At 29.3% G+C, this 1,153,433-nt stretch overlaps 17 protein-coding genes and 4 long non-coding RNA genes across 39 annotated transcripts in view; 10 read left to right on the top strand and 11 right to left on the bottom strand.

Annotated features, from left to right (window-relative positions):
• The window catches only part of mgl (low-density lipoprotein receptor-related protein megalin), a 752,690-nt gene extending 695,237 nt beyond the window's left edge, over positions 1-57,453 (top strand). For both annotated transcript variants that reach the window (XM_075299561.1, XM_075299560.1), the window contains exons 5-15: positions 27,940-28,215; positions 38,900-39,154; positions 39,294-41,570; positions 41,635-47,286; positions 47,355-47,566; positions 47,627-48,033; positions 48,138-49,636; positions 49,703-50,015; positions 50,319-52,505; positions 52,578-52,831; positions 54,228-57,453. In XM_075299561.1, the coding sequence (XP_075155676.1) occupies positions 27,940-28,215; positions 38,900-39,154; positions 39,294-41,570; positions 41,635-47,286; positions 47,355-47,566; positions 47,627-48,033; positions 48,138-49,636; positions 49,703-50,015; positions 50,319-52,505; positions 52,578-52,831; positions 54,228-54,430 (13,535 nt within the window). In that variant the 3' untranslated portion in view covers positions 54,431-57,453. The remainder of the gene's footprint in view (positions 1-27,939; positions 28,216-38,899; positions 39,155-39,293; positions 41,571-41,634; positions 47,287-47,354; positions 47,567-47,626; positions 48,034-48,137; positions 49,637-49,702; positions 50,016-50,318; positions 52,506-52,577; positions 52,832-54,227) is intronic.
• A 15,275-nt stretch (positions 57,454-72,728) lies between these two features.
• On the top strand, positions 72,729-136,681 carry LOC142231560 (alanine aminotransferase 1). Of its 2 annotated transcripts, none has more exons than XM_075302196.1 (7): positions 72,729-72,889; positions 101,042-101,615; positions 130,756-130,845; positions 132,227-132,486; positions 132,562-133,126; positions 133,191-133,449; positions 135,841-136,681. In XM_075302196.1, the coding sequence occupies exons 2-7, from the start codon at positions 101,199-101,201 to the stop codon at positions 135,987-135,989; spliced, it is 1,740 nt and encodes a 579-aa protein (XP_075158311.1). In that variant the 5' UTR covers positions 72,729-72,889; positions 101,042-101,198; the 3' UTR covers positions 135,990-136,681. The 2 variants fall into 2 exon arrangements, with proteins under 2 accessions (XP_075158311.1, XP_075158312.1); XM_075302197.1 differs by having other exon boundaries at positions 72,759-72,893.
• Positions 136,682-140,942: 4,261 nt separating this feature from the next.
• BCL7-like (chromatin remodeling complex subunit BCL7B-like protein) lies at positions 140,943-141,899 on the bottom strand. The gene is made up of 2 exons (XM_075302198.1): positions 141,492-141,899; positions 140,943-141,330 (listed from the first exon to the last, which is right to left on the bottom strand). The coding sequence occupies exons 1-2, from the start codon at positions 141,766-141,768 to the stop codon at positions 141,212-141,214; spliced, it is 396 nt and encodes a 131-aa protein (XP_075158313.1). The 5' UTR covers positions 141,769-141,899; the 3' UTR covers positions 140,943-141,211.
• A 7,722-nt stretch (positions 141,900-149,621) lies between these two features.
• Positions 149,622-150,192, bottom strand: Mocs2B (Molybdenum cofactor synthesis 2B). Its single transcript, XM_075300264.1, has one exon. The coding sequence runs from the start codon at positions 150,190-150,192 to the stop codon at positions 149,737-149,739; it is 456 nt and encodes a 151-aa protein (XP_075156379.1). The 3' UTR covers positions 149,622-149,736.
• A 1-nt stretch (position 150,193) lies between these two features.
• Positions 150,194-150,649, bottom strand: Mocs2A (Molybdenum cofactor synthesis 2A). The gene has a single exon (XM_075300265.1). It carries the CDS (start codon positions 150,549-150,551, stop codon positions 150,267-150,269), a length of 285 nt encoding a protein of 94 aa, XP_075156380.1. The 5' UTR covers positions 150,552-150,649; the 3' UTR covers positions 150,194-150,266.
• A 2,566-nt stretch (positions 150,650-153,215) lies between these two features.
• Positions 153,216-403,022, top strand: Zdhhc8 (zinc finger DHHC-type containing 8). 2 transcript variants are annotated; one of them, XM_075303063.1, is made up of 10 exons: positions 153,217-154,802; positions 339,809-339,927; positions 340,013-340,170; positions 340,272-340,444; positions 352,138-352,332; positions 352,513-352,831; positions 384,201-384,445; positions 388,991-389,176; positions 401,651-401,901; positions 401,965-403,022. In XM_075303063.1, the coding sequence occupies exons 1-10, from the start codon at positions 154,711-154,713 to the stop codon at positions 403,020-403,022; spliced, it is 2,796 nt and encodes a 931-aa protein (XP_075159178.1). In that variant the 5' UTR covers positions 153,217-154,710. The 2 variants fall into 2 exon arrangements, with proteins under 2 accessions (XP_075159179.1, XP_075159178.1); XM_075303064.1 differs by lacking the exons at positions 401,651-401,901; positions 401,965-403,022 and adding an exon at positions 396,533-396,754 and having other exon boundaries at positions 153,216-154,802.
• Positions 403,023-425,897: 22,875 nt separating this feature from the next.
• Positions 425,898-438,359, bottom strand: LOC142229494 (putative isoaspartyl peptidase/L-asparaginase GA20639). Its single transcript, XM_075300054.1, has 3 exons — positions 438,251-438,359; positions 431,273-431,320; positions 425,898-427,020 (listed from the first exon to the last, which is right to left on the bottom strand). The coding sequence occupies exons 1-3, from the start codon at positions 438,263-438,265 to the stop codon at positions 426,028-426,030; spliced, it is 1,056 nt and encodes a 351-aa protein (XP_075156169.1). The 5' UTR covers positions 438,266-438,359; the 3' UTR covers positions 425,898-426,027.
• A 7,398-nt stretch (positions 438,360-445,757) lies between these two features.
• On the top strand, positions 445,758-450,335 carry Ype (yippee zinc finger protein). The gene is made up of 3 exons (XM_075299003.1): positions 445,758-446,378; positions 446,580-446,739; positions 449,238-450,335. The coding sequence occupies exons 1-3, from the start codon at positions 446,261-446,263 to the stop codon at positions 449,320-449,322; spliced, it is 363 nt and encodes a 120-aa protein (XP_075155118.1). The 5' UTR covers positions 445,758-446,260; the 3' UTR covers positions 449,323-450,335.
• Positions 449,807-450,584, bottom strand: Tim9a (translocase of inner membrane 9). The gene is made up of 3 exons (XM_075299004.1): positions 450,385-450,584; positions 450,207-450,302; positions 449,807-450,142 (listed from the first exon to the last, which is right to left on the bottom strand). Exons 1-3 carry the CDS (start codon positions 450,445-450,447, stop codon positions 450,011-450,013), a joined length of 291 nt encoding a protein of 96 aa, XP_075155119.1. The 5' UTR covers positions 450,448-450,584; the 3' UTR covers positions 449,807-450,010.
• A 4,964-nt stretch (positions 450,585-455,548) lies between these two features.
• On the bottom strand, positions 455,549-464,243 carry LOC142230319 (uncharacterized). Its single transcript, XR_012720652.1, has 3 exons — positions 463,808-464,243; positions 456,170-456,485; positions 455,549-456,103 (listed from the first exon to the last, which is right to left on the bottom strand). It is a non-coding gene; the product is annotated as an uncharacterized LOC142230319 (long non-coding RNA).
• A 15,699-nt stretch (positions 464,244-479,942) lies between these two features.
• Positions 479,943-951,167, top strand: Drak (Death-associated protein kinase related). 3 transcript variants are annotated; one of them, XM_075298611.1, is made up of 6 exons: positions 479,943-480,207; positions 483,601-483,987; positions 944,938-945,150; positions 945,220-945,395; positions 945,457-945,775; positions 945,888-951,167. In XM_075298611.1, the coding sequence occupies exons 2-6, from the start codon at positions 483,860-483,862 to the stop codon at positions 947,974-947,976; spliced, it is 2,925 nt and encodes a 974-aa protein (XP_075154726.1). In that variant the 5' UTR covers positions 479,943-480,207; positions 483,601-483,859; the 3' UTR covers positions 947,977-951,167. The 3 variants fall into 3 exon arrangements, with proteins under 3 accessions (XP_075154726.1, XP_075154725.1, XP_075154727.1); XM_075298610.1 differs by having other exon boundaries at positions 479,943-480,413; XM_075298612.1 differs by lacking the exon at positions 479,943-480,207 and adding an exon at positions 480,562-480,580.
• A 22,345-nt stretch (positions 951,168-973,512) lies between these two features.
• Hecw (Hecw ubiquitin protein ligase) lies at positions 973,513-1,059,124 on the bottom strand. Of its 3 annotated transcripts, none has more exons than XM_075299141.1 (7): positions 1,058,298-1,059,124; positions 1,058,022-1,058,240; positions 1,051,582-1,054,301; positions 1,051,346-1,051,512; positions 980,240-980,428; positions 975,159-975,296; positions 973,513-975,101 (listed from the first exon to the last, which is right to left on the bottom strand). In XM_075299141.1, the coding sequence occupies exons 1-7, from the start codon at positions 1,058,752-1,058,754 to the stop codon at positions 974,165-974,167; spliced, it is 4,827 nt and encodes a 1,608-aa protein (XP_075155256.1). In that variant the 5' UTR covers positions 1,058,755-1,059,124; the 3' UTR covers positions 973,513-974,164. The 3 variants fall into 3 exon arrangements, with proteins under 3 accessions (XP_075155256.1, XP_075155255.1, XP_075155257.1); XM_075299140.1 differs by having other exon boundaries at positions 1,058,022-1,058,788; positions 1,058,865-1,059,124; XM_075299142.1 differs by lacking the exons at positions 1,051,346-1,051,512; positions 1,051,582-1,054,301; positions 1,058,022-1,058,240; positions 1,058,298-1,059,124 and adding exons at positions 998,365-998,767; positions 1,002,370-1,002,534.
• A 2,315-nt stretch (positions 1,059,125-1,061,439) lies between these two features.
• LOC142232033 (uncharacterized) lies at positions 1,061,440-1,061,924 on the top strand. Its single transcript, XR_012720996.1, has 2 exons — positions 1,061,440-1,061,653; positions 1,061,711-1,061,924. It is a non-coding gene; the product is annotated as an uncharacterized LOC142232033 (long non-coding RNA).
• A 3,214-nt stretch (positions 1,061,925-1,065,138) lies between these two features.
• LOC142230710 (uncharacterized) lies at positions 1,065,139-1,079,191 on the top strand. Its single transcript, XM_075301343.1, has 10 exons — positions 1,065,139-1,065,269; positions 1,065,356-1,067,062; positions 1,067,306-1,067,419; positions 1,067,544-1,067,696; positions 1,067,759-1,067,923; positions 1,067,990-1,068,471; positions 1,069,966-1,071,385; positions 1,071,453-1,071,971; positions 1,075,996-1,076,988; positions 1,077,396-1,079,191. Exons 2-10 carry the CDS (start codon positions 1,065,386-1,065,388, stop codon positions 1,079,079-1,079,081), a joined length of 7,209 nt encoding a protein of 2,402 aa, XP_075157458.1. The 5' UTR covers positions 1,065,139-1,065,269; positions 1,065,356-1,065,385; the 3' UTR covers positions 1,079,082-1,079,191.
• A 464-nt stretch (positions 1,079,192-1,079,655) lies between these two features.
• On the bottom strand, positions 1,079,656-1,081,807 carry LOC142230711 (uncharacterized). Its single transcript, XM_075301344.1, has 3 exons — positions 1,080,551-1,081,807; positions 1,080,038-1,080,488; positions 1,079,656-1,079,972 (listed from the first exon to the last, which is right to left on the bottom strand). Exons 1-3 carry the CDS (start codon positions 1,081,509-1,081,511, stop codon positions 1,079,876-1,079,878), a joined length of 1,509 nt encoding a protein of 502 aa, XP_075157459.1. The 5' UTR covers positions 1,081,512-1,081,807; the 3' UTR covers positions 1,079,656-1,079,875.
• Positions 1,081,808-1,086,440: 4,633 nt separating this feature from the next.
• Positions 1,086,441-1,089,697, bottom strand: fs(1)Ya (female sterile (1) Young arrest). The gene is made up of 4 exons (XM_075300166.1): positions 1,089,546-1,089,697; positions 1,088,585-1,089,462; positions 1,086,851-1,088,112; positions 1,086,441-1,086,675 (listed from the first exon to the last, which is right to left on the bottom strand). The coding sequence occupies exons 1-4, from the start codon at positions 1,089,561-1,089,563 to the stop codon at positions 1,086,455-1,086,457; spliced, it is 2,379 nt and encodes a 792-aa protein (XP_075156281.1). The 5' UTR covers positions 1,089,564-1,089,697; the 3' UTR covers positions 1,086,441-1,086,454.
• A 1,482-nt stretch (positions 1,089,698-1,091,179) lies between these two features.
• LOC142231715 (putative phosphorylase b kinase regulatory subunit alpha) lies at positions 1,091,180-1,119,308 on the top strand. 10 transcript variants are annotated; one of them, XM_075302340.1, is made up of 13 exons: positions 1,091,180-1,091,457; positions 1,091,526-1,092,627; positions 1,093,343-1,093,519; positions 1,093,582-1,093,905; positions 1,097,384-1,097,531; positions 1,101,226-1,101,555; positions 1,101,656-1,101,877; positions 1,107,836-1,107,940; positions 1,108,319-1,108,366; positions 1,113,389-1,113,798; positions 1,113,889-1,114,156; positions 1,118,023-1,118,620; positions 1,118,686-1,119,308. In XM_075302340.1, exons 2-13 carry the CDS (start codon positions 1,091,560-1,091,562, stop codon positions 1,118,789-1,118,791), a joined length of 3,804 nt encoding a protein of 1,267 aa, XP_075158455.1. In that variant the 5' UTR covers positions 1,091,180-1,091,457; positions 1,091,526-1,091,559; the 3' UTR covers positions 1,118,792-1,119,308. The 10 variants fall into 10 exon arrangements, with proteins under 10 accessions (XP_075158455.1, XP_075158453.1, XP_075158458.1 ...); XM_075302338.1 differs by having other exon boundaries at positions 1,107,773-1,107,940; XM_075302343.1 differs by having other exon boundaries at positions 1,101,656-1,101,901; positions 1,107,773-1,107,940; positions 1,113,542-1,113,798.
• Positions 1,119,309-1,122,064: 2,756 nt separating this feature from the next.
• On the bottom strand, positions 1,122,065-1,125,751 carry CCT2 (chaperonin containing TCP1 subunit 2). 3 transcript variants are annotated; one of them, XM_075298661.1, is made up of 4 exons: positions 1,125,601-1,125,751; positions 1,124,066-1,124,755; positions 1,122,880-1,123,507; positions 1,122,065-1,122,817 (listed from the first exon to the last, which is right to left on the bottom strand). In XM_075298661.1, the coding sequence occupies exons 1-4, from the start codon at positions 1,125,601-1,125,603 to the stop codon at positions 1,122,531-1,122,533; spliced, it is 1,608 nt and encodes a 535-aa protein (XP_075154776.1). In that variant the 5' UTR covers positions 1,125,604-1,125,751; the 3' UTR covers positions 1,122,065-1,122,530. The 3 variants fall into 3 exon arrangements, with proteins under 3 accessions (XP_075154776.1, XP_075154775.1, XP_075154774.1); XM_075298660.1 differs by lacking the exon at positions 1,125,601-1,125,751 and adding an exon at positions 1,125,317-1,125,337; XM_075298659.1 differs by lacking the exon at positions 1,125,601-1,125,751 and adding an exon at positions 1,125,150-1,125,176.
• Positions 1,125,752-1,134,435: 8,684 nt separating this feature from the next.
• Positions 1,134,436-1,135,296, top strand: LOC142228270 (uncharacterized). Its single transcript, XR_012720115.1, has 2 exons — positions 1,134,436-1,134,668; positions 1,134,726-1,135,296. It is a non-coding gene; the product is annotated as an uncharacterized LOC142228270 (long non-coding RNA).
• Positions 1,135,297-1,136,824: 1,528 nt separating this feature from the next.
• Positions 1,136,825-1,141,206, top strand: LOC142229363 (uncharacterized). Its single transcript, XR_012720391.1, has 2 exons — positions 1,136,825-1,136,934; positions 1,141,029-1,141,206. It is a non-coding gene; the product is annotated as an uncharacterized LOC142229363 (long non-coding RNA).
• LOC142229362 (transcription factor 15) lies at positions 1,138,423-1,150,675 on the bottom strand. Its single transcript, XM_075299915.1, has 3 exons — positions 1,150,020-1,150,675; positions 1,144,256-1,144,386; positions 1,138,423-1,138,715 (listed from the first exon to the last, which is right to left on the bottom strand). Exons 1-3 carry the CDS (start codon positions 1,150,157-1,150,159, stop codon positions 1,138,600-1,138,602), a joined length of 387 nt encoding a protein of 128 aa, XP_075156030.1. The 5' UTR covers positions 1,150,160-1,150,675; the 3' UTR covers positions 1,138,423-1,138,599.
• Between the last annotated feature and the right edge of the window lie 2,758 nt (positions 1,150,676-1,153,433).

Genomic DNA, 1,153,433 nt, shown 5'->3' with positions numbered 1-1,153,433 from the left:
ATTTTTCACTTCAAATTCTTTTTTACTGTTTTAAAAATTTCTTAAAAAAATTCTTAAATGTTTAAAAAGTTAAAAAAATGTATGCAATATTTTTCAAATTCTTTAAAAATTTCCGATAGATAATTTTAATTTGGAAATTTATAATTTTAATTTGGAAATTTGATTATAGATTTTTGTACAAAAATTAAAAAAAAATTAAAAATTTCTAAACATTATTCAGTTCAAAAATTTTTTTTACTATTTCATAAAATTCTTAAAAAATTTAATGCGAAGTTATTTTAAAACCCTATTTGAAAAGATTTAACGTAAACATTTTTTACTGCATAAATTTATTTACTTTTTTTTTAATAATATTCTCTAAAAACTGTAATGCGAAGTTATCTTAAAAAACTTTTCTAATATGTTTTTAAATATGTTATACTATATTCTTTTCAGAAATCCTATACAATATTCTTTAACATTTTTCGGTGAAATTCTTACGTTATTTAAGTTTGTACAAAAAAAATGTCTAAAAAATTTACGCTGCATGAATTTATTTCAAATTTATATATTTTTTAATTAATGCTAAATTATATTAAAAACAAAGTTTACAAAGATTTTATATAAAAAAATTTTAAATGTCTACATATTTTTCACTTTTACTATTTTATACATTTTTTTTACTATTTATTTAATATTATATATATAAAATTCGAAATTATGCTAATTTTTGTTTAAAAAGATTTTAAACAATATTCTTTTTAAAAAGCCTTAAAAACCTATTAAATTGTCCTTAAATTTACATGATAGAATTGTTACGATAGTTTCGAGTGATTTTTTTATGTATTTATAATTTTAATTTAAAATTGTTAGACAAGCATTGTTTTTATCAACTTTTTTATAAAGTTTTATAATTCTGAAAAAAATTTCCCTTTTAAATTTCATGGTAAATTCTGTTTATAAATTTTATCTTGACACAGCCTGATGTAGCATAGCCGAATTCACAATTGTTGTCTAATAGCTATGAACAATAATGTTCAATAACTAAATATCGTACCATTCAAGTATTCTATAAAATTAGAACAAACGGATATGGACAACAATGGTCAGAATCAAGAGAACCAACTCGAGAATGAGAGGAGACTGGAGAATGAGGAGAATAAAAAGGAAAATCTCTGACTATTAAAATGTGTTTCGACAAAAATCGTAATTATCCTCATATACAATGATGACAAAACACAATGAATAAAACGGATGAAACTTCGAACAATTCAAGTGACTAAAGTGAAAAGCTACATATAAACTGTAAAGACAAGGAATAGTAGTTAACTATAATTTCTTTTCTCTTGTCATGTTTCCTTTTCACATGGAATTAGTCAGGATATCCTTATACACCTACTCACCCCGGGGACTCTAGTACTCTCTTGTGTCTATCACATAACTTCTACTCCCATAGTAAATTCTATTTCGTATAGTTAGGAAACATTTCGACAAAAAAAAACGAATTCTAAACGATTTGCTACTTTTGTTTCTATACAATTTAGATGTTTCCTTTATGGAAACGTCCATAATGATGTAAGAACAATGCAAAATATTTCTCACTGACTTCATTGTCATGTGAAAGAAACTTTTTATTCACATGTGTTGAGTCGATAGGGGAAAGTGAATGAGAATATTTCCTTTAGGGCAACGAAAGATTCTGGCAATGTGTTAGCATAGTTGGAGAGATGAGTGAGAAGAAGTGTTACTTTATTTTTTTTGGCATACACTTGTAGTTTTGTTCTCACTCAAGACCTCCTCATAGTTTGCTAAGTGTAGAGGAGAATGTATATGAATAAATACATATAAGTGATTGTGTGTGTGTGTGGGTGGGTGAGTATGTGTCTCTAGAGAAAATTTGATGACAGACAACTTAAGTCGTTAAATAAACTAAGAAATTACACATTCACCTACACACACGCGCATACACATGTGATTTTTAACATCTCCGAGTAATTACATACGCATAACAAATCTCCCTCTTAAATTCACTTCTACGAATATAGCTCTTATATGAGAGTAAATAAGGGGAAAAAACCAACACACATTTCTAGCTTTTTGACTAGTGATTTTAAACAAGTGTAGATTGCAAAAAAACCGTATAAAATAAAAAAAATCGGATATTAACCTTTAAAGCTTTAATAGGAGAATGTAAAATGTTCGTCAAGAATATCGGGAAGTTCTACTACATTTGAATACATTGGAATAGAAGCTTCTCACCGTAATATTATTGACCATAACGAAATTCTAAGGCTACTCGATATATACCCACATACTTATCTCCCGATCTTAATCTTGAAGCGCAATAAAAGTGTAACAAAAAATACTGATAAAAATAAAAAATTTAATTGGAAAAATAGTTTTTAAATATTTGGATGTAGATATTTAAAAAAAAAACTCTTAAGGCAATTCAAAGGATCCAAAAACGGAGTACTTCCGTCCTATTACAAGCCCATGTAAAATTCATTGGAGATGATCCAAGTTTGCACTAGTTCCAGATCCCAAATTGGGGATCCAAACTACTCTTTTGGAAGCTCTTTTTTTACTGGGCCTTTAAATTATCAAGCCAATATATGGAACATGGCTATAATCGGTCTATTTCCCGAAACAACCCAAAACAAAAAAAATTCCACAGATTAGTACTTGAGCCTGTGGAGGCTACAATTTTTAATCGATTTGCTAAAAAGTCAATTACTGAAATCATGTCCACCAATTTTAAATTAAAAAAAAATTAATTTATACAATTAAAAAATTTAATTGGTTCAATTAATTTGTGTACTTGATTTTGTATTGATTAAAAAAGAGGAGAAAGGGGAGAAATTGCATCAATCCACCAGTGTCAATTAATAAATTTTTTATACAATTAAAATTAAAATTGTATCAATTTAAGTTTTAACGAATATTTTTAAATTAAATTCCGTTTTTAATTTACAACTTGTTGGTGATGCGTTTTGTATAGTGTGTAACAGATATAAGAAAGTGAGGAAATTTTTTGTTATATGCTTTTTTCCTACAGTCAATTATTGCATATAAGAAAAAAGTTTATTTTAAGCATATATAGTTACATAAGAAATTCCTTTTTTATAGGAATATATTTAAGAAAAATCTCTTTTAGAAAGATGTAAAAAAATTTTAGTTCATAGTTTTAAAATGTTTTTATTAAAAAAAAATAGGAAAATTTAAGAACTCCTATCTGAACAATTGGAATAAAGTAAGCAAAACTTAAAAAATTCAGTCAATATGTACTTTTTAAAGGTGCTTAGTTTTATAGTGTTTTGTGATGCCACTAGTTCCCTAATTGCTTAAATAAATAAAATAAAAAAGTAACAAAAGGATAAATTCAATATAATAAAATAAATAGGAATAAAAAAAATCGATCCAAAAAAAAAGTTTCTTATAGGAAATTTTAATCATGGGATTTTGGTCCTGTGTTATTGTGTGATATTGTTCTTTTATCAGTTGTTTTTCTTATAAACGCATTTCTTATATGAAATATTTTTCACACTAAAACACTGCAAAAAGACATGGTATTTTTGCTACTTTTTCTCATGTTATTTTTATCACATGAGATGTGATTATATCCATTACCTACATATTGGCACGCCGCTTGGTTGTAACTGCAAAATACTATTTGTATAGGCAGAGTACAAATGTACTGACTACATGAGAACAATAACAAGAAACAATAAAACTTCCGAGAAAATTCTTGTTGTTACTTGTCGACCGACGCCACAATCAAATATATACTTCTCTTTCTCTTTTATTCAAATGTACTTAGAGATGATCATTTGGAGTATGCCTTGAGAGCTAAAATGAAGAGAGTATAGAACAGGTGCCGAGTAATTACTCGTTGGTATTTAATAAATAATTGTTCTCTTCGTTTCATAGTTTAAGCCCCGAGAGAAAGAGAAAGCTAAATCCGCACTTTCATATATTCAGTAAAATATTATTTTATGCAGCCCTCTAATCGCAATATTCTGCTCTCATGGATATGAGAAAAATCCCCTCCTTGTCCCTCATTAGATGTTTGTCCAAATTATCTGCGAAATTAATCGGTTTTTCTATTCTATACACACCACAATATAATTACACTTCTTGGCATGAGTGTTTGCTCTAAAATAATAAAATCCTTACAATTTCTCACATTATGTCAACGCGTTTTAAATATTTTAGTAATGTATGTCTTATTCCTCGTACCCCTTTGACAATGTAATTACAATTGTCATGTGTTCCCATTTTGCAGGGTTTTTTTGCTTACTTGCAATAAAACTTTTTCGTATACTTTATCAACTTGTAGCCCAATCTTAAAATTTCCTATAGCAAATGTTAGTGAAATTTAAAACAAACTAATTAAAATCTTTATATTGGATATTAAAACTGAAAAGTGATTTTTGCGGTATAAATAAACAGAATAAGGTATACCATCATCTTAGACAAATTATTTATTTATTACTAATATTGTATTTCATTTCTTTATATGAATCTCAGTTAAGTTATTTAAATTAAAGTAATTTAATTAAACTGATACGATTTAAAATACTTTAAATTTATATACATATAATTTTTAAATTTATTTGACTTTAAAGTTATCTTATATAAACTTGTTGTGTTTTTGAATGCATTTAGATGTAATGCATTCAAAAACAACTACGAAAATAAATATAAACTAAAAATTTAAGGGAAAGAAATAGTATAACTCTCAACGATACCCCTCTAGACATTTTATACACGCAGAGAAGGAATATGATCACCTCAAACATGTTTCAAGAGCAAAATGTTATTTTTATATGGTGACCATGTAACATTTTTGTCACTAAAATGTTATTTTCTCGTCAAACATAACCTGCTTGCCGAAATCAGATACACGAATTCCGAGAAAATAACATGGTTGCGAAAACCATGTTACATGGTCGCCACCCAAAAATAACATTTTGCTCTTAAAACATGTTTGAGGTGATCATATTCCTTCTCTGGGTGTACCAACACATAATAGTAATAATAAGAACAAGAAGCAAATATTACAGTATTAAGAGGAAAATCTCCGTAACTGCTTAATCATTAGTGCGGAATTTTTAAGATGGACGGACAAATATCATGAAATTTTCCGAGCGAATCCAAATGTTGTTTTAAAACTTTGCACAAGTTGTTGTTATTGATGTAAACGGGCCATCTCGGAACATAGTTTGCTATAGCACCTTGACAAAATTTTTTATAGAAACACAATTTTGACAAAATTTTCTATAGAAGTAAACTTTTGACAAAATTTTCTATAGAAATAAAATTTTGAAAAAATTTTCTGTAGAAATAAAATTTTTCCGAAATTTTCTATGGAAATAAAATTTTGACAAATTGTTCTGTAGAAATAAAATTTTAACAAAATTTTCTATAGAAATAAAATTTTGACAAAATTTTCTATAAAAATAAAATTTTGACAAAATTTGCTATAGAAATAAAATTTTCTATAAAAATAAAATTTTGACAACTTTTTCTGTAGAAATAAAATTTTGACAACTTTTTCTGTAGAAATAAAATTTTAACAAAATTTTCTATAGAAGTAAAATTTTAACAAAATTTTCTATAGAAGTAAAATTTTGACAAAATTTTCTATAGAAATCAAATTTTGACAAATTTTTCTGTAGAAATAAAATTTACGCTTACATTTGGTACTTTTTCATCACAATTACTCTATATAAAGTTATTCTGCCCTAAATGTGAGCATTTCACAGATATCAAATCAAATATAAAAATTGTAAATAGCGGACATTGAAGAAATAAACATATACCAACATGAGGATATTTTAGTTTTTATTACAGGATCTCAACATTTTTGAGAGGAATATTATATATACCCCCACATTGAGGAACAGAGTATTAGAAGATAGTGTCCAGAAGGTGTCTTTAGCAATAATGATTAGAGCCGGCCCCTGAGCCGGTTGCCACAGTTGGTAGAATTCTACAAAAAAAATGGTACATTTTTTACTGTTTCTATAGAAATTCTAAGTTATAAGAGAGAAGTTCAACAATATGGTATCACAATGGACTGAATTGTCTAAGTGAGCCTGATATATCGGGCTGCCACCTAACCTAAATAGAAATTCTAAAGAATATCTATGGAAATAAAATTTTGACAAAACTTCTATGGAAATAAAATTTTGACAAAACTTCTATGGAAATAAAATTTTGACAAAATTTTGTATAGAAGTAAAGGGTGGTTAAAATTTCAAGGGCCGATGTTGATTTTGAATAAAACACAAACTATTTAGGAAATTATTGTAATTTTATTTTATTATGATATATTGGTATTACTCAATTATGTATGGAACAAAATATCGACCAAATGGGCGCCGCGATCTCGGTGGCACACCTTCATGCGATGGTCCAAATTTTCGATGACGCTGAGGCATAATGGAGGTTCTATGTCGTTAATGTGCCGAATTATCTCATCATTTAGCTCTTGAATTGTTGCTGGCTTATTCTTTCAAATAACCCCAAAGAAAAAAGTCAAACGGTTTCAAATCACATGATCTTGGCGGCCAATTGACATCGCCATTACGTGAGATAACACGGCCATTGAATTTGTTGCGCAAAAGAGCCATTGTTTCGTTAGCTGTGTGGCAAGTGGCACCGTCCTGCTGAAACCACATATCGTCCATATCCATATCTTCCAATTTGGGCCATAAAAAGTTCGTTATCATCTCACGATAGCGAACACCATTCACAGTAACTGCCTGACCGGCCTCATTTTGGAAAAAATACGGCCCGATGATGCCGCCAGCCCAAAAACCGCACCAAACAGTCACTCTTTGTGGGTCCACTGAGGTGAAAATGTGCCTCATCACTGAAGATGATTTTCTTCGAAAATTGATCATCCACTGTTGCCATTTCTTGGAACCATTTAACACGTTGTTGGATTGTGTATCTCTCCATGGTTCAAATTGAGTAAGTCTGAAATAGAGAAATGTCAAATAAAATTCGCAAAAAAAACTTGGCGTTTAGGTGTGGTTCACATTCAACACCGACCCATACAATTTAACCACCCTTTATAAAAAAGAAATACACTTTTGCAAGAATTTACTATAGAAAAATTTGCCAAAAACGTTCTATAGAAATAAAATTTTGCAAGAATATTCTATAGAAATAAAAATGTCCAAAAATTTTCTACAGATATAAAGGCTTGAGAAAGTTTTCTATAGAAATAAAATTTTGACAAAATTCTCTATAGAAATAAAATGTTGGCAAAATTTTTTATAGAAACACAGTTTTGACAAAATTTTCTATAGAAGTAAACCTTTGACAAAATTTACTATAAAAATAAAATTTTGACAAAATTTTCTATAGAAATAAAATTTTGCCGAAATTTTCTATAGAAATAAAATTTTGACAAATTGTTTTGTAGAAATAAAATTTTAACAAAATTTTCTATAGAAATAAAATTTTGACAAAATTTTCTTTACAAAATAAAAGTTTGACAAAATTTGCTATAGATATAAAGTTTTCTATAAAAATAAAATTTTGACAAAATTTGCTATAGAAATAAAATTTTGACAAAACTTCTATAGAAATAAAATTTTGACAACATTTTCTAGAAGAATAATTTTTTTTTCTATGGAAATAAAATTTTGACAATATTTTGTATAGAAATAAAATTTTGCCAAAATTTCCTAGAGAATAAAAATTGGACAATTTTTTTGGAAAATAAAATTTTGACAAAATTTTTTATGGAAATAAAATTTTGACAAAATTTTCTATGGAAATAAAATTTTAACAAAATTTTCGATAGAAATAAAATTTTGCAAAATAAGATTTTTTTAGAAAATCTAAAAAAATAAATATAAATTATACAAATATTTCTACAATATTCTTTAAATTTGATATTATGTAATTTTAGAACCTTTTGGCTTCGAAAAGTACATTTTTAATAAATTTTTAGTATTTTGTCATCAACATCATTTATCATCCCTGGTTTATAACCCAATCCTTTCTAAACTTTCTAATACTTTCCAACACTGCTATATCCCATTCCCACATGTATATTATTTTTATATGGCTCATCGTTGGTGATTCGAAAAAAATGTTCCTTAACAATTAACATCCCATCAAAATGACTAGTACTTTGATTTGAAGGTAGCAATTAATTAATTGCATTAAAACTTTACCTTTTTTCCATTTTCTTATGTGTTGTGTGTGCGCGTTTTTTTTTTCTTTGCTGTAAATAGGAAGAAGAAAATACAAAACCATTCATCATGTCAATTTCATTATATTCTCCAGTATGAAGGTTTCCATTTGCTTTTCTTATTTTACGTTTGAAAAGCACATAAAGTTACCAGTATAGACCTATCCACTTTAGTTTCTCCAACGGCCATATTCATTGACTTTGCCCCCACAGACGAAAAAAAAACATTGAAGATGATGATATCGTTCTCTTCTTCACCGGTTTTGTTGTTCAGGAGGAAGTAAATCCTTTTCAATTATTTCCTTGTTACGAATATTTCTTTTGATTTCTCCATTATGAACAATGGCAAAAGTTATTGTCGATGTCATGGCAAGTTATGTACGTGAGTTCTACAGATGGATTGTGTGCATTTAGGAATAGTTTTTTTTTCGTTTTGTTTTTGTTTGTTAGCAATCCTTCGACTAGTAGAGAATCGAATAGTCTGATGATGATGAAAAGTGCAGAAAAATAAAAAAAGAATATATCAAACTTGTGATTGTCAAGTCATTTTAACTCTTTTTTGTTTCTGTTTTCCTATTCCCCTTCAGACTCATTGCAAGAACTAAGAGTTGTTTTTAACGTTCATTCAGTTGTTATTCTTATGCCACTTTATCGTTTTGATAAAGTTTTTCTTGAGTTTAGTTTAGGTCTCTATGCCGTCTGCTGGCTCCGTAACACTGCATTCAATCATTCGGTTGGTTTCTTTACCTCTTCTGCTAGTTGATATGCTTCGCTTTGTCATTTCCTTACAAATGAGTTTTCTATTTTGTATTTTTCTTTATTATTCCCTCTTGCAGTGAAAAAAAATGGCACAAATCAAAAACACACTCTTCGTTCCACCTCTTACCCTTTGCTGACTTATAGCTTAGGTATATATTTGTTTGTTAGTTCAAAGTTTGTTTTTTTTTTCTTCGTGCTCTTCCATTTCTAAAAGAAATCTTTTGTATTCCTGGATAACTAAAGATACTTGGTAAACTTTCTCAAATGAAACTTGTGCGAGATATATACAAAAAACTTTGATTTTATTTCAAACACACTTAAATTTCTGCATCCATAAGAGGAATTGATAGCAATCTAGAGAAAAATTGCAACTTTAATAGCCTTAAGATATGATGTATAGAGATAACATTGAATAGAGCAAAGTAAGTAGGCAATGCATTTTGTGGAAGTAATCGTTACACCCTTAAGATATGCTATAAAAATGAAAAGAAATTTAAGATGTTTACTAAATTACAAAATCGTATGAAAAAAATTATTAATAAATCAAATTAAAGTTTTAAAATGTCTAAAGTCATTATAATTTATGGCTCTGTTTTTATTTTAAGTTCATTGTGTATTTGTAAATTAGCTATAATTTCCTATTACAAAACAAGTATATACGACCGTAAGTTCGGCCAGGCCGAATCTTATATACTCTCCACCATGGATTGCGTAGAAACTTCTACGAAAGACTGTCATCCACAATCGAATTACTTGGGTTGTGGTATTTTAAAACTTCTTAACATCGTTTTCTAAATTGTTAGTTAGTCCATTCGTGGTATATATAGTAGACAAAAAAGGTATGTATAGGTAAGTCTACAAATAATTACGAATCGATATGGACTTTTGCACGGTACACACACAAAAATAAAATATGAAATTGTACATAAATTTGTACATTTTTATAAATTTATGGAATTTTTCATAAAAAATGTGTACACTTACATAATATATTGTTTTCATAAATACTTGTTATGAAATTATGAATTTTTTAATAATATATACAGACGGTTTCATAAAATTCATGAAATTTTACTTAATGTATCGAAAATACTGGTTTTCTCTTAGCGTGAGAGAGCCACAACATAGAGTTACTCTCATATGTATACAATACAATCATATAATACGAGACAAAAACCGAAACGTAACGTTTTGAAGGCAACACGTGATTTTGTTGTGTTTGAGTTTTTCAGTACAGTTTGAGTCGCCGTCGCGATTCGAAGATTTTTTATTGCTTTAGAAAAAATTGGCGAAAAACAATATTAACTGGAAGCGTTGGTGCTCATGTTTATTACTAATAGAAAATATTATAAAACTATGTTCTTTGCTGGCTGAATTTTAACAAATTGGTTCATACACTTTGACCAATTATGCAGGCATTAACAATCAGGGGAAAAATTTAAAAGAAAAGTTACATATAATGCATGACGTTTTTAGTATATATTATGTAAAAGTACATATTTTTCAATGACAAAAATATGTATACTTCATTTATAATATTAAAAATTACATTCATATTATGTACACATTCATGGTCAATGAAAACCTGTATTTTTTATTTTATGAATTGTTTTCATATAAATTATGAATCCCGTGTTTGGAAAATTTTTGTGAACACTATTCATAAAATAAATGTATTATTTTTTTGTGTGTACGTAGACAGCCAGAATTGAAATTATGAACTTGATATGGACCAATTTTTGTGTGATTGGGGATCGATTTATCTGTGGGCTATATATAACTATAGACCCATATGGACCTAGTTAGGCATGGTTGTTAACGGCCATATACAGGCACAATGTACCAAATTTCAATTGACTCGGTTGAAATTTGCTCCTCCAAGAGGCTCCAAAACCAAATCTCGGGATCGGTTTATTTGGGGGCTATATATGATTATGGACTGATATGGACCACTTTTGGCATGGTTGTTAAATACCATATACTACCACCACGTACCAAATTTCAACCAGATCGGATGAATTTTGCTTCTCCAAAAGGTAATGGAGGTCAAATCTGGGAATCGATTGGTCTTCCAAGAGGCTTTATATAATTATGGACCGATTTGGACCAATTTTTGCAAAGTTGTTAGAGATCATATGCTGACACCATGTACCAAATTTCAGCCTGATCGGATAAAATTTGCTTCTCTTAGAGGCTCCGCAAGCCAAATCTGGGGATCGGTTTATATGGGGGCTATATATAATTATGGAGCGATGTGGACCAATTTTTGCATGGTTGTTAGAAATCATATGCTGACACCATATATCAAATTTCAGCCGGATCGGATAAAATTTGCTTCTCTTAGAGGCTCCGCAAGCCAAATCTGGGGATCGGTTTATATGGGGGCTATATATAATTATGGAGCGATGTGGACCAATTTTTGCATGGTTGTTAGGGCCCATATACTAACACCATGTACCAAATTTCAGCCGGGTCGAATGAAATTTACTTCTCTTAGAGGCTCCGCAAGTCAAATCTGGGGATCGGTTTATATGGGGGCTATATATAATTATGGAGCGATGTGGACCAATTTTTGCATGGTTGTTAAAGACCATATACTAACACCATGTACCAAATTTCAGCGGGATCGGATGAAATTTGCTTCTCTTAGAGGCTCCGCAAGCCAAATCGGGGGATCGGTTTATATGGGGGCTACATATAATTATGGACCGATGTGGACCAATTTTTGCATGGTTGTTAGAAATCATATGCTGACACCATATACCAAATTTCAGCCGGATCGGATAAAATTTGCTTCTCTTAGAGGCTCCGCAAGCCAAATCTGGGGATCGGTTTATATGGGGGCTATATATAATTATGGAGCGATGTGGACCAATTTTTGCATGGTTGTTAGGGCCCATATACTAACACCCTGTACCAAATTTCAGCCGGATCGGATGAAATTTGCTTCTCTTAGAGGATCCGCAAGCCATATTTTGGAATCCGTTTATATGGGGGCTATACGTAAAAGTGGACCGATATGGTCCATTTGCAATACCATCCGACCTACATCAATAACAACCAAGTTTCAAGTCGATAGCTTGTTTCGTTCGGAAGTTAACGTGATTTCAACAGACCAACGGACGGACGGACATGCTCAGATCGACTCAGAATTTCACCACGACCCAGAATATATATACTGGGGTCTTAGAGCAATATTTTCGATGTGTTACAAACGGAATGACAAAGTTAATATACCATCATCGTATGTTATGGTGGAGGGTATAAAAAAAAGTAAATTTAAATTATTCTAAAAAAATTGTCTGCATCCATAACATGAATTGATAGCAATTTAGTGAAAAATTTCAACTTTAATAGTTTGAAGATATAATTGAATAGAGCAAAGTAAGTAGGCGATGCATTTTGTGAAATTAATCGCTACACCCTTAAGATATGCTATAGAAATGGAAAGAAATTTAAGATGTTTACTAAAATCCTATGAAAAATTTACTACAATTTTAAAATAATATAATTAATTCAATTTACAGTCTTAAAATGTCTAAAGACATAATTAGTGGCCCTATTTTTATTTAAAGAAAATTAGCAATAATTTCCTATTATTAAAACAAGTATATACGGCCGTAAGTTCGGCCAGGCCGAAGCTTATGTACCCTCCATCACGGATTGCTTAGAAACTTCTTCTAAACACTGCCATCCACAATCGAATGACCTAAGTTGCGGTAACGCTTGCCGATGGCAAGGTATCTTAAAACCTCCTAACACCATCTTCTAAATTGTATGTAAGTCCATACGTGGTATATATTAAATAAAAAAAGATCGATCCAATACGTATATAATTCAGTTTGAAAAAGTAGAAATAAAATTATAACAAAATTTTCTATAGAAATAAAATTTTCACAAAATTTTCTATAGAAATAAAAATTTTGACAAAATTTTCTATAGAAAGAAAATTTTGACAAAAATTTCTACAGAAATAAAATTTTAAAAAAATTTTCTATAGAAATAAAATTTTGGTAGATTATTTTTGGCTCGAGTGGCAACCATGATTATGAACCGAATAAAATTTTAACAAAATTTTCTATAGAAATAAAATTTTGACAAAATTTTCTATAGAAATAAAATTCTGACAATGATGAAAATTTTATTATGAACCGAATAATATTTTAACAAAATTTTTCTTGAAATAAAATTTTGACTAAATTTTCTATACAAATAAAAAATTGGTAGATTATTTTTGGCTCTAGTGGCAACCATGATTATGAACCGATATGGACCAATTTTTGTGTGATTGGACCAATTTTGGTATGGTTGTTAGCGACCATATACTAATACCACGTTCCTAATTTGAACCGGATCGGATGAATTTTGCTCCTCCAAGAGGCTCCGGAGGTCAAATCTGGAGAACGTTTTATATGGGGACTATATATAATTATGGACCGATATGGACCAATTCTGCCACGGTTGTTAAAGATCATATACTAACACCATGTTCCAAATTACAACCGGATCGGATGAAATTTGCTTCTCTTTGAGGCTCCGCAACCCAAATCTGGGGATCGGTTTATATGGGCGCTATATATAATTATGGACCGATGTGGACCAATTTTTGCATGGTTGTTAGAGACCATATACCAACATCATGTATCAAATTTCAGCCGGATCAGATGAAATTTGCTTCTCTTTGAGGCTCCGCAAGCCAAATCTGGGGATCAGTTTATATGGGGGCTATATATAATTATGGACCGATGTGGACCAATTTTTGCATGATTGTTAGAGACCATATACCAACACCATGTACCAAATTTCAGCCGGATCGGATGAAATATGCTTCTCTTAGAGGCTCCACAAGCCAAATCTGGGGATCGGTTTATATGAGGGCTATATATAATTAAGAACCGATATGGACCAATTTTTGCACGGTTGTTAGCGACCATATACCAACACTATGTACCAAATTTCAGCCGGATCGGATGAAATTTGCTTCTCTTTTAGGCTCCGCAAGCCAAATCTGGGGATCGGTTTATATGGGGGCTATATATAATTATGGACCGATGTGGACCAATTTTTGCATGGTTGTTAGAGACCATATACCAACACCGTATACCAAATTTCAGCCGGATCGGATGAAATATGCTTCTTTTAGAGGCTCCACAAGCCAAATCTGAGGGTCCCTTTATATGGGGGCTATACGTAAAAGTGGACCGATATGGCCCATTTTCAATACCATCCGACCTACATCAATAACAACCAAGTTTCAAGTCGATAGCTTGTTTCGTTCGAAAGTTAACGTGATTTCAACAGACCAACGGACGGACGGACATGCTCAGATCGACTCAGAATTTCACCACGACCCAGAATATATATACTGGGGTCTTAGAGCAATATTTTCGATGTGTTACAAACGGAATGACAAAGTTATTTTACCCCCATCCTATGGTGAAGGGTATAAAAAAAGTAAATTTAAATTATTCTAAAAAAATTGTCTGCATCTATAACATGAATTGATAGCAATTTAGTGAAAAATTGCAAATTTAATAGTTTCAAGATATAATTGAATAGAGCAAAGTAAGTAGGCGATGTGTTTTGTGAAATTAATCGCTACACCCTTAAGATATGCTATGAAAATGGAAAGAAATTTAAGATGTTTACTTAAATCGTATGATAAAACTACAAATTTAAAATAATATAAATAAATCAAGTTACAGTCTTAAAATATCTAAAGACATAATTAGTGGCCCTATTTTTATTAAAAGCTTTTATTTAAAGAAAATTAGCAATAATTTCCTATTATTAAAAAAAATAATAATTTTAAATTACCCTAAAAGAAATTGATATGCATCAAAAAAAATTTATATGCACAAGAATTTATAGTAATTTAGTGAATAATTGCAACTTTAATAGCCCTAGGGTATTATGCAAAAGTGCATTAAAAAAATTATTAAAAACTTAAAATACTAAGGGCCAGTTTATCAATGTCTTGTTATTATTTATGGTGTCGATAAAACAGCTGATCCCATACAAAAATTTTACTAACCGGAGGTATATCCACCGGTTAAAATTAATCGGAGGATGAGAAACTGGCCATAACATAATATAAATAAATCAAATAAATCAAATTTTAAGGTTGAATCACACCATGCATCAATCCGTGCATTGAAGGAAGGGTTGATTTTTTATTTGCGGCAGACTATTCGAGCTTTTGATTTCAAAGAGAAATTTCAACTCTTCAATCATCGGACGCATTGAACGCATGGTATTTAATTCTACCTTTAAACTGAAATACCAATAATTTTCTATATGACATATTGAATAAAAAATTTAATTTTAAATTACTTTAAGTTATCTTTGTTGACTTTTGGACTTTTTACAATTTCGAGTTTTTGTTTGGCTGAGGTCATGAACTAATGAAAAAAACTGGTGTTGTGGTGTTTCATTATTTTATTCTTGCAAGATTGTATTTTTCTCGGATATTTCGCTCTTTCTTAAAGGTCTAGCTAAAAACGCATTTTTTGCATATTTCAATAGAAACATGTCGAAAATATAAATTCCTCCATAACTTGGAAGACGATCATAGGTCTTCTGATTTTATGTTTCGAAATCTTGATCTTATTGCAGTTCGCAAGCTGGTATGACAAAAATTGTATATTTTTTTTAATTTTTAAATAATTATTGATTTTCTATACCAGATCTCATTTTTTCTTATTTTTTTTTTTTCATAGAATCAAAAAATTATTAAAAATGATTGTGAGGATTTGTAATTAAAATTGGTGATTTTGGGGCAACACACTGAAGTCCTTTGCCTTACTCTTATATATCTTCACTAATATTTTTTATTTTGATTCCATTAAAAAACTACAATATATCTCAAGATCTATTTTAAATATTTTAGCAAATAAACTCTATGCATAGTTATCATTATAAAAGTTTCCCAAACTTTTTTTTTTGGTCTAATGAAATGAAACTTTAGTTTAGTTTCATTTCATCCTCCATTGCAATATAAAAGTTTCTGTTTTGTGAAAAAAATTGTCTACCAGTATTTAAAGAATAATTTTCTGTTTTACTTTAAAAAGTAAAACAAAACAACAACAACAACTGAACTAACAAAACATTTTATGGCACATTTCTCAAGAGTTTTTTGTGTTAATTACATTTCAGCTAAGATTTTAACATTGTTACCAGAGTCATTGAAGTTGTCCTGTCTGTCGTAATTTCTGTCTAGGTTGTTATTTTATTTAGCGCCAAGAGAGTAAAGTATTCCCTAATGAAAGGGCTAGATAGGGGGGGGGGGGGAAGGACTAAATCATAGAGAAGAGCAAATTTATAGATGAGCTTTTAATAGGATATAATAGTAGATAGCCGTAAATTATTTTTCTTATTTCTAACCAAATTTCATGTCATATTTGTATAGCTACCCAATATAGGATAGGATTTTCTAACATCAAAACAAGAGTCGCCAAAAAAAATAATGAAAATGTTCTTTTTGTGCAGAAGTGGTGCAAAATTGACGCAGAAGCGATGAATTTAACCTGGGCTTTGTCAAAGGACGGATGTCCACCATTTCAACATCAATTGCACTGAATTTTCATCACTTCTTAAGGTGTGATGCGAATTCAGTGTTTGGGATGTGAATTAAAAAATGTTGTGATATTTTTCCAAATAAATAATTTTTATAATTTTCTATGCATTTTGAGCTTGTCTGAAAAATTTGACCTTGAATATTTTCAAAAATTTGTAAATTTTCTAGAATGGCATTAGCATTTTTTTTCGACAAAATTTTCATAATTTTTACCAAAAGCAATGTTATTTCACTACACTATAAAATATATACATATAATGCATTTAAATGTAGAATTATCTGTATGAAAATTCAGTGTGGCACCAGTGTTGCCAAATTAGGAAGCTTTCGTCCCCAAATATCCCCATTTTAAATCAAAATTCATCAAAACAATAATCCCCAAAACAGAAATAGGCTCTGCGGTAGAATATCGTTAATAATTTAAAATTTGACAAAATATTTATTTATTGTCATGCCAGTTTGCGAGCTGTAATAAGATCAATATTTCGAAACACAACACCAGTAGATCGGTAATTGTCTTCCAAATGTTCGAGAAATAAAAATTCGGAGTTCGGTCACCATCTATTTATGGACGAAAATTTATTTCTAAATATTCCAGTGATAAAAAAATATATTTACCTACCTGAGTAAAATTATAAATTAGCGCTTGTGCACCTTAAATAAAATCCTGTGTTCGTTTATAGTCCAAATGCTTCATTTGCACGTTTTTGTATATTTTTTGATAAAGTAGAATTGAACAGAATTTCATGAAAATCATTATTACAAACCTGATTTATTATACTGAACGGATTTCGAAAAAAATCCCCACAAAAATCCCCAAATTTACGGAAAATCTCCAAATTTTATTTCTATAGAAAATTTTGTGAACAATTTTATTTCTATAGAAAATTTTGTGAAAAATTTTATTTCTATAAAAAATGTTGTCAAAATTTTATTTCTATAGAAAATTTTGTCAAAATTTATTTTCTCTAGAAAATTTTGGCAAAATTTTATTTCTATAGAAAATTTTGTCAAAATTTTATTTCTATAGAAAATTTTGTCAAAATTTTATTCGTATAGAAAATTTTGCCACAATTTTACTTCTATAGAAAATTTTGTCACAATTTTATTTCTATAGAAAATTTTGTCACAATTTTATTTCTATAGAAAATTTTGTCACAATTCTATAGAAAATTTTCTTAGTATTTTATTTCTATAGAAAATTTTGTCAAAATTATATTTCTATTGAAATTTTATTTCTATAGAAAATGTTCTTAAAATTTTATTTTTATAGAAAATTTTTTCACAATTTTATTTCTATAGAAAATTTTGTCAAAATTTTATTTCTATAGAAAATGTTGTCAAAATTTTATTTGTATAGAAAATTTTGCCTCAATTATATGTCTATATAGGTCGAAAACCTTAGTTGTTAGTACCTTCATTTTTTTGTATTTATTTTCATAATTTATTATGATTTTAAATAAACTAATAATAATAATAATTATATGTCTATAGAAAATTTTGTCACAATTTTATTTCTATAGAAAATTTTGTCAAAATTTTAATTCTATAGAAATGTTTGTCAATATTTTATTCCTATAGAAAATGTTCTTAAAATTTTATTTCTATAGAAAATTTTGTCAAAATTATATTTCTATAGAAAATTTTGTTCAAATTTTTATTTCTATAGAAATTTTTTTCAAAGCTCTATTTCTATACACAATTTTGTCAACATTTTATTTCTATAGAAAATTTTGTCAAAATTTTAGTTCTATAAAAAATTTTATCAAAATGGTATTTCTATAGAAAAATTTTATCAAAATGGTATTTCTATAGAAAAATTTAGTAAAATGTTATTTCTATAGAAAATTTTGTTAAAGTTTTATTTCTATAGCACAAGTTTTATTTCTATAAAAAAATTGTCAATGTTTTATTTATTTCTATAAAAAAAATTGTCAAAGTTTTATTTATTTATATTGAAAATTTTGTTCAAAATTTTATTTCTGTAGAAAATTTTGTCAATATTTTATTTCTATAGAAAATGTTCTTAAAATTTTATTTCTATAGAAAATTTTGTGAAAATTATATCTCTATAGAAAATTTTGTTCAACATTTTATTTCTATAGACAATTTTGTCAAAATTTTAATTCTGTAGAAAATTTTGTCAACATTTTATTTCTATAGAAAATTTTTTCAAAATTGTATTTCTATAGAAAATTTTCTCAAAATTTTATTTCTATAGAAAATTTTCTCAAAACATTATTTCTATAGAAAAATTTGTCAAAATTCTATTTCTATAGAGAATTTTGTCAAAATTTTATTTCTATAGAAAATTTTGTCAAAATTTTATTTCTATAGAAAATTTTATTTCTATAGAAAATTTTGTCAAAATTTTATTTCTATAGAAAATTTTGTCAAAATTTTAGTTCTATAGAAAATTTTGTCAAAATTTTATTTCTATAGAAAATTTTGTCAAAATTTTATTTCTATAGAAAATTTTATTTCTATAGAAAATTTTGTCAAAATTTTATTTCTATAGAAAATTTTGTCAAAATTTTAGTTCTATAGAAAATTTTGTCAAAATTTTATTTCTATAGAAAATTTTGTCAAAATTATATTTTTGTCAAAATTTTAATTCTGTAGAAAATTTTGTCAACATTTTATTTCTATAGAAAATTTTTTCAAAATTGTATTTCTATAGAAAATTTTCTCAAAATTTTATTTCTATAGAAAATTTTCTCAAAACATTATTTCTATAGAAAAATTTGTCAAAATTCTATTTCTATAGAGAATTTTGTCAAAATTTTATTTCTATAGAATTTTTTTTCAAAATTTTATTTCTATAGAAAATGTTCTTAAAATTTTATTTCTATAGAAAATTTTGTCAAAATTATATTTCTATAGAAAATGTTGTTCACAATTTTATTTCTATAGAAAATTTTGTCAACATTTTATTTCTATAGAAAATTTTGTTAAAATTTTACTTCTAAAAAAATTTTGCCAAAATTGTATTTCTATAGAAAAATTTGTTAAAATTTTATTTCTATAGCAAAAGTTTTATTTCTATAAAAAAAAAATTCAAAGTTTTATTTATTTCTATAAAAAAAATTGTCAAAGTTTTATTTATTTCTATAGAAAATTTTGTAAAAATTTTATTTCTATTGAAAAGTTTGTCAAAATTTTATTTCTATAGAAAATTTTCTTAAAACTTTATTTCTATAGAAAATTTTCTTAAAATTTTATTTCAATAGAAAATTTTGTCAAAACTTTATTTTTATAGAAAATTTTGTCAAGACTTTATTTCTATAGACAATTTTGTCAACATTTTATTCCTGTAGAAATTTTTGTCAACATTTTATTTCTATAGAAAATTTTCTTACAATTTTATTTCTATAGAAAATTTTATTAAAATTTGATTTCTATATAAAATTTTCTTTAAAGTTTATTTCTATAGAAAATTGTGTCAAATTTTTATTTCTATAGAACTATAGAAAACTAAAAATATATATATACACAGTCTTACACAAGTTTACATACGGTTTAAGAAATTGTATTTTCTTTAATTATTAAAATATAATAAAATATGCATATATATGCTTTAGATTTTGTAAATTAATTTGAAAAACAAAGTATTTGTCCATTTTCAAGAAGATGTTTTTAGTCTGGATTATAAACAACAACAAGAAACATGTTTAGTTATAAGGCAAAAACCTCAAGGGTATGTAAACTTATGTGAGACTGTGTATATATACCAAATTTGGGGAAAAATTCCCAACGCTGGCAAAACTGTGTGCCACTTTTTTAAAATGAGTCTGCTACTTTTTATGATTTGCGACACTTTTGGTGTCATTTTCTAGAAATGGTACCACTGCCAGTTTCGCAGTGCTGCTTTGAAAGAGTCATAAATATGCAGCTTAGAAAAATATCAAATTTTCTGAATTTTTTCGAATCCTCAAATTTATATCCATTTGTTTGGGAGATGATTTCTTAAAGCACTCAGCTTTTTAGAATTTTTCCAAAATGGTTCTATACTTCCAAAATTTAAGTTTTTACCCTTTTCTTATAATAACGAATAAATTCAAATGCTATAATTTTAAGCCAAACTTTTATGCCAAAAGAGTAAAGGTATTTGCCAGCATTTTGTGTTTACAAAAAGGCAAAGCTCTCGCCAATGTTTTCGGTTTTTTTTTTCATAGCTCTTACTAAAGTTCTTTATGCCACCACTGTCAACATTGCCCCGCCAATGTGAACTGCTGCTCATAGTGTCCGTATTTTGTGCAACACATTATTGTCATAGTTGCAATGTTAGTTTTTGGCGCAAGTTAACTTTTCCCATGTTCGCTAGGATTTTTCAGTGCTTGGCATGGTGGATGGTGGTTGGTTGGTATGTAAGTTGTTGCAGGTTACTTCTTTTAAACTTTCGCATATTTTTTTATAGTAAATTTTTGGCATTAAGTGTTCGTGGAACACATTACAAAAGTTTGCATAGTCTTTACACAGAATTTAAACTTGAATCGTGTTTTTTTTTTTTGGATAAGCACCTTAATGTTGTAGCCCCCCACCCCCCCGATTTTCTGCAGATCTCCCTCCTTTCATATCCTTTGTTGTGATGTTTGTTTATTATTCTCTATCCCCAAAACGCCACAAGCTTTGGCACTTGTTTAAATGTTGTTAAATTATTCAAATAAGAAACAAAGAAGGACATATAAAAGACGACCGACGAAAAGTGCCAGCGACAATACAACCACCAAAGCCAACTGATCCCTTACCACACACACACACATACACTCACACAAAGTAAAAACCACATTGCATCACACAAAACTTGAACCCTAAAATCCTCATGTGACATAGAGAAGAAAGAACACACAAATATAAAGAATGAAAGACAGAAAAACTAAAGAAAATGAAAAATGAGGTAACAAAAAACAAAACCGGCAACAACAAAAAACAAACGGAAACACTAGACAAAACTATGTGTGAGTGTGTGTATGTGTGTGTGTGCATATATGAGATAGAGTCCGTTCGTTTACAATTGAGACAGCTACATCTTCACTGTGGCACTAGTTTGCGTTTTTTCTTTTTCTCGTATTGCATTCGAAACCCTTCCAAATTAGACATAAGGGAGTTTGAGGGTTTTTCATTTGTCCGTGTTGAAGAGTATCCTGGGATTTAAATAAAAAAGGTGTCTGTCTTAATGGTTTGCAGCCATCGTATATCACACATAGTCAAGAGTTGTTTACATCAACTCTAGGAAATTGTTTTCAAGACTACTTGGTATAAAAATTACAAAAGTTAATTTTATAATCAACCAGTGCTAAGTATACATCTCAAAATAAGATAAAGGATTATATTTACAATGAATGTGATAGGGTGAAATTTTTATAATTTTTTTGTGAGAGTAATAACACCGTAGAAAAAAAAACTATCTAAAATATTAATTCGCATTAACCCTCTAATGCCCAATCCCGCCTTTAGGCGGGCTTCGTTTAAAAAGGAAGCTTTTAGTAAAACACACCTTAAGACAACAAAAATGGGTAAAATAAAAAGAAAACTTAGTTTAAACTGTTCAAGAGGCTTTACAGCCTATACTGAATTTTACCGTATACATTTTTCTAGTTTAGTTTTCTTGATTTTGTGTCGTTAACATTGAAAATTTAATCAGAAAAGTGGCACAAAAAGTAGCAACATTTTTTTAATACAAACAAGTAAGGAAAGTCTAACGTCGGACGAGGCCGACTATATTATACCCTGCACCACTATGTAGATCAGGGATGGAAAATGCAGTACTATAGTACTTTTTTCAATACTTTTGCACCCTGGTTAGTACCGTAGTACCCCCGCGAATGATTTAGTACCTTTTGTGTAGAAATTTTTGATCCAACATCGGATTTATGGTAGTACTGGTTAGTACCGTACACGCTCACAAAAAATCGCTTCTGTAACATATACTCCCAAACATATTTTGCTTCAAGCATATATATTTTTGGGTATTGCCCAAACATTTATATGTTTGATCTCTTCCAATATATAATATGTTTGAAAGCATATTGGTCTAAACAATATATGTTTGGGTAGTCTAAGTTCCAAACATTTTGTATTTTTGCATCCAAATTCAATAATGTTGTCTTCCAAAAAACAATATGTTATTATGTGAACATATAATATGTTTGGAAGCATTTTTCACCCAAAAATATTATATGCTTAAAAAAAATTCTCCCAAACAATATTGTGCTCAAAATTTTATTTATTTATTTATATATTTACAATCATAATGAATTATGAAAATAAACAGGTAATATAGGTGCTAATAACATAGGTTTTCGACCTGAATGCTCAAAATTTTGTTTCTGCCCAATTGTATATTCCCCCACATATTTCTCACTTACACGAGATTTTTTAGTTCTTAGCACCTTTTTCTGTAATACAAACATTGTAGAAGAAATTATTCAATTGTATGATTTTTTTATTTTAATTTTACCTTTTGCCGGACGGGGATTCGAACAGCGGACCACACAGTTTGTAAGGATCAAAGAAGTAGCTGATCAATTGCCCAAGGAAAAATAAAATGTTAATAACAAGCAACAACCACCAACTTAATTCAATATCGCTCCCTGTTAAATAGCGCTCCAAGCTACTAAACACATATATGTTTATAGGCTATTTCTAAATTAATATATGTTTGCATCCAAGCATATTATATTTACAAACATTTTATGTCCCAAACATAATATGTTCTAACATATTAACATATATGTCCCAAACATGTTATGCTAGTTTATAAACATTATATGCTTGCACTCAAAAATATTGTGTTTAAAAATTTGTGTTCCAAACATATAATGTTTATAGCCAAACATATGAAAAACAGTCTTTTTCATCCGTGTAGTACCCCCGCGAATGATTTAGTACCTTTTGTGTAGATATTTTTGAGCCAACATCGGATTTATGGTACTATAGTTTTGACAAAATATTTTAACATTTTGAAGAAGTCTTTAACAAACTTATTTGCTAGTAGTCTTTTACAAATTTGGTAAAACAGACAAGATCATGCGAAAAATCTCGATTTTGTAAAAGCCATAGACAAAAATACAATTTTATTGATTTTCAAGAATGTTTGATTCGAAAAAAGCATGAGAAGTTATCGATCGCGTACTAAAATAATGCGAACCTTTACAGTCACGGTCGAAACTTGAGACAAATAACATTTGGAGAAAATCTTACCAAAAAATATTATTTTGAAAAGAATTGTTTTCTTTTCGAAAATTTTGCCAAAATTTTATTTCTATAGAAAATTTTGTCAAAATTTTATTTCTATAGAAAATGTTGTCAAAATTATATTTCTATAGAAAATTTTGATGGAAAAGGTTATATAGAGGTTTTCTCAAAATTTTATTTCTGTTGAAAATTTTGTCCAATTTAATTTTTTTTTTTATTTTATTTCGTTAGAAAATTTTGTCAACATTTTATTTCTATAGGCTATTTTGTCAAACTTTTATTTTTATAGGCTATTTTATCAAAATTTTATTTCTAGAGAAAATTTTGTAAAATTTTATTTTTATTTATCTACAGCAAATTTATGAAGTACCATCAAGTACAACTGTGGCAACCGTGATTACAATACTACTCGTACGGTAGCCTTTGAAAGCAGATATAAAACTAAACAAAAATATTTAAAATTGAGGAGTTGACAAACAAAATTTTAAGTTCTGTAAAATTCATTCTAAAGAAGCTCTTTCAATGGAATTTTCGTTGAAATTTAGTGAAAAGTACTTTTTCTCTAAAAAAAATACCTCTTTTGTACTTTCTTAAAAAGTAGTTTTTTCATCTCTAATGTAGATCCACATTTTCAATACCATATCAAATCCTTCAAATATGTTGGGTGCTATATATAAAGGGTTTTGTTCCCATATACATATATATAAATCTGATCTGGACAAAATTTGTTAGACTTTTGTCGACTTAAAATTTAATTCGGCTAATGCCTTGGGGTGGAACATAATGTTTGTGAAAAAATATGAGAAACATTAAATCTGAAGCAATTTATAGGCAACTTTGCAAAAGTGCATTAATGATTTATCGGTCGATAGATATGTTTTTGAAATATAGGGAAATTGGAGTTATTTTGACAAGTTTTCGACTTAGCAGTGGCGTTTTTACAAGAAAAATGTGGATATTTTGGCCAATTTTGCCGAAATCAGAAAAACATATATATGGAAGCTATATCTAAATCTGAACCGATTTCAACCAAATTCGGCATGCATACACCTAGAGAAGGAATATGATCACGTCAAACATCTTTTAAGAGCAAAATGTTATTTTTGGGTGGTGACCATGTAACATGGTTTTCGCAACCATGTTATTTTCTCGGAAATCATGTATCTGATTTCGACAAGCAGGTTATATTTGACGATAAAATAATATTTTAGTGACAAACATGTTATATGATCACCATACAAAAATATCATTTTGCTCTTGAAACATGTTTGAGGCGATCATATTCCTTCTCTGCGTGTAGTAACTATGTTAATTTCACTACCATTGCAAAATTTCACGTAAATCGGATTACAACTTTGGCCTCTGTGGTCATATTACGGGAAATTGGGCGAAAGATATATGTATATAGGAGCTATACCTAAATCTGAACCGATTTCAAACAAAATCAGAATGCATAACAAGAACCTTAATTCTACTCCCTGTACAAAGTTTCACGTAAATCGGAGCAAAACGTTGGTCTCTGTGGTTATATGTGTCTAAATTGGGCGAATGATATATATCTAAATCTGAACCGATTTCAATCAAATTAAGCACACTTGACGATATTACTAATTGTATTTCTTGAGGAAAATTTCAAGCCAATCAGGATAAAAATTTGGCTTCTGGGGTCATATAAGCCCATATCGGGCTAAAGATATACTATATGGGAGCTATATCTATATCTGAACCGATCTCAATCAAACGTCAAACACTTGACGATACTACCAATTGTACTCATTGCGCAAAATTTAAAACAAATCAGTGTAAAACTCTGGATTCTGGGGTCATATAAGCCCATATCGGGCAAAAGATATATATGGGAGCTATCTGAACCGATTTCAACCAAATTCGGCACACTTTACGACACTATCAATTGCACTCCTTGTGCAAAATTTTAAGCAAATCTGGCTTCTGAGACCATATTAGTAGATATCGGGCGAAAGATATATATATGGGAGCATTATCTTAAACTGAATCGATTTCTTCCAAAATCAATAGGGTTCTATTCTGACCCAAAACACATACTTATGCCGAATTTGAAGTCGATTCGACTTAAATTGCCACCTAGACTTTGATTACAAAAATGTGTTCACAGACAGACGGACATGCCTAGATCGACTCAGGGGCCAGCCCTGAGCAATATTGCCAAAGACACCATATGTCTATCTCGTCTCCTTGTGGGTGTTGCAAACATACACTCAAAAAAGTTTAATTGAATCCAAACATTTTGACCTTCCTTTAAGGATTTGGGTATTGATTCCGAGCTAAAGATGCGGGTTCTTTAAAATAAGGAAATTTTTTTGCGACCTATCTGGCTTTAAATATTGGATCTATAAAATTAAAATTTATCGAATTTTCATTCTATTTTTCCGGTATATTAATAAAGCTATTCACGTACAAACAAATTCCAGTTTCAAAATCCAAATTATGACGAATACTTCGAAGTAAAAAATATTTTCTTAATTCCAAAAAAAAACTTTAAACCAAAGATGCTTAAACTTCAAAATAAGTCTTAGCCTATATGTGAAGCGTTTTTATCTTAAATCTAAAGTTTCAATATTTCAGTTAATTTAAGAACGGTTTCTTTAAATCAAAAATTTGTTTCTTTATTTTAGCGAAAATTTGCCTTAGTTTAAAGACAGTTGCATGTCTTAACGAATCAATGTAATTTTTCAAAATATGTGTCCTAAATTTAATGAAACAAAATTTTTGAAGCAAAGATTATAAACTTTCTTTTGATTAAAATTTCATTATTTTAAAGAAATTTGTCCTTAATAGTGTGTAAATTGCGCATCCTAAAATTGAGCTTGCTTAATCTTTAATATCATGTAAATATTTTTGTTTTTTCAGTGTATGCACTAACTTATAATACCCTGATCCACAGTGTGGCGTAGGGTATAATGATGGGCATTTTTTTTTTTTAATTATTTATTAAACATTTATTTCAAACAATCAATTTGTTGATCAAACTAAAAACCCATAGCAAAAAGCAATTGAAAAGAGTTACTATTTTTAATTAAAAATTTAATTGAAATTTTCTAATGAGAACAATTAATATTTTCATCAAGTATGTTTTCGAAGGCCACTTAAAACTGTGATTGATACTATAATTTCAATTAAAAAATATAATTGAATCAATTAATTTCGTGAATGAATCAGAAAATTGTTTTTGTTTTTTTTTTGTGTAATCGCAATATTATCGAAATCTCATTATTAAATGTCTTTCTTTTAATTTCCTTTTAACAAGAAATAAAGAAAAAATCAAAAATACACTTGCTCAGTATTTCAATAACTTGTTGGCTATAAACAAATAAAGAAAATAATTGATTAAATACAAAAAAAAAAACAAATGAAAAGAAAGTCCTTGTATCAGTAAGACAAGTAGTCCTTATATGCCATATACGATTTATACTGCTGCTTAAAATATTCTTATTTTAAAATGTTATTAAAATTTACTCATTAATTGTTCTTCTTTATTCTCTCTTTCTACTTTTTTTCGCTTTCATGTTTCCTGGCAACGTTCATGACAACAATGATGATAATCACTACTACTACTACTACAACTACTGTCGATTCTGTTATGCCGTCTTCGTTGCCAATGGCGATTGTGTCAATATCTTGAATTGACAATGACTTCCGTTTCCTTTTGTCCATACTGCTGTGTTCAATGGTCTATCATGATCGCTTCTTTGGCATATCATTTTTCTTATGTCAACAAAAATTATCTCTACGACATTCTGGTACATGCATGTATGGCCTTTGGTCATCTCGATGACACTGATGATGACACTGCTTCTTTATTTTTGGGATGAAAATATAATTCCATCGTTCTTTTGTGTGATGATGCGGCCGCTGCAAACATTGCCTCCGTATGGATCCAATGCAATCTGATGCAATAAATTGTCTATAATATATACCAACGGACACTTGGACAAACATCTTTTGCTCACATATATATATATATAATCCTGGCAATGTTATCGCCAATTCTTCATTCGATGTCTGGCCTTTTTCCGCTGGTATGCGTGCAAATCATTCGATATTGTGTGACTGTTTAACCCTATCGGACATCTTGCATTTATGCATCCATGTCCAATGGCAATGCTACTTGGCTTTGCAATTTGGATTTTCTTCTGATGACTCTTCCTACCATCGTTTCATATAAACTGAACTGCAGCTTATAGAAAATGTCAAACGACCGATGTATTTTGCAATCAACCCGGCGGTTTACCACCCTCCGATGGTAGTCGTCTCTCCGGACCATGTGTGCCCACGGAAAAACGTTGTGATGGCTATTTGGATTGTCGCAATGGCCGTGATGAGGAAGGCTGTAAAGGAACTGCCTGTCGTTTGGATCAATTTCGTTGTGCCAATGGCTTAAAGTGTATTAGTGCTTCATTGAAGTGCAATCACAAGGATGACTGTGGTGATAATTCTGATGAACAAGGATGCAGTAAGTATACACGCTTGAAAATTTGTTCTTTTACTCTAGCTCTAAGTATGTCATCTTGGCTTATCTCTATCTCTTAGAAATACTCTTGTCCTCTGCGTTATCTTTTGGCCCTGTGTAATGCACTTCTGTTTTTTTTTTTTTTTTGTTTTTGCGAACCTTCCACTTCAAAGCTATGCTTGCCTGCTAGTGCTTTGCTTTTACAACAGTAATAGATTGCTATGGCTTGACTGATGTTTGGCTTTCTTTTGTTGTTATTTTTTTTTTTCTTTTGCTTCTGGCTTTGAAGCATTGTTACGTTTTCCTCTAGAGAGTGAGAGTGCTAGAGAAGAGAAGAGTAGCTGTATTTAATGTTGTGGAAAATTTAGTAAATGCCAAATGGCAAGCTACTTACTTACACACAATCTCCTTTCCCATCTCTATGATATTAGAGCATGATTAGGACAGACCAATGGGGTCGATTTATTTGATTTAACTGTAGTATTCAATTGATTGATATCGAATCAGATGAAGAGACAAAGTATTTGCCATGTCAAGCCAATAAAGCCAATATCCCTTCAATATCATGGCAAAATTAGTTTTTCAATAATAAGGCCAAGATAAATATTCAATAGTTCAAAATTGATATTTAATTTCGAAAATGTTGTATGGTATTTTATTGAATGCATATATTTCATTTTATATTGTAGCTTTCTCATATTTAGATTACTTATAGGCAACCCAGGTAATGTATATGTTATATTATGGATTTGATTGATTAAAAAGGGCTTCCTTGTCCAATATAGGACATACATATGTTCACTGTCCTTGAAATATGGCATTTTCAATAATACGGCAAATATAAATATTCATTAGTTCAAAATTGATATTTAATTTCGAAAATGTTGTATGTTATTTTATTAAAATAATATTTTGTTTAGCTTTTTATACCCTCCGCCATAGGAGGAGGAGGAGGGGGGGGGGGGAAATTAACTTTGGCATTCCGTTTGTAACATATCGAAATATTGCTCTAAGACCCCATAAAGTATATATATTCTGGGTCGTGGTGAAATTCTGAGTATTGCAAATGGGCCATATCGGTCCACTTTTACGTATAGCCCCCATATAAACGGACCCTCAGATTTGGTTTGCTGAGCCTCTAAGAAAAGCATATTTCATCCGATCCGGCTGAAATTTGGTACATGGTGTTGGTATATGGTCTCTAACACCCACGCAAAAATTGGTCCACATCTGTCCATAATTATATATATTTAGCCCCCATATAAACCGATCCCTAGATTTGGCTTGCGGAGTCTCAAAGAGAAGCAAATTTCATCCAATGCGGCTGAAATTTGGTACATGGTGTTGGTATCTGGTCTCCAACAATCGTGCAGAAATTGGTCCACATCGGTCCATAATTTTATATAGCCCCCATATAAACCGATCCCCAGATTTGGCTTGTGAAGCCTCAAAGAGAAGCAAATTTCATCCGATCCGGCTGAAACTTAGTACATGGTGTTAGTATATGTCTCTAACAACCATGCAAAAATTGGTTCACATCGGTCCATAATTATATATAGCCCCCATATAAACCGATCCCCCGATTTGGCTTGCAAGGCCTCTAAGAGAAGCAAATTTCATCCGATCCGGTTGAAATTTGGTACATGGTGTTAGTATATGGTCTCTAACAACCATGCAAAAATTGGTCGACATCGGTCCATAATTATATATAGCCCCCATATAAACCGATCCCCCGATTTGGCTTGCGAGGCCTCTAAGAGAAGCAAATTTCATCCGATCCGGCTGAAATTTGGTACATGGTGTTAGTATATTGTCTCTAACAACCATGCAAAAATTGGTCCACATCAGTCCATAATTATATATAGCCCCCATATAAACCGATCCCCCGATTTGGATTGCGAGGCCTCTAAGATAAGCAAATTTCATCCGATCCGGTTGAAATTTGGTATATGGTGTTAGTATATGGTCTCTAACAACCATGCAAAAATTGGTCGACATCGGTCCATAATTATATATAGCCTCATATGAACCGATCACCAGATTTGACCTCCGGAGCCTCTTGGAAGACCAAAATTCATCTGATTCAGTTGAAATTTGGTACGTGATGTTAATATATGGCCTCAAACTCCCATGCAAAAATTGGTCGAAGTCGGTTCATAATTATATATAGGCCCCATATAAACCGATCCCCAGATTTGACCTCCAGAGCCCCTTGGAAGAGCAAAATTCGTCCCATTCGGTTGAAATTTGGTACGTGATGTTAGTATATGGTATCCAACAACCATGCAGGAGTTGGCTCCTATCAGCCCATAATTATATATAGCTCCCATATAAACCGATCCCCAGATTTGACCTCCGGTGCCTTTAGGAGAAGTAAATTTGGTACGTGGTGATCGTATATGATATTTAACAACCATGCCAAAAGTGGTCCATATCAGTCCATAATCTTATATAGCCCCATATAAACCGATCCCGAGATTTGGTTTTGGAGCCTCTTGGAGGAGCAAATTTCATCCGAGTCAGTTGAAATGTGGTACATTGTGCTAGTATATGGTCGTTAACAACCATGCCTAACTAGGTCCTTATCGGTCTATAGTTATATATATATATATATATATATATATATATATATATATATATATATATATATATATATATATATATATATATATATATATATATATATATATATATATATATATATATATATAGATATATATATATATATATATATATATATATATATATATATATATATATATATATATATATATATATATATATATCCCTCAGATAAATCGATTTCTAATCACACAAAAATTGGTCCATATCAAGTTCATAATTGTATATAGCCCCAGTATAAGTGACCCCCATATTTCAATTCTGGCTCTCTACGTACTGTGCAAAAAGTCCATATCGATTTGTAATTATTTGTAGACTTAACTATACATAACTTGTTTGTCTAATATATACCACGTATGGACTAACTCACAATTTAGAAAACGATGTTAAACATTTTAAGATACCACAACCCAAGTATTTCAATTGTGGATGACAGTCTTTCGTAGAAGTTTCTACGCAATCCATGGTGGAGGGTACATAAGATTCGGCCTGGCCGAACTTACGGCCGTATATACTTGTTATGGTAATAAATAAATAATAAATATGTATATTACTTATACGCAACCTAGATAGTGTATACGTTATATTATGGATTTGATTGATTATCAATGGCTTCCTTGTCCAATATAAGACATACATATGTTCACTGTCCTTGAAATATGGCATTTTCAATAATAAGGCCAAGATAAATATTCATTAGTTCAAAATTGATATTTAATTTCGAAAATGTTGTATGTTATTTTATTAAAATAATTTTTTGTTTAGCTTGTTCATATTTATATTACTTATACGCAACCTAGGTAAGGTATACGTTATATTATGGATTTGATTAATTGACAAGGACTTCCTTGTCCAATATATGTATATTTAATGTCCTTGAAATATGGCATTTTCAATAATAAGGCCAAGATAAATAGTCAATAGTTCAAAATTGATATTAAATTTCGAAAATGTACAACATTTACTAAAATAATATTTTCGAGTGTTTTCATATTTATATTACTTGGGCCTTTGCAGTTAATACCCTACCTTCTGTTATTATGTCATGTCATAAGTAAATAAATAATAAATATTTATTTAACGTAACATATACACAACCTAGGTAGCGTATACGTTATATTATTGATTTGATTGATTAACAAGGGCTTCCTTGTCCAATATAGGACATACATATGTTCACTGTCCTTGAAATATGGGATTTTTCAATAATAAGGCAAATATAAATATTCAATATACTAACACCATGTACCAAATCGGACGAAATTTGCTCCTCCAAGAGGCTCCGGAGGTAAAATGTGGGGATCGGTTTATATGGGGGCTATATATAATTCTGGACCTATATGGATTAATTTTAGCATGAATGTTATTAATACCTTATATTAATACCACGTACCAAATTTCAACCTGATCGGATGAAATTTCCTCCTCCAAGAGGATCCGCAAGCAAAATCTGGGGATCGGTTTATATGGGAGCTATACATAATTCTGCACCGATATGGATGGGTGTTAGAGGTCATATACTAACACCACATACCAAATTTCAACCGGATAGGATGAAATTTGCTCTTGTTAGAGCGTCCGCAAGCCAAATCTGAGGGTCGGTTTATATGGGGGCTACACGTAAATGTGGTCCGATATGACCCATTTGCAATACCATTTGGCCTACATCAATAATAACTACTTGTGCCAAGTTTCAAGTCGATAGCTTGTTTCGTTCGGAAGTCAGCGTGATTTCCACAGACGGACGGACGCGCATAGCTAGATCGACTCAGAATTTCACCCAGAATATATATACTATATGCGGTCTTAGACCAATATTTTGATGTGTTATAAACGGAATGACAATGTTAATATACCAATTTTTATAACTTGATTTTTTTCATACTTTTAATGGATAATTTTAACTTTTTTTTTCAAATAGGTTAACAACAGAGTAAGAATTCATATTCATTCATTCGACAAAAATGCTAAATCCAATCGGGAAAAATTGTGAGTTTTTGAAAATATTTGAGGTCAAACGTTTCCGACAATCGTTTTAATCCATTAAAAATTATAAAAAATTAAAAAAATTATTTATTTGACAAAATTTAATTTACATCCAAAACATTGAATTTGGTTCACACCTTCCTATGACAAGCCCATGTTAAATTCATCGCTTCTGCGTCAATTTTGCACCACTTCCGGATCCAAAAAGAACATTTTCATTACTTTTTTGGAGACGCTTTTTTTTTATTCTAACTATATTTGACATGTATAGTTAGAATAATAATTCTGCTATCTATGCGAAATTTCACGTAAATGGGAGTATAACTTTGGCCCCCCTGGTCATATGAGTGCAAATCGGACGGGAGATATATATATATATATATATATATATATATATATATATATGGGAGCCATATCTAAATCTGAACCGATTTCAATCACGGCAAAACCCTGGATTTTGAGGCCATATAAATTCAAATGGGACGAAAGATATATATGGGGGCTATATCTTATTTGACCTTATTAGGCACATACAATAGTATCGTTAAAAGTACCGCTTGTGCAAAATTTGAAGTAAGTCAGGGCAAAACTCCGGCTTTTGAGACCATATAAGTCCAAAAGATATATATGAGAGCTATATCTAAATCTGAACCGATTTTTAACAAGCAAATCATGGCAAAACTCTGGCTTTTGTGGCCATATAAGTTCAAATCGGACGAAAGATATATATATGGGAGCTATATCTAAATTTCATCCGATTTCAATCAAATTTACCAAGCATTGGTAGAATGTCAATTCTACCCTCTGTGCAAAATTTCACGAAGATCGGTAGTAAACTTTAGCCTCTGTGGTCATATGAGTCTAAATCGAACGAAATATATATATGGGAGCTATATCTAAATCTGAACCGATTTGGTTGATATCTTGCAAGATTTTCGAGATTCATAAAATATTTGGATGTACGGTATTTCAAGAAAATCGGTTGATAAACACGCTAACTATGACCAAATCGGGGATAAATATATATAGCAGCTATATCTAAATCTGAACCGATTTTTTCCAAAACCAATAGCGATTGTCTCTGTCCCAAGAAACGATCGGACTTAAATTGCGAGCTGTACTTTGTTCACAAAATTACATATACAGACAGACAGACGGACATCGCTAAATCGACTCAGAATTTAATTCTAAGCCGATCGGTATACTAAAAGATGGATCTATGACCACTATTTCTTGGCGTTACATACAGATGCACAAACTTATTATACCCTGTACCACAGTAGTGGTGAAGGGTATAAAAACTAAATTTACCCATTAAGAATTAGAAACACGCGAGTTATAAATAATTGAATTAAAAGAACTTCCTATATAGTTAAAATAAAGAACATCTTTGGGAGTACATCTTTTGGAAGGGCTTTTAAAGTTGTGCCTTTGGAAGAACTTCCAAATTTTTTGCTGGGTGTTATTAAATATTTGATATTTTATTCAATTAACATATCTTCAATAATATTATAATTTTAATTCTATTTATATCACTTATACGCAACAGGGATAACGTGTACATAATATTATCCATTTATTTACTAGATTTGATTAAATAAATTAATCAAATTGAAATCAACTACATGAAAACTGTCAATCCTCCTAGGCACAATATTTATACACATCGAATCAGAATAATGATGGATATCAATTGACTCTGGTTGTTCGTCCATTTATCAGCTTGGCGTTCTTATTTATTAAAATTTTATCTTATTTATTGACATTTTTGCAGACTCCTTATAAATCTGCAAAGTCCTTTGAACTACAAAAGTTTCCTTATGTCCCATTGTTTTACAGAAGTATTTCCGTATAAACTCTCTTTACTAATTTACCGTTTATTATTTGCGTATACGTAATATTATTTCACTTCACGCCATAATTAATATCACTCATACGTACGGTACATTTATACACACACACACAAAGTGTACAGAAAACCAATTTTTTATTGAATTTTATATTCTTAATGGAATCACAACAAAAAAACTTTTGTCATATAATTAAATCAAAGAACAGTGCATATTTTTCTTTTGAAACTGTAATTGAAGGCAAATGAAAAAGCTCTCAAACTTAAAAGTCTTATAAAAGGCCCGCATTTAATTAAATAAATTGAAAATTTAATTCAATTTTTCTCAACTGCATTAAATTAAGTGAAAAAGTCAAATTTACATTGGTGTTTTTGGCCTGGTATTGTTTCGCATTCACACCGAGTTAATAAGTCGATTCAATCATCCTGTAAATGTCAATCAATGTCATAACCACAAGGGTTTCTTCAATGGCATAGTAATTAAAGATGATATTCCAGCTACTGATACAGAAGATACGACGATACGGAAATGTTGAAATTTAAATTAAATATTTAATTTTTACTTCATTCGTTTGTTTCCGTTTTGTTTTTTTGTTTGTGTTTTTGGTGTCAGTCGCTGTATTGCATTGTACTCTTGCCTCCTTTGTAACATCGTTGTTAAGCATAAGCGATGCAATTAACATATTTTTCCTCATTCATCTCAGTCTACCTTTCACCACCCTTTTTGATGATTTCGTTTAACGTTAGTTGACTTAAAAGTCATAGTTGGCCTGCAACATAAAATGGAGGACAACGATGACGACGATGAAAACAACTGAATAGCCTTTCATAATACATGCAACAACAACAACAAAAATATACCAACAAAAGGAAGCAAAGTCATCATCGCAACACGTTCACACATTTATACCTTAATGTCAAAGCAGCGGCAGTAGCAGCTGTATCCAAAGGTGGAATGAGGGGGGATAGGAAGGGAGAAGTTGTGTTACACAGGGCCTTTCAAAATTTTATACAATTCAAATTAACTCATTTAAATTTAATTTAATCCAATCAGCTTATAAATAATGATACCAAACGGTCATCATGGATACGTATTAGTGTCCACTTAAACCATAGGTTAGGTTAGGTTAGGTGACAGTCCGATGTATCAGGCTTACTTAGACTATTCAGTCCATTGTGATACCACATTGGTGAACTTCTCTCTTATCACTGAGTGCTGCCCGATTCCATGTTAAGCTCAATGACAAGGGACCTCCTTTTTAAAGCCGAGTCCGAACGGCGTTCCACATTGCAGTGAAACCACTTAGAGAAGTTTTGAGACCATCAGAAATGTCACCAGCATTACTGAGATGGGATGATCCACCGCTGAAAAACTTTTTGGTGTTCGGTAGAAGCAGGAATCGAACCCACAACCTTGTGTATGCAAGGCGGGCATGCTAACCATTGCACCATGGTGGCTCCCACTTAAACATTATTTCTTTGCGTTTTCTAAAATATATTTCCTTTTCATCCAAATTAAATAAAATAATATAAAATTAAATTAAATAAAATAAAATAAAATAAAAGAAAAATAATTAAAATATAATGAATTAAAATAAAATTAAATAAAGTAAAATAAAATAAAACCTAATAAAAATTATTTAAAATAAAATGAATCCAAATAAAATAAAACGAAATGAAATAAAATTAAATTAAATGGATTAAAATATATTGTAATATAATAGTAATAATGTAATATAATATAAATAATATAATATAACAATATAAAATAATATAAAATAAAATAAAACAAATAAAACAATAATATAAAATAAAATAAATAAATAATAATGAATCCAAATAAAATAAATTAAAATTAGAGTAAATCAAATAAATTACAATAACATGAAATTAAATAAAATATAATAAAATAAAATGCAAAAAAGTAAAATACATAAAAAATGAATTAAAAAAATTAAACGAATCGAATTAAAATAAAATATTAAAACAAAATAGAATAACATGAATCCAAATAGAATATATTAAAATCAACTAAAATAAAATAATATTAAAAAAACTAAAAAAAAAACAAAATAGAAATTAATTGAAATAAAATAAAAAGAAATTCATCAAAAGAAAATGAAAGGAAATATAAAATAAAATAAAATAAAATAAAATAAAATAAAATAAAATAAAATAAAATAAAACATAGTACAAATGATTTAAAATAAAATAAAATGATTCGATATGAAATAAATTAAAATCAACGAAAATAAAATATAAAACATAAATAAACATAAAAATATAAAAAAAGTAAAAATGAATTTAAACAAAATTAAAAAAAAATATTTTAAAATAAAATACAATTAATCTAAATAAAATGAAAAGAAACAAAATAAAATATAATTGGAAAATAATATAAAGTAAAATAAAATAAAACATAATTATAATGATTTAAAATGCAATGAAATGAATCCCTACAACGGGTTGGCCCGGTATTGCAAATAAATTAAATTAAAATCAACTTAACTAAATTAAGAAAAAAAACAAATCAAAAACAAAACAATCAAAATTAAAGAAAATAAAGCAATTTAAAATAAAATGATATAAAAAGAATTAAAATAAACTAAAATAAGATTAAATTAAATAATATGAAGGGAAATAAAATAAAATAAAATGAATTAAAATAAAATAAAATAAAATAAAAAAGAAATGAATCAAAATAAACTAATATGTTATAAAATAAATTAATATGAACTAAAATAAAATGAATTAAAATAAAATAAATAGAAATAAAATGGAATAAAAAGTAAAAAATAAAATGAATCTAAATAAAATAAATTAAAAACCATGAAATAAAATAAAATAAAGTAAAATGCAGTACAATAAAATAAAACGAAATTCATCAAAATAAAATAAAACGTAATAAAAGAATATAATATAAAGTAAAATAAAATAAAACATAATATAAATGATTTAAAATGAAATAAATGTAAATCAAATAGAATAAAATTTAAAACAAAATAAAAATTAAAATTAATTTAAATAAAATAAAATGAAATGAAATGAAAGCAAACAAATAAAAAATTAAGTAACATGAAATGGATTACAATAAATTTAAATTATTAAATAATTAATTTTAATTAAAATAAAATAGAATGAATCTAAATAAAAAAATAAAAATAAAAAATTAATTTAAATAAAATAAAATGAAAGAAAATAAAAAAAAAATTAAGTAACATGAAATGGATTAAAATAAAATTAAATTATTAAATAATTAATTTTAATTAAAATAAAATAGAATGAATCTAAATAAAAAAATAAAATTAAATAACATAACCCTGCCACAGGGGGACCCGGTATTGCAAAAAAATAAATTAAAATCAACTAAAAAACAAAACAAAAATTAATTTAAGTAAAAGAAAATAAAATAATTTAAAATAATTTAAAATAAAATGAAATGAATTAAAATGAAATGAATTAAAATGAAATGAAATAAAAAGAATTAAACTAAAATAAAATGATTCCAAATATCAAAATAAAATGAGAGGAAATAAAATAAAATTTGATAATAAAATAAAACAACATGAATTAAAATAATATAAAAATGAATCGAAATAAACTAAAATAAAATAAAATAAAATAAAATAAAATAAAATAAAATAAAATAAATTAAAATAAAATAAATTAAAATAAAATAAAATAAAATAAAATAAAATAAAATAAAATAAAATAAATTAAAATAAAATAAATTAAAATAAATTAAAATAAAATAAAATAAAATAAAATAAAATAAAATAAAATAAAATAAAACAAAATAAAATGAATTAAAATACAATAAAATGAAATGGATTAAACAGGAAAATAAAACGATAGGGAGTAAAATGGTATAGAGTATAAAAAAACCAAATAGAGTGACATGAAAACAAATGAAATAATAAAACAATTAAATGGAATGAAGCAAAATGAAATGAATGTAAATGAAAACACAAATAAAATAATTAAATGGAATTAAATGAATTTAAATTAAATTAATGATAACTGATTTAGTTTAATGTTTCTTCGTAGATATTTAAGGTTATTTCTAGACATAAAGGCCCTATAAAGACCATTTGATGGTATCTGCCCTTTTATCACAATTCCATGGAAACAATGGCAACGTCATTCCAATCATCATCACCATTATTATTCTCACACATTTACATACACTTATTCTGTGTCGTTTTGTTTTGCTTTTTTTTACCTCTCTAGATTTTCCACCATGTCATCATGGACAATTCCGCTGTACCAATGCCCTGTGCATACCATCGAACTTCTATTGTGACGGCTATCACGATTGTGCCGATGAGAGTGATGAGGCCAATTGTACAGCGATTGCATGCCCCGATAACAAATTCCTTTGTCCCCGTGGCGGTGTTAATGGAACACCCAAATGTATACTGAAAACCCAATTGTGCGATAGCAAACGCGATTGTGAGGATGGCAGTGATGAGGAGGCCGCCTGTTGTAAGTATTTCATCAATAAAGGAAATGGGGGAGGGCAACATACCTGCGAGTAGTTGGGGGGAGGGGGGTATTCAGTCGTCTTATAGTAGAATTGTGGTAATTGAATTTGTCCAAATGTTTGTCTATGTTTCATTTGCAGCTACCTCCTCGTGTCCCGCCCTAAGCTGTGAATACAAATGTGGTCCTTCGTTGACAGGTGGTATTTGCTATTGTCGTCCTGGTCAATCTTTGGCTCCAGACAATCGCACTTGCGTTGATTTGGATGAATGCTCTGAGTGGGGCCATTGTGATCAATTGTGCACAAATACCGAGGGCTCATATTCATGTTCCTGCACCCATGGCTATACCTTGATTAACAATGCCAAATGCATTGCCCCCGATGCCAATAATTTGCAATTGATATTTGCCCATGACCGTGCTGTGGTAAGGATGTCTTCGCATGGCGGTGATCCTCGCATCATTGCAAATGCCAGCTCTGCCTCTGGCGTGGCCTATCATTATCAACGTAACACCTTATATTGGTCGGACATTAAGACGCGTAAAGTTCAAAGTTTACCATTGGATGTGTTCAGCAGCGCCATACAGCCTTTGGATTTGACATTGCCTGGAACTTGGGCTCCTGTGGCCTTGGCTGTGGATTGGGTGGGTGATAAAATCTATGTGGCTGATTTGGTGGGTCAGAAAATTGATGTTTTCGAATTGAGTGGAAATTGGCATGCCGTTGTTTTGGGTTCTAATTTAACAGGCCCAGCAGATTTGGCTTTAGATCCCACTGCCGGTCTAATGTTTGTGGCAGATGGTGGTCAGGTGTTGAAAGCCCATATGGACGGTACCCATGCCCGTTCGATTGTCTCGGAGGCTGCCTATAAGGCTAGTGGTGTAACAGTGGATATTATATCGAAACGAGTATTCTGGTGTGATTCTCTTTTGGACTATATCGAAACAGTGGACTATGAGGGTAATCATCGTGTAATGGTTTTGAGAGGACAACAAGTGCCCAGTCCCTCACGTTTGGCTTTGTTTGAGAATCGTATCTTTTGGACTGATGCCACAAAACAGGGAATTATGTCTGTAGATAAATATGCTGGACCCACCTCCATACAGGTTACCTATAAGGCAAAGGATATACGTGAACCCAAGGGTATTGTTGCTGTGCATGCTCTAAGCCAGCCCAAAGCCACCAATCCCTGTGGAGCCAATAATGGAGGATGTAATCACATGTGTATAGTTACGGCAGTCAAGGGAGCCAATCATTTGGGCTATCGTTGTGCCTGTCACACTGGTTACCAACTTCAATCGGATTTGAAAAATTGCAAAATAGTCAAGGAATTCCTTATGTACTCCCAGCAACGTTTCATCAAGGGCAAAGTTCTGGAACCTGTCATCGAGGGATTCAGTGATGCCATATTACCGGTGGTCTCTAGACGTGCTCGTTTTGTGGGCTTGGATTTTGATGCTCGTGATGAATTTATCTATTATTCGGATGTCTTACAAGATGTCATTTATCGTGTGCATCGTAATGGCACAGGACGTGAAATTGTTTTGGCTTCGCAGAATGAAGGTGTTGAAGGTTTGGCTGTGGACTGGGTATCGAAGAATCTCTACTATATAGATTCCCGTAAGGGAACCTTAAATGTTCTCTCCACCCGTAATGTTACCCATCGTAGGACTCTCCTGAAAAATCTCAAACGTCCCAGAGCTATAGTTGTTCATCCCAATAAGGGCTATATATTCTTTTCGGAATGGGATCGTCCTGCCAATATCACTCGAGCCAATACCGATGGCTCCAATTTGGTGGTCTTCAAAAATGTCACCTTGGGATGGCCCAATGGTCTCTCGATAGATTTTAAAGAGGATCGTGTTTATTGGTGTGATGCCTTACTTGATCATGTCCAGCATTCGAAATTGGATGGCAGTGATATTAAGACAGTGAATTCGCGTCTGGTGCGACATCCTTTCTCGATAGTCATCCATAATGATTGGATGTATATAACTGATTGGCGTTTGGATGCTATCATACGTTTGCACAAACTAACCGGAGAGCAAGAGGAAATGATGGTTCGAGAACCACAAACAAATCGTTTGTATGGTGTTAAGGTCTATAGCCACGATGTCCAGACAGTATCGGATACCCAGCCTTGTCATTACGATAATGGAAAATGCCAAAAGATCTGTTTTGCAGTGCCACAAAATGATACAGGGAAATTATTGGCCAAGTGTTCGTGTCCCTATGGCGAACGTTTGGCCGATGACCAAGTATCTTGTGTAGTTGATGAAAGTGCTGAGCCGCCGGTCCAACCTTGTCCCAATTCCTGGGATTTCACCTGCAACAATCAGAGATGTATACCCAAATCATGGGTATGTGATGGTGATGACGATTGTTTGGATAACAGTGATGAAGAGCAAAATTGCACAAGTAAGTTTTCGAGTGGAGTAAGAAGAGATAGCCCAACATTTCTAATTGCCCCTTTTATTTTCAGAACCTACCTGTGGGTCCAATGAATTCCAATGTAAATCCGGCCGTTGCATCCCCTTGAATTTCCGTTGTGATCAGGAGAATGATTGTGGTGATAACTCTGATGAATTTGAATGTGGCAATGTTACTTGCGGCACTGCCCAATTTGCCTGTGCCAATGGCCGTTGTATACCAAACATGTGGAAATGTGATAGTGAAAACGATTGTGGAGATGGTTCGGATGAAGGCGATTTCTGTGCCGAAAAAACTTGTGCCTATTTCCAATTCACTTGTCCCCGCACCGGTCATTGTATTCCCCAGAGTTGGGTATGTGATGGTGATGACGATTGTTTCGATAAACAGGATGAGAAAGATTGTCCTCCCATTACTTGTTTGGCCAATCAATTCAAATGTGCCGATTTGCGACAATGTGTAGAGGAGTCTTACAAATGTGATGGCATACCCGATTGTAATGATGGCAGTGATGAACTTGGTTGTCCTTCCATGGGTCCCAATCAGTGTAATTTGGAAAAACATTTCCGCTGCAAGACTTCCGGATTTTGTATACCCATTGCTTGGCATTGTGATGGTTCGAATGATTGCTCTGACCATTCCGATGAGGAGGATTGTGGTCAAATAACTTGTGCTCCGAATTTCTTCAAGTGTAATAATACCAATTGTGTTTTTAAGGCCTACATATGCGATGGCAAAGATGATTGTGGTGATGGTTCAGATGAAAGTGCCCAGCATGCTTGTGTCCCACCACCCTTCAAATGTCCTCATGGCCAATGGCAATGTCCTGGCGTGACTAACCGTTGTGTCAATACCACTTCTGTGTGTGATGGTACACCCGATTGTCCCAATGGTGCTGATGAGGGAGAGGGATGTGATCTAGCGGAATGTGAACATCAATCCGGTCTCTGCTCGAATGGTTGCCAGAAAACTCCTCAAGGTGCTACCTGTGTTTGTCCTCCTGGCTCGGAAATCGGAGAAGATAGTTATACATGTGTGGACACAAATGAATGCGATCCTCCTGGTCTGTGTTCTCAAATGTGTACCAATACCAAGGGTTCCTATTTCTGTTCCTGTGTGGATGGCTATATTTTGGGTCCAGATAAACATCATTGCAAAGCTGTCAATCACACTGCAGCCTTTTTGATTATATCCAATCGTCATTCCATATTGGTAGCTGACCTCAAAGATCAGGGTCTGGAAAGGGTTCCCATTTATGTGGAAAATGTTGTGGCCACTGCCTCGAATATGCATACGGGTACAATTTTCTGGAGTGATATGAAATTAAAGAAAATCTCTCGATTAGATAGAGGTTCCGAACCTCAGGAAATCATAACCACAGGTTTGGATTTGGTCGAAGGATTGGCCTATGATTGGATTGCAAAGAATTTGTATTGGTTGGATAGTAAATTGAATACCATAGAGGTATCGGCGGAGAATGGCTCAAATCGTTTGGTTTTGGTTCGTGAAAACATAACCCAGCCCCGAGGTATGTGCATTGATCCAAGTCCTGGAGCTCGTTTCATCTTCTGGACCGATTGGGGTGAGAATCCACGCATAGAACGTATTGGTATGGATGGAACGATGAGGGAGACTATTATCAACACCAAGATCTACTGGCCCAATGGTTTGACTTTGGATACAGCTACTAAACGGGTGTACTTTGCCGATTCGAAATTGGATTTCATTGACTTTTGCTATTACAATGGTACCGGAAGACAGCAGGTTCTGGCCGGAAGTCATTATCTTTTACATCCCCATTCTCTGTCGTTGTTTGAGGACACTCTCTACTGGACCGATAGACAACTGAATCGTGTATTATCTGCCAATAAATTTAGAGGCCATAATCAAACCGTCGTCTCTCATTTGATAAGTCAACCATTGTCCATACATGTCCATCATCCTTCGTTGCAGCCCATGCATCCTAATCCCTGTGAGAATTCCAAATGTCAACATCTATGCTTACTCAGTCCCTCGGCTAGCGAAGGTTATTCGTGTAAATGTAAGCCGGGCTATCGTCTGCTCAGTGAAGGTCGTTGCGTTGAAGAGGAGAATCCCTTCTTGATGGTTGTTAAAGGTACACAGATTGTTGATATACCCTTGAATGGTGGTGATGCCAGGGCTGGTTCCTTGGCTCCAGTGATTGGAATTGAAAGCAGTACTGGTTTGGACTTTGATCGCAAGGGTGAAACCTTGTATTGGATCCAAGGCCGTGAAGATGATGATGAGAATTGTACCATTTTCACAACACCCTATGGCGGAGGCAATAAGACACAATTCCTTGGTCTCGACAGTGGTATTGTGGGAGCCCCCTATACAATTGCCTTCGATTGGTTGGGCCGCAATTTGTATATGGGCAATCGTGTTGCCAGTAATATTGAAGTTGTCCGCGTAGATGGAAAGATTAAATATCGCACCATTATTTTGGCCAATGATGGAAATCGTACCTCTGTGTCGAAACCCAAGCAGATTGTTCTCGATCCCAATGAGGGTAAACTGTTCTGGATTGACGAAGGCGGCTTTGGAGTTCCAGTGAAAATTGCCCGTGTTAATATGAATGGTAATAACCCGGTGGTGCTGAAAGAAGATGTTGAAAAGCCAGAAAGTATAACACTTGATATTGATAAGAAACAGGTATACTACTCGACGATCCACCCTTCCACGATTTGCGTTATGGACTACAATGGTGATGACTTTAGAGTTTTACTTACCGAAGAGAATGCCATATCGAAACCACGTAGTCTGGGTGTCCTGGACTCACGTTTGTATTTCCTTGATCCTGCTTACGAGAATATAGTTCGTGTAGATTTGCCTCGTGGTGATAATCCCAAGACCATAGTTGACAATGAACCCGAACTCAAGAGTATGATGATCTATAAGAAACGACCCATGATGCAACACCCCTGCCAAACGAGTAATGGAGGATGTGAACACATTTGTATACCCGATGATGGTGCTTCGCGATCCTGTGCCTGTGGTATTGGCTATCGCAAAGAGAACGATATCAACTGTGTCTCGTATAAGACGTTTGCTGTGGTCTCCCAACTCGATGTTACTCGAGGTTATAGTCTTACCGATAGCTCCGAGGCTATGGTTCCCATTAGTGGAACAGGTCATCATATTTTACATGTAGATGTTCTCTTCCGTGAACAATGGATCTATTGGGCTGAATACAATCGTGGCTATTGGAGTGGTATTTTCCGCACACGACCAAATGGCACGGAATTGGAACACATTATCAAAGATGGCATTGGCAGTAATGGTATTCGGGGTCTTACTATTGATTGGGTTGCGGGAAATATGTATTTCACCAATGTCTATCCCCATGAAAACTATGTGGAAGTATGCTGGCTGGATGGTAGTCATCGTAAGGTTTTGGTCAAGACCACCAATGATGCTCCTCGAGAATTGGCTGTAAACCCCATTAAACGTCTTCTCTATTGGATCGATTATGGACAATATCCTCGTATTGGCAAAGCCTATTTGGATGGCAGTAAATGGACTCCTGTCGTGACATCAGGCATCTCTAATCCTCGTGATTTGACTGTGGATATGTTGACGCACGATGTATACTGGGTGGATTCCAAATTGGATACCATACAAAAGATTTCCTATTCCGGAGGTAATAGACAAATCATTAGACGCAATCTTCCCAATCCCATGGGTATAGCTATACATCTGGGTGATGTCTATTGGGTGGATCGTAATCTCATGACTGTTTTCAAATCTTCAAAACTACCTGGCAATACCTCACAACCCATTAAAGTTCGAACAAATCTGGCCAAGCTAAGAGACATTGCCATCTATAGCATTAATAATCAACCTCAGGATGAGAGTAATCCCTGCACTCGGCTGGGTAATGGTGGATGTGATCAACTGTGCTTTAGTTTCCCTGTAGACAATGCTAATCCCTCGGCCCTCAACTATAGGTGTGAGTGTGCCACTGGTAAATTGGCAGCTGATAATCGTAAATGTGAAACAGTTAATGAATATCTGGTCTTTGCTACGCGTACAGAAATACGGGCCGTTAATTTGGATCCTCGCTCCACACAAATACCTTTTACGCCCATGACAAATCTCACCAATGTGGTGGGCTTGGACTTTGACTTCCATGACAATCACATGTTCTACACTCAAATCCGTCCATGGGCTAAAATAGCCTATACCAATGCTGATAAACCCTCTGTGGACAGTGTGAAAGTTGTGTTGAGTAAGGGTATAAATCCTGAAGGTATCTCCTATGATTGGACCCAGAATAAGGTGTACTGGACTGATAGTTCCAATAACTCTATTTATGCCATGAATTTGGATGGCAGTGATTTGGTAATGATAGCCCGAGTGGAAAGACCAAGAGCCATTGTCTTGGATCCTTGCAATGGTACTCTCTACTTTACCGACTGGGGACGTTTTGGTACTTCGGGTAAAATTTTCAAAACCACCATGGCCGGTTCTTTAAAGAGAGCCATTGTCGATAAGGACTTATCTCAACCCAGTGGTTTGGCCATAGATTATGATGAGCGCAAATTGTATTGGACCGATGCTGTAAGGGAGAAGATTGAACGTTCTGACTTGGATGGTAAAAATCGTGAGTTGCTTGTAGCTGCCACCATTTATCCATTCTCCATAACGGTATTCCGTAACTATATCTATTGGACCGATTTGCAATTGAGAGGTGTATACCGTGCCGAGAAACATACAGGGGCCAATATGATTGAAATGGTTAAGCGCTTGGAGGATTCCCCACGTGATATAAGAGTCTATAGTGCTGAACGTCAGAAGTGCAATGTCAATCCTTGTCTCATCAATAATGGTGGTTGCGCTCAATCATGTCATCCTGCTCCCAATGGTAAGGCCGAATGTAAATGTGACGACAATTCGAAGATTGTAAATGAAGGACGTATGTGTGCTCCACGCAATAACACCTGTGAAGCTAGCAAATTCTATTGCCAGAATGGTAAATGTATATCGCGTATGTGGTCCTGTGATGGTGATGACGATTGTGGAGATAATTCCGATGAAGATCCCAACTACTGTGCCTATCATTCCTGCTCGCCCAATGAGTTCCGTTGCAACAATGGTCGTTGTATATTCAAAAGTTGGAAATGTGATCATGAGAACGACTGCAAAGATGGCTCTGATGAGGTGGACTGTACCTATCCTCCTTGTGTGGATGGTGAATTCACTTGTGGAAATGGTCGCTGCATACCCATGTCTCAGGTTTGTAATGGTGTCAATGATTGTAAGGACAATGCCACATCGGATGAAACCCATGAAAGATGTCCCACCAATACCACCTGTCCTGCCAATCATCTGAAATGTGAAAAGACCAACATTTGTGTGGAACCCTATTGGCTATGTGATGGTGATAATGATTGTGGTGATAACTCTGACGAAGATCCTTTACATTGTGGCCAAAGAACTTGCCCTGCCAATAGTTTCCGTTGTCCCAATCATCGTTGTATCCCAGCCACCTGGTATTGCGATGGTGATGATGATTGCGGTGATGGTGCCGATGAGCCTCCAGAGTATTGTAAATCCGAAGGAAGAACCTGCTTTGGGGATCTCTTCACTTGTGACAACGGCAATTGTATACCAAGAATTTATATATGTGACGGTGATAATGATTGTTTGGATAATTCCGATGAGGATAGCCGACATCAGTGCAGTAAGTCTAAAGGGAAAGAATTCTTGAGAACGTATAATTTTTTACGTCGATCTCTTTTTCTTTTGTAGATGAACGTAAATGTGATGAGGAGACCGAATTCACCTGTGTGGAAAATAAATCCTGGGGACGGGCCCAATGTATACCCAAGAAATGGATATGTGATGGCGATCCAGATTGTGTGGATGGGGCCGATGAAAATGTTACGCTTCATAATTGTGCCACACAACAACCATGTGGAGAGGATATGTACACATGTGGAAATGGAAGATGTATCAATAAGGTACGGATGAATATTCGAGAAAAGAAGTAAAAAATCGAATCAATCTCTTCTATATTTTAGGGCTGGGTTTGTGATCATGACAATGATTGTGGTGATGGTTCAGATGAAGGCAAATTCTGTAATTCCAAATACAAGACATGCAGCGAACTCGAATTCACATGCCAAAATTTCAAATGTATTCGCAATCAATATCGTTGTGATGGTGAAGATGATTGTGGTGATCATTCCGATGAAGTTGGCTGTAAAAAGGATAATTCCACTTGTGCCACTGGACAATTTTCATGCGCTAATGGTCAATGTATTGATATGTCATTGGTGTGTAATAAGGTTTCCGATTGTTCTGATGATTCCGATGAGCCGGCCCATTGTAATGTCGATGAGTGTGCTAAGGTGGAAATAAATCAGTGCGGTCATAAATGTGTGGACACGCCAACAAGCTATTATTGCGATTGTAATCAAGGTTATAAGTAAGTATCACTTCTTCTCCAAAATTTTACTCAAGTCAATGAAATTTCCTTTACTACTCTGTTCAACCTAACCCCCATCGTTTGCGTTTTGCTTTCCTTTACAGACTTTTAGCTGATGGTAAAGCCTGTGCTGACATTGATGAATGTATTGAGTTACCCGGTGCTTGTTCACAACATTGTTCCAATACACCTGGTAGTTTCTATTGTAAATGTGATGAACGTTACTATGAACGACAATTGGATGAGCATACATGTAAACGCAAGGACAATACCTCAGCATGGTTAATATTTACCAATAAATACTACGTGCGAAATATGTCCATTGATGGTCGTCAATATAATCTGATGCATCAGGATCTTATGAATGTTGTTGCTTTGGACTTTGATATCAAGGATGAATATATGTACTTCTGTGATGTTACTGCCAAGACAATATTCCGCTCGAAATATACCGATCCAAGTGAAAAACCTACTAGAGAAGCTGTTATACGACACGATTCACATGGCCTGGAAGGTATAGCCATTGATTGGGTTGGTCGTAAACTCTATTGGTTGGATAGGCATTCAAAGAACTTAGATGTTGCCGAATTGGATGGCACAAAGAGAAAAACATTACGCAGTGGTGTGGTGGATCCCAGAGCTATTGTGGTTCATCCAGGTATTGGATTCCTATACTTTACTTCGTGGCATTTGCAAGCCTACATTGCCAAAATGGGTATGGATGGTTCGAATTTCACTCGTATCCTTACCTGGGAGAATGATATAGCTTGGCCCAATGCTCTGGCCATTGATTATTTCACCGATCGTATTTACTGGGCTGATGCTCATTTGGATTATATTGCCTATGCCGATTTAGAGGGTCGCCATCGTCATATTGTATTGTCTGGAGCTAAGGTTCCGCATGTTTTTGCCATTTCCCTGTTCGATGATCATTTGTATTGGAGTGATTGGAATTTGAAGGCCATTGCTAGGGCGAATAAATTCACTGGTGCTAACTTTACAGTGCTACGAAATACCACACATCGTCCCTATGATATACACATCAATCATCCCTTACGTCAGGTGCCTTATCATAATCCTTGTGGATCGAATAATGGAGGTTGTTCACATCTCTGTTTGATATCTCCTCCACCGGAGTCTACATATTTGAATATTGAGGGTTACATTGAGGAGGGTGCTCCCAGTTACAAGTGTGCTTGTCCCAATCAATTCTATTTGGCTCGTGATAGCAAGACATGTATTGCCAATTGTACCACTGGTCAACATCGTTGCGGTGGTGATGATGAGAAATGTATACCCTGGTTCTGGAAATGTGATGGTGAAAAAGATTGTAAGGATGGTTCAGATGAACCCACCACATGTCCACAAAGACATTGTAGGGCCGGTACCTTCCAGTGTAAGAATACAAATTGTACACCTTCGGCTACCATTTGTGATGGAATCGATGATTGTGGTGATGGATCGGATGAACAAAACTGTGATCTTCCATGTCCCGATTCTGATTTCAAGTGTAAATCCAGTGGTCGTTGTATTTTGGATAGTTGGCGTTGTGATGGTGATGCTGATTGTAAGGATGGATCCGATGAAGATCCTGCTGTGTGCCGTAAGTTGGAAAGAAGTCAATTTGTGGGTAAACTAATAATGGAGATGTATTTTCATTGATTTTCAGATAAACGAACTTGTGATCCCGATACCGAATTTAGCTGCAAAAATGGTCGTTGCATTCCCAAATTATGGATGTGTGATTTCGACAATGACTGTGGTGATGATTCCGATGAACCAGCCTATATGTGTCGCCAACGCAATTGTACTACTGGTTGGCAACGTTGCCCCGGACAATCGAACTATCGTTGCATACCCAAATGGTTGTTCTGTGATGGTAAAGATGATTGCCGTGACAATAGCGATGAATTGCCAGAGAATTGTCCCACTTGCAATACCGAAACGGACTTCAAATGTGGCAACAATAGATGTATACCAAAGTAAGTGCGGGGTTTTGAAATTAATAAGGGATAGATGGGGCCCAAATGTGGCCGTCTAAAAGGAAGGTGATGTCAGTTATAGAGGAGAACGATGAAGACATAGTCATTGACATATAGCGATAGCAAATTCGTGCCGTCGCTCCTCTTTTAACTATGCCACCCAATAAATCCATCCTTTCTGTGCAATAATTCTACGCCAATTAATTAAGAAGTCTTCATTAATCGTCTTTAAACTATTGGAACACCTGTATTTTTTTTTTCATACTCTTTTACTAAACGCTTCCTTTTCCTTCCACCTTTCAGACAATGGATGTGCGATTTCGCCGATGATTGTGGTGATGGTTCAGATGAGAATGATGCCATTTGCAAGGGCAAATATCGCGAATGTTCCGAATCGGAATTCCGTTGCGGTAATGGCAAATGTATTTCGTCACGCTGGCAGTGTGATCATGAAGACGATTGCGGTGACAATTCCGATGAACTTAACTGTGAAGGCTTCCAGTGTAAGAATGGAACATTCCAATGTGCCTCGGGCCATTGTATTGCTTCATATTTCCGTTGTGATGGTGATCGCGATTGCCGTGATATGTCCGATGAAATGGGATGTCCACCACGTTTCCCCGGTGGCCGTTATTGTCCCGAATCGCGCTTCCAGTGTAATAACAATCTGTGTGTCTCCCCTTCGGATCTATGTGATGGCACTGATGACTGCGGTGATGGTTCCGATGAAGATCCCAAAGTCTGCTCCGACTTCAATTGTGATACCCTGCGTCGCTTCCAATGTGATAACCATCGTTGTGTGGCCCGTTATCAAATCTGTGATGGTGTAGACAACTGTGGTGATGGCTCCGATGAGAATAACATGACCATTTGTGCCTCTAAGGTGAAACCTTGCGATCTTTATACCCAATATCAATGTGCCAATAAGAACTGCATTGAACGCTCTCAAGTGTGTGATTATTCCGATGATTGTGGTGATGCCTCCGACGAATTGGGTTGTCATCACAATCTAAGCTGCTTGGATGATACACGTGGAGGTTGCCAACATCACTGTCATAACCTCACAGATGGTGGCTATATATGTGCCTGTTACCCGGGCTATATCATCTCACCAGATAATAAAAAGAAATGTATAGACGTCGATGAATGTGCCACACGTCAACACACTTGCTCTCATCAATGTCAAAATCTTAATGGCACCTATTCATGTTCTTGTCGTGAAGGTTTCCGTTTGGTCGATAGTTCCTCGGGTGTTTGCAAGGCTGACAAGGATGATGTAGTTGTGATATTCTCCAATGGTCCTGAGATAAGGGCTTTGGATCTGCAAAAGAAGGAAGAGTTTGATGTGATCTTATCGGAGAAACGTATTGAGGCTTTGGATTATCATGCCGAGCAACAAATCGTCTTCTGGGCCGACAGTTATGATAAGACCATAAAACGTTCATACATGGTTAATGCTTTGGATGGTCAGGCCCGCATTGGTTTTGCCCAGGATTTGAATATGAAGGGAGGATCGAAACCCACAGCTGTAGCGGTTGATTGGTTGGCCAACAATCTTTACTGGGCCGAAGTTGATCGAACAGGATCGAAACCCAGAGGTCGCGTTATGGTGGCAACTACAGATGGCCGTTACAGAAGATCTATTGTCAATGCTGGTCTTGAGGTACCCACTTCTATTGCTGTTAATCCTCAATTGGGTCGCATCTATTGGTCTGATGCCGGTTCGGCTCCTAAGATCGAGGTATCCTGGATGGATGGATCCAAACGACGACCCATCATTACAGAAGCTATTCGCCATCCCGCCGGTCTGACAATTGATTATGCTCAAGATCATGTAATTTACTGGGTTGATACCAAACTTAATGCCATTGAATCTATGAAACCCGATGGATCTGGACGTAAAACCATTGTTAAGAGTGATCAGTTGAGACATCCTGTATCTTTGGACATTTTCGAATCGAACATGTATTGGGTAACACGTGACACTGGGGAACTATTGAGACAAGACAAATTCGGACGTGGTGTTCAAGTTGCTGTACATCGTAATCTTGTCAATCCTTCCGGTCTTAAGATCTACCATGAGAAACGTTACAACACTTCATTGAAGGATCCTTGTTATGGATCCAGCTGTTCGCATCTTTGTCTCCTGGTGCCGGGTGGTCATCGTTGTGCTTGCCCCGATAGCTCTGGAGCTTTACCCTCTCATCGTAGTACAATGGAAGTGATTTGTGATGCAGCTGCTGAAAGACCCAGACCAGCGCCACGTATTTGCCCCTGCCAGAATGGTGGCTTCTGTGTGGAGGATAACAATGGAGAGCTGATGTGCGAATGTTTGGGAGATTTCAAGGGAGACCATTGCGAACAGAATGCCGCTGGCATGTTTGGCCATGGTGGTGCTAATGTAACAGCAGTAGTGGTGCCCATTATGGTGATTCTATTGGTGCTATTGGCCGCTGGTGGTGTTTGGTTTGTGATACGGAAAAAACCATTGTGAGTATTGGTGAAGAGTTTGAAAGGGTGTAAAGAAAGCGTTTACTAACACGCTTGTTTTTCTATTTACAGCGGTAAATTAGCTCGTTTGCCTACATTAACATCATCCCAAAGTGTTACCTTCCGTCAGGGCACAAATGTTGAATTCAATGCTCCTGGTTTTCCAGGTCCCAATGCCCCAGTTGGCACAACAACGGGCGATGTTGCCCCATTGGAAGGCTATAATTTGCAGACGGTGAATACGGGCAAGACCCGTGATTTCTCCAATCCCATGTACGATGCAGTACAATCGGGTGCAACAGATCCAAGCATAAGCAATGGATCAGGTAAGTAAACATCTAACATAGGCTAAGGGTCATTTTGATGTAGCTCCGTCAGGCTTTGACTGCCATTTAACAGAACTTTAATATATCTTTTGGGGGTTAATTTAAACAGAAAAATTGAGTTCATAGGATGGTTTGCATCTATATCCGTTACAGAAAAATATTTTTTGTCTTCAATCAATTAATCAATTTGAATTGGAATGATAGTACCAATCACCAAAGTCAATTAAAAAATTAACTGTTCCAATTAAGAAATTAATTGATATAATAAATTTTTGTTATTGATTTTTGTTACTATTAAAAAATTTGTTGAACCAATTAAAAGTTTAATTGAATATTTTTGGAAATTTAATTAAAATTTTAATTGGAAAAATGTTGGTGATATTTTTTTTTTGTGTAAAAGTTAGCTATGTTAGGTTAAGTGACAGCCCGATGCATCAGGCTCACTTAGGCTATTCAGTCCATTGTGATACCACAGTGGTGAACTTCTCTCAAAGTTAGCTAACTTTGCTCTAGCAGAACTTCATGAAAATAGGGATAATTAAGAAAAATTACACAACAATTGAAAATGGATCCTTTATACTTGGACAATTTAAGAAGCAGCACTGCCAGTATTGGGAATTTTCTCCGAATCGGGGATATTTTTCGTTTGGGGACTTGGGAATTTCGTGGGAAATTTCTAAAAATTTAGGGTGTTTTCGAATCACGTCAGTATAATAAATCAGGTTCTGTTTTTTTAAGGGCTTAAGGGCTCAAAACAAAACATTTCTCGTCGCGACATTTATTTGGCCCCCAAGAGCTAGTTTATAATTTACTCTGCTTGGCTAAAAAATTTTTCATGAGGGCTCGGGTCGAAATTTTGCCTCCTCATTTGCGTACAAAACTGATTTGGAATATATACCCCATAGATATCGGTCCAACAACGCCTTCATATTGATCGGTCACCTAATTTTATTATTGCGGATTTTCTACAGAAGAGCCTATTCCTTTAATTGAAAAAAAAACTTGCCAACCATTTATTGGAGACTTTTTTCGAAAAATAAAAATGGAAATAGGTTGACAATTTTATATCTCGAGAATTCAAATGCACGATTTTGATAAGATCAAAACTCGATGACTTTATGCCCATAATTCATTCTGATGTGGGCTTTTATCGCCTCCTGGTTTTGCGTTTTGAAATTTTGATCTGATCATAACAAAAATGCATATTTTTTCAATTTTGAAATTATTAAGGATTTTCTACAATAGAGTCTTGAAAAAAATATTTATAGGAGATATTTTTGGAAAATATTAAGGAAAATACTAGCAACACTTACAGGATATTGTTGTGGGAGGAAATTGTTATAAGCTTTTTTTTTGGCAAAAACTGTAATTTTTATTTCTTATTTCTGATTTTCAGGAATTTACGAAGTGCCACACGATCCCTCCAAAATTAAACCCATCGGTCCATTTACGGAACCTGTATCAGCCATTTTAGCACCTAGCAGTATAACGCACAAATCCTCACCACAATTACAATTAAGAACCCGCGAATTAGATCCATCCGCCGACAATGGCAAGGATACCCAGTATTTGGTGGAAGAAGATAAGTCTGAATGCTGATATAGACCCTAACATCAGATTTTGGCTACGGCAACAACAATAACACTAACACCCTGTGGAACAACTACGATAAAGAGAACAAATTTAAATCTAATTTAACATACCACAATAAAACCAACAGCAACAACAACAACTAAAACAAATCGTGTAAATCACATGAACAACAACAACAACAATAAATACAATATATCGTGATGTTAATAAGGATGGAATTTAGAGATAATGTCAAAATCAAGAAACAAAATCACATTCACACACACACACTCTCTCACACAGAAATCAGAAACTATATAAATTATTTATATATACATACTTTTTATATAAATATATAGCTATGTAAGGATACATAAGGAAAGGAAATACGAAATGGAGGAAACTACAAAAAAAGTGGATCAAAATGAAAAACACATAAAAAGACAAAGACAAAAAAACATAAATGAAAATAAAAAAAAAATCCAAAAACATATCTTTGATGTATAACAAAACAAAAAAACAACAAAAACCTAAATTGAACTTAACGGTAAAGTTTGAAAACATATACAACACACACACACAAAACAAAACACTACACTCTCTGTCTATCACTGTCGCTCTCAAACACTCATTCGCTCACTACTAGCCAAACAAAGGTAATATACCGTTTGCATGGTGAAACCCTTATATGAAATCTTTGAATTCAACACGTTTTCAAACATTATATTTTGCTAGCGTGTCCTATTCAAGTATTTTTAAGACTATGCGGTTATTGGCTATTGTCCATTCATAAATAAAGGGTGTTTGTATACTAGATAGGAGTGTAGTCATAATATATTTATTTATATATAAAACAAAAGAAAAGACAATATTTAAACTGAACAAATAGCTAAATTTGTGTATTTTGTAAAAAGAAAAGAAAAACAAACGCAAAGCAGTAAAAACCAACTAGAGAGCAGCATGCTATAAAACCCCCCTTCAACAAATTGTATGTAAAGAAAAAGAAGCAAAACAAAAAGTCATGAAAATGAAATAGTTTTCTAAATACTTTTATATATTTTTTTATAAAAACAAAAAAACAACAAACAAAAAGCCCAAAAAAACTACTACAATGTAAATTAAAAACGACAAATACAATTAAAGAAAAATGCATATACACCTTTTTTTAAATGCCTTTTTAAAAGAAAATTGGTTTTCATTGCTAGCTAAACGAACACATATTTTTACCACATGTTTGATACATAGCAAATAAAGCTTTTTTTTGGAAAATCCAATTTTATTTTTGTTGCTACACACAAAAAAAAAATTTCTGATTCAATCACGAAATTAATTGACCCAATTAATTTTTTAATTGAAATGTCTTCAATCACAGAAATTATAGTATCAATTAAAAATTAATTGACAGTCAATTAAAAAATTAATTGATCCAATTAAAAAATTAATTGATACTATTAATTTGTGTGATTGATTTTTGTTTCAATTAAAAAATTTGTTGAATCAATTAAATTTTTAATTGAATATTTTTTAAAACTCAATTAAGATTTCAATTGGAAAAAATTTTGTGAAATTTTTTTCTGTGTAGTTAAATACTTACATGTAATTATCGGTGTAGTAGTAAACAAATGTAGTAAAGGTCCATATGATATTTGATTTAAATTTCAATAAAAAAAATCCAAAGAGCTAAGCTCTAGTACATTTTTAAATATTTCAATTACTTTTATATTACAGTTCTTAGAAATTTATGAAAGAGTGTAAAATATAAGAAAAATTTAATATTTATTTCACTTTACATTGTATCCCTTCCAAATATCCGCTAGGAATTGATTTCCTCAACGGTATATATTACCCAATGCATTTTTTTCTGATTCAATCGGGAAATTAATTGATCCAATTAATTTTTTAATTGAAATGTCTTTAACCACAGAAATGATAGTATCAATTAAAAAATCAATTGATCCAATTAAATAATTAATTGTTGCTATTAATTTTTGTGATTGATTTTTGTTTCAATTGAAAATTTTGTTGAATCAATTAAATTTTTAATTGAATATTTTTTAAAACTCAATTAAAATTTTAATTGAAAAAATTTTCGTGGAATTTTTTCTTACATTTTTTTTTTTACAAATTAGCTAATGGGGTAAAGTAATTTCGATTTATAGCCCCTTCTAAGGGCCACTACATTTCCGAAAAACAAAGCATTCCCTCGATAATTACATGTTTAGTAATTTTTGTTTAAAAATCCCTATAAATTGTTTCAAATTATGAATTATTCATAAAACAAAATATTTTCGTTTGTTTTTTAATATAATCCAACAACAGGAAAAAATCATTTATATTACCCAATATTTTTATACATATGTGTCTTATTAAGTTTTTGAAAACTTTTTATTAAGTTTGTATTTGTAATATCTCTCTCTTTAAAAAAAAATGAAAAAGAATGCATTCCTTTAATATTTTATTTAAATAGTATTTTTTTTTGTTTTTATTATTATTATGCTATTATGGTAAATATAATTATTATTATATAAATTTATTTAAAGAAGCAAAAGAAAAACTGAAGCTTGAAACATCACCTTGAGAAGAGAAACATGAAAGAATAACAAGAGCATTTAATTATTTATATTGTGGAAAATATTCCTCTCTCTCTCTGTCGCTCCTTCCCTCCCTCTCAGTGTATTATTATAATTGTATGTTATGAGAGAAAAGCCTAGCTTTCTCTCTCTCTCTCAATCAGTTATTATTATTGTTTCTCTATCTCTATGTCTATTTGTAACTATTTTTAATTGAATTTTGCAATATTTATGTCATCACAAAGAAAAGTTTTAAATATTTAAAATAAACAAAAAAAACCACAAAAAAGTTTAAAGAAGAAACATATTTTTAAAGCGAATCTGTGCTTCCTTTCGTTTTTTAGAATTATATATATATATATTAAAAAATGAGTATATAAAATAGCATTAAATTTTAAAAATTTAGTAAAGTATATGAGAAAAATGAGAAAATAAATTAAATGAAAATTTTGTTAATAAATATAAAAATGTAAAAAAATATGTTTAAGGTTTTTTATTTAAGATGGATGAGTGAAAGGAAAGTAATAAAGTATCTATAGTGATTGTATTGAATACACTCAAAAGAAAAAGTTAGTAAAAACATTAAACAAATATTTTGTTTATGCAGATTTTTGTCTGCTGAAAAAGCGGAAACAATCAGGGCCGCAGATAAAGGCTTACAAGCACGGTTGCCACAGTTGGTAGAATTCTACCAAAAATCGAAGATTTTTTACTGTTTCGTAGATTGGTAGAATTCTTGAAGTTTTGGTAGATTTTACAAAATATTCCACTCCAATTAAGAGGTAATTCAATTTTTTATAGACATAAAAACCAAATTTCCAATAGAAAAAATTTTGGAAATTACTGTTAAAAAATAATATTGTGGCAAAATTTTCTATAGTATAAATTTATTTTTTCAAAATTTTCTATAGAATTAAAATTTTGTCAAAATTTTCTATAGAATTAAAACTTTGACAAACTTTTCTATAGAAATTAATTTTTGACAAAATTTTCTATAGGAATATAATTTTGTCAAAATTTTCTATAGAATTAAAATTTTGTCAAAATTTTCTATAGAATTACATTTTTGTCAAAATTTTCTATAGAATTAAAATTTTGTAAAAATTTTCTATAAAATAAAAATGTTTTCTATAGCAATAAAATTTAGTCAAAATTTTCTATAGATATATAATTTGGTCAACATTTTCTGTAGGAATATAATTTTGACAAAGTTTTCTGTAGAATTAAAATTTTGTCAAAAATTTCTATAGAAAAATATTGGCAAAGTCAAAAAATTTTGACGAAATTTTCTATAGAAATAAAACTTTGAAAAAATTTTCTGTAGAATTAAAATTTTTTTCAATAGAATTAAAATTTTTTAAAAATTTTCTATAAAATTAAAATTTTGTCAAAATTTTCTATAGAAATAAAATTTAATCAAAATTTTCTATAGAATTAAAATTTTGTCAAAATTTTCTATAGAAATAAAATTTTGCCAACAGTTTCTGTAGGAATATAATTTTGACAAAATTTTCTGTAGGAATATAATTTTACAAAATTTTCTGTAGGAATATAATTTTGTAAAAAAAAATCTATAGAAAAAATTGACAAAATTTTCTATAAAATTAAAATTTTGTCAAAATTTTCTATAGAAATAAAATTTAGTCAAACTTTTCTATGGAAATAAAATTTTGGAAAAATTTTCTACAGAATTAAAATTTTGACAAACTTTTCTATAGAAATTAATTTTTGATAAAATTTTCTATAGGAATATAATTTTGTCAAAATTTTCTATACAATTAAAATTTTGTCAAATTTTTCTATAGAATTAAAAATTTGTCAAAATTTTCTATAGAAATTATTTTTTGACAAAATTTTCTATAGAAATAAAATTTTGCAAAAATTTTCTATAGAAATAAAATTTTGCAAAAATATAAAAAAAAAATTTTGCAAAAATTTTCTATAGAAATAAAATTTTGCCAAACTTTTCTGTAGGAATATAATTTTGATAAAATTTTCTATAGAAACGAAATTTTGACAAAATTTCCTACAGAAATATAATTTTGTCAAAATTTTCTATAGAATTAAATTTTGTCAAAGTTTTCTATAAAAACAAAAATTATGTCAAAATTTCTATAGAATTAAAATGTTGACAAGATTTTCTATAGAAATAAAATTTACAGAAATAACTTTTTTACAAAAATGTCTATAGAAATAAAATTTTGTCAAAATTTTCTATAGAATTAAAATTTTGTAAAAATTTTCTATAGAATTAAAATTTTTCAAAATTTTCTATAGAAATAAAATTTGGCCAACATTTTCTAAAGGAATATAATTTTGACAAAAATTTCTGTAGAATTCAAATTTTGTCAAAATTTGTAGCAATATAATTTTGACAAAATTTTCCATAGAATTAAAATTTTGTCAAAATTGTCTATAGAATTAAAATTTTTGACAAATTTTTCTACAGAAATAAAATTTTGACAAAATGTCTATAGAAAGAACATTTTGACAAAATTTTCTGTAGGAATATAATTTTGACAAAATTTTCTATAGAAATAAAATTTTGGAAAAATTTTCTATAGAATTAAAATTTTGTAAAAATTTTCTATTAAAATTTTGTAAAAATTTTCTATACAAATAATATTTTGACAAAATTTTCTGTAGGAATATAATTTTGAAAAAATTTTCTATAGAATTAAAATTTTGTCAAAAATTTCTATAGAATTAAAATTTTGTCAAAATTTTCTATAGAAATAAAATTTTGACAAAATTTTCTATGGAAATACATTTTCTACAAAAATTTGATGCAACGCTTCAAATTAAGATTTTTTAAATTTGGTAGTTTTTGGTAATATTTTCTTAAAATGTTTGCAGTTTATTTTTGGCCCGAGTGGCAACCGTGCTTACAAGTTCCAAAATGCAGATAATCTCACATCAATGCAAAAAGTCAGTTCGAAAGAGCAAAGTTGATACGGTTACACGAACATTCAGAGATAAGCAATGCGTAAACTTTCAAAATGGTCGTGTTTCACACAAGACAATTTAAGCATTTGAATTGGTAACACTTCGAATCACTTGTATTGGAACTAATTTCATATACAATGTCATTTTGAAATTAACTTCAAATAGAATGTTAGAAATTTTCCCTTCAAACTGGCATTTCAACTGAATACAACAGTTAAAAGATATTTCTGATTATCCAAGCATATTGTAAATCCAATAAGATATATATTGAGCCCATCAATGGATTATCGGAGTCGTAGTTCAAAAACTGACCGAATGGAATATAGAGAAAACTCTATGACCCAGAGGTCACCCAAACGTCTACATAAATGGCATATGAATGAATGGAAATTTAAGAACGATGATAAATCTTCTTCAGTCTTCAAGAAAGTGTTTAAAGAAGAGAACCAAACACGTGAGAACAAACCATGGGAAGGCTTACGCAAATCCAAAACCAATGATCTTTCGTTTGTAGAAAATAAGAAAATGAAACATTTCATTTATACATCTTCGCCAAAATATCAACAGCTACAGAAAAGTCAAGAAGTTAGCAGTGATTCAGAAGATAATGATGAGTTTGTATATGAAACTGAAGTTGAAAAATCGCTTACGCAGAAAACATTTCCAAAAGCTGAGCAATCTTTCCTGAATGAAACCTTTCCGAAAGAATCAGGTATTCGAAATGCGAATCTAAGTAAAACAATGGGCATACCATCGACAATGATCACACAAGAAAAAGACCGCTATAGCATAGAGAAATCTGTTAAAGGTTACCACCAGGCCACAGTCATAACTAAAAATTCCATTGGAAGTGACTTGGTATTTAATAATCAGACCTCTGCCAAAAATGAGATGAATTATATAATTGTGGTTTGCCTTCTTCTGGCAATTCTTTTTTCAAAAATATTGCAATTTTTACAATTGATATTTTCCTGGCTCCTTAATCAAGTCTCACAACAATGTTGTATTCTATCCAGACTATTGTCGAAAAATAACTCCGGAATATTCACTAATATTTTAGTTTATCTACTGTATTCTTTATGTACTTTATTTTATTATTTAATAGCTGGTCTTAATTTTACTGTCCGTATTTTGGTAGTCTCAGCACCATTACCTTTAGCATCATTTGTATTAAACTTATCTAAATATTCTAAATAAAAAAGATTTCAATTTACATATATTGTATTTTATTACTAATAACATTACCAAAATCTACGGTTTAAATAAGCTCAAGGAGTTAAATCGGGAGATTAGTCTTTATTGGTGCTATGCGAAAAACATGCATCGATACACACCAAATTCAGCACACCTAATAGTGGTTCTGAAAAACCTACAGAATCTAGACCCCCAACTCGGTGGGTGGGTTTATAAGGGGGTATGTCAAAATTTCTACCGATACACAATATTGTTACGAATTTGATAATTATAGATATAAGTTTATTTAAATTAGTTTCCGTTAATTTAAAATTCAAAATTGTAACGATAAAATTTCGTTATCACTTGTTGGAATCATCTATTCATTTTCTAGTATTTTTCTGAATTTCTTTTATGTTCTTTTGTTTGCTTACCGAAATGTTAGTTCTTACTCTCTCATAGAATAACAACCCCTTTGCTTTGTTATTTTGCTTTCTCATTTCATCTCATTGTCTATTGTCATTGTTGTTGTAGTAATGCGAGCATATATCTATGTGAGTGTGTATGTGTTTGGCAGCCACCAGACGAATAACTTAATGGTCGTAGATCCTTCTAGCATTGTCTAAGAATGTTCTGGCGTTGCCAGAATATTGTAGTGCTACCAGAATGTTCTCGTATTGCCACACCGTCATATATAAAAGCGCTCGCATGCTGCTAACGAGTCAGTCTTAATTAAAGCGTCAAACGAATAACTTCAGTGTGAACGAATTGTAAAGTGTGAAGTCATAGTAAATAAATTGTAGATTGTCGTTATTTAAAAGAACTGTGTTTTAATTGTCGGGTAATTAAAAACGCCTAAATATAAAAACGTAACAATTGGTGTCAGAAGTGGGATAACGGAAAAAAAATCTACAATGAAGTTTAATGAGCTTCGTGTGGAAGACTTAAAAAAGGAATTGAGCAAACTGGAGCTGCCGACAACAGGCAATAAGGCCCAGCTTCAAAGGCGTCTACTGGAAGAGTTTGAACGGCGTAATATGGACATTGCGACGCATGAGTTTGATTATAAGGAAGACATTGATGAATCAATACTCGTCAATACAAGCAGTGTAGAAACTCCATCTGTGGCTTCGAGTGTTGTGGATTACACATCAATGCTCAATGTTTTGAGCAAAATGATGGAAGCAAATTCTAGAAAAATGGAAGAAAAATTCGACGAAAATTCTAGAAAAATGGAAGAAAATTCTAGAAAATTGCAGAAAGAAAATGCCCTACAAATGGAAGCAAGTTCAAGAAAATTGGAAGAAAAATTCGACGAAAATTCTAGAATTCTCAATGAAAAACTACAACAAATTTCTGAAGGCATGGAAAAACGTGTGGACCATATAGAAAATCAAATTGTGGAATTGGATAAGAAAGTTCTTTCTGTGGATGAGAAAATTATGGTTCATGATGAGAAGTTTCTGCACATCGAGAAAAAAATGTCAGAGCTGGAAATTAAAGGTGGTCCAGTGCGCGTCATTGAGGGCTCAAAAATCAAAACTCCTGTTTTCGATGGCTCAACGTCATTTGATGTCTTCAAATTCCAATTCGAAATGGTTGCTTCTAGAAATTTGTGGAATGACGATGATAAAGCAATTGAACTTCTATTGGCATTAAAGGGCAATGCTGCTGATGTGAAACAAAGCATTCCCGCTGCTTCTAGAAATAACTATAATGAAGTAATAGCGGCGCTTCAACGCAAGTATGGTGGAGAGCACAAGCAAGACATCTTTAGAATGGAATTAAGAGGTAGAGTCCAGAAATCAAACGAGACTCTACAAGACTTTGCAACAGAAGTTGAGCGGTTGGTGCTACTGACATACCCAGGAGAGAGTCACCCACTTGTGGACCGCATCAAAATTGAGACCTTTGTGAATGGCATTCGAGACCCAGACATAAAATGTGCAACATATGCGTCACAAAAGGCTACATTCGCAGAAACAGTAACATTTGCACTTGCGCAAGAAACTGCGAGATTGCTGGCACGGCCTCAAATTCACAAAATACGCAGAGTAGAGACCGAGTGTGAAGAATCGAAATCTATCATTGACTCGATGAAAGAGGCAATGAAGCAGGTAATGCAAGAATTGAAACAGGATGCAACTAAATCCCGAATCAAATGCTATAACTGTGATAAGACGGGACATCTAGCTCGAGAATGCAAAGCACGACGCAAACGGTCAAGATCCACATCACCATCTCCATTAAACAATAACCATAAGAAGGTGACCCCACAGTCAAGTGAGTCACCTTTAAACTAAATCGAGCTAGTTCAGCGGGGCAAGAGCTGGCTCCCACAGACGATGGCCCCACCATCTCCATATCAATAGTTCAACAGAAAAATAACAATTTAACTATTGCGGGTGTTGTTAATGGCGACAAGCGTACTTTGACGTTGGATACTGGTGCATCAAAGTCTATCATTAGATCTGATTTAGTAAAAGGAAAAGTTACACCACTGATTGGAGTCAAGCTACGCACGGCTACAGGGGAACCCGCAACCGTATATGGAAAGGTCGCCGTAAAATTAACTATTGCTAACAAATCCGTTACTTATGATTTCATTGTGGCCGATATAATAGACGAAGTTATAATTGGAGCGGATTTCATGATTGCTTTTGGTATCAATCTGGATATGAAGCGTCGTGTAATGACATGGTGCGATGCCGAAATAACTGTAAACGTGGGCTATAGTGAGAATACACCCGTCAGACGTTTGACAACGAGCCAGTCAGAGTCTATACCACCGAATGCCGAAGCAATTATATGGGTTCCTATGAATGGAGATTGTGAAGTCGGCCAATTGTGGGTTGTTGAACCAGCAGAAAACAAAAGCAACAACATCTTGATAGCAAATGCCCTGGTAACAACGAACGAAGAGAGACTAATACCAGTTCGTGTCTTGAACTTGTCTGACAATCACGAGCAAATTGTAAAATTTTCTGACATTGGCAAATGTACACCAGTCGAGGCAATAGTCAATTTGGAAGGCAACTCATCAAAGACACATGGAGCAGTGAGAAAACATCTAGAAGCGTATGTCGAGGCTTGGACACGTCATCTATCGCCGTCAGAGAGAAATAAAGCCAAGCAATTGTTGTGGAAAAACGCCTGTGCTTTTGCTTCTGAAAAGGGAAATCAAGGAAGAACATCTGTAGTGAAACATGGAATTAAAACCGCAGAAGAAAGGCCCATAAAACAGGCACCACGAAGTGTTCCCCTGGCAAAAAGAGACGAAGTTCAAAAGCTCATAAAGGAAATGGCGGAGAGTGGAGTGATCGAGCCATCATCAAGTCCTTGGTGTTCCCCAGTTGTGCTGGTCAAAAAGAAAGATGGAAGTACCCGATTCTGCGTGGACTACAGAAAACTGAATGATGTCACCAAAAAGGACAGTTATCCGCTTCCACGCATTGATGACACGTTGGACACACTAGCCGGAACAACGTGGTTTTCTACGCTTGATTTGCAGAGTGGGTATTGGCAAGTAGAGATCGCCGAGAAAGACAAGGAAAAGACGGCTTTTGGCGTTAATGGCGGTCTCTGGCAATTCAATGTAATGCCGTTCGGGCTCTGCAACGCTCCGGCTACCTTCGAAAGATTGATGGAGCGGGTACTGAAGGGGTTGCACTGGAAGTCGTGCTTGATATACTTGGACGACATCATAGTGATGGGCAAAACATTTGACGAGCAACTTAAGAACTTGAAAGACGTTATCCAGCAATTGTCAGCCGCTGGTCTACGCCTTAACGCAAAGAAATGCTCCCTTTTCCAGCGGGAAGTTAAATACCTGGGTCATCATGTGACTGCAGAGGGCATATCCACCGATGAAGACAAAATCCAAGCTGTCAGAGATTGGCCACGACCCCGAAATCTCCACGAATTAAGAAGTTTCCTTGGGTTATGTACATATTACCGACGATTCGTCCCAAACTTCGCCAGCATCGCCGCTAGTCTCCATAAATTGACGCAAAAAGGTCAGAAGTTCCAGTGGAGCGACGAACAGGAGGATTCATTCCAACACTTAAAAGAACTTTTATGTTCAGCTCCTGTTCTAGCGTATCCTATTCCGGGCGAAAAATTTGTTTTGGATACAGATGCTAGCGCGCATGGTATTGGAGGTGTGCTATCCCAACAGATAGACGGCAAGGAGAAGGTCATCGGATATTTCAGCCGAACGTTGTCCAAGCCCGAAAAGAACTACTGTGTAACGCGACGAGAGCTGCTAGCCGTCATAGAGAGTGTAAAACATTATCATAAATATTTGTATGGACAACACTTCTTGCTCAGGACTGATCACTCAGCTCTACGATGGTTGCTCCAATTCAAGAATCCGGAAGCTCAACTGGCACGTTGGATCGAGAGGCTCCAAAGCTACGATTTCAGTATCGAGCATAGAAAAGGTGGAAAACACGGTAACGCTGACGCCTTGTCACGTCGACCTTGCAGTATAGAATGCAAGCACTGCTCGAAAGCTGAACACAAGGAGGAGATTGTTGATATTCGGCTGTTACACGTCGAATCTGGAGTGGACTGGCCAACAGAACAGCGTAAAGATCCCATTTTGAACAAAATTATTTCGGCAAAGGAAGAGAACAAGAAGCCCAGTAAGAAAGACATCGCAGCCGAAAGTCCACTTATGAAATCATACTGGGCTCAATGGGATAGTTTAGTTCTAGTCAATGGATCCCTGCAACGTAAATGGGAAAGCGAAGATGGCAAGAGCAGCCGAAATTTGATCATCGTTCCAGATTCCAAAATAAGAGATGTTTTGGCGGAGTTCCATAATGGTCCCAGTGGAGGTCATCTGGGAATAACCAAAACCGCCGAGAAAGTGAAGCAACGATTCTACTGGGTTGGATGCCAGAAATCAATTGCTGAATGGGTAGCCAATTGCGAGAAGTGCATGAAGGCGAAAGGTCCAACAAGGAAAAGTCGAGGTCCTATGCAAGAATATAGACCAGGAGCCCCGTTTGAAAGAATAGCAATGGACGTGGCAGGCCCTTTCCCAGTAAGTGATTCTGGAAACCGTTATGTCCTTGTGGTCATGGATTACTTCAGCAAATGGCCGGAGGTGTATGCAATTCCAAACCAAGAAGCAAAAACGATTGTGGATGTTGTCAACAAAAACTGGATATGTCGCTACGGTGTGCCGTCCGAGATTCACTCAGACCAGGGAAGAAATTTTGAATCGGCCATATTCAAAGAGATGTGTGAATCCCTTGGTATCAAGAAAACGAGGACTACACCATTACATCCACAATCCGATGGCATGGTAGAAAGGTTTAATCGCACTCTGGAGGAACATCTTCGAAAAGTAGTGGACAACGGCCAGAGGGACTGGGACGAGCATATACCAAAGTTTTTGCTGTCGTATAGATCTGCCATTCATGATTCCACCTCTCGAACACCGGCCAATGTTCTATTCGGAACTGAGTTGAAGTTGCCTGGTGATCTGATATTCGGTGCTAAACCTAATGAGCTCGCCATGGAAGAAAACAGAAACGACATCCCAAACACTTTCGGTGAAGTTCACGAATCAGTGCGCAACAAAATAAAAATGGTCAGCAACAGAATGAAGGCGAGATACGATCGTGCTGTAAATACTGAAGGCTTCCAAGAAGCAGAATTGGTTCTGCTATTTAACCCGCAACGAAAGAAAGGATTGTGTCCTAAACTGCAAACACAGTGGGAAGGCCCATACAAAGTCATCAAGAAGATCAATGATGTTGTATACCGGATTCAGAAGGACGACAGCCCTAGATCAAAGATGAAAGTTGTACATCTGGAACGATTGGCTCCTTACGGAACAGGTTCTGTGCCTGTTCGGGACGAACAGGCTTAAGCGGGAGGCAGTGTTGCGAATTTGATAATTATAGATATAAGTTTATTTAAATTAGTTTCCGTTAATTTAAAATTCAAAATTGTAACGATAAAATTTCGTTATCACTTGTTGGAATCATCTATTCATTTTCTAGTATTTTTCTGAATTTCTTTTATGTTCTTTTGTTTGCTTACCGAAATGTTAGTTCTTACTCTCTCATAGAATAACAACCCCTTTGCTTTGTTATTTTGCTTTCTCATTTCATCTCATTGTCTATTGTCATTGTTGTTGTAGTAATGCGAGCATATATCTATGTGAGTGTGTATGTGTTTGGCAGCCACCAGACGAATAACTTAATGGTCGTAGATCCTTCTAGCATTGTCTAAGAATGTTCTGGCGTTGCCAGAATATTGTAGTGCTACCAGAATGTTCTCGTATTGCCACACCGTCATATATAAAAGCGCTCGCATGCTGCTAACGAGTCAGTCTTAATTAAAGCGTCAAACGAATAACTTCAGTGTGAACGAATTGTAAAGTGTGAAGTCATAGTAAATAAATTGTAGATTGTCGTTATTTAAAAGAACTGTGTTTTAATTGTCGGGTAATTAAAAACGCCTAAATATAAAAACGTAACAATATATTCGGAACACCTATTTATGGTCCTAAAAACCTATAGATTTCAAATTTCAGGCAAATCGGATAGAAAATACGATTTCTAAAAGCCCAAGAAGTAAAATCGGGAGATCGGTCTATATGGGGTGGCTATACCAAACCATGGAACGATACACCCCCCATTTTCGTCACACCTATTTCCCTGCCAACATTTTTTGAATTTGGGGGCGCTTCTGAGAATCTCCACTACGTCGAAAACAGTCGTATACGATATCCAAAACTCCTCGGAAAAGCGCCGTCACTATTGAGAAGTTGTACCACGCCAAGTTACTACAAAAAAGTATCGCGTGAGTGCAATTATTAGGTGCCCTTCTGGATACATTTAGAAGGACGCCAATAAGAGCCCCTTCAAACAAAGTGCATTTTAAGATAGTTGTAAAAGAATCATTGTGGTCAAGTAAAACACGATTGTTTAGATGTTTATTAATTTTATTAAACATTTATAAATTCTCATAAATAAAGGGTGATTTGTTAAGAGCTTGATAACTTTTTTTTTTTTTAAAACGCATAAAATTTGCAAAATCTCATCGGTTCTTTATTTGAAACGTTAGATTGGTCCATGACATTTACTTTTTGAAGATAATTTCATTTAAATGTTGACCGCGGCTGCGTCTTAGGTGGTCCATTCGGAAAGTCCAATTTTGGGCAACTTTTTCGAGCATTTCGGCCGGAATAGCCCGAATTTCTTCGGAAATGTTGTCTTCCAAAGCTGGAATAGTTGCTGGCTTATTTCTGTAGACTTTAGACTTGACGTAGCCCCACAAAAAATAGTCTAAAGGCGTCAAATCGCATGATCTTGGTGGCCAACTTACCGGCCCATTTCTTGAGATGAATTGTTCTCCGAAGTTTTCCCTCAAAATGGCCATAGAATCGCGAGCTGTGTGGCATGTAGCGCCATCTTGTTGAAACCACATGTCAACCAAGTTCAGTTCTTCCATTTTTGGCAACAAAAAGTTTGTTAGCATCGAACGATAGCGATCGCCATTCACCGTAACGTTGCGTCCAACAGCATCTTTGAAAAAATACGGTCCAATGATTCCACCAGCGTACAAACCACACCAAACAGTGCATTTTTCGGGATGCATGGGCAGTTCTTGAACGGCTTCTGGTTGCTCTTCACTCCAAATGCGGCAATTTTGCTTATTTACGTAGCCATTCAACCAGAAATGAGCCTCATCGCTGAACAAAATTTGTCGATAAACACATTTCGAACCGAACACTGATTTTGGTAATAAAATTCAATGATTTGCAAGCGTTGCTCGTTAGTAAGTCTATTCATGATGAAATGTCAAAGCATACTGAGCATCTTTCTCTTTGACACCATGTCTGAAATCCCACGTGATCTGTCAAATACTAATGCATGAAAATCCTAACCTCAAAAGAATCACCCTTTATAACATTTATACGACTATCACATCACATTTATCATATTTTTATGCATTAATAAAAGATTGATGTTGAGTTACAAGTTGCAAGTTACATGTTGTAGCGTTTATCAGCCAGTGCTTTTATTCCCAATGGAGGCAACGTGTCTGGAAAAATATTTGAAAAACTATCACTTTATTCAATTTGGAAAGTCAAAAATTGTTCATCAATATACCTTTCACAATTTTAAGCGAAATAACTATGTTTTCAGCACTTCATTATCATTTTTATTTAAATAAATTATAAGAAGCAAGTTGTGCTTGGTGTTTCACAAAATATAAAATGGCTCTTGTAACAATAGTGATGGCAAAATACTTTCATGCGAATGGTGATGGCAAAATACTATCACAGTTGGCGATTGTTACGAGTCTGTGGTAGCGATTAGGATGAAATGGAACTTTGAAATGCTGGCAGGGTTACGGTCATAAAATAGAGAATGAAGCCGCCGAGTCGCGCCGCTGATTTTAGCCACCGCCGATCATTTTTTGCCTCGACGCCGCCGCCGAATATGTCGATTAATATCGACCTAAATTTGGACGCCAATTCGTCAAAAATATTGATTTAAATCAGGAAAATTTATTAATAACTGTTGTATTTTTGGCTAAAATTTTGAACCCTCCACCCACAATCAATCAGGATCGAGTTGCTATAATAATTTTGCTAAAATTTAGCTCAGAAAATGTGAATGAAATGGAAATTTGAATGTAAAATTGGTTGTACAACTAATCTGATTGCCATTCGCGTAATGCGCTTTACAGACTATCAGTTATTCCGGACGACAGTGCTCGTGTCGAACATATCCCATATATTGTGCACATTATAAGTTAAGTCCGAAGGCATAATCGATACTGCTACATGTTTATGGGATCGATAACACATTTACCGATTATTTAGTCATCGCCGACAAGTCGTATCGATCCGACACACTGAGATTCTTTACAAACACCGACATTCCGTCCGGAATAACTGATAGTCTGTAAAGCGCATAACTTCAAATTTATTTTATAATGGATAATTGCCCGCCGCCGCATAGACTAATTTATATCAGCTTAGTCGTCAAGCCGTCGCCGCCGGAGTCAACAATTTAGTGCCAGCCGCCGCCGACAAAAATGGGTTGGCTCATTCTCTGATTCAATTTTATTTCAAAATGGATAATTGGATAGACAAATTTATATCGGCTTATGCATCGTTCGTACTATAAGTTTATCCAGACCATAGATAATAGACTCAGATAGATGAGCATGTTCTCATCGCAAAAAATGTGTCAGTTCCAGATATTAATTTTCTGACATTTCGTTTTGATTTTTTTGCTACTCATAGTATAAGATTTTCCGTCCAGAGTATAAGTTTTTCCGGACGAAATATATGTGTCTGTATGTAATGAATCTTGCAATGTGGCCGAACCCTAAGAATTATCGGAAGTAAATAAAATATCGATAAATGTGTTGTCGATCCCATAAACAAGCAGCAATATCGATTATGTCTTTGAGCATAACTTCCCTGCCAGCATTCCAAAGTTCCATTTCATCCTCATCGCTGCCACAGACTCGTAAATGTCCCCACAACCATCGCGAACTGTGATGGGGGAAGCATATCAAAAAGTACAAGATGTACATGAAAGTATTTTGCCATCACTACTGTTAGAAGAGCCATTTTATTTTTTGTGAAACGCCAAGCGCAACCAGCTTGTTATATTTTATTTAAATAAAAACGAAAATAAAGTTCTGAAAACATAGATATTACGTTTAAAATTATGAAAAGTATATGGTGAACATTTTTCGACTTTCCAAATAAAATAAAGTGATCGTTTTTCAAATATTTTTCCAGGCACGCTGTCTCCATCAAAAATAAACAAACTGGCTGATAGACGCTGCAATATGTAACTTGCTACTTAAAACTCAACATCATAAATGTGATGAGATAAACCGAAAAATGTTATATTTATAAAAATTATAAATGTTTAATCAAATCAATAAACATCTACACAATCGTGTTTTACTTGACCACAATGATTCTTCTACAATTACCTTAAAATGCACTTTTTCTGCAGGGGTTCTTATTGGCGTCCTTCGAAATCGATCTAAATAGGCACCTAATAATTGCACTGATGAGAAACTTTTTCGTAGTAACTTGGCGTGGTACAACTTCTCAATAGTGACGGCGCTTTTCCGACGAGTTTTTGATATGATTATTTTCGACGTAGTGGGGATTCTCAGAAGCGCCCATAAATTCAAAAAATGTTGGCAGGGCAATCGTGTTTTACTTGACCACAATGAATCTTTTACAACTACATAAAAGCGCACTTTTTCTGATAGTTTGTAGGGGCTCTTATTGGCGTCGTTCTAAATTGATCTAAAAAGGCACCTAATAATTGCACTGATGAGAAACTTTTCTGTAGTAACTTGGCGTGGTACAACTTCTCAATAGTGACGGCGCTTTTCCGACGAGTTTTTGATGTCGTATACGATTGTTTTGGACGTGGTGACGATTCTCAGTAGTGCAAAAAATGTAATCTCATGGTGTTTTCTTTTCTGAAAAAAAGTGTTTTGTCGTCATTTTGTCTGTACAGAATGCGCATTTTTAAAATGTTACCAGCAACCTAAAAAAATGCTATCATTTCAGCGGGCAGAAAAGAATTCAAAGAGGGAAACAGGGCGATCGCAGCACTCTCGTTTGTTGGCAGTGCTGAAAATGCCCGTAATTTGCCTCTATAGGTGAGTATTAAGTTCGAGTTTAGCCGCTAAAATCGCTAAAGTGAAAACTAAATAAGTAAGAAAAATGCATGAAATTATACATATTTGTTGCAAATTTTATTATAACTTGATGGGGAAAAGCCCAAAGCAAATTTTAACAAAGTTTGTATTCCTTAAAATGGATTATTAAAGAAAAGTAATCGTGAAAAAATGACGTTTTTAGCGGCTAAACTCGAACTTAATACCCACCTTAAGTGTGGCGCTATTTCCACAACAGAATTCGAAGCCTTTTCGTACTTTTGCCTGTTTTTTTAGAAAAGAACCTAAAAAGTAAATTTTCCGGGCAAAATGCAAAAAAGTGCGCATTTTTTACAAGAAAAGAAAACGCCATCAGTAATTCAAAAATGTTGGCAGGGTTATAGTGCAGCCAATATTTGTAATATGTGCGACACGAGCACTGTCGTCCGGATAAACATATACTTTGGACGGCACATAAGACTCTTTATAATAACAGACATTCCATCCCGATAAACGTATAATTTGAACGACTCATTAGCCGTTAAGCCGTCGTCGCCAATCGAAAAAGTCTTTAATATTCCATAGCACTTCAATAAAGTCATATGATTATTTACTATTTGGTTGTATTATTTGAAGTTTAAATTAGTAGTAGATGATTTCTATCTCTCAATTTCCATATGAGCTCCACAATAAACTAGTGTTCTGCTGACGACAGTCGCTATGGTTATGATTACACATTATATGAGCTCCAGCGACAAAAATAAATTGAACAATAAATCGTAGCCAAAGATACAGTGCTGGCAACGTTTCTTTATTAGGTGCCATAGGTTTGAACGAATTTGGCAGCACTTAAAAACCTCCCCTATTTTTTCATACAAGCTTTGCTCTCTCACCTCCACCACTATAATTCTCTCGGAGTACACATCTTATCCCCCCAAACAACAAAAACAATCAAGTGTACATGTTTTGTTGATTTTTGTGGGGGACTTTCAATTTGCCAATTTTTGCGCTCGCAGTGCGAAAACATCAGTCAGTCGTTTGTGTCCCCCATCTGATTAGGACATACTGCTCCAACCGCGTGAAATCTAAAAAAAAAATAATTGCAAAAGAATTGCTGGTGTCTTGTGTACGTAAGCTGAACAACATTATTATCTATTTTATTTATTTTTCTCGATTACTTTTATTTTGAAGATAATTTGAAGTGTTGTTTTTACCCGAGAAAAAAGGAGAATCAAATCACGTGTAGTTAAGATTTGACGAATTCTTATGTTATTTTTGATTAAATCCCGCGCGTGTATTTGTGCATTTATGTGTGTATGCGTTTGAATCTTGCAAAAAAAATGTTTTTTTTTTTTGATTTTGTAAAAATATCAAAAACAAGGCAAGGTCATACATATAACGGTTAGATAATCACTTTAAAATTAAAAACGTTGGTGAAGTGCAAAAACAAAAATTGGTCATTTTCACATCATTCATTTGTATATCAATAGTAAATAGCAAAGTGCATTATGGTCCCTTCTATTAACTTCAAAATTTTCGTCCCCATCGTATGGAAAGAATGAGAACAAACATTTGGTCTTATGGTACGCCCTACACCACCCCCATCATGGGAAAAATCAATAGAGCTTATTTCGGGTTTCTTCTCCATATGATTTAAGGGCATCCTTGGTTAACCTAGTTTCCCTTGCCAAAGGGATATGTCTGTCGCTTTTGATGTGACCCTGTTCCGGTTGCTAGATGCTTTTAACCGGTATTCTGATTGTTCGTATTTATGTCATTGTTGTTTTTTTATCACGTTTTTTTTCGCGACATAAAAATATTGTTTACTTTTTCTCGTTATTTTTTTTTCTTCTTTTGTTTACATACGCAACAACTTACTTGAGGTCTCTATTTTCGCCAATTTATCTTTGGTCAATTTGTTGCTCTTAATAAGATATCGAATGGATTAGTTTATGGAGGTGAATTGTTGCTTCTGTTATGATTTTTATTTATAGCCTAGCCATGTTGCTGTTGTTATATACTGCGCTAGTTTTGCGTGATTTAAGGTGTTAATTTCAAAGCAATTAGTGTCACTTTGTTAATGACAAGTCCCACGAAATTGATGTAAACAGAACCTTAATATGGCTTGTAAATCTCGAACTATTCTAGAGCACTTCTAGCTGTATATCAATTGTTATTCAGCCGAATAATAATCCTTTCGAAAAGTTCCCTAAAGTTACCTAAACCACAGAGGTTGGTCGATAAGTACTTAGGTTACAACAAAAGCAGTGGAAATATTTTGCAAAAGTGTTCATTTATTTTTCAACATAATTACATTCATGTAAACTTGGCCAAGTGATGATCTAAATTTTTGGAAGAAAAATACATTTCCTCGTAGCCTGCAAAATGAACCCACTTAGAGGTGATGCCCTTTTGATTCGCCTGATAAATGTGCAAATCGAACAACTTGTTTTAGAAATAGGAAGAAATCACACTAGGATATATTAGTAGAATACAGCACATGGGTCAGTAGTTCGTTGTTGTTGATACTTCTTGATGTAGCCAGATCAAGGAACTCTGCGACAAGGATGGGATGTGTCCAGCGTGATCTGATGATGGTGAGAAGTGTGGGTTTAGCTGGGCACGCGAAAAGGTGACGAGTGTCATATGGCTTGGTTACAAATGGAGCACACGCCAGCTAAGCTGCTATCAATCACTGATAGGTAGGAATTGAGGCGGATGCACTTGCCTAATCTTAGTTAGGCTAGAAATACCCTGGTATGACGTGGGAGGTCTCTCTCCTCCGTTGCTATGGGCGGTGGTCGAGCTTCGAGAACAGGATTAACCTTGTAGCTTCTCACCGCTTCCTCATGAATCCTTTTCAGACCTGTCTGATATGCTGCCTGATCTAGAGGCTCTCTTTTGTAACGCTGGATCTCGCGCTCTAGAAGGTGAAGATCAACCCTTACATTCCTGGGTAGTGGTTACTTATCCACAAGATGAGGATTTAGATGACAACTTTGATTGCAACAAAATAGGTACTGCTTTGACATGTAATTGTGTTGACGCACTGGGAGGATCTTAATTTCCACATAAAGGTGATCCAGGATTTACAACGGAAACATCCGTTTGCTTTGACATGTAATTGTGTTGACGCCCTGGGAGGATCTTGATTTCCACATAAAGGTGATCCAGGGTTTACAACGGAAACATCCTATCGCAGTTCTAAGGGTAGCGTTCTGACAGGTTTGTATGTTATTCCACTGCGTGTCGCTCGTTTGAAGTGTCCACACTGGCGCTGCATAGTTTACCACTGACCGACCAACCTTATATGTAGTCAACAAGGTTTCTTTGTCCGCATACCAAATGCTGCCGGTAAGCATATGAGGACTTTGTTCCTACCGCGGAGCTTATCACAAATTGCAGTGGCATGGGCAGACGACTTAAAAAGGCTGTTGAATGTGACCCCTTGAATCTTGGGGTAATTTATGGTCGAAATTATTTCGCCATCGACTATGACATTCAACTGCCTGCATACTTCCGCCGTCCATGTAGTAAATATAGCGGCTGAAGATTTTGAGATATCCTCAGGTTTCTAGCAGTGGAGTTCATAGTTTAATTCGGTTTATTATTATGGTGAACGTGCGTGGAAGCCACCCTGATGCAATGGTTAGCATACATGCCCTGCATACAAAGGTTCGTTGATTCAATTCCATTTTCAACCGAACACCAAAAAGTTTTTCAGCGGTGGTTTATCCCCTCCCAGTTATGTTGATGACATATCTGAGTGTATTAAACTACTCTGAGTGTATTAAACTAGGCTGTTATGATGGCAAATGTTGGATGGGAGAATTGCAAGGGTTGTAACGACACCAAGCAAATATGGCCCCATTTCAACTTAAACCGCACACTAGATATGCTAATGTTCTCGAGACGTCAGATATCACTCCTGATATCTGCTATAACGGGTCGCTGCCTGATAGGCGATTTTGCAAAAACTATTGGCGCGAAGTATAATGACTATTGTATGAGCTGTCATGATGCGGAGGAAAAACAATCAATTAAACACCTCTTGTGGGAGTATCCTTGCATTTTGTGTAAAGCGCAAGCAACTTTAAGGAGCATATACCTTCAGACTACTGGCGGATCTGGAAAACGTTAACTTAAGCAGTCTACTAATGTTTTTGGAACAATCTGGTTGGTTCAGCGAAGAAAAATAATCGAGAAGGTTCAACGTTTAAAACTAGAAGTGCCCATATGTAATAGGTACTTTTAGTTAATGTGGTATCACAATGGACTGAATAGTCTAAGTGAGCCTGAATCTTAATCTTTAACCTAACCTAACCTAACTACCTACTCTAAAGTGCTTTCATCGTAACGTTGAACCCGCTTCTGATTCGGCAATAAGAAGGAGGTCTATTTCAGCAAGCTTAACATAGAATCGGAAATCACTCATTGCACAATATGTAAGCCCGAAGTATCGAGCTGGCCCTATACCTAAACAAGCCTATGGTGAAAGTGAACATTTCTCTTCTTTGGAGACTGTTTCTTTTTCTTCAAATCAGTGTGCAATCAGCCCAATAAACCAGCATATTGTAGACGTGTGGCGTTTTTCCGTTTTCCAGGTGTTGTGAATGTCACAAAACTCCGCAGAATCTCTATCACGGTGGTCTTAAACAGCATAAAATTATTTTCTGAAATGGTCTCGCAGTTTCAAAAGGAACATCTCTACTAGATCTGTGGGATCGTTGATGTTTGTTGCTGTATTCTCTGAGATGTGACATATGAAAATCATCCTAGGTCTGTCCACTTTTACTGAGAAATATTTTTATTCGAAGCTTCAAAATAAGCCTCCGTAGATGTGATGGCCTTCTGAGTTTAATTTTTTTAAACAGGAAGGATGAAATCATACGAGAACAAATTCAGTGTTAAATTAACCAGCATATTGTACACCTATGGTCTTTTTCCACTATTCCATATGCCATTACACCGCTGGATCTTCATCGCAATGCTCTTAATTAAACAGCATAAAATTCTGTTCTGAAATGGTCTCGCAGTTGCATTTGTTGTTCGGAGTAAGCAATGTCTACTAGGTCTGCGATCTCAGTAAATGCAATCATAACATTTTTCTATGTTTGCTATAAAAAGCATCGAAGGAGAAGAATCAACGTACAATCATCCAAACGATCTTTAAGAGTAAGCAAAATGAACCTTTTAAATGCCCATTATCTCAAGTTGATCTACGATATCGTTGGTTTTATCACTGTAACCTCTACGACATGACATATACAAAACCTATGTCCGTCTACATTGAAACTCTTTAAACAAATATTTGATGTTAGTCATCTAATGAGAAGAATCACCTTACAACACAGCCAAACTTTTTTTAATTTCGCTGAGCGATTTATCTTCCGAAAGCAAAAATAGACCGATATTGCTCCCTTTTCTTTTTTGTTCTGAATGAAGTTTTACTACACAATAATAAAACAGTCTTGCACTAAACAACACTAAACACTTTGCTAACGTGGTTTATCCCTTCTCAGTAATGCTGATCACATTTCTGAATGTTTCAAAGCTTTTCTAGGTAATGTGAGTCCATTCGGGCTCGGCTGTAAAAAGAAGGCGAATCGAGCAGCACTCATTGATAAAAAAAGAAGCTCACACTACGAGCTTATGTATGTGGTATCACTATGGGCTGAATGGCGATTTCGATTCTAATAAATACAAAAACACTCGAAATTAATTGCAAAGCATAAACGGCTTTGTTATAGCTTTTGGTTTTAGAATTCTCACAATATTATTAAATACCCAGCTAAAAATTTGGAAGTTGTTCTAAAGGCACAACTTTAAAGCAGTTCCAAAAATGTCCTATCAAAGATGTTCTTTATTGTAACTACACAGGAAGTTATTTTAATTAAATTTTGTATAACTCGCTTTTTTCATAATTTTGTATGAGCAATAATTTTTTTTGTTTAAAATACATTAAAAACAGTAAGAATTAATAATATTATAAATTTATTTAAATTTTGTGAAAAATATCCTAAATCCCATAAAGACAAATTGCGAATTTTTGAAAATATTTGATTTCAAAGGTTTCACACAAGCGAATGCATCAAAAAATAATCATAAACAAGTGTATACGGCCGTAAGTTCGGCCAGGCCGAATCTTATGTATCCTCCACCATGGATTGCGTAGAAACTTCTACGAAAGACTGTCATCCACAAATTTCAACTCACTCGGATTAAATTTGATCCTCCAAGAGGCTTCAAAACCAAATCTCGGGATCGGTTTATATGGGGGATATAAATGATGATGGACTGATATGGACCACTTTTGGCATGATTGTTAAATATTATATACTACCACCACGTACCAAATTTCAACCAGATCGGATGAATTTTGCTTCTCCAAAAGGCACCGGAGGTCAAATCTGGCGATCGGTTTATATGGGAGCTATATATAATTATGGACTGATAGGAACCAATTCCTGCATGGTTGTTGGATACCATATATTAAAATCACGTACCAAATTTCAACCGAATGGGAAGAATTTTGCTCTTCTAATGTGCTCCGGAGGTCAAATCTGGGGATCGGTTTATATGGAGCCTATATATAATTATGGACCGATATCGACCAATTTTTGCATGGGTGTTTGAGGCCATATATTAACATCACGTACCAAATTTCAGATCAATTTTGGAATCAGATGAATTTTGGTCTTTCAAGAGGCTCCGGAGGTCAAATCTGGTGATCGGTTTATATGGGGGCTATATATAATTATGGACCGATATGGACCAATTTTTGCATGGTCATTAGAGACCATATACTAACATCATGTACCAAATTTCAGCCGGATCGGATGAAATTTGTTTCTCTTAGAGGCTCTGCAAGCAAAATCTGGGGATCGGTTTATATGGGGGCTATATATAATTATGGACTGATGTGGACCAATTTTTACATGGTTGTTATACTAACACCATGTACCAAATTTCAGCCGGATCGGATGAAATTTGCTTCTCTTAGAGGCTCGGCAAGCCAAATCGGGGGATCGGTTTATATGGGGGCTATATATAATTATGGACCGATGTGAACCAATTTTTGCATGGTTGTTAAAGATCATATACTAAGACCATGTACCAAATTTCAGCCGGATCGGATGAAATTTGCTTCTCTTAGAGGCCTCGCAAGCCAAATTTTGGGGTCGGTTTATATGGGGGCTATTCGTAAAAGTGGACCGATATGGCCCATTTGCAATACCATCCGACCTACATCAATAACAACTACTTGTGCCAAGATTCAAGTCGATAGATTGTTTCGTTCGGAAGTTAGCGTGATTTCAACAGACGGACGGACGGACATGCTCAGATCGACTCTGAATTTCACCACGACCCAGAATATATATACTTTATGGCGTCTTAAATCAATATTTCGATGTGTTACAAACGGAATGACAAAGTTAATATACCCCCCATCCTATGGTGGAGGGTATAAAAATTATTTATTTGGCAAAAAATCACAATTTGTTTTTAATTCACATCCAAAACAGTGAATTTAGATCACACCTTAAGAAGTAATGAAAATTCAGTGCAACGACTGTTGAAATGGAGGACATCCGTCCTATGAGAAGCCCATGTTAAATTCATTGCAAATTTCTCTACTTTTTATCTACGCCGATTTTGCTGGGTATCAATAGGATTAGAACAGCACTATCATTTACATGATAGGCAATGAGGTGAAAACTAGTGTAACTCTAGGAAAATACTTTTTCACTAATTTCCCTTAGGTTCTTTTATCCGAGACCGACAAAATTATTGGTGATTTATAGGTAAGTCGAAATTGCCGAGGGAGCCACCGTGATACAATGGTTAGAATGAGTTCAATCCTAAACACTTTAAAGTTTTTTAACGGTGGATTTTCCCTTGTCAGTAATGCTGGTAACATTTCTGAGTGTTTCAAAGCTTCTGTAAGTGATTTAACCGCAAGGTGAAACATCGTTCGGACCCGGCTGTAAAAACAAGGTCCCTTTTCATTGAGCTGAAGATGGCAGTACTCAGTGATAAGAGAGAAGTTCACCACTGTGGTATCACAATTGACTAAATAGTCTAAGTGAACTTGAAATAATGGGTTGCCACTTCATCTAACCTAAGTCGAAATTAATCAAAAATATAATTTTTGCCGATTTGTCAAAGAATGGTTAAGTCAGCTTTATTTGACGGTTTGATCTTTTATCCAAAAAAGTAAATACTAAAACATTATAGTTTTTCGTATATTTCGTAATAATTTTCTGCTTGGATGCACTTCTCTCACTTTTTAAAAACAACAGAAGTCTACATAGAGGTTTGAAGGCCACAAATCAACACAATTTGAAATGGAACTTAGAGCACAATCTGTGAGAAGAGTAGCTCACACATAAATATCGTTTCGATGCTAATATGTGAATTCTTACAACAGACCATCAAACAGGTTTACAGTGCCTATGTAAAACTCACATATGGATTTATTCTTTAGCAAAAGGTCATTGAACCAAATTATTTTTTAAAATTAAAATTACATTGACTTATAGAGAAAAATATTGATTTGAATTCTTGTCCCCTTTCTATGTCAAGCAAAAAATAAAAATCGGAACTTCATCATTATTTGACGTGAAAAGAAATTTAAACTAGCTTGAAGACACTTCCCACCCCATAGTTGCTAACTACTTATTGTTGATCTCGTGCCCAAGCTTTAAACAATTCTACAATTTATTTCGGACAGTTCATGCTGTGAATCACCGTCTGTAAAACTTTCTCAGCAAATACAATCATAACATGTTTTCTATGTTGTTGCTTTTGCTTTAAAAACTTTTAAGCAATTGTGAGGCATTTTACATTTTTTGGTGATAATATATACAAACACCACTACCACTATTATTTTCATGCAGTCAGTATTAATAAGTAAATACGGCCGAAGGTTAGACCAGGCCGAATCTTATGTACCCTCCACCATGGATTGCGTACATAGTTCTACTAAAGACTGGCGTCCACAATCCAATTACTTGGCTTGTCGTAATAGTTACCGATGGTAAGGTATATTAAACCTTCTTAACATTGTCTTCTAGATTGTATATTAGTCCATATGGAGTCTATGTTAGATAAAATAAGACAGAATAAATACCTATATAAGCCTCCTTAGTTCTTGATGGATTTATAAAGAGGAGTCTATAAATCTTCAAAGTACATATTTTTCAATGTTCTAAGAAAAAATTGCAAATTTGCTTCAACGTAATTAACAAACAAAACAAGTTCAGTAATTATTCCCACAAATTAAACAATTAAAAAATGCTTCCATGACTGGTCATTTGAAATTTGAGTAGTATGTATACATACACGTAAACATTATATCGAGAATGTGTAGAAAATATCTATGGGGGGGAATAGACCTAAATTAATTTCATTAAAATTTAATAAAAAACATAACTTTTTAAAATACTTAACAAAAATGGTCCATATAGGGGAAATTTGAACTATTCTCTTTGGCACAACAATGTAGGTATTGTGTTATTGTGTTACCTCCACGGTCACAGATTGTAGAATTCTACCAACAATGGTAGATTGTTTACTGTTTCGTATATTGGTATAATTCTTTATGTTTTGATAAATTTTGCAAAATAATTATCTACAACTAAGAGGTTCTTCATAAAATTTCTATAGATATGAAATTTTGACAAAATTTTCTATAGAAATAGAATTTTGACAAAATTTTCTATAGAAATAGAATTTTGACAAATTTTTCTATAGAAATAGAATTTTGACAAATTTTTCTATAGAAATAAAATTTTGAGAAAATTTTCTATAGAAATAAAATTTTGACAAAATTTTCTACAGAAATAGAATTTTGACAAAATTTTCTATACAAATAAAATTTTGACAAAATTTTCTATAGAAATAAAATTTTGAAAAAATTTTCTATAGAAATAAAATTTTGACAAATATATAAAATTTTGAAAAAATTTTCTATAGAAATAAAATTTTGACAAAATTTTCTAAAGAAATAAAATTTTCATAAAATTTTCTATAGAAATAAAATTTTGACAAAATTTTCTATAGAAATAAAATGTTGATAAAATTTTCTTTACCCGTGTAAAAATTGGCGAATCTAATTAGATATGATTAGATCGCAAAATTGGCTCTTTACATCTAAGCAGATTTACCCAGATATGATGACACAAAATATATAATAATATATAATTCCAATATGACGAAATATTACATCAGATCCAACTATATGTAGAGATAGATATAATTATATCTAAGACATTAGATCTAGGCCAATATTGAGATCTGATCAGATCTAATTCCATAGTAATTAGATATGATTAGATCTTACAGTTTTTCGGATCTAGTCAAATCTAATCGTATCAAATTAGATCACTCGATTTTTACTCGGGTACAAATAAAATTTTGATAAAATTTTCTATATATATGAAATTTGACAAAATTTCCTATAGAAATAAAATTTTGACAAAATTTTCTATAGAAATAAAATTTGACAAAATTTTCTATAGAAATAAAATTTGACAAAATTTTCTATAGAAATAAAATTTTGACAAAATTTTGACAAAATTTCCTATAGAAATAAAATTTGGACAAAATTTTCTATAGAAATAAAATTTGACAAAATTTTCTATAGAAATAAAAAAAAAATTTTCACAACATTTTCTATAGAAATAAAATTTTCACAAAATTTACTATAGAAATAAAATTTTGATAAAATTTTCTATAGAAATAAAATTTTGAGAATATTTTCTATAGAAGAAAATCAAGGAAAACAATAAAAAAATTTTCTATAGAAATACAATTTTGACAAAATTTTTTATAGAAATAACATTTTGACAAAATTTTCTATAGAAATAAAATTTTTAGAAAATTTTCTATAGAAAAAAATTTTGAGAAAATTTTCTATAGAAAAAAATTTTGAGAAAATTTTCTATAGAAATAAAATTTTGACAAAATTTTTTATAAAAATAAAATTTTGACAAAATATTTTAAAGAAATAAAATTTAGACAAAGTTTTCTATAGAAATAACATTTTGACAAAATTTTCTATGGAAATAAAATTTTGACAAAATTTTCTATGGAAATAATTTGAGAAAATTTGCTATAGAAAAAACAAATTTGACAAAATTTCCTATAGAAATAAAATATTGACGAAAATTTTTTTCTTTGGTAGTTTTTTTGGTAAAATTTGCTCCAAATGTTGTTAAATTTTTTTTTTACTCGAGTGGCAACCGTGATTACCTCGTCTTTTCTATCAAAATAGTTTTAAATAATTCGTATACAAAGACTTTAATATTTCACTGTGCGAAAGCACATGTGATTGTGTGTATAAATTTGACTTAACGAAGAATTTAGAAATTCTGAAAAGAATAAAATTCAAATTGTGACGTAATAACATTTTTGATTAATTTAATCGTAGACTTTTGTTCACAAGTTCAGTTTTCACCAAAAAAAAAAAATATGAGCACATTTTTATAACACTCACAGATGGTTGGTATGTTGTTCGTCTGTGTGTGCGCTCCCACCTATGAGAATTGTTTGTCATCATAACAAGAAATTAGCTTAAAAATGGCAGAACTTAATTTGTCTTATTTTTAAAAAGTAAATTGATCATTTGCCAAAAAGAAAAAAATGCAAAGAACTTTTATGTAGCAGCATATATATTGTATAGTAGATTGTAGCGAAATTGCTATTCGCACAGTTGTGTACACAACAAATAAAATCTTCTTCTGAACTATAGATGGGTGAAACATTTAGAAAGTACAAAATCAAATATTCTAATATATTTGTATATTAAAATAAAAGTGTTTTTCCATATAAAAGTAATCTCAATCGTTTATTAAGAACGGGGGACTTTTGAAATAGAAATGAATTTATCTATATTATAACATAATATATGAGTTTTTTTCGTATTAGCGAAAATAACAAAATGTTTGGAAATTTCACTCAATCTTTTATAATGAAGGCAATTTTAACATGGGTTTAATCTAATAACTAGACAACTTAATTGTACAAAATATATGTGTGCATTTTTTATCTAGTTTTTTCTTGATGACTTGCATGCATATACCTCCTTAAATATAAATCTATATTGAAGTTGCTGAAAAATTACACTAAAGCTCTTACAGCCTAATGTACATTTTGATGAGAAGGCACGTTCCAGTGTCAATCTTTTTTAGTCAATTCTACTTCCAATCCTCTCATCAAACTACCTCCTAATTTATCAGGCAATTTTTTTGACATACGGCTAGAGCTAGTTTATAAATGAAAAAATATGTATGGATTTCATCCATAAATATTTATTGTTTGGCAACGTCATATAGTTCCCAAAAACTTATTTATTTATTTTTTGATATATTGATTTTTTGAATTAGACAGAAAGAAATGCGTGACTAAAACAAAAACACAGATTGGAAATTTCACTTACACACAAAAAAAATATTTTGTGTCTTCAATCACAAAATTAATTGATCCATTTAATTTTTAATTGAAATGTTTTCAATCACAGAAATGATAGTATCAATTAAAAAATTAATTGATACTACTAATTTTTGTGATTGATTTTTGTATTAATCAACAAATTTGTGGAATCAATTAAATTTTTAATTGCATATATTTTCAAGCTCAAGATTGGAAAAATTTTCGTGAAATTTTTTTCTGTTCGGAACAAATTATCACCAAAATATTTCCAATTAAAAAGTTGATTAAATTTTGAAAATTTTTTCAATTAATAAATTACTTGATACAATTAAATTTTTAATTAAGATGGAAACGTTAAGTCAATGATTGAAAATTTTCAAATTTTTAATTAAACAAGTAAGTATAGTAGAAAGTCGGGCGGGGCCGACTATATCACACCCTAAACCACCATTACAGAATTAGTAATCATAAGCATTTGTGGGGTAACATATAGGTCTGCAGTTGCATATTTAAGAAAATTAAGGGGTACATGTCTATGGGTGCTTTGTGTCAATCTGACTATAGCTCATAGTCAATGTTGCCAGGGAAAATATTCGGTTTACCCTACAAGGACAAAAAAAGTTCCCTACTTTTCCCTACTATATTTTTTGTTAAATTTAAAAAAATTTACAAAACAAAAATGGTTCTAAGTACTTTATTATCTTAAAACATGAATATGTAACGTATATAACTTAGAATATAAATTTGTATTACGACCACGGTTGCCACAGTTGGTAGAATTCTACCCAAATTAGTAATCTTTTTTGTCAAATCTTTATAAAAATAAAATTTTGGAAAAAGTTTCTATAAACAAATTTTTGTGAAAAATTTTTCTATAGAAATAAAATCTTGACAATAAATTCTATAGAAATAAAATTTTGAGACAAAATTCCACAGAAATAAAATTTTGAGAAAATTTTTTATAGAAATAATATTTTGAAAAAAAAAATCTATAGAAATACAATTTTGACAAAATGTACTATAGAAATAAAATGTTGACAAAATTTTCTACAGGAATAAAGTTTACCACACATTGTTAAAGATCAAGCCTTGCCGGCTTCTAATTTCCTCCTCTAGAGCCACCAAAATGTAAAAATTATTACAAATTGTGTTGAGTGAAAATGTCCTACATTGTGGCCCTACGTCCCTACAAGACGCTAAATATTAGAAAAATCCTACATATAGGGAATTTCCCCTACTTCTACCAACACTGGTTGTGTTGATATTGCACCTACGGAGTTAGTATGCCACTAATATTGAGCCCATTAATAAAAAGAGAAAGTCGTTAAATTAGTGTGTAATAAATACAAATTTGTAACAAGTATATACGGCCGTAAGTTCGGCCAGGCCGAATCTTATGTACCCTCCACCATGGATGGCGGAGAAACTTCTACGAAAGACTGTCATCCACAAATTTCAACTCACTCGGATGAAATTTGCTCCTCCAAGAGGCTCCAAAACCAAATCTCGGGATCGGTTTACATGGGGGCTATAAATGATTATGGACTGATATGGACCAATTTTTGGCATGGTTGTTAAATATCATATACTACCACCACGTACCAAATTTAAACCAGATCGGATGAATTTTGCTTCTCCAAAAGGCACCGGAGGTCAAATCTGGCGATCGGTTTATATGGCAGCTATATGTTATTATGGACTGATAGGAACCAATTCCTGCATGGTTGTTGGATACCATATACTAACATCACGTACCAAATTTCAACCGAATGGGAAGAATTTTGCTCTTCCTAGATACTCCAGAGGTCAAATCTGGGGATCTGTTTATATGGGGCCTACATATAATTATGGACCGATTTCGACCAATTTTTGCATGGGTGTTTGAGGACATATATTAACATCACGTACCAAATTTCAAATGAATCAGATGAATTTTGCTCTTCCAAGAGGCTCCGGAGGTCAAATCTGGTGATCGGTTTATATGGGGGCTATATATAATTATGGACCGATATGGACCAATTTTTGCATGGTTGTTAGAGACCATATACTAACACTATGTACCAAATTTCAGCCGGATCGGATAAAATTTGCTTCTCTTAGAGGCTCCGGAGTTCAAATCTGGTGATCGGTTTATAAGGGGGCTATATATAATTATGGACCGATATGGACCAATTTTTGCATGGTCATTAGATGGGGGCTATACGTAAAAGTGAACCGATATGGCCCATTTGCAATACCATCCGACCTACATCAATAACAACTACTTGTGCCAAGTTTCAAGTCGATAGCTTGTTTCGTTCGGAAGTTAGCGTGATTTCAACAGACGGACGGACGGACGGACATGCTCAGATCGACTCAGAATTTCACCACGACCCAGAATATATATACTTTATGGGGTCTTAGATCAATATTTCGATGTGTTACAAACGGAATGACAATGTTAATATACCCCCCATCCTATGGTGGAGGTTATAAAAATCGAGTAATATTCTTATGTAAGAGCTACAAGTACGTATAAGTACGATCGGCTAGTACATCAAAATTTGAGTAACATTGGTTAATAAATAAGAGTACTATGGCCAAATTTGGGAAAATCGAGCGATGCATATATATGGAAGCTATATCTAAATCTGAACCAATTTGCATAATATTTTGCTGGTTTGATTAATACCACAAAAGGTAACCTTGTGCAAGATTTGAGTAAGATCAGTTAAGAAATGACGCCTGTATGGTCAAACATAAAGTTATTAGGGGCGAATTTTTCAAAATCGGGTGATACATACATGGGAGCTATATCTACATCAGAACCGATTTCGATAAAATTTTGCACATATAGTTAGCACTATAGAGGACTGGATCTAGCCAACTTTTAGTAATATCGGTTAATAAATAAGGGTTCTATGGCCAAATTTGGGAAAATCGGGCTATACATATATATGGGAGCTATATCCAAATCTGAACCGATTTCGATGATTTTTTGCACATATAGTTAGTGCTATAGAAGACTACATTTAGCCAAATTTGAGAAAGATCGGTTGATAAATAAGGGTTTTATGGCCAAATTTAGAAAAATCGGGCGATACATATATATGAGAGCTATATCTAAATCTGAACCGATTTGGATGAAATTTTGCACATATAGTTAGTGCTATAGAAGACTACATTTAGCCAAATTTTAGTAAGATCGGTTGATAAATAAGGGTTTTATGGCCAAATTTAGAAAAATCGGGCGATACATATATATGAGAGCTATATCTAAATCTGAACCGATTTGGATGAAATTTTGCAGACTTGAAGGGCGATGGAAAAGATTACCTTTTGCCAAATTTGGTGACGATCCGTTTGAAAAAAAGCGCAACGTGACCCCATTTGTCGAAATCGGGCGATACATATATATGGGAGCTATATCTATATCTATATATCTATATCGTCCTTGTGCCCAAAAAACTCCCTGTACCAAAATTCATCAAAATCGGTTAATAATTGCGACCAGAATCCTGTGAACAACAAATACATGGACAGACAGACAGACGGACGGACGGACACCAAGCGCTAGATCGACTCAGGAGGTGATTCTGAGTCGATTGGTATATATTTTATGGGGTCTAAAATCAATATTTCTGGTAGGCACATTTTTTGGCCGATCAAACTTATTATACCCTGACCACTATGTGGTTAGGGTATAAAAATTAATTGATACAATTAACTTTTTAGTCAAATTCAAAAGACTAACGGCCATTTTCATATAGCTCCGTTAGTCTTTAACTGGCAGTTAACAGAAAGAAAAATGGAAATATCTTTTCTCCGGTTAACTTTAACTGAAAAATTTTCAGCAGTTAAGTTTCTAACTGGCATATGGAATATATACGCAAGATGACAGATATGTAGATATCACGGTTTAAAAGTTCGTTAGATAACGTAGCACTAACGGAGCTTCATGAAAATGGGGGTAACGGCCGTTTTCATGTAGCTCCGTTAGGCTTTAACTGCCAGTTAACAGAAATTAAATTGCAAATATCTTCTTTCCCGTTAACTTTAACTGAACAATTTTCAACTGTTAAGTTCCTAAGTGCAATATGGAATATATAGGAAAGATGGCAGATATGCTCATAGAGCGGTTTAAAAGTTCGTTAGCTAACGTAACACTAACGGAGCTTCTTGAAAATGGGGGTAAGTCAATTAAAAAAGTGATGGTTTTTTTTAATTCTTAACTAAAAATTTATTCCAAACAATCAATTTTTTAAGCAAATTAAAAAAGTAATTGAAATAGTTAGTTTTATTTGCGAAAAACAACCTTAGGTCTGATATCTTAATCCCATGGAAAACATTTAGAAAATATTTACGTTTTTAATTAAAAATTAACTGAGTTTTACAATCAACATCAAATAAATTTTTAATTGAATCAATTAAAAATTTAATTGGAATTTCCTAAGTATTTTTCTAATGTCCAACTAAAACTATGATCGATTAAAAAATTAATTGGATCAATTAATTTCGTGATTGAATCAGAAAAAATTGTTTGTGTGTAGATAGTTAAAGATGGTGTTTGCATAAAAGAGGAGATACAAAAAGGGATATTCCCCATTATAACTGAATGAAACATTTAAATGAGCCATTGAAAACATGGTTGCACTGGTCTTCTATCCATAATATTTCACCAAGGCAAAATTCGCTTTTTACAGTTCCCAAGATTAAGAATGATTAAATGAAGCCGCCGATTTTAGACACGGCCGACTCATCGATTCATTCTGGCAACATTTTGAGCTTCCCACACTCAAATAAAGAAGTTTATTTGGATCAAAAGATTTTTACCTTTCCTTAAGGATTTTGTTATTGAGTCGGAGCCTAAGATTCGGCTTCTTTAAAATAAAGATAGTTTTTGGGAGTTATCTGCCTTTAAATCTAGGCTCTATAAAGGGAGCCACCGTGGTGCAATGGTTAGCATGCCCGCCTTGCATACACAAGGTCGTGGGTTCGATTCCTGCTACGACCGAACACCAAAAAGTTTTTCGGCGGTGGATTATCCCACCTCAGTAATGCTGGTGACATTTCTGAGGGTTTCAAAGCTTCTCTAAGTGGTTTCACTGGAATGTGGAACGCCGTTCGGACTCGGCTATAAAAAGGAGGTCCCTTGTCATTGAGCTTAACATGGAATCGGGCAGCACTCAGTGATAAGAGAGAAGTTCACCACTGTGGTATCACAATGGACTGAATAGTCTAAGTGAGCCTGATACATCGGGCTGCCACATAACCTAACCTAACCTAGGCTCTATAAAATCAAAATTAGGATACAGACTTGATCTATAAAATTTCTTTCTTTTTGTGATATATTAACAAAATTATACGTGTAAACATAAAAAATATTTTGTTAATTTCAAAAACACTTTAAACCTAAAATGCAAAATCCTTCATATAAGTCTTAGTCTATATTTGAAGCTTTTTTATTTTTAATCCAAAGATCCAGCATATCAATCAATTTAAATATTATTTCTTTAAATGAAAAATGTTTTTCTTTACTTTAAGGAAAATTTGCCTTACTTCAAAGAAATGCAACATTGGCTGAGAGTCGCGAATGTGTCCAAAACGTAAAGAAGGAAATTTTTAAATCAAAGATTATAAACTTTCTTTTAATTAAAATTTTCTTTTTTTAAGAAATTTGTCCTTAATATTGTGTAAATTTCGTGGCATAAAATTTACGTTGCATAATTTTGCATATTAGGTCAATGTTTTTTCCAGTGCACCCACAATCAACAAAATTTTAATAGATTGGTTGTACAAATAATCTCATTACCATTCGAATAACTTCAAATTGTTTTTATAATGGATAATTATCCGCCGCCGAATAGACAAATTTATATCGGGTTAGCCGACAAGCCGCCGCGGCCTACACAGAAAAAAATTTCACGAAAAAAATTTCAAATTAAAGTATTAATTGAGTTTAAAAAAATATTCAATTAAAAATTTAATTGTTTCAACAAATTTTTTAATTGAAACAAAAATCAATCACAAAAATTAATAGTATCAATTAATTTTTTAATTGATACTATCATTTCTGTGATTGAAGACATTTCAATTAAAAAATTAATTGGATCAATTAATTTCGTGATTGAACCAGCAAAAATTTTTTTTGTGTGTAAGATAAATATTTATTGTCTGTCGCCGCCTACAAAATTGGGCCGGCTTCATTCTTTGGATCAGTAAGTTCTCATGCGTTTTCGCTTTTACAATTTTGCATTTTGCACATTTATGATATACCAGACGATTTACAAATGAATTCATATTTGAACAAAAGTATTTTTTTGCGAAGAGAAACTGCCCTTCAACATTTTTTAATTTGACGGCACTTCTGAGAATCCCCCCACGTCGAAAACAGTCGTATACGATATCCATAACTCATCGGTTACTATAACATATTAAAACATTTCTTGAGTGCGATTAGAAAATTTAGAAAGAAGCCCTTCAAAGTGTAAAACAAAGCGATTTTTAATAGAATTGTAAAACAATCATTATGATCAAGTAAAAGATGTTTATTAATTTCAATAAAAAAATTTAATTTTTTTCATGTATAACATTTATACGAATAAAACCACATTGAATACATAAGTTTTACATTAATAAAGGAATGATGTTGAGTTATAAGTTGCAATTCTGCTATATTGTACTAGTGTACCCGCGTCTGCCAATGTGTTTATCCTTTATCGAGGCAGCATGTCTGGAAAAATATCTGAAAAAAATATCACATGGCTCTTCCAACAATAGTGATGGCAAAATACTTTCATGTATATTACGTACTTTTTGGTACATTTACCCATCACAGTTGGCGTTTGTTGTAGTGCCACTTATGAGTCTGTGGCATCGATGGGGATAAAATCAAACATTGATATGCTACTTACTCTTGTCGTTTCAAAAATATCAAAATGGATCTTCTAACAATAGTGATGACAAAATACTTTAATGTTTTCTTTTTTTTGTACATTTCCCCATCACAGTTGGCGATTGTTATAGTGTCACTTAAATATCTATGGTAGAGATTTTATCCCCACCGAACTATGAAATGCTGCCAGGGATTATGTTACAAGCTTTGAACAAAAACTAATATTTGTCATATTCGTTGAAAAATACCTTAGAACGTATTTACAGCCATTCTTATTTTAAAGGGTACGGTCGGATATGAAAATGTGTGTCACATGTTTAAATGAATTTGCAAATATTTAGTATGATACACTTTATGTACCACTTTTTGGGAATATTATTATTCGTTCCATATAACATAAGAAAACATACATTGTAATTGTAAACTTTAATTATTAATATTAATTATTTAATCAGGTTGTATTTTAATAATAAATAAAGTATTTTTTTTTTATATCCAAACAGTACTACACTTATTCAATGTATATCAGCTACCAATTACATGCGATAAAGAAAATAAGAAAATTGTATAAAAAGAAATCTCATCAAATACATACGTCATAAAAAAAAACTATTCAAAGAAATATAAAAAACCATTAATAAAAAACCATTAAGAAACCATCACTAACTGAATGTGATTGTAGTGTGATTATACATATGTTTCTGATATCTAATCTATTCATACTTTATTTATTGCAAATGGTTCGACGTTGAAATTTATCACCAGTTGTATTCGGTAGCAGAACTCATTCTCATGAATCGAAACACAACTAATGAAGGTTTTCTATCTTGCGTTGTTTTACGGGTGTGGAAAACATTCTTATTTGTCTCTATGTTCTACATAGGCTCTAACAATTGAAAAGTCATTTGCTAGGGAATACTCTGCAAATTTATAACCATTGAAGGATTTCAATAAACACACAATTTATTTATTAATCATAAACAGTTCTACATAAAGTACATTTGTATAAATTTTGTATGAGTGAAAAAATACAAATATTTATTAGTTTTAAGGAGGTAGTCAGGGGAACGATGTGAGAGATTCATAGGTTTGATTAAGTATAGTGGCAGTACATTATTTTAGGCGCACCATAAGATAGATGTCCTCTCCTATCGATGAGTTGTACCCGATTATATATATTACAAGGAACCTCCTTGTTATAGCCAAGTCAACCTCTGTATAACTTTTTGGTGCTCGGTTGAAACTGACATTGAATCCACGACTGTCTGTATGCAAAGCGGGCAGGCACGATGGATCCTTAAAGAAATATCGAGTTGCAATCAGGATTGCTACAGTTGTTAGAACTGTACCAAAAATGGTACATTTTTTACTCTTTGGTAGAATATTTGAAGTTTTGGTAGATTTATTAAATATTTCTCTCCAACTCAATTTTCTATAGAAAAAAAATTGAGAAAATTTTCCATAGAAATAAAAATTTGAGCAAAGTTTTTAAAGATCTTTACAAAAAAAATTGGAAGTACTTCTAAAGGCACCACTTTAAAAGCACTTCCAAAAATGACCTCCCAAAGATGTTCTTTATTTTAACAGTAGAGGAACTTTAATTGAGTCAATTTTTTTATAACTCGTTGTTTCATATTTTTAATAGGATATTTAAACATTTTTTATTTCAAATGCGTTAAAAACAGATTAAGAATTAATAAAATGGTACAAATTATTAAAATTTTGTCGAAAAGAAATTCTAAATCCTTTCTAGGAAAATTGAAAATTGTTGAAAATATTTGAGAACAAACGTTCCAGACAAGCGTTATAACGCATTAAAAATCATATAAAAAATTTTTTATTATTTATTTGTCAAAATATCACAAAATTTCTTAATTCACATCCAAAACACTGAATTCGACTCACACCGTAAGAAGTGATGCAAATTCAGTGCAACGGCTATTGAAATGGTGGACATCCGTCCTATGACAAGCCCATGTTAAATTCATCGCTTCTGCGCCAATTTTGCACCACTTCCGGATCCAAAAATTAAATTTTCACTACTTTTTTGGCGACGCTTTTTTTGCTGGGGAAATAAAATTGTCTATAGAAGTAAAAAATTTGACAGAAGTTTCAAAAAAAGTTAATTTTCAACAAAATATTCTATAGAAATAAAAATTTTCTACAGAAGTAAAAGTTTTGACTATTTGAAGTTTAGTTTTGAAACATTTTCTATACACACAAAAAATTTTTTCTCTGATTCAATCACCAAATTAATTGATCCAATTAATTTTTTAATTGAAATGTCTTCAATCACGAAAATGATAGTATCAATCACAGTTTTAATTGGGCATAGAAAAAATTCTTGATTAAAAAATTAATTGATTTTTTCAGCAAAATTCAATTAATTTTTTAATTGATTCAATTAAAAATTTAATTGATGTTGATTGCAAAACGCAATTAATTTATTAATTAAAAAAGGTAACTAATTTTAATTACTTAGTTAGATTGGCTTAGAGTTTTTATTTGGATTTACAAATGATTGTTTGAAATACATTTTTAATTAAAAAAGTAAAAAAAAATCAGCACTTTTTTTAACTGAATTAGTCTTCCGAATTTGATTAAAAAGTTAATTGTATCAATTAATTTTTTAATTAAACATTTTAAAAATTTCAATCATTGACTTAATTAACTTAATGTTGCTATCATGATTAAAAAGTTAATTGTATCAATTAATTTATTAATTGAAAAAATTTTCAACTTCAATTAACTTTTTAATTGGAAATATTTTGGTGATATTTTTTTTCTGTGTAGACATAAAATTTTGACAAAATTTTCTTTAGAAGTTCAATTTTGACAAAATTTCAAAAAAATTTTCTATAGAAATGACAATTTCGACAAAATTTTCTACAGAAGTGAAAATTTTGACAAATTTTTCTGAAGAAGTTTACATTTGTCAACATTTTCTATAGAAATAAAATTTCGACAAAATTTTCTATTAAAATAACATTTTGACAAAAAGTTTCTTAAAATGTTACATTTTGACAAAAGCTTAAAACCATGCATTGACTAAACTACCTATAGACTGCAAGATGGTTGTAGTTTAGTCAATGCATGGTTTTAAGCTGAAGATTGAAGAGAAACCAACAATAACAAACAAAACGAATGAAGATAGAGGAAGCACGCTCAAAAACAAACCCAGCCAACTACATTCAAATCGATGATTTGAGTTTGGGAAAGGAAAAGAGATATGCTTGCAAATTTGTTTAGGCAGTAGCCGACTATCAAACCTTTTTTCGGAAGGTTCAAGTGTAGTTCACTTTGGGTTGAGTGAATTACCCGAATTTATTATGATAATTGGTTGATAGTTTTGCTGCAAGTAGAGGATGCTGATGAGGAATGTGGTAATTCTGAAACAGCTGTACATCCAACCATCTTGCAGTCTATAGGGCTTTGCCCAAATAAATTTGACAAGCATACTTTTCCTCTGTTGGTTAAGCTACACTTGTAGTTTAGTCAATGCATGGTTTTAAGCTGAGATCAAAAACAACTATAATGATTGAAGAGAAACCAACAATAACAAACAAAACGAATTTTGACAACATTTTAAAATTGAAGTACTAAAAATTTTGACAAAATTTTCTGTAGAAGTTAAATTTGTCAACATTTTCTATGGAAATAAAATTTTGACAAAATTTTCGTTAAAAGTTCAATTTTGACAAAATTTTCTTTAGAAGTTAAATTTTGACAAAATTTTCTATAGAAGTAAAAACTTTGGCAAAATTTTCTACAGAAGTTAATTAAGTGTTGACAACATTTTCTATAGAAGTTCAATTTCGACAGAATTTGCTATAAAAATAAAATTCTGGCAAAATTTTCTTTAGAAGTTAAATTTTGACAACATTTTCTATAGAAATAAAATTTTGACAAAATTTTCTATAAAGATAAAATTTTGACAAAAGTTTCTATAGAAATAAAATTTTGACAAAATTGTCTATAAAGATAAAATTTTGACAAAAGTTTCTAACGAAATAATGTTTTGACAAAACTTTCTGTAGAAGTAAAAATTTTGACAAAATTTCCTGCACAAGTAAAATTGTTGACAAAATTTTCTATGAAAATAAAATGTTGGCAAAACTTTCTGTAAAAGTATAAATTTGGACAAAAGTATCTAAAAATGTTAAATTTTGACTAAATTGTATACAGAAGTAAAAATTTTGGCAAAATTTTCTACAGAAGTTAATTAAATGTTGACCACATTTTCTATAGAAGTAAAATTTTTGACAACATTTTCTTTAGAAGTACAAATTTTGACAACATTTTCTATAAAAATACTATTTTGACATAATTTTCTTTTGAAGTTAAATTTTTATAAAATTTTCTATATAAGTAAACATTTTTACAAAATTTTCGATAGAAGTAAAAATTTTGACAACATTTTCTATAGATGTACAAATTTTGACAACATTTTCTATAGAAGTACAAATTATGCGGTTGAGTATCATCCTGTTAACTACTAACCGCTGGAGGATGAGATAGCAATGATAAGTGTGCTAGAGTGCTTGTGTCAACAGACAACAAAAATCTTACCTAAGTCACACCTTACCTAACTTAGGTTTTCATTAAAATATGTTAATTGATTATAAATTAGCAGTAGTCACAAAATTGACTTTTAAGCCCATCGAAATCATTTAAATATGATTCCCTAGTATATGTGTTATATATGTAACGTGTGTTCCCAAAGTGATTAAGAAAATTAGCTAGCTTATTTAAAAAAAATCTTCCTTATTAAACTTTGATTCATGTCATACGTATATAAATTTCTTATCAATTTAGCTCAAGTTAGGTGCGCTTCGTCGCCTTGCCCCAGACAATGGACCCATATTTCAATAACAAACAATGACACTATAGTTCATCCGTAACATTTAGATTCCCTATTCTGGTTTTCACTTAAGTATTGATTTGGATTTTTCAAAACCTCTGGAAAAATTATAACACAAACATATAGTAGGTGGTGGACTCTAAGCTGGGATTAAGCACACTGAAGAAAATAATACTATTTCAGTGTTATTTAATTTATATTTTTAAATAATATCGGTTAAACAATTAAAAAGGCCACGGAGACAGAATTTTAAAAGCCCAATGACGTGACGAAATTTTCCTCAGGAGACATGAAGCTGGACATGAATGTAGCCAGACAAGTCATATCCCACTTCCACTACATGTGTCAGGCAGAAAGTCTGCACCGGTCCCACATAGGTGCCGTTATGTTTTCAATTCAGTTTTTGATATAGTACAACCTTATGTTATACTCGTTTTACCCTACTACAGTCAGATCACGTTTACGATAAATTTCATACTCATGGACCAACTCTCGACTTTAATAGCGATTATAATCAGGTCCAGTATTTGATTACTTTTTGAGCTCTCGACATTTTCAAAACTTAGAAGAGGCGACTTTGAAATGTCAATCGGCTGAAATTCGGAACGTGATGTTACTATATGACCTCTAACATTCATGCAAAAATTGGTCCAGGTCGGTCCATAATTATATATAGCCCCTCCGGAAACTCTTTGATAAAAAAAAATTTGGTACGTGATGTTCGTATATTATCCCTAACATTCAGACCAAAATTGGTTCATATCGGTCCATAATTATATATAGCCCCAATATAAACCGATCCCCAGATTTGACCTCCAAAGCCTCTTGGAGAAGCAAATTTCATCCGATAGAGTTGAAATTTGATACGTGATGTTAGTATATGGTCCATAACATTCAGGCCACACAGGTCGAAAACCTTTGTTGTTAGCTCCTTTCATAATTTATTATGATTGTAAATATATAAATAAATAATTCAGGCCAAAATTGTTTCATATCGGTCCATAACTATATATAGCCCCCATATAAACCGATCCCCAGATTTGACCTCCGGAGCCTCCTGGAGAAGCAAATTTCATCCGATCCGGTTGAAATTCGGAACGTGGTGTCACTATATGGCTTCTAACATTCATGCAAAAATTGAGCCATATCGGTCCATAATTATATATAGGCCCCATATAAACCCATTCCCAGATTTGAACTCCGGAACCTCTTTGAGGGGCAAATTCCATCCGATTCGGTTGAAATTCGGTACACGGAGTTACTATATGGCCTCTAACATTCATGCAAAAATTGGTTCCTATCGGTCCATAATTATATATAGCCCCCATATAAACCGATTCCCAGGCTTGACCTCCGGAGCTTCTTGGAGGAGCAAATTTCATCCGATCCGATTGAAATTTGGTACGTGGTGTTAGTATATAGACAACCATGCACAAAATTGGTCAACATCGGTTCATAATTATATATAGCCCCCATATAAAACGATCCGCAGATTTGACCTCCAGATCATTTTGAAAAAGCCAATTCATCCTATTCTGTTGAAATTTTGTACGTATAGTTTGTATATGGCCTCTAACAACCGTGCAAACATTGGTCCACATCGGACCATAATTATATATAGCTCTCATATAAACCGATCCCTATATTTGGCTTGCGAAGGAGCAAGTTTCATCAGATCAGGTCGAAATTCAGTACTATTTGTTTGTATATAGCCTCCAACAACCATGCAAAAGATTGGTCCATATCGGTTCATAATTATATCTAACCCCCATATAAATCGACCCCATATTTCACTTCTGGCCCTCGAATTAACGCGCAAACAGTGGTTCATATCGGCTCGTAATTATTTATAGACACCCCTATATATACCGATCTAGAACTGAATTGTATATACCCCATATGGACTAACTTTAGAAGACAATCCCAGCAAAAAAGCGTCGCCAAAAAAGTAGTGAAAATGTTCTTTTTGAATCCCGAAGTGGTGCAAAATTGGCGCAGAAGCGATGATTTTAACATGGGCTTGTCATAGGACGGATGTCCACCATTTCAACAGACGTTGCACTGGATTTGCATCACTTCTTAAGGTGTGATGCGAACTCAGAGTTTTGGATGTGAATTAAGAAATTTGGTGATATTTTGACGAATAAATAATTTTTAATTTTTTTTATTTTTTTATAACGCTTGTCTGGAACGCTTGACATCGAATATTTTCAAAAATTCGCAATTTTCTTAGAAAGGATTTCGCATTTTTTTTTTGGCAAAATTTAAATAATTTGCACTATTTTATTAATTTTTAATCTGTTTTTAACCTTTTTGAAACAATAAACATTTAAATTTCTCATTAAAAATGTGAAAAAAGCGAGTTATAAAAAAAAATGACTCAAATGAACTGAAAACATTTTTGGAAGTGCTTTTAAAGTTGTGCCTTTAGAAGAACATCTATATTTTTTTGCTGGGATGTTAAAAAAACTTGAAGACGTGTGCGCGTGACACGCGTGAATCACGTGAATCGTGATCAAAATCTGATGCAATTCTCGTGAATGTGCGTGAATGGGACTGAAACAAATGTGTTGTGCGTGAGAAATAAAATTGGTTCGTGAATTTGCGTGAATAAAATTTCTGCAAAATCACGCTCACGAAAAAAAATCAAGATTTAATTCTTAGTCTTATGTTAAGTGAAATTAATTTAGCTGTCGAACTATATTCTATTTATGAATTTTATTACCTTTGTTCATTCCCGGTTGGAAAATATCGTAAGTCTCGTGAATTTGTCGTGAGTCACGTGAATTGTCGTGAATCGTGCGTGAGACATTGAAAGTAGTTCGTGCGTGAGTACTGGTTTTCATATCGTGAATGTACCTGAGTGTGCGAGGTTAGGTATGTGGCAGCCCGATGTATCAGGCTCACTTAGACTCTTCAGTCCATTGTGATAACTGAATGTGCGAGAGTGTGAGTGAAATTTCACTCACGCGCACACCTCTACTTGAAGATACCTTGCCATCGGCAAGTGTTACCACAGCCCAAGTAATTCGATTGTAAAAGTTTAGTAAAAGTTTCTACGCAATCCATGGTGGAGGGTACATAAGTTTCGGCCTGGCCGAACTTACGGCCTTATATACTTGTTTTTTTTTTGTTTAATTTTTAGAAGTAGACTTTGCGAGTTTTCGAAAACTTGAAAAACTTGTCTTTTCGACTTGCAGCCTTTTAAAATTTTTAAAAACTCGACCTACTGCCTTCAATAATTAAGCCATCTTGTACATATGGCCTAAATCGGTCAAAATTTTATTTATCTATTTATTTATTTATTCTATGGAATACATATCCTTACAGACTACGCAATAACTTAAATTAACATAAATTCAGTACTAATGGACAATACCAAATTGCTTTAATTTATCTTTAAAGAGAGTAAGATCTGAAAATTCATATATGTTTTCAAGTTCAATCAACTTTTTGATTGAAAATATTTTGGTGATATTTTTTTCGTTGTACGTACAGAAAAAAATTTTTTCTGATTCAATCAAAATTAATTTTTTAATAAAAATTGTTTCAATCACGATAATGATAGAATCAATCACTAAATAATTCGAAATAAAAAATAGATTTGATAGAAGTAAAAAGTAGACCTGATTAAAAATTTAATTTTTTTGTTCGGCATTTTTTTTTAATTAAATTCAATTAAAAATGTAATTGCTTTTAGTCGCAAAACTCAATTAATATTTTAATTTGGGGCTTTCAAATATTTACCGTATTTTATTTATAATTATTTTTTCTTTAGATTAAACATTTTTTTGTAATTTTAAACCAGTTTATACGTTCTTACACACAAAAAATTTTTTTCTGATTCAATCACTAAATTAATTGATCCAATTAATTTTTTAACTGAAATGTCTTCAATCACGAAAATGATAGTATCAATCACAGTTTTAATTGGGCATAGAAAAAATTCTTGATTAAAAAATTAATTGATTTTTTCAGCAAATTTCAATTAATTTTTTAATTGATTCAATTAAAAATTTAATTGATGTTGATTGCAAAACTCAATTAATTTATTAATTAAAAAGGTAACTATTTTTAATTACTTTCTGAATTGGCTTAGAGTTTTTATTTGGATTAACAAATGATTGTTTAAAATACATTTTTAATTAAAAATTAAAAAAAAAATCAGCGCTTTTTTTAACTGAATTAGTCTTCCGAATTTGATTAAAAAGTTAATTGTATAAATTAATTATTTAATTAAAAATTTTAAAATTTTCAATCATTGACTTAATTAACTTAATGTTTCTATAATGATTAAAAAGTTAATTGTATCAATTAATTTATTAATTGAAAAAATTTTCAACTTCAATTAACTTTTTAATTGGAAATATTTTGGTGATATTTTTTTCTGTGTATGAGTTTATACCATTCTTATGTCTATTTATAATTTTATTTTTTTTTTGGACTTGAATCAAAATGCAATAAATCAATATAAACTCAATATAATTAATATTTTAATCAATAACCTAAACATTTTCAATCATTTTCTTAATTGATTTATTTTTTAATTTGATTAATTCATTGTATCAGTTTAATTGATTACGTTTTCAATCAACTTTTTAATTGAAAAAAATATATTGGTAATATTTTTTCTGTGTCTAGAGGATAGGAAAATAAAAAATAGACATATATTTTTCTCTAAAAAAACCTTTGCTCTGGCCCATTGTGCAACTTACGAAAGGTTTATGCCTACGCTAAAGTATTAAAGCACATAAAAGTTTTTCAGAGCTTTCAAATATTCGAAATGCCCACATTCAATTCGCAAATATTTGGCGCATTTGGCGAAATAAAAACTACTGATAGGGGAAAAACTAAAAAATGTACAGAAAGATTTTGGAATTATGACAGCTTTGATAAGCCATCAATCAATAAAGGAAAAAACCATCATACATTTTTATCGAAGATTAAATGAATGTATGTTGTATGTATCTTCATTATATATGTATGTATTTATGTGCATATATCGGGTCCATGCTTTGTACATAAATAAATATATGTATGTACATATTTACGCTTGTTAAAATTAACTACAAAATTATTCTCACTTATACTCTTTGTTCTCTTTCCAGTTTCAGTAACAACGACAGCAAGTAGAGCAATTGTAAGAGCTTTCCAAGCAACAACAAAAAACAACCACCACCAAAACAAAAACACCACAATCAACTACCGACTTACCCATCACCACCACCACCACCACCAGTACCATCTGCTTTAGTTATTTCAACAATGAGTCGTCTATTACTGAATAATTCCAATACGGCTGCCGCTGTCCAGCGCGCCACTGTTGGTGCACTGAGAGAGCCGGCCGTTTCCAAACAGCAAATAGTATCTCGTCGTTGGAAATCGTTGTTGATTCATGTCAATAAGCAACAACAACAGCAGCAGCAGCAACTTCAACGTCGCCAGATTTCTTCGGCAATCAGTCCAGCTCAGACCCTAAACGCGCGCTGTAGTAAATTGTCCTCGGTATCAACAAAGTATTGTCGCGCTCTTAGCACCACCGCCATAGATCAATCAAAAATGTCGGGAAGCGCAAAATGTTTACAATTGGATAACATTAATCCAAATTTCATTACCATGGAATATGCCGTACGTGGTCCATTGGTCATTAGAGCGGGTGAAATCGAAAAGGAGTTGAAACAGGTATGAAGTGATGAGTATTGTGACCTTATGAATGTCAATTCAAAAATGTCTCATCATCATCAGACATCACCAGACATCCAAAATTTGCCAGTTACACACGCACCAGCCTCGCCAGCCTTATCAGTGCGTTACCATAGTGAAATACAGCGCTATGTGTGTGTTTAGTGCATTTTCCATTGGAGCATTACCCCCACAAAGCCATTTGTTTTTGTTTAAATTGTTAATATTTGCTCCATGTCTTTTGAGCAAAAACAAAACACCATATGTGGAGTAAATACCTTAGGGTGGGAAGACTAACTATGAAGAAGATTAATGAAGATTTAATTGAATTCGGCGTTATCATGCTGGTGTTGTCATACAATATAACACCATTCAAAACTGAAATTTACACTGAAAAAAAAACAGGGAACCCACCAGGAAGAAAAGTTTTGGTTAATTTTAGAAAATGTTAACTAAACAGTATTACAAACGCTGACTTCGCTCCGATATCACAAAAATAAATAAATATTTTTCGACAAATTCAAGAAAATTTGTTAGACATAATTAATTTTTTGTCACTTGTTTAAGAAAATTTTTAGTTTGAAGGAAAAAATTGGAGTTCAAAATTGCAATAATGTTTTTAGTGCCATATTAAGTTCAAGGTGGGCGCTTTTGTGATAAAATTTTCACATTTAAAGAAATAATGAACTATTTTGTGAGAATTACGAATTTAGTAAATCTTTATGCTTCATATGTGTATAATTTTTTCCCGTTTTTTATACCCACCACCATAGAATGGTGACGGGGGTATAATAAGTTTGTCATTCCGTTTGTAACACATCGAAATATCGATTTCCGACTATATAAAGTATATATATTCTTGATCAGGGAGACATTCTAAGACGATATAACGATGTCCGTCTGTCTGTCTGTTGTAATCACGCTACAGTCTTCAATAATGAAGCAATCGTGCTGAAATTTTGCACAAACTCGTCTTTTGTCTGCAGGCAAGTCAAGTTCGAAGATGGGCTATATCGGTCCAGGTTTTGATATAGTCCCCATATAAACCGACCTCCCGATTTGGGGTCTTGGGCTTATAGAAATCGTAGTTTTTATCCAATTTGCCTGAAATTTGAAATCTAGAGGTATTTTATGACCATAAAGAGGTGTGCCAAACATGGTGAGTATCGGTCCATGTTTTAGTATACCCCTTATATAGACCGATCTCCCGATTTTACTTCTTGGGCTTATAGAAACCGTAGTTTTTATTCAATTTACCTGAAATTGGAAATCTAGAGGTATTGTAGGACCACAAATACGTGTGCCAAAAATTGTGAGTATCGGTCCATATTTTGGTATAGTCCCCATATAGACCGATCTCCCGATTTTACTTCTTGGGCTTATAGAAACCGAAGTTTTTATTCAATTTACCTGAAATTGGAAATCTAGAGGTATTGTAGGACCACAAATACGTGTGCCAAAAATTGTGAGCATCGGTCCATGTTTTTATATGGTCCCCATATAAAACGACCTCCCGATTTGGGGTCTTGGGCTTATAGAAATCGTAGTTTTTATTCAATTTGTCTGAAATTGGAAATCTAGAGGTATTTTAGGACCATAAAGAGGTGTGCCGAAAATGGTGAGTATCGGTCCATATTTTGGTATAGCCCCCATATAGACCGATTTCCCGATTTGGGCCTTGGGCTTATAGAAATCGTAGTTTTTATTCAATTTGTCTGAAATTGGAAATCTAGAGGAATTTTAGGACCATAAAGAGGTGTGCCCTAAATGGTGAGTATCGGTCCATATTTTGGTATAGCCCCCATATAGACCGATTTCCCGATTTTACTTCTTGGGCTTCTAGAATCCGAAGTTTTTATCCTATTTGCCTGAAATTGGAAATCTATAGGTATTTTCGGGTCATAAAGAGGTGTGCCGAAAACGGTGAGTATCGGTCCATATTTTAGTATAGCCCCCATAAGAACGATCTCCCGATTTAACTCCTTGGGTTTCTAGAAACGGTAGCTTTTATCTGATTTGCCTGAAATTGTAAATATTCGGTATTTTAGGCTCACAAAAACGTGTATCGGATCAAGTTTTTATCGGTCCATTTGGTAATGCCTCCATATAGACCGACTTCACTTCTTGAGGGTGTAGAAGGCGCACTGATCATGAAAATTGCTTGAAACTCAAAGTACATTTTCCAGATTTTACTTCTACAGATGTAATATTTCAAATCAAGACGTTATTTTATAATTTTCTTGCACACTTACAAGAGATGTTAATGATTCCTCAAAAACTGAAACAAAAATGGTTCTTATAAATCCAGAATCTGATATAGTCCTCATAGGTGAAATCTTTAAATTTATCTTCGGGAAGTGTCCTCAAGTCCTCAAGCCCTCCCAATTTCAAAGGAAACCCTAATATTTGGTTCATGGTGGTGGGTATTTAAGATTCGGCCCGGCCGAACTTAGTGCTGTATATACTTGTTTTAGTTCTTTTAACTAACGTACGCAAAAAATTATTAGAGTAAAGGATACTTTCTCCAAAGAAAATAATAGCATGAACTTAAATAAAGTTAGATTGGCTTTAGTGAAATAGAGGGTTCACTTTTTTGGAGTGTACGCAGGAATTTTTTGTTTAACTAGACCATAGTGAAAATTTAATTTTAAGTCAGGTACTCAAAGCATGCCTCTAAGACTACGAAAGCAATGCGTGTTTCCGAGATTTGTCAATTTTTATATCCAAACCCTGTGATGAAGAGTAATACGATTATGCGATTTTGTCATCTCATATCAAAAAGCGAAGCACAAAGCTAAAGCAAAAATTAGTAGTCATTGAATTATCGAGGGTCATAATTTTCGTACCCAAGTAAAATTCCTTTAAGTGCAGAAAAGCATGAGGCATTTTTGTGACACTCCTTGGGCATGTTCTTCAATGCCCTAATTGTTGTAATTTTGGTAAAATTATTAAATGTTCACCCATACGTATAGATTTAAAGTACGACGTTTTCTAAAGGTCTCTTTTTTATGCGTCCCACTTCAAATTCGATATATGCCATAAATTGGCAACGTTTATATTCCATATAGGTTCTAGTGGCAAACCTCTATATCAATCTCACTTTCGGTGCAGTGCAAATATTTGACAGATATAAAAAAAGAATTCGTCGCCACGGCCAAATAAGCAAACATTTATAGCTCATATTGGATATATTATGTTACCTCACGATAAGATTGTTTTTCAATAACGATTCCCAGATGTTTCGAAAGCGATTGTGGAAAAAATTTTGACAGTCATTTTGGGAAAATATTGGACTAGTGTGACTATACCCTTAATCATTGTAATACCTAAAAGTACAAATAACATTTGGGTATTTCCAGTTTCTAACGTTGAATCCACCCAACTATACTCTTCACATGAACTAATTCAATTTTTCCTAAAATACATCTAAACCCATCATAAAAAAAGCGTCGCCAAAAAAGTAGTGGAAATGTTGTTTTTATATACGGAAAGGGTGCAAATTGGCGCAGAGGCGACGAATTTAACATGTGGTTGCCATAGTCAATAACCGCTGTACCGAATTTGCACCACTTTGAGGTGTTTTAGATGTGATGCGAATTCAGTGTTTTAGATGTGAACTAAAAAAATTTTGTGATATTTTGCAAAATAAATAATTTTTGTGACAAAAGTCAAATAATAAGAATTTTTTATGATTTTTTAATGCACTTTAACGCTTGTCTGAAACGTTTGACCTCAATTATTTTGGAAAAATTCGCATTTTTTCTAGAATGGATATACCATTTTTTTCGACAAAATTTAAATAATTTATACAATTTTATTAATTCTTAATCTATTTTTAACCTATTCGAAACAAAAAAGTTAAAATTACCTATTAAAAATATATAAAAACGAGTTCTAAAAAATTGAATTAAAAGAACTGCTTGGATGCTTGGATGCAAACATATATTAATTTAGAAATAGCCTATAAACATATATGTGTTTAGAAAGAGAGACCTAGAGAGTATGCTGCAAGTAAAATAATGGAAGTAACCAATTGGCGCCTTAAAAATATACCCACACAAAGAAAATTTCCTTAAAATTTTTACTACCAGTGTATGCCCTAAGGTGAAACATAATATGTTTGAACAATACAAACAATATTTTGTTTGGACCAATCCTGAAAATATATATGCTTGAAGCAAAATGTGTTTGGGGTATATTTACAGAAGCGATTTTTTGAGGGTGTAGTTAATATAAAGATCTTTGGGAAGTGCTTTTAAAGTTGTTCCTTTGGACCAATATCCAATTTTTTTGCCGGGAAGTTATATGCCCCGAAAATACGTACTCACTTTAAGGTGGGTACTATGTTCGGTTTTCGAGTTGAAAACTACTTTATTTTTGCGATTACTTTTCCGTAAATAATCAAAATTATAAATGGAAACAAACATATTCTCGTAAAGTCTTACCGAAATCTAGAGGAACAAGAAACTGCGCATCAATTGAATTAATTTATTTGCTTTATATTGAACTGTTTTAAAGGGTGATTCTTTTGAGGTTAGGATTTTCATGCATTAGTATTTGACGGATCACGTGGGATTTCAGACATGGTGTCAAAGAGAAAGATGCTCAGTATGCTTTGACATTTCATCATGAATAGACTTACTAACGAGCCACAACGTCGAATTTTCAGTGAATGGGCCCTAGAAAAGTTGGCAGAAAATCCGCTTTTTTATCGACAAATTTTGTTCAGCGATGAGGCTCATTTCTGGTTGAATGGCTACGTAAATAAGCAAAATTGCCGCATTTGGAGTGAAGAGCAACCAGAAGCCGTTCAAGAACTGCCCATGCATCCCGAAAAATGCACTGTTTGGTGTGGTTTGTACGCTGGTGGAATCATTGGACCGTATTTTTTCAAAGATGCTGTTGGACGCAACGTTACGGTGAATGGCGATCGCTATCGTTCGATGCTAACAAACTTTTTGTTGCCAAAAATGGAAGAACTGAACTTGGTTGACATGTGGTTTCAACAAGATGGCGCTACATGCCACACAGCTCGCGATTCTATGGCCATTTTGAGGGAAAACTTCGGAGAACAATTCATCTCAAGAAATGGACCGGTAAGTTGGCCACCAAGATCATGCGATTTGACGCCTTTAGACTATTTTTTGTGGGGCTACGTCAAGTCTAAAGTCTACAGAAATAAGCCAGCAACTATTCCAGCTTTGGAAGACAACATTTCCGAAGAAATTCGGGCTATTCCGGCCGAAATGCTCGAAAAAGTTGCCCAAAATTGGACTTTCCGAATGGACCACCTAAGACGCAGCCGCGGTCAACATTTAAATGAAATTATCTTCAAAAAGTAAATGTCATGGACCAATCTAACGTTTCAAATAAAGAACCGATGAGATTTTGCAAATTTTATGCGTTTTTTTTTTTAAAAAGTTATCAAGCTCTTAACAAATCACCCTTTACTATAGTAACTGCGAAAATTTCAATGCGAAAAGCAAACATAGTACTGACCTTTACACATAAAGCAGTATAGTCATACAAAAGGTGCCCGATCTCGCTATTTATATTCTTGAACAATTTTAATCCGATTTGCCTGAAATTGGAAATCGATAGATATTTTAGTTCTACCATAAGTGTAGTGTGAATCGGTCCATGTTTTGGTATAGCCCACATATAGCCTGATCTACTGATTTGGCTTCTTTAGTTTTTAGGCAGCCACCGTGGTGCAATGGTTAGCATGCTGGCCTTGCATACACAAAGTCATGGGTTCGATTCCTGCTTCTAACGAACATCGAAAAGTTTTTCAGCGGTGGTTTTTCCCACCTCAGTAATGCTGGTAACATTTTTGAGTGTTTCAAAGTTTCCCTAAGTGGATTCACTGCAATGTGGAATGCCTCTATAAAAAGGAGGTCCATTGTCATTGAGCTTAACATGGAATCGTGCAGCACTCAGTGATAAGATACAAGTTCACCACTGTGGTATCACACCTAACCTAACCTAAACATCCCAATTTTATCCGATTTGCTTAAAATTCAAAATCTAGAGGTATTTAAGCCCGTAAATAGGTGTACCGAATATGGCGTGAATTGGTTCATGCTTTTGGTATAGCCTCCATATAGACTGATCTCCCGATTTCACTTCTTCAGCGTCTAGACACCCCAATTCTTATCCGATTTTCTTTTCTTTTAGATCCATAAACAGGTGTGCCGGATATGGTGCATGGGCCCATGGTTTGGTATATATGCTTGCTTAGGAGGATGTCCGTCACAAAATCCACTTGAAATTCTATATATACAGTGAAACCTCCCAAAAGTTTTGTCCACATTTGGGAGGTATTCACTTATGAGAGATTAATTTTAATGTGATTATATGGCAAACGTCTCACGGAAATTTTCCACTTTTGAGATGTGTCCGTTTTTCAGAGTACCCAAGTTTGAGAGATTTCACGGTATTTTCATGTAAACCGCTACGAGGAAGATTTTCCAAAGGAAACTATTATATTTGACTCATGGTTGTGGATATTAAAGATTCGGACCGGCTGAACTTTATATATGTAAATAAGTCCCAGGAATTTCAAAATTCTTCGATAGACCCATGTTTCGAAGGTTTCAAGTCTTTCCTCGTCAAATTCCAGATATTTATGTGACATTCATTGGAACCTCTATTACTTTTGCAATCTTGAAAATTGCTTGCACAAAAAAAAAATCTGACTCAATCACGAAATTAATTGATCCAATTAATTTTTTAATTGAAATGTCTTCAATCACAGAAATGATAGTATCAGTTAAAAAATTAATTGAAAGTCAATTAAAAAATTAATTGATCCCATTAAAAAATTATTTGATGCTATTAATTTTTGTGATTGAATTTTGTTTCAATTAAAAAAAAACTGTTGAATCAATTAAAGTTTTAACTGAATATTTTTTAAAACTCAATTAAGACTTTAATTGGAAAAATTTTCGTGATATTTTTTTCTATGTCTCTTTCTCTCTAGTTCTCTATATCAAATATCGCAACATATATATGTTTACTCGAAATTTCTGTATTAAACCTTAAATGCACAAGATCACCCATTCCTCCGAAAATATATATGCAAAATGGTAAAATAACTCACACAAAAATGAATTTTCTGATTCAATCACGAAATTAATTGATCCAATTAATATTTTAATTGTAATGTCTTCAATCACGAAAATAACAGTATCAATTAGAGGTCTGCATCGAATAAATTTTCAATACATGTATGCAATTCGCTGTCGAATATAGTACATACACTGTCTTTCTCTCAGAGCGCAAGTAGTGAAGTGAAGAGAACACTTGCTTGTCAAATACCACCAAGTACTTATCCGAAACAATATGTGCTCCGAAAAAAAGGAACAATAAAAATGTAGGTACTTGAGAAAAAGTACAACATGGATTCTCTTCACTTCACGTGGTACCACAAGTATTTCTCAGTTATGTGCGAAGCAAAACTTTCCATTATTATTAATCATAGATATGTATGTATTTCACATATTTCATATATTTATGTATTGCACACACCTTAACGCTTGCCGTTCTTTATATTAATCCGAAAACATATATTATGGAGAGTAACTGTTTTCTTGTACTTCTGAAACTGCACGTGGTACATGGAGTACTCTATGAAGTTTTGTTATCGCAACATACTCGACGTGATCACTCTGAGTACACTTCAATAAGAGAGAAAGAGGAATATGTGTTTGTTGGTAGTGAAGACATCAGAGTAGCAACAAGAAGTTACTCGTGGCTTTTGGTGTTCATTAAAATGTGTACGAATTGTTTTGCGACTCTCTCAAATATATGTACTCATTTAGCAAGTACACGTGTACTCTGCATTAACAAATGGAATTGTGCAGACCTCTAGTATCAATCACAGTTTTAATTGGACATTAAAAAAAATTAAATAAAAAATTAATTGATTTCATTCGCATTTTTCAATTAATTTTTTAATTGATTCAATTAAAAATTTAATTGATGGTGATTGCAAAACTCAATTAATGTTTTTCATTAAAAACATATTTATTTTCTATTACTTTTTTAACTAACTTAGTGTTTTTAGTTTGATTAAAAAATTGAAGAAAAAAATTAGTTAAAAATTACTTGTACACAAAAAAACTTCCCGACACAATCTCAAAATTAATTGATGCAATTAATTTTTTAATTGAAATGTCTTCAATCACGAAAATGATGGTATCAATCACAGTTTTAATTGGACATTAAATAAATACTTGATTTAAAATTAATTGATTTCATTAGCATATTTCAAATAATTTTTTAACTGATTCAATTAAAAATTTAATTTATGTTGATTACAACACTCACTTAATATTTTTCATTAAAAGCATAACTTTTTTCAATTACTTTCTTAACTAACTTAGTGTTTTAGTTTGATTAAAACGTTAATTGTATCAATTTTAAGTTTTTAATTAATAATTTTAAAATTTTCAATCATTGATTTAATTAACTTAATGTATCTCTCTTGATTAAAAAGTTAATTATATCAATTAATTTATTAATTGAAACAATTTCCAATTTCAATCAACTATTTAATTGGAAATATTTGGTTGATATTTGTTCTGTGTGAAGAATATGTTTTATGTGTTTTTTTTTTCAAAAAAAAAAGAAAAAAAGTGGTTGTATCTTAAAAAAATACAGTGCGCATTAAACTAAGTTTTTATTTACAAATAAAAAAAATTTGATTTTAGTAGAGAAGAGAGATATTTTTAGACTATACAGGTTTTTCCCCAACATTACTTTCATCTCTAGTAAATATTATTTAACTTCCAATTTGTAGTTTTTTGAAATTTTTGTCAAAATTTGATTTTTAATTTTAACTGCAGATTACTCAGAAGTACAACAAATTTTCCGAAAGCAAACATATTTTTATAAATAGCGTTATAATGTATTAAATACCAAAAACTTGATTTCATAGAATTCGGTCAACATTTGAAGACGTAAGAATTTTTATTTTATTTCTAGTTGTATCTTAAAAGATATAGTAGGCATTTGAGGGTTAAAATTGTTGATCAAAAAAGCATGTCTTCCCAAAAAGAATGAACCAAAATAAATAATTAAGAATAACTGATTTTAGGTTCTATAATATCAACATTTGTAACTGGTTTTTATAAATGTTGTTTAAAAAACATGTTAATTTTGGCAAGCATCCATTTGGGATTTTAAAGGTATAAACAATTTGATATTGCATCGATCTATTTTACGCAATATATAATGGATTGGTGTAGCAAATTGGATCAAAGTAGAAACTTTCGCCTTTCTTTTGTTAAATATTTTTTTTCAGCAACTACTCATTCATTGCTTTATTTCACTTGGCTTTTTCTTGTTCATGGTTACGCTAATTAAATGTGCTATATAGTATAAATTTGGTGCTAAATTGTTTTAACGTATTTGCTCTGTTGATTCTTTTATTAGCAGCCTTTTTAGCATTTGAATAGAAATATTCGTTGTTTATGACAGCAGAAAAAGGAGAGAGGGGGTATTCTTATATCTTTATGATTGTATATGAGATGTTATATGTTTTTTTTTTTTTTGATAATAAACATCAATTCTGTTTTGATAAACACTACTGATGTTGAATAAACCCTATTGATAAGTATATTTATCTAAAATCTTAAGCACCCACTTCATATAATGACAGAAAGTGTAAAATAACATGTTAGACATATCGATTTTGTTTTCAAGTGCATACTTTCTTTTTTGCATAAAGATTTTGCAGTATTTCTTAAATTTATAGATTTGCTATTGATAAACAATATTAGGTTATTGTGCGAATATTATGGAAATTGTCAGGTGGCAAGATTATCAGATCACCAGATCATTCTTAAATTTTTTTAAATATTTTTATTGATATGCCTGTTGATTGGCATTTTGACAAGTATTCTTATATTCAGGCTAGCAAAAAATATGTGGAAATTATTCTCATATCTTCGAACGGTAAAAATGTGTGGAAAAAATATAAATTTCAGAATCCATTTACTTTTAGATGATTCTCATATCCACCATTTACCTTGGCTATTTCTCTGGCCATTAATTAATTAATTGCATATTTTTTAGTCCTTACATAGAAAAAGTATTTCCAATTAAACTAACTGATACAATAAACTTTTTAATCACCCGTTATAGCAGATATCAGGAGTGATATCTGACGTCTTGAGAACACTAGCATATCTAGTGTGCGGTTTAAGTTTAAATGGGGCCATATTTGCTTGGTGTCGTTACAACCCTTGCAATTCTCCCATCGAACATTTGCCATCATAACAGCCTTCTCACTCAGTAAGAGCTTGCAGGTAACCAGAGGCATACAAACAGATACTAGTCCCCTGGATTATGTATGGTAGTTCCTAGCCTTGCTAACTCATCCGCTTCGCAGTTCGTCGGTATGTTCCCCAGGCACCCATATTAGGTGAATATTGTGTTGCTCAGCCATCTCGTTGAGAGATTTTAATTGATTTCAATTGCAAAACTAACTAAGTTTTTATTGGAGGCAAATTATAATTTATATTTCTATACTTATTTTCATTTAGATGAAACAATTTTTTTTATTTATTTGTATTATTGGGAAAATAATTACAAAACTTAACACTACTTCGTCTCCGCGCCATTAGGCATTATAGAGACTGACTTGGTAATATATACATATGTATGTGTGTTCACTAACTAATAAATATATTATATATTGATAATATATTATCAAAGAATACAATTCATTTATCAAAAATGCATTATAAATATAAAACTGAGATATTTTATAATACAAACATTATACCATGAGCTAATTCCTGATCGCCCGGGAACTCTTCAATACTTGATTTGACTCTCTGAACCGACTCCACAAAATAAGTATTAAAAACATCACTTTTGGTTTGATCACATTCAACTGGATTCCCAACACTGTCACTAATACATATGTCATCAACTCGACCTCTCCCTAGTGTTTTGTTCAAAAAAACTCCATGTCTTCTTGGAATCATTCCCCAAATCAAAAAGAGTATCAGCATAATAATTATTCATTGAGTCCCTATAAGCCTTTTTGATAATCTTGCTAGTCATTTTCAAACGTAACTCAATGTCAGGTTGTGGATTCTTCTTCCGAAGCTTTTTAAGAGTTTATATTATGCATTTTCCAATTATACGAGTTGGATTTTTCTTTGGATTTGAGTCAAAATTTAATGAGGAAATTTTCTTTTATTTAATTAAAATGATATTTTGCATAAAAAATCAAAATTTTAATTGGATTTTTATACCCTCCACCATAGGATGGGGGGTATATTAACTTTGTCATTCCGTTTGTAACACATGGAAATATTGCTCTAAGACCCCATAAAGTATATATATTCTGGGTCGTGGTGAAATTCTGAGTCGATCTAAGCATGTCCGTCCGTCTGTTGAAATCACGCTAACTTCCGACCGAAACAAGCTATCGACTGGAAACTTGGCACAATTAGTTGTTATTGGTGTAGGTCGTATGGTATTGCAAATGGGCAATATCGGTCCACTTTTACGTATAGCCCCCATATAAACAGACACCCAAATTTGGCTGGCGAAGCCTCTAAGACAAGCAAATTTCATCCGATCCGGCTGAAATTTGGTACATGGTGTTGGTATATGGTCTCTAACAACCTTGCAAAAATTGGTCCACATCGGTCCATAATTTTATATATCCCCCATATAAACCGACCCCCATATTTGGCTTGCGGAGCCTCTAAGAGAAGCAAATTTCATCCGATCCGGTTCAAATTTGGAATGTGCGTTAGTATATGGCCGCTAACAACCATACCAAAATTGGTCCATATCGGTCTATAGTTATATATAGCCGATCCCAAATCACACAAAAATTGGTCCATAGTCATGGTTGCCACTCCAGCCAAAAAAAATCAACCAAAATTTTATTTCTATAGAAAATTTTGTCAATATTTTATTTCTATGAAAATTTTGTTAAAATTTTATTTCTATAGAAAATTTTGTTAAAATTTCATTTCTATAGAACATTTTGTCAAATCTTTATTTCTATAAAAAATTTTGTCAAAATTTTATTTCTATAGAAAATTTTGTCAAAATTTTATTTCTATGGAAAATTTTGTTAATTTAATATATACCACGTATGGACTTACTTACAATTTAGAAGACGGTTTTAGCCCCCCCCAGAATTTGAAACTCTATTTATGATTTTCCATTTTTCAATAAATGTCAATAGTTTTTTTTTTTAATTTTTAGAAAAATAAAACAAGTATATACAATTGCACAAAGTTCCGCTAATGACTTTCATGAACAATCGAATTACTTGGGTTGTGGTAGCAGTTACCGATGGAAATGTTTGAAGTAAGATATTTATGAAATAAAGCTGTGGTTGAACTTATGATTGATTTAGTTTAGTCAATTTAATTAAAAAAATAGTGATTGATATTAAAACATTCTTTCATAAATTAATATCTTAATAATACTGCGAAAAAGCGTTGCCTAAAAAGTAGCGAAAATGTTCTTTTTGGGTCTAGAAGTGGTGCAAAATTGGCGGAGAAGCAATGAATGTAATATGAGCTTGTCATAGGACAAATGTTCACCGTTTCAACAGCCGTTGCAATGAATTTGCATCACTTCTTAAGGTGAGATCCGAATTCAGTGTTTTGAATTAAAAAATGTTGTGATATTTTCCCAAATAAATAATTTTTATATTGTTTTTATGATTTTTAATGCATTCTGACGCTTGTTTGAAACGTTTTTCCTCGAATAATTTCCAAACTTATCGATTTTTCTATAATGGATTTAGCAGTTTTGTGGCAAAATTTGAATAATTTGTACCAATTTATTTATTCTTACTCTTTTTTTTAAACTATTTGAAAAAAAAGAAAACAAAAAATTACACATTAAAATATGACAAAAAAAGTAAAAAATGAAGTAGTTAAAATAATAGAGGACATTTTTGGAAGTACTTTTAAAGTTGTGCCTTTAGAACAACTCACAATTTTCTTGCTGGGAAAAGTGTGGAACTACTTTTAGTTGCTTTATTATAAATTAATTGTCGAGTTATTTTGATGCCCAATTTTTTATTCAATTTTATGAAATAAAACATTAAATGAACCTATAAGTTCAGTCTATAAATTTTTAGCTGGGGGGCTATAGCCCCCCCTAGGAAAATTGTCTGGCTACGCTAATGGGTGGAGGGTACATAAGATTCGGCCTGGCCGAACTTACGGTATACGGTATATATAGTATATACTTGTTTAATTTGATTACGTTTTCAACTTCAATCAACTTAGAAATATTTTGATGATTTTTTCTGTGTTCTGAAATAAACCTAGACACATATGGTTTTCAAACAATGTAATGAGCTGTAAATAAAACAAGCATAAAGTGCTTTTAATGAAAAAAAGGTCCTCTAAAAACAGCAGTAAGTTTCAGCTTTTATATTTTTGTACATCAGGGTCAGAACCGGCATAGGGCCTAATTTCTAATTCTGCATTCGTTGAAGAAATGTTGGTCTTCAGCTAACTCCCCATTCTATACAATAAACAAAAACTACAACATTTAATAGCCTAGAAAATTAAAGACCTTGACTGAATTTTTTAGGAGAATAGTAACAAATTACAAATTTGGCGCATTTACCATGACTCACCGTGCAAAACCATTTAATGTGATTTTGTTTCGTAATAACAACACAATGGGTATAGAAATATTAGTACACTCTTGGATTTTAAAATCTTTGAGTATGTTTTTTTTTTTATTTAATGAATTTTGTTTTATTTCATATATGTATTTATTTCTCAACGAATAGGCTATATTCTCCGTCACCTGTTGCAATATAATTCCTTTTGACTTTGGTCATTTGAAAGACACCAGGGACAACAGTTAAAGTATTATATATACTATAATACTTTAACTGCATATACATATCTACTAAACAAATAAAATCATACCATGACAAGAAAAAATTGAAATTGCTATTTCATTCAATAGAATATCCATTTTTCAGCAAATGTATGTCATTAAGAAATATTAACAATGAGCATGCTGCACGCTCTTCAAATATAATAATAATGGCGGAAACATCTTCACCACTGGATTATCTTTTGCAATGAGGATATTGTCTATACGTGTTGAAACAAACAAAAGAAGTTCATTACGTCTAGCTTGAATGCCGAGAAAGAAACCACGTGGGTAGTAATGTCTATAACATGGAATACGTTGTCTGAATGAATTTTACTGGAAAATGATTTGTTTTGGTTCATGCGCATTAAAAAAATTTGTCGTAAGGAGAGGGAATCAGGAAGTTAATATTACTAACCATAAAATATGTACATATATAAGGTATATGCATATATCGAGTCATTTGACTACGACAACAATAAAACTAAGATACATATATCCTTTTTTTGTTGAATTTATTTTGCATTCGAGTCTGACACACCTCCTAAAGAGAAAAACTGAGAGAGAGAGTAATTATAGCATTCTTAAAATATCTGAGTTTTACTATTTGGTAATGAATTGCTAACGTTTAAATGCACATGCACTTGCATGTATTATTATACTGCTCGACAAGAATATAATATATAACAATTCTTGTGAGTAAGAGGTTCAAATAGAAAACAGCATACACCGAAAAAAAAGTAAACTGTTCAATGGTAAACTGTAAACCATACAGTAGTTCATTCTTACTATTTTTGGGAATTGTACGAAAATTTTCTTCTGCGTTATTTCACATTGAACTTATGTGTACGGACATTGAACTTTATACCCAAAATTCATGCGGTATGAACGGAAAAATGGTTTGAATTGTAATTATTTATTTAATTTTCATTTGACACTTCTTTAGAAATCCCCAAAATTTTGAAAGATTTGACACATCGGGATTACAAATTGGTGAGAACTATAGTGGCGTATAGATATACAAAATTTCGATTTCAAGTCCATATTATACATAATACTGATTAATTCTTCAATTCGCAAAACTTTTTATATTAAAAAATTAATTGATACAATTAGCTTTTTAATCAAACTCAATGATTGAAAATATTTAAATTTTTAATAAAAAAAAATTAATTGATACAATCAATTCTTTAATTAAAATAAAAACTCCAAGTCAATTAAGAAAGTGATTGAAAATAGTTACATCTTTAATTAAAAGAAATAATTATTGTATCAATTAATTATTAATTTTTTGTTTTTAACAAACTAAGAACACACATAAAAATATTTAATCGATGTCGATTGCAAACCTCAATTAATTATTTAAATTATTTAATTAAAAAGTGTAACTAAATAATTAATTGAATCTATTAAAAACTAAGTTTTCCAGTCGACTATATTAAATTTTTCATTGAATCAATTAAAAAATTAATTGATTTCTGCAATCAACATCAATTAAATTTTCAATTGAATCAATTAAAAACTTAATTGAAATTTTCAAATCAAATCAATTAATTTTTAATCAATTTTTTATGCCCAATTAAAACTGTGATTGAGACGATAATTTTCGTGATTGAATCAGAAATTTTATTTGTGTGTATAACCAAAGTATCATCCTCCAAAGTCATTTAAAAAATTAATTGATCCAATTAAAAAATGAATTGATACTATTAACAACGAACTATCTTCTAAACACAAAAACAAATCTGATTCAATCACAAAATTAATTGATCCAATTAATTTTTTAATTGAAATTTCTTCAATCACAGAAATGATAGTATCAATTAAAAAATTAATTGAAAGTCAATTAAAAAAAAAATAATAACCAACTAAACTAAACTAAACTTTTGTGATTGATTTTTGTTTCAAGTAAAAAATTTTTTGAATCAATTAAATTAGTACAATTTTAATGCGAGTTAATTGGATATGAAGATTAAGGAATTGGTATTATTAAGCTATTGAAAAGAAAATGCCATATACCCATCTTACAAGCCTGATTAGTTTTCTCTAGTTTTTAATTAAATAGATTTTAATTAAATATTTTTTAATTAATTAATTTAATTAAGACTTTAATTGCAAACATTTTCGTGAATTTTTTTTTGTGTTTGCATGGCCACAGTTTCCTACATAAATCTAGTTTTATTTATGTAAATTGTTTTTGCAAATACTCACCAGAACTCAACCGAAGAATCGGCTTCGGTTACAGCATTCGACCCAAAATCATTAATTGTCTTTCAACGTCAGGAGCAGAAAATGAAGCCGTCGCCGACTATTTTTTGCAGTCGACGCCGCAGCCGAATATTTCGACTCATCTCGACTCAAATTTCGGCGCCACTTTATCAAAAATATTGATTTATATCAGAAAAATGTATTTGTTGTATTTTTTGCCAAAATTTTGAACCTTCCACCCACAAACAATCAGTATCCAGTAGCTATAATAATTTTGCAAACATTTAGCTCAGAAAATTTGAATGAAATGTCTATTTGATTTTACAATTGGTTATACAACCAATCTCATTACCATTCTGATAACTTAAATTTGATTTTATAATGTTCTGGCACCAAGCCGCCGCCGTCGGAGGCAAAAACTTAGTATCAGTCGTCCATATGGGAAAAACATGACCATGCCCAATAACTTGAGTAAAAAAAATTAAAATGACGGTTACATATCTGAATATAGAAAGAGTTCTCCTTTTCAACATTCAAGGGCATCGATTATATAGAAGATTAACCCTCTAGTTCCCAAATTAAAAAAAAAATATTTTTGTATTGGTTTCGCCTCAAAATGGAATGTTTGTTCTGGAAAAATTTTATATTCTTAGAGAATTTGGACTTATAGCGTTAAATACTTACCCCGCCTAAAGGCGGTTTTGGGAAACAAAGCCAAAAAAATGTACGATACATAAAATTTTATTTTATTTTTATTTTTTTTTTTTATTAACATAAAAAAGTGGGTAAAATTCATACATTTTTAATTATCTTAAAAAATAATTCTAAAACTGAACAAAAAAGAACATATTCGGTAAACAAAAAGGGATTATTCCAATAGTTTCAACATAAAATAATATAAGAAATTGATGAAGAAAGTTCTTTTGTGATGAAAACACAAAGAAAACAATCTTTTTGCTGGGAAAAACAAAGATGTATTTTGCATTTTCGGCACATAACTTGCGTTTCAGAAGCGCATCCATGATTTTTACAAGTCTTTTTTCCCCCATTTCGTGGCTAAAATTTTGGAAAATGTTCCACTCCATCAAAGCGAATCTCTACAGGCGGTAAAAAAGACTTTTTACCATGACCTTTGTTTTGAGGATCTGCGCGTGGACGTCCACGACCTTTGGTAACGTTTTTTAACGTACAAAGCACTTGTGCAAACTGTGCTCGGAAATTCAGCAGTTGATATTGCTTATCATTGGGGTCCGGATTATTTATTCTATGAAACAAAATGTAAGAATTCACCATTGCAACATCAATTAAATGTGTAAATATGCGATTCGTGTACTTTTCAGTTTTCGAAGTAATTTTGTATCGAGCAATAAGTCCATCTATATGGTCGACGCCGCCCATACTGCCATCTGAGCAAATCGCTGACTGAAGTACTGATTCCGACATACCTACAACCTCGTTTATCCCCATATCGATTTAATTATACTCACAAGGATCTTCATTTAAATTGTCTTCATTTTCTTCTTCATTATCAAAATCTATCATATTTAAAACTTTTCTGATGTCATCATCAGATAACGATGATAGTTTAAGAGTTTGTTTACGATCCATGGCTAAGGAAAGGTCTTTTAAAATAAAACGATTCATATATAATAACTCACTTTTCATACTTACTTTGAAATATTTTTTTTTTGACAAGCTATCCCAATACCGCCTGTAGGCGGGTTACCTATGTACACAGTTAAAAAGCTCACAAATCACTTTTTGATAAACAAAGATATGCAGCAACACACAAATAATTTTTTTACCAACGTTTATAAATAATATTTATTTTAATTATTTGATTTTCGCACTCCGCGCAAAATAATTATTTTTGGTGATTTTCACAAACTTCTGCATTCAAATGACATTGACAACTGACTTTCGTACTAGCGCAAGCTGCAAAAGCACCAATATGAAAATTTAGGATTCCCCAAAACAGATGACACGAAAAAAAAGGAAAACCTAATTAGAACCATGATTGACCGTGTAATGAACTTAGACCGCCTAGAGTCGCTCTTGGGAACTAGAAGGTTAAGTTTGCATGGAGAAAATGTACAAAAAAAAAATGTCTTTAGTCATTGTAATATCAAAACACTGAATTTTGAATAGTAGAAAGTCAGTAAGTTCTAATAGAATATAAGACATGGACTGAATATCTTTTACTGATGTTTTCATGCATTTGTTCAATAAAGTATGTTAATATTGATCTAAAACACTCCAAACTTCTTTAATTAGAAATTTTAGAAAAATAACGGGCTTCGACCGATTATTGCATTTTTGTTTTTTTTTTTTTTTTTTGCCGAAAACCCCCGCTTCGGTCAAGCTCTAATACACACTTTGAAGATGTTATATGTAGTAAATATAACATCTTCACAGTACATATTATGTATATCGGTAAATATTGTAAATTTCATTATTCTAAAATTTAGCTGTTACAAATATAGTTTAAAAAATATTCACGTTATTCCATATCTTACTGCATTTTTTTTACATTTTTTTTAAATTTATTAGTTTCCCCATAACATTTTATCTACCGAACATTTGTTGCGGTGTTGACGATGCATAACAAAATAAGTAGCCATGCATTCATCATTTCCTTTACACATTCGTGAATGTACTGTGTAACTAATGTGAATTTAGAACAAGAGAGAATAAAATTCGTTTTCTTCAAGGCCGTCCAATGAACTTGAATGAAATAATAAACTATAAACCTGAGTATATTAAATTTATTATATGAAATTTTAAAATTTTCTAAATTCATATGAAAATTTCTATGAATATTTTATGAATATTATTTTCGAAAAAAAAAATTTAAAATGAGCAATTCAATTATAATTTTGAAAAATTAAAATTTTGGTTTTATTACATATTGAAATTAATAGCTTTCTGGAAGCCATGCAATTATTTTTAAGTGCAAGCATATAATGTTCATAAATTAGCATAACATGTTTGCGACATAAATGCTAATATATTAGGACATATTATTATTAGGGAGCCACCGTGGGGCAATGGTTAGCATGCCCGCCTTGCATACACAAGGTCGTGGGTTCGATTCCTGCTTCGACCGAACACCAAAAAGTTTTTCAACAGTGGATTATCCCACCTCAGTAATGCTGGTGACATTTCTGAGGGTTTCAAAGCTTCTCTAAGTGGTTTCACTGCAATGTGGAACGCCGTTCGGACTCGGCTATAAAAAGGAGGTCCCTTGTCATTGAGCTTAACATGGAATCGGGCAGCACTCAGTGATAAGAGAGAAGTTCACCAATGTGGTATCACAATGGACTGAATAGTCTAAGTGAGCCTGATACATCGGGCTGCCACCTAAACTAACCTAACCTAGAACATATTATGTTTGGAACATACAGACTTTAGACTTTCCTTACTTGTTTTTATTGTAAAACAAGTAAGCAAAATCTAAAGTCGGGCGGGGCCGACTATATTATACCCTTCACCCCTATGTAGGCCAAAATTTGTGTTACCATCTCAACTACTTCACATTTGCTGGAAGCTATATAAAGGAGACAATTTTTTTACTTCTACAAAATCTCTAGAATTAAAATTTAAATCGGCTAACGCTATCCAGATATATATGGGAGCCATATCAAAATCTGAACCGATTTCAACCAAATTTGGCACAATTACCGATACTACTAAACGTACTCCTTGTGCGAAATATGAAGCAAATCACGGCAAAACCCTAGATTTTGAGGCCATATAAGTTCAAATCGGACGAAAGATATATATGGGAGCTATATCTAAATCTGAATCGATTTTGACCATATTTGGCACATACAATAGTATCGTTAAAAGTACCGCTAGTGCAAAATTTGAAGCAAATCACGGCAAAACGATGGCTTTTGTGGCCATATAAGTTCAAATCGGGCGAAAGATATATAAGGGAGCTATATCTAAATTTAAACCGATTTCAATCAAATTTACCAAGCATTGGTAGAATGTCAATTCTACCCTCTGTGCAAAATTTCATGAAGATCGGTAGTAAACTTGGGCCTCTGTGGTCATATGAGTCTAAATCGGACGAACGATATATATGGGAGCTATATCTAAATCTGAACCGATTTGGCTGATATTTTGCAAGATTTTCGAGATTGATAAAATATTTGGATGTACGGTATTTCAAGAAAATCGGTTGATAAACACGCTAACTATGACCAAATCGGGGATAAATATATATGGCAGCTATATCTAAATCTGAACCGATTTTTTCCAAAACCAATAGCGATTGTCTCTGTCCCAACGGAAACGGCCCTGTGCCAAATTTGAGGACGATCGGGCTTAAATTGCGAGCTGTACTTTGTGCACAAAATTACATATACAGACAGACGGACGGACAGACAGACAGACGGACATCGCTAAATCGACTCAGAATTTAATTCTAAGTCGATCGGTATACTAAAAGATGGGTCTATAACCACTATTTCTTGGCGTTACATACAAATGTACAAACTTATTATACCCTGTACCACAGTAGTGGTGAAGGGTATAAAAATACTTGTATACAGTTAAATTTTATTTTTTTTTTTTTTCAAAAATTTCCACAGCTTAATGAAATTTTACTTTTTATATCTCATACGTGTACGGGCATTGAATATAAAGTTCAATGACCGTACACATAAGTTCAATATGAACTAAAGAAGAAAAAAATGTTCGTACGATTCCACAAAAAAGTAAGAATGATCTACTAAAGGGTGATTTGTTAAGAGCTTGATAACTTTTTTTAAAAAAAAAACGCATAAAATTTGCAAAATCTCATCGGTTCTTTATTTGAAACGTTAGATTGGTCCATGACATTTACTTTTTGAAGATAATTTCATTTAAATGTTGACCGCGGCTGCGTCTTAGGTGGTCCATTCGGAAAGTCCAATTTTGGGCAACTTTTTCGAGCATTTCGGCCGGAATAGCCCGAATTTCTTCGGAAATGTTGTCTTCCAAAGCTGGAATAGTTGCTGGCTTATTTCTGTAGACTTTAGACTTGACGTAGCCCCACAAAAAATAGTCTAAAGGCGTCAAATCGCATGATCTTGGTGGCCAACTTACCGGTCCATTTCTTGAGATGAATTGTTCTCCGAAGTTTTCCCTCAAAATGGCCGTAGAATCGCGAGCTGTGTGGCATGTAGCGCCATCTTGTTGAAACCACATGTCAACCAAGTTCAGTTCTTCCATTTTTGGCAACAAAAAGTTTGTTAGCATCGAACGATAGCGATCGCCATTCACCGTAACGTTGCGTCCAACAGCATCTTTGAAAAAATACGGTCCAATGATTCCACCAGCGTACAAACCACACCAAACAGTGCATTTTTCGGGATGCATGGGCAGTTCTTGAACGGCTTCTGGTTGCTCTTCACTCCAAATGCGGCAATTTTGCTTATTTACGTAGCCATTCAACCAGAAATGAGCCTCATCGCTGAACAAAATTTGTCGATAAAAAAGCGGATTTTCTGCCACTGATTTTGGTAATAAAATTCAATGATTTGCAAGCGTTGCTCGTTAGTAAGTCTATTCATGATGAAATGTCAAAGCATACTGAGCATCTTTCTCTTTGACACCATGTCTGAAATCCCACGTGATCTGTCAAATACTAATGCATGAAAATCCTAACCTCAAAAGAATCACCCTTTATATGGTAAAAATGGTCATTTGGCGCAAAAGATTTTCTTCTTTATTTTTAGTTCATTTTTTCTTTTATGTGAAAGTGTAAATTCGTGAACTGCAGTTAAAAAGTACAATAGGGCAAAAAATATTCCTGGTTTAAACAAAGCTTTGTGGAAATCTGAAAATATGGAGTATAATTTCGTTCAATTTTTGTACGAATTAGTTTATTCTTCCTATAAAACAGTTTCCTTTTTTTTGCGGTGTGTCTATATTCCGTTCTCCTCTACGATGATCTTTGCTTTCTTCGTCTTAATTCATACTGCACTAAGAGTCTCGTGTCTCCATGTGACGTGAAATAATAGAAACATGTAGGATATCAACACCTTCCAAATCAGTATCAAATAATATAACCCTGCAAACTTAGCGGACACATATCTTGAAACTTGATTTGATTCATCGTGTGCAAGTCTTATAAAATCCATATAAAACCATCCCTCCTTCCGTTCCTGCTTTGAATTGCGTTGCACGTGATACATGTATTTTATAACTATTGTGTGAAGACTAATTGTTGAAGTAGTATTGACTAGGTCAGTAACATACGCTGGCCACTCACTTGCATATCATATAGTTTGTCTGTTTTGTAATAAGTGCTTCTAATTTATTATTCAAATATATGCACTATTCACATAAGAAAATTTGCTTGATTTTCTATTTATTGCTATTAAAGAGGGATAGGTCATGAGTCCTCATGGAATGAACTGATAGAAAATCTGCGAAACACTGGAAGCACTTATGTTGAATCTCAAAGCCGACATTACTTGTATTTATTATACTGAGAAATTCCCATTTATCAAATTGTCTGATTTTGATAATAATTTGTGTTTGGGAAAAAAGTGTGGTAGAAAAAATTCAGCAAATATCGGCAGCCGAGGAATGTTTTTAAAACGGTGTTATGTTAAATATTACCTATGAATTATCATAATAAAAATGATGTTTGCTTTATGCATCAGTTAATAACAATAAGTTTATGAAGCGTAGCGCCATTTATCGTAATCTAAAATATATTACAACAAAGCAAACTAAATATGACGTCTCTTGAAAAACATAGAACTTTCATTTGAAAATAAAGATCGAAAAAGCACAAAAAACATACAAGTTTTTAAAAATGTATTGGACGGACTGTCCATTGAGGATTATTAAACAATTGCTGCAAATAAGTTCCATGTGAATGAATAAAGTGACATTCGATAGTTTCTTCTGTTATTAATAATTGACATATATTGCCTGTATTAATTACAATACTAACTGAACACATTCTAACAAATGTATAAATTATCAGTTCGCTTTAGGTTATGAAGAATGTTAGTACGGCAATAAAAATGTGATCATGTGGCCTATACCATAGTTATAAAAACTGTGATGTAATATTCCATACTAACAAAAAAATCTTATCAACTTTGGTCATATTTGACACAAAATAGAGATATTGAAGAAATTGCAAAACAGAAACTGTTGACGAATGATTGCTGTTTTTCCTTTTCAGTGAGCCATTCAGACACACATGATTTGTGACACAATTTAGTGGTTACTAAAATACATTCATTTTTCACACGCCAACTGTATAAATATGAACACCAAGTATGTGAACACGTAAAAAATAAAACGTTTGAAAAAGTCGAAATCGGAAAAGTTATTATTTTGCTACATTTTTTTTTTGTTTCTTCGACACCTTCAACATTTAATCTCTACAAAAGGTTTTTTGTCCTTTTATACCTTGCATTCCGTTTGTAAGCACGGTTGCCACAGTTGGTAGAATTCTACCAAAAATGGTAGATTTTTTACATTTTCTAAAAAAATAAAATGTTTACAAAATTTCCTATAAAATTAACAATTTGGCAAAATAGAAACAAAAAATAAAATTTTGACAAAATTTTTTATAGAAATAAAATTTTGACAATAGAAATAAAAATTTGACAAATTTTTCTACAGCAATAAAATTTTGACAAAATTTTCTATCGAAATAACCTTTTGACAAAATTTTTTTTATAGAAATAAAATTCTGACAAAATTTTCTATAAAGATAAAATTTTAGCAAATTTTTCTATAGAAATAAAATTTTGACAAAATTTTCTATAGAAGTAAAATGTTGACAAATTTTTCTATAGAAATAAAATTTTGACAAAATTTTCTATAGCAATAAAATTTTCTATAGAAATAAAATTTTGACAAAATTTTCCACAGAAATAAAATTGTGACAAAATTTTCTATAGAAATAAAATTTTGACAACATTTTCTAGAGAAATAAAATTTTGACAAAATTCTCTATAGAAATAAAATTTAGACAAAATTTTCTATAGAAATAAAATTTAGAAAAAATTTTCTATAGAAATAAAATTTTGACAAAATTTTCTATAAAAATAAAATTTTGACAAAAATTTCTATAGAAATAAAAATTTGACAAATTTTTCTATAAAGATAAAAATTTGACAAATTTTTCTATAAAGATAAAAATTTGACAAATTTTTCTATAAAGATAAAATTTTGGCAAATTTTTCTATAGAAATAAAATTTTGACAAAATTTTCTATAGCAATAAAATTTTGACAAAATTTTCTATAGAAATAAAATTTTGACAAAATTTTCTATAGAAATAAAATTTTGACAAAATTTTCTATAGAAATAAAATTTTCACACCATTTTCTATAAAAAAAATTTGACCAAATTGATTATAAAAAAATAAAATTTTGACAAAATTTTCTATAGAAATAAAATTTTGATAAACTTTTCTATAAAAATAAAACTTTTTCCTATAGAAATAAAAATTTTACAAAATTTTCTACAGAAATAAAAATTTGACAAAATTTTCTATAGAAATAAACTTTTCACAAAATTTTCTATAGAAATAAAACTTTAACAAAATTTTCTATTGAAATAAAGTTTTGAGAAAATTTTCTATAGAAATAAAATTTTGACAAAATTTTCTATAGAAGAAAAATGTTGACAATATTTTTTTAGAAATACAATTGTGACAAAATTTTCTATAAAGATAAAATTTTGGCAAATTTTTCTATAGAAATAAAATTTTGACAAAATTTTCGATAGCAATAAAATTTTGACAAAATTTGCTATAGCAATAAAATTTTGACAAAATTTTCTATAGAAATAAAATTTTAAAAATATTTTCTATGGAAATAAAATTTTGACAAACTTTTCTATAGAAATAAAATTTTGACAAAATTTTCTATAGAAATAAAATTTTGACAAAATTTTCTATAGAAATAAAATTTTCACAAAATTTTATAAAGAAAAAAAATTTGACAAAATTTATTATATATATATAAAATTTTGACAAAATTTTCTATAGAAATAAAATTTTGATAAAATTTTCTTTACCCGTGTAAAAATTGGGGGATCTAATTAGATATGATTAGATCTCAAAATTGGCCCCTTTAGATCTAAGCAGATTTACCCAGATATGATTACACAAAATAAGATATAATTATATATAATTTCAATATGACGAGATATTACATCAGAACCAACTATATGTAGGGATAGATATAATTATATCAAAGACATTAGATCTAGGCCAATATTGAGATCTGATCAGATCTAATTCCATAGTAATTAGATATGATTAGATCTTACCATTTTTCGGATCTAGTCAAATCTAATCGTATGAAATTGGATCACTCGATTTTTACTCGGGTAGAAATAACATTTTGATAAAATTTTCTATGGAAATAAAATTTTGACCATATTTTCGATAGAAATAAACTTTTGACAACATTTTCTATAGAAATAAAATGTTGACAAATTTTCTATAGAAATAAAATTTTGACAACATTTTCTATAGAAATAAAATTTTGACAAAATTTTCTATAGAAATAGAATTTTGACAAAATTTTCTATAGAAAAAAAATTTTTGACAAAATTTATTATATATATAAAAATTTGACAAAATTTTCTATAGATATAAAAATTTTCTATAGATTGACAAAATTTTCTATTGAAATAAAATTTTGACAAAATTTTCTATTGAAATAAAATTTTGACAAAATTTTCTATAGAAATAGAATTTTGACAAAATTTTCTATAGATATAAAATTTTGACAAAATTTTCTATAGATATAAAATTTTGACAAAATTTTCTATAGATATAAAATTTTGACAAAATTTTCTATTGAAATAAAATTTTGACAAAATTTTCTATAGAAATAAAATTTTGACAAAATTTTCTATAGAAATAAAATTTTGACAAAATTTTCTATAGAAAAAACATTTGACAAAATTTTCTATAGAAACAAAATTTTGACAAAATTTATTATAGATATAAAAATTTGACAAAATTTTCTATAGATATAAAAATTTGACAAAATTTTCTATAGATATAAAATTTTGACAAAATTTTCTATAGAAATAAAATTTTGACAAAATTTTCTATAGAAATAAAATTTTGACAAAATTTTCTATAGAAATAAAATTTTGACAAAATTTTCAATAGACATAAAATTTTGACAACATTTTCTATAGACATAAAATTTTGACAAAATTTTCTATAGAAATAAAATTTTGACAAAATTTTCTATAGAAATAAAATGTTGACAAAGTTTTCTATATAAATACAACTTTGACTAAATTTTCTATAGAAATACAATTTTGACAAAATTTTTTATAGACGATTTTTTTTTGGTAGTTTTTTGGTAGAATTTTCTCCAAATGTTGGTTGGTTCTATAAAAAATAGATTTTTGACAAAATTTTCTATAGAAAAAAAATTTTGACAAAATTTATTATAGATATAAAAATTTGACAAAATTTTCTATAGATATAAAATTTTGACAAAATTTTCTATTGAAATAAAATTGTGACAACATTTTCTATAGACATAAAATTTTGACCAAATTTTCTATAGAAATAAAATTTTGACAAAATTTTCTATAGAAATAAAATGTTGACAAAGTTTTCTATAGAAATACAACTTTGACTAAATTTTCTGTAGAAATACAATTTTGACAATATTTTTTATAGACGATTTTTTTGTTTGGTAGTTTTTTGGTAGAAATTTCTCCAAATGTTGGTAGCTCGATTTCGGAATTACATAACAAAAACAAATTGTATTCACAGAAAATAGTTTTTTTTTTTTTTAAGATCTATACACTTTTGCATTACGTTTGAACCAATTTACCCACTCTGATTGAAGTAACTCCAAAATATGCATTCTGAACACATCAACCGTTCTTTCAGGTGCCAAAAACGATGTTTTTAACATTGCATCCAATTAGCTAACCAAAACGTGAAAGGAACAGAAAGTTTTGACCAAGTAAACAAGGGCTTTTAAACATATAAAAAATTGATACAATTAACTTTTTAATTATACTCGGAAAACTAAGACAGTGAATGAAACTAGTTACGTTTTTAATTACGTTTTTAGTTACGTTTAATTAAATTGAGTTCTGCAATCAACACCAATTAAATTATTAATTGAATCAATTAAAAAATAAAAAATTAATTAAAATTTGCTAATGAAATCAATTAATTTTTTAATCAAGTATTTTTTATGCCCAATTGAAACTGATAAATCACAGTTATAGCATTTCAATTAAAAATTTATTGGACCAATTAGTCTCATGATTGAATCAGAAAAAAATTTCTGTGCAGTGGATTTAAACCAAAAATTCGATATAAATATCAAACGGTAATTAATTTTTTAAGTCAATCCAGATTTAAATTGAAAAAAAAAAATATTTTTTTCTCTGTTCTTCCGCTCTTTCATCAAATAACACACTGAAGATTTTCGCACATTCTATCAATTATCGTTGTTATTCAAAAGAGTGAAATGAGTATTTTCGCTAAGAAGTCGGTTTCTTTGGTTTCTAAGGTTATTTGAAAGTTATTTAAGCATATTTTGTTAATAATTTTTTTCTGTTGCATTCGATTATCAATTTTAAATTCCTACTGCCATCATTTATAAACAATATTCAACCAACTATGGTCAACATCAAATAGTCTATACCTTATAATGAGATGTAATTGATAAACATGATGTTAGGAAGTAATCTAAAAGTTATGGCAATCTTTTGCCCAAAATATTGCTCTGAGTCGGTTCAACAATGATGCAAATAGAGCCACTATGTGGATCAAATTATTTTTCTAAAAATTATTTGTTTACATGTGCTTTATGTAGTCGGTGTTTGCATAGTCGACTTCCGATATGTTAGCTTGTTTCGACATGCACCCACTTTATCTTATATTCTATTGAAATTTGATTGACCGTATCGGATTTGTTTATTCACCATGGTATTAAAGGTAGATGTCCAAAAGTGCCCCAATATGTAATGGAATTAACATCAAATTTTGAATCAATTTAAATTTTTCGAATTGACTACCTTGGGAACGAATTAAGGCCATAAACGTAGTAAGGCCTCTGGGGGGAGGGCTTAGCCCCCCCTAGAATGTGAAAACTATATATGATTTTCCATTATATATTGTTACTGTGGTATAGATAGGGGGGCTATAGCCCCCTTGGTTAAAAATGTCTAGATAGGGCAATGATTATGGCCTTCAAATGGGCGACAAAGTCATCACACGCTGATCGAAAGTGGCTCTGCGATATTTTACTCATTGCGGCATAGCGCCGTCTTAAAATGATCGACACTTTTGTATTTTTTCATATGCCCCATGCTTAAAAGCCCAACGGAAAGAGATCCGGATATTTTGGAGACCATTGTGTGGTAAAAATGACGGAAGGAACCTCCTTTTTAAGCCATTCTCAACTCCTTAGCTCTTGCCACTCTAACTTCGGAGAGCTTTTGCACTTTTTGGAACTTCAATGGTTTTAGTCCAAGCCTCATTCTCAATCAACACATCATCTCACCAGCAAGTTCTCTATAACTGCTGCGTAGTTTTCGATCAAATCTGGACTTCATTTTTTGGATCAGTTCTGGTGTTGTTACCATTTTGTCGTCCACTTTTTAGACACGATGCAACACTGTCATTATCGCGGTAAAGAACAATGGTGCGAGATTTATTCTCATTTAAATCCTGAAGGCAATTAACGATAGCCACTTGTGGTTTTCCAGCCAAATATAACGTAATCACACTACATAAAACGCTTGTAAGCTAGTAAGCAATAAGATTAACTGTTACTGAAATAGCGAGCGATTTCGAAATGATAGCAACCTAGAGTTGGTTGCAATACATATCAGCCAAACTGTCACAATTTTGAAAGAGAATTGGGTTTAATCGGAATTTCAAATTAAATCGTCCATAAAACTTATACATACATACATACATACATATTTCCATCACAATCAACACATAATAAATTGACGACTGTCATAACAAATTTTCCATTATTCTATATTATATTGAAGATAAATATGTTCTCTTTTTCCAGGGTGTTAAAAAGCCTTTTGATTATGTCATCCGTGCAAACATTGGCGATTGTCATGCTATGGGACAAAAACCTATTACTTTCCTTAGACAAGTAAGTACAAAAAAAATACTAGACCATATATCAAACAATCAGATATTCGAACAATACGAAATGAGATTTAATTTTAATTGAACCCAAACGAGATGTGTGAAAACATTTATTAATTTAAACAATCATTCAATTTGCAATAAATTTTTCAGTAGACACAAACTAAATTGATAATATTAAAATGTAGGACACAAAGTGTTTAGCTCTACAATAGCAATGGTGGCACGGTTGTCACTCGAGAAAATTTTGTCAAAATTTTATTTCTATAGAAAATTTTCTCAAAATTTTATTTCTATAGAAAATTTTCTCAAAATTTTATTTCTATAGAAAATTTTGTCAACATTTTATTTCTATAGAAAATTTTGTTAAAGTTTTATTTCTATAGAAAATTTTGTCAAAATTTTATTTCTATAGAAAATTTTGTCAAAATTTTATTTCTATAGAAAATTTTGTCAAAATTTTATTTCTATAGAAAATTTTGTCAACATTTTATTTCTATACAATATTTTGTCAAAATTTTATTTCTATACAATATTTTGTCAAAATTTTATTTCTATACAATATTTTGTCAAAATTTTATTTCTATAGAAAATTTTGCCAAAGAAAATTTTTTTCAAAATTTTATTTCTATAGGAAATTTTTTCAGAATTTTATTTCTATAGAAAATTTTGTCAGAATTTTATTTCTATAGAAAATTTTGTCAACATTTTATTTCTATAGAAAATGTTCTCAAAATTTTATTTCTATAGAAAATTTTGTCAAAGAAAATTTTTTTCAAAATTTTATTTCTATAGGAAATTTTTTCAGAATTTTATTTCTATAGAAAATTTTGTCAAAATTTTATTTCTATAGAAAATTTTGTCAAAATTTTATTTCTATAGAAAATTTTGTCAAAATTTTATTTCTATAGAAAATTTTGTCAAAATTTTATTTCTATAGAAAATTTTGTCAAAATTTTATTTCTATAGAAAATTTTGTCAACATTTTATTTCTATAGAAAATTTTGTCAAAATTTTATTTCCATAGAAAATTTTGTCAAAATTTTATTTCTATAGAAAATGTTGTCAAAATTTTATTTCTAAAGAAAATTTTGTCAAAATTTTATTTCTACAGAAAATGTTGTCAAAATTTTATTTCTATAGAAAATTTTGTCAAAATTTTATTTCTATAGAACGTTTTGTCAAAATTTTATTTCTATAGAACGTTTTGTCAAAATTTTATTTCTATACAAAATTTTGCCAGAATTTTATTTTTATAGAAAATTTTGTCAGAATTTTATTTCTATAGAAAATTTTGACAGAATTTTATTTCTATAGAAAATTTTTTGTACTTCACAATAAGTGCCAATTTTTGCTAACCTTTCTTAATTTCTGTTCCGAAACAGCTTTTAAATTTGACTTTTGATCCCGAATTGATCAAATCCCCCAATTATCCCGAAGATGTTAAGGCCCGTGCTAAGGCCGTATTGGAAGGCTGCCAAGGTGGATCAGTAGGCTCTTACACAGACTCGGCTGGCATAGAGGTTATTCGTCGTCAAGTAGCTGACTTCATTTCTGCTCGTGATGGAGTACCTTGCGATTGGCATAATGTTTTCCTTACTGCAGGTGCTTCTCCTGGTATCAAGAGTGTTTTATCCTTGTTGAGGTAAGTTTTCCATTTTAATTTGGATATTTCTATATTTTTGACCGAAAATATTACATTTACATATTATTGCAACAGATGTAAAGTTGGTGGCAAAGCTCCCGGTATTATGGTCCCAATTCCTCAATATCCTTTGTATTCGGCCACAATTGCTGAATATGGTATGACCAAAGTCGATTACTACCTAGAAGAAGAGACTGGCTGGAGTTTATCAACCAAAGAATTGCAACGTTCCTATGATGAAGCCAAAAAGACTTGTAATCCCCGCGCTATTGTTGTCATTAATCCTGGCAATCCCACCGGTCAAGTATTGACCAGAGATAATATTGAAGAAATTATTAAGTTTGCCCATAAAAATAAACTCTTCATTTTGGCCGATGAAGTGTATCAGGACAACATCTACGCAAAAGAATCGAAATTCTTCTCATTCAAGAAGGTATTGACCGAAATGGGTTCACCCTACAGCGAAATGGAATTGGCTAGCTTTATGTCCACCTCAAAGGGATATTTGGGTGAATGTGGTATTCGTGGTGGCTATATGGAAATTATAAATATGTGTCCCCAAGTTATGGCTATGTTAACCAAATCGATCACAGCTAGTCTGTGTGGCACCACTGCTGGTCAAGTGGCTGTCAGTGCCTTGGTATGTAATGTTATGGCGAAAATTGATACAAAATTAAATAAACGACTTCATTTTTGTGTTGTAGGTAAATCCACCAAAGCCAGGAGAGCCCTCATACGATAAATATATGAAAGAAAGAAATGGTATTTTGGGAGCCTTAAAGGAACGCGCTGAATTGGTCCACAAAACTCTTTCCAGCTTTGAGGGTTATAAGGTTAACAAAGTTCAAGGAGCTATGTATGTTTTCCCTCAAGTCGAAATTCCACCTAAAGCTGTTGAAGCTGCCAAGGCTAAAAATATGGCTGCCGATGTTTTCTACGCAACAGAACTTTTGGAAGCTACTGGTAATTTTTAGTGACCATTTATTTCACTGTGTGTTCAAAATGAAGTTTCAAAGCGCTCTATTTTTCCTATTCTTGTTACGCTGAATCTGAGAGAGTTAACAGCTTTTCTCAATTAGAGATATTGTAAATATTCGTCACTAAGATTGCAGGGCAATTGAAAGAAAAATTGTAGGAACGCAAATGTAATATTTATTTTTTTATTTAAAGCTTCAATCAAAATTATTGAAATTGTACTAAACCCCACTTTTCGAGTCATAATTTAGTCAAATTTGACCAACATCTATAAACGATTTTAAATATCCTGCAAAGTCCATCAGTCGAATTTGGTGTAAAGATAAAAAGAAGAAACTAATACACTAAATTTTCTATAGAAGAAAATTTTGACAAAATTTTTTATAGAAAACAATTTTTGACAAAATTTTCTGTAGAAAAAAAATTTGACAAAATTTTCTATAGAAGAAAATTTTGACAAAATTTTTTATAGAAAACATTTTTTGACAAAATTTTCTGTAGACAATTCTGGTAAATTTTGACAAAATTTTCTATAGAAATAAAATGTTGGCAAAATTTTTATCAAATAATAAAATTTTTTAAATTTGGCAAATTTTTGGTAAAATTTTCTTCAAATTTTGGTAGATTATTTTTGGCACGAGTGACAACTGTGATCGCTATCCTATTTCTTAAACTTTTCTTTCGACCAATTGACACGAGCCTTTTTTGAGCGATTGACAAATTGTGAACAATTTTTTTTTTGACGGCGAAATATTCATGCAATATTGATTGAATGTTGGTCCCACTAATACTTATGGTTGTCTCAATCGTACGATAGGTCACATGGCGTTCTGGCAATATCAGTTTGTGCACAGTATCAATGCTTTCCACATCAACAACTGATTTTGGACGACCTTCACGAAATTTGTCGTGAAGTTAACTGCGACCATCGATAAGTTAGGTTAGGTATTGTGGCAGCCCGACATTTCAGACTCACTTAGACTATTCAGATCATTGTGATACCGCAGTTGTTGGTGAATTTCTTTCTTATCGCTGAGTGCTACCCGATTCCATGTTTAGCTCAATGACAAGGGACCTCTTTTATAGCCGAGTCCGAACGGTGTTTCACATTGCAGTGAAACCACTTAGAGAAGCCTAGAAACACTCAGTAATGTCACCACCATTTGGGAATAATCCAAAGCAGGGATTGAACCCGCTACCCTTTGTATGCAAGGCGGAGGGAGTCACCGTGGTGCAATGGTTAGCATGCCCGCCTTGCATACACAAGGTCGTGGGTTCGATTCCTGCTTCGACCGAACACCAAAAAGTTTTTCAGCGGTGGATTATCCCACCTCAGTAATGCTGGTGACATCTGAGGATTTCAAAGCTTCTCTAAGTGCAATGTGAAACGCCGTTCGGACTCGGCTATAAAAGGAAGTCCCTTGTCATTGAGCTTAACATGGAATCGGGCAGCACTCAGTGATAAGAGAGAAGTTCACCAATGTGTCACAATGGACTGAATAGTCTAGGTGAGCCTGATACATCGGGCTGCCACCTAACCTAATCTTGTATGCAAGGCGGACATGCTAATCATTGCACCATGGTGGCTTTGTATCGATAAACACTGGTATTTGACAGAGCTTCATCGCCCAAAAATTGAATTAAGTTCATCGATGCACTGTTGTTAAGTAAATCTTTTTAAAAAATAATCGGACGAAAATATCGTGAACATTTTGTCCGATTATTTTTTAATTCCTTTAATTCCAATTTTTGGGCGAGAAGAATCTTTTAAGTTGCTGTAAACCGCACAAATAGCGCTCGTATGTGAAAAGGTTCTGAATATGTATAACCTCAAAAATATCAAGCTTTACGATAGAGGTGTCTGTTGGCAGGTTGCGAAACTAACTATGGCTGCATAATCACGGTTGCCACTCGAGCCAAAAATAATTTACCAAAATCTAGAGAAAAATTATACCAAAACAACTACCAAACAAAAAAATGTTCTATAGAAAATTTTGTCAAAATTTTATTTCTATAGAAATTTTTGTCAACATTTTATTTTTATAGAAATTCTTGTCAAAATTTTATTTCTATAGAAATTTTTGTCAAAATTGTATTTCTATAGAAATTTTTGTCAAAATTTTATTTCTATAGAAACTTTTGTCAAAATGTTATTTCTATAGAAAATTTTGTCAACATTTTATTTCTATAGAAACTTTTGTCAAAAGTTTATTTCTATAGAAATTTTTGTTTGTAAAATCCAGCAAAACATCAAAAATTCTAACAGTCTAACATACAAACACTAAAAAATGTACCATTTTTGGTAGAATTAATATTTAATTAATATTTTTTTTCTTCTAAAACTGTACATTATTAACTCAATGTTTCATATTTTTTCAGGTATCTGTATTGTTGCCGGTACCGGTTTTGGCCAAAGACCTGGAACTTATCACTACCGTAGTACCATTTTGCCTCAAACCGATGTATTGAAAGACATGATGAACAAATTCCAAAAATTCCATGTTGAGTTTATGAAGAAATACAAGTAAATTTTGTATTTTGTTCATATGTTTTTTTTGTATGCTACTGGGAATGAGTTAAGCATCACGATATTTTTCCTTAAACGAAATATTCCCTTCCCGCTCATTGATATTTTTTATACCTCTGTGAGTTTAGTTTTTCTTTTCTGTTTCCTTTAAATGTGTGATCCTATTGATATCAATTTAATCATTAAAAGAAATCCTATTTTGTTATTTATGTATAATCTGCCTATCCCGTATATACATATATATATATATATATATATTTAATTATATATAAATTATTGATTGTTGTTAATTAAGATTAGAATGCAAAGTTCAAAAAAAACAAGAAATTATAAATCAACAACAGTTTTACATTTTACAAAACATTGTTTTCTTTGATGTTATGATATTTTCGCAATGCTCTATATGCCGCAGTCAAACGAGAAGTAATAAATTTTATCTTGTGTGTGTGCATTACTAATGAAAATGTCATTATATACAACACAATAGTCACAAAAAAAGTATATGGCGCTTGTGTTGCATAACTATGAATGTATAGTTTAAGAAATTTTATATTCGTTTTGTTGATATGGACAATAATTGTATTTTGTTATGTCATCTAAATGAATCCCTTTAAGGTCATTCTTTGATAAAAAAAAATAATTTAATAGTAATAGTAAATTTAATAAAAAACAAAATCCAATTATTCAATTAAATGTTTTTGATCTTGAATGGAAATTGACCCCTTCATTGTCTTCGTTAAAGAATTTTCTAGCTGCCAATCATCATTTGACAACAGGCAATAAATATTCTGAGATATCCAGAATAGGAAAATTCTTTAGGTGAACAAAAGCCTTAAAAATACGATCTTAGTCCTGAAGGAGGAACCAGTTCTTATTGCGAAACGGAACAAGGTTAAGTTAGGTTAGCTATAGTGGCAGCCCGAAATTTCAGGCTCACTTAGACTATTCAGCCCATTGTGACATCACAATGGTGAACTTCTCTCTTATCAGTGAGTGCTGCACGATTCTATATTTACCTCAATGACAAGGGACCACCTTTTTATAGCACAGACCGAACGGCTCCCCACATTGCTGTGAAACTACTAAGAGGAGCTTTGAAACACTCAGAAATGTCTTCACCATTACTGAGAGAGTATAATCAACAGCTGAAAGAACTTTTTGGTGTATGGTAGAAAGTGGGACGTGCAAGACGGCCATGCTAACCATTGCACAACGGTGGCTTCCACTGCGGAACGGAACACTTAAAGGAACTATTAATTCGAACTCTACTGCCAAACATACCCTTGCCTGTCGAAGCAAGCATGGCAGAGACTCGTGCAGAAATTTTAAGACTTGCAGCATATCATTTATTCAATACGAAAGAAATACAATGTATCGATAAGTTCAATAAAGTAAATATTATAATATTTATAATTAAATATTTATTTTCAGATACATAATTAAAAATTATTATTTTTAATATTAAAATTTTAAATTAATATTTTAATTTATTTTTTATCCGATTTGCCTGAAATTCAAAATCTAGAAGTATTTTGGGTCCATATATAATATGGTGTGTATGGATATAGCCCGATCTCCCGATTTGACTTCTTGAGCGAATTCTTATCCGATTTGCTTGAATTTCAAAATATAGAGTTTTTTTGGGCCCAAAAGTGTGCCGTATATGGTGTGATTTGGTACACATTTTGATGGAGTGGATAAGCTTAACAAAGACTTGGAAGCTATTAATTCTTGGGCAGCTGCAAATCAAATATATATAAACCCTAAAAACCCAATTTTGTTACTGTACTAAACGGGCGAACAAGCGATATTGATTTGAGAGAACATCTAGTAAAATCGGAAATTATTGTACTGGTATCAAACGCTAAAAACTTGGAAATCATTTTCAATAAAACCCTGACATGGAATGACCATGACCACTACATATTCGAAGCCTACTAGTTAAATCTTATCTGATGGCAGTACTATTGTACGGAAGTGAATTATTTTCTAAATGCGACGCTAGAAGCAAACATCGCCTGAACGTCGCATATAAAGCAATACTTAGATACGTATACGGCCTAAGAAGATTTGAAAGTTGTTCAGATTATCATAAAAAATTTGTATGGTATCGGGTTTGAGGATTATCTGAATAAAAAGTCGCTTCTGTTAATGCACAAACTAATATATATATCAAAACACCTGAATACCTCTACAGCAAACTGAAATTTGGAAGTAGTAATAGTGGTTTACTGGTTATTCCTATGCGACATCAACTTCTGGTCTCTGCGTGGCAATTTTTCCTCAACACATCCCGTCTATGGAACTCTCTTCCTGCACAAATACAAAACCTAAACAACCCAATTCAGTTCAAAACAGCCCTTATTAAGCATTGTTTAAACGCCGAATAACGCAATTTATTTTCTTATTTTATTTGTTCTTTATATTACATTACATTTTATTATGTTTAATTTTTTTCTGTTTATCGCAATTTTTATTGTTAAATTATTTTCGCTTTCATTTATTATAACGCAATTTATTTTATTTGTTCTCTATATATTTCATTACATTTTATTTTGTTTCATTTTTTTTCTGTTTATCGCAATTTTTATTGTTAAATTATTTTCGCTTTCATTTTTTATTATGTTTTTCTTTTTATATCTAATTAATATTATTAAGCCTTATTTCGTTTTATGATATCCTAAATATTATGTTTAATCATCTTGAATCATATACTGTATTTATGAGATTGTAATCTTTTGTATGTGAAACTATAGATAAACAAACTTGAAACTTGAATATTGCCCCATACAGACCGATCTCCTGATTTGATTTTTTGGGCTTCTAAAGGGTGATACGGTCAAAATTTGGTCAAGGGAAAACGCGTGTAAATCTGTGAAATCGTTTATTTAAAAAATCAAATTAAATTTCTTTTTCAAGTTCAATTAGTATAAAGTTCAGGAAAAATATTCAGTTAGGCTTTCGCTTTTCCAAATCCGAATTGCCGGGCCTCTCGCTTGACACCTGCCATCAGACTTTATACAGCCACCTTGTCCACCTTCTTCGCCGCAGAAATCCAGTTTGCCTTGAACTGCTGCTCGTCCTTAGCAGTTTTTTGATCTTCTTTAGGTTCCGCTTGACAATAGCCCAGTATTTCTCAATTGGGCGGAGCTCTGGCGTGTTGGGAGGGTTCTTGTTTATCATCGCGATTTGGAGTCACTACCTTCTTGTAAGTCGATAGTCCGGCTTGTTTTTTGGCTCGATGCACGGTTGTAGACGATACACCCAGCTTATTTGCGGCATCTCGGAGAGAGAGGTTAGGGTTTCGTTTGGAACTACCGGCAACTCTCTTTGTCGCCTCAGCGGCTTCCGGTTTTCTATTTCCCCCCGATCCAGACTTCCTGGCTGTCGACAAACGTTCCCCAAACACTTTAATTACATTGTAACGGTTGATTTGGCAACTTTTAACGATTTTACCAGCTTTGCGTGCGAGTAGCTCGGATTTTCGCGATGCGCGAGCAAAATTTTGATACGCTGCTCTTCTTGCTTGGACGGCATTTTGACAAATGAAGAGTGAATTCCAAAATCAAAATAGGAGCAACATTCTACACACACACACCTTCAAAATGAGGGGTGTTCAGGTTTTTTAAATGCAAAATTGAAAGAAATACGTCAAGTTTATATTGACCAAATTTTGACCGTATCACCCTTTAGACACCGCAATTTTTATTCGATTTGCCAGAAATTCAAAATCTATAGATATTTTGGGTTCATAAATAAGTGTGCCGAATATGTTGTGTATGGGTCAAAGGTTTGATATAGCACCCATATAGCCCGATCTCCCGATTTTTTTTTTCTTGAGCGTCTAGACACCGCAATTTTTATCCGATTTGCCTGACATTGGAAATCTAGAGGTATTTTAGGTCCACACATAAGTGTGCTGAAGATGGTGTGTATCGGTTTATGTTTTGGTATTTCCGATCTCTTGGTATAGACCGATCTCCTGATTCAAAGTCAAAGGTTTGATATAGCACCCATATAGCCCGATCTCCCGATTTTTTTTCTTGAGCGTCTAGACACCGCAATTTTTATCCGATTTACCTGACATTGGAAATCTAGAGATATTTTAGGTCCACACATAAGTGTGCTGAAGATGGTGTGTATCGGTTTATGTTTTGGTATTTCCGATTTCTTGGTATAGGCCGATCTCCTGATTTTACGTCTTCCCGGGAATGGAAAAAGTCCAGGAAAAAGAAGATCCTAATGCTAAGAATATCTTCCTTACTTCTCCAGATATCTTACATTTTGAGGATTCTGAGCCATACAGAGATAATAGAAGACATCTGTAACCATATTTTCCAATCCAGAACCTGCGATTCAATTGCCCTTGTGTTCTTGGCGGCTTTTATCATCTGGACTGCATCCTCCTAGTTGAAGCCCGTAGAGCGTGCTATCAGATCTGAGTCTACGAAAGTCCCGCTTTAGCCTTTTTTCTTCCAGAATCAAGGCAAACAAGGTAAATGAAAATACTCTGCAAAAATTACAACCCATGACTTTGGTTCATAAAAACTCAAATGAGCCAGAACTTGGAATGTTCGAACGAATTGTTAAAAAAAGATAGTAGATCAAATTGATTTGAATAAAATATAGGTTACAAGAAACACGAGTTAAATCAGCATTAAATCGATATTTATTCTATACATCAGGCCGGCTGGGGCTTGAATGGAAAGATGTTCCTGTAAAAAATCATTTGATTACCAACCATTTGTCGGAGGAAGGCCCAAGCTGGGATGGTAACATGAAGTTGCTGAAGACATCTCAAAGTTTTGTGGGGAATTGTGCAGGAGTTTGGATATACATTCTAGGTTTGCCTCCTATAGCAGATGGTATTTATATAAACCGGTATTGGCATGACCAAAATGTTACTGGACAATGAGGAAATTCTCCAATCCTAACCAAACATAAACCGTCAATATCAAGACGATACCACTTACATTTTTTTATTATATAGTCATTAAAGCTTCGTAGACTAATTTCACGATCCTTTCAGACCAGATGGAGTGAAAAAGTCCATTACAAAAGTCTTTAGTAAACCATAATAAATTACTCAAAAACACAGATCAAATGTGTACCATAATTATTACTATTTCTAAACATACAGAATACACTTAAAACCATAAAATAACTAAAGTAGTGTTAAAATATCCAAAGTTTGTACAAAATACAATTTATGTGTGTGTATATTTAGTCGGATGTTTTTATTCTCTTGACGGGACCCTCGCTACCTTGTGAATTGGAGTCCTCCGAAAATGGCATACTGCTTACAAAATCTGCACCCTGAGAATCACTGACCACGGAAAAACCTTCAAAATAGGAAATAAGATATTTGTAATTATATCAATAAAAAAATTAAGTCAATTTGTTTTTTTTTTTCTATAATAAAAATGTATAAAAACATCAAACATTTTGGGTAGAATAAGAGAATATTGGCGTGGAGCTTATTCGTCATGTCTTATTCACTCACAGGTATTGGAATCATCTGCTGTTAAGCCGTAACTCGAGGTCATTTGTGGTGGGGTGGGTGTTCCTTTTTGTATATTTTCCTTATCACTTTTGCTGAGACTGTTGTGTTTCTTTTTATCATTATTGGATATAGGAACCCATTTGAAAATCTTCATTGTAGTGTCATTGATTGTCACCCACTTCTTTTCCCAATGTCGTGGCTTGTCGACAGCTTGCATTACTCGTTTGATATCATCTTTTGCACGGCTGCGGGTTTCGGCTCTGACACTACGTGACATTATTCAAATCTCCAGTGGTTATTGAAAATTTTAAATTATTCTTTTTATAAATGTTTTCGTGAGTATTGATTCCAAGCCGGGAAGAAATGTTGGTGGTAGTTTTTCTGTCAATTTTCTGTGTTTACGTTAGTGTTGTAGTACATCAGAATATTTATCGAATATTCAATACATAAAGTAACCAATTGCTTAGTGCACAATGGGATGATATTTTCGATTAAAAAAAACTATTTCCCTCAATTTTAGAATGTGAACCCCCCTAAAGGCCGGTTCGGTTTTGGAGTTGAAAATCACATCATTTTCGCGATAGCTTTTTCTGAAATAATCCAAAGTATACATGAAAGCAAACATATTCCTGTTAAAGGACAGTAAAGAGTTGGCATTATCGCGCAAAATTCACGATTACTTTTATATTTATTGTAAAAATAAACAAGCCTACAGGCCAATAGAAAATGGTTCCAAAAAATAACTACATATACCCTGCCAGCATTTCAAAGTTCCATTTCATCCGCATCACTACCACAGACTCGTAAGTGACACTACAACTATCGCCATGTGTGATGGGGAAATGTATCAAAAAGTACAAAATGTACATGAAAGTATTTTGCCATCACTGTTGTCACAAGAGCCATTTTATATATTTTGTGAAACACCAAGCGCAACTAGCAGCCTCGCATTAAGAATAAACACACTGGCTGATAGACGCTGGTACATCAGCAGAATTGCAACGTGAAACTCAACATCATTATGTATTTTATTAATGTTTTACATTAAGGCCGGTACTATGTTCATTATTGCCCTGCCAGCATTTCAACGTTCCATTTCATCCTCATCGCTATCACAGACTCGTAAGTGACACTGCAACTATCGCCAACTGTGATGGGGTAAATATATCAAAAAGTACAAAATGAACATGGAAGTATTTTGCCATCACTATTGTTACAAGAGCCATTTTATATTTTGTGAAACACCAAGCACAACTAGCTTCTTATATTTTATTTAAATAAAAATGATAATGAAGTGCTAAAAACATAGTTATTTCGCTTAAAATTGTGGAAGGTATATTGGTGAACAATTTTTGACTTTCCAAATGGAATAAAGTGATAGTTTTTCAAATATTTTTCCAGGCACGCTGCCTCCATTGGGAATAAAAGCACTGGCTGATAGACGCTACAACATGTAACTTGCAACTTGTAACTCAACATCAATCTTTTATTAATGCATAAAAATATGTTAAATGTGATGTGATAGTCGTATAAATGTTATATTTATGAGAATTTATAAATGTTTAATAAAATTAAAAATCATCTAAACAATCGGGTTTTACTTGACCACAATGATTCTTTTACAACTATAGGTGAGTATTAAGTTCGAGTTTAGCCGCTAAAATTGCTAAAGTGAAAACTAAATCAGTAAGAAAAATGCATGAAATTATACATATTTGTTGCAAATTTTATTACAACTTGATGGGGAAAAGCCCAAAGCAAATTTTCACAAAGTTTGTATTCCTTAAAATGGATTATTAAAGAAAAGTAATCGTGAAAAAATCATGTTTTTAGCGGCTAAAGGTGAGTATTAAGTTCGAGTTTAGCCGCTAAAATCGTCATTTTTTCACGATTACTTTTCTTTAATAACACTTTTTGAGGAATACACACTTTGTGAAAACTTGCTTTGGGCTATTCCCCATCAAGTTATAATGAAATCTGCAACAAATATGTATAATTTTATGCATTTTTTTACTGATATAGTTTTCACTTTAGTGAAAAAACTCGAACTTAATACCCACCTTAAACTCGAACTTAATACCCACCTTATCTTAAAATTCACTTTTTCTGATTGTTTGAAGGGGCTCTTATTGGCGTCGTTCTAAATTTATTAAAAAAGGCACCTAATAATTGCACTCATGCGATACTTTTTTGTAGTAACTTGGCGTGGTACAACTTCTCAATAGTGGCGGCGCTTTTCCGAGGAGTTTTGGATATCGTATACGACTGTTTTCGACGTAGTGGGGATTCTCAGAAGCGCCCCCAAATTCAAAAAATGTTGGCAGGGTGCGAAAAAATTTTATAGAAACCATTATTTCGCACATAGAAAGCGGTGTTTATTTAGGTAACTTGGAGCGCTATTGTACAGGGAGCTATATTGAATTAAGTTGGTGGTTGCTGCTTGCTATTACAAAATTAACATTTTATTTTCCTTGGGCAATTGATCTGCTACTCCTTTGATCCTTTGTATAGTTTCGGAACAAAAATATAAACCGTATTTGTGTTATAAACCCACACAAATAGTTTTAATAAATAAACTCGAAAAAAAAACAAAGTACCACAATTGGAAAAATTTCGCTAGTTTTTCGCATTTTTTAATTTTGTATGGAGTTTCAACGCGAAAACCGAACAGAGTACCGCCCTTTATGTTAAATGTGTTTTAGTCGTATAAATATTATACATGGAAGAATTTATAAATTTTTATTCAAATGAATAAACATTCAAATAATCGTGTTTTACTTGACTACAATGATTCCTTTAAAAACTATCGGAAAATTCACTTTTTCTAACAGTTTGAAGGGGATCTTATTGGAGTCGTTCTAAATTTATCGGGTATGTTCTGGATTTCCCGTCATATAAATTTCACCTCTCACATTCATTTCCCCTCAAAATTTTTTTGGTTGTTCTGTGTTTCCCGTGAAATAAGATTTTTCGAATTCGCCTACCAAAAAATGAAAATCTGCAAATCATATGGTTTGCAGAAGAAAAAGTAAACAAGTTGTTTAAATTGCTGTCATAAACTAAGTATTTTTCAAAAATTTTGGAAAAAAAATACAAAATGTATGCTTCTTTTTTGTTAATGGTTAATTGTACACGAAGAAACTCATTTTCTGAAACACGGGTTCAAAGGCAATTATCTTTTGTTTACTTTTGTAAGAGTTAAGAGCCGAGCTACTAATTTGAAGATTTAAGACGATGCGCAAAAACTTTTAACGCCGTTAAGGTAGGTACTATGTTCGGTTTCCGAAGCGAAATCCCATACAAAACCAAAAATGCGAAAAACTACCGAAATATTTTTTCATTTGTGGTACTTTGTTTTTTTCGAGTTGAAAAACTGACATAAAGAGCATAGTCCCTAATTAGGTCGGCTTTAAATCCTTCCATATGTTGAGATTAGTTAGTTCCAAAACATGGCGCCATTTGTAATGTGAATTAAGAAATAATTGATTTATTCAAATGATTTGTGTTAAATTAGAATACAAAAGTGGTTCGCGTTGTTATTTAAAAATGCAATTAGATTGACGAAATAAAAATAACGGAGTGCTATATGTATATAACATATATAACAGCATCTGGTTCTGTAGCCGTTTCTGCCACAGTAGCATCTGCCCTCACATCCCTGACACCCACAATTGCAGCCACTACATCAGCTACAGTGAACAACTCCAACATAGCACCCTCAACACTGCCACGACCACAGTGGCTGTGACCGCAAATATTGTATTGCAACAACCAAATACAACGGCCGCCCAAGTAGTGAGTGGTCCCATTGGGGTGGCAGCAAATACTACTCCAACATTAGCCACTATTACTAATTCTTCAAATGCAATATCGACTGTTGCTGCCGTTAGTAATACAAATGCAATACTAATGCAATGGTGGTTTCACAATCATCATCGAATGTTGTTGTTCCCACCACTACAATGGCTTTAGCAGGAGCTACCGTGGGACTTAAGTCTGGTCCAGATATTACAATGACATTGAACCGTATAAATACGGCAGAGAATGAAGTTGATGTGGAGGAATGTTTACCAGGTGATGTTGTTAAATTGGATTTTGCTGGCGAAGAAGTGGCCGGGTGAAATTTTACCCCTAAGGAATGTCTTCTAGGAGTTTCCAATCGGCGACCGGTGCCCGTTGGAAACTCCGCCTATTACAACAGTACCATCATCGCTTCAGCCATCAGCAACAATAGCATTCCATCAGCGTCATATTGTAGAGATACAACCAGGCCACCATTTATCATCATCCCCTGCTAATTTAGAATTGACTAATGTTATGCTACATAATGTTTGCACAGAACACGAAGAAGTAGAAGAAGCTAGTTGTCATAATACTGCAGATGTAATCGATGAAGATTTCTTTTTTAAAATATGCTTAAAAACGATTTCGTCTTATCTCTGTAAACCCAGTGCTTCTACATTCAACACCCATTTTTTACAAAGAAATGAATTGTATTTTTTTTTTTTTTATTATTTTACCGCTCCTCGTAATTGCTCCCTTTTCTATTTGTTAAGCGAGCTCGTTTTTTGTGTGTAAGAGGCGTAAATGAATGAGAACTGAACAAAAGAAATGTTAATGCAATTTTAATTTTTAATGGAAACAACATGAAAGCTAAATATGAGAAATGATAATTAAAAATTTTTAAATATAACAATATTAATGAAAGAAAGCTGATAATCCAGAAAAGAAAACATTGTGTTCTAGGGTCTTTAATTAGTGTATAAATGTACAAATTAATAAAAAATCATAATAAAATTATAATCGAACTTGTTTTATTTTTATATACCGGGGTATAAGTAATTGGGTGGTCTTATACGTTTTATACTTTTTAATATAAAATTAGTAAATTTTTCTGAACAAAGTTATATCCAAAATAAATGTTTATAGCAAATAATTAAATAATTTTTATTTAAATAGCAAAATAATTTTCTTGTATTCATCATTTGTCCAAAATGATTGCGATAGGCTGGAATGAAACGATTTAATTTCGTTGTGGCTTTTAAATTTCAGTTAGCGGCATTCTTGCATTTTATCAATTCAAAACACTGGTTGAATTTCATAACGTGACTGAAATAGTTATTGGAACTTATACATTGGGAGAGTATAACATCCTTCAGTAAACCAGCCAATTGCTTCTCAATGTATTAATTTCAGTCAACGAAGAGTCTGGTATAGAATACTAACATCCCTTTGTGACGAAATATAAGTCGGGAACAGTGACTTTGGCTTAGGGACTACCCTTGAACTTGAGTTATGGGCTTAAGTTGGTTGTTCCCCCGATGTAACAACATTGGCAAATGAAATGGCGTTATTATCCTTTGTGGGAGCCGTGGTGGTGACCACTGGATTTGAAATTGCTAGTGAGGCGGCAACAGCATGGTATTGCAATGCGATTGTGTAGATATTGTGGACACCAACGAATTAAGTTTGTTGATGAATGAGTCCATTGCTGCGCATGATGTAAAAGTTAGCATAACACCGGAATTATATGTTTTTTTGATGTGCGTTACAAATTGACGGTATCCATTTGGAAAAGCTGAAGAAGACAATGTACCACATGTTGTAAAAGCTGTTGCAGAATGTGGTAAGACACCAGGAGTAGAGCGGCTGGAGCTTTATTCTTAACAATTATTAGTGTCCAGTGCTGTATGAGATTTTTTTGCAAAACAATCCAAAAACTGGTAGAAAAACACTTTTCAAAACAATTATCATGAATGCGTGTATGTAAACAATCAGCTGCTGCGTATGTATAAGTAAAAATAGTATGACATTTGGCGATGTTGTCAATTAAATTGAGGAGAAATAAACGCGGAATAGCTCCAAAATAGCCGTTTTCTTCGTTCGAAATGTATTGTCAACACTCTCATTTTTCAACGCGAAAGAATGGTTAAGTGAAGTTTTTTTCGTGCCAACAAACATAGTACCCACCTTTAGAAATAATCTTTATGTTCGCACTAAAATCGATTACAAATTAAATTAATTCGTTTTCATCGAATTACAAATTCAATATTGTCCAGTATTTTGTATTTTGTATTTTAAGTTTTTTAGTAAATAAAATAAATAATTTTGTGAAGAAAATATTTTTGTATCGACGGCGAGAACTCTTACCGCAGTTTATTATGCTTGACTGACTCCTGCGTGCGACGCTTTGCAGAAGTAATGTTGCCCAATCGTTTATAGAAATTTTGGGATCAAAATTATTGTTTTAATTTATTTTATTTGCTTCAAAAAAGTAGTTTATTTTTATTTAATATGTAAGACTAATCGTATTCATACAAAATTCGTTAATAAATAACAATCAATATCATTATTTTTCCCAATTATAAAAGTTTCAATGCGCTTTCTCAAAATCTTGCAACACCGTCATTTCGAACTTACATAAAATCAGCTGCTTTTAAACAACCACCAGTTTTTAGCAACAAGTGGAATGAAAATCTTGGTCAATTTGTGATACATTTTTAAATTTTGTTTTTAAGAGGTATTTCGTGCTATTTTATCATCAAATACTTATGAAGCACATAGAAAACATATGACAGATTCAAAATAAATGATTTACTTTGGTTTTAACAACATCACAATTTAACAACATCACCTGGTAAACATTCCTCCACATCAACTTCATTCTCTGCCGTATTTATACGGTTCAATGTCATTGTAATATCTGGACCAGACTTAAGTCCCACGGTAGCTCCTGCTAAAGCCATTGTAGTGGTGGGAACAACAACATTCGATCCAGCTGCTGGTGATACTATTGTGGATGATTGTGAAACCACCATTGCATTAGTATTGCATTTGTATTACTAACGGCAGCAACAGTCGATATTGCATTTGAAGAATTAGTAATAGTGGCTAATGTTGGAGTAGTATTTGCTGCCACCCCAATGGGACCACTCACTACTTGGGCGGCCGTTGTATTTGGTTGTTGCAATACAATATTTGCGGTCACAGCCACTGTGGTCGTGGCAGGTGTTGAGGGTGCTATGTTGGAGTTGTTCACTGTAGCTGATGTAGTGGCTGCAATTGTGGGTGTCAGGGATGTGAGGGCAGATGCTACTGTGGCAGAAACGGCTACAGAACCAGATGCTGTTATATATGTTATATACATATAGCACTCCGTTATTTTTATTTCGTCAATCGAATTGCATTTTTAAATAACAACGCGAACCACTTTTGTATTCTAATTTAACACAAATCATTTGAATAAATCAATTATTTCTTAACTCACATTACAAATGGCGCCATGTTTTGAAACTAACTAATCTCAACATATGGAAGGATTTAAAGCCGACCTAATTAGGGACTATGCACTTTATGTCAGTTTTTCAACTCGAAAAAAAAACAAAGTACCATAAATGAAAAAATATTTCGGTAGTTTTTCCCATTTTTGGTTTTGTATGGGATTTCGCTTCGGAAACCGAACATAGTACCTACCTTAAGAGGTATTTCGTGCTATTTTATCATCAAATACTTCTGAAGCACATAGAAAACATATGACAGATTCAAAAAAAAAAACGATTTACTTTGGTTTTAAATCCTTCATTTTGCAAATATGGAAGATTCCATTAAAAAATTGTCCGTGCAAAGTTCTCCCATCTGTGAGGTGAAAAGTTGCATGCAGAACAACCCCTACGGGAACAATTCACTGCAAGTCTTTCATGTGAAACCCAGAATATACACGTATATAAAAAGGCACACAATAATTGCACTCATGCGACGCTTTAATGTAGTAACTTTGCTTGGTACAACTTCTCAATAGTGACGGCGCTTTTCCGAAGAGTTTTGGATATCGTATGCGACTGGTTTGGACGTGGTGAGGATTCTCAGAAGTGCCGTCAAATTCAAAAGTGTTGGCAGGGTTTTAACCATTGCCCACGGTGACTCCCCTTTGTAGATGTATTACTACCTATTTAACTTTGTCATGATCTAGAACATAGATTTTTCGAATAAACTTGGCAACCCTAATTTTAACTTGTCAAAAAAATAGTTTGACTTTGACAGTCCCCAAATTTTATTTTCTATACTTTGTACGGTTGACTTCCCTACCGTCCCGTCCAGATTAGTGTGTTTCTGGTACTAATGAAATGCTGCTGGTATAACAAAATATATTTTATTGCACAAACCAACCCCTATAAACAATTCGAACACAGTTCTACATAACAGGTTTGCAATGCATAATACATTGCACTCGTATGTTTTTTTTCTGCTACGTCTTGTTCTCTTTGCTCTGCCACTGGCATTCTTTATTTTCCTTCCACATGCCTTCCTCGCTATCGTATTTTTCTTTTTTCCAAATAGGTACTCGTTTCTTAAGTTCTTCGATGGCCTCTGACACCGCATCTAAAGATGTTTTGCGGTGCGGAGATGATATAGCGATAACAACACTAGCCTCACTGACGGGAACCAAACCCAGTCGGTGATAAATAGCAATTTTAACAATGTCTGGCCAACGTTGTCTTAATTGAAGACATATATTTTCCATTTCTTTTAACGCCATGGGTTCGTATGCCTCATATTCTAAAGATACAACTTTCTTATCTTCGAAATTATCACGTGTTGTTCCCACAAATAATGATATTGCTCCACAGGAGCCATCAGAGACTAAAGTGCTGATTGAACCAACATCTAGGGAATCATGTGTAAGTAGCAAGTGGTTTTTCATATTCGTCTGGTGCTTTTGGTGATGTCGATGATTCTGATTGCCAAGGAGGGCTTCAAGTGATTTGATGTTAACTGTTAGCCACCACTTAAGGGAGGAATAATAGCAATTTCATCACCCTCTTTCAAGGTCAACTGCTCCACTGGATCAATATCACAATATGATTGATTGACAGCCAATACAATATGGGATTTTATTGCTTCCAAGTTATATAGGCTGCTAATTCGGTTCAATAATTCCAGTGAAGTTATACTACCAGAATCTAACGTATATGAAACTTCATCCACACCAGATAGTTCACGCGACTTTGCAAAAAACAATATCCGAATATTTATTTTTTGCGAAGAGAAATCACAGCTCATACTTGCGACTAATGAAATTCTAACATTCTAATCAACAGAATTAACAACACCTGCAGCACGATCTGATAAGACTGTAAAATCTCCAATTATACTAGCACGCAACGTAATTACGCAAATTATGGAAATTAACTTTAATAGAAAACTGTAGTGTTGCCAAAAGCAAAAAATGTTCATTGAAAATTTTTATTTCAGGTGGTTTTCCAGCGATGCCACCATCCCTGCCAGCCATTTTCATATTTTGTGAAGCGCAAATGGTTTCTTATAAATTATTTTAAAAAACAAAAATTAAATGCTGAAAATATAGATATTACACTTAAAGGTCGGTACTATGTTCGGCTTTCGCGTTGAAATTTCCTCGGTTACTTGATTAAAATAGCGCGATTAAAAGCAGATAATTTAACTCAATTGATACGCATTGTTCTTTTCATCTAGATTTGGTCAAGATTTAACAGGAATATATTTGTTTTCATTTATAATTTTGGTTGTTTTAGAAAAGGTAATTGCGAAAATAAGGGGATTTTAAACTCGAATAGCGAACATAGTACCGGCCGTAAAATTGTGAAAGGTATATTGTTTTTGACATTCCAAATGGAATAAAGTGATATTTTTCAGATATTTTGAAGACATTGATCAAGGTTAAACACACTGTCTGATATGCGCTTTACAGACTATCAGTTATTCCGGACGACAGTGCTCGTGTCGAACATATCCCATATATTGTGCACATTATAAGTTAAGTCCGAAGGCATAATCGATACTGCTACATGTTTATGGGATCGATAACACATTTACCGATTATTTAGTCATCGCCGACAAGTCGTATCGATCCGACACACTGTAAGATTCTTTACAAACACCGACATTCCGTCCGGAATAACTGATAGTCTGTAAAGCGCAATAGACGCTGGTACATCAGCAGAATATAGCAGAATTCCAACATATAACTCAACATCATTATATTCAATGTGATTTTGGTTGTAAAAAATTACGGGAAGTATTTATATTTTTTGTATTCACATTAGTAAACATGTAAGCAATCGCGTTTTACTTGGCCACAATAAAAGAATCAACTATTCTGAAAGTCACTTTGTCTAATGCGCTTTACAGATTATCAGTTATTCCTGACGGAATGTCGGTGTTTGTAAAGAATCTTACAGTGTGTCGGATCGATACGACTCGTCGGCGATGACTAAATAATCGGTAAATGTGTTATCGATCCCATAAATATGCAGCAGTATCGATTATGCCTTCGGACTTATAATGTGCACAATATATGGAATATGTTCGACACGAGCACTGTCGTCCGGAACAACTGATAGTCTGTAAAGCGCGTAAGGGGATGTTCGCCAAACATTAGCAAAAACAAATTTATTTTCATAAATAAAACAAGCACTTCTGCAATGAAATTAATGAGGGATCGCTAATTCAGCTTTGAATTTGTATTGTTTCTTAAATTTTTTATTATAAAATGGCTTTACACCTAACTTTTCGTTCATCTTCATTGGTTGTGTTTATGCTTCTTTTTATTTCTTCATGTTGTTATCATAATTGTTCGTGCGTTGTGAGGGTAAAACTTGAACGAACACACAACAAATAGGCGAACCTCTGTCGTAGTGTTTATCCGACCGTAAGGTCCGCTTTACAGTGTGTCGGATCGATACGACTCGTCGGCGATGACTAAATAATCGGTAAATGTGTTATCGATCCCATAAATATGCAGCAGTATCGATTATGCCTTCGGACTTAACTTATAATGTGCACAATATATGGGATATGTTCGACACGAGCACTGTCGTCCGGAACAACTGATAGTCTGTAAAGCGCATAACAGATTGAAGGGATTCTTACCCTCTCAGCATTTCAAAGTTCCATTTCATCCTCATCACTACCATAGACTCGTAAATGTCACTACAACAATTGCCAACTGTGATGGGGAAGCATATGAAAAAGTACAAAATGTACATGAAAGTATTTTGCCATCACTACTGCTAGAAGGGCCATTTTATATTTTGTGAAACGCCAAGAGCAACTAGCTTATTCAAGGCATATTAATATAATATAATAATGTGTCTTGAATCCTGTGTTTATTGGATAAAGATTTTTTACGTTTAAGGCCGGTATGCACCTCTAGCGAAAAATTTCATTCCCATAAGAAATGCATTGCTATTTATGCTAACGAAATTTTCGGTAGCGTTCAATTTCGTAAGCTGGTACGCACCTCTAATGAAAATAACAAGGTTGTCAAAAGCATATTTTGGCAGCAAACATTTAATTTATTACAATCATTGTGTGCGTAAAAGTTTTAAAAGGTCTGTAAATAATAAACAATTTATTTGAGGAATATTTGAAACATATATTAACAATTTTTAAAAGCGATTAGCTGGTTTGTGATTTGTGTACACAGCCCTCTTTTTTTGTTGTAGACTTAAATAAATTTTTGCTACCGAAAATTTCGGTAGAGGTGCATACCGGCCTTTATGTGTGACTACCTGCAAAGAGCAATTCGAACAATTTACATCATGCTCTTAACCTGACAATATGGCAACTACATTAATATTAATCGATTATCGTCCCTTAAAAATCGTCAATTGCAAAATAATTCAACGATTGGGAAAGTAAATAATCTTTTATCGAGTAACCTAGTCATCGATTTCCCATTCAGTACTTTAGAACAAATTAAATAAGGAGGAATTAAAAAGTTTTGTTGTGTAGTGGTTGAGTATGTGGAGCCCCTCTTCTCGGTGAAGTGTGAAATTAGAGATGCAAATATGATATATTTAATTAGAGGATCTAAAAAATAATCCAATTTTCATTATGCATTTGTTTGTGTGTTTGTCTCCCACTCTCTATCCCGTTTTTTTCTCTCGGCAGCATAAGTGCGAAAATAAGTGAAAAAAAAAAATATATATAAAAATAATGGAAAAGTGAAAATTGTGGAGTAGCACCAAATAAACGTCACGGTTAATCGGAAAAAATTGAAAGGGGTGTGTTAAAATCGAAGGAATATGTGCGAAATTTAAGTGAAAAGAGTGAAAATTGTTCGGGAAGACCGTGGAAAACCTCTGACGTCGAAATTGTGTTTTGCAAAATAGCCCATGAGCTGCTTGGCATTGCTTTTTTTTGCTTTCTCGGATCCATACACAGTCAAAGAAATAGACAACGACAACAACAGCAGCAGTAGTATATTTGTGTAACAAAAGAACTGCTCCTGCTTCTAGTCATCATCGTACCGTCATTGTAAAGGCATCCTTTTTGGAGGGGGACGAGGACGGACGACGACTACGGGAACGGTTGGTTAAAGGGCTGGTGGCAAAACAAAAAAAAAAAAAAGAAATAGAACGTCTCGTAATACCTCGTCATTATTATCTCGTCCGCCGCCTTCTTTGTGGAATAGCAGCAGTAGTCGTCGCCATTGTCATTGTGGTTGTCGTGGTAGTTTTTCTCTTTTGCATGCTTTTGTCCTTTAATGTCTGGATATTTGCTTCATCGGTGGCTATGTGTGTTGTTTATTTCCACAGCCCATGAAAGTAATACATATGTCAAGGGGGTTTACTGTAACCATATCCAGTTTGACCGATAATTAATAAATCTAGTCTCCCAGAGAATAAGACGCCGTGGATGATTTCGTGAATGCATTGTAAAAGAAAACCAGAGTAAAAAATCTGCAAAACAGTCGAGACAACTAATAAAAATCTATAGAATTATTAAAGCAATTTCTTCAAACCAAAGTAAATTTCCTTGACTCTTTGTTGAATCATCATTCACTGTTCCTTCTGCCACAAAACAACTTTACAACTTTTCTATATAAATGCGTGCATAACGCTGCTTAGACATGGACTTACTTACACCTGTTCCTGTTCTCTGAAATATAGAAAATAAAAGCGGCAACATTAACAAAATTGGCAAAACTAACTATTTGGAATCGCCATTTCATCATTCTCATCGTCGTTTACCATCACAGTGGCCGCCGTCATCATCAATATCATCATCTTCGACCTCATCACCATTGTCATCCTCCTTAACGATCAACGACGACGAAAAGAACACTAATTCCGTCACCACCATTAGCAGCATTAACGAGAGCAGCATCAGCACCAGCAGTGATTGTGGCAATAGAGTAAGAAATTACAACGACAATCCCCACACCGAAGACGGCAAAATGCCCAGATGCGATGTTAAAACACGTTACATTCCTGCGACTTTCGCCTGGATTTTATTATTAACCACAACATTTCTCTTCTTCTTTTATCCGTAAGTATCAATAGCTACAATGTATGTCTTTATCAATATTGTTACAATCAAGGCAATTATGTATAGATATATATATGTACACCAGACACCGACTTTTAAGGAGCTATTGTTTGTTGTGTGCGTTGGGGTATTTGTTTTTTACAATACCCCTTTTTGGATAATCTTGCGAAAAAAATCCTTTTATCAATTTGCAAGTAAAAATACCAGTTTCAATAAAAATGTACAGTAAAACCTCTCAATCTTGGACACTTTGAAAAACCGGACATTTCTCAAAAATGGGCAATTGGGCAGAACATTTTGTCAAAATTTTATTTCTATAGGAAATTTTGTCAAAATTTTATTTCTATAGAAAATTTTGTCAAAATTTTATTTCTATAGAAAATTTTTTCAAAATTTTATTTCTATAAAAAAATTTTGTCAATATTTTAGTTCTATAGAAAATTTTGTCAAAATTTTTTTTCTATAGAAATTTTGTCAAAATTTTATTTCTACAGAAAATTTTGTCAAAATTTTATTTCTATAGAAAATTTTGTCAAAATTTTATTTCTACAGAAAATTTTGTTAAAATTTTATTTCTTTAGAAATTTTGTCAAAATTTTATTTCCAAATAAAATTTTGTTAAAATTTTATTTCTATAGAAAATTTTGTCAAAATTTTATTCCTATAGAAAATTTTGTCAACATTTTATTTCTATAGAAAATTTTGTAAAAATTTTATTTTTTTTGTCAAAATTTTGTCAAAATTTTATTTCTATAGAAAATTTTGTCAAAATTTTATTTCTATAGAATTTTATCAAAATTTTATTTCCAAATAAAAATTTTGTCAAAATTTTTATGTCTATAGAAAATGTTGTCAAAATTTTATTTCTATAGTAAATTTTATCAAAATTTTATTTCTATAGAAAATTTTGTCAAAACTTTATTTCTATAGAAAATTTTGCCAAAATTTTATTTCTATAGAAAATTTTGTCAAAATTTTGTTTCTATAGAAAATTTTGTCAAAATTTTGTTTCTATAGAAAATTTTGTCAAAATTTTATTTCTATAGAAAATTCTGTCAAAATTTTATTTCTATAGAAAATTTTGTCAAAATTTTATTTCTATAGAAAATTCTGTCAAAATTTTATTTCTATAGAAAAATTTGTCAAAATTTTATTTCTATAGAAAATTTTGTCAAAATTTTATTTCTATAGAAAATTTGTGAAGTACCTCTTACCCCCATTTTCATAAAGCTCCGTTAGTGTTCCGTTAACTAACCAACTTTTAAACCATATTATGGACGAAGCTGTCATCTTGCCTTTATATTCCATAGGCCAGTTAGGAACTTAACTGACGAAAAATTTTCAGTTAAAGTTAACCGGAGAGAAGATATTTGCAATTTACTTTCTGTTAACTGGCAGTTAAAGCCTAACGGAGCTACATGAAAATGGCCGTTAGTTGGGAATACTTTGCAAAATCTATCAAAACATCAATAATTCTACCAATCTAGCAAACAGTAAAAAGTTGACCATTTGTGGTAAAACTCTACCAACTGTGGCAACCGTGGTCTACTGTTGCTAAATAGAAAAATATGGGGTAAAGTCGATGGTAAAAACGGATACAGCTAAATGTGTTTGGGAGTCTCAAAATATGGCCTGGAAAAAAGTGGAGGTACTGCTCCTCGAGAGAAAAGTGACCACTGTGGCCATATGGAAAAAGATGGGGTACCAGATTTTAATGTGAAAGATGGATCTTTTAGAGGTTTATCCGATGTTAAAAAGAGATATTGCAAAATGTGTTTGGGAGTCTCAATACATGGCCTGGAAAAAAAGTGGAGCTACTGCTCCTCGAGAAAAAAAGTGACCACTGTGGCTAAATGGAAAAAATTCAGATTTATATGCGAAAGATATGGAGAAACGTGGTAGATCTTTTAGTCCCCTATTCGATGGTAAAAACGGATATAGCGAAATGTTTTTAATTTACAAAATACGAGTTGCAATAAAAAAGTATGTGCGATTTTTAAATATTTTAGTTAGATGAGATGGTCGGATTTGTAGAGAACTCAAATTCCACATACATATAAGGATTGTAACCAAAATAAAAAATTCAACTTTTTAAAAATTTGAAAAAGTATTCTATTTTTTTGAGGTTTTAACTTTTTCAGAATTTAGAAACCCTGACATCTCAAAGTATTGACTTTTTCGACAAAATTGCAAAAAAAATTAGAAAGCCCTATTTTCACCTTTTTAAAATTTTGATAAGTGTAATTTTAAGATTTTTCATTTATCAAAATTTGAAAATACGAAGGTTGCCTTTTATATTTCGGGATTAGAGAACAAAAACAAATATTAGTTATCGAATATCTCCTTATTGTTTTTCAAACCATTTCCTATTAAGATTTATACACTTTTACATGCGTTTGAACCAATTAACGAAGCACTTTTGCCACTCTGATTGAGGTATCTTCAAATAATGCGTTCTGAATGTATAATTGATACAATTAACTTTTTAATCAAATTTGGAAGACTAATTCAGTTAAAAAAAGTGCAGATTTTTTTTTTAAATTTTTAATTAGAAATGTATTTCAAACAATCACTTGTTAATTCAAATAAAAACTCTAAGCCAATTCAGAAAGTAATTAAAAATAGTTACCTTTTTTAATTGATAAATTAATTGAGTTTTGCAATCAACATCAATTAAATTTTTAATTGAATCAATTAAAAAATTATTTGAAATTTGCTGAAAAAATCAATTAATTTTTTAATCAAGAATTTTTTCTATGCCCAATTAAAACTGTGATTGATACTATCATTTTCGTGATTGAAGACATTTCAATTAAAAAATTAATTGGATCAATTAATTTGGTGATTGAATCAGAAAAAAAATTTTTTGTGTGTAGTGGTACGATTGCGACATGTCCAGATTTTCCGAAAAACAGACGATATTTTGTTCGGAAGTGCTTCATGCGCGAGCAACTTTTGTTGGTTTTTGCTCATCTTGAAATACTCATACAGTCGACTGGTGTTTACTTTGGGGCTTACACAGGCAAATCCACGATTCACCACCTGTCACGATGTCATAGACGCGTTTCGAAACACCGCAATCTTTATTTTTGGAGCATTTCTTTCGACCAAACGACACGAGCGTTTCTTGGCAAATTGTGTGGGATCCAACGCGACATCAAATGTCCATCAATACTGAATGTATGCTGGTCCCACTAATGCCTAAGGTTGTCCCATTCTCACGATTGCTTACATGATGAGCTTGCAATATCAGTTTGTCGCACAGCATCAATGTTTTCCGGAACAACAAAATCAGTTGTACGACCTTCACGAAATTCGTCTTGGAGTGAACTACGATTGAATTCACCATACCATCGATAAACAACGGTCCTTGAAGGAGCTTCATCGCCAAAAATTGAATTCAACTATTCAATTTTGTTGAGTCGAAAGATGAGTTAATCCACGTCGAAAATGTTCACGATTTAATGCTGCTGATGCTGTAAAAAAGCGCTCGTATGTCAAACCGAAAAAAGCGCTCGTATGTCAAACCGATCTGAGTACGTATAATCTCAAAAATGTCAAGCTTTACGATAGAGCTGTCATTTGTGTAAGATGACTAATTAAGTACTTGCAACTGAACAAAACTGAGGAAAATCCTGCCTCAGAGATATATGACATTTTTTACTTTACGTGGCTTGTCGGCATGGCTGTCGTTGATTTGTGAAAAACGTTCAATAGGCAGTAGTAACAGGCGTGTCGATAAGTTACGTTCTTTTATTTGACAGATTTCAACATAAGGGTTGCCCAATTCCGAAATATAAAAAAGGCAACCCTCGTATAGAGATTGTAACAGAGAGAATAAAAAGACAAGAGAACGAAACTGTGAAGTGAAACTGCGTTAGTAGTTTCAGAATCTTTTCATTCTATTAAATTTTTTGGCAGACATTTTGAAATTATAACTGCCGATACCTTTATAAACAATTTATCAAAACAGCGCTTCGACTGCAACGTCGTTAATACCAACGCTGCAGGCATTGTGCGACATCTATACGGTTGACATTTGTTGTTTTTGTAGAAGAGAAATTTTTGTCCTCTTCTATAGAAATAAATTTTTGACAAAATTTTCTATAGAAATAAAATTTTGAAAAATTTGCTATAGAAATAAAATTTTGACAAAATTTTCTATAAAAATAAAAATTTCACAAAGCTAATTACCACAACAATTTAAAGAAATGCTGCAAAATAAATTTTTTCGATTTGGTAGTTTTTTGGTAAAATTTTTTTTAAAAAATTAGTAGATTATTTCTGGCTCGAGTGTAGAGGTGTGCACGTGAGTAATATTACTCACGCACACTTACGACGGAAATTTCTTACTAACGCACACTCACGCACACTCACGCACGATATTGTTTGGAAGGACTCACGAAAAGAAACTTTGTACTCACGCACACTCACGCACGAAAATGTCGTGACTCACGAAAAATACCGTGACTCACGAAAAATATCGTGACTCACGAACAATTTTTTGAGTAATTACCTTAGCGACGTGTCTGAAAACTTGAGCACTATTAAAATCGAGAGCGTTATTACACACTTAACATCCCAGGTGTCACTAAAATGTAAATGAATTTAACTATTAAGCGTTTTATGTTGGTGAGCGGGATTTGCTATAGAAATAAAAATTTGACAAAATTATCTATAGAAAAAAGTTTTGACAAAATTGTCGATAGAAATAAAAAATTTACAAAACGAATTACCACAAAAATTTGAACAAATGCTGCGAAATAATTTTTTTCTATTTGGTAGTTTTTTGGTAAAGTTTTCTTAAAAATATGGTAGATTGTTTTTGGCTCGAGTGAATACGACTAACAATTTAGTGCGAAAAACAAAATTTACTTAAAGTTTTTTTCCAGGCACTTTTAAATTGCTGATACAATATGGGAGCGGGAAACTTCTTGTAAGAAAAGGTTACAACATTGGTATTACGCCTATGAATTAATGACCTACCGAACGTACAATTTCTGAAGGTTCAAAATTTCGATTCCAAACAAGGATTATTTTTGATATTTTCGTTTAAAATTATAGATAAATTTACGAATCGATCGACAAAAATATCACTTCTTTCGGGTAACATTTTTCAGAAGACTTAAAAAAATATTCCTATCTTGATTTATGTTTTATTTTTCTTCAAAATTTCGATTCCAAACAAGGATTATTTTTGATATTTTCGTTTAAAATTATAGATAAATTTACGAATCGATCGACAAAAATATCACTTCTTTCGGGTAACATTTTTCAGAAGACTTAAAAAAATATTCCTATCTTGATTTATGTTTTATTTTTCTTTAAAAGGTTTCTTTTTTCATTATCGGTCTATGAATGTCCTCTCAACACATCAGTTGTTATTCATTAATAACTTGTCATCGTTTACTGTTGGTGTCAGCATTTTGTATTTTTATGACAAACATTTTACATTGTTTCCAACTTATAATATCTCTTGTTAACTCTTTGTCGTATTTGTGGGTATGTAATGTGCCCGACTGCTTCTCCTTAGAAACTTGTTACAAATTAAAAAAAACAGCAACATTAACACAACAACATCAACACATGATGAGCAAACAAACCGAAAAAAAAACTTGTTTCAAGTTCAAAATCGTTTATCTATTCGTACGTGTTTGTAGATAGAGTATAGAGGGGACAACATTAAGAGTGGTGAGAAAGGAAACTCTCGTCCCACTAAATAAACGGGAGTGTGGGAAGTGTCAATTTCGAGCAGATATTATGCGAGCCATAAATGTTTGTGTGTCCTTGATGGCACATGAAAAAAAGCCAATTATTACACATTCAGCAGAAAAGAGAAATGAGGTATATATCCTAAATCCATTCAATTCACACACGTTCCGTCTTTTTGGTTTTCGCTCTTCTTTATCCATATTTTGTCTTCTTTCACAAATAGCGATTTAATCTTGGGGAATGTCGTTTGTTTTATCTTAATATTAGCGTAGGGTAGATGTTGATGTTTTCTTAAAAAAATTTAAGGTGAAATTGTAAAAAAGAAATATTTTTTGATGTTACAAAAGAATATTTATATATATTTCAGTATTTTTACTGCTTATCGTTCGCGGTAGGACACTCCCCACAAAATTATTTCACCAATTAAAGTGAAATATAAAATTTGGCTTGATTGAACTAGTTAGCCTTTTACATTTCGGGAACAGAGAACAAAAACAAATATTAATAATCAATAATCGCTTTATTGTTTCTCCAAATATACCCATCTATACACTTTTGCATGCGTTTGAACCAATTGTCGAAGCTCTTTTGCCACTCTGATTGAAGTATATTCAAAAAATGCGTTTTGAACGCATCACCCGCTTCTTCAAGTGTCGAAAAACGTTGACATCTCATTTTTTATTTGAGTACGGGAATAAAAAGAAGTCATGCGGTGCCAAGTCAGGACTACACGGTGGATGACCCATCAATGGAGTGCTCAAAAATTCAGCTGTTGTTGTAGCCCCTGGGAACTTATGTATGAAAAGAACACAAATAGGAGAAATAAAAGACAAATACAGACAAATTATTGGGATTAGACATGTAGGCTTCAATAACCAGTTCGAGGAAACGAGCTGCCTCTACTGGATGAGTTCAGAGTGAAATATGTGTAAGGTCTGTCGGCTTTGCAGGACACGCGAAGAGATGCCTTGTGATTTGAGGCGCCTATCCCCATTTCTGGCAGTCGTCTTGAATTGCCGGGTTCAGAAGGCAGTTGTCACTATTTAAGTACCTGGATATCCCCGATCTTAGCTGAGATAGCACCGACCTGGTTTCTCTAGTAAGCCGTCTCTCATCGCCGCTAATAGGTGGTAGTCTTCCCCCCAGTACATCGCTGCACTGGTAGGAATCTAATGCCTTCTGAGCCGCTGCGTGTGTGCCGGCCTCAATGCCGCCCTTGTTCCCTCATCACTGTCATCGCCGATCAAGTGGTCTATTGACTGGATATCCTTCCCCAAATCAAACCGAATGGGCTTGCCTCTTTCGGTTGGTACCCTCCTGGATGTGGCGTGGTTTACCCGCCCTGCACTGTATCAGATGCTTTTGAGCGAGGAGGGTGCAGTGTTGCCTCACCGATATCATTTTTGCTGTTCTGGTGTCTTAGAGTGACATCCTGCGGCAATCTGCAAAGCAGTATTTTGCACACTTTGAAGATTTCTCCATTGGGTATCGCGAATACTGGGAGTCAAAACGGGGGCTGCGTAATCGATAAGGGGACGACCATTAGACTCATAGGTCTTTTGTATCGTCTCTTTATCTTTCCCCCAGAAGCTAACAGCCAGGTTCACTTCCTTGGTCAACGATGTGAAACTTTCAGATTACTGCTGACAAAGAAGTCCCTAAGTGCAGGAAGTCATTAATCCTCTCCTCAAGCTCCCTGATGTCACTATGGAACAGTCGTCCGCATAGGTAATCAGGTGAACATCTAGGAGGGGAGCTCCAGTGACGTACAAATTAAAAAGGAGGGGCGAAGGTACACCGCCTTGAGGTACGCCTTGTTTATTCTCCTAACATAGTGGATCCTCCTAGCCAATGCCGCCCTTGTTCCCTCATCATTGTCATCGCCGATCAAGTGGTCTATTGACTGGATATCCTTCCCAAATCAAACCGAATGAGCTTGCCTCTTTCGTTTGGTACCCTCCTGGATGTAGCGTGGTTTATCCCCCTGCACCTTATCAGATGCTTCTGGGTGAGGAGGGTGCAGTGTTGCCTCACCGATAGCATTTTTGCTGTTCTGGTGTCTCAGAGTGACATTCCTAGCCAATGCCGCCCTTGTTCCCTCATCACTGTCATCGCCGATCAAGTGGTCTATTGACTGGATATCCTTCCCAAAATCAAACCGAATGTGCTTGCCTCTTTCGATTGGTACCCTTCTGGATGTGGCTTGGTTTATCCTCCTGCACTTTATCAGATGCTTTTGGGTGAGGAGGGTGCAGTGTTGCCTCACCGATTGCATTTTTGCTGTTCTGGTGTCTTAGAGTGACATCCTGTGACAATCTGCAACGCATTATTTTGCACAGTTTGAAGATTTCTCCATTGGGTATCGCGAATTCTGGGAGTCAAAAAGGGGGCTGCGTATTCGATAAGGGGACGACCAATAGACTCATAGGTCTTTTGTATCGTCTCTTTATCTTTCCCCCAGAAGCTACCAGCCAATGCCTTCAGGATCTTGTTTCTACTCCCAACGTTCTTAGCTACCATTTACGCATGTCTAAAAAAGAGGATCAGACTATCAAATGTTACACCAAAAACCTTGGGGTTCTTACATGTGGGGATACTCTGGCCACGTATGCGGATATCGAGTTCCAGGTTCACTTCCTTGGTCCGCGATGTGGAACTTTCAGATTGCTGCTGGCAAAGAAGTCTCTAAGTGCAGGAAGTCATTAATCCTCACCTCAAGCTCCTTGATGTTTCTACATGATGTCACTATGGAACAGTCGTCCGCATAGGTAATCAGGTGAACATCTGGGAGGGGAGCTCCAGCCACGTCAAAATTAAAGAGGAGGGGCGACAGTACTCCGCCTTGACGTACGCCTTGTTTATACCTCCTATTCGAAGATCTTTATCCTCTAAATTCCAGCCATGTAGTTCGCCAATCATCTCTTAAGATTATTAAGAAGGCAGTTTCTAAGAGTGTGGTGTAGTTCCCTGTATCGAACGCCTTAGACAAGTCCAATGCTACGATAATCGAACGTTTATGCGGCCTCTTACTATTTAATCCCTCTGCAATGTTGGCTGTTAATTCACATAACGCAGTGGACGTGCTACTGAACCCATGCTGATGTTCTGCCAACATTAGATGTTCTGTGAAGTAGGGCAGTAAAATAGCTTCCAGAATCTACGTAACGGGGGAAAGAAGAGTAATTGGTCGATACGAGTCTCCTATTTCTATTTTCCAGATGTCTGGTATTTCGAGAAGGTATGGGTCAGGAATCTAACACCATTCTCTCCAATGTGCTTCACCATCCTCGTAGCCTAGCTATCTGGGCCAATTGCTGTGGATCTCTTGGCGGCCTTTATCGCCCGGAGAATATTCTCCTGACTGATGACCATAGGGGGCTGTCCTGTCTGCGTGCATGGAAGACTCAAAAATGCAGTTATTTGAGCAGATGTGTGGGAGATCGCATTGTCGTGGTGAAGAGTGTTTCGTCATCAGTGTCGCGTTCGAAAAACAGCTTGCAAGCGAATGTATGTCTACCACACAACTGGAAAGCAAATGGATGTGTACAACGCCGTTTGATATTGCTACGGGCTTTATTCATTTACTATGTTACTTAATTTACTATAAATTCAAATTATGACTTATTTATACGTGCACTAGCAACTACGGGCTATAGGCCTAGATACTGCGATTTTTACATTCCAAAAAGATCCGAATCAGCAAATTCATTTGTACCTTAAGCATTTATTTTAACCGGTCAAAATAAAATCACTAATCCAACTCGGTTTCGGATTTCGACAGTAGGCTTTTAGTATTGTACATTAGGCAATGGGGCTAAATACTTGTCAGATCACCAACGTATAGTAGATTGCAACCTTTGTCGCTGGTTTAGAGTCTAAATAAACTGTATTAAATCACTCTAATTCTTTATACTCAAAACCATAATTCAAGAGTTCTCTATTGCGTTTGTGTTTGCGCATAAATATTTGAAGCTTGAGCTGGGAAAGCATATTATAATATATCACATAAAGCGTTCGTTGTTGATTGTATTTTATAATTTATAGCCGGCGAGCCATTTACATTTAATTTATTTTTGTGCAGTTAGTGGGTAAACAAGCTTGTGCGGAGCATGGGGACGAGGTAGACCACAAAGACTACTCCAACCACGAGTGCTTTTCATAAAATCTAATATGACTTGGTTTAATTACTCATCTTTGTCATCATCGCCGGCGTAATATTCATCACTAAAAGCCAATAGAATCATACCCATCCATCGCTCCTACTTTATTTACAGTCACACAATTTTCATATTTTCCAGCACATCCCCTTCCACCTCCCCGTTCAATGTTGTAGTGTTAGAGGAAGGCCTCTTTTTAAGGCAAAAAAAAAAACACACACACACACACAAGAGACATAATTCCCATGTCCATGGTCTGTCTGCATGGATTCTACTATGTTTGTATTCGACGTCTCTCAGGTCTTCGGTTTCTTTGTTCGTTTCGCTTGTCATGACCAAGTTGTCACACGCACATTGTTGTCATCATCTTGGAAATTGGCAAATCTTAATTTTAAAATTAGAACGACCAAAAACGAAAGTTGCTGTTCATGATTGAGCTTTTTTAGTATGTTTTTTTATTTTTGGAATATTATAATTAAAAATACTTTGAAATTTCTTACACAATAATTATACACGCAGATCTTAAGAATAAAAAAAGAAACGAAACCAATTTGTCTGCTTTTAGTGAAGTATAAATCGGAGTTTTGTAATCCATCCTCTTGTTCTTCATGAATGTATAACATCTGGCGATTCACTTTTAAGTTGGATTATAAAGGCAAAGTTAATAAAATCTGTAAGAACAAAAAAAAAAAAACATAATCATGTATTAATTAATTATGGTGGCCTAAGCTGGAAGAGGAGAAAGAAAGAAACATTTATATCAATCATTCAAATCAAATGTTGACCAACTTAACTATTTGTTATATTTTTATACCCACCGCCATAGAATGGTGAAGGGGGTATAATAAGTTTGTCATTCCGTTTGTAACACATCGAAATATCGATTTCCGACTATATAAAGTATATGTATATTCTTGATCCTGGAGAAATTCTAAGACGATATAACGATGTCCGTCTGTCTGTCTGTTGTAATCACGCTACAGTCTTCAATAATGAAGCAATCGTGCTGAAATTTTGCACAAACTCGTCTTTTGTCTGCAGGCAGGTCAAGTTCGAAGATGGGCTATATCGGTCCAGGTTTTGATATAGTCCCCATATATACCGACCTCCCGATTTGGGGTCTTGGGCTTATAGAAATCGTAGTTTTTATCCAATTTGCCTAAAATTTGAAATCTAGAGGTATTTTATGAGGTGTGCCAAAAATGCTGAGTATCGGTCCATGTTTTGGTATAGCCCCCATATAGACCGATCTCCCGATTTTACTTCTTGGACTTATAGAAACCGCAGTTTTTATTCAATTTACCTAAATTGGAAATCTAGGGGTATTGTAGGACCACAAATACGTGTGCCAAAAATTGTGAGTACCGGTCCATATTTTGGTATAGCCCCCATATAGACCGATCTCGCGATTTTAATTCTTGGGCTTATAGAAACCGCAGTTTTTATTCAATTTGCCTGAAATTGGATATCTTGAGGGATTGTAGGACCACAAATACGTGTGCCAAAAATTGTGAGTATCGGTCCATGTTTTGTGTATGGTTACCATATAAAACGACCTCCCGATTTGGAGTCTTGGGCTTATAGAAACCGTAGTTTTTATCCAATTTGTCTGAAATTGGAAATCTAGAGGTATTTTAGGACCATAAAGAGGTGTGCCGAAAATGGTGAGTATCGGTCCATATTTTGGTATAGCCCCCATATAGACCGATTTCCCGACTTTACCTTGGGCTTCTAGAATCCGAAGGTTTTATCCTATTTGCCTGAAATTGGAAATCTAGAGGTATTTTCGGGTCATAAAGAGGTGTGCCGAAAACGGTGAGTATCGGTCCATATTTTAGTATAGCCCCCATAAGAACGATCTCCCGATTTAACTCCTTGGGTTTCTAGAAACCGTAGTTTTTATCTGATTTGCCTGAAATTGTAAATATTCTGGTACTTTAGGCTCAAAAACGTGTATCGGATTAAGTTTTTATCGGCCCATTTGGTAATGCCTCCATATAGACCGACTACACTTCTAGAGGGTGTAGAAGGCGCACTGATCATGAAAATTGTTTGAAACTCAATGTAAAATTTCCAGATTTTACTTCTACAGATTTAAGATTTCAAATAGTTTTCTTGCACACTTACAAGAGATGTTAATGATTCCCCTAAAACTCAAACAAAAATGGTTCTTATAAATCCAGAATCTGATATAGTCCTCATAGGTGAAATCTTTAAATTTATCTTCGGGAAGTGTCCTCAAGCCCTCCTGAAATTTCAAAGGAAATTTCAAACTAATATTTGGTTCATGGTGGTGGGTATTTAAGATGCGACCCGGCCGAACTTAGTGCTGTATATATTTTTATTTTATTTATTTAAATTTTGTAATTCGAAGCCTCAGGTGGCCAATTTAACATAAATTACAATAAGACTACAAAAACATTTAAAATTAAAATTAATTAAATTAAGATAAAAATAAAAGCTTAAACTAATTATAATATTAAATTAAACAGAATAATCTTCTAAATTAATAGGGACTTATCATGACAATCTATTCGTTTAATTTTTTTTTATTTTTTATTTTTATTTTATTTTTTTTGTTTTTTTTTTGCTTTGAGTTATATATTATATTATTTTATAAAAAGAGAAATAAATTCGACTTAAAGCTATATAACCTATTTCTGCGAAATAAAACTACTCCTAACACTGGCCGGTATAAAACCGCAATGTTAATCTATTTGTTTTTTCTTTATTCGTGCTAAACTTTATTAAATTTATATGTAAAATTTTATATGTATGTATAATTTTATAATTAAAAAATGGTGATTTTTATTTGTAGCTTTTATTATTAAGTTATCTAATGATCAATTAATTATTAAATATCTCAATATGATACTTATGGTTGTTGTTGTTGTTGTAACAGTTTTTAATGTAGTTTCATCCATTTTGTTCTTTGCTAGTGTAGTTCAACTAGTAGCAAGATCAAGGAACTCTGCGACAAGGATGGGGAGTGTCCAGAGTGATCTGGATGTAGGGTAGGCTTAGCTGGGCAAGTGAAAAGGTGACGAGTGTCATGTGGCCCTTGATTACAAATGGGACACAAGTCAGCTACCCTGCTATCAATCACTGATAAGTAGGAATTGATGCGGCTGCATTTGCCTAATCTTAGTTGGGCCAAAACTGCCCTGGTTTGCCGTGGGAGGTCTCTCTCCTCCGGTGCTATGGGCGGCGGTCGGTCTCCGAGAACAGGATTAACCTTGTAGCTTCTCACCATTGTAGCTTCTCAGCTACAGTATCCTCATGAATCCTGTTCAGACCTGTCTGGTATGCTGCCTGATCTAGAGGCTCTCTTTTATAACGCTAGATCTCGCACTCTAGAAGGTGAAGATCAACCCTTACATTTCTGAGTGGAGGTTGTCTATCCACAAGATAGTGATTTGGATGGCAACTACGATAGCAACCCAAGAGGTACAGCTTTGACAACATGTAATTGTGCGAACGCACTGGGATGATCTTGGTCTCCGCATAAAGGTGATCCAGGAGTGTACTGCGGAGACATTCTGTAGCAGTTCTAAGGGCAGCGTTCTGACAGGTCTGTATGTTATTCCACTGCGTATCGCTCGTTTGAGGTGTCCTCACTGGCGCTGTATAGTTTACCTCTGACCGGCCAATTGCCTTATATGTAGTCAACAATCCCACGGCGGCGGGTTCTTTGTACCGGATTGACCCGATGGATCCCACCCATTGGCCAGCGACTCCCACATCAGTGTACGTGTGTTGATACTTATGGTATCTTATGTTAATGCTTATAATCGATTTGGCCACAACAGCCTTACAGATTATGCGAAAATAAATGAATAAAAATCTAATATATAAAAGTAAGCTGGGTTTTCCTTCCTGACGCTTTAACTCCAGAACACACGAAATTCAGAGGATTTGAATTCAGAACAATTAAAAAACAAAAAAATTGGTTGAAAGGAAACACCCCCTACCCGACGTTTGTTAAGCCGGTCCGTTTTACATCTGCATAACCGCCCTATTTCTGTATATAAACGAAAAAGCAAGTAGTCCGATTTTTTTGAAATGCACGGGACTAGAGGTGTGCGCGTGAGTGAAATTTCACTTCCACTCACGTACATTCACGAAACAAAATGTTTATTCACGCACGCTCAAGCGTGCTTGCGGATCCTCTCTGTCAAGATTAAAAGGGATTCCGAATTGAATTGTAATTGCAATATTTTCACTATTTTTGAAGTGAATTTTAATCCTTTTACTTGTCGAAAAATAAAATTTTCAAAATTGACAGGTATCGAAATATCAGGTGATTCAATATAAAAACTCTTGTTGGAAAACCTTTATTTGGTTAGAATTTTTTTAACTACATGGATAAAAACCTCAACTCAACTTCGGTTACCAAAGTTTTTTCCTATGAATATTTCTTATATTTTTTTATCGATAATATTTCTACAATTTATTCATGTATTAGCAATGTTTACTTGAGCTTCCCGCATTATTGAGATCCATTGCGAACCGAAAGAGTTAGTAATTGCAAAATAAGTTTTTTTTCGTTACTATGTTGGCAACATTCCGTTCATTGTTTATGGAAAAGATTTTTAAGTTTTGTTCATTGAATGAGTATAGACATACAACTAGACAGCCATTTACCATATATATTAGGGTAGATATAATATTTTGTTAAATAACAAAAAAAATCATTCCGAGTATATGAAATATACTTACATCTAAAAAACAATGAAATTTTATTGAATATTTGTATATAAATATATATTATATTTACTGAGAACACCGCTAAAAAGAATTTTTCGAAACAAAAACACATTAACACACAATGAATGGTGTGTCTGATTTGGCTTTAGACTAATAAATATTGGCTTCCATTTTGTTTATCCCGTTTTTCTCACCACACAGAAAAAAAATTCCGTAGTTAAACTAACGCTAAATTTAACTTATTTTTATTGGAAAAAATTTATTTGCTTGTAGTTAAATTTTATTATTTTTATCGAAATTGTACACAACTTAATGAAATCTTACTTTTTTTAAGTATATTTTATGAACTAAACGTGAGTATAAAGTTCAATGACAGTACACATAAGTTCAATATGAACTAAAACAAATGACAATTTTCGTACGATTCCCAAAAATAGTAAAAATGAACTACTGTATGGTTAAAAAGGTCACGATTTGGCGCCAATAATTTTCTTCTTTACGTTTAGTTAATTTTTTCTTCTATGAGATGATGTAATTTCATGAACTGCAGTTAAAAAGTAAAACTGGACATTAAAATTTCCTGGTTTTAACAATGCTTTGTGGAAATCTCAAAATGTGGAGTAAAATTTAGTTCAATTTTCGTGCGTAGTACATTCTTCCTATAAAACAGTTCACTTTTTTTTGGTGCACATTCATTTTTCCAGTTTTATGCCCATCAATTTACTCTCTTTTTAGCATTTCCAAATGTATTAAATATTTAAACAGAATTTCTGAATAAATTTTCATTTACATTTAAATATATTATGTTAAAGGATATTGTTATTTTAACATAGTAATATTTTCGCTGTAAATGTTTTATAACTGTTTTAAAATTTTACCAAAAATATTTTTTTACGCCTCAATAAATTAACAACACATTTTTGGGGGTATATAAGAAAATTATAAAAATAAAATTTTAAAATATATGTATTTGCAAAAGTTGTCTTTGCAACAACCAACAATTTTATATATTCCCGACAAAAATGTAATTGATTATTTTAAGAACGATTCGCATCCGTTATTACCATTGTGTTAAAGCCATTTCTACCACACCCTAAAAAAATCGCTTCTGTAACATATGTCCCAAACACATTTTGCTTGAAGCATATATATTTTCAGGATCGATTCAAACAAAATATTATTTGTATTGTTCAAACATATTATGTTTCACCTTAGGGCATACATTGGTAGAAATTTTAATGACAATTTCTTTGTCTGGATATATTTTTAAGGCGCCAATTGGTTACTACCATTAGTTTACTTGCAGCATACTCTCTAGGTCTTTTTTCTAAACACATATATGTTTATACGCTATTCCTAAATTAATGTATGTTTGTATCTAAGCATATTATATTTACAAACATTTTATGTGCCAAACATAATATGTTCTAACACTTTAACATATATGTCCCAAACATATTATGCTAGTTTATGAACACAATATGCTTGTACTTAAAAATATTGTGTTAAAAAGTTTTAGTTCTAAACATATAATTTTTACATCCAAACATCCCGTTTTTCTCACCACATTCGTTTTCCAAGTTTTATGCCCATTAATTTACTCTCTTTTTAGCATTTCCAAATGTATTAAATATTTAAACAAAAATTCTGAATAAATTTTCATTTACATTTAAATATATTATGTTAAAGAATATTGTTATTTTAACATAATCATAAGTTGGCCGTAAATGTTTTATAACTGTTTTAAAATTTTAGCAAAAATATTTTTTTACTCCCCAATGAATTAACAACACATTTTTGGAGGTGTATAAGAAATTTTTAAATATAAAATTTTAAAATACATGTATTTGCAAAAGTTCCCGACAAATATCTAATTGATTATTTTAAGAACGATTCGCATCCGTTATTACCTTTGTGTTAAAGCCATTCCTACACTGAAAAAAATATTTACGTGTTATTAAAGAATACGCAACCTAAATTTTAGGATGCGAAATTTACAAAATATTAAGGACAAATTTCTTTAAAATAATGAAATTTTACTTAAAATAAAATTTATAATCTTTGCTTCAAAAAATGTTTTCATTAAATTTAGAAACAAATTTTGTAAATTTTCGTCTCTCCGTTAAAGTTGATATAAGGCTAATTTTCCTTAAAGTAAAGAAACACATTTTTGATTTAAAGAAATTGTCCTTAAATTAACTGAAATATTGAAACTTTAGATTTAAGATAACAATGCTTCAAATATAGCCTAAGACATTTTTTTGAGGATTTAGCTTCCTTGGTTCAAAGTTTTTTTTTGGAATAAAGAAAAAATTTTTTACTTTGAAGTATCCGTTATAATTTGGATTTTTAAAGTACCATAAACGTCGTATCTCTTCAATCTAAATTACAAAGTCTAAAATAAACAAATACGAAATTTGCTCTATGTCCATCTTCAGTAATTTTATTGGTGACAACAAATATTTTGTTTTACTCTAATAAACCATACAAGTTTGGAAGTACTGCGTATTTGGTCATATTCCCCAATGTGTATGGTGCAATATTTTCATTATAAATTTTCCACCCATTGCGTACTATGGCTAAAAGTTGAGTGATTGTTTACATAAAAAATATTGCAAAGTACTTCACGTCGTATATTTAGTTGCATTAAGAAACAAGTAAGGAAAGTCTAAAGTCGGGAGGGGCCGACTATATTATACCCTGCACCACTTTGTAGATATAAATTTTCGATACCATATCACATCCGTCAAATGTGTTGGGCGCTATATATAAAGGTTGGGACCAGAGAATGAAGCCGACCCATTTTTGCCGGCGGCGGCTGACACTAATTTTTTGCCTCCGGCGGCGGCGGCTTGATGGCTAAGCCGATATAAATTCGTCTATTCGGCGGCGGACAATTATCCATTATAAAATCGATTTGAGGTAATCCGAATGGTAATGAGATTAGTTGTACAAACAAACTTACAATCAAATATTCATTTCATTTACATTTTCTGAGCTAAATGGTTGCAAAGCTATTATAGAAACATGATACTGATGGATTTTGGGTTGAAAGTTAAACATTAAAAAAAAAAATACAACAATTATTAATAAATTTTTCTGATTTAAATCAATATTTTTGATTACTTGGCGGCTAATTATGAGTCGAGATGAGTCGATATATTCGGCGGCGGAAGAAACTGGTCGGCGGCGGCTAAAATCGGCGGCGCGACTCGGCGGCTTCATTCTCTGGTTGGGACAAACCTACATACATTTAAATATCACTCGATTTGGACAGAATTTGATAGACTTTTACAAAATCTATAGACTCAAAATTTAAGTCGGCTAATGCACTAGAGTGGAACACAATGTTAGTAAAAAATAGGGGAAACATTTAAATCTGAAGCAATTTTAAAGAAACTTTGCAAAAGTTTATTTATGATTTATCGCTCGATATATATGTATTAGAAGTTTAGGAAAATTAGAGTCATTTTTACACCTTTTCGACTAAGCAGTGACGATTTAACAAGGAAAATGTTGGTATTTTGACCATTTTTGTCGAAATCAGAAAAACATATATATGGGAGCTATATCTAAATCTGAACCGATTTCAATCAAATTTGGCACACATGACTATATTACTAATTGTACTCCTAGTGCAAAATTTCAACCAAATTGGGCCAAAACTCTGGCTTCTGGGGCCATATAAGTCCATATCGGGCGAAACATATATATGGAAGCTATATCTAAATCTGAACCGATTTCAATCAAATTTGGCACACATGACTATACTACCAATTGTACTCCTTGTGCAAAATTTCAAGCTAATCGGGATAAAACTCTGGCTTCTGGGTCCATATAAGTGCATATCAGGCGAAATATATATATGGGAGCTATATCTAAATCTGAATCGATTTCAACCAAATTTGGCACGCATAGCTACAATGCTAAATCTACTCCCTGAGCTAAATTTCAACCAAATTGGGCCAAAACTCTGGCTTTTAGGACCATATTAGTCCATATCGGGCGAAAGATATATATAGGAGCTGTATCTAAATCTGAACCGATTTCAATCAAATTTTGCACACTTGACTATACTACTAATTGTCCTCCTAGTGCAAAATTTCAACCAAATTCGGCTAAAAATCTGGCTTCTGGGGCCATATAAGTCCATATCGGGTGAAAGATATATATGGGAGCTATATCTAAATCTGAACCGATTTCAATCAAATTGTGCACACTTGACTATACGACTAAGAGTAATGTTTGTACAAAATTTCAAGCAAATCGGTATAAAACTCTGGCTGCTGGGTCCATATTAGTGCATATCGGGCGAACGATATATATGGGATCTATATCTAAATCTGAACCGATTTCTTCTAAAATCAATAGGGTTCTATTTTGACCCAAATTAGGAACATGTGCCAAATTTGAAGGCGATTGGACTTAAATTGCGACCTAGACTTTGACCACATAAATGTGTTTACAGACGGACGGACGGACAGACGGACATGGTTATACCGACTCAGGGACCCACCCTGAGCATTATTGCCAAAGACACCATGTGTCTATCTCGTCTCCTTCTGGGAGTTACAAACATATGCACTAACTTATAATACCCTGTTCCACAGTGTGGCGCAGGGTATAAAAAGAAGAGTTTTTGAGCTACCAAATAGTCTGCTTGTGCTCATCAGTAATTTTGTTCTTGAAATATAGTCAGCAAAAAAAAGTTGCAGACCAATTTGTTTTAGATGATCATGATGATTCCTTCTCTGGCTGTAGGTTCAAAAGCGCCTATAAATAACAAAGTGCTCGATGTAAATGTACTGAGTAACCGGTTCAAAATTGAAGGCTGCCTATTCGTGATATTAAAATTTAGGCAGTTACCTCTGCTAGAACTGGAAATATTTACTGATGAATTTAATTGTAGCTGTAGAAAGTGGAATTTTGCACAGTAAATTATTACATCATACTTTATTTGAAAGTTGTTTTCGGGTAAAATCGGTTTTACACCGGTTACGGGAACGGGAACAAAAGTATATGCTAGTGATTAGATAATTCAATTAAAATTTTAATTGGATAAATTAATTTTGTAGTTGATGTCGGCAATTGATATTGTGTCATGTTGTTGTTGTTGTAACAGTTTATTGTGATCTCATCCATTTCATGTTATACGCTTGGTACATCAGCTTGTTGGCAGATCAAGGAACTCTGCGACTAAGATGGGGTGTGTCCAGAGTGATCTGGTGGTAAGTCGGGTTGGTTTGGCTGGGCAAGAGAAAAGATGACGCGTGTCGTGTGGCCCTTGGTTGCAAATTGGACAAACGTCAGCTACGCTGCTATCAATCACCGATAAGTAGGAATTGAGGCGGCTGCACTTGCCTGATCTTAATTGGGCCAAAACTACCCTAGTCTGCCGTGGGAGGTCTCTTTCTTCCGGTGCTATGGGCGGTGGTCGGACTCCAAGAACAGGATTAACCTTGTAGCTTCTCACCGCTTCAGCTACAGTATCCTCATGAATCCTGTTCAAACCTGCCTGGTACGCTGCTTGATCTAGAGGCTCTCTTTTATAGCGCTGGATCTCGCGCTCTAGATTATGTATATCTACCCTTACGTTCCTGGGTGGTGGTTGTGTATCCATAAGATGGTGGTTTGGATGATTACTGCGATAACAACCCAGGAGATACTGCTTTGACAACATGTAGTTGTGTCTTCGCACAGGGATGATCTTTGTCTCCACATAAAGGTGATCCAGGGGTGTGCTGCGGAGACACCCAGTCGCAGTTCTAAGAGCAGCGTTCTGGCAGGTTTGTATGTTATTCCACTGCGTATCACTGGTCTGCGGTGTCCACACTGGCGCTGCATAGTTTACCACTGACCGGCCAATTGCCTTATAAGTAGTTAGCAAGGTTTCTTTGTCCGCACCCCAAGTACTGCCGGCTAGTGACTTGAGGACCTTGTTTCTACCACGGAGCTTATTACAAATTGCAGTGGCATGGGCAGATGACCTAAAAAGGCTGTCGAATGTGACCCCAAGAATCTTGGGGTAATTTGTGGTCGGAATTATTACTCCATCGACTCTGATATTCAACTGCCTGCGCACTTCTGCCGTCCATGTAGTAAATAGTGTGGCTGAGGATTTGGTGGGGGATATCCTCAAGTTTCTCGCAGTGAAATAACTGGTAAGATTAGCTATGTAGACGTTCAACCGATCGCAAATGTCATCAACATTGGGCCCAGATGCCAAGATTGTACAGTCATCCGCATATGATACAATCTCGACGCCGTCAGGAGGGGGTGGAATCGAGGACATGTAGAGGTTAAACAGTGCCGGAGATATCACCCCACCTTGGGGAACTCCCTGTTTAACTCTACGCGGTCTTGACTTTCTGTCCCTGAATTCCACGTACGACTGGCGTCCACACATATAATTCAGCACCCAACGCTTCGCTCCTGCCGGTAGGGACGTATTCTCGATGTCCTCAAATAATGTGGCATGGTTGACCGTATCGAATGCTTTCGATAGGTCAAGCGCCACGAGGACCGTCCTGTGACACGGCCTGGGCTGGTTAAGTCCCTTATTAATATGTGTCGAAATGGCATGTAAGGCTGTTGTCGTACTATGTACCTTACGGAATCCATGTTGATGGTGGGCAGCTGGAAAATTCTCCACAAGGCTGGGGAGGAGTAATGCCTCAAGTGTCTTGGCTACTGGCGAAAGAAGGGATATCGGTCTGTACGATTCACCTTTGCTCGAATCTTTGCCCGGTTTCAGTAGTGGAATCACCCTTCCCATTTTCCAGACATCGGGTATAATGTGTGATTCCAAAGACAAATTGAGGAGTCTGGTCAGGTACTCAACTCCCAGTATTCCCAGATGCTTCAGCATTAGCATTGAAATTCCGTCAGGGCCCAGCGCCTTAGATGGTTTCGCGCTGTTGATGACATTGGTAACTTCGGCTGCAGTAAATTGTGGTGTGTCATCGGCTCGGAGACCACGTACACGACGGGTGGCTCTCCTTTTCGCTCTATCACTCTCGGGATGCTCGACAAACTGTCGGTTGAAGTATTTGGCGCACCTCTTCGGATCAGTCACAGTTACGTCGCCAAATGTGACTGAAATCCCATCATCCCTTGTGGAGGGGTTCGAGAGGGCTCTAACTGTTGACCACAATTTACCAGTTCCTGTTCCTAAGTTACATTGCTTCAGGTGCTCTAACCAAGTGTTCCGCTTGTGCTCGTCGACTATCTTACTAATCTCTAGATTTAGTTCTCTGATTCTAGGATCAGCAGGGTTAGCACGACGGCGTTCATCACGCTCGTCTGCGAGTCCCGCCGCTTCGGCTGGGAAGTTGGGCCTCACCTGGGCAATTCGACCAGCGGGTATGAAGCGAGCGGCTGCTGCGTTGATGATGTCCCGGAACTCCCTCTGGGCAACATGAACATGTGAGGGGGACGGGAGCTCACTGAAGCGGCGATCGGTGTATTCTCTGAAGCCTTCCCAGTTGGCTTTCTTTTGATTAATAAACGTCCGGCGTTCAGAGGTTATGAAATCGGAGGGTCGGTTGATGGTGAGAATTATGGGGAGGTGGTCCGAACCCAATGAAATGACGGGTTGCCAGGAGACGTCATTTATCAGACCAGGCGATGCTAACGATAAATCTGGCGAACTGCTGCAGTCACCCATAATTCTCGTGGGGGCCTCTTCGTTCACCGTGCAAAATGTGGAGTCGTCTATCTGCTCTGCCAAAGCTATGCCCCTCTGGTCATTACCCAGGAGAGAATGCCAAAGTTCATGGTGGGCATTAAAATCTCCTAGAACCAACCGGTTATGCCCGCTCAACAACCACTCAATGTTTGGGCTATAACCAGGAGCACAGCTACCAACCGGCGGTATGTACACATTGTATAGCTCTATCTCGGCAGCCCCACACTTAACTGCTACCCCCATACACACTACCATACATACTACCCACACTTAACTGCTACCCCCATACATATTGTGTCATATTTTTCGTCATTGAAGCAATTTTAATAATAAAAATTAATGGAACTAATTAATTTCGTGGTTGAAGCCAAAACAAAAAAGTTTTTTTTTTTTTATTTTATAAAATAAAGAATAATTTAAGGAGACGATTTTAAATCTGGTCGTTATAATAAATTCAAAAAAAAAACACAAAATTGAGCAAATAAAAAAAAAAAAACTAACACAAACGAAACAATAAAGAACATAAAATGAAAACAAAAGCAAACATTTATTTATTTCGAAGATTTTAAAAGAACAACCAAGAAATTCATTCATTCATTCATTTATACTCCCGTGCGTTTTTTCGTTGGTCCGTTCTTTCGATTTAAATTAATTCATTATGGTTTGTTGTTTATTTACGTATGATTTCCCTTTCATTTGGCTCGCTATCATTTCGTAAGCCAAACAGTATTGAGGGATGAATTGAGAGACATCATTCCCTAACAATTGCTATAACAATTCTACATGTGAATGTCTCACATACGTCATGTTATGACAAAGCTCTTGTTTTGGTTTCTCATAGATATTACTAAATTTTTGGGGGTTTTCCTTTTTCATTATTTATGAATTACTTCGTCTCGCAAATGGTTTTTGGGGGCCTCATAAGTATTTCATTGGAATGACAATACATGGTTTTTTAATATTATAAAATTCATCTTGGATGGGTCTAAAGCACAGAGAGAAAAGAACCATCGCGTTGTAGTGATGATAGAATAAATTTATTTTATTTGAGCGGAAATAAATCTCTATGTATGAATATTTTTTCGGCGCCACCTACATACAAAAAAATTTCACGAAAATTTTTCCAATTAAAATTTTAATTGAGTGTTAAAAAATATTCAATTAAAAATTTAATTGATTCAACAAATTTTTTAATTGAAACAAAAATCAATCACAAAAATAATAGTATCAATTAATTTTTTAATTGGATCAATTAACTTTTTAATTGACCTTCAATTAATTTTTTAATTAATACTATCATTTCTGTGATTGAAGACATTTCAATTAAAAATTAATTGGATCAATTAATTTCGTGATAGAATCAGAAAAAAAATTTTTTGTGTGTATATGTGAAAATTGAGTTATATACGATTAAAAACAATTGGGACATATTCCTCCACAGAAGTTAGCATAAATTAGGACTATAAACCTTCATAGAAATTGATCAAACGGAAATAGATTAAAAAGCCAAATTTTAACCGAAGATACACTGATGGATTAACTTTCGATAGGCTAAAACCCATTTGCGGAAAACCCTCCGGAACGTAGTAATGCAACATATACGAAACAAAGAAAAATGTATCCATTATGTACAGAAAAACTATCACTAAAATATTTCCAATTGATTGAAGTTTAAAAAATTTTCAATTAATATATTAATTGATACAATTTACTTTTTAATCAGGATAGAAACATTAAGTTACTTAAGTCAATGATAGAACATTTTTAAATTTTTTATCCAAAAATTTATTGATACAATTAACTTTTTAATCAAACTCGGTAGACTAAATCAGTGATGGAAATTTTCTAAATTAAAAACTTAATTTAAACAATCAAATCAAACACAAAGTCAGTTAAGAAAGTAACTTAAAATAAATATAAAAAAAAAAAAATAGATTTCGATTTGTTGTTGCAGTAATGCTCCAATTAATTTTTCAATTGAAATGTCTTCAATTACGAAAATGATAGTATCAATCACAATTGGGCATTAAAAAATAATTGATTAAAAATTTAATTGATTTGAAAAGTTCAATTAATTTTTTAATTGAATCAAATAAAAATTTAATTGATCTTGATTCCAAAAATCCATTAATTTTGTTATTGATTCATTTAAAAATTTAATTCATGTTGACTGCAAAAATCAATTAATTTTTTAATTGATTCAATCAAAAAATTAATTGATGTCGATTAGAAAACTCAATCAGTTTTTTGATAGATTCCATTAATTATTTCGTTAATTTTTTTAATTAAAACAATTAAACAATTAATTAAGGTTTGCAATCGACATTAAATTTTTTAATTAAATTGTTAATTGAAAAAATTAATTGTTTAATATAAAACGTGAAAAAGTTCACTCATTTTCTTAACTACACACAAAAAATTTTTTTGCGGATTCAATCACGAAATTAATTGATCCAATTAATTTTTTAATTGAAATGTATTCAATCAAGAAAATGTTAGTATTAATCAACGTTTTAATGGGACATTAAAAAATTCATTGATCTCATTAGCAAATTTCAATTAATTTTTTTTATTGATTTAATTAACAATTTAATTAATGTTGATTGCAAAACTCAATTAATTTTTTCATTAAAAACATAACTAATTTCAATTACTTTCTTAACTGACTTACGGTGATTTACATGTAGCTCCGTTAAGCTTTAACTGCCAGTTAACAGAAAGTAAATTGCAGATATATTCTCTCCGGTTAAATGTAACTGAAAAAATTTCAGCAGTTAAGTTCCTAACTGACATATGGAATATATAGCCAAGATGGCAGAGAAGTCCATAGTATGGTTTAAAAGTTCGTTAGCTGACGTAGCACTAACGAAGCTTCATGAAAGTGGGGGTTAGTGTTTTTAGTTTGATTTATAAATTGATTGTTTGAAATAAAATTTTAGTTAAAAATTAAAAAAAATCCATCCCTTTTTAATTAATTTGTCTTTTGTATTTGATTAAAAAATTAATTTTTAATTAAAAATTTTAAAATTTTCAATCATTTACTTAATTACATAAATAAATGTTTCCATCTTGATTAAAAGGTAAATTGTATCAATTAATTTATTAATTGAAAAATGTTCAATGTCAACTTTTTAATTGGAAATATTTTGGTAATATTTTTTTCAGTGTAACTGTGTGTTCTTAGTTTGATTAAAAAATGATTGTATCAAATAATTTTTTAAGTTACGTCTTAACTATTTTCAATCACTTAATTGATTTTGTGTTTTTTATTTTGATTAAAAAACTTGATTGCATTATTAATTTTTTGTATCACAAATTAAAAAATAAAAATAAAATCAATAATTTTTTTAAGTGCCTAAAAAGAGGCAGAAGTAAAATATTGGGGTTGGTTTATACAGGGGCTATATACAATTTGACCTATATGGTCCAAATTTTTTGTGATTAGATCATAGCAAGATCATAGGAAATTTGCTTATTCAGGAAGAAGTAAAATCTGGAGATCGGATTAACTATGGCCCGCCCCATATGGACCATGCTTGTTGGCATGACCATATACTTACAAAACGTACCAAACTTCAGCCGAATTGGATGAAATTTGCACCTCCAAGAAATTTGATCTTCCAAGAGCCTTCCGAGGCCAAATCTGGGGAACGGTTTATATGGGGCCTATATATAATTATAGTCCGATATGAATAAATTTTTGCATGGTTGTCAGAGACCATATACCAAATTTAAACCGGATCGCATGAAATGTTCTCATCCAAGAGGATTCGCAAGCAAAATCTAAGGATCGGTTTATATGGGGGCTATATATAAATATGGACTGATATGGACCAATTTTTTGCGTTAGTGTTAGAGTTCATATACTAACACCACGTATCCACTTTCAACCATCTGATGACATTTGCTCCTCGTAAAGCGTCCGCAAGCCACATCTGGGGGTCGGTTTATATGGGGGCTATACGTAAATGTGATCCAATGTGGCCCATTTGCAATACCATCCGATCTACATAAATAACAACTACCCAGCAAAAAAAGCGTCGCCAAAAATGTAATGAAAATGTTCTTTTTGGATGCGGAAGTGGTGCAAAATGCAGATGCAGAAGCGATGAATTTAACCTGGGCTTGTCATAGGACGGAAGTCCTTCATTTCAACAGCCGTTGCACTGAATTTGCATCACTTCTTTAGGTGTGATCCGAATTCAATGTTTTGGATGTAAATTAAAAAATTCTGTGATATTTTGTCAAATAAATAATTTTTATAATCTTTTATAGTTTTTAATGGATTCTAACGTTTGACCTCAAATATTTTCAAAAATTCACAATTTTTTCAGATTGGATTTAGAATTGTTTTCGACAAAATTTAAATGATTCGTACCATTTTATGAATTCTTATTCGGTTTTTAAACTATTTGAAACAAAAAAAGTTAAAATTACCCATTAAAAGTATGAAAAAAGCATAAAATTGAATGAAAAGAACTTCCTGGGTAGTTAAAATAAAGAACATCATTGGGAGTGCATCCTCTGGTAGTGCTTTTAAAGTTGTGCCTTTGGAAGAACTTCCAATTTTTTTTTGCTGGGTACTTTGACCAAGTTTCAAGTCGATAGCTTGTTTCGTTCAGAAGCTAGCGTGATTTCCACAGACGGACGGACAGCCGGACGGACGGACATCGTTAGATCGACTCAGAATTTCATCACGACCCACAATATAGGGAACCACTGTGGTGCAATGATTAGCATGCCCGCCTTGCATACACAACGTCGTGGGTTCGCTTCCTGCTTTGACCACCTCCGTAATGCTGGTGACATTTCTGAGTGTTTCATAGCTTCTCTAAGTGGTTTCACTGCAATGTGGAACGCCGTTCGGACCCGGCTAGAAAAAAGGAGGTCCCTTGTCATTGAGCTTAACATGGAATCGGGCAGCACTCAGTGATAAGAGAGAAGTTCACCACAGTGGTATCACAATGGACTGAATAGTCTAAGTGAGCCTGATACATCGGGCTGCCACCTAACCTAACCTAACGACCCACAATATATATACTTTATGGGGTCTTAGAGCAATATTTCGATGTGTTACAAACGGAATGTCAAAGTTAATATACCCCCATCCTATGGCGGAGGGTATAACAATTAGTTCGATGTAGATTTTTCTCTATTGTCTTTCTCTGCCCTTTCTAAACATATATATGTTTACACGGAATTTATAAATTAATATAAAGGGTGATACGGTCAAAATTTGGTCAATATAAACTTGACGTATTTCTTTCAATTTTGCATTTAAAAAACCTGAACACCCCTCATTTTGAAGGTGTGTGTGTAGAATGTTGCTCCTATTTTGATTTTGGAATTCACTCTTCAGTTGTCAAAATGCCGTCCAAGCAAGAAGAGCAGCGTATCAAAATTTTGCTCGCGCATCGCGAAAATCCGAGCTACTCGCACGCAAAGCTGGCAAAATCGCTAAAAGTTGCCAAATCAACCGTTACAAATGTAATTAAAGTGTTTGGGGAACGTTTGGAAGTCTGGATCGGGGGGAAATCGAAAACCGGAAGCCGCTGAGACGACAAAGAGAGTTGCCGGTAGTTTCAAGCGAAACCCTAACCTCTCTCTCCGAGATGCCGCAAATAAGCTGGGTGTATCGTCTACAACCGTGCATCGAGCCAAAAAACGAGCCGGACTATCGACTTACAAGAAGGTAGCGACTCCAAATCGCGATGATAAACAAAATACGACGGCCAAAGTGCGATCCCGGAGGCTGTACACGACGATGCTGACGAAGTTTGACTGCGTGGTAATGGACGACGAAACCTACGTCAAAGCCGACTACAAGCAGCTTCCGGGACAGGAGTTTTATACGGCAAAAGGAAGGGGAAAGGTAGCAGATATTTTCAAGCAAATAAAACTGTCAAAGTTCGCAAAGAAATATCTGGTTTGGCAAGCCATCTGTACCTGTGGCTTGAAAAGCAGCATTTTCATAGCTTCCGGGACTGTCAACCAAGAAATTTACGTGAAAGAGTGTTTGAATAAACGTCTGCTGACTTTCCTGAAGACACACGGTTGTTCCGTACTGTTTTGGCCGGATTTGGCATCTTGCCATTACGGTAAAAAGGCCATGGAGTGGTACGCCGCCAACAACGTGCAGGTGGTTCCCAAGGACAAGAACCCTCCCAACACCCCAGAGCTCCGCCCAATTGAGAAATACTGGGCTATTGTCAAGCGGAACCTAAAGAAGACCAAAAAAACTGCTAAGGACGAGCAGCTGTTCAAGGCAAACTGGCTTTCTGCGGCGAAGAAGGTGGACAAGGTGGTTGTACAAAGTCTGATGGCAGGTGTCAAGCGTGAGACCCGGCAATTCGGATTTGGAAAAGCGAAAGCCTAACTGAATATTTTTCCTGAATTTTATACTAATTGAACTTGAAAAAGACATTTAATTTGATTTTTTAAATAAACGATTTCAGCGATTTACACGCGTTTTCCCTTGACCAAATTTTGACCGTATCACCCTTTATGTGCTAAAAATTTGATTTCCAAACATATAATTTTTACACCGAAACATATAGAAAACAATTTTTTCGTCGGTGTACAAATCGAGATGCAGATAAATAATGCCATCTATTGGGAAACACCTAGTAAAATATCCAGTACACCTAGTAAAAGTATCATGAAACTTTGTTTAGCTTGTCAAATGTGTCTCTGAATGTCGTCCCATTTTTAAATAAGCAAATGTGATATGATCATGACCTTTTTACGCCATTAATATTCAATCATCAAAATGGCAAATATTTATTGCTACTGTGTCCTTTATCATATTCCTTCCACCGGATTCATTCATCTAATTCCCAGTTAAAGCCAGCTAAAATGAAGTGAAATACATGAAGTGAATAAAATCGATAGAATATCAAATATTTTGTATTCTTGGAAACGATATATTTTTTTTTGTTTGCAAAATATGCATAGAAAATGGAATCACAAATGATACCGATGATTTCTCAATGGGAAACGGTTCGTTGGTTTGATGAAACATGCCACTGAAAATGATTGTGGTGGACTTTTGACGTCAATGATGATGGCTTAAGAAGAGCGAAATACTAACATTTCAAACAGAAGCTCGAACCATATACAAATCAATGTGATGAGGGGATTGTATGATTGATTTGTAATTTGATTCATTGGAATATAAGATTTACATAGAATTTAAAATGTTTTTCTGTTCAATTATTGAAATACATACGTTTCAGTATTTTGGAAAAAAAAATCAGAATGTTTTATCCACTCTATATTTTTTAATGAAAATTTGCATAAAAACATGTATTTATTTATATACATACACAGAAAAAGAATTAACGAAAAATTTTTCCAATTAAAGTCTTAATTGAGTTTTAAAAAATATTGAATTAAAAATTTAATTAATTCAACAAATTTTCCAATTGAAACAAAAATCAATCATAAAATTAATAATATCAATTGATTTTTTATATCAATTGATTCATTTCTGTGATTTAAGACATTTCAATTAAAAATTGATTAATTAGAAATTTAAAAAAATATATTTTTTTTGTATTTCATGATTTTATCACGTCAATAGCTATACACAAGGCCGTATTCAGGGGGGGGGGGGGGTGAGGGGGACCAACCCCCCCCCCCACGGAATGAATGAATTTTTTTATATAAATAAATATATATTTTTAGCTGCATACAAAAATCTTATCGAAGATGTTGAAGAAAAGCTGGAGGTTTTATTTTGAAAAACGCTTACCTATAAAACTTGCACAAATCATTGAATACTAGTTGAAAAGTCCGTCAAACGACGGCCGAAAAAACAAATTGTTTTTGTTCTCGCACCACAAATTTCATTTTTGGAAAATGTCTTTCTGCTTCTTATTTGTGTTTGTTGTTCTTTTTGTGAACATGACTCGCTTTGTTTAGCCATAGCAACAACAACGAAATAGCCAAACACACATGTGTAAATGAAATGGCGCAAAACCTGCGAAAAGAACCTGCCTAATTCAGCGATGGAAGCACTTGGAGAGTGCAATAAAGAGATATTTCCAAACGTGCATATTCTTTTAAAAATTTTGGTCAATTTGCCAGTTACTCAGGGATGGAAAATACAATTTTTAAGAAAGTACAAAAAAGGTATTTTTTGAGCGGAAAGGTACTTTTTACAAAAATTTCACTGGAATATTAATGTCAAGAGACTAAATTTTCTATATAAATAAAATTTTGACAAAATTTTCTATATAAATAAAATTTTGCAAAAATTTTCTATAGAAATAAAATTTTGCAAAAAAAATTCTGTAGAAAAAAAATGTTGCAAAATTTTTTCTATAGAAATAAAATTTTGCAAAAATTTCCTATACACTGAAAAAAATATTGTCGTGAGGTCAAAGATTTCATGTCTTTAAAATACGAATACAAATTTTGCTTAGCATAGAAGACGCATTTCTCTAAAATAAAGTTATTTTCCTTGTCCAAAAGTCGATAAACTTTTCAATGAAGTCATATTGTCCTTATAATTAAGTGATTTGACTTAAAAATGGGTATCTTAACATGAAAGAAAAAATTTATAGGCTAAGGTCAACTCGACTTTAATAATTCAGAAAAATTCTTTAAATTTAATGAAATTGTCTTTAAATTTGTTGTCTTTTTGCATCTTGACTACAAAGCAAAAAATCGTTCAAATATAGGACATGTTTTTATAAACTTTATTTTAAAGAAGTTTTTTACTTCACACATAGCATAATTTCTACTGGAAGTCGAGTCCTAATTTGGAAAATAAAGTTACCGTTAACTCGTTTTTAAAGGACTTTGATAGCATATGAAGAAAAAAGCTGAGAAAGCGAAAAATTAAAATTTGCTTCCTAGAAGCAAGTACACAAAACCTAAATTTAAAAGAGAATTGTGTCTTAAAAGTATCCTTACTTGTATTCTCCGCTTCTTTGGCTCGGAATCAATACCAAATTGTTTAAAGTAAAGACAAAATCTTTGGAACCGAGTATGCTTTTTTTCAGTGTAGAAATACAATTTTTACTAAATTTTCAATTGAAATAAAATTTTGACAACATTTTCTACCGAAATAAAAAATCGATAATATAGAATCGCATTCTTTTTTCGACTAAAACATTCTTGAAGATCAATAAAATCCTGTTTTTGACTATGTCTTTTACAAAATCGAGATTTTCTTCCCACATGAACATGTCTGTTTTGCCATATTTGTAAAAGACTATTAGCAAATAAGGTTGATAAAGACTTTCTCAAAATATTAAAATATTTTGTCAAAGATACTGTACCATAAATATGATATCGACTCAAAAATGTCTACACAAAAGGTACTAAATCATTCGCGGGGGTACTACGGTACTGACCGGGGTGAAAAAGTATTGAAAAAGTACTATCGTACTGCATTTTCCATCTCTGCAGTTACTACGTACTCATCCGAACTTTCATTTTCAACAATGAAGAGATTAAAGACGTATCTTAGAAATTCGACTAGCGAGAGTAGACTCAATGGATTGGCATTAATGTCGGTTCATCGCCGAATAAATGTGCCGACTGAAGAAGTCATTGATTTATTTGCTGCCCAAAAAGCCCGTCGGCTCAATTTAATATTGTAAAAATATTGTATACATACTTATGCATAAATAAAATTTTCTACACATGAGATTATATGAATATTTTTTTTTAAGTTGACCCCCCCCCCCGAATTAAAATCCTGGCTACGGCCTTGCCTATACAAGTGTATCTTAGTTTTATAATAATATTATTGACATTTTATAGAGCGTTGGTTTTTTGCTTTAAATAAATGGCAAATAATTTATTTCAATTTATTATTAGCTATATTAAAAAAAATTTAATTATAAACACAGAATGATGGGTAAAATTGAAAATATTTTTTTGTGCATGAATTTTTCGCTATTTTAGCGATGATTCAGTTTGATTAACAGAAGCAAAAAAACCAGCGGTTATATCAAACCATATGAAATTGAGATAAAACCAACTGAAACTAATCTATTAAATTATTTATATTGAAATGAATCGACAGCTTTGGCCAATAAATATTTCCAAAAAAAAGTATAACAGAGAATAATCGTGCAAGTGAAAATTAAAATTAATTGTTTTAAAGGGGGTTTGGAAGCTACATTGTTGGATGAGTATAATGCGATTATATGACGTCGAAATAAAAAACGATAAGGTTTATTTCAATGGATCACATTCATTTAATACGTTTTGTTTTTTGTTTTTTGTTGTTTTATAAATAATGACAATGAAAGAAAATATTAAATCAAACCGCAAAACGTCAAGTGATTTGTAACCATTAAAACATTTTGATATGATTAAATTGTATACAATATGAATCAAGTTAATTTAAATTTTATTATAGTCATAGTTTTTTTTTTCTTTTTATGAAAGAGGCTACGAATGAGTGGGTTTTGTTTAGGAACCTCCCACAGTTAATTATTTGGTTTCATAAACATATGAAAATATAGTCCAAAGTAAATAGTACCTTATATGAAAATTACACAAATATAATTGAGCGTATTCAAAAACGACATAGTAATTTATGTTGCGGTCCGTACTTTGATAGAGGTAGACTGATATCTCCGAAAATTCTTGAGTATTGAAGATCGAACACGCAAAAAAAATTAATTCTTTTCTCCCAAACGAAATTTTAGACAAATAAATATCGTTTCCCATTGCTTTTCGGAGTAAGGGAGTTTTTTTGAAAGAAAACTATATAATTTCTGTGATAAACGTTGTTTCCTTTTCAGAATGTAAAAAAAATCATAAAGACTAACTTAAAAAAAGGGAGCCATCGTGGTGCAATGGTTAGCATGCCCGCCTTGCATACACAAGTTCGTGGGTTCGATTCCTGCTTCGACCGAACACCAAAAAGTTTTTCAACGGTGGATTATCCCACCTCAGTAATGCTGGTGACATTTCTGAGGGTTTCAAAGCTTCTCTAAGTGGTTTCACTGCAATGTGGAACGCCGTTCGTACTCGGCTATAAAAAGGAGGTCCCTTGTCATAGAGCTTAACATGAAATCGTGATAAGAGAGAAGTTCACCAATGTGGTATCACAATGGACTGAATAGTCTAAGTGAGCCTGATACATCGGGCTGCCACCTAACCTAACCTAACCTATCTTAAAAAAATCTTTTGTGACTAATTGCATCTTGCCCCACTTCCACGAGGTATTTTTTTGTTCTTAGCATCTTTTTCTGTAATATTTTACAAGCAATGTAGAAGAAATTATTCGATATAATAATTTTTTTTTTAATTTATCTTTCGCCTGGACGGAGAATCGAACCACGGACCATACAGTTTGCAAGCCATCACACTATCCATTGGTCTACATAGCTGTTATTGTCATCAACAGGCAATTATCGCTATAGCCATTAACGCACAAGCAACGCAAACAAAGCATAGTTTTCGGCGTCCACGAGACGCTGCACACAAAACTTTATTTAACAGAAACATACCATTAGTTGGCCACCGTGGAACAATGGTTAGCATGCCCGCCTTGCATACAAAGGGTCGCGGGTTCAGTCCCTGCTCTCACCGAACACCAAACAGTTTTTTTACATATATTCCAAAAACGTTAGGAAGATTCCGTAAAGATGTTCGACATTACATATTAAATTTTTACTATGAAACTTCAAAATGTGTCTTATTAAAAAAAAAAAAACAATGATTGATATAAACGAAATGGACTGTGTTTTTGGATCAAAAATTATTTTTTATTGCAAAAATAAAAATGTGTTAACAAAAAAAATTTCTTGGTGATAAAAGTTTGAAATTTTTGAAGAAATTCAAAAAAGCTCTAACTAAAGAAAAACATTTTTTACATACATTTTTTCGTGATTCAATCACGAAATTAATTGATGCAATTAATTTTTTAATTGAAATGTCTTCAATCACGAAAATGATAGTATCAATCACAGTTTCAATTGGACATTAAAAAATACTTGATTAAACAATTAATTGATTTCATTTTTTAAATGATTTAATTAATAATTTAATTGATGTTGATTGCCACTGGAGGCATCTTGTCCAGAATTTTATAAAGAATTTTATTTTTCTCCAAAACTGACCGGCGGATCTAAACAATAATTTCCAATATCGATAGAGCTCTTCAAGCTCTTTCATATGGTGTATGGGTCATAGTGGGACAATGGTCCATGTGGCCACAATGGTCACGTAAGTCCCATCCTCTCAATAAATTGTGCCGACAAACTCAATTTTCTGCAAAAGTTTGAGACATATGTGTGAATGTAGCTGTAAGTGATAATGCCACAAGTGTGTGGTTTGATTTTAGATAAAATAAATTTATCAGGAAGGACTATTTAAAATTTTTCCTGGTTATTAAAAAAATTAAATCTATGATTGGTTAGCCCAGAAAATACCTCTGTTAACTCTTTACAGTGCTATGTTAGCACCTTTATGAAGCTCTGTTAACTAATTAACAGAGCTCTGCAAAAAAATGGTTTGTTTCTGTACTAACTAAATTCGGAATTTATCTTCACGCACATGGATTCCTCACTTTACTGGATCCCAACATTATTTTCTTGGAGGCGGTTGGCCGTAACTTGAAGCAACTTGAAGCTGCGTGATTTTTTTGCCTTCAATATTTTATTATTAATATTATTATTATTATTATTATTATATTTATTATTTACGTTTTAGGGCATATAGGATTCAGTCTTTATTTGATTTATCAAAGATGAATTGTATTATAAAATCACATCCCTCTTACTTTATGTTTTTCAAACTTTTTATTTTTCTTTTTTTTTTTTTGGAAATTGAATTTTATCTTAATTGGACTTGTGCACTATAGGTTTCAAATTTCTTTATTCAATCAATATTGATTGCTACTATCCTAATGTTGATGATGGATGTATACACGCCCACGGCCATAACCATGAGCAAATGTGCTAATATTATTAGTTTTTAGTTTCTCAATTTCTCAATGTAGTTGCCGGCGGCGGGTAACCGGCAATATTATTATTGACCCTGTCCTCCACATAGTAGTAGTGACCATTAGATAATATGTTTTTCATGTAGCTTTTGGTTTGCCATTGTCTTTTGTTGGTGTCATTTCTCTATTCTAGGCCAGTCGATACCTGTTGTTCTATTGATAGTTGTGGCGACATTGGTGGTGGTTGATTATGTCTATTTCAATGGTAATATGTACAGCCAAAAAAACAAATGCTTTCCTCCCAAACATATTTGAAGAGCATAATGTTACTTTTTCAATAAAATTTTTGCCACAACAATGATATTTTCACGAAAAATGAGTATTTGATTTGGGCAAGCATGTTATGTTTGACGAGAAAATTATATTTTTGTGACAAAAATGTTACACAAGAAACACGTGAAAAAAACCTTGATGACCTTGCAACATGTTAAGGGTGATCATATTTCTTCACTTGATGCAGTCGGAGAATCGTAGCGCGGGCTATACTGTTTGTAAGCCAACACACTATCCATTGGGCTACGTAGCTCTTAATGTCGCCAACAGACAAGTATCGCTAATGCACAAGCAATGCATACAGTCAAACAGTTATATTTAAGAGCATAGTTTTAGGCGCCCACAAGGCGATGTAAAGAAACTTCATTCTACAGAAACATACCGTTAGGTGGCCAATTTCATAAAAATACACTTATTGGAAAACGAAATATTGTTATTTTATATATATTCGAAAAATGTTCGCAATGTTTCGAAAAGATGTTCGGCATTATATTCTACTACCGGCATACCGGTAGTTTTTTCATGTGCCACCTATTTTAAACACTACTTCCATCTTTCCCATAGCTTTTAAACGGTCAGAAAATAATTGTTGTGCCACATTTAACATTGCTGCCATTTGCTTTTGACTCTCCATCCAATAGCGTTTGCAATTCGGTGTATTCAAATTTTTTTGGTGGTCTTCTACGTTCTTCATTTCTCACATCAAAATCATAATTTCTGAACCGTTGAGACCATCTTTTGCATGTTGCTTCTGATAGAGCATGATCACCATATACCTCGACATGCATTCGATGCGACTCTGCAGCAATTTTCTTCAAATGAAAACAAAAAATTAATGCTTTCCGCAAATCATAAAATTCTGGTACAAAATTCGACATTTTTAACACGATGAAAAAATATTATGTCTGTTCAATATTACTACTAAATATTTTCACAAAAAAAGGCTCGTTCACAACAAATGTTCCCTATCGAGACATTTGTATCTTGACGCTCACTTCATAACGGTATACCTAAATTTAAATTTTTATTATTAAACATGAAAATGTGTCTTTCAATGACTTAAAGTCAGAAAAGAACAGTGCTTGATAGAAACGAAAAGGACAATTTTTTTTTATTGCAAAAATAAAAAATTTGTAAAAAAAAAATTATTGCAAAATTAAAAATTTTATAAAACAAAAATTATTGCAAAAATAAAAATTTTGTAAAAAATAAACGTTTGAAACTTTCGAAGAAATTTCAAAAAAACTCTAACAAAAGAACATCGTTTTCGATACACGTTTTCCAAACTACTTTTTTTTCTTTGCATGTGTAATGTGAAGGCCATTAATCACAATCGTTTTTGACGTTGTATTTTTATTTTTTACAGGGAAATGACTCAAGCGGTTGATTGCTTCTCTGGCCATGGGTAAAGGCATCTGATGCGTTGACACATGACAGTGAACAAACATTGCAATAAAATAACCAAATTATTTTATTTGAAAAGTGAAAAAATAATTCTCTATTGCCTTTATCTGCCTACCCTCACTCTCACCTTCATTTTGTGTTTTCATGTATGGGGACATTTATTTCAAAGTGGGTCAAGGTTTTTTCTTATGAATTCATGAACAGTTTTAAGGACATTAGCAGGATATCCTTCAGAGTGTCCTTCCTATTTAACTCTAAATGGTCATGAGTGTGTTCATATCACCTTGTACACATCACAATTGAAATTGGGTCAATTCAGCTATAGACCATTTTATGGTATTTGGAAGTTGTCTGATGGACTAACCATGAGGAGCTTAGTAATGTAAGAGCTTTTGGACAACTTCCAGAGAAGAAACTTTTTTAAGGTGTTATTGGACTTGCCTATAAGTTCTTCCAAAAGCACAACTTGAAAAGCACTTCCAGAAGATGTACTCCCCATGATGTTCTTTATTTTAACTACCCAGAAAGTTCTTTTAATTCAATTTTTTATAACTTGATATTTTCATACTTTTAATGGATAATTTTAACTTTTTTTGTTTCAAATAGGTTAAAGACAGAGTAAGAAAAAATTGTGAATTTTTGAAAATATTTGAGGTCAAACGTTTCCGACAAGCGTTAGAATCCATTAAAAATTATAAAAATTATTTATATGACATATTATCACAGAATTTTTTAGTTTACATCCAAAACATTGAATTCGGATCACACCTAAAGAAGTGATGCAAATTCAGTGTAACGGCTGTTAGGTTAAAGTGGCAGCCCGATTAAGATTCAGGCTCACTTAGACTATTCAGTCCATTGTGATAGTAACGGCTGTTGAAATGGAGGACTTCCGTCCTATGACAAGTCCATGTTAAACTCATCGCTTCTGCGTCAATTGTGCACCACTTCCGGATACAAAAATAAAATTTTCATTACTTTTTTGGCGACGCTTTTTTTGCTAGGTATAGAAATGTTTAAGCTTTGTCTGTAAACAATTGTCTTTTAACGGTCATTTTCATGTGACTCCGTTAAGCTTTATCTGCCAGTTAAGAGAAAGTAATTTGCAAATGCCTTCTGTCCACTTAATTTTAACTGATAATTTTTTTTGCAGTTTTCCTAACTGCTGATAATGGCTTCGAGATATATCCCAGATATTGGCCACACTATAAATTATGTTCGAAGACAATTGATATGGCAACTCGTTCATTTGATCTATAACACTTTTATCGAATTGTTTTCAATTATTTTTTTTTAATTAATACTATCATTTTCTGTGATTAAAGACATTTCAATTAAAAAATTAATTGGATCAATTAATTTCGTGATTGAATCAGAAAAAGTTTTTTTGTGTGTACATATACAAATTTGACAAACATTTTCTATAGAAATAAAATTTTGACAATTTTTTTTTATAGAAATAAAATTTCGTTTTTGTTTTTTATTGTTGGTTTGTACTTCAATCACTCAAATTGATGATTTGATGGTAGCAAAGGAAAATAGAGATGTTTGTATGAATTTATTTCGGCATAAGCCGGCTATCTTAAACCTTTTTTCGGAGGGTTCAAGTGTGGTTCACTATGGGTTTAGTGAACTGCCTGAATTTATTCTGATAATTGGTTGCTAGTTTTGCAGCAAGTAGAGGATGCTGATGAGGAAAGTGGTAATTCCGAAACGTGCGTCCATCCAATCATCTTGCCACCGTGGTGCAATGGTTAGCTTGCCCGCCTTGCATACACAAGGTCGTGGGTTCGATTCCTGCTTCGACCGAACACCAAAAAGTTTTTCACCGGTGGATTATCCCACCTAGTAATGCTGGTGACATTTCTGAGGGTTTCAAAGCTTCTCTAAGAGGTTTCACTGCAATGTGGAACGCCGTTCGGCTATAAAAAGTAGGTCCCTTGTCATTGAGCTTAACATGGAATCGGGCAGCACTCAGTGATAAGAGAGAAGTTCACCAATGTTGTATCTCAATGGACTGAATAGTCTAAGTGAGCCTGATACATCGGGCTGCCACCTAACCTAACCTAATCATCTTGCAGTCTATAGGGCTTTGCCCAAATAAATTTGACAAACATTCTTTTCCTCTGTTGGTTAAGCTTCTCTTGTAGGTTAGTCATGCAATGGTTTTAAAGCTGAGATCAAACAACAAATATGAAATAAAATTTCGACAAAATTTTCTATAGAAATAAAATTTTGAAATCTTATTTCTATTTATTTATATATTCTATAGAAATAAAATTTTGACAAAATTTTCTATAGAAATAAGTTTTTGACAAAATTTTCTATAGAAATAAAATTTTGACAAAATTTTCTATAGAAATAACATTTTGACAAAATTTTCTATAGAAATAACATTTTGACAAAATTTTCTATAGAAATAAAATTTTGACAAAATTTTCTATAGAAATAAAATTTTGACAACATTTTCTATAGAAATAAAATTTTGACAAAATTTTTATAGAAATAAAATTTTGACAAAATTTTTATAGAAATAAAAATTTGACAAAATTTTCTATAGAAATAAAATTTTGACAAAATTTTTATAGAAATAAAATTTTGACAAAATTGTCTATATAAATAAGATTTTGACAAAATTTTCTATAGAAATAAAATTTTGACAAAATTGTCTATAGAAATAAAATTTTTACAAAATTTTCTATAGAAATAAAAATTTGACAAAATTTTCTATAGAAATAAAATTTTGACAAAATCTTCTATAGAAGTGAAATTTTGACAAAATTTTCTATAGAAATAAAATTTTGAAAAAATTTTCTATAGAAATACAATTTTGACAAAAACAAAATTTTCTATAAAAATAAATTTTGATAAAGTTTTCTATAGAAATATTTTTTTTGATGAGGATGTGGTAATTCCGAAACAGCTGTACATCCAACCATCGTGCAGTCTATAGGGCTTTGCCCAAATAAATTTGACAAGCATACTTTTCCTCTGTTGGTTGTAGTTTAGTCAACGCATGGTTTTAAGCTGAAATCAAAAACAACAAGAAATAGAATTTTGACAAAATTTTGTATAGAAGTAAAATTTTGACAAAAATTTTCTATAGAAATAAAATGTTGAAAAAAATTCTATAGAAATAAAATTTTGACAAATATTTTCTATGGAAATAAAATATTGACGAAATTTTCCATAAAAATAAAATTTTGAGTACATTTTTTCAAAATTTACTTCTGCCTACAGGATAGTAATCGGCAAAGGATCTCGGTGTCTGCACGGATGAAAAAGACTGTTTTTCATATGTTTGGCTATAAACATTATATGTTTGGAACACAAATTTTTAAACACAATATTTTTGAGTGCAAGCATATAATGTTCATAAACTAGCATAACATGTTTGGGACATATATGTTAATATGTTAGAACATATTATGTTTGGGACATAAAATGTTTGTAAATATAATATGCTTGGATGCAAACATATATTAATTTAGAAATAGCCTATAAACATATATGTGTTTAGTAACTTGGAGCGCTATTTAACAGGGAGCGATATTGAACTAAGTTGGTGGTTGTTGCTTGTTATTACAAAATTAACATTTTATTTTTCCTTGGGCAATTGATCAGCTACTTCTTTGATCCTTACAAACTGTGTGGTCCGCTGTTCGAATCCCCGTCCGGCAAAAGGTAAATTTAAAATAAAAAAAATCATAAAATTGAATAATTTCTTCTACAATGTTTGTATTACAGAAAAAGGTGCTAAGAACTAAAAAATCTCGTGGAAGTGAGAAAGATGTGGGGGAATATACAATTGGGCAGAAACAAAATTTTGAGCATTCAGGTCGAAAACCTATGTTGTTAGCACCTATATTACCTGTTTATTTTCATAATTCATTATGATTGTAAATATATAAATAAATAAATAAAATTTTGAGCACAATATTGTTTGGGAGAATTTTTTTAAGCATATAATATTTTTGGGTGCAAAATGCTTCCAAACATATCATATGTTCACATAATAACATATTGTTTTTTGGAAGACAACATTATTGAATTTGGATGCAAAAATACAAAATGTTTGGAACTTAGACTACCCAAACATATATTGTTTAGACCAATATGCTTTCAAACATATTATATATTGGAAGAGATCAAACATATAAATGTTTGGGCAATACCCAAAAATGTATATGCTTGAAGCAAAATATGTTTGGGAGTATATGTTACAGAAGCGATTTTTTGTGAGCGTGTGTATCCTCGACATATGCGTCGACTCCCGTCCTCTCACTCAACTTCGATACTTCGGAGTAGCAGTTATTTATCTCTGGTATCTGTTCTGGGGTCACATTCTCCCACGACCATCTTACTGGCGTCAGATAGGGTAGGTATAGTGGCGGCCCGATATTTCAGGCTCACTAAGACTATTTAGTCCATTGTGATACCACAGTGGTGAACTTCTCTCTTATCCCTGAGTGCTGCCCGATTCTATGTTAATCACACAAAAAATATCAATTAATTTGATTGTCAATACAATTAAAATTATGTTTAAAATTGAGCTAACAACGTAATTTGTAAATACAATTACGATTTTAGTCACTTTAGCAACCAATTTTGTTATATCAACAAACATTTTGTTATATCAACAAAAATTTTGTTGAACTTAAAAATTTTGTGTAACAAAATTATTGTTATTGTTAGCTCAAAAATTATAATATTATTTTCTGTGATCTCAATGACTAGGGACCTCCTTTTTATAGCCGAGTCCTTTGATGGTTTGTCATGTTTCATGTTTCCGTCCATTCTCCCCATATTTGCAATATCTTCGCGGCTTCTACAGATCTAAACTCCTGTATCGGTTCTAAAGCTCTAATTGACCTGGGCTTCATTCTTTTGTCATAAAATTTGTTCTTCAAGAAAATGTTTAAATGAAAGAGGAATTTGTCTAAAATATCATCAGATCCAACATCACAGATTATAATATTTTTGGTCTTCAATCATGAAATTAATTGATTTAATTCATTTTGCATTGAAATTGTTTGAATCACAAAAATGGTAATATGAATCACTATCTTCAGATTTTTGGTTTGATTAAAATATTTCCAACTCCCCTTTGGAAAAATCTAAAATTAAAGTTCTCTCTTTAACCCGAAGTTGAAGGCATTAAACCAATGCGTAGTGCCTATAATAAACTACATAATTAAAGACACATAATATAATATTTTCTTATGTGAGTTTATGATCATCTCTGTTTATCGGAATATGCCACAAAACCATATAATAGGCTGTATTTAGGAAAGTTTATTTGGGAAGTAAAAATTACAACATCGTAAAACAAAACTTTAATGAAAATTATCCATTGATTCTCTGCCGCTTATTTCCTTCCTTTCTTTCTTTTTTTTCTTCCCTATTATTTCATATAGTCAGCTCATTCGTCCGTTTGTTCATCCTTCCTTGCCCAAAAATTGTGTGTGTGCCAATGTACTAGGGATTAAGGCTAATGTTCCTTTATTGTTATTACCACCAACACCACCACCAATGGAAAACAAAACTAATCTTTGTGTCTCATGGTCTAGCACAAACACATTCCCGATTTCTTTTGTGACTATGTCCGTTTCCTATTCATTCATTCTTTGGCCAGGGAACTATACAAAAAAAAAACCACAATGATCCCTCTGTACGCCTTCTCAATAAATTGTCCTTTGTGTGTGTTTTAGAAAATCCATTCTATCACTTTCAGTAAACACCAGAAACTCCAATATAGACAAACTCATACAAAAAATTTAGCTAAGTCCATTGAATACAGACCTTTTTTGGTGTTGAAAATTTCCTCTAAAAAAATTTGTTGATGCACTTTCGGTGTTTTTGTGTGGCATGACTTGTTTCCTCATTAATACTTAAGGACAATGGTGGGCGCGCGCAAACATCATAGAGAAACTTTTTTCATATGAATCGGTAGTTGGTAACAGCAGAATATGGCACTTTTATGCTTAAAAAAGAACCTTGGCCAACAAGATCCTTTTTCGGCAAACATATCCTAATCACCCCCCCAAGTAGGAAACTACAAAAGCCAAATAAACGTTGGGCCAAGGCAAGGTCAAATATACGATTGAATTTTTTAAGCGAAATTTAGTCCTTAGTTTGTTTTTGTGGTGGATTACAGGGCATATACTCTAAACGGTTTTGTTTTTATTGTTTTTTTTTTATTTATCTAATGTTAATGGTGGGGTGGAAGAATGACTGAAAGAATTGAATAGATATATTTAAGAAAAATGAATATTTTTTAAAAAAGATAAATTTTGTCGAAAAAAACATTTTTTGCCTTCAATCAAGAAAAACAAACATTTTTTGCCTTCAATCACGAATTTAATTGATCCAATTAATTTTTAATTGAAATGTCTTCAATCACTGAAATGATAGTATCCATCACAATACTCAATTAAAAATTTAATTGATCCAATTGCAAAATTAATTGATACAATTAATTTTGTGATTGATTTTTGTTTCAATTACAAATTTGATGAATCAATTAAATTTTTAATTAACTATTTTTTTAAAATTCAATTAAAAATTTAATTGGGAAAATGTTGGTGTTATTTTTTCTGTGGATAGAAAGAAATATTTTGATATAAATTATCTATAGAAAGAAAAATCTTTACAAGAATGTTTTTATAGAAACACAATTTTTTTTTAATTTTCAATAGAAATAAAGTTGTTCACAAATTTTCTATAAAAATAAAATTTTGACAAACTTTTCTATGAAAACAAAATTTTGATAAAAATTTCTATAAAACCAAAATTTTGTTAAATTTTCTATAAAACCAAAATTTTGATAAAATTTTCTATACAAATAAAATTTGTAGAAAAGTTTCTATAGAAATAAAATTTCTATATAAATAAAATTTTTCAAAAAGTTTCCATAGAAATAAAATATTTTAAAAATTTTCTATAAAAATATAATATTTTAAAAATTTTTCTATAGAAATAAAATTTATCAAAGATTTTCTATAGATAACATTTTTAGAAAATTTTCTATAGTAATAAAATATTTAGAAAATTTTCTATAGAAATAAAATATTTAGAAAATTTTCTATAGAAATTAACTTTTTCAAACATTTTACATAGAAATACAATTTTCCAAAAAATTCCATAGAAATAGAAATTTGTACAAATTTTCTATATATAAATTTTACAAAATATTTCTATAGAAATGAAATTTTGTAAATATTTTCTATAGAAATAAAAATTTGTAAAACTTTTCTATAGAAATAAAATTTTCTATTGAAATAAAATTTTGCAAAATATTTCTGTAGAAATAAAATTTTGAAATAATTTTCTATAGAAATAAATTTTTTAAAAAATTTTCTATAAAAATAAAATTTTGCAAAGAAGTTTTATAGAAATAATATTTTCCAAAAATTTTCTATAGGAATAAAATTTTGCAAAAATTTTCTATAGAAATAAAATTTTTAAAAAAAATTTCAAAAATTTTCTATAGAAATAAAATTTTGCAAAAAGTTTCCATAGAAATAAAATATTTTAAAAATTTTCTATAAAAATATAATATCTTAAAAAATTTTCTATAGAAATAAAATTTATCAAAGATTTTCTATAGATAACATTTTTAGAAAATTTTCTATAGAAATTAACCTTTTCAAACATTTTACATCGAAATAAAATTTTCCAAAAATTTCCATAGAAATAGAAATTTGTACAAATTTTCTATATATAAATTTTACAAAATATTTCTATAGAAATGAAATTTTGTAAATATTTTCTATAGAAGTAAAAATTAGTAAAACTTCTATAGAAATAAAATTTTCTATTGAAATAAAATTTTTCAATTTTTTTCTGTAGAAATAAAATTTTGAAATAATTTTCTATAGAAATAAATAATATAATAAAATTTTTAAAAAATTTTCAAAAATTTTCTGTAAAAATAAAATTTTGCAAAGAAGTTTTATAGAAATAATATTTTGCAAACATTTTCTATAGAAATACAATTTTGCAAAAATTTTCTATAGAAATAAAGTTTTAAAAAATTTTCAAAAATAAAATTAATTTTTTAGAAAATTTTCTATAGAAATAAAATGTTTAGAAATTTTTCTATAAAAATAAAACTTTTAAAAATTTTTCTATAGAAATACAAGTTTGTCGAAATTTTCTATAGATAAATTTTACAAAAAAACTTCTATAGAAATGACATTTTGTAAACATTTTCTATAGAAATAAAAATTTATAAAATTCTTCTATAGAAATAAAACTTTCTATTGAAATAAAATGTTGCAAAATATTTCTATAGAAATAAAATTTTGCAAAAATTTTCTATAGAAATAAATTTTGCAAAAAAATTCTATCGAAGTAAAATGTTGCAAAAATTTTCTAGAGAACTAAAATTTTTCAAAAATTGTCTATGAAAATAAAATTTTTAGAAAATTGTCTATAGAAAAAAAAATCAATGCTTCTTTTCTCTCTTTTAATCATACATGATTAAAAAACAATAAATAAATAGATAACAAAAATAAAATAATAAAATAGATAACAAAAAGAAAATAAAATTTTTCAAAAATTTTCTATGGAAAATTAAATGTTTTAAAAATATTCTATATTTTTTAAAAAATATTTTTTTTTTCAATTTCGATAGAAATAAAATTTTGCAAAAATTTTCTATAGAAATAAAATTATGCAAAGATTTTCTATAGAAAATTTTGTAAATATAATAATAAATAATAATAAAATGTTTAGAAAATTTTCTGTAGAAATAAAATGTCAAAATTTGCTATACTCGTAGAAATAATATTTTTCTATAGAAATAAGATTTTTCAAAAAATTTCTGTAAAAATAAAATTTGTAGAAAATTTTCTATAGAAATAAAATTTTTCAAAAATTTTCTACCGAACTAAAATTGTTCAAAAATTGTCTATAAAAATAAAATTTTTAGAAAATTTTCTATAGAAATAAAAGTTTGTAGAAATTTTCTATAGATAAATTTTACAAAAAACTTCTATAGAAATGAAATTTTGTAAACATTTTCTATAGAAATAAAAATTTGTAAAACTCTTCTATAGAAATAAAATGATGCAAAATATTTCTATAGAAATAAAGTTTTGCAAAAATTTTCTATAGAAATAACATTTTGCAAAAAATTCTATAAAAATAAAATTTTTCAAAAATTTTTTAGAGAACTAAAGTTCAACAATTGTCTATAAAATAAAATTTTTAGAAAATTTTCTATAGAAAAAAAATCAATGCTTCTTTTTTCTCTTTTTATCATACATTTACTGTATGATTAAAAAAACAATAAATAAATAAACAAAAATTTTCTATAGAAAGAAAATTTTTCAAAAATTTTCTATGAAAAATTAAATGTTTTAAAAATTTTCTATAGAAATAAATTTTTTTAAAAAATATTTATTTTTTTTCAATTTCAATAGAAATAAAATTTTTCAAAAAATTTCTGTAGACATAAAATGTTTTTTTTTTTTATTATTGGTTTGTACTTCAATCATATTTGTTGTTTTGATCTCAGCTTTAAAATCATTGCGTTGACTAAACTACAAGAGTAGCTTAACCAGCAGAGGAAAATAATGTTTGTCAAATTTATTTGGGCAAAGCCCTATCGATTGCAAGATGGTTGGATGGACGCACGTTCCGGAATTACCACATTCCTCATCAGCATCTAAAACTATCAACCAATTATCAGAATAAATTCGGGTAGTTCACTAAAGCCAAAGAGAACCACACTCGAACCTTCCGCAAAAAGTTTTATGATAGTTGGCCCCTGCCTAAATAACATAAATCTTTGTACACACAGAAAACAGATTGGTTGGAAAACGTCTGCAGTAATAAATATTCGACACTCAGAACATAATATAAGTTGTCTCAATAGTTTTCCAGTATTGTTGAATATTGTTTGTCCCATACACTCATTTGGTGAAAATTCCAATAAGTTGTCTTGTGTTTTGCAAGATAAATAGTTGTGGCAACCAAATGTCTCTTCTATGAAAAATATTTCCTGACATCGGTACATACGACCTACCGTAAAGAAATTTCTCAACTGTTATTTAGTAATCATCACTCACATTTGGTAACCACAGCCGAATTCGATTTGGATAATTTTTCAAATGTCAATGTCATCATTGTTAAATTCATTATATTTTGTATTATTAAAAAAAAAAAGCATACTACGGTGGTTTATGGGCGCTAACATTATCAGTTGATGAAGGCGTTTTAAAGGCTATATCATTCGTTGAACTGTTCATCTAATTTTTCATTGAGGAGGTGTTTGTGTCATGGGTAATGATGAAAAGTCAAAGATTTTCGTTCGCAAATTTCAATCTCTTGTGGCATATGTACTTCCCTTGGGCCGGGTATGCCGTCTAACATATAATCATTTTTTGTGCTTCTGTATTATGCTCTAAATAATATTTAAATAATAATAAACCTATAATTTGTAATTTAATAAACTTTTTTCAATTCGATTGGGGGTATTAATATGGTTGGGTGGTACAATCGAATAACGAAGTCACCCATAACCTATTTCATCGGCTGACACAGCCGAATTAGTTAGGTGACACAACTGCCAACAGATAGTTGCTGCAACTTCCAAAATGAGGTTGGCAATAAATTCGATTATCACAACCAATCTGTATTCTCTGTGTACAAACATCTCTCTTTTTCCTTTTGGCAGAGGCCATCTTTCATAAACCTTTTTTTTCGGAAGGTTCGAGTGTGGTTCACTTTGCGTTTAGTCAACTAACCGAATTTATTCTAATTGGTTGATAGTTTTGCTGCAAGTAGAGGATGCTGATGAGAAATGTGGTAATTACGAACGTGCGTCCATCCAACCATCTTGCAGTCCCAAATAAATTTGACAAACATTATTTTCCTCTGTTGGCTAAGCTATTCTTGTAGTTTAGTCAACGCAATGGTTTTAAAGCTGAGATTAAAACAACAAATATGAAATAAAATGTCGACAAAATTTTCTACAGAAATACAATTTTCTATAAATATTCATGTATATGCAGTTAAAATTTTGACACTTATGTTCTTTCAACAAATGGATAGTTGGCTATTACCCCTGGCTCCAGTGTTAGCTCATACCCTACAAATAAAATGACCTAAGGGCTAACTGAATTTTCTATGGATTCTTTTATTATGAAGGAAAACACAAAACACAACAGACCCAAAACCGCCTTAAGCCTAAATGTATGACTACCGTCTATTCTTGTGTCTGTCGTTCATTCACTTTTGCTGTATTTTTTTTTTTGTATTTTTAAGTTCGCTGTTCATTACCATTTTTCCATTTATTTGTCGGCTTTTTTTGCTGCAGTGGGTTATGGGGTTTGTTGGAGTCTCATAATTTTTCCTCCCTTTGATTTAGTTTTTGTTCATTTATGCCTGCCTTCATTTCAACATCAGTCAGTCAATTACCGCGAGCTTGTTGGCCTTTAGTTCGCGTTTTAGTCAGTCACTGAGTCAATGTTATGGGCACTTTTGTTAGCATGGCTAAAAAACGGGAGAAATAAAATAAAGAAAAAATAAAAATAAACGTTGAAAGAAATGTGTCTGTGAGTGTGTGAGAGAGAGAGACAAAAGTAAAAGTAATGATGAAATATTTATAAAGTCATAAAGACGATAGTCTTACTCTATTCAATTTGTAGTGGGCTTTGATGAAGAAGTTTTGTTTTCATCTGAAGATTTTACTTTTGTTTCTTTTATTTAATCTTGTATTCAGATGGAATTTTGAATTATTTGAGAAGATTTTGCTTGACGTTGAACGTGGATTCTTTGATGAATGAATTTTTGGAAGAGCCCTTGAGTAATTTTGCATAGAATAAAATAGCAGTTCAATTGAAACATTTGGCCTGATACACGGACGAAAAAGACTGTTTTTCATATCTTTGGGTGTAAAAAATATATGTTTCAAATTTTTTAACACAATACTTTCAAGTGCAAGCATATAATGTTCATAAACTAGCATAACATGTTTGGGACATATATGTTAATATGTTAGAACATATTATGTTTGGGACATAAAATGTTTGTAAATGTAATATGCTTAGATGCAAACATATATTAATTTAGAAATAGTCTATAAACATATATGTGGAGTAAGGGAGTCCTAGAGAGTATGCTGCAAGTAAAATAATGGAAGTAACCAATTGGCGCCTTAAAAATATATCCACACAAAGAAAATTTTATTAAAATTTTTTACTACCATTGTATGCCCTAAGGTGGAACATAATATGTTTGAACAATACAAACAATATTTTTTTTGCATCAATCCTGAAAATATATATGCTTGAAGCAAAATACGTTTGGGGTATATGTTACAGAAGCGATTTTTTTGAGGGTGTACATAGACCCAACGAAATTAAATAATATAGGACAAAAAAAAATGGGTTAATCTTAGCTTAGCTTACTTCTTTCTATTCTACTTCTTTTCCGAGCTGGAAGATGAGGATTTGATAATTTAAGTTACTTCCCAGCAAAAAAGAGCTTCCAAAAAAGTAGTTTGGATCCCCAATCTGTGATCCGGAAGTAGTGCAAACTTGGATCATCTCCAATGAATTTTACATGGGCTTGTCATAGGACGGAAGTACTCCCTTTTTGGATCCTTTTTAAAATTTGAAAAACTTTTTCGCTCCGACCAGGGGTTGAACCTGGGTTTGCGGGCACCATAACAGAACGCCTTAGCACACTCAGCCACAAACGCCATTGAACATAAAGCGTCGAAAGGTCAATTCAAATGTTTGTGATATGATCGTAATACGACACCAGGGAATAACATTCTAATTGCTTCGCGAGATGTTCTTTATTAGTATGAACGAAAAAATAAGAAACGCAGGTTCAAATCTCACCAGCGGCAATTTTTTTATCAAATCTTTTTCTAAAAAATTATTTTTTTATGTCATGCATCGTTTTTATTTCTTATTTTCGGCATATATTTTCGTATAAATATATTTTTTCTATTAAAAATCAACAAAAAAATTAAAAGTTCTCGTAATTTGCAAAACCTTCTCAAAAGAACTTCCATGGAAGCGAAAAAGTCAAACGGCACAAGTTCAAATCCCAGCGGGGATAAAATTTATTTTTTATTACTTTATTTTTATTAATTTCTATTTTTTTTTAGTTTTTTATTATTTTTCTATTTTTTTTTTTGTAAACTTTAATTGTACAAAATTGGCACTTAAAATAGCCTGATTGCGTTCTTTCTAATACTTCTCCACAAGGACTGCATCGGAAGAAGAAAAAATCATTGGGGGATCCCAAGATGCGCTTTAGAAGAAGTTGAAAAAAACTCGATGGGGGATTCTGGGATGGGCTTTAAAAGAAATGTTTGTGGTACAACTTCCAATTTTTTTGCTGGGTTCTTACTTTTTAATTCCCCAAAATTATATTTAAATTTATTTAATTTTTTTTTTTTTTTATATTTTCAGGTAAGTGTTCCATGATCACATTCAAAAAATGTGAATTGAAGTTGCGTATGTATCAATATTTAATAATTTAATAATAATCATATATAAATGATAATTGGGTATGGGTTAAGTATCGTAATTAAAAACTCTAAAAATCAACTCCTGTTTCTAAGCAATAAAAATAAATACGTTGCTTGGAAATTTTTTTCTAATTTTACTCATCGTTTTTAGTTTTGTTATTTTCGGCACATATTTTTATTTTATATTTATATTATATTTTTTAAAATTTTATATTATATTTTTTAAACTTAACAAAAATTTAAAATTGTCGTAATTTGCAACACCTTCTCAAAAGCACTTCCTTGGATGTGAAAAAGTCAACTGACATGTTCAAATCCCCAAAGGTGTAAAATTTTTAATTTTATTTTCATTGTTGTTTTTTACCTTCTATTTTCTTTATCGAGGTCAAAGTTTTATTTTCTGGTTTATTTTTTTTATAATTCAATATTTCGATCTCCTTCGGAAATCATCGACGAGAATAAAATAAATAAATACAATTAAAACCTATGTCACTGGTGTTGTCCTCTCATTTCTGTTGCTATTATTTTTTTTTACTGATTTTCTAATCTTTTTTCCAACGTTTTATTTTGACTTTAAACGGCCACATAGCGAATTTTCTAAGACTCATTCAAAAAAACTTCAGACATATCGCATGTGGAAAACCTGGAACAACCTGCAATTTTTTTGCTGGGATGTTAAGTGAAAATTCTCATCCTCAATCCAAGGATAGCAACTCGTCAAAAAGAAAACAAGAAAACATCTTCAACATACCACATTCCACTATATCTTCTCTTCAGTAACAATTTCAAAAATTTATTGATGATTACCTAAAAGTTTTAACTTTTCAATTAACTCAAACCTACGTAAAACAATTAATTTTTAATCATTCCCTAGTATAACACCATCACTTATGTCTTTTCCTTTTGGTTTCACTCCGGGAATTTCATTAAAACTTTTTACTCTATTTTAATCATATTTCGTCAAGTGATTAAAACATTTTGTAATACATCACGATTACATAAAATACAAAAAATCAAAAAATCTCATCAAATATTTAAAACAAATATTATTAATCAAAATATTTACAGTTGATAATTTGTTATAGAAAAGTTTGGAATACGTGTTAGTGCTTATAGAATAATTTTGATTACCTATTTGTTCACTAACTCTGATAGCAGCCAGACAACCTTTTTGCGCTACGAATACTTTTAATTAATTACAATTTTTGTGGGAAAAGAAAACTTGTGTATGAAGTTGTATAAACGTTAAAAATGGGAAAATTGAGTTAGAAAATTTTTGTAGGTATGTTACGCTCTATCAAACAATTGTTTGAAATAGTGTATATATATGTATATACTATAATAAAATTCATAAGGATTTAAATTTGTTATAGTAAATTAAAAGATAAGTACTATTAAGTATTTTAAATATTAAAAAAAATAAACCTCTAATATTTATTAACTGCCTTTTGTTGCACATTGGGTCGAGAAATTAAAAAAAAAAATAAATCTTATTAAAATTTTCCATAGACATTGAATACAATTTTTAATATAATTTATTTTTTTAATTGATGTCAGTGATTGAGAAATAATTTCAATTAAAAAAAATCTGTCTACAGTTTATGGTTGCCACAGTTGGTAGAATTGTACCAAAAAGGGTAGATTTTTTACTGTTTGGTAGAATTCTTGATATTTTTTGGTAGATTATGCTAAGATGTACTTTAATTTTGATAGAAATACAATTTTGACAAAATTTTCTATAGAAAAAAATAGTGGCCAAATTTTCTATAGAAAAGATTTGGACAAAAATTTCTATAGAAAAAAAATTTGGACAAAAGTTTCTATAGACAAAAATTTGGCAAAATTTTCTATAGAAATAAAATTTAAAAAAATATATAGCAATAACATTTTGACAACATTTTCAACAGAAATAAAACTTTGACAAAATTTTCTATAGAAAAAATAATTTGAACATTTGTTTACTGTTTGGTAGATTGCTAGAGAATTCTTGATATTTTTTTGTAGATTATGCACAATGTTCCTCTCTAACTAAAATTGACTCCAAATTTTATAGGAATACAATTTTGACAACATTTTCTATAGAGAAAAATGTTGGCAAAATTTTCTATAGAAAAAAAATTGGGAAAATTTTCTATAGAAAAAAATTCGACAAAATTTTCTATAGAAAAAAATTTTGACAAAAGTTTCTATAGAAAACAAAAATTGAAAAAATTTTCTATTAAAAAAAATTGAAAAAATTTTCTATAGAAAAAAAATTGAAAACATTTTCTATAAAAAAAAATTTGATAAAATTTTCTATAGAAAAAATTTGACAAAATTTTCGATAGAAATGAAATTTTGCCAAATTTTCTATAGATATAACATTTTGACAAAATTTTCTATAGAAATAAAATTTTAACAAAATTTTCTATAGAAATAAAAGTTTGACAAAATTTTCTATAGAAATACAATTTTGACAAAATTTTATATAGAAAAAAAATTTTACAAAATTTTCTATAGATATAGCATTTTGACAACATTTTCTATAGATATGAAATTTTGACAAAATTTTCTATAGATATAAAATTTTGACAAAATTTTCTATAGAAATAAAATTTTGACAACATTTTCTATAGAAATAAAATTTTGACAAAATTTTCTATAGAAATAAAATTTTGACAAAAATTTTCTAAAGATATAACATTTTGACAAAATTTTCTATAGAAATAAAATTTTTACAACATTTTCTATAGATATGAAATTTTGACAACATTTTCTATAGAAAAAAAATTTTTTGACAGAATTTTCTATAGAAATAAAATGTTGACAACTTTTTCTTAGAAATAAAATTTTGACAAAATTTTCTATAGAAATAAAATGTTGACAAAATTTTCTATAGAAATGAAATTTTGACAAAATTTTCTATAGATATAACATTTTGACAAAATTTTCTATAGAAATAAAATTTTGACAAAATTTTCTATAGAAATAAAATGTTGACAACATATTCTATAGGTATGAAATTTTGACAACTTTTTCTTTATAAATAAAATTTTGACAAAATTTTCTATAGAAATAAAATTTTGACAAAATTTTCTATAGAAATAAAATGTTGACAAAATTTTCTATAGAAATAAAATCTTGACAAAATTTTCTATAGAAATAAAATTTTGACAACTTTTTCTTTAGAAATAAATTTTTGACAAAGTTTTCTATAGAAATAATATTTTGACAAAATTTTCTATAGAAATAATATTTTGACAAAATTTTCTATAGATTAAAAATTGTGACAAAATTTTCTATAGAAATAAAATTTGGACAAAATTTTCTATAGATATAACATTGTGACAAAATTTTTCTATAGAAATAAAATTGTGACAACATTTTCTATAGATATGAAATTTTGACAACAATTTCTATAGGTATGAAATTTTGACAACATTTTCTATAGAAATAAAATTTGGACAAAATTTTCTATAGAAATAAAATGTTGACAAAATTTTCTATAGAAATGAAATTTTGACAAAATTTTCTATAGATATAACATTTTGACAAAATTTTCTATAGAAATAAAATTTTGACAACATATTCTATAGGTATGAAATTTTGACAACTTTTTCTTTAGAAATAAAATTTTGACAAAATTTTCTATAGAAATAAAATTTTGACAAAATTTTCTATAGAAATAAAATTTTGACAAAATTTTCTATAGAAATAAAATGTTGACAAAATTTTCTATAGAAATAAAATTTTGACAAAATTTTCTATAGAAATACAGTTTTGACAAAATTTTCTATAGAAATAAAATTTTGACAACTTTTTCTTAGAAATAAAATTTTTACAAAATTTTCTATAGAAATAAAATGTTGACAACTTATTCTTTAGAAATAAAATTTTGACAAAATTTTCTATAGAAAAACAATTTTGACAATTTTTTTCTTTAGAAATAAAATTTGGACAACTTTTTCTTCAGAAATAAAATTTTGACGACATTTTCTATAGATATGAAATTTTGACAAAATTTTCTATAGATATAAAATTTTGACAACATTTTCTATAGAAATAAATTTTTGACATCATTTTCTATAGAAATAAAATTTGGACAAAATTTTCTATAGAAATAAAATTTTCTAAGAAATAAAATCCAAGAAATAAAATTTTGACAAAATTTTTTATAGATAAAAAATTTTCTAAGAAATAAAATCCAAGAAATAAAATTTTGACAAAATTTTCTATAGAAATATAATTCTAATAAAATTTTCTATGGAAATAACTTTTTGGCAAAATTTTCTTTAGAAATAAAGTTTTGACAAAAAATTTGACAACATTTTCTATAGAAATGAAATTCTGACAAAATTTTCTATAGACAACATTTTCTATAGAAATAAAATTTTGACAAAATTATCTATAGAAATAAAATTTTTACAAAATTTTCTATAGAAATAAAATTTTCTAAGATATAAAATGTTGACAAAATTTTCTATAGAAATAAAATTTTGACAAAATTTTCTTTAGAAATAAAATTTTGACAAAATTTTCTATAGAAATAAAATTTTGACAACTTTTTCTTTAGATATAAAATTTGGACAAAATTTTCTATAGAAATAAAATTTTCTAAGAAATAAAATCCAAGAAATAAAATTTTCTATAGAAATATAATTCTAATAAAATTTTGTATGGAAATAACATTTTGGCAAAATTTTCTTTAGAAATAAAGTTTTGACAAAAAAATTTGACAAAATTTTCGATAGAAATGAAATTTTGGCATAATTTTCTATAGAAATAAAATTTTGACAACATTTTCTATAGAAATAAAATTTTGACAAAATTTTCTATAGAAATAAAATTTTCTAAGATATAAAATGTTGACAAAATTTTCTATAGAAATAAAATTTTGACAAAATTTTCTGTAGAAATAAAATTTTGACAAAATTTTCTATAGATATAAAATTTTGACAACATTTTCTATAGAACTAAATTTTTGACAACATTTTCTATAGAAATAAAATTTGGACAAAATTTTCTAAGAAATAAAATCCAAGAAATAAAATTTTGACAACATTTTTTATAGATAAAAAAATTTTCTAAGAAATAAAATCCAAGAAATAAAATTTTGACAAAATTTTCTATAGATATATAATTCTAATAAAATTTTCTATGGAAATAACTTTTTGGCAAAATTTTCTTTAGAAATAAAGTTTTGACAAAAAATTTGACAACATTTTCTATAGAAATGAAATTTTGACAAAATTTTCTATAGAAATGAAATTTTGACAAAATTTTCTATAGAAATAAAATTTTGACAACATTTTCTATAGAAATAAAATTTTGACAAAATTTTCTATAGAAATAAAATTTTTACAAAATTTTCTATAGAAATAAAATTTTCTAAGATATAAAATGTTGACAAAATTTTCTATAGAAATAAAATTTTGACAAAATTTTCTTTAGAAATAAAATTTTGACAAAATTTTCTATAGAAATAAAATTTTGACAACTTTTTCTTTAGATATAAAATTTGGACAAAATTTTCTATAGAAATAAAATTTTCTAAGAAATAAAATCCAAGAAATAAAATTTTGACAAAATTTTCTATAGAAATTTGTTAAATTAGTTTCATATCATATAGTTCGTATTAGAGCAATGAACAATAACTAAATGAAAGGATAATACATGATGACGACGAGGAGGAGGGCGTTTAGTCTTATAAATGTTATTTGTAATTAAATATCGCCTTTTGGCTATTAAGTTATATAGGGTAAGAAAATAGGTTATATCGTAGATTTTATCTAGCCATGGATTTTTGGATTTCATATGTTGACTGGTGCAACCTACACGTCAACTAAAATAAATATATAAAAAATTTACAAATTAATTGATACCATTTGAGTAATGAAAGTGCACGACTTTATTAAATAACATTTCTTTTTATTTTTTTATTAGTTTTAATCAAGTTTGCCTAGTCATAGGTTATACATTTATAGTAACGCCATCTGGAAGTCAAACAAAATATCAAACTATAGATAAATTATCTAATACAGAGATGGTCCGAGTATCAATTTTTTGTATTTTCTACTGTCAAAAGTTGTAAACGTCGAACCTGTCTAAAACGTAAAAAACGTTGTAAATTTCAAAAATACTTACAGGATCCTTAGATTTCATTTCAAAAACTATTTTTAATATCCTAAGTTATGGAAATGTTTTATTGAAGTATTTTAGAATTGTTTATACCCTCCACCATAGGATGGGGGTATATTAACTTCCCAGCAAAAAAGAGCTTCCAAAAAAGTAGTTTGGATCCCCAACCTGTGAGACGGAAATAGTGCAAACTTGGAACATCTCCAATGAATTTTACATGGGCTTGTCATAGGACGGAAGTACTCCCTTTTTGGATCCCTTGCATTGCTTTAAAAGTTGTGCCCTGGAAGTTAATTTGAATAAAGAAATTTAAAAAGCGAAAAAAATTCGTTTTCAACCAATTTCACTTTTTTTTCATCCATATGTTTTATTACACAATTATTTTTGTATTATCTAATTTTTACAATTTGAAAAACTTTTTCGCTCCGACCAGGGGTTGAACCTGGGTTTGCTGGCACCATAACAGAACGTCTTGGCACACTCAACCACAAACGCCATTGAACATAAAGCGTCGAAAGGTGAATTCAATGTTTGTGATATGATCGTAATACGACACCAAGGAATAACATTCTGATTGCTTCCCGAGACGTTCTTTATTAATATGAACGAAAAAAATAAGAGACGCAGGGTCAAATCTCACCAGCGGCAATTTTTTTTTATCAAATATTTTTCTAAAAAATATTTTTTATGTTATGCATCGTTTTTAGTTTTTATTTTCGGCATATATTTTCGTATAAATATATTTTCTCCATTAAAAATCAACAAAAAAATTAAAATTTCTCGTAATTTGCAAATACTTCTCAAAAGAACTTTCATGGAAGCGAAAAAGTCAAACGGCACAGGTTAGGTTAGGTTATGGAGGCTGACACGAATCCGAACTTGCGGGTTTGTGTCCACTTAGACCATAGTTGGTCCATTGCGATGCCTCTAACTTCTTTCCATCTTCCTCCTCGTGTCCGTCTACTTCCGGCCGGAATGAGTCTAACGGTACAGGTTCAAATCTCAGCGGGGATGAAATTGTTTTTTTTTTTATTATTTTTTTTTACTTTTTTTTATTAATTTCTATTTTGTTTTTTAGTTTTCTATTTTTTTTTTGTAAAATTTAATTGTACAAAATTTGCACTTAAATTAGCCTGACTGCGTTCTTTCTAATACTTATCCAAAAGGACTTCATCGGGAGTGGAAAAAAATTATTGGGGGATCCCACGATGCGCTTTAGAAGAAATGTTTGTAGACTTTTCCAAAAGGACTGCATCGGTAGTTGAAAAAATTCGATGGGGGATTCTGGAATGGGCTTTTAAAGAAATGTTTGTGGAACAACTTCCAATTTTTTTTGCTGGGTTTGCCATTCCGTTTGTAACACATCGAAATATTGTTCTAAGACCCCATAAAATATATATATATATATTCTGGGTCGTGGTGAAACTCTGAGTCGATCTAAGCATGTCCGTCCGTCTGTTGAAATCACGCTAACTTCCCAACGAAACAAGCTATCGACTTGAAACTTGACATAAGTACCCAGCAAAAAAAGAGTCGCCAAAATGAAAATGTTCTTTTTGGATCCGGAAGTGGTGCAAAATTGACGCAGAAGCGATGAATTTAACATGGGCTTGTCATAGGACGGAAGATCTCCATTTCAACAGCCGTTGCACTGAATTTGCATCACTTTTTTAGGTGTGATCCGAATTTAATGTTTTGGATGTAAATTAAAAAATTCTGTGATAATTTGGAAAATAAATAATTTTTATAACTTGTTATAATTTTGAATGGATTCTAACGCTTGTCAGAGTCGTTTGACCTCAAACATTTTCAAAAATGCACAATTTTTTCAGATTGTATTTAGCATTTTTTTCGACAGAATTTAAATGATTTGTACCAATTTATGAATTCTTACTCTGTTTTTAACCTATTTCAAACAAAAAAGTTAAAATTACCCATTTAAAGTATGAAAAACCAAGTTATAAAAAATTAAAATAAAAGAACGTCCTGGGTAGTTAAACTAAAGAACATCATTGGGAGTGCATCCTCTGGAAGTGCCTTTAAAGTTGTTCCTTTGGAAGAACTTCCAAAATTTTTTGCTGGGATATCAAACTACTGGACTAAATTACCTTTTATTGTTGTATTTATGCATTTGTTGAAAAAAAAAAAAAATATTCTAATATTGAACTAAAACACACCAAATTTCTTTAATTACAAATTTGAGGAAAATAATCAGCTTCGGACGATTATTGCTTTTTTTGCCGAACATAGGCTTCGGCTTCAGCCAAAAAAAACTGCTTCGGTCGAGCTCTAATACACGCCTGTACATGTTTCAATTCCACAGCCTTTAGTACACACAAAAAAAAAGTTTTCTGATTCAATCACGAAATTAATTGATCCAATTAATTTTTTAATTGAAATGTCTTCAATCACGAAAATAATAGTATCAATCACAGTTTTAATTGGGCATAGAAAAAATTCTTGTTTAAAAATAACAAATGATTGTTTGAAATACATTTTTAATTATAAAATAGAAAAATGTTCATCACTTTTTTTAACTGACTTAGTCTTTCGAATTTGATTAAAAAGTTAATTGTATCAATTAATTTTTGAATTGATAATTTTCAAATTTTCAATCATTTACTTAATTAACTTAATGTTTCTACCTTGATTAAAAAGTTAATTGTATCAATTAATTTATTAATTGAAAATATTTTCAACTTCAATTAACTTTTTAATTGGAAATATTTTGGTGATATTTTTTTCTGTGTATAGATCTGGCTGGGATAACTCAATTTTGGGTACTTTATGCCAACTGCTTAATTAATCATCTTTACACCCACTGTGTATCACTTAATTGAATCATCTTTACACCCACTGTGTATCATCTCTTCATATAGCTCCAAAATTGAGTTATCTGTCGCATTTTCGGAGTTTTGTTTTTTTTTGCTGGGTAACCCTCGCAGATACTTCAAAAAAGAAGAAAAAAGAAGTAAGAAACTTTGAACCAAACGCGCACTCTTCTCAAAAGGAACTCTGTGTTCTTAACGAATTCCCTAATTTCCAGTCCCTGTTTCCAACCTGGACCCGTATCACCTCTTTATAGTTAACTGTTTGTCTAGCAAAGGCAGGGCTGTGATGAAGTTAGTGTTCCAAGATCTTATCATCCTCAAAACACGCCCTATATATATACCAACCCCTACTGCTCCTATTAATTCTAGGTGCGCTGTCATTATTCCCACGGCTATCGTCCTACTCTGTTTGAGTAGTTCTGCACACTTTATATTGTCAGAGTTAACCCCTTGGTACTTGCATCGTCCTTCCGACTGTTGCATTGATCCATATCACTTAAGGTGTCTCCCGTGTTCATTCAACCAAATAGGCCCGCGTTGCCTCTCTGGGCTTTGCGTTCTCTAAGGCCATTTCCTTATATAACGTAACTTTTATCGCCAGTTCATTTGCCTTTACGTTTCCTGTTATTCCGGCATGTCCCGGCACCCATATGATGCGGATCCTGCAGTATTTCGAGAATTCGTTGAACATTCGTTTGCATTCTGATACGTTTCACAGATTATTCTCCGGCAATCTGTGAAAATGTTCACGTTTTATGATCTCGTGTTATTTTCGAGCCGAGGATTTCGGTATCTGGGTCCTCCACATATACGCCCTGCTCCGTCCTCTTACACGCTCACAAAAAATCGCTTCTCTAACATATACTCCCAAACATATTTTGCTTCAAGCATATACATTTTTGGCTATTGCCCAAACATTTATATGTTTGATCTCTTCCAATATATAATATGTTTGAAAGCATATTGGTCTAAACAATATATGTTTGGGTAGTCAATTTCCAAACATTTTGTATTTTTGCATCCGAATTCAATAATGTTGTCTTCAAAAAAACAATATGTTATTATGTGAACATATAATATGTTTGGAAGCATTTTGCACCCAAAAATATTATATGCTTAAAAAAATTCTCCCAAACAATATTGTGCTCAAAATTTTATTTATTTATTTATATATTTACAATCATAATGAATTATGAAAATAAACAGGTAATATAGGTGCTAACAACATAGGTTTTCGACCTGAATGCTCAAAATTTTGTTTCTGCCCAATTGTATATTCCCCCACATCTTTCTCACTTCCACGAGATTTTTTAGTTCTTAGCACCTTTTTCTGTAATACAAACATTGTAGAAGAAATTATTCAATTGTATGATTTTTTTATTTTAATTTTACCTTTTGCCGGACGGGGATTCGAACAGCGGACCACACAGTTTGTAAGGATCACAGAAGTAGCTGATCAATTGCCCAAGGAAAAAATGTTAATTTTGTAATAACAAGCAACAACCACCAACTTAATTCAATATCGCTCCCTGTTAAATAGCGCTCCAAGCTACTAAACACATATATGTTTATAGGCTATTTCTAAATTAATATATGTTTGCATCCAAGCATATTATATTTAAAAACATTTTATGTCCCAAACATAATATGTTCTAACATATTAACATATATGTCCCAAACATGTTATGCTAGTTTATGAACATTATATGCTTGCACTCAAAAATTTTGTGTTTAAAATTTTGTTTTCCAAACATATAATGTTTATAGGCAAACATATGAAAAACAGTCTTTTTCATCCGTGTACCCATCTGCTATCCTTTGGCGTAACAGTTTTTTCACTCAGGTATCTGTCCTGAGGTCTCATTCTCCCATGATCTTACTGGCGTCAAAATGTCACCCGGCAGCTAGGACCACCTCAGTTATACGATCAGGGATTGCTACGGAATCCGCCATTACAACCACCGTCTTCCTTATTATCCTTTGATGGTTCGTGTGTTTGTTCATTCTCCCAACATCTTCAATCTAATCGCAACCATTGCGGCTTATCTCTTGATCTGAACCTCTATAAGTTGTAAGTCCAGTATCGTCTCCAAGGTTCTGATTAATGTGATCTTCATTACCCCAGTTATGCCAAGACAACATGCCCATTGGGACCGTTGTAAAATTTCGATGTTGAACTTTCTCTCCATTGATGTCCACGAGACTATCGACGCGTGTGATAGGATTAGCCTTATTACGCTCTCATATATCCGGTGCGTTACTTTTGGATCCAGACCCCATTTATAGCCAATCCCGTATGGGTGTGGGGGATTTGTTTATTTAAAGAATATTTCTTTAAATCAAAAATGTTTTTCTTTACTTGAAGGAAAATTTGCATTGCTTAGTATATTTCTCCTCAACAATTTCTCCACTAAACCGTTTCGGACATTTGAACATGCAGTTATTCATTGCTTTAACTGTGTTATCGGAGTTGTTTTGATTTCAGAAAACATTTTATTTTAGCTTAGATTCGGGAATGTCAAATATGTATTAGCCAAATGAAAACCAAATAACAGACGAGATTTGCATAAATTTTCATAAAAATAATAAAAAGCAAAGTGAAAAGTACAGTGAAACAAAAGACAAAGTATTGATTTTTATAAAGTAGTAATTTTTCCAAAAAAAAATTTTTTTTTGATCCAAAAACAATGTCCATGTTGCTTATATCAAGCGCTGTTCTTTTCTGACTTTAAGTCTTTAATAAGACACATTTTGAAGTTTCATAGTAAAAATTTAATATGGTAATAAGTGATATCTACCATCTATTCGGAACCTTCCGAACATATTTGGAGATATGTATGTAAAATTTTTTTTTGGTGTTCGGTCGAAGTAGGGATTGAACCCACGACCCTTGGTATGCAAGGCGAGCATGCTAACCATTGCTTCACGGTGGCCAACTAAATGTATGTTTCTGTAAATAAAGTTTCTTTAATCGGCTCGTGGGCGCCGAAAACTATGCTATATAAATGCGTTGCTTGTATAAAATTTTAATAATTTCTCGGTTTATATAGGGGCTATATATAATTATGGACCGTTAAGGACCAATATATGCATTAAAATGCGTATACTTACACTACGTACCAAATTTCGGAGGGAAGTTGCTTCTCCAGGGAGCTCATTAAGTAAAATCTGAAGATCGGTTTATATGGGGGCTATATATAATTATGGGCCGATATGGTCAATTTTTTGTGTGTTATTTAGAGGTCATATATTGATCTTACGCTCAACCGAGCGATTGAAATTTTGCACCTCAAGGAAACTCCGGAAACCAAATCTGGGGATCGGTTTATATAGGGGGCTAACAGGTTGGCTGATAAGTCCCCGGTCTGACACATAGATGGCGTCGCTAGTATTAAATGCATATTATTTTCAAATGATTCGTGTCAAGATTTGACGTCTGTAAGTCAATTAGTTTGTGAGATAGAGCGTCTTTTGTGAAGCAACTTTTGTTATTGTGAAAAAAAAAATGGAAAGAAAGGAATTTCGTGTTTTGATAAAATACTGTTTTCTGAAGGGAAAAAATACGGTGGAAGCAAAAATTTGGCTTGATAATGAGTTTCCGGACTCTGATTATGGAACGACTGATTATGGAACGATATTGACCAATTTTTTCGTGGTTGTTAAAGGCCATATACACACAACACAAACAAATATTTTTTGGTCTTCAATCACGAAATTAATTTAATCCAATTTAATTGAAATGTCTTCAATCACAGAAATGATAGTACCAATCACCAAAAGTCAATTAAACTATTAACTGATCCAATTAAAAAATTAATTGATACAAAAATTAAAAATGGGATTGATTCTTGTTTCAATTAAAAAATGTTTAAAATCAATTAAATTTTTAATTATATATCTTCTAAAACTGAATTAAAATTTTAATTTTTTGTTTACTAACATCGCGTACTCACCCACGGTTCTACCAAAAATTTTAGATTTTTTACTGATTGGTAGATTTAGCAAAATATTCCTCCCCAATTAAAATGTACTTCAATTTCCTATAAAGGCTTGCAAAATTTTCTATAGAATCAAAATTATGCAAAAATTTTATATAGAAATAAAATTTTGCAAAAATTTTCTAAAGAAATAAAATTTTGCAAAAATTTTCTCTAGAAATAACATTTTGCAAAAATTATGGAAAATTTTTTTTATAGAAATAAAATTTTGCAAAAATTTTCTATAGAAATAAAATTTTTCTACAATTTCTATAGAAATAAAATTTTGCAAAAATTTTCTCTAGAAATAAAATTTTGCAAAAATTTTCTAAAGAAATAAAATTTTGCAAAAATTTTCTAAAGAAATAAAATTTTGAAAATTTTTCTCTAGAAATAAAATTTTGCACAAATTTTCTAAATAAATAAATTTTTGCAAAAATTTTCTAAATAAATAAATTTTTTACAAAAAAATTTCTCTAGAAATAAAATTTTGCAAAAATTTTCTAAAGAAATAAAATTTTGCAAAAAATTTCTCTAGAAATAACATTTTGCAAAAATTTTCTAAATAAATAAAATCAAATCAAAATTATGGAAATTTTTTTTTTTATAGAAATAAAATTTTGCAAAAATTTTCTATAGAAATAAAATTTTTCTACAATTTTCTATAGAAATAAAATTTTGCAAAAATTTTCTCTAGAAATAAAATTTAGCAAAAATTTTCTAAAGAAATAAAATTTTGCAAAAATTTTCTAAAGAAATAAAATTTTGAAAAATTTTCTCTAGAAATAAAATTTTGCACAAATTTTCTAAATAAATAAATTTTTGCAAAAAATTTTCTATAGAATCAAAATTATGCAAAAATTTTCTATAGAAATAAAAGTTTCTAAAGAAATAAAATTTTGCAAAAATTTTCTCTAGAAATAACATTTTGCAAAAATTTTCTCTAGAAATAACATTTTGCAAAAATTTTCTCTAGAAATAACATTTTGCAAAAATTTTCTAAATAAATAAAATCAAATCAAAATTATGGAAATTTTTTTTATAGAAATTTTGCAAAAATTTTCTATAGAAATAAAATTTTTCTACAATTTTCTATAGAAATAAAATTTTGCAAAAATTTTCTCTAGAAATAAAATTTTGCAAAAATTTTCTAAATTTTTAAAAATTTTCTCTAGAACTAAAATTTTGCAAAAATTTTCTAAATAAATACATTTTTGCAAAAAATTTTTATAGAATCAAAATTTTGCAAAAATTTTCTATAGAAATAAAATTTTGCAAAACTTGTCTATAGAAATAACATTTTACAGAAATTTTCTATATAAATTTTCTCAACATTTTCTATAGACTCAAAATTTTGCAAAAATTTTCTATAGAAATAAAATTTTGCAAAATTGTCTATAGAAATAAAATTTTGCAGAAATTTTCTATAGAAATAAAATTTTTCAAAAATTTTCTATATAAATAAAATTTTTCAAAAATTTCCTATGGAAATAAAATTTTTCAAAAATTTTCTATGGAAATAAAAGTTTGCAAAATTTTTTTAAAGAAATAAAATTTTTCAAATGTTTCTATAGAAATAAAAAATATTTCAAAAATTTTCTATAAAAATAAAATATTGCAAAAATATTCTTAGAAATAAAAATTTTCCTTTCAAATAAATTTTCTATAGAAATAAAATTTCGCAAAAATTTTCTATAGGCTCAAAATTTTGCAAAAATTTTATGTAAATAAAATTTTTCAAAAATATCCTATGGAAATAAAATTTTGCAATAATATTCTATAGACTCAAAATTTTGCAAAAATTTTCTATAGAAATAAAATTTTGCAAAAATTTTCTATACAAATAAAATATTGCAAAAATTTTCTTTAGAAATAAAATTTTGCAAAAATTTTCTATATAATTAAAATTTTTCAAAAATTTCCTATGGAAATAAAATTTTGCAAAAATTTTCTATAGAAATAAAATATTGCAAACATATTTTAAAGAAACATAATTTTTCAAAAATTTTCTATAGAAATAAAAAATATTTCAAAAAATTTCTATACAAATAAAATTTTGCAATAATATTCTTAGAAATAAAAATTTTCCTTTCAAATAAAATTTTGGAAAAATTTTCCATAGAAAAAAATTGCATAAATTTTTTATAGAAATAAAAGTTTAACAAAACTTTCCATATAAAACATTTCGTTCGAATAAAAAACATTTTTTATACTAACCACTAAAATTTGATCAACAACTGCAGAATATTTTTTTTTATTTGGTACATTTGTGGTAAAATTTTAGTAGATTATTTTTGGCACGAGTGGCAACCGTAGCTACACCACGATATTTGCTCCTCCAAGAGGATCCGCAAGCGCAATCTGGGTATCGGTTTATATGGCAGCTATATATAATTATGGACCGATATGGACCAATTTTTGCAAGAGTCTTACAGGCCGTAAACATACACCACTTACCAAATCTTGCAAGATAATCTGGGAGTCGCTATACCTGAAAATGGTCCGATATAGCCCATTTGCAATACCATTCGACCCAAATCAATAACAACTACTTGTGCTTATCTTCAGGTCGATAGATTGTTTCGTTTGGAATCAAACCCATTCATTAAAATACCAGCACTAACAACTATCGGTCTAAATTGAGTTCTAATTAAAGTGAGTGCGTACTTATTTTGGTACTTTTGGCAACCACAGAATAGAGGTGTTCACGTGAGTAATATTTTACTCATGCACACTCACAACGGAAAATTCTTATGCCAGACTATCAGTTATTCCGGACGACAGTGCTCGTGTCGAACATATCCCATATATTTGCCACATTATAAGTTAAGTCCGAAGACATAATCGATACTGCATGTTTATGGGATCGATAACACATTTACCGATTATTTAGACAAGTCGTATCTATTCGACACACTGTAAGATTCTTTACAAACTCCGACATTCCGACCGGAATAACTGATAGTCTGTAAAGCGCATTACTCACGCACGATCTGTTTTGGTATGACTCTCTCAAACACACTTAAAAAGTTGTAATCACACTCACGCAAACTCACGATTAGAAATGTCGTGACTCACGAATAATTTTATGAGTAATTTACAGGAGGCACCTGATTGATAACATGATCATAATTAAAATCGAGAACTTTATTCAACTTTTAACATCCCAGGTGTCACTAAAATTGCAAATGAATTCAACTCGCAAGCGTTTTATGTTGATAAACATATTTTCCCGAAATGCGTTACTCACGCACACTCACTAATATATTATGCTCATGACTCACGCTCACACACGATATTTAGTTGCTTAATCATGCACATTCACGCCCTTGCCATAAGCGTGACTTACGGCTCACGCACGGGTCAAGACAATTTAGTGTCACGTACACACCTCTGCCACAGAACTATTTGGCGAGTATTAATTCTCCTTGAACTAAAGGAAAATTTCTCCCAAATTTATTCGTATAATTGCAAAAACTTTTAATAAAAACCATAAAATGTGAGATATATATGTGAACAATGTTAACTTCCATGTATAATGTGGTGTTCAAAAAAAAAAATCCCCCTTATATGATTGGGTGAGAAAGTAGCATTATGTCATAGCACATCATAAAAATCTAGTATGTCAAATGTCTGGAACTCTTTACGATAGAAATGCTGATAAGCAGTGATTTTTATGACAAGACCTAGAAAGTCATAAAAATGAAAAGCGAATGCACCTGTAATAGTACACCTGCCTTCCATTGGCGGTGAGTACATATTTTTCCTCTTTGATGTTGGTGAATTTTTTCGACAAAATAAAACTGAAAGAAGACATTCCCTCACTCTCCCTCACTTCTATTACTATTTGCTAACATTTTGGCTCTGATCCAAAAAACCACGGGGACTGATGATACAATCCAACTGTTGTCCCTGCTGTTGCTGCTGCTAACAACAAACCAATGCAGGAAGAAGAAACTACCGCCAAATTATTTATGATTTTTGTTCGCTTCATTCAGTTTTATATTTTTAATTTTTAATGAAGTTATTCTAACGCAACATAATTCGCATTAGTTGAATGGATTTGCTGACTGTATACTTCCTGGCTTTTGCTTTCCCTGGAAAATAGTATAAAGGCCAGGCAAAAAAACAGGTGAATACCATGAGAGTTGAATTGTATGAAGTGGCCAGAGTGTAATATACTCTCCAAAGGTTTTGTTGGTTGATTGGTGTGTAATGCTGCAAGCACATACCGCAAATGAAAATAAATCAGCAAAAATTGAAGTGAAAAGCCCTGGTACATATTGAGGTAAACAAGCTCGTAATTGGAAAATTGCAGGCTGTTGAAACATTCATAATGAGTGCCAGGAATGGCACATCAAAGCAACATAATATTTCGAAAGAAATTGGTCATTACATACAAAGATGTTTACTAAGTCAAATATTTGTTTTTTTTTTTAATTTTTGTTTAAAACACAAAGAAAAGTTTCCAGATTTAGGCGAAATTTGCATTTTGTTTTACACGAATAATTTCGTTATTGATTCCGAGCCCAAGAAGCTACGAATTGCACTGAGAATCACGGGTGCCACAAGAGCCTAAAATAATCTACCAACTTTGGAGAAAATTTTACCAATTAACTACAAAAACAAAATCTTCTATAGAAAATTTTGTTGCAATTTTATTTCTATAGAAAATTTTGTCAAAATTTTATTTCTATAAAAAATTTCTGCAAAATTTTGTTTCTATTAAAATTTTTTGTCAAAATTGTATTTCTATAGAAAATTTTGTCAAAATTTTATTTCTGTAGAAAATTTTGTCAAAATTTTATTTCTGTAGAAAATTTTGTCAAAATTTTATTTCTGTAGAAAATTTTGTCAAAAATTTATTTCTATGGAAAATTTTATCAAAATTTTATTTCTACAGTAAATGTTGTCAAAATTTTATTTCTATAGAAAATTTTGTCAAAATTTTATTTCCATAGAAAATTTTGTCAAAATTCTATTTCTAAAGAAAATTTTGTCAAATTCTATTTCTATAGAAAATTTTGTCAACATTTTATTTCTATAGAAAATTTTGTCAACATTTTGTTTCTATAAAAAATTTTTGTCAAAATTTTATTTCTATAAAAAATTTTATCAAAATTTTATTTCTATAAAAAATTTTGTCAAAATTTTATTTCTATAAAAAATTTTGTCAAAATTTTATTTCTATAGAAAATTTTGTCAAAATTTTATTTCCATAGACAATTTTGTCAAAATTTTATTTCTATAGAAAAATTTGTCAAAATTTTGGTTCTATAAAAAAATTTTGTTTCTATAAAAATTTTTTTTAAAATTTTATTTCTATAAAAAATTTTGTTAAAATTTTATTTCTATAAAAAATTTTGTCAAAATTTTATTTCTATAGAAAATTTTGTCAAAATTTTATTTCTATAAAAAATTTCTGCAAAATTTTGTTTCTATTAAAAATTTTTGTCAATATTGTATTTCTATAGAAAATTTTGTCAAAATTTTATTTCTGTAGAAAATGTTGTCAAAATTTTATTTCTGTAGAAAATTTTATCAAAATTTTATTTCTGTAGAAAATTTTGTCAAAATTTTATTTCTATGGAAAATTTTATCAAAATTTTATTTCTACAGTAAATGTTGTCAAAATTTTATTTCTATAGAAAATTTTGTCAAAATTTTATTTCCATAGAAAATGTTGTCAAAATTCTATTTCTAAAGAAAATTTTGTCAAATTTGTATTTCTATAGAAAATTTTATATCTATAGAAAATTTTGTAAAAATTCTATTTCTATAGAACATTTTGTCAACATTTTATTTCTATAGAAAATTTTGTCAAAATTTTGTTTATATAAAAAAATGTTGTCAAAATTTTATTTCTATAAAAAATTTTATCAAAATTTTATTTCTATAAAAAATTTTGTCAAAATTTTATTTCTATAGAAATTTTTGTCAAAATTTTATTTCCATAGACAATTTTGTCAAAATTTTATTTCTATAGAAAAATTTGTCAAAATTTTGGTTCTATAAAAAAATGTTGTTTCTATAAAAAAAAATTTTAAAAATTTTATTTCTATAAAAAATTTTGTCAAAATTTTATTTCTATAAAAAATTTTGTCAAAATTTTATTTCTATAGAAAATTTTGTCAAAATTTTATTTCTATAGAAAATTTTGGCAAAATTTTATTTCCATGGACAATTTTGTCAAAATTTTATTTCTATAAAAAATTTTGTCAAAATTTTATTTCTATAGAAAATTTTGTCAAAATTTTATTTCCATAGATAATTTTGTCAAAATTCTATTTCTAAAGAAAATTTTGTCAAAATTGTATTTCTATAGAAAATTTTGTCAAAATTTTATTTCTATGTAAAATTTTGTGAAAATTAAAAATTTGTGTAATGCCCCTTGGTTGGAGAGGAATATTTTGCAAAACATCGAGAATCTACCAAACAGTAAAATATCTACCATCTTTTTGTAGAATTCTACCAACTGTGGCAAACGTGCTAAGGATGCATATGCTTTTAAATTTTATAATGGGGAACAAATTTGAATATATTTATTTTTAACCATAATTGTTAACCATAATTTACATATTCAAATTCAGACTCGACTTAATGTAAGAAAAGTGTATTTAGACATTATCATAAAAAATGAAATGGCCAAAGTCGCCTGAGCCTGATGGAATATTTCCGGAACTACTTCAATAGGAGGTGGACTACATAGCGCCCCAAAAAAGCTGACACTTATACGACATTTTTTTGACAAAATTATCTATAGAAATACAATTTTTCAAAATTTTTTTATAGAAATAAAATTTTTCAAAAATTTTCTATAGAAATAAAATTTGGACAATTTTCTATAGAAATACAATTTTGACAAAATTTTCTATAGAAATAAAATTGTGACAACATTTTATTAGAAATAAAATGTCGACAAAATTTTCTGTAGAAATACAATTTTGACAACATTTTTTTATAGAAATACAATTTTGACAAAATTTTCTATAGAAACAAAATTTTTCAAAAATTTTCTAAAGAAATTAAATTTTTCAAAAATTTTCTATAGAAATTAAATTTTGACAAAATTTTCTATAGAATTAAAATTTTGTGAAAATTTTCAATAGAAATAAAATATTGCAAAATTTTCTATAGAAATAAAATTTTGACAAAATATTCTATAGAAATAGAATTTTTCAAAAATTTTCTATAGAAATAAAATGTTGATAACATTTTATTAGAAATAAAATGTCGACAAAATTTTCTGTAGAAATAAAATTTTTACAAAATTTTCTATAGAAATACAATTGTGACAAAATTTTCTATAGGAATAAAATATTGCAAAATTTTCTATAGAAATAAAATTTTGACAAAATTTTTATAGAAATAAAATGTTCACAAAAATTTTTATAGAAATAAAATTTTGACAAAATTTTGTATAGAAATAAAATTTTGACAAAATTTTCTATAGAAATAAAATTTTGACAAAATTTTCTATAGAAATAAAATTTTGACAAAATTTTCTATAGAAATAAAATTTTGACAAAATGTTCTGTGGAAATAAAATTGTCATTCTTACTGTCTTGCAATAAACATATTTTAGTTTTTAGGTACCTTATATTTTTGATATGTGGGGAATAGAATGGAAATAATAGAGTATAGCATAAGACTCTTGATGGTTACTCATTTTCCTCTGTGTGTATCAGTCCGGGAAGAGACATTGTTAAACGAAAGGCGAGGCCATTCAGGACATTATCATAACAAATGAAATGGCCAAAGTCGCCTGAGCCCGATAGAATATTTCCGGAACTACTTCAATAGAATTTGGACTACATAGCGCCAAAAAGAGCTGACACTTATACGACATTTTTTTTACAAAATTATCTATAGAAATAAAATTTTTCAAAAATTTTTTATAGAAATAAAATTTTTCAAAAATTTTTTATAGAAATAAAATTTTTCAAAAATTTTCTCTAGAAATTAAATTTTTCAAAAATTTTCTATAGAAATAAAATTTTGACACAATTTTCTATAGAAATAAATTTTTGACAAAATTTTCTATAGAAATAAATTTTTGACAAAATTTTCTATACAAATAAGTTTTTGACAAAATTCCGTATAGAAATAAAATTTCGACAAATTGACAACATTTTCTATAGAAATACAATTTTGACAACATTTTCTATAGATATAATATTGTGCAAAATTTTCTGTGGAAATAAAATTGTCATTCTTACTGTTCTTGCAATAAATATATTTTAATTTTTGTGATCAGTTTAACAAAAGAATTGTTTTTATGTGTAGGAAATTAAGTAGGGCTAAGGAAGACTATATTATTTTAATTTAAATTGAGATATATATTCACAAAATAACCTCCCTAATATATTACGATTCGCATTCCTAGCTTTGGTGCAAAGTCATTGCTTGAGTTAAATTAGCTTGGAGCTAAAATTTGCATTTCCATAAAGTGTGTTGAAATTAATAAAGATGCAAAAGGAGAATGCTTGACGAGAAATGTGTATTATAGCTTGTGGGCTATGTACTTTGTTCATTGTCTGTGGTTTTAGGCATGTATGACAAATATGCATATTATCTTGGTATCTACCATTAAAGAACGTGGAAGGAAATCTAATTGGCCACAGACATTTTTTGAGTATCATAAACAATTAGTAAATTTTGGACTTGCAGGCAGATATAGAGAAAAAATGTTACCAAAATATTTCCAATAAAAAAGTTTATTGAAGTTGCAAATGTAATCAAAATTTTATTTTTTAATAAAAATTGTGTAAACATTGTATTTCTATATAAAAATTTTGAAAAAAAAAAATTATTTCTCTATAAAAATTTTGTCAAAATTTTATTTCTATATAAAAATGTTGCCAAAATTTTATTTCTATAGAAAATTTTGTCAAAATTTTTGTTTCTATACAAAATTTTGTCAAAATTTTTATTACTATAGAAAATTTTTTCCTGTTGGCCTGATACTGAAACAGGCGATTAACGTCCAAATGCATGATATTTTAATTTACAATTAATTATTATTCGAGCTTTATGGACAAAGTATTGATCAAGTTCCTTAATCTACTTTGTCCCTAAAGCCCGAATAATAATTAATTGTAAAATTGTTTTTCTACAGAAAATTTTGTCAAAATTTTATTTCTATAGAAAATTTTGTCAAAATTTTATTTCTATAGAAAATTTTGTCAAAATTTTATTTCTATAGAAAATTTTGTCACAATTTTATTTCTATAGAAAATTTTATCAAAATTTTATTTCTACTGAAAATTTTGTCAAAATTTTATTTCTATAGAAAATTTTGTCAAAATGTTATTTCTATAGAAAATTTTGTCAAAATCTTACTTCTAATGCAAGGAGAGAGTCGCTAATAGAGTTTATTTTGCGTACTAACCTGGTACTTTGCAATAAGGGAGATGCACCAACCTTCGTCACCAGAGGTTTTGGACGTAACGTTGACCTCTCCGGAACTGAGTGATAAGATATCTGAGTGGCAAGTTTTGAGGGAACATAGCTTCTCAGATCATCGCTACATCAGTTTCAGATTGGCTGTTCGTACTTCAAAGACCATATTTCCGACAAATGTTAGGAAAGCTGATTGGAATAGGTATAGGGAATCGTTCAATTTGATGATACCGGAAATGCCGGAGACAAATATGAGCACTGTGCAAGATATCGAACACGCAGTGGAGCGGATTACGAAGGCCTTCAACATTTCACTGAAAGCTGCTTGCCCTAGAGGAAAGCCAAGGGGAAAAAATCGGCCGCCATGGTGGGCTACGGAGTTAAGTAATATGAGGAAATCCTGCAGGAAGCTCTTTAACAAAGCAAAGTCCACAAGAGCTCCGGAGGATTGGAACACTTACAAGATGAATCTGAGAGAATATAAACGAGAACTGAGAAGGTCTCAACAAAACTCTTGGGATGATTATTGTAGCATTATTGAGAATACGTCAGAGACTTCCAGACTACGGAAGGTACTAGCACCCACTAACACCGCTCCAGGTTTCATTAAAACATCGGAGGGAATTTGGACAACGTCCAGTGAGGAGACGTTGGAGGTACTTTTGGACACACACTTCCCTGGAAATCAGACGGTTGAACCATGTTCCGGCGGTGTAACAGAGGCTCGGCAATCACTTCCTATCGAGGAAATTGTGTCGGAATCTAGAATAAAATGGGCTTTAAATAGCTTTGGACCATTCAAATCCCCCGGACCTGATGGAATTACTCCGGCGGAGTTACAGGCAGTGGCTGAAAGAATTATCCCCTGGTTGACGGTGATATATAAACAATGTGTAAACTTAGCATATATTCCAGAAAAGTGGAGGGAAACAAAAGTCGTCTTCATACCTAAAGCAGGAAAAGCCTCTCACTCGAGTGCGAAGGATTTCCGACCAATCAGCTTATCCTCATTCCTACTTAAGACCCTGGAGAGGATGATAGACATGTATCTTAGAACTAGCGTGGATTCAAGTTTGCTCTCGAAACGAAAGCATGCATACTCGAAGGGCAGGTCTACTGAGACCGCATTGCATGAACTGGTCAGCTTTATTGAAAGCTCACTATCTGTCAAAGAATACACAATCGTGGCGTTTCTAGACATCGAAGGGGCGTTCAATAATGTCCATCCGAGCTCGATATTAAATGGACTGACAACTCTGAATGTTGATCCAGGTATACTTAGGCTGTTAGACGAACTTCTAATAAAGAGACGTATTTCAGCCACACTAGGGCAAGCAAACATACAAAGGTATGTGAACAGAGGCACTCCCCAAGGAGGAGTTCTATCACCTCTTCTTTGGAATGTTGCTATAAACAACCTTCTGGTTTCTCTAGAAAAAGAAAGGATAAAAGTGGTGGCATACGCAGATGATGTGGCGCTAGCAGTCAGGGGAAAATTCCCATCCACAATCAGAGATATTATACAGAGAGCTCTCCGGATGACTGAGAAATGGGCGAAAGATAATGGTCTTGGTGTAAATCCAGCAAAGACAGAAATAGTCATGTACTGCAAAGATCGCAAAACTCCCACGGTTAGGCCCATTTCCTTAGGGGGTACTGAAATTCCCTTTGGTGAGTGTGCAAAATACCTTGGCGTTATTTTGGACAGGAAGCTGAATTTTAGGCTTAATATTGAAGAGAGGGCGAGAAAAGCCACGGTAGCTTTGTACTCGTGCAAAAAGGCAATAGGGAAAAAGTGGGGACTAAGACCAAAAATTGTGCATTGGCTATACACGGCAGTGGTTAGACCTATAATGCTATATGGTGTTGTAGTCTGGTGGCCGGCACTTCTGAAACCGACTTGTTTAGATAAAGTTCAGCGTATGGCGAGCTTATGTATCTCAGGCGCATTTAGTAAGACAGGAACAGACTCCCTTAATGTCATGCTACATCTATTGCCTTTAGACATTTTGGCCAAACAGTCAGCTGCAACAACGGCTGTGCGGTTGCGCGAGCTATCGCTGTGGTCGGAAAAAATGTACGGTCATAGTTCGGTCCTCAAAGTAATGCCAGATGTGCCTAACGTAGTGGATTACACCCTGGCAAAACCACTTTTCGACAAAAAGTTTGAAACTCTAATTCCCAACAGTGAGGCGTGGTGTACACAGACCCCGGGGAATAAAAGATATATAGATTTCTATACTGATGGCTCCAAATTGAATGGACAAGTGGGGTTCGGAGTATATTATAAAGATCTGGAAATTCGAATAGCGAAAAGATTACCTAATCACTGTAGTGTTTTTCAGGCTGAAATATTGGCAATAAGAGAGGTGGTGAATTGGCTGAGAAGTAATGTTCCAACAAATATTGGCATTAATATATACTCAGACAGTCAACCTGCAATAAAATCCTTGGACTCTGTGTTCCTTAACTCAAAAACGGCCATAGACTGCCGAAAATCTCTCTACGAGATGGCTGAGCAGTACAATATTCACCTAATATGGGTGCCTGGTCATAGGAACATACCGGGGAACTGTGAAGCAGATGTGTTAGCAAGGCTTGGAACTACCTTACATATTCCAGGGGAACTAGAATCTGTTGGTATGCCTCTGGCCACCTGCAAGCTCTTACTGCGTGAGAAGGCTGTTATGATGGCCAATATTCGATGGGAAAATTGCAAGGGTTGTAACGACACCAAGCAAATATGGCCCCATTTAAACTTAAACCGCACACTAGATATGCTAGTGTTCTCAAGGCGTCAGATAGCACTCCTAATATCTGCTATAACGGGTCGCTGTCTGATAGGCGAATTTGCAAAAACTATAGGTGCGAAGTATAATGACTATTGTATAAGCTGTCATGACGTGGAGGAAAAGGAATCAATTAAACACCTCTTGTGTGAGTGTCCTGCTTTTTGTGTAAGGCGTAAGCGAATTTTAGGAGCATATAGCTTTAGATTACTGGCTGACCTGGAAAACGTTAACTTAAGCAGTTTGTTAATGTTTTTGGAGCAATCTGGTTGGTTCCACAAAAGTAAATAATAGAGAAGGTTCAGTGGTTAAGACTAGAAGTGCCCATATGTAATAGGTACTTTTAGTTAAATGTGGTATCACAATGGACTGAATAGTCTAAGTGAGCCTGAAATTTAATCGGGCTGCCACTTTAACCTAACCTAACCTACTTCTAAAAAAAAATGTTGTCAAAATTTTATTTCCATAGAAAATTTTGTCAATATTTTATTTCTATAGAAAATTTTGTCAATATTGTATTTCTATAGAAAATATTGTCAAAATTTTATTTCTACTGAAAATTTTGTCAAAAATTTAATTTTATAGAAAATTTTCTCAAAATTTTATTTCTGTAGATAATTTTGTCAAAGCTTTATTTCTATAGAAAATTTTCTAAAATTTTTATTTAGATAGAATTATACACAGATGAAGTATACAGATTTACTAAATTCGTATTTCCCACAATATACATTGACGCCTCTCAAACATGGACCTTTCATTACTGGACATCTCCCAATTGTGGACAATGTAGACGACCGTGGGTGTCCACTTCTGAGAGGTTTCAATGTAGTTGAGAATTTTTCATACTTCATATTTTAACTTCCTTACTGGATGAACATTGAATTCCAGTTTCTGTCTTATACAATATTTTGGCTCCGTGATAAGTTTTTAAGCTAATTTGTAATATTGTCATAAATATTGTTTTTCTAAATATACATACACACAGTTGGATTTTCATTGCTTTTACTTAATCTTTCATAGTTTTGTATAGAAGATTTGAGAAGAAGTTGTTCTTCCTAAAATTTGGAAATCTTTTTCCCTACACTCTATAGGTTATATGTTAACCCATAGTGCGAATAAAGTTTTTAACTTGTGTTTTTTTTTGCTTATTTGCAAAATATTTAATTAGATAAGTTTCACTTTTGTTATGAAATCTGCTGCTAGTACGCTGAAGCGTAAAACAAAATTTTTCATCTACGTTTTTATTGTTTTGAGAAAAAAATTTTGATAAAGTTTTAGCGCTTTATTAAACTTTTATGGTTCAAGTAAAACAAGTTTTCTATTTCACTGTTAAATATCATGTCACCATGTTAATTAGTTAGTTTTGTTGTTTTTTTGCTCTAATAAATTTTGTTGTAAATAAACTATTTTATTGACGTTTAACAATATGGGTATATATTTCAATTGCCTAAGGAAAATGGGTATTAGGGTGGGGTGACATGTATAAAAATGCTGGAAATTCTATAAAACTGATTTGTAAGTACACACAAAAAAATTTTTTTCTGATTCAATCACGACATTAATTGATCCAATTAATTTTTTAATTGAAATGTCTTCAATCACAGAAATGATAGTATCAATTAAAAAATTAATTGACAGTCAATTAAAAAATTAATTGGTGCAATTAAATATTTAATTGACTCTATTAATTTGTGTGATTGATTTTTATTTCAATTAAAAAATTTGTTGAATCAATTAAATTTTTAATCGAATATTTTTTAAAACTCAATTAAGATTTTAATTGGAAAAATTTTCGTGACATTTTTTTCTGTGTATAACATTGTTTGAAAACTATTTAAATCGTAAAAGAATATAAAGCAAATAAGTTCAGCCTAAAGTCGAATACATTGTAACAATCAAAGGTTTATTTATATCGGTTAAAAAATATGTATCATTTAATTCCCAACAAAAAAAAAACGCACTATTATAAGAAAAATAAAATAAATAAATTTTAAAAAAATACAACACAACTGCCGAGCCAACAAATTTGGAATTTGGTTTGTGGAACAACACATTTCTTTTTAAGAGCATCCCGGATCCTCCCATAAATTTTTTTCCACTTCCGATGAAGTTATTTAGGACCAGCTTTAGAAAATACACTATTTAGCGGTTTAAAGCCAAAATTTAAATTTTGGACAAATAAATTAAAAAAAAAAAAAAAAAACAATAAAAAAAAATAAAATCTTTACCCCCGCGGGGGATTTGAACCTGTACCGGTTAACTTTTTCACTTCCATGGAAGTGCTTTTGAGAAGGATTTGTAATATCCTAGAATTTTTTTTATTGCGTTTAAATGAAAAAAACAAAAAAAAAACAACTGAAGGAAAAAATACATTTCTACAAAAAAAAAAAAAATAAATAAAAAAACGACGTACAGTAAAAAAAAACAATGTTTTGAAAAAATATTTGCCGTTTGTGGCTGAGTGTGCTAAGGCGTTCAGTTAAGGTGCCAAAAAAAACAAAGATTCCACCCCCCGGTCGGAGCCAAAAAGTTTTTTAAATTCAATAAAAAGTGGCATTGGCGATATTTTTTCCTTTTTTTTAATTTCTTCATTCAAATGAACTTCCAAGGTATAATTTCTAAAGCAAGGTAAAAGATCCGAAAACGAAGTACTTCCGTCCTATGGCAAGCCATATAAAATTCATTGGAGATGATCCATGTTTGCTTTACTTCAGGATCACAAGTTGGGGATCCAAACTATTTTCTTGGAAGCTTTTTTTCTGGGGACATAACTACTCAGTAGGTTCGATTCCTGCTTCGACCGAACACCAAAAAGTTTTTCAGCGGTAATGCTGGTGACATTTCTGAGGGTTTCAAAGCTTCTCTAAGTGGTTTCACTGCAATGTGGAACGCCGTTCGGACTCGGCTATAAAAAGGCGGTCCCTTGTCATTGAGCTTAATATGGAATCGGGCAGCACTCAGTGATAAGAGAGAAGTTCACCAATGTGGTATCACAATGGACTGAATAGTCTAAGTGAGCCTGATACATCGGGCTGCCACCTAACCTAACCTAATAATTTTTGTGATTGATTTTTGTTTCAATTAAGAAAATTTGTTGAATCAATTAAATTTTTAATTGAATATTTTTTTTAAGATTTTAATTGAAAAAATTTTCGTGAAATATTTTTCTGTGGTGTTTGATTATTTTCCACCACTGAATGCATCTACATAAGAAAAGTTTTTGAGCCGAGACACAAACCATGAATTTAGCTCGCGAACTTATCTTCACTCACTTTTAGTTATATACTTATTTATTAAAATTAATTATTATTAAAATAAATATAATTATTTCTTGGTATCCAAATAAAAAGTAATACAATTAATTTTCTCTACATTTCTCTAATACTAACTAGATATAAAAAAAGAAGAAAGTGAATAGAAATGAAAAATGACAACCATTACTTCATCCACATTCAATGCGACGGTAGTAGAAGAAATTTATGGGGGTTTGAGAGCGAATAATGACCTTTAATTGAATGGTTTATTTAATAAGTCTTTTGCTGTTGTTGTTTGGTTCCATCTCGTTATTCCACCCACCCACCTTCATTTTCAATCATTTTTTTTTCTTTATGTTATTTGATGTCAACCACCGGCACCAATACCAAATACAGATGTGTATGTTTCCGACAGAGAGAATATTAAAGTGTGGTGTCCCAAATAGTAAACGTGGCTTTTAATATTTTCCAAAGTGCTCTATTGTTTGTGTTATCGAGAGGAGTTCCATTTGTATTCCCTATAACAAAAGTTTTTCCATGTAAGAGGTTGGCCAGAAGCTCTAAAGATGATGGTAGTGGTGTAAGAAAAAAAAAGCATTTGTGTGAATGTGTGTATGATTGTTCTTTATGATATCGTTTTCCTTTAAATTACCCCCATTTATTGAAGGAATATTTTATTTTTATTCGATTCCCAACTATCCCTCTCAATCATTTAGGGTTCATACAGAAATATTGAAAAGAATGTAATCGACTTAAGTTCTTATTGAATTATTTAAAATAATATTTTATATTTTATGGTGATGTTGATGGTAATTGGTTACATTTTTGTATTGTGTCAATTTTTTGGTGATCCAATTGTGTTTGTTGTCCTTTTTTTCCTCTGGTATTGTTAACATTTAAAGGATTAATTGTTGATTCTAAAGGGTAATACGGTCAAAATTTGGTCAAGGGAAAACGCGTGTAAATCGGTGAAATCGTTTATTTAAAAAATCAAATTAAATTTCTTTTTCAAGTTCAATTAGTATAAAATTCAGGAAAAATATTCAGTTAGGCTTTCGCTTTTACAAATCCGAATTGCCGGGCCTCACGCTTGACACCTGCCATCAGATTTTGTACAGCCACCTTGTCCACCTTCTTCGCCGCAGAAAGCCAGTTTGCCTTGAACTGCTGCTCGTCCTTAGCAGTTTTTTTTTGTCTTCTTTAGGTTCCGCTTGACAATAGCCCAGTATTTCTCAATTGGGCGGAGCTCTGGCGTATTGGGAGGGTCCTTGGGAACCACCTGCACGTTGTTGGCGGCATACCACTCCATGGCCTTTTTTACCGTAATGTCAAGATGCCAAATCCGGCCAAAACAGTACGGAACAAACCGTGTTTCTTCAGGAAGGGCAGCAGACGTTTATTCAAACACTCTTTCACGTAAATTTCTTGGTTGACAGTCCCGGAAGCTATGAAAATGCTGCTTTTCAAGCCACAGGTAGGGATGGCTTGCCAAACCAGATATTTCTTAGCGAACTTTGACAGTTTTATGTGCTTGAAAATATCTGCTACCTTTCCCCTTCCTTTTGCCGTATAAACCTCCTGTCCCGGGAGCTGCTTGTAGTCGGCTTTGACGTAGGTTTCGTCGTCCATTACCATGCAGTCAAACTTCGTCAGCATCGTCGTGTACAGCCTCCGGGATCGCGCTTTGGCCGTCGTATTTTGTTTATCATCGCGATTTGGAGTCACCACCTTCTTGTAAGTCGATAGTCCGGCTCGTTTTTTGGCTCGATGCACGGTTGAAGACGATACACCCAGCTTATTTGCGGCATCTCGGAGAGAGAGGTTAGGGTTTCGCTTGAAACTACCGGCAACTCTCTTTGTCGTCTCAGCGGCTTCCGGTTTTCGATTTCCCCCCGATCCAGACTTCCTGGCTGTCGACAAACGTTCCCCAAATACTTTAATTACATTTGTAACGGTTGGTTTGGCAACTTTTAGCGATTTTGCCAGCTTTGCGTGCGAGTAACTCGGATTTTCGCGATGCGCGAGCAAAATTTTGATACGCTGCTCTTCTTGCTTGGACGGCATTTAGACAACTGAAGAGTGAATTCCAAAATCAAAATAGGAGCAACATTCTACACACACACACCTTCAAAATGAGGGGTTTTTTAAATGCAAAATTGAAAGAAATACGTCAAGTTTATATTGACCAAATTTTGACCGTATCACCCTTTAATATCAGACATTTCTGTTCAGATTGTGATAAAACTCCCATAACTATGTATCCCTTAATGTTCTTAAATATGGAAATGCGGTTTATACTCGAAACCTATACCAATAATACCCCACAAATGGTTATGTTTACTAAATCAGTAGGGGTGGTTTTGGGTATGATATAGTCGGCCCCGCCCGACTTTCTACTTTACGAAGAAAATAATTTTTTCTTTGTATGTCCCATATATTTGATTCGGCATCTTCTACATAGCCTTTTGTTTGAGATTCGCTTTAAATATGTTAAATATGTTCTCTAGACATATTTAATAATTATTTCTATTTGTTTTCTATTTTCAGGTAAGTTTCCAAATTCTCTTGTATTGTAAGTATAATCAAATTTAATAAGCTGCAATTAAGATAGTTACGAAAGTGTAGAAAGCTATCCTTTTCTGCATTTGTATTTAAATAATCTTTTATTTTGTATTAATAATATGGTAAAAATATTTCAACTCATGGTGGAAAAGTTGAACAATTTTACGTAAAATGTCTTAAAATTGTCATAATTTAAATCAGTTCCATTATTGGTATTTTGCACATTGCCTCATGGTTTGTAAGATGTGATGCTGGTGTTAGCATTTAATGAAAATCTATGCTGATTTCATTAAGAGGTTTTCCATTTATCTTAAAATCCATAAAAGCTTTGAAATGCGTTTCATTTTTTCCACTGTTGTCAAAAATTCCATTAAAATTCAATTTAGCCAACACTTGAATTTCGGAAAGCAATTAACAGACGTTATTAGATTTTCTTGAGATAATCGCCTTTTGAGTTAGTTTCCTCGGTGGTGGTCAAATCACCCACCACGAATTTGTAGAATTTTGTGTGTTAGGTTTGATGCCTTGATTTATGTTAATTTTTTATGGCGCCCCCCTACCGATGTGTAATGATTAGCATAATTCTAACGAGGGATTACGTTTGGCGTTGTCATAATCGAAGAGTGAGCAGTGCGTATCCCAATTTGACCTTCACGGAGGGAGATGTCAATCGGCGGTTTATCACCACGGTTGCCACTCGAACCAAAAGTAATCTACCAAAATTTGGAAAAATTTTACCAAAAAACTATCAAACAGAAAACTTTTGTAAAATTTTAATTCTATAGAAAATTTTGCCAAAATTGTATTTCTACAGAAATTTTTGTCAATTTTTTGCAAAAAAATTTTCTATAGAAATTTTTAAAAATTTATATATATATATATATATATATATATATATATATATATATATATATATATATATATATATATATATATATATATATATATATATATATATATATATATATATATATATATATATATATATATATATATATATATATATATATATATATATAGAAATATTTAGCAATATTTTATTTCTAAATTTATTTTTGTAAAATTTTATTTCTATAGAAAATTTTTGCAAAGTTTTATTTCTTTAGAAAATGTTTTCGAAATTTGATTTCAATAGAAAATTGTTTTGAAATTTTATTCCTATAAAAAAATTTAAAAAATTTTATTTCTATAAAAAAATTTAAAAAATTTTATTTTTATAGAACATTTTCTAAAAATTTAATTTCTATAAAAAATTTTTGCAAAATTTTATTTCTATAGAAAAATTTTGCAAAATTTTATTTCTATCGAAAATTTTTGCAAACTTTTATTTCTATAGAAAATTTTCTAAAAATTGTATTTCTATAGAAAATTTTATAAAAATTGTATTTCTATAGAAAATTGTCTACAAATTTAATTTCTATAGAAAAATTTTGCAAAATTTTATTTCTATAGAAAAATTTTGCAAAATTTTATTTCTATAGAAAAGTTTTGAAAAATTTTATTTCTTTAGAAAATCTTGTCAAAATTTGATTTTAATAGAAACCTGTTTTTAAATTTTATTCCTGTAAAAAAATTCTAAAAATGTTATTTCTATAGAAAATTTTCTAAAAATTGTATTTTTATAGAACATTAAAAAAAATTTTATTTCTATAGAAAATTTTCTAAAAATTGTATTTCTATAGAACATTAAACAAAAATATATTTCTATAGAATATTTTTGAATAATTTTATTTCTATAGAACATTTTTAAAAAAACTTTATTTCTATAGAATATTTTTGAAAAATTTTATTTCATTAGAAAATTTTGACAAAATTTGATCTCAACATATTTTGAAATTTTATTCCTGTAAAAAATTCTAAAAATGTTATTTCCGTAGAAAATTTTTTCAAAATTTGATTTTAATAGAAACCTGTTTTTAAATTTTATTCCTGTAAAAAAATTCTAAAAATGTTATTTCTATAGAAAATTTTCTAAAAATTGTATTTCTATAGAACATTAAAAAAAATGTTATTTCTATAGAAAATTTTCTAAAAATTGTATTTCTATAGAACATTAAAAAAAATGTATTTCTATAGAATATTTTTGAATAATTTTATTTCTATAGAACATTTTTAAAAAAACTTTATTTCTATAGAATATTTTTGAAAAATTTTATTTCATTAGAAAATTTTGACAAAAATTGATTTCAACATATTTTGAAATTTTATTCCTGTAAAAAATTCGAAAAATGTTATTTCCGTAGAAAATTTTGTCAAAATTTGATTTTAATAGAAACCTGTTTTTAAATTTTATTCCTGTAAAAAAATTCTAAAAATGTTATTTCTATAGAAAATTTTCTAAAAATTGTATTTCTATAGAACATTTAAAAAAATGTATTTCTATAGAAAATTGTCTAAAAATTTAATTTCTATAAAAAGTTTTTGCAAAATTTTATTTCTAGAGAAAATTTTTGCAATATTTTATTTCTATCGAAAAATTTTATTAGCAAAGAAAATTTTTGCAATATTTTATTTCTATCGAAAAATTTTATTTCTATAGAAAATTTGTGAAAAATTTTATTTCTATAGAAAATTTTTGAAAAACTTTATTTCTATAGAATATTTTTGAATAATTTTATTTCTATAGAAAACTTTTGAAAAATTGTATTTCTTTAGAAAATTTTGTCAAAATTTGATTTCAATAGAAACATGTTTTGAAATTTTATTCCTGTAAAAAATTCTAAAAATTGTATTTCTATAGAAAATTTTATAAAAATTGTCTAAATATTTAATTTCTATAAAAAATTTTTGCAAAATTTTATTTCTATAGAAAATTTTTGCAAAATTTTATGTCCATAGAAAATTTTTGAAAAAATTGTATAACTATAGAAAATTTTCTAAAAATTTTATGTCTATAGAAAATTTTTGAAAAAATTGTATAACTATAGAAAATTTTCTAAAAATTTTATGTCTATGGAAAATTTTTGAAAAAATTGTATATCTATAGAAAATTTTCTAAAAATTTTATTTCTATAGAAAATTTTTGAAAAATTTAGTTCTATAGAAAATTTTTGAAAAATGTTATTTCTATAGAATATTTTTGAATAGTTTTATTTCTATAGAAAATTTTTAAAAAAATTTTTTTCTATAGAAAAGTTTTGAAAAATTTTATTTCTTTAGAAAATTTTGTCAAAATTTGATTTTAATAGAAACATCTTTTTAAATGTTATTCCTGTAAAAAAATTCTAAAAATGTTATTTCTATACAAAATTTTCTAAAAATTGTATTTCTATAGAAAATTAAAAAAAATTGTATTTCTATAGAAAATTGTCTAAAAAATTAATTTCTATAAAAAATTTTTCCAAAATGTTATTTCTAGAGAAAATTTTTGCAATATTTTATTTCTATCGAAAAATTTTAAAAAATTTTATTTCTATAGATTTTTTTTTTTAATTTTATTTCCATAGAAAATTTTTGAAAAATTTTATTTCTATAGAATATTTCTGAATAATTTTATTTCTATAGAAAATTTTCTAAAAATTTTATTTCTATAGAAAATTTTTGAAAAATTTAGTTCTTTAGAAAGTTTTTGAAAAACTTTATTTCTATAGAAAAGTTTTGAAAAATTTTATTTCTTTAGAAAATTTTGTCAAAATTTGATTTTAATAGAAACATCTTTTTAAATGTTATTCCTGTAAAAAAATTCTAAAAATGTTATTTCTATAGAAAATTTTCTAAAAATTGTATTTCTATAGAAAATTTTCTAAAAATTGTATTTCTATAGAAAATTAAAAAAAAAATTGTATTTCTATAGAAAATTGTCTAAAAAATTAATTTCTATAAAAAAATTTTCCAAAATTTTATTTCTAGAGAAAATTTTTGCAATATTTTATTTCTATCGAAAAATTTTAAAAGATTTTATTTCTATAGATTTTTTTTTTAAATTTTATTTCCATAGAAAATTTTTGAAAAATTTTATTTCTATAGAATATTTCTGAATAATTTTATTTCTATAGAAAATTTTTGAAAAACTTTATTTCTATAGAAAGTTTTTGAAAAATTTTATTTCTGTAGAAAATTTTGTCAAAATTTGATTTCAATAGAAACATGTTTTGAAATTTTATTCCTGTAAAAAAATTCTAAAAATGTTATTTCTATAGAAAATTTTTTCAAAATGTTATTTCTATAGAAAATTTGGACAAAACTTTATTTCTAGAGAAAATTTTGACAAAATTTTATTTCTATAGACCTTTATTTCTATAGAAAATTTTGTCAACATTTTATTTTTATAGAAAAATTTTTTCAAAAGAAAATTTTATGTCTATAGAAAATTTTATTTCTATAGAAAATTTTGCCAAAATTTTATTTCTATAGAAAATTTTGCCAAAATGTTATTTCTATAGAAAATTGTGTCAAAATTTTATTTCTATAGAATTTAATGATTTTTGGTTCTTTTAGAGATATGTGACTTTGACTGAGGAAGCCAAATTCCAAAGATTTATGTTCTTAATTTAATGGAAAAAAATTATTTAAGCGTTATGAACCTCACGTAGCTAAAATTTCTTTATTTAAAACAAAATTCGTTCTTAATTTTGTGTAAATTGTGTGTTCTAAAATTTGGGTTGCAATATTCTTCATATTAGGTCAAAAGTTTTTTTTTTTCTGTGTCCGATTTCATTTATATATTCTTCAATTACGTTGAATAGCTTCATCGGGAAATTAATGAGGCAAATATATTCTCTCTATTCTATGTTTCGCCATGCAATTGTCCTATATTATTTTGTTTGATCAAAATTATTTGAGAATGTTTTATATCAATGTCAAATATGTTCTATTTTTAGTCAAATGTGTTCTAATTCACTCCAAAAATGATACAAATAAATAAATAAAATAGCAAGTGAAAACTAAACAGAATACACAAAGAAACAATGACATGCAGCCATCATTTTGTAAATTTCCAACAATCATGTTAAACAAATGACAGAATTGGAACATGAAACCGTGAAGCTTCCACATAGGCATTATTCATTGCCTCCGGTGTATCACTGTATATTTTGGGGCTAGTGCTGCTGGCGATTATGATGGTGTTCGTCATAGCAGAATATAACCAGAAGCAACTAATTCTCATCGATTAAAATACAAAAGCAATGAGATTCGACGAATGAAATAAGTGGACCAATAAAGCAAATATTTATCGATGCTGAAAAAGAGAAAAATAAATAATAATGATATTAGATTTTTATACCCTCTCTCTCATAGAATGGTGCCTTTTTTTGCAGTATTTACTTACTAAACAGCAATTCACTTATGCAAGACTTAAGTAGTTTTCCTTCCTTTCAGTTTCTAAAGAAATTTTGTAAAGAAAAGATGAGCGAATATCGACCGTCACGTTTACTGCACCATCAAGTAGTTTGTTTGGAATCTTCAATTGAAGTAACTCTATTCTCAAGTTTTTTAAACTCGTTAATAACTATGAATATTCCTGAGAATTCAAATTTCTTCGCACATATCACCATCTTGGATATTATTCGCTATCTAGCTGAAGGGACTGAAGTATTTTGAGTTTGCGACGTTTGCTACTTTTTCCACATTTACGACGCGTATGTGACGTTTACAACTTTAAGACAGTTGCAAACCTTAAAAAGTTTGATACATACAGACCATTTCCGAACACCACATACATTTTTCATTAACTAATTTAAAGATTTTTATGATTAAAAAAAAATACCCATTTCGAAAGATGGTACATCTTAATACGCAATTTACACAATATTAAAGACAAATTTCATTAATTAAATTTAGGACACGAATCATTGAAGTTGTGTCCCTTCGTTAGAAATTTAAGAAAATATTATTCACTTAAAAAATTAATTGATTTCATTAGCAAATTTCAATTAATTTTTTTAATTTATTCAATTAATTTTTTTTATGTTACTATTTTCAATTACTTAGTTTGATTAAAAAATTGATTGTTTGAAATAAATTTTTAGTCAAAACTTAAAAAAATGTCCATCACTTTTTTTATTGACTTATGCCTGTATTCATAATAATTTATTGAAAGTTTATGGAAGGAATTTGTATGGTAATAGTAGGTTTAAAGTTTACGTTAACTTTTATGAATATGGGGGTTAGTCTTCCGAGCTTGATTAAAAAGTTTATTGTATTAATTAATTGTTTTAAATAAAAAAATTAAATTTACTTAATAAACTTAATACTTCTATCTTGATTAAAAAGTTAATTGCATCAATTAATTTGTTAATTATTAATTCAATCAACGTTTTAATTGGAAATATTTTGGTGATATTTTTTTCTGTGCATCGAAGCACTTCTTTTTACGTAAAAGATAAAATGAGAGGTCTAAATTTTTCGACATGCGGTTAATGGCTTCAGATTTGGAAAAACCTTAACTCTTAAAAGAGCACTGTATCCTTTAAGATAGAATCAGAAAAAAAATCGTACGTCTTAAAATTTTGACTGAATTTTACGAAAGGAAGTTTGATGCATATAAAACGTCATGAAAATATGTTTTTCTGGAATATTTCACGAAAATTGTTCCAATTAAAGCATTGAGTTTTAAAAAATATTCAATTAAATATTTAATTGATTCAACAAATTTTTTAATTGAAACAAAAATCAATCACAAAAATTAATAGTATCAATTAATTTTTGAATTGACTTTCAATTAATATTTTAATTGATACTATCATTTTTGCGATTGAAGACATTTCAATAAAAAAAAAGTAAGTAAAGTCTAAAGTCGGGCGGGGCCGACTATATTATACCCTCCACCACTATGTAGACCAACATTTGTGTTACCTCAACTATTTCAAATTTGCTGGGAGCTATATAAAGATTTGCATTTCCAGATACAAATACTTATAATGGAGACAATTTTTTTGTACTTCTACAAAATCTCTAGAATTAAAATTGAAATCGGTTAATACCCTGGGATGAAACACAATGTTAGTAAAAAATATGGGACATATGAAGCGAGAGAATTTTTATTGCAATTGTACAAAAGAGATTTATGATTTTTCAGGCGATACATATGTATTCGAGATATATGACAATTAGAGTAATATTTACAATTATTGCACTGGCGATTTTACAAGGATATTGGTTAGTTATCGCCAAGATATGTGGTCAAGTGTGGGTTGTGATATATTATTTGGTTAAGTCGGGCGACTTGGAGCCTTATTTAAACTCAACCGTTCTGTGGAAATTCTGGCATTACAGTGTATAGGATATGACTAAGATATGGGGAAATCATCACAGAATTTTGTATAAAGTCAGGGAATTTTGGCCATATTTGTATAAGCCGGAAAAATCAATATATGGAGGCTTTATCTAAATCTGAACCAAATTAGATCAAACTTCACACACTTAAATATCATATTAAATATATTCTCTGTGGAAAATATCCAGTCGATTGGAGGAAAATCCCATTGCAAATGGGATTAAAATATGAAAAAGTCTACTATATTTTCCCAACTCTGGTGTACGTATATATGGGAGCTATATATAATCTGAACCGATTTTGACTAAATTTGAACTGCATAGTTAGAATAATAATTCTGCAATCTCTGCAAAATTTCACGTAAATGGGAGTATAACTTCGGCCCCCGTGGTCATATGAGTGTAAATCGGGCGAAAGATATATATGAGAGCTATATCTAAATATGAACCGATTTCAATCAAATTTACCAAGCATTGGAAGAATGCCAACTTTACTCTCTGTGCAAAATTTCACGAAAATCGGTAGTAAACCTTGGCCTTTGTTGCCATATGAGTCTAAATCGGACGAAAGATATATATGGGAGCTATATCTAAATCTGAACCGATTTGGATAATATTTTGCAAGTTTTTCGAGACTTATAAAATATTTGGATGTACGGTATTTCAAGAAAATCGGTTGATAAACACGCTTACTATGACCAAATCGGTGATAAATATATATGGCAGCTATATCTAAATCTGAACCGATTTGTTCCAAAACAAATAGCGACTGTCTCTGTCCCAAAAAACGTCCCTATGCCAAATTTGAGGACGATCGGACTTAAATTGTGAGCTGTACTTTGTGCACAAAATTACACATACAGACAGAAGGACGGACAGACAGACAGACGGACATCGCTAAATCGACTCAGAATTTAATTCTAAGACGATCGGTATACTAAACGATGGGTCTCAGACATTTCCTTCTTGGCGTTACATACAAATGCACAAATTTATTATACCCTCTACCACAGTAGTGGTGAAGGGTATAAAAATATGGGAAACATTTAAATCTGAAGCAATTTTAAGGAAACTTCGAAAAAGTTTATTTATGATTTATCGCTCGATATATACACGCAAAGAAAAAAAACGTTTGGAAAACGTGTACCGAAAACGTTTTTCTTTTGTTAGAGTTTTTTGAATTGCTTCGAAAATTTTAAACTTTTATCACCAAAAAAAAAATCGTTTGTTACAAAATTTTTATTTCTTCAATAAAAAAAGTTATTTTTGAAAGAACAACACAGTCCATTTCGTTTATATCAAACACTGTTCTTTTCTGACTTTAGGTCTTTAATAAGACACATTTTACAGTTCAAAATTTAATTTACTACAATGTAATGTTGAAAATTTTTTTCGGAATCTTCCGAACATATCTGGAATAAATGCAAAAAAAAAAATGCTTTGGTCGAAGCAGGGATCGAACCCACGACCCTTGGCATGAGAGTCGGACGTAGCAACCACTGCTCCACGGTGCCAAACTAAATGTTTGTTTGTTAAATAAACTATGTTTATTCGGTTCGTGGGCGCCGTAAGCTATGCTATATAAATATAACTTATATGGATATTTATCTATTGATGGCCATAACAGGTACATAGCTCAGTGGTTAGTGTGTTGGCTTACAAAGTGTATGGTCCGCGGTTCGATTCTCCGTCCAGGCGAAAGGTAAAAAAATTTTAAAAAATTATAAAATCGTATAATTTCTTCTACATTGTTGGTATTACAGGAAAAAGTGTTAAGAACTAAAAAACCTCGTGGATGTGAGAAAGATGTGAGGGAAAATGCAATTAGCAAGAAAACAATGTTTTTTTTTTTTAGTTTGTCTTTATGAAATTGTTTTTACATCCTGGAAAAGAATAAACGTTTATCGCAAAAAGTATATACTTTTCTTCCAAATACACTTCCTTACAGCGAAAAGCAAATGAGAAACGAACTTTGTTTGTCTAAAATTTCGTTTGGGAGGAAAGAATTATTTTTTTGCGTGTACGTATTAGAAGTTTAGGAAAATTAGAGTCATTTTTACAACTTTTCGACTAAGCAATGGCGATTTAACAAGGAAAATGTTGGTATTTTGACCATTTTTGTCGAAATCAGAAAAATATATATATGGGAGCTATATCTAAATCTGAACCGATTTCAACCAAATTTGGCACGCATATCTACAATGCTAATTCTACTGCCTGTGCAAAATTTCAACTAAATCGGAGTTAAAAATTGGCCTCTGTGGTCATATGAGTGTAAATCGGGCGAAAGCTATATATGGGAGATATATCCAAATCTGAACCGATTTCAACCAAATTTGGCACGCATAGTTATAATGCTAATTCTACTCCCTATGCAAAATTTCAACTAAATCGGAGCAAAAAATTGGCCTCGGTGGGCAAATGAGTGTAAATCGGGCGAAAGATATATATATGGGAGCTATATCTAAATCTGAACCGATTTTGCTGATATTTTGCAAGTTTTTCGAGACTCATAAAATATTTGGATGTACGGAATTTGAGGAAGATCGGTTGATATACACGCCAATTATGACCAGATCGGTGAAAAATATATATGGCAGCTATATCTAAATCTGAACCGATTTTTTCCAAAATCAATAGGGATCGTCTTTGAGCCGAAACAGGACCCTATACCAAATTTTAGGACAATCGAACTAAAACTGCGAGCTGTACTTTGCACACAAAAATACATCAACAGACAGACAGACAGACAGACAGACAGACGGACAGACAGACGGACAGACAGACGGACAGACAGACAGATGGACATCGCTAAATCGACTCAGAATTTAATTCTAAGCCGATCCGTATACTAAAAGGTTGGTCTATGATTACTCCTTCTTGGCGTTACATACAAATGCACAAACTTATTATACCCTGTACCACAGTAGTGGTGAAGGGTATAAAGAGCTATGCAGATGTTATTTTTTTTTCAATTTTGAATATTATATATTTTTTGTTTTGAAGAATCTGGTTAATCAAACACATGCAAAAGTCTATAGATCTTAATGGTAATATTAAGCAATTAAGCGATTTTTGATGATTAATTTTTGGTTTTATTCTATAATCCCGAAATATAAAAGGCAACCTTCATAGTTATGTGAATAACTTCATTCATACATCGTTAAAAGGGAATGAGATTTAAACCTAGATAGATTTCCGTAAAATATCTTTATTCTAAAGATGGCGTATCCATAAGGGCAGGTCAAAATCTTTGAATTCAAGTAAATTTTTGTTTGAGTGTACAAAAATGTATGAAATATAATAAAATGCTTCTCATGTTTGGGGTTTTGGGCACACTACTACTACTTGAAAAGCTTCATCATCATCATCCTTATCCTCAAATTCAATTTCATCGCCATGGTCATAATCCCTGTAGGCTTTAATATTGTCGTCCTAATTCTACGGAACTCGTACTTATGCCTTTGTAACTGTATCAGGTACTACCTTTTTCAGTTTCTTATTTGAGTTTTCCTTCTATCGTCAGCGATTTGAATGTTTGCCTAGGGATGTTTGAAGTGCTTGGCTGGTAGCTGAAAGTATTTTTTTTGCCAGATATGCGGGTATTATGTATTCCAATCGACTGATAGGTTGTTGTCTATCCGCAAACATACAGTTACGAGGAACACGCATTTAGGTTTCAAATAATTTACAGTACCACCATAGTACTCTGATAGTCCCCTATCGGGAACAGTGGTTTCCTCTTTGAAAGTACTCAGCGTTTTTGTTATACACTGAAAAAAAGCATACTCGGTTCCAAAAATTTTGTCTTTACTTTAAAAAATTTGGTATTGATTCCGAGCCAAAGAAGCGGAGAATACAAGTAAGGATACTTTTAAGACACAATTCTCTTTTAAATTTAGGTTTTGTGTACTTGCTTCTAGGAAGCAAATTTTAATTTTTCGATTTCTCAGCTTTTTTTCTTCATATGCTATAAAAGTCCTTTAAAAACGAGTTAACGGCAACTTTATTTTTCAAATTAGGACTCGACTTCCAGTAGAAATTATGCTTTGTTTGAAGTAAAAAACTTCTTTAAAATACAGTTTTGAACGATTTTTTGCTTTGTAGTCAAAATGCAAAAAGACAACAAATTTAAAGACAATTTCATTAAATTTAAAGAATTTTTCTGAATTATTAAAGTCAAGTTGACCTTAGCCTATAAATTTTTTCTTTCATGTTAAGATACCCATTTTTAAGTCAAATCGCTTAATTATAAGGACAATACGACTTCATTGAAAAGTTTATCGACTTTTGGACAAGGAAAATAACTTTATTTTAAAGAAATGCATCTTCTATGCTAAGCAAAATTTGTATTCGTATTTTAAAGACATGAAATCTTTGACCTCACGACAATATTTTTTTCAGTGTACCCTCCACCATAGGATGGGGGTATATTAACTTTGTCATTCTGTTTGTAACACATCGAAACATTGCTCTAAGACCCCATAAAGTATATATATTCTGGGTCGTGGTGAAATTCTGAGTCGATCTGAGCATGTCCGTCCGTCCGTCTGTTGAAATCCCGCTAACTTCCGAACGAAACAAGCTATCGACTTGAAACTTGGCACAAGTAGTTGTTATTGATGTAGGTCGGATGGTATTGCAAATGGGCCATATCGGTCCACTTTTACGTATAGCCCCCATATAAACGGACCCCCAAATTTAGCTTGCGATTGCTCTAAGAGAAGCAAATTTCATCCGATCCGGCTGAAATTTGGTACATGGTGTTAGTATATGGTCTCTAACAACTGTGCAAAAACTGGTCCATATCGGTCCACTTTTACGTATAGCCCCCATATAAACGGACCCCCAAATTTGGCTTGCCATTGCTCTAAGAAAAGCAAATTTCATCCGATCCGGCTGAAATTTGGTACGTGGTGTTAGTATATGGTCTCTAACAACCATGCAAAACTTGGTCCATATCGGTCCACTTTTACGTATAGCCCCCATAAAAACGGACCCCCAAATTTGGCTTGCGATTGCTCTAAGAGAAGCAAATTTCATCCGATCCGGCTGAAATTTGGTACATGGTTTTAGTATATGGTATCTAATAACCATGTAAAAATTGGTCCATATCGGTCCACTTTTACGTATAGCCCCCATATAAACGGACCCCCAAATTTGGCTTGCGATTGCTCTAAGAGATGCAAGTTTCATCCGATCCGGCTGAAATTTGGTACATGGTGTTAGTATATGGTCTTTAACAACCATGCAAAAGTTTCTCCACATCGGTCCATAATTATATATAGCTCCTATATAAACCGATGCCCCGATTTGGCTTGCGGAGCCTCTAAGAGAAGCAAATTTCATCCTATGCGGCTGAAATTTGGTACATAATGTTGGTATATATTCTCTAATGATCATGCAAAAATTGGTCCACATCGGCCCATAATTATATATAGCCCCCATATAAACCGTTCCCCAGATTTGATCTCCGGACCCTCTTGGAGGAGCAAAATTCATCCTATCCGGTTGAAATTTGCAACGTGGTGTTAGTATAAGGCCGCTAATAACCATGCCAAAATTGGTCCATATCGGTCTATAGTTATATATAGCCGATCCCCAATCACACAAAAATTGGTCCATATCGGTTCATAATCATGGTTGCCACTCGACCCAAAAATAATCTACCAAAATTTTATTTTTATAGAAAACATTGTCAAAATGTTATGTCTATAGAAAACATTGTCAAAATTTTATTTCTATAGAAAATTTTGTCAAAATTTTACTTCTATAGAAAATTTTGTCAAAATTGTATTTCTATAGAAACTTTAAACTTAATTATATACATATTTAATCAACCTTTTTTAGTTTAATATATACCACGTATGGACTATGTGGTATATATTACGGTGTTAGGAAGTTTTAAGATACCTTTCCATCTGCTTCAGTAGAAGTTTCTACGCAATCCATGGTGGAGGGTACATAAGCTTCGGCCGGACCGAACTTACGGCCGTATATACTTGTTTTTAATTTAAATATACAGAATTTACTGTGATACACAGAAAACAAAAATACACGAAAATTTTTCCAATTAAAATCTTAAATGAGTTTTAAAAAATAATCAATTAAAAATTTAATTGATACAACAAATTTTTTAATTGAAACAAAAATCAATCACACAAATTAATACTATCAATTAATTATATCCTGCGCCACACTGTGGAACAGGGTATTATAAGTTAGTGCATATGTTTGCAACACCCAAAAGGAGACGAGATAGACACATGGTGTCTTTGGCAATAATGCTCAGGGTGGGTTCCTGAGTCGTGTGTTCACAGACAGACGTCCGTCCGTCTGTCTGTGAACACATTTTTGTGATCAAAGTCTAGGTCGCAGTTTAAGTCCAATCGCCTTCAAATTTGGCACAAGTTCTAGTTTTGGGTCAGAATAGAAACCTATTGATTTTGGAAGAAATTGGTTCAGATTTAGATATAGTTCCCATATATATCTTTCGCCCGATATGCACTTATATCGACCCAGAACCCAGAGTTTTAGCCTGATTTGCTTGAAATTTTGCACAAACATAACACTTGGTCGTATAGTCAGTGTGCAAAATTTGATTGCAATCAGTTCAGATTTAGATATAGCTCCCATATATATCTTTCGCCCGATATGCACTCATATCGACCCAGAAGCCAGAGTTCAAAGTTGTAGTCCGATTTACGTGAAATTGTACAGGGAGTAGAATTAAAATACTAAGTATGCATGTCAAATTTGGTTGAAATCGGTTCAGATTCCTATATAGCTTCCATATATATGTATTTCCGATTTGGGCAAAAATGACCAAAATACCCACATTTCCCTAATAAAATCGCCACTGCTAAGTCGAAAACTTGTAAAAGTGACTAAAATTTTCCTTTATTTCTAATACATATCTATCGACCGATAAATCAACAATAATTGATTGGTATGCAAAATTCAAGCGTATTGAAATGAGCACTGTTGACGGTGAACGCAGTGGACGCCCGAAAGAGGTGGTTACCGACGAAAACATCAAAAAATCCACAAAATGATTTTGAATGACCGTAAAATGAAGTTGATCGAGATAGCAGAGGCCTTAAAGATATCAAAGGAACGTGTTGGTCATATCATTCATCAATATTTGGATATGCGGAAGCTCTGTGCAAAATGGGTGCCGCGCGAGCTCACATTTGATCCAAAACAACGTGTTGATGATTCTGAGCGGTGCTTGCAGCTGTTAACTCGTAATGCACCCGAGTTTTTCCGTCGATATGTGACAATGGATGAAACATGGCTCCATCACTACACTCCTGAGTCCAATCGACAGTCGGCTGAGTGGACAGCGACCGATGAACCGTCTCCGAAGCGTGGAAAGACTCAAAAGTCCGCTGGCAAAGTAGTAATGGCCTCTGTTTTTTGGGATGCACATGGAATAATGTTTATTGATTATCTTGAGAAGGGAAAAGCCATCAACAGTGAATATTATATGGTGTTAGTGGAGCGTTTGAAGGTTGAAATCGCGACAAAACAGCCCCATAGGAAGAAGAAAAAAGTGTTGTTCCACCAAGACAACTCACCGTGCCACAAGTCGTTGAGAACGATGGCAAAAATTCATAAATTGGGCTTCGAATTGCTTCCCCACCCACCGTATTCTCCAGATTTGACCCCCAGCGACTTTTTCTTGTTCTCAGACCTCAAAAGGATGCTCGCAGGGAAAAAATTTGGCTGCAATGAAGAGGTGATCGCCGAAACTGAGGCCTATTTTGAGGCAAAACCGAAGGAGTACTACCAAAATGGTATCAAAAAATTGGAAGGTCATTATAATCGTTGTATCGCTCTTGAAGGAAACTATGTTGAATAATAAAAACGATTTTTTACAAAAAAAATTGTTTTTCTTTGTTAGACCGGGGACTTATCAGCCAATCTGTTAAAACTTCTTAACACCGTCTTCTCAATTGCAAGTTAGTCCATATGGGGCATATATTAAACAAAAAAAAAACCGATTAAATACGTATATAATTCAGTTTGACAAAATTTTCTATAGAAATAAAATTTTGACAAAATTTTCTATAGAAATAAAATTTTGACAAAATTTTCTATAGAAATAAAATTTTGACAAAATTTTCTATAGCAATAAAATTTCGACAAAATTTGCTATAGAAATAAAATTTTATTTGTTGTTTTGATGTCAGCTTTATTTGGACAAAGCCCTATAAAGGGTGATACGGTCAAAATTTGGTCAAGGGAAAACGCGTGTAAATCGGTGAAATCGTTTATTTAAAAAATCAAATTAAATTTCTTTTTCAAGTTCAATTAGTATAAAATTCAGGAAAAATATTCAGTTAGGCTTTCGCTTTTCCAAATCCGAATTGCCGGGCCTCACCCTTGACACCTGCCATCAGATTTTGTACAGCTACCTTGTCCACCTTCTTCGCCGCAGAAAGCCAGTTTGCCTTGAACTGCTGCTCGTCCTTAGCAGTTTTTTTGGTCTTCTTTAGGTTCCGCTTGACAATAGCCCAGGATTTCTCAATTGGGCGGAGCTCTGGCGTGTTGGGAGGGTTCTTGTCCTTGGGAACCACCTGCACGTTGTTGGCAGCGTACCACTCCATGGCCTTTTTACCGTAATGGCAAGACGCCAAATCCGGCCAAAACAGTACGGAAAACCGTGTTTCTTCAGGAAAGGCAGCAGACGTTTATTCAAACACTCTTTCACGTAAATTTCTTGGTTGACAGTCCCGGAAGCTATGAAAATGCTGCTTTTCAAGCCACAGGTACAGATGGCTTGCCAAACCAGATATTTCTTTGCGAACATTGACAGTTTTATGTGCTTGAAAATATCTGCTACGTTTCCCCTTCCTTTTGCTGTATAAAACTTCTGTCCCGGAAGCTGCTTGTAGTCGGCTTTGACGTAGCTTTCGTCGTCCATTACCACGCAGTCAAACTTCGTCAGCATCGTCGTGTACAGCCTCCGGGATCGCGCTTTGGCCGTCGTATTTTGTTTATCATCGCGATTTGGAGTCGCTACCTTCTTGTAAGTCGATAGTCCGGCTCGTTTTTTTGGCTCGATGCACGGTTGTAGACGATACACCCAGCTTATTTGCGGCATCTCGGAGAGAGAGAGGTTAGGGTTTCGCTTGAAACTACCGGCAACTTTCTTTGTCGTCTCAGCGGCTTCCGGTTATCGATTTCGCCCCCGATCCAGACTTCCTGGCTGTCGACAAACGTTCCCCAAATACTTTAATTACATTTGTAACGGTTGATTTGGCAACTTTTAGCGATTTTGCCAGCTTTTCGTGCGAGTAGCTCTGATTTTCGCGATGCGCGAGCAAAATTTTGATACGCTGCTCTTCTTGCTTGGACGGCATTTTGACAACTGAAGAGTGAATTCCAAAATCAAACTAGGAGCAACATTCTACACACACACACCTTCAAAATGAGGGGTGTTCAGGTTTTTTAAATGCAAAATTGAAAGAAATACGTCAAGTTTATATTGACCAAATTTTGACCGTATCACCCTTTAGACTGCAAATAAATTTCTCTGTTGGTTAAGCTACTCTTGTAGTTTAGTCAACACAATGGTTTTAAAGCTGAGATCAAAACAACAAATATGATTGAAGGACAAACAAACTATAAAAACAAAAACGAATGAAGTAAAATTTTCTATAGTAATACAATTTTGACAAAATTTTCTATAGAAATAAAATTTTGGTAGATTATTTTTGGGGATCGGTATTTTAACTATACACTAATAGAAAAAATTACGTTCCATAGTCGTGAACGGACGGTGACAAAATGAAACGGAAACGTTCACAAAAAATCAAAACGGAATGTTCACAATTTCGTCCACGGGCGTTCACAATTTCATGAACGGCATTCGTTTTTCTTTGGCCATGAAAAGTCTTAAAATAATCGTTAGACGTTATTATGGCAACTCCCTCGTTGGTGCAATGTGCTAAGGCGACTGTTAACGCGTATGGTGCAGGAAACACAGGTTCGAGTAACGCTAGCGGAAGTTTTTTTTTTTAATTTTGTTTATAAAGTCGTAACCATAACGTTGTCAGATCATGAACGCTGGTTGTTGTTTTGACAACGCATGGTGTCATTTTATCGTTGTCAGATTGACACCGCCTGTTCACAGTTTGACACCACATGTGTGTTGGTTCACTTTCATGAACGAATCGTTTTGAAATGAGCACGCCGTGCATGATTTTTTCTATGAGTGTAGATCTATATGGACCAATTTTGGCATGGTTGTTAGCGTCCATATCCTAGCACAATGTATCAAATTTCAACCGGATGAATTTTACTCTTCCAAGGGGCTCCGGAGTTCAAATCTGGGGATCGGTTTATATGGGAGCAACATATAATTATGGACCGATATGTACCAATTTTCGCATGATTGTTAGAGACCATATGCTAACACCATGTACCAAATTTCAGCCGGATCGGATGAAATTTGCTTCTCTTAGAGGCTCCGCAAGCCAAATCGGGGGCGATCGGTTTATATGGGGCCTATATATAATTATGGACCAATGTGGACCAATTTTTGCATGGTCATTAGAGACCATATACTAACACCATGTACCAAATTTCAGCCGGATCGGATGAAATTTGCTTCTCGTAGAGGCTCCTCAAGCCAAATCGGGGGATCGGTTTATATGGGGGCTATATATAATTATGGACCGATGTGGTCCAATTTTTGCATACTTGTTAGAGACCATATACTTACACCATGTACCAAATTTCAGCCTGATCGGATGAAATTTGCTTCTCTTGGAGGCTTCGCAAGCCAAATCGGGGGGATCGGTTTATATGGGGCCTATATATAATTATGGACTGATGTAGAACAATTATTGCATGGTTGTTAGATACCATATATTAACACTAAATTTCAACCGGATTTTGCTCCTCCAAGAGGTCCCGCAAGCAAAATCTGAGCGTCGGTTTATATGGGGGCTATACGTAAAAGTGGTCCGATATGGCCCATTTGCAATACCATCCGACCTATATCAATAACAACTACTTATGCCAAGTTTCAAGTAGAGGTGTGCACGTGAGTAATAGTTTACTCACGCTCACGCACACTCACGCACGATATTTCTTGGTAGGACTCACGCTCACGCACACTTACGAAAAGAAAATTTGTACTCATGCACGAAAACGTCGTGACTCACGAAAAATACCGTGACTCACGAAAAATATCGTGACTCACGAAAAATATCGTGACTCACGAAAAATATTGTGACTCACGATTAATTTTATGATTAATTTACCTTACCGAAGTGTCTGAAAACATGAGCACTATTAAAATCGAGAGTGTTATTAAACTCTTAACATCCCAGGTGTCACTAAAATTGTAATTGAATTTAACTCTTAAGCGTTTTATGTTGGAGAACAGGAATATTTTCGTGAGTGTAATTCTTTACTCACGCACACTCACGAAGATATTATTTTCGTGACTCACGCTCACCCAAGACATTTTGGTTTGTTAATCACGCTCACGCACACTCACGCTGTTGTCATGAGCGTGACTCACGACTCACGCACGAATCACGAACATGTTCGTGAGTCACGACAATTTCGTGTCACGTGCACACCTCTAGTTTCAAGTCGATAGCTTGCTTCGTTCGGAAGTTAGCCTGATTTCAACAGACGGAAAGACGCACATACTTAGATCGACTCAGAATTTCACCACGACCCAGAATATACATATATACCTTATGGGGTCTTAGAGCAATATTTCGATATGTTACAAAACGTTACAAACAAATTTAATATACCCCCCATCCTATGGTGGAGGGTATAAAAATAGGACATGTGTTTTAATATTTTATTTTAAAGATGATTTTTACATGAAACTTAATTTTCTACTTAAAATCGAGTATGAATTCGGAAATTTAAGTTATCGTTAATATGATTTTGTTACAAACAAATTTAATATACCCCCCATCCTATGGTGGAGGGTATAAAAATAGGACATGTGTTTTAATATTTTATTTTAAAGATGATTTTTACATGAAACTTAATTTTCTACTTAAAATCGAGTATGAATTCGGAAATTTAAGTTATCGTTAATATGATTTTGAAGGACTCTGATAAAAACATGAAAAAAAAAACCTAAAAAATAAACGAATAAATTAAACGTTGTTTCGGAGAATCAAGTACGCAAAAGTTAAATTTAAAGGAGAATTGTGCCATAAAATTGGCTTGGAATCAATACCAAAATCATTATTGTAATGAAAAAACCTTTGGAACCGGGCATGCTGTTTTTTTTTCAGTGTAATATGTTTTTTTGTAAATATTTCATAAAAACACTGTAGCACCTATGGAAAAATAGAGTTTGTTTCCCATTTTACGTAGTTTGTGTGGATTTTATACAACTATAGAATGACACTTCAATTTCCATATTAGACATGTATGTATGTACATAAATGTCTACATATGTAATAGTACCACTGGCTTATAACACATTTGGATTCTCACATTTGCATACATACATATAACGAATAAAAAAAGAAAAACAAAACAAAAACATACATATGCACATACATTTGTATTTAGATCCACTTGCGTTTTTATTTGCAAAAGGAAGGATTTGTCTTTGAACTAAGCTTTGTCGTTACACTTACAATTATTTCTGTTTTTGAAGTTTGTATTGGCTGAAAATTTATTCATTTCCGGTATTATTGGGATACATGGCGATTGAAATGAATGTAACACAAAACCAAGGAAATTATATGCGAAAACAATATTCTTTCGTCTAAAAATGTATTTGACATTAGCGTTTTATCTCTGAATGTAGAATAAACTTCTATTAGAAAACAAATATTGTATTCTGACAATTGATTTGGGTATATTTCTTCCCAAGCAACAACTCTCATTACCAAATAATCTTGTGGTAACTTATTTCGAAATTCGTTTATTCTATACTATTCAGTGGAGTCTTGCCATAAACAAATTACTGCTTTCCCCCAACCAACTAACTTATACCTTTCTTATATGTTGGTTAATGTACAAATGAAACATTGTGTGATTTTATTTATTATATTCTAGGTTCTAGGTGGTAATTAGTAATTTTAAACCACAAATCTAGTCGAGTGACCAATATTATCTGATTAAGAAATTTGTCTAATGGTATTAAGGTTTCATTTGTTGTTGTTCATAACTTTTACCGATGTCCTGGGATTTTAATTTTTTTTTTTTTGCCAACAGTAACAAAATCTATAATTGGCAAAAAAATATATTTTGTAATTTCAATTTGTGGTTTTTATTTGCACAACTTGCAGTGATATGGAAATATAAGAAAATATATCTTGCATATGAGAAATTCCGTTCTACTTAGAAACAGCAAAAAAAGCGTCGCCATAAAAGTAATGAAAGTTTTCTTTTTGGTGCAAAATTGACATAGAAGCGATGAATTTAACATGGGCTGGTCATAGGACAGAAGTCCTCCATTTAAACAGCCGTTACACTGAATTTGCATCACTTCTTTAGGTGTGATCCGAATACAATGTTTTGGATGTAAATCATATTTTAAAAAGGAAATATCAGAAGCTCTTTCTTAAGTTCAAGCTCAATATATGTCAATTATATAATATTAAACATACAATTCTTAAAACTCCATCAAACCACCTAATTAATGTAACCCCATATTTAACTTCTAATCTATGCTTGCACTGTCATTAATAAGGATAAGTCCTTGTAGTGCTCGCAATGTCAACATAAAATAAATAAAATAAAAAATAAAAAAATTTCAAAAAAAAAATCTGTGATATTTTGTCAAATAAATAATTTTTATAATTTTTTATAATTTTTAATGGATTCTAACACTTGTCTGAAACATTTGACCTCAAATATTTTCACAGATTGGATTTAGCATTTTTTTTGACAAAATTTTAATAATTTGTACCATTTTATGAATTCTTAAACTGTTTTTAACCTATTTGAACCAAAAAAAGTTAAAATTACCCATTAAAATTTTATGAAAAAAGCATGTTATACAAAATTGAATGAAAAGAACTTCCTGTGTAGTTAAAATAAAGAACATCATTGGGAGTAAATCTTCTGGAAGTACTTTTAAAGTTGTGCCTTTGGAAGAACTTCCAAATCGTTTTTGCTGGGTTATAGCTCTATATACTATACGTACCGAATTGAATCAACACCAGAATCGATACGGATCTAACCCCTAGAAAATATGGACCTGTCGCAGTTTTTATACTCTAAACCACATAGTGGTCAGGGTATAATAAGTTTGATCGGCCAAAAAATGTGCCTACCAGAAATATTGATTTTAGACCCCATAAAATATATACCGATCGACTCAGAATCACCTCCTGAGTCGATCTAACGCTTGGTGTCCGTCCGTCCGTCTGTCCATGTATTTGTTGTTCACAGGATTCCGGTCGCAATTATTAACCGATTTGGATGAAATTTTGTGCAGGGTGTTTTTTGGGCACAAGGACGAACGCTATTGAATTTGGAAGAAATCGGATCAATTTTAGATATAGCTCCCATATATATGTATCGCCCGATTTCGACAAATGGAGTCACGTTGCGCTTTTTTACAAACCGATCGTCATCCAATGTTGCCCATAGTAAACTTTTTCATCACCCTTTAAGTCTGCAAATCATCGAAATCAGTTCAGATTTAGATATAGCTCCCATATATGTATCGCCCGATTTTCCCAAATTTGGCCATAAAAACCTTATTTAGTAAGCGATCTTACTCAAACTTGGCTTACTCTAATATTTTATGGTACTGATAATATGTGCCAAAAAAAATCGAAATCGGTTCAGATTTAGATATAGCTCCCATATATATGTATCGCCCGATTTTGCCAAATTTGGCCGTAAAACCCTTATTTATCAACCGATAGTACTCAAAGTTGGCCAAATATAATCTTCTATACCTCTAACTGTATGTGCGCAATTTCATCGAAATCGGTTCAGATTTAGATATAGCTCCCATATATATGTATCACCCGATTTGGTCAAATTTGGCCGTACAACCCTTATTTATCAAACGATCGTATTCAAAGTTGGCTAAATGTAATCTATAGCTATAACTGTATGTGCGAAATTTCATCCAAATCGGTTCAGATTTAGATATAGCTCTCATATATATGTATCGCCCGATTTTCACAAATTTGGCCACAAAACCTTTATTTATAAACCGATCTTACTCAAAGTTGGCTAAATATAATCTTCTATAGCACTACCTATATGTGCAAAAAATCATCGAAATCGGTTCAGATTTAGCTATAGCTTCCATATATATGTACCGCCCGATTTTTCTCAATTTGCCCATAAAACCCTTATTTATCAACCGATCTTACTCAAATTTGGCTAAATGTAGTCTTCTATAGCACTAACTATATGTGCAAAAAATCATTGAAATCGGTTCAGATTTAGCTATAGCTATCATATATATGTACTGCCCGATTTTTCTAAATTTTTCCATAAAACCCTTATTTATCAACCGATCTTACTCAAATTTGGCTAAATGTAGTCTTCTATAGCACTAACTATATGTGCAAAAAAATCATCGAAATCGGTTCAGATTTAGCTATAGCTCCCCTATATATGTATCGCCCGATTTTCCCAAATTCGGCCAGAAAACCCTTATTTATCAACCGATCTTACTCAAAGTTGGCTAAATGTAATCTTCTATAGCACGAACTATATTTGCAAAAAATCATGGAAATCGGTTCAGATTTAGCTATAGCTCCCATATATATTTACCGCCCGATTTTTCTAAATTTGGCTATAAAACCCTTATTTATCAACCAATAGTACTCAAAATTGGCCAAATGTAATCTTCTATAGCACTAACTGTATGTGCAAAATTTCATCGAAATCGGTTCAGATTGAGATATAGCTCCCATATATATGTTTTTCTGATTTCGACAAAAATGGTCAAAATACCAACAGTTTCCTCGTAAAAAAAAGCCGAAAAGTTGTAAAAATTACTCTAATTTTCCTAAACTTCTAATACATATATATCGAGCGATAAATCATAAATAAACTTTTGCGAAGTTTCCTTAAAATTGCTTCAGATTTAAATGTTTCCCATATTTTTTTACTAACAGATCGAGTGATATTTAAATGTATGTATTTGGGACAAACCTTTATATATAGCACCCAACACATTTGACGGATGTGATATGGTATCGATAATTTAGATCTACAAAGTGGTGCAGGGTATAATATAGTCGGCCCGCCCGACTTTAGACATTCCTTACTTGTTTTTTGCTGGGTTATAGCTCTATATACTGTACGTACCGAATAGAATCAACTCCAGAACCGATACGGATCTAATCCTAGTAAATATGGACCTGTCGCAGTTTTCGTTAAAATTTATGGAAGAGATTGTTCACTTTAACATGGTTTTGTTAACATATTAACGGGGTATTGATTCTGAGACAAAGAAACAGAGAATTGCAATAGAGAATTGAATTTAGTTCGAATTCTACCAATCTACCAAACAGTAAAAAATCTGTAATTTTTGATAGAATTCTACCAACTGTGCCAACCGTGAAAGATACTCATTGTACAATTGTAAAAACAAAACGTCTTTAACGACTTTCGGTCAAGGAAAAAATCCTTGTACCAGAGATATGATTCTATTGGGCTCACGATAATATTTTTCTGTGTAACAAAAATGTAAGATTTTGGAAAAAAGAGATGTTTTCCCGATATTTTTGGGTTTGCAGCCTTTTACATTAAGGTGAAATCACTTATAAAAACTTCGATACACTTAGAAATGTCACCATCATTACTTTGGGGGATGAACCAAAGCAGACAAAAAAGTTGCTGTCCAGACAAAACAGGGTTTGAACCCACAGAACTTTTACCGTAAATGGATCGATATAAATGATCGTATTTTTTTATGTGTGCAAAAAAGATCTTAATTTCACATTTGATGCCAATTGAATTCTATATTTTAAAAAGAAAATAATGGTATAAATATCCATCACAATATGAGCAGATACCAACAGTCTTCAGTATATGTATTTACAGACAAGTAAAGAAAGTTCAAAGTCGGACTGGGCTCATTTTATTATACCCTTCAACATATTGTGGACCAACATTATTGATACCATCTCAAACCCTTTAAATTTGTTTCGAGCTATATAACGGTTTATATTCCCATATGCATGAATAATATACTCTGCACAACTTTATATTTAAATCTACATTTCGATACAATTTCAAATACTTCAAATTTTGAAAAATACTGCTATAGAAATAAAATTTTGACAAAATTTTCTATATAAATAAAATGTTGACAAAATTTTCTATAGAAATAAAATTTTGACAAATTTTTGTATAGAAATAAAATTTTGACAAAATTTTCTATAGAAATAAAATTTTGACAAAATTTTCAATAGATTTAAAATTTTGATAAAATTATCTATAAAAATAAAATTTTGACAAAATTTCTATATTTCTATAAAAATAAAATTTTGAAAAAAAATCTATAGAAATAAAATTTTGTCAAAATTTTATATTAAAATAAAATTTTGAAAAAAAAGGAATCTACTGAAATGAGTTTTGACAAAATTTTCTATAGAAATAATTTTTTTAATATGCCAATATTCGACATATGTATATAGGTATGTATATGGTCTTAAAATAATATTAAAAAAATAAAATCGATTGTTTGAAATGTTTCAAATAAAATGTTATGGTGGTGGGCATTAAAATGGATCGATTCAGCCCATTTGCAAGTCTTTCATGGAATTGCTATACAAAGTAGATATTCGTAAGACGTTTAGAAAATACAATTAAAACAATTATTTACAATAGTTTAATATTTATATGTGCAAGATGACGTAAAGATAATAATTTTTACAGTAACGGTGACATACATACGAATTATGGTTCAAATGTTGTTTTCTTGTTTACACACATGTCCTACTAAATGGATAGAATATTGTATTTGTCTTTATTTACATGTAGACTATAGTTTGCCATGTATGAGGATGCATTAAATTGTTTCGTAGGTACCCAGTAGGTCACATTATCGAGTTGAAACAATGGCAACATCATGGCCCAGCAAAAATGTGTCGCCGAAGAAGAAGGAAAAAATGTTCTTTTTCCATATGGATGTAGTGCAAAATCAGATCAGAAGCAATGATTTTTAAATAGAGTGGAAGTAATTGTTATAGACACCCAATGCCCTGATTTCTTATTCAGATTTCATAGGAGAAAAAAACAGAAACTCCCTAAAAAAACATGTCTATTTTTGTAATAAAATACTTACATTTTGGTTGCAACTCCCTTGAATTTTTGAGGGAAATTATTCTCGAAAAGCGTCATCGTTTTTCCCCTTTTATTGGCATTTGTAATACTAATTTTTTCCCCAGGGATGAGTTTCCTATTTCGAAGTTGGTTTAGAATAAGGGAAAAGAGAAAAATTCTCTGGGGAGATTTTGTTTAGAAATGGAGAACTGGAAATAGGAAAAATTCCCAAAGAGTTGTTATTCAGATTTGGGCTACTATTTGTCTTTTATATTTCAGAAAATAGAGAACAAAAACCAATATTGATAATTGAAAATCACTTTATTGCTTTTCAAGCTATTGCCCATTCAGATCTACATATATACTTTTTTACAATTCCTGAAGCAATTTTACCACTCTGATTGAGATATCTAAAAAAAAAAACGAAAACCGCTTCGTCAACAAACGTTGACATCTGGGAGCCACCGTGGTGCAATGGTTAGCATGCCGCCTTGCATACACAGGGTCGTGGGTTCATACCCAGTTTCGACCAAACACCAAAAAGTTTTTCAGCTGTGGATTATACCACCTCAGTAATGCTGGTGATATTTCTGAGGGTTTCAAAGCTTCTCTAAGTGGTTTCACTGCAATGTGGAACGCCGTTCGGACTCGGCTATAAAAAAGGGGGTCCCTTGTCATTGAGCTTAGTATAGAATCGGGCTGCACTCAGTGATAAGAGAGAAGTCCACCACTGTGGTATCACAATGGACAGAATAGTCTAAGTGAGCCTGAAATATCAGGCTGCCACTATACCTAACCTTTAGTTTTTACGCACGGGAATAAATTCTATGTCAAGTCATGACTATACGGCGGATGAACCATCAAATCTACCAGAAATAATCTACCAAAATTTGAAGAAAATTTTCCACAATCTAACTAATTAAAACATCTTATTTTGAAGCTGTTCAAATCTTCGCAGTTGAAACAAAAAAAATGTTTGTTTCTTCGAATGAATGAATGACAACATTTTGAATTGTGCATGTATTGAATTTTGAATTGTGCATGTATTGAATTTTATATGTTTTAACGACTTTAGCTTGTAACAAAAAGTGAAGATTGCTACTTCTACAAAAAGGGAGAACTGCCAATGGACTTTGATAGTTTGAAATAACACAAAAATTAAATTTCTTATTGATATTGAACTATAAAAAATTTCTCAAAATTGTATTTCTATAGAAAATTTTCTCAAAATGTTATTTCTATAGAAAGTTTTCTCACAATTGTATGTCTATAGAAAATTATCTCAAAATTTTATTCCTATAGAATTTTTTTTTTCAAAACTTTATTTCCATTGAACATTTTCTCAAAATTTTATTTCTATAGAAAATTTTCTCAACATTTTATTTCTATAAAAAAGTTTCTCAACATTTGATTTCTATAGAAAATTTTGTCAAAATTTTATTTCTATAGAAAATTTTGTCAACATTATATTTTTATAGAAAATGTTGTCAACATTTTATTTCTATAGAAAATTCTCTGAAAACTTTATTCCTATAGAAAATGTTCTCTAAATTTTATTTTTATTGAACATTTTTTCAAAACTTTACTCCTATAGAAAGTTTTTTCAAAATTTTATTTCTATAGAAAATTTTGTCAAAATTTTATTTTTATGCAATTTTTTTTTAATTTAATTTCTATAGAAAATTTTCTCAAAATTTTATTCATATAGAAAATTTTCTCTAAATTTTACTTCTATTGAAAATTTTCCCAAAATATTATTTCTATAGAAAATTTTCTCAAAAGTTTATTTCTATAGAAAATTTTCTCAAAATTTTATTTCTTTAGCAAATCTTCTCAAAATTTTATTTCTATGGAAATTTTTCTCAAAAATTTATTTCTACAGAAAATTCTCTCAAAACTTTATTCCTATAGAAAATTTTATTTCTATTGAATTTTTCATAAAATTTAATTTCGATAGAAGATTTGGTCAAAACTTTGTTTTTATAGAAAATTTTCTCAAAATTTTGTTTCTTTAGAAAATTCTATCAAAACTTTTATTTTTATGGAAAATTTTCTCAAAATGTTATTCCTATAGAATTTTTTCTCAAAATTTGATTTTTATAGAACATTTTCTATAGAAATAACATTTTTAGAAAATTTTCTATAAAAATCAAATTTTGAGAAAAAATTCTATAGGAATAACATTTAGAGAAAATTTTACTTCTATTGAATTTTACTTCTATACAAAATTTTCTCAAAATTTTACTTCTATAGAAAGTTTTTTCAAAATTTTATTTCTACAGAAAATTTTGTCCAAATTTTATTTCTATAGAAAATGTTGTCAAAAATTTTTTTTCAAATTTTATTTCTATAGAAAATTTTGTCAAAATTTTATTTCTATAGAAAATTTTCTCAAAATTTTATTTCTGTAGAAAATTTTCTCAAAATGTTATTTCTATAGAAAATTTTCTCAAAATTTTATTTCTATAGAGTATTCTCTCAAAATTTTATTCCTATAGATTTTTTTGAAAATTTTGTGTCTATAGAAAATTTTCTCATAATTTTATTTTCATAAAAAATTTTCTCAAAATTTTATTTTTATACAAAATTTTGTCAAAATTTTATTTCTAGAGAAAATTTTCTCAAAATTGTATTTCTATAGAAAATTTTCTCAAAATTTTATTTCAATTGAATTGTGTCAAAAAATTTTATTTCTATAGAAAAATTGGTCAAAATTTTAATTCTATTGATTTTTTTTAAATTGTATTTCTACAGAAAAGTTAGCCAACATATTATTTCTATAGAAAATGGTGTTAAAATTTTTATAGATAATTTTCTCATAATTTTATTTTTATAAAAAATTTTCTCAAAATTTTATTTGTATACAAAATTTTGTCAAAATGTTATTCCTAGAGAAAATTTTCTCAAAATTGTATTTCTATAGAAAATTTTCTCAAAATTTTACTTCTGTAGAAAATTTTCTCAAAATTTTACTTCTGTAGAAAATTTTCTCAAAATTTTATTTCTATTGAATTTTTTCATAAAATATTATTTCTATAGAAAAATTGGTCAACATTTTATTTCTATTGATTTTTGTTTAAATTTTATTTCTACAGAAAAGTTGGTCAAAATTTTATTTCTATAGAAAATGTTGTTAAAATTTTTATAGAAATTTTTCTCATAATTTTATTTTTATAAAATATTTTCTCAAAATTTTATTTTTATACAAAATTTTGTCAAAATGTTATTCCTAGAGAAAATTTTCTCAAAATTTTACTTCTATAGAAAATTTTCTCAAAATTTTATTTCTATTGAATTTTTTCATAAAATTTTATTTCTATAGAAAAATTGGTCAAATTTTTATTTCTATTGATTTTTTTTTAATTTTATTTCTACAGAAAAGTTGGTCAAAATTTTATTTCTATAGCAAATGTTGTTAAAATTTTGTTTCTACAGAAAATTTTTTCAAATTTTTCTCAAAATTTTATTTCTATAGAAAATTTTATTTCTATTGAAAGTCATAGACGTCTTTCGTAGAAATGCGATTGTATTTTTGGAGCATTTCTATCCATCCATTCTCATTCTCAAGATAGGTAGGTGGTTCTGACGACCTTCACAAAATTCGTATTGGAGTCCCCTACAACCTCGATTGAATTTTCCATATCATCATTGAAGCTCTGTTTTTGAGTTAATCCACACTGAAAAATATTGACTTATTCTATTATGAAAGATTATGAAACGCAAATTTTAGGACGGGCAATTTACACAGTATTAGGGAGCCACCGTGGTGCAATGGTTAGCATGCCCGCCTTGCATACACAAGGTCGTGGGTTCGATTCCTGCTACGACCGAACACCAAAAAGTTTTTCAGCGGTGGATTATCCCACCTCAGTAATGCTGGTGACATTTCTGAGGGTTTCAAAGCTTCTCGAAGAGGTTTCACTGCAATGTGGAACGCCGTTCGGACTCGGCTATAAAATGGAAGTCCCTTGTCATTGAGCTTAACATGGAATCGGGCAGCACTCAGTGATAAGAGAGAAGTTCACCACTGTGGTATCACAATGGACTGAATAGTCTAAGTGAGCTTGATACATCGGGCTGCCACATAACCTAACCTAACCTACACAGTATTAATGAGAAATTTGTTTAAAAAAATGAAAATTTATAATCTTTATCATTAAAATTGGACACGAATCTTGAATTCTTAAAGTTTTAAGTCCTGGAACTAAGGAAAATTTCCTTAACCCTTTCACTACCGATGTCTACTTAGAAGGACATTCGAAAAAGACACCAAATTCTATTTTCCCACTTCGCTTCGATTTATTTCTCGATGTTATTTTAAAGTAGAGGCTTTAATATAAAAAAGCTATAAATATTTTCCAAATTGATGAGGTCTAAAATACATTTTTATAAACTTCTTTAGCAATAAACGAAAAATACGAAAATTTGAGACAATTTTTCTACTGTATGTTTCTAGTAAATGGACATTCATACAAAAACTGTAGCTGATACTTTTTCGGGTTCTTTTTAGTATTTTTTCTCACACTTTGAAGGATATTATAGGACAAATAGCGCTTATTTTCGTAGGGCCATTCAAGAATCAAGTTTCAGAACAAGCTCATATAGCTCTTGAAGTAATTGAGGTAGGTTTTCAAAATTACAATTTTTGTTCTACATGCTGTTAGTACAAGTAAAAACAGAAGAAAACTTAAAGTTTTTAACATTAGGTTTATTTCGGTAGTGAAAGGGTTAAACAAAAGGAAATATATTAAAGAAATCGTTTTTAAATTCACAGATATATAGAATCTTTACACTTATTTTGGGGTTTTGTTTTATTTTATGTTTTTGGAATTTATTGGATTTTTTTCAACCCAGATTTTTTTTCTTAATAACTTTGTTAAAATATAATCTTATTTTAACTTTTTAAAGCTAGATGGGTTAGTAAAAAATATATTTATTTTAAAGGATCCGTATCTATGGCTCAGAATCAATACCGAAGTTCTTAAGGGAAGGTCGAAATCTTTGTAGGTTTATTTTAGAAAATGTTACCTAAAATATTTTACTAATTGCGACATAACACAAATAAGTTTATAATTTTTTCAAATTGAAGAAAAATTATTACAAGTAATAATTTTTTCTCTGTTGTTAAAGAAAAAAGAAAATTTCATATTTAATAGGAAAAAATTGTTAAATAGGCTTTAACGCTATATGAAGATCATGACAGACACCATTTAAGGAAAATTTACTCATTTCAGAATCTTATTAAAGCAATTTAAATAAACTTCACCCATATTAGGAAAAATTACTAAAATTGTGTACTTCATTTGTATACAACTTTTTTCCTCATTTTTAGTTCACGTCATTAAAATAATTTAAATCAACAAATTTTCATAAACTAAAATCAAGTTAAATCCGCTATAAAGAAAATCGTTTCATGTTCATGGTCGAAAGTTGTAAAAAAATAATCGTACGAAAATGTTCATGATTTAATTGACTTTTTTGGGTGAGATTAATCTTTTAAGTGACTAAAAATCCCAAATAGCGCTAGTATGCCAAAACGCTCTCAAAACATATAAACTCAAAAATGCCAAGCTTTATGAGAGAGCTGCCAGTTGGCAGGTTGCAACTCTAGGTTAGGATAGGTGGCAGCCCGATATTTCAGGCTCACTTAGACTATTCAGTCCATTGTGATACCACATTGTTGAACTTCTCTCTTATCACTGAGTGCTGCCCTATTCCATGTTAAGCTCAATGACAAGGGACCTCCTTTTTATAGCCGAGTACGAACGGCATTCCACATTGCAGTGAAACCACTTAGAGAAGCTTTGAAACCCTCAGAAATGTCACCAGCATTACTGAAGTGGGATAATCCACTGCTGAAAAACTTTGTGGTGTTCGGTCGAAGAAGGACTCGAACCTACGACCTTGTGTATGCAAGGCGGGCATGCTAACCATTGCACCTCGCAACCCTAGGGTTTCACAATCCCGCCAAATATATGGTAATCATCGTACTGCCATCAGAAAACGTTTGCGGCAATTTGCTTAGATTCGGACCTAAAAGGGTTAATGACACTTTTTTACGTGTAGCAATGACGATGATTGGGACAACTGAGTGCATTTACATTTATGAATGTCTACGTTAGTAGATAACAGACAATATGATATGATGATACTTGCAATTTTCTGGTTAGCCATAGTTAAATAAAATTAAATTAACATTTTTCCTTTGCATTTTATTATACACGAATTTATGTATGAATTTATTACTTCAATGCAGTCAAATGGAAAATTAATATTAAGACAGTTCTGTTCTATTTGAGGTTTTAAGATTAAAATTGAGTTTAGTAGCATATATCATTGCAAATATCTTTGGGTGTGAGTTAAAACAAAAACTATTTACATCAGAGATCTATGGAAATTTGAAATATATGTGATAAGCCTTAAATTGCATGGAATTTTGGAAATTTTAAATCCCAATAAAACAAATACTCAGAACGTATATTGATATCATCACATTTTTGTATATGTTTTCCTCTTCAAATAAAAATCATTTTCTTAATCTTTTGACCGGAATACTCAAGAGTATTAAAATATATATCTTTATTTCCCTACGGCAAAAAATCTTAATTCTATTTTGCCATCGACGTAAAACCTTTTAAAAGCCAATTTCATTGAAAAGTTTATGTGTTTTTCACCTTTGGGATTTCCCACTGTGCCGACGCACCATATAATGTTCTTGATGATGTCGTATCATGGGCGCTTATTTGTTTTTGTTATTTTTGTTTCTTATTCTTAATTTATATATATATAACATAGTATATTTTTGTATCGAAGCGTATAGTGCGAGGATATTGTACCGATGACTAATACATGTTTTGCGGTCGAATTTGTTTTTATACCTCATTCGCTTAAATGTTGAGTGTACTTATATACAGATTTGTATTAGTTTTTATGTCTAAAGCATAATACGAAAATCAAATGAGGGAGAAAGTGGTTAAAAAAAAAACTCATAAATATATAACATTTGCCCGAACTTTTTTAATAAAGTATGATTTTTTAATTAATTTTATAGTGATTTCGATTGGGAAATTAATTGCAAAATATTTCTATAGAAAATTTTGTCAAAATTTTAATTCTATAGAAATTTTGTAAAAAATTTTACTTCTATAGAAAATTTTTGCAATATTTTATTTCTATAGAAAATTTTTGCAAAATTTTATTTCTACAGAAAATTTTTGCAAAATTTTATTTCTATTGAAAATGTTGTCACAATTTTATTTCTATAGAAAGTTTTGTCAAAATTTTATTTCTATCGAAAATTTTTCCAAAATTTTACTTCTATAGACAATTTTGTCAAAATTTTTTTCTATAGAAAATTTTGTCAAAAATGTTATTTCTATAGAAAAATTTTGCAATATTTTATTTCTATAGAATATTTTTGCTAAATTTTATTTCTATAGAAAATGTTGTCAAAAATTTATTTCTCTAGAAAACTTTTGCAACATTTTATTTCTATAGACAATTTTGTCAAAATTTTATTTCTATAGAAAATTTTGTTAAAAATTTTATTTCTATAGAAAATTTTGTCAAAGTTTAATTTCTATAGAAAATTTTGTAAAAATTTTTATTCTATAGAAAATTTGGGAAAATTTTAATTCCATAGAAAATTTGGGCAAACTTTTATTTCTACAAAACATTTTGTCAATATTTTATTTCTATAGAAAATTTTGTCAAAATTTTTATTCCATAGAAAATTTGGACAAAATTTTAATTTCATAGAAAATTTGGGCAAACTTTTATTTCTACAAAAATTTTTGTCAAAATTTAATTTCTGTAAAAAATTTTGTCAAAATTTTATTTCTACAGAAAATTTTGTCAAAATTTTATTTCTATTGAAAATTTTGTCAAAATTTCATTTCTATAGAAAATTATGTCAACATTTTATTTCTATAGAAAATTTTGTCAAAAATTTTATTTCTATAGAAAATTTGCAATATTTTATTTCTATTGAAAATTTGGACAAACTTTTATTCCTACAAAAAATTTTGTCAATATTTTATTTCTATAGAAAATTTTGTCAAAATTTTTATTCTATAGAAAATTTTGGCAACATTTTAATTCCATAGAAAATTTGGACAAACTTTTATTTCTACAAAACATTTGGTCAATATTTTATTTTCACAGAAAATTTGGGCAAACTTTTATTTCTACAAAAAATTTTGTCAAAATTTTATTTGTTATTGTTGTTGTTGATCTCAGCTTAAAGCCATGCATTGACTAAACTACAAGTGTAGCTTAACCAACAGAGGAAAAGTATGCTTGTCAAATTTATTTGGGCAAAGCCCTATAGACTGCAAGATGGTTGGATGTACAGCTGTTTCGGAATTACCACATTCCTCATCAGCATCGTCTACTTGCAGCGAAACTATCAACCAATTATCAGAATAAATTCGGGTAATTCACTCAACCCAAAGTGAACTGCACCTGAACCTTGCGAAAAAAGGTTTGATAGTCGGCTACTGCAACATTTTATTTCTATAGAAAATTTTGTCAAAATTTTATTCCTATAGAAAATTTTGTCAAAATTTTATTCCTATAGAAAATTTTGTCAAAATTTTATTTCTATAGAACATTTTGCAAAATGTTATTTCTATAGTAAATTTTTGCAAAATTGTATTTCTATAGAAAATTTTGTCATATTATTTCTATTGAAAAGTTTTTCAAAATTTTATTTCTATCGAAAATTTTGTCAAAATTTTATTTCTATAGAAAATTTTCTTAAAATTTTATTTTTATTGAAAATTTTACCAAAATTTTATTTCTATAGAATTTTTTTTATTACTATAGAAAATTTTATTTTTTCAAAATTTTGTCAAAAATTTATTTCTATAGGAAATTTTGTCAAAATTTTATTTCTATAGATTTTTTATTTCTATAGAAACTTTTGTCAAAATTTTATTTTTTCAAAATTTTATTTCTATAGAAAATTTTATTTTTTAAAAATTTCTTTATAGAAAATATTATTTTTTAAAAATTTTATTTCTATAGAAAATTTTTTCAACATTTTATTTATATAGAAAATTTTGTCAAAATTTTATTTCTTTAGAAAATGTTGTCAACATTTTATTTCTATAGAAAATGTTGTCAACATTTTATTTCTATAGAAAATGTTGTGAAAATTTTATTTCTATAGAAAATTTTGTCAAAATTTTATTTCTATGGAAAATTTTGTCAAAACTTTATTTCTATAGAAAATTTTGTCAAAATTTTATTTCTATAGAAAATTTTGTCAAAATTTTATTTCTATAGGAAATTTTGCAAAAATTTTATTTCTATAGAAAATTTTCTCAAAATTTTATTTTTATTGAAAATTTTACCAAAATTTTATTTTATTTTTTTTTATTTCTATAGAAAATTTATTTTTTTCAAAATTTTGTCAAAAATTTATTTCTATAGAAAATTTTGTCAAAATTTTATTTCTATAGATTTTTTTATTTCTATAGAAACTTTTGTCAAAATTTAATTTTTTCAAAATTTTATTTCTATAGAAAACTTTATTTTTTAAAAATTTTATTTTTATAGAAAATATTATTTTTTAAAAATTTTATTTCTACAGAAAATTTTGACAACATTTTATTTCTATAGAAAATTTTTTCATAATTTTATTTCTATAGAAAATTTTGTCAAAATTTTATTTCTACAGGGAATTTTGTCAATATTTTATTGCTACAGAACATTTTGTCAAAATTTTATTTCTATAGAAAATTTTTTCAAAAAATTTATTTCTTTAGATTTTTTTATTTCCATAGACAATTTTATTTTTTCAAAATTTTGTCAAAAATTTCTTTCTATAGAAAATTTTGTCAAAAATTTATTTCTATAGAAAATTTTGTCAAAAATTTATTTCTAAAGATTTTTTTTATTTAGAAAATTTTGTCAAAATTTTATTTCTTTAGAAACTTTTGTCAAAATTTTATTTTTTCAAAATTTTATTTCTATAGAAAATTTTATTGTTTCAAAATTTTATTTTTATAGAAAATATTATTTTTTAAAAATTTTATTTCTATAGAAAAGTTTTTCAAAATTTTATTTCTATCGAAAATTTTGTCAAAATTTTATTTTTATAGAAAATTTTCTCAAAATTTTATTTCTATAGAACATTTAGGCAAAATTTTATTTCCATAGAAAATTTAGGCAAAATTTTATTTCCATAGAAAATTTAGGCAAAATTTTATTTCTATCGAAAATTTTGTCAAAATTTTATTTTTATAGAAAATTTTACCAACATTTTATTTTATAGAAAATTTTACCAAAATTTTATTTCATAGAAAATTTTGCAAAAATTTTTTTTCTTTCTATAGATTTTTTTTTATTTCTATAGAAAATTTTATTTTTTCAAAATTTTGTCAAAAATTTATTTCTATAGAAAATTTTGTCAAAATTTTATTTCAATATAGAAACTTTTGTCAAAATTTTATTTCTATAGAAAAGTTTATTTTTTCAAAATTTTATTTTTATAGAATATATTATTTTTTAAAAATTTTATTTCTATAGAAAATTTTTTCAAAATTTTATTTCTATAGAAAATTTTGTCAAAATTTTATTTCTATAGAAAATTTTGTCAAAATTTTATTTCTACAGAGGATTTTGTCAATATTTTATTTTTACAGAAAATTTTGTCAAAATTGTATTTTTATTTATCTATAGAAAATGTATGAAGTACCATGAATTCTACCAAACAGTAAAAACAACTAACATTTTTGTAGAATTCTATCAATTGTGACAACCGTTATTAGAACTAAAAAAAAATAATTAATCTTGAGGAGTTAACAAAATATGAAATTTTTGTTGAAATTTAATGAAAAGTACTTTTTCTCTCTCAAAAAAAAAAACCCTTTTTGTACTTTCTTAAAAATTGTATTTTCCATCCTTGACGTTTGTGCGATACGAAAACGCTCCTGGTTGGTAAAAAAATCATCTTTTAGTTAAGCTAAAAAAAGGAAAATTGTCTCGACAAACATTCTCTATGAATATGAGTATAATATTCGGATATTGTTTTTTTTTTGCATTTCAAACATAGAATCAAAAAACATATGTTTATTGAATGTATATTCATTCGCAAGCACGTGTATGTTCCTATCAAGATTTTCTTACTAATTGGGTTGAAATACACACACAATTACAAAGTGTATACGTAAATTACACACATATCCATACGAAAAGTTAACAAATTATATCACATACTCATGGCATCGAAAGCAACTCGTAGCCGTTTTTTGTCGTGTAGTCATCGTCAGCATCACGGTTATCATTGAATTGAAACGACAAAGAATCGTCATCGTTTGATATTCATTATAGAATTACCTCTTGCTCACTCCTTCGATGGAACATTGACAAGTTGCATGTGTCATCGATACAAATTGTGAAAAATATACACATATGGGACCTTCCATGACAAAATGATCTACTGAAGGTACTCAAAAAAAAAATATATATATATAACCACATATTTCCAATTAATGTTTACCAAATCCATGGAAAACCTATAATTATGTGGATTTTTTAATTGAATCAATTAAAAACGTGGGGATGTCAATTTGAGTGTTGTTCGTCGGATCTTATAAAAAGCAAATCAAGATACTTTTACAGAAAAACTTGGGATGTGGTAAATTTTATAGCAATTTCGATTGAGGCAATAGGTGCAACATTCTCATGTTCCAGTAACGGTTTTCTGCAACAATTTTAATTTTGAGGTGATACTTCTTAGTGAAGATCAAATATGTAACGAATATGAATCTGCTCTGTTTTGGAGACTGCTCCTAAAAAAAATATGGGTTCACCCAGCAGAAACTTCACATATATTCACGTTTCCTAGGCAATGTAAAAATTGGATGTGACCATTAATTTTCAAAGACGTACCAAACCGTTTTTATTAAACGGTGAAAGCGTTTTTGACCACTGCCGAAATTGCGATTTTAGCGTCAATAAGTCCGTTTTTCAACTTAGATTTTTTTATAAAGCACATAGTGGTCAGGGTATAATAGCTTTGATCTGCCAAAAAATGTGCCTACCAGAAATATTGATTTTAGATCCCATAAAATATATACCGATCGACTCAGAATCACCGTCCGTCTGTCTGTCCGTCCGTCTATCCATGTATTTGTTATTCGCATGATTCCGGTCGCATGCGATTTTGATGAAATATGGTATATGGTGATTTTTTTTTGCACAAGGACAAACCTATTGAATTTGAAAAAAAAAATCGGATCAAATTTAGATATAGCTCCCATATATATGTATCGCCCGATTTCGATAAATGGGGTCAGATTGGGTTCATTTACTAAAAACTATTTACGTGATATTAAAGATTAGGCAACATCAATTTTAGGATGCGCAATTTACACACTATTAAGGACACATTTAATTATACCCTGCGCCACACTGTGGAACAGGGTATTATAGGTTAGTGCATATGTTTGTAACACCCAGAAAGAGACGAGATGGACACATGGTGTCTTTGGCAATAATGCTCAGGGTGGGTCCCTGAGTCGATATAACCATGTCCGTCTGTCCGTCCGTCCGTCCGTCTGTCTGTGAACACATTTTTGTGATCAAAGTCTAGGTCGCAATTTAAGTCCAATCGCCTTCATATTTGGCACATGTTTCCAATTTGCGTCAGAATAGAACCCTATTGGTTTTGGAAGAAATCGGTTCAGATTTAGATATAGCTCCCATATATATCTTTCGCCCGATATGCACTAATATGGACCCAGCAGCCAGAGTTTTATACCGATTTGCTTGAAATTTTGTACAAACATAACACTTAGTCGTATAGTCAAGTGTGCAAAATTTGATTGAAATCGGTTCAGATTTAGATATAGCTCCCATATATATCTTTCGCCCGATATGGACTTATATGGCTCCAGAAGCCAGATTTTTGGCCGAATTTGGTTGAAAATTTGCACTAGGAGTACAGTTAGTAGTATAGTCAAGTGTGCAAAATTTGAAATCGGTTCAGATTTAGATATAGCTCCCATATATATCTTTCGCCCGATATGGACTTATATGGCCCCAGAAGCCAGATTTTTGGCCGAATTTGGTTGAAAATTTGCACTAGGAGTACAGTTAGTAGTATAGTCAATTGTGCAAAATTTGATTGAAATCGGTTCAGATTTAGATATAGCTCCCATATATATCTTTCGCCCGATATGGACTAATATGGTCCTAAAAGCCAGAGTTTTGGCCCAATTTGGTTGAAATTTTGCACAGGGAGTAGATTTAGCATTGTAGCTATGCGTGCCAAAGTTTCCTTAAAACTGCTTCAGATTTAAATGTTTCTCATATTTTTTTTTACTAAAATTGTGTTCCACCCTAGTGCATTAGCCAACTTAAATTTTGAGTCTATAGATTTTGTAGAAGTCTATCAATGTATGTACTTGTTTTTCATTAAATTTAGGACACACATTTTGAAAATTTGCGTCCCTTCATTAAAGTTGCATGTCTTTGAACTAAAGCAAAATTTCCTTAAAGTAAAGAAACACATTTTTGATTTAAAGAAATCGTCCTTAAATTAACTGAAATATTGAAAGATTTTATATAAAAACGCTTCAAATATAGGCCAAGGCTTATTTTGAGGATTAAACATCTTTGGTTTAAAGTTTTTTTTTTTAGAATTAAGAAAACATTTCTTACTTTGAAGTATCCGTTATAATTTGGAGGTTTTTTACTGGCATTTGTTTGTACGTGATTAGCTTTATTAATATGAATAATAAGAGAATGGGAATTTGATAAATGAGATCTGTATAAAGCTAGATAGGTCACTAAAAAAATGTCTTCTTTTTTTTTTAAGCCGCATCTTTGGCTCGAACTCAATCCAAAATCCTTAAAAGAAGGTCAAAATCTTTGGATAAACTTTTGTCTGAGTGCAGTGTCCATTTCCACTATAGAGTACCCCATATGTAAGCTCTTGTGAACATATTATTTTCGTATTTTGATTTTCTTTTCTTTGTTATTGTAAGTCTATAATTTGTATATGGGCCAGACACGTCATTCGTAAACAAATTCTATGGGCCTCTTAGTGTTGTGTGAGAGAGTGTTAGTATGTTGTTTTAGTTCTTTAGGACCTGTGACACATTTCTTTGTATTGCCTATAGTTGATGTTGTATTAAATTTTTTGCTGTTATTTTTGTATTGATAACATATTGCATACACTGAAAAAATAAGCATGCCCGGTTCCAAAGATTTTGTCTTTGCTTTAAAAATTTCGGTATTGATTTCGAGCTAAAGAAGCGAAGAATACAAGTAAGGATACTTTTACGACACAATTCTCTTTTAAATTTGGGTTTTGTGTACTTGCTTCTAGGAAGCAAATTTTAATTTTTCATTTTTTTCAAATTTTTTTCTTCATATGCAAAGTCCTTTAAAAACGAGTTAACGACAACTTTATTCCCCAAATTAAGACTCGACTTCCAATAGAAATTATGCTATGTTTCAAGTAAGAAACGTCTTTAAAATAAAGTGTTTAAAAACATGTCCTATTTTTGAACAATTTTTTGCTTTGTTGTCAAGATGCAAAAAGACAACAAATTTAAAGACAATTTAATTAAATTTAAAGAATTTTTCTGAATTATTAAAGTCCAGTTGACCTTAGCCCAAACATTTTTTCTTTCATATTATGATACCCATTTTTAAGTCAAATCACTTAATTATAAGGACAACACGACTTCATTGAAAAGTTTATCGACTTTTGGACAAGGAAAAAAACTTTATATTACAGAAATACGTCTTCTATGCTAAGCAAAATGTGCATTCGTATTTTAAAGACATGAAATCTTTGACCTCACGACAATATTTTGTTCAGTGTAGATAACTAAATATTAGATGAGCCAGCGGTGCCAAACGCGGAAAATATTGCGACCAAAACTGCGAAAATACAAAATTTAATTTTGAGAAATTTTTTCTTTACGAAAAACACAAAACGAAATGTCGGAGATTTCATTTTGGGAACTGAAATATTTATGCTGCGGAGAGGGATAGGTCATCTATTTGTTGGTTATCTATGGCATATTGCTCTATAGTCATTGAGAGTGAGTACAAGAAATCGGATAAGGTCAGTGTGAGGAATACGCACACACACACAGTGAAATAGGCATAAACATTCACGCAAAGTGCAAACCGAGAAATTTTTAAAAAAGTTCAACGAAATTTTTAAAAATAAAATGAGAAATTTTTAAAAAAGTTCAACGAATAAGGCATGTATATATTTTCTCAATGGCATTTTGCATCTATTGCTTTTAGACTTGTTTGTCAAATGGTCAGTTGCAATAACGCCAGTAAGGATATGCAACTAATCGCTGTGACTGGAAAAAAGTGCTGGATCTCAGTGCTGTTTTCAATAATCAGTGGACTTTCTTTAGTTGAAACTTCGTTTCTTCAAGAAATTTTAATACATGTTATTAAGTTTTCTATTGTGATTAGAAACAGGATGGGTACCATCAGAAAAAAGACAACGAAATTTTTAATAGACGAATTTACTTTATTTTTTTTTTCATGAAAATTAGTTGATTTTATTACAATTTTGCTAAATGTGAGAAAAATTATCTTATTTTAATATTTTTTTGTCTACTTTAATAACGTGAACTAAAAATGAGAAAAAAAATTATCCAATTTTTTTTTACACAATTTTACTAAATATGAAAAATGTTCATATTTTCCTGAAATGGGCGAAGTTTGCTGTAACTTCATATAGCGCTAAAGGCATTTTAAAATTTTTAAATTCCAATTTTTCTTCCAAAATATGAAATTTTATTAAACAACAGAAAAAAAATATTTTTTGTTGTTCTTTTGATTTCAGCTTAAAACCATGCGTTAGCTTAACCAACAGAGGAAAAGTATATTTTTCAAATTTATTTGGGCAAAGCCCCACTGACTGCAAGACGGTTAGATGGACGGCCGTTTCGGAATGACCACATTTATCATCAGCATACTCTACTTGCAACGAAACTATCATCCAATTATCAGAATAAATTCGTGTAGTTCACTAAACCCAAAGTAAATTACACTTGAACCTCCCGAAAAAAGGTTATCGATAGTCGGCTTTGCCTAAATAAATTTTGTACAAGAGAGATAACAAATTTTCTGAGCGGCATTTTACAAACAAATACTTGCATAATATATAAAAGCTTCAACAGTCAATTTGCAATCAAAACTCATGGACTCTGTGTTCCACAACCACGGTTGCCACTCGTGCCAAAAAAAATCTACTAAAATTTGAAGAAAATTTTACCTCAAATCTACCAAAATTAAGAAACCAATTTTAAAGTTTTTGTACAATTTTTTGTTGCTAAATGTGAGAAAAATTATCTTATTTTAATAATTTTTTGTCTACTTTAATAACGTGAACTAAAAATGAGAAAAACAATTATCCAATTTTTTACACAATTTTACTAAATATGAAAAATGTTCATATTTTCCTGAAATGGGCGAAGTTTGCTGTAACTTCATATAGCGCTAAAGACATTTTAAAATTTATAAAATAAAAAAACCTTTTTCGCATGAATCCCTCCTATTGGCGACAATTTTATGGGTGTATAAATATCCCTTAAATTGTAAATGAGCTGAATTTTAAATGTTTTGATGATTTAGTTAGGACTACAACAATGGAGATCCTACAATTGATAGAAATAACACGAAAATTACAATTTTTTAAATTTTGTTTTAACCCTTTCCGACCTATAGCCGATCCACGTGATAGATTTTCCTAAATTTTTCAATTCTGTTATTTATGTGTACATAGAACATTTTAAATTATTAAGTTTGTTCAGTTTGATCCTGTATCCTGTTTTTTCAGGATACGTACAATTGTTGCAGTCCGGTAAATTCCGGTAAAAGTCCGGACGTAAAAATATCAAAAAACACAAAATAATCACGAAGTTACTGTTTGCATACAATATTTAAAATGTTTTCTTATTGAAAACACTTGTTTGATGAAATATTCCACAATTTAAATAATTTTAATATATTTGCAAACTTACATCTTCCACTCATTTTTACAAATGCGCAAAGTACACTGCTGAAACTACAAAATTAATATGAAAAGCAAATATTTATAACGGTTCTTCACATTCTTAGACAAAGAGAGAGCATACACCATTATTTTTTTGCCGCTCTTATCGCAGTACGTCATATATTAAAGAAATTATAGAGACTTAAACTTACCCGCACAATTGTGCGTACACGGTCGGAAAGGGTTAAATTTTATTTTGTCAAAATTTTATTTTTATTATATAAACAATTTGGCAAAATTTTATTTGTATAGACAATTTTGTCAAAATTTTATTTCTATAGAAAATTTTGTCAAATTTATTTCTATACCACACACAAAAAATTTTTTTTCCGATTCAATTACGAAATTAATTGATCCATTTAATTTTTAATTGAAATGTCTTCAATCACAGAAATGATAGTATCAATTAAAAAATTAATTGAAAGTCAATTAAAAAGTTAATTGATCCAATTAAAAATTAATTGATACTATTATTTTTATGATTGATTTTTGTTTCAATTAAAAAATTTGTTGAATCAATTAAATTTTTAATTGAATATTTTTTAAAACTCTATTAAAATTTTAATTGGAAAAATATTCGTGAAATTTTTTTGTGTGTACATTTGGGGAGCCACCGTGGTGTAATGGTTAGCATGTCCGCCTTGCATACACAAGGTCGTGGGTTCGATTCCTGCTTCGACCTAACACCAAAAAGTTTTTCAACGGTGGATTATCCCACCTCAGTAATGCTGGTGACATTTCTGAGGGTTTCAAAGCTTCTCTAAGTGGTTTCACTGCAATGTGGAACGCCGTTCGGACTCGGCTATAAAAAAGTAGGTTCTTAACATGGAATCGGGCAGCACTCAGTGATAAGAGAGAAGTTCACCAATGTGGTATCACAATGGACTAAATAGTCTAAGTGAGACTGATACATCGGTATATAGAAAATTTTGTCAAAATTTTATTTCTATAAAAAATTTTGTCAAAATTTTATTTCTATAGAAAATTTTGTCAAAATTTTATTTCTATAGAAAATTTTGTCAAAATTTTATTTCTACAGAAAATGTTGTCAAAATTTTATTTCTGTAGAAAATTTTGTCAAAATGTTATTTCTATAGAAATTTTTTGTCAAAATTTTATTTCTATAGAAAATTTTTGTCAAAATTTTATTTCTATAGAAAATTTTTGTCAAAATTTTATTTCTATAGAAAATTTTGTCAAAATTTTATTTCTATTGAAAATTTTGTCAAAATTTTATTTTTATAGAAAATTTTGTAAAAATTTTATTTCTATAGAACATTTTTGTCAAAATTTTATTTCTATAGAATATTTTGTCAAAATTTTATTTCTATAGAAAATGTTGTCAAAATTTAATTTCTATAGAAAATTTTGTCAAAATTTTATTTCTATAGAAAATTTTTGCAAAATTTTGTTTTTATAAAAAATTTTGTCAAAATTTTATTTCTATAGAAAATTTTGTTAAAATTTTATTTCTATAGAAAATTTTGTCAAAATTTTATTTCTATAGAAAATTTCGTCAAAATTTTATTTCTATAGAAAATTTTGTCAAAATTTTATTTCTATAGAAAATTTTGTCAAAATTTTATTGCTATAGAAAATTTTGTCAAAATTTTATTTCTATAGAAAATTTTGTCAAAATTTTATTTCGGCTATAAAAAAGTAGGTTCTTAACATGGAATCGGGCAGCACTCAGTGATAAGAGAGAAGTTCACCAATGTGGTATCACAATGGACTAAATAGTCTAAGTGAGACTGATACATCGGTATATAGAAAATTTTGTCAAAATTTTATTTCTATAAAAAATTTTGTCAAAATTTTATTTCTATAGAAAATTTTGTCAAAATTTTATTTCTATAGAAAATTTTGTCAAAATTTTATTTCTACAGAAAATTTTGTCAAAATTTTATTTCTGTAGAAAATTTTGTCAAAATGTTATTTCTATAGAAATTTTTTGTCAAAATTTTATTTCTATAGAAAATTTTTGTCAAAATTTTATTTCTATAGAAAATTTTTGTCAAAATTTTATTTCTATAGAAAATTTTGTCAAAATTTTATTTCTATTGAAAATTTTGTCAAAATTTTATTTTTATAGAAAATTTTGTAAAAATTTTATTTCTATAGAACATTTTTGTCAAAATTTTATTTCTATAGAATATTTTGTCAAAATTTTATTTCTATAGAAAATGTTGTCAAAATTTAATTTCTATAGAAAATTTTGTCAAAATTTTATTTCTATAGAAAATTTTTGCAAAATTTTGTTTTTATAAAAAATTTTGTCAAAATTTTATTTCTATAGAAAATTTTGTTAAAATTTTATTTCTATAGAAAATTTTGTCAAAATTTTATTTCTATAGAAAATTTCGTCAAAATTTTATTTCTATAGAAAATTTTGTCAAAATTTTATTTCTATAGAAAATTTTGTCAAAATTTTATTGCTATAGAAAATTTTGTCAAAATTTTATTTCTATAGAAAATTTTGTCAAAATTTTATTTCTATAGAAAATTTTGTTAAAATTTTATTTCTATAGAAAATTTTGTCAAAATTTTATTTCTATAGAAAATTTTGTCAAAATTTTATTTCTATAGAAAATTTTGTCAAAATTTTATTTCTATAGAAAATTTTGTTAAAATTTTGTTGCTATAGAAAATTTTGTCAAAATTTTATTTCTATAGAAAATTTCGCCAAAATTTTATTTCTATAGAAAATTTTGTCAAATTTTTATTTCTGTAGAAAATTTTTTCAAAATTTTATTTCTATAGAAAATTTTGTCAACATTTTAATATAGAAAATTTTGTCAAAATTTTATTTCTATAGAAAATTTTGTCAAAATTTTCTTTCTATAGAAAATTTTGTCAAAATTTTATTTCTAGAGAATATTTTGAGAAAATTTTATTTCTATACAAAATTTTGACAAAATTTTATTTCTATAGAAAATTTTGTCAAAATTTTATTTCTATAGAAAATTTTGTTAAAATTTTATTTCTATAGAAAATTTTGTCAAAATTTTATTTCTTTAGTAAATTATGTCAAAATTTTATTCCTCAAGAAAGTTTTGTCAAAATTTTATTTCTATAGAAAATTTTGTCAAAATTTTATTTCTATAAAAATTCTTCTAATCTACCAAACAGTAAAAAAATTTACCATTTTTGGTAGAATTCTACCAACTGTGGCAACCGTGTCGCCAACTCTCTTTATGAGATATTTAGTAACTATAATCTAAGTTAGATCCTAACCTTTTATTCCAAAATCGACCACTACAGTTTAAGACAATAACAAACTATAACAAAAAGATTTCTAACATTTTTACTTTTTGTTTTTATTCTATTTTTCGGTACCATGGATAAATTTCTTTTAATACAGGTAAGTTTTAAGAAAATTAAACTTAAATATGTCAATAAATTTGGAAGAACTTTTTCTCATCCTAGCAATGATAATACACGCAGAGAAGGAATGTGATCACTCCAATCATGTTTCGAGAGCAAAATGTTATTTTTGAACGGTAAACTTGAAACAATTTTGTAGCAAAACAGTTGTTTTGTCAACCAACATATCATATTGCCGAAATCAGATACACAATTTTCGAGGAAATAACATGGTTGCGACAAACATTGTACATGTTCCCCATTTAAAAATAACATTTTGCTCTTGAAACATGTTTGAAATGATCATATGTTATTTCTTCCCTGGGTTTGCCACAATACCTTAACATACCCTCTTCACCTAACCCATTTATCAAGCTTTAAATGACTGTATAAATATTTTTTTTCTTTTTTGTTGTTTACTCTAATATACCAAACAAAAACTGGAAAAAGTAATGATTCTGTCAAGTTATTTTGCTTGGTCATAATTCTATGATTCCTCATCCACAAAATTTTTATTTACGTATTCATTCGAGATTTTTCTTCGTATACCTTTGTATTCTATTAATAAAATGCAACAAATTATTTTTCTGTGATAATACAAAAATAATAACACTTGAGAATGAAAGCGAAAGTGGCACAAAAGAGTACTTTAAATACAACTTAATTTAGTTTTACGCTCAATTCACAGGAAGTGCACTTCATGCACTCATTAGAAGAAAACACAATTTTATTTATAAGAAATAAATTGAAAGGATTTTCTCTATGAGCGCGAGACTACATAAACAACGAGAAAAGAACTTAACATTGTTTCTTTATACAAAGAAATTAATGGAATTGTACTGCGTTAGACTTTATAGTAATATAAACAAGTATGGTATATACAGCAGTAAGTTCGGACGGGTCGAATCTTAAATACCGACCGCCATGAGTCAAATATAGTACATTCCTTTGAAAACTCTTCATCGTAGCGTGTTACTTAATAATATATAGAATTTCAGTGGGTTTGATAAGAGATATTCTCCCCAGCAAATTAGTTCAACCAGTACGCTTACCAAATGGACCGCCAAATCGGAGGGGTGGTACATAAGGGGGCTACATAAGGTTGCCACAGTTGGTGGAACTCTAGCAAAAATGGTAGATTTTGTACTGTTTGGTAGATTTCACCTTTAGATATAACTAAGAGGTCAATTTTCTATAGAAATAAAATTTTGGAAAAATTTTCCATAGAAATAAAATTTTGACAAAATTTTCTATAGAAATAAAATTTTGACAAAATTTTCTACAAAAATAAAATTTTGACAAAATTTTCTATAGAAATAAAATTTTGACAAAATTTTCTGTAGAAATAACATTTTGACAAAATTTTCTGTAGAAATAACATTTTGACAAAATTTTTCTAAAGAAATAAAATTTTGCAAAAATTTTCTCGATAGAAATAAAATTCTGGTAAAATTTTCCATAGAAATAAAATTTTGACAAAATTTTCTACAAAAATACAATTTTTAGAGTTTTGAGAAAATTTTGTATAGAAATACAATTTTGAAAATATTGTGTAGAAATTAAATTTTGAAAATATTGTCTAGAAATAAATTTTTCACAAAATTTTCTATAGAAATAAAATTTTGACAAAATTTTCATAGGAAAAGAGATTGTTTCGAATTTATGTCGGCATAAGGCGGCTATCATGCAAAACCTTTTTTCGGAAGGTTGTGGTTCATTGTTGGGTTTAATGAACTGCCTGAATTTATTCTGATAATTGGTTGATAGTTTTGCTGCAAGTAGAGGATGCTGATGAGGAATGTGGTAATTCCGAAACGTGCGTCCATCCAACCATCTTGCAGTCTATAGGGCTTTGCCCAAATAAATTTGACAAACATTCGTTTCCTCTGTTGGTTAAGCTACATTTGTAGTTTAGTCAATGTATGGTTTTAAGCTGAAATAAAAAAACAACAATGCTTAAAGAACAAAACCAACAATAACAAAACAAAACGAATGGAAAATTTTCTATAGAAATAAAATTTTGACAAAATTTTCTATAGAAATAAAATTTTGATAAAATTTTCTATAGAAATAAAATTTTGACAAAATTTTCTATAGAAATAAAATTTTGACAAAATTTTCTATAGAAATAAAATTTAGACAAATTATTCTATAGAAATAAAATTTTGACAAATTATTCTATAGAAATAAAATTTTGACAAAATTTTCTACAGAAATAAATTTTTGACAAAATTTTCTACAGAAATAAAATTTTGACAAAATTTTCTATAGAAATAAAATTTTGACAAAATTTTCTATAGAAATTAAATGTTGACAAAATTTTCTATATAAATAAAATGTTCACAAAATTTTCTATAGAAATAAAATGTTCACAAAATTTTCTATAGAAATAAAATTTTGACAAAATTTTCTATAGAAATACATTTTGACAACATTTTCTATAGAAATAAAATTTTGACAACATTTTCTATAGAAATAAAATTTTGACAAAATTTTCTATAGAAATAAAATTTTGACAAAATTTTCCATAGAAATAAAATTTTTACAAAATTTTCTATAGAAATAAAATGTTGACAAAATTTTTCTAAAGAAACAAAAATTTTGACAACATTTTCTATAAAAATGAATTTTGACAAAATTTTCTATATAAATAAAATTTGGACAAAATTTTCTATAGAAATAAAATTTTGACAAATTATTCTATCGAAATAAAATTTTGACAAAATTTTCTATAGAAATAAAATTTTGGCAAACTTTTCCATAGACATAAAATTTTGACAAAATTTTCTATAGAAATAAAATTTTGACAAAATTTTGCAAAAATGTTCTATAGAAATAAAATTTTGAAAAAATTTTTCTATAGAAATAAAATTTTGACAAAATTTTCTATCGAAATAAAATTTTGACAAAATTTTCTATAGAAATAAAATTTTGACAAAATTTTCTATAGAAATAAAATGTTGACAAAATTTTCTATTGAAATAAAATTTTGACAAAATTTCCTATAGAAATAAAATTTTGACAAAATTTTTCTATAGAAATAAAATTTTGACAAAATTTTCTATAGAAATAAAATTTTGACAAAATTTTCTATAGAAATAAAATTTTGACAAAATTTTCTATAGAAATAAAATGTTGACAAAATTTTCTATTGAAATAAAATTTTGACAAAATCTTTCTATAGAAATAAAACTTTGAGAAAATTTTTCTATAGAAATAAAACTTTGACAAAATTTATATAGAAATAAAATTTTGATAAAATTTTCTATAAAAAAAAATTGATAAAATTTTCTATAGATATAAAATTTTGACAAAATTTTCTATAAAAATAAAATTTTGACAAAATTTTGCAAAAATTTTCTATAGAAATAAAATTTTGACAAAATTTTCTATAGAAATAACATTTTTACAAAATATTCTATGAAAATAAAATTTTGAAAAAAAAAAATCTATAGAAATGAGTTTTGGGAAAATTTTGTATAGAAATATAATTTTGAAAAAATTGTGCAGAAATAAATTTTTCTCAAAATTTTCTATAGAAATAAAATTTTGACAAAATTTTCTATAGAAATTAAACTTTGACAAAATTTTCTATAGAAATAAAATTTTGAAAAAATTTTCTATAGAAATAAAATTTTAATAAAATTTTGAGAAAAATTTCTATAGAAATAAAATGTTGACAAAATTTTCTATAGAAAAAACAAAATTGATAAAATTTTCTATAGATATACAATTTTGACAAAATTATATATAGAAATAAAATTTTGACAAAATTTTGCAAAAATTTTCTATAGAAATAAAATTTTGACAAAATTTTGGATAGAAATAAAATTTTTACAAACTATTCTATGAAAATAAAATTTTGAAAAAAAAATTCTATAGAAATGAGTTTTCGGAAAATTTTGTATAGAAATAAAATTTTGAAAAAATTGTGTAGAAATAAAATTTTCACAAACTTTTGTATAGAAATAAAATTTTGACAAAATTTTCTATTGAAATAAAATTTTGACAAAATTTTATATAGAAATAAAATTTTAACAAAATTTTATATAGAAAAAACATTTTGGCAAAAGTTTTCCATAGTTTTAAAAAAATTATTTTTTTAAATTTGATCATACTATCAAAGTCCATTGTAAGTTCTCCCTTTTTGAAGAAGTGGTAACTTTCCCTTGTTGGTGCAAGCTAAAATCGTTAAAACGTTTCAAATTCGACACAATTCAAGGGATATTTATACATCAAAAAAATTGTCATTAATAGGATCATACTATATATTATTGCCAATATTGGAATAAGGTTCTGTTAGGTTAGGTTAGTTGGCAGCCCGATGTATCAGGCTCACTTAGACTATTCAGTCCATTGTGATATCACATTGGTGAACTTCTCTCTTATCACTGAGTGCTGCCCGACTCCATGTTAAGCTCAATGACAACGGCATTACAGTGAAACCACTTAGAGAAGCTATGAAACACTCAGGAATGTCATCAGCATTACTGAGGTTGGATAATCCACCGCTGAAAAACTTTTTGGTGTTCGGTAGAAGTAGGAATCGAACCCGCGACCTTGTGTATGCCAGGCGGGAATGCTAACCCTTGCACCACGGTGGAATAAAGTGCTGATATAAACAAATAATACATTTCTGTTCAAGAAACACATTTTTTTCATACTAATCACAAAAATTTCAAAATAAGATTTTCTAAATTTGGTAGATTTTTGGAAGAGTTTTCTTCAAATTTTGGTAGATTTTTTTTTGGCACGAGTGGTAACCGTGGAACTATATCAAAACCTGTACACAATATATTCGGCAAACCTATTTGTGGTCCTTAAATACATCTAGATTTCCAATTCCAGGCAAATCGGATAAAAAACTACGGTTTCTAGAAACCCAAGAAGTAAAATCGCGAGATCCGTCTATAGGGGGCTATACAAAACATGGACCGATGCACACTATTTTTTGCATGCCTATTTGTTAGTCCTTAAATATTTCTAGATTTCAAATTTCAAGAAAATTGGAAAAAAAAACTACGGTTTTCAGAAGCCCAAGAAGTAAAATCAGGAGACCGGTTTATATGGAGGCTATACAAAAACATAGACCAATACACACCATTCGCGACACATCTATTTATGGTTTTAAAATACCTCTAGATTTCCAATTTCAGGCAAATTGGATTAAAACTACGGGGGACAATACCAAAACCTGGATTGATATAGCCCATCTTCGAACAAACAATGTAGAAGAATTTATTCGATTGTATACATTTTTAAAATGTTACCTTTCGTCCAGACGTAGAATCGAATCGCGAATCATACAGTGGCGCATATAGCTCTTATTGTCATTAACAGATAATTATCGCTATAGGCATTAACGCACAAGCAACGCAGTTCTATTTATGGACCACATTTTTGGACACACATAAGCCGATGTAAACCAACTCTATCTATAGAACACAAACCATTTTAGTCCGACGCTTTCTTGTAAACGATATACCAATGGAAATTAAGTAATTTTATATTTCTAACATTTTCGCAAGATTTCGAAAGGATGTTCGATATTACATACTAGATACTATATAACATTTTTAATGAGAAACCTTTAAATGTGTCTTATTTAAGACATGGAGCGAAAAAAAAGCAGTGCTCGATATAAAAAGAATTTTTTATTATTGCCAAAATAAAAAATTTTTACACAATTTTTTTGTTTGGTTTGAACTTTTCGAATTAAAAACATTAACAAAAGAACGTTTGCAATATCCGTTTTCTAAACGTTATTTTTTTTTGTATACCTAGTGAAAAATCTGCGAATGTTCATTAAATTTGTTTAATAAAAAACTGCAATAGAATATTTCCACACACATAAATCCATTTTTTTTTTTCGAAAATAAACAAAGCCATAAATATCTAAGTTTTTGTAGAAAAGTACAAAACTATAGATCGTGATAAATTTTACAAAAAATTCCTCATTTGGAAGGAACTAAAACGTTTATACACAAAAAATGTTGTGTTTTAAACTATTTTCAAATATTTATAGTTTTGGTTTTTTTTTTCTTCGTTTATTTATTGAATATAGTATAAAATGTTTTAGATTTCATTTCGTATATGTGTGTCTATTAAATAGAACAAATATTTTTAGTGTATCAATCCCTTATCTTGAAATTGTCTGGATAAATTGTGAACATTTTGTGGCGCCCTTTTCAAAGTTGCACATAGCTATCAGCACGAGACATATAAGTAGCAACAAGTAATTAATAAACGCTTTGACACCCACTTTATAACATACAACGATACTCAATGGCATCATCATAAATCACTGAAGCACCCAAACAGTGTGGGCCCCAAACGGAGGCATCCAATGCCAACATTTATGCCAAAGCATAAAGTTAGTGACAAAAAACAACAGCAGTCATACACAGAAAAAAATATATTTCGTATATATCGTCAATATAATTTCAATCATTCGACGACTTTTTATTGTACACAACATACAAAAAATATTTTTGGATTCAATCACGAAATTAATTGATCCAATTATTTTTAATTAAAAAAAATTGGAAGTTGTTCCACAAACTATTCTTTTAAAGCCCATCCCAGAATCCCCCATCGATTTTTTTCAACTTCCGATGCAGTCCTTTTGGACAAGTACACAAACATTTCTTTTAAAGCGCATCGTAGGATCCCCCAATAATTTTTTTCCACCCCCGATGCAGTACTTTTGGGCAAGTCCCCAAACATTTCCTCTAAAGCGCATCTTGGGATCTCCCAATGATTTTTTTTCTACTTCCGATGCAGTTCTTGTGGACAAGTATTAGAAAGTACGCAATCAGGCTATTTGAAGTGCAAATTTTGGACAAATAAATTTTACAAAACAAAAAAATTGAAAATTAATAAAATAAAAATAGAAAATATACAAGTAAAAAATAATAATAAAATAAAAAAAAATTTCATCCTCGCTTGGATTTGAACCTGTGCCGTTTGACTTTTTCGCTTCCATTGAAGTTCTTTTGAGAAGGTTTTGCAAATTACGAGTATTTTTAATTTTTTGTTGTTTTTTAATAGAAAAAAAAATATATATACCAAAATATATGCCGAAAATAAAAAATAAAAACGATGCATTACATAAAAAATATATATATTTTTTTGAAAAATATGTGATAAAAATTGCAGCTGATGAGATTTGAAACTCCGTTTCTTATTTGTTTCGTTCATACTAATAAATGTCGTATTACGATCATATCATACACATTTGAATTGACCTTTCGACGCTTTATGTTCAATGGCGTTTGTGGCTGAGTGTGCTAAGGCGTTCTGTTATGGTGCCATCAAACCCAGGTTCAAGCCCTGGTCGGAGCGAAAAAGTTTTTCAAATTTTAAAAAATTAGATAATAGAAAAATAATAGTGTAATAAAAAATATGGTTGACAAAAAATGAAATTGGTTGAAAAAAATTTTTTTTCGCTTTTTAAATTTCTTCATTCAAATTAACTTCCAGGCCACAACTTCTAAAGCAATGCAAAGGATCCAAAAAGGGAGTACTTCCGTTCTATGACAAGCCCATGTAAAATTCATTGGAGATGATCCAAGTTTGCACTATTTCCAGGTCACAGATTGGGGATCCAAACTACTTTTTTGGAAGCTCTTTTTTTGATCAGGAAAAATTCTAAGACGATATAACCATATCGGTATGTCGGTCTGTCCGCCTATCTGTATGTTGTAATCAAGCTACGACTTTCAATAATGGCGCTATCGCTAGCAATTTGGCACAGATTCGTTTTTTGTTTGCAGGCAGTTAAGTTCGAAGATGGGCTATATATCAGTCCGACCCCTCGATTTAAGGTCTTGGGATTCTAGAAACCGTATTTTCTGAAATTGGAAATCAAGAGGCATTTTAGGACAACAAATAGGTGTGACGAAAATGGTGGCCATCGGTTCATATGGACAGATCTCCCGATTTTACTTCTTGGGCGTCTAGAAACTGTATTTTCTATCCGATTTGCCTGAAATTGGAAATATAGAAGTATTTTAGGACCACAAATGGGAGCCACCGTGGTGCAATGGTTAGCATGCCCGCCTTGCATACACAAGGTCGTGGGTTCGATTCCTGCTTCGGCCGAATACAAAAAAATTTTTCAGCGGTGGATTATCCCACCTCAGTAATGCTGGTGACATATCTGAGGGTTTCAAAGCTTCACTGCAATGTGGAACGCCGCTCGGACTCGGATATAAAAAGGAGGTCCCTTGTCATTGAGCTTAACATGGAATCGGGCAGCACTCAAGTGATAAACCTATCAGTCCATGTTTTGGTACAGCCCCCATATAGACCGATCTCCTTATTTTAGTTCTGGGGCGTCTAGAAACTGTATTTTCTATCCGATTTGCCTGAAATTGGAAGTCTAGACGTTTTTTAGTATAGCCCCCATATAGACCGATTTCCCCATGTTACATATTGGTCTTCTAGAAACCGTATTATCACTCCGATTTACCTGAAATTTGAAATCGAGAGGTATTTTAGTACCACAAATAGGTGTAGCGAAAATGGGGCGTATCGGTCCATGTTTTGCTATAGCCCCCATATAGACCGATCTCCCGATTTTACTTCTTGAGTTTCTAAAAACCGTAGGTTTGTCCAATTTGCCTGAAATTTTAAATCGAAAGGTTTTCTATGACCACAAATAGGTTTGCCGAAAATTGGGTATATTGATCCATGTTATGTTATAGCCCCCATATAGATCGATCTCCCGATTTTACTTCTTTGGCTTCTAGAAACCATACTTTTTATCCAATATGCCTGAAATTTGAATTTTTAATTGAATATTTTTGAAAATTCAATTCAACTTTTAATTGGAAATATTTTGGGAATTTTTTTTCTGCACACAAAAAAAAATTTCCGATTCAATCACGAAATTAATTGATCGAAGTAATTTTTTATTTAAAATGTCTTCAATCACAGAAATGATAGTATCAATTAAAAATTAATTGAAAGTCAATTAAACAATTTATTGATCCAATTAAAAAATTAATTGATATTTTTAATTTTTGTGATTGATTTTTGTTTCAATTAAAAAAAAAACGTTGAATCAATTAAATATTTAATTGAATATTTTATAAAACTCAATTAGGACTTCAATTGGAAAAATGTTCCTGAAATTTTTTTCTGTGTGTGTATGCGTAGTTTTTATGAAGTAACTTTGTACTTTTAAGAACTTACATCAAAACAACTTGTTGTGCTATGTATTGTTCAACGAAAATCAATAATTCAATAGTTAATGTACACAGGAAAAATATTTTGTTGGTTTCAATCACGAATTAATTGACCCAATTAATTTTTAATTGAAATTACTTTAATCACTGAATTTATAATCGGTTAATCACCGATTTTAATTACTCTAATTAAAAATTTAATTGAATCAATTAATCTGTCCATTGATTTTTTTAATTCAATAAAAATGTTTACTGAAAAAATGTGAATAATAGGTGTTTCTGTGCACAATGATATTTTGTAAAAACGAGGTGTGTAATTCTTTCGGTGTAATGACAACATCTGCAATATCATTTTGATAATGACACTATTGTCACCATAACATTGCCACTGTAGGCAGCAACTATCAACGGGCGAATCGTGAATTTAGAAGGATGCTGTTTAACTCCCAATGCATAAAATTAAATCTTTAATTAACTTCCCAGTTCAAAAATAGAAAAAGTAGTTTGGATCCGCAAGTAGTGCAAACTAGGATCATTTCCAATGAACCTATCATCCCAAAAAAAAGCGTCGCCAAAAAAGTAGTGAAAATGTTCTTTTTGAATCCAGAAGTGGTGTAAAATTGGCACAGAAGCAATGAATTTAACATGGGCTCATCATATGGCGGATGTCCACCATTTCAACAGCCGTTGCACTGAATTTGCATGACTTCTTAAAGCGTGATTTGAATTCATCCAAAGTGAACTAAAAAAATTTGTGATATTTGGACATATAAATAATTATATATATAGTTTTTAAATGATTTTTAATGCTTGTCTAAAACGTTTGACCTCAAATATTTTCGAAAATTCACAATTTGTTTTAGAATGGAGTTAACATTTTTTTTGACAAAATTTAAAAAAATTTTACAATTTTATTAATTCCTATTCTGTTTTTAATCTATTTGAAACAAACAAAAAACAATAAAAATACACCGAAAAAAGTGAACTGTTTTATAGGACGAATGAACTACCTCGCACGAAAATTGAACTAAACTTTCCTCCACATTTTGAGATTTCCACAAAGCGTTGTTAAAACCAGGAAAATTTAATGGCCTGTTGTACTTTTTAACTGTAGTTCACGAAATTATATCCTCTCATAGAGGAAAAAATGAACTAAAAGTAAAGAAGAAAATCATTGGCGCCAAATCATCAATATTTTAGCCATACAGTAGTTCGTTCTTACTATTTTTGGGAATCGTACGAAAATCTTCGTTTGCTTTAGTTCATATTGAACTTATGTGTATGGTCGTTGGACTTTATACCCACGTTTAATTCATAAAATTTTTGAGACATCCTTAAAAAAGTAAGATTTCATTAAGCTGTGGAAAATTTCGAAAAAAAATAATAAAATCTAACTACTAGCAAATAATTTTTTCCAATAAAAATAAGTTAAATTTAGCGTTAGTTTAACTACGGAAATTTTTTTGTGTGTATGAAAACAAACCTAGTTGTAAAAAATTGAATTAAAATAACTTCCAGTGTAGTTAAAATAACGAACATCTTTGGGAGAACATTTTTGGAAGTGCCATAAAGTGACATAAAGTTGTGTCATTAGAACAACTTCCATTTTTTGCCTATCGCAGGCTTCCCAGCAAAAAAAAATTAAAGTTGTTCTACAAACATTTCTTTTGGAGCGCATCCCGGAATCTCCCATCAATTTTTTCCACTTCCGATGCAGTCATTTTGAACAAAACCACAAATATTTCTTTTAAAGCGCATCTCGGAATCCCCTATCGAATTTTTCCACTTCCAATGCAGTCATTTTGGACAAGTAGACGTAGAAAGTAAGCAATTTTATGTGAAAAATTTAGTTTTGAACAATTAAATTAAAAAAAAATCAATAAAAAATTAACAATATAAAAATACTAAAAATAAAATAAGTATTTGTCATCCCCACTGGGATTTGAACCTGTGCCGTTCGGTTTTTTAAATTCCATGGAATTCCTTTTGAGAAGGTTTTGCAAATTACGAAAATTTTACGAAATTTTTAAATTTTATACAAACAAGCCCATGTAAAATTCATTGGAGATGATCCAAGTTTGCATTACTTCCGGATCACAATTTGAGGATCCAAACTACTTTTTTGAAACTGTTGTTTTGCTGGATTGTCATAAGACGGAAGTATTTCGTTTTCGGATCCTTTGAATTGCTTTAGAAGTTGTGCCTTAAAAAAAAAAAACTAAAAAATAAATTGTTTTCACCAAACTTTACCAATTTAACTTTTTATTTTTTATCGACATTTTTATTAGACTTTTATATTCTAATTACCTAATTGAGGTTGAATCTGAATTGCTTGACACCTTCGGGTTGAATCTGAATTGCTTGACACCTTCGCACAGTCAGCCACAAACACCATTGAGCATGAAGCGTCGAAACGTCGATTCAATTGTTTGTGATATGATTATAATATGACACCAAGGCATAACATTCTAACTACTTCTCGAGATGTTTTTAAAACAATATTTACATTTTGAACTGCTTCAAAATGTTGGAGATTGAAATTTTGTACATATTGTAATTTTATGTTTAACCTTTTCCGCTATGCATAATTAAATACTTTTCGAATATAAGTAATTGTAGTTTTAGAATTTTCAATTTCAAATAAGAAACCACAATATTTAATACTTGAATGAAGAAATGAACCAATTTGAGCTCATTTACTTTCAACTGTTTACAGTTTATAATGGTTAATGTATCTTTGTATCTCACAAAGTCACAAAGATTCCCGTTTGTCATATCTTCTATACACAATTCATGTGGGACCCCCCTTGGAGACACCAAATCATCAAATGGTAAAACTCAATTACAGGTGAAACATATGTGAAAAGATGATCCAATAAAAATCGAAATGTATGACACGTGAAAAAGGAAATTGAAAGAATTTACTTTACTTTCTGTATATGTTCTACAGGATATGAGTGAAACCACAAAAGCAATGGAGCATCTTTGCTTCAAGGGATGCTACGAAAGTAAATCAACCACAACGAATGAAGAGTAAATACTGATGTGGAACGAAATTTTTTCTTACACATCAATGGTTGCGATGATGTATCCAGCAACATGATTGGCTTCTTGATGTCTGTTGGAGAAAACTGAACATGACTTAATAATTTTGTTTTCGTTTTTCTTCTTTTTTTTCGTTGCTAAAGAAAAAGTAGATAAAATGTTGAAAATTATATATGGTAAAAATGGAAATTGACATATTTTTAGAGATAGACAAAAAATGTTTCTGGGAAGATTTTTGAATTGAATCCGTACGACCTCAACTCAATCGCTGGGCACAAATATCAATCTAAGAATGAGGCCCAGCTTCTTGTAAACCCAAAGAAGGAGTGCGATCGCCACAAATATGTTTCAAAAACACAATGTCACGTAATAGTATACCGCCAGTATTTTTGTCCCCAAAACCCCCTAGGTTAGGTTAGGTTAGGTTATGTGGCAGCCCGATGTATCAGGCTCACTTAGACTATTCAGTCCATTGTGATACCACATTGGTGAACTTCTCCCTTATCAAAATTCCTCATAAAAATTCCCAATAAATGTTTAACAAATATTTATGAAAAAATCAAAGATGTAGGGTTCTACCACAGTTGGTAGAATTCTACCAAAAATGGTAGATTTTTTTACTGTTTGCTAGATTAGTAGAATTCTTGATGTTTTGGTAGATTTTGTATCAATTCCTTTCCATTAGGTACATAACAAATTTTTTATACAAATAAAATTTTGACAAAGTTTTTTATAAAAATAAAATTTTGACAAAATTTTCTATAGAAATAAATTTTTGACAACATTTTCTATAGAAATAAAATTTTGACAAAATTTTTTATAAAAAAAAAATTATGACAAAATTTTCTATAGAAATAAAATTTTGACAAAATTTTTTATAGAAATAAAATTTTGACAAAATTATCTATAGATATAAAATTTTGACAAAATTTTCTATAGAAATACAATTTTCACAAAATTTTCTGTAGAAATAAAATTTTGATAAAATTTTCGATAGAAATAAAATTTTGACAAAGTTTTTTATAGAAATAAAATTTTCGTTTTGTTTGTTATTGTTGGCTTCTCTTCAATCGTTATTGTTGTTTATGATCTCAGCTTAAAGCCATGCATTGACTAAACTACAAGTGTAGCTTAACCAACAGAGGAAAAGTATGCTTGTCAAATTTATTTGGGCAAAGCCCTATAGACTGCAAGATGGTTGGATGTACAGCTGTTTCGGAATTACCACATTCCTCATCAGCATCCTCTACTTGCAGCAAAACTATCAACCAATTATCAGAATAAATTCGGGTAATTCACTCAACCCTACACTTGTAGTTTAGTCAATGCATGGCTTTAAGCTGAGATCAAAAAACAAAAAAAAACAACAATAACGATTGAAGAGAAGCCAACAATAACAAACAAAACGAATGAAGATAGAGGAAGCACGCTCAAAAAAAAAAAAAAAAAAAAAAACAGCCAACTACATTCAAATCGATGATTTGAATTTGGCAAAGGAAAAGAGATATGCTTGCAAATTTGTTTAGGCAGTAGCCGACTATCAAACCTTTTTTCGGAAGGTTCAGGTTCAGTTCACTTTGGGTTGAGTGAATTACCCGAATTTATTCTGATAATTGGTTGATAGTATTTATTTTTATTCAATATAAATATTTTTATTTTTTTTTCTACATTTTCAAAAAATTTCAAAACAACATTGTCTCTATGGAATTAAGCAAAATTTTACATTTTATGACTCTTATTTATCACATATTTTATATGTTGTTCGATTATTGATTATCTAATAAGTATTGTTTAAGTGCATTTCTTAATAAGAATTTATTTTGTATATTCATTATTTCAATAGGATATTTATTAAATATTGTTGGAATTTGAACAGCTATTGATTTTTTCCCATAATTATTGTTGTGTGCTGGTACCTTATAGCGCTCTTCTACTTTTCTACGTGTGTTTTGATTGTGGTCTATTCGCTGTAAGTATTTTCTTTAGAAATAAAATTTTGACAAAATTTTCTACAGACATAAAATTTTGATAAAATTATCTATAGATATAAAATTTTGACAACATTTTCTATAGAAATAAAAAATTGACAACCTTTTCTATAGAAATATAATTCTGACAAAATTTTCTATAGAAATAAAATTTTGACAAATTTTCTAAAGAAATAAATTTTGACAAAATTTTCTATAGAAATAAAATTTTGACAAAAATTTCCATAGCATAGAAATAAAATTTTGGCAAAATTATCTATAGAAATAAAATGTTGACAAAATTTTTTATAGAAATAAAAGAAAAAAAAAAGAAAATTTATTTGACTAAATTTTTTTATAGAAATAAAATTTTGACAAAATTTTATATAGAAATAAAATTTTGACAAAATTTTCTATAAAAATAAATTTTGACAAAATTTTCTATAGTGATAAAATTTTGACAAAATTTTCTCTAGAAATAAAATTTTGACAAAATTTTCTATAGAAATAAAATTTTGACAAAATTTTTATACAAATAAATTTTTGACAAAATTTTCTATAGAAATAAAATTTTGACAAAATTTTCTATAGAAATAAAATTTTGACAAAATTATCTATAGATATAAAATTTTGATAAAATTTTCTGTAGAAATAAAATTTTGACAACATTTTCTATAGAAATAAAATTTTAACTAAATTTTCTATAGAAATAAATTTTTAACTAAATTTTCTATAGAAATAAAATTTTGACAAAATTATCTATAGATATAAAATTTTGACAAAATTTTATATAGAAATAAAATTTTGACAAAATTTTCTATAGAAATAAAATTTTGACAAAATTTTTATACAAATAAATTTTTGACAAAATTTTCTATAGAAATAAAATTTTGACAAAATTTTCTATAGAAATAAAATTTTGACAAAATTATCTATAGCTATAAAATTTTGACAAAATTTTCTATAAAGATAAATTTTGACAAAATTTTCTATAAAAATAAAATTTTGACAACATTTTCTATAGAAATAAATTTTTGACAAAATTTTCTATAGAAATAAAATTTTTATAAAATTTTCTATTGAAATAAAATTTTAAAAAATTTCCTATATAAATAAAATTTTGACAAAGTTTTCTATAAAAATAAAATTTTGACAAAGTTTTCTATAAAAATAAAATTTTGACAAAATTTTCTATAGAAATAAAATTTTGACAAAGTTTTCTATAGAAATGAAAATTTGACAAAATTTTCTATAGAAATAAATTTTTTTACAAAAATTTTCTATAGAAATAAAATTTAGACAAATTTTTCGATAGAAATAAAATTTTGACAAAATTTTTTATGGAAATAAAATTTTGACAAAATTTTCTATAGAAATATAATTTTAACAAAATGTTCTATAGAAATAAAACTTTGACAACATTTTCTATAGAAATAAAGTTTTGGCAAAGTTTTCTATAGAAATAAAATCTAAAAAAAAAAAAATTCTATAGAATTAAAATATTGACATAATTTTCTATAGAAATAAAAGTTTTATTCCTACAGAATTAAAATTTCCTAAAAAAATTTTGCAAAGTACGACTATTTTTAGTTGGTAATTTTGTGGAAAAATTTCCTCCAAATTTTGATAGATTATTTGTGGATCGACTGGCAACTGTGAACACAACCCCAGACATTCTTACACAATTGTAGAAAAGTGTCTTAGACAAACTGAGTAAAATTATAAATTAGCGCTCAAGCCACCCTTTTGTAAGCCGTGGAGGAGCCAAGTTTTCTTATTTTAAATTTTGAGGATTCACTGTGCTTCTTATCCATTTTCATGAAGCTCCGTTAGTGCTACGTTAGCTAACGAACTTTTGAACCGCATTATGAACATATCTGTCATCTTGCGTATATATTCCATATATTCCACCAGTTAGGAGCTTAACTGCTGAAAAATTTTCAGTTAAAATTGACCGGAGAGAAGATATTTGCTATTTAATTTCTGTTAACTGGCAGTTAAAGCCTAACGGAGCTACATGAAAATGGCCGTTATTTAATAATGTAGAAATAACAAGTATATACGGCCGTAAGTTCGGCCAGGCCGAATCTTATGTACCCTCCACCATGGATTGCGTAGAAACTTCTACGAAAGACTGTCATTCACAATCGAATTACTTGGGTTGCGATAACACTTGCCGATGGCAAGGTATCGTAAAACTTTTTAACACTGTCTTCTAAATTGTAAGTTAGTCCATAAGGGGTATATATTAAACAAAAAAAAGGCCGATTAAATACGTATATAATTCAGTTTGACAAAATTTTCTATAGAAATAAAATTTTGACAAAATTTTCTATAGAAATACAATGTTGACAAAATTTTCTATGGAAGTAAAATGTTGACAAAATTTTCTATAGCAATAAAATTTTGACAAAATTTTCTATAGAAATAAAATGTTGACAAAATTGTCTATAGAACTAAAATGTTGACAAAATTTTCTACAGAAATAAATTTTTTACAAAATTTTCTATAGAAATAAAATTTTGACAAAATTTTCTATGGAAATAAAATGTTGACAAACATTGCTATAGAAATAAACTTTCTACAAAACTTTCCATAGAAATGAAATTTTGACAAAACTTTCTATAGTAATAAAATTTGACAATTTTTACATGGCTGTTAGAGGCCATATACTAACGAAATGTACCAAATTTCGACCGCATCGGATTACTTTTGCTCCTCCAAGAGGCTCCGGAGGTCAAATCTGGGGATCGGTTTATATGGGAGCTATATATAATTATGGACCGATATGGACCAATTTTTGCATGGTTGTTAGAGACCATATACTAACACCACGTACTAAATTTCAATTGGATCGGATGAATTTTGCTCATCCAAGAGGCTCCAGAGTTCAAATCTGGGGATCGGTTTATATGGGAGCTATATATAATTATGAACCGATATGGACCAATTTTTGCATGCTTGTTAGAGACCGTATACTAACATCAGGTACCCAATTTCAAACGGATCGGATGAATTTTGCCCCTCCAAGAGGCTCCGGAGGTCAAATCTAGGGATCGGTTTATATGGGAGCTATATATAATTATGGACCGATATGGACCAGTTTTTGCATGGTTGTTAGAGACCATATACTAATACCACTTATCAAATTTCAAGCGGGTAGGATGAAGTTTGCTCCTCCAAGAGGCTCCGGAGGTCTAATCTGGGGATCGGTTTATATGGGAGCTATATATATTTATGGACCGATATGGACCAATTTTTGCATGGTTGTTAGAGACCGTATACTAACATCAGATACCAAATTTCAACCGGATCGGATGAATTTTGCCCCTCCAAGAGGCTCCGGAGGTCAAATCTGGGGATCGGTTTATATGGGGGCTATATATAATTATGGACCGATATGGACCAATTTTTGCATGGTTGTTAGATACCGTATACTTAGACCACGTACCAAATTTCAACCGGATCGGATGAATTTTGCTGCTCCGGAAGGCTCCGCAAGCCAAATTTGGGGATCGGTTTATATGGGGGCTATACGTAAACGTGGGCCGATATGGCCCATTTTCAATACCATCCGACCTACATCAATAACAACTACTTGTGCCAAGTTTCAAGTCGATAGCTAGTTTCGTTCGGAAGTTAGCGTGATTTCCACAGACGGACGGACAGCCGGACAGACGGACGGACGGACGGACATGCTTAGATCGACTCAGAATTTCACCACGACCCAGAATATATATACTTTATGGGGTCTTAGAGCAATATTTCGATGTGTTACAAACGGAATGACAAAGTTAATATACCCCCATCCTATGGTGGAGGGTATAAAAATAATTTAATGTAAACCATTATTGTAAACTTATCACAATGAATTGATTTTGAAAAAAATTCCCAAATTCCCCCACCGAATCCCCAAGTCTCCAACTCAAAAAATCACCAGTACTGGCAGCACTGGCACGAAAATAATGTTCTGAAGTGAATTCAAAAGTCTCGTGTATAGTGTTTTGGTATTGATTCCGAGCCAAAGATGCGGCTTCTTTAAATTAAAGACACTTTTTTTTCGCGATCTATCCGTCTTTAAATCTAGAATCAATAAAATTAAAAATGGAATACAGATCTCGTTTATCGAATTTTCATTCTATTTTCGCGGTGTATGAATAAGGCTACTCACGTACAAACAAACGCCAGTTCAAAAATCCAAATTATAACGGACAAAGTAGACAAGTATATATGGCCGTAAGTTCGGCCAGGCCGAATCTTATGTACCCTCCACCATGCACCCAGAGAAGGAATATGATCACCTCAAACATGTTTTAAGAGCAAAATGTTATTTTTGCTCTTGAAACATGTTTAAGATAATCATATTCCTTCTCTGTGTGTGGATAGCGTAGAAACTTCTACGAAAGACTGTCATCCACAATCGAACTTGATATGGACCAATTTTTGTGTGATTGGGGATCGATTTATCTGAGCGCTATATATAACAATAGACCTTGTTAGACATGGTTGTTAACGGCCATATACTAGCACAATGTACCAAATTTCAACCAGATCGGATGAATTTTTCTTCTCCAAAAGGCACCTGAGGTCAAATCTGGGGATCGGTTTATATGGGGGTTATATATAATTATGGACTGATATCAACAAATTCCTGCATGGTTGTTGGATACCATATACTAACATCACGAATCGGATGAATTTTGGTCTTCCAAGAGGCTCCGGAGGTCAAATCTGGTGATCGGTTTATATGGGGGCTATATATAATTATAGACCGATGTGGACCAATTTTTGCATAGTTGTTAGAGGCCATATACTAACGCCATGTACCAAATATCAGACGGATCGGATGAAATTTGCTTCTCTTAGAGGGTCTGCAAGCCAAATCGGGGGATCGGTTTATATGGGGGCTATATATAATTATTGACCGATGTGGTCCAATTTTTTTCATAGTTGTTAGAGGCCATATACTAACACCATGTACCAAATTTCAGCCGGATCGTATGAAATTTGCTTCTCTTAGTGGCTCCGAAAGCCAAATCGGGGGATCGGTTTATATGGGGGCTATATATAATTATGGACCGATGTGGACCAATTTTTGCATAGTTGTTAGAGGCCATATATTAACACCATGTACCAAATTTCAGCCGGATCGGATGAAATTTGCTTCTCAAATCGGGGGATCGGTTTATATGGGGCTATATATAATTATGGACCGATGTGGACCAATTTTTGCATGGTTGTTAGAAACCATATACTAACACCACAAATTTTAAAACTATCAGATATTTTGCATTAACTACGAAACCCCCTTTACTTATAGAATAGAGGTTTTGTGAAATAACAATTTTGGTTCATTTATAAACTTCAATGATGGTACAAATTTTCTATTTCCCAGAATGTGTAAAAAGTTTCTCAAATGAAAACTCCATGCTATTTCAAACGTTTTTCAACATTCTGAGAGAAACTTTTTAATTGCCTTCTAAACTGTGTTACCAAATAAAGAAAACTGTGAAAAATAGTTTCGGATTTACCAACAGTACTAATCATTGAATGAATATGAACATGATGATGATGATGAAGTTTAAAAAATGTTTTCAAAGAGTTTTGAAAACAAAAAAAAAAAAAAAAAAAAAAGAATGGAAAATAGCAACACTAAACAACACACTAACAACAAACAAAACATGGCTACAAGGAAAACTTAATACTGTTTAAATTAAACAAATACTTGTGCGTAGGTGTGAATGTGCAGTGTGCGTATATTGTGAAACTGAAAATTTAAACAAATATTTACTCTGAAAATGGATGGAGAAATATTCAAAGATTGTGTTATTAAAATGTTCAAACTAAATTCTAATTGGATTTTTTTTTACAAAGGTCACTATGTTAAGTACAATAAATTTAATAAAAACGGCCAAAAGTTAGACCGGGCCGAATTTAAAAAAAATCTCCTCGTAATGGACTGTCATACATACACCCAGAGAAGGAATATGATCACCTCAAACATGTTTTAAGAGCAAAATGTTATTTTTGGGTGGTGACCATGTAACATGGTTTTCGCAACCATGTTATTTTCTCGGAAATCGTGTATCTGATTTCGGCAAGCAGGTTATGTTTGACGAGAAAATAACATTTTAGTGACAAACATGCTACATGGTCACCATACAAAAATAACATGTTGCTCTTGAAACATGTTTGAGGTGATCATATTCCTTCTCTGCGTGTAGATTTATACATTTCCAGGAATCCGTATTCCTCTATTTAATATTTAACAAAGAAAACGTAAATTATGTCAAACATTTTTTGGTTTTTTAGAGTATTTGCATTTGTTTAATTTTAAGTCATCCATTTAATTCTTCTCCCTTACACTAGTTTTGTGGCGATATTGTAACATATGAGGTGTGATAAAATAAGCGGAAATACTCGTTTAGCACATAAGAGTTACAGTCAACGGTTTGTTAGTTTTTTATTTTTTTTTTTGTTGTGGCTGGATTGTCTGGCCTTCAAAGCCAATGACGAACTAGGCACGATGAAACATTTTTTCTGCCCTTGCTGTTATTTCATTAAAAGTTCTGCACAAAATGAAAATGAAGAGGAAATGTACGTACGTCCATTGTAACTACATTACACTTTTTTTTTGCTTCGTAGAATTATTGTATTAGAGAGACAAACTTTTAGTTGCCTTGAAAGAAAAAAAATGTATGCACATAAATGAACATTGACAATTTAAGTCATTTTACTTTTGAAGGTTGTACATGGTGCAGATATATTCCTAAAAACCCTTTTTGAGTGAAAAGAGGAAATAAAGATCGATAAATGGGACCAAATTTGAAGTGGCGTTGTGAAGTAGAACCCAAAAAAAAAAAAATTATATGGAAAATAAACAACACCAACACTAAAATTTATGTTTTTTAGGAACGGGTACCTTTTTGAAAAAAAAAAAAAATTCAATTTTTCAAATGAAAATAAACCCCAATTTCCCCTTTGGAATTGTGATTCGTTTTCAAGTGGGGTCTATTTTGGCACTCTGGGATTTGACAATTGTGGTAACCAGGGCTGTGGAGCCGGAGTCGGAGTCTTGGAGTCGGAGTCTGAAGATTTTGCTGGAGTCGGAGTCGTAGTCGTGAAAATTTTGCTCGACTCCGACTCCAGCTAAACCAAATTTTTTAATACACTTCACATTTTTGTAACTAAGCAAGTTTTTACGAAAATTAGTTTCCATTGCGTTATTCATTCGATCAATGTACAGCATGATTGTAAATGAAAATCAACTTCCAATTACGGCTATCTTTTGATGTTTTGATCGATCCATTTTAATGCCCAAAATTATTTTTTTTTTAATTTTATTTTAAGGCCATATACATATGTGGAATATTGACAGAAAATTTTTTCAAAGTTGTTTTTTATAGAAAATTTTGTCAAAATGTTATTTCTATAAAAAGTTTTGTCAAAATTTTATTTCTATAGCAAATTTTGTCAAAATGTTATTTCTATAAAAAGTTTTGTCAAAATTTTATTTCTATAGCAAATTTTGTCAAAATTTTATTTCTATAAAAAATTTATTCAAAATTTTATTACAATAGAAATATTTTTTCTATAGAAAATTTAGTCAAAATTTTATTTCTATAGAATATTTTGTTTCTATAGAATATTTTGCCAAATTTTATTTCTATAGAAAATTTTGCAAAAGTTTGTTTGTTACACATTTTTTTTTTTAATTTTATTTCTATTGATAACTTTACTTCTATAAAAATTTAAGTCAAAATTTTATTTCTATAGAAAATTTTGCCAAAATTATTAGAAAATTTGGTCAACATTTTATTTCTATAGAAAATTTTGTCAAAATTTTATTTCAATAGAAAATTTAGTCAAAATGTTGTTTCTGTAGAATATTTTGCAGAATTTTATTTGCCACACAAAAATTTTTCTAAAATTGTATTTTTATTGATAAGTTTTTCAAAATTTTATTTCTATAAGAAAAAATTGTCAAATTTTATTTTCATAGTAAATTTTTTCAAAATTTTTTTCTTACTGATGCTCACTGCTATAAAAAATGTATTCGAAATTTTATTACTATAGAAATTTTTTTTTCTATATAAAAATTAGTCAAAATTTTATTTCTATAGAAAATTTAGTCAAAATTTTGTTTCTATAGAATATGCTATTTTGCAAAATTTTATTTCTATAGAAAATTTTGCAAAATTTTGTTTGCTACACATTTTTTTAAATTGTATTTCTATTGATAATTTTTTCAAACTTTTATTTCTATAAAAAATTTTGCAAAATTTTATTTCTATAAAACTTTTATTCAAAATCTGTCGAAATTTATAAGTCGAAAACTTGTAGAACTGACTCAAATTTTCAAATTTTTCAATGAATGAATCATACATGCATTTTTGCGAAATTGTCTAAACAGTTATAAATATTTCCCAAATATTGCCCGAGATTTCGTAGAAGTCTGATGTGATTATCAAAATGTAGATCTAAATACAAAGTTGTGCAGAGTATATTATAATCGGCCCGCCCGACTTTAGACTTTCTTTGCATTTTTATTTTTTGTTAAAATTGTGTTACGTCCCATAACGTTAGATTTAAATTTTAAGTACATAGATTTTGTAGATGTATATACAATTTTGTCTAAATCGATTCAAATTCATGCATATGGGAATATAAACCTTTATATAGCTCGCAACAAATTTAAAGGATTTGAGATAACATCAATAATTTTGGTCCACAAATACATATACTGTTGGTATCTTCTCATATTATGATGGATATTTATAGCATTATTTTATTTATTAAACATTGCTCTAAATTTGAAATATAGAGTTTAATTGGCATCTAATGTGAAATTAAGACCTTTTTTGCACACATAAATAAATACGATACTTTATTTCGATCCACTTACGGTACCCCCACAATAGAACTACAAATTAGTGAGATTTAGTTATGTTACCCGGAGTCGACTCCGGAGTCGGAGTCGGAGTCGAGCTGATGAAAAATGCTGGAGTCGGAGTCGAGCAAAATTGGCTCGACTCCACAGCCCTGTTTAAATCTAGGACCAATTTTTGTTTTTAATCAAAATTTCATTCTCTTTTCGCGGTGTATTTAGAAAGGTACTCAAGTACAAGGAAATTCCAGTTTTAAAATCCAAATTATAACGGATACTTCAAAGTCAACAAGGCCGTAAGTTCGGCCAGGCCGAATCTTATGGAGCGTACATACCATGGATTGCATAGAGGGTACATATCATGGAGGGTACATACCGTGGATTACATAGAAACTTCTACTAAAGACGGTCATCCACAATTAAATTACTTGGGTTGCGGCCGATGGCAAGGCATCTTAAAACTTCTTAACATCATCTTCTAAATTGTTAGTCCATGCGGGATATATAGTAGACAAAAGAAAGGTCGATTAAATACATATATATTCAGTTCTTGACCGGTGTATATATAGGCAAGAAATATTTACGAACCGATATGAACTTTTGTGCGGTAATTATAGACATATGAGGGTCGCTTTATACGGGGGCTATTTACAATTATGAACACGAGTCTACCAAAAATGGCAGATTTTTTATTGTTTGGTAGATTGGTAGAATTCTTGATGTTTTGGAAGATTTTGCAAAATATTTCTCTCCAACTATGATATGCTTCATAAATATTCTATAGAAATAACATTTTGACAAAATTTTCTACAGAAATAAAATTCTGACAAAATTTTCTATAGAAATATAAAATTTTGTATGGCAATACAATGATGGTAGATTATTTTTGGCACGAGTGGCAATCGTGATTTTTCTGTGATTGGGGATCGGTTTATTTGGGGGCTATATACAATTATACACCCATGTGGACCAATTTTTGCATGGTTGTTATCGGCCATACACTTACGAAATGTACCAAATTTCAACCGGATCGGATGAAATTTGCTTCTCTTTGAGGCTCCGTAAGCCAAATCTGGGGATCGGTTTATATGGAGGCTATATATAATTATGGACCGATGTGGATCAATTTGTACACGGTTGTTAACATAGATACCACATACCAACACCATGTACCAAATTTCAGCCGGATCGGATGAAAATTGCTTCTCTTCGAGGCTCCGCATGCAAAATCTGGGGATCGGTTTATAAGGAGCTATATATATTTATAGACCGATATGGACCAATTTTTGCATGGTTGTTAAAGACCATATACAAACGTCATGTACCAAATTTCAGTCGGATCGGATGAAATTTGTTTCTCTTTGAGGCTCCGTAAGCCAAATCTGGGGATCGGTTTATATGGGGCTATATATAATTATAGACCGATGTGGACCAATTTTTGCATGGTTGTTAAAGACCACATAGCAACACCATGTACCAAATTTCAGCCAGATCGGATGAAATATACTTCTCTTAGAGGATCCGCAAGCCAAATCTGGGGATCGGTTTTTATGGGGGCTATATATAATTATGGACCGATGTGGACTAATTTTTACATGGTTGTTAGAGACCATAAACCAACACCATGTACCAAATTTCAGCCGGATCGGATGAAATTTGTTTCTCTTTGAGGCTCCGTAAGCCAAATCTGGGAGTCCGTTTATATGGGGGCTATACGTAAAAGTGAACCGATATGGCCCATTTGCAATACCTTCCTACCTATGTCAATAACAACTACTTGTGCCAAGTTTCAAGTCGATAGCTTGTTTCGTTCGGAAGTTAGCGTGATTTCAACAGACGGGCGGACGGACGGACATGCTCAGATCGACTCAGAATTTTACCACTACCCAGAATATATATACTTTATGGGGTCTTAGAGCAATATTTCGATGTGTTACAAACAGAATGACAAAGTTAATATACCCCCCATCCTATGGTGGAGGGTATAAAATGTTATCTTAATTCCAAAAAAAAAAAAAACAAAAACTAAACCAAAGACGCTAAATCATCAAAATAAGCGTCTATTTAAACGTTTTTATCTTAAATCTAAAGTTTCAACATTTCAGTTAGTTTAAGGACAATTTCTTTAAATCAAAAATGTGTGTCTTCACTTTAAGAAAAATTAGCCTTAGTTCATAGACATGCGACTTTAACGGAGGGACGCAAAATTTACAAAATTTGTGTCCTAAATTTAATGAAAAAAATTCTTGAAGCCAATATTATAAACTTTATTTTAATCAAAATTTTATTATTTTAAAGAAATTTGTCGTTAATATTTTGTAATTTTCGCATCCTAAAATTTAGGTTGCATAATCTTTGATATCACGTAAATATTTTTTTCAGTGCACATTGCAGTGAAATCACTTTTTGAAACACTCAGAAATGTCACCAGCATTACTGAGGTGGGATAAACCACCACTGAAAAACTTTTTGGTGTTTGCTCGAAACTGGGTTTGAATCCACGACCCTGTGTATGCAAGGCGGCCATGCTAACCATTGCACCACATTGGCTCCCAAATATAAATAGAGCAACAGCAAGACATTCGTTTAGAAAAATGTTTCAACTAACCCTCGTACAAACTTATTGCGTATAACGTTACCACAATCTCTAGTGAGTATTTTTTTTTGTTTGTGCAACTTTTATTGTAATTAGCAGAAGGTGTAATTGTGCGCTATTTTGGTTTCTACTCTTCACAGTTAATATCGTAAAAAAATGTAATTATCACCTTCTCTGGGTGCTTTCGCCGCAATTGGTGGTAGTATTAGCAAGTAAAATTAATTCAGTTTTTTTTTTTTTGCTTTCCAAGAGCTAAACGTTTTTTTCGTCTGTGTTTTTAGTGATAATGATAGTGTTTTAGTTTAAGTAAATTAAATTTTATTGTAAAGAAAAAAAAAAATGGAACAGGTCTCATTCCCCAACTTTACTTCGAGGGCTATTTTTTTTTCTCACAATGCAGTTCTGATTTGTATGAACTTTCTGTAGTATAGTATCCTTTTATTTGTATTCTTTTCCATGGTATTTTGTTTTCAGCATTCTAGATATCAACTGGAATTTTCATGTACTATGATATGAGTCGAACTTAAACAAATGAGTCGTGTGGAACGAAGAAATGGGAATAAAACTGAATTGGCAAAATTCAAAAATACTATAATTAGCTTGGAGTGTTGTAGTAGAGATTTGGGTTGTACCTGCAAAACTTTTTACTATCAAAGAATATCTTTGTATAATATATAATAATATATAAAAATTAATTTTATTTGCGACAACCGTTTTTAGTAATTAGTCCTTTCTAATCACTGCAATACCAACTGCGTACACGCAAAAAAATAATTCTTTCTTCCCCGTTTTGACGAAATTTTCTATAAAAATAAAATTTTGACAAAATTTTCTATAGATTTTTGACAAACTTTCTATAGAAATAAAATTTTGACAAAATTTTCTATAGAACTAAAAATTTTGACAAACTTTTCTATAGAAATTAAATTTTGACATAATTTTCTATAGAAATAAAATTTTGACAAAATTTTCTATAGAAATAAAATTTTGAAGAAATTTTCTATAGAAATTAAATTTTGACAAAATTTTCTATAGAAATAAAATTTTGAAAAAATTTCCTATTGAAATAAAATTTGGACAAAATTTTCTACAGGAATAAAATTTTGAAAACATATTCTATAGAAATAAAATTTTGACAAAATTTTCTATAGAAATAAAATTTTGACAAAAAGTTCTATAGAAATAAAATGTGCAAAAAGAAATCTATAGAAATAAACTTTTGGCAAAATTCTCTATAGAAAAAAAAAATTGACGAAATTTTCTATACAAATAAAATTTTGCTAAAATTTTCTATAGAAATAAAATTTTGCTAAAATTTTATATAGAAATAAAATGTTGACAAAATTTCCTATAGAAATAAAATTTTGACAAAAATTACTATAGATATAAAATTTTGACAAAATTTCCTATAGAAATAAAATTTTGACAAAATTTTCTATAGAAATAAAATTTTGATAAAATTTTCTATAAAAATAAAATTGTGACAGAATTTTCTATAGAAATAAAATGTTCACAAAATTTTCTATGGAAATACAATTTTGACAAAATTTTCTATAGTTATAAAATGTTGACGAAATTTTCTATAGAAATAAAATTTTGTCAAAATTCTCTACGAGAAAAAAAATTTCGACAGAATTTTATAGAAAAAAATTGACAAAATTTTTTATAGAAAAAACAAAAAAAATTGATAAAATTTTTTATAGAAAAAAATTGCCAAAATTTTCTATAGAAATAAAATTTTAACAAAATTTTCTATAGAAATAAAATTTTAAGAAAATTGTCTATAGAAATAAAATTTTCACAAAATTTTCTATTGAAATAAAATTTTGACAAAATTTTCTATAGAAATACAATTTTGACAAAATTTTCTATAGAAATAAAATTTCGACAAAATTTTCTACAGAAATAAAAATTTTAACAAAATTTTCTATAAAAATAAAATTTTGACAAAATTTTCTATAGAAATAAAATTTTGACAAAATTTTCTATAGAAATAAAATTTTGACAAAATGTTCTATAGAAATAAAATTTTGATAAAATTTTCTATAGTTATAAAATGTTGACGAAATTTTCCATAGGAATAAAATTTTGTCAAAATTTTTGATAAGAATACAATTTTGAAAAAAATTATATAAAAAAATGACAACATTTTCTATAGAAATACAATTTTGTCAAAATGTTCTATATAAATAAAATTTTGACAAAATTTTCTATTGTTGTCAAATGTCGACGAAATTTTCTATAGAAATAAAATTTTTAAAAATTTTTTTATAGAAATAAAATTTTGAAAAAATTTTCTATAGAAATCAAATTTTGCCAAAATTTCCTATAGGAAAAAAATCCCAAAATTTCCTATAGAAATACAATTTTAACAAAATTTTCTATAGAAATAAAATTTTAAAAAAATTTTTCTATGGAAATAAAATTTTAACAAAATTTTCTCTAGAAATAAAATTTTGACAAATTTTTCTATAGAAATAAAATTTTGACAAAATTCTCAGTAGAAATAAAATTTTTACGAAATTTTGTATAGAAAAAAAAATTGACAAAATTTTTTATAGAAAAAAATTTACAAAATTTTCTATAGAAATAAAATTGTGACAACATTTTTTATAGAAATAAAATTTTGACAAAATAAAATCGTGACAAATTTTCTATAGAAATAAAAAGTTTTTGACAAAATTTTCTATAGTTATAAAATGTTGACAAAATTTTCTATAGAAATAAAATTTCGACAAAATTTTATATAGGAACAAAATGACAACATTTTCTATAGAAATAAAAAATTCAACATTTTCTATAGAAATAAAATTTTGACAAAATTTTCTATAGAAATAAAATTTTGACAACATTTTCTATAGTTATAAAATGTTGACGAAATTTTCTATAGAAATAAAATTTCGACAAAATTTTATATAGAAAAAAAAAATGACAGAAATAAAAAATTACAACATTTTCTATAGAAATGAAATTTTGACAAAATTTTCTATAGAAATAAAATTTTGAGAAAATTTTTTGACAAAATTTTCTATAGAAATAAAATAATGTTTTTTTTTTTGTTCAGTGTACATATAATCTTAAAGCCATATTGCGTCTGTGGTTTGTACGATAAACCAAAAAAAAAAAAAAAAAAAAAAAAAAAAAAAAAAAACATTGCTTAGGAACTATGTCAAACTCGGAAAATGCGGAAACAGTTGAGAGTCCTAAGTTTAAAAACATGGTATATTCGATAGAGTTCTAACAAATAGCCTTAGTGCCTTATTACATCCATTGCCTAGTGATGTGACGGGATATATATCTCGAGAAAGCGAGACAGTGACAGAGGAAGAACTTCAAAGTCTACGAAAACCTCAAAACCTGGCAAATTGAAGAAGAAGAGGAATGTATATTTAAAGTGACCGTTTTTTAAACAAAACCCCAAAAAAAAAAATCCCTTCCAATCAAATGAGAACAAATAAAACAAAGCAAAGCAATGATGACTATATTTTCCTCTTTTGTTAAAATATTGCAATATTTTTCTCCTTTTTATTCTTTTGCATAATGTTAACAATAAAATCCTATCTGAAATGCACTCTAATGACCCAAAAAGTACGACAATGTAAACTGCAAAGTTAGTCTGGAGGACCAGAGGTAGATGATGATGGCTCTTCTAAAGAGATGCCAGGAAAAAAATCCAAAACGAAACAAAAAAATCAAAATGGAAAGTATCCCTGTGTTATTCCTGGGAGTAATGAACCGACAATAATGATTCAACAAACACAGCTAGGACATAACAACGACTGACGAGGACAATAAAAAATGGGTCTACGTTGTACCATAACTCTCGGCATGAATTCGATTCGACTGTGTAAAACATATACTGAAATGTCTGAATGTTACAATGAGAAATATGGGAAGATCCTATGCATAAAAGTTTGTTCAAATCATGTGGATAAATATTTTTCACAATCTACTATGGTAAAGAACATATGAAAGCTATTAAATCGTCAATATTTATTGATGATTTTAAAGCTTTAGTTTTGCAGGTAATTTCATTTCGTAAAAATTTTATTTTTATAGAAATGTAATTATTTTGAATTCTCTCAATGTTGTCAAACAATTTCAGGAAATTATGTGTATACATGTTTTCATGAAAACGAAAAAATGGGGTTTCTTTTTATATGAAATATTTGGGTTTATTTCCATAATACAAACGGGCCTCAAAAATATGATGAATTTACTCCCCAAAACTATAACAATTTTGTGTTGTGGTTTTCCACATAATTGGGGTTCTTTTTCATTTAGGTTTTGGGGCTAATTTTCATTGGGGTCATATTTATCGCGCTTAGATTTTACTGAAATTTTATTTCAGTAGCATATTTTTTGGAATTGTTTGGAAAATTTGATCTCTGTAGAAAATATTCGTCGAAATGTTATGGAATTTCCCGTATTGGTCATACAAATTGTGCGGGAATAAAAACTAACAGTGAAAATTGCAAAGAAACTCAAAGACTAAAAATCCTTATCTCCTGTCTTTCACGCGTTACAATCAGGGTTGACACAGTTAGTAGAATTCTACCAAAAATGGTACATTTTTTAGTGTATGGTAGATTGGTAGAATTCTTGATGTTTTGATAGATTTTGCAGCAGGGGTACTTCAAGTAAGGGGTACTTCATAAATTTTCTATAGAAATACAATTTTTACCAAATTTTTTCAACAAAATTTTCTATAGAAATATTTTTTTTGCAAAATTATCTATAGAAATAAAATGTGGACAACAATAAAATTTTTTCTAGAAATAAAATTTTTCAAAAAAATTTTGTGGAGATAAAATTTTGACAAAATTTTCTATAGAATAGTAGATAAAATTTTCTACGGGAATACAATTTTCACAAAATTTTCTATAGAACTAAAATTTTGTCAAAATTTTCTATAGAAATAAAATTTAAAAAAAGAAATCAATAGAAATGAAATGTTGGCCAAATTTCCTTTAGAAATAAAATTTTGACAAAATTTTCTAAAGAAATAAAATTTTCTATAGAAATAAAATGTTGACAAAATTTTCTATAGAAATAACATTTTGACAACATTTTCTATAGAAATGAAATTTCGACAAAATTTTCTACAGAAATAAAATTTTGACAAAATTTTCTATAGAAATAAAATTTTGCTAAAATTTTCTATAGAAATAAAATTTTGCTAAAATTTTCTATTGAAATAAATTTTTCCATAGAAATAAAATTTTGACAAAATTTTCTATAGAAATAAAATTTTGACAAAAGTTTCTATAGAAATAAAATTTTGACAAAATTTTCTAAAGAAATAAAATTTTGACAAAATTTTCTATAGAAATAAAATTTTGACAAAATTTTCTATAGAAATAACATTTTGACAAAATTTTCTATAGAAATAAAATTTTTATAAAATTTTCTATGGAAATAAAATGTTTACAAAATTTTCTATAGAAATAAAATTTTCCATAGAAATACAATTTTGACAAAATTTTCTATAGAAATAAAATTTTGACAAAATTTTCTATAGAAATAAAATTTCCTATAGAAATAAATTTTTGACAAAATTTTCTATAGGAATAAAATTTTGACAAAATTTTTTATAGAAATAAAATTTTGACAGAATTTTCTACAGAAATAAAATTTTGACAAAATTTTGTATAGAAATCAAATTTTGACAAAATTTTCTATAGAAATAAAATTTTGATAAAATTTTCGATGGAAATAAAATTTTGGCAAAATTGTCTATTGAAATAAAATTTTCCATAGAAATAAAATTTTGACAAAATTTTCTTTTTCTATAGAAATAAAATTTTGACAAAATTTTCTATAGAAATAAAATTTTTACAAAATTTTCTATAGAAATGAAATTTCCCATAGAAATAAATTTTTGACAAAAGTTTCTATAGAAATAATATTTTGACAAAAGTTTCTATAGAAATAAAATTTTAACAAAATTTTCTATAGAAATAAAATTTCCCATAGAAATACATTTTTGACAAAATTTTCTATAGAAATAAAATTTTGACAAAAGTTTCTATAGAAATAACATTTTAACAAAATTTTCTATAGAAATAAAATTTCCCATAGAAATAAATTTTTGACAAAATTTTCTATAGAATTTTAACAAAATTTTCTATAGAAATAAAATTTTGAAAAAATTTTCTATAGAAATAAAATTTTGACAAAAGTTTCTATAGAAATAACATTTTAACAAAATTTTCTATAGAAATAAAATTTCCCATAGAAATAAATTGTTGACAAAATTTTCTATAGAAATAAAATTTTGACAAAAGTTTCCATAGAAATAAAATTTTAACAAAATTTTCTATAGAAATAAAATTTTGACAGAATTTTCTATAGAAATAAAATTTTAACAAAATTTTCTATAGAAATAAAATTTTGACAAACTTTTCTATAGAAATAAAATTTTGATAAAATTTTCTATGGAAATAAATTTTGTACAAAATTTTCTACAGAAATAAAATTTTAACATAATTTTCTACAGAAATAAAATTTTAACAACATTTTCTATAGAAATAAAATTTTGACAGAATTTTCTATAGAAAGAAAATTTTGGCAAAATTTTGTATAGAAATAAAATTTTGACAACATTTTCTACAGAAATAAAATTTTAACAAATTTTTCTATAGAAATAAAATTTTGACAAAATTTTCTACAGAAATAAAATTAAAAAAAAGAAATCAATAGAAATAAAATGTTGACAAAATTTTCTATAGAAATAAAATTTTGGTGAAATTTCTTATAGAAATACAATTTTAACAACATTTTCTATAGAAATAAAATTTTAAAAAAATTTTCTATAGAAATAAAATTTTGGCCAGATTTTCTATAGAAATAAAATTTTGACAAAATTTTCCAAAGAAATAAAATTTTTACAAAATTTTCTATAGAAATAAAAGTTTGACAACATTTGCTATAGAAATAAAATTTTGACAAAATTTTCTATAGGATTAAAATGTTGACAAAATTTTCTATAGAAAAAAAATTACCAAATTTTCTACAGAAATAAAATTTTGACAGAGTTTTCAATAGAAATAAAATTTTGACAACATTTTCTATAGAAATAAAATTTTGGTAAAGTTTCCTATAAAAATAAAATTTGCAAAAAAAAATCCGATAGAAATAAAATTTTGATAAAATTTTCTATAGAAATAAAATTTTGCAAAATAAGGTTTTTTTGTGTGATATATATATTTTTTTTTTTGTAACATTTGTTCCACATTTTAGTAGATTATTTATGGATCGAGTGGCAACCGTGGTTACAATCTCAACAATCGTCACTAGCACTCGACATGAGCATTGTTTGACTAAAAGTTTGTCATGGCGCGTTGAAGTTGACACAACTCCACCAGTGACAACAAAAGTTAATGGCGGCACAATGCTCCAGTGGCAAAATTGCACAAAAAAACAAAGGACTTAACAAGCATGGAACCCTTTCGCCATTAATTATTACATTCCTCCTTTTAGCCTTGTTCCTCTCTACTCTCTGACTATCAATACCACCACTCGTGCTCATCCTCCACCCTGTCCATATGGGTGGTATCCTATTCTGTAATAGTATCCTATTACAAAGTCAACGGACAATTTTATTATATCCCTTCAATGGGGAACTATTCTCTTCTATTTTTTTTTTTGTTATTTTCTGCTTTAATGAACTTTAAGCTATGACGTTAAACTGCAGCCAAACCTCCCAAAGAGAGTGATTAAATATTTGCCATTTTAGGATGTGGTTCACTTTGGGGTTTAAATATTCGCTTAGTTTAGAATATCGCTGTGAGGATGTCATAATATATCCTTGCTGGTTTTTACAGGTTAAACATATTTGCCAAAACTTTGTTGGGGGAAAAGTGTATTTAGTTTTGGTGTGGTATTGACAGTTTCAAATTCCTACGAAATAGATCAAACTTTTTGGAAATTTTATAGAAGTAGAAATAGCTTTCAATAATGAAGGATAAATGAAACCGGCAACTAGAACATGTTTATCATTTCAAATATGTGCTTTTATTGAATTTTAGTGATGCTACACTTATGAAAAAAATTTTTTTGAGCTCAGAAAAAAAAGCTAAACTATGTTATGGGAAAAATGAATTATTTCGTGCGAAAATCTAACTAAATTGTTTTCTAAATTTTGAGATTAATAAAATTAATGAAATTTTTTTAATGCATTTGAAGTTTTAACTACCATGCATGCTTCCTTCTCGAAAATCAAAAATGAACTAAAAAAAAACGACGTTGTAGTTCATACGAAAAAATTCCTTTGCATTACTTACCATTTAACCCCCATATAAACCGACCCCCAGATGTTACTTCTGGAGCTTATTGGAAGGGCAAACTTCTTCTGATCCGGTTGAAATTTGGTACGTGCGGTTAATATAAGCCCTCAAATAACCCTGCAAAAATTGGACCATACGAAATTTTAGACAAGAAATGTTCTTTAAAAGTAAATAACAAATATAAGAGGTAATCGTTTAATTGCCTATCATTTTTATAAGAAAGGAGAATTTCTTTTGTCTGAATTAAAAAAAAAAATTGGATTCCAAGATTTTGACCTTTCCGTAAAGAGTTTGGTATTGACTCTGAGCCAAAGATGCGGCTTATTTAAAATAAAGACATTTTTAATGGACCTATATAGCTTTAAGTCTAGCACCAATAAAATTTAATTTTCAATTTGTGATATACAGTAATCCCTCGATTTAAGTCGTGATTGGTTCCGGAATTTGACGACGTTAGTAAAATTAAGTTCATAAACAAATGAAAACCCGTTACGTTGTATACCTACATATAAAACAAGTAAATACAGTAGTAAATAAGTTCGGCCGGGTCGAATCTTAAATACTCACCACCATGAATCAAACATAATAGTTTCCTTTGAAAATTTCAGGTATTCATAGTATTCAGCACATTTAATTGTAGTTCTAGAATCTAGACCCCAAATCGGAGGGGCGGTCTATATGGGGGCTATATTAAAACATGGACCGATACACCCCATTTTTGGCACACCTCTTCATGGTCCTAGAATACATCTGGTTTTCCAATTTCAGGCAAATCGGATAGAAAATACACTTACTAGACGCCCAAGAAGCAAAATCGGGAAATCGGTCCATATGGGGGCTATAACAAAACATGAACCGATAGACACCATTTTTGGTACACTTTTGGATGATCCTAAAATACCTCTAGATTTCCAATTTCAGGCAAATTGGATAAAAACTACAGTTTTTATAAGCCCAAGACCCCAAATCGGAAGGTCGGTTTGTATGGGGACTATATCAAAACTTGGACCTTGCTTCATTATTGAAGACTGTAGCGTGATTACAACAGACGGACATGCTTATATCGTCTTAGAATTTCTCCCTGATCAAGAATATATATACATTATATAGTCGGAATCGATATTTTGATGTGTTACAAACGGAATGACAAACTTATTATACCCCCGTCACCATTCTATGGTGGTTGGTATAAAAACATCGCCACTTCGACAATTGTGTTATATATGCAATAACAGGTTGCTGATAAGTCCCCGGTCTAACAAAGAAAAACACATTTTTTTGTCAAAACTCGTTTTTATTATTCAACAAAGTTCCCTTCAAGAGCGATACAACGATTATAACGACCTTCCAATTTTTTGATACCATTTTGGTAGTACTCGTTCGGTCGTGCCTCAAAATAGGCCTCAGTTTCGGCGATCACCTCTTCATTGCAGCCAAATTTTTTCCCTGCGAGCATCCTTTTGAGGTCTGAGAACAAGAAAAAGTCGCTGTGGGCCAGATCTGGAGAATACGGTGGGTGGGGAAGCAATTCGAAGCCCATTTCATGAATTTTTGCCATCGTTCTCAATGACTTGTGACAAGTGCGTTGTCTTGGTGGAACAAGACTTTTTTCTTCTTCATATGGGGCCGTTTTGCCGCGATTTCGATCTTCAAACGCTCCAATAACGCCATATAATAGTCACTGTTGATGGTTTTTCCCTTCTCAAGATAATCGATAAAAATTATTCCATGCGCATCCCAAAAAACAGAGGCCATTACAGCGGACTTTTAAGTAGAGGTGTGCACGTGAGTAATAGTTTACTCACGCTCACGCACACTCACGACTAAAAACTTATACTCACGCACGATATTTTTTGGTAGGACTCACGCTCACGCACACTCACGAAAAGAAAATTTGTACTCACGCACACTCACGCACGAAAACGTCGTGACTCACGAAAAACACCGTGACGCACGACATATTGGTTTGTTAATCACGCTCACGCACACTCACGCTGTTGTCATGAGCGTGATTCATGACTCACGCACGAATCACGAACATTTTCGTGAGTCACGACAATTTCGTGTCACGTGCACACCTCTACTTTTAATTCTTTCCACGCTTCGGAGACGGTTCACCGGTCGCTGTCCACTCAGCCGACTGTCGATTGGACTCAGGAGTGTAGTGATGGAGCCATGTTTCATCCATTGTCACATATCGACGGAAAAACTCGGGTGTATTACGAGTTAACAGCTGCAAACACCGCTCAGAATCATCAACACGTTGTTGTTTTTGGTCAAATGTGAGCTCGCGCGGCACCCATTTTGCACAGAGCTTCCGCATATCCAAATATTGATGAATGATATGACCAACACGTTCCTTTGATATCTTTAAGGCATCTGCTATCTCGATCAACTTCATTTTACGGTCATTCAAAATCATTTTGTGGATTTTTTTGATGTTTTCTTCGGTAACCACCTCTTTCGGGCGTCCACTGGGTTCACCGTCCTCCGTGCTCATTTCACCACGCGTAAATTTTGCATACCAATCAATTATTGTTGATTTCCCTGGGGCAGAATGCGGAAACTCATTATCAAGCCAAGTTTTTGCTTCCACCGTATTTTTCCCTTTCAGAAAACAGTATTTTATCAAAACACGAAATTCCTTTTTTTCCATTTTTTCACAATAACAAAAGTTTGTTCACAAAAGACGCTCTATCTCACAAACTAATTGACTTACAGATGTCAAATTTTGACACGAATCATTTGAAGTACCAACCTTGTTAAATGCATATAAAAATAATATGCATTTAACAAAGGCGACGCCATCTATGTGTCAGACCGGGGACTTATCAGCCAACCTGTTAGTCTCTATACCACACGCGGCTTAGTTTTTGAATAATAAGCAAAATACTAAAAATCCAAATTCGAATGAAAAATATTTTTGGTGGCGGTTTGTGTCTCGGCTAAGATTTGCTGCAAATTTCAAATTCGAATTTATCTTCACACACATCACTATACCTAACCTAACCTAACCTAGGGATTTTGGTATTGATTCCGAACCAAAGATGCGGCAGTCAATATAGCAATTAATTTAAATATGATTTCTTTACAAAAAACATATTCTTCTTTTCTTTAAGGAATATTTGCCTTACTTCAAAGACCTACGACTTTAATAGAGAGACCCAAATTTCCAAATTCTGTGGCCTTAATTTAATGGAAAAATTATTTGAAACAAAGATTATTCTTATAATTAACATTTCATTATTTCTTTTTTTTTTTGCGTATACGTAACATGAAAACGATGACCCTAAAGCAACTAAACAATTTCCATTTATTTCATATGTCTTCAGGTGCAAGCTAGGTGCAAAGTAGGAGCATGTACACTCATCTACTCCCAGATGTTGATGAAATTTTGCAACAGCATTTCACTTAAACGCACAATTTGGCACAATAATGAATATAATAAGGATTCTACCGCTCTCTGCGTTCATCTGAATCTCATTTGAAAGTTAATGCTTTTGGTTCTCATAAGTTGTTCTTTGGGTTCAGTGCTCAAGTAGTGCTTATGTGGTTTGAGAGTGTGGTCTCTGATATTTATTATTCTCAGTCTGATTCGCTTTCGTTGCTCCCAATCCCATTTTTATCCTATTTTCTGTTTTCCGTTTTTTTTTTGCATATCCAAGCATTGTACTTTTTTAATCTTTCCAAAAAGAACTTGCCTAAGGAGCAAAGACACATCCCTACACATAGAATAAATTTGTTTCCCCTCAAACGACATTTTAGAGAAACAATGGTCCCTGTTGTTATTAAGGTAGAATCTTGAAGACAAAGCATAACTTGCTACACATAAATGATGCTATATCTTTTGGCACAAATAGTTGCAGGAAAATATTATTTTTCTATGTGTATATTTTGTTGGGCTGTTGTCATGTTTAAGCGCAAATATGTTTTCGGTTTTGGTGTTGATGCAGTATTCCCATTTTTTCTTTTTGGTTTGTAACCTCACTATGTTTTGGGTGCTGACAATTTTCTGCAATGACAAAAACATAAAGCCTTACCAGTTAAGGAGTTATCCTTGATACGTTATCATCATCGTATATTATCTTCTGGCTTCCTGGTAGAAAAAGCTTCTGAATATTAACGAAATTTGGTTTTAAAATTGAGTCAACGAAATAATTTCATAAATATGATTAAACCTTTCGTCATTGCAATAAAGCGTTTAATTTAATTACCGTCAGTGTGGTGCCATTATTTCAAACGGTGATCATTCTATTGCACAATTTTATTTCTATAGAAAATTTTGTCAAAATTTTATTTCTATAGAAAAATTTTATCAAAATGTTATTCCTATAGAAAATTTTGTCAAATATTTATTTCTATAGAAAAATTTTATCAATATGTTTGTTATTCCTATAGAAAATTTTTATCAAAATGTTATTCCTATAGAAAATTTTGTCACAATTTTATTTTTATAGAAAATTTTGTCAAAATTTTATTTCTTAAATTTTTGTCAAAATTTTATTTCTATAGAAAATTTTGTCAAAATTTTATTTCTAAAAGTTTTGTCAAAATTTTATTTCTATAGAAAATTTTGTCAAAATTTTATTTCTATAGAAAATTTAGTCAAAATTTTATTTCTATAGAAAATTTTGTCAAAATTTTATTTCTATAGAAAGTTTTGTCAAAATTTTATTTCTATAGAAAGTTTTGTCAAAATTTTATTTCTATAGAAAGTTTTGTCAAAATTTTATTTCTATAGAAAATTTTGTGAAAATGTTATTCCTAAATAAACATTTTATCAAAATTTTATTTCTATAGAAAATTTGGTCAAAATTTTATTTCTATAGAAAGTTTTTTCAAAATTTTATTTTTATAGAAAAATTTTGCACAATTTTATTTCTATAGAAAATTTCGTCAAAATTTTATTTCTATAGAAAAATTTTATCAATATGTTATTCCTATAGAAAATTTTTATCAAAATGTTATTCCTATAGAAAATTTTGTCAAAAGTTTATTTCTATAGAAAATGTTGTCAAAATTTTATTCCTATAGAAAAATTTTACCAAAATGTTATTCCTATAGAAAATTTTGTCAAAATTTTATTTCTATAGAAAAATTTTATCAATATGTTATTCCTATAGAAAATTTTTATCAAAATGTTATTCCTATAGAAAATTTTGTCAAAATTTTATTTCTATAGAAAATTTTGTCAAAATTTTATTCCTATAGAAAAATTTTATCAAAATGTTATTCCTATAGAAAATTTTGTCAAAATTTTATTTCTATAGAAAAATTTTATCAAAATGTTATTCCTATAGAAAATTTTGTCAAAATTTTATTTCTATAGAAAAATTTTATCAATATGTTATTGCTATAGAACATTTTTAGCAAAATGTTATTCCTATAGCAAATTTTGTCAAAATTTTATTTCAATAGAAAATTTTGTCAAAATTTTATCTCTATAGAAAGTTTTGTAAAAATTTTATTTCTATAGAAAATTTTGTAAAAATGTTATTTCTATAGAAAATTTTGTCAAAATTTTATTTCTATAGAAAATTTTGTCAAAATTTTATTTCTATAGAAAAATTTGTCAACATTTTATTTCAATAGAAAACTTTGTCAAAATCTTATTTTTGTCAAAATATTATTTATATAGAAAATTTTGTCAAAATTTTATTTCAATAGAAAATTTTGTCAAAATTTTATTTCCATGGAAAATTTTGTCAATATTTCATTTCTATAGAAAATTTTTGTCAAAATTTTATTTCAATAGAAAATTTGGCAAAATTTTATTTCTATAAAAAATTTTGTCAAAATTTTATTTCTATAGAAAAATTTGTCAAAATTTTATTTCAATAGAAAACTTTGTCAAAATCTTATTTCTATAGAAAATTTTATCAAAATTTTATTTCAATAGAATATTTTGTCAAAATTTTATTTCTATAGGAAATTTTGTGAAATTTTTATTTATATAGAAAATATTATTTCTATAGAAAATTTTTTCAAAATTTTATTTTGGCCAAATTTTATTTCTATAAAAAAATTTTGTCAAAATTTTATTTTTATAGAAAATGTTTGCATAATTTTATATCTATAGAAAATTTTGTCAAATTTTTATTTCTATACAAAAATTTTATCAAAATGTTATTCCTATAGAAAATTTTTTCAAAATTTTATTTCAATAGAAAATTTTGTCAAAATTTTATTTCTATGGAAAATTTTGACAAAATTTTATTTCTATGGAAAATTTTGACAATATTTCATTTCTGTAGAAAATTTTTGTCAAAATGTTATTTCAATAGAAAATTTTGTCAAAATTTTATTTTTATAGAAAATTTTTGCATAATTTTATTTCTTTTGAAAATTTTGTCAAAATTTTATTTCTATAGAAAGTTTTTTCAAAATTTTATTTTTATAGAAAAATTTTGCACAATTTTATTTCTATAGAAAATTTCGTCAAAATTTTATTTCTTTTGAAAATTTTGTCAAAATTTTATTTCTATAGAAAATTTTGTAAAAATTTTATTTCTATAGACATTTTTGTCAATATTTGATTTCTATAAAAATTTTTGTCAAAATTTTATTTTTATAGAAAATTTTTGCACAATTTTATTTTTATAGAAAATTTTGTCAAAATCTTATTTCTATAGAAAATTTTATCAAAATTTTATTTCTATAGAATATTTTGTCAAAATTTTATTTCTATAGAAAATTTTTGCATAATTTTATTTCTTTTGAAAATTTTGTCAAAATTTTATTTCTATAGAAAATTTTATCAAAGTTTTATTTCTGTAGAAGATTTTGTCAATATTTTATTTCTATAGGAAATTTTGTCAAAATTTTATTTCTATAGAAAAATTTGTCAAAATTTTATTTCTATAGAAAATTTTGTACAAATTTTATTTCTATAGAAAATTTTGTCAAAATTTTATTTCTATAGAAAATTTTGTCAAAATTTTATTTCTACAGAAAATTTTGCCAAAATTTTATTTCTATAGAAAATTTTGTCAAAAGTTTATTTTGTCAAAATTGTATTTCTATAGAAAATGTTATCAAAATTTTATTTCCATAGAATATTTTGTCAAAATTTTATTTCTATAGGAAATTTTGTCAAAATTTTATTTCTATAGAAAATTTTGCCAGTAATGCTGGTGACATTTCTGAGGGTTTCAAAGCTTCTCTAAGTGGTTTCACTGCAATGTGGAACGCCGTTCCAACTCGGCTATAAAAAGGAGGTTCCTTGTCGTTGAGCTTAACATGGAATCGGGCAGCACTCAGTCATAAGAGAGAAATTCACCAATGTGGTATCACAATGGACTGAATAGTCTAAGTGAGTCTGATACATCGGGCTGCCACCTAACCTAACCTAACCAAGTACCTCTTAATTGGATCAATAATTTGGAATTGAATCAGTGGTAAGAAATTGGTTCAACCCCTTTGTCTGATGATTCGGTTTTTTCCTTTAATTGATCCCAACGCTCTTTGCCATAGACCGAATGGATTTACCTTTTTTTCTTAAATAATATTTTCTTAATCGGATAAAAGTCACTATATTTTATTGCATTCCAATTGCCATAGCAGATAATAAGCTTTGCAGAAGTCGTTTAATAATAGACAACAATGAAAGTTCCATGCTTTTCTTATACAAGAAAAAGCCTACTAAACCATTAAAAAAAAACGATTTTAAGGTTTAATTTTTTTTCTTTTCATAAAAAGGATTTCAACTTTCATTGGTCTATCCATACACTCACTTATCCAAAATTCCATGCCAAACGTACATGATTCTCCTTTACTCATATGTAGCCTCCTGTCTATGGAGGGGTAAATCTTTACACAATCATGTTGAGAATGAATGGAAAAGACATTTCTTCTTCAACAACGAATGTGTCGCACATCAACTTTTGAAAATTGGGTCGTCTTAGGAATTTAACGCTACATTTTGCTTTGAGGGGGTTTTTCTTCGTGCAGTAGGAGCAACTCAATGACATAAAGACCTGAAATCCTCAGCTAGTGTTTGTAAAGGATTTTGTTGTAGCTCAGCTTATGCCATTCCTCTGATGTATGATTATCAAAGAGAGAAGGCGAACTCTTTGAAACCGAAAGTGGAAATGATGCATTGTTATTTTATTCCGTTTTAAACGTGTTGGTATTTATATTAAAGGATTATCTTTAATGTATTTCATAAATTTTCCGACATTTTAAGTTTTGTAACGAAATAAATGGATTTTTATTTACACTCAATTTCATCGAATATGAATTATTGAAATTTCAAGCATGAAATCATGGGAGAACTACAGAAAAATGCTTTTGCATATTTCCAGGCGTCACTCTTGTCCGTTTGATAACGCTATGATTTTAGAAGGATAAAGTTCTCAAAATTATAGTAATGGAAGCGTTAGTTCGATTGTACCTTAAGGCACCGATAACATAGGCATTTTTAAAGAGATACGGGACAACATGGCAAAAAAAAGAGTAGAACAATTTAAATTCTTAAAAAAAGTTAACAACGGTAATACTGTTTGGAGTCAGTTCTGATCAAAAACCTAAACGAAATGCCAGACTCTTACACCCTCACAAAAAATCGCTTCTGTAACATATACTCCCAAACATATTTCGCTTCAAGCATATACATTTTTGGGTATTGCCCAAACATTTATATGTTTGATCTCTTCCAATATATAATATGTTTGAAAGCATATTGGTCTAAACAATATATGTTTGGGTAGTCTAAGTTCCAAACATTTTGTATTTTTGCATCCAAATTCAATAATGTTGTCTTCCAAAAAACAATATGTTATTATGTGAACATATAATATGTTTGGAAGCATTTTGCACCCAAAAATATTATATGCTTAAAAAAAATTCTCCCAAACAATATTGTGCTCAAAATTTTATTTATTTATTTATATATTTACAATCATAATGAATTATGAAAATAAACAGGTAATATAGGTGCTAACAACATAGGTTTTCGACCTGAATGCTCAAAATTTTGTTTCTGCCCAATTTTATATTCCCCGACATCTTTCTCACTTCCACGAGATTTTTTAGTTCTTAGCACCTTTTTCTGTAATACAAACATTGTAGAAGAAATTATTCAATTTTATGATTTTTTTTATTTTAATTTTACCTTTTGCCGGACGGGGATTCGAACAGCGGACCACACAGTTTGTAAGGATCAAAGAAGTAGCTGATCAATTGCCCAAGGAAAAATAAAATGTTAATTTTTTTAAAAACAAGCAACAACCACCAACTTAATTCAATATCGCTCCCTGTTAAATAGCGCTCCAAGCTACTAAACACATATATGTTTATAGGCTATTTCTAAATTAATATATGTTTGCATCCAAGCATATTATATTTACAAACATTTTATGTCCCAAACATAATATGTTCTAACATATTAACATATATGTCCCAAACATGTTATGCTAGTTTATGAACATTATATGCTTGCACTCAAAAATATTGTGTTTAAAAATTTGTGTTCCAAACATATAATGTTTATAGCCAAACATATGAAAAACAGTCTTTTTCAACCGTGTAGGCAGCTATCACATACGAAATCCGGGATTAAAATTTGCGAAACCTATTGTACTAAAAAGGGATTTATTTATTTGAATAAGTCTCCTTGACTTCATAAGTCTCCTCGTCTTCAAATGTTTCCTTTCAATCATGGTTAGGTTAGGTGGCAGCCAGATGTATCAGGCTCACTTAGACTACTCAGTCCATTGTGATACCACATTGGGGAACTTCTCTCTTATCACTGAGTGCTACCCGATTCCATGTTAAGCTCAATGACAAGGGACATCCTTTTTATAGCCGAGTCCAAATGGCGTTCCACATTTCAGTGAAACCACTTAGAGAAGCCTTGAAACCCTCAGAAATGTCACCAGCATTACTGAGGTCGGATAATCCACCGCTGAAAAACTTTTTGGTGTTCGATTGAAGAAGGAATCGAACCCACGACCTTGTGTATGCAAGGCGGGCATGCTAACAATTGCACTACGGTGGCTGATTTCATAAGTCTCTTCGTATTCGTATGTTTCCTCTCATCCATAAATCTTCTTGATTTCATAAGACTCCTCGTCTTCAAAAGGGTACACGACTTCCAAAGAATTTTCGACTTCAATAGTCTGTTAAAATTCTCACAGTCTCTCCCACTCAAAAGTATTCTCGACTTCAGACGTCTCCCCATTTTAAAAAGACTTCACGACTTCCAAAGTCTTCAAACATCTCCTGGACTTCTTAAGTCTATCATCTTCAAAAGTCCCTCAAGTTCAAATTCTGCATTAATTCAATAGTCTCCCTGACTGAAAAAGTCTCCTCGACTTCCAAAGTCTCTTCGACTTCAAAATTCCCTCTGACACACATGCCTATCCCATCTTCACAAGCTTCCACGACTTCAAAAGGCACTCTCTCAGTGAATAAGTCTCCTTGAATTCATAAGGCTCCTCGTCTTTAAATATATCTTCGCCTTTACAGATCTTCTTAACTTCATAAGGCTCCTCGTCTTCAAAAGGCTTTACGACTTCCAAAGACTCTTCGACTTCAAATGTCTCTTAAAATTCAACAGTCTCTCTGACTCAAAAGTATCCTCGACTTCCAGAGTCCTTCAACTTCAAAAGTCCCTCGGCTTCAAAATTCTCCTCGACTTCAAAAGCTATCTCGAATTCAAAAGTCTCTTCGTCTTTAAAAGACTCCACGGTTTCCAAAGTCTCTTAACTCCATGATCTCGAAAGTCTCCCCGACTGCAAAAGTTACGTTGACGTCAATAGTCTCATCGACTTAAAATGTGTACAAATTCTCCGCGGCTTCAAAATTCGACCCGACATCAAAAGTCTCATTGACTTCATAAATACCTTCATCTTAAAAAGACTCCACGACTTCAAAAGTCTCCTCGACTTCAATAATCTCCTTAACTTCAAAAGTCCTTCGACTTCAAAAGTCTCCTTGACATCGAACGCTACGTCGAATTCAAATGTCTATTCGTCTCAAAAGACTCCACGACTTCCCCAACTTCAAAATTCTCCTTGAATTCAATCATCTCCTCGACTTCCAAAGTCCTTCAACGTCAAAAGTCCCTCGGCTTCAAAATTCTCCTCGACTTCAAAAGTGTCCTCGACTTCAAAATAAAAAGCCACCTCGAATTCAAAAGTCTCTTCGCCTCCACTCCACGACCTCCAAAGTCTCCTCATCTTTACTCCACGATCTTGAAAGTCTCCCGACTGCCAAATTCTCGTCAACGTCAATAGTCTCCTCGATTTCAAATTTGTTCAAATTCTCCGCGGCTTCAAAATTCGACCCGACATCAAAAGTCTCCTTGACTTCATAAATTCCTTCATCTTAAAAAGACTCCACGACTTCAAATGTCTCTTAAAATTCAACAGTCTCTCTGATTCAAAAGTATCCTCGACTTCCAGAGTCCTTCAACTTCAAAAGTCCCTCGGCTTCAAAATTCTCCTCGACTTCAAAAGCTATCTCGAATTCAAAAGTCTCTTCGTCTTTAAAAGACTCCACGGTTTCCAAAGTCTCTTAACTCCATGATCTCGAAAGTCTCCCCGACTGCAAAAGTTTCGTTGACGTCAATAGTCTCATCGACTTCAAATGTATTCTCCGCCGCATCAAAATTCGACCCCACATCAAAAGTCTCCTTTACTTCATAAATACCTTCATCTTAAAAAGACTCCACGACTTCAGAAGTCTTCTCGACTTCAATAATCTCCTTAACTTCAAAAGTCCTTCGACTTCAAAAGTCTCCTTGACATCGAACGCTACGTCGAATTCAAAAGTCTCTTCGTCTCAAAAGACTCCACGACTTCCCCAACTTCAAAATTCTCTTTGAATTGAAACATCTCCTCGACTTCCATAGCCCTTCAACTTCAAAAGTCCGTCGGCTTCAAAAGTCTCCTTGACTTCAAAACCTATCTCGAATTCAAAAGTCTCTTCGTCTTTAAAAGACTGCACGGTTTCCAAAGTCTCTTAACTCCACGGCCTCGTCAACGTCAATAGTCTCCTCTTGCATTTAAAAATATTTTGTTAAAAAATTTAGCCACAACACACATATTTTTACAACTGAAATTTAAACTTTTTATTTTAGCTTGTACAAGTCTTGAAGCTAATTCATGGAATTTCTAAATCTTATATGAAACTGTGTCTAATGTCTTAATTAAATTAAATGGAAAACTTTCAACAGATATTAAATACTTTTATATATTTTGTTTTTGTCGAAGATTTTAAGTTTTCTCTTAATATTCAATGCCAAACACATATGAAATGAATTGTCTGTTGCTAAACTGACTCAAATAGTCATAACTGGTAGTTGACTGACACAATTAGTGCAACATTTGTAACAATTACAAGAACATTTTGCTCATTTCAATTCCAACAAGATTTGCAACATTTTCTCTGTATTTTTTTTTTATTGGTGTTTGTTTGTTCGGTGTTGCACTGACGTGTTTGGTGAATTCAGAACTGATTAGGCCAATAGACAGCTTGGCTGTAATTGCCCATAGACGTAGAACAAAAACACGAGTAGCAGTAGCTGCTACAAAAAAACACATCGCGTGATCCACTTCAAGACATGATTCGATTATGGTCGTTTGTATACTCACCCGTTTGATGATTTCATGTCCAACTTTATTGCTTCTACAAAATGCATAAAGTTAGAACTTTATTTTTTTTTTTGTTAAAATTACTATAATGTATAAATATTTATGGATGTATTTTAGCGTAAAATTATTATTTTGTATTTATGAACCATAGTTAACAATTTCGAATGATTTTTTTGTTTTGAATTATTTAGAGCATTAACCATGTAATTTTTAATCATAAAAATAAATTTGTAATATGAGATAAATATCTATCAAGCAAATAAAAGCAACATTACAATAAAGTCGTTGATTTTTAATAACCAACTGCAGCCGAATGGTATACGAAGGTGGCCTTTTATTTTTTTGACAAAATATTCTATAGAAATAAATTTTGGTAAAATTTTTTCTAGAAATAAAATTTTGACAACATTTTTTATAGAAATAAAATTTTGACAAAATTTTCGATAGAAATAATATTTTTACAAAATTTTCTACAGAAATAAACTTTAGACAAAATTGTCCATAGAAATAAAATTTAGACAAAATTTTCTATAGAAATAAAATGTTGAAAAAATTTTCTATAGAAATAGAATTTTGACAAAATTTTCTATAGAAACAAAATTTTGACAAAATTTTCTCTAGAAATAAAATTTTTACAAAATCTTCTATAGAAATAAAATTTTGACAAAATTGTCTATAGAAATAAAATTTTGACAAAATTTTCTATAGAAATAAAATTTTGACAAAATTTTCTATAGAAATAAAATTTTGACAAAATTTTCTATAGAAATAAAATTTTGACAAAATTTTCTATAGAAATAAAATTTTGACAAAATTTTCTATAGAAATAAAATTTTGACAAAATTTTCTGTAGAAATAAAATTTTGACAAAATTTTCTATAGAAGTAAAATTTTGATAACATTTTCTCTAGAAAGAAAATTTTGACAACATTTTTTATAGAAATAAAATTTTTACTAAATTTTTATAGAAATAAAATTTTGACAAAATTTTCTAAACAAATAAAATTTGTGACAAAATTTTCTATGGAAATAAAATTTTGGCAATACTTTCTATAGAAATAAAATGTTGAGAAAAAAATAACAAAATATTCCATAGAAATAAAATTTTGACAAAATTTTCTATAGAAATAAAATGTTGACAAAATTTTCTATAGAAATAAAATTTTGACAAAATTTTCTATAGAAATAAACCTTTGACAAAATTTTCTATAGAAATAAAATTTTGACAAAATTTTCTATAGAAATAAAATTTTGACAAAATTTTCTATAGACACCAAATTTTGACAAAATTTTCTAAGAAATAAGATTTTGAGAAAATTTTCTATAGAAATAAAATGTTGATAAAATTTTCTATATAAATAAAATTTTGACAAAATGATATATAGAAATAACATTTTGGCAATACTTTTTATAGAAATAAAATGTTGAGAAAATTTTCTATAAACAAAAATATTCTATAGAATTAGAATTTTGTCAAATTTTCTATAGAATTAAAATTTTGACAAAATTTTCTATAGAAATAAAATTTTGACAAAATTTTCTATAGAAATAGAATGTTGAAAAAATTTTCTATAGAAATAAAATGTTGAAAAAATTTTCTATAGAAATAGAATTTTGACAAAATTTTCTATAGAAACAAAATTTTGACAAAATTTTCTATAGAAATAAAATTTTGACAAAATGTTCTATAGAAATAAAATTTTGACAAAATTTTCTATAGAAATAAAATTTTGACAAAATTTTCTATAGAAGTAAAATTTTGATAAAATTTTCTCTAGAAAGAAAATTTTGACAAAATTTTCTATAGAAATAAAATTTTGACAAAATTTTCTATAGCAATAAAATTTTGACAAAATTTTCTATAGAAAGAAAATTTAGACAGAATTGTCTACAGAAATAAAATTTTGACAAAATTTTCTAAAGAAATAAAATTTGTGACAAAATTTTCTATGGAAATAAAATTTTGGCAATACTTTCTATAGAAATAAAATGTTGAGAAAAAAATAACAAAATATTCTATAGAAATAAAATTTTGACGAAATAAAATGTTGACAAAATTTTCTATAGAAATAAAATTTTGACAAAATTTTCTATAGAAATAAACTTTTGACAAAATTTTCTATAGAAATAAAATTTTGACAAAAATTTCTATAGAAATAAAATTTTGACAAAAATTTCTATAGACACCAAATTTTGACAAAATTTTCTAAGAAATAAAATTTTGACAAAATGATATATAGAAATAACATTTTGGCAATACTTTTTATAGAAATAAAATGTTGAGAAAATTTTCTATAAACAAAAATATTCTATAGAATTAGAATTTTGTCAAATTTTCTATAGAATTAAAATTTTGACAAAATTTTCTATAGAAATAAAATTTTGACAAAATTTTCTATATCAATACTTTCTATAGAAATAAAATATTGAGAAAATTTTCTATAGAAATAATATTTTAACAAATTTTTCTATAGAATTAAAATATTGAGAAAATTTTCTATAGAAATAAAATGCTAACCACAACCTTGACTATAAACCACATGTGTGTTGATTCCCGTTCATAAACGGATCGTTTTGAAACGTTCATGATTTTTTCTATGGGTGTACTTAAAATGAGAAGTTGATGTTTTTCGACACTGGAAGAAGCGGTTGATGCGTTCAGAATGCATGTTTTGGATATACCTCAATCAAAGTGGCAATGGTGCCTCGGCAATTGGTTCAAATGCATTCAAAAGTGTATAGATCTTAATGGGGAATATTTTGAAAGACAATTTAAGCGATTTTCGATGATTAATAATTGTTTTTGATATTGAATCCCGAAATATAAAAGGCGATCCTCGTACTTTATTTTTATAAGTTTTTTTTATCAAGCTTTCTCACCTACTTTATTTCAATATATATTGTTGTAATCTATGATTAGTTAGCAACATTTTAATTTGTCGCATACCAAGTCGAACATAGTTATGGACAAATTTGAAAATTATTGTAAGTAAACGGAAACCAATTGAGATTTAATTATATGATAATAACAAAACAATTAAAAGGCTACAAAAAATAAGAATCGACCTATCAACCATCAATCACACTGTAATAAATTTTCAATTTAAGTAGAAACAATTAATTTCTTCATATATATTCGATGGAATATGTAGATTAACTCTATTTTGCATAGAACTCATTTATAGCGAGCAAACGATTTATTCAGCTGTTGTTCATTTACACTATTTTTGTTTTTGCTGTTTATTTTTAATATTACCATAAAATAATATCAATAGATTTGAAAGAGAAGTTTATGTTGTTGGGGAATATGGGGGCAGGTATCTATTGTATGGGCGGGAGGATTATTGATTTTATGCCTGAGGTAGATGTGAAATATTGCCAATTAGGAAACAATAAATATCAAATAATGAATTGAAAAATTCCAGTGCACACTTTGCAAAATGGAGACCATGTAAGGATGGATTCACTGAGTTACAAAAAATCCCTACAGAATAGAGGTGAAAACCGGATGAGCCCAGCCCTTGTCTTGATTCGATTGTTGCTTACTAGATACTTTTCGTGTAAAATCGTTAATAATCTGATTGTCATAAATATAATCGAAAATAGCCCAAATTCGTAATTTTTAATTAATTCTTAAATCATGAACCTTTTTTGTTTTTATGAATTTAGATCTATAGAAAAAAAAATTTGACAACATTTTCAATAGAAATAAAACTTTAACAAAATTCTCTATAGAAATAAAATTTTGACAAAATTTTCTATAGAAATTAAATTTTGACAACATTTTTTATAGAAATTAAATTTTGACAAAATTTTCTATAGAAATAACATTTTTCAAAAAATTTTTATAGAAATAAAATTTTTTCAAAAATTTTCTATAGAAATAAAATTTTTCAAAATTATTGTATAGAAATAAAAGTTAGACAATTTTTTTGTAGAAATAATATTTTGACAAAATTTTCTATGGAAATAAAATTTTGGAAAAAATCTATAGAAATAAAATATTGGAAAAACTTTATATAGAAATAACATTTTTAAAAAATTTTATATAGAAATCAAATATTGCCAAAACTTTCTAGAGAAATCAAATTTTGATAAAAAAATAAAATCTTTCAAAAATTTTTTATAGAAATAAAATTTTTCAAATATTTTCTATAGAAATAAAATTTTTCAAAAATATTCTATAGAAATAAAAGATATACATTTTTTTTTTAGAAATAACATTTTGACAAAATCTTCTATAGTAATAAAATTTTTGGCAAAATTTCTATAGTAATAAAATTTTGGCAAAATTTCTATAGAAATAAAATTTTGACAAAATATTCTATAGAAATAAAATTTTGAAAAAATTTTCTATAGAAATAAAATTTTGACAAAATGTTATATAGAAATAACATTTTGCCAAAACTTTATATAGAAATAAAATTTTGACAAAATATTTTTAATAGAAATAAAATTTTGACAAATTTTGAAATACAATTTTGACAAAATCTTATATAGAAATAAAAAAACAAAATTTTCTATAGAAAATTTTTTTCGCTATGTTGGTTAAGCTACCCTTGTAGAAATAAATTTTGAACAAAATTTTCTGTAGAAATAAAACTGATTATTATTGAGCCGATGTGGGAGAGCTCGCATTGTCGTGGAGAAGAGAGATCCATCATCCGCGGTTGGTTTTCCTTGGTTTCTTGGAAGACAACTGACGAACAACTGGTTGTGTACCACTCAGAATTGACTATACTGCGTTGAACATGTTACCTATCTAAAAATAACATTTTGCTCTTGAAACATGTTTGTAGTGATCATATACGTTCTCTGGGCATAGACAAAGGGAACTTTGACAATACATTTTTCTTATTTCAATTGAAATTGTTTAAAATTTAATTCAAATAAAAAAAAAAAAACAAATTTAAAATATGAAAATAATTCTAAAAATGTCCATTTGTTGCATGGTGTTGCTTCGTGTTTTTTTTTTTTGTTCATTGGAATTCCAATAACGATATGGATGAATAATAATAAATATTTCCAAACACGTGTGACGGACGATGCGACGACTACGAGCGGCGCGCGTCGCGGTATGGAAGTCAACAAAATCGTTCGTATTGTGTATATGTAGTTTGCATGCAAATATGTTTATATTTTCAATGGCAATTGTATTGTTGACACGAACACTTGGAATATACAATCGACAAATGTAGATGGACAGGCGGATTCGCATACTCTCAAAGGGCTAATGAGAACATCATTATCATATTACGATATAGCGGAAGAGGTGGAAACATCCTGGCGCTCAGTGCCAATCAAAATTCTATTACAATAAAATATATGTAACAATGAAAGCCTATTACATACAACTAATTAGTAAATGAGCAAATGTAGCGAATATATGGCACATTGTTCTAATCTATAATTTGAAGAGGGTTCAATTAATATTGCCAACCCTCAGAAAAAAAGTCAACGACCATTTTTTGCTTTTCATGTTAGACTGATATCGAAATAAGCGATTAACTTCCAAATATATGATTTTATTTATAACGAATTTTTATTCGAGCTTAATTAAGGGACTTAGAGAATTGAGTCATTGAAAAGAAAACGCCAGATACAATTCTATACACGCCTGATTAGCACGGTTACCACTCGTGCCAAAATTTAAAGAGAATGTTCACGAAAGTTTTTTGTCAAATTTTTGCAGTTAGTATGAAAAAATTATTTAATTCTATAGAAAATTTAGTCAAACTATTATTTCTATTATATTTTATTTCTATAGAAATTTTTGTCAAAATTTTATTTCTATAGAAATTTTTGTTAAAATTTTATCTCTGTAGAAAATTTTGTGAAAATTTTTATTTCTATTAAATTTTCTAAAAATTTTATTTCTATAGACATTTTTATCAAAATTTTATTTGTATAGAAATCTTTGTCAAAATTTTATTTCTATAGAAAATGTTGTCAAAATTTTATTTCTATAGAAAATTTTATTTCTTTAAAAAATTTTGTCAAAATTTTATTTCTATAAAAAATTATGTTTAAATTTTATTTTTATAGAAAATTTTGTCAAAATTTTAATTTCTATAAAAAATTTCGCCAAAATTTTATTTCTATAGAAAATTTTATCAAAATTTTATTTCTATAGAATATTTTGTCAAAATTTTATTTCTATAGAAAATTTGTTCATAATTCTACTTACTTATATGGAAAATTGTGTCAAAATTTTATTTCTATAGAAAATTTTATTTCAATAAAAAAATTGTCAAAATTTTTTCTATAGAAAATTTTATCAAAATTTTATTTCTATAGAATATTTTGTCAAAATGTTATTTCTATAGAAAATTTTATCAAAATTTTATTTCTATAGAAAATAATTTTATTTCAATTCATAATTTTCAATAAAAATTTTATTTCAATAAAAATTTTGTCAAAAATTTATTTCTTTAGAAAATTTTGTCAAAATTTTATTTGTATAGAAAATTTTGTCAAAATTTTATTTCTATAGAATATTTTGTCAAATTTGTATTTCTATAGAATATTTTGTCAAAATTTTATTTCTATAGAAAATCTTATCAAAATTTTATTTCTTTTTTATTTCTAATGAAAATTGTGTTTAAATTTTATTTTTTTTTTGTTATTTTGTCAAAATAGTTATTTCTTAAAAAATTTTACCACAATTTTATTTCTATAGAAAATTTTGTCAAAATTTTGTTTCTATAGAAAATTTTGTCAAAATTTTATTTCAATAAAAAAATTGTCAAAATTTTATTTCTATAGAAAATTTTATCAAAATTTTATTTCTATAGAATATTTTGTCAAAATGTTATTTCGATAGAAAATTTTATCAAAATTTCATTTCTATAGAAAATAATTTTATTTCAATTCATAATTTTCAATAAAAATTTTATTTCAATAAAAATTTTGTCAAAAATTTATTTCTTTAGAAAATTTTGTCAAAATTTTATTTCTATAGAATATTTTGTCAAATTTGTATTTCTATAGAATATTTTGTCAAAATTTTATTTCTATAGAAAATCTTATCAAAATTTTATTTCTTTTTTATTTCTAATGAAAATTGTGTTTAAATTTTATTTTTTTTTGTTATTTTGTCAAAATAGTTATTTCTTAAAAATTTTTACCACAATTTTATTTCTATAGAAAATTTTGTCAAAATTTTGTTTCTATAGAAAATTTTGTCAAAATTTTATTTCTATAGAAAATTTTGTCAAAATTTTAATTCTATAGAAAATTTTGTCAAAATTTTATTTCTATAGAAATTTTTGCCAATTTTTTTTTTTCTATAGAAAATTTTGTCAACATTTTTTTCTACAGAAAATTTTGTCAAAATTTTATTTCTATAGAAAATTTTGTCAAAATTTTATTTCTATAGATAATTTTGTCAAAATTTTATTTCTATAGAAAATTTTGTAAAAATTTTATTTCCATAGAAAATTTTGCCAAATTTTATTTCTATAGAAAATTTTGTCAAAGTTTTAGTTCTGTAGAAAATTTTGTCAAAATTTTATTTCTATTGGAAATTTTGTCAAAATTTTATTTCTATAGAAAATTTTTTCAAAATTTTATTTCTATAAAAAATTTTATGTCTCTAAAAATTTTGTCAAAATTTTATTTCTATAGAATATTTTGTCAAAATTCTATATCTAAAAAATTTTGTCAACATTTTATTTCTATAGAAAATTTTGTGAAAATTTTATTTCTATAGAAAATTTTTTCAAAATTTTATTTCTATAGAGATTTTTTTCAACATTTTATTTCTATAGAAAATTTTGTCAAAATTTTATTTCTATAGAAAATTATGTTTAAATTTTATTCTTATAGACAATTTTCAAAATTTTTATTTCTATAAAAAATTTTGTCACAATTTTTATTTTTATATAAAATTTTTTTATATAGAATTTTTTCAACATTTTATTTCTATAGAAAATGTTGTCAAAATTTTTTTCTATAAAAATTTTTTTCAAAGTTTTATTTCTATACAAAATTTTGTCAAAATTTTATTTCTATAGAAAATTATGTTTAAATTTTATTTTTATAGACAATTTATCAAAATTTTTATTTCTATAAAAATTTTTGTCACATTTTTTATTTTTTTATATAAAATTTTGTCACAATTTTTATTTCTACAGAAAATTTTGAATAAATATTACTTCTATCGAAAATTTTGTCAAATTTTTTTTTCTATAGAAAATTTTGTCAAAATTTTATTTGAATAGAAAATTTTGTCAAAATTTTATTTCTATAGAAAATTTTGTCAAAATTTTATTTCTACAGAAAATTTTGAATAAATATTACTTCTATCGAAAATTTTGTCAAAATTTTTTTTCTATAGAAAATTTTGTCAAAATTTTATTTGAATAGAAAATTTTGTCAAAATTTTATTTCTATAGAAAAATTTGTCACAATTTTATTTCTATAGAAAATTTTGTCAAAATTTTATTTCTATAGAAAATTTTGTCAAAATTTTATTTCTATAGAAAAATTTGTCACAATTTTATTTCTATAGAAAATATTGTCAAAATTTTATTTCTATAGAAAATTATGTTTAAATTTTATTCTTATAGACAATTTGTCAAAATTTTTATTTCTATAAAAAATTTTGTCACAATTTTTATTTTTATATAAAATTTTTTCACAATTTTTATTTCTATAGAAAATTTGAATAAATATTACTTCTATAGAAAATTTTGTCAAAATTTTATTTCTATAGAAAATTTTGTCAAATTTTTATTTCTATAGAATATTTAGTCAAAATTTTATTTCTATAAAAAATTTTGTCAAAATTTTATTTCTATCAAAAATTTTGTCAAAATTTTATTTCAAAAAAAAAAATTTGTCAAAATTTTATTCGTATAGAAAATTGAGTAACCTCTTACATTGAGAGGAATATTTTCCAAAATCTACCAAAATATCATTCACTATAGATCTTTTAAAAATTTTTAACACCATGTTTGTATCCTTCAGTTTTAAAATTTTCTTAAAGAAAAGCGACAAAAAAAATATTATTTTAAATAAATTTTCTCCAATTTGACAAAAAGTAATAACTTATTTGTATCATATTGCAATTAATAAAATATTTAAGTTAACCATGTACATTTTCTTTCACATTTGATTTGGGTTTATTACGCGTGATGTTTATTTGCTTTGGAATTAAATGTAAATATTTGTATTTGCTATTTTCATGGAACCATTTGTCATCCGTAGTTGATAAGCAATAGTAGAAGTACTTGCTACCATTTCCAATTAACTTTAATAAATTCTTAGAAATTTATGAAAATTAATCAGTCAATTGACTAATACCCCCAAGTCATATCTAGCTATCGCTTATCTTCATAATATATCAGTAATCAGTTTTCTATAAGAAATTCCACTTCACTTGTTTGGATATGATCACCACAGCCATTTCATGGTTCTCATTACAAAATACTCTTGGTGCCAAATTCTACCACTGACAGACCTATCATTTACATAATGTCCCGGTTTATCTCAATATTTAAATTTTCATATAAATATTATTGAATTGTTTAAATACAAATAATTTCAGTTGAACACTTGTAACAGAGTTCATGTACAAATCTCATCTGAAACAGTTTCTTCATTGGTAGTCCAATATTAGCTTATGGGTACTACTCGTACTCGTTCTATCACGCAAAGGGGGAATGAATATGATCACCTTCTAGATCAAAATGTTGTTATGGATGGAGAAGATGGAACATTTTTGCCGACATGTTATTTCCGACATAAAGTAATAAAATTAAAAAAAATTTCAAAATTTTATTTGTATAGAAAATTTTGTCAAAATTGTATTTTTATAGAAAATTTTGTCAAATTTTTTTCTATAGAAAATTTTGTCAAAATTTTATTTCTATAGAAAATTTTGTAAAAAATTTATCTCTATAGAAAATTTTGTCAAAATTTTATTTCTATAGAAAATTTGTCAAAATTGTATTACATGTCTATAATGTTTTCAAAATTGTATTTCTTTAGAAATTTTTGCAAAATTTTATTTCTATAGAAATTTTTGTCAAAATTTTATTTCTATAGAAAATTTTGTCAAAATTTTTTAATTCTATAGAAAATGTTGTCAAAATTTTATTTCTATAGAAAATTTTGTCAAAATTTTATCTCTATAGAAAATTTTGACAAAGTTTTATCTCTATAGAAAATTTTGTCAAAATTTTATGCGTATAGAAAATTTTGACAAAATTTTCTATAGAAATAAAACTGACAAAATTTTCTATAGAAATAAAATTTTGACAAAATTTTCTATAGAAAAAAAATTTTGACAAAATTTTCTATACGCATAAAATTTTGACAAAATTTTCTATACGCATAAAATTTTGACAAAATTTTCTATACGCATAAAATTTTGTCAAAATTTTTTTTCTATAGAAAATTTTGTCAAAATTTTATTTCTATAGAAAATTTTGTCAGTTTTATTTCTATAGAAAATTTTGTCAAAATTTTATATGTATGTAAAATTTTGTCAAAATTTTATTTCTATAGAAAATTGAAGTACCTAATGGTGACCTGTCTATGAACTCGTTCTATCACGCAGAGGAGGAATATGATCACCTCCCAGAGTAAAATTTTATTTTGGACGAAGAAGATCGAAAATTTTTGGCGGGATGTTATTTCCGAAATTCTTGAACAATAAAGTAAAAAAAATATATAGGTTTTTACTTTACAGCCACACAAAAAATATATTTTTTTGGTCTTCATTCAATCACGAAGTTAATTTATCCAATTAATTTTTAATTGGCACAAACCGCAACTAAAAAATTAATTGATCCAAATAAAAATTTATTTGATACTATTTCTGAGATTGATTTTTGTTTCAGTTGAAAATTTTGTTGAACAAATTAAATTTTTAATTTAACATTTTTTAGAATTCAATTAAAATTTTAATTAAAAAAATTTTGAGATATTTCTTGTGTTCAACCTATAATGGGGGTTATAATACGGATTGTATTGATGAAAACGAAAATTTTTAGATATTTTTTTTGTATTTTCCACTTTTGTACTTACGTATAAGTCGAATTTTCGTCTTTTTAAAATTTGTGAATAATTGAAAAGTCGAATTTTGACGTCGCAATTTTTTATGAGTTGCAGCCTATTGAAATCTGTACTTTTTAATTCCATTTTCCAAATTCGGAAATTCTAATAATTTCTTTATATTAAAAAACATGTAACTAATTTTTTATTCTTTAATTTCATTTCAGCTGCCAATATTATTTAAAAAGTCATCCATGGGTACCGGCATATCAGGGTGTCATCACGTTTTTTGTGTTAGCCAATTTTACATTGGCCACATTTATGGACCCAGGTGTAATACCAAAAGGTAGGATTTTGGAGGGGAAAATCCCCTTGTGTAACTTAATAAAATTCTAATGAAACTCGTCTTTTTGGTTTTGTTTTTTTTTTAGCTTCCCCAGATGAAGATCGCGAAGAGGAATTTCGCGCACCCCTATATAAAAATGCTGAAATCAATGGGATTACAGTGAAAATGAAATGGTGTGTCACTTGTAAATTTTATCGACCGCCTCGATGTTCACATTGTTCTGTATGCAATCATTGCATAGAGGTATGTTTGTTATTTGCAAAATTAAGTAGAACATTCTTTGTAAAATAGCTGATGAATTGGTTTTAATATGTCTGTTTTTTTTTTTTTTGTTTCTCTTGCAGACATTCGATCATCATTGTCCGTGGGTGAATAATTGCATAGGACGACGAAATTATAGATTTTTCTTTTTCTTTTTGGTTTCCTTATCCATACACATGTTAAGCATATTCTCATTATGCTTATTTTATGTATTAAAAAATATGCCAAATATAAGGCAAACAGCACCAATTGTATCGTAAGTATCATTTTATATTATTATACGTATAGTGTAAGAATATGATTACAATGAGAAAATGTTTGTTCAAAGTAAGGGATCTATAACGTCGCCGGTGTACCAGTATATTCTGCCTCTTGTCCCCAAACTGGTACGCCTTCCCTAAAAATCCCTACTTAACCCATTTCCTGCCATTTTACTCGCTTGAGTATAGAAAACTGGCAACATTTAATATCGCAGAACTTTGTTTATAAATGAAATTAGGCAACGTTTCTTTTTGTTTTTTATGTTTTTTTTTTAATATTTTTTAACTTAAGTTCAGTTTTTAAATTGTCTTGGCGTGTAATGGGTTGAAGTAAAATTCCTCATAAAAAAATTAATAGACATTTTTTTGATTTACCTTTCATGGAACAATCGAATATTTCCATTTATCTTCACTGCACTTTCCCTGGACCGAAACTCATATACTGCACAGAAAAAATATGACCAAAATATTTTCATTTAAAAAGTTAATTGAAGCTGAAAATATTTTCAATTAAAAAAATGAATTCACATAATTAACTTTTTAATCAAACTGGAAACATTAAGACAATTAAATCAATAACTGAAAACTTTCAAATTTTTAATTAAAAAATGAATTCATATAATTAACTTGTTAAGCAAACTTGGAATACTAAGCCATTTAAAAAAATGATTTTTTTTTTTTAATTTTTAATTATAAAGTTTAGTGATGGTTAGGTTAGGTTAGGTGGCAGCCCTCACTTAGCTCACTTAGACTATTCAGTCCACTGTGATACCACATTGGTGAACTTCTCTCTTATCACTGAGTGCTGCCCGATTCCATGTTAAGCTCAATGACAAGGGACCTCCTTTTTATAGCCGAGTTCGAACGGCGTTCCACATTGCAGTGAAACCACTTAGAGAAGCTTTGAAACCCTCAGAAATGTCACCAGCATTACTGAGGTGGGATAATCCACCGCTGAAAAACTTTTTTGGTGATCGGTCGAAGCAGGAATCGAACCCACGACCTTGTGTATGCAAGGCGGGCATGCTAACCATTGCACCACGGTGGCTCCCAAGTTTAGTGATACAATTAATTTTTAATCAAAATGAAAACATAAAGTCAGTTAAAAAATGAGTTTTGCAAATAAATTTTGAATTGAATCAATTAAAAATTTAATTGAAATTTTCTAATAAAATCAATTAATTATTTAATCAAATTTTCAAATAAAATTGTTTAGTTTAGCGATACAATTAATTTTTAATCAAAATGAAAACATAAAGTCAGTTAAAAAAAGGAGTTTTGCAATCGATATCAATTAAATTTTGAATTGAATCAATTAAAAAATTAATTAAAATTTTCTAATGAAATTAAATTAAAACTGTGATTGGTACTATCATTTTCGTGATTTCAATTAAAAAATTAATTGGATCAGATTAGGCTAGGTTAGGTGGCAGCCCGATGTATCGGGCTCACTTGGACTATTCAGTCCATTGTGATACCACATTGGTGAACTTCTCTCTTATCACTGAGTGCTGCCCGATTCTATGTTAAGCTCAATGACAAGGGACCTCCTTTTTATAGCCGAGTCCAAACGGCGTTCCACATTGCAGTGAAACCACTTAGAGAAGCTTCGAAACCCTCAGAAATGTCACTGAGGTGGGATAATCCACCGCTGAAAAACTTTTTGGTTCGGTCGAAGCAAGAATCGAACTCACGACCTTGTGTATGTAAGGCGGGCATGCACCACGGTGGCTCCCTTAATTGGATCAACTAATGAAATTAAAATTAAAACTATGATTCGTACTATCATTTTCCTGATTTCAATTAAAAAATTAATTGATCCAATTTTTAATGGAAATGTCTTCAATCACAGAAATGCTAGTATCAATCACCAAAGTCAAATAAAAAAAATTAACTGTTCCAATTAAAAAATTAATTGATACAAATATTATACCCTCCACATTAGGATGGGGGTAAATTAACTTTGTCATTCCGTTTGTAACACATCGAAATATTGCTCTAAGGCCCCATAACCTATAAATATTCTGGGTCGTGGTGAAATTCTGAGTCGATCTGAGCATGTCCGTCCGTCCGTCCGTCCGTCTGTTGAAATCACGCTAACTTCCGAACGAAACATCGACTTGAAATTTGGCACAAGTAGTTGTTATTGATGTAGGTCGTATGGTATTGCAAATGGGCCATATCGGTCCACCTTTACGTATAGCCCCCATATAAACGGACCCCCAAATTTGGCTTGCGAATCCTCTAAGAGAAGCAAATTTCATCCGATCGGGCTGAAATTTGGTCTCTAACAACCATGCAAAAATTGGTCCACATCGCTCCTTAATATAAACCGATCCCCCGATTGTGCTAGCGGAGCCTCTAAGGGAAGCAAATTTCATGCGATCCGGCTGAAATTTGGTACATGGTGTCAGCATATGATCTCTAACAACCATGCAAAAATTAGTCCACATCGATCCATAATTATATATAGCTCCCATATAAACCGATCCCCCGATTTGGCTTGCGGAGCCTCTAAGAGAAGCAAATTTCAACCGATCCGGCTGAAATTTGGTACATGGTGCAAGTATATGGTATCAAACAACTATACAAAAATTGGTTCACTTCGGTGAATAATTATATATAGCCCCATATAAAACGATCCCCCGATTTGGCTTGCGGAGCCTCTAAGAGAAGCAAATTTCGTCCGATCCGGCTGAAATTTGGTACATGGTGTTAGTATATGGTCTCTAATGGCCATGCAAAAATTAGTCCACATCGCTCCATAATTATATATAGCCCCCATATAAACCAATCCCCAGATTTGACCTCCGGAGCCCCTTGGAAGAGCAAAATCCATCCGATTCGGTTGAAATTTGGTACGTAGTGGTAGTATGTGATATTTAACGACCATGCCAAAAGTGGTCCATATCAGTTTATAATCATATATAGCTCCCATATAAACCGATCCCGAGATTTAGTTTTGGAGCCTCTTGGAGGAGCAAATTTCATCCGAGTCAGTTGAAATTTGGTACATTGTGCTAGTATATGGCCGTTAACAACCATGCCTAACTAGGTCCATATCGGTCTATAGTTATATATAGCCCTCAGATATATCGATCCCCAATCACACAAAAATTGGTCCATATCAAGTTCATAATTGTATATAGCCCCCATATAAGCGACCCCCATTTCCATATCGATTCGTAATTATTTGTAGACTTACATATACATACCTTTTTTGTCTAATATATACCACGTATGGACTAACTCACAATATAGAAAACGATGTTAAGAAGTTTTAAGATATCACAACCCAAGTAATTCGATTGTGGATGACAGTCTTTCGTAGAAGTTTCTACGCAATCCATGGTGGAGGGTACATAAGATTCGGCCTATATACTTGTTTTTGTGATTAATTTTTGTTTCAATTAAAAATTTTGTTGAATCAATTAAATTTTTAATTGAATATTTTTTAAAAATCAATTAAAATTTTAAATGGAGACATTTTTGAGATGTATTTTTCTGTGTATACTTAAAGTGATAGACTATGTCATGCCAGTTTGAGAATTTCAATATGAAATACATTTCAGAACAGAAAATCCAGGAGGCCGACAATCATAATATCATTCTATACAATCTGTCGTCAGAAAATTAATGTATGGATGTAAAGAAACTTATACTTATCAAATAAAGCCAAATCGAGAAATGAAAAAAGAGATCGATCACATCACATTTACATTTAATCCGGGAAGTCGTATTTTTTTGAAAAAGTAAACAAAATCATAATTATTTTTACCCTATTGTATTATACTGAACATATTTAAAAATCTCATATTAAAATTCTCTATAAATATCCCCTAATTTCTATAGAAGTTTCCCCCCATCAAAACCTCAAGTCCACAAGCTCAATGTATCTATTACAGAGAATTTTATTAGCATAATTTTAGGCGTTTCAATTTTCCGTTTGGTAAAATAATGTAAAATGTGGTTAAACTCGTTTATTTGTTGAAGCTTCAATTAGAGGTGTGCGCGTAACTGAAATTTCACTCACACTCACGCACATTCACGAACCAAAATATTTATTCACGCACGCTCACGCACGATACGTGTGGTAGCCAATCCCACTCACGCACATTCACGAAATGAAAACCAGTACTCACGCACGCTCACGCACGAACTACTTTTTAAGGCTCACACTCACGCACGAATCACGACAAATTCACGTGATTCACGGGACTCACGATATTTTCCAAATGGAAATCAGCAAAGGTAACAAAATTCAACAATAGAATATAGTTCGAGAGCCAAATTATTTTCAGTTTACATATGAGTATGAATTAAACATTGATTTTTTTCGTGAGCGTGATTTTGCAGAAATTTTATTCACGCACACTCACGAACCGATTTTATTTATCACGCAAATTTTGTGTTTTACCGAGTTCCGGGGTTTTTTAAAAAAATTAAATAAAGGTATACGTTGTGTTTCGATCAAATGCCCAGATCAGACTCATTCTTTATTTGTTTTCATTAAATCAACTTACTTCTTAATTTTACAATTTTGCTTACTATGCTAACGTTTGACTTAAATATAAATTCTGCTTATTATTTGAATTAAATGGAAATATTATGGTTTGCCCAATACCGGATACGGTATTGGGTTACTGTCTGGCTTTTGAATTTCTTTAAGCAATTCATCAATTTTATCAGGTAACTCATTTTTTATGTAGGTCTGGGGGTTTGCATATGTAACTACCCTCCCCTTTAGACCAGAATTCTCCTGAATTCTATTATTCAAGTTAATTTTAATTTTATTAAATTTTGTTTTCCACAAAATGATTATTAAGACAATTATAACTATGAGAAAAATATTACATGTGTATATGATTTTGTTATGAATTTTTAGGTTTGAAATATTTTGAAAATTAATTTTATTTTCTTCATTTATTTGTTCAAATGTTAATTTTTCTGTAAAATTTTGTATATCATCGTATCGCAAACTCATAATATTTCCTTGTACATTTTCAATTAAGTTTGAATAATAATAATCATTTATTTTTATCGAACAATTATTAAATTGAATGATATAATTTCCACTTAGAATAGTATTATTTTTATTACATGTATTGTTTACAAATAAATTTACTGAATTTTTAACCATTATTGTTTTTTCATCTAAAGGTATAATTTCCAAGTCTTTATTTGTAACAAGTTTACAATTTTGTGTTATTATACAATGAGTGCTCGGTTTTAATTGTCTAAAATGTTTATTTTCTTCAAATCTCATAGTTTTATTTTTATATGTAAAAACTTCTTCTATTTGAGCATCTATTTCTTTTTGTTCTTTATTTGGTAATGGTATAATTTTTCTTATTTTTGCTTGTATAAATATTTTTGGAATTTTTATACCCAAAATTAAATAAGTATTATTAAAAGTTGCTATACCAAGTTGTAAATATTTTAATTTATTAAAATCAATATTGTATTTGGTTATTTCATTATTTGTTAAAATATTTGGGTGTATTAATCCGTACTTAGCAGAAACTACATTATCTTGTATTTGTTCTATTTTACTTTTTATCAATTGAATTTTTGTAATTTGTTGTAAATACATATGCTCTTGATATTCTTGATTTTCAAATTTATTTATTGCATTAAAACTTTTTTCAATTTCCATTCGATCATTTTTTACAATATTTTTAATTTGTTCTATAGCTATATTAAAATGATTATTTATAGATATTTGTTTATTTACTGTGTCGTCCGTCTGTAGAAAATGTTTTTGTATAGTCTGTCTGTCGTAATCGTCCATTGTACCAAATGTCCATTTTGATAATGTTCCTATAGCATTTATTAGTCCTCGTTTTTGTCTAATTTGTCTAGGTATAAGCGTCATTAGTTTATTACGAGCTTCTAATAATTCTGATTGTAATATGTCTTTGTTACTAGCCTTCATTAATATAATATCGTCTGTCATTTCATTAATGATATTTTCTATTTCTTTAACGTCAATTATGTGTAGTACTATGTCACTGTCCAAAACTATATCCTGATTTTTCAATTCCAAATCAATAAATCCTGTTTGGTCCACTAATTCTGTCAATGTCATTGCTGTTTCAGTCTGTCGAGTCATTATCATCATTAGTATCATTATTAATATCTGAAAATTTTAAAGGTTTTTTAATATAAATAGGGTGAATATTTTGTAATTTCCCTTTTCTAAATTTTGGCTGTTCTTTATGCCTAACTGCTTTGTAATTTTTAATAAAACCTTCAGATCTGGTTTCTTCATAATCCTCTCTGTTTTTATTTAATTTGCTTATGATTTTATATTTTGTTGCCTCTATATTATTTTTTACTATTGCCGGGTCCACTTTATTGTTATGCACTTCATTTGGAGTATATTTGATTGTGGAGTGAAATCTTTCATTGTAATTTCTAATAGCTTTCTGGATTAATTGTCTGATTGGTAAACCTTTTTCAGTTTTATATAAAATCCTAAATTTTTCCGCAATTGTATTATGGAATCTTTCAATGTCTCCGTTACCTGTATGGCTATTTGGTTTAGTCAAATGTAATTCAATGTTTTGAGCATCCAAAAATTCTTTTATCCTTGCAGCTTTAAATTCGTTATCTGCTACTATTTTATTTGGTATTCCTAATTTAGTAAAATGATCTTCTAACTGTTCTATAATTGTGACATGATTTCTGTCATTTAACGGATAAGCTGCACCAAATTTCGAAAATTTGTCAATAATTGTTAAGAAATGGTGTCCTTTCATGACATATGTGTCTATATGTATAATTTCATTTTTCCTAGAGGGAGTTTCTGTAAAATTAAATTTTGGTTTAATAGGCCTTCTATCATATTTAGATTCTTGACAAATTTCACATTGATTAATTACGATTTGAATCAATTCCAGTAATTTTGGATAATATATTTTATTTTTTATCTGATTATACGTTTCTAATATACCTGAATGCATGCTTTCTCTTACGTGATACAACGAAATTTGTTTAACGGCTTCGACTTCTGTTTCAATGTCCTGTGCCCTCATTGTACACTTTATAAATTCAATTTGCGTATCATTTGAAAACATTGCAATAAGTTTTTCTTGGACTATGTTATAACTGTGTTCCGAAATTTCCGAATAAATGCCAATTTTTCCTTTTATAATATACCTTCTGAATATGTCTCCCATTTCTTGGAAATCACATTCGGCTATAAATATTATTCTTTTTCCATGTACTGTTTTAAATTCTTCGACTTTATTATTTGTTAAAATTATTTGTGTTTTATATTTATTAACTATTTCTTCTTTAATTGGAAAATGATCATTTAAATTTTCTTCCGCTGAGTGTACTGTTTGTAAGGATTCATTGTCTTCTATATTATTAACTGCAAGATTTAATATATCGCTATTGTCACTGTCTATTTCTTCCACATTGTTATCGTCGTTGTTTTGTATCCTGCTTAGAAAATCTGCTACCCTATTTTCTTTGCCTTTCAAATATTCTATGTCAAATTGATATTCCCCTAATTTTAGTAACCATCTTTGATGTCTAGGTGACATATCTTTTCCTTTATATTTCGAATGCAAAAATTTAATTGGCTGGTAGTCTGTTAGAATTTTGAATTTTCTTCCATAAACATAAGGTCTGAAATAATTTACACTCCATAAAATTGCCAAAAATTCTTTATCTGTTGCCGAATAATTTCTTTCGTGATTATTTAACGTTCTCGAAGCAAAACATACAGGATGTCCTTCCTGAGATAATACGGCACCTATAGCGTAATTTGATGCGTCCGTTGTGACTGTAAATTGTTTATCATAATTCGGATAACGTAAAATTGGATGCGAGCTTATTAATATTTTTAATTTTTCAAACGCTTCTATATAAGTGGGGTCTTTTAGATTAATTTTAACACCTTTTTTCAAATATTTAGTGATTGGTTGTGCTACTTTAGCATAATTTTTTACAAATTTACGATAATAACCTGTTAGTCCTAAGAAGCTTTTTATCTGTTTCTCTGTTTTTGGTAACTCTAAATTTTGAATAACTTTAATTTTGTTGGGATTTGGTTTCATTCCGTCTTTCGTTAAAATGTGCCCTAGAAATTCCGTTTCTTTCCGCATAAAATTACATTTGTCAATTTGGATTTTTAAATTTTTACTTTCTAAAACCTTGAATATATTTCTAATAGCTTTTACATGTTCTTGCAACGTGGTGCTAAAAATAAGAATATCGTCTAAATAAACTACGCATGTTTTATTTATAAAATCCCTCAAAATTTCGTTCATGATCCGTTGAAATGTTGCGGGCGCATTCTTTAATCCAAACGGCATTCTTACGAATTCATATAAACCGTGAGGTGTTACAAACGCAGTTTTTTCTCTATCTTCCTGTTTTACTAAAATTTGGTGATAACCTTTTGCTAAATCTAATGTTTTAAAATACTGAGCTCGTCCTAATTTATCCAGGATTGAATCAATATTCGGGAGAGGATATTTGTCATCGATTGTAACTTCGTTTAATTTTCTATAGTCTACTACCAATCGGAATTTCTTTTGTCCAGAATTATCTATTTTCTTCGGCACTACAATTAATGGGCTTGAGTATCTAGAATAGCTTTTTTGAATAATCCCTTGTTCTTCCATTTCTTGTATTTGTTTTCTTACTTCCATTTCATGTTGAGGCGGATATCTGTATAATTTTGAATTAATTTGTTGTTGTGTTGTTGTTTTAATTTCATGTTGAATTTCAGTAGTATTTGTTAATTGGTCACCTTCTTTATAGAGTAGATTTTTGAATTGTTTTATCAAAAGTGAGATTTCCTTGTATTCTTCCTCGTTTAGATGATCTAGCTGTAATCTCTAGCGTATAAATTTGCTCAAAATTAAAAGGTTTATTTATAAATTGAATTTCATTGTCATTTAAAATAATTTTTCTTTCTTCAATATTCATTTTCGCGTTCAAAAATTTTAATACATCCATTCCGATGATGAAATCATAATTTCGTCCAATGAGTGGAGCTGATTTCCATCTCACTCTGGCATTGTTTGGCAAATTAAATTCTTGTGGTGCTTTTGTAATGACTTCGTATTTTATTGAATCTTCATTTGTAATTGTACTAAATTTTATTGGATTTCTTAGTTTTGTTTTAGGAAAATTATTAACTTCATTATTTATTAAACTAAAGCTTGCTCCGGTATCTATAAGAGCATTATATTTTTTCCGTCAATTATCATAATTATTTTAGGCAACCACTCCGATGTGGTTTCGTAAAAAAAACGCAATTATTTATTTCCCTTCCTTCATTATTTTGAAAAGTTCTTTCCTGGCTTTGCCTGACTGAGACTAAGCGATTTTGGCCAGTCTGCGGGTCAGGGTGTCCTGCCTGTTGGAAATTACTTCTACTACTCTGAATATTATCAACTTCCATTGGTTCAACCTGACTTTGCCTGAACGCATTCTGGCGATATTGGCCAGAATTCTGCCCAGGGTTTCCTGTCATTGGTCTATGGAAATTTCCAGAATTATTGGGCCTATGATTGTATAAATTTCCTTTATAATTATAATTATCCCTATAGTTGTTATACCAATTATTATTTTTATTTCCTTTGTAGTAATTTTGGCCATGGTTATTATTATTATATTCGCGATAATTATTTTGCCTATATTGTCCTGATTCATTGTTATACCGTTGATACTGGTTTCTGTTTCTATAATCTTCATGAAATTGATTTTTTCTATTCCCTGCAAATTCTAATCTATTTTCTTTTGTTTTAAATTTCCTATATTCTGTCCTAATACAACTGTCTTCAAATCGCCTACTTGTCATGATTTTCAATATATTATTCAAATTAACTTCATTGTAAATTTTATCCAACAATATTCCCTGCGTCATTTCCTTTATTGTGTTTACTAATATACTGTCCATATTTGATAGGTCAAGATAGTGGTCGTCCGCATAGTATACAGTCAGTTCGTCCGCCTTATATTTAATGTCTTGAATTTCAATCATGAGTTCACTCACCGTATTTACTTTAAGATTTGCTACTTTTTTGTAAAGTTGATGGGGCTCTACATCTGGTCGATACCTCAGCTTCAGGGTTTCCTTGATCAGCAACCAGTTATCCGGTTCGGGGATGTTGATTATTACATTTTTTGCTGGTCCTTGAATAACTCTGTAGAATATAGTCCTGACTGCCTCTTTTCTAGTTTCATGGTTGGTGATTGTTGACAGCAAGTACTCTATGTTGCTAAAGAATGAATTTATGGTGATTTCTCCAACTCCGGTAAATGTGGGAAGGCTATTTATCATTTTTAGGATGCTTTCCCTTTGGCCTCCATCTACGTTGTTACGAAGTTCTAGATATGCCTGTCGCATTTGCTCCAGTTGTTGATCCTTCCTGGCTAGCTCCTCCACTAGCTCTACTGGTGGTAATTGAGTCTGTCCTTCGGTAATCCTGTTTTGAAAGCTCGTTGCCTTTTATTTTTTGTGAAAATTTTGTTTGTTTTCTAACAATTTAGTGTTCACTGCACAGAAAATTTGTTTTCTGTGACTTTAGTTTCTTTGGTGGTACTGCACAGAGATCTTTTTCTTCTGTGGCTTCAGTTGATATTCTTAAGTTTTCACTTCACCAATTTTATTTTCTTTTTAGCGTTCTCTTTAATTATAAATGTTCACTGCACTTCTTTTTCGAGTGGTGTTCACTTTAATTATTTAGTAGAGTTCACTGTAAAAAGCTTTCTTTCTTTATTTTCTTTTTAGTGTTCTCTTAATTATAAATGTTCACTGCACTTCTTTTTGAGTGGTGTCCACTTTAATTATTTTTTAGAGTTCACTGTAAAAAGTTTTATATATTTTTTTTTTCACAACTTATTTATTTTTTTATTAACCCGATTCGTATCACTGGATCCTTAAATGCGTTTTATTAAGGATCCTACCGACTGCGCCAATTTTGTGTTTTACCGAGTTCCGGGGTTTTTTAAAAAAATTAAATAAAGGTATACGTTGTGTTTCGATCAAATGCCCAGATCAGACTCATTCTTTATTTGTTTTCATTAAATCAACTTACTTCTTAATTTTACAATTTTGCTTACTATGCTAACGTTTGACTTAAATATAAATTCTGCTTATTATTTGAATTAAATGGAAATATTATGGTTTGCCCAATACCGGATACGGTATTGGGTTACTGTCTGGCTTTTGAATTTCTTTAAGCAATTCATCAATTTTATCAGGTAACTCATTTTTTATGTAGGTCTGGGGGTTTGCATATGTAACTCGCACGCTCACGCACGACATATTCATTTTAGTCCCATTCACGCACATTCACGAGAGTTCCTTCAAATTTTGTTCACGACTCACGCGATTCACGCGTGAATCACGCGTGTCACGAAAATTTCGTGTCACGCGCACACCTCTAGCTTCAATCACATACGTAATCTTGACGGAATCTAGGAAAAAATACAAAAAAAAAAAAAAAATAATTCTCTATAAAAGGAATTAATAAAAAGTGGTACAACATCACATCAAAGTGAACACTTCTAATTCGAATGAAAAGAAAATGAAATATGATGTTTCCCCTTGTTCCTTTCAATGTCGTGAACCCTTCTTCTTAAAACATATCTATACTTTCAAATATGTATACAAATATAGAAATACAATTCATATAAAAATCTATCTTTCCATTTTTTCCAGCATGGTTTTAATGGGTATAGTAACGATATTAGCCATACCCATCTTCGGTTTGACTGGTTTCCATATGGTTCTGGTCTCAAGGGGTCGTACCACAAATGAACAGGTGACAGGTAAATTCAAAGGTGGCTACAATCCATTCTCCAGAGGTTGTTGGCACAATTGCTGTTACACTCAATTTGGTCCACAATATCCAAGGTAAGTCTCGGGGGAAAGGAAGGGTAAATAAAATAAAATAAAAACATAAAATTGATGCAAAATCTCTTCTTTTTTTATAATTCATTTTATTTGCAATTGCACATTGACTGATTTGATGGCCGCATTGATGATTGGATTCGTTTACAACCACATATCACAAAAACCTCACAATCATCACAGTCTTCTCAAACCCGATAAATATGCTGCACGTCGTTCACATAAAGAAAATCAAGCCATTAGTACGATAACCACTGAACGTGATTCAAACCAACAACAACAAAATTCGGGAAGTATTCGTGGCAAACCACCTGGTGGCGGTGGTGGTAATGGTACTGGCGGTGGCAATAGTGGCATGGCCACAACAAATTCCCAACATTCTCCCCATGGAATGCCTCGCAATTATTATGATAGGGACCAGCGTCATACACAGGTAAAGACTTATACGGACCAGGGCAATGGTTTTAATCAGCGGTCGGGCAGCACAACGCTTTATAGTAAGGTGGGTAAATTGTGTAAAATTTTAACAACAACAAACAAAAGCAACAAAACTTTGCAATGAAACAAAAAAATAATAAATACAAACTGTAACAAATACAATGAAATGCATTTTCTGTTTTGTTTTTTGTTCTTGTCGTTGTTGTTGTTGATGTCTAACTTACTTATACTACTAAAACTAATACTACTACTACTACTACCACTACTTCTACTGTATCTGTAACTATTAGTATGTTATGTATATTAGTTAATAATTTTGTTTATTGAACTATTAATTATGCATTCTTTTTTTTTTGCCCAATGTAAGTACATTAGAGAGGGTCGCAAAACTAAATAATTAAATCTTTTCCGATATATATTTTTTTAATTTTTTGCAATATGAGAGAGGATCGCAAAATTAAATAATTAAATTTTTTCCGATATTTTTTTTTGCAATATTAACGTAACAAGCACATAATGAACTCAAACATATTTAATTTGATCCAAACATCTTGACCTACCTTTAGGGATTTTGGTATGGATTCCGAGCTAAAGATGCGGCTTCTTTTAATATAAATTATTTTTTTTAGGAAGCTACAAGTTTTAAATCTAGGCTCTATAAAATTAAAATTAATTTTTTGATCGACTTTCGAATGATTGTTTATTCTACTGACGTACCAATAAATGTCAAATTAGAAATCGAAATTGTAACAGATTCTTCAAAGTTAAAAAAATAAAAAATAATTATAATTTAAAAAAAAAAAAATGTGAATCAAACCTATCAAACAAATCAGTTAACTTAGAGGCTATTTGTTTATATCAATTTAATTTTCCTAATTTCAAAAGCATACGACTTTTACGAAGGGACAAAAATTTCAAATTAAATAAAAATTTTACCATTTTTATACCCTCCACCATAGGATGGGGGGTATATTAACTTTGTCATTCCGTTTGTAACACATCGAAATGTTGCTCTAAGACCCCATAAAGTATATATATTCTGGGTCGTGGTGAAATTCTGAGTCGTTCTGGCTATGTCCGTCCGTATGTAGAAATCACGCTAACTTTCGAACGAAACAAGCTATCGATTTGAAACATGGCACAAGTAGTTGTTATTGATGTAGTTCGGATGGTATTGCAAATGGAGGGGCAATGTTTAGCATGCCCGCCTTGCATACACAAGGTCATGGCTTCGATTCCTGTTTCGACCGAAAACCAAAAAGTTTTTCAGCGTTTCAGTTTCCCACCTCAGTAATATGCTGGTGACATTTCTGAGGGTTTCAAAGCTTCTCTAAGTGGGTTCAATGCAATGTGGAACGCCGTTTGGACTGGGCTATTAAAAGGAGGTCCCTTGTCATTGAGCTTAACATGGAATCGGACAACACTCATTGATATGAGAGGAGTTCACCAATGTGGTATTACAATCAGCGTTGCCTCAATGAATTTTAATTCTGGGCGAACATTTTTCCAAAATTGGACCAAAATTCGTACCAGCGGACCACTTTTCAAATTAAATTAATATTATTAAAAAGTTTACTTCGACAGAAAATTTTTATTTCTATTTATTTCTATAGAAAATTTTGTCAAAATTTTATTTTTGTAGAAAATTTTGTCAACATTTTATTTCTATAGAAGATTTTGTAAAATTTGTATTTCTATAGAAAATTTTGTTAAAATTTTATTTCTATAGTAATTTTTGTCAAACTTTTATTTCTGTAGTAAATTTTGTCAAACTTTTATTCCTATAGAAAATGTTTGTCACAATTTTATTTCTATAGAAAATTTTGTTAAAACTGTATTTTTATATAAAATTTTGTCAAAACTTATTTCTGTAGACAATTTTGACAAAATTTTACTTCTATAGAAAATCTTGTTAAAATTTTATTTCTATAGAAAATTTTGTCAAAATTTTATTTCTATAGAAAACTTTGTCAAAATTTTATTTCTGTAGAAATTTTTGTCAAAATTTTATGTCTATAGAATATTTTGTCACAATTTTACTTCTATAGAAAATTTTGTCAAAATTTTATTTCTATAGAAAATTTTGTTAAAATTTTATTTCTGTAGAAAATTTTGTCAAAATTTTATTTCTATAAAATTTTTTTGTCTAAATTTTATTTCTATATAAAATTTTGTCAAAATTTTTGTTTCTATATAAAATTTTGTCAAAATTTTATTTCTATATAAAATTTTGTCAAAATTTTATTTCTGTTCCTATACAAAATTTTTGCATAATTTTGTATCTATACAAATTTAGTTTAAACTTTATTTCTGTAATTTTGGCCAATTTTTATTTCTATAGAAAATTTTGTTAAAATTTTATTTCTATAAAAAGGTTTTTCAAAATTTTATATCTATAGAAAATTTGGTCAACATTTTATTTCTATAGAAAATTTTAAAAAAATTACCGATTTGACGAAAATGGAGCAAAATCAACCAAATTCCATTTGGTCCGACCAACGGACCAAATTTAAAAATTAATATTTTTTTGGACAAAAATGGCAACCCTGATCCCAGTGGACTGTGAATAGTCTAAGTGAGCCTGATACATCGAGATGCCACCTAACCTAACCTAACATTGCAAATGGACCATATCGGAGCCTCTTGGAGGAGCAACTTTCATCCGATCCAGTTAAAATTTGGAACGTGGTGTTAGTATATGACCACTAATATCCTTGCAAAAATTGGACTATATCGGTCTATATATAGCCCCCATATAAACCGATCCCCAGATTTTGCTTGGGGATCCTCTTGGAGGAGCAAATTTCATCCGACCTGGTACGTGGTGTTAATTCATATAGGTCCATAAATTAGTTCATATAGGTCCATAACTATATATAGCCCTCATATAAACCGATCCCCAGATTTGACCACCGGAGTCTCTTGGAGGAGCAAATTTCGTCCGATTCGGTTGAAATTTTCTATGTTTTTTTTTTCCATGCCACTAATAACCGTGCAGAAATTTATCCATATCGTTCCATAATTATATATAGCCCCCATATAAGCCGACCCTAAGATTTGACCTTCGGAGCCTCTTGGAGGAGCAAATTTCGTCCGATTCATTTAAAATTTTCTACGTTATATTAGTATATGGTCTCTAACAATCATGTAAAGATTGGTCAATATCGGTCTTTAGTTACATATAGGACCCATATAAATCGATTCCCAGATTTGACCTCGGGGGCCTCTTGGAAGAGCAAATTTCTTAGAGGCGCAAACGACATCCGATTCGGCTGAAATTTAATATATTCTCTTAGTATATGGTCGCTAACAACCATGCCAAAAGTGGCCCATTTCGGTCCATAGTTATATATAGCCCCTAGATGAACCGATCCCCAGATTTTACTTCTTCTTGAAAAAGTAAATTTCTAGATAAAATTTGGTAATAATCACACAAATATTGGACTATATAGGTTCATAATTGTATATAGCCACCATATAAACCGATCCCCATATTTCAGTTCTGCCTCTTTTTTTACTGCGAAAATTCATACCGGTAAAGAACTAAATTATTAAGGTTTTTAATCTGCCTTTTTTGCCTAATATATACTGCGTATGGTCTAACTTTCAATTTAGAAGACGATATTAAAGAGTTTTAAGATGCCTTGCCATCGGCAAGTACTACCACAACCCTACTTGGATCTTTAGTAGAAGTTTCTACGAAATCCATGAGATTCGGCCTGGCCGAAGTTACGGCCGTATATACCTGTTATTTTTAAGTTATACTTGGATGGAATGTCCATGGTCCCCAATTGGATTGTGTATGACAGTCTTTAGTAGAAGTTTCTACGCAATCCATGGTGGATGGTACATAGGATTCGGCCTGGCCGAACTTACGGCCGTATATACTTGTTATTTTTAACTTATACTTGGATGGAATGTCCATGGTCTGCGGCCAAAATGTTTGTGTGCACAGGCCTTCTTTTCAGGACATTTTCTCGATAATATTCCGCCAATCGAAGGTTTACATTTTCATCTAACCTCTTTAGCAAGTAAACCCAATTTCATAAGCTGCTCAATAGCTTTTCATCGGAGAAAGACAACCACGGCTATGGGTGTCTTTCATTCCAGCGAAGCAACTCTTTGGCTCTTTCCAAACTAACTTTTTTGTACATCGGTGTGCTCTTTCACTTTTTGGAACTGAAATGGTACTAATCCAAGCTCATTTTTCAATATGTGTTGTATATAGAAACGAAACCCATACAAAACGATCCACGCTAATGTACTTACATACATATGTTATATATAGAAAAACAAAGCCTTTTTAGACATTGGTTGTAAATTTTTTGGAATTCCTATCCTTGTTTGTCTCCACATTTAATTAAGCCTTGTTATTACTTCTCTTATATTTCTCTTAATATTTACAAAATAGTTGATATATGGGTTATTTACAAAACCAATATATATAATATATTTGCTTATTTTAGTGTATATAGTTTGTAAAATAGAGTTAGTTATGTAGCATCTATTCCGCATTCATAGTCTTCTATGGTTTTCAGTGCTATGCCAATATATATTTTCTTCAACTTCGTATAATTTAGTTAAGTTTCCATTTTAAAATCAAAAGAAATTATTTGCAACAAAGTATTTTATGATATTTAGTTGCCTAAAGATTATGTTTATTTTGTGCAATCGAAAAATAAAAATGGGTTATTTTCGAATTTTCACAACGTCATCAGTTAAATTTGTTGGACAAACTCAACATACACATTTTTTAAATCGGTTTTTTTCGAAATGTAGGAAGAGTAGACTGTTCCAATTTTTGATTTTCCAAATCTATATCTATATACAAATATCCGTTGTTTCATCTCTTCCAGAGGGCAACTTGGTACTCGCAAATTTATTTCATTTCTTATATTGAAAACCATTTGGTTCTTAGAAAAATGTATTGTATGATGCAAAAATCGGTATGTGAGACACCTATGAACTAAATCATCAACTTTTGTTTATAAAAAGTGCTGATTCCCCACTAAAATTAGTTAGTGGGGATGTCTTTGCTCAAGATGTAAAATTGGAAGACTGATCTTCATGCAGTTATATCCAAAAGTGAAGGTGCTCTTCAATTTTAATTAAATAATAGATTTCAATCAAAGCGATACTATTACTCTCTGGGAGCGGTATAGTGGTTAGCATGTCCGCGTTGCATACAAAGGGTCCTGGGTTAAATCCCAGTTTCGACCAAACATCAAAAAGTTTTTTTTCAGCAAATCTTCCCCTATCTCTGGGTATCTAAACTTAATGGTATATTTTCTCATCCACTAAGAATTTATCTCGCATACTGGTCCGCAATTATTCTAATACCTACTCGACAATCACTACTCCAGGAATTGGTGTCCACTAAACCCCCTATAACCGCAACTTAAATACAATTCAATTAAGGACTGAAATAGTCGGAAATGTCGCCAGTATTTTTAAGGAAGAAAACAGCCTTCTACCAAAATTTCAAGATATTTTTTCTAAAAATCTTATTTTGAAGTTGTTGATCAATTTTTTGTGGTTAGTATAAAAAATATTTTTTTTTTGTATTCTAAAAAAAAGGTTTTATAGAAAATTTTGTTAAAACGATATTTCTATAGAATTCTTGGTCTAATTTTATTTCTATAGAAAAATTTTGCCAAATTTTATTTCTGTAGAAAATTTTGTCAAAATATTATTTCTAAAGAAAATTTTTGCAAAATTTTATTTCTATAGAAAAATTTTGCCAAAATTTATTTCTGTAGAAAATTTTGTCAAAATATAATTTCTATAGAAAATTTTGTCAAAATTTTATTCCTATAGAAAATTTTGTCAAAATTTTATTTCTATAGAACATTTTGTCAAAATTTTATTTCTATAGATCATTTTGTCAAAATGTTATTTCTGTAGAAAATTTTGTCAAAATTTTATTTCTATAGAAAATTTTGTCAAAATTTTATTTCTATAGAAAATTTTGCCAAATTTTTATTTCTATAGAAAATGTTGTCAAAATTTTATTTCTATAGAAAATTTTGTCAAAATTTTATTTCTTTAGAAAATTTTGTAAAAATTTTATTTCTATAGAAAATGTTGTCAAAATTTTAGTTGTATAGAAAATTTTGTCAAAATTTTATTTCTACAGAAAATTTTGTCAAAATTTTATTTCTACAGAAAGTTCTGTCAAATTTTTTTTTTGGAAAAAAAAAATTTATCAAAATTTTATTTCTGTAGAAAATTTTTGCTAAACTTTATTTCTATAGAAAAATTTTGCCAAATTTTATTTCTGTACAAAATTTTTCAAAATTTTATTTCTATAGAAAATTTTGTCAAAATTTTATTTCTATAGAAAATTTTGTAAGAATTTTATTTCTATAGAAAATTTTGTCAAAATTTTATTTCTATAGAAAAATTTGTCAAAATTTTATTTCTATAGAATATGTTGTCAACATTTTATTTTCTATAGAAAAATTTGTCAAAATTTTATTTCTATAGAACATTTTGTCAAAATTTTATTTCTGTTGAAAATTTTGTCAAAATTTTATTTCTATAGAAAATGTTGTCAAAATTTTATTTCTATAGAAAATTTTTATTGTTGTTTTTGATCTCAGCTTAAAGCCATGCATTGACTAAACTACAAGTGTAGCTTAACCAACAGAAAAGTATTCTTGTCAAATTTATATAGACTGGATGTACAGCTGTTTCGGAATTACCACATTCCTCATCAGCATCCTCTACTCGCAGCAAAAATATCAACCAATTATCAGAATAAATTCGGGTAATTCACTCAACCCAAAGTGAACTGCACTTGAACCTTCCGAAAAATTTTGTCAATTTTTTCAAAATTTTGTCAAAATTTTATTTCTATAGAAAATTTTGTCAACATTTTAATATAGAAAATTTTGTCAAAATTTTATTAATATAGAACATTTTTTCAAAATGTTATTTCTATAGAATACTTGGTTTAATGTTATTTCTGTACAAAGTGTTTGCAAAATTTTTTTGTATATAAAATTTTTGAAACATTTTATTTCTATAGAAAATATTTGCAAAATTTTATTTCTTTAGGAACTTTTTACAAAATGTTATTTCTATAAAAAATGTTTGCCAAATTTTATTTCTATAGAAATTTTTTTCCAAATTTTATTTCTATAGAACATTTTTTGTCAAAATTTTATTTCTATAGAAAATTTTGTCAAAATTTTATTTCTATAGAAAATTTTGTCAAAATGTTATTTCTATAGAAAAATTTTTTTCAATATATTATTTCTATAGAAAATTTGGTTCAGTTTATTAAGCTAATAAGACCAATGTTGTTTTGTAAATAAAACAAGTTTTATTACATTTTTCCCAACGTTTCGACAATTCCTTGTTGTCTTCTTCAGGGGCTTTTTCTATTTGAATGAAATTTATTAAGATCTTTTATTGCAAACAAAAACATGAAGAACTTACATAGATATTGTTTTAAGTTTGTCTTTACATTGAGTTTACACGTTATATAAAAATATGAACATATAAATACAACAAAACGCAACTTAAAACTATATCACTGTTGGTATTACGATATTGCAACACTGTAGCAAGTACTTATATTGTCTGTATCTTCTTTGACATTCATTGTCCTATTTATTTTTTGTTAGACGTTTTCTCTCTCACTATGCACTAACTTATAATATATTTTGTCAAAATTTTATTTCTATAGAAAATTTTGTCAAAATTTTATTTCTATAGAAAATTTTGTCAAAATTTTATTTCTATAGAAAATTTTGTCAAAATTTTATTTCTATAGAAAATTTTGTCAAAATTTTATTTCTATAGAAAATGTTGTCAAAATTTTATTTCTATAGAAAATTTTGTCACAATTTTATTTCTATAGAAAATTTTGTCAAAATTTTATTTCTATAGAAAATTTTGTCAAAATTTTATTTCTATAGAAAATTTTGTCACAATGTATTTCTATATTTTGTCAAAATTTTATTTCTATAGAAAATTTTGTCAAATTTTTAGTTTTATAGAAAAAAACACAGTGCAACACAAAAAATCACTTATCCCAGCCGCAGGTACTCGATGAGAGTATAAAACTAATTTCTGGATATTGCTAAATTGGTTGCTGTTCGACTTTTATGAGCGTCTAAAGTTTTGTCGCCAAATTCGATATTGAGCACTTTTTGAAATTTTCGTTTGTCATAGCTCTAAAAATGCTGGGAATTTATTTTTGGGGTATTCAACAACATTGTAGCTCGTGACTCGGCCAACAAAAATGCTGAATGTATTAAGTCGGAAAATTTTCATCTTCATGCTCAAAACCGCAAACTCTATTTTGACTGTTTTTCGACATTTTTGCGATTTTTAGCATAAAGATGAAAATTTTCCGAACTAATATATTCAGCATTTTTGTTGGCCGAGTCAAGAGCTACAACTTTGCTAAATACATAAAAAACGAATTCACATCGAAACAAATTCGAGCTATGGCCATACGAAAATTGCAAATATGTGCTCAAAATCGAATTTGGCGCCTAAACTTTAGAGGCTCATAAAAGACGAACGGCAACGAATCTAGCAAAATCCAGAAATTACTTTTCTCCTCTCATCGAGTACTTTCGGCTGGGATAAGTTATTTTTTGTTTGGTGTCAGAAAGTTGAATTTTGCGTCACAATGAAATTTTTTCAAAATTTTATTTCTTTAGAAAAATTTGTTAAAATTTTAATTTAATACAAATTTTTTATAAAAATTTATCTCTTTAGGAAATTTTGTCAAAATTTTATTCTTCCTCTTGAAGTAGTGAAGTGGAGAAGTTGTAAAATAGAACAAAAAATCAAGAATTATACCAATCTACCAAAGAGTAAAAAATTCACCATCTTTGGTAGAATTCTACCAACTGTGGCAACCGTGAATGTCACTGCCATTATTCTACATGCTGATTTATATAAACTGTGCATTTAAATTTTTCATGACTGTATAAAGGTTTAAGCCAAGGTCGACTGTTTTCGTTAAAATTCGATTAGTTGACTTTGGGCAAAATCAAAATTCTATGAGTGGATTTTTCAATTTGTATTTTCAGAAAATTTGTTTTTGTTTCTTTTTGAATGAATTGTCCTAAAATCCAGTTTCTATTTTAAAAGTCATGAGAAACATCACCGAGCTATGAAATACAAAAACCAAACAACAATAGCATACTTTCAGGCATAAAATTTGCAACTTCTAATTACTTACTATTACAATTTTTCTCATTCAACGACAAATAACCAATTACATTTATTTTGATAAATCTTGTATTTGATTAGTTCTCAATAACCGAAGCATTTCGAAAACTAAAAACATTGCGAATGAGTTCAAAATTTCATTTAAATTATTACAGATTTTAACTTAGTATCTAGATTTGTTAAATTCTTTGATATTGGTCACCTAGTTTTATATACAGTTTTTTATACTCCAATTTTCCATTTATTCGTTATTTCAATTTTTTTGGTTCATTTCCATGGACTTTTGGCTTTAGAAGTATTTTTTTGTTTTAGTCAATTTTCCTAAGTGCATGTTGATGAAATGTTTACTATACCTCTCCTCTAACTTTCATCCTTTCTATTTATTCATCATGCTCTATTTAATTGGTTTCTCTATGAATCGTCCTTTGGTATTGGTTATTGTTTTCCCTTGTTCTACTTTTCCTAGACCATATCTATCTGTCATAGTTTCTCCTTTCATATTCAAAAGAAGAACAAAGTATTTATTTGCTTGTTCAATGGCCCATAAACCGCTGAAGCTTAAGTGTCCTATAGCTGCCAAAAAAAAGTTTAAGAAAAGAAATAAACAAAAACAAGTAACTACAGCTTTATTATAAATGTTTATTTTGTATATGAATATTTAAATTTATATGTGTATATATGGTACATTATGTATTTATTTCAACATATTAATTGAAAGTTTAAGTTAGTGTTTAGCTAAAATTTCAGTTCTGATTATTAAGTTATATTTTTTTAATTTAAGATTTTATTTTCTAAAATTGCGTTTAGCGAATTAAAAAAATTTGATTTCTACAGAAACTTTCGTAGGTTTCGGTTTTTAATTTGTTATACCCTGCACCACACTGTGGAACATGGTATTATAAGTTAGTGCAAGTGTTTGCAACACCCAGAGGGAGACGAGATAAATTGGGTCTTTAGCGATAATGCACAGGGCTAAGCCCTAAGTCGATCTGGTCATGTCCGTCTGCTGCGCTTTTGTAAAATAACATAAATCTGACGTTAGATTGAAATATTTCCGATATATTTTTAATAACTTGTCCAAATCGGTTCGGAGCACCCAATAAATTTGAAGGATGTGAGGTAGTATCGAAAATTTAGATTTACAAAGTGGAGTAGGTTATAATATAGTCAACCCCGGCCGATTTTTTACATTCCTTACTTGTTTTTTGTTGTCCAAATGCACTAAAAACATACTTGAATTCAAAGATTTTGATCTTCCCTTAAGGATTTTTATATTGATTCCGAGCCAAAGATGCGGCTTCTTTAAAATAAAGACATTTTTTTAGGGATTTATATAGCTTTAAATCTAGAATCAATAAAATTCAAATTATGATACAGATCTCATTTAAGCAATTTTCAGTCATACTTCAAAATAGAAAAATGTTTACTTAATTCCAAAACCTTAAACCAAAGTGCAAAATCCTCAGAATAAATCTTAGCCTTTATCTAAAGCGTTTTAATCTTAATTCTAAAGATTTCTTTAAACCAAATTTATTTTTCTTTATTTTAAGAAAAAATTGTTTAGTTCAAAGAATTGCGACTTTAACGGGGGGACGCAGATTTCCAATATTCGTGTCCTAAATTTAATGAGAAATATTTTTGAATGTAAGATTATAATTTATTTCAATTGAAATGTAATTATTATAAATGAATTTTAAAATAATGACAAAATTTATCAATTATTTAAAGAAATATTTTTTTCAGTTTTTCTTTACTTTAAGGAAAATTTGCCCTACTTCAAAGACCTACACACATTTCCAAAATTTGTATCCTAAATTTAATGAAAAATTATTATAAACTTTCTTTTAATTAAAATGTCATTATTTTAAAGAATTTTGTCCTTAACATTGTGTAAATTTCGATTCATAAAATGTAGGTTGCATAATATTCCATATTAGGTCAATATTTTTTTCAGTGTATATGGGCTCACAAACACGGTTGTCCCTCGTGCCAAAACTACTAAAATTTACCTCTAAAGAAAATTTTGTCAAAATATTATTTTTTTTAGAAATTTTGTCAAAATTTTGTTACTCTAGGAAATTTTGTCAAAATTTTATTTCTATAGAAAATTTTGTCAAAATTTTATTTCTATAGAAAATTTTGTCAAAATTTTGTTTCTATAGAAAATTTTGTCAAAATTTTATTTCTATAGAAAATGTTGTCAAAATTTTATTTCGATACAAAATTTTGTTTCTATAGAAAATTTTGTCAAAATTTTATTTCTATAGAAAATTTTGTCAAAATTTTATTTCTATAGAAAATTTTATCAACATTTTGTTTCTATAGAAAATTTTGTCAAAATTTTATTTCTATAGAAAATTTTGTCAAAATTTTATTTCTATAGAAAATTTTGTCACCATTTTATTTCTATAGAAAATTTTGTCAAAATTGTGTTTCTATAGAAAATTTTGTCCAAATTTTATTTCTATAGAAAATTATGTCAAAATTGTTTCTATAGAAAATTTTGTCAAACTTTTGTTTCTATAGAAAATTTTGTCAAAATATTGTTTCTATAGAAAATTTTGTCAAAATTTTATTTCTATAGAAAATTTTGTCAAAATTTTATTTCTATAGAAAATTTTGTCAAAATTTTATTTCGATACAAAATTTTGTTTCTATAGAAAATTTTGTCAAAATTTAATTTCTATAGAAAATTTTGTCAAAATTTTGTTTCTATAGTAAATTTTGTCAAAATTTTATTTCTATAGAAAATTTTGTCACAATTTTATTTCTATAGAAAATTTTTTCAAAATTTTATTTTATAGAAAATTTTGTCAAAATTTTATTTCTATAGAAACTTTTTAAAAAATTTTATTTCTATAAAAAATTTTATCCAAATTTTATTTCTATAGAAAATTTTGTCAAAATTTTATTTCTATACAAAATTTTGTTTCTATAGATAATTTTGTCAAAATTTTATTTCTTTATAAAATTTTGTCAAAATTTTGTTTCTATAGAAAATTTTGTCAAAATTTTATTTCTATAGAAAATTTTGTCAAACTTTTATTTCCATACAAAATTTTGTTTCTAATTTTGTCAAAATTTTGTTTCTATAGAAAATTTTGTCAAAATTTTATTTCTATAGAAAATTTTGTCAAAATTTTATTTCGATACAAAATTTTGTTTCTATAGAAAATTTGTCAAAATTTTGTTTCTATAGAAAATTTTGTTTCTATAGAAAATTTTGTTTCTATAGAAAATTTAGTCAAAATTTTATTTCTATAGAAATAAAATTTTGTCAAAATTTTATTTCTATAGAAAATTTTGTCACAATTTTATTTCTATAGAAAATTTTGTCAACATTTTAATATAGAAAATTTTTTCAAAAATTTTATTTATATAGAAAATTTTGTGAAAATTTTATTTCTATAAAAATTTTTATCCAAATTTTATTTCTATAAAAAATTGTATCCAAATTTTATTTCTATAGAAAATTTGTCAACATTTTATTTCTATTGAAAATTTTGTCAAAATTTTATTTATATAGAAAATTTTGTCAAAATTTTATTTATATAGAAACTTTTTTAAAAATTTGATTTTTATACAAAATTTTGTTTCTATCGAAAATGTTGTCAAAATTTTATTTCTTATTTATTTTTTTTTTCTATAGAAAATTTTGTCAAAATTTTGTTTCTATAGAAAAATTTGTCACAATTTTATTTCTATAGAAAATTTTGTCAAAATTTTACTTCTATGAAAATTTTGTCAAAATTTTATTTCTATAGAAAATTTTCTCAAAAGTTTATTTCGATAGAAAATTTTATCAAAATTTTATTTATATAGAAAATTTCGTCAAAATTTTATTTCTATAGAAAATTTCGTCAAAATTTTATTTCTATAGAAAATTTAATCAAAATTTTATTTCTATAGAAAATTTTGTCAAAATTTTATTTCTATAGAAAATTTTGTCAAAATTTTATTTCTATAGAAAATTTAATCAAAAGTTTATTTCGATAGAAAATTTTGTCAAAATTTTATTGCTGTAGAAAAATTTGTCAAATTTTTATTTCTATAGAAAAATTTTATCAAAATGTTATTCCTACAGAAAATTTTGTCAAAATTTTGTTTCTATAGAAAATTTTGTCAAATTTTGTTTCTATAGAAAATTTTGTCACCATTTTATTTCTATAGAAAATTTCAAAATTTTATTTCTATAGAAAATTTTGTCAACATTTTATTTCTATAGAAAATTTTGTCACCATTTTATTTCTATAGAAAATTTTGTCAAAATTGTGTTTCTATAGAAAATTTTGTCCAAACTTTATTTCTATAGAAAATTATGTCAAAATTGTATTTCGATACAAAATTTTGTTTCTATAGAAAATTTTGTCAAACTTTTGTTTCTATAGAAAATTTTGTCAAAATATTGTTTCGATACAAAATTTTGTTTCTTTAGAAAATTTTGTCAAAATTTAATTTCTATAGAAAATTTTGTCAAAATTTTGTTTCTATAGTAAATTTTGTCAAAATTTTATTTCTATAGAAAATTTTGTCACAATTTTATTTCTATAGAAAATTTTGTCAAAATTTTATTTATATAGAAAATTTTGTCAAAATTTTATTTCTATAGAAACTTTTTAAAAAATTTTATTTCTATAAAAAATTTTATCCAAATTTTATTTCTATAGAAAGTTTTGTCAAAATTTTATTTCTATACAAAATTTTGTTTCTATAGATAATTTTGTCAAAATTTTATTTCTTTATAAAATTTTGTCAAAATTTAATTTCTATAGAAAATTTTTTCAAAATTTTATTTCGATACAAAATTTTGTTTCTATAGAAAATTTTGTCAAAATTTTGTTTCTATAGAAAATTTTGTTAAAATTTTGTTTCTATAGAAAATTTTGTCAAAATTTTTTTTCTATAGAAAATTTTGTCAAAATTTTATTTCTATAGAAAATTTTGTCAAAATTTTATTTCCATACAAAATTTTGTTTCTATAGAAAATTTTGTCAAAATTTTGTTTCTATAGAAAATTTTGTCAAAATTTTATTTCTATAGAAAATTTTGTCAAAATTTTATTTCGATACAAAATTTTGTTTCTATAGAAAATTTGTCAAAATTTTGTTTCTATAGAAAATTTTGTCAAAATTTTATTTCTATAGAAAATTTTGTCAAAATTTTATTTCGATACAAAATTTTGTTTCTATAGAAAATTTAGTCAAAATTTTATTTCTATAGAAAATTTTGTCAAAATTTTATTTCTATAGAAAATTTTGTCACAATTTTATTTCTATATAAAATTTTTTCAAAAATTTTATTTATATAGAAAATTTTGTCAAAATTTTATTTCTATAAAAATTTTTATCCAAATTTTATTTCTATAAAAAATTGTATCCAAATTTTATTTCTATAGAAAATTTGTCAACATTTTATTTCTATTGAAAATTTTGTCAAAATTTTATTTATATAGAAAATTTTGTCAAAATTTTATTTATATAGAAAATTTTGTCAAAATTTTATTTATATAGAAACTTTTTTAAAAATTTGATTTTTATACAAAATTTTGTTTCTATCGAAAATGTTGTCAAAATTTTATTTCTTATTTAAATTTTTTTTCTATAGAAAATTTTGTCAAAATTTTGTTTCTATAGAAAAATTTGTCACAATTTTATTTCTATAGAAAATTTTGTCAAAATTTTACTTCTATGAAAATTTTGTCAAAATTTTATTTCTATAGAAAATTTTCTCAAAAGTTTATTTCTATAGAAAATTTAATCAAAATTTTATTTATATAAAAAATTTTGTCAAAATTTTATTTCTATAGAAAATTTTGTCAAAATTTTATTTCTATAGAAAATTTAATCAAAAGTTTATTTCGATAGAAAATTTTGTCAAAATTTTATTGCTGTAGAAAAATTTGTCAAATTTTTATTTCTATAGAAAAATTTTATCAAAATGTTATTCCTACAGAAACTTTTGTCAAAATTTTGTTTCTATAGAAAATTTTGTCAAATTTTGTTTATATAGAAAATTTTGTCACCATTTTATTTCTATAGAAAATTTCAAAATTTTATTTCTATAGAAAATTTTGTCAACATTTTATTTCTATAGAAAATATTGTCAACATTTTGTTTCTATAGAAAATTTTGTCAAAATTTTATTTCTATAGAAAATTTTGTCAAAATTTCATTTCTATAGAAAATTTTGTCAAAATATTATTTCTATAGAAAATTTTGTCAAAATTTAGTTCTATAGAAAATTTTGCCAAAATTTTATTTCTCTAGAACATTTTGTCAAAACTTTATTTTTTTTAGAAATTTTGTCAACATTTTGTTACTCCAGAAAATTTTGTCATTTGTTTTCTATACAAAATTTTGTCTACATTTTTTTTCTATGAAATATTTTGTCAACTTGTTTTGTATAGAAGATTTTGTCAAAATTTTTTTCTATACAAAATTTTGTCAATTTGTTTTTCTATAGAAAATTTGTCAAAATTATATTTTTCTATAATTGAAGTACATCTTTCTTTGAGAGGAATATTTTGCAAGAATCAACAAGAATTCTACCAATCTACCAAACAGTAAAAAATCTACCCTTTTTGGTAGAATTCTATCAACTGTGGCAACTGTGCTTGTAAACCATACAAGTGCATACGAGAAACATGCATTGATGAAAGAGTTGTACCTATCTTTTTATACAAACTTGTAGTTTCTTGAATAATTATAGAAATCTATGTTTCATTTGTGATTTGTTAAAATTTGATTTTCGTGAACATTTTTGTTTAAATAGAATCTTCTTGGAAATTTCGTCATTGAAAATTTAGTCGAGGTATTTTTAGGTGCACTGAAAAAAATATTGTCGTGAGGTCAAAGATTTCATGTCTTTAAAATACGAATACAAATTTTGCTTAGCATAGAAGACGCATTTCTCTAAAAAAAAGTTATTTTTCTTGTCCAAAAGTCGATAAACTTTTCAATGAAGTCGTATTGTCCTTATAATTAAGTGATTTGACTTAAAAATGGGTATCTTAACATGAAAGAAAAAATGTATAGGCTAAGGTCAACTTGACTTTAATAATTCAGAAAAATTCTTTAAATTTAAGGAAATTGTTTTTAAATTTGTTGTCTTTTTGCATCTTGACTACAAAGCAAAAAATCGTTCAAATATAGGACATATTTTTCAAAACTTTATTTTAAAGAAGTTTTTTACTTCAAACATAGCATGATTTCTATTGGAAGTCGAGTCCTAATTTGGAAAACAAAGTTGCCGTTAACTCCTTTTTAAAGGACTTTGATAGCATATGAAGAAAAAAAGCTTAGAAAGCGAAAAATTAAAATTTGCTTCCTAGAAGCAAGTACACAAAACCTAAATTTAAAAGAGAATTGTGTCTTTAAAGTATCCTTACTTGTATTCTCCGCTTCTTTGGCTCGGAATCAATACCAAATTTTTTAAAGTAAAGACAAAATCTTTGGAACCGAGTATGCTTTTTTTTCAGTGTGTATAGAAATATGAAGAACGCTGAAATATAATTTTCAGAAAAACTAGCCGATATATCGTTAATAAGCACTTCCTCTAAATTTGATTTTCGTAGACAATAGATATATTGTAAAATTTTATTTTTATACAAAAGTTGTTGGAGATCGATTTTTAATTTTTTTTTAATATAAACTTTCCGCAAAACCTAATTTTTATGTTTTTTTTTTTCTTCACAATCCCTAGTTCATATATTATCATAATGGACTAAATATCGAATCCATCCAGACCAACTAATACCAGACTGAAATTATAACCCAACATAACAGAACCCAAAACTGTTATGTATCTGGTATTAGGTGGTCTGGATGGATTCAATATTTAGTCCATTGTCATAATATATGAACTAGGGATTGTACTCAAAAAGTCGAATTTCGACTTGTCCCAAATTTGACTTTTTAAAAATTTGAAATGTTCGATTTTCGACTTTATTGATTATTGAAGAGTATTTTGGTTGAAATTCAACTTGTTCATTATAGTTAGATTAGTTGAGCTTGATCACTATAAAAATTTGATTAGTAGTTTTTGACTAACATCAAAAGTCGTTCAATCGATTTGACTCGATTTAAAAAAAATCGAAATACATTAAAGTTATATATGCGTTTATATATGTACTAATAAAAAACAATTTAATTCTTTACTCACTTTATTTTTCGAAATAGTTTCTAACTAAATGATACATTGCAGAAAATTTTGTAGTTATGATTTAAATGATATAATTTTGTAAATTTGTACAAAAAAAAAATTATATGGTATATATACCTGTTAACTCGAAGTTACAACCATCAAAAATCTAAAAACAATCCACTTTATTAGTATTTGTGTGGAATCGTTTGAACACCCACAAAAACTCCATTCGAAGCCAAATGGATTTAAATGGAATTTTCGAAGCAATTGGTTTTTTTACACTTGAATTGTTCCTTTGATATTGGCGCACAAACCGCACAGATTTATTTTATTCAACTCCTATTTTTTTTATTTTTTGTTTGGCACTCAAATATTTTTCCACACTTTTTGCATGTTTGCATTGATTCTTGTTTTTTTTCGAATTTGATTATTTTAATTTAGTTTCGTTTATTATTTAATTGATTTTTGGCTATCAAGAGATTTAGTTTAGTATTTTTTTCTGGTTGATTTGCTGCTAGCATTTGGTTTATTGTATTTTTGTAATAATTAAAGTTTTTTTGGATAAAATTGGTCATATTGAAAGAAATCTCAAAACGTACACCTTTTGTGAAAGCACCGTACAATCGAAGAAAGGTAAACTAAATAAGAATATTTTCTTTAATGAATTGATATTAAGCTCATTTTAAATCTATTTTTCCTTCATACATATTATATACTTTATATGAAATTTTCCTATAATATTTGTCAATTGTTATACATTTTATTTTTTGTTTTTCTTTACAATCGAATTTATCAAAAATATTTCTACATATAATTAAAAATAACAGAGTAAATTGATATTTCTTAATAAGTTATCACATAAAGTCCTTCTTCAAATTTTATTCATATGCATTATTAGAGTTGATATTAAACATTGTTTTTGTTTTTTATATTTATATTTATCAATCACCTTTTTTTTTGGCATTCAACAATATTAACGTATATGATAGTAATTTCAGTTTATTTTTACATTTTTCAACATAATTTGGAAATATTTTTTTTATGAAATCATGATCGAAATCAGGGTATATTTTTTGTTAATAATACTAAAGACGATGAATAATATTTATGGCGAATTAACACAAAAAAAAATATGTCTATACGGCCGTAAGTTCGGCCAGGCCGAATCTTCTGTACCCTCCACCATGGATTGCGTAGAAACTTCTACGAAAGAATGTCATCCACAATCGAATTACTTGGGTTGTGGTATCTTAAAACTTCTTAACATCGTTTTCTAAATTGTGAGTTAGTCCATACGTGGTATATATTTGACAAAAAAGTTATGTATAGGTAAGTCTACAGATAATTACGAATCGATATGAACTTTTTGCACGATACATAGAGAGCCAGAATTGAAATATGGGGGTCGCTTAAGTGGGGGCTATATACAATTATTAACTTGATATGGACCAATTATTGTGTGATTGGGGATCGATTTATCTGAGGGCTATATATAACTATAGACCGATATGGACCTAGTTAGGCATGGTTGTTAACGGACATATACTAGCACGATGTGCCAAATTTCAAGTGACTCGGATGAAATTTGCTCCTCCAAGAGGCTACAAAACCAAATCTCGGGATCGGTTTATATGGGGGCTATATATGATTATGGACTGATATGGACCACTTTTGGCATGGTTGTTAAATATCATATACTACCACCACGTACCAAATTTCAACCAGATCGGATGAATTTTGCTTCTCCATAAGGCATTGGAGTTCAAATCTGGGGATCAGTTTATATGGGAGCTATATATAATTATGGACTGATATGAACCAATTCCTGCATGGTTGTTAGATACCATATACTAACATCACGTATTAAATTTCAACCGAATCGGATAAATTTTGCTCTTCCAAGGGGCTCCGGAAGTCAAATCTGGTGATCGCTTTGCATGGGGCTATAAATAATTATGGACCGATGTGGACCAATTTTTGCATGGTCATTAGAGACCATATACTTACATCATGTACCAAATTTCAGCCGGATCGGATGAAATTTGCTTCTCTTAGAGGCTCCGCAAACCAAATCGGGGGATCGGTTTATATGGGGCCTATATATAATTATGGACCGATTTCGACCAATTTTTGCGTGGTCATTAGAAACCATATACTTACACCATGTACCAAATTTCAACCGAATCGGATGAAATTTGCTTCTCTTAGAGGCTGCGCAAGCCAAATCGGGGGATCGGTTTATATGGGGCCTATATATAATTATGGACCGATTTCGACCAATTTTTGCGTGGTCATTAGAAACCATATACTTACACCATGTACCAAATTTCAGCCGGATCGGATGAAATTTGCTTCTCTTAGAGGCTCCGCAAGCCAAATCGGGGGATCGGTTTATATGGGGGTATATATAATTATGAACCGATGTGGACCAATTTTTGCATGGTTGTTAGAGACCATATACTAACACCATGTACCAAATTTCAGCCGGATCGGATGAAATTTGCTTCTCTTAGAGGCTTCTAAATCCAAATTTAGGGGGTCCGTTTATATGGGGGCTATACGTAAAAGTGGACCGATATGGCCCATTTGCAATACCATCCGACCTACATCAATAACAACTACTTGTGCCAAGTTTCAAGTCGATAGCTTGTTCCGTTCGGAAGTTAGCGTGATTTCAACAGACGGCCGGACGGACATGCTCAGATCGACTCAGAATTTCACCACGACCCAGAATATATATACTTTATGGGGTCTTAGAGCAATATTTCGATGTGTTACAAACGGAATGACAAATTTTATATACCCCCCATCCTATGGTGGAGGGTATAAAAATGTTATGTTGGTAAAAATATGTATGGTTCATATTTTTACCATCAATTTCCCCGAAAAATTCAAGTAAATAGGTGTGCTGACTTAAGCAAATGTCATCGAGCTCAGATGGTCAGAAAGACAATTTTTTAGATTTATACCAGTATAAAACGTAGTAAATGTCATAAATCCATACTTAAACCTTAAATTTGATAAGGCGCTTTCATATTTCATATCACATATTTAAACATTTTTGAAAATTTGAAACATTTTCTCAAAAGGAAATCGTAATTTTATAAAATACTAGCGTAACCCGGCCCGCTTCGCTGCGCCTTCCGAAGCGTATTTGTAGGAACATTTTGCGTTAACTTAGTCAACCATATCCTTCGTGCTGAAAACAAATTCGAAGGGATTTGAATTCTTTAAAACAAATCGGACTACGTGCTTTTTCGTTTAAATATAGGTACAAATACGGCGGTTCGTCTTAAAAAATGTCGGGGAGAGGGTGTACCCTTTCCTCCAAATTTTTTAAATAATGTTCCGTATTCAAGTAGTTGGACAATCTTCTATATTTCTTGTGATTTTTAAGTGTGGTTTGTCAAGGAAAGGTATCCTTCTCCTCAACATATCTGAAAATTAAGCACTATATTATAATAACATACAAAGAATTACTGTTTCCCATCCAATAAATCGGAAAAAGCAAAAGTTGTAAAAAATTTTACCACATTAACATTTGCTAAAATGTTGGAAAATGATGCACCATCTACGTTGGCTGCCAATTTCATGTAAATTTAAGTTCTTTACTAAAAAGAAGTCTGGCAGAAGCCTGTGCAAAAATCATAAAATTATGTACCGAGTTCCCATTTACAGACAACCCTCTACTTTCAATTTAAGAAAAAAAAAAAAAACAGACAAAAGGAACCCTCTCCACACCTTCGCTCCACTCCGACCTGATATCGGACTATCACATACCCTATATTAATTTCACAACTACTCAATGGTCCCTATAAAATCTATCGAAGTAAATCGACAAAGTTTATTTCAATTTTCCCCTTCCCCAACCTGATATAGAAATACTAATTTAAAAATCATGGATAAATTTAATCACCTTCTCCCACGTTCCCTGTAAATGTCAAGTAGATTGGAGATGTGTAAATTTTGCTCAATTCTTTTAAAGGGACATCACTTTCCCCGATACAATATCGAAAAACACCGTAGTGAATAGCACCCCTAACCTTCCCTGAAAATTTTTGAAATTTTCCTTTAAGTGTTGTTAAGTGTCAAAAATTTCAAAAAAGGTTGCCTCTTGATTCATAACCTTCCCCCACTGCCTTTGTACATTTCAAAAAAACTTAAGAATTTTTGTTTTTTTTTTGCAGTTTTAGAGGAGGATCTCCTCCCCGACCAAATATCGAAAAGTGATGTAGCGTATCTTTTGTAAACGTCCCAGAAAATGTCAAGCAAATTATAAGCCTAAAGGGGCCTCTCTTCCGTCCAAATATCACAAAATCAGTTATCAAATATTAATATCGTAACCTCTCCCCAGTCCTCTGTAAATTTCAACTAACTCGGTAAAGTTTAATTGTTTCTCTGTATGTACTTAAGAGAAGCGAATGCCCTTTTATTTTTATTAAAAAATCAGGAACCTGATATAAATATCATAACCTCACTCATTTTTCCGTAAAATTTCAGTCGGGGGAGTTTTGTTTTCACTGTACTTTAAAAAAAAGTCGGGCAAAGGGGTGGTCCCCCTCCCCGACCAAATATCGAAAAATAATGTAGTTGAAAATAATGAAATTTTCAACATTCAATGAAAATTTCAAGCAAATCGCACAATTTTGTTGCAAGTTTAAAAAAGTAGGGCAAGGGGGCGGTCCCCCTCCTCGACCACATATGAAACCATCAGGTACCCCATATTAATTCCATAACCTCACCGCATGTTCTCTGTAAATCTCAGATAATTTAGAGAATTTTAGTTTTTTCACTGTACTTTAAAAAAAGTCGAACAAAGGGGAGGTCCCCCTCCGCCACCACATATCGAAATATAAAGTAGCGGATCTTTGTCTAGACACCAAACCCAACCTTCAATGAAAATTTCAAGCAAATCGGTCAACTTTGGTCCAATTTTCAAAAAGTCCGACAAAGGGGAGGTCCCCCTCCGCGACCAGGTGTCAAAAAATGAGGTACCCTATTTTCACCACATGAACGCCCCCTACGATCTCTGAAAGTTTCTAGTAAATCGGTTCAGCCGTTTCGGAGCCAACTCGGAACATACAAACAAATAAACAAACATAGATTGAATTTTATATAAAGGGTGATTTGTTAAGAGCTTGATAACTTTTTTTTTTAAAAAAACGCATAAAATTTGCAAAATCTCATCGGTTCTTTATTTGAAACGTTAGATTGGTCCATGACATTTACTTTTTGAAGATAATTTCATTTAAATGTTGACCGCGGCTGCGTCTTAGGTGGTCCATTCGGAAAGTCCAATTTTGGGCAACTTTTTCGAGCATTTCGGCCGGAATAGCCCGAATTTCTTCGGAAATGTTGTCTTCCAAAGCTGGAATAGTTGCTGGCTTATTTCTGTAGACTTTAGACTTGACGTAGCCCCACAAAAAATAGTCTAAAGGCGTCAAATCGCATGATCTTGGTGGCCAACTTACCGGTCCATTTCTTGAGATGAATTGTTCTCCGAAGTTTTCCCTCAAAATGGCCATAGAATCGCGAGCTGTGTGGCATGTAGCGCCATCTTGTTGAAACCACATGTCAACCAAGTTCAGTTCTTCCATTTTTGGCAACAAAAAGTTTGTTAGCATCGAACGATAGCGATCGCCATTCACCGTAACGTTGCGTCCAACAGCATCTTTGAAAAAATACGGTCCAATGATTCCACCAGCGTACAAACCACACCAAACAGTGCATTTTTCGGGATGCATGGGCAGTTCTTGAACGGCTTCTGGTTGCTCTTCACTCCAAATGCGGCAATTTTGCTTATTTACGTAGCCATTCAACCAGAAATGAGCCTCATCGCTGAACAAAATTTGTCGATAAAAAAGCGGATTTTCTGCCACTGATTTTGGTAATAAAATTCAATGATTTGCAAGCGTTGCTCGTTAGTAAGTCTATTCATGATGAAATGTCAAAGCATACTGAGCATCTTTCTCTTTGACACCATGTCTGAAATCCCACGTGATCTGTCAAATACTAATGCATGAAAATCCTAACCTCAAAAGAATCACCCTTTATATAGATAGGTATACACTTGAAAAACCTCTGAATGCAACTAATTTTCAAACTGTTGAAACCGTATTGAATATAAGTATTTTTCATGACTGTGTGCTCCCTACAGGCTTCAATATATTCGGCTCTGGCTGACATTAGATTTTTTCTATACAAATTCTGACAAATATATAGTAAAAACTTAGTACTTTACCTATAGAAAAAATAGTAAAATACGTCGTAAATGTACAGTATCTCAAACTGTTCTGTTGTATTTCAGAAAATACATGCGGCCATGTTTCAAGTAAATTTTATTTTAAAGACCAAGCTTGAATAGTTATGTTCTATTTGATACCAAAAAAACTGAATAAAATCAAATTATCTAGTTTCTGAGATACGATGAAATATATTTTCATCAGTTTGGTGTACGGACAATTCTTTGAGACAGTGTATGTCAATTACGTCCCAGTTTTCGATAGATCTTCTCCGGAAGGGAGGTAACCTCTTCGCCCACTTTGTTACCAACAGATTTAACGTTAATCGATTCAGGTATGTTGATTACAAGCGTGAGACGTACGCATACATTAAATATCCTTCTTTCATCTCTAGAAAAGGGGGCTAAGTACCGATTTTTTTATCTCTAACTTCTCCGAACATAGTTATTAGCGGCGTCATAATTTGGAAAAGTGGCACAAAAAGTGACATTACAATTAAATTCAGTTATATCAGTTTTTCTATGAAATTGTTTGTGGAGATAACTCCATTTCATCGAAAGTCAATCCTTAAAATTAACTGTTCAGAGATTTGCCTAATAGAGAATGTAATGTTGCCTACTTTCGGGCGGCACAAGCGTCCACAGTGGTATAAGAAGGAAAAGTGCTCACAAATATAGTATTGGACGTGTAAATTCGATTATATGTTATGACACCGATATGGATATTAAGTAACAATTTTGCCACTAAAGTGTCACAACAGTCACACTGGTTTTATAACATAAAGAAACAATTTTCCTGCGGAACGAAATTGTTGATCAATTGAAACCGAATTTACGACAAAAGGTGCAACAATTGTTGCTAATCTTTTTTATTTGTTTTTATAGAAAATTTTCTAGAGTCAAAACTATACTTCATTTGTCTAAAATTAAAAAAATTCTTTTTCTTCTCATATTCAAAGTGAGGAGGGGTTCAAGACAAGAGGTGCTTGCTAGTCTTGGGCAAAACCGTTCACCGTAGTGATTCGGCCTTATCATTTCTTTTTTTTTTAGAAAGGAACTAGTTCCTTTAAATCGGTCCTTCGATCCATCTCTTTCTAATTATTCGTACCGGTTTTAATATTTTCCATCACTGTCGTCTAACATATTACCATCAGAGGAACTAGAGTCTTTATATCGTTCCTTTGTTCCATTTAGTTCCTTTGAATAAATTCAATCATTCAACTGTTGACTCTCTTTCACAAGTGGAAGAAGAAGAAGAAGCATGTTTATATGAAGTAATATACTAGTTTTGATTAAAATTCCGTATTCGATATATTTTTAAAGCGAATTAGTTTTTCTTTTATGAATGAGTCATAAATAAGAAAAGGAGCTATGGAACTATAGGAACGAAAGTGACGGAACTAGTACCGGTCGTTCCATTTGCTGAACCGTTCATTGAAACAAGCCTAGTGCTTGCTTCAAGCAGGTACACCCACACACAAAAAAAATCTGATTCAATCAAGAAATTAATTGATTCAATTAATTTTTAATTGAAATGTCTTCAATTACAGAAATGATAGTATCAATTAAAAAAATAATTAAAGGCCAATTAAAAAATTAATTGATCCAAATAAAAAATTAATTGATACTATTAATGTTTGTGATTGATTTTTGTTTCAATTAAAAAATTTGTTGAATCAATTAAATTTTTAATTAAATATTTTTTAAAACTCAATTAAAATTTTAATTGAAAAAATTTTCGTGAATTTTTTTTCTGTGCAGCGAATGAATGTGATCACCACAAACATGCTTCAAGAGCAAAATTTTATTTTTGGACGGTGAACATGGAACATGTCATTGAAGTTCCGAAAGAGCTCACCGATGCACAAAGTTAGACTGTGAAGACCCAAGGTGGCTTCGCTTACACGATAATGACCATTTACCGAATTTTGTGGTCTCCAATGAGAAGCCCTTCCAAATTGAGCAGATTGTGAACAAACAATATCATCGGTTTATTTGCCAAAGAAGTCAACTGAAAATGTATATCTTTGATTGGCCACCAGAACTCAAGCGCCGCCGATAGTATTGGTGGGGCCTTTATATGATCACCTCAAACATTTTTTTTATACCCTCCACCATAGGATGGGGGTATATTGACTTTGTCATTCCGTTTGTAACACATCGAAATATTGCTCTAAGACCCCATAAAGTATATATATTCTGGGTCGTGGTGAAATTCTGAGTCGATCTGAGCATGTCCGTCCGTCTGTTGAAATCACGCTAACTTCCGAACGAAACAAGCTATCGACTTGAAACTTGGCACAAGTAGTTGTTATTGATGTAGGTCGGATGGTATTGCAAATGGGCCATATCGGTCCACTTTTACGTATAGCCCCCATATAAACGGACCCCCAAATTTGGCTTGCGATTGCTCTAAGAGAAGCAAATTTCATCCGATCCGGCAGAAATTTGGTACATGGTGTTAGTATTTGGTCTCTAACAACCATGCAAAAACTGGTCCATATCGGTTCACTTTTACGTATAGCCCCCATATTAACGGACCCCCAAATTTGGCTTGCGATTGCTCTAAGAGAAGCAAATTTCATCCGATCCGGCTGAAATTTGGTACATGGCGTTAGTATATGGTCTCTAACAACCATGCAGAAATTGGTCCATATAGGTCCATAATTACATATAGCCCCCATATAAACCGATCCCCCGATTTGGCTTGCGGAGCATCTAAGAGAACCAAATTTCATCCGATCCGGCTGAAATTTGGTACATGGTGTTGATATATGGTCTCTAACAACCGTGCAAAAATTGGTCCACATCGGTCCATAATTATATATAGCCCCTATATAAACCGATCCCCCGATTTGGCTTGCGGAGCCTCTAAGAGAAGCAAATTTCATCCGATCCGGCTGAAATTTGGTACATGGTGTTGGTATATGTTCTCTAATGACCATGCAAAAATTGGTCCACATCGGTCCATAATTATATATAGCCCCCATATAAACCGATCCCCAGATTTGACCTCCGGAGCCTCTTAGAGGAGCAAAATTCATCCGATCCGGTTGAAATGTGGTACGTGGTGTTAGTATATGGTCCCTAACAACCATGCAAGAATTGGTCCATATCGGTCCATAATTATATATAGTCCCCATATAAATCGATCCCCAGATTTGTCCTCCGGAGCCTCTTGGAGGAGCAAAATTCATCCGATCCGGTTGAAATTTGGAACATGGTGTTAGAATGTGGTCTCTAACAAACACGCAAGAATTGGTCCATATCGATTCATAATTATATAGCCCCCATATAAACCGATCCCCAGATTTGTTCTCCGGAGCCTCTTGGAGGAGCAAAATTCATCCGTTCCGGTTGAAATTTGCAACGTGGTGTTAGTATAAGGCCGCTAATAACCATGCCAAAATTGTTATATATAGCCGATCCCCAATCACACAAAAATTGGTCCATATCGGTTCATAATCACAATTGCCACTCGAGCCAAAAATAATCTACAAAAATTGTATTTTTATAGAAAACATTGTCAAAATGTTTTTTCTATAAAAAATTTTGTCCAAATTTTATTTCTATAGAAAATTTTGTCAAAATTTTATTTCTATAGAGAATTTTGTCAAAATTTTATTTCTATAGAAAATTTTTTCCAAATTTTATTTCTATAGAAAATTTTTTCCAAATTTTATTTCTATAGAAAATTTTTTCCAAATTTTATTTCTATAGAACATTTTTTCCAAATTTTGTTTCTATAGAAAATTTTTTCCAAATTTTATTTCTATAGAAAATTTTGTCAAAATTTTATTTCTATAGAAAATTTTGTCAAAATTTTATTTCTATAGAAAATTTTGTCAAAATTTTATTTCTATAGAAAATTTTGTCAAAATTTTATTTCTATAGAAAATGTTGTCAAAATTTTATTTCTATAGAAAAATTTTTCCAAATTTTATTTCTATAGAAAATTTTTTCCTAATTTTATTTCTGTAGAAAATTTTATCCAAATTTCATTTCTATAGAAAATTTTGTCAAAATTTTATTTCTATAGAAAATTTTGTCAAAATTTTATTTCTATAGAAAATTTTGTCAAAATTTTATTTCTATAGAAAATGTTGTCAAAATTTTATTTCTATAGAAAAATTTTTCCAAATTTTATTTCTATAGAAAATTTTTTCCAAATTTTATTTCTGTAGAAAATTTTATCCAAATTTTACTTCTATAGAAAATGTTGTCAAAATTTTATTTTGTCAAAATTTTATTTCTTATATTACATGTTAGCCTGATACCGAAACAGGCAATTGACGTCCAAATGCATTATATCTAATTATACAATTATTTTTCGAGCTTTATGGACAGATATAGATTAAGGAACATGGTTAATAGAGCCATTGAAAAGAAAACGCCAGATACAAATCTATACACGCCTGGACTGTACATGTTTCGGTTCGGGCGAATGAACCACAGCCTTTAGTATAGATCTGGCTGGGAGAGATAACTCAAATTAGCTTTCTAAAAATAAATTTCGTGTTGTTGCATTACTATGTAACAAAACGAAATAAAAATAAGATTAAGGGACTTGAAAGTTATATGAAAAGATGATGTACAGTGGGAGAAAAGATGATTCAATTTGTAAGAGGAAATTTCCCAAATGTTATCTCCATAAGGAGTTAGCATAAAGGGCCCAAAATTGAGTTATCTCTCCCAGCCAGATCTATACTAAAGGCTGTGGAAAGGTTCATTCGCCCGAACCGAAACATGTACAGTCCAGGCGTGTATAGATTTGTATCTGGCGTTTTCTTTTCAATGGCTCTATTAACCATGTTCCTTAATCTATATCTGTCCATAAAGCTCGAAAAATAATTGTATAATTAGATAAAATTTTATTTCTATAGAAACTTTAAACTTAATTATATACGTATTTAATCGGCCTTTTTAGTTTAATATATACCACGTATGGACTATGTGGTGTATATTACTGTGTTAGGAAGTTTTAAGATACCTTGCCATCGGCAAGTGTTACCGTGACCCAAGTAATTCGATTGTGGATGGCAGTCTTCAGTAGAAGTTTCTACGCAATCCATGGTGGAGGGTACATAAGCTTCGGCCTGGCCGAACTTACGGCCGTATATACTTGTTTTTTTTTTTTTTTATGAGGAACTTATTTTGCTCTTGAAACACGTTTGGGGCGATCATATTCCTTCTCTAAGAAGTTTCCGAACCGCCCTCGTAGTTGGCAACTAGTTATATTAATTGTGTTTGCTTATACGCAAACAGTAACCTATTAATATTACTAGTACGTAAATGAACCAGTTCAGTTTACACGAAACAAGTTTAGTTTGCAATCGCAAGAAGATGGGGACAGTAATATATCACACAATTGCATTCAAATGTTGTTTTGTCTAAATTGCATTTAACTTAATGAAATCTCGTGTGGAAATAATGTTCGCTCAGGGTTTCCAAATACATTCAAATTAAAATTTGTATGAAATTGTCCTACGAGTTAGGTATTCAAAATGCATCGGTTGTAAAATATTTGCAAACCCCTAATTCACAGGGTGGCCGATAAGTCCCCGGTCTAACAAGGAAAAACACTTTTTTTTGTCAAAATTCATTTTTATTATTCAACATAGTTCCCTTCAAGAGCGATACAACGATTATAACGACCTTCCAATTTTTTGATACCATTTTGGTAGTACTCCTCAGTTTCGGCGATCACCTCTTCATTGCAGCCAATTTTTTTCCCTGCGAGCATCCTTTTGAGGTCTGAGAACAAGAAACAGTCGCTGGGGGCCAGATCTGGAGAATACGGTGGGTGGGGAAGCAATTCGAAGCCCAATTCATGCATTTTTGCCATCGTTCTCAATGACTTGTTGCACGATGCGTTGTCTTGGTGGGACAACACTTTTTTCTTCTTCATATGGGGCCGTTTTGCCGCGATTTCGACCTTCAAACGCTCCAATAACGCCATATAATAGTCACTGTTGATGGTTTTTCCCTTCTCAAGATAATCGATAAAAATTATTCCATGCGCATCCCAAAAAACATAGGCCATTACTTTGCCAGCAGACTTTTGAGTCTTTCCACGCTTCGGAAACGGTTCACCGTTCGCTGTCCACTCATCCGACTGTCGATTGGACTCAGGAGTGTAGTGATGGAGCCATGTTTCATCCATTGTCACATATCGACGGAAAAACTCGGGGGTATTACGAGTTAACAACTGCAAACACAGCTCAGAATCATCAACACGTTGTTGTTTTTGGTCAAATGTGAGCTCGCGCGGCACCCATTTTGCACAGAGCTTCCGCATATCCAAATATTGATGAATGATATGACCAACACGTTCCTTTGATATATTTAAGGCCTCTGCTATCTCGATCAACTTCATTTGACGGTCATTCAAAATCATTTTGTGGATTTTTTTGATGTTTTTATCGGTAACCACCTCTTTCGGGCGTCCACTGCGTTCACCGTCCTCCGTGCTCATTTCACCACGCTTGAATTTGGCATACCAATCAATTATTGTTGATTTCCCTGGGGCAGAGTCCGGAAACTCATTATCATGCCAAGTTTTTGCTTCCACCGTATTTTTTCTCTTCAGAAAACAGTATTTTATCAAAACACGAAATTCCTTTTTTCCATTTTTTTCACAATAACAAAAGTTGCTTCACAAAAGACGCTCTATCTCACAAACTAATTGACTTACAGACGTCAAATTTTGACACGAATCATTTGAAGGTTGGTACTATATAAAAATAATATGCATTTAATACCAGCGACGCCATCTATGTGTCAAACCGGGGACTTATCAGCCAACCTGTTATCGTTTGTTACACAGAAAAAATATCACCAAAATATTTCCAATTAAAATGTTGATTGAAGTTGAAAATATTTTCAATTAATAAATTAATTGATACAATTAATTTTGTAATCAAATTCGGAAGACTAAGTCAGTTAAAAAAAGAGATGAACATTTTTTTTTTAATTTTTAATTAAAAATGTATTTCAAACAATCAATTGTTAATCCAAATAAAAACTCTAAGCCAATTCAGAAAGTAATTGAAAATAGTTACCTTTTTTAATTAAAATATTGAGTTTAAATTTAGTTTTGCAATCAACGTCTATTTAATTTTTAATTGAATCAATTAAAAAATTAATTAATTTGAAATTAATTTTTTAATCAAGAATTTTTTTATGTCCAATTAAAACTGTGATTGATACTATCATTTTCGTGATTGAAGACATTTCAATTAAAAAATTAATTGGATCAAATAATTTCGTGATTAGATCAGAAAAACATTTGTGATGTTTTCGATTATATAATACTAAAAATGTATGAATTAGGATAGATAGAGATTATAAAAAGTCCAAAGTAAATTCGAATAACTGATTCTCCCATATTGAAAACTAAAAAAATCCCATAAATTTAATAAGCGATGATTAATTGTTTTTTCCCTATGACTACATTAATTATAATAAAATTCTTAATGATAGTAAACGAAGACCAATGGTTTTATTATAAAAATAAAAAGGATTTCCTCTAGGCCCTTGCAAAGCTATATTCAACCAATATTACCACAATTATTCATCAAGCTCTCTCGATCATATTCATATCATTTTATTCACATTCATATATAATTTTGTTTATCATTATTTTATTTTTTATTTTATTCACATTTAATTAATGTCTAACGTCATTTATCTTAATTATATTATTATTATTATTATTATTATCCGACATATTTTACATTAATACATATATCCTATGTCCTAAGTTAATAATAATCTGTCTAAGGTCGTTATGCCATATCTTACAACTTGAATATTTTTGTGTTTTGTGTATTCTTTTATGTATTCATCCGAATAGTTATCGCCCGGTCGTGAGTGTTCCGATACTGATATGGAACCACAAGCATCACAGAGTCAAGATTGTGAACCTACACCACCATTACAACGACACAATTCAACAAATTTCTTCTTGCCACAAATGGAGAATGTAAATGGGACGATATCAACGGGTCAGGGAAATGCTGGCCAAAGTAATGGTGGCGGTGATTCGCCACGACATTTACGCATGTATCATCCAAGACATAGTCCTTTAGCAAGACAAAGGTAAGTTAATGCAATACTATGGCACATGACTTTTTTCTAGTGGGTACTTTAAATTTAGACAATTTCAATGAGATGTAAATTTGATTGTAAGATTGGTTGTACAACTAATCTCATTACCATTCGGATAACTTTAAATTAATTTTATAATGGATAATTGTCCGCCGAATAGACAAATTTATAGCGGCCAAACCGCTGCCGGAGGCAAAAATTTAGTTCTATAGAAAATTTTGTCAAAATTTTATTTCTATAGAAAATTTTGTCAAAATTTTATTTCTATAGAAAATGTTGTCAAAATTTTATTTCTATAGAAAATTTTGTCAAAATTTTATTTCTATAGAAAATTTTGTCAAAATTTTATGTCTATAGAAAACTTTGTCAAAATTTTTGTCTATAGAAAATTTTGTCAAAATTTTATGTCTATAGAAAATTTCGTCAAAATTTTATTTTTATAGAAAATTTTGTTAAAATTTTATGTCTATAGAAAATTTTGTCAAAATTTTATTTCTATAGAAAATTTTGTCAAAATTTTATTTCTATAGAAAATTTTGTCAAAATTATATTTCTATAGAAAATTTTGTCAAAATTATATTTCTATAGTAAATTTTATCAAAATTTTATTTCTATAGAAAATCTTACCAAAATTTTATTTCTATAGAAAATTTTGTCAAAATTTTATTTCTATAGAAAATTTTGTCAAAATTTTATTTCTATAGAAATTTTTGTCAAAATTTTATTTGTATAGAATTTTTTTTCCAAAATTTTATTTCTATAGAAAATTTTATCAAAATTTTATTTCTATAGAAAATTTTGTCAAAATTTCATGTCTATAGAAAATTTAGTCAAAATTTCATGTCTATAGAAAATTTTGTCAAAATTTTATTTCTATAGAAAATTTTGTAAAAATTTTATTTCTATAGAAAATTTTGTCACAACTTTATTTCTATAGAAAATTTTGTCAAAATTTTATGTCTATAGACAATTTTGTCAAAATTTTATGTCTATAGAAAATTTGGTCAACATTTTATTTCTATAGAAAATTTTGTCAAAATTATATTTCTATAGCAAATTTTATCAAAATTTTATTTCTATAGAAAATTGTGTCAAAATTTTATTTCTATAGAAAATTCTGTCAAAACTTTATTTCTATAGGAAATTTTGTCAAAATTCTATTTCTTAAAAATTTAGCTAAAAGAAACATAAAGAACTTAGGTTAGGATATGTTAGGTTTAGTGGCAGCCCATAATAGGCTCTCTTAGATTTAGATTTTTCCGCGGTGGATTATCCCCTCTCAGTAATGCTGGTGACATTTCTGAGTGTTTCAAAGCTTTGCTAAGTGGTTTCACAGTAGTGCGAAACGCCTTTCGGACTCGGCTATAAATAGGAGGTCCCATGTCATTGATCTAAATATGGAACAGCACTCAGTGACAAGGAAGATGTTCATCACTGTAGTATCACAATGGCCTGATTAGTCTAAGTGGACCTGATATAATGAGCTGCCACCATCCCGCAAGTGGTGAACTTAAATTATTAATGTAAATTCTATATAACATTACTTTTGAAATTATGAGTAATATAAAATCATGTTAATAACAACTAATTGTTATTATAACCCTAATGCTGTTAATAATTAGATATAAATAAAAAAACATATTATTATCAATTACGAGTTAACATAAAATCTGCGGCTAAATTTTCATAAACGTTAATGTAATGAAAATATTAACCATGTCTTCTTATTTTATATTCTTATTAATAATTGATAAATAAAAAATTATAATCTTCACATTATTGATAGTAAATGTAAAAATTTTACATATAATGGGTCACACTAAAATTGGAGCCACGGTTGCCACGGTTTGTAGAATTCTAGATTGATAGAATTCCTGATGTTTATGTAGATTTTACAAAATATTCCTCCCACCCCACTTAAAATGTTGACAAAATTATCTAATGAAATAAAATTTTGACAAATTTTTCTAAAGAAAAAAATTTTGACAAAATTTTTTATAGAAATAACATCTTTAAAAAATTTTTCTATAAAAATAAAATTTTGACAAAATTTTCTACAGGAATAAATTTTGAAAAAATTTTCTACAGAAATAAAATTTTGTACCAAGTTTTCTATAGAAATGACATTTTGACAAAATTTTCTATAGAAATAAAATGTTGACAAAATTTTCTAAAGAAAACCCAAAAAATGAAAAAATTGTCTATAGAAATAAAATTTTTACAAATGTTTACTATAAAAATAAAATTTTGGCAAAACTTTCTAAAGAAATAAAACTTTTACAAAATTTTCTATAGAATTTTGACAAAATAAGATTTTTTGTTTGGTAGTTTTTTGGTAAAATTTTCTATAGAAATTATATTTTGAGAAAGTTTTCTATAGAAATAAATTTTTATTTTCTATAGAAATAAAATTTTGACAAAATTTTCTATAGAAATAGAATTTTAAAAAAATTTTCTATAAAAATAAAATTTTGACAAAATTTTCTACAGAAATAAATTTTGACAAAATTTTCTACAGGAATAAATTTTGACAAAATTTTCTACAGGAATAAAATTTTTACCAAATTTTCTATAGAAATGAAATTTTGACAAAATTTTCTATAGAAAGAAAATTTTGGCAAATTCTTCTATAGAAATAAAATTTTGACAAAATTTTCTTACAGAAATAAAATTTTTACCAAGTTTTCTTTAGAAATAAAATTTTGACAAAATTTTCTAAAGAAATAAAATTTTGACAAAATTTTCTATAGAAATAAAATGTTGACACAATTTTCTAAAGAAAAAAAAAATTGGACAAAATTTTCTAAAGAAATAAAATTTTGCACAATTTTCTAGAAATAAAATTTTTACAAGAGTTTACTATAAAAATAAAATTTTGACAAAATTTTCAATAGAAATTAAATTTTTAAAAAATTTTCTAGTAAAATTAAATTTTTAAAAAATTTTCTAGTAAAATTAAATTTTTACAAAATTTTCTATTAAAATTAAATTTTCACAAAATTTTCTAACGAAATTAAATTTTGACATAATTTTTTATAGAAATAAAATTTTTACAAAAGTTTACTATAAAACTAAAATTTTGACAAAATTTTCTTTAGAAATAAAATTTTGACACAATTTTTTATATAAATAAAATTTTGAGAAAATTTTCTTTAGAAATAAAATTTTGACACAATTTTGTATAGCAGTAAAATTGTAAAAAAATTTTCTATAAAAATAAAATTTTTACAAAATTTTCTACAGAAATAAAATGTTTACCAAGTTTTCTATAGAAATGAAATTTTGACAAAATTTTCTTTAGAAATAAAATTTTGACACAATTTTTTATAGAAATAAAATTTTGACAAAATTTTCTTTAGAAATAAAATTTTGACAAAATTTTGTATAGTAGTAAAATTGTAAAAAAATTTTCTATAAAAATAAAATTTTTACTAAATTTTCTACAGAAATAAAATTTTTACCAAGTTTTCTATAGAAATGAAATTTTGACAAAATTTTCTTTAGAAATAAAATTTTGACACAATTTTTTATAGAAATAAAATTTTGACAAATTTTTCTTTAGAAATAAAATATTGACACAATTTTGTGTAGCAGTAAAATTGTAAAACAATTTTCTATAAAAATAAAATTTTTACAAAATTTTCTACAGAAATAAAATTTTTACCAAATATTCTATAGAAATGAAATTTTGACAAAATTTTCTATAGAAATAAAATGTTGACAAAATTTTCTAAAGAAACCCAAAAAATGACAAAATTTTCTACAGAAATAAAATTTTATTTTCTATAGAAATAAAATTTAAAAAAAAAATTTCTATAAAAATAAAATTGTGACAAAATTTTCTACAGAAATAAATTTTGACAAAATTTTCTACAGAAATAAAATTTTGACAAAATTGTCTACAATAAAAATTTGACAAAATTTTTCTATAGAAATAAAATTTTGACAACAGAAATAAAATTATTACCAACTTTTCTATAGAAATGAAATTTTGACAAAATCTTCTATAGAAATAAAATTTTGACAAAAATTTCTATAGAAATAAAATGTTGACACAATTTTCTAAAAAAAATGGACAACATTTTCTTAAGAAATAAATATAGAAATAAAATTTTTACAAAAGTTTACTATAGAAATAAAATTTTTACAAATGTTTGCTATAGAAATAAAATTTTGACCAAAGTTTACTATAGAAATAAAATTTTTACAAAAGTTTACTATGGAAATAAAATTTTGACAAAATTTTCTATAGCATTAAAATTGTATATAGAAAAAAAATTGTTTAGAATTTTGACAGAGTAAAATTTTTGTTTGGTAGTTTTTTGGTAAAATTATCTCCAAATTTTGGTAGATTATGTTTGGATCGAGTGGCAACCGTGATGGGAACCCCTTTTATGATGCGAAATTGCCATTAATCAGAATCCTTTGTCATTTTTTTTGTAAATTTGTATTAGAATACATTTTTGCTAAATAGATACCAAAATGTGAAATTTTGTTTTAATATATGCATATTTTTTTTCTATTTCATTTACTTAGGGGTTTGGATCCACAACGTGGCTTCAATGATGCCATGTCACCAGATCATCCAAATCATATTAGCCAACAACAACAGCAGCAACAAGCACAAAATCGCACGGGGACAACGGCAACACCTACCATGCAGCAACGCATGAAACCTTTGGGTGTGGCCACACCATTGGTAATGGCTAGTCCAGTTAGAAGGTAAGTCCTTCCATTGTTCACATTTTAAAAACTTTACAAAATTCCATTACCACCACTAAGAATTTATTCTATCAAAATACACCGAATTCGTTTTTCAACAACACCATCACATCATATCCACCTATACACTTGTTTACCTTTGAAAAATTTCAAATTAAAAACTATTTTCTTTTACTTTATAAATAGTTTGCTTTATTGATTTTTTTTTCTACATTTTATCTTCTATGTTTATTTTTTCTCTGCAAAACTATTTTCAACTACAATAATTTTCTTAATCTATGAAAACAAAAACAACTTCCCTTGCACAAAAAACAAAATAATGCTTTCCCCTTGTCTTGCCTTACCTTTTATTCCTGCATTGAAAAACAACTACACGCATTTTCCAAATACCAAAACAAAAAAATTATAAAAATTTAATTTTGAACAAAAAAAAAAGATGGACATAGCTGGAATTTACTACGTTTTCTTTGTGCCAACATAATCGGTAATTAAATAAATTTTAGACGGCGTTTCTTTATTTCAGTGTTTGTGTATGTTGTTTTTAGATAAAAGAAAATAAAAAAACAAATACAAGGTCCACAAATAGTTGGCACACATTTCGCCAAAAAAAGACGTTACTTTATTGTATTAACAAAAAAACAACAAAAAAAATTGTGTTTAAGAAAACTGAGTTGAAAATAAATGCACCGCCTTTAAATATGCTTTAGTAGTTTGTTATTAAAAATATATATATATGTGTGTGTATGTTAGTGTGAATGTATAAGTTTTTTTTATAGATAGAATTCATTGCAACTATATTAACAATGAGTTTTTCTAACCAATGAAGTTTATCAAACAAATTCGTTGATCAAAATTTATTTGCCTTTTTTTCTCATTCTCATATCTTACATCATGGACGTCTAATCAGTCATCATTTATGGCTCATTGGTTTATGAGTAGAAAAAAAAGGAAAAATAAGAATGTTGCATATTTTTAGGCACGTGAGGATATTGAATTATGTGTTTATTAATATGGATTTCGCATGAGTATTATTCTTAAAGAAATACAAATTCACTAACTGAGGCTTAGCTAGAGGGTACTAGGGGACAACCTCAGAGATACTATAGCCTCCAGGTTTTTTAGCCTTGCAAAGGCCTTATACAGTTACTTTAATCAATATTTTGAAAACTACTCAGACTTAGATTCTTATTTAAGATTTTTTGAATGAACAAGAAATACATTTTCTAGCTACACTGAAAACAACATTGTCAAAGATTTTGCGTTTTTAACTTATGGATGCAATTTGAGTGCAGCACAGGTATCATATGTCTCCGATATGGAGATTTTTTAATTGGAAATTTTATCTTTGGAGTTTACGTGAGAGTTACGATTTAATTTGACAATGGGAACTCTTCATGAAAGAAAATCATATTAAGCTGAAACAGTTCATATTTTTTTAAATCGTCCACATATTGGAATTTTTGTTTTTAACTTGACTTTAAAGTTGAGAATATTCAACAATAGTAAAGTCTTTAAATTTAACAATGAGTTTTTTCACCAATGAAGTTTATCAAACAAATTTGTTAATCAAAATGTATTTGTCATTTTTCCCATTCTCATATCTTCTATCATAGAAGTCAAATCAGTCTTGTATGGTTCATTGGTTTTAGATAATAAAAGGTTGTATATTTTTAGGCTAATTATTATGAATAAACCTAATGACATTTAATTACGTTTTCAAATGTGTTTATAAATATGGACTTAGCATGGTTACACCGAAAAAATTTCCGTAGTTAAACTAACGCTAAATTTAGCTTATTTGTATTGAAAAAAAAAAAATATACACAGTCAGTCCAAGCCAAACTCGGACACTTGTAAAATTTTTATTTTTGCTGGAATATTAACAAAAGTTTAAATAGAAGAAAAACTTATTATTAACGTTTTAAGTGTCATTTTATTAATCTTGTAAAAACAGAAAACAAAATTCAAATTCATCAATTCAAAAGTGAAATATATGGAAAAAACTTTATGTAGTTCAAAATGGTCGCACAAGTCAAACTCGGACATCTCAAAAAAATTCAAATTGGATCCATATTTTCGGTTCTTTAATACTTGGTATGTAGACCTTTGCTACTTTTGACCATTTTTAATCTTTTCAGAATAGATTGCACCAACTTCTTGCAATATTCTGGAGGTATTTTGTTCCACTCTTCCCCCAAAATTCTTTTTAAGTCAGCTTTATTGGACACCAAATTTTCCTGGACCCTTTTGTTGAGATAATCCCATAAATTTTCAATTGGGTTTATATCTGGGCTTTGTGGTGGTGTTTTCATTACGTGGGTGACATTATACAAAAGCCATGATCGAACTTTATAGGCATTATGTTTCGGATCATTATCTTGGTAGAAGTACCAGCCCTCACTAAGTCCCAGTTTCCGAACACTATGGGGAATATTTTCCTTGAGGATATCTAAATATACATTGTGGTCCATAACTCCATCAATAAAATGCAATGATCCAGGTCCCGCTGCGGAAAAAGAGCCCCAAACCATCACTGATCCACCTCCATGTTTTACGGTCGGTTTAAGGTTTGTTAAACGTAACTCCTGAGTTGGCCCCCTCCACACAATCGGTTTACCATCTGAGCCAAAAACATTGAATTTGCTCTCATCTGTAAATAAGACATTGCTCCAAAACAAAAAATCTTTGTTCTCGTGCTCCTTCGCGAAATCCAGACGTATTTTTTGATTACGCTTGCTTATAAATGGTTTCTGTCTTGCCTTTCTTCCATTTAGACCGGCCTTGTCAAGCACGTTTCTTATGGTAGATGGGCTAGCTTTTTTACCTAGCTCATTTTCAGCTAAAGAAGCACGTTTTGGAGCACTTATAAAGGGGGAACATTTTGTTTTTCTTACTAGAAAGCGTTCTTCAGCATCTGAAAAAATTTTATTGTGAGCTTTCTTTGCCTTATTTTCCACAGATTTCCTCATCTTGAAGCGCTTTATAACATCGTGTACGGTCGAATGGCTTCTATTAACCCTTTTCGAGATTTCTCGTACACTTTTGCCTTCCTGAGAATGCTTAATTATAAGTTTTCTGAGTTCAATACTAGTTTGTCCTCTTTGTCTAGAATTCATGCTTCTAATTACATGAAAGTTGCGGAAATGAAATAAATTCACAAAGTGGTTATTCCCCAATTTACTACAAAGCAATTCCATGTACTGAATTGCATAAAAACACAGAGTTGCAATTTATGGGTCAATAATGTCATTTGTCCGAGTTTGGCTTGCGCACTATTTTTTAGGTGCCAGTTGTTTTTCTGATCCAGTTTTCGTTGCCCTTCATGCATGATGGATTTCCTTTTTGTTTTCAAATCCTTAAGGTATAGGCATACAAATAACGATTTTCCAGATTCCTTGATTCAAATTTTGTCCGAATTCTAACAAATCATTAATAATTTGCTACAGTGTCCGAGTTTGGCTTGGACTGACTGTATTTGTTTGAAGTAAAATTTTATTTTTTTTTTTTTTTTGAAATTTTCCACAGCTCAATGAAATTTTCCTTTTGTTAAGTATGTCTCAAACATTTTATGATCTAAACGTGGGTATAAATTTCAATGACCGTTCACATAAGTTCAATATGAAATAATGCAAAAGAAAATTTTCGTACGATTTCCAAAAATAAGTAAAATGTCCATGATTTGGCGCCAATGATTTTCTTTTTTATTTTTAGTTAATTTTTTCTTCTGTGAGAGGATGTAATTTCGTGAACTGCATTTTAAAAGTGCAAAAGAGCATTCAATTTTCCTGGTTTTAACAACGCTTTGTGAAAATCTTTACATGTGGGGTATAATTTAGTTCAATCACACGAGGTAGTTCATTCTTGCTAAAAAATAGTTTAATTTTTTTTTTCTTGGTATTATTCTTAAACAAAGTGGAAGCTCGGGCCCACCCTCAGAGAAACTATAGCCCCCGGTTTTTTTTAGTGAACATTTTAAAATTATTTAAATTCTTTTTTTTTTAATGGGCACGAAACACAATTTCTAACTACACTGTAAATCAAAACATTGTCGTAGATACAAAGATTTAGCGTAAATAATATATACATGCAATTTGTTCGCATCATAGGCGACATGCTTGGTGGCTGGTAATTGTTGCAACCAACTTCAGCATGCTATCGTTTTCAAACCGCTCGTCTGACAGCTGACAAATTAATTCCAGTGACAGACTTAATTTTATTGTTTAAGCTTGTAAAAAAATTCTCGATAATTTTTCCAATTAAAGTCTTAATTTAGTTTTGAAAAATATTCAATCAAACATTTAATTTATTCAACTTTTTTTTTAATTGAAACAAAAATCAATCACAAAAATTAGTAGTATCAATTAATTTTTTAATTGATACTAGCATTGAAGACATTCAACTAAAAAATTAATTGGATCAATTAATTTCGTGATTGAATCAGAATTTTTTTTTTGTGTATAAAAGCATTGATATATTGCATTCAGAAATTATGTTATTTTTTAATAGAATTGAACCGTGACAGATTGATTGCTTTACATTTGGCTGGATCTTTGGAGCCCTCCAGCATTTAAATGTGCATAAATCTGTTATACCATAAAAATCGTACCATTGCTCGTTACCGCAATAACTGGCAATGTTGCATGACGTCCAAAATATGGCTGAAAATAAACGGTAACAACTATAGAAGTGATTCGAAAAATGATGGCCAGATTTGATTTAAATCCAACACACAATGAAAAATTTCCATACAGTACAAGAACTCACAGATGGGTAAAAAAAGTTAGCCTTGAAATAGCCAAGGAATTGCTTCGCTTACACAAATGTCGCCAGTTACCGATTTTGTTTTCTCCGATGAGATGCCATTCGAATTTAAGCAGTTTGTGGACAAACAAAATGATCAGATTTACTTGCCAAAGAGGTCAAATGAAAATTTACTCCTTCGATTGGCCATCAGATTTCAAGTGCCGCCGATAGTAATGGCGGTAAAATATGGAAGACCTTTGCAGACAAATATTTCGGCCGCAAATGGAAATCAAATTCTCCAGATCTTAATCCTGAGCACAGGCGTAAAACTCCAACGGATGCCATGTAATTTTGGGGAGTAAGGTTGGCACTAAAAAAATGCAAAGTTTCGATCATCTGAAGACGGCTCTTGGACGTGAATGGGCCATAATACCACAAAGTAACTTTTGTGCAGGATCTAATGGCTTCGTCTGCCGTTTGAAGGCCATACTTCGTGCCAAAGGTAGCCAATTCAAAAAAAAATTAACTGATTCTAAAATTTGATTTTATTTCCGACAATATTTGATTTTGAAAAATAAAATTTAAAAAGTAACAGGTTGACTGATAAGTCCCCGGTCTGACACATAACAGGTTGGCTGATAAGTCCCCGGTCTGACACATAGATGGCGTCGCTAGTATTAAATGCATATTATTTTTATATAGTACCAACCTTCAAATGATTCGTGTCAAAATTTGACGTCTGTAAGTCAATTAGTTTGTGAGATAGAGCGTCTTTTGTGAAGCAACTTTTGTTATTGTGAAAAAATGGAAAAAAGGAATTTCTTGTTTTGATAAAATACTGTTTTCTGAAGGGAAAAAGTACGGTGGAAGCAAAAACTTGGCTTGATAATGAGTTTCCGGACTCTGTCCCAGGGAAATCAACAATAATTGATTGGTATGCAAAATTCAAGCGTGGTGAAATGAGCACGGAGGACGGTGAACGCAGGGACGCCCGAAAGAGGTGGTTACCAACGAAAACATCAAAAAAATCCACAAAATGAGTTTGAATGACCGTAAAATGAAGTTGATCGAGATAGCAGAGGCCTTAAAGATATCAAAGGAACGTGTTTGTCATATCATTCATCAATATTTGGATATGCGGAAGCTATGTGCAAACTGGGTGCCGCGAGAGCTCACATTTGACCAAAAACAACAACGTGTTGATGATTCTGAGCTGTGTTTGCAGCTGTTAACTCCTGAGTTTTTCCATCGATATGTGACAATGAATGAAACATGGTTCCATCACTACACTCCTGAGTCCAATTGACAGTCGGCCGAGTGGACAGCGACCTGTGAACCGTCTCCGAAGCGTGGAAAAATTCAAAAGTCCGCTGGCAAAGTAATGGCCTCTGTTTTTGGGATGCGCATGGAATAATTTTCATCGATTATCTTGAGAAGGGAAAAACCATCAACAGTGACTGGAGCGTTATGGCGTTATTGGAGCGTTTGAAGGTCGAAATCGCGGCAAAACGGCCCCATATGAAGAAGAAAACAGTGTTGTTCCACCAAGACAACGCACCGTGCTACAAGTCATTGAGAACGATGGCAAAAATTCATGAATTGGGCTTCGAATTGCTTCCCCACCCACCGTATTCTCCAGATCTGGCCCCCAGCGACTTTTTCTTGTTCTCAGACCTCAAAAGGGAAAAATTTGGCTGCAATGAAGATATGATCGCCGAAACTGAGGCCTATTTTAGGCAAAACCGAAGTAGTACTACCAAAATGGTATCGAAAAATTGGAAGGACGTTATAATCGCTGTATCGCTGTATCGCTCTTAAAGGGAACTATGTTGAATAATAAAAACGAATTTTGACAAAAAAAATTTGATTTTCTTTGTTAGACCGGAGACTTATCAGCCAACCTGTTAAAAAAATAAAAAAAATTAAATGCATTACATATCAGCCACCCTGTATATCTCCGATGCGAATATTTTTACTTGCTATATGAACTTGGACTTATACGATTCCCTTGGTCCTAAACCTGAGACTATTCAAATTTTTTAAAACGTTTTTATTTGATATGGGTTAAATTATACTTGAATTCGAGTTCGAGAAATTAGAATTCCAAATTGCGGATGATTTGTTTCCTAATATCAAGTGCTCAAAATACAGATTTGAAAAGGTATTGGGTCATAAAATTACCATTATGTTATTTTGGAAGCTTTTGAATCTTTAATTTCACTCGGTGGATCCCAGTTACATTTCCTATGCAATAACCCTCAGGTTGTCGAAGAGGTGGTCATTTTCTTTAAAATACTTCGTTTTACCTTGAATTTAGTTAAGTTTTTCAAAGTGTGCATTCCTACTTATTGCAGTGGTTTCAAGTAAAAAAACTTATAGCATACTTTTAGGTTAAACAGTGTATAAGTGAATTTTTTATAGCATACTTTTAGTCATTGTATTTTGTTTTTTTCATTGTTCGTCATTATCAAAACATAAACAAATTTGAGGTTTCATAACCGAAATTCATAAATAAAATTTTCATTTAATAATTTTGCTTATAATTATATATACAAAAAAAAAACAACTATCAATGTTTCCACTCTATTTTATTTATTTTTTTTATTTTTTAAGCCAAAAATGATCAACAAGATACTATGTAAAAAATATTTCTATTGAGAAAGACAGTACGAAATAAAGCGAAAGAGTGCGCGCACACAAAAACAACACACCTCAACTCTCACTTCTCCCCCGTATTAAATGTAAAATATCTATTACCTTTAACTATTCATATTCCTTAAGAATATCTACAAAAAAAATACTAAATAAAAGTACCAAAATATTTCAAATTCTTAAGTTTAGATAAAAGAAAATTCTTTTTGTTGTTTAATAACAAAAAACTAAAAAAAACATCTACTTCTCCGTCCATTGTTACAAACAACAACAACAACAAAAATTACTACAATTAAATGTTCTACGTCTATTGTTACATCACTACTTCTCAACCAACCTCTACATACCTCTATTGCAACTTGCCCTCTTAAATGCATATATTTATAAAATTTTCTTTTTGTCACCCAAATCGAAAAATCGAGGTGAGTTCGCTTTTTCTTTTGATTTTGAAAAATGTAATTTTCATTAAAATAAAAGAAAATCAATACTCGGCTTCTTTATAAATCATTTATATTTCAATTGTCATTTATGTTTCGCTTTCAATTGTGCACGCAGAGAAGGAATATGATCACCCCAAACATGTTTCAAGAGCAAAATGTTATTTTTGACGAGGAACGTGTAACATTTTTGTCGCAAAAATGCTCTGTTTCTCGGCAAACATATACATGGTTGCCGAAATCAGATACATATTTTTCGAGAAAATAAAATTTTTGCGACAAACATGTTACATGTTCTCCGTCCAAAAATAAAATTTTCCTCTTCAAACATGTTTGAGTTGATCATATTCCTTCTCTGCGTGTGGTCATACGTTTTCTTATTCCAAAATTATTCAATGATATATCTAAACGTCCTTGTCCCTTCATTCGAAGTTTTGTCCTTTTGTCTATTATTTCATTTTTTTTAAAGAAATTTTCAGTTAGTTGGTTGTGTTAATAATTTTTCTCACACATCACATTGTGTCTAATTTACCATACAAAATATCATTCCTTTATTGCATTATTTAATAACCATAACCTTGTTAATTGTCAAAATACTTACATTTTATAGTTTATTTGTTTGTTTTTGTTAATAATTTTCTTAATTTTCTTTTCTTAAAATCTTATCATAAAGATATTATATTTTAGCACCTAAAAGTATGCAATCAATTGGTTCATATAGTTGTAAAAGAATATATGCTAAAGTTTTTTTTGTTTGTTTTTGTAATAATTTCAAATATTCGTTAATAGTGTAATCTATTAATAATAGTTTATAAGTAGATTTCATTGTTTCACCAAAAAGCTAAAAATTCTACAAATGATGGAAAGTTTCTCAAACCGGCAATACAAATAGGCCCTATGAATATGGGCTCCACGAAAATTAGCAAAAAAAAAATTATATGTGATATTAGCCACAAACAACAAAACCAAATTATTTTATGCTTTTCGGGTGCAACTTCATTTTATTTTTTGGGCCCGTTTGTTTTATGAAAATAAACCCCAATATTTAAAATGAAAATAAACCTAAAATTTCCTTTTTGGAATTGTGCTTCGTTTTGAAGTGGGACCTATTTTCCCATTGTGGGATTTGATAGTTGTGGCAACGGTACATAATTTTGTTGTTCTTAATAGTATTGTAGCGCTCCAAATTTGATTTTTGGGTGGTTTATAACTTTCTTCTCTAGACAAAGTGCAACGTTTGATAATGCGATTTCAAAGCGATTCGTGCTCAGTAACACATATTTATTTCTTTTTATACCCTGCGCCACAATGTGGCGCAACACCCAGAAGGAGACGAGATAGACACATGGTGTCTTTGGTAATAATGCTCAGGTTGGGTCCCTGAGTCGATCTATCCATGTCCGTCCGTCTGTCTGTGAACACATTTTTGTGATCAAAGTCTAGGTCGCAGTTTAAGTCCAATCGCCTTCAAATTTGGCACAAGTTCCTGTTTTGGGCCAGAATAGAACCCTATTGATTTTGGAAGAAATCGGTTCAGATTTACATATAGCTCCCATATATATCTTTCGCCCGATATGCACTTATATGGACCCAGAAGCCAGAGTTTTACCCTAATTTGCTGGAAATTTTGCACCAGGAGAACAATAGGTACTATAGTCAGATGTGCCAAATTTTAGTGAAATCGGTTCAAATTGAGATATAGCTCTCATATACATCTTTCGCCCGATATAGACTTATATGGCCCCTGAAACCAGAGTTTTATTCCAATTTGGTTGAAAATTTATATACTATAGTCAAATGTGATAAATTTTATTGAAATCGGTTCAGATTTAGATATAGCTCCCATATATATCTTTCGCCCGATTTTCTGTCATATGACCACATATTTCAAAGTTGTAGACCGATTTACGTTAAATTTTGCACAGGGAGTAGAATTAAAACACTAAGTATGTCGAATTTGGTTGAAATCGGTTCAGATTTCTATATAGATTCCCTATATATTGTTACGTTTTTATATTGAGGCGTATTTAATTACCCGATAATTAAAACACAGTTTTTTTCAAATAACGACAATCTACAATTTATTTGTTTAACTGATAGGTTTCACTTAATTGCCCCTTCTTTAAGTTAAAATGAACTAATTGTGAAGAAAGTTGAACTTCGTATAGCGCCAAAGACATTTTTATTTTTTTGAACGATTTGATTTTCATTGAAATTAGGTAGAATGCATTCCATATATTAGTTAAGATTTTCCTATATTTATGTACCACTATACTACAGAATGAAAAAAATTAACTGAATTGAATTCATATATGGAATGATTTTATTGAACTTTTTTCATTCATTGGGACAAATCTTACATATTTGTGGTAAACCTTTTACTTCAAACTTAGAACTGCTTGCTTATCTTCGTTTTTAAATACAATTTTATTTATTTATATAGGCAATTTTTTCTTCAATAAAATACACGTTTTATTAATATATTAAATATATTTATTAAGAATCAACAGCATCGACTGGCCTTGAAATGTTAGTTTATTATTCCACTATTTCCAATTTCCATGTAATGGCATCAACTGTAAAACGCATTTTTCCTTCTTCTTGTACCTTTCACTTTTAATAAGTTGCTGCGTAACGAGTTTGTCCTCTTTTTACAATTTCAATACCTACAAATAGTAAAAAAATCATAAACCAATTTTTTCCCAAAAGGTTAGCGTCACTGAATGTTACCTGTTAATTGAAGTTTCCAAAATGAAGACGAATGAAGGGGTTGTTATTCTGTTGGCATTTTCTTTCTTTATACACCATCACGAACATAATTTTTTCTCGCTAATTTAAAATAACACATATTTTATATATTTTATTTGTTATTTATTATATTATTTTACTATATTATTTTTTAACAATCCCTCCCTATACCATAACAACGCGATTCCAACTAAAAAAACAACCCACGCGCAAAAATACCGATTACATCGATGACAGTTATCGATAACAGGTAGATAAAAGAAACATAGGAAAATTTCCTATATTCCAACAAGTGTGTTTCCTTAAGTTTTGAAAGGATTGAATACTTCTTAGTACGAATGAACTAAAATATTTTTCTATGCCAAGTGTTATTCGTATTTCTATAATAAAGGAAGTCAGATTTATCATTTTATAAGAAATTTTACTAAATTTGAGGAAACTTGGTTTTAGTTCATATTTTGTTTATTTTTACGAATGCTTTGTTATCAGCGAATAAAATTTTCTTGTTCAGTAGTAAATTCTTATACCCAGCGAAGAAAACAGTATTAGTAAAATTCCATGCCTTATTCTAGTTAATAAACTATTCCTAACTGCTTTCAATTTAGGATTTTTTACTGAAGCAAGTAAATTTTATTATTTTAAACAAAAATTTAATTTAATGAAAATAAATTGGCTAAACTAAATTGATGAACATTTTTTCCTTTAGTTCCGAAGGCACTTTTTTCTTGGTGTACGATGTGTACTGTATAAACTTTAACTTACGACTGACTTGACTGCTCTCTCCGCTAGGGGTTTATATACCGAGATATGACGATTTCGAATGTTCTCGCTAATTGGCCTACAACCTTCTAGATTAATCTACTATCTGGTAGATGTCGCACGGGCGACATCGTACATATTTATCGACTTATGTTCATTGTCTCGGCTATCTAGAACTTTCTATAGGGCGTTATTGTACAGGTGATATGGCACACATACTTTTAGGCTTATTCTCATCTTGGCTAGTGCATTCTACCATCTGGTAGATGTCGTGCATAAGGTATTATGGTCATATTACCGATAATTATAACAGTAAAACAAAAGGCGTTACTTTTACAATGAACGATTGGAAAACTAAGAACACAAAAGATGTTTAGAAAGTACTAGAAAATAAAGAAATGACTAACAAGTAATTTTATCGTTACAATTTGAAATTTAAATTAACGGAAACTAATTTAAATAAACTTAAATCTAGAAATATCAAATTCGTAACAATATCATACCACAATAAACAATATCTAAGTAGAGGAGGATAGATTGCTTTAAAAAACAACCATCACACCACAAAGAACACCGTACACAGTAGCAGCTCTGAATTACAATGTAATGATAATTTATTACCCACAAAGATGTCACTGTTGTCACTCAATCATTTTCACACCATTAACAAGTCAAACAAAAAGGAGAGTCATGATCCTCCTCGTTAACATCCTTTCGATTCGTATCATCCAGCATACCATCTAACAGTGTTTAATTCCCAAGTTCTAATCCGTTTTTCATCCTCTTTGGTTTTTATTCTTTGCTACTTTCCGTTTTTTTCGTTTTTGGTCTGCAATGCTTCTTATATAGCTGCTCTATATTGAAAAGTAAACCAATTCAGATGAATAATAGCCTTACTAAACACAGCTCTTTGCATTATGCTGGGGCAAAGCTTTATTTGGTTTTTGTTTTCCATATTTTTTGGTTTTTGTTTCATGCTTTGGTTTGAAGATAACACTCTCTTTGTGAAGTTTTTTGTTTTCCCTGTAAGCTCTTTTGTTTTGGTTTCTTTTCCAACGTAAAAATCAACGAATGTTAACAGTTTTCAAATCGATTAATGGAGGAGTGTTTTTTTGTCATTTGAATTGCAACATAGATCGAACCCCGGCACACCCACCCAGCCAAGAAGGCCTGATTTCATAGGTTTGAATCAACAACAACAACAGCAGCTTGCAAATCCACAAAATCCAACGCAATCCTTTTACGAATACACAACAAATGTTGGTGTCTCATCATCATCATCGGCGGCGGGAGGATTACCACCACAGCATCCTCAGTTACCCACAATACAACAGCAGCAACAAATGCTAATGCAACAACGTGCCATAATGCAGCAACAGCAACAAGGTAAGGATGGCTTTTTTCGATGAAATATCGTCTCATCTCATCTCGTTTTATGTCATTTTCCAGGGGCTATTAATATGCAACAACAACATGCTGCCGCCTTGGCTCAACAACCGTATGGGGGTAGCCCTCAAAGACGCTTTCTTTCTGAAGGAGAATTAGTACGTCAGAGTAGCGGTGGTCCTGGATGTCCAGCCGTAGGTGATTTGTCATATACACGATCGAATAATACCGTCGATAATATTCGTGAATTAGCTGGTAGTCCTCAGCGTGGTGTCTATATGTGGAAAGATACCTCTCCAGGTTTTCAGGGAAGCTCAGGTCCAGGTGGCGTATGTGGTGGTGTGGGAGGACCTGGTGGTATGGTAATGCCTGGACCATCTGGTGGTGGAATTGGCAGCAGTGCGGGCACTATGCCAAATAGTATGCAACATCATAATCCCGGTGGCCCTCAATACATTGCCACGCAACAGGGTCATCCCCTTATAATGGCCCATTCTCGTATGCAGCAGGCCGGTGGAGTGGTGCATGATGCGGTATTTCATCGTTCAAATCCAACTAGTCCTACAACATTACCTTCGGCTTCAACAACAGCTTCGGCTCCAGCCTATATGCTACGTTACGGTGGTGGCTCATCAACGGTAACCTCTCAATCGCAACCGCAAGCAATGGCCAGTTATAGTCAGGCATTGGGTTCGGCTGGCAATAATTCGAGTACAACGGGCCTTCCTCCAGGGGCTGCGTCGAGTAATCAAGGCTATCAACCTAAAATACATGGCGGTGTTCCTGTTTTCCCCCCCAATCCCCAAACCCTTAGTGGCAATTCACAACCCTCGCCACAAATTAAACGCAAACAAACCCCCACCCGACCAATGTCCTTTGTGAGAGCACTCGAAATGACCGATTCTATGGAAATGCAAACGCTTGAGCAGCAGCAACAACAACACCATCACCAACATCAGCAGCAACAAAATCGCAACAATGGTGCAATTCTTACGGGGCAAGGTGGCAATGCTGGTGTAGGCCAGCATATGATGGGTTCAAGGACAAATACCACCACCACCAATACCCCAACTCCCGATCGTGCTAGTGTATATGATATGAATTATGAGATTTCTGTATAACCCGTGCTGGTACCGGTCGTTGTAGCCCCTCCCGCCCCCTCAACGGCCCTGCACAATGCCTATGGGCATAAAAAACTAATGGCGACAAATAGCATTGGTGTTGGTGGCAGTGGCGGCATTGGTATTGGTGCTGTTGGTACTTGCCCCCCTTTAACCAAGAAGTCATTAGTCCTGGGTAATAACAGCAGCAACAGCAACAGCAGTAGCAGTAGCAATATGGGTATTAATAGCAGTAATCTAGGAGCTATTGGCCTCCATGCTAATAGCGGTGGTGGTAGTGGTGGAGTATGCGGTAGTGTTATTGTTGGTGTTGGAGTTGGTGTTGCCGCTGCTGTGGCACATCCTTCTTGCCCTGCAGAGCCGGCAGCCTATGCTTCAGTGGCTGTGGTTAATGCCAACTCTACAAATGGCACAAGTAGCCATAGTGTAAGACAACCAAATAAAAGAAAATTTTCCACGTTTTTCTAGGGCGTGGCATTATTAGTTGTTTCAAATTTTGTGAAAAATCCACAAACACAACCAATCAAATCACATTTCCCTCTCTCAAAAGCAAACCAACAAAAATTCCTGGACTATGAAAAACTCTACACTTTTTATTCGAAAGACCTAGTGGAGAGAGAGTAATAAATCATATAAAATTTATTCATCATAAGCAAAAAGGCCCTTTCATCTAATCTGGTTTTATTGCAATGATCCTAAGCTAAAAAAAATCACCCTCTAAAAAAATTGGAATTCACAGCCCAAATCCCAAAATTATTGTTACTACACTGATCTTATACTATGTCGCTTCGATACTGCTCTCCTGAAAGAAACTAAGAAGAAAATAAAAAACCAATCAACCTCCCAAAAAAAAAAAATATTGTTGTATATATATAAATTAATTAATTATTTGTATTTATTTTAATAATTAACTGCAAATTTTGTATTGTTTAAAAATAACAAAACTAAACAAAATCGCAAATCAAACCTCCCCGTATATACAATCATATGAAGAAGAAACAAAAAAAAGGAAATTGTATTTTAATACCTATTACAACTATACTTATTATGTACTAAAATTACTATTGTCTAAATCCAACACTAATACATCATGCATCATTTTTTGTTAATCTTTTTGACCATTTCGAAATTCCATTTTTTTTTTTGTTAGTTTTCCAAATTTCCATGCATGGCATACAAAGCATCACACAACACAGAAGGGTAAAGTTATAAGATTTTACGATTGCATGTTAGAGCATAAGAAAGTTTTAAAAAATGCCATTACGACCACATATTTTAGATGAGAGAAATTGTTCCTTGCAATCTATGCCCTTTAGGGTAATTTTCTAAAGCTAGATTTTCTAATTTTGAAAATGTCACAAAAATCGCATTTTGTCCAAATAATTTGAAAAGTCGATTTTTTTTAATTTCCATGTAATTTCCAATTCCAAGGTCTCCAATAATTAAGAATCTTTAATGAATTAATTACACATTTTTTATAAAAAAAATTGTACGAAACATCACTTTAATCAATTCAATTATTTTAATTGAAATTCGTTAATATATGAAAATTATAACATCAATTAAAAAAATATTCGAATTAATTTCTTTACTTATCTGAGTTTTTTAATTTCGCATTTTTCAAAAAACAATTTAAAATTAAAATTGTTTTTTGAGGTAGTCTTTACTTATCTGAGTTTTTTAATTTCACATTTTTCAAATTCATTTAAAATTAAAATTGATATATTTTTTGAGAGAACATTAACAAAGAAAACAAAGAATATTATAAATAAATAAATAAGAATATATATTTGACAATTGGATTGAATTCATTCATGTCCAATGCTATCTGTTGGTTGTAAATTTTTATCTGTCTATGGAAATTATATACGCAGAAAAAAATTTCCAAGAAAATACTATCATTTCTGTGATTGAAGACATTTCAATTAAAAATTAATTGGATCAATTAATTTCGTGATAGAAGACAACAAAATTTTTTTTTGTGTGTATTCTTATAAATTATTAAATTATGGATCCTCATTAGAAACAAAAAGATAAAATTGGACAATTCGGTAAATTTACGACCAACTCTATTCTTTTATAAACTTTTAATGCAATTGGAAAATTAATTGTAATAAAAAAAAATAAAACAAATTAGAATACTGTTTTCCAACTTTTCGAATTTTATAAAACTCACTTTTCTATTTTGCGTTACGTTACAATTACAAATTTTAAAGATATTAAAAAAAAAACAATTTTAAAATATATATGAGAAATGTTTTTCTACAATATCCAATTAATTTTTCTACAAAATCTATTTTTTTATTTCATAAACGAGATTTTTGAAACCATTTATTTGAGTTTTCGATTTTTATAAAATTCACTTTTCTATTTTGCGTTACGTTACAATTACAAATTTTAAAGATAATAAAAAAACAATTTTAAAATTTATGAGAATTGTTTTTCTACAATATCCAATTAATTTTTCTACAAAATCGATTTTTTTATTTCATAAACGAGATTTTTTTTTAAATCATTTAGAGAATTTTGAGTTTTCGATTTTTATAAAATTCACTTTCCTATTTTCGGTTACCTTATGATTACAAATTGGAAAGATAATAAAAAGTAAATTTTAAAATTTATTAAGAATTATTTTGTTTTTCTACAATATCCAATTAATTTTTCTACAAAATCGATTTTTTTTCATAAACGAGATTTTTTAAATCATTTAGAGAATTTGAGTTTTCAATTTTTATAAATTTCACTTTTCTATTTTGCGTTACGGTACGATTACAAATTTTAAAGATAATAAAAAAACCAATTTTAAAATTTATGAGAATTGCTTTTCTACAATATCCAATAAAAAATCGATTTTTTTCTTTCATAAACAAAATTACCATTTACAATCGTAAAATCTTAAAACAAAGACCCACTCAGCCATAGTGATATAAGAGTATAGCCACAAATACTTCAATACAGTTTTTCACTTTCTTCGTTTTGTATAATAATCATAGAAAAAGAAAAAAATCAACCTTATATATACCTATGTATTTATACATATAATTATGCATATTATAATTTTTTTAACTCTTGAATACGAAATCAATCAAAATAAGAAAATAATTCAGTCATCTTCCTTATCTATCTATATAAAAAATTATATAAATAAAATCATACAATATTATTTTCCAAAAAAAAAAAAACAAGAAAAAAACTAACAAAAAGTTATGAAACAAAATTATCATAAAATTTGTTTTTGTTTTTTTTTCGTATCAATACCATTTAAATTATAAGCATTTATTAGTAAACCTTTTTATTTTTATCATATTAATCCTAAAAAATTTGTTCTATTAATTTTAAGCTATTTTTAATATAATTGAATTTTTATTTAAGTTTATTTTTTTATCACTCAAAGAAAAAGAAATGAGAAAATTGCAAAAATATTATAATACAATGTTTTTTTATTTTATTTTGAGTTTGTAAAACTAATGTGTTTTTATTGCTAAAGTTAACTATGTATTAAGTAAATATTTATGTATTTAAAAAGAAAAAGAAGGAATGAAGGCAAAACCCTAATCAATAAAATCTTTTATTCTTATTTTTGTGTAAATGTACATTAGGAATTTTGAATCCATCCATTATCATCATTTACTACTTACATCCCAACACATACACACTTACCATATATGAATTGAGAAAATCATTAAAAATTAAATTAAAATAATATGGCAAATATCAATACCCCACATCCGTCTACCAGTGAATACAGCAAAAAGAAATGTAATAAAATTAAAATGTGTTTTTATGTTATTAGTAAGAAAGATGTGAAAAATATAAAGTCGAAAAAGTGTAATAAAATAAATTAAAAAGAAAACATGGAATTTTATGCAATTAAATTTTTATTTTGTTTTTTATTATTTTATGACATGAGATTGTACTTAATAATTAGTAGGGCGATTTAGTTATTGAATTTCTATTGGAATTTCCATTATGATTATACTACACAGTATTAAATCTAAGTCTTCTGTTATGCTAGGTGAACAAAATTACTCTTTTGCAAATTATACACTCAAAAATTCACACAGCAGTCGATTACTGATTTTAAAGACAAAAAATATTTTTTCTATATCCCATGTAAGTAACATTCAGTAAAGCTACTTTATCTGTTCAGTAAACATTTTGTTTGCTGTTATTTCTTCATTTGAAAAAAAAAATCATATTTTTGAGCAAATTTAAGACTTATTGTTTTATAAATCAATAATTCATAAAATGTTTATGCTTTTATGGTTATCCAAAGAACAAAACCTATTTTTGTCTAAACCATGTGTTTAATGTTCTTAAAATCTATTCAATCTGGTTAGTAACCATTTTGTTTTCTGTTATTTCTTCATTTATGAAAAAAAATCCAATTTTTTAGGCAAATTTAATATTTATTCTTATTATATTTGCCTTTGATATTTTATAAATCATTGATGGCATCCCATTTATCTGCAGGCTGTTTACTGTTTTAGCCGATTTTCTGAAGCCTGCTGAAACTTTTATAGTGAATTAAGTAATTTTCTATAATTATTAAAATCGACTTGCAAAGCGTCTCAAAGAACAGAGGTGTTAAGTAAAAGCAGAATTCTACTTTAAATGGCCATTAAAGTGCATATTCAAAGCAGTTTATTAAGGTTTTATCGAAAAAAGGTTTAATCCTTACATTAGAGAGATATTTACGAAATCCACACAGAAAAAATGTTTTCCAATTAAAACCTTAATTGTATATTCAATTAAAAATTTAATTGATTCAACAAATTTTGTAATTGAAACAAAAATCAATCACAAAAATTAATAACATTAATTAATTTTTTATTTGGATCAATTAATTTTTAATTGATTTTCAATTAATTTTTTAATTGATACTTTCATTTCTGTGATTGAAGACATTTCAATTAAAAATTAATTGTATCAATTAATTTCGTGATTGAAGATAAAAAATATTTCTTTGAGTGCAGCACAACAAATTGGAATTTCTTATAATTTAATTTTTTATGCCCTTGCGCCACACTGTGGAACAGGGTATTATAAGTTATAGCATATGTTTGCAACACCCAGAAGGATACGAGATAGACACATGGTGTCTTTGGCAAAAATGCTCAGGGTGGGCTCCTGAGTCGATATAGCCATATCCGTCTGTCCGTGAACACATTTTTGTAATCAAAGTCTAGGTCGCAGTTCTAGTCCAATCGACTTCAAATTTGGCACAAGTATGTGTTTTCGCTCAAAATAGAACCCTATTGATTTTGGAAGAAATCGGTTCAGATTTAGATATAGCTCCTATATATATATCGTTCGCCCGATTTACACTCATTTGACAAACCTTTATATATAGGGGAGCCACCGTGGTGGGGACAAACCTTTATATATAGGGGAGCCACCGTGGTGCAATGGTTAGCATGCCCGCCTTGCATACACAAGGTCGTGGGTTCGATTCCTGCTACGACCGAACACCAAAAGGTTTTTCAGCGGTGGATTATCCCACCTCAGTAATGCTGGTGACATTTCTGAGGGTTTCAAAGCTTCTCTAAGTGGTTTCACTGGAATGTGGAACGCCGTTTGGACTCGGCTATAAAAAGGAGGTTCCTTGTCATTGTGCTTAACATGGAATCGGGCAGCACTCAGTGATAAGGGAGAAGTTCACCACGGTGGTATCACAATGGACTGAATAGTCTAAGTGAGCCTGATACATCGGGCTGCCACATAACCTAACCTAACCTTTATATATAGCACGGATGTGATATGGTATCGAAAATTTAGATCTACAAAGTGGTGCAGGGTATAATATAGTCGGCCCCGCCCGACTTTAGACTTTCCTTACTTGTTTTTTTATAACTCTTTTTTTCTGTTTTACGGAAATATTTTTAACTTATTTGTTTCAAATACGTTGAAGTAAGACGTAGTAGAAACTTCCAAGCAAAAACTCTCATTACCCGGTAATCTTGTAGGTAAGCCTATTTAAAAATTAATAACCACTTATTAATTGGCATCGCTTCGGATTACATTTACATACGCATGTCCTAGAAGGAAAGTACTTCTCCCCAGGCATACTTTCGGCCATAAAATAAGTAGTGCATTTAAAGCATATAATCACCTAATATGTAATGACTTATTCGTAGATACACCAAAGTTTGCAAAATAGCCACTTATTGTCTCAGCCAACCAAATCTCGAAAATATTGATTTCTATCGCCGATTACAATGGATCAAAATATGGCGAGTGATGCTGTAATAGGAGAACTACTTGAATAGAAACGAATATTGTATAAATAAACAAAAAATCTAATAAATAATCTAAATAAGATTACACGCAAATTAAATTCACACTTAAAATAGAAATAAATGTAGGTTGTTTAAGCGAGTGGGATTCGTGAATTACGTTATAATATATCCAATAGCCAATTCACATAAGGTTTGAAATCTACTAAAAGTGTATTTAAAGTCTCTTTTTTATAAGGCAAATGGCATTTGAAATTTAGTTTAAGCGCATTTTGGAAGTGTAATGAGAATGAGGTATAAAAAAGCATTTATTTAAAACATAATATGATAATGTCATTAAACACAATTATTATGAAATATTTGTGATAAAAATTTCTTAACGGAAAAATTTTCAGAATTACCGTTACATTACATATTCTTTTTGATTTTTTATGTAAGTGCTCGATTATGTTAATAATTATACCTAATGGTACCAACATTTATTCTATTTTATTAATTCGTTAACTACAACTGCCTAAAAATTTGAGAGTAACAATTCGAAAATTACCGAGAAGTATTTATTTTTGTCATTACAAGTTAGTCATTATAACTCGCCGCAATGTAATGCAACGTGTAATGACAGCTTTACTCCTGGTAATGTTAATTGTAATGAGATGTGGTTACCTAGTTTTTGCTGGGTTATTAAAATTTTGTCGAAAAAGAGTTTACTCCTTTCTAGCAAATTTGCGAATTTTTAAAAGTATTTGAGCTCAAACGTTTTGGTTAAGCCTTAGTATGTCGAAAAAAGATCTTAATCCTTTCTAGAAAGTATTAAAAATCCTATGACAATCCCATTTTAAATTAATAGCGCCAATTTTGTATCATTTCCAGATTAAAAAAAAAAAAAACAAAACAAAAAGAAAAGAAAATATTTCACTACTGTTATGGCGACAGTTTTTTACTGGGATATTATTGAGAAAACTAATTTCAATTTATAACAAGTAATTAAAAGACATTGATTTGTTTTAAAAGGGAAATTGATGTCAAGATGAAACCCATTTCTATTATGTTGCAAAGGGAGGCCTAAATAACTACCAAAAAGTTGTAAATCTATGGTATATAGGCAGTTGTTAATGCGTACAAATGGCTAATGTTAAAATACGATGGAGTGCGTTTTATGACTATAGCTCAGTGATGCCAGGAAGTTTTTTGAAAATTTTCTACGCGGCTCCTAAACAATCCTATTTTTTTTCCTTACACCCAAAATTTTTTTCCCTACATTTTTTGCTACGGTAAAAAATTGACTAAATTCAAACAAATATGGCAAGAAAATAACAAATATTTCTTTAAAATTAATAGTCAGGGACTATATACTTCAATAAAGAGACCAAATGTACAATAATATTAATACTGACATTTTGAATCGGAAACTTTGCAACATCATTGCTCATTTTTAACACTACCATCGTTTTTCTTGTGAACTTTAAAAGCTGCGTGTTTCTTCAGGTCAGATTCTCCACAATTTACGAATTTTCCACAAGCAATGCACTGACATTTAAAATCGTCATTTTCTAGCCAATCCTTTAATTCAACAGTGAGCCAATTTGCACAAAAAGGTTGTTTTCTAAATTTTTCTGGAATGGTTTTTGTAGATGATTTTTTTATTAAATTAAAAACTCTTATGAATGTAATTTGTCCATAGGTAAACAGCGTAAAACAGTTATTTAAAGATATTCCGGAATAAATATTGTACATTTATATAAGCGAACCGCAAATGCACTGCTAAAGTGATCTTTGTATTAGAAAATATTGCAAAGCACCAAGTTGGAGAAGCCATCACCTGTTTATGTACCTAAATGGAAGCGTTCATTCCTGCAAAAGTAAAACTCTTTCATGTTATTAAAAACCAATGCAAAAAAATTTTAACGATACCGCTGACCTTTTCTAAAAAATATCAGGTTGGCTGATAAGTCCCCGGTCTGACGCATAGATGGCCTCCTTAGTATTAAATGCATATTATTTTTATATAGTACCAACCTTCAAATGATTCGTGTCAAAATTTGACGTCTGTAAGTCAATTAGTTTGTGAGATAGAGCGTCTTTTGTGAAGCAACTTTTGTTATTGTGAAAAAAATGGAATAAAAAGGAATTTCGTGTTTTGATAAAATACTGTTTTCTGAAGGGAAAAAATACGGTGGAAGCAAAAACTTGGCTTGATAATGAGTTTCCGGACTCTGCCCCAGGGAAATCAACAATAATTGATTGGTATGCAAAATTCAAGCGTGGTGAAATGAGCACGGAGGACGGTGAACGCAGTGAACGCCCGAAAGAGGTGGTTACCGACGAAAACATCAAAAAAATCCACAAAATGATTTTGATTGACCGTAAAATGAAGTTGATCGCGATAGCAGAGGCCTTAAAGATATCAAAGGAACGTGTTGGTCATATCATTCATCAATATTTGGATATGCGGAAGCTCTGTGCAAACTGGGTGCCGCGCGAGCTCACATTTGACCAAAAACAACAACGTGTTGATGATTCTGAGCGGTGTTTGCAGCTGTTAACTCGTAATGCACCCGAGTTTTTCCGTCGATATGTGACAATGGATGAAACATGGCCCCATCACAACACTCCTGAGTCCAATCGACAGTGGGCTGAGTGGACAGCGACCGGTGAACCGTCTCCGAAGCGTGGAAAGACTCAAAAGTCCGCTGGCAAAGTAATGGCCTCTGTTTTTTGGGATGTGCATGGAATAATTTTTATCGATTATCTTTAGAAGGGAAAAGCCATCAACAGTGACTATTATATGGCGTTATTGGAGCGTTTGAAGGTCGAAATCGCGGCAAAACGGCCCCATATGAAGAAGAAAAAAGTGTTGTTGCACCAAGACAACGCACCGTGCCACAAGTCATTGAGAACGATGGCAAGAATTCATGAATTAGGCTTCGAATTGCTTCCTCACCCACCGTATTCTACAGATCTGGCCCCCAACGACGTTTTCTTGTTCTCAGACCTCAAAAGGATGCTCGCAGGGAAAAAATTTGGCTGCAATGAAGTGGTGATCGCCGAAACTGGGGCAAAACCGAAGGAGTACTAACAAAATGGTATCAAAAAATTGGAAGGTCGTTATAATCGTGTTGTATCGCTCTTGAAGGGAACTATGTTGAATAATAAAAACGAATTTTGATAAAAAAATGTGTTTTTCTTTGTTAGACCGGGGACTTATCAGCCAACCTGTTATCTTGATTAAAAATTTAATTGTATTAATTAATTTATTAATTGAAGCATTTTCAACTTCAATTGGAAATATTTTGATGATATATGTTAAGATCGCTATAAGAGTATTTTCAAAAATCGGTATCCAGACATATCAAAAATGCTCCTGGAAAAATGTTTGACACTCATTTTGGTCAAATATTTGTTTAGTGTGACCATATCCTTACTTAAAAAAGACAACAATTTTCCAGATAGGTCCTAAAAATAAATATTCTTTAAACTCGAATTTCCTTAGATTAAAGAAAATTATACTAAATTGTAGTTCACATAATCTTTAATCAATAGTTGAATTTTTATTGCGTATACCGAAACTTATCTATCAAGGCCTCAACAACCGGCTTCCGGTATTTGTAATTTCATTATAAAATTGCAAATTTAAAGTAAAATTTAGGCAAGTACATCTGGGTATTTTAGGAAACTGCAATGAAAACAATTCCAAATAGGTGCAAAGTACATTTGAATTAATAGATGTGTCCAACTATTAATAAATTATCGATTTTTTTCCGTTAAGTTTTTGAGACTATAAAATTGGATTTTCTTTCAAAATTATGTTTTTTTTTAAGGAAACTGTTTGTACCGGTTATTGATTTTAAAAAACACTGTCCACCGGTTTTGTAAAAAATTCCGGTCATTAAAACCGACTTCAATACGCATGGTTATTGGGACGAATCCCATCACGGTGTCCTTTGAAATTAGTCCAAGACGTGTCCTAAAGTGTAAATTTACCCCGTCAATGACAAACCCATGTTAAAGTGACAGGTCCCTTCCATACATTTTGCCCAGAACTAGGACTGGTCCATACACATCAGGGACTAGTCCTGCACTGGTCCTGTGATTTTCCGTAGGAGCTGTTTAGTTTAAGAATATTTAAAATAATCTAAATTTTCTAAAATTAACCAAAATTGTTCTTGCTTGTGGGTTCAATGTGTTCTCAGTGGGGGTACATGTTTATGGGAGTTTTAACACAATCTGAACAGAAATGTCTGATATTAGGAGCTATAGTTGATTCTGAATCTACAGAGTTAGTATGCCACTAATATTTTTTTTTTTTTATTTTATTTAGACGTTATAAAACTTAATTATATAAATTCAAATTATATTAGTGCCTCAGCGCCGATTGGCATAGTAGAGACTAGTTGGCAAATTTATACACTATTAGTTAATATTTATATAATACTTTGAGATCAATTGTAAAATTAAAACATTTCGTTTCCTGTACAACAATACAATATTGAGTCCATAATTAAAACAAGTAAGGAAAGCCTAAAGTCGGGCGGGGCCGACTATATTATACCCTGCACCACTTTGTAGATCTAAATTTTCGATACCATATCACATCCGTCAAATGTGTTGGGTGCTATATATAAAGGTTTGTCCCAAATACATACATTTAAATATCACTCGATTTGGACAGAATTTGATAGACTTTTACAAAATCTATAGACTCAAAATTTAAGTTGGCTAATGCACTAGGGTGCAACACAATGTTAGTAAAAAAATATGGGAAACATTTATATCTGAAGCAATTTTAAGGAAACTTCGCAAAAGTTTATTTAAGATTTATCGCTCGATATATATGTATTAGAAGTTTAGGAAAATTAGAGTCATTTTTACAACTTTTCGAGTGACCATTTTTGTCGAAGTCAGAAAAACATATATATGGGAGCTATATCTAAATCTGAACCGATTTCTATCAAATTTAGCACACATGACTATATTACTAATTGTACTCCTAGTGCAAAATTTCAACCAAATTGGGCCAAAACTCTGGCTTCTGGGGCCATATAAGTCCATATCGGGCGAAAAATATATATGGAAGCTATATCTATATCTGAACCTATTTCAATCAAATTTGGCACACATGACTATACTACCAATTGTACTCCTTGTGCAAAATTTCAAGCTAATCGGGATAAAACTCTGGCTTCTGGGTCCATATAAGTGCATATCGGGCGAAAGATATATATGGGAGCTATATCTAAATCTGAATCGATTTCAACCAAATTTGCCACGCATAGCTACAATGCTAAATCTACTCCCTGTGTAAAATTTCAACCAAATTGGGCCAAAACTCTGGCTTTTAGGACCATATTAGTCCATACCGGGCGAAAGATATATATGGGAGCTATATCTAAATCTGAACCGATTTCAATCAAATTTTGCACACTTGACTATACTACTAATTGTACTCCTAGTGCAAAATTTCAACCAAATTTGGCCAAAAATCTGGCTTCTGGAGCCATATAAGCCCATATCGGACGAAAGATATATATGGGAGCTATATCCAAATCTGAAACGATTTCAATCAAATTTTGCACATATGACTATACGACTAAGTGTTATGTTTGTACAAAATTTCAAGCAAATCGGTATAAAACTCTGGCTGCTGGGTCCATATTAGTGCATATCGGGCGAAAGATATATATATGAGAGCTATATCTAAATCTGAACCAAAATCAATAGGGTTCTATTCTGACCCAAATTAGGAACATGTGCCAAATTTGAAAGCGATTGGACTTAAATTGCGACCTAGACTTTGATTACAAAAATGTATTCACAGACAGACGGACGGACGGACAGACGGACATGATTATATCGACTCAGGGACCCACCCTGAGCATTATTGCCAAAGACACCATGTGTCTGTCTCGTCTCCTTCTGGGTGTTAGAAACATATGCACTAACTTATAATACCCTGTTCCACAGTGTGGCGCAGGGTATAATAAAGGGAAATCGATCAATTAGTTGTGGGATATAAATCCAAATTTGTGAAACTTGGGAAATAGATTTAAGTAAAAGCTACATGTAAGTCTAACTACGATCGTCTATTTTTTTAATATTTGAAATTTTAGTAACATTGGTTAATAAATATGAGTTTTGTGACTAAATTTGGGAAAATCGAGCGATTTTCTCAACCAATTTGGATTATATTTTGCCCGTTTTTTTTTTTTTTTTGTTATTACAGAAGATTATCGTGTACTGAATTTGAGTAAGATCGGTTAATAAATGAGGCCACTATGGTCCAAAATAAGGTTATTAGGGACAAATTTTTGAAAATCAGGCGCTACATATATATGGAAGCTACACCCTCACAAAAAAATTGCTTCTGTAACATATACTCCCAAACATATTTTGCTTCAAGCATATACATTTTTGGGTATTGCCCACACATTTATATGTTTGATCTCTACCAATATATAATATGTTTGAAAGCATATTGGTCTAAACAATATATGTTTGGGTAGTCTAAGTTCCAAACATTTTGTATTTTTGCATCCAAATTCAATAATGTTATCTTCCAAAAAACAATATGTTATTATGTGACCATATAATATGTTTGGAAGCATTTTGCACCCAAAAATATTATATGCTTAAAAAAAATTCTCCCAAACAATATTGTGCTCAAAATTTTATTTATTTATTTATATATTTACAATCATAATGAATTATGAAAATAAACAGGTAATATAGGTGCTAACAACATAGGTTTTCGACCTGAATGCTCAAAATTTTGTTTCTGACCAATTGTATATTCCCCGACATCTTTCTCACTTCCACGAGATTTTTTAGTTCTTAGCACCTTTTTCTGTAATACAAACATTGTAGAAGAAATTATTCAATTTTATGATTTTTTATTTTATTTTAATTTTACCTTTTGCCGGACGGGGATTCGAACAGCGGACCACACAGTTTGTAAGGATCAAAGAAGTAGCTGATCAATTGCCCAAGGAAAAATAAAATGTTAATTTTGTAATAACAAGCAACAACCACCAACTTAATTCAATATCGCTCCCTGTTAAATAGCGCTCCAAGCTACTAAACACATATATGTTTATAGGCTATTTCTAAATTAATATATGTTTGCATTCAAGCATATTATATTTACAAACATTTTATGTCCCAAACATAATATGTTCTAACATATTAACATATATGTCCCAAACATGTTATGCTAGTTTATGAACATTATATGCTTGCACTCAAAAATATTTTGTTTAAAAATTTGTGTTCCAAACATATAATGTTTATAGCCAAACATATGAAAAACAGTCTTTTTCAACCGTGTATATCGAAATCTGAACCGATTTGGATGATATTCAGTTTCAGTTTTAATTGATTTCACAGAAGGTTACTTTGTGCTAAATATAAGTAAGATCGGTATAAATAAGGCTATTATGACCAAATTTTGGAAAATCGGGCGCAACATATATATGGGAGCTATATTCAAATATGAACCGATTAACATGATTTTTTGCACATATAGTCAGCACTATAGAAGATTAGAGTAAGCCAACTTTGAGTAAGATCAGTTGATAAATAAGAGTTTTATGGCCAAATGTGAAAAAATCGGGCGATGCATATATCGATGCCCTCATTCCAGAGTACGCTAAGTCGACTTAGCATGTTTTGATGGAATTCGTTGTTTTTTATTCGGACTGATGTGAATTACATCCTGTCAAAAGTTGGATTTATTTGAACACTTCTATCAAAAGTTATGGTTAATATTGTACTTAGCCTGTGACTAAAGTTTTAAATAATGTCCAATACAAAAAGGTCAATAAGCTTTGTTCGGTCTAAAGTGGTCTAACTCATTTTTAACGATGTTCTATTATCACTATTTTGAGTTCGTACAATAATAATAAATATGATTTTAAGATGAAAAAAAGGGAATTTCTATTTTAAACAAATTTTGAGTTTTTTTCCTGTAAAATTCATTTTTTAGATTTTAGCGTAGTTTGGAATGTAGACATCGATATATGGGAGCTATACCTAAATTTGATCCAAATTCAATAGCTTTCGTCTCTGTGCCAAAAAAACGTCATTTACCAAATTCCATCAAAATCGGTTAATAATTGCCACCGGAATCCTGCGAACAACAAATACATGGACAGACGGACGGACGGACACCAAGGGCTAAGTCGACTCAGCAGGTGATTCTGAGTCGATCGGCACATTTCTGAAAGGCACATTTTTTAGCAGATCAAAGTTATTATGTGGTTTAGGGTATAAAACTTCAATTATTTTTTCGCTGCGCTGCTTGGCCTACAAAGTGTTTGGGAGTGCCAACTTAATTTTATTTTAGTTCATGAAAATGTGAGTAAATGTTCATTATTTGAATAATTTTTTGCTTACTTTAATGATGTGAAATGAAAATAAGAAAAAAAGTTGTATACGAATATAGTACACAATTTTACTAAAAACTAAAATAATTCATATTTTCCTAAAATGGGAGAAATTTGCTTAAATTGAGTTTAAAATCTCTCAAATGAGTAAATTTTACTAAAATTTTATTAAAGACATTTAAAAAAAATTAAATCCAACTTTTTCCTTCAGCATATGAATTTTTCTCAAAACAACTGAACAAAAACTTATTATTTTTAATAAATTCAATTTGACAAAAAATATAAATTTATTTGTAACATATTGCAATTAGAAAATTATTTTAATTTAAATTTTCTAAAATAAACCTACTTTTTCTCTCACGGCGTGTTCACTTTTTTTTGGTGTATTTTCAATTAAATCAATATGAAGTAGGACTCTCCAACTTTTGGAGAATTGTTGGGCTTTAAGCAGAAGGAAAACAAACACGGCTTTAAAAAATATATATTTAATTATATAAACAAATGTAGATTATTAGCTATGATTTTGTTAAATAAAATAGTAAAAATTGAAAAATAAAATTAAAAATAATACTAGTTTCAGTTAAAAGACAACATATAAAAATTATGTATGGCTTTTAGAATAGAGATGAAATTTTAATTTTTCTATAAATGCACACAAATTTCATATTTAGTTGATGGCATTACTTATTGTTTTTAATTAGCAATAAAAAAAAATTATATAAAAAACTTAAAGTTATAAACGAAGTTTAATATAAAAAAAATTATTGGTATATTAGAAATCAAGTCATATATCATATTAAATTAAAATGAAATAAGTAAAACATTAAAGTAAATTTTTTTATACAAAAAAAGATTTTATTTTCAAAAAATAAATATAGATAAAATTAAAATAAACAACAATAAAATTAAATGAAATGAAAACTATTGAAGAGGATAAGATAGATGTGAATACATGTATTTTTGTGTAATTTTATAAATATTTTTGTATGTAAAATGCTAAATAAAACAAAACTAGCATAATTTATTAAATCAATGAGAAACAAAACATTTTTTTGTTCAAAGAAGAGACAAAATAAAAAACATTACAAAATTCATTGATATTGCCATATTGACAAAAATTATATTAACCCAGTACTAGTATAACAAATAAATTTAATGAGGCAGGATGTAAGCGATTAAACTATAAAAAAAAAAAACAAAAACTTTAATATCCTAACAATTCAATTGAGTTTCAATATAAAACAATCTAAAGCTTATTTTAAGATCAACAGAAGATTTTATTTTTTAAACAGTGAAAGAAATACGAATTTAAATAACAATTTTATTATACATGCATTTTATATGGAATTTTTAAATATACATATATTTAACAATTTTTTATTAGTTATACATAATTTTGTTTTAGTTATCCTTGTCAATGTCTATTTATCATTAATCGCCTACATCTAGACCTTAAGGTATTTATGAAATGTTTTTGTTTTTATTTTCCAAATTATAAAATTTAAGAAAACAAGTTGAAAAAAAAATCAAATCCAAAATGAGGGTAATTTATATGATAAATATCATCATAAATCACTTTATGATTGTGTATAATTTTATAGAAAAAAAAAAATATATATACCAGATATGCAAGTAAGTAAAGAATACATATAAAAAAATAACAATCCCCTATTATTAACTATTTATCAAACAAAACAGATATTAAGCGAAACTATTGTAAATTATTTATTGGAAAAAAATTGAAAAACAAAAATAAATTAATTATTACAAAAAAATTGTCCTATTTTTTAGTTCTTACGTAGCTCTCCAAAAAAACAGGCCAAATAACAAAGTTCAACGGATTGGAATTTTTATCCTTTTTTAGCCAATTCCCAGTAAAAAAAAGTTGGAACTTGTTCTAAAGGCATAACTTTAAAATCACTTCCAAAAATTTCCTCTCATTGAATTGTTTTATTTTAACTATACAGGAAGTACTTTTAATTAAATTTTTTATAACTCGCTTTTTAAATATTTTTAAGGGGTAATTTTAACTTTTCTTGTTTCAATTAGGTAAAAACAGAATACGATTTACTAAAAGGGTACACATTATTTCCATTCCAGGAAAATTGCGAATTTTTAAAAGTATTTGATGTCAAACGTTACAGCGAAGCTTTAGAAAGCATTACAAGCACGGTTGCCACTCCCCAGCAAAAATATTTAGAAGTTCTTCTTAAGGCACAACTTTAAAAGAACTTCCAAACATGTTTTCCCAATAATGTTCTTTATTTTAACTGCACAGGAAGTTCATTTCAGTCAATTTCTTTATAACTCATTTTTTTCATATTTTTAATGGTAAATTTATTTTTTTTGTGTTTCAAATAAGTTAAAAACAGATTAAGACTTAATAAAATGGTACAAATTATTTAAATTAAGCCGAAAAAAATGCTAAATCCTTTGTAGAAAAATTTCGAATTTTTGCAAATATTTGATCACAAAAGTTCCAGACAAGCGTTATAATGCATTAAAAATCATAAAACAAATTTAAAAATTATTTATTTGTCAAAAAATCACAAAATTTCTTAATTCACATCGAAAACACTGAATTCGCCTAATACCTTAAGAAGTGATGCAAATTCAGTGCAGAGGCTGTTGAAATGGTGGACATCCGTCCTATGACAAGCCCATGTTAAATACATTGCTTCTGCGTCAATTTGGCACCACATCCGGATCCAAAAAGAACATTTTCACCACATTTTTGGTGAAATGATTTTTTTGCTGGGTCAAGCCAAAAATAATCTTCCAATTTTTTAAGAAAATTTTACCAAAAACGTACCAAATAAAAAAGTCTTATTATGCATTTTTTAATACACTTTTTTATTTTATTTTAAAATATTAATTATTATTTTAAGATAAGTCCCTTGAATTATAAATGTGTCCAAATTTTGAATATGTTTAGCTCGCTCCAACAAGGAAAAATTGCTACTTCTACAAAATGGGAGAACTTGCTCGTAATGGACTTAATAGGTTGGCTGATAAGTCCCCGGTCTGGCACATAGATGGCGTCGCTAGTATTAAATACATATTATTTTTATATAGTACCAACCTTCAAATGAGTCGTGTCAAAATTTGACGTTTGTAAGTCAATTAGTTTGTGAGATAGAGCGTCTTTTGTGAAGCAACTTTTGTTATTGTGAAAAAAATGGAAAAAAAGGAATTTCGTGTTTTGATAAACTACTGTTTTCTGAAGGGAAAAAATACGGTGGAAGTAAAAACTTGGCTTGATAATGAGTTTCCGGACTCTGCCCCAGGGAAATCAACAATAATCGATTGGTATGCAAAATTCAAGCGTGGTGAAATGAGCACGGAGGACGGTGAACGCAGTGGACGCTCGAAAGAGGTGGTTACCGACGAAAACATCAAAAAAATCCACAAAATGATTTTGAATGACCATAAAATGAAGTTGATCGAGATAGCAAAGGTCTTAGAGATATCAAAGGAACGTGTTGGTCATATCATTCATCAATATTTGGATATGCGGAAGCTCTGTGCAAAATGGGTGCCGCGCGAGCTCACATTTCACCAAAAACAACAACGTGTTGATGATTCTGAGCGGTGTTTGCAGCTGTTAACTCGTAATACACGCGAGTTTTTCCGTCGACATGTGATAATGGATGAAACATGGCTCCATCACTAAACTCCTGAGTCCAATCGACAGTCGGCTGAGTGGACAGCGACCGGTGAACCATCTCCTAAGCGTGGAAAGACTCAAAAGTCCGCTGGCAAAGTAATGGCCTCTGTTTTTTGGGATGCGTATGGAATAATTTTAATCGATTATCTTGAGAAGGGAAAAACCATCAATAGTGACTATTATATGGCGTTATTGGAGCGTTTGAAGGTCGAAATCGCGGCAAAACGGCCCCATTTGAAGAAGAAAAAAGTGTTGTTCCACCAAGACAACGCATCGTGCCACAAGTCATTGAGAACGATGGCAAAAATGCATGAATTGGGCTTCGAATTGCTTCCCCACCCACCGTATTCTCCAGATCTGGCCCCCAGCGAAGTTTTCTTGTTCTCAGACCTCAAAAGGATGCTCGCAGGGAAAAAATTTGGCTGTAATGAAGAAGTGATCGCCGAAACTGAGGCCTATTTTGAGGCAAAACCGAAGGAGTACTACCAAAATGGTATCAAAAAATTGGAAGGTCGTTATAATCGTTGTATCGCTCTTGAAGGGAACTATGTTGAATAATAAAAACGAATTTTGAAAAAAATGTATTTTTCTTTGTTAGACGGGGGACTTATCAGCCAACCTGTTAGATAATATTAAATGAGAATTCAAAATTTTTAAGATGTTGACATAATATTGACTTTATAGAAAATTTAGTAAAATTTTTTTGAAAAAATTGTCAAAATTTCATTTTTATAGAGAATTTTCTTTTTTATAGGAAATTTTATAAGAATTTTATTCCTATATAAAAATTTGTCAAAATGTCATTCCTATAGAAAATATTGGCAAAATTTTATTTCTATAGAAACTTTTCTCAAAATTTTATTCCTAAAGAAAAATTTATCAAAATTGTATTCCTATAGAAAAATTTGTCAAACTTTTATTCCTAAAGAATATTTTATCAAAATTTTATTCCTAAAGAAAATTTTATCAAAATTTTATTTCTATAGAAACTTTTGTTAAAATTTTATTTCTATAGAAACTTTTGTTAAAATTTTATTTCTATAGAAATTTTTTGTCAAAATTTTATTTCTATAAAATTATTCCTAAAGAAAGTTTTGTCAAACTTTTATTTGTATAGAAAATTTTGTCAAAATTTTTATTCCTATAGAAAATTTTGTCAAATGTTTTATTCCTATAGAAAATTTTATTCCTATAACAAATTTTTGCAAAATTGTATTCCTATAGAAAATTTTTGCAAAATTTTATTCCTATAGAAAATTTCTGTTAAATTTTATCACTATACAAAATTTTGTCAAAATTTTATTTCTATAGAAAAAATTTAATCAAAATTTTATTCCCATAAAAAATTTTCTCAATTTTATTCCTAAAGAAAATTTTATCAAAATTTTATTTCTATAGAAACTTTTGTCAACATTTTTATTCCTATAGAAAATTCTGTCAAAATGTTATTCCTATAATTTTTTTTTTGCAAAATTGTATTCCTATCGAAAATTTTTCCAAAACTTCATTCCTATAGAAAATTTTTGTAAAATTGAATCCCTATAGAAAACGTTGTCAAAATTTTATTTCTATAAAAAATTTTATCAAAATTTTATTTCTATTGAACATTTTGTCAAAATTTTATTTCTATATAAACTTTCCTTCCTATCGAAGATTTTTCCAAAACTTCATTCCTATAGAAAATTTTTGTAAAATTGAATCCCTATAGAAAACGTTGTCAAAATTTTATTTCTATAAAAAATTTTATCAAAATTTTATTTCTATTGAACATTTTGTCAAAATTTTATTTCTATAGAAACTTTTGTCAAAATTATATTCCTAAAGAAAATTTTGTTAAAATTGTATTCCTAAAGAAAATTTTATCAAAATTTTATTCCTAAAGAAAATTTTGGCAAAATTTTATTCCTATAGAAAATTGTTGTAAAATTTTATCCCTATAGAAAATTTTGTCAAAATTTTATTTCTATAGAAAATTTTGTCAAGATTTTATTTCTATAGAAAATTTTGTCAAAATTTTAATTTCTATAGAAAATTTTGTCAAAATTTTATTTCTATAAAAACTTTTGTTAAAGTTTTATTCCTAAAGAAAATTTTGTCAAAGTTTTATTTGTTCCTATAATTTTATTCCTATAAAAAATTTTTGCAAAATTGCATTCCTATAATATAGAAGTTTTACAAAATTTTATTCCTATAGCAAATTTTTGTAAAATTTTATCGCTATAGAAAATTTTGTCAAAATTTTATCCTTATACAAAATTTTGTAAAAATTTTATTTCTATAGAAAATTTTTGCAAAATTTTTTTTCTACAGAAAATTTTGTCAAAATTTTATTGCTATAGACAATTTTGTTAAAATTTTATTTTTATAGAAACTTTTGTTAAAATTTTATTCCTAAAGAAAATTTTGTCAAAATTTTATTTGTATAGAAAATTTTGTCAACATTTTTATTCATAAAGAAAATTTTATTCCTATAAAAAATTTTTTGCAAATTTTTTTTTTTCGGGAGGTTCAAGTGTAGTTCACTTTGGGTTGAGTGAATTACCCGAATTTATTCTGATAATTGGTTGATAGTTTTGCTGCAAGTAGAGGATGCTGATGAGGAATGTGGTAATTCCGAAACAGCTGTACATCCAACCATCTTGCAGTCTATAGGGCTTTGCCCAAATAAATTTGACAAGCATACTTTTCCTCTGTTGGTTAAGCTACACTTGTAGTTTAGTCAATGCATGGCTTTAAGCTGAGATCAAAAACAACAATAAATTGTATTCCTATAAAAAATTTTTGCAAAATTTTATTGATATAGATTTGTTTTTTTAATTTTATCCCTATAGAAAATTTTGTCAAAATTTTATTTCTATAGAAAAAAATTTTATCAAAATTTTATTTCTATAGAAAATTTTGTCAAAAATTTATTTCTATGGAAAACTTTGCCAAAATTTTATTTTTGTAGAACATTTTGTCAAAATTTTATTCCTATAGAACATTTTGGCAAAATTTTATTCCTATAGAAAATTTTGGCAAAATTTTATTCCTTTAAAAAAATTGTGCAAAATTGTATTTCTATAGAAAATTTTTGCAAAATTTTATTCCTATAGAAAATTTTTGTAAAATGTTATCCCTATAGAAAATTTTGTCAAAATTTTATTTCTATAGAAAAAAATTTTATCAAAATTTTATTTCTATAGATAATTTGGTCAAAATTTTATTTCTATAGAATATGTTGTAAAAATTTTATTCCTATAGAAAAATGTGTCAAAATTGTATTCCTATAGAAAATTTTGTCAAAATTTTATTCCTATAGACAATTTTGTCAAAATTTTATGCCTATAAAAGATTTTTGCAAAATTGTATTCCAATAGAAAATTTTTGCAAAATTTTATTCCTATAGAAAATTTTTGTAAAATTTTATACCTATAGAAAATTTGTCAAAATTTTATCCCAATAGAAAATTTTGTAAAAATTTTATTTCTATAGAAAATTTTGTCAAAATTTTATTTCTAAAGAAATTGTTCTCAAAATTTTATTTCTATAGAAAATTTTTATTTCTAACATATAGAAAATTTTCTCGACAATACTACCAATCAACCTGTGGCAACCGTGATTACAAATCATAAAATTTTATTAAAATTATTTATTTGGCAACATAAGAAGTGATGCAAATTTAGTGAATTTTTACCCAAAACAATGTGGTCCAAATCGAACAGGTTCTTCAGAGATTGTCCAAGATTGGTACACTAGGACCAGTCTATGGGGTGGTCGAAGCAAACTGTCTCAGGACTTGTCATTTTAAATGTTTAAATGAAGTCATGTCCTAAAGTGTAAATTTACCCCATCAATGACACACCCATGTTAAGTTGGCCGGTCCCTTTTATACGTTTTGGCCACAACTGGGACATACACCCCAAAGACTAGTTCTGTACCGGTCTTGGGTTTGATCCATTTCCTCCAGAGCGTGAAAAGTGGAATTTTGCATAGTAAATTAGTATATTAAATTTTATTTGAAATTGTATTTTTTTTCGGGATATAAAAAAATAACCGGTTATGGGAACCTGGTTCTATGAACCGATTATTCGTAAATAGATATTTTTCAAAAAAAAAAAAATGGGCGATTTTAAATTCATTCATACATTGGAAATTTCAAAGTCCCATTTTTCTTCTTAAACGCTTTTGGGCTGCCACTAAAAATTGGATAAACTAAAACAGAGGTACCAGTACTGTGATAGGTCCTTTAGTGGCAATTTCCCATGGGAAAGTTTGAAACTGAATATACTTACACTTTAGAACCGAATAACAGGGTAGTTATTTCCGTATGGAAAATACTGTCTGCCATTTACAAAGTTTTTGAAAAAATCTGGGATGTATAACTGAACTAAATTTTTCACATTTTAATGTCTCGAAACAGTTTCTCCGTAGTGGTTATTTGAGTTTTCTAAATCTTGCGAATATAGTGGTTGTTGAACGATATGAAAGTTTGGCGAACAACTGACGTAGAATCTAATCGATATGGGACGATGCATTATCGGGGTGCAAAAACAAAATAAATAAATTTTAAACCTTGTTTTCATACACATTTCTTCGATAAACTGTTGTTAAGTTATTTTGAATATAGGCATAAATCTTTAAGTTCGTTTTATTTTTTTTTAACAGTTCAAATTAATTGTTTTATAAATTCCATCGAAAAATAAATATGTATATAGATATGTATGTGCAATTAATTCAATATATTATAAAAAATCCAATCTTGGTTCGCCAATAATTTCCACAATGTCCTCATCTTTGTCAACACCATAGTGTAGTTCATCACCACGTTGATATGCCCATGACATGCGGCGCGATGTGAAATAAATACCCAAATTGCCTTTGCCATCAATACTTATGACACCAGCAGTTTGATTGAAACGTTGTGTCATTTGTTCCAACACCTGGACTGTGGCCTCCTGGGCCGTCAAGCCATGATGTTCAATGAAAGCCAAAATTCTCGAAGCAACATTATAGCGCATTATAGTTTCACCATGTCCTGTGGCAGAAACGGAACCAGTATCATTGTCGGCATAGGTACCACCACCCAGAATAGGTGAATCACCAATACGACCAGGTAATTTACCAGTTATACCACCAGTAGAAGTGGCAGCAGCTACATTTCCATAAGCATCTATAGCTACAGCACCTACTGTACCTGGTGATCCAAAGACTTTATCACCAATTTCACGTATGCTATAATCCTTCATCGATACATAACTGACATTTAAGCTGTTCTTGTAGTCTTCTAAAGCTTTTTGGGATTTCTCCGTTACTAAAGCTCCCTCTGGCAATAGTTCAAATCCTTCCTCCACAGCAAATGCCATGGCACCATCACCTGCTAGATATCTATGACGAGTCTTTTCCATAACACTTCTTGCCAATGCAATGGGATGCAAAATATCTTTGGCCAAAGATACACAACCAGCATTAAGACTGGAACCATCCATTATGGCAGCATCCATTTCAACATTACCCTCCCATGTTAGTACGCTGCCATAGCCAGCATTGAACTGTTCATTAGCTTCTAAAGCTTGGACTGCTTGTTGGACAGCTTCAAGAGCACTTCCAGTATTCTTCAAAGTCTCATAACCCATGCGAGCTGCCAATTTAACTCCACTCTTCTTAAGAGGTATTGACTCGTCGCTGACGTCACCAGCTCCACCGTGTACCAAAAGGGTTGGAATTATATTTTGGGACTGAAAAATGTTAAAGACATTATTAAAAAAATTACCAAAAAACAACCAAACAAAAATCTTATTATGCAAAATTTTGTTTCTATAGAAAATTTTGTCAACATTTTATTTCTATGGAAAATTTTGTCAAAGTTTTAGTTCTATAGAAAATTTCGTCACAATTTTATTTCTATAGAAAATTTTGTCAAAATTTTATTTCTATAGAAAATTTTTGTCAAAATTTTATTTCTATAGAAATTTTTGTCAAAATTTATTTTTATAGAAAACTTTGTCAAAATTTTATTGCTATAGAAATTTTTGTCAAAATTTTATTTCTATAGAAAATTTTGTCAAAATTTCATTTCTATAGAAAAATTTATTTCTATAGAAAATTTTGTCAAAATGTTATTTCTATAGAAAATTTTGTCAAAATTTTATTTCTATAGAAAATTTTGTCAAAATTTTATTTCATTCGTTTTGTTTGTTATTGTTGGCTTCTCTTCAATCGTTATTGTTGTTTCTTTTTTTGATCTCAGCTTAAAGCCATGCATTGACTAAACTACAAGTGTAGCTTAACCAACAGAGGAAAAGTATGCTTGTCAAATTTATTTGGGCAAAGCCCTATAGACTGCAAGATGGTTGGATGTACAGCTGTTTCGGAATTACCACATTCCTCATCAGCATCCTCTACTTGCAGCAAAACTATCAACCAATTATCAGAATAAATTCGGGTAATTCACTCAACCCAACGTGAACTACACTTGAACCTCCCGAAACAACAATAAAATTTTATTTCTATAGAAAATTTTGCCAAATTTTTTTCTATAGAAAATTTTGTCAAAAATTTATTTCTATAGAAAAGTTTGTCAAAATTTTATTTCTGTAGAACATTTTGTAAAAATTTTATTTCTATAGAAAAATTTGTCAAAATTTTATACCTATAGAAAATTTTTGCAAAATTTTATTCCTATAGAAAATTTTGTAAAAATTTTATTCCTATAGAAAATTTTGTCAAAATTTTATTCCTATAGAAAATGTTAGCAAAGTTTTATTCCTGAGGTGGTGAGAAATATAGTCAAAAATCTATCAAAACATCGACAATTCTACCAACTAACCTACGGCAACCGTGATTACAAATCATAAAATTTTATTAAAATTATTTATTTGGCAAAATAAGAAGGGATGCAAATTCAGTGAATTTATACTCAAAACAATGTGAAGCCACCAGGTCCAAATGGTACAGGTTCTTCAGAGGTTGTCCAAGATTGGTTCACTAGGACCAGTCTATGGGGCGGTCCAAGCAAACTGTTTCAGAACTTGTCTTTTAAATGAATCCAAGTCATGTCCTAAATTGTTAATTTAAAAATCTTATTATGCAAAATTTTGTCAAAATTTTATTTATATGGAAAATTTTGTCAATGTTTTATTTCTATTGAAAATTTCGTCACAATTTTATTTCTATAGAAAATTTTGTCAACATTTTATTTCTATAGAAAATTTTTGCAAAATTTTACTTCTATAGAAAAATTTAGCAAAATTTTATTTCTATATAAAATTTTTGCAAAATTTTTTTTCTATAGAAAATTGTTGTAAAATTTTATTTCTATATCAAATTTTGTCACCATTTTATTTTTATAGAAAATTTTTGCAAAATTTTATTGCTATAGAAATTTTTGTCAAAATTTTATTTCTATAGAAAATTTTTGTAAAATTTTATTTCTATATCAAATTTTGTCACCGTTTTATTTCTATAGAAAATTTTTGCAAAATTTTATTGCTATAGAAATTTTTGTCAACATTTTATTTCTATAGAAAATTTTTGCAAAATTTCATTTCTATAGAAACTTTTTGCAAACTTTTATTTCTATAGAAAATTTTTGTAAAATTTTATTTCTATATCAAATTTTGTCACCGTTTTATTTCTATAGAAAATTTTTGCAAAATTTTATTGCTATAGAAATTTTTGTCAACATTTTATTTCTATAGAAAATTTTTGCAAAATTTTAGATCTATAGAAAAAATTTGCAAAATTTTATTCCTATAGAAAATTGTTGTAAAATTTTATTTCTATATCAAATTTTGTCACCATTTTATTTCTATAGAAAATTTTTGCAAAATTTTATTGCTATAGAAATTTTTGTCAAAATTTTATTTCTATAGAAAATTTTGTCCAAATTTCATTTCTATAGAAAATTTTTGCAAACTTTTATTTCTATAGAAAATTTTTGTAAAATTTTTTTTCTATATCAAATTTTGTCACCGTTTTATTTCTATAGAAAATTTTTGCAAAATTTTATTGCTATAGAAATTTTTGTCAAAATTTTATTTCTATAGAAAATTTTTGTAAAATTTTATTTCTATATCAAATTTTGTCACCATTTTATTTCTATAGAAAATTTTTGCAAAATTTTATTGCTATAGAAATTTTTGTCAAAATTTTATTTCTATAGAAAATTTTGTCAAAATTTCATTTCTATAGAAACTTTTTGCAAACTTTTATTTCTATAGAAAATTTTTGTAAAATTTTATTTCTATATCAAATTTTGTCACCGTTTTATTTCTATAGAAAATTTTTGCAAAATTTTATTGCTATAGAAATTTTTGTCAACATTTTATTTCTATAGAAAATTTTTGCAAAATTTTAGATCTATAGAAAAAATTTGCAAAATTTTATTCCTATAGAAAATTGTTGTAAAATTTTATTTCTATATCAAATTTTGTCACCATTTTATTTCTATAGAAAATTTTTGCAAAATTTTATTGCTATAGAAATTTTTGTCAAAATTTTATTTCTATAGAAAATTTTGTCCAAATTTCATTTCTATAGAAAATTTTTGCAAACTTTTATTTCTATAGAAAATTTTTGTAAAATTTTTTTTTCTATATCAAATTTTGTCACCGTTTTATTTCTATAGAAAATTTTTGCAAAATTTTATTGCTATAGAAATTTTTGTCAACATTTTATTTCTATAGAAAATTTTTGCAAAATTTTAGATCTATAGAAAAATTTTGCAAAATTTTATTTCTATATAAAATTTTTGCAAAATTTTATTTCTATAGAAAATTTTTGTAAAATTTTATTTCTATATCAAATTTTGTCACCGTTTTATTTCTATAGAAAATTTTTGCAAAATTTTATTTCTATAGAAAATTTTGTCAACATTTTATTTCTATAGAACATTTTTGCAAAATTTTACTTCTATAGAAAAATTTTGCAAAATTTTATTTCTATATAAAATTTTTCAAATTTTTTTTCTATAGAAAATTGTTGTAAAATTTTATTTCTATATCATATTTTGTCACCATTTTATTTCTATAGAAAATTTTTGCAAAATTTTATTGCTATAGAAATTTTTGTCAAAATTTTATTTCTATAGAAAATTTTGTCAAAATTTCATTTCTATAGAAACTTTTTGCAAACTTTTATTTCTATAGAAAATTTTTGTAAAATTTTATTTCTATATCAAATTTTGTCACCGTTTTATTTCTATAGAAAATTTTTGCAAAATTTTATTGCTATAGAAATTTTTGTCAACATTTTATTTCTATAGAACATTTTTGCAAAATTTTAGATCTATAGAAAAAATTTGCAAAATTTTATTTCTATAGAAAATTGTTGTAAAATTTTATTTCTATATCAAATTTTGTCACCATTTGATTTCTATAGAAAATTTTTGCAAAATTTTATTGCTATAGAAATTTTTGTCAAAATTTTATTTCTATAGAAAATTTTTGCAAAATTTTAGATCTATAGAAAAATTTTGCAAAATTTTATTTCTATATAAAATTTTTGCAAAATTTTATTTCTATAGAAAATTTTTGTAAAATTTTATTTCTATATCAAATTTTGTCACCATTTGATTTCTATAGAAAATTTTTGCAAAATATAATTGCTATAGAAATTTTTGTCAAAATTTTATTTCTATAGAAAATTTTGTCCAAATTTCCTTTCTATAGAAAATTTTTGCAAAGTTTTATTTCTATAGAAAATTTTGGTAAAATTTTATTTCTATATCAAATTTTGTCACCGTTTGATTTCTATAGAAAATTTTTGCAAAATTTTATTGCTATAGAGATTTTCTATAGAAGATTTTATTTCTTTAGAAAATTTTGTCAACATTTTATTTCTATAAAAAATTTTGTCAAAATTTTATTTCTATAAAAAATTTTTTCAAAATTTTATTTCTATTCAAATTTTTGTCCAAATTTTATTTCTATAGAAAATTTTGTCAAAAGTATACGCAAGTATACGCAACATTCTCTATTCCATACTTACCATAGCATTTTGGGGAAATTCCGAAAGAAATATAGCCAAGCACAAGATCTAAAAATATTTAAAAGAAAAATGCATTTAAATTTTTTCTAAATATAGTGAAACCTCGTACAAGTGGACACCCCACAGTCACCTAACTTTTTCTCGACATTTTGGAGGTGTCGCACTCATGAGATTTTAATGTGATAATAGGTCTGTTTTCTTTTAGTACTCGATGCAATATTTAAATGAGCTATCAAGAACATCTTTGGACTGGTGTTCGCAAATTGTGTCGGTGTTGATAGATTGCATTTTGATCAAGTTGCACATCATAATTGGAATAATTATATTTGTCTACCAATTGTCCGTTACTACGTTACGCTCGGTCATGACGGCTAAATTTTCGTGACAGACGCGTGGTTCAATAAAACTTGTTCGTGATATATCGGGATTATAGATAAAAAAAAGTATTCATCGATTGCATGCGTTTGAACCAATGGATTCTGAACGCATCAATCGCTCTTTCAGTTGTGGAAAAACGTTGGTCCTCTCATTTTAGTTTTTACGTTCTGGAATAAAAATAAATCATTCGGTGCAAAGTCAAGACTATACGGCGTATTACCCATCAAATCGATGTTTTGAGTGCTCAAAAATGCAGTTGTTTGAGCCAATGTGTGAGAGCTCGCATTTTCGTGGTAAGAGTGATCCGTCTTCGGCGGATATGCTTGAAGATAAATTCCGAATTTAGTTAGCACAGACACAAACTACATTTTAGCAGAGCTCTTTTAATTTTTTTTAACACAGCTTCATAAAGGCGCTAACAGAGCAATGTGAAGAGTTAACAGAGGTACGCTCTGTCCTAACCAATGAGAGATTTATTTTTTGGTCACAAGGGTCTGCCTGACCAATTTACTTGACCAAAAATTAAACCACCCACACCCAGAGAAGGAATATGGTCACCTCAAACATGTTTCAAGAGTACCATGTTACTTTTTCACAGCGACCATGTAGCATTTTTGTCGCAAAAATATTCTTTTCTCGTCAAACATAAGATGCTTTCCGAAATCAGATACATAATCTCCGAGAAAAGAACATGGTTTCGACAAACATGCTACATGTTTTCCGTGAAAAAGTAACATTTTGCTCTTGGTACATGGTTGGGGTGATCATATTCCTTCTCTGGGTGCACTTGTGGCATTGTCACTCACAGTTACATTCACACATATGTCTCAAAATTTTACGGAAAATTCAGTTTTTCGACACAATTTTTTGGGAGGATGTGACTCCAGTGGCCATTGTGGCCACATAGACAATTGTGCCACTATGACCCATACACCATATGAAAGGGAGAGCTCTAGCCATATTTGATATAAGTTTTTAGATCTTTCGGTCAGTTTTGGAGAAAAATAAATTTCTTTAAAAATTTCTGGAGAGAATGCCTCAAGTTGTCCCATTATGACCTATATACCATCTGGAAGGGCTTGCAGAGATGAATTTTTTAAGGTACTGTAAACACCACAAATAGCGCTCGTCCACGCAGAGAAGGAATATGATCATATTCCAAACATGTTTAAGAGCCAAATGTTATTTTTTGACGTTGAACATGTGTGTCGCCACCATGTCATTTTCTCGAAAAATATGTATATTTCGGCAAAGATAATAAAACCCAAATTTTGTAAATTTTCATTTTCATTTACTTTTAGTTTGTCATCAAATTACAGTTTTTGGAGACTTTGCTATTTTGAATAACAATTTTGGTGAGTGTAGCATTGGTCTCCGTCCTCTTTCTTATATTGTATTATCCAATAAATGTCACTTCAAACTTTTTATACCCTGTGCCACACTGTGGAACAGGGTATTACATGTTAGTGCATAATAAAATTTGCAACACCCAGAAGGTGACGAGGTGTCTTTGGCCATGTCCGTCTATCCGTTGGAGGAGCAAAATTCACCCGATCCGTTTGAATTTTGGTACGTGGTGTTAATATATGGTCTCTAACAACCATGCAAAAATTGGTCCATATCGCTCCATAATTATATATAGACCCCATATAAACCGTTCCCCAGATTTGACCTCCGGAGCCTCTTGGAGGACCAATATTCATCCGATCCGGTTGAAATTTGGTACGTGGTGTTAATATATGGTCTCTAACAACCATGCAAATTTTGGTCCATATCGGTCCATAATTATATATAGCCCTGATATAAACCGATTCCCAGATTTGACCTCCGGAGCCTCTTGGAAGAGCAAATTTCATCCGATCCTGTCGAAATTTGGTTCATGGTGTTAGTATATGGTCTTTAACAACCATGCAAAAATTGGTCCATATCGGTCTATAATTATATATAACCCCCATCGATCGATCCCCAGATTTGATCTCTTGGAGGAGCAAAATTCATCCGATTCAGTTGAAATTTGGTACATTGCGCTAGTAAAGGGTGATACGGTCAAAATTTGGTCAATATAAACTTGACGTATTTCTTTCAATTTTGCATTTAAAAAACCTGAACACCCCTCATTTTGAAGGTGTGTGTGTGTAGAATGTTGCTCCGATTTTGATTTTGGAATTCACTCTTCAGTTGTCAAAATGCCGTCCAAGCAAGAAGAGCAGCGTATCAAAATTTTGCTCGCGCATCGCGAAAATCCGAGCTACTTGCACGCAAAGCTGGCAAAATCGCTAAAAGTTGCCAAATCAACCGTTACAAATGTAATTAAAGTGTTTGGGGAACGTTTGTCGACAGCCAGGAAGTCTGGATCGGGGAGAAATCGAAAACCGGAAGCCGCTGAGACGACAAAGAGAGTTGCCGGTAGTTTCAAGCGAAACCCTAACCTCTCTCTCCGAGATGCCGCAAATAAGCTGGGTGTATCGTCTACAACCGTGCATCGAGCCAAAAAACGAGCCGGACTATCGACTTACAAGAAGGTAGTGACTCCAAATCGCGATGATAAACAAAATACGACGGCCAAAGCACGACCCGGAGGCTGTACACGACGATGCTGACGAAGTTTGACTGCGTGGTAATGGACGACGAAACCTACGTCAAAGCCGACTACAAGCAGCTGCCGGGACAGGAGTTTTATACGGCAAAAGGAAGGGGAAAGGTAGCAGATATTTTCAAGCACATAAAACTGTCAAAGTTCGCAAAGAAATATCTGGTTTGGCAAGCCATCTGTATCTGTGGCTTGAAAAGCAGCATTTTCATAGCTTCCGGGACTGTCAACCAAGAAATTTACGTGAAAGCAGTTTAGTGCTTTTTGATTTCTAAAAAGCACCAAATTGCCTTTTTGGTGCCTTTTCAAAAAAAGCACCAACTTGGTGCTTTCTGGCATTTTCATTTAGTGCTTTTGGTGCTTTTTTTATTTTGAACAATATTAAGTTTATTATATTTCATGTTAGCCTGATAATGAAACAGGCAATTGACGTCCAAATGCATTATATCTAATTATACAATTATTTTTCGAGCTTTATGGACAGATATAGATTAAGGAACATGGTTAATAGAGCCATTGAAAAGAAAACGCCAGATACCAATCTATACACGCCTGGACTGTACATGTTTCGGTTCGGGCGAATGAACCTTTCCACAGCCTTTAGTATAGATCTGGCTGGGAGAGATAACTCAATTTTGGGCCCTTTATGCTAACTCCTTATGGAGAAAACATTTGGGAAATTTCCTCTTACAAATTGAATAATCTTTTCTCCCACTGTACATCATCTTTTCATATTCAAGTTTAATTGATACAAAAATTTTGATTAGACTTTCAAGAGCCGAAGAAAGTCAAATTTATTGCCAAATATAGAATTTGATTGTTATGAAGTTGGTATTGATTATTTTTTAATTAATATTGTTATTTAGGGTATTCTGTAGGAAAGTCGAACGATGAGTGCCGAATTTTTGAATTTGGTAAAGATGTCATTAAAAACGTATTAAATTCACAAAAGCACGCAGAATTGGAATAAGCAATAGACTTCTTCCATATATTAATATTTTGAAAGTTGAAAAACATGACTGATCAAAATGAATTGGACGAAAGCATTAAAACTGATCAAAGTGTATACTTAAATAGCGGTTCATAATGGTGAGTACTAAGTTCGAGTTTTGCCGCAAAAGTGAAAACTATATCAGTAAAAACGGTATAAAATTATGCATATTTGCTGCAAATTTTATTATAATGTGGAATAGCCAAAAGCAAATTTTCACAAAGTTTGTATTCCTTAAAATGAATTATTAAAGAAAAGTAACCGTAACTTCTTAAAATTCAATTCATAATACATCTTCGGAAGTTTTTTTTTTTTTTTTTTAGTAGAGCATTTAATTATCGATTTTGTGGTGGAAGGTGGTATGTTAGAATTTATAATATATTTTTGGTGCTTTTTGGCCTTGGGGAGTTGGCAACACTGCGTGAAAGAGTGTTTGAACAAACGTCTGCTTCCTTTCCTGAAGAAACACGGTTGTTCCGTACTGTTTTGGCCGGATTTGGCATCTTGCCATTACGGTAAAAAGACCATGGAGTGGTACGCCGCCAACAACGTGCAGGTGGTTCCCAAGGACAAGAACCCTCCCAACACGCCAGAGCTCCGCCCAATTGAGAAATACTGGGCTATAGTCAAGCGGAACCTAAAGAAGACCAAAAAAAAACTGCTAAGGACGAGCAGCAGTTCAAGGCAAACTGGCTTTCTGCGGCGAAGAAGGTGGACAAGGTGGCTGTACAAAATCTGATGGCAAGTGTCAAGCGTGAGGCCCGGCAATTCGGATTTGGAAAAGCGAAAGCCTAACTGAATATTTTTCCTGAATTTTATACGATTTCACCGATTTACACGCGTTTTCCCTTGACAAAATTTTGACCGTATCACCCTTTATAAAGGGTGATTCTTTTGAGGTTAGGATTTTCATGCATTAGTATTTGACAGATCACGTGGGATTTCAGACATGGTGTCAAAGAGAAAGATGCTCAGTATGCTTTGACATTTCATCATGAATAGACTTACGATCTGCCACAACGTCCAATTATCAGTGAATGGGCCCTAGAAAAGTTGGCAGAAAATCCGCTTTTTTATCGACAAATTTTGTTCAGCGATGAGGCTCATTTCTGGTTGAATGGCTACGTAAATAAGCGAAATTGCCGCATTTGGAGTGAAGAGCAACCAGAAGCCGTTCAAGAACTGTCCATGCATCCCGAAAAATGCACTGTTTGGTGTGGTTTGTACGCTGGTGGAATCATTGGACCGTATTTTTTCAAAGATGCTGTTGGACGCAACGTTACGGTGAATGGCGATCGCTATCGTTCGATGCTAACAAACTTTTTGTTGCCAAAAATGGAAGAACTGAACTTGGTTGACATGTGGTTTCAACAAGATGGCGCTACATGCCACACAGCTCGCGATTCTATGGCCATTTTGAGGGAAAACTTCGGAGAACAATTCATCTCAAGAAATGGACCGGTAAGTTGGCCACCAAGATCATGCGATTTGACGCCTTTAGACTATTTTTTGTGGGGCTACGTCAAGTCTAAAGTCTACAGAAATAAGCCAGCAACTATTCCAGCTTTGGAAGACAACATTTCCGAAGAAATTCGGGCTATTCCGGCCGAAATGCTCGAAAAAGTTGCCCAAAATTGGACTTTCCGAATGGACCACCTAAGACGCAGCCGCGGTCAACATTTAAATGAAATTATCTTCAAAAAGTAAATGTCATGGACCAATCTAACGTTTCAAATAAAGAACCGATGAGATTTTGCAAATTTTATGCGTTTTTTTTTTTAAAAAAGTTATCAAGCTCTTAACAAATCACCCTTTATATAGCCCCCATATAAATCGATCCCCAGATTTGATCTCTTGGAGGTGCAAAATTCAACCGATTCAGTTGGAATTTGGTACATTGCGCTAGTATATGGCCGCTAATAGCCATGCAAAAATTGGTCCATATCGGTCTATAGTAATATATAGCCGATCGCCAATCACACAAAAATTGGTCCATATCGCCAAAAATAATCTACCAAAATTTTATTTCTATAGAAAATTTTGTAAAAATTTTATTACTATAGAAAATTTTGTCAAAATTTTACTTCTATAGAAAATGTTGTAAAAATTTTATTTCTATAAAAAATGTTGTAAAAATTTTATTTCTATAGAAAATTTTGCCAAACTGGATATAATTCAGTTTGACAAAAAGGGCCGATTAATTGAATTTAATCGGCCTTCTTTTGTTTAGTATATACCCCGTATGGACTAACTTACAATTTAGTAGACGGTGGTAAGAAGTTTTAAGGTACCTTGCCATCGGCAAGTGTTACCGCAACCAAAGTAATTCGATTGTGGATGACAGTCTTTAGTAGATGTTTCTACGCAATCCATGGTGGAGGGTACATAAGATTCGGCTTGGCCGAATCTTGTTTTCTTTTATTATTGAACACATATTTACTGATTGCGATAAGAGTTTTTATAGCGCAGATCAACACACAAAACACAAACTTTAATTTTACGTTAAAAAAAAATCTTCTTAATTTGCGTTTATACACAATTTTTAAAGGAGACAAAATTGATATTCTTATTTTTCGTTTCTAAGGGTATGGAATGGCAAATATTTGACCAAAATAAATATTCAAATTTTTTCCAGGACCATTTTCGAAATATCTGTATAACGTTTTTGGAAAATACTTCTATCGCCATATGATATAGCCAATATGAGCTAAAAATATTTACTGGTGTGACTGTGGCGAAGAATTATTTTTTTTTTTTCATTTCTGTCATTTGTCTCGTGTGACCGTACCGTAACTCCATATTCACCAATTTGTGAAAACTGCACTATTCGTCGAGAATAAAAATAATTATATTATGAGTACTAAAATTTACAGCATTTGATTCGTTTATGATAGGGTGAAAAATATGGAGCAGTATCGAAACAATAACCATAATGAAATGTTTTTTTTTTTAGAAAATTTATTTATGCCATAGTTGTTTTATTTTCCTTGTATTAATTTTAGCTATTAATTTTTCTTACTTTTAAAATCACCATTTTCTTAGCGTTTGTTCACCACGACCGTTTGTTTGGGACTGAATATTTTTCGAACTGGTTTCTGCAACGACGATTATCTTGGCCTCTGCAATTGATGTTGTTTTGAAGGGTTCATACGAGTAGTTATCTTGGTCATTAATGGCTTGTTAGCTTATCATATAAAAAAAATTTACAGCATAGATCATAAAAGTTGATTTTAATTAATAGTTAGTGATACGATTTATAGGGAATACGAACTATCATAAAAGTTCGTTAAGTTAATCAGACAAGACAACATTTGTCAACTGTATTACGGTAGTCTGCACCCAACATACAAGAATCGACTTTGAGGTGCAAAAGGACCTAACCAGTTTAGTATCTCCCAATAGAGCGAAGGAAGGCAGAGGGTTGAAAACATAATGGTATGTAACTGCCGCTTTGTCTAAGAACTCATCTATAAAATTTAATTATTAAAAGTATAATCAGCAAACGCTAATTGGTAAACGTAAATGTTACGCCCAAACAATTTTCTTTGGAGTAGGTTAGGTTAGGTGGCAGCCCGATGTATCAGGCTCACTTAGACTATTCAGTCAATTGTGATACCACATTGGTGAACTTCTCTCTTATCACTGAGTGCTGCCCGATTCCATGTTAAGCTCAATGACAAGGGCCCTCTTTTTTATAGCCGAGTCCGAACGGCGTTCCACCTTGCAGTGAAACCACTTAGAGAAGCTTTGAAACCCTCAGAAATGTCACCAGCATTACTGAAGTAATAACAAGTAAATATGGCCGAATCTTATGTACCTTCCACCATAGATTACGTACAAAGTTCTACTTACGATCGTCATTCACAATCGAATTACTTGCGTTATGGTAACAGGCAATTTGCAGAGGACAGATGGACGGAATTCCCGGAGGAACGATACACCTGCTATTGGGAATACACTTTCCCAAATGTGAGTTTAATAAGACATTGGCCCTATGTGCTTTCAAAGAATTGTCACCAGGGATATCATCAGAAATGTTTTGGACCCTACAAATCTCCAGGGATGGACCGAATCTACCCCTGTATGTCGACCTCTTATGTGACTCTTCCCAGCAAAAACTAGGTAACCACATCTCATTACAATTGACATTACCAGGAGTAAAGCTGTCATTACACGTTGCATTACATTGCGGCGAGTTATAATGACTAACTTGTAATGACAAAAATAAATACTTCTCGGTAATTTTCGAATTGTTATTCTCAAATTTTTAGGCAGTTGTAGTTAATATAATTATTCACATAATCGAGCACTTACATAAAAAATAAAAAAGAATATGTAATGTAAAGGCAATTCTGAAAATTTTTCCGTTAAGAATTTTTTATCACAAATATTTCATAATAATTGTGTTTAATGGCATTATCACATAATGTTTTAAATAAATGCTTTCTTATACCTCATTGACATTACACTTCCAAAATGCGCTTAAACTAAATTTCAAATGCCATTTGCCTTATAAAAAAGAGACTTAAAATCCACTTTTAGTAGATTTCGAACCTTATGTGAATTGGTTATTGGATATATTATAACGTAATTCACGAATCCAACTCCCTTAAACAACCTACATTTATTTCTATTTTAAGTGTGAAATTAATTTGAGTGTAATCTTATTTAGATTATTTATTAGATTTTTTGTTTATTTATACAATATTCTATTTCTATTCAAGTAGTTCTCCTATTACAGCACCACTCGCCATATTTTGATCCATTGTAATCGGCGATAGAAATCAATATTTTCGAGATTTGGTTGCCTGAGACAATAAGTGGCTATTTTGCAAGCTTTGGTGTATCTACGAATAAGTCATTACATATTAGGTGATTATATGCTTTAAATGCACTACTTATTTTATGGCCGAAAGTATGCCTGGGGAGAAGTACTTTCCTCCTAGGACATGCGTATGTAAATGTAATCCGAAGCGATGCCAATTAATAAGTGGTTATTAATTTTTAAATAGGCTTACCTACAAGATTACCGGGTAATGAGAGTTTTTGCTGGGTTATATTGAATTATTCTCGGCTTCTTTGAGGTATGGGTATATCCCCAAGGCTTGGCAAAGAGTTAAGGTGATATTCATCCCAAAGGCAGGCAGAACGGCTAAGGACTTCAAACCTATTAGCTTGACGTCCTTCTTGCTAAAGACATTAGAAAGGATTTTGGATAACCACATCAGAAATCTACTGAACAGGAAACTATCATCTATCAAGAAACATAAACTGACGGCTTTTCTTGTTATTGAAGGCGCCTTCAATAAGGTTTTACTTGCACTGGAGAGGAATAGCGTAAGTGATTTTATAATCGACTGGATTGAGGGGATGCTACTTCATAGAAATATGGAATCGGTACTGGTAAACTCTACAAGAAGTGCGCCTATGACAAGAGGCCTACCCCAAGGGGGTGTGATATCATAGTGGTAGGTGGTTACTCATAGCAGATGAGATTCTTACTTTTCTTCATGCCAAAGGGATAATGATAATTTCATATGTGGACGATATTGCTATAATAGTGTCAGGGAAATTTCTGCGACACTATCTCTGATATGAGGTGAGTAGTCCTTTGCAGATTCTATCCGACTGGGCAAGGAACTACAGTTTGGGCGTTAAACCAAAGAAAACGGAGCTAGTGCTCTTCGCTAGAGCCAGAAAAATCACCGGGTATAAGGATCCACAATTTCAAGGGACGAGATTGAGTCTCTCCAGATCGCCAAGTACTTGGGAGTTATCTTGGACTTTAGACTAAACTGGCTGGAAAATACTGCAGTCCGTCAAAAGAAGGCCTATGCGGAACTGTATGCGTGCCAAAAGCTGGTCGGGGATCGCTGGGGGATGAAACCATCCACAGGCTTTTTACAACGGTTATAAGACCAGTAGCTACCTATGGCTATGGCCACGTCTAGTGGAACATTGCGAGACATCGGTACCATATACATAAATTCAGCAGGATAAACAGAACGGCTCTCATTTATATGACTGGTGCGATGAGGACAACAGTCACTGATCTTCACATCAGGAAGACAGCCGAGGTGATACTCATGAGACTGAAGAGCTTGGACTTACTAGGAAACACGGCCTGGAGGCATACGGAACATGTTGCTTCAATTGGGCAACGCTTAAGGACGGACTATATGGCGACTCGGTATGTATATGTTATGTGGGCAAGCTAAGATTGATTATCCCAAGTATAGACGACTGGGAGGAAAAGTGAATACTTTTTGGAGATCTGAACATTTATACGGACGGATCGAAAATGGCTGAAGGCACGTGCACTGGTATCCACTGCGAAGAGCTAGGAATTAGGGAGTCATATGGAATGGACAACGCATGCAGCATCTTTCAAGCGGAGATATTTGCTATTGCCAAAGCTGCGGAGCTCCTGTCGAAACGAAACGATATAATGCTTTTTCATCGACAGTCAGGCAGCAATGAAGGCCTTAGATAATACGAACATAACGTCGAAAGTAATCAGTCGCTGTCGTAGAGAACTGAGAGTTCTCGCTGAACAGTATAATATAACTCTGTGCTTGATACCTGAACATTATGGAATAAGGGGCAATGAGTAGGCAGATGTATTGGCTAAGCAAGGTGCACGCGGCATGGATAACATCGTCACGGACGTTTTTTCCCCGCTATTTTTATATATTTACAGGGTCAACGTCAAACACTATGATTTGTGGAAGGAACGATGGCCTTCCTCTGTGGGTTGCGAGCATACCAAACAGATATGAAACGATAAGAGTAGGAGAAACTCAGGATTTCTAATGGGGACGAATAGAGACCATTTCAGGCCGTTAATAGGCATCATAACAGCACACAACACACTTGGGAAGCACATGATAAGGATTGGCTTAATGACAGATGATATATGTAGATGGTACCTTGACCCGGAGGCTACAGAAGACACTTACCACTTTCTGTGCAAGTGTCTGGCATTATCTTTTAGAAGAAACAAGATACTGGGTTCCTTTTTCTTTCAGGATATTACTGAGGTACAGGACTGTAATTTAAAGGATATACTCGCCTTTATCAAGGCTCCTGGATGGAAGACCTTGAGAACCGTTTTCTTTTCCAAGAACGCAAAGGAGATGCGACCCTGACAGAAGAAGATAAATGACTACCAACAACCATGAGGAATCACAATGGACCAACATGGTCTAAGTTGACACCATTTTTACCTTTCTATGGATTTGGTGTCATCCTCTATAACCTAACCTAACCATGGTAAAAGTTACCGATGGCAAGGTATATTAAACATTCCTTTGTCTTCCAAAGCGTATGCTAGCCAATAGGGAGTCTATGTTAGACAAGGTTAGTTTAGGCGACAGCCCGATGTATCAGGCTCACTTAGACTATTCAGTCCATTGTGATACCACATTGGTGAACTTCTCTCTTATCACTGAGTGCTGCCCGATTCTATGTTAAGCTCAATGACAAGGGACCTCCTTATTATAGCCGAGTCCGAACGGCGTTCCACATTGCAGTGAAACCACTTAGAGAAGCTTTGTAAGCCTCAGAAATGTCACCAGCATTACTGAGGTAGGATAAACCACCGCTGAAAAACTTTTGGTGTTCGGTCGAAGCAGGAATCGAACCCACGACCTTGTGTATGCAAGGCGGGCATGCTAACCATTGCACCACGGTGGCTTAGACAAAAAGGCAGAATAAATACCTATATAAGCTTCATTAGCTTTTGATCGTTTTATATAGAGGAGTCTGTAATATTGACGAACCGATTCATGAGGCTTCCGAAGTTAAATCTTGGGAGTAGCTTTACATGGGAGCAATATATAACCATGGAACAATATGGGCCAATTTTTTCATGGTTGTTAAAGACCATAGATTAAGACCACGCACCAAATTTTAACCTGATCGGATGAAATGTAAGCGTCGTTTTATAGGGGGTCTATGCCTATAAGTGGTCCGATATGACCCATTTATAATACCATACAACCTACATTAATAACAACTACATGTGCAAAGTTTCAAGTCTATTATTTCGACGGACATCTCTAGATTCGATTCAGAATTTCACCACAACCCAAAATATATATACTTTATACGGTGTCAAGGCATATTAATTAAAGGTAAAGTCACGAGCAAACGTGTGTACACCCCATGATATTTAGAAAGTCAAACTAAAATGGCAGGTCACTTAAGTTGACATTTTGTGTATGTGTAGTGTTGTTGTATTGTAATATTTATGTACACAAAGAATGTAAACAAACCTACTAAACGTAAACAAAGCCTTTGACAAGATGAATGTCGATATTAGTCACCTGATTGCATGACTTTACCTCTTTAATATGCCTTGATACGGTGTGAGACCAATATTTTGATGTCTTACAAACTTCCCTGCCAGCATTTCAAAGTTCCATTTCAACCTCATCGTTACCACAGACTCGTAAATGTCACTTCAACCATCATGAAAAGGTACATCAAAAAGTACATGCAAGTAATTTGCCATCCCTACTGTTAAAAAAGCCATTTTTTGTGAAACGCCAAGCGCAACCAGCTTGTTATATTTTAATTAAATAAAAACGAATATAAAGTTCTGAAAACATAGATTATACGCTTAAAATTGTGAAAGGTATATTGGTGAACAATTTGGTGATTTTCCAAATGGAATAAAGTGATTGTTTTTCAGATATTTTACAGACACGCTGCCTCCATGGAATAAAAACACTGGTTGATAGACGCAGCAACATGTAACTCGCTACTTGTAACTCAACATAATCATTAATGCCAAAAATTATGTTAAATGTAATGTGATAGTGGTACAAATGTTATATTTTTAAGAATTTGTAAATGTTTAATCAAATTAATAAATATCTAAACAAACGTGTTTTACTCGACCACAATGATTCTTTTACAACTATCTTAAAATGCACTTTTTCTGATTGTTTGGAGGGTCCCTTATTGGCGTCGTTCTAAATTGATCTATAAAGGCACCTAATAATTGCACTCATGCGAAACATTTTTGTAGTAACTTGGCGTGGTACAACTTCTCAATAGTGACGGCGCTTTTCCGACGAGTTTTTGATGTCGTATATGATTGTTTTCGACGTAGTGGGGATTCTCAAAAGAGTCCCCAAATTCAAAAAATGTTGGCAGGGATTATTCCTCATCCTACGGTGGAGTTAAAACTAGGACTGTCATTCGGGATTAGTGTCGTCCCGAAATCCCGGGATTTTCATGAAGGGATTTAACCCGAATCCTGGAATTTTTTATTTTGTATTCCGAGATATTTGGGGAACCCGAAAAAATATTTTAAATTTGCAGGTATTTAGGATTTTTTATTACTAAAGGTAAGTACTATATTCAATATTCAAGCTGAAAACGATAATGACCCTGCCAACATTTTTTGAATTTGACGGCGCTTCAGCGAATCTCCATCACGTCGAAAACAATCGTATACGACATCCAAAACTCATCTGGAAAGCGCCGTCACTATTGAGAAGTTGTACCACGCCAAGTTACTACAAAAAAGTATCGCTTGAGTGCAATTATTAGGTGCCTTTATTAATAAATTTATAACGACGCCAATAAGAGCCCCTTCAAACTATCAGAAAAAGTGAATTTTAAGGTAGTCGTAAATATCTGAAGTGATTTCAGATATTTTTCCCTGCCTCCATCGAGAATAAAAACACTGTCTGATAGACGCTGCAACATGTAACTTTCTACTTGTAACTCAACATCATTTTTTTATTAATGAAAAGACTATGTTAAATTTGATGTGATAGTCGTATAAACATTATATTTATAAGAATTTATAAATGTTTAATCAAATTAATAAACATCTATGCAATCGTGTTTTACTTGACCACAATGATTCTTTTACAACTATCTTAACATTGACTTTTTCGGATAGTTTGAAGAGGCTCTTATTGGCGTCATTCTAAATTTATTGCACTTTAAATTATTGCACTCATGCAATACTTTTTTGGAGTAACTTAGCGTGGTAGTGACGGCGCTTTTGCGAGAACTTTTGGATATCGTATATGACTGTTTTCGACGTGGTGGGGATTCTCAGAAGCGCCGTCTAATTCAAAAAATGTTGGCAGGGCGAAAGCTTTTTAGTTTTTTTGTCTATATTTTTTGTTAAGTTTTGAAATTGCTTTTAAATGTACTCCTATGTTCTGTTCTTATGTTTTTTGATAATAAAATAAAATAAAATTTGATTAATGTATTACAATTTTTTGATTTTTTAGATTGTTATTACTCAGAATATTTAAAGAATCCCAAAAATTTCGGGATCCCGAAGAAAATCCCGGGATTCAATATTTTGAAATCCGGGGATTTATAAAAATCGTTCACGAAAGACAGCCCTAGTTAAAGCCCTTTAAGTACATACGCTTAATAATTTTCGATATGATTGTGTTTGATGACATACGATGTTCAGTGCCATAAAATGCTACCATCGCCGATAAAATATCGTTCTTAGTACACGGCGTTGGCAATTTCGCTTTGACTTAGTAGTATAATGATTAATTGAAAAACAACAAAGCTGTACTAAAATAGCAAATAAATAAAAGATATCGTATTTTAACAGTTGTTAGAGATTTTCTAGTCATTTTCGTTGCATAATTTATGACGAAAATCATTTGGATATTAATAAAACTCACTTCCCAACACTTTAAATCTTCAAAGGAGATGCATTTACCATAGTTGATGTCAGATCATAATGAAAAAAGAAAGAGCAACAACAACATTAAAAAGTGACATCGTAAAACAACAACAACAAAGGTAAATAAAGAACCAAGAACGAAAATAAATGCAGTGAAAGGGGAATCGTCAAACGGACATACACACACACACACCAGAGATTAAATCTGAAGCTCATTTATCATTTCATCGTCATCTTTTGTGTGTAAAATTAAATAGAAATTCCACATACTAACTGCCCGTGAGCATTTCTTTATTGTACATTGACGACGGAGAAATTTGTCAATAGTACACAACAACAACAACAGTGCGTACAATGGGTCGTGTATTCTTGGAGCACTTAGGGGGTATACGTTTATTCAATTGCGGCCAGTGTCAAACGAATTTGACCAATCGAAATCAGCTGATAAGCACTCGTTTCACAGGAGCCACCGGTAAGTTCAACCAACTGTCCCTTATCTACTATGTATGGAAAAGTGATTAGTAATAAAAATTCATTGAACAAATAATCAAATAATCCATACATCTTGTTATTGCGCACTGTAATAATTGCAATTTTTTTCTCTGCTCTATTCTGGTTGATGTATTGTTTTTTTTTCTTTTGCCATCACCATTATTACGTCAACAAAATATAGGACGCGCTTATCTCTTCAAACGGGTGGTCAATCTGACATACAGTAATGTCCAGGAGAGAGTAATGCTGACTGGTCGTCATATGGTTCGAGATGTAATGTGTAAGAATTGCAATGCCAAATTAGGATGGATGTATGAGTATGCAACAGATGAAGCACAAAAGTAAGTAAATTTAATGAAGCATTCATTGTTCACGATAAGAAAGTTGTTTAAAGACTATTAGCGGTATCTTCTCAGTTATACTGTTGGCATAGTCCATGATTCACATTAAGTGTGAAAACACTTAGATGACTTAGGCTTAAAGGCCGGTATGCAACTCTTGCGAAAATTTTCTTTCCCATAAGAAATGCATTGATGTTAGGCTAACACAATTTTTGGTAGCGTTAAATTCCGCACTTTAGTACACACATCTAATGAAACATTTGTCCCATAATAGGGTCGTCAAAAGCATATATTGGAGAGATGTTGACAACTCATGGTAGCAACCATTTTATTGTTTCCACAAGTTGTGCGTGTAACAGTTTTAAACGTTTTTGAGCAAAAAATTAATGGGGTTTGTAAAAAATGGGCAATTTATTTGCGGAATATTTGGAATTATTTTTAACAATTTTTGTTAGTGATCAGCTAATTTACAATTTTTTTACATTATGTTTCTCTACTAGTCTTGGGCAAAATCGTTAACCGTAGTGATTCGGACTCTTCGTTCCTTTTGTACAAAGGAACTAGTTACTTCAAATCGTTCCTTTTCGTTCGGGTTTTTTATATCACTGTCATCTACTAAAGACATACATGACATGGTTTGTTTATTTTGTGAAACGAAATTCGTGGTCAATTGAAAGATACAAAAAATATGGAAAATTTAGTGGAATTACTTCAAATAGCAATATAGTAACAAAAAAATAATGAATGAAATGGAAAATATAAGGAAGTAACTAAACTAAAAAAACCAAACTGTTTGAATAGGTCTTTGCATTTTATAACATTATACTCTGTGTAAAATTATTCACTGCAAGAAATTAAAAGAATTTTTTTTTTGTGTTTTGTGAAGAGCCTAAGATGGAACTAATGATTCTATTAAATAGGAGCATATCGATCAGTGATTTAATGAATTGACAAATAGCTGCAGCCAAAAAATCAAACTGCGATCCGGGGAACGATGGAACGTAAATTGAAAATAAAAATAAATGACAATCGTTCCTTTTAGTGAAGCGTTCATTGGAACTAGTTCGTTCCGGAACGATACAAGACTATTCTCTACTCTCTCCACATATACCATTTTTTGTCAAGGACATAACTATATTAACATAGAATTATGCAGCACTCATGGATGTGAAAGGTCAGCAAATGTGGTATTGCAATGAAATTAATAGTCTAAGTGAGCCTGTTATAACAGGATGTCGCTTTAATGAACATAAATCCATATAGAATTGGACCCCGTAATATTTTAAAATCTTAACGGTTTTGTATGTGGCGTTTGAATGTCTTATTGCCAAAAAGTTTTCTAAATAATCGCAATCAACCCAAGACAGTCGTCTGTGTGAAATGCTTAGCAATCATGTCTAGTATGTAGTCAATAATGGATCCATAACCGAATAAAAAGGCTGTTCTTTACCTCTTGGCTGGTTCAAAGTCAATAATGTTGGAGGCATTTCAAAGTAACTTAAATTTAAATGTCATTTTACAATGTTGCCATTCGCTTTGGCGCACTTTTCAAACAATGTTAAATATTCCAATTGTAAATTTTCTTTAGATATGTATATGCACAACTACGTCTATTGAATAGATTCCCCATGTTCCAAAATTTTCGTTTGTCCATAATTTCTTAACCATGGATCTTTTAAACTTAAATCTTGATAATATAGTTCTCTATAATGAGAAGTTCAATACTCTCTCGGATCTCAATTTTTTCGTTTCAAGAAAAATAGATTCTTGCGATTTGCGATTCCGAATATCGGAATATGGGGGATAATATTTTTGTCGAACGAACAGTAAATTCCAAGCAAAAAACATATTTTTCTAATAGTTAACCTTTTCAACGGCTTTTTCCCCACTTTACCTTCAAAATTTGAATAACGATCCCTCCATATGGGGTCAAAATCGATCAAGGTAGACCACATTTTTATGAAATTTGTACCCACACATAGATTTGCTGGCGTTTTGTCGCCGTTTTACTTTTTTTTACATGAAATACTTTTGTGTTTAATTCTTTTTTAAAATCCATAGGATGAATTGGAAGACACACATGGTCCAAATATGAACTATACAGAAATTAGTTAAAATATGGATTAAATATTTTTAATGAATGAAAATTCAATTCCACGAAGCTTTTTAAAGAGAGTTTTTTCTTTTATTTAACGTTTTTAACAATTTTTCTCTCACCGTAACTTCAAATTTGAATAATCGTCTTTTCATAAGGTTTAAATGCGATCAAGAGATTCCATATTTTAATGATATTTAAATCCACACCTAGATTTGCCATCCTGAAATTTTGACTTATACCTATTTGTTCCGCCTTTTATTATACTTCAAAAACTTCTATATTTGACTTTGATTGTAAATAAAGAAATTTGTTATTGCCCAATATTTTCCGATTAGGTCAGATAAAAATTGAAAAATATGTTTTATCATAATTTTAAACTTAATAAACATTTGTTCAACAGATACAAGGAGGGCCGTGTAATTCTGGAATATGCATTGATAAGTGAAGTAGAAGGATTTCCTGAAAGTTCTACGCCAACACACTAAACAGCAACTATGGATGCTCTAAATATAATCTCCCCCACCACCTTTAATCAATCAATTCCTCACTAATACTTAATATACACTTAAGTTAATTAACAGTAATTTAAATTTGGAATAAAAAAAATAACAACAATGATCTTCTTTGAGTTAGTTTGTAGAAAAGAAGATTAACAATAAATTTAATATACGATTAGATTTTAAGAAAATTAATATACACAAAGAAAACACTTCTTGTAGAATTAATTACCATGCCTTTAAACCAAATTATAATTTTTTCTGAAAGTATTCCTTTTTTGCTTATGTTTCTTTTCGATGTATACTTTAGATTTAGTTTATGAATACACCACAAATCGTTTTTTAATAATATAGGTTAGTTTGTATCAAAAACAAAAAAAAAAACTATTGTCATTGTTAATACCCAAATGTAATTTTTGGCAACTGAATTCTCAAAATTTTTATATTATTTACAATAATCATAGTTTCTCAATTTTGGAATTTTTCAAAAACAAATTTTTATTGAAATGCAAAACAACTTTGTGTCTTTCTTTTCACGCAAACAAAATTTCAGTTTTTTTTTGTAAAAATAGAGACAATGACAGTAGTAACATTAGCGCTAACACTGAGAATGTATTCAAGGTTCTTTCTTAGATGAACTACTTGTTGTAGGTGTAATTGAACTTTCGCTTTTCTTTTACAATTTGCCTGTTTTTTGGGCCATCGATAATGCATTTTCATTGGCTATCATTTGGAACTCTTGGAATCTTTGCGAAATTCTTTGATTCATCTTCAAATACTTCTCCATGCAGTTCAAAGAGCATTTCTCCTAGAAATGTACAATGATAAATATTAACATTTCCCCATATCGCAGGATTCCATTATGAGCTTACCTCACTTTCTTTGACTTCTCTGGCAGTGAAATCTCTTACACAATCTGTGAAACACATTTCGGATAGTTTATTATAGGACATTAAGAAATCTGTAAACTAAAGATTTAAAATAAATTCATATGAAACATTTGCGATCCACTTTTTATTTGTTGCAATTTTTTATTGTAGGTATACGAACTGTTTTCATCTGCTCCTTATCCAAATTGTCTAATGATGTTGGGGTTGCTTCCTTGTCTACCATGGTGTCTGTGAAGATTTGTACTTAGTTTTATTTATAAAACTTAAATATATTTAACAATTATCGAAGATAAATGAAGTTAAATGGGCCTTTGGATTATTGTGTTGTAATCATCAACTGAGAAAAGCGTGCTGTCAATGGAACAGCTGATACTATTGTCAATGTGTGGTTAGTCGGAATGTATTGTAACGTTTTTTCCAGTTTTAATCTATTACGAAAAAGTAGCGGTGGCAATTTTTATAGTTAGAACTTCGTGTGCAAGATGGCGACAGCGAACATTCATTAAATTTTCCATATTTCTGTAATGAAGCTATCTACCGGCAGATGTCATCTAAGATAACATCAGAAAAACTAAATGATTTACTACAGTATTGAATGCTTCTACTGTTGTGTCTTAGCTAAGTATCTATTGTTTTTAATGAATATAGCCGAGTCTAAAACCAAAAGCTGACATTATAGCCCCAGGTTAGATTGGGTTAAGTACAGCGGCATTCTACATGCCGCATTCTAAAAAAACCAACAATAACAAGACAAAAAAAAAATATTTCTATAGAAGATTTTGTCCAAATTGTAGTTCTATAGACAACATTGTCAAAATGTTATTTCTATAGAAAATGTTGTCAACATTTTATTTCTATAGACAATTTTGTCAAAATTTTATTCTATAGAAAATTTTGTCAAAATTTTATTTCTATAGAAAATTTTGTCAAAATTTTATTTCTATAGAAAATTTTGTCAAAATTTTATTTCTATAGAAAATTTTGTCAAAATTGTATTTCTATAGAAAATGTTGTCAACATTTTATTTCTATAGACAATTTTGTCAAAATTTTATTTCTATAAAAAATTTTGTCAAAATTTTATTTCTATAGAAAAAGTTGTCAAAATTTTATTTCTATAGAAAATTTTGTCAAAATTTTATTTCTATAGAAAATTTTGTCAAAATTTTATTTCTGTAGAAAATTTTGTCAAAATTTTATTTCTATAGAAAATTTTGTCAAAATTTTATTTCTATATAAAATATTTTCAAACTTTTATTTCTATAGAAAATTTTCTCAAAATTTTATTTCTATCGAAAATTTTGTCAAAATTTTATTTCTATAGGAATTTTGTCAAAATTTTATTTCTAAGGAAATTTTGTCAAAATTTTATTTCTATAGGAATTTTGTCAAAATTTTATTTCTAAGGAAATTTTGTCAAAATTTTATTTCTATAGAATATTTTTTCAAAATTTATATCTATAGAAAATTTTTTCAAAATTTTATTTCTATAGAAAATTTTGTCAAAATTTTATTTCTATGGAAAATTTTGTCAACATTTTATTTCTATAGAATATTTTGTCAACATTTTATTTCTCAAAATTTTATTTCTATAGAAAATTTTGTCAAAATTTCATTTCTATAGAAAATTTTGTCAAAATTTTATTTCTATAGAAAATTTTGTCAAAATTTTATTTCTATAGAAAATTTTGTCAAAATTTTATTTCTATAGAAAATTTTGTCAAAAATTTATTTCTATAGAAAATTTTGTCAAAATTTTATTTATATAGAAAATTTTGTCAAAAATTTATTTATATAGAAAATTTTGTCAAACTTTTATTTATATAGAAAATTTTGTCAAAATTTTATTTATATAGAAAATTTTCTCAAAATTTTTCTATAAAAAATTTTGTCAAAAATTTATTTCTATAGAATATTTTGTCAAAATTTTATTTCTATAGAATATTTTCTCAAAATTTTATTTCTATAGAAAATTTTGTCAAAATTTTATTTCTATAGAAAATTTTCTCAAAATTTTATTTCTATAGAAAATTTTGTCAAAATTTTATTTCTGTAGAAAATTTTGTCAAAATTTTATTTCTATAGAAAAGTTTGTGAAAATTTTATTTCTATAGAAAATTTTGACAAAGTTTTATTTATAAAGAAAAATTTGTAAAAATTTTAGTTTTATAGAAAATTTAGTGTACATTTTATTTCTATAGAAAATTTTGCCAAAATTAAATTTCTATAGAAAACTTTGTCAAAATTTTATTTCTATAGAAAACGTTGTAAACATTTTATTTCTATAGACATTTTGTCAAAATTTTATTTCTATAGAAAATTGTCTCAAAATGTTATTTCTATAGAAAATGTTGTCAACATTTTATTGCTATAGACAATTTTATCAAAATTTTATTTCTATAGAAAATTTTGCCAAAATTAAATTTCTATAGAAAACTTTGTCAAAATTTTATTTCTATAGAAAACGTTGTAAACATTTTATTTCTATAGACATTTTGTCAAAATTTTATTTCTATAGAAAATTGTCTCAAAATGTTATTTCTATAGAAAATGTTGTCAACATTTTATTGCTATAGACAATTTTATCAAAATTTTATTTCTATAGAAAATTTTGTCAAAATTTTATTTCTATAGAAAATGTTGTCAACATTTTTTTTCTATAGAAAATGTTGTCAACATTTTATTTCTATAGACAATTTTGTAAAAAATTTATTTCTATAGAAAATTTTGTCAAAATTGTAGTTCTATAGAAAACATTGTCAAAATTTTATTTCTATAGAAAATTTTGTCAACATTTTATTTCTATAGACAATTTTGTCAAAATTCTATTTCTATAGAAAATTTGGTCAAAATTGTAGTTCTATAGAAAATTTTGTCAAAATTTTATTTCTATAGAAAATTTTGTAAAAAATTTATTTCTATAGAAAATGTTGTCAAAATTGTAGTTTATAGAACAAATTGTCAAAATTTTATTTCTATAGAAAATGTTGTCAACATTTTATTCCTATAGACAATTTCGTAAAAATGTTATTTCTATAGAAAACTTTCTCAAAATTTTATTTCTAAAGAAAATTTTGTCAAAATTGTAGTTCTATAGAAAACATTGTCAAATTTTTATTTCTATAGAAAATTTTGTCAAAATTTTATTTCTATACAAAATTTTGTCAAAATTTTATTCCTATAGACAATTTCGTAAAAATGTTATTTCTATAGAAAACTTTCTCAAAATTTTATTTCTATAGAAAATTTTGTCAAAATTGTAGTTCTATAGAAAACATTGTCAAAATTTTATTTCTATAGAAAATTTTGTCAAAATTTTATTTCTATAGAAAATTTTGTCAAAATTTTATTTCTATAGAAAATTTTGTCAAAATTTTATTTCTATAGAAAATTTTGTCAAAATTGTATTTCTATAGAAAATTTTGTCAAAATTTTATTTCTATAGAAAATTTTGTCAAAATTTTATTTCTATAGAAAATTTTGTCAAAATTTTATTTCTATAGAAAATTTTGTCAAAATTTTATTTCTATAGAAAATTTTGTCAAAATTTTATTTCTATAGAAAATTTTGTCAAAATTTTATTTCTATAGAAAATTTTGTCAAAATTTTATTTCTATAGAAAATTTTGTCAAACTTTTATTTATATAGAAAATTTTGTCAAAAATTTAGTTCTATAGAAAACATTGTCAACATTTTATTTCTATAGAAAATTTTGTCAACATTTTATTTCTATAGAAAATTTTGTCAAAATTTTATGTCTATAGAAAATATTGTCAAAATTTTATTTCTATAGAAAATTTTCTCAACATTTTATTTCTATAGAAAATGTTGTCAAAATTGTATGTCTATAGAAAATATTGTCAAAATTTTATTTCTATATAAAATATTGTCAAACTTTTATATCTATTTAAAATTTTCTCAAAATTTTATTTCTATAGAAAATTTTGTCAAAATTTTATTTCTATAAAATATTTTCTCAAAATTTTATTTCTATAGAATATTTTCTCAAAATTTTATTTCTATAGAAAATTTTGTCAAAATTTTATTTATATATAAAATTTTGTCAAAATTTTATTTCTATAGAAAATTTTGTCAAAATTTTATTTCTATGGAAAAGTTTGTTAAAATTGTATTTCTGTAGAAAATTTTGTCAAAATTTTATTTCTATAAAAAAAGTTTGTCAAAATGTTATTTCTATACAAAATTTTGTCAAAATTTTATTTCTATAGAACCCTTTTTTAAAATTTTATTTCAAAGAAGAATCTTTTAAATTACTGTGACCATCACAAATAGAGGATTGAATAATCTCGAAATATAAAAGGCAACCCTCGTATAAGAAAAAAATTCTTGTTTGTTGATTTACGATTCCGACGGCTTGATCTCCAAGCGCCGTTGGTAAAACTTAATTGTCAGCCGTCGGCGACAAAAATGGATCGGCTTTAATCTCTGCTCTCCACACTCAAAAAAAAAAAGTTTACTGGGATCCACAGATTTTGACCTTCCTTTAAGGACCTTAAAATAAAGACATTTATAGGGACCTCTCTGGCTTTAAATCTAGGATCGATAAAATTAAAATTGGATACAGATCTCATTCATCGAATTTTTATTCTCTGTTTGCGATATATTAATAAAGGTATTCATGTACAAACAAATTCCAGTTTCAAAATCCAAGTTATGCCAAGTACTTCAAAGTAAAAACTGTTTTCTTAATGTTAACAAAAAAAAAAACGTTCAACCAAAGATTCAAATCCTTAAAATAAGTCTTAGCCTATATTTGAAGCATTTTTATCTTAAATTTAAAAATTCAATATGTCAGTTGAGTTAAAGACGATTTCTTTAAATTAAAAATGTTTTTCTTTTTAAGGAACATTTGCCTTACTTCAAAGATCTACAACTTCAACAGAGGGACGCAAAATTTCAAGATTTGTGATTATAAACTTTCTTTTAATTAAAATGTCATTATTTGAAAGAATTTTGTCCTTAGCATTGCGTATATTTCGAGTCCTAAAATTTAAGTAGCATAATCTTCCAAATTAGGTCAATATTTTTTTCAGTGCAAGGACAAATATCAGTCGAATCTCTTCGCTAAGGACTTATTGGAATGACAAGCTTATTATGCACATAAATCTAGGGGGGAGGTAACTATTTTCCATTGATCTCAGGTGTTTTTTTTTTTAACATTTACAATATCAGAAAATTGAGGCTGTCATCATTTATAAAATTGAAAAAATAAAAATTCAAATTGCTCTTGGACATTGATCGATTTAAATATTGTGGTCTTATGAAAATCATTCAAAGGAATAATTAGAAATGTAGGTACAAAGATTTATGTTACATTTATAATTTATTTTGTGGTCATTTGAGTGTATCTTAGTGTACGGTCCTTTATGATTTATGTCTCTATATTCACATAAAAATCATCGTTGAAGAATTTTTCGAAAATTAGAAGAAAACGAAAAAACACTAACAACATAATGATTATTAAAATATTTGCACCCCATGTCCAAATGCGGCACATTAAAATGATTAATTCTGAAACATCGAAATTCTTGTAAACACAAAATTCTCACTCTTAAGATCCCATATTGAAATAGAAACGAATCGAAAAATCCAACATACAAATATCTGTTGGTGTTCGCATTTGCTAGGTGCATGTTCTGAAAATAACAAAAAAATCGCATAGATTGGTGATATTTGATGCCCCTCTATATATCTACTGAATTTTCCAATAGGCGACAATGGCTGCTATGAATGATTATGGTGCACTCCTGATGTTATTCTCGCCGCTTGTAAAATGTGAATGACTTTGAAACAGCCCATCATCATCGTCATCCTCTCTGTATTAGAACTCAACGAATATTTCGTCGCCGCAGCAGATCTCTAAGACAACAACAAATTGTATTAGAAACTTTATGTAGTATTTGTTAGAAGTGTAGCAAAATTTACCGAAATAAACGAGGATGACATGGAATTTTGGTAAAATTCTTAATATCGACCGATCTCCAGATTTGATTTAACTTAAACTTCTAGACATTGCAATTTTTATACGATTTTAGATTTACAAAACATGTGATGAATTTGGCTTATATCGGTCCATGTTTTGGTAAAGGCACCATATGGACCAATCTCCCAACATGACTTCTTGGGCTTCTTCCAGACATCGCAGTTTTTATCCGATTTTGGTAAAGGCACCATATGGACCAATCTCCCAACATGACTTCTTGGGCTTCTTCCAGACATCGCAGTTTTTATCCGATTTTGCCTGAAATTAGAAATTTAAAGAAATTTTATGTCCGTAAAGACCTGTGTGTAATTTGGTTTATATTAGCTCATGTTCTGGCAATGCCAAATACCAAATTTTCTATAGAAATAAAATTTGGACAAAATTTTCTACAGAAATAAAATGTTGACAAAATTTTGTATAAAACAAAATTTTGACAAAATTTTCTTTAGAACTAAAATTTTCCAATTTTACCAAATTTTCTATAGAAATAAAATTTTGACAGAATTTTCTATAGAAACAAAATTTTGACAAAGTTTTCTATAGAACTAAAATTTTGACAAAATTTTCTAAAGAAATAAAATTTTTACAAAATTATCTATAGAAATAAAATTTTGACAAAATTTTCTAAAGAACTAAAATTTTGACAAAATTTTCTTTAGAAATAAAATTTTAACAAAATTTTCTAAAGAAATAAAATTTTTACAACATTTTTTATAGAAATAAAATTTTTATCAAATTTTCTATAGAAATAAAATTTGGACAAAATTTTCTATAGAAATAAAATGTTGACAAAATTTTGTATAGAACTAAAATTTTGACAACATTTTCTTTAGAACTAAAATTTTGAAAAAAATTTTCTATAGAAATAAAATTTTTACCAAATTTTCTATAGAAATAAAATTTTGACAAAATTTTCTATAGAAATAAAATTTTGACAAAGTTTTCTATAGAACTAAAATTTTGACAAAATTTTCTAAAGAAATAAAATTTTTACAAAATTTTCTATAGAAATAAAATTTTGACAAAGTTTTCTATAGAACTAAAATTTTGACAAAATTTTCTAAAGAAATAAAATTTTTACAAAATTTTCTATAGAAATAACATTTTTACCAAATTTTCTTTAGAACTAAAATTTTGACAAAATTTTCTAAAGAAATAAAATTTTGACAAAATTTTCTAAATAAATACAATTTTTACAAAATTTTCTATAGAAATAAAATCTTGACAAAATTTTCTATAGAAATAGAATTTTGACAAAATTTTCTATAGAATTAAAAATTTTGACAAAATTTTCTATAGAAATAAAATTTTTACCAAATTTTCTATAGAAATAAAATTTTGAAAAAATTTTCTATAGAAATAGAATTTTGACAAAATTTTCTATAGAATTAAAAATTTTGACAAAATTTTCTACAGAAATAAAATTTTGACAAAATTTTCTATAGAATTAAAAATTTTTGCAAAATATTCTATCGAAATAAAATTTTTACAAAATTTTCTTTAGAACTAAAATTCTGACAACATTTTCTATAGAAATAAAATTTTGACAAAATTTTCTATAGAAATAAAATTTAGACAAAATTTTCTATAGAAATAAAATTTTGACAAAATTTTCTATAGAAATAAAATTTTGATAAAATTTTCTATAGAAATAAAATTTTGACAAAATTTTCTTTAGAACTAAAATTTTGACAAAATTTTCTATAGAAATAGAATTTTTTCGTGTTTTTTGTTTATTGTTGGTTTGTACTTCAATCATGTTTGTTGTTCTATCATAAACCTTTTTTCCGAGGGTTCAAGTGTGGTTCACTTTGGGTTTAGTGAACTGCCTGAATTTATTCTGATAATTGGTTGATAGTTTTGCTGCAAGTAGGGGATGCCGATGAAGAATGTGGTAATTTCGAAACGTGCGTCCATCCAACCATCTTGCAATCTATAGGGCTTTGCCCAAATAAATTGGACAAACATTCTTTTCCTCTGTTGGTTAAGCTACTCTTGTAGTTTAGTCAACACAATGGTTTTAAAGCTGAGATCAAAACAACAAATATGAAATAGAATTTTGACAAAATTTTCTATAGAACTAAAATTTTGACAAAATTTTCTAAAGAAATTAAATTTTGAAAAAAAAAATCTATAGAGATATAATTTTGACAAACATTTTTATAGAAATAAAAATTTGAGAAAATTTTCTATAGTAATAGAATTTTGACAAAATTTAAAAAAATGTTAAAATAAACACAAAAATAGGATTGACAACTTCAAAGAAAGATTTTAAATTTGATAGATTTGTGGTAAAAATTATTTTTGGCACAGATGGCAACCGTGTCCTGGACACACCAAAAAAATATTGCCTCCAAGCAAAAACAGCGTCGCCAAAAAAGATGTCCGTGAAAATAAAGTTAACTTTAAAATTTATGATAACATTGTCTTAACGTTAACAGAGCGTTAACAGTGCTCTGCTAAGTGCTTAACAGAGAAAAAATAAAGTTAACTTTAAAAAGAACAAATAGTTAAAATAAAAAAACGATCATTGTGCCAAAACTATAGAGGGGGCAGTATACACCCATATACCAAATTGTAGGGCACGATGAGTAGAATCTAAATCCGAAATAATTTCATAAAGTTCATTGCCAGAATTCGAGATATTTTCACTTTAAGTTGCGATTGAGTTAAAGTTAAAAACAAATGTGACCACTGTGCCAAAACTATAGAGGGGGCAGTATACACCCATATACCAAATTGTAGGGCACGATGAGTAGAATCTAAATCCGAAATAATTTCATAAAGTTCATTGCCAGAATTCGAGATATTTTCACTTTAAGTTGCGATTGAGTTAAAGTTAAAAACAAATGTGACCACTGTGCCAAAACTATAGAGGGGGCAGTATACACCCATATACCAAATTGTAGGGCACGATGAGTAGAATCTAAATCCGAAATAATTTCATAAAGTTCATTGCCAGAATTCGAGATATTTTCACTTTAAGTTGCGATTGAGTTAAAGTTAAAAACAAATGTGACCACTGTGCCAAAACTATAGAGGGGGCAGTATACACCCATATACCAAATTGTAGGGCACGATGAGTAGAATCTAAATCCGAAATAATTTCATAAAGTTCATTGCCAGAATTCGAGATATTTTCACTTTAAGTTGCGATTGAGTTAAAGTTAAAAACAAATGTGACCACTGTGCCAAAACTATAGAGGGGGCAGTATACACCCATATACCAAATTGTAGGGCACGATGAGTAGAATCTAAATCCGAAATAATTTCATAAAGTTCATTGCCAGAATTCGAGATATTTTCACTTTAAGTTGCGATTGAGTTAAAGTTAAAAACAAATGTGACCACTGTGCCAAAACTATAGAGGGGGCAGTATACACCCATATACCAAATTGTAGGGCACGATGAGTAGAATCTAAATCCGAAATAATTTCATAAAGTTCATTGCCAGAATTCGAGATATTTTCACTTTAAGTTGCGATTGAGTTAAAGTTAAAAACAAATGTGACCACTGTGCCAAAACTATAGAGGGGGCAGTATACACCCATATACCAAATTGTAGGGCACGATGAGTAGAATCTAAATCCGAAATAATTTCATAAAGTTCATTGCCAGAATTCGAGATATTTTCACTTTAAGTTGCGATTGAGTTAAAGTTAAAAACAAATGTGACCACTGTGCCAAAACTATAGAGGGGGCAGTATACACCCATATACCAAATTGTAGGGCACGATGAGTAGAATCTAAATCCGAAATAATTTCATAAAGTTCATTGCCAGAATTCGAGATATTTTCACTTTAAGTTGCGATTGAGTTAAAGTTAAAAACAAATGTGACCACTGTGCCAAAACTATAGAGGGGGCAGTATACACCCATATACCAAATTGTAGGGCACGATGAGTAGAATCTAAATCCGAAATAATTTCATAAAGTTCATTGCCAGAATTCGAGATATTTTCACTTTAAGTTGCGATTGAGTTAAAGTTAAAAACAAATGTGACCACTGTGCCAAAACTATAGAGGGGGCAGTATACACCCATATACCAAATTGTAGGGCACGATGAGTAGAATCTAAATCCGAAATAATTTCATAAAGTTCATTGCCAGAATTCGAGATATTTTCACTTTAAGTTGCGATTGAGTTAAAGTTAAAAACAAATGTGACCACTGTGCCAAAACTATAGAGGGGGCAGTATACACCCATTTGTTTTTAACTTTAACTCAATTGACACTAAAATTGAAAATATCTCGAATTCTGGCAATGAACTTTATGAAATTATTTCGGATTTAGATTCTACTCATCGTGCCCTACAATTTGGTATATGGGTGTATACTGCCCCCTCTATAGTTTTGGCACAGTGGTCACATTTGTTTTTAACTTTAACTCAATCGCAACTTAAAGTGAAAATATCTCGAATTCTGGCAATGAACTTTATGAAATTATTTCGGATTTAGATTCTACTCATCGTGCCCTACAATTTGGTATATGGGTGTATACTGCCCCCTCTATAGTTTTGGCACAGTGGTCACATTTGTTTTTAACTTTAACTCAATCGCAACTTAAAGTGAAAATATCTCGAATTCTGGCAATGAACTTTATGAAATTATTTCGGATTTAGATTCTACTCATCGTGCCCTACAATTTGGTATATGGGTGTATACTGCCCCCTCTATAGTTTTGGCACAGTGGTCACATTTGTTTTTAACTTTAACTCAATCGCAACTTAAAGTGAAAATATCTCGAATTCTGGCAATGAACTTTATGAAATTATTTCGGATTTAGATTCTACTCATCGTGCCCTACAATTTGGTATATGGGTGTATACTGCCCCCTCTATAGTTTTGGCACAGTGGTCACATTTGTTTTTAACTTTAACTCAATCGCAACTTAAAGTGAAAATATCTCGAATTCTGGCAATGAACTTTATGAAATTATTTCGGATTTAGATTCTACTCATCGTGCCCTACAATTTGGTATATGGGTGTATACTGCCCCCTCTATAGTTTTGGCACAATGATCGTTTTTTTATTTTAACTATTTGTTCTTTTTAAAGTTAACTTTATTTTTCTCTGTTAAGCACTTAGCAGAGCTCTGTTAACGCTCTGTTAACGTTAAGACAATGTTATCATAAATTATAAAGTTAACTTTATTTTCACGGACATCCAAAAAAGTAATGAAAATGTTCTTTTTGGATCCGGAAGTGGTGCAAAATTGGCGCAGAGGCGATGAACTTAACATGGGCTTGTCATAGGACGGAAATCCTCCATTTTAACAGCCAGTTGCACTGAATTTGCATGACTTCTTTAGATGTGATCCGAATTCAATGGTTTGGATGTAAATTAAAAAATTCTGTCATATTTTGTCAAATACATAATTTTTATAATTTTTAATGGATTCTAACGCTTGTCGGAAACTTTTGACCTCAAATATTTCCACAAATTCAATTTTTTTTCAGATTGGATTTAGCATTTTTTCGACAAAATTTTAATTAACTTATTTGTAACATTTTATGAATTCTTACTCTGTGTTTGAAACAAAAAAAGTTAAAATTACCCATTAGTATGAAAAACCAAAGTTATTTATAAAAAATTAAATTAAAAGAACTTCCTGGGTAGTTAAAATAAATAACATCATTGGAAGTGCATCTTCTAGAAGTGCTTTTAAAGTTGTGGCTTTGGAAGAACTTCCACATTTGTTTGCTGGGCTGTCAAACGAAATCTTAGTGAACAGGATTTCTGATTATACAAAACTAATTATAGGATTCTTCGATAATTATAGGATTCTGCCTACAAAATTTCATACCCCTCTATATATTGGTACTCCATACATTTCACCACAAAGAGAAAATTGAAAGTGCCATTATAAAGGAAATGCGAATAAAATGCGGTGTAGAAATACTAACAAGGCATTGCTGATGTACCGTCACCAACGGCCAAACAAATATCACACAATCTACAAATCCCGAAACACAAAACCACAAAACGAACAAATACCGACAGGCAATATCTTCTAAAAATCATAATTCAACGACATTCCTTGATGATGTGCCGCCTGCTTAATCTATCTCGCCCAAACCAAAAAAATGTCTCGACCGATTTCTCTAATGGGAACGAAACACGAAGATTTCATCTGTACAAAATAATGGTGAGTACGTGACATGAACTTGTGGTTATCTATGTGCTTCTGGAGTGAGTTATGCGTGATGTTAATATATAGCATTTTCACTTCACCTTTTACATATCAAATGAATCATTTTTCAAATCAAATGAATCCTTTTTCAAATCAAACCTTTTTAAATCAAATGAAACCTTTTTCAAATCAAATGAAACCTCTTCCAAATCAACTGAAACCTTTTTCAAACCAAATGAAACTTTTTTCAAATTGGAAAATATAAAAAAAAAAATCTATGAAAATCTAAAGAATTTCAAATTCTCTTTGAAAATTCAAAGAAATTCAAATTTTCTACGCAAATTGGAGAAACTCGAATATTCTATGTTATCATAATTCGAAGAAATTCAAATTTTGTATGCAAATTCAATAAAATTCCAAATTCGAAAATATTCAAATTTTCTATGCAAATTCGAAGAAATTTTCTATGAAAATTCGAAGAGGTTAAAATTTTCTATGAATATTCGAAGAAATTAAAATTTTAAGAAATTCAAAATTTCTATGGAAATTCGAAGAAATTCAAATTTTCTATGTAACTTGGAAAAAAATTCGAAATACGAAAATACTCTAATTAAAAAAAAAAAAAACAACAACTGTGTAAAAATTGTAATAATTTTTTATGAGGATTAAAAGAATTTCAAATTTTCTATGTAAATTTGCAGAAATTACATTCTATGGTAATTCAAATAATTTAAAATTTTCTATGAAACTTCGAAGAAATTCAAATTTTCAATTAACATTCAAAAAAATTAGATTTTTCTATTGAAATTCAAAATTTATTAAAAATTCGAAAAAATATTATTCAGACTAGCGATACTAAATAAAAATAAATAAAGTTTTATGAAGGAAATGTTTCAATGTGGGAAAATAAATTATCGTACGAGAAGTTAGCATATGAGATCCTGAAGGATATGGAAATTCGTTCTAGCCGGGGATAAAACATGTGCAGCTAGACTTGTGTATGTTGGTATTTGACATATTCTTTTCAATAACATAATATCACTACCTTCACCGTTTTGTCCCAAAACCTCGTATAAAATTGTAATAATTGCATGGACCAAGAAATGTATAGATGTCTCGAGTCAATGCACATGGCTCTAGCTTGTCTGCATTACCGCATAATGGCCACCAAAACTTTCGGATCACAATCCGTTGGACGTTCAGCGCATGGAGCACTAAAAAATACCAAAGTGTGAGCCTAATCAGATTCTGGCTAAGTGATATTTATTTCATTCAGAAGTACGAATATTTAGTGAATGTGATAGCTTTGAAAGCGTGATTTTTTATTCTGCACCGAATGTGTCATTTTCTATTGGGAGTGTGGGTGAGCTTTTACCATAAATGTTGTTCGTGAGTAGAAATTTTCAATTGAGAGTATGCGTGTAAAACTTAGTTACATTTCACTCACGTGTCCACCTCTGGCAATGGGGAATGTTCTAATTTTCCTATATTTTTCCCGAAAAATGTTCTACCGTTCCAAATAGAATTGCACACAAAATAGTTTTTAATGTTTTTTTCTTTAATTTTTGCAAATTCACTTAAAAAGATTTATATTTTCAATGCTGAACGAGCCTTGTGGCATCTAAGAACTCAGGAATTCAGAACAAGTCACTCACTTTGCCTCGACGATACATTGGGCAAAGCAAAAAAAAAAAAACGAAGCAAAACAAAAAATCCGTCCAAATCCATGGCGTACCTATTATGTATCTCTTGAGCATTGTGTCGCCAACTTTCTTAGTTTTCTCACTCGAGCTATGCACTTTTTTCCGATCGTATTTATGCGATTTTTTGTGATCCCAATTTGGTTTTGCTTCCTTGCGTTTTTGTTGCAGCAGCAGATTATGTTTTCATATTTTTTGGATAGAAAAATATTTTCAAATGAACATTGTATATGGGGTTCTATTTTTAAATTTTTAGAATTCCTAAATCTTGCTAAAACATTGATGACAAATTTATTGAGGTGTCTTCATTATGCGTGCCATCATATTGCATTAAAGCCATTTGGTGATGGAATGCCAATAGTTGGAATTCATTTATGGCAAAGATGACTATTTTGTGGCAATTATACATCGCATGTATTTTTGCATAAAGTTGTCACAAAATACAAATTTGGTTTAATCAAACTTTTCCAAATTGGGAAAATTTTAGAAAGTGAACTTTTCGATTTTGATTATCTATCCTCATTAGAGCTCGACCGAAGAATCGGCTTCGGCATTTGGCCAATAATCGATAAAGGGTGATACGGTCAAAATTTGGTCAATATAAACTTGACGTATTTCTTTCAATTTTGCATTTAAAAAACCTGAACACCCCTCATTTTGAAGGTGTGTGTGTAGAATGTTGCTCCTATTTTGATTTTCGAATTCACTCTTCAGTTGTCAAAATGCCGTCCAAGCAAGAAGAGCAGCGTATAAAAATTTTGCTCGCGCATCGCGAAAATCCGAGCTACTCGCACGCAAAGCTGGTAAAATCGCTAAAAGTTGCCAAATCAACCGTTACAAATGTAATTAAAGTGTTTGGGGAACGTTTGTCGACAGCCAGGAAGTCTGGATCAGGGGGAAATCGAAAACCGGAAGCCCCTGAGACGACAAAGAGAGTTGCCGGTAGTTTCAAGCGAAACCCTAACCTCTCTCTACGAGATGCCGCAAATAAGCTGGGTGCATCGTCTACAACCGTGCATCGAGCCAAAAAACGAGCCGCACTATCGACTTACAAGAAGGTAGTGACTCCAAATCGCGATGATAAACAAAATACGACGGCCAAAGCGCGACGATGCTGACGAAGTTTGACTGCGTGGTAATGGGCGACGAAACCTACGTCAAAGCCGACTACAAGCAGCTTCCGGGACAGGAGTTTTATACGGCAAAAGGAAGGGGAAAGGTAGCAGTTATTTTCAAGCACGTAAAACTGTCAAAGTTCGCAAAGAAATATCTGGTTTGGCAAGCCATCTGTACCTGTGGCTTGAAAAGCAACATTTTCATAGCTTCCGGGACTGTCAACCAAGAAATGTACGTGAAAGAGTGTTTGAATAAACGTCTGCTGCCTTTCCTGAAGAAACACGGTTGTTCCGTACTGTTTTGGCCGGATTTGACATCATGCCATTACGGTAAAAAGGCCATGGAGTGGTACGCCGCCAACAACGTCCAGGTGGTTCCCAAGGACAAGAACCTTCCCAACACGCCAGAGCTCCGCCCAATTGACAAATAATGGGCTATTGTCAAGCGGAACCTAAAGAAGACCAAAAAACTGCTAAGGACGAGCAGCAGTTCAAGGCAAACTGGCTTTCTGCGGCGAAGAAGGTGGCTGTACAAAATCTGATTGCAGGTGTCAAGCGTGAGGCCCGGCAATTCGGATTTGGAAAAGCGAAAGCCTAACTGAATATTTTTCCTGAATTTTATACTAATTGAACTTGAAAAAGAAATTTAATTTGATTTTTTAAATAAACGATTTCACCGATTTACACGCCTTTTCCCTTGACCAAAATTTGACCGTATCGCCCTTTAATCGGCCACGAATCGGCCTTCGGCGTCAAGAGGCCGATTAACCAAAGCCCAGCTGGACTTGGTCCCCAATCACCTATTTAAATTTTAACAAAATTTTCTATAGAAATAAAATTTTGACAAAATTTTCAGGGAGCCTCCGTGGTGCTATGGTTGGCATGTCCGCCATGCATACAAAAGGTCGTGGATTCCATTCCTGGTTCGACCGAACACCAAAAAGTTTTTCAGCGGTAGATTATCCCTCCTCAGTAATTAATTGTACAATCGATATGGTTAATTATTTGCTCAACCTTGCTGTGACAAAGGCAGTGTTCTCATTATCCTGCTCATTTTATGCACAGATGTGCAAAAATTTTGCAAAAATTTTCTACACGCAAAGAAAAAAAAAACGTTTGAAAAACGTGTACCGAAAACGTTTTTCTTTTGTTAGAGTTTTTTTTGAATTGCTTCGAAAATTTTAAACTTTTATTACCAAAAAAATTCGTTTGTTACAAAATTTTTATTTTTTCAATAAAAAAAGATATTTTTGAAACAACAACACAGTACATTTCGTTTATATCAAACACTGTTCTTTTCTGAATTTAGGTCTTAAATAAGACACATTTTACAGTTCAAAATTTAATATAGTACAATGTAATGTTGAACATTTTTTCGGAATCTTCCGAACATATTTGGAATATATGTAAAAAAAACAATAAATAAAAAATAAAAAAAAAACTTTGGTCGAAGCAGGGATCGAACCCACGACCCTTGGCATGCAAGTCTGACCACTGCTCCACGGTGCCAAACTAAATGTTTGTTTCTGTTAAATAAACTTTGTTTATTCGGTTCGTGGGCGCCGCAAGCTATGCTATATAAATATAACTTATATGGATAATTATCTATTGATGACCATAACAGGTACATAGCTCAGTGGTTAGTGTGTTGGCTTACAAAGTGCATGGTCCGCGGTTCTATTCTCCGTCCAGGCGAAAGGTAAACAAATTTTAAAAATTTATAAAATCGTATAATTTCTTCTACATTGTTGGTATTACAGGAAAAGGCGTTAAGAACTAAAAACCTCGTGGATGTGAGAAAGATATGAGGGGAAAATGCAATTAGCAAGAAAACAATGTTTTTTTTGAGTTAGCCTTTATGAAATTGTTTTAACATCCTGAAAAGAATAAACGTTTATCACAAAAAGTATATACTTTTCTTCCATATACACTTCCTTACAGCGAAAAGCAAATGAGAAACGAATTTCGTTTGGGAGGAAAGAGTTATTTTTTTCTCGTGTATAGAAATAAAGTTTTGCAAAAATTGTCTATAGAAATAAAATTTTGCAAAAATTTTCTATATGGTAAATTATTTGCTCAACCTTGCTGTGACAAAGGCAGTGTTCTCATTATCCTGTTCATATTATGCACAGATGTGAAAAAATTTTGCAAAAATTTTCTATAGAAATAAAATTTTGCAAAAATTGTCTATAGAAATAAAATTTTGCAAAAATTTTCTATAGAAATAAAATTTTGCAAAAATTTTCTATAGAAAAGAATTTAGACAAAATTTTTGATAGAAATAAAAATTTTTAAAAATTTCCTATAGAAATAACATTTTTCCAAAAATTCTATAAAAATAAAATTTTGCAAAATTTTTCTATAGAAATAAAATTTTGCAAAAAATTTATAGAGAAATAAAATTTTGCAAAAATTTTCTTTTGAAATAAAATTTTGCAAAAATTTTCTTTTGAAATAAAATTTTGCAAACATTTTCTATTGAAATAAAATTTTGCAAAAATTTTCTATTGAAATAAAATTTTGCAAAAATGTTCTATAGAAATAAAATTTTTCAAAAATTTTCTATTTCTATAGAAATAAAATTTTCCAAAAATTTCCTATAAAATAACATTTTGCAATTTTAAAATAAATTAAAAAAAATTGTATAGAAATAAAATTTTGCAAAAATTTTCTATAGAAATAAATTTAAAATTTTCTATAGAAATAATATAAAATTTTCTCTAGTAATAAAATTTTGACAAAATTTTCTATAGAAATAAAATTTTCGTTTTGTTTTGTTATTGTTGGTTTTGTTTTTTAATCATTGTTGTTGTTTTTTTTTTATTTCAGCTTAAAACCATGCATTGACTAAACTACAAGTGTAGCTTAACCAACAGAGGAAAATAATGTTTGTCAAATTTATTTGGGCAAAGCCCTATAGACTGCAAAATGGTTGGATGGACGCACGTTTCGGAATTACCACATTCCTCATCAGCATCCTCTACTTGCAGCAAAACTATCAACCAATTATCAGAATAAATTCAGGCAATTCATTAAACCCAACAATGAACCACACTTGACCCTTCCGAAAAAAGGTTTTACATGATAGCCGGCTTATGCCGAAATAAATTCGTACAAACATAACTCTTTTCCTTTGCCACCTTTGTCAAATCATCGATTTGTTCAAATTTTGCAAAAATTTTCTATAGAAATAAAATTTTGACAAAATTTTCCATAGAAAAAATTTTTGGCAAGATTTTTGATAGACATAAAATTGTGCAAAAATTTTCTAGAGAAATAAAAATTTGCAAAAATTTGCTATTGTAATAAAATTTTGCAAAAATTTTCTTTTGAAATAAAATTTTGCAAAAATTTTCTTTTGAAATAAAATTTTGCAAAAATTTTCTATTGAAATAAAATTTTGCAAAAATTTTCCATAGAAAAAATTTTTGGCAAAATTTTTGATAGAAATAACATTTTTCAAAAATTTTCTATAGAAATAACATTTTTCCAAACAATTCTATAAAAATAAAATTTTTCAAAAATTTTCTATAGAAATAAAATTTTTCAAAACTTTTCTATATAAATCAAACTTTGTAAAAATATAGAAAGAAAATTTTTGAAAAAATTTTCTATAGAAATAAAATTTTGCAAAAAATTCCTAGAGAAAAAAAAATTTGAAAAAATTTTCTATGGACATAAAATTTTGCAAAAATTGTCTATTGAAATAAAATTTTGCAAAATTTTTCTTTTGAAATAAAATTTTGCAAAAATTTTCTATTGAAATACAATTTTGCAAAAATTTTCTATAGAAATAAAATTTTGCAAAATTTTCTATAGGAATAATATTTTGACATAATTTTCTATAGAAATAAAATTTTGCAAAAATTTTCTATAGAAATAAAATTTAGCAACAATTTTGCTATAGAAATAAAATTTTTCAAAAATTGTCGATAGAAATAAAATTTTGCAAACATTTTCTATAGGAATAATATTTTGACAAAATTGTCTACAGAAATAAAACTTTGACAAAATTTTCTATAGAAATAACATTTTGCAAAAATTTTCTATAGAAATAAAATTTTTCAAAACTTTCCTATAGAAATAAAATTTTTCAAAAAGTTTCTATAGAAATAAAATAAAATTTTCTGTAGAAATAAAATAAAATTTTCTATAGAAATTAAACTTTGACAAAATTATCTATAGAAATAAAATTTTTACAAAATATAGAAATAAAATTTTGACAAAATTTTTGTAGAAATAACATTTTAACAAAATTTTCTATAGAAATAATATTTTGACAAAAAAATTTCTATAGAAATAATATTTTGACAAAAAATTTTCTATTGAAATAAAATTTGCAAAAATTTTCAATAGAAATAAAATTTTGCAAAAATTTTCTATTGAAATAAAATTTTGCAAAAATTTTCTATTGAAATTAAATTTTGCAAAAATTTTCTTTTAAAATAAAATTTTGCAAAAATATTCTATTGAAATAAAATTTTGCAAAAATTTTCTATAGAAATAAAATTAAATTTTCTATAGAAATAAAATAAAATTTTCTATAGAAATTAAATTTTGACATAATTATCTATAGAAATAAAATTTTTACAAAATATAGAAATAAAATTTTGTTGTTGTTTTTTTATTGCAGCTTAAAACCATACATTGACTAAACTACAATTGTAGCTTAACCAACAGAGGAAAAGAATGTTTGTCAAATTTTTTTTGGACAAAGCCCTATAGACTGCAAGATGGTTGGATGGACGCTCGTTTTGCAAAAATTTTCTATTGAAATTAAATGTTGCAAAAATTTTCTTTTAAAATAAAATTTTGCAAAAATATTCTATTGAAATAAAATTTTGCAAAAATTTTCTATAGAAATAAAATTAAATTTTCTATAGAAATAAAATAAAATTTTCTATAGAAATTAAATTTTGACATAATTATCTATAGAAATAAAATTTTTACAAAATATAGAAATAAAATTTTGTTGTTGTTTTTTTATTGCAGCTTAAAACCATACATTGACTAAACTACAATTGTAGCTTAACCAACAGAGGAAAAGAATGTTTGTCAAATTTATTTGGACAAAGCCCTATAGACTGCAAGATGGTTGGATGGACGCACGTTTCGGAATTACCACATTCCTCATCAGCATCCTCTACTTGCAGCAAAACTATCAACCAATTATCAGAATAAATTCAGGCAGTTTATTAAACCCAACAAAAACCACACAATAAAAAAACAACAACAATGCAATAAAAAAAAACAACAACAATGCTTAAAGAACAAAACCAACAATAACAAAACAAAACAAATGGAAAAAGAAGAAGAGGAGGCACGCTCAAAATAAACCCAGCCATGTGAATTCAAATCGATGATTTGACAGTGGCATAGGAAAAGAGATATGTTTGTTTCGAATTTATTTCGGCATAAGCCGGCAATCAATGTAAAACCTTTTTTCGGACGGTTCAAGTGTGGTTTTTGTTGGGTTTAATAAACTGCCTGAATTTATTCTGATAATTGGTTGATAGTTTTGCTGCAAGTAGAGGATGCTGATGAGGAATGTGGTAATTCCGAAACGTGCGTCCATCCAACCATCTTGCAGTCTATAGGGCTTTGCCCAAATAAATTTGACAAACATTCTTTTCCTCTGTTGGTTAAGCTACAATTGTAGTTTAGTCAATGTATGGTTTTAAGCTGCAATAAAAAAACAACAACAATGCTTAAAGAACAAAACCAACAATAACAAAACAAAACAAATGAAATAAAATTTTGACAAAATTTTTTGTAGAAATAACATTTTAACAAAATTTTCTATAGAAATAATATTTTGACAAAAATTTTTTTATAGAAATAAAATTTGCAAAAATTTTCTATAGAAATAAAATTTTGCAAAAATTTTCTATATACATAAAATTTGCAAAAATTTTCTATAGAAATAAAATTTTGCAAAATATTTTCTATAGTAATAAAATTTTTCTAAAATTTTGTATTGAAATTAAATTTTGCAAAAATTTTCTATTGAAATAACATTTTGCAAACATTTTCTATAGAAAGAACATTTTTGAAAAATAACGTCTATAGAAATAACATTTTGCATAAGTTTTCTATAAAAATAACATTTTGCAAAAATTTTTTGCAAACATTTTCTATTGACATAAAATTTTGACAAAATTTTCAATAGAAACAAATTTTGGCAAAATTATAACATTTTTCACAAAATTTCTATAGAAATAACATTTTTCAAAAAATTTCTATAGAAATAAAATTTTTCAAAAAATTTCTATAGAAATAAAATTTTTCAAAAATTTTCTATGGAAATAATTTTTTCTCAAAAATTTTCTATAGCAATAAAATTTTTCTCAAAAACTTTCTATAGCAATAAAATTGTCTATAGATTCAATATAAAAAAAGATATCTTTCGAATAAAACAACATTTTTTATACTAACCACAAAAATTTGATCAACCACGTCAAAATAAGATTTTTTTAATTTGGTAGATTTTTTGCAAAATTTTCTATTTTTAGTAGATTATCTGTGGCATGAGAAATGAAAGATTTAAATGCTGGAGGATTCTAACGTTAGCCACTTATGATTTTCCAGCCATATATAAAGCAATTACACTAAAATTTATTTTTTTTTCAAAATTGCGATTTCTGAAAAACATCATTCACGAATTGCTCGTATGAAATATTATTTCCTCTCAAATAATATTTAATTTGCTCTGCATCTATTCTTGTCTACTTAAAAGGAATTTAACACTCAAATAATGAAGATAATTTGTTCATGATAAAATAAAAAAAATAAATAAATGAAAATCGCAACAGGAAAACTTAGTGGTGCATGGTGAGGCGTTGATGCAATGGCGCCTTTTCATTTCAAAAGAGCGTTGACAGCATGTCCGGCTGCAGACATTGCGATGTCAAAAAAATATAGGATTAAGAAAAACAGCAAAGAATCTCCCCCACATATGAATTTTAGCTGAGATTGTCTGCAATTTGTAACAAAAAAAAAACAACCCAATGTTGCACATTTGCTGTACTTTTAATGCAGTTGTAGTTGTTTTTGTGGTCTATCATAACGACGCCTATGTTGTGGATTATATCGGAATATCTAGCGTTATTTTTCGCATGAAAACAAAATCTGAACCATCAACAATAAATATCGCCGTAATTACTTATACGCGTATTCGTCCTTCTCCTCATCCGCCTCCGTGGTGGATGTCTGCCTATTCGCTTGATTTTGTCTTCCACTTTACAGTCTGTTACAGCTCAACAACCGGAACAAGCTACTTAACACTGTGCGAAGTACAAAATATTTACATATGAAGTATGAAGTACGTATTATTGATAGTATGCACATAACTTCATACTGCATCTATTTTACACAGAGCGAAATTGAAGTTTACATATCCAAAATAGATAATCTACTTTTCATATTACCCAAAATCGACTATTCGATTTCTGTCGATATTTTTATATCCACTCAAGTAGAATGTTTAGGCAAAGTTTATTTATTTGAAAAGTTGTCTAACATCAAATAATTTGTGTTATCGTACGTATACAAAACTATTTTCGTTATCTTCAATTTCGAGTAATCGACTTTTTCCATTTTTTTTTTTTCAAAATCGACTCATCTCGTTAGGTTAGAAAGGATGAAGCCAATCCGTAGAAAAGGAGTTGGTTTCCACTTAGACCATGTTGGTCCATTGTAATTCCTCTTGGTTGTTTTCTATCCCCTACATCAATCATATTCGCGTTCCAAAATAAGCTTTCTAGGTCTTCCATCCCAAAGCCTTGATGAAGGCAAGTGTATCCGTCAGATTACAGTCTCGTACCACGGTAATATCCTGAAAGAAAAAGGAGCCCAGTATCATATTTCTTCTAAATGGTAAGAGTCTTCCGATGCATCCGGGTCCAAACACCATCTACAAATATCATCAGACATGTGTTTTGGAAGTGTGTTAACAGGTTGGCTGATAAGTCCCCGGTCTGACACATAGATGGCGTCGCTAGTATTAAATGCATATTATTTTTATATAGTACCAACCTTCAAATGATTCGTGTCAAAATTTGACGTCTGTAAGGCAATTAGTTTGTGTGATAGAGCGTCTTTTGTGAAGCAACTTTTGTTATTGTGAAAAAAATTGAAAAAAAGGAATTTCGTGTTTTGATAAAATACTGTTTTCTGAAGGGAAAAAATACGGTGGAAGCAAAAACTTGGCTTAATAATGAGTTTCCGGACTCTGCCCCAGGGAAATCAACAATAATTGATTGGTATGCAAAATTCAAGCGTGGTGAAATGAGCACGGAGGACGGTGAACGCAGTGGACGCCCGAAAGAGGTGGTTACCGACGAAAACATCAAAAAAATCCACAAAATGATTTTGAATGACCGTAAAATGAAGTTGATCGAGATAGCAGAGGCCTTAAAGATATCAAAAGAACGTGTTGGTCATATCATTCATCAATATTTGGATATGCTGAAGCTCTGTGCAAAATGGGTGCCGCGCGAGCTCACATTTGACCAAAAACAACAACGTATTGATGATTCTGAGCGGTGTTTACAGCTGTTAACCCATATGAAGAAGAAAAAAGTGTTGTTCCACCAGCACAACGCACCGTGCCACAAGTCATTGAGAACGATGGCAAAAATTCATGAATTGGGCTTCGAATTGCTTCCCCACCCACCGTATTCTCCAGATCTGGCCCCAGCGACTTTTTCTTTTTCTCAGACCTCAAAAGGATGCTCGCAGGGAAAAAATTTGGCTGCAATGAAGAGGTGATCGCCGAAACTGAGGCCTATTTTGAGGCAAAACCGAAGGAGTTCTACCAAAATGGTATCAAAAAATTGGAAGCTCGTTATAATCGTTGTATCGCTCTTGAAGGGAACTATTTTGAATAATAAAAACGAATTTTGACAAAAAAATGTGTTTTTCTTTGTTAGACCGGGGGCTTATCAGCTAACCTGTTATCTGTATAACCGGCGGTTGTTCTAGCCTAAATTGTAAGTAAATGAGCAATAATATAAACGCTTCTAGCGAACCGATTACTTTCAACTTACATCACTAAAAAGGTTAAGTCGAGACTTTTCAATTGAGGTATGGCTCGGTATTAAAGGGTGATACGGTCAAAATTTGGTCAAGGGAAAACGCGTGTAAATCGGTGAAATCGTTTATTTAAAAAATCAAATTAAATTTCTTTTTCAAGTTCAATTAGTATAAAATTCAGGAAAAATATTCAGTTAGGCTTTCGCTTTTCCAAATCCGAATTGCCGGGCCTCACGCTTGACACCTGCCATCAGATTTTGTACAGCCACCTTGTCCACCTTCTTCGCCGCAGAAAGCCAGTTTGCCTTGAACTGCTGCTCGTCCTTAGCAGTTTTTTTTGGTCTTCTTTAGGTTCCGCTTGACAATAGCCCAGTATTTCTCAATTGGGCGGAGCTCTGGCGTAGTGGGGGGGTTCCTGTCCTTGGGAACCACCTGCACGTTGTTGGCGGCGTACCACTCCATGGCCTTTTTACCGTAATGGCAAGATGCCAAATCCGGACAAAACAGTACGGAACAACCGTGTTTCTTCAGGAAAGACATCCGACGTTTATTCAAACACTCTTTCACGTAAATTTCTTGGTTGACAGTCCCGGAAGCTATGAAAATGCTGCTTTTGCTTTTGATACGCTGCTTCTTACTTGGACGGCATTTTGACAACTGAAGAGTGCATTCCAAAATCAAAATAGGAGCAACATTCTACACACACACACCTTCAAAATGAGGGGTGTTCAGGTTTTTTAAATGCAAAATTGAAAGAAATACGTCAAGTTTATATTGACCAAATTTTGACCGTATCACCCTTTATCGATTTTTGGCCAAATGCCGAAGCCGATTCTTCGGTCGAGCTCTAATGAGGATAGATAATCAAAATCGAAAAGTTCACTTTCTAAAATTTTCCCAATTTGGAAAAGTTTGATTAAACCAAATTTGTATTTTGTGACAACTTTATGCAAAAGTACATGCGATGTATAATTGCCACAAAATAGTCATCTTTGCCATAAATGAATTCCAACTATTGGCATTCCATCACCAAATGGCTTTAATGCAATATGATGGCACGCATAATGAAGACACCTCAATAAATTTGTCATCAAATTTTGACCATATCACCCTTTACTGATTTTTTTTGTTTTCATTTGTTTAATTCTCAGTGTAAATTTGCATTTCCGTCTATAATACGCATGAAGGATTAACATCACCAGACTTTAATATGAAGTTATAAAATCCGCGGACAACATAAGCAAATTGTTCTTTATTTTCTTTGAACAAAATCTTGTATATTTTTACAATAAATTCTTGAAATGCTTTTGCAGAATTTCCTATAAAAAGGAACTTTTACGATTGTAAAAACAATGAAACTCCACACTGCAAGTGTACTAAAGATATAGGCAAGGTACAGATGTTTCCTTTAATTAGCATTGAAGCAGAACTTCTTGGCATTTCGAAACATTTTTCATATGTTGATGCCCGACAAGAGATGCTACTCCTGCAGCGTTTGCTATTTTCTATTTTCTTTGGCAATTTTTTCGAAAACAAAAAAAAGTGCACTTTCATTTTCAGTTTTAGTATCTATTTGAGGTTAATGCTCCCAATTTCTATTCTTGCGGCAATATTTTTTTTTCAAATGTCAAGTGAATTGCTTTCGTCCAAATTTGAATTTCTTTTCACCAAACGCATGCATTTAAATCAGTGAAATTTATGACCCTGAACCCCTTTAAAGGACAAAAAAAAAACGAAAAACCAGCAGACATTGCTATAGTGTTCTGTAAAAGTGGCAAACAATTCATCGAATAGGAGGATGAAGGGAAAAACTTTAGTGGATATTTTCAAGTTTAACAAATTTTGGCTCGTCTCCCTGTATGCGGCTACAATAGTCTGTTAATGACCCCTCCTGAACTGGGAAAAGAAAATTGCCCAAATTTTTGTATATTTTTTGAAAAAATTTTATTTAATTTATATACACTCAAAGAAATTTTTCAGATCTACGAAAACAAAAATAGGTCAAACATTTTAGGGTATAGTCAAAATAAACTAAAATGAAACGGGTTACACACTTAGAAAATTTCATTAGAATTAAATATCACGGTTGCCACAGTTGGTAGAATTCTACAAAAATTTGTATATTTTTTACTAGATAGGTAAAATTCATAATGTTTTTGTAGATTTTGCGAAACATTCCTCACCAACTACGAGGTATTTCAATTCTCTATAGAAACAAAATTTTTGAAAAATTTTCTTTAGAAGAAACATTTTGGAAAAATTTTCTATAGGAATACAATTTTGGAAAAAATTTCTGCAGAAATAAAATTTTGGAAAGATTTTCTATAAAAATAAAATTTTTGAAAAATTTTTCTATAGAAATAAAATGTTGGAAAATTTTTTCTATAGATATTAAAATTTTCTATAGAAATACAAATTTTGAAAAATTTTCTATAAAAATAAAATTTTGTAAACAATTTTTATAGAAATAAAACTTCGGAAAATTCTCTACAGAAAAAAAAATTATAAAAATTTGTATTTATAGAAATAAAATTTTGACAAAATTTGCAATAGAAATAAAAATTTTCAAAAACTTTCTATAGAAATAAAATTTTTCAAAAATTTTCTAAGAAATAAAATTTTCCAAAAATTTTCTAAGAAATAAAATTTTCCAAAAATTTTGTATAGAAATAAAATTTTCCAAAAATTTTGTATAGAAATAAAAATTTGAAAAATGTTCTATAGAAATATAATTTTTGAAAAATTTTCTATAGAAATAAAATTTATGACACAATTTTCTATAGAAATAAATATTTGACAAAATTTTCTATAGAAATAAAATTTTGACAAAATTTTCTATAGAAATTAAATTTTGACACAATTTTCTATAGAAATAAAAGGTGGACAAAATTTTACTATAGAAGTGACATTTTGACAAAATTTTCTATAGAAATAAAATTTTTAAAAAATTTTCTAAGAAATAAAATTTTCTATAGTAATAAAAACTTTAAAAATTTTTCTATAGAAATATAATTTGTGAAAAGTTTTCTATAGAAATAAAATTTCGACAAAATTACGAGGTACTTCAATTCTCTATAGAAACAAAATTTTTGGAAAATTTTCTTTAGAAATAAAATTTTGAAAAAATTTTCTATAGGAATAAAATTTTGGAAAAAATTTCTGCAGAAATAAAATTTTGGAAAGATTTTCTATAAAAATAAAATTTTTGAAAAATTTTTCTATAGAAATAAAATGTTGGAAAATTTTTTCTATAGAGATTAAAAATTTCTATAGAAATACACATTTTGAAAAATTTTCTATAAAAATAAAATTTTGTAAACAATTTTTATAGAAATAAAATTCGGAAAATTGTCTACAAAAAAAAAATTATAAAATTTTTTATAGAAATAAAATTTTGACAAAATTTGCAATAGAAATAAAATTTTTCAAAAACTTTCTATAGAAATAAAATTTTTCAAAAACTTTCTATAGAAATAAAATTTTTCAAAAATTTTCCAGGAACTAAAATTTTCCAAAAATTTTCTATAGAAATAAAAATTTGAAAAATTTTCTATAGAAATATAATTTTTGAAAATTTTTCTATCGAAATAAAATTTATGACACAATTTTCTATAGAACTAAATATATGACAAAATTTTTCTATCGAAATAAAATTTATGACACAATTTTCTATAGAACTAAATATATGACAAAATTTTCTATAGATGTAAAATTTTGACAAAATTTTCTATTGAAATAAAATTTTGACAAAATTTTCTATAGAAATAAAATGTTGACAAAATTTTCTATAGAAATAAAATTTTGACAAAATTTTCTATAAAAATTAAATTTTGACACAATTTTCTATAGAAATAAAAGGTGGACAAAATTTTCTATAGAAATGACATTTTCACAAAATTTTCTATAGAAACGAAATTGTGGCAAACATTTCTATAGAAGTAAAATTTTGAAAAATTTTTCTATAGATGTAAAATTTTGACAAAATTTTCTATGAAATAAAATTTTGACAACACATTCCATAGAAATAAAATTTTGACAACATTTTCTATAGAAATTAAATTTTGACAATATTTTCTGTAGAAATAAAATGTTGACAAAATTTTCTATAGAAATAAAATTTTGACAAAATTTTCTATAGAAATAAAATGTGGACAAAATTTTCTATAGAAATAAAATTGTGACAAAATTTTCTATAGAAATAAAATTTTGACAAAATTTTCGATAGAAATAAAATTTTGACAAAATTTTCTATAGTAATAAAATTTTGAGAAAATTTTCTATAGAAATGAAATTTTGGCAAAATTTTCTATATAAGTAAAATTTTAACAAAATTTTCTATAGAAATGAAATTTTGACAAAATTTCCTATAGAAATAAAAGTTCGAAAAAAAAAATCTATAGAAACAAAATTTTAACAAAATTTTGCTTAGCAAACAAAAAAATGGCAAGCTTTAAATTTTTTAACAATTTTTAATAGAAATAACATTTAGGAAAATTTTTCTATAGAAATAAAACTTTGGAAAATTTTTAATAACGCCAAAAGCGAACATAGTACCGCCCTTAAGGTGAGTACTATGTTCGGTTTTTTCACCAAAACACTAAATTAAAAGTGCAAAAATATATATGAAGACGATTACATTTTTATCAAGTGTTGAAAAATTGTAGATGGAAAAGATCCAATAAATTGGTTGTAAAACGTTTAATATTTCTAAATTATTTGATTAAAAAAAGTAATTGTTAGTATTCAGCTTGAAAACTGAACATAGTACTTACCTTCACTGAAAAAAATATTGTCGTGAGGTCAAAGATTTCATGTCTTTAAAATACGAATACAAATTTTGCTTAGCACAGAAGGCGCATTTCTCTAAAATAAATTTATTTTCCTTGTCCAAAAGTCGATAAACTTTTCAATGAAGTCGTATTGTCCTTATAATTAAGTGATTTGACTTAAAAATGGGTATCTTAACATGAAAGAAAAAGGTCAACTTGACTTTAATAATTCAGAAAAATTCTTTAAATTTAATGAAACTATCTTTAAATTTGTTGTCTTTTGGCATTTTGACTACAAAGCAAAAAATCGTTCAAATATAGGACATGTTTTTCAACACGTTATTTTAAAGAAGTTTTTACTTCAAACATAGCATAATTTCTAGTGGAAGTCGAGTCCTAATTTGGAAAATAAAGTTACCGTTAACTCGTTTTTAAAGGACTTTGATAGCATATGAAGAAAAAAAGCTGAGAAAGCGAAAAATTAAAATTTGCTTCCTAGAAGCAAGTACACAAAACCTAAATTTAAAAGAGAATTGTGTCTTAAAAGTATCCTTACTTTTATTCTCCACTTCTTTGGTTCGGAATCAATACCAACATTTTTAAAGTAAAGACAAAATCTTTGGAACCGAGTATGCTTTTTTTTCAGTGTTTAAAGCTCACATTGTACCTACCGGCTTAATTTATGACTCTACTTAATGGATAATTACTTCCTTAGTACGTTCCATATTTGTCTACAGTTATTTTTGGTTATGCATATTTTGAACTGACTCTGACTGTTACAATTTCGCAAAGCCATGTAATCGATTTTTATCGATTCGATTACTTTTACTCTCAATCGCCACTTGCTCTCTTTGCATGCGTGGTGTATAACTGCTTGCATGGTGAATTATGAGGAGATGTATGTTGAATTTGCTTGCCATTCTACAATACGATTTGTTATTGTGACTCTCTCACACTCATTTTGAAAATAACCGCTGAACGCGTTGGTTGTTGTTACGTTGTGTCGTCGTGTTGCCGCCGGAAACGAAGAAACGTGTGAAGAAAACAAAATAACGCGAAAAGGCCGAAAGGAATATACAACGATTTAATTAATTCTATTACTTTAAACAAATACCCTACACAACGTATGTAGTGGTGGTGGTGGTGTTAGAACAAAAAGTTTTTATTTTCCGTTGAAGAATTGTCATCGTCTTCGTTCGACTTGCGATTTTTGTTCTTGTGAGCGCGTCTGTATGTTTGTATGCTTTTGAAATTTCAATTTTCCTCATCGTTAGAAGAGGAGCTATTGAAAGCATTATTGAAACGAAAGAAATTTATAAAATATTTTTAATGTGATGCCGTATTAAGAAGATATAGTGTTGAGCAACAAATGTGAAACAAAAACACGGCAAGAATCTTTAACATAACTTCATTTGTGGTGGAAGAAGTGAATGAATGTGAGTTGAAAAATAATTGAAATCAAATTTCTTAAATTAACAAAAGAAAACATATTGTGAACAAAATGCCAATACTTCAAATGAAAAGTAAAACCAAAAAAATAAAAGACCAATAAAATTATTCGTGTGGTATTGCACTACTGCAGCTGCTGCTTCTATCTACTCCTGTAATTTATCTCTTTTTAGTTTCTTTGTGTGTTTATTTGTCTTTCCCCCCGTAGAAAAAAAACTTGTTTTCTTCGTTAGAGAAAGAAACGTTGAAAGTGAAAATATCTTTGTAATCCAAACTCCAAAAAATAAATTATCAACTACTTTTGCTGGATAAAAAAAAATATATTTAAATATTTATCACATCTAAGTATAATAATAGAAGTTAAACAAACTACTTTTTCATTCCAATTTGTGTAGTTGGGTGCTGTCTCTAAAATTCTACGTGAAATGTTTAACTTTGACAAGAGAGACCAGTGTTGTGTGTTTTGTTGTGTTTCTTTTTTTCGATGTTTGTTCACTTCTTCTGTTTTATTACTACGACTCACCTCGACCATCTCTCTTCAAATTCCGAACCAGTGTTACCGTTGCTCTGCATAATATTCCCTTTTTGGCGTTCCACAATAAAACTTTAATAAAAATAACAACTAAAATAAATGTATTAATAATGTGAAAAAAAAAACAAAATATGCATTTAGACAGATTATTATTAATAACATTTTTTTGATAAGATTTCTTTTTTTCACATTGCCAACATGTGTTAATGTTCTATGAACTCAAACAAATTTATTATTCGTGTTTTGTGATTTACGCATTTTAAGGCCGGAATGCACCTCTAGCGAAATTTTCGGTAGCAAAAATTTATTTAAGTCTACAACAAAAAAACAGGGCTGTGTACACAAATTTTAAATCAGCTAATCGCTTTTAAAAATTTTTTATATGTTCCAAATATTCCTCAAATAAATTGTTTATTATTTACAGACCTTTTAAAACTTTTACAGAATATTATTAATAACATTTTTTTGATAAGATTTCTTTTTTCACATTGCCAACATGTGTTAATGTTCTATGAACTCAAACAAATTTATTATTCGTGTTTTGTGATTTACGCATTTTAAGGCCGGTATGCACCTCTAGCGAAATTTTCGGTAGCAAAAATTTATTTAAGTCTACAACAAAAAAACAGGGCTGTGTACACAAATTTTAAACCAGCTAATCGCTTTTAAAAATTTTTAATATATGTTCCAAATATTCCTCAAATAAATTGTTTATTATTTACAGACCTTTTAAAACTTTTACGCACACAATGATTGTAATAAATTAAATGTTTGCTGCCAAAATATGCTTTTGACAACCCTGTTATATTCATTAGCATATTTCATTAGCAATTTCGTTAGCATAAATAGCAATGCATTTCTTATGGGAATGAAATTTTTCGCTAGAGGTGCATACCGGCCTTTAACAAAAAAAAAAAACGCAAAACTATGAAAGTGTATAATTTACAGTTGCTAAACAAAAATTTAATGCTTTAGAATTGCAAAAATTATGAAAATACATGTTGTACAATTTTGTAAATTTACTTTGGAAAGGAATGATCTAATTCAAAAATAAAAAAAATATTAATATTAAACAAATTCAAAAATTTATACACAATTTTTCAAAGGTGTAAACACCGTATTAAAAAATAATAACATCATCAAATTGATTTTCCGTTGAATCTTCATATATGAATATTGACCATTTAGCCAATGCTTAAAAAATGATATTTTAGATGCTTCATATCCCATATCTAATCAAACACTCCAATAAGGGATAGTCTTGAAAAAATTTAAGCTGATGTGGAAATGAGAAAAAACAATGGCAATAGACTCTTTTTAGACAATATATAACATATAAAAGCTTCCAATAAGATCTATAATTCCCTCTGCCATACTCCAATAAGGGTATGTATTTGGAAAGAATAAGGTTACAGTTGTCAACAATTATGTTTGAAATAAACTCAACGAAAACTATTGATCACTAAAGGTGTGTACGAAGTTCGAGTTTAGCCGCTAAAATCAAAAACAAATCTGTAAAAACAGAATCAGATTATACCTCATTGATGCAAATTTTATTATAGCTTGTTGGGGAATAGCCCATAACAACTTTTCATAAAGTTAATATTCCTTGAAATGGGTTAATCGTGCAAAAAAATGGTGATTTTAGCGGCTAAACTCGAATTTAATACCCACCTTAAGGTAAGTACTATGTTCGCTTTTCGCGTTGAAATTTTCGCGGTTACTTTATTAAAACAGTTCAATATAAATCAGATAAATTAACTCAATTTATGCACAGTTTCTTGTTCCCCTAGATTTCGGCAAGACTTTACAGGAATAAGTTTGTTTTCATTTATAATTTTGATTATTTAAGGAAAAGTAATCGCGAAAATAAAGTGGTTTTCAACTCGAAAAAGGAACATAGTACACACCTTTAAAGAGAGATTGAAGAGATGAAGGAACATTTTCTTATTCCATTCTCTTCCGGATTGTTTTGCAAATTTCTTGGCTGCAACAATTATCTAAAAGACGGTAACAATGTTCTTTGCTTTTGGTGCATTTTCCATCTCTTTCTAATTTCATGAAGTACGGGTGTATACTTTCAATATAACCTAGCACACTCAACCGAACAACACGTAGTATATGAAGTGTTATAGTAAAACAAAAGCAACAACACAATCATAATCATTTTTGAATAGCAAGACAGTTGATTACGACTACACATGCACATACACATCACAAAAGAAAAGAATATATAGTGAGAAGTTCAAAGAAGACGAAAAAAAAAGAATCAACAGAGTAACAAGCAACCGTAGTAGTAGAAACAGAAATAAGTGAACAAATGCGAAAAAAGTGGTAAAAATATCCTGATTTCATTTCCTCGTTATCCCTGGTCTTTAGGATGACAGCTGTTGTTATTGTGCTTATTATGGATGCTAATAAAATAAAATTATCCTCTCTCTCTGAGAGAGAAAAATGTCAAAATACCAAAACAGTGACTTAACTTTCAATCGTGACTCGAAACGTTAAAAAGTAAAACAAAACTAAGAAAAGTGATGTTTTCTAAATCTACTCCATAACTTTATAAAATAAAAAGAATATGTGTCTTTGAGTTTTCCATCAAAAATTCTAATTTTGTTTTATTTGTTCTCTCTAAATTACAGTGCCCTTCCTGCAAGTGTGTGAAAAATATTTGAAAAGTGGTTACATTTTTGTTCCCCCACCAAAAAATACATCCCTATACATCATTATAAAAAGTGTGTGTTTTTGAAAAAAAAAGAAACTAAATTCCCCTCCAAAATAAGCGAAATCATCACCACCCATCCATATCCATCCCTTCCATTTAACTTTAAAACAATACGAAAGCATTTAACAAAGAACCAACAAAAACATTAACTAAGAACATCATCGAAAAACAAAACCATGTTTGCTGAAGGCATATTTCCCATAGGCGATGGCCTTTTGGACATCGATGAAGAGCGTCTAAAAGGTTTACTGGTTCCCGAAGACATCAACGAAATCTATGATGTGGAACAAACTCCATTTGCCAGGTGAGTGAGAAAAAACAAAAAATAACAAGATCAAATTGTGTCCTATGTCAAAAATATTCTCTCCAATACTTGAATTTGATGTAGAGTGAATGTTCCAGGATTAATCCTTAATCCTTTTTAAGTGGTATATTGATACACCTGAAATTCTTGTGTTGCTTTCCTTGTTTCGTCTGGAATATGCTGGCAAGGAATTTGGTCACATTGCTTAACAAAAACGTAATATGACTGGAATGAAAACTCAATGGGAATACTATCCTTGATATAAGGGCGATTTTCGGGACATGTGAAATTGGCAATTCAATTCTACCAAAATATTTTGAAAATTTTGAAAGAACAACATTTTCCAACGCCAAATTTAAAAATGCTAAATTTTCCAACTCTAACTAACAATTTCAATAATTTTTTTTTTGCATATTCGTGTGAGCCAAACATGGATATCTGTTTATATATGGTCCCCCTTTCAAATAAAATCTAGGCTACATCCCTAATGTATATTATTGCCTTTTCTATAACCTAAAGACTTTTTTAAATTCAATTGATCAAAAAAAAAAAACACAAATACTTCTGCCCTCAAAAACTTTAATCTTCGATTATATAAAGGTTTATGTTGTTATTTCTGTCTTAAAAATATGTGCCACAAGTACAGCTGCCACTCGTGCCAAAAATAGTCTACCAAAGTTTGAAGAAAATTTTACCACAAATCTACTAAACATGAAAAACAATTTATTTTTTAATATTTGATCAAAATTTTGTGGTTAATTAAAACAAAAAATTCGAATGAATGAATGATTCCTCTTATTGTCTACAAGTTTTTTTAATGTTTTAACGCTTTAGCTCTCACGGGACTACATCTACAACAAGGGAGAAATTACTCGCAATTAATCTAAGAATTAAAAAGAAAATTAAAATTTTCAAAGAAATTTAATGTTGTCAAAATTTCATTTCTATAGAAAATTTTGTCAAAATTGTATTTCTATAGAAAAAATTTTTTAACAACATTTTATTACTATAGAAAATTAAAGTATCACTTAGTTGGAGAGAATTTTTTTACAAAATCTTCCAAAAAATCAAGAATTCTACCAATCTACCAAACAGTAAAAAATCTGTAATTTTTGGTAGAATTCTACCAACTGTGGTAACTGTAGCCACAAGTAGTGATATAATACTGTGTGGGTCCCATGAGCCACAAATTCGTCTGCAAAAAATTGGTTCTTTTACCATTGGCGTGAACATTGGCCAATCTTATTTTTATAAGTGAGTCTTGCCCCTTTTTGCCTTATTGAATTGTCGTAAAAAATCTACAATTTTTGGTAGAATTCAAAATTGTATTTCTATAGAAACTTTTAACAACATTTTATTATGTTTTAACGCCTTAGCTCACACGGGACTACATCTACAACAAAGGAGAACTTACTCGTAATTGATCTAAGAATTAAAAAGAAAATTAAAATTTTCAAAGAAATTGAATTTTGTCAAAATTTTATTTCTATAGAAAATTTTGTCAAAATTGTATTTCTATAGAAAATTTTGTCAAAACTTTATTTCTTTTGAAATCTTTTCAAAATTGTATTTCTATAGAAACTTTTAACAACATTTTATTACTATAGAAAATTGAAGTACCGCTTAGTTGGAGAGGAATGTTTTACAAAATCTTCCAAAAAATCAAGAATTCTACCAATCTACCAAACAGTAAAAAATCTATAATTTTTGGTAGAATTCTACCAACTGTGGTAACCGTAGCCACAAGTAGTGCTATAATACTGTGTGGGTCTCATGAGCCACAAATTCGTCTGCAAAAAATTGGTTCTTTTACCATTGGCGTGAACATTGGCCAATCTTATTTTTATAAGTGAGTCTTGCCCCTTTTTGCCTTATTGAATTGTCGTTTACAACACTCAAATAATATATTAGGCAAAGTGAATTCTAACAAAAATTTCTAAAAAATAAAAAGAGAAAATATATAAAGATCATTATCAGGTTTTCAATGGTAAAAAGATATTTTGTTCCACTCAAATGTTCATGATTATTATTAAGGAAACCCGATGAAAATTTGACTATAGGTCGGTATTGGATTCCCATTATCGCGCTAAAATAGCCCATGTAACGGTTAATTTTCTTTAATAATTCATTTTAAAGAAAATAAAACCTTTTAAATGATTGCTTTGGATCATTCCCCACCAAGTTATAAGGAAACATGTCAAAAAAGCTACAATTTAATTCCGCTTTTACAGATTTATTGTAGATTTTAATGACTAAACTTGAACCTACATATACCTAAAAATTTTCATATAGCCACATTAGCTATTACCACTAACTCCACAGAAAATAGTTTGCACATGTTTTCATTTAAGGTGAGTACTAAGTTCGAGTTTAGTCGCTAAAATTAAACATAAATCAGTAAAGAAAGTACGAAAGTAGGTATAATTTTAAACTCATTGGTGCAAATTTTATTATAACTTGATGGGGGAATAGTCCAAAGCAACTTTTCATAAAGTTTATATTCTTTAAAATCGATTCTTAAAGAAATCGGGAAAACATGGCTATTTTAATACCCATCTTTAAATAATATAACGAATCAACAACTCTTGTTCGATTTAAAATCCTTTTGCTATTGTAGATTATAAAACTTCCTATAATGTTTGTATGTATTATAAAAATGGAAATGTATGTAATGGATGGTAAAAGATTAAAATGCATTTCAAATCTCCTCAACCCTATACAATTGTCATTTGATTTCAATGCAATTTCCCTTACGAATATGTAAAAATTCAATTGTGTGCTCCCTCCACTCAACTTCTTATTCTCTTATTTAATGGTATTTGTGACTTCCTTGCTCTTCCTCAATTTTGTTTCTTATGTAGTCCTCGTTTGATATGAGTTCATTTCCCTTTCTATTGCCATTTTGAGAGATACAGAAAATTGTCCTAATTTCTCTTTTTTTTTTTGGGACTCTTGGAGGGCCACAATAAATTTTCATTTGTGTATTCCATTTTCACAATTTTGATGTTGTTGTTATTGTCAGTTGACATATATAGCATTTTCTTCTCTATGCGTGGTTTGCTGTCATTGCGGGTGTTTGTTGCTTTCAAATAAGTCCTTTATTTTTCAAAAGAAAAGAGAGGAGTAATGGCAACGAGTGAGAGAGAAAAAACGAGAGCGGTAAGGGGATGAATAACATACTAAATAGTTTCACACAGAAAACTCCTTTACGTATTCTCAACAATTGACATAAAAGAGGCACACTTTCTTTCTATATTAATTGATTTGATTTTTATTTGTGTGTATATCTTTTAAGAACAGTTGTCTGTGGTTTATTTTCTTTGCTCTTGATAATAGGCCGGCCACCTAAATAGGATAGTCAAAGCTACCTGTTCGGTTAAAAAAAAATTAGGTGCTGCATTATCTTTGAAATTTACCTGTGTTCTATTTTGTGAAGACTACTTGATTGTTTAGTTTAGAAGTTTGAGGTGGTGCAATATAATTTCTTTGAAAGCAGTACAATAAAACCCATTGTTCGAAAAAGATTTTTGTGACACTTATATCGTGGACAACTAAACTAATTTAACAATAGATTGTGTATTGTAGGAGAAAACCTAATAGAGGGACAGACGGACGGACAATACTGGATCGAGTCAAGGGTTGATTTTCGAATTGATCGTCTTATATTCAGAGGTTTCTAGATCACTATTTCCCATAGGCAAATTTTAATGTAAATTTTCAGTCTACTTTGAGTCATTTTTTTTAGCATTTTAGATTTTCACGAATTTCAGATGTTTTCCCACTTTAGAAAAGCCAAATTTTCGGCCTTTTTTATGTTTGAAAAAATAAGAACGATTTCGACTTTGGACATCACGAATTTTGAGCATATTGTAAATTTTCAGCATAAAATGTGCTGAAAGGTGAAAGATGTCCCCCTTCCAAATTTAAATTGGTTTAGTTGATTTTAGTCACAATAAATTTTCACAGAATTAAAAATTTGATTTTGAAGAATATAAAAATTCAACTTCGATTTTTTCTTAAAAAAAGTTGGAATAGTCTATTTTTGACTTTTGTATGTCTTGCCCCATTTGTTGGGCCGAATTGGGTTGTATCAAAAGTTGTTGATTCGATTTTGGAGATAACAAAAAGTAGACTTCCAGATTTATTTGCAAAATGTAGATTTAATACTCTAGTTCCATGTATGGGGTGGACTTAATTGGGATACATTAACTCTGAATTTATAGTGACTCACATTTACAAATGTATCTAGCATTACTGAAGGGTTCAATCATTATTGAAAAATATTTATCACTTTAGAAAAGTCGATTTGTATGACTTTTTATATATTTGAAAAAGTCGATTTCGACTTTTGACATCGCGAATTTCGAGTATTTTGTACATTTTCGACGTTTGACATCGCGAATTTCGAGTATTTTGTACATTTTCCGCATAAAATGAGCTGAAAGATATGTTTTCCCTTTAAATTCAAATTTGTTGATTTTAATATCAAACCAAAAAGTTTTTAGTTGATTTTGAAGATTACAAAAAATCGACTTCGAGTTTTATTTGGTAAAAAGTCGATTTTTTACCCTAGCTCCATTAATGGAGGGCTTTAAAAGTGGCTTGTATCTTGGTTAAATTAACACTGATCTTAGGGTTACTCACATTTAGAAATCACGTTTGCATTACTAAAGCGTTCATTAATTTTTGAAAAATATTTCCGTGTTTTTGTTAGAGTTTGGAATTGCAAGACACAATATAATTTTTTTCAAAGTCTATTTCTAGCTATGGTGTATGTTCACAGTCTGTCTGTTCAAAAATCCTTAAATGACAAAATATGAGGAATGTGGCATTTTGGAAATCTCACATAAAAAAAGCCTCAAATTTTGAAATGATACCAAATAAACGAGAATATGACTCAAGTTGCTGTTTTTGTTTTATAGTTCTATCATTTTCTCAAGAAAAGAAGTCCAAACGAGTTTTTGCTGGGAAGATTACTTGTTGCGTTTTTGTTTTGTTTTTGCTTAGACATTTGTATGGACTAATGGACACAATGCGTTGTCTTCGACGTCTTCTGCCATGGAGAGTGGCAGACAGCAAAATTCACAGTCTGCCAGTTTCTATCAAGTAAAAGCCGACTCGAATCGAAACTAAAAATTAAGAAACATAGACAGCCGGTTCTGTGATATTGCCTCAAATCATCAAATGCCATGCAGACCGACCGACCGTTCAGACAAATGTAGCATCAGAAGAAGAAGAAAAAACCTCATGTTCAAAAACAAAAAAAAAAAGTTACAAGTTTTGTCTCACATTTTGGTAATTTTTTTTCTCTGGTTACATTTTGACTTTTCTTTCTTTATTGTTTTAGTGACTATAATTTGACGTGGTGATGGCGTCGTTCAATGGTCTTAGAAAATGAAATGTTTTTGACTTGATTGTCTTCTTATCGTAGAATGTGAGGCAACATGAATTTATTTTTTGCTGTCAATTTCTGGTTTTATTTTTGTGGCAAAAACTCCATATAACTATGGTTTGTCAGAAAGCCATACTTCTTTCTTATAGCAAATATAAATTTCATTTGTTAGCCATGGTCTAGTAGAAGTCTAAGCTTCTTATTGTTGTTGCCTTTCCTTGTCTTGGCTGTCCTTGTCATCTGTAGAGGAATTTGTTTTGTTTTTTTACTTTCTTTTGGTCATGAAAATATTCAACCATCAAGCCATCAAGTCTCTTGTGAATTGTTGAGCTAAGGAATTTCCTTGAATTAGGTTTTTTTTGCAGCACTCTGGAACTTTTTCTTTTCTTGCATTGTCGCTTTTTACCGAAAACAGGATAATCTTGTCTCATTGCCATTGCGGGTATTGTGTACGTGCTCGCCTATCTAGGAGGGATGTTTTTCTTTACTACTACTGGGGGTGAAGTGTAATAAGTTGAGGGATTATTTCTAATTCTATTTAGAGTTCACTATAATTTGCAATGTTTAATTTTAGGAAGATTGGCCTTTTATCCTCTTGGTTGTTTAATGTGGAGCCATTTGCATTGAATTTTGTGTAATAACATAAAATAAAGAAAAGCCATGGGATATTAACCGGCCATATATGGCGAATTTTATGAGGTATTCCTTGGAGCCATGAGAAGCCTGGAGGAAATTCTTTTCTAATATGTTTTTGTGTCATTAAAACGAGTCCTTATTTTATAACCGTGTGCGAACATCGTGTCACCACGTTTGACACAAAAGGAAGATGTCACTCTTTGTGAGCTTTTGTGAAAACTAAAGAAATATCAACAAGATTTCATTATAATTGAGTTGCTACATTGAGTTTGGTGGGTGTAAACTTATCCTAAATATTTTTTTTTTTAATTTTTCAAATAATCATTTCAAAGGTGATTGAACTCTTGATTAGTTTTTCTTATAAAAAAAAGAGTTAAAAATAACTCTCACACTTCTTTGCTCAACCCCTCCACTTCCTGGATGGATTTGAATCTAAAACATCACATTCCACAAATGTCAATTGAATTCAAAACTTTTCCAAAGCCATGTAGCCTGTCATTGTAAGACATTTTATAGGAAATTTCATTTCATATGAAAAATAGCCAGCACACGAAACTCTTTGGGTCCGTTAGAATGAGTCACATGGCCTACGTAGATATGTTTTTTTTCTCTAACTAACAAACATTTTTTTTATCTGAAAAAAAAAACTTAAATTAAATATATTTTCATACAAGCTACAGTCGACAGAGCTACATAGGTGACTTGTACGAACCAACGATCGATTATACCGATGACGACCTAATAATTAAATATATTGTAATAATAATATTAGAATAAAAGTACAATTTATTGAGGAAAGAATGTTGGCAACGCTTACGAATTATGAATTCCCATAAGCAGCGTAACAAAAGATAATTATGGCTGAAATTACATGAGTTGGCGGAGGTGTCCGCACTATGATCTCTGATTGAAGGCCCACGGTAAAAAGTTTTTTGTGATTTTCATTTGGTCACACTACATCCAACATAAAATTTAAATGCACTTTAAAAAAATATATATAAATAATAAAGCTATATAAGAAATTAAAAATATATAAATAATAAAAAAAACTAATAAAAAATTATTTTAATTAGTTAATTTAAAATCATAATAAAGTAGAGTAGAGGATGCTGATGAGGAATGTGGTAATTCAGAAACGTGTGTCCATACATTTGAAAATCATTATTTTCCTCTGTTGGTTAAGCTACACTTGTAGTTTAGTGAATGCATGGTTTTAAGCTGAAATCAAAAAACAACAACAATCATAATAAATTATGAAAATAAATACAAAAAAATAATAAAAAATATATATAATTGTATAACATAAAAACAATTTAATAATAAAGTCGACCTACTACGAGAATCGAAATCGCGTGATAATGAGAAGCCGCGTAATCTCCACCAATAACAAGCGCAACCGCAACAAAGATGCATTCCAAATAGTAGACCCGCTGACCGTGCACCAAAGAATTCAAATACAGTGTCATAGGTTGGAATGGTGATGACTCCTTCTGGTTATCCGCATCCACTAGCTGAAAAAAAAGATCACATTGCTGTACTCAGCCGAATTGTTAGCCCGATTCAACGCTGAAGTGAAATTATAATAAAGTAGAGTAGAGGATGCTGATGAGGAATGTGGTAATTCAGAAACGTGTGTCCATCCCACCATCTTGCAGTATATAGGGCTTTGCCCAAATAAATTTGAAAATCATTCTTTTCCTCTGTTGGTTAAGCTACACTTGTAGTTTAGTCAATGCATGGTTTTAAGCTGAAATCAAAAAACAACAACAATCATAATAAATTATGAAAATAAATATAAAAAAATAATAAAAAATATATATAATTCTATAACATAAAAACAATTTAATAATAAAGTCGTCCTACTACGAGAATCGAAATCGCGTGATAATGAGAAGCTACGTAATCTCCACCCATAACAAGCGCAACCGCGACAAAGATGCATTCCAAATAGTAGACCCGCTGACCGTGCACCAAAGAATTCAAATACAGTGTCATAGGTTGGAATGCTGATGACTCTTTCTGGTTATCCGCATCCTCTAGCTGAAAAAAAAGATCACATGGCTGTACTCAGCCAAATTGTTAGCCCGATTCAACGCTGAAGTGGAGCAAATTTTTTCTTTCGCTGAGTTAGGCCGTTATAAAATTCACCCGTTGCGGCCAGTCGAATGAGGAGCATATCGTCGCCATGGAGAACTATTTTTCAGGCATCGAGAAAAGGCAGTTTTAGACGGTTAGAAAATATGGACCATAACTAGTTGATCTAAGCCTATTGTCTTTAAGCAGATTATATTAAAAAAATGGCCTTATTAGCAAAATGTTTGCTTTCATCTCATTTATGATAATATCGGCTATTAATTTTCTCCTACCAGGCTTTATAACACTCTGAAATTCTACCAGAATTACGGAGATGTGCTGGCGAAACAGGTTAGAACCCATTACCATCATCCTATGACAAACAATATTGCATTTAGAGTTTGAGAATCATTTGTAATGGAATGAAATTTGCGAAGATGTATTTTGAGAGTAAGTTCTAACGGTTATGATCATAACATCTCTTCGTGAGGGTGTGTGCGTGGGTATCTATCTCATTTTTACCACTACTGTTAACATTAGTAGTAATTTTCTCTCTAAAGATCCATCAATACTTAACAGGGCTGTGTAAATGCTGCTTATTTTTCAGTGGTATTTTTAGAGACTTAATGTTATATGAAATTTGAAAGATCTCTCTCACATTAACCTTTACTGGTGAGGTTGGGACGTGGGGTAAATTTTACCCTCTCTTTTACATTAATATTTTTTCTATCAAAAGATAGTTTTTATGTATCATTATTACATTTGTTGATTAGAACACATTGTATTTAACGAAATAAAACAATATTTCGAAATATTATATATACTTTCAATAACTAACATGCACTTTATTTCACACATCTTATTTCTAATATATGTAAACGAGTGTGCGAGGTGGTAAATGTTACCACCATGTGGAGAGTACCCTCTCTTTTACATGAATATTTTTTCTATCACAAAATAGTTTTTATGTATCATTATTACATTTGTTGATTAGAACACATTGTATTTAACGAAAATAAAACAATAATTCGAAATATTATATGTACTTTCAATAACTAACATGCACTTTATTTCACACGTCTTATTTATAATATATGTAAACGAGTGTGCGAGGTGGTAAATGTTACCACCATGTGAACAGTTAAAGGTATTTTCTTTCAAGTTCGTGTTTTTTTCTTTTGGTTAGTTTTTATATTTTTATAGTAAATAAAACAATTGTTTTGATTTTATTTTTCTCGACGTTTCGTTGGAGTGGGGTTTGAGTTTCATCAGGATAGTGTATTTATTTGAATTTTCTGGCAAAAACTTAATATATATTAAATATTTTTTTAAATTTTAGATATTGTTTTAACTCTATAAAGAGACTTCTTTAGAGGTAAAAAAGAAATTTCTTCTCTTTAAAGAAAATTATTTAGAGTTAAAAAAGAAATATCTATTCTGCACTAAAATTGTTTGAAAGCAAAAATTTTTTTGGTGTAAAGATATAGAATAGGGTATTTGAATATTTATAAAAAAAACTAAAGCAAAATGCAACAACAATTTCCCTGAGGCAAATAGACAAAACGTTTAGAGATAAGAAATCTCTTTTATGGAATGCTTAAAGAATTAGATATTAGGTTGAATGCTTACTTTGCACATACACAGTACACGAACGAATTGGCTGACATGTTTTATGAATTATATAGTTTCATTTCAGAGAGAGAAAAAATGTTAGATCATAATTATTTTTGATTTATTTTTTTACAATTTGCAAAAGTTATTTATTTACATTGTTGCCAATAGAACATTCATCAATTAATCAATTTGAGTGGTGGTTGAAGGTTTGATTGTGTACACTGGGTGGTATACTAGGCACGCTGACTGACTGACTAACTAACTGTCTCCTTAGACTTGGCTAAATTAACAACAACCCACTTTGGAAATTTTGTCATTTTTATTTTTATATTTAAAACAAAAAAAAAAGAAAAAAACATTTGCATGGAGTAGTATTTTCTTGATGTCGTAGGAAATTATCATGATTACTTGGTTTACTGACTTCTTATCGTCATCTTCATCACTTAGAGATTGTGTGTATTAATGACACTAGCTTCTCTGAAATGTTATAAATTTTTCAGATTCCTAGCATTTTGTGTAATCAGAATTCCAGCTTGCTTTTCTTAGTTATCTCTCACGTTTTTTGTGCTTGTTTTTATTTTTTTTGATTGTCTTTTCATCTCTAGAGGAACATAGCAAAGTTAACAAAATGATAATCGTGGTGGTATTTTATGATTACGATTTTAACAATTTTGTTCCATTTTCATTTTCTGTGCTTTTTTTTAATCCATCATTGAGATAATGGTAAAGAATAAATAAAACTTGAAGAATATTACAATGTTCTACTTTTATTAAAAAAAGTTCGTTTGTAATCGATAATATATTGAAAAGAAATGATATAGCAAAAACAAGCTTCCTCTACGATTCAAGTCGCATATCCTTTAGTGAAAGTGAAACGATAATTCTTCTATCGCTAAATTAAATGGTCTACTAGATGAAATTGAAAATGCCAGGCTAAGAGGTTAAGAGAGGTTACCTATAGTGGCAGCCTATGATATCATAGGCTATAGTGTCCATTTCTCTGTTTAGCTCAATGACAAGGGATCTCCTTTTTATAGCCGAGTCCTGAACAACTTTTTATTTTTCGGTCGAAACTGGGATTGAAACCAGAACCAACTTTTGTAAGCAAGGTAGGCATGCTAACAATGGTTCCCCTAGGCTATCTTGCGATTTAGAAGAATGATAACCATTTGTTTAAAATTTGGAATAGGGTCTTCTGAACTCAGCCGTTGATGTGCTGTAGAGGTTTCATCTATTTTTAATATTTTTATATTTAGCAAAGACTACACTAATAGAAAAAATTACGTTCCATAGTCGTGAACGAACGGTGACAAAATGAAACGTTCACAAAAAATCAAAACGGAATGTTCACAACTTCGTCCACGGGCGTTCACGATTTCATGAACGGCATTCGTTTTCCTTTGGCCATGAAAAGTCTTAAAATAATCGTTAGACGTTATTATGGAAACTCCCTCCGTGGTGTAATGTGCTAAGGCGACTGTTAATGCGTATGGTGCAGAAAACACAGGTTCAAGTCACGGTAGCGGAAATATTTTTTTTAATTTTGTTTATAAAATCGTAACCATAACGTTTTCAGATCATGAACGCTGTTTGGTGTTTTGACAACACATGGTGTCATTTTATTGTTGTCAGATTGACACTGCCTATTCTCCGTTTGACACCACATGTGTTTTGATTCACTTTCATGAACGAATCGTTTTGAAATGAGCACGCCGTGCATACTTTTTTCTATCAGTGTAGTCTGGTTCCAAACCCCATATTTTAGAGCTCTGCTTTATTATATTTTTATCTCTACGAGAGGCACGGTAGGTACACCCTCAAAAAAAATCGTTTTTGTAACATATACCCCAAACACATTTTGCTTCAAGCATATATATTTTCAGGATTTGTCCAAACAAAATATTGTTTGTATTGGTCAAACATATTATGTTTCACCTTAGGACTATACAGGTAGAAAAAATTTTAATGAAATTCTCTTCGTGTATATATATTTTAAGGCGCCATTTTTTTACTTGCAGCATACTCTCTAGGTCTCTGTTTCTAAACACATATATGTTTATAGGCTATTTCTAAATTAATATATGTTTGCATCCAAGCATATATATTTACAAACATTTTATGTCCCAAACATAATATGTTCTAACATATTAACATATCTGTCCCAAACATGTAATGCTAGTTTATGAACATTATATGCTTGCACTTAAAAATATTGTGTTAAAAAATTTGAGTTCCAAACATATAATTTTTACACCCAAACATACGAAAAACAGTCTTTTTCGTCCGTGTAGATTACTAGCGGAAGTTAGATTCCACTAAACCCATGACGTTCTTCTAGTAGCATGGACTATATAAATCATGTTCCTGTCTTCTTGTAAAAATCGTACTCCTGTATTCTTATAAATTGAATGAATATTTAGCTGCTAAATGTTTAATGTTTGGTTGCTATTGCCTTTTCATAATTAGCACATAGCCAAATATCTCTGTAAAAATTAAACAGAAAAATACAACACACACACGCAATAATTCTATAAAATAAAAATTTCTAGAATTTTAAAAACACAAAAAACAATATAACACCATATTAAAGAAAATTGATGGAAAAAAGTGAAAGAACCAATAAAATAATGATTAAATTATCATAAAAAAGCAAAGCATTTGTTAATGCGTCATAATCGAAAGACTACGATTTGTTCTTGCATTTTTATCTAATTTTATATTCAAAAAACGTTTGTCTTTATTTCTTTCTTTACCTTAAGTGTTTTTTCTATCTCATTCTCAAATGAGAGGCAACAGTGGTTTTATGAAAGAAATCATGGAAATCAAGTGAGCGAGTGTTAATAAGTGGGGAAACTCAGAATTGTGTCTATGTGTGTCTATAGGGAAGAGAGGGAGTATAAAGAAATTATTTTAATTGAAATTAGATAAGAATCGACCTCAAAAGCAGTTAAATTGAATGGATGGGCCAGAGGTGTTGTGAAGCAAGGAACTAAGAGCATTCTTTAAAATATTTGTTGATATCCATGTGCATAGTGGAGCTATGACTCTATAATAGAATAAATATACCTACAAACATTAATTCATTCATTCATATGTGTGTTTGTATGTATTCACTCATAAGGTGAGTAAGCATAAATTTTATGGAGAATATAAGATAGAAGTTTATTACACAAACAAAGAAATTGTACCTATCTCACTTATACTTTTGGCTCTCTTTAAAGACATGTTTTGAATATCAAAGATACTTTGGCAGAGCAAAACCCTAACGAAAAATAAAACAACAACTCGCTTGTTGGAGTTTTAACAGTTAATTTTTGTGACAGTGATAAGCCTTTACACAACAGCGTATATACATATGTATATACGTCTGTGTATATAACTACACGGTACAAGGCAATATACTTCAATGTTTTTGTTTTTTTTTTTGTAACAATAGAATCTAGAGGTGGCATATGACTTGTTTTGCAGAAGGTCTAAGAATTTATATCTCGGACAAACAACCAAATTAATTTAAAAAGTAATTAAATTGAATATAAAAAATTATTAAATTCAATGAATTCATTCATTAAGCTAAACTACAAATATAAAAAGTTAAATAAAAATAAAATTTATTGACACCGAAATTAATTTAAACAAATTTAAATTGAATAAAAACGATATTAAAATCAATGAATTTATTAATTAAGCTAAACAATAAATATAAAGAGTTAAATAAAAACAAAATTAATGTAAATACTAGAAATTAAATGAAAGCAAAATAATTGAAAGTAATTAAATGAAGTTTTATTAATTTCATTATTTTATGTTAAATATTTAACAATTTAATCTCAAATGCATCGAATCAAATTGACAATAACAATTTATAACAAATATATGCTTTCTTCGATAAAGAGTATAACGGAATTTTATTGATGAAATTATTGAGAAGAAAATGTCATACACAAATCTATACAAGCCTTGATATTCATGCCTCAACACTGGCGATAGTTCATTTTCATAGCCTTTAGTATTTTCATAGACTTGGCGCGGGCAGAAAACTTATTTAAGAATCTCGTACCTTTCATCTACTACCCTTTGACCGAAAGAAGAAACAAAAGCTTCAAATAAACTTGCTTAGAGAACCAATAACATAGTATTAGAAAGAGAGTTATGTGTTATATAGTCTTAGAACGAGAAACCAAACCACCAACAATAATAACATAGCGGACAAATAAAGACTATACGAATGGAATTAAGCACTCACACACACACTCTCTCTCTCTCTCTCTCTCTCTCATGCATTAAAAAAGTGATAGTGTTCTCAAAATTTTAATAGTCCCGGTTTGTCTATGAAAAGTGGTACCGGCACAAATGGCGACAACCACTACACTATGGTTGGTTGGTCAACTAAATGCTGGGGTTCTACAAAATAATTTACTTTTTATCTATCTGTTGTTTTTATTTCATATTTGCACAACAACAAACCTGTTGATATCCATACATTAGCAACAACAATGGGTAAATTTGCAATCGAAAGCTTTTGGGAAAATAAAAACCTGGCTCCCATTTTAATTCCCGAGTTACGGTTAGAGATAAGACACCTTATCAAATAGCTTTATTGGAAACTGATAAGAAATGTCAATAAAGTTGATAATAAAAAAAGGGGGACAAAATGGCACGATGTCTATAAAAAATATGTGCCTAGATTTTTCGACACAAGCGAGATATACTAATATACAATGGTTATTGGAATTGAGAACAAAAACAATAAGGATAGAAAAGATAGCTGCAATATGCAATTCAACAAAATAAAAATTAATAAAATTAAGAAATATCCGGATATGTATGCTCAAAAAAATTGACATCGCGATTAGTTGCAACCAAAATTTAACCAAGGAACGAAATGAAAAGGACAAATTTTAACAAAGGAGGCACTGAAACGATGATAGCTGCCGATTGATATAACAACCAAAAACCATTGGTATAAAATCTTCTGAATGTTGTTAATCCAGCATATACGAAACATGGAGAAATGTGTGCACTGTAGCAAAGTGCATAGAGATGGGCATACAGATTTATATTTTAGTGACACATTTCGTAAATATAACAAAGTGTTTTTTTTCTACCATTGTATCATTACAATATATGAAAATAGCGGTATACTTTTCATATTTTATTTTTCACAAAATTTTCATAAAATAACTTTTGAACTTATAAAACTACAATAAAACATTAACTACAAGAGCAGTAGGTCTTTACTTGTAAACATGCTCTTCTTTCTGTAACACTGAAAAATGGAACTTGTTTAAATTAATGTCATGAGGTTTATGTACAAAGCTCATTGAAGTTCATAGTTTTCATGTTAAACATCTGTTGAACCGCCTTTCTCTTTATAAAGAACTGGAGCAGTACTTGCAATTGTCACAATGACAAAAAGACTAAAGCTAAGGTAGTTGCTCCATTGTAAGAAGTTTTTTGTCAAACTGAACGAAGCCCCAATTTTTAATGTAGGTCATTTAATGCTTTAAATTTTACGAAATAAACTTTAGTAAATCACAAAACATTGACGAAGAAGTCGACAGTGATTTTAAGAAATAAATGTTGGTACGAACAAAAAAAACAAAAATATTGGCCAACAATTTCACAAGCAACATACGTATGAGATTGTCTACATTTCTACTTTTCTTTTATGAAATTATATTTGTGTTTTGTAATTTCTTTCTTCCCATATTTTTCGGCTATTTTTTTCTTTTTAGCTTAAAGTAAAAAACATAACTTTGTATTTTTCTTTAGTAGTAAAAGAAAAAATTTCTGACTTTGCAAAAAACTAAAGTCACAAACTCTTCAATACGAATGTGGCAAACTCAAAGAATGGTAGGTATCGGGAAAACAGCACAAATTTTCACATAAAATCAGTCAACGTGAACTCCATTTAGGTTTTGTGAGGAAAGATGATGAAGATAACTCCACAGTTAAACAAATTTATTGGAAAAGAGAATATAAGAGTTCGTTCGCTATGAGGGGCGGTTTAATTCATATAAACAGAAATATATGGAAACTGGATATTAAATCAGATGTAGTTAAAAGAAATCCATTAATTTTCCTTTAGATGACATATTTAAAAAAACACAAATTTTTTGCACTCTGTTAGATATAATCAGCTTTGCCAACCCTGACGATTTTTCGTCATTTTGACGATTTGATGACGATTTAAAGCAACGTAGTTATAAGTTGACGATTTTTGAAAATGTTCAACTCAAGTGTTTCCTTTTAAAGTTTTTATGACGATATGTCGATGTTTCAAAGTAACTTAGTTATAAGTTGACGATTTTTCACAAGTTGTAATATAAACAAGCATTTTTTAATCTCCATACCTTGATAATTTACCACATCGTTTCCAATGTAGAAATAATTTTCAAAGGAATTCATTTGAAACTTCAATTTTACCAGCTATTTTTGTGTCCAAAAACTGTTTAAAGCAAAATAATACTGAATGTTATAAATATTTAGTGAAATTCACTTTATTAATAATCTGGCTTATCGGTTATTAATAAAGTGAATTATTCCAAATAAATTGTAATAATAATTATAAAAATTATACATGAGCATGTGAAAGTGATTTAAATTCGTTTATAGAATATGAACATTTTCTTTAAAGAAAGATATTAAACAAATTGAATCGGAACATCTAGTGCTTAAAAATTTAGTCTCAATCAGAAATATTGGTTCTAGGCATAAATATAAATTGGAAACTAGAGCACTGAATAAGATGTTTAAACTGTATATTTCATGTAATTAAAGTGAATTAAATAGCCTTTTGTAGTGTTTTTGTTTGAATAAAATTATTTTCCTCCTAAATCTTTGTTTTCCTCTATTTTATGGGTGACGATTTTTTTACGATTTTTATGTGACGACTTGACAATTTTGACGAAAAATATTTTACACATTGACGATTTTCAGGCTAAAACAGTTGGCACCACTGGATATAACGCTAACATTCTCAAATGAGGGAGCTGGTGAGAAATGCACTCGCATGTGTTTCGGAGAGTGAGTGCGAGAGTATATGCATATCTTAATTATGATAACTTCATCATTGCTGCATTTTGCTTGTTGATAGCAATATTTAATATTGTCTCTTCATAATTATTTATGAATATTAAATGATCCTACTTTGTATTAAACAAATTTTGTATTAAACAAATTTATTGCATATTTCTTTACGGAATATGTCTACTCTGTCCCTGTAGTTTTGTTTTTAAAATGAGAAAGGTGGTGAGATATGCACTCCCATGTGCTTTGTAGTATGGGTGTAAGGAGAACATCCATAGCTTAATTGTGATTACTTTATCTATTCGTTGCATTTGGTTTATTGATAGCAATATGTATTTAATATAATTTCTTCATACTTATGTACAATGTAATATATTATTCATATTAATATTCTATTCGAATATTTTGCATTAAACAATTGTGTTGCATATCTTTTTAGGAATATGCCAACTCTTTCTGTTTGATATAATGCTAAGTACTCTAGTTATTCTAGTCAAATGAGAGAGGAGGATAAAAATGCACTTGCATGTGTTTTGTAGTGTGAGTGCGAGCATATCCATACCTTAAGTGGGATAACCATCTACTTATTGCTTTTTGTGAGTTGATAATAATATTTAATATTTCACCTTCATAATTACTTATGAATAATAAATGATCCCATTTGAATATTTTGTATTAAACAATTTTATGGCATATTTCTTTACGGAATATGTGTACTCAGTCCCTGTAGATTTAAACGTCATCCACTTGTTGGATTTTATTTTATTTAATATTTACCCTTCTAAGTATTAAACAATTTTGTGGCATATTTTTTCAGAATATGCGAACTCAGTCCCTTGTGGATATAATGTTATTTACTCAGTTATTGTTTTTATTGTGAGAAATACACTCCCATGTGTTTTGTAGTGTGTGCATATTTCCATACCTTAATTGCGATAACTTCTTCTACTTGTTGCATTTTTTGTTGCTAACAATATTTAATATTGCCAATTCTGTTGTTAATTTTTATTTATTTTTGTATATTTTTTATTAGAGGGCAACGATAAGGGACGTTGGAATGCATTTCTCTAGATGCACCCTTTTCTAGATGCAATCTATTTTCTTGGTACTTGTTCCCAAGCAGTTATTACAATAGGGTCTTGCTTCTCATGGCAGTCTCGTTTCAATTTAATTTTAGTTTTGATATCGTTTTCTATGCTAGTTCTTAGATACTTTTTTTCTGACGTTGTTATTGCAATTTTTTTGTTTCCAAAAAGATCTTGATATTTTTACCACTCCTCGCTTTTGTCGATGTATAGGGATGTAGTTTAAATTGTGTTCTAAAGTGGTGTATCTCTTTCTTCGTTATTATGCTTGGGTTTTATTTTTCATTTTTGCATTTTTTTTCACCAACATTTTTCTTGTTGTTATTGTCATCGAGTAGTAAAGCTTGTTGGGTCCAATGACTGTGAAGGTCGTTCGCTTTAAAAGCCACCACAAAAAAATTCTTTTGGATAGTTTCTCTTTGACTGGGGTTCTGCTCGCGTGATGTCTTTTGAGATGATGAAGGGAATTGCACTACCATACACGTATGTTAACATTTTCATCATATTCTTCTTAAGTTATTTTTCTCTTCCTTATTCTTTCTTTTTATTGTTGTATTACTGTTTGTGCTGTTAACTTTGTATATTATTGTTGTGAGATGTGAATACCTTCTTTCTAGATTGTCATGAATGGCGAATGTATTACTTTTTCTCTCTCCTTCAATTTCCCCCCGTTACGAGTATTGTTGTTGTTGTTGTTGCATTATTGACTGAGTATGTTGGTTGGTGTGGTGGGCTACGATGGTTTTTAAGTGGTGAAAAGACGTTACATTTTAATCATATTCAATTTAAGCAACAAAAACAATAACAAATGCATCCGTTGCTCATCCGCCCATCTGTATGTGCAGTGGTCGCACATACTAGGAAGTTAAACATTAAAAAATTTGGTGAGAAGGCTTTAACAGTGTGAGAACAAAATTGGAGAGCTTGTAATGAAGTGGGAAGGTGAGAAGTAATCTATGAGAGTAGAATATGTATTTAAAATATACATATCATGAATTTTCAATAAATTTGTCTTACATTCACAGAAAAACACGAAAATTTTTCCAATTACAAATTTATTTCATTGAACAAATTTTTTAATTGAAACAAAAATTAAGTGAGGAGGATTGCAATCCGCTGGAGGGGAGTGAGGATGTGATGTAATCAATCTGCGGCAGGAGAAGGACGGTTCGTGAGCAAACCACTAAGTCAATAATTCCCAATGTAAATTGGTTTAGTTCCCCGTAAGAAACAGTGGCGATCTGATTCAAAAACGATTGAAAATAAAAACACAAAAATGGAAAACAAGTGGATTAGGATAGTATTCTAAGTATTGGATTTTATTCTTTTCTGCGGCTCTTATCAGTGTAACTCTAACAGGCAGATGAGATTTTGTGGAAGTCTAATGATGACAGGGGGATTCTTCGCGGCGAAAATAAGTTTGTTCGATTGACAAATCTTCATTATATATCGAAATATTTGTATTTTTTTGTATTATGTTATTCGTTTTAATTCGTTCACATTAATTGAATGTAAATTAATTTAATTCAGTTTAATTTCAATTTTATTTAATTTGTGTGGTTTTCTTTTCTGAGCTATGATTTTTGATGTTATAAGAAATTATTTTTTTTTTTATAATTTTTATTATCCATTATTAGAGAGTATTGAAGTGTTCGTGTACTCCCACAATTAAAATTATAAGTACTTTCACACCTCCTTTCTTTCACGCCCTTTGCTCATTGGATCATTTAGGTATTAAATTACGAATATTGGTGGAAAGCAAAGCAAATACTTGAAGGCAAAAATATCAAGTTGATAAGAAAAACGCTTTTTTGGATGAAATAATACCAAACAAGAGACAACATTATGGAAAATAAAAAAAAAGAGTGTCCAACTGAAATTATTAACCATCATCCAAAAGACACTTCATCGCAAACGCTTTTGCATATCACCAACCAACCTACCTGTCTGTGTTCAAGTACGACCAAGTATTAATATCAAACGTTTGTAATTTAATTTTATTTTTATGAACCATTCATTTTTCAGTCTTGAGGTGACAGCAGCTTGCCGCACATTGAATCCTCTTGACTGACTGAATAGTGTCATTTTCAAGTATTGTATTTAGTTACACATTGTGGCCCAAAACCATCCATAGAAGAAAATCCATAGCAAACTCTCAAACTCTTTAAAAATCCACCATCCATAAAGCTAGCAGATACTTTCGCCTCTTTTGAAATGGAGTCTGTTTTTTTTTTATTCCAACGAATATTGTTTTTTTTTTTTTTAACATAATTTGCTGCTCTCAGAAGGGGAAAGGGGGGTGTAATTTTTTCTTTTTGAAAATGAAATTTTAAAAAATACCAACGAACTAAAACCCCAAACAATAATCATTTATCTTTGACAACATTTACGCCTAAAGCTAAAATTATACAACCTAATATTGATGGGAAAAGAAATGGAAGAATATCACATCTTGATAAAAAAAAAAAAAAAAAACAAAATATTATTGTAATGATTTTTGAAATTTAAAGCTAAATTGCGATTGAAATTGAAGCTTTATAATATAATTATAGATAACTGCTATAGGATAGTAAAACAAATATTCATTAACATTTTCACAATGAAAATTTTAATTCATTTTCTACATTGTGGAATATTCATCGATTTAATTGAAGTTTCACTTAAAAATCAAATTAATAAGTCAAATAGAGCGATACATTATAATAAACACGTAGTACACAGGCAGGAACGACTAGACTAGACAGAATAGCTTGAATATTGCCAAACAAGTTAAGGTGGAGTCAAACGAGTTATACTTTCAATATGGCAACCCGACATTTCAGGCTCACTTAGCCTATCACTATCCATTGTGATACAAAAGTGGTGAACTTCTTCCTGAGTGCTGCCCGATTCTATGTTAAGCTCTATGAAAGGGCAGTTGGTCACAATTAAAAAATCAAGCCTGTACAGTGATCATAATGGAATGGGTTTTCGTTTGGACCAAATTCTACTTGTGTTAATTTCAAATCGAGAGAAATGACACAGCGTTGTCTTTTCGTTGGGCGCCAGAATGACAATACAACAGGCTGCCAGGATAATCACATGAATATTTCAGTGCTTTTATGGGAAACTCTAGGAACATAAAATCGCCTTTTCAAAACTGTGAAGAAGTAAGAAGATTAAAAATAAAATTAACTTATTGGGCTCTGACTAAAAGTTTTATACTTTAATTTTAAATTAAATTCCTATATGAAAAACACTATGTACTTTTTCCATTTTACATTTTTGTTTTGTATGAACACCATTAATCATATAATCTGAAGTAATACTTGAAATATTTTTTTCTTCTCAATTATTGTTGTGCGGTGTGACCTTTTTGTTTAATAGATGAGTAGCTACCAGACATAATATGCACAGAATAACAAATTCACAATGTTATTTCCTTATTTAAAACTCGTTTCTTGAATTATTTCTTTACCTCGACGATTACCATAAAGATCGCAATTCCAATTTGTTATGGTCAATTTAAAAACAAAAAGTGAAATGTTCAAAACGAGCCATAGTTTAATGGAGAGAAATAGTATTTAAATCTGTTTCCTTTTTATAAATACGTTTGCGTTTTGTTTTTCTTTTTTTTTTAAATATTCTCGATATAGATTTTAGCTACTGCCACCCATAGACTTTCTAAATTAATTTTCTATTTCTTTTTCTGCTACTGGCATTTGTGAAAGAAACAAATACGTAAAACTTTCGCCGTCACTTTAAATCTTAGCTCATCCACAAAAATGAGCAAAAACTTCCCATAAACAAAACAGAAGTTCATTCCTCTGAATATTATATCCCCTTCATTATGGTTCGACCCCTATACTTGGTATGGGAGATGACCATAATTTTTGCAAAAAAAAAAAAGCAAAACTAAACATAAAACTCTTCTGCGTATAATCAATGTGAGGAGAAGAACACAAACATTTAACAAATCATTTTATTTTAAATTAAAATTAATTAGTTTTATGATCTGTCTTTTGTTACTTTTTTCTGAGGAATTGTTTGGCAGTAGATGACAATGAAAAATTCATTAAGTTGGTTGAGAATGTAAAAAGTTCGAGGAAAAAATATTTTTGTTTGAATTGTAGCATTTCCTTTTTGAAATGTAAGAGTAGATCACTTTATTCAATTTTTTTAAGCTTGTGAAGTTTTGTGATTTTTCATACTACCCTCGTAGGCCTTGACCTAAGGCCTTGTCACCAAAACAAATTTTAATGATCTATGTTATATGTTTGACAAATGTGATAATAAATATTTCATTTCATTAGAAAGTGAAATGAAAACAATTGTTGAAGCTTTCAATCCATTATTTATGGTTAAATTTTAAGTGATCTAAAAATAATATTTTAATCCTAACGTACTAAGAGTGTCAGAAATAGTATTGATAAAAAATTTTATGGGGCAAAATTTCGTTGGGCGCCAGTATGGCTTAGGGCGAAGCATTTTTAATGTTTATATTTCAATAAAGACATTCAAATAAGAATCCTATTTGTTTTAGTTAGTCGAAGAGAATTACACTGTAAAATTTTTACGTTGGTAGCCAGTTATACATTATGTTGGGAATAATGGCACAAAATCTATGAAGACCATCGAATATTTTACTCCATAGCTTGTGGTACGTATACAGCGGAACGATATTTTGTGTGTTAACAACTATTTTAAAATGGATATAAATGTACAAGTTTATTTTTAAATTTTCCGGTTTAATAGCAGCTCGAAAATTTTAAAAAGTCGATAAGACTACTTTTTCAATTAAAAAAAATCGAAAAGGCTCCTTTTTGATTTTGATTTGCTTCAGAAAAGTTATACATTTCTATACATTCAATTATCCCACAAGAAAACAAAACCTTTTGGGTGTTTGCCCAAATTGGTATAGAATCCATGACACTTAATAAGAAAAATTAATATGCCAAGATTTATTTTTTAGTATCGGAAAAAGTCTTAACGTTGGGCGCCAATATGCCATTGTGAATTTCGGAATAGAATGGGATCAAAATAATTGTGATAAGTATGTATAATAAACAATAATTCGATTTGATTTAAAATACAAATTTCTTGTGGCGCTATGAAAATGGACCCCTCAGAAAATAAGCCCCAAATCCCAAATGAAACATTGTCCGAAATATGGGGCTTCATTGTTAAAATGAGCTCCAACAGAATGTAATTGAAGCATAAAAATAAAGCCCAAAATAAATTAGCTCATTTTCTCTTTTGATTTTAAAATTACCTAACTAATGGAAAATATGATTAAATATGTAATACTCAGAACGAATTTAATGGGAATGGCGATAGCCCACTTTGGACTCTGTCCATATGATTAAGTTTTTAACCCCTGACAAAATTTTCTATAGAATTAGAATTTTGACAAAATTTTCTATAGAAATAAAATTTTGACAAAATTTTCTATAGAAATAAAATTTGGACAAAATTTTCTATAGAAATTAAATTTTGACAAAATTTTCTGTAGAAATAAAATTTGGACAACATTTTTTATAGGAATAACATTTTGACAACATTTTCTATAAACAAAATTTTGACAAAATTTTTTATAGAAATAAAATTTTGACAAAATTTTCTATAGAAATAAAATTTTGACAAAAATTTTTATAGAAATAAAATTTTGACAAAATTTTCTATAGGAATAAGATTTTGACAAAATTTTCTATAGAAATAAAATTTTGACAAAATTTTCTATAGAAATAAAATTTTGACAAAATTTTCTATAGAAATAAAATTTTGACAACATTTTCTATAGAAATAAAATTTTGACAAAATTTTTTATAAAAATAAAATTTTGACAAAATTTTCTATAGAAATAAAATTTTGACAAAATTTTCTATAGAAATAAAATTTGGCAAAAATTTTTATAGAAATAAAATTTTGACAAAATTTTCTATAGGAATAAGATTTTGACAAAATTTTCTATAGAAATAAAATTTTGACAAAATTTTCTATAGAAATAAAGATTTGACAAAATTTTCTATAGAAATAAAATTTTAACAAAATTTTCTATAGAAATAAAATTTGGACAAAATTTTCTATAGAAATAAAATTTTGACAAAATTTTCTATAGAAATAAAGTTTTGGCAACATTTGCTATATAAAAAATTGAAAAAATCTTCTATAGAGATAAAATTTTCTATAAAAGTAAAATTTTAACAAAATTATCTATATACATTTTTCAAATCAAACCTTTTTTGTTTGGTAGTTTTTTGGCAAAATGTTCTTCAAATTTTGGTAGATTATTTTTGTCTCAAGTGGCAACCGTCAGCACAATCCCAAAAAGGAAAATGGACATATCATAATGCAAACGAGCCCCAAGAAAAAAAAAATACTTTCTAAAAAATATGACAATTTTGTGTTTGTGGTTTTCCATATAATTTTTGGGGTCCTACTTCATTTTGGGGCTAATTTTCATGGAGCTCATAGTCATAGCGGTATTTTTTTAATTTTCGATTACTAATGTAATACGTTGGTCGCCAATATAAAAGACATTTTTTTTGGAATCCTAGTAGGATTTTAATTTGGTTTCATTGTTTGATGTAAATTACAAAGTGGTACAGAATCCGTGACTTTTTCGCAGAAAGGCGGACATACCAACATTTATAACATAGTAACTGTATAGTACCAGGTTAGCAATGCTGAGTATTTCCTTCATTGAGTATATCAATTTTAATGTGTATTACGAAACTAATAAAAAAATAATATTAATTTCAAATTTCTTGAATTTTGTCTAATAAATAATTATATCATTAACCCTCTAATGCCCAATTCCGCCTTTAGGCGGGCTTCATTAAATCAGAAAGCTTTTAGTAAAACACACCTTAAGACAACAAAAATGGGTAAAATAAAAAGAAATCTTATATAAAACTGTTCATGAGGCTTTGCAGCATATACTGAATTTTACCATATACATTTTTCTTGTTTAGTTTTCTTGCTTTTTGTATCGCTAACATTGAATATTTAATCAGCTGGCAAAAAAAATTTGGGCATTAGAGGGTTAATGCACTACGTTGGGCGCCAATATATATATAAACGTTTTCTTTAAATCAATGTAGGATCTTAATTTGGTTTATTTGATTCGAATTTACATGGAAATCTAAGATACTTTTATACGAATTAAATATTTTTTATATGTTGTTGCTAATAATGGAAATTTTGTAATGTTGGGCGCCAATATATCTTTTTCGTATTATTTTAATATGACTGATGAAGTGATGTACTCTAATTTGTATTTATTTTAATTCCTAAAAAATAATGTTATTTTATTTATTTTATTTTAATATTTAAATAACAACCTATTTATATCTCTTACTAATAAATTTTTAATTTTTCATTGCAGGTAAATATAATCAAATTCACAATATAACAAACATTTTATGTAAGTTACATGGAAACTTCAACTTAAATTATTTACATAATGAACTTCTTCTACGCCCATAAATTTCGCGGCATTTGGTTTGTAATTAATTACTAAAGCCATTATTTGTTGTAGTTTTTTTGCCCAAAATTATATATGCTCTAGATTCATTAAACTTGACCCATATCATTTGAATACTTTCAAAGCGTCTGAACATTTCACCAACTTCTATTGAAATAAATTCTGACACTTTTATTAACATTATAATTAAGCAAAATTTCCATAATTTATATTGCAAACGCTATTTCATTTTGGTTTTACTTTCTTGAGAGAATAAAAAGATATTCAAATATATATGTTACTAATTCACACCATTATTATAGAAAATGACTTTTGAAAACTTTCTAAAATCAACAATGTATAGTTTTTGATGGTGGCCCTTTTAATTAATTAATTTATTGTTTAATTAATTGTTATTACAATTTTATGTTAATTTTAAATTAACATAAACAAACAAACAAATATCTTCATCATAAAACAGAAGGTGTCCATAATATTGCCAATTTTTTTGTTTGTTTTGGAGTTTCTTATTGCAATTTTTGAGCCATGGGGGTGTTCTATTGTTACGTACTAGTCAGTAATTAAAAAAAATATTACCAAACAATGTTTTGTTTTAAGTGAGAGGTAGAGATGAAATTGAAATAAGTGAAAGAGTTGTACAATGCTTACACAAAAATTGTACAATATACTTTTGAATATAGTAATAACAATTATATTTTATAGTATTATGTAGAAATAATTTTTTTTCAATAAGTTAAACTTATATTTTACGAAAATGAAATTATGTATTTGGAAAAACTATTCTTTTAGCAAATTATTTAATAATCACATTTTGCAAACATTTTCTTTAGAAATAAAATTTTGTACAATTTTTTTAAACAAATAAAGTTTGCAAATTTTTTCTTTAGAAATAAAATATTGCAACATTTTTCTATAGAAATAAATTTTATTTCTATAGAAAATGTTTGCAAGAATTTTCTATAGAAATAAAATTTTGAAAAAAAATCTATAGAATAAAGTTTTGCAAAAATTTTATGCAGAAATAAAATTTTCCAAAAATTTTCTATAGAAATAGAATTTCGCAAGAAATTTTCTAAAGAAATAAAATTTTGCGAAAAATTGTCAATACAAAAATAAAATTTGGACAAAATTTTCTATAGAAATAAAATTTTGACAAAATTTTCTATAGAAATAAAATTTTGACAAAATTTTCTATAGAAATAAAATTTTGACAAAATTTTCTATAGAAATAAAATTTTGACAAAATTTTCTATAGAAATAAAATATTGACAAAATTTTCTATAGAAATAAAATTTTGACAAAATTATCTATAGAAATAAAATTTTGACAAAATTTTTTATAGAAATAAAATTTTAACAAAATTTTCTATAAATTTTATTTCTATAGAAAATTTTTGCAAAATTTTTCTATAAAAATAAAATTTTGAGAAAATTTTCTATAAAAATAAAATTTAGAGAAAATTTTCTATAGGAATAAAATTTAGAGAAAATTTTCTATAGAAATACAATTTTGAGAAAATTTTCTATAGAAATAAAATAAAAGAAAATTTTCCATAGAAATAAAATTTAGAGAAAATTTTCTATAGAAATAAAATTTTGAGAATCGTTTCTTTATTTATTTATATAGATATAAAATTTTCCAAAAAATTTCTATACAAATAAAATTTTGACAAAATTTTCTATAGAAATAAAATTTTGACAAAATTTTCTAGAGAAATAAAATTTTGACAAATCTTTCTATAGAAATAAAATTTTGACAAAATTTTCTAAAGAAATAAAATTTCTTGTTTTCTTGTTTTTGTATCGCTAACATTGAATATTAAATCTTGCCAGCTGATTTAATTATAGAAATAGAAATAAAATTTCGACAAAATTTTCAATAGAAATAAAATTTTGACAAAATTTTCAATAGAAATAAAATTTTGACAAAATTTTCTATAGAAATAAAATTTTGGCAAAATTTTCTATAGAAATAAAATTTTGACAAAATTTTCTATAGAAATAAAATTTTGACAAAATTTTCTATAGAAATAAAATTTTGACAACATTTTTTATAGAAATAAAATTTTGACAAAATTTTCTATAGAAATAAAAATTTTACAAAATTTTCTATAAAAATAAAATTTTAACAAAATTGTCTATAGAAATAAAATTTTGGCAGAATTTTCAATAGAAATAAAATTTTAACAGAATTTTCTATAGAAATAAAATTTTGACAAAATTTTCTATAGAAATAAAATTTTGACAAAATTTTCTATAGAATAAAATTTTGACAAAATTTTCTATAGAAATAACATTTTGACAAAATTTTCTATAGAAATAACATTTTGGCAACATTTTTTTTTATAAAAAAAATGACAAATTTTTCTATAAAAATAAAATGTTGACACAATTTTCTATAAATTTTATTTCTATAGAAAATGTTTGCAAAATTTTTCTATAAAAATAAAATTTTGAGAAAATTTTCTATAAAAATAAAATTTTGAGAAAATTTTCTAGAAAAAAAATTTGAAAAAAAATTCTATAGAAATAAAATTTTTGGAAAATTTTCTATAGAAATAAAATTTTTGGAAAATTTTCTATAGAAATAAAATTTTTGGAAAATTTTCTATAGAAATAAAATTTTTGGAAAATTTTCTATAGAAATAAAATTTAGAGAAAATTTTCTACAGGAATAAAATTTAGAGAAAATTTTCTATAGAAATAAAATAAAAGAAAATTTTCCATAGAAATAAAATTTAGAGAAAATTTTCTATAGAAATAAAATTTTGAGAATCGTTTCTTTATTTATTTATATAGAAATAAAATTTTCCAAAAAATTTCTATAGAAATAAAATTTTCCAAAAAATTTCTATAGAAATAAAATTTTCCAAAAATTGTCTATAGCAATAAAATTTTGGAAGAAATTTTCTATAGAAGTAAAATTTTGCATAAATTTTTAATAGAAATAAAATGGAAATTTGGTTCATAATTTTGCTTCAGTTAAGTAGTATGCCACTCATACGTCTTTTTGGATTTTTTGTTTAATTTTATTGTTCAAATAAAAAAAATGTTAGGAATAACATCAAATTTCGGAATCAGTTGAGATTTGTTCGAATGGGCTGCCTTTGAGACGAATTCTGGCCTTCAAACTATAGACAAAGCCATCGCACTCTGCAGGAAAGTGGATCTACGCTATTTGTGCCGATTTCCTACTATCCAAAATGCCTCAGCATTTTGTGGCCATTGAGCGATGGGAATGGAGTGAGGAGTCTTTTTTTTTCTACGACCGAGAATATGGGGTCTAAGAGCAATATTTCGATCTGGTACAAACGGAATAGTAAAGTTAGTATATCACACATCCCATGGTGATGGGTGATATACGAAGTATATCACTAAGATGGGTGATGTACAAAGTAAAAAAATTAAAAATTGACACCAAACTTAATGTATTTCTAATGAATTAAGTATATATAATATATAAAGTATAAAAAAATAAATTACAATACTTTATGAGCAACTTCATTTAATAGACGCCAATTTCAGAATTGAGTTTTCTACGTTTGTAAATTTGGAAGTACTAAACATGTAAATTTCTTAATATTGAAATTTGGCGCCCAACGATATCATATCGATATCATATCATTCTTATATACGAGCCACATTGAGTGATACAATTTAATGTCTAATCACAAATTGTTTTATCTGGTGGTCATCTTATTACATTTTTAATAAAAAAATTGGTAGCTAACTAAAATGTACGACATATGAATGAAGTAATTATGATATCATCAAAACAACAATAAAATGTTTGTAAAAAAACCTAAACAAAACCTCCACTAACTTTCTCAAATTAATCCATAACAATTTGGACAATATTTTATAAAGCTTGTTTTTTCTTCGTAATGACCTCAAAAGAGTTAATATTTGCCATATGAGAGATGATTAAAGTCGACCAACTTTACATACAATTTGGTCATGGCATAATTGAATGGCTGGCCATTGAAACTTCAAATGTGGGTTACAAGGGTTTTAGGATGATATGTGCGTTGAAAACTATTAAGGTATTGTTAAAAAAAAAAAAAATAAAATAAAAAACAAAATTGTAACCCCATTAAAAACTTGTGTACAAGCGTATCAATTAAAACCCAATTTGGTTGCCAAAACCGGCAACATTATTTATTTATTTTCAATAGACATTTCTTTTGTTGATTATGTGTTTGTTCATGTCGTTTTTTTTCATTACACTTGGGCCAAACATTACAAGCAAATTTACACCAACGCATATTAAATTGTATTTTTTTCTGTTCACATTTATTATGATTTGCAAAAAACCGGCAAAATTATGAAATCATAGATAAAAAATATTTATCCTATAAACAAAACATAAAATCATATAATTTAAATATCAATCATAAGAAAATTACAAAATTTGCAAACATTTTTTATAGAAATAAAATGTGAAAATTGTCTACAGTATAAAATTTTGCAAAAAAAAAACTATAGAAATAAAATTTTGTAAATTTTTTTTTATAGAAATAAAGGTTTGGAAAAATTTTCTATAGGAATAAAATTTTGCAAAAAAATTTGGTTCTACAGAAATACAATTTTGGCAAAATTATCTATAGAAATAACATTTTGGCAAACTTTTCTATAGAAATAAAATTTTGCAATAATTATCTGTAGAAATAAAATTTTGCAAAATTATTCTATAGGAATGAAATTTTGCAAAAAAAAAAATTCTTTGTAAATAAAAATTTTCTATAGAAATAAAAAGTTGACAAAATTCTCTATAGAAATAAAATTTTGCAAACATTTTCTTTAGAAATAAAATTTTGTACAAATTTTTTATACAAATAAGGTTTGCATAATTTTTCTTTAGGAATAAAAATTTTAGAAATAAAATTTTGCAAATAATTTTCTATAGAAATAAAGTTTTGCTAAAATTTTCTGCAGAAATAAAATTTTGCAAAAATTTTCTATAGACCTAAAATTTTGAAAGAAATTTTCTGTAGAAATAAAGTTTTGCAAAAATTTTCTACAGAAATAAAATTTTGCGAAAAATGTTCTATAGAAATAAAATTTATTTAGAACTAAAATGTTGGTTCTACAGAAATACAATTTTGGCACAATTTTCTATAGAAATAAACCTTTGCAATAATTTTTTATAGAAATAACATTTTGCAAAAATTTGTATATAGAAATAAAATTTTGTAGAAACTTACTTTGGAAATAAAATTTTGCAAAAATTTTCTATAGAAATAAAATTTTGCAACAATTTTCTATAGAAATAAAGTTTTGCAAAAATTTTCTACAGAAATAAAATTTTGCAAAATTTTTCTATAGGAATGAAATTTTGCAAAAATTTTCTTCAGAAATAAAATGTTTGTAAAAATTTTCTATAGAAATAAAAAGTTTACAAAATTCTCTTTAGAAATAAAATTTTATTCAAATTTTTTATACAAATAAGTTTTGCAAAATTTTTCTTTAGGAATAAAAATTTTAGAAATACAATTTTGCAAATAATTTTTTATAGAAATAAAGTTTTGCAAAAATTTTCTACAAAAATAAAATTTTGCAAAAATTTTGAAAAAAATTTTTCTTTAGAAATAAAGTTTTGCACAAATTCTCTACAGAAATAAAATTTTGCAAAAATTTTTTATAGACATAAAATTTTGCAAAAATTTTCTTTAGAAATAAAATTTTGCAAAAATTTTCTTTAGAAATAAAATTTTGGAAGAAATTTTTTAAAGAAATACAATTTTGCGAAAAATTTTCTATAGAAATAAAATTTTGCAAGAAATTTTCTATAGAAATAAAATTTTGCATAAATTTTTAATAGAAATAAAATTTTACAAAAAATTTTAACTTATTCTAAGCCAATAAAAAAGTTATATTGGCCTTCAGACAAAGCCATGGTAAGCTGCAGAAAGTGTTGTGTAGCGTGTTTTGCCCATTCCCGGCTAGGCGCTGCCTCGAGATAACCGACATTTCGGCAATTTTTAGTGCCAACTCTGATCTCCAAAATTGAATAGAATTTGGTGGCCATTGCGCGGTAGAAATGAAGCGAGGAGACTGCTTTTTAAGTCATTGTTGGACGACGGATGCTGAGTGCGAAGATGCTGACATCTGTTTGTCTGAAGCAAAAATGTTTGTCGGCCCAGAGCTTCAGTACTGTTTTTAGGACACACCCAGAGAAGCAATAGGAACACCTCAAACATATCATCGTTCCGATGGTAGCCAATTTGAACAGATTCCATCACTGAAGACTTTATTTCTGAATGCAATTGATCAAAATGCTTTTGTAAGCTTATGAACAATAAAATAAACTGTAAATGGAATTAATCGGTCAGACGAGCGGTTTAACCATGCTGGCAACCTGAAGTTGATTGCAATACATATCAGCCACCCTGTATATACTTTCAAATGTACTTTAGTTACAATCGTTTTTATTTTTTTCCAACAATTTTTTCGCCATGTGTATTTTATTTGTTTTAAGTCATTTTAAATGTTATTTTCATTTTTCGAATTTTTTCGTACCGGCAAACTATCCACCAATCGTTTGGTGTTAGTTGGCCATTTGTTTATGCCAAAAAATTTTGGGTTTCTGTTTTATTTGGTTTGGCTCTGCTACTATGGTTATAAATATGGTGTTTTTTCAAACACTTAAAAATATTTGATTTTTCTGTTACATTAACAGCGAGCCACCAACGCCAAAATAAACAAAACTATTTGGCTTGGCCGCTGACCGCTGATTACTCCCGAAACTTCAAAAGCCGGCAACCACCGTTTTCAGTACCAGCATATTTGTTTTTGTATGCGCCTTCATCATTATGATCATCATCGTTGAGTAAAACGCCAATTCAAACGACCATTACCACTACTGCAGGCCCATTAATTAAATAGCCTGACCAATGAATTTTTTTTTGGAGGAAAAAAGATTTAAATGATTGCATAAGATCATAAATTATCCAACAAAAATTTTTCAATTAAAAAAAAAAAAACAACTAAATAAATAAACTATTGCTCCTACAAAGCAGTTTAAAAAAATAATTTACTTGTAAATAAAGGGTGATTTGTTAAGAGCTTGATAACTTTTTAAAAAAAAAAAACGCATAAAATTTGCAAAATCTCATCGGTTCTTTATTTGAAACGTTAGATTGGTCCATGACATTTACTTTTTGAAGATAATTTCATTTAAATGTTGACCGCGGCTGCGTCTTAGGTGGTCCATTCGGAAAGTCCAATTTTGGGCAACTTTTTCGAGCATTTCGGCCGGAATAGCCCGAATTTCTTCGGAAATGTTGTCTTCCAAAGCTGGAATAGTTGCTGGCTTATTTCTGTAGACTTTAGACTTGACGTAGCCCCACAAAAAATAGTCTAAAGGCGTCAAATCGCATGATCTTGGTGGCCAACTTACCGGTCCATTTCTTGAGATGAATTGTTCTCCGAAGTTTTCCCTCAAAATGGCCATAGAATCGCGAGCTGTGTGGCATGTAGCGCCATCTTGTTGAAACCACATGTCAACCAAGTTCAGTTCTTCCATTTTTGGCAACAAAAAGTTTGTTAGCATCGAACGATAGCGATCGCCATTCACCGTAACGTTGCGTCCAACAGCATCTTTGAAAAAATACGGTCCAATGATTCCACCAGCGTACAAACCACACCAAACAGTGCATTTTTCGGGATGCATGGGCAGTTCTTGAACGGCTTCTGGTTGCTCTTCACTCCAAATGCGGCAATTTTGCTTATTTACGTAGCCATTCAACCAGAAATGAGCCTCATCGCTGAACAAAATTTGTCGATAAACACATTTCGAACCGAACACTGATTTTGGTAATAAAATTCAATGATTTGCAAGCGTTGCTCGTTAGTAAGTCTATTCATGATGAAATGTCAAAGCATACTGAGCATCTTTCTCTTTGACACCATGTCTGAAATCCCACGTGATCTGTCAAATACTAATGCATGAAAATCCTAACCTCAAAAGAATCACCCTTTACTAACAAATTTAGCTTTTTTCGATTTAATTTTGTTTGCTTGGAACAAAACTCTTTTAAATGGGAAAATAAATATTTGCAGTAGCCATAGTTTATTTTGTTACAAAATACATTGTAACAAATTAAAGTGCATTAATATTTGTTTTATTTTTCAAATACCTAAAATAGAAAAAGGATTACATCACATCAATATTATAATTCTTAAATATTTTGACATTTTCTATGGATCTATAGAATTTCAAAATAAATTTTTGGAATTTTTTTCTATAAAAAATAAAATTTTAACGATTTTTAAATAAAATTTTGACAAAATGTTCTATAGAATTAAAATGTTGACATAATTTTCTATAGAAATAAAATTTTGACAAAATTTTCTATAAAATTAAAATTTTGCAAAAAATTTTCTATAGAAATAAAATTTCGCAAAAATATTCTATAGAAATACAATTTTGTAATAATTTTGTATAGAAATAAAATTTTACAAATATTTTCTATAGAAATAAAATTTTGGTAAAATTTTCTATAGAATTAAAATTTAAAAAAAATGTTCCACAGAAATAAAATTTTGACAAAATTTTCTATAAAATTAAAATTTTGCAAAAAATTTCTATAGAAATAAAATTTTGCCAAAATTTTTTATAAAAATAAAATTTTCTATAGAAATAAATTTTGGCAAAATTTTCTATACAAATAAAATTTTAACAAAATTTTCTATAGAATTAAAATTTTAGCAAATTTTTCTATAGGAATAAAATTTTGGCAAAATTTTCTATAGAAATAAAATTTTGGTAAAATTTTTTTATAGAAATAAAATTTTGGCAAAATTTCCTATAGAAATAAAATTTTGACAAATTTTTCTATAGAAATAAAATTTTGACAAAATTTTCTATAAAATAAAATTTTGACAAAATGTTCTATAGAAATCAAATTTTGCAAAAATTTCCTATAGAAATAATTTTTTTTTCAAAAATTTTCTATAGAAATAAAATTTTGACAACATGAAATAAAATTTTGACAAAATTTTCTATAGAAATAAAATTCTGACAAAATTTTCTATAGAAATAAAATTTTGACAACATTTCCTATAGAAATAAAATTTTGGCAAAATTTTGTATAGAAATAAAATTTTGGCAAAATTTTCTATAGAAATCAAATTTTGCAAAATTTTCATATTTTGCAAAAATTTTCTATAGAAAAAAGTTTTTGCAAACTTTTCTATAGAAATAAAATTTTGGCAAAATTTTCTATAGAAATAAAATGTTGGTAAAATTTTTTATAGAAATAAAATTTTGGCAAAATTTCCTATAGAAATAAAATTTTTACAAAATTTTCTATAAAATAAAATTTTGACAAAATTTTCTATAAAATAAAATTTTGACAAAATTTTCTATAAAATAAAATTTTGACAAAATTTTCTATAGAAATCAAATTTTGCAAAAATTTCATATTTTGCAAAAATTTTCTATAGAAAAACGTTTTTTTGCAAAATTTTCTATAGAAATAAAATTTTGTCAAAATTTTCTATAAAATAAAATTTTGACAAAATGTTCTATAGAAATCAAATTTTGCAAAAATTTCCTATAGAAATAATTTTTTTCAAAAATTTTCTATAGAAATAACATTTTGACAACATTTCCTAAGAAATACAATTTTGGCAATATTTTCTATAGAAATAAAATGTTGGTAAAATTTTCTATAGAAATAAAATTTTGGCAAAATTTCCTATAGAAATAAAATTTTGACAAAATTTTCTATAAAATAAAATTTTGACAAACTTTTCTATAGAAATCAAATTTTGCAAAATTTTCATATTTTGCAAAAATTTTCTATAGAAAAAAGTTTTTTGCAAACTTTTCTATAGAAATAAAATTTTGGCAAAATTGTCTATAGAAATAAAATGTTGGTAAAATTTTTTATAGAAATAAAATTTAGGCAAAATTTCCTATAGAAATAAAATTTTGGCAAAATTTCCTATAGAAATACAATTTTTACAAAATTTTCTATAAAATAAAACTTTGACAAAATTTTCTATAGAAATCAAAGTTTGCAAAAATTTAATATTTTGCAAATATTCTATAGCAAAAAGTTTTTTTTGCAAAATTTTCTATAGAAATAAAATTTTGGCAAAATTTTCAATAGAAATAAAATTTTGGCAAAATTTTCTATAGAAATAAAATTTTGTCAAAATTTTCTATAGAAATAAAATTTTGTCAACATTTTTTATAGGTATAAAATTTTGTCAAAATTTTCTATAGATATAAAATTGTGACAAAATTTTCTATAGAAATAAAATTTTGGCAAAATTTTCTATTGTAATAAAATTTTGAGAAATTTTCTATAGAAATAAAATTTTTCAAAAATTTTCCATAGAAATAAAATTTTGCAAACATTTTCTATAGAAATATTTTTTCTACTATTTTTTATAACATTTTTTTCTTAGAAAATGTTCCGTTTTCCATGTTTTTTTTTTGTTTGTATTTTTCAGGTAAGCTTTTGGAAATTTCATTACACAAAATTTCAAGGTAACTGTGTCACATTTAGCTTGAAACGATGTAAGATTAATAATGTTCATTAGTCATATTCATATTTATTTCTTTTGGGAAATTAATCATTAAAATTAAACAAAAAATTGTATGATTGACTAATCACAAATTTTATAATCGAAATTTAAAGATGTTGCACATGCGCAAGACTATATTAGTCATTCGAAAAAGCAGAAAACAATATTGACACTCCGTTGTTACTTTTTAAACAGGTGCACTGAAAAAATATTGTCCTAATGCGAAATATTGGGACACTAAGTCTAGAGAACAATAAAGATAAATTTTTTTATAATAAAGAAATGTTGATTAAAGAAAATGTATAGCTTTGATAAAAATTTAACTTTTTCTTTAAATTTGGTACACTCGTCTTTGAAGTTTGCGTAAGGATCTCTTTAACTTGGCAAAAATTAATTTCTAAAACAAATTTACCCAAATTGGACTATGACACGTGCATATAACGAAAGGGAGAATTTTTGTTTACATTCTATTAAAATGGCTCATGTCAATGAATCCTTTTCCCCCGTATTCCATGGTATTATAATACTTTTGGGAAAACTGAGTACTAATGATTGGATTTAACCACCAACACCAATATAACTCAGAATGCAATCCACTTTTATCCCAAACCAACCACAAAAGTACATTATATGGCGGAAAAAATTGTTGCATAAGGGTTGTTGCTGTGTATGCCAGAGAGTGGTGTGTTTGCTCTCCATATATCCTTAGCCGGCTGCATTAGGGCGAAACCGAAATTTAATCAGAAAAGTGTTGAATTGTGTCCAAGTTTTTGCGTTCACACATTGAGTTTGGTAAAACCGAAACAAATGGATTAATTTAGTAGCAAAAGAGGACTTGGTCAGTACACAGTAAAAAAATATAAAAAAAAAATTAAATTCAAAATTTGACAAAATTTTTTATAGAAATAAAATTCTGCAAACGTTTTGTATAATAATAAAATTTTGCATAAATTTATAATAATAAATTTCATAAAAATAAAAATTTCACAAAGTAAAAAAATATAAAAAAATTAAATTCAAAATTTGACAAAATTTTTTATAGAAATAAAATTCTGCAAACGTTTTGTATAGTAATAAAATTTTGCATAAATTTATAATAATAAATTTTATAAAAATAAAAATTTCCTATAGAAATAAAATTTTGCAACAATTTTCTATAGAAATACATTTTTCACAAAATTTTCTATAAAAATAAAATTTTGACAAAATTTTCTATAGAAATAGAATTTTGACAAAATTTTCTATAGAAATAAAATTTTGACAAAATTTTCTATAGAAATAAAAATTTGAAAAAATTTTCTATAGAAATAACATTTTGACAAAATTTTCTATAGAAATAAAATTTTGACAAAATTTTCTATAGAAATAAAATTTTGACAAAAATTTCTATAGAAATAAATTTTTGACAAAAATTTCTATAGAAATAAATTTTTGACAAAAATTTCTATAGAAATAAAATTTTGTCAAAATATTCTATAGAAATAAAATATTGACAAAATTTTCTACAGAAAAAAAATTTTGACAAAATTTTCTATAAAAATAAAATATTGACAAAATTTTCTATAGAAATAAAATTTTGACAAAATTTTTTATAGAATAAATTTATGACAAAATTGTGTAGAAATAAAATTTTGACAAAATGTTGTAGAGAAACAAAATTTTGACAAAATTTTTGTATAGAAATAAAATTTTGACAAAATTTTCTATAAAAATAAAATTTGAACAAAATTTTCTATAGAAATAAAATTTTGACAAAATTTTCTATAAAAATAAAATTTGAACAAAATTTTCTATAAAAATAAAGTTTTGACAAAATTTTCTATAGAAAAAAAATTTTGACAAAATTTTCTATAAAAATAAAATATTGACAAAATTTTCTATAGAAATAAAATCTTGACAAAATTTTTTATAGAATAAATTTATGACAAAATTGTGTAGAAATAAAATTTTGACAAAATGTTCTAGAGAAATAAAATTTTGACAAAATTTTCTATAGAAATAAAATTTTGACAAAATTTTCTATAAAAATAAAATTTGAACAAAATTTTCTATAGAAATAAAATTTTGACAAAATTTTCTATAGAAATAAAATTTTGACAAAATTTTCTATAAAAATAAAGTTTGAACAAAATTTTCTATAGAAATACAATTTTGACAAAATTTTCTATAGAAATAAAATTTTGACAAAATTTTCTATAGAAATAAAATTTTGACAAAATTTTCTATAGAAATAAAATTTTGACAAAATTTTTTATAAAAATAAAATATTGACAAAATTTTCTGTAGAAATAAAATATTGACAAAATTTTCTATAGCAATAAAATTTTGACAAAATTTTCTATAGAAATAAAATTTTGACAAAATTTTCTACGGAAATAAAATTTTGACGAAATTTTCTATAGAAATAAAAGTTTGCAAAAATTGTTTATAGAAATAAAATTTTCCAAATTAAAATTGCAAAAAATTTTTTTTGTGCATTTGGATATGAGGGCAGCAAATCGGAATTTACTACAAGAGATGCTCTTGGTTGGTGTACTGAGGTCAAACACCATTCAGACTTTATTAAATATTTACAATGCGTGTAAATCGTTACTTTTAGCGTAGATTAAACTCATAATTTACAAAAAGCAATACAGACTTGAAATGGTAGAAGCAAATATTTACCTTTTGTCTCCCATGGGCATAATGCCCCCCCGATCAACGTCCTATGGGCAGTGCAGTGCAGCATATGTTTGCCCAGTACTTTGTTCACATAAAATTCTCTAACACTCAACTTATGGCTCAAGGGGAGTCTGCATGTTTTGTTGTGCACTTCCCTGTGTTAAGAAGATTTCAGAGATTAAATTTTAATGGGATTCCATTTTGGAATAATGTTTGTCTATTTTATTGGTTTTGCCACGTCAAGGGAGATAAACATCATGCGACGAACAGATGAATACATAGACGTATAAAGAACATATTAATTTGGATGTGCGTGTTTTTCCACAATTTAGTCAATTTATTGGAAAGGGTCATGAACAATATGAGGATGTGAAAATTGTTTAAGTATTAGAGGTTTGGTATTGAATATTTGCATAGCATCACACTTAAATTGAACTATTCTAATCATGTTTTCAATATCTTGTGGATTTTCATAATAAGACTTGGGAAAGTAAAGATATTGTGATTAATTGAGCGGAAGTAATATTAATATGCCCCGATTAAAAAAGGAAGAAAATGAAGTTTCTAAAATGTTATTTCTATAGAAAATTTTCTCAAAATGTTAAAAATAAAATTTTATTAAAAATAAAATGTTAAGCCAATATTGGTTAGAAATAAAATTCAAGGAAAAAAAAATTAATAGAAAATAAAAAAATAACGTTTTATTGCAAAAACAATTTTAACAAAATTTCTTTTGAAAATAAAATTTTAACAATATTTGGAAAACTACATTTTAACAATATTTTCTTTGAAAACTAAATTAAAAAAAAATTTTTTTGAAAATAAAATTCTGGCAAATTTGTCTTGGACTATTCTTAGGAAACGAGGCTATGACAAAATTTTCTTTGAAACTAAAATTTTAACAACATTTTCTTTAAAAATAGAAAAAAATTGAATTTAAAAAAATCCTTGAAAATGGAATATTTTTTGCAAATAAAATGTTAATAAAATTTTATTTTAAATTAAATTGGAAAAAAAATTTATTTTAAAATAAAATTGTAACAACTTGAAAATTATATTTTAACAATGTTATTCTAGTTTTCTTTAAAAATAAAGTTTTGAGAAAATTCCTATAAATTTTTGCTAAATATTCTTTAGAAATAAAATTTTTACAACATTTTCTTTGAAGATAAAATTTTGACAAAAAATTTATTTTTAAAGAAAAAAATTAAATTTTGTCAAATTTGTCTTGGAAATAAATTTTTTTAAATAAAATTTTAACAAAATTTTCCTTGAAAAGTAATTTTTTAAAAAAATTTTCTTTGAAAATGAAAAAAAAACTTGGACAATTAAATTACAAAAACAAAACATCCTTGAAACTTAAATTTTACCAAGAAATCTAAACTTGTATTAAAGACTCACTCGCTGTAATATATTATATAAAATCTCGTAACTTTGTAAATATTGATTGAACAAATGGTAAATAAAGATGAATATAAATAACAAAAAAATAAAAACCAACATTTTTGTTTGAAAATTACATTTTCACAAATAATTCTTTGGAAATAAAATTTTAATAAAATATTCTTTGAAAATAAATGTTTCGCAATATTATCTTTGAAATAAAATGGTCATAACATTTTCGTTGAAAATAAAGTTTGGATTTTTTTTTTGAAAATAGAATTTTAACAAAGTTTTGCTAATTTTCATTGAAAATAATTTTTTTTTAAACAATTTTGACAAAATAAATTTTAACAAAATAAATTTTAACAATTTTGACAACATAAATTTTAACAAAATTTTATTTGACAATAGAATTTTTCTTTGGAAATAAAATTTGAACAAAATTGTTAAAATGTTGAAAAATAAATGAATTTTTAAAAATTTTTTTTTTAACAAAATATTCTTTGAAAATAAATGTTTCACAAAATTTTCTTTAAAAATAAAATTTTCATAGCATTTTCTTTGCAAATAAAATTTTAACAAAATTATTCTAATTTTTTTTTGAAAATGATTTTTTTTTACAAAATTTTTTAACAATTTGCACAAAATAAATTTTATTTGAAAATATAGTTTTAACAAAGTTACACTAATTTTGTTGGCAAAATAAATAAACTTTTCCAAAATTTTCTTTGAAAGTAAAATGTTAACAAATTATTTTTTGGAAGTAAATACTTGACATTCTCAGTGAAAATAACAAAAATAATTAAAAAAAAAAAAACTTTTTTGTTATTTTCAATGAAAATATAAAAAAATTAAAATTTTAAAAAAGTTTTTCTTGAAAATTATTCCTTGGAAATAAAATTTTAACAAAATTTTATTTGAATATACAATTTAACAAAATGTTCGTTAGAAATAAAATTTTGACAAATTTTTCTATAAAAAAGGTCTAACAAAATTATGAAAATTATTCCTTGGAAATAAATGTTTCACAAAATTTTCTTTAAAAATAAAATTTTCATAACATTTTCTTTGCAAATTAAATTTTAACAAAATTATTCTAATCTTCTTTGAAAATAAATTTTTTAACAACAATTTTTTTACAACTTTCACAAAATAAATTTTATTTGAAAATAGAATTTCACAAAGTTACTGTACTTTTGTTGGCAAAGTAAATAAACTTTTACAAAATTTTCTTTGAAAATAAAATGTTAACAAAAAAATGTTTAGGAAGTAAATGCTTGACATTCACATTGAAAATAACAAAATAATAAAAAACTATTTTTGTTATTTTCAATGAGAAAATAAAAAAAATAGAATTTTAACAAAGTTTTTCTTGAAAATTATGAAAATTATTCCTTGGAAATAAATGTTTCACAAAAATTTCTTTAAAAATAAAATTTTCATAACATTTTCTTTGCAAATAAAACTTTAAAAAAATTATTCTAATTTTCTTTTAAAATATTTTTTTCACAAAATTTTTTTTAACAATTTTGACCAAATAAATTTTATTTGAAAATAGAATTTTAACAAAATTACTCTAATGTTGTTGGCAAAATAAATAAACCTTTAAAAATTTTCTTTGCAAATAAAATTTTAACAAAATTATTCTAATTTTCTTTGAAAATAAATTTTTCAACAACAATTTTTTTTAACAATTTTCACAAAATAAATTTTATTTGAAAATATAATTTTAACAAAGTTACTCTAATTGTGTTGGCAAAATAAATAAACTTTTACAAAATTTTCTTTGAAAATAAAATGTTAACAAATTATTTTTTGGAAGTAAATGCTTGACATTCTCATTGAAAATAACAAAAATAATAAAAAAAAAAACTATTTTTGTTATTTTCAATGAAAAAATAAGAAAATTAAAATGTTAACAAAGTTTTTCTTGAAAATTATGAAAATTATTCCTTGGAAATAAATGTTTCACAAAGGTTTCTTTAAAAAATAAAATTTTTAATAGATTTTTGTTTATTTTAATGGGCTGTTTTGGCCAATATATATAAATGTAAATAAAACAAGTTTATTTCATCTTTTTTCTCGACGTTTCGTCGGCTTTTTTCCGACCTTTTCCAGAGAATTTTTTATTTGAAATATCTGTAGAGGAAAATTCTATTTAGATTTCAGTAATTGTGGATTTTAGTTCTTACTTACAATTGTTTTACATTTGTTTCATTTATAAATTATTAAAACTGGACATCACAAACAATAATAATAACTAAATAAATAAATAAAATGTAAATATTGCAGCAAAACTTTAAATCTATATCACAGAACTATGTATGTTTACTCTTTAAATTATTGCAATGGAATACTGTAAGTTGGTGTTATCTTTGTCTTCCTTAGTGTTCATTGACGTCTCTATTCTCTGTTGAATGCGTAGGCTCTCCAGTGTATAACGTTTGTTCTCATTTCTCTCTCTGTCGAGAATTTTAACAGCTTTGAACTCTATGCTATGGCCACTCTCTTTTATGTGTTGTGCTAAAGCTGTGCTTTCTCTATGTTTGTTGATGTCGGCTTCATGTTCTGCCATTCGTATTTTCAATTGTCTTCTTGTTGTACCCACATAGTGCATGTTGCATGTCTCCCTTTCGTTTCCATTGCATGTTAGTTCGTACACAACGTTGTCTAATTGCATTTTGTCTGTTCTGTTTGTTTTTGTTGTAAATAATCGTTGCAGTGTATCGTTTGATTTGTATGCTATTGTTGTTGTTTCTTCCTCTATTGATCTCAACCAAGTTTTGCATTCCGTCAATTTGGGGATAAATGGGACACTGAAAAAAATGTTTGAGTTCTTCATTTGTATTTTTTCTTTGTGAGTTTTTGGATGATGAGTTTTGTTGATTAGTGAGTTGATTAGATGTACTGGAAAACTATTTTGTCGAAGAATATTTTTAATTTTTAAAATATTTTGACTTTTGAATCTGTCATCACTCAGGTACATTACTTTCTGTATAAAATTTGAGGCTGTATTTATCTTCATAGTTTTTGGTTGGGTTGAGTGATAGTTTATCATTCTTCCCGAAGCTGTAGTTTTCGTGTACCAGTCTGTAATAATTGAGCTTCCATCTTTTATCATTTTCATATCTAAATATGGGATTTCCCCGTTTTTTTCCTTTTCAATTGTGAATTGAATTTTGGTGTGATACGAGTTCAGTAATTTCATTATTTCCTGCTCGTCGTCCTTGTTGATTATTGCCAGTAGATCGTCCACGTATTTTGTTATTAGTTTAATTTTTATATTTTTACTGTTTAACTCCAATATCACTTCATCCAAAAGATTGTCTAGCATACCATACGTCTGATGGTAAAATGTGTCGTCCTGCTTGAAGTAATTGTTATCGTTAAGACAGAATTGAAGTATTTGGAGTATTTTTTGTTTTGGAATCTTCGTGTATTCTTTAAGTTTATCCCATTTTCCCATGATGATCTTAATAGCTAAGTGTGTCGGTATATTAGTAAATAATGATACGTCAAATGATACAATTATGTCGTCTTTTTCCAAAATTACGTCCTTAATCTTCTCTTTTACTTCCATTGAGTTTTTCACATTGTACGTCGGGGATTCAAGATTCTTAAGTAGTTTACCTACGTATTGTGCAAGTCCATAGCATGGGACTTTCATCGATGATGAGATGGGCCTGAGAGGGACACAATCTTTGTGTATTTTAGGGAGACCGTATAGTTCTGGTGCTACCGCACAATTTGACGTTAGCCTGAATTTTTCCCATTTTGTTATATATTCTTTTTTGAAAAGTTCTTGTACAATATCGTTATTTGTCCTTTGTAGTTTTGAGGTTGGATCTTCTCGTACTTTTCTGTATGTGTTTTTGTCTTCTAGTATATCATTCATCTTGTTGTTGTAATCTTCTTTGTATATTACCACCGTCTTATTTCCCTTGTCTGCAGAAGTGATTCTGATTTTGTCCTTGTGTTGTGATATGAATCGTTTTGTGTTTTCATAGATTCCTAATATAAATTTTTCTTTCTCCGTATTTTTCATATTTTTCTTGTATTCGCAGATTCTATTGGCCCATTTTGCTCTTGTGATATCCTTTTCCTTGTCTTTTATGGTCTGTATCCATTGTTCAATGTCTGCGATCAGTGGTATTGGTGCGAAATTCTTTTTACATATTGGTAATGCGAATTTGTTTCCCAACGATAATATTCATTTGCTTTCCCGACTGAATTCAATGTCTGTAAGATTTATAAACCAATCTTCGTTGAAGTGGAAGTCAAATTTGGAGAATTGATCTTGTTTCAGGCGTTCTATTTTGGAAAAATGAGTCTGTTTGGTCCTTGATTTTATGTTGATATATCTTTTCCATTGCTCTTGTTTAAATTTTAATAGTTCCATTTCGTTCAGTGTATGTGCCATTTCTCTCTCAATGTTGTGAATTTCAGTTTTTATCCGTTTTAATGTGATATGGCTCTCTCTGATCTCTACGTTGAGAAGCTTTTGCTGTAAGTTTTGTTGTATTTTGTCTGCTTGCTGTTTTGTTTGTGGACAGTTGAAAAGATCTGGTATATGTATTGTTGCATTCTTTATATGTTTTGGCGTTATTCCTAGTTTTCGTCATTGAAGGAGAAATGTACGTCTTTCTGTTTGCTTTGCTAATTTACTTATTGTTCTGCAGTACTGTTTCAATTTTTCATAACATTTTTCATAACATTTTCTTTGATTTTTTTTTTACAAAATTTTTTAACATTTTTCACAAAATAAATTTTATTTTAAAATAGAATTTTAACAAAGTTACTCTAATTTTTGTTGGAAAAATAAATAAACTTTAAAATTTTCTTTGAAAATAAAATGTTAGAAAATTATTTTTAGGAAGTAAATGCTTGACATTCGTATTGAAAATAAAAAAATAATAAAAAAAACTATTTTTGTTATTTTCAATGAAAAAATAAAATAAAAAAAATTTTAACAATGTTTTTCTTGAAAATTATGAAAATTATTCCTTGGATATAAATGTTTCACAAAATTTTCTTTAAAAATAAAATTTTCATATCATTTTCTTCCAAAAATAAATAAATTTTTTTATATTTTTTTTTAACAATTTTCACACAATAAATTTTATTTGAAAATAGAATTTTAACAAAGTTACTCTAGGTTAGGTTAGGTTAGGTTAGGTGGCAGCCCGATGTATCAGGCTCACTTAGACTATTCAGTCCATTGTGATACCACATTGGTGAACTTCTCTCTTATCACTGAGTGCTGCCCGATTCCATGTTAAGCTCAATGACAAGGGACCTCCTTTTTATAGCCGAGTCCGAACGGCGTTCCACATTGCAGTGAAACCACTTAGAGAAGTTTTGAAACCCTCAGAAATGTCACCAGCATTACTGAGGTGGGATAATCCACCGCTGAAAAACTTTTTGGTGTTCGGTCGAAGCAGGAATCGAACCCACGACCTTGTGTATGCAAGGCGGGCATGCTAACCATTGCACCACGGTGGTTACTCTAATTTTGTTGGCAAAATAAATAAACTTTTACAAAATTTTCTATGAAAATAAAATGTTAATAAATTATTTTTTGGAAATAAATGCTTGACATTCTCATTGAAAATAACAAAAATAATAAAAAAAAAAACTATTTTTGTTATTTTCAATGAAAAAATAAAAAAATTAAATTTTAACAAAGTTTTTCATGAAAATTATTCCTTGGAAATTAAATTTTAACAAAATTTTATTTGAATATACAATTTAACAAAATTTTCGTTAGAAATAAAATTTAGACAAAATTTTCTATAAAAAAGGCCCACTTTCCAATAAAAATTAAATAATATGAATAAAAAAATCTTTGTGCTCTTTATCATTATGAAGTTTTTTGCTTTTCTGTAAACAGATGGCACCATTTGCTTCCGTTCCATAACAATTCTGTGCATAAATCAACTTTTGTTTTCTACATTCTGCTGCAGCAAAGTTTAACATTGAACATTTTATCCCAGACCTTGACAATAAACTATTCATTGGACAAGTACTATAAAACTTTTCTCATTGTTTCTCCCCCTAAAGTTTATTGTACATTGGAATTTGCAATTGGTTCTTTCGTTTTTATTTACATTTCCATAATAGTCGAACACTCGAATAAAAAACCATTAAAAAACATTCATTAATGTTACATTAAAATGTAATAAAACTTCCAAGAGCGTTACAATTGTTCAATGTAGAACCTCCATGGAGACAACGAGAAGAAGATATACGCTAATGACAGACAACATCAGGTCGTTAAAATGAAAATTCAAACCACATGTTGTCAGTTTTGTTTGAAACAGCACAAAAACAAAAAAAAACAAACAGAAACAGGAAAAACTCATTCATTATTAGTGTATGCCACTCTCTCCCCCCTCCCCCCAGCCATCATAACATTTCTCTTGTAATTTTAAAGGAAGATGAATAATAAGGAGGAGTACATTCGATAAAGTTTATACGGTTTTTACGATTGTAAAAAGGGATACATAGCGAATGTGTCATGCACAGAACGAAAATATTTTTTTTAACATAACAATGTAATTTTATTTATGGGGAAAATTCTATGACATTTTCTATAAAGATTTTGATATTGTGAAGGAGTTTTAATTATTTTTTAAATTATTTTAAATTAAATTTTAACATAAAAAAATATTACATAAAATTAAAAAATTAATGAAATTTTCTAAAAAAATAAATTTTTATATAATTTTTAGAATTTTTTCATAAAATGATTTTTTTATCTTTTCCTATAACATAAAATACAATTTCGACATAAATTTAAAACATTCTATCAAAATAAAATTTATATAGAATTCTCTTGGTTATTGTTTTTTTTTTTTTGTTTCATGTGGGTCTGCTCATTCCCATTTGTCGATACCTTGGCTTTTGGCTTAACCTCAATGTCCATATTTTTATTTTTTTTGGTGCATTTCTCTGTGAAATGCATTTCTTTAAAGTTAAATCCTTCATTTTCGTCGATCTGAAGCCTCCACTATGTGTTCTGTCGTCAATTTTCTTCCTTATTCTCTCTGGAAATCTTTTTAATAGTTTTTTTTTCTCTCCGTGTATCATGTGAAAGACGTTGTATCTTATGGTGCTTGCTCGTAGTGTTGCATATCATGCATTGAAAATTACCACGATGTCTAAATATAATGATATTTGAGTTGTAATTTGATTGAAAGTGATGGATTTAATGACAGTCATATATTTTTAATGTTAAGTTTTACAATCGATGGTTTTACTGCATATGGTTCTTGTCATTGGTTTTGTGAGGTCATTGCAGTTCAAGGAGAGGAAAATTTTTATGTAGATGGCTAGAAGGAATTCAACTGAAATTCAAGACAAACAAAAAAAAGAGAACATTTCACACAAAAAATTTTTTTTCGGATTCCATCACGAAATTAATTGATCCAATGAATTTTTTAATTGAAATGTCTTCAATCACTGAAATGATAGTATCAATTAAAAAATTAATTGAAAGCCAATTAAAAAATCAATTGATCCAATTAAAAAATTAATTGATACTATCAATTTTGTGATTGATTTTTGTTTCAATTAAAAATTTGTTGAACCAATTAAATTTTTAATTCAATATTTTTTAAAGCTCAATTACGACTTCAATTGGAAAAATTTTCGTGAAAATTTTTTCTGTGTTAAAGAATTTAAATTTATTCAACTAATATTAGAACTAAATATTAAAATTAGATTAGTTGAATGTAAATTAATAAACAATAAAATTAAATTGAATGAAACAAATAAACGGGAATCCTTCTACAAAATATTTTCTAAAAATATATTTTTGTGGCTGTGATATTTTTGTTTGTATATAGGTTTTTTTGGTTTGTTTGGTTAGATGATATTTTTGTAAAATTCATATTATTCAGCAATTTTATATTTAATTTTTTTTTGCATTTAAGGTGTTTGAAATACATTTCATGCTTGGTCTCATTCGGCGTGTAGTAATACACTCCCCTGTATTTTGCATAACATATAACTGAATTCTCACAAAAAAAAAAAAATATTTAAATGGGGGATGTTGAAGGTGGCCTTAGAGTTTTTATGCTGTTTGCATATTTTTTGCTTTGCATTGCCAGCGACAGCCATTGTTACTTGCCCCCTGAGATGTAGCAATGGTATTATCAACCAACCGTGCGGTCATATCCCATTGCTTCCTAAGACCAAGTTATTAACCGGATTTTGAATAGCTTGTATTTGTAAAAAATTGATATAAAATTTTTTAATAAATTTTTAGAAAGAAAAAAAATTTAAACTCATTTTCCTAAAAGGTGGGTATTAAGTTCGAGTTTAGCCGCTAAAAACGTCATATTTTCACGATTACTTTTCTTTAATAATCCATTTTAAGGAATACAAACTTTGTGAAAATTTGCTTTGGGCTTTTCCCCCATCAAGTTATAATAAAATTTGCAACAAATACGTATAATTTCATGCCTTTTTCTTGCTGATTTAGTTTTCACTTTAGCAATTTTAGCGGCTAAACTCGAACTTAATACTCACCTAAAGACATAAAATGTTAAGAATCGTTTCTATAAAAATAAAGTGTTGACAAAAATTTCTTAGATCAAAAATTTTGTGAAAATTGTCTTTAGAAATCAAAAAATAATATATAAAAAGATTTTTAGGTTGAAGAAAGGATCCGGATTCCGGATATTATAGTTCTTGGAATTATTATGTTTTGAGAAAGTTTTCTTGCCTTTAATAATTTTTAGCGCACGTTTATTACATGAAAATGAAGCATAAAGTTTTACTAAAATCCTGTCTCCCACAAAATAGTTAAGAATTAAATTTTACCAATAATGCGCCCATTATGAACTTCATATGGTAGGTACTAAAGACATTTTTTGCAATTTTGAACTTCAATTTTTTTCCTTGAGACTACGAAATTTTACAAGTGAAAAAAAGAAAATTATGTATTTCATGAATTTGTACAAAAATATATATTTTTGTGAAATTGGCGTGACATCTGCGTTTGTAATAGAGTTTAATTAAAATAAAAAAAAGGCTTGCAAACATGTTATATTTGCCCTAAGTATATCTATTATTAAGATCCAAATAGTGAATACATTTTTTTATAATTTGGAAGTAAATTATAAAAAAATGTATTCACTGGAAATGTCATCCAAAACTACGGTACGGGGCTATAAAAGGAGGTCCCTTGTCATTGAGCTTAACATAGAATCGGGCAGCACTCAGTGATAAGATAGAAGTTCACCACTGTGGTATCACAATGGACTGAATAGTCTAAGTGAGCCTGAAATATCGGGCTGCCACTAACCTAACCTAACGGTCACACTAGGCAAATATACACATCCGCTGCTCCTATTCGGGGCGTATGAACTCTCAATTCTAGATGGCCTGTCCTGATTCTCACGGCGCTTATGACTGCCGTCCTACTCTCTTTCAGTAGTTTTTTAGTCTTTTCTTGTTGGGTCACCCCTTAATACCTTTTTTTGGCCTTTCGACCGGTGTTCATCGTTTTATGCGTCTCCCGTAACGGCCTATTCATCTAAATTGGCGCGCGAACTTTAATGGGCTCTGCATTCTCAATTTCTTATTCCGGCGTAGCCAGGAACCCATATGATTCTGTTCCTAAGCACGGTTGCTCAGGATCAGAATCATATTTTGCCAAAATTTCTATAGAAAATGTTGTAAAAATTTTATTTCTGTAGGAAATTTTGTTAAAATTTTATTTCTATAGAAAATTTTGTTAAAATTTTATTTCTATAGAAAATTTTGTCAAAATTTTATTTCTAAAGAAAATTTTGTCAAAATTTTATTTCTATAGAAAATTTCGCCAAAATTTTATTTCTATAGAGAATTTCGTAAAAATTTTACTTCTATAGAAAATTTTGTCAAAATTTTATTTCTATCGAAAATTTTGTCAAAATTTTATTTCTATAAAAAATTTTGTCAAAATTTTATTTCTATAGAAAATTATGTCAAAATTTTATTTCTATAGATTTTTTTTTAGCATAATTTCATCTCTCTATAAAAATTGTGCAAAATTTTATTTCTGTAGGAAATTGTGCCAAAATTTTATTTCTATAGAGAATTTCGTCAAAATTTTATTTCTATAGAAAATTTTGTCAACATTTTATTTCTATAGAAAATTTTGTCAACATTTTATTTCTATAGAAAATTTTGTCAAAATTTTATTTCTATAGAAAATTTTGTCAAAATTTTATTTCTATAGAAAATTTTATCAACATTTTATTTCTATAGAAAATTTTGTCAACATTTTATTTCTATAGAAAATTTTGTCAACATTTTATTTCTATAGAAAATTTTGTCAAAATTTTATTTTTATAGAAAATTTTGTCAAAATTTTATTTCTATAGAAAATTTTGTCAAAATTTAATTTTTATAAAACTACCAATCAAAATATTTTTTGCAAACTTTTATTTCTATATAAAATTTTGTCAATATTTTATTTCTATAGAAAAATTTGTCAACATTTTATTTCTATAGAAAATTTTGTCAACATTTTATTTCTATAGAAAATTTTGTCAAAATTTTATTTCTATAGAAAATTTTATTAAAAATTTTATTTCTATAGAAAAATTTGTCAAAATTTAATTTTTATAAAACTATACATCAAAAAATATTTTAAAAACGTATTTCTATAGAAAACATAGTCAAAATTTTATTTCTATAGAAAATTTTGTCAAAATTTTATTTCCATAGAAAATTTCGTCAACATAATATTTCTGTAGAAAATTTTGTAAACTTTTTATTTCTATAGAAAATTTTATTAAAATTTTATTTCTATGGAAAATTTTGTCAACATTTTATTTCTATAGAACATTTTGTCAAAATTTTATTTCCATAAAAAAAATTGTCAAAATTTAATTTTTATAGAAAATTTGTCAAATTTGTATTTCTCCATATTGTGCAAAATCTACCAAAACGTCAAAAATTCTTCTAATCTACTAAACAATAAAAATCCATATTTTTGGTAGAATTCTACTAACTTTGGCAACCGTGATCCTAAGTTATGCTTTTGTATTCCAATGCGGTTTGGAAACTCGCCATAATGTTTCAAGAGTATCATAGTAATTTTTTCCTGCAAACATTTAACACTTGTGTCGCACAAAAATTATTTTCTCGTCAAATATAGCATGTTTGCTTAAATCAGATACACAATCTTGCGAGAAAATTAAAACGTTTGCAACAAATATGTTACATGTTCCTTGTGAAAAAGTGATATTATGCTCTTGAAACATATTTGTTTGTGCACTCAGAGAAGGAATATGATCATGATATGTACCATTTTTGTCGCAACCATGTTTTTTGCTCGGACCTTATGTATCTGATTTGGACAACAATTTTATGTTTGGCGAGAAAACAAATTTTTGCCGTTTTCTCCCCTTCCACAAATAACAATAATTACTTAAAAACGTAACTAAAGGGTGATTTGTTAAGAGCTTGATAACTTTTTTTTTAAAAAAAACGCATAAAATTTGCAAAATCTCATCGGTTCTTTATTTGAAACATTAGATTGGTCCATGACATTTACTTTTTGAAGATAATTTCATTTAAATGTTGACCGCGGCTGCGTCTTAGGTGGTCCATTCGGAAAGTCCAATTTTGGGCAACTTTTTCGAGCATTTCGGCCGGAATAGCCCGAATTTCTTCGGAAATGTTGTCTTCCAAAGCTGGAATAGTTGCTGGCTTATTTCTGTAGACTTTAGACTTGACGTAGCCCCACAAAAAATAGTCTAAAGGCGTCAAATCGCATGATCTTGGTGGCCAACTTACCGGTCCATTTCTTGAGATGAATTGTTCTCCGAAGTTTTCCCTCAAAATGGCCATAGAATCGCGAGCTGTGTGGCATGTAGCGCCATCTTGTTGAAACCACATGTCAACCAAGTTCAGTTCTTCCATTTTTGGCAACAAAAAGTTTGTTAGCATCGAACGATAGCGATCGCCATTCACCGTAACGTTGCGTCCAACAGCATCTTTGAAAAAATACGGTCCAATGATTCCACCAGCGTACAAACCACACCAAACAGTGCATTTTTCGGGATGCATGGGCAGTTCTTGAACGGCTTCTGGTTGCTCTTCACTCCAAATGCGGCAATTTTGCTTATTTACGTAGCCATTCAACCAGAAATGAGCCTCATCGCTGAACAAAATTTGTCGATAAAAAAGCGGATTTTCTGCCAACTTTTCTAGGGCCCATTCACTGAAAATTCGACGTTGTGGCTCGTTAGTAAGTCTATTCATGATGAAATGTCAAAGCATACTGAGCATCTTTCTCTTTGACACCATGTCTGAAATCCCACGTGATCTGTCAAATACTAATGCATGAAAATCCTAACCTCAAAAGAATCACCCTTTATTATCAATCGCTTTTTGCACTGACTTAGCATTGTTATAAATAAATTTTTAATTAAAAAAAAAAATTACATAATTTTTTTACTGACTTAGTCTTCTGAGTGTGATTAAAAAGCCAAATAAATATCAAATAATTTTTTAATTAAAAATTTAAAAATCGATCCTTGTTTTAATTAACTTAATGATTCTAGTTTGATTAAAAAGTTAATTGTTCCAATTAATTTTTTAAATGAAAAAGCTTTCAGTTTCAATCAATTTTTTAAATAGAAATATTTTGGTGATATATTTGTCTGTGTATGGGTTCTTTGTGCTCAAGACAATACTTCTGTGTACTTTTGTAGTTTTTAGCTAAAATATAATTTTAAGCTAAGAATACAATTTGTAGAAATACAATTTTTAAAAAAAGATATTCTCAAAAAAAAAAAACAAACTTTAATCGGTAAAAATATGTTGTTTTTTTCTAAAATTTCAATGAAATAATGTTCGACGTATATTTTTGGTAGTAGTGGCTTAGTTCCTGCTAACAAAAACTCCGTTGCTGTTTTATTATACAAAGCATAAAATACTCGTAACAAAAATTGTATGTATATCGTAAAAAATGCATATATTGGCCTTGAATTTATATGTGCATTTTTTTGTGTTGCCTGGTTTTCTATTTATCATTTCTGCTGTTAGGTATTTTGTTTGTTTGTTGGTAGTTGGTGGTGGCCGTATTTAAGTCATAAATATGAAATTTATAACGAGACCCCACCCGGTACATAAAGAACAAAGCCTACCACATAGAGAGCCAAAGCATAGCTTAAACAAAAGCAAGCCCCACCATATAGACTATCATCATCATCACGTGCGATAGCAGTCATATGTGCCATTCAACAAAATAAAAAAAAAAACACACACACAAAATAAAACAAAACAACCGGCTAAAATATTCATTCAACCATCTGCAATTAAATACGCAACAAAAATGCGTTCAAACAAATAATATTTTTCTGGCTCCATTCATACGATTTACATACGCCTTTATTTCAATTTATTTTTGTTTAACATTTATAATGGAGCGAATAAAATCGAGAGACTAGGTGCTAGGTATGTTTGGTATAGTTTTATTTGTCGAAAATAAGAAAAATAATTTACTATTGAAACAGCAGTAAATTTTATTATTACTATTATTTTTAATAAAATATTTTGTATTTCTTTAGCAAAACAAGGTTTTGTTTTTTAAGATAGCATGTAGATTTTAATAGCTAATCAAATCAAATTTGGAACTAAATTTACATTATAATGGATTTATGGTGTATAATAAATTGTAAAATGTACCCAATAAGAGGTACTTTACAAATTTTTATAAAAATAAAAATTTGAGAAATTTTTCTATAGAAATAAAATTTTGAGAAAATTTTTATAAAAATAAAGTTTTAGCAAAATTTTCTATAGGAATAAAATTTTGAAAAAATTTTCTATAGAAATAAAATGTTGACAAAACTTTCCATATAAATAAAATTTTAACAAAAATTTTCTATAGAAATAAAATTTTGAGAAAATTTTCCATAGAAAACAATTTTCGACAAAATTTTCAATATAAATAAAAATTTGACAAAAATTTCTACAGAAATAAAATTTTTTTGAGAAATTGTTTTTCTATAGAAATAAAATTTTGACGAAATTTTCTATAGAAATAAAATTTTGACAAAATTTTCTATAGAAATAAAATTTTGACAAATTTTCTATAGAAATACAATTCTGAGAAAACTTTCTATAGAAATAAAATTTTGACAAAAGTTTCTATAGAAATAAAATTTTGACAAATTTTTTTATAGATATAAAATTTTGACAAATTTTCTATAGAAATTCAATTTTGAGAAAACTTTCTAAAGAAATAAAATTTTGACAAAATTTTCTATAGAAACAAAATTTTCTATAGAAATAAAATTTTGACAACATTTTCTATAGAAATACAATTTTGAGAAAACTTTCTATAGAAATAAACTTTTGACCAAATTTTCTATAGAAATAAAATTTTGACAAAATTTCCTATAGAAATAAAATTTTGACAAAATTTTCTATAGAAATAAAATTTTGACCAAATTTTCTATAGAAATAAAAATTTGAGAAAATTTTCTATAAAAATAAAACTTTGCGAAAATTTTCCAGAATAAAATTTTCCAGAATAAAATTTTGAGAAACATTTCTATAGAAATAAAATTTTGACGAAATTTTCTATAGAAAAAAAATTTTGACAAAATTTTCTATAGAAATACAATTTTGAGAAAACTTTCTATAGAAATAAAATTTTGACCAAATTTTCTATAGAAATAAAATTGTTACAACATTTTCTATAGAAACAAAATGTTGACAAAATGTTCTATAGAAATAAAATTTTGACAAAATTTTCTATAGAAATACAATTTTGACAAAATTTTCTATAGAAATAAAATTTTGACAAAATTTTCTATAGGAAAAATTTTTATAAAATTTTCTATAGAACAAAAATTTAGAGATTTTTCTTTAGAAATTAAATTCTGAGAAAATTTGCTATAGAAATAAAATTCTGAGAAAATTTTTATAGAAATAAATTTTAGCAAAATTTTCTATAGAAATAAAATTTTGACAAAATTTCCATAGAAATAAAATTTTAGCAAAATTTTCTATACAAAAAAAAATTGACAAAATTTTCTATAGAAATAAAATTTTGACAACATTTTCTATATGTAAAATTTTGGCAAAAGTTTCTATAGCAATAAAATTTTGACAAAATTTTCTATAGAAATAAAATTTTGACAAAATTTCTATAGAAATAAAATTTTTGACAAAATTTTCTATAGAAAAAAAAATTGAAAAAATTTTCTATAGAAACAAAATTTTAACAAAATTTTCTATAGAAATAAAATGTTGACAAAATTTTCTATAGAAAAAAATTTTTACAAAATATTTTACAGAAATAAAATTTTGACAATTTTTCTATAGAAATAAAATTTTGACAAATTTTCTATAGAAATAAAATTTTGACAAATTTTCAATAGAAATATAATTTTGAGAAAACTTTCCATTGAAATAAAGTTTTGACAAAATTTTCTATAGAAACAATATTTTCTGTAAAAAAAAATTGACAACATTTTCTATAGAAATACAATTTTGAGAAAACTTTCTATAGAAATAAAATTTTGACCAAATTTTCTATAGAAAAAAAATTGAGAAAATTTTCTAAAGAAATAAAATTCAGAGAAATTTTTCTATAGAAATAGAATTTTGACAACATTTTCTATATAAATACAATTTTGAGAAAACTTTCTATAGAAATAAAATTTTGACAAAATTTGCTACAGAAATAAAATTAAAAAAAAAATTCTATAGAAATAAATTTTGACAACATTTTCTATTGCAATAAAATTTTGACTAAAATTTTCTATAGAAACAAAATTTTGACAAAATGTTCTATAGAAATTACATTTTGACAAAATTTTCTATAGTAATAAAATTTTGACAAATTTTCTATAGAAATAAAATTTTGGAAAAAATTACTATAGAAATAAAATTTTGACAAAATTTTCTATAGGAATAAATAAATATTATTTGTCAATTTTTGATTTTAGTCAAGCTTACCGTTTCTGCTTAGTTTCAGTTTAATCTAATTTATAATAATAAAACTATTCTAAATACTGCAGATATATTTTTTTTTAATTTTAAAATATATTTATTATGCTACCCCATAAATCATAATTATTAATGAAATTGGTATTCGTAGATGACATTTCAATGAGTAAATTACAAAATGTCTCCCCTGCGACAAAATTCTCCCCTTCAATAAACAAAAAGTCATGAAGTCACGAAATATTCCTTGGAAATTATACCCTTCTCCATGACACTATTGCAATAATAGAAAAACGCCCTTAAAATTAAAATGCTAAGATACCAAGAAATGTTATTACCAACGGCAAATTCAACATACATGTAATTAGGGCGTCAAAATGTCAAAAAAAAAAATGGCAAGGCCATATGAGACCACATTTTAATAAGTAATGTTTGGTGGAGGATTTTGCAATGTGACTTTCTTATCTTATTGCCATAGTCAACAATCATTGTCGACATGTGCTGCAGCAAACTTCCCAAATAACAAGGGATATATCAAAATATTTCGCAAATAAATTTCATTACAATAGGAAAACAAAAACCTTGGCATAACGCGCAACGCAACTATTCTACAAAAATGACATGCTATCTTTTCGTATATTTGTGGTATAAACTTCGTACAAATCGAATTTGTTCATATTTCTCTTCAAATATAAAAGAGCACCCCTTCTCTTTACTATATGATTTGCGATGCAATGTAAAGATAAATAAAAATGTACACTGAAGTCCAAGGGGGTCTTTACAACGAATAAAGCTTTGAAGCCAAATTTCAAACTAAAATTTGAATTTAATTTAAAATTAAATCAATATTAAATTTTAAAATAAAATTTGAATCAAATTAAAATCGACATTATTATTAACTTTAAAATAAATAGTAAAAATTTAATTAGAACAAATTAAATTTAAAATTATTTAAATTAAATTAAGCCATATTAGATTAAAATCAAATAATTATTTATAATTATCAACCGAATATCGGTTTTGAATTTTGCAATAAATATGTACAAAAATTTTTTCGTTTTTAAATAAAGTAATCCAAATTAAATTTCAACTCAGATCCGTATAACATTATGCAATAAATATGGCCAAAAGTAACTAAGGGGATTAAATCCCTTTTAAATGTTGATTGGCTTAACTTCCATTGGAACAAATTGTAAGGCAATCTCTTTTCCATTATTTTCTAAAAAAAAAATAATAATAAGTGCGTGCCTAAGAGGTGAATATGAAGAGTGTTAAATTATCATCCTCTTTCTTTAAATTCAGGCAAACTAAATAGTATTTTCTCCCCCAAAACGTTGTTTTATGTTTTAAGTTTTTTTTTCATTCATAAGCCATCATGTTGACTTCTTACATAAAAAATTTGTTTTTTTTTTTTTTGTTGGTAAATATGCATAACTGTCAGTCTTGGTATCGTGGCAAATAATAAAGACCCAGAACCAGCAACCAGCATATATACATATTATGCTTGTTTATTTGCAAACAAATAAACAGAAAAAAAATTGAAATAAATTTTAACGCTATTTTCAAGTTTTTACCGTTAACATACCAGAATTTTGCAATACTTTATCTAAATTCTTGGTTTACGTCAAGTTTTTATTCTGTTGTTGTCATTCATTAACTTTAAGAATTGTTTTGTAGTTCTCTTTTTTTTTTTTTTTTTTGGTTTGCCAAAGTATTTAAACTTATCCGTTCACGTTTCTTTTCTCAGTGATGGAGGGTTAAAAACTTGAAATTAATTATGCAAGAATTTCAGAGAAAAATAATACACTAAAAAAAATTTATTGTTAATATACTTTATACACATGGTATCAATATTGACTTCAAACCATATTTGATAGAAGATACATGCACTGAAAAAATACTGAGCTTATATGAACGATTGTACAGCCTCATTTGTGATACATATAACTTTTACACAATTTTAGTGATTCATTTCTCTAAAACCCAACTTTTCACTTTGGTGGTTTAAAAATTATCCTAAAATAACAAACGTTTTGAATTGTTGATTTGACTCATTACCACAAGTTATAATAACATTAGGAACAAAAAGTATTATTTTTATTCTGCTTTTACAGATTTATTTTAGTGACCAAATTAAAACTTAAAGACTTAAAACTTAAACTAAAAGAAGGTTTTTGATTTTTGCACAGTAAAATTTCATCAATTAAAATTTCGTTAATATTTTTTATTTGAAAAAGTTTTCAAAGTTTAGTTGAATTCATTAATATTTGAATCAAAAAATCACAAAAATTTATAAAATCAATTTAAATTTAATTGGATAAATTTTTTAATAGGCCTCAGTGATTACTATTTTAAGTTCCATGATTGAAGCAATTTCACTTCAAATTTATTCAAACCACAAAAAAAATTGTTTCCTGCACACAAAATATTTTTTTCCGATTCAATCACGAAATTAATTGATCCAATTAATTTTTTAATTGAAATGTCTTCAATCACAGAAATGATAGTATCAATTAAAAAATTAATTGAAAGTCAATTAAAAAATTAATTGATCCAATTAAAAAATTAATTGATACTACTAATTGTTGCTTTAATTAAAAAAATTGTTGAATCAAAGACAGAAAATCATCTTCTTATACCCTCCATCATAGGATGGGGCTATATTAACTTTGTCATTCCTTTTGTAACACATCGAAATATTGCTCTAGAACCCCATAAAGTATATATATTCTGGGTTGCGGTGAAATTCCAAGTCGATCTAAGCATGTCGGTCCATCCGTCCGTCTTTTGAAATCACGCTAACTTCCGAACGAGACAAGCTATCGACTTGAAACTTGGCATAAGTACACACAAACATTTTTTTTCTGATTCAATCACGAAATTAATTGATCCAATTAATTTTCAATTGAAATGTCTTCAATCACAGAAATGATAGTATCAATTAAAAAATTAATTGAAGGTCAATTAAAAAGTTAATTGATCCAATTAAAAAATTAATTGATAGTATTATTTTTGTGATTGATTTTTGTTTCAATTAAAAAATTTGTTGAATCAATTAAATTTTTAATTGAATATTTTTTAAAACTCAATTAAAATTTTAATTGGAAAAATTTTCGTGAAATTATTTTGTGTGTAGTTGTTATTGATGTAGTAGGTCGGATGGTATTGCCATATCGGACCACTTTTAAGTATAGCCCCCATATAAACCGACCCCTAGATTTGGCTTGCGTATCCTCTTGGAGGAGCAAAATTAATCCGATCTGGTTGAAATTTAGTACGTGGTGTTGATATATGGTCTCTAATAACCATGCAAAAATTGGTCCATATTGGTCCATAATTATATATAGCTCCCATATAAACCGATCCCCCGATTTGGCTTGCGGAGCCTCTAAGAGAAGCAAATTTCATCCGATCCGGCCGAAATTTGGTACAAGGTGTAAGTATATGATCTCTGACAACTGTGCAAAAATTGGTGCACATCGGCCAATAATTATATATAGCCCCCATATAAACCGATCCCCCGATTTGGTCCATAGTTATATATAGCCCCCATATAAACCGATCCCCAGATTTGAACTCCGGAGCCTCTTGGAGGACATCACAGTGGACTGAATAGTCTAAGTGAACCTGAAACTTAATCGGACTGCCACCTTTATAACCTTTAACCTCTTGGAGGAACAAATTTATATGGTTTCTAACAACCATGCAAAAATTGGTCCATATCGGTTCATAATTATATATAGCCCCCATATATATTGATCCCCAAATTTGACCTCCGGAACCTCTGGGAGGAGCAAAATTCATCCGATTCGGTTGAAATTTGGCACATTTCGCTAGTATATGGCCGCTAACAGCCATGCAATAATTGGTCCATATCGGTCTATAATCGCCACAAAAATTGGTTCATATCGCTGAAAATAATCTACCAAAATTTTATTTCTGCAGACAATTTTGTCAAAATTTTATTACTATAGCAAATTTTATTAAAATTTTATTACTATAGCAAATTTTGTCAAAACTTTAGTTCTATCGAAAATTTTGTCAAAATTTTATTTCTATAGAAAATTTTGTCAAAATTTTATTTCTATAGAAAATTTTATCAAAATTTTATTTCTATAGAAAATTTTGTCAAAATTTTATTTCTATAGAAAATTTTATCAAAATTTTATTTCTATAGAAAATGTTGTCAAAATTTTATTTCTATAGAAAATTTTGTCAAAATTTTATTTCTATAGAAAATTTTGTCAAAATTTTATTTCTATGGAAAATTTTATTAAAATTTTATTTCTATAGAAAATTTTGTCAAAATTTTATTACTATAGCAAATTTTGTCAAAATTTTATTACTATAGCAAATATTGTCAAAATTTTATTACTAAAGCAAATTTTGTTAAAATTTTATTACTATAGCAAAATTTGTCAAAATTTTATTTCTATAGAAAAATTTGTCAAAATTTTATTACTATAGCAAATTTTGTCAAAATTTTATTTCTATAGAAAATTTTATCAAAATTTTAATTCTATAGAAAATTTTGTCAAAATTTTATTTCTATAAAAAATTTTGTCAAAATTTTATTTCTATAGAAAATTTTGTCAAAATTTTATTACTATTGCAAATTTTGTCAAAATTTTATTACTAAAGCAAATTTTGTTAAAATTTTATTACTATAGCAAAATTTGTCAAAATTTTATTTCTATAGAAAAATTTGTGAAAATTTTATTTCTATAGAAAATTTTATTTCTATAGAAAATTGTGTCAAAATTTTATTTCTATAGAGAATTTTGTCCAAAATTTTATTTCTATAGAAAATTTGTCAAAATTTTATTTCTGTAGAAAATTTTATCAAAAATTTATTTCTATAGAAAAATTTTTGTCAAAATTTTATTTCTATAGAAAATTTTGTCAAAATTTTATTTCTATAGAAAATTTTGTCAAAATTTTATTACTATAGAAAATTTTGTCAAAATTTTATTACTATAGCAAATTTTGTCAAAATTTTATTACTATAGCAAATTTTGTCAAAATTTTATTACTAAAGCAAATTTTGTTAAAATTTTATTACTATAGCAAAATTTGTCAAAATTTTATTTCTATAGAAAAATTTGTCAAAATTTTATTACTATAGCAAATTTTGTCAAAATTTTATTTCTATAGAAAATTTTATCAAAATTTTAATTCTATAGAAAATTTTGTCAAAATTTTATTTCTATAAAAAATTTTGTCAAAATTTTATTTCTATAGAAAATTTTGTCAAAATATTATTTCTATAGAAAATTTTGTCCAAAATTGTATTTCTATAGAAAATTTTGTCCAAAATTTTATTTTTATAGAAAATTTTGTCAAAATTTTATTTCTATAGAAAATTTTGTCAAAATTTTATTTCTATAAAAAAAATTTTGTCAAAATTTTATATCTATAGAAAATTTTGTCAAATTTTTATTTCTATCGAAAATTTTGTCAAATTTTTATTTCTATAGAAAATTTTGTCAAAATTTTATTTCTATAGAAAATTTTATTTCCATAGAAAATTTTGTCAAAATTTTATTTCTATAGAAAATGTTGTCAAAATTTTATTTCTATGGAAAATTTTTTCAAATACAATCATAATAAATTATGAAAATAAATATAAAAAAATTAGGTGCTCCAAACTTTTTTTTAACTATATACACCAAAAAAAACTATCACGAAATGTTTTCCAATTAAATTTTTAATTGAATTTTAAATAATTTTTAATTGAAAAATTAAATGATTCAAAAAATATTTAATTTAAACAAAAATCTATTAAAAAAATTACAATTAATTTTTTAATTGGATCAATTAACTTTTTAATTGGATCAATTAATTTTTTTTAGTTGGGTCAATTAATTTTTTAATAAGGGTGTGAAGATAAATTCGCGAGTTAAATTCGTGGTTTGTGTCTTGGCTAAGCAAAATTCAAATTTGTGGAACGAATTTAACTTTGTGGGACGAATTTAACTTGTGGAACGCATTCCAAAACACGTTTTTTTCTTAAAAAGAGGAAATTTAGTGGTGAAAAAACTGGCAAACACTGTCAATTATTTAATATGTAAGAATACCAAACATTCGTAGTTTTATATCGTAGAAAAATTGAGCTATAAGAGATAACTCTACAGTCGCACAAAACAGTCAGTATATCCTTATGTAATGGTGGTGAATTGACCAGACAAAATGCCAGTGGAACATACCGACGAGGACAAAAAACCAAAATTAAAAAATCAAAAGTCTCATGTACAGTATTTGAGATATAGCGTCACCAGATATCGGCTATATATAGCCCAGATATTGGATTGCCCATATCTGGGAAACCGTTTTTGGTGAATTGACCAGACAAAATGTCAGTGGGACATACTGACGAGGATAAAAAACCAAAATTAAAAAATCAAAAGTCTCATGTACAGTATTTGAGATATAGCGTCACCAGATATCGGCTATATATAGCCCAGATATTGGATTGCCCATATCTGGGAAACCGTTTTTGGTGAATTGACCAGACAAAATGCCAGTGGAACATACCGACGAGGACAAAAAACCAAAATTAAAATATCAAAAGTCTCATGTACAGTATTTGAGATATAGCGTCACCAGATATCGGCTATATATAGCCCAGATATTCGCTCGCCCATATCTGGGAAACCGTTTTTGGTGAATTGACCAGACAAAATGCCAGTGGAACATACTGACGAGGATAAAAAACCAAAATTAAAAAATCAAAAGTCTCATGTACAGTATTTGAGATATAGCGTCACCAGATATAGGCTATATATAGCCCAGATATTGGCTCGCCCATATCTGGGAAACCGTTTTTGGTGAATTGACCAGACAAAATGCCAGTGGAACATACCGACGAGGACAAAAAACCAAAATTAAAATATCAAAAGTCTCATGTACAGTATTTGAGATATAGCGTCACCAGATATCGGCTATATATAGCCCAGATATTGGATTGCCCATATCTAGGAAACCGTTTTTGGTGAATTGACCAGACAAAATGCCAGTGGAACATACTAACGAGGATAAAAAACCAAAATTAAAAAATCGAAAGTCTCATGTACAGTATTTGAGATATAGCGTCACCAGATATCGGCTATATATAACCCAGATATTGGATCACCCATATCTGGGAAACCGTTTTTGGTGAATTGACCAGACAAAATGCCAGTGGAACATACCGACGAGGACAAAAAACCAAAATTAAAAAATTAAAAGTTTCATGTACACTATTTGAGATATAGCGTCACCAGATATCGGCTATATATAGCCCAGATATTGGATTGCCCATATCTGGGAAACCGTTTTTGGTGAATTGACCAGACAAAATGCCAGTGGGACATACCGACGAGGACAAAAAACCAAAATTAAAATATCAAAAGTCTCATGTACAGTATTTGAGATATAGCGTCACCAGATATCGGCTATATATAGCCCAGATATTGGATTGCCCATATCTGGGAAACCGTTTTTGGTGAATTGACCAGACAAAATGCCAGTGGAACATACTAACGAGGATAAAAAACCAAAATTAAAAAATCGAAAGTCTCATGTACAGTATTTGAGATATAGCGTCACCAGATATCGGCTATATATAACCCAGATATTGGATCACCCATATCTGGGAAACCGTTTTTGGTGAATTGACCAGACAAAATGCCAGTGGAACATACCGACGAGGACAAAAAACCAAAATTAAAAAATTAAAAGTTTCATGTACACTATTTGAGATATAGCGTCACCAGATATCGGCTATATATAGCCCAGATATTGGATTGCCCATATCTGGGAAACCGTTTTTGGTGAATTGACCAGACAAAATGCCAGTGGAACATACCAACGAGGACAAAAAACCAAAATTAAAAAATCAAAAGTCTCATGTACAGTATTTGAGATATAGCGTCACCAGATATCGGCTATATATAGCCCAGATATTGGCTCGCCCATATCTGGGAAACCGTTTTTGGTGAATTGACCAGACAAAATGCCAGTGGAACATACTGACGAGGATAAAAAACCAAAATTAAAAAATCAAAAGTCTCATGTACAGTATTTGAGATATAGCGTCACCAGATATCGGCTATATATAGCCCAGATATTGGATCGCCCATATCTGGGAAACCATTCGTGGTGAATTGACCGGACAAAATGCTAGTGGAACATACTGACGAGGACAAAAATCGAAATTTAAAAATCGTTCGGTGGCGCACAAATAGCTAGTGTTGCTGAATCACGAAAATAATTGTTTTAACTAATCAATTATTTTTCTATATATATCAAAAACTCAATTAATTTTTTTAATTGATGCAGTTATTTATTTTGTTTAACCTCTACTCACATTTTAATTAATTTTTAGATTGATCAAATTATGATATTAAGTGACATTAATTGCAAATTACAGTTGACTTCTCAATTAATTCAATAATTAATCAATTGGTACGCCCTCAAAAATCAATTATCTGTTTTACTCGTAGTTTTAAACATATAATTGACTATATAACGTCATGCCGAAATATATTTTTATTTTTTGATTCCATAAAATAATCAAATGAATCAATTAATGTTTTATTTGAATTCCATTTCCAATTACTGTATACCATATATTTACAGTTGGATATATTTATTATACAAATTTTTACTGATCTTGAATGTAGAATAATTTTAAATTCGAGCATTTTGTTGAAGTGCAATGGGTTATGGATTGCATATTTAAATTTAAAAATCCACTATATCACCTACAACTTCGTTATTTGGATGGGGTCGCCATTATTTTCTTCCACACTTTACCGCCGCACTTGTGCGTACTTCAAACATTGCGAAGTTTATACCTGCATGCAGAAATTTATGTCAGACACAATCCACATACTGCACAATATCGAATCTTGATGAAGTGCAATGGCTAATGGATTGCATATCGAAATTTCAAAATCCACTATTGTATACCATCAGTACGTTATGTTGGGTAGGATGGTCACTATTTTCTTCCACACTTTCTTACTATTTCCAAATGAACTTGGGCGTACTTGAAACCTTGTGAAGTTTTTACCTGCATGCATAAATTTATGTCAGATACAATCCACGTATTGGACGATAAGGAATTCGTTTGTGTTGTACACACAATGGTGACTTGTGTAAAAACTATGTATAAACATCTGATCTACTCTTTCTCCAAGATATGGGCGATCCAAGATATGGGCGATCCAATATCTGGGTTATATATAGCCGATATCTGGTGACGCTATATCTCAAATACTGTACATGAGACTTTCGATTTTTTAATTTTGGTTTTTTGTCCTCGTCGGTATGTTCCACCTGCATTTTGTCTGGTCAATTCACCAAAAACGGTTTCCCAGATATGGGTGATCCAATATCTGGTTTATATATAGCCGATATCTGGTGACGCTATATCTCAAATACTGTACATGAGACTTTTGATTTTTTAATTTTGGTTTTTTATCCTCGTCAGTATGTTCCACTGGCATTTTGTCTGGTCAATTCACCAAAAACGGTTTCCCAGATATGGGCGAGCGAATATCTGGGCTATATATAGCCGATATCTGGTGACGCTATATCTCAAATACTGTACATGAGACTTTTGATATTTTAATTTTGGTTTTTTGTCCTCGTCGGTATGTTCCACTGGCATTTTGTCTGGTCAATTCACCAAAAACGGTTTCCCAGATATGGGCAATCCAATATCTGGGCTATATATAGCCGATATCTGGTGACGCTATATCTCAAATACTGTACATGAGACTTTTGATTTTTTAATTTTGGTTTTTTATCCTCGTCAGTATGTCCCACTGGCATTTTGTCTGGTCAATTCACCAAAAACGGTTTCCTAGATATGGGCAATCCAATATCTGGGCTATATATAGCCGATATCTGGTGACGCTATATCTCAAATACTGTACATGAGACTTTTGATATTTTAATTTTGGTTTTTTGTCCTCGTCGGTATGTTCCACTGGCATTTTGTCTGGTCAATTCACCAAAAACGGTTTCCCAGATATGGGCGAGCCAATATCTGGGCTATATATAGCCGATATCTGGTGACGCTATATCTCAAATACTGTACATGAGACTTTTGATTTTTTAATTTTGGTTTTTTGTCCTCGTTGGTATGTTCCACTGGCATTTTGTCTGGTCAATTCACCAAAAACGGTTTCCCAGATATGGGCAATCCAATATCTGGGCTATATATAGCCGATATCTGGTGACGCTATATCTCAAATACTGTACATGAGACTTTTGATTTTTTAATTTTGGTTTTTTGTCCTCGTCGGTATGTTCCACTGGCATTTTGTCTGGTCACTTCACCACCATTACATAAGGATATACTGACTGTTTTATGCGACTGTAGAGTTATCTCTTATAGCTCAATTTTTCTACGATATAAAAATACCGATGGTTTGGTATTCTTACATATTAAATAATTGACAGTGTTTGCCAGTTTTTCCACCACTAAATTTCCTCTTTTTAAGAAACAAATGTGTTTTGGAATGCGTTCCACAAGTTAAATTCGTCCCACAAAGTTAAATTCGTTCCACAAATTTGAATTTTGCTTAGCCAAGACACAAACCACGAATTTAACTCGCGAATTTATCTTCACACCCTTTTTTTTAATTGGGTCAATTAATTTTTTAATTGACTTGGGTGATATGATTGATAAAATGATTTCTGTGATTGAATACATTTTAATTAAAAATTAATTGGATTAATAAATTTCGTGATTGAAGACAAAAATATTTTTTTTTTGTGTATATATAGAGTGCTCCAATAGAGCCTATTGACACAGTGGTGTATATTTTCATCCGTTGCTCTCTAACCTTATAATAAACAAACTCTTACTTTTCTCCACTTTAATTTCTTCATTGCTAATATAATTCTTAGATTTTATCTATAATTTTGGTAAATTTTAAGTTTTCATTAAATTGGGTTCTAAACAATATTCTAATTAGTTTTATATTATTCTTTTCATTGCAGGTAATTATTTTCTACAAAAATACTAAATATGCTGAGGAGAAACCATAAATGGAAATATGCAAAATAATCTATATTTAATAGAAATATAACCAATTTAAAAATATCGCGGAGGATATGTGTATTGTGTATTGTATTAAATATATTTTAATTAAAAAAATCTATATTTTCAGTATTAATAGATTTATATAAAGGGTGATTTGTTAAGAGCTTGATAACTTTAAAAAAAAAAAAAAAACGCATAAAATTTGCAAAATCTCATCGGTTCTTTACTTGAAACGTTAGATTGGTCCATGACATTTACTTTTTGAAGATAATTTCATTTAAATGTTGACCGCGGCTGCGTCTTAGGTGGTCCATTCGGAAAGTCCAATTTTGGGCAACTTTTTCGAGCATTTCGGCCGGAATAGCCCGAATTTCTTCGGAAATGTTGTCTTCCAAAGCTGGAATAGTTGCTGGCTTATTTCTGTAGACTTTAGACTTGACGTAGCCCCACAAAAAATAGTCTAAAGGCGTCAAATCGCATGATCTTGGTGGCCAACTTACCGGTCCATTTCTTGAGATGAATTGTTCTCCGAAGTTTTCCCTCAAAATGGCCATAGAATCGCGAGCTGTGTGGCATGTAGCGCCATCTTGTTGAAACCACATGTCAACCAAGTTCAGTTCTTCCATTTTTGGCAACAAAAAGTTTGTTAGCATCGAACGATAGCGATCGCCATTCACCGTAACGTTGCGTCCAACAGCATCTTTGAAAAAATACGGTCCAATGATTCCACCAGCGTACAAACCACACCAAACAGTGCATTTTTCGGGATGCATGGGCAGTTCTTGAACGGCTTCTGGTTGCTCTTCACTCCAAATGCGGCAATTTTGCTTATTTACGTAGCCATTCAACCAGAAATGAGCCTCATCGCTGAACAAAATTTGTCGATAAAAAAGCGGATTTTCTGCCACTGATTTTGGTAATAAAATTCAATGATTTGCAAGCGTTGCTCGTTAGTAAGTCTATTCATGATGAAATGTCAAAGCATACTGAGCATCTTTCTCTTTGACACCATGTCTGAAATCCCACGTGATCTGTCAAATACTAATGCATGAAAATCCTAACCTCAAAAGAATCACCCTTTACAAACCAATTTTTTACTAACAAAACTGTGTTAATTGAATTAAAAATATATTTTATTATTTTTGCATGAAATAGAAACTATACAAAAAATAATAGGGCAAATATATTTAATATTTAAAAATTTTAATAGTTTCGATATATTTTTGGTATTTGAAAAAAAAATTGTTTTTCCCGATGCTCTTGGAACTGAATGAATTTATTGGGATTTTATTTTGTATTTTCCTATTATTTTTATGCTAAAAAATGCTTTTCTTTTATTTAAACAATTTATGTTAAAATATATTTGTCAAATTATTGCTTTTAGTTCTCTTTTTCATTTTATTTTATTTTATTCCAATATTCCCTATATAATCTGATGCATGGAACCAATATTCGTATTTTCTTTTTTCCCTTCCCACTGTTATGTGAACTCTTTTTGTTTGTTTGTTTGTTTTTTTTTTTTTTAATTTTTATACGGGCTATCTGAAATTGTAATATGCCATTTGTATTTGCAAGTTTATTTTAATACAACATACAAAAATATTTGCTCTACATTTAAGTTGGTCGCTCTTTGTTAATTCCCGCGCTTTTCTTGTTGTTAAATTTTCGTAATGTGTTTTCATTTTGTAAATGTTGTTTTTGTTATTGTCGGTTATTTTATTTGTTGTTGGCTTATTTGTTGCCGTTATTTATTATGATAACGTCTCTATGGTTGACAATTCTTATGTCATTCGATGAAGTATCTTCCCCAAAGTCATGTATCTGCCCCCTTCTCTCCCTCTCTCTCTGTCAGTGACAACAACAACAACCGCAAACATAGCTTGACTTGTTACAACAATTGCAAATTTGTTTGTAGTTGTGTTAATGTCGTCGACATTATAGCTCGTTGGGTTTTTTATTTTTTCGTAAACGTGGAGAAGGAGGAGGAGAACTATGGTGGGTACTGTAGATGTTGGCACGTTTGTCGAATTGTTGTTAAAAATTTGTTTGTTGTTGTTGTTGGTATTATTGTAGCAATGTAATGTTACCGAAAGCATTTTACAATAACAAACTATGCGACAACAATTGAGGAAACAAGCAAAAAGGGAGTGTTTGCCTGCCTGCCCGTATCAACGACAATATCCCCATAAATTTTATTTAAAACAACACCACCACACCATACCAACGATCTCTACAACACACAGGCATAAATGTCAGACAGGTGGAATTGAGAGTTGGAAGAAATGAACTCTGAGTCGTCTATATTGCTAGAGGAGACAAAGGTGCGCATGCGCAAAGTTTCTTGCCCGACCCTCATTTAAGTTATCAATTGATCACATCCAGGAAATAATAGAACAACTCTTAACTGGAAGTTTAGTTAGAAAGAAAAATGGAAATGTTATTGCGGGCAGAATAAATTCTGAAAACCTATTGTCTTTATGATGAGATTTCGCAGCCTTATGGATGATGATACAAAATTTTGTCAAAATTTTATTTCTATAGAAAATTTTGTTAAAATTTTATTTCTATAGAAAATTTTGTCAAAATTTTATTTCTATAGAAAATTTTGTTAAAATTTTATTTCTATAGAAAATTTTATCAAAAATTTATTTCTATAGAAAATTTTATCAAAATTTTAATTCTATAGAAAATGTTGTCAAAATTTCATTTCTATAGAAAATTTTGTCAAAATTTTATTTCTATAGAAAATTTTGTCAAAATTTTATTTCTATAGAAAATGTTGTAAAATTTTTTATTTTTATAGAATTTTTGCAAAATTTTATTTCTATACAAAATTTTAATGCTATAGAAAATTTTTGCAAAAGTTTGTTTCTATAGAAAATGTTGTCAATATTTTATTTCTATAGAAAATTTTGTCAAAATTTTATTTCTATAGAAAATATTGTAAAATTTTTTATTTCTATAGAATTTTTGCAAAATTTTATTTCTATACAAAATTTTAATGCTATAGAAAATTTTTGCAAAATAGAAATTTTTTGCACACTTTTATTTCTATACAAAATTGTTGTCAAAATTTTATTTCCATAGATTTCTTTTTTTTTTTGCAACATTTTCTATAAAAAATGTTTGCAAAATTTTATTTCTATAGAAAATTTTCGCAAAATTTGATTTTTATAAAAAATTTTGTAAAAATTTTATTTCTATAGAAAATTTTTGCAAAATTTTATTTCTATTGGAAATTGTTAGCAAAATTTTATTTCTATAGAAAATTATGTCAAAATTTTGTTTCTATAGAAAATGTTGTGAAATTTTTTATTTCTATAGAATTTTTGCAAAATTTTATTGCTATACAAAATTTTAATGCTATAGAAAATTTTTACAAAATTTTGTTTCTATAGAAAATTTTGTCAATATTTTATTTCTATAGAAAATTTTCTCAATATTTTATTTCTATAGAAAATTTTGTCAAAATTGTATTTCTATAGACAATTTTTGGAAACTTTTATTTCTTTAGAAATTTTTTGCATTATGTCAAAATTTTGTTTCTATAGAAAATGTTGTAAAATTTTTTATTTCTATAGAATTTTTGCAAAATTTTATTGCTATACAAAATTTTTACAAAATTTTGTTTCTATAGAAAATTTTCTCAATATTTTATTTCTATAGAAAATTTTCTCAATATTTTATTTCTATAGAAAATTTTGTCAATTTTTTTTTTATAGGAAATTTTTGTAAAATTTTATTTCTATAGAAAATTTTTACAAAAAATTTATTTATTTTGAAATGTTTTGCAAAATTTTATTTCTATAAAAAATTTTTGTCAAAATTTTATTTCATTGTTGTTGTTTTTTATTGCAGCTTAAAACCATACATTGACTAAACTACAAGTGTAGCTTAACCAACAGAGGAAAAGAATGTTTGTCAAATTTATTTGGGCAAAGCCCTATAGACTGCAATTTGGTTGAATGGACGCAGGTTTTGGAATTACCACATTCCTCATCAGCATCCTCTACTTGCAGCAAAACTATCAACCAATTATCAGGCTAAATTCAGGCAGTTCATTAAACCCAACAATGAACCACACTTGAACCTCCCGAAAAAAGGTTTTGTATGATAGCCGGCTTATGCCGAAATAAATTTAAAACAAACATACATTATTTCTATAGAAAATTTTTGCAAAATTTTATTTTATAGAAAATTTTTGCAAAATTTTATTTTTATAGAAAATTCTGTCAAAATTTTATTTCTAATGAAAATGTTGTAAAAATTTTTATTTCTATAGATTTTTTTGCAAAATTTTATTTCTATGGATAATTTTTGTAAAATTTTATTTCTATAGAAAATTTTTGCAAAATTTTAATTCTATAGAAAGTTTTTGCAAAATTTTATTTCTATAGAAAATTTTGTCAAAATTATTTTTCTATAGAAAATTTTATTTCTATAGAAAATATTTGCAAAATGTTATTTCTATAGAAAATGTTTGCAAAATTTTATTTCCATAGAAAATTTTTACAAAAATTATTTCTTTTGAAATGTTTTGCAAAATTTTATTTCTATAGAAAATTTTGTCAAAATTTTATTTCTATAGCAAATTTTGTCAGAATTATTTTTCTATAGAAAATTTTCACAAAATTTTATTTTTGCAAAATGTTATTTCTATTTTCCCAAAATTGTATTTCTATAGAAAATTTTCTCAAAAGTATATTTCTCAAAGTTTTATTTCTATAAGTTTTACCAAAATTTTAGGTTAGGTTAGGTATAGTGGCAACCCGAGATTTCAGGCTCACTTAGACTATTCAGTCCATTGTGATACCACAGTGGTGAATTTCTCTCTTATCACTGAGAGCTGCCCGATTCTATGTTAAGCTCAATGATAAGGGCCTCCTTTTTATAGCCGAGTCCGAACGGCGTTCCACATTGCAGTGAAACCACTTAGAAAAGCTTTGAAAAACTCAGAAATTTCGCCAGCATTACTGAGTTGGGATAATCCACCGCTGAAAAACTTTTTGGTGTTCGGTCGAAGCAGGAATCGACCTTGTGTATGCAAGGCGGGCATGCTAACCATTGCACCACGGTGGCTCCTAGATCTGTGGAAAATTTTTGCAAAATTTTATTTCTATAGAAATTTTTGGCAAAATTTTATTTCTATAGAAAATTGTGCCAAAATTTACTTCTATAGAAAATTGCTGACAAAATTTTATTTTTATAGAAAATTTTGTCAACATTTTATTTCTATAGAAAATTTTGTGAACATTTTATTTCTATAGAAAATTATGTCAAAAATTTATTTCTATAGACATTTTTTCCAAAATTTATTTCTATAGAAATTTTTTTGGCAAAATTTTATTTCTTTAGAAAATTTTCGCAAAACTTTACTCCTATAGAAAATTTAGTCAAAAATTTCATTACTATAGAAAATTTTGTCAAAATTTTATATCCATAGAAAATTTAGTCAAAAATTGCTATAGAAAATTTTGTCAAAAATTTTTTTTTGCTGTGGAAGATTTTTTTTTCAACAAATTTTTCTCAAAAATTTATTGCTATAGAAAATTTTGCAAAAATTTTATTTCTATACAAAATTTTGCAACAATTTTATTTCTATAGAAAATATTGCCAAAAATTTTATTTCTATAGAAAATATTGTCAACATTTTATTTCTTTAGAAAACTCTGTCAAAATTTTAGTTTTTATACAAAATTTTGTCAAAATTTTATTTCTATAAAAAATTTCGCAAAATTTTATTCAAAATTATATTTCATATATCAAAATTATATTTCTATAGAAGATGGAAGTGCCTCTCAATTGCAGGGGAATGTTTGATTTACCCAAACATAAAATGTCGACCCTGGATTTTTCGGCTTTCTGTTTACTGTGAAACCATGTTATAATATTTTATATTTTAATTTATCCTTTGGATAAATTTTGGCGGTGAATTTATTTAACTCCAACCCATGTAAGTCTAAGTTTTCTTTAACAAACAAAAAAAACCTTTGTGCAAATTTAAAATTTTTGCACGACTCGATTTGCTCTTAACCACCCACCAATCACATAAATTCCTCAATATTATGCTATTGGTTGACATGAATTCTGACGTTTTATCACTCTGAGCTAAATTCCTACCAATATGTGCATATCATATATTTGGAACACCTAAAGCAAATGCAAAGATTTGAATTAAAGATTGCATACATCGAATTATTTTTAAGACAATTTTTGCGAAATAATTTTCGAAGCAAAAAACAAATATTTAAAATTCCTTCATTGGGATTTAAAAATACAAAAAAAAAAACTGTTATCATATCTTACAATTTATGTAGATTATATCAGATTTTTAGTACAAAATTCCTTCCAACTAATGATTCATTATAATCTTAATGAGATATGTGTCTGCACTTTGTGAAAAATTTTTTTTATTGAAATTCTTTGGAAAATGTCTGGGGAAATTAAAACGCCACAACAACAATTTCAAAGTAAATTTCAAAAGAGTGCTATTTTTTGTTTTTTTTTATTCCTTAGAATTGGATAAGTGCTTAAGCCTTAAACGTGAGGAAGTGCTCCATTCATACATTTCAAACCAAATGCCTATGCGAATGCTGCTGCACTCTGTGTTTTAATTCGCCCGTAAGCATTTAGCTAATTTCCCCCCACTACCATCAATGTTTGTTGGCTGTTTGCCCTTTATGATGTCGTATTACCTTCCTTTTACAGATTGCATTCAAACATATAGTCCATATGATTTTGTAGAACTTGCAGTATGAATGTTTTTGTTAGGAATTTTTAATATTTCCGCTTAATAAAAGGCAACGTAAACATAACAGAAATATAGCAAAAAAAAGCACTGCTGGAAATTGAACTACACCAACAATAGGGATTGTTGTTGCGATAGGGAGACATCTTCTTAGAGTAAAGCGGTATTTCCATAATTAATGATTAGGATACCCAAAATGAAAATTCCACCCTTATACTAAAAAAATCAAATTTTTATATGAAAATCTTCATTTGTCCATATCTCCTTAAATATATGCGTCCTAGAACGTTTATTTTTAATTTTAAATTTAAAAACAAAAAAAAATCCCATCCATATCCTGAAAAATTAAACATTTTTATCTGAAAAACTTCTTATGGCCATATCTCGTAAACTAAGCGCCCTAGAGCCAAAAGCACGTTAATTCGTGATCACTACCACAAATTTAAAAATTCCATCCATATGCAAATTCCGTCCACATTCATAAAACAATTCAAATTTTTATACGAAAATTTTTGAAATTGCATTCATATCCAAAAAAATTAAAAACTAAGAGTCCTAGAGCCAAAAGGACGTTAATTCGTGATGACTACCAAAAATTTAAAAATTCCATCCATATGCAAATTCCGTCCACATTCATAAAAAAAATCAAATTTTTATATGAAAAACTTCTTTTGGCCATATAACCTTAAATATGCTTCCTATAGCCAAAAGCACGTTAATTCGTGATCACCACCAAAAATTTCTAAAAAATCAAAATTCTAAAAAAATCAAATTTTTATATGAAAAACTTGTTTTGGTCATCACTCAAATTTTTAAAATTCCATACATATCAAAAAAAAAAAAATTAAAAATTGTATTGGAAAAATTTCTTCTGGCCATATCTGCTAAACTAGGTGTCCTAGAGCCAAAAGGACGTTAATTCGTGATCACCACTTAAATTTGTAAAAACTACTTCTGACCATATCTCCTAAACTAAGCTTCCTAGAGCCAAAACGACGTTAATTCGTGATCACCATTAAAAATTTTAGTTCGTGACCACCACCAAAAATTTCTAAAAAATCAAAATTCTAAAAAAACCAAATTTTTATATGAAAAACTTCTTTTGGTCATATCTCCTAAACTAAGCGTTCTAGAGCCAAAATGACGTTAATTCGTGATCACCACCACCATAATATAAATCTGACAATTCAATCAAAATTCTAAAAAAAAAAAATCAAATTTTTATATGAAAAATCCTAAAAAATTTAAAATTTCTATATTAAAAACTTCTTTTGGCCATATCTGCTAAACTTGGCGTCCTAGAGCCAAAAGGACGTTAATTCGTGATGACCACTCAAATTTTTCAAAATTCCACCCATATCCAAAAAAAATTAAAAACTAAGCGTCGTAGAGCCAAAAGGACGTTAATTCGTGATCACTACCAAAAATTTAAAAATTTCATCCATAAAAAATAAAATTTTTATATGAAAAATTCTTTAAAAAAAAAATTAAATTTCTATATGAAAAACTTCTTTTGGCCATATCTGCTAAACTATGTTAGGTGTCCTAGAGCCAAAAGGACGTTAATTCGTGATCACCACACAATTTTTTAAAATTCCATCCATATCCAAAAAAAAATAAAAATTTTATTGGAAAAACTTCTTCTGGCCATATCCCCTATGATCACCACTCAATTTTTTAAAATTCCATCCATATCCAAAAAAAAAAATAAAAATTTTATTGGAAAAACTTCTTCTGGCCATATCCCCTACACTAATCGTCCTAGAGGCAAAAGGACGTTAATTCGTGATCACCACCAAAAATTTAAAAATTCCATCCATATCCTAAATAATTTAAAAATGTTTATCTGAAAAACTTTTTTTGGCCATATCTCCTAAACTAAGCGTCCTAGAGCCAAAAGGACGTTAATTCGTGATCACTACCAAAAATTTTAAAATTCCATCCATAACAAAATCAAATTTTTACATGAAAAGTCCTATAAAAAAATAAAATTTCTATATGAAAAACTTCTTTTGGCCATATCTGCTAAACTATGTTAGGTGTCCTAGAGCCAAAAGGACGCTAATTCGTGATCACCACTCACTTTTTTAAAATTCCAATCCATATCCAAAAAAATTAAAAACTAAATTTTTACATGAAAAATCCTATAAAAAAAATAAAATTTTTATCTGAAAAACTTCTTTTGTCCATATCTCTTAAACTAAGTGCCCTAGAGCCAAAACGAAGTTAATTCGTGATAATCACATAATTTTTTAAAATTCCATATCCCAAACAAATTTTTATTTAAAAAACTTCTTATGGCCATATCTCCTAAACTAAGCGTCCTAGAGCCCAAAGGACGTCAATTCGTGATCACTACAAAAAATTTCAAAATTCCATCCATATGCATAAAATTCCGTCCACATCCATTACAATTAAAATTTTTATATGAAAAACTTCTTTGGCCATATCTCCTGAACTAAGCGTCTTATAGTCAAAACGACGTTAATTCGTGATCAGCACCAAAAATTTTAAAATTCAATCAAAATCCTATAAAAATCAAATTTTTATAAGAAAAACTTCTTTTGGTCATATCTCCTAAACTAAGCGTCCTAGAGCGAAAATGACTTTAATTCGTGATCACCACCAAAAATTGTAAAATCCCATCTATATCCTAAAAAAATTATACATTTTTATAAGAAAAACTTCTTTTGTCCATATCTCCTAAACTAAACGTCCTTTAACCAAAAGGACTTTAATTCGTGATCACCATCAAAAATTTTGAAAATCCCATCCATATCCTGAAAAATTAAATATTTTTATCCAAAAACTTCCTTTGACCATATCTCCTAACAATGCGTCTAGAGCCAAAAGGACGTTAATTCGTTATCATCACCAAAAATTTGAAAATTAAAACTAAACATTTTTATATGAAAAACTTCTTCTGGCCATATCTCCTAAACTAAGCGTCCTAGAGCCAAAAGGACGCTAATTCGTGATCACCACCAAAAAATTGAGAATTCCGTCCATATCCTAAAAAATTAAATTTTTTTTATGAAAAACTTCGGTTGGCCATATCTCCTAAACTAAGCATCCTAGAGCCATAAGGACGTTAATTCGTGATCACCACCAAAAATTTTAAAATCCCATTTATACCCTAAAAAATTAAAAATTTGTATATGAAAAACTTCTTTTGGTCATATCTCCTAAACTAAGCCTTCTACAGCTAAAGGGACGTTAGTTCGTGATCACCACAAAAAATTTCCATCAATTAGTGCAAATTTGGACCATCTAAAATGAATAAAATGATTATTAAAAATGAGAATAATGATTATAAATAATGTTTGTCATCCCTACTCGACAATAACTGGCAAAGAAAATTTTCCCTCAAAGTTCTACTTGAAGTCAGTGCTACACCCAGAAAAAAGGGGCTCTAATGCCAACTGAACTTTATTTTAGTTCATGAAGTTTAGTTGATATTAGTTAAACTTTGCACAATATGAGTAAATGTTCCTTATTTGAATAATTTTTTGCTAACTTTAATGACATGAACTAAAAATAAGAAAAAAAGTTTTACACAAATATAGTGCACAATTTTACTAAAAAATAAAATAGTTCATATTTTCCTAAAATGGCAGAAGTTTGCTTAAATTGAGTTCATAAGTCTCTCAAATGAGTAAATTTTACTAAAATTTTACCTGTCATGAACTTCGTATAGCGCTAAAGACATTTTAACAATTTTTAAATCCAATTTTTTCTTTCAACATATGAAATTTTCTTAAGCAAGAGAAAAAAATTAATTAGTTTTAATAAATTTTCTTCAATTTAACAAAAAGTATTAACTTATTTGTAATATGTTGCAATTAGAAAACTATTTTAGTTAAAATTTTCTAAAATAAACCTACATTTTCTTCAACGGTGGGTTCACTTTTTTTTGGGTGTAGCTAGGAACATAGAGCATTTTGCAAAATTACAATGGACAGAAACTTTTTCTCACTGCGATTGTTATATCTTGTAATGAGGAAGGGTTGCGGCATACCCTTCCTCATTACTTACTTTTCCCTATTTTTCTAACAAATGCACTTTTTTCCCCTCCTCACATCAGTCAGCTCTTCACACATCTTTTACTTAGCTTCAATTTATTTTCCCCCCTTTTGTTGTTGCTGTAAAGTAGCTCTATACAAAGAGCTATTTAAACTATTGTGTAATCGTTTATCATGATTTTTCTTAAGTCATTCATATCGGCCGACTGTTTGTCCGTCCGCCCATCCGTCTGTCGTTTGTCCATTCTCTTATATTCACATGAATCATTCATTCTTTCCTGGAATAAAGAGCTATTAGCTTAAAGTATTCCCTACATTTTCCCCTATTCTTAAATTTGCTCTAACTTTTACTACACCAGTATCGAGTAGTGTGGCTCCTCCATATCTTACATTAGACAAAAACAAAGAAGCGACTTTGAAGAATAAAAAAAAAAAACAAAATAATAATAAACGTGATACCATCCTACTCTACCTTTTGTGGACAAAACTTCTAACGATTCAATGAAGTGGAGAGACGAAATAAAAAAATTATGTAAATATAAAACGTGACTATTATTATGCAGTGGTGGTGGGGGTGCAGTTTGATGTTTGCTGTGCAACTGATATTATAACAGTAAAAACTATCTAATAGATTTGCCTAGGAAAATTTAAAATTGCAAGTCTTGAAGTTTTTGGCCCGCTGCTTATTAAATGTCATTTAGAGAAAAAATGCTACCAACGCCTTTCAACGGATTTCAAATAAATCACTTAGTTTGCATGTCTCATGCCAAAAGGCATGAGAATTGTTTGGCAGATACCGCTTTGCATGAATGCAAAATGAAATGCATAAGAATTTTTTTTGTGCTTAGTTATATGCTCACGGAAATTATGAGATATAATTGTGGCAAATTGGCGCCCAACCTGGGAAATTTTATTAACAATGGTGGGTAACTGTATTTTGTGCAGGCATTTTTTTTCTCAGACATATTAAATTGTTTGAGGGCTGTATATATTTTTTTTTTTTATTGAAAAAAACGAAGATGGCAAATTACAAAAACTGTAAAAAAGAATTTAAGCTCATAATCAAAATTTTGTACTTAATTACCAAAGAAGATATATGCTTGAAAATACATATTCATATGTATTCTGCATATTTGACACGTTAACGCATATTTTGCACTTTCTTGCTTCATGTTCAAATTTTCTACAAAAATTTTACTAATATTGAAAACCAAAAAAAAAAAAAAATAATCTGGCAACGCTTAGGTTTGGTTTATGATCTCGCTTATATAAAGCAAAATTTTTCGAGCCTGACAAACGCAATTATATTATTTTAAACTCGAGGATTAGAGCTTAAAGAATCTATTCATGTTGTAGAAGAAATTCAAGCTTCTGTATTTTCTTTGGAAGACAAAGATTACTCTTTAAAACTAAATGCCATTCTCTGAAGAAATAAGGGGTACGCACCTCTTAAATAAATTAATCAAATTTTACGGTTTCGCCAACAGAGCTGACAATTATTGACAAGTAAAGGAAAAGGACAGAAAAAAGGAAAAAATTCTTTTAACAACTTGAAACACCATCTAATAAATTATTGTAATGGTAAAAACGATGAGAATTTGAACTAAATAAAAAAATCTACATTACACGAATTTGAAAATTTAAATTTTTTTTTAAATTGTTTTGAAAATTTTTCATTTTACTTTTTTTTAATGCATATTTTTCAGTTTTAAGCACTTATTTTGGCTTTTTCTTGCTTGAAAATATCTTCTTTGTTAATTACAGATACCAGAGTTTAATGTCAATTTCTTAGTATAGAATATATCCTTACAAAAAAAAATATATCACCAATATTTTCCTAATTAAAATTTTATTGAATTCTAAAAAACTTTGGTTTAAAACTTTAATTGGTTCACTAATTTTTTTAAATGAAACAAAAAAATAATCACAGAAATTAATAGTATCAATTTAATTTTTATTGGATCAATTAATTTTTTAATTGACGTTGATGATTGATACTATCATTTCTGTGATTGAAGAAATTTCAATAATTGAATCAATTAATTTCGTGATTGAAGACAAAAATATTTTTTTCTGTGTAGAGAGTGGTCAATTATCTTCTTTTCAACTAAATTTCCAAATGAAAAAAAATATCCCTTTTAATTGCCCATTTTAAATAGAAAATGCGAATGAACATCCGTAGTAAACAATTCTCGTAACAAAATTATATATTTGCCGATAAAACATTTAAAAATTAAAAATATACCCATTAGAACGGTTTGTTTTGCACTTTTAAAATTTGGCGCCCAACGTGGGGCAGAAGCTATGAGCTGCTTTTTATCCCTGGAGAGTGGTATATCGTTTCCTTTTCAACTAAATTTCCAAATTAAAAATAAGAAAATCCCTTTTAATTGCCCATTTTAAATAGAAAATGCGAATGAACATCCGTAGTAAACAATTCTCGTAACAAAATTATATATTTGCCGATAAAACATTTAAAAATTAAAGACATACCCATTAGAACGGTTTGTTTTGCACTTTTAAAATTTGGCGCCCAACGTGGGGCAGAAGCTATGAGCTTCTTTTTATCCCTGGAGAGTGGTATATCGTTTCCTTTTCAACTAAATTTCCAAATTAAAAATAAAAAAATCCCTTTTAATTTCCCATTTTAAATAATACATCCGTAGTAAACAATTCTCGTAACAAAATTATATATTTGCCGATAAAACATTTAAAAATTAAAATAAAATTAAAGACATAACCATTAGAACGGTTTGTTTTGCACTTTTACAATTTGGCGCCCAACGTGGGGCAGAAGCTATGAGCTGCTTTTTATCCCTAGAGAGTGGTATATCGTTTCCTTTTCAACTAAATTTCCAAATGGAAAAAGAAAAATCCCTTTTAATTTCCCATTTTAAACAGAAATTGCAAATAAACACCTGTCGTCTGTCGTAAACAATTCTCGTAACAAAAATATATATTTGCGGAGAAAACATTTTAAAATTAAAATAAAACTGAATACATGCCCATTAGAACTGTTTGTTTTGCACTTTTAAAATTTCTCTGCGAAATTTGGTTTCTTAGCTAACAACTTGGCATTCTCATTCCCAAGTGTGATAGTTAGGTTAGGTAGCAGCCCGATGTTTCGGGCTCACTTAGACTATACAGTCCATTGTGATACCAAAGTGGTGAACTTACCTCCTATCACTAAATGCTGCCCGACTCCATGTTAAGCTCAATGACAAGGGACCTCCTTTTTATAGACGAGTCGGAACGGCGTTCCACAGTGCAGTGAAACCACTTAGAGAAGCTTTCAAACACTCAGAAATGTCACCAGCATTACTGAGGTGGGATAAACCACCGCTGAAAAACTTTTTTGGTGTTAGGTCGAATCAGGAATTGAACCCACAACCTTGTGTATGCAAGGCGGGCATGCTAACCATTGCACTACGGTGGCTCCCTATGAGCCGCCTTTTATATTTCGGGATTGGGAATACACCTAGACCTCGGTTTGCGTTGTTTCGAAGTTGCTTCGCTGTTGAATTAGTACTAGTTTTCACTTTGCGTCGTTAGATTTTCAATGTTGCGTTATTATCTATCTCCAATCTTTGCATAGTTTGCCATAGAAACTCATAATTCACTTTGCGTCGTGGGTTTTTTGGAACGTATCTGCGACGCAAAGTGAGGTCTAGGTGTACCTAAATTTCCCAATGTTCTAAATTCTAAGCACTTAACACTTTTACCCTTTGCAAAATATATAATATAAAAAGTAAATATTTTATACAATGAAAATATGAAAAAAAAACAAATTCCCTCTTAATTACCCATTTAAAATAGAAATTGCAAATAAACACCACATTCCGGCGTAAACAATTCTCGTAACAAAATGGAAAAAAACAATTGTAGCGTAATAAAGTCGTAAATAATACTATTTAAATAGCAAATATTTCCACACAACGTCATAAATGCAAAAGCCTAGTGATAATTAAAATTCTTTGCAATATTTGTTGGTTTTTTCTAAGACAATTTAGAAAAAAAAATTATTTTGCGCATGGAAGAGACTCTCTCGTTCATTGAAATATTTTCCAGTGGCTTTCTTTGTTTTTTTTTTGCTTTTTTCGCAGAATAAGGAAATATTTTAAAACAATTATATTTATAAAGTGGTCATTGCATTTTGAACTTGACCACAATAAATTTTTGTAAAACACAAAAGAAGAATTTTCGTATTTCACTGCAAGCGAAGATTCTGTGTCAGAATATGGTGTCATGGGAAAAATCATATTCTTTAGATAATGTGTAAATTATGGAATCATTGAATACACGCGATTTTTTCTGCGTCCATATATTTTGTTTTGTAAGTCTCAGCGAAATAGGTTTGTTTAATGGGACTTTGTTTCCTCCTCAACAATTATTGTATATGTGATGTAACTAAATATCGACCAAAGTCAAACAATACGGCGTCAATTGTTTTTAATTTTTGCGTTTGAGTTATTATATTGAAATATATTTGTGGCATCATAACATTGAAAACAAATTACACAAAAATTAATTAATAAAATATATAAATTGACTATTAGAGCTCTAAAATGGATTACATATACAAATCATTCAATTTTGGTTTAAAGAAAAATTTTGTTTTCGTGAATTTTAATTTTGGCGCCCAACGTGTGACTAAACTTTACTTAAATTCAAGTTTTTGTTTTTATATGATATATCTTTCATGTTGGGATCATCAGATGATTTAAACTATTGTTTAAACGTTTATCATAATTTTTCTTAAGCCATTCATATCGAAGGCCTGTTTGTCCGTCCCTCAGTCTGTCGTTTGTCCATTATCTTATATTCACATGAGTCATTTATTCTTCCATGGAAAAAAGAGCTATTACCTTAAAGTATTCCCTACATTTTCCCCTATACTTGACTTTGCTCTAACTTTTTACTACTGCAGTGTCGAGTAGTGTGACTCCTCCATATCTTACATTAGACGAAAAAAGAAGCGACTTTGAAGAATAAAAAAAAAACATAAAATCGCTTCGTTCTGGGATCAACAGATGATAAAACAAATTAAGAATAATGTAAACTGCTAGAATAAATATATTGGAAAAATGTATGCAGATAAAAAAAATTGAAAGGCTATGGAGATCTAGTTATATAAAAACATGCTCTTTTAGGTTAGATTAGATATAGTGGCAGCCCCATATTTCAGGCTCTCTTAGACTATTCAGTTAATTGTGGTACCATAGTGGTGAACTTGTCACATTGAGTCATTGAGTGTTGCCGGGCGTTACACATTGCGCTGAAACTACTAAGAGAAGCTTTGAAACACTCAGAAATGTCACCAGCATTGCTCAGAGGGTATAATCCACCAAAAAACTTTTTGGTCTTTGGTCGAAACTGGGATTGAACCCATGATCCTTTGTATGCAACGTGGTCATGATACTTACCATTGCGCCACGGTGGCATGCCCTTCAAGTATACTGTTTTTGGGTTTGTTTGTTTTTATACCCTGCACCACACTGTGGAACAGGGTATTATAAGTTAGTGCATATGTTTGCAACACCCAGAAGGAGACGAGATAGACACATGGTGTCTTTGGCAAAAATGCTCAGGGTGGGCTCCTGAGTCGATATAGCCATGTCCGTCTGTCCGTGAACACATTTTTATAATCAAAGTCTAGGTCGCAGTTTTAGTCCAATCGACAAGTATGTGTATCCCTATTGATTTTGGAAGAAATCGGTTCAGATTTAGATATAGCTCCCATATATATATTTCACCCGATATGGACTTATATGGCACCAGAAGCCAGAGTTTTACCCTAATTTGCTTAAAATTTTGCACAAGAAGAACAATTAGTACTATAGTCAAGTGTGCCAAATTTTATTGAAATCGGTTCAGATTTAGATATAGCTCCCATATATATCTTTCGCCCGATATGGACTAATATTGTCCTAAAAGCCAAAGTTTTGGCCCAATTTGGTTGAAATTTTGCACAGGGAGTAGAATTAGCATTGTAGCTATGCGTGCCAAATTTGGTTGAATTCGGTTCAGATTTAGATATATCTCCCATATATAGCTTTCGCCCGATTTACACTCATATGACCACAGAGGCCAATTTTTAACTCCGATTTAGTTGAAATTTTGCACAGAGAGTAGAATTAGCATTGTTGCTATGCGTGCCAAATTTGGTTGAAATCGATTCAGATTTAGATATATCTCCCATATATAGCTTTCGCCCGATTTACACTCATATGACCACAGAGGCCAATTTTTAACTCCGATTTTGTTGAAATTTTGCACAGGGAGTAGAATTAGCATTGTTGCTATGCGTGCCAAATTTGGTTGAAATCGGTTCAGATTTAGATATAGCTCCCATATATATGTTTTTCTGATTTCGACAAAAATGGTCAAAATACCAACATTTTCCTTGTAAAATCGCTAGTGCTTAGTCGAAAAGTTGTAAAAATGACTCTAATTTTCCTTTTATATAGCCCCCAACACATTTGACGGATGTGATATGGTATCGAAAATTTAGATTTACAAAGTGGTGCAGGGTATAATATAGTCGGCCCCGCCCGACTTTAGACTTTTCTTACTTGTTTATTTTTAAACTTAGCTCCCAACGTGGGGCAGCAGCTTTCAGTTGATTTTCTCGGCCAAATGTAGGTAAACTTTTTTTTCTACTTTTTGTTCTGGGTTCAAAAGATGATTAAACAAAATAAATATAAGGTTGACTGCAAGGATAAGTATATCTGAGTTGCCTTTTCGTTTTCGGGATTGGGCAACCATAATGTTGCAGTCTGCCAACTGAGACCTCTATCGGAAAGTTTGACATTTTTGAGGTTATAAGTATCATACGAGGGCTTTGTGCGTTGTTTACAGCAATTTAAAAGATTCATCTCGCCAAAAAAGAAATGGAATTAAATCGTGAACAATTTTCGACATGGATTAACTCAACAATAGTGCATCGATGAACTTAATTCAATTTTTGGCGATGAGGCTCTGTCAAGAATTAGTCAAGAATTACGATCTTCCGTCAAGGAAGACATCAACCAATGTCTTTGTTCACTCTAGGAATAATTTCGTAAAAGTCTTCCAAAATCAGTTGTTGTTTCGGAAACCATTGAAGCTCTGCGCCATCTGATATTGCAAGGTCGTCATTTGACCTATCGTGAGATTGTGACAAACTTAGGCATTAGCAGGACCAGAATACATTCAATATTGCATGAACCCACACAATTTGTCAATCGCTCAAAAAAGGCTCGTGTCGATTGTTTGAAAGAAATGCGTCAAAAATGCGATCGTGCACACAAAAAATTGCTTTTTTCTGAATCAATCACGAAATTAATTGATGCAATTCAGTTTTTAATTGAAATGATTTCAATCACACCAAAAAATTAAAAACTTAATTAATACTATTAATTTTTGAGATTAATTTTTGTTTCAATTAAAAAATTTGTTGAATCAATTAAATTTTTAATTGAATATTTATTAAAACTCAATTAAGACTTTATTTGGAAAAATGTTCGTGAAAATTTTTTCTGTGATGTGTTTCGAAACACGTCCATGACATCGTGACCGGTGATGAATCGTGGAGTTACGCGAATGATCCTGAAAGAAAATGGCAGTCGACTGTATGGTAGTTTCAAGATGAAAGGCTAGAGATCGATTTCTCAACGCCTTTTCATTGTTTATCGTGTCGATAAAACAACTGATCTCAAATAACTAATTTGTACTAATCAGTAGTGTATACTCCGGTTAAGTATTAAGAGGAGGATGAGAAACTGGCCAAAAGATAGCACCAACTAATATAAAAATATGCCCTTTAGTTTAGTATAGTTCGTTTTTGAGTTTTTTATATTTTAAATTTTTAGCGCCCAACGTGGGGCAGAAGCTTTTATCTGATTTTCTTAGCTAAATTTTGTAGAGAAACATAGATCTTGGCATTATAAGAAATCCCGGGGACGTCCATAGCCCTTTCGGGTATTTCTCTTACCCTCCTTGGAAATTCACACTATAGTGAATTTCCTAAATTCGTCCGACAATTTCCCTAAACTTTTTCGGGAATCGACATACGATCACGCTTATTTCGAACGTGAGTATTCTTTTATGATTCTCTAGACATTTTTCACTTTTTACTATTGAATGACAAAGTAATACCAGAAATAATTTTCACTCATTCCAATCACGTTCATTGTGGGATTACGTATTCAACATAAATTATGCAAACTATAGCATCATACATTTATTTATGTATATTTCTTATATTTTTATTGTACTTTTTACACAATTGTTATCATACACAATTTCGGTCGTTTTTGTAGTTTTCGTTTTTTTTTTTATTTGTTTATTAAATAATTCCATTATTCTTTTTCTGAATAAAATATTGTATAATTGTCATTTTACATTTTGCCAATGTTATCTCTTCACAATACCCCAACATAGCTCTTCTGTTTTTTTGGGTGAAAACATTGGTTCCTCGTTCGTCGTGACATGATTGATTAATCACCAAAGATTCGATAGGTGAGACAAATGTCATTCAAGTCTTCCAGAGGTGTCACTGAATGATATTAACTGAATGTGTCAAAATTATTTACATATGATGTTTCTTAAAAAAAAAAAACAGAGTTTTAAAATTCATGATTCATTAGGTGCAAAGTTTATAACTTTCATATTGTGGGAATATATTTAAAATTCATATTTTTATAGGAATTAAATGCTTTATTATTTATATCCAAAGCTGAATGAAAAAGTTATATAACACCAGAAATTTTAGAGAGAAAATAAACAAGGTTTCTGTATTTTTGACGGGTTTTATTGGAATTTATTTTTTTCTGGAAACTATTCTCTAATACAAAGAAAACATGGTAGCCTGATATTATCTTTAAACTAAACTATAGAACACTTCAGACTTTAAGGGAAAAGGTGCTATAACCACGGTTGACACAGTTGGTAGAATTATACAAAAAATATTAGAGTTTTTACTGTTTGGTAGATCCTATAGTAATAAAATTTTGGACAAAATTTTCTATAGAAATAAAATTTTGACAATATTTTCTATAGAAATAAAATTTTGACAAAATTTTCTATAGAAATAAAATTTTGACAAAATTTTTTATAGAAATAAAATTTTGGACAAAATTTTCTATAAATAAAATTTTGGGCAAAATTTTCTATAAATAAAATTTGGGACAAAATTTTCTATAGAAATAAAATTTTGGACAAAATTTTCTATAGAAATAAAATTTTGGACAAAATTTTCTATAGAAATAAAATTTTGGAAAAAATTTTCTATAGAAATAAAATTTTAACAAAATTTTCTATAGAAATAAAATTTTGACAAAATTTTCTATAGAAATAAAATTTTGACAAATTTTTTTTATAGAAATAAAATTTTTATAAAATTTTCTATAGAAATAAAATTTTGACAAATTTTTCTATAGAAATAAAATTTTGACAAAATTTTCTATAGAAATAAAGTTTTGTCTACTTTTTCTATAGAAATAAAATTTTGAGAAGATTATCTATAGAAATAAAATTTTGACACAGTTTTCTATAGAAATAAAATTTTGACAAAATTTTTTATAGAAATAAAATTTTGGACAAAATTTTCTATAAATAAAATTTTGGACAAAATTTTCTATAGAAATAAAATTTTGGACAAAATTTTCTATAGAAATAAAATTTTGGACAAAATGTTCTATAGAAATAAAATTTTGGAAAAAACTTTCTATAGAAATAAAATTTTGACAAAATTTTTTATAGAAATAAAATTTTGACAACATTTTCTATAGAAATAAAATTTTGAGACAATTTTCTATAAAAATTAAAATTTGAAAAAATTTTGTATAAAAATAAAATTTTGTCTACTTTTTCTATAGAAATAAAATTTTGAGAAGATTATCTATAGAAATAAAATTTTGACACAGTTTTCTATAGAAATAAAATTTTGACAAAATTTTTTATAGAAATAAAATTTTGGACAAAATTTTCTATAAATAAAATTTTGGACAAAATTTTCTATAGAAATAAAATTTTGGACAAAATTTTCTATAGAAATAAAATTTTGGACAAAATGTTCTATAGAAATAAAATTTTGGAAAAAACTTTCTATAGAAATAAAATTTTGACAAAATTTTTTATAGAAATAAAATTTTGACAACATTTTCTATAGAAATAAAATTTTGAGACAATTTTCTATAGAAATAAAATTTTGAAAAAATTTTGTATAAAAATAAAATTTTGAAAAAATTTTCTATAGAAATAAAATTTTGACAAAATTTTCTATAGAAATAAAGTTTGACAAATTTTTCTATAGAAATAAAAATTTGACAAAATTTTCTATAGAAATAAAATTTTGACAAGATTATCTATAGAAATAAAATATTCACAAAATTTTCTATAGAAATAAAATTTTGACAAAATTTTCTTTTGAAATAAAATTTTGACAAAATGTTTTATAGAAATACAATTTAAAAAAAAATTCTATAGAAATACAATTTGGACAAAATTTTCTATAGAAATAAAATTTTCTATAGAAATAAAATTTTCTATAGAAATAAAATTTTCTATAAAAATAAAATTTTGACAAAATTTTCTATAAAAATAAAATTTTGACAAAATTTTCTATAAAAATAAATTTTTGACAAAATTTTCTATAACAATAAAATTATGACAAAATTTTCTATAGAAATTAAATTTTTACAGAATTTTGTATAGAAAAAAAATTTTTGAAAAAATTTCTATAGAAATAAAATTTTGACAAAATGTACTTTAGGAAAAATTTTAACGATATTGTCTATAGAAATAAAATTTTGATAAATTTTTCTATAGAAATAAAATTTTAATTTTTTTGGTATATTTTCCTTCTAATTTTGGTAGATTATTTTTGGCAAGAGTGGCAACCGTGATTGAGATACGGAAGTTTTGGTGGCCATTGTGCGGTAGAAACTTTCTTTTGAAGTCATTCTGGGTTGACGCATACTGAGTGCGATGGTGCCTAGTCCTGTTAAGATGTCGAAATGTTTGCTTAAGCAGGACTTCAATACTGCCTTTTCGACATTTTCCCGATAATATTCGACATTTGTTTTAATCGATTGAGTCGATTAACGATCATTTGCCGTTACGGCAGCCAAAACCATTACCATCGGTGGCACTTAGTTTTGGTGGCCATTCAAAGGTGTACTTATTCAGCTGACCTCGTTTGGCAAGTAGACTCATACATTTGTCTTGTTCACAAACTGCCCAAGTTGGATTGGGTTTACATAAAAAAACACTTTCCTGCCAGCGAAACAACTTCTTCCCATTGCAGTCTAACTATTTGTTCTGCATCGATGCATTTTGAAGCCCATTTTTCAATATATGTTGCATTCTTTCTCGCGATATTTCCCGCTGTCAAGAAAGTTTTCTACCTCCGTGGCATGGATTTCGATCAAAGCTGACCTGCACTTTTCGAATAATTTCTAGTATTTCTTCTTCCATGAAACACAGCAAGTAACGGCCAAATATAAAGCTATTTATTTCCAGGCTCACTTAGACTATTCAGTGGAGCCACCGTGGTGCAATGGTTAGCATGCCCGCCTTGCATATACAAGGTCGTGGGTTCGATTCCTGCTTCGACCGAACACCAAAAAAAGTTTTTCAGCGGTGGATTATCCCACCTCAGTAATGCTGGTGACATTTCTGGATGTTTCAAAGATTCTCTAAGTGGTTTCACTCCATTGTGAATTCCATGAAGAAAAATTTTGTTTCTGAATGCAGTCTATATAAAAATGTTTTGTAAGCTTGTAAACAATAAAATGAACTGTCAATGGAATATATCTGTCAACTGTCAGACGAGCGGTTAAGAAATTATAGTAGCCTGAAGTTGGTTGCAATACATATCAGCCACCCTGTGGTCAATAATTTTAAATATAATCGCTAGTTCCTCAATTTATTGTTGTGATGTATTGACAAATGATGAAACGCTATAACAGATAAATTTTCCTAAGTGGCGCCCAACGTGAGATATTTATAAAAACCTTCCTATTTTTTCAAAGAACGCTCTAGTACAAAAAAAAAACTGGTTGTACATTATAAAAGTGGTCCACAGTTGACAAATTTCCTATAAAGTTAATATTTACACCATCCATTTCGTTTGCGTTTTGTAGAATTTCCTTTTTGTCTGACATACAATATTGGCGCCCAACGTGGTGAAATTCTATATATTTGGAACTTAAAGGTGTGAACACTAATGAAATTCTCCCAAAATTTTCTCTTTATTACACTCTCAGAAAATTTCCTGGCGCCCAATGTAGTATACATTTTACATTTTCTATCCATCATCATTGTATCTTTAAATTCCTATCGCTCAACAAATAATAATACCGACAACCATCTTCACCACAATGCATATACATACTTTACCACAACTAATTGGACATAAGCTCTAGGCCAATTACCAATCATCCTATTCTTATATCTGAACTTAAAATCTAAAAATAAACTATTCAAATGTATAAAAATAGTTGAAACCTCACATAAATCTTTGTCTGGCAAAAGCAACAAAAATGCTTCAAAAATGCCCCTTAAACTCTTTAAGATTAATTGAAATTGTGTAATTTAGTTTAGACATTTTTGTTTGTAGCAACAATAAAGATTTGCCTGCATTACCATGGATATGGTTATTACCACCACCACCACCAGCAGCACCACCATAGGATTCTTCAATGCAATGTGGCAATCTTGATATAGACATACCGAAAATCACATGTAATCTCTGGCTAGTAAGTTGTTTTTTTTTTCGCCAAACCAAAGACGACACGCTGCTGGTAGCATTCTTAAGGTCTTCCGCTCCAGACATATTGGCCAGCAGCAGGCGGACAGCGGTGACGATGACGACGGCAATCACATGTCTGAGAGATAAAATAGAAATAACGACTTACTTTAAAATGCCTGCATAAGTTATGCACATTTGTTTAAATAAGATCATGATCAACCATCATGGTGATTATATTGTTGCCAATCTTTGGCTATCTCCCGCCGTTTGGTGGTTATTTGGTTGGTATCTGTTGTGATTCGGTCAGTCTGCGACGGTTCGCCTTGGTTCAATTGAACGCTTGGCTGCCTTAAGATGGAGTTTTGTAATGCTTGTCTGTCCAACTGTCTATCAAAGCGAATGAATTGTCCGAGTGTTGGGGGTTTTATTTGAGATTTTCTTAAAATATTCTTAACTAATTTTTTTCTTTACACCTTAGGTACCTTGGTATGGTAGATTCTGTGCAATTGCGATTTTACATTATGGTCTTCATTTCATGATCATTAATTTCTATAGTTTTATTCGTAGAGTTGATAACTACAGTGGTTTCTCTAGAGTTTCAATGCTAGTTCGTGGCTGTATTAAATAAAATTGTACGGATTTAAATTCTTTAGTGCACTTTACACCCAACCATGGTGTAAACAAAATTCTATTGTTATAAGTTGTCTTTAGGAACCTTGACATTGCAGCATTTGGCGCCCAACGATGGTGTAAAAATATTCCGATTTTGAAAAAAATTGACTATTGTTGTAACAAGAGTTTTTAGCACTTTCTGCATTGCTAATACTATTAGAAAATGTTGTAAAATCTATTAAAAAACGGCGCACAACTGCCGCAGCCATTTTTCTGCAAGTACTGCAAATTATTTTTTTAAACATTGGAAAATTAAAATAATTTTAAAAATCTTACTTGGGAGAGTTTAGATGCTAGTTCATTGTTATATTAAATAAAAGTGGACCGAGTTTAATACTTTACTGCATTTGGCGCCCAACGATGGTCTAAAAAATATTCCTATTTCGAAGACATTTGACTACTACAGTTATAAAACTTTTTAAGAATCCTTGCTTGCTAATAGAATTAGAACTAATTTGACGATAGTTCTTTGCTACATTAAATAAAAGTGAAATGATTTTCATCATTTCTTTACATTTGGCACCCAATTATGGTACATTTCTATTTTAAAGATATTTTACTACTTATTGTTATAAGTTTTCTTTAGGAATCCTTGCATTATTAATATAATTAGAAACAATTATATATTAAAATTTGGCGCCCAACTGCGGCAGCTACATTTCTGCAATAATCGCACATTATTTTTGTAGACATTAGAAAACGAAAATACTTTAAAAAAAATCTGCTTATCCGAGACACAAACCTCGAATTTAATTCGCGAATTTATCTTCACACCCTTTGAAAATCTTACATTGAAAGTTTTGATGATTGTTCATTGCTGCATTAAATAAAAGTTAAGCCATTTCAATTATTTACTGCATTTGGCGCCCAACGATAATCTAAAATCCATTTCTGAAGATATTTAACTACTTATTGTTATATGTTTTCTATAGGAATCATTGATTGCTAATAGAATTGGAAGAAATTATGTAATAAAAAATGGCGCCCAACTAAGGCAGCCACATTTCTGCAAATATCGCAAATTATATTTTAGATATTAGAAAAGGTAAATACTTTTAAAAATTCTTACCTCGCAAAGTTTTGATGATAATTCATTGCTACATTAAATAAAAGTGAAGCCATTTTCATTTTGTACTGCATTTGGCGCCCAACGATGGTCTAAAATAAATTATTTACTGCATTTGGCGCCCAACGATGGTCTAAAATAAATTATTTACTGCATTTGGCGCCCAATTGCGGCAGCCGGATTTCTACAAGTATAGAAAATATACTATTTAAGTCAAAAATACTTTTAAAAAATAAATCTTTCTTCGAAAAGTCGACTTATACAAAAAAATCTTTGTTGGAATAAAAAATTTAAATATTCTGGTTTTAATTGAATTTAAATTTGGAGCCCACCCGTGTCAGTAATGTATTGTTATAGACAACAATAAGTTTTTGCGTACCCTAAATAATTTAAAATTATTATAATTTCCTTCGATTTAATTGTGAAACTTGTCGTAAGCTGTATTATATATTATCGTATAGGCAAATATATGAATATTATCGAAACATCTTTTGATTTAGGGCTATTTTCGATATATAGAAGGATATTTTATTTATTTATTTAAAATAGTAATAATAATAAATTATGAATATAAATTATGACAGAAAGTAGGGTACACAGATTTTCGACCCAATATAAGAATATTTTAAATCATAACCTTCTCGTATTTTTGGCGCCCAACGGTGGATCGTGATAGGTAAAACCACATTGTTGATGCTGGCTATCAACTTTTTTTTTTGTGTAGCCTTGTGTAGTAAAACTACAAATAATTTTGCTATAAGTGGTAAATTATTGTATCATATTTTATTTAAAAATTATGACTTCACTAATCTCCATTGTATAACAATGGAATTATATATGTCATTATGAGTGTTATACCAATCACTTTCAATTCAATTCAATTCATTCATTCAAATTCAGAAAATTAAGACCTCTAACAAAATGAAATAAATCAATTGGTGTAACTAATATTCATAATCAACCATGAAAAAATTATAAATATTCTACCATTTTCAAAATACAAACTCTTTGTCAAATATTTATTTATTTTATTCATTTACACTAATTGCCTCAAAAACACAAGTTGAAAGTAATAATTTGTCAAATTAAATTACATTCGTGTTTGTTTTTAACAAAAAAAAAATTAAAAATGAATTTATACCTAAATTTGTACATTTTTAAATATTTTTGAACATTTACATAATATATTGTTTGCGTAAATACTTGTTATTAAATTATGAATTTGTTTTAAAAAAATTCACAAAAATGCAAAATAGGACCTTGTTCACAAATCAGTCTATTTTTTATAAGTTTATGGTTTTTTCCATGAAATAAAAGAATTTTTGCATTTTATTACATTAAATCGTGAATTTTTAATAAAGTACTCATTCATAAAATTCACACAAAAATTAAATATAAAATATAAAAAATCCATAAACATATTGTTTATGGATTTTTCCATAAAATAAATGAACTTTTACATAAAATTTTGCTTTCGCAAAATATTTGCTATTAAATTATGAATTTCTATATGCCCTCTTTTATAGAATTCGCACAAAATGATAAAATATGAATTTGTAAATTTGTATGGTGTTATGGACTTTTCCATGAAATAAATTAACATTAAATTATGAATTTATTTCATAAAATTCAAGAAAAAAGTAAAATATGACTTTGTTCATAAATGTCTATATTTTTATAAATTTATGAAATTTTTAATAAAGTACTCTTTCATAAAATTCACACAGAAATTAAATATGAAATATGTTTATGTATTTTTCCATAAAATAAATGAACTTTTACATAAAATTTTGCTTTCGCAAAATATTTGCTATTAAATTATGAATTTGTATATGCCCTCTTTTATAGAATTCGCACAAAATGATAAAATATGAATTTGTAAATTTTTATAACTTTATGGACTTTCCCAAAAAATATATTAACACTAAATTATGAATTTATTTCATAAAATTCAAGAAAAAAGTAAAATATGACTTTGTTCATAAATTTCTATATTTTTATAAATTTATGAAATTTTTAATAAAGTACTCTTTCATAAAATTCACACAGAAATTAAATATGAAATATGTTTATGTATTTTTCCATAAAATAAATGAACTTTTAAATAAAATTTTCCTTTCGCAAAATATTAAATTATAAATTTGTATATGCACTCTTTTATAGAATTCGCACAAAATATGTACATTTTTGAATTTGTACATTTTTATAATTTTATGGACTTTTCCATAAAATAAATTAATATTAAATTATGAATTTATTTCATAAAATTCAAGAAAAAATTAAAATATGACTTTGTTCATAAATTTTTATATTTTTATAAATTTATGAAAATTTTAATAAAGTACTCTATCATAAAATTCACGCAAAAATTAAATATGAAATATGTTTATGGATTTTTCCATAGAATAATGAACTTTTACATAAAATTTTGCTTTCGCCAAATACTTGCTATTAAATTATGAATTTGTATATGCACTCTTTTATAGAATACGCACAAAATGATAAAATATGAATTTGTAAATTTTTATAATTTTATGGACTTTTCCATAATATAAATTATTTCATAAAATTCAAGAAAACAGTAAAATATGACTTTGTTCATAAATTTGCATATTTTTATAAATTGATGAACTTTTCAAAAAAAAAATATATATATATGAACTTCTAAATAATGAATTGTTTTCGTATAAACTTGTTATTTAATCATACATTTTTAATAAAGTATATAAACTCTTTTATAAGATTCATATAAAATTTAAATATGAATTTGTACGTTTTTATAAATTTATTTTCCATAAAATAAATGAACTTTTACAAAAAGTATACAGTGATCCAATTAATTTTTAATTGAAAAATCTTCAATCATAGAAATGATAGTATCAATTAAAAATTAATTGATACTATTAATTTTTGTGATTGATTTTGGTTTCAATTAAATAATTTGTTAAATCAATTGAATTTTTAATTGCATATTTTTTAAAACTCAAAAAACATACGACTTTAATGGAGGGGCCCAAATTTCCCAGATTCGTGTCCTAAATTTTTATGAAATCAATTTTTGAAGCAAAGATTTTAAACATTCGTTTAATTAAAATTTCACTATTTTAAAGAAATTAATATGATCTAATTTGCATGTCCTAAAATTTAGGTTGCATAATCTTTCATATTAGGTGAACATTTTTTTCAATGTTACCTACATTTACATACATTTCTTTATTGTATTTCTTTATTGCATGTACGTATATGTAATCCGTTAGAGCTAAGAGCCCGGTAGATGAAATAAATAAATAAATTTCCATTTTCCGTGATGATCGAACGAAATCGAAATCAGTACATATTGAACTGACTTATGTGTACGGCCATTAAAATTTATACCCACGTTTAGTTCATAAAATGTTAAAATAGTTAAAAAAAGGAAAATTTTATTGGGCTGTGGAAATTTCTGAAAAAAGAATAATAAAATGTAACTATAAACAATTAGTTTTTTTTGTAATAAAAATAAGTTAAATTTATCGTTAGTTTAACTACGGACTTTGCTTTAGTGTATAATTTATGAATTGTAATTCAATTTTCATTGATTTAATTTCACATAATTTATTTTAGTTTAATTCAATTCAATTTAAGATAATTCAGTTTCAATTTACTTTACTTTAGTTAAGTTAATATAATATGATTAGATTTAATTAGAAATAATCGAATTTATTTTTAGTAAATTTATTTAATTTAATTTTTTTATTTTAATTAATTTTTTTAAGTCAGCTTAAATTGGAATAAATTAATGAATTAATTTACCCATCAAAAAAATTGGAAGTTCTTCCAAAGGCACAGTTTCAAAAACACTTCCAGAAGATGTACTCCCAATGATGTTCTTTATTTTAACTACACAGGAAGTTCTTTTCATTCAATTTTTTATCATTTTTTAATGTGTTTAATAGGTATTTTTAACTTTTTTTGTTTCAAATTGATTAAAAACAGTTTAAGAATTCATAAAATGGTAAAAATTATTTAAATTTTGTCGAAAAAATTGCTAAATCCAATCTGAAAAAAATTTTGAATTTTTGAAAATATTTGAAGTCAAACGTTTCAGAGAAGCCTTACAATGCATTAAAAATTATAAAAAATATTTATTTAACAAAATATCGCAGAATTTTTTAATTTACATCCGAAACATTGAATTCGGATCACACCTAAAGAAGTGATGCAAACTCAGTGCACCGGCTGTTGAAATGGAAGACTTCTGCGTCAATTTGGCACCACTTCCGGATCCAAAAAAAAAAAAACATTTTCATAACCTTTTTGGAGACACTTTTTTTGTGGGTATATACATAATTTTTTTTTTATTTTCACTATTAATCTGATTTCTCAAAAAACGTATTTTTTCTTCGTTTTAAACATTAAATTTTAAATCTTAATTCTCAACTATTTTTTTTTTTCTGTAAAATGGTGTAAAAAAAAAATATTAACACCTTGAACTTGAACAAAAGCTCTATTGCTAGCTGAGATTTGAAAAACAACTCATAACAAAAATATCTTTACTAAAATGAATGACGATCAATGAATAATGCAAAACAATTAATAACTGTGCACAAATATTTGTTTAAATTACTAAACAAATACAAAAGCATAATAGGGTCTAAATTTAAACAGTATTGTCCATGTGTAGCGTTTTTTTGGGGGCTTTTTAGTATTTCTTATGTGACTATATAGAGCTTGAAAAAATATATAAAAATCAATAGAATCCATAAATGTTATTCACATAAAAAACCCTAAGCAATAACCCTGAAAGCAGCATCAAAATATCTATAGTGAAATAATGAATTAATGAAGTTGTGAACGTTATCGATTTACCATCACCTTTACCTCTGAACTTGTTGTTATATAGCCTTCTTCTGATAATTAACAATTTTTGCAAATAATAAAAATAAATTGTTGTAATAATATTTGTTATACTCTCAATATAAACGCCATGGGTTATATTTTTTACACTAAAAAAAATAAGCCCACCATGACAGGAAATGTTTAAGTTTGTTTTAGAAAATAATTTTAACTCTGGGAAAAAATTTCTTCACACCGGCTTACTTCAAGGATCACTTCTATCTCCCTTTCTTTATGCAATGTATACATCTGATTTTCGTCCGCCGTCGTACATGAAGGTAGCATATTATGCAGATGATACAGCTCTCATAACATCTAGTAAAGTAACTAAGGCGTTGATGAAGAAAATGGAGAAAGGTCTGTCAATTTGTAATAAATACTTTACAAAATGGAGGATTAAAATGAACCCAAACAAAACACAGGTGATAATTTTTCCCTAACACAAATCTCCTAGAAGAAAACCTAATCGTCGGCTCAAACACCCAGGGAAGGAATATGATCACCTCAACCATGTTTCAAGAGCAAAATGTTATTTTTGAATGGTGACCATGTAACATGTTTGTCGCAACCATGTTATTTTCTCGGAGTATGTGTCTGATTTCGGCAAGCATATTATTTTTGGCGAGAAGAGAACATTTTTGCCATAAACATGTTACATGGTCACCATCCAAAAATAACATTTTGCTGTTGAAACATGGTTGAGGTGATCATATTCCTTCTCTGCGTGAACTGGGCCGGATGATGTCAAGTACCTAGGGGTAACAATTGACAAAAAACTAACATTTGAAAACAAACATCGAAGACATTCGAAATAAGTCCTTGAAAACGCTGAGGGTTCTATGGCCGCTACTTTGTAGAAAATCTTTTCTTGATTACAGAAACAAGAATCTACTATTCAAAGGCATTATTAGACCTATTTTAACGTATGATTGTCCGGTTTGGTTTGGGGATGAAATTTGCAGCTTTGGGGATGAAAAAGCTGCAAATTATTCGGAACAAATTATAAATAAAAAGCATTGGAGGTATCCTACTTCATCGCTTCACAATGAAACTGGCTACGAAGAAATTGGACAGTCCATAAAAAGGCTCAAGGCAGATTATTTATGCAAGATGGAAACTTCCCCCTACGACCTAATAAGATCCTGTGTGGATCGACCACACTAACTTACTCTATGTATACAGCACAATTATCAAATAGAAAATATATGTTTGTATTAGGTTATTAAGCTTAATAATCTTCTACATTCATATAACTTTTCAACAATATTTGCAATTTTTATACCCTCCACCATAGGATGGGGGGTATATTAACTTTGTCATTCCGTTTGTAACACATCGAAATATTGCTCTAAGACCCCATAAAGTATATATATTCTGGATCGTGGTGAAATTCTGAGTCGATCTCAGCATGTCCGTCCGTCTGTTGAAATCACGCTAACTTCCGAACGAAACAAGCTATCGACTTGAAACTTGGCACAGGTAGCTGTTATTGATGTAGGTGGGATGGTATTGCAAATGGGCCATATCGGTCCACTTTTACGTATAGCCCCCATATAAACGGACCCCCAAATTTGGATTGCGAGGCCTCTAAGAGAAGCAAATTCCATCCGATCCGGTTGAAATTTGGTACATGGTGTTAGTATATGGTCTCTAACAACCATGCAAAAATTGGGCCACATCGGTCCATAATTATATATATCCCCCATATAAACCGATCCCCCGATTTGGCTTGCGAGGCCTCTAAGAGAAGCAAATTTCATTCGATCCGGCTGAAATTTGGTACATGGTGTTAGTATATGGTCTCTAACAACCATGCAAAAATTGGTCCACATCGGTCCATAATTATATATAGCCCCCATATAAACCGATCACCAGATTGGACCTTCGGAGTCTCTTGGAAGACCAAAATTCATCTGATTCAGTTGAAATGTGGTACGTGGTGTTAATATATGTCCTCAAACTCCCATGCAAAAATTGCTTCACATCGGTCCATAGTTATATATAGGCCCCATATAAACCGATCCTCAGATTTGACCTCCAGAGCCCCTTGGAAGAGCAAAATTCTTCCCATTCGGTTGAAATTTGGTACGTGATGTTAGTATATGGTATCCAACAACCATGCAGGAATTGGTTCCTATCAGCCCATAATTATATATAGCTCCCATATAAACCCATCCCCAGATTTGACCTCCGGTGCCTTTTGGAGAAGCAAAATTCATCCGATCTGCTTGAAATTTGGTACTTGGTGATCGTGTATGATATTTAACAACCATGCCAAAAGTGGTCCATATCAGTCCATAATCATATATAGCCCCATATAAACCGATCCCGAGATTTGGTTTTGGAGCCTCTTGGAGGAGCAAATTTCATCCGAGTGAGTTGAAATTTGGTACAGTGCTAGTATATGGTCGTTAACAACCATGCCTAACTAGGTCCATATCGGTCTATAGTTATATATATCCCTCAGATAAATCGATTTCAAATCACACAAAAATTGGCCCACATCAAGTTCATAATTGTATATAGCCCCCATATAAGCGACCCCCATATTTCAATTCTGGCTCTCTACCACGTATGGACTAACTCACAATTTAGAAAACGATGTTAAGAAGTTTTAAGATACCGCAACCCAAGTATTTCGATTGTGGATGACAGTCTTTCGTAGAAGTTTCTACGAAATCCATGGTGGAGGGTACATAAGATTCGGCCTGGCCGAACTTACGGCCGTATATACTTGTTTTTTTTTTTTTTGTTTAAATTCATATAAAGGTTTTTACCTATTTTTGCCTTTAAGACTAGTGTATATAACTACTATAATGTATATGTTCAATAAGAGCCTCACAACTTAAATTAACTAAAATAAATAAAGAGGAATATGAAAACTGAAACTGAATAAAAAAATGCTAAAAATGTCAAATAACACGAATAAGTTACTACTTTTTGCTAAAAAAAAAAATATTAAAAATAAATATTTGTTTCTATTGTTTAAGAAAATTTCATATTTTGAATGAAAAAAGAAAATTGTCATCTTTTGATGTAGACAATAGTTACGTTTTTAATAAAAACATTAATTGAGTTTTACTATCAACATCAATAAAATTTTTAATTGAATAAATTAAAAAATTAATTGAAATTTGATAATGAAATCAATTAATTTTTTAATTAAGCTTTTTTATGCCCATTTAAAACTGTGATTGGGTACACAGAAAAAATGTCACAAAAATATTTTCTATTAAAGCCTTTAGTTTTAAAAAATATTCAATTAAACATTTAATTGATTCAACAATTTTTTTTAATTGAAACAAAAATCAATAACAAAAATTAATAGTATCAATTAATTTTTTAATTGACTTCCTATTAAGTTTTTAATGGGATCAATTAATTGTTTAATTGATTTCGATTTATTTTTATAATTGATACTATCATTTCTGTGATTGAAGACATTTCAATTAAAAAATTAATTGGATCAATTAATTTCGTGATTGAATCAGGAAAATTTTTCGTATGTGTATAAATGAAGACATTTCAATTAACAAATTAATTGGATCAATTAATTTCGTGATTGAATCAGAAAACAATTTTTGTTGTGTCTACGCAGAAGAAAGTATATCCATTAATTTTTCAATTGAACAATTTATTGATTTCTTTAAGTTTTTAATTAAAATAAAAATCAATCACACACAAAAAAAAATAATTTATAATAATGGGATTCTCCTCAATCATGGAAGTGATAATATCAATCGCTTTTTTATGCCCATTTAAAACTGTGATTGGGTACACAGGAAAAAATTTCACGAAATTTTTTTCCTATTAAAGTCTTATTTTAGGGCGTTTTCGTTTCGCAAAAAATATGTTGCCTTGGTGTTACACTACTTTTTCCCTCATTGTATTTTCGCCCAAATGATAGTGTCATTCCAAAGTTATTATTAATTCATAACATTTTGAGGGATACAGGATCCAAAATCTATGACAGTGTCCTTCATATGTGGCAATCAATTTCGAGAATGTTGCACCTTTTTTCCCAATCGAAATCGCCATTAGTTTTAAAAAATATTCAATTAAACATTTAATTGATTCAACAAATTTTTTTAATTGAAACAAAAATCAATGACAAAAATTAATAGTATGAATAAATTTTTTAATTGAATCAATTAATTTTTTATTTGATACTATCATTTCTGTGATTGAAGACATTGCAATTAAAAAATTAATTGGATCAATTAATTTCATCATTGAATCAGAAAACAATTTTTGTTGTGTTTACGCAGAAGAAAGTATATCCATTAATTTTTCAATTGAACAATTTATTGATTTCTTTAAGGTTTTAATTAAAATAAAAATCGATTACACAAACACAAAAAATATTTCTAGTTTCAATCAGGAAATTATTTGATTCAATTACTTTTTAATGGAATTTTGCAATTAAACAATAATTGTACCAATTAAAAATTGATTCAATTAATATCTGCAATCGATTTTTATTTTGGTAAAAACAAAAAATAATTATTCAATTAATTTTTTAATTGAATAATAATTTAAATTCATTTTAAAAGTTTCATTGAAAAATATTGGTGTTATTTTCTTTTGTGCAGAAAAATGAACTAAATTTCTTAAATCTTTAATTGGGACAATTAATTTTTTAATTGACCAATTTCACCTAAAAAGTAATTGAATCAACTAATTTCGTGATTAATCTATTAATATCTTAGGTGAAACTTAAATAAAAAATATTTGAATGTTAATCTATTAATATCGTAGTTCAAACCAAAAAAATATTTTTTTTCTGTAAACATAAAATATTTATAAGAAATTTTTCCAAACAAAAAAATTTTTTTTTGATAAACATTAGAAAACATAAGGCAAGTGATTGGCCAAGCCCGCATTTGCCTCTAACCATGGCCATGGTGTATAGTAATGTGGCATCCATTCTTCTATTGTTACCTACAAAGCTCTAGGCCAAATAATCCATGAAACTTGTGGCATAATATCACAAAACACATGCACACGCACCCATCAGTACACCATGAATTGTAGAATCTGCTAAAAACAAAAAAAAATCACTAATAACCCCAGAAGCCTAAGCCAGCCCTACACTCTGCTATGGCTGCTGCACCATCATCTTCAATATCTAAATAAAGACCAACAGCATCATCATCATTTGTTTTGTGTGATGTTAGTTCTATACAAAATAGAAAAATAACAAAAAACGAAAGAAACGTATTTTTTGAATTAAAAAAAAAATTGTATCGCACACTCTTCAAGTAATGCAAAATCGTTGAGGAGGCCATTTAGTTATAGTGGCAGTGGTTTTCAACTGTGTCTCTTCTCGCTTCTTTGGAGATTAAACAAATAAACTAAAACAAAACGTTGAAAAGAAAAAATCTTACGAAAATACCATGGAATCTTGGGGCAAAAAAGGGCAGAAAAAAAGAGACAAAGCCATACCCAGATTTTTTTTTCGCTGGAACTCCTCATATTATTGCTGGCCATAGGCTTGCAAAACACTATCACCACCACCACCACCACCATAATTTTCAGATCAACAATTCAAGGTCGTTTTGCGTTAAAACCTACTTCCCCTCCCTATCTCCTGGTGTGCCCTAATGTTCTCTTCCAGCATCATCTATGGTATCCATTTGAAGGCGATGGTGGTATAACAACAGCAACAACGAAGCTCTATCATCCACATACAATATCCGCTGCCGCCTCATAAGCAGAAGGCGATGGCGACGACATGTATGACTTGACTTGACCGACGTATCTTAACTGATCATCTTTTGACGAGACGTTTTTATGCAAAAATTCACAAAAACCAATCGAAAGACAGACAATTGCTGAAGGGATGGGGGGAGGAGGAGGATTTATTGAAATTCTTAAAAAAAAGAGAATACAAGGATTTTATCTATCAAAAAAAAAAAAAAAAATCCCCTCAAATAATTCCATTTCATGGAAATAAAATGTTCTAGCGATCTAAATATTTTCTATAGAAATAGAAAATTTGAGAAAAATTTTAGAAACTATTTTATTCATATCCCAGCAGAACAAATTAGAAGTTTAGCGCATCCCAAGAATGATTCATCAATTTTTTCACTTTTAATGAATGAAGGCCGTTTTGGAAATTTAAATTTTGAACATTTAAATGCCACCAAAAAATAGAAAACCTATAAAAAAGAAAATAAAAAACGCATCTCGGGATTCTTTACCCATTTTAGGTAGTTTTTTAGTTAGTTTTAGAATGTTTTCAAATTGACCATTTTAAGTCAAAATTTAAAATTTTTAACAGTTGAAATTTAAAGAAATGTGAATGAAATAATTTTAAATTATGATTTCATAAATATGTACACCCATAAAAAAGTCATGAACGGCGTGGTCATTTCAAAACGATCCGTTCATGAAAGTGAATCAACACACGTGTGTTGTCAAACTAAGACTTTTCATGGCCAAAGAAAAAAGAATGCCGTTCATGAAGTCGTGAACGCCCGTGGACGAAATCGTGAACATTCCGTTTTGATTTTTTGTGAACGTTTCCGTTTCATTTTGTCACCCTTCGTTCACGATTGTGGAATTAAATTTTTTCTATTAGTGTATATAAAAAAAAAAATAAAAAAATAAAAATATTTTTATATGTTTTCATTGAAAAAATAAATAAATATATATAAGTAAAAAATTTTATATATCGCAGAAAAGAAAACTGAACATAATACTCACTTGTAGAAAAAATATCGAAAAAAAATCTCTACAGAAAGAAAAAATTTAAAATAAATTAAATAAAATTTTATTTTTTTTTAATTTGGAAAAAAGTGAAATAAAATAAAAAACAATGTTTTTTTTTATTGAAAAATAAAATTCATATATCACCAAAAAATACTGAACTGAACGCAGAACCCACATGTGGAGATAAAAATATTGAACTAGTATCCACTTTTAGGGAAAAAATTGGGAAAATACTCTACAGAAAAAAAAAATTAAAAACAATAAATTTTTTGATTAAAACAAAAATCATATATCACAGAAAAAATACTGAATTGAGAACGGAACCCAATTTTAGAATAAAAAGTTGAAAAATTCCCTATAGAAATAGAAAAATTGGAAAAAAGCAATATGAAAATTTAAATTTTTTTCTTCATTGAAAAAAAAATATATATACAGTCGACTCCGCTTTACTGAAACGTTAAAAATGCAGCCATTTAATTTCAGTTATCCGAAGTTTTTGCTAAAGCGGACTACGGATAACTGAAAAAAACTTCCAGTTATGCGAACTTCGGATAACTGAAAAAGTTTCAGTAAAGCGGACTCCGTATAACTGGAAAAAAATCCACTCAATTTCAGTTAACCGAACTTATGACCAATGCTATGTACATAAAATAATAAAAACAAGGTGTTTGATTCCATGTGTGTGCCATCTACAATTTTACCTTTCAGTTGATTTTATTTACAGAGTGATTTAAACTGTTTTGAAAGTGCCATCTTCACTTGAAATAAAGCGTTCTCAATACGGAGAAGAAAATGTACTCTCTCTCAATAGCGAGAATGTGGCATTTTCAGTAAAGCGAAGTCATACTAATGTGACGAAACTCATTTGAACACAAAAAACTTTTCAGTAATCCGATTTTTTCAGTTAAGCGGAGTTTCACTAAAGCGGAGTAATTTAAATGAAATGGACAGAAAAAACAACTGGGGAATGCGATCGATTTCAGTTATCCGAGGTTTTTCAGTAAAGCGCATTGCGCTAAAGCGGAGTCGACTGTATATGAAAGAAACAAATACTGAACTGAACATAATAATTACTTTCACAAAAAATGAGAAATTTAATAAAAATAAATAAAATCAATAAAAATATATTTTATAATTTTATAATCAATAAAAATATATTTTATAATTTAATGAAAAAAATTAAATTAAAATTATAATTGAACATTTTGTTCGGAAATAATTTGAAAAAAAAACTATATATGACAGAATCAAATACTGAATTTTTTAATTAAAAATATCATATATGCCAAAAAAATACTGAACTGAAAACGGATCCCACTTTTAGAAAAAAGGTTAAAAACTTCTCTATAGAAATAAAAAATTTGGAAGAAAATCAGCATATTTTTTATTTCTAATTAATTCTGTGATTGATAATAGTATTATCGTGATTGAAGCAATTTAAATTAAAAAAAACGTATATTGGAAAAATTAATTTTTTGATTAAATCAAAAAATGTATTTTTCTGTGTATACAAAAATTGTTTACAACATTTTCTAACATAAATCAAATTTAAAAAAAAAATCATCTGTTATCAATTTATATACTTAAGATATAGTGTCCAAGACCTTTAAAATTCAATTTAAAATAATTTATACGTAGTATTTTTTTATAATCCACGCTTTAGATTACATTGTATGGAGGTTATCTATTCCAATACTCAATAATCTTCATTCATTTTCAATACTCTTCCCCATTTAAAAATCAATATCAATTTCATTTAAAAAAATAATTCATTTAAATTATCATTTGAAAGCACTTAAGCACACACACACACACACAAAATGCTGCTGTAAGCAATGAAATTGCCTGCTGGCGACAATTAAATTTCTGTTGATTTAGTGTAAATAAATGATCATAAATTCCTTGGGGTCTTCCTCCAGTATATTATTATCAAAACAAAAACATCCATAGTTTATGATCAATATTATTATTTTTTGTTTTTTTTTTCTTATTTTGTCTTCTGTTCATTTCAAGTTCATGAACTCTATAAAAATATAAATGCATTATATATAAGCGAAGCTTTTTGTATTGTCACTGTCATTGTCGTTTTCTTACTTGTGTTTTATGTAATGGATGGATGGATGGATGAACGGATAGGATATTGCTCTGATATCAGATCGGTCATTTGCAGCATTTCCATGGATGACAAAATCTCATAATCTCTCAAATAATTAGTCTTTAAAAAAATTGCGTATTTTTTTCCATATTGTATTTTTTTTTTGTTAATTTATATTTACGTATATATTTTACATTTTATTTTTAAAGAAAATATTTTAAAAAGAAAATTGGTTAAGAACAGGTACATGATTTCCGAGACATTGGAATGGTCACAAATTCTATACTAAACAAAAAGTTTACTTTGATCCAAAGATTTCGACCTTCCCTTAAGGATTTTGGTATTGATTCCGAGCCAAAGATCCAAAATGTGTGTACCAAATTTAATAAAAAAATTTGAATCAAAGATTATAAATTTTCTTTTAATTAAACTGTCATTATTTTAAAGAATTTCGTTCTTGGTATTGATTCTGAGCCAAAGGGCTTCTTTAAAATAAAACAAGTAAGGAAAGTCTAAAGTAGGGCGGGGCCGACTATATTATACCCTGCACCACTTTGTACACTGAAAAAAATATTGTCGTGAGGTCAAAGATTTCATGTCTTTAAAATACGAATATAAATTTTGCTTAGCATAGAAGACGCATTTCTCTAATATAAAGTTGTTTTCCTTGTCCAAAAGTCGATAAACTTTTCACTGAAGTCGTATTGCCCTTATAATTAAGTGATTTCACTTAAAAATGGGTATCATAACATGAAAGAAAAAATGTTTGGGCTAAGGTCAATTTGACTTTAATAATTCAGAAAAATTCTTTAAATTTAATGAAATTGTCTTTAAATTTGTTGTCTTTTTGCATCTTGACTACATAGCAAAAAATCGTTCAAATATAGGACATGTTTTTCAACACTTTAAAGACGTTTTTTACTTGAAACATAGCATAATTTCTACTGATAGTCGAGTCTTAATTAGGAAAATAAAGTTGTCGTTAACTCGTTTTTAAAGGACTTTAATAGCATACGACGAAAAAAGCTGAAAAAGCGAAAAATTTAAATTTGCTTCCTGGAAACAAGTACACAAAACCCAAATTTAAACTATAATTGTGTCTTAAAATTATCCTTACTTGTATTCTCCGCGTCTTTGGCTCGGAATCAATACCAAAATTTTTAAAGTAAAGAAAAAATCTTTGGAACCAGGCATGCTTTTTTTTCTGTGTAGATTTAAATTTTCGATACCATATCACATCCGTCAAATGTGTTGGGGGTTATATAAAGGTTTGTCCCTAATATATACATTTAAATATCACTCGATCTGGACCGAATTTGATAGACTTCTACAAAATCTATAGACTCAAAATTTAAGTCGGCTAATGCACTAGGGTGGAACACAATGTTAGTAAAAAATATGGGAAACATGTAAATCTGAAGCAATTTTAAGTAAACTTCGCAAAAGTTTATTTATGATTTATCGCTCGATATATATGTATTAGAAATTTAGGAAAATTAGAGTCATTTTTACAACGTTTGGACTAAGCAGTGGCAATTTTACAAGGAAAATGTTGGTATTTTGACCATCTTTGTCGAAATCAGAAAAACATATATATGGGAGCTATATCTAAATCTGAACCGATTTCATTCAAATTTGGCACACATGACTATCTTACTAATTGTACTCCTAGTGCAAAATTTCAACCAAATTGGGCCAAAACTCTGGCTTCTGGGGTCATATCGGGCGAAAAATATATATGGAAACTATATCTAAATCTGAACCGATTTCAATCAAATTTGGCACACATGACTATACTACCAAACCCTGTTTTTTCTCTGCGTGTAATATTTTTTGACATCTCTTTCACTAGCTAACAATGGCGTCAACAACATTTTTAAAATTCCTGAATATTTTGTATTCCGGAAAAAAATATATAAATTGTTACCCCCAAATTATAGCCAAAAAAATATCCGCTGCATTGCTTTAATTAACAATGCAAAAAGGAATATCAACTCAAAATCAAGTTCAATGTATTTCATAATCTTCCTCTTTGTTTTTTGCCACTAGAGAGAAAAGATTTTTGTGAAGTATAATAAATATGTTAATTTTGTCAGCCATACGACGACATAAAGGACATTAATCTTTTTCAATTATACAATTGCGGTATAAATATATCATCAAAAGGGTAATTATTTATTTTAAATTGTGACTGTAAGAGGTCAGAAAGAAATTTAGCGAAAAATATGATAAAAAAATAAAAATAATTAGAAATTTAAAAAAAAAAAACCTAAAATGTTCAAATCTCCATGTATATATCTCATCGAAGTATAATGTTATATTCGATCCTTCCCTAGTATACATAGCAATTTATACAATTAATTTTAAATATTTCAATTAAGAATTATTGAAATAATTCAATAATCCAAGAAAGTTTTGTTTTTGGAAAAATGCCTACGAAGGCCTACGATAAAATGCTCATAACGACCATTCCTCTCTTTTCATTTGAGATTTGTTTTTGTAATTTTAACAAAGTCAAATTGCTGCGCGCAAAGGCGACTTTTAATTATTTGTTTTTCGGTGAAAGAAAACCAAACAAATTTTTTCTTTGTTAATTGTTTGGCATTTCAATTAAAAGGCTCTCACACACGCACACAACGCATTGTCATAAATCAACAAATTAAGAGAAAAATCCCAAGGAACCTCCATACCCAAAACCAAAATGCGGTGGCAAAGGCAACACCCCAAAATGTTATGTTAAGTCATTGCAATCAAATGTTATCGCCATGACCCCAAGCCTGGTCATGAAATCAATGATCCGTTAAAATTGTTTTTGTTTTTGAGTTAAAAGACATTTGACCTTCATGACTTGGTTTCAGTTTGGGAGTTTTGGTTTTTCTCTTGAAATTAAGAATTTTAGAGTAATCCGATTTATTGGAGATTTTAAGGGGTAATTAAAAGGATTTTTTTTATGAAAATTAAAGTTCTGTAGTTGAATGCACTGATTTGTCCAGTATTATCGTATTTCATGGTCATTACCAAATGGAGTTGAGGTTTTTTTATTGGTTAAATACAGTGAGAATTTGAGAGTGATAAAAAATATACAATTGAGAGCAAGAGAAAACCAGTTAAGATTGGTAATAGAATTGAAATTTTCAGTGATTACCATAAGCGCTATATAGACATACCTAATGAGAGCAAGAGAGTTAAAGCTTTTGTTATTGTAAATGCCCACAAATGCACAGCAATGACTAACTAACACTGTAATGAGTATGTAACATGAATGATCTCTGTTAATGCAGTATAACATTAGAAATAAGTTAACATAAATTGGTAAATGTAAAATGAATATATACGAAAAAATAAGGGCTGTATAAATAAAGATGATGAAGTGGAATTGGCCTTTTACAAATTTACATATATTAATTGTATTTCAAAATATTTCTACTAATCAAAATTAAAGAAAAAATTGTCACTAAAATAATGTAATAAACAAATAAAATTTCTTCGAGATATATATATATATATATATATATATATATATATATATATATATATATATATATATATATATATATATATATATATATATATATATATATATATATATATATATATATATATATATATATATATATATATATATATATATATATATATATATATATATATATATATATATATATATATATATATATATATATATATATATATATATATATATATATATATATATATATATATATATATATATATATATATATATATATATATATATATATATATATATATATATATATATAAAGGAAATGGTCGCATCCAATACCGTCTTCTTTTGGGGAACATATTTTTTGTTAAAGGCATCTACTTAAAGACGTAAGGGCAAATATTATCATTGTCCACTATCAAGCTTAAACTATAGGTTGGTTTCTGTGCAATTTACATTTTGTCTTCTTTTTTAAAAATATTTATTTGTTATTATTTATATCGAATCGTTCATAATTTTATCGACAGTATGATAGTATTTGTTTCTTAATATTGTTAGGGTTTCCATATGGTATGTTATTGTTTTCCCCTTGGAATCATATATTGTAGACTACAATTTAAAATGTATACCTTTAACAATTATTGTTAATTAATTTTCAATGGTTTTTTAATTCTTCGTCAATGATTAATTACTAATCCTACCCTTTTATCTGTTTTTTCTCTTTGCAGGTAAGCATTTCCCATGAGCGTTTCCTTGAGGTGCTTACGTTCACTGCTAGCTGTGAATTTTATTGCCTACATAGTGCGGTTATTTTCATTTTATTGATGTAGCTGATTGATTTTCTTGTGCCTGTTTTCTATATTAATGGTGAGAAGAACATTGTCATTAATGTTTGATTGATTAATTAATTGTTATTGCTACTTCAATTTACGTTGTTTTCGATTTTCATGAAAACCAAGTTTTTTTTTTATAAAATATCTTAAATGGATAATTAGTACAAAAAAATGATGGAGGGCAAACGCTTTGATCAATTAAAACAATAAATTTTAATAAATAGATGGTAGTGAATTTGGAGAAGTTTTCTCCTGCCCTAAGGTGTGTGGGTCGTTTAACCTTTAGTTACTAATTTAACCCCAGTTTTAGATCGGACTTCATTAAAGGTTGGGCGTTTAGAACGGCCTTCATCTATCCATATCTAAAGATTTAGTGTGGCTGAATTTTATTTCTATAGAAAAGTTTGTCAAAATTTTATTTCTATAGAACATTTTGTCTAAATAGAAAGTTTTTGCAAAACTTTATTTCTATAGAAAATTTTTGCATAATTTTATTTCTATAGATTTTTTTTTTAAGTTTTAATTCCATAGAAAATTTTGTCAAAATGTTATTTCTATAGAAAATTTTAACAAAATTTTATTTCTATAGAAAATTAAAAAAAAAAAAAATATTTCTACAGAAAATTTTGTCAACATTTTATTTCTATAGACAATTTTGTTAAAATTGTATTTCTATATAATTTTATTTCCATAGAAAATTTTTTCAAAATTTTATTTCTATAGAAAATTGTGTCAAAATTTTATTTCTATAGAAAATTTGGTCCTAATTTTATTTCTATAGAAAATTTTGTCAAAATTTTATTTCTATAGAAAATCTTGTCAAAATTTTATTTCTATAGAAAATTTTGTCAAAATTTTATTTCTATAGAAAATTTTGTCAAAATTTTATTTCTATAGAAAATTTTGCCAAATTTTATTTCTATAGAGAATGTTGTCAACATTTTATTTCTATAGCAAATGTTGTCAACATTTTATTTCTATAGCAAATGTTGTCAACATTTTATTTCTATAGAAAAATTTCTCAAAAGTTTATTTCTATAGAAAATTTTCTGAAAATTTTATTTATATAGAAATTTTTGTCAACATTTTATTTCTATAGAAAAATTTCTCAAACGTTTATTTCTATAGAAAATTTTTTTATTTCTATAGAAAATTTTTTTAAAATTTTATTTCTATAGAAAATTTTGTCAACATTTTATCTCTATACAAACATTTCTCAAACGTTTATTTCTATAGAATTTTTTTTTATTTTTTAAAAATTTTATTTCTATAGACAATTTTATCAAAATTTTATTTCTATAGAAAATTTTCTGAAAATTTTATTTCTATAGAAAATTTTCTGAAAATTTTATTTCTATGGAAAATTTTTTGAAAATTTTATTTCTATAGAAAATTTTTTCGAAATTTTATTTCTATAGAAAATTTTGTTAAAATTTTATTTCTATAAAAAATTTGGTTAAAATTTTATTTCTATAGAAAATTTTGTCAAAATTTTATTCCTATAGAAAAATTTTTCTATAGAAAAATTTTTTGTCAAAATTTTATTTCTATAGAAAATGTTGTCAACATTTTATTTCTATAGAAAATGTTCTCAAAAGTTTATTTCTATAGAAAATTTTCTGGAAATTTTATTTATATAGAAATTTTTGTCAACATTTTATTTCTATAGAAAAATTTCTCAAAAGTTTATTTCTATAGAAAATTTTATTTATATAGAAAATTTTGTCAACATTTTATTTCTATACAAACATTTCTCAAAAGTTTATTTCTATAGAAAATGTTTTTATTTATATAGAAAATTTTGTTAAAATTTTATTTCTATAGAAAAATTTATCAAAATGTTATTTCTATAGAAAATTTTCTGAAAATTTTATTTCTATAGAAAATTTTGTTAAAATTTTATTTCTATAGAAAATTTTGTTAAAATTTTATTTCTATAAAAAATTTTGTTAAAATTTTATTTCTATAGAAAATTTTGTCAAAAATTTTATTTCTATAGAAAATGTTATTTCTATAGAAAATTTAGTTAAAAATTTATTGCTATAGAAAATTTTGTCAATATTTTATTTCTATAGAAATATTTGCCGAAATTTTATTTCTATAGAAAGTTTTTGTCAATATTTTATTTCTATAGAAAATTTTGTTAAAATTTTATTTCTATAGAAAATTTAGTCAAAATTTTAATTCTATAGAAAATTTTGTCAATATTTTATTTCTATAGAAATATTTGCGAAATTTTATTTCAATAGAAAGTTTTTGGCAATATTTTATTTCTATAGAAAATTTAGTCAAAATTTTAATTCTATAGAAAATTTTGTAAAAATTTTATTTCTATAGAAGATTTTGTTAAAATTTTATTTCTATAGAAAATTTTGTCAAAATTTTATTTCTATAGAAAATTTTGTCAAAATTTTATTTCTATAGAAAATTTTATGAAACATTTTGTTTCTGTGGAATATTTTTGCAAAATTATATTTCTACAGAAAATTTTGTCAACATTTTATTTCTATAGAAAACTTTTGAAAAATTTTATTTCTATAGAAAATTTTATAAAAATTTTATTTTATAGAAAGTTTTGTCAATATTTTATTTCTATAGAAAATTTTGTCCAAATTTTATTTCTATTGAAAATTTTGTCAACATTTTATTTCTATAGAAAAATTTCTCAAAAGTTTATTTCTATAGAAAATTTTATTTATATAGAAAATTTTGTCAACATTTTATTTCTATACAAACATTTCTCAAAAGTTTATTTCTATAGAAAATTTTTTTATTTATATAGAAGATTTTGTTAAAATTTTATTTCTATAGAAAAATTTATCAAAATGTTATTTCTATAGAAAATTTTCTGAAAATTTTATTTCTATGGAAAATTTTCTGAAAATTTTATTTCTATAGAAAATTTTTTCAAAATTTTATTTCTATAGAAAATTTTGTTAAAATTTTATTTCTATAAAAAATTTTGTTAAAATTTTATTTCTATAGAAAATTTTGTCAAAAATTTTATTTCTATAGAAAATGTTATTTCTATAGAAAATTTAGTTAAAATTTTATTGCTATAGAAAATTTTGTCAATATTTTATTTCTATAGAAATACAGTCGAAGCTCGGTTTAACGAATATCCCATTTAGCGAAAATCCAATTTAACGAACGTCCAAATTCATTACATTGACTATTCTAAATAACGAACGGCTGAAAAAATTTACGCTCGATTTAACGAATGATATTTAAATCATAGGAAAATAAACCACAAATACAAAATGTGAGTAAAGAAACAAAAGACAAAGAAGAACAACAGCATGTAATACCGTTAGTTTTTTTTTTTTTTTGTTGTTGCGTTCATCAAACATCAGTAAGTTTAGTTGCAATTTAGCTGTGAAAGTGATCTGTGAATTAAAAATCAATGAGTCGAAAAAGAATTCCTTTGGGTAAAAAAGCAGCAATACTAGATGATTGCAAAAACGGTTTAAGCCTCTCTGAAATTTCAAACAAGTACGGAATTCCTAAGTCGTCAATATGCACCCTTAAAAAACAAAAAGAAAAAATCTTTTCGAATCTAAAAGAAACAAACAATGGGGCAAAGTCTCGTATGAATGTAAGAGCAGGAGAATACCCAGAAATGGAAAACAAACTTTACGCTTGGTTTCTTCAGCAAAGGAAAAAATTTGTTCCCGTGAGTGGAATGACATTAAAAACAAAAGCTATTGAAATTCAGAGAAAACTGAAGGGTGGCAAATTTAATGCAAGTGACGGCTGGCTTACGAAATTCAAAAAAAGATATGGTATTCGTCTACTTAAGGAATCTGGTGAGAAGTTATCTTCGAATGCAAGCGCTGTTGAACCGTTTAAAAAAGAATTACAGGATATCATTAAATCGAATATGTTAACACCTGATGCAGTTTTTAATGCCGACGAAACAGGTTTATTTTGGAAAATGCTTCCAAATAAAACATTTGTCCACGCGGAAGAAGTTACGGCCCCCGGAAGAAAATTGTCGAAAGAAAGAGTGACGGTTCTCCTTTGTGCTAATTCGTCTGGTACGAAAAGAATAAAACCCTTGCTTATAGGAAAATCCAAGCAGCCGCGCTCCTTCAGAAACAAGACTTTGCCCTTAAACTATCTCCACGCAAAAAACTCGTGGATGAATTCCGGTATATTCAAAGTTTGGTTTTTTGAAATGTTTGTTCCAGAGGTGAGTAGTTTTTAGAGCGTAATTCATGTAAATTATTATTAATTTCCTTTCTCCCTAGGTTGAACATTTTTTAAAATCGAAGAAGCTTCCACTAAATGCATTGTTAATTTTGGATAATGCTCCTTGTCATCCACCAGCAGAAGAGTTGACAAAGCAAACTAAAGATGGGAAAATATGGACGCTTTATATGCCACCAAATGTTACTCCACTTGTTCAACCAATGGATCAAAATCCAATTCGTATGCTGAAAATGCATTATAGAAGTAGCGTTTTATCGAAAATTGTTTCGTCGCAATCAGACAACATAGTGGAATTTTTAAAAAACTTAAGTCTGTATGATGCAGCAAACATGATTGGGTTAGCTTGGAAATCCGTAAAGCAGGAAACATTGGCGAGTAGTTGGAACAAAATTTTGAGTGAAAAGTTAACTACCGATGAAGAAGACATTCCTCTCTCCATCCTAACTCAACAAGATGAAGTTGTTTGCATAAGGCGCGGAGTACGATTGCTCAGTTCGATTTTTCCCACCGTGAGTAAACACAAGTTTTTAATCACACAAATTTACAATACTCTCCAACTCTTCAGCTCACTTTCAGTCCAGCCGATATAATTGAATGGAATGATCATGATTTGGAGGATAATTTTAGCGATGAGGATGAGGAAGAGAACATTGAGGTAGTACGACATACATCAAGAACTAAGACCAGAGTAAGACATGTAGATGCCATGAAATGTTTGGAAACATGCATTCAATGGAGTGAAGAAAATAATATCGATATATCCAAGTCTTTAGTTTTACGAGAACTTCAAGAAGAAGCCGTTCAAAAAAGCCTACAAGTTGTTGTAGTACAAAAATCCTTAAAGGACTATTTTAAGTAAAATTATAGTTTAAATACGTATTTAGCATCTTAATTTCATCCAGTGCTTACACAGCTCTAGTTGTATGACAGAAAAATGTGAATTTCCAATAAAAATTAAAGATTATAAAACGTTTTAAATTTCAGTTCGATTTAACGAATTTTTCTAAATAACGAAAGGGCCTGACAATATATCGTTCGTAAAACCGAGCTTCGACTGTATTTGCCGAAATTTTATTTCTATAGAAAGTTTTTGTCAATATTTTATTTCTATAGAAAGTTTTTGTCAATATTTTATTTCTATAGAAAATTTTGTTAAAATTTTATTTCTATAGAAAATTTAGTCAAAATTTTAATTCTACAGAAAATTTTGTCAATATTTTATTTCTATAGAAATATTTGCGAAATTTTATTTCACTAGAAAGTTTTTGTCAATATTTTATTTCTATCGAAAATTTAGTCAAAATTTTAATTCTATAGAAAATTTTGTAAAAATTTTATTTCTATACAAGATTTTGTTAAAATTTTATTTCTATAGAAAAATTTCTCAAAAGTTTATTTCTATAGAAAATTTTCTCAAAATTTTATTTCTATAGAAAAATTTCTCAAAATTTTATTTCTATAGAAAATTTTGTCAAAAGTTTATTTCTATAGTAAATTTTTGCAAAATTGTATTTCTATAAAGTTTTGTCAAAATTTTATTTCTATAGTAAATTTTGTCAAAATTTTATTTCAATAGAAAATTTTGTCAAAATTTTATTTCTATAGAAAATTTTGTCAAAATGTTATTTCTATAGAAAATTTTTTGAAAAATTTTGTTTCTGTAGAATATTTTTGCAAAATTATATTTCTGCAGAAAATTTTGTCAACATTTTATTTCTATAGAAAACTTTTGAAAAATTTTATTTCTACAGAAAATTTTATAAAAATTCATAGAAAGTTTTGTCAATATTTTATTTCTATAGAAAATTTTGTCCAAATTTTATTTCTATTGAAAATTTTGTCAACATTTCATTTGTATAGAAACATTTCTCAAAAGTTTATTTCTATAGAAAATTTTCTGAAAATTTTATTTATATAGAAAATTTTGTTAAAATTTTATTTATATAGAAAATTTTGTTAAAATTTTATTTCTATACAAAATTTTGTCAAAATTTTATTTCTATAGAAAATTTTCTGAAATTTTTATTTATATAGAAAATTTTGTTAAAATTTTATTTCTGTAGAAAATTTTGTCAAAATTTTATTTCTATAGAAAATTTTCTGAAAATTTTATTTATATAGTAAATTTTGTTAAAATTGTATTTCTATAGAAAATTCTTGCAAAATTTTATTTCTATAGAAAATTTTTGCAAAACATTATTTCTATAGAAAATTTTTGCAAAATTTTTTTATAGAATATTTTGTGAAAATTTTATTTCTATAGAATATATTGTCGAAATTTTATTTCTATAGAAAATTTTTGCAAAATTTTGTTTCTATAGACAATTTTGCAAAATTTTATTTCTATAGAAAATTTTTGAAAATTTTTATTTCTATAGAAAATTGTGTCAAATAGTTTAAATTTTCTAAATTTAACGAATAGTTACTAACATGGATTCACTGTTTTGTGAGTGTACATAAATCACCTAATTTGGAAAACCAGTAGTAGTGACATTATTTGTTGTACTTGCAACAGTAAGCAACCCCAAAAAATCCTATGAAATATGTTTGACAAACAATCGACACAACAGAGTCAAGAGCCCACAAAAAAAAAAAAAAAAAAAAAAAAAAACCGACAACATGAGGACGAGCAACACCATAAATTTTAACATTGAAAAACTGTCGTCGAAATAAAATCTAAGCAAACAAAAAACCAAAACATTTAACAAAATTTCGCCGACAATAATGTTGCCGATATTGCAGTTATTGGCGTTACCAGCCATCCACCATACCTAGTGCGGTGTTTGCAAAATTTTCAAATGTTGTTAACATCTGAGGAGGATGTTTGTTGGTGTTGACGTAAAAAAAAATTAAACTGCTGGTAGCTTTTTCTACAGCCCCAATGCCTGAATAACTTCAACGCTATAGATTTGTTCCATTTGATTTGTTTGGTGGCATAAAAGACATAAAACATGTTGTGTTGGGCTATCGTATTTCGGCGGTTTTGGAAACACATTAAAAATATCGGATGGAAAAAAAGAGTATTGAATTGATTTTTTTTCCGCCAGATTGAGTATTGAATTGATTTTTTCCCCGCCAGATTCTCGGCTACTGCATCATGATATGTTGCCACTGATATTGCTACTCATGTTGCTAATGTTTTTTTTTTTATAACTATACGTCAAATATTTTCTTTATTGTTTGAAACAGAAAAAAAAAATAAAAATATCAAGTATGTATAAAACATGCCGCTCTCATAGAGGGGAGTTAAGAACAGAAAAACAAATCAAATGAAAATTTACAATACCATGGTCACAATGGTGTTATGATCCGGGCTTTAGTAGTTGCCGCCACCGACATTATTGTTAGCAGAAAAACAATACATATTTAATGTCTTGAATTAGACAATGATGGGTAATGATAAAGCCGAGTTGAATGGTATAACATATAACGTTGTATCAGACTCCTTTAGACAGAGAGATTTTATAAAGCTTCTAATGAATTTTTGATATCATATACACTATGTATGTCAAAAATCACTTAACACATTGGAAATAAATTTAAAAAAAAAACCTACATCCAACTAAATTTATAAAATAATTATAAATAATAATACAATAAATAAATGATTCCCTCAATTAGAAAAAAAATAATAGTGTTTTCCGACGAAAATCAATTAAGTTTTTAATTGAATCAATTATATTTTTTAATCAAATTTTTGATACCAAATAATAATACATATCAATAACAGAATTCACTAAATTCAATTAAAAATGTGTAATGGATTTCCGCGGAAAACAAAATTATTTTTGTTTTTAATTGAAGCAATCATTTATTTATAACATAATATATAATGATAAGCTCAGTTAAAGAAATTATTGAAATTTTCTACCAACCCCAATTAAATTAAAAAATATATATATATTTCCAATTAAAACTATTATTAGAAAATGTTAGTTATATAGAAAATTTTGTCAATTTTTTAGTTCTATAGAAAATTGTCTGAAAATTTTATTTCAATAGAGAATATTTTCAAAATTTTATTTCTAGAGAAAAAAATTATTTGTATAGAAAATTTTTTCAAAATTTTATTTCTTTATAAAAAAATTATTTATATAGAATATTTTCTTAAAGTTTCTATAAAAAATTTTCTCAAAATTTTATTTCATTAGAAATTTTTCTCAAAATTTCATTTCCATAAAGAATATTCTCAAAATTTTATTTCTATAGAAAATTTTGTTAAAATGTTATTTCTATAAAAAAATTATTTGTGTAGAAAATTGTCTCAAAATTTTATTTCTTTAGAGAAAAATTATTTGCATAGAAAATTTTCTCAAAATTTTATTTTTATAGAAAATTTTGTCAAAATTTTATTCCTATAGAAAATTTTGTTTCTATAGAAAATTTTGTTTCCATAGAAAATTTTCAAAATTTTATTATTTCGTTTTTTTGTTGATCTCAGCTTAAAGCCATGTATTGACTAAACTACAAGTGTAGCTTAATTGTCAAATTTATTTGGGCAAAGCCCTATAGACTGCAAGATGGTTGGATGTACAGCTGTTTCGGAATTACCACATTCCTCATCAGCATCCTCTACTTGCAGCAAAACTATCAACCAATAAATTCGGGTAATTCACTCAACCCAAAGTGAACTACACTTGAACCTCCCGAAAAAGGGTTTGATAGATTTTATTATTTCTATAGAAAATTTTCTCAAAATTTTATTATTTCTATAGAAAATTTTCTCAAAATTTTATTATTTCTATAGAAAATTTTCTGAAAAATTTTTTTTTTGTATAGACAATTTTTTTCAAAATTTTATTTCTATAGACAATTTTCTCAAAATTTTATATCTATAGAAAATTTTCTCAAAATTTTATTTCTACAGAAAATTTTCTCAAAATGTTATTTCTGTAGAAAATTTTCTCAAAATTTTATTTCTATAGAGAATATTCTTAAAATATTATATCTATAGAAAATTTTATTAAAATGTTATTTCTATAGAAAATTGTGTTAAAATGTTATTTCTATAGGAAGAAATTATTTGGATAGAAAATTATCTCAACTTTTTCTCATTCTCAAAATTTTCTTAAAATTTTATTTCTATAAAAAATTTTCTCAAAATTTTATTTCTATAGAAAATTTTGTAAAAAATTTATTTCTGTAGCAAATTTTGTCAAAAAATTATTTCTTTATTAAATTTTGTCAAAATTGTATTTCTATCGAAAATTTTGCCAAAATGTTGTTTCCATAGAAAATTTTCTCAAAATTTTATTATTTCTATAGAAAATTTTCTCAAAATTTTATTATTTCTATAGAAAATTTTCTGCAAATTTTATTTCTATAGAATTTTTTTCTATCGAAAAATTTTCAGTTTTTTTTCTATAGAAAATTTTTTCAAAATTTTATTTTTGTAGACAATTTTCACAAAATTGTACTTCTATAGAAAATTTTATCAAAATTTTATTTCTATAGAAAATTTTCTCAAAATTTTATTTCTGTAGAAAATTTTCTCAAAATTTTATTTCTATAGAAAATATTCTCAAAATTTTATTTCTATAGAGAATTTTGTTAAAATGTTATTTCTATAGGAAAAAATTATTTGTATAGAAAATTATCTCAACATTTTATTTCTTAAGAAAAAATTATGTGTATAGAAAATTTTCTCAAAATTTTATTTCTATAAAAATTTTTCTCAAAATTTTATTTCTATAGAAAATTTTCTCAAAAATTTATTTCTATAGCATGTTTTGTCAAAATTTTGAGGTCATGAGAGGTCAACGTTTTTCGGTACCTGAGTATTTGATCCGAATGAATATTTTCGAGATACCTCAATCAGAAAGGCAAATTTGCTTCAACAATTGGTTCAAAGGCATGCAAAAATGTATTAATATAAATGAGGAATATTTTGAAAAACTATAAACCTAGTTCTAGGACTAATCATACTATTAGTCACAAGTGATGGGAATACTCCAGCCATATATAAGCAAAAAGATTATAAAAAGTTTTTTTTTTGGCGCCCGAGCACGAAAAGTTGAGTCGAAAATAATAGATTATTGTTTTGATTGGATTGATTTGTTTTTTGTTTTACTTTTTGACTTTATATGTTTCGAGTTTAGATTTTTACTTTTTTGATTTTGTCTTGACAATGACCGATTTGAGTTAGAAAAAAATGGTCCTTCGATCTAGTACAAAAAACGGTTTAACCTTAAAAAATAAATTAAGTAAATATCTACAGAAAGTTTTTCACAACATCATTTTCTCTTTTCACACCCTATGTATATGATAAATTTATAACATAGAAAATCTTTAAAATATTTTATTATTATTCATGTCCTCAGTTTATGCTTTGCATAGAAAACAATGTGAAATGTACTTAAATCACGGATACAAAATATTCAATAGAAAATGAAACATTGTTTACAATGGTGATATTTTTTATGTCTGTTTTTTTGTTTTGGGGTCGAAAGACCTTCTTTTCCTTAGCTTAGTTGGTGTAAGTGGGGGAAAATGCGAATACGAAAAGTGATAACATGACTTTCGCGCAAATGATTAAAGTCAAGAAAATGAAATACTTTCTCAAAACGCACAAAAGAAATTATGGCTAAAAATCACACACATCATCTATTACCACCACCACCAGTACCAATAACAACAGCCAAAGGCAACTCTTTGGCTTGATTTCTTCTTCTTCTTTGGCATCATCGTCGCCTTTGTCGTAAAGTCACAAGTCTGTTGGCCTGGCCTCCTTACCGTACTTTTATCGGCCCCTCTTTCCTTCTGGCTGATTTTTTTTTTCATACTCGTATATATCTTCCATTTCATTCAAAGCAAGTTTAACGACAGCTAATACAATAAGAAAGAAAATAAAAAAGATCTTAACAAGCGGATGCTGGAAAACCAGCTAATGTTACAAGCATAAGCATGGTGAGCAGGAGAGCGGATCATTGGAAGAGGTAAAGAAATTACCAAACACAAAAATGTATATTTTCACCTATAAGCCTCGTTTTCTGACTTTTTAAAAGATATGAGAAGTTGTTTTAAGTGCGCGTGCGCACGCTCTCTGCAGAGATTTAGCAGTTTTTGCTAAACATTGTTTTTATTTTCTTTTTAATGTACGTCTGGCTGTGAATGCGCATAGGCTTTGCATTCTTTTAGATATTTGAAAAGTAATGTGAACATCTGCTATAGATGGCTGCAATAGTAGTATCACCACCAGCTGCTAGTAAAACGAGAAACTGATTTCTAATATCCCTCTTAAAAACCAATAAGCATCGTATATAGAAGGGGGATTATTTCATATAAATTAGATTGGGATTGGCTAAGAAAGACAATTGTAACTAAAGGCCTTTTATTGTCGAAGAAAAAGTTTTATGCAAGCTAAGGACACTTTTGGATCGGGCGCCATTATTGTCATCTACTTTTGTATTTGGAATTAAATGTAATCAAAATTCATATTCCATTGGAGCCATTTTAAGAGGCGGATTTTAAAAATTAATTATTATTTATCAGTATACACAATAGATCTGAGGAGTTCAACGTTTTGGATCGGGCGCCATTTTTCATGCCACATTACATATGTGGTTTTTATATTATGGATCAATAATTATAATCGCAAATCTCACGATTTTGTATCTCTAGTTTAGGTTAGCAGGCAGCCCTATGTATCAGGCTCGCTTAGACTATTCAGTCCATTGTGATACCACATTGGTGAACTTCTCTCTTATCACTGAGTGCTGCCCGATTCCATGTTAAGTTCAATGACAAGGGACCTCCTTTTTATAGCCGAGTCCGAACGGCGTTTCACATTGCAGTGAAATCACTTAGAGAAGCTTAGAAACACTCAGAAATGTCATCAGCATTACTGAGGTGGGATAATCCATCGATGAAAACTTTTTGGTGTTCGGTCGAAGCAGAAATCGAACCCACGCCCTTTTGTATGCAAGGCGGGCATGCTAACCATTGCTCCACGGTGGCTCCCTAACGATTTTTGTTTAGCCCATAGAGAAAAAGAATTTATCTTATGAAATTGAAATTTCTTCAATCACAAAAATGATAGTATCAATCGCCGAATTAATTGGAAATAACAAATACACTTGATTAAAAAATTAATCTAGTTTTTAATCGGTTCAGTTAAAAATTTTATTGATTTTGTTTGGAAAACAGAATTAATATTTAAATTAAGGCAATCATTTATTTATTGTATTATTATTTATTCATTTGTAATTATTTTATATTTATAGTTAGATTTTCCTTAAGTTATGAGTTCAAATTGAAGTAATTATTTTAATTAAAGACACGTTTGGATCGGGCGCCATAATTGATATCAATTTCTGTGTTTGGTGTTAAATAATGCGATATTACATATATGGCCATTATATATTCCCCCTTGGGCCGCAGGATTTTGATTTGCTTATAACTACACTTGAAAAAAAAATTTCCTCCAAGTGTGTCACTAACGATTTTGTTTAGCTTGAACAGAAAAAAATTATATCTAATTGATCAAATTAATTTTTAATTGAAATTTCTTTAATTACGAAATAATAGAATCAATTACAGAATTAATTACAAATAAAAGATAGACCTGATCAACGAATTTTATTAGAAACTTAATGGGTACAGTTTAAAATTTGTTTGATTTATGATAAATATATTAAAGTTGAATTTTTTATGTTTGAGCCGAAATCTAATTATTTGCGAACATAATTTTCAAGTATTTTTAATTAGAAATATATGTTTTAAAGGTCAATTAGGAAAATAAATACTTTAACTAAAAAAAAAAAACTAAAAGAATTAAAAAAAGTTTATTCCGTCTTCTATAATTAGGAATAACATTTCCCTTCTAGAATCACTTGCCAAGATCGGGCGCCCATTTGATCCTAAAACTCTTAGGGGACAAACAACAGTATCGTGAAAGAAAAAGAAGAACGTTTTACTCGCTGAGCATTATAAAAGAATTTAAAAACATTTATTTCTTCTTTTGTTATTGAGAATAACATTTTTCGTTCTAGAATCTCTTGTCAAGATCGGGCGCCTATTTAATCCTAAGATTCATAAGAGACAAAAAAAAGACATTGTACTATATCTTGCTAAACTCAGAGCCATTAACAAAATACGCTTATGTTTATAATTTTTTTAAGTACAATGAAATTTTATATTTAACAACGAAACAAGACAATGAAAATGTTCAATAATAATATGAACATTTTCATTGTCTTAATGAAACATTTTTGTTATGTCATTGACAAAGTTTCGTTGGCTTGATTTTAATGAAATTTTCTTTACGTGGATTTTTAAAAAGTCATTATTAAAAATAGACTAATTTTTGGATTGCCTTGTCTTATTTGTGTTTTCTTAAATAATATGTTTTTTAAAATTATGTGGAACCATATAAAGTAGTTTGATTGTTTTACATTGAATGACTCCTATGCCTTTCGATCATTCATAATATTTTGACATGACTTTTATTTCTTTTGACAACAGATAATTTTTCTCGTAAGCATAGAGTACCAATACTGCACTGAGAATACAGTGAGAGGGCCAGAAGGGTTCATGCTAATATAACTTCCCTAAGCTACTCCAATTCAATTGACAACATAATTTTCTCAAATTTATGCAAAAATTTTAGAGGATCGGGCGCCTGTTGGAAGTACCTCAAAGATCGCCTTTTGGATCATTCATAATATTTAGAAGACATGACATGACTTGTATTCATTTGGTAACAGAGTAAATCTGTACTTATTTTGTCGCCCGATCATTTTTATTAAAAGCTTAGAGTACAAAGACTGCTATGAGAATACAGTGAGTGGACCAGATGTGCTCATGCTAATATAATTTCGTAAAGCTACTCCAATTCTATTGAAAACATAATCTTTCTCAGATTTATGGAATAATTGTGGAAGACCCAGCGCCTGTTGGAAGTATCTAAAAGATCGCTAAAGTCCTTTATTTGTAAATATAGATTCCCTTGCTTTTCCATCATTCATGAAATTAAGAAGACATGACATGACTTGTATTCATTTGGTAACAGAGTAAATCTGTATTTACTTTGGCGCCCGATCATTTTTATCAAAAGCTTAGAGTACGAAGACTGATATATATAATTTTGTAAAGCTACTCCAATTCTATTGAAAACATAATCTTTCTCAGATTTATGGAATAATTATGGAAGACCCAGCGCTTGTTGGAACTGTCTAAAAGATCGTTAAAGTCCTTTATTTGTAAATATAGATTCCCTTGTTTTTCCACCATTCATAAAATTTAGGTGACATGACTTGTATTCTTTTGACAATAGAGTAAATTTTTTGTTTGTTATTTTGGCGCCCGAGCACGAAAACCGCACTGATACTACAGTGAGAGGACCAGAAGTGTTCATCTTAATGTAATCTCCTAAATTCTTAGTACATTCTCATATGTTCATGCCTAGTTTTGCTAATTATAAAGGCATTAATAGCATAGTAGATCGGTATGTGTTTTGGCGCCCGGTCATTTTTCTCATAAGCTGCTTAAAATACGAAAACTACACTGAGAATACAGTAAGAGGACCAGAAGTACTCATGCTTCTATAAATTCCTAAATATTTAGTATATTCTTATATGCTCATGCCATATTTTATTTTTCTTCTAAATATAAAGGCCTTGATAACTCCAACGCTGTGCGATTGAATATCAGTATTAATAGTCAAAGATTTCCTTTCTTGTCGCCAATCTGTATTTACTTTGGCGCCCGATCATTTCTATCAAAAGCTTATAGTACGAAGACTGATATATATAATTTTGTAAAGCTACTCCAATTCTATGGAAAACATAATCTTTCTCAGATTTATGGAATAATTATGGAAGATCCAGCGCTTGTTGGAACTGTCTAAAAGATCGTTAAAGTCCTTTATTTGTAAATATAGATTCCCGTGCTTTTCCACCATTCATAAAATTTAGGTGACATGACTTATTCTTTTGACAATAGAGTAATTTTTTTGTTATTTTGGCGCCCGAGCACGAAAACCGCACTGAGACTACAGTGAGAGGACCAGAAGTGTTCATCTTAATGTAATCTCCTAAATTCTTAGTACATTCTCATATGTTCATGCCTAGTTTTGCTAATTATAAAGGCATTAATAGCATAGTAGATCGGTATGTGTTTTGGCCCCCGGTCATTTTTCTCAAAAGCTGCTTAAAATACGAAAACTACACTGAGAATACAGTAAGAGGACCAGAAGTACTCATGCTTCTATAAATTCCTAAATATTTAGTATATTCTTATATGCTCATGCCATATTTTATTTTTCTTCTAAATATAAAGGCCTTGATAACTCCAACGCTGTGCGATTGAATATCAGTATTAATAGTTAGTCAAAGATTTCCTTTCTTGTCGCCAATGCTTTGCTTTTGCTTTGCACATTGTTGTTGTGTTGCAATAAAAGAAGATTGACGTTGCCAACTTCACATATTTTCAAAGGTCGTTTCAAGTGAGTCGACAATGTGAGTGACTTGGTCGAGATGTTGTTTCTGCCGCCGCTGCCGTTTGAAACTTCAAGCTAACTGGCGCGGGGGGAGATGCTCTTGATGCGCCGTTGATGATAGTTGACTACTGGCTCCAACGCTGAGCATGATGATACAGGAGGGAGGAGGTATACTTTTGCTCTTACCAGTGATGGTGAAGCTCTACAAAGTCTGTTGAACTATGAGAGCAGCGATACCATAATCCAATGAAAGTCCATATAGGTTTAGGCGGGGAGGTATGCTGTAGTAGAGACTCCGGCTATAGCTTCAACAATTGCTGACTTACTGGCGTGTGTGTTGAAGTACTCTACTCTAATAATCTTAAGCTTTAGCCGGCCTTAAAGATATTTTATTCATACACACACCGTGTATAGCACTTCAAACCAACATCTGCTTTTATTTTGCTCTCTCTCTCTCCGCCAGCCTCCGGACAATGTTCGTCAATGCTAAGTGTCGACTCCTCTTGGTATCTTGAAAAGTCAGTCATCTTGGTTTGAAGGCAAAATATTTTGATAACACGAAGCAACCACCAACCAACACATACACACACATGCCATCAGTCTATCGTTGAGTCCCATATATGGAAGAGAGGAGCCCAAAGTGAAGGAGGCTGGAAGGAGGATGAGAGGGAGAGACAATTGTGGCGGCCGTATAATGTTGGCAGCAGGCTTTCATTTATAGTATCTCATTGATGATGGTAATGTTACCAAGAAAATGCAATAAACCCAGATAGAAAATGAAACTCGTTCAATATCATGCTGCTGCGTACTTTTCTTGCCTAGTCCGCATTACTCAAAGAAAACATTGACATTAGCCTTTCATGGTATTCAAATAAGTTGAAGCGTTTATTTCTTCTTAGCTATTTATAGCATATTAACAAAGTTATTTTTGTATTCTTTGTATATTATGGAACAGAGATTCTGAAATGCAAATAAATGTCTGATAGGAAAATAAATTTCCAAAAAATTATTTTGGTATTGGAAACAAGATAGTCATCAAGGTCTGAGTAGCTTTAGAAGCAATCAAAGTGCTGATCCTAGAAAACTAATTTGTACTTCTGCACGCAATGAAAAACCTCCACATATTGTTACTTGATTTGGCGACCGATCATATAGAAATAAATTTCACAAAAAATTTTCCAATTAAAATCTTTATTGAGTTTTAAAAAATAACCATTATTTAATTGATTCAACGAATTTTTTAATTAAAACAAAAATCAATCACAAACATTGTTTTAATTGGATCAATTATTTTTTTAATTGTTAAATCATTTCTGTGATTGAAGACATTTCAATAAAAAATTAATTGTATCAATTAATTTCGTGATTGAAGACAAAAAATATTTTTATAGTGGACCATGGTGGAAAGGTCCACCGGGTTTGGTAAAAAGTCAGATTTTTTTATAGATCCGACAAAAACTTACATTCCAAAAACCTTTTTATCATTGTAATCGCAAAATATTTTGTACAATTTTACTTCTATAGAAAAATTTGTCAATATTTTATTTCTATAGAAAATTTTTTCATAACTTTATTTCTATAGAAATTTCTTTGAAAATTTTATTTCTAATGAAAATTGTGTTAAAATTTTATTTCTATAGAAAATTTTGTTAAAATGTTATTTCTCTAGAAAATTTTGTCAAAATTGTATTTTTATAGAAAATTTTGTTAAAATTTTATTTTTATAGAAAATTTTGTCAAAATTTTATTTCTATAGAAAATTTTCTTAAAATGTTATTTCTATAGAAAATTTTATTTCTATAGAAAATATTTTCTCATTTTTTTTTATAGAAAATTTTCTCAAAATTTTATTTCTATAGAAAATTTTCTCAACATTTTATTTCTATAGAAAATTTTCTCAAAATTTTATTTATATAGAAAATTTTTGAAAAATTTTATTTATATAGAAAATTTGTGAAAAATATTATTTATATAGAAAATTCTCTCAAAATTTTATTTCTATAGACAATTTTGTCGAAATTTTATTTCTTTGGGAAATTTTGTTAACATTTTATTTCTATAGAAATTTTTGTCAACATTTTATTTCTATAGAAAATTTTGTCAAAATTTTATTTCTATACAAAATTTTGTCAACATTTTATTTCTATAAAATAATTGGTCAAAATGTTATATCTATATACAATTTTCCCAAAATTTTATTTCTATAGAAAATTGAAAAATTTTATTTATATAGAAAATTTTGTCAAAATTTTGTTTGTTGTTTTGATCTCATCTTTAAAACCATTGCATTGACTAAACTAAAAAAAATAGCTTAACCAACAGAGGAAATTAAAGATTGTCCAATTTATTTGGGCAAAGCCCTATAGACTGCAAAATGGTTGGATGGACGCACGTTCCGGAAATACCACATTCCTCATCAAAGCTGAGATCAAAACAACAAATATGATTGAAGTACAAACCAATAATAAAAAACAAACAAAAAATTCTATAGAAAATTTTGTCAAAATTTTATTTCTATAGAAAATGTTCTTAAAATTTTATTTCTATAGAAAATGTTGTCAAAATGTTATTTCTGTAAAAAAATTTCTCAAAATTTTATTTATATAGACAATTTTTGAAAAAAATTATTTATATAGAAAACTTTGTTAAAACTTTATTTCTATAGAAAATTTTCTCAAAATTTTATTTCTATAGAAAATGTTCTCAAAATTTTATTTCTATAAAAAATTTTCTCAAAATTTTATTTCTATAGAAAATTTTCTCAAAAATGTATTTATATAGGAAATTTTATCAACATTTTATTTCTACACAGAAAAAAATATCACCAGAATATTTCCAATTAAAAAGTTAATTGAAGTTGAATGTTTTTTTAATTAATAAATTAATTGATACAATTAACTTTTTAATCAAGATAGAAACATTAGGTTAATTAAGTCAATGATTGAAAATTTTAAAATTTTTAATTAAAAAATTAATTGATAGAATTAACTTTTTAATCAAATTCAGAAGACTAAGTCAGTTAAAAAAAGTGATGAACATTTCTTAATCAAAATAAAAACTCTAAGCCAATTCAGAAAGAAGTTGAAAATAGTTACCTTTTTAAATAAAAAATTAATTGGGGTTTGCATTCAACATCAATTAAATTTTTAATTGAATCAATTAAAAAATTAATTGAAAATTGCTAATGACATCAATTAATTTTTTAATCAAGGATTTTTTCTATGCCCAATTAAAACTGTGATTGATACTATCATTTTCGTGATTGAAGACATTTCAATTAAAAAATTAATTGGATCAATTAATTTCGTGATTGGATCAGAATTTTTTTTTGTGTGTATAGAAACATTTGTCAAAAATTTATTTCTATAAAAAATTTTATTTCTATAGAAAATTTTCTCAAAATTTTATTTCTATAGAAAATTTTCTCAAAATTTTATTTCTATAGAAAATTTTCTCAAAATTTTATTTCTATAGAAAATTTTCTCAAAATTTTATTTCTATAGAAAATTTTCTCAAAATTTTATTTCTATAGAAAATTTTGTCAAAATTTTATTTCTATAGAAAATTTTCTCAAAATTTTATTTCTGTAGAAAATTTTCTCAAAATTTTATTTCTATAGAACATTTTCTCAAAATTTTATTTCTATAGAAAATGTTCTCAAAATTTTTATTTCTATAGAAAATGTTCTCAAAATTTTATTTCTAAAGAAAATTTACTCAACATTTTATTTCTCATAATTTTATTTCTATAGAAAATTTTCTCAAAAATTTATTTCTATAGAAAATTTTCTCAAAATTTTATTTCTATAGAAAATTTTTCTCAAAATTTTATTTTTATAGAAAATTTTCTTAAAATTTTATTTCTATAGAAAATTTTCTCAAAATTTTATTTCTATAGAAAATTTTCTCAAAATTTTATTTCTATAGAAAATTTTCTCAAAATTTTATTTCTATAGAAAATTTTCTCAAAATTTTATTTCTATAGAAAAATTTGTCAAAAATTTATTTCTATAGAAAATTTTGTAAAAATTTTATTTCTATAGAAAATGTTGTCAAAGTTTTAATTGTATAAAAATTTGCTCAAAATTTATATAGAAAATTTGTCCGAAATTTTATTTATATAGCAAATTGAAGTACCTGGGAGTCACCGTGGTGCAATGGTTAGCATACCCGCCTTGCATACACAAGGTCGTGGGTTCGATTCCTAATGCTGGTGACATGTCTGAGTGTTTCAAAGCTTCTCTAAGTGGTTTCACTCCAATGTGGAACGCCTCGGCTATAAAAAGAAGGTCCCTTGTCATTGAGCTTAACATGGAATCGGGCAGTACTCAGTGATAAGAGAGAAGTTTCGCCACTGTGGAATCACAGTGGACTAAATAGTCTAAGTGAGCCTGAAATATCGGGCTGCCACTATACCTAACCTATGTACCTCTTAGTTGGAGACGAATGTTTTGCAAAATCTACCAAAACATGGAGTTGATGTTTTGGTAGATTTTGCAAAACATTCGTCAAATCTAACCATTTTTGGGTAGAATTCTACCAACTGTGGCAACCGGAATTGGAAGACAATATTAAAGCATTTATTCGTGAGATACCGGCCGAAATGTTGGAAAGAGTATGCCAAAATTGGTCTATGCGAATGGACCATTTGACGCAGTGCCGGTCAACTTTAGCATGAAATAATTCTGAAACCTTAAATTATACACCCATTGGAAAACCTAAAAAAAAGATAAATGACGTCATGCGTTGTCAAAATAACAATCAACGTTCATGACATGAAAACGTGATGGTTACGAATTTATAAAAATCCTCTACAGTGACTCGAACTAGGATTGTCTGCTCCATACGTGTTAAGAGCGCCTTAGCACCGAAGGAGTTACCACAAGAACGTCTAGCGAAAATTTTAAAACTTCTCATGGCTAAAGAAATACGAAAGACGTTCATGAAATCGTTAACGCCCGTAGACAAATTCGAGAACATTCCGTTTTTATTTTTCGTCAACATTTCCGTTTCATTTTGTTACCACCCGTTAACGATTTTGGAACGTAATTTTTTCTGTTAGTTTATGGACCGTACTATCGATTTTATTAGTTTTTCCGAGTTTTATGTGTTGTTGTTTGGAACATTTTTCCTATAGCTCTTAAAAAATCACCCTTTATTTAAATCATACAAGAACATGAATATATAAAAATCAGCTCTCTTAAACCTCTCTCTTAACCACATTAATGTGTGCAAACTCCCAGATCATAATTTCTAATATAAGCATGTCACGTTTAATATAACAAGTAATTAAGCCTCAAGTAAAATTAATCTGCAAAATTGTATCAATTTAATTTCTTTAATTTAACTTTTATTCTTTTTGGTAAATTTCAAGCTTTGTTCAAGAGCTTTATGCTTCAAGATCTCTTGTCTTGTCTAATGACTTTGGCCACCCCTTCATTTGTTTAGTCTTTCATCTTCTATGGGTTTTTTTTAAACAAAATTCGTTATGGTCTATTGTTTGAGGTAAAGTTTTTATTTTCGAACAAACATAGAACGAAATTCTACGTTTTCATGGAAATATACGGTGAAGTTTGTGAAAAGGCCAAAGAGCATGAGAGGCAGGGTGAAACGGAAATAAGCGTGTTAAATACTCTTATGACCAGAAAGAAGTAGAGAAAAAAATACCGCTACATATGTTGTATCAAGAAGGTTTACTACGGTAATTAATTTTCAGAATTACAAGTCACCAGACACAAGTGTAGTATTTGATTGTTGTATGTAACATGCTGCTGGTACTTCAATGTCAATGTCTTTTTTTCTCGAATAGGAAAAAAAGAGGCAAAAATAATGGGTCATTGAACTATCCTAAGAATTGCTTTGTAATGGAAGTACTTGAAGATTTCCAATGGAAAAAAAGCTAAAGTTTTCAAGAGAGAAATCAAATACATGTGGGTTTTCGTTAGTATGCTATTAATGAAGGTAGTCGATAGTTGTATACAGATTCTGGTTTGTCAATATTATTTATGCTTTTAAACGATTTTTTGGGGTAATTTAAAAACAAAAGATTTATACCCGTATTTAAAATAATTTATAAACAATTTATCATAGGAATTTATAAGGTAAAAAGACAGTCATTGGTTGGGTTAGGTTATGGAGGATGACACCAATCCATGTCGGAACGGATTTAATAGCTTGAATGAATAAATCATCTGCTTTACAGTTTAGGTTAGGTTAGTTATATATTAGACTCACATAGACTATTCAGTCCATTGTGATACCACTGTGGTGAGTGCTGCCGATTGAGTGCTGCCCGATTCTATGTTAAGCTCAATGACAAGGGCCCTCCATTTAATAGCCGTGTCCGAACGGCGTTCCACATTGCAGTGAAACCACTTAGAGAAGCTTTGCAACACTCAGATATGTCACCAGCATTACTGAGGTGTGAAAATCCACCGCTGAAAAACGTTTTGGTGTTTGGTCGAATCTATATTGGAACTCACGATCCTGTGTATGCAAGGCGGACATGATAACCGTTGCACCACGGTGGCTCCCAGTTTGCTCCTATATTCCTGTGGCCTGTGAATCTTGAACCATACACTGAAAAAAATATAAATATAAATAAATTTTATTTCTACAAAAAATTGTTTGAATATTTTATTTCTATAGAAAATTGTATCAAAATTTTACTCCTATAGACAATTGTGTCCAAATTTTTACTTCTATAGCAAATTTTGACAAAATTTTATTTTTTGAAAATTTTGTCGATATTTTATTTCTATAGAAAATTTTCTCAAAATTTTATTTCTATAGAAAATTTTCTCAAAATCTTTATTTCTATAGAAAATTTCTCAAAATTTTATTTCATTACAAAATTATCTAAAAATTTTATTTCTTTTGCAATTTTCTCATTTCTTTAGAAAATTTTCACAAAATCTTATTTCTATAGACAATTTTGTCCAAATGTTTACTTCAGCAAATTTTATTTTATTTTTTTGAAAATTTTGTCAATATTTTATTTTTATAGAAAATTTTCTAAAATTCTTATTTCTACAGACAATTTCTCCAAATTTTATTCCATTAGAAAATTGTCTCAAAACTTTATTTCTTTTGTAATTTTCTCATTTCTTTCGAAAATTTTTACAAAATCTTATTTCTATAGACAATTTCTTAAAATTTTATTCCATTAGAAAATTTTCTCAAAATTTTATTTCTTTTGTAATTTTCTCATTTCTTTAGAAAAATTTCACAAAATTTTATTTCTATAGATAATTTTGTCCAAATGTTTTTGAAAATTTTGTCAATATTTTATTTTTATAGAAAATTTTCTAAAAATTTTATTTCTACAGACAATTTCTTAAAATTTTATTCCATTAGAAAATTTTCTCAAAATTTTATTTCTTTTGTAATTTTCTCATTTCTTTAGAAAAATTTCACAAAATTTTATTTCTATAGATAATTTTGTCCAAATGTTTTTGAAAATTTTGTCAATTTTTTATTTTTATAGAAAATTTTCTAAAAATTTTATTTCTTTAGAAAATCTTCTAATAATTTTATTTCTATAGAAAATTTGTCAAAATTGTATTCCATTAGAAAATTTTATTTCTTTTGCAAATCTTATTTCTACAAGAATTATTTTATTTCTATAAAGAATTTTGTCTAAATGTTTACATCTACAGCAAATTTTGAGAACATTTTATTTTGTAAAAATGTTGTCAATATTTTATTTTTATAGAACATTTTCTAAAAATTTTGTTTCTTAGAAAATTTTCTAAACATTTTATTTCCATAGAAAATTTCTCCAAATTTTATTCCATTAGAAAATTTTCTCAAAATTCTATTTATTTTGTAATTTTCTCATTTCTTTCGAAAATTTTTTGCAAAATCTTATTTCTATAGACAATTTTGTCCAAATGTTTACTTCTATAGCAAATTTTGACAATTTTATTTTTTGTAAATTTTGTCAATATTTTATTTTTATAGAAAATTTTTTAAAAATTTTATTTCTACAGACAATTTCTTAAAATTTCATTCCATTAGAAAATTGTATCAAAATGTTATTTCTTTTATAATTTTTTCATTTCTTTAGAAAATTTTCACAAAATTTTATTTCTATAGATAATTTTGTCCAAATGTTTACTTTTGTAGCAAATTTTGACAAAATTTTATTTCTTTAGAAAATTTTCTACAAATTTTATTTCTTTAGAAAATTTTCTAAAAATTTTATTTCTTTAGAAATTTTTCTAAAAATTTTATTTCTTTAGAAAATTTTCTAATAATTTTATTTCTACAGAAAAAATTTGTCAAAATTGTATTCCATTAGAAAATTTTATTTCTTTTGCAATTTTCTCATTTCTTTAGAACATTTTCACAAAATCTTATTTCTATAGAGAATTTTGTCTAAATGTTTATTTCTATAGCAAATTTTGAGTACATTTTATTTTTGAAAAATTTTGTCAATTATTTGTATAGAACATTTTCTATAAATTTTATATCTTAGAAAATTTTTTAAACATTTTATTTCCATAGAAAATTTCTCCAAATTTTATTTCATTAGAAAATTTTCTCAAAATTTCATTTCTTTTGCAATTTTCTCATTTCTTTAGAAAGTTTTCACAACATTTTATTTCTATAGAAAAATTTTTCAACTTTTATTTCTTTAGAAAATCTGCTCAAAATTTTTTTCTTTAGTAAATTTTGTCAAAAATTAATTTCTTTAGAAAAATTTTACAAAATTTTATTGCTACAGACAATTTTCTCAAATATTTATATCAATAGAAAATTTTGTCAAAATTTTATTTCTATAAAAAAATTTTTCAACTTTTATATCTTTAACAATTTTTTCTCAAAGTTTTATTTCTTTAGCAAAAATTTCTCAATATTTTATTTCTGTAGAAAAACGTCTCAACTATTATTTAGCAAATGTTCTCATTATTTTATATTTTTAGAAAAATTTCAAAATTTTTTCATTTCTTTAGAACATTTTCACAAAATCTTATTTCTATAGAGAATTTTGTTTAAATGTTTATTTCTATAGCAAATTTTGAGTACATTTTATTTTTGAAAAATTTTGTCAATATTTTATTTTTATAGAACATTTTCTATAAATTTTATATCTTAGAAAATTTTCTAAACATTTTATTTCCATAGAAAATTTCTCCAAATTTTATTTCATTTGAAAATTTTCTCAAAATTTCATTTCTTTTGCAATTTTCTCATTTCTTTAGAAAGTTTTCACAACATTTTATTTCTATAGAAATTTTTTTCAACTTTTATTTCTTTAGAAAATCTGCTCAAAATTTTTTTCTTTAGTAAATTTTGTCAAAAATTAATTTCTTTAGAAAAATTTTACAAAATTTTATTGCTACAGAAAATTTTCTCAAATATTTATATCAATAGAAAATTTTGTCAAAATTTTATTTCTATAAAAAAATTTGTCAACTTTTATATCTTTAACAATTTTTTCTCAAAATTTTATTTCTTTAGCAAAAATTTCTCAAAATTTTATTTCTATAGAAAAACGTCTCAACTATTATTTAGCAAATGTTCTCATTATTTTATATTTTTAGAAAAATTTCACAAATTTTTGTTGCTAAAAATTTCTGAAAATTTATTTCTATAGAAAATTTTCTCAAAATTTTACTTCTTTAGCAAATTTTCTCAAAAAATTATTTAGAAAATTTTCACAAAATTTTATTTCTACAGAAAATTTTCTCAAAATTTTATTTCTATAAAGAATGTTTTAAAAATTTTAGTTTTATAGAAATTAATTGTCGCAATTTTGTTTCTCTAGAAAATTTTGTCAAAATTTTATTTCTATCTATCTACAAGGCAAATTTCAACCGATCTGGCTGAAATTTGTTACGTGGTGTTAGTATGTGGACTCTACTAACAATAATGTAGAAATTGGTTCATATCGGTCCATAATTATATAGAGCCCCAATATGGACCGATATACAGATATACAGATTTTCCCTCTAGAGCATTTTGGAGGAGTAAATTTGGCACACGATGTTAGTATATTCCCTAGCCCAACCGTACAAAAATAACTCAGGAGGCTTATATGCATTCAAAAAAAAGTTTACTTGGATCCAAAGATTTTGACCTTTCTTTAAGGTTTTTGGTATTGATTCCGAGCCAAAGATACGGCTTCTTTAAAATAAAGACATTTTTTAGGGACCTCTCTGGCTTTAAATCTAGGATCGATAAAATTTAAAATTGGATACAGATCTCATTCATCGAATTTTTATTGTCTGTTTGCCATATATTAATAAAGGTATACATGTACAAACAAATTCCAGTTTCAAAATCCAAATTATGCCAAGTACTTCAAAGTAAAAACTGTTTTCTTAATGTTAAAAAAACTTTAAACCAAAGATTCAAATCCTTAAAATAAGTCTTAGCCTATATTTGAAGCATTTTTATCTTAAATTTAAAAATTCAATATGTCAGTTGAGTTAAAGACGATTTCTTTAAATTAAAAATGTTTTTATTTATTTTAAGAAATATTTGCCTTACTTCAAAGATCTACAACTTCAACAGAGGGACGCAAAATTTCAAGATTTGTGTCCTAAATTTAATGAAAAAAATTTTTGAAGCAAGGATTATAAACTTTCTTTTAATTAAAATGTCAATATTTGAAAGAATCTTGTCCTTAGCATTGCGTAAATTTCGAGTCCTAAAATTTAAGATGCATAATCTTCCATATTAGGTCAATATTTTTTTTCAGTTTGGGTACTTATTCTGGATGTCATTATTTGAAAGAATCTTGTCCTTAGCATTGCGTAAATTTCGAGTCCTAAAATTTAAGATGCATAATCTTCCATATTAGGTCAATATTTTTTTTCAGTTTGGGTACTTATTCTGGATTTTTTTTTTCTTCGTAGACCTCATATGGACTTATTTACAATTTAAAAGACAATGTCAAGAATTCTACACTCGAAAAAAGTTTACTTGAATCCAAAAATGTTGACCTTTCTTTAAGGATTTTTGGTATTGATTCTGAGCCAAAGATGCGTCTTCCTTAAAATAAAGACAGTGTTTAACGATCTATCTAGCTTTAAATCTACGATCAATAAAATTGAAAATACAGATATCATCTATCGAATTTTCATCCATTTCTAACGATACATTAATAAAGTTATTCACGTAAAAATAAATGCCAGTTTACAAAATAAAAAAAAATTAAACTAAAAATGCTAAATGCTCAAAATAAGTCTCAGCCTATATTTGGAACATTTTTATCTTAAATGTATCAGTTAATTTAAAGACATTTTTTTTAATTCAAAAATGTGTTTCTTAACTTTAAGGAACATATGCCTTAGTTCAGAGACATACGACTTTAACAAAGGGACTCAAAGATTCGTATCCTAAATTTGGTTGAAAACAAATTCTTTGCAAAAGAGAATTTTTCGTCATACTCTCTTTCATTACTGCTCTCTTTCTTTACTTTCTCTAGATTCTCTTCTTACTGTTCTGTAACACTCATGGTGGGTATGCATTTAACGGTACTTAAGTCCGACACTCTGAAAAATCTATGGGTAATCGAATTGATCGCAATGGTTATGGTACAGGAGGGGGAGCTACATGTTCCGCTTGATTTAACAACAAGTCATGTTGTCTTGACTTTGAAATGTTGTCGAACTTTTAAGTTCACAATATGTCTTTCCATCTATCCCGCCTATCATCGTCCATCTATGATAGTCTCAACGCCATCATCGTCATCATCGTTTTTGAAAAAGGTGTTTTTATATAAATTGTAAAAAAAAATCAATCACCAAAAATACGATTAAGAAAACACTTTAAACAGAGAGAGAGGGGGAAATGAGCAAGTAAATGATGGTTCATATTATTTGGTTTTCTCTTCTTCTCAGTTTAGGTCTACAGAGGTCAAAATTGTATGAGTGGGGTGCAGCAGTATCAATTGGGTTTCTTTGAGTAAATGAAAAGATCTCATATGGACTTAGATTGTGGTGGGGGCATGGGGGACTCTTAATGAAGTTCAAAACACTGATTATGTTCATCATTATGATTTTGAGTAGTGGCAACTCTAATGACTTTTTAAATAATGCTACAAGGTTACGGAAAATTACACAATACACCCTGTAAACATTGGATGGCTCAGACCGCATAAGACGCCTATCAATTGAGCGGCTTTTCTAGCTTTTAGGCTTTTTTACAAAATACCTAGGCGTACACAGAGAACAATAAAAGGAGGAAAATTTATAGAATTTCAATGATCAATTTAATGATGGCAGAGTCTACTCAACAATGATGAACTCTTAAAAAGCCAGCCCTAAAATAATTGCCAAATGATTGATGATCAATTTGTTGTAAGCATCTTCTTGGTAATTTAGTAGAAGCAAAGAAAAAAAAACAACCGAATCAAACCACTGCTGCCTCTTATTACAATTACAATGATCTTGAAACATGCAACAAAGAAACGGCTATTGAGAGCAATAAAAAAACCGAATACCTTAAATTGTTGCATTGAAACAAAATACTTGGCAAATGTTTTTTTTTTGTTCTGCTACTTTGCAAAATCAAGTCAAGATCAGCTACATTACTCACATGGATCATCAACTCGCAGCAATTCTTCTTAGCTACTTTGATGTGTAACTAGCATATGAATTTAATGGTAGATATCATCCGCCGATTTTAAGCAAAAGATTAATCTATGGCATGGATTTGTGGTTTAATAGAATACTAGCAGAACGTGAAGAAGAACATAAACATTGTATCTATTAAGTTGGTTAATTACAATGTATAGAGCGGACATGAATGCGGTCGTAAAGGGTAATTTCGAAGCAAATACTATACGCTCATAATAGATATTATTGAAGATTATTATTATTTAAAACTCATAAGTTTAAGCTTGCTTTATTGTATTATTTAAGACAAACGTCACAAGGTTAAAAATAAAATTTTGATAAAATTTTCTATAGAAAATTTCTATAAAAATAAAATTTTACAAAAGTTTTCCATAGAAAAAAATTTTAGCAAAATTTTCCAAAGAAATAAAAAGTTGACACAATTTCCTATAGAAATAAACTTTTGCAAAAAAATTCTATAAAAATAAAATTTTACAAAAGTTTTCTACAAAAATAAAATTTTAACAAAAATTTCAATAGAAATAAAATTTTCTATAGAAATAAAATATTGACAAAAATTTCTATAGAAATAAAACTTTGACAAAATATTCTATAGAAATAAAATTTTGACAAAATTATCTATAGAAATAAAATATTGACAAAATTTTCCATAGAAATAAAATTTTGACAAAATTTTCTATAGAAATAAAATTTTTAACAAAAAATTTCTATAGAAATAAAATTGTAACAAAATTTTCTATAGAAATAAAATTTTGACAAAATTATCTATAGAATAAAGTTTTGACAAATTTTTTCATAGAAATAAAATTTTGACAAAATTTTTCACAAAAATAAAACTTTGCAAAAATGTTCTGTATAAATAAAATTTTTACAAAATTTTCCATAGAAATAAACTGTTGACGAAATTTTTTATATAAATAAAAAGTTGACACAATTTTCTATAGAAATAAAATGTTGACAAAATTTTCTACAAAAATGAAATTTTGCAAAAATTTCTATATAAATAATTTTATTTATTGACAAAATTTATTGACAAAATTTTCGATAGAAATAAAATTTTGACAAAAATGTTCGATAGAAATAAAATTTTGACAAAATTTTCCATAGAAATGGAATTGTGACAAAATTTTGTATAGACATAAAATTTTAACAAAAATGTTCTATAGAAATAAATTTTTGACAAAATTTTCCATAGAAAAAAATTTTAGCAAAACTTTCCAAAGAAAAAGAATGTTAACAAAATTTTCCATAGAAATAAAATGTTGACAAAATTTTCTATATATAAATAAAAGTTGAAAAAATTTTCTATAGAAATAAAATGTTGACAAAATTTTCTACAAAAATAAAATTTTGACAAAATGTTTCTATAGCAATAACATTTTGCAAAGATTTTCTATAGAAATAAAATTTTGGCAAAATTTTCCAAAGAAATACAATTTTAACAAAATTTTCCAAAGAGATAAAATTTTGACAAAATTTTCTATAGATAAAATGTTTCCACATCAGCGTTGCCAGAATTGTTTCACCAAAAACCGCTAGATTTGCTCAAAAAACTAGCCAAAAAAAGCTAAAAAATTCTAAAAAATAGCTAGAAAAAAAGCTAAATTTTTTTGTAACAAAAGTCACATTTTTGATTGAAATTAGCAAACTTAAAGGCTTTATTTCACTTAAATTGCATATTATTTTAATTGTATTCATTTTAATTCAATTTATGTGAGACTGTAAGAAAATCTAAGTCATATTAGCTCTGTTTGCGTACTCGATACATTTTGATTACTATCGCAAATTTTTACTGGAAGTCCTTCGTTTATATTTCCTAGTAAAAACATTTTTCCCAATAAACTTGCAATTGTCAGCTGGTTAATCAGCAGCAAGTCCAATATGCGATATATTGCAGAATGTCACATAGAACTGCATTAGAAAATATCAATATATTTCGTTTTAACTGAATTAATGATAAATTCTAATTCTAACTGTCTTGCAAGTTTATATTGAATAACTTTTATTCGAAAATTTCCCATACCAACCTGTTGTTGTCCAATTTTCGTAAATGTAAATCCATTCCATTAATATAAAGCAGATTTGTTTTGATCCTATCACTACGAATTTTTTATAGCATTTTTTGATGTTAAAACAAGTAAGGAAAGTCTAAAGTCGGGCGGGGCCGACTATATTATACCCTGCACCACTTTGTAGATCTACATTTTCGATACCATATCACATCCGTCAAATGTGTTGGGGGCTATATATAAAGGTTTGTCCCAAATACATACATTTAAATATCACTCGATCTGGACCGAATTAAATAGACTTCTACAAAATCTATAGACTTAAAATTTAAGTCGGCTAATGCACTAGGGTGGAACACAATGTTAGTAAACAAATATGGGAAACATTTAAATCTGAAGCAATTTTAAGGAAACTTTGCAAAAGTTTATTTATGATTAATCGCTCGATATATATGTTTTAGAAGTTTAGGAAAATTAGAGTCATTTTTACAACTTTTCGACTAAGCAGTGGCGATTTTACAAGGAAATTGTTGGTATTTTGACCATTTTTGTCGAATTCAGAAAAACATATATATGGGAGCTATATCTAAATCTGAACCGATTTCAACCAAATTTGGCACGCATAGCAACAATGCTAATTCTACTCTCTGTGCAGAATTTCAACTAAATCGGTGTTAAAAATTGGCCTCTGTGGTCATATGAGTGTAAATCGGGCGAAAGCTATATATGGAAGATATATCCAAATCTGAACTGATTTCAACCAAATTTGGCACTCATAGTTACAATGCTAATTCTACTCCCTGTGCAAAATTTCAACTAAATCGGAGATAAAAATTGGCCTCTGTGGGCAAATGAGTGTAAATCGGGCGAAAGCTATATATGGGAGCTATATCTAAATCTGAACCGATTTGGCTGATATTTTACAAGTTTTTCGAGACCAATAAAATATTTGGATATACGGAATTTGAGGAAGATCGGTTGATACACACGCCAATTATGACCAGATCGGTGAAAAATATATATGGCAGCTATATCTAAATCTGAACCGATTTTTTCCAAAATCAATAGGGATCGTCTTTGAGCCGAAACAGGACCCTATACCAAATTTTAGGACAATCGGACGAAAACTGCGAGCTGTACTTTGCACACAAAAATACATCAACAGACAGACAGACAGACGGACATCGCTAAATCGACTCAGAATTTAATTCTAAGCCGATCCGTATACCAAAAGTTGGTCTATGATTACTCCTTCTTGGCGTTACATACAAATGCACAAACTTATTATACCCTGTACCACAGTAGTGGTGAAGGGTATAAAAATAATACCACATTCAAAACTTTATTTCCTTAATTATTTCTATGTTCGCTTCCAAAGGTTTTGTACACTAATGATTTTGGTATTGATTGCGAGTCAAATTTTAATTCATTCGTTTTTTCAGTTTTTCTTCATGAGCTATCACAGTGGTAAAAAACGTGCTAACGACAACTTAAATTTCCAAATTCAGACTCGACTTTAAGTACAAATTATTCTATGTATACATTTTTAAAATAAAATGTTGAAAAATCTTCTCTATTTTAGAACGCAATTTTGGTTTGTGGTCAAGATACAAAAACTCTACAAATTTAAAGACTATTTCATTAATTTTAAGAATTTTTTAGAATTGACCCTAGCCTTCTTTCATGAAAAGATACCCATTTTTAAGTTGAATCACTTAACTATAAGGACAAAACGACTTTATCGGCTTTTGGACAAGGGCAACAGTTAATATAAGAGAAATTCACAAATTCTATTATAACCAAAATTCGCGTTCGTATTTGAAGGACATGAAATCTTTGGCCTCACGACAATATTTTTTTCAGTGTACAAAGCAATTCACATCTACTATTTTAATTAATAATATCATACTTTAGAATATTATAATAACATAAAAAGGTTAACGAGTCAAATGCAAATTTACTGACAGTTTATAGAAGCAATTTGTATGGTAATAGTATATTTAAAGTTTACTATAACTTTTATGAATACGAGGGAAAAACTTTACAACAAGGTGTATTTGCTGCAAAAATGCCCGCATAATGGCTGGAATAATTATTAATGTTTCAATTGAGCTTTGAAATATGTTGAAAACCTTATTCTGGCAGCAAGGCTTAGATAAAAACGAAGTTTTATCCATATTTCAATAGGAACATGTCGAAAATAAAAAAAAGCCAAAAATAGCTAAAAGGGACATGAAAAAAAGCCAGAAAAAAAGCTAAAAGCTAAATGCATTTTTTCCCCGCTAAACGTCGTCAAAAAAAGCCAAATCTAGCGGGAAAAAAGCTAAATTGGCAACGCTGTTCCACATAAACTAAATTTTAAAATATTTTTGTATAGAAATAAAATTTTGCAAACATTGTCTATAGGAATAAAATTTTGATAAAATTTTCTATAGTTATAAAAAGTTGATACACTTTTCTGTAGAAATAAAATAAAATTTTGACAAAATTTTCTATAGATAAAATGTTTCCACATAAACTAAATTTTTTACAAATTTTTGTATAGAAATACAATTTTGCAAACATTGTCTATAGGAATAAAATTTTGACAAAATTTTCTATAGTAATAAAAAGTTGATACACTTTTCTGTAGAAATAAAATTTTTGACAAGATTTTCTATAGAAATAAAACTTTTAACAAACAATTTCTATAGAAATACATTTTTGACAAAATTTTCTATAGAAATACATTTTTGACAAAATTGTCTATAGAAATACAATTTTGACAAAATTTTCCAAAGAAACATGATTTTGCAAAAATTTTCTATAAAAATAAAATTTGCAAGAATTTTCTATAGAAATAATATTTTGCAAAAATTTTCTATAGAATTAAAATTTTGACAAAATTTTCTATAGAAATAAAATTTTGACAAAAATGTTCGATAGAAATAAAATTTTGACAAAATTTTCTATATAAATAAAATATTGAAAAAATTTTCGATAAAAATAAAATTTTTACCAAAATGTTCGATAGAAATAAAATTTTGACAAAATTTTCTTTAGAAATAAAATTTTGACAAAATTTTTCATAGAAATAGAATTGTGACAAAATTTTGTATAGACATAAAATTTTGACAAAAATGTTCTATAGAAATAAAATTTTGACAAAAATGTTCTGTAGAAATAAATTTTTGACAAAATTTTCCATAGAAAAAATTTTAGCAAAATTTTCCATAGAAATAAAATGTTGACAAAATTTTCTATATATAAATAAAAAGTTGAAAAAAAATTTCTATAGAAATAAAATGCTGTCAATTTTCTACTAAAATAAAATTTTGACAAAATTTTTCTATAGAAATAAAATTTTGGCAAAATTTTCCAAAGAAATACAATTTTAACAAAATTTTCCAAAGAAATAAAATTTTGACAAAATTTTGTATATATAAAATGTTTCCACTAAACTAAATTTTAACAAATTTTTGTATTGAAATAACAAACATTGTCTAAGGAATAACATTTTGACAACATTTTCTATAGCAATAAAAAGTTGATACACTTTTCTGTAGAAATAAAATTTGTGACAAGATTTTCTATAGAAATAACATTTTTAACAAACAATCTCTATAGAAATACATTTTTGACCAAATTTTCTACAGACATGAATTTTTGACAAAATTTTCTATAGAAATAACATTTTGACAAAATTATCCATAGAAAAAAATTTTAGCAAAATTTTCCAAAGAAATAAAAAGTTGACACAATTTTCTATAGAAATAAAATGTTGACAAAATTTTCAACAAAAATAAAATTTTGCAAAAATTCCTATATAAATAAATTTTTGACAAAATTTTCCATAGAAAAAAATTTTAGCAAAACTTTCCAAAGAAATAAATAACAAAATTTTCCATAGAAATAAAATGTTGACAAAATTTTCTATATATAAATAAAAATTCGAAAAATTTTTCTATAGAAATAAAATGTTGACAAAATTTTCTACAAAAATAAAATTTTGACAAAATTTTTCTATAGCAATAAAATTTTGAGAAAATTTTCTATAGAAATAAAATTTTGACAAAATTTTCTACTGAAATAAAATTTTGACAAAATTTTCTACAGAAATAAAATTTTGAGAAAATTTTCTATGGAAATAAAATTTTGACAAAATTTTCTATATGTTAGAAATAAAATTTTGACAAAATTTTCCAAAGAAATAAAATTTTGCAAAAATTTTTTATAAAAATAAAATTTTGACAAAATGTTCCAAAGAAATAAAATTTTGCAAACATTGTCTATAGGAATAAAATTTTGCAAAAATTTTCTATAGAAATAAAATTTTACAAAAATTTTGTATAGAAATAAAATTTTGGCAAAAATTTCTATAGAAACCTAAATGAAGTAAGATTCCAATTTTGGCGCCCTATTTCATTTTCCTTTCGAAGTCAATTCGGGAATAGCTATTTAGAGTCTCAAATATTGGGTTAAAAGTTAATCGCGGTTAAGAAATCAAGTCATGTTTACAGACACGTTATGTCTAAAATCTAGTTAGGGAAACCAATTTTCATAAAGACTTATTTCGAATTTTTACTCTATCTGAAATATTAATGTTATATTTTTTTAATTTTTTCTCCTTGCAGGTAATTATCTTCCACACATTCTTCAGTTGTAAGTACGAATAGGTGGAATATAAATCCATTATCAATCGATTTGTGATTAAGAAGTTCTCATAACGAGAATCTTATAATCTTACCAGAGCTTCTGGCGTGTCACTATCGAGGTTGGAGTGCTGGAGTTGTTCTGACAGAGCTGAATTCCAATCCCAATATGTAAAGCTGGCCACTGCAGTCTGATTGCTTCCTCAGACGGTGTAATTGTTGACAGTACATTTCCGTTAAGAGTTTTGCCGTATTCACAGCAAATAATGTCACCAAAATATTTCCAATTAAAAATTTAATTAATGCTGAAAACTTTTTTAATTGAAATATTTACTGATACAATTAACTTTTTAATCAAACTTGAGACAACTTGATTGAATATTTTTAATTAAAAATTTATTTAAAACAATCATATTTTTAATCAAACTAAAAATATTAAGTTATTTAAGTAAGGCTATGGTTACACTAGGCCAATATTTGACCAAAATGAGTGGCGAACATTTTTCCAGAACCATTTTCCAAATATTTGGATACGGTTTTTGGAAAATATTCCTACAATTATGTTAGATATCCAATATGAGGTACAAATGTCTGTTGGTTTGGCTGTGGCGACCGATTCTTTTTTGATTTCTGTCAAATATTTGTCCAGTGTGACCATAGCATTATTGATTGAAAATATTTACGTTTTTAATTAAAAAATTAATTCATTCATTAATTCAGCTTCATCAACATCAATTAAATTTTTAATTGAAATTTGCTAATGAAATCAATTAATATTTTAATCAACTAGTTTTTTATGTGATTGATACTATCATTTTAGTGATTAAAGATATTTCAATTAAAAACTTAATTGTATCAATTAATTTCGTGATTGAATCAGAAAAATATTGTGTGTGGGAACCGTTTATTCCATTACAAACACAGCTAAAGCTTCTTGGCTTGACCACAATTGTTCATCGTCAATCACCAACTGCTTCAGAAATGGATCGTTTTTCTTTTTTGCCTTTCGCAGATGGAAATTCGGTCCATGCAATTTTTTGCCTTAACTCGTGGTGAATTCCACACATTGAGATTTTTCTCGTATCGAGTATTCAATTTTTCTAACGCCATCTATTGTGTAAAATATTTAACAACACACTCCGAATGTAGCCCATTTCCCAACTCTGCCCTTTGTAAACGGGAGATAACAACAAGAGTTTACCAATTTATTATTGGTAGACTTTCTGCGCTAATTTTTATATCATTCCACTGTTTTGAGATTATATGAGTGCTCGCTTTCTCCATCTAGAACAAAAGTAATTATCTTTAAGGTTCACCTCACATATGACGACCACCTTCTTCCCATACATAGTAGTTCTCATTTCGTCACCTAGAGTGATTAATGTGTTGTGCCCTTCCTTCTATATTTTTATTTCTCAATAGCATGACATTGCTCGATCTCTCTCTCTCTCTCGTGCTGGTGTCATCATCATAATAATAACGGTAAAATGTTTGTTGTATTTCTCTTAATATAATCAACAAGCATAGTAATTATGAGTGATAGTACAGAATAGCTAAAGTTCATTATTGCCCGTTTTTATTATAGCCATAATAACAATGACTTTTTTTGTTTGTCCATATGAAGTTCTCTAATAACATTGTAAAAATTTGCTATTTACATAAACAGAATGGATAGAGAAGAAGAATAATTATGGTTCAAAGTTCTTCGACTACATATTCACACAATTTCAAGTTCATGCACTTACACACATAACATAGTACATACTAAGGTCTGCTAAGAGTATCTCATTCTTGAGACTGTCAGCCTGTTGTTCTGGAAAGTGGTTACACTTGGATATATGTGCGATAAAGTCCATTACAAATGTACACACATCATGGGGTTTTCTATTCTATATGAGTTTAGTAATTACTTGCTTATTTATAATGGAATTATAAGCATTACAAATGACTGACAACATTTACTGTTCCCTGACAGATAGAGAGAGAGAGAGCGAGGGAGAGAGCGTAAGAGCATAAGGTGAAAATTGTAGAAGGATTGTGGTATGTGGTATTCCTATCACCATTCACTCACTCAACCATGAAAAGCTAGCAGCTATTCAGCGGCCGTTGTCTGCTTAATCGTCATCTTCATTAAAGTGTCACTCTCAATAGAAAATATTGCAATGAGTGGGGCAAAGAACTCTATGTGAAGAGCAAAAAAAAAAAAAACAAAAAAGGGGGAAAATGCCAAATCTGTAGGATGGTTCGGTAAAGATGTAATTCCGCCTCTAAAACGTAGAGTTAAATTGACTCCACATTATCAAGTCTTCAAATGAACGGACAGACCAACGAAAGGTGGTACAACATTTAAGCACATACTTCTTAACGCTATTTAGCGCCATTCTCTATTATTTAGCGATCCATCTACACGGCTGTGTTTTTTCGCAGTTAAATGATCTCAGCTGGGGAAATTGCAAAAAAAAAACAAAAAATGGTTTTTTTTGCTAATACCTCATTGCAACTATCCATTAACTAATTTCTACTCGTGAACACTATAAAAAGGATTCTGGAATGGAGTAGTTTAATAATTTGGTGGTTTATGATCGGGACATTAGGTTAGTTATTTTTCCATTTTATTATAATACCATAAGGTGTAAAGTAATGTCCTGTCCCAAAACAAAAGAGACCTCTTTTTGTAGCCGAATTGGAATGATGGCAACATTACATATGTGTGAAATCTCATTGAAAAGCCCTGGAATCTTCCGAAATTTCATTATTGAAAAACGATAATACTACCATGATAGAAACTTTTTGCAGTTTTGCCGGCATATTAATAAAACCCATATTACATTGTATACAAGGCAGTCGTAATAACCATGTATCATGACGAGTCTTCGATCTCCTAAGAAATTAAATTTAATAGTATGAAAATAAAGTGTAACCAAAATACCGTTTGAAATCAACTGGAATTATAAACTACACACTAAAAAAATTATTAGAGTTAGCCGAAAATGGAGTAGAACCCATGACAAGGCATTCAAGCTAAGCATTGTACCACGGAGTCTCTATTTTGTCCGAAAAAAATAAATTTGATTGAATTGACATAAAGTGTAACTGTAATACAGTTTGAAAGCAACTGCAAGTAATATTCAATTTTAAGGTAAGCCCAAATACTTAATTGAATCAATGAAATGACATTATTTCCTCACTGAGCTAATATCATTTCGGTACGAGTGAACACAGAGTGAAATGAAAAATTTGCCGAAGTACTAGCAATTAAATAAGAAATTAAATGTAGTGGTATAGAAATAAAGTCTAATCGAAATACAGTTTGAAATTCATTGGATTTTTCTACAATACACTAAACAACTTATTGGAGTTTAGGGAAAATGAAGTAGAATCCATTACAATGGAAGGCATTCAAGCTAAGCATTGTACCACTGAGGCTTTATTATGTCCGAAGAAATTAAATTACATGGAATTGACACGAAGTGTAACTGTAATACAGTTTGAAAGCAAGTGGAAGTCATTTCTCTTTTTTTGAGTAAGCACAAGTGCTAAATTGGACCAAAGAAATTGGGTATTTTCGTAGTAAAAATTTTCTCTATCATGTTTGGTGGTAATGTCTCGAGTTCTTCCAAAGTGGTCATTGAAGTAGCATTATGCCCATGACGAAAGGCATACTGACTATCCGAGAAAACCACAACCTCAAGAATTTGTGCCTTAAACAAATGTTCCAAAACCTTAGATAAAGCCGGAAGTATAGATATGGGTCTAAAGTCACCTGGACCCAGCGGAACCTTCAACTTCGGAACCGGAACAACTCTGGCCATCTTCCAAGCCGACGGAAAAACAGAAGTCGTAAGTATTGTGTTAAAAAGGTCAAGAATTAGATCTGACACATAGGAAAAAAACTAATTTGATAAAATGTATAGGTATTCCATCCACTCCTAATGACTTTGACTTCACCTTGCACAATGCATCATACAATTCATGAATGGTAATACATCTAATTGAGAAAGAGCTGGCTGCCTCCTGGAGAGCACTAAAATCAATATCACCATACGTGTCAACATTTCCAACAAAACAATCATTCAGCACATCAAGTTCAAAGTCATGAGCGCTACCAGTACCGACAGTACAACCAGTTGCCCTAAGTATCCTCCATATCCCAGCAGAGTCCATTCTATTAAAAATTCCTGAAAAATGGTTACGCCTCCTCCTGCGTATAATGCTTTTCGCCCTATTACGTAGTCTACAATATATTCTCCAATTCACAGGGTTACGTTCATTACAAAAAGTTGCAAATGCTAAATCTCTCAGAGATTTGGCATAAACAATGTCATTAGACCTAATCCAGTCCTCATTCTTATACCTGACTTTACGTCGGACAACCGGAACAAACGAATATAACTTCTCAAAGAGAGAACATACCAATCCACATTTGGTGTCAGCATCAAGGGCCTCTAAAAAAATTCTGCGATCATAGCTCTTAAGAAATAATTCCAACGCATCCCAATCAATATTATTAAAATCCCGAAACTCGACAAACTCATCAAAACGTTCAACTCTAAATTCAAACGATGCAAAGATTAAGGAATGATCTGAAATACAAGGATATTGAACTTGATCAGAATAACATATAGCGTTAATTGAACTAACCAGAAAAAAATCAAGAAGGGAAGTAGAAATCCTAGCAACATCATAGTAGGTCGGCACGGATTTGTGGTGGATAGACAAGCTGTTCCTAGTACAAAGATACCTAACAGAGTCAGATTTCACGGTGTTGAGTAAATTGGTATTAAAATCCCCAACTATGATGACATTGATACATCGGGCTGCCACCTAACCTAACCTAACCTAACTGTGGCAACCGTACCCTCGTTAGACGACCTTCATCATCATCACGACCAATTACAGACAACCATTGGAGAAAACTTTTCTTAAATTCTTTGTGGTTGAAGTTTTCTTCATATTCCTGGTGTCTGTTGTCATCTGGCATTGTCGTCGCCATTTCAACTTCATCAAAAGCCTTTTGGCCACAATTGTTTGTGACGGCATTTAAGACTTTTTAGAATAAACAACATTCTTTTTTGCAATGCACATCACATCATCATCTCACAGATGTGCTGTATCGAGATTGGGCATGCACGCATTTTCTTTCATTTTCTCCATTTTGCCATTATTCACAATGTTTGCTATTTTAGAGTGAATAAAAGTGACATTGGAATGCGTGAAGCAAAATTATCGACAGAATAGGGATTTGTTGTTAGACAAAAAAAACACACACACACACAAAGATGCTGTAAAAGTGATCCAGGGGGAGAAGGGCAAGCCCGCAGTCCGCCGCCTTTATTAATGTCGCCAGAGGTAGTGTTTTCATTCGATTTTTTGCTACTTGCATTCATTCTTGATTCGTTCTAGAATTCAATACCGCCAATTGTGGTTGGTTTTTCATTTGCGGTAATTACAAATGATCTCCATCGGTCCATTGGGGGTAAGTTCAGCAAAATTTTTCTTCTCCTCTTCTAAACGCTATTTTCATTGTGTTTGATCAGACAAACGAAAAAAAAAATAGAAAAAAATCACGGCGACTTCTTGACAAAGCTGACTAACTCATTTAGGAAATTGTTGAAATACTGATTTCTTACTCAGGAGACCACCACACTCCATCTACCATCTACCGGCTAGAAATAATTGTTCTTCTTGTTGATGTTGCTGCTGCTGCTGTAGTTGTCATTAAACGTCAAACGATCATCATAAAGAGAAAGTTTTTATTACTTTGGGCTTTAGTTGTAAACTTGCCATTGTCGTCATGATTTTATGTTTCTTATTGCAACTATAATGACAGCAACTACAACTACAACAACAACAATACAAGTTAGTTTGTGTTGTTGTCACCGTAAATAAATAATAACTTTTAATTTTATTTAGAGAGAAAAAAAAACTAATAATTATTGTTAGTTGAAGAGACCAACACAAGAACGGAATGGACAGACAATCACACGAAGGAAGGACGGACAGACAGATAGAAACATTCGCTTTATGCTGGCTACCGAGAACTTGTCGTTTTCATTCTTAGTTGAATGCTTTGCTCTTGTTTTTTATTTTTCTCCTTCGATATAATGACATTTGTGATCACTGATCAGTGTCATTTTTTTAATCGTTGCTATTACTTTCCAAGTAAGATGAGACCAATGATGAGACCAATTTTGATGTAAGCGTTTAATTGACTTTCCTCATTTTGTGATTCTCGGAAATGATAATGTCTTTTTCGCTTAAGTATTTCATTTAGTTTGGTATTAAAATCAACGTCTACAGGGTGGCTGACAAGTATTGTAATCAACTTCATGTTAGGTTAGATTGTATATAGTGGCATCCCGATATTCCAGGTTCACTAACACTAATCCAGCACAGAGAAAAATATCACCAAAATATTTCCAATTAAAAAGTTAATTGAAGTTGAAAATTTTTTCAATTAATAAATTAATTGATACAATTAACTTTTTAATCATGATAGAAACATTAAGTTAATTAAGTCAATGATTGAAAATTTTACAATTTTTAATTAAAAAATTAATTTATACAATTAAATTTTTAATCAAATTCGGAAGACTAAGTCAGTTAAAAAAGTGATGAACATTTTTTTAAATTTTTAATTAAATTTTTTTTTCAAACAATCAATTGTTAATCCATATAAAAATTCTAAGCCAATTCAAAATGTAATTGAAAATAGTTACCTTTTTTAATTAATAAATTAATTGGGTTTTGCAATCAACATCAATTAAATTTTTAATTGAATCAATTAAAAAATTAATTGAAATTTGGTAATGAAATCAATTAATTTTTTAATCAAGAATTTTTTCTATGCCCAATTAAAACTCTGATTGATACTATCATTTTCGTGATTGAAGACATTTCAATTAAAAATTAATTGGATCAATTAATTTCGTGATTGAATCAGAAAAAAAAAATTTTGTGTGAGTCCTTTATGATACCACAGTGGTACATGCCGACGAGTATGCTAACCATTGTATCACGGTGACTGCGGTTGCTATCATTTCTAAACTGCTGGGGAGTCACAGTGGTGCAATGGTTAGCACATGCCCGCCTTGCCTGCCTACAGAGGGTCATGGGTCCAAACCCAGTTTCGACCGAGCATCAAAAAGATTTTCAGCGGTGATTATGTCCTCTCTCAGCAGTGGTCGTGGCATTACCAAGTGTTTCAAAGCTTCTGTAAATGGTTTCTCCGCAATGTGGAACAACGTTCGGATTCGTCTATGAAAATAAGGTCCATTGTCATTGAGAAAAACTAAAACCGGCAGAACTTAGTGTTAAGAGATAGAGAGAGAGAGAAGTTCACCTCCATGGTATCATAAAGGGTGATACGGTCAAAATTTGGTCAATATAAACTTGACGTATTTCTTTCAATTTTGCATTTAAAAAACCTGAACACCCCTCATTTTGAAGGCGTGTGTGTGTAGAATTTTGCTCCTATTTTGATTTTGGAAATCTCTCTTCAGTTGTCAAAATGCCGTCCAAGCAAGAAGAGCAGCGTATCAAAATTTTGCTCGCGCATCGCGAAAATCCGAGCTACTCGCACGCAAAGCTGGCAAAATCGCGAAAAGTTGCCAAATCAACCGTTACAAATGTAATTAAAGTGTTTGGGGAACGTTTGTCGACAGCCAGGAAGTCTGGATCGGGGGGAAATCGAAAACCGGAAGCCGCTGAGACGACAAAGAGAGTTGCCGGTAGTTTCAAGCGAAACCCTAACCTCTCTCTCCGAGATGCCGCAAATAAGCTGGGTGTATCGTCTACAACCGTGCATCGAGCCAAAAAACGAGCCGGACTATCGACTTACAAGAAGGTAGTGACTCCAAATCGCGATGATAAACAAAATACGACGGCCAAAGCGCGATCCCGGAGGCTGTACACGACGATGCTGACGAAGTTTGACTGCGTGGTAATGGACGACGAAACCTACGTCAAAGCCGACTACAAGCAGCTTCCGGGACAGGAGTTTTATACGGCAAAAGGAAGAGGAAAGGTAGCAGATATTTTCAAGCACATAAAACTGTCAAAGTTCGCAAAGAAATATCTGGTTTGGCAAGCCATCTGTACCTGTGGCTTGAAAAGCAACATTTTCATAGCTTCCGGGACTGTCAACCAAGAAATTTACGTGAAAGAGTGTTTGAATAAACGTCTGCTGCCTTTCCTGAAGAAACACGGTTGTTCCGTACTGTTGCCATTACGGTAAAAAGTGTGGTACGCCGCCAACAACGTGCAGGTGGTTCCCAAGGACAAGAACCCTCCCAACTCGCCAGAGCTCCGCGTGTGAGAGAAATACTGGGCTATTGTCAAGCGGAACCTAAAGAAGACCAAAAAACTGCTAAGGACGAGCAGCAGTTCAAGGCAAACTGGCTTTCTGCGGCGAAGAAGGTGGACAAGGTGGCTGTACAAAATCTGATGGCAGGTGTCAAGCGTGAGCCCCGGCAATTCGGATTTGGAAAAGCGAAAGCCTAACTGCGTATTTTTCCTGAATTTTATACTAATTGAACTTGAAAAAGAAATTTAATTTGATTTTTTAAATAAACGATTTCACCTATTTACATGCGTTTTCCCTTGACCAAATTTTGACCGTATCACCCTTTTTGTCCCCCATGTTCCGTAATTCGGAATCACAAATTGCAAAAATTTCGTTTGTTCATAACTCCTTAACCCTGGAACATGTAACACTTAAACCGTGGTGATATAGCTCTCTTTAGGGAGAAATTAAAATTAAAATTGTATTCAATTCAATAAAAAATTAATTGGATCAACTAATTTCGTGATTGAATCAGAAAAAAATTTTTTTGTGTGTACACAAGGTCGTGGATTCGATTCCTGCTTCGAAACGTTTTTCAGCGATGGATTATTCCACCTCAGTAATGTTGGTGAAATTTCTAAGTGTCTCAAAGCTTCTCTAAGTGGTTTCACTGCAATGTGGAACACCGTTCAGACTCGGCTATAAAAAGGAGGTCCCTTGTCTTTGAGCTTAACATGGAACCGGGCAGCACTCAGTGATAAGAGAGAAGTTCACCATTGTGGTATCACAATGGACTGAATAGTCTAAGTGAGCCACCTTACCTAACCTAACCTAACTCCAATCAACCCATTACTTTTGTTAACAACTTTTTGCTAGTTGGGCAATATGCTGAAGACGTTCACAACCGGCTGAAAAAACTCAAATCAGCATTAGGTCGACTAAAGAAAATATGGAGGGCAAGACAAATATCATAGAACATAAAATTAAAGATCTTCAAGCGATATATGGAAGCAAAACCTGACTCATGACTACAAATATAGCCCAAAAAATGCAAACATTTGTAGGCAAATCTGGTATATTCTGGCCCAATTCAATGATACATTTAGAACTGCATACGAAAAGTAACTGAAGATCTAATAACAAGGAAGATTGATTGACGAAAATGGAGATGGATTGGACATACACTACAAATACCGGCGAACAGCATCCTGGTCCTGAAATTGATCCCCCAAGGATCGAGAAAACCAGGACAATCCAAAAACACATGATGCAGATCGATACAAAATGAATTATTAAGAATAAAACAGACACTAAATGATATTCAAATTATATGTGTCGATAAAAGCAGATACAAGATTCTTGAAGAAGCCCTATGCTTCCAAGAGGAACAATAAAGGAGGAAAAAAACCTAACCTAACCTAAGGTCAAACTCTCCTAAAGACAGTATTGAAGGCTTGGGTAAATCTCGCTCGCAGACCAGTGTATGCCTAAGGTAAAATATAATATGTTTGAGCAATGCAAACAATATGTTTTTGGACCAATCCTGAAAATATGTATGCAGAATGTGTTTGGGGTATACGTTACAGAAGCAATTTTTTTGAGGGTGTAGGAGGCGTGTTCCCTTTGTCTTCTATTGCCTTATTAGGAAAATAATTCCAGTGTTTATATGAAAAATATCTAGAATTGTAACGAAAGTCTCGGTATAGCTTTTTTTTTTTTGAATGATAGTCAATGGTTATGCATTTTAATGTATTTTAAGTACAAATTGTTTTTATATAGTATGGGAATCACTACCGCTTCATTTTATTTCTGGCAAATTTGAAAATTTCCTATAAATGAACAAAGAACCCCCAATAAAAATTAAATATTCTTTTGAAGATTACTACAATATCTAAAGACTTTGCTAAACAAAAAAAATTACGAAAACCCTCCGTCTCAAGACCTTCAAAAGAAATATGAAATTTTGGAAAAATGAAAAAAAATGGGACACTAGAAGATGGGTTTTATTTCGAATGCAATTAAATTTCCAAGAATAAAGAATTTAATAATAAGAAAACAAAGAAAACCAAAATCGTGCTAACGTGACATTTCTCCAAATATTTCATGGATCTTTAATTAATTCCACTTATTTTTCTTTTATTTAAAGTGAGAAAGAAAAAAGTCAAGAATAGCTTTGGCAAACATTTAGCTTTAAGACAGCGAATCTTTTCCATGTAAAAATTTAAAAGATTATGTTTTATTATTGTTACTAGTATTGCAACAATGTTTTGTCTAAAAATCCATCCATCCTCACCCCTTATTTGCTAGAGATTGTAAATACTCTATGGTTATTATTACCACATATGCTTTTGTTTTTGTATTGCGGAATTTCAATGATAAACATTTCCCAGACTGTCTGGAATGATCAACAAAGAACAAATCAAAGAAATTCTGGAAATTCCAGATATATGTGATTTCATATCTATGCAGATAGCAGCTGAAATGATGGTTAAATCAATCATGAATTATTTTTAATGATATGATGATTAACACCGAAGATCTTTTGAAAAAATGGTGTCAAGTGTTATTCGGAAGAAGCTTGTCAACATTTCTGCCATATCCTCAGCAATGCATCATGCTTCACAATAATGACTTACCATCAGCGGATAGATTTTTTGTTCATTTCTCCTACACTTCATTTTTCTCATATCTTATCCACCCTTACACTTTAGCTTGTGGCAATACTGTCGAGAAGTACTTTCCTGATGGGTCATATCCTTGCGAAAGTAAACAATCACTTACCAATATTTGTTCCCAATTCTCAACATGACTGGAATCCAAAGCATACTGCAAAGATAATGAAGAATTCGCGATAAAAAAAAAAAAATAATTAGAGTATGTAAAGCCCGAATCTAAATCACATCGATAATTGGGGAGTTTTTCAAAGAGACGTCAGCTCGATAGTGCATCAACCTCTATATGTTAAATGAGCTTTAGTATACGATATAGATGTTCGCTTGTCTGTTCTAATTTGCCACTAAGAGACCTATGACAGAACTGGTACTATGGAGTACTCCAACTAAGTTGTCCCACGACGACTTCTTTAAGATGTGTTCAAGTCATGTCCTAAAGTGTAAATTTACCTCGTCAATGACAAACCCATGTTAAAGTGGGCGATCCCTTCCATACGTTTTGACCAGAACGGGGACAGTTTTAAATTAAAGGTTAATAGTATGTATCCACAGTGCCACCACTATAGATAACGGTTGTCTCAGTTGGTAGAATTCTACCAAAAATTCTAGATTTTTTGGTAGATTTTCAAGACATACTACCTACTTCAAAAATTTACTCTAGAAATTTTTAAATTTTTTGTGTAGAAATAAAGTTTTCAAAAACTTTTCTTTAGAAATAACATTTTTAGAAAATTTTCTATTGAAATAAAATTTTGACAAAATTTTCTATAGTAATACAATTAAAAAAATATATGGAAATATTTTCTATAGAAACAAAGTTTTGACAAGATTTTCTATAGAAATAAAATTTTAACAAAATTTTCTATAGAAATAAAATTTTGACAAAATTTTCTATAGAAATAAAATTTTTAGAAATTTTGATAAAAATTTTTAGAAATAATATTCTGAAAAACATTTCTATACAAATAAAATTTTGACAAAATTTTCTATACAAATACAATTTTGACCAAATTTTCTATACAAATGAAATTTTGACAAAATTTTCTATACAAATAAAATTTTGACAAAATTTTCTATAGAAATAAAATTTTGCAAATATTTTCTGTAGAAATAAAATTTTGCAAAATTTTTCTACAGGAATAAAATTTTGACAAAATTTTCTATAGAAAAGTATATGTTTATTTCATTTCTAAAAAAAAATTGTTAAAATTTTATTTCTATAGAAAATTTTGTCAAAACTTGATTTCCATAGAAAATTTTGTCAACATTTTATTTCTATAGAAAATTTTGTCAAAATTTTATTTCTATAGAAAATTTTTTCAAAATTTTATTTTTATAGAAAATTTTCTCAAAATTTTATATCTATAGAAAATTTTGTCAAAATTTTATTTACATAGAAATTTTTCTCAAAATTTTATTTCTATAGAAATTTTGTCAAAATTTTATTCCTATAGAAAATTTTATCAAAATTTTATTTCTATAGAAAATTTTGTCAAAATTTTATTTCTATAGAAAATTTTCTCAAAATTTTATTTTTATAGAAAATTTTTTCAAAATTTTATTTCTATAGAAAATTGTGTCAAAATTTTATTTACATAGAAATTTTTCTCAAAATTTTATTTCTACTGAAACTTTTCTCAAAATTTTATCTCTATAGAAAATTTTGTCAAAATTTTATTTCTATAGAAAATTTAGTAAAAATTTTATTTCTATAGAAAATTTTGTGAAAATTTTATTTCTACAGAATATTTTGTCAAAATTTTACTTCTATAGAAAATTTTTTTAAAATTTTATTCCTATAGAAAATTTTGTCAAACTTTTATTTCTATAGAAATTTTTTTGCAAAATTTTATTTCTATAGAAAATTTTGTCAAAATGGTATTTCTATATAAAATTTTTTGCAAAATTTTATTTCTATAGAATTTTGTTTTTAAATTTTATTTTCATAGAAAATTTTGTTACAATTTTATTTCTATAGACAATTTTGTCAAAATTTTATTTCCATAGAAATTTTGTCAAAATTTTATTTCCATAGAAAATTTTGCCAAAATTTTATTTCTGTGGAAAATTTTATCAAAATTTAAGAAAAAATTTTCAAAATTTTATTTCTATATAAAATTTTGTAAAAATTTTATGTCTATAGAATATTTTCTCAAAATTTGATTTCTATAGAATATTTTCTCAAAATTGTATTTCTATAGAAAATTTTGTCAAAATTTTATTTCTATAGAAAATTTTGTCAAAATTTTATTTCTATAGAAATTTTTGTAAAAATTTTATTCCTATAGATAATTTTGTCAAAATTTTATTGCTATAGAAAATTTTGTTAAAATTTTATTTCTATAGAAAATTTGTGTAAAATTTTATTTCTATAGAAATTTTTTTCAAAATTATATTTCTATAGAAAATTTTTTCAAAATTATATTTCTATAGAAAATTTTTTCAAAATTTTATTTTTATAGAAAAGTGAAAATTTTATTTCTATAGAATTTTTTCTCAAAATTGTATCACTATACAAATTTTTCTCAAAACTTCATCTCTATAGAAAATTTTGTCAAAATTTTATTTCTATAGAAAATTGTGTCAAAATTTAATTTCTATAGAAAATTTTGTCAAAATTTTATTTCTATAGAAAATTTTGTCAAAATTTTATTTCTATAGAAAATTTTGTCAAAATTTTATTTCTATAGAAAATTTTGTGAAAATTTTATTTCTATAGAATATTTTGTCAAAATTGTATTTCTACAGCGATATTTCTCAAAATTGTATTCCTATAGAAATTTTTCTCAAAAATTTTATTTACATAGAAATTTTTCTCAAAGTTTTATTTCTATATAAAATTTTGTGAAAATTTTGTTTCTGTAGGAAATTTTTGCAAAATTTTATTGCTATAGAAAATTTGCTCAAAATTTTATTCCAATAGAAAATTTTCTCAAAATTTTATTTCTATAGAAAATTTTGTCAAAATTTTATTTCTACAGACAATTCTCTCAAAAATTTTATTACTATAGATAATTTTCTCAAAATTTTATTCCAATAGAAAATTTTCTCAAAATTTTATTTCTATAGAAAATTTTGTCAAAATTTTATTTCTACAGACAATTTTCTCAAAAATTTATTTCTATAGAAAATTTTCTCAAAGTTTATTCCTAGAAAATTTTGTAAAAATTTTGTTTCTATAGAAAATGTTGTCAAAATTTTATTTCCATAGAAAATTGTCCAAATTTTATTTCCATAGAAAATTTTGTCAAAATTTTATTTCCATAGAAAATTTTGTCAAAATTTTATTTCCATAGAAAATTTTGTCAAAATTTTATTTTAGAAAATTAAAGTACTTCTTTAGAATATCTTTGAAACTCTTATTGGTTTTAGTGTCTGGTATTTTTATATATGTTTTTCTTTAATATAATTAACGAAACGTACAAGTTAATATTTATTGTATCATTAATAATTAAATTAATGGATTAAAAAGTTAATGTAAATCTTGTCATAATGACAACATTGTTGTCAATCTCATTTGCATTCCATATGAATTTCTCTAGTATGGTAGGGTGATTGTGGGTAACAAAAATGAAATATTAACTGGTTGATTCTATTTGTCGGCATTTCAATAAAAAAGAAAACCTTTAACTTTAAAAGACTTTATATAGACTGATCTGAGTTAACAACAGATTAATGCTAAGCCCAGCAACCAGATAGCTAACAAGTGTGGGGGAGTTGCTTACAATGCGATTATTGATGTTTGCCATTTGTTTTGTGTGTGTGTTTTTTTTTTTGCATAACAAATTTAATTCTTTTGTTTTTGTCGATATTATAAAAATCGTGAGCGCTTAAGATAAAAGTAATAAAGTTTCATAACCCCCACCATCATCATAATAAAAAAAAACAATAATAATACTAAACAAAACAAGTAAAAACAACTAATAAAAATAGGCAACAGCAGCTAAAGTAATTATTTATTTAACTAAATAAAAAAATATCATAATATACAAATATATAGTTTTACAATTGCCTTAGAAATATATTTTTAAAATGTTTTTTTTTGTTTTTCTATATTACCAGAATTTATTGTTGTTTGTTTTTTTTTTTTTTAAATTGGTCCGAAGAGGCTACAAAAAATAATTTTCTCTATTCATCTTAAAAATTTGGCTTTATCTTAGCGCCTTTGTCTTAAGTCAACAAATGCGAAGCTCGAATTAAATCCCAAAATCGTTTTTTTTTTTTTTTATAAATCGCCCCTTTATAAATCACTCCTGAGTCATAGATCTTAGAAATTTCCTTATTCTCAAGCCAATCTCTTATTTATTATTCAGCACTTTTTACCCGTCCAAAAAAGAGCAAAATCAACAATAGTAATAGTCTATTGCTAGTTTGTCATAAATAGCAATATGAGTCGAGTCAGTCAGTTAACATCAACAACAGAAAACAAAATTTTTGTTGCTTCCAGCACTATCATCGATTGCCATTTTTATGTGAAAAATGTTAGAGATGAAACCCCGTTTAAGAAAATATCTCTTGGGGGCATGTGAACCATTTGTTAGTAATTTTATGTCTTTTCACAACAAGAGAAGATGAAATCTTTTTTATGATTTTGTGTTCTGTGTTCTGCTCTTCATTTACTGATTGGCATGAGAAATATCTTTTTGGAAAAGAGCGCAATATACATTTGCAAACTGTTTAGTTTAGGGATCAGTAAAGAAGTTGTTGTTTTGCTGTTTTTTTTTTCGTCTTCAAATCATAAGTGGGTTGTAAATATCTTAAAGATGAAATTCTTAAGAATTCTATTTGGGTGGTAAAAAGATGATTTACCTTGCAGCGTAGAAAAAAAAGTAAACTATTTTGTGGGAAAAAATTAATAGTTTCACAGCAAAAAAACAAAAATGGAATTGGTTCTAAAGCCACGACTTTAAAATAACTTCCAAAAATGTTCTCTGAAACACATTCTTTATTTTAAGTACATAGGAAGATATTTTAACTAAATTTTTTATAACTCGCTTTTTTCATATTTTTAATGGGTAATTTTAACTTTTTATGTTTCAAATATGTTAACAAGAGAATAGATTTTACAAAAATTTTACTAATTGTTTAAATTTTGTCGAAAAAATGATAAATCTATTAAAAAAAATTTCGAAATTTTGAAAATATTTGAGGTCAAACGTTACAGAAAACCTTATAATGCATTAACAAGTAAATACGGCCGTAAGTTCGGCCAGGCCGAATCTTATGTACCCTCCACCATGGATTGCGTAGAAGCTTCTACTACAGACTGTCATCCACAATCGAATTAATTGGGTGTCGGTAACACTTGCCGATGGCAAGGTACAAAAAAACTTCGTACCACCGTCTTCTCAAAAAAAGGCCGATTAAGTACGTATATAATTCAGTTTGACAAAATTTTCTGTAGAAATAAAATTTTGAACAAATTTTCTATAGAAATAAAATTTTGACAAAATTTGTTATAGAAATAAAATTTTGACAAAATTTTTTATAGAAATAAAATTTTGACACAATTTTCTATAGAAATAAAATTTCAACAAATTTTCTGTAGAAATAAAATTTTGACAAAATTTTCTGTAGAAATAAAATTTCAACAAATTTTCTGTAGAAATAAAATTTTAACAAATTTTTCTATATCAATAAATTTTTGACAAAATTTTCTATAGAAATAAAATTTTATTTCTGGATAATTATCGTTGACCTTTTTATTTATCTTTAAGAATTATTTTTCATAGTTTCGGCTATAGGTCGATTAAAAAACGTAGATATGATGTTTTTCTTTTATTTTTATTTCCAATATTTCGGTTGACTTCGTCAAAACCGTTTTCAAGGCTGAAGTGAAACAAAAAACAGAAAATTGTTTTTAAATTTAATTACAAAAATCACTAACAAACAAAACCAAACAATAAATTATTAAACTATTATAATTTACATTTGTTCTGGTGTACACAGCTTCACACTCTGTTTTACACTGAATTTAACTTTCTATTGTGCTTTTGTATTGTATGTCTATATATTCGAGCGCAGTTCTCAATGTCTTTCTTGTAATTCATTCTCTCGTCAGGTGGAGTGTTGATAATGTGTAGCATCTCAAGAGTAAATCTGCGTCTGTAATTGTTTTCGTGGTCTAAAATTTCTACCCCTTCAAAGTTTGGCTTGTGACCAGTCTGCGCACAGTGGGCCGCGAGTGCTGTTTTCTGCTCCATGGGTTTGTCAGTGGCTTTAATGTCAGATTTGTGAGAAGATAGTCTGGTTTTGAGTTTTGTCATTGTAGTGCCAATATATGTCTTTTGACATAAATTAGATTTGTCACCTTTACATTTAATCTTATATATTATATTGCTTTTATCGTCATTTTTAATTTTGGTTTTAGTTTTGCTAAATAGTCCCTTTACTGTTTTGGTAGTCTTTAACGCGAGCTGATATTTATCTTTGTCGTATATATCAGACTTACACAGTCGCTCCGAAAAGCCAGCTATATAAGTCACTGGCTTGTAAATTTTCATAACTTTTTCGTTACTCTCATTTTTGTTGTTCATCTGTTTCGATTTTACCTTATTTATTAGATTCTGAATTGTTCTTTTTGGGAAGTCATTATTGGTAAGTATCTTTCTAATTTTCTCTTCATTTTCCAAGTGAAATCCAGGATCACTAATGCTGAGTACTCTTCTGATGAAGTTAGTCGCAGTGTTAATTATGATACGTTTGTTATGATTGGAATAAAAGTTAAGTAGACGTCCAGAAGCTGTTGGTTTTTGATACCAGTTTAATTTTAGTTGGTTACCTTGTCTATGAACTATTGTGTCAAGATATGGCAACTTTTGGTCCAGCTCCTCTTCCTTCGTGAATTGGATTTGTCGGTTGTAAGAATTTAAAGCGTTAAGAGTTTCTTCGACGTCTGATCTTTTTATAATGGCGAATATGTCATCTACATACTTAGTTACTACACGAGGCTTGGTTGTCTTCTTAAATACGTCGTCCAAAAGTTCCTCCATAATGATGTCCGCTATGATTGGTGAAGCGGGGGATCCCATGGGCATGCCTTTTAGTTGCTCATAAACTCTGTCCTCAAATTTGAAATATCGTGTATCCTTAATGCAAAATATTATTAAATCTTTGAATATGTCCTTTGGTATTTCTGTATATTGCTCAATTTTTGTCCATTTTCTTTCAATCGTCTGAATCGCCAAGTTTATGGGTATACTTGGAAACAGGGATACAACGTCAAAGGAGATTAGAACTTCGTCATCTTGTATTGGCATGTCATTCACTTTAGACTTAAAGGCTATCGAGTCTTTTACATTGTATTTTGAGTCTTCTGTAATATTCTTTAATATGTTTACTATGTATTTGCATAGATTATACGAAGGTGAGTTTACTGACGAACAAATAGGTCGTAATGGTGTGCCCTCCTTGTGTATTTTTGGTAGACCGTAAATCCTTGGCGCTATTGCGGTCCTGCTTGTCAATTTGTTTTTTTCTTGCATACTAATAATATTAAGGTTAAACAGTTTATCCACTAATTTATTATTCTTTGTCTGGAGTCTTGAAGTAGGATCCACTTTTAATCGTTTGTACGTACACATATCGTGTACAATCTCTTTCATCTTTAAATTGTATTCCATTTTGTCCATTGCCACTGTTTTTCCACCTTTGTCACTAGTTAGAATCAGAATGTCGTCATTGTCCTTTAAATATTTTCTTGTTTGTACCACTGTATTTGCTGTATATCTGTCTCTCATGCTCAGTTTCGGTTTACGCAAATGATCGTCTATTAATGTTGTAAGTTTAGTTCTCGCCATCTCCTGTCTCTCTCTGCTCTCAATCGTCTGAATGCAATCCTCTCCTTCTGCAATCGCTTGCAATAGTGGAAATTGTGTGTTGGTGTGCGGGAGAGCGTGTTTGGGGCCTAGTGAGAGTATCCATTGCACTTCTCTCGGTATATCTTTATCTGTCTTATTCACAAACCAATCGTTGTTAGTTTTGATGTTAAGTTGTTTATTTTGTTGTTGTTTGAGTACTTGTAACTTTTTGATGTGAGTGGCTTTGTTCTTCTGTGCTCTGCTCTTGTATAGAATTCTTTCACTGTCCAAGTATAGATTGAGATCTTCTTGTGTGAGAAGCTCAGCTAATTGAGTTTGCGCGCAATTATTGTTTTGTTGGGTTTCGTGTATTTGTTTGTGTTTGTACTCAATCAAAAGTTTTAAGATTTTTATATGAAAGTTATATGTGTGCTTTTGTAATGTTTTGTCTATATTTGGCGGGATAATTTTGTTTTTGTCTGTTTTGAAAATAGTATATGTGTGTTTGGTTGCATTCCTAACGAAGTTTGGTATGATACCTGCTCTCTTGCATTTTATCAGAAATGTTACAGAAGATTTTAGATTCGCTGTCTGCTTAAGAGTTTTTGAGTATCGTTTGGCAGCATTATATGTGTGATGATTGTATTTATTTTTGATATTTGTGTAGATTGTCATGGTGGAATGATTAATACGGCGTGCCTCCCGTTTATTTATATTTCTGGATAATTATCGTTGACCTTTTTATTTATCTTTAAGAATTATTTTTCATAGTTTCGGCTATAGGTCGATTAAAAAACGTAGATATGATGTTTTTCTTTTATTTTTATTTCCAATATTTCGGTTGACTTCGTCAAAACCGTTTTCAAGGCTGAAGTGAAACAAAAAACAGAAAATTGTTTTTAAATTTAATTACAAAAATCACTAACAAACAAAACCAAACAATAAATTATTAAACTATTATAATTTACATTTGTTCTGGTGTACACAGCTTCACACTCTGTTTTACACTGAATTTAACTTTCTATTGTGCTTTTGTATTGTATGTCTATATATTCGAGCGCAGTTCTCAATGTCTTTCTTGTAATTCATTCTCTCGTCAGGTGGAGTGTTGATAATGTGTAGCATCTCAAGAGTAAATCTGCGTCTGTAATTGTTTTCGTGGTCTAAAATTTCTACCCCTTCAAAGTTTGGCTTGTGACCAGTCTGCGCACAGTGGGCCGCGAGTGCTGTTTTCTGCTCCATGGGTTTGTCAGTGGCTTTAATGTCAGATTTGTGAGAAGATAGTCTGGTTTTGAGTTTTGTCATTGTAGTGCCAATATATGTCTTTTGACATAAATTAGATTTGTCACCTTTACATTTAATCTTATATATTATATTGCTTTTATCGTCATTTTTAATTTTGGTTTTAGTTTTGCTAAATAGTCCCTTTACTGTTTTGGTAGTCTTTAACGCGAGCTGATATTTATCTTTGTCGTATATATCAGACTTACACAGTCGCTCCGAAAAGCCAGCTATATAAGTCACTGGCTTGTAAATTTTCATAACTTTTTCGTTACTCTCATTTTTGTTGTTCATCTGTTTCGATTTTACCTTATTTATTAGATTCTGAATTGTTCTTTTTGGGAAGTCATTATTGGTAAGTATCTTTCTAATTTTCTCTTCATTTTCCAAGTGAAATCCAGGATCACTAATGCTGAGTACTCTTCTGATGAAGTTAGTCGCAGTGTTAATTATGATACGTTTGTTATGATTGGAATAAAAGTTAAGTAGACGTCCAGAAGCTGTTGGTTTTTGATACCAGTTTAATTTTAGTTGGTTACCTTGTCTATGAACTATTGTGTCAAGATATGGCAACTTTTGGTCCAGCTCCTCTTCCTTCGTGAATTGGATTTGTCGGTTGTAAGAATTTAAAGCGTTAAGAGTTTCTTCGACGTCTGATCTTTTTATAATGGCGAATATGTCATCTACATACTTAGTTACTACACGAGGCTTGGTTGTCTTCTTAAATACGTCGTCCAAAAGTTCCTCCATAATGATGTCCGCTATGATTGGTGAAGCGGGGGATCCCATGGGCATGCCTTTTAGTTGCTCATAAACTCTGTCCTCAAATTTGAAATATCGTGTATCCTTAATGCAAAATATTATTAAATCTTTGAATATGTCCTTTGGTATTTCTGTATATTGCTCAATTTTTGTCCATTTTCTTTCAATCGTCTGAATCGCCAAGTTTATGGGTATACTTGGAAACAGGGATACAACGTCAAAGGAGATTAGAACTTCGTCATCTTGTATTGGCATGTCATTCACTTTAGACTTAAAGGCTATCGAGTCTTTTACATTGTATTTTGAGTCTTCTGTAATATTCTTTAATATGTTTACTATGTATTTGCATAGATTATACGAAGGTGAGTTTACTGACGAACAAATAGGTCGTAATGGTGTGCCCTCCTTGTGTATTTTTGGTAGACCGTAAATCCTTGGCGCTATTGCGGTCCTGCTTGTCAATTTGTTTTTTTCTTGCATACTAATAATATTAAGGTTAAACAGTTTATCCACTAATTTATTATTCTTTGTCTGGAGTCTTGAAGTAGGATCCACTTTTAATCGTTTGTACGTACACATATCGTGTACAATCTCTTTCATCTTTAAATTGTATTCCATTTTGTCCATTGCCACTGTTTTTCCACCTTTGTCACTAGTTAGAATCAGAATGTCGTCATTGTCCTTTAAATATTTTCTTGTTTGTACCACTGTATTTGCTGTATATCTGTCTCTCATGCTCAGTTTCGGTTTACGCAAATGATCGTCTATTAATGTTGTAAGTTTAGTTCTCGCCATCTCCTGTCTCTCTCTGCTCTCAATCGTCTGAATGCAATCCTCTCCTTCTGCAATCGCTTGCAATAGTGGAAATTGTGTGTTGGTGTGCGGGAGAGCGTGTTTGGGGCCTAGTGAGAGTATCCATTGCACTTCTCTCGGTATATCTTTATCTGTCTTATTCACAAACCAATCGTTGTTAGTTTTGATGTTAAGTTGTTTATTTTGTTGTTGTTTGAGTACTTGTAACTTTTTGATGTGAGTGGCTTTGTTCTTCTGTGCTCTGCTCTTGTATAGAATTCTTTCACTGTCCAAGTATAGATTGAGATCTTCTTGTGTGAGAAGCTCAGCTAATTGAGTTTGCGCGCAATTATTGTTTTGTTGGGTTTCGTGTATTTGTTTGTGTTTGTACTCAATCAAAAGTTTTAAGATTTTTATATGAAAGTTATATGTGTGCTTTTGTAATGTTTTGTCTATATTTGGCGGGATAATTTTGTTTTTGTCTGTTTTGAAAATAGTATATGTGTGTTTGGTTGCATTCCTAACGAAGTTTGGTATGATACCTGCTCTCTTGCATTTTATCAGAAATGTTACAGAAGATTTTAGATTCGCTGTCTGCTTAAGAGTTTTTGAGTATCGTTTGGCAGCATTATATGTGTGATGATTGTATTTATTTTTGATATTTGTGTAGATTGTCATGGTGGAATGATTAATACGGCGTGCCTCCCGTTTATTTATATTTCTGGATAATTATCGTTGACCTTTTTATTTATCTTTAAGAATTATTTTTCATAGTTTCGGCTATAGGTCGATTAAAAAACGTAGATATGATGTTTTTCTTTTATTTTTATTTCCAATATTTCGGTTGACTTCGTCAAAACCGTTTTCAAGGCTGAAGTGAAACAAAAAACAGAAAATTGTTTTTAAATTTAATTACAAAAATCACTAACAAACAAAACCAAACAATAAATTATTAAACTATTATAATTTACATTTGTTCTGGTGTACACAGCTTCACACTCTGTTTTACACTGAATTTAACTTTCTATTGTGCTTTTGTATTGTATGTCTATATATTCGAGCGCAGTTCTCAATGTCTTTCTTGTAATTCATTCTCTCGTCAGGTGGAGTGTTGATAATGTGTAGCATCTCAAGAGTAAATCTGCGTCTGTAATTGTTTTCGTGGTCTAAAATTTCTACCCCTTCAAAGTTTGGCTTGTGACCAGTCTGCGCACAGTGGGCCGCGAGTGCTGTTTTCTGCTCCATGGGTTTGTCAGTGGCTTTAATGTCAGATTTGTGAGAAGATAGTCTGGTTTTGAGTTTTGTCATTGTAGTGCCAATATATGTCTTTTGACATAAATTAGATTTGTCACCTTTACATTTAATCTTATATATTATATTGCTTTTATCGTCATTTTTAATTTTGGTTTTAGTTTTGCTAAATAGTCCCTTTACTGTTTTGGTAGTCTTTAACGCGAGCTGATATTTATCTTTGTCGTATATATCAGACTTACACAGTCGCTCCGAAAAGCCAGCTATATAAGTCACTGGCTTGTAAATTTTCATAACTTTTTCGTTACTCTCATTTTTGTTGTTCATCTGTTTCGATTTTACCTTATTTATTAGATTCTGAATTGTTCTTTTTGGGAAGTCATTATTGGTAAGTATCTTTCTAATTTTCTCTTCATTTTCCAAGTGAAATCCAGGATCACTAATGCTGAGTACTCTTCTGATGAAGTTAGTCGCAGTGTTAATTATGATACGTTTGTTATGATTGGAATAAAAGTTAAGTAGACGTCCAGAAGCTGTTGGTTTTTGATACCAGTTTAATTTTAGTTGGTTACCTTGTCTATGAACTATTGTGTCAAGATATGGCAACTTTTGGTCCAGCTCCTCTTCCTTCGTGAATTGGATTTGTCGGTTGTAAGAATTTAAAGCGTTAAGAGTTTCTTCGACGTCTGATCTTTTTATAATGGCGAATATGTCATCTACATACTTAGTTACTACACGAGGCTTGGTTGTCTTCTTAAATACGTCGTCCAAAAGTTCCTCCATAATGATGTCCGCTATGATTGGTGATTGGCATGCCCATGGGATCCCCCGCTTCACCAATCATAGCGGACATCATTATGGAGGAACTTTTGGACGACGTATTTAAGAAGACAACCAAGCCTCGTGTAGTAACTAAGTATGTAGATGACATATTCGCCATTATAAAAAGATCAGACGTCGAAGAAACTCTTAACGCTTTAAATTCTTACAACCGACAAATCCAATTCACGAAGGAAGAGGAGCTGGACCAAAAGTTGCCATATCTTGACACAATAGTTCATAGACAAGGTAACCAACTAAAATTAAACTGGTATCAAAAACCAACAGCTTCTGGACGTCTACTTAACTTTTATTCCAATCATAACAAACGTATCATAATTAACACTGCGACTAACTTCATCAGAAGAGTACTCAGCATTAGTGATCCTGGATTTCACTTGGAAAATGAAGAGAAAATTAGAAAGATACTTACCAATAATGACTTCCCAAAAAGAACAATTCAGAATCTAATAAATAAGGTAAAATCGAAACAGATGAACAACAAAAATGAGAGTAACGAAAAAGTTATGAAAATTTACAAGCCAGTGACTTATATAGCTGGCTTTTCGGAGCGACTGTGTAAGTCTGATATATACGACAAAGATAAATATCAGCTCGCGTTAAAGACTACCAAAACAGTAAAGGGACTATTTAGCAAAACTAAAACCAAAATTAAAAATGACGATAAAAGCAATATAATATATAAGATTAAATGTAAAGGTGACAAATCTAATTTATGTCAAAAGACATATATTGGCACTACAATGACAAAACTCAAAACCAGACTATCTTCTCACAAATCTGACATTAAAGCCACTGACAAACCCATGGAGCAGAAAACAGCACTCGCGGCCCACTGTGCGCAGACTGGTCACAAGCCAAACTTTGAAGGGGTAGAAATTTTAGACCACGAAAACAATTACAGACGCAGATTTACTCTTGAGATGCTACACATTATCAACACTCCACCTGACGAGAGAATGAATTACAAGAAAGACATTGAGAACTGCGCTCGAATATATAGACATACAATACAAAAGCACAATAGAAAGTTAAATTCAGTGTAAAACAGAGTGTGAAGCTGTGTACACCAGAACAAATGTAAATTATAATAGTTTAATAATTTATTGTTTGGTTTTGTTTGTTAGTGATTTTTGTAATTAAATTTAAAAACAATTTTCTGTTTTTTGTTTCACTTCAGCCTTGAAAACGGTTTTGACGAAGTCAACCGAAATATTGGAAATAAAAATAAAAGAAAAACATCATATCTACGTTTTTTAATCGACCTATAGCCGAAACTATGAAAAATAATTCTTAAAGATAAATAAAAAGGTCAACGATAATTATCCAGAAATATAAATAAACGGGAGGCACGCCGTATTAATCATTCCACCATGACAATCTACACAAATATCAAAAATAAATACAATCATCACACATATAATGCTGCCAAACGATACTCAAAAACTCTTAAGCAGACAGCGAATCTAAAATCTTCTGTAACATTTCTGATAAAATGCAAGAGAGCAGGTATCATACCAAACTTCGTTAGGAATGCAACCAAACACACATATACTATTTTCAAAACAGACAAAAACAAAATTATCCCGCCAAATATAGACAAAACATTACAAAAGCACACATATAACTTTCATATAAAAATCTTAAAACTTTTGATTGAGTACAAACACAAACAAATACACGAAACCCAACAAAACAATAATTGCGCGCAAACTCAATTAGCTGAGCTTCTCACACAAGAAGATCTCAATCTATACTTGGACAGTGAAAGAATTCTATACAAGAGCAGAGCACAGAAGAACAAAGCCACTCACATCAAAAAGTTACAAGTACTCAAACAACAACAAAATAAACAACTTAACATCAAAACTAACAACGATTGGTTTGTGAATAAGACAGATAAAGATATACCGAGAGAAGTGCAATGGATACTCTCACTAGGCCCCAAACACGCTCTCCCGCACACCAACACACAATTTCCACTATTGCAAGCGATTGCAGAAGGAGAGGATTGCATTCAGACGATTGAGAGCAGAGAGAGACAGGAGATGGCGAGAACTAAACTTACAACATTAATAGACGATCATTTGCGTAAACCGAAACTGAGCATGAGAGACAGATATACAGCAAATACAGTGGTACAAACAAGAAAATATTTAAAGGACAATGACGACATTCTGATTCTAACTAGTGACAAAGGTGGAAAAACAGTGGCAATGGACAAAATGGAATACAATTTAAAGATGAAAGAGATTGTACACGATATGTGTACGTACAAACGATTAAAAGTGGATCCTACTTCAAGACTCCAGACAAAGAATAATAAATTAGTGGATAAACTGTTTAACCTTAATATTATTAGTATGCAAGAAAAAAACAAATTGACAAGCAGGACCGCAATAGCGCCAAGGATTTACGGTCTACCAAAAATACACAAGGAGGGCACACCATTACGACCTATTTGTTCGTCAGTAAACTCACCTTCGTATAATCTATGCAAATACATAGTAAACATATTAAAGAATATTACAGAAGACTCAAAATACAATGTAAAAGACTCGATAGCCTTTAAGTCTAAAGTGAATGACATGCCAATACAAGATGACGAAGTTCTAATCTCCTTTGACGTTGTATCCCTGTTTCCAAGTATACCCATAAACTTGGCGATTCAGACGATTGAAAGAAAATGGACAAAAATTGAGCAATATACAGAAATACCAAAGGACATATTCAAAGATTTAATAATATTTTGCATTAAGGATACACGATATTTCAAATTTGAGGACAGAGTTTATGAGCAACTAAAAGGCATGCCCATGGGATCCCCCGCTTCACCAATCATAGCGGACATCATTATGGAGGAACTTTTGGACGACGTATTTAAGAAGACAACCAAGCCTCGTGTAGTAACTAAGTATGTAGATGACATATTCGCCATTATAAAAAGATCAGACGTCGAAGAAACTCTTAACGCTTTAAATTCTTACAACCGACAAATCCAATTCACGAAGGAAGAGGAGCTGGACCAAAAGTTGCCATATCTTGACACAATAGTTCATAGACAAGGTAACCAACTAAAATTAAACTGGTATCAAAAACCAACAGCTTCTGGACGTCTACTTAACTTTTATTCCAATCATAACAAACGTATCATAATTAACACTGCGACTAACTTCATCAGAAGAGTACTCAGCATTAGTGATCCTGGATTTCACTTGGAAAATGAAGAGAAAATTAGAAAGATACTTACCAATAATGACTTCCCAAAAAGAACAATTCAGAATCTAATAAATAAGGTAAAATCGAAACAGATGAACAACAAAAATGAGAGTAACGAAAAAGTTATGAAAATTTACAAGCCAGTGACTTATATAGCTGGCTTTTCGGAGCGACTGTGTAAGTCTGATATATACGACAAAGATAAATATCAGCTCGCGTTAAAGACTACCAAAACAGTAAAGGGACTATTTAGCAAAACTAAAACCAAAATTAAAAATGACGATAAAAGCAATATAATATATAAGATTAAATGTAAAGGTGACAAATCTAATTTATGTCAAAAGACATATATTGGCACTACAATGACAAAACTCAAAACCAGACTATCTTCTCACAAATCTGACATTAAAGCCACTGACAAACCCATGGAGCAGAAAACAGCACTCGCGGCCCACTGTGCGCAGACTGGTCACAAGCCAAACTTTGAAGGGGTAGAAATTTTAGACCACGAAAACAATTACAGACGCAGATTTACTCTTGAGATGCTACACATTATCAACACTCCACCTGACGAGAGAATGAATTACAAGAAAGACATTGAGAACTGCGCTCGAATATATAGACATACAATACAAAAGCACAATAGAAAGTTAAATTCAGTGTAAAACAGAGTGTGAAGCTGTGTACACCAGAACAAATGTAAATTATAATAGTTTAATAATTTATTGTTTGGTTTTGTTTGTTAGTGATTTTTGTAATTAAATTTAAAAACAATTTTCTGTTTTTTGTTTCACTTCAGCCTTGAAAACGGTTTTGACGAAGTCAACCGAAATATTGGAAATAAAAATAAAAGAAAAACATCATATCTACGTTTTTTAATCGACCTATAGCCGAAACTATGAAAAATAATTCTTAAAGAAATAAAATTTTGACAAAATTTTCTATAGAAATAAAATTTCAACAAATTTTCTGTAGAAATAAAATGTTGACAAAATTTTCTATAGAAATAAAATTTTGACAAAATTTTCTATAGAAATAAAATTTTGACAAAATTTTCTATTGAAATAAAATTTTGACACAATTTTCTATAGAAATAAAATTTCAACAAATTTTCTGTAGAAATAAAATTTCAACAAATTTTCTGTAGAAATAAAATTTTAACAAATTTTTCTATAGAAATAAAATTTTAACAAATTTTTCTATATCAATAAAGTTTTGACAAAATTTTCTATAGAAATAACATTTTGACAAAATTTTCTATAGAAATAAAATTTTGACAAAATTTTCTATAGAAATAAAATTTTGACAAAATTTTCTATAGAAATAAAATTTTGACCAAATTTTCTATAGAAATAAAATTTTGACAAAATTTTCTATAGAAATAAAATTTTGACCAAATTTTCTATAGAAATAAAATTTTGACAAAATTTTCTATAGAAATAAAATTTTGACAAAATTTTCTATAGAAATAAAATTTTAACAAATTTTTCTATATCAATAAAGTTTTGACAAAATTTTCTATAGAAATAACATTTTGACAAAATTTTCTATAGAAATAAAATTTTGACCAAATTTTCTATAGAAATAAAATTTTGACAAAATTTTCTATAGAAACCAAATTTTGACAAAATTTTCTAAGAAATAAAATTTTGACAACATTTTCTACAGAAATAAATTGTTGCCAAAATTTTCTATAGAAATAAAATTTGACAAAATTTTCTATTGGAATAAAATTTCGACAAATTTTGCTAGATTATTTTTGCTCGAGTGGCAAGCATGATTATGAACCGATATGGACCAATTTTTGTGTGATTGGGGATCGGCTATATATAACTATAGACCGATATGGACCAATTTTGGCATGGTTATTAGCGGACATATATTAACACCACGTTGCAAATTTCAACCAGATCGGATGAATTTTGCTCGTCCAAGTGTCTCCGGAGTTCAAATCTGGGGATCGGTTTATATAGGGGCTATATATAATTGTGGACTGATATGGACCAATTTTTGAATGGTTCTTAGAGACTATATACTTATATCATGTACCAAATTTTCGCCGGATCGGATGAAATTTGCTTCTCTTAGAGGATCCGCAAACCAAATCTGGGAATCGGTTTATATTGGGGCTATATATAATTATGGACCGATATGGACCAATTTTGGCATGGATGTTAATAGAGACAATATACTAACACCACCTACCAAATTTCAATCGGATTGGATGACTTTTGCTCCTCTAAGAGGCTCCGGAGGTAAAATCTGGGGATCAGTTTATATGGGGGCTATATATAATTATGCGCCGATGTGGACCAATTTTTGCATGGTCATTAGAGAACATATACCAACACCATGTACCAATTTCAGCCGGATCGGTTGAAATTTGCTTCTCTTAGAGGCTCCGCAAACCAAATCGGGAGATCGGTTTATATGGAGGCTATATATAATTATGGACCGATGTGGACCAATTTTTGCATGGTTGTTAGAGACCATATACTAACACCATGTACCAAATTTCAGCCGGATTGGATGAAATTTGCTTCTCTTAGAGTAATCGCAAGCCAAATTTGGGGGTCCGTTTATATGGGGGCTATACGTAAAAGTGGACCGATATGGCCCATTTGCAATACCATCCGACCTACATCAATAACAACTACTTGTGCCAAGTTTCAAGTCGATAGCTTGTTTCGTTCGGAAGTTAGCGTGATTTCAACAGACGGACGGACATGCTCAGATCGGCTCAGAATTTCACCACGACCCAGAATATATATACTTTATGGGGTCTTAGAGCAATATTTCGATGTGTTACAAACGGAATGACAAAGTTAATATACCCCCATCCCATGGTGGAGGGTATACAAATTTCGAATTTTTGAAAATATTTGAGGTCAAACGTTACAGAAAACCTTATAATGCATTAAAAATTATAAAAATTATTTATTTGGCAATATGTCACACAATTTTTATACCCACCACCATAGAATGGTGACGGGGGTATAATAAGTTTGTCGTTCCGTTTGTAACACATCGAAATATCGATTTCCGACTATATAAAGTATATATATTCTTGATCAGGGAAAAATTCTAAGACGATATAACGATGTCCGTCTGTCTGGCTGTCCTTCTGTCTTTTGTAATCACGCTACAGTCTTCAATTTGCTGAAATTTTGCACAAACTCGTCTTTTGTCTGCAGGCAGGTCAAGTTCGAGGATGGGCTATATCGGTCCAGGTTTTGATATAGTCCCCATATAAACCGACCTCCCGATTTGGGCTCTTGGGCTTATAGAAATCGTAGTTTTTATCCAATTTGCTTGAAATTTGAAATCTAGAGGTATTTTATGATCATAAAGAGGTGTGTCAAAAATGGTGAGTATAGGTCCATGTTTTGGTATAGCCCCCATACAGACCGATCTCCCGATTTTACTTCTTGGGATTATAGAAACCGCAGTTTTTATTAAATTTACCTGAAATTGCAAATCTAGAGGTATTGTAGGACCACAAATACGTGTGCCAAAAATTGTGAGTATCGGTCCATATTTTGGTATAGTCCCCATATAGACCGATCTCCCGATTTTACTTCTTGGGCTTATAGAAATTGCAGTTTTTATCCAATTTGTCTGAAATTGGAAATCTAGAGGTATTTTAGAACCATAAAGAGGTGTGCCGAAAATGGTGAGCATCGGTCCATGTTTTGGTATGGTCCCCATATAAACCGACCTCCCAATTTGGGGTCTTGGGCTTATAGAAACCGTAGTTTTTATCCAATTTGTCTGAAATTGGAAAACTAGAGGTATTTTAGAACCATAAAGAGGTGTGCCGAAAATGGTGAGTATCGCTCCATATTTTGGTATAGCCCCCATATAGACCGATTTCCCGATTTTACTTCTTGGGCTTATAGAAACCGCAGTTTTTATCCAATTTACCTGAAGTTGGAAATCGAGAGGTACTTTAGAACCGTAAAGAGGTGGGCCAAAAATGGTGACCATCGGCCCATATTTTGGTATGGCCCCCATATAGACCGACCTCCCGATTTGGGGTCTTGGACTTCTAGAATCCGAAGTTGTTATTCAATTTACCCTGAAATTGGAAATCTAGAGGTATTTTAGAACCATAAAGAGGTGTGCCGAAAATGATGAGTATCGGTCCATATTTTGGTATAGCCCCCCATATAGACCGATTTCCCGATTTTACTTCTTGGGCTTCTAGAATCCGAAGTTTTTGTCCTATTTGCATGAAATTGGAAATCTAGAGGTATTTTCGGGCCATACAGAGGTGTGCCGAAAACGGTGAGTATTGGTCCATATTTTAGTATAGCCCCCATAAGAACGATCTCCCGATTTAACTCCTTGGGTTTCTAGAATCCGTATTTTTAATCTGATTTGCCGGAAATTGTAAATATTCTGGTATTTTAGGCTCGCAAAAACGTGTATCGGATAAAGTTTTTATCGGTCCATTTGGTAATGCCTCCACATAGACCGACTGCATTTCTTGAGGGTGTAGAAGGCGCACTGATCATGAAAATTGCTTGAAACTCAATCTAAAATTTCCAGATTTTACTTCTACAGATTTAAGATTTCAAATCAAGACGTTATTTTATAATTTGCTTGCACATTTACAAGAGATGTTAATGATTCCTCTAAAACTCAAAAAAAAAAAAATGGTTCTTATAAATCCAGAATCTGATAATAGTCCATATAGGTGAAATCTTTAAATCTATATTCGGGAAGTGTCCTCAAGTCCTCAAGCCCTCCTGAAATTTCGAAGGAAACCCTAATATTTGGTTCATGGTGGTGGGTATTTAAGATTCGGCCCGGCCGAACTTACTACTGTATATACTTGTTTACATTGAAAACACTGAAGATGTGATCCTACATCTTAAAAACACAGAAAAAATTTTCGCGAATATTTTTTCAATTAAGTCTTAATTGAGTCTTAAAAATTATTCAATTTAATAGATTCAAAAAAATTTTTAATTGAAACAAAACTTAATATTATCAATTAATTTTTTAATTGGACCAATTTTTAATTGACTTTCAATGAATTTTTTAATTGATACTATAATTTCTGACATTGAAGACATTTCAATTAAGAATTAATTGGATCAATTCATTTCGCGATTGAAGACAAAAAATATTTTTTTTTTGTGTGAAGTGATGCAAATTCTATGTATCGGCTGTTGAAATGGTGGACAGCCGTCCTACGACAAGCCCATATTAAATTCATCGCTTCTTCGCCTATTTGGCACCACTTCCGGATGAAAAAGAACATTTTTACAACTTTTTTTTGGCGACGTGGTAGGTTCTTCCAACTATCCCGCTAAGAAAAAATTAAAAAAAAATAAAATCAATGGAAAAATGTCCAATAACCACGATAGACCAAAAAAAAATTACTATTCCTAACATTTCCCTAGCTTGGGTTGAGAAAAAGGGATGAATTTCTTAGTATCATGTCATATGACATCAGGGCTAATAAAGTTGACACTTTTGTACTTGTTATACCCTAAACCACAATTTTTTGATTTTATCCAAATTTTCGATAAGTGGCCATCCAGTGCATTCTTCTTTGACATCGAAATTACTGGAACTTGCCTGACTTGCATTTGTAAAATATATACGGCGCATTTTCTCTCTACCTTGGTCCATTATTGACGCGCTCTGAAACAAAAACTGAGAGAAAATATCTTTTATTATTTTATAGACAATGTGAGATACATATAAATAACGCCATCTAGTGGACGAATATTGTATTTATTTTTACCAATACTTGCATATGCATCTTGCAATTTTTGTTTTGCATTAAACTAAAATGTTTAATTATACAGGAAATTTTTAAAGTTAAAAAAGTTTCCGTACACCACCCGTTGCTTCACCACACACAAAAAAATTTTTTTCTGATTCAATCACCAAATTAATTGATCCAATTAATTTTTTAATTGAAATGTCTTCAATCACGAAAATGATAGTATCAATCACAGTTTTAATTGGGCATAGAAAAAATTCTTGATTAAAAAATTAATTGATTTTTTCAGCAAATTTCAATTAATTTTTTAATTGATTCAATTAAAAATTTAATTGATGTTGATTGCAAAACTCAATTAATTTATTAATTAAAAAAGGTAACTATTTTTAATTACTTTCTGAATTGGCTTAGAGTTTTTACTTGGATTAACAAATGATTGTTTGAAATACATTTTTAATTAAAAAAGAAATCAGCGCTTTTTTTAACTGAATTAGTCTTCCGAATTTGATTAAAAAGTTAATTGTATCAATTAATTTTTTAATTTAAAATTTTAAAATTTTCAATCATTGACTTAATTATCTTAATGTTTCTATCATGATTAAAAAGTTAATTGTATCAATTAATTTATTAATTGAAAAAAAATTTCAACTTCAATTAACTTTTTAATTGGAAATATTTTGGTGATATTTTTTTCTGTGCAACCTCTATTTCATGGCCAATCAATTATTATACGCTGCGGTTTTTGTGATGATTGTGTCCATAATTCGATTCGATTTGATATCGTAAAATGAAACGAAATTGTTGGTAACCACGCTCAAAACTTCTTAAAGTCCCAAAATGGTTTATCTTGATTTGTGAGATCTATTTCACAGTGTTTTTTTTTTTCTAATGCTTGGTTTTCATACAAATTTAATGTTAGGAAGTTGAATTGTAGGTGCCACAGACAAAGTTGAATCGTGGAATTGTTCCAACCATTGCGTGTCTATAAGTTGTTAAATGGCAAATATAATAATTTGTCTAAATATTCACAAATTTTGTGAAATTTGTATGTGGGGAAAAGAAAATAAATCCCACGTTGAAAAACAAACCCTAGTAAGAAAAAATAAAACATGATCGAATGTCATTCATTTCAAAGTAATTTTTTGATTACTTTTTTTTACCCTAAGCAGAAAACAACGCAGAAAAACAATTCACAAAAATTTTTTCAATTAAAATTTTAAGTGAGTTTTACAAAATATTCAATTAAAAATTTAATTGATTCAAAAAATTTTTTAATTGAAACAAAAATCAATCAAAACAATTAATAGTATCAATTAAATTTTTAATTGGATCAATTAATTTTTTAATTAATACTCTCATGTCTGCACACAAAAATTTTTTTTCAGATTCAATCACGAAATTATTGATCCAATGAAATTTTAATTGAAATGTCTTCAATCACAGAAATGATAGTATCAATTAAAAAATTAATTGAAGGTTAATTAAAAAGTTAATTGATCCAATTAAAAAATTAATTGATACTATTATTTTTGTGATTGATTTTTGTTTCAATTAAAAAATTTGTTGAATCAAATACATTTTTAATTGAATATTTTTTAAAACTCAATTAAAATTTTAATTGGAAAAATTTTGGTGAAAATTGTTTGTGTGTGTGATTGAAGATATTTCAATTAAAATACTAATTGGATCAATTAATTACGTGATTGAATCAGATTTTTTTGTGCATGTAGTGGTCAGGGTATAAACTTGATCTGCCAAAAAATGTGCCTACCAGAAATATTGATTTTAGCCCTCATAAAATATATACCGATTGACTCAGATTCACCTCCTGAGTCGATCCAACGCTTGGTGTCTGTCCGTCCGTCTGTCCATGTATTTGTTGTTCACAGGATTCCGGTCGCAGTCATTAACCGATTTTGATGAAATTTGATACAGGGTGTTTTTTGGGCACAAGGACGAACGCTATTGAATTTGGAAGAAATCGAATCAAATTTAGATATAGCTCCCATATATATGTATCGCCCGATTTCGACAAATGGGGTCACGTTGCACTTTTCTACTAACCGATCATCGTCAAATTTGGCACAAAGTAATCTTATTTACCACCCTTTATGTGTGCAAAATTCCATCGAAATCGGTTCAGATTTAGTTATAGCTCCCATATATATGTATCGCCCGATTTTCTCAAATTTGGCAATAAGTCCCTTATTTATCAACCGGTCTTAATCAAAGTTGGCGTACTCTAATCTTCTATAGTATTTACCATATGTGCAAAAAATCATGGAAATCGGTTCAGATTTAGATATAGCTCCCATATATATGTATCGCGCGATTTTCTCAAATTTGGCCACAAGTCCCTTATTTATCAACCGATCTTACTCAAAGTTGGCGTACTCTAATCTTCTATAGTACTTACTATATTTGCACAATTTCATCGAAATCGGTTCAGATTTAGATATAGCTCCCATAAATATGTATCGCCCGATTTTCGCATATTTGACCATACAACCCTTATTTACTAACCGATCTTACTCAAAATTAGCACAAAGTAACCTTGTGTGGTATCAACCAAACCTGCAAAATATCATTCAAATCGGTTCAGATTTAGATATAGCTCCCATATATATGCAACGCCCGATTTTAAGAAATTTGTCCCTAATAAACTTATTTTTGACCATAGTGGCCTCATTTAGTAACCGATCTTACTCACATAGGTAATCTTCTATGAATCATCCAAATCGGTTCAGATTTAGATATAGCTCCCATACACGCAAAAAAATAATTCTTTCCTCCCAAACGAAATTTTAGACAAACAAAGTTCGTTTCTCATTTGCTTTTCGTTGAAAAGAAGTGTATTTGGAAGAAAAGTATATACTTTTTGTGATAAACGTTTATTCTTTTCCAGGATGTAAAAACAATTTCATAAAGACTAACTCAAAAAAAAAAATTTTCTGGCTAATTGCATTTTCCCTCACATCTTTCTCACTTCCACGAAGTTTTTTAGTTCTTAGCACCTTTTTCTGTAATACAAACAATGTAGAAGAAATTATACGATTTTATACATTTTTAAATTTTTTTTTTTACCTTTCGCCTGGACGGAGAACCGCGGACCATGCAATTTGTAAGCCAACACACTATCCACTGAGCTTGTAGCCGTTATTGTCATCAATAGATAATTATCCATATAAGTTATATTTATATAGCATAGCTTGCGGCGCCCACGAGCCGATTAAACAAAGTTTATTTCACAGAAAAATACATTTAGTTGGGCACCATGGAGCAGTGGTTGCTACGTCTGACTTGCATGCCAAGGGTCGTGGGTTCGATCCCTGCTTCGACCAAAGTTTTTTTTTTTTACATATATTCCAGATATGTTAGGAAGATTCCGAAAAAATGTTCAACATTACATTGTAGTATATTAAATTTTGAACTGTAAAATGTGTCTTATTAAAAACCTAAAGTCAGAAAAGAACAGTGTTTGATATAAACGAAATGGACTGTGTTGTTGGTTCAAAAATAACTTTTTTTATTAAAAAAATTAACACTTTGTAACAAACGAATTTTTTTGGTGCAAAAAGTGTATACTTTTCGAAGCAATTCAAGAAACTCTAACAAAAGAAAAACGTTTTCGGTACACGTTTTCCAAACGTTTTTTTTCTTTGCGTGTATATATACATTGCTCGATTTGCCATAATACTCTTACATATTAACCTATGCTACTCCAGTGTCAAATTTTTATGTATTATCCGATCGTATTTAGACTTACATGTAACTCTTACATAATAATACCGATGGCCGATTTTCACGAATTTGGATTTATTACCCACATTAATTGAGCAATTTCCTTTTTCCTTTTTTTTCACTGCTCTCAATATTAGTTGTAGGTTCAAAATTAACTATAGCTACAATAGAAGACATATATTATGTTCAGATTGTGAATAAAACTCCCATAAACACGTACCCTTTAATTATCTCAAAAATATGGAAATATACTTTATTTACTAACCCTATTTCATGATACCCAGCAAATACTTATGTTTACTAAATCAGTAGGGGTGGTTTAGAATATGATATAATCAACCCCGTCCGACTTTCTACTTTACTGACATGTTAAATATGAAAATGATAAGGCCTATTCCCTGTTGCAAATTAAAGCTTAGCGTTGATTTGATTCAGGTAATTAACCCTGTGTATTTGTGATACATACACTAAAAAAAAAGTGAACTCACTATTTCACTAAAGCCAATTTAACTATATTTTAGTTCATGAACTTATTATATTTGGTGAAAGTTTCATTTACTCTAATAATTTTTTGCGTACGTTAGTTAAATGAACTAAAAGACGGGAGGAAATTATACAAAATTTAAGGATAGAGATTTACTAAATTCGTATTTGTCATAAAATAGTTCATTATTTCTTCAAATTTGTAAATTTTACTACAAAAGTGTCCATTATGAACTTCGTATATCACTAAAGACATTCTTGCAATTTTGAACTCCAGTTTTTTCCTTCAAACTACAAAATTTTCTTTAAAAAGTGAAACAAATTATTTATGTCCAATAAATTTTCTTGAATTTGTCGAAAAATGTTTACTTATTTTTGTGATATCGGCGAGATGCCAGCGCTTGTAATACTGTTTAGTTAAAAAATTCTAAAAATATTCAAAATTTTCTAAAATTAATCAAAAGTTTTCTTCCTGGTGGGTTCACTGTTTTTTCAGTGTATATTATGAATTTTTTCACAAATATTATGAATATTTCCTGTATATTAGGAATTTTTCATTCATTGGGTAGTCGAAAAAAATTCCGACATGGAATGTTTCGTTTAGCCAGCTTTTTTAAATGAAGATGTCATGGCTTCTTATGCGACGGTCCTGCTCCATATATTCCCCAATTCCACGATACAGCATTGTCCCCATATATAACAATTTTTATTGGTGGCTTCTTTATAAAAATTTTTCAAATTGTAACAAATTTCTTCCTCTTTACTACTTCTTCAATTTTTTTTTATTATTATTGAATGAAGCTTACAATATCCCCTTTTTCAATGTGATTGGTAGCACTGTGTATAGAAGACTCCAACGACATCTGTTGACAAAAAATGAAAAGATTTTTTCTATTGTATTTCCTTATATTTCAAAATATCGAAAAACATTTTTATAAATTTCATATTAAATACTGTTAAGTATTTCTTATTTATTATAAGTATATTTTATGAAATATTCATATCATAAATATATAAATTATAAATATAATGAATAATAAAAATATATAAATATAATGAATAATATATAAGTATTATTAATATTTATAAATTATAAAAATTTAAATACAAATGTTATGAATTTTTGCAGACATATCTTATGGTCATCAACTTTATGAATATTCATGTTATGAATATTTCATAAATGTTGTGAATATTTCATAAATCTTATGAATATTTCATGAATCTTATAAATATTTCTTAAATACATTATTAAGTTTCATAAATTTTACACATTTAAGCATAAGCATACACATTTACTGCAAACATCAACATAATGAACTTTTCGTAAATTTTTTAAACAAAATTTTCCAGGTGCATACCATTTAATTCGTAGTTTTTGATCAAAGCAATTGCCGACAAATAAGCCGATTATATTTGTTTTCTTCAAGTCTGTCAAATAAAATGATATGTCAATCATATCAACATCTACCACAATTAATATTTTAAGCTTCTGTTTTAATTAAATACAATAAATTATTATATTAATACGATGTCGTTTAACCAACCGCATAACTCATCCATTTTTTCCCATCGATGACATCTGCGTCATTGGCACCATCATCATCGGCATCGTCACCCCAAGTGGCTGAGAGATAAAGAGGTCAATGCTATACCAATCAACCCAAACAAAACGACTAGGAAAGAATAAAGTACCGCAAAGATGGAACATTATTATGATGAAACTTTAAGAATAAAACAACTTAACATTTGCATAAATTCTTTGCCTATTCCAAGTGTTGTTGAGGCAGCTTGTCGTGATGACTGTGTTATTTTGTTGGAACTGAAACAACAACAAAAAAGCAAAAGAAAGAAAAGAAAATCCTATAGAAATAATCTATGCGTATACACATGAGAGAATCTAGGAATACTAAGAATGGAAAAACCGAACATTGGACTTAATTTGTAATACAAAAATATAATTACTAAAGAATTTTCTATACAAAAAAAAAAATTTCAAAAATTTTCTATAGCAATAAAATTTTGACAAATTTTCAATAGAAATAAAATTTTGACAAATTTTTCTATAGATATACAATTTTTCAAACATTTTCTATAAAAATACAATTTTGCAAAGATTTTCTATAGAAATAAAATTTTGACAAAATTTTCGGTAGAAAAAAATTTTAACAAAATTTTCTGTAGAAATAAAATATTTCAAAACTTTTTTATAGAAATAACATTTTGACAAATGATTTCATAGAAATTAAATTTTGAAAAAAAATCTGTAGAAAAAAAATTTAGAAAAAAGCAAAAAAAAATTTAGAAAATTTTCTGAACAATAAAATTTAAAAAAAAAAAATCTAAGCAATAAATTGAAAAAAGTAAAAAAAAATTTAGAAAATTTTCTGAACAATAAAATTTAAAAAAAAATTCTAAGCAATAAAATGATAAATTTTCTATAGAAATAAAATTTTCACAAACTTTTCTTTAGAAATAAAAGTTTAACTAAATTTTCCATAGAAATAAACTTTTTCACAATTTTTTTTATGAAATTTTCTATAGAAATCCAATTTTTACAAAATTTTCTATAGAAATAAAATGTTGACAACATTTGCTATAGTAATAAAATTATGACACAATTTTTTATAGAACAATTTTGACAAAATTTTCTGTAGAAATAAAATTTGGACAAAATTTTCTGTAGAAATAAAATTTTGACAAAATTTTATATAGACATAAAATTTTGACAAAATTGTCCATAGAAATAAAATGAAAAATTTTCTATAGAGATTAAATTAAAAAAAAATTATAGAAATAAAATTTTGAAAACATTTTTCTTTAGCAATAAAAATTTTTATAGAAATAAAATTTTGACACAATTTTCTCTAGAAATAAAATTTTGACAAAATTTTTCTAGAAACAAAATTTTGCCAAAATATTATATAAAAATAAATTTCGGCACAATTTTCTATAGAAATAAAACTTTGACAAAATTTTCTATTGAAATAAAATGTTGACAAAATTTGCTTTAGAAATGCAATTGTGACAAAATTTTCTATAGAAATAAAATTTTGAGAACATTTTTAATAGAAATAAAATTTTGACAAAATTTTCTATAGAAATAAAATGAAAAATTTTACATAGAAATTAAATTTTGAAAAATTTTTATAGAAATAAAATTTTGACAACATTTTCCTTTAGCAATAAAATTTTTTTATAGAAATATTTTTTTTTCTATAAAAATAAATTTTGACAAAATTTTCTATAAAAATAAAATTTTTACAAAATTTTCTATAAAAATAAAATTTGGACACAATTTTCTATAGAAATAAAATTTTGACAAAATTTGCTATAGAAATACAATTGTGACAAAATTTTCTAAAGAAATAAAATTTTGACAATATTTTCTATAAAAATAAATTTTGGCAAAATTTGCGTTAAAAATAAAATTTTGACAACATTTTCCTTTAGCAATAAGATTTTTTATAGAAATAAAATTTTTTTTCTATAAAAATAAATTTTGACAAAATTTTCTATGGAAATAAAATTTGTACAAAATTTTCTCTAAAAATAAAATTTTGACAAAATTTTCTATAAAAATAAAACTTTGACAGAATTTGCTATAAAAATACAATTGGGACGAAATTTTCTATAGAAATAAAATTTTGACAATATTTTTTTATAAAAATAAATTTTCGTTAAAAATAAAATTTTGACAACATTTTTCTTTAAGCTGAGTATTATGTTCAGTTTTCAAGCTGAAAACCAGCTTGTTTTCACGGTTACTTTTTTTTAATTAACTAATTTAGAAATATAAAATTATTTGCAATCAATTCCTTGCATCTTTTCCATCCATTATTTGGCAAGACTCGATCAAAATATAATCGTCTTCATAATTATATTTGTACTTTTAATTTAGTGTTTTGGTGAAAAAACTGAACATAGTACTCACCTTTAGCAATAAAATTTTTTATCGAAATAATTTTTTTTCTATAAAAATAAATTTTGACAAAATTTTCTATGGAAATAAAATTTTGACAGAATTTTCTATAAAAATAAAATTTTAACAAAATATGCTATAGAAATACAATTGTGACAAAATTTTCTATAGAAATAAAATTTTGGCAAAATTGTCTATATAAATAAAATTTTGTCAAAATTTTTTATCGAAATAAAATTTGGACTAAATTTTTATAGAAATAAAAATGTTAACATTATTTTATATATAAAGGAGTATATTTATACATAAATTAAAAATTTTTATATATTTAAAATTTAAAAATTATTTTTTCACAAAAATTACTTTAAAAATAAAAATTTTCTATAGAAACAAAATTTTGACAAAATTGTCTATAGCAATAAAATGTTGAAAATTTTTCTGTAGAAGTATAAATTTGACAAAGTTTTCTTTAAAAATAATTTGTTTCAAACATTTTCTAACCAGTAAAATATTAACAAAATTTTCTAAGCAATAAAATTTTAACAAAATTTTCTGAGCAATAAAATTTTAACAACATTTGCTAAGCAATAAAATGAAAAAATTTTGCAAAATTTTCTATAAAAATACAATTTTGCAAAGATTTTCTATAGAAATAAAATTTTGACAAGATTTTCTGTAGAAATAAAATTTTAACAAAATTTTCTATAGAAATAAAATTTTGACAAATGCTTTCATAGAAATGAAATTTTGAAAAAATTTCTGTATAAAAAAAATTCAGAAAATTGATTCTGTAGAAATAAAATTGTTGCAATAATTTTGAATAGAAATAAAATATCAAAATTTGTCTATAGCAATACAATTTTTACAACATTTTCTAAGCACTAAAATTTGTCAAAAATATTCCAAACCATAAAATTTTTAAAAAATTTTCTATAGAAATAAAATTTTGTCAAAAATTTCCATAGTAAACCAAATTTTTAAAAATTTGTAAGCACTAAAATTTTGCAAGCAATGCATATTTTTTAAATTGTCTATAAAAATAAAATTTTCAATTTTGTTTTATAGAAATAAAATTTTGAAAAATATTCTATAAAAAGTTTTAACAAAATTTTGTATTGAATTCATATTTCTAGTTTTAACCGAATACAAAGTTTTCGGTTTCGGCCAGACCGTATGTGTATTTACACATGTTGTTGGGGCATCTTCATTTGAATATAGCACCAAAGATAAACAATAATGAGTTTAGATTTTTATCACCAGCATGTCAACTGTCGTACTCCATGGTCGTCTCAGACGACGGACAACTCACAGAGTATAGAGCAGAAAAAAAGTAACACTTTTCAAACAACTTGACAGCCTGCTGGCTGACTAGGCCGCACACTGTGATTTATAAAGAAACTCACAAAATAATAATAAATGATAATGGGAGAAAAACACCATTACCAACATCTATGTCTCATCTATGGCGGCGCGTTTTCTATGGAATGATTCCAACTATCCTTGATTTAATTTCAACATCATCACCATGCATGCCATAGTGGAAAGAATCTAAGAAAATACACATCGTTTGTCCGTGTCACATATTCTTTGATTTCTTCCTTTACCCAGTACCTTTACACAATCACGCCTCATCATAACATCCATGATAATTTCTCAACAACATCGCACATAAATAAATTCTGTGTCAATTAACGGTCTTTTGTTTATATTTACTTTTATAAACCATCAGATATTTTCGTAAGAATTATTATGGTTTGGGTGAGAAAAGCCCATAGTGTTAGATATAACTGCATAAAACTTCAAAAGAAATTTTCTTCTATTCAAATAGAGTTTGTCACAAAAAAAGTCAGCGATTCGAATAGGTCTGCAAAATATAAACTTTTCTGCAGGTCTGCAAAATATAAACTTTTCGTCTATCCCTTTGTGCAACAATGCAAACAGTTAGATAGAAGGCCAACGTATGCTGCATTATTTAATTTTTTATTATTTTTTTAATTTTCTAAAGAAATAAAATTTTGACAAAATTGTCTATAGAAATGAAATTTTGACAAAATTTTCTATAGAAATAAAATTTTGAAAAAAATGTCTATGGAAATACAAATTTCACAAAATTTTCAATAGAAATACAATTTTGCCAAATTTTTCTATGGAAATACAAATTTCACAAAATTTTCAATAGAAATACAATTTTGCCAAAATTTTGTGTAGAAATAAAATTTTGCCAAAATTTTCTATAGAAATAAAATTTTGCAAGAATTTTTTATAAAATTAAACGTTGACAAAATTTTTTTCTATAGAAATAACATTTTGACAAAATTTTCTACAGAAAGAAAATCTTGACAAATTTTTCTATAGAAATGAAATTTTTACACAATTTTCTATAGAAAATAAAATTTTGACAAATTTTCTATAAAAATAAAATTTTGCCAAAATTTTCTGTAGAAATAAAATTTTGCCAAAATTTTCTATAGAAATAAAATTTTGCCAAAATTTTCTGTGGAAATTAAATTTTGACAAAATTTTCTATAGAAAATAAAATTTTAACATAATTTTTAATAAAAAATAAAATTTTGCCAACATTTTCTGTAGAAATAAAATTTTGCCAAAATTTTCTGTAGAAATAAAATTTTGACAAAATTTTCTATAGAAAATACAATTTTGACAAAATTTTCTCTAGACAATAAAATTTTGACAAAATTTTCTAAGAAATAAAATTTTGACAACATTTTCTATAGAAATAAAATTTTGACAAAATTTTTTATAGAAATAAAATTTTGACATAATTTTTTATAGAAAATAAAGTTTTGTCAAAATTTTCTGTAGAAATAAAATTTTGACAAAATTATCTATAGAAAATAAAATTTTGACAAAATTTTCTATAGAAATAAAATTTTGACAAAATTTTCTATAGAAATAAAATTTTGACAAAATTTTCTATAGAAATAAAATTTTGATAAAATTCTCTATAGAAAATAAAATTTTGACAAAATTTTCTATAGAAATGAAGTTTTGACAAAATTTTCTATAGTAATTAAATTTTGACAAAATTTTCTATAGAAATAAAATTTTTATAAAGTTTTCTGTAGAAAATAAAATTTTGACATAATTTTTAATAGAAAATAAAACTTTGCCAAAATTTTCTGTAGAAATAAAATTTTTACAAAATTTTCTATAGAAAATACAATTTTGACAAAATTTTCTATGGAAAATAACATTCTGACAAAATTTTCTAAGAAATACAATTTTGACAAAATTTTCTATAGAAATAAAATTTTGACAAATTTTCTATAAAAATAAAATTTTGCAAACATTTTCGCAATAAAATGTTGCCAAAATTTTATGTAGAAATAAAATTTTGCCAAAATTTTCTATAGAAATAAAATATTGACAAAATTTTCTATAGAAATAAAATTTTTACAAAATTTTCTGTAGAAAATAAAATTTTGATAAAATTCTCTATAGAAAATAAAATTTTGACAAAATTTTCTATAGAAACAAAATTTTGACAAAATAGAAAATAAAATTTTGACATAATTTTTTATAGAAAATAAAATTTTGCCAAAATTTTCTGTAGAAATAAAATTTTGCCAAATTTTTCTGTAGAAATAAAATTTTGACAAAATTTTCTATAGAAAATAAAATTTTGACAAAATTTCCTATAGAAATAAAATTTTGACAAAATAGAAAATAAAATTTTGATATAATTTTTTATAGAAAATAAAATATTGACAAAATTTTCTATAGAAATAAAATTTTTACAAAATTTTGTGAAGAAAATAAAATTTTGATAAAATTCTCTATAGAAAATAAAATTTTGACATCATTTTTAATAGAAATACAATTTTTGACAAAAATTTCTATAGAAATACAATTTTGACAAAATTTTCGATAGAAATAAAATTTTGACAAAATTTTCTATAGAAATAAAATTTCTACAAAATTTTCTATAGAAATAAAATTTTGACAAAATCTCATATAGAAATAAAATTTTTACAAAATTTTCTGTACAAAATGAAATTTTGATAAAATTTCTCTATAGAAAATATAATTTTTACAAAATTTTCTATAGCAAATAAAATTTTGGTAAAATTATCTGTAGAAAGTAAAATTTTGATAAAATTTTCTATAGAAAATAAAATTGTGACAAAATTCTCTATGGAAAATACAATATTGACAAAATTTTCTATAGAAAATAACATTTTGACAAAGTTTTCTCTAGACAATAAAATTTTGACAAAATTTTCGAAGAAATAAAATTTTGACAAAATTTTCTATAGAAATAAAATTTTGACAAAATTTTCTATAGAAATAAAATTTTTACAAATTTTCTATAAAAATGAAATTTTGCAAACATTTTCGATAGCAATAAAATGTTGCCAAAATTTTTTATAGAAATAAAATTTTGACAACATTTTCTATAGAAATAAAATTTTGACAAAATTTTCTATAGTAATTAAATTTTCACAAAATTTTCTATAGAAATAAAATTTAGACGCAATTTTCTATAGAAAAAAAAATTCTAAAAAGTTTCCTTAAAAATAAAATTTTAACAAAACTTTCTATAGAAGTAAAATGGTGACAAAACTTTCTAAGAAATAAAATTTTGACAAAATTTTCTATAGTAATAAAATTTTGACAAAATTTTCTATAGAAATAAAATTTCGACAAAATTTTCTATAGAAATAAAATTTTGAGAAAATTTCATATAGAAATAAAATTTTTACAAAATTTTCTGTACAAAATAAAATTTTGATAAAATTCTCTATAGAAAATATAGTTTTTACAAAATTTTCTATAGCAAATAAAATTTTGATAAAATTCTCTATAGAAAGTAAAATTTTGATAAAATGTTCTATAGAAAATAAAATTTTGACAAAATTCTCTATGGAAAATACAATATTGACAAAATTTTCTATAGAAAATAACATTTTGACAAAATTTTCGAAGAAATAAAATTTTGACAAAATTTTCTATAGAAATAAAATTTTTACAAATTTTCTATAAAAATAAAATTTTGCAAACATTTTCGATAGCAATAAAATGTTGCCAAAATTTTTTATAGAAATAAAATTTTGACAAAATTTTCTATAGAAATAAAATTTTGACAAAATTTTCTATAGTAATTAAATTTTCACAAAATTTTCTATAGAAAATAAAATTTTGACAAAATTTTCTATAGAAATAAAATTTAGACACAATTTTCTATAGAAAAAAAAAATGGAAAAATTTTTACTTAAAAATAAAATTTTAACAAAACTTTCTATAGAAGTAAAATGGTGACAAAATTTTCTAAGAAATAAAATTTTGACAAAATTTTCTATAGTAATAAAATTTAGAAAAATTTTTTTATAAAAAATAAAATTTATACAAAATTTTCTATAGAAATAAAATTTTGCTAAAATTTTCTATAGAAATAAAAATTTAACAAAATTTTCTTAAATTAAACTTTGACCAAATATTATATAGAAAAAAAAATTTCAAAAATTGTAGAAATAAAAATTTATCAAAATTTTTCTATACCAATGAGATTTTGAGAAAATAGTCTATAGAAATAAAATTTCATATAGAAATAAAAGTTTGACAACATTTACTATAGCAATAAAAATTTTGGGAAAATTTTCGAAGCCATAAAATTTTGCAAAAATTATTATTATATATTTTTATGATATTTTATTCTTATGAATTTTCAATTACTTAAATATCTAGGCTTACGTGTAGAAGTAGGTTAGGTTAGGTGGCGGCCCGATGTGTCAGGCTCACTTAGTTTATTCAGTCCATTGTGATACCATAGTGGTGAAGTAAGGTCATAATAAAATAAATAAAAATAAGTTTAAAAAATGTTGACTAAATTTAACATTTGTTTGGAATTTAGTCGTTGGGAGAATTCTATAAGGGAATAACTATTATATATATTTTTGGGACAATCATAAATAAAACAAATATGTATTATCCTATGGTGTTCAAATAGTAGTTTTTGTCAATGGTATACACAGTGAGAGGAGATATGATCACCTAAGACATATCTCACGAAGATAATGTTACTTTTTTATAGTAAATACAGATAACTTTTGTCGCAAAAATATTGTTTTTTTGCCAAACTATATATGCTTGCCATAATTAGATGTTTTTTTTTTTTTTTTTTTGTTTTTTTTGAGAAAATAACATAGTTGCGAGGAAAATGTGAAAACACGTTATGCTCTTGAAAATTGTCTAAGGCCACCAAATTCCTTCTCTGGATGTATAATTAGAGTTTGTTTCATTCCAAACATTGCCGTAACCATAATTTTGGTTGTTCAATAATGTGGTGTGCAATATTTGGAAAATGTTAACAATAGCATTATGTTTAATATTGTATTCAAACCATATATCAATAACCATGAAATATATAATTTCCTTTAATACTCACCTTGAATTGACATTGTAAATAATGTCTCTATAATTAACCACTCATATCAATGAAAATTTTATCATCTTCATTTAAATTATTTAATTACATCTACAAACCATAATTAATTGCTTACTTTATGAAAATCAATTTAACGAAATAATCTCCCACGAAAAATTTTCAAAAAAAAAAAAATCAACCAATTATTATATACTTACAATAAGCAATCAATTGAAGTTTATATAGTAAGAGAAAAAATATTAAAATATTTATACACATATGTAATAAAATCTGTGCTTTAAAAAAATATTTTTTTCTGATTCTGATTTGCCCTTATCTTGTCTGTCCGTTCGTCTGCTGTATGATTTTATTTTATGTTAAAGTTGACTGTCGTAATTTTGTGCAAAATTGTTGGCCATCAACAGCACGCGTCTGCCTTCGAACATTTTAATTAAATGTTTAGCAAATAATTGTTTTTGCTGTTGTTTTTTTTCTCTCATAAATAAAATATTTTTTCATGTGTTTTATGTGAAAACATTAAATACATTTAACATATATGAAGTGTTTAACTACATAGCTTGCATCTCCATGTTCAATTTTGATATGTGATTATTGTCTAAGGCGCCACTAACTAATGACTCAGCCCGGTTTTCGTTTTCGTTTTCGTTTTTTTTTTTTTTTTTGTTAAATAAAATGGCAACAAAAATATTTGAGAAAACAACATTTTATACTAATGAAACATCTGAGTGTTGACTTTTTATTTAATTTTTAAAAAAGTTAGTCACAAACTGGTTAAGATAATATGGCTTGCAATATTTGACAAAAATAATCTACACAATGAATTTTAATTATTTTCGGTTTAACTTTCTGTTGGTAACAGACTAAAATCTCAATAAAAAAAATTTATAGAAGAGAAAAAAATTGAATTATGTAGAAAAATACATTTATTTATTTATTTATATATTTACAATCATAATGAATTATGAAAATAAACAGGTAATATAGGTGCTATCAACATAGGTTTTCGACCTGACAGAAAAATATATTTTTGCCCATATTTCAATGAAATCACGTCGGAAAATAAAAAAATAAAAATGCCATGAAATCAATTTTTCCCCGCCAATGTACTTTAAAAAAGCCAGATCTAGCGGAAAAGAATCCAAATTGGCAACTCTGCCACCAACACACAAGCAACGCATACAGCCAAGCATGCCTATTTATAACCAGTTTGAAAAGCACACAGAAGCAAATTTAAAGAAACTTCGTTTAAAGCAATCAAACAACTTTAGTTGCAAACGCCTAATATTCGGGAGCTACCGTGGTGCAATGGTCCTAAATTTATTTCTATAGACAATTTTGTCCAAATTTTAATTTTATAGAAAATTTTGTCAAAATTATATTTCTATAGAAGATTTTGTCAAAATTTTATTTCTATAGAAAATTTTGTCAAAATTTTATTTCTATAGAAAATTTTGTCAAAATTTTATTTCTATAGAAAATTTTGTTAAAATTTTATTTCTATAGAAAATTTTGTCAAAATTTTATTTCTATAGAAAATTTTGTCAAAATTTTATTTCTATAGAAAATGTTCTTAAAATTGTATTTCCATAGAAAATTTTGGCAAAATTTTATTTCTATAGAAAATTTAGTTAAAATTTTATTTCTATAGAAAATTTTGTTAAAATTTTATTTCTATAGAAAATTTTGTCAAAATTGTAGTTCTATAGAAAATGTCAAAATTGTAGTTTTATAGAAAATTTTGTCATAATTTTATTTCTTTAGAAAATTTTGACAAAATTTTATTTCTATAGAAATGTTCTCAAAATTTTATTTCCATACAAATTTTCTCAAAGTTTTATTTCTATAGAAAATTTTGTTAAAATTTTATTTCTATAGAAAATTTTCTCAAAATTTTATTTCTATAGAAAATTTTCTCAAAATTTTATTTCTATAGAAAATTTTGTCAAAATTGTAGTTCTATAGAAAATTTTGTCAAAATTGTAGTTTTATAGAAAATTTTGTCATAATTTTATTTCTTTAGAAAATTTTGACAAAATTTTATTTCTTTAGAAAATTTTGACAAAATTTTATTTCTGTAGAAAATTTTGTCAAGATTTTATTTCTATAGAAAATTTTGTCAAAATTTTAGTTCTATAATAATTTTATTTCTTTAGAAAATTTTGACAAAATTTTATTTTTATAGAAAATTTTGTTGAAACTTTATTTATATAAAAAATTTTGGCAAAATTTTATTTCTATTGAAGATTTTGTCTAAATTTTATTTCTATACAAAATTTTGTCAAAATTTTATTTCTCGATCAGAAATTCTACCCATCTGCAAAGGGAGCCGCCGTGATGCAATGATTGGCATGTCCGCCTTGCATACACAAGATTGTGGGTTCGATTCCTGCTTCGACCGAACACCAAAAAGTTTTTCAGCAGTGGATTATTCCACCTCAGTAATGCTGGTGACATTTCTTCTTCTAAGTGGTTTCACAGCAATGTGGAACGCCGTTCGACTCGGCTATAAAAAGGAGGTCCCTTGTCATTGAGCTTAACATGGAATCGGGCAACACTCAGTGATAAGAGAGAAGTTCACCAATGTGGTATAACAATGGACTGAATAGTCTAAGTGAGCCTGATAAATCTGGCTGCCACCTAACCTAACCGGGTTGGGGCGGAAAAAATTTCTAAAATTTTCAAAATTAAATAATTGGTACAAAAATAGTTTGTTTTATTTGTATACCCTAAACCACATAGTGGTTGGGGTATAATAACTTTAATCTGCCAAAAAATGTGCCTACCAGAAATATTGATTTTAGACCCCATAAAATATATACCAATCGACTCAAAATCACCTCCTGAGTCGATCTAGCGCTTGGTGTCCATCGGTCCGTCTGTCCATGTATTTTTGTTCGCATGATTCCGGTCGCAATTATTAACCGATTTTGATGAAATTTGGTACACAGTGTTTTTTGGGCACAAGAACGAACGCTATTGAATTTGGAAGAAATCGGATTAAATTTAGATATAGCTCCCGTATATACGTATCGCCCGATTTCAACAAACGGGGTCACGTTGCGCTTTATTACCCAACAATTGTCTTCAAATTTGGCACAAAGTCATCTTTGACTTAAAGTCTGCAAAATTTCATTGAAATCAATTCAGATTTAGATATAGCTCCTATATATATGTATCGCTCGATTTTACCAAATTTGGCCCTAAAACCCTTATTTATCAACCGATCGTACTCAATGTTGGCTAAATGTAATCTTCTATAGCACTAACGCTATGTGCAAAATTTCATTGAAATCGGTTCAGATTAAGATATAGCTCCCATATATATGTATCGCCCGATTTTAAAAAATGTATCCCTAATAACCTTATTTGTGACCTTAGAGGCCTCATGTATTAACTGATCGTACTCAAATTTTGCACAAGGTAACCTTCTGTGTATCGATCATACCTGCAAAATATATTACAAATTGGTTCAGATTTAGATATAGCATATTTTTTTGTTTTTCAAAACATTTTTATAATGTAGCGTATTTCAGTATTCGTCTTAAATAAAATAGCATTTAAGCTCTAATTTGTTTCCTATAATTAATGCCAATTGTGTAGCAAATTATTTTTAATCGATACTTTTTGTGTAGCAAATTATTTTTAATGGCTAATTTTTTAAGTATATTTGCCTTTTATTTTTCCTTACTTTACAACAATTAATTATATTTATTTTCTATTTCTTTGCAGGTATAATTAAAACCTCTCGTATATGGTATAGTATTGCCTTGATATTGTTTCTTTTTTATGGATTTTTAAAATTTTGATTACTTGTGTTTATTACTAAATAAATCACACTCTATTAAATTGTGTATTTAATGGTTTTATAAGTGAATTTAATTTAAACCATAGAATTGTAACATATATACATAGCTAATAAAAATAACCACATAAAATTTCTACAATTTCCAAAATAAATGTTCTCAAGTAAATTCCATTTTTTATTGCCTATGTTTATGTATTGCGGGAAAAAATGCATTTTAGTTTTTTTAATTAAATGACAACTGTAAAAACCTAAACCAAAAAGAGTTTTTTGTTTAGAGAAAAATGTTTCCGTTTCCAAAATTTGTATTTGATGCTTCGTTTGCAAGAGAAGGACTTTGTTTTCTTCAAAATAAAGTTTCTTTAAATCTGTTTTGTGTGTGCCCAACAATCTGGTGTATAAATAGAAAATCTTTAGTGTATGTATTACTTATGCTTTAAAGGCTATGGCAATACACCTAGAAATATTGGATATACACACAAAAAAATATTTTTTGTTTTCAATCACGAAAATATATATATTGTGGGTCGTGGTGAAATTCTGAGTCGATCTAAACATGTCCGTCCGTCCGTCTGTTGAAATCACGCTAACTTCTGAACGAAACAAGCTATCGACTTCAAACTTGGCACAAGTAGTTGTTATTGATGTAGGTCGGATGGTATTGTCGATGGGCCATATCGGACCACTTTTACGTATAGCTCCCATATAAACCGACGCTCAGATTTGGCTTTCGGAGCCTCTTGGAGGAGCAAAATTCATCCGATCCGGTTGAAATTTGGTACATGGTGTTAGTATATGGCCGCTAAAAACCATGCAAAAATTGGTCTACATCGGCCCATAATTATATATAACCCCCATATACACCGATCCCCAGATTTGGCTTGCGAAGCCTCTAAGAGAAGCAAATTTCATCCGATCCGGCTAAAATTCGGTACATGGTGTTAGTATATGGCCGCTAATAACCATGCAAAAATTGGTCAACATCGGTCCATAATTATATATAGTCCCCATATAAACCAATCCCCAGATTTTATTTCTATAGAAAATTTTGTCAAAATTTTATTACTATAGAAAATTTTGTCAAAATTGTATTTCTATAGAAAATTTTGTCAAAATTTTATTTCTATAGAAAATTTTGTCAAAATTTTATTTCTATAGAAAATTTTGTCAAAATTTTATTTCTATAGAAATTTTTGTCAAAATTTTATTTCTATAGAAAATTTTGTCAAAATTTTATTTCTATAGAAAATTTTGTCAAAATTTTATTTCTATAGAAAATTTTGTCAAAATTTTATTTCTATAGAAAATTTTGTCAAAATTTTATTTCTATAGAAAATTTTGTCAAAATTTTATTTCTATAGAAAATTTTGTCAAAATTTTATTTCTATAGAAAATTTTGTCAAAATTTTATTTCTATAGAAAATTTAATCAACATTTTATTTCTATAGAAAATTTTGTCAAAATTTTATTTCTATAGAAAATTTTCTCAAAATTGTATTTCTATAGGAAATTTTGTCACAATTTTATTTCCATAGAAAATTTTGTCAAAATTTTATTTCTATAGAAAATTTTGTCAAAATTTTATTTGGTCTCCAACAACCATACAAAAATTGGTCCACATTGGCCCATAATTATATATAGCCCCCATATACACCGATCCCCAGATTTGGCTTGCGGAGCCTCTAAGAGAAGCAAATTTCAACCGATCCGGCTGAAATTTGGTACATGGTGTTAGTATATGGTCTCTAACAACTACGCAAAAATTGGTCCACATCGGACCATAATTATATATAGTCCCCATATAAACCGATCCCCAGATTTTATTTCTATAGAAAACTTTGTCAAAATTTTATTTCTATAGAAAATTTTGTCAAAATTTTATTTCTATAGAAAATTTTGTCAAAATTTTATTTCTATAGAAAATTTTGTCAAAATATTATTTCTATAGAAAATTTTGTCAAAATTTTATTTCTATAGAAAATTTTGTCAAAATTTTATTTCTATAGAAAATTTTGTCAAAATTTTATTTCTATAGAAAATTTTGTCAAAATTTTATTTCTATAGAAAATTTTGTCAAAATTTTATTTCTATAGAAAATTTAGTCAAAATTTTATTTCTATAGAAAATTTTGTCAAAATTTTATTTCTATAGAAAATTTTGTCAAAATTTTATTTCTATAGAAAATTTTGTCAAAATTTTATTTCTATAGAAAATTTTGTCAAAATTTTATTTCTATCGAAAATTTTGTCAAAATTTTATTTCTATAGAAAATTTTGTCAAAATTTTATTTCTATAGAAAATTTTGTCAAAATTTTATTTCTATAGAAAATTTTGTCAAAATTTTATTTCTATAGAAAATTTTGTCAAAATTTTATTTCTATAGAAAATTTTGTCAAAATTTTATTTCTATAGAAAATTTTGTCAAAATGTTATTTCTATAGAAAATTTTATCAAAATTTTATTTCTATAGAAAATTTTGTCCAAAGTTGATTGCTATAGAAAATTTTGTCCAAAGTTTATTGCTATAGAAAATTTTGTCAACATTTTATTTCTATAGACAATTTTGTCAAAATTTTATTTCTATAGACAATTTTGTCAAAATTTTATTTCTATAGAAAATTTTGTCCAAATTTTATTTCTATAGAAAATTTTTTCAAAATTTTGTGTCTATAGAAAATGTTGTCAAAATTTTATTACTATACAAAATTTTGTCAAACTGAATTATATACGTATTTAGTCGGGACTTTTTTGTTTAATACTCGTATATACTCCGTATGGACTAACTTATAATTGAGAAGGCGGTGTTAAGAAGTTTTAAGATACCTGGCCATCGGCAAGTGTTGCCGCAAACCAAGTAATTCGATTGTGGATGACAGTCTTTAGTACAAGTTTCTATGCAATCCATGGTGGAGGATACATAAGATTCGGCCTGGCCGAAATTACGACCGTATATACTTGTTTTAAACTGAATTAAGACTTTAATAGCATTTGTATTCTTCAGTCAAATTGGCGAAAAAAAAAACTTTTCGAGGAACGAAATTTTATTTTAAACAGAAAAAAATCCCCTTTGACGCTACATTTAAAAGCCAATAAAAAATGTTAAAGACAATCATGGCATAGAGAACAATATGCCTTTAAAAGGGGGGAATTTCATTCCGGAGGAAAGATAGCCTCCACTCACAAATAGGTGTCTGCAAAAAGTGAGAGGTGTCCTATAATTCAATTTTAAATATTCCTCCAATGCTTTATCTAAAGTATTGTTTCTTGTTCAATTCGGCCCACTGTGCAGGGTGCTCCTATTAGATATTTCTATATATGAGTTCAGCTAAATTGCATAAAAAATGCAAAAATATTTTCGTTTTTATAATAGAATTCTTTAGTATAAAGCCCAAGCACATATAACAACAACAGCCCAGATTTAATGTATGTACTTAATTACAAAATATTGTGTAATATTATAGTTGTGTTTTTTTTTTCGAATATATATTTAAATTTGAATTCACATAATATTATAATAGACAACCCATATTTTCTTTTGATGCTAAAATATTTTTGTTAGAAACAAATTGTAAATTCAAATTAAATTGAAAATTTCAATATAATGTGAGAAACAATTCTTCATACTTATAGACAAAAGATACTATCTTATTTGTCATGAAATTTTGTGATATTAAAAATGTATTATCCACAAATTACATCAAATCGCTACCATATTATCATCAACCAAATATGTAATTAAAAGAATTTAACAACGAAAAGCAATTGCAAAAAAATGTGCAAAGTACAAGACCTAAGCAATTTTTTTTTTTATGAAAATAGTTACCAAAATTTTTTCAAAACTTGAAATAAGACAAAATGAAAAACTTTGCAAAAACTTGTTCAAAGCAGCGAATGCCGCCGCCTGTTGGGGTCCAAGAAAAAAGAAAACTAACCAAAATGAAACATGTGCTACTAACACACAACAATTTGCGAATAGTTTGTATAAAGTATAACCATAAAGAACAAGAGAGTTAGTTTGAATGGATTTACATTTTGAGGCCTTAGCGAACCAAAGTAGTGTAATTACTCTAATGTTTTTGGTCTCAGAATCCAAGAGTTAATAAGTCTGCCGTTCCGAAATCCTCAAAATTGTGTCAACGAAATAATTTCATAAATACAATGAAATTTTTCATTGTCCTAATGAAAATATTTCCAACTAGACATACATTTTGAAAAAAAAAAAATATATATATATTAAATTTATTTTAATCTTTTTTTTCATTTTTATAAGAAACTTGTTTTGTCCATGATTTCATTTCTATAGTAAATTTCCTTTATATGGGAAATTTGTGCAAAATTTCATTATTATAGGAAACTTTGTCCAACCTTTCATTTCTATAGGAAATTTTGCTGTAATTTCACTTCTTAGGAAATTTTTCTAAAATTTAATTTCCATAGGAAATTTTTCTAAAATTTCTTTTCTATAGAGAATTTTTGCAAAATTTCATTTCTATAAGAATTTTATGCAAAATTTAATTTCTATAAGAATTTTTTGCAAATTTGCATTTCTTTAGGAAATTTTGTTAAAATTTATTTTATATATGAAATTTTATTAAAATTTATTTTATATATGAAATTTTGTTAAAATTTCATATCTATAGGAAATTTTATTAAATTTTCATATCTACAGGAAATTTTGTTAAAATTTCATTTCCATAAGAAATTTTTCTAAAATTTGTTTACTATAGAAAATTTTTGCAAAATTTCATTTCTATAAGAATTTTATGCAAAATTTCATTTTTATAAGAATTTTTTGTTGCAAATTTTCATTACTATAGGAAATTCTGTTAAAATTTCTTTTAGATATATAATTTTGTTAAAATTTCGTATCTACAGGAAATTTTGTTAAAATTTCATTTCTATAAGAACTTTTTACAAAATTTCATTTCTTAGGAAAATTTTCTAAAATTTCATTTCTTAGGAAATTTTTAAAAATTTCATTTCTAGAGGAAATTTTCTCAAGATTTCATTGGGAATTTGGAATTTGATTTCTTTGGGAACTTTTGTCAAAATTTTACTTCTATAGGAATTTTTGTTCAAATTTCATTTCTTAGGAAATTTTGTTAAAATTTCATTTTGTTGTAATTTACTTTTTTTTTTTGAATTTTTCTAAAATTTCATTTCTTAGTAAATTTTGTCCAAAATTTTATTTCTTTAAGAAATGATTAAAATTTTATAAGAAATGTTTACAAAATTTCATTTCTATAAGGAATTTTTGCAAATTTTCAGTTCTATAGGAAATTTTGTCAAAATTTATTTTCTGTACAAGATTTTGTCTAAATTACATTTCTGCGGAATATTTTGTCTTATTTTCGTTTCTGTAGAAAATTTGGTTTAAATTTTATTTTTATAGGAAATTTTATGAAAAGTTCATTTCTATAGGAAATTTTGTCAAAATTTGATTTCTAGTCAAAAGTTTCATACGAATGTCTTTGTGGAAATTTAATTTATATAGAAAATTTTGCCCAAAATGTTGTCTATGGAAAAAACTTTGTCAAAATTTAATTTCTTAGGAAAATTTTCTAAAACTCCATTTCTATAATAAATTTTCTAAAAATTTCATTTTTATAGGAAATTTTCTCAAAATTTCATTGGGCGTTCGATTTCTGTGGGAACTTTTGTCAAAATTTCATTTCTATAGGAAATTTTGTTCAAATTTCATTTCTATAGGAAATTTTGTTCAAATTTCATTTCTTAGGAAATTTTGTTGTAATTTACTTTTTTGGGAATTTTTCTAAAACTTCATTTCTTAGGAAATTTTGTCGAAAATTTTATTTCTATAAGAAATGTTTACAAAATTTTGTCAAAATTTAATTTCTATAGGCAAATTTTTGCAAATTTCTGTACAAGATTTTGTCTGAATGACATTTCCAGCAAAAAAATTTGGAAGTTCTTCCAATGGCACAACTTTAAAAGCACTTCCAGAATGTCATTGGGATTTTGATTTCTGTGGGAACTTTTGTGAAAATTTTACTTTTATAGGAAATTTTGTTCAAATTTCATTTCTTAGGAAATTTTGTTGTAATTTACTTTTTTTGGGAATTTTTCTAAAATTTCATTTCTTAGGAAATTTTGTCGAAACATTTTATTTCTATAAGAAATGTTTACAAAATTTTGACAAAATTTCATTTCTATAGGGAAATTTTTGCAAATTTTCATTTATATAGGAAATTTTTGTCAAAATTTCATTTCTGTGCAAGATTTTGTCTAAATTTCATTTCTGTGCAAGATTTTGTCTAAATTTCATTTCTGTACAAGATTTTGTCTAAATTACATTTCTGCGGAAGATCTTGTCTACTTTTCATTTCTGTAGGAAATTTGGTTTAAATTTGATTTTTATAGGAAATTTTTATCAAAAATTCATTTCTATGGGAAATTTTGCCAAAATTTGATTACTACACTAAAAATTTTGTGGAAATTTAATTTCTATAGAAAATGTTGCCCTAAATGACATGTCAATGGGAAAAAGTTTGTCAAAATTTCATTTCTTAGGAAAATTTTCTAAAACTTCATTTCTATAATAAATTTTCTCAAAATTTCATTCTATTGGAAATTTTCTCAGAATTTCATTCTATAGGAAATTTTCTCAAAATTATATTTCTATAGGAAATTTTTATTAAAATTTCTTAGAAAATTGTTCTAAATTTTCATTTTTATAAGAAATTATTGCAAAATTTCATTCTATTTTTGCAAAATTTCATTAGGAATTTGGAATTTTCGTCATAATTTAATTTCTGTGGAATTTCCCTTCTATACGGAATTCTGTTCAAATTTCATTTCTTTTATTAAAATTTCATTTCTACAGAAAATTTTGTCAATATTTCCATTCTATAAGAAATGTCAAAATTTAATTTCAATAGAATTTTTTTTTTCAAAATTTCATTTCTCTAGGACATTTTCTCCCAATTTCATTCCTTTTGGAAATTTTATTAAAAATTCATTTCTTAAGAAATTTTGTTAAAATGTCATTTCTTAAGAATTTTTTTTGTAATTTCATTTTTTAGGAAATTTTTCTAAAATTTCTATAAGAATTGTTTACCAATCACCAAATTAATTGATCCAATTATTTTTTTAATTGAAATGTCTTCAATCACGAAAATGATAGTATCAATCACAGTTTTAATTGGGCATAGAAAAAATTCTTGATGAAATACATTTTTAAAAGTCATGGCCAGTCTATATGGATCTTGTTCCTTTTGTCACATCACAATTAAAGATTGCCAACAGAAAAACAAGAACGAATTTCATTTTTATTCCAATAACATTTTTATGGAAAATGACAAAAATCATAAATGAGTTTAAGAGTATTTTTCGTACTTCACAAACTTAAAAAAATTGACAAAATTTTCCATGTAAATAAAGTTTTGACAAAATTTTATTTCTATAGAAAATTTTGACAAAATTTTATTTCTATAGAAAATTTTGTCAAAATTTTATTTCTATAGAAAATTTTGTCAAAATTTTATTTCTAGAGAAAATTTTGCCAAAATTTTAATTTCTAGGAAAAATTTTCTAAAAAAATTTGACAGAATTTTCTATAGAAATAAAATTTTGACAAATTTTCTTTATAAATGAAATTTTGACAAGTTTTCTTTATAAATGAAATTTTGACAAAATTTTACTTCTATAGAAAATTTTGTCAAAATTTTATCTCTATAGAATTTTTTTTCAAAATTTTATCTCTATAGAAAACTTTGTCACAATTTTATCTATATGGAAAATTTTATTTCTAGAGAAAATTTTCCCAAAATGGTATTTCTATAGAAAATTTTGCCAAAATTTTAATTCTATAGAAAATTTTTTCAAAATTTTATTTCTATAGAAAATTTTGTCAAAATTTCATTTCTTCAGAGAATTTTGTCAAAATTTTATTTCTATAGAAAATTTTGTCAAAATTTTATTTCTATAGAAAAAATTGTCAACATTTTATTTCTATAGAAAATTTTGTCAAAATTACATTTCTATAGGAAATTTTGTCAAAATTTTATTTCTATAGAAAATTTTGTCAAAATTGTATTTCTATAGCAAATTTTGTCAAAATTTTATTCCTATAAAAAATTTTGTCAAAACTTTATCTAAATTGAAAATATTGCCAAAATTTTATCTCTATAGAAATTTTCTTTTTCAAAATTTTATCTCTAGAACATTTTGTCAAAATTTTATTTCTATAGAAAATTTTGTCAAAATTTTATTTCTATAGAAAATTTTGTCAAAATTGAAAATTGAATTAGTCTTCCGAATTTGATTAAAAAGTTAATTGTATCAATTAATTTTTTAATTAAAAATTTTGAAATTTTCAACTTCAATTAACTTTTTAATTCGAAATATTTTGGTGATATTTTTTTCTGTGTAGGAATGTTTGTCAAAATTTGATTTAAAATTCAAAATGAAATTTAAAGTTCATTTGTACAGAAATTTTTTTCATTTCTACAGTAAAATGTCCATAGGAAATTTTAGCAAAAAGCATTTCTATAAAGAATTTTGTCAAAGTATCATTTCTATGGGGTATTTTGTCAAAATTTCATTTCTGTACAAGATTTTGTCTAAATCACATTTATATCTTCTACATAATTGTCTAATTTTCGTTTCTGTAGAAAATGTTGTCTAAATTTTATTTTTATAGGAAATTTTATTAAAAGTTAATTTCTAATCACAGAAACAAAATTAACGAAAATTTTTCCAATTAAAGTTTAAATTGAATTTTCGAACATATTCAATCAAAAAATTAAGGCAATCACAAAAATTAATAGTGTCAATTAATTTTTTAATTAATACTATAATTTCTGTGATTGAAGACATTTCAATTAAAAAATTAATTGGATCAATTAATTTTGTGATTAAATCATAATTTTTTTTTTGTGTGTAGGAAATTTTGTCAAAATTTCCGTTCTATAGGAAATTTTGTCCAAAATTTCATTTCTATAGGAAATTTTGTCAAAATTTCCCTTTTATGGGTGATTTTTACAAAATTTTATTTCTATAGGAAATCTTTGCAAAATTTCATTTCTATAGGATATTTTTACAAAATTTCATTTCTATTGGAAATTGTTTCAAAATTTCTAGAAAATTTTGTCAAAATTTTATTTCTACAAAATTTCATTTCTATTGGAAATTGTTTCAAAATTTTTAGAAAATTTTGTCAAAATTTTGTTTTCTATAGGGATTTTTGTAAAATTTTATTTCTATTGGAAATTTTCTCAAAATTTCATTCCTATTTCATAGTTAGCGATTTTTTGAGATAAGTAATCTCTTAAAATTTGCAACACATTAACATGAGGCCTTCGATCAGGCTTCTTCGATACGCTACACTTTGCCATCATTTACAATTATGGCAATAACAACATTTCTGTTATGTCGCGCTTCGAAAAAAAAAACGTATTAAACAGCAATTTGATGATTTGACTTAATTTTAACAACAATAGCAACAAAATAATAAAATGTTACCATACAATCAATTGGTGCTGCTGTTGCTGCCCCATTGTTTTTAAGGCTGATTGTTGTTGCTATGATCTCTGTTCAATATTTCTATGGCGCCGGTGTGCTGCTCCACAAGAAACCACCAACATACAACAGTGTGGTACATTGTCATGTGGCGTGAGGTACGGCCCTATTCTGAGCTTCAAAGTCAAAGAAAAAAATCTAAAGATCAAAATTTTGTATGACTGCTGCGTATATGTAGCGTGGATTTTGAGGCGTTGCACAGTGGCTCAAAATCGCATAATCACCTCAATTAAAATAACTTCAATAAATGTTAGCTATTTTTATTTGTAAAAAAATATGTGATAACCGCTATTAATAGTAATATCGAAATTTCGTTTTGCTAATAAATTTGTCCTATAAATAGAAGTGATGATGACAACTTCAAACTGTGGAACTCTATTGGAGTAAATTTTTATTTTTCAATGACATTAAATAAACAATTGCTATGGGAGGTTTATAAATAAACCTTCTCATTGCCTTTATGAGGAATTCATATTTCACCGCTTTTCCACCGATACCCTCATTAAAATCTATGGTGATTTCAAACCACTGTAAATTGCTTATGTCGCCAAAATAATTCATCATGATTGATTCAAACGTTATTTGCTTTCTGTGTATATGCCTTCCAAATGCCAAAGACGACAAATTGGTTACGGTAGGAGGGCATACAAAATTCTATCGGGTCTCGAGTTAAGACCAAAAAAAAAATACTCCTTCTTTAGTTCAATGGCAGGCGTTTACAATTCTTCTCCATTGTTTGGGTTTCTTCGTTTCTCTGTCTCCACATTTGAGACACTTTGCACTATTAGAAAATTTACACGAGGACAGAGGAGGGGACGTTGTAAAACATGTCTAATTGCGCCTACAACCATCACCAACCCCACGTTGAGTATCGCAGCAGCAGCAGCAACAGCCAAACATAGAATGTGAAGAAAACAAGATATTGTATCTTTTGTTTACATATGACATTTAATAAAGAATTTTCCATGTACTGTACTGTAGATTATCTCCCCTCCTCTGTCATAAGCCATTTCATGTCATTTTGTTTGGTTATTTGTTCCAGTTTTCTCATGGGATTTATTTTTGTTTTTTTTTTTACTTTAGATTTTTCAAGGTTCCAAAAATGTTTTCATATGTTTACCTTCAGACTTTAAAGAAAAACGGTATTAAATTGTGTAAGGGATTATAAAATATAATTTACGTTGTTTATGAGCTCTTATATTTATTAAAATATTAGGTAATTTTTTTATCAACTTTTCCATTGACATGACGAACATTTTTCATAAAGACAATGAAAGTGTTCGTTTATAATATGAAATATTTCGTTAGTAAATGAATGTCATCATTACAATAATGAAAAATGTCAATGTGTTTATGAAATTGTAAATTGTCATTGTATTTACGAAATACGAGAAGAAGCTTCATAATATAAACGAAGTTCGTCAGTAAATTTCATTTCTATAGGAAATTTTATAGAAAACGTCATTTCTCAAACTTTCATTTCTATAGGATTTTTTTTCAAAATTTTATTTCTATAGAAAATTTAGTCAAAATTTCTTTTGTATAGAAAATTTTGTCAAAATTTCATTTATATTAGAAATTTTGTACTTTCTATAATAACTTTTTTTTTTTTTAAATGTTCAATGCGCACTGTACTTTTTAAGATATCAACACTATTTTTGCAAAAAAAAACACAATTTTTTTTTGAAAAAAATGTGGTATGCAGATGTTCTTTTTTTACCATTTTGCATATTATATATTTTTGTCGGAGGAATCGGTGATCTTGTGCATTTAAGGGTTAATAGCGTTGTGACAACGACATATTATGGTGGACCAAATTTTTTCCAAAATGGGACCAAAATTCCCTCCATCGAGCCAAGTTTCCAATTTCATAGAAAAATGACTTAAAAAGTAATTTATATATTGTACAAAGTGCTTTTATTAAAAAATAAAGTAATCCAAAAAGAATCAATTTGATTTAGCGTTTGGCATCGGAATTATTATTATATTTAATTAAATAAATTTAAATTGAAATACCTATAAAATATATAATAATTATAATTTAATAAAATAAACATGGGTTGTATTAAATGTATGAACAAATTTAATTTAAGCAACTTAATTTAAATTAATATCTCATAAAATGTAAATTAACATTTAATTAAACGAAAATTTATTAATTAATTATAATTTAATTTAAAAACAAGTATATACGGCCGTAAGTTCGGCCAGGCCGAATCTTATGTACCCTCCACCATGGATTGCGTAGAAACTTCTACGAAAGACTGTCATCCACAAATTTCAACTCACATGGTTGTTAAATATCATATACTACCACCACGTACCAAATTTAAACCAGATCGGATGAATTTTGCTTCTCCAAAAGGCACCGGTGGTCAAATCTGGGGATCGGTTTATATGGGAGCTATATATTATTATGGTCTGATAGGAACCAATTCCTGCATGGTTGTTGGATACCCTATACTAACATCACTTACCAAATTTCAACCGAATGGGAAGAATTTTGCTCTTCCATGGTGCTCCGGAGGTCAAATCTGGGGATCAGTTTATATGGGGCCTATATATAATTGTGGACCGAAATCGACCAATTTTTGCATGGGTGTTTGAGGCCATATATTAACATCACGTACCAAATTTCAACTGAATCAGATGAATTTTGGTCTTTCAAGAGGCTCCGGAGGTCAAATCTGGTGATCGGTTTATATGGGCGCTATATATAATTATGGACCGATGTGGACCAATTTTTGCATAGTTGTTAGATACCATATACTAACACCATGTACCAAATTTCAGCCGGATCGGATTTAATTTGCTTCTCTTAGAGGCTCCGCAAGCCAAATCGGGAGATCGGTTTATATGGGGGCTATATATAATTATGGACCTATATGGACCAATTTTTGCATGGTTGTTAGAGACCATGTACTAGCACCATATACCAAATTTCAGCCGGATCGGATTTAATTTGCTTCTCTTAGAGGCTCTGCAAGCCAAATCGGGGGATCGGTTTATATGGGGGCTATAAATAATTTTGGACCGATGTGGACCAATTTTTGCATGGTTGTTAGAGACCATATACTAGCACCATGTACTAAATTTCAGCCGGATCGGATGAAAATTGTTTCTCTTAGAGGCTCTGCAAGCCAAATCGGGGGATCGGTTTATATGGGGGCTATATATAATTATGGACCGATGTGGACCAATTTTTGCATGGTTAGTAGATACCATATACTAGCACCATGTACCCAATTTCAGCCGGATCGGATGAAATTTGTTTCTCTTAGAGGCCTCGCAAGCCAAATTTGGGGGTCCGTTTATATGGGGGCTATACGAAAAAGTGGACCGATATGGCCCATTTGCAATACCATCCGACCTACATCAATAACAACTACTTGTGCCAAGTTTCAAGTCGATAGCTTGTTTCGTTCGAAAGTTAGCGTGATTTCAACAGACGGACGGACGGACGGACATGCTCAGATCGACTCAGAATTTCACCACGACCCAGAACATATATACTTTATGGGGTCTTAGAGCAATATTTCGATGTGTTACAAACGGAATGACAAAGTTAATATACCCCCCATCCTATGGTGGAGGGTATAAAAAAAAACATCCATTGCATCAAATTTATTAACTAATTATTTAAATTTAATTCAATTAACCTAAGTTAAATTAAATTGTCTTAGAATTTAAATTTAATTATACAAATTCTAAAGAATTTCTTATAATAATTAATTATAAATTAATTAAATTAAAATTTGTTATATTAAATTTATTATCGCTTTTAATGGGAGTAATATTTATATCTCCATGAAATATTTTTCGGGTTTCTCCAATCAACCACAACTATGGGACAAACAATGCAACAATACATGAAGATTATTAATTTCTTGTGGGTATATAATCAAATTTTACTATCAAATAAATTGATTTTCTTTATGGAAATTATATTATATATATATAAAAAAATACCAAATGTAATCTGGATGATTTTGTAATCTACATTGTACAACTTGCATTGATTAAAAAGTTGAAAAAAAAAAACGAACGTAAATCATATAACCTTGCTTCTTGACATCATAACAAGTCATCAGACACCACCACAAAGAAACAAAAAATTCAAAAAATCGACAATACGAAATTATTTAACCCTACCATATACATATATATATAAATGTCGACTATAATAATTTTTGACAACTTCTTCTTTGGCTCTTGCATTGCGCTAAGCCTATGGGGTTTTAGTAGGCGTTTAAGTGTCAATGGTGGCACTTTAACTTAAAATAACAAAATCACATTCGAATACATTTTTTGGACTATCTCAAAAAAACCAACCACCCACACTTTTTTTTGGTAAATTTCAATATAAAATTCGATGTTTTCTTGGATTGAATAACCTCAAAATTGAAAAAAAAAATAACGACCAAAACCTTCAGTGGGACATTTAAGCGCTCATCACCTTCTTCGATTGGCATCGATTGAAGTGAGCATTCTTGATTTAGTATCGGTCTTATTCAGCCATTTATTTATTTTATGCCTACCACTAAATAACTTGAAATTTTGTTTTTTTATTTTTGGACATCGATTGAATGATGGATACAGTCTATAAAACAAGATTTTCGACAAAGATAGTGCCATCATATAACACCTGTTGCCAAATACCTTAATGCTAAAAGATTATGGTGTGGCGCATGCGTGCGTGTCTTTTTGTTTTGAAATTTGTTTCGGTTTGAAGCATTGGCCGCCGCCGCCGCCTCAGCCAGCATCCACTCTGTTATGGTCAAATGACATGGACTTACAATTCATTGATTTCGGCTGTATTAACCAAACAAACAAATGCATTGTTATTTTTTGGTCATTTATTTTATTTATTTTTCTGAATTAGTCATACCCGAAAATATGCCCAAAACAATAAAGTTTCTATGGCAAGTCTCAGTATCAGACTCAAAAAAAACAAAAAGTATTTCTCGGCTCCGGCTTTCTATAGTAGTATGCTATTGCTATTTTAAAGCAATGCCGAGATTCTCCTCAAGGCCATTCAAGGCTGTCCAGTCATCAGTCCAGTGTAACACTTAGTCGCTGTTGTATAGTCTCTGGTTTACGTTCATCATTGGTTGCTAATTCATTTCATGTCTATAACCATTTCGATTTTAGTTCAAGTTGTAGTCTTCTTCTTCTTCTCTTATTTCCAATGTTTTTAAATATACTTGTTTTAATTACACATCGTTGATTACTAAAAATAAAAATACACATTAAAACAAAAAGCTAGCCACAAAACAAGTGTGTATATGAGAGTTTAACAGGGTGCACCGAAATTGAGATTTTTTACAGATAGTACAAATTAGAATTTTTTTATAGTAAATTTGATTTAATTTAAAATTAAATTTTTTAATTGAATAATAATAATAATTCATAATTACACAGCAAACAAATGTCACCTAAAATGTTTCAGTCAAAATTTCAACAAATTTTTTTAATAAAACAAAAATTAAACATGAAAATTAAATGTATCAATAAATTGTTTAATTGACTTTGGTAATTGATATTATAATTTCTGTGATTGAAAACATTTCAATTATATTTTTTTTTTATAAAAAAATATTGTTTTGTTTAACTTAATATAATTTGAATTGTATTTAATTTAATAATAAAATAAAATTCAAATATAATATTTGGATCAATTAATTTTTTTAATTGACTTTGGTAATTGATACAATCATTTCTGTGATTGAAAAAAATTATTTTTTTTTATTACAATATTTTTATACGCTCCACCATAGGATGGGGGGTATATTAACTTTGTCATTCCGTTTGTAACACATCGAAATATTGCTCTAAGACCCCATAAAGTATATATATTCTGGGTCGTGGTGAAATTCAGAGTCGATCTGAGCATGTCCGTCCGTCCGTCCGTCTGTTGAAATCACGCTAACTTCCGAACGAAACAAGCTATGGACTTGAAACTTGTCACAAGTAGTTGTTATTGGTATAGGTCGGATGGTATTGCAAATGGGCCATATCGGTCCTCTTTTACGTATAGCCCCCATATAAACGGACCCCCAAATTTGGCTTGCGAATCCTTTAAGAAAAGCAAATTTCATCCGATCCGGCTGAAATTTGGTACATGGTGTTAGTATACGGTCTCTAACAACCATGCAAAAACTGGTCCACATCGGTCCACTTTTACGTATAGCCCCCATATAAACGGACCCCCAAATTTGGACCTCTAAGAGAAGCGAATTTCATCCGATCCGGCTGAAATTCGGTACATGGTGTTAGTATATGGTCTCTAACAACCATGCAAAAATTGGTCGAAATCGGTCCATAATTATATATAGGTCCTATATAAACCGATCCCCAGATTTGACCTCCGGAGCCTCTTGGAAGAGCAAAATTCATCCGATTCGGTTGAAATTTGGTACCTGAAGTTAGTATATGGTATCCAACACCAAGTCAGGAATTGGTTCATATCAGTCCATAATTATATATAGCCCCCATATAAACCGATCCCCAGATTTGAACTCCGGTGCCTTTTGGAGAAGCAAAATTCATCCGATCTGGTTGAAATATGGTACGTGGTTGTAGTATATGATATTTAACAACTATGCCAAAAGTGGTCCATATCAGTCCATAATCATATATAGCCCCCATATAAACCGATCCCGAGATTTGGTTTTGGAGCCTCTTGGAGGAGCACATTTCATACGAGTCAGTTGAAATTTGGTACATTTTGCTAGTATATGGCCGTTAATAACCATGCCTAACTAGGTCCATATCGATCTATAGTTATATATAGCCATCAGATAAATCGATCCCCAATCACAAAAAAATTGGTCCATATCAACTTCATAATTGTATATAGCCCCCATATTTCAATTCTGGCTCTCTACGTATTGTCTAATACATACCACGTATGGACTAACTCACAATTTAGAAAACGATGTTAAGAAGTTTTAAGATACCACAACCCAAGTAATTCGATTCTCGTTGACAGTCTTTCGTAGAAGTTTCTACGCAATCCATGGTGGAGGGTACATAAGATTCGGCCTGGCCGAACTTACGGCCGTATATACTTGTTTTGTTTACCTTTATATTATTTTGAATTGTATTTATATACCCCTACACACAAATTTTTTTTTTCTGATTTAATCACGAAATTAATTGATGAAATTAATTTTTTAATTGATCCAATTAATTTTTTAATTGATATGCCTTCAAACACAGAAATGATAGTATCAATTAAAAAATTAATTGAAAGTCAATTAAAAAATTTATTGATCCAATTAAAAAATTAATTGCTACTATTTATTTTTGTTTCAGTTAAAAATTTTTGTTGAATCAATTAAATTTTTAATTGAAGAATTTTTAAAACTCAATTAAGGTTTTCATTGGAAAAACGTTCCAGAATTTTTTCTGTGTACGAGAAATATATTCCTTTAGAACGAAATTGTTAGAATACCGAAGATTATGGAAATGTACACTTGCCCTGACTGAAACATTTAATTTAATTTAATTTAATTTAATTTAATTTAATTTAGTTTAATTTAATTTAAATTAATTTTGAATTGAATTTAATGTAATTTAATTTTGATTTGAAATGAATTGAAATGAATTTAGTTGAATTTAATTGAGTTAAACTGTACTGAACTTAAATCTGATAATCGCTGTAAAATCGACCCAGTTCTATTTTATAAGTCCAAGCCTTTCATAGCGAAAAAGTTCTATTTTTTAATATATATTCACTTTAATTAATATTATTTATATTAATTAATTATTTTTTCTTTCATAAATAAAATTTGTGCAGTTCTGATCATACCAGCATTAAAACGATTTCCCAAATATTTTATTGTTGTAAAACGTATTTTCTTTTAATTTATTTATTATTTCATCGAATATAAAATTGTCTTCGATTCCTATTCTTCATTCGATCCATCCTATTTAATACCATATCGATTTAAAATTATTGCCATTTGAAGAGAAATCTTTCTGTATGTGACTGATGGAGATGTTACAAAATATGAGTGTACCACCATATGTCATAGTGTGATTTGACAATTAACACAATTTATATGCAAGCCATTTGTTATCATTGGGTATTTAATCAAAATATCACCATTATGTATGGTGAGTGAGCGAATGAGTGGCTCAAAGCAATACAACATTAATATAATCGAGAGATATTTTAATTTATTGCATTGAGGTTTTTGGCATTTAAATTTTTTTATGATCCACAAAACGGAAAAATATGTGTATTAAAAATATGCGGGTTTTTATGTACAGTAATAGGGTATATTAATGCTAAAATTTATATTTGGACCAGCAAAGTGCAATAATAATTTGTAAAATGTAATTTTAATGATTGACAATAACAGGTTATTTTTTTGTTTAACCGAAGTAAATTAAATACATAGTGAAAAAATTTTAAGTTTTCAGCAAACATTTCTTGTTAAGCTCATCCTGGGATTCTAAAAGTCGTTTAGACAAGTTGTAGAAACTGTGATATTTGGCGTTTTAAGTAAAAAAAATATATTTTTGATTATAAATGTTGTAAGAATTGATGGAAAATCAATAGAAAAAATTAAAAAAAAAAATAAAACTTTGATTCTATGCCGTTTGAATTTTTAATTCCATGAAAGTCCTCATAAGAAGATATTACAACATAAGAGAATTAATAATCATTTTTTTATTTTTGGGTATGTAAAAAAATATACTTGTAATTATATTGTTTTATATACACTAAAAATAAAAAAAAATAATAACAATAATATAGAACTATGTAAAGGGTAATTTTTTTAAGAGCTTAAAAAAATACAAAATTCAGAAAAATTCATAAAATCCTTATTTTAGTCGAATTCTCTGTTTTGGAAAGGAATTTCTATGATATTTTACCAAATAAATACTTTTTATAATTTTTTGGAATATTTAATTGTCTGAAATGTTTGACATCTAATACTTAAAAAACTGAAATTTTTCTAGAAGGGGTTTATCATTTTTCTCTACAGTTTGTACCCTTTTATTATTTCTTACATAGTTTTTTTTACGTATTTAAAACAACAAAAGTTAATTTTTTTCGTTGAAAGTATGAAAAAAGATAGTTAAAAAAATTTAATTAAAATAACTTTTAGTGTATGTAGTTTAATGAATCAATTTATAGCTATTATTTTCGGAAATGACAAAACGTTCTATAAAAAAATTACAAAATTTGATATAAAAATTAAAAATAGTTTTCTATAAAACTAAAATTTTGACAACATTTTCTACAAAAATAAAATTTTTACAAAATTTTCTGCACAAATAAGATTTTGATAAAATTTTCCACAAAAATAAAATTTTGTCAAAATTTTATATAAAAATAAAATTTTGACATTTTCTATAAAAAATTGACAGAATTTTCTATAAAAGTAAAACGTTGACAAATTTTTCTATAAAACGAAAAATTTAACAAAATTTTCTATAAAAATAAAATTTTAAAAAAGTTTTCTATAAAAAAGAAATTATGACATTTTTTATAAAAATAAAATTTTCTCAAAATTTTCCACAAACATAAAATTTTGACAAAAATTTCAATAAAAATAAAATATTGACAAAATATTATATGAAAATAAAATTTTGACAAAATATTCTATAAAAATATAGTTTTGACAAAATTTTCTATAAAAATAAAATTTGTACAAATTTTTCTATTAAAATAAAATTTGTACAATTTTTTCTATTAAAATAAAATTTTTAAAAAATTTTCAATTATAATAAAATGTTGACAAAAAAAAAATTCTATAAAATAGAATTTTAACAAACTTATCTACAAAAAAAAAAATTTTGACAACATTTTCTATAAAAATAAAAAATTTGACAAAGTTTTCTATAAAAATAAAATTATGACAAAATTTTTTATAAAAAGAAAATTTTCTCAAAATTTTCCAAAAACATAAAATTTTGACAAAATATTCTATAAAAATATAATTGTGACAAAATTTTCTATAAAAATAAAATTTGTACAAATTTTTCTATTAAAAAAAATTGTTGACAAAATTTGTCTATAAAAATAATAAAATTTTGACAAAATTTTCTATAAAAATAAACTTTTGTCAAAATAATCTATAAAACTACAATTTTGACAAAATATTCTATAAAAATAAAATTTTAACAAAATTTTCTATAAAAATAAAATTTGTACAAATTTTTCTATTAAAATAAAATTTGTACAAATTTTTCTATTAAAATAAAATTTGTACAAATTTTTCTATTAAAATAAAATTTTTACAAATTTTTCTATTAAAATCAAATTTTTACAAAAAAATTCTATAAGAATAGAATTTTAACAAACGTATCTACAAAAATAAAATTTTGACAACATTTTATATAAAAATAAAAAATTTGACAAAGTTTTCTATAAAAACAGAATTATGACAAAATTTTTTATAAAAATAAAATTTTCTCAAAATTTTCCACAAACATAAAATTTTGACAAAATATTCTATAAAAATATAACTTTGACAAAATTTTCTATAAAAATAAAATTTGTACAAATTTTTCTATTAAAAAAAAATTGTTGACAAAATTTTCAATAATAATAAAATTTTGACAAAAAATTCTGTAAAAATAGTATTTTAACAAACTTATCTACAAAAAAAGTTTGGCAAAATTTTCTATAAAAATAAAAGTTTGACAAAATTTTCTATAGAAATAAAATTTTGACATTTTCTATAAAAAATTGACAGAATTTTCTATAAAAATAAAATGTTGACAAATTTTTCTTTAAAACGAAAAATTTTACAAAATTTTCTATAAAAATAAAATTTTAAAAAAGTTTTATATAAAAAAAAAAAATTATGACATTTTTTATTAAAATAAAATTTTCTCAAAATTTTCCACAAACATAAAATTTTGAAAAAAAATTTCAATAAAAATACAATCTTGACAAAATATTCTATAAAATTTTGACAAAATTTTCTATAAAAATAAAATTTGTACAAATTTTTCTATTAAAATAAAATTTGTACAAATTTTTCTATTAAAATAAAATTTGTACAAATTTTTCTATTAAAATAAAACTTGTACAAATTTTGACAAAATTTTCTATAAAAATAACATTTGTACAAATTTTTCTATTAAAATAAAATTTGTACAAATTTTTCTATAAAAATAAAATTTTTACAAAATTTTCAATTATAATAATAAAATGTTGACAAAAAAAAATTCTATAAAAATAGAATTTTAACAAACTTATCTACAAAAGTAAAATTTTGACAACATTTTCTATAAAAATAAAAAATTTGACAAAGTTTTCTATAAAAACAGAATTATGACAAAATTTTTTATAAAAATAAAATTTTTTCAAAATTTTCCACAAACAAAATTTTGACAAAATATTCTATAAAAATATAATTTTGACAAAATTTTCTATAAAAATAAAATTTGTACAAATTTTTCTATTAAAAAAAGATTGTTGACAAAATTTTCAATAATAGTAAAATTTTGACACAAAATTCTATAAAAATAGCATTTTAACAAACTTATCTACAAAAAAAAGTTTGACAAAATTTTATATAAAAATAAAATTTTGACAAAATTTTCTATAAAAATAAAATTGTGACAAAATTTTCTATACAAATAAAATTTTAAAAAAATTTTCATAAAAATAAAATTATGACAAAATTTTTTATAAAAATAAAATTTTGACAAAATTTACCACAAACGTAAAATTTTGACAAAATTGTCTACAAAAATAATATTTTGACAAAATTTTATACAAAAATAAAATTTTGACAAAATTTTATATAAAAATAGAATTTTAACAAAATTATCTAAATAAAATTTTGACATTTTCTATAAAAATAAAAAATTGGCAAAATTTTCTATGTAAATAAAAAAATTACAAAATTTTCTATAAAAATAAAATTTTGACAAATTTTTCTATAAAAAGAAAAATTTGACAAAATTTTCTATAAAATAAAATTTTAACAAAGTTTTATATAAAAAATAAAATTATGACATTTTTTATAAAAATAAAATTTTGACAAAATTTTCCAAAAACGTAAAATTTTTACAAAATTGTCCACGAACATAAAATTTTGACAAAATTTTCTATAAAAATAAAATTTTGACAAAATTTTATATAAAAATAGAATTTTAACAAAATTATCTAAATAAAATTTTGACATTTTCTATAAAAATAAAAAATTGACAAAATTTTCTATATAAATAAAAAAATTACAAAATTTTCTATAAAAATAATAAAATTACAAAATTTTCTATAAAAATAAAAATTTGACAAAATTTGCTATAAAAATAAAATTGTGACAAAATTTTCCATAAAAATAAAATTTTGACAGAATTTATGGAAAAATCGAATTTAGCTAAGTTTTATGCTGCAATTTTTGTATAACCTTTTCTGTCATTGAGTTCATTTAACAAAAATGATTGAAACGAAGGAATCTTTCTCATATTAGGTAAATTTTAACAAAAACATAATAAATTCCATGAACTAAAATAAAGCTAAATTGGTCTTTTTGCCCCTACATATATGCTTGAAAAAAAAAACTTTATTAAATTACGACGTAAATACTGTTTTGGCATTTCAATTAATTTCCCATATTTAAAATATTTTTTTATTATTTATTTAAATCAGTCAATTAAATTTTGAATCATAATTTGAGTAAGGTTCTATTCAACATCACTTGGCCAATGATAGTCAAATACTTAAGTATCACTTTATTCTCAGTTCAAATTGAATATATAATTAAGTAAATATTTGATAAAGTCAAGTCATATATTTAAGTCCCGATATTATTGGCAGTCGCAAGTTTGCATTTGTATCCATGAATCTCCCAACAATCCAATAGTACCCATGATGATAACCTTAGAGAAAACATCATCTATCTGTCAACATTCATAATTTAAAGGCAATATATAAATAAATAAATATATATTTCTAATGAGCAAAAAAAAGAAAAAAAAATTAGAATTTTTGCCACTTCATTTATTGTTTTGATTAGCTATTGATGTCGTATTATTATCACCATTTTTTTTGTTTGTTTACATTGCTTTTTTTTTTGCAATATTATTCATTTGTTATTATTTGTAATTGATTTGAATGAGAATATCAGACATTTACTACTCCTTGAATCTTTCATCTTTGTAGAAAGTCATCATCATCATTAGCATTAACAACAACGTATCACAAAATTTGCATAATTATTATTTATTTATGTTTGCTTTTTTTGTGAATGCAGGTATATTAAACTGTCAATAGTTTTCAAATTTAACACATCGTCAATGTGTTTGACAGTTGAGAGTATACAATAACCATTTTGTTGTCATTCGTTTTTTCCCCACCACTACAAATGTATTGAAATTGAGCCTTTGAAATCCATACGTTGATCTTTTGTCTTCCCTCTGGTTATAATTATATCTTCTTGTCATCTTTCTATTATATTAATTATGTTTTTAAATTTATTTGTTTTGAGAATTTTTTCTATGAAAATAAAATTTTGACAAAATTTTCCATAAAAATAAAATTTTCACAAAATTTTCTATAAAAATAAAATTTTGACAAAATTTTCTATAAAAATAAAATTTTCACAAAATTTTTTATAAAAATAAAATTTTGACATAATTTTCTATAAAAATAAAATTTTGACACAATTTTCTATAAAAATAAAATTTTGACACAATTTTCTATAAAAATAAAAATTTTACAAATTTTCTATAAAAATAAAAATTTTACAAATTTTTTCTATGAAAAGAAAAATTTTACAACATTTTTCTATAAAAATAAAATTTTGACAAAATTTTCCATGAACATGAAATTTTGACACAATTTTCTATAAAAATAAAAATTTTACAAAATTTTTCTATGAAAATAAAATTTTTACAAAATTTTATATAAAAATAAAATTTTGACAAAATTTTCAATAAAAATAAAATTTTGACAAAATTTTCAATAAAAATAAAATTTTGACAAAATTTTCTATAAAAATAAAATTTTCACAAAATTTTCTATAAAAATAAAATTTTCACAAAATTTTCTATAAAAATAAAATTTTCACAAAATTTTCTATAAAAATAAAATTTTGACAAAATTTTCTATAAAAATAAAATTTTGATACAATTTTCTATAAAAAAAAAAAAATTTTTAAAAATTTTTCTATCAAAATAAAATTTTTACAAAATTTTCTATAAAAATAAAATTTTGACAAAATTTTCTATAAAAATAAAACTTTCTCAAAATTTTCTATAAAACTAAAATTTTCACAAAATTTTCTATAAAAATAAAATTTTCAATAAAAATAAAATTTTGACAAAATTTTCTATAAAAATAAAATTTTGACACAATTTTCTATAAAAATAAAAATTTTACAAAATTTTTTTATAAAAATAAAATTTTGACAAAAATTGTTATAGAAATAAAATTATGACAAAATTTTTTATAGAAATAAAAATTTGACAAAATTTTCTATAAAAATAAAATTTTACAACAATTGTAAAATTTTGCAAACATTTTATATAGGAACAAAATTTTTGAGAAAATTTTCTAAAGAAATACAATTTTTGAGAAAATTTCTACACTCAAAAACAGTAAAGAAAGTAAGAAAAATATGGTTAATTTTTTGGTTAGTTTAACTTAACTGCTTTTTATTTAGTTTATTTATTTAACTAACGTATACATACAATTTTAAAGTCAATAAAATTTTCTCAAAACGAAATAATTCCATGAACTAAAATAATACTAAATTGGCTTTAGTGATATATAGGGTTCACTGTTTTAGTGTAGAAATAAAATTTTGACAAAATTTTCTACATCAATAAAATTTTAACAAAATTTTCAATAAAAATAAAATTTTGACAAAACTTTCTATAAAAATTAAATGTTGACAAAATTGTCTACAAAAATAAAATTTTTAAACAATTTTGTATAAAATTAAAACGTTGGCCAAATTTTCTATAGAAATAAAATGTTTACAACATTTTCTATGAAAACAACGAAATATTTTTAGAAAAATAAACTATTTTATTTTAAAACGGGTAAAAAACCTGATTTATGGATTAATAGAATGCAAGAAAGTCCCTAAGACATGTGGAAGGGTTAACAGAAGTTTGTACACTCATCTGCTCCACAGAAAATTTGGTCAAAAATTTATTTATATAAAAAATTTGGTCAAAATTTTATGTCTATAGAAAATTTTTGCAAAATTTTATTTCTATAGATAAATTTGTCAACATTTTTTTATAGAAAATTTTGTCAAAATTATATTTTTTTTTTAGAAAATTTTGTCAGCATTTTACTTTTATAGAAAAATTTTCCAAAATTTGATTTTTATAGAAAATTTTTAAAAAATTTTATTTTTATAGAAATTTTTTGATTTTTTTTATAGAAAATTTTTGCAAAATTTGTATTTTATTACACTATATTTCCCATTCGAGTTTTTTATTTCCCATTTGACTGTGAAATTCATTATAATCGAAGCACAATGGATTTAAATATCAATTTAAAATTTTATATATATGTTTTACAAAATTTTCATTACCTTTTCCGTGATAGATATGACAATAAAAAGAGGTCTATCTATGGTATGAATTGTATGACAAATTGAATATTACACTTTAGGTTGTTGTTGGCACAAAAGGCATCTCGATATGCAATTTCTAATAATTGCATTTATTATTACAACAAAATAAAGAGGAAACACTTTTCGATTACAATTAATTGATATCATAACATCAATTATAGACAATTTCCAAGAAATATACGAATAAATTTAACTATGAAGTTTTAAGTGCTGACAGAGTAGAGACCGTGATTTTGATTACTTTTTCCTTTATTCTAATTCGTATCTTAATATCTTGAGATAATGGATTACATTACAATTATTACTTTATTATTCGAACTTGGCAATATCACATTAATTAATTCTCTAATCATTTCTTCGATACGTCATAGCTTGAAATGATAATTTTAGTTGCAATTGGGAGGTGTGCAGGTTACACGAAGTTTTTATGACTCACAAACACTTTCGTGAATTACACTGATGGTAACAAATGACGTGCATGTGCGTAAACAAACTGTTCGTGAGTGCTTGTAACAAACCTTCCTAGAAATTCACTAATGAAACTACTCACTCTCTCAAACACAATCACGCTGACGAGATAAATTCACTTGCAATTTTAACACAGTTATGATGTTAAGACTTTTATAACGAACTCAATTTTAATCATGCTTACATACATGTTCGTGAGTTACGAGAATATATGTGAGTCTCCAGAGTTTTCATTACTTACGTTATTTCGGTGCGTTTGTGAAATTTTATTTCTAGAAAATTTTGTCAAAATTTTATTTCTATAGAAAATTTTTCAAAATTTTAGTTCAATAAAAAATTTGTGAAAAATATAATATAGAAACTTTTTTTAAAATAGAAAATTTGTGAAACATTTTATTTCTATAGAAAATTCTCATAAAATTTTGTTTCTTTAGAAAATTTTCTCAAAAATTTATTTTTATAGAAAATTTTCTCAAAATGTATTTCTTCAGAAAGTATTGTTAAAATTTTATTTCTATTTTATTTCTGAAAAAAATTTGTTTATATAGAAAATGTTAGAAAAATTGTATTTCTATAGAAAATTTTTGAAAAATTTTGCTTAAATAGAATTTTTTTAGAAATAAAATTCTATAGAAGCTTTTTGAAAATTTATATCGAAAAAATGTATTTCTATTTATTATTTTTATAGAAAATTCTGTCCAAATTGTATTTCTTTAGAAAAATATGTCAAAATTTTATTTTTATACAAAATTTTGTCAAAAGTTTATTTCTATAGAAAATGTTGTCAAAATTTTATTTGTATAGAAAATTTTGTCAAAATTTTATATGTTATCTATAGAAAAATTTGTCGACATTTTATTTCTGTAGAAAATTTTGTCAATATTTTATTTCTGTAGAAAATTTTGTCAATATTTTATTCTATAGAAAATTTTGAAAAAAATTTATTACTATAGAAAATTTTGTCGAAAATTTTATTCTATAGACAATTTTGTCAAAATTTTATTATTATAGAAAATTTTGTCGAAATTTTATTTCTATAGAAACATTTGTCAACATTTTATTTCTTTAGAAAAAGTTGTCAATATTTTATTTCTATAGAAAATTTTGAAAAATTTTATTTCTATAGAAAAATTTTTCGAAATTTTATTTCTGTAGAAAATTTTGTCAATATTTTATTTCTATTAAAAATGTTATCAAAAATTTTTTTATAGAAAATTTTCTCAAAATTTTATTTCTATAAAAATTTTTCTCAAAATTTTATTTCTATAGAAAATTTTCTCAAAATTTTATTTCTATAGGGAATATTCTCAACATTTTCTTTCTATAGACATTTTGTCAAATTTTTTTTTCTATAGAAATTTGGTCAATATTTTATTACTATAGAAATTTTTTTCAAAATTTCTATAGAAAATTTTGTCAAAAATTTTATTATTATAGAAAATTTTGTCAAAATTGTATTTCTATAGAAATTTTTTTCTAAATTTTATTTCTATAGAAAATTTTGTCAAAATTGTATTTCTACAGAAAAATTTGTCGAAATTTTATTTCTGTAGAAAATTTTGTCAATATTTTATTTCTAAAGATAATTTTGTCAACATTTTATTTCTATAGAAAATTTTGTCAACATTTTAGTTCTATAGAAAATATTGTCAAAATTTTATTTCTATAGAAATTTTGTCAATATTTTATTACTATAGAAAATTTTTCAAAATTTCTATAGAAAATTTTGTCATAATTTTATTTCTATTAAAAATTTTGTCAAAATTTTATTTCTATAGAAAATATTGTCAACATTTTTTTCTATATAATTTTTGTCAAAATTTTATTTCTGTAGAAAATTTTGTCAATATTTTATTTTTATAGAAAAGTTTGTCAAAATTTTATTTCTATAAAAAAATTTGTCGAAATTTTATTTCTGTAGAAAATTTTGTCAATATTTTATTTCTGTAGAAAATTTTGTCTATATTTTATTTCTATAGATAATTTTGTTAATATTTTATTTTTATAGAAAATTTTGTCAACATTTTATTTCTCTAGAAAATTTTGTCAAAATTTTATTTCTATTAAAAATGTTCTCAAAATTTTATTTCTATAGAACATTTTCTCAAAATTTTATTTCTATAGAAAATTTTCTCAAAATTTTATTTCTATAGAAAATATTGTCAACATTTTTTTTTTCTATAGAATTTTTGTCAAACTTTTATTTCTGTAGAAAATTTTGTCAATGTTTTATTTTTATAGAAAATTGTGGCAAAATTTTATTTTTATAGAAAGTTTTGTCAAAATTTTATTTCAATAGAAAATTTTGTCGAAATTTTATTTCTATAGAAAATTTTGTAAAAATTTTATTTCTATAGAAATATTTTGGAAAAAATCTTATTTCTATTGAAAATTTTGTCAACATTTTATTTCTATAGAAAATTTTGTCAACATTTTATTTCTATTAAATATTTTCTCAAAATTTTATTTTTATAGAAAATTTTCTCAAAATGTTATTTCTATAGAAAATTTTGTCAAAATTTCATTTCTATTAAAAATATTCTCAAAATTTTATTTGTTTAGAAAATTTTCTCAAAATTTTATTTCTATAGAAAATTTTGTCAACATTTTATTTCTATTAAAAATGTTCTCAAAATTTTATTTGTTTAGAAAATTTTCTCAAAATTTTATTTCTCCAGAAAATTTTCTCAAAGTTTTTATTTCTATAGAAACATTTTTGAAAAAATCTTATTTCTATAGAAAATTTTGTCAACATTTTATTTCTATAGAAAATTTTGTCAAAATATTATTTCTTTAGAAAATTTTCTCAAAATGTTATTAAATATTTTCTCAAATATTTATTTTTATAGAAAATTTTCTCAAAATTTTATTTCTATAGAAAATTTTGTCAAAATTTTATTTCTATAGAAAATTTTGTCAAAATTTTATTTCTATAGAAAATTTTCTATATTTCTATAGAAAGTTTTTATAGAAAATGTTGTTAAATTGTATTGTTATAGAAAATTTTGTCAAAATTTTATTTCTATAGAAAATTTTGTCAAAGTTTTATTTCTATAGAAATATTTTTGAAAAAATCTTATTTCTATTGAAAATTTTGTCAACATTTTATTTCTATAGAAAATTTTGTCAACATTTTATTTCTATAGAAAATTTTGTCAAAATTTTATTTCTATTAAATATTTTCTCAAAATTTTATTTTTATAGAAAATTTTCTAAAAATTTTATTTCTATAGAAAATTTTGTCAAAATTTTATTTCTATGGAAAATTTTGTTAAATTTGTATTTCTATAGAAATTTTTTTAAAAATTTGATTTCTATAGAAAATGTTTTAAAAACTTGATTTCTATAGAAAATTTTCTCAACATTTTATTTCTATAGAACATTTTCTCAAAATTTTATTTATATAGAAAATTTTCTCAAAATTTTATTTCTATTAAAAATTTAATTTTTATAGAAAATTTTATTTCTTTAGAAAATTTTCCACAGAAATAAAATTTTTGAAAATTTTTATTTCTATACAAAATCTTTGAAAAATATTATTTCTATAGAAAATTTTCAAAAAAAAAATTAAATGCATACGTAGAACGTACCAATAAAAAATGTTATCAAAAATTTTTTTATAGAAAATTTTCTCAAAATTTTATTTCTATAAAAATTTTTCTCAAAATTTTATTTCTATAGAAAATTTTCTCAAAATTTTATTTCTATAGGGAATATTCTCAACATTTTCTTTCTATAGACATTTTGTCAATTTTTTTTTTCTATAGAAATTTGGTCAATATTTTATTACTATAGAAATTTTTTTCAAAATTTCTATAGAAAATTTTGTCAAAAATTTTATTATTATAGAAAATTTTGTCAAAATTGTATTTCTATAGAAATTTTTTTCTAAATTTTATTTCTATAGAAAATTTTGTCAAAATTGTATTTCTACAGAAAAATTTGTCGAAATTTTATTTCTGTAGAAAATTTTGTCAATATTTTATTTCTAAAGATAATTTTGTCAACATTTTATTTCTATAGAAAATTTTGTCAACATTTTAGTTCTATAGAAAATATTGTCAAAATTTTATTTCTATAGAAATTTTGTCAATATTTTATTACTATAGAAAATTTTTCAAAATTTCTATAGAAAATTTTGTCATAATTTTATTTCTATTAAAAATTTTGTCAAAATTTTATTTCTATAGAAAATATTGTCAACATTTTTTTCTATATAATTTTTGTCAAAATTTTATTTCTGTAGAAAATTTTGTCAATATTTTATTTTTATAGAAAAGTTTGTCAAAATTTTATTTCTATAAAAAAATTTGTCGAAATTTTATTTCTGTAGAAAATTTTGTCAATATTTTATTTCTGTAGAAAATTTTGTCTATATTTTATTTCTATAGATAATTTTGTTAATATTTTATTTTTATAGAAAATTTTGTCAACATTTTATTTCTCTAGAAAATTTTGTCAAAATTTTATTTCTATTAAAAATGTTCTCAAAATTTTATTTCTATAGAACATTTTCTCAAAATTTTATTTCTATAGAAAATTTTCTCAAAATTTTATTTCTATAGAAAATATTGTCAACATTTTTTTTTTTCTATAGAATTTTTGTCAAACTTTTATTTCTGTAGAAAATTTTGTCAATGTTTTATTTTTATAGAAAATTGTGGCAAAATTTTATTTTTATAGAAAGTTTTGTCAAAATTTTATTTCAATAGAAAATTTTGTCGAAATTTTATTTCTATAGAAAATTTTGTAAAAATTTTATTTCTATAGAAATATTTTGGAAAAAATCTTATTTCTATTGAAAATTTTGTCAACATTTTATTTCTATAGAAAATTTTGTCAACATTTTATTTCTATTAAATATTTTCTCAAAATTTTATTTTTATAGAAAATTTTCTCAAAATGTTATTTCTATAGAAAATTTTGTCAAAATTTCATTTCTATTAAAAATATTCTCAAAATTTTATTTGTTTAGAAAATTTTCTCAAAATTTTATTTCTATAGAAAATTTTGTCAACATTTTATTTCTATTAAAAATGTTCTCAAAATTTTATTTGTTTAGAAAATTTTCTCAAAATTTTATTTCTCCAGAAAATTTTCTCAAAGTTTTTATTTCTATAGAAACATTTTTGAAAAAATCTTATTTCTATAGAAAATTTTGTCAACATTTTATTTCTATAGAAAATTTTGTCAAAATATTATTTCTTTAGAAAATTTTCTCAAAATGTTATTAAATATTTTCTCAAATATTTATTTTTATAGAAAATTTTCTCAAAATTTTATTTCTATAGAAAATTTTGTCAAAATTTTATTTCTATAGAAAATTTTGTCAAAATTTTATTTCTATAGAAAATTTTGTCAAAATTTTATTTCTATAGAAAATTTTCTATATTTCTATAGAAAGTTTTTATAGAAAATGTTGTTAAATTGTATTGTTATAGAAAATTTTGTCAAAATTTTATTTCTATAGAAAATTTTGTCAAAGTTTTATTTCTATAGAAATATTTTTGAAAAAATCTTATTTCTATTGAAAATTTTGTCAACATTTTATTTCTATAGAAAATTTTGTCAACATTTTATTTCTATAGAAAATTTTGTCAAAATTTTATTTCTATTAAATATTTTCTCAAAATTTTATTTTTATAGAAAATTTTCTAAAAATTTTATTTCTATAGAAAATTTTGTCAAAATTTTATTTCTATAGAAAATTTTGTTAAATTTGTATTTCTATAGAAATTTTTTTAAAAATTTGATTTCTATAGAAAATGTTTTAAAAACTTGATTTCTATAGAAAATTTTCTCAACATTTTATTTCTATAGAACATTTTCTCAAAATTTTATTTATATAGAAAATTTTCTCAAAATTTTATTTCTATTAAAAATTTAATTTTTATAGAAAATTTTATTTCTTTAGAAAATTTTCCACAGAAATAAAATTTTTGAAAATTTTTATTTCTATACAAAATCTTTGAAAAATATTATTTTTATAGAAAATTTTCAAAAAAAAAATTAAATGCATACGTAGAACGTACCAATAAAAAATGTTATCAAAAATTTTTTTATAGAAAATTTTCTCAAAATTTTATATCTATAAAAATTTTTCTCAAAATTTTATTTCTATAGAAAATTTTCTCAAAATTTTATTTCTATAGGGAATATTCTCAACATTTTCTTTCTATAGACATTTTGTCAATTTTTTTTTTCTATAGAAATTTGGTCAATATTTTATTACTATAGAAATTTTTTTCAAAATTTCTATAGAAAATTTTGTCAAAAATTTTATTATTATAGAAAATTTTGTCAAAATTGTATTTCTATAGAAATTTTTTTCTAAATTTTATTTCTATAGAAAATTTTGTCAAAATTGTATTTCTACAGAAAAATTTGTCGAAATTTTATTTCTGTAGAAAATTTTGTCAATATTTTATTTCTAAAGATAATTTTGTCAACATTTTATTTCTATAGAAAATTTTGTCAACATTTTAGTTCTATAGAAAATATTGTCAAAATTTTATTTCTATAGAAATTTTGTCAATATTTTATTACTATAGAAAATTTTTCAAAATTTCTATAGAAAATTTTGTCATAATTTTATTTCTATTAAAAATTTTGTCAAAATTTTATTTCTATAGAAAATATTGTCAACATTTTTTTCTATATAATTTTTGTCAAAATTTTATTTCTGTAGAAAATTTTGTCAATATTTTATTTTTATAGAAAAGTTTGTCAAAATTTTATTTCTATAAAAAAATTTGTCGAAATTTTATTTCTGTAGAAAATTTTGTCAATATTTTATTTCTGTAGAAAATTTTGTCTATATTTTATTTCTATAGATAATTTTGTTAATATTTTATTTTTATAGAAAATTTTGTCAACATTTTATTTCTCTAGAAAATTTTGTCAAAATTTTATTTCTATTAAAAATGTTCTCAAAATTTTATTTCTATAGAACATTTTCTCAAAATTTTATTTCTATAGAAAATTTTCTCAAAATTTTATTTCTATAGAAAATATTGTCAACATTTTTTTTTTTCTATAGAATTTTTGTCAAACTTTTATTTCTGTAGAAAATTTTGTCAATGTTTTATTTTTATAGAAAATTGTGGCAAAATTTTATTTTTATAGAAAGTTTTGTCAAAATTTTATTTCAATAGAAAATTTTGTCGAAATTTTATTTCTATAGAAAATTTTGTAAAAATTTTATTTCTATAGAAATATTTTGGAAAAAATCTTATTTCTATTGAAAATTTTGTCAACATTTTATTTCTATAGAAAATTTTGTCAACATTTTATTTCTATTAAATATTTTCTCAAAATTTTATTTTTATAGAAAATTTTCTCAAAATGTTATTTCTATAGAAAATTTTGTCAAAATTTCATTTCTATTAAAAATATTCTCAAAATTTTATTTGTTTAGAAAATTTTCTCAAAATTTTATTTCTATAGAAAATTTTGTCAACATTTTATTTCTATTAAAAATGTTCTCAAAATTTTATTTGTTTAGAAAATTTTCTCAAAATTTTATTTCTCCAGAAAATTTTCTCAAAGTTTTTATTTCTATAGAAACATTTTTGAAAAAATCTTATTTCTATAGAAAATTTTGTCAACATTTTATTTCTATAGAAAATTTTGTCAAAATATTATTTCTTTAGAAAATTTTCTCAAAATGTTATTAAATATTTTCTCAAATATTTATTTTTATAGAAAATTTTCTCAAAATTTTATTTCTATAGAAAATTTTGTCAAAATTTTATTTCTATAGAAAATTTTGTCAAAATTTTATTTCTATAGAAAATTTTGTCAAAATTTTATTTCTATAGAAAATTTTCTATATTTCTATAGAAAGTTTTTATAGAAAATGTTGTTAAATTGTATTGTTATAGAAAATTTTGTCAAAATTTTATTTCTATAGAAAATTTTGTCAAAGTTTTATTTCTATAGAAATATTTTTGAAAAAATCTTATTTCTATTGAAAATTTTGTCAACATTTTATTTCTATAGAAAATTTTGTCAACATTTTATTTCTATAGAAAATTTTGTCAAAATTTTATTTCTATTAAATATTTTCTCAAAATTTTATTTTTATAGAAAATTTTCTAAAAATTTTATTTCTATAGAAAATTTTGTCAAAATTTTATTTCTATAGAAAATTTTGTTAAATTTGTATTTCTATAGAAATTTTTTTAAAAATTTGATTTCTATAGAAAATGTTTTAAAAACTTGATTTCTATAGAAAATTTTCTCAACATTTTATTTCTATAGAACATTTTCTCAAAATTTTATTTATATAGAAAATTTTCTCAAAATTTTATTTCTATTAAAAATTTTATTTTTATAGAAAATTTTATTTCTTTAGAAAATTTTCCACAGAAATAAAATTTTTGAAAATTTTTATTTCTATACAAAATCTTTGAAAAATATTATTTCTATAGAAAATTTTCAAAAAAAAAATTAAATGCATACGTAGAACGTACCAATAAATTATGGTCTTATTTAGTAGCCTATCATTACTGTTGTTCGATGGGTTTGGGAGGAAGTAAAATGCAATCCAAATTGACGAGGGGCAAAAATCTGGTATTGTTGTTTTACTCGCCGTCCTCGATTTACAAGTTTTGCAAATATTTTATTTTCAGTGTATCCATCACCCTCAATTGTATGCAATGCAAATGACATATGGCGATGAAGCTTTTAAGTTTTACGACGCCTATTTCGTTTTTACTTACTCTCCACCAAATAATCTCTTACAACGATAGAATTGTAATAATAGTGTAAAAAAAGGAATCATATCTATATTCAATCGTTGTTGTTGCCGCTTTATAAGTAATAACAATAATAACAATAATAATAAAAAAATTGTATCGACAAATGTGTGCAGCAATTGTTTATTGTTGTCACTCTTGATGTCAATGGTAAATTTGATCGATTTTTTTTTTTAAATGATCGCGACGCATTTTATTACCTGCTCTTTGGTAGAAGAAAATGGAAAATAAATATTATTTATTACTACATTTAATGGGTTTTGATGATTGTGATAAAATTTTACAAAAAAAAAGAAATATGATTGGATAGTTGTTTCAGTAGAGACGTCAGCGCAGAAAGGAAAAGATAACCAGAATTTACTTATGATTAATATTTAATTACATGTTTACTAATATTCAATTATTTATTTTTTTTTTGCAGGTAAATTTTAAAAACATTTTCTAAACATTTGGTAAGGACATCTTTTCAAATTTCTCATATCTGATTTGTCCGTCGTGAGAGGCGATAATCCATCGCTGAAGAACTTGTTGTTGTCCAGTGTCTCATCTTTTGGATTCCGACCCATTGCTCACTACTCTGTAGTATTTTTTTTTTCGAAAATTTATACATATCTCACTGCTTGATTTATTTCAAAATGTCTACTTTAATTTTTTCTAATATAATTCATGGCTTAATTCATATTTTTTGAGGTTTTTAGGTATTCCTTATAATTTTTTTTTATATCATAAATTGTATTGTCCCAAGGTGATTTGGCAACTAAACCAAAAGCGAGAGAAAAAAATGGTTTGTCCTACAAATGTCAAAACATTTTAGGCATAAAATTAACCATAAAAGAGATACACAATAAAATCATACAAAACAAAAAAAAAACCTGAGAAAGAAACAAAAAACCTGAAAGGAAAACTTTCGCATTTGTTATGCTAGAAATGTTAAGGACAATAGATGATCCTATCCATCCATGGTGGAAATACTATAGCACAGCAGCCTATATGTCGGAAGGTGTAAACTAAAGGAGAAAACATGTTTTTGTTTTCCCTCTTTCTGGTCTGGAGTATTAAAAATTTTCACATGAAATGAAAGAGGAAAAATGCGAAAACGGCATGCTGCAAAATTTTCCATGGGTCAATGTATAGCCTAAAGGCGTACTCTATGTATAAACTCAAAGAGTTGATAAGTTCGTCGTTAGTAAATGCACTGCGACAAAAAATGCCAACAAAATTATGTCTTTGCATAAGACGTTGATCTCAATTTATTTTAGATTGTCAATCGAAATAGTGGTGCTTTTGAAAAATATAATATATCTTCCTTATTTAAGTTTTTTTATAAAGGAGAATTTGAAGCAATCATATATGAAATCGACTTTACTACTATTGGTTTAAAATTGGAAGGAGTAGTTTATCCAATCAAGAGAACTGATGTGGATGTGGAAGTCTAAAACCGTTGTCTTCGCTCCGGCTAGGACATCATCTACACCAAAAAAAAAAAAAAAATGTTGACCTACTATGACGATATTGCAACTTAAATTGTAGGATTTATTTAGACCATTCTCGCACAGACAAAAAAATTTCACGAAAATTTTTCCAATTAAAATCTTAATTGAGTTTTAAAAAATATTCAATTAAAAATTTAATTGAATCAAAAAATTTTTTAATTGAAATAAAAATCAATCACACAAATTAATAGTATCAATTAATTTTTTAATTGAATCAATTAATTTTTTAATTGACTGCCAATTAATTTTTTAATTGACTGCCAATTAATTTTTTAATTGACTGCTAATTAATTTTTTAATTGATACTATCATTTCTGGATCAGAAAAATTTTTTTGTGTGCGGTCGTCTTCGAATGATCGACACTTTAGCACAAGCCTTACTCTGCGAAATGCCCCAGGCGCTAAAGTGCGACAGATTGAGATCCAGAGATTTTGGTAGCCACCTCCTTTTTAAGCTGGCTGTTTTTGTTTGTTCTGAAAGTGCTCAACTAGGAATGGCTTCTGCTCTCGCGATATATTCAGCTCACGAGAAAGTATTCTACCTTTGAGTCATGGACTTCGATCAAAGTCAATTAAAAAATTAATTGTTCTAATTAAAAAAATAATAGAACAATTATTTTTGTGATTGATTTTTGATTCAATTAAAAAAATTGTTGAACCAATAAAATTTTTAATAGTATTTTTCAAAATGCAATTAAAAATTTGTGTGCAAAAATGTTTTTTCTGTATTATCAACAATTTTGTTATATGTATCCCTTAAATTGTAAATGGGTCGAATTGGACAATGGACTATCAAAGTGACCTAAAACGAAAATTAAAATTTAAAGATATTTAATTTTGTGCAAAATTTGTGAAAATTCTCAAAATTTTATTTCTATAGAAACATTTCTACGATTTTATTCCTATAGAAAATTTTGTCAACATTTTATTTCTATAGATAATTTTGTCAAAATTTTATTTCTATAGAAAATTTTCTCAAAATTTTATTCCTATAGAACATTTTCTCACATTTTATTTCTGTAGAAAATTTCCTCTAAAAAAATAAAAAAAAACAATTTCCTCTAAATATTATTTCTTTATAAGATTTTCTCAAAATCTTATTTCTATAGAAAAATTTCTCAAAATTTCCATACAAAATTTTGTCAAAACTTTATTTCTAGAGAAAATATTGTCAAATTTTTCTATAGAAAATTTGCTCTAAATATTATTTCTGTTGAAAAATTTGTCAAAATGTTATTTCTATAGAAAATTTTTTCAATAGATTATTTCTGTACAAAAATTTTATTTCTATAAAAAATGTTCTCAAAATTTGTTTTCTATAAGAAATTTTCTCTAAATATTTTTTCTATAGAAAATTTTCTCTACATTTTGTTTTTATAGAAAATTTTGTCAAACATTTTATTTCTATAGAAAATTTTGTCAAAATTTTATTTCTATTGAAAATTCCCTCTAAATTTTATTTCTATAGAAAAACTTCTCAAAATTTCTTTAAAAATTTTTGTCAAAACTTTATTTCTAGAGAAAATATTGTCAAACTTTGTTTTCTATATAAAATTTCCTCTTAATATTATTTCTATAGAAAAATTTGTCAAAATTGTATTTTTATAGAAAATTTTCTCTAAATATTTTTTCTATAAACATTTTCTCAACATTTTGTTTCTATACAAAATTTTGTCAAAAATTTTATTTCTATAGAAAATTTTGTCAAAGTTTTATTTCTATTTAAAAATTTTTCAAAATTTTATTTCAATAGAAATTTTTTGTCAAAATTTTATTTTTATAGAAAATTTTGTCAAAATTTTATTTCTATAGAAAATTTTGTCCAAATTTTATTTCTCTAGAAAATTTTGTCAAAATTTTATTTCTATAGAAAATTTAGTCAATATTTTATTTCTCTAGAAAATTTTGTCAAAATTTTATTTCTATAGAAAATTTTCTCAAATTTTATTTCCATAGAAAATTTTGTCAAAATTTTATTTCTATAGAAAATTTTGTCAAAATTTTATTTCTATAGAAAATTTTGTCAAAATTTTATTTCTATAGAAAATTTTGTCAACATTTTATTTTTATAGAAAATTTTGTCAAAATTTTATTTCTATAGAAAATTTTGTCAAAATTTTATTTCTATAGAAAATTTTGTTAAAATTTTATTTCTATAGAAAATTTTCTCAAATTTTATTTCTATAGAAAATTTTGTCAAAATTTTATTTCTCTAGAAATTTTTGTCAAAATTTTATTTCTATAGAAAATTTTGTCAAAATTTTATTTCTATAGAAAATTTTGTCAAAATTTTATTTATATAGAATTTTTTTGTCAAAATTTTATATCTATAGAAAATTTTGTCAAAATTTTATTTCTATAGAAAATTTTGTCAAAATTTTATTTCTATAGAAAATTTTGTCAAAATTTTATTTCTATAGAAAATTTTGTCAAAATTTTATTTCTATAGAAATTTTATATCTATAGAAAATTTTGTCAAAATTTTATTTCTATAGAAAATTTTGTCAACATTTTATTTCTATAGAAAATTTTGTCAACATTTTATTTCTATAGAAAACGTTGTCAAAATTTTATTTCTATAGAAAATTTTGTCAAAATTTTATTTCTATAGAAAATTTTGTCAAAATTTTATTTCTATAGAAAATTTTGTCAAAATTTTATTTCTATAGAAAATTTTGTCAAAATTTTATTTCTATAGAAAATTTTGTCAAAATTTTATTTCTATAGAAATTTTATATCTATAGAAAATTTTGTCAAAATTTTATTTCTATAGAAAATTTTGTCAACATTTTATTTCTATAGAAAATTTTGTCAACATTTTATTTCTATAGAAAACGTTGTCAAAATTTTATTTCTATAGAAAATTTTGTCAAAATTTTATTTCTATAGAAAATTTTGTCAAAATTTTATTTCTATAGAAAATTTTGTCAAAATTTCATTTTTTCGTTTTGTTTTGTTATTGTTGGTTTATTCTTCAATCATTTTGTTGTTTTTGATTTCAGCTTAAAACCATGCATTGACTAAACTACAAATGTAGCTTAACCAACAGAGGAAAAGAATGTTTGTGTAATTTATTTGGGCAAACCCCCTATAGACTGCAAGATGGTTGGATGGACGCACGTTTCGGAATTACCACATTTCTCATCAGCATTCTCTACTTGCAGTAAAACTATCAACCAATTATCAGAATACATTCAGGCAGTTCACTATTTTTTATAGAAAATGTAAAAATTTTATTTCTATAGAAAATGTTGTAAAAATTTTATTTCTATAGAAAATTTTGTCGAAATTTCATTTCTATAGAAGATTTAGAGGACTAACGGCCATTTTCATGTAGCTCCGTTAGGCTTTAACTGCCAGTTAACAGAAAGTAAATTGCAAATATCTTCTCTCCAGTTAACTTTAACTGAAAAATTTTCGTCAGTTAAATTCCTAACTGGCCTATAGAAAATTTTCTCAACATTTTATTTGTGTAAAAAATTTTCTAAAAATTGTATTTCTATAGAAAATTTTCTCAAAATTTTATTTCTATAGAAAAATTTCTCAAATTTGTATTTGCATAGAAAATTTGTCAAAATCTTATTTCTATACAAAAACTTCACAATATTTCTATAGGAAATTTTGTCAAAATTTTATTTCTAGAGAAATTATTGTCAAAACTTGTTTTCTATAGAAAATTTCCTCTAAATATTGCTTCAATAGAAACATTTCTCAAAATTTTATTGCTATAGAAAATTTTCTCAAAAGAAATTTTCTCACAATATTTCTGTAGAAAATTTTGTCAAAATTTTATTTCTAGAGAAATTATTGTCAAAACTTGTTTTCTATAGAAAATTTCCTCTAAATATTGCTTCAATAGAAACATTTACAGAAGTAAAAAATTTCTCAAAATTTTATTTCTATATAAAATGTCCTCTAAATATTATTTCAATAGAAAATTTTCTCAAAATATTACTTTAATAAAAACATTTCTCAAAAATGTATTGCTCTAGAAAATATTCTCAACATTTAATTTCTGCAGAAAATTTCCCAAAATTTTATTTCTATAGAAAATTTTGTCAAAATATTATTTCTATAGAAATTTTTTTCAAAATATTATTTCTTTAGAAAATTTTCTCAAAATGTTATTTGTGTAGAAAATTTTCTCAAAATGTTATTTCCATAGAATATTTTCTTAAAATTTTATTTCTATAGAAAATTTTCTCAAATATTATTTCTATAGAAATTTTGTTAAAATTTTATTTCTATAGAAAAATGAGGTACATCTTAGTAGGAGAGGAATGTTTTACAAAATCTACCAAAACATCAAGAGGAACAACAGATTTATTCTTATTTAAATGCTGGAAGGCTCTAACGATAACCACGTGGAGTTTCCAGCCAAATATAAAGCAATCAATGGAATAAATCTGTCCGCTATCAGACAGTCGGTTTTGAAATGACAGTGACCTGAAATTGGTTGAAATACATAATAGCCAACCCGTAATATTTAAAACAATATTTAAAATTTAATTTTAATTTATTTATAATTTTTTGATTATTTTCGAAAATTGTGTTATTATTTTGTAAGTGTCTCGTGATGCTTTCGGCTTCCTTGAATAATGATCAATAACAACCATCTCCATAGTCCAATGGCATGGTAAAGCTTCAAATTTTAATTTATGAAAACCATTTCGGAATGGCTCAAATAACTGTGCCTGCTGCCGCCTTATTGCTGGTTATCACATTGGCTTGGCGTCATGAAAGGAAAACGACATTCAATCAAAATTTAGTTTTTCCCCCCTTAGAAATTTTAACAAGGTGTGTTTTTTTGTTTTTGTGGGAGAAACAAAAATTGTTGCCAATGAAAACGCCATGCAGCAAGGAGGAGAAATTACTCCCCCTAAAGAAATGCATCACTTTCAATTGGCAAAAGTGTTTTTTTATTTTTTTTATTTTCATCCCATTTCGATTTTTTTTTTTTCGATCATCCACACTTCAGTGGTAAGCCATGTTAACAAGAATCAACAACCATTTATTAAACAAAAGTGTGGAAAAGTTTTGTTTGAAGCCTGTTTCAATGGCTTCAAGTGAGTTGTTTTCTTGGTTTTTGTTTTTGTTTCTGTTTTTGTTTTTTCTTGGAATAATATATATAACTGGAATGTTGCATTTTTGCTTTTTGTTCGTTTCTGGAGGCATTTTTTTTTTTGGAAAATCTACAAACTTCACTTTAGATTTTGAACGTCATAAATAGTTGGTTATTTTGAGGGTGGGAATTTAGTTGCTTATGAAAATCCCATTTTTTCGTGGAGGCTGCTGAGATTTCCTTCCTTTTCCCAAAACAGAAACAGAAAAAATTAGATGTTTTAACTACACTATGAATACTAGTAATACATATGCAGTAGCTATAAATTGGTATTAGATTTCATCGACCTCTAGAGATGGATTTAAAATAATACTCAATAAAATCCCAATTTTTAAATAAAAATTGAACGAATTTTACTGTTCGCTATACAAAAAAAAAAATAATTTCCTTTGGATCGAAGTTATAGACAAACGATATTCTTCTTCCACAGAAAACATTTTCACGAAAATTTTTCCAATTAAAGTCTTAATTGAGTTTTAAAAAATATTCAATTAAAAATGTAATTGATTCAATAATTTTTTAATTGCAACAAAAATCAATCACAAAAATTAATAGTATCAATTACTTTTTTAATTGGATCAATTAATTTTTTAATTGACTTTAAATAAGTTTTTTAATTGATACTATCACTTCTGTGATTGATAAATTAGATCAATTAGATCGTGAATTGTGTATAGAAAAGTAGACTCAAAAAAAGTTTACTTGGACAATAAAAACGATACTTAATTAAAAAATTAATTGATTTCATTAGCAAACTTCAATTAACTTTTTAATTGATTCAATTCAAAATTTAATTGATGTTGAATGCAAAACCCAATTAATTTTATCATTAAAAACGTAATTATTTTCTATTATTTTCTTAGCTGGCTTAGGGTTTCTACATCCACAAAAAAAAAATCGACCCAAACACATTTTTGGCTACTTCCATTCTTTTACTTGCAACATACTCTCTAGGTCTCTCTTTCTGAACACATATATGTTTATAGGCTATTTCTAAATTAATATATGTTTGCATTCAAGCATATTATATTTACAAATATTTTATGTTCCAAACATAATATGTTCTAACATATTGACATACAGTATGTCAAGAAAGTCTTTTGACATTGCCAAATATTTCAAATTCTAGAAATAATTGAAATATTAAATATTTTATTAAATTTTTAATTCTGAGTACGTATGTATACTTTGCAAAATACATAATAAAATATTTTTTTAAAATTTCATTATATTTAATTTTGGAACAAAACATAATTTTTATCCCATTGTCAAAACACTTTCTTGACAAACTGTATATGTCCCAAACATTTTATGCTAGTTTATGAACATTAAAAGCTTGCACATAAAAATATTGTGTTAAAAAATTTAAGTTCCTAACATATAATTTTTATACCCAAACATATAAAAAACTGTCTTTTACGTCCGTGTAGTTTGATTAAAAAATGTTTGTTTGAAATAAATTTTTAGTTAAAAATTAAAAAATGTCCATCATATATAATAAGTTTGTCATTCCGTTTGTAACACATCGATATAACGATTTCCGACTATATAAAGTATATATATTCTTGATCAGGGAGAAATTGTAAGACGATATAAGCATGCCGTCTGTGTGTCTGTTGTAATCAGGGTACTGTCTTCAATAGAGGAGCTATCGTCCTAAAATTTGACACAGAATCGTCGTTTGTCTGCACGCAGGCCAAGTTCGAAGATGGGCTGTATCGGTCCAGCTTTTGATATAGCTCCCATATAAACCGATCCCCCGATTTGGGGTATTGGGCTTCTAGAAAACGTAATTTTCATCCAATATGCCTGAAATTTGAAATCTAGAAATATTCTAGGACCATAAAGAGGTGTGCCTAAAATGGTGACTATCGGTCCATGGTTTGGTATAGCCATAACGAGTTGTGGCGAAAATGGTGAGTATAGCTCCATGGTTTGGTATAGCCCCCAAATAGACCGATCTCCCGATTTTACTTATTGGGCTTCTAGAAATCGTAGTTTTTATCCAATTTGCCTGAAATTGGAAATCTAGAGGTATTCTAGGACCATAAAGAGGTGTGCCGAATCTATTGTGTTACACTACTTTTTTCTTCATATTTTCTATAAAAATAAAATTTTGACAAATTTTTCTATACAAAAAAAAATTTAACAAAATTTTCTATACAAATAAAATTTTTCAAAAATTTTCTATACAAATACAATTTTGACAAAATTTTCTATAGAAATAAAATGTTGACATTTTCTATCGAAATAAAATTTTTACAAAATTTTCTATAAAAATTAAAAATTTGACAAAATCTTTAAAAAAAAATAAAAATCTTCTATAGAAATAAAATTTTGACATTTTGTATAAAAACAAAATTTTCTATAAAAATAAAATTTTGATAAAAATTTCCATAAAAATAAAATTTTGATACAAATTTCCATAAAAATAAAAAATTGACAAAATTTTCTATAGAAATAAAATTTTTACAAAATTTTCTATAAAAATTAAAAATTTGACAAAATCTTAAAAAAAAAAATAAAAATCTTCTATAGAAATAAAATTTTGACATTTTGTATAAAAACAAAATTTTCTATAAAAATAAAATTTTGATAAAAATTTCCATAAAAATAAAATTTTGATAAAAATTTCCATAAAAATAAAAAATTGACAAAATTTTCTATAAAAATAAAATTTTGACAAAATCTTCTATAAAAATAAAATTTTGACACAATCTTCTCTAAAAATAAAATTTCGACAACATTTCTATAAAATTTTGACAACATTTTCTATAAAAATAAAATGTTGACAAAATTTTCTATAAAAATAAAATTTTGACAAAATTTTCTATAAAAATAACATTTTGACAAAATTTTCTATAAAAATAAAATTTTTCAAAAATTTTCTATAAAAATAAAATTTTCAAAAATTTTCTATCAAAATAAAATTTTTCAAAAATTTTCTATAAAAATAAAATTTTTCAAAAATTTTCTATAAAAATAAAATTTTTCAAAAATTTTCTATAAAAATACAATTTTGACAACATTTTCTATAAAAATAAAATGTTGATAAAATTTTCTATAAAAATAAAATGTTGACAAAATTTTCTATAAAAATAAAATGTTGACAAAATTTTCTATCAAAATAAAATTTTTCAAAAAATGTCTATAAAAATACAATTTTGACAAAATTTTCTATACAAATAAAATTTTAACAAAATTTTCTATAAAAATTAAAAATTTGACAAAATTTTATAAAAAAATAAAATTTTCTATAAAAATAAAGTTTTGACAAAATTTTCCATAAAAATAAAAATTTGAGAAAATTTTCTATAAAATTAAAATTTGACAAAATTTTCTATAAAAATAAAATCTATAGAAATAAAATGTTGACTTTTTGTATAAAAATAAAATTTTGACAAAAATTTTCATAAAAATAAAAAAGTGACAAAATTTTCTATAAAAATAAAATTTTGACAAAAACTTCTGTAAAAATAAAATTTTGACACAATCTTCTATAAAAATAAAATTTCGACAACATTTTCTATAAAAATAAAATTTTGACAAAATTTTCTATAAAAATAAAATTTTGACAAAATTTTCTATAGAAATAAATTGTGACAAAATGTTCTACAGAAATAAAATTTTGACAAAATTTTCTATAGAAATAAAATTTTTAAAAAATTTTCTATAAAAATAAAATTTTTCAAAAAATGTCTATCAAAATGCAATTTTGACAAAATTTTCTATACAGATAAAATTTTAACAAAATTTTCTATAAAAATTAAAAATTTGACAAAATTTTATAAAAAAATAAAATTTTCTATAAAAATAAAGTTTTGACAAAATTTTCCATAAAAATACAAATTTGAGAAAATTTTCTATAAAAATTAAAATTTGACAAAATTTTCTATAAAAATAAAATCTATAGAAATAAAATTTTGACTTTTTGTATAAAAATAAAATTTTGACAAAAATTTCTTTAAAAATAAAAATAAAGTTTTGACAAAATTTTCCATAAAAATACAAATTTGAGAAAATTTTCTATAAAAATTAAAATTTGACAAAATTTTCTATAAAAATAAAATCTATAGAAATAAAATTTTGACTTTTTGTATAAAAATAAAATTTTGACAAAAATTTCTTTAAAAATAAAATTTTGACAAAAATTTTCATAAAAATAACAAATTGACAAAATTTTCTATAAAAATAAAATTTTGACAAAATCTTCTATAAAATTTTGACTAACTTTTCTATAGAAATAACATTTAAACAAATTTTCTGTAAAAATAAAATTGCTACACAATTTTCTATGAAAATAAAATTTAGACAAAAAATTCTATAAAAATAAAATTTTGACAAAATTTTCTATAAAAATAAATTTTGATATAATAAAATTTTTTTGTTTGGGGTAGTTTTGTGGTAAAATTTGTTCCAAATTTTGGTAGATTATTTTTGGCTCAAGTGACGACCGTATACAGAATCCAAAATTTATGACAGTGTCCTTCACAGAAAAAATTGTCACCAAAATGTTTCCAATTAAAATGTTAATTGAATTTTCAAAAATATTCAATTACAAATTTAATTGATTCAACAAATATTTAACTAAAACAAACATCAATCACAAAAGTTAATAGTATCAATTATTTTTTTAATTGACTTCGATGACTGATGCTATAATTTCTGTTATTGAATTAAAAATTTGATTGGATCAATTAAGTTCGTGATTGAATCGGATTTTTTTTTGTGTTTTCATATTTTGCAATAAATTTCGAGAATATTGCACCTTTTTTCCCCCAATCGATATCTCCATAAATATATAACTCAAATACAGATGGCGCTTAACAACAATGGTGAAACGTTCAATGATTTATTTTTATTGAATTTCATTTTAATGGTTTCACAAATCTAAAATTACACTTAAATGTAAAACTTGCCCAACAACAAAAATCCCTGTTGAAAATGTTCATCTTGTTGTTGGTCGTGTTTATCTCGAATTTCTCGCACATTGCAACATGAGAAATCATTTATCGCCGCATATTTTTGTTGCCCCACTATTTTACAGGGCAATTGCAGCAGCAAATATTTGCTGTAATAAAAAACAAAAAGCACTCAACGGCAGCGTCATCATCATCACCGCCACCACCATCATCATCACAGACACTGACCAGAGCTCCTTTTTCATTTGAAAGATATGTGTTATGGATAGGTCCGGTGATTGTTGAAAATTTGAATCTGATGGTGAAAATGGTCTATGTGTCTATGCAAAATACTACCTTATTGCAATGTATGCTACTCGTATCGTATCTGCTTCGCCAGTATAGGACAGACAAGCAAACAAATCAAAATAAATTTGTTCAAAGGAAAATTGCTTACAATTTCCTTAATTTTGAATATTTATGGGCTAAATTAAGTTGAATAAATATTTCTTTATGCCGTAAATGGGGGGATACCAGACAGAGAGATAGAGATTTAAGTAGGAAAAACTTAAATAGGAAAATTTTGACCGCATTTTTTCCACGTAGTTTGTAGACTTAATCTGCGGCAACTCAAATGGCTACACAAAAATTTTTATTGGATGAATCCCAATGTGTGTGTGTGTGTGTGTAGCATGGATTGATTTGAATTATGTGAAAAATTATTTTTATGACATTTTTATGGTTGATTTTTACCGCAAAAGATAAAGTTAAAATTTATTTGAGATTAGTCTTCACAAAATAAAAAAAAATATGACCAAAATATTTCCATTTAAAAAGTTGAAAAAAATTTTCAATTAATAAATTAATTGATACAATTAACTTTTTATCCAAGATAGAAACATTGATTTCATTAAGTCAATGATTGAAAATTTTAAAATTTGTAATTAAAATATTAATTGATACACTTAACTTTTTAATCAAACTCGGAAGACTAAGGGCGTTTTCGTTTCGCAAAAAATATGTTGCCTTGGTGTTACACTACTTTTTCCCTCATTGTATTTTCGCCCAAATGATAGTGTCATTCCAAAGTTATTATTAATTCATAACATTTTGAGGGATACAGGATCCAACATCTATGACAGTGTCCTTCATATGTGGCAATCAATTTCGAGAATGTTGCACCTTTTTTCCCAATCGAAATCGCCATAAGTCAACCAAAAGCCGATGACATTTTTTTTTTAATTTTTAACTAAAAATTTATTTCAAACTATCAATTTTTTTAATCAAACTAAAAACACTAAGTCAGCTAAGAAAGTAATTGAAAATAGTTAGTTTTATGAAAAAAAAAATGAGTTTTGCAATAAACATCAATTAAATTGTTAATTGAATTAATTAAAAAAATAATTGAAATTCCCTAATGAAATCTATTAATTTTTTAATCAAGTATTTTTTTAATATCCAATTTAAAAAATGATAATATCAACATTTTCCTGGTTGAAGACATTCCAATTAAAAATTAATTGGATCAATTTCGTGATTAAAAACAAAAAAATATTTGTTTCTGTGTAAATTTTCTATAGAAATAAAATTTTTCAAAAATTTTCCAAAATAGTAAAAATTTTTAAAAATTTTCTATACAAATAAAATTTTTCAAAAATTTATTATAGAAATAAAATTTCATTTCATTTTCATTTCACTTTATTTATAATTATAACCAGAAGCTCAAATAAGGCCAAAATTGATTACAAAAGTTTTACATTGGTTTGACACTTAATTATAAAATATAATTTAAGCTCATTAACATCAATACTATATATAATCTTTGAATATATTATTAATATACTAATCAAGATTCTAGAACCTAACATGAACATGGACGAATGGAAGGAAAAACAGATGTTTATAGCGTAAACACAGTTCGAAAAATTTAAGTGTTAGCTATGGTAGAAGTTCATAACCGAGATAGAACCAGTTCCTTAAACTTAAAACATGACAAATTAAAATTTCTATTTTCGTAAGGTTTGGGAGCCACCGTGGTGCAATGGTTAGCATGCCCGCCTTGCATACACAAGGTCGTGGGTTCGATTCCTGCTTCGACCGAACACCAAAAAGTTTTTCAGCGGTGGATTATCCCACCTCAGTAATGCTGGTGACATTTCTGAGGCTTTCAAAGCTTCTCTAAGTGGTTTCACTGCAATGTGGAACGCCGTTCGGACTCGGCTATAAGAAGGAGGTCCCTTGTCATTGAGCTTAACATGGAATCGGGCAGCACTCAGTGATAAGAGAGAAGTTCACCAATGTGGTATCACAATGGACTGAATAGTCTAAGTGAGCCTGATACATTACGCTGCCACCTAACCTAACATAACCTAAGGTATTCCATAACCGCGTGACTCGAAATTTTTCAAAAATTTCCAAATTTTTCAAAAATTTTCCTTAAAAATAACATTTTTCAAATTTTTACAAAATTTTCTATAAAAATAAAATTTTTAAAAAATTTTCTATAGAAATAAAATTTTCAAAAATTTTTTATAGAAATAAAATTTTTCAAAAAGTTTCCATAAAAATAACATTTTTCAAACATTTTCTTTAGAATAAAATTTTTCAAAAATTTTCTATAAAAATAAAATTTTTCAAAAATTTTTTATAGAAATAAAAGTTTTAAAAAATTTTCTTTAGAAATAAAATTTTTCAAAAAATTTCTATAAAAATAAAATTTTAACAAAATATCGACAAAATTTTCTACAGAAATAAAATTTTTACAAAATTTCTATAGAAATAAAATATTGACAAAATTTCTATAGAAATAAAATTTTGACAATATTTTCTATAGAAATAAAATTTTGAGAAAATTTTCTATAGATATAAAATTTTTAAAAAATTTTCTATAAAAATAAAATTTTGAGAAAATTTTCTATAGAAATAAAATTTTGACAAAATTTTCTATAGAAGTAAAATTTTCCATAGAATTAAAAAATTTTAAAAAATTTTCTAAAGAATTAAAAATTTTGATAAAATTTTCTATGGAAATAAAATTTTGACAAAATTTTCTATAGAAATAAAATTTTTCAAAAATTTTCTATAAAAATAAATTTTTTCCAACATTTTTTTATAGAAATAAAAGTTTTAAAAAATTTTCTTTGGAAATAAAATTTTTTATAGAAATAAAATTTTTCAAAAATTTTCCATAAAAATAACCTTTTTCGAACATTTTCTGTAGAAATAAAATTTTTCAAAAATTTTCTATAAAAATAAAATTTTTCAAAAATTCTTTAAAATAAAATTTTTCAAAATTTTTTTATAGAAATAAAATTTTTCAAAAATTTTTCAAAAATTTCCTGTAGAAATAAAATTGTTCAAAAATTTTCTATAAAAATAAAATTTTTCAAAAATTTTTTATAGAAATAAAAGTTTTAAAAAATTTTCTTTAGAAATAAAATTTTTCAAAAATTTTCTATAGAAATAAAATTTTGACAAAATTTTCTATAGAAATAAAATTTTTCAAAAATTTTCTATAGAATTAAAAATTTTTCAAAAATTTTTTATAGAAATAAAAATTTTCAAAAATTTCTATAAAAATAAAATTTTTCAAAAAATTTTTATAGAAATAAAAGTTTTAAAAAGTTTTCTTTAGAAATAAAATTTTTCAGAAATTTTCTATAGAAATAAAATTTTGACAAAATTTTCTATAGAAGTAAAATTTTTCAAAAATGTTCTATAGAATTAATAATTTTTAAAAAATTTTCTAAAGAATTAAAAATGTTGACAAAATTTTCTATGGAAATAAAAAATTGACAAAATTTTCTATAGAAATAACATTTTTCAAAAATTTTCTATAGAAATAAAATTCTCAACAATTCTCATAGAAATAAAAATTTTCAACAATTTTCTATAGAATAAAATTTTCTATAAAATAAAATTTTTCTATAGAAATACAATTTTGACAAAATTTTCTATAGAAATACAATTTTCTGTAATTTTCAATTAAAAATTGAAGAAAAAAAATGTTGTTTTCTGTATTTGTCCTAAATCGGAATATTCCAAATTAGCTAATAAAAATCTTCAACTATACTAATATTTTAGCTATAGGATTTATAGCTTTTATATTTTATACATACAAAATATATAATTTAACAATTTCTTACATTTGTTATTTATTTATTATTTAATTTATTATAAATTACAAATTATAATAAACCTATTTAATTAAGGAATCAAAAAATTAATGTTTTTATTTAAATTATATTAAATTTTATATTTTATATAGTACATAAAAAATTAAAACAATTTAACTTGTAACACATAAAATAACACAATGAATTACGAAAATAATAAAAAATACAAAAACAATAAATTTTTTTTTAATGATGCATAATATCTTTTTACTTATAAGTCTTTCACTATAATTATAAGAAATTCTTCTGGTTGTGTAAGTTTTCAATAAATGAGATAAAACTATTATATGCAATTAATTTAATTTTATTATAATAATTAATTTTTTTAAATAAATTTTTTATTAAATTATTAAACCAATTAATTTAAATATAAATGATTAAATAAAAAAATATAAAATACTAACATTATCGATATATTTTAACGCTTTATTTTATTTTAGTTTAAGTTATAAAAATAATGGATTATTTCCTATATCAAATTGGATTATCCTCTATAAAGAATATAATAAAACTTCCACAATTTTATAGCCATGAAAATTAAAAAAAAAAAAAAAAACACAACAAGACATAAAAAATTATATTCCACATTTTTCTACTCGACATAATCCCGATTCTGTTTTTAGTGGATTTACCTAATTCAGCAAAATTAATTTCGTTTACAAAATAAAATAAAAAACTTCGAATACATGTCGCCGATGAGAAACAAATCTTTCTCATATATACTGAAGGGGGTAAAAGTGCCATAAAAACACGCACATGTATTTACTACAAACTAATAGCTTTTATATCTTTTTTTGTAATTTTTGAGTGTAATCTCTGGTATCACGTAGCTCAACTTAGATTTGTCACACAAATGCTATATAAAAAGGCAAAAGAAGACAGAAGAAATCTACAATTTGGGATGTTGGGAACGTGCGAACGAGCGATTGGATAGCCAAAGTGCCCCCAGATGTGATGAGGTTGATGGAGTGGGCTGCAATTCCGAATTCGTTAGCCAAGCGCACACTCGATTGCAATGTCATAAAGTTGCAAAGTCCAAAAGCGGACAACTGTTGAAATATGCAAATGTTATTGAATATTAGAGTGGGGTGGCAGATAAAGGCGAGTGAGAAAGAATATTTAATTTAATTTAATTTAATTTAATTTAATTTAATTTAATTTAATTTAATTTAATTTAATTTAATTTAATTTAATTTAATTTAATTTAATTTAATTTAATTTAATTTAATTTAATTTAATTTAATTTAATTTAATTTAATTTAATTTAATTTAACTTAATTTAATTAAGTTTAATTTAATTTAATTTAATTTAATATAATTTAAATTACATTAATTTAAATTAATTTAAATTTAATTTAATTTTATTTAATCTGTCGACCCTCTCTTATATACACATACTAAGAGAATACAGCATGAGTTTTTTTGTTAACAATTTTATGATTTCAAAATCACTGCTGACTTTATATATTTTCGGATTGTTGGCCCAATCCTACGTTCCAGTGGCACTATGGTAATGCAGTTAGTTGCATTGCATTAAACGTTGCTCAAAATCATAGGAGGAAATATACAATAAAACAACTTTATTTTTATGACCGTTAAATCGGGTATTAACATGCTTTGAAAAGTTTTTCCGCCGCTGCTGCTTTCTGTTGGCTTTACTACAAATTCTGTGTCTAAATATAGATAGTTGTAATTTATTTGGGAATTTTAGTTTTTATTTACCTAAATTTTTTTGGTTGTGGCGCTCCCGCACCTTATTAACATTCGCTGCAACATTTCAAATTTTAAATAAATCCATTTACTCTACACTGACATTATCAGCATTTTCAAATGAAATATTTACGCAATATTATTGTGCATGGCTACTGTTCCCATGGATTTGTAGTTGATATTGTTATTTGCCTCAGGTTAAAGTTCACATGACTTGACTAAATGGTATTGCTGAATATGCACAGAATTTTCTCTAGAAATACAATTTTGACAAAATTTTCTAAAGAAATAAAATTTTTACAATATTTTCTATAGAAAGAAAATTTTGACAAACTTTTCCATAGAAATAAAATTTTGACAAACTTTTCCATAGAAATAAAATTTTGACAAAATTATCTAGAAATAAATTTTGGACAAAATTTTCGATAGAAATTAAATTGTGCCAAAATTGTCTATAGAACTAAACATTTTGTCAAAATTGTCTATAGAACTAAACATTTTGACCAAATTTTCTATAGAATTAAAAATTTTGACAAAATTTTCTATAGAAATACAATGTTGACAAAATTTTCTATTGAATTAAAAATTTTGAAAAAATTTTCTAAAGAATTAAAAATTTTGACAAAATTTTCTTTAGAATTAAAAATTTTGACAAAATTTTCTATGGAAACAAAATTTTGACAAAATTTTCTATAAAAATAACATTCTCAACAATTTTCTATAGAAATAAAATTTTCAACAATTTTCTATGGAAGTACAATTTTGACCAAATATTGAATAAAAATACACTTTTTCTATACAAATTAAGTGATGACAAAATTTTCTATAGAAATAAAATTCTCTTTAGAAATAAAATTGTAAAAAAATGTTCTATAGAAATAAAAAGTTTTGACAATTTTTTCTATAGAAATAAAATTCTCAACAATTTTCTATAGAAAAAAATTTTCAAAAATTTTCTATAGAAGTAAACTTTTGACCAAGTATTCAATAAGAATACAATGTTCTATACAAAATAAATGTTGATAAAATTTTCTATAGAAATAAAATTTTTAAACATTTTTCTATAGAAATAAAAAATATTGGCAAATTTTCCATAAAAATAAACTTTTGCAAAAATTTTCCAAAGAAATAAAATTTGCCAAAAATTTTCCAAAGAAATAAAATGTGCCACAAATTTTCTATAGAAATAAAATTTTGACAAAATTTTCTATAGAACGAAAATTGACAAAATTTTCTATAGAAAAACATTTTGCCTAAATTTTCTATAGGAAAACATTTTGCCTAAATTTTCTATAGAAATAAAATTTTTCGAAAAATTTCTATAGAAATAAAATTTTTCAAAAATTTTCTATAGAAATAGAATTTTTCAAAAATTTTCTATAGAAATGGAATTTTTCAAAAATGTTCTAAAAAAGTAGAATTTTGCAAAGAAATAATGAAATTTTATCAAATTTTCTATAGAACTAAAAATTATATCAACATTTTCTATAGAACTAAAAATTTTGACAAAATTGTCTGTAGAATTAAAAATTTTGTCAAAATTTTCTACCAAACTAAACATTTTCTTTAGAATTAAAAATTTTGACAAAATTTTCTATGGAGACAAAACTTTGACAAAATTTTCTATAGAAATAAAATTTTTAAAAAATATTCTATAGAAATAAAATTTTTAAAAAATTTTCTATAGAAATAAAATTTTTAAAAAATTTTCTATAAAAATAACATTCTCAACAAATTTCTATAGAAATAAAATTTTCAAATATTTTCTATATATGTACAATTTTGACCAAATATTGAATAAAAATACACTTTTCTATACAAATTAAGTGATGACAAAATTTTCTATAGAAATAAAATTCTCTTTAGAAATAAAATTGTAAAAAAATGTTCTATAAAAATAAAAAGTTTTGAAAATTTTTTCTATAGAAATAAAATTCTCAAAAATTTTCTACAGAAATAAAATTAAAAAAAAAAATGCTATAGAAGTAAACTTTTGACCAAATATTCAATAAAAATACAATATTCTATACAAAAAAAATGTTGATAAAATTTTCTATAGAAATAAAATTTTTAAACATTTTTCTATAGAAATAAAATATATTGGCAAATTTTCCAAAGAAATAAAATTTGCCAAAAATTTTCTATAGAAATAAAATTTTGACAAAATTTTCTATAGAAAAAAAAATTGCCAAAATTTTCTATAGAAAAAAAATTGCCTAAATTTTCTATAGAAATAAAATTTTTCAAAAAAAAATCGTTAGAAATAAAATTTTTCAAAAAATTTCTATAGAAATAAAATTTTTTAAAAATGTTCTATAAAAATAGAATTTTGCCAAGAAATAATAAAATTTTGTCAAAATTTTCTATAGAACTACAAATTTTGTCAACATTTTCTATAGAACTAAAAATTTTGACAAAATTTTCTATAGAATTAAAAATGTTGACAAAATTTTCTATAGAAATAAAATTTCGACAAAATTTTCTATAGAAATAAAATTTCGACAAAATTTTCTATAGAAATAAAATTTTGACACAATTTTCTATAGAAATAAATTTTTTAAGAATGTTCAATAGAAATAATGTTTTTTTTTAAATTTTCTGTAGTAATAAAATTTTTACAAACATAGTTTTTCAAAAACTTTCCATAGAAATAAAATTTTGTCAAAATTTTCTATAGAAATAAATTTGTAAAATTTTTTTATAGAAATAAAATTTTTACAAAATTTTTTGTTAGAAATAAAATTTTGATAAATTTTCTATAGAAATAGAATTTGACCAAATTTTCTATAGAAATAACATTTTTCACAAATTTTTTATATAAACATAATTTTTCAAAAACTTCCCATAGAAATAAAATTTTGTCAAGATTTTCTATGGAACTACAATTTTGTCAAGATTTTCTATAGAAATAAAATTTTTTCAAAATTTTTATAGAAATAAAGTTTTGTCAACATTTTTTATAGAAATAAAATTTTGTCAACATATTCTATAAAAATAACATTTTGCAAAAATTTTCGATAAAAATAAAATTTTTTCAAAATTTTCTATCAAAATGAAATTTTTCAAACTTTTTTAGAAATAAAATTTTGCAAAAATTTTCTATAGAAATAAAATTTTGCCAAAATTTTCTATAGAAATAAAATTTGCCAAAATTTTCTATAGAAATAAAATTTGCCAAAAATTGGCTATAGAAATAAAATTTTTCAATTTTTTTTAGAAATAAAATTTTGTCAAAATTTTATATAGAAATAAAATTTTGCCTAAATTTGCTATAGGAATAAAATTTGCCACAAAGTTTCTATAGAAATAAAATTTGGACAAAATTTTGTATAGAAATAAAATGTTGCCAAAATTTTCAACAGAAAGGATAAATTTTCTCACAATTTTCTACAGAAAAAGAAATTTGCCACAATTTTCTATAAAAATAAAATTTTGCCGAAATTGTCTTTAGAAATAAAATTGTGTAAAAATTTTCTATAGAAATTAAATTTTGCCAACATTTTCTATAGAAATAAAGTTTTTCAAAAAATTTCTTAGAAATGAAATTTTGACAAAAGTTTTATAGAAATAAAATTTTTCAAAAATTTTCTATAAAATTTTGAAATAAAATTTTTAAAAAATTTTCTGTAAGAAAAGAATTTTGCTAAGATTTCCTATAGAAATGAAATGTTGCCAAGATTTTCTATAGAAGTAAACATTTTGCCTATATTTGCTATAGAAATAAAATTTTGGCAAAATTTTCTATGGACATAAATTTTTGGCAAAATTTTCTATAGAAATAAAATTTTGTAAATATTTTCTATGAACATAAAAAAATATTTTATTAAAATTAAGTAAAAATTTTTGCAAATAATGTATACTAACAAATTGAGATTATTAACTATTGTCTTTATAATCTCATCGCTAGTGGCGGCATAGATGTAAAGGCAAATTAAATCCCCCATAAAATATTATTTAGACCATTAAGACAATACATTTCAGTTCCTGTTTTGGGAGTTTTGTTTTTGTCATTCGAAATGAATCAGCTCATGTGAAGTGACATAACTCTCTACCAATTGTGGCAATTTCTAATAGACCATAGAAAATAATTCGCCGAAGAGAAATAAAGCAATGAAATCACAATCAATAATCCTGAAATATGTTTAAAATACCACTCTACCTAATGATTACGTAACTAACATGGCAAAAATTACTTTCAACTGCAAAAACAAAAGAAAAAGACCGCCACAAACCACCACCGACGCCAAACTCAAATGACACAAATATCACAAAACACCTACAATAAGCATTCCTAAGTGACCATAAAAAATAGTTTGCCTCAAAAAAAAATGGGGTGAAGAAAATATGAAAGACATAATCTTTAATGTGGCAAAAAAAGAAGAAAAAAATCACCGCAGGCCAATACAAAGATTCCTATATTTAAGTTCACCATATGATTATAGACGATATTCATGTCAACTTCAATCACTCCATACATTTAAGTACCATAAAAGGTCCATACGAACATTTGTTTGCTTGCTGGGGTGAAAGAAAGACTAGCGAGACCATATGCAAAAAAAAAAATTAAAATTTACAATTATTTTATAGTGTTTGTCATGATTTTTAGGTTTAACTTTTTCTTTGTTTTTTTTTTCGTCTTTGTTTTATTTTGCATCACATCGCATAATAATAATTTACTATCAAATAAAAGCCGACAATAATAATTTGCATATTTCTAGGTAACGATATTAACAACGACACTATGGAAAAATCATTTTAAGCGCTTGTTAGTATATTTGGTTGCATTGTGATTCTCTATATTATTATGGCAATTTTTTTTTAAATTTGTTTTAAATGAACAATGATTCCATAGATATCTTTTGTGACATTAATACTTATACTACAGATTCGGAAATTAAAACAGTGGTTGTTAAAAATTGATAAATAATGAAAAAAAAAAATGGAATTATTGGGTAGTCGAAAAAGTCTTTTTGTAATTCTAATCAAAATTTAAATCATTTTTTCGCTGGAGACTTTATTCCATAACACCGGAACAAAATCCTCGCTTAGCTTCGAAAATGTTGCCTTTACATAAATTAGTCTGGTATTGATTTCGAGCTAAAGAAGCGCAAAATCTCTATCCAGATGTTTCTAAAGTGATTTTGGGTAAACATTTGCCTACGCACAATTTTTTTTTTTTTGATTCAATCATGAGATTAATTGATCCAATTAATTTGTTAATTGAAATGTCTTAAATCACAGAAATGATAGTATCAATTAAAAAATTAGTTGATACTATTAATTTTTATGATTGATGTTTGTTGAATCAATAAAATTTTTAATTGAATATTTTTTTAAAACTCAATTAAGATTTTAATTGCACAGAAAAAAATATCACCAAAATATTTCCAATTAAAAAGTTAATTGAAGTTGAAAATTTTTTCAATTAATAAATTAATTGATACAGTTAACTTTTTAATCATGATAGAAACATTAAGTTAATTAAGTCAATGATTGAAATTTTTAATTAAAAAATTAATTGATACAATTAACTTTTTAATCAAATTCGGAAGACTAATTCCCTTTCACTACCGAAATAAACCTAATGTTAAAAACTTTAATTTTTCTTCTGTTTTTAGTTGAACTAACAGCATGTAGAACAAAAATTGCCATTTTGAAAACCTATTTCAAATACTTCAAGAGTTATATGAGCTTGTATTGCAAATTTGATTCTTGAATTGTGACCAAGTGGCCTTACGAAAATAAGCGCTATTTGGCCTATAATGTCCTTCAAAGTGTGAGCAAAAATACAAAAAAGAACCCGAAAAAGTGTTAGCTATAGTTTTGGTATGAATGTCCATTTACTAGAAACATACAGTAGAAAAATTGTCTCAAATTTACGTATTTTTCGTTTATTTCTAAAGAAGTTTACAAAAATGTATTTTGGACCTCACCAATATGGAAAATATTTATAGGTTATTTAGATTACTTTAGGGAGCCACCGTGGTGCAATGGTTAGCATGCCCGCCTTGCATACACAAGGTCGTGGGTTCGATTCCTGCTACGACCGAACACCAAAAAGTTTTTCAGCGGTGGATTATCCCACCTCAGTAATGCTGGTGACATTTCTGAGGGTTTCAAAGCTTCTCTAAGTGGTTTCACTGGAATGTGGAACGCCGTTCGGACTCGGCTATAAAAAGGAGGTCCCTTGTCATTGAGCTTAACATGGAATCGGGCAGCACTCAGTGATAAGAGAGAAGTTCACCACTGTGGTATCACAATGGACTGAATAGTCTAAGTGAGCCTGATACATCGGGCTGCCACATAACCTAACCTAACCTAACCTAGATTACTTTAAAATAACATCGAGAAATAAATCAAAACTAAGTGGAAAAATAGAATTTGGTGCCTTTTTCGAATGTCCTTCAAAGCGGACATCGGTAGTGAAAGGGTTAAAAAAAGTGCTGATTTTTTTTTTTAATTTTTAATTAAAAATGTATTTCAAACAATCATTTGTTAATCCAAATAAAAACTCTAAGCCAATTCAGAAAGTAATTAAAAATAGTTACCCTTTTTAATGGATAAATTAATTGAGTTTTGCAATCAACATCAATTAAATTTTTAATTGAATCAATTAAAAAATTAATTGAAATTTGCTGAAATAATCAATTAATTTTTTAATCAAGAATTTTTTCTATGCCCAATTAAAACTGTGATTGATACTATCATTTTCGTGATTGAAGACATTTCAATTAAAAAATTAATTGGATCAATTAATTTGGTGATTGAATCAGAAAATTTTTTTTTTGTGTGGGGATCGATTTATCTGAGGGCTATATATAACTATAGACTGATATGGACCTAGTTAGGCATGGTTGTTAACGGCCATATACTACACACAAAAAATTTTTTTTCTGATTCAATCACGACATTAATTGATCCAATTAATTTTTTAATTGAAATGTCTTCAATCACGAAAATGATAGTATCAATCACAGTTTTAATTGGGCATAGAAAAAAATCTTGATTAAAAAATTAATTGATTTCATTACCAAATTTCAATTAATGTGTTAATTGATTCAATTAAAAATTTAATTGATGTTGATTGCAAAACTCAATTAATTTATTAATTAAAAAAAGGTCACTATTTTCAATTACCTTTTGAATTGGCTTAGAATTTTTTGTTTGGATTAACAATTGATTGTTTGAAAAAAAAATTAATTTAAAATTTAAAAAAATGTTAATCACTTTTTTAACTGACTTAGTCTTCCGAATTTGATTAAAAGTTTATTGTATCAATTAACTTTTTAATTAAAAATTTTAAAATTTTCAATCATTGACTTAATTAACTTAATGTTTCTATCTTGATTAAAAAGTTAATTGTACCAATTAATTTATTAATTGAAAAAAATTTCAACTTCAATTAACATTTTAATTGGAAATATTTTGGTTATATTTTTTTCTGTGTAGCACAATGTACCAAATTTCAACTGACTCGGATGAAATTTGCTCCTCAAAGAGGCTCCAACACCAAATCTCGGGATAGGTTTATATGGGGGCTATATGATTATGGACTGATATGGACCACTTTTGACAGGGTTGTTAAATATCATATACTACCACCACGTACCAAATTTCAACCAGATCGGATGAATTTTACTTCTCCATAAGGCACCGGAGGTCAAATCTGGGGATCGGTTTATATGGGAGCTACATATAATTATGGACTGATATGAACCAATTCCTGCATGGTTGTTGGATACAATATACTAACATCACGTACCAAATTTCAACCGAATCGGGGCTCCGGAGGTCAAATCTGGGGATCGGTTTATATGGGGGTGTTTGAGGCCATATATTAACACCACGTACCAAATTTGAACTGAATCAGATGAATTTTGGTCTTCCAAGAGGCTCCGCAAGCCAAATCAGGTGATCGGTTTATATGGCGGCTATATATAATTATGGACCGATTTTGACCAATTTTTGCATGGTCATTAGAGACCATATACTTACACCATGTACCAAATTTCAGCCGGATCGGATGAACTTTGCTTCTCTTAGTGGCTCTGCAAGCCAAATCGGGGGATCGGTTTATATGGGGGCTATATATAATAATAGACCGATGTGGACCAATTTTTGCATAGTCATTAGAGACCCTATACTAACACCATGTACCAAATTTCAGCCGGATAGGATGAAATTTGTTTCTCTTAGAAGATTCGCAAGGCAAATTTGGGGGTCCGTTTATATGGGGGCTATACGTAAAAGTGGACCGATATAGCCCATTTGCAATACCATCCGACCTACATCAATAACAACTACTTGTGCCAAGTTTCAAGTCGATAGCTTGTTCCGTTCGGAAGTATGAAGAAACGCAGGTTCAAATCTCACCAGCTTCAATTTTTTTATCAAATATATTTCTAAAAAATTATTTTTTTTTATGTTATGCATTGTATAAATATATTTTTTCCATTAAAAATCAACAAAAAAAAATAAAAATTCTTGTAATTTGCAAAACATTCTCAAAAGAACTTCCATGGAAGCGAAAAAGTGAAACGGCACAGGTTCAAATCCCAGCGGGGATGAATTTTTTTATTATTATTTTTTTACTTTTTTATTATTTTACTATTTTTTTTTTTTTATTATTTTTCTATTTTTTTGTAAAATTTAATTGTCCAAAATTTGCACTTAAAATAGCCTGATTGCGTTCTTTCTAATACTTGTCCACAAGGACTGCATCGGGATCATTGGGGGATCCCACGATGCGCTTTTGAAGTAATGTTTGTGGACTTGTCCAAAAGGACTGCATCGGCAGTGGAAAAAATCATTGAGGGATCCCACGATGCGCTTTTGAAGAAATGTTTGTGGACTTGTCCAAAAGGACTGCATCGGAAGTTAGGTTAGGTTAGGTGGCAGCCCGATGTAGTATCAGGCTCACTTAGAGTATTCAGTCCATTGTGATACCACATTGGTGAACTTCTCTCTTATCACTGAGTGTTGCCCGATTCCATGTTAAGCTCAATGACAAAGGACCTCCTTTTTATAGCCGAGTCGAACGGGGTTCCAAATTGCACAGAAACCACTTAGAGAAGCTTTGAAACTCTCAAAAATGTCACCAACATTACAGAGGTGGGATAATCCACCGCTGAAAAATTTTTTGGTGTTCGGTCGAAGCAGGAATCGAACCCACGACCATGTGTATGCAAGGCGGGCATGCTAACCATTGCACCACGGTGGCTCCCTGCATCGGAAGTTGAAAAAACTCGATGGGGGATACTGAAATGGGCTTTAAAAGAAATGTTTGTGAAACAACTTCCAATTTTTTTTCGTTGCTGGGATTTAAATTTTGCCGAAAATAAATGCTAAATCCATTCTGGGAAAACTGCGAGTTTTTTAGAAAATATTTGAGGTCAGACAAACGTTAAAAATCTTAAAAAATTAGGATTTTATTTTTGAGAAAATATCACAAATTTTTTTAATTCATTGAACTCGATCACACCTTGAGAAGTGATGCAAATTCAATGCAACGGATATTGAAATGGTGGAGATTTGTGATATGACAAGTCCATGTTAAATTCATCGCTTCTGCACCAATTTTGCACCACTTCCCGATCCAAAACAAGTAAGGAAAGTCTAAAGTCGGGCGATGCCGACTATATTATACCCTGCACCACTTTGTAGATCTAAATTTTCGATACCATATCACATCCGTCAAATGTGTTGGGGGCTATATATAAAGGTTTGTCCCAAATACATACATTTAAGTATCACTCGATCTGGACAGAATTTGATAGACTTCTACAAAAACTATAGACTCGTGCTTTAAGTCGGCTAATGCATAAGGGTGCAACACAATGTTAGTAAAAAAATATGGGAAACGTTTAAATCTGAAGCAATTTTAAGGAAACTTCGAAAAAGTTTATTTATGATTTATCGCTCGATATATATGTATTAGAAGTTTAGGAAAATTAGAGTCATTTTTACAACTTTTCGACTAAGCAGTGGCGATTTTACAAGGAAAATGTTGGTATTTTCACCATTTTTGTCGAAATCAGAAAAACATATATATGGGAGCTATATCTAAATCTGAACCGATTTCAACCAAATTTGGCACGCATAGCAACAATGCTAATTCTACTCCCTGTGCAAAATTTCAACTAAATCGGACTAAAAAATTGGCCTCTGTGGTCATATGAGTGTAAATCGGGCGAAAGCTATATATGGGAGCTATATCTAAATCTGAACCGATTTCAACAAAATTTGGCACGCACAGCTACAATGCTAATTCTACTCCCTCTGCAAAATTTCAACCAAATTGGGGTAAAACTCTGGCTTCTGGGACCGTATTAGTCAATATCGGGCGAAAGATATATGTGGGAGCTATATCTAAATCTGAACCGATTTCTTCAAAAATCAATAGGGATCTATTCTGAGCCAAAACACATACTTGTGCCAAATTTGAAGTCGATTGGACTAAAACTGCGACCTAGACTTTGATTACAAAAATGTGTTCACGGACAGACGGACATCGCTATATCGACTCAGGAGCCCACCCTTAGCATTTTTGCCAAAGACACCATGTGTCTATCTCGTCTCCTTCTGGGTGTTGCAAACATATGCACTAACTTATAATACCCTGTTCCACAGTGTGGAGCAGGGTATAAAGAACATTTTCACTAGTTTTTGGCAATGCTTTTTTGATGCGATTATCTTTTTTTATTTATTTATTTTTTTTTTTTTTTTTTTGAATATTTAAAATTTTTATTTTTTTTTTTTTAATTTCTTAAATTAATTAAATTAAGGTATTTTTGTTTTATTTAATTTAAATAACTTTATTTAATTTAATTACTCAATTTTATTTTGATTTAATATATATTGCTAATTTTACTAATTTACTAATTTTATGTGTTCCACAAAGTAATATGCAAGACATCAATCCCTTATATTTTGATGAATAAAAATATTACTCAGTGATAAATATTAACCATTTTAACTTGTTGCAATGTGATTTTGCTCATGGTTTTACCTTGCCGTCTAATTGCTTCTTATCTAAAATCAATAGATTTTCTTGGGTATCACATTTCATTAAAAACAGAAAAAAAACAAATTGTTATCTCTTCAATACATACTCTCCTCTAAAATGTTCAATAAATCTTTCAAAGTAAACTAGAAATTAAAAGTGTTTTTCAATTGGATTTGTAATGCATTGGCATTTTGTAGTCTCGTCACCCCCCCTGCTATAAATGACATTTTTTTTGTTTGCCTTGACTGAAGGGGAAGGAAGTTTTCTATAACAACATTTAAATAATACACTGTACTTTTCAAAATTTATAGACTCCTATAATGGCTCATAGATCTGCTTGAGGTAAATGGAAATAATTTGTCGGAATCCTAATGAACATTTCAACGACTTCAACCATGGTGGTAGAGTAGAATGTTCACCGAGGCAAACATTTAGTTGTCCCCGTTTGCTGACTGTCTGTCGGTCCACTGATTACAGTTGCCCAATAGATCTCTAAAGTTTGACTACAGCGCACCCTCGTCTCTTTTTCCTGTTTTACAAATGTCAAAATGGTAAAATTATATTTTTTTGCATTACAATAAATTATTATAATTTAATACAATTTCAGAAAATCACTGAAAAAAAAACATCGAAATACAGAATTATAGCCTCAAATGTAGCTGTAGGTGCTGCTGCGGCAGCAATTTGCATGACACGAGCATTTGTTTACTCTGATCGTGTCTCAACAATTATTTATTGATTTTTATAGTTTATTATTATTTTGTATTTAGCATTAGGTTTTTTAATTTAAAATTTTTTGTTCGTAAAAAAAAATACTTAATGTAAAGCTTACAAACATTCATTAAAAAGCATTTATCAGAGTTTATTATGAAATATTGGAATGCAAACTATGTTGATTTATTTCGAAGATTATTTTTCTTGTAAGTGGTTTTGTTATTCCAAATATTTACATTTTTGTTATTCACCTTAGAAATCATAATCAATTAAGAAAAATGTGGTTTATTTTCCCAATTATCTATGATTAATTTATAATAAAATAAATGTTATTAAAAACGTATTATAGAAAATAATAACAATAACATTTTATAGGAAAATTCGTTTTTTTATATATATTTTAAATTTATCTAAAGTAAAAGTTATTAATATTTTTTTGTTTATTTGCTAAATCAAATCAAATAAAATAAATATATTCAATATTTTCATTTTCTTTAACTGTTTATACCTTTCACCACTACTGTGGTACAGGGTATAATAAGTTTGTGCATTTGTATGTAACGCCGAGAAGGAGTAGTCCCAGACCCATCTTTTAGTATACCGATCGGCTTAGAATTAAATTCGATTTAGCGATGTCCGTCCGTCTGTCTGTTGATGTATTTTTGTGTGCAAAGTCCAGCCGAAAAAGGACCCTATGCCAAATTTGAGGACGATAGGACTTAAACTGCAAAGTCCTATCGTCCTCAAATTTGGCATAGGGTCCTTTTTCGGCTCAAACACGATCTCTATTGATTTTGGAAAAAATCGGTTCAGATTTAGATATAGCTGCCATATATATTTATAACCGATCTGTTCATAAATGACGTATTCATCAACCGATCTTCTTCCATAATCGAATATTTTGTGAATCTCGTAAATTTTGCAAAATATCAGTCATCGTTCATATTTCATATTCAGATTTAGCTCTCATATATAGCTTCCGCCCGATTTACACTCCTACGGCCTCAGAGGCCAATCTTTTGTTCCGATTGACGTGAAATTTTGCACAGGGAGTAGAATTAACATTATAATTTTGCATACCGAATTTGGTTGAAATCGGTTCAGGTTTCGATATAGCTCCCATATATAGCTTTCGTCCGACTTAAACACCTATGGCCCCAGAAGCCAAAGTTTTACCCCGAGTTACGTACATTTTTTCACAAGGAGTAGAACTAACATATATGCATACCGAATTTGGTTAAAATCGGTTCAGATTTAGATATAGCTCCCATATATATCTGTCGTCCGATTTACAGATATGACCACCGTAGATCAAAAATTTCCTCCGATTTACTTAAAATTGTGCACAGGAAATGGAAATAAAATTTTTACTATGCATTCCAAATTTAGTTGAAATTGGTTCAGATTTAGATATAGCTGCCATTGCACCACGGGAGCCACCGTGGCATGCCCGCCTTGCATACACAAGGTCGTGGGTTCGATTCCTGCTTCGACCAAACACCAAAAAGTTTTTCAGCGGTGGATTATCCCCACCTAAGTAATGCTGGTGACATTTCTGAGGGTTTCAAAGCTTCTCTAAGTGGTTTCACCTCAATGTGGAACGCCGTTCGGACTCGGCTATAAAAAGGAGGTCCCTTGTTGAGCTTAACATGGAATCGGGCAGCACTCAGTGATAGGAGAGAAGTTCACCAATGTGGTATCACAATGGACTGAATAGTATAAGTGAGCCTGATACACCGGGCTACCACCTAACCTAACTTAACCTAACCTAACCTATATATCTTACGTCCGATACGAACTTATATGGCCCCAGAGGTCAAAATTTCACGCCGATTTACTTAAAGTTCTGCACAGAGGGTAGGACCAACATTTTTGCAACACATGCCAAATTTGGTTAAAATCGGTTCAGATTTAGATATAACCCCCATATATATATTTCGCCCGATTTAGATTCATATGACAACGGAGGCCAATGTTTCATTTCGAAAATTTAGATGTGTTGCACTGAGAGTTCAATTAACATTTTAGCCATGTGTGCCAAATTTTATCAAAATCGACTCGGTATTAGACAAAGCCCCCATATATGTTCTTCCGATTTTAGCAAATATGGCAAAAAAAAAAACAACAGGTTCCTTGTAAAATCGTCACTGTTAAGTCGATAACTCGCAAAAATGATTTAAATTTACCTATACTCTAATTCGTATATATCGACCTATAAATCGAAAGTGAAGATTTGCGAAATTTTATTTTTTACTAACATTGCGGTCCGTCCCGGTCATCAACCAATTTAAATTTTGAGTCTATACATTTTGTGAAAGTTTAAAAAATTTTGTCCAAATTGGTCAATATTTAAATATTTGTATATTGGAATATAAACCTTTACATAGTTCCTAAGAAATTTGAAGGTGTTAAGATGGTATCAAAAATATTGATATACATAGTGGTGAAGGGTATAATATTGTCGGCCCCGCCCGACTTACTTACTTTATATGTAGAAAATTTCTTAAAATTGTATTTCTATAGGAATTTTTTTTATAGAAAAATTTGTCAAAATATTACTTTTAAAGAAAATTTCATTAAAATTTAGATGTGATAGAAAAATAGCTGATTTTATAAAAAAATAAATTTATTTAGAAAGTATTTTTTTTTTTAAGATTTTTCTATTCCAAGTTTTTAATTCAGCTTAGAAATTATAGTCAATCGTAAAATAAATTTCAATAGTTTATGATTTTTAATTGGTTCAAATTTCGTTCAAAAATTATTTCTATGGGAAATTTTATCGAATTTTTATTTTTTGTAGCAAATAATATATAAAAATTTTGAAAAAATTCGTCGTATTTTATTTATATTTTAAATTAATTTATTTTGAATAAAATGTGTTTTTAAAATGCGTTTTTTTTTATTCAGTCAAGCAAAATGTTTTTTTTACAAATGATGTATGATTAATTTATAATCAAATAAATCTTATTAAAATACATTTTATATAAAATAATATCGAAATATTATTTTCACAGAAATAACATTTTATAGAAAAATTAGTCAAATTTGTTTTTTCTATATTTTAAATTAATTTATTTATAGTAAAATAAATGTCATTAATAGGAGTTTCGAATTTGCTAAATAAAATAAATATTGCAAGATGGTTAGATGGACGCACGTTTCGGAATTACCACATTCCTCATCAACATCCTCTACTTGCAGCAAAACTATCAACCAATAAATATATTTTAAATTTTTTTAAATTTTCTCTAAACGTTTTATTTGTAGATAATTTCTTTAAAATATTTCTATAGGAATTTTTCTTCTAGAAAATTTTGTTAAAATATTATTTTTAAAGAAAATTTAATTCAAATTTTGGTGTTAGAGAGAAATAAATGATTTTATAAAAAAAATGAAATGAAAAAAAAATAAAAAAAAGAAATGAAAGTAAATTTTTTAAAGATCTTTTTATTCCAAATATAATTTTTTAATTCAGTTTACAAATTATGATTTATTTATACTAAAATAAATGCCATTAAAATACAGTTTTAATTGGTTAAAATCTCGTTAAAATATTATTTCTATCTAGGAAAATTGATTGAATTGTTATTTTTTATAGAAAATAATGTTTAATGCTTTTGCAAAGAAAATATCATCGACATTTTATTTATATATTTTCAATTAATTTATTTTTAATAAAATAAATGTTTAAAAAGTAGTTTTTATTGGCCACGTAAGATAAATATATCTTACGTTTTTAGAAAATTTTCTTTATTATTTTTTTTTTTTTTTTGTGGAAAATTTCCATAAGATATTTCTATAGCAATTTTCGCCAAAATTTTTTTCAAAATATTATATTTAAAGAAAATTTCGCCTGCTTTTTTATATAGAAAATTTCATTTAAAGTTTGATTTTATAAAATAAAATAGTTTTACTTAGAAGATAAATTTTTTGTAAGATTTTTTTGTAAGATTTTTTCCAAATACAATTTTTAATAATTATTTTGAATTATAATTAACTCAGCTTAAAAATTAAAGAAAAATCAAGACAAAATGCATTTGTTTTGTAATGATCTGATTTTTTTAATAAAATAATAACAATTAAAAAGATGTTTTTAAAACACTTTTTTTTGTAGAAAATTTTGTTAAAATATTATTTCTATAGAATATTTTGTCAAAATGCTATTTTCACGGAAAGCTGTTTAATTTCTTTCTTTAAAATATTATTTTTATATATACAAGTTTTTCAAAATATTATTTAACAAAAAACAAAATAAGTTTCAATTTTGTTATAATAGAAAAATAACGGATTTTATAGAAAAAAATTATTTAGTATGTTTTTTTTTGTTGAATTTTTTATTTCAAATACAATGTTTGGAATTTAGCTTAGAAATTATAGTCAATCAGGAAACATTTTTTTCAATAATTTTTTAGTAAAATAAAAGCTATCAAAAAAGTTTTCAATTGGTTCAAAATTCGTTAAAATGTTATTTCTATAAAAAATTTGGTCAAAATTTTATTTTCATAAAACATTTCGTCGAAATTTTATTTTTAAAGTTTAAATTAAATTATTTATAATAAAAGAAATATTGTTGAAAAGCGTTTTTACATTTTTCAAAAATTGTACATATTATTGCTATAGGAAATTTTGTCGAATTGTTATGTTTATGGAAAATGTTATCAAAATATTAATTTAAGGAAAAATCGCCGTTTTTATATAGGAAATTTCGTTTAAATTTTGATATTATAGAAAAATAGCTGACCAACAACGTAATCCCTAGAGTAATTAAAGTAAAAATAATTAATAATTTTTTACAAAAATAAGGATCACTAAAATTAAGTGTGTCCTAAAAACAAAAAATACATTTCTTTATGGGGAAGCGGATTTTTATACCAACGGTGTTTTCTCTTGTTGTTAAAGTTATTTTTATTTTTCACCCCAAGGGAATTAATTTCCATAGGCATGAATAAATAAATAAAAATACATAAAATAAAAAATAAAATTCGTTAGTAGCGCTACCATTGAGAATTTCAAAAAAGTGGCATACACAATAAATGGTGGCACACAAAGTGGCACAATTCTTCAGAGAGGAAAAATACGCATTAATATTCGTTTCTTTTTATACAAAATTAGGAAATCACTTTATCAAATTACAACTTAATGAATCTAACAATTATTTTACTTCATTTTCATCGAAAATTGATTCTTAAAACTCGTATCTCAGACGAGAAACCTGACTTACACTATTTAGAAGTCAATTTTGCATACATTCAGGCATTAAATGTATTCGTTTGAAAAGACCTTAATATAAGAAGGCAAAGGGTTCACGAGTATAGAACTGTACGCGTTAAAAATCATGACAAAAGTATAAAACAAATATGATAGAATTATTCTCAAGATTCCAATATATCGCACAGACCAAAAAACACGAATGCTATTTAAGAATTGTTTTTCTATAAGTGGCACAACAGTAACACTGGATCAATTAATTTCTTGATTGAATAACAAAATCCTTTCTGGGTATGAAAAAAAAAAATGCCAAGACGGGGTCAGTTTTTCAATATTTCCTTTCTACATTTTTTTAATAACTACAATTTGGGTTTCCGATAAATTACTTTGATATAAACTAAATGACTTAAAATTGTTTAGGCCTTAAACTAAATTTAAAAATATTAATATTTAGTCTTTTGCCTATATTATAGATCTCCGTTTAAATTTTGTTTGCTTTCATATTATTATTATTATTATTTTTTTGAGTTCTGGTGTTGATAGCGTCGCTAATTGCTATAATGGTAGTAGTGATCGCTGGCAGTTGGTGTTGGCTGATTGTCGCTTTAAATCATGTTAATTTCTTTTAATTACTCATTTAAACATAAATTTTTCCTTGACTTTTTTTTTTGTGCACATTCATACCCAAACAAGTCGACAGGCGGCTGTCAACGAATGAGACGACATCGGCTATATCGGCACTGGCGGCTTAAATACATAAAGGTTTCATTAAGCAACGTTTTCTACGAGCCCATATCTCGAAGAGTGCTGCAAGTTCCGTTTGCATTAATTTGGTATGATTTTTTAATCAATTACGACGTTTAGTTAACATAAGCTTTGCATAAACTCCAAAGAAATTACAGGCTTCCCTCTGTCTTGGGCACGGTTCCTGCTCTTCTGTATATCAACAAAATGAAGCTAAATAATTTGGTTCTTTTAACGAGCGGAGGTATTTTGTAAGTGGGAAAAAATTGCTTTCCAAAACTATGCGTTAGGGTAAACAATTTTCTACTGGATAGAAGTTAAGTTGAGTTAAAATTTTTGACAAACTTTTCAATTTGATAAAAAAAAATTGAAAAATTTTCTATTGCATAAAAACTTTTGACAAATATTTCTGTAGAATAAAAATGTTCTATTGTATATTTGTCTATTCTATAGAATATTGTTTGTATTGCTTTTTGTTATAACATAAAATTTTAACATCTTTTTTATTGAAGAAACAAATTTTGATAAATTTTTCTATTGAATAAAAGATTTTTCTATGGAATAAAAAATGTTGACATATTTGTAATGGAATAAAACATTTTGTCAAAATTTTCTATCGAATAACAATTTTGACAACATTTTTTAGTAAATAACAAATTGGGAATATTTTTTCTGTTGAAGAAAAATTTTTGAAAACTTTTTGTGTTGATGAAAATTTTATATTAAATTAGAAAATGTTAATAAAATTTTCAATGAAGAAAAAAATATACTCTAAATGGAATAAAACATTCTGACAAAATTAAAAATTAAATAAATAAAAATTAAATAAAAATTTTGACAACATTTTTTAGTAAATAATAAATTTGGAAAAATTTTTCTGTTGAATAAAAATTTTTGAAAAATTTTATATTAAATTAGAAAATGTTAATAAAATTTTCAATGAAAAAAATATATACTCAAAAATTTCCATTTAATAAAAGATGTCAAACAATTATTCCAAAAATTTCTATTGAATTAATATTTACTTTTAAATTTAGTATTAAACTCTTTAAAATTTGAAAAAAACATTTTGCCAAAATTTTCTGTTGAAGTAAAACATTTTGCCAAAATTTCTATTGGATTAAAGATATTTTGACAAAACTTTCTATAGAACAAAAATTGTTGACAAAATTTTCTTTTTAATAAAAAAAATGCTTATAAAATTTTTTAGTTTAAGAAGCCACCGTGATGCAGTGGTTAGCATGCCCGCCTTGCATACACAAGGTCGTGGGTTCGATTCCTGCTTCGACCGAACACCAACAAGTTTTTCAGCGGTGGATTATCCCACCCAGTAATGCTGGTGACATTTCTGAGCTTAACATGGAATCGAGCAGCACTCAGTGATAAGGTATCACAATGAACTGAATAGTGTAAGTGAGCCTGATGCATCGGGCTGCCACCTAACCTAACCTATTTTAAGAAAAAACATTTTCTATTGTTGTTTTTGATCTCAGCTTAAAGCCATGCATTGACTAAACTACAAGTGTAGCTTAACCAACAGAGGAAAAGTATGCTTGTCAAATTTATTTGGGCAAAGCCCTATAGACTGCAAGATGGTTGGATGTACAGCTGTTTCGGAATTACCACATTCCTCATCAGCATCCTCTACTTGCAGCAAAACTATCAACCAATTATCAGAATAAATTCGGGTAATTCACTCAACCCAAAGTGAACTGTACCTGAACCTTCCGAAAAAAGGTTTGATAGTCGGCTACTGCCTAAACAAATTTGCAAGCATATCTCTTTTCCTTTGCCAAACTCAAATCATCGATTTGAATGTAGTTTTTCTATTTAATATTTTTTTTTTTTAATTTTCTATTGAAGAAGAAAATGCTGTCACGTTTTCCTATTGAATAAACATAAACTCCTATTGAATAAAAACAAAATTTTATATTTAAAAATAAAAAATTGAGAAACTTGCACTTGGCTTTTCGATTAGGAAATAAATATGTGAAATGAAATGTATACAAAATTTTTACAAAATTTTTTACTGAATAGAAATAATTGACCAAATTTTCAATGATATAAACAATTTTTCAAAAATTTTCTATTGAACAAATTTTGACCAATTGGCCTATTAAATAAAATTTTTTTACAAAATTTCCTATTGAATAAAATTTTTAACGAAAAATTTTGAATAATTTTTATTCAAAAATTTTGACAAAATTTTCCATTGACCCCCGTTTTCATGAAGCTCCGTTAGTGCTACGTTAGCTAACGAACTTTTAAACCACACTACGGACATATCTGTCATCTTGCCTATATAAAGGGTGATTCTTTTGAGGTTAGGATTTTCATGCATTAGTATTTGACAGATCACGTGGGATTTCAGACATGGTGTCAAAGAGAAAGATGCTCAGTATGCTTTGACATTTCATCATGAATAGACTTACTAACGAGCAACGCTTGCAAATCATTGAATTTTATTACCAAAATCAGTGGCAGAAATCCGCTTTTTTATCGACAAATTTTGTTCAGCGATGAGGCTCATTTCTGGTTGAATGGCTACGTAAATAAGCAAAATTGCCGCATTTGGAGTGAAGAGCAACCAGAAGCCGTTCAAGAACTGCCCATGCATCCCGAAAAATGCACTGTTTGGTGTGGTTTGTACGCTGGTGGAATCATTGGACCGTATTTTTTCAAAGATGCTGTTGGACGCAACGTTACGGTGAATGGCGATCGCTATCGTTCGATGCTAACAAACTTTTTGTTGCCAAAAATGGAAGAACTGAACTTGGTTGACATGTGGTTTCAACAAGATGGCGCTACATGCCACACAGCTCGCGATTCTATGGCCATTTTGAGGGAAAACTTCGGAGAACAATTCATCTCAAGAAATGGACCGGTAAGTTGGCCACCAAGATCATGCGATTTGACGCCTTTAGACTATTTTTTGTGGGGCTACGTCAAGTCTAAAGTCTACAGAAATAAGCCAGCAACTATTCCAGCTTTGGAAGACAACATTTCGGAAGAAATTCGGGCTATTCCGGCCGAAATGCTCGAAAAAGTTGCCCAAAATTGGACTTTCCGAATGGACCACCTAAGACGCAGCCGCGGTCAACATTTAAATGAAATTATCTTCAAAAAGTAAATGTCATGGACCAATCTAACGTTTCAAATAAAGAACCGATGAGATTTTGCAAATTTTATGCGTTTTTTAAAAAAAAAAAAGTTATCAAGCTCTTAACAAATCACCCTTTATTCCTTATGTTAGTTAAGAACTTAATTGAAAAATTTTGACAATATTTTCTATTTAATAAAAAATGTTTACGAAATTTTCTGTTTTGACACAAATTCCTTTTGACTAAAAATATTGCCAAAATTGTCTGTTTCAAGAAAACTTTTGAGAAAAACTTCTGTTAAACAATTTACAAAAATTAAAAAAAAAAATCCAAAAAAAATTTGACAACATTTTTATTGAATAGAAATAATTGACCAAAATGTCAATGATATAAACAATTTTGACAAACATTTCTATTGAACAAATATTGACGTATTGACCCGGTAAATAAAAGTTTTTGACAAATTTTTCTATTGTATACGAAATTTGGTCAAAAGTTTCTAGTTTGAAGGAAACATGTTTGACAAATTTTCCTATTGAATAAAAAATTTCACCAAAAAATATTGAATAAAGCATTTTGACACAATTTTCTATTGAACAACATTTTTATTGAATGAAATTTTTTTTGTATAAAAAATAAACAATTTTGACATCATTTTCTATTGAATTAAAATTTTACTGTTGAATTTTGTATTAGACATTTTGACAAATTTTTCTATAGGATTAAATAATTTTATATTGAATGAAAAATTTTGACGAAATTTTCTATTTAATAAAAAATGTTTACAAAATTTTCTGTTTTGACAAAATTTCATTTTGAATAAAAAATATTGAAAAACATTTTCTGTTTAAAGAAAACTTTTGAGAAAAATTTCTATTAAAAAATTTACAAAAATTAAAAAAAAAACCAAAAAAAAAATTTGACAAAATTTTCTATTGAATAGAAATAATTGACCAAAATGTCTGTGATATAAAAAATTTTGACAAAAAATTCCTATTGAACAAATATTGACGTATTGGCCCGTTGAATACAAATTTTTCTATGTATATAAAATTTGGTCAAAAGTTTCTAGTTTGAAGGAAAAATTTTTGACAATTTGTTTTTATTGAATAACAAATTTCACCAAAAAATATTGAATAAAGAATTTGACATAATTTTCTACTGAACAAAATTTTTGTTGAATGTCAATTTTTTTGTTTCAAAATTTTGTAAATTTTTTCCTATTGAATAAAAAAAAATCTATTTAATAAAAAATTTTAACAAACATTTTTAATTAATAAATATTTTTTTAAAATTTTCTATTGACAAAAAAAAATGAAAATTTCTATTGAATAAAAAATTTTAAAATTTTCTATTGAATATAAAGTTTTAAAATTTTCTATTGGATAAAAAATTTTAAAATTTTCTTTGAATAAAAAATTTTAAAAATTTCTATTGAATAAAAAATATTTTAAAATTTCTATTGAATAATTTTTTTTTTTAAAGAAGTCTATTGAGCAAAAATTGTCAAAATTATCTATTTAATACTAAATTTTGACAAAGTTTTCAATTAAAAAAAATCTTAAAAATTATATTTAATACATCATGAAAAAATTTTCTTTGAATAAAAAATTTTAACAAAATTTTCTAATAAAAAAATTTGACAAAATTTTTGTATTAAAAAAATTTAAAAAAAGTTGACAAAATTTTCTATGGAATATAAAATTTTGACAAAATGTTGAATTGTGTAAAATTTTGACAAAATGTTGAATTGTGTAAAATTTGGCAAAATTTTCTTCGAATAAAAAGTTTTGAGAAAAATTTCTATTAGAAAAAATTAGAAAAAAAATTATTTCCAAAGAAATTTATATTTTCCCCTGCATTTTTAACCACCCCCGCTAGATTGAGATAATTTAAATATTCTTTAAATGCACTAAAAGAACAACTTTAACAACGAGAACGACTAAAACAAAAACAAAAAAGAACAACAAATAATCAATACTTTGAAGTTTTGCCGCGACAACAGCAACAACATTCGACAAAAGATGTAAATTTCATGTCAAGCTATGGGTGCTGCTGCTGCATTGCTGATACGGCGGCTGCTGCTGCTGTGGCTGATTTTGTCGTCGTCACTGTACTTGCCTAGCCATTTTTTTTTTTTTTTGGTTTATAAAATTTTCCATTAAGAAAAAACTCGCTGGTTTTACTGCAATTTTTCTTAATTTTATGCACATTTGTTGGTTGCTGCTGCCGCTGTTCTATACATATAAACTAAAACATATATATTTAAGTACAATTCTTCTAAACAAAATAAATTGTTTACATTAAAAAGAAACACACACAGAACAGAACACTATATGTTTTATCTGTAGTCCGTCCGTATGCAACAAAACGAATACATTGGTACTCGTATATTTTTTTTTGTGGTCACAAGTGTCGTGTTGAGCCCCTATTTTTGTGCTATTATTCTGCATATCATCGAACTACCATTGACTGACTACTGCAGCTAACTCGGAGGGAGGCTGTGAGACAGCCAATAGCGAGAACTATTTTTCATATCTGGAAGAATATTGACTATGTTGCCCAGCCGCAAGCATGTAGAATATTCTTCGTTTTGAGATATGCACTTGGAATAAAATTTCGTTTGAAATGTGGAAGATTTAACGGTGTTTCAGTATTGACGTATTGTATGAGTGGCCTAATTTTTGTGTTTAGACTTCATTTCCAGGCTACCTCTTCTCATACGTTTCTTTGAAGCATCGCTTACAATTTACTTTGATGTCTAATGTTAATCTTAAGTACCTAATGACCTCAGATAGTGATATGATTTTACCCATTAAAGGTTTGAGAGTCTCTGCTGCTAATTTCCCATCTTGTGATTTTTTATACTCATAATTAAACAGCTGTGTTTTGTTCATACTTCTAACTAAACCTATGATTTTGCAACTGTAAATCAACTGCTTGCTTCCCTATGATTTTACAACTATAGGTAATATCGATAACATTGCATGCTACTCTATCTTTATCAGACTCTTTATGTATGTAGACAAAATCGATTTACTAGCAAAAATTATGAACTTTAAAATTAAGAACAAAGTGTGACTGTGTGACCTCAAGAGGTTATGGCAGATTTTCCATAGGCCTACCTACCTAAAACCCCCTGCCTACGTCACTGGATATTTAACCACCACGAGAACCGCTACTAGCATTATTTCGGGTTGGTATTTTTTGAAGCTCTGATTTCTCTTTCTATATTATACTGGGTGGCTGATACATATTGCAACCAATTTCAGGTTGCTATCATTTCTAAACCGCTCGTATGACTGCTGACAAATTTATTCCAGAGACAGTTCATTTTATTATTTATAAGTGTTCAAAAGCATTATGATGTATTGCATTCAAAAATAAAGTTACTCGTGATAGAATTCAAGCACTTACTTTATATTTGAACCACAAATGGATATCGTTGAAGTCCTCCATCATTTAAAAGGGAATAAATCTTCTGTTTCTCGTACTATTGCTCGTTACCGAGATGCTGGCAGTTTGCAACAGTCTTAGACTTAGACTATTCAGTCCATTGTGATACCACATTGGTGAACTTCTCTCTTATCACTGAGTGCTGCCCGATTCCATGTTAAGCTCAATGACAAGGGACCTCCTTTTTATAGCCGAGTCCGAACGGCGTTCCACATTGATGAGCCAAATCCAAAAAAAAGTTACTGATCCACGAATCACTTCTAAGAAAATTTTCGTCTGATTTTTCCCAAAAAAAGTAGACACATGGCACCATTAGAAAAACGCAGTACACTCAATTCTTAGTCAGATTTGTTTAAATAGAATATTATTTTAAATTTTTTATTCAATAAAAATTTTTTTACATTTTTTATTCAATAGAAAATTTTATCAAAATTTTTTATTCAATAGAAAATTTTGTGCAAATTTTTTACTAAATAGAAAAGAAAATTTTGGCATTTTTGTTTCTTTAGAAAATTTTGTAAATTTTTTTTATTCAATTCCAATATCGTAAAACTTTTTTGTCACTATTTTTTATTCAATCAAAAATTTAATTCAATTTTTTTTCTTTAGAAAAATATAATTTCCCTTGCATTTTTAACCACCCCCGCTCATTTGTTGGTTTTCCTGGCAAGAAAAAATGACAAATAAAGAAAAAACTGTTGACACATTTATAAAGAAATTTATTTTTCTCCAAAACTTACCGGCGGATTTAACATATCGATAAAGCTCTTCATGCCCATTAATTTGATGTATAGGTCATAGTGGGACAATTGTCCAAGTGGCCACAATGGCCACTGGACAAAACCTCTCCAGAAAATTGTAAAGAATCTTATTTTTCTCCTAAACTGACCACCGGATCTAAAAACTAAAAACAAATATCGATAGAGCTCCTCAAGCCCTTTCATTTGATGTCATAGTGGGACAATTGTCCAACTGGCCACTGGAGTCTTATCCTCTCAAAAAATTGTGCCGAAAAACTCAATTTTCTGCAAATTTAAGTATCAGTGACGATCCCACAAGTGAGTGTTTTTATTTTAGATCAAGTAATTTGGTCAGGAAATCCATTAAAAATTTTTCCATGTGATCAAAAAATAAATCAAATTTTTTTAACCCTTTACAGTGCTCTGTTAGCGCCTTTACGAAGCCCTGTTAAGTTATTAACAGAGCTCTGCTAAAAAAGTGGTTTGTGTTTGTGCTAGTTAAATTCTGGAATTTATCTTCACGCACATAATTTTATTTCTATAGAAAATTTTTCCAAAATTGTATTCCTATACAAAATTTTGTATATCCATAGAAATTTTTTTCAAAATTTTATGTCTATAGATAATTTTATCTCTATAGAAATTTTTTTTCAAAATTGTATCTATCGAAAATTTTGTCAAAATTTTATCTCTATATAAAATTTTATTTCTATAGACAATTTTGTCAAAACTTTATTTATATAGAAAATTTTTTCAAAATTCTGTCAAAATTTTATTCCTATAGAAAATTTTGTATCTCCATAGAAAATATTGTCAAAATTTTATCTCTATAGAAATTTTTTTCAAAATTTTATCTCTATAGAAAATTTTGTCAAAATTATATCTCTATAGAAAATTTTGTCAAAATTTTATCTCTACACACAGAGAAAATTTCATTAAAATTGATCCAACGAAAATTTTTCATTGATATTACGAAACATTTTCATTAAGATAATGAAAATATTCGTTAATAGTACGAAACGTTACGTTGATTTATAGAAAATTCGTTATAATAACGAAACATTTCGTTGTATTAACGAATTTGTTTCATTGGCTCACTTTCAATGACACATTTCGTTAATATAACGAAACTTTTTCTACTAGTGTATAGAAAATTTTGTCTAAATTTTATTTCTATAGACACTTTTGTCCAAATTTTATGTCTATAGAAAATTTTGTCAAAATTTTATCTCTATAGAAAATTTTGTCAAAATTTTATCTCTATAGAAAATTTTGTCAAAATTTTATCTCTATAGAAAATTTTGTCAAAATTTTATCTCTATAGAAAATTTTGTCAAAATTTTATCTCTATAGAAAATTTTGTCAAAATTTTATCTCTATAGAAAATTTTGTCAAAATTTTATCTCTATAGAAAATTTTGTCAAGATTTTGTCTCTATAGAAAATTTTGTCAAAATTTTATCTCTATAGAAAATTTTGTCAAAATCTTATCTCTATAGAAAATTTTGTCAAAATTTTATCTCTATAGAAAATTTTGTCAAAATTTTATCTCTATAGAAAATTTTGTCAAAATTTTATCTCTATAGAAAATTTTGTCAAAATTTTATCTCTATAGAAAATTTTGTCAAAATTTTATTCCTATAGAAAATTTTGTCAAAATTTTATCTCTATAGAAAATTTTGTCAAAATTTTATCTCTATAGAAAATTTTGTCAAAATTTTATCTCTATAGAAAATTTTGTCAAAATTTTATCTCTATAGAAAATTTTGTCAAAATTTTGTCTCTATAGAAAATTTTGTCAAAATTTTATCTCTATAGAAAATTTTATCAAAATTTTATCTCTATAGAAAATTTTGTCAAAATTTTATCTCTATAGAAAATTTTGTCAAAATTTTATCTCTATAGAAAATTTTGTCAAAATTTTATCTCTATAGAAAATTTTGTCAAAATTTTATCTCTATAGAAAATTTTGTCAAAATTTTATCTCTATAGAAAATTTTGTCAAAATTTTATCTCTATAGAAAATTTTGTCAAAACTGTATTTATATAGCAAATTTTGTCAAAATTTTATCTCCATAGAAAATGTTGTCAAATTTTGTCAAAATTTTATCTCTATAGAAAATTTTGTCAAAATTTTATTTCTATAGAAAATTTTGTCACAATTTTATCTCTATAGAAAATTTTGTCAAAATTTTATCTCTATAGAAAATGTTGTCAAAATTTTATCTCTATAGAAAATTTTGTCATAATTTTATCTCAATAGAAAATTTTGTCAAAATTTTATCTCTATAAAAAATTTTGTCAAAATTTTATCTCTATAGAAAATTTTGTCAACATTTTTTCTCTACAGAAAATTTTGTCAAAATTTTATCTCTATAAAAAATGTTGTCAAATTTTGTCAAAATTTTATCTCTATAGAAAATTTTGTCAAAATTTTATCTCTATAGAAAATTTTGTCAAAATTTTATCTCTATAGAAAATTTTGTCAAAATTTTATCTCTATAGAAAATTTTGTCAAAATTTTATCTCTATAGAAAATTTTGTCAAAATTTTATCTCTATAGAAAATTTTGTCACAATTTTATCTCTATAGAAAATTTTGTCAAAATTTTATTTCTATAGAAAATTTTGTCAAAATTTTATTTCTAAGAAAATTTTGTCAAAATTCTATTTCTATAGAAATTTTTGTCAAAATTTTGTTTCTATAGAAAATATTCTCAAAATTTTATTCCTCTAGAAAATTTTGTCAAAATTTTATTCCCATAGAAAATTTTGTCAAAATTTTATTTCTATAGAAAATTTTGTCAAAACTGTATTTATATAGCAAATTTTGTCAAAATTTTATCTCCATAGAAAATGTTGTCAAAATTTTATCTCCATAGAAAATGTTGTCAAATTTTTTCAAAATTTGATCACTATAGAAAATTTTGTCAAAATTTTATATCTATAGAAAATTTTGTCAAAATTTTATCTCTATAGAAAATTTTGTCAAAATCTTATCTCTATAGAAAATTTTGTCAAAATTTTATTTCTATAGAAAATTTTGTCAATATTTTATTTCTTTAGAAAATTTTGTCAAAATTTTATTTCTTTAGAAAATTTTGTCAAAATTTTATTTCTTTAGAAAAGTTTATTAAAATTTTAGTTCTTTAGAAAATTTTGTCTTCCAAGAAATCAGGAAAACAAACCGCCGAAGGACGGATCACTCTTCATCACGATAATGCGAGCTCTCACGCATCGGCTCAATCAACTGTAGTTTTGAGCACTCAAAACCTCGATTTGATGGGTCATCCGCCGTAGGGTCTTGGCACCAAATGACTTCGGTTTTATTCCCGTGCATAAAAATTTAATTGAGAGGTTGTTTTTCTTCAACCGAAGAAGCATTTAATGCGTTCAGAGGGCATTTTTTGGAGATACCTCAATCAGAGTTGCAAAAGTGCTTCGACAATTGGTTCAAATGCCGACAAAAGTATTTAGAATATCTGGAAGAAGAATAAAGCGATTTTTGTTTATTAATATTGGTTTTAGGTCTCTAATCCCGAAAAGGAAGATGTCCTAAAGGCAGAATTGAAGCTCTGGGACACCAACATCAATGGATCTCAATTCAATGGACTTTTGCGCCTGGGACATTTTGGAGAGTAAGGTTGGGACTAAGCCATATACCAAATTGTCCATCATCACAACTCGACGCTTTTCCGAGAATGGATCCAATTGACCGTAGAGCAAATTTCGTGTAGCATGTGATGGCTTTGTCGGCTGTTCTCAAAAATTTAATTTCAGTGTAATTCTTTAAGTTACAAACGCCGATAAGCATACCAAGTTCCTCTGAAGTATTATTACTAGCTAAACCATCTCAATATCCCTGTTGAGTTGGCAAATTTCCGATTCAATGGAGTATATGGATTTTTTTTTGTTGTTCTATATTCTTTCTGCTTCTTGGGTTAGACAATTTTTTCAGTATAAGCAAATGTTTCGTTGTTTTTTTTTGTGTTTGTTTTTCAATTCACTGTTGTGATATGTGAACATATCAGCAATTTATGCATAGAACTAAACCGAAATGCAATTTACGCCGTCAACAATTGGAGTTGATTCTCCAGAAAGGGGTAATATATTCTCTATTAATTCAGTAACTACAACTATTGCAAAAAAACAGAACAAAATAAAAAATTGAAAACTCTACTGAACTGAAATTATTCTTCCTTAAAGAATATATGCGCTCGAGTATGTATGCTGCCACACCACACATCACATGTTTCCAGGGTATTGAGCGATAAGGCAAACGATCACACTACATGGCTTGGCTGGCTTATTTATGTTTTCTTTCCCCCTTTGGTTCCTTGGTTTTCCCTTTTTCGCAATGAAGAAATCATGCAAAATTTATGTCATGACTTCTTTAGATTTCTCTGCAAACAAATTGAGGTTACTTCATTTACTTAGTTGTGTTGCCCTCAAGTTTTCCTATTCTGACCGCCGCCGGCAAAGTCTGTCCTAGGAGATGAAGTTTTTTTCTTTTTGGTTTTGGTTTTGTCGATTTCTTGAATTTTTATTTTATTTATGTTCCCTTTACACTCGTCCTATATATGTATTGCAGCTTTTCGGCTGCAATTTGATAAGAATTTGTCATGTTTGTCAGCAATACTATCAAGCTAATAAGTAAGTAACTGGAGTGAATGGGAGATATGTTATTGATATTGGCATATATGGCGCGGTACATATTCTCTTCTTAGATTGTTCCATAGAATTCAAAAGTCTGTCAGTTTTGTTAATGCTTCTGAATGAATTACTTTTGAGTAGATTGAATTTTAAATATTGGATGAAAAGACAAATATCCTTCTCTTCAGTGGAATGATATAAGTGGGTAGGTTTCCATAGATTCCCATAAGAAATTGATATTTCATAGTATTGCGGTATTGCAATCTGTCATTCTCTTCAGCGATCCATCAAAAACTTTCATTACCAAATAGCATTTGAGGTAACTTTTCTCACAAAATAAAAGTTACCTCGTGTTCACACGTTTTCACTGTGTGGAATATGTAACTGTTCAGCCATCTCATTAAGAGACTTTCGTTTTGAGGAGCTTAAAGTATAGAAATTTGGCTGTAAATTGAAATTTAAACCTCAGCCTATTAATTAATTCAAGTATTTTGTCTGCACAGTAATTACAACAATTTTGTAATTTTTACGCGATATTCTGTACGTTTTTGCCACACAACATAACCAAATTGACCGTGAAATGAATACATTTTTTTTTAGAAATTTTGTAATTTTATTTTTTTTTTAATACGTTCAATCTTCTATGATCGTAGTCATAAAGAAAAACATCTGTGATATTTTAATTTAGTATTGTAATTATTTTTGAAATTATTTTAAATATTTGTTTAATGTCGTGGTGTTCCTGTGCCGTCGCTTTTTACAATTTAAAATTAATTTTAAAAAAATATGACAAAAGACTAAATATTTCAATAAAAAATACATCCAAGAAGAAGTTGGAAATCACCAACGAAACGTCGGACGTAAATATGAAATAAAGTATTTTTGTTTGCATATTGAGAGACCTTCAAAGCCCATTTTAGAACAGATCTAAAAAATATATATTTAGTATATTACATATTTAATTAGAACAATTTTGCAATTTTGTTTATATTTTCAGGTATGTACCGCGAAAAACAATCCTAATTCTTTGTAACAGTAAGTAACTTTTATATTTGGAGATTTTCTTTTAAACAAATGTATACCTCATATTACGGCGACATAAAGGGTGATACGGCCAAAATTTGGTCAAGGGAAAACGCGTGTAAATCGGTGAAATCGTTTATTTAAAAAATCAAATTAAATTTCTTTTTCAAGTTCAATTAGTATAAAATTCAGGAAAAATATTCAGTTAGGCTTTCGCTTTTCCAAATCCGAATTGCCGGGCCTCACGCTTGACACCTGCCATCAGATTTTGTACAGCCACCTTGTCCACCTTCTTCGCCGCAGAAAGCCAGTTTGCCTTGAACTGCTGCACGTCCTTAGCATTTTTTTGGTCTTCTTTAGGTTCCGCTTGACAATAGCCCAGTATTTCTCTCACACGCGGAGCTCTGGCGTGTTGGGAGGGTTCTTGTCCTTGGGAACAACCTGCACGTTGTTGGCGGCGTACCACTCCATGGCCTTTTTACCGTAATGGCAAGATGCCAAATCCGGCCAAAACAGTACGGAACAACCGTGTTTCTTCAGGAAAGGCAGCAGACGTTTATTCAAACACTCTTTCATGTAAATTTCTTGGTTGACAACCCGGGAGCTATGAAAATGCTGCTTTTCAAGCCACAGGTACAGATGGCTTGCCAAACCAGATATTTCTTTGCGAACTTTGACAGTTTTATGTGCTTGAAAATATTTGCTACCTTTCCCCTTCCTTTTGCCGTATAAAACTCCTGTCCCGGAAGTTGCTTGTAGTCGGCTTTGACTTAGGTTTCGTCGTCCATTACCACGCAGTCAAACTTCGTCAGCATCGTCGTGTACAGCCTCCGGGATCACGCTTGGCCGTCGTATTTTGTTTATTATCGCGATTTGGAGTCACTACCTTCTTGTAAGTCGATAGTCCGGCTCGTTTTTTGGCTCGATGCACGGTTGTAGACGATACACCCAGCTTATTTGCGGCATCTCGGAGAGAGAGGTTAGGGTTTCGCTTGAAACTACCGGCAACTCTCTTTGTCGTCTCGGCGGCTTCCGGTTTTCGATTTCCCCCCGATCCAGACTTCCTGGCTGTCGACAAACGTTCCCCAAACACTTTAATTACATTTGTAACGGTTGATTTGGCAACTTTTAGCGATTTTGCCAGCTTTGCGTGCGAGTAGCTCGGATTTTCGCGATGCGCGAGAAAAATTTTGATACGCTGCTCTTCTTGCTTGGACGGCATTTTGACAACTGAAGAGTGAATTCCAAAATCAAAATAGGAGCAACATTCTACACACACACACACCTTCAAAATGAGGGGTGTTCAGGTTTTTTAAATGCAAAATTGAAAGAAATACGTCAAGTTTATATTGACCAAATTTTGACCGTATCACCCTTTATTATGTGCTTAGACAGCCTAAGTACATAATTATAAAGTACTTAATACTTATCACTAATCCCCTGCAATAGTTGACGAAGAGAAGTTGGAACTGAACCATAATCAATAGCTGAAGAGGGTTTCAAGAAGATCTTACAATATCAGTTGGCGCACAGAAAAAATGATCTCCGGAATAATATCTGATTTTGGAGAACCTTCACGAAATTCGTCTAGGAGTGAACTACGATCTCGCGAGGGTTCTCCAAAATCAGATATTATTCCGGAGATCATTGGTTCTGTGCACCAACTGATATAGTAAGATCTTCTTCTTGAAACCCTCTTCAGCTATTGATTATGGTTCAGTTCCAACTTCTCTTCGCTCGGAGAGCATCGTCAGTTTGCTGGAAGATCATCGCTAGTTTCATAGGGATTATCATCAATCTTCATTAGTTGTATATGGGATTTATTTAGCATATTAGCGAATATATTTATTACAACATACTGGAATAGATGTAATAACAGTTTTGTATTGAATATATATCACAATTTGAAGATCGTAGATACTTTCATAAAATTTTGTAAAGATTCCACAAAAATAATACAACACGATTGCAAAATCATTAATAACAAAAGTGTTACACAATTAAAGTTCATAAATCACAAAACACTCTCGGAATAAATAAATATATTACATGAAAAAGTGATATCCATCCAAAGCAAAGACATCAAACGGCGAGCATATTTCTCTAAATCAAATTCTTCCAAAATGTTAACAAAATAAAAATTCTACAATTAATGGTGTTTATTTAATTTGAAATGTAAGCATCACAGAAAAATGCAACAAATGCTTGGACCTGCAGCAAAATGCTTATATTGGAATTTTTCAATTCCTAGCAAATGTCTTAACCTTCCATCCAATGCTGAAGAGGGAGATTCCACCCGCTTGGTGCCCTCTTCAAGAAAAAATATTAAGCAAAAAAAAATAAGAAAAAGAGAAAACCATTTGAAAAATAACAACGAATGCAAAAGAATTTGAAACCCAAACAACATAAGATCCACATTTATCCTATCATACATTTTCCCAAGAAACAAAAAAAGCAGCTGTCCATCTTTTCCCCAAAGAGAAATGAATGAATGTATCACAGAGGAAGAGGAGGAGGAGGCGAGATGGAAGCGACCAGCAGTAAAGCGGAAGCAGAGGGAACTTCATGATGAGGGCAAGTTTCAGGAAAACAAAAAAAAAATATAATAAATAATTGTCGAAACTTGCGGCCAGAAGAAGACATAGAGGCTAAACAACCAAGAGCATTTGGTGGTAGCCTCCTCCATTAGCCAAGAAAATGAAGCCGAAACAGAAGAAGGCAATGGAGGGCTTCCTTATTCCTCTCTACTATATCTGCATTTGATGTTCGGAATAAATTGATGATCATGACGTTGATGTGTTTCGGTTTGTTCAGGCAATTTGGAATGAAAAACGATGACTTCTCGAACAGCAAGCAACAAAACTAATCATGGAGCACAACAACAGAATCAAATAATGTAAGGAAAAAACCCAAACGAAACGAAACAAAACATCAAAACTTTGAACAGGAAAAGTTTGACCCAAATAAAGGCAAAGAACTGAGTATAAAATGACGCGAACTTCAACGACCACCACGAACAATCATCGCCAGAAGCAGTAGCAGGTTCGAGTCAATCGATAGTTACCACTTTCTCAATGCAGTTGGCTAAATTTGCCACCAGTTTTCTCCTGTGTTCCATCAATAAAGTCATGAATAGGAAAAGATCTCAACATCAGGCAATGCAGCAGCTGCTTTTTTCCTTCCTTGTTGCATTTTTCTTTAATTTGACATGTTCCTTTTGAAAATCATGCCCTGCATTAAAAGTCATGGCCAGTCTATATGGGTCTTGTTCCTTTTGTCACATCACAATTAATGATTGCCAACAGAAAAACAAGAACAAATTTCATTTTTATTCCAATAACATTTTTACTTTTATTTGTATGGCTTGAGAAGGGAAAATGACAAAAATCATAAATGAGTTGTAAGAGTATTTTTCGTACTTCACAAGCTTAAATAAATTGACAAAATTTTCTATATAAATAAAGTTTTGACAAAATTTTATTCCTATAGAAAATTTTGTCAAAATTTTATTCCTATAGAAATTTTTTTCAAAATTTTATTTTTATAGAAATTTTTTTCAAAATTTTATTTCTATAGAAAATTTTTTCAAAATTGTATTTCTATAGAAAATTTTGTCAAAATTTTATTTGTATAGACAATTCTATAGAAAATTTTGTTAAAATTCTATTTCTATAGAAAATTTTGGCAAAATTTATTTGTATAGAAAAATGTGTCAAAATCTTATTTCTATAGAAAATTTTGTCAAAATTCTATTTCTATAGAAAATTTTTATTTCTAGAGAAAATTTTGCCAACAATTTATTTCTAGAAAAAATTTTGCCAAAAATTTATTTTTATAGAAAATTTTGGAAAAATTTTATTTCTATAAAAAATTTTGAAAAATTTTATTTCTATAGAAAATTTTGTCAAAATTTTATTTCTATAGAAAATCTTGTCAAAATGTTATTTCTATAGAAAATTTTGTCAAAATTTTATTTCTATAGAAAATTTTTTAAAACTTTTAATTTCTAGAGAAAATTTTGTCAAAATTTTATTTCTATAGAAAATTTTGGCAAAATTTTATTGCTATCGAATATTTTGTCAAAATTTTATTTTTTTGGAAAATCTTGTCAAAGTTTTATTTCTATAGAAAATGTTGTCAAAATTTTATTTATATAGAAAATTTTGTCAAAATTTTATTTCTATAGAAAATTTTTTCAAAATTTTATTTCTATAGAAAATGTTGTCAAAATTGTATATCTATAGACAATTTTATCAAAATTTTATTTCTATAGAAAAGTTTGTCAAAATTTTATTTCTATAGAAAATTTTGGCAAAATTTTATTCCTATAGAAAATTTTGTCAAAATTTTATTTCTATAGAAAATTTTGTCAAAATTTTATTTCTATAGAAAATGTTGTCAAAATTTTATTTCTATAGAAAATTTTGTCAAAATTTTATTTCTATAGAAAATTTTGTCAAAATTTTATTTCTATAGAAAAATTTGTTAAAATTTTATTTCTATAGAAAATTTTGTCAAAATTTTATTTCTATAGAAAATTTTCTCAAAATTTTATTTCTAGAGAAAATTTTCTCAAAATTTTATTTCTAGAAAAAATTTTGCCACCATTTTTATTTTATAGAAAATTTTAGCAAAATTTTATTTTTGTTTTTGATCTCAGCTTAAAGCCATGCATTGACTAAACTACAAGTGTAGAAAATGTTATAAAAATTTTATTTCTATAGGATATTTTGTCAAAATTTTATGTATATAGAAATTTTTTTCAAATTTTATTTCTATAAAAAATTTTGTGAAAATTTATTTCCATAGAAAATTTTGTCAAAATTTTATTTCTATAGAAAATTTTATCAAAATTTTATTTCTATAAAAAATTTTGTCAAAATTTTATTTCTATAGAAAATTTTGTCAAAATTTTATTTCCATAGACAATTTTGTCAAAATTTTATTTCTATAGAAAATGTTGTCAAAATTTTATTTCTATAGGATATTTTGTCAAAATTTTATGTATATAGAAAATTTTTTCAAAATTTATTTCTATAAAAAATTTTGTGAAAATTTATTCTATAGAAAATTTTGTCAAAATTTTATTTCTATAGAAAATTTTGCCAAAATTTTATTTCTATAGAAAATTTTGTCAAAATTTTATTTCTATAGAAAATTTTGTCAAAATGTTATTTCTATAAAAAATTTTGTCAAAATTTTATTTCCATAGACAATTTTGTCAAAATTTTATTTCTATAGAAAATGTTGTCAAAATTTTATTTCTATAGGATATTTTGTCAAAATTTTATGTATATAGAAAATTTTCTCAAAATTTATTTCTATAAAAAATTTTGTGAAAATTTTGTCAAAATTTTATTTCTATAGAAAATTTTGTCAAAATTTTATTTCCATAGACAATTTTGTCAAAATTTTATTTCTATAGAAAATGTTGTCAAAATTTTATTTCTATAGGATATTTTGTCAAAATTTTATGTATATAGAAAATTTTTTCAAAATTTATTTCTATAAAAAATTTTGTGAAAATTTATTCTATAGAAAATTTTGTCAAAATTTTATTTCTATAGAAAATTTTGCCAAAATTTTATTTCTATAGAAAATTTTGTCAAAATTTTATTTCTATAGAAAATTTTGCCCAAAATTTATATCCATACAAAATTTCGTCAAAATTTCATTTCTATAGAAAATTTTGTCAATATTTGATTGCTATAGAAAATTTTGGCAAAATTTTATTGCAATGGAAAATTTTGTCCAAATTTTATATGTATAGAATATTTTGTCAAAATTGTATTTCCATAGAAAATTTTCTCAAAATTTTATTTCTATAGAAAATTTTGTCAAAATTTTATTTCTATAGAAAATTTTGTCAAAATTTTATTTCTATAGAAAATTTTGTCAAAATTTTATTTCCATAGACAATTTTGTCAAAATTTTAGATCTATAGAAAATTTTGTCAAGATTTTAGATCTATAGAAAATTTTGTCAACATTTTATTTCTATAGAAAATTTTGTCAAAATTTTATTTCTATAGAAAATTTTGTCAAAATGTTATTTCTATAGAAAATTTTGTCAAAATGTTATTTCTATAGAAAATTTTGTCAAAATTTTATTGCTATAGAAAATTTTGTCAAAATTTTATATCTATAGAAAATTTTGTCAAAATTTTATATCTATAGAAAATTTTGTCAAAATTGTATTTCCATAGAAAATTTTCTCAAAATTTTATTTCTATAGAAAATTTTGTCGATGAAATTTTCTATAGAAATAAAATTTCGATGAAATCTTCTATAGAAATAAAATTTTGAGAAAATTTTCCATAGAAATAAAATTTGGCAAAATTTTCCATAGAAATAAAATTGTGACAAAATTTTCCTAGAAATAAAATTTTGACAATATTTTCCATAGAAATAAAATTTTGCAAAATTTGTTTGTTTGGTATTTTTTTGTTTGTTTGTTTTCTTTTTTTTTTGGAGTAGTAAAATTTTGGTAAAATATACTACAGCAATTTTAATTTTCTACAAATTTCTGTTTTTTTTTTTTGGAGAATAAGTCTTTAACAAATTTTTATAAAGATGAAAAAATATTTTTATTTTGTAATTTTCCTATGTAATATCATATATCTTATTTCAATTGGTTTTTAAGTCATTTCTTTCCTTTTGCAATTGCTTTCATCGATTGAATCGATTCAAAGAATCCTGTTTAACTCTCTCATAACTGCAGTTATCATCAACTCCCATCATTATCCTTATGCAATTGTCAGCAAGTGAAACCTGTAGGCCAAGTATTACAGTGAAAATTCGTTCATAAATCGTCATATAATTTTTATTTTCTCTCAATACCCGTAAATTATACTAAAAATTTCAATTAACAAGCATAATTTGTAACTACGCTATGTGTAGATAAACCCATAATTTTCACATGAATCCATGAAGTGAAATTGAATGAAATAAATTGTCATTAAGACATGGAAACCGAAAGAGGAGGAGGATCTTTTTTAATGAGCGAAGAAAACAAAAAAAAACCAAACAAATGGAATGTAAACCAACAGATTTACATGAAGGAAAAATTTTTGTACAAAAATTTAATGTTAACAGTAAATAATATCAAAAATGCCACAAAAGTTGTGAGGTGACTATATAGTTGACTACTGATTTATACCTAATCGATGGATGTCTGTCGCTGCATTTCATTGCATTTGGTGGTGGCCTGCAATGACAGTAGTCATCCGTTTTATGTCATTTTAATGAATTGAACAAGTACAAGTGCTCGTACACCTAGTCCACCAAAATGTCGTAATGCGGCGGCAATCGCACCTTTCAATAAACTGGATTTCTTTTCATACTCGAATAATTACTCGATTTGAGTATAGGTGGAAAAAGTGCTCATAAATCAATTGTGGTTGTGAATGATATTTTTTCCATACCATTTGATTTGTGACTTATCTAGGAGGCATAACGAACGATTGGATCTTGGCAATTTGAATATGTTAAGCGTTGTGTATGAACACAGCTATCAAATTTGCAACAAAAAGGCATTGCTTAAAATTGATTAATGGAAAAAATTTTTGTCGCAAATATAATTTAATTTGGATCAACAAATGCATCCAATCAGTGGCAAAAAAAAAACTTTCATTATTTTCAAGAAATTCGTCCTAAATATTGTGTAGATTGCGTGTCCTAAAATTTAGGTTGTCTAATCTTTTAAATTAAGTCCATACTATTGCACAAGATAACTGCTCCAAACTTTCTTATTTAAGGTCTTATTTTGGATGAAATGGAGATCAAACTGTGCACAGAAAAAAATTTCACGAAAATTTTTCCAATTAAAATCTTAATTGAGTTTTAAAAAATATTCAATTAAAAATTTAATTGATTCAACAAATTTTTTAATTGAAATAAAAATCAATCACACAAATTAATAGTATCAATTAAATATTTAATTGACTGTCAATTAATTTTTTAATTAATACTATCATTTCTGTGATTGAAGACATTTCAATTAAAAAATTAATTGGATCAATTAATTTCGTGATTGAATCAGAAAAAAAAATTTTGTGTGTGGTTAGGTTAATTTGGATCAAATTTTAAATTAGTGCTTTAACAATTTTATAGAAGGGAATGATATAAATTAATTTGTTTATTACACAGAAAAAAATTCACGAAAATGTTTCCAATTAAATTCATAATTGAGTTTTAAAAATATTCAACTAAAATTTTAATTGTTTCAACAATTTTTTTAATTGAAACAAAATCTATCGCAAATAATAATAGTATCAACTAATTTTTTAATTGTATCTATTAATTTATTAATTGACTTTCAATTAATTTTTTAATTGATACTATCATATCTGTTATTGAAGACATTTCAACTAAAAAAATTAATTGGATCAATTAATTTCGTGATTGAAGATAAAAAAATAATTATTTGTGTGTACAGTTATGTTAGGTAGATTTTCAGCAATTTCAATCTAGTGAAAAAAAATAAAATCTGAGATAATTTAATTTATTTTCTATTTTTCTGTTTTTGAGATTTTGTATATGTGTAGCATTTTCTATTATTTTTTTAGGAGAGCGAATCCTTTATATGGTTAGGTTTTTTTGATACCATTGACAAATAAAAATCCTATACGATCAACCTTATCATACTATTCGAGGACATAGAGAATAAATCGTTGTCGGCAGCAGTGTTACCTTTGGGGAACTTTAGTGGTAGATTTGCCAATTTTTGCCACTAAATACATTCTTTTTATAATTTTGTGCCACCTTTTGTGTCATACTGTGACACTTTTTGTTTACACATATTAATAATGCAATAAGTTGTGTACATTTTCCAAATCCAAATCTCATTAACCATCTAATGCCCCAATTTTTTTGCCAGCTGATTAAATTTTCAATGTTAACGACACAAAAGCAAGAAAAAATTATACGGTAAAATTCAGCATATGCTGCAAAGCCTCTTGAATAGTTTGAAATAAATTTTCTTTTTATTTTGCCCCTTTTTCTTGTCGTAAGGTGTGTTTTACTAAAAGCTTCCTTATTAAATGAAGACCGCCTAAAGGCGGGCTTGGGCATTAGAGGGTTAATATTACGTTTAGTGTTACAGTTTGCTACATTTTTCGGGCCATGATACTTTTGTGCCACTTTTTTAGTTGGGCCACTAATTGGAATACCTTTTACTATGTGCGACATTTTTTTTGCCATACTGTGCCATTTTTTAATTACATGCATTTATAATGTGAACAATTTAACATAATTCGATCACATATAGCATTAAGTTTTTAGATATAATTGGATTCTTAACAATAACCGAAATACCATACATTCATATTTCTCCTCTACCTTATTATACCTACAAATATTTACAATAATTTTCTTTTTTTGTAGCCCACTGTGTTAGCTATTCTTGAATGTGGTAGGCATGTGTTATTTATGTCATCTGCTGCCATAATAAATGCTTACCGGAAATTGGAAATAAATCCTATAATACAAATACCTCAAACTTGAAATAACAGCAATGTCCAAAAACTTGGTCAACAAAAAAAGAAATTTAAAGAAATTATCAGAAAATATTTTTCTTGATTTCTATACCCAGCACCACTATGTGGAAACAGAGTATAAGTTAGAGCAATTATTGGTAACACCCAGAATGAGACGAGATGGAAGAAAAATTTTGTGAAAATTTTATTTCTATAGAAAATTTTCTGAAAATTTTATTTCTATAGAACATTTTCTCAAAATTTCATTTCTATAGAAAATTTTCTCAAAAATTTATTTCTATAGAAAATTTTTGAAAAATTTTATTTCTATAGAAAATTTATTCAAAATTTTATTTCTATAGAAAATTTTTGAAAAATTTTATTTCTATAGAAAATTTATTCAAAATTTCATTTGAATAAAATATTTTTACCAAATATTTATTTATATAGAAAATTTTGTCAAAATTGTAGTTCCACAGTCAAAATTTTATTTCTATAGAAAGTTATGTCCGTTTTTTTTTTTCTATAGAAAATTTTGATTTCCATAGAATTGTTGTTTTATTTCTATAGAAAATTTTCTAGAAATTTTATTTCTATAGAAAATTTTCTCAAAATTTTATTTCTATAGAAAATTTCGTCACAAATTATTTCTATAGAACATTTTCTCAAAATTTTAATTCTATAGAAAATGTTGTCAAAATTTTATTTCTATAGAAAATTTTTGAAAAATTTTATTTCTATCGAAAATTTATTAAAAATTTTATTCCTATAGAAAATTTTGTCAAAATGTCATTTGAATAAAATACTTTCTCCAAATATTATTTTTATAGAAAATTTTGTCAAAATTGTAGTTCCATAGTCAAAATTTTATTTCTATAGAAAGTTATGTCAGTTTTTATTTCAAAAGAAAATTTTGATTTCCATAGAATTGTGTTTTTATTTCTATAGAAAATTTTCTAGAAATTTTATTTCTATAGAAAATTTTCTCAAAATTTTATTTCTATAGAAAATTTCGTCACAAATTATTTCTATAGAACATTTTCTCAAAATTTTAATTCTATAGAAAATTTTGTCAAAATTTTATTTCTATAGAAAATTTTTGAAAAATTTTATTTCTATCGAAAATTTATTCAAAATTTTATTCCTATAGAAAATTTTGTCAAAATGTCATTTGAATAAAATACTTTCACCAAATATTATTTTTATAGAAAATTTTGTCAAAATTGTAGTTCCATAGTCAAAATTTTATTTCTATAGAAAGTTATGTCAGTTTTTTTTTATAGAAAATTTTGATTTCCATAGAATTGTTTTTTTATTTCTATAGAAAATTTTCTAGAAATTTTATTTCTATAGAAAATTTTCTCAAAATTTTATTTCTATAGAAAAATTTCTCAAAATTATATTTCTAAAGAAAAATTTCTCAAAATTTTATTTCTAAAGAAAATTTTCTCAAAATTTTATTGATATAGAAAAATTTGTCAAAATTTTATTTCTATAGAAAATTTTCTAAAAATTTTATTCCTATAGAAAATTTTGTCAAAATTTCATTTGAATAAAATACTTTCACCAAATATTATTTTTATAGAAAATTTTGTCAAAATTGTAGTTCCATAGTCAAAATTTTATTTCTATAGAAAGTTATGTCAGTTTTTTTCTATAGTAAATTTTGATTTCCATAGAATTGTTTTTTTATTTCTTTAGAAAATTTTCTCAAAATTTTATTTCTATAGAAAAATTTGTCAAAATGTTATTTTTATAGAAATTTTTCCTGCTAATTTTATTGCTATAGAAAATTTTGTCAAAATTTTATTTCTATAGAAAATTTTCCCGAAATTTTATTTCTATAGAACGTTTTGTCAAAATTTTATTTCTATAAAAAATTTATCAAAATTTTATTTCATATTTGTTGTTTTGATCTCAGCTTTAAAACCATTGCGTTGACTAAACTACAAGAGTAGCTTAAACAGCAGGGGAAAATAATGTTTGTCAAATTTATTTGGGCAAAGCCCTATAGACTGCAATATGGTTGGATGGACGCACGGAATTACCACATTCCTCATCAGCATCCTCTACTTGCAGCAAAACTATCAACCAATTATCAGAATAAATTCGGGTAGTTAACTAAATCCAAAGTGAACCACACTAAATCCTTCTGATAGTTAGCCTCTTCCAAAATAAATCTTTGTACAAACATCTCTCTTTTCCTTTGCCACTGTCAATACATCGATTTGAGTGCAGTTGGCTGGGTTTGTCAAGTAAATTGACAAACATTATTTTCCTCTGTTGGTTAAGCTACTCTTGTACTTTAGTCAACGCAATGGTTTTAAAGCTGAGATCAAAACAACAAATATGATTGAAGAAAAAACAAAAACGAAATAGAGAATTTTCGAAAAATTTTATTTCTATAGAAAATTTGTCAAAATTTTATTTTCACAGAAAATTTTTGAAAAATTTTATTTCCACAGAAAATTTTTGAAAAATTTTATTTCTATAGAAAATTTATTCAAAATCTTATTCCTATATAAAATTTTGTCAAAATTGTACTTCCATAGTCAAAATTTTATTTCTATAGAAAATTTTGTCAAAGTTTTATTTCTATAGAAAATATTGTCAATATTTTAGTTTTATAGAAAATTTTCTGAAAATGTTATTTCTATAGAAAGTTTTGTCAAAATTTTATTCCTATAGAAAAATTTCTCAAAATTTTATTTCTATAGAAAATTTTCTCAAACTTTTATTTCTATAGAAAATTTGGTCAAAATGTTATTTCTGTAGAAAATTTTCTCAAAATTGTATTTCTATAGAAAATGTTCTCAAAATTTTATTTCTATAGAAAATTTTCTCAAAATTTTATTTCTATAGAAAATTTTCTCAAAATTTAATTTCTATAGAAAGTATTGTCAAAATTTTATTTCATAAAATTTCTCAAAATTTTATTTCTATAGAAAATGTTCTCAAACTTTTATTTCTATAGAAAATATGGTAAACATTTTATTTCTGTAGAAAATTTTCTCAAAATTTTATTTCTATAGAAAATTTTCTCAAAATTTTATTTCTATAGAAAATTTTCTCAAAATTTTATTTCAATAGAATATTTTGTCAAAATTTTATTTCTATAAAAATTTTTGTCAAAATTTTATTTCTATAAAAATTTTTGTCAAAATTTTATTTCTATAGAAAATTTTGTCAAAATTTTATTTCTATAAAAAATTTTGTTAAAACTTTATTTCTATAGAAAGTTTTGTCAACATTTTATTTCTGTTGAAAATTTTGTCAAAATTTTATTTCTATAGAAAATTTTGTCAAAATGTTATTTCTATAAAAAATTTTCTCAAAATTTTATTTCTATAAAAAATTTGCCAAAATTTTATTTCTATAGAAAATTTTATCAAAACCTTATTTCTATAGAAAAATTTTGTTGAAATTTTACTTCTATAGAAAATTTTGTCAAAATTTTATTTCTGTAGAAAATTTTTGAAAAATTTTATTTCTATAGAAAAATTTTTGAAAAAATTTATTCCTATAGAAAATTTTCAAAAATTTTATTTCTATATCAAATTTTCGAAAATTTTATTTCTATAGAAATTTTTTTCAAAATTTGACTTCTATAGAAAATTTTGTCAATATTTTATTTCTATAGAAAATTTTGTCAAAATTTTATTTCTATAGAAAATTTTGTCAAAATTTTATTTCTATAGAAAATTTTTTGTCAAAATTTTATTTCTATAAAAAATTTTGGCAAAATTTTATTTCTATAGAAAATTTTTGTCAAAATTTTATTTCTATTAAAAAAATTTGTCAAAATTGTATTTCTATGGAAAATTTTCGAAAAATTTTGTTTCTATAGAAAATTTTCGAAAAATTTTATTCCTATAGAAAGTTTTGTCAAAATTTTATTTCTGTAGAAAATTTTTGAAAAATTTTATTTCTATAGAAAATTTTGTCAAAATTTTATTTCTAGAGAAAATTTTTGTCAACATTTTAATTTTTATAGAAAATTTTGCCAAAATTTTATTTGTATAGAAGATTTTGTCAAAATTTTATTTCTATAGACGATCTTGTCAAAATTTTATGCAAACTTTTATTTCTATAGAAAATTTTGTCAAAATTTTATTTCTGTACAACATTTTGTCACAATTTATTTCTATAGAAAATTTTGTCAAAATTTTATTTCTATAGAAAATTTTGTCAAAATCTTATTTCTATAGAAAAATTTTGTTGAAATTTTACTTCTATAGAAAATTTTGTCAAAATTTTATTTCTGTAGAAAATTTTCAAAAAATGTTATTTCTATAGAAAATTTTTGAAAAATTTTATTTCTATAGAAAAATTTTTGAACAATTTTATTTCTATAAAAAATTTTCAAAAATTTTATTTCTATAGAAAATTTTCGAAAAATTTGACTTCTATAGAAAATTTTGTCAATATTTTATTTCTATAGAAAATTTTGTCAAAATTTTATTTCTATAGAAAATTTTCTCAAAATTTTATTTCTATAGAAAGTTTTGTCAAAATTTTATTTCTATAGAAAGTTCTGTCAAAATTTTATTTCTAATGATTTTTTTTTTGTGTTGTTAAAGTATTTTATATTTTAATAATGGTTAATTTTATTACCATTCACTTGGAAAAATTAGATTGTAGATCGTGTTTTTCATTTGTTGGAGTGTTGTGTTACTTTTGTTTTTTTTTTTTTTTTTTTGCAATGGGCTTCTTTAAATCGTCGCATGGCGGTCTTTTCATGTTAAAACCCACATGCTGTGATCTTGAAAATGTGATTTTATTTGTTTTCTGGCCCGTTGACTTGCATTTCAAGGAACACTGAAATAAATATAAATTCAATCGAAGACATTCACCAACTGCATTGCTGCTGTGGCAAGGCATCAGGCTATTGCCATACGAGATAAACAAAACATTACCGTCACCATCACCACCACCAACAGCACCATAGCCACCATAGCCACCATTACCACGTACATAGTCTCCTTTGACATGGTACATGAAAAATTCTTAAGATGCCAAAAAGTACAGGCAATAAAGTGCTGGTGGTGGTGGTGTTCTTTGATACTGATTTAGGTCTTTCTGGTGTTGTTTTTGAATAAAATAAATTTTGTATAATTTTTTTTCGATTTTTTTTTTTCATCTGATGTACTAAACTTAAAGACCAGCACTATTTTTTGTTTTGTCGACCACCACCACCGCAGTCATTCGTCTTTGGTTTAGCCGTTCACTTTTCATACTTTGTAAATCGTTTTTTCTTTCACGTTTGGATATTTTTTCTAAATACATTATGTTGCCATTCTTTTTTGCATTTTGCATTTAGTTTTTTTTTATTAATTTTTCTAATGTTTTTAAATGTTTAAACATTTTCTTCTTATTTTTTTTTTTTTTTTTGGTATTTGAGATTTTAATTTATGTTTAATAAACAATGTGAATGTTTGGTGGTGATTAGATTTCTATAGGTTATTGTCTCTCAGCAACAAGTATATTCATTAGGGATTCCATATAGGAAACGGGGAAAGCTGTTTTTTTTTGCAATCAAAAAAACAAAAAAATACTTACGGTACGGTCACACTAGGCAAATATTTGACCGAAATCAAAGGTACCAAATTAAATTAAAATGTACCAAATTAAAAAAATAATAATATGTAGGTTTTGATCAAATTGTTGAGGTTAGAAAATGTTCTTAAAATGCCAACAAAAAAATTTCAAATATTACAGAAAGTATATACAGAAGTACCTTTTTATTTTAAGTGCCTCTTAGTAGGAATATTTTGCAAAATCTACCAAAACATCTTCCAAGCAGTTAGAAAAAAAATTAATTTTGAGTAAAATTCTGTAGTACTATGGCCACCAAATTTAACGCAAATGGAATTAATTGAAAAGTGGCAATAAGGTGCACATAATTGTAAAAAGTATGGCATTTAAATGCAAAAAAGTTGACACAACGTTAACACTGATTCCAGATCACACTTTGAGCATTCATACCACTTTTTTGAAAGCTCTTTTTCACTAAGATATATTTTTTTTTTTTTGATTTCTAAATGGGTTCTTTTCTAACCACAACTCTATCCAATAATCGTGAAGGTGGCAACGTCAGCGTCACCACAGGCCATAATGAAGTATACATGACATTATTTATTTGTTATTGCCTTCCGCCACATTTAAATTACATATGCTTAGTTTTCGATAGGAACGGCAAAAAAAGTTAAAAGTCAAATATTTGCCATGCACCCACCATGACAAAAAAAAAACGGATATGTTCGGAATTTAGCAACAACAAAGTCACATGTAATCCTTCACGTCCAAATGTTGGGACAGCGATGTAGATTGTCTTTACGTGTCAGACAGATTTTTCGAAATTTATGGTCTTTCAATGTTGAACTACTTTTGGAAAGGGTATTAAAAAATAATAAATATTGAAAAAAAAAAATATCAAAATTTGACATCAATATTTTTTTTTTAATTTTCAACTAATTGTGAAATATTTAATCAAAGTTTGGTTTTATTAAAATAATTTCTAAATGTTCATTAAAGCCTCTGCTTTCTATGTATTGAGCAATGAAGTTCTAATGGAGACATCATCATCATCATGGACCTTTCAAAAATACAAAAAAAAAAAAATGATAATTTTGTATTTATTCAAAAGTTAACACTTTTTTGTGTAAGGTTAATAAAGATAATTTATTATTATTTTTTTTTTTTCACATACAACATTAGGTTTTCTATTTTATGAATAGAATAATGGAGCGAAAAAAATTCGCAGTTTGTTAATCCATGACTTGTGCTGTTCTTTTGTATAGGCCTCATGAATTGTTCTCCACCTTTAGCAGCTAGAACAGTGCCAAAAGCGATGTTAATTATGGCCAATTGTATTTGAAATTTTATTGGTCTGTAGGTCATTGTTGAAGGTTTGTTCTTTTTTTATTCCAGTTTGATTATTCTAACGTTCGTTTCTGTGGTGTGTGGTGAACTTACGGTATTGTCTTGGCTTAGAATAAAATTAGCTGGCGAGATAATGGATTTAACGGTCTAATGAAAATAATTTAATGGCAACAATAGGGGGAATTTCGTTTAAATATCATATCATACCAAATTTCAAAAGAATTGGGTCATAGTATTAACAAATAATATTATCAACAAAATTTAAAAAAAAAAAATTACAGTAATAAATTTTTGACAAAATTTTCTATAGAAATAAAATTTTGTAAAAAAATTCTATAGAAATAAAATTTTGCCACAATTTTCTATAGAAATAAAATGTGCAAACAAGTCTATGGAAATACAATTTTTTATAGAAATACAATTTTGACAAAATTCTCTACGGAAAGAAAATTTTTCAAAAATTTTCTTTAGATACAATTTTTCAAAAAATTTCTTTAGATAAAATTTTTCAAAAATTTTCTATAGAAATGAAATGTTGACAAAATTTTCTATAGAAATAAAATTTTGCCAAAATGTTTCAATGGAAATAAAATTTTGCCACAATTTTTTGTGAAAATTAAAATTAGCTGGTGAGATAATGGATTTAACGATCTAATGAATATAATTTAATGGCAACAATAGGGGGAATTTCGTTTAAATATTTCATACCAAATTTCAAAAGAATTGGGTCATAGTATTAACAAATAATATTATCAACCAAATTAAAAAAAAAAATGTACAGAAATACATTTTTGATAAAATTTTCTGTATAAATAAAATTTCGACAAAATTTTCTATAGAAATAAAATTTTTCCACAAATTTCTATAGAAATAAAATTTTTGTAAAAAAATTCTATAGAAATTAAATTTGAAAAAAAATCTATGGAAATAAAATTTTGACAAAATTTTCTAGGAAATAAAATGTTGACAAAATTTTGTATAGGAATAAAATGTTGACAGAATTCTCTATGGAAATAACTAACTATGTTATTGATTATTTGACAATTTTTTTAACTAACTAACATTTTGCACAATTTCTATAGAAATAAAATGTTGCCACAATAGAAATAAATTTTAAATACAATTTTTCAAAAATTTTCTTTAGATAAAATTTTTCAAAAATTTCCTTAATATAAAATTTTTCAAAAATGTTCTATAGAAATAAAATTTTTCAAAAATTTTCTATAGAAATAAATTTTTCAAAAAGTTTCTATATAAATAAAATTTTTCACATATTTTCTATAGAAATAAAATGTTGACAAAATTTTCTATAAAAATAAAATTTTGCTAAAAATTTCTATAGAAATAAAATGTTGCTAAAATTTTTATAGATATAAAATTTTGACAAAATGAAATTTTCTGTAGAAATAAAATGTTGACAAAATTTGCAATAGTAATGTAATTTTGCCACAATTTTCTATGGAAATAAAATTTTGACAACATTTTCTAGGAAGTAAAATTTTGACAAAATTTTCTATGGAAAAAAAGTTTCCCAAATTTTTTAAGGCAATAAAATTTTGACAAAATTTTTTAAGGAAATAACATTTTGTAAAATTTCTATAGAAATAATATGGGGCCACAATTTCCTGAAGAGATAAAAAATATATATAAAATTAAAGTTTTGACAAAATTTTATATAGAAATAAAATGTTGACAAAATTGTCTAGGAAATAAAAACAAAATCTCTATGGAAATAAAATTTTGAAAAAATTTTTTATGGAAATAAAATTTACCCAACTTTTTTTATGGCAATAAAATTTAGACAATTTTTTTTAAAGAAATAACATTTTGCACAATTTCAATAGAAATAAAATGTTGCCACAATAGAAATAAATTTTAAATAAAATTTTGCAAAAATGTTCTTTAAATGAAATTTTTCAAAAATTTTCGTTAGATAACATTTTTCACAAATTTTCTATAGAAATATAATTTGTCAAAAATTTTCGATAGAAATAAAATGTGACAAAATTTTCTATAGAAATAAAATTTTGTAAAAATTTTTATAGAAATAAAATTTTGACAAAATTAAAATAAAATTTTCCAAAATTTTCTATAAAAATAAAATTTTGACAAAATTTTAATAAATAACATTTTGTAAAATTTCTATAGAAATAAAATGGTGCCACTTTCTTGTAGAAATAAAAAAAATCTATAGCAACGAATTTCTTCAAAATTTTTCTATAGATATGAAATTTTGCAATAATTGTCTATAGAAATAAAATTTTGCAAAAATTTGCTATAGAAATAAAATTTTATCACAATATTCTATAGAAATAAAATTTAAAAAAAAAAATCTATAGAAATAAAAATTTTGAAAAAAAATCTATAGAAATAAAATTTTTAAAAAATTTCTTTAGAAATAAAATTTTAACAAAATTTTCTGCAGAAATAAAATTTTGGCAAAATTTTCTATAAAAATAAAATTTTGACCAAATTTTTTAAAAATTTCTTCAGAAATAAAATTCTATAGAAATAAAATTTTGGCAAAAATTTTCTATAAAAATAAAATTTTGACAAAAATTTTCTACAGCAATTAAATTTTGGTAAAATATTTTATAGAAATAAAATTTTTACTAATTTTTTTAAAAATTTTTTTAGAAATAAAACTGTATAGAAATAAAATTTTAAGAAAATTTTCGATAGAAATACAATTTTGACAAAATTTTGTATAGAAATAAAAATTTGACAAAATTTTCTATAGAAATAAAATTTTGACAAAATTTTCGATAGAAATAAAACTTTGACAAAATTTTCTATAGAAATAAAAATTTGACAACATTTTCTATAGAAATAAAATTTTGACAAAATGTTCTATAGAAATAAAATGTTGAAAAAAAATTTTATAGAAATGTAATTTTGACAAATGTTGAGAAAAAATTTTATAGAAATGTAATTTTGACAAATGTTGAGAAAAAATTTTATAGAAATGTAATTTTGACACAATTTTCTATAGAAATGTAATTTTGATAAAATTTTCTATAGAAATAAAATGTTGACAAAATTTTGTATAGAAATAAAATTTTGACAAAATTTTCTATAGAAATAAAATTTAGACAAAATTTTCTATAGAAATAAAATTTTGACAAAATTTTCTATAGAAATAAAATTTTGACAAAATTTTCTATAAAGATAAAATTTTGACAAAATTTTCTATAGAAATAAAATTTTGACAAAATTTTCTATAGAAATAAAATTTTGGCAAAATTTTCTATAGAAATAAAATTTTGACAAAATTTTCTATAGAAATAAAATTTTGACAAAGTTTCCTATATAGATAAAATGTTCAATAGAAATAAAATGTTGAGAAAAAATTTTATAGAAATGTAATTTTGACAAAATTTTCTATAGAAATGTAATTTTGATAAAATTTTCTATAGAAATAAAATGTTGACAAAATTTTCTATAGAAATAAAATTTAGACAAAATTTTCTATAGAAATAAAATTTAGACAAAATTTTCTATAGAAATAAAATGTTGACAAAATTTTCTATAGAAATAAAATTTTGACAAAATTTTCTATAAAAATAAAATTTTGACAAAATTTTCTATAGAAATAAAATTTTGACAAAATTTTCTATAGAAATAAAATTTTGACAAAATTTTCTATAGAAATAAAATTTTGACAAAATTTTCTATAGAAATAAAATTTTGGCAAAATTTTCTATAGAAATAAAATTTTGACAAAATTTTCTATAGAAATAAAATTTTAACAAAATTTTCTATAGAAATAAAATTTTTTATAGAAATGAAATTTCTCTAGAAATAAAATTTTGACAAAATTTTCTATAGAAATAAACTTTTGACAAAATTTCCTATATAGATAAAATTTTGACAAAATTTTCGATAGAAATAAAATGTTGAGAAAAATGTTTATAGAAATGTAATTTTGGAAAGATTTTCTATAAAAATAAAATTTTGACAAAATTTTCTATAGAAATAAACTATTGACAACATTTTCTATAAAAATAAAATTTTGCAAAAATTTTCTATAGAAATTAAATATTGACAAAATTTTATATAGAAGTAAAATGTTGACAACATTTTCTATATAAATAAAATTTTCATAAAATTTTTTATAGAAATAAAATGTTGACAAAATTTTCTATAGAAATAAAAATTTGACAAAATATTCTATAGAAATAAAATTTTGGCAAAATTTTCTATATAAATAAAATTTTTGGAAAAAAACACTAAATGCAAAGATCAATTTCGATCATTAAAAAAATCCTTTTAGAATAGAACATTTATGTAAACCGTAAATCTAAAATAGAAATACATTTAACAATTCTTCCTCCATTATGGTATTCTTAAAATTACAAGCAAAAACTCTTAATATCTAACTCGATTATTTCCCTCTCTTTGACACTAAAATCTTACTTTTACCATTGTTGATCCCAATTTCCAATGAAGTAGTAAGAAGTACTCTTTTGTGACGTTGCACCTACATACCTACCTACTTAATAACAATGGAGAAATATCGCCAACAGCCAAGCATTAAGCGACCGACATTAAAAGGCAATAACAATAAAATAAATGTACTATATCAAAAAATTAGAAAATTGATCTTAATAGACACGTTCTTGGCCTACATTTCTTCCTCTTGTAAGAGCTGCTGCTATTATTATTCTCCAAGCCACCAAAGTAGTCAAACGTCGACAATGCCGATTCATCTTCTTCCATTGAGGCAGTTGTGGCCATTGTTGTGGTTTGCTGTTTGTCAATGGAAACTATTTTCTTCTATTTTTTGTGGCCGCCACCATTATCAGCCTCCCTGCCATCTGTTTGGAGCTTTCCACTTAATAACATTTTACAGGAATAAACACAAAATCATTATTATTATCCATAGCTATTAAGGAAGAATAAAGGTTAATATCATTTAGTGAATTACTGGGTTGTAAATGATCTCTTTTTTTGAGGGCAAGAAACCACATTGAGAGAACTTGAAAACTAAAAGCATATTTAGGCAATTTAATACTTGATACGAATAATAATAATAATAATAATAATAATACTTAATATTTTTTAGGTATTCCTAGAATATTTTCAAAATTCTCTTTTTGTAGAAAATTTTATCGAAATTGTATTTTCGTAGAAAAATTTTCATAAAATTTTATTGCTATAGAAAAATTTTTACAAAATTTTATTTCTATAAAAAATTTTGCTAATTTTTTTTTAGAAAATTTTGCTAAAATTTTATTTCTATAGGAAATTTTACCGAAATTTTATTTCTATAGGAAATTTTACCAAAATTTTTATTTTTATAGAAAATTTTGGTAAAATTTTGTTTCTATAGAAAATTTTTGCAAATTTTTTTGCTATAAAGGAATTTAAAAAAAGGAATTTTTCAAAAATTTTATTTCTATAGAAAATTTTTGACAAAATTTTATTGCTATCGAAATTTTGTCTAGATTTGATTTTTATAAATTTTTTTTTTGGCAAAATTTTATTTCTGTTAAACATTTTTCAAAATTTTATTGCTATAGAGGAATTTTGACAAAATTTTATTGCTATAGAGAGATTTTGACAAAATTTTATTGCTATAGAGAATTTTTGAAACATTTTATTTCTACACACTATTTTTAAAGTTTTTCCTTTTGGGTGAAAAATTTTAAAATTTTCGACAAAATTTTATTGCTACAGAAAATTTTCACAAAATTTTATTGCTAGAAAATTTTTGACAAAATTTTATTGCAAGAAAATTTTATTTCTATAGACAACTTTTGCACAATTTTTTTTCTATCGAAAATTTTAGCGAAATTTTATTTCTATAGAAAATTTAAGAGAAATGTTATTTCTATAGAAAATTTTACTGCTATAAAGGAATTAAAAAAAAATATTCCTATAGAGGAATTTATAAAATTTTTTATTGTTATATAGAATTTGTGAAAAAAATTATTTCTATAGAAGATTTTTGCAAAATTTTATTGCCAAGAGAAATTTTGACAAAATTTTATTGCTTAGAGAATTTTTAAAAAATTTATTTCTATACAAAAAAATTTTTATAGAAAATTGTGCAAAATTTTATTTATATAGATTTTTTGCAAAATTTTATTTCTACTGAAAATTTGTCAAAATTTTATTGCAATAGAAAATTGTGTCTGAATTTGATTTCTATAGAAAGTTTTTGCAAAATTTTATTTATGTAGAAAATTTTTTCAAAATTTTATTTCTTTACAAATTTTGTCGAAATTTTATTTCTATAACAAATTTTATCAAAATTTTATTTCTATGGACAAATTTCACCATAATTTTATTTCTATGGACATTTTTATCAAGATTTTATTTCTATAGAAATTTTTGGCAAAATTTTATTTCTAGAGAACATTTTTGCAAAATCGTATTTCTATAAAAAAAATGTCAAAATTTTATGTCCATAGAATTTTATTTTAAAATTTTCGACAAAATTTTAGTGTGCTATAGAAATTTTTGTCAAATTTTATTTCTTATTGTTCGTGTTAGCCTGATACTGAAACAGGCGGTTAAAGTCCAAATGAATGATTTTTTTTTTTAAATTTAAAATTAATTATTATTCGAGCTTTATGGCCAAAGATCGAGTTTCTTAATCTTCTATGACCATGAAGCTCGAATAATAATTAATTGTAAATTTAAAAAAAAATATTTCTATAGAAAATTTGTCCAAATGTTATTGCTATAGAAAATGTGGTCTGAATTTGATTTCTATAGCAAATTTTATTTCTCTAGAAAATTTTGTCAAAATTTTATTTCTATAAAAAACTTTATTTCTATAGATTTTTTTTGAAAAATTTTTTTTCTATAGAATTTTTTTGAAAAATTTTATTTCTATAGAAAACTATTTTTTTTTTTTTTTTTGAAAAATTTTATTTGTATAGATTTTTTTTTGAAAAATTTTATTTCTATAGAAAACTATTGCATAAAGGCAGGTGTAGCCATTGTTGTGGTTTGCTTTTTGTCAATGGAAACTATTTTCTTGTTGTTTTTTTATGGCCGCCAGCACTATCAGCCTCCTACTTTTTTCTGTATAACTTACTCAAAATGTTTTATTTTTTTCGAAATATTTCTGCTCACAATTTTTATATCTAGGAAAATTTGTTAAATTCTTTAGGAAAATATTGCCAAAACTAGGTTACTATCCTACCTTTTCCTCGAAATTCCATTTGACAGTATTGAACGAACTCCCATATATATAGTTAAATACTACACATTATTATCATTTCCATGACAAACAAATGGGAGATTTTATAGAACAAGAGTCGGGGAAAAATAAAACTAATAATAACCCATGCAATTGGATTGTGGAGCATTGGAACAAACAGCCATCAACTGGATAACAATAATACTTACTTGCAACTAAAAACTCATGATAAAACTTAGTTGATTTTCCTTTTTTTTTTGATTTTTTTTATTATTGCTTGATATTTGAGTTCACTTGAGTGGAGAGCTACATACTTGTATTTATCTTTTCATTCCAATAATGATGATACTATTCCACTACCATTCAAAGCCAGCTGTCGCGCATTGTCGAACTGATAAAATTGCTGGTGCTGAGACAATGTTGCCGTTGTGCGCGCTTCTGTATGGCGATTGTATATTTTCTTCTTCCTTTGAAAAGCTCAAGTGAAGTGAAGCTCCTCCTCCTCTTCCTTCTCCACGTTGTCTTGAGGCTATATGAGATGATATCAGAAGAGTCTGATTTTTCTGTTTTGTACCCAGAAGCTGCAGCAACTGCCATCATTAGCCACCACTTATATTAAGTGTATGGAAGAGAGGCCGATTGTTACTTTTCATAAGTACGATATATGTACTTTCAATTATTGCAAAATAATTGACATCTCGCTGCATTGTTTACTCTTCAATAAATAAATGAACATTTACTTATCTTTTGCAAAAAAGCAAAAAAAAAAAAACAATTTCCTACAGCAAAAGTTGTTCTAGTTTTATTTTATTTATCAGGGGAAAGATAACCCTATTTACTTATATTTATTAAAAAAATTAAAATTTTCAGATCTTTGGCCTAATTTACTCTGTCTGTCCCCCAAAAAATATTTTGAGTGTAAAAATCCTTTTTTTATATATAAATTTCATAAATTTACAAATTCCTTACATTTTATTTTGGAATGGTTCACAATGGTTTGTTGTAAGAATAAAAATTCTTCAAATTCCAAGATATCTCATTAAAAACTCAAATGGCACTATGCTTAGCAGCTATAAAACATTGACATCACTTGACTTTTAAGATCTCATAATCGCCAAAAATTTCAAATTGCAAACCAGAAGAAACCCTGCAGCAGCAGTGTTGCAAATGCAGTGCCATGCTAACAAAATTACGAAATGTTGCTAAAACATAATTGCTATGTTGAGTTGTTTTTTTTTTTAATTTTCATGCCGAAAAGAAGGAAAGGAAATGTACAAAACATTAAAATGTGTTTTACTTTGTGGGGGCCAAATATGTTCTCCAATTGCAAAATTAAAAGCAAAAAAATATAACTGCTAATATTAGTAGTAGCCTTGAGTATGAATAAAGTGTTGGGTTAACAACAGTATCCGCATAAAATATTATGTTGTGATCTAATTAGAACTTCCGTTGGCTATCATGTTTTTTCAACTATATTTATATAAATATAAAAATTTAATTTTAAAACAAATGTGATTGATTTTTGTTTCAATTAAAAAAGTGAATAGTTAAAATTTTAATTGGAAAAATGTTGATGATATTTTTTTCAGTGTAGTTTTTGCTTTTTTTTATTAAAAAAATTAAATTTATTTATTAAAAAATAATATTTTTTTCTTTCTACATTTTTAGGTAATTTACATTTCTTATATACATTATATACAGAGAAAACATTACGCAAGTTCAAAGTAAGTTTTTTTAGATAATTTTAATAAAAAAAATGATTGGAAATTTTCAATTCAGTTAAGGGTAAATATGACTTATCTATGGACTACACCAATATAAGTTTAAGAAATACAAATGAAAGGTCTATGATCGGGCGCCAAATGCAGTATATTACGGACACTTGCCACGGAAATAGCTATATTTTATAATAACCTTAATCATCTGCTGAAGCCACAATCGTTAAATTATAAAACTACATTCAAATACACCTAGAAAATCAATACGGAATGTCTGTGATCGGGCGCCAAATGCAATATCTTACTGGCACTTTCCACGAAAATAGCTAACTTTCATAATAACATTCATTATCTTCTATACTACTACTATATTCAAATACACCCAGAAAGTCAATATGAAATGTCCCTGATCGGGCAACAAATACAATATCTTGCGGACACTTTCCACGAAAATAGCTAACTTTCATAATACCCTTCATTATCTTCTGAAGCCACAATCTTTAAACAATAAAACTATATTCAAATACACCCAGAAATCACAATTGGCAACCGCCACTTATTTTCATATATGCCTTTAAAAAGAAAGTCCATGCTCGGGCGCCATATAAATATTTCTGTATTATATTTCTCCATAGACAATCGTCATGCTTAAGGGTATGTCTAAGAAGTCTCCACTCGAAGTATTTATCGCTTATTTTGCCATATGCCTTTGAAAAAGAAAATCCATGCTCGGGCGCCATATATTTATATTATATTGTAGAAATCAAACTATTGCTTGTCTTTCTCCATAGGCAAACGTCACTGTTTTATGTACGAATTTAGATTAAATTTACTGCTTATTTTTTCTATATGCCTTTGAAAAGAAAGTCCATGCTCGGGCGCCATATAAATATTTTTATATATTATTGCAAAAATAAATTTTTGATTGTCTTTCTCCATAGGCAAATGTCCCCCTTTAGGGGATAGCTTAGAAGGCATCATTCGAATTTAATCTAACTTTACCGCTTATTTTTCTATATGCCTTTGAAAGAAAAAGTCCATGCTCGGGCGCCATATGAATATTTTTATATTATATTGTATAAATAAACCATTGATTGTCTTTTTCCATAGGCAAACATCATGGCTTCATTCGAATTTTACCTAAATTTTCCGCTTATTTTTGTATAAGTCTTTGAAAGTTTGAGTCCATGCTCGGGCGCCATATGAATATGTATATATTATATTGTAAAAATGTAACCATTGCTTGTCTTTCTCCATAGGCAAACGTCATTGCTTCATTCAAATTTAACCTAAATTTACCGCTTATTTTTGTATAAGTCTTTGAAAGTTAGAGTCCATGCTCGGGCGCCATATGAATATTTTTATATTATATTGTAATAATAAACTATTGCTTGGCTTTCTCCACAGGTCCAACGTTACTGCTTACGGGTATGTCTTAGAAGTCTCCCCTGGAAGTTTATCTAAATTTATCGCTTATTTTCCTATATGCCTTTGACAGACAAAGCCCATGCTTGGTCGCCATATGAATATTTTTTATATTATAAAAATAAATCATTGATTGTCTTTCCCCATAGGCAAATATATCTACTTTAGTGGATATGTTAGAAGGCTTCATTCGAATTTAATCAAACTTTTCCTCTTATTTTTGTATATGCCTTTGAAAGAGGAAATTCATATTCGGATGCCATATGAATTATTTATATTATAGTGTAAAATTAAAACATTGCTTGTCTTTCTCCATAGGCAAACATCATGGCTTCATTCGAATTTTACCTAAATTTTCCGCTTATTTTTGTATAAGTCTTTGAAATTTAGAGTCCATGCTCGGGCGCCATATGAATATTTTTATATTATATTGTAATAATAAACTATTGCTTGGCTTTCTCCACAGGTCCAACGTCACTGCTTTCGCGTATGTCTTAGAAGTCTCCACTAGAAGTTTGTCTAAATTTAACGCTTTTTTTCCTATATGCCTTTGACAGACAAAGTCCATGCTCGGTCGCCATATGAATATTTTTTATATTATAAAAATAAATCATTGATTGTCTTTGCCCATAGGCAAACGTCACAGCTTTAGGGGATAACTTAGATGGCTTCATTGTAATTTAATCTAACTTTACCGCTTATTTTTGTATATGCCTTTTAAAGAGGAAATTCATACTCGGACTCCATATGAATTATTTATATTATAGTGTAAAAATGAAACCATTGCTTGTCTTTCTCCATAAGCAAATGTCACTGCTAAAGGGTATATCTTAGAAGGCTCCACTTGAAGTTTGCCTATATTTAGCGCTTTTTTTTCCGGTATATCTTTGAAAGAGAAAGTCCATGCTCGGGAGCCATCTGAATATTTTTATATTATATTGTACAAATAAACCACTGATTGTCTTTCTCCATAGGCGAACGTCAGTGCTTCATTCGAATTTAACCTAAATTTACCGCTTATTTTTGTATAAGTCTTTGAAAGTCATAGTTCATGCTCGGGCGCCATAGCAATTTTTTTATACTGAAAAATACACCCTTGCTTATCTTTCTCATAATGTGTATTAATCCCAATTGAAATATACCCCACTGTATATTTGTACAATCTCTTTACATTAGAATGCTGTAATGCTACTATATATGTGTGTGTGAGTGGAAAAGTAAACTAAAAAAAATATTTCTTAATAAATTGTAATTAATTGTTATACAACAATTTCAAAGAACTAACGACCTAAGACCAAGAAACTAAATGTCAGTCATTCATTTAGTCAAAAGAGCCAGAAGCATAAATTGTCCATAGAGACAATTTTTGAATAAGGTTTTTTTTTTTTTGTGCAAAAACAAACAAAACTAATGGCAAAATCATGCAAATTTTAATTTGCCATCATACAAAAATAAATTATTCTTCATATGGGGGTATATGGATATATGCTAAAAGTTTTTAATTAAATAAATAAATAATATTGATTACTGAAAGCAAAGAAAAATAAATAGCAAATGCTAGTCTCTAAATACAACCATATGTAAGTAAAGCTTCCATATGAGATCCGTGAGTTTTAGTTAGTTTTTTTTTTTTTTTTTTTTTTTTTTTTTTTTTTTTTGAGAATATGAGAACAAGTGTAGTATATGAAAGATCATACTGATCTTGGAAACTAACATTAAAGTGTTAATTTTTTTTTTTTTTTTTGAACCACCACCATATGATGATTGTCTACAATTTGCCCATATTCATGTAAAGTCACGTTTTTAGTAAAACAATGACAAATTGCTAATTTATTGGTCAAATATAAAGATCTTGTTTTTTTTTTCTTAATAAGAATAGTTTCAATTTTTTTTAATTAATATGACAAATACAAACTACTTTTGCATTTTCTTATCTCAAAAATTATTGTACAAAAATAGTAAGAAGCACTTTGTTATTCCTAAAACCAGGTCATTAATTACGGGGACATTGAGATTTGCTGAATTATTACAACGCATGGATAAATGCCTCTTTTTGGATTTTGTTGTTTGTTTTTTTAACATAGGATTATTTTTTCCTATTATTTTAAAATTAATTTATTATATTCCTAGATTTGTCTGAAAGAATTGCATACAAAACCCAAGGGATTAACTCTGATTATAGTTTTCGACATGGTATAATTCCATACCATTTCCACAGACCACAATTATAAACTCAATTAACATTTACATACCATTTCCAATTAATATTAATTTAGATTAATTGTTTTATTTTTTTAACTACCTTCTTTAATGCGCAATTCTAATGGCGGCTCCAGTTCTGTCTGGAAAAAGGTGTTGTGTCGTATGTTCATTACGATCTAATGGATGGATCCGCAAAAGTGCATTTGTTTCTTAAAACCTTTGGCGACGACACATGTCGTCTGTACTGCCGTCTATTACAACTGCTATTGTTAGAGATTTGTGTGAATAAATGAATCATTTAATTGCCAACAAATCTAATCAGGAAATACGAGCTTATTTTTATTATAACCTTTTTAAGATTTTAATCAGGCTTTAATGTTGAAACAAATATTTAAGATGCGTATTTATTAAATAAATGGGGTGGAGCAGACAATGGCAAAGAACATGATTGGAATATGTTTTAATAAAATAGGCAATAAATGGGATTAGTAACATTTGTTGAAGCAAGTTAAATATCAGCTTGTGTCTTCCTTTAATTTTTAAATTTTATAGATTCCTCCTCTCTCTCTCTCTGTTATAATATATTATTTGAACTGTTACTTCAAGAAGAAAATTTATGTCTGAATTATATATACTGAAAAACTCTCTAATGTTAACCCTTAAATGCGCACTGTATCTTTTAAGATACAACCAGAAAAAAATCCTACGTCTTAAAATGTTGACCGAATTCATGAAAACAAGTTTGTTGCATTTAAAACATCATAATGCTGTGTCCAAAAATATGTTTTTGCTGTCACCCAAAGGTGAAGTAGCATAGACATGCTTAAAAAACAGAATAAAGGAATACACTCAAGCACATTATCAATGGGAATTTTATGTCGCCAACGGAAATTTTACTCCAACTTCAATGAAACTTCTTCGTTATTTTAAAGAAAATGTTTCCTACTTTTTATGAAGAAATTTTAACGCAGAATGTTTCCTAATATATTCATAAATTCGTAAAAACTTCTTCACAAAAATCATGAAATTTGAAGAAAGTTTCGTTAAAAGTACGAAACTTTTACGAAGAAAAATTAATGTAGAATATTTCGTAGACGTTTCGTATATTCGTAAAATGTTCTTCGTAAAATTTACGAAAATGAATGAAAATTTCGTTGTTTTAATGAAGAATTCACGAAGAATAGTTAATGAAGAATTCTTCGTGAAATTATCGAAGAGAATTCTTGCGGTGTAGTACATGCTCGGGCGCCAGTTTAATGCATATACTCAAATTTCTTCCAAAGGTTAAATTACATATTCATGTTTCTATATGTAGCTATAACTAATTCGAGTAACGGCCATTTTCATGTATCTCCGTTAGGCTTTAACTCCCAGTTAACAGAAAGTAAAATCGACATATCTTCTCTCCGGTTAACTTTAACGGAAAAATTGTTATCAGTTAAGTTCCTAACTGGCATATGGAATATATAGACAAGATGACAGACATGTCCATAGTATGGTTTTAAAGTTCGTTAGCTAACGTAGCACTAACGGAGCTTCCTGAAAATGGGGGTAATTCGAATTCGTATACCGGAACATAAGGGAATTTTAGAATATAATACCAGGAATGTGACAATTTAGGGTTGCCCAAAGGCTCGATCATAATATTAATATTACTTAATTTATAGTAAATGTAGATTTTTTTAATATAGTCCTCAGATCTTATTGTTGTTGTAATAGAACTTTTATACTTTTTACCCATGCTAAAAGGGTTCAAACTAGTTCATGCTCGGGCGCCAGTTTAGGTTAGGTTAGGTTGTAGAGGATGACAAGAATTCTTGGATCGAGTTAATGTCCACTTAAACCAGATCCATTGTGATTCCTCGAGGTAATTTTCTAAACTTCTTCTTCCTGAAGTGGTCTTCATTAAATTCGCCCAAGAACTTTCATTTATCTTTGTTCCTAAAAGTTGCTTTTTTTCGTTCCACGAGCTATTCAATGAGAGTCATAAGCTAATTACGACAGCGGCTGACTACCTTAGACCTTATGTCGGTATTGCCCAAGGTCTTTATAGCTGATTGACTGTCGAAGATGGAGCTTATATCCCTCCTGAATAACGACCTCATCAACAACGACTCAGCAACTTTTGTGATTGGAGAAATTTCTGCCTGAAAAATACTGCAATCGCTATCTAAAGTGTACGACTCTCGAATTCCTAGTTCACTGCACTTGTCATATAAATAAGTGCTGTTCTATTTATCCTATATATTTTCAATGACGTGGCGTCCATATGTAGCCACATGTCTTATAATCGCAGTATAAAACCAATGAAAAAAGGAAAGGACGCATTCGCCATCATTCTCCAACAAATTTTTGAAGAGAGTACAATGCCGCAAAGGCCTACTTTTTGCGGTTTGGGGTATTTTCCATCCAGTTCAGTTTACAGTCCAATAGAACTCCCAAGAAAATATCTTGCTGATTTCGAGAGACTCAACTTCATCCCTTGAAATTCAGGTGCTTTGTACCCAATATTCTTTCTTCTTCTAGTGAAGATAGAGAATGAGAATTTTATGATCGGGCGCCAATCTAATGTGCACCAACAAAATTCCGGCTTATTTTGTATCCAAATATAATGTAAAAAAAATGTTGTTCTTTTCTCCTTAGAAAAGAACCCCCATGCTATCTAAAAATTAAAATTTCAAAGGCCGGCTCAAAGTTCTTGAAGGGGGTAAATTATTCCAAGGATGACTGAGCAGTTGAGTACCGGCCCATGTTGTAGAGGTTAGTCTATAGAGGCATATGATCCATTTGGGAAAATATATACATATGCTCTTGGGAGCCACCGTGGAGGAATGATTAGCATGACCGCACACATAGAGTCGTGGGTTCAACCGACCACCAAAAAGTTTTTCAGCGGTAGATTATCAGTAATGCTGGTGACATTTCTGAGAGTTACAAAGTTCCTCTAAGTGATTTCACTGCAATGTGGAACGCCGTTTGGACTCGGCTATAAAAAAGTAGGTCCCTTGCCATTGAGCTTAACATGGAATCGGGTAGCACTCAGTGATAAGAGAGAAGTTCACCAATGTGGTATCACAATGGACTGAATAGTCTAAGTGAGCCTGATACATAGGGTTAACCTAGTAAATTTTGTCAAAATTGTATTTCTATAGACAATTTTGTCAAAATTTTATTTCTATAGAACATTTTGTCAAAATTTTATTTCTATAGAAAATTTTGTCAAAATTTTATTTCTATAGAAAATTCTGTCAACATTTTATTTCTATAGAAAATTTTGTCAAAATTTTATTTCTATAGAAAATTTTTGTCAAAATTTTATTTCTATAGAATATTTTGTCAAAATTTTATTTCTATAGAAAATTTTGTCAAAATTTTATTTCTATAGAAAATTTTGTCAAAATTTTATTTCTATAGAAAATTTTGTCAAAATTTTATTTCTGTAGAAAATTTTGTTAAACTTTTATTTCTTTTGAAAATGTCAAAATTTTATTTCTATTGAAAATGTTGTCAAAATTTTATTTCTATAGAAAATTTTTGTCAACATTTTATTTACATAGAAAATTTTTGCCAAAATTTTATTTCTGTAGAAAATTTTGTGAAAATGTTATTTCCATAGAAAATTTTGTCAAAATTTTATTTCCATAGAAAATTTTGTCAAAATTTATTTCTATAGAAAATTTTGTCAAAATTTTATTTCTATAGAAAATTTTTGTCAAAATTTTATTTCTATAGATAATTTTATTGCTATAGAAAATTTTTCTCAAAATTTTATTTCTATAGCAAATTTTGCCAAAATTTTATTGCTATAGAAAATTTTTGTCAAAATTTTATTTCTATAGAAAATTTTGTCAAAATTTTATTTCTATAGAAATTTTGTCAAAATTTTATTTCTATAGAAATTTTGTCAAACTTTTATTTCTATTGAAAATGTTGTCAAAATTTTATTTCTATTGAAAATGTTGTCAAAATTTTATTTCTATAGAAAATTTTTGTCAACATTTTATTTCTATAGAAAATTTTTGTCAAAATGTTATTTCTGTAGAAAATTTTGTCAACATGTTATTTCCATAGAAAATTTGGTCAAAATTTTATTTCCATAGAAAATTTTGTCAAAATTTATTTCTATAGAAAATTTTGTCAAAATTTTATTTCTGTAGAAAATTTTTGTCAAAATTTTATTTCTATAGAAAATTTTTGTCAACATTTTATTTCTGTAGAAAATTTTATCAAAATTTTATTTCTGTAGAAAATTTTGTCAAAATTTTATTTCTATAGAAAATTTTCGTCAACATTTTATTTCTATAGAAAATTTTTGTGAAAATTTTATTTCTGTAGAAAATTTTGTCAAAATTTTATTTCTGTAGAAATTTTTGTCAAAATTTTATTTCTGTAGAAAATTTTGTCAAAATTTTATTTCTATAGAAAATTTTGTAAAAATTTTATTTCTATTAAAAAAATGTTGAAATTTTATTTCTTTTTTTGTAAAAATTTTATTTCTATAGAAAATTTTGTCAAAATTTTACTTCTTTAGAAAATTTTGTCAAAATTTTATTTCTTTAAAAAATTTTGTCAATATTTTATTTCTATAGAAAATTTTGTCAAAATTTTATTTCTTTAGAAAATTTTGTCCAAATTTTATTTTTTTAAAAAGTTTTGTCAAAATTTTATTTTTTTAGAATATTTTGTCAAAATTTTATTTCTATAGAAAATTTTGTCAAAATTTTATTTCTATAGAAATTTTTTTCAAAATTTTATTTCTATAAAAAATTTTGTCAAAATTTTATTTCTGTACAAAATTTTTATTTCTATAAAAAAAGTGTCAAAATTGTCAAAAAGAGAATGGAAATTTTCCTCAGAATCAATACCAAAATCCTTAAGGCAAGGTCAAAATCTTTGGATCCAAGTAACTTTTATTGAGTGTGAATAGTTTTAGTGAGCCTAAAATATCGGGCTCTTAATGTAATATTGCACTTAGATAGTTTTTTTGGAAACTGAAGTGTGGCAACAATGGCACCAAGCCTAAATGAATTGTTAGGGTGGAAAAATGTTCGAGCACATTGGTGGACAAAACAAATACCAGATAGATAGATATTCTCAACCTATACAAGTTAGGTTTGATTGGAACATTTTTGGCATATGCATTAATTTTTTATACTTTTATTTTGGTTTCATTTATTTTATTTTTTTTATTTACTATTTTTAATTAAGAACAATGTTGTCTACAGACAGAAATCAGGCTCAAACAACAAACAATTTACAAAAATCCCCTTCACACAAAATACGTATACATCTAAGATATCCAATATCTAAAAAGAGACAGCTTGTAAACAAGTGTAAATTGACACAATTACAGCAAATTTTTAAGCTCAATTACAACTAAGTTGTATTTTATGCCACTTGAATAGTAAAACATCTAGTAGACTTAACATTTTTTTAATTAGGATTTTTTGTTTTAAATATCACAAAATCAAAACCATTAAAGCAAAATTTTATGCAATTCTTTGCCTTAAAATTATGTCATTACAAAAGCATGTTTAAATTGCACGATAATATTCCCTGCAAAAACAAAAACAAAATCTTTGTAGAAAATACCACCTTCTCCGATGGGCTTTATGCGGCGGAGGCATGACTGAAAATTAGGTTTGTCGTCGCTTTGACTACTGAATCGACATTATGCGGCTCACATTCACTCTCTGTTTGATTTTTTATTTCTCAGTCTACAAATACATTTTGACTATTGAAGATGATGGTTGAAATAAGCTGGTTAAACTATTAACATGAAATTGTTTCAATTTCATGGTTCAATGCCAAATTCGCACATCCATTGAATATTTTGTTGCGACTAATAAAATTGCATAAATAATTAAGATTAAGTGAAGGTAAATTACATCGTCCTATGAATATATAAAATCTTTGTTGCTATCAAACTCCCCCAATCATGATGTCAGTAAACCAACGAAATTATTACTAAGGGTCTAAAGCAAATATAAAGTGGGGGGGGGGGAACATTTCCAAGAACTTGCAAGACTCAGATGCTGATGAACTGACTCACAAAGAATATTTCGATAAAATTAAGCCAACGAAATTTTAACATAACCAAAAAATTTTACAATTACAATGAAAATATTCATTTATACTATGAAACGTTTCATTATTAAAAAGAAATTTCATTATAATACTGCTAATGTTCATTGTATTTAGGAAATTGCTTCCTAAATACAATGATAACTTAATAAGTTTATTGAATTTTATTCGAAAGAAAAAAAGTTGTATCAAAGGAATATATCTTCTGTGTTAAGCCAAATTCGAATTCGTGTTTTAAGGTCACGAAATCTTTGTGGCCAAACCATGTCCGAAGACACATATCTGTTCAGAGACCGATAATCAACAATGTGTAAACTTCCAGGATATAAAATTTGGCACGAAGATATTGTGGTCAAACCACATAAAAGATGCATCGAAAAGTACTGCCCAGCTTAACCGATTAATGGTAAATATTTAGTATACGTTTCGGGAATAGTTATGTGTGGTCGCCCCCAAAGATCTCAGGCTACTCAAACACCAAGAGCAACAAAATACCGTGTTCCACGCTACAGGATTGGCAATCGAGATGGTAGTCTGAAATATAAGGCAGATGGGTCATCCGCCATACGAGTATAGTGTTGAATTGGCATCGAATGTTTTCTTTTTATTCCGTAAGAAAATAAAATGAGAGCTTCGACACTTGAAGAAGCGGTTCATGCATTCAGAAGGGTTAAATTTCAGGGAATTTTCAGGAATGTCGGTAAGCCTATGTACAATCCAACAACATAGTCATATTGACTGTATATGTAACATATTTTTGTATAAAGATGTAAATTGCAATATCAATCTTAAATTAAAATTGTCAAAAAAGACAACATTCTAAATTTTGAAAAAAAAAACAATTCTTGGACTTTTTCAAATTTTCATAAATTTAGTTTTGTCTGATTCAATCACGATATTAATTTGTTCAATTAATTTTTCATTGAAATTGCCTCAATCACGAAAATGATAGTATCAGTCACAGAATGATTTAGAAATTAAAAATATATTTGAATAAAAAATAATTCTTGGACTTTTTCAAATTTTCATAAGCAAATGGTCGAAAAAATCTAGTTTTGTCTGATTCAATCACGAAATTTTTCCAATTAATTTTTCATTGAAATTGCTTCAATCACGAAAATGATAGTATCAGTCACAGAATTATTTAGAAATGAAAAATATATTTGATTAAAAAATATCAATTAGATCTTCGGCACTTTCCAAAATGTTTTCTTTATTGATTGGTTCGATTCGATTAAAAATTGAATTGATTTTGATCGCAAAGTTCAATTCATTTTTTTATTAAGGCAATCAATTTTTTTATTATATTATATTTTTTTCATAATTATTTGACTTTAGATGATAATTATCCCGTAATATTATAAGATTTTATAAGTTGGCATTTTCAGTAAATTTTTTAATTAGGTCAATTAAAAATTTATATGAATTTGGTCGTAAACCCACACACAAAAAAATATTTTTTTTAATCAATCACGAAATTCATTGATCCAATCAATTTTTCAATTGAAATGGCTTCAATCACAGAAATGATAGTATCAATTATAAAATTAATTGACACTCAATTAAAAATTTAATTAATCTAATTAAAAAATTAATCGATACTATTAATTTGTGTGATTGATTTTTATTTCAATTAAAAAATTTGTTGATTCAATTAAATTTTTAATTGAATATATTTTAAAACTCAATTAAGATTTTAATTGGAAAAATTTTAGTGAAATTTTTCTCTGTGCAAGTTAATTTTTTTATTGAGGCAATTAATTATTTATTTATAATTTTTTATTTTAAGATGATAATTTTCTCGTAATTTTACAAGAGCTTATAATTTCTCGTGAACTTTCCGATTACAATTATAATTGGATTTTTCTTCGGATTTGTGTCTAAATTTAATGAATGAATGTATATAGAATCTAAGTATCTACGAACAAAATTTTCAATAATATTTTGGAAATAGTTTTTTTTAATATAATTGAAAATGTAAAAATTTTCAATTATATTCTTAGCTAATTTTTTTTGCATTTAATTAAATTAATTTTTTATTTGATTACATTTTCAACTTAAATTAACTATTCAATTGGAATTATTTTGGTGATACTTTTTTATTCCCTCCACCACAGGATGGGGGGTATATTAACTTTGTCATTCCGTTTGTAACACATCGAAATATTGCTCTAAGACCCGATAAAGTATATTCTGGGTCGTGGTGAAATTCTGAGTCGATCTAAGCATGTCCGTCCGTCTGTTGAAATAACGCTAACTTCCGAACGAAACAAGCTATCGACTTGAAACTTGGCACAAGTAGTTGTTATTAATGTAGGTCGGATGGTATTGCAAATGGGCCACTTTTACGTATAGCCCCCATATAAACGGACCCCCCAGATTTGGCTTGCAAAGCCTGTAGGAGTAGCATATTTCATCCGATCTGGCTGAAATTTGGTACATGGTGTTAGTATATGGTATATAACAACCATGCAAAAATTGGTCCATATCGGTCCATAATTATATATAGCCCCCATATAAACCGATCCCCAGATTTGTCCTCCGGAGCCTCTTGGAGGGTCAAAATTCATCCGATCCGATTGAAATTTGGTATTTGGTGTAAGTATATGGTCTCTAACAACCATGCAAGAATTGGTCCATATCGGTCCATAATTATATATAGCCCCCATATAAACCGATCCCCAGATTTTGTTTGCGGATCCTCTAAGAGCAGCAAATTCCATCCGATCCGGCTGAAATTTGGTACATGGTATTAGTATATGGTCTCTAACAACCATGCAAAAATTGGTCCATATCGGTCCATAATTATATATAGCCCCCATATAAACCGATCCCCAGATTTTGTTTGCGGATCCTCTAAGAGCAGCAAATTCCATCCGATCCGGCTGAAATTTGGTACATGGTATTAGTATATGGTCTCTAACAACCATGCAAAAATTGGTCCATATCGGTCCATAATTATATATAGCTCCCATATAAACCGATACCCAGATTTGACCTCCGGAGCCCCTTAGAGGAGCAAAATTCATCCGATCCGGTTGAAATTTGGTATGTGGTGTTAGTATATGGTCTCTAACAACCGTGCAAAAATTGGTCCACATCGGTCCATAATTATATATAGCCCCCAAATAAACCGATCCCCAGATTTTGTTTGCGGATCCTCTAGGAGCAGCAAATTTCATCCGATCCGGCTGAAATTTGGTACATGGTATTAGTATTAGTATATGGTCTCCAACAACCATGCAAAAATTGGTCCATGTCGGTCCATAATTATATATAGCGCCCATATAAACCGATCCCCAGAGTTGTCCACCGGAGCCTCTTGGAGAAGCAAAATACATCCGATCCGGTTGAAATTTGCAACGTGGTGTTAGTATATGGCCGCTAATAACCATGCCAAAATTGTTATATATAGTTATATATAGCCGATCGCCAATCACACAAAAATTAGTCCATATCGGTTCATAATCATGGTTGCCACTCGAGCCAAAAATAATCTACCAAAATTTTATTTCTATAAAAAATTTTGTCAAAATATTATTTTTATGGAAAATTTTGTCAAAATTTTATTCCTATAGAAAATTTTGTCAAAATTTTATTTCTATAGAAAATTTTGTCAAAATTTTATTTCTATAGAAAATTTTGGCAACATTTTATTTCTATAGAAAAAGTTGTCAAAATTTTAATTCTCTTGAAAAATTTGTCAAAATGTTATTTCTATAGAAAATTTTGTCAAAATGTTATTACTATAGAAAATTTTGTTAAAATTTTATTTCTATAGAAAATTTTGACAAAATTTTATTTCTATAGAAAATTTTGACAAAATTTTATTTTGATTGAAAATTTTGACAAAATTTTATTTCGATTGAAAATTTTGACAAAATTTTATTTCTATAGAAAATGTTGTCATAATTTTATTTCTATAGAAAATTTTGTCAAAATTTTATTTCTATAGAAAATTTTGCTAAAATTTTATTTCTATAGAAAAATTTGTCAAAATTTTATTTTGTCAAGATTTTCTATAGGAAATTTTGTCAAACTTAATTATATACGTATTTAATCGGCCTTTTTTAGTTTAATATATACCACATATGGACTACCTTGCAATTTAGAAGACGGTGTTAGGAAGATTTAAGATACCTTGCCATCGGCAAGTGATACCGCAACCCAAGTAATTCGATTGTGAATGACAGTCTTCAGTAGAAGTTTCTACGCAATCCATGGTGGAGGGTACATAAGCTTCGGCCTAGCCGAACTTATGGCCGTATATATTTGTTTTCTGTCTACAATCCTTAATGCTAACCATTAATATGAATATTTCTAACCATTAAGTTATATCAAAATCAATATTTGTAATGTTTATTTTATTAAATTTTCTTAAAATTTCCCTCTTAAATTATATCAGAATATATTCGACAGAACTAATCATCGCCATCCATTAGTCACCATGTTTAGAATTTATTTAGACAGTTTTTTTTCTGCTCGACAACATGAGCATTTGTGTAATAAATCTCTAAGGTCATATCGCCCACCAATGACTAAGGCCAAGGTCACATCACCTTTCGGCAAATAAAATACCAAAAGCAGAGACAGCTAAGCTGTAAAGGTAATTCAACTAAGTGCGTCTGACAGACAGACAGAGAGACATGCAGACTAAGGAGAAAAAAAGAAGAAGATTATATTGCACCCCCTGGGCTTCCAGCAATTTTTTTTATTTTGCCGTACTTTATACCTTCTGTCTGCTTGCTAGCCTCGGTATTGACCAAAGTGTTGACTTTTCTGTGATTTCTTTATGCCCATTCAACTTTCACTGGTATGAGACAGAAAATTAGTTTGTACAACAGCGACGATGAAGCCATGTACTAGCCGTGTATTATTCTGTCTCATACCAAGTACCCTTGTCATAATTAAACCTTAGCGTTTGTTTTCTAGCATATTTTGCATTATACCTCAAGTTGACTTAGCTTACATTGGCTTGGTTCAAGTTCGTTAGTTAAAAAGTTGTCTGTGAGACAATCACTATGATGAGCGATTAGTTTTCATGCATCCCCACACCAACAATGGAACAACCAAACGACCATCTACCACAAATTGCTGTTTAAGAAAACAATTGTTAAGTGTCAACCACATTTAAATATATCACATTTCGATGCATGTTCGGTACATGCTAACCATATTTGTTTTGTTGTCGTTAATACAAAATTGACACTTGTATATGTGCGTGTGTGTGTGGGGGGGGGTGTATGCTTCTATGTAGAAATAACCCCCACAGCTGGTGGGGAATAAGCCATGACACTCGGTGGTGAACCATAGAAGGCAATTTTGACCAATTGTAAAATTATAAGCCCATTGGCAATGTCAAAATGTTTGCCACCTATTAGCTCATTAGAATAAAGGTGAGAGAAGGTTTTTTTTTTCCAAATGTTAGCCTATGAAAATTGAAGAAGCGAGAAATATAAAATGAAATGAATTTAAGAAATTTCAAATCAATTGATTTATTCAAATATTCTTAAGCAACTAATAATAATACTTCAAAGGAGAAAGAAAGGAAAGAGTCCCAAAAAAAGCAGCATTTGTGAAACAGTTATGAGAGGAGTTTGTGTACAGCAATCAAAGCCTATTTGATATGTAGTTGTAACCAGCATTTTCTTGTAATGAGAGTGTTATGAGAGGAAAAGATGAGAACAAAAGGAAGTACTGTATGCAATATGTTTTCAATTAGTTATGCTCACCGCGATTCACGGTTGCCATAGTACACTCAAAAAAAAAAAACACGGAACACGGAACACTCTAATTCACTAAAGTCATTTTAACTTTATTTAATTTCATGGAACTATTATGTTTGGAGAAAGTTTCCTTTGCACTAATCATATTTTGCGTTACGTTAATTAAATGAACTAAAAAACTTTAAATTTTTAAATATCTAATTTTACAATTATTAATCGAGCTTTTATGGACAAATATAGATTAAGGAACATGATTAATAGAGTCATTGAAAAGAAAACGCCAGATACAAATCTATACACGCCTAGACTGTACATGTTTCGGTTCGGACGAATGAACCTTTCCACAGCCTTTAGTGGCTGGGATAGATAACATATTGTAATATTTTGCCAAATAAATTATTTTTATAATTTCTTATGATTTTTAATGCATTTCAACGCTTGTGTGAAACGTTTGTCCTTAAATATTTTCAAAAATTTGAAATTTTTCTAGAATTGATTTATCATTTTTGTCGACAAAATTTGATAATTTCTACCATTTCATTAATTCTTACTCTGTTTTTAACCTATTTAAAGAAAAAAAGATAAAATTACGCATTAAAATATGAAAAAGAAATCGAGTTATAAAAAAATTGACTTAAAACAACTGCCGGTGTAGTTAAAATGAAGAACACCCTTGGTAGGACATTTTTGAAAGTGCTTTTAAAGTCGTGCCTTCAGAAGAACTTCCAAATTTTTTTCCTGGGATAATAAATACAATTTTCTAAAATTAACAAAAAATTTTTCTTCCTGATGGTTTCACTGATTTTCCGGTGTAGGTACCAAAAATTTTAGATTTTTTACTGTTTGATAGATTTTACAAAATATTCCTCTTCAACTAAGAGGTGCTTCAATTTTCAATAGAAGTGAAATTTTTACATTTTTTTTTAGAAATAAAAGAACTATAGAAATAAAATTCTTACAAAATTTTCTTTAGAAACAAAACTTAAAAAGCCCAACAAAAAAATTTGGAAGTTCTTCTCACAACTTTAAAAGAACTTCCAAAAATGCCCTCCCAAAGATGTTCTTTATTTTAACTGCACAGGAGGTTCATTTGAGTTAATTTTTTTTATGATTTATATTTTTAATACGAAATTAATTTTCTTTTGTTTCAAATAGGTTAAAAACATATTGAGAATTAATAAAATGGCACAAATTATTTAAATTTAGCCGAAAAAATATTAAATTCTTTCTAGAAAAATTGCGAATTTTTGAAAATATTTGATGACAAATGTTCCAGTCAAGCGTTATAATGCATGACAAATCATAAAAATTTTTAAAAATTATTTAAAATTTGGAAGCTCTTCTCACAACTTTAAAAGAATTCCAAAAATGTCCTCCGAAAGATGTTCTTTATTTTAACTGCACAGGAGGTTCATTTGAGTCAATTTTTGTTTTTAAATTTTATATTTTTAATGCGAAATTAATTTTCTTTTGTTTCAAATAGGTTAAAAACATATTGAGAATTAATAAAATGGCACAAATTATTTAAATTTAGCCGAAAAAATATTAAATCCTTTTTAGAAAAATCGCGAATTTTTGAAAATATTTGATGACAAACGTTCCAGACAAGCGTTAATAATGCATGAAAAGTTATAAAAAATTTTAAAAATTATTTATGTGTCAAAATATTACCATAAATTCTTAATTCACGTCCAAAACCTTGAATACACCTCACACCTTAAGAAGTGATGCAAATTCAGTGAAGCGGCTGTTGAAATGGTGGACATCCGTCCTATGACAAGTCCATGTTAAATTCATCGCTTCTGCGTCAATTTGGCACCACTTCCGGATCCAAAAAGAATATTTTCACTACCTTTTTTGGCGACGCTTTTTTTGCTGGGATGTTTCTATTGAAATAATATTTTGAGAACCTTTTCTATTATAAAAATAAAATGTTGAGAAAAAGTTTTATACATAAAATTTTGAGAAAATGTTCACAGAAAAAATTTTCACGAAAATTTTTCTAATTACTTGATTCAACCATTTTTTTAATTGAAATTGGATAGTATCAATTATTTTTTTAATTGGATCAATTAATTTTTTAATTGGATCAATTAATTTTTTAATTGGATCAATTAATTTTTCAATTGACTTTCAATTAATTTTTTAATTGATACTATCATTTCGTTGATTGAAGACATTTGGCAAAGTTATAATTCTATAGAAATTTTTCTCAAAATTGTAGTCCTATACAAAATTTTCTCAATATTTTATTGTTATAGAAAATGTTCTCAAAATGTTATTTCTGTACAACATTTTCTCAAAATTTTATTTCTGTAGAACATTTTATATACAGTCGACTCCGCTTTAGCGCAATGCGCTTTACTGAAAAACCTCGGATAACTGAAATCGATCGCATTCCCCAGTTGTTTTTTCTGTCCATTTCATTTAAATTACTCCGCTTTAGTGAAACTCCGCTTAACTGAAAAAATCGGATTACTGAAAAGTTTTTTGTGTTCAAATGAGTTTCGTCACATTAGTATGACTTCGCTTTACTGAAAATGCCACATTCTCGCTATTGAGAGAGAGTACATTTTCTTCTCCGTATTGAGAACGCTTTATTTCAAGTGAAGATGGCACTTTCAAAACAGTTTAAATCACTCTGTAAATAAAATCAACTGAAAGGTAAAATTGTAGATGGCACACACACGGAATCAAACACATTGTTTTTATTATTTTATGTACATAGCATTGGTCATAAGTTCGGTTAACTGAAATTGAGTGGATTTTTTTCCAGTTATACGGAGTCCGCTTTACTGAAACTTTTTCAGTTATCCGAAGTTCGCATTACTGGAAGTTTTTTTCAGTTATCCGTAGTCCGCTTTAGCAAAAACTTCGGATAACTGAAATTAAATGGCTGCATTTTTAACGTTTCAGTAAAGCGGAGTCGACTGTATATAGAACAATTTTTCAACATTTTATTGTTATAGAACGCAAAAACAAACACTTTCTGATTCAATCACGAAATTAATTGATTCGATTAATATTTTAATTGAAATTTATTCAAACTGGGAAATTATAATATCAATCACAGAATTAATTTGAAATAACAAAAACAACCTTTTTTGTTTAATTATAATTAAATTTTTCTTTAGGCTAATCTAATTTGTTTAGGAGTAAAATTTTCAATTAATTTTTAATTGGAACTATATTTTTTTATTAATGTTTTAATTTAACATGTAAAACTGTTCGTAATTGATTAAAAATTTAATTTTTTAATTGATTGCGTTCATATTTTATTTGTTGTGAAGAATCATCCGTTTTAGGTCAAAATGGTAAGTGCATATTCTTTTTTTCCATTAAATTTAGGACACAAATCTTGGAAATTTTGGCCCTCCGTTAATGTCGTATGTCTTGAAAGCATTTAATTAAATTAAAAAAAAAATATTTTTGATTTAAAAATATAATCTTTAAATGAACTTCACCTTTTAACGATAAAAAAGGCTCTAAATAGGCTAAGACTAATTTGGAGAATTTTGTATCTTTGTTTAGAAGTTTTTATGAAATTTTTAATTTTTCTTAGAGTGGACGGTACATAGTATTCGGGCTTGCTGATTTTTTTACTCTATGCTAATTTTTCCTTTCCTTTTTTCCTGTTTTCTATGCGTTTCATTTAGCCCTTATGCAAAGTGAATGCACATTTGCCCTACTCTGATTTTTTTTTCTAAAATAAATCCCTTAAAGTGCGAGCAAATTTAATTCCTACTAATACCCAACATAATCGCATAAATGCCAATTATTTTCTTATTTGAAGGTCTGCCCCTTCAATACAAAAAAAAGAAGGTTCGAATTTCTAACCAAGCCAGCCAGCTTGCATTTAAATCTCGTGAAATCATTTGCAATGTGTAAAATGACAAAAATGCAGAATAATACCACAAACGAAGGTAAAAGGTAAAAAAATGTATAATTCTAAGAATTGACAAGCACTTAAGTTGTCAGTAAAACTTTTTATCTCATGCACAACAAATAAGAGGCTTACAACACAAATCGGACAAAATTTTCAAGCTCAATAAATTTGTGCACATAGCTGCACTTAGATGATTTAATTTTAAGGTGAACACATAATTTGCCGTACATCATACGTGGGGGTGTCAAAAAGGGTTTTGTTTTTTTTTTTTTCTTTTTGATGATGTATTAAAAGTCATTCACTTTTATGGAATTTGATTTGACACATTAAAATGTATGAATATACAATAATTTGGGAAAAATATCTGCCACTTTTGGTTAGATGGTTAGGCGTCAGTTTCGATCAATTATTACATTTTTTAAAACACTATTGATTATGGACCACATGTTGGGCGCCAGTATTAATCAATGACTAAATTTTTATGACAATTTTTATTATGAAATAACACAATGGGTCTTTACAATATTAATTAATATTTAGTGATCACAACCAAATTTTTTTTATCTTTTAAGGATCGCCCGTTGGGCGCCAGTTTTCATCAATCATTAATTTTGCTTATAAACTTATATTTTGAAATTTCCGCAGTTCCATGATATCAATGATAACAAAGAAATATTGTATTTCAATGAACAATATTATAAATTTCAAAATTTCTCTTAATTTTCCCCCATTCTTTATTTCTGTTTACCATAATTTTGCAAAGTGTATTGCATCATTAGTAATCATATGTCAAGTTTAATTTGACATGACAATGATTTGTTAAAATATTCCAAAACGCATCGACAAATGTGTGGACGGAAGTAAAAAATAAAGATAACAAAGACAAAAAGCTTAGCTATAAACACGGGGAAAATTTAATCTGAAATCAAGGAATTAGCGTCACAACAAATATACTCCAGAACAAAACAAACCAACAGCAACGACAGCAAATTATGCTTAACATACGCATAAATAATCAATCACATCCGGTTATGATGCAAATCTCTAAGAGATATTCTCATTCGCATAAAGCATAACATATTTCTAGCATATGGATTGAATTAAATTTTAAATTGAATTATACGATAGAAGAGGAAGTGATTAAATCTCGAAGTAAATAACAAAGAAAATATGTTTGGTGGTTGATATATAAAAGACAATTCAATGGACAAGTAAAAAAATCTAATATAGGAAATAATTAAATTGTAACAAAATTTTCTATAAAAATAAAATTTTGACAAAATTGTCTATATAAATAAAGTTTTTGAAAAATTTTCTGTAGAAATAAAATTTTTCAAACATTTTCTATAGAAATAAAATTTTTCAAACATTTTCTATAGAAATAAAATTTTGACAAAATTTTCTATAAAAATAAAAATTTTCAAAAATTTTCTAAAGAACTAAAATTTTGACAAAATTTTCTTAAGAAATACAATTGTTACAAAATTTCCTATAGAAATAAAATTTTGACAAAATTTTCTTTAGAAATAAAATTTTGACAAAATTTTCTATAGAAATAAAATTTTGACAAAATTTTCTATAGGAATAAAATTTTGATAAATTTTCTATAAAAATAAAATTTTGACAAAATTTTCTATAGAAATAAAATTTTGACAAAATTTCCTATAGAAATTAAATTTTAACAAAATTTTCTATAGAAATAAAATTTTGACAAAATGTTTCAAAAATTGCCTAAAGAAATAAAATTTTAACAAAATTTTCTATAGAAATAAAATTTTGACAAAATTTCCTATAGAAATAAAATTTTAACAAAATTTCCTACAGTTTTGACAAAATTTTCTATAGAAATAAAATTTTGACAAAAATTTTCAATAGAAATAAAATTTTAATACAATTTTCTTTAGAAATAAAATTTTGGCAAAATTTCCTATAGAAATTAAATTTTAACAACATTTTCTATAGAAATAAAATTTTGACACAATTTTCTATAGAAATAAAATTTTGACACAATTTTCTATAGAAAAAAATTTTGATAAATTTTCAATAAAAACAAAACTTTGACAAAATTTTCTATAGAAATAAAATGTTAACACAATTTTCTATAGAAATAAAATGTTGACACAATTTTCTAAAGAAATAAAATTTTGACAACATTTTTTATAGAAAAAAAATTTGATAAATTTTCAATAAAAACTAAATTTTGACAAAATTTTCTATAGAAATAAAATTGTTTTAAGAAATACCATTTTTACAAAATTTTCTATAGAAATAAAATTTTGACAAAATTTTCATAAAACTTTCTATAGATATCAAATTTTGACAAAATTTTCTATAGAATTGAAAGTTAGACAAAATTTCCTATAGAAATAAAATTTATACAAAATTTTCTATGGAAACAAATTTTGACAAAATTTTCTCTAGCAATAAAATTTTAACAAAATTTTGACAAAACTTTCTATAGAAATCAAATTTTGACAAAATTTTCTATAGAAATCAAAATTTGACAAAATTTTCTATAGAAAGAAAATTTTGGCAACATTTTTTATAGAATGAAAATTTTGATACATTTTCAATAAAAACAAAATTTTGACACAATTTTCTATTAAAATAAAATTTTGACAAAATTTTCTATAGAAATAACAATTTGGAAAATTTTTCTATGAAAGTAAAATCTTGACAAAATTTTCTATAGAAATAAAATCTTCACAAAATTTTCTATAGAAATAAAATTTTAACACAATTTTCTATAGAAATAAAATTTTGACAACATTTTCTATAGAAATAAAATTTAGACAAAATTTTCTATACAAATACAATTTTGACAAAATTTTCTGTAGAAATGAAATTTTGAAAAAATTTTCTATACAAATAAAATGTTGACCAAGTTTTCTATAGAAATAAAATTGTTAAAAATTTTCTATAGAAATAAAATTTTGACAAAATTTTCTATAGAAATAAAAATTTGACAAATTTTTCTATAGAAATAAAATTTTGACAAAATTTTTTATAGAAATAAAATTTTGACAAAATTTTTTATAGAAATAAAATTTTGACAAAATTTTTTATAGAAACAAAATTTTGACAAAATTTTCTATAGAAATAAAATTTTGACAAAATTTTTTATAAAAATAAAATTTTGACAAAATTTTCTATAGAAAAAAAAAATTTCTTTAGAAATAAAATGTTAATAAATTTTCAATAAAAACAAAATTTTCTATAGAAATAAAATTTTGACAAAATTTTCTATAGGAATAAAATTTTGACAAAATTTTCTATAGAAACAAATTTTGACAAAATTTTCTATAGAAATTAAATTTTGATTTTTCTATAGAAATAAAATTTTGACAAAATTTTCTATAGAAATAAAATTTTGACAAAATTTTCTATAGAAATAAAATTTTGACAAAATTTTCTATAGAAATAAAATTTTGACAAAATTTTCTATAGAAATAAAATTTTGACAAAATTTTCTATAGAATTAAAATTTTGACAAAATTTTCTATAGAAATAAAATTGTTACAAAATTTTCTATAGTAATAAAATTTTTAACAATATTTTCTATAGAAATAAAATTTTGACAACATTTTCTATAGGAATAAAATTTTGACAAAATTTTCTATAGAAATAAAATTTTGACAAAATTTTCAATAACAACAACATTTTGACAAAATTTTCGAAAAAAATAAATAAAATATTGAAAAAATTTTCTATAGAAATAAAAGTTTGACAAAATTTTGTATAAAAACAAAAATTTTTTTTAAATTTTGACAACATTTTCCATAGAAATAAATTTTGACAAAATTTTCGATAGACATATAATTTTGACAAAATTGTCTATAGATATAAAATTTTGATAAAATTTTCTATAGAAATGCAATTTTGACAAAGTTTTCAATAAAAACAATATTTTGACAAAATTTTCGAAAAAATAAAATATTGACAAAATTTTCTATAGAAATAAAAGTTTGACAAAATTTTGTATAAAAACAAAAAATTTTTTAAAATTTTGACAAAATTTTCAATAGAAATAAATTTTGACAAAATTTTTTTTAGATATAAAATTTTGATAAAATTTTCTATAGAAATAAAATGTTGACAAAATTTTCTATAAAAATAGAATTAAAAAAAAAGTTTTCTAAAGAAACAAATTTTGAAAAAAAAAATTCTATAGAAACAAATTTCGACAAAATTTTCTATAGAAATAAAATTTTTACAAAATTTTCTATAGAAATAAAATTTTTTACAAAATTTTCTATAGAAATGATATTTTGTAAAGATTTTCTATAGAAATAAAATTTTGACAAAAGTAAAATTTTGGCAATTGATTACTCAATATTGTTTATTATTTCTTTTTTTTCATAAATAATATTTCAAGCAAATTTATTAAATACTTAAAAATATAACAATTCCAAAAAAAAAAATATAATAAATCTTTTCTATGACTTAATTAGTTTTGTTTTTGTGGTTTAAGCTTTATGAGTAACCTCATTACTTGCCATAAATATTGTGATTTGAGCAATTTTTGTTTTGTTAGCCTTCTTTTAGATTTTGTTTTCTTTAATTATGCAACGTACAGACACTTTCTAATTTTTATCCACCACTATTCATTGATCTGGTGGAATGGACCCCACTTTTTGGTCTGGCTTTTGTTATGCCAAAGAGACAGTTTTTTTTTTCTTTATAGAGGGTGCTTGAGAAGCTGAAAAAAAAACTCATACAAGTTATAAACTAGACATGATAACAAATCCACCAGCCATCACTATCCATGAGTCTATCCTCAAGAGAAAAATGCAAGTAATTTTCCACCTACAAAAAAAACCTCTTCACTATCAAGCCACCTCCATTACTTGGTGTTATTGTTTAATTTTCGTTCAAAAAAAAGCATAGCTCTATATAACAAAGAAAAAATAATTTTTGATGTAACAGAAAAAAGAGAAAAATGCGTTTTAAACATGCATTCTTCATTGTATATCCGTATTGTATGGAGATATAAAATTTTTTTGGATTTAGTAAAAAAAACAAAAACCTATGTGGAGTAGTTTTCATTCATGGTCTGATGGTGATGTCTTCAATTACAAGCGTTCACATGTCCCATTGCTGCTACTGGTTCCTATATTATATTAACAATGATAATAATTTAAAATTGTTACAATTTACACTTTCTTTGTAAGCGAACGAGAAAATAATGTCTTCATTAATCCACAAAATTTCCGTATTCCATTGAAAAGGCAGTGGAATAAAGAGAAAAATCCAAACATAAAAGTTTCGGTTTTTTGGAGATTAATAAGTTTCTGTTACATATTGTAATTTTATGAATATTTGGATAATAGGTAAAATGCTTTTGGCGTTGGGCGCCAGTTTGTGGGTGTACTGTTTACACAAATTATAAACTGGCGCCAACTACTTAGTGTATTGCAAATTATAGAAGAACTTAATATTGACTTTAGAGAAAATTTTGTCAATATTTTATTTTTTTTAGAGAAAAGGTTAATTTCTTTCTTTTCTATAGGAAATTTTATCAAAATTTTATTTCTATAGGAAATTTGGTCAAAATTCTATTCCTGAGAACATTTTCTCAAAATTTTATTTCTATAGAAAATCCGTTATATCATTTAATTAATTCTTTATTCTCTTCTTACTCTCTTTGCAGGTAAATAATCCCAAACAATATACAATAATTTCCATGTAAGTGCTATAATCAAGAAAGTTTTCCAGTACTGAATGCTTTAGAACAGATACAAATCTATTATTTTGGCGAAATTTCAATACCAGTATCATGAAGTCCTGAAGCGGTAAATAAATATGTTCGTGCTACTAAATATAATTCCAATTTAAGAATATTTATAACATATGTATCATTAAAAATGTTCATGATTAAGACTAAAGACGCTGCAGGTATGTTATAGTCTGTATATGACCACCTTGCCCACAGAGGATCAAGGCTTCAATCCCACAAAAAGGAGATGAATAAACACTACAGTGAAGCAACCTACAAGTTATATTACTATAAACATCCGGTTTTAATTTATAAATGTTGTGTAAACTACAAGTTCGTAATCTGGCGCCCAACGCGCGTAGCCTTCAAATTCAATGAAATTTTTAATTTAATCAATTAAAAAAGTTAATTGAATTTACCAAAGGAAATCAATTATTTTTTAATCTTTTTTATGTCTTGTTGATTGTGTGATTGCAAATAACATTTTCGCGATTGAAACATTTGCAAGTAAAAAATTAATTTGATCAATTAATTTCGTGATTGAATTAATTTTTTTTTTTTTGTGTAATTGATTGAATCAGAAAAACTAAACTGTGTTTCTTTGTATGCTTAATTTTTGTAAACTGGCGCCCAACGCATGTAACCATCTACTACTAAACTGGCGCCAATTCGTGGATCTATTAAGTTCATGACTGAATCAGAAAAAATGTTTATCTTTGTATGCTTAATTTCCATAAACTGGCGCCCAACGTATGTAACAGTAAAAAAATCTACAAAAATGGTATATTTTTTTATTGTTTGGTAGATTGGTAGAATTCTTGATTGATCTTGGTAGACTTTTCGAAACATTCCTCTCCAACTAAGAGAGTTTTCAATTCTCAATAGAAATAAAATGTTGACAAAATTTTCTATAGAAAAAAAAATTGTTGTTGTTTGATTTTGACAAATTTTCTATAGAAATAAAATTTTGACAAAATTTTCTATAGAAATAAAATTTTGACAAAATTTTCTATAGAAATAAAATTTTGACAAAATTTTCTATAGAAATAAAATTTTGACAAAATTTCCTATTGAAATAAAATTTTGACAAAATTTTCTATAGAAATAAAATTTTGACAAAATTTTCTATAGAAATAAAATTTTGACAAAATTTTCTATAGAAATAAAATGTTGACAAAATTTTCTATAGAAATAAAATTTTGACAAAATTTTCTATAGAAATACAATTTTGACAAAATTTTCTATAGAAATAAAATTTTGACAAAATTTTCTATAGAAATAAAATTTTGACAAAATTTTCTAAAGAAATAAAATTTTGACAAAATTTTCTATAGAAAAAAAATTGTGACAAAATTTTCTATAGAAATAAAATTTTTATAAAATTTTCTATAGAAATAAAGATTTGTCAAAATTTTCTATAGAAAAAAATTGTGACAAAATTTTCTATAGAAATAAAATTTTTACAAAATTTTCTATAGAAAAAAAGATTTGACAAAATTTTCTATAGAAATAAAATTTTGACAAAATTTTCGATAGAAATAAAACTTTTACAAATTTTCTATGGAAATAAAATGTTGACAAACTATTCTATAGTAATAACATTTTGACAAAATTTTCTATAGAAATAAAATCTTGACAAAATTTTCTGTAGAAATAAAATTTTGCCAACATTTTCTATAAAAATAAAATTTTTACAAAAATTTGATGTAAAGCTTAGAATTAAAAATGTTTAAATTTGGTAGATTATTTTTGCCACGAAAAAGCCAATTTTATTGGCCTATGCTTTCTTACGCCTTACATGTTTAAATTAATTTTTAAATTTTATTAAGGATTCCTATTAAAGGAATTTTATGTATTTACTATCTGTTACAAATTTGTATATAGCCTTGACTATCTCCAATTGGTATAATTTCATGGATGCATTTACGTCATCTACCGTTTCTATTAAAAACTATTAGTTACGTGATTTGCATTTAGATTGGGTTTTCCCAAATGCAATTTTTTTCATATTGAAAATAATCTTTCTTTTTTTATCCACATTAAAATTCATAGGCGTACAAGGGTATATTACGCACATTTTGTACGAGATACGTATGAAAATTTTGGTTTTGCTCCACTGTAGTAGTAAAATAGTAATATTCAAATTTCCCGTTTACGGTAAAATGATAGTTTAAATAAAATGGTTAAAATTAAATTTAGTTATTAGGTTTGCATTATTTTTAAAATTAATTATATTAAATTAAAAAATAATCGAATTAATTGAAATAAATTGAATTGAATTCCAAATTGATTTGCATTTAATGTTTATAATTTAATAATTTAAAAAAAAAAATAAACATTCCCCCCCAAGGGAAATTTTTAAGATCGACCAATTTTATTTTTATATGTAAATTTGTCTTTTTAAAAAGAAAATAAATTCTTTTTTATGGTACCCGTTGGCACGTTGTTCCCAATAAGTTATACCTTGTTGTCTGGTAGAAACAACTTTAACAGCAAACGAAAACTTCGTTGGTATAAAATTTGGATTCCCTATAAATATTTTTGTTAATTGTATAAAATGATCCAATTTGAAATATATAAAACATATATATTTTTTGCATTAATGTCTCTTAAGAAAGATATATTTTTTTTATATATTTACAATTTTTTATATATTTCACTTTTATACAATTAAAAAAAAATAATTTCTTTTCTGGAAAACGAAATTTTATACCAAGTATTTCTTAGAAGCAAAAACGTATTAATTTTAATTTAAATTTTAATAATTTAATAACTTGATTTTCTTTATATACCATACCACCCTCATTCAATCACTTTCCATACGGATTTCTATTTGGTATTTTTTTTTATTTCCAAATGGATAAATCTGTGATAATTTTATTTCCCTAGTTTTTTTGCCCTCAACATTCAAATGTTTTCCTCTTTTGCTACTAAAGTCATCATCATCCTCTCTACGTCATAGGTATTAAGAAAAGGCACGTTTTCCCCCTTTATGGTCATTGTTGTTATGGCTCTCAACTCTCCCTCCACAAACAATGGAAACGGAAAAAAGCATTTTGGATGGCAAACCATTGTCTTTAATCATTCATTCATTCATGGTAACGATTCCACTGAAATGGATTCATTCATTGTGGAGGGGTTTTAAGGTAGTATTTCTCCATAGTACTTCAATCCATGCAAATATCGATGCACCACGCGGTAGAAGCACTATCATAATACACTGAAATAAAAAATATGTTTAATTAAACCTAAACATTTTATTTTGTACGAATTCAATTAAATTTTGGGATTTGTATAAGCTAGCGGAATAAGTTTGAAGTTTTTGCCACAACCAAGTACTTTTTTTACCAACAAAGTCTCATGTTTTTACTATTATAGAAAATTTTAAAATTTTATTTCTATAGAAAATTTTGTCAAAATTATATTTCTTTAGAAAATTTTGTCAAAATTTTATTTCTATAGAAAATTTTGTCAAAATTTTATTTCAATAGCAAATTTTGTCAAACTTTTTTTTCTATTAAAAATTTTGTCAAAACTTTTAATTCTATAGAAAATTTTGACAAAATTTTATTTCTATAGAAAATTTTGTCAAAATGTTATTTCTATTGAAAATTTTTGCAAAATTTTATTTCTATAGAAAATGTCAAAATTTTATTTCTATAGAAAATTTTTTCAAAATTTTATTTCTATAGAAAATTTTGTCAAAATTTTATTTTTATAGAACATTTTGTCAAAATTTTATTTCAATAGAAAATTTTGTCAAACTTTTTTTCTATTGAAAATTTTGTCAAAACTTTTAATTCTATAGAAAATTTTGACAAAATTTTATTTCTATAGAAACTTTTGTCAAAATGTTATTTCTATTGAAAATTTTTGCAAAATTGTATTTCTATAGAAAATTCTGTCAAAATTTTGTTTTTATAGGAAATTTTTTCAAAGTTTTGTTTCCATAGGATATTTCGTCAAAATTTTATTTCTATAGAAAATTTTGTCAAAATTTTATTTCTATAGAAAATTTTGTCAAAATTTTATTTCTATAGAAAATTTTGTCAAAATTTTATTTCTATAGAAAATTTTGTCAAAATTTTATTTCTATAGAAAATGTTGTCAAAATTTTATTTCTATAGAAAATTTTGTCAAAATTTTGTTTCTATAGAAGATTTTGTCAAAATTGTATTTCTATAGAAAATTTTGTCATAATTTTATTTCTATAGAAACTTTTCTCAACATTTTATTTCTATAGAAAATTTTCTCAAAATTTTATTTCTATAGAAAATTTTGTCAAAATTTTATTTCTATAGACAATTTTGTCAAAATTTTATTTCTATAGAAAATTTTGACAAAATTTTTAGTTCTATAGAAAATTTTGTCAAAACATGTAGTTCTGTAGAAAATTTTGACAAAATTTTATTTCAATAGCAAATTTTGTCAAAATTTTATTTCTATTGAAAATTTTGTCAAAATTTTATTTCTATAGAAAATTTTGTCAAAATTTTAATTCTATAGAAAATTTTTGAAACATTTTATTTCTATAGAAAATTTTGTCAAAATTTTATTTCTAGAGAAAATTTTTGTCAAAATTTTAATTTTTATAGAAATTTTTGTAAAAATTTTATTTCTATAGAAGATTTTGTCAAAATTTTATTTTTATAAAAAATGAAAGATTTGTCAAAATTTTATTGCTATAGAAAACTTTAATTTTGACAGAAGATTTTATTTCTATAGAAAATTTTGTCAAAATTGTATTTCTATAGAAAGTTTCTTCAAAATTTTATTTTTGTAGGAAATATTGTCTAAATTTTATTTCTATAGATTTTTTTTATTTCTATAGAAAGTTTTATTTCTATAGAAATTTTTTTCAAAATTTTATTTCTTGAGTAACTTTTATCAACATTTTACTTCTAACATATAGTAAATTTTGTCAACATTTTATTTCTATTGAAAATTTTTGCAAAATTTTATTTATATATAGTTTTTGCAAAATTTTATTTCTATAGAAAATTTTGTCAAAATTCTATTTCTATAGAAAATTTTGTCACAATTTTATTTCTACATAAAAATGTTTGTCAAAATTTTATTTCTATAGAAAATGTTTGTCAAAATTTTATTTCTATAGAAAATGTTTGTCAAAATTTTATTTCTATTGAAAATTTTGCCAAAAGTTTTAGTTCTATAGAAAATTTTGTCAAAACATGTAGTTCTGTAGAAAATTTTGTCAAAATTTTATTTCTATTGAAAATTTTGTCAAAATTTTATTTCTATTGAAAATTTTGTCAAAATTTTATTTCTATAGAAAATTTTGTCAAAATTTTAATTCTATAGAAAATTTTTGAAACATTTTATTTCTATAGAAAATTTTGTCAAAATTTTATTTCTAGAGAAAATTTTTGTCAAAATTTTAATTTTTATAGAAATTTTTGTAAAAATTGTATTTCTATAGAAGATTTTGTCAAAATTTTATTTCTATAGAAGATTTTGTCGAAATTTTATTTCTATAGAAAAATTTTGAAACATTTTATTTCTATAGAAAATTTTGTGAAAATTTTATTTCTATAGAAGATTTTGTCAAAATTTTATTTCTGGAGAAAATTTTTGTCAAAATTGTATTTCTAGAAAAAATTTTTGTCAAAATTTTAATTTTTATAGAAAATTTTGTCAAAATTTTATTTCTATAGAAGATTTTGTCACAATTTTGTTTCTATAGAAAATGAAAAATTTGTCAAAATATTATTTCTTTAGAAAATGTTTGCAAAATTTTAATTTTTACACAAGATTTTATTTATATAGAAAATGTTGTCAGAAATTTTTGTAGAAAATGTCAAAATTTTATTTCTATAGAAAATTTTTGCAAAATTTTATTTCTAGAGTAAATTTTGTCAAAATTTTATTTCTATAGAACATTTTGTCAAAATTTTATTTCTATAGAAAATTTTGTCAAAATTTTATTTCTATAGAAATTTTTCTCAAAATTTTATTTTTATAGAAAATTTTGTCAAAATTTTATTTCTATTGGAAATTTTGTCAAAAATTTATTTCTGTAGAAAATTTTGTCAAAAATTTATTTCTGTAGAAGATTTTGTCTAAATTTTATTTCTATATAAAATTTTGTCAAAATTTTATTGCTATAGAAAATTTTGTCAAAATTTTATTTCTATAGAAAAATTTTGTTAAATTTTTTTCTATATAAAATTTTGTTAAAATTTTATATCTATAGGAAATTTTGCCAAAATTTTATATCAAATTTTATTTCTATAGAAAATGTTTTCAAAATTTTAATTTTTATAGAAAATTTTGTCAAAATTTTATTTCTATAGAAAATTTTTGCAAAATTTTATTTCCATAGAAAATTTTTTCAAAATTTTATTTCCATAGAAAATTTTGCAAAAATGTTATTTCTATAGAAATTTTTTGCAAAATTTTATTTTCTACACAAAATTTCTGCAAAATTCTATTTCTACAGAAAATTTTTGCAAAATTTTAAGTTTTATAGAAAATTTTGTCAAAACTTTAGTTCTATAGAAATTTTTGGCAAAATTTTATTTCTATAAAAAATTTTTGCAAATTTTATTTCTTTAGAAAATTTTTGCAAAATTTTATTTCCATAGCAAATTTTTGCAAAATTTTATTTCTATAGAAAATTTTGTCACAAATTGCTGAATTTTCATATGTTTTCGTTGAGCTTTTGTTCTGAATTTCTTTCAATGTAGGTCTTGTATCTATTGGCTAGGCATTGATTATGTTGCCATAGCAGCATCCAAATGGGGTAACCAATTCACAATTCAACCCATCCACACACCGATCAGCCAGTAAATCCGCCACTCAATTCATGCCATGCATTTTTCCCTGGAACAAATCGATAAACGACAAATGAGAGGGAGGATATCTAATGCAGCTACCAGCAGTCATTTATATGCCACCCAATATAAAATACGGTGGTGGCCATGGTTAGCCATTGAGGAATACAGGAATAGCAGTGACATGAATATGCATATGGATATGGAAGAGTAGCATTTGGGGCCTAGGCCTCCGTATATAATGATATGACGATATAAATTCAATTGTTTCCCATAGTGCCCGCCTGCATCTCTAGCCTTGGTGATTGTGATGGGCTACTGAACGTAGCCCAACTGATGTCCATCGATGTCAGATGCTCGCTATTTGTGTTTTGTTTACCTACCCTTGATGCATGATTTTTTTTTCTCTCGTTTGTTCTCCACAACTCCCTCTAGCTTTTTTTTGGTTGCTACTCAATATCATACCGGAAATTCAATTAAACTCCATTATATTTTGTGTCAATACGTGACACTGCATCATTTTATTGCTTGATTGCAAGCAATGCCATCGTGGAATTATACAAACCAAACAAAAATATTTAGCTTACATTTTTTGTTTTATAGATTTTCCTTAATTCATAATTTGGAAAATTTTTTCCCAACAAAAGCAATCTCTGCTATGGAGCATATGTGGTATATCATGGAAAGTGAAAGTTTGGAAAAATATAAAATTGAAACATTACGAATGTTTAATGAAAGTATGTTACTGCACCCTCTACACCAATTGAAGTGATTTACTTTTGCCAAAGAAACCTTTAGGAATATTGATCTAAACCGTTTTTTCTTTATCTGTCCCACAAGGAACTTATTGACAAGGATTTTTGGTTAATGGACAAACATTAATTCAATGACTGATGCCCAATTTAGTTCAGTGGAAAGGAACCTCCTTTTTATAGCCGAGTCCGAACGGCGTGCTGGTGAAAAAAAATTCAGGTCCAAGGATGATAAATAGATGTTATAACAAAGATGTTATTTATTTTAACTACCCAGGAAGTTCTTTTAATTCAACTTTGTTTTTTCACACTTTTAATGGGTAATTTTAACTTTTTTTTTGTCAAAGAGGTTTAAAACAATGTAAGAATTCATAAAATGAAACAAATCATTTAAATTTTGTCGAAAAAAAATGCTAAATCCAATCTGAAAAAATTGTGCATTTTTGAAAATATTTGAGGTCAAACGTTTCCGACAAGCGTTAGAATCCATTAAAAATTATAAAAATTTATAATAATTATTTATTTGACAAAATATCACAGAATTTTTTAATTTACATAGAAGTGATGCAAATTCAGTGCAACGGCTGTTGAAATGGAGAACTTCCGTCCTATGACAAGCCCATGTTAAATTCATCGCTTCTGCGTCAAGTTTGCACCACTTCCGGATCCAAAAAGAAAATTTTCATTACTTTTTTGGCGACGCTTTTTTTTTGCAGGGTTCTTCTATAGTATCCCAGCAAAAAAATGGAAGCATGACTTCAAAAGCACTTCCAACAATGTTCTCCCAAAGATGTTCTTTGTTTTAACTATACAGGATGTTCTTTTGATTCAATTTTGTATAACTTGCCTCTTTCACATTTTTAATGGGTAATTTTAACTTTTTCAGAGTAAGAATTAATAAAATGGTACAAATTATTTAAATTTTGCAGAAAAAATTGCTAAATTCGTTCTAGAAAAATTGAGAATTTTTGAAAATATTTGAGAGCAAACGTTTCAAACAAGCTTTAGTATGTTTAAAAATCATAAAAAATTAGAAAAAAAATTATTTGGCAAAATATCACACAATTATTTAATTCACATCCAAAACACTGAATTCGGATCACACCTTAAGAAGTGATGCAAATTCGGTGCAACGACTGTTGGGCTTCCTATGAGAAGCCCATGTTAAATTCATGGCGTCTGCGCCAATTTTGCACCACTTCCGGATCCAAAAGGAACATTTGCAGTACTTTTTTGGCGTCGCTTTTTTTTACTGGGATGTAAAAGCGATTTGATAAAGACCTTCACATCTTTCTCACTTCCATGAGATTTTTTTAGTTCTTAGTACCTTTTTTGTGTAATGAAAACAATGTAGAAGAAATTATTCGATTTTATAATTTTTTTAAATCGCAGTTTGTAACCCGAGACATTATCCAATGGGCTACGTAGCTGTTATTGTCATCAGCAGACAATTATCGCAAACTAGCCATCATCGCCCAAGCAACGCAAGCAGTCGAACAGTTATATTTATAAAGCATAGTTTTGGGCGCCCACGAGCTGATGAAAAGAAACTATATTTTACCAAAAAACAAACCCTTTCTTAAAAATTACAACTTTTGGAAATGGAAATAATGTAATTATATATTCCGAAAATGTTCGAAAGATGTCCGGCATTACATAATACTATATTTAATTTTTACTCTAAAGCTTCGTGTGACGAAATGGACGGTGGTCTTGGAATAAAAATTATTTCTTTTATTGCTCAAAAAAACAAATGTGTAAAAATTGTGTAACAATTTTTTTTTTTTTTGATAAAATTTGAAATTTTCGAAGAAATTCAAAGTCTAGGTCGCAATTTAGGTCCAATCGCCTTCAAATTTGGCACATGTTCCTAATTTGGGTCACAATAGACCCCCATTGATTTTGGAAGAAATCTGTTCAGATTTAGATATAGCTCCCATATATATCTTTCGCCCGATATGCACTAATATGGACCCAGCAGCCAGAGTTTTATACCGATTTGCTTGAAATTTTGTACAAACATAACACTTAGTCGTATAGTCAAGTGTGCAAAATTTGATTGAAATCGGTTCAGATTTAGATATAGCTCCCATATATATCTTTCGCCCGATATGGACTTATATGGTCCCAGAAGCCAGATTTTTAGCCGAATTTGGTTGAAATTTTGCACTAGGAGTACAATTAGTAGTATAGTCAAATGTGCAAAATTTGATTGAAATCGGTTCAGATGTAGATATAACTCCCATATATATCTTTCGCCCGATATGGACTAATATGGTCCTAAAAGCCAAAGTTTTGGCCCAATTTGGTTGAAATTTTGCACAGGGAGTAGAATTAGCATTGTAGCTATACGTGCCAAATTTGGTTGAAATCGGTTCAGATTTAGATATAGCTCCCATATATATATCTTTCGCCCGATAGGGACTAATATGGTCCTAGAAGCCAGAGTTTTGGCCCAATTTGTTTGAAATTTTGCACAGGGAGTAGAATTAGCATTGTAGCTATGCGTGCCAAATTTGGTTGAAATCGGTTCAGATTTAGATATAGCTCCCATATATAGCTTTCGCTCGATTTACACTCATATGACCACAGATGCCAATTTTTTGCTCCGATTTAGTAGAAATTTTGCACAGGGAGAAAAATTTGTATTGTAGCTATGCGTGCCAAATTTGGTTGAAATCGGTTCAGATTTAGATATAGCTCCCATATATAGCTTTCGTCCGATTTACACTCATATGACCACAGAGGCCAATTTTTTACACCGATTTAGTTGAAATTTTGCACAGGGAGTAGAATTAGCATTGTAGCTATGCTTGCCAAATTTGGTTGAAATCGGTTCAGATTTAGATATAGCTCCCATATATAGCTTTCGTCCGATTTACACTCATATGACCACAGAGGCCAATTTTTTACACCGATTTAGTTGAAATTTTGCACAGGGAGTAGAATTAGCATTGTAGCTATGCTTGCCAAATTTGGTTGAAATCGGTTCAGATTTAGATATATCTCCCATATATAGCTTTCGCCCGATTTACACTCATATGACCACAGAGGCCAATTTTTAACTCCGATTTAGTTGAAATTTTGCACAGAGAGTAGAATTAGCATTGTTGCTATGCGTGTCAAATTTGGTTGAAATCGGCTCAGATTTAGATATAGCTCCCATATATATGTTTATCTGATTTCGACAAAAATGGTCAAAATACCAACATTTTCCGTGTAAAATCGCCACTGCTTAGTCGCAAAGTTGTAAAAATTACTTTAATTTTCCTAAACTTCTAATACATATATATCGAGCGATAAATCATAAATAAACTTTTGCGAAGTTTCCTTAAAATTGCTTCAGATTTAAATGTTTCCCATATTTTTGTTACTAACATTGTGTTCCACCCTAGTGCATTAGCCGACTTAAATTTTGAGTCTATAGATTTTGTAGAAGTCTATCAAATTCTGTCCAGATCGAGTGATATTGAAATGTATGTATTTGGGACAAACCTTTATATAGAGCCCCCCAACACATTTGACGGATGTGATATGGTATCGAAAATTTAGATCTACAAAGTGGTGCAGGGTATAATATAGTCGGCCCCGCCCGACTTTAGACTTTAACATTAGACTCATTTAGGTTAAGGGAAAGGTTTAAATGCGTGTGATTCTTTCCAAATTTATAAAGATTGGAACCAAAATCTTATCGATATCCTGAAAACTGTACTATGGACATTTAAGACAAGGCCAACTCAACTGGTGATGCTCATGTCCAGCAATGTGTTACTTATAGGCTTGCCAGATGGCCGGGATTCGCCTGGATTGTCCTGGAATTTCGTATCCAGGAAGTGTGCCGAATCTTTCACAAAATTAGCCAAAAATCCCGGAATTTCAATTACTCAAGGCATATATTTTAATTCTATTCCTAAGAAAAGAAAACGATTTGAAATTAAATCGCTTTCATTAATACTTTTGGTTTTGGATATTCATAAATGTACATTTGTCTGTCAGATTTTGTACCATTGTACCAAATCAAATCGCTGTCTTTCGAATCATCACCTGTCACTTGAGCAGTATATGTAAAAAAATATACGCAAATATCTAATTTTATTTCAAATTCACGTTTTCCTACGAAATGCCAACATTTCAAAGTTCGATTTTATCCCAATCACTGCCATAGTCTCTTTAGTGACACTATAACAATTCCCAACTCTGATGCGAAATATACCTACCCAAACCATGTCCATGGCGATATCCAAATTCCCAATATCGAAAGACACTACAAAAGAAGCAGAGATTGTAGTTTTAGTATTACAAAAACAAAAATGTCAGTCGCCATATTGAAACTTTGATTGTCAGTCAAATTGAATTAAATTTATAATTATAAATTTATAATTTATGGGATATTTAAATAGAGAAAATCTGGAAATGTATCGATGTATGCTTCGAAATATGAGGAAATGTGTTACGGTTCGCAAGAATAATTGATGTAATTCTTACCATCAATTATGAAGACCACTTATTTCGATAGTTTTATGTCATAAATTTAAAACAAATTCAATATTTCAAAAATTTTGATAAAAAATAATTTTATTTTGAGTTTTAATTTTCGTGCATTTGGTTTTGTGTTCTTCATAAAGAGCAAAGCTGCTCAAAATTAAATTTCATATTTTCACGGTTTTGGTCACCATTTTTTGTTCAAATATGAACTTTTAAAATATTATTTTATTTATAAATCCACCGGTACATCATATGTAAAATTGGCAAATTACCAAAAGGAAAACGAAAGAGAATGTAAGCGTGCTCTTATTTTCTTCGTTTATTCCTAATCTTCGGAACTGTCAAACATCGTTTGACACGGATGAACCATCTATAGGATCTATGGCTTCGCTTAGCTTTGTTTTCTTACTCTCTCTCCCTCGCTTAAACACATCACCAACTTAAAATAAAGAACCTTTGGCAAGTAATTATACTATTACTTGAAGTTGAAAATACCTTATGTATTGATATATTAGATCAATATATGAGAGTACAGGCTATTTAAAAATTGGGGCTTAAAATATAAAATTCATCTTTATAAAAATATTTTATGCTTTTTAGATTTATTTTGTTTTTTATGGCATTTTATTTTTTATTGTATTTTACAAAAAAATGCAAGAACTTTAATACACAGTGGTTAATTTCTTCTTACTTAATACTACAATTAGCAAATATTTTCCATTGTTCGTGATTAGCATTAAAATGCATTTAAAATTGCTAATAAAATATATTCATAAAAAAAAGTAGAGAAACAAGATACAGTTGCTGTTGGTGATGTATGGACTGATTGCTTCTGTTGGTTAATTACGACAGTGCTAATTGCTGTAGAACTTAAATATCGCTGGCGACCACGTTTTTGGATACGTAACAATAATACGTAAATTTATATTAAAATGTATTGAAAATCACATTACTCATAAAACTGTCTCTGGGGGTAATGTCCATTATTTGTAATAAATTTGCAATTTATTACGCACTGAAATTTAAAATTTATAGATTTTACGAGATAATACAACATATAAGAGCCCAAGTTTTCAGATTCAATTAACTTATTAGAACTACTTTGGTGATAGTTTCTTGGTGTTCATGTTAAGTAAAATTTAATTTTCTGATCCCAGAAAATTAAGCCAATCCTAATACCCATGTTGTCTTGCTGAGAAGTTACGGTTTTATATTCACTGAAACAAATTTATTGCAAAAAAAAACATATTACAATTATTAAAAATTGGTGTTCTATATTTTAGGTTCACTGCTCAAGTTTAAATAAAAACTTCTTTGATGGTCCATTTTTTATTTAATTTTCGATATATTCGTTTCATTTCATCTTTCATCTAAGGTCAAAATAAGACTGTGTTCCCGTTAGGTAGAGACCAACTTTGTCAGCTTAACAAAATAAATAATTTACCGATCTTTGGTTGTTTTTTTTATTTTTTTATTTGCATTTTATTTTGCAATATACAATATGATATATAGAGACATTACAAGTTGAGCTATAAAAACTTTTTGATTTATTTTTATGAGTATGCATTTACACAAAATCAATGGTTAAATTATTTTACATTTCGTTGTAGTTTTTTTGTTCATTACTCAGATTATTATTTAAAACTTCCATTATTTTAATTACACGAAAGTTCTTAAGAGAGTGGGTTTGTTTTTGTATCTAATGTTTATGTCTTTGCAATTGGACATTTCCATGATTGTTGTTTTTTTATTGTTGGATTTCTTATATTAACTATGGGAATAAAGTACCATATTTTTTATCCACCATCGATATTATTGCGCTATCAAAGAACGTAGGTGTTTATTTCATATTGCAAAGAACACCATGTATTTTTGTTTTTGCTGTATATAAAAGGAAACATTTGTCGTCCAGTGGTTAATAATATCGTTAATATTTTGCATTTTTATATCTTTGAGTGCGCTATAATCTTTGTGTTCTTTCGAAGTTTACACATGTTTTATTGTATTAATTAAATTTTGATAGCCAATATTACTGTCCACCTTTGCCATATATTGTTTTTTTTTATTGTATTAGATTATAATTTTCGCTCCAGTAATAAATGGATTGTTTTAGCGGGTGTTATGATTTAAAAAAAAAAAAAATATATATATATATAGCGTGTTTTATATATTGGTTTAACAAATGTGTGATTTTTGAGGATATTTTTTTTTTTGCTTTATAAAAATGAAAAAAAGAGTTGATTCCGGACACTGTCCCAGGACAAAGTATTTATCAGAGATTTATTTATTCTGGATTTTGGCATTTACCAAATAAGATTATTACTGATAAGAACATTAGAAAAACACAAAATCACGAATATTTAGGTGTAGGAACTGTGATTTTGTCTTTTTTTATCGTGTAACAATTATTGAATTAATGAATTGAATTTATGAATTGCTAAAATGAATTACACCTAGATAGTTAAGTTCACATCTGCTTATTTACTGATATAGTGGTAACCCTAGCAGCTTTCCCTTTCACACAGGGAAAGCTTTCACTCAAATTCTTTTCAAATATTTGTCCTTTTCTAAAATGAATTTCCTTGTACTAATTAATTATGTCTGCCTAATGAATTTTCAATATTTCACTTGTGTTTTGTCAGTCAAACTGATTATTATAATCGATACAGTCCATTCCAGCGAAAAACCATTCTCGGAGTTGTACAGGAACCTTTGTGGAAAGTGGATGTCGGATGTACACACCTTTGGCAACAATGATTATTCGGAACAATTATTTGGAGAGCACTAAACCTAAACTAAATTTTCTATAGAATTAAAAATGTTGACAAAATTTTCTATAGAATTAAAAATTTTGACAAAATTTTCTATAGACAAAATTTTCTATAGAAATAAAATTTTGACAGAATGTTCTATAGAAATAAAATTTTGACAGAATGTTCTATAGAAATAAAATTTGACAAAATTTTCTATAGAAATAAAATTTGACAAATTCTCTATAGAAATAAAATTTTGACAAAATGTTCTATAGAAATAAAATTTTGACAAAATTTTCTATACAAATAACATTTGACAAAATTTTCTAAAGAAATAAAATTGTGACAAAATTTCCTATAGAAATAAAATAAAATTTCCTATAGAAATAAAATTTTGACAAAATTTTCTATAGAATTAAAAATTTTGTCAAAATTTTCTACAGAAATAAAATTTTGACAACATTTTCTATAGCTATAAAATTTTGACAAAATTTTCTATACAACTAAAATTTGACAAGATTTTCTATAGAAATAAAATTTGACAAAATTTTCTATAGAAATAAAATTTTGACAAAATTTTTTATAGAAATAAAATTTTGAGGGAATGTTCTATAGAAATAAAATTTTGACAAAATTTTCTATAAAAAAATATTTTGACAAAATTGTTTGAGAAAATTTTTCTATAGAAATAAAAATTTTGACAAAATTTTCTATAGAAATAAAATTTTGAAAAAAAAAATTATAGCAATGCAATTTTGACAAAATTTTCTATAAAAATAAAATTTTTACAGAATATTCTATAGAAATAAAATTTTGACAGAATGTTCTATAGAAATAAAATTTGACAAAATTTTCTATAAAAATTAAATTTTGACAAAATTTTCTATACAAATAAAATTTTGACAAAATTTTCTATACAAATAAAATGTTAGAAATAAAATTTTGACAAAATTTTCTATAGAAATACAATTTTGACAAAATTTTCTATAGAAATAAAATTTTAACAAAATTTTCTATAGAAATAAAATTTTCTTTAGAAATAAAATTTTGACAAAATTTTCTTTAGAAATAAAATTTTGACAAAATTTTCTTTAGAAATAAAATTTTGACAAAATTTTGTATACAAATAAAATTGTGAAAAAAATGTTCATAGAAATAAAACTAACACTAACTTCATAAATTTTCTATAAAAATACGATTTTGACAATTTTTTCTAAAAAATAAAATTTTGAAAATTTGTACTATGAAAATAAAATCTTGATAAAATTTTCTATAAAAATAAAACTTTGACAAATTTTTTGGGAGCCACCGTGGTGCACCGTGCTCGCCTTGCATACACAAGGTCGTGGGTTCGATTCCTGCTTCGACCGAACACCAAAAAGTTTTTTCAGCAGTGGATTATCCCACCTCAGTAATGCTGGTGACATTTCTGAGGGTTTCAAAGCTTCTCTAAGTGGTTTCACTGCAATGTGGAACGCCGTTCGGACTCGGCTATAAAAAGGAGGTCCCTTGTCATTGAGCTTAACATGGAATCGGGCAGCACTCAGTGATAAGAGAGAAGTTCACCAATGTGGTATCACAATGGACTGAATAGTCTAAGTGAGCCGGATACATCGGGCTGCCACCTAACCTAACCTAACCTAATCTACATAACCTTCTATAGACATACCATTTTGACAAAATATAAAATTTTGACAAAATTTTCTATAGAGATAAAATTTTAACAAAATTTTCTATAGAAATAAAATTTTGACAAAATTTTCTATAGAAATAAAATTTTGACAAAATTTTCTATACAAATAAAATTTTGACAAAATTTTCTATAGAAATAAAATTTTGACAGAATGTTCTATAGAAATCCAAATTGACAAAATTTTCTTTATAAATAAAATTTGGACAAAATTTTCTATAGAAATAAAATTTTGCCAAATTTTCTATAGAAATAAAATTTTGACATTTTTTGAAAAAAAATTTATGTAGAATTAAAAATTTTGACAAAATTTTCTATAGAATTAAAAATGTTGACAAAATTTTCGATATAAATAAAATTTTGACAAAATTTTTTATACAAATAAAATTTTAAAGGAGTGTTCTATAGAAATAAAATTTTGGCACAATGTTCTGTAAATAAATATTTTGACAAAATTGTCTATAGAAATACAATTTTGACAAAATTGTTTGAGAAAATTTTCTATAGAATGAAAAATTTTGACTAAATTTTTTTCTATACAAATAAAAAAAATTTTCTATCCAAAAAAATTTTGACAACATTTTCTATACAAATAAAATTTTGACAAAATTTTCTATACAAATAAAATTTTGACAAAATTTGGACATAATTTTCTATTGAAACATTTTCTATAGAAACAAAATTTTGGCAACATTTCTATAGAAATAAAATTTTGACAAAATTTTTGTATACAAATAAATTTGTGAAAAAAATTTTTCATAGAAATAAAACTAACACTAACTTCACAAATTTGCTACAAAAATACGATTTTGACAATTTTTACTATAAAAATAAAATTTGGCAATTTTTGCTATGAAAATAAAATCTTGATAAAATTTTCTATAGAAATAAAATATTCTATAGAAATTAAATATGAACTAAATATTCTAAAGAATAAAATATTGATTACATTTTCTATAGACATACAATTTTGACAAAGTATAAAATTTTTACAAAATTTTCTATAGAAATAAAATTTTAACAAAATTGTCTATAGAAATAAAATTTTGACAAAATTGTCTATAGAAATAAAATTTTGACAAAATTTTCTATAGAAATAAAATTTTCACAAAATTTTCTATAGAAATACAATTTTGACAATATTTTCTATAGAACTAAAATGTTAACAAAATTTTCTATACAAATACAATTGTGAAAAAATTTTCATAGAAATAAAACTAACACTAACTTCATAAATTTTCTATAAAAATAGGATTTTGACATTTTTTTTTCTATAAAAATAAAATTTTGAAAATTTTTGCTATGAAAATAAAATCTTGATAAAATTTTCTATAAAAATAAAAGTTGGACAAATTTTTCTATAGAAATAAAATTTTGATAAAATTTTCGTTACAAATAACATTTTGACAAATTTTTCTATAGAAATAAAATTTTGACAAAATTTGCTATAGAAATAAAATTTTGAAATTAGAAATTCTCAACGGTATCACTGGTTTGCTATAGGTCTATGTATTTTAATTCAATTTATTTGTAATTTGATACAATTTCGTTAAATTTATTTTAATTCATTTGAACTTGATTTTATTTTATTTTATAAATTAAGACCTATTGAATAGTTATAATTTACTTTAAAATTAACTGAATTAAATTTATGCTACATGCCTATTAAAAATGTTCTTCTTTCGTTGCTGTATTTTATACACGAACAACTTTGAACAACATGGAATTGTACTCAACGAACATCAAGAGTTTTTAGCTCAACTTGAAACTTTGTCTGCGAGAGCTCCAATGAAAGTTAAAAAGCAACATGGCAAGGAACAATATTAAAAAAAAACGTTAATATTTCTTCAAATTATTCTTGTTGTCGAAAATGAACAAAAAAAACTTTGTTTGTGAAAACTGCGGACATAAATGCCATGAAAGGTGTGAGGTTAAGGTATGGTTTCGCTTACAAGAAAACATCAAAGTCGTTGTAATATTTTTTTTTTATTTATTTAGAATTGATATTAAGTATAAAAGTTTGAATACTTAAAGTAGAAGTCCATGGGCTAATGGACATGGATCTTATTAAAGGTGCCCCATGTCTTTTGGCCATTAATTTTTGTTATATTATTTTATAACAATTTTTTTCTACCAATTTCTCACTGCTGCAATTGTTGTTTAGCAACACAATGAAACGCATTTTCTTACAAATTGAAAAGAAGTGTTCGCTAGTTTTTCACTTTTTTTCTTAGTTATTTATTTGCTACTCTTTTTATAGCTGTCTACTATCAACGACAACATTTTGCAGACTTGGGTCTTGGGTTGTAGGAACCGTTGGCTTTTGACTGGTTTTTTCGTTTGTTCACCACTAACCAAGTAACAGGATTGAAGAGTGGATGATTTTCGATAGATGGCTTAAACTTCCTTGTACTTTTTATGGTCTATATGTATGACTTGTTTCGACAACAATAGCATCCGAATAAAACAACCAACAACAACAACAAACGTATATTGTTATTTTGTTTTCGGAAAATTGATATATTTTTTAAGATTAAATGGATTTCGATGTCTGGATCTCATGTTTCTTTTGTATAGAAAATGAAAGTTGGTTGGCGGTGACGGTGATGGTTAGGAAAATTTGTCGAGAGACTATGTTTGGCTTTGAAGATAAAGATAAATATTAAAATTGATTAAGAAAATGTACATAGGTTCCACTAAAATATAATGTAATGTAAAAGAAAATCATTTGAAATAGGGAAAACTGAAACGGAGAAAAGTTTTTTTTTTAACAGAAAATCCAATTTCTATAAGAAGAATATTTTAAAAAAAATGTTTTAAATTCAGCACACATTAGAATTATTTATAATCTTATTAACAATTTTGTTGAATCATTATTAAATTTTTAATTGAATATTTTTGAAAATCCAATTAAAATTTAATTCGAAATATTTTTGTGAAAATTTTTTCTGTGTAAGCAAAATTCGTGTTCGTATTTTAAGGACATGAAATCTTTGGTCTCACAACAATATTTTTTCAGTGTCGAAACAGGAATTGAAGTCCAATATTTTCCTTCACATTTCGAATTTTTTTTTTAATTAAAAAAAATAATTAAATCAGATGAATTTTCTTGAATTTGTCGAAAAAAAAACTTATTTTTGTGAAATCGGCGTGACATCTGCCTTTGTAATACAATTCAGTAAAAATTTTCTAAAATTAATCAAAATTTTCCTTTCTGGTGGATTCACTATTTTTTGAGTGCATCTTCAAATCCACTTTTCTGTCATTGTACACAATTTCATTCATATCACACTATAACGACATCTGGTGGCATTATTATTATATTAATACTCATATCAAACAATTGTGTCTTCCTGTATTTCTCAAAAAAAAACGTATAAGGCAAATTTTATATAAAATTTAATTTTACATTCAATGAATTTTAAAATATAAAAAGTAAATACTTGGCCATTATTAAAATATGTATATTGTTTATTGTAATAAAAATAAACAAATGAATGTGTCTGACATTTCCGTTAAATTTCTACTTTCATGTTTGTATAGGTTTTCTATATCTCAATCTTTTATATTTCAGAGTTTTGTCTCTTCTTTTCACCCAACCCTCTCCCTCACTCTCGCTCTTTCTCTCTTAATGTGAGAATGCCTATATTTGTTTATATCAACTATGCAAATATCCGATAGTAGTTTGTAGTAAACTACTCAGTTACCAAATCAACGTATCTGACACAAGTCTATCTTTTGGATAATATTTTGTTGTTCTTCTTGTTGTTGTTGATAGGATTGAGTTGAGATGTTGTGTTACGAAATTGTAAAACAGTAGCGCCATCCATTCCATTTAAATTATGCAATTTCCTTTTGGCAGATTTGCCATATTTACTTAACAGCTATTTTCTATGATAGTTGATGCCATTGTTACCACCACTCAATTTTTTTTCTTATGAGTGCTACTGGTTGTCTATTTTGTCCAAAGCATTATGAAAGTCTAAACTGAAAATAAAGGAACATCTGATTGAACGAGGTATCCCGTAAGATGCTTCAGAAAGTTTATAGAACTATGGTAATAATTTGTAATCTCGAATAAAATTCCACATTTTCTTTAAAACCAAGAAATCCCATTTAGCAAATGATTAAGGAAACAAATAAATCGAATTTAATTAAAACAGAAACTAAATGAAAATAAATGAATTGAATTGGTCATAATTTTATTACTATAAAACTATTTTGCCTAAGTTATATTACTGTAGAAAATGTTGTTAAAATTCTATTTCTATAGAAAATTTTGTCAACATTTTTAATTCTATAAAAAATTATTTCAAAATTTTTAATTCTTTAGAAAATGTTGTCAAAATTTTATTTCTATAGAAAATTTTATCAAAATATTATTTTGATTGAAAATTTTGTCAAAATTTTTAATACTATAGACATTTTTTTCAAAATTTTACTTCTTTGTAAACTTTTTTAACAATTTTATTTCTATAGAAAATTGTGTCACAATTTTATTTCCATAGAAAATTTTGTCAATATATTATTTTGCCAAAATTTTATTTCCATAAAAAATTTTGTCAAAATTTTTATTTCTATAGAAAATTTTTTCAAAATTTTATTTCTGACAAAATTTTCTATAGAAATAAAATTTTGACAAAATTTTTAATTCTATAGAAAATTTTGTCAAAACTTTTAACCCATTACCCGGCTCCCTTATTAGTGGGAGAAAAATGTTGAAACTTAGTGGAGGATGCCATAATGTCACTCATATTCCGCGCACAAAAATTCAGCCCCTTACCTCTACCCCTTGTTCGTGCAGGGGGTGGTGCGTTTTCGCACCCGTCGGCGTTAGTGAGTACAATTTTAGTACTAGAAAGCGTTTTAATGAATTAATAGCATTGTAAAGGAAAATACATGAATTAAGTTGGAGTTTTAATAAAATTACTCAAAAATTAGATGATAATATTAAAAAATAGTGAAGTAATGCATGTTCCAATGGTTGCACGTTATTTATAGTTTCCGGCATGATAGTCTGAGAACCATTTTAAATGCACTGCCACTTTGCACTTGGCAAAGTAGTAAATGGTATGCGAGGCACAGTGGCGACAGCGAATGCGTTCTTCTCTTTCTCAATATTGTGGCCAACATTATCCAGTTTTAATCGTTTTTGAGCTGGTGTGTCTTGAGTTTTTGGACCACGATGATATGCCACTATCTCAATTTGCAGCAACGAACTAGTCACAATGTTGCGGAATTTGAATTATCCCATCTTCTTGAATTCCTTCTTGGATCCATCCATATTTGTCGTTGCGTTTTGGCGCTGGAAACTACGAATGGCGCAAAACAGCTTCCAAGCATTGATCATTGCAGCGTCAAGACCGTTTGTGAGTAGTGGCCAATACCATTTTTTAAATCCTGTAGTTGTCAAAATTTTTTTCTATAGAAAATTTTGCCAAAATTTTATTTCTATAGACAAGTTTGTCAAAATTTTATTTCTATAGAAAATTTTATCAACATATTATTTTGATTGAAAATTTTATCAAAATTTGTAATTCTATAGAAAATTTTGTCAAAATTTTATGTTTATAGAAAATTTTTGTCAAAATTTTATTTCTTGGTAAACTTTTTCAAAAATTTTGTTTCTATAGAAAATTTTGTCAAAATTTTATTTCCATAAAAAATTTTGTCAAAATGTTATTTCTATCGGAAATTTTGTCAAAATTTTTAATACTATAGAAATTTTTTGTCAAAATTTTATTTCTATAGAAAATTTTTCTCAAAATTTTATTTCTTAGAAAATTTTGTCAAAATTTTTATTTCTATAGAAAATTTTGTCAAATTTTTATTTCTATAGAAAATGTTGTCAAAATTTTTAATTCTATAGAAAATGTTGTCAAAATTTTTAATTCTATAGAAAATTTTGTCAAAATTTTTAGTTCTATAGAAAATTTTGTCAAAATTTTAATTCTATAGAAATTTTTTTCAACATTTTAACTCTATAGAAAATTTTGACAAAATTTTTAATTCTATTGAAAATTTTGTCAAAACTTTTAATACTATAGAAAATTTTGTAAGAAATTTTATTTCTATAAAAAAATTGTCAAAACTTAATTCTATAGCAAATTATGTTAACTTTTTTAATTCTATAGCAAATTATGTAAAACTTGTTAATTTAATTATTTTTTTTTTAATTTTGTCAAAATTTTATTTCTTTAGAAAATTTTGTCAAAATTTTATTTCTTTAGAAAATTTTTTAAAAATTTTATTTCTATAGAAAATTTTGCCAAAATTTTATTTCCAAATTTTTAATTCTATTGAAAATGCTGTCAAAACTTTTAATACTATAGAAAATTTTGTGAAAATTTTGTCAAAACTTAATTCTATAGCAAATTATGTTAACTTTTTTAATTCTATAGCAAAATATGTAAAACTTTTTATTTTTTTTTTTTTTAATTTTGTCAAAATTTTATTTCTTTAGAAAATTTTGTCACAATTTTATCTTGTCAAAATTTTATTTCTATAGAAAATTTTGTCAAAATTTTATTTCTATAGAAAATTTTTTTACATTTTTACTTTATATAAAATTTTGACAAATTTATTTATTGACCTGTATATTTATTTTCTTTTTTGTTTTTTTTGTGAAGTTAATTTTTGCTTTACATAATTTATCATACCTACCCCACTTTTATTCCAGGCCATTACATTCAAATCATTTTCCTCATTTTTTTTTGTATTTTGCTTGCCAAGCTTAGCCTTATGAGTTAGGTATGGTCAACTCCTTGGCCATCCATGAAAAACAATCCAAATCATTATGAAAATTAGTATTTTTCAGCTGTTGCCTTTGTTGTCATTACCATCCTCACAAAACAACATCACTTTTTATGCCATTTTTGGACCATCTCCATTTGGAAAATTTGTGGGTTAACCAAATATAATGGGGACCCAAAAAAAAAATGTAATAAGAAGCCAAGCAAATCACCACACGAATTTATTCATGAGCCTTATATTTTTCTCTAAATTTTTCTCAACAAAAAAAAATATGATAATTTAATTTGTAATTTGTAGTATTTTTCATTTCCATTTTTTTTTTTGTTTTCGTATATGAGATTTGTTTTCAACTGAATGTAAGGCAAAATGAAATGGAAAATTACTATCGCTAACAAGGCATCCACAAAGAGAGAGACTTTGATATACCTAGTTAAATAAAATCAGTGAAATGAAAATTGTTTGGCACACTGAATAAAACAAACAACAAACAAAAAATATCATGTAAAATATCACTTTTACTCTTGTAATCATTGGAGCTCGTCAAATACTCTCCTTCTAACTTTACCCGGCAATATGGGCAACAGAGCATGTCAAAGTATCGAGCCAGCCAACCAGCCAGTAAACCATCTTTATACTGTAAAAGTGAAAAAAGAAATACTGCTTAGATACTTACCCCAAGTATGCGCCCTAGTTCTTCACCCCTTGTCAGCCATGCATTATCATCGTCATCAGCATTCGCTTCACCTTCTATGAAGGAATGAAAAATCATGCAACATTTGTTCGCGCCATCTAACCAGAGCACATAACAACCAAGTATCATACATTTGGATGAACGGATGGATGGATAGCTAAGTGTTTTTTTTTTTTTTTTTTGGCTAAAATGAAATTGAAAATTTTCTGTGCATTATCATCATCAATGTGGCAAGTTTTCCTCCTCAGCCTTTCCCTATGTCAAGTCTCTCGTGTTTTTTTTTATAAACTGGGCCTATTTGTTTGACCCAGTTTTATGCCTTTTAGTATTGCCATTACTTTCTTTAAATTTCATCAGGATGATAGTTGACTATGTCATGGATGTTATATCACATGCAAACTTATAGTAGTACATCATTACCCTAGAGCCTTGTCGGGTTTTATATATGAAGAAAATCATAGGAAGAAACTGCATTCAAAAAAAGTAGTGAACCCTATATGTCACTAAAGCTAATTTAACACTATTTTAGTTCACGGAATTATTATTTTTTGAGAAAGTTTTCTTGACATTAATAAATGTTTGTGTACTTTAATTAAATTAACTAAAAAAGAGGTAAAATAAACCAAATGAAATTACAAAATAAACAAAATTCAAAATTTTATTTCTATACAAAATTTGTTTAAAATTTTATTTTTATAGAAAATTTTGTCAAAATTTTATTTTTATAGAAAATTTTGTCAAAATTTTATTTTTATAGAAAATTTTGTCAAAATTTTATTTTTATAGAAAATTTTGTCAAAATTTTATTTCTATAGAAAATGTTTGCAAACTTTTTTTCTACAGAAAATTTTTGCAAAATTTTATTTCTATAGAAAATTTCTATCAACATTTTATTTCTATAGAAAATTTTGTTAAAATGTTATTTCTATTAAAAATTTTGTCAAAATTTTATTTTTATAGAAAATGTTCTCAAAATTTTATTTGTATAGAAAATTTTTGTCAAAGTTTTATTTCTATAGAAAATTTTTGCAAAATTTTATTTTTATAGAAAATTTTTACAAAATTTTATTTCCATAGAAAATTTTGTAAAAATGTTATTTCTATAGAAAAATTTTGCAAAATTTTATTTCTATAGAAAATTTTTACAAAATTTAAGTTCTATAGAAAATTTTTGAAAAATTTTATTTCTATAGAAAATTTTTGCAAAATGTTATTTCTATAGAAAATGTTTGCAAAATTTTATTTCTATAGAAAATTTTTACAAAATTTTAGTTCTATAGAAAATTTTGAAAAATTGTATTTCTATTGAAAATTTTTGCAAACTTTTTCTATAGAAAATTTTTTCAAAATTATATTTCAATAGAAAAGTCTTGCAAAATTTTATTTCTATTGAAAATTTTTGCAAAATTTTATTTCCATAGAAAATTTTTACAAAATTTTATTTCTATATAAAATTTTTACAAAATTTTAGTTCTATAGAAAATTTTTGAAAAACTGTATTTCTATAGAAAATTTTTGCAAAATTTTGTTTCTATAGAAAATTTTTGAAAGATTTTTACAATAGAAAATTTTTGAAAAATTGTATTTCTATAGAAAATGTTTGCAAAATTTTATTTCTATAGAAAATTTTTGTAAAATTTTATTTCTATTGAAAATTTTTGTAAAATTTTATTTCTATTGAAAATTTTTAAAAAATTTTAGTTCTGTAGAAAACTTTTGCAAAATTTTTTCTATAGAAAATTTTTGCAAAATTTTATTTCTAAAGAAAATTTTGTCAAAATTTTGTTCTATAGAAAATTTTGTCAACATTTTATTTCTATAGAAAATTTTGTCAAAATTTAATTTCTATAGAAAATTTTTACAAAATTTTATTTCTATAGAAAGTTTTTGAAAGATTGTATTTCTATAGAAATTTTTTGCAAAATTTTAGTTGTGTAGAAAAATGTTGAAAAATTGTATTTCTATAGCAAACTTTTCAAAATTTTATTTCTATAGAAAATTTTTGCAAAATTTTGTCAAAATTTTATTTCTATAGAAAATCTTGTCAATTTTTATTTATTTTTATATAGAAAATTTTGTCAAAATTTTATTTCTAAAGAAAATGTTTACAAAACTTTATTTCTATAGAAAATTTTTGCAAAATTTCGTCAAAATTTTATTTCTATAGAAAATCTTGTCAAAGCTTTATTTCTATAGAAAATTTTTACAAAATTTTAGTTCTGTAGAAAATTTTTGAAAAATGTTATTTCTATAGAAAATTTTTGCAAAATTTTATTTCTATAGAAAATCTTGTCAAAATTTTATTTCTATAGAAAATTTTGTCAAAATTTTATTTCTATAGAAAATTTTTGCAAAATTTTATTTCTATAGAAAATTTTTTTCAAAATTATGTTTCAATAGAAAATTTTTGAAAAATTTTATTGCTATAGAAAATTTTTGCAAAATTTTATTTCTATAGAAAATTTTTACAAAATTTTATTTCTATAGAAGATTTTTGCAAAATTTTATTTCTATAGAAAATATTTGAAAATTTTATTTCTATAGAAAATTTTTATCAAAATTTTATTTCTATAGAAAATTTTGTCAAAATTTTATTGTTATGGAAAATTTTGTCAAAATTTTATTTCTATAGAAAATTTTGTCAAAATTTTATTTCTATAGAAAATATTGCCAAAATTTTATTTCTATTGAACATTTTTGAAAAATTTTTATTTCTATAGAAAATTTTTGCAAAATTTTATTGCTATAGAAAATTTTTCCAAAATTTTATTTCTATAGAAAATTTTTGCAAAATTTTATTTCTATAGAAAATTTTTACAAAATTTTAGTTCTATAGAAAATTTTTGAAATATTGTATTTCTATAGAAAATTTTTGCAAACTTTTTCTATCGAAAAATTTTACAAAATTATATTTCAATAGATAATTTTTGCAAAATTTTATTTCTATTGAAAATTTTTGCAAAATTTTATTTCTATAGAAAATTTTTGCAAAATTTTATTTTTATGGAATATTTTGTCAAAATTTTATTTCTAAAGAAAATTTTGCCAAAATTTTATTTCTATTGAACATTTTTGAAAAATTTTTATTTCTATAGAAAATTTTTGCAAAATTTTATTGCTATAGAAAATTTTTGCAAAATTTTATTTCTATAGAAAATTTTTGCAAACTCTTCCTATCGAAAAATTTTTCAAAATTATATTTCAATAGAAAATTTTTGCAAAATTTTATTTCTATTGAAAATTTTTGCAAAATTTTATTTCTATAGAAAATTTTTGCAAAATTTTATTTCTATATGAAATTTTTGCAAAATTTTATTTCTAGAGAAAATTTTTACAAAATTATATTTCAATAGAAAATTTATGAAAAATTTTATTTCTATAGAAAAAATGTTTCCAAAATATTATTTCTATAGAAAATTTTGTAAAAATTTTATTTCTATAGAAAATTTTTGCAAAATTTTATTTCTATAGAAAATGTTTACAAAATTTTAGTTCTATAGAAAATTTTTGAAAAATTGTATTTCTATAGAAGATTTTTGCAAAATTCTATTTCTATAGAAAATTTTTGCGAAATTTTATTTCTATAGAAAACTTGTGAAGTACCTCTTACTTGAAGAGAAATATTTTGAAAAATCTACCAAAACATCAAGAAATCTACCAAGCAGTAAGAAATCTACCATTTTTGGTAGAATTCTTGTGCTAAGGCTTTCTTTTATGGTGCCAACAAAGCCAACAAAAAAGTGATGGATTTTTTTTTAATTTTTAGCTAAAAATTTATTTTAAACAATCAATTTTTTAATCAAAATAAAAACACTAAGTCTCTTAAATGACTTACTTACGCTTTTGGTTGAGTTTGGCAATCAACATCAATTAAATTTTTAATTGAATCAATTAAAAAATTAATTGAAATTTGCAAATGAAATCAATTAATTTTTTAATCAAGTATTTTCATAATGTCCAATTAAAACTGTTATTTATACTACCATTTTCGTGATTGAAGACATTCAATTAATAAATTATTTGGCTCAATTAATTTTGTGTTTGAATCAAAAAAAAAAATTGTTTTGTGTGTATGTTTACTGGGAGTGGTTTAGGGTATGATGTAGTCGCCCTCCCCACTTTCACTTACTTCTTTAAGTTTATGTTGACAATAATTCAGTTCAAACATAATTTATTTCAATTACACATATTTTTTTTCTTTAATTTATTTTAGTGACTTCTTACTTCTAAAGTTTAATAAAAAATTCTTAAAAATGTATTTTAAATGTATCTCTCTTCTTATCGTTACAGGTAATGTGATATATTTAAAAATTTTAACATGTAAGTCTATTTGTGTTTTGAATAAACGATAATATCGGTATAGAAAAGAAATCTATTATTTTCGCATGAATTTAAGTGGGGAAATTAAAAAAATCGAAAACCGGTTTTTTAGTAGCGGTTTTTTCGAAAATCCCAATTTAGTTATATGAACACCCTATAACTAACGCCATTTATTGTCGGAATAATGGATGGTTTCATTTGCTATTAAGAAAACGTATTAGAGAAGGAAAGAGAATTCGTTACGTTACAAATTTCGTTTCGAAATAAACTATTATTTTGTGCGAATTTTTGCGAATTTTCTTTCAAATTTTCTTCATAGCCCAATAGCCATTTATTTTTGTGATTACCTAGTTCCTTAATGCATGCTTCATTAAAATTTATTAGAGTAAATTTCTTTATTTAAAAAAAAATCTAAAAAAAATCGCTTATAAAACTAAATTATACTCTTGAGTATTTTATATATCTTTTTTTGCTCCATTTTGTCCTTTATTTAAAATTCCATTAAAATTAACCGCCAAACTCTTTCCTCCAAGGCTAATAATGTAGGGTGTTCACTATAAACTATACCAAGTATATACAATTTAATATTTAAACATATTTTGCTTATGGACGGTTAAAAACGCAAAGAGGAAAAAACACTAACACACCAAAACTGGTTTCGACATTATTTTTATTATTGCCACCGGGAGCTGTTGTGCATTTTGGCTAGCAAGCCGGCAGGCAGGCATATTTCACAGATATATAACCAAACCATTGAAAAACCTTTCTCTACTTCTCTAAGCTGGGATCCACCTCCTGTTGTTAATAACAGTGTCCGTCTTTATGTACGTGTATGACTGAACAGCGTTTAATACCCCGTGTAAATACTTTGCCGGGCATTGTTTTTCATTTTACCAATTTGTTGTTGTTTTTCTTATTATGGGGGCCAGTAGTGCCAAGTGCATGAAGTTTATGTTTCTGCCATAGTTACTAAGCTTTTAGGCCATATGAGATTGGAATATCAGTAGGATGGGGTCTTTTTGGAATTTTTATTACAATTGTTTTTATAGTTATAGGTAACATACTATTATTACCCATTCCCGCTGATCCATACGGAATGGGTTGTGAAGGTCATCAAGGATTTTATTAAAGAGAAACAGGGATATAAAAATAAAACCAGCATTTAATTTGTAATATTTATATTAATTAAAATAAAATGTATATTTGTTGAAATAATATTTAAATAAATAATATAAAAAAAATTAGAAATTAAATTAAAAGGTTTAGCTTTAAAGGTCAGTACTATGTTCGGTTTTCGTATTGAAAAATCCAGTTTAGTACCAGCCTTAAGATATACTCAATATGAGAGTTGAGATTTGTGTAATTAGAGGGTTTCACCTTAACCCTAGACAGCTAATCTATGTCTGAGAGACGTATGTATTTTTAATTTTTCGGTCTCTTTCTCTGAAATTATTGATTATTTGATTGTTACACAATTAATAAAAGTTTGTTCAAAAAGGTGTTTAAATGATAAGGGTTTATGCAATAATTTCTATTTAAGTACATGTTTATCTTTCTAAGGTTAAAGAGTTTCTTAAGTTTATATTTATTAAATTTTATATTTGATTCCTAGACATGAATAAGGTGATTAGGCTTTGGCTCTTATTAGGAATCATTTTCAATGGTTTCTGTCAAATTAAAGTGGTTATTTGAGAGTGATATCAAAACAATACAATTGGGATCAAGAGAACGAACAAAATGTTATCATTAGTACCACATACTATTATAATTGAAATCTGATTGAGTTTATAAGCGATTACCATAAGCGAATTAAAATAACTAATGAGAGCAAGAGAGTTAAAGCTGTTACTATAAATTATCACTAACGTAACATTGACTACCTAGCATTGTACTGAGTACTTAACATGAATGATCTCTGTTAATGCAATTTAACATTAGAAAGAAGTTAACATAAATGGGTATATGAAAAATTAATGCAGGTTGGTGGATATGTAATGTAAAAAAAATACGAGGGTTTCCTTTTATATTTCGGGATTAGACAACAAAATCAAATATTAATCATCCCAAATGGCTTTATAATTTTTTTTAAAATATTCCTCATTATGATCTATACACTTTTGCATGTGTTTGAACCACTTGTCGAAGAACTTTAACCACTCTGATTGAGGTATGTCCAAAACATGCATTCTGAACGCATCAACCGCTTCTTCAGGTGTCGGAAAACGTTGTACTCTCATTTTATTTTTTTTCGATATCTTCTTCTTCTTTATATAGAAGTCATTCAGCGGATAAAACATCAAATCGATATCTTGAGTGCTCAAAAACACAGTTGTTTGAGCCAATGTGTGAAGCTCGCATTGTCGAGGCGAATAGTGATCCGCCTTTGGCGGTTGGTTTTCCTGATTTTTTGGAAGACAACTGACAAACACCACTTATAATTGACTGTTTTGCGTTGTTCTAGTGGTACGATTGCGACCTGTCCAGTTTAATTTTTTTTTTTTCGACAAAAAAAGAAACAGATTTAATTCTCGTTTTTTTATTAGCTTTAAAGACCACAAATAGCGTTCGTATGTATGTGTGTTGGCAGATTGCCACAATGGAGTTGCCCAATCCCGAAATATTAATGACAAATCAAACACTGTCAGAATTTTAGAATCAATTCAGATTCCTTTTGGATTGACTACCTTTGCCACAAATTATGACCTTCATACCATATACAAAGCCATCACACTCTGCGGTATTTTGGTTCATTCCTCGGCGAAACGCCGCGATCGACACTTTTGAAGTACCGACTTTACTCTCGAACATTTCCCATGAGCAAAAGTCCAACGGATTGAGATAGGGAGATTTCGATGGCCATTATGCGATAGAAATGAAGCGAAAGTTACTCCGCCGTACTTTGGCTCATTCCCGATGAAGCGCCGTCTTGAGATGATCTACACTTTGGTAGTTTTCAGTGCCAATTTTACTCTTCAGAAAAAAATCTCAGGTGCAAATGTCCCACGGATTGAAATGCGTAGATTTTGGTAGTCATTGTGCGATAGAAATGAAATGAGGAGTCATTCTTAGAGGACGTGTGTTGAGTGCGGTCAAAATGTTTGTCTGTTCAAGGTTTCTATAATGCTTTTAGTTTATTTTACCGATAATATTCGGTATTTATTTTGACATCAGGCTCGATGTATACGAGCGTGGAGCGACTATTATCGGCCGATACGGCGGTCCACACCATTACCTTACCATCGGCGGCGCTTGAGTTCTGGTGTCCAAACGAATATGTACAATTTCAGCTGACCTATTTGACAAGTAAGTACGGTTGTTCACAAACTGCTCAATTTGGAATCGCTTTTAATTGCAAAAAAAAAAAAAAAAACAAATTCGGTTACTGGCCACATTCGTGAATGCCAAGCAACTCATTGGCTCATTCCAGCCTAACTTTTTTGTTTTTTGTGCATCTCCTGATCTCTTGCACTTTTTGAAACTTGAATGGCTTTAGTCCAAGCTCAGTTTTCAGTTAGTCTAAGCACAGTTGGACGTTTAATTGGAAGAAAAGTATATTCTTTTTGTGATAAACGTTTATTCTTTTACAGGATGTAAAAACAATTCCTTAAAGACTAACAACAACAAAAATCTTGTCTGACTAATTGCATTTTCCCTCACATATTTCTCACTTCCACGAGGTGTTTTAGTTCTTAGTAACTTTTTCTGTAATAATAAAACAATGTAGATGAAATTATTCGCTATTATAAATTTTTTTAAATTTTACCTTTCGCTGGATGGAGAAGCGAACCGCGGACCATGCAATGTGTAAGCCAACACACTATCCACTGAGCTATGTTGCTGTTATTGTCATCAATAGACAATTATCCATATAAGTTATATTTATATAGCATACCTTGCGGCGCCCACGAGCCGATTAAACAAACTTTATTTAACAGAAACATGCAGTTAGTTGGACACCGTGGAGCAGTGGTAGCTACGTCCGACTTGCATGCCAAGGGTCGTGGGTTCGATCCCTGCTTCGACCGAACACCAAAAAGTTTCTTTTTTGCATATATTCCAGATATGTTCAGACGATTCCGAAAAGATGTTCAACATTACATACAACTATATACAATTTTTACTATGAACTGTAAAATGTGTCTTATTAAAGACTTAAAGTCAGAAAATAACAGAGCTTCTTATAAACGAAATGGACTGTGTTGTTGGTTCAAAAATATTTTTTTTTATTGAAAAAATAAAAATTTTGTAACAAACGATTTTTTTTTTTTTTTGGAGATAAAAGTTTAAAATTTTCAAAGCAATTCATAAAGCTCTAACAAAAGAAAAACGTTTTCGGTACACGTTTTCCAAATGTTTGTTTGTTTCTTTGCGTGTATGACAACGATGATTTTGCCCTGACAGATAAAGTTTCGTTATGTTAACCAAATGTGTCATTAAAAGTGAGCCACTGAAACAAATTCGTTAATAGAACGACATTTTTCGTTATTATGACGAATTTTCTGTTAATCAATGTAATGTTTCGTACTATTAACGAATATTTTCATTTTATTATTGAAAATGTTTCGTTATATCAATGAAAAATTTTGTTGGCTCAATTTTAATGAAATTTTCTTTGTGTATGCCAAAGTTGCCTTTAATGTTGTCATCCTTGATTTTTACATTACCGATGGGGGATTTATTTATCAAGTATTGATTGCCTTGAACTTTGATTTTTTTTTTACCCACTTCAGGCTAGCGAAAGTGTAACAAGTATATACAGCAGTAAATTCGGCCGGGCCGAATTTTAAATACCCACCACCATGAATCAAATTTGATAGTTTACTTTGAAAACTCTTCGTCGTAGTGGGTACCATTTGCTACTCACATATTTGTGATCTTAAAATACCTCCAGAATTTCAAACAAATCGGCTAGAAAACATAGTCTCTACACGCCTAAGAAGTAAAAATCGAGAGATCAGTCTATATGGGGGTTATACCAAAAAATGGATCGATATACCTCAATTTCGGCACACTTATTTGTGGTCTAAAAATACCTCTAGATTTCGAATTTCAGGCAAATCGGGTAATAAATACAGTTTATAGAAGCTCAAGAAATTCAGGCAAAGCGGATGGTAAATAAAGTTTCTACAAGCCCAAGAAGCAAAATCGGGAGATCGGTCTATATGGGGGCTATACCACAAATTGACCGATGGACACCATTTTCGGCACACCTTTTTATGGTCCCAAAAGAACTCTAGATTTTCAATTTCAGGAAAATCGGATAGAAAATATAGTTTCTAGAAGCCCAAGAAGCAAAATCGGGAGATCAGTCTCTATGGGGCCTATATCAAAACATGGACCGATGAGCACCATTTTCGGCACACCTTTTTATGGTCCTCAAATACCTCTAGATTTCCAATTTCAGGCAAATCGTATTGTAAATATAGTTTTTAGAAGCCCTAGAAGCAAAATCGGGATATCGGTCTATATGGGGGCTATACCAAAACATGGACCGATGCGCACCATTTTCGGCACACCTTTTTATGGTCCTCAAATACCTCTATATTTCCAATTTCAGGCAAATTGGATAAAAACTACGGTTTTTATAGGCCCAAGACTCCAAATCGGGAGGTTGGTTTATATGGGGGCTATACCAAAACATGGACCGATACGGACCATTTTCGACACACCTCCTTATGGTCCTAAAATACCTCTAGATTTTCAATTTCAGACAAATCGGCTACAAAATACTGTTTCTAGAACCCTAAGAAGCAAAATCGGGAGATCGGTCTATATGGGGGCTATACCAAAACATGGACCGATACGGACCATTTTCGATACACCTCTTTATGGTCCCAAAATACCGCTAGATTTCCAATTTCAGGCAAATCTGATAAAAACTACGGTTTTTATAGGCCCAAGACCCCAAATCGGGAGGTCGGTTTATATGGGGACTATATCAAAACTTGGACCGATATAGCCCATCTTCGAACTTGACCTGCCTGCAAACAAAAAACTAATCTGTGCCAAATTTGGGGACGATAGCGCCATTATTGAAGGCTGTAGCGTGATTACAACAGACAGACAGACAGACAGACGGACAGACGGACATGCTTATATCGTCTTAGAATTTCTCCCTGATCAAGAATATATATACTTTATATAGTCGGAAATCGATACTTCGATGTGTTACAAACGGAATGACAAACTTTTTATACCCCCGTCACCATTTTATGGTGGTGGGTATAAAAACAACACAAAAAAATGCTTATTTATCCGGATCAGGATGATGGGAAAGGGACACATCCATGAGACAGCACAATTTTTTTATTTTGAATTTAAAATCCAGCCTTAAAATGTAGAATTTTTAAAAATTGGATTTTTAAAAACATTTCTTTATTGGACAGACTCGTGGCTAATGTTTCTAATTAAGGTTTGATAAAAAAAAATAAGATTAGCCTTAGAAAGACAAACATCCATGAAAAAACATCAGCCAGAATGTGCAACAATAAATGTAGTGACGAATCTCTGGGGGCATAGTAAACGAGCTGTGTTAATGGTATTGGCTTTGGCTTTTACTTGTAGCATTCATGTGTGAAAATCTAAAGCTGATGTTGTTTATTATGGAGTTTCCTACTTTTCCATATGAAAATACCTTTGTTTTCAAATGGACGAGCAAAATGGATTTTCTATTTACACAACTGAAGAGTCCACAGAATTTATATTGTTTTCCCCCCCAAACAGCATTCATTCGAATATGGACTTTGGCATATTTCTCCCTCTTATGACCATTAGCTTGCTTGAGAGAATGAATTTCTTTTGGGTTTTTTTCTACATGACTCTATGATAGAGAGATGGAAAAAATCATTGGTATAATTTACTTAAAAAATTAGCATAGATTCTATACAAATAAGGCAAGACAATGGCAAAAAGAAAAACAACGATTCAGTGGAAAAAATGAACTGGGCTATTCACAGATGTTAGCGAGTACAGACGGATGGACGGGCGGACAGACAAATGCATTGATGTCCATAGACCCAGACCATTATCAATCCTCTAATGCAACTGGTTTTCGTGTGAAAATTTTGTTGGTGTGACGATTTCATATTTCTAGCTTCTTAACTTTTATGACTACGTTGGAATATCCATGGACAACTATGTTGTGATGGCATGACCAGCTAAGGATCCCATAGAGTTATGGTCATGCCATGTCAGTCGTCAGTCTCTCATTGAATTGTTGATATTGTCCATAGTAGGGGGAACATTTTAAATGAATCCATCAATCAAATGCCTATTATGATGGTGGTGTGCTGGTTGCCGCATACTATTCCTCTGCCTAGGAAGTTTTAAGTGATGATATTCAACTTCAACTTTGGCATTGATCGTTTGTTAGGACTTAAATGGATTTTCCGTCTTACATTTTATTCCAATAATTCCATAGTATGCTAAGTCGATTTAATAAAACAACGGATTTGGGTTAATAAGGGGAAGTCTATCGGTGAGAAAAAGAAACCATTGTGAATCATGGGTTTTGTGATGCTGTTTTCAAGCTTATTTCGAAAAATCCAAGAAATATAATTACAAAGCATTTGTTGATATAAAATTTTGAAAAAATTTTCTATACAAATAAAATTTTGACAAAATTTGCTATGGAAAAATTTTGGCGAAATTTTCTACAGAAAATAATACTACTAGAGCTCTATTGATTGAATTCTATCAACATGTTGTCCAGAAGGGTGTTGGTTGACTAAATAAATAAAATGTTGACAAAATTTTCTATAGAAAATAACACTGACATAATTTTCAATGAAAATAAAGGTTTGCCAAAATTTTCTATAAAAAAAAAATATTTACAAAATTTTCTATAGAAAATAAAATTTTTACGAGCTCTTCTATAGAAAATAACACTTTGACAAAATTTTCTATAGAAAATAAAATTTTGACAAACTTTTCTATAGAAAATAAAATTTTGGCAAAATTTTCTATGGAAAATAAAATTTTGACAAAATTTTCTATAGAAAATAAAATGTTGATAAAATTTTTTATAGAAAATAAAATTTTAACAAAATTTTCTATAGAAATAAAATTTTGACAAAATTAGCTATGGAAAAATTTTGGCGAAATTTTCTATCGAAAATGAAATGTTCACAAAATTTTCTTTAGAAAATAAAATTTCGACAAAATTTTCGATAGAAAAGTAACACTTTGACATAATTTTCAATGAAAATAAAGTTTTGCCAAAATTTTCTATAAAAAATAAAATGTTGACAAAATTTTCTATAGAAAATAAAATTTTTGCGAACTCTTCTATAGACACCTTGACAAAATTTTCTATAGAAAATAAAATTTTGACAAACTATTCTATAGGTTAGGTGGCAGCCCGATGTATCAGGCTCACTTAGACTATTCAGTCCATTGTGATACCACATTGGTGAACTTTTCTATAGAAAATAAAATTTTGACAAAATTTTCTATGGAAAATAAAATTTTGACAAAATTTTCTATAGAAAATAAAATGTTGATAAAATTTTCTATAGAAAATAAAATTTTAACAAAATTTTCCATATAAATAAAATTTTTTATAGAAATAAAATTTTCTATCCAATTAAAATATTGCAAAAATTTTCTATAGAAATAAAATTTTCAAAAATGTTCTATATAAATAAAATGTTGGCTCTTTAATAAAATCAACTTCGTCATTATTTAACCGATCTAACTCTTATAGATGCGAAATTGAATTAAGAAAATTTCCATAACCATGAAATATCAACAGTTCGCCCAAAGGGGTAATTGAGCAGTGAAAATGGCAAGGGAACAATTCTATTGGCATGACCCCATAGTATCAATGAAAATGTCACTTGACATCAATTCCATATCGTATGAATATCAAAGTTCCCGTAAAATATTTTCAAATTAATAGCAACAGTGTCAGACACATAGAGTGGCATAGACACTCTTAAGCCATTTGAAAAATCATAAACCATCCGTCAATCACTCTGTCATTCTTCCATATGACATTCAATCATATGCTAAGTAACACTACATTTGTGGCCGAACCGTAAGTTAAATATCATCAGGACAGACGTTTGGTTAGTCATTGGCATATCATATTCCCTGGAGTACACTACTAAACAACTTAGAATTTTGACAAAATTTTCTATAGAAAATAAAATTTTGAGAAAATTTTCTATAGAAACTTTTTAAAAAAAAATTTAACAACATCTTCTATAGAAATAAAATTTTTTATGGAAATAAAATGTTACCAAACTTTCCTATAGAAATAAAATTTTGCGAAAATTTTCTATAGAAATAAAGTTTTGGCAACATATTTTATAGAAATGAAATTTTTCAAAAATTTTCTATAGAAATAAAATTTTTATAAAAATTTTCTACAGAAATAAAATTTTTATAAAAATTTTCTATAGAAATAAAATTTTGGCAAAATTTTCTATAGAAATAAAATGTTGGCAAAATAAAAAAAAATAAATATAGAAAATAACTTTTTTAAAGATTTTTTTTTATCGAAATAAAATGTTGACAAAATTTTCTAGAGAAATAAAAAATTGCAACCTTTTCTATAGAAATAAAATTTTGCCAACATTCTCTATAGAAATAAAAATTTTTAAAAAGTTTCTATAAAAATAAAATTTTTAACAAATTTTCTACAGAAATAAAATTTTGACAAAATTTTTTCTATAGAAATAAAATGTTGACAAAATGTTCTATGGAAATAAAATTTTGCCAAACTTTCCTATAGAAATAAAATTTTGGCAAAATATTCTATTGAAATAAAATTTTGGCAAAATTTAGAAATAAAATTTTGGCAAATAGAAATAAAATGTTGGCAAAATAAAAAAAATAAATATAGAAAATAACTTTTTTAAAGATTTTTTTTATCGAAATAAAATTTTGACAAAATTTTCTAGAGAAATAAAAATTTGCCAACCTTTTCTATAGAAATAAAATTTTGCCAACATTCTCTATAGAAATAAAAATTTTCAAAAAGTTTCTATAAAAATAAAATTTTTAACAAATTTTCTACAGAAATAAAATTTTGACAAAATTTTTTCTATAGAAATAAAATGTTGACAAAATTTTCTATAGAAATAAAATTGTGGCCAAACATTCTATAGAAATAAAATTTTGGCAAAATATTCTATTGAAATAAAATTTTGGCAAAATTTTCTATATAAATAAAATTTTGGCACAATTTTCTATAGAAATGATTTTTTTTTTCAAAAATTTTCTATAGAAACAAAATTTTTTAAAAATTTTCTATAGAAATAAAATTTTTCAAAAATTTTCTATAGAAATAAATTTTTTCAAAAATTTTCCATAGAAATAAAGTTTTGGCAAAATTTTCTATAGAAATAAAATTTTGACAAACTTTTCTATAGAAAATACAATTTTGACATCCAAACTACAATTTTGAAAAAATTTGAAAGAAAATAAAATATAAAAAAAACAATATAGAAAATAACATTGTTAAAGATTTTTTTATAGAAAATAAAATTTTGACAAAATTTTCTAAAAAAAAATAAAAGTTTGCCAACCTTTTCTATAGAAATAAAATTTTGCCAACATTCTCTATAGAAATAATATTTTTCAAAAAGTTTCTATAGAAATAAAATTTTTAACAAATTTCCTACAGAAATAAAATTTTGACAAAAATTTTTTTAAAGAAATAAAATTTTCTATAGAAATAAATGTGCCAAACTTTCCTATAGAAATAAAATTTTGGCAAAATATTCAATTGAAAAAAAATTTTGGCAAAATTTGTTATAGAAATACATTTTTGTAAAAATTTCTATAGAAATGAAATTTTTTAAAAATTTTCTATAGAAATAAAATTTTGACAAACTTTTCTATAGAAAATACAATTTTGACAAACTTTTCCATAAAAACTACAATTTTGAAGAAAATTTCTGTAGAAAATAAAATATATAAAAAATTGTAGAAAATAACATTTTCAAAGATTTTCTATAGAAAATAAAATTTTAACAAATTTTTCTATAGAAATAAAATTTTGTCAACATTTTCTATAGAAATAAAATTTTACCAACATTTTCTATGCAAATAATATTTTGCCAACATTTGCTATAAAATAACATTTTGCCAAAATTTTCTATAAACATTAAATTTTGCAAACATTTTCTATACAAATAAAATTTTGCAAAATTTCCTATGGATTTTAGTCAAAATTTTCTATAAAAATCAAAATGTTTAATATTTTTCAATATCAAATCAAATTTTCTTTAAAATTAAATGATACTAATAATTTTTGTGATTGAGGTTTGTTTCAATAATTTTTTTATTGAATCGATTAAATTTTTAATTGAATATTTTTAAAACTTAATTAAGACTTTAATCGGAAAATTTTTCGTGAAATTTTTTTCTGTGCAGAATTAAGGAAATAAGTAGATTTTTTCCAGTGCATATTCATATTTACTAATTGTGTATACGTCTATATGTATATATTTCTCGGCCTTTTTCTGGCGAAAAAAACTAATTCGCCACGTTTACCTATATGTTGATGAATGATTGCTGATTGTGAGGACTGTATGGTGATTTGATAGTTGGTTAGTAGTTCATACGACTGTATACCTTTTTCAGTGGTTCGACAGATGGATGCTACCTTTGCACTATTCTCCTCACCCATACACCCATTGCTATATTGGCTACAGTATCAAAAATTCAAAATCGTAATGATTGACAGATTTGGGACAGTCTCGATATGTGTAGTATATCAACCTTTTTGTATGCAATCTACAAAATGCTTATTTAGAGGTTGATTCTAATGGGTTTCCAGTGGCGCTGGGCTGTTGGTCTGGTTATCTACAAATGGGCTTTTTTGCTTTGTTTAGCTAATGCAGTACTAAAGTTTTTCATATTCTTACTATCAGCATCGGTAGACCTAATGATTGCCCGTCTCATGTTCATTAGACAGTCATGGCAAACTAAGAGTTAACAAAAGGTTTTCCCCTTATAGTTTTTCGAGTGTGTGTGTGTTTTTTTTTTATTTTGGTTTTATGTGTATGGATTGGGTTACTTAACTTAATACTTTAGCTTAGGTTTTTGAGGTTTAGCAATTAGTGGTGATGGATTGTGTGAAAATACAATAACTCATTAGATTTATGACATTGACTTTAGAGTTTTCAGTTTCCAAAAAAAAAGAATAATAAATAGAAAAAAATACCAACAGATTTTCATTAGATAATGATCTTGACAAAGATAGACGATGCTATTGACAAAGACAAAATTTTATAAAATATTTTTTTCTGTTATGATGGGAATTGATCCATGGACGTACGCTTCACCATTACTCTGTACAAAATTTTATTTCTGTAGAAAACTTTTACAATAGAAATTTTTTGCCAATATTGTATTTCTATAGAAAATTTTTTCACAATTTTGCTTTTGCAAAATTTTATGTCTATAGACAATTTTTCCAAAATTTTATTTCTTTAAGAAATCTTTCCAAAACTTTATTTCTATAGAAATTTTGTTTTCAAACTTTTATTACTATACAATTTTTTTGCAAAGTTTTTGCCAAAATGTTATTTCTATAGATAAATTTTGCAAAATTTTATTTCTATAGAAGTTTTTGGCAAAATCTTATTTATATAGAAAATTTTGCCAAATTTTTATTTTTGTAGACAATTTTTATAAAATTTTTAGAAAAAAATTAGAAAATTTTTTCAACATTTTATTTCTATAAAAAATTGTTGCAAAATATTATTTCTATTTTTTTTTTAATTCTATACAAAATTTTGTCAAAATTGTATTTTTATAGAATTTTTATTTCTATAGAAAATTTTTGCGAAATTTTATTACTATACAATTCTTTTTTTGCAAAGTTTTATTTCTATAGAAAATTTTTGTAAAACTTTATTTCTATAGAAAATTCTGGCATCATTTTACGCCTTTAAGAAATATTGGCAAAATTTTATTTTATTTTATTTATTTGTTTCAAAATTATAGAAAAATTTGCCAAAATTTTATTTCTATAGAAATTTGTGTCAAAATTTTATTTCTATAGAAATTTGTGTCAAAATTTTATTTCTATAGAAAATTTTGCCAGAATTTTATTTCTATAGAATGTTTGGCCAAAATTTTATTTCTATGAACATTTTGTCAACATTTTATTTCTATAGAAAATTTTATCAAAATTTTATTTCTATAGAAAATTTTATGAAAATTTTATTTCTATAGAAAAATCCGGCATCATTTTATGTCTTTAAAGAATATTGTCAAAATTTTATTTCTATGGATAAATTTTTCCAAAATTTTAGTTAGACATGAGCATTGTAAGGAGAAAGTCTATTACTTTGTAAAATATAATATCTCGCTGAAGATGATCACCGATGGTGTATCGAAATATCCGAGAAAGCAATATTTCAATAAAAAGTAACGAAAAACATTAACACCAGCATTTTTCATTAGTCCATGACCTCAAGACAAACAAATAATCTCAAAATTGTAAAATTTTATTTCTATAAGAAATCTTTCCAAAATTTTATTTCTATAGAAAATTTTTTAAAAGTCTTATTACAATACATTTTTTTGCACAGTTTTATTTCTATAGAAAATTTTTGTAAAATTTTATTTCTATAGAAAATTCTGGCATCAATTTATTTCTTTAAGGAATATTGTCAAAATTTTATTTTATTTATTTGTGTCAAAATTATTGAAAATTTTGCCAAAATTTTATTTCTATAGAAATTTGTGTCAAAATTTTATTTCTATAGAAAATTTTGCCAGAATTTTATTTCTATAGAAAATTTTGTCAACATTTTATTTCTGTGAACATTTTGTCAAAATTTTATTTCTATAGAAAATTTTATCAAAATTTTATTTCTATAGAAAATTTTATGAAAATTTTATTTCTATAGAAAATTCCGGCATCATTTTATGTCTTTAAGGAATATTGTCAAAATTTTATTTCTATGGATAAATTTTTCCAAAATTTTAGTTAGACATGAGCATTGTAAGGAGAAAGTCTATTACTTTGTAAAATATAATATCTCGCTGAAGATGATCACCGATGGTGTATCGAAATATCCGAGAAAGCAATATTTCAATAAAAAGTAACGAAAAACATTAACACCAGCATTTTTCATTAGTCCATGACCTCAAGCCAAACAAATAATCTCAAAATTGTAAAATTTTATTTCTATAAGAAATCTTTCCAAAATTTTATTTCTATAGAAAATTTTTTAAAAGTTTTATTACTATACATTTTTTGCACAGTTTTATTTCTATAGAAATTTTTTGTAAAATTTTATTTCTATAGAAAATTCTGGCATCATTTTATGTCTTTAAGGAATATTGTCAAAATTTTATTTTATTTAATTTATTTGTGTCAAAATTATAGAAAATTTTGCCAAAATGTTATTTCTATAGAAATTTGTGTCAAAATTTTATTTCTATAGAAAATTTTGCCAGAATTTTATTTCTATAGAATGTTTGGCCAAAATGTTATTTCTAGAAAAAATTTTGGCAAAATTTTATTTCTATAGATAAATTTTCCAAAAATTTATTTCTATACAAATTTTTGGCAAAATCTTATTTCTATAAAAAAATTTGGTAAAATTTTATTTCTATAGACAATTTTTGCAAAATTTTATTTATATAGAAAATTTTTGCCAGGTCGAAAACCTATGTTGTTAGCACCTATATTACCTGTTTATTTTCATAATTCATTATGATTGTAAATATATAAATAAATAAATAAAGAAAATTTTTGCAAAATTTTATTTCTATAAAAATTTATTGCAAAATGTTATTTCTGTAGAAAATTTTGTCATATTTTTCTATAGAAAATTTTTCCAAATTTTTTTTTCTATAAATTTTTTTGGCAATATTTATTTCTATAAAAAATACTGAACAATTTTATTTCTATAATGTTTTTTTTTTAATAGAAAATATTATTTTTATAGAAATTTGTGTCAATATTATAGAAAATTTTGCCAACATTTTTTCTCTAGAAATTTGTGTAAAAATTTTATTTCTATAGAAAATTTTGTAAAAATTGTATTTCAATAGAAAATTTTGTCAAAATTTTATTTCTATAGAAAATTTTGTCAAAATTTTATTTCTATAGAAAATTTTATCAAAATTTTATTTCTATAGAAACTTTTGTCAAAATTGTGTTTCTATAGAAAATTTTGTCAAAATTTTATTTCTATAGAAAATTTTGTCAAAATTTTATTTCTATAGACTATTTTATCGAAATTTTATTTCTATAGATAATTTTGTCAAAATTTTATTTCTATAACAAATTTTGTTAAAATTTTATTTCTATAAAAAATTTTGTTAAAATTTTATTTCTTTAGAAAATTTTGCTAAAATATAATTTCTTTACAAAATTTTGTCAAAATTTTATTTCTGTAGAAAATGTTATTTCTATAGGAAATGTTGTCAACATTTTATTTAAAAAATGTTGGCAAAACTTTATTTATATAGAAATTTTTTTCAAAAATTTAATTTCTATAAAAACTGTTCTCAAAATTTATTTCTATAGAAAATTTTGTCAACTTTTTTTCTGTATGTAACACTGGACTATTTCCATTGAAAGGTTTTATATCCAAATACACATAATAGTCCTCTTAAATTTAGGTCAATATTATCGAAAATTCAAATGAAATATATTCCATGGAATATCTTTGCCTACATTGACTTTTAAAATCCTACACATAATAACCATATGCGATTATACAAAAGAAATCCATAATATACCATGGTGACCATGAATGGTGGTAGGGCACTTGAATAATTATGAATGTCAAAATCAACACTCAATTGATTCCTTTGAGAAGGATATAATCGATGACAAACAATAACCACAAATCGCCTTTACAAAATTAACATTTAGTTGAACATCATTTGGGCTATGGAATATGAATGAAAAGCAATGCGAACGAAGATATACTGACAAGCCATTGACCATGACATGGAATTTTAATACGATTTGACATAATTTCGATTCAAGGACTAAACAAAAGTCCCAACAAATTTCTTTTATAACCACTAAGGTAATGTGTTTTCATAATCAAAGGAAAGCAACCATAATTCCATGCAGCATTCTCATCAAGAATGATGAGATATTATGACTTTCAAAATCATCAAAAATATTGAAGGTAATACCATCGAAGACCAATGGATGTTAAGGTCTTTTGTAAAAACGGTATTCGGCTGAATTTCGAGTGATCCATTTCATAAAGGGTGAAAGTGATGCAAATTGCTGTGATATGCATAAATATTGCACTCTTTTGTCGCGTCTTTATTTTGGTCCATTACGAGTATTGTGCAAAAATTCCATCACGGTCTGATATGGTCATATAAACCAAAAATGGAGAAAAACTCAATCATCTCTCCTCCAACATTGTCCTCTTCGATGTGTGGTTTCTTTTGGTCATCCAAGTAAGTGTGGATAGCCTCGTTGACTGCCTTGTTGACTTACTCAGCTTGACATGAGTGTTGGCGACATTTTGGGTCTTAAAAAATTCAAGTTTTCGCACAGTGCTAACCATGTTTGTATGAGAAGAAGCTCACATTTAAATATTTAAAATCAATTTATACACATTGAAAAACAAAATCCTAAATATTATTATTTTCCATCTACAGCAACTCAACAAGATTCACGAGATCATTAGCTTGTTACATCAAGATATATATTGAGGCACCATTCCAGCAACATAATTCTGCCTGCAAGTAAAATTCATCGATATTTTCTATTTGCAACAAATTTTTCCAAATTTTTATGGAAGCATGAAATAGTCTTAAGGTTTACTATTGATAAAATAATATTAAGGGACATACTATACACTCTATATAAATTCAAAATTTCAACAATGCACAATAGAAAAGCAACATGTTTCAAAAACCAAAAATAACTTGAAAGTGCTTATGAAAAAAGGAAAATATGGTTGGCACAAGCACATTGTAATAAAAAACAATATTTTTATTAAGGGATTCACTATATACTCGAGATTTCTATATTTACGACATTTTTATACAAATTCAAAATGTTGCTTTAACAAGCTACATATCGCAACAGAAATGCAACATGTTGCGCCACCCAAAGATAACATGAATGGGTTATGAAAAAATGAAAAATATTGTTGGCACAAACTCATAGTAATTAAAAAAAATATTTTTGTTAAGGGATTTACTATATACTCGACATTTCTACACAAATTCAAAATGTTGCTACAGTACATCACAAAACAAAGCAACATGTGGCCGACAGATAACATGAATAAGTTTTGTGTTTATGAAAAACGAAAAACATTGTTGACACAAGCACAATATTTTTGTTTGTCGTATAGACATAAGGCGCGATTTGATAATTATTTTAACATGCATTTTTCACTATTAATATTGCAATTGGGAAATTTGAAAAATTTTTCCCAACTTCTTCCGTCTTAGCATATTGTATTGTAAAATATTAAAAAAAAAATTATGTTGTTATGGAAAGATAAAATTATTGTCAAAAATTATTCAACTATACTTCGACTTAAATTATTCGACTATATTAGATTCTTTAATTTTTTTTATTAAATATTCTTTTGTTTTTCTAATTTTACTATAAACAACACCAATTTCTCTGTGTGTAGTTTTATATGCTAACAGCAACAATGTGCCTAAGAGGAAAATATATATACATATTTTCTTTAAACACCAATATAAAGCGATCCCCATAATTTAATCGATAAATTTCATGTTTCCATAGTGTAAATACAGTTCTCATGTGTTAAAGTGGAAATTAATCACTTGGTTGGTTTTGTTTTCAATATAATTTTGAACCACACAAAATACTATACTTTGGTTAAAGGCCACATACCACATACAATGCACATGCCTATGGCCGCTCATCGACGATATCATCACCCAAAACGTTATTCCGGAGTCAATCTCTCTTGGTAGCTTATCAATTTGGCTTTATACTATAGCTTGCAACAATCGATATTATGATGCTGTATTGTTGTATACCCAAAAAAAAAAAACACAACAAATATGTGTACTGAAGGTGTTAAAATACTTTTGTTATAATTAAACTTTTATTGCGGTTTCGAAATTGTAATCCATCCATACGTACCAAAGACATTGGAGATGATGGTGATGATGCTCTTAACAATCGAATCGAAATACCCCCAAACTCTAACCCAAAAGTATCGCTACCAGTATTAAGTGTGTTAATTGAAGGTTAATTGCAATTGTAATTACAACTTTTCAATGGACATAAATGTAAAATAATATTTTTTTATTTACAAAAAACAAAAAATATTTTACCATTGGCATTGGGGGTAAAGAAATATTATTCATAACGTTTGTTATGAATAATATTTAAAAATTATAGTATTTATTTTATATTAAAAAAAATTCTATAGAAATAAAGTTTTGCCAAAATTTTCAATAGAAATAAAATTTTGACAAAACTTTCTATAGAAATAAAATTTTGACAACATTTTCTATAGAAATAAACTTTTGACAAAATTTTCTATAGAAATAAAATTTTGACAAAATTTTCTATAGAAATAAACTTTTGACAAAATTTTCTATAGAAATAAAATTTTGATAAAATGTTCTATGCAAATAAAATCTTGACCAAATTTTCTATAGAAATAAAATTTTGACAAAATTTTCTAAAAAAATAAAATTATGACAAAATTTTCTATAGAAATATAATTTTGACAAAATTTTTCTATAGAAATAAAACTTTGACAAAATTTTCTACAGAAATAAAATTTTGACAATTTTTTTATAGAAATAAAATTTTGACAAAATTTTCTATAGAAATAAAATTTTGACAAAATTTTCTATAGAAATAAAATTTTGCAAAAATTTTCTATAGAAATAAAATTTAGACACAATTGTCTATATAAATAAATTTTTTACAAAATTTTCGTTAGTAGAATAAAATTTTCACAAAATTTTCTCTAGAAATAAAATGTTGACAAAATTTTCTATAGAAATAAAATCTTGACAAAATTTTCTATAAAAAAATTGACAGAATTTTCTATAAAAATAAAATTTTGACAAAATTTTCTATAGAAATAAAATTTTGACAAAATTTTCTATAGAAAAAAAATTTTTACAAAATTTTCTATAGAAATAAAACTATGACAAAATGTTCTACAGAAATAAAATTTTGACAATTTTTTTTATAGAAATAAAATTTTGAGAAAATTTTCTATAGAAATAAAATTTTGACACAATTGTCTATATAAATAAAATTTTTACAAAATTTTCGATAGTAGAAATAAAATTTTCACAAAATTTTCTCTAGAAATAAAATGTTGACAAAATTTTTTATAGAAATAAAATCTTGACAAAATTTTCTATAAAAAAATTGACAAAATTTTCTATTGAAATAAAATATTGACAAAATTTTCTATAGAAATAAAATATTGACAAGATTTTCTATAGAAATAAAATTTGGACCAAATTTTCTATAGAAATAAAATTTTGCAAAGTAATTATTGTTTGATAGTTTTTGTAAATTTTCTCCAAATGTTGGTAAATTATTTTGCAAAAATTTTCTATAGAAATAAAATTTTGACAAAATTTTCTATAGAAAAATAATTTTCTATAGAAATAAAATTTTGACAAAATTTTCTATAGAAATAAAATTTTGACAAAATTTTCTATAGAAATAAAATTTTGACAAAATTTTCTATAGAAATAAAATTTTGACAAAAGTTTCTAAAGAAATAAAATTTTGACAAAATTTTCTAAAGGAATAAAATTTTGACAAAATTTTCTATAGAAATAAAATTTTGACAAAATTTTCTATAGAAATAAAATTTTGAAAAAATTTTCTATAGAAATAAAATTTTGACAAAATGTTCTATAGAAATAAAATTGTGACAAAATGTTCTATAGAAATAAAATTGTGACAAAATTTTCTATAGGAATAAAATTTTCTACAGAAATAAAATGTTGACAAAATTTTCTATAGAAATAAAATTTTATTCTGATTATTAATTTTGTTCGGCTTGAGGTCATAGAAACAATCGATTATTGATTTGTTTTAATATTTATTTCCAATATTTCGGTTAGTGCCACTAACCATCTTATGGGATTTGTATGTGAATTTTCTATAGGAATAAAATTTTCTAAAGAAATAAAATTTTGACAAAATTTTCTATAGAAATAAATTTTTGACAAAATTTGCTATAGAAATAAAATTTGGCAACATTTTCTATAGAAATAAGATTTTGCAAAGTAATTATTGTTTGGTAGTTTTTGTAAATTTTCTCCAAATGTTGGTAGATTATTTTGCAAAAATTTTCTATAGAAATAAAATTTTGCAAAAATGTTCTATAGAAGTAAAATTGTGCAACAATTTCTATAGAAATAAAATTTTGACAAAATGTTCTATAGAAATAAAATTGTGACAAAATTTTCTATAGGAATCAAATTTTCTATAGAAATAAAAATTTGACAAAATTTTATATGCATATAAAATTTTGACAAAATTTTCTAAAAAATATAAAATTTTGACAAAATTTTCTATAGAAATAAAATTTTGACAAAAATTTCTATAGAAATAAAATTTTGACAAAATTTTCTAAAAAAATATAAAATTTTGACAAAATTTTCTATAGAAATAAAATTTTGACAAAATTTTCTATAGAAATATAATTTTGACAACATTTTCTATAGAAATAAAATTTAGCAAAAAGTTTCTATAGAAATAAAAAAAATTGCAAAGTATAAATTGTTTGGTAGTTTTTTTGTAAATGATCTCCAAATTTTGGTAGATTATTTCTGGCTCGAGTGGCAACCGTGATTACAGAACTTTAATCATTTCATTTTAGATACAAAATTGTAAAATATTTTACATTTTGATCCCGTAAAATGTATTTATCTGTGGACATTGACCCTTAAGCTTTTAGTTAAGCAATAAAATGATTCATTCAATCTACTTCAAATTTTAATTCTACCTTTAGGTATCCCAGATCACTCTAAATTTACATAGTTTTTTATTTCTTTTTTTTTTACAACTTTGACTTTTCCAATTGCATGCTATACCTCTACACGGTATTTTAGTCATCCTCTCTAATGTTCTTAAGCATATGAGACCATAAAATATCTAAATTAAACAAAAACACATAAAACTACAGCACTTACAAAATCATGGGGAGAAAATCAAGAAATCGATGTATGTTTTTCCACCTCGCTCAAGTATGTGTGTGGTGATATGAACATGCAAATAAAATCATTACCAAGCAGGCGATTAGTCATACATTCCATGCATTTACTCACTCATTCCTTTTGATGTTGATGGTGGAAAGAAATACATAGAGGGCATCCACCAGTGATGACGAAAAAATTAATGACGTGAAATATATCGATATTTTTCTTTTAGTTTGGAATGCTTTGGAATTAAGAACTTTATTACAAATAGCACATTTCAAAGAAAGTTACTATAAATAGAAAATTTCTAAAAACTTTACTATAAATAGCAATTTTGTAAAAAATTTACTATAAATAACAAAGTTTCTAAAAATTTACTAAAACAACAAATTTCTAAGAAATTTAATATGAATTTCACATTTCTAAAAAATTTACTGTAAATATCTAATTTCTAAAAAATTTACTATATATATCAAATTTCTAAGAAATTTACTATAAATAGCAAATTCCTACGAAATTTACTATAAATAGAAAATTTCTAAAAAAAAATACTACAACAAAATTTCTAAAAATAAACGATAAATTGCAAATTTTTTTAAAAATTTGCTATTAACACTAAATTTCTAATAAATTTACTATAAATATCAAATTTCTAAAAAACTTACTATAAATAGCAAATTTCTCCAAAAATTTACTATAAATAGCAAGTTTCTAAAAAAAATTACTATAAATATCAAATTTCTAAGAAATTTACAATAAATATCAAATTTCTAAGAAATGTACTATAAATAGCAAATTTCTAAATAATTTACTATAAATATCAAATTTCTAAGAAATTTACTATAAATAGAGAATTTTTAAGAAATTTACTTTATATAGCAAATTTCTAAAAAATTTATTGTAAATAGCAACTTTATAAGAAATTTACTATAAATAGAAAATTTCTAAGAAATTTACTATAAATAACAAATTTTTAAGAATGTAACTATAAATAGAACATTTCTAAAAAAATATGATATAAATAGCAATTTTGTAAAAAATTTACTATAAATATCATTTCTAAGAAATTTACTATAAATAGCAAATTACTAAGAATTTTTTTTTAAATAGCAAAACAGCAAATTTCTGAGAAATTAATTATAAATAGAACATTTCTTAAAACTTTACTATAAATAGCAATTTTGTAAAAATTTACTATAAATAACAAAGTTTCTAAAAAATTTACTAAAATAACAAATTTCTAAGAAATTTAATATAAATAATTTCAAATTTCTAAAAAATTTACTACAAATATCTAATTTCTAAGAAATTTACTATAAATATCTAATTTCTAAAAAATTTACTATAAATATCAAATTTCTAAGAAATTTTTATAAATAGCAAATTTCTAAGAAATTTTATTTTCTAAAAAAATTTTATAAATAGAAGATTTCAAAAAACTAACACTAACAAAAAACTACAAACACGAAATTTCCAAAAAAATAAATAAAATGCCAATTTTTTAAAAATTCACTATTAAAACTAAATTTCTATTAAATTTACTATAAACATCAAATTTTTAAGAAATGTACTATAAATAGCAAATTTCTAAAAACTACTTTAAATATCAAATTTGTAAAAAATTTACTATAAATATCAAATTTCTAAAAAAATTACTATAAATAGAAAATTTCTTCAAACATTTACTATAAATAGCAAGTTTCTTAAAAATTACTATAAATATCAAATTTCTAAGGAATTTGCTATAAATAGAAAATTTTTAAGAAATTTACTATAAATATCAAATTTCTAAGAAATTTACTGTAAATAGCAACTTTCTAAGAAATTTACTATAAATAGCAAATTTCTAAGAAATGAACTATAAATAGAACATTTCTAAAAAAATTTGCTATAAAGAACAATTTTGTAAAAAAATTACTATAAATATCATTTCTAAGAAATATAAATAACAAATTTCTAAGAAATAAAAAGCAAATTTCTAAGAAATTAATTGTAAATAGAAAATTTCTAAAAACTTTACTAGAAATAGCAATTTTGTAAAAAATTTACTATACATTACAAATTTTCTAAAAAATTTACTAAAACAACAAATTTCTAAGAAATTTAATATAAATTTCAAATTTCTAAAAAAAATACTATAAATATCTAATTTCTAAAAAATTTACCATAAATATCAAATTTCTAAGAAATTTTTATAAATAGCAAATTTCTAAGAAAAATGTTATAAATAGAAAATTTCAAAAAAATTACTACAAACACGAAATTAAAAAAAAAACGATAAATTGCAATTTTTTTTAAAAATTTACTATTAACACTAAATTTCTAATAAATTTACTATAAATATAAAATGTCTAAAAAATGTACTAAAAATAGCAAATTTCTACAAAAATTTACTATAAATAGCAAGTTCCTAAAAAAATTAATATAAATATAAAATGTCTAAGAAATTTACTATAAATATCAAATTTCTAAAAAAATGTACAATAAATAGCAAATTTCTAAAAAATTTACTATAAATATCAAATTTCTAAGAAATTTACTATATATAGCAAATTTCTAAGAAATTTACTGTAAATAGCAACTTTCTAAGAAATTTACTTTAAATAGCAAATTTCTAAGAAAGTAACTATAAATAGAACATTTCTAAAAAAATATGCTATAAATAGCAATTTTGTAAAAAATTTACTATAAATATCATTTCTAAGAAATTTACTATAAATAGCAAATTACTAAGAAATTTACTATAAATAGAAAATTTCTTCAAACATTTACTATAAATAGCAAGTTTCTTAAAAATTACTATAAATATCAAATTTCTAAGGAATTTGCTATAAATAGAAAATTTTTAAGAAATTTACTATAAATATCAAATTTCTAAGAAATTTACTGTAAATAGCAACTTTCTAAGAAATTTACTATAAATAGCAAATTTCTAAGAAATGAACTATAAATAGAACATTTCTAAGAAATTAGCTATAAATAGAACATTTCCAAAAAATTTGCTATAAAGAAAAATTTTGTAAAAAAATTACTATAAATACCTTTTTAAGAAATTTACTATAAATAACAAATTTCTAAGAAATAAAAAGCAAATTTCTAAGAAATTAATTGTAAATAGAAAATTTCTAAAAACTTTACTAGAAATAGCAATTTTGTAAAAAATTTACTATACATTACAAATTTTCTAAAAAATTTACTAAAACAACAAATTTCTAAGAAATTTAATATAAATTTCAAATTTCTAAAAAAAATACTATAAATATCTAATTTCTAAAAAGTTTACTATAAATATCAAATTTCTAAGAAATTTTTATAAATAGCAAATTTCAAAGAAAAATGTTATAAATAGAAAATTTCAAAAAAATTACTACAAACACGAAATTAAAAAAAAAAAAACGATAAATTGCAAATTTTTTAAAAATTTACTATTAACACTAAATTTCTAATAAATTTACTATAAATATAAAATGTCTAAAAAATTTACTATAAATAGCAAGTTTCTAAAAAAATTAATATAAATATCAAATTTCCAAGAAATTTACTATAAATAGAAAATTTTTAAGAAATTTACTATATATAGCAAATAAATTGCAAATTTTTTAAAAATTTACTATTAACACTAAATTTCTAATGATTTTTCCATAAATATCAAATTTCTAAAAAAATTACTATAAATAGCATATTTCTACAAAAATTTACCATAAATAGCAAGTTTCTAAAAAAATTACTATAAATAGCAAATTTCTAAAAAATTTACTACAAATATCAAATTTCTAAGAAATTTACTATAAATAGAAAATTTTTAAGAAATTTACTATATATAGCAAATTTCAAAAAAATTTTCTTCAAACAGCAAATTTCTAAGAAATTTACTATAAATAGCACATTTCTAAAAAATTTACTATATAGAGCAAATTTCGAACACATTTACTATAAATACCAAATTTCTCAAAAATTTACTATAACTAGCAAATTTCTAAGAAATGTACTATAAATACCAAATTTCTCAAACTTTTACTATAAATATAAATTTCTAAGAAATTTACTATAAATAGCAAATTTCTAAAATATTTTTTATAAAATTTTCTATAAATAAAAAATTTATAAAAAAAAACTACTATAAATAGAAAATTTGTAATAAGTTTACTATAAAAAGCAAATTTCTAAAAAATTGACTATAAAGAATAAATTCTAAAAACATTTCTTTAAATAGCAAATTCTAAAAAAATATATAAATAGCAAATTTCTAAAAAAAATACTATAAATATCCAATTTCTAAAAACGTTACTGTAAATAGCAAATTTCTAACAAATTTACCATAAAAATCAAACCCTAGTGTTTGCAGATCTGGAGGTTTTTCCCGCATCAATATAGGCAAACACCATCAAAAAATCATCGGAATAAATATTTCAACGCTTTATTAACCTTTGCAAATGATCTTAACATTGATCATGATCAAGATTAAATAAAACGTGTTGCCGATAATGGCAATTGGCTCATGATCATCATCATCATCATCATCTTCATGAACAGCGAATTAGCAATAGCATTTCCCCATGTATTACTGTGAATCCAAAAGAGTTTTACGCTGCTTTGACAGGACTGAAGTCTATTGGTAGCACATACCAGTGTTCTGAGTCATCGCGTGGAGCACGTCAGGCAGGGGCTGCCTCAGACTCATGCAGCAGCTCTTTTATGATGATGCACACACTGCCTCATTCATTTGACTCTTGAACAAAATATTCTTGATGTTCCAGAACCGGCTTTTTTAGCTGGCGGTATCTGTATTGTGATCTTCTTCATCTTTGTTTACCCTGCAGCAACTCGATGATGGCCAAGATCATGATGATCATACACTTGATCATGGTCATTTGAGACAAGTGCTGCCTGGTGGGAGGGGAGTAGAACGAGATTTTGGGATTTTTTTTTACGATACCCATAATTTTTATTGCACAGTTGAAAATGTTATATGAGAAACGGTTTTTAATTTTTATTCGGTTTTCCAGGTAAATGCGTTGAATGAACGTCTACACACTTCAACCTTTGGTGCATAAAACAAGTATATACAGCACTAAGTTCGGCCGGGCCGAATCTTAAATACCCACCACCATGAACCAAATATTAGGGTTTCCTTTGAAATTTCAGGAGGGCTTGAGGACTTGAGAACACTTCCCGAAGATAAATTTAAAGATTTCACCTATGAGGACTATATCAGATTCTGGATTTATAAGAACCATTTTTGTTTGAGTTTTAGAGGAATCATTAACATCTCTTGTAAGTGTGCAAGAAACTTATAAAATAACGTCTTGATTTGAAATCTTAAATATGTAGAAGTAAAATCTGGAACTTTTACATTGAGTTTCAAGCAATTTTCATGATCAGTGCGCCTTCTACACCCTCAAGAAGTGAAGTCGGTCTATATGGAGGCATTACCAAATGAACCGATAAAAACTTAATCCGATACACGCTGTTTGTGAGCCTAAAATACCAGAATATTTACAATTTCAGGCAAATCAGATAAAAACTACGGTTTCTAGAAACCCAAGGAGTTAAATCGGGAGATCGTTCTTATGGGGGCTATACTAAAATATGGACCGATACTCACCGTTTTCGGCACACCTCTTTATGACCCGAAAATACCTCTAGATTTCCAATTTCAGACAAATAGGATAAAAACTTCGGATTCTAGAAGCCCAAGAAGTAAAATCGGGAAATCGGTCTATATGGGGGCTATACCCAAATATGGACCGATACACACCATTTTTGGCACACCTCTTTATGGTCCTAAAATACCTCTAGATTTCCAATTTCAAACAAATTGGATAAAAACTACGGTTTCTATAAGCCCAAGACCCCAAATCGGGAGATCGGTCTATATGGGGGCTATACCAAAATATATACCGATACTCAAAATTTTTGGCACACGTATTTGTGGTCCTACAATACCTCTAGATTTCCAATTTCAGGTATATTGAATAAAAACTGCGGTTTTTATAAGTCCAAGAAATAAAATCGCGAGATCGGTCTATATAATTTCTCCCTGATCAAGAATATATACTTTATATAGTCGGGAATCGATATTTCGACGTGTTACAAACGGAATGACAAACTTATTATACCCCCGTCACCATTCTATGGTGGTGGGTATAAAAATCATTGAAGCAATAAAGGATGTCACGCCCTTTACTAACAGTTCTTGTTTGGGGTGCAATGTTAAATCGTTTGTTTATGCAAAAAAGCTGGACAAAGAAATAAAAACAAAGCTATCCGCAATAAGGAGGTATTGCAAATGATCAAATAATTGTCATTAGTACAGTAATATATTCGGAAAGATTAATATATTTGTATAAAATTTTAATATTTGTGGCGCCCGTGCAAACACTGGTATTGGCGGCGGAGCATCCAGGAAATCAAATTTAACGGTTTATAATGTGTATGTCTATAACAAAATTGTTTGGTGTTTGCCAACCCGCCTAAAAAATGGTAGATCTAATTGGATATGATCAGATCTCAAAATTGGTCACTTTGGGTCTACCAAGATATGATGAGATATAATTAGATGTAACTAGATATAATCCCATATATGACAATATCTAACATCAGATCTATCTACATATAGGGCTATATATAATTATATCTAGGACATTAGATCTAGGCCAAAATTGAGACCTGATCACATCTAATTCTATAGCAATTAGATATAATCATATCTTACCAATTTTCGGATCTGCTCAGATCTAATTATATCTCTCAATTTTTACTCGGGAAGAGTTTAACCAAACTATCAAATGTATTTTTATCTGTTCCCTATTAAAGGGTAATATTATAACCCTGGTTACCACACGTCGTTAGGTTAGGTTATGTGGCAGCCCGATGTATCAGGCTCACTTAGACTATTTAGTCCATTGTGATACCACAGTGGTGAACTTCTCTCTTATCACTGAGTGCTGCCCGATTCCATGTTAAGCTCAATGACAAGGGACCTCCTTTTTATAGCCGAGTCTGAACGGCGTTCCACATTCCAGTGAAACCACACGTCGTTAAAGATCAAGCCTTGCCGGCTTCTAATTTCCTCCGCTAGAGCCACCAAAATGTAAAAATTATTCAAAATATTAGAAAAAACCTACATGTAGGGAATTTCCCCTACTTCTGGCAACACTGATGGATAACCAAGCCGTGAGGGGCTTAGTCTAAATAAAAACAATTACCGAAACTTTGATGTAACCTCTCAAAAACACAGGGACCTCTCATTGCAAAAATGAAGATCTTTTGTGCGGCGCCCGATCACCGAAACCGTCATCAAATGAATTTTACATCAATATTTTTCTTTAGTCAAATATTGGCAATTATACAAAATTTCTGTCCATATGTTCCTTCTCTCTAATCGTTTGTAGATATTTTAAGTGGCGCAATATCATACATAACCGAAACCATTATCAAATTAATTTTCTATCAAATGTTTATAAATCTATTGCTAATTTCACCATATTTCTGTGAATCCCTCGATATTTTTGTATTAGATGTTTTAAGTGGCGCCCGATCATACATCACCGAGACTATCATCAAATAAATTTGATCTAAATTTATTTTTCTTTAATACATCAAATTCTATTTATGCCATATTTTTGTAAACCCCTCGTTAATGTTGTATCTCAATATTATTTTCTTTAATAAGTCTACACCAAAATTTTGTGAACCCCTCATTAAAGATATGCCCCTGATATAGTCCTTTGTAGAGGATCTTTTAAGTGGCACCCGATAATAGGTCACCGAAATCGTCATCAAATAAATTTAATCTCAATATTTTTTCTTTAATAAATCTTTTGCTAATTATACCAAATTTCTGTGAACCCCACGTTAAAGACATGCCCCTGATATTGTCCTTTGTAGTAGGTCTTCTAAGTGGCGCCCGATCAAAGATCATCGAAATCGTCATCAAATAAATTTAGTATCAATATTTCTTTTCTTTAATAAATCTATTGCCAATTACTACTAATATTTGTGAATCCCTCGTTAAAGATATGCTCCTTATTTTTTGTTTTTTTTTTTGGTAGTAGATCTTTTAAGTGGCGCCCGATCATAGATCACCGAAATCGTCCTCAAATAAATTTTAAATCAATATTTTTTTCTTTTATAAATCTCTTGGTAATTACACCATATTTTTGTGATCCCCCCTTTAAAGATATGCCCTGATATTGTCCATTGTAGAAGATCTTTAAAGTGGTCTACGTATGTATGTAGGCCACTTTAAAGACCGAAGCCCTAAATTTTATATCAATTTTGTTTTTTTATTTTTTGTAAAACAATTGCTAATTACACAAAATTTCTTTGAACCCCTCGTTAAAGATAAGCTCCTGATTATGGCTTTCGGCAGTGTTTGTCCTTCGTCAATCTCAGTGGTTATCCTACATGGTATTGATTAATAAAATAAAACAGTATTTATCTTGAGGCAAGTGTCTTTCTTTTTTTATTAAGACCATAATGTGTGTCACACATTCAACATACTTTGCCATAGGGCATATTCCAAACATCATTGAAACATGTTTTCTTCGTTTCTACATGTTTTGTATATTTATTATTCATTCTTTAATCATAAGATGCAAACAAAAATACATTGACTTTTTGATTTCGTAGAACTGACCAAGAGTTTCTTTTCCGCATTTTCAGTTAAGTTACTTAGGTTGTAGACCCTTTTTTCATGTGTTATTCTTCATATTATGGAATAATCTTTTAATCGGAAAAGGGATGACAGATTTTAGCTTCAGAATATTAAATATTAAAACTTAAGCCATATCTTAGATTTTTCTTTACAAGAAATATTTGGTTACATTTGATAATCTGTAAAATACATAAAATTTGCGGTATTTTGAGAGTATTAACTAAAAGTAAAAATATTAAAGTAACATATAAGTCATTTACTGCAACTACTATAATTTTGTTAGGACAAATGATTGCAAAGTCGTAACATTTAAAAATCATATATTATTCCTTTTGTCATTATGGCCTTTCCAATTTGACCTCTTCTGTAGATATAAATTATGATTTAATCATTTTTGTACTTAATTAGCAATTAAATACTCTTCTGCCTCATCAGAACTGAATTCACAATGGAGCAATAAATATTTTCAAAAAAAGAAAAAAAAATCATTATTTCTGAATTTGATGCCAATTGATTAATGCCATTGCTTCGGTGATGACAACAATGGTCTACTGACCAATCAGCCATTGTCGTATGAAACTCTTATTCGTAAACTGCTATTTTTAGATATTTATGTTTAATTGTCTTTGATTTGAGTTTTCCCATTTTTTTGAGCATCAAACCGATTAAGATTTATTCTCATTTTTTTTTTTTCATATAAATAAAGTTAATGACATTATAATTTCATGTTTCACTGGAGAAACAAATAAAGTTGATGGGATAATTTCAAATACAGAAAAGGAATGTTGGCTTCTGTTGTTGGTATCTTTGGAATTTTGGAAAGTGTCACATTTTCGACAATGGGAGGATATGAAATATTTTATATAATTTATTGAAATTTTTGGTTTAAAATAAATATACTGATTTATACAATTTATGAATGAATGACGCAAATTTCACATATAAATAAAATCATTGATTTCTAAAAAACGAAATAAGATTTGTGATAAAATTTTCTATAGAAATAAACTTTTGAGGCCATTTTTTAACTTTTAGAAAATTTTTCTATGACACAAAGGCATGAGATTAATTTTGGGAAGTCTCCCATTTTCGAGATTATTATGATATGAAACAAGTTACGAATGACGTAAATTCCCCATATAAAGAAAGTTCAAAACTCATTGATTTTGTTGGTACACAAATGTTAAAAAAAAATACACTTTGTGACAATATTAAATTAATGTTCTTTTTTGAAGCTCGATGTCTTTTTATTTTATTTATTTTTTCCAATGTATCGCGGTTGTCACATTGCATAGCTTATTCCTGAAATCACATATCATAAATATTACAATATAAAATTGTATAATTTATATAAGTCTAAAAATTTATTTCTTTTAGTCAATAATTTTCAATAGTATTATAAATTAATATTATTGGATGAAAACCGACAAACATTATTTTTTTTTGTTTTTGTGCCAATATTTTCTATATACAAAATTAAAGACATCTTTTTCTACAGAAAGAAATTTTGCGAAAAGTTTCTACGAAGATACAATTTTGAGATTTTTTTGGGGAAACAACAATTTAAAAAAATCTATATGAGCAAAATTTTTAAAAATCTTCTATGGACATAAACATTTTTGAAAGTGTCCCATTTTCAAGAATAAGAGGATATGAAACATTTATTGAAATTTTTGTTTTAAACTAAAAATATGAATTTATACAATTATTGATTTCGAACGATAAAAATTGTGACGAAATTTCCTATATACATATAATTTAAAATTTGCTTAGCAGAGACACTAACCACGGATTTAACTCGCAAATTTATCTTCACAACCTTAATTTAAACAGAAATAAAAATTTGGAACATTTTTTATGGAAATAAAATTTTGAGAAAATAAAATAATTCAATTTTTTGAGGGTGGTCACGAATTATTGTCCTTTTGGCTCTAGGACGCTTAGTTTAGGAGATATGGCCAAAAGAAGTTTTTTTTTTAATTTTTTGAGGGTGGTCACGAATTATTGTCCTTTTCGCTCTAGGACGCATATTTAAGGAGATATGGCCAAAAGAAGTTTTTCGTTTAAAAATTTCAATTTTTTTAGGATTTGAGTGGATTCTTCAATTTTTTGAGGGTGGTCCCGAATTATTGTCCTTTTCGCTCTAGGACGCTTAGTTTAGGAGATATGGCCAAAATAAGGTTTTTTTTTAATTTTTTTGAGGGTGGTCACGAATTATCGTCCTTTTCGCTCTAGGACGCATATTTAAGGAGATATGGCCAAAAGAAGTTTTTCATATAAAAATTTCAATTTTTTTAGGAATTGGGAGGATTTTTCAATTTTTTGAGGGTGGTCACGAATTATCGTCCTTTTCGCTCTAGGACGCTTAGTTTAGGAGATATGGGAGGATTTTTCAAATTTTTGAGGGTGGTCACGAATTATTGTCCTTTTCGCTCTAGGACGCTTAGTTTATTAAAAAATATTGAAAAAAATTCGATAGAAATAAATTTTTGAGAAACATTTTGGAAAGTGTCCCATATTCGATATAGATGTATGCAATTTGTGAATAGTGCATATTCCCCATATAAATAAAGTTCAAAAGTTATTGAGTTTAGGCACATTAAACAATAAAATTTGTGACAAAATTTTCGACAGAAAAAAATTTTTTAAAAAAATTGTAGAGAAATAAAAATTTGAGAGAATCTTTTACAGAAAAAAAAATTGGAAAAATTTCTGCACACAAAAAAATTTTCTGATTCAATCACGAAATTAATTGATCGAATTAATTTTTTAATTGATATGTCTTCAATCACGAAAATAATAGTATCAATCACAGTTTTAATTGGACATAGAAAGAATTCTTGATTAAAAACTTAATTGATTTCATTAGCAAATTTCAATTAATTTTTTAATTGATTCAATTAAAAATTTAATTGATGTTGATTGCAAACCTCAATTAATTTTTTAATTAAAAAAGGTCAATATTTTCAAGTACTTTCTGAACTGGCTTAGAGTTTTTATTTGGATTAACATATTGATAACATAATGATTGTTTGAAATACATTTTTAATTATAAAATAAAAAATGTTCATCACTTTTTTTAACTGACTTAGTCTTTCGAATTTGATTAAAAAGTTAGTGGTATCAATTAATTTTTAATTAAACATTTTAAAAATTTCAATCATTTACTTAATTAACTTAATGTTTCTACCTTGATTAAAAACTTAATTGTATCAATTAATTTATTAATTGAAAACATTTTCAACTTCAATTAACTTTTTAATTGGAAATATTTTGGTGATATTTTTTTCTGTGTATGGAAATAAAATTTTGAGAAAATTTTCAATGGCAAGTAAAATTTTGGAAAGAGTCCCATTCTTTATTTGAAGGATATGAAACATTTTATATAAATTATTTAATTTGTTCTTTTAATATAAAAAATAGGGATGCAATTTATAAATGACTCAAATTAAGCAAAAAATTTAATTAAAAAGAAAGAAACATTTTTCCTATGGAAATAAAATTTTTGGAAAACCTTTTACAGAAGTAAAATTTTAAAAAATTTCCTATGAAATGAAATATTAAAAAAAATCTACAAAATTGAATTTTGAGAAGATTTGTCATGGGAATAAAAATTTGGGAAATTTTTCTATTGAAATAGAATTTAAAGAATATTTCAAAAATAATATTTTGAGAAAAGTTTCTACAAAAGTAAAAAAAAAAAATAAAATTTGTTACAGAAGTTTTAAAAAAAAAATTTGGAAAAAGTCTCCAAAAATTAAATTTTTGATTTTTTTGGAAATAAAATTTTGGGAATTTTTCTATGGAAATAGAATTTTGAGAACATTTCAGATTTTTTTTTTTCAATATTTCTACAGAAATAAATTTTTGCAAAAATTGTCGCTGGAAATTAAATTTTGAGAAAATTTTCCATTGGGACCTTTTTCTATAGAAATAACATTTTGAGAACATTTTGAAAAAAAATTTTAGGGAATGAAAATTTTGAAAACAAAATCTTCAAAAATTAAATTTTGGGAAAATTTGTTATGAATCCTGGAAAAATTAAAATGATCCTGGAAAAATCAATCAATAATTTTGATCAAATATTTGCCTAGATAATGTGACCATTATTAGTTTACCACCATCTGACCATCTTAGTTTATATTTGAAGCATTTTTTGTCTTTAATGTTCAATATTTTGTAAATATAATTCAAAACGTTTTCTTTACATTAAGTTAAATTTTCCTTATTTCAAGGATATGGAACGTAAATTTGAAACATCTGTGTTCAAAATTAATTAAAAAAATTTTTAAGCAAATTAATTAAATGAAATTTGTTTCAATATTTTGGTTTCATAATCTTTCATATTAGGTCAATGTTGTAGATTGTGAGAAAAAATCGATCACATATATTATTATTTTATTCTTATCTCCAATGTTTTTATTTATTGCTTTTTTGCTTCTAAGATCAGACAAAATCATAATCATCTTTCCAGTCTACTGAGTAATTATTTTTATTTTTTTTTAACAATTTCCGTCATTCGTATTTGTTTATATTTATTTATGTCTGGTTGAATTTTTATAATCATAGTATATCTGTGTTTTTTCTATTATGTCTCGTTGTCACATAAATTAAATTCAAATGACAACATTAAAGGAGGATGGAATGATATTTAGCTGACGGTAGATATCAAAATGCTAAACAAACAATAATTATAATATTTTTGGTTTTTAAAATAATTATGATATTTGAATTTTTTGACACCTTTTCTTTTTGCTATGATAATTGTTTTATTGTCTGCAAATAAAATAAAAAAAAACGTAATTGTATAAAATTTATGTCTAATCCAAAACTTCCCACAATAACTGGATAACAACAATTTTTCATTGTTATACAAATACCATTCACCTGAAATATTAACGAAAAAATAACTTGGACTGCTAACTCACATTGTAAATGAGTTAAGGTTTATTTTTGTTTATATTTAATTAGTATTATTTTTTCTGAGTTATGATTTTTAAGTTAGTTTTAATTGTTGTTTATTTTTTTGGATTGTTTCGAACAAATTTGGCAAACAAGCTACCGCTTTTTTTAATAACTTTTGTATCAGCTCGATTATTGTTTTTGGTTATTTGTTTATTTTATTTTTATTGTTCATCTTTTTTGGGTTATTTGTTTTTTTTTTCTTCGATACGTTTTTGGTATTTTTGATAGACGTCCCAAAAACAAAAAACTGTATAAATAAATCCAAATTAATTTAACCCCCAAAATAGTGCAAAGTGTTACTACCGCTTTATTTGTGATACGTGTCAAAAACGTGTTTACATTTTATAAACTAAAATTTCATGAGGAAATTCCATAAGAGCGGAAATTATAGATCTTACCCCTTGGAAATACAGTAAATTCTCGAAGACATACAATGGTGGGATTTGGTAATATTCGCCAATTTGATATAGGTCCCCAGTAAAAAAAAACATCGCCAAAAATAGTGAAAATGTTCAAAGCGCAAAGCGAATGAATTTAATATGGGATTGTCATAGGCTGGATGTCCACCATTTCAACAGCCGTTATACTGAATTTGCATCACTTCTTAAGATGTGATCCGAATCCCAAGTGTTTTGGATGTGAATTAAACAATTTTGTGATATTTTGCCAATTAAACAATTCTTTATGATTTTTAATGCAAATCCGTCCTATGACAAATCCATGTTAAATTCGTCACTACTGCGCTAATTTTTCACCACTTCCCGATTCCAAAAAAAACATTTTCACTACTTTTTTTGCGACGCTTTTTTTTACTAGGTAGTCTAACATTAATTTTATATAAAATTAAATACCCACCACCATGAACCAAATATTAGGGTTTCCTTCGAAATTTCAGGAGGGCTTGAGGACACTTCCCGAAGATAAATTTAAAGTTTTCACCTATGAGGACTATATCAGATTCTGGATTCAAAAGAACCATTTTGTTTGAGTTTTAGAGGAATTATTAACATCTCTTGTAAGTGTGCAAGAAAATTATAAAACAACGTCTTGATTTGAAAATTTAACCCTCTAATGCCCAATCCCGCCTTTAGGCGGGCTTCATTAAATAAGGAAGCTTTTAGTAAAACCCACCTTAAGACAACAAAAATGAATAAAATAAAGAGAAAACTTAGTTGAACCTGTTCAAGAGCCTTTGCAACATATACTGAATTTTACCGTATACATTTTTCTTGATTAGCTAGCTTTAGATGGTTAAATCTGTAGATTTTAACCCGAGAAGTAAAATCTGGAAATTTTACATTGAGTTTCAAGCAATTTTCATGATCAGTGCGCCCTCAAGAAGTGAAGTCGGTCTATATGGAGGCATTACCAAATGGACCGATAAAAACTTAATCCGATACACGTTTTTGTAAGCCTAAAATACCAGAATATTTACAATTTCAGGCAAATCGGATAAAAACTACGGTTTCTAGAAACCCAAGGAGTTTAATCGGGAGATCGTTCTTATGGGGTCTATACTAAAATATGGACCTATACTCACCGTTTTCAGCTCACCCCTTTATGGCCCGAAAATACCTCTAGATTTCCAATTTCAGGCAAATTGGATCAAAACTTCGGATTCTAGAAGCCTAAGAAGTAAAATCGGGATATCGGTTTATAGGGGGGCTATACCAAAACATGGACCAATACTCACCATTTGTGGCTCACCTCTTTATGGACCTAAAATACCTATAAATTGCCAATTCATGCAAATTATATATAAACTACAGATTCTATAAACCCAAGATGTACAATCGGGAGATCGGTCTATATGGGGGCTATACCAAAACATGGAACGATACGGACCATTTTCGGCACACCTTTTGATGGTCCTCACGCATCTCTAGATTTTCAATTTCAGGCAAATTGGATAAAAACTACGGTTTCTATAAGCCCAAGACCCCAAATCGGGAAGTCGGTTTATATAGGGACCATACCAAAACATGGACCGATGCTCACCATTTTGGCACTCCTCTTTGCGGTTTCTATAAGCCCAAGAAGTAAAATCGGGAGATCGGTCTATATGGGGGCTATACCATAATATGGACCGATACTCACAATTTTTGGCACACATATTTGTGGTCCTACAATACCTCTAGATTTCTAATTTCAGGTAAATTGAATAAAAACTGCGAGTTCTATAAGCCCAAGAAGTAAAAACGGGAGATCGGTCTATATGGGGGCTATACAAAAACATGGACCGATACTCACCATTTTTGGTACACCTCTTTATGGTCATAAAATACCTTTCTAGATTTCCAATTTGAGGCAAATTGGATAAAAACTACGATTTCTATAAGCCCAAGACCCCAAATCGCGAGGTTGGTTTATATGGGGACTATACCGAAACCAGGACCGATATAGCCCATCTTCGAACTTGACCTGCCTGCAGACAAAAGACGAGTTTGTGCAAAATTTCAGCACGATTGCTTCATTATTGAAGACAGACAGACAGACGGACATCGTTATATCGTCTTAGAATTTCTCCCTGATCAAGAATATATATACTTTATATAGTCGGAAATCGATATTTCGATGTGTTACAAACGGAATGGCAAACTTATTATACCTCCGTCACCATTCTATGGTGGTGGGTATAAAAATTGGCAAAATTCTCTATAGAAATAAAAATTATTCGCAAAATTTTGACAGAAATTTTCTATAGAAATAAAATTTTGACAACATTTTCTACAGAAATTCGATTTTGACAAAATTTTCTATAGAAATAAAATTTTGACAAAATTTTCTGTTGAAATAAAATTTTGACAAAATTTTCTATAGAAATAAAATTTTGAGAAAATTTTCTATAGAAATAAAATTTTGAGAAAATTTTCTATAGAAATAAAAAAAATCACAAAATTTTTTAATACACACTCAAAATTCGGATCACATCTTAAGAAGTGATGCAAATTCAGGTCAAAGGCTGTTGAAATGGTAAACATCTCTCCTATGACAATCCCATGTGAAATTCGTCGCTTCTGCTCCAATTTTGCACCACTTCCGGATCCAAAAAGAACATTTTCACTACTTCAATCAACCAAAATGATAGTATCAATCACCAATGTCAATAAAAAATATTAATTTATCAATTAAAAATTTAATTGATACTAGTAATTTCTGTGATTGATTTTAGTTTCAATTAAAAAAGTAGTTGAACCAATTAAATTTTTAATTGAAAATTTTTTAAATTCAATTAAAATTTTAATTGGAATAATGTTGGTGATATTTTGTTCATTTCCGTGGTTGAGGAAATTTCAATTAAATAGTTGATTGTCCCAATAAAAAAATGAATTTACATTTTTACAACTAAAATCAATTAAGGTTTTACTTGAATCATTTTAAAAAATTATTCAAATGTTTGCTACTAAAAGCAATTACATTTTTAACTGAATCAATTAAAATTAATTGAAATTGCGGAAGAAATTATTTGATTTTTTATATATTTTTTTATTTATAATTAATTAATGTGATTGCGACTATCATTTTCATGATTTATACCGTTTTTAATAAAAACATTAATTGGATCAATTAATTTAGTGATTAAATCAGAAAATAAAATTATCTGTCTATATTGTAAGAAAATAAAATCGAAGATTCAACTTGTTAAAATTAACTAATAGAAACTATATTCCGAAATTCAATTCTAACGAATATTTTTCTCTTTATCTCTTTACAGGTAAGCTTGTAATTCTACTTGCATATGGTCAACAAATTCGATAGAAGTAAATATGTAAGAAAAGTTTTATTTTTATGTAATTACGACAACTGCCATATTTGACTGCCAATTTTCTTATGAGAAAAGCTTCAAAATATTAATATTAAAAAAATTACAATTCGTAAATACGAGTACGTACAAATATTGAAACATATTTGGCAACATTCCAGCCACATATTGAATTCTTAAAATATATGTTATAGTCTCTCTAATTGCGTAAATGTATATCTTTGAATTAATAATTACCTTTTGCAAATTCCATTAAACTAAGCTGTCAGAAAAAAATGTATAAACTGTTTTCCTTATCTTCGCTTGTTATATTTGTAGTTACAATCAGAGAATTCCAGGGACTCCAAAACCAATTAACTGTCAGAGATTGTTTTGCATTTCGAACAAAATAAGATCTTTATAAATTGTTCTTTCAAATATTTTTTTTTTTAATTTTTTTTAATTTTGTTTTTTTTTTTTTTGTAAATCCTAGTAAAATACAAAATCCTAGAATCAATTTGCCAATCCAATTTACAAAACCCCTTGGTACACAGTATGAAACTAAAGACTTGCGTTCAACGACGACGATTGACTTATGGTGTCTGTTAATTTGTGGCTAGAGGTTGAATTTCAGTCACTCCATTTATTTTTGTTGTCAAAATGTAGAACAAAAAAAAAAAACAAAACTATGCATTCGACAAATATAAGTTTGTAAAATCATTTACGATCGAAAAGAACGTGTAAAGTTCCTAAACATTTAAACGGTTGTTACTTGTGGTACAACATAATTGCTTAATTTCCAAGCCATTTATCTCAGTTGTACGTATGCAATTTTTTGTCATTGTGCACCGAGAGAATTGGTATTTTTAGGGAAAAGAGTAATCAAGAGAGCTTTACTAACCATAAGCCAAATATTGTTTGTATCTTCCAGATAAACTTTAACATCATAATTATTATATACGAATTACAGTGAATATCTTCCAACATAAAAAATCAATGAACCTTTCTCCTATACATGTACTGCTTTGTCATATCTTCCTTCTCTGTTATCTCAATGTTAAATAACATTGTGTTAACATTGAATGGTCCTTCGATCGAAGAAAAACTTTTTTTCAACCTTATGCACAAAGAAAATTCATTAAAATGAGCTGTAGATTTTTTTCATTAGAACAATAAAAATGTTCATTAATAGTATGAAATGTTTCATTTTTAAATATAAAATTCATTACAGCAACGAAATAGTTCATTTTATTTATGAAATTGTTTCCTTGGCTCCATTTTAATGAAGCATCGTGTTAATATTACGAAGATTTCTCATTTTAACTGAATAGTCCTCCGACTACAGAAAACTTATTTCCAACATTACACCCAATGAGTTTTCTCATTAATAGAAAATTTATTAGAGCAACGAAATATTTCATTGTGTTTATGAAATTGTTTCATTGACTCAATTTTAATGAAACATCTTGTTAGTATTTTGAAGCTTTATCATTTTAATTGAATGGTCCTTCGACCGAAGAAAAACTTATTTCCGACATTACACCCAAAGAAAAATTCATTAAAATTGAAACGAAGTTTTTTTTTATGGAAATACCGTCAAATTTTTAAGGCAATGAAAATGTTCATTATTATTATGACATTTTACACTATTAAATAGAAAATTCATTAGGACAAAGAAATACTTCATTCTATTTATGAAATTGTTTTGTTGGCTTAATTTTAATGGAAAATTTCTATAATATTACAAAGCTGCTTCTATCTACAAATGGATTATAATAAAATTCTATTAATGGATAATAATTAAAAATTGTATTCTCAATGTATTTGCCTTAACTTTCATTCTTCATACAATGAAAAAGAATAAAATATAGTAACATTACAAAACTTGTCAGGGATATAAACATACTCGGTTGGTTCAAATCACAATGGCGGCATTGAGGTGGTTGGGACTTGTTTGATTGATACTTAATCCCTGGAATCAAGGTTGCCACTCTCCTCCAGTATGGACGCTTATAGAGGACAAAGCAAAAAAGACTTGGTAACTTTTGACATGGCATTAAATATGCCATTGGTTAACTGATCCATAGTAACATAGATATTGCAAAAAAATAATTCTTTGATTTCTTAAAAAAAAGAAATAGGTTCGTTCTTTATCAAAAAAAAAAAAAATGATATGTGTTTTTATACCGGTCAAGAGCTAATATTCTAGCCTTTAAATATTGAGCATACTAAGAATTTGATTTTATGTGTATCGGGGATTTTGTGTTATGTTGTTTTTTCTTTTCAGGGAACACTCCCAGATTTGTGTTATTTAATTATTGGTGCTACTTTTGTATCTTTTGGGGCAAAAAACAAACAGATACCGTAGCAATTCTGACCACCAAGATCCCTTGTGTATATGAGCTGGACATATGATCATATCGTTTTCATGACAAGATTTCAAGTCCACTTTTTTTTCTGTGACCAGTTCAACTTCCAGTTGAATTTGCCAACACTTAAGGTCCCATACTCATTACTTTTGATTTGCGTTTTATATTTCCTTCCATGTTTTTCCTTCATTGATTGGACTACAATTGCTTTATTTTTGTTTTATTGTTTATCTAAAGAATTTTTTGTTGATTTATTTATTTTACCTACATAGAGACGGTAGTGAGGATTTATAGCTTAAATTGATAATAAAAAAGTATCATTCTTAAATTTCGTGTGTAATGGCCTATAATGACAACTCAAGGTTTTTAAGTTAATATCTATAAAGATTTTCGATTTTTTAATTTGCTTAGTTTTTTTTAATGATTATCGACAATTTCAGCCCCACCTATAACATAAAAATAGTGGGAAACGATTATGATTTCACTAAAATATCTTCTTGCGAGGAGAATTGTTTTAGCCATAGGGTCTCTGAGATCAATTTCAATGTCTGTCAGAAAGCAAAATTTTCTATAGAAATAAATTTTGACAAAATTTTCAATAGAAATAAAATTTTGACAAAATTTTTCTATAGAAATAAAATTTTGACAAAATTTTCTATAGAAATAAAATTTTCACAAAATTTTCTATAGAAATAAAATGTTCACAAAATTTTCTATAGAAATAAAATTTTGACAAAATTTTCTATAGAAATAAAATTTTGACAAAATTTTCGATAGAAATAAAATTTTGACAAAATTTTCGATAGAAATAAAATTTTGACACAATTTTGTATAGAAATAAAATTTTGACAAAATTTTTATATAGAAATAAAATTTTGACAAAATTTTGTTTAGAAATAAAATTTTGACAAAATTTTCTATAGAAATAAAATTTTGACAAAATTTTCTATAGAAATAAAATTTTGACAAAATTTTCTATAGAAATAAAATGTTGACAAAATTTTCTATAGAAATAAAATTTTGGCATAATTTTCTATAGAAATAAAATTTTGACAAAATTTTCTATGGAAATAAAATTTTGATACAAATTTTCTATAGAAATAAAATTTTGACAAAATTTTCTATAGAAATAAAATTTTAACAAAATGTTCTATAGAAATAAAATTTTGACAAAATTTTTCTATAGAAATAAAATTTTGACAAAATTTTCTATGGAAATTAAATTTTGCCAAAAATTTCTATAGAAATAAAATTGTGACAAAATGTTTCTATAGAAATAAAATTTTGGCATAATTTTCTATAGAAATAAAATTTTGGCATAATTTTCTATAGAAATAAATTTTCGACAAAATTTTGTATTGAAATAAATTTTCGACAAAATTTTTCTATAGAAATAAATTTTCACAAAAGTTTTCTATAGAAATAACATTTTGACAAAATGTTCTATAGAAATAAAATTTTGACAAAATTTTCTATAGAAATAAAATTTTGACAAAATTTTCTACAGCAATAAAATTTAGACAAAATTTTCTATAGCAATAAAATTTAGACAAAATTTTCTATAGAAATTAAATTTTGATACAAATTTTCTATAGAAATAAAATTTTGACAAAATTTTCTATAGAAATAAAATTTTAACAAAATTTTCTATAGAAATAAAATTTTGACAAAATTTTTCTATAGAAATAAAATTTTGACAAAATTTTCTATGGAAATTAAATTTTGCCAAAAATTTCTATAGAAATAAAATTTTAACATAATTTTCTATAGACAAAATTTTCTATAGAAATAAAATTTTGACAAAATTTTCTATAGAAATAAAATTTTGACAAAATTTTCTATGGAAATTAAATTTTGCCAAAAATTTCTATAGAAATAAAATTTTGACAAAATTTTCTATAGAAATAAAATTTTGACAAAATTTTCTATGGAAATAAAATTTTGACAACATTTTTCTATAGAAATCAAATTTTGACAAAATTTTCTATAGAAATAAAATTTTGACAAAATTTTCTATAGAAATAAAATTTTGACAAAATTTTCTATAGAAATAAAATTTTGACAAATTTTTTCTATAGAAATAAAATTTTGACAAAATTTCCTATGGAAATTAAATTTTGCCAAAAATTTCTATAGAAATAAAATTTTGACATAATTTTCTATAGAAATAAAATTTTGACAAAATTTTCTATAGAAATAAAATTTTGACAAAATTTTCTATAGAAATAAAATTTTGACAAAATTTTCTATAGAAATAAAATTTTGACAAAATTTTGTATAGAAATAAAATTTTGACAAAATTTTCTATAGATCTAAAATTTTGACAAAATTTTCTATGGAAATAAAATTTTGGCATAATTTTCTATAGAAATAAAATTTTGACAAAATTTTCTATGGAAATAAAATTTTGACAAAATTTTCTATAGAAATAAAATTTTGACAAAATTTTCTATAGAAATAAAAATTTGAAAAAATATTCTATAGCAATAAAATTTAGACAATATTTTCTATAGCAATAAAATTTAGACAAAATTTTCTATAGCAATAAAATTTAGACAACATTTTCTATAGAAATTAAATTTTGATACAAATTTTCTATAGAAATAAAATTTTGACAAAATTTTCTATAGAAATAAAATTTTGGCAAAATATTCAATAGAAATTAAAATTTTGACAAAATTTTCTATAAAAATAAAATATTGACAAAATTTTGTATATAAATACAATTTTAACAAAATTTTCTATAGAAATAAAATTTTGACAAAATTTTCTATAGAAATAAAATATTAAATAAATTTTCTATAAATTCAATTTTTTCTAAACTTTTAATTTTCTGTAAAGTATTTAAAATTCTACACATTTACAATTCAAGGGATATTTATATACCCAAAAAATTATCGCTAATATCAAGGATCATAACATATTATATGCAAATACTGAAATAAATTTCTAAAACAAATAATAAAAAAAATCTTTCGAAGAAAAAACTTTGTTTTCATACTAACCACAAAATGTTGACAAAGAATTTTTAAATAAGATATTTTTTCCAATTTGGTAGATTTTTGTCAAATTTTCCGTTATTGTTGGGAAAATGTCCTAAAGACAGTATTGAAGACTTGGACAGAAAATTATTTTGGGCGTAGACTATGGACATTTCAACAGGACTCAACCATGAATAGTTTCAAAGGAGGTTCCCCGCTTCATTTCTGCCATACAATGACTACCAAAATCTTCAAATCTCAATTCGTTAGACTTTTTTGGCTTGGGCATTTTGGAGAGTAAGTTTGTCCCTAAAAAATACCAATGTGTCGATCAGCTCAAGACAGCATTTTGCCAGAAATGGACCAAAATAGCACACAGCCACTTTCGTGCGGCGTAATATAATTTAAGGCCATAATTCGTGCCAAAGGTAGCCAATTCGAACAAATCAAAACTGCTACTTAAATTTCGATTTTTTTCACCCAGAGAAGGAATATGATCACCTCAAACATGTTTCAAAAGTATAATGTTAGTACGGGTAGTATGTAACGTGTTTGTCGCAACGGAAATTATGTATCTCAATTCGAAAAATATTTTTTTCGGACAAAAATTTTCTATGGATGGTATTCCTTCTCTGCGTGTTTTGAATACTGAAATAAAAAAAATTACAAAAATATAGCCCTTAACTTTCTTACATTACTTATCAGCCACACTGTATATCCGCTTTAAGCTCTCCCTCCTTTTTAGAATATTTGATGAAATTTCATTTGAGAATTTCCTGTATCTTCTTCAAATCTCTCACAAAATAATCCAACTTCCGTTTCCTCTTCAGGAAGCGAAAATCCTGTTAACCTCTTGACTTGATTTCATGTTGAAGGCATAAATCCTGTTATAATAGGAGACAAACAGACAGATGTATACCAAAGACCATAATCCTGTTTTCTTCAATAGAAGTCAGAATTCTAAAGAACCCAAAAATTAAAAAAAAATCCAGAGTGTAACAAAAAAAAAAAAACAGCAAAAAGACAGAAATCATAAACTCAGCAGGTATTCTTCTCTTGGCTCTAGCCAACATTACTTTCTAACCACTTTTTATGTAGCTTTCCTGTCACACATGATCCATCCAGCCATCCAGCCATCCATCCGTCTATTCATCTACCAGGAAGGAGGGAGTCCCACTTTGCATAAGCTGGAGACAAAATGCAGTAGCTCGAAAATGCCATGCAAAGAAAGAGCCCTCCAACACCATTGCCATCACCATCATGAGCCGTGGTGTCACTCATTCAGCAAAGAATGAGATTTGAAAAATGGGTTATATATGCATATGGCATTCGGAGCAATGCAGGCATTTCAACTAAGGAATGAATGCATTCCTGGAATGAATGGTGGCGCGTTAGCAGCACAATTTCGCAATAGTATCTCGCCCACCCACCAGGAAGTACTAGACGACTTTGTCTATATTTTACACCTTTGTTCAGGAGGGTGAAGAGGGAGGACTATCCAATGTATATACGTTTCGTACTCACTCAGGGGGACTGGGACAATCTTCATTTGCAAAAAATATTCTTTTAGATATGCGTGGAAGTTATTACAAACCACCTACCCCTCTCTCCACTTTTTTTACTCCCTAGAGGTTTTTTATAATTCTGGATTTTCTTTCTCCTTGAGGCAGCATATGCCTCAAAACAAATATTCAAAGTAGGTGGCGTGGTTATGGGGCCATATTCCTAAACCTCGTCGTCAACCAACATCAGCCTTTGCCAGTTAAATGCCAGAATAGAGAATGAATGACATAGAGTGTAAGTATGTCATTAGGACTGATATGACTGACAATGTTTGTTTGGGTGGAGACCCAGAGAGCTTGGTGTGATAGACAACAGAATGAATTTTAAGACAAATAAATCTCATTAAAATCAAGATTTTTATTCGAATGACAATGAAATGGAGTTTCTCCTCTGAATTCATATGTCCCTCGGTCGACCATGTGTCTGTCGTCTACCTACTTGGTGGTTGCCATACAATGTAATTGAAATGTGTTTCTTTTTTTTTAGGTTTCTCCAAAGCGGATATTGTACAAACTATTTGAGGAGTTCCTTATTTTATAATGGCGATAATACAGAGATTTGCAAATTCAAAGACTTTATTTTATTTTAGTTAAGCCTTAATTTAATTTTTCGATTTGGCATTTTTTGTAAACAATTAATTTCTGAAGGCCATAGATCAAAATGCTTTTGTAAGCTTGTAAACAATAAAATGTACTGTCACTGGAATAAACAATGTCAGCTGTCAGACGAGCAGTTTTGAAATGAGTTGCAATACTCATACTCTGGCGTACTGTTATGCACTGGAAAAAACATTTTCCTTAAGCCGATACACAGAAATAAATATCACCAAAATATTAAAACGTTGATTGAAGTTGAAAACTTTTTCAATTAAAATATTAATATATATTATTAATTTTTTAATCAAACTAGAAACATTAAGCCAATTAAGTCAATGATTGAATTTTTTAAATTTTCAATTAAAAAATTATTGCTACAATTAACTTTTTAATCAAACTCGGTAGAGTAAGACAGTTAAAAAATTATGGATTGTTTTTTTTTTCAAAATTCTTCATTAAATTTTTCTCTGAAACCATACATTATTGAATCAAACTAAAAAGGATTAAAAATAAATAAATAGCAATTGAAATATGGTATAACGATTAAAAATAGTAATAAAAAAATTAAAATTAAATAAAATTTAATTTAATCAATTAAAAAATTAATTGAAATTTGCTAATGAAATCAATTATTTTTTTAATCAAGTATTTTCTTGATTCTCAATTAAAACTTTGATTGATACTATCATTTTCGTGATTGAAGACATTTCAATTAAAAAATTAATTGGATCAATTAATTTTGTGATTGAATTAAAAAAAATTTTTGTGTGTAGCTTTAGTTGCATGTGATTAAATCCTTTTTTTATTTATTCTAATTTTTAATTATAATAAATATGCAAATACATAAATAAAAATAAATAGCATTTTTCTAATACGAAAGATTAGACATCCTTAATTTTCGAATACTGAATTTACAAACCAATAAAGAAAAATTATTATTATTATTTTAATTTAAATAAAGTTTATTATCGTTGTTTTAAATTTATTTAAATTTCTTTGAAATTGAAAAATAAAAAAGCATCAAATATAGGGTAAGATTTATTTGCGAGGGTTTTTCATACGTGCACAAAATAATGTCACTAATATATTTGCAATTAGAAAGTTGAAAAATTTTTCAATTAATAAATTAATACAATTAACTTTTTAATCAATATAGAAACATTAAGTTTAAGTCATTGATTGAACATTTTTAATTAAACAATACATTGATACAATTAACTTTTTAATCAAACTCGGAATACTGTCACACCAAAAAAAATTCTGATTCACACAGAAAAAAAAAATCACGAAAATTTTTCCAATTAAAATCTTATTTGAATTTTAAAAAAATATTCAATTAAAGATTGAATTGATACAACAAATTTTTTAATTGAAACAAAATTCAATCACACAAATTAATAGTATCAATTAATTTTTTAATTGGATCAATTAATTTTTTAATTGACTGTCAATTAATTTTTTAGTTGATACTATCATTTCTGTGATTGAAGATATTTCAATTAAAAAATTAATTGGATTAGTTAATTTCGTGATTGAATCAGAAAAAAAATTTGTGTGCAGTTACGGAATTAATTGATCCAATTATTTTTTTCTTCAATCACAGTAATGATAGTATCAATTAAAACATTAATTGATCCAATTAAAAAATTAAGTGATACTATTAATGTTTGTGATTGATTTTTGTTAAATTAAATTTTTAATTGAATATTTTTTAAAACTCACTTAAGACTTTAATTCGAAAAAATTTCGTAAAATTTTTTTCTGTGCTGTTAAAAAGTGATGGACAATTTTTAATTAAAAATTTATTTCAAACAATCAATTTTTATCAAACTAAAAACACTCATTCAGTTAAGAAAGTACACCGAAAAAAAATTGACAAAAATGTTTCCAATTAAAATCTTAATTGAGTTTTAAAAAATGTTCAATTAAAAATTTAATTGATTCAACAATTTTTTTAATTTAAACAAAAATCAATCACACAAATTAATAGTATCAATTAATTTTTTAATTGACTGTCAATTAATTTTATAATTGATACTATCATTTCTGTGCACAGAAAAAAATTTCACGAAAATGTCTCCAATTAAAAATTTAATTGACTCAACAAATTTTTTAATTGAAACAAAAATCAATCACAAAAATTAATAGTATCAATTAATTTTTTAATTGGATAAATTAATTGTTTAATTGACCTTCAATTAATTTTTTAATTGATACTATCATTTCTGTGATTGAAGGCATTTCAATTAAAAAATTAATTGGATCAATTAATTTCGTGATTGAATCCGAAAAATTTTTTTGTGTGTGATTGAAGAAATTTGAATTAAAAAATTAATTGGAACAATTAATTTCGTGATTGAATCAGAAAAAAATTTTTTTGTGTGTAATTGCAAATAGTTTTTTAGTTAAAAAATTAATTGATTTTTGCAATTAACATCAATTAACGTTTGAATTGAATCAATTAAAAAATTAATTGAAATTTGCTAATGAAATCAATTAATTTTTTAATCAAGTATTTTTTTAGTGGCCAATTAAAACTATGATTGAACTATCATTTTCAATTATAAAAATTAAATTAAAAAATTTTTGTGTGTATCAGTCACCAACATCAATTAAAAAATTAATTGTCCCATTAAGAAATTACTTACTACAATTAATTTTTGTGATTGTTTTTTATTTTAATAAAAAAACATAAATCATTTAAATTAAAAATAAAAAATCAATTAAGTTAATTTTAAAATACAATTAAAATTTTAATTAGAACATTTTTGATGTAATTTTTCTGTGTAAATTTAAATGTCATATTGAAGTCTTTTAAAAACACACAATTAAAAAGTTGATTGAAGTTGGAAATTTGGTAAATTAATAAATTAATTGATAAAATTAACTTTTTAATCAAGATAGAAACATTAAGTTAATTAAGTCAATGATTGAAAATTTTTATTAAAAAATTAAATGATACAATTAACTTTTCAATCAAACTCGGAAAACTAAGTCACATAAAAAAGTGATGAAAAATGTTTTAATTTTTAACTAAAAATTAATTTTTTTGCAAACAATACCAGTTAAATTTTTAATTGAATCAATTAAAAAATTAATTGAAATTTGCTAATAAAATCGATGAATTTTTTAATCAAGTATTTTTTAATGTCCAATTCAAACTGTGATTGATACTATCATTTTCATGATTGAAGACATTTCAACTAAAAAATTAATTGGACCAATTAATTTGGTGATTGAGTCTGAATTTTTTTTTATTTACCATAACTTTAATTTCCCAATTTCCAGATTTCTAGTATAAATTATGTCATGTTTCCAGTAGAAGGCCTACATAAAATAGATCGTTCAAAGCTCCTCGGACACAGAAAAAATTTTCACGAAAATTTTTCCAATTAAAATCTTAACTGAGTTTTAAAAAATATTCAATAAAAAATTTAATTGATTCAACAATTTTTTTAATTGAAATAAAAATCAATCACACAAATTAATAGTATCAAATAATTTTTTAATTGGATCAATTAATATTTAATTGACTGTAACTTAATTTTTTAATTGATACTATCTTTTCTGTGATTGAAGACATTTCAATTAAAAAATTAATTGGATCAATTAATTTCGTGATTGAATCAGAAAAAAAATCCTTTGTGTGTAGATTTGTAGTCAAGTCACAAACATTGTCGTATTTAATGACGATTGAAGATTTTTCCAATTTTTTTTTAGAAAAAATAGACCTAGTTTAAATAGAAATTTCTTATATGTAAAGACACCCAGTTTAAAGTCAAATATCCTAACGACAAAATGTTATTAGGTTTGGAAAGAAAGAAAAGTAGCCGTCTTCTATGGTAAGCAAAACCCGCATTCGTATTTTAAGGACAAAAAAATCTTTGTGATCAAGTCAATATTCTTTCAGTGTACAAAATAGAAAATAGATCTTCTCCAAAACTGGGCGATAAGAATTATTTAAAGGCCAAGCTATAACATAGAAAATTCCATCTTTATTCTGTATAATTCAATTTGCATCACACCTTCATTATTATCTATGGTTGACCTAACAAATCATATTCAATGTTTAATATCAGAAAGAGAATTCAATGTTTAATTACAAAACGGCATTACCTTCGCTGTACGCCATCATAAATCCCTCAAACTACCAATGAAAGCAATAGCATTTAGATTTCTAATTAAAATTATAGCAAATAAAAAATTAATTTCTACAAAATACATTTATAATTATGTATTTTTTTAAGTTGTACCCCTCGAAGCTATTTATGGGAACATCAATGTGTTTGAAATGTGTTTTTAATTTCCTTGTCTAGTTAGCTAAATTTGGTTAATTGAAAATTGTTTTTGCATTCAATTCAGTAGGCAATGGCAAATGGCGCCTCCACCACCAACGCCTCTCTATCTCAAAAATTTAAAATCGCTAACAAACTTGGAACAAAAACAAAAAAAAATCACATCAACTTATTAATTAAATAGCTATTCGGAATTGTTTTACTTTCAATGCAGTTCAATAAATATGTACGAATGTGCAAATTACTATGATTAGAAATTGAAACCTCCTGGCTGCTATTCATTTCACTACGATTCATTTTATAATTTACTAGGCCACCACAGGGTTATTGACATTCAAACATCATTTAATTCTATTGAATTAAATTACAAAATAAATAATGAGAAGATAGACAATTTCAAAAAGACCAGCACACCGTTTGTAATGTATTTGATCGATGTGTTTGATGATTTTTCAAAAATATATGTATATATGACCAAAAAAAAAATTTTTTTTTAATTAAAAAATTAATTGATGCACAGAAAAAAATTTCACGAAAAATTTTCCAATTAAAATTTTAATTGAGTTTTAAAAAATATTCAATAAATTTTTTAATTGAAACAAAAATCAATCACGAAAATTAATAGTATCAATTATTTTTTTAATTGAATCAATTAATTTTTTAATTGACCTTCAATTAATTTTTTAATTGATACTATAATTTCTGTGATTGAAGACATTTCAATTAAAAATTAATTGGATCTATTAATTTCGTGATTGAATCAGAATTTTTTTTGTGTGTGCAATTAACTTTTTAATCAAACTCAGAAGATTTAAGTCAGTTAAACGACGATTGATTTTTTTGTTTTTAATTTTACAAATTTTGCATTGATTGAATCAATTAAAAAATTAATTGAAATTTTCTAATAAAATTAAATAATTTTTTAATTAAGCATTTTTATGCTTAATTTAAACTGTGATTCATTTTATCATTAACACAAAATTTATTTCTATTAAAATTTTAATCGAATTAAATGCAATAAAAAGGAGGTTCCTTGTCATTGAGCTTAACATGAAATCGGGCAGCACTCACCAAAATTTGGAAATTCTTCTCAAGGCACAACTTTAAAAAACTTCCAAAAATGCCCTCCCAAAGATGTTCTTTATTTTAACTGCACAGGAAGTTCATTTGACTCAATTTTTTTATAACTCGCTTATTTCATATTTTTAATGGGAAATTTATTTTTTTTTATACCCTGCGCCACACTGTGGAACGGGGTATTATAAGTTAGTGCATATGTTTGCAACATCCAGAAGGAGACGAGATAGACACATGGTGTCTTTGGCAAAAATGCTCAGGGTGGGCTCCTGAGTCGATATACACACAAAAAATTTTTTTTCTGATTCAATCACGAAATTAATTGATCCAATTAATTTTTGATTGAAGACACTTTGAAATGTCTTCAATCACAGAAATGATAGTATCAATTAAAAAATTAATTGAAGGTCAATTAAGAAGTTTATTGATCCAATTAAAAAATTAATTGATACTGTTATTTTTGTGATTGATTTTTGTTTCAATTAAAAAAATTGTTGAATCAATTAATTTTTTAATTGAATATTTTTTAAAACTCAATTAAAATTTTAATAGGAAAATTTTTCGTGAAATTTTTTTGTGTGTAGTCATGCCGTCTGTCCGTGAGCACATTTTTGTAATCAAAGTCTAGGTCGCATTTTTAATAAAATCATGTACAAACATTTATAAACCCAATATTTTCACTGGGTTATGTATTACACATGACAATTGGATCGTTAAACATTGTCATATAATGTTAATATCTTGCTGCTCCCACTATTTGTAAATTTAGAATTATAAACAATGCATCGTAAATGAAAACAAAAACGTTTTTTTTTCAAAAGGGGGAGAAAAATGTATGAGATTTTCTCAAAATCATCTAGCATAACTCTGAACCCCCGCAGTGATTTTCAATTGAAACTGTGAAAATGACTATTTCTCAAACAGCATACAACGATAGCTTCATAGAAATCGTGAATTAGAAATAACATAAAAAATTGTACAACACTCAATGTCACTTCCTTAATAGCTTCAGTGAGCTTGCAATTTTTGTATTTTTTTCTAAATCTTCAACAAAAAAAATGGTTATGATCTCGCAGAGGCAATCAGTAGCAACATTTAATTTGTATTTTCAGTTTTTATACCCTCCACCATAGGATGGGGGTATATTAACTTTGTCATTCCGTTTGTAACACATCGAAATATTGCTCTAAGACACCATAAAGTATATATATTCTGGGTCGTGGTGGAATTCTGAGTCGATCTGAGCATGTCCGTCCGTCCGTCTGTTGAAATCACGCTAACTTCCGAACGAAACAAGCTATCGACTTGAAACTTGGCACAAGTAGTTGTTATTGATGTAGGTCGGATGGTATTGTAAATGGGCCATATCGGTCCACTTTTACGTATAGCCCCCATATAAACGGACACCCAAATTTGGCTTGCGAGGCCTCTAAGAGAAGCAAATTTCATCCGATCCGGCTGAAATTTGGTACATGGTGTTAGTATATGGTCTCTAACAACCATGCAAAAATTGGTCCTCATCGGTCCATAATTATATATAGCCCCCATATAAACCGATCCCCCGATTTGGCTTGCGAGGCCTCTAAGAGAAGCAAATTTCATCCGATCCGGCTGAAATTTGGTACATGGTGTTAGTATATGGTCCCTAACAACCATGCAAAAATTGGTCCACATCGGACCATAATTATATATAGCCCCCATATAAACCGTTCCCCCGATTTGGCTTGCGAGGCCTCTAATAGAAGCAAATTTCATCCGATCCGGCTGAAATTTGGTACATGGTGTTAGTATATGGTTTCTAACAACCATGCAAAAATTGGTCCACATCGGTTCATAATTATATATAGCCCCCATATAAACCGATCCCCCGATTTGGCTTGCGAGGCCTCTAAGAGAAGCAAATTTCATCCGATCCGGCTGAAATTTGGTACATTGTGCTAGTATATGGTTGTTAACAACCATGCCTAACTAGGTCCATATCGGTCTATAGTTATATATGGCCCTCAGATAAATCGATCCCCAGTCACACAAAAATTGGTCCATATCAAGTTCCTAATTGTATATAGCCCCATATAAGCGACCCCCATATTTCAATGCTGGATACCTTGCCACCGGTATCCATGGTGGAGGGTACATAAGATTCGGCCTGGCCGAACTTACGGCCGTATATACTTGTTTTTTTTTTTTTTTTTAATTTGATTTCATTTTCGGTTTTACATCAGATCTCATTGTGTTACCTCCATATAATCATTTCGCAAAAAAAAGCAAAAAATGCCTCATAAAAACAAGGTGTAAATTGTTGGCAATTACAATATTTCCACTTAACTTACACCACATTTTGCCATATTTGTCTCGACTCACACGACTCGAGTAGTATCGATTTCGATTATCCCCGCATCACCACCACTGCCTCCTCTTTGTTTTTGATGGACCATGGCGATCTGTTTGCCGCCTCTCTATGTATATATTGCGGGTGTAAATTATGACAGTCAGGCCTGGTAACCACCAAGCGCTAGCAAACTCAAACAAAAGGTCACATTTGTTATAGTTCCATTGATCTTATTTTGAGGGAAAAAAGCGAAACAAACAAGTAGCGTATGTGGCAAAATATTAGCCATTCGTTGGTCGAAGTTTTCGTATTGTCATTTAATTTTATGATTTTTTCTCAGGCCTAAAATGGATTGCATAAATTTGCAATACAACAAAATGCCGTTGGTAACCGCCATAGGTTAGTATGAGTAATTCTGGGATAAAACCAAGGCGACAGTAGGCGAGAATTCAATTAAAAATATGGACTTATTTTCATCTCAATAACTACCTGTCACCAAAATTTAAAGAACATTTTACCAAAACACTACAAAACAAAAGAATCTTATTTGCAAAATTTTATTCCTAAGAAAATTTTCTCAAAATTTTATTTCTATAGAAAATTTTTTAAAAATTTTATTTCTATAGAAAATTTTCTCAAAATTTTATTTCTATAGAAAATTTTCTCAAAATTTTATTTATATAGAAAATTTTGTTAACATTTTACTTCTATAGAAATTTTGTTAAAATTTTATTTTTATAGAAAATTTTAGCAAAATTATATTTCTATATTAAATTTTGTCAAAATTTTATTTCTATACAAAATGTTGTAAAAAATTTATTTCTATAAAAAATTTTGTCTAAATTTTATTTTTTTTTTAGAAAATTTTGTCAAAATTTTATTTCTATAGAAAATTTTGTCAAAATTTTATTTCTATAGAAAATTCTGTCAAAATTTTATTTCTATAGAAAATTTTGTCAAAATTTTATTTCTGTAGAAAATTTGTCAAAATTTTGTTTCTATAACAAATTTTTCAAAATTTTATTTCTTCAGAAAATTTTGTCAACATTTTACTTCTATAGAAAATTTTGTCAAAATTTTATTTCTATAGAAAATTTTGTCAAAATTTTGTTTCTATTGAAAATTTTTGAAAAATTGTAGTTCTATTGAAAATTTTTGAAAAATAGTAGTTCTATAGAAAATTTTTGAAAAATTGTAATTCTATAGAAAATGTTGTCAAAATTTTATTTCTTTATTTTATTTGCTCTTAGGTCAATTAATTTCTCTGCTCCTGAACCATCATATTTGGACAAATGCAGGCTTATATCAGTTAAAACACTTGAGAATAGAAGTATGCTTCAGTCACAAATGTTTCTGTATAAAATTATAAATGGTCTAGTAGATTGTTCTGATTTGCTTAAACCTTTGCATTTGAATGTGCCTCCAAGGCTTCTGCGTAATAATAAGTTCTTTTACGTTCCATTACATACAACGAATTATTCTTGTAACGAGCCTATAACAAGGGCTTTAAAAGAGTTCAACAGAATCAGTGAATACAATTTGGATTTAATGTTTAATATTGAAAAATTCGCTAATTTATTAGATCTTATATATATTTAGTTTTAAGTCCTAGTCTGTAAGGAATTTTTGTTATTCCATAGACTGAAATAAATAAATTTCTATAAAAAATTTTTGTCAAAATTTTATTTTTTTAGAAAATTTTGTCAACATTTTATTACTATAGAAAATTTGGTCAAAATTTTATTTCTATAGAAATTTTGTCGAAATTTTATTTCTAAGGAAATATTCTAAAATTTTTATTTCTATAGAAAATTTTGTCATAATTTTATTTCTATAAAAAATTTTGTCTAAATTTTATTTTTTTTAGAAAATTTTGTCAACATTTTATTTCTATAGAAATTTTTGAAAAATTGTAGTTCTATAAAAAATTTTTGAAAGATTGTAGTTCTATAGAAAATTTTTTCAAACTTTTATTTCTATAAAAAATTTTGTCAAAATTTTATTTCTATAGAAATTTTTGTCAAAACTTTATTTCTATCAAAAATTTTGTCAATCTTTTATTTCTATAGAAAATTAATTTTGTCTATTCTAATTCTATTTCTATAGAAAATTTTTGAAAAATTTTATTCCTATAGAAATTTTTTGAAAACTTTTATTTCTATAGAAAATTTTTGAAAAATTTTATTTCTATAGAAAATTTTGTCAAAACTTTATTTCTATAGAAAATTTTGTCAAAATTTTATATTTATAGAAAATTTTGACAAAATTTTATTTCTATAGAAAATTTTGTTAAAATTTTATTTCTATAGAAAATTTTGTTAAAATTTTATTTCTATAGAAATTTTGTTAAAATTTTATTTCTTTAGAAACTTTGTTAAAATTTTATTTCTATACAAAATTTCCTCAAAATTTTATTTCTATACAAAATTTTGTAAAAATTTTATTTCTATAAAAAATTTTGTCTAAATTTTATTTTTTTAGAAAATTTTGTCAAAATTATATTTCTATAGAAAATTTTGTCAAAATTTTATTTCTACACAAAATTTTGTAAAAATTTTATTTCTATAAAAAATTTTATTTTTTTTAGAAATTTTTGTCAAAATTTTATTTCTATAGAAAATTTTGTCAAAATTTTATTTCTATAGAAAATTTTGTCAAAATTTTATTTCTATAGAAAATTTTGTCAAAATTTTATTTCTATAAAAAAAATTTGTCAAAATTTTATTTCTATAGAAAATTTTTGAAAAATTGTAGTTCTATAGAAAATTTGGTAAAACTTTCATTTCCATACAAATTTTGTCAAACTTTTATTTCTATAAAAACTTTTGTAAAACTTTTATTTCTATAGAAAATTTTGTCAAAATTTTATTTCTATAGAAATTTTTGTCAAAATTTTATTTTAGAAAATTTGGTAAAACGTTTATTTCCATAAAAAATTTGTCAATCTTTTATTTCTATAGAAAATTAATTTTGTTTATTCTAATTCTATTACTATAGACAATTTTTGAAAAATTGGATTTCTATAGAAATTTTTTGAAAACTTTTATTTCTATAGAAAATTTTTGAAAAATTTTATTTCTATAGAAAATTTTGTCAAAATTATATGTCTATAGAAAATTTTGTCAAAATCTTATTTCTATAGAAATTTTTTGACAAATTTTATTTCTATAGAAAATTTTCTCAAAATTTTATTTCTATAAAAAATGTTTAAAAAATTTTATTTCTGTAGAAAATTTTGTCAACGTTTTATTAATATAGACAATTTTGTCGAAATTTTATTTCTATAGAAAATTTTGTCAAAATTTTATTTCTATAGAAAATATTGTCAAAATTTTATTTCTATAGAAAATATTCCCAAAACTTTATAATAGATTTTAGGACAAATATCAAAAAATATCAAACATATAAGTACCGATATTTTGTCACGAATTTAAGTGGAATTTTCATTAATTAATATCGTCCACTGTGCCACTGATGATAATTGTTCACAAGGTCAATGCAAATGAAAATATGACAATACTCTGACTATGTGAATAAGATCACATTATAAGAAAAGAAAAAAAACTTTTGGACAACAATTCACATTTATGGTGGTGACTCAAGCTTCCCAACATAAAAAAATGTGCTAAGCCAAGTAGTGGAGTATTACGTTAAAATTTTGTAAATATTACAATTTGGGGAGTATACACAAAAACAAATTCGAAATGATAAACGAAAAATAAGATTGGGTAAACCGGCTGTATGTCATGACTAAAGTAGCAAAACTGTTAAAAATCCAATTTTTTGTCATTGTTGACAAGTTTAAATGTAAAGGTCGGTTATTTACTTTTCAACTAAGGTGACCAGCACACTATAAAAAATTTTAGATATTTTAATTATTCATTTTTAGTGTGTGCGTTTTTTTCACTTGTGGATTGTTAATAAAATATGTATTTTTTATAAATGATTCATTTATGTCTAGAAAAGCATATCGAATGAGGACAAACTGCAACATGTTCAGTATAATTTGGGTAGAACGGCGGGATCGAGTTTACATACTATCGTATTAGTTGACTAGACCACAAGAGTTGCTTACCCAACAGAGAGAAAATGTTGTTAAAATGTTATTTCTATAGAAAATTTTGTGAAAATTTTATTTCTATATAAAATTTTGTGAAAATTTTATTTCTATATAAAATTTTGTCAAAATTTTATTTCTATATAAAATTTTGTCAAAATTTTATTTCTATATAAAATTTTGTCAAAATTTTATTTCTTTGGAAAATTGTGTTAAAATTTGATTTCTATAGAAAATGTTAAAGTTTTATTTCTATATAAAATTTTGTCAAAATTTTATTTCTATAGAATCGTTTGTCAAAATTTTGTTTCTATAGAAAATTTTGTCAAATTTTTATATCTATAGAAAATTTTGTCAAAATTTTATTTCTATAGAAGATTTCGTTAAAATTTTATTTCTATAGAATCGTTTGTCAAAATTTTGTTTTTATAGAAAATTTTGTCAAATTTTTATATCTATAGAAAATTTTGTCAAAAGTTTATTTCTATAGAAGATTTCGTCAAAATTTTATTTATATAGAAACTTTTGTCATAATTGTATTTCTATTAAAAATGTTGTTAAGATTTTATTTCTATATAAAATTTTGTCAAAATTTTATATGTATAGAAACTTTTGTCAAAATTTTATTTCTATTGAAATTTTTGTCAAAATTTTATCCCTATTTAATTTGTCGAAATGTTATTTCTGTTGAAAATTTTGTCAAAATTTTATTTCTATCGAAAATTTTGTCAAATTTAATTTCTAAAAAAAATTTTGTCAATTTTTTTTGTATAAAAAAAACTCATCAAATATGAATTAAGATCAATGTTGTTTGAAACTTCTAGATTTTTTAAACCCACCAATTCAGCAAATATATACATTATTCGCCAAAAGAGAAAATGATTTAATAATTTGATTTGTAGTTATAAAATTATGACACCCACAATTTAATGAATATTTTGTTCATTTTAATTTTGTGTCATTTTATTTGTAAACAAACCATTGAATATATTACAATAACATTTCCTTAAGGAAAACTGTTTATTTATATTTTTTTATGGTAGATATATCAACAACAATACAATTGTGTCTGTAAATAACCATAAAAAGACCAACATGTAAACAAATAATTCTGCAAGAGTTCACTTACATATACAAAAGCAATATCTGTCAAAAGAAGTCATATTTACTTCCGCTTTTAAATTCATATGAAACGTATGCAATACATTTCCCTTTGGAATTCTCCATGTTCATAAACACACACACAAACATATGCATCATGTATAAGTATTCTTTTCAACTCCATATAGGAGACACTATGTTAGTGAAGATTACATTGCAGAATATGTTCACACATTGTTTACAAATGATGATGTTGATGATAATAATGCAGTATATGATATTTCTCTTTCTCTCACTATGTAAGGTTATAACATAATGCATAAACCCAATTTATATGATTATGAAATGTAATCGAGAGAATTGCAATATATCTCCCACCAAATGCCTTTACACACATATGTTTGGCATATCAACATTATACAGATAGTTGGTATGTATGCAGTAGCAAGCCTGCATAAATGAAGAAACAAAAACAAAATAAATAGGTGCCAACAAATAAACACCAGATTTTGTATTCATCGTAATGGATGATGTTTTTCTTTTTTTGTTACATTGTTTTAATAATTTCCGAATTCTTCTTAGTTAGTGGTAAAATAACCGTTTTTCTTCTCTTCTACAAGAGGCATTGACAACAGATTCCAAAAGACGAAGAAGAAGAAGAAGCACAAATAAAATCCCTACATTTCGGTTGAATGAACTTTTTGACAGAAAGCATGCCTTCATCATCATCATTGTTGAATGACAATGGATAAACTTTGGAGTATAGTCAAAGAATACTATAAGAATGGCAGTAGAACACTAGAGTGGTAGAGAAAAGTAAAGTGTTTTGGTTTTTTATTCAATCTTTTGTTGTTGTTTTGTTTTTTTGTTCCTCGTATTCTTGATGGGAGCGGGCAGATGTAGTTTTTTTTCAGATTTAAAATTTTTTTTGTTATTTTCTTTTTGTTTTCTTCTTTAGTTTTTGTTTTTCGTTATTGTTAGTCTAGACCTGTAGAATGAAAGAAGTCGTATTTTACTAATGATGAACTTAGTTTGAGCTTTTGATTTTTCCAACAATCATAAAAAGACCCATTAAAATGTTCATTTGTCTTGTTCACCATTGACTTAAAGAATGATTGTGTGGTATGGTATAGGCTTCACATTCATAAATGAACGTATCAAAAAAATCCATACACTTTTTATATCAACTCAAATGGTGGTGTACCCTAATGGTGCGCTAAGTGTGTAAGCAAGGATTTTGCTAGTGTTACAAAAATGTGAGTAAGTACACAGAAAAACAAAGCAAAATTTACAAAGGTGAAACAAAATTTTAGTATGAATTTATATAAATATCTCATTTGTTGTTACTATAGGCAGATATGGTGAAAATCATTTACAGAAGCTTTGAATTTGAAATTGGTAGATATTTTACTTTTTGATAGATTTGTAGAATTCTTGATGCATTGGTAGAAATAAAATTTTAACAAAATTTTCTATAGAAATAAAATTTTAACAAAATTTTCTATAGAAATAAAATTTTGACAAAATTTTCTATAGAAATAAAATTTTGACAAAATTTTCTATAGAAATAAAATTTTGACAAAATTTTCTATAGAAATAACATTTTGCAAAAATTTTCTATAGAAATAAAATTTTGCAAAAATTTTCTATAGAAATAAAATTTTAACAAAATTTTCTATAGAAATAAAATTTTGACAAAATTTTCTATAGAAATAAAATTTTGACAAAATTTTCTATAGAAATAAAATTTTGACAAAATTTTCTATAGAAATAAAATTTTGCAAAAAATTTCTATAGAAATAAAATTTTAACAAAATTTTTTGTAGAAATAAAATTTTGACAAAATTTTTTATAGAAATAAAGCTTTGACAAAATTTTCTATAGAAATAAAATTTTGACAAAATTTTCTATAGAAATATAATTTTGACAAAATTTTATATAGAAATAAAATTTTGACAAAAATTTCCTTTGGAAATAAAATTTTGCAAAAATTTTCTATAGAAATAAAATTTTGCAAAAATTTTCTATAGAAATAAAATTTTGCAAAAATTTTCTATAGAAATAAAATTTTGACAAAATTTTCTATGGAAATAAAATTTTGACAAAATTTTCTATAGAAATAAAATTTTGACAAAATTTTCTATAGAAATAAAATTTTGACAAAATTTTCTATAGAAATTAAATTTTGACAAAATTTTCTATTGAAATAAAATTTTGACAAAATTCTCTATAGAAATAAAATTAAAAAAAAAAAATATTAGATTATTAAATAGATGTTTTAATTACGTCCAAGGCCGTAGCCAGGATTTTAATTCAGGGGGGGTTCATCTTTAAAAAAAAATATACATATAATCTCATGTGTAGAAAATTTTATTTTTGCATAGGTATGTATACAATATTTTTATAATATTAAATTGAGCCGACGGGCTTTTTGGGCAGCAAATAAATCAATGACTTCTTCAGTCGGCACATTTATTCGGCGATGAACCGACATTAATGCCAATCCTTTGAATCTACTCTCGCTAGTTGAATTTCTAAGATACGTCTTTAATCTTTTCATTGTTGAAAATGAATGTTCGGATGAGCACGTAGTAACTGCAGGGATGGAAAATGCAGTATTATAGTACTTTTTTCAAAACTTTTTCACCCCGGTCAGTTCCGTAGTACACCGCGAATGATTTAGTACCTTTTGTATAGACATTTATGAGTCGATATCAGATTTATGGTACAATAGCTTTGACAAAATATTTTAATATTTTGAGAAAGTCTTTATCAACCTTATTTGCTAATAGTCTTTTACAAATATGGCAAAACAGACATGTTCATGTGGGAAGAAAATCTCGATTTTGTAAAAGACATACACTGAAAAAACAGTGAACCCTTTTCCATTGCAAAATGAACTAAACTGTAGTAATATTGACCATGATTTAGCCCTTAAGATTTTTTTCAACTTGTCTAGTTTATAATTCTCTTAAATTTTAGTTAATCCTAAACATTGTATTTTAGTTCATTTTTACAACACCATAAGATTTATATACCCCTACCAAGTTAAAAAGTCAGTATTATTTTGGTTTACCTGCTTATTTTTTGGGAAACCCGATAATAAAAAGTGGTTAACAGTCTCCTTAAAATGTCGACGACTAAACTATTTTTAAATCAATCATTCCACAGTACAGAGAAATTAAATAATTAAAGGAACAACAACCCGTTTTACTATTATGACAATTTTCATACATTAAAATTCAACTTTCTTTAAGCAAAAGTACTTTATTATAAAAACTTATGATGAGAGTTCTTAATACAATGTTTTTGTGAATAAAAATTATGACCACGTGGAACAAGAAAGTAGTTTATTTTAACTCGCTATTTGGACATTTTGACTTTTCCTTAGTTTTTTATTCATCGTTAGTATATTCACATATCTTGCTGAAAAAAGTGGAAGGAATAATGAACATTTTTAAAAATTAACATGTAATAAAATATAATTTTTTAGCTCTTTCAATTAGCTTGTAACATACCATATTTGGGGGCATTTTATTAAATGGTGTAAGGAATTCAACTTTTCTTAGATAAACGTACCTCATAAAGTTTGTGCCTGAAACAATTAGAGAAATAATGAATTAAGTAATATATTAACTCATAAAATTGTGTTATTATCGATGTGAAGAACATAATACAATAAATATTCTTGTTAAAAGAAAGCCAAAGTTTTAATATAAAACTTACCAATTCTCTATTACATTGTACGCTGAGGTTAAAAAGTTATCGAAATTCATTTGGGGTTACTCTGAAATTAAATATTTATTTTTTACATTAAATAAAAAACATTAAATTTGTTTCCAAAAAATCTAATTAAAAGAAAAAATATGCATAAAAAAACTAAATATTCTGGTTAAAAGATTGTTAAAGAATGTTTAACAATTCATAAAAATGTTGTTATTCTGAAATTAAATATTTGTTTTTTACATTAAAAATATTAAATTGGTTCCCAATAATATTTAATTAAAATAATACTAAAATAAGGTATTAAAAACATGTAATTTTGATAATAAAAAGGTCATAAAAACGTAAATATTCTAGTGAAAAGAAAGCCAAATTTTAAAAGAAAACTTACCACTTCTCTATTAAATTATACGCTGAGGAGGAATATAAAAATATGCCCGAATCCATCTTGGGGTTGCTCTGAAATTAAATATTTTTTTTACAACAAAGAAAAAAATAATAATAATTAGCAAATAATGATATAAATAAAAAATATCCTTTTTAAAAGAAAACCACATTTTAACAAGTACATACGGCCGCAAGTTCGGCCAGGCCGAATCTTATGTACCCACCACCATGGATTGCGTAGAAACTTCTACGAAAGACTGTGTTGGACCACTTTTGGCATGGTTGTTAAATATCATATACTACCACCACGTACCAAATTTCAAGCAGATCGGATGAATTTTGCTTCTCCAAAAGGCACCGGAGGTCAAATCTGGGGATCGGTTTATATGGGAGCTATATATAATTATGGACTGATAGGAACCAATTCCTGCATGGTTGCTGGATACCATATACTAACATCACGTACCAAATTTCAACCGAATGGCAAGAATTTTGCTCTTCCAAGGGGCTCTGGAGGTCAAATCTGGGGATCGGTTTATATGGGGCCTATATATAATTATGGACCGATATGGACCAATTTTTGCATGGGAGTTTGAGGCCATATATTAACACCACATACCAAATTTCAACTGAATCAGATGAATTTTGGCCTTCCAATAGGTTCCAGAAGTCAAATCTGGTGATCGGTTTATATGGAGGTTATATATAATTATGAACCGATGTGGACCAATTTTTGCATGGTGGTTATAGACCATATACTAACATCACGTACAAAATTTCAGCCGGATCGGATGAAATTTGCTTCTCTTAGCGGCCTCGCAAGCCAAATCGGGGGATCGGTTTATATGGAGGCTATATATAATTATGGACCGATGTCGACCAATTTTTGCATGGTTGTTAGAGACCATATACTAACACCATGTACCAAATTTCAGCCGGATCGGATGAAATTTCCTTCTCTTAGAGGCCTCGCAAGCCAAATTTTGGGGTCCGTTTATATGGGGGCTATACGTAAAAGTGGACCGATATGGCCCATTTGCAATACCATCCGACCTACATCAATAACAACTACTTGTGCCAAGTTTCAAGTCGATAGCTTGTTTCGTTCGGAAGTTAGCGTGATTTCAACAGACGGACGGACGGACGGACGGACGGACGGACGGACGGACGGACGGACATGCTCAGATCGACTCAGAATTTCACCACGACCCAGAATATATATACTTTATATGTGTTACAAACGGAATGACAAAGTTAATATACCCCCCATCCTATGGTGGTGGGTATAAAAAGAATACTTACCAATTTATGATTAAACTATATGCTGAGGTGTAACAAAAATTTTCCAAAAATAGTTGATTAAAGTAATACTAAAATAAGGTATTAAAAACCTGTAATTTGACAATAAAAATGTCATTAAAACGTAAATATTCTAGTGAGAAGAAAGCCAATTTTTAAAAGAAAACTTACCACTTCTCTTTTAAATTATACGCTGAGGAGAAATATAAAAATTTGTCCGAATCCATCTGGGGTTGCTCTTAACTTAGACATTTTTTTACAACAAAGAAAAACATGAAACTTGTTAAAAAAAAAAAATTAATAATAATAATTAGCAAGTAATAATATACATAAAGAATATTAATTTTTAAAAGAAAACAACATTGAAAAAGAACTCTTACCTATTTATCATTAAACTATACGCTGAGGTGTAACAAACAAATTTCCAAATTCATCTAGAGTTACCCTGAAATTGAATATTTATTTTTTACATTGAATAATAAAAATTAAATTAGATAAAACAATTTCAATATACTTTCCATTTCAGCATTTTTTCCTAAATATTGAACATTCTTAATAACTTTTTTTGTAAGCTACCGATCATCACTTCGCCATCGTACATCTCATCGCTAAAATATTAATAACTTTCATTTCAAAGTTTTAATAAACAAACACCAATATATGTCTAAAAAACCATAATATTCCACACCTTTATATTCCCTTGTTACATACTTGCTAAAAAGATGCAACAGCCCACGCCAACGCCAACTATATAACTGAAGCATGCCAAACAAAACCAAGCAAAACCAAAACATTCCTACAACAACAAAAACACATGTGCCTTCATTGAAAACAACACCTCATCCAGACAAATAAACCATTCGCCAATAATAAACACACACACAAACCACTAAAAGAACAAAAACGAAACAACCCCACGCTCAGATATACACAACATCCCCATCACTCGCTACCATTTCTCATTATTGCATTGCATGCTCTCACTCTCATAAAAAAATTCAAGTAACATCGTCTTTACATTAAACATATTCCACTTTGACGAGAAAGATCTCTGTACTATGCATTAGTTCATCGCATCTGTCCACAATTTACTCTAAAAACAATACTCTTAAATGCATATCAGTATAAGAACGATGAAACGTTTAACTTAAAATTAGCAAAAACTTCATGAAATGATATCTACCCATTTTTGACGAAAATGTCTATAAATTTAATTACATGTGAACTAAAAAAATTTCATTGGGAAATTTTTTACCAACAATTATTAACCATAGGAATTGTCAGTAAGAAATTGCTATCCACTTTCAAGTTCATTTTTCGTAAAAAAATATTTTCTCATACAAAAAAATCTTATGGTAAATTGCACTTATTATTTAGAAAATACTTTACATTTCACAAGTAGTTTTATAGCATGACAAACGAATTTTTAACTACCAGTTAAGAAATTTTTTAAGGAAATTTCCATCGTATTTTGTAGGCCATGAACTAAACGATTGCTACTTAGAATTTGTAAAATTTCCTTTCGAGTAGTTAATTTTCGTTGAAGATACGAAAAATGAACTAAAATTCTGGAAAATTCTTGTAATAAATTATTGTAAAAATCTTCTTAAATTTACGAGACACATTTTTTTCTGTGTAGTCAAAAACAGGATTTTATTGAACTTCAAGAATGTTTTAGTCGAAAAAAGAATGCGATTCTATATTATCGATTTTTTGTTTCGGTAGAAAATGTTGTCAAAATTTTATTTCTATATAGAATTTTTGCAAAATTTTATTTTTATAGAAAATTTTGTCAAAATTTTATTTCAATTGAAAATTTTGTAAAAATTTTTTTTCTGTAGGAAATTTTTGCAAAATTTTATTTCTATAGAAAAAATTTTGCAAAATTTTTTTTCTATAGAATTTTTTCGCAAAATTTTATTTCTATAGAACATTTTTGCAAAATTTTATTTATATAGAAAATTTTGTCAAAATTTAATTTTCTTTAAAATTCAGTCTCTTGACAATAATCTTCTAGTGAAATTTTTGTTGAAATTTAGTAAAAAGTACCTTTCCGCTCAAAAAATACCTTTTTGTACTTTCTTAAAAATTGTATTTTCCATCCCTGAGTAACTGGCAAAGTGACCAAAATTTTTAAAAGAATATGCACGTTTGGAAATATCTCTTTATTGCTTCCATCGCTGAATTATGCAGGTTCTTTTCGCAGGTTTTGCGCAATTTCATTTGCACATGTGTGTTTGGCTGTTTCGTTGTTGTTGCTATGGCCAAACAAAGCGAGTCATGTTCACAAAAAGAACAATTCTATGATTTGTGCAATTTTTATAGGTAAGCGTTTTTTCAAAATGAAACCTCCAGCTTTTCTTCAACATCTTCGATAAGATTTTTCTGTGCAGCTAAAAATATATATTTATTTATATAAAAATATTCATTCATTGCGGAGGGGTTTGATCCCCCTCATCACACCACCCCCCCCCCCCCTGAATACGGCCTTGCTTACGTCATATGTTCCCCAGAGATAGTTTACAATCAAATTTGCATACAACGACTTCTTGAGCATCTACTTCTTGAGTCAAACCCTTTACCCTATGCCTAATAATAATTTTTTACAATGTATACTCTATACGGGGAAATATTATCCTGAAAGAGAAATATACCATTGTTTTTGAAATGTGAATTCTATACTTCACATATTCACTAAATTCCAGTCAAATGTAGTGTTACTTGGAGCCTCTTGAGACACAAAACACTTCTTTTAAGAGAGTTCTTTACACACATACTTCTGGTCATATTTACGAAAGGATATTCCTTTTTAAAATGTTGTTTTATGCGAAAAATCACTTTACATAGGAAAGCTTGAATTTGGATTATGAAGTATGGCCTGGGAAAATATCAATAAATACAGGGTAACTGACCTATTCAAACTAACGTAATTTTTTGTTTTAATGTATATTTGATTTAATCAAATGAGAAGCAATGTGTTTAAGTTGCCTAATGTTCAGAATCAATTCACTTTTGCTGGATATGACCAAGTTTTGTATTGACAAATAACGAGTTGCATGCTGGGCAAATCTAATCTGCCCATAGTGGTAATTTTTTCAGCCCCTAGCTTGCTCTTTAAAAGGGTTCAAAAATTCTCAAAACATTTTGGTGTTGGTACGGTTTTTTTGTACCATCACCACTATGTTAACCAACACTACCATTATCATTATAACGAGTTGTGATGCGATACACAAATAGTTTTTGCACTTTGAATTGTTTATGCTCGCTAAAAATAGCCCAATAATTAATTAAAAAGTATTTTCTAATTTAAATTGTAAAATTTATATTTACATTATCTTTTTGTATATTGGGGTTACTGATGTTGATCGATTTTAAAACAATTTAAATCAGCTGAGATATTGCATATTTGGATAAAAAAAACAATGCTTCAAATATAGGCTAAGATTTATTTTGAAGATTTTCCATCTTCGATTTAAAATTTTTTTCAGTGTAACCATCACCCTTGAAGAGAATCATTTCGAAAAAAGAATTGGGCAACATTGCGTTTTACTACAACGTACCATGGATTATAATTAATTATTTTATTACTTTTATGTTTATACATGCATATAATTCTATTTTTCCCAAGTTAATATATTTGTAATATTCTTTTTTTTCTCTTTCCAGGTAATATTTTCCACCGATTCATTTAGTTTTCTAACTAAATTCTGTTAAATATTAATGTAAGTTTTTACTACAAAATAAACTCACGAATCATTCTTTTGTCAAAGGTCATATTGTAAATTGCCTATTAAAAATTCATCATTGTTGAATGCCTTGCAACAGCATTCAACCGCTATGGTAAAAATCAAGAAGAAATGCACTTGAAAACTTTTTTTTTTTAATACCAAAAGATGAAAAACGTGCACGTGTGCTCTTCAACCAAGAGCGGAATGCATTTAAGTTGAAGAAGCTTTATTTTATAAACGCTCAAAGTTCAAAGGTTCATTTTTGCCTTAAGAATGTTCTTAAGGTTTTCAAACCAGAAAAAAAATCTTTAAACATATTTTTCGTATTTCGATGTATACCCTTCACAAAGGCAAATGCACTCGAAACAGTCCATCTTAAAATTCTTACTAAGGCCATAATAGCATGTCTTAGGCCACCGGCATAGCAGACGGATTTAAGTGTAATCGTCATTCAATTTTATGTCGAATTTATTTACTTATGTATGCCATGCGTGTCATAAACTCACTCGAAATGTTCTTTACACAAACCCCATATTGCGGAGAAGAGGAGGCGAAGAAAAATCGCATTTTGGAAATTCATCAAAAATTCATTGAACTTGTCTGGTGTGGTTTTTCCCCCAAAAACAAAAGAGAAGAACTAAAATCAAAATTTGGATACATTTGTTAGTATTACAATGAGGGTTGAATCTACAACACGCATTTTGGTTTTTGTATTCCTTTTGAACTTCAATTCTTCGTAGAGTTCAATGCCATGTAACATTACCATACCAACCATTCTGAACTTCATTCTAGCTATGACAGTAGTTCTTATGATATTTGTCAAGTGCCAATGAACCTTGACTACAGAAATCAATTTCAATCACTAATAAAAAATTAAATTTAAATTTTATCATTATGTTACTCACCTTTCTACCAACTACTACTCTTACCAATTGTAAACTCCCGACCCTACCATTACACAGGTTTTTGTAGTTTTTATTCAACCGGAAGAGAAAATGTATTTGTATATGTGTTTGTGATTTTATTGTGTTTATTTTCGGGTAGAACCATTTTTTTTCTAAATAAAACTACTCTTAGATGATTGGAATTTTTAATGAGCTACGACGATTTATTGATGCATTGTCGATAATAAACTCTTAATAAAATAAATAAAAAAAGAAAAAACAAATCATTAGCAATTTCTGGTATGGCTAGGAATTTCTGGAGACTCATGGAGAAAATGGGAAGCAGCAGACAGTGATTCATATACCATAATTTACAAATTATGTTATCTGAATTAAGACTAGAAGCATATACGTATACAAAAAATATTTTGTAATTTAAATTGTATCTTTTTTGTAGATGGGGGTTATTTTATATAGAAATAAAATTTTGACAAAATTTTCTATATAAATAAAATTTTGACAAAATTTTCTATAAAAATAAATTTTGAGAAAACTTTCTATATAAATAAAATTTTGACAAAATTTTCTATAGAAATAAAATGTTGACATTTTCTATAGAAATACAATTTTGACAAAATTTTCTACAGAAATAAAATTTTGACAAAATTTTCTACAGAAATAAAATTTTGTCAAAATTTTCTATAGAAATAAAATTTTGTGAAAATTTTCTATAGAAATAAAATGTTGACTACATTTTCTATAGAAATGAAATTTTGACAAAATTTTCTCTAGAAAAAAAATTGAGAAAATTTTCTATAGAAATAAAATTTTGAGAAAATTTTCTATAGAAATACAATTTTGACAAATTTTTTATAGAAATACAATTTTGAGAAAAGTTTCTTTAGAAATAAAATTTTGAGAAAATAGAAAATTTTCTCAAAATTTTATTTCTAAAGAAAATTTTCTCAAAATTTTATTTCTATAGAAAATTTTCTCAATTTTTTTTCTAGAGAAAATTTTGTCAAAATTTCATTTCTATAGAAAATGTAGTCAACATTTTATTTCTATAGAAAATTTTCACAAAATTTTATTTCTATAGAAAATTTTGACAAAATTTTATTTCTGTAGAAAATTTTGTCAAAATTTTATTTCTGTAGAAAATTTTGTCAAAATTTTATTTCTATAGAAAATGTCAACATTTTATTTCTATAGAAAATTTTGTCAAAATTTTATTTATATAGAAAGTTTTCTCAAAATTTATTTTTATAGAAAATTTTGTCAAAATTTTATTTATATAGAAAATTTTGTCAAAATTTTATTTCTATAGAAAATAACCCCCATCTACAAAAAAGATACAATTTAAATTCTATGGAAATAAAATTTTGACAAAATTTTCTACAGAAATAAAATTTTGACAAAATTTTCTACAGAAATAAAATTTTGACAAAATTGTCTGTCTATAGAAATAAAAATTTGACAAAATTTTCTATAAAAATAAAATTTTGACAAAATTTTTTATAGAAATAAAATTTTACCAAACATTTTCTATAGAAATAAAATTTTGTCAAATTTTTCTATAAAAATAAAATGTTGACAAAATTTTCTATAGAAATAAAATGTTGACAACATTTTCTATAGAAATGAAATTTTGACAAAATTTTCTATAGAAAAAAAATTTTTGAGAAAATTTTCTATAGAAAAAAAAAATTTTGCTAAAATTTTCTACAGAAATAACATTTTGAAAAAAAATTTAACGAAAAAAAAATTCTAAAGAAATAAAATTTTCACAAAATTTTCTATTGAAATAAAATTTTAACAAAATTTTCTATAGAAAAAAAAATTTGATAGAATTTTTTTTTTTTTTTTTTTAATTTTTGTAGATTATTATTGCAACCATTGTTACTCTTCATTTTATATGTTAGGGTATTGATTTTAATAATTACTGATATTGATGGAAAGAATTAAGTTCTCACCAATATGCTATCGTTTAATGTATAATTTCACTCATAATTTAGGTAAAAGCGAACAATAAATAAAATTGTATACTTCCTTGTTATTTAAATTTCAACTTTAAGTTTAACTAATTAGTGTTCGATTATTTGGGGTTTCAACAAAAATTGTAATTGATACAATTATCTGAAGTTCTTTAAAATTGCTGGATATAGTTCTTCCTCCAAAACATTTCTAACAGGTTGGCTGATAAGCAAGCACTGTTCTTTTCTATCTTTAATAAGACACATTTTACAGTTCATAGTAAAAATTTAATATAGTAATATGTAATGTTGAACATCTTTTCGGAATTTTCCGAACATATCTGGAATATAACAGGTTGGCTGATAAGTCCCCGGTCTGACACATAGATGGCGTCGCTAGGACGCCCGAAAGAGGGGGTTACCGACGAAAACATCAAAAAAATCCATTTGACCACTAAGAACAACGTGTTGATGATTCTGAGCGGTGTTTGCAGGTGTTAACTCGTAATACACCCGAGTTTTTCCGTCGATATGTGACAATGTATAAAACATGGCTCCATAACTACACTCCTGAGTCCAATCGACAGTCGGCTGAGTGGACAGCGACCGGTGAACCGTCTCCGAAGCGAGGAAAGACTCAAAAGTCCGCTGGCAAAGTAATGGCCTCTGTTTTTTGGGATGCGCATGGAATAATTTGCATCGATTATCTTGAGAAGGGAAAACCCATCAACAGTGACTATTATATGGCGTTATTGGAGCGTTTGAAGATCGAAATCGCGGCAAAACGGCCCCATATGAAGAAGAAAAAAGTGTTGTTCCACCAAGACAACGCACCGTGCCACAAGTCATTGAGAACGATGGCAAAAAATCATGAATTGGGCTTCGAATTGCTTCCCCAGCCACCGTATTCTCCAGATCTGGCCCCAGCGACTTTTTCTTGTTCTCAGACCTCAAAAGGAAGCTCGCAGGGAAAAAATTTGGCTGCAATAAAGAGGTGATCGCCGAAACTGAGGCCTATTTTGAGGCAAAACCGAAGGAGTACTACCAAAATGGTATCAACAAAATTGGAAGTTCGTTATAATCGTTGTATCGCTCTTGAAGGGAATTATGTTAATAATTAAAACGAATTTTGACAAAAAAATTTGTTTTTCTTTGTTAGACCGGGGACTTATCAGCCAACCTGTTATTGCAATTGACACAACAAGCTCGTAATTTTAGAAACACAGTCATGTAGTTCTTCTTCGAAAATATTCATTATTGATATGTGTGTGCAAAGTTTCAAAACCAAATCTTATTATTTTCGTTCAAACCTACATTTACTGGTTATTATATTTCACGGCAAGGAGAAATGCATTAGTATTTGAATTGATACATTAATAGCACATATTTAGAAATACAAAGACATAGTTCTTCTTTAAAAATTTGCATATTTCATTCTTGCACCATATAAAATCTGATAATATCAAAATTTCATTGACTTGTTTTAAAAATGTGTAACATTAATTATATACAAAACACAACAGCATAATGTGATACTTCCCTCATTATTATTATTGATATGAGAAGAGAAAATAATTTAATTATAAAGTAGATGAAGTAATGAATAACAATAATCACTAGGTGGCATATTTATTCATTACTTTTGTTTTGGGAAATAATAAAAACAATGAGAATACTGAAATATGTATAAATTGAAAAAGCATAGTATAATCCCAAAGCCATATCATAAACAAAAAAACTGTAACTGTAATAACAACTGTGGATTACACATAATTTCATGGAAGGCATAGGAAAGCTAAAGTATGAAGTTGACGTTGAAGTTACATGAAATAGGGCCAGTGTGAAAAATCTGCAGTAAATCATAAAACAAAAAATTATCCAAAGAAGTAAGCATGGTTTTGTTAAAAAAAGAAAGATCTTCAAGTTTCGAAATATGTTCATCAAATGTATTAATTAAATTTTAATAAAAATAAACATATCAATCATAATTTAATTAGATTTGATAATACATTTTTGTCACCAATTTCAGTTTGCTTCTTTCGGTCAAAAGATAATATTTTGTTGCAAACAAAATCTGAGTGATTTAATTTGAGTTTTAAGTCAATGTATAAATAATTTTTCTTTTTATAGAATTTTCAAAGTTTTCTAAATTTTCTAACTGTATTTCATTTTTGGTTTAATACCTCTTGGGTTTAATTAAAGTTTTTGTTAAAATATTTCCATGTCTAATATTCAATATTTTATTCTCTTTTTTTTTTTTTGAAATTATGTTCACTTTTTTATCTTATCACAACTTCTTCAGGCCATTGTTTACATTATGAAAAATATTATTCCGCTTTAGTTTTGACATATGGCAATACATCATGCTTGTTTATAATCCTTATCGAAAGAGGGTTCGTTCCCCTTCATATACCATAGCATGCATTTCATTATTTCCTTCCCAAATTTTCTAAATTCCACTTTTGTTGGAATTTGATATTTGGCAGTAAATTGAAATGGGCGATTGCAAAATCAATTACCAAACAACAAATTGCTAACATCTCAAATGCTAGCTAGCATTCAACCGTCTGTCCATTTTAGGTGGTAATCTTGGACAAGTTGAAATCTTAAACAAACTGAAGTTACCAACAAGACAATATCAGTGGAAAAAAATTTTTTGGTAACTTTTTTTCTCCAGTGGTGGGTGTGCGGTGACTCTTAAAAATTATTTGCAATAGTCTTACTAGGCTGCTTTTTTGGAGGGGTATCCTAAAGTCAAAAGACATTGAAGGGGGTGTCGAGGAATCTGGTGGAGTTGGTGGCCATTCCTCTTTATAGTTTGTGCGGTTTTGGTTACCAAGAAACCTACAAAAAATAGACCCACAAAAACGAATGGTTGGACGGACGGGTAGATGAACGAACACAGACATTGGAATAAATTCCAAACAAAGTGTAGATTAATGGTGCATATGATTGCCAATGGACACAGTTAGTGGACGCTTAATGATGTCGGAGGTGGATGAGGAGAAACAACTCAAACGGCCAATTCAACAGACTCTTTGTAATAATGTGGCATTAAAAAAGATCACAACATGAAAACAAAAAACTTTTCGTGATTTATTAACATTTTGTTTCGCTTATAATTGGGTGCGAATTTTGATTTTGCAATAAGAAGAAAAGGCCACAGAGAGAAAAATCTAACGAACCAAAATAAAAAAAAATGTTATAATTTAAAGACTATCCCTCTTGATCTATCTGCTAGAGTTATGCAATCGTTGTTATATTTTAAAAGATTTTAATGAGGCAAAAATTTGTATTAAGCCTCTCTCTCAGCAAGGAGGAAACAAGTCATAAGATAAATTTACCATGTGATGCTGATTAATCAGCGACCTCATCAACAGCGACTGCGTCAAGAAAACAACATCACGAAACACCAAAGTTTAAGTCAAGAATAAATCGATTAATCACCTATACATTGATTGATTGAAGATATTTGCTGTTTGTATGTATTTGCCGCTTGTCGGCAACATTTCGCCAATATGTTAATTAAACAAGTGATTTCACAATATTGTATATTAAAATATATGAAATTGTATGCAAAGGTTGTTGCTGCATGGCAATTGAAATGGGGTTATATTTTTCTTTTTGCTAAAATTAAGATGCTACTGGGAGCGTTTTTTGACATTTTCATATATCTTTAATATATCAATATAAAAGAGGTATTTCATTAATTAATTGTTATAATTCAAACTAAAAAATTAATAATAAATTATTAGTTAATTAATAACTCATAATTAATTAATAAGAATTAATCTCAGTTATTTGGAAAGACTGTGTGTACAGCAGTCTATCAATGTAAACAGTTATTGGTAATCAATTCTAGATATAAAATAAAACTATTTTATGTTTTCAAAAAATCACTATAATTAAATGACCTCACAAATCATAGATATATATTTTGAAGGAAGAAACATATTATATGTATCAAATTCGGGTCATATTGTATACCCAAATCAAATGAATGGTACGTACTATCACAATAAAAATATGTAAGTCAAGATAATATATTTAATTCTTAGAATCTTTGCACACATAGACCAGTCTAACAAATCCCAAAAATAGAGAAGTTTAATGTTTCTTCAAAATAAAATAATGTTATGGGTCAATTTATAAACTCTAAAAATTTATACAACAAATTAAATATACAAAGCAAATAATTTGGAATAATGTGCGGCAGTTCTTTTATTTAATATTTATTTTTTTTTTATTAATAGAATTATGGCCTATTTGTAATAATATTTTTTACTAAATCTATTTTTATTCTTTTCTATAAAGCACCCTGCGAAACAGTAATATATTTAATGCTAGTTTAATTCTTAGTAAACTTTGTACACATAGACCAGTCTAACAATTTCCAAAAATAGAGATGTTCGATGTTACTTTAAACTAAAATAGTGCTATAGGTCAATTCATATATAATAAGAATGTCTACAACAAATTAAATGTGTAAAGTAAATAATTTAGAAAAATTGCGGTAATTCGTTTATTAAAAATATTTAAAATATTTTATTGTAATAATTTTATTTTATTTTTTTTTTTTTTATTTAACAAACACTTTGGGGCTAGATAATATTTTTAATTCTAGTTTAACTCTAAGAAAACTTTGCACACATAGACCAGTCTAACAATTCCCAAAAATAGAGAAGTTCGAGGTTTCTTCAAAATAAAGTAGTGTTATATATAAAGTCATGACCTCTAACAATGTATACAACAAATTAAATGTATAAAGCAAATAATTGTGATATATATATGGCATTGTTTGTAATAATATTTTCTTATTTTAACCCTCTATCACTCATGAACTCCGATTTGTATGATTTTTTGTATTGGAGATGATAACAAAAAAATAAAGTACACGTATGTTATTTTTTAATTTTCATTTATTTTTATTATTTGAAGAGAAACTCCCACAAATTGTGTGTGTTGCTAAACATTATTTGCCACCAAAAACAAAAAAAAAAAACGTAAAAATTGTTCAAAAAGAACATTCTACAATAAAGCTCAAACACTTACCTCTCCAATTTAGATTACACACAAAACACAAGCACAACAATTTTTTATTATTTTTTGAAGTCACAGCAAACCGGCACTTTTTCGTAAATACCAATAGTCAATAAAGAAATGTCAATTTCTAGCAAGTAGTGCCACCTAATTGTTCTATTTTTACATGTTTATTAGCTCAGTATGTAATCACGCACGGGATACAGTGCGTGATTGAGCTAAAGAAGTTATTTCTATTAATTTTGAGGCATTCGAACGGTATGTTGCCTACAGTCTACACAATGATACAGAGGGCTAACTCTTTTATTCCCTTCCATTGTAGTTTAACTCTGACATAGCTTTGCACACATAAGTCACTCTAACAATTCCCAAAAATAGAGAAGTTCAATATTTCTTCAACATAAAATAGTGCTGTGGATCAATTCATAAACTCTAAAAATTTGTACAGCAAATTAAATTACAAAAGCAATGAATTTAGGAAAATTGCGGTAATTCTTTTATTAAAAACATTTTGTTGTTTTGATTTTATTTCAGTATATTTGTCTAATTTATTTTTAGTTCTTTAGATAAATTTCTAGTTTAACTTTTAGAAAACTTTGCACACATTGACCAGTCTAACAATTCTCAAAAAAAAAAGAGAAATTTAATGTTTCTATGGGTCAATTCATAAACTATAAAAATGTATACACAAATTAAATGTACAAAGCAAATAATTTGGAAAAATGTGCAGTGATTCTTCTATTAAAAATATTTGTTATATTAATACAATTATGGCGTTTTTTGTTTGTAATAATATTTTATACTAACTTTACTTTTATTTTTTCTCAAACAAACGCTCTGGGACAAGATAATATTTCTAATTCTAGTTTAACTCTTAGAAAACTTTGCACACATACACCAGTCGTACAATTCCCAAAAGTAGAGAAGTTCGATGATTCTTAAATATAAAAAAGAGCTATGGGTCAATTCATAAACTTCATAAAAATTTATACAACAAATTAAATATATAAAGCAAATAATTTAGAAAAATATGCGGTAATTCTTTTATCAAACATTTTTTATTATGGCCTTTTTGTAATAATATTTTATGCAAACTATATTTTTTCTTTTTTTCTTCATCTTTTCTGCCACAAATCAATGTTGAATGTTGTGGTTATCTTTTGATTCTAACTAGTATTCTTTATGTTCTATACAACAATGTTTATCTAACAAACATAAAAACCACATGCAGTTGCATTAAACCCAGAGAGAGAGGGAGAGTCTTTATTGACTACAATACCGGCATATCATATTTCAATGTCTTATTCAGATTCTACTTCCAAAGAAGATGCCTAAAAATCTTGAATTTAAAGTCGAACAGATGTTATGTGCCAAAACCAAAAAAAAAGTAACAAATAAAGTTGTTTATTTATGTCACCCCAAAAGTATAAAGAATATTTTGCATGACTATTATTACCAACACCTTTGTTAAGTAATTCTTTAATAGCTTTTGTGACACATTCAGACCAGACAATTGTTGCTCTGTAACGCCCTCCTTCTGAAACGGCGCCGACATTCTATTGAGACGTCAACAGTTAGGGTCTTGGAATTTCATTAATGCGGAAATACTGTTGATGGTGGGGGCGACGGTAAAACAGTGACAATTAATTGAATTGTTTGGTTTTTATTTTACATCTGTATTTGCGTTACTTTTTTAATTTCAGAACTTTTTTTTACCAGTGGATTTACAACGAGGGCAAATAGCCATAATTTCATCATAAGATATTACAAAACTAACGGCCTTAAACATTATGTACGGTAGCTTTTGAAAATAAAAATGTTTGTAGATAAAAATTTTCTATAGAAAATATTTGCAAAAAAAAAATTCTATAGAAATAAAATTGTGCAAAAATTTTCTATAGAAATAAAATTTTGCAAAAATTTCCTATAAAAATAAAATTTTTACAAAATAATAAAAAATAAAATGTTGACAAAATTTTCTATAGAAATGAAATTTTGATAAAATTTTCTATAGAAATACAATTTTGAGAAATTTTTCTATAGAAATTTTTGGGAAAATTTTCTATAGAAATAAAATTTTGAAAAATTTTCTATGGAAATAATATTTGGACAAAATTTGCTATAGAAATAAAATTTTGACAAAATTTTCTATAGAAATAAAATTTTGACAAAATTTTCTATAGAAATAAAATTTTGACAAAATTTTCTATAGAAATAAAATTTTGACAAAATTTTCTATAGAAATAAAATTTTGACAAAATTTTCTATAGAAATAAAATTTTGATAAAATTTTCTATAGAAATAAAATTTTGACAAAATTTTCTATAGAAATAAAATTTTGACAAAATTTTCTATTGACAAAATTTTCTATAGAAATAAAATTTTGACAAAATTTTCTATAGAAATAAAATTTTGACAAAATTTTCTAGAAAAATAAAATTTTGACAAAATTTTCTATAGAAATAAAATTTTGACAAAATTTTCTATAGAAATAAAATTTTGACAAAATTTTCTATAGAAATAAAATTTTGATAAAATTTTCTATAGAAATAAAATTTTGACAAAATTTTCTATAGAAATAAAATTTTGAAAAAAATTTCTATAGAAATAAAATTTTGACAAAATTTTCTATAGAAATAAAATTTTGACAAAATTTTCTATAGAAATATAATTTTGACAAAATTTTCTATAGAAATAAAATTTTGACACAATTTTCTATAGAAATAAAATTTTGACAACATTTTCTATAGAAATAAGAACATGCAAAAACTTTCCATGAAAATGAAAAAATAAAAATAAAAATTTTCCATAGACATAAAATTTTTCGAAAATTTTCCATAGAAATAAAATTAAAAAAAAATATATAGAAATAAAATTTAAAAAAAAAAAATCTATAGAAATAAATTTTTGACAAAAAAAAAAATCTATAGAAATAAAATTTTGACATAATTTTCTATAGAAATAAAATTTCTATCGAAATGAAATTTTGACATAATTTTCTATAGAAATAAGATTTTGTAAAAATTTTCTATAGAAATAAGATTTTGACAAAATTTTCTATAGAAATAAAATTTTGACAAAATTGTTTACAAATAAAATTTTATCTAAGTTTTGTTGTTATTATTTTTCGTCCATTTTGTTTAAAAAAAGAAAACATAAGGACATAAAATTTTGATAAAATTTCCAAAGAAGTAAAATTCCAACAAAATTTTCTATCGAAATAAAATTTTGCAAAAATAATCTATAGAAATAAAGTTTTGACAAAATTTTCAATAGAAATAAATTTTTGACAAAATTTTCTATAAAAATAAAATGTTGACATAATTTTCTATAGAAAACAATTTTTACCAAAATTATTAACAGTAATAAACATTTTTAAAAAATTTTCTATAGAAATAAAATTTTTTAAAAATTTTGTATAGAAATAAATTTTATTTCTATAAAAAAAATTGACTAAATTTTCTATAGAAAAAAATTTCACAAAAGGTTCTATAGAAATAAAATTTTGTTGTTTTTTTTTTTGTTTGATTTCAGCTTAAAACCATCCATTGACTAAACTACAAGTGTAGCTTAACCAGCAGAGGAAAAGAATGTTTGTCAAATTTATTTGGGCAAAGCCCTATAGACTGCAAGATGGTTGGATGGACGCACGTTTCGGAATTACCACTTTGTTCACTAGCATCCTCTACTTGCAGCAAAACTATCAACCAATTATCAGAATAAATTCAGGCAGTTCACTAAACCCAAAGTGAACCGCACTTGAACCTTCCGAAAAAAGGTTTATGATAGCCGGCCTTTACCGAAATAAATTTGTACAAAGATATCTCTTTTCCTTTGTCAAATCATCGATGTGCAGTTGGCTGGGTTTATTTGAGTGTGCTTCCTCTTACTTCATTCATTTTGTTTTGTTATTGTTGGTTTATTCTTCAATCATTTTGTTGTTTTTGCTTTCTGCTTAAAACCACTTGTAGTTTAGTCAATGCATGGTTTTAAGCTTAAATCAAAAACAACAAACTGATTGAAGAATAAACCAACTATAACAAAACAAAATGAAATAAAATTTTGACATAATTTTCTATAGAAAAAATTTTTAGATTATTAATTTTGTTCGGCGTGAGGTCGTAGAAAAATTTTTTGATTATTAATTTTGTTCGGCTTGAAGTCGTAGAAACAATCGATTATTGATGTGTTTTAATATTTATTTCCAATATTTCGCTTAGTGCCACTAACCATCTTCTGAGATTTTGTATTTGAGTTCGTGTGCTGCTGTTCGTTTCGCAAGTCACCGTACACATTTTTTGACAAAATTATCTATAGAAATAAACAGTTAAAAAAAAATTCTATAGAAATAAATTATAAATAAAAAAAATTACAAAATTTTCTATAGAAATAGAAGGTTCTATAGAAATAAAATATTGAAAAAATTTTCTATAGAAATTACATTTTGAAAAAATTTCCAAAGAATTACAATTTTAACAAAAGTTTCTATAGAAATACAATTTTAACAAAAGTTTCTATAGAAATACAATTTTGACAAAATTTTCTATAGAAATAAAATTTTGCAGAAATTTTCTATAGAAATAAAATTTTGACAAAATTGTCTATATAAATAAAATTTTGACACAATTTTCTATAGAAATTAAATTTTGACAAAAATTTCTATATAATTAAAATTTTAACAAAATTTTCTATCGAAATAAAATTTTGCAAAAATAATCTATAGAAATAAATTTTTGACAAAATTTCTTATAGAAATAAAATTTCGACATAATTTTCTATAGAAAATTTTTTTTGGCAAAATTATCTATAGAAAATTTTTTGAACAAAATTATCTATAATAATAAATATTTTTAAAAAATTTTCTATAGAAATAAAATTTTTCAAAAATTGTGTATAGAAATAAAATTTTGACAAAATTTTATTTCTATAAACAAAATTTCTATAGAAATAAAATTTTCACAAAAGGTTCTATAGAAATAAAATTTTGACAAAATTATCTATAGAAATAAAATTTTTACAAAAATTTCTATAGAAATAAAAATTTTTTAAAATGTTCTATAGAAATAAAATTTTGACAAAATATATATAGAAAAAAATAAAAATTAAAAGAGAATATAAAATAAATAAAATTTTCTATAGAATTTAAATTTTAACAAAATTTTCTATCGAAATAAATTTTTGACAAAATTTTCTATAGAATTAAAATTTTAACAAAATTTTCTATAGAAATAAAATTTTGACATAATTTTGTATAGAAATTTTTTTTTTGACAAAATTATATATAGAAATAAATTTTTGACAAAATTTTCCATAGAAATAAATTTTTGACAAAATTATCTATAGAAATAAAATTTTGACATAATTTTCTAAAGAAAAAATTTTTTGAAAAAATTATCGATAGAAAAAATTTTTGAACAAAATTATCTATAGAAATAAATATTTTTAAAAAAAATTTCTATAGAAATAAAATTTTTCAAAAATTTTGTATAGAAATAAAATTTTGACAAAATTTTATATCTATAAACAAAATTGACAAAAGGTTCTATAGAAATAAAATTTTGACAAAATTTTCTATAGAAATGAAATTTTGGAAAAATTTTCCAAAGAATTAAAATTTTAACAAAATTTTCGATATAAATACAATTTTTTACAAAATTTTCTATAGAAATAAAATTTTGACAATATTATCTATAGAAATAAAATTGTGACCAAAATTTCTATAAAAATAAAAATTTTTAAAAAATGTCCTATAGAAATAAAATTTTGACAAAATATATATAGAAATAAAATTTTGACAAAATTTTATTTCTATAGAGAATATAAAATTTTGACAAAATTTTCATAGAAATAAAATTTTGACAACATCAATAAAAATATAAAATTGTTCTATAGAAATAAAATTTTGAACAATAATCCAGAAATAAATGTGAGATAAAATTTCCTATAAATTTATCTCAGAAAATAATTGTTTTTATATATTTTTCTTTTTAATAATTAAATATGATTAAATACTAAACACTTGACAAGAAATCTGAAACCAACCTCTAATGACAATGTGTTGTTTTTTTTTATAAAATACTGAATAGCACATTTTGTGGTTTGAAGGGTAGTTAAAAGATGAACAGATGACAATCAATGCTATTAATTATAATGAAGTTCCAGATAAGTAATGACCTCATTATTGATGTCTCTATTCATGTCTCATCTATGAGCATCTAAGTGGGTAGATTGGTATGTAATTACATGGACTTATTTGTGTTTAATAAGGTGATATAAAAAAACAACTTAAAATAAAGCCAAAAAATCTTAGCCGAAAACCAAATAGTATAAGGTTATAATCAACACTGAAAAAAATTATAAGATCCAAAAATTTTTTACTAAAATTTTCGTTATGAGTGTGGAAGTTTGTTATGTTTCTTTTCTAAATTGTATATGTTCTTAAATTGGTGGGGAACAAGAATATTTTTTTCCAAAAAAGATTTTTTTATGGCAAAAAATATTTTCGCAACAAAAATGTTTGTTCATTGGTTGACCATTTATTCATTAAATAATTAAGGTATTTGATTTTTTCCAGATTGACCACTGTATTTTACTTATCTTGCGAATCTCTTTCCAGTGTCAACATCAAAGAATGATTCCTACCACAACATGACCATTTTTAGTTTGTCATTTAACGATGACATTTAATATTAAAATCAATTTACGCGCAATCATATGTAAAGTTAACACATTAAAGATTTTTAATATATATCGCAATATAAGGCATGAAATGAAGGCTTTTGTCTTTCTATCAAAACTTCAAGATTGTATGTTATGTGTGTATTGTTTTTGTTTTTTTTTTTCAATTTTTAACTAACAAAAGAATTGGACTTTAAGATCAATATCATCAAGTAGAGACAGGTATATGAAATTGAAATTATCTCCATTATCTTGTATATGGTGCCCCTATGATTCATATATGATTTTATGTATTTATCCCCTCGTACTTCTCTAATCCACTCAAATAATCACCATCATCATCATCGTCATCGTACCATTTAAATCTGCCCATGTATGGTGGCTAAAAGTAGATTTTGTAAAATCAAAATAACAAAACAAAAAATGAATGTCGATATTATTATAGTGCTTTGCTGTGCGATATGGTGATTTTAATGATTTCTTTTAATGGAAAAACGTGCTAAAATGTATTTTATAATCAACAATCAGCAAATCATTGGGACGAATCCAAATCTCAAACTCTTTCTGTGACTTAGGGTGTACTTTAATTGTGATGCTTATACACATATAGGTGATGTAGGTGGGTGTGGACACTTCTTAATAATAAAAAAAAACCAAAACGAAATATTGACCAAAACAATCCAGACCTACCAACCCACATACGAATATTCAAACATGCATAACTACCAATTTAATTCATTCAGAACTTTTTTTTCTGCTCTTTTGATATGGAAATAAAACAAAATTCGCCATTCACCAAAATTATAAAACATCTATGGGTTGTGTGGTCGTCATCAAATGCTGGAACAGATAAAAGTCCCAAACAATCAAATAGTTCATTGTAGTTCAAGAAAAAAATTTTATTGTGAAGGCGTTACTATTAAATAATCAGAAATAATTAAACTTGGCTTTAGGTATGGCCGAAACGATTTCTACGCGCCTTACACGCAAAGAAGATATATAAGATGAACGAGCCTTATATATTGGTCGGCTGATTGACTATAAATACGTTTAGAAGTCCCACTAATACAAAGGGTTAATTGTCCAGCAAAAAAGGTAGACAAGAAAAAACCAATAAATGTTGAATCTGGAAGTGGTGCAAATTTGGCTCAGAAGCAATAAATTTTACATGGGCTTGTCACCGGGTGGAAGTCATCTTTTTAAGCATCCGCAGCATTGTTTTCGCATGACTTCCTTCAAATGTGATTCTACTTCAGTATTTCGTAATTCTTTGTAATAAATAAAGAAAGAAATTTGAAAATTACATTTTTGTTTTAATTTTTTCAAATAAAAAAATAATTTTATGAAATATACGAATTTCAAAAAAAAATATATTTTTTATAAATTTTCCTACGATAAACTTTTTTAAAGATTCTACGTCCAGAGATGTAGGTATTTTATTGAAAATATTACTTAATTTTAACTGATAAAAAAATCCACTAGTCAACAAAAATATCGTAGGCATTTTATGACTTACAAAACCAATAAATAAACTATAACTATTCGCGACAGTAGATTTGTAATTTTATTATTGATAAAAACAAGTTCATAAAAAGCATCGTAAGCGATTTATGAACTGTTTGATAAAAATATCGTAAGGTATTTGTCATTTTTCCCCGACCTTAAATCGATAAAAAAAAATCCTGCTCCTGAAAAATTTCGTATGTGTTTTTATCGTTTTTTTTTATTGCAGCAAATTTGGAAGTTGTTCCAATGGCACAACTTTAAAAGCACTTCCATAAATGTCCTCCCAAAGATGTGCTTTATTTTAACCACGCAGGAAGTTATTTTAATTCAATTTTTTATAACTTTCTTTTTTCATATTTTAATGGGTAATTTTATTTATTTTTTTGTTTCAAAAAGGATGGAAACAGAATAAGAATTATTTGGCAAAACTTATTAAATTTTTTTTTCGAAAAAAAAATGTTAAGTCCTAACAGGTTGGCTGATAAGTCCCCGGTCTAACAAAGAAAAACACAATTTTTTATCAAAATTCGTTTTTATTATTCAACATAGCTCCCTTCAAGAGCGATACAACGATTATAACAACCTTCCAATTTTTTGATTCCATTTTGGTAGTACTCCTTCGGGTTTGCCTCAAAATAGGCTTCAGTTTCGGTGATCACCTCTTCATTGCAGCCAAATTTTGTCCCTGCGAGCATCCTTTTGAGGTCAGAGAACAAGAAAAAGTCGCTGGGGCCAGGTCTGGAGAATACGGTGGGTGGGGAAGCAATTCGAAGCCCAATTCATGAATTTTTGCCATCGTTCTCAATGACTTGTAGCACCGTGCGTTGTCTTGGTGGAACAACACTTTTTTCTTCTTCATATGAGGCCGTTTAGCCGCGATTTCGACCTTCAAACGCTCCAATAACGCCATATAATAGTCACTGTTGATGGTTTTCCCTTCTCAAGATAATCGATAAAAATTATTCCATGCGCATCCCAAAAAACAGAAGCCATTACTTTGCCAGCGGACTTTTGAGTCTTTCCACGCTTCGGAGATGGTTCACCGGTCGCTGTCCACTCAGCCGACTGTCGATTGGACTCAGGAGTGTAGTGATGGAGCCATGTTTCATCCATTGTCACATATCGACGGAAAAACTCGGGTGTATTACGAGTTAACAGCTGCAAACACCGCTCAGAATCATCAACACGTTGTTGTTTTTGGTCAAATGTGAGCTCGCGCGGCACCCATTTTGCACAGAGCTTCCGCATATCCAAATATTGATGAATGATATGACCAACACGTTCCTTTGATATCTTTAAGGCCTCTGCTATATCGATCAACTTCATTTTACGGTCATTCAAAATCATTTTGTGAATTTTTTTGATGTTTTCGTCGGTAACCACCTCTTTCGGGCATCTACTGCGTTCACCGTCCTCCGTGCTCATTTCACCACACTTGAATTTTGCATACCAATCAATTATTGTTGATTTCCCTGGGGGAGAGTCCGGAAACTCATTATCAAGCCAAGTTTTTGCTTCCACCGTATTTTTTTTCCTTCACAAAACAGTATTTTATCAAAACACGAAATTCCTTTTTTTCCATTTTTTTCACAATAACAAAAGTTGCTTCACAAAAGACGCTCTATCTCACAAACTAATTGACTTACAGACGTCAAATTTTGACACGAATCATTTGAATGTTGATACTATTTAAAAATAATATGCATTTGATACTAGCGACGCCATCTATGTGTCAGACCGGGGACTTATCAGCCAACCTTATCTAGAAAATTTGCGAATTTTTGAAAATATTTGAGGACAAATGTTTCAGACAAGCATTAGAATACATTAAAAATCATAAACAATTATAAAAACTATTTGGCAAAATTTTACGAAATTTTTTAATTCCCGTCCAAGACACTGAATTCGAATCATACCTTAAGAAGTAATGCAAATTCCGCGCAACGACTGTTGAAATAGTGGACATCCGTCCTATGACAAGCCCATGATAAATTCTACGCTTCTGCGCCAATTTTGCAGTACTTCTGGACATCAACATTTTCAAAATCAACATTTTCACTACTTTATTGGCGGCTTTTGTTGCTGAGAATTAATGATCATTTGATAAAAATATCGTCAACAGTTTATCAATATCAAAGTGAAGAGAGAACAGCTGATTTATTTTTTTATTTATTGTTTATTTTAATCATACAGTAAATGTATGATAAAAAAGAAAAGGGAAAAGTAGCATTGGCTGCTAAGGCCATCAGCTAGAACAGCTGATTTTTATTCATAGCTTCACCCAGTTCAAAACAAAGGGACCACCAATACATTTTTTTTCTCTCTAGATGCAACATATTAAAGTACAAATTACTCTTTGGTAGATTGGTAGAATTATTGATGTGTTGCCAAATATTGCTCTACAAAAATTTTGAGAAAAATTTCAATCGAAATAAAATTTTGAGAAAATTTTGTATAGAAAAAAAATTTTAAGAAAATTTTCTATAAAAAATAAATTTTTGAGAAAAGATTCTATAGAAATAAAATTTTGAGAAAATTTTCTATAGAAATAAAATTTTGAGAAAATTTTCTATAGAATTAAAATTTTGCAAATTTTTTTATAGAAATAATATTTTGTTAAAATTTTCTATAGAAATAAATATTTGAGAAAATTTTCTATATAAAATAAAATTTTGAGAAAAATTTCAATAGAAATAAAATTTTGAGAAAATTTTCTATAGAAATAAATATTTGAGAAAAGTTTCTATATAATATAAAATTTTGAGAAAAATTTCTATAGAAATAAAATTTTGAGAAAATTTTCTATAGAATTAAAATTTTCCAAAATTTTTTATAGAAATGATATTTTGATAAAATTTTCTATAGAAATAAATATTTGAGAAAATTTTCTATATAAAATAACATTTTGCGAAAAATTTCAATAGAAATAAAATTTTGATAAAATTTTCTATAGAAATAAATATTTGAGAAAATTTTCTATATAAAATAAAATTTTGAGAAAAATTTCTATAGAAATAAAATTTTGAGAAAATTTTCTATAGAATTAAAATGTTGCTAAATTTTTTTATAAAAATAAAATTTTGACCAAATTTTCTATAGAAATGATATTTTAACAAAATTTTCTATATAAATAATATTTTGATAAAATTTTCTATAGAAATAAAATTTTAACAAAATTTTCTATAGAAATAATTTTTTTTTTTAAATTTTCTCCAAATTTTGGTAGATTATTTTTGGCTCGAATGGCAAAACATGTCCCAACATGGCTTTTCTGTGCATGTAATTTTTTTCGATAGTAGAAAAGAAATGGTGCTATTTATCGCAACCCTATACTAACCATACCACCTTTCGCCCTAGCAATTTTTTTTCTTTTTGAGTTGAATTACATTTTTTTATACTCAAAGTGATTGATATCTATGGCTATTTATGGATCTTTTCCATGAAACTTCCGCAAAATTTAAAATTGATTCTATTTGAAGTCGCATACTTAAAATTCGTGATCAAATCAAGGCAATACTTTGACCCTTCAAGATTCGCCTAGTTTGGCATAGTTATTTTTCTGTTATATCAAAACTTTAGCTCCTATTTAATGTTGAAGACATCATATTGATGTTGTTGTTCTAGTATAAATAACCTCCCACAGGCTTCTTACTCAGATCTTATTGGAGTTACGTAACGAACATGTGTGCTTGGAATTGATTGATGATTGTCTTTGTTTTTTGTTTTTTTTTTTTTGCTTAGATAAAAATAGCCCAGACATCGTCATCATCGAAAGCAATAGCAACAGCATCAGTATCAGTACCAGCACCGTCTATACTTGTATGATGGGTACCGTACCTGTAACCAACATTGGCTTTACTTATTAGTAGACCTTGTCCAATTAGATGTGGAAAAATACAACACTCACTTGTACTCCAAACGACAACAACAACTACATCAGCAACAGTAGCAATGTCAACAGCAAGGCAACAACAATTGCACAGAAGCCTTTTAAGACAAGTTATCATGAAACTCTTTTGATAGTCAGTCACCTCAATGTTAAGATGTCATTCATCTTCTACAAGCCCACTGGTTGTAGTAGTAGTGGTAATAGTAAGCTGGCTGCTATTTGACTCTGTTATGGATTCTGTTACTTCCTTTTTGTATTGTTAACTCCCTCTGTGTGTGTATGTGAGTAAGACTGTTGCCATCACAAGGAATATCTACTTGCTTCTGATGTTCTTCTTCAGGTTGGATAGGTGCAGTGTACTTGCCCAAGTACCTGTTTGTGACAAAAAAGTCATCATTTGGGTTGGCTAACTGTTGGTCGGAAATGTTATTCCTTCTTTCGTCAAATTACATTGACTTTTGTCAAGCTAGGTCATGATCATGATATTCCACTCAACCTGTTTAGGCTTACTTGCGATGGTCATTGTAAGCTTTAGGAAAAGGAAGAAATCAAGTGTTTCAATATTGAAATCCCAAAAATTGAGCCAAAGTTGCTGTTTTATTTTGATATGGGAACTATAAAATTTTCATTAATTGTTGGAAACTTTTCATTACTTAACAGAAAATATTTTTTTTTTTCATTTTTATATATGGAAAAATTTTATTGAAACTATGAAAATGTTCATTAATAGTAGGAAACTTTTCATAATTTAACGGAAAATATTTTTTATTTTGATTATATGGAACACGTTCATTAACTGTTCATTAATAGTAGGAAAATGTTCATTATTTATTTTTTTTCATTCTGATGTATATAACAATTTCATTGAATCTATGAAAATGGTCATTTATAGTAGGAAAGGTCAGTGTAAGATATAGGAAAAGGATGAAATCGTGTGTGTCAATATTGAAATCCTAGTTTTTTTATTTGATATATAAAACAAGTTCATTAAAACTATGAAAATTTTCATTAGTTGTAGGAAAATGTTAATTATTTAACGGAAACTTTGTTTTGTTTTTATTTTGATATATGGGAAAAGTTAATTGAAACTATGAAAATTTTCATTAATAATGTCATTATTTAACGGAAAATATTTTTTTTGTGATATATATGGAACAAGTTCATCGAATCTATGAAAATTTTCATTAATAGTTGGATACTTTTCATTATTTAATGGAAAATTTTTTTTTGTTTTCATTTTTATATATGGGACAAGTTCATTGAAACTATGAAAATGTTCATTAATAGTAGGAAAATTATCATTATTTAAGGGACAATATTTTTTTGTAAATTGGATTATGGAACAATTTTATTGATTCTATGAGAATGGTCATTAATAGTAGGAAAATGTTCATTATTTAAGGGACAATATTTTTTTTAAATTGGATTATGGAACAATTTTATTGAATCTATGAGAATGGTCATTAATAGTAGGAAAAGGTTCATTATTTAACGGAAAATATTTTTTTCGATTTTGATATATGGAAAAAAGTTCATTGAATCTATGACAATTTTCCTTAACAATAGGGAAATGTTCATTATATAACAGGAAATATTTTTCATATATATCATTTTGATATATGGAATACTTTCATTGAATCTATGAAAACGTTCATAAATAGTAGGAACATGTTTAAGATTTAACGGAAAATATCCTTTTTATACCCACCACCATAGAATGGTGACGGGGGTATAATAAGTTTGTCATTCCGTTTGTAACGCATTGAAATATCGATTTCTGACTATATAAAGTATATATATTCTTGATCAGGGAGAAATTCTAAGACGATATAAGCATGTCCGTCTGTCCGTCTGTCTGTCTGTTGTAATCACTCTACAGTCTTCAATAATGAAGCAATCGTGCTGAAATTTTGCACAAACTCGTCTTTTGTCTGCATGCAGGTCAAGTTCGAAGATGGGCTATATCGGTCCAGGTTTTGATATAGTCCCCATATAAACCGACCTCCCGATTTGGGGTCCTGGGCTTATAGAAATCGTAGTTTTTATCCAATTTGCCTGAAATTTGAAATCTAGAGGTATTTTATGACCATAAAGAGGTGTGCCAAAAATGGTGAGTATCGGTCCATGTTTTGATATAGCCACCATATAGACCGATCTCCCGATTGTACTTCTTGGGCTTATAGAAACCGCAGTTTTTATTCAATTTACCTGAAATTGGAAATCTAGAGGTATTGTAGGACCACAAATACGTGTGCCAAAAATGGTGAGTATCGGTCCATGTTTTGGTATGGTCCCCATATAAAACGACCTCCCGATTTGGGGTCTTGGGCTTATAGAAATCGTAGTTTTTATCCAATTTGCCTGAAATTTGAAATCTAGAGGTATTTTATGACCATAAAGAGGTGTGCCAAAAGTGGTGAGTATCGGTCCATGTTTTGATATAGCCCCCATATAGACCGATCTCCCGATTGTACTTCTTGGGCTTATAGAAACCGCAGTTTTTATTCAATTTACCTGAAATTGGAAATCTAGAGGTATTGTAGGACCACAAATACGTGTGCCAAAAATGGTGAGTGTCGGTCCATGTTTTGGTATGGTCCCCATATAAAACGACCTCCCGATTTGGGGTCTTGGGCTTATAGAAAGCGTAGTCTTTATCCAATTTGTCTGAAATTGGATATCTAAAGGTATTTTAGGACCATAAAGAGGTGTGCCGAAAATGGTGAGTATCGGTCCATATTTTGGTATGGCCCCCATATAGACCGATTTCCCGATTTTACTTCTTGGGCTTCTAGAATCCGAAGTTTTTATGCTATTTGCCTGAAATTAGAAATCTAGAGGTATTTTCGGGTCATAAAGAGGTGTGCCGAAAACGGTGAGTATCGGTCCATATTTTAGTATAGCCCCCATAAGAACGATCTCCCGATTTAGCTCCTTGGGTTTCTAGAAACCGTAGTTTTTATCTGACTTGCCTGAAATTGTAAATATTCTGGTATTTTAGGCTCACAAAAACGTGTGTCGGATTAAGTTTTTATCGGTCCATTTGGTAATGCCTCCATATAGACCGACTTCACTTCTTGAGGGTGTAGAAGGCGCACTGATCACGAAAATTGCTTGAAACTCAATGTAAAATTTCCAGATTTTACTTCTACAGATTTAAGATTTCAAATCAAGACGTTATTTTATAATTTTCTTGCACACTTACAAGAGATGTTAATGATTCCTCTAAAACTCAAACAAAAATGGTTCTTATGAATCCAGAATCTGATATAGTCCTCATAGGTGAAATCTTTAAATTTATCTTCGGGAAGTGTCCTCAAGCCCTCCTGAAATTTCAAAGGAAACCCTAATATTTGGTTCATGGTGGTGGGTATTTAAGATTCGGCCCGGCCGAAATTAGTGCTGTATATACTTGTTTAATTTAATATATGGAAAAACTTCATTGAAACGGTGAAGATTTTAATTAAAGGAAACTTTTCATTAATTAACGGAAAATATTTGTTTTCATTTTGTTATATCGAACAAGTAATTGAATCTATGAAAATGTCCATTAATAGTAGGAAAAAACGTTCATTATTTAATGTTTTTGCATTTTTATATATGGAATAAATTAATTTAATCTATGAACATTTTTATGAAAATGTTCATTAATAGTTGGAAAATGTTTTTTTTTTGTAACATATGGATCACGTTCAAAAAAATTTTGAAAATGTTCATTAGTAGTAAGAATTTGTCATTATTTACCAGAAAATTATTGTTTGCCTAATTTTAATAACATATTTCGTTAGAATGTTTATTGAGCCTACACAAATAATTAAATAATATGGAAAGGTGGCAATTTATATTTCTACTTACACACTGAAAAAATGTTGTCCTGAGGCCAACGATTTCATGTCCTTAAAATACTAATGAGAATTTTGCTACCTTAGAAGACGCATTTCTCAGATCTCTCCTTCGACTTAAAATAGGGTATACCCTAACATGAAATACAATTTCGTTTGATTAAGGTCAACTTGGCTTTAATAATTCAGAAAAATTCTTCATAATTAATGAAATCGTCTTTAAATTTGTTGACTGTTTGAATCTTGACTACAAAGCAAGAAAGCGTTCACAAATAGGAGATCTTTTTGAATACTTTATTTTTTTAAAAAAAAATTTATAGAACCTGACGTGCTTTTTTTCAGTGTAGTAAGTATGTAAAAGGAAATCATGGTAAAACTCTGACTTCTAGGGTGATTTAAGTGCATATCGGGCGAAAGAATTATAAGGGAAATATATCTAAATCTGAACCGATTTCTTCCAAAATCTGTAGGAAGACACAAAATACATACTTGTGCCAAGTCGACAGGACAAAACCTGCGACCTAGACTTTGATCACAAAACTGTGTCCACACACAGACGGAAGGACAGACGGTCATGGCTAGATCGACTCAGGGGCATTATTGCCAAAGACACTATATGACTATCTCGTCTCCCTCTGCACTCAGAGAAGGAATTTGATCATCCAAACATTTTCATAATCAGATAAATAATTTACGAAAACATTACATGGTTGCTACAAACATGTTACCATCTATTAATTGTCTATAAATTAAAATATTCCTTGTCCTCATGTACGTATTTCGTTAATGTAATTAAAAATTTCATTGGACTAATGTTAGTGAAAATCTATGCAGATTTTTCAGGTCCATCATCATGTACTTTTCCGGAAGTTTTTTTCCATCAAATTAACTTCCTCAAAATCATTCCATCAGCACCTACTAATAATGCAATAAGCCTACCGAATGTCAAGCGTTCAAGCATCTGTACCTCTACTCCAAAAATCAAATCAAAATATTTAATGTCACTGGTGTTGAATACTAACGGAGGCAAGTCAAGGAAAGTGTGCCTATACTCTTCTCCTATCTCTATTCGCTGAAAAAAATCGTGACAAATCAAGAAGATCTTTCTTTATTATTTGCTTTTTTTTTTGTCGTAGACCATAAAAAATGTCCCCTTTTTCAGAAAAACACACATAGTGACTTTAGAAGAATATTTTGCAAACAAAAATACGGTGTTGAGTAATGGAATTGGAGGTGGTGTTAGGTTGATGGTCATTATCATCAGCGCAACATCAAGAGCAGCTGCCTGCTCTTTGGACAAAATATTGTTGACAATTGCAATTTTGCGTGGCTTCGCATACAAACACGACATGCCACGACAATGAATGAAGATGAACCCCAGCCCATGATGAGGACTGATGCTGTGGTGATAATAAAGTTTGGACTGTTAGCCACATCATATTTAAGGCCAAAGAAATAGGCTTTGGCCATCTACTGAAGTCTTCTAGTAGGCGCTGTTGAGACTTCTTAATTAACTTTACCATAAATGTCATTCATTTATATCATCGTCCACGTCCTCACCGGCATCATCATCATCATCATCTAGAGCGGGGTCCGATTTCCACTTTATCGTCTGTCCATGATAACTAAATTGCTAACATGCAATGTACCGGAAAATCATTTGTGCATCACATTTTTCTAACCATGTTCTTGGAGGCAAGACTTTTGTGATCTTTAGTAAAGCACACAGTAGTAGTAGTTGGTGCTACCGTCTGTCGTTAGTGGCTGTTGTAACACATTGACACGAACAAAACGTATTTAGCAGCTAAGAAAACATCCTTCATTTGTTTAAAATGCTAATGAATGAATTGTAACTCTGCTAGAGTTTTTTTTTCATTCGCCATAAGAGGATAGGTATAGTAGACAATGGTTGACGAGTTTCTTAACATAAAATTCGAGCTAGAAAAGAAAATCTATAGAAATAAAATTTTGACAACATTTTCTATAGAAATAAAATTTTGACAAAAAATTCTATAGAAATAAAATTTTGACAAAATTTCCTATAGAAATAAAATTTTGACAAAATTACCTATAGAAATAAAATTTTGACAAATATTTCCATAGAAATAAAATTTTTAAAAATTTTTCTATAGAAATAAAATTTTGACAAAATTTTCTATAGTAACAAAATTTTGATAAAATAGAAATAAAATTTTTAAAAATTTTTCTATAGAAATAAAGTTTTGACAGAATTTTCTATAGAAAAAAAATTTTGACAAAATTTTCTATAGAAATAACATTTTGACAAAATTTTCTGTAGAAATAAACTTTTGACAAAATTTCCTATAAAACTAAAATTTTGACAAAATTTTCTATACAAATAAAATTTTGACAAAATTTTCTATAAAAATATAATTTTGACAGAATTTTCTATAGACATACAATTTTGACATTTTCTATAGAAATAAAATTTTGACAAAATTTTCTACAGATATATTAAATTTTGACAGAATTTTCTATAGAAATAAAATTTTGACAGAATTTTCTATAGAAATAAAATTTTGACAAAATTTTCTATAGAAATAAAATTTTGCATAGAAATAAAATTTTGACAAAATTTTCTATAGGAATAAAATTTTGATAAAATAGAATAAAATTTTGACAAATTTTCCTATAGAAATAAAATTTTGACAAATTTTTCTAAAGAAATAAAATGTTGATAGAATTTTCTATAGAAATAAAATTTTGACATCATTTTCTATAGAAATAAAATTTCGACGAAATTTTCTATAGAAATAAAATTTTGACAAAATTTTGTGTAGAAATAAAATTTTGACGGCATTTTCTATAGAAATAAAATTTTGACAACATTTTCTATAGAAAAAGAATTTTGATAAAATTTTCTATAGAAATAAAATTATGACAAAATTTTCTATAAAAATAAAATTTTGACAATATTTTCTGTAAAAATAAAATTTTGACAAAATTTTCTACAGATATATTAAATTTTGACTGAATTTTCTACAGAAATAAAATTTTCTGTAGGAATAAAATTTTGATAAAATAGAATAAAATTTTGACAAATTTTTCTATAGAAATAAAATTTTGACAAAATTTTCTATAGAAATAAAATTTTGATAGAATTTTCTATAGAAATAAAATTTTGACAAAATTTTCTATAGAAATAAAATTTTGACAAAATTTTCCATAGAAATAAAATTTTGACAAAATTTTCTATAGAAATAAAATTTTGACAAAATTTTCTATAGAAATGAAATTTTGACAATATTGTCTATAGAAATAACGTTTTGGGAGCCACCGTGGTGCAATGGTTAGCATGCTCGCCTTGCATACACAAGGTCGTGGGTTCGATTCCTGCTACGACCGAACACCAAAAAGTTTTTCAGCGGTGGATTATCCCACCTCAGTAATGCTGGTGACATTTCTGAGGGTTTCAAAGCTTCTCTAAGTGGTTTCACTGGAATGTGGAACGCCGTTCGAACTCGGCTATAAAAAGGAGGTCCCTTGTCATTGAGCTTAACATGGAATCGGGCAGCACTCAGTGATAAGAGAGAAGTTCACCACTGTGGTATCACAATGGACTGAATAGTCTAAGTGAGCCTGATACATCGGGCTGCCACATTACCTAACCTAACCTAACCTAAAGTTTTGACAAAATTTTCTATAGAAATAAAATTTTAACAAAATTTTCTATATGAAATAAAATTTTGACAAAATTGTCTGGATATAAATAATATATCTCATATTTGTTCAATGTCACCTTTAAAGAAAATATTTAATTTTCCACCTTAATAAACCATTCTTTCATTGCATAACCAAGACCTACATAATGGAAACTGTAGACATTCGCATATATTTTTGCATGCTACTGCAAATGACTAGTTCTAATTCCCCCTATACCAAAAAAAAATTTGATATCTTAAAATGTAGTCACGCATTTCCTTGTGGCTGGAGATGAATGATTCTCTTTCTCGTTCTGTTCATCTCGCTATCTTCAATATTCCTTTTTTGTATGTAAAAATTAATTAAAACTTTTATTTGGCCCAAACAAACATTTGGAAGTTCGGCCACATCTACATGCACATCTTGGCATATAACTCTATGCATTCTAACCACAGTTGGATGTAGTGATGCATTCCTGCATGTGACATGATGATGCAGTGCGGAGATTTTACGACTTGAAGCATCTCTCTAGGTATGTAAATGCCATATAACCACATTATTATGGGGGGTTCATAAGATTTTGACTACCGGGATAATAATTTTCAATGATGTTTTTTGTTTTTGTTTTATTTATAATTTTTGTGGTTTTGTACTTGACTCTGGCCATAAATTTTGCCATGAACATTTTTAAGTTTTGTTTTTTTTTTTTCAATTTTGATGTCAGAGTGAAAGATTAATATGTGTGTATGTCTGATGCATTTAATTGTATTCGCATGAGTTATTTCAATGGGATGGAATAAAATAATATCGAACCAAGTTAATCGATAAAATTTGTAAAATTTGAGTATGTGGTTTTTTACTAACATAAACCCTTAATACAGTGAAAACAAAAAGTTCACTTGGATCCAAAGATTTTTAGCCTCTCTTAAGGATTTTGATATTCATTCCGAGGTAAAGATGCGGCTTCTTAAAAATTAAAGACATTCGTATGAAACTTTCTACCTTTAAATCTAGGCTCTATGCAATTAATATTAAGATACAGAACTCATTCATAGAGTATTAATTTTCTGTTTACGATAAGTTATTAGTTTCAAAATGCAAATTATAACCGATACTTCAAAGTAAAAAATGTGTTTTTAATTTAAAGAAACTTATGTAAATATACCCTAAAACCATTTAATTTAGTAACTTGGCGAGGTAAAACTTCTCCGATTAGATTTAAATACCTTCCTATATGACTGTTTTCAACGAAAATTTAAACTTCACCTTACTTCCCCACAATAGTAATCCACGAAAGAAAAACCATTGCTGACACCAAAAACCTTAATAAATTATCAATGGAAAAAAAAATAATTTACAAACCATTTCCTCAGCAATATCCCATTCAAATACCCTCCTTCGACCTGAACGCATTGTATGGATAAACCTTTTGTTGGACAAAATAGCAATTACCACCAAGTTCCTTCTAAACAACTGTTGTTTAGGCTTTAAATGCAGACATAATCATTTCAAGACTATAAATTATCCAACTGGACATTATGCCAATGTTATGCGTCTAGTTGGGGAAAAGTGTCTAGTCACAGTATTGCATTAAACGCATGCGTACCCGTAAATACTCCTTCACATTTATAAGACCAATAATAGGCAGACAGGCAAATTACTATGTGTGTGTGTATTTAAAATGTTAATAATGATCATTAAAATGAATAGAGTTAATGGAAAACGAACATAATGAAGATTATTTAGAGAAAAATATATGTATGGGGAGTTTAACATTATGTAATTGTATTCCAGGGAATGTAGATTTAAGTGAATTAACTGTTCATATAGAAAAATACAACTTTATTTATTTTTATATGCCATTTATCTTATTCTTATAATTAATATTACTTTTTTTTTGTTTTACCACTGAAGAACTTCCTTTATTTCCTTTTATGTAAAAAAATCAAAATTAAACCCAAACTATACCACTAAATTTGTTTTAGAAGGGGAGGGGGAATGAACATTAATGTTACCCTCAAATAACCATTACAAGTACAAGACTCTTTGGTACTGTTAACTCTTTCTCTCTCTCCCTGTATGTAGTAAACATTAGTAGTAAACATTGAGAAACATTACAATTGGAGAAGATGAAACTCTAACTGGTTTTCAATTTGCTGGAATAAAACCAACAAATATAGTGTTTACAATAATAACTACAATGAGATACATAACGTCCAGCAGACACTGATGTCGGCGGCAAATAAAAACAACGCCTTTGACAAAGTACGTGCCACCTAAATGAAGCGGCGACTAAGTGTTGAATGCTTCCGGCACAATACATCAATACATCGATACAATATCAATACGATGAAGAACAAAAGCAAATCGGATATAAACTTGGAGAGTACACAAAAACAAAAAAAGAGATATTGCCAATCAAATGCTAGTCAAGTAACCCAGAGTCAATAAAAAAAATTATTTCATGTGGTGTTCTTATTAAAATATGTAATGACTGCCAAAAAACAAGAATACACAATATTGCCTATACGAGGGTGATGCGATAAGTATCATACATAGCCTACACAAAATGAATGAATAAACATTTACGAAAAGTGGAGATTTATATTTCAACATAGTGTGTAAACATAACCATAGCGATAGGCGGTTGGCGAAACAATTTTCCACAACGAAGAAATACAATAAATTTGTCGCTAAAATTTTCCTCTTTTCTTGTTTCCGAATATTTTTAATGTCAGTATCAACATTGGAATTGAGTTGAATTCAGACTGAAATTGTACCTGGTACACGCAAAGAAGAAATAAAATCACTCTAAACTTGTTTCAAGTGCAAAATATTTTTGGACGGTGAATATGGAACATTTTCGTCGCAAAAATTTGGTTTTCTAGGCAAACATATAAATTGTTTGCGAAATCAGATACATAATTTTCGATAAAATAGCATGGTTGCGACAAACATGTTCCGTGTTATTAATTAAAAAATTAATTTAAATTAATTTGGATTGTAACTGCATTAAGAATCTACATCATTTTTTTATTTTAGAAACATTTTTGTTCTTTCAATATTTAAATTACAAAAATTAAAAAAGGTAAATTTTTTGAGGAACAAAAGTATTGACACAGGTAGATCTAAATTAGTTTTTTTTTTGTACATTTAGTACTTTTTGGGCATTCCTTTTTGTTCGATAGCATCATCAAACAGTCTAGACAGTGAATGGACTAATTTTTTGTTTTATTTGTACCTATATTCCCTTATACTTACATCAACACTGTACCAAATCGGTTAATAATAACGGCCTAAATACTGCGAACAACAAATACATGGTCAGGGCTAAACCGACTCAGGAGGTGGTTCTGAGTCGATCGGTATATATTTTATGAAGCTTAAAATCAATATTTCTGGTAGGCACATTTTGTCGCAGATACCCTGACCACTATGTGGTTTAGGTTGCTGTGCCAATACTTATGTGTGGCACTGGACCTTTCCAATCTGGCTGAAATTTCCACAGCAAAACTTACTGCACGATATTTATTTATGTATTTATAATATTTATAACCATAATAAATTATGAATATAAATAATGACAGAATGTAGGGTACTAACTACAAAGGTTTTCGACCCAGTCACTACTGCACGAAAGGGATGGAAAATACAACTTTTAGGAAAGTACAAAAAAGGTATTTTTTGAGCGAAAAGGTAATTTTTACTAAATTTCAACAAAAATTTCATTGGAAAATTATTGTCAAGAGCTCCTTTAGACTGAATTTTAAAGAAAATAAAATTTTGAAAAAAAATTTCTATAAAAATAAAATTATGACAAAATTTTCTATATAAATAAAATTTTGACAAAATATCTATAGAAATAAAATTTTTCAAACATTTTCTATAGAAATAAAATTTTTCTATAGAAATAAATTTTGCAAAAATTTTATATAGAAATAAAATTTTGCCAAAATTTTCTACCGAAATACAAAATCGATAATATAAAATGGCATTCTTTTTCGACTAAAACATTCGACTAAAACTTTCTCAAAATATTAAAATATTTGGTCAAAGCTATTGTACCATAAATCTGATAACGACTCAAAAATGCCTATACAAAAGTTACTAAATCATTCGCGGGAGTACTACGGTACTGACCGGGGTGAAAAAGTATTGAATAAAGTACTATAGTACTGCATTTTCCATCCCTGCTGCACGATATTAAATTATTATTGCGATGCTTTTGGATTTTTTACTAAATTTACGGTAGCAGAATAGTGGATGTATTGTATTAAACATCTTTCATAAAGTTATTTTCCAAGTGCCCAAATGTGACAATTCCGATATTAGGCATATAAAAGTCGAAAATCGAAAAAGTCAAAGTCGACATTTTGTTGACTTGGAATTCGACTAATAGATTTTTGATTTACTTCAAAATCAAGTGAGATGGACTAATCGATTTTTGATTTATTTAAAAATCGATAAATATCAACTATTCGGTTTTTGTAGCTGGCCAAAATCGACTAATCAACTTTTGATAGCGAGCAAAAACAACTAAAGGAAAGTTAACCACAAATTCGAAAGATCAATTTGAATAGAAAAGATGGGATGTAGGCAGATTTTCCTATATACTAGTTAATTGTTAACATGATTTGCAGGATATTGATTTAATTATATAATTTAATACTGCATTTATTTTTATTAATTATTTAAACCTTCCTTCCAAATATGATCAAATCATTAGCATTCCAGTATTTCTTTCTATGTAATACAATTTTAAAATTGCAACTAATTAATTTTGCCGTGTATATTTCCCATAATCATTCGTTTAGTATCTGTTTTAGTTTTTTTTTTTAATTATTTCATTATAAAGAATTCTTTCATTCCGTCACAATCATTAACCACGGCGAATTGAAACGTTATTTTGTGTGTGAAAATTCCCTCCATGTCGTCGGGCTCTTTGTTAATGTTCCTCTGGGAGACGTGCCATTGAATTCAATCTTTAATTAATTGTTTTTTTTTTCTTGTTTAATTGTTTTCCACCAAGAAGACACATTGCACGCTCACTTGGGCACATCATGATTATGGTGCAAGAAGGCTGCTAGTGTTCCTTAGGTTTTTTTATTATTGACCAGACTGTCGTTGAAAATATTCTGAGAAATCATTATTTAATAGAACTTCAAGAATTACGAACGTGTGATGATAGGATAAACTAAAGTAAGAGTTTTATTCAAGTATTTTCTATTGAGAATTAAATTTAGTATTAAAAATTGTAAGATTTTTGTTTTTACTTGAAATCTCGAATTCATTTCATTGGTGTGGTGGAGGAGATACAATAGTCGAAAATTAACTTTTCGACTTATCGATGGCAAATTTTGGCAATCTTCAAAATCGACTAATCAATCAAATATACATAAATCGACTAATCGACTTTTATTGTTTCCCACAATCGATTTTGATATTGGTCAAAATCGACTAATCGGCTTTTAAGGAAAAGAATCGAAAAGTCAGCTTGGAATTGAAAGGGGAATATGATGTAACCTTTTTAGTTTTTCAAATTTTAAAAATTAGGTAATAAAAATATACAAATTTTGATCAAATAAAAAGTTGTGAAATTGGTGAAAAACATTTTTTTTAATTTATTCATTCAAATGAACTTCCAAAGCACAACTTCTAAAGCAGTGCTATGACAATCCTATGAAAAATTCATTGGGGGATGATGATGATCCACTACTTGCACTACTTCCGGATCACAAATTTTTGGAAGCTCTGTTTTACTGGTTTGTGGTTAAAGGCAAAAATGGGGTTTATGTGTAAATAATATTTTTATTTAATTATTCCATTTTATATTAACTTATGTCATAAATGTACTATAATATAGACAATAAACAATATAATTACAATAAACAAATTCATTATTCCAAAATGTCTAGTCTAGTAATTTTGTCTCATGCCATTCAAGCGATATGGCAATTTTTGTAGCTATTTCTTTAATGTTTCTTGTTTATTGCCAAAAAAAAAAATAAATATAAACAACATCATATAACAACCACTTGTTGATCATTTCAAAATATAAACACCCAAAAAAAATTTTTCTCTTTCCTTCCCACTGCCAGAAAATTCCAATTCCATTAGACCAAGCAGAAAAGTAGACCGACTGGCAGTAAAAAGGTGAACAGACAAACAAAACTATACACAATTGAACGGCGGACAGACAACGACATCTACCAGACAGAATAACAGATCACCACGACAATTTCATTCACCAAAACGTAAAGTAGAATCAACTCGAGAGTGTCCAGCTGGTTCATATGGGGTTTTGTTTCTTTTTTTCTCTTATTAATTTCTATTTTATGTGCTAAGTAACCAAATCTTGAAAAACTTGCCAAAAAAAAAATATAGCTAAAATACAAACATTACCGGTTTATGTTTGGCTGGTTTCCAGCCAGCCACGCTTATTTGCTGTAGATTTTGCATTAGATTGTCGTAATGTAAAAATTGAAAAAATATTTTCTATTTTACTATTTCATAAGCAAAAATTTATGAATGAAAATTTAATATGTGCGTTTTTATATTTTATTAATGTAACAATAGGTTTCACTTTTCTCTGATAATAAATTGGTAATACATATTAATTTAATGGATCAATGGAGAATTTTATTTAATATATATAAATAAGTCAATGAATTTCAATTAAAAAAATATAAATACAAAAATAATAAATATATTGAGACTACAGTCATTACACCCAAATAAATTTATTAGTAGACACTGCAGAAAAGTTTGCAAAAAAAAGCACATAGAGTCTGCTGAAAAGCCTTCGAAGTTTATTGAATTATGTACATCACAATATGGTTTCAATCCGCTTGTATTCATCGACCGTTGTACCAAACAAAAAATCTTATTTTGAAAAATTTTATTTCTATAGAAAATGTTGTCAACATTCTATTTCTATAGAAATTTTTTCAAAATTTTATGTCTATAAAAAATTTTGTCGAAATTTTATTTCTATCGAAAATTTTGTCAAAATTTTATTTCTATAGAAAATTTTGTCAAAATTTTATTTCTATAGAAAATTTTGTCAAAATTTTATTTCTATAGAAAATTTTGTCAAAATTTTATTTCAATAGAAAATTTTGTCAAAATTTTATTTCTATAGAAGATTTTGTCAAAATTTTATTTCTATAGAAGATTTTGTCAAAATTTTATTTCTATAGAAAATTTTGTCAAAATTTTATTTCTAAAGAAAATTTTGTCAAAATTTTATTTCTATAAAAAAAAAATTGCCAAAATTTTATTCCTAAAGATAATTTTGTCAAAATTTTATTTCCATAGAAAATTTTGTTAAAATTTTATGTCCATAGAAATGTATGTCAAAATTTTATTTCTATAAAAAAATTTTTCAAAATTTTATTTCTATAGAAAATTTTATCAAAATATTTCTATTGAAAATTTTTTCAAAATTTTATTTCTATAGAAAATTTTGTCAAAATTTTATTTCTATAGAAAATTTTGTCAACATTTTATTTCCATAGAAAATTTTGTCAAAATTTTATTTCTATAGAAAATTTTGCCAAAATGTTATTTCTATAGAAAATTTTGTCAGAATTTTATTTCTATAGAAAATTTCGTCAAAATTGTATTTCTATAGAAAATTTTGTCAGAATTTTATTTCTATAGAAAATTTTGTTAAAATTTTATTCCTATAGAAAATTTTGACAAAAGTTTATTTCTCCTCTTTGCAAATCGATCATCTCAAGAAAAAAAAAAAAAAAAAAAATATATATATATATATATATATATATATATATATATATATATATATATATATATATATATATATTTTTTTTTTTTAATATTTAATAAAAAATTTGCCGCTGGTGAGATTTGAACCAGCGTTCTTTATATTTTCATTCATAATAATAATAATAAAGAACATCTCAGGAAGTAGTCAAAATGTCAGGCCGTGGTGTTCATATCACAAACATCTGAATAGACATTTTGATGCATCGTATTCAATGGCGTTTGTGGCTGAGTGTGCTAAGGCGTTCTGTTATGGTGCCAGGTTCAACCCCCGGTGGAAGCGAAGAAGTTTTTCAATTTGATAATAAGAAAATAAAAGTGCAAAAAAAATTCTGATAAAAATAAAAAGTGAAATTGGAAAAGAATATTTGGTTTTTTAATTTCTTCATCATTTTTTCATCAAAGAACTTTCAAGTGACAACTTCTAGAGCAATGCAAAGGATCCAAAAATGGAATACTTCCGCCCTATGACAAGCCCATGTAAAATTCATTGGAGATTATCCAAGTTTGCTGTACTTCCGGATGCAAATTGGGGATCCAAACTACTTTTTTGGAAGCTCTTGTTTTGCTGGGGATCTGTATCTACCAACAAATTTTCTTGAGTGTACAATTTGTAATTATCCAAACAATTTTCATATTACTGCAGACAGTGACTGATTTCCCTTTTTTTTACCAGATATTAGCTGTTATAGAAGCTTTTTACGTTGGATCTACTAAAAAAATCCTTTGAGTCTAAGGGGTGAAAACTAATGATTATAGTGAAATTTAAATGTCTACCATCAAATTTCTTTGATTGTAAAAATTTGTAATAATTTTCCTTTTTCTTTTCTTTCTTTTCATTGCAGAGGCAAATTTGCCGCCGTACGCCGTGCGATACACAAAAATTCTGGAGTTCATTTTGCAGCGAAATTCCTGAAACGTCGAAGACGTGCCCAATCATCAGACAAAGAAATCAAACATGAAATAGCCGTACTGATGTTATGTAATGAAGCTGATAATATTGTCAAATTGAATGCAGTACACGAGTCACGCTCCGATACAGCGCTTCTTCTAGAATTGTAAGTAGACACAGAGATATGGAGCTCTCGAAATTGAAACCAAAATCAAATTCCATTGTTTTTTTCCAGAGCGACTGGTGGTGAATTACAAACATTTCTGGACAATGAAGAATGTCTCAATGAGGGCCAAGCACGCATATGTATGCGTGAAGTACTTAAAGCATTACAATTTCTACACAAACGATCCATTGTCCATTTAGATTTAAAACCTCAAAATATTCTATTAAGAGGGGAACGTGTTGAGGGTAAGTATACTGGATGGATTAGGGGTTAAGTCCCACTCACACCTCTTTTCTTGTATTCCAGAGGGTCTAAAATTATGTGATTTTGGTATTTCACGTGTTGTTACCGAGGGTACCAATGTTCGTGAAATTGTCGGAACACCAGATTATGTTGCCCCCGAAGTCTTACAATATGAACCCCTGTCATTGTCCACCGATATATGGTCGGTGGGTGTTTTAACCTATGTCCTATTGTCTGGCTTCTCCCCCTTTGGGGGAGATACCAAACAGGAAACCTTCCTTAATATATCACAATGTGCACTAACATTTCCGGATAAATTATTTGGAGGCGTCTCATCGGCAGCCATTGATTTCATACGCAAAGCATTGCGAATAAAGCCAAGGTAATTTCGAATTGTCGATTGAATCGAATGAATATCATTCATTCGAAAGCTTTTGGAGAATTGATTTTTAATTTGTTTCCATTTTTGTTTTTTTTTTTTGGGTAAATTCCAGTGATCGCATGACTGCTGCAGGATGTCTCGAACACATTTGGCTTAAAGACGAATGTAGCATCGATAGACATATTTTCAATAGCCAACTGAGTAATAAGCAGCAATTGGACCATGATGTTGGCCCAGAGGACGTGGAGGAGGACGAAGACGAAGATGATAGTGATGATCATGCTGGAGCTGTAGACGAAGACATCGATGTTGGCAATGTTGTTATTGCGGAACAGGAAAGTGTTGAAATGAATCACCAAGAGCACACCAACAATATTGCCGATGACGACGATGATGAGGTAGTTAATGCAACAAAACCCGAAGCTATAAGTGTAGACAATTCCGAAGAGGAAGATGATTTATTGACATCATCCGAATCGTACAATAACAAACATGGCAAAACAAATGGTCATTCAAATGGTTACACCACAACCAGCAATCATCATATGAATGGCGGTCACACAAAGACCCATTCAAATGGTCATGTGAATGGTCACATCAATGGTGGCTTCACCAAATCCCCTACATCCAGTACCAAGAATAATCATCACCACCATACAACCAAAACTACAGTGGTTCATAATGTGCCAGCTACAAAAGCCATTACCATACCCTTGGGCAGTGTTCAAACATCAAAGAAATCACAGGAACACTTTCCCAAGACAACAACAACACAACCACCACCACCAACGACACCAACACAATTAGGAACAATGACATCGACACCTCATGAATTGCAATTGCAACAACAGCAGCAAAAACAGCAATTTCTCCATATACCGGCCAGACGTCAATCGTCCGAGTCGAATAAAGAAAATACTTTTCTAACCACCAAGAAAATTGCACCAACGCCTGGCATGAAGAAACCACATTTAACTGTCTCACAATCTAATACCACCACAGCAACCATTCTTATAAATCCCTCTATGGGTAATAATATCAATCCAAATAATATTGTGGCCACCATTACCTTGCCTACAATGGCAGCAATGGTATGCACCAACTCGTCCTCGTCCTCCTCCACCACCAACCCCTCATCGTTATCCTCCAATGAAAAATTAATAAATATTATGCCATCACTACATACTGCCACCAACACCAGTACCACCATGTCCAGCACAACAAATCCAGCTTCTTCTGGAGCTTCTTCTATTTCGACTATAACTTCCACCAATATCAACAACAATACTTCTTTTTTCCCAGATGCTCCTACTACACCCAAAGTTATACGCAAGGCACCAAATTCGGACACATCTCCCACCTCTGTTAAGGCTTTAGTGAAGAAATTTCAATTAGAAGGTGGTGAACAGCCCCTCAGCCCACCAGAATTTGCCACCAATGGTTCGAAACAGCAACAACAGCATCATCAGGTATCACTGGTACAGCATCATCAGCAGTCACCTTTGAAAGTAGCAAACGAAACGAAAACGAAATTCCTCAATGGTGGCAGTGGCGGCGGCAGCAGTAAATCTCCTCCGCTAACACATTCGACGGCCATTACTATTAGCAACAATAATACCTCCTCGAGAAGAGCCTCTGAACCCATAACGGCTATACACCATAATAAGAAACTAGGCATGACCTCATCATCGGCCCCCGTTTCCATACCACCTCTGGCCAGCAATAGTTTTAAAACAATGTGTGTTTATTGCAATTCCTGTAGTAGTAGTAATAATATGGCCAACAATGGATGCAGGCATCCCTCGTCTAATGCAACGACAACAACAACGGTACATGTGGCCACCAATAAGAATGGCGGCACAACAACAACAACATCATGTAATAGCGGCGCCAATTTCAGTCAGAGCACCAAATCTTTGATTAACGGAAGCAGCAGTAATGGTAGCCTTACCAGCTCCGCCAGTAGTAATGGCACCACAATGACCACCTCATCATCCAATGCTATGCTATTCACTGGCTCTAATCAACAACAACAGCAGCAGCATCACCTCTTGAATTCCCACCACCATTCGCATCATCACCATGCCCACCACCATCATCATCATCATCCACACTCACATCATCTACATCATCATGGTGTGGTGAAAAATTCTGGAGCTGCTGCAAATGGTTTGAGCTTAGATCAGGGTATTATTTGTTAGCTAAGGGCCTCTAGGGCGCGAAGGAATGCCAAAAGTTTCTTTCATCGTTTCTTATGTTGCATGTAGTATAGGGAGAAAAACATTGATAAGCATAAAAGTAATAATAATAGTAATAGTAATAGGAATAATAGTTATTCATATTATAAATATTTAACAAAAAAACGAAGAAAGTATTTAAGTTACTTTTTATGTTGTACAGATGGTGGTGGTGGAGGTGTACCCTATGAAGAATTCGTTTAAGATGATTGTCAATAGGGTTTTGGTGTTTTTGGAAAGGGGCTCCCTTACATAAGGAATCATAACTCCCTCTCAATCACATAATAAAAATTCTAAGATGTGTGTTTGGTGTTTGTTTTAGGTGATTGGTAGAGGAGGGGGTATTAAAGAGTCATTTTGGAAACGATAAACTTTTGTCATTTAATTGGCCTTAGCCGTTTTTTTTAATACAAACTCAATATTTTATGGCCTGAGGACTGATTTATATTAGGCGAAAGTTTATTGCTTCATAGATTTCATTCCTTATATTTAGCCTACCAAAAACAGTCAATTTGTTACAAGCCTCACTTGATACATTGTCCTATAAAGTAGATTTCCTATTACCATAAAATCCAAATTTCAATATAATTTCCATACCGTTTACCTTGATATATTGTCATATAAGGCTTCTGAGAAGTTAATAGGGAACCGAGAAAGTGTTTCGGCAAAAAAATAAAATATCGCCACCAATTCGATATTCGCCAAAACATATTGCTTATTTCCAGCATTTGTCTAAAGTTTGTTGTTACAAAACAAAAATAGAAACACGAATTTTTTTCGGTCCCTATCTAAACTTGGTATTTGGGAATTCTTCCTGTTATCGTCAATCAATATTGAATGTGGAAAATAGTTAGAGTGATCAAAGGCTTCTGAGAAGTTAATAGGGAACCGAGAAAGTGTTTCGGCAAAAAAATAAAATATCGCCACCAATTCGATATTCGCCAAAACATATTGCTTATTTCCAGCATTTGTCTAAAGTTTGTTATTACAAAAAAAAAACACGAATTTTTTTCGGTCCCTATCTAAACTTGGTATTTGGGAATTCGTTCTGTTATCGTCAATCCATATTGAATGTGGAAAATAGTTAGAGTGATCATTAGTTGATTTAATGATGGAATTTTGAATTTCAATTAAAGCCGATCCTGTTGTTAAATCCTTTCAGTAGATTTCCTATAGCTTTTGCATACTTTTTAGCTAATATAAATGCCAAATATTTTTGGAATATAAAATTTTATATTATTTGCTATAATAGGCTAAAATTTTTTAAGGTTTTTCGGGGTTTCTTAATTGATTTAATGATGGAATTTTTGAATTACAATTAAAGCCGATCCTGTTTTTAAATCCTTTCAGTAGATTCTATGGCTTTATTGAAACCCCGAAAAACCTTTAAAAAAATTTGGCCATTATAGCAAATAATATAAAATTTTTTATTCCAAAAAAATTTGGCAGTTTTATTAGGTAAAAAGCTATAGGAAATCTGCTGAAAGAATTTAACGACAGGATCGGCTTTAATTGAAATTAATAATATGCACTCATATTGTTTCCAATCCATCATTAAATCAATTAAGATTGGAAAATTTTACAAAGTAGCTTCATTCTATTAATTGCAGACTTATTATTATTTTTTTTATTGTAAAGCTTCCCACAAAATAAAACACAATTTTATTCTTTTTATTTTCAAAATATTTACTAATCCATATTATTGAAAATAAGCTATAGACGTATATATGTGTTTTAGGAAAAGTGGATAACACTTTAGCTGGTTTACTAAAGTTGCAGGAATCCTTATCGCTTTTCGATTTGAAAAAAAAAAAACATCTATAGAAAAATAAAAATCCTTTTTTAAATCGAGTATAATATTTTGCTAATATTTTATACTCCAATTTTTAGGGAAGTTTTTATTGATTTCGAAAAGCATATCATCTAAGGGGGGCTAACCCAAAAACAGGCAATCATCTAAACGAAAACACCATACTGATAAAGGAGAATATTAAAAACATTTTTTAGCATGAGTTATTTAAAAGCTAGTTGATAATGTAAAATAATTAAATAAATTGTTTTTCTTTTGTTTATTTAATACAAAGCGAAGTAAAATTAAATGATAACCAGTATATCCGCTGAATCATAAAATAATTCCCTAAGTTCTTTATTTTTTAAATTTATATATTTTATATATGAAAAATATGTATGCTCTATATTTTTCTCTGTTGTGATTGCTGCTACCCATGTTATCAATCCCTAAATTCCCTAAAGGTCTCTATTTTGTGTGATTTGTTTTGTTTTTAATTTAAATTTAAAAATTATTTTCGATCTTAATGTTTTTTTTTTGCTATTTCCATATTTTCTTTTAAGCTTATCAACAAATTTAAAATATGTATTTAATTAAATGTCTTATTGAGTTTTTTTTATGTAAGTACCTATTTTGGAAAATATTTTTGTTTATTCGAAAATCCACTACAAATCTATTTTTATTCTTAAATATTATTTTCTCTGTATTTTTTAAATAAGTTTATGTTATATACTGCTTATATTTATGGTTTTGTTGAAAGTATTCCACAAGGAACCATTCTTTTGTTTTTTGGGGGAATTCCAAAAATACTGTTATTGATTAAATATGAAATAAAAGAAATTAATATGATCTTTTAATTATCTTAAAAATCGTAAAGGTTTTTGAAACCTATATAAAATTCCTCAATTTATATGAATTCCCTTAAAGAAATTTCTATTCATTAAAAACATAAAAAACAAATAATTAAAACAAAACTGAAATGCTTAATTCTTATCTATTAAATAAAAAAAATATTGTTTTTAAATTTTAGCTAATGTTAAAAAAAAAACCCGATTGTTTAAAAACTGCTTGTTTTGTGAAAGAAAAACAAGCATAAGTTAAAACAAAAATACTTTATATATCTATTATATATACATATATTAATTAATTTATATAATTAAAATAATTAAATGAAATCAAGAGGAAGAAGAAATTATAGTTTTTAGTTATCCACTTTTTTTAAGTATACCAACCCTCTATATCTTACACTAATTATTAATTAATATCATTATTTTGCTAAATGCTGAAACTTTTAAGAAAAATGTTATACAAAAACCACACACACACACTGAAGATGAACTTAATAAAATGCATAAAAACAAGAAAACCATTGTACACCATATTTATTTTGAAATCAACAACAGTTTGTATGTAATTTCTTTTTTTAATACAATTTTCTTTTTATTTTTAGTTAATATGTTTTTATTTAATTTTGATGATACACTTCTCTCAAAACCATTTTTAAAACTATAGCAAAATAATCTGATAAAACACAATGAAGTAATTACCCGCTAAATTAGTATGCAACACATCGATTTTTCGGGCATCTGGAAATTTGGCGTAAGGTGAAACGTTTTTGTTTCTGATTTAAATATAACTCCCACACACAAACCTAATGCTTTCGTCCGAAACGAAATTTTGGACCAACGAAGTATTTTTTTGTTCATTGGTGAAAAATCTTTATTTATGGTTTGTCACAAACTAACTTTGTTTAGCTTGAATGAAAAAAAATTAACAATAAATGAAATATTCGTTTGCCAGAAAAGAAACCAAAATATTTGCGTACACATATTTATGAATTAAAATCTTGAAAATGTAGGTATGTAAATCAATTAAAAATTAATTTAAAGTCAATTAAAAAATTAATTGATCCAATTAAAAAATTAATTAATACCTACTATTAATTTTTGTGATTGATTTTTGTTTCAATTAAAAAATTTGTTGAATCAATAAAATTTGTAATTGAATATTTTTTTAAAACCCAATTAAGACTAATTGGAAAAAGTTTCATGAAATTTTTTTCTGTGTTCAGTAATTAATTTCCTTACTGAATATCTCTATTTTTGGTAATTTTCCGAGTGAATCGTTTATTTATAATCGCTTAATTATCATCGTCGAGGTAAAAAGTGAGGTTGCATAAATATGCATACAGAAAGATACAAAGAGGTCTGATGAAAATTGTAAATGCATCTCTTCTGATTCAATGTAGGAAGATACGGAGTCAATTAAAAATTTAGAAACACAAATAACAGAAGACCAGAAAATGTAATAGGTTAACGGCGTTGTACTTACAATACAAGACGAATACAATAACCATTATTGTCAATATTTTTGAAATACTTTTCCCCAAAGTGGACTACTTTCTTCCTCGAAAATTCCCAATTTCAAGTGAAATTCCCCAATAAATGAGAACTTTTAACGAAAAAATTAAATAAAATTTTTTTTATTGACCAAAACTTTGTATTTATGAAATTTTTGGGAGAAATTATATGGATCGAAATACATTCCTATTTTCCCCAACCTCTTATGAATGCTTGATCTTAATACATTTTCATTTAAATTTTTTTTTTGTTTAAGGAAATACACAGAGATAACAGGAGAACAGAAAATACAATAGGGTAACTGAGTTTTACTTGCTTACAATAAAAAAAACGAAGACAAGAACCAGAACCACTATCTTCCTCAGAGATTCCCTATTCAATTTCGCAATAAATTTATGACAACTTAAAAAAATAACAGGAGAACAGAAAACAGAATAGATAAACTTGTATTGCCGTCATACATATGTGTGTTACAAATAACTTTGAAATGACAATAACAATACACATATACATTTATATATACAATTTTCATTTAATATTTTTTTGCTTAAGGAAATACACAGATAACGGGAGAACAGAAAATACAATAGGGTAACTGAGAATTACTTACAATAAAAAGCGAAGACAAGTACCAATACATTTTCTTCCTAAGAAACTAACAATTCAATTCCGCAATAAATTTATGACAACTTAAAAAAATTAACAACAGAACAGAAAACAGAATAAACTTTTATTTACATACAAATAACATTGAAATTACAATAACAATACACACATACATTTTTAATTTTCATTTAATAATTTTTTTGTTTAAGGAAATACACAGAGATAACAGGAGAACAGAAAATACAATAGGGTAACTGAGTTTTACTTGTTTACAATAAAAAAAAAACGAAGACAAGAACCAGAACCACTATCTTCCTCAGAGATTCCCTATTCAATTTCGCAATAAATTTATGACAACTTAAAAAAAATAACAGTAGAACAGAAAACAGAATAGATAAACTTGTATTGCCGTCATACATATGTGTGTTACAAATAACATTGAAATGACAATAACAATACACATATACATTTATATATACAATTTTCATTTAATATTTTTTTGCTTAAGGAAATGCACAGATAACGGGAGAACAGAAAAGACAATAGGGTAACTGAGAATTACTTACAATAAAAAGCGAAGACAAGAACCAATACATTTTTCTTCTTAAGACACTACGAATTCAATTCCGCAATAGATTTATGACAACTTAAAAAATTAACAGAAAACAGAATAAACTTTTATTTACATACAAATAACATTGAAATTACATTTAATAATTTTTTTGTTTAAGAAAACACACAGAGATAACAGAAGAACAGAAAAGACAATAGGGTAACTGAGAATTACTTACTTACAATAAAATAAATTTAAATTTACTTACAATAAAATAAATTTACAATACCGCAATAAATTTATGAGAACTTTAAAAAAAAAATTAACAGGAGAACAAAAAACAGAGTAGATAACATTCTATAGACCTCATACATACAAATAACATTGAAATGACAATAACAATACACATATAGCTCCAACACTAGTTCAGTGATACGCTACGCTTGTCTCTTAATGATATTGCACTGCTCTCTCTCTCTCTCTCTCTCTCTCGTAGATTTTATTATTACTACCCTTGTCTATGTATGTGAGCAATATCATATGTATCCGACTTGCAATTTATTCCCTTCTCCCTTAGTACATTTTTCATGTGTAACATTACAGAAAAAGAGAACGGCTAACGTTTAACTGACATACCAGAGACAAGAGAAGTAATGATAAGTTCAGCAACCATCGTTGAAAGCATACAAACATAGTGATGATACACTGTTTATCTATGTGCGTATAGCTGTTTTCTGTTCAATGTTTTATTTGTCCGGTTTATGATTCAGTAAAAGACAACCAACTGTACATTATATTTGCCTGTGATATGTATAATTTAAAATATATTTAAATGAATCTTGTGATGAAGTTCGTCAAATGTATGGATGTATGTATCCTTCTATTAAAACCCCATTATCTGTCGAGAAAATGAAGATGTTTTGAAAGTCACTCACCCTACTGTATTACCTTCTCTCCTACTACATTCATATTGAGTTAATCGTCGCGTAATTTGCGAACACTTTGACAACAATGTTTTTTTACATTTTATATATTTATATTTCCTGTTCTCTGTTATATGTTGGTTACATCTGTCATGCATCATTTAAGGAAGAGATCCAAACAAATAAAGCTAATGATCCATAGTTTTGTCCAGCATGTGGAAGTCACCCTACTGTATTTTCTATTCTCCTGTTACATGGGTCTTTCGTTAAAACATATTTATTTTCTTTATTGAATTCGTTGTACATCATCTTTTGTATTTATTGTATTTTACAAATTGTAATACAATTGTATTATTACACTGTTAAAGAATTTGTATTTTATTTAAATAGTAAAATATAAGAAAATATGCATATATGTTTTAGTATTTGTAAATCGATTTATTAATTAATATATTAATTTTGTTTCGTTAAACATTAAAAAATCGGCAAACCTTTGGCAAGCTAGATGTGTGCACGTGAGTAATATTTTACTCACGCACACCCACGACGGAAAAATCCTGCTCACGCGCACGATATTGTTTGGTAGGACTCACGCATACTCACCAAAAGAAAATTTGTACTCACGCACACTCACGCAGGAAAATGTCGTGACTCACGAAAAATATCGTGCTTCACGAAGGATGTCGTGACTCGCAAAAAATATCGTGAATAACGAATACTTTTATAAGTAATTTACCTGAGTGGCGTGTCTGAAAACAAGAGCATCATTAAAATTGAAAGAGTTATTAAACTCTTTAACATCCTAGGTGTCACTAAAATTGTAAATGAATTCAACACGTAAGCGTTTTATGTTTGGAAGCGGGATTATTTTCGTGAGCGTATTTTTGCGAAATTCGTTACTCACGCCCGCTCACGTAGATATTTTTTCGTGACCCACGCACGACATTTGGTTTGCTAATGACGCACACTCACGCCGGTGCCATCAACGTGATTCACGATTCACGCCTGAGTCACGACAATTTCGTGTCACGTTCACACCTCTAATGTGAGCAATGTCATATGTATCTCACTTGCGATTTATTCTCTTCTCTCTTTGTTCATTCTTAATGTGTAACATTACAGAAAGAGAGAATCAAATAACATACGCGTAACAGTAGAAATAACTTTCAACGAGAGAAGGAAACAAAAAATGTCAGACATTGCTCACATACACAGACCAGGGATGGAAAATACAATTTTTAAGAAAGTACAAAAAGGTATTTTTTGAGCGGAAAGGTACTTTTTACTAAATTTCAACAAAAATTTCACTGGAAAATTATTGTCAAGAGACTAAATTTTAAAGAAAATAAAATTTTGACAAAACTTTCTATTTAAATAAAATTTTGCAAAAATTTTCTATAGAAATAAAATTTTGCAAAAAAAATCTGTAGAAAAAAAATGTTGCAAAATTTTTTCTATAGAAATAAAATTTTGCAAAAATTTCCTATAGATATAAAATTTTGCAAAAATTTCCTATAGAAATAAAATTTGTACAAAATTTTCAATTGAAATAAAATTTTGACAAAATTTTCTATAAAAATAAAACTTTACAAAAATTCTATATAGAAATAAAATTTTGACAACATTTTCTACCGAAATAAAAAATCGATCATATAGAATCGTATTCTTTTTTCGACTAAAACGTTCTTGAAGTTCAATAAAATCCTGTTTTTGACTATGTCTTTTACAAAATCGAGATTTTCTTCCCACATGAACATGTCTGTTTTGCCATATTTGTAAAAGACTATTAGCAAATAAGGTTGATAAAGACTTTCTCAAAATATAAAAATATTTTGTCAAAGCTATTGTACCATAAATCTGATATCGACTCAAAAATGTCTACACAAAAGGTACTAAATCATTCGCGGGGGTACTACGGTACTGACCGGGGTGAAAAGTATTGAAAAAAGTACTATAGTACTGCATTTTCCATCCCTGACACAGACACATCAGCCCAAAGATGGGTAATGATAAACTCAGCCACCGTTGGAGAAAGCAAGATGGGGATCACTGCAATATCATTAACTGACAAGTATAGTGATATTACATTAGTTGGTGAGCTATGTTATTTTTCCGTTTTATGAGTCAATACAAGTCAACCAACTGTACATTCTGTTTTCCTGTTTTATGTCTACTTGATTTAAACAGGCTGGATTGAACATTTGGATTAACTTCGTCGGATGTATATTTGTCCCATCATTCTGCTAAAATTGCATTAACTACCGAATGAATAGAGATATCGTGAAATATCAGTACTATATTTTCTCATCTCCTGTTACATTGTATTGGCTTAAAATGTAAATTGTTTTTACATCTCGTGTAACATTTGGATACAAAGCAGTATTTTCTGTTCTCTTGATACATAATGCATCATTTGAGGAAGAGATCCAAACAAATAAAACGAACACTGATAGTATTGTCCTGAGTGTTCTTTATACGTTAGTGGAAGTCACCCTGCTGAACTTTCTGTTCTCCTGTTATAATAGAGTAAGTGCAGCAAATGTGGTATAGTAGCTTTTTTCTCTATAGATTGTGCCTGTCGGAGAATGAGCAATCAAAGATCAGTTTGATTTTTGCAACTCTTTATTTGTGCAGCTTGAAAAAAATCACATTTACCTGTGCTCGAATGGGGGTTTTGGGTTGTTCTTAATCATTTTGTTTTGTGTGAAGGTATATTAATTTTCGGATGTAAATAACTGACGAGTACTAAATAAACAAAAAATGTATGCATTTGCGATATATATGTTGCATTTATTTATGTATTTATTTACAAAAAAATCTACATTATGGTGTAGCACATTACTTGCATATTTTATGAATTCGTGCTTAATGAGTTTTTTAATAAATTCGCAAATATATCGGAAATTATGGGTTTCTTATTTTTGGCTCATAATTGCGTGGATGGTAAAATTAATGTCGTAAAATCTTAGGACAAAAACAAAAAAATTGGCTATCGAAAAACAAATGGGTATACCACATTTGCTGTCTTTGGGTAAACGTAATCTTTCGAATTTATTGAATAAAATTAGGTGGGTACTTTGTTAATATTAAAAAATCTAATTGTATACAATAAATGCTTTCAAACTTTTCCATCCAAGTTTTGGCAAGATTTGATAAAAATATAATCGTCTTCATATATATTTTTGCCCTTTTAATTTGGATTTGTTTTGTGAAAAAACCAAACAAATTGCACTAGAATTTCATAGAAAATTCCTATAAAATAATTGAGCAGAATTGCCAAATATTTTATGCAAAAATTAATATAAGTTATGAAAATAAAAAAAAAATCGATCTTAAAAATATCAAAGAAACCTATAAATCGTCTTTACGAAAACAAAACATAAAAATATTAGAAACGAACATAATAATATTAGAATGTTATAATTATAATCATAGATACAATAATAAAAACAAAAATACAAATATCATTCCAAACATATCACATATAAACGTTAAAAAAATTACACATTTATCCATTGTTGATGTTATAGAAGGATTTTTATTAGATGGAAATATCATATTAACCAACAGTAGAAATGAAATATCATACGATGCATTTAACCAATACAATAATACAATTATTATCTATATGTCAATTCAAAATCTGAATTTCTATTAAACTCAAACGTAAACAATAAATTTGAAAAAATGCGTGTGTTCAATAAAAATTATATAGAGAAAAATATCGTTGATTTTAAGCGGAAACTTGGGAAGAAAATATTTTAGAGAAATCAATATTCTATTTTTTATTTTGTTTTTCTTAAAAACAAAATCTTTGGAGGTTTCTTTTACTCAATACCTTTACGCATGAAAAAATAATGGCGCCGTACCAAATGAAGGAAATCTACGTATTTATATGCTCTTATATACATAAATTGAATTTTCGATGTGTTTTAATTGTTATGACTGGACTTTTTAAAATAAAAAATTAAATATATATCTATGTGACAACATATTACATAAGAAACGATATTTATAAAATGCATAAAGCTAAGCTCAAAAATGTTTTAAATAACGGCTATTGCAAGATTAGAGTAAAGAAATGAAAAAAAAAGTTATATACATATATACAATCATACACAAATATATACATATATCTTGAACAGAGTTTATAAATTCCAATTATTTATATTGAATGTTACAAAAATAAGGAATATTTATAACATAATTTACGGAACGAATGTTTAATTCTTAAAGGAATTCTATAAGAAAACTATTATGAATTATAATATGTGATCTATAAGACTATGTTATGTCAATGGAACGACTAGTGGCTAATTAAAAATAAGTTCTTTTTTAATTTATTTCAAACTTTTAAATTATTATTATATCTTATTAATTGTTTTTTTTTTATATATCTCTTGTAAAATCTAGTTTATAAACCAATTAGCTAGCTATACTATTAGTTAGTTAATAATATATAATTTTATGTCCCCTTTTAATTTAAAAATATTGTAAAACTAACATAAAATACAATAAATAGAAATAAAATTTAACAAATTTGAAAACAGTGTTCAATGTTACCAAATGAGTGAGTTGTTTTATTGGAAAATGTATACAGATGTACTATGTTTATTGATAGAGTTTTCAAATACTTCATGATTATTTTTAAATTCATTCAATTAAAAACATTTTTTCAGTAAATACACAAATAACAGGAGAGCAGAAAATACAATAGGTTAACAGAGTTTATCACAATGGACTGAATAGTCTAAGTGAGCCTGATACATCGGGCTGCCACCTAACCTAACCTAACCTAACTGAGTTGTACTTACTTACAATAAAAAGCGAAGATAACAACCAGTATTGCAAATATTTTTCTGGTACTTTTCCCCAAATTGGACCAGTATCCTCTTCTCAATTCAAACTGAACAATAAATTTCCCAATGAATTTATGACAACTTTTACTGCAAAAAAATTAAAACCAAACATATATTCATTTATTGGCCAGGCCTTGTTAACCAATATTGTATTTATAAAATTTTTGGGGCAAATTATACGGTTGCCAAATTATTGCGATACTCATTGCGATAAGAATTTTTATTTTTCATTTAATATTTTTTTTAACCACATTCACAAATAACAAATAACTACAATAGGGTAACTGAATTTTACTTACTTGCAATAAAAAGCGAAAACAACAACCAGTCCCCCAAATCGGAACACTTTCTTTCTTAAAAATTCCCAATTCAAACTGATATTTCGCAATAAATTTATGACAACTTAAAAATAAACTAAATTTATTTATGTATCGACGAAAGCTATTTTTGTTAACGTATTTACGAATTTTTTGGGAACCTTTTTTTAAGATCTTTTGCGATAAGAATAATTTTTCTATTTACGTAACCGAACAGAAAATACAGTAGATTGACTTTTACTGACCTCATAGGTATAAACAACATTGAAAAGAAAATAACTACACGCATACAGCTCCAACACTAGTTTTAGTAACACTATGCTTATCTCTCAATGATATTGCATTGATCTCCCTCTTGCCGATTTTATTATTACTTCTCTTGTTAAGATTCTCTCTTAGTACATGTTTAATGTTACAGAAAAAGAGAATCAACAGCAAGCATTTAACAGTAATATGCACTAATAATATAAAGGGTGATTTGTTAAGAGCTTGATAACTTTTTTTTTTAAAAAAACGCATAAAATTTGCAAAATCTCATCGGTTCTTTATTTGAAACGTTAGATTGGTCCATGACATTTACTTTTTGAAGATAATTTCATTTAAATGTTGACCGCGGCTGCGTCTTAGGTGGTCCATTCGGAAAGTCCAATTTTGGGCAACTTTTTCGAGCATTTCGGCCGGAATAGCCCGAATTTCTTCGGAAATGTTGTCTTCCAAAGCTGGAATAGTTGCTGGCTTATTTCTGTAGACTTTAGACTTGACGTAGCCCCACAAAAAATAGTCTAAAGGCGTCAAATCGCATGATCTTGGTGGCCAACTTACCGGTCCATTTCTTGAGATGAATTGTTCTCCGAAGTTTTCCCTCAAAATGGCCATAGAATCGCGAGCTGTGTGGCATGTAGCGCCATCTTGTTGAAACCACATGTCAACCAAGTTCAGTTCTTCCATTTTTGGCAACAAAAAGTTTGTTAGCATCGAACGATAGCGATCGCCATTCACCGTAACGTTGCGTCCAACAGCATCTTTGAAAAAATACGGTCCAATGATTCCACCAGCGTACAAACCACACCAAACAGTGCATTTTTCGGGATGCATGGGCAGTTCTTGAACGGCTTCTGGTTGCTCTTCACTCCAAATGCGGCAATTTTGCTTATTTACGTAGCCATTCAACCAGAAATGAGCCTCATCGCTGAACAAAATAAGCGGATAAAAAAGCGGATTTTCTGCCACTGATTTTGGTAATAAAATTCAATGATTTGCAAGCATTGCTCGTTAGTAAGTCTATTCATGATGAAATGTCAAAGCATACTGAGCATCTTTCTCTTTGACACCATATCTGAAATCCCACGTGATCTGTCAAATACTAATGCATGAAAATCCTAACCTCAAAAGAATCACCCTTTACAATGTGAAAAGGAAATGAGACATGTTGTAAATTGCTCACATATACAAACTTATCAAAAACAAGAGAGCTAAAGATAAACTCAGCAACCATCGATTTTTCAATTGTTTGATATTTAATGATTATTTTTTTTTTAAATTCTGTTCGCATATTAACGGAAACCATATTCCATATAGCAACACTGTAGTTTGGTATATCGGTATTGCCAACTCTGTTTAGAATTTGTTATTTATACGTTTCACAGAGATGTCGCACCTCGATTTTCTTCAATAACCAATAGATGTCGTTGTTGGATATTAAAGAGAATTTAGAATGACATGGCTTGCAGCTTAAAAAAAGTTTAAAATATGTTAGGACTTTTTGGAAATGCAATGTTGCACTGATGTTGCTGTTTCAGTTGCTTGTTTGTGGATTATTTTGTTTTCAATATAGATCGCGAAAACATCGCACGTGGAAAAACATATAGTAAATTAAATGTGTGTATTAAATGATTTAAATAAAGCTGTGTTATTTATAGAAATAAATGCTTTTAAAAATCTTCTTTCTATAAGATTCACATGAATTCGATGATTCCAAACACGAAAACCTCTAACTAGAAACGAATGCTCATATATGGAATATCAATCTGAATATTCCTAGTAGAATTAATGAAGGTGAATTCACGCGTCAAAATTTGTGGTTGCCTATATTTAATAACTTTATAAAAGTGACATACAGAGCTCAAGTTGATGTATTATAAAGGGTGATTCTTTTGAGGTTAGGATTTTCATGCATTAGTATTTGACAGATCACGTGGGATTTCAGACATGGTGTCAAAGAGAAAGATGCTCAGTATGCTTTGACATTTCATCATGAATAGACTTACTAACGAGCCACAACGTCGAATTTTCAGTGAATGGGCCCTAGAAAAGTTGGCAGAAAATCCGCTTTTTTATCGACAAATTTTGTTCAGCGATGAGGCTCATTTCTGGTTGAATGGCTACGTAAATAAGCAAAATTGCCGCATTTGGAGTGAAGAGCAACCAGAAGCCGTTCAAGAACTGCCCATGCATCCCGAAAAATGCACTGTTTGGTGTGGTTTGTACGCTGGTGGAATCATTGGACCGTATTTTTTCAAAGATGCTGTTGGACGCAACGTTACGGTGAATGGCGATCGCTATCGTTCGATGCTAACAAACTTTTTGTTGCCAAAAATGGAAGAACTGAACTTGGTTGACATGTGGTTTCAACAAGATGGCGCTACATGCCACACAGCTCGCGATTCTATGGCCATTTTGAGGGAAAACTTCGGAGAACAATTCATCTCAAGAAATGGACCGGTAAGTTGGCCACCAAGATCATGCGATTTGACGCCTTTAGACTATTTTTTGTGGGGCTACGTCAAGTCTAAAGTCTACAGAAATAAGCCAGCAACTATTCCAGCTTTGGAAGACAACATTTCCGAAGAAATTCGGGCTATTCCGGCCGAAATGCTCGAAAAAGTTGCCCAAAATTGGACTTTCCGAATGGACCACCTAAGACGCAGCCGCGGTCAACATTTAAATGAAATTATCTTCAAAAAGTAAATGTCATGGACCAATCTAACGTTTCAAATAAAGAACCGATGAGATTTTGCAAATTTTATGCGTTTTTTTTTTTAAAAAAAGTTATCAAGCTCTTAACAAATCACCCTTTACTAAACCATGTTTTAGTTTGGCTGAAACGAATGAAAAAGGTAAACTAGGGGCTACCGTAAACAAAACAATATATTAAGAAAATGTCCTATACATAATTGTTTGAATGTAAATAATTAAAAAAATATACGTACCCATTGCCGGCATGAACTGCCTATTTTTTAGTAGTATTGCCGGGCGTTTCAGTAACGAGTGCTTTGTGTAGTACTTGTAGTACAGCGAAAAGACCCATTATTGGTCCTCTATGTTCTAATACGGATCACAAACTTACTTTGAAAATATCTTTATGTACAGAAATAAATCACAATTTTATTGTATATTGAATTTCTCAGAAATTTTGTTTATTTGATTTGGTTTTTTCTCTGAAAATGTTATAATTTCCGTATTTATGTAATTACTTTTGTATATTAATTTAATATCGTTTGTTTTGTGTGTGTGTGTTTTTTTTTTAATTTTAATAATTGTAGCTAGATTTTTCTTAGTGTTATAGTAATTTGTTGGTAAACTTTTCGAAAAATTATTAGTGGAACACATGTTACGCATAACAAACAAAATATGTTAGAACAAAAATATTGCGACATTAAAAAATTAAAATTATTGATATTGTATCAATTCTGTAGAAATGAATGAATTCAACCGTTTAAGTTATAGGTTATGGGATTTGTTTTTGTATTAATTGCATAGTCAAGACATAAGGACTTGGTAAAATGTTAATGCATTTAACCCTCTCATGCCCAATGTTGCCTATATGCACTATGGTGCCTATATGCATCTAAGTCCCGCTATTTTGATTTATTAGACATGCGATTTTTTGCATTATGTGACTTTGAGTTTTTTCATTTCATGTGTTTCTCAGAACTAACATAAAGGATGGTTAAATTGTATGGGCCGATGTTGAATGTGAACCACCCTTAACCGCCAATTTTTTTCCGAATTTTTTTTTTTGACATTTCTCTATTTCAGACTTACACAATTTGAACCATGGACGTCGTGAATGGGCACAATGGTTCCAAGAAATGGCAACAGTGGATGATCAATTTTCGAAGAAAATCATCTTCAGTGATGAGGCACATTTTCACCTCAGTGGATTCGTCAATAAACAGAATTGCCGCATTTGGGCAAAAGAAAATCCAAGAGTGATTGGCGAAAATCCAATGCACCCACAAAGAGTGATTGTTTGGTGCGGTTTATGGGCTGGCGGCATCATCGGGCCGTATTTTTTCCAAAATGAGGCCGGTCAGGCAGTTACTGTGAATGGTGTTCGCTATCGTGAGATGATAACGAACTTTTTTATCGCCCGAATTGGAAGATATGGATGTGGACGATATGTGGTTTCAGCAGGACGGTGTCACTTGCCACACAGCTAACGAAACAATGGCTCTTTTGCGCAACAAATTCGATGCCGTGTTATCTCACGTAATGGCGATGTCAATTGGCCGCCAAGATCATGTGATTTGACGCCGTTGGACTTTTTTCTTTGGGGTTATTTGAAAGAAAAGGTGTACGTCGATAAGCCAGCAACAATTCAAGAGCTAAAGGATGAGATAATTCGGCACATTAACGGCATAGAACCTCCATTATGCCTCAGCGTCATCGAAAATTTGGACCATCGGATGAAGGTGTGCCACCGAGGTCGCGGCGCCCATTTGGCCGATATTTTGTTCCATACATAATTGAGTAATACCAATATATCATAATAAAATAAAATTACAATAATTTCCTAAATAGTTTGTGTTTTATTCAAAATCAACATCGGCCCTTGAAATTTTAACCACCCTTTATATAGCGCTTTAAAAAAATTATAGATCTGTGTATTTTAATTCCGGCATGAGAGGGTTATAGGAATTTGCCAACTTTGTGGGTGCGATTGCTAAAATTCTCAACGATTGCATACAAAAAGTAAATACAGTGAAACTTATTCACCTTGGTTTCTCTGAAGAGCAGACACTTCAAAAATGTAAATGTTCTTGCGAAGTTTGCTATATTATTAAATGCGCTTTTTCCGACACGAATTTTAAAACGAACCACCAAGTTTTGTACGTGTACGAAATGGGCGTGGTTCTTTTCCAACACCGACCATTTTTTCCAAAAGTTGCGTCTATATATGAGATTCTTTCATACCATATTTCAGGGCTCTAAGTGAGCCACAGTGGTGCAATGTTTAGCATGCCCGCCTTGCATACATAGGGTGGTGGATTCAAACCCAGTTTCGACCAAACACCAAAAAGTTTTTCAGCGGTGGATTATCCCACCTCAGTAATGCTGGCGACATTTCTAAGTGTTTCACAGCTTCTCTAAGTGGCTTCCCCCGTTCGGACTCGGCTATAAGAAGGTCCCTTGCCATTGTATAAAAGAAGTTCCCTTGTCATTGAGCTTAACAAAGAATCGGGCAGCACTCAGTGATAAGAGAGAAGTTCACCACTGTAGTATCAAAATGGACTGAATAGTCTAAGTGAGCCTGAAATATCGGGCTGCTACTATACCTAACCTAATGGTTCTTGATTTTTGTCATCTCAGATTGGTCGTACGGCATACTGTGCGTGGGTGCACACTTTTGAGCAAAATTTTGGCACTATAACTTCATTTTAGCAAAAACGATGATGAATTCATTAGGACGATAGAAGAACAAATATCATTAGAATATTTTATAATTTAGAAAATTATATTACAAAGAAATATTCTATAGTAAGAATATCATAAAAATAAAGATAAATAAAATTGATAGCCTTTGAAAACGACTTCATTTGTAATTAATATACACAAAAATACACAAAGTGACAAATATAGTATCTAAAGACGACCTGAATATAGTTTAAATATAAATAAATTATATTAAATATATGATAGTTTGGACTTAATTTCAAATAAATATACACATATACGAGTAAGTTAAGATAAAATTATCACTCAGGTAACAAATATAAAGAGACTGTGACTGTTTTATAGTACGCAAAGTACACATGTTGAGGCAATTTCATTTAAGGTCTTTTTAATTGTTATTTCTATTCTTTAGTTTTTTTGCTAATGTCGTAACTGGCTGAATGAAGAATTATAAATTTTGATTTATTTTCGTTTTGTTGTTTAGTTATAACATTAAGAACGTAAATATTGTATAAAGGGTTTATTGCGCAAGCTTAAATCACATTGGTGTTTTTGTTTTTGTTTTTTAATTTTATTCAAATTAATTTAAAAAAATTTTGGTTTTATTCAAAGTTTTTTAAAACTTTCTTTTCATATTATTTTTTTTTTTTTCAACCGACATGCATTTTTGTTCTAAAATATATCTAAAAATGTTTTGCTTTGATTTAAAAGCTTTTTTTAGATCTAGTACAATAGTTTTCTATTGTTTTTTGGGTATATATTTCGTGTTTTTTATTTTTGGTACATTCACGAAGATTTTTTTTTGTTCAATTTATTGAATTAAAATAATACATTCGGGTTTGAAATTAATAAAGAGCATATTTAGTTTTTTTTTTTTGCTTTTAGTTTCCCAGAATATATGATTCTGCATTTTTCAATTAGATAAGTCAGACTTTAGGAAATATAAAATATAATGGGAAAAATATACTTTAATATACTTAGAATAATACAAATTCAACAAAGCTTTTGAAATTTCTTAGTTTTTAATTAGTATTTTGGAGAGATAGATTGTTAATCAAGTCATTCTACTAACTCTTACATATTTCTAACTATAGGATAATATAAAATACATTTATATAAGTATATTGTAATATTGGTATTCCCGAAAAAGCTACCAAGAACAATAACTGAATGAAATTAAATGAAACGAAACGAAGTTTTAGAGCAAAGAAATTTAATTTTGTATGTTTATTGGAGATTTTATTTGCCAGTAATTTAATCAAAAATCCTGTTGAGGGGAGAATGATAGTGGAAAATCTGTTCAAATAATTAGTCGTGCTCTTCAATTAGATTTTTTTAAATGCTTGTTGTTGCCTTCACTGAAAAAAGCTTGCCTAGTTGCTTCCGAGTCAAAGAAACGTAGAATTTAAGTAAGCATAAATTTAAGATATAATTCTCTTTTAAAATCGGGTTTTGCGTCCTTAATATTAGGAAACAAATTTGAATTCATTCGTTTTTACTTCTTTTTTCTTCATGTGTCATCAAAGTTCTTTAAAGGTGTGTTAAAGACAACATAAGTTTTCAAATTGTTCAAAAATGTTCTCCCACAGATGTTCTTTATTTTAATTACTCAAGAAGTTCTTTTATTGAATTAAAATTTATAATTCGCTTTTTCATATTTTTAAAAGTAATTTTAATTTTTTTTTGTTTCGAATAGGTTAGAAGCATAGTATCCTTAATATGGATACTATGTTTTTGTTTAAATTTTGTGGAAAAAAATCTAAATCCATAATGCTAAATCCAAATTGAGCATTTTTGAAAATATTTTAGGTCAAGCGTTTCAGACAAGCGTTAGAATGCATTAAAATCATAAAAAATTTTAAAAAGTATTTATTTATCAAAATATCACAAAATTTTTCAAATCACATCCAAAACACTGAACTCGGATCACACCTTAAGAAGCAATGCATATTCAGTGCAACGGCTGTTGAAATAGTGGACATCCGTCCTATGACAAGCTCATGTTAAATTCATCACTTCGGGATCCAAAAAGAACATTTTCAGTACTTTTATGCCGACTCTTTTTATACCCTTCACCACTACTGTGGTACAGGGTATAATAATTTTTTGCTGGGTAGCTATCGACCGATAAATCATAAATACACTTTTGCGAAAATAAAAAATGATTAAAAAAACAAGTCAGTAAAGTAGAAAGTCTGGCGGGGCCGACTATATCATACCCTAAACCACCCCTACTGAATTAGTAAACATAAGCATTTGTCGGGTATCATTGGTATACGTTTTGGAGTATCATTAGTATTGGTTTTGGAGAACATAAAGGGGGGTACATATTTACGGGAGTCTTGTCACAATCTGAGCAGAAATGTCTAATATTAGGAGCTATAGTTTATTTTGCACCAAAAGAGTTAGTATGCCACTAATATTGAGTCCATTATTAAAAAAGAGGAAATCTGCCAATTAGTTGTGGGTAATAAATCCAAATTTGTAAAAATCGGGCAATATTATTATGTAAGAGCTACATGTAAGTCTAAATACGATCAGCTAGTACATCAAAATTTGAAATATGAATAACATAGTTTAATAAGTAAGAGTATTATGGCCAAATATGACAAAATCGAGCGATGCATATATATGGGACCCATATCGAAATCTGAACCAATTTGTATAATATTTTGCAGGTATGATTGATACCACAGAAGGTTACCTTGTGTAAAATTTAAGTACGATCAGTTAATAAATGAGGCCCCTATGGTCAAAAATAAGGTTTTTAGGGGCAAATTTTTCAAAATCGGGCGATACATATATATGGGAACTATATCTAAATCTGAACCGATTTCGATGAAATTTCGCACATACAGTTAGAGCTATAGCGGATTACATTTAGCCAACTTTGAGTAAGATAGGTTGATAAATAAGGGTTTTACGGCCAAATTTGACCAAATCGAGCGATACATATATATGAGAGCTATATCTAAATCTGAACCGATTTCGATGAAATTGCGCACATACAGTTAGAGGTATAGAAGATTACATTTAGCCAACTTTGAGTACTATCGGTTGATAAATAATGGTTTTACGGCCAAATTTGGCAATATCGGGCGATACATATATATGGGAGCTATATCTAAATCTGAACCGATTTCGATTATTTTTAGCACATATTGTCAGTACCATGAAAGATTAGAGTAAGCCAAGTTTGAGTAAGATCGCTTAATAAATAAGGTTTTTATGGCCAAATTTGGGAAAATCGGGCGATACATATATATGGGAGCTATATCTAAATCTGAACCGATTTCGATGAAATTTTGCAGACTTAAAGGCTGATGAAAAAGTTTACTATGCGCAAAATTTGATGACGATCGGTTTGTAAAAAAGCGCAACGTGACTCCATTTGTCGAAATCGGGCGATACATATATGTGGGAGCTATATCTAAATTTGATCCGATTTCTTCCAAATTCAATAGCGTTCGTCCTTGTGCCCAAAAAAACACCCTGTACCAAATTTCATCCAAATCGGTTGGTAGTTGCGACCGGAATCCTGTGAACAACAAATACATGGACAGACGGACGGACACCAAGCGCTAGATCGACTCAGGAGGTGATTCTGAGTCGATCGGTATATATTTTATGGGGTCTAAAATCAATATTTCTGGTAGGCACATTTTTTGACCGATCAAACTTATTATACCCTGACCACTATGTGGTTTAGGGTATAACAATTACGCCGTCAAAAATAAGTGAATAGCACGGCGATTATTCCTTCAATAGTGGCTTCCTCGAATGTAAAAACCAAGTCAAAAACTCAAAAACTATGTGGTTTAGGGTATAACAATTACGCCGTCAAAAATAAGTGAATAGCACGGCGATTATTCCTTCAATAGTGGCTTCCTCGAATGTAAAAACCAAGTCAAAAACTCAACATTTGCTTATAGTAATAACTGCTAACAAACATCCGGCGGGCATTTGTTTTACTTTTAATACCACAGTCTATTGTAATTGTGTTATTTTTTGGCAAAACGTGTTTAGCTTATAAACATTTTGCAGACAGCAACTATATATAGTTGCTGTCTGCAAATAAAATGCATTACAGAAAAAATACGCTGTTTACGTATTTCGATCATAAGTCCGAAAAATGTGTTCTCGAGTTGAAACAAATAACTTTTTGAGAAGTGTAAAAAACGTGTGTTGTGTGGTGTAACCTACGGTGAGACCCAGAAAAGTTATGATTAATTGACCCGCAGGAAAAAAATATATATTTTGATCTTAATAGCTCTGGAATACTTGTATATATTGTATGTTACTAACATATAAAAATGGATGGATTTTTAAACGCACTTTTAATAAACGAAAAGAAAAATTACAAAGAAAATGACATTAAATGCATATTGGATTTTTTTCTTATTAAAACAATTTAGAGTATATTCTATACAACACTAATGTGATATTATCTATTAGTTTAGTTATTCGTATTATTATTTGTGGTGGTATAATGATTCATAAATAGGGAATGTATCGCTACACTAATTTTGATTATTTTCATTAACCAATACGGTGCTACTATTGTATTGTTCTATTGCCTAAAGTCTAGATATCATCTTTTAATCTATGTGTGTATGTTTTATTAACACAATTTATATAATATTTCTGGGATAAGGTAAAGCTTTAAAAAATTTTAAAGGCAAATTTAGCAAATGACAAAACAAAAATAGTTAAAAACATAGCTAAAGTCTGCTGAAAAAGGGAAAGTAGTTAGTGTCTGTTAAATTGGAAACTTTATTGTGTTATTCTTTAAACCCAACTTCCTTAAAACGTGCCATAGTTTGGCTGTATTCTATGATACAACCAGGAGGCGAACTTCTCTCATATTAATGCCCAATTCTATGGTAAGCTTATTGACTAAGGACCTCCTTATAGGAGAGTCTTAACGGTGTTTCTCATTACAGTGAAAGCACTTCGAGAAGCTGTTCGGTCGAAACGGGGAAACCCACGACCCTTTGTGACCAAGACGGACATGCTAACCGTTGTACCACGATGGGTAGAAGACTTTGATATTCAAAATATATGCACCAATCTTTACGTCCGTTCGTCTGTTCGTATATACTTTTTCACAATATAGACCCCCAGGTTCTCATTCAATTTGAAATTCGATCATGAAATTTGATGCAGAAGAGTTTCTAGCCACAAGGATGACATCTAATCGGTTCGTTTCGGCTCACACCCGGGTTGTCACAGTTGGTAGAATTCTATAAAAAATGATAGATTTTTTACTGTTTGGTAGTTGGTAGAATTCTTGTGCACTACTTCTGCATCAAAAAGGTATTTCACAAATTTTCTATAGAAATAAAATTGTAACAAAATTTCCTACAAAACTAAAAAAAGTTGTGCAGAAATAAAATTAAAAAAAACTGTACTAAAAAATGTATGAAAATAAAATTTTAACAAAATTTTCTAAAAAAAAAAATTCCTAGAGAAATAGAATTTTGACAAAATTTTCTATAGAGAAAAGATTTGACAAAATTTATTTCTATAGAAATACAATTTTGAAATAATTCCTATAGAAATAAAATTTTGACGAAATTCTTCCTACACCTATAGAGATTAAATTTTGACAAAATTTTCTATAGAAAAAAATTTGACAAGATTTTCTATATAAAAAAAAATATTGACAAAATTGTTTATAGAAAATAATTGACAAAATTTTCTATATAAAAAAAAAATCTGAAAAAAACTTCTGTAGAAATAAAATTTTGTCAAAATTTTATTTCTATACACATTTTTTCCAAATTTTATTTCTATACAAAATTTTTCCCATTTTTATTTCTATACAAAATTTTTCCAAATTTTATTTCTATACAAATTTTTTAAAAATTTTATTTCTATATAAATTTTTTGAAAATTTTATTTCTATACAAATTTTGTTTTAAATTAAAATAAAATTTTGAAAAAAAAATCCTATAGAAATAAAATGTTGACAAAATTCTTCCTACTCCTACAGAAATTAAATTTAGACGAAGAAAAAACTGACAAAATTTGCTATAGAAATAAAATTTTGAAAAAAAAATTGTGCAGAAATAAAATTTTGACAAAATTTTTAAATTTTATTTCTATACAAATTTTTTTAAAAATTTTATTTCTATACAATTTTTTTTTTTTTCAAAAATTGAAACAAAATTCCTATAGAAATAAAATTTTGACACAATTCTTCCTACTCCTATAGAGATTCAATTTTGACAAAATTTTCTATAGAAAAAAAGTTGACAAAATTTTCTATATAAAAAACATATTGACAGAATTTTCGATAGAAAACAATTTGACAAAATGTTCTAAAGGGTGATTTGTTAAGAGCTTGATAACTTTAAAAAAAAAAAAAAACGCATAAAATTTGCAAAATCTCATCGGTTCTTTATTTGAAACGTTAGATTGGTCCATGACATTTACTTTTTGAAGATAATTTCATTTAAATGTTGACCGCGGCTGCGTCTTAGGTGGTCCATTCGGAAAGTCCAATTTTGGGCAACTTTTTCGAGCATTTCGGCCGGAATAGCCCGAATTTCTTCGGAAATGTTGTCTTCCAAAGCTGGAATAGTTGCTGGCTTATTTCTGTAGACTTTAGACTTGACGTAGCCCCACAAAAAATAGTCTAAAGGCGTCAAATCGCATGATCTTGGTGGCCAACTTACCGGTCCATTTCTTGAGATGAATTGTTCTCCGAAGTTTTCCCTCAAAATGGCCATAGAATCGCGAGCTGTGTGGCATGTAGCGCCATCTTGTTGAAACCACATGTCAACCAAGTTCAGTTCTTCCATTTTTGGCAACAAAAAGTTTGTTAGCATCGAACGATAGCGATCGCCATTCACCGTAACGTTGCGTCCAACAGCATCTTTGAAAAAATACGGTCCAATGATTCCACCAGCGTACAAACCACACCAAACAGTGCATTTTTCGGGATGCATGGGCAGTTCTTGAACGGCTTCTGGTTGCTCTTCACTCCAAATGCGGCAATTTTGCTTATTTACGTAGCCATTCAACCAGAAATGAGCCTCATCGCTGAACAAAATTTGTCGATAAAAAAGCGGATTTTCTGCCAACTTTTCTAGGGCCCATTCACTGAAAATTCGACGTTGTGGCAGATCGTAAGTCTATTCATGATGAAATGTCAAAGCATACTGAGCATCTTTCTCTTTGACACCATGTCTGAAATCCCACGTGATCTGTCAAATACTAATGCATGAAAATCCTAACCTCAAAAGAATCACCCTTTATAAAAAAAATGAAAAAACTTGCGTAGAAATAAAAATTAGACAAAATTTGTAAATTTTAGTTCTATACAATTTTTTTAATTTTATTTCTATACAAAAAAATTATTCAAAAATTGTTTTCTATATAATTTGAGAAAAATTTGTTTCTATAGAAAATTTTGAAAAAACTTAATTTAGAAAACTAAAATTTTGAAAAAAAAATTCTTTGGAAAAAAATCATATAGAAATGAAATTTTGAGAACAAAAATCGTATATAAATAAAATTTTGACAAAATTTTTTTTTAAATAAAAATAATAAAATATAGAAATAAAATATTGAATAAATTTCCTATAGAAATAAAATCTCGGATCTACCATACTCGGTGAAGGAGAAGTTGATACATGCATTAGTTATGCCCCACTTACTTTATTGTATTGAGGTTTATAACAGTACAACAGGGGAGAACTTGAGAAAGGCGAAATTAGCAGTGAATAGATTAGTACCTTATCTATATTCGATTGGACGGTTCGATCGTGTCTCAGACTATGTCCTTAGGATGTTCCTTCTCAGAATTTGTTGATTTAAGATCGCTGTTGTTATTTTACAAGATTTTTAAGACACAAACTCCTCTTTTTCTTGTCAACTTATTTGCTTTTGGACGCTCTCGTCACAATCAATTGATTATTCCAACTGCCAGTCGATACATGAATAAATCATTTCATGTGAGAATTGGTAGACTGTATAATAGTCTGCCGAATACATTAAAGCATTTTGATATATCCTACAACACCTACCGAAAGAACCTTCGGTAGATTGCTGGTTCAATTTTTCATATAAGATTGTTGTTTTTTTTATTAATTGATGCTTTATATTTTCATATAATATTGAAATGTCCGTTAGAGAGTAGTACATTGTAATTCGTTAAATTGGTCCATTGCAAAAAAAAAATAAAGTTTAAGTTGGTACTAAATAACCTAACCACTAATGTGCAGCTTCGGGGATATCATTTTAGAGTACTATAGAAATTGGTGGATATTAACGTTAGAAAACGTTGAAGGTTATAATTTGGAAGATGTAACGGTCAAAACTGGAAACACCTATATGTAATTGGAATTTTAAGTTTGGGTTATATCATAACGTCTAAGCTAGCTTGATGTTGAAATTAAAAAATAAACATATATAGTTGAAAATATTATTTTACAATTGCTTTAATTTCGCAACGATTTTATTTTTAGATAATTACAAAGATTTATCCAGGAAATATTATATAAAAATATGTTATGAGTAACTATGGACCATTTTGTGAGTAATGAGGAATGTATCGTTGAACAAGGTATATTATGTTTTCTCTATCACTTACAATGCTAATGACTAAAAACACAAGAATTAAAATAAAAAGCTAAATTCACGACGAAACCCTGGAGACATGTTTTGAGTAAGTAATGTTTGATCAATATCAATAGATTGGCAAAATAGTTAACTCATAGTAATATCTAGGTCCTTTTATAATATTTTCTTTTTCATAATAAATTGGGCAACTAATTATTCGTATCTATATATATAAAAAAAACTATTTGAGAATTATTCTATCATCGAAAAACAAATAATTTTCTCTTGTGATAAATAAATACTAAAATTACATTATCTTAACTACATGGACAAAATAGATGCACACATCTACAATTAAAAATACAGAATTATTTAATAATATATTAAAATATATAGATAACTAAAGGTCAATGAAAATATCACGCGTATGTTTTTGTTTGCATATTTGCTCTCTATTCCATATGCCATAGGCATTTGCAAAATTCCAAAATTGCTTAAAACTTACTCAATACCAAAGGTATTTGTCTCTTCTACAGCCAACAATAGTTTTTCATACAATAGCTCTGGTGTAGGATAGGGGGGCAAATCTAAGCGATTGAAACAGGTATGGGCTCGTGGTAAGGCATTTGGTTTCCCCCATTTTTCAATGCAAAATCGTCGAGGACCCGTTGAACCGCGTAATGCTGAAAAACCTTCATAGGGTATGCTTGAGGTACCGGTGACGAATTGTAATAGACGCAGTCGTTGCTCATTGGTGAATTTTTCGATGACCTGCCAAAACCATATGATAACCTGATGATTATCATGATAACCGGATCGATATTCTGTATTGAGACGCCAATCATTAATATCTATCTCAGCTGTACCAGCTATGACCAGCTCCAATTCACGGGCATCGAATACCGATACCAGACGGGAATCAACGACTTCATAGAAGCCACGCACCAAAGATTCTGTTTGCTCTTGAACACCTCGCTCCAAACGCCACTTGATCATACGTTCCAGATATTCCTTTTTATTTTTCTCATTAACAATGAGATTTTTTCCACCTGGCTTCAGTTCACGTTCCACCACACGACCCAACAGCTCTTCAGTGACACAAAACGTTAAACCTAAATCGATACCTGTACCAATATCATTATCACGTATCCATTGTAATGACTGATGGAATTCACTGTCCAATGATTCCAAATCACTTAAAGCTACCGGAAGTCTTAGTAGAGCTTTGTAGAATGGCCGGGTGAAAAAGGCATCCAATAGGTATTGATGTACTAAAGCTAAGCCCAGAACACGACCGCTAAAACGGAACCAATCATGGCAATTATCTACAAAAGCAGAAAGTGGTGACACTTGCACAGTGTAAGTGTCATTGGCAGAATATTCAAAGAGGCCATAGTAGGGATTGAATAATTCACGGGATAACAAAAAGAAGAATTCTCTGAAAAATTTGATTAGTATTTAAAAGGTATAGAAGAAGCATATGGGTAAGACTTACCTTGACGGACCTCCGTAATCAAGTCCTTCTTCTGTATCCCAGAGGACAGCTAAGCGGCCTCTTTGTAAGTCTTTTTTATTGGCCGACATAATGCGCCGGAATGCATCTTCCAGTAAGTGAGTACGGCGTATTTGTAATCTACAAAATTAAGAAAAAAAAAAGAATTTATTTACAAATGGAATGAGTATTTTTTGTAAAATGTATTTTCATCCTACTTTCGACTCTATATGCATGATTTGAAATTAAAAGGTCTCTCATAAAGCACCCTTGCTTGTAGTTTCTCATAAAGCACCCTTGTTTGTTCCATTCTTGGCTATAATTTATTAATCGACATTTAATAGTGGCCAAATTCGACTAATCAAACTTTAACAAAAGTGTCGAAAAATCGAATTTGAATTGAAAGAGGTATGTAATTTAACTATTTTTATGCTGGTAATTAATCAAAAGCCGAAAGAAAATCGACATTTCCAATTTTCGAATATTATTTTTGAGAAATAATACCATGCCAAAAACTGAAAATTACAGCTAGGGATTGCAACAACTCTTCGAATTTTTCAAATTGAAAAAAGAAATCGAATTTCGACAATTAGAGTTTTACAAAAGTCGACTAATCGACTTTTTATAAAAAAAAAGAGTCGACAACTCGAAATCGGTTTCTGTTATCCTGAAATTCGACTAATCAGCTTGTGATATTTGTGAAAAACGACTTTTGACGTTGGCCAAAATCGACTAGTTGTCTTTTAACGAAAAAAATCGAAAAGTAACGAGTATCTTTACAAGTTCGCATTTATTTTAAAAAATATTCTAAAAACTATAAATATGTAGACATACGACGAATATGAATGTGTAAAATTATCCCGTTTTTTAGTTAAACCGGATAATTTTTGTTAATAATTTGAGTTAACGCTGAAAATTGTGATAAAGTAAAAATCGATGTTTTGTTTCTGATTACAATCCCTATTATTGCTGAATAATAACCTGCTCTTGTGATGCTCCTATATTAGGAGAACATCTTTTCGGAATCTTCCGAACATTTTTGGAATATAACAAGTTGGCTGATAAGTCCCCGGTCTGACTCATATATGGCGTCGCTAGTATTAAATGCATATTATTTTTATATAGTACCAACCTTCAAATGATTCGTGCCAAAATTTGACGTCTGTAAGTCAATTAGTTTGTGAGATAGAGCGTCTTTTCTGAAGCAACTTTTGTTATTGTGAAAAAAAAATGGAAAAAAGGGAATTTCGTGTTTTGATAAAATACTGTTTTCTGAAGAGAAAAAATACAGTGGAAGCAAAAACTTGGCTTGATAATGAGTTTCCGGACTCTGCCCCAGGGAAATCAACAATAATTAATTGGTATGCAAAATTCAAGTGTGGTGAAATGAGCACGGAGCACGGTGAATGCAGTGGACGCCCGAAAGAGGTGGTTACCGACGAAAACATCAAAAAAATCCACAAACGTAAAATGAAGTTGATCGAGATAGCAGAGGCCTTAAAGATATCAAAGGAACGTGTTGGTCATATCATTCATCAATATTTGGATATGCGGAAGCTCTGTGCAAAATGGGTGCCGCGCGAGCTCACATTTGACCAAAAACAACAACGTGATGTGATATGTGACAATGGATGAAACATGGCTCCATCACTACACTCCTGAGTGCAATCGACAGTCGGCTGAGTGGTCAGCGACCGGTGAACCGTCTCCGAAGCGTGGAAAGACTCAAAAGTCCGCTGGCAAAGTAATGACCTCTGTTTTTTGGGATGCGCATGGAATAATTTTTATCGATTATCTTGAGAAGGGAAAAAACCATCAACAGTGACTATTATATGGCGTTATTGAGCGTTTGAAGGTCGAAATCGCGACAAAACGGCCCCATATGAAGAAGAAAAAAGTGTTGTTCCACCAAGACAACGCACCGTGCCACAAGTCATTGAAAACGATGGCAAAAATTCATGAATTGGGTTTCGAATAGCTTCCCCACCCACCTTGTTCTTTTCTTTTTCTCAGACCTCAAAAGGACGCTCGCAGGGAAAAAATTTGGCTGCAATGAAGAGGCGATCGCCGAAACTGATGGCTATTTTGAGGCAAAGCCGAAGGAGTACTACCAAAATGGCATCAAAAAATTGGAAGGTCGTTATAATCGTTGTATCTCTCTTGAAGGGAACTATGTTGAATAATAAAAACAAATTTTAACAAAAAATGTGTTTTTCTTTGTTAGACCGGGGACTTATCAGCCAACCTGTAATGTAAAAAACAAAATATTTGGTGTTCGGTCGGAGCAGGGATCGAACCCACGGCCCTTTGTATGCGAGGCGGGCACCATGGCCAACTATATGAAAGTTTCTGATTAGTAGTTGTTTTTTTAACTTAGGCTCGTGGGCGCCGAAAACTATGCTTTATAAATATAACTTCTTGAATGTTTATGTTGCTTGTGCGTTGATGGCTATAGCGATAATTGTCTGTTGATGACAATAACAGCTACGTAGCCCAGTGGATAGTGTGTTGGCTTACAAACTGTATGGTCCGCGGCAGCGTTGCCAGAATTGTTTCACCAAAAACCGCTAGATTTGCCAAAAAAAAGCTAAAAAAAGGCTAAAAATTCTAAAAAAAATAGCTAGAAAAAAAGCTAACTTTTTTGTATCAAAAGTTACATTTTTGATTGAAATTTAGCAAACTTAAAGGCTTTATTTCACTTAAAATGTATATTATTTTAATTGTCTTCATTTTAATTCTACTTCTGTGAGACTACAACAATATTTAAATCATATTAGCTCTGTTTGCGTACTCGATACATTTTGATTACTATCACAAATTTTTACTGGTAGTCCTTCGTTTACATTTCACAGTAAAAACATTTTTCCCAGTAAAATCTTGCAATTATCACCTGGTCAATCATCAACAAATCCAATTGCACTAGAATTAGAAAATATAAATATCTTTCATTTTAATTGGTTTAAACCCGCTGAATTAATGATAAATTCGTGAACGTGTACACTTCTACTAATTTTACTAAAATTACCTAAACAAACCTATTGTTGTCCAATGTTCGTAAAAGTAAATCCATTCCATTAACCCTCTAATGCCCCAATGTTTTCTTACATACACTGAAAAAACCATGTCCGGTTCCAAAGATTTTGTACACTAATGATTTTGGTATTGATTCCGAATTGGAATTTATTCGTTTTTTCAGTATTTACTTCATGAACTATCAAAGAGCTTTAAAAACGCGCTAACGACAATTTAAATTTCCAAATTCAGACTTGACTTCTATTATTCTATGTATACGTTTTTAAAATAAAGTGTTGAAAAACATCTTCTATTTTTGAACGCTTTTTTGGTTTGTGGTCAAGATACAAAATATCCACAAATTTAAAGACTTTTCTTTAATTTTAAGAATTTTTTAGAATTGGCCCTCATTTCATGTAAAGATACCCATTTTTAAGCTGAATCACTTAATTATAAGGACAAAAGGATTTTATCGGCTTTTGGACAAGGAAAAAAGTTTATATAAGAGAAATTCACAAATGCTGTTATAACCAAAATTCGCGTTCGTATTTTAAGGACATGAACTCTTTAGCCTCACGATAATATCATAATAAATTTAGAATATTATAATAACATAAAAAGGATAAACGAATCAAATGCTAATATTCTAAATGTAATGTTTCAATTGAAAACCTTATTATGGCAACAAGGCTTAGATAGAAAACGCCGTTTTATCCATATTTCAATAGAAACATGTCGAAAATAAAAAAAAAAACAAAAATAGCTAAAACGGTCATGAAAAAAGCTAAAAGCTAAATTCATTTTTTGCCGCTAAACGACTTCAAAAAAAGCCAAATCTAGCGGGAAAATAGCTAAATTGGCAACGCTGGTCCGCGGTTCTCCATCCAGACGAAAGGTAAAATTTAAAAATAATTTCTTCTACATTGTTTGTATTACAGAAAAAGGTACTAAGAACTAAAAAACCTCGTGGATGTCAACAATATGTGAGGGAAGATGCAATCAGCCAGAAAAAAATTTTTTGTTAGTCTGGATGTAATCCAATAAAAGAATCAATTAGTATTGGATGTAATCCAATAAAAGAATCAACGTTTATCACAAAATGTATATACTTTTCTCCCAAAAAATGGGAAACGATATTTGTTTGTCTAAAATTTCGTTTGGGAGGAAAGAATTATTTTTTTGCGTGTAAAGACTAAATTTAGAGTTGTTTCCATGCACATTTTCTATAGACTATATTTTGAGAAAGTTTTCCTATAGAGACAAAATTTTACGAAAATTTCCCATAGAGACCAAATTTTGAGAAAATTTGCTATAGAGACTAAATACACTAGTTGACAAAATAAAATTGTTTTCATATACATTTGATGAGATGTGACTTTCCTTATATACTTGATGCGCTGAATTCGAGAAAAAAAATTAAATTTTTTTATGGAACAGTCATTGAGATATTCCGTTATTTTTAGTTTTTCTCTCTTTTTTCACTAAACAAATTATATTTCGAGTTAGATTATGAAGAAAACCATTTTTTTCAATGGTTTGTACTTTGCCGGCGGAAAAGAGTCACTGTTAAACACGATTTTTTTTTTTTTGAAAATTTGTCATTTTTGCATCGATATTTTTTGAATCACTTATCACAGATTATTCGTCATCTCGATATCTATCATTTGAGTACGGACATTTTTAACTCGAGATATAATTTGTTTAGTGAAAAAAGAACAAACAACTAAAAATAACGGGATATCTCAATCACTGTTCCATAAAAAAATTTACATTTTTTTTTCGAATTCAGCAGATCAAAATACATGGGAAAAGTCACCTCTCATCAAATGTACATTTTCAGTGTAAACTAGTGATAATAAGAAAATTTCCATAGAGACAACATTTTGTGAAAATTTCCCGTATAGACTATGTTTTAAGAAATTTTTATATAGGGACTAAATTTTGATAATATTTGCTATAGAGACTAAATTTCAGCAAAAGTTCCCATAGAGACTAAATGTTGACAAAATTTCTTGTAGAGACTAAATTTTGCAATTATAAAAAAGAATTGCCAAATATATAAACCAACTTACTTTAATTTGTGTGGTCCTTGACCATATCCTTTTGATTCCAGTTTTCTATAAAAACTTCTAAGCTTTGCCTCGAAATCACGCCGGAATGGAGGAGGAGCACGTTGCATCATGCGTGAATTGAGTACGGGAGAACCTTGAGGACTGCGTTCTTCGATAGGCACATAGCTCATAATTTCTTGTTCGAAGAGACTGTAAGAAAAATTTAAAAAAAAACTATGATGAGAAAGCTATTCAAATAAATAAGTATCGTTAGAAAGAAAAATCGTGGACCATTACATTGATACACTCTTAGAAAAATATGTTTTTCATATGTTCCGATATAAACAAAGTGTGTTTCGGGCACAATTTTAAAACACAATATATTTAAGTGCAAACATGTAATGTTCCTAAACTAACACTAAATGTTTGGGACATCTATTTTAATATGTTAGAATATATTATGTTTGGGGCATAAATGTTTCATAAAAATTATATGTGTGAATGCAAACATATATAAATTTACAAATTTCGACTAAACATACATATGTTGTGATATTTTATCCAAAGCGACAGAGAGTATAGAGAAAGAAATAGAGATGGAAACCGGGAGAGTTGACGAAAGATATCAACATAACACAGCGAAAGAATCCAAAGAGAGAAATTTTTGTGAAACTGCTTGTATGTTGTTTCGGAAAACTGTTTTATGATAAGGCCAAAAATTTGATATGCTTAAGTCTAAATATTATTTAATTTGAATAAAGAGAATGGACATTCGGAATTAAGAGAATAGACATTTGAAAAAAGCATGTGTTTTCGCCTTGAGAGCAGCATTTTATGTATGTGTGGGCATGTGTTTTGTTTATCATTTTGGCATTATGGGAACAATTTTTTTCTTGGTGCGTTAAAAGAAATCAGGGGTCTTCATAAAAATAACGAAAGGGCACTATACTATTTTTTAGAGTTGGGACAGTAAAATGAAATAAGGAGGAAATAGTGAAAAATTACACAGTAAAATGTATAAACACAAAGTTTAGTTCCTCTTTATTAATAAGTAGTCCCAGAGGAGTTGACGGACACCTTCACATATAAAAGCGGGCATTAAGTTCGAGTTTTGCAGCTAAAACAATTTAAAAAGTTTATTTTCTTTAAAATGAATTATTAAAGAAAAATAAAAGGCATTTTAGACCGATGGTGTTAAATGCTAGTACAAAACTGTTCACGCCTAAATAAGTTTATGTTTATATTATAAAATTATTTATGTATGTTACTACTCGACTCCATGTTCTTCTTTTGTTAGAGTTTTTGAATTCCTTCCAAATATTAAAGTTTTGTACCAAAAACAGTTTTTTGTTACAAAATTTTTATTTTTGCAATAAAAAATAATATTGTATCCAAAAATCAGTCAATTTCGTTTATATCAAGCACTGTTAATGACTATACATCTTTAATAACCCACATTTCGAAGTTTCATTATAAAAATTTTATATAGTATAAATATAATAGTGTAAATTAAAAAAAAAAGTGTTCGGTCGGAGCAGGGATTGAACCCACGACCCTTTGCATTCAAGGCAGACATGCTAACCACTGCTCCACGTGGCAAACAAATGTATGTTTCTGTTAAATAATGTTATGTTTGCATGGGCTCGTGGGCGCTGCAAACTATGCTATATAAATGTAACTTATAACGATAATTATCTGCTGGTGACCATAACAGCTACGTAGCCCAGTGGATAGTGTGTTGGCTTACAAACTGTATGGTCCTCGGTTCGATTCTCCGTGCAGGCGAAAGGTAAAATTTAAAAAATTTATAAAAGTGAATAATTTCTTAAACATTATTTGTATTACAGAAAAAGGTGCCAAGAATTAAAATATTTCGTGGAAGTGAAAATAACGAGTATGTTAGGGAATGAGCACAATTGTCTTTGGGAAAAATTCTTCCAAGCATATAATATTTTTGGGCTCAAAATGCTTCCAAACATATAATATGTTCACATAAAACAAACATATTAATGTTTCGGCAGTGTCCAATAATATATGTGCTTCCTGCAAAATATGTTTGGAACATATGTTAAAGAAGCGATTTTTTTTGAGGGTGTAATAAAAACAAATATTGTTGAAGCCATTTGTTTATTTTCAAGTATTCTGTTCACACAGTAGTTGCAATATTTTGTAATATTTATGACTATCAATCAATAAACAATGAATAATCGTTATATTGAAATTTCATAATCATATCAATTTAAAGCTGTAATAAAAGCCATTATCTCAAACACGAAATGAAATCAATTAGATGATTCGTTTTTGGAGATATAAAGATTTTTAGATGATTTATTTTGGAGATTTTTTTTTTTGCATATTGATTTCTTCAATTTATTCAAGATTTGGAGAATTTCGCAATGTTTACTAATGTGGAAAGAAAGCACACTATGTTATATGCCAAGTTTCGTTAATTTATTGTTTTAATCTCTTTATGTTTTCAATGTACCAAATTTAGTATAACATGTTCATATCCCTGATACATGATAATTGAATATAATTTAATGGTGAAAAAAAACGTTTGTTTGCTAATCATTTAAGCATTTGTAAATTGAGGTAAAAAAACTTCAAATTTTTGGTAATTATTTTTAATATGGAACCATAGAGGGAAGTCTAAATGCAAATACAATTGTGTTAAGTGTTAATTTTCATTGCAATTTGTTTTTTGTTACTTTTACGGAAATTATTATTGTTTGCTTCATTTAATTGTTTTAGAACGGTACTTTGTTTATGAAATTATAGATCTATACATCATGAGACGTTCCAATTTCTGTCAATGATTGATTACTTGTGTAGCTGTCAAACAGTTCCAATTAGAATGATTTTTTTTCCAAATGGTAGAACGTTCACAGAAAATAATATGGATTTAATAACATATAGACTCATTACAGTACTCCTCTTCACGGGAAATATTTTATAAATGGCACAACATTTATTCGACAGAAAAGGAACTCAGAATAAACAAGTATATACGGCCGTAAGTTCGGCCAGGCCGAATCTTATGTACCCTCCACCATGGATTGTGTAGGAACTTCTACTAAAGGCTGTCATCCACAATCGAATTACTTGGGTTGCGATAACACTTGCCGATGGCAAGGTATCGTAAAACTTGTTAACACTGTCTTCTAAATTGTACGTTAGCCCATACGGGGTATATATTAAACAAAAAAAGGCCGATTAAATACGTATATAATCTAGTTTGACAAAATTTTCTATAGAAATAAAATTTTGACAAAATTTTCTATAGAAATGAAACCTTGACAAAATTTTCTATAGAAATAAAATTTTGACAAAATTTTCTATAGAAATAAAAATTTGACAAAATTTTCTATAGAAGTAAAAACTTGACAAAATTTTCTATAGAAATAAAATGTTGACAAAATTTTCTATGGAAGTAAAATGTTGACAAAATTTTCTATAGCAATACAATTTTGACAAAAATTTCTATAGAAATAAAATGTTGACAAAATTTTGTATAGAAATGAAATTTTGACAAAATTTTGTATAGAAATAAAATGTTGACAAAATTTTCTACAGAAATAAATTTTTTACAAAATTTTCTATAGAAATAAAATTTTGACAAACATTTCTATAGAAATAAACTTTTGACAAAACTTTCTATAGAAATGAAATTTTAACAAAACTTTCTATAGTAATAAAATTTGACAAAATTTTCTATGGAAATAAAGTTTTGGTAGATTACAAAATTTTCTATAGAAATAAAATTTTGACAAAATTTTCTATGGAAATAAAATTTTGACAAACATTTGTATAGACATAAACTTTTGACAAAACTTTCTATAGAAATGAAATTTTGACAAAACTTTCTATAGTAATAAAATTTGACAAAATTTTCTATGGAAATAAAGTTTTGGTTGATTATTTTTGGCGATATGGACCAATTTTTGTGTAATAAGTCATCGGCTATATATAACTAAAGACCGATATGGACCAATTTTTACATGGCTGTTAGAGGCCATATATTGACAAAATGTACCAAATTTCAACCGTATCGGATGACTTTTGCTCCTCCAAGAGGTTCCGGACGTCAAATCTGGGGACGGTTTATATGGGAACTATATATAATTATGGACCGATATGGACCAATTTTTGCATGGTTGTTAGAGACCATATACTAACACCATGTACCAAATTTCAACTGGATCGGATGAATTTTGCTCTTCCAAGAGGCTCCGGAGGTCAAATCTGGGGATCGGTTTATATGGGGGCTATATATAATTATGGACCGATATGGACCAATTTTTGCATGGTTATTAGAGGCCGTAAACTAACATCAGGTACCAAATTTCAACCGGATCGGATGAATTTTGCCCCTCCAAGAGGCTCCGGAGGTCAAATCTGGGGATCGGTTTATATGGGGGCTATATATAATTATGGACCGATATGGACCAATTTTTGCATGGTTGTTAGAGACCATATACTAACATCAGGTACCAAATTTCAACCGGATCGGATGAATTTTGCCCCTCCAAAAGTCTCCGGAGGTCAAATTTGGGGATCGGTTTATATGGGGGCTATATATAATTATGGACCGATATGGACCAATTTTTGCATGGTTGGTACCAAATTTCAATCGGATCGGATGAATTTTGCCCCTCCAAGAGGCTCCGCAGGTCAAATCTGGGGATCGGTTTATATGGGGGCTATATATAATTATGGACCGATATGGACCAATTTTTGCATGGTTGTTAGAGACCGTATACTAAGACCACGTACCAAATTTCAACCGGATCGGATGAATTTTGATGCTCCGGGAGGCTCCCCAAGCCAAATTTGGGGATCGGCTTATATGGGGGCTATACGTAAACGTGGTCCGATATGGCCCATTTTCAATACCATCCGACCTACATCAATAACAACTACTTGTGCCAAGTTTCAAGTTGATAGCTTGTTTCGTTCGGAAGTTAGCGTGATTTCCACAGACGGACGGACAGCCGGACAGACGGACAGACGGACGGACGGACAGACGGACAGACGGACGGACGGACGGACGGACGGACATGCTTAGATCGACTCAGAATTTCACCACGACCCAGAATATATATACTTTATAGGGTCTTAGAGCAATATTTCGATGTGTTACAAACGGAATGACAAAGTTAATATACCCCCATCCTATGGTGGAGGGTATAAAAATCGTTCCCATTTATTTTTTTCGTTGTAAAAAGCTTTTTTCGCATCGTCATTTATTTGACTAGCTTTTTAATCCATGATAACCACAAAGAACACGTATTACACAAATAAAAGGTGTTTTTTTAATTGAAAGATCCACTTTTTTACCGAAAACTTGTGTTCAGCGATGAAGCTCATTTTTGACTCAATAGGTACGTAAACAAGCAGAATTGTCAATTTTGGAGTGAAGAATATCCAGAAACATTACAAAAACTACACTGAAAAAAAAGCACACTCGGTTTCAAAGATTTTGTCTTTACTTTAAAAAATTTGGTATTGATTCCGAGCCAAAGAAGCGGAGAATACAAGTAAGGATACTTTTAAGACACAATTCTCTTTTAAATTTAGGTTTTGTGCACTTGCTTCTAGGAAGCAAATTTTAATTTTTCGCTTTCTCAGCTTTTTTTCTTCATATGCTATCAAAGACCTTTAAAAACGAGTTAACGGCAACTTTATTTTCCAAATTAGGACTCGACTTCTAGTAGAAATTATGCTATGTTTGAAGTAAAAAACTTCTTTAAAATTAATTTTTGAAAAACATGTCCTATATTTGAACGATTTTTTGCTTTGTAGTCAAGATGCAAAAAGACAACAAATTTAAAGACAATTTCATTTTTCTGAATTATTAAAGTCAAGTTGACCTTAGTCTATAAATTTTTTCTTTCATGTTAAGATACCCATTTTTAAGTCAAATCACTTAATTATAAGGACAATACGACTTCATTGAAAAGTTTATCGACTTTTGGACAAGGAAAATAACTTTATTTTAGAGAAATGCGTCTTCTATGCTAAGCAAAATTTGTATTCGTATTTTAAAGACATGAAATCTTTGACCTCACGACAATATTTTTTTCAGTGTACCAATGCTTCCAGAAAAAGTCACAGTTTGGTGCGGTTTATGAGCTGGTGTCATCATTGGACCATACTTCTACAAAGATCAGGCGAATCGTAACGTAACTGTGAATGGTGAGGATATCCAACTTTTTTTCTCACAATGTCTTGGTCTGCGTACTTTAGCCTGCGTGTGTGTAATTTTTGAAAAAATTTCCTTTGGTAAATAAATTTTAAAGATATTTCTTCTTTTTTCAAATACCCATTTCCTATAGAGATTAAATTTTGATAAAATTTCCCATAAAGACTAAATTTTGGGAAAATCTCCTATGGAAACTAAATTTTGTGAAATTTTCCTATAGAGACTATATTTTGAGAAAGTTTTCCTGTAGAGAATAAATTTTGCCAAGATTTCCCATGGAAAATTTTGCAAACATTTTCCATTGAGGCTAAATTTTGAGAAAATTTGCTATAGAGACTAAATATTGAGACAATTGTCTAGTCTCTATAGGACAATTTCCTATAGAGACTAAATTTTGAAAAAAAATTCACTATATTTGAAAAATTCAGGTTAAATTTTGAGAAAACTTCCCGTAGAGACTAAATTTTGTGAAAATTTCCCATAGAGACTAAAGTTTGGAGATCTTGCGAACAATTTTTATAGAGACTAAATTTTATATATAGAGAGATTAAATATTGAGAAAATTTCCATGCAGAGCAAATTTTTTGAAAATTTCCTAGTCTCTATAGGACAATTTCCTATAGAGACTACATTTTAGTAAACTTTCCCATAGAAACTAAATTTTGAGAAAATTTCCTGTAGAAAAATCACTATAGAGATTAAATTTTGAGAAAACTTCCCGTAGAGACTAAATTTTGTGAAAATATCCCATAGAGACTTAACCCTCTAATGCCCCAATTTGTTTGCCAGCTGATTCAATGTTAACGACACGAAGCAAGAAAAGTAAACAAGAAAAATGTATACGGTAAAATTCAGTATATACTGACTGCAAAGCCTCTTGAACAGTTTAAACTAAGTTTTCTTTTTATTTTACCCATTTTTGTAGTCTTAAGGTGTGTTTTACTAAAAGCTTTCTTATTAAATGAACCCCACCTAAAGGCGGGCTTGCGCATTGGAGGGTTAACTTTGGACACTACATCTTGCGAAAATTTTTTATAGAGACTAAATATTAAGAAATTTTCCCATAGACTAAATTTTGTGAATATGATAAATGTTTCTATGGAGACTACATTTTAGTAACATTTCCTATAGAGACTATATTTTATCAAAATGGCATATATATAGACACTATATTTAGACAAAATTTCTTACATAAGGAATTATTTAAGAAAATTTTTCATATGATCTTAAAATTAACTGACATATTGAATCTTTGGATTAAAGATAAAAAAACTTATTTTGAAGACCCGTGACCATCGATAGTCCCTGGCATGAAAGTAAATGCGACTTAGTATCGAAAAATAATTTTGAAAACTGCCTGGAACCGTACACATGCAAACATTTTAGTCGTATTCCACACTGAAAAAAATATTGTCGTGAGGCCAAAGATTTCTTGACCTTAAAATACGAATGCGGACTTTGCTTAGCATAGGTTAGGTTAGGTGGCAGCCCGATGTATTAGGCTCACTTAGACTATTCAGTCCATTGTGATACCACATTGGTGAACTTCTCTCTTAGCACTGAGTGCTGCCCGATTCCATGTTAAGCTCAATGACAAGGGACCTCCTTTTTATAGCCGAGTCCGAACGGCGTTCCACATTGCAGTGAAACCACTTAGAGAAGCTTTGAAACCCTCAGAAATGTCACCAGCATTACTGAGGTGGGATAATCCACCGCTGAAAAACTTTTTGGTGTTCGGTCGAAGCAGGAATCGAACCCACGACCTTATGTATGCAAGGCGGGCATGCTAACTATTGCACCACGGTGGCTCCCTTGCTTAGCATAGAAAACGCCCCAGCAAAAAATGGAGTACTCTTTCAGCAGGATTATAAGGGAGAGAGGCAGTACAAACTGCTTACAAAACAACCGAATCAGCGCTGATTTTTGTGGGAGATGTCCCGATTTAGAGTAACATCTACATAGCGCTGACATAATTGCTCGTTTTAATCGCAATATTGCTCAGAAGTGATATACACAGTCTCACATAAGTTTACATACCCTTGAGGTTTTTACCTTATAACTAAACATGTTTCTTGTTGTTGTTTATAATCCAGACTAAAAAAATCTTCTTGAAAATTGACAAATACTTTGTTTTTTTAATTAATTTACAAAATCTAAAGCATATATATGCATATTTTATTATATTTTATTAATTAAAGAAAATACAATTTCTTAAGTCGTATGTAAACTTGTGTAAGACTGTGTATAATCTTGAGTAAAGCATTGTTGGCATCTATGCTGCATGAATTGGTTGCAATAACGTAAACGAATGATCATAAACTTGTTTGATTACTCGTTTATGTTATTGCCACCGGTTCATGCAGTGTGGATAGGTTAGGTTAGATGACAGCCCGATGTATGAGCCACTTAGACTATTCAGTCCATAGTGATACCACATTGGTGAACTTCTCTCTTATCACTGAGTGCTGCCCGATTCCATGTTAAGCTCAATGACAAGGGACCTTCTTTTTATAGCCGAGTCCGAACGGCGTTCCAAATAGCAGTGTAACCACTTAGAGAAGCTTTGAAACACTCAGAAATGTTACCAGCATTACTGACGTGGGATAATCCACCGCTGAAAAACTTTTTGGTGTTAGGTCGAAGCAGGAATCGAACCCACGACCTTGTGTATGCTAGGCGGGCATGCTAACCATTGCACCACAGTGGCTCCCACACGCAAAGAAAAAAAAAACGTTTGGAAAACGTGTACCGAAAACGTTTTATTTTGTTAGAGTTTTTTGAATTGCTTCGAAAATTTTAAACTTTTATCACCAAAAAAATCGTTTGTTACAAAATTTTTATTTTTTCAATAAAAAAAAATTATTTTTGAAACAACAACATAGTCCATTTCGTTTATATCAAACACTGTTCCTTTCTGACTTTAGGTCTTTAATAAGACACATTTTACAGTTCAAAATTTAATATAGTACAATGTAATGTTCAACAGTTTTTCGGAATCTTCCAAACATATCTGGAATATATGTTAAAAAAAAAACAAAAACAAGAAAAAAAACTTTGATCGAAGCAGGGATCGAACCCACAACCCTTGGCATGCAAGTCAGACGTAGCAACCACTGCTCCACGGTGCCAAACTAACTGTTTGTTTCTGTTAAATAAACTTTGTTTATTGGGCTCGTGGGCGCCGCAAGCTATGCTATATAAATATAACTTATATGGATAATTATCTATTGATGGCCATAACAGGTACATAGCTCAGTGAAATTGTTTTTACATCCTGGAAAAGAATAAACGTTTATCACAAAAAGTTATACTTTTCTTCCAAATACACTTAATTACAGCGAAAAGCAAATGAGAAACGAACTTTGTTTGGGAGGAAAGAATTATTTTTTTGCGTGCATGCAGTGTGGATGCACTCCCTACTTTATTGTATACCAAAAAGCGCAACTAAACTTGCTGCTGACGTATTTTTTGCTGGGGCGTTTCTCTGATATAAAGTTTTTTTCCTTGCCCAAAAGTCGATCAACTTCTTTTTGATTCGACTTAAAAATAGATATCTTTACATGAAATAAGAATTTGTTTCACTTAGTCAACTTTACAGGAAAATTCAAAATTAATGAAATTGTCTTTAAGTTTCTACTTGAAGTCGAGTCTGAATTTGGAAATTTAAGTTGTTGTTTGCTTGTTTAAAAAAAAAAAAAAAACTTTGAAAAAAGCTCAAAAACAAATAAATTAAACGTTGTACGCAATATACAAATTTAAAAGAGAATTGTGTCTTAAATGTGTGCTTACTTCAATTCTCCGCTTGTTTGTCTCGGAATCAATACCAAAATCATTAGTGTAAAGACAAAATCTTTTTTTCAGTGTATTTAAAAATGTGTGCAGTAATTAGGCAAAACGTGGATTCCGAAATTTAGATTATTTCAACATGTTTTTGTCCTTCGAATCAATAAAAAAATAGATTCACTTAAAAAATATAACCGTTTGGTCGATAATACCCTGTGTATATAAACAACTATATTGTCTTACATATTTTCCCTTAAACAAAGGAACTCCATTTTGTTGTTTGGTAAGACAAAAACGCTTAAAGTGATACAATATTTGATAGAAGATCTTCCACAATGTAATTGTTTAATTTGTTAACAACATTTTCATATTAGTTATGACCGATCAACTTCATTTTAAAAATAACAATTTTCTCTCAATTACTGTTTTTTATTATTATTAAAATAATCTTCTTTAGCACTTCATATGAACAAAAAATGCAATTTAGGATGTGAAATCATCGCGACACGCAAATGTTTCATTACTCCAATTTACACTCTGGCAAATGTCAATTAAATTTTGCGACTTTTTTTAAACGTCCGTAATAAACAATTATTTAATAGAGAATAGACTAGCATTTTTTGATAAACAACGGTTTATCGATTATAATTGTTGGTGACCACCCCCCTTCTGTAGGCATCTACTACCAACAACAAAGAAAACAAAAGCACACTGAACTTCGTATCGACTGATATTTTAGATCGCATAAAAAACGCATTCGTCATAATTACTCCATGAAAGGGTTGAGTGATTTAATCTATTCCTCGCCTGATAGGAAAATGCCAAATTTGAAATTCGACGGGGAAAAATGACCGATTATGTGGGTGAAATAGAAACAATATAAAAACATACACATACACAGAAAAAAATAGTTTTCCCATTAAAGTCTTAATATTCAATTAAAAATTTAATTGATTCAACAAATTTTTTAATTGAAACAACAATTAATAATATCATTTAATTTTTTAATTGGATCAATTAATTTTTGCATTGACTTTCAATTAATGTTGCTGAAAACATTTCCATTAAAAATTAATTGGATCAATTAATTTCGTGATTGAATCAGAAAAAATATTTTTTGTGTGTACACTCAAACAAATTGTCGTGCGGCATTTCCCTGATACAAAGATTTACTCCTCGATCAAAATTCGAAAAAATTCCCAATGACCCCTTCATTTGTATACCCTGCGCCACACTGTGGAACAGGGTATTATAAGTTAGTGCATACACACAAAAAAACTAAAATATGAATTTCTACATAAATGTGTACATTTTTGAAAATTTATGGACTCTTTCATGAAATAGATGTATTTTTTTTATTCGTAAATACTTGTTATGAAATTAAGCAATTTTTAATAATGCGCATGGATTCTTCCATAAAATTAATGAATCTTTACACAATATATCCAAAAATACCGGGTTTCTCTTAGCATGAGAGAGCCACAACATAGAGTTACTCTCATATGTATACAATACAAGACAAAAACCAAACATAACGTTTTTGAAGGCTTTGCTGTGTTTGGTTTTTTCAGTTCAGTTTGAGTCGCCGTCGCAATTCGAAGATTATTTATTGCTGAAAAAAGTTGACGAAATAAAACAATTTTATTAATTAACTGGAAGCATTGGTGCTCATATTTATAAGTAATAACAAATATTATAAAATGTTTTTTACTCGCAGGACTTTAATGCGGTTTGTAATAAATGGGTTCATACATTTTGACCAATTGAGAATTAGGGGAAATCGAAAAGAAAAAAGAAAAGAAGAGCTATATTTAATCCATGACATTTTTAATATATATTATGTAAAAATACATATTTTTCAATGTCGAAAATTAGGTATACTTCATTTATAAAATTACAAATTTCATTAATATTATGTATACATTCGTAGTCAATGAAAACCTGTATTTTTTAATTTATGAACTTTTTTCATACAATTTATGAATTCCGTGTTTGGAAAATTTTCGGGAACACTATTCATAAAATAAATGAATTATTTTTTGTGTGTATGTTTGCGACACCCAGAAGGAGACGTGATAGACATAGATAGGCCTCTTGAGTCGATATAGCCATGTCCGTCTGTCCGTGAACACATTTTTGTAATCAAATTAATTTTAATGTACAAATTCTTGTATTATTTTCATGTTTTTTCATACACACCTATTTTACTGTCCACATAAAATTCGATGATTTTTTTGAATTTAATTTATTTTAAGTTATTATTTAGTCCCATCTGAATTCTAAACTAATTTTTAAATACACGACATATGTCTACTTTATAAATAATTCCGAAATATTCAATAAAAAAACATAAAATAGAAAAACCATGGCCTTGTTAAAAAAAAATACTTACACCTATTTTTCTGTCCACATGTGAATGCCGTTCGCCCGACTTACACTCATATGACCACAGTGGCCAATTTTTTACTCCGATTTAATTGAAATTTTGCACAGGGAGTAGGATTAGCATTGTAGCTATGCGTGCCAAATTTGGTTGAAATTGGTTCAGATTTAGATATGGCTCCCATATATATGTTTTTCTGATTTCGACAAAAATGGTCAAAATACCAACATTTTCCTTGTAAAATCGGCACTGCTTAGTCGAAAAGTTGTAAAAATGACTCTAATTTTCCTAAATTTCTAATACATATATATCGAGCGATAAATCATAAATAAACTTTTGCGATGTTTCCTTAAAATTGCTTCAGATTTAAATGTTTCCCATATTTTTTACTAAAATTGTGTTCCACCCTAGTGTATTAGCCAATTTAAATTTTGAGTCTATAGATTTTGTAAAAGTCTATCAAATTCTGTCCAAATCGAGTGATATTTAAATGTATGTATTTGGGACAAACCCCCAACACATTTGACGGATGAGATATGGTATCGAAAATTTAGATCTACAAAGTGGTGCAGGGTATAATATAGTCGGCCCTGCCCGACTTTAGACTTTCCTTAATTGTTGTCCTTAGAATTAGGAGATTCGATTTTATAAGTGCATATCGGGTGAAAGATATCTATGTGAGCTATATCCAAATCTGCATCTGAGTATTAAAAAATATATGCACTAACTTGTTATACCCTGTTCTTCAGTGTGACGTAGGTTATAACTATTATCTTGAACAAAAGACTTTCCAATAAAGACCTTTTTTTCCTTAGAATTACGAAATCAGACTTTATCTTCAAATAAAAAATACTACTGAACTGAGATTCGAAAAAATGTATCATTTTTCGAACTTTCTATAAAACTAAAACATCTTCAAAACCACACTCAAAAAACTTTATTTGAATTCAAAGTTTTTGACCTTCCCTTAAGGATTTTGGTATTGATTTCTAGAGCCAAATATGCGGCTTCTTTAAAATTTGGATCCATGTAAACTTTTTTTTAGTATAACGTTAGAGGATAAAAAGGGTTTACATGCCCACATATAATAATCTTAAAAGCTTAAAAGAAAACTAATAAATTCAAGACAAAATATTTGAAACAGAGCACACTTTTTTTTTCAGTGTAATAATCTCGTAAACTATTTTAAATGAAATCGATGGTGACTTTATTTAAGTTCAAGGTTAAATGAAATGGTGGAGAATATAATCGAATTTAAATGATTAAGGGAGAAGTCTGCCCCTATAATTATAGCATAACATATCTATGTTGTCCACTACTGCGAAAGGAAAATATTTTTGCACAACCCATGTGAATTTGACATAAATCCATTCTTAAAGAAAACTACAGGGAGTGAAGTCTGGAGTTCCGAAATAAAAAAATATTTTCAATTGAAATGCAAAGTTTATTCTATGTCTTAAAAAAACACAGTAATATACGGGTTGATTTGGATTACGAACGTATGAAAAAATTACTACTGTATTATAGCATTAAAAAAATATTGTATATGTTACTTTTACTTTATTAAAAGTTTCCTTTTTAATAATTGATTATTGTACACATCCCCGTTCTGTCATTAATATCATGATTGGAGAATATCATCACGTTATTTCAAAGTTCTACCGGATGTGGGGGTACATGTCCAAATGTCCAAATTTTAAAATAACCGTTAATTGGTGACAAACTCTTTAATATGTCTACATATGGAAAGTTATGTAGATTGACATTTCGTACTAATTGAAATATGGAATAGAATTTAAAGACAAACAATTAATTAAGGCTATTCAAGTATTATAAAAAAACAAATATTTGTAATTTTTTTGGCAAACAGTAGCAATAAATAAATTAATGAGAAAAGTATTTGAGAACGCAGGAAACTGCTATATGATATCATTGGTTTTCATTTCATTTAATTTCACAAATGTATTGATTAGACGAATTATTAAGCTCGAGGCCTCAATGCATCACTACATATAGACCTCAATACATCATACTAGACTTCTAGACTAAAATTTACATAGTTTAATTTAAAATACTAAAAAAATTTATCTACATTTGTTGGTGTTCGTCTATTTTTCAAAACTGATAGAACATTATCTTAAAATTGTTTATGGGAAATTTTATAAAACTTTTTACTATTTATAGGAAAGTTTGTCAAAATTTACTATTTATAGAAAATTTTGTCAAAATTTACTATTTATAGGATATTCTAACGAAATTTACTATTTATAGGATATTTTGTCAAAATTTACTATTTATAGGAAATTGAATACTAATAGGAAAATGGTATATGGTATCATTTTTTGATAATTCGATGATTTATCAAGCTCGAGACCTCAATAATATTTACTTATTTATAGGAAATTTTCTTACAATTCTTAAAATTTACTATTGATACAAATTTACTACTTAAGGGAAATTTCGTCAAAATTTATTATTTATAGGAAATGTCAAAATTTGCTATTTATAGCAAATTATGTCACAATTTACTATTTATAAGAAATTTTGACACAATTTACTATGTATAGGAAATTTTGCCAAAATTTACTATTTCTAGGAAATTTTGTCAAAATTTTTCTATTTATAGGACATTTTGTCAAAATTTACTATTTATAGGAAATTTTGTCACAATTTATTATTTAAAGGAAATCGTGTTAAAAAGTTCTATTTATAGGAAATTTTGTCAAAATTTGCTACTTATGGGAATTTTTGTCAAAATGTATTATTTATAGAAAATTTTGGCAAAATTTACTATTTATAGAAAATGTTGGCAAAATTTACTATTTATAAGAAATTTTGTCAAAATTTACTATTTCTAGGACAAAAAATTTACTATGTATAGGAAATAATGTAAAAATTTACTATTTATGGGACATTTTGTCAAAATTTACTATTTATAGGAAATTTTGTCAAAATTTGCTATTTATAAGAAATTTTGTCACAATTTATTATTTATAGGAAATCGTGTCATAATGTTCTATTTATAGGAAATTTTGTCAAAATTTACTACTTATAGGAAATTTTGTCAAATGTACTATTTATAGAAAATTTTGGCAAAATTTACTATTTATAGAAAATGTTGGCAAAATTTACTATTTATAAGAAATTTTGTTAAAATTTACTTTTCATAGGAAATTTTGTCAAAATTTACTATTTATAGGAAATTTTGCCAAAATTTGCTATTTATAGGAAATTTTGTCAAAATTTACTATTTATAGGACATTTTGTCAAAATTTACTATTTCTAGGACATTTTGTCAAACTTTACTTTTTATAGGAAATATTGTCAAAATTTACTATGTATAGGAAATATTGTAAAAATTTACTATTTATAGGACATTTTGTCAAAATTTGCTATATATTTATAGGAAATTTTATCAAAATATTAACTATTTATAGGAAATATTGTAAAAATTTACTATTTATAGGAAATTTTGTCAAAATTCACTATTTATAGGAAATTTTATCAATATTTACTATGTACAGGTAATTTTGTCAAAATTTACTATTTATAGGAAATTTTGTCAAAATTTACTATGTATATGAAATTTTGTCAAAATTGACTATTTATAGGAAATTTTGTAAAATTTTCCTATTTATAGGAAATTTTGTCAAAATTTACTATTTATAGGAAATTTTGTCAAAACTTACTATTTACAGAAATTTTCTCAAAACTTACTATTTATAGAAAATTTTGTCAAAATTTACTATTTATAGGAAATTGAATACTAATGGGAAAATGGTATATGGTATCATTTTTTAACAATCTTCCACAAGGAATTAATTCGATGATTTATCAAGCTCGAGAACTCAATAAAATTTACTTATTTATAGGAAATTTTCTTACAATTCTTAAAATTTTCTATTGATACAAATTTACTACTTATGGGAAATTTCTTCAAAATTTACTATTTATAGGAAATTTTGTCAGAATTTACTATTTATAGGAAATTTTGCCAAGATGTACTTTTTATAGGAAATTTTGTCAAAATTTACTATTATAGGACATTTTGTCAAAATTTACTACTTATACGAAATTTTGTCAAAATGTACTATTTATAGAAAATTTTGACAAAATTTACTATTTATAGAAAATGTTGGCAAAATTTACAATTTATAAGAAATTTTGTCAAAATTTACTACTTATAGGAAATTTTGTCAAAATGTACTATTTATAGAAAATTTTGACAAAATTTACTATTTATAGAAAATGTTGGTAAAATTTACTGTTTATAAGAAATTTTGTCAAAATTTACTATTTATAGGGAATTTTATCAAAATTTACTATTTATAGGGAATTTTATCAAAATTTACTATTTATAGGAAATTTTGTCAGAATTTACTATTTATACGAAGTTCTGTCAAAACTTACTATTTATAGAAAATTTTCTCAAAACTTACTATTTATAGAAAATTTTGTCAAAATTTGCTATTTATAGCAAATTATGTCACAATCTACTATTATAAGAAGTTTTGACACAATTTACTATGTATAGGAAATTTTGCCAAAATATACCATTTATTGGGATTTTTGTTAACATTTAATTTTTGTAAGGAATTTTGGCAAAATTTACTATTTGTATGAAATTTCGTCAAAATTTACTATTTATAAGAAATTTTGCCACAATTTACTATTCATAGGAAATCGTGTCAAAATGTACTATTTATAGGAAATTTTGTCAAAATTTACTACTTATAGGGATCTTTGTCAAAATGTACTATTTATAGAAAATTTTGGCAAAATTTACTATTAATAGGAAATTTATTGGACATTTTGTCTAAATTTACTACTACTAATCATAAGAAATGTCAAAATTTACTGTTTATATGGAATTTTGGTTAAATTTACTATTTAAAGGACATTTTGTCAAAGCTTACATTTTAGAGCAAATTTTGTGTAAATTTACTGTTTATAAGAAACTTTGTCAACATTTGCTATTTATAGGGAATTTTGTCTAAATTTACCATTTATAGGAAAAATATACTACTTATAGGAAATTTCATTTGTCTTCACATTTATGGGAATTTTTATCTAAATTTACTACTTACAAGAACATTTTTTAAATCTTGAATATTTTTAAGAAATTTTATAAAAAAATACTATTTATAAGACATTTTATAAAACCTGTATTTCCTCTGTTGGCTAAGATACTCTTGTAGTAACATAGGGTTTTAAGATGAAATTAAACTATAATGTGGAGAATCACAGGTATATGCATTTACTATTTACAGGGCATATTTACTATTTACCCCCAATTTCATGAAGCTTCGTTCTATGGATATATCTGTCACTTTGCCTATATATTCCCCATGTCAGTTAACTAGTGAATTTTTTTCATTTATTTTCTGTTAGTGTCATCCGCCACCGACAAAAATGGGTCGGCTTCATTCTGTGACCACGACGTTTTTCATATATTTTACGTAAGATGTATGAATATAATCTTTACAAGGATTCAATAAACCTCTCCAACTTGGACACTCTCAAAAACAAGGACAGCACTAACATGTATACAATTGTCGTGATACGTATGCTAAATTAGCACATTAAATTTCACTTCCCATAACATAAGTGGACACCTTCCAAAGTAAGGCTATCATGGATGTCCACTTCTGCGGTTTCACTGCAATATTTTTGTCGTCAAAATGGTTCTGATCACGGGTTTTCCCGTGTGTATATTTTAAACATATAAAATAAAGATAATTCGTTACCTTCTTAAATTATTTTAGACAAAATACTTACACTGCCCATACAATGTAGGCGGCTTTGGAGAAAAATCCCATTATGAATGAAATTCTTTGAATTCCAAAATTCCTCACTTCTCGCAGCAGCTGCGATAGTGTTTAGATTTGTAATTGGACTCGAGGAATCAACACAAATCAACAGTAAAGGCGAGTTGTTCATCACAAGCATTCTAAAAAAACAATTCAGACAATACGATATTGGCACGCCAGCGATTCGAGGATGACAGAGAAGCGGGTAAGTTTTATTTTTTATATATTGTTGCAGCAATGTTCTAAATATGAATATATATTCGGTTTCACTTTCATGGGTATCAGTGGATCTGTTCGAGGTTTATAATTTATAACCTTATGCTCCACCCACTTTTTTTATAATTAGCAAAATGAAGTTGCTTTTGAAAACACTTAAAAACACACACAAAAAAAATTATTTGTTATACTTTTTTAAAGATAAATTGAAGAAGTAAGCTGACATTATCAAGATATCTTTACCATATTGCCAAATATTTTATTTATTTATTATTTTTTATTTCATCACCATTATCTAGGAGCGGAAAATCACATATATCTTCATTTGATCCATTGTGGGTGCGTTCCGTTTATTGCATTCTTTGAAAATGCGTTTCGCTTTGTGTTCCGTTTTTATTTGTGTTATTAATTTACTTTCCATTTAATTGCGGTACGATTCGATTAAGCGATTTCACAAGAGTATTCAGTCGATTTGTGCCTATATTTCCTATGTTGAAATGTTGCATTCGGGGTAGATACGCTCTACGGAAACCCAACCCCGCTGACAGAACTTTCAACACTCCACAAAAAAAAAAAAAAAAAAACATAAAAAAGTACTGTACTTAGTGAACTGAACTTAATCAACAATCGATTGACATATCCGTCTATATGAAACTGCTAAATGGGAGTGAGTGGTGTGTACTAATTGATTATTGCGATGAGTTTATGGTTGCATTAAAATCTATTTAAGATAAGCATTTATTCTTGCGGCCAAAATAAAAATATTACAAAATATGTGAAATAATGATTAGTGAATATAGATAAGTGAGTCTTACTGTTGGAGACCTGCATGTAAGGAAGAGAAACAGGTTATCGTTTGAGGGGTTAAAATATGTAGGACTTAATTTAACGTATCCCTTTATCTTCAAAATTTTTAATAAATCTGCTTTTTGTATAGAGAGAAAATATCTATAAATATTATATAGTGAAAGTGTGCAAACGGAAAAAATATTACCAATATGTTTCTAATTAGAAATTTGAATGCAGTTGAAAACGTTTCCAATAAAACAACTAATTGTATCAAACTAGAAACGTAAAGTTAGGTTAGGTATAGTGGCAGCCCGATATTTCAGGCTCACTTAGACTATTCAGTCGATTGTGATACCACAGTGGTGAACTTCTCCTTTATCACTGAGTGTTGCCCGATTCTATGTTAAACTCAATGACAAGGGACCTCATTATAGCCGAGTCCGAACGGCGATCCACTTTGCAGTGAAACCACTTACACTGAAAAAACAGTGAACCCACCAGGAAGAAAACTTTCGGTTAATTTTAGATAATTTTGAATATTTTTAGAAATTTTAACTAAACCGTATTACAAACTCTGGCATCACGCCGATGTCATTAATATAAGTAAATATTTTTCGACAAATTCAAGAACATTTATTAGACATAATTAAGTTTTTTCTCTTGTTAAAGAAAAAATTGTAGTTTGAAGGAAAAAATGGAGTTCAAAATTGCAATAATGTCTTTAGTGACATACGAAGTTCATGATGAACGCATTTATAGTAAAATTTACAAATTTAAAGAAATACTGAACTATTTGGTGGAAGACACGAATTTACTAAATCTTTATGCTTCATTTGTGTATATTTTCTTCCTCAGATTTAGTTAATTTAACTAACGTACCCAAAATATTATTAGAGTAAAGGAAACTTTCTCCACACATAATAATTCCATGAACTAAAATAAAGTTAAATTGGCTTTAGTGGAATAGAGAGTTCACTTTTTTTTGAGTCTAGATAAGCTTTAAAACACTCATAAATATCACCAGCATTACTGAGGTGGGATAATCCACCGCTGAAAAACAGTTTGGTGTTTGGTCGAAACTGGGTTTGAACCCACGACCCTGTGTATGCAAGGCGGGCATGCTAACCATTGCACCACAGTGGCTCCCTAGAAACATTAAGTCGATGATTGAAAAGTTTTAAATTTAAAATTAAAAAAATAATTGATCAATTAACATTTTAATCAAAATTGGACGATAAAGTTAGATCAAAAATGATTGGATTTTTTTTTTAAATTTGTAATTAAAAAAAATTAATAGAATCAATCAAACTAAGAAACAAAAACACTAATTCAATTAAGAATGCAAATGAAATTAGTTACGTTTTTAACAAATCAATTGAGTTTAACAATCGACATCAACTAAAACTTTAATTGAACCAATTAAAAAATTAATTGATATTTGCTAATGAAATCAAAAATTTTTTTAGTCAAGGACATTTTTATGCCAAATTAAAACTGTGAGATATACTATCATTTTCGTGATTTCAATTAAAATTAAAAAAATAATTGGATCAATTAATTTCACAATTAAATCAGAAAAACTGTTTCTGTGTATGATTTGTCTTTCTCTTCAAATATGGAACAGAGAATGAAGCCGAACCATGTTTGTCGGCGGCGGCTGACACTAATTTTTTTTCTGCGGCGGCGGTGGCTTGACAGCCAAGCCGATTTAAATTTCTCTATTCGGCGGCGGACAATTATCCATTATAAAATCTATTTGAAGTTATCGGATAGGTAATGAGATTTTTGCAAAATTATTACGGCAACTTGATATTGATGGATTTTGGGTGGAAAGTTAAACATTTTGACAAAAAATACAATAATTTTTATCTGATTTAAATCAATATTTTTGATTAATTGGCGGCTAATTTTAAGTCGAGATGAGTCGACATATTCGGCGGCGGCTTCGACTGGCAAAAGCTGGTCGGCGGCGGCTAAAATCTGTGGCGCGACTCGGCGGCTTCATTCTCTGATATGAAACAGACTCAATAAAGCTATACAATACTAACTGATGATGATCCTCACTCCCATGATCATCCAAAAATATATTGTAGATGCCATAACATTGTAAACATTATTTCGTGCTACTCTCGAAATTATTTGTTGTGAAAGTCGTGAACACAAAGATTTTGCAGTTACTCCTCGCGAACCTTCTATATATGTGGAATAGTTGTTTGTTCAAAATAGTTTTGTTGACTCTATTTTAATGTAAGAACTTCTTTTGGGTTCCCACTGCGGTGCTAATTTCACCACGATTTTACTGAGCTTACCAATCATTGATTGAAGTCAAATTTTTTCTTTCAAACAACGAAATTTTCTTTAACAAATGAAAAATATTTACTTATTTTTATGATATCGGCGTTTAAGTTTTTCACTTTTCAAACCATTACTAATTTTAACATAGTAGAAATTGAAAGACAATTTCTTTTGTTTTTCTGTTGATCTGGCTTTTGAAAACAAAAAAATGGTATTTCAAAATGTGTTAAAGGGGCCACAAATATTGTGATATATGTAATCATAAATTCGTTATAACTGGGATACGTTTATATATCCATTAAAAGTTTTCCTCATAGCATAGTGAATAGCTTACATCCACTTGTCATAAAATATTTTTTTTGCATATTTCAAAGAAATGTTGTGATTGTGACTTCACATCAAACATAAAGTTTTTTTTTTATTGATTATTCGCGTACCGAACCGAAGTAATTTCTAAGTAGGAATTTTACCGGTCCAAGAGAGCAATGACGACATGGAATTCACACACAATGGAATAATTGTTAAGAGTTTAATTGTTCTTTAATTGTTATTAATTTATTCAAACTACATATTTGGTGGGGGTTCATTTATCTAACACATTGTTATCCATAATTGGTCATTCCCCGAAGGAAACTTCAATAGTGTCCCATATACAATAGTGAAAAAAACAAACCCAATGGAATAGACTATGACCGGGGGATTCGGAAATCTGTCTTTATTATAATAACTTCCGATGCAAGACATTTACTCGATCGATGCACGTCCAATCGATCGCTAGAAAAGATAGTAATAGTACGCTAGTAGAGTGTGCGCGCACGCCCGTTCGCTTTAATGTTGTTTTCACTTGTGAATGAATGAACTGTTGTAAACAATGACGATAAATTCATTTTCGTTTGCAGCTTAAGAATGCCGAACGCGCGAAATCTAAATTAGCAGCAAGCATGTCTGTCACTCACTCATTATCCTAAACGGGGGAGCAACAGCAACTCCCATGTTGTTTTTTTATTATATTGAAATGTTATTATTATTATATGTAGTACTTTAGCTATACAACAACAACATAAACTAATACAGAATGTAAACAAACATTAAACACTCTTACTCTCTTGCATATACATACGTAATAATACGAGTACCAGTAAGCCCCACATAGTCAGAGAGTGAGAGAGAATAAAGCCAATGTTGTTAACAATGGAAATCTATCGTTAAGTATAAATTAAAGTAAAAATAAAGACATGGGAATCAATTGAGAACCTATCAGAGGAACAATGTCAAAACTTTTAAGCATATGTGTATATAGCCAGAGTGTACAGTGGGCGATATTTCTGTTAAAGTAAATTTTTGAGATATAGAAAATAGTTCAGTATGCCCAAACGGACAGAGATGCTATAGAGCTATGGATAGTTCCTTCATGGATAGGCCTTCTTCATTTTAGTATAAAACTCGGACTACACATAGAGAAGGAATTTAGATACCCCAAGGGTGTCTCAAGAGCAAAATTTTATTTTTGGATGGGAAACATGTAACATGTTTCACGGTAATTAAGTATCTGAGTTTGGCAAAAAAAAAACAAAATTTTTGCGACAAGAATGTTTCATGTTCTTCCTCCAAAAATATGGGTACACAATTATGGGACACTATTCGTTGTGAAATGCAATTGAAGATTGCCTTCGAGAATTCGAGTTTTTCTAACAAAAGGTCGACTTTTCTATCCCTAGGGATAGCCTTGTATACTGTTGCCACAATTGTTAGAATTCTGCCAAAAATTTTAGATTTTTTATTGTTTGGTATTACTATGGAAATAAAATTTTGACAAAATTCTCTATGGAAATAAAATTTTGACAAAATTCTCTATGGAAATAAAATTTTGACAAAATTTTCTATAGAAATAAAATGTTGACAAAAATTACTATGAAATTTATTAAAATTTTGACAGAATTTTTTATAGAAATAAAATGTTGACAACATTTTCTATAGAAATAAAATTTTGAGAAAAAATACTATGGAAATAAAATTTTGATAAAATTTTTATGGAATTAAAAATTTGACAAAATTTTCTATGGAAATTAAGTATTGACAAAATTTTCTATAGAAATAAAATTTTGACAAAATTTTCAATAGAAATAAAATTTTGACAAAATTTTAAAATTTATTAAAATTTTGACAGAATTTTCTATAGAAATAAATTGTTGACAACATTTTCTATAGAAATAAAATTTTCACAAAAATTTTGTATAGAAATACAATTTTATTTGTTGTTTGATCGAAACATTTATTTCTGAAATTCTGATTGATATTGCATATATAACGTAATTATCAAAGTGGCTATGTTTTTTATACCCACCACCATAGAATGGTGACGGGGGTATAATAAGTTTGTCATTCCGTTTGTAACACATCGAAATATCGATTTCCGACTATATAAAGTATATATATTCTTGATCAGGGAGAAATTCTAAGACGATATAACGATGTCCGTCTGTGTGTACAACAGACAATCACGCTACAGTCTTATGAAGCAATCGTGCTGAAATTTTGCACAAACTCGTCTTTTGTCTGCAGGCAGGTCAAGTTCGAAGATGGGCTATATCGGTCCAGGTTTTGATATAGTCCCCATATAAACCGACCTCCCGATTTGTGGTCTTGGGCTTATAGAAATCGAAGTTTTTATTCAATTTACCTGAAATTGGAAATCTAGATGTATTGTAGGACCACAAATACGTGTGCCAAAAATTGTGCGTATCGGTCCATATTTTGGTATAGCCCCCATATAGACCGATCTCCCGATTTTACTTCTTGGGCTTATAGAAACCGCAGTTTTTATTCAATTTAGCAGAAATTGGAAATCTAGAGGTATTGTAGGACCACAAATACGTGTGCCAAAAATTGTGAGTATCGGTCCATGTTTTGGTATAGCCCCCATATAGACCGATCTCCCGATTTTACTTCTTGGGCTTATAGAAACCGCAGTTTTTATTCACTTTAGCTGAAATTGAAAATCTAGAGGTATTGTAGGACCACAAATACGTGTGCCAAAAATTGTGAGTATCGGTCCATGTTTTGGTATGGTCCCCATATAAAACGACCTCCCGATTTGGGGTCTTGGGCTTATAGAAACCGTTGTTTTTATCCAATTTGTCTGAAATTGGAAATCTAGTTATTTTAGGACCATAAAGAGGTGTGCCGAAAATGGTGATTATCGGTCCATATTTTGGTATAGCCCCCATAAGAACGATCTCCCGATTTAACTCCTTGGGTTTCTAGAAACCGTAGTTTTTATCTGATTTGCCTGAAATTGTAAATATTCTGGTATTTTAGGCTCACAAAAACGTGTATCGGATTAAGTTTTTATCGGTCCATTTGGTAATGCCTCCATATAGACCGACTTCACTTCTTGAGGGTGTAGAAGGCGCACTGATCATGAAAATTGCTTGAAACTCAATGTAAAATTTCCAGATTTTACTTCTACAGATTTAAGATTTCAAATCAAGACGTTATTTTATAATTTTCTTGCACACTTATAAGAGATGTTAATGATTCCTCTAAAACTCAAACAAAAATGGTTCTTATAAATCCAGAATCTGATATAGTCCTCATAGGTGAAATCTTTAAATTTATCTTCGGGAAGTGTCCTCAAGTCCTCAAGCCCTTCTGAAATTTCAAAGGAAACCCTAATATTTGTTTCATGGTGGTGGGTATTTAAGATTCGGCCCGGCCGAACTTAGTGCTGTATATACTTGTTTATATGTATACAACGTAACGGGTTTTCATTTGTTTATGAACTTAATTTTTAAACCCTGATATTCTGAATAATGAATTTTTATTTTTTGTTTATATGTTAGCTTTATGTATATATATTTATTTATTTATTTATTTTTTATGAATAATAAAAGACTGAATTAATTTTATTTTTGACGTTTTTTATTATGTGCGTGTAATACACACATATTAAATGTACTTAGAAGTATGAGCAATTTTTAATTCGGTTTACGTCGTTTCGATTAACGTCGTCAAATTCCGGAACCAATGACGACGTAAATGGAGGGATTACTGTAGTGTTACCTTTAATTCCAAATTTTTAAACTCGCCACCGTCCATCGCTATGGTTGTGTTTACATGCTAAAACCATATCTAAGGTCATCCTTGCATATACATAGTCAATAATTATTACATTCGTAATTAAATAATATTCCCCCACTGTTTGCAATATTCATACTATAAAGAGAACGGATTTCGACAGAGGCAATGTTTGAAGTAGAGAAAATGTTTTAGGGTAAAGTACTGGCATTACTTTTACTCTCCCATTTGATTTCACATGTGCTGCTAATGTGTCTCTTGGACTGATCGCATGCGATTCTCAAATGACGCTCATGACTTTTGAGTCAGTCATTGTTGGAACAAAAGAAATGACACATGAATTGCATGAGAACAACGAGTGGCAAAAATCGAAGTGTGAGAAGTGTATTTGAAATATTTACTGGTTATTTGTTGTAATTATATGCACGAATATGAATATATTTTAAAATGCCGCCGACACTACCATCGCCTCCGCAATGCTGATCGACGCCTTACTCTTTTCGCCTATATTGTGTGTGTATGTTTATATTTGACAGAACACATAATGAGATGACATTATGAGGATCACAACCACCACCACCGAATTGAACTTAAGTTATCTCAAGAGATCACAAACAAACAATTTGAAGTTCAATTAAATATTTTGTGTCAATAAAAATAATTTTGTTATAATTCTCTAAATATATATTTTACTTAAAACGTATATAGTTTATTCTTGGCGCTATGATCAAAAGAAGAAAAATACTGTTTTGCATGAAATATCGAGGTCGTTATCGACATTGATAACTTTAAATGTGTATCATAGAATACAGGAAGCTAATAATCGAACTCTTATCGTAGGGATTTATCTTATTAGCTCTACACTCAAAAACACAAGTGAACCCTGTATGGCACTAAATCCAACTTAATTTTATTTTAGTTCATGCAATTATAATGTTTCGAGAAAGTTGCCATGGCTTTAATAATTGAAGTTAATTGATCCAATTAATTTTTCAATTGAAATGTCGTCAATCACGAAAATTATAATATCAATTACAGTTTTAATTGGACCTTAAAACAAAATACTTGATTAAAAAATTAATTGATTTCATTAGCAAATTTCAATTAATTTTTTAATTGACTCAAACATTTTATTGATGTTGATTGCAAAACTCATTTAAGTTTTTCATGGAAAACGTAACTATTTTCAATTACTTTCTTAACTAACTTTGTGTTTTTAAATTAAAAAAAAAAATCTTTTGTGGATATATTTTTAAGTCGCCAATTGGTTACTTCCATTATTTTACTTGCAGCATACTCTCTAGGTCTCTCTTTCTAAACACATATATGTTTATAGGCTATTTCCAAATTAGTATATGTTTGCATCTAAGCATATAATATTTACAAAAATGTTATGTCCCAAACATAATATGTTCTAACATATTAACATATATATCCCAAACATGTTACGCTAGTTTATGAACATTACATGCTTGCACTTAAAAATATTGTGTTAACAAATTTGAATTCCAACATATAATTTTTACACCCAAACATATGAAAAACGGTCTTTTTCGTCCGTGTAATCCGTGCAAAATTTAATAAAAGATAATATTTCGATTGTCAAACAACTAAATGTATTATTAGTAACATTTTATTTAGTAAATGTTTAACCCATTATAAATATAGCAATAGATTTAAAGAACCCACAAAGCAGAATGCAGACATTATTTTAATAAAGACATTGACTGATAAATGTTAATAACCTTTTTTAAAAATTCACGTATACAAAATTCTTTGTTTTTTTTTTTCAACTAGACGAACTGAACACATACGAAAAAATGTATTAATTAAATTAAACGAACCAATAATTATTTTATAATTAGTGATGAAACATATACCTGATTCATACTACATTAAACATCACTTAAGATGATTAATCAAAGACTTGTTCATGATCAATTTAGAAATCTTAAATTATTTGAAAAAAAAATAATAATAGTAATGATATTTCAAAATAGGAGTCAAATCCTTTTGACAATTGTTTAATTCCGTATCAATACTAAATTACAAGGACAAAGTTTTACAGTGTTACAGTGTGGGACACATTCCAAGCAATAGCCAATATGTGGTATTGTATGGGTATTGTCACACTAGGCAAATAGTTGCCCAAAATGAGTGTCAAACATTTTTCCAGGAGCACTATATTTTGATACTATTTTTGGAAAAAGAGTATTTTCGTGATGTAATATAAACAATACTCGTATAAACTAAATATGTTTGCTGTTTCAATTGTGGCGACCACTGTGACGGTACCGTATGTTTCATTTATTTTTACCTTATGATTTTCATTTAAAATAATTTAATTATCATTTGTGGGTTGCTCATAAAGTGAATACTTTAATGTGGTATTCATTTAAATATCTCAAATTTGTGTTTGAAACATTTATTAGGAGTGTTTCATCCTTTATGGCCATTGTATTTTGTTTTAAATGGTCGACATGGGATTTCACATAAAAAATATAATTTTTTGGGAATCATCGCAACATATGTTTTGATTACGTCAATAGGATTGGTATGTTTACACAATGGAATTATAATATCTTCAATAATAATCAATATGGAGTTTTAATTTCTTTTAAGAAATCATCGAACGATTTTAGAACTTTGATTTTGTTATTTCTGAGAGATAATCTAAAAAAAAAAGTTTTGGATACTAAATGTATACAACATGGAACAGATATTTCTTTGAAATAAAGAAGTTTTAATTAAAATTTTGTAAACTTCTATAGAATCTTGACATATGTTCCGATTACGTCTATACACACAAAAAAAAAACTGCAAATAAATATTAACAACTTTATTTGTATGTAAAATATGCTAATGCTCAACAAATTTGTCTATTGAATATGAGACATTTGTTGTTGAAATGTGTTTGTAGATGCTTGACAGAGGAAATAATAGAAATATTTTGAATTTTCAACAAATTGTTTTGTTGCGAAATTAGTTGACTGTTATTCAAATTCAAAAATATTTGTTGAGGATTAAACGTAACGTTCAACAACAAATATTTTGTACTGTTGGATGCTCAACAAATTATTTGTTACCTTCTGATGGTAACGAATGCTAACAACTTCTTTGTAATAATGGTTATTAAAAGTACAAATTAGTTTGTTGCAGGAAAATTAACAAATTTTGTTATTGGTTTTCCAACAAAAGTTATTGGTTCTCAAACTTATTTTTATCTGTGTAGGATTGGTATGTTTACGCCATAGAATTATAATATCTTCAACAATAATCAATATGGAGTTTTAATTTTTACGATTTTAGAACTTTGATTTTTATATTTCTAAACCATTCTATGACAGATAATATAAAACATAAAGTTTTGGATATTAAATGTATACAACATGGAATATATATTTCTTTGAAATAAAGAAATTTTAATTAAAATTTTGTACAATTCTTGATTTTACACTATAATTTCAAAATTGAATCTTGATTTTACACTACAATTTCAAAATTTCTATAAAGCCCTAGAGAAAATTGATCACCAGAAATCAAATAATGTGTATTTATGATTTATCGGGTGAATAATAGAGGTATACAATGCACTCGAGGTAACGTGCACTAATTAAGACAAAGAGAGTTCACGTTAGCGAACTTTGAATTTCAGAACAAAACATAGCCATATTCAGGGGTTTTAGCGTGATAGACTTATATTTCTGCTATTGGTAATATTAAAAACTTAAATTATAAATGTATTTTCATGAAAAAGTTAAAAAAGAGATCGGAAAAATATCAGTGGGTATGGAATTATAAAGCAATTTAAATTAAAACAAGTAAGGAAAGTCTACCCTGCACCACTTTGTAGATCTAAATTTTCGATACCATATCACATCCGTCAAATATGTTGGGGGCTATATATAAAGGTTTGTCCCAAATACATACATTTAAATATCACTCGATCTGGACAGAATTTGATGGACTTCTACAAAATCTATAGACTCAAAATTTAAGTCGGCTAATGCACTAGGGTGGAACACAATGTTAGTAAAAAAATATGGGATACATTTAAATCTGAAGCAATTTTAAGGAAACTCGCAAAAGTTTATTTATGATTTATCGCTCGATATATATGTATTAGAAGTTTAGCAAAATTAGAGTCATTCTTACAACTTTTCGACTAAGCAGTGGCGATTTTACAAGGAAAATGTTGGTATTGTGACCATTTTTGTCGAAATCAGAAAAACATATATATGGGAGCTATATCTAAATCTGAACCGATTTCAACCAAATTTGGAACGCATAGCTGCAATGCTAATTCTTCTCCCTCTGCAAATTTTCAACTAAATCGGAGTTAAAAATTGGCCTCTGTGGTAATATGAGTGTATATCGGCCGAAAGCTATATATGGGAGCTATATCTAAATCTGAACCGATTTCAAAAAAATTTGACACACTTGACTACACTACTAATTGTACTCCTAGTGCAAAATTTCAACCAAAGTGGGGTAAAATTCTAGCTTCTGCACACAAAAAATGATCACCGAATTTTTTTCAATTAATCACTTAATTGAATTTGGAAACGGATTCAATTAATATGTTAATTGATTCAATTAATTATTTAATCAAATCCGAATAAAAAGCAATTAAAAAAATGGTTGATATTTGTTACATTTCCAATTAATATATTGATTGATTCAATCAATTTGTTAATCAATTTAGAAATAATTTTCAATTACAAACGTGATTGAAAAATTTTCCGTTTCCAATTACACATGTGATTGATCCAATCACCTTTGTGATTGAAATTTAGTATTTTTGAGGAATGGAAAGAGCGAAAAGAGATCAAGAGAATGGGTATTTATTCAACAATGTATGATGGAGAGATCAGTCTGTGGAAGTAACTCGTAACGAACGGTTGGGTTTTTGTTTTTCGCGTAAATTGAAAAACATGATTGGTGACATTCTGTCTGCTGCATTCAAAATGTGTGCATAAATATTTTGAACGCAACAACAAATCGTAGCAAAGGGTTGAAATAAATAAAGTGTGCAACAACAAATGGCCACGTGGTAAAGGTTTGAAAAAATATATGACAGAACGCATTTGAAATTACCTGTGTTTGTGTTTTGTGGTATTGTAAAAATGGAAAACAATCTACGTTTATTGAAGGTAAGAAATTGTGAAATGTGAATACCGTTTTCCATTGAAGCCTGTTTACATTAAACGGACTAAAATAATATATTTTTTATTCATTTCTTTTAGTGACCAATTTTATTTCGTGAAATTGACCAATCAATCCCATCAACTCCATCATTTTATCAAATATATAATAATATGTTTGCAATAAAAAAGTGGGTACCGTATTGATCTTTTAAAATTATATTTTTTCACTCCTAGTTCTCTTAAAACCAAGAGCGGTATGGGTTTGTTGGAAGATTCACCTTCAAGTTGCGAAGTAGCGTTGGCATTAAATTGCATTTTTGTTTTACGTGCCTTTTTCAGTTTGAACTGAAGTAGAGAGCAGTATATCTGATATATAAACTAATGAGCTGAATTATGTAATGGTAAAAAGGTTATTTTTTGGATTTAAAAATATGAAAAATATCCGAAAATAATAAAAATATATTTGCAAAGTATCATCAATATAATACCAAATATTGCATTGCTTTCCCATTATTTTTGTCTTTGATTGGTTCAAATTTTTATAGACGATTTCAATGTGTGAAAATTTTGGAAAGGAATTAAATTACCGAGCTCCTTAATACACCTTTTTATGCTAAAAGACTACAAATGCAAAAGAAGATTATAAATCTGCAACATGGAACTACGAATTGAACTTGATATTCTATGTAGGTAATGTTTAACAAAATTAACTTTTAATTAAACAAAATTAAATTCGAATTATTCTGTTTACATTCAGAAAAACTAATTTAGCTTACAGGCTGCTGATTTATTGGAAATCTAGGCGCATGTATATATTTGAAGGAACATATTGACATGGTTAATATGATAATGAAGATAATGATTTATATAGTTTATTTTTTTAGCCCTTTAGTTGTTATTGATCGTAATTGTATGTGTAAGTTATGTTAGAAGAAAACACACAAATGAGAAGAACCAAATTTATTTGTCTATTGCATAATTCAAAAAATAATAAAATATTGAATATTTTTAATAAGAACACATATTTTCTTTTATTTAAAATAAAACTAAATACGATTTTGGGGGCGCAATATATAATTTTTTGAATGAAATTTATAGCCAATTTCAATTAATTATTTAATTGAATGAATCAAATAGTTGATTGATTTTTGTCGCGAAATTAATTAAAATTTTGATTGATTCAATTAAAACTGTGATTGAATTTTATGCTAAAAATCAATCACGTTTTTAATTGATTCAATCACACAATTAATTGATTCCGTGACAAAAGTCAATTAAATGTTTAATTGAAAATCGTGTTGGTATTCAATCATAATGGGTGATTGATACTATCATTTTCGTGATTGAAGACATTTCAATTAAAAAAATGATTGAATCCGCGTTTTTCGTGATTGAAATCAAAAAAAAATTTTTTTGTGTGTGGGACCGTATTAGTCCATATCGGGCGAAAGATATATATGGGAGCTATATCTAAATCTGAACCGATTTCAATAAAATTTGGCACACTTGACTATAGTACTAATTGTTCTTCTTGTGCAAAATTTTAAGCAAATTAGGGTAAAACTCTGGCTTCTGGGGCCATATAAGTCCATATCGGGCGAAAGATATATATGGGAGCTATATCTAAATCTGAACCGATTTCAATAAAATTTGGCACACTTGACTATAGTACTAATTGTTCTTCTTGTGCAAAATTTTAAGCAAATTAGGGTAAAACTCTGGCTTCTGGGGCCATATAAGTCCATATCGGGCGAAATATATATATGGGAGCTATATCTAAATCTGAACCGATTTCTTCCAAAATCATTAGGGTTCTATTCTGAGCCAAAACACATACTTGTGCCAAATTTGAAGTCGATTGGACTAAAACTGCGACCTAGACTTTGATTACAAAAATGTGTTCACGGACAGACGGACATGACTATATCGACTCAGGAGCCCACCCTGAGCATTTTTGTCAAAGACACCATGTGTCTATCTCGTCTCCTTCTGGGTGTTGCAAACATATGCACTAACTTATAATACCCTGATCCACAGTGTGGCGCAGGGTATAAACACTAGTTTACTCTGAAAATGTACACTTGGTGAGAGTCGACTTTTCTTATGTATTTTGATCTGCTGAATTCGAAAAAAAATGTTTAAAAAAAAATTATGGAACAGTTTTTGAGATATCCAGTTATTTTTAGTTTTTTTTTCGCTCTTTTTTTCACTAAACAAATTATATCTCGATTATATCGTTGTTGGTACTTGAATGAAATGTATTAAGACGACGAATAATCGTGTATAATTGGATCTGTGATAAGTTAAGTGGTTCAAAAAATATCGATGCGAAAGAGCCAAATTTTCAAAACAAATCGTATTTTGCAATTTCCGTCAGAAAAGTATAAACCATTGAAAAAACATCGGGTTTCTCTTCATGGTCGTATTGACGATACTCTAACGTAAGTAATAAGACCAATTAGAAGAAAAACGACCGAAAAATGAAACGAATGAAGTTATAAGCAATTGAATGATGTCAAATCACGCAAATATGAACCACTCAAATGCATTTCTCTGTGGCAGAGATGTATTTTTGTGTGGTTGAGTTGCTCATATTTACATGATTTGACAAAATCAAATGCATTTCTCTGTGGCAGAGATGTATTTTTGTGTGGTTGAGTTGCTCATATTTACATGATTTGACATCGGATTTGTTCTCAAATGCTTATAACTTTGTCATTTTTCGGTCGTTTTTCTTCTAGTTGGTCTTTTTACGTTAGAGTATCATCTATACGACCATGGTTTATACTTTTCTGGCGGTAATACCTTTCATTTAAGTACCAACAACGATATAATCGGACATTTCTAACTCGAGATATAATTTGTTTTGTGAAAAAAGAGCGAAAAACTAAAAATAACGGGACATCTCAAAAACTGTTGCATCATTTTTTTTTTTAATTTTTTCGAATTCAGCAGATCAAAAGACATAAGAAAAGTTGCTTCTCAACAAGTGTACATCAAAAAAATGTATACTAGTGTAATTAAAAATCACGAAAAAAGCTAAACGAAACTTTACCAAAATTTCAAGAAAATTTTACCAAAAATTTACCAAATTAAAAAAACTGTATAACTATCGCTTGGATTGTAAATGTGTAGAATTTTAAATGTTTTAACGATTTTAGCTTGCGTCAACAAGGGAAACTTAACACTTTTACCAAAAACGGGAGAACTTACTCACCATGTTTAAATATATTGAATTTAAAGAAAATTTTGTCAAACTTTTATTTCTGTAGAAAATCTTGTAAAAATTTTTTTCTACAGAAAATTTTGTCAAAATTTTATTTCTATAGAAAAATTTCTCAAAATGTTATTTCTATAGAAAAATTTCTCAAAATTTTATTTCTATAGAAAATTTTCTCAAAATTTAATTTCTATAGAAAATTTTGTCTACAGAAAATGTAAGCACCTCTTAGTTGGAGATGAATATATTGCAAAATCTACAAAACCATCAATAATTCTACGAATCTACCAAACAGTAAAAAATCTACCATTTTTGGTAGAATTCTATCAATTGTGGCAACCGTGATTGTGAATCTGCCTTTAACGTCCAATTTCAACGTTGCCTAATACTTTATAACAAACAAAATTTTTTTCATGTTATAGAGCTTTGAAGTTTGTTCACGTTACGGAGTAGATAGTAGAAGAAAAAGCGTGTTCAGGTTATGCGGTGTTCACCACGAGTGCGCTGTATATAAATCGGTGGGTTTTTTTTATCGATAACAGGTTGGCTGATAAGTCCCTGGTCTGACACATTGATGGCGTCGCTAGTATTAAATGCATATTATTTTTATATAGTACCAACCTTCAAATGATTCGTGTCAAAATTTGACGTCTCTAAGTCAATTAGGTTGTGAGATCGTCTTCTGTGAAGCAACTTTTGTTATTGTGAAAAAAAAATGGAAAAACAGGAATTTCGTGTTTTGATAAAATACTGTTTTCTGAAAGGAAAAAATACAGTGGAAGCAAAAACTTGGCTTGATAATGAGTTTGCGGACTCAGCCCCAGGGAAATCAACAATAATTGATTGGTATGCAAAATTCAAGCGTGGTGAAATGAGCACGGAGGACGGTGAACGCAGTGGACGCCCGAAAGAGGTGTTTACCGACGAAAACATCAAAATGATTTTGAATGACCGTAAAATGTAGTTGATCGAGATAGCAGAGGCATTAAAGATATCAAAGGAACATGTTGGTCATATCATTCATCAATATTTGGATATGCGGAAGCTCTGTGCAAAATGGGTGCCGCGCGAGCTCACATCTGACCAAAAACAACAACGTGTTGATGATTCTGAGCGGTGTTTGCAGCTGTTAACTCGTAATACACCCGAGTTTTTCTGTCGATATGTGACAATGGATGAAACATGGCTCCATCACTACACTCCTGAATCCAATCGACAGTCGGCTGAGTGGACAGCGACCGGTGAACCGTCTCCGAAGCGTGGAAAGACTCAAAAGTCCGCTGGCAAAGTAATGGCCTCTGTTTTTTGGGATGCGCATGGAATAATTTTTATCGATTATCTTGAGAAGGGAAAAACCATCAACAGTGACTATTATATGGCGTTATTGGAGCGTTTGAAGGTCGAAATCGCGGCAAAACGACCCCATATGAAGAAGAAAAGAGTGTTGTTCCAACGCACCGTGCCACAAGTCATTGAGAACGATGGCAAAAATTCATGAATTGGGCTTCCAATTGCTTACCCACCCACCGTATTCTCCAGATCTGGCCCCCAGCGACTTTTTCTTGTTCTCAAACCTCAAAAGGATGCTCGCAGGGAAAAAATTTGGCTGCAATGAAGAGGTGATCGCCGAAACTGAGACCTATTTTGAGGCAAAACCGAAGGAGTACTACCAAAATGGTATCAAAAAATTGGAAGGTCGTTATAATCGTTGTATCGCTCTTGAAGGGAACTATGTTGAATAATAAAAACGAATTTTGACAAAAAAATGTGTTTTTCTTTGTTAGACCGGGGACTTATAAGCCAACCTGTTAGGTGGCAAGATGTAAATTTTGGGATCATATTTGAGCAAATCGGGCGAGGTCACAGTGACCATTGGTGATATTTGTTAAAAACATAAAATCATTTACAATTCATCTTATTTCCATACTCCCACGAAGCCACAAGGCTTGTTTGTAGCATTATTAACTCAAAAATATGTCCGGCTCCAAAGATTTTATTTTACGATACACTAATGATTTTGTTATTGATTCCGAGCCAAAGAAGCGGAAAATTGAAATAAGGATACTTTTAAGACACAATTCTCTTTTAAATTTGAGTTTTGCGTATTTTATTCGAGGAAAAAAATTTTAATTACCCAGCAAAAAAAGCGTCGCCAAAAAAGTAATGAATATGTTCTTTTTGGATCCGGAAGTGGTGCAAAATTGGTACGGAAGCGATGAATGGGCTTGTCATAGGACGAATTTCCACCATTTTAACAGCCGTTACTCTGAATTTGCATCACTTCCTAAGGTGTGATTAGAATTCAGTGTTTTGGGTGTGAATTAAAAAAATTGTAATATTTTACCAAATAATTTTTATATTTTTTTATGATTTTTAATGAAATGTTTGACCTCAAATATTTTCAAAAATTCGCAATTTTTCTAGATTGGATTTAGAATTTTTACTAATTCTTCCTCTGTTTTAACCCATTTGGAAAAAAATATAAAATTACCCATTAAAAATATGAAAAAAGTGAGTCATAAAAAATTTAATTAAAAGAACTTCTTGTGTAGTTAAAATAATGAACATCTTTGGGAGAATATTTTTGAAAATGCTTTTACCAGATATACAGGTATGAAATGAGCGTTGTTTTTTCATGTGGCACCCATTTTTATACTTTCGGATTTTTTTGTTGTGCAAAATTTAATATTGCTGCCATTTGATGTTCATCTCCATCCAATTTATATTTCCAATTCGGCATGTTCAAACTTTTTTGGTGGTCTTTCAGGTTCTTGAATTCTCACATCCAAATCATTATTTCTTTTCCATCCATCTTTTGCACGTTGCTTCTGATAGAGCATGATCACCATATGCCTCGACAAACATTCGATGCGACTCTGCAGAACTTTTCTTCAAAAAATTAATGCTTTCCGCAAATCATCACTTTCTGGTACAAAATTCGACATTTTTAACACGATGAAAAAATATGTTGTCTGTTCAATGACTTGATATATACGAAATATTTTTCACAGATTTCATAGCAAACAAACAAAAAATAAGGTCTCGTTTACAAAAAATGTTCCCTATGGAGACATTTGTATCCTGACGCTCACTTCATGCCGGTATACCTGGCTTATTCATTTTTTCAGTATCAAGTAAGCGAAATTCAAATTTAAAAGAGTATTGTGTCTTAAATGTATCCCTACTCCAATTCTCCGCTTCTTTGGTTCGGAACCAATACCAAAATCATTAGTGTAAAGACAAACTCTTTGGAACCAGGCACGCGTGTTTTTTTAGTGTAGGTAACACTTCGTGTTCACCACACTTTAGTTTCAAAACTGCTATACATTTGCCGTGCCTCTTTTTCGTAATATTTCATCTCTCATATTACGTGGAATGCTAGCAAGTAGCATATTAAACGCATACTCTACTTTTTGTAACATTCCCAGATATCTGCAACTGACCAACCAAAAAAAAAACTGTCATACTAATCAAAAAACATGGAAATTCATTATTCCAGAGGCAAAGCGAAAAAGAATGCAAAACATTCTGTGAGTTACTTGATATTCGAATATCCGGTCCATCCCATCCCATGATCCCAGCACCAAGAAGTTTGTATGTGAGAAAAATATTCAAAATTCTAAATAGTAACGATTTTTGTTAATGTTTATATTCTAAACAAACTACTACAACCATTTAGGTACCTTTGAATTGTCTTTATAATACAATAAAAATATGATCGTTATGATATTTAGAATATTTAAGAAACAAAAAGATCTTATGTCGGCCGATGAGACAAAGCTATCAGTAAAACAAAAAACTTGATATAATTCTAAACGACAACGCTTATGGTGACGACAACGACCATAGACAATAAGATTGGTATTATTCATTGGTGTTATAGGGGGTACACCCAATAGCAATTCATTTGTTCACTCCATTGGCTGTCTGAATGCATGCATTTAGCCAAGACAGTCAACATGATCAAATCATTGTTAAAATTAATGTTGACTTACACTCTCACTGCTGATAAATTTTTCGAGGGTAGTCTATTCTGTTTTAATCACCAAACACAAAGAAATTCGACTCAGCCCCAATGGCGTAGGTTTGGGAGAAAGGTACTAATTCAGAAACAGTACTTTTAAAACCAACGGTACTTTATATATGAAAAAGGTACGAAAAAAAGTAATTTTGTATATCGTCATAACGACTTAGGTAGCGTTGATAAACGCCATGGTGTTGGTGGTGAAAACATACCTGAAATAGTTCTTGGAGTTACGCCAATCCAATGACTATATTACCTTGATCAAAATGATCCCGGAATCACCATCGTATGGCGCTCTCAATTACTCTTTTTGAGTTTTGGTCGACAGTATCTGTCATTGATATTCCATACAATTTTCAGCGTGATATATCGACATTTGTAAAAGCTACACCATATTAAGTGCATCTACAATTTTTCATGTCCTCGATTTTGTACAAGAAATGAACAATTTAATTTCCAAGGCCGAATCTGACCCAAAATTTATCAAACCATGAATTCCTTCCACAAGGTCCTACAATCACGGTTGCCACAGTTCGTAGAATTCTACCAAAACTGGTAGCTTTTTTACTGTTTAGTAGTTTGGTAGAATTCCTGATGTTTTGGTTATGCAATATATATTCCTCCCCTGCTAAGAAGTATTTCACAAATTTCCCCAAGACATAAAATTTTGAAATTTTCTTTAGGATTAAAATTTTGAGAAAATTTAAAATAAAATGTTGACAAAATTCTCTCTAGAAATAAAGTTTTGACAAAATGTTCTATAGAAATAAAATTTTAAAAAATTTCTGTAGAAATAAATTTTTTTTATAGAAATAAAATTTTGACGCAATTTTCTATAGAAATAAAATGTTAACAAAATTTTCTATAGAAATCAAATTCTGACGAAATTTTCTATTGAAATAAAATTTTGACGAAATTTTCTGTAGAAATAAAATTTTGACCAAATGTACTATAGAAATAAAATTTTGACAAAATGTACTATAGAAATAAAATTTTGACAAATTGTACTATAGAAATAAAATTTTGACAAAATGTACTATAGAAATAAAATTTTGACAACATGTTCTATAGAAATAAAATTTTGACGAAATTTTCTATAGAAATAAAATTTTGACAAAATTTTCTATAGAAATAAAATTTTAACAAAATTTTCTATAGAAATAAAATTTTGACGAAATTTTGAGAAAATTTAAAATCAAATGTTGACAAAATTCTCTCTCTTTTGACCAAATGTTCTATAGAAATAAAATTTTAAAAATTTTCTATAGAAATAAATTTTTTTATAGAAATAAAATTTTGACAAAATTTTTTATAGAAATAAAATTTTAACAAAATTTTCTATAGAAATCAAATGTTGACGAAATTTTCTATTGAAATACAATTTTGACGAAATTTTCTATGGAAATAAAATTTTGACAACATGTTCTAAAGAAATAAAATTTTGACGAAATTTTCTATAGAAATAAAATTTTGACGAAATTTTCTATAGAAATAAAATTTTGACAAAATGTACTATAGAAATACAATTTTGACAACATATTCTATAGAAATAAAATTTTGACGAAATTTTCTATAGAAATAAAATTTTGACGAAATTTTCTATAGAAATAAAATGTTGACGAAATTTTCTATAGAAATAAAATGTTGACGAAATTTTCTACAGAAATAAAATGTTGACGAAATTTTCTATAGAAATAAAATTTTGACGAAATTTTGAGAAAATTTAAAATCAAATGTTGACAAAATTCTCTCTCTTTTGACCAAATGTTCTATAGAAATAAAATTTTAAAAATTTTCTATAGAAATAAATTTTTTTATAGAAATAAAATTTTGACAAAATTTTTTATAGAAATAAAATTTTAACAAAATTTTCTATAGAAATCAAATTTTGACGAAATTTTCTATTGAAATAAAATTTTGACGAAATTTTCTACAGAACAAAAATTTTAACAAAATTTTCTATAGAAATAAAATTTTAACAAAATTTTCTATAGAAATCAAATGTTGACGAAATTTTCTATTGAAATACAATTTTGACGAAATTTTCTATGGAAATAAAATTTTGACAACATGTTCTAAAGAAATAAAATTTTGACGAAATTTTCTATAGAAATAAAATTTTGACGAAATTTTCTATAGAAATAAAATTTTGACAAAATGTACTATAGAAATACAATTTTGACAACATATTCTATAGAAATAAAATTTTGACGAAATTTTCTATAGAAATAAAATTTTGACGAAATTTTCTATAGAAATAAAATGTTGACGAAATTTTCTATAGAAATAAAATGTTGACGAAATTTTCTACAGAAATAAAATGTTGACGAAATTTTCTATAGAAATAAAATTTTGACGAAATTTTGAGAAAATTTAAAATCAAATGTTGACAAAATTCTCTCTCTTTTGACCAAATGTTCTATAGAAATAAAATTTTAAAAATTTTCTATAGAAATACATTTTTTTATAGAAGTAAAATTTTGACGAAATTTTCTATAGAAATAAAATTTTAACAAAATTTTCTATAGAAATCAAATTTTGACGAAATTTTCTATTGAAATAAAATTTTGGCGAAATTTTCTATAGAAATAAAATTTTGACATGTTCTAACGAAATAAAATGTTGACGAAATTTTCTATAGAAATAAAATTTTGACAAAATGTTCTAAAGAAATAAAATTTTGACAACATGTTCTAAAGAAATAAAATTTTGACGAAATTTTCTATAGAAATAAAATTTTGACGAAATTTTCTATAGAAATAAAATTTTGACGAAATTTTCTATAGAAATAAAATTTTGACGAAATTTTCTATAGAAATAAAATTTTAACAAAATTTTCTATAGAAATAAAATTTTGACATGTTCTAAAGAAATAAAATTTTATCAAAGTTTTCTATATAAATAAAATTTTGACAACATTTTTATAGAAATAAAATTGTGACAAAAGTCTCTATAGAAATAAAGTTTTGACAAAATGTTCTATAGAAATAAAGTTTTGACAAAATGTTCTAGAAATAAAATTTTCTATAGAATTAAAATTTTGACAACATTTTCGTTAGAAATAAAATTTTGAAAAAAAATTCTATAGAAATAAAATGTTGACAAAATTTTCTATAGAAATAAAAGTTTTTGACAAAATTTTCTATAGAATTAAAATTTTGACAACATTTTCGTTAGAAATAAAATTTTGGCAAAATTTTCTATAGAAATAAAATTTTGACAAAATTTTCTATAAAAATAAAATTTTGACAAAATTTTCTTTAGATATAAAATTTAGACAAAATTTTCGATAGAAATAAAATTTTGACAAAATTTTCTATAGAAATAAAATTTAGACAAAATTTTCTATAGAAATAAAATTTTGACAAAATTCTCTAAAGAAATAAAGTTTTTACAAAATGTTCTATAGAAATAAAGTTTTGACAAAATTTTCGTTAGAAATAAAATTTTGACACAATTTTCTGTAGAAATAAAATGTTGACAAAATTCTCTATAGAAATAAAGTTTTGACAAAATGCTCTATAGAAATAAAATGTGGCAAAATATTCTATAGAAATAAACTTTTGACGAAATTTTCTATAGAAATAAATTTTTTTATAGAAGTAAAATTTTGACGAAATTTTCTATAGAAATAAAATTTTAACAAATTTTCTATAGAAATCAAATTTTGACGAAATTTTCTATTGAAATAAAATTTTGACAAAATTTTCTTTAAAAATAAAATTTTGACAAAATTTTCTATAGAAATAAAATTTTGACAAAATGTTCTATAGAAATAAAATTTTTACAAAATTTTCTGTAGAAGTAAAATTTTTACAAAATTTTCTATAGAAATAAAATTTTGACAAAATTTTCTTTAGAAATAAAATTTTGACAAAATTTTCTATAGAAATAAAATTTTGACAAAATTTTCTATAAAAATAAAATTTTGACAAAATTTTCTATGGAAATAAAATTTTGACAAAATTTTCTATAGAAATAAAATTTCGAGAACATTTTCTATAGAAATAAAATTTTGACAAAATTTTCTATTGAAATAAAATGTTGGCAAAATTTTCTATAGAAATAAAATTTTGTCAAAATTTTCTATAGAAATAAATTTTTTACAAAATTTTCTATAGAAATAAAATTTTGACTACATTTTCTATAAATAGGTTAGGTTAGGTTAAATCTTCAGCATAAGCCTTAGCCTTTATTTTAACCTTTTTTAACTTTTATCCAAAGATTCAATATCTCAGTTGATTTAAATGTAACTTCTTTAAATCCAAAATAGTTTGCTTTATTTTAAGGAATATTTGCCTTACATTTCAAAGATTAATGTCTTAAAATTAATGAAACAAATGTTAAGATAAAGATTATGAACTTTCTTTTAAAAATTTTTGTATCTTAAAGAAATTTGTCCTTAATAATATGCAAATTCAGTGCCTTTAAATTAAGGCGGCATAATCTTTCATATTATGTCAATATTTTTTCAGTATATTAGAGTAATTTTATGGAACAATATATTCACGCAAAAAATGCTCGTTTCCAATCAAAATTTCTATATTCATCCTCGTACCACAACTCAATATTTACGATCTCTAGCGATGAATTTTTTCTTAACTTGCTTGTATTCAAAAAACTCCGATATGTTGTGGAAACGCGTACATGATAACATAATTGTTGCTCTATCATCGATTATCATCGTACAACGGAATTTATAAGCTTTTTGTAGGTATTTGTCATTACCTTTCCCTCTGGCGTATGTATGTGCGATTTTGTCAATATTTGCATCATGATCTTTTGATACGATGGCGTTTTCTTTTATTTATATGAACAATAACCGGACTGTGTCTTGATCCCAGCTCTAAAACTGCAAATTGTTGATATAAACGGCGATTATAAAGTTTTGTGATGATTAAATTTCTTACTCATTGCACAATGGGATATATCGCGGATATTCGAAGATCAACTACACACAAAAATTTTTTTTCTGATTCAATCACGAAATTAATTGATCCAATTAATTTTTTAATTGAAATGTCTTCAATCACAGAAATTACAGTATCAATTAAAAAATTAATTGACAGTCAATTAAATAATTAATTGATCCAATTAAAAAATTAATTGATACTACTAATTTGTGTGATTGATTTTTATTTCAATTAAAAAATTTGTTGAATCAATTAAATTTTTAATTGAATATTTTTTAAAACTCAATTAAGATTTTAATTGGAGAAATTTTCGTGAATTTTTTTTCTGTGTAAGTTTCACTGCAATGTGGAACGTTCGGACTCGGCTATAAAAATGATCTTAACATCAAATCGGGCAGCACTCAGTGATACAAGAGAAATTCACCACTGTGGTATAAGAATGGACTGAATAGTCTAAGTGAGCATGAAATATCGGTTTGCCACTATACCTACACAGAAAAAAATTTCACGAAAATTTTTCCAATTAAAATTTTAATTGAGTGTTAAAAAATATTCAATTAAAAATTTAATTGATTCAACAAATTTTTTAATTGAAACAAAAATCAATCACAAAAATTAATAGTATCAATTAATTTTTTAATTGGATCAATAAAATTTTTTAATTGGCCTTCAATTAATTTTTTAATTGATACTATCATTTCTGTGATTGAAGACATTTCAATTAAAAAATTAATTGGATCAATTAATTTCGTGATTGAACCAGAAAACAATTTTTTTGTGTGTAACCTAACCTTCCCGTACGCACACTGAAAAAAAGTATGCCCCGTTATAAAGATTTTTTATTTACTCTAATGATATTGGTATTGATTCCGTGCCATAGAAGCGGAGATTTGAAGTAAGGACACCCTTATGACACAATTCTCTTGGGTTTTGCGTACTTAATTTTTAGAAACAAATTTTAATTTATTCGGGTTTTCAGATTTCTTCTTCATGTGGTGTCATTCAAAGTCCTTTAAAAGCATATTAACGACAACATAAATTTCAAAATTCAGATTCGACTTCAAGTAGAATACTATGTTTCAAGAAAAAATTATCTCCCTGTTTTAAGTCAAAACGTCATGATTGAAAAGTTTATGGAATTTTTAAGAAGGAAAAAAACTTAACATCAGAGAAATGCTTATTCTATGCTAAGCATAATTCACATTCGTATTATAAGGAAATGAAATTATTGACCTCTTGGCAATATTTTTGTCAGGGTAAAATCAAAATAGGAGGTCAACGTGTTTCGACACCTGAAGACGCAGTTGGCGTTTGCAATGCATGTTTTGGAGATACATCAATCAGAGTGGCAAAAGTGCTTCGAACATTTTTTCAAACGCATAGAAAATTGTATAGATCTTAATGGGAAATATAAAAGGCAGCCACACGTAAAGAAAAAAAACGTTTGGAAAACGTGTACCCAAACGTTTTTGTTTTGTTAGAGCTTTTTTGAATTTCTTCGAAAATTTTAAACCTTTGATCACCAAAAAAATCGTTTGTTACAAAATTTTTATTTTTTCAGTAAAAAAGAGTATTTTTGAACCAACAATACAGTCCATTTCGTTTATATCAAGCACTGTTATTTTCTGACTTTACGTCTTTAATAAGACACATTTTACAGTTTCATAGTATAAATTTAATATAGTAGTGATGTTGAACACCTTTTCGGAATCTTCCGAACATATCTGGAATATATGTAAAAAAAAAAAACAAACAAAAAACTTTTTGGTGTTCGGTCAAAGCAGGGATCGAACCCACGATCCTTGGCATGCAAGTCTGACGTAGCAACCACTGCTCCACGGTGCCCAACTAAATGTATTTTTCTGTTAAATAAAGTTTGTTTAATAGGCTAGTGGGCGCCGCAAAGTATGCTATATAAAAATAACTTATATGGGTAATTGTCTATTGATGACAATAACAGCTACATAGTTTAGTGGATAGTGTATTGGCTTACAAATTGCATGGTCCGCGGTTCGATTCTCCGTCCAGACGAAAGGTAAAATTTTAAAAAAACTTATAAAATCGAATAATTTCTTCTACATTGTTTGTATTACAGAAAAAGGTGCTAAGAGTTAAAAAAAAAACCTCGTGGAAGTGAGAAATATGTGAGGGAAACTGCAATTAGCCAGAAAAGATTTTTTTTGTGTTAGTCTTTATGAAATTGTTTTTACATCCTGGAAAAAGACTAAACGTTTATCACAAAAAGTATATACTTCTCTTGCAAATAAACTTCCTTAAAGCAAAAAGCAATTGATAAACGAACTTTGTTTGTCTAAAATTTCGTTTGGGTTCATATTGAACTTATGTGTACGGTCATTGAACTTCATAACCACGTTTAGTTCATAAAATGTTTGAGACATACTTGATGAAAGGAAAATTTCATTGGGCTGTGGAAAATTAAAAAAAAAATAACAGGTTGGCTGATAAGTCCCCGGTCTGACGCATAGATGGCGTCGCTAGTATTAAATGCTTATTATTTTTATATAGTACCAACCTTCAAATGATTCGTGACGTCTGTAAGTCAATTAGTTTGTGAGATAGAGCGTCTTTTGTGAAGCAACTTTTGTTATTGTGTTTTGATAAAATACTGTTTTCTGAAGGGAAAAATACGGTGGAAGCAAAACCTTGGGTTGATAATGAGTTTCCGGACTCTGCCCCAGGGAAATCAACAATAATTGATTGCAAATGCAAAATTCAAGCGTGGTGAAATGACCACGGAGGACGGTGAACGTAGTGGACGCCCGAAAGAGGTGGTTACCGACGGAAACATCAAAAAAATCCACAAAATGATTTTGAATGACCGTAGAATGAAGTTGATCGAGATAGCAGAGGCCTTAAACATATCAAAGGAACGTGTTGGTCATATCATTCATCAATATTTGGATATGCGGAAGCTCTGTGCAAAATGGGTGCCGCGCGAGCTCACATTTGACCAAAAACAACAACGTGTTGATGATTCTGAGCGGTGTTTGCAGCTGTTAACTCGTAATACACCCGAGTTTTTCCGTCGATATGTGACAATGATGAAACGAAGGAGTACTACCAAAATGGTATCAAAAAATTGGAAGGACGTTATAATCGTTGTATCGCTCTTGAAGGGAACTATGTTGAATAATAAAAAACGATTTTTGACAAAAAATGTGTTTTTCTTTGTTCGACCGGGGACCTGTCAACCTGTTAATAATAAAATTTAACCACAAACAAATATTTTTTAGCAATAAAAATAAGTTAAATTTAGTGTTACTTAAACTACGGATTTTTTTTTTGTTGGTGTGCTGAATGTCAATTATATTATTTCCATCTTCGGATACTATCACCCCAACAATACATATTCTCAAGCCCAATGTGCAAGTATAGTTTTGTTGTTTGTTGTTTTTCCTCACATTACATTCGGTAGCTTCTTTACTAATGTGTTTATTTGTTTTTGTGACTTATTTGCTGGTTTTGCTGCTGCTTCTGCCATTGCCTGCCATCAGCAGCCGCAGCAGCTTGGAAAGCACAAACTAATGAAGCTTAACAAAAACATAAACTCTATTTTATGAGAGAGAAATGTCCGATTTGGGTGGAACTAATTAGTAATGTATGTTCAGACATTAGTTCGCCAATGCATTAGCAAAACTACACTCTCCCCTTGGCCCGGAGCAGCTTCAAAATTGGGCGAAAGAAAAAATATATTTAATTATTTAGGAAGAGGAATGATGACAACATTTGAGTCACAAAACAATAAATGGTCCATGGAGTTGTTACAGTTATTTAGCATGGGAATTACGATATAATGATGTTGTATGCATGTAAGGCACTCCCACATCCAAAGTGAATCATTCAAAAACAAACAACCCGGCATATTTTTTCTGTTTGGGCTGTTTTTTAATTGTTCCCAAATGCGTGCGTGCTCCAAATATTAGCAAATAAATACATATAGAAAAGGGCAGAGTGGACTGTATTTCCTACACATCTGTTACTAATAGCTTCAGAATTAATGTTAATACTTTTTCAAAAATTACAAATTTTTCATATTTAAAACAGTTTTTTTAATACAAAATAACTTTTCTTGAAAAATGCAATTATTTAATAAGAAAATAAGAGAAAATTCACTATAGTTTTCAAATATTTCATAAAAAACTTACAATTAAAAAAAAATTTGTTTCATATTTCTACAAATCGCCTCGCAGGCCTGGTTTTGTTTTCTAGGGTTAATCAAAATCTAAAAATTCTGGAAAAATTATGGACTTAGTTTTCACTTCACAAGAAGTTGTTTGGAGGTGATCCATATAAAAAATATAGAAAATACTTTAAGAACAAATAAAATAGTTTCCAAAAAAATATTTGAAAAGTTTGTCCATCCATTTCTCGGCAGATGATAAAAACAAAACAAGTAAGTAAATTCTAAAGTCGGGCGGGGCCGACTATATTATACCCTTCACCATTATGTAGACCAAAATTTGTGTTACCATATCTGATTCATATCTGAAAAGATTTGGAGACAATTTTTTGTACTCCTACAAAATCGCTAGAATTAAAAATTAAATCGGCTAATACCCTGGGATGAAACACAATGTTAGTAAAAAAAAAATGTATGGGAAATATAAAGCTAGAGCAATTTTGATGCAATTGTACAAAATAGCATTTATGATATATCGGACGATACATATGTATTCGAGATATAGGACAATTTGAGTAATATTTACAATTTTTGCTACTCAGCAGTGGCGATTTTACAAGGATATTAGTTAAATCTCGCCAAGATATGTGGTCAATTGTGGGTTGTGATATATTATTTGGGCAATTCGGACGATATTTCCACAAGTCGGAGGTTTATTGAAAATTCGACCATTCTGTGGAAAGTTTGGCATTACAGTGTGTAGGATATGACTACGATATGGGGAAATCATCACAGAATTTTGTGTAAAATGTGGGTATTTTGGCCATATTAGATCAAGATGACACACTTAAATAGGAAACTATCGAATCAATTGGAGGAAACTCCCATTGAAAATGGGTCTAAAATATGAAACATTCTACCATATTTCCCCTACACTGGCGTACATACACCCTCAAAAAAAAATCGCTTCTTTAACATATGTTCCAAACATATTTTGCAGGAAGCACATATATTATTGGATACTGCCGAAATATTTATATGTTTGTTTTATGTGAACATATTATATGTTTGGAAGCATTTTGAGCCCAAAAATATTATATGCTTGGAAGAATTTTCCCCAAAGAAGATTGTGATCATTCCCTCACATAATTTTCACTTCCACGAAATATTGAGTTCTTGGCACCTTTTTCTGTAATACAAATAATGTTGAAGAAATTATTCAATTTTATAATTTTTTTTTTTTTAATTTTACCTTTCGCCTGGGCGGAGAATCGAACCGAGGCCCATACAGTTTGTAAGCCAACACACTATCCACTGGGCTACGTAGTAGTTATAGTCACCAGTAGACAATTATCGTTACAAGTTACATTTATATAGCATACTTTGCAGCGCCCACGAGCCCATGCAAACATAACATTATTTAAAAGAAACATACATTTGTTGGCCACGTGGAGCAGTGGTTAGCATGTCTGCCTTGCATGCAAAGGGTCGTGGGTTCAATTCTTGCTCCGACCGAACCAATTTTTTTTTGCAATTTAGACATTTATACTATATTAAATTTTTATAATGAAACTTCGAAATGTGGGTTATTAAAAATTTACAGTCCCCACATACATAAAATTCTCCTCTCAAGGCGAAAACACATGCTGTTTTTTTCAAATCTCTATGCTCTTGCTTCCGAATGTATATTCTCTTTACTCCGAATACTCATTCTAATATTCAAATTAAATAATATTTAGACTTAAGCATATAAAATTTTTGGCCTTATCATAAAGCAGTTTTCCGAAACAACATACAACCGTTTCACAGAAATTGTAAACATATATGTGTTTGCTCGAAATTTGTAAATTTATATATGTTTACATTCACACATATTATTTTTATGAAACATTCATACCCCAAACATAATATATTTTAACATATTAACATATGTGTCCCAAACATTTAGTGTTAGTTTAGGAACATTACATGTTGGCACTTAAATATATTGTGTTTAAAAATTGTGCCCGAAACACATTTTGTTTATATCGGAACATATGAAAAACATATTTTTCTAACAGTGTGGGAGCTATTCAACCAAAACACTAGGTAACAAATAACAAAATTTTGTTGTTTGTTTCTAGCATATTTTTTCTTATTGATTTTGACCTACGAAACACGAAAATGAGTTTTAAAAAATTTTCTGTCGATTGGTTTTAGAGATACAATTTTTTTAATTTTTTTTTTTTTAATTTTTGGAGGTACACCTACAATTTCGAGCATATCTTTCGTTTTCTTTGACCTTTTTGATCCTAATACTTCTCAAATTAAAGAAAATTGAGCCGTCTACAACTCATTCTCAGAAAATTTTCAAATCGGGTAAGAAGTTTGGATGTTGGCGGCGTAAAAAGGTTAAAAAAACGGCGTTTTTTTAGTAAAAATGTGGCAGAAAAAAACCATATAAAAATTCATATAAAATAAAAAAACACGATGCTAACAGCAATTTTGGTTTTTTGCGTATAGCTGAAATTTTTACGAAGAAACAACAATTTATAGCATTTTTCAAAGATTCAATATCTCAGTTAATTTAAAGATTATATCCTTACATCAAAAATATTTCCTTTACATTAAGGAAAATTGACTTACTTACTTCACGCACAGAAAAAACATGTTTGGACATGGTTGCCGCGTCCATTTAATGATTATCTAGAGTATGTAATTGTCGCGAAAACCATGCATTTTGTCTTTTTAAAAATAATTTTCGAGCGGAGAAAAATATATGTTGGCAATAAGCATTTAAATGGTTCCCAGATGCCGCAAACGTGTCATATTATTTAAATGATAGAATTTTTTTACTTTTTTGCAGGAAAAAAAGTATTTTTATAGGTTACATATAGACATGTCTAGAACCATTATATGGCCATAAAGACCATGTACATTGTTTTCGTTACCATTAAATTTTTTATTTTTTTTTTTTTTTTTGCAGCGAAAAGAATTTTATAAAAACATTAAGCAGGAACACGATTTTCATTTTGCGCGTCAGTCGTGTGTTGATTGTTTCTTGGAATGGACGGAGAATACGGAATTACTGTGTTTTGTGTTTATTTATTTATTCAGAAGTGGCACGTGGTTTTATGGGAATACAAAAAGGAAAGTGTAATTGAAAAAATATACATGGTTTTTGTTCTGAATTTTGATATATGGTATCATTTATTTTTATTTGTTGTTACATGATGTCTGCGTTGGTACATTTGATGGGCGCAAGTAACTATTGAATGATTTCTTATTATTGAAATTGGACCAAAATAGAGTGTGTAAAAATATATGATGTTTGCTTGCACCACATTATAAATACAAATAAATAATGATTTAATTTATCAAGTGGCGTCCTTTTTTCGACGACGAAAAAAAGTTTTTTCATAAAGATCAAAACATTTTAGATTGTGACCATGTTATTTTAACTGGAAGAAAACCATTTTTGACGAATACCATAACATTTTAGATCGTGACCATTTTCTTTTAATTCAAACAAAATTATTTGTATAAATATAATAACATTTTAGATGAGAACAATTTTATTTTTCTTAGAACCATGTTCACTGAGCCAACATGGTTGCAGGTGAAAATGTTACATGGTCGCCGCAAAAATAACTCCTATCATATTATTTTGCTCTTCGAAAATGATAGTGACAATCATGTTTTTTCTCTGCGTGTTCCAAAACATATAACTTTACCAAATGTTAAAGACTCGTGTCCTAAATTTAATAAAAAACAAGTAAGGAAAGTCTAAAGTCAGGCGGGCCGACTATATTATACCCCGCACCACTTTGTAGATCTAAATTTTCGATACCATATCACATCCGTCAAATGTGTTGGGGGCTGGCTGCTGGGTCCATATTAGTGCATATCAGGCGAAAGATATATATGGGAGCTATATCTAAATCTGAACCGATTTCTTCCAAAATCAATAGGGTTCTATTCTGACCCAAATTAGGAACATGTGCCAAATTTGAAGGCGATTGGACTTAAATTGCGACCTAGACTTTGATCACAAAAATGTGTTCACACACAGACGGACGGACGGACGGACAGACGGACATGGTTATATCGACTCAGGGACCCACCCTGAGCATTATTGCCAAAGACACCATGTGTCTTTCTCGTCTCCTTCTGGGTGTTACAAACATATGCACTAACTTATAATACCCTGTTCCACAGTGTGGCGCAGGGTATAAACATCTGCACTAACAGTGTAGCGCAGGGTATAACAAGTACATAGAGTAGTAAGTTCGGCCGGGCCGAATCTTAAATACCCGCCACCATGAATCAAAAATAATAGCTTCCTTTGAAAACTCTTCGTCGCAGCAGGTTACTTGATAATATATAGAATTTCAGGGGATTTGATGACAGATATTCTCCCAAGCAGATCAGTTCAACCAGTACACTTCCCGAAGATAAATTTAAAGATCCTACCTATGAAGACTAGAACAGCTTCTGGATTTATAATAAACAATTTTGTTTAAGTTTTAGAGAAATCATAAACATATCGTGTACACAAAGAAAATTTCATTAAAATTGAGCCAACGAACTTTTTTCATTGATATAAAGGAATATTTTCAATAAAGCAATGAACATGTTCATTATTAGCACGAAATATTTCATTGCTTAACATAAAATTCGTTAAAATAACGAAAAAAATCGTTGTATTAATGAATTTGTTTCGTTGGCTCAATTTTAATGACACATCTCATTGATATAATGAATTTTTTTCTACCAGTGTGTAAATGATGAAATAAAGCCTTGATTTGAAATCTTAAATCTGTAGATTTTTACCGCCATTATTTAAGTGATTACGAGGAGTAAAACCTAGAAATTTTACTTTCAGTTTCAAGCAAAACATGGACCGATTCACCCCATTTTCGAAACACCTATTTGTGGTCTTAAAATACCTCTAAATTTTCAATTTCAGGCAAATAGGATAAAAAATACACTTTCCACACTCAAAAAAAGTTTACTTGGATGACCTTCCTTTAAGGATTTTGGTATTGATTCCGAGCCAAAGATGCGGCTTCTTTAAAATAAAGACATTTTTAGGGACCTCCCTGGCTTAAAATCTAGGATCGATAAAATTAAAATTGGATACAGATCTCATTCATCGAATTTTTATTCTCTGTTTGCGATATATTAATAAAGGTATTCATGTACAAACAAATTCCAGTTTCAAAATCCAAATTATGCCAAGTACGTCAAAGTACAAACTGTTTTCTTAATGCTAAAAAAAAACTGTAAACCAAAGATGCAAATCCTTAAAATAAGTCTTAGCCTATATTTGAAGCATTTTTATCCTAAATTTAAAAATTCAATATGTCAGTTGAGTTAAAGACGATTTCTTTAAATTAAAAATGTTTTTCTTTATTTTAAAGAACATTTGCCTTACTTTAAAGATCTACAACTTCAACAGAGGGACGCAAAATTTCAAGATTTGTGTCCTAAATTTAATGAAAAAAAATTTTGAAGCATGGATTATAAACTTTCTTTTAATTAAAATGTCATTATTTTAAAGACAATTTCAAGAAAATCGGATTTGAAATACAGTTTCTAGACGCCCAAGAAGTAAAATCGGGAGATCGGTCTATATGGGGGCTATACCAAAACATGGACCGATACACTCCATTTTCGACACACCAATTTGTGGTCCTAAAATACCTCTACACGCAAAAAAATAACTCTTTTCTCCCAAACGAAATTTTAGACAAACAAAGTTCATTTCTCATTTACTTTTCGCTGTAAGAAAGTTTCTTTGGGAGAAAAGTATATACTTTTTGTGATAAACGTTCTTTTCCTGGATTAAAAACAATTTCATAAAGACTAACTCAAAAAACAAACTTTTCTGGTTAATTGCATTTGCCCTCACATTTTTCTCACTTCCACGAAGTTTTTTGTTCTTATCACCTTTTTCTGTAATACAAACAATGTAGAAGAAATTATTCGATTTTATACATTTTTTAAATTTTACTTTTCGCCTGGACGGAAAATCGAACCGAGGACCATGCAATTTGTAAGCCAGCACACTATCCACTGAGCTACGTAGCTGTTATTGTCATCAATAGATCATTATCCATATAAGTTATATTAATATAGCATAGCTTGCGGCGCCCACGAGCCGATTAAACAAACTTTATTTAACAGAAACAAACATTTAGTTGGGTACCGTGGAGCAGTGGTTGCTACGTCCGCCTTGCATGCCAAGGGCCGTGAGTTCGAGCTCTGCTTCGACCGAATTTTTTTTGTTTTTTATTTTTTTTTTTTACATATATTCCAGATATGTTCGGAAAATTCCGAAAAGATGTTCAACATTACATATTACTATATTAAATTTTTACTATGAACTGTAAAATGTGTCTTATTAAAGACTTAAAGTTAGAAAAGAACAGTGCTTGCTATAAACGAAATGGACTGTGTTGTTGGTTCAAAATATTTTTTTATAGAAAAAATAAAATTTTTGTAACAAACGAATTTTTTTGGTGATAAAAGTTTAAAATTTTCGAAGAAATTCAAAAAACTATAAAAAAAGAAAAACGTTTTCGGTACACGTTTCCAAACTTTTTTTTTCTTTGCGTGTAGATTTCCAATTCCAGGCAAATTGAGGTCGGGAGGTCGGTTTGTATGGGGACTATATCAAAACTTGGACCGATATAGCCAATCCTCGAACTTGACCAGCCTGCAAACAAAACACGAATCTGTGCCAAATTTCAGGACGATAGCGCCATTATTGAAGGCTGTAGCGTGATTACAACAGACAGACATACGGGCAGAGGGACATGCTTATATCGTCTTAGAATTTCTCCCTGATCAAGAATATATACACTTTATGTAGTCGGAAATCGATATTTCGATGTGTTAAAGGGTGATACGGTCAAAATTTGGTCAATATAAACTTGGCGTATTTCTTTCAATTTTGCATTTAAAAAACCTGAACACCCCTCATTTTGAAGGTGTGTGTGTGTAGAATGTTGCTCCTATTTTGATTTTGGAATTCACTCTTCAGTTGTCACAATGCCGTCCAAGCAATAAGAGCAGCGTATCAACATTTTGCTCGCGCATCGCGAAAATCCGAGCTACTCGCACGCAAAGGAGGCAAAATCGCTAAAAGTTGCCAAATCAACCGTTACAAATGTAATTAAAGTGTTTGGGGAACGTTTATCGACAGCCAGGAAGTCTGGATCGGGGGGAAATCTAAAACCGGAAGCCGCTGAGACGACAAAGAGAGTTGCCGGTAGTTTCAAGCGAAACCCTAACCTCTCTCTCGGAGATGCCGTAAATAAGCTGGGTGTATCGTTTACAACCGTGCATCGAGCCAAAAAACGAGCCCGACTATCGACTTACAAGAAGCTAGTGACTCCAAATCGCGATGATAAACAAAATACGACGGCCAAAGCGCGATCCCGGAGGCTGTACACGACGATGCTGACGAAGTTTGACTGCGTGGTAATGGACGACGAAACCTACGTCAAAGCCGACTACAAGCAGCTTCCGGGACAGAAGTTTTATACAGCAAAAGGAAGGGGAAAGGTAGCAGATATTTTCAAGCACATAAAACTGTCAAAGTTCGCAAAGAAATATCTGGTTTGGCAAGCCATCTGCACCTGTGGCTTGAAAAGCAGCATTTTCATAGCTTCCGGGACTGTCAACCAAGAAATTTACGTGAAAGAGTGTTTGAATAAACGTCTGCTGCCTTTCCTGAAGAAACACGGTTGTTCCGTACTGTTTTGGCCGGATTTGGCATCTTGCCATTACGGTAAAAAGGCCATGGAGTGGTACGCCGCCAACAACGTACAGGTGGTTCCCAAGGACAAGAACCCTCCCAACACGCCAGAGCTCCGCCCAATTGAGAAATACAGGGCTATTGTCAAGCGGAACCTAAAGAAGACCAAAAAAACTGCTAAGGACGAGCAGCAGTTCAAGGCAAACTGGCTTTCTGCGGCGAAGAAGGTGGACAAGGTGGCTGTACAAAATCTGATGGCAGGTGTCAAGCGTGAGGCCCGGCAATTCGGATTTGGAAAAGCGAAAGCCTAACTGAATATTTTTCCTGAATTTTATACTAATTGAACTTGAAAAAGAAATTTAATTTGATTTTTTAAATAAACGATTTCACCCGCGTTTTCCCTTGACCAAATTTTGACCGTATCACCCTTTACAAACGGAATGACAAACTTATTATACCCCCATCACCATTCTATGGTGGTGGGCATAAAAATTTAAGGAAATATTAAAAACTTTCTTTTAATTAAAATGTCATTATTTTAATGAAATCTATCCTTAATGTTGTGTAATTTGGGTGTGCTAAAATTTAGGTTGTATTATCTTTCATATTATCTCAATATTTTTTTCGATTTCAGGTCGCCTACATATTGTCAACAATTGAGTGATGTGCACTTACGAGATAGTAATTTTAAGGTAATAATATTGTCGCCTTATACTTGATTTTTGACAAAATTTCTTCCGCGTTTCCCTAAGCTTAACGATAAACTTTTAGATGAATTCAGGCAATAAGTTTTCTTTTTTTTTGCATTACACTATAAAAAATGCTGTCTAATAAGAACAAAAAACAAATCAAACCATTAGCATAAGTCTGTCAGACACTAGGTGTCGTGCTGCCACATTTTTTATGGTGTTAACAAAATTATACTACATTAATTTTAAGCATTAATACGACGTCTTAATAACAATAAATGTGGGTTGTAATCAACCATTTATTTACGACATGTAAAAACCAAACAACACACATTAAATTAATTGAGAAAATTTCCTTAATATTTGTGGTCAAGTGAAAATTTTGTATTTAACCCTGAAGTTTAAAACAAACAAAAACTTAATACTGAATAAGTGAATAAAATTGATTTGGTTAAAAAAAAAAAAAAACAAAACAAAAACAAATTACAATCATAATTGACCTTGTTTCCAATCTATTAAGAGTTCACACAACAAACTTACAATAAAGACTTTTGGCAGGCTGTCAGATAGCTAGCTAGTTAGCTAGCTAGAGCCACAAATGCAATCAAGCAGGACAAGCCATATCGTAGAGGTAGACTCCTAGATGGGTGAGTAATAGCGCGATGATTGTTACAATCTGGTATTGGAGGTGGCTAGTAGTGCTGGTGCACTTAACCTACAAAATGTCTAATAAGTTAGTTATTAATTGTTGTGGAGTTTTCATGCTTATGGCTAATTGAGATTGAATTATTTGATAAACTGAAGTTTTGCTTTGTATTCGATACAAATTGTGTAAATGTTATTAATTTGTGTAAAGTTGCTGTGGTTTATGGTTTTGCCATTTTTTGTTTGTTTTTAGTTACAGGAAATATTTATTTAAATAATGACCTTTTTTATAATATTAGATTTTAGGACGTTCAACTTTTAAGGGTTTAGTCTATGCTAAAGCGCAATAAATGGTACACTCAACAAATATTTCTCACAAAATAGTTCAGATTTTCTTAAAATTTGTTAATTTTACAATAATGCACCCATCTTTGTATGGCACTAAAGACATTTTTGCAAGTTTGTACCCCGAAATTTTCTTTTACAAGTAAAAAAAATTATATGTAATAACATTTCTTGAATTTGTCGAAAAAATTTTACTTATTTTTGTGAAATCGGCGTTTAGTTAAAATTTTTAAAATTATCCTACGAGTAAATTGTCCAAACTTAATCAAAATTTGCCTTCCTGATGGGTTCCCAGTTTTTGGATGTAGTTACTATCTGCCAATTGACAGCTCCACCCTAAAGCTTGGTTTTACGCGTACACAGAAAAAAATATCACCAAAATATTTCCAATTAAAAAGTTGATTGAAGTTTATAATGTTTTCAATTAATAATTTAATTGATACAATTAACTTTTTAATCAAGATAAGTCAATGATTGATTTTTTTTAATTTTTTATTAAAAAAATTAATTGATTTAATTAACTTTTTATTCTTGGCCATTTTCATGTAGCTCCGTTAAGTTTTAACTGCCAGTTAACGGAAAGTAAATTGCAGATATCTTCTCTCCGGTTAAATTTAACTGATAAAATTTCAGCAGTTAAGTTCCTAACTGACATATGGAGTATATAGCCAAGATGGCAGAGAAGTCCATAATATGGTTTAAAAGTTCGTTAGCTAACGTACACACAAAAATTTTTTTTCTGATTCAATCACGAAATTAATTGATCCAATTAATTTTTAATTGAAATGTCTTCAATCACAGAAATGATAGTATCAATTAAAAAATTAATTGAAGGTCAATTAAAAAGTTTATTGATCCAATTAAAAAAATAATTGATACTATTATTTTTGTAATTGATTTTTGTTTCAACTAAAAAATTTGTTGAATCAATTAAATTTTTAATTGAATATTTTTTAAAACTCAATTAAAATTTTTCTTGAATTTTTTTTTGTGTGTAGCACTAACGGTGTGATTTTTTTTTTAAGTGATAGTTTTTCTTTTAATTTTTAAATAGAAAATTATTTCAAACTACACATTTTTTAATCAAACTAAAATCACAAAGTCAGATAAGAAAGTAACTGAAAATAGTTACGATTTTAATTCAAAAAATTAATTAACTTTTGCAATGAACATCAATTAAATTTTTAATTTAATCAATCAAAAAATTAATAGAAATTTTCAAATTAAATCCATTAATTTTTAAATCATATATTTTTTTATGTTCAATTAAAACTATGATTGATACTATTATTTTCGTGATCGAAGACATTTCAATTAAAAAATTAATTGGATCAATTAATTTCGTGATTGCATCAGAAAAAATTTCTTTTATGTGTATGAGTCTGAACGCAAACAGCAGTCGACTGATCGACACCTGAAGAAGTGGTTGATGCTTTCGGAATGCATGTTTTGGAGATACTTTATGGGAAAGTGTATAGATCTTAGAGCCACGGTGGTGCAATGGTTAGCATGCCCGCCTTGCATACATAAGGTCGTGGGCACGATGGCCACACTTGGTAGAATTCTACCAAAAATGGTACTGTTTACTGTTTTGTAGATTGCTAGAATTCTTGATGTTTTGGTAGATTTTGCAAAATTTCATCTCGAACTAAGAGGTACTTCACAAATTTTCAATAGAAATCAAATTTTGACAATACTATAATATTTGGCAGAAATAAAATTTGGCAAAATTTCCTATAGAAATAAAATTTTGACAAAATTTTCTATAGATATAAAATTTTGACAAAATTTTCTATAGAAATAAAATTTTGACAAAATTTTCTATAAAAATAAAATTTGGCAAAATTTCCTATAGAAATAAAATTTTTATAAAATGTTCTATAGAAATAAAATAAAATTTTGTTTTTTACTTTTCTTCTGTTTGTAAAACTATTCTTGTTGTTTAGTCAAAGCATGGTTTTAAGCTGAAAGCAAAACAACAATAATGATTGAAGAATAAACCAACAATAACAAACAAAACGAATAATGTAAATCTATAAAATTATCTTATTTTGTCATTGATTAAATACAGTTTGAAAGAATTAGTATCTTGATATGTCTACGTGGAAAATGAGAAAATGTAAATTTACACACATTAATTTTCCATTAAAATGAGTCAATTTCAAATGCATGTGAAGTGATAAATGAATCAAGTATTTTCCATTTATTTGCTTAAAGCAGAAATTCACACTTTATAGATACTTATTTCCGGGAATTCAGCCGAACTATCGTGCTAGATTTATTGAAAAAAATTTTTTTTTGAGATATTATATTAATAATTGTAATAGAGCTGTTCCCGTGACACAAATTATATCGTGACAAGCGTGACTAATAGCAAATATCGTGAACATGCATGAATGGGACTCAAATAAATAGCGTGCGTAAGGGTGAATAAAAAAAAAATCAGTTCGTGAACATGCGTGAATAAAATTTCTTAAAACCACCCCCAGGGAAGGAATATGATCACCTCAAACATGATTCAAGAGCACCATGTTACTTTGTCACGGCGACCATGTGACATTTTGGTTGCAAAAATATTCTTTTCTCGTTACACACAACATGCACGCTCACGAAAAAAATTACATGCAATAAGCAAAAATCACAAAATAATAAAAATAGAATAAATTTCGTGAAATAAATGTCTGCCAATTACACCCAGAGAAGGAATATGATCAAGAGAAAAATGTTATATTTGGGCGTTGAACATAAACATGTTAGTAGCAATCATGTTATTTTCTCGTAAATTATGTATCTGATTTCGGCAACCATGTATATGTTTGCCGAGAAAACAACATTTTTGCGCCAAAAATTTTCCTCTGGGTATAATTGGCCTAGATTTAATTGACAAACCCTATTCTATTTTTGTTATTTTGGGATTTTTGCTTATTCATGGTTTGAAAATGCCGCGAATCACACACTGTTAGAAAAATATGTTTTTCATATGTTCCGATATAAACAAAATGTGTTTCGGGCACGATTTTAAACCACAATATATTTAAGTGCGAACATGTAATGTTCCTAAACTAACACTAAATGTTTGTGACATCTATGTTAATATGTTAGAATATATTATGTTTGGGGCATGAATGTTTCATAAAAATAATATGTGTGAATGTAAACATATATAAATTAACAAATTTCGAGTAAACATATATATGTTGTGATATTTTATTCAGAGAGCGGCAAAAAGAGAGTATAGAGAAATAAATAGAGATGGAAACCGGGAGGGTTGACGAAAGATATCAACATAACAAAGCGAGAGAATGAAAAGAGAACAATTTCTGTGAAACCGCTTGTATGTTGTTTCGGAAAACTGTTTTATGATAAGGCTAAAAATTTGATATGCTTAACTCTAAATATTATTTAATTTGAATAAAGAGAATAGACATTCGGAACCAAGAGAATAGACATTTGAAAAACAAACTGCATATGTTTTCGCCTTGAGAGCAGCATTTTATGCATGTGTGAACATGTGTTTTGTTTATCATTTTGGCATTATGGGCACAATTTTTCGTTAAAATAAATCAGGGGTCTTCATAAAAATAACGAAAGGGCACTATACTCTTTTTAGAGTTGGGACAGTAAAATGAAATAAGGAGGAAATAGTGAAAAATTACACAGTAAAATGTAAAAAAAACAAACTTTAGTTCCTCTTTATTAAAAAGTAGTCCACGAGGAGTTGACGAACACCATCAAATATAAAAGCGGGCATTAAGTTCGAGTTTTACAGCTAAAACAATTTAAAAAGTTTATTTTCTTTAAAATGAATTATTAAAGAAAAATAAAAGGAATTTTAGAGCGATGGTGTTAAATGCTAGTAAAAAACTGTTCACTCCTAAATAAATTTATGTTTATATTATAAAATTATGTATGTATGTTTATACTCGACTCCACGTTCTTCTTTTGTTAGTTTTTGAATTCCTTCCAAATTTTAAAGTTTTGTACAAAAACAGTTTTTTATTAAAAAAATTTTATTTTTGCAATAAAAAATAATATTTTATCCAAAAATCAGTCAATTTCGTATATATCAAGCACTGTTACTGACTATAAATATTTAATAATACACATTTCGAAGTTTCGTTTAAAAAAATTTAATATAGTATAAATATAAATGTGTAAATTAAAAAAAAAAAAAAAAAAAAAAAAAAAACAAAAAAATTTTCGGTCGGAGCAGGGATTGAACCCACGACCCTTTGTATGCAAGGCAGACATGCTAACCACTGCTCCACGTGGCAAACAAATGTATGTTTCTGTTAAATAATGTTATGTTTGCATGGGCTCGTGGGCGCTGCAAACTATGCTATATAAATGTAACTTAAAACGATAATTATCTACTGGTGACTATAACAGCTACGTAGCCCAGTGGATAGTGTGTTGGCTTACAAACTGTATGGTCCTCGGTTCGATTCTCCGTGCAGGCGAAAGGTAAAATTTAAAAAATTTATAAAAGTGAATAATTTCTTCAACATTATTTGTATTACAGAAAAAGGTGCCAATAACTAAAAAATTTCGTGGAAGTGAAAATTACGAGTATGTTAGGGAATGAGCACAATCGTGTTTGGGAAAAATTCTTCCAAGCATATAATATTTTTGGCTCAAAATGCTTCCAAAAATATAATATGTTCACATAAAACAAACATATTAATGTTTCGGCAGTATGCAATAATATATGTGCTTCCTGCAAAATATGTTTGGAACATATGTTAAAGAAGCGATTTTTTTTGAGGGTGCATGAATTTGCCGTAAATCGTACGCGAGAGTGCGTGAGTGGGGGTTTTCATTTCATGAATATGCATGAGTGCTAATTCCTCGTTAATGTGCGTGAAACTTCCTGTTAGATATCACCGTGAAACAAATTTAATTACCCATGTTCGCAAATTTAATTACCCATGTTCCAGGTAAATGTGAATCAATTCAACGATTTTGGTGTCCTACAATCCACTTTCACCGGAATTTTCGTGAAATCAATTCTCTAGCAAGTCTTGGTAAAAGTTGAATTATGTCCAAGATGAATTTATTTCCGGTTTTTTACTCGCGTAAAAATTTTGAAATGTTTTATATTTAATACATGAGTTTTATTAAAAATTTTTCAATTTTTATTTAAAAAAAAATAATGAATTAAAATAAGTCTATTGCTTCCACTTATTTTGATTTCCGCGTTAGTGAGTTTTTGGGTGATTTGTGCATCCCATCTAGTTACAGAAAAGTTCAAAAAAGAACATGGAACTAAGGACACCAAATAATCACGTTCGTGGATTTTACGTGAATAGTGGAAGTGGATTTTACGTGAATAGTGGAACTTGGGTGAATATCATGAAATCCTAGCGTCAGCAATTTTTAAAATTGCTCACGAAACAACTCTCACAGTGTTATTCGCGCATACTTCTCCAATACCTACTACTGTATTAGAGATGTGCACGTGAGTAATATTACTCACGCACTGTCACGAAGGAAAAATCTTTCACATGCATACTCACACACAATTTTTTTTTCTGGTTCAATCACGAAATTAATTGATCCAATTAATTTTTTAATTGAAATGTCTTCAATCACAGAAATTATAGTATAAATTAAAAAATTAATTGAAGGTCAGTTAAAAAATTAATTGATCCAATTAAAAAATTAATTGATACTATTAATTTTTGTGATTGATTTTTGTTTCAATTAGAAAATTTGTTGAATCAATTAAATTTTTAATTGAATATTTTTTAAAACTCAGTTAATATTTAAATTGGAAAAATTTTAGTGAATTTTTTTTCTGTGCACGCACGATATTTTTGGAAGAACTCACAGACACTCACGAAAAGAACAGAAAATCCGTTTAAAGACTCAAACTCAACGTCAGATATATAGTGACTCACGGGAAATCCCGTGACTACCGAATAATTTTATGAGTAATTTACCTGGGGGCATGACTAAAAACATAAGCTTGAATAAAATCGGGAGCGTATTTAATCTCTTAACATCTAACATCTACAAAAATTGCAAACGAACTCAATTCGTAAGCGTTATTAGGTTCGTGAGCGATATCATTTCCGTGAGAGTATTTTGTCCGAACGCACGAAATTTGGTTGGGTAATGATGCTGATGCATATTCACGTCGATACCAACACGGAAACACACGATTTACGAAAATGTTTGTGAGTCACGACATTTCGTGTCACGTGCACACCTCTAGACTGTATTCGTGACTTGTTTTTGTTGATAAATTAGAATATCATATAGATTGAATCTAATTCATGTGAAGATGCCGATGACAAAATAGGAAGATATGAAGTGACGTCGTTAATTGTAGTTGTCTTAGAAATAACAGTTGATATCAACTTTACAGCTATTATAAATATTTAATAAACATTTGCTTACAACAAAACAGATACGATATGTAATATTAAACTTGATCTATTTGCCTTTGATGGTGATAGTGGAAATCAAACTATACACAGTAGTTTCAAACGAAAAATACGCATTTAAAAATAATATCTTTAGATACACTGGAAATAATATTGAACTAATAAAAATTTCTTCAAAAAGGCACAATGGCTCAAATGTGAACAACGCTGGTGAGGCGTGAGATATATTATCAACAGAGATGATATATGCTTGAAAATGCATATGCGTTCTGCATATTTGGCACGTTAACGCATATTTTGCACTTTCTTGCTAATAAAAGCATATATTTGGGTTTTTGCAAAAATAAAAGGAAACGTGTCCAAATTTTCTAAAAAAATTGTACTAATATTGAAAACAAAAAATCTGGCAACGATTTTTAACACTCAGGCCAAAGATAATTGAGAAGAAGATGCAGTCTTGTCATAGCAAAACTGAAGCACCAGAGGACTCTGCCAACAAAATATCATAAAGTTTGCGTCGACGTGTCTCTCAAATGTACTGCCGTTTGCGTCGGAAAATATCATAACATTTGTGTTTTTTCTGAATAAAAACACACAAAAGCAATACAAAAACGATTGTAGAAAATTAAAATAAAACGTTTGTGTATTTAAAAGCAAATATTCATTATGGTTTTATGTGAATATTGCCGTTTTAATTTATTCCTGGGCAGAGCTGCCTTGGAAAAAATTTACAATAAAAAAAAAATTCTCATAGCCCTCTACACTTTGACATTTGTTTTCTCTTTATAAGAGCACAATGCTTAATCTTGTTATACTCAATTATCTTTGCTCAGGCTGTTTGGTTTCTGATCTCGCTTACATAAAGCAAAATTGTTCGAGCCTGTCGAACGCAATTGTAAAATTTGAAACTCGAGGATTAGAGCTTAAAGTATCTATTCATATTGTAGAAGAAATTCGAGCTTCTGTATCTTCTTTGGAAAACAAAGATTACTCTTTTAAAACTCAATGTCATTCTCCGAAGAAATAAGGGGTACGAACCTCTTAAAGAAATTAATCAAATTTTACGTTTTGGTATAGATTCCAAGGATCCATATGTCAAGAAATAAGGATTCATATGCCAACAGAGCTGAACATTGTTTTTTTTTCAGCATATAGAAGTATATTGACAGAAAAAAGGAAAAAAATCTTTTGACAACTTGAAACGGCATCTAATAATTTATTGTAATAGTAATAACGATGACAATTTGAATTAAATAAAAAATTTATATTACACGAATTTGAAAAACTTTTATTTTGCTTATTTTTAATGCATATTTTTCAGTTTTAGGGGCACATTCAAAACGCTTATTTTGGCTTTTTTCGTGCTTAAAAATATATTCTTTGATTATCACATTAAAATTCCGACATTTTCATTACTTCTGCTGTTGCTGAAATTTGAAAGCTAGTTCCATAAGATGCTATTATCACCCAAATTTACAGTTATCAGTCCAGGACCCCCTACCTCCGCCAATGGTGATCATTAAAATTGCGTTCCACTGTTAAAGTAATTAAAGTACGAACTATTTTGAGGACTTTTGCATTCCATGTCGACTTAAACAAAGGTGAACAAATGTTAGTCGAATAAAAAGGTCATTGGAGCATCGTTGAACCAATTGCATCGAGTTAAGAGAAGGCTATGGCAAAAAAAAAAAATAAAGGGCCAACCTGCGATGGGGGTTCGATATGTATTTATTATACCCTTCACCACTTTTTATACCCTTCACCACTACTGGGGTACAGGGTATAATAAGTTTGTGCATTTGTATGTAACGCCAAGAAGGAGGAATCATAGACCAACCTTTTAGTATACGGATCGGCTTAGAATTAAATTCTGAGTCGATTTAGCGATGTCCGTCTGTCTGTCCGTCTGTCTGTCTGTTGGTGTATTTTTGTGTGCAAAGTACAGCTCGCAGTTTTAGTCGGATTGTCCTAAAATTTGGTATAGGGTACTGTTTCGGCTCAAAGACAATCCCTATTGATTTTGAAAAAAATCGGTTCAGATTTAGATATAGCTGCCATATATATTTTTCACCGATCTGGTCATAATTGGAGTGTATATCAACCGATCTTCCTCAAAATCCGTACATCCGAATATTTTATGAGTCTCGAAAAACTAGCAAAATATCAGCCAAATCGGTTCAGATTTAGATATAGCTCCCATATATAGCTTTCGCCCGATTTACACTCATTTGCCCACAGAGGCCAATTTTTTGCTCCGATTTAGTTGAAATTTTGCATAGAGAGTAGAATTAGCATTGTAACTATGCGTGCCAAATTTGGTTGAAATCGGTTCAGATATGGATATATCTCCCATATATAGCTTTCGCCCGATTTACACTCATATGATCACAGAGGCTAATTTTTAACTCCGATTTAGTTGAAATTTTGCACAGGGAGTAGAATTAGCATTGTAGCTATGTGTGCCAAATTTGGTTGACCCATATATATATGTTTTTCTGATTTCGACAAAAATGGTCAAAATACCAACATTTTCCTTGTTAAATCGCCACTGCTTAGTCGAAAAGTTGTAAAAATGACTCTAATTTTCCTAAACTTCTAATACATATATATCGAGCGATAAATTATAAATAAACTTTTGCGAAGTTTCCTTAAAATTGCTTCAGATTTAAATGTTTCCCATATTTTTTTACTAAAATTGTGTTCCACCCTAGGGCATTAGCCAACTTAAATTTTGAATCTATAGATTTTGTAAAAGTCTATCAAATTCTGTCCAAATCGAGTGATATTTAAATGTATGTATTTGGGACAAACCTTTATATATAGCACCCAACACATTTGACGGATGTGATATGGTATCGAAAATTTAGATCTACTTTAAACTTGCCTTACTTGTTTTAATATATTTTAGTTTGTTTCAAAAATTTATAGTTTCTAAAAAATTTTAATTAAGAGTTTAAATAATATATCCATAATTTGTTAACTGTCTTATTCTTCCGGTTTTGATTAAATAGTTAATTGTATAAATTAATTTTTTAATTGAAAATTTAAAAATTTCAATCATTGACTTGACTTAATGTTTCTAGTATCAAAGTATCAATTATTTTTTTTAATTGAAAAAGTTTTCAAATCCAATCAACTTTTTAATTGGGAATATTTTGGTGATATTTTTTTCTGTGTGCACAAATATTAGTCGAATAAAAAGGTCATTGGAGCATCGTTGGACCAATTGCATCGAGTTAAGAGAAGGCTATAGTGGAAAAAAAATATCGGACCTGCGACGGGGATTCGATATGTATTTAGTCTTCAATTTAAAAATGGTTTCCTCAGTATTTTTTATAGTCTGCATTGGGACCTCAAAAAGATCGCCTCTGCAACATATACTCCCAAACATATTCTGCTTCAAGCACATATATTTTCAGAATTTGTTCAAACAAACAATGGATTGTATTGCTCAAACATTTTTTAATATTTAATATAAAATGCAGTTGTTGTTTTATTTGGAAATCGAATTTAATATAAAAAGTTTTTGAATTTATTTTTTTTTAATTCCTTTATTTTTTAAATAAAACTTTTTACATAATTTTAACCCTATCCGCTATTTTATTATTTTTTCTCGATTTGTTTTGATGCCACAAGAATGAATGTGTAAATTCAATAATGTTATCTATCTCCATCGTTATCTTTATCATAATCTGTTTGACTTTTCTAAACATATATAATAATTTTTATTCCAATTTAATATATGTTTGCATCCAGACACATTATATTTAAGAACTATCATTTGTTGCGTTTCGCTTGTTGGAACTAAAAAATGCCCAATCAATATTGGTTCAATGTTTTGTTGTGCTAGCATTTTGATCATGGAGTGATTTATATCCCTTCGCTAGCAGTTGTCTTTCAGTCAGGCTACAGGCTCATTTTTTGCAGGTGTTAAAATCACCAAGAATAAAAAGTTCGGACAATCCTATTATATTATCTTTTAAATCATCTATGGCTTGAGACATCATGGGCCAAAAATTTGGTTCAGGTATAAACTATAATAATGTATGATTCTTCAAATTTTAGCACAGTGTACTGAAAAGTATGTTCACCGTTGATCCATTCCTTTTGCAAAATTGGTTCCGATTCAATTAGCCTTTTAGCACAGCACTTAAATGACTTAAAGTACCTAGATTTCAAATTTCAAGTAAATCGGATGGAAATTGTGGCTTCCATGCCCTCACGTTGTCAAATCGGGAGTTCGGTCTATATAGAGGCTATATCAAAACATTGACCGATATATACCAAATTTAACATAACTCTTTATAAACATAAATTACCTCAGGTTTTAAACTTTTAACGAATTGGTTGAAAATTGTGCCTTCTATGCCCTCAAGAAGTCAAATCGGGAGATCGGTCTACATGGACCGATGTACATGAAATTTAGCACAACTCTTAAATAACTTAAAGTACCTCTTGATTTCAAACTTCAAGCAAATCGGATGAAAATTGTGGCTTCCATGTCCTCAAGAAATCAAATCGGGAAATCGGTCTATATGGAGGCAATATCAAAACATGGACCGATATATACCAAATTTAGCACAGCTCTTAAATGGCTTAAAGTATCCCTATATTTCAAATTTCAAGCAAATTGGATGGAAATTGTGGCTTCCATGCCCTCAAGAAGTCAAATCGGGAGTTCGGTTTATATGGGGGCTATGTCGAAACATGGAGATAAAAAACGAGTTTGTGCAAAAATTAAGCAAGATAGCTTTATTAATGAAGCCTTTAGCTTGATTACAAAAGACATCCAGACGGACAGACGCACATTGTTATATCGTCTTAGAATTTCTCCCCGATCATGAATATATATATTTTATATAGTCGGAAACCGATATTTCGATGTGTTATAAACGGATTGGCAAACTTATTATACCCCCATTACCATCCTATGGTGGTGGTATAAAAAGGGATGCGAGAAACATAATATGTTGTAACATATATGTCACAAACATAATATACTACTTTATGAACCTTATTTCTGCACCATAAAATAATGTGTTAACAATTTAAGCTTGTTTAATTTTTATTTCATTTATTAAGATATCAATACAAAGGAAGTAATGTTTACACCGAAACTTATGAAAAACAGACTTTTTCGTCCGTGAAGGTATAGAAGATTTCCATTAAAACATTTATTCCAATTTGAAAATTTTAAAAACTGTTCGTCAAATTTATTCTCGAATAAGTTAGCCCTAGAGGAAACGCATGCTAAATATTGTCCCAGAATATACACAGTCAATATTCTAAATACAGTTCAAAAACATCCCGACCTACCCTATTAAACGATTGTATTGTAGTTATTGTCACACGCTGTCATAATTGTAATAGCCATATATTGCCACCCCAGGCTCCAAATAAAAATACATAAGGCACTTGCTTAACCCTGTCATTAGCATTTTAGCGCCATTTGCCTCATATGAATAATATAGGAAAAAAAGTTTCTTTTTGCTAGTCGGTGGTAAAAAGAAACAAAGACAAATACACATTTCCTTCTATAAACAGCACGTAAAACAATCTGAAAGTAATTAAAATGTCTAAATATTAATGGCCTAATTACATATGATACGATCAGATTGCCCAGCAAACTATATTTACAATTTCAGTTAAACTTAATTTGCGCATATTTCTTAACACTCTGTGAAATTAACCCGCCAATGATCAAAGACATAACTAAGGAACTCGCAAACACACCCACCCAGCTGACAAATTTATATTATCTCATGCTTTTTTTATTAGACAAATAATTATTTTTACTGTCAGTAATGTTTATTATTAAAGAGAAAAAATAATAAAAAAAATAAATTTAACATCAATTATGAACGCACTAATTAGTATTGACACAATCGCTCTTTATTAGATCTACTAATCACAGGTGCGATTATAGAAATATGGGGAAAATGTTTTATTTGAACAAAGCAAAAGGAAAGATGTATAATTAGAATTAAAAAGCAAATTTTTCGATCATATATTTGAAATTTCGCAAAAAATATTTGAATCTTCAAATTTTCAAAATGCAGCTTTTTAAGAGCCAAATTTAGGTTTAAAACGCACCGTAGGATGGGAGAATAATCACGGTTACCACTCGAGTCAAAAAAAATCTACCAAAATTTGGAGTAAATTTTACCAAAAAACTACCAAACAAAACAATCTTATTTTCCAAAATTTTATTTCTATAGAAAATTTTGTCAAAATTTTATTTAATTTCGTGACGATGGCAAAGGAAAAGAGAAATGTTTGTACAAAGATTTATTTAGACAAAGGCCAACTATCATAAACCTTTTTTCGGAAGGTTCGAGTGTGGTTCACTTTGGGTTTAATGAACTACCCAAATTTATTTTGATAATTGGTTGATAGTTTTGCTGCAAGTAGAGGATGCTGATGAGGAATGTGGTAATTCCGAAACGTGCGTCCATCCAACCATCTTGCAGTCTATAGGGCTTTGCCCAAAAAAAATTGACAAACATTCTTTTCCTCTGTTGGTTAAGCTACTCTTGTAGTTTAGTCAACGCAATGGTTTTAAAGCTGAGATCAAAACAACAAATAAAATTGTATTTCTATAGAAAATTTTGTCAAAATTTTATTTTTATAGAAAATTTTGGCAAAATTTTATTTCTATAGAAAATTTTTGCAAAATTTTATTTCTATAGAAAATTTTTACAAAATTTTATTTCTATAGAAAATTTTGCAAATTTTTATTTCTATAGAATATTTTTGCAAAATTTTATGTCTATAGAAAATTTTTGCAAAATTTTATTTCTATAGAAAATTTTATTTCTATAGAAAATTTTTGCAAAATTTTATTTCTATAGAAAATTTTTGCAAAATTTTATCTCTATAGAACATTTTTGCAAAGTTTTATTTCTATAGAAAATTTTATTTCTATAGACAATTTTGTCAAGATTTTATTTCTATAGAAAATTTTGTCAAAATTTTATTACTATAGAAAATTTTGTCAAATTTGTATTTCTATCGAAACTTTTGTCAAAATTGTATTTCTATAGAAAGTTTTGTCAAAATTGTTTTTCTATAGAATCTTTTGTCAACATTTTATTTCTATAGAAAATTTTGTCAAAATTTTATTTCTATAGAAAATTTTTGCAAAATTTTATTTCTATAGAAATTTTTGTCAAAATTTTATTTCTATAGAAAATTTTTGCAAAATTTTATTTCTATAGAAAATTATAACAAAATTTTATTTCTACAGAAATTTTTATCAAAATTTTATTTCTATAGAAAATTTTGTCAAAAGTTTTTTGGTGTAGAAAATTTTGTAAAAATTTTATATCTATAGAAAATTTTGTCAAAAAAAATTCACAATTCTATATAAAAACTAACATAGCAAGATTTAATTCGTAGTCTTCTTTATAACAAACATTACCACTTTTTGATTATTTCAAAATATTAAAAAGGTATAGGTTAGGTTGGGTTAGGTTGGAGAGAGGAGTCGGATTTCTCCGTCTCATGTCATATGACATACACCTAAGCCAGAAATCGGCTTGTTGTGCACTCCAGTTTACAATTATAACCCCTTGCCTATTTTAAGAATTCTGTGCTTTCGACGAATTCCTTAATTTGTTTCCATTTTACTCCCTTCAATCGGTTTAAATTTGGAATGTTTTCGAATCCCAAATGTTGGGACCTGTATCTTGTAAATGCCGGGCAGTGACACAGATAATGTTCAAGTGTCTCGTCGTCCTCTCTACAAGCCCTGCATAAACTACCATTTATTACACCTATACGGTGCAAGTGTGCCCTGAGGTCCAAGTGTCCCGTGATAATTCTAATAGTTCTACTGATCGTACTCCTACTTTCCTTCAGTAGATCTCTTGTTTGATCTTCATCGGGATCTTCCCATATGATCTTCGTGGTACTACCGACTATTTCACTGTTCCACAGCTCTACATGTGCTCGTTTTGCCCACACTTTTAACTCGGACCGGGCAGCTCCAAAGGGCTTGGGGTTACCAAGTTTACTTCCTCAGCTTCCATGCCTTTTATCGCTAGGCCATTCATATGCTCGTTTCCATGTAAAAAGGTATAATTACTATTTAAAACGTTGAGAAGAGTTTGGTTCTATTCCTCATATTGAGATTAGAAAAAGGAAGTAATTATTTACAAATTACAACTGCAGCTTTGAGCTTTCAAAATTGTTGGATAATAAAGCAAAGACTATTGTGAGATAATTGAAAATCATATGAAATCAAAACTCAATTTCGGTATTCAACTTTCTTTTTATACAAAAATATTTTAAAAAAATATTTATATTATTCTTACCTTAACAAAATGGTCAATTGTAGATCATGTGCCAATCTTTCTAGAGCTGGAACTCCCTCAACTCTGAGAATATTAATTTTTTCTCTCAATGATCGGGAGACATTATTTTGGCCTTGGCGCTCTCGTAATATTTCAATAATGTTTGGTTGTCTCAAAAACGCAATTACCTAAAAATATTTAAGAGAACCGAATAAGTGATATTCTGGTATAAATGGTTCCTACACAGAACTAATTACTTTTTCATTATAGGCCACAGGAACTTCGTTATAACTATTATTTGACGATGAAGTTGCGTTCGAGGAGCTGCTTGGACCATTATTAAAGGGTGATGCAGACGTAGAAGATGAACTGTAGTGAGGCATATTATCGTTTTGCATAAATTGACTTTGTCTAGAGGCGTTTGTCGTCGACGATGACGATGAGGTCGATGATGGTCTTGGCGGTGGCAAGGGAGGATTAATGGCAGACATGCAATTACCATCTATAGCATCAAACTGTGGATGATGCTGGCGATGACGTATTATACGTGGGCACTCAATAGGCAATCGTGGATCCATAAATGAAGTCTGCCTATTATTGTGATCTATAAAGAATTGTTTACCCGATTGATCTAATTTTGTTTCCCAACTAGAGGGTAAATCGCGATTGAGCTGAGCAAAGGAATTCACAAGAGCCACCAGATCCTTATTGTACTGGTATCGCTGGAAACATGAGGGATCTCGCCTAATTCGTATAACCATATGTTTAAGGGCAGTATTGCGATTGTAGATGGCCAAAGCATCTTCATTAGTATGAAGCATTGAGTAAAAATCAGGACGGCAGAGCATTAAAACAGCCGGATGGCAGAAATGATGGAAATTTGTTGGTGCATTATGGTGATTATTATTAGGGGGCATTCCGTGAGGAGATTGCGAGACTTGCGTGTTATCCACATTAGGTCCCGATGAGTTAGAACGGTTTTCATTGGTTATAGTCCTTCGAATCGATTGATATCTTCGGTCCAATTGCTGGCGATGATGTTGTTCTCTACCTCCAGGGCCGTTAAGAGTTGTGGATCCATTGGATCCAGGTCTTTGCCAAGAAGTTGTCCTTGTTGTGTGATCTATATAGAAAATGCGGCCATGGCTGTCCATTCGAGCTTCCCAAGCTGGCGGCAAAGGTTCGCCAGTTGCATTGGCACTATTTCCATCACCTTCAGCGGAAAATATTGCACTAGTACGTAGAAGGCCACCTGCTGCTCCTCTTTCTGGAATCGATGGCAAACGTGTACTTGTTATATGCACTATTCCCATATCGTCTGAAGCATTTTCATCATCTTCATCATTATCCAAAACTTCTATCTGAGAAGTTGAAGCGGCTCCTAATTGCATATAATCCGCACTACCACGTGACCGGTCATCGGAATTTCGGGTGTTTGTGGAACCATGAAAAGCCGGCGAAGAAGGGGGTGTTCGTGATGATAGATAATTATAATCTAAATGACTAGTATGGGTTGGGCCTCCTAACGCCCCCGCGCAACCACCACCTCCTCCACTTGGTGTGCCCGTCCCTATGTACGTATCATCCAAGTTATTATTCATGGCAGCCGCAGCAGCTGCAGCTTGTTGCATTCTTGCTTGACGCCTAGCATGATGTGTAGGCGTAGGTGGACATATTAGACCCGAACCGGTCATTGTTCCACCTCCTACCCCTCCAACACGTTTCAAGAGTCGTTGCTGAGGACGATTATGCAATACCGGAGACCCTGTTCCACTATTTATTCCAGCGACCTGTTGCTGAGCACATGCTACAATTTGAGAATCAGGACTAAGTTGAAAATCTAGTGGAGAAGCACTACGGGTAGAACATCCTGAGGGTGGGCTACGATGTCTTTTGGGTGACAACATAAGTCGGCTAGGAGAGTGAGACTGTCGTTCTTCATAGGCAGTTTTCCCATTGGACAGAGTTCGCGTCAAGGGTCTATGTTGTCTTAAAGCAGACGTGGACGGGGTTTGAGGAAATTGAGTGTTGGAAGTATTCTCTTTTGTGGGGAATGCCGGAAACTCGTATGTTTCACTTGCGGGCACTTTTTTGGTGGTTATAGTATTGATATAACTATCCGGGCCTATTTTCTTCTTAATTAAGGGCTTAAATTTCATAGCTGGTGGCGACGGAGTAGCATTTAATTCATACTGTGGGCTTGAGTTGGAAGAGTTACTAGAATTTGCACTATTAAGCAGATACAAAGGTGAGTTGTTCGTGCTATTCGGGCCGCTGCCATAGCCATTGGATGCGTTGCCATATATATCGATAGTGTCATCGGTATCTAAAATATCAAATTTAAAAACATCTCCTTGTAGACGAAAATCTCTCCCAATGGCCCGGGGAGGCCAAGACCTTTCCAGTGGGCGATGCTGGGGTTGACGTAAATGTTTTTGTCTACGTTGAATCTGAGCTTCTTTATTGGCACTGGCCGATGCGTGCAATGCCGATGCTGCTCCCAATAAACTTTCCACAGCGGCAGCCTCTTCGTCAGCTTCTTCATCTATGGTAAAATTAGAGGGACCCACTAGACCCTGTGTACCATCAACTTCAAATACCGTTTCCGCTGGTACCGTCTCATAACACTCACGTGCAATCCATAGATTAAACGAATCCGTTGCCGTCGACGTAGTTGGTGTAGACGAAGCCGGAGACTTAACATTGGCTCTTTTCTCCTTTTTCCTGGCCCCACTAAGCGGTGTTGAAGTACCACTTTGTGGTGACAACGTCCACGATTTTCGACGTGCACCGCTACCTCCACCATCACTGCCTATGCTACCGTTATAGGAATTTGTGGGCGAGAGAGTAGTTGCCGAAGCTGGGGTCTCACAGGACTTTGTGGTTAAAAGTGTTTGTTGGCGTTGTTTTTGAGCTTGCTCATCTTCAATGGCGGACACTGAGGTTTGCTGGTTAATTTGATTGTAATCTTTTAGAGCTGGAAAATATAATATAAAAGTTGAAAGGTTACTAACGGACATCGATAATTTTTAGGTTTATGAGGTTGTGGGAGGCATTAAGACAAGAGAAGGAATTCGCCATTTGATATATCTACAATAACTATAGCGTGGATAGAAATTTGAACATTGAATTCCTCGGAAGAAGCTCGACAAACTTACAAATAATCTCTCGGATTTTTATTATCGGATGATAGCAATGCCAACATTTCGGGAAATATAAGAAATGACCCAGAGAAGTGGAAAATTCGAATGATGCTTCTTCGCTATATACTTAATTTTTTTTTCCGTTCGATCCTTCTTCTGTTAAAATCCCCTAGGTTCCAATCAAAGAGAGATAAGTAATTTAAATAAAAGGGAGATTTCATGGACTGTCCATATAGATGTATAATGGATTAGATTAGTGAGTCGTGAACAAAATCCAAAGCAACTCTCGTGAATGTGCGTGAATGGAACCAAAATAAATATGTCGTGCGTGAGCGTGGTGAGAAATAAAATCGGCTCGTGAATAAAATTTCTGCAAAATCACGCTCACGAAAATAATCCAGATTTAATTCACACTGGTATGTTAATTGAAATTAATTTAGCTCTCGAACTGTATTCTATTTTTGAATTTTGTTACCTTAGCTTATTTCCGTTTGTAAAATATCGTGAGTTTCGTGAATTTGTCGTGAATCACGTGAGTTGTCGTGAATCGTGCGTCTTTAAAAGTAGTTCGTGCGTGAGTACTGGTTTTCATTTCGTGAATGTGCGTGAGTGGGCATGGCTACCACACGTATCGTACGTGAGCGTGCGTAAATAATATTTAGCTTCGTTAAAATGCATGAGTGTGAGTGAAATTTCAGTCAGGCGCACCTTTAATGTGGAATTTGTTAGATTACTTGCCGTTCGTTTCGTTTATAGTAGTCGAAAAAAATCGGTGAAGTGGTAATTTTTTCGACATTTCTGGGGTTTTAAGCATTAATATGAAATTTTTCCGAATAAATATATTCAGCATTTTTGTTGGCCGTGCCAAATTTGCTGAAAACTGCAAAAAATTCCCTGCATTTTTCGAGCTATGGCCAAGCGAAAAATAATAGAAAATTGCAAAAAGTACTCTAAATCGAATTTGGTGAAAACCCTATAGTGGCTCATAAAAAACGAACGGCAACCAATCTAGCAAAATCCAGAAACTACTTTTCTCCTCTCATTGAGTACTTTCGGCTGCGATAAGTGATTTTTTGTTTAAAATTTTTGTGTCATTAGTTTCAGCGCCACCTATATGTGAAAAACGGTTTATATACGAACACAAAATAAAATGTTGTGATATCTTCTTTTCACCATTCTTCCTTTGCTATGAATTCAAATTTATTTTCCCGTTCGATTCTCTCTCTGTTAAAATCCCCAAGATACCAACCAACACTAGATATGCCATTTTAATAAATGGGAACAAGCTTTTAGTCGAGGACTGTCCACATATAGAGAAAACCAAACAAATTTCGCGATGTCTGTTTATACCATCGAATAGTGTACTAAGAGATTTATATTTTATATATAAATCTGGATGCCCATATTTTTCCTTTTGGCTATAGTGGGCACATTTCTCTCAGGGATATATTTTTGTGCGTCATATATTGGGAATCCCAAACATATTTTGCATTACCCGTTCTTACCATCGTATAGAGGACTAAAAGATCTAATTTTCCATATAAATCTGGATGCAAATCTTTTTCCGTTTGGCCATAGTGGAAGTACTTTTTTTTCGTAGGCCATATATTGGGTACGCCAATATGGGATTCCAAGCACACATTTTAAAAAATTTCCGTTTTTCACATAGGAATTGGGATGTCCAATCCAGTAGGACACAGTGAACACATTTCACTCGAAGAACACATCCCACATATTTTTAAGTCGTTTACGACAACTGAGAATCCCAAACACATTTTGCATTATTTAGTTCCCTATGCGATGGTTTCATATTGCCTTTGGTATACATTCCTGTTTGGCCAAGTTATGCCAATCTCTTTAGAGGATTAACAGGTTGGCTGATAAGTCCCCGGTCTGACACATAGATGGCGTCGCTAGTATTAAATGCATATTATTTTTATATAGTACCAACCTTCAAATGATTCGTGTCAAACTTTGACGTCTGTAAGTCAATTAGTTTGTGAGATAGAACGTCTTTTGTGAAGCAACTTTTGTTATTGTGAAAAAATGAAAAAAAAAAGAATTTCGTGTTTTGATAAAATACAGTTTCCTGAAGGGAAAAAATACGGTGGATGCAAAAACTTGGCTTGATAATGAGTTTCCGGACTCTGCCCCAGGGAAATCAACAATAATTGATTGGTATGCAAAATTCAAGCGTGGTGAAATGAGCACGGAGGGCGGTGGACGCCCGAAAGAGGTGGTTACCGACGAAAACATAAAAAAATCCACAAAATGATTTTGAATGACCGTAAAATGAAGTAAAATGAAGGCCTTAAAGATATCAAAGGAACGTGTTGGTCATATCATTCATCAATATTTGGATATGCGGAAGCTCTGTGCAAAATGGGTGCCGCGCGAGCTCACATTTGAACAAAAACAACACCGTGTTGATGACTCTGAACGGTGTTTGCAGGTGTTAACTCGTAATACACCCGAGTTTTTCCGTCGACATGTGACAATGGATGAAACATGGCTCCATCACTACACTCCTGAGTCCAATCGACAGTCGGCTGAGTGGACAGCGACCGGTGAACCGTCTCCGAAGCGTGGAAAGACTCAAAAGTCCGCTGGCAAAGTAATGGCCTCGGTTTTTTGGGATGCGCATGGAATAATTTTTATCGATTATCTTGAGAAGGGAAAAACCAACAATGACTATTATATGGCGTTATTGGAGCGTTTGAAGGTCGAAATCGCGGCAAAACGGCCCCATATGAAGAAGAAAATAGTGTTGTTCCACCAATACAACGCACCGTGCCACAAGTCATTGAGAACGATGGCAAAAATTCATGAATTGGGCTTCGAATTGCTTCCCCACCCACCGTATTCTCCAGATCTGGCCCCAGCGACTTTTTCTTGTTCTCAGACTTCAAAAGGATGCTCGCAGGGAAAAAATTTGGCTGCAATGAAGAGGTGATCGCCGAAACTGAAGCCTATTTTGAGGCAAAACCGAAGGAGTACTACCAAAATGGTATCAAAAACTTGGAAGGTCGTTATAATCTTTGTATCGCTCTTGAAGGGAACTATGTTGAATAATAAAAAGGAATTTTGACAACAACAAAAATTTGTTTTTCTTTGTAAGACGGGGAACTTATCAGCCAACCTGTTATAGCACAATTATGATTATAGCTCATTTATTTTGTGCTGATACGAATATTCATATAAGGATTTATATATATCACCAGGGCTTCTTTAGAACATAGTTGAGGGCTTTGTGTCATTCTCTTAACAGTATCAGAATGAAGCAATAAACGTCCTTGATAATCTATAGTATGGACCTGGCAGAACAATACCAGTCTCAAAACTCCATACCATAAATAATTCCATAATACTCTATTAAGCCTACTGTTACTTGTTAACAACTTCTGTCGTAACATTCATAACATTCCGAATATAATCACATTCTCTAAAATGAAAGCTATATACCCCAATTTACAGCACCACAAACTTATTATTTATTTTATATGGTTTTTGATCTTCCCTAATGTAGATATGACTGTAGCTACAGCAACACTTACTTCTTCCACGTTTCTTGCGCAATATAACAAGTGGCTCCTCATTCTCATCCTTCGCTCCAACAATGATTTCATTTTCCAATGTTGATGAACAAATGTTAGTGCCATTTGGGATGTTAGTTGTCAAACCGACAGCACCCTCACATTCTTCCTCATCGTCATTACCAATACGCACGGTAGCTATTGTGTCGATATTCAATGGCATACAAGTATCATTTTTTTCTATAACATCTAAATTATTATGATCTATGTTAGTGGTTTTTATTGAGGCAGTATTACTATTTTTTTGTTGATGTGGAGATGCTGCCAATTGTTCTCCTTGTGATGTGACGTCATTTGTTAATTCCAAAGTGGTGTTTGCGAATGCCATCACTAGTTCCGAATCGGCTCCGGTAGCTTCATAAAAAGTTTGATTACTGCTTTCATCTTCGCCATCATCAACGTCGCTGCCAACATTAACATTTTCAACGTCACTGGCGCCGGTCATATATGTTGGCGTATGAGATTCGGTTTGTGGTTGTAGTGTTAATTGTGAATTTTCATTTCTACGTTTGTTTACATTATTTTGCGGTGTGTCGAGGAGACCGCTGCCGACGTCGTTGCTGCCACTGCTCTGCTCTTTTGCGCTTTGATCTATTGCTGCCACTGGATTGCTGCTTGTCTCAATATCATTATTCTGTTGGTTACTGTTCATTTCACACTCCCCCATTAGTGAGGGGTGGTAATGCTCCCCCATTTAGAGCCACAAGGAAACAAGCTTCCACATTACACTGTATTAGTTGGAGAAAGAATGGAAAACACTGCTCCCATTAATAAAACCGTGATCTTGACATTTCACACACTCACTTCCTTGTCTTCTATATTAATTTTCGTTCTCTTCTTTCCTCTGCTCCACTTTTGCAAAATTTATAGATTTTTTCGCCATAAACTGTGTCAAACCATTCTGTATACGAATTTCCGACTTCATTTCGACCAAACTATGAAGTATATTTGGATAACTATATTTTTACTTCCATTTGTAGTATATCAACCACTTATTTCTTATAGATTCTCTATTTATTTATAATTTTTTTAACTAATTAACTCGACTATGGGAACTGTGCCGACTAGTGAAAGTAAATCGATAATGGCAATATCCGATAACCAACTATAAACTTTTTGTTAATATGGTCGATAATATGTAATCGAGACTTTTAGCGATTATGATGTTGTCAAATTTTAAAGGGCACCTTATACGGTCGGATAAACCCTGCGACACAACACGTTGCGGCGACAAATCCGATTGTGTAAGGTCGTGTTCGGCTGTCGCGGGGACGTGTTGGCATAAAATCAAAACAACTTTGATTTTTTCTGGTTGGGTGGTACAAATCATTGAGTGTAAGGGGATGTTCGACAAACATTATCAAAGACAAATTTATTTTTACATTAAAAACAGGCATTTCTGCGATGAAATTAATGATGGATCGCCAATTCTGGTTGAAAATTAAAGAAATACATAAATCTAAACCAGTATTGTGGCAAAAACGTGGAAAAATTCCACTTCCAATCAATGGGAAACCAGGCGACAAGTATTTTAAATTCATCAAGTAATTTGTAATATATTAAATGTGGATTACTTCAGCAATCATTGTTTTGACACATATACCAGGATGTAAATGGTAAAAAATGGTTTCACCCATAAATCTTCGTACAACTACATTGTTTGTTTATGCTTCTTCTTATTTTTTCATGTTGTCATCACATTTGTTCGTGCAGTGTAAGGGCAAAACTTGAACGAACACACAACAAATAGACGAACCTCTGTCGGAGTGTTTATCCGACCGTCTAAGGTCCGCTTAACTTTCGAAAATGATAACGATCAACCCAATAAACTCAGGAAGAGCATTTTTCAAATGCAACGCTTTTTAAGTGTGAGGGTATATAACATCTTCTACAAAAATTCAACTTGACATATTGTTTGTAAATTACTTCCAAGTAGAGGCCGGTATGCACCTCTAGCGAAATTTTCGGTAGCAAACATTTATTTAAGTCTACAACAAAAAACCAGCGCTGTGTACACAAATTTTAAACCAGTTTATCGCTTTTAAAAATAGCAATGCATTTCTTATGCACGGATGAAAAAGACTGTTTTTCATATGTTTGGCTATAAACATTATATGTTTGGAACACAAATTTTTAAACACAATATTTTTGAGTGCAAGCATATAATGTTCATAAACTAGCATAACATGTTTGGGACATATATGTTAATATGTTAGAACATATTATGTTTGGGACATAAAATGTTTGTAAATATAATATGCTTGGATGCAAACATATATTAATTTAGAAATAGCCTATAAACATATATGTGTTTAGTAGCTTGGAGCGCTATTTAACAGGGAGCGATATTGAATTAAGTTGGTGGTTGTTGCTTGTTATTACAAAATTAACATTTTATTTTTCCTTGGGCAATTGATCAGCTACTTCTTTGATCCTTACAAACTGTGTGGTCCGCTGTTCGAATCCCCGTCCGGCAAAAGGTAAAATTAAAATAAAAAAAATCATACAATTGAATAATTTCTTCTACAATGTTTGTATTACAGAAAAAGGTCCTAAGAACTAAAAAATCTCGTGGAAGTGAGAAAGATGTGGGGAATATACAATTGGGCAGAAACAAAATTTTGAGCATTCAGGTCGAAAACCTATGTTGTTAGCACCTATATTACCTGTTTATTTTCATAATTCATTATGATTGTAAATATATAAATAAATAAATAAAATTTTGAGAACAATATTGTTTGGGAGAATTTTTTTTAAGCATATAATATTTTTGGGTGCAAAATGCTTCCAAACATATTATATGTTCACATAATAACATATTGTTTTTTGGAAGACAACATTATTGAATTTGGATACAAAAATACAAAATGTTTGGAACTTAGACTACCCAAACATATATTGTTTAGACCAATATGCTTTCAAACATATTATATATTGGAAGAGATCAAACATATAAATGTTTGGGCAATACCCAAAAATATATATGCTTGAAGCAAAATATGTTTGTGAGTATATGTTACAGAAGCGATTTTTTGTGAGCGTGTGGGAATGCAATTTTTCGCTAGAGGTGCATACCGGCCTTAGGCAAAATCTTTAAAAGGTAGAAAAAATGACGGTGCTATGTTCGATTTCAGCTGCAAAATCCCATACATAACCAAAAAATAGCGAAATTTTTCCATTTGTAATACTTTGTTTTTTTTTTTTTGAGTTAAAAACTGACGCAAAGCGCATAGTTCGATTATTTAGTCATCGTCGACAAGTCGTATCGATCTGACACACTGTAAAATTCTTTACAAACACCGACATTCCGTCCGGAATAACTGATAATCTGTAAAGCGCATTAAATACTTCCATATCCCTGCCAGTATTTCAAAGTTCCATTTCAACCTCATCGTTACCACAGACTCGTAAATGTCACTTCAACCATCATGAAAAGGTACATCAAAAAGTACATGCAAGTAATTTGCCATCCCTACTGTTAAAAAAGCCATTTTTTGTGAAACGCCAAGCGCAACCAGCTTGTTATATTTTAATTAAATAAAAACGAAAATAAAATTCTGAAAACATAGATTATACGCTTAAAATTGTGAAAGGTATATTGGTGAACAATTTGGTGATTTTCCAAATGGAATAAAGTGATTGTTTTTCAGATATTTTACAGACACGCTGCCTCCATGGAATAAAAACACTGGTTGATAGACGCAGCAACATGTAACTCGCTACTTGTAACTCAACATCATCATTAATGCCAAAAATTATGTTAAATGTAATGTGATAGTGGTATAAATGTTATATTTTTAAGAATTTGTAAATGTTTAATCAAATTAATAAATATCTAAACAAACGTGTTTTACTCGACCACAATGATTCTTTTACAACTATCTTAAAATGCACTTTTTCTGATTGTTTGGAGGGTCCCTTATTGGCGTCGTTCTAAATTGATCTATAAAGGCACCTAATAATTGCACTCATGCGAAACATTTTTGTAGTAACTTGGCGTGGTACAACTTCTCAATAGTGACGGCGCTTTTCCGACGAGTTTTTGATGTCGTATATGATTGTTTTCGACGTAGTGGGGATTCTCAAAAGAGTCCCCAAATTCAAAAAATGTTGGCAGGGATGTTGATATTAGTTATTTTAGCGCCATTTGCAATATGAATTAATGAATAATATATTTATTAAAATTATTTATGTGAGCTTATAATGCAAACACGGATCATACTTTTTTCCGAGGAAAAATAAAATGTTAATTTTGTAATGGCAAGCAGTTTAGCCGCTAAAATGTCAATTTTTTCACGGTTCTAATTAATCCACTTTAAGGAATACAAACTTTGTGAAAATTTGCTTTGGGCTATTCCCCATCAAGTTATAGTAAAATTTGTAGCAAATCTGTATAATATAATAACACCTACATTCCGTCCGGAACTGATAGTCTGTAAATCGCATTACTGCCTGTTCGTGAAACACGAAATCGACTCGAGACGAATCGTTCGTCTAGATTGAAACTAAAATAACTTTGGGTATATTTTCTAGAAAATCCTGAATTTTTTCCTGAACTCATTATTTTTGATTTACTATCGAAAGGCCGGTACTATGTTCATTCTTGCGAAAAATTTTTATGGAAACCATTATTTCGCACATAGAAAGCGGCGTTTTTTTAGGTAGCTTGGAGCGCTATTTTACAGGGAGCGATATTGGATTAAGTTGGTGGTTGTTGCTTGTTTTTACAAAATAACATTTTATTTTTCCTATGGCAATTGATCTGCTATTCCTTTGATCCTTTGTATAGTTTCGGAACAAAAATATGGTCCGTGTTTGATTTATAAGCCCGCACAAATAGTTTTTAATAAATAAATTATTTCTTAATTCACATTGCAAATGGCGCCGTGCTATAAACGTCAGTTTTTCAACACGAAAAAACAAAGTATCACAAATGGAAAAAATTTCGCAAATTTTTCGCATTTTTTGGTTTTGTATGGAGTTTCAACGCGAAAACCGAACAGAGTACCGCCCTGAACACCGAAAAAATTGTGATTCCACAGGCCCTGTTTTTCGAGATATCAATTTCCCTGCCTACATTTTTTGAATTTGGGGGCGCTTCCGAGAATCCCTACTACGTCGAAAACAGTCGTATACGATATCTAAAACTCCTCGGAAAAGCGCCGTCACTATTAGAAGTTGTACCACGCCAAGTTACTACAAAAAAGTATCGCATGAGTACAATTATTAGGTGTCCTTCTGGATACATTTAGAAGGACGCCAATAAGGGTCCCTTCAAACAATCAGAGAAAGTGCATTTTAAGATAGTTGTAAAAGAATCATTGTGGTCAAGTAAAGCACGATTGTTTAGATGTTTATTAATCTTATTAAACATTTATAAATTCTCATAAATATAACATTTATACGACTATCACATCACATTTAACATATTTGTATGCATTAATAAAAGATTGATGTTGAGTTACAAGTTGCAAGTTACATGTTGTAGCGTCTATCAGCCAGTGCTTTTATTCCCAATGGAGGCAGCGTATCAATTTCCCTGCCAACATTTTTTGAATTTGGGGGCGCTTCTGAGAATCCCCAGTACGTTGAAAACAATCATATACGATATCAAAAACTCGTCGGAAAAGCGCCGTTACTATTGAGAAGTTGTACCACGCCAAGTTACTACAAAAAGGTTTCGCATGAGTGCAATTATTAGGTGCCTTTATAGATCAATTTAGAACGACGCCAATAAGAGACCCTCCAAACAATCAGAAAAAGCACATTTTAAGATAGTGGTAAAAGAATCATTGTGGTCGAGTAAAACACGTTTGTTTAGATATTTAATAATTTGATTAATTATTTACAAATTCTTAAAAATATAACATTTATACCACTATCACATCACATTTAACATAATTTTTTGCATTAATGATGAGGTAGAGTTACAAGTAGCGAGTTACATGTTGCGGCGTCTATCAGCCAGTGTTTTTATTCGATGGAGGCAGCGTGTCTGTAAAATATTTGAAAAACAATCACTTTATTCCATTTGGAAAATCAAAAATTGTTCACCAATATACCTTTCACAATTTTAAGCGTAAAATCTATGTTTTCAGAACTTTATTTTCGTTTTTATTTAAATAAAATATAACAAGCTGGTTGCGCTTGGCGTTTCACAAAAAATAAAATGGCTTTTGTAAAAGTAGTGATGGCAAAATACATGTATGAAGTACATTTTGTACTTTATGATATGCTGCCCCCCATCACAGTAGGATGGTTGTAGTGACATTTACGAGTCTGTGGTAGCGATGAAAATGAAATGGAACTTTGAAATGCTGGCAGGGTTGTGCTTGGTGTTTCACAAAATATATAATGGCTCTTGTAACAATAGTGATGGCAAAATACTTTCATGCGAATAGTGATGGCAAAATACTATCACAGTTGGCGATTGTTGCAGTGTCACTTACGAGTCTGTGGTAGCGATGAGGATGAAACGGAACTTTGAAATGCTGACAGGGATGTTATTTTTGGCGAATCGTTCGTCTCGAGGCGAACGGAAATTCCACGAATAGGCAGTTAGTACTAAGCATTATGCTTATACGGTGTTCTCACCAAGCATGTTTTGGGGTTTGAAATGTTTTCCCTTTATAAGCACTTCAAAACGAGTCGTTTTCGCCATACTAAAAAACAAATTCAAAACACAAGTTTTCCTCCAAAACACGTCAATTTTAGAATGTGAAACCACCTAATTTAGATTATACCCCGAATAACATACCCTAATCAAAATATATGTCAAAATATTGAAATAAGTTTCATAGAAAAAAAGAATAAACAAAGGCTTTTAAGAACATGGACATGTGAAAATAACATAAAAAATATTTTCCCTTTGCGCTCGCGGTAATTATTTGGACATAGGTTGCATATATGTGAATTTCGAGTAAATGTGAATTTCTAGTTTCCATGGTAACTATAAAAACTAAAACATCTCAACCCGGTGTGAACGATGAAATGTTTTGGAAAAACGAGTCGGTGGAAACATAGCATTAAATAAAAAGTAGTCGAATAGCTCTATTAATTAGAGTCAGCTGTGATATTTTTATATTGTCCAGCGAGGGTAATCAAAATAGTCCTATGGCAACCCTTTATGCACAGTTATGCCGCTGAACAACAAGTAGGCTTCCTTTTTTGCACAGAATATTGAATCGCTTGAATGTCCCTTTGTTGAAGGTAAGACGCATTTTTCATGGAAAGAAATTACAAAGAAAATAATTCAAGCATATTATCTTAAATACGATTTCATATAACAATCGAAGCGTTGGGAGCAACAAGGCGGCAAACTCCAAATGGCTGACCTAAAAAATGACGCTGATCACAGCATCACTGTGACTCATTTTATTAATCCTCACTTATTTTGGTATCGTAAAATTGGTGGTCCTGACGACAATTTCTACATTTTGACTCTGTTGGAGAAAAGATTGCAGGAGTTGTACAAAAATAAACCATCAACAGAGGCCCGCTGCCGCCCTGCAGTGGGCGATAAAATTGCAGTCCACTTTGTGGTATGGAACAAATTTATACGAGCCGAAGTTCTACAGACCGCAGAATTTCAACAAGAGGAATACATTGTATGGGCTACAGACTACGGCTTTCCATTGTTGACCAAAAAGGAATATGTAAGAAAACTACCAGAAGTATTGGCAAAGCCAATGGGTCTTATTCATCTTGGCGGCGTATCGAACACACAACCAGCTGTGTTGGACTATGATTTTGCACAAAGTAATTTAGTAATGGTGAAGCAAGATGAGTGGTTACAGCAAGCATGTGATATGTTGGAAAAATTGCTAGCTGATGCTTCTTCGGTCATTTTTGTGGAACAATATGAGACGCCAGGAGGAGAACATAAATGGGGCGAATTACTTGTATCAAATCATAGAGGAAATAAATTCAATGCACGTGATTATCTCAAATCATTAAAGCTAGCTATGGATGTGGATGGCAGAGATTTCTCTCAAATATGTTCAACTCTTAAGACCACCAAAATTGCCCCATGGCTATCCAATTGCAGAAAGACCAAAATGAAATTCAATTCTATTAAACATAATATGGCTGAGCATACGCAACAAGTAAATTCGGCTATAATAGATGAATGTGCCAAACGCAAAGTTGAAGATTGGTGTGAGAGGAATGCTCGAGTAGAATATGATGTAGGAGGCAATTTAGAAGTGCTAGAATCAGCTGCAGAGATCTTGCCCCTCGACCAGAGCATAGATGATATAACATTTGATGATTCTGTTTCGGTTATACACAAGAAAAAGAAAATGGAAAAAAGAGCAGCTCTATTGTCCTCTTCCCATCAACATCATTCCAAGAGTTCAAAAACCGATAAAAATGACGATCAACTTAATTATATAGGAAAAGCAGGAGGCATAACAAAATCAAAGCAGAAAAAGTATGCATCGGAACATAGTATGCCTCCAGAAGCAAACGCCAAAGCGTTTGAGATGGATTTCAAGGCAGACAATGATAATAGTGCTAAGCTATGTCCAACTCCAGTATCTAGTTGCATTTCTGCCCATATTAATAAACAGCAGCAAGGTTTCATTCAGGGTCAGTCGACAGACTACAATGGGGATGAAATGCATTTAACATTTACCAATGATCATAAGTCCAATAGAACACCAACAGTTCTATCCACAGCATCAAATGCTTCCAGTGTTTTGGCTCGTATTAATAGAGCTGCACTCGCTCGCAAAAAATTAACAGAGGAAAACATACAACAACAGAACTTATTAAGTTTCTCAGATACAAATTTAACAATACATTCTTGCGCAACCTATGCAGGACCAGCAAGTTCTACATCGTTGCGTCTCCAAAAATTGACGGAAGTGCGTAAAAGATATGAGCATGAAAAGAAATCATTGTGTGGAGACAATTCAGAAACAAAGGCATGCCCGACATCACCATCATCTAATCATGCGGCAAATTCACGCGCTCAGTATTTATTGAGCCAGCGACAAAAGGTGAGTGTTTCATATATATTTTGAGAATTGTCCATAGTTTAGACAGCAAGGCAAAAACAAAAGGTTTTGGTCCTTGTGTTATATAGAAACTTGGAGAAATACGTTATGACTGATCACTGAATCATATTTGGTTAGATTTGTTGTTTATACATATCTGCCATATGATACTGTCAGTTACATTGTATTTATGTATAATTCTAATTTTGTACTTAATTTGATTTTCTTATTTTTATGTTAATATAGCACAAGGGCGCATCTCTACACAAAGACGAAAGCCTATCAGCAATTCATCCATATAATGAAATTGAACAATCTGTGACTGCTTGCAATGACAATCTTTTCCTCGATTCAACTCAAGTAAGTTATGATCCATATCAATTTTAGTTCAATACAATTATGTGTATTTTAAAAACACGAAAATCTGGCTTATGAAACCCATTCCATAAAATATAAACATAAGATCATATTTGTATATTTTTAGGACATTCCAAATGACGAATGTACAAGCACTAGTCGTAGCAAAGAACTGAGTGAAAAGCGACGTAAAATCCAAACATTATCTGCCAATGATACATTTAACAACAACAGTACACCACTAACAACAGACATACTAGAAGCTTTCGGAAACTGCAAGGTAAGCAAAATGTTTGTTTTTTCACTCAACACTACATTTCACAAGATTTTTTTCAACTGTAGATAAATGAGTCAAATGCCACACAAGAAACTTCAAATGATTCCTCCTTTGACTCATTCAATTTTAAGTTGAGACCAAAAACATCCATCAATAATGAGCAGAGCCAGTCATGTAATGATGACTTGCCACGTTTGCCACCAACAGCGCGTTCTGAAACAGAGGGAAAAGTAAGGGGCCTTAACGGGACATTAGTTGTTTATATCGATTTAATTATGGTCAATTTGCTTTTGTAGGAATCAAATGGAGGATATGATGGTTTGACTCTTGTCCCAGCTGGCTTCGATGTAACACGTCTAAAGAAATATCGTGATGAAGAAAATCACTGGCATCGCAAAAAATCTACACGCAACGAATATATACCCCATGATGAAAGCATTATATCGTCTTCAGAAGAAATGCTTATACCGAATGTGCACGAACAAAGTTCCTCATCATCAGATTTTTTTCAAATAAAACCACCGGTTGTAAAACACAAGCCAACAGTTACATCAAAACGACTAACACGACCACACTCCTCTAAAACATCTTCTCTTAACTCAAATGCCAAAGATAACACCAACATTTTGGATAGTTCCATACCCAGTCTGGCTGGTAGCAGTAGTCTTATAAAACCTATTAAGTGTTCCCAGCTGGATGATGACAACAGCTTGATAAAAGAAACTCAATCCAATATTGTCGATAGCAGTGTTCATCGCTATCCCAGTGAAGTTTCGACGTAAGTCAACATAATTTCTTGCTTATATATTATTCTCTTCCTTTGTATAAGGATACTGTGTTGAATTGACTTTAATTTTTTTATATAAGATACTTATATACATACATTCCTACATACACAAAATTATAATTAATGTGTAGTGCTTAGAGCATATCGATGAATTGGCTTCTTTATTTTTTTATTATATACTGAATAAACTATATTTTTTAAATCACTATAAAATGTGCTTTTTATTTGTCTATGCAATTGGATCAATTCTTGGGGATAGTCGTATTGCAGTTTATGGGAGGGATTTTTCCTTTACGGACATTTTAAAACTATACACACAATAAAAGGCACATTCGAGTCATAGTAAAATATCTACGAAAGAAATCAAGTAAAAAATTACATTTAGAGAAAAAGAAGCCAATTCCTTAGGGTCAAAAGTCAAATCTCGACTTCTTGATCGAGATAATTAACTCGACTTTAGATATCGAAACACCGAGAAATTGATCTCCACGTATGTCATAAGCCTAATTTTGTGATTTTGATTGACCTGGAGGTAGAGTTTACGGCTTTTATGTCTATAGTCAATTAAAAAATCTCGAAACTATAAGTGGTTCGACAAATTTTAAAGCTTGTTTTTGGAAGGCAAATTGCGTATCAAAGAACCTTTGGATGCTGTGTACCGTGACTTTTCGATGGTTGACTTCAACAATTGTTTTAACGCGTTTCAATGTAGTAACACGTTGAATTTTTTCGAACTGTAGAAGACTTTAGGGGCCCTAAAACGGTTATCATAATCACATGGACAGATGGCTGATTGAAGGTGCCCGAGATATCCGATAAAAACACTGCTTGGATCATATCCTGCTTAAATGTTAGGCGTAACAATGCTATCCGCCCCCCCATTATTGCCATATTGATGTTCATTCAGGGCGCACAAAAGCTCAGACGTGTGTGTAAATGCAATAAAAGTCTTTCGTTAGTCACAAAGAAAAAAGTCTGCTGATAAAAAAGAGTCGGTGTTTGCTGTTATATGTTTCCACTTCACGGTCTAGTGACCAACAATTCGTACATTTTAGGGGCTAAAATGCTATCCAAAGTAAATTGAAGAACCAATAATATCTTAAATCGACTAAATGCAATATGCAAGACATGGTGTAATGCCTTATTTTTAAAGTTAATCACATTTTTGTATTTATTTTTTATTACGATACCTCCTAGTGTTTTTTTTAACTAAAAAATGTTTTGGTGTGATCAAAAAATAGCAGACATCGTTTGCTATTTCAGCAAACTGCTTTCCCTTTTTCAGCAGACTTTGTGTTGTTTTAGCAGACGTGAGCAGTTAGATCATAGCTTGACCAAGTGTATTTAGATAAAAAGAGAATCTATTTTTTAGGCTAAGTACTTATCGTATGACGCTCGTATGGTATAGGATATAAATAAATATATATTTGTAATTTACACAAAAATCTTCAACGCTCCTTCTATGTCTCTTTGATTTCCTTATAGAACAACTTCCACTCATTCGACTTTTGAAAGTCAAAATCATACGCAAAAACACCTTCAACTTAAATCTCCGCAATCACAAATAAATAAAATTGAAGCAAATCTCAGTCAACGCAATTTGGAAAAAGATCGTCGCACTTCGACATTACTCGATCTAACGACATCTTCCCATCGCGACTCCTTGAAATCAAACAACTTTCATCAAATTTTAAGTGACGTTACAAGCAATTCATCTGGTACCCAAAAGAATCGAAGTGAATCTAGTAAAATTTCATCTTCTACGGAAAATAAATCTATTTGTTCGGACAAGAGCAATGAAAATAAACACACGAAGAATATTTTGAATTACACAACACTTTTGGAAGTCAAACACACGGAACATTTACCCATTGTACAAGGTGAAATAAAACTACAAACAAAATTCATTGACCATTTGGTATTGGCCCATTCGAGTGTACCGCTCATGCCTATCGAAAATGTTGCCGAAGCCTCATTTTTACCAGAAATACACCAGGAAATGCGAAATATGCGTGTGAATAAAGTCTATCGAATACAGGTGTATTCATGGTCTCATGTATTAAGAGGTAATTCACTGTTTGTGGTGAATCCTGCAAGGACTGGTAAAACTTGGTCATATTTACCGGCCTTATGCAGTCTAGTTGGTTTTCGCTATGAAAGATTGAAACCTTCGTATGGACCAATGACTATAATCATGGTGGCATCTTCAAGGCATGTGGAATCTACTTACAGCTGTTGTAGACGTCTAATGATCGGCTTGAATGGTGCTCCAACCTGTGTTGCTTCGTATGGCATGAGAAATTTCATTGATACTAAAGTTCAATTGCTTAATGGATGTGGTATATTAATTGTTACTCCATCATGCCTGTTGCGTTTACTTAAAGACAACAACAATAACGAACCACTCTTTGATAGCGAGCGTCTACAGCATATTATAATTGACGACATGGACACAATGCTGTCACGATCTCATGAAGATTTTGAGTCAGCCGTACGTATTCTCTTCAAGTTGGCTAAGAAATCAAGATTCAAAACCTTACAGCCACAACTAATTGTAACATCTCGTGACTGGGATGGTGTTATGATACGTTTAATGCGTAAATCAAATCAACCACTACTATTGATAGGAGATTTCCTCGAGGCTGCAGTGTATGGACGAGCAACACTTTCGGTGAAACTTAAATCGAGTGTGGAGAAAAATGACACAATATTACGCTTCATTGAGAAACAAGCCCAATCTCTACAAGGAAATATTGAAAACAGGCGTATACTGATCATGTGCACTGGAGACGAAGATGTTGAACAGGTGGCCGAATTTATATCGAGTTGTGGTTATCCATGTTTAGCCTATTACAATCGATCTACGGACAGTGAAAAGGCTACAGTAGACGAGTGGAAGAAAAATGTAAGCCAAATGATTTGCCCCACCAACTATTTATTTGTTTGTTAGTAAATTCTTATTAAATTTGCAGGTGTCTTCGCAAATCTTAATATGCACCGATGCTCGTTTTCCCGAATTACAAATACAAAATGTTCACAATCTTATACACTATTCCCTGCCAACATCATGGACACAATTCACAACAAGATTTTCATCACTTTCACAAACTTACGATAATTTTGTATGTAAAAATTTTGAACAATCTCCCATTGTAGCTACCACTTCATCGCCTTTAGTGCATGCAAATCCAGCCTATTCTATGATACTATTAGATGAAGAAAATAGCTTGCAATTGCCAAGATTGGTTGATTTCATGCGTAAACATAATCAAACTATACATCCAGATATTTTGGCGGTATCAAAGCGTGTTTTAGTTGCTCGTGAAGAAATGCGTATTTGTCAAGGGGCTCTTGTGTGTCCGCAACTTTTAGAATTTGGTGAATGTGATGAATCGCGTTGTGATAAACGTCATGAACTGACACGTTTCGATATGATTGGAGAGAATGATGATATACCCTGCAGTGGAGAAATGCGTATTCTCATTTTAAAGGTAGGTAGTATACATATTTGGGAAGCTAGTATTGTGTAAGGATTATTATAATCAATTTCCGCGTTATGGGTTGTATGATGCAATTCAGACAATTCATTTGGGATCCAAAAGTATATGTTTGAATTGAATATATAAATTGAAGTCATCTCTTCATAACACAGAAAAAATTTCACGATTTTTTCAATTAAAGTCTTGCCTCCATATTCATAAAAGTTAAAGTAAACTTTAATCCTACTATTACCAAACGAATTCCTTCCATAAACTGTCAGTAAATTATTATGAATATATGCATTGAGTTTTAAAAAATATTCAATAAAAAATTTAATTGATTCAACAAATTTTTTAATTAAAAAATCAAACACAAAAATTAATAGTATCAATTAATTTTTTAAATGACTTTCAATTAATTTTTTTATTGATACTATCATTTCTGTGATTGAAGACATTTCAATTAAAAATTAACGGGAACCATTTCGTGATTGAATCAGAAAAAAAAATTTGTGTGAATTTTTTTATTGATGCTGGCCAAAATCGAAGTTAACTCATTCCCTGTCATTGTACTCGCTTGAGTACAGAAAATTGGCAACATTTAATGCCGCAGAACTATGTTTATAAATGAAATTAGGCAACGTTTTTTCTTTTTTTGTTTTCTATTTTTTTTTGTTTTTTTTTTTTTTTTTTAACTGAAGTTGAGTGTAAATATATAAAAGAATTCATTTTTTTATTTTAAATGGTATTGACTTGTAATGGGTTAAATATCGCAACGAATAATCATTGCCATACGTTGTAAGTTGCCTTTCACTGAGAAGGCAACTGTTGATATTTCCAAATGTCCTAAAATCCCAAGTATGGAGAAGTTTTAAAACTTTATTTTAAATGAAACATCTGCATTTTAAATACGGAGCACCAGCAATTTAACAAAAAATAAATTATGTATTAAAATGTAGGAAAATTGGTTATCTTTGAGGAACAGAGAGAAATGGGTTTATATCTACTTTAGTATGGTCAAATTCTTAACCAGAGCATAGATTTTTCGATTTTTGTCGGAAAGTCCTATTTTCGGAGTTACGGGACCCGGACGGTATTTATGGGAGCCACCGTTGTGCAACGGTTAGCATGCCCGACTTGCATAGACAAAGTCGTGGGTTCGATTCCTGCTTTGACCGAACACCAAAAAGTTTTTCAGCGGTGGATTATCCCAACTCAGTAATGCTGGTGACATTTCTGAGTGTTCAAAGCTTCTCTAATAGAGCATTGCATGGGAACATTCATTCATAGCGCACACAACAGCACTCTCGAAACGGTTCGAGAGGACTGAATCATCGTCGATGATCGAATGAATAGAATACGAGCACTCGCTTGATCGAATCGGTTCGAATGAATGTAATTGTATGAATGAGACATGGTTTGAAACGAACCCTATAAATCAGTATCGAGCGAATGTTGTCGTGACGTCACTGACTGAAGTTGTGCATTCGTTCCAATTCTCATTCCCAAGCAAACATTCAAATGCATTTGGTGAAACGGAATAAACGAGAATACTTTGGGTATTTGCAAAGTTCTCGAGTATGTTATGACAAGAAATGGAATTATGCTTAACGAGAAAATAAGTTATTTATTTGGCGTTGCTTCAAGTATAGTGCATAATTCAGAGTTCAGTTTATGGAAAATAAAATGCGTGATTTTAAAAAGGTAATTTTTTAATTTTTTTTTATGATTTTGAATGTAACAAGCAACGTAAATTAATGTTTGTTTTTTTCCTAAAAAAAATAATTTGACAAGACAAAACATTTTATTGCCTTTAAATACGAATGTCATAGCATAGGCGACGCATTTTCCAGTTTATTTTAAATTTTGTTCTCAGAATGAAATACGAAAAACTTACTTTTAAAAGTGAAATGCATCTCTAAAGAATTCTTAGTATATTGCCCAAAAATATCATCAAACCCATTTTTGTCTAAAATGTTTCTCTTAACAACTAGAGCAATATTTTGTTGTGCTATTAGTACCCTTTACATAGAAACGCAGAACACAAACGTCTTTACGACAACGTTCAACTAAACAAACGTACAGTACATACAAAAGTTGTTGTTGTTGTTACTATATAAGGGCAAAAAAGAATCGAATTCCTCGATTCCTTCACTCTGTCTTCGAAAACAATTTGACTCGTTGTGTTTGATACCGAAGACTGAAGTTGTTTGATTGACCGTTTCATACAACACAAACGAGAACGAGTTATGGTTGTATTCGAACGTACAAAAATTGGTCCAAACGGGAACGACTACAAATCTCTACCTTACTTGTTGGGCTTCGAGATGTTCTCGAACACAAAAATATATGACCGATGCACTGCTCTATTCTCTAAGTGGTTTCACTGCAATGTGGAACGCCGTTCGGACTCTGCTATAAAAAGGAGGTCCCTTGTCATTGAGCGTAACAAGAAATCGGGCAATACTCAGTGATAAGAGAGAAGTTCACCAATGTGGTATCACAATGGACTGGGGGCTAATCACGGCATTCGACATCGAATTCATAATCGTATCGAAAAAATTGTAGATACGAATAAAAGTTTGGCACACGGCATTCGATCGAAATTTGATGCAATTTCTCTAGCATTGCCAACAGCAAAAAACGAAGCAGAACAAAATGAAATGACAAAATTAAGTTAGTGGCACAAAATAGAATGAAGATTCCAATGTAAAAAGTAAATTGTATTGCATTATATCTTATGGACCCATATCTCTTTTTACTTTTTTTATTCCTCCGAATTCCTTCCTAATTGGAGGATGAGATAAATATAAAATAATTCGGCGACAAATAAGGAATAAAAGTGCGCATTGTTATTGGTGTAAGTACATGGGTTTGAAATTGTGTGCACTGTTAGAATTTAGGAGGCTCAATGGACGATTTCGGCTGACGAAGGAGGCGTTCAATGGAAAATAATTTTTTGGTGGCACGTCAACGTCAATTTTATAGCTTTACAATTGTCTGCCGTCTTAAAACTTTTTGCCAGTGGAAGCCTTCATCATTCACTATTCTTACAAGGTGGTCCAGAAGCGTTATGTTGTAACGGAATGGTACGTTAATTGGTTGATCACAATCTCTTGGATATCGATCTAGCATGTGCACTTTATATATGATTCTTTGCCAAGCTAGGATGCTCGCTCCCGAACTCGACTATGACAAATTTTTGTTTAACTTATTGGAGTTGCATTAGTCCTAAATATTCAAAATATGTTCATTATATGCAAATCTACTACAAATTACCAACAATTCGAACTAAAACTAATATATTTTACTATTCCTATATGACGAAAACAATGTAAAAAACAAGTGAAAAATGTTTTACGATTGCAATTTACCAATCGAAAAAATTGTCGATCAAAAAAAAAATCGATATCGACTCCCGTGATCCGAAAAATTTAGATTTCGATCAAAAGTTCTCGATATCGAATGCCGTGATTAGCCCCCTGAATAGTCTAAGTGAGTCTGATACATCGGGCTGTCACCTAACCTAACCTACGGTATTTATGGTACAAACGGTAAATTTGAAATTCAAAAAACTTCATATCCGTAGACCCGGAGAGTTTCCAGGTTCTTCAAAATGTTCACCCCTTCCCATATAAGCAATATGGTACTAATATTAAAGCTTATTTCGAGTAGATTGCGCCGCTTTTCAACTAATAGTAACTCTTTTCGTCTTCAACGCGATTTCGATAAAAAGACTGACTTTAGAAAGGCAATTGGGTGAAATATCAAAGCGAAATATACAAACGTCCTTTTTTAATTTAACTTAACTAGGATTTGTGACTGTCCGTTTTTTTTTTAATTTTATATAGGTTAAATATTTGTATATGAAAAGCTGTTTTTGTAGTATTTTTGTAACCTATGGGCTTGGTTATTTTCACAATAATTAAAAAAAAAAAAACTTGGATCTCAATGAAAATAAACCAATAATTCCTTAATATTATTATTATTCATAATTGGAAGAAATGTAATAGAACCATCATTTTTCTCTTTGTAGGTATTTTCACCCACCCACTACGCAGCTCGCCTGTTGCAACATAAACCTGAAAATTCTACAAAATGGCACGAAGTTCGTAGTTCAAGCAAAAATCTAAACTTTACCATACAACTTGATTTGCACTATCGCAATCAAGATAATCTATTTTTACACTGGCCACCACACGTCAATGATTTATGCATGTACAAGCATGCGGATAATTTTAGAAGAGCTCTTATATTAGAGGCTCCGTCATTGGAGGGCAAAAATGTCAATATAGTACAGGCCAATTTAAAAGCAACAATAAAACTTGTCGATGATGGCACTGTTATAAACTCCGTCAAATGCAGTGAATTATTTGTGTGCGATAAAAAATTCCAAGATTTTCCATTTCAAGCTATTGATATTCGTTTAATGAATATTGTACCCTTTGATAATGAAAGAACATGGGATTCGAAGACAACGAAACAAGTACAAACATGGATCATGGATGACATAAAATCTCATCATATCGTACAGGTTGGCGTTACATTTGCTTTGGCTCAAACTATTTGGATAAACAATTTAATCGTGATGGAGAAATTGTCAACACTTGGAACCTATCGGCCCTATGTAAATCTGAAATTGTCATTGGTTAAAAAGAATTTTGCTCTCATGTATAAGGGTGAACGAAAACATGTACAAGATATTGCCAAAGAATATGGCCTGCTAAAAATTCCCTCCAAATCTATGAACGTTGGTGAAGGAGGAGATACAACAGAATTGGATACCTCTATTGAAGATGACGAATATGAGTCTTGCCAAAATGACAGTGTAGATCTAATTAAATTCTCTTCTTCAAATGGTGATGGTATAACGAATAGCAGCATGGAATCGGCTCGAAATGATGTGACAACTCCCGATGAAGAAAAAGGTTCTTTAGACTTTAAGGATCAGTTATTGGCTAACTTAAAACCGGCAGACGAAGAAGAGAACTGGGATGAATTGTGCAATGAGCGGCAAAAATCGGAGATGGTAAATTAAATTAAATTTAAAATATAGGTTATTAGCTTCAAATCTGAAAATCAAACTAATTCTGGAATCCTCAAAAAAAATTTAATAAAGTTTCCAATATTGGTTTCGGAGATTAAAAAACCAATAAGATTAAAATTTCCGTAAAATCTCTCAATTACAAAGGTATAAGCTAAGAATATATGGAAATAAATAACACTCAAAAAAAAACAGCTAACTTTTGTTACATATTTGTAATTCTTGTCTTCGAACAAATTTCTTATATAAAATCCATCCATTAAAGATACCTCGAATTTAGCCGAACCAATTTAATTCCTTATTACGATTTAACAACAACAACAAATCAACTAGCAATATTTGTTTATATATTTTTTTCGTTAGATCTAACACACTTGTATTTTCTTCTTTAGGTATATGTACCATTGCGAAAAGAAGTCTCAAACGAAGTAAAAATGGAATCATGGTCTCAGTTGCCTCTCGGAGAATTAACGAAGGTAGAAATTGGCGATGAAGGAGAGAATGGAAACTGGGAAAATATTTTTCTGCAAATTATCGATGCTAAACACATGTCCATGTTCGATGATTTGCGTGATTTGATCAGAGAACATGTCTCCAAACAAAAGCTGGCATTGGCGACATTATCCGATAAAGACAAACAGGTTTATGATTTCAAGCCTTTGCATAATTGTATTGTTAAGTATGACAATGTGTATTTACGTGCCAAAGTTCATGGAGTATTTGGAAATAATATCAAAGATCGCTTGTACAGATTCTTCCTATGTGATTATGCTTGTTTTACCAATGTGAAATCACATGAACTCTACAATGATTTTCTATATGAAACCACTGAAGAAATTGTCAATTTTATACCATATCAAGCAATACACTGTACTTTGGCTGGTATACAGTGGGATCGTTTTGCAAAAAGATTCCAGGTTACCAAAGATTATCTATATGCTAGTGCCGTGGAAGAAAGAAGCGATGAAGAAAAGAAAGCATTGGGCTTAAATAATATGCCAATACATTCATATAAAATTCTTTTGTATGAATGTGAAAAGCCAGATGACTTTGATGCGGCAGAAATGTTCAATCTAACCCTTTTGGATAAGGGTATCACCACAAAAGATGAAACAACAAAACATTATCTGGATTATAAATTAAAATTCGATGACGATAGTAATACAATAGAAAATGATGAAGAATATTTTATTTCAAAAGCGGTTGAACGTAGTTCGGGAAATTCAAGTAGTGGCAGCGATATCTGCACCTTTGAACAATTTCTAGAAACTGCACAAAAGGTCTATGAATTGGATTATATGGAAAATAACTTTCTAGATGAAAAAGCTAAAGAGTCTATAGAGGAAATTAAAGAGAAAACTAAAATCTTTGAAGAAGAAACTGAAATCAAAGACCGAAAACAGACTCAAGAAAATAGCCATCCAGCGGATTTGAAAAGAACACCAACAATAATAAGAGAGATTGACGATGACGAGGAGGACCATTGCACAAGTGACGATTCAGAAAATAAAAAATCATCAATTTCACTATCTTCCTCAAATGACAATTCATCTATTACTACCCCAATGCCGGCATTAAAAGCTCTGTATAAACGCCCCATGACAACGTGGTATGAAACAGATTGTGTCATCTTTATTTCCATCCATGCGCCAGACATTACGAACTATGATCTGGAAGTTAGTCAAAATACCGTGTACTTTTCCACAAAAATACAAGATGATGAGTATGTTCTGTTTTTAAATCTTTTGGGGTCTGTTGATCCCAAATATACATCGCATGAAATTAAAGGCCTTAATGTTATTGTACGATTGCTCAAAAGGGTATTTATGCCTTGGCCTAGACTGCTAGAAGAAACGACAAAATACTCTTGGTTAAAATACAATTTTAATACATTCGATTCAAAGGAATTGGAGTGTATTATGCCATTGCAACGTTTACAATCGGTTTTAGAGAATACACGCGCAATTAATGAAGCTCAAATATATGATGAAATGGATTCGGATGATAGTGAACGTGATTTATTCCAAACATTTAATCCCATTGAAACTAACGGTGAAGACTACGATCCCTTTTCCTAAAAGGAAGGCAAGAGCAATATGTATCGAATATGAATAATGAGTTTAGTTTTTATAGACATATGTGGATATAGATATACATACATAAAATTTTTTGTATTTTTAACAATGAATTATTTGTTTTTTTTTAATATAGTTTTACTGTAAAATTGAAAACTAAAGAAAATTGTTTATTTTTTCATTGCACATTCAAAACTTTGTTGTACAAAGTAGAGGTGTGCATGTGACACGTCCATTGTCATTGAGCCGAAAGTAGAATCGGGCAGCACTCAATGCTAAGAGAGAAGTTCAACACTTGTTGTGTGACAATGGACTGAATAATCGAAATGGGCTACCACTATACCTTAACTTAACATTTCCCTACTTTCGCCTTGTCTGTTTATTGAATCGAAAGGTGAATAACCGGGTCAAATAACACAAGTTGTCTATTTTTTTAAAACGCCTGAATGAATGAAACTCTGGTTCTTGGAATTTGAATTTCCTGTAGACAATAAAACTAAACAAAAATTTTTTTTATTCCCTGGCTGTTCGTGGAACTGAAGATTATTACGTTTGTCTAGAATAAAACTAAAATAACTTGCATATGTTTGCTCTTAAACTCATGATTTATTTACAATCGAATAACGAATCAAATATGATTCGAGAGACTCTTGTTGTCCAGATATCAAAGAGGGATTTATGACATCTCGAGGCGAAATAATGCTCTACAAAATTGACTGCCCAATCAAAAAATTAATTGATTCCATTTATTTCCCCTTTGAACATTTGTATTTATAGTTTATTTTTGTATTTGTAGTTTATTTTTGCATTTGCTTGGCAGGGTCAACTATTACCTTCAAATGTGATACATCGTCGACATCAATTTTATGGTGATTTTTAAGATGATTTTTAAGCCTAAAATAAATCATTTTATATAAGAAATTATTTTATATTTTAGAAATCAGGAGTACAATACTTACATGTGGGGTTTTAAGAACATTTTATCGCATTTGTTACACACATAACGATGATAGGAGTGTACTTTGTATATATGGTCCTGCAAACGTTTGCGTGTTTGGAATGCTTTATCGCATGTGGGACATTGGAAATTCTTTGTATTGGTATGAATAAATAAATGATCTACCAAATGTTGACGTTGCCTAAATGCCGCTTTGCAATCTTCGTATTCGCACACAAATGGTTTTTCATCGCGATGCATGCGATAATGTAGTATAAGTTGTGAACGTCGTGCAAATTTCTTGCCACATTCATCGCATTCGATTTTCTTGCCAAAATGTAATGCTGCTTGATGTGTGGTAAGAATGTTCTTTTGTCGAAAGGATTTCCCACAAATATTACATTTATAGGGCTTAACATCGGTGTGTATATTGTAATGGGACTCTATATCGTAAATACGATCAAAGCATCTATCTGTAAAGAATTTTCATTATAAAAATTACAAGGTTTTTGATAGGTACAAACTTTGCTCTCACCGCAATGTTGGCACTGATAGGATTTCTTAAGCTTCCCATTGTCGTCTAGAACAGTTCTAACTATGTAAGTATTAGAGGATGCTCCTACAGTTTGGGCTGGGACTTCCATTGTAGCTTTTCCTTCCTGGACAGTATACTCTTGTATTAAAGAACAGGACCCACTACCATCATCATCATCTACTACAGCGTATACAAATGTTGTGTTCTCTTTTATTGCAGAATTCTCTTTTTCTACCATATTTTTTTGGTTTGTATCCAAAGTGGCATTTATAAAATCTTCCTCCTGTATGACGTTTTCCTCGCATAGTTCGTCAAATTCGTATTCTTCCACTGCTTGATCTTCTTTGTAATTCTCTGGTTCACAACTGGCATCTCCGCCATTCACCATATCTATTTCACTATTTTCATCGTTATTTGCGTGCCAGTCTTCATCGCCATCGATTTTCTCCACATTTACATCGACATTTTGATTTTCCCTTTCGGTCGATCCATCACAGTAATTCATTGTCGTCACTGGTAGCGAAAGAAGTACTTCGTCGTCTTCGTCTTCTGTAGTTTTAGATTCCTGATATTCGGCCTCCTCTAAATGTATTTCGTATTTTTGCGATATCATATTATTGATATCGACCGATGTCTTTGTACCAGTATTCTCCTGGTCCACTTGGTTATTATCTGTGATAGTAATACTTACGTCGCCACAGTTTTCCTCCTTCCTGCTAGGAAATTGTGTCTTCCAAAAATCGTTGGCCTCTTTGCATTGCTCATGGAAATCTTGGAATTCAGATAATTTATTGAAACATGCAGCGCAAAGGTTCAATTTGGGATTTACATGTTCAAACTTCCTTGCAATGTGTTCCATACGTATTGCTGACTCTAGGAATTTAATTATGGCTCGAGTCATTTTGATTGGTTCATGATTGATTGTTTCGAGACAAATTCGACAATTATTAAAAGCTTCCATTATATTTGAATGCCCGCGTATTAACTTCTTTTTTTATACGAACAACATTAATGTAATTTCGCCTTTTTTGCAAAAGTTTTCCTTGTTTACACAACTAATTTTGAAAGGGGCAGACGGTGTTTATACGGCTCAGATGAGTAGAGAAAATACTAAACTTTGTATTACGAAAATTTATTCCACTTTTTACTCAAATACATAAATATAAATGAAATAAATATATTTTTGCACTCGAAGAAGAAATTTACAGATCTATTTTGATCTATATCAACCAAAAAACATTTTTTATTTGGTAATGGCTTGGTCAGCTGTTCGACTTATACATTGCATCTGGCAACAATAAAATATGCGCACAGTGGTTCCGTTATCTACTTGTATTCACTTTATCAGAAGATATCCGAATTATAGTAAAGACAAAGATTTTTTACTGGAAAGGCCTATTTTCGGCGTTACGGGCACCGTTACCACTCAACTAAAATTTGAAGAAAATTTTACCACAAATTTACCAAAAACTCCCAAATAAGAAAAAAATCAAAAAATCAAAACTTTGTTGAGGTCGTAACAGGTTGGCTGATAAGTCCCCGGTCTAACAAAGAAAAACACTTTTTTTGTCAAAATTCGATTTTATTATTCAACATAGTTCCCTTCAAGAGCGATACAACGATTATAACGACTTTCCAATTTTTTGATACCATTTTGGTAGTACTCCTTCGGTTTTGCCTCAAAATAGGCCTCCGTTTCGGCGATCACCTCTTCATTGCAGCCAAATTTTTTCCCTGCGAGTAACCTTTTGAGGTCTGAGAACAAGAAATAGTCGCTGGGGCCAGATCTGGAGAATACGGTGGGTGGGGAAGCAATTCGAAGCCCAATTCATGAATTTTTGCCATCGTTCTCAATGACTTGTGGCACGGTGCGTTGTCTTGGTGGAACAACACATTTTTCTTCTTCATATTGGGCCGTTTTGCCGCGATTTCGACCTTCAAACGCTCCAATAACGCCATATAATAGTCACTGTTGATGATTTTTCCCTTCTCAAGATAATCGATAAAAATTATTCCATGCGCATCCCAAAAAACAGAGGCCATTACTTTGCCAACGGACTTTTGAGTCTTTCCACGCTTCGGAAACGGTTCACCGGTGGCTGTCCACTCAGCCGACTGTCGATTGGACTCAGGAGTGTAGTGATGGAGCCATGTTTCATACATTGTCACATATCGACGGAAAAACTCGGGTATATTACGAGTTAACAGCTGCAAACACCGCTCAGAATCATCTACACGTTGTTGTTTTTGGTCAAATGTGAGCTCGCGCGGCACCCATTTTGCACAGAGCTTCCGCTTATCCAAATATTGATAAATGATATGACCAACACGTTCCTTTGAAATCTTTAAGGCCTCTGCTATCTCGATCAACTTCATTTTAGGGTCATTCAAAATCATTTTGTTGATTTTTTTGATGTTTTCGTCGGTAACCACCTCTTTCGGGTGTCCACTGCGTTCACCGTCCTCCGTGCTCATTTCACCACGCTTGAATTTTGTATACCAATCAATTATTGTTGATTTCCCTAGGGCAAAGTCCGGAAACTCATTATCAAGCCAAGTTTTTGCTTCCACCGTATTTTTTCCCTTCAGAAAACAGTATTTTATCAAAACGCGAAATTCCTTTTTTTTCCATTTTTTTCACAATAACAAAAGTTACTTCACAAAAGACGCACTATCTCACAAACTAATTGACTTACAGACGTCAAATTTTGACACGAATCATTTGAAGGTTGGTACTATATAAAAATAATATGAATTTAATACTAGCGACGCCATCTATGTGTCAGACCGGGGACTTATCAGCCAACCTGTTACGTGTTTTTATTAAGCTCGTGAAATAATTAGTTTTTGAGCAACTCTTTCAAATCAAAATCTTAAGATAGAACCTTATATAAACGCTATCACGTATCTGCGAGTGATATATTCTTAATTCTCAATTATTTGAAACATAAAAGATAACAAAACACAATATACACAAACAGCAACAACAAGTATTTGGCCATGAAGGCTTAGTATTACTGAATAAAACTGATAAATAAATAAATAAATAAGTACAAGCTAAATCTCTCGGTATGGCTGAGATCCTTCTCATCACAGTTACCACTATACAGAGGCATCTCCTACTGAATCATTGTTGATGGCGCCAAAACGTATGCGTGAGGGAAAGAGTTCTCTTGAGGAGAGCATACATAAAACACGTAGGCTCTCTAATTATGATTCCCCACACCGCATGTTACAGCTTATAGACAATTCACTTTAAAAGATGGAAAATTGGCTGCTGAGAACATCAAACCTTTGACGGCGCTAGGTCCTTACTTGTCGTTTACGCGTTTGGTTCGACACATTAAAATGCAAATAAAAAGAAATTAAGACTTGAAAACATGTTGGAACAATCGGAAAGTATAGTTTTTTATTTATTTTCAATTTTAAAATTAAAATTTTCAATAAAAAAATGCAAATAAAAAAATTACAATCATGTATGGACCTAGCACCGTCAATGCAACATTTGGTATGACGCAACCCAATTTCCCATCTTCTAATTGTCTTTGCTACAAACTCTCATTGAGCAAACAGAATCGCGCCTCTTAACTATTTTTGATAAGAGTTTGGAAGCTCTTAAAAAAGTGATGAGAAAAATTGACACACAATTAGAATGTTTGTCAAAGAGAGTTGAAGAAGTTGAAACAGTGGCAGCCAAAATTGACTCAATGAACAAAGAAGTAAATGACATTAAGGCCGAGATGAAGAAAGTAAAAATGAATCAGCAATAGTTCGATAATCCCAAGTCGCTTGCTTTGCCTTTAGCTTAAACCCATGCGTTGACTAAACTACAAGGGTAGCTTAACCAACAGAGAGAAAATGTCGAAATTTTAGTTCAATAGAAAATTTTTCAAAATTTTATTTCATTTATTTATCATTATTTATTTTATTTATCAAAATATTTTATAGAAAAAAATTTTCTTAGTTGGAGAGGAAAGTTTCGCGAAATCGACCAAAATATCAAGAATTCTACCAATCTGTAAAAAATCTACCATTTTTAGTAGAATTCTACCAACTGTGGCAGCCGTGGTTTCAGGCCCGAAAGTATTCATTATCATAATTTTTTTATTAAAATTCATATAAGAAACTTCATAACCATGAACCCGGGATCCTTCAAAATGTTGACCCTTTCTTTTATAAGCAAAATGGTACACATATTAAAGCAAATTTCGAGTACATTGCGAAGAGATTTTTATATAGACAGTTGTTAAAGAGAAAACAAAAGAAAATAAAAATATTAAAAAAAAGAATATATCAAGCGATTTTTTTCTTAAGGTGTGCCTGCGGAACTTTTCTTAAAAACAAAAACATTCGACATTCTTCACTTTGTAAAAAAGAAATTAAAAAAGTTTCCAAAAAATCTATAATTGAAATATGTGTATAGCTTATATTTCGAAAACAAAGCCCAAAATAGCATTATTTGCTCTCAGCATTTATACTAAATACGCAAAAATCATTTAAATTTAGTAAAAAAATATGCAGCCATACTTACCAAAAAAATACCAAATATCCAAAAATTCTGAAATTTTATGAAAAATTGCAGCCATATTCAACAAAAATAAAAAGGTAAATACCGATTTGCAAGAGTCGATATCTCGAAAACTAGGGTATACCTACATATTATTTGAACAAATATTCAATATATACCCAGCAAAAACTAGGCAACCACATCTCATTACGATTTGCATTACCAGGAGTAAAACTGACATTACACATTGCATTACATTGCGGTGAGTTATAATGACAAACTTATAATGACAATAATAAGTACTTCTATTTATTCTATTTATTTATGAATGGCTTAATAAATAGAATAAATGATGGTATCATTAGATATAATTATTCGCATAATTGAGCGTTTTCTTAAAAAACTCAATGTGTATAATGTAACGGTAATTCTGAAAATTTCTCCGTTAGTGAATATTCTTCGCAAATATTTCATAATAACTGAGTTTTATATTAATGACATTATACCTCATTCACATTTTACTTCCAAAATCCACTTTATACAGATTTCAAATGTCATTTGCCTTATAAAAATGGGATTTCAAATCTAATTTTAGTAGATTTTTAGCATAATGTGTATGTGCTATTACCATATTATGTTTTAAACAAATGCTTTATTATACCTCATTCATATTATACTTCCAGAATCCACTTTAACTAGATTTCAACTGTCATTTGCCTTATAAAAAAAAAGAGATTCAAAGTCCACTTTCGAACCTAATGTGAATGGGCATATTACAACGAATCCAATTCCCCTAAACAACCTATTAATATATTAATATTTTTTTAATGTATACAATATTCGTTTCTATTCAACTAGTGTCCATATAACAGCATTACTCGACATATTTCGAACCATTATAATCAGCGAGAGAAGTCAGTATTTTCGAGATTTGGTTACCTGAGACAATAAGTAGTTGCTTTTCAAACTTTGGTATATCTACAAATAAGTGATTACATATTAGGTGGTTATATGCTTTAAAAGCACTACTTATTTCATGGCCGAAGGTAAGCCTGGGGTGAAGTACTTTCCTCCTAGGACATGCGTATGTAAATGTAATCCGGAACGATGCCAATTAAAAAGTGGTTATTAATTTTTAAATAAACCTTCAAGATTACCGGGTAATTAAAGTTTTTTGCTGGGTTATTAAAAACATAAATTTTTTATTAAAAAACAAATTGAACTAAAAAATGGTAACATGTAAAACAGTAATAAGATTTAACTATTCAAACGCATACGATCGATAGGTCGTCGTATCCGGGTAATTAAAGTTTTTTGCTGGGTTATTAAAAACATAAATTTTTTATTAAAAAACAAATTGAACTAAAAAATGGTAACATGTAAAACAGTAATAAGATTTAACTATTCAAACGCATACGATCGATAGGTCGTCGACCTTGAATACGAAAACGTTTCGATGAAGTGTTAAGTCCATCTGAAGTGGGCGATGTAGCATCGGTATTATGCAATTGTGCCAAGTATGCTGAAGTCGATTGTTCACTGGTGGTAAATGTTCTTTTTCGTTTAAGAGAACCTATTTCATTTTCATCTACTAATGGCTTCGAACGAACCAATGAACCTAAGTAGCAAATAAATTAAAAACAATTGAATGAAATTCTATACCCAAATTATCATATCCAAAACGTTAATTTTCCTTCGACTCGAACAATTGTTGGTTTTTCACGTTTCCGTCGAACGAAAACATTTGTTTTGGGATATGAGTAAATCGCATTAAATATTTTACTTTCATTTACCTGCTATGGAAGCACACCTTTTTATAATGGAATTGGAATTAGCGTCTGTTAGAACAGGTGATTCATTGTTAGGTGATAATTTCATATAGGATCCCTTGCGTGATGGCAAGCGCATTACCGAGCTCATTATTGACCATAGCCCAGATTGATTTTGTTTTGTTTTTACTTCTTCCACTTTTCGTACAGATTTTACAGATTCTTCGGGAGTAAAAACTTCATCGTCAACAATATCATCAGTAGTATTAATGTCAAAAGTATCGGTAACATTTTCTATGCGACTGAATGCAGTGCTATGAGCACATTCTTTTATTGAAGGTTTACGTGGTGAACAAAAACGTCCGCTAAGATTTTTTGGTACTAAACGTTTTCGGATTCTTTGGCTATCGGAAGAATTTCCACTTTTGTCTGGAGTAACTTTGCTCTTACTTATAGGTGTGGCGTTTGGCGTAAAAAATACATCAGAAGGGGAATTTTGCGATTCGCGCGATTCTTGGGATTCCACTTTTGGAGTTTCGAATTTAATTAATTTCTTATTTATAACTGCCCCTGGAATGCGTGTTATGGGTGTAATGGGGGGTAATGGATTACGAACAGGATTCGTTGCTTCATTCACAGACTCAATTTTTTGTATTTGTTCTGTGGTTGCTGTAATAATTTCAACGCTGCGACAAGATTTAAATACAGAACCACTGGAACTATTTGAACCCATCGATTGATATGATGAATTAGTTACTGATGATGTTTGTGGTTTAATAGAATTTATGCTGCCGTTAGAACTGGTTCCGGTGTTGGATGATGACGATACACTCGAAAGATGTTCGGTACGAGTAATTACAATGGATTCGGTGGTCAGTTTTTGAGCGGATAATAAGATTTTACGTCTCATATTGGGCAAATCGTTTCTTTGCAATCTATTTTGATCGGAATAAATTTGAGACTCTTCTGATTCACTGTGACTACGACGCACAGCAGGCGAAAGGCGCAAATCCAGAGCAGGAGGCGCAGGCGACTGATGCAAAGACGTTGCTCCATCACCAGGACAATCTCCTAAGCCGGGCGAAGAAGTAGAGTCAAACATTTTCTTGCGTTGTAATGTCGCTATGGATCCGCCCCTAACTGCTGTTGATGCTGCGGGTAGACCATGTTCGGCAAATGCCTTTTGAATACTCTTCGACATGACCTGACGCAATGGTGTCACGGCTGACATTCGAGGTCGACCATTACCAACTCTTCGATAGCGGTTTATGGGTTCAATAGCTTGGCTGGAAAGTAATACCAAGAAAAAAACGCATTGTGTAATTTACAAACTACTGCCCCAATTTTAATAGACTTATTAGTGAAATCCTACATCCAATGATGTAATAAAGACTACGAAAAGTCTGTAGTAAAGACTACGAAAGGTCTGCAGAAAATGTTTTAAGCCCTCTTAGTTTGACTGAATCAAAAAAGTTATCGTAGCACATTTAAAAAAAAATATTTCTCTTATTTTCCAAAAATGTGAATATTAAATTAAGGCAGCTAAGAAAATGTTTGCAAATAGCTTTTAAGGATATGCAGGAATATTCTTAAATATGCTTTGGGTAAATTTCTAAACGCTAAACATTTTCCAATTTGTTGTTCGCTAGAATCTGAATTACAAAAATACATATGAGAACAGATTCATTCAAAGTCTATGGTTTAAATATCATATTGTACAACACGTATGTATTTGACATTAATTTTGCCTCAACTTACCTGTTTGACTGTGGCAATGCTGGACTTATCTCGGAATCACTATTGTATATGCTAGACATGTGACCAGCACCTGTAGCATTAAAAGTCTGCTCCTTGGGTTTAGCGAAAACCATTTCCAAATGAACAGGGGTTGATGTAGAACGTATAACTTTTCCCTTTATCGCCGATGATACACCAACATGGTTACGTTGAATTGATGAACTGTTACTAATCGAAGATATATTCTTAATCGAGGAAACACTGTCGCTAATAAACTCTTCCTGAATTTTACTACTTTTCGCCTTCCAGCGCATATTAATTATTGATATTGGTGTCATGTGAGTATCATTGAAATCTTGTCGACGCATTGGAGAAACCTGTGTCGAATGCATATCAGCTCGAGTAACAGTCACCTTTGACGCCTCGTCCGTATAACATGTTTGATTGGAGACGTTCGAACCCTGTGCTTGACAAACAGCCGTAGACTGAGTCATGCATTTGGTGAATTCTTTGAGATCAGTGATATTGTAATACATCTTCGAACACTTCTCACATCGCAATGGTAAATGATGGGTTTCCAAATGTATTAACATTTCCGTATAGATTTCACTATGAAGGGGAAGTGGTCGCCTCTCACATATTGGACAGAATAGATAAATCTCCTCGTACGCACCCATGGGCAATGAAATTTCTTCCTCCTCAGCAATAGGCTCTTCATCACACCTAACAAGGGTAGATGTGGTGGTACATACATTTTTGCCTCCATTATTATTGATGTTGTTGCTGGTACTCGTACTTATCATAATTGGTTTGCGAGCAAGAATGGCGTGGTTTTTTATTTCATGTTTATAACGACACTTTGCACAACAAAAAACACTCTTACATACTTTGCAAATTACCTGTAAAAGACAATTTTATGATTTTCCCATTTTCAATATATTCTGTTTATTAGAAGGAACTTCAGCAGAACAATAAAACTTACATCCTCTGGTAAACGCATATTGATTTAGAATTGGATACTATGAAACAAGATCACATTTCTCACCTCCACTATGAGCAAGTCTATATAACGGTTTTTACAAGTTTTAACCTTAACATAAAGCATATACGAGTGGGAAATACAATAGGAAGAAAAGGGATCTTCTGTAAAGAAAACTAATGCCAGCCGTATAGATGTCGCACAATGACCGCAGCATTTTGGTATTATGCGCTTTACAGACTATCAGTTATTCCGGACGACAGTGTTCATGTCGAACATATCCCATATATTGTGCACACTATAAGTCCGAAGGCATAATCGATACTGCTGCATGTTTATGGGATCGATAACACATTTACCGATTATTTAGTCATCGCCGACAAGTCGTATCGATCCGACACACTGTAAGATTATTTAAAAACACCGACATTCCGTCCGGAATAACGGATAGTCTGTAAAGCGCATAAGTTTCGTAAATCCGCCAGAGAAAAGAAAAAAGATGAAAACTGTATCAACCAATTTCTCATATCCGAAACGAATACTTCCGTTCGTCTGAGGAACCCAAAGCAGCTTAATTTATAAAAAAAAATCAGCTGTTTTAGGCGTTTCAATTGGAGAAAAGCGTTCGTTGCGGATATGAAATATTGGCTGTATGATATTTAAGAGAAACGCCGACAAAAACTGCATGACATTAGATAAATTTATTTTACCTCTCCTCATGACTGTCACCTACTGACGCAGTTTCATTCTCTTGTATTTCTCTACTCTCTTAAAATGTTACAATGAATGATTATAAATTATTTGAATAAAAACAACAATGAAGTGTTGAAAACATAGTTATTACGCTATTAAATTGTAAAAGGTGAACATTTTTCGACATTCCATTTGGTATTTTTTTCAGATATTTTTCCAGACAAGCTGCCGATCAAGGATAAACACACAGGCTGATGGGCGCTGGTACATCCGCAGAATATAGCAACATTGCAACATGTTACTCAATATCATTCATTTATTAATTTAAAACATTATGTTCATTGTGATTTTAGTCTCATATAAATGTTATACATTGTAGAATTATTCAATTTTTATTCAAATTAATAAAAATCTAAATAATCTTGTTTTACTTGACCACAATGATTTTTTTACAATTATTATAAAATGCACTTTGATGGAGCTTTTATTTGGTCCGTTCTAAGTTTATCTAAAAAAACACAATAATTGCACTCATCCGATGTTTAATATAGTAACTATGCGTGGTAAAACTACTCAATATATACCACTGTTTTCGACGTTGTGGGGATTCTCAGAAATGCCGTTAAATTCAAACATTTTGGCAGGGAAGTAGTTAACGTCCATGACCATCGTGTAATAGAATAAGGCAACAAAAGTTCTAAGTATAACAAATATACATTCGCTACCTATCCATTGTGCCACAAAAAAAGAAACTCAATAAAAAATACTAACTTCAAAAAATGTTGGCATGAGTGCAGTAAAAGAAAGCAGACCTAATACTGCTTTCAATTTTGTGCTTACTCGGTTGTCGATAAGTTTTTATCGGAGAATGACGTTACTACACCATTTGTTTTGACTATTGTTGGATACAACAAATACGAAGCATATATTAAACAGCTGTTTGAATGCTGTGATTGATTTGACATTGTCGTGACATTTTACATATTTACCAGAAACGAAAAGCAAAAAACGAAAAAAATTTGATAAAGAAACTGAACTTGTTGGCTATCAGCAAGCAGAGAATAATATTTTTTAAAAAAAAAACGTGCAATATATTCTTTTGGTGTCTAAACATTGAAATCAGCTATATGATCCTTTAAAATGCTATAGAGACTCTGTTTCAGAAGATATATACTAGATCGGGTGAGAGATCAGTGGGGAATTCTGTAACTATTTTTATTATGTAAGTACTATAACTATATTTTACTACCAATATTCTCTATTTATAAATTATATACACACTCTATTTAGCTAATTTTATTTCGTCAGTCACATAAATATCAACATGCGCTCTCGTAGTAATTCGGGCGTACGGCTGGACTACTATCAACGTATAGTTCATCGCCTTATCATGTCCCACCAAGAGCCCGTCACAGGTTTATTTCCTGCTTCGAATGTCAATTCGCATGCATGGATAAGAGATAATGTGTATTGCATCCTGGCTGTTTGGGGCCTTTCAATGGCCTATAAAAAGATTGCCGATCAGGATGAGGATCGTGCCAAATGCTACGAACTAGAACAAAGCTGCGTGAAGCTAATGAGAGGCCTTCTCATGGCAATGATGAATCAAAAAGACAAAGTGGAAAAATTTAAAATAACACAAAATCCGTTAGACTCCTTGCATGCAAAATACAGCAGTAGCAATGGCCAACCCGTGGTGGGTGATGGAGAATGGGGTCATCTACAAATTGATGCTGTGTCATTGTATCTTTTGATTTTGGCCCAAATGACTGCTTCGGGTCTGCAAATTGTCTTCTCCTTGGATGAAGTGTCTTTTATACAAAATTTAGTTTTCTACATTGAATCTGCCTATTGTATTCCCGACTATGGTATTTGGGAAAGAGGAGACAAAACCAATCACGGTGAACCAGAATTGAATGCCAGTTCCATTGGCATGGCCAAAGCTGCTTTAGAAGCAATGAATGAATTAGACTTGTTCGGAGCTAGAGGTGGTCCTGCTAGTGTTATTCATGTATTGGCCGATGAAGCCCACAAATGTCAAGCTGTCTTGCAATCTATGTTGCCGCGTGAATCGAATAGTAAGGAATTAGATTCGGGTCTTTTGTGTGTAATTGGATTTCCTGCGTTTGCTGTTGATGACCCTCATCTTATTCGTAATACCAAAGATGCAATCTTACAACGTTTGCAAGGTAAATACGGATGTAAACGTTTTCTTCGTGATGGCTATCGCACACCGAAAGAGGATCCCTCACGTCTATATTATGAACGATGGGAGTTGCGTATGTTTGAAAATATCGAGTGTGAATGGCCGTTGTTCTATTGTTATTTGATCTTGTTCCACGCCTTCCAAAATGACAAGTTGGCTGTTAAGGAGTATGCGGATCGTTTAGAGGTGAGTTTGGTGTTTTGCACAAAAATTTGTCAGTAATGAATCTTCGATATCAATAAGAGTGTCGACGAAGTCGAACAAACAGAACTCGGATCGTAGGTTGAGTTATATTTGGTTATAACTGATACGAGGATAAGCGGAATGTTTAGCAACTGACACTGTATCGTGTATACATAAGAGGTATAGTGTCAAAGAGAAGAAATTAGTCGCATTCCTGAATGCTGAGCCATGGGTTTGTAATTTACCCTGAATGTGGAAATTTTCAAAAGTTTGGATAGTTGATAGCAAATGTCCAAAAATCGATTAAAATCCAACCTTAAGATAACCTTACATGACCGAATACACGCTACAACAGAGGTTCGCGTATTTGTTGTGTGTTGGCTTAACTTTTACCCTTATATTACAACACGCAAACATGACTTTATACTGGCAAATTTGTCACCAAACATAGGAAATAATTTCAACTGCTTCATAGCTTGTCTAAAATCAATTTTTTATTCAAATTTTAGAAAGTCGTTAATAGCAAAGCTTAAACCAACTATTCTAATTTAGCAAACCACTCCAAACGTTGTAATTTTTATACCTAATGGGTTTCATTGACAGACCATTTTGAAATTTATGAAGGGAATGTCGACTGTTTTAGCTCTCCTTTTAAAAATTGATGGTAGTACTTAACGTTTTCTTCATTTCATTTTTCACATATTAATTTTATTTGCAGAAAATTATGGTACGGGGTGATGATGGCATTCTTTTAGTCCCCGAAAGCTATGCCGTACCGCCCGATGCAGTTTCACAGGAATATAGGAGTCCTGGTTCAGCTCCAAGGGAAGTTGTAGGCCGTTGTCCATTTTTATGGGGCCAGTCTCTGTTTATTCTGGGAAGACTTCTTCAAGAGGCAAGAATTTCATATTAACGTCTTAAATTTTTTACATTATCTTTGTTTTGTATACATTTTAGGGTTTTCTTGCGGTGGGCGAATTAGATCCTTTAAATCGTCGTTTGGGTGCCCAAAAGAAACCCGATGTTGTTGTTCAAGTTGTGATTATCGCCGAAGATAATGAAATACGAGATAAATTGGCTGAATCTGATTTGCATGTTCAAACAATTGCCGAAGTGGCACCCATAGAAGTACAACCTGCACGTGTGTTAAGTCATTTGTACACATATTTGGGAAGAAATCGTAAATTAGGATTGACCGGTCGTAAATCAAGAGATGTTGGCATATTAAGTACAAGTAAATTGTACTCCTTGAAAGATAGAATATTTGCGTTTACACCTCAGGTAAGTTGATGTTGAACCTTAGTTTGTAATAAGAAAAACTTGAAAATTAATTTGACTCCTTCTCAAGAAAAAATATATATGTATTATTTCTTTCTTAATTTTATTTTATTTTGTCTTTTTTTTTCTTTCAATACACATACACCCAAAATATACCCTTATAGTTTGTCGATTTATCACGTTTCTATGTCGCATCCGACAATGAGTTAATGATTGATATATTAAAAGGCGAAATAAATTTTCTCAAGTCTGCTTGGGATTTACTTGGACGTCCTTTGGTTACATTAGTTTTGAAAAAAATACATTTAGGTCTGTTTCAGTGGAAAGAAATCCAATAATACTTTTCTCAGTCAATTACCATTCATCAATTTGAAATAATTTTGTTTGCATTTCTGCAAGAATAATCTTTGCAAGGGTTACGATTTTTAGTTTCTTTATTATTTCTTTTATATGTTTTTTGTCTTAATTTTTACTTTCTTCGTTTATGCAAAAGCGAGTTTTTTTCTTTAAAAAATGTATGTAATATCCTTGGGGTTGATTTCTATAATTGGTTTTGGTCCTTTGTATTCTAATAAAGATTTTTCTCTATCTTGATAACAAAGGTAAAAAAAGTTAGATTATCCACTATATTGTTTTCCTCAATGTCAAGGTCTCCTATATCTACTTAATTGGGTTTATAGAAACTTGCTTTTGCCTTGTAGTTTATTTTTTGATCTTGGAGTTAATAATTTCCAAATTTAATTATTAATAATTTTAAAAATCATTTTGCACGGTATTTTTTAAGTTTTTGTACACTTGAAACCCTAAGCACACATAACACTTTAGACACAACATGTATTTTTTTCTCAATTGTTGTCAGTTGCTAATAGGATGTCAAATTAAAAGTAAAACAAAAAATGATATTTTAAGTGCTCATGAAGCCAAGTACAGTGAAACATTGCAAACTAGGATACTCTGAAAACCGGACACCTCTCAAAAGACGTTTGCTATATGAACACATTAAAATTATCCACTCATAACTGGACACCTCCCAAGTGTGGGCAAAATTTAGGCAACCTACTTCTGAGAGGTTTCGCCGTAGTAGATTATCTGGAGCTATACGCTAAAGAGAAATATTTCAGACAATTAGTCAAGTCTATTCGTCTTTCATTTGGAAACTACCATGATTTTATTGCATAAGTCAAATTTTTTTTAAATCCGATATTTTTGCCTTTTATAAAACATAAATCTAATCACCGGAATCCGCGGGTTCTTTCTCTCTACAACGCGAAAAGGCATGAAATTAATTGCTCCAATTAATTTTTTATTTGAAATGTCTTCAATAAGGAAAATGATAATGCCAATCACAGTTTTAATAGGGCGTAAAAAAATTAATAAAAAAAATAATTGATTGGATTTCAAAATGTCAATTAATTTTTTAATTGATAATTATATAGTTAATCTTTTTAATTAAATCAGCTAAACAAGTAATTAAGTTTTGCAATCGACATCGAATAATTTATTTAATTAAATTTTTAATTGGCACAATTATTTTTTTTTTTAATAAAAAATCGCGAATATTTTCTTCTTCCTTTACTAAATTTTTGTTCTTAGTTTGATTATCAATTAATGTTTTAATTAAAGTCGTGACTATTTTCAATCACTTTCTCAATTGATTTTGTGTTTTTATTTTGATTAAAAAATTTATTGTATCAATTAATTTTTTTTATTAAAGATTAAAAAAAAAACAATAATTTTTTTAACTGACATAATATTCCGAGCTTGATTAAAAAGTAAATTTTATCAATTAATTAGACATAATGTGTCAGTAACAACATATAGCCTACAGAGAACTGCAACCGGTGTTTTTTTTTTTCGTATTGCAATCTTACCCACAAAATGTCGGTGGCAGTGAGTAAGACACCAATTACCATGCGATCTTTTACATTGATACAAATGCGAGAATAAAAACACCACTAGTATATTACAATGTTCGTATGCAGTGTCTTGCAATCTTAAACCAATCGACATCGTAACAACGTGTGATTGCACTCAACAACAACAATTACCAGCAGTTGGCATCAGAGATGGAAAATACAATTTTTAAGAAAGTGCAAAAAAGGTATTTTTTGAGCGGAAAGGTACTTTTTACTAAATTTCAACAAAAATTTCACTGGAAGATTATTGTCAAGAGACTGAATTTTAAAGAAAATAAAATTTTGCAAAAATTTTCTATAGAAATAAAATTTTGCAAAAAATTTCTATAGAAAAAAAATTGCAAATTTTTTTCTATAGAAATAAAATTTTTACAAAATTTCCTATAGAAATAAAATTTTGACAAAATTTTCTATAAAAATAAAATTTTGACAAAATTTTCTATAAAAATAAAATTTTGCAAAAATTCTATATAGAAATAAAATTTTGACAACATTTTCTACCGAATTAAAAATCGACAATATAGAATCGCATTCTTTTTTCGACTAAAACATTCTTGAAGTTCAATAAAATCCTGTTTTTGACTATGTCTTTTACAAAATCGAGATTTTCTTCACACATGAACATGTCTGTTTTGCCATATTTGTAAAAGACTATTAGCAAATAAGGTTGATAAAGACTTTCTCAAAATATTAAAATATTTTGTCAAAGCTATTGTACCATGTCTACACAAAAGGTACTAAATCATTCGCGGGGGTACTACGGTACTGACCGGGATGAAAAAGTATTGAAAAAAGTACTATAGTACTGCATTTTCCATCTCTGGTTGGCATTAGCTCAAGAGAATTGAGAGAGTACCAAATAAGAGAATACCAAACTGCTGAGATATGGGTAACCAATTTGTGTGATTACTTTACTACGGTGTTTTCGAGAGACCAACGCTCATACTAACAAACACCGATTTTTTTTTACCAATTGGTGTTTTAAGATTGCAAATATTGGTGTTTACTAAATACAATGGTCGGTTGCGGTAGATCGCAGCCGTTCTCTGATAGCCACCATACATAAACTAAAGCAATATACCCTTACTGACAGTTTATTAAAGGTATTCGTATGGTATTAGTAGGTTTAACGTTTTACGTTAACTTTTATGAATATGTGGGATATACTCTAAAGCCCCTGGAATCTTTATAGTAGTTTGCCAAATCATCTGATTTTCTGGGTACCTTATATTGACCAGCATTCACTATTAGGTGAATAATGAACTCTTCAGCCATTTCGATGAGAGATTTACATCAATTCCAATCGATCTCATGATATAAAGTTAAGATGTAATATAGACTACCTTAACTAAGACTTCATCTACATATAGTCCGTTGACTTTAAATTTATTTGTTCAACTACAAGTACTAATTATTGACATCCTATGGGCTCTACAACTACAATATTATCTGTTTTTATAGTATCATATATTAAGTTTTACCAACCATACACAAATATACTATATTCATTATTATTACCTACCAATTATATATCCATTCATTTATTTTGTATTAATCAAATTCAGCATATCGATTATGAAGAATATTATACCACACGTGATCCCGATTTGCTAGCAAGTAATTTCACCACCAATTTAGCTTTCCTAACTAATAATTGGCGTCATATGTTAGGAAGACCAACCATTACTCTAATGGCAACACATTACATGCTAGGTAATTACCCCCAGCCGTATAGTCACAAAGAAGAAATAACCATACGCATATATAGGGTTTGAATTGAACTTCGAAATTTATTTAGTTGCTTTAATGTTAATGGTATTAAATTGAGAATGAAGCATCCAATTCAAACCCGGTTTACATTAAAACACAAAAACCTATATGTATATATGTAAATTATATTTTAACACATGTTGGGAACGGCATAACAAGTTTGGCTATAGAATGAATATTTAATTGATCTTTGGTACTAACCCCTATTTATAAAAGCTATTTTTTTGAGCATTACATATTTATATGTATCAACTGGAGGGAATGAATTTTAAAGAGCAGTTCATAAATTGAGCACTCAAGCAGTGTTGCCAGTATTTTTCTGACTCTTGTCCCCAAATTATGATGTCTTCTTCCCCAAAAATCCCCAAATTAAATTTAAATTCCTCACAAAAATCCCCAATACATTTTTGACAAGTTTTTTTTTTTTGAAAAAAATAATAATAATAAAGAAAAGGCTCTGCTGTAGAAAATCAGTAATAATTTAAAAATTAAAATTTTGTAAAATCCAGCAAGCTGCAATAAGATCAAGATTTCGAACCACAACTCCAAGAAACTGGTGATCGTCTTCCAAATGCTGGATATATGAAAATGGGATTTCGGTCTCCTTTGTACTTATGAACGAAAATTTACTTCTAAATATTCAAGCAGTAAAATTGGGTGGTAAACACATTGCCAAAATTGATAGAATTCTACCAGATATGTAGATTTTTTATCGTTTGGTAGATTGGTAGAATTTGTCATAACTTTTCTATGGAAACAAACTTCTGACAAAATTTTCTATATGGAAATAAAATTTTGAAAACAACTTTCTATATGGAAAAATTGAGAATTTTTTTTACATGGAAATAAAATTTTGACAAAATTTTCTATAGAAATAAAATTTTGACAAAATTTTCTATAGAAATAAAATTTTGGGAAAATTTTCTATAGAAATAAAATTTTGACAAAATTTTCTATAGAAATAAAATTTTGATAAAATTTTATAAAGAAATAAAAGTTTGGCAAAATTTTCTATAGGAATAAAATTTTTACAAAATTTTCTACAGAAATAAATTTTTGACAAAATTCTTACAAAAACAAAATTTTTAAAAAAATTTGCTATAGAAATAAAATTTTGGCAAAATTGTCTGTTGAAATAAAATTTTATTGAAAAAGATTGAATCGTTTTTTCGAACATAAAAATCCCCAAATTAATGGAATTTCCCCACCAAATCCCCAAGTTCCCAGATCCGAAATTTCGTCCCATTTTAACTAAGTTAACTAAACAATTTTGTTTATAGAATGTAAAATATTCTATAATCAAATGCAATTGTAGCTCAGCCCTCAACCACTTGCATTATAACAAAACAGTCGCTAGTTATTAACCAAATCCTACCTATCACGTCTTTAACTCCTTAATCACGTGACCGCATAATGGTTACCATACTATGTCCAGTATAAGATAAATGAATAATATAAATACAATAAAATATCAATAAAATATGATTTCTGTTCATTGTATTCTTATGCAGAGACATTCAATTAATTTTTCATCACAGTTCAGCTGTGATTCTACAAGAGAAGGCAAACGACACATTAAAATGCATTCATGATTGGGTGACATTGAATAAGTTTGTGCTTAATGTTTCGAAAATTAAGCTCCTAAGATTTGATTCTTCGAATCCAGGAAGCGTCATTGTTCGTGTTGATGATAGAGAAATCGAGACACTTGATAAACTTAAAGTTTTAGGAGTCACCTTGGATTCCAAACTTAGTTATAGGAAACATATTGATAATGTTTATTCCAAGGTATGTTTTACACTTAGTAGGCTTTACTCATTGAATGTAGTTCTTCCATACCGTATCAGATACATATTGGCCCACGCTTTATTAATGTCACAGGTTTGTTTTTGCATGGAGGTATATTTGTGTACTATATCTAGCAACATCAATAAGATTAAAATTCTAGTGAATAAGATTATTAGATTTGTTTTCAATGTCCGATATGGCTCAACAGTCAGACAGGCTGATGGTCAAACTGTTCATAGCTACAATCACATATCCCCCTATGTAATTCGTTTTTTTAACTGTACTTTTTCGGACTATAATACTATAAGATACTTACTGACGTTTTACAACATAATAAAGAGCTCTAGGCCAAAATTCTTAGCACAACAATTTACAATTTTGCATTCTCAGAGGAATTTGCAAATATTTATTCCTTTAAGACATTATTCGATTTATGACAGATCACTTTTGATTAGAGTTGCACATGCTTGGAATTTCTTACCAACCGAATTGAAAAGATTTACATTTTCCTACTTTACATTCCGGAAGAAATTATTTGAATATTTTGGGAATGTATAACTTGGCACATCGTTGTCTTCGGACCTTTTTATATAATTTAAGACTTTCTCTTTCTTATATATCTTGTTAAAAAGTATAGTGTTGTTAATTGAAGCTGATTATAGATAAAAAAAAATATTTGAATATATATAGAATTAAGGTTATTACTTTATTACCAACTATGGAACAATTGTAATATGTTTTTGGCTATCAATAAATAGCTTTTTGTATTACAAATTTGAATGAAATAAAAAAAAAAATAAAAAATACCAGTCAAATATTAAAAATATATATAGAAATACTTGTAACATTCCCCACCCTAACAATGAACAGATTGTCCTTACATATTAGGAAAGTCTCCTACAACTACCACATTTTTGCATCATTCTTACCTTAACCTTCCCATAGATGGACATTTAAAAGCAAAATGTTCATTAAAATCGGTAGAATAACCGATTATTTACTTACACTTTAGGAGTGGTGTGGTTGGTAACAATAGTAGCCCTAGGTAGAGGTTAGATTAGGTAAAGTGGCAGTCCGTTTGTTTAGGCCCACTTAGACTATTCAGTCCAATGTGATAATACCATAAGTGATTTAGATTTTTTCGCACCGGAATCCTATCGGTCTAACGAAATTAAGTTAACTGAAATTAAAATGGGTATATTGTATAATAAAATTAATTATTTCGTTCGGGATAGGTTTGTATTAAATTGATTCGCTCGTCTAAGGGCCTCATATCGACTAAAATTATTTACCAATTTGGGTTATGCCGTTCTCAAGTAATGTTTTAATATAGCTTGTTGATAATTTAAAATTGTATTTTATATGTTGCTAAAGCTTCTTTATTTGTATTATGCTGAAATTGCTGTTTGTATTAAATTATTGTGTTACTTCAAGATGTTTTACTTAAAATCTCTGTACGTAGTTTTTTTTTATTTATTTGCATGCAAATTTATTCTTTTTGATTTAAGTGTAATTACTAACCAAACTATGCCTTGGGCTTAGTTAGGATAGAAAAAACAAAGCCCTCGAAATGATAATACACAATTTAGTATTTACAGATATTTATAAAAATTGATTAGAAATATTTTAATGTAAAACTATTTCGGAATATTTGGAGTTTAGTTTTTCAATCTAAACAAAAAAAGTAGTATTGAACCAAACAATCTTTAGAATTGTAGTCTAAAATTTGAGTGCATTGTTAAGACTGTAGAGTAGATATGTTTTTACTAACAAATATGCATTGTATTTTGATTACTATAAATATTTCGCATTGAAATATTCTTCACTATTAACAATTCTTTATCTCTAGACCAAGATAAAATACCCTTGGCCATGATACAAACAATGCGCAAGTTGAAATCTGGTTATATCAATGGCACTCGTGTTATGTTGGGAAATCTTAAAGATTTTCTCAATACATCAGCTATTACCGATCTTAGCTTTTTGGGAAGTACTGAAGATGGTTATCCTGATCGTTTACATCCTGATGTACAGGCGTATTTGGATGAACATTTGCTACGTTCATTCAGTCATCGTAGTATGATGAATTTGAGAGGTGGCCATCTTAGACCACGACCATTGAGAAGACGTATGTCATGCAAAGGAGCTATAAAGAAAACAAGATCGATAAATGTCGATTGTAAGTAAAGAAAAAATCACCAAAACTTACGTTTCTCCATAAAAATTGTAATTATTATTATTAAAATATTTTTTTTATGTTTACTTTTCCATTCTTTTAGCTGACACATTGGGTATGGAGGGACCCACACCTTTAACCGAAAGACGTTTGTCATCTGTTATTGCCCCACCGTGGTTGCAAGCCAACAAGCAGGATCATCACAATGTGTTTGCCATTACACCTGAAGAGGGTTCCAACAATCACAGCACATCAGATGTATTGATAAGGGAAAATATTTATCCAATTGACATAAATCATAGCCGTCAATCTTTAGAAAAACGCAGTGAGTTTGGTAGACACTCAGAATGTGAGTTTTTGAGTTCATTGTTTGTTTAGTTTTTCTATCTATCTCTATTATCATTAAAACCCTTTTGTTTTCAAAATAGGATGTTCTCGGTTACGGCCACAGTTGGTAGAATCTTTCCGCCTGACCGTTAAAACTTAGGTGGAATCTCACAGTTCTAGTGTTTTATACACCAATTTTCGAATTGTGCAGAACAGAATTGTTTGCCGTTGTCCGACACCAGTTGTTCGAGGGTTTCGAATTGAGCGCAAAATGTATTGAATAGTTTTATTTTGTAATCGAAGTTGTTTCGCAGTTTGTAGGGGTATTTTGAAAAAGATAATAGACTCCAGTGTTGGATACTTTCTAATGGACGTGTTGTATTTGGCCACGGACACAGATTTCTCTTGACACGGCTCTTTGTGTTAACTTGGCAGCTATTGCAGTTTCGATCATAGTCCTCGATGTCCTTGTCTATTCTTGTCCAATAGACGTAGCTTTATAGCAATAGCTTAACTTATTTCTGCTGCTATTGGTCATTTATGCAACTGCTTTAGAATGCGTTGTTTAAATAATTCTAGAATTGAACAAGAGACAATCTACTGTTTTTGATATTAAATCCTTTCGATTATAATATGGTAGAATTTACGAATCGATTTGTTTTTGATTCTTAGGCATAACATAAGCCTTGACTCTTTGAAGAATTTCGTCATTCTCAGTAGCTTGGACGATTGATTTGATTTGGTGATGTTGACATTCCTTCATTAGGGCTGTTTTCTTTTTGTACTGGATACCCTGAGCAGTCACGGACTAAAAGAAAACAGAGTACTCGTTTATCAAGGACATCTCCAAAAAATATGCAACACTGTCATCAGCTGTTTAAAAACAATCAGAAAACAAGTGAAATCTTAAATTTTTAATGTATGAAATGCTCAAATAGTTATAAATATGTACTGCTGCGATTATTCATGACACTGTATCACTTTGAATTTCATGATATTCGATCAATTAGTCACAATAAACTGCTATTGTGAATCTAAAAAGCGTCACTTTATCAAAATGCAATCTGGTAACACCGACTCGACTTGCACTGATGAGATGTTCTGGATAGAACACCAGTGCAACGATATTCTGGATAGCCCATACAAATGCTGCATCCAGTGTTAAAAGAAAACAGCCCTATTGATATCGCGTTGAATGTCGTCTTCAAGCAGTATCGATTCCACGGGATCAAACGTCGGCGTGCCCAAAATCATTTGTGTTGGTGTAACAGCCCATCTTTGCAAACGATTTGCGGTCTATATTGGTGAATTTTCTTCTAAATAACATCTCATGGAAACGCTGGACCGCGAATATCAACGCTACTCCTTCTTTCTCGTTTTGACTGTGAGAACTCGTGATGCGTGGTATACTGCTTTGATGTTATTGTCTGAGAAAATATGATATATTACAGCGTGCGATAAAGCATCAGCTGCTACAAGTATGGGAAGATTTGGATTATAGTGGGTCAATAACAGATCCTAACTTAAGATGCGTTTGAATTCATCCAAACTGTTTTGAAATTGTGCTGACCACTGAAATATTGTGTCCCGAAGGACATTTCGAAGCTTCCGCATATTGTTGACGTATTTTGCCATAACAATTAATCGAGCTTAGTAGTGATCTCATTTCTGATATATCCTGTGGCACGAATTCTTGTATGGCACGAATTTTTTCGGGATCTGGACGTATGTCTGACTTGTCAATTACCTTGGCCCAAGACAAAAACCATATTCTTGTACACTTTGTAATAAAAGATCTAAACTGAATTCATATTCTGATATGGATTTTTCGGAGTATAATATCGTCGATATAAGCTCTTGAACCCTTAATGCTTGTGCACAATTATGCGTTGAAAAGTTCGCAGAATCGACACCTGGAGTGAGGCAGTTGAATCGATAAAGATATGTGTGTGTATTGATCGTGAGGAGGTCCTTACTTTCATCGTCTACTTCGATCTGGAGGTATGTGTCTGAGAGATTAAAATGACTGAAGATCGTGCAATCGTGTCATTCGGCGAAGATTTTTACAGGTGTTCGAGAGGGTATTGTTTTGGTTCGATTGTCCTGTTTAAACCAGTTGAATAATCGGCAGAAATGAGTAACAGGTTGGCTGATAAGTCCCCGGTCTAACAAAGAAAAACACCTTTTTTTTGCCAAAATTCGTTTTTATTATTCAACATAGTTCCCTTCAAGAGCCATACAACGATTATAACGACCTTTCAATTTTTTGACACCATTTTGGTAGTACTCCTTCGGTTTTGCCTCAAAACAGGCCTCAGTTTCGGCGATCACCTCTTCATTGCAGCCAAATTTTTTCCCTGCGAGCATCCTTTTGAGGTCTGAGAACAAGAAAAAGTCGCTGGGGGCCAGATCTGGAGAATACGGTGGGTGGGGAAGCAATTCGAAGCCCAATTCATGAATTTTTGCCATCGTTCTCAATGACTTGTGGCACGGTGCGTTGTCTTGGTGGAACAACACTTTTTTCTTCTTCATATGGGGCCGTTTTGCCGCGATTTCGACCTTCAAACGCTTCAATAACGCCATATAATAGTCACTGTTGATGGTTTTTCCCTTCTCAAGATAATCGATAAAAATTATTCCATGCGCATCCCAAAAAACAGAGGCCATTACTTTACCACGCTTCGGAAACGGTTCACCGGTCGCTGTCCACTCAGCCGACTGTCGATTGGACTCAGGAGTGTAGTGATGGAGCCATGTTTCATCCATTGTCACATATCGACGAGTTAACAGCTGCAAACACCGCTCAGAATCATCAACACGTTGTTGTTTTTGGTCAAATGTGAGCTCGCGCGGCACCCATTTTGCACAGAGCTTCCGCATATCCAAATATTGATGAATGATATGACCAACACGTTCCTTTGATATCTTTAAGGCCTCTGCTAACTCGATCAACTTCATTTTACGGTCATTCAAAATCATTCTGTGGTTTTTTTTTTTTGATGTTTTCGTCGGTAACCACCTCTTTCGGGCGTCCACTTCGTTCACCGTCCTCCGAGCTTGAATTTTGCATATTGTTGATTTCCCTGGGGCAGAGTCCGAGTCCAAGTTTTTGCTTCCACCGTATTTTTTCCCTTCAGAAAACAGTATTTTATCAAAACACGAAATTCCTTTTTTCCATTTTTTCACAATAACAAAAGTTGCTTCACAAAAGACGCTCTATCTCACAAACTAATTGACTTACAGACGTCAAATTTTTACACGAATCATTTGAAGGTTGGTACTATATAAAAATAATATGGATTTAATACTAGCGACGCTATCTATGTGTCAGACTGGGGACTTATCAGCCAACCTGTTATCTTTCCGATCCTTCTGCTTACCATATTTGGTGTCGCATATCAAGATGAATCTACGGGTGTAATTATTCCCGCATTCTGTACTTTGTCCAGTTCGCATTATATATCACTCACTGCGTATGACACTGGTCGCTTAGGGATATAAACTTACGTGGAACCTGGCAAAAGTGCATGTGCATTTGGATCTTTGTGCAAAGACCCAGGTTGTTGCTGTCGAAAATTGTTGATACTTGTTCTTGAGTTATGAATTATTCTCGTCTAAAATTTTGCAATGACACCATGCTGATTAAATGATTCAATCCATTCTATGCCCATAATATTGATGTTTTCAATGTCTGAATTGTAGCAAGGCGAATTCAAAAACTCCTTCATTGCACTTGACTCATACAATGATGTTGATTATGTTTGCGATATCATCTGTTTTATGAGCGTCAGACTTGCCAATATTTTCCCACGTAGTGTGTGATATTATCGATACGTCATATGGAGTATCGATCTGTAATCGTACCAAATTTCCATTGATGTTGATATCAATAAATTTTCGAGACTGTTTAAATTGTGACCGTTTTTAGAAAACACTGTCTTAGTGCTTGTTCGCTTCTTACCGCTTGCTTGCCCCGTTTTGCACTGTTGACACTTGGCACATTTATGCTTGATGAAGAGACAACATTTTGAAAAATGGAGCTGTCGTTGTTTCATCTACAAGATTGTCGAGATTCGTGGTGTCTTTAGCTTCATCCAGATTTTTTAATAATCTAAGATGGATGTCTTTGTCATTGTTGGATTTCAGTTCCAGGACGAAGATTAGACATTTGAACTGGTCAACTTGCATGTCCTTGAGGCAAAAAAGTTCATACTGGAGATTAACTTGTCCAGCATATTCTTTGAAATCTTCCTCTTCGGATTTCGATATTTGTAAGCACTTGTAACGTTGGGAAACTTCTGTCTCCACCTACCCAAATAGTTTAATTTTTCTTTGGTGTCCTTAGGGTGTAGCTTCCAAACCTGTTGCACAGAACTGCTACCTTATCGTGATCTTCGAGAGTGACTTCCTCCTTTTCGAACACGTGGACGTATCTGTTATACCATTATTGAAAAATTAAACAGCTTTCGTACACAAAATCTGTAATTAAAACCACTTGATTGATTTTTGTAAATTGATATAGTTTTATTTAACAAAGCAAATTATAAGATGCTAACCATGTAAAGTTAATACAAAAGAATAGAGAATGATATTTGTCTAGTAGAAAAGCGCGTAGAACTTAGACTGAATGTTTTGAGATGCCATATGAGCAAAATGTATGTTAATACTATGGGGCTGTTTTCTTTTAGCACTGGATACCCTAAGCCGCGAAGGACTAAAAGAAAACACAGTACTCGTTTATCTAGGACATCTACATAAATATGTAACACTGTCATCAGCTGTTTTAAAAATAATCATTTGAAAGAAGGGAAATCTTAAATTTTTAATGTATGAAATGCTCAAATAGTAATAAATATGTACTGCTGCGATTATTTATGACACTATACCACTTTGAATTTCATGTTTTTTGATAAATTACCCAATAAACAGAAGCATTGGAGAAATGCTTATATTCAATACGCTTTCAAACATTTTTTCAAAGAATTACCTTAAAATTCAATTTGAGAAATTGTTGAGAAAATCGCGTTCTCAACATAAAACAGACATTACCCTGAACAGTAGAATTCAACACGTTAGCAACAATTTCTCAACATATTAGCAACAACTTTTCAAACTAAATTTCATTTTAATGCTTCAAACCTATTGGAGAATTTGTTGAAGGCAATCAATTTGCAAGAAAGATGAATTAATGTTGAATATGGGATTCACTATCAAATTGATATGGTGTTACAAGTGAAAAAAAACTCATCCTTGTGTTTGTTGGGTAGTCACAATGAATTGCTATTGTGAATCGAAGAAGCGTCACTTTATCAAAATACAATCTGGCAATACCGGCGCGACTTGCACTGATGAGATGTTCTGGACTGGTGGCAACGATGTTCTGGATAGCCCATTCAAATGTTGCATCCAGTGCTAAAAGAAAACAGCCCTTATATCGGTTATATAATTTTTAGGATAGCCCTAATACCTTCTTATTATTTCCCTATTATAGGTGGGTATTACGTTCGGTTTCTAAAACTGATTTTTTTTAATCAATGAATTGAGAAAGATGAAATATTACACAGTCAAAGTCAGTAATCTTTTTGACAAGATTTGATAAAAGAAATAATACAAAACAAAAAATTGTCATATATATATATACAACTTTTAATCTAGGGAAAAACGAATATAGTACCCACCTTGTCTGGGAGGATATATGGGATAGATAGAACGTTACATTCCACTCATCACACAATATTTTTATAGATTTGTTTATTTTCTTTTATTTTCATATGATTTCGTTTACTTCACCTAATCCATCGTTCCGCTACATATTACGTTTTCATTTCTGTGATATTGTTTATGTGTGACGAAAAAACCAAATGAATTTTAAATGCAATTTACTAAAAATCAGTACAAAATATTCCCAAAATTCTTGTACAACGTCATCGTCCGGAAACAAATTTTGCCGATACAGAGGTTGAAGAACTTATTGCAATGCTTCGGGAAACAGAAAATCTTGAGGAACAAGGTGATATTTTACAATATCTGGTTGATACACAAGGATTGGATTTCAATACAGGTATGCTATACTGTTTTCAAATTTACATATATTATCTAAATAGTACATACATATGGTATGATAGTTTATACGAAAAGAAATAACACTAAAACATAACACTATAGTTATATGATATACTATATAATTTATGCCTTTTGCAAAGCCCAAACACATTTATACACAATTCCCACAAAACAAGAACATGCATCCTTCGTTAATCCTATCACCATGTCCAGTGTATTTTGCTTGATTCCTAAGAAATGTCTTCTCGTACACATATCCAACAACACTTACACTATCCCCATTACACATACATAATTCATGTGTTATACACATTTAATTTTTATGCTTATTCATTGATTTTTGTTAAAAAAAAAATATAATCATAAACAAAAATAGCCGGCTTAGGACTCAAAAATAAAACGTCTTCATCTACTTCCACGCCTGGTAAGTTAAAATTATTTCTCAAACATTTAAGAGGCAAACAAAAATCCCATATTAGTCCAAGGCACGTATCTATCAAATTTAGAATTGCACTAGAGTCTTTATACTTTCTTGTTTTATGTAAAGGTGAGTATTAAGTTCGAGTTTAGCCGCTAAAATCGCTAAAGTGAAAACTAAATCAGTAAGAAAAATGCATGAAATTATACATATTTGTTGCAAATTTTATATTAACTTGATGGGGAAAAGCCCAAAGCAAATTTTCAGAAAGTTTGTATTCCTTAAAATGGATTATTAAAGAAAAGTAATCGTGAAAACATGACGTTTTTAGCGGCTAAACTCGAACTTAATACCCACCTTAATGGAAATACTTATTTTGGTTTATGGGTCTATATAATTAATTTCGCGGTTTGTTTCCATTTGTTTTCTTCATCGTTTATCCGTATGTTATTTTGTTTAGATGTTATCTTACATCAAATGTCCAAGATTCATTCGAATATACTATAATCCTCAATTTGTATGAAATTATTTTAACACTATGGTCTTAATGAATAATTCATGCCATTTCATTTACTTCTCCTAGTAATATTATATGTTTAACATGTAAATACACTATATTACATATTAAGCCTAGTACTGAGATCACGTTTTCGCATGAAAAACTGTTATACCCCATATAAAAAAACTTTAGCGCGCAATAAATGCGAAATTTTTGTTTTGAGCATTTTCCAACACATATTTATACAACCCTGGATCGCACGAAAAAAGAGGCAGGTATATTCGCATAAATAAGTTAACATCCCTGGGTTTGAGACCTTATTTACAGAGATAGATGATGATATTCGTTTTTCGCAGAAACGAATTTAGTACTAAGCATTATATGTTAATCAAAATAACTGTGAATATACAAAAAATAAGCGGCTATCCAGACAAAACACCAATTTCGTGCAGCGCTATTGCTACATTAGCTTGTATTCAGATCATGGAACTCCGAGACTAAGATGGGATCCGTCCAGAGTGATTTGGTAGTGAGGCGAGTAGGTTTGGCTGGAGAAGTAAAAAAGTGACAGTGTCTCATCCTTGATTAAAGATGGGACACACGTCAGCTACGCTAATATGTAGGAATTGCCTTATCATGGAAGGCCTCGCGATAGGGGCGGTGGTCAGAATCCGAGAACAGAATAAACCTTGTAGCTTCTCACCGCTTCAACTACAGTATCTTCATGAATCCTGTTTAGATATGTTTGGTATGCTGCCTGATCTAGAGGTTCTCTTTTGTAGCGCTGGATCTCGCGCTCTAGATAATGTAGATCAACCCTTACCTTCTTTGCTAGTGGTTTGACAACATATCTTGGTCTCCACATAAAGGTGATCCTGGGATGTGCTGCGGAGACATCTTGTGGCAGTTCTAAGGACAGCGTTCTGGCAGGTCTGTATGTTATTCCACTGCGTTTCACTTGTCTAAGGTGTCCACACTGGTACCTTGTTTATATATGGGACACACGTCAGCTACGCTGCTATTAATAATTGATACGTAGGAATTGAGGCGGCTGCATTTGCCTGATGTTAGTTAAGCAAAACATACCATGGTTAGGTTAGGTTAGGTTATGTGGCAGCCCGATGTATCAAGCTCACTTAGACTATTCAGTCCATTGTGATACCACAGTGGTGAACTTCTCTCTTATCACTGAGTGCTGCCCGATTCCATGTTAAGCTCAATGACAAGGGACCTCCTTTTTATAGCCGAGTCCGAACGGCGTTCCACATTCCAGTGAAACCACTTAGAGAAGCTTTGAAACCCTCAGAAATGTCACCAGCATTACTGAGGTGGGATAATCCACCGCTGAAAAACTTTTTGGTGTTCGGTCGTAGCAGGAATCGAACCCACGACCTTGTGTATGCAAGGCGGGCATGCTAACCATTGCACCACGGTGGCTCCCAAACATACCATGGTTGGTACGCCTCTTTCCTCCGGTGCTGTTCGAGCTCCGAGAACAGGATTAACCTTGTAGTTTCTCACCGCTTCAGCTACAGTATCTTCATGAATCCTGTTCAGACCTGTCTGGTATTCTGCCCGATCTAAAGGCTCTCGTTTTTTTAGCGTGGGATCTCGCGCTCTATAAGATGAAAATGAGACCCTTACATTCCTGGGTGGTGGTTGCCTATGCACAAGATGGTGATTTGGATGGCTATTGCGATAGCAACCCAAGAGTTACTGCTTTGACAACATATAATTGTGTCGCCGCACTAGGATGATTTTGTATCCACAGGGGTGTACTGCGGAGATATCCACTCACAGTTCTAAGGGCAGCGTTCTGACAGGTCTGTATGTTATTCCACTGCGTGTCGCTCGTTTAAGGTGTCCACACTGGCGCTGCATAGTTTACCACTGACCGGCCAATTGCCTTATATGTTGTCAACAAGGTTTCTTTGTCCAGCCCCCAAGTGCTGCTGGCAAGCGACATGAGGAACTTTTCTCTAACACAGAGCTTAGCATGGGAAGACAACTTAAAAAGGTCAAATGCCAATTGTGACCCCCGCGAATATTGGCGTAATTTATAGTAGGAATTGTTTCGCCATCGACATTCAACTGCCTGCGTACTTCTGCTGTTCATGCAGTGAATAGTGTGTCTGAGGATTTGGTTGCAGTATTCTCAAATTTCTTGCAGTGAAATAACTGGTAAGATCAGCAAGGTAGACGTTTAATCAATGGCAAATATCATCAACAATGAGCCCGGATTCCATTATTATATATTCATATGTGTATGATAAATTTTCGGCGCTGATAGGAGGGGGTGGAATAGAGGATAGGTAGAGGTTGAACAGTACCGGAGATATCACCCCTCCTTGGGGAACTCCATGTTTCGCTCTACGGGGTCTTGACTTCTTATCTCTAAATTCCACATACGACTGGCGCCCGCAGAGATAAACCAACGCCGGGTTCCTGTCGGTATGGACGTGTTTTCGATGGCCTCCAAAAGTCTGGCATAATTGGCCGTATCGAATGCGATCGTCTTATGACACGGCTTGGGAAGATTGAGTCGTCAGTCGTCGTGCTATGTACTTTACGGAATCCATGTTGATTGGTTGGCAGCTGGAAAATTCTCCACAAGGCTGAGAAGTAGCAGTGCCTCAAGTGTCTTGGTTACTGGCGAGAGAAGGGATATCGCTCTGTACGAATCACTTCTACTCGAGTCTTTTACCGGCTTCATTAGTGGAATCACCCTACCCATTTTCCAGACATCGGATATAATGAGTGATTCCAAGGGCAAATTGAGGATTCTGGTCAAGCACGCAACTCCCAGTATTCCCAGATGCGTCACCATTAGGTCGGCTCCGAGTGCCTTAAATGGTTTCGCACTGTTGATGCCATTGGTTAGTTCGGTCATGGTAAATTGTAGTGTATCATCTGCTCGGAGACCACGAATGCGACGAGAGGCTTTCCTTTTCGCTCTATCTCGGGATGTTCGACAAATTGTCGGTTTAGAGATCTAGCGCATCTCTTTGGATCAGTTACCGCCACGCCGTCAAAGGTGACTGAAATCCCATCATCGAGAGGGTTCGAGAGGGCTCTCACTGTTGTCCACAACTTACCTGTCCCTACGCCTAGATTACATTACTTCAGGTGCTCCGCTCCATGTGTTCCGCTTGTGTTCATCGAATATCTTGCCAATCTCTAGGTTCAGTTCCCTGATTCTAGGATTAGCAGAGTTAGTTAGACGGCGGTCTTCACGATTGTCTGCGAGTCCCGCAGCTTCTACTGGGAAGTTAGGTATCTGCTGGCCAACTAGACCAGCGGGTACGAAGCGAGCGGCTACAGCGTTGATGATGCCCCGGAACACCCTCTGGCCAACACAAACACGGCATCCACAGACTATGAAATCGGAGCGTCGGTCGATTGTGAGAATTATGGGGGAGGTGTTCCGATCTCAGTTAAATTGTGATATCTTGCCAATCTCTAGATTCCGTTCCCTGATTCTATGATCAGCATGGCTAGCACGACGGCGTTCTTCACGATTGTCTGCAAGTCTCGAATCTCTAGATTCAGTTCCCTGGCTGTGATTCCCTCCGCTTCTGTTGAGAAGTTGGGTCTCGAGCGGCTACAGCATTGATGACGCCGCGGAACACCCTCTGGCCAACATAAACATGGGAGGGGGACGGAAGCTGTCTGAAACGTCGATATGTGTATTCTTTGAAGCAGTCCCAGTTAACTTTGTTTTGGTTGATAAACGTCCGTCGTTCGGATGTTATGCTGCAATCACCCATAATCTTCGTTCACCGTACAAAATGTGGGTTCATTTATTTGATCTGCCAATGCTATGTTTTTCTGGTCTACGAATTTTTTATAACAGGACAGTTCCTGGATAGCACTAATCTACTAAATTTGACAGCTGTCGCGTCAGTAGTTTACGAAAAATAATATTTAGAGTGAAGTATCGGTTGTTTATGTAAAATAGTAGATAAAAAGAATTTCGCACATTTTGAAAGGAAAAATAATGACACAGCTTCGGGAAAACAATGATGTGCACCGAAGACGACTAACGCAGTGACCGTCCAAATGACTATTTCCTGTTTTAAACCAAAAAATGGTTGCTGGAACCGATATTTCATAAAGTAATGATCCCACAGCTGTCAAATTTATATACACGTCTATCTATGATTCGTATAAGAGAGACTTCCTGTTTATCTCTTTTTCTCTCTTTTAGATATTAGAATAAATTTTTAGCTTCTAGTAACTTTTAATAGCGCTCTAAAACTATTTAATCATAATTTTAAAAATTCTCTTTCTTCTTTTTCATAATTTATTGCACCCTTTGGCTTTATTATAACTCATCGCACACGCATCGATGCTTTTATAAATTTCAAATAATTTTAACATCAATTTAATAAATAATGGGACCTAACCTTATTAATGCTTTTATATATTAAAAAAAAACTTTGCAATTTGGAAATATATCTTGCATGTGCTTATATAATATTTGTTTTATAAATGGGAAAACCCTAAAATTAAAAAAAAAACGCAAACAGAAATAGATAGCACATTTTTAGATGAAGCACTTGAATCAGAATCTGCTTTAAAAAGTCCCCAGTTTGCCAAACCACCATTGCCACCCTCGGCAATGGTGGACAATTCTAGTAGTCACAGCAACAATGGTACTATTAATATATCTCAATCTGAAGGAATGCTGGAAGAAGGTCGTGTGGTTACTGTTCGCGATCTGCTAAAGGGTCTATACGAAAAGGCTTGTCAACAAAAACTCTGGGGTCTTGTACGTCATACGGCTGGTATGCTAGGAAAACGTGTTGAAGATTTAGCCAAAGCTGTAACTGATTTATTGGTACGTCAGAAACAGGTTACAGTGGGTATGCCGCCTAATAATGAATATACCATAACGGCGCCATTGCCGGAAGCTGATCTAAGGCAATTGATACATGATGTAAGTTTATTAGGAGGTTATGGTTTTTTTTCTATTTCAAATTTATTTCAATTTGATTTTTATGATCTGAATGTTTGTTTCGTTTTTTAGGCCTATGGTGATGATGAAAGTACAGCTATGTTGACACAGGAGTTAATGGTATATTTGGCCATGTTTATACGCACAGAACCCCAGCTCTTCCATGAAATGTTACGTCTCCGCGTGGGTCTTATTATTCAAGTAATGGCCAAAGAGTTATCGCGTACTTTGAATTGTGATGGTGAAGCTGCTTCAGAACATTTATTGAATTTGTCACCTTTCGAAATGAAGAATCTATTGTACCACATTTTAAGTGGAAAAGAATTTGCCGTGAGCAGTGGTAAGTTTAATAATAGACACCCTTGTCCAATATTAAGGATATATAAAAATGGATATAGAAGAAAGTCTGCTAAAAACAGCAGTCGAAGTTTGGTCCAGAGAACAATAATTCATAAAGTGTATAGGTTTCAAATATCACCCAAATTATTTTCGAAAATGTTGCTCTCAGACCCCATAAAGTATATACAGTTGTGTGAAAAATAATAAGGACATTCGTTTTTTTTTTGTTTTTACAAATTCATATCAAATTAAAGAATTTTTGAAAAAAGACGATATTAAGAAATTCTGTTAGAATTTGCGTTTTTCTTCCTTTCGTTTTCACAGCAAAACATTTTGTTTGCAAAATGAGTGATTCATGCTGTGAAAAATAATAAGGACAGTTTTGCTTTTTTGTAAAAAAAATTAGAAACCCTTTTATTTTTGTAAGTAAATGCATAAAACATATTCATGGCTTTACACTAATTGCGAAATAAATCCGATTTCTGTAAACTTTTTGTGAAATATGGGTAGAAATAAGCGCTATGACCGCGCTATTCAAAATAGTATTAACAAATTAATTAAAGGCGGACATTCGTACAGAAACACTACAAAAATGCTCGGCACGTTGATGCATACACTGTTGAAAAAATACACTTTGGAAATGGATTTAGAGTCCGTAGTGCATGAAAAGCGTCATTGTTATCCTTTAACTGGTGAGGTGAAATTTGTTTGCGTAATTTGGAACGTGGGGTAAATTTGAATCCCTCTTTTACATTAATATTTTTTCTATAAAAAAATAGTTTTTTGTATCATTATTACATTTGTTGATTAGACACATTGTATTTAACGAAAATAAAACAATATTTCGAAATATTATATGTACTTTATTTCACACGTCCTATTTACAATACATGTAAACGAGTGTGCGAGGTAGTAAATCCAAAAAGAATATTAAACAAGGATTAAAGTTTGCTAAAAATCAAATCGATTGGCCTAAGCAAAAATTGCGTAATATTCTATGGCTCGATGACATAAAAGTAAACTTGTTTTCTTGTGATAGAGGTGTCCACCATGTAGGTTAGGTTAGGTTCAAATATACTTTGAAAATGGTCCAAAACGGTGATGGTAGTATCATGGTATAGGAGTCATTCTTGTATTATGGTGTGGGTCCTTTATGTCGTATACAGAATATAATGAAATCAGCTGATTACACAGACATTTTTCCAAATACAAGGCTGCCGTATGTCGAAGAAAATATGCCACTCAAATAGATATTGCAGCAGGATGGGTTATTATCCTACTGGAAGATCTATTTGAGAACCATACAACAAGGTACACAAAGAAGTGGTTCCAGGACAAAAAGAAAACAATGTGTTAGAATGAGCGGTACAGTCCTCAGAATTGAACCCACTAGAAAATGTGAGCAATAAGGTCAAACAGCCAATCAGGGGAAAGTGTACATCAATTTGCGATGAGGTCTGGAATCTAATACAGGATACGTGGAACGATATACCGCTATATTTTTTGCCAAAATTTGGTCGATTCAATACATAGAAGATGTTCTACTCATCTGGATAACAAAAAATCCGCAAATAAGTACTAATGTAACCCTACGGCTCTATGGAACAATATTCAGTATAAATATCTATATAGTTTTGTTTAATTTGGTAATAGGTTTAAAATTTCATGAAGTGTTCTTATTTTTTCACACGTAAATCATATCAATTTATAACAAATCACAAAAATAACGAATTACTTGTACAACAGTAACAAAAATTTTGTTTCTAATTTTGTTTCTATCTTTTAAGAAAAAATTAATTGTTCGGTTTTTAATGTTATCTAAATGTGGGTAGGCATTGTCCCTATTATTTTTCACATAACTGTATATACATATATTGTGGCCCGTGGTGAAATTTTGAATCGATCTAGCGATGTCTGCCCGTCCGTCCGTCTGTAAAAATTTCTCAAACTTACGAACGAAACAAGCTATTCGAAACTTAGCCGACACCCATATAAACCGACACCCAGATTTGGCTCGCGTAGCCTTTTGGAGGAGCAAATTTCATCCGATTTGGTTAAAATTCGATGTGTGGTTTTATTCTTGGCCTGGTCCACACCGGTCCATAAGTATACATAGCCCCCATATAAGCAGATCTCCAGATTTTATTGGTCTATATCGTTCCATAATTATATATAGCCCCCATATAAACCGATTCCCAGATTTGATATCCGGAGTTTCCTGGAGGTACAAATGCCATCTGATTTTATTAAAATTTGGTACGTAATGTCAATATATGGCCTCTACCCAACATGAAAAAATTGGGCATAAACCGATCCCCTGATTTTACTTCTTGAGCCTCGTGGAAAAGCAAATTTCATATGATCCAATTGAAATTTAATAGCTGATGTCAGTATATGCTTTCTACATAATTAATGCATATCGATTCATAATGATATATAGCGTCGGACGAAGCGACCGACCAAAATTTGAGTTGTAGACCCTTATGGTCAATTTTTTGGTGTTTTAGCAGACTGCTGCATCACTAACAAATTTCTTTTGGTGTACCATAAACAATATCATACATCGTAAGGATTGTAAGAAAACCATATCCCAGTAAAAAATTGGAAGTTACTCTAAGGAATAACTTTAAAGGCACTTCTAAAAATGTCCTCCCGAAGATGTTCTTTATTTTAACTGTACAGGAAGTTTTTTAATTCATTTTTTATAATTTGCTTTTTTAAAACTTTTCATGTAGGATAAAAACAATAAGAACACTAGTTTACAAAAAAAAAAAATCATGTACACTTGATGAAAATCAACTTTTCTTATGTATTTTGAGCTGCTGAATTCGAAATTAGTGGAAAAAGAGCGAAAATGTAAAAATAACGGGATATCTCAAAAATTTGTTCATAAAAAAATTTTAAACCTTTTTTTTTGAATTCAGCAGCTCAAAATACGTAAGAAAAGTTGATTTTCATCAAGTGTACATTTTGAGTGTAAACTAGTGGAATTAATAAAATGGTACAAATCATTTAAATTTTGTCGAAAAAATGCTAAATCCTTTTTAAAAATAACGAATTTTAGAAAAAAATTTACGTCAAACGTTTCAGAAAAGCGTTCGAATGCATTAAAAATCAGAAAAAATATTAAAATTATTTAGTTGGCGAAATATCACAATTTTTTTATGATCCGAACACATTAAGGTGGGCACTATGTTCTTTTTTCGAGTTGAAAATCACTTTATTTTCGCGATAACTTTTTCTGAAATGATCAATTTTATAAATGAAAACAAACATATTCCTCTAAAGTATTGCCGAAAACTAGAAGAACAAAAAACTGCGCATTAATTGAGTTTAATTTATTTGCTTTATATGGAACAGTTTTAATAAAGTAACCGCGAAAATTTCAACGCGAAAAGCGAACATAATACTGACCTTTAGAGTGACTGCTGTTTTAGCAGAATTTTTTCTATGAGTGTAATAAGTCGATTAATCGAACAAAGTCAATATCAAAAGTCAATTAGTCGTTTATATAATCATTCCGAGTCTGAGATTGAATCCGCGGCCCTCTGCTTTGTTATCTAAAGATGAGACTATGTTCGGTTTTCAAGCTGAAAACCAGCTTGTTTTCACGGTTACTTTTTTTTAATTAATTAAATTATAAATATAAAATGGTTCACAATCAATTCCTTAGATCTTTTCCATTCATTATTTCACAAGACTTTATACAAATATAATCGTCTTCATACAGATTTTTGTACTTTTAATTTAGTGTTTTGGTGAAAAATACGAACATAACATAGTACTCACCTTTATGCATACCTTAGAGTAGCACTCATTTTCTGCGTTTATAAAACATTTCATATATACTAATCTCTTTATTTTTAGTTGCTCGTGGAAATCTCTCGATTGTTAGTTGCAAATCAAGTCGTGTGAGTAAGAAGTCTCAAATAGGTCTAGGTGATCCTGAAGGTGAAGATGCCATAATTGCCACAATCGATGATCGCCAAGGCCAATGGTTACGACGTCGCCGTCTGGATGGTGCCTTGAATCGTGTGCCGCGTGATTTCTACTCCCGGGTATGGACTGTATTAGAGAAATGTCAAGGTTTAGCCATTGAAGGTCGCATACTACAACAAAGTCTAACACAAGAAATGACTCCTGGAGAGTTGAAATTTGCTTTGGAAGTTGAAACAGCTTTAAATCAAATTCCACAACCTGAATACCGTCAATTAGTGGTAGAGGCCTTAATGGTATTGACACTAGTTACAGAACACAATCTAGTACCCAATTTGGGAAATGTTATTTACGTTGAACATTTGGTACACAAAGCAAATCAATTATTCTTGGAAGATCAACGTAAAGTACAAGGTGATGCTACTTTATGTTGTGCCAAGTCCAAAGATGGCAAGGAGCAACATCAAGCCGCCTCGGGCATGTTACTTTGTGGCGGAGCTGCTTATATATGTCAGCATTTATATGACAGGTAAGCTATAAAGCTAGCTAAAAGCTTACAACAAAAATAATTGTAATTTTTTGTCTATCCTAAAGTGCCCCTAGTGGTAGTTTTGGCACCATGACATATATGGCTCGAGCTGTGGCTTTGGTTCTGGATTGTGTTCCTAAACATGGCGAAATGGAATGTGCAATTTCCTAACTTAATATATTACTTATTTTTATATAGTTACATTGTGTTGGATTATTGTTAAATAACGAGCTTAAATTAGCATTTAGTTTCGTTAATGGCAAAACTATTGAGGTAGTGTTGTTGGACAAAATAGTCAAAAATTGTAACCTGATTCAGTTTTCTCTGACAATCTTATTTCATATTAGTAACACGACTATCAGTTTTCTCCATTGTTTTATTTCTTTTCTTTCTAATGAATGTTAAAATTTCTTAGCAAACATCAAAAGCGAACGATGTTTTCAATCTAAGCAATTGTGTTTCCTAATAGATGTAGAATGACTCGAATTTTTTTTTAATGTTGAAACTTAAGATTAAGCTGAATATATGTACTACGTAAATTCATTAATACATGTAAAGAAAAACTAATCATATTTAATACACATCATTTTTTTCATTTACAATAATTGTCACTGATTCTTAAATAGATTATAGAGACTTCAAATATATTATGTAAAAAATATATATAAAGATATATTAAAAAAAATAATCAGTGTGTGTTTTTTGTTTTTTCTATAAAAAACAAATATTACAATTCGAAAATATTTCAGACACACTGATAAATCAGGTAATCAGGTTTCTAATAATATGAGATTCCCAATAATTATTCGGCTCTATCCGCGACTTTGCGATTCTTTTTTCACATTGTCGACTTTTTAACCCTAGTATACCCATTAGAGCTCGACCAAAAAGGATATTTATGGCTGAAGCCGATTTTCGGCAAAAGTGACAATATTCGGTCGAAGTCTATTAAGACTTTTACATGTACAATCCCAGCAAAAACTCTCATTACCCGGTAATCTTGTAGGTAAGTCTGTTTAAAAATTAATAACCACTTATTAATTGGCATCGCTCCGGATTACATTTACATACGTATGTCCTAGGAGGAAAGTACTTCTCCCCAGCCATACCTTTGGCCATGAAATAAGTAGTGCTCTTAAATCATATAATCACCTAATATGTAATCACTTATTCGTAGATATACCAAAGTTGGCAAAATAGCCACTTATTGTCTCAGGCAACCAAATCTCGATAATATTGACTTCTCTAACCGATTACAATGGATCAAAATATGGCGAGTAATGCTGTAATATGAACATTACTTGAATAGAAACGAATATTGTAGAAATAAACAAAAATGTAGCAAATCATCTAAATAAGATTACAGGCAAATTAATTTCACAGTTAAAATAGAAATAAATGTTGTTGTTTAAGGGAGTTAGATTCACATTATGTTCGAAATCTACTAAAAGTGGATTTTATATATCACTTTTTTATAAGGCAAATGACAGTTGAAATCTAGTGAAGTCGATTTTGAAAGTGTAATGTGAATGAGGTATAATAAAGCATTTATTTAAAACATAGTGTGGTAATCCGGATCCAGGCACCGGAAATTACGGAGGACTCGTACCACTTCCTATGCCAGTGTCCAGCTTTATCCTTTAGAAGAAACAAGATACTGGGCTCCTCTTTCTTTCAGGCTCTCACTGATCTGCGGGTGTGCAGCTTAAGGGACATACTTGCATTCATCAGGGCCTCTGGTTGGTTGTTATGAGATTTCTTTCAAAGAGAACGAGCAGGATGAAGCTCCTGCGGCAGCTACGTATATATTTAAAAATATAATGTGCGAATTTTGTATGAATCCTATAAGGAAGGCAAAACCGTGTTTTCTTTCTATCAGTCCAACCTGATGTTTTTTAAAATCTGGTGAGTTTTTCGGGAGAAAAGTGGATTTTCAAATTTTTGAATTCCATGATATTGTGAAATGTATCTCTTGTCTCTTCTTTGGCTCACAATTTCTTTCCAAATTCATGATAATTGTTTTTGTTTTCCCCTCTCATCGGTAATATTTGTATGTGGCTATCACTATGTTGTTGTTGTAACAGTTTTTAATGTAGTTTCATCCACTTCAGCTAGTATCTAGATCAAGGAACTCTGCGACAAGGATGGGATGTGTCCAGAGTGATCTAGTGGTGAGACGGGTAGATTTAGCCTGGCAAGCGACAAGGTGATGAGTGTCATGTAGCCCTTAGTTACAAATGGGACACACGTCAGCTACGTTGCTATCAATCACTTATAGGTAGAAATTGTGGCGATTGCACTTGCCTGATCTTAGTTGGGCTAAAACTACCCTGGTTTGCCGTGGGAGGTCTCTCTCCTCCGGTGCTATGGGTAGTGGTCGATGGCAACTTCGATAGTAACCCAAGAGATACTGCTTTGACAACATGTAATTGTGTTGACGAACTGGGATGATCTTGGTCTCCTCATAAAGGTGATCCAGGGGTGTACTGCGGAGAAAACCTGTCGCGCTTCAAAGGGCGATACATCTTCTTCACCGACAGTTAGGCAGCAATAAAGAACTTGGTTAATGCGAACATAACATTGAAGGTAGACAGCCACTGTCGTAGAGAGCCTAGAGCTCTCGCTGAACAGCATAATATTACTCTGTGCTGGTTAGCTGGACATTATGAAATAATGGGTAATGATGAGGCAGATGTGATGCGGTCTCATGCGGCACGGATAACGTTTAGGATTGGCTTAATGACTAATGATATTTGTAGATGGTGTCTGGAACCGGAGGCTACGAAAGACTCCTACCATTTTTTGTGTCCGTATCCGGCATTATCATTTAGAAGTAATAAGATACTGAGTTCAGGATATTACTGAGGTACGGGACTGTTCCTCAGTTCCATCATTCCTTTAAGGAATTGGTGTCATCCTCTATAACCTAACCTATCCACTGTGATACATTTGTTGGAATAAATAATTCTTTATTTCATGGTAAAATTAGGATATATCGACTAGTTTAACCCTAGGATAGACTACTTGGTCTGGCCAGACCAAATTTGACTTTGAGCGCTTAGTGATCGAAAACTTATAGCCTATCCTAGGGTTACGAATGTATTGCCACGCCTTTACTTATGTATTTGAAATCCGATTTTTGAGGTTTAAATTCTGTTAAAACTAGCTGAATTCTCTTGAAAACAAACGTTAAGTCGAGTGTTGGTTCTTTGATTGAGTAAAAATGGCATTTTGTTTTTTCTACTATACTCATTTTGTCGCTATTTAAATGCTGCTGCTAATTGAAAGCTGTATCCCTACCCTCTTATTCTTTCCTGTCTATTGTGACCTAGTATTAAAGTGAAATTAATTCCTTCAGCATGCAAAAATAAGTGCCAATGCAGCAAAGGCCGCTTTCCCAGATTGGATGAATTCATAAGCAATGAAAAATAAAACAAGCAGTGATTTTGTTAATAGACTCGCAGAAAGTCATATTTATTTTCTAAAAATAAAGTTTTTTTTTCAATACTTAAACTGAAGAATGAATTTCTATTGAGTGTTTTATATTTTAGTAGTTGTAATTTAAGACACATTTTTGTATGATTTTTGCCTGGAGCAAAACATAACATAAACTCAAGATTTATCTTGTCTAAAAGGAATATTCCTTAAAAGGCCATGCCCTTTATATAAGGAACAAAAAAATTTGACATTCTTAGACGAAATAATGAAATTTAAGAGTTGGTTAAATAAAATCGAATAGTGCAGGATGTAGGCGTGGTTTTAATAATTAAGTGGTGTTTTTGGTTAATTAAATAAACATTTGTTTTAACAAAAAAAAGATCTAATAAAATGTTAATAAATGTAAGAGAACATGAGGTGTGGGCATAGTATTAGATAATATAGAATTAAAGGATGAAATTCCTTAAATAGCTTAACAATAACCACGGTCGGGTACTCGTCTTCTGGGGGCACATCTGATAATATCGTCCACACGCAATATCATCTCGGCAGCTTCGGAAGCGGACATGAGGACTTGGCGTTTAACCGCAAACGATTCTGTTATGCCTAATTCTTTCATATCACCAATTTTGCCCTTCTCCATATCTAAACCCATAGTAGATTTTCCTTGTGCATGGGCAGCACGTAGTTCGGACACTAATTGTGCTGAGTCATAACCAGCATTGTCGGCAATAGCAGTAGGCAAAGCCAAAAGAGCACCTGGAACAAACGAAGTATTATTTTTACATTTATTTGCTAAAATCTATTATCGTTGTACTTACGACCAAAAGCTTCCATGGCAATTGCTTCCTTGCCGGGAGTTTCAGCTGCCTTTTTGAAAACTGCATTTGCCATTAAGGCTTCTGAACTACCACCGCCATAGATAACACGTGACTCTTTGACTGTAGCTGCCAATACACACAAAGCGTCATGCAATGAACGATCAGCTTCATCCAGAATTTGCTGTGTAGCTCCACGAATAACGATGGTGCAAGCTTCACCCAATTTAACTCCACTGAAACGCATCAAAGTATCCTCACCAATCATTACTTGCTCAATCACGTCACATTCGCCCAATTTAACCAAGGAAGGATTATCGAAGGTTGAAACAATTTCACCACCAGTTACCAATGCCAAACGTTCAATACCATCAAAATCGGCATGTTCAATGGCCATAACACCGGCATCGGCAAACAATTGTTCGGGATAATTATAGATCAATTGACGATTGATGAATACATTACAATTGTGACTTAAAATCTTCTGTACTTTGTCCTTCATCTTTTCTTTTTCAGCCATTTCCAAATCGGCAATTTTGGCTAAAGAGTCTACTTTGATGTTACTACCGAAGACTTTGATCTTATCGGTATCCATAGGAGTATTGGCAATGAGAATTTTAGCCTTCTCAATCTGAAACATATCGGAGAAAATGAAATACAGTATAAATAATAGAAAACATGTTGACTAAATGTGAAATAACTTTTAAGTAAGGCTAAAACTTGCTCATAATAATTGCAAGCTACTGGCGTCCTCTCCAACCATGTTATATATATGAGATAAAGAAAAACACTTCACAACAAGCTAAAAAATTCCGGAAACCGAGACTTTCTTTTCACAATAACTTTGAATATCAACAGAAACAGTCCGAACAGAAGGTTCCCAAGTCCGATCAGTGTGAAGCCATCCCGAAGCTTAGAGAAATCCAAAAACCAAAGCGATTGCATAGCAATTTTTTGTGAGAGCAAATTGTATTCGGATACTAAAGTATGTTAGGAATATTTTCACTATGATGACTTTTTTACACCATCGAACTCGTCAAAATGGCTGTGATATGATATATATATAAAACATAATTCACAACCAATTTGACGGATCAATAATGAACATTTATCTTTTATCTTTTCTTCCGAATTTCACATCCTATAAAAACAAGTAATACTATTATTATTACATTCAAGAAAAACTTACCCTCTGTGGTTGATGTACACCAGGTTTCTTGTCCAGCAAGAAACCTTCATCCAAAAATGAATCGTCCAAAGTACCGCCAGTCTTTTTTATGATTTGTATAGCATGCAATTCTCCGGAACCCTTTAAACGCAATACTGCATCTACCGCCAAATTGGCAAAGAAGTCTTTATGTTGGTGTAAAATTTTCGAAGAAAGTGTAGTGCGGGCTATATTCAAAAGATCTTCTTTGAATTTGTCATTGTTAGCCGAATTGTCTTGAGAAGCTTGTACAAGAGCCTCTCGAGCAATTTTTGTGGCCATACGCCAACCGGCAATAATAATTTGAGGATGGAGCTTTTGATCGACCAATTTTTCTGCTTCACGTAGTAATTCGGCAGCCAATACTGTTACGGATGTGGTGCCATCACCAACTTCTTCATCTTGAACGCGGGACATATCAACCAAAATTTTCGCTGCAGGATTATCAACGCCAACACATCTCAAAATTGTGGCACCATCATTGGTTACCTCAACTTTACCGGCTTGGCGGCCATGTGACACCAGGATTTTGTCCATACCTTTAGGTCCCAAGGTGCTCTTAACCAAATCACCAATGGCGATGGCACCGATGAACGATGACATGCGAGCCATTTCGGCTTTTTCTTCTTGCGCCTCATTTTTGAGCACGCGGACAGGATTCAAAGACATTTCCTAGAGAAAAGAACAAATTAAAAAATTCGAATAATGTTAACACGTTTTTTGAAGGAAGAAAAAGGCGTGATATTTTCCCCGCTGTTACTGTACTAAAGACCCATTCTTACACAAAAGTTACTAGGACAAGAGTTCAGTAGCATCTTTCACCATTTATGGAAGTTGGCAACCCTATACATCAAAACCGTTTTTAAAGGAGTGTGACTTTCGGCATAACCTAACTTTCTATTTGGAAAGTTTTGTAGCATTTTCCAAATAAAACTGTGATATGTTATCAATTTATAAATGTTCCTTCTGGATTTGGGAAAATCTGTGCATACCCAACGGAAATCACACCTCCACAAATTATAAGTCCAATAGAAAATGTATCATAAAAAGATTGAATGATTCATACACCGCTTAACATGCTGTTTACCACAAGCTCTGAAATCTCGAAATTTCCGAAGAATTTTCAATAAATTTTGTAAATCCGTTGACATTTATCATAAATTTTTCAAAAAATATAACAAAAACTAAGAAATTTTCATTGCAATTGCGAATAATCTGGAATAAAATTCTCACGTGCATTTTGCTTTTTTACACTACATACACACACGGCTTGCCTACACTATTCGTTACCCCGCCGTTTCCACTAACATTACTAATTGAATGATGCGGTCATTGTGCTTGCTATTCTTCTACACATCCACTTTTTTCATGTTCACACCCGGCAAGTTAATATCGTTTTATTTACATTACAATCATAGAAAATAAATCGAAAAAATATTTATTTTGTTTTATAAACAGTAAACGATTTCTTTCAATTTAAACTATTCAATAAATTGAGAATTTTCCACATCATTTACCATTTTGTTCGAACAATTTGTATGCACCACTCGTCACATTAACAGCTGAAAACTGATTAACTTTTCGTTTATCTTCTTTTGTTGGCATTTGACAGTATGCGTTGCCAACTTCTACAGATTTGTTGATAATAAGGTTGCCATATCGATATTTCAACAAGTAAAGTAATTGGATTCTGGCAATTTTCGCGCAAACAACCCAAAAAATTTGAGCTATGTAAATCAAATTAATGCCCTGTTTCTGTATGTCGAACGAGAATGTTTAAAATGAAAAACAAAATATTTGGGTTTCTCTATGCCGACAGGCAAATCACTTCATATTTTGTTGTCGAGTAACAAACGAACATATACAATAGGTGTCCAGAAAAAAGTAAAAACAATTTTGAAATTTTAATCAATTCTCAGGCTAAACATTTTAAAATACTCATTTTTTATAATCAATGTACTCTCATACAAACGATATGAACTTTCAAAAATAGAGAAACCCAAATTGATTCGAATTCGAGTGACCGTTTTTCAGTCGACTGGGTTTTCGTTCGATCCGACACACTGTAAGATTCTTTACAAACACCGACATTCCGTCCGGAATAACTGATAGTCTGTAAAGCGCATTATAAACACAAGGATGACACCATACCAATTCGAGGGTCACGATTAGCGCTGTCATTCGGGATTAATTTTTATGAGTCCCTAATCGGGTCATGATTAGGGCTGTCATTCGGGATCAATTTTTATAAATTCCGGGATTCGGGATTTCAAAATATAGAATCCCGGGATCCCGAAATTTTCGGGATTTTATATTATTTTAAGTAATAATAATAAAACAGCGCCAAAAATTGTTGTACATTAAACCAATTTAGGTTAATTCAATTTTATTAACAAAAGAACATAAAAGTAAATTAAAAAGCAATTTAAAATTGCTATCATACTTAACTTACTCAGCAAAACATTTTAAGATTTTTGATTAGATTATGTATATGTTCGTACACTTGTGTTAATCCTTTGTACTTCATCGTGTTAAGTAACTTCTTAAAATTATCAAGGCATCCACATTTTTATCAGATAGACGCACTCTTGTCATATTGTCGACTGACCTTTTTATTGCTTTTTACTTTATGTGGCCCGAATTGCTTTTTTACTTTATGTGGCTCATTGTTCAAAGGAGGACATTATCGTATACTTCGATTTTTGATGTATACCTCCATGTATAATAAATTCTTACTCAAGGTGTACCATACGAGTAAATGTTTACTAACTCAATTTCTCGGGTATGAAATCTAACGGCCGTTTCCACTCAGTATGAATATTAATAAATAATGCTAAAAAGCCACATATTTAACAAATTGGAATTAGTTTTCGGAATCCCAAAATAAATTGGAATTAGTAGTATTCGGAATCCCGAAAAATCCCGGGTTTCAAAATAAAAAATCCCGGGATTCGGGATAAATCCCGTCCCGAAAACCCCGGGAATGCAACTAGCCTTACAAATTACTTTTTTCAACACATTTTCTAAATTAATTTCAGTTGAAATTATTTATTGAGATTTTGCTGATGTATGTATTGAATTCTACTGCTGAGTGTAATGTATTGTTACGTTTTTATATTTAGGCGTTTTTAATTACCCGACAATTAAAACACGGTTCTTTTAAATAACGACAATCTACAATTTATTTACTATGACTTCACACTTTACAATTCGTTCACACTGAAGTTATTCGTTTGACGCTTTAATTAAGACTGACTTGTTAGCAGCATGCGAGCGCTTTTATATATGACAGTGTGGCAATACGAGAACATTCTGGTAGCACTACAATATTCTGGCAACGCCAGAACATTCTTAGACAATGCTAGAAGGATCTACGACCATTAAGTAATTCGTCTGGTGGCTGCCAAACACATACACACTCACATAGATATATGCTCGCATTACTACAACAACAATGACAATAGACAATGAGATGAAATGAGAAAGCAAAATAACAAAGCAAAGGGGTTGTTATTCTATGAGAGAGTAAGAACTAACATTTCGGTAAGCAAACAAAAGAACATAAAAGAAATTCAGGAAAATACTAGAAAATGAATAGATGATTCCAACAAGTGATAGCGAAATTTTATCGTTACAATTTTAAATTTTAAATTAACGGAAACTAATTTAAATAAACTTATATCTATAATTATCAAATTCGTAACACTGTCTCCCGCTTAAGCCTGTTCGTCCCGAACAGGCACAGAACCTGTTCCGTAAGGAGCCAATCGTTCCAGATGTACAACTTTCATCTTTGATCTAGGGCTGTCGTCCTTCTGAATCCGGTATACAACATCATTGATCTTCTTGATGACTTTGTATGGGCCTTCCCACTGTGTTTGCAGTTTAGGACACAATCCTTTCTTTCGTTGCGGGTTAAATAGCAGAACCAATTCTTCTTCTTGGAAGCCTTCAGTATTTACAGCACGATCGTATCTCGCCTTCATTCTGTTGCTGACCAGTTTTATTTTGTTGCGCACTGATTCGTGAACTTCACCGAAAGTGTTTGGGATGTCGTTTCTGTTTTCTTCCATGGCGAGCTCATTAGGTTTAGCACCGAATATCAGATCACCAGGCAACTTCAACTCAGTTCCGAATAGAACATTGGCCGGTGTTCGAGAGGTGGAATCATGAATGGCAGATCTATACGACAGCAAAAACTTTGGTATATGCTCGTCCCAGTCCCTCTGGCCGTTGTCCACTACTTTTCGAAGATGTTCCTCCAGAGTGCGATTAAACCTTTCTACCATGCCATCGGATTGTGGATGTAATGGTGTAGTCCTCGTTTTCTTGATACCAAGGGATTCACACATCTCTTTGAATATGGCCGATTCAAAATTTCTTCCCTGGTCTGAGTGAATCTCGGACGGCACACCGTAGCGACATATCCAGTTTTTGTTGACAACATCCACAATCGTTTTTGCTTCTTGGTTTGGAATTGCATACACCTCCGGCCATTTGCTGAAGTAATCCATTACCACAAGGACATAACGGTTTCCAGAATCACTTACTGGGAAAGGGCCTGCCACGTCCATTGCTATTCTTTCAAACGGGGCTCCTGGTCTATATTCTTGCATAGGACCTCGACTTTTCCTTGTTGGACCTTTCGCCTTCATGCACTTCTCGCAATTGGCTACCCATTCAGCAATTGATTTCTGGCATCCAACCCAGTAGAATCGTTGCTTCACTTTCTCGGCGGTTTTGGTTATTCCCAGATGACCTCCACTGGGACCATTATGGAACTCCGCCAAAACATCTCTTATTTTGGAATCTGGAACGATGATCAAATTTCGGCTGCTCTTGCCATCTTCGCTTTCCCATTTACGTTGCAGGGATCCATTGACTAGAACTAAACTATCCCATTGAGCCCAGTATGATTTCATAAGTGGACTTTCGGCTGCGATGTCTTTCTTACTGGGCTTCTTGTTCTCTTCCTTTGCCGAAATAATTTTGTTCAAAATGGGATCTTTACGCTGTTCTGTTGGCCAGTCCACTCCAGATTCGACGTGTAACAGCCGAATATCAACAATCTCCTCCTTGTGTTCAGCTTTCGAGCAGTGCTTGCATGCTATACTGCAAGGTCGACGTGACAAGGCGTCAGCGTTACCGTGTTTTCCACCTTTTCTATGCTCGATACTGAAATCATAGCTTTGGAGCCTCTCGATCCAACGTGCCAGTTGAGCTTCCGGATTCTTGAATTGGAGCAACCATCGTAGAGCTGAGTGATCAGTCCTGAGCAAGAAGTGTTGTCCATACAAATATTTATGATAATGTTTTACACTCTCTATGACGGCTAGCAGCTCTCGTCGCGTTACACAGTAGTTCTTTTCGGGCTTGGACAACGTTCGGCTGAAATATCCGATGACCTTCTCCTTGCCGTCTATCTGTTGGGATAGCACACCTCCAATACCATGCGCGCTAGCATCTGTATCCAAAACAAATTTTTCGCCCGGAATAGGATACGCTAGAACAGGAGCTGAACATAAAAGTTCTTTTAAATGTTGGAATGAATCCTCCTGTTCGTCGCTCCACTGGAACTTCTGACCTTTTTGGGTCAATTTATGGAGACTAGCGGCGATGCTGGCGAAGTTTGGGACGAATCGTCGGTAATATGTACATAACCCCAGGAAACTTCTTAATTCGTGGAGATTTCGGGGTCGTGGCCAATCTCTGACAGCTTGGATCTTGTCTTCATCGGTGGATATGTCCTCTGCAGTCACATGATGACCCAGGTATTTAACTTCCCGCTGGAAAAGGGAGCATTTCTTTGCGTTAAGGCGTAGACCAGCGGCTGACAATTGCTGGATAACGTCTTTCAAGTTCTTAAGGTGCTCGTCAAATGTTTTGCCCATCACTATGATGTCGTCCAAGTATATCAAGCACGACTTCCAGTGCAACCCCTTCAGTACCCGCTCCATCAATCTTTTGAAGGTAGCCGGAGCGTTGCAGAGCCCGAACGGCATTACATTGAATTGCCAGAGACCGCCATTAACGCCAAAAGCCGTCTTTTCCTTGTCTTTCTCGGCGATCTCTACTTGCCAATATCCACTCTGCAAATCAAGCGTAGAAAACCATGTTGTTCCGGCTAGTGTGTCCAACGTGTCATCAATGCGTGGAAGCGGATAACTGTCCTTTTTGGTGACATCATTCAGTTTTCTGTAGTCCACGCAGAATCGGGTACTTCCATCTTTCTTTTTGACCAGCACAACTGGGGAACACCAAGGACTTGATGATGGCTCGATCACTCCACTCTCCGCCATTTCCTTTATGAGCTTTTGAACTTCGTCTCTTTTTGCCAGGGGAACACTTCGTGGTGCCTGTTTTATGGGCCTTTCTTCTGAGGTTTTAATTTCATGTTTCACTACAGATGTTCTTCCTTGATTTCCCTTTTCAGAAGCAAAAGCAGAGGCGTTTTTCCACAACAATTGCTTGGCTTTATTTCTCTCTGACGGCGATAGATGACGTGTCCAAGCCTCGAAATACCCTTCTAGATGTTTTCTCACTGCTCCATGTGTCTTTGATGAGTTGCCTTCCAAATTGACTATTGCCTCGGCTGGTGTACATTTTCCAATATCAGAAAATTTTACAATTTGCTCATGATTGTCAGACAAGTTCAAGACACGAACTGGTATTAGTCTCTCTTCGTTCGTTGTTACCAGGGCATTTGCTATCAAGATGTTGTTGCTTTTGTTTTCTGCTGGTTCAACAACCCACAATTGGCCGACTTCACAATCTCCATTCATAGAAACCCATATAATTGCTTCGGCATTCGGTGGTATAGACTCTGACTGGCTCGTTGTCAAACGTCTGACAGGTGTATTCTCGTCGTATCCCACGTTTACCGTTATTTCGGCATCGCACCATGTCATTACACGACGCTTCATATCCAGATTGAGGCCAAAAGCAATCATGAAATCCGCTCCAACTATAACTTCGTCAACTATATCGGCCACAATGAAATCATAAGTAACGGATTTGTTAGCAATAGTTAATTTTACGGTGACCTTTCCATATACGGTTGCGGGTTCCCCTGTAGCCGTGCGTAGCTTGACTCCAATTAGTGGTGTAACTTTTCCTTTTACTAAATCAGATCTAATGATAGACTTTGATGCACCAGTATCCAACGTCAAAGTACGCTTGTCGCCATTAATAACACCCGCAATAGTTAAATTGTTATTTTTCTGTTGAACTATTGCTATGGAGATGGTGGGGCCATCGTCTGTGGGAGCCAGCTCTTGCCCCGCTGAACTAGCTCGATTTAGTTTAAAGATGACTCACTTGACTGTGGGGTCACCTTCTTATGGCTATTGTTTAATGGAGATGGTGATGTGGACCTTGACCGTTTGCGTCGTGCTTTGCATTCTCGAGCTAGATGTCCCGGCTTATCACAGTTATAGCATTTGATCCGGGATTTATTTGCCTCTTGCTTCATTTCTTGCATTGCCTGCTTCATGGCCTCTTTCATCGACTCAATAACGGACTTTGATTCATCACACTCTGTCTCTACTTTACGTACCTTGTGAATTTGAGGCCGCGCTAGCAATCTCGCAGTCTCCTGTGCAAGTGCGAATGTTACTGTTTCAGCGAATGTAGCCTTTTGTGACGCATATGTTGCACATTTTATATCTGGGTCTCGAATTCCATTGACGAAGGTTTCAATCTTGATGCGGTCCACAAGAGGATGACTCTCACCTGGGTATGTCAAAAGCACTAGCCGCTCAACTTCTGTTGCGAAATCTTGTAGGGTTTCATTCGATTTCTGGATTCTTCCTCTCAATTCCATTCTGAAGATATCCTGCTTGTGCTCTCCACCATACTTGCGTTGAAGTGCCGCTATTACTTCATTGTAGTTATTTCTAGAAGCAGCGGGAATGCTTTGTATCACATCAGCAGCATTGCCCTTTAATGCCAATAGAAGTTCAATTGCTTTATCATCGTCATTCCACAAATTTCTACAAGCAACCATTTCGAATTGGAATTTGAAGACATCAAATGACGTTGAGCCATCGAAAACAGGAGTTTTGATTTTTGAGCCCTCGATGACGCGCACTGGACCACCTTTAATTTCCAGCTCTGACATTTTTTTCTCGATGTGCAGAAACTTCTCATCATGAACCATAATTTTCTCATCCACGGAAAGAACTTTCTTATCTAATTCCACAATTTGATTTTCTATATGGTCCACACGTTTCTCCATGCCTTCAGAAATTTGTTGTAATTTTTCGTTGACCATTCTAGAATTTTCGTCGAATTTTTCTTCCATTTTTCTAGAATTTGCTTCCATCATTTTGCTCAAAACATTGAGCATTGATGTGTAATCCACAACACTCGAAGCCACAGATGGAGTTTCTACACTGCTTGTATTGACGAGTATTGATTCATCAATGTCTTCCTTATAATCAAACTCATGCGTCGCAATGTCCATATTACGCCGTTCAAACTCTTCCAGTAGACGCTTTTGAAGCTGGGCCTTATTGCCTGTTGTCGGCAGCTCCAATTTGCTCAATTCCTTTTTTAAGTCTTCCACACGAAGCTCATTAAACTTCATTGTAGATTTTTTTCGTTATTTCACTTCCGACACCAATTGTTACGTTTTTATATTTAGGCGTTTTTAATTACCCGACAATTAAAACACGGTTCTTTTAAATAACGACAATCTACAATTTATTTACTATGACTTCACACTTTACAATTCGTTCACACTGAAGTTATTCGTTTGACGCTTTAATTAAGACTGACTTGTTAGCAGCATGCGAGCGCTTTTATATATGACAGTGTGGCAATACGAGAACATTCTGGTAGCACTACAATATTCTGGCAACGCCAGAACATTCTTAGACAATGCTAGAAGGATCTACGACCATTAAGTAATTCGTCTGGTGGCTGCCAAACACATACACACTCACATAGATATATGCTCGCATTACTACAACAACAATGACAATAGACAATGAGATGAAATGAGAAAGCAAAATAACAAAGCAAAGGGGTTGTTATTCTATGAGAGAGTAAGAACTAACAAACAAAAGAACATAAAAGAAATTCAGGAAAATACTAGAAAATGAATAGATGATTCCAACAAGTGATAGCGAAATTTTATCGTTACAATTTTAAATTTTAAATTAACGGAAACTAATTTAAATAAACTTATATCTATAATTATCAAATTCGTAACAGTATGTAATTTATCGAGAAAGCGATTTTCGCAACAATTTCTGAAAGCTAATATAAGCATTTCTCCAATACTTGTGTTTATTGGGAGCTATCTGTGTTTTCAACATGATGGTAATGCCCATAAATGATGCGAGTTTTTGCCAATAACTACTTCTCGTCTGTACGGTCAATGTATAAAATGCTAGAAAAGCATTTGGCAACGTAGTGATTTCTTGAATTACCAAACACATATTGACAGAGGTTCCAAAGACGTGTAATACATAACAAGATGTCGAACTTACGTTACAGACAAACCCCAATAGATGTCGTCGTTGCATATTGGTTCAATCTTTCACTCATTGGAAAAGTTCATTTCTGAACATGCACTCAAAATAGCGCAGACACAGTTTTAAAGTATTTTTGGGTGATTTTACCTCACACCTGTTTCAAAGTCAATTTTGGTATTCCCTATTGCCGCATAATATTAATAAAGTTAAACTATGTCATAGATGCTTTGAGACCACACGAGATGAATGATCGAAAAATATCAAACATATCATGAAATTGGTTTTACTGGTTTACGTGCATAGCCTGAAGGTAAACTGGACTACGTTATGAAACTATAATTGGATTATTCCACGGCTAACTAATAAACGGTGGATGGGAATACGGTCATTATTGTGTGAAATTTTTACTGAAAACCGGTCATTAGTGTGTGAATTTTCACTGAGAAATACGGCCACTATGCAACTTTAAGATGGTAACAATATGCCACTTTTATGCGCTTTACACACTATCAGTTATTCCGGATTACAGTGCTCGTGTCGAACATATCCCATATATTGTGCACATTATAAGTTAAGTCCCAAGGCATAATCGATACTGCTGCATGTTTATGGGATCGATAACACATTTACCGATTATTTAGTCATCGCCGACAAGTCGTATCGATCCGACACACTGTAAGATTCTTTACAAACACCGATATTCCGTCCGGAATAACTGATAGTCTGTAAAGCGCATTAGATGGTATCAACGCTGATTTATTGTAATAATATCATTGCATTTTGTAGCATTTACTCAATTTGTAATGGAGTGTGTCTTCGATATATGTACTTTTTACGTGTTGTATTTGGTTGTGATATTCGATTCAACCCTGCCAGCATTTCAAAGTTCCATTTCAACCTCATCGTTACCACAGACTCGTAAATGTCACTTCAACCATCATGAAAAGGTACATCAAAAAGTACATGCAAGTAATTTGCCATCCCTACTGTTAAAAAAGCCATTTTTTTTGTGAAACGCCAAGCGCAACCAGCTTGTTATATTTTAATTAAATAAAAACGAAAATAAAGTTCTGAAAACATAGATTATACGCTTAAAATTGTGAAAGGTATATTGGTGAACAATTTGGTGATTTTCCAAATGGAATAAAGTGATTGTTTTTCAGATATTTTACAGACACGCTGCCTCCATGGAATAAAAACACTGGTTGATAGACGCAGCAACATGTAACTCGCTACTTGCATAGACCAAGAAAGGTATAGACATCTCAAGTGAATTCACAGCGCTGTAGTTTGTCTGCACACCGTAGATGGCTCTTTTTCGTCTGTAATTGAGTGATTTTTTAATTTGGCTTTAATTTGTTTTCTTTCCTTTGTTCTTTTAATGAAACACCAAATATTGAAAAAGCTTATAAAATTCTATACATCCACACTTTTTTGTAATGTAAATTGACTGATTTGTACGGTAATTCTCGTTTTCTAAAAATAAATTGAGTCACTTGACTGCGCCATTGAGTGGAATGACTGCGCACTGTAAATAAACAAAACCATGGTGAATTCACTTGAGAAGTCTATACCTTCCTTGGTCTATGCTACTTGTAACTCAACATCATCATTAATGCCAAAAATTATGTTAAATGTAATGTGATAGTGGTATAAATGTTATATTTTTAAGAATTTGTAAATGTTTAATCAAATTAATAAATATCTAAACAAACGTGTTTTACTCGACCACAATGATTCTTTTACAACTATCTTAAAATGCACTTTTTCTGATTGTTTGGAGGGTCCCTTATTGGCGTCGTTCTAAATTGATCTATAAAGGCACCTAATAATTGCACTCATGCGAAACATTTTTGTAGTAACTTGGCGTGGTACAACTTCTCAATAGTGACGGCGCTTTTCCGACGAGTTTTTGATGTCGTATATGATTGTTTTCGACGTAGTGGGGATTCTCAAAAGAGTCCCCAAATTCAAAAAATGTTGGCAGGGAAATGGTCATTTGAAATTTCCTAGTCCATAAAAAAGTCATAACGAAGGTATTTTATAATACGAGGGCAGTTCGGAAACTTCTTAGCCTAGCACAAAAAGCGCGGTATAAACAGAAAAAAGTTAAGTGTTTTGGAAACTTCCATCTCTGTTATGAACACATGTTAAATTTTGTTTCAATCCATAGACCAATTAAAATAGAGACATACCTTGATAATTCACCATGGTTTAATGACAGTACGCATTTCTAATTTTTCCATTGTAAAACAATTGCGGATGCGTCTTTTTTGAAAACCTGTTTGCCAGATCGAACATAGACTAAGGAAGGTATAGACAACGAAAGTTAATTCACAGCGCTGTAGTTTGTCTGCACACCGTAGATGGCTCTTTTTCGTCTGCAATTGAGTGATTTTTTAATTTGGCTTTAATTTGTTTTCTTTCCTTTGTTTTCTTGATGGAACACCAAATATTGTAAAAGCATATAAAATTCTATACATCCACACCTTTTTTGTAATGCAAATTGACTGATTTGTACGGTAATTCTCGTTTTCCAAAAAGAAATTGAGTCACTTGACTGCGCAATTGAGTGGAATGACTGCGCACTGCAAATAAACAAAACCATGGTGAATTATCAAAAGTATGTCTCTATATTTTCTTGGTCTATGTTAAATATAGACATAGACCAAGAAAATATAAAGACATACTTTGATAATTCACCATGGTTTTGTTTATTTGCAGTGCGCAGTCATTCCACTGAACTCATAGACCAAGGAAGGTATAGACTTCTCAAGTGAATTCACCATGGTTTTGTTTATTTACAGTGCGCAGTCATTCCACTCAATGGCGCAGTCAAGTGACTCAATTTATTTTTAGAAAACGAGAATTACCGTACAAATCAGTCAATTTACATTACAAAAAAGTGTGGATGTATAGAATTATAGTATTTATTTGCAGTGCGCAGTCATTCCACTCAATTGCGCAGTCAAGTGACTCAATTTCTTTTTGGAAAACGAGAATTACCGTACAAATCAGTCAATTTGCATTACAAAAAAGATGTGGATGTATAGAATTTTACATGTTTTTCCAATATTTGGTGTTTCATCAAAAGAACAAACGAAAGAAACCAAATTAAAGCCAAATTTAAAAATCACTCAATTGCAGACGAAAAAGAGCCATCTACGGTGTGCAGACAAACTACAGCGCTGTGAATTCACTTTCGTTGTCTATACCTTCCTTGGTCTATGGACATACTTTGATAATTCACCATGGTTTTGTTTATTTGCAGAGCGCAGTCATTCCACTCAATTGCGCAGTCAAGTGACTCAATTTCTTTTTGGAAAACGAGAACAACCGTACAAATCAGTCAATTGGCATTACAAAAAACAAGTAAGTAAAGTCTAAAGTCGGGCGGGGGCGACTATATTATTCCCTTCACCATTATCTAGACCAAAACTTGTGTTACCATCTCAACTCCTTCAAATTTGTTGGGAGTTATTATCAAGATTTATATTCCCGTATACAAATATTTATATCTGAAACGATTTGGAGAAAATTTTTTGTACTTCTACAAAATCGCTAGAATTAAAAATTAAATCGGCTAACACCCTGGGACGAAACACGATGTTAGTAAAAAATATGGGAAATATAAAGCTAGAGCAATTTTGATGCAAAAGAGCATTTATCGGGCGATACATATGTATTCGAGATATAGGACAATTTGAGTAATATTTACAATTTTTGAAATATTCTACCATATTTCCCCTACTCTGGCGTACACATATATGGGAGCTATATCTAAATATAAACCTATTTTGACCAAATTTGACATGCATACTTAGAATCATAATCCTGCTATCTCAGCAAAAAAACTAAATGGGAGAATAGTTTTGGCCTCCGTGGTCATATGGGTGTAAATCGGGCGAAAGATATATATGGGAGCTATATCTAAATCTGAAGCGATTTCAACCAAATTTGGCACGCTTAACGATACTATTAAACGTACTCCTAGTGCAAAATTTAAAGCAACTCAGGCCAAAACTCTGGCTTTTGTGGCCATATTAGTCGAAATGGCTGATATTTTGCATATCTTACGAAAACCCCAAAATATTTGGCTGCGCGAAATTTTGAGAAAATACGTTGATAAATACGTTAATTAATTAATTATGATAGGTGATAAATATATATGGCAGCTATATCTAAATCTGAACCGATTTTTTAAAGTCAATAGCGATTGCCTTTGAGCCCATGTAAAACTCTGTGCCAAATTTCAGGACGATCGGACTTAAACTGCGAGTTGTACTTTGCACACAAAATTACATATACAGACAGACGGGCGGACAGACAGACAGACGGACATCGCTAAATCGACTCAGAATTTAATTCTAAGCCGATCGGTATAGTGAAGGGTATAAAGGTAGTGGTGAAGGGTATAAAGAGCACTCTACGGTGTGCAGACAAACTACAGCGCTGTGAATTCACTTGAGATGTCTATACCTTAATTGGTCTATGCATCCTAGTCGAACGAAAGCCTTCGTTTTGGATATGAGAGATTGGCTGTAACATTTGTGTTTGTTTTGACAAATCTATAACATGTTTTAAGATAACCTAGTTTAAACAAAAGCAGACAATGTTTTCTATTTCAGCAAGCAGTTAATGCTTTCCCCTTTCATCAGACTTTCTGCGTTTTTAGCAGTCTTTTCTGATGTGTCTACTTACAAATTTCTTTGAGCATTTATATTGCGATGTTGCTGCAATCCATTTAATATCAGTATTGTTTTTCCGAACTCCCCAGTATAAGTCTGGTACTTTGTTATTACTTCTACAAATTTGAGAAGAAAGACGTTGATCCGTTTTATTTGGTAACGATTACAAAAATCAACTTTTTGTGCTTATTTTTATTTTACTTCTTAACTTTTTTTTTTTATTTTATATCAGCATCTATTATAAACCAAAAATAAAATCAATTAAACACTAATTATAATTAACTATAATCATTTTAAATACATTTACACATAAGTTATTACATACTAGCCTTAAGATACCAATATTACTTCAGCTTTTGTTCGAATTATTTGCACAAAAAGTACAAATACTTGTTCTTTCATCACTTTTGTCATGGCATATGTGTGACTCTGGTGTGTATATGGAGCAGGGCCTCTCGGTGTTTCCTGAAAGGACACAAATTATATACTTTTGTTTAGAAAAAAGAAAATAACTAAATACAAATAAAAACAAGTGAGGAAAGTCTAAAGTCGGGCGGGGCCGACTATCTTATACCAATATTACTTCAGCTTTTAAAAGTTTAGGAAAATTAGAGTCATTTTTACAACTTTTCGACTAAGCAGTGGCGATTTTACAAGGAAAATATTGGTATTTTGACCATTTTTGTCGAAATCAGAAAAACATATATATGGGTGCTATATCTAAATGTGAACCGATTTCAACCAAATTTGGCACGCATACATGCACAGAAAAAACATGTTTGGACATGGTTGCCGCATCCATTTAATGCTTATTTAGAGTATGTAATTGTCCCGAAAGCCATGTATTTTGTCTTTGTAAAAATAATTTTCGAGCGGAGAAAAATATATGTTGGCAATAAGCATTTAAATGGTTCTCTAATGCCGCAAACATGTTCTATTATTTATATGATAGAATTTGAGACGATTATATGGTCAGGAAAATCATGTACCAGCGACAAGAATTTTATAAAAACATTGAGCAGGTACACACGATTTTCATTTTGCGCGTCAGTCGTGTGTTGATTGTTTCTTGGAATGAACGGAGAATACGGAATTATTGTGTTTTGTGTTAATTTATTTATTCAGAAATGGCACGTGGTTTTATGTGAATACAAACAAGTATATACGGCCGTAAGTTCGGCCAGGCCGAATCTTATGTACCCTCCACCATGGATTGCGTAGGAACTTCTACTAAAGGCTGTCATCCACAATCGAATTACTTGGGTTGCGATAACACTTGCCGATGGCAAGGTATCGTAAAACTTTTTATCACTGTCTTCTAAATTGTAAGTTAGTCCATAAGGGGTATATATTAAACAAAAAAAGGCCGATTAAATACGTATATAATTCAGTTTAACAAAATTTTCTATAGAAATAAAATTTTGACAAAATTTTCTATAGAAATAAAAACTTGACAAAATTTTCTATAGAAATAAAATGTTGACAAAATTTTCTATGGAAGTAAAATGTTGACAAAATTTTCTATAGCAATAAAATTTTGACAAAATTTTCTATAGAAATAAAATGTTGACAAAATGTTCTATAGAAATAAAATGTTGACAAAATGTTCTATAGAAATAAAATGTTGACAAAATTGTCTATAGAAATAAAATGTTGACAAAATTTTCTACAGAAATAATTTTTTTACAAAATTACGTACTAAATTTCAATTGGATCGGATGAATTTTGCTCATCCAAGAGGCTCCAGAGTTCAAATCTGGGGATCGGTTTATATGGGAGCTATATATAATTATGGACCGATATGGACCAATTTTTGCATGCTTGTTAGATACCGTATACTAACATTAGGTACCCAATTTCAAACGGATCGGATGAATTTTGCCCCTCCAAGAGGCTCCGGAGGTCAAATCTGGGGATCGGTTCATATGGGAGCTATATATAATTATGGACCGATATGGACCAGTTTTTGCATGGTTGTTAGAGACCATATACTAACACCACGTACCAAATTTCAATCGGGTAGGATGAAGTTTGCTCCTCCAAGAGGCTCCGGAGGTCAAATTTGGGGATCGGTTTATATGGGAGCTATATATATTTATGGACCGATATGGACCAATTTTTGCATGGTTGTTAGAAACCGTATACTAACATCAGGTACCAAATTTCAACCGGATCGGATGAATTTTGCCCCTCCAAGAGGCTCCGGAGGTCAAATCTGGGGATCGGTTTATATGGGGGCTATATATAATTATGGACCGATATGGACCAATTTTTGCATGGTTGTTAGAGACCATATACTTAGACCACGTACCAAATTTCAACCGGATCGGATGAATTTTGCTGCTCCGGAAGGCTCCGCAAGACAAATTTGGGTATCGGTTTATATGGGGGCTATACGTAAACGTGGGCCGATATGGCCCATTTTCAATACCATCCGACCTACATCAATAACAACTACTTGTGCCAAGTTTCAAGTCGATAGCTAGTTTCGTTCGGAAGTTAGCGTGATTTCCACAGACGGACGGACAGCCGGACAGACGGACAGACGGACGGACGGACGGACATGCTTAGATCGACTCAGAATTTCACCACGACCCAGAATATATATACTTTATGGGGTCTTAGAGCAATATTTCGATGTGTTACAAACGGAATGACAAAGTTAATATACCCCCATCTTATGGTGGAGGGTATAAAAAGGAAAGTGTAATTGAAAAAAAAATGTACCTGGTTTTTGTTCTGCATTTTGCTTATGGTATAATTTATTTTTATTTGCAGTTACATGATGTCTGCGTTTGTACATTTGATGGGCACGAAGTAAATATGGAATGATTACTTAGCGTTGAAATTGAACCAAACTAGAGTGTGTAAAAATATGTGATGTTTGTGTGCACGACATTATAAATACAAATAAACAATGAATTAGTTTATAAATATATAAAAACAAATAAACAAAGTTGATTTTGTGTTTTCTTTTCTCAAGTGGCGTCCTTTTTTCGACGACGAAAAAAGTTTTTTTCATAAAAATCAAAACATTTTAGGTTGTGACCATGTTCTTTTAACTAGAAGAAAAACATTTTTGACGAATAACATAACATTTTAGATCGTGACCATTGTCTTTTAATGGAAACAAAATTCTTTTTATCAATATAATAACATTTTAGATGAGGACAATAGTATTTTTCTTAGAACCATGTTCACTGAGCCAACATGGTTTCAGGTTAAAATGTTACATGGTCGCCGCAAAAATAGCTGTTATCATATTATTTTGCTCTTCGAATATGATTGTGACAATCATGTTTCTTCTCTGCGTGTACTAATTGTACTCCTAGTGCAAAATTTCAACCAAATTGGGGTAAAACTCTGGCTGCTAGGACCGTATTAGTCCCTATCGGGCGAAAGATATATATGGGAGCTATATCTAAATCTGAACCGATTTCAATAAAATTTGGTATACTTGACTATAGTACTAATTGTTCTTCTTGTGCAAAATTTTAAGCAAATTAGGGTAAAACTCTGGCTTCTGGGGCCATATAAGTCCATATCGGGCGAGATATATATATGGGAGCTATATCTAAATCTGAACCGATTTCTTCCAAAATCAATAGGGTTCTATTCTGAGCCAAAACACATACTTGTGCCAAATTTGAAGTCGGTTGGACTAAAACTGCGACCTAGACTTTGATTACAAAAATGTGTTCACAGACAGACGGACGGATATGGTTATATCGACTCAGGAGTCCACCCTAAGCATTTTTGCCAAAGACACCATGTGTCTATCTCATCTCCTTCTGGGTGTTGCAAACATATGCACTAACTTATAATACCCTGTTCCACAGTGTGGCGCAGGGTATAATTATTATGATGAAATTATTTATAATTATACACCCATAGAAAAAATCATGAACGGCGTGGTCATTTCGAAACGATCCATTCATGAAAGTGAATCAACATACATGTGTTGTCAAATTGAGAACATATGGGGTCAATCTGACAACGTTAAAATGACACCATGCGTTGTCAAAACAACAACCAGCCTTCATGATCTGAAAACGTAGTAGTTACGAATATAAAAACAAAATTAAAAAAAGATTTCCGCTACCGTGACTCGAACCTGTGTCGTCTGCACCATAAGCGTTAATAGTCGCCTTAGCACATTGCACCACCGGCGGAGTTGCCATAACAACGACTAAGGATTATTTTAAGAATTTTCATGGCCAAAGAAAAACGAATGCCATTTATGAAATCATGAACGCCCGTGGACGAAATCGTGAACATTTCGTTTTGATTTTTTGTCAACGTTTCCGTTTCATTTTGTCACCGTCCGTTCACGATTGCGGAACGCAATTTTTTCTATTAGTGTATCTATCAAAAATTTACCTTTATAGGTGGGTATTAAGTTCGAGTTTAGCCGCTCAAATCGCTAAAGTGAAAACTAAATCAATAAGAAAAATGCATGAAATTATACGTATTTGTTGCGAATTTTATCATAACTTGATGGGGAAAAGCCCAAAGCAAATTTTCACAAAGTTTGTATTCCTTAAAATGGATTATTAAAGAAAAGTAATCGTGAAAAAATGACGTTTTTAGCGGCTAAACTCGAACTTAATACCCACCTTATAAGTAAAATCTGACTACACCAAATAATGTCGACTTCACTGAAAAAACAGTAATCCCACCAGGAAGAAAACTTTTGGTTAATTATAGAAAATTTTGAATATTTTTAGAAAATTTTAACTAAACAATATTACAAACGCTGACATCATGCCGATATCACAAAAATGAGTAAATATTTTTCAACAAATTCAAGAAAATTTATTAGACATAATTAATTTTTTTTTCACTTGTCAAAGAAAACTTTGTAGTTAGAAGGAAAAAATTGGAGTTCAAAATCTCTTTAATGACATACGAAGTTCATGATGGACGCATTTGTAGTAAATGTTACAAATTTAAAGAAATAATGAACTACTTTGTGAGAAATACGAATTTAGTAAATCTTTATGTTTAATTTGTTTAAAATTTTTCTCCCTTTTTAGTTAATTTAACTAATGCACGCAAAAAATACTAGACTAAAAGAAACTTTCTCCAAACATAATAATTCCATGAACTAAAATAAAGTTAAATTGGCTTTAGTGAAATAGAGAGTTCACTTTTTTTGAATGTTTATTCTGAAATATAATACACCAACAAGTTTTGGTTTTAAAAACTGTGACTTACATTGAACGATTTTTGTATTAATTCCGAACGAAAAAATCAGTATTTTAAGAAAGCAAAATTTCTGTTTATGAATTCACTTTGAATCAAGTCCGCAAAATCTTTAAAATAAATATTTGCCTATTTCAAAAGTTTTTGTTTTTAATCTTCAACACAAATATTCAAAATCTCACTTAATTTATAGGCTGACTTACATTGAACGTTTATTGTTACATATTAATTCCGAACGAAAAATTTCTTTTTATCAGTTCACTTTGAATCAAGTTTGCAAAACTTTAAAATAAATTAAAATAAAATAAATTAGCCTATTTAAAAAGTTTTTTATCTTCAACGCAAATATTCAAAATCTTACTTAATTTATAGACTGGTTCTTCGAACCACGAATTTTTGCCCAAATTCGCAAATATTAGACCTCAACCAAAAATTAACCTGTTTTGTGACGAATGAAATTTAAACCAACGAAATTTCCATTTGTTCCTAAACAAGGTTCGTTGGTTATTTGGTCTAAATTTAGTTTCGGGGAAATAATTTTTTTAGTGCATAAAGGTGAATATTAAGTTCGAGTTTAGCCGCTAAAATCGAAAATAAATCTGTAACAGCAGAATAAAATTATAACTTTTTGTGTAAATTTGTTTATAACATGATGGGGAATGATCCAAAGCAACAATTTAACAACTTTATTTTCTTTAAATTGTATTATTAAAGAAAAGTAACTTTGAAAATTGGCAATTTTTGCGGCTAAATTCGATCTTAATATTCACCTTAAAACTTAGAAAAAATTTATTTATTACCTGTCACGATAACAGCATCCAAATGGGCGATGTAACTTTTTGCTAATCGTAATATTTCAATTTTAGATAATTTTCGATCATAAGGCTCGGTGGGAATTAAAGTCCGCAGTGTATTGAAAGCACTATTAACGCTATAAAAAAAAAAAACAAGCACAATATAAACCATTAATGAAAGACAAACAACAATAGGAAATTAATAATAAATATTTAAATTATATATAATTACGTATTAATCGATAAGGTTGTAAGTAACCAATTGTACTCAGTGGGTAAGATTTGTTGACCTTTGGTGTCGGGTAGGCTAGGTTATTTTTGGCTATTCAGTTTATTGTGATACCACAAGTGATGGACTTCTCCCTTATCAATGAGTGCTATGTTTAGCCCAATGACAAATGACCTCCCTTTTATAACCAAATCCGAAGCTGTGAAACACTCAGAAATGTCATCAGCATTTCTGAGAGGGAATAATCGACCGCTGAAAAACTTTTTGGTGTTCCGTCGGAACTGGAATTGGACGTATGATGCTTTGTATGAAAGGCCGACATGCTAACCATTGCACCATTGTGGCATTTGTTGTACAAAAATGGAAAAGGAAAATTAATGTCGCAGATTCGATTCTTGTTTTTGGATGGTAACATAAGTTGTACTTTCGGCATTTCAATAGGCATTTGGGGGCACGAGAAAACTGGCGGCGGAATGAAATATGACCACTCCTTGTTCCCCCCCTACCAACAAGTGCAACCGTGAGATCAATCCAGATCAGCGTTTCATAACATTTAAGAGCCACCGTGGTGCAATGGTTAGCATGACCGCTTTCCATACAGAGGGTTCTTGCTTCAAGTCCAAATTATCTCCTCTCAGAAATGTAATTACTAAATGTTTCAAAGCTCCTCTAAGTGATTTTTCATTCTTCTTGAACTAAGCATATAATCGGGCAGCAATCAATGATAAGAGAGAAGTTCACCGTATGAGGTACCACAATGGACTGAATAATCTAAGGGTATGGTCACACTAGGCAAATATTTGCTCAAAATTAGTGTCAAACTATTTTCCTGCATTGCTTTCGAAATATCTGGATACCGTTTTTGAAAAATACTCCTATTGAGATGTGATATACTCTATATGAGCTAAACATGTTTGCTGGCTTGACTGTGGCGACGAATTCGTTTTTGATTTCTGTCAAATATTTGGCCAGTGTGACCATACTGTGTGCCTAAATACATGAGCTAACCTAAGTGTACTGCGATGAAATAGGGACCCACTAGTATGCACCGGAGACCAAAGTACTATATAATATGTTTGGGGGTGACTATGCATCCAAGAAGGCAATACTGTCTCATCGACCAAAAATATAAAGGCCATTTTTTTAGGAGACCATATCACGATTACGAATTATTGGATCGGTTTGATGTTGAATTGAAGAAAAAATCAGCTCGTTTAGTCGCAAAACTAAGAACTCAATCAATACTATAATGTATCAGTTCATACCTCGTCATGATCTGCTGCAGTGTTGCCAAATTAGGTATATTTTTTCGTGGATGGTGACGAAATTTGATTTGGGGGGTTTGGGATTTGATGGAGAATTTACAGAAATTTGGGGATTTTTCTTAATCTGTTCAGTAGAATGGATTAGGTTTAGAATAGTGGTTTCCATTAAATTCTGTTTTTTCTGCACTCTTAAAACAGGGCTTAAAGAAGTACAGCGAATGCTCATATGGTGTAAATGGAGCATTTGCACTAGAAATGGACACAGAACTTTACATAGGAGTCCATGAGTTAATACAGATTTTGAGAGATAGAGCGTCTTTTGTGAAGCAACTTTTGTTACTTTTGTGAAAAAAATGAAAAAAAGGAATTTCGTGTTTTGATAAAATACTGTTTCCTGAAGGGAAAAAATACGGTGGAAGTAAAAACTTGACTTGATAATGAGTTTCCGGACTCTGCCCCAGGGAAATCAACAATAATTGATTGGTATGCAAAATTCAAGCGTGGTGAAATGAGCACGGAGGACGGTGAACGCAGTGGACGCCCGAAAGAGGTGGTTACCGACGAAAACATCAAAAAATGCACAAAATGATTTTGAATGACCGTAAAATGAAGTTGATCGAGATAGCGGAGGCCTTAACGATATCAAAGGAACGTGTTGGTCATATCATTCATCACTATTTGGATATGCGGAAGCTCTGTGCAAAATGGGTGCCGCGCGAGCTCACATTTGATCAAAAACAACAACGTGTTGCTGATTCTGAGCGGTGTTTGCAGTTGTTAACTCGTAATACACCCGAGTTTTTCCTCCGATGTGTGACAATGGATGAAACATGGCTCCATCACTACACTCCTGAGTCGAATCGACAGTCGCCTGAGTGGACAGCGACCGGTGAACCGTCTCCGAAGCGTGGAAAGACTCAAAAGTCCGCTGGTAAAGTAATGACCTCTGTTTTTTTGGGATGCGCATGAAATAATTTTTTTCGATTATCTTGAGAAGGGAAAACCCATCAACAGTGACTATAATATGTCGTTATTGGAGCGTTTGAAGGTCGAAATCGCGGCAAAACGGCCCCATATGAAGAAGAATATAGTATTGTTCCACCAAGACAACGCACCGTGCCACAAGTCATTGAGAACGATGGCAAAACTTCATGAATTGTGCTTCGAATTGCTTCCCCACCCACCATATTCTCCAGATCTGGCCCCCAGCGACTTTTTCTTGTTCTCAGACCTCAAATGGATGCTCGCAGGGAAAAAATTTGGCTGCAGTGAAGAGGTGATCGCCGAAACTGAGGCCTATTTTGAGGCAAAACCGAAGGAGTACTACCAAAATGGTATCAAAAAATTGGAAGGTCGTTATAATCGTTGTATCGCTCTTGAAGGGAACTATGTTGAATAATAAAAACGAATTTTGACAAAAAAAATGTGTTAGACCGGGGACTTATCAGCCAACCTGTTATCTACGATTGTGAAATCATTTCGAAACTTTGCCCCGTTACCTGAGTATATCACTGATTTGGCCCATTTTTAACAATGCCCTCATGTTGATCGATCACCAAATTTTATTCTTTGAATATTTTGAAGTAAATATTAGTTCATAAATACATGCTGACCGAACTCCCATTTCTATTTCTCGAACATTTAGAAGACGATTTGAATACGATAAAAATTCGATTATTCTTTATACCCATAGGTTAGGTTAGGTACACGCACAGAAAAACCATGTTTGGACATGGTTGCCGCATCCATTTAATGCTTATCTAGAGCATGTAATTGCCGCGAAAACCATGTATTTTGTCTTTGTAAAAATAGTTTTCGAGCGGAGAAAAATGTATGGTGGCAATAAGCATTTGAATGGTTCTCAAATACCGCAAACATGTTCTATCATTTAAATGATAGAATTTGAGACCATTAAATGGTCGGGAAAATCATGTACCTGACCATTAAATTTTTTTATTTTGTATTTTTATAGGTTAAGTATAGATATGTCTAGAACCATTACATGGCCATAAAGACCATTTACATTTTTTCGTGACCATTTAATTTTTTAACTTTTTTGCAGCGAAAAGAATTTTATAAAAACATTGAGCAGGTACACACGATTTTCATTTTGCGCGTCAGTCACGTGTTGATTGTTTCTTGGAATGGACGGAGAATACGGATTTACTGTGTTTTGTGTTAATTTATTTATTCATAAGTGGCACGTGGTTTTATGTGAACACAAAAAAGGAAAGTGTAATTGAAAAATATACCTGTTTTTTTCTGAATTTTGCTATATGGATCATTTATTTTTATTTGCAGTTACATGATGTCTGCGTTTGTACATTTGATGGGCACACGATGTAAATATGGAATTATTACTTATTGTTGAAATTGAAATAAAATAGTGTGTGTAAAAATATGTGATGTTTGCTTGCACGACATTATAAATGCAAACAAACTTCCCTCTTATCACTGAGTGTTGCCCGATTCTATGTTTAGCTCAATGACAAGGGACCTACTTTATATAGCCGAGTCCGAACGGCGTTCCACATTGCGGTGAAACCACTTAGAGAAGCTTTGAAATACTCAGAAATGTCACCAGCATTACTGAGGTGGGATAATCCACCGCTGAAAAACTTTTTGGTGTTTGGTCGAAACTGGGTTCGAACCTACGACCCTGTGTATGCAAGGCGGCCATGCTAACCATTGTACAACGGTGGATTTCCTCATGTTGATCGATCACCAAATTTTATTCGTTGAATATTTTGAAGTAAATATTGGTTCATAAATACACGTTGACCGAACTCCCATTTCTATTTCTCGAGCATTTAGAAGACGATTTGCATACGATAAAAATTCGATTCTAAATAATAACTACAATTAATTCTGATGATCGTCTCCTGGTTCGCAAACTGTCATAATAAACGGATTTTCTAGAGAAGGTCCCCCATATAAACGGACCCCCAAAAATTTGGTACATGGTGTAAGTATATGGTCTCTAACAACCATGCAAAAATTGGACCACATCGGTCCATTTTTACGTATAGCCCCCATATAAACGGACCCCCAAATTTGGCTTGCGATTGCTCTAAGAGAAGCAAATTTGATCCGATCCGGCTAAAATTTGGTACATGGTGTTAGTATATGGTCTCTAAAAACTATGCAAAAATTGGTCCACATCGGTCCATAATTATATATAGCCCCCATATAAACCGATCCCCCGATTTGGCTTGCGGAGCCTCTAAGAGAAGCAAATTTCATCCGATCCGGCTGATATTTGGTATATGGTGTTAGTATATGGTCTTTAATGCCCATGCAAAAATTGGTCCATTATTATATATAGCCCCCATATAAACCGATCCCCAGTTTTGACCTCCTGTGCCTTTTGGAGAAGCAAAATTCATCTGGTTGAAATTTGGTACGTGGTGGTAGTATATGATATTTAACAACCATGCCAAAAGTGGTCCATATCAGTCCATAATCATATATAGCCCCCATATAAATCGATCCCGAGATTTGGTTTTGGAGCCTCTTGGAGGAGCAAATTTCATCCGAGTTGAAATTTGGTACATTGTGCTAGTATATGGCCGTTAACAACCATGCCTAACTAGGTCCATATCGGTCTATAGTTATATATATAGCCCTCAGATAAATCGATCCCCAATCACTCAAAAATTGGTCCATATCAAGTTCATAATTCTATATAGCCCCCATATAAGCGACCCCCATATTTCAATTTCCATGTCGATTCGTAATTATTTGTAGACTTACCTATACTTAACTTTTTTGTCTAATATATACCACGTATAGACTAACTAACAATTTAGAAAACGATGTTAAGAAGTTTCAAGATACCACAACCCAAGTAATTCGATTGTGGATGACAGTCTTTCGTAGAAGTGTCTACGCAATCCATGGTGGAGGGTACATAAGATTCGGCCTGGCCGAACTTACGGCCGTATATACTTGTTCTATTTTCTTTTTCACAAAAACTTGTCAAAAATGTATTGGGGATTTTTGTAATGAATTTTTTATTAAAACTGTGGATTTTTGGGTACGAAATCCCATGTCCCATGTTAGACATTGAACAGATTTTGGAAAATTCTCATAAATATCCCCACAAAGTCCTCAACTCCCCATTCCTGAAAATGGGGAGTTGAGTCCTCAATTTGGGAGTTGATCCCTCATACTGATCCCCGTACTCAGTACTAAGCCAGTACTGAGTGCTTGATATTCTTTAATCCCTACTGTTCTCGACATATGACTTAGTTGTTAGTCCTGTATCATCTCTCACCTTTGAGTTCTACAACGTTCACGTGCATTTACCGCCTGTCTTGGTTTTCCATTGGATGAATCAGATTCCGATTGACTGATACGTCGACTATTTGTAGAGCACATTTCTACATGAGAATAAGATGTTGTGTAGAATTCCATGATGATACTGCTACTTTAGAAAGCACACAAATTAGAATATTACAGTACAAATTTTAATAACAATTTGAATTTTTGTGCAATTGCTCTGGTGTAACGTGGTGATTGCTTTCTCCCACACAAAAGACTGAAATCATTACATTGTTCTCGGCCACACTTATAGCAGAAGTCGTAGTCAGTATATCATCTGTTCGATGGTTGTTGGGAATTCCTCGCAACATCATCTTCATCTCTATTCCTCCTCCTCCTCCTCGCATCCAATCCTGTACATTTGCGATCGGGCGGACATACTCTTCGAACATAGTTTTTGTACTGTTTATTTTTTGTTGTTTGTGTTTGTGGATGGGATGGAGGTTTCTGTTGGGATATGAGAACGATGCGATGAGAGATTGGTAATGGTCATTTGAGATCAGTAAAGAGGGCTACTGTTTTTATTTGTGATCACTTCATAAAGACACACATTCTACAATAATTCTAAATTTTTAAAGTATTTTATAGTATGTATGTTTGTACATCTATGAATTATAGATGTTGTTGTTATTCTTATGGGGTAACCTCCTCGGCCGCGCATATGCGTTAAAACTCAAACATAAACTAATGGAACTCTTGCTCGAATGAAAACTGTAAAATGAATTAAGTCATTAATGACGACAAATTGTCCATACAAACACTTGATGCAAAGAAAAATGAGTGTGTAAGAAGAGCCAGCGACGAGGAGTAGTTCAACAAATGTGAGAAATATCGAAAATGGCCATGTGCGAAAAAGCCTTTACTTCAATTTGCTATACTGTTCGACCTACATCAATAACAACCACAAGTGCCAAGTTTCAGTTCGATAGCATCATTTCATTCGGTTAGCGTGATTTCAACAGAGGGACGGATGCACATCGTTAGATTGATATATATTCCCACATAAACCGATCTTCCGATTTGACTTCTTGAGGCTATGTAGGCTCGGTTGCCACTCGTACCAAAAATAAGCTACCAAAATTTGAGGGAAATTTTACTAAACATCTACCAAATTTAAAAATTATTATTTTGAAGTTTTTGATCAACTTTTTGTCAAAAATTTTATTTCTATAGAAAATTTTATCAAAATTTTATTTCTGTTGTTTTTTTGATTTCAGCTTAAAATCATGCATTGACTAAACTGTAGCTTAACCAACAGAGGGAAAGAATGTTTGTCCTATAGAATGCAAGATGGTTGGATGGACGCACGTTTCGGAATTACCACATTCCTCACCAGCATCCTCTACTTGTAGCAAAACTATCAACCAATTATCAGAATAAATGCAGGAAATTCACTAACCCAATAGTAAACCACACTTGAAACTTCCGAAAAAAGGTTTTTACATGATAGCCGATATATGCCGAAATAAAGTCATACAAACATATCTCTTTTCCTTTGCCACCGTCAAATCATGGATTTGAGTGCAGTTGGCTGTGTTTATTTTGAGCGTGCTTCCTCTTTTTTCATTCGTTTTTTGTTATTGTTGGTTTTTTCTTTAATCATTGTTGTTGTTTTTTGATTTCAGCTTAAAACCATGCTCTTTTCCTCTGTTGGTTAAGCTACACTTGTAGTTTAGTCAATACATGGTTTTAAGCTGAAATAAACAAAAACAACCACAATTATTAAAGAAAAAACCAACAATAACAAAACAAAACGAATGAAAAAAGAGGAAGCACGCTCAAAATAAACCCAGCCAAATGCACTCAGATCGATGATTTGACAGTGACATTGACTAAACAACACATTGACTAAAACTAAACTACACTTGTAGTTTAGTCAATGCATGGTTTTAAGCTGAATTCAAAAAAACAACAACAATGATTAAAAGAAAAAAAGCAAAAAATTTTCTGTAGAAAATTTTATCAAAATTTTATTTCTATAGAAAATTTTGTCAAACTTGTATTTCAATAGACATTTTTGTCAAAATTTTACTTCTATAGCAAAATTTGTCAAAATTTTATTTCTATAGCATATTTTGTCAAAATTTTATTTTTATAGACAAATTTGTCAAAATTTTATTTCTATAGAAAAATTTGTCAAAATTTTATTTCTATAGAAAATTTGGTCAAAAATTTATTTCTATACAAAATTTTGTCAAAATTTTATTTCTATAGAAAATTTTGTCAACAAATTTATTTGGGCAAAGCCCTATAGACTGCAGGATGGTTGGATGTACAGCTGTTTCGGAATTACCACATTCCTCATCAGCATCCTCTACTTGCAGCAAAAGTATCAACCAATTATCAGAAAAAAATCAGGAAGTTCACTAAACCCAAAGTGAACTACACTTGAACCTTCCACAAAAAAGTTTATGATAGCCGGCCTTTGTCCAAATAAATTTGACAAACATTATTTTCTTCTGTTGGTTAAGCTATACTTGTAGTTTAGTCAATGCATGGTTTTAAGCTGAAATAAAAAACAACAAAATGATTGAAGAATAAACCAACAATTACAAATAAAAAAAAAATTATTCCTATAGAAAATTTTGTCAAAATTTTATTTCTATAGAAAATTTTGTCAAAATTTTTATTTCTATAGAAAATTTTGTCAAATTTTATTTCTATAGAAAATTTTGTGAAAATTTTATTTCTATAGAAAATTTTATTTCTATAGAAAATTTTGTCAACATTTTATTTCTATACAAACTTATGTCAACATTTTTATACCATGCGCCACACTACGGAACAGGGTATTATAAGTTAGTGCATATGTTTGCAACACCCAGAAGGAGACGAGATAGACACATGGTGACTGGCAAAAATGCTCAGGGTGGGCTCCTGAGTCGATATAGTCATGTCCGTCTGTCCGTGAACACATTTTTGTAATCAAAGTCTAGGTCGCAGTTTTAGTCCAATCAAATTTGGTACAAGTATGTGTTTTGGCTCAGAATAGAGCCCTATTGATTTTGGAAGAAATCGGTTCAGATTTAGATATAGCTCCCATATATATTTCGCCCGATATTGACTTATATGGCCCCAGAAGCCAGAGTTTTACCCTAATTTGCTTAAAGTGTGCCAAATTTTATTGAAATCGGTTCAGATTTAGATATAGATCCCATATACATCGTTCGCCCGATTTACACTCATATGACCACAGTGGCCAATTTTTTGCTCCGATTTAGTTGAAATTTTGCACAGGGAGTAGAATTAGCATTGTAGCTATGCGTGCCAAATTTGGTTGAAATCGGTTCAGATTTAGATATAGCTCCCATTTATATGTTTTTCTGATTTCGACAAAAATGGTCAAAATACCAACATTTTTCTTGTA

This window comes from Haematobia irritans, chromosome 3 (genome assembly GCF_050003625.1).
Source record: "Haematobia irritans isolate KBUSLIRL chromosome 3, ASM5000362v1, whole genome shotgun sequence".
In the NCBI taxonomy this organism is placed as follows: Eukaryota; Metazoa; Arthropoda; class Insecta; order Diptera; family Muscidae; genus Haematobia; species Haematobia irritans.
Note: the sequence above shows the minus strand (reverse complement) of the source record. Positions and strands in the feature narration are given on the sequence as shown.

Bases quoted from the DNA above. Each gene is read 5' to 3' on its own strand.
- LOC142231560 (XM_075302196.1), top strand. From the start codon at position 101,199: ATGAGTCGTCTATTACTGAATAATTCCAATACGGCTGCCGCTGTCCAG. The intron at 101,616-130,755 runs GTATGAAGTGAT...CTCTTTTTCCAG, and splicing joins TCGAAAAGGAGTTGAAACAG to GGTGTTAAAAAGCCTTTTGA. The intron at 130,846-132,226 runs GTAAGTACAAAA...GTTCCGAAACAG, and splicing joins CTATTACTTTCCTTAGACAA to CTTTTAAATTTGACTTTTGA.
- BCL7-like (XM_075302198.1), bottom strand. From the start codon at position 141,768: ATGTCACGTAGTGTCAGAGCCGAAACCCGCAGCCGTGCAAAAGATGAT. The intron at 141,331-141,491 runs GTGAGTGAATAA...CCTATTTTGAAG, and splicing joins AGCAGATGATTCCAATACCT to GTTTTTCCGTGGTCAGTGAT.
- Mocs2B (XM_075300264.1), bottom strand. From the start codon at position 150,192: ATGAAAAACCACTTGCTACTTACACATGATTCCCTAGATGTTGGTTCA.
- Mocs2A (XM_075300265.1), bottom strand. From the start codon at position 150,551: ATGAGCTGTGATTTCTCTTCGCAAAAAATAAATATTCGGATATTGTTT.
- Zdhhc8 (XM_075303063.1), top strand. From the start codon at position 154,711: ATGCCCAGATGCGATGTTAAAACACGTTACATTCCTGCGACTTTCGCC. The intron at 389,177-401,650 runs GTAAGTCCTTCC...ATTGCAACATAG, and splicing joins ATGGCTAGTCCAGTTAGAAG to ATCGAACCCCGGCACACCCA. The intron at 401,902-401,964 runs GTAAGGATGGCT...GTCATTTTCCAG, and splicing joins AATGCAGCAACAGCAACAAG to GGGCTATTAATATGCAACAA.
- LOC142229494 (XM_075300054.1), bottom strand. The intron at 427,021-431,272 runs GTAAGTATGGAA...AACATTTTTCAG, and splicing joins AATTTCCCCAAAATGCTATG to TCCCAAAATATAATTCCAAC.
- Ype (XM_075299003.1), top strand. From the start codon at position 446,261: ATGGGTCGTGTATTCTTGGAGCACTTAGGGGGTATACGTTTATTCAAT. The intron at 446,379-446,579 runs GTAAGTTCAACC...AACAAAATATAG, and splicing joins TCGTTTCACAGGAGCCACCG to GACGCGCTTATCTCTTCAAA. The intron at 446,740-449,237 runs GTAAGTAAATTT...TTTGTTCAACAG, and splicing joins GCAACAGATGAAGCACAAAA to ATACAAGGAGGGCCGTGTAA.
- Tim9a (XM_075299004.1), bottom strand. From the start codon at position 450,447: ATGGTAGACAAGGAAGCAACCCCAACATCATTAGACAATTTGGATAAG. The intron at 450,303-450,384 runs GTTCGTATACCT...TTAAATCTTTAG, and splicing joins ATAAGGAGCAGATGAAAACA to TTTACAGATTTCTTAATGTC. The intron at 450,143-450,206 runs GTAAGCTCATAA...GTACATTTCTAG, and splicing joins GAGAAGTCAAAGAAAGTGAG to GAGAAATGCTCTTTGAACTG.
- Drak (XM_075298611.1), top strand. From the start codon at position 483,860: ATGTTTGCTGAAGGCATATTTCCCATAGGCGATGGCCTTTTGGACATC. The intron at 483,988-944,937 runs GTGAGTGAGAAA...TTTTCATTGCAG, and splicing joins GAACAAACTCCATTTGCCAG to AGGCAAATTTGCCGCCGTAC. The intron at 945,151-945,219 runs GTAAGTAGACAC...GTTTTTTTCCAG, and splicing joins ACAGCGCTTCTTCTAGAATT to AGCGACTGGTGGTGAATTAC.
- Hecw (XM_075299140.1), bottom strand. From the start codon at position 1,058,754: ATGGGGGAGCATTACCACCCCTCACTAATGGGGGAGTGTGAAATGAAC. The intron at 980,429-1,051,345 runs GTAAGAATAATA...TTTTTCTTACAG, and splicing joins CAATTGACCATTTTGTTAAG to TCTCTTCGAACAAGAAATTA. The intron at 975,297-980,239 runs GTAAGTTGGTTT...TTAATTTTGTAG, and splicing joins CAAGGACCACACAAATTAAA to ATTACAAATACGCCGTACTC.
- LOC142230710 (XM_075301343.1), top strand. From the start codon at position 1,065,386: ATGGCTGACCTAAAAAATGACGCTGATCACAGCATCACTGTGACTCAT. The intron at 1,067,697-1,067,758 runs GTAAGCAAAATG...TTTCAACTGTAG, and splicing joins AAGCTTTCGGAAACTGCAAG to ATAAATGAGTCAAATGCCAC. The intron at 1,071,972-1,075,995 runs GTAGGTAGTATA...TTCTCTTTGTAG, and splicing joins TGCGTATTCTCATTTTAAAG to GTATTTTCACCCACCCACTA.
- LOC142230711 (XM_075301344.1), bottom strand. From the start codon at position 1,081,511: ATGGAAGCTTTTAATAATTGTCGAATTTGTCTCGAAACAATCAATCAT. The intron at 1,080,489-1,080,550 runs GTGAGAGCAAAG...AATTCTTTACAG, and splicing joins CTATCAGTGCCAACATTGCG to ATAGATGCTTTGATCGTATT. The intron at 1,079,973-1,080,037 runs GTAAGTATTGTA...GATTTATTTTAG, and splicing joins ATGTTCTTAAAACCCCACAT to GCTTAAAAATCATCTTAAAA.
- LOC142231715 (XM_075302336.1), top strand. From the start codon at position 1,091,560: ATGCGCTCTCGTAGTAATTCGGGCGTACGGCTGGACTACTATCAACGT. The intron at 1,101,556-1,101,655 runs GTAAGTAAAGAA...CCATTCTTTTAG, and splicing joins AAGATCGATAAATGTCGATT to CTGACACATTGGGTATGGAG. The intron at 1,113,799-1,113,888 runs GTAAGTTTATTA...TTCGTTTTTTAG, and splicing joins TAAGGCAATTGATACATGAT to GCCTATGGTGATGATGAAAG.
- CCT2 (XM_075298659.1), bottom strand. The intron at 1,123,508-1,124,065 runs GTAAGTTTTTCT...GATATGTTTCAG, and splicing joins GTGTACATCAACCACAGAGG to ATTGAGAAGGCTAAAATTCT. The intron at 1,122,818-1,122,879 runs GTAAGTACAACG...CGTTTGTTCCAG, and splicing joins TGCCATGGAAGCTTTTGGTC to GTGCTCTTTTGGCTTTGCCT.
- LOC142229362 (XM_075299915.1), bottom strand. From the start codon at position 1,150,159: ATGGAATTCTACACAACATCTTATTCTCATGTAGAAATGTGCTCTACA. The intron at 1,144,387-1,150,019 runs GTGAGAGATGAT...TTTTTTTTATAG, and splicing joins GAACGTTGTAGAACTCAAAG to CGTTAATAGTGCTTTCAATA. The intron at 1,138,716-1,144,255 runs GTAATAAATAAA...GTGTCCTTTCAG, and splicing joins GGATGCTGTTATCGTGACAG to GAAACACCGAGAGGCCCTGC.